This window comes from Chiloscyllium plagiosum, unplaced genomic scaffold, assembly GCF_037043375.1.
Source record: "Chiloscyllium plagiosum isolate Xiang-an unplaced genomic scaffold, Cpla_swu_hap1 HiC_scaffold_29, whole genome shotgun sequence".
Taxonomy (NCBI): Eukaryota; Metazoa; Chordata; class Chondrichthyes; order Orectolobiformes; family Hemiscylliidae; genus Chiloscyllium; species Chiloscyllium plagiosum.
In genome coordinates this window covers 19037169-20190601 of record NW_028270167.1, presented here as the reverse complement: position 1 = coordinate 20190601, position 1153433 = coordinate 19037169, and the positions used below count along the sequence as shown (strand labels likewise).

Here is a 1153433-nt window from a genome sequence, read left to right as displayed (position 1 = left end):
AACAGCATCCCAACCAGACCCACCCACACCGTATTCCTGTAACCCTGTATTTCCCATGGCTAATTTATCTGGCCTGCTCATCCTTGGACAATTTAGTTTGGCCAGTCCACCGAACTGTGGACTGTAGGAGGAAACCCAGAGGGTTCCCACACAGACACGGGGAGCATATGCAGATTCCACGCAGACAGTCAGCCGAGGATGGAATCGAACTTAGGTCCCTGGTGCTGTGAGGCAGCAGTGCTAACTACTGAGCCACTGGTCTGCCCTGTCATGGCACATGTCAGATCCTCTGTCAGTAATCTTCTGGTCTTCAGTGTTGCACCCTAGACTACACCAGCAAGTCTTATTGTAATGTGACTGCAAAGACACTGTCCGCTAAGGGACACAGACCCAGTTCATTAACTGGAACAGCCTGTATCTCTGGACTCTTCACTTTCTGCCATGGTGCTCACTCATGCTATGCCCACTTGGATGCTCAGAATACCTCTGTCTTACATTATCTTTGCCAATTTGCACTGTGCCCTCTCAGCCAAAGATACGAAACTGTATACCACTCTGACCTGCCTTACTTAAACAGGAGTCTGGTACTGAAAAAGCACAGCAGGTCAGGCAGCATCCGAGCAGCAGGAGAGTCGACATTTCAGGCATCAGGAATTCCTGATGAAGGTTAGGGTTAGGGTTAGGGTGAGGGAATTCTTGATGAAGGGTTTATGTCCAAAATGTCGACTCTCCTGCTCCTCAGATGCTGCCTGACCGGCAGCGCTTTTCCAGCGCTGCACTTTTCGACTCTGATTTCCAGCCTTTGCAGTCGTCATTTTCTCCTTATTTAAACAAGACTCCATCATATCAAGGGGGACAGCCTTCACTCAGGGACTCCCTGCACAGTAAGTCAAGGTACCCTCAGATACTTACACAGAGGCTTGGAAAGTTGACCAGCCACTCACAGCAGTGAGGGTAAGCATGCTTTCCACATGAAGGGTGAAGAGCTGAATGGTGGTAGCCCACCACCTGCCTTGACTCCTTCTGCCCCAGTGGGTGCTGCTTCCCTCCTGGAATGAGACAGAAGGAGACAGGTATTTAGGGAGATGAAAGTGGGTGGTACAGCTGTTACTTTTGGTGCAATTGGGAAGGTGTCACAAGAGAAAGACTAGCAAATACAGAGGACATGCCGAGTTAGTGATATGTGGGGTTGGGGAGGTGATAGCGGGTGGTGAAAATGTTTTACAGGAAATAGTGATAGTGGTGTGTGGGTATGGGTATAGTGGCAAAGGGAGAAAGTGAATGTGAAGTCTCAAAGAGAAGGTGATAGCACTGACCTGGGCAGAGTGGAGAAGATCATTGACCTTCCTGCTCCAGTGCTGTGCATTCCTCCAGACAGTCGAGACTGCTTTATCCCAGGTGTCAACTTCAGATCAGGCTGGCATGGTCCAGTATAGGGGCTGGCATGGTCTAGTATTGGGGCTTCCATGGGGAAGGGGCAGTCCTGCTTTGGCACCCCCGCATCCAGCAGGACCTCCAGATCCCAAAGAAGGATGAGGATTTGTTCCTGTCCTCCATATCTGTAGCAAATGTCATAAAACTTGCAGGGCAATTCTGGACTGGCAATGCTTGTCTGAATATACAACGCGCTTTGAAAGATAATGCGGGAGCAAAAGCTGTCAATGAATTCTGAGTAGTAAGTTGTTCTGAGAATAGTGTCTGTGGTAGTATAATGCCAAAAACAGATATCATAGGGATAGGGTTGGTACTTAGACCTGGTCTCCATCTGACTGCCAGTTCTCAGGACAGAAATCCCTCAAAAAAAACTGCGTCTCAGGCTTAGCCAAATAAAAAGCAAGATTCAGCCCAAAGTTTCAGGTCAGTAACTTTTCATCAGCATCATTACTTTCTGATGTCAGCTAAAAGTTGGTGGAAGTTCAGCAATCTCACAAATTAAATTATTACTAAGTTGTCTGTGAACTCCATGCAGACAACAGTGAAAAAAACCACATCAATAATAATTGAGCTGAACTTATTTGATTGACATGCAGCTGTAAGTGTTCTGGCATGGGAAATCACTTGAGTTAATGGTCCTGCTCTTTGAAACAGATAAAGATGAGAAAGTTCATTTTCTAAATGCAACTAAATCAGCAGACCTAGGTTATTTAGTCATCATAACTGCTGTTCCTGTTGGTCACCTGTAAATGTGATTTTTCTGCAGCAGACGGTCACTTAGGACTGCAATGGAGACGCATTGTTAGGAATTAAGTATTTATGTGCTGTAGCAGTAAGGTAATTCAGAAATGGTTTCTTCATATATCTGTAATGATTTCAGCATCTGCTTAAATATTTACTACACTACACTCAGTTATTCGAGATTTTTATTGTTGTTGAGTGTAATTGCAAACAAATAAGTTGGGAGCAGGAGTAGGTCTGCTGCAACGTTCATCTACTCCCATTAACCTTCAACTACCTGCTCAAAAATGACAGGACACCTGATCTGACTCTTTAGAGAAAGGCCCATGGGATCTTTTTCCAAACAGGCACTTTAGAGGGCTGTGGTGGGCCCATCACTAAAATGAGCTAGCAGCCTGACCAGAAAGAACTGCCAGTCAGATGGAGACCTGCAGACCATGGCTGCAGCTGGAAGAACAAGCAAGATTCTGGAGATCAAGGCATCCCCGAGCACCTTGTGAGGATTAGAGAATTTTCTGAGATTGCTGGGAATGGGAGTGGGGATTTGAAGCAATGGCAGAGGAATGGCTCTCAGCAGCCAAACCGCTGCCCAATGTTCTTTCCCTCGATCATGTAAAACTTAGTGCCAGTCAAGGGAGCCCCTCCCAACTTGGGCCACTGGCTGAGGTTATTGTAGCCAGGTACTGAATAGGTTCTCAGGTTGCCATTCATCAATGACTTAAGATCCTCCATTGGCAGCAGGTGGGAAGGATGATCTTGGACCATCCTGCCCAGAACCTAGTCCTGATGGAGGCAGAGGAGGTGGTGGGTGTCCAGTAGGCCACCATCCTGTCTAGTTAAAAAAAAGAAACTGTGGAAGTGGAAATCAGAAACTAAAACAGAAATTGCTAGCAAGACTCAGAAGGTCTGGTAGCATCTATGAAGAGAAAACAGCGTTAACATTTCAAGTCCAGTGGTCCTTCTTCACAACCAACAATTTTCAGTTTTAGACCCTGTGTTGTTCAGTTGCTTTCTCACCTTCAGGCCCACTATTTCAGAGAGCAGGAGTGTCTGTTGAATATTATATTAGATCAGTGGTCAGCAAGAAGAGACATTTTTAAATTTAGTTAACAATCTTAAGAACAGCAGTGCTGTTACACAAGTATCAATAATTATGAAAAATTAGACAGCAACACATATGTCAATGTCTTGCAACATATTTTTGCTGATGCTTTTAGCATGTACTGAGAGCAAAGAAATAAATAATTTTCTTACCAAGACTTTAAAGGTTTTTATGATACTCTCTTATAAAGTTAACCAAACTTTAAATACAAGAAAGCTAATTTCCATCAGCATCAGTAAACAGTGACCAGCTGCATGTAATAACGTAATCGTGTCTAACATCATTTTGCTTGTCAAAACAGCAAATGTAACTTCTTATGACATTTGAAAGAATTTCATATTTTCATAATTAAACCTTTCACAAGTTCTAGTTGATATTTGTTAAAGCATCCATCCCTAAGGACATATTTACAGGATATTCCAACTAAATTTGAAACACGTTCTAAAAACTGATAATGAGGAAATAATGGGTTTGATCAATGAAAGTAAGGAGCTGCAAATGAGCCCTTAATGGGTTCCATGCTGTTTCAGAGCTTAGGCTTTCTGACCCCAGTATTAGAGGATGCAGTAGTGTTATTGTATTACTGGGTTAATGTTTTAGAGGCATGCCTGTAATCCAGAGAGCAAGGGTTTAAAGCTCATCAAAGCAGTTTTTGAACTTGAACTTAATTTTTAAAAATATATTATGTATACTCAAGTGCCAATAATTCCAAAAAACCAGACAGCAACACATTGATAGATTTCATAGTATCATACTTTTGTTTACACTTCTAAATGTACACCTACTGATAGCAAAGAAAGGATTAATAAAAAGCTGGTTTTAATAAAATGAAGACATTGTATTGTCATAATAATCCATATCATCCACTGATGCCCTTTTGAGGAACTTTTACCTCTACCATAGTCTGGTCGAGGCTGAGCAAGGCACTTAATTGTATCCGACTACTGCAGAAAATTACAAAAAATCTTTTCAACATGAACTCCAACAATACAGGTAAAGGCAATTAGTGCATGCCTTGCTGATGACATCTGAGTATAAATGAGGTAAAGAACAAATGTCACTCCAAAATTCAATGAGATCAAGTGAAGAGAATACAACTTTATAGGTTAAGTCAAATCTCTATCTTGCTTCAATTTAAGACCAATAAATTATTTTTTTTAAAAACTAGTCCCAAAGGTTTTTGTAAGTTTCTTAATGTCCTTATTCACTCGTGAAAAGCTTAGGCTTTTTAAATTCCAGGCCCGTTTGGCCAGTCTGCTTACCGTGGGTACACTTCCAATGCCACCCAGTGCACATTTAAAATAATCTTTTTGTCAGCCTGGTAATCAGTTGCACTTGCCTCAGACAAAAGGGAGTAAACTTTGTGAGCTTTCCCAGAAAGCTTACACTACAGTAATAAGGACCAGTGTTGGATAAGTCAGTTTATCTGGTATGCTAACCATTTGAAAGAGATTGATGACTGAGAGTGTCAAGTTCCTGGAAGTGATGATCCCTAACAATCTATCCTGGTCCACCCACATTGATACCACAGTCAGGAAAGTATCACAACACTTCACCTCTACTTCCTCAGGAGGCTAATGAGATTCAGCATGTCCATAAAGACACTAACAATGTTTTATAGATGCACCTTAGAAAGTATCCTATCTGTATCTTTACTGCATGTATTTCAGCTACTGTTCCTAAGACCCCAAGAAATTACAGAGCGTTGTTTAACACAGCCCAGTCCATCAGACAAACCGGCCTCCCATCAATTGACTTCATCTGTTGTGGTTCTGTTCGCCGAGCTGGAAGTTTTTGTTGCAAACGTTTCGTCCCCTGGCTAGGCGACATCATCAGTGCTTGGGAGCCTCCTGTGAAGCGCTTCTTTGATGTTTCCTCCGGTGTTTATAGTGGTCTGTCCCTGCCGCTTCCAGTTGTCAGTTTCAGCTGTCCGCTGTAGTGGTTGGTATATTGGGTCCAGGTCGATGTGTTTGTTGATGGAGTTTGTGGATGAATGCCATGCCTCTAGGAATTCCCTGGCTGTTCTCTGTCTGGCTTGCCCTATGATAGTAGTGTTGTCCCAGTCGAATTCATGTTGCTTGTTGTCTGCATGTGTGGCTACTAAGGATAGCTGGTCGTGTCGTTTCGTGGCTAGTTGATGTTCATGTATGCAGATTGTTAGCTGTCTTCCTATTTGTCCTATATAGTGTTTTGTGCAGTCCTTGCATGGTATTTTGTACACTACATTAGTTTTGCTCATGTTGGGTATCGGGTCCTTCGTTCTGGTGAGTTGTTGTCTGAGCATGGCTGTTGGTTTGTGTGCCGTTATGAGTCCTAGGGGTCGCAGTAGTCTGGCTGTCAGTTCTGAGATGTTCCTGATGTATGGTAGTGTGGCCAGTCCTTTTGGTTGTGGTATGTCCTCGTTCCGTGGTCTTTCTCTTAGGCATCTGTTGATGAAGTTGCACGGGTATCCGTTTTTGGCGAATACCTTGTATAGGCGTTCCTCTTCTTCTTTTTGCAGTTCTGGTGTACTGCAGTGTGTTGTGGCCCTTTTGAATAGTGTCCTGATGCAGCTTCGTTTGTATGTGTTGGGGTGGTTACTTTCATAGTTTAGGACTTGGTCTGTGTGTGTGCTTTCCTGTATACCCTTGTAGTGAATTCTCCGTTCGGTGTTCTCTGTACCATCACGTCTAGGAATGGGAGTTGGCTATCCTTTTTTCTTCTTTCGTGAATTGGATTCCTGTCAGTGTGGCGTGGATGATCCGGTGTGTTTTTTCTATTTCCGTGTTTTTAATGATTACAAACGTGTCATCGACATATCTGACCCAGAGTTTGGGTTGAACTTGTGGTAGGACTGTTTGTTCTAACCTTTGCATAACTGCCTCTGCTATGAGTCCCGAGATTGGTGATCCCATGGGTGTTCCGTTGATTTGTTCGTATATCTGGTTGTTGAATGTGAAGTGTGTTGTGAGGCACAAGTCCAGTAGTTTAAGTATGCCGTCTTTGTTGATAGGTTCAGCGTCCTGTTTTCTGTTCTGTATGCCCAGTAGGTTGGCTATTGTTTGTCTGGCTAGGGTTTTGTCAATCGAAGTGAACAGTGCCGTCACATCGAATGATATCATGGTTTCTTTTTTGTCTATGTGTATATTTCTGATGATGCCCAAGAATTCCTGTGTTGAACAAATCAACGGAACACCCATGGGATCACCAATCTCGGGACTCATAGCAGAGGAATACATGAACATCAACTAGCCACGAAACGACACGACCAGCTATCCTTAGTAGCCACACATGCAGACAACAAGCAACATGAATTCGACTGGGACAACACTACTATCATAGGGCAAGCCAGACAGAGAACAGTCAGGGAATTCCTAGAGGCATGGCATTCATCCACAAACTCCATCAACAAACACATCGACCTGGACCCAATATACCAACCACTACAGCGGACAGCTGAAACTGACAACTGGAAGCGGCAGGGACAGACCACTATAAACAGTGGAGGAAACATCAAAGAAGCGCTTCGCAGGAGGCTCCCAAGCACTGATGATGTCGCCTAGCCAGGGGACGAAACGTTTGCAACAAAAACTTCCAGCTCGGCGAACAGAACCACAACAACGAGCACCCGAGCTACAAATCTTCGCACAAACTTTGACTTCATCTATACTTCCCATTGTCTCAAGAAAGCAACCAAACTAATCAAAGGTTATACTCTTTTATACACCCTGGTTATACACTTTTCCACCCTCTGCCATCAGGCAGAAAAATATAAAAAATTGAATACACATGCAAACAGGTTCAAGATTAACTTCTTGCCTGCTGTTATCAGACATTTGAATGACCCTGTTAAATGTTAATGTTGACCTCTCTCTACATCTTCTTGGCAACTGTAACATTGTAGCCTACACTCTCTGTTCTGTTACCCTGATGCACTTGTATGGTATGATCTGCCTGTAAAGCACATAAGACAACACTTTTCACTGTACCTCAGTACACATGTCGGTAATAAATCAAATCAAATCATCATCAAACTTGGGAATTAAAGAAGAAAAATGAGTTGCCTCTGCCCATACGTCTGAGCCAATGGTAGCTTCACGGGACACAGTAGGATCCTACCCCTCAGCTCAAGCCGTCTTAGTTCAAATTCCCTTTCCTGCCATTTCTCCTGAAATTCTCTCCTTTCCTTGTTCCTTCCCTTTTCCTATTTCTCTCTTTTTCTCATTCTTTCCCTTTTTTATGAAATTCTAATTTGTGCTGCTGCAGTTTTAATCTCTCTATTATTCTTTCCATTTCATCATCCTTCATTTCCACCTGTGAACCATTAGCTGCCTCTTTTAAAATTCCAGGTTTTCTGGCTTTCAAGTGAAATGCGAATCCCTAAGTGCCTCAATGAATCATTTAACTACTTGAGAGACAAAACATCTAAATCCTCAAAAATAGTTTCCCACAATTCTGCTAGTGACATACTGACCATGAATGTTTAGATTTAGATTTAGACTTTATTGTCACATGTACTCAAGTACAAAAGCACAGTCAAAAATCTCAATGTTGCCACACTCGGCTTGATTTTAGGGATAGGTACCTAGGTACAAAAACTTAAGAGCAAGTTAGTAAGAAATAAGGAACAAAGTTAAAAGTTAAAGATTAGAGCCCTTCTTAGTGTTAAGTCAAAAAATAATTTCTATACTGTAGTAATCCAAACTCAAGAAAATCTTTTGCAATTTAAATAAAAAAATGGTTTCAACGTAACAATTTGACCTTTCAAATTCTTTCATTTTGTTTTTAAGTTCATGTTATGAATATGAGGCCCAACTTATAATGTGCAGTTTTTGGAAGAGATACCCCATTTGTTATGTTTCTAGATGGGATTCTCCAAAATCCCAGGTCATGAGAGATGAACTGGCTTCTCTTCGTTTTTACCTATCCTTTTGGTTGGTTGCAACAAGTTTAATTTGAAAAGGCTCCCAGTTGTTGTGTGTACAATTCTGCCAGAACAAATAAACTGATATCTTAAAATGAGCCAATTTAACCAGGCTTTCTTAAGTTAGCAAAAGAATTAGCTTATTTGTTGTGAATCATGACAGGAAACACTAACTCAACATATGTACCCACATATTATGAAGACAGTCCAAAAGAAGATTACAAGTTTTTTTTAAAAAAATGTACAAATTGGTCTCCGAATCATTATGAAAAGTAGATAGCCAAACATTGCAGCCATTAGTGTGGATGTTTCTGGTTGATCTCGGGGATAGTTTAACAGTTAAATTTGAGATTGGTGACTTTGCAGATTAACTGAAATTCCTTTGTCCTTGTTCTGTCCAGCAATGGTTAGCTGGCAGTAAACACAGTGAGACTTTTACTTTTCCATTTTTTTTGACCTGCAGTGCAGGGATGTTTAATAGCTATTCTTAAATCAATTACCTTCAGAGCACACCACTGCAAATACAAAAACTTCAGGCTACTTACACACAGACTGGGATTGAAGTGCATTGTTAACTCTTATCCCTTTGATCCCTTTAGTTCTAAATCCAAAGAAAGGATGTAATTTAAAGGGCAGAGGCCTACTGATCAGTACACAATCAAAATGGTGTCAGTGTAAAATGTGTTGACACAGTCTTGGTGGGCTGAAGGGCCTGTTCCTGTGCTATCTTGTTCTTTGTTCTATAATGGTGACCCAAAAGACCATAAGACCATAAGACCATAAGACATAGGAGCGGAAGTAAGGCCATTCGGCCCATCGAGTCCACTCCGCCATTCAATCATGGCTGATGGGCATTTCAACTCCACTTTACCCGCATCCTCCCTGTAGCCCTTAATTCCTTATGATATCAAGAATTTATCAATTTCTGCCTTGAAGACATTTAGCGTCCCAGCCTCCACTGCACTCTGCGACAATGAATTCCACAGGCCCTTCACTCTCTGGTTGAAGAAATGTCTCCGCATTTCTGTTCTGAATTTACCCCCTCTAATTCTAAGGCTGTGTCAACGGGTCCTAGTCTCCTCGCCTAACGGAAACAATTTCCTAGCATCCACCCTCTCCAAGCCATGTATTATCTGTAAGTTTCTATTAGATCTCCCCTTAATCTTCTAAACTCCAATGAATACAATCCCAGGATCCTCAGCCGTTTCTCGTATGTTAGACCTACCATTCCAGGGATCATCTGTGTGAATCTCCGCTGGACACGCTCCACTGCCAGTATGTCCTTCCTGAGGTGTGGGGACCAAAACTGGATACAGTACTCCAAATGGGGCCTAACCAGAGCTTTATAAAGTCTCAGTAGCACGACAGTGTTTTTATATTCCAACCCTGTTGAGATAATTGACAACATTGCATTCGCTTTCTTAATCACGGACTCAACCTGCATGTTTACCTTTAGAGAATCCTCAACTAGCACTCCCAGATCCCTCTGTACTTTGGCTTTACGAATTTTCTCACCGTTTAGAAAGTAGTCCATGCTTGTATTCTTTTTTCCAAAGTGCAAGACCTCGCATTTGCTCACATTGAATTCCATCAGCCATTTCCTGGACCACTCTTCCAAACTGTCTAGATCCTTCTGCAGCCTCCCCACTTCCTCAGTACTACCTGCCTGTCTACCTAACTTTGTATCATCGGCAAACTTCGCTAGAATGCCCCCAGTCCCTTCATCCAGATCATTAATATATAATGTGGACAGCTGCGGCCCCAACACTGAACCCTGCGGGACACCGCTTGTCACCGGCTGCCATTCCGAAAAAGAACCTTTTATCCCAACTCTCTGCCTTCGGTCAGACAGCCGATCCTCAATCCATACCAGTAGCTCAACTCGAACACCATGGGCCCTCACCTTGCTCAGCAGCCTCCCGTGTGGCACCTTATCAAAGGCCTTTTGGAAGTCTAGGTAGATAACATCCACTGGGTTTCCCTGGTCTAACCTTGGTCTCCTGTCACTTCCCTTTACAACATTGACTGAAGTGTGGTATGCTTCCTATTTTTGCTAGAGTAAAAGAGGATACAATTTCATTTGACCATGAGCAAAGTCATGGATGTTTACTCATAATTAAAAATACTCATAATTGTTCAATGTCTTGAAGTTACCTGCAGTTATAGTCCATAAGAAAATCAACAATGTCAACTCGTGTTGATGATCAATAAGTCTCAAGGATGTGTTGGTCTCTTACAGTTGGAGAGTTGGGATGGTGAAAAAGAGATAGGAGGAGAAAGAGAAAGTCATATAAACAATGCCATGCAATGGTCTTTTTCACATCGCATCCCATATGCACATGCACTTGGAGGATGAGAACTTGAGAGGCAATAAAACCTTTCAAAATATGGAATAATTTGATCTGCAGAATTTTTTCTTTTAATTTGAAACTGTGCATTTAGGAGTCAGAAAATGCCTTAGGCAGCAAGACTTTGAAGAAGAGTTCCAACAGACTAAGAAGGAAGAATGAGGAGAATTTAAGAAGATCAAGGTGAAACACAATTCAAGCCTTTAAATTCATGAAAGGCATGGATGAAGTTGAAGAAACATGTCAGATAACTAGAACACTGGAACACTGTTGAATATTAATAGACATCAAGTAGAGTTATAGATTGAAACAAAATTCTCCACCACAGGGTATTGAATATGTAGAATAAAGTATCTCAGAAAGTAATTTGTTGATCGGTCAATTGTGTCAGATTTTCTTCTTTTGAGAATACTCAAGATGGTATTTGATATTTTCTGAAGCAACAATTGATGGTAAGTTAATGGGTGCTGTGTTGTCAGCTTTTATTTCCAATTTGAATTAATTGAATTTAAATTTCATCAGTTACTGCGATAAGAGTTCAACTCTTGTCCCCAGAACTTTAGAATGGGTCTTTGGATTTTAAAGGTTTATTCATGGGATGTGCACTTTGCTCGCTAGGCCAGCATTTATTGCCTGCCCAAGGTATCTGAGAGGGTGGTGCTGAGTTACTGTCTGGACCTCTCTTGTTCATTTTCTTAGGTGCACCTTTAATGCTATTGGGGGGAGAGGGTTAATTCCAGGAATGTAATCTAGCGGCACTGAAGGAAGATCAATAGATTTCTATGTCTGGATGGTGAGTGGCTTGCAGAGGAACTTGAAGGTAGTGATGTTCACATGTCTCTGCTCTCTTGTCCTTATAGATGGTAAGGGCTGTAGATGGTTTTGGAAAATGCCTTTATGGATTTCTCTAGTGCAACTTTTGAATGTTATATGCTAATTCTACAACATAACTGTGGTGGAGGTACTGAATTTGCCCATCAGATTGGTCACATTATCCTGCATAGTCTGCAGCTTGTTGAGTGTTGTTAGAGCTGCACTTATTCAGGCAATGGGGAGTATAACACATTCCTGGCTTGCACTTTCCAGATGGTGGATAAGCCCTGTGGAATCAGGAGATGAGTTATTTGCTGCACCATTCGTAGTCTCTGAGCTGTGCTTGAATCACAGTAATTGATTGGTTACTTGTATTCCTGAAGAAGGGCTCATGCCCGAAACATCGATTCTCCTGCTCCCTGGATGCTGCCTGACCTGTTGCGCTTTTCCAGCAACACATTTTCAGCTCTGATCTCCAGCATCTGCAGTCCTCACTTTCTCCTAATTGATTGGTTACTCCCGTTCAGATTCTGGTCAATAGTAACACCCATAATATTAATAGTGGAGGATTCAGAGATGGGGTAATGCCATTGAATGTCAGGAAACAGTGGTTAGATACTATCTGTTATTGTATATAGTCATTGGCTTGCACTTGCCTTGTGCTAATGTTAGTTGCCACTTCTCAGCCCATGCTTGCATATTGCCCAGATCTTGCTGCATTTGTACATGGACTACTTCAGTAACTGAGGAATCATGAATAATGCTGAATGCTGTCAAATTATTGGTGGTCATCCCTATTTCTGACCTTTAATGATTGAGGGAAGGACATTGATGAAGCAGTTGAAGATTTTTAGACCTGGGACACTATGCTGATAAACTTCTACAGTGCTGTCTTGGAGCTGAGATGTTGGATCTACAACAAGCACCGTCATCTTTCTTTGTGTTAGATAAGCTCCCCATTGTGCTAGATATGATTCCCATTTATTCTGATTTTGCGAGGGCTCTTTGAGACCACATTTTATCAAATGCAGCTTTGTTCATTCTCACCTCATCTTCCGAGTTCATCTCTTTTGCCTTTATTTGAACTAAGGCTACGTTGAGGTCATGAACTAAGTGATCCTGGTAGAGCCCAAATTGAGCAGTAGTGAGTAGGTTATTGGTAAACATGTGATGTTTGCTAGCACTGTTGCTGATGCCTTCCATCAAGTTTTTGATGACAGAGATTAGACAGATGGGCCAGTATTTGGCTGGGTTGGACATGTCCAGCCTTTTGTTTACAGGATATTCCTGGGCAATTTTACTTATTGTTGAGTTGATCCTTCGGTGTTGCAGCTGTATTGGACCAGCTTGGTTATAGATACGCTGAATTCTGGAGGACACATCTCCACTACTAATGTCAGAATATTATCAGGGTTCATAACTCTTGCAGTATCAAGTGTCTCAACCATTTCTTGATATCAAGTTGAGTGGCTAAAGACTGGCATGGTTCTCCAAAGGAGGACGCTGAGATTATTAGTTCACTGTATTACCGCTATTCTCTTTCACCCCCAAATTAACAGATAAATAGATGGCCTGAAGGGAGTAAACATGCAATGGCTTTAAACAAATACTTTGAATTTCTGGATCATCTGAATAGCTGCTTCCTTTTATGATAAAGTGAAAAATCACATAATACCAGGTTATAGTCTAACAGGTTTATTTGGAAGCACTGGCTTTCGAAGCGCTGCTCCTTCATCAGGCAGTTGTGAAGCAGGACCTTAACACACAGAATTTCCCAGAACTTCTTTTAAGTCGCAATCTCAAGATAACTTAAGGTTTTATAACAAAAGGTGACATCTCAGTTCAGACAATACCTTAAAGGTGCGAGGTCAGAGTCTGTCTGTATCCCAATCTTGAGTCAGACTGGTTCTATTTCCAAAGTGGAATTTACAAAATATTATATGGAATGACTGCCTGTGTGTTCTGCATTTTTTGAGCAAAATAGAATGTCTCTGCAAATATAATTCTGCAAATACAAATTCGCCCCATAAACTTATATGTGTGTGCGTGTGCAGGAGGGAGAGAAAGGTAGAGTGAGTGTGTGCTTGTAAGTGTGCAGTGTGCTGACTCCATTTCCAGAAAGAGAGCCCACAACTGAAGGCAGAAACCACCCCTGATGGCAGCCAATGCACACCCCACAGCACACACACAGATGTTCATTCTCCATAGAGGCCTGGTCTATCCACAGAGAACTAGGCCCACTCACAGGAATACAGTTCATTGTAAATAGTGCAATTTACTCACAAGGGATGATCCACTCAAACAGACAGGGTCCACTCAAACAGGTAGGGTCCACTCCAGGATGCAGCAAATACTCACCTCCCAGCAAACACACAGGCCCTGTTCCTGGGAATGGATTCTGCATTCTGAAGAGAACTGTTTATGGTAATAGACTCAGTGTACCTGTGGATTCTGTTTTTGGTAATTGACTCTGCCTTTTTGCATGTTGGGTTTACCAACTGCACTGTCTTGTGTGTCCCTGGGTCTGGCAGGACTTACTGTGAGCTGGGAGGCCCATCGTTCATCCTGAAAGCTGTCACCCCGAGATCCAAAGGGTGGGTAGGCCGTCCTGAGAACTGGAAGGTTGGGAGGATGCCCCGGGAGCCGGAAGGTGGGTAGGCCATTCTGAGTGCTGTCGCCCTGAGACGGGGTGATCAGAACGGGCTGTCCTAGAGGTGGCCAGAAGGTGTGTCAGAGCAGCCCAGTGCCAGAAGCCGCGTAAGGGTTGGCTGAGATCCAGAACGCTTGTGGGCTGTCCTGCGTGCCATCGTCCCAGAGAGGAGGAATGGCCTGTCCTAGAGATGGCTGGAAGGTGTGTCAGGGCGGACTGAGAACTGGAAGGGGCATAGAGTGGACTGCCTTTGAGTGACCGGAAGTTGGGTGGCTTGCTGGGTTGCCGGGGGCGTCTGTGTTATATGCACTGTTTTATTGTTCAGTTTACCAAACTGTTTGTGTGTGATTGCCTTCTAATGTAAGGTGGAATTCAAGGTTAGTCCTTGTTTCCCTGTGAACGGGTTGTACGGTAGGGTTTAGCATCTGGCATTGCTGTCCCTTTCACCTGGAAATTGCTGTTTCTTGTGTCTGGCTGTTAATGTTGATTGTTTGTAACTTGCACTGTTTAATAAAATTTTAAAAATATAACGAAGAGATGAAAATCTCCTCAGACCAGGGGAGTGACTCTGAACTGGCTGGCCACTCAGCTTGTGTGTACTACTGTTATTGGTTTCTGTGTTTTTTTGGGGGAACCTGATTCCTGAACTGGTTGATCTGCACATCCAGTTTGTTAACTGGTATTCCTTTTTTTATTGAGGACTGATTCCTAAACTGGCTGATTTACACAGTCATTGTGTTTCCAGTGTATTTCAGTTCTCATTTGGGAACTGTTGTTTCATTGGCTTGATACGGCCTGTGTGTTACTTTTTTCTTTTACTTTGAGAAAAGGATTATGCTGATTTTGTGGCAGGGCTTAGACTTCGCACTGTGGTTTTCTTTCTTTTTTGCATGTGTTTTCACTTATTTGGTGGTTGGTCTGGGGCCCTGCGTAATACTGCACCTTTTCAGATGAACTGTTCATCTGTGGGTCAGGACCCTGAGGGTAGACTAGGCCTCTGTAAAGACTGAACACCTGTGTGTGTGCCGGGAGGTGAGCATTTGTTGCCTGTTGAAATGGATTCTGCTTGTTGGAGTTGATCATCCCCTATGGGTTAACTGCACCTTTTGTAATGAACTGTACTTCTGTGACAGGGTCTGGTCCTCTGAGGATGGACCAGGAGACTGTACATCTGTGTGTGTGTGTCCTGTGGGGTGTGCATTTGCTGCCGTCAGGAGTGGACTCTGCTTTCAGTTGTGGACTCTGTTTCTGATAGTGCACTCTGCATACTGGAGTGGACTCTGTTCCTGGGAATGGACTCTGCACTCCGAAAATAACTGTTTCTGGGAATGGACTTTGTGTGCCAAAAGGCATTCTGTTTGTTGATAATTGACAATGTCTTGTTGCTTGTTGGGTTTATCATCTGCACTGTCTTCTGTGTCCATGAGTCTGGCAGGCCTTGCTGTGAGCTGGGAGGCTCATAGGTCATCCCGAAATCTGTCACCCTGAGAGCCGGAGGGTGGGTAAGCTGTCCTGAGAACCAGAAGATGGGGAGGCTACCCCGGGAGCCACAAGGCGGGTAGGCCGTTCTGAGCGCTGTCATCCTGAGAAGGGGTGATCGGGATGGACTGTCCTAGAGGTGGCCGGAAGGTGTGTCAGAGCAGCCGAGAGCCAGAAGATGCGTAGGAGCAGGCCGAGATCCGGAATGCTTGTGGGCTGCTCTGTGCACCATCCTCCCAGGGAGGGGAACAGGCTGTTCTAGACGTAGCCTAGACATCTGTCAGGGTAGTCCATAGGCTGGATGGTGCATTGGGGTGGGCAAGAGCCAGATGATACATAGGGGCTGACCAAGAGCCAGAAAGTGGGTAGGTTCTCCTCAGTGCTGTCACCCCAGGCAGGTACCGGGGTGGGCTGTCCTAAAGGTGACCAAAAGGTGCAAAGGGCAGTTAGGGAAGCCGGAAGGTGGGTAGGCCATCCTGATCGCTGTCGTCCTGGTGGGGGAGGGGTGTGTGGAAAATGGGTCGGGCTGTCCTAGAAGTGGTCAACAGGTGTATCAGGGTGGACCAAGAGCCAGAAGGGGCATGGGGCGGACCGAAAACTGGAAGGAGAGGAGGAGTGTGCTGCCTATGAATGGCTGGAAGATGGGAAGGATGAGTGGGTTACTGGGAGATCTGTATTCTATGCACTGTTTCTTATTTGAATGGACTGTCTTGTATGTATTTGTTACTGGCATTTTTGTGATGACTGGAATTGGGATTTGAAGTTGTCCTCATTTCCCTGAAAGCTGGCTGTATGATGAGCTTTGGGATCTGGCTTTGCCGCTCCTTTCCTCTGTAAATTGCTGTTTCATACTTACGGCTGTTCCATACTTACGGCTGTTCATGTTAACTGTTTGTTTGTCATTTGTACTGATTAATAAAATATAACCAGGAAATGAAAATCTCCTCAGTCCAGAGGATTGACTTTGAGCTGGCTGGCTTCAGCCTGTATGCTGTACACAAGTTAATGAAGGGTGATTTAGTGATGGGATACTGGCATCTGTGCGGTTATTTCAGCATTTCCACCAACATTACAATTATCCAAGATATCCACACCCTTTACTACTGCCCTATTCCACATTCCCAATCCAAACTGCCACCATCATGGCCTCGTTTTCAACTACGTAGGCCCCAGGCTCCGAAATTTCCTCTTTGCACGTCATGCCCATCTAACTTTAAGATACTTTAAAACACTTCTTAAAACCTATGTCTTTGATCATCTGACCTGACAACTCCTTATTGGCTCTTGTGTAAGCTCTTAAAAATAACAGATAGGAGCTGGAATAGGCCGTTCAACTCTTTGAGCCTGCTCTGTCACCCATTGTGATCATAGCTGATCATTAAGCTCAATATCCTAAACGCACCCTCCCGCTATATCCCTTGATCCCTTTAGCCACAAGAGCTATACCCATCCCTTTCTTGAAAACCCTTAATATTTTAGCCTCTACCACTTTTTGAGGTAGTGAATTCCACAGGCTCACCACTCTCTGAGGGAAGAACTTTCTCCTCACCTCAGACCTAAAAGGTTTACCCCTTAACCTTAAATTGTGCCCTGTGGTTGTCGATTCCCTCACCATTTCGAACATGCTTTCTGTGTCTAGCCTGTCTCGTTAGAATTGTGTAGGTTTCTATGGAATTACCCCTCATTCTTCTAAACCCCAGAGAAAGTAATCCTAATCGACTCAATCGCTCCCCATACATCAGCCCTGCCATCCCAAAAATCAATTTGCTAAACTTTTGCTGAACTCTCTCTATAGCAAGAACATCCTTCCTCAGATGTGGAGATCAAAATTCCACACATCATTCCAGGTATGTCCTCACCAATGACCTGCATAATTGCAGCAAAGCATCCTTGTAACATATTGGTTTTTGTGAGGTTCCTTGAGACAATTCATTACATGAAAGTCACAATGTAAGTTGTTGTTATTGTCGTATAAGACACAATACAACATAAATACTACATCAATGACATCCATGCTGAATTGTGCTGCTAAAGGACAAAGCTGACCATCCGCTAAATACGACTTATTGTCTGGGTACTATCAATGGATCCACACCCATCAAAGTGTCAGCTAGCAGACGTACAATGAATGAGAAATACAAGATTAGAAGTAGATTTTATTTTCCACAGTACTATAATTCAGCATGGAAAGACTTTTGTATACATCATTCTGCCACTTCACACTGAGCACCCTTGTTATTAATATTGTAATAATGCAATAGAATGCAGCTGCTGCAGGCACCTGTCAGCCAATATGAGTTACTATCGTTCAACCCTGAAGCATATAGAGTGCATTCCTCATCTGCTAAAACATTGAATGTTACAATGATTCTTTCCTTCATGGTCTATGTAGAAAATGTGAAAACACAAACCACAATATGTTTACATTTTGAAGAAATTTAAATAATAAGGCCCTTCATATACAATTGTCATATACAACTGCAGATAAAGGTAAATTAATTCAATGTGAAACTAAAACAAAGTTCACCTGTATTGGTTTTGTTAAAATATTGGTAGGAAGATTTTCAAAATATTAGTTCACCAACATAACAGTGACATGACATTCAAACCTTTCTCGCGAATTTTCATTTTGTGGTCTGCATGGAAAATAAAGAAAGCAACCTGATATTTTTGAAAGATGGTCATTATGCAGTCAGTGAATAAGCGAAATGTAAGGTGATACACAAGTGGCACTACGATTTGCAACCAGATCTCCCCCTGCTTTTTTGTTCTTTGGGTACCTTGTGTGGCATTGGAGTTACCTGGAATCATGTAGGGTTGAATTTTGCGGCGGTAATTCCACTGAAACTGTCAGCATTCACCATCACTAACTCTCAGAAACTGATTACTTCTGGAATACTGATTACTTCTGCATATGTACAGCTTCATGATATATACTGTCAGTAATTCTGCGCTGCTCCATAGGGTGCACTCTTAAGGGATCCTGCCTCCCCCACAGGATACAATCAATTAGAAGTCATCAAACTGACCAAACTGTAAACCTTACAGTTTTAATTACATACAAGGTTCACGATTCCTTCCGCATTGGTCCAGGAAGAATAGCTTCATATTTATTGCATTATGATCATAAAGTTCCACATTTTTAAAACATTTGTTCAATATTTTATATCCTTCCTACATTTTCTCTTTTCTCTTTTCCTATACCTACACTTCCATTTCATCTCTATCTGTAAAATTTAAAACATACCTGTTATGGACCAGGCCAGACCACTCAAAACATTCTTAAGCAGGCAGCCCAGACCATAACTTTATTATTTGTTCCGGTAGGTGTCCAGTGAAAATTACCCAGAGTAAGTTAGCTAGGTTGACTACTAGATTTTAAAACAGACAAAAAAAATTCACAAAATTACACAATGAAACACAAAGAACAGAACAATGAACCCCTACAGAACTCAGCCTATCCAACTAGATTTCATTATGCTGTTCCGAATATACACAACAGTCACAATAAGCAAACTCCCTTTAAACCCAGTATAAATGAAATACATGCTTACAGGTTGAAGTTGAAGGGCAGAAAGAGAGAGAGTTTCCACACAGCTCCATGTTGAACTTCCCAGTTCAAGACTGAACTAAAACTGCTCAGCCCAGCTCAGGTAAAGTGCTGACCACTCTCCTCTCTTTATACAGGTGACTTCTAAAACATGACCACTTTGGCCTAAAGTCTCATCTGTTTACATAATAACAAAAGGCGTCTCAAAATCTTTTTCATCTCTGTACCAAACTAGACAGATCAGAGTCTGGTACAGTTTATTGCCTCTCTGAAAAAAATCAAGGACAGAGTCTCCTTGAGCAAAGGAACAACTTTTAGAAAAAACGGGACATACCAATGAAGCGATTTGATCATAGTTATTTCATGTTTTGTGGTTTCTGACAATTGTTCAGTATAATTGGTTGCTTATTAGAGTTGGTAACAATGTTGTTGTGAAATGCCTGGAGAACAATTTCAAATTAATGTCAGCATAAAGGAAAATATATCTGATAGAGACTACTCCCACATGCTGACACACAAATGACAATGAGAAGAGGGATGGTCAATACAAGACCGAAGGTGTTATATCTGAATGCACGCAGTATAAGGTAAATGAGCTTGTGCCGCAGATCGAAATTGGCAAGTATGTCATGGTGGGCATCATGGAGATGTGGCTGCAAGGGGATCAAGATTAGGAGACGAATATTCAAGGGTATACATCTTATCAAAAAGATAGGCAGTTGGGCAGAGAGGGTGCAGTTGCCTTATTAATAAGAAATGAAATTACATCAATAGTAATAATAAGAAACAAAGTAGGCCACTTTGCATAGTTGCCTGTCCCAAAGTCCACCTTGGAGGATGGTAACCCGAACGATCACCAGGCAGGAGTGTTTGCTCCCAGTCACAGAACACTTCAGCGGTCTGGGATATTCAACCTCAGACCTTCAGGTGACCATCCTCCTAGGCAGACTTTGGGACAGGCAACAAAGCAAAGTGGGCGAGCAGAGGCTGATAACCAAGTTCGGTACCCATGGGGATGGTCTTAACTGGGACCATGGGTTCATGCCACACTACAGGTGACCACACTGCACTATACATTCTTTCTCTCTCTCTCTCTCTCTCTCTCTCTCTTTCTTTCATACACAAACACATACACACACACACACCTCTCACACACAAACTCTCTCTCATATGCTCACACAAACACCCCCCCACACACACCACACCCACACATATATCCTCTCATAGACTCCATTCCACTCACACACATACATATATACACACTCTTTCTCAGACACTCATAACCCCCTCCCACACATGCACACTAACATGCTCACACTCACTCCATCTCCCCTGCACACACACACACACATATCGATTGTGCAGTGAATTTGTACTTGCAGAATTACATTTTATTTCGCTCAGAAACTGCATACATCCATGTAAGATTCAGTAAATCCCACTTTAGAAATGGAATCAGTCTGAACATTAGGATGCAGCTGGACTTTAACCTCACACCTTCAATGCAGTATCTGAGCTGAGATGGCACCTATTGTTAAAGCTAACTTGAGAATGTAACTTTAAAAAATGTTCTGGGATTTACATAAGAAAGAAACAAAACTAACATGGTCATTCTAAAAGGTGATAGACTGAACAAACAATCCAGCTTTTTTCAATATATCATTTCAGTGGCATCACACTGTAACCTTTTGCTATAAATTCTGTGTTATATGGTCTTATACTCCACAGCCACCTGTTAAAGTAGCAGTGCTCCGAAAGCTAGTGCTTCTGAATAAACCTGTTGGACTATAACCTGGTGTTGTGCAGTTTTTAACTTTGTCCACACCAGTCCAACACTGGTACCTCTAAATCATCAGTAATACAAACGAAGACTGTAAGAGTTTCTTTAGATATATAAAGGGCAAAAGAGAGGCAAAAGTGGGAATTGGGCTGCTGTAAAATTACACTGAAGAGATAGTTGTGTAGAACAAGGAAATGGCTGAGGAACTGAAAAATTACTTCTTGTCAGTCTTCATGGTGGATAACATGAGTAATATCCCAACAATTCAAGAGATTAGGGGTCAGAGTGGAGTATGGTGGCCATCACCAAGGAGAAGGTGCTAGAAAAATTGAATGATATGAAGATGGATAAACCACCTGGGCAAGATGGATTGCACCCCAGAGTTCTGAAGGAGATAGCTGAAGAGATAGTGGAGGCATTAGTGCTGGTCTTACAGAAATCACTCAAATAAGGAAGGGTCCCAAAGGACTGAAAAATTGCTTACAGGACACCCCTGCTTAAAAAAGGATTAAGGCAAAAGACAGAAAATCACAGACCAATTAGCCTAACCTCTGTCATGGGTAAAATCTCAGAATCCATTGTGAAGGATGAGATTTTTGAATACTTGCAGTGTGTGGTAAAATAGGGCAAAGTCAACATGGTTTCATTAAAGAATGATCATGCCTGAAAAATCTTCTAGAATTCTTTGAGGAAGTAATGAGCAGGATAGACCAAGGAGACGTTTTGGTTTTTCCCGGAAGGGCTTTTGCCCGAAACGTCAATTTTTCCTGCTCCCCGGATGCTGCCTGGCCTGCAATGCTTTTCCAACACCACTCTAATCTAGACTGATTTCCAGTGTCTGCAGTCCTCACTTTTGCCTAGACCAAGGAGTTCCAATGAATGTTATCTACTTGGACTTCAAGAAGGCCTTTGAGAAGGTGCTGCACAGGAGGCCACTGAGTAAGATAGGACCCATGGTGGTAGAGACAATGCACTAACATGGATAAAAGCTTGACTGCCTGACAGAAAGCAGAGCGTGGGATAAAAAGGGCCCTTCTCAGGAATGGCAGCCCATGAAAGTAGTGTTCCATAAGGCATAGTGTTTGGACCACAACTTTTCACTTTATTCATTAACAATCTAGATGAAGGAACTGAGGGCATTATTGCAAAGTTTGCAGATATTACAGAGATTACAGAGATAGACAGAGAAACAGGAAGCACTGAGGAGGTGGGAAGGCTACAGAAGAATTTGGACGGGTTAGGAGAATGAGCAAAGAAGTGGCAGGTGGAGTACAATGTGGAAAGGTGTGAGGTCATGCACTTTGATAGGAAGAACTGAGGCATGGACTATTTTCAAAATGGAGAGAAAAGTCAGAAGTCTGAAATGCAAAGAGACTTGAGAGTTCTAGTCTAGGATTCTCTCAAGGTAAACTTGCAGGTTGAGTCATTAGTTAGGAAGGCAAATGCAATGATGGTATTTATTTTGAGAGGACTTGAATATAAAAGCAGAGATGTACTTCTGAAGCTCTATAAGGCTCTGGTCAGACCATATTTGGAGTATTGCGTGTATTTTTGACCCCCATATCTCAGGAAGGATGTATTGGCTTGGAGCATGTTCAGAGGAGGTTCACAAGAATGGTCCCAGGAATAGAAAGCTTAACATAGTGGGCGGCATGGTGGCACAGTGGTTAGCACTGCTGCCTCACAGCGCCAGAGACCGGGGTTCAATTCCCACCTCAGGCGACTGACTGTGTAGAGTTTGCACGTTCTCCCCGTGTCTGCGTGGGTGCTCCGGTTTCCTCCCACAGTCAAAACATGTGCAGGTCAGGTGAATTGGCCATGCTAAATTGCCCGTAGTGTTAGGTAAGGGGTAAATGTAGGGGTATGGGTGGGTTGCGCTTCGGCGGGGCGGTGTGGACTTGTGGGGCCGAAGGGCCTGTTTCCACACTGTAAGTAATCTAATCAGAGGAACATTTGAGGACTCTGGGTCTATACTCAATGGAGTTTAGAAAGATTAGTAATTGAAACATAAAGAATACTGAATAGCCTGGACAGAGTAGATGTTTCCATTGGTAGGAGGGACGAGGACCAGAGGGTATAGCCTTAGAGGAAAGGGAAGGTCTTTTAGAATGGAGATAAGGAGAAACTTCTTCAGACAGAGAGTGGTGAATCTATGGAATTCATTGCCACTAAGGCTGTGGAAGCCAGGTCACTGAGTATATTTAAGAATAAGATAGTTAGGTTCTTGAATATCAAGGACATCAACAGTTATGGGGAGAAAGTGGAACAATAGGTTTGAGAAATTTATCAACCATGAATAAATGGCGGAGCAGACTTGATAGGCTGAATGGCCTAATTTCTGCTCTGATGTTTTCTGGTCTTCTGGTCTCAATCTTCATAGTTAGATTTCTTCAAAATCAGCATGCAACAATTTGATCCAATGTATTTAAGCTTAACTTTCTCTGTTTTGTCCCTCATTACTCTTCATGACAGGTCCACATCTAGCTTCCCTTGATGTACATCAATACCATTGATGGTAATCACACCATCATGAAGCAAATGTAACATTCAAAATAGGGGTAAATAAGTCTCTTTGTGTGTCTTGTTAGATTATCCGCGTATAGTTCTGATTCCTGGTTTAAGGAGTGTGTGTGTGTGTATAAGTGGAAGGAGGGCTTCATTCTAGTAAAACATTAACCAGACTATCCCAATTCCTTTAACTTCACGTAAAGTCCAAAATACAAAGGGCAAGGCTCCTTCAAACAGCAGCCAACAATCTGATGCCATATCAAATCTGCTCCCTGTTTACAATTAGATTATTTTAATTCCTTCTTAATGTGCTTTATTTTTGCCAAAACAGTGCCATGTACATGACTAGCCATCATACCTACAAAGGCTTTCTGTTACCAGTCTGTCACTGCTCTGTTATTGAACTACTTTTTGAAGCAAAAACAAAATCACAATATCACACTTGTACAATACTTTAATGGCAATGTTTTCTGCAATTTTTATTGTATTACCTTTACAGATCTCAGTGATTTCAAAACAGCTGCCAAAAACATTAAGGGATTAAAGTAAACAACTACTTAAAGTGCCAATATCATGCAAACAGTTGCTCCCTCTGTATATCATAATATGCTGAGAGGTGTTCACTTATTTCAACTGTATCAGAATGATGTGCATTAAGTCTTTTTTTTTGCAGTACATTTTTTTATTTGGTCAATTGACCATTTTCACTTACACTACATTGTAGTGAAATTGGTGATGAAAGCTTCTTGTTTGAAATGTTTGCCCTATCCTCACAGGAATCCATTCCCTTTTGAAGCCCAGGAAGCTTAGAAGCTCGTTGACAAAATTGAAGGTGTAAGGACCCATTTACTTGTGACCTGGACCTGAATGTGAAGAACCATTTCTCTCAGGGATAAATTTATCTTCTCGATCTTATCAACAACTCAACTTTGACTGAACAAGGCCCCGAAACTATTGCATTCTGTGTAGTCCAAGTCTAAGATGAGACTGGGGAGAATATTGATACTTTGGAAAGTTTGCAGTACAGAGTCAGAAGATTACTTCTCAGGTTAAAACATTTCAGTTGATTAGGTCAGCTCAAGAAAAGATTAGATTAGATTACATTACAGTGTGGAAACAGGCCCTTCGGCCCAACAAGTCCACACCGACCCGCAACCCACTCATGCCCCTACATTTACCTCTTACCTAACACTACAAGCAATTTAGCATGGCCAATTCACCTGACCTGCACATCTTTGGACTGTGGGAGGAAACCCACATAGACATGGGGAGAACATGCAAACTCCACATAGTCAGTCGCCTGAGGCAGGAATTGAACCAGGGTCTCAGACGCTGTGAGGCAGCAGTGCTAACCACTGTGCCACCGTGCCGCCCACTTGCAGATGTTGCAGATTCTGATTGATTTATTATCAACATTAGAGGGATTTGATTTTGTTTATGTTGATGTTGTTTGTTTCAATTGGACAGGCCAACTGAGAACTGCAGTCATATTTACTATACATATCATGGTGGGATTAGATGTTAGGTCTTTCTTTTTGAAAATTGTGAAGGTGTAGAACACACTATTGGCTCAAATGGTGAATATTTATTCTCTGTATCCCCCAGGAGAGAGAGGAGGAGGAGGGAGAGAGGGAGAGGGAGAGAGGGAGAAGGGGAGAGAGAGACTGATTTCTGCCTTGGGCAGAGATTACTGTTTTTGAGAGATTGGTACTGTGAAACATAAATCAAAGTCAATGCCATTTTGTGCAATAATTTAGATCACCTCAGTGAATGAGAAATGTTCTGATTTGTTTTCCTCCAATTAAGTCTGGACTTTCATCTGTTTTTCTCTCTTTCCTCAGGAGTGTGCTTGTGTCCAAGTGCATAAAAAGTGCTGTGTTTCCTGGGCATTAGGGACCTGATGGAGAAGGTGAAGTGGACTAGCAAGTCGTTTCCTGTCCATCATTCACGTACGTTTCATGAAATCCAGTGTCAAAATCAATTCAAGTCCAACTTCCTATGCGAAATATGCAAAGCATCTTAAATCAGACTCAAATCTGAGAGATCCACATTTGCCATTGATGATAGATATGTAATATTTTCCCCAAAGTGCCACTCATGATACCTTGAAGTATTTTCCACCTCTACCAGTATGTGATATTGGGTAGGGGTTGTTTGAGGCCATTCATATCTAGATTGGACTCACTGTATTTGAAATCCAATTCTGCTACACATCTCACCATGAGTCACGTCATTCAGATTTTCATAAGATTCTGCTCCTAGTGTCGATTCATAAAATGCATGTGATATCAACAGAATGAATGGAGCCAATGTTACATGAACAGTAACCACTTCAGAATCATTGCCTTATACAACATTCACTAGACAGACTACACATGAGAAACTAGCACACAAGAGAGGTGAGAGAGAGAGAGATAGCAAAGTACCCCATGTGAACTGACATTTTCACCCTGCTTAAAACTTTAATACTCAGTGTACAATGGTCTTCCTTGTCAAAATAACTTTTATCATTGGCTGCCCTGAACTGTCAGATGCAAAATTTACATGACTGAAATAAATGTAGTTTGATGTTAAAAATTAGAAACCACGTAATAATTTAGCGGAAGTGAATGAATTTCTCAATGACTTAATAGGAAGGAGCTACAGGTAGTCTCTGCTGTATGTGCTGTGATAGCTACCAATCACCACCAAGTTGCAGTTGGAATAATTTACTACAGGTACCGCTATCCTCTTTATTTGACTCTGTCCAAGGACCTACTTGGTTTACAGTGGTAAAGGTAAACCACCAGTGAGTCATAATGACAGGAGTCCCTAGTCTTAAACAAAATGTAGTTTGTTGCATGATGGCAATCATATACAGGTATTATGAATAATTAAGACATCCGTTACAAACATTATGATGAGATCGAGAATAACAGGTCTGTTCTCTCTAAGATTCAAAAATACCTTTCATCATCTCATTCCTCATGGTAACATCAGATTGAGTGAAGCCTAATGCAGTCTCCAATACAAGCCACTGCAAAACAATCACCTTATGTAATAGTCATTCTCAGTAAAGGACATGGAATGAATTTGTCCACGTCACTTCAAGGAATCTCTCTGCTTTGAAAATTTTTTTTTCTTGCTCTGGGAGATTTATGTTCTGAATACTTACTAAATTGTTCATCCTCACATCCTATAATTAGCTAATAAAAGATGTGCATGGGAACTGTAAACAGGAGTTTCAGGATTTTTACCCCAAAAGAAGATGCTCATGATATGCACATATCAGTCATCAGTGCTCTTTGACCTATGTACAAAAAATGCTAAATGGCTTTTTTTTTGCATTCCATACAATAATTATTAATTCCAGTCTGCTATATTGCACAGGGGTGGTACAGCAAATGGTGGAACTGTTGCCTTAAAGGACAAAATGTGTTTTATTGTTCTTTTGTGTTTGTATATTATCCACAGTAGTACGTTCCATGGGTAGCAAGGCTGCAATGCATCTACAGAAAATAAATCCAAAACTTTAATTGTTAGCGGGCTGTCAAAATTCAAGGTGCTTGGGAGCATGGACACTGCAAATTAGTGGGGAAAATGTTTCCAGATGGAATACTTGAGAACATAATTGGAATATTGATGATTGCAGAACAGGTGATGAGAGGCAATAAAATGCAAGGGAACAATTTAGACGTGAGCCGTATGCTTTTGTTGGAGCACTGTCGTTGTTTAGAAGTACTTGTAATGGACTGCGAGTTAGCTTTGCTTTTCAAGAATAGAAAAAAATGCAAATTTGAAAGGAAATCTATTCGATGCTGGGAGCCACTGATGATTCATGGCTATGATATATAAAATAATGCACCAATCACAGTCACTAAGGGTGATTCTTCTGTATCTACTTATTTAGAAACCCGAATCGTTTGATCATATTAACTAAGTAATTTTAACCCAGTGACAGCAAAGCAACAGTGCCATTATTCTGAGTCCATGGTGTTTGGTTTGGAGGGGAACTTTAATTTGATGGTGTTCTCTGCAGGAGTTACATGGAAACACCAGGAGGTTTGACTCCAACAAAAAGCACCACCCTTACTTTGAAATATATGCTTCAGTGTGACTGCGTCAAAATCCTGGGACTTTCTCTCCTCGAGGGATTTCTGCGTCTAACTACATGAAATGGATTGCTGTGGTTCAAGAAGGTAGCTCAACCAAGTCTGGGCAATAAATGCTGACTCAGCCAGCAGCATCCACATACAATAAAAACATTTTTAAAATCAATTCCTTGGTGAAAAGTAGGATCAATTTTTTTTAAAGCAGAAAAGTAATGTGGTCCACTGTCTAGATTATGTTTATTGTGAAGGAGAGTTAACGGCCGAGTGGTGTTATCACTGGCCTGTTAATCCAGAGACTAGGGTATGAATCCTGCCATGTCAAGTGGTGAAATCTGAATTTAATAAAAATCTGGAATGAAGAGTCTAATGATGTTAATGAGTTGATTGTTGGGGAAAGCTCATCTGGTTCATTGATGTCCTTTAGGGAAGGAAACTGCCATCCTTACCTGGTCTGAACTACATGTGACTCTAGTGTCTAGATTGGAGTGGTGCTGGGAAAGCACAGCAGGTCAGGCACTCTGATCACCAGCATCTGCTGTCCTCACTTTTGCATACATGTGACTCCAAACCCACAGCAATGTGTTTGACTCTCAACTGCCCTCTGGGAGATAAGTGGTGCTCTAGCCCGTGGCACCCACATCCTGTGAATGAGGAAAGAAACTGTAAATAGATCCTTTTCCCAGGCATATTTTTAACCAGCTGTATGTTTTTGTTGTTAAGAGCTCCCAGTGCAATCTGCTGAGAATTCAATACTGCAGTCTGGATTAATGTTCTACCCGCTAAACGTTGTCAATTAAAGAGATGTCTAATTCTCCTCCACCACCTGAGAGAAAATGAATGTTTTTTATTCATTCAGGGGATTGCTGGCCAATCAGAAGCCAGCAGCCTCAGGGAGCTAGGCAGCTTAATTAGGAGCCCAGGCTGTGCAGACATGAAGAGTTGCATAACAAGTAGGGAACATATTTTGTTTGGGGAGGTGGGGGTTGCAATGTGGGACTCATGGGGAGGAGTCTGGAGGTTGAAACCAGAGGTTGGCTTCCATCCCTGCCCCTCTGTTTGCCTCCTTGTTCGATCAAATTGACACCACTCTCCTCTGCCCTCCCTCCACCCTGCCAACCCATTAACCCAGGAGGCAGGACACCATGTTTTTCTGTTGGTAAACCAGTTGGTTTTCTTGCCACCTGAGAAGGTTGGTGATCGAGCCGGTTTGGGTGAGGCACTTAAGTGGCTTGTTATTGACCATTAAGGGGCTTTAATTGGTGGCAGCTTGATAAATGCTAACCATGGACCTTCTCATCCAGAATCTAAATGTTGCAATAGCTGTGAAAGGCAAGTACGTCTCTAGGACAAATGTCCCAATTATTTGCCCCTGCTGCCAACTTCCTCACCATCTCCAGGGAGACTAAAAATGTGCCATGCAGATTTCCTGTTTCCATGCATTGAAGTGCGCAAACATTCCTATACAGAGATCCAATTGCTCAGGACGTCAGCATAGGATGGGGGAATCCCTAAGTGGGCACAAAGATTCTGCTGAAGTTTAATGATTAAGTGCTTGCCGGCAATGATAAATATCCTACTGCTTGTCCACCCATGGCAACTTTACTTATTGCAGTATTACATGAAGCCAAATTAAAAGCATCACTCAGCCAACAGACAAGAGCTTTGACACTGAGATGTACGGCACAACTGAGGGAACTTGTGACTCAGTACGACCACTTTGTATTAAAGGGCTTCATTATGCCAAAGTGTATTCCCAGGGATATCCAGGGTGAGTTTAGATTTTGTCCACTCAGCCCAGAACTCAATTATGTTTGTTGTATTTGGTCATCCTTGAAAGGGAAGTCGCAGGTCAATAGGATAGTGAAGAAGGCATTTAGTATGCTCGCCTTTATGGGTCAATGCTTTGAGTATAGGGGTTGGGAGGTCATGTTGCAGCTGTACAGGGCATTGTTTAGGCCACATTTGGAATATTGCATGCAATTCTGGTCTCTCTGCTATAGGAAGGCTGTTGTGAAACTTGAAAGCAAAGATGTCCAAGGATATTGCCAAGGTTGGAGAGTTTGAGCTATAGGGAGAAGTTGAATAGGCTGGGGCTCCATCCATGGTCCCCATGCTCATTCACCCAGTTTGCAATTAGCCATATTCAAACAACAATATTTGTTGAAATACTGAGAACAAAAAAAAAATTCAGAAAACCTTATTGTGTGAAAGACTGTTTTCCAACATCCCTGGAAAAAAGTAAATCGGTTAAGATGTTTATCGTCTCAGCAATAGAACCTTTAACCAATTAACACCTCCTAATCTTGTTCAAATAATCATCCAGACATTTACAGAAGATATTACAAAAAATACTTTTAACTACATTAAGCTTTCAATTAAGGAAATTTAACAATTTAATTGTTAAAAAAAATGCACTTGTGAATGTTGGAGGTAAGCAAAACATTCATAATGAGCAGATGTAGATAACTCTGCTCTCTCTTCATCAGTTCCAAGATGGCCTCATGGAAGTCTTGGAGAGGCCATGGATGAGGTTTGAGGGCATCAAGTTAACAATGGAGTTGGGAGGGAGCTGAATGAGGGGCATTGATCAGACTTTTTGAAGTTACCTTTCCCCAATTCCAGGCTGAGATTTATGAATCCTCTGTAGGGCTGTTAACCGTGAGTCATGGAGAGCTGGCCAGGAACAAAAGTTGTTGAGAATGATGCACTAACTCCTACAATGGAGTGGATCAGGTATAGGAATCTCAAACATCATCCTGTGTTCGTGATAATAACTGACACCAGCATTGGAGGTGGGAGTCTAAGAAGTGGCTCACACCGTCTATTTTTAAATGATTTGGGAGTCAGCTCACCTCTGCAAAAATCTGAAAGAAGTTTGAAACAAATCTGAAATCAAATTTATTGGACTGCTTCATTATGGTGATAGGTTGGAGGGGAGCTCCACCCTCTACTCTGACCTATCACCATCACGTCCCACCTGCATCTACCTATCACCTTCCCAGCTAGCTTCACCTTAGTCCCACCCCCTCCTATTTATCCCTCAGCCCCCTTTGCATCCATACCTCCCACTCCTGATGAAGGGCTTATGTCTGAAATGGCAACCCTCCTGCTCCTTGGATGCTGCCTGACCTGCTATGCTTTTCCAGCCCCACATTTTTAGACTCTGATGAATATCAACTGAAGGGTCCACACAAAAAAATGCATTTGTATTTTGCCATTTTCATGATTTTTATGAACGTGAACACTACACGCCATTTTCACTAGCCACCTAATCCAGGTTTCCACTTAAGGAGCTCTGATATAGGGCTGTTCCCATAGCAAGATAGACCTCTCTCCAAAGGCACAGCCATTTGGACTAAATCCTGCCTCTCTTCCAGTCACATTCCTGTTTGTCACAAACTTCTTTGCAACTTGGTTTGATGTAACTGCCTTGATATATGACTTTGTGTGTGACATTAATTCAAGTATTGTCAGGTACAAACATAAGATTTATGAGGTGAGGTGGAGTGAAGCTGGAAAACTATACTCCAAGGACATAATAGAATTGTGAAACTCCATTTCTGAATGACGCAGTCTACTAAAAGTTAAAAACATTTTTTTTTCCCTGAGCTGTTTCTAGTTAACATTTTCTGCATTCTCAAGAAACACTGAACTATTTTGTTCAGTTTTTTTTTGACCTGGTGGTGGCTTCTTTAATTTCATAGATATCCCAATTGAATCCACAGTAAGATATTTCATTAATCTATTGTTAATTGGAGCATATCATTCATTTCAGTTCCTGGGTTCAATAACAAAGCACTGGTGGCAGAAGATGGCACAGATAATGAAACATGATGTTTTTTTCTACTTATGAGACATTCATTTGCACTTGCTCTTCATTTGGAATAATTGCACAAAAAAAAATTGCAGAAAGCACTGTTTAGAAAGAAGGAGGTGACTTCGTGTCTCCCTCCTCTCAGCAATTGTTTGCTCATTCCTTCATTTCAGGCATTAAATTGAATTCCTCGGTTGAGAACAGGAAGCCAAACAGAGGCAGGTGTGAAGAATCTGATCTTGTTTAAACCTGAGAAAGTGTGAGTAATGCAATCAGATACATGTTGATGGAGACGAGTAAAACTGCAGGAGAGAAATTACAGAAGGAAACTCATCTCAAATCGAGCGTCATCTGAAAGAGATTATCGAAATGTGAAAAGAAACAAGTTGGAAATTAAATGAATTAATGAACTAAAACTTTAATGGTCTTGACTTTCTCCTTTCTGTTAATCGCCTTTCAGCCCGTAAAGTGATAAATAAGACTAAATAAGAATGGAATTCTGAAGTCTAGATGACCGATATAGAAGGGAGGGGTTACACTATTAACCTGAGTGGGATGTGAAGAGAGAAAACTTCGATTGAATTAAATGTGAGAACATATTAACTTTTTTTTAAAATGGCTGGATTATATTCATGGAGCTGCATCATTGATATAAATCAGATCTTCCTCCAAAAGACCGTGTTTCATCTCAGGCAGCGTTTTTGTCATTGGGTCAGGTTCGCAACAAGGATGATATCTGGGCCCCAACCTCAGATGGTGATGGCAGCCATGGCTGCCTGACTGTGTTGATGGAAAGGAGGCCTGAACTCCACTCTGAATAGTGCCACCTCTGCTATCAGTCCTACCATTTGGAATTGCCAGTTAAATCCTGAACCCCTCCACGGGCCAGCCTACTGACTAGAAAAGTGTGGTCAGCGTAGGACAGCCTCTGCTTTCTTCAGCAGGAAGGTTTAAATAAGGCACCAGACGGAAGTAAGCCAGAAAACCTCACAAGCTTGTTCACTGAGAAACCTGCACAACAGCTCAGTTATATAATTGATGAGGCGAAAAGCAGAAGATTGTCCAAAAAAATGTGGCACAGGCCATAGCAGGCCAAATGCCGTTAAAGTCACTTACCACCACACTTTAATCATAAAGGGGAAAATTCATCCCTACTTCATCTATGCAGCAATCTACTATAGTGTCCACTTGTCACTAGTGGGTGTGTCACTACTTTTGCCCCAAGACTGCGAAATGACTCAGAGGCAGGAAGATTCCAGACAATTGTTGCTGCGATTGCCTTATTATCCAATCATCACTGGCCTTGCCTCGTTGGTCCTTTGAAAATGCAGCCCCTGAATATCATCGCCTAAAAATGGAGATTTAGCTTTCCTTTCGTCTGAGACGTTTTCAGGCCAAGCACCACAGTTTGAGCAGTCTTGCAACATTCAAAGTGGTCAGCAGGAAGGTTTAACTAATGCACCAGAGGGAAGTAAGCCAGAAAACCTCACAAGCTTGTTCACTGAGAAACCTGCACAACAGCTCAGTTATATAATTAATGAGGCAAAAAGCAGAAGATTATCCAAGAAAATGTGGCACAGACCATAGCAGGCCAGATGCCGTTAAAGCCACTTGCCACCCCACTTTAAACATAAAGGGGAAAATTCAGCCCTACTTCATCTATGCAGCAATCTACTATAAGATAGATTTTAACCGCACTTACTGAGTCACCTAAATAATGAGAACCCTTTTCTGAACCCCCCAAAAATAATTGAGGAAAGGCTGTCACCTATCTGCATGTACTCTGCTGTTATATAAACAGATCTTTTCCTTTCTACAGAAATTAATTAATCCTCGCTTCATATCTGAATATTCCATAGCATTAATGTAAACTTTAACTTCTCTATTACAGTCGCATGGAAATAAACTGAAATGTGGAACATTGTTATTATATTCAATTTTATTTACTGAAACTTGTTTGCTGTCTTGAAAAAGTACTGTCACTCAATTATCTAAAATCAAAGTCAGATGAAATGATTTTTATACTATTGGCAAGAAAATGATTGCAATATATTTTGTTTACTGCAAAACTAAATGAGAAATCTGCTGCTACTGTTTCAATTTCAATGTAGTAAAAAAATCCTTAAATGCATGTGAAAGTTTTCTAATTTAAGTAAAGTTCAGCAAAATGGCAAAAATAGCAATAATTACTTTTTAGTGGTCGGTAAGTGGATGAAAGGTCACAATCGAATGAACCATAGTTTTATTGAACTGTCAAGTACAGTGCAGGAGTCACGTGGCCTGCTCCTGTGTTTACTTCAGGAAAAGTAGGAGAGGTAACATCAGATAAACTGATAGTATTCGCAACGAAAAACACTTCCTGCAGACATAATCATCAGTAACATGGGAATTTTAAAAAGAGGCCCTCGAGGATAGTAATATCTGGATTACTCCTGGTGCTACGAGCTAGTGAGAGTAGGAATAGGAGGATAGAACAGATGAATGTGTGGCTAAGAAACTGGTAGAGGGTTCACATTTTTGGATTATTGGAATCTCTTCTGGGGTTGAAGTGATCTGTACAAGAAAGTCAGATTGCACCTGAATTGGAAGGAGACAAATATACTGGCAGGGAGATTTGCTCAAGCAGCTCGAGAGGATTTAAACGATTAAGGTGGGGGTGTGGGACCCAAGGAGATAGTGAGGAAAGAGATCAATCTGAGACTGGTACAGCTGTGAAAAGGAGTGAATCAAACAGTCAGGGCAGGCTGGGACAAAGCAGAGAACAAGATAAGACTGATAAATTAAACTGCATTTATTTCAATTCAAGAGGCCTAATAGGGAAGACAGATGAACTCAGGGCATGGTTAGGAACAAAGGACTGGGATATCATAGCAATTGCAGAGATGTTGTTCAGGGATAGACAAGACTGTCAGCTTAATGTTCCAGAATATAAATGCTATAGAAAGGATAGAAAAGGGGGCAAGAGAGGAGGCAGAGTGGCATTTTTGATGAAGGATTACATTATGGCTGTAGTAAGGGAGGATATTCCTGGGAATGTATCCACGGAAGTTATTTGGGTGGAACAGTGAAACAGGAAAGGGATGATCACTTTATTGGGATTATATTATCGAACCCCCAAATGTCAACAGGAAATTGAGAAACACATTTGTAAGGAGATCTCTGTTTATCTGTAAGTATAATAGGGTGGTTATGGTAAGAGACTTTAACTTTCCAAACATAAACTGGGACTGCCATGGTGTTAAGGGTTTAGATGGAGAGGAATTTGTTAAGCATGTACAAGAAAATTTTCTGATTCAATATGTGTATGTACCTACTAGAGAAGGTGCAAAACCTGACCTACTCTTGGGAAATAAGGCAGGGTAGGTGCCTGAGGTGTCAGTGGGGGAGCACTTTGGGGCCAGCAGCCATAATTCTCTTAGATTTAAAATAGTGATGGAGAAGGATAGACTAGATCTAAAAGTTGAAATTCTAAATTGGAGTAAGGCCAATTTTGATGGGATTAGGCAAAAGTTGATTGAGGACAATTGTTTGCAGATAAACGAAGAGCTGGAAATTGGGAAGCCTTCAAAAATGAGATAACGAGAGTCCAGAGACAGCACATTCTAGTTAGGCTGGTAGATGCAGGAAATGTTGGATGACTAAAGAAGAGTCATCAGAGAGAGTAAAAGGCAGTTGGAATATACCTAAGAGGGAAATCAGGAGGGCAAAAAGGGGACATGAGATAGCTTTGGCAAATAGGGTTAAGGAGAATCCAAAGTGATTTTGTAAATACATTAAGGACAAAATGATAATGAGGGAGAGAATAGGGTACCTCAAAGATCAGCAAGGCGGCCTTTGTGTGGAACCCGCAGGTGATGGGGGAGATGCTAAACGAGTATTTTACATCAGCGTTTACTGTGGAGAAGGATGTAGAAGATATAGAATGTAGAGAAATAGATGGTGACATCTTGAAAAATGTCGACATTACAGAGGAGTATGTGTTGGATGTCTTGAAACACATAAAATGGATAAATCCCCAGGATCTGATCAAGTGTACCCTAGAACTCCGTGGGAAGATCGGAAAGTGATTGCTGGGCCCCTTACTGAGACATTTGTGTCATTGATAGTCACAGGTGAGGTGCCGGAAAATTGGAGGTTGGCTAATGTGGTGCCATTATTTAAGAAAAGTGGGAAGGAAAAACCAGGGAACTATAAACCTGTGAGCCTGGCATCGGTGGTGGGCAAGATGTTGGAGGGAATCCTGAGGGACAGGATTTACATGCATTTGGAATGGAAAGGATTGTTTCAGGAGAGTTAACATGGATTTGTGTATGGGAAATCATGTTGCACTAACTTGAAGAAGAAGTAACAAAGACGATTGATGAGGGTAAAGCAGTGGATGTCACCTGTATGGCCTTCAATAAGGCGTTCAACAGGGTTCCTCATGATAGACTGGTTAGCAAGGTGAGATCACATGGAATACAGGGACAACTAGCCATTTGGATACAGAATTGGCTTGAAGGTAGAAGACAAAGGGTCATGGTGGAGGGTTGCTTTTCAGACTAGAGGACTGTGACCAGTGGTGTGCCACAAGGATCAGTGCTTAGTCCACTGTTTTTTGTCATTTATATAATGATTTGGATATGAACATAAGAGGTACAGTTAGTAAGTTTGCAAATGACACCAAAATTGTAGGTGTAGTGGACAGTGAAGAAGATTACCTCAGAGTTCAATAGGATCTTGATCAGATGAACCAATGGGCTGAGGAGTGGCAGATGGAGTTTAATTTAGATAAATGCAAGGTGCTGCATTTTGGAAAGGCAAAGCAGAGCAGGACTTATACACTTTATGGTAAGGTTCTGGGGAGCGTTACTGAACAAAGAGATCTTGGAGTGCAGGTTCATAGTTCCTTGGAAGTCATGTTGCAGGTAGATAGGATAGTGAAGAAGGCATTTGATATGCTTTCCTTTATTGATCTGATCTCCTTCCTATTGGAAGGATGTTGTGAAACTTGAAAGGGTTCAGAAAAGATTTACAAGGATGTTGCCAGGGTTGGAGGAATTAAGTTATAGGGAGAGGCTGAACAGGCTGGGGCTATTTTCCCTGGAGCATCTTAGGCTGAGGGGTGACCTTATGGAGGTTTATAAAATCATGAGGGGCATGTATACGATAAATGGACAAAGTCCTTTTCGTGGGGTAGGGGAGTCCAGAACTGGAGACTACAGGTTTCGAGTGAGAAAGGAAAAATTTAAAAGGGACCTATAGGGCAACTTTTTCATGCAGAGGGTGGTGCGTGTATAGAATGATCTGCCAGAGGAAGTGATGGAGGCTGGTACAAATGCAACATTTAAAAGGCATATGGATGGGTATATGAATAGGAAGGGTTTAGAGGGATTTGGGCCAAGTGCTGGCAAATGAGACTCGATTAGTTTAGGATGTCTGGTTGGCATGGACAAATTGGACCTAAGGGTCTGTTTCCATGCTGTCCATCTCTATGACTCTATGACTGTATGACCTGCTTAGTTTCTCCAGTAGTGTCTCTGCCCTTATTTCAGGTTTCCAGCATCCACAGTACTTTGTCTTCATTACATTGAAGCTGATAAACATTTTGATTATCAGAGGATTGAGTCTGTCTCTGCGCCTTGCCAACTCCACTGCGACTTCTATACTACCACCAAAAACATTGAGGATTTAATGAACTTTGAAGACTTTTTTTAAAATATGGTGAAATAATTTAATATTAGAACTTAAAAAGCATGTCATGTTGTTAAAAATATCTCTCTTTATCGTGAATTCACCCTGAGTTGGTTTAGCTTTGAAAACGGTATATTTAGAGATTTGTGTTTAATTCATCTTACTTTTCAATCTATTTTCAACTTCCTTAAAATTTCAGGGGAGTTTCCTTGACTCTGCTCCCAGTTCTCAATACCAGCTGCTGAATTCTGCAGCTTTGTTGTTCATTGAGGACCTCAGAGAATAGCATGGCAAATTGAAGGCATCTGCTCATTATCTGCTGTCTTGCAGGCCACAATGAGGAAGGAAATAGACTGCAAAAATATCAAAGCAATGGTGGAAAGCAATAATGCAGTCTCAAAGTCCCACTGAAAGAAGCATAGACTTCTGACAGGAGATCCCGATCAGGCTCGTTCAGAAATAAAGAGCCATGCTTCCATTCTGACAGCTCTTTTGTAGCGCAGAACTGTCAAGAGAAGGCAAAATATGTCTCCTTTTCACAGTGGAGTGCTGTTATACTCTGGAATTAAAAGATCCAGGATCACAAACAGCCACTTTGACAGCTGCTATACAATGGTAAGTAGTTAAGGTAAGTGTGAGGTCACGTTGGGATTCTGGTGGGAATTTAAGGTGCCAGGAAAGTATGGCAAGCTGAGTGGATTAAAGGGTGAGTAGATTGCAAGCTGAGTGGGGAGTAGGGTGCTGAGTGAGTAGGGTAAAATAAGGCCCAGCATACGGAGTGCTAGGGGAATGATACTAGGTGGGTAGGATGCCAGGATGCAAGGTGGCAAGGAGTTGAGGGAAGTGTTTCAGCATTTAGGGTGGGTTTCGGTGAAGGTGAGATATTGAGTCCAGGAGGACCAGGGAGAGGGGGTGTCAGGCTTGTACCCAGCAGCAGGAGAAGTAGATAACAGCTCCTGAGAAATTGTGTGCTATAATATCCATCTGCCATGGAAGGCTGTGTTGTGATTCATAGCATTACTGAATACTTTGCTTCAAAATGCTAACTTGTATTAATGACTTCTTTACATTGCTTGTTGTTTTAACAGTGACAAAGAATGAGTTGGATTTCTATTCCCAAATTTTCCAGAATGATTTCACGAAATGGGTGGGCAAAGGCAGATTGAGTCTCAAGTAGAGGCGATGAGCTGTGGGTTCTTGTTTGTACGGTGGAGGGTGAACGTGAGGCAACTTAGGTCTGAAGTAGGAAAAGGAGGCAAAGTGAGTCCAAAATGGGTGAAGTGGGGGCCTGGGTCCCTGGTATGTCAGCATGGACAAGTGAAGGGCTCACAGCTCCTGGATTCCCAGGGATAACAACTCCAGAGGGCTCCTTAGAGACTATGCTTGTTTGTAGCAGAGTTAATGTGTCAGGAAACAGAAAGGAAGAAATTGCAGTAGAGTTAGCAAGGCACAGAGATGACCTCAATCCTCTGATGATCAAAATGTTTAGTTCCTGGGTAGTGAAGGGCAGTTGGATCCAGCGGGGGTGGGTGAAGTGGATGGAATGGGTTTGGAGCAGTAATGGGGTAGCAGGTCCAGAGTAGGTGAAGGAGATGGAGTGGGTCTGGTGCGGCTGAGGGGGTAGCAGGTCCAGGCTGGGTAAAGAGAATGGAACAGGTCTGAACTGGGTAATGGGTAACAGGTCCAGGGTGGGTAAAGGGGATGGAGTGGGTCTGAAGTGGGTAAGGGAGTAGCAGGTCCAGGCTGGGTAAAGAGAATGGAACGGGTCTGAAGTGGGTAAGGGAGTAGCAGGGCCAGGGTGGGTGAAGGGGATGGAGTGGGTCTGGAGCCAGGGAAGGAATATTTGGTCCTGGGTGTGTTAGGTCAGGTTCTAATGTATAAGGGTCTAAACAGACCTATAGTTGGTGGTGTGTGAGGTTAGTGTGTGGTCAGTTGAATAGTTACTCAGCAGCTTGACCTTCTATTTAAAAGTGATCTAACCTTTCCTGGTAACTATTTACTTAATTTCATCACAGCCCTCCAAATTATTTGATTCAAAGGAATATTTTACAACCTCAATCCTCTGATGATCAAAATGTTTATCACCTTCAACATAATACAGGTGAGGTCTAAGTGTAGAGGAATTGTCCAGGACTTCAACTTCCCAGTCATTCTCTTGGAGTCTGGTTCAATGGAGATTCTGCAGAGTCCTAGTGAGCAACTCCCACCTACGCTGCAATTGCAACTGTCTGACCATTGGAAAACCTAAGCCAATTAGTAGACACTTCAGTGATAACCCCCCATTTAACTGCGTGAGTATCATTGAACAACTGATGCAGCCGTGAGTTCAATCAGAGAAAGTTTAAATGAATTCTCGCAAGTATTCAGGAAGAGATAACAGGTACACAGAAAAGATTGCTGTACAAGATTGATGGGTTAGAAGATGACATAAAATATCTGTTGTAAATGCAGTGGTGTCCTAATCATGTATTCAAGATATACAGTCAATCAAAGCATCAGCAAATGCAGTTATTGTGCAACAGCATCACCTAATAACAAGCAAGATGTTGTAGTGACAGCACAAATTTCTCAAGAGTTCCTGCAAACACTTATGCCAATATCAAAATATGGAGAAATAATTGTGGGTTTCTTTGACAAATATACATGACTTGTGCATTTTGAAATCCCACACCTTCAGTCAGAGGCATTACACACATTCACACTGCTTCTGGAATGATCATGAGAAACACCAGCCTTGAAACAATTCCTTACTTTCTTTTCCTTCACATGTCATTTACTTTTTGTTATCCAATCACTTGACAAATTTTCTCATTGTAGAATAAGGTTCGACATTAGAACTGTAATTATTTTACCTGAAACTGTGGTTGAAATTGATCTCTAACAGTGAATGGTAATCTTCCAAAGAGAAAAGTTGCACAAACATCTTCCACACCAACTTAGTTATCTTTATCTCTGTATTTGTGTTTTCTTCCCAACTCTTCTTTGAGGGTCATCACTTTTATCCTCTAAGTTTATATTCTCTCTGAGTTTTCTTCTTTTCAGAAACATTCAGGAAATATTCAGAAAGTGTAGGTGTGGCATGGTAGCTCAGTGGTTAGCACTGCTGCCTCATGGCCCCAGGGACCTGGTTTGATTCCAGCCTTGGGTGACTGTCTGGGTAGAGTTTGCATGTTCTCCATGTGTCTGTGTGGGTTTCCTCCCACAATCCAAAGATGTGCAGGTTAGGTGATTTGGTCATGTTAAATTAACCATGATGTTCAGGGATGTATAGGTTAGATGCATGAGTCGGGGTAAATATAGGATGTGGGGGGTGGGGGGGGGGGGGGGAGTCACTCATCAGAGTGTCAGTGTGGACTTGTTGGACTGAAGGGCCTGATTCTATTTTAATTCATGGATCTCATCTTTGCACCAGTAAGAATTCCAATTTCAACAACACTTATTGTCAAAGAACCTTCATTTTCCAGAAGACTTTGTTGCGATTCATAGCATTACTGACTACTTTGCTTCGAAATGCTAACTTGTATTAATGACTTCCTTATATTGCTTGTTGTTTTGACAGTGACAAAAAATGAGTTGGATGTCTATTCCCAAATTTTCCAGAATGATTTCACCAAAATTCAAATTCAAATTCAAATTGGTTTTTGAGGTGTTGCTTTGAGGCTGGATAAAATATTGTTGACACAATATGCAAAAAATAAGTTAGCGATCTAGACAGACGTTACATGCACACAACTTAAACACCTCTACTGAAACATGACATGATCCTTGGAGAAGCTTGAAAGATCTCAATGATAGATTTTCTTGTATAAGCTGCTTATAAGTTTTTGACTCTTGTTTATTAGATTTGTTGATCTATAAAGAGATGTTCAGTGCATTAAATTTATGGTAGATGGATATTATAGCATATAATTTCCTATGTGTATCTCCCAGTCAGCATGAGCAAGGGTTATTTTGGCAAGAGAATGGACAATAGACACTAAATGGTTGGTTTTCAGATAGGACTGGCTTTTTTGGTAGTCTGGTTTGATCCACAATTTTGAGTCTAATTGATTGGTATGATTTGAGCTTATCTGGAAGTGTGGAACCAGAAACACTAAAGGTAAAGTGTATACTGGCTGACACACAGCACCACATTACAGTGTAGTACAAGGATCGAGGAAAAGATTTCACAAGTTCTCCGACACAGTACTCGATGTTCATTTGAGAACCCAGAGGAATGATTTCCTGCACTTGTAGAGGAACAGAACTTTGCCTCTTCCACGAGAGTCTCCATTTGCTTCCCTTTCTTTGCAAGCAAAACTTGCATCAATTATATGAATATCAAAATCATTCATTGATGTAAATTTCAAAAGGAATAACAAAGTCAGGTTTATTAAAAATTGATTGGTTTACTACGTGGATTTCAACAGTTGTCAAGTTTCCATAGTGAATGTCATCTGTCAGATTCTTTTTGGACTTTAGCCAACTCACTGCAAATTGTTTCTCTTTCTGTGTGTCAGCTTTCTTTCAAGTTTCTGTCAATGGACACAAAATTCGGATTCATAACATTGATTTTTATGGTCCAATGAATGCCCTTTAGAGGTTCGAGATGGTGTGTTCAGCATGTGGGTGCACTTCTGATGTGGGTGCACTTCTGATGTGGGTGCACTTCTGATGTGAGTTGCACTGGATAAAATGTTGATGCTGTTAGCCCCTCAACAGTGAACATTCACTGTAAGTGCTTCATTACAAGACCACGATGCCAGTGCAAACCAGTGCAGTTAAGTTGAAACTCAACACTCCAACAATAGCCTCACTTTACCATTCATGGCTGTTACGCGAAAGTGAGGACTGCAGATGCTGGAGATTAGAGTCGAGAGTATGGTGCTGGAAAAGCACAGCAGGTGAGGCAGCATCCAAGGAGCAGGAAAACCAATGTTTCAGGCAAAAGCCCTTCATCAGGAATTCCTGCTCCTCAGATGCTGCCTGACCTGTTGTGCTTTCCAGCACTACACTCGCCACTCATGGCTGTTACACAGGGACAACTCACCATTCTCAATCAGCAATATTTCAGGGGTCTCTCAATTAATTGCTCTCTATTTTATGAGCTGCAGCTATGATTATTGCCATGAATGCTGAATTTCACAAGTTGATTATATCTTACAATGTCCCCTTGAACTTGCGGTGAAATAGAAAGAACTGAAAAAAGGGGAAGAGTGGATTCCTAATAAACACCTCAGCTCAGAGAAATACCCATGGAATCATTTTTCCTTTAGAAGATGTTTATAACTCCTTATCACAATCCCTTACAATAAAAGGACTGCAGTTGTGTAAGAGCTTGAAAGGAAGGAAATGTGAAGAAACCCCAAAGTGGTCTGTTGTGTGGACATTTGTGAGAATTCAGCTTCCATTTGAACAAAATAAGTGAGTCTTGAAGATTGTGGAATGGGAAGTCTCAGTGATGTGCCATGATGTTGATAAGCATATCCAGAAAACATGAACAGGGAATGAAATGTTCATCAAAGGAAATCAAAACAAAGTTTTGACATTGCAGGGAGAGATGGACATTAACTGGGAGATGGGAGTTGGTGTGGAGACTGATAAATGCATGGCTCCCAGCAAAATATTTTTAGAAAGGCACATTTTAGTTGTTTTACTTAGTTGATATGGAAAGGTTTTTCCTAATTTGATCTATTAGTTGCATTTTAATTGTTCTACATTGACCTTAAATCATTGGCTACAGTAAAAGTCTTACAAGGCAAAATTTTGCCCTTCAGTTCTTTCCGTTAATTACTCGTAAATTCAGTTATCTTGTTAGTCTCTTAAGAGGGCCATATCATTGGTCAAAGGTTTGGTGCTTTCTAGAGTTTCTTGAAGTTGCTAAAGTACATGAGGAGTAGTGTGGCAGGTGGTGGAGGCAGATTTGATGCTAACCTCAAGGCTTCTGTGCTAACTGGTTACCAGAGTCATGGTGCAGTATGAGGGATTTCCCCTGAACTGTCACATGACAGAAAGAATGAACAGAAGCAACACAAAGCAAGGCAAACTGCTATAAGATGGAAGAGATATAGGAGAGAAATTTCTCAGCAGGAGCTGGTAAACATGCAAGACATTCAGTGAAAACTTTCTTACCCTGAACCTTAGTGATCAGCAGTGTGTGAAATGTCTGTATTTCAATAATTACATCCTCACTTAAAAGTTGCAATTTCCATACAATTGCATATTGCCAGAGAGCAGGGAGGTGACCATGTTCATGAATTTCTATATGCCAGACTCCTTTCCAGGCTGATGTGGATAGTGGTATTATCTCACAGTTTGTCACCTACTATGCAGAAAGTAGGTCCTTGAGGTTCTCTATTCAACAACATTCAAGTACCATTCATACAGCCTGTTAGAAAGCTGCAGACAGAATGAGACGCAAAGCTATGCAAGGGTTGAAGACCCCTCCTTCATGCAGTCTGCCTGTGATTGGGCACAGGAGAAAGTGAGGACTGCAGATGCTGGACATCAGAGCTGAAAATGTGTTGCTGGAAAAGCGCAGCAGGTCAGGCAGCATCCAAGGAGCAGGAGAATCTACGTTTCGGGCATGAGCCCTTCTTCAGGAAAGCACATGGCATTTTGGTTTTGCCACATGTCAGCTGCAAGATATACCATGACCAAAAGGAACAGTAATATCATAGTGGGACTGAGAAACTTTGCATCATTTCACTGATACCAATCCTTCTTGCTGACATTAGTCGAAACTACTGATACTATCTGGTGAAGGATGCTCACACAAAGTCTTCAGTAAAAGTTAGGCTCAATCCTGGTCATGAATAAATAGACTTATTGTGCATTGCATAATAGCTAGTTACATTACATTTAAATACCTGATGGAGTCATGAGGTATCAGGCTCAACTTGAACGTAAGTTCACATAACTACTGTTGAAACATTCTCTCAAAACATTGGTTAACAAACACAACTTGGTCAACACTGGCTAACTCCTCCCATGGATAATAATTTATATCCTGATGGATGGAATCCATCTCATGATGTCAGTTAATGCTTGCAGATACTAACTGCATACTACCGCCAGGGTTTTTTTTATTCTTGTTAGTATCATTTAGATTACTTACTTACAGTGTGGAAACAGGCCCTTCGGCCCAACGAGTCCACACTGACCCTCTAAAGAGCAATCCACCCAGACCCATTCCCCTACATTTACCCCTTCAACTGACACCAAGGGCCCAATTCACCTAATCTGCACATTTTTGGACTGTAGGAGGAAACCGGAGCACCCGGAGGAAACCCACGCAGACATGGGGAGAATGTGCAAACTCCACACAGACAGTTGCCTGAGGCGGGATTGTTTTAGATAAATATAGAAGGTTTATTATTACCCAACTCTCCTCCAAAATCTCTCACTTAATAAATAGAAGATGGCTTGGTAGAATTGAAAGGCTGGTGCCTGAGAACGAAACATTTGTTGTTATACTGTAACCTTGGTCGATCTTCGATTTCCCAAATGTACTTTGTAGAGGATGTATTCTGGATTGGCATTGTTGTTGAACATTTATTTGGAAATCTTTTAGCGTCCTCCAATCTCATTCCCAGTTGCTGAAGATTTCCAGACTTTGAAGATTTAACTGCAATCAGAAAACAATTAAATTCATTCCTCTAGACTTATGAAGTAATTGGTATCTTCTGATCCATCAGTTATGAAGAGTTGTCAAACACAGGCATAATTAAAATCAAGTGGTATTTCCTTTCAAGAAAAGTTCAACAAAAAAATCTTTCCTGAGATCTGTGAGGTCTTCTTCTAGTTGAATGAAGTTTCATTGATCATTAGTATTGGGCTTCTGGGTTGGTTAAGGTTCTTCAACTTGCTGTAGAATTTTAAGAGCGATGCATGCATTTTTAACAGTTAACAGTCACACTCACCTCAGTATCAATTTTGAAATAAATTGAATGACCTGTATGGTTTGTGTCACAGCTGTTTCAGATGAATCACCCATTATCCTTAAAAGATTGATTCATATCTTCCAAAGTCAGCATATTACTTGTTGTAATGAAGCTATGTTTCCATATTCTGAGTTTTCCTCCAAAGGTGCTTAATGTAAGATATTAAGATCTTTGTGAACCACAGGACTATTAATTCTAAGGTATAACAGTTGATTTTAATTCTCACTCATTTTCTGGAAATATCCCATTTTCTGACAAAAGTTGCATTGTCGTGATAAAGCTGTGCATTGTTTATAGACATATGTGCTTTTTGGTTGAATGACAAAACAATTGCCTTCAAACAGAAGCTTTGAGGAAGATTGTTATTCTCTTCAAAAGACTTTTTTAATAAATTCTTCTCTGCTGAAATTTTTCCCATGGGTAATAGTCAGTTTGTACGCTCCCAGTTTTCTTAATGCATGGTTTTTTTTTCACAAAGGTTATCTTTCAGGTTTTCCTGACATTTTTAAACAATTATAACAAAGTCTATTTGCTTCATATAATGTTTTAAACCTTCTTTGAGCCACATAAAGATCATTTTTATTTTTCTGGACTATCAACTTAAAAATGATTTTAAAAAATACTCTTTTTTTAAGCCAAGGGACTGTGCTAGAAAATATTGTAAGTTTTGTTTTTTTTTAAATGAGACACTAGAGCTCATTGTGTGTTAGATCTATGCATTTGCCTTCTTGAAGCTCTTGGGTAGGATGCAAGACATCTTAGACTCATGAGTGTGTATTCAGAATAGGTTTGCACAGCAACAGACATTTGATTATGATCATTTTTCCGTATCCGTGAGGGTTCTGCTCCTGAGAAACCCTGTGATTGATGAAATTCATGAATGCAAGCTCATTAAAAATAGATTAAAAATTGCAAATAAGTAACTTTTGCCCTCGGATGTTGGTTTTCATTGTCAGTTTTTTTTTGGTGCAGATAGGCGAATTCTCAAATAATGATATTGCAAATATGGAGAAGTGACTGTATTTTTCAACCAAGACCTAGTGGTGTGAGTTCAGGAATACTCAGCATCATTACAATGTCTTGAGTAGTTCCTGGCTGAGCGGCCAAAGTTTTGAGTTTGGACAATACAGCAGGAACATCCAGCCTATAAAGAATAAACATCTCTACCTCCCTTCTTTTGTGAGGAGAGAAATAAAAGGAAATCCTGAGCAAATAGTTACTTTATCTCCATCTGCAGATTCGCTTCTCGAAAGGAAAGAAAGGGGCAAAAAAAATATACCTTCAGAGACGTGAAAGTTGAATCCTAAACCAGTGAATGAAAGTTTGAGAACTGGTGCACCCACAATCTTGTGTCCTCCTCAAACTGTTGAAAGGAATCAGTAAGGGAGTGGATGATAACTATCAATGCATGTAGTTCATATTGGTGCCAGAATTGTGCTCCACTGACATTTTCTTGCGTACTTTCCCCACCTATAAAATTTGATCTTGTCTTGCCATTATGCGTGTGGGATTTTGTTTCAGTAAAAACAAGGTTGAGTTTAAGTTATAGAGAATTACAATAATCAATGTGTGTATTCTTTTCTGACACTGTTAAAAACAATTGTTTTTTGCAATAAATAGTGATTTTCTATTTATGTACATAAGCCAGGTGAGCTTTCTTTATTATCCTGAGTTTATTAGTCAGGTAAATGGGAGACCTTTTGAATAGTTTGTTTCAAGCTTTACACATTTGTGATTATTCCTGGAATAGTGGGTCAGATTTCCAGCAGACTCCAATGAGACTAGACAACCTCCCAGCCTAGAATGTATTCTCAAATGTAAAACTTTTATAGTAAAGATATTATCGAGTTGGAGACACATCAGAAAAGATTCATAAAGATGTTGCCGGACTAGAGGGTTTGAGTTGTACAGATAGGCTGGATGTGCTGGAACTATTTTCACTGGAGCGTAGGAGATTATAAGGTGACTTTATAGAGATTTATAAACTCATGAGGGGCATGGATAAGTTGAATAACACAGGTCTTCTCCCCGGGGTTAGTGAAGTTCAAAACTGCAGGGCTTATTTTTAACGTGAAGGGAGAAGGATTCATAAGGGACCTGAGGGGCAATGTTTTCACACACAAGATGGCTCATATGTGGAGTGAACTGCCTGAGGAAGTGGTAGATGTCGGTTCAGTTACAACAATTAAAAAACATTTGGGCAGGTACGTGAATAGGAAAGGTTCAGAGAGAAATGGGCCAACGCAGGCGAATGTGACTAGTTTAGTTTGGGAAACCTGGCCGGCATGGATGAGCTGGACGGAAGGGTCTGTTTTCAGGCTGTATGACCTTATGATTTTATGACTCTATAAGAGATTTAATTTGAATTTTTTCCCCTTACAATTGTCATGGTCTACTGAAACCTTTTCAATATTTTTCACTATTTCTAACTGCTTAGGCTTTTCCAGGCAAATTGTTTGTTTTTATTTAATTGCTGGCTGCAGCATTAGCAGAAGCTGGCGCATTCTGTGTGCCTTTGAGCTCCTGAATATTTAAAGGTACACTCAGATATTCCACATTGGAATTTTCTTTTTTCCTTTGTTTTCCTCAGCTGGCTGTGGCTTTTGTAATAATGAACGTTTTTCCAGCTATGTCCACTGCTGCTGTTATATAATGAGTCGGTGTTACACACCACTGCCATCATATTAAAATAAGAAATGAATTTAAATCTCCAGGTGACCGCCATTGGCAGCAAATTGTGATAATATTTCTGTGAAGCTTTGGGTAGTTTCATTGCCAATAATCCTCCTTGTTAGCATTTGTCGACGTTAACGTTATAATCCAAAGAAAGATGACCATGTTATGTTTTTGTTAGAAAATGGCCTGAATCATAATGAACAGTAAATAGGTTATTACATATTATTTATTTCAGAATCCCTACAGTGTGGAAAGAGGCCATTCAGCCCATCGACTCCGCACCAATCCTCTGAGGAGCATCCCACCCAGACCTAGCTCCCAACCCTATCCCGATAACCCTGCATTCTCCAAGGCAACCCACCTAGCCTGCACATCCCTGGACACTACAAGACAATTTAGCAAGGCCAATCCACCTAAGCTGAACATCTTTAGACTGTGGGAGGAAACTGGAGCACTTGGCAGAAAACCACGCAGACATGGGGAGAATGTGCAAACTCCACCCCAGCATTTGCCTGAGGCAGGAATTGAACCCCTGCCCCTAATATTGTGAAGCAGCAGTGTTATTTACTGCCAAAAGAGAAAATGCTGGAAAATCTCAGCAGGTCTGGCAGCATCTGTAAGGAGAGAAAAGAGCTGACGTTTTGAGTCTAACTGACCCTTTGTCAAAGCAGTAATTTGCTTTTATCTAGTGCTAATCACTGAGCCACTTCACCAAATGGTAAGTTATAATGCATCTGAGACACTTGATGGTCTCTTGCACAACATCCAGCTCACCTTAAGAGTAAGTTCACACTACGGTTACTGGAAAGGTCTCACACAACTTTGGGAACAAAGTCAACATTAGTTAGCTCCCCCTAGGCTCATGATGGTCACAGCCTGTCTCGTGATGCCAGCTGAATGATCCAAGTACTAAATGTCTTATACAACATCCCCCACAAGATTTTCTCTTCTACAACACTGGTGTTTAACAGAGAATCATGAAAGTCAATGCCCAGTAACCTGGCAGCAGTTGACCACACCATCTGCAGTTGAATAATCGCAGCAGACCATAGCTTCCAAGTTACAGGAGCTGGCAGAAACATACTAAATTTCAGTGAAATACGCTAGAGTGCAACTTGGAAGGCTTCAGACTATTATAACTCAGTATGAGTACCAATCTGGACAGACTGACTAACAGAGGGAATGGCAATTGTGGAAGGATGTATGCTGTCAACTTGAGAGGAATAGCAACAATGTGTTTCTCTTTTGCCACTGCATTCCCCTGAAAACAATCCCTCAGCAATTGTGTTACTGGACAAAATGCTTGACTGTTATGATATTTCGCAAGCCCCTTTGAATGGTCATGTCCACAGCCATGATGGCAGCAGTCTGATGTTGTGTGACTTAAATCTGAGCTCAAGTTGCAGTTGACTCTCAGATGCTCCATGTCTTTAGTTTGTGCTGCAATGGAAACTGTAACATAGCCACTGGAAGCAGCATCATCAGTGGGTTAGTCACTACATTCATGCTGGAAACAATCGGCTTTAAGCTTGATGGAACACTGTATAACATTGGTGCTTGCAGGACTCCTCCATGTTGTTTGACATTGCACCAGATTTTCTGCTGGGTCTACCAATGCAGCAAACATTTCATTTTGCATTCCCTTCGTTCTGTTGTTAACTGTCAATGTTCGCATCTCAGTCCTCTGTCGTAAAACCCTCCCCCACTGCTGAGCTGGCATCTGTACCCCCTACCTTGGCAGCAGGGTATTGGATCCTTGTGTCTCACCATGTACAAGTGCCAACTCTATGCTAATCTCTAAAATGCATGGTGTCAATATCTGAGCAAGTCAGTGTGAGATCAAGTGACAGTGTTACTTCACCCTTAAAGTTTTGTCTCTTTCCATCTGGTACCTTGCTCACCATCACTAAGTGCACTTGTACAGTTTCAACCATAAGTCAGTGGCAGCATTCTTATCTCTGAGGAAGAAGGTTATGGATTCAAAAGCATCTCTAGAACCTCCATCCAAAATATCTAATGAGGAGGGTGTATAGCACAGTCAGAGGCTTTTCTTTCACAGGAGACATTAAACTAAGATCTGTAAGCTCTCTCAGTTGATATAAAAGATTACCTGGCCCTATTTTGAAGAACAGTAGAAAAGTTATCCCCAGTAATAGTATTTATCCCTCAGCTTTCATTACTAAAAACAAACTATCTGGTAATTATCATGTTCCTATTTGTGGGAGCTTGCTGTGCGAACTTGGCTCCTCTGTTTCCCACCATATTTTCGCCATTATGATAGAATCTGCTGTTCAAATTGTTTCTTTAATGCTTACCTTTTCACTGTTAATGTAAACTTCCCCCAAAATGGGGATCTAAATGCAGATCTGGAGCCACTGTATAGAACATGTTCCTTCAGACTGAATGCTTGACCTAAAGCTTCCAATGACATGGCATTTTAATTACCACCCCAGTGCCTCAGTAACTTCTCTGTCCTCAGCTTTCCATGCTGTTCCAAAGAAGCTCAACAACAGCTCGAGGAACAGTGCAACTTTTTTAATGTGGCACTTAACACCCGCATGGTCATAACACCTGAATTCAACATTTTCAGATCGCAACTTCTACTGTTACTTATTTTTTTGGATACCACCTGTTGGCATTGATTCTAATTTTCTCATTTGCTCATCCTTACAGTCCATCTTTTGTTTCTTGATTTATTTATTTTCCTTACCATCGTCAGTAAGCAAGACTGGAGTGACTGACTGGAGATAATTGATTAAATGATGGTATGTAAACATAAAAATGGACCAGGAGAGTTCTTGAGGCGCAGGGATAATGTTGCATCTCTGGGTTAGAAGGCAAAGCTTTCAATCTCAGCTGAACTGGAAGTGTGTGAAAGAATGCCTGAAGAGGTTGAATTAAGGTTTTGTATTAAAAGGGAGATGAGGTGGGACTCATTCCCTACAGTATGGAAACAGGCCCTTCAGCCCAACAAGTCCACACTGACCTTTTGAAGAGTAACCCACCAGGACCCATTTTCCTCTGACTAATGTACCTAATGGTATGAGTTGTGTGGCTGTAATTTATAAGTAGCCTGCATCTGATTTAACACACCTTATCCATCGCTACTGTCTTTGCTGATCCTTGCTTTAAATCTGTTACATATCTAATCTTTTCCAGTTTTGATGAAAGATCATTGATCTGAAATGTTAACCCTGTTTTTCTCCCCATGGTTGTTGCCAGAACCACTGTGTATCTCCAGCACTTTTAATTATTGTTTCAAATGAACTTATGGCCAAAAAGTGCTTTGGATCTTCCTGCAGTTGTCAATGTTATCATCTAATGTGGTCTGAAGGAATGCTTGAGATCTAATTAAATGTGGAAACAGAAGATGGAAATATTAATTAAGAGTTAATTGAGTTTGAATTGATTGTATAAATATGTGGAGCTAGTAATGATCAGTGGGGTGAGTTTTATTGAGTGTGGCTAACCAAAATAAAGCTCTCACATAAAAATATGGGCTTGAATTCTGTTTGAATACAATTACTTCCTGGAGGATAACAGTCAAATGTGTTATGCAGAAAAAAATATTTTAAGTTCTGGGGCATTTGAAAGAGAAAGGTTCAAATTCAATATTCAGTTGAGATGTATACTTACAACACTTCCAGCTTCTAATTCAGAGGCAATTGTGGAAAGAAAGGGAACTGGAATGTAATAAGGACAATTATGTTTGCTGATGTCTAACTGAGGTGCATAAAGAGGATTGACAAAATAGATGCAGAAACAATATTTCCTCACATGAAGCAACGTAGAAAGTGGTCATAGCTTTAGGATAACGGGTCACAGATTGAAAACAGAGATGAGGAGAAATTACTTCTCTCACAGGGTCGATAATCTGTATGTTTGGTGGATGCTGGGACATTCAATAAATTTAAGGAGGAGATAGATTTTTAATTAGTAACGAGTTGAAGAGTTATGGAGAGCAGGCAGAAAATTGATTAAATCAGCCATTATCAAATGACGGTGCAGGCTCAAGATAACAAATTACCTACTCCTCTTAGTTCTTATGTTTCAGTGATGTGATCATCTTATACTGATGGATCCAATAATTGACAGCAGATATTTTTTCTCCACAATGGAACTCCTTCTGTTTCTGGTTGTATGTCAACTATGGCCACACTCAACTGCCTCATGCATTGACCATCTATCTGCCTCCATGAACAGGTTGGTGATTGCTACGGAGAGCCAGGTCCAGCCCCATCACAGTCTGTTGGATATTCACTCTGGCCTGCACTTAAAAGGCCCAGTCACATGTCCTCAAACATAAAAACAGTTGGCCCTTCCTCACAAGGAGGCAAGATCTTTGCTGAATTTTTTGCAGTGCATCTTGTCAATAGTATGCAGTTCTGCTACTGAGCATGGTGGTGGAGGAAGTGGGTAGTTGTGGAAGTGGTGCTAATCAAGTGGGCTGCTTTGTCCTGGACGCTGTCAAGCTTCTTGAGTGTTGGTGGAGCTGCAGTCATCCAGACAGGTGGAGAGTATTCCATCACACTCCTGACTTGTACCTTGTAGATGGTGGGCAGGTTTTGGGGAGTCATGAATTGTCTGCCACAGTATTCCCAACCTCTGACATGTGCTTGGAGCCACTGTAATAATATGGTGAACCCAGTTGAGTTTCTGGTGAATCATAACCTGAACATGTTGATGGTGAGAGACGCAGTGAAGGTAACAGCATTGAATATCAAGGAGAGATAGCTAGATTGTCTCTTATTGGAGATGGTCATTGCCTGGCATTTGTGTGGTGCGAATGTTTCTTGCCACTTGTCAGCCCAAGCCTGGATATTGTCCAGATCTTGTTACATTTGAACATGGACTACTCCCTGGACTGGTCGCAATGGAGCCACAGGAATGATGGTGACTCACCCTCTGGACTGCAGATGCACTAACATTTTGCTCAACAATACTCTGACAGAATGCCTGACCACGGCCAATCTCCAGGACTGATATTGGAGACTGCCCATCATTTACTGTCTTTTCACCTCCAGGTGTCTCCATGGGCCTTAATGAGGACTAGACCCCCAAGGCTTTGCGATATGGCTGCCTGCTTCTATTGTATTTGTGGTACATGATGCAGGCATGTGATTGACTTGACACACCATCATACAGCAAGATGTCCACCATCCCCCTTTGACTGAGGACTGCTGAAAGGCAGGGTCAGCTACTGGTTATGTGACTTCAATAATTGTCACTGCAAGACAAGGCAGGGATGCTGTTAGCATCCAGATAGACACTAAGTGAGTAAGTGCTGAAAAACCAAGTAAGCAGCCTGTGATGCAGTTGATCTCATCTGTGAGCTGGTCAACTGACCCTGTGTTCAGTGTCCTTGCAGCTGCCTTTCAATGCTGGTTACTGATGCAATCCTACAATGGAGTTCTATGCTTCCTAAGTTTTGCACATGGATCAGAGAGATGCAATGAGGGGATGCCAAATATCAGATGCCCATGTCTATGGACAAGGTGTGGCTGTGGCAGGCTGCCTGGGGATGAAGTCTGGTGTTTTCTCTTGCACTGACCTAATTGGAGACTCTTTGCAGTCGGTGGTGATCTGAGGTACCCGCTCTGAATTCCATTTCATGAATTCTCAGCATCTACTTTGCCGACAGTAAGTTTGGGAACTAGATAGCTGCATATTAATGAGGCCAGACGTACTGTTAATAAGCTGAAAATGTGTTGCTGGAAAAGCGCAGCAGGTCAGGCAGCATCCAGGGAACAGGAGAATCGACGTTTCGGACATAAGCCCTTCTTCAGGAAGGGCTTATGCCCTGAAGAAGGGCTTATGCTCGAAACGTCGATTCTCCTGTTCCCTGGATGCTGCCTGACCTGCTGCGCTTTTCCAGCAACACACTTTCAGCTCTGATCTCCAGCATCTGCAGATCTCACTTTCTCCGTACTGTTAATAAGGCCGTTAACGAGTAAAAATTCCTCTTACTGGGCAACTCATCACCATTTATTGAGAAACCGCACCTCAACTCCAAGAGAATGCATGGGTTGCTGCTGACAATGAGCCAGGTCTTGTCAGATATCTCATCTGATTCTGGCCCGAATCTCAGACCAGCCCACATTCTTCACACCCCTCTCAAGTTCTGCCTATTTTTCACAAACACTGAGTCTGGAAAACGGTAAACTTCAGCAGAGAAGGAATGTACAACCTGTTGCTTTGTCAAGAGGTTTGTTCAAATTTGCTGTGAGGCTTGCAGCAGTATTAAGTGTGAGGGTGATGTCGATCCATGAAGATTGAGTGACAGAACTAACTCATGCAGATGGATGGTCTAGGATTGATGGTGCTATCATGCACACTGAGTGGGGCTAGCTATTCAGGTCAGGTGATGTGATGTTTGGGGTTGCCTACATGTGTGAAGTGAATGTACATTTTAAAGCATTGCAACCATATCCTTGTGGCTTGATACCTGGCGTGACTGCCATGACTGTCTGGGTATTCAGCCTCCTGAACCCCAGGGAGTATGGAACCTTTATTCACCTGGGCACCTCCCCTTCCAAGGCTTTCTGTGTCCATCATTGAATCCTTTTGCCACCTCAGAGTGACTTGCGTAAGTGCTTCAACCCGCAATGCACCTCCCCTTTAAGAGACACCTCTGGGGACCTTATCAATTGCACTGCTCCTGTTGATGCATCCACTCAGTAAAGTGGAACTGAGCAGACAGCACAACCTCTGCACACTGCTATATCCCATTGAACAGAAGCAGGCTCCTTACACATTATGAGCTCCAGACCAATTCTTACCCCTCTCTAATTGTCATTTGGCAGTTAAGAGAGTTCCTCAGAGTTTATTACTTATAGAGGATAGTCCCAAACAAAAGCTCAGTCTCTGGTTTTCATCAGCATCCTGTCTTACTGGACTCCTCAATGAAATAGGTAATAGGTTAATTTTCCACATTTAGTTAATGTTATAGCAGCTGCAATTCCTGCCACATATACATCTTGAGTTGCTTTTGAAGGACATTCTGAGAATTTTTGAATAATGTTGAGGCAATGATAAATTAGTTCATTTAAAAAGATGCATTGGAGGGTGATGGTGGAGGGTTGCCTTTCAGACTAGAGGCCTGTGACTAGCAGTGTGCCACAAGGATCGATGCTGGGTCCACTGTTTTTCATCATTTATATAAATGATTTAGATGTTAATATAGGATATACAGTTAGTAAGTTTGCAGATGACACCAAAATTACAGGTGTAGTGGACACAGCGAAGAAGGTTACCTCAGATTACAATGGGACCTTGATCAGATGGGCCAAAGGGCTGAGCAGTGGCAGATGAATTTAATTTAGATAAATGTGGGGTGCTGCATTTTGGAAAGGCAAATCAAGGCAGGACTTATACACTTAATGGTAAGGTCCTGGGGAGTGTTCCTGAACAGAGACCTTGGAGTGCAGGTTCATATTTCCTTGAAGGTGGAGTCACAGGTAGATAGGATAGTGAAGACAGTGTTTGGTGTGCTTTCCTTCATTGGATTGAGTATCGGAGTTGGGAGGTCATGTTGTGGCTGTACAGGACTTTGGTTAGGCCACTTTTGCAATGTTGTGTGCAGTTCTGGTCTCCCTGCATTTGGAAGGGTATTGTGAAACTTGAAAGGGTTCAGAAAAGATTTACAAGGAAGTTGCCAGAGTTGCTGGGTTTGAGCTATAGGGAGAGGCTGAATAGGTTGGGGCTGTTTTCCTGGGAGCATCGGAAGCTGAGGGGTGATCTTATAGAGGTTTATAAAATCATGAGGGGCATGGATAGGATAAAAAAACAAAGTTTTTTCTTCCTTGGGGTGGGGAAGTCCCCAGAACTAGAGGGCATAGGTTTCAGGTGAGAGGGGAAAAATTTAAAAGGAACCTAAGAGGCAACTTTTTCACGCAGAGGGTAATGCCATGTATGGAATGAGCTGCCAGAGGAAGTGGTGGAAGCTGGTACAATTACAATATTTAAAAGGCTTCTAGATGAGTATATGAATAGGAAGGGTTTAGAGGGATTTGGGCCAAGTGCTGGCAAATGGGACTAGATTAGTTTAGAATGTCTGATCGGCATGAGCAAGTTGGACTGGAGGGTCTGTTTCCATGCTCCATGACATTATGTCCTGGTTTTTCATTTCATAGTGCACAGTTTTTTATTGACATAATTTTTGATATGAGATCATTAGTATAAAAGTGATTGTAAATTCTACACTGTTCCTATCATATTTTAGGCTGCAAGTAATTTTCCCATACTTCCTAAGTAAAACAAATAGATAATTGGTTAGATGCTTGTTTACATTTAAAGATTCCCTACACTTTATACGAATTTGTAATCAAATGAGCTTGTACTTAAGGTTATTCCATGATATGACATCTGTTGAAATCTTAATGTTAAAATGAATGTAAATTGTTTATAACTCTTATGATAGGCTTATCAATTCAATAAATGAAAAGTAGCCTGTATTCATGACCAACATGATCATAACTTGCTAACTGTGATAAACTAGCACCGTGATGCATTTAGAAATATTTAGGTAGATGGTCAGTGAAGCACTAAGTGGCTGAAATAACAGAAAGAAGGGCAATGGTGTCTGTCAAGTGTGAAACACATCTATCATTCATAACTCTATCTCACCTCGGACTGTCATTGGTTGCAGAGTCTGCAGTGGGCACTGCAAATCACGCAGAGAAAATGTGGGCAATGGATGAATTCTTACCTCTGAAAGGTGAAGTTCTGCTATTCTAAAAGAACTGAGTTTTTAAGGCTTGTGTGGATAGATCAAATAATGGTGGAGCTCTGAGTAGCAACAAAGTATTCCCTCTCACAAGGGATAATTACCTGGTACAATGTCAGAGAAATGTTATCCCAAGCATTTACAATTTTCACCATTAAACATACCAGAAGTCTGTTTTGTATTTGTTGGTCGGGCATCATTTTCATAAACATAGCTCTTGGTTTCAGTTGCGAGAAGGCATGATTGCAGTGATGTCCTGTTGGGGAGAATTCTGAAATCCACAACCCAAGCACAGCCTTGCAAATGGAAAGGAAAGCTGATGGTAGAATGTTTACGACAGACATCTATTGGTGAGGGGAATGGGAAAGATTAGATTCCCTACAGTGTGGAAACAGGCCCTTCGGCCCAACAAGTCCACACCAACCCTCCGAAGAGTAACCCACCCAGAACCATTCCTCTCTGACTAATGCACTTAACACTACGGGCAATTTAGAATGGCCAATTCACCTGACCTGCACATCTTTGGACTGTGGGAGGAAACTCCACACAAACAGTCACCTGAGGCTGGAATCGAACCTAGGACCCTGGTGCTGTGAGGCAGCAGTGCTAACCATTGAGCCACCATGCTGCCCACATCCACTGAGCCACCGTGCAGAAAAGACTGCAATTAAATAACAATAGGGTCACTACCATGAAACTTGCAGATCAGAGTGGAGTAGAATATTCAGTGATCCTGAATTCTCCCAGAAGAGAGCTACATTTGAAAGACATGTGGGTTGGAGAATCAGCACTAAATTTTCAATTCCCGCCTCAGGCGACTGACTGTGTGGAGTTTGCACGTTCTCCCCGTGTCTGCGTGGGTTTCCTCCGGGTGCTCCGGTTTCCTCCCACAGTCCAAAAGATGTGCAGGGTCAGGTGAATTGGCCATGCTAAAATTGCCCGTAGTGTTAGGTAAGGGGTAAATGTAGGGGTATGGGTGGGTTTCGCTTCGGCGGGTCGGTGTGGACTTGTTGGGCCGAAGGGCCTGTTTCCACACTGTAATGTAATCTAAATCTAAATGTTGTAACTTTTATCTCCCTTAGCTGTCTGTGTGGCATTCTGCAGGAAGTGTACAGTTGTTAAATATTTGGAAATGACAAGTGATAAGAACTGTCCGTTGCAAAGATTTGTCTCATTTGTAGCCTCTTTGAAGTTTCCAATGTCTATCTTGGTACTTCAGATAACTACAGGGTTAGCAAAATACAAACTGAACAACCTGAACCTGAATGGATGAACAAAGCAAATAACTGAAATAAGCAAGAAAACTAAGCCCTTAAAAAGTCTGCAAAAAGGAAGAATGAAGCAAAACTCCTTGAATCAAACCTCTTATCAAAGAAATGGTCTTAGAATAAAACAGTGGGAAGAAATTCATAAAAGCCATAAAAACCGAATGCAGCTGCAAGTGCATTTTTGTTATAATGATAAGAAATCAAGAAAGAATTGAAATCCCTTAACTGAGGATGAACTCAGTATTTGTAATATTTTAAATGAATGGCTCTTGAAACTATTCATTGGAACAGATTCTAAAAAAATGTGACATGTCGCAAAATAGAAGTACGCTTACTGACATGGAGGAAGTGGGTTAAAGGTTAGTACTTTAAACTTAAATAAAAGAAATTACAAGAGCAAGCAAGCAGAACTAGCTAAAGTTGACTAGCAAATTAGGTTGGGTATAGTTCAGTAGTTTACATTTAAGGAGATATTTCAGTATATGTAAAATTCAGAAATTTTCCAAGTGGAGAACCAATCTTCCATAGGTATTTAAAAAAAACCCTGCAGTAATCGAGTCTCCTGGCCCAGTGTGGAGGTTTCTCGGCCTGGCATGATGTTCTTTCAGCCCAGCGTGGTGATCTCTCAGCCCAGCACTTGGCGGTCTCTTGGCACGGTATGGCAGTCTCTCAGCCTAGCGGGGAGGTCTCTAGGCCTGGCGTGACAGTCTCTTGGCACGGTATGGCAGTCTCTCAGCCCAGCATGGCAATCTCTCAGCCCAGCATGGTGGTCTTTCTGTCTGGTGTGGTGGTCTCTCAGCCTGGTGTGGCAGTCTCTCGGCCAGGTGTGGTGGTCTCTCGGTCTCAACCCAGCATGGTGGTCTCTCAGCCTGGCGTGGTGGTCTCTCTGCTTGGCATGGCGGTCTCTCGGCCCAGCATGGTGGTCCCTCTGCCCAGCCTGGCAATCTCTCGGCCCAGCATGGCGGACTCTCAGCCTGGCGTGGTGGTCTCTCTGCTTGGCATGGCAGTATCTCAGCCTGGTGTGGTGGTCTCTCTGCCCGGCATGGCAGTTTCTCGGCCCAGCATGGCGGACTCTCGGTCCAGCATGGCGGTCTCTCGGCCCCAGCATGGTGGTCTCCTGGACTCACAAGTCAAGTCTCGGCTTGGATTGAAGCCTCGGTGTCAGTATGGAATGTTGTTCTGAACTTTTCATTTCACTGTTATCTAATTTATTCCAATGGTCTGTAATGCTGAGCTTTTGATTTTCTTTTTATTTTTCAATGTTTTTTACTCAAAGCTTCTACAGAAGAATCTGTACAGAGATACCTTGTGTTTAAAATGGCACCTTAAGTGGCGACTTGTAAACTTTTCCCGTATTCATCTGAGTACATGTGACAATAAAGCCAGTTCAATTCAATTCAATTCAACTGATATCTTCATGTGATATCCACCTATTTGGAGATCCAAAACAGTGCCTGCAGTTCAGTAGCATTGCCTTCACAGCATTTAAAGACAGGTATCTGGAGGGACCAAATGATTATCAGGGTGACCACTGGATGAAAAAGAAAACAAAGCATTATATTCTCAATTTTCAATCATTTTCAAGATTGTAAATCCAACGAGTTGCATACTCATTCGCCTTGCTTTCAAAACTGGCGAAGTCAGTTGGTAAGTCATTAGAAACAAACTCGTTCACCTTTCATTGTGTCTAATCCACGTAAAAAGGATTTTAAAGTTAAGCCCGTGACCTAAAAATTTGTGTATTATGTGTCTACAGTCCCCTTTTAGTTTGCAAACAATTCAAATTTATAATAACCAGTAGCAAATCTTTAGTCTTAAACATAATAAAAATTATTTTATTGCAACAATTGCTGCAAGTAAAAGTAATAGCATTATGAACTGGATATTTATGAAGATTAAATACAGCGAAGGATGAAAGAGACTTGTAAACTGAAACTCTGCTCAGTCCTTTAAGTCAGTGAACTATAAACTTTGAGGTTGTCATTATTGAATTGTTCTATGTAAATGATACACTTGGAATATCATTTAATCAAATTAGCATCAATATTAGGGCTGAAGGGCTTTTGCTCAAAACATCGATTTTCATGCTCCTCGGATGCTGCTTGACCTGCTGTGCTTTTCCAGCACTGCTCTAATCTAGACAATATGGGTCATGACCCGGAAGCAATGTCCAGCCTGAGATTGATACAAACAAGACACAGGTGATTCCTAAAGGTCAGAGTCTAAAGAAAAACTTAAATAGATTACTTTGCAAGCTCTGGAAAGAAGTAAATAGGCTAGAATCTTACAGACGTTTATTATATATATATTACATGAAATATGTAAAGTTAATCTGAAGCTTAATTTGAAATTAAGGAATGATTGATTGCAGGACAAGAGGATATTGATACTTAGCAGAAACATTTCAGGACTGAAATCAAGAATAATTGATACCCTAAATAGTCCTTTACATATTCAAAGAGCTACTAATTGATTTATGTTGAGAATAAAATATTGAATCTTGAAAATACTTTTAGTTCCACGTGTTTACTCAGTTATGTTAGGTAAACTGAATACTCCCGCAACAAGTTTGGGGTTTTAGTGTCGATTTATTTTACTCAGTAAGAACATCATTTTCTTCCTTGTTGAGGAAATGAATTGAGAATGTTAGTGTTATAAATTTCAAAGTATTTCTGAAATGCAAAATGCAATATTCCTTCATTGCCAAAATTGTGCACTAATGTGCTTGTAGTCAGTAATTGATGGAGTTTGCACAACATAATAAAATAGTTTCTTGCATAAGTCATTAGAAATAAGAAATGCAATTATCTGTTGTCAGAAGATATTGCCAGTTATAAACTGCCTAATATAATCAAATTAGCATCAATATTAGTGCAATACCTTACCCAATCCATCTACCTAATACTTGTACAGGATGCAATCTCATCCAAGGCAATATTGCAGGCTGAATGTAATTCACTCAAAATGCGGCTTCCCCCCCTCACGCACACATACCTCACATGATTGCATTTAATGGAAATGCCAAAATTCACAAGGCAAAAACGCATATTGGATATGCAGAGAGAATCTTAGATATGCTATAGTTTACATATTTTTAAAATCCCATTTTATTGCAAGCACATTTATCAATTCAAGTACCCTAAAGAATACAAACCAAAAGTGATTGCTTTTAAAAAATGATGAATGATGTCAGAAGGAAATGGATGCAATATTCAACAAATTGAAAATTTGAATTTATGCAGTGCATTCAATATAGGTATGATGTGAAGGTATTTAACAGGAGCTTTATCATACAAAATATGCCATTGAGCTACATAAGGAGATGTTAGGATAGATGACTTAACATTTGGTCAAAGAGATTAAGGTTTTAAGGAGTACCTTAACCAAGGAGGTGAGAGATGGATGAAAGGCAGAGTGGTTCAGGAGGCAGCTGAATATGCAGCCATCAATACTGGAAAAATTTAAATAGCTATCCAAAGGCCAGGTTTGAATGAATATGGTGACCTCAGAAGATTTTGGGGCTAGAGGAGATGAACAAGATAGGCAGGTGTGAAACCAGGAGGATTTGAACATGAAGTCCTGAATCCAGATGGGGACCCAATCAGGGCTAAATAAACTTGAGTGTGATGACCTTATGTAAGAAATGAAGAATAGCTCTAGTGCAGCATGTTTTGCACTCTCATCAATGCCTATTCTATAACTGGAAAGGATTTTCTGGATCAGTAAGTTTGGCTAATTTGCTTATCAAAAATAAATCTAGTGCTGGTACAGACTCTGTGGTTAAAATAAATCACATTTTCTCATCTAAGGTGAAAGAAAATATATATATATTGGCTTCTGGGGAAGGAAAAGTCACCAATGTGACACAGATTTATTTGCTTAAGTATAACATTATTAATATGAAATGATGCAGAATTGTTGGAGAGTTGTGAGATGAATTTATTCAATTGGTATCAAATATTGGAGTGTCAAAACAATCTCGAGTTTAAATAAAAATCTCCTATTCATTTTCTAAATTTTGATTATAAAAAAAATTCATTCATAGAATGAGGGCATTGCTGGTTAGATTAGCATTTATTTCCCATCCCTAAATGCCCAAAGGATTCAAGGTTATCATTAGACTCTTAAATCCAGATTATAATTTTTATTGAATTTAAATTCCACCATGAACAGTGATAGGATTCAAACCCAGGTCTCCAAACATTACCTGAGTCTCTGGATGAACAGTCCAGTGATAATACCCCTCAACCATCACTTCCCCTTTATTATCTTAGCAACTGCAATGTTCAAATACATGGTTGAATACAGATGTTGGGATGTCATGTTGAGATTGTAGGGTTCATTGGTGAGGCCACTTTTGGAATACTGTGTACTGTTCTGGTCGTTCTGACATAGGAAGGGCATATATTGGAAGGGGTTCAGAAAAAAAAATATCAGCATGTCACTGGGACTGGAGGTTTTGAGTTATAAGAAGAGGCTGGATGGGTGGGACTTTTTCGCTGGAGCACAGGAGATTGAGGGGAGACTTCGTAGAGGTTTATAAAATCTTGAGGAACATGGATAAAATGAAGAGCAAAGGTCTTTTCCCCAGGGTGGGGGATTTCAAAAGAAGGGGACATATTTGTAAGGTGAGGGGAGAAAGATTTGGAAGGGACCTGAGGGGCAACTTTTTCAAACAGAGGGTGGCTCATATGTAGAATGAATGGAGGGAGTGGTAGATATAGGTACAGTTACAACATTTGAAACTAATTTGGACAAATACATGTATAGGAAAGGTTTGGAGGGATATGGGTCAAATGCAGGTCAGTGGCACTAGTGTAGTTTAAGAAACTTGTTTGGCATGGATGAGTTGGATCAAAGAGTCTGTTTCTGTGCTGTATGACTCTGGGGCTATATTTGCTGGTCCCCTTAATGTCCCATTCACTAATAATTTAATAATTTGTATGACAATGGCTAATTTGCAATTCTACATCACTGAAAAAGACTATTTGCTTATTTTAGATGTAGAACAGTATGGTTAACTGAAGGAAGGATATGACCTTTTTATTTTCATATTATTGATGCATGGAGTATATAATTATGCATAGCTTAGCCAGCAAGGTACAGCAACAATTGGGTAAATATTATGAATATCTACACTTGAGATGCAAGATCTAAGATCTGCTGAACAATCGGACTGTAATAGCTTTGGTCACCCTATTCAAGCTGATGGATGTGGAATAAAAGTTAAAGGTTAATAGTGCTGAACATAACCCAGGCATTTATGGATGCAGCAAGCTATCCTATATCTTGAAGTGACAAGCAAAGCATTGAGGAAAATTGCTCTTGCACTATTTTGTGCTGTTTCTTTCAGATTTGTATTATTCTTCAAACAGACAAAAATAGTTACAAACTAAAATTGTCTTGGGAGACATTAGAATCCAACGATGTCACATTTTTATTTGAAAGCATGGTTCAGTAACAAAATAAAATCTGGTATGGTTCTTCTGTGTCAGCACCATTGAATATCTAAATTACTGTGCAAACACTTAAATGGCTCGCAACAGCTAAACCAGACTAACCTACTGAAATAAGAGTTCTGATAATGAAGAGTTTACAAATGTAAATAATTGAACGAAGAATACTTAAAGACTTAAATAATGGGGCTGTGACTATTTATTTCCTTCGGCAGCTTGCTCCACTGGGGAGAACAATAGTTGATACATTGTCTTGGCAACAAACAGTCTTTGTAGCATGTGAGTGGATAGCTATCTCATGGTACTTAAATTATTTCCTTGTGGGACGTGAGCATTGCTAGCTGGGCCAGCATTTATTGCCCATCCCTGACTGCCCTTGAGAAGGTGGTGGTGAGCAATGGAATCCACATGCTGGAGGCAGACCCATAATGCCCTTAGAGAGGAAATTCCAAGACTTTGACCCAGCAACGGTGAAATATGTTTCCAAAGCAGGCTGGTGAATGACTTGGAGTGGAACTTGCAAGTGGTGATGTTCCCATGCATCTGCTGCCCTTATCCTTCTAGATGGAAGTGGTTGTGGACTTGGAAGGTGCTGTCTCAGGATCTTTGGTGAATTTCTGCTGTGCCTCTTGTTGATAGTGCACACTGCTGCTACTAAACATCAATGGTGGAGGCAGTGGATGTTGGGGATGTCGTGTCAATCAAGCCAGCTGCTTGTTCTGAATAGTGTCAGCTTCTTGAGTATGTTAGGGACCAGTCCAGACCCCCTCAAAATAATTAAGAAGGTAGCCTACACCATAACTTCTTATGTTAAAGACCAGTCTGATGTGCTGTGTTCCAGATGCAATTCAATTCTTCAAACTATTTGGTATTAAGCAAAACACAATTTATTAAACACTGTGGTTAAAATACAATAACAAAAGAAAGAAGAACTTAGAATAACTTAACTCTGTTGGAAAATTTAACTGAATAATAAATACAGAAACTATTACAATTTAATTTTTCCAACACAATAACATTCCATAAACACACTCCTTGGCAAAAAGACAAATTCAGACAAATAGATTTGTCTCATGGATAACCCAGCAGCCTTGAGAAACCATAGCTTCTAGCTGTAACTGAAAGAGGGAAAAGATAGCTTTTACATCTTCAAACCTCCAGCAGTTTCTGACACTCCAACAGCAAATGCTTAAAGCTGAACCGGAAAACTGAAATAACTAAAAATCCTGGTCTGTTGGAGCCCACCACACCCATCCAGGCTACTTGTATTGTTCCAACTTTAAAAAGAAAACCCAAGGTCTCTGTCTTAAAGCATCTCTTCAAAAAGAACTAGGACAAAATAACCTCTTAAAGCCACAGCATTATTACAAGTATTGTTGGAGCTGCATTCATGCAGACAGGTGGGAATTATTCCATCATACTCCTGACTTGTGCCTTATAGATGATGGGCAAGCTTTGGGGAGTCAGGAGGTGAGGTACTCACTGCAACCTCTGACCTCCTCTTGTAGCCACTGTGTTTATGCGGTGAGTCCAGTTGTGTTTCTGGTCAATGGTCACCCCTAGAATATTGATAGTGAGGAATTCAGTGATGATAACCCCATTGAATGTCAAGGGATGGTGGTTAGATTGTCTCTTATTGGAGATAGTCATTGCCTGGCATTTGGATGGCACGAATGTTACTTGTTATGCATCCGAGTATTTCAGATCATGGGTGTGTGCACATTCACTGTTAATGAAATGGCTGCCTCCTTATCTCTAAAATAAGGCTCTTCAACTCCTTATGTTCTGTAACACTCATTAATTTACAATTGTATACAATAAGTTCTCAGATACAGCTTTCTTTTGCAAGGTATGAGATTTCTTTCTTCATATGCTTCATCTATACTGTCTTCCCTCATATTGATGTCAGAATCATGTAATCAGTTACAATGGTATGATTTATATGAATCTCATTACACCCAAGGCACCAGGTACGAGTCTCCTTAAAGCAGGTTCTAGACTTGATGGTCAGGTCTTGGAAATGATTATTAAAGTCGAGAAGTTGCCACATGTGTTAAGCAATGAAGTTAATTCAGTTATTGACCTTAGTATTAAGAGATCTAGTAAGGCAAAGTGAGCTCATACTGCAAAATATCTCGCATTGTAGCTTTACATTTCTGACACACTCTTTTTAAACATGCACATACAGTAGGCCAGAATGTAACTTTGCACAGTAACCAGTGTATGTAATGTGATATTATGTCATGACATGGTAAAGATCACTGACCTCAAAATCTCTTGGCTATCAGAGATAATCCTTACAGCACAAGGAACAGTGAGTGCTGTGACACTCTTCCCTTCTGTAAGGACACTGTCCCTGTCGGCTGCTTCAGTAGAATAGTTCACCATTTCAATCAGGAACCTGAAGTAGTTGACTGAATATTTATTTTACACCAAGTACATGAATTGGATTGTGTATTTATAAAGTAACAAATTGCAAGCTGACAAATAAGCACATAGGTAATAAAATAATGAATGACAACCTGATGTTTACTTTTTACTTCAGTTAATACTCCTCATGTGTCAAAGATACAGGAACACTAAGTGTTCCCAATTCCCAAAATTGATGCGCACGGTGGCTCAGTGGCTAACACTGCTGCCTCACAGTGCCAGGGACCTGGGTTCAATTCCCATCTTGGGCAACTGTCTGTGTGGAGTTTGTACATTCTCCCTGTGTCTGCATGGATGTGCTCTGGTTTCCTCCCATAGTCCAAAGATGTGCAGGTTAGGTGAGTTGGCCATGCTAAATTGCCTGTAGTGTTGGGTGCATTAATCAGAGGTAAATGTAGGGGAATGGATCTGGGTGGGTTGCTCTTCGGAGGGTCGGTGTGGACTTGTTGGGCCGAAGGGCCTGTTCCCACACTGTAATCTACTTAAGAAATAAATGGAAATCAGTATAGTATGCCTGAATCTTTTCCTGCAACTATAAGTTGTAGAACCTTATGAACACTTCCGATAAACAGTAACAAGCAAATGCAGTTGTATGTATGAAAGTACTAGAAATGCATTCAAGTCTTTTTTGTCATGTGTTCTGTGATGCCAATACTACCAGCTTGCAGAGTGGTCAGAGCCACTCTGATTTTCAGGTCAGGCACTGTCAAGGTCTGGTTTCCTTCTGGTGGCTGATAAGAGAGGAGGTTGAACATTAATGAGGTGAGATTTGGTGCTAATGAAGCTGTTAATAAGCAATAGTTCCCATTAAGTGGAATCTCACAGCTACATAGGGAGAAACTCAATGTCAGGACCTTAGTTCGGAAATGCAGCTAATTGCTCACAAAATTGAGGCAGACTTCACTGGACTTCTCACATGAGACTCCGAGATTTCGTGCCTTGGCACACATGTCATTTAAGCCGCAACAAATACAGCCCATTGTCATTGCTGTTTGGTCTATTCTTTGTGTTGGCTTGTGGTAAATATTGTTAGGGTTTTCATCTTCTTAAAAATTGAGTTGATTCTACTGTTGAGAACGTTGTTCTACTCCTTCAGTATTTCTCTGTAATTCTTCCTGTTTCCAGCCCAATCTGAATAACTTTCCCAAACATCAAGTTTTTCTTGAACTGTAATAATTCTAACAATGACACATCAGTGATTCCAACACAGATACTATCCTTTATAAATTACTACACTTTCAGATACCAAGTTGTATGTATATTAGCAGTCTGATAAATATATTTAGAAATATGTAAACATAATTGCAAACATGTACAAATACCAATTCATGATGGTAATGTAAGTGACAAGATGACGGCAGAGGAACTCCTCGGCTCCACCTGTTCCTTTTCTTTTATCCCCTCTTCTTTCATTTTCTCCTTTCTGCATTTGGGAATGGAGGAGCTGGTGACCCTGGAGGCAAATCCTGGAGCAGAAGCTGGCGCTGGGGGCGGGGAGATGGCATGGAGGAAGCATTCCCGGAGCAGGGATCGATGTGGGGGAACCAGTCCCGGAGAAGGGATCGGCGTTGGGGAAACAGTCCCAGAGCAGAGATCGGCGTGGGGGAAACTGTCCTGGAGCAGGGATCGGCATCAGGGAAACAGTCCCGGAGCAGGGATCGGCGTGGGGGAAACAGTCCCGGAGCAGGGATCGGCGTTGGGGAAACAGTCCTGGAGCAGAGATCAGCGTGGGGGAAACAATCCCGGAGCAGGGATTGGCGTGGAGGAAACAATCCCGGAGCAGAGATTGGCGTGGGGGAAACAATCCCGGAGCAGGGATCGGCGTGGGGGAACCAGTCCTGGAGCAGGGATCAGTGTGGGGGGAACAGTCCCGGAGCAGGGATCAGCGTGGCGGAAACAGTCCCGGAGCAGGGATCGGCGTGGGAGAAACAGTCCCGGAGCAGGGATCAGCGTGGGAGAAACAGTCCTGGAGCAGGGATCGGCGTCGGGGAAACAGTCCCGGAGCAGGGATCGGCGTGGGGGTCACAGTCCTGGAGCAGGGATCGGCGTGGGGGGTCACAGTCCCGGAGCAAGGAGAAACTGGAGGCCTGCAGTAGAGTGGGGAGGATTGTTGGACTGGGGTCTCGCATGGGCATTCAGATGATCTATGGAAACCCCTGCACTGAGCAACTGCAGTGTCATGGTTATTTGTTGTTGTTTATCTGACTGTCTTGTCAACTTTTAACTGTGTCTTATTTCTAACTTACTCTTTAAACACTGTGAAGTAATGCAAATATTTTTCTTCTTTATTCCTCTTTTGGTATCTAAGATTTGTACCTAGGTATTTGCACCTAAGCTGGCTCCATAAGAGGCAACATTGTAAAACATTTTACTGTATCGCGTACTTCTGTACTTGAGTACACATGATAATAATGAATATTTTATTCTAATTTAATGAAAGAGGAAAGAGGTTAATTAAATAAAGTCTAAACCAAAGTGTAATCTCTTGTTATTTTTTAAAGTCAACTTGATATTTGTATGCATGCATGTGCGCATGCACAGTCAGCAAAACTGATAATACATTAATCATATACAGCAATTAAGCATACAATTTTAACAGATGAGTATATTGCAATAACAGTATTTCATAAAGGTCACAAAGTGTGAAACCAAGTCCAACTTTTCTGTTAATGTTCAATGAGATATCAGTAGTGTGTTGGTGTCAGCGAACAAGTGTTAGCAAACAAATCCTTTCTAAATACTGATATCCATGCTCTTTTCTACCCAAGCTATAGAGATCATTTTATCTACAAATGTTCTTGAATGTTGAAGTCTTTTGTTAAATCATGCTCTTTCAAGAAATGTATTTGTCCTCAGATTAATGGCATAGTTAAAAACGTATAGAGCTGTATCAAAAAGCCTCTGTGCCTTTATGCCTTACCAAGCTAGAACATCATCTGCTGCAGTTCCTATTGAAGACAATAGTGTTTTTACTTCTTTAGCTTGGAAGCAATTGTATATCTACAGAACTGTTTTCTGCAAGATATCCAATGCTGTGTTCTATCTAGTTCATCTCTAATGCAAATCTGGCAGGCAGTATTACTATTCATTTGTTTATGATCTCATTATTTAATTTTATCTCTTTAAATGTTTTTAATTCTGTTCTATATCAATGTTATCTTTATTCCTGACTTTAAAGGCTGCCTAACTTGCAGCATATCAATACTGTTTTATCTTCCTTGTCATAAAAACCTATAAACTCTGTAATATCCCCATAAGCTTATAAGATTTCTTCCATGCTTCTGTGGTCAAAATGGAGGTTTAACCACCTTCCAATGGGAAAGAGGAAGTTCTCACCTCCTGCTGGAAAAATCAAGATTTCCTGCTTAACCTCCCTAAATAAAAGTTTATGCCTGACACCTTCACAAGTTCTTCACCCTGAACCATGGGTGAAATTATGCTCCTCCTGCTCTTATCACAGCTTCTATGATCTTCTTACTATCTTCTTCTATTGGAATCTCTCTGTTTGAATTGCCCCTTTGACACCTTAACTCTGGATTGTTAATGTTAGTGGTTCTGTAGCCTTGGTTTAAATCACTTCAATGGCCCTCCACTTCCCTTTCGTAGCCAGGGTTGGTAGTATCTGTTCACTATGGTGGCAAATTTCATTGTTAGCTGTAAGTGCTGCTTTTAAACTTAAAGCCTTCTCAACACATTCTGCACCAGTAATTTAAAGATTTCCCATTGCCCAAATGGAATTCTTAACTTTGCTCAGGAAACTCCGATGCCTGTTCACCTCTGAGCTGAATCTCTTATCCGGGCTGATCCAACAAATTTCCTCTCGCAGACCGAATCTAGAACTGACAGATTTGACTAGCTTCTAGCTCACGCTACAGACCTTATACAAGCTTTGAATTTAAAGAATTTGCCATTAAGCTCTGTTTCTCCCTCGTTGATCTTCCCACAAGTTTCTCTGTAAACTCGTTTGTTGTTCTGCTGTTCCAGCTACCTACTGTGTGTATGAGTAGTTCATAAAGTCCTGCAGTTTTTAAAGCTGAAAATGTCCAGAACTGCTCTTGCGTCAACTAGGGTTCTCATTTCTCATGTCATGATCTCAAAGTTATTCTTCCCTTCCCAATCATATTTTAATAAGATTTAATAGTCGGGAGGACAATGCAATACTATGGAACTCAGTTCCAAATCTTTAGGCCAGATTGATGGGGTGAAAGGTAATTTTCTGTTGTTTGCTAAACTGGATGTGAGTTAGTGTATTCTACAGCACAGTGTTATCTGCAATTTACAATAATCTGTACAAAATAAGTAATCTTATTCAGGTTTTTACACACAAATTTGTTGAATAATAATAATAACTCGGTGTTCAGATGGATCTTTTCTGATTATTATAATTAGCACAAATCACAATTCTTGTTGGAAGTCATCCCACAGACTATCCACTTGCCTAGTTACCTAGTTCATGTTTGTGATGAAGAATGATGGTTTGATTACCATGTAGCAATGTCTGGTATTGAAAATGGAAGCAGCACAATAGAATCATAGCGAGAGTTCTTTGGTGTTTAAAGATGTTTAAAGACTGCCTTATTTCATTGAGAACCATGATATTGAAACAGTTGTATCATTATTTGTTCAGACTTTCTCTGTCCCACATGTGAAAAGAATGATTTTTGCAACGTAAAATGGAAATCCTCTGGTAACCCAAGAAACCATTCTTTCATGTCTGAGATGAGATAGGCATTATTGACAGAGTACTGTAATGAAGAAGGATTATGATTCCATTGTGTTTGAGTCTGATCCTGTCATCAACCAATAGCCACACACCAATACATTCCAGGCATGGCTTAGTGGATAATGAGCAAGATCGTAAAATCTGAATGGTTTATTCTCCCTAGCTCAGGGAACACCCAGAGCACTTCCATTGTGTGTTACTGATAAATGCTAGTGTCATCTTCATTGTCCTTTTATGAAGCTTAGCTTCAAATCTAAACTATACTATATTTCATATGAATGATCATGCTTGGTCTTAATATTGGATGAAGCATACATGTTAAGTTGTATAGTAATGACTATTCAATTGTGTCCAGTTAGTGGACATTAACTGAGGATATATTTATGCTCCCATTCATAGGAAGAGACTGAAACTGTAACATTTAGATTAGGAGCAAATGTTTATAACGTGTAAATAAAAGCATGTAACATGTAAAGCTTGAACTCCCATTCTACCCTCCAGTGCCTGGTTTTCTGAGAAGATTTCCTTTCTAAAATATGCTCAATATTTGAGCAAAACATTCCTCTTGCTTCTCCCCAGACTAAAAGATTCAGATTTAATGTTTCAAGCAAGTGAAAAATGAAGAAAAAGTTCCTATAAGCAGAAATGATTCAATGTTCCGTACCTTTGTAAAATTCTATGGGGGGAAGGTAGTTGTGATTATGGAAAGGAATTACTCAGGCAATATCAGTGTGAAGAAATACACTTGCATTGAAGCAGTTAGCATCTTTTCTTTGTAACTGTGAGCTTGCCCATTCACTTTCAAAACTACCAATTTCACTGGAGTGCCAGTTTTGCAAGGCTGCTTTCCTGAATTGATTGAAAGGTTTCTTACTTTAATTGCTTCTTCCATGAATTAAATTTCATAAAAACAGCTGGCACTTGCATGGTACCTTTAGCATAGAAACCTCGAAAGAAGATCTGCCAATTTAGCCATTGAGCCTGTTTGAATAGTCAATCAATTCATAACTGCTCTGTAACTGAACTCCAAAAATTGTCTTTGCCTCATATCTCTTAATACTCCTGGATAACAAAAATCTTATCAATCTTGGATTTAAAATTTAATCATTTCTGGAGAAGAAGGACTCTGGGTCCCTGGTTGTCTGTCACCATGGCTCAGTGGTGAGTTACTGCTACCTCGAAGTACCAGGGACCTGGGTTCAATTCCAGCCTCAGGTAACTGTGCAGAGTTTGCATGTTCTCTTGGTGACTGTCCTGGGTTTGCCCTGGTTTCCTCCCACACTCAAAGATGTGCTGGTTAGGTGGATTGGCCATTCTAAATTGCCCCTAGTGTCCAGGACTATGTAGATTAGATGGGTTAGTTGTGATTAAAGACACCAAGGTGGGATTACAGGGATGGGGTGAGATGTTCTTCAGAGGGTCGGTGGAGACTTGATAGGCTAAGGGGCCTCTTTCTGCACTGTAAGGATTCTGTGATTCAAAATGTTAACTCTGCTTTTTCTCCATAGATATTGTCAGACCAGCTGAGTTTGTCCAGCAATTTCCGTTCATGTTTGCTTCAGATCTTCAGCATCTGCAGTTCTGTTTTCTATTAATCCATAGACCCAGATAATGTTCTGGGGACTTCAGTTTGAATCCTGCCTTGTCTGATGGTGAAATTTGAATTCTTTTTTTTTTCAAATCCAGAATTAAAGGTATAGTGATGGCCATGAAGCTGTTGTCAATTGATGAGAAAATCATTAATGTCTTTTAGGAAAGGAAATTGCTTTCCTTACTTGGTCTGGCCTAGATGTATCTTTAATCCCACAATAATGTGGTTGATACTCTGGACAGTTAGGGATGGGCAATAAATGCTGGTCCAGTCAATAATGCCAATATCCTGGGAATATTTTTTAATTAGCCTCTTACATTCTTTTATATTATATGGTGACCATTTATGAGTTCTTTCTTTTGGACTTTCCTAATTTGTCCTCTCCATGGATAGTATTTCATTGTTGTGTGATTCTAATGTTACTGAGCGTGGTGTATAAAACCAAAGCCTCCTACATCTGATTTAAACAGGACATTCCTGTATTTATTTGAAACTACTTCATACAATACAATAAACCTTCTTGGCACAAGGTTAAACTGGATTATTTGTATACCCAGTCATTTTGAATGACTATTGTATTTTTCAGTTCTTGTACCCTTCATCCTCTCAATATTTTTGCCTTCTTCTTTTTGCTTCCACATTCTGAGTAAAATAATCCTGAGTAAAGTTCTGATATAAAACCTTGCATGCATGCATAAACAGATTCAAGAACAGCTTCTTCCCTGCTGTTACTCGACTTCTGAATGGACCTCTCAAATTTTAATTTTCATGTTTACCTAGCTCTCTGTCCACCTTCTCTGCAGCTGTAACATTATATTATTTGCTCTGTTCTATTATCTTGGTGCACTTTATATGGTATGATATGCCTTACTGCTGACAAAACTACACTTTTCATTCTACCTCGGTACATGTGACAATAATAAATTAAATTGAATCAATCAAAGTATGTTTATACTTGTTCCGATTTCAAGGTAAATAGTACAGTACACGTATAAAATTACAGTTTAAAAACAAAACTCTGTTACAATTAATTCGACCCCATTTCTCATCAGATTCCTTCCTTCAATTTGGCAATCACAGTAGATCTTATTTTAAGCTTTAAATGCCAATTGAACAATGTGCAAGTGAATAATAGCAAGGAACATAACATTTGTAGTTGTGTGGCTTTATTGGCTCCTTGCCTACCAGAAAATTGTTTTGACTTTAATGATGAAAGAGGATTGATTTTTATTTTCCCTCCTCACCTATAAAGGTTTCTCTTTATCTCTAACATCTCTTCAGTTGCTCTGGTCTAACAGTCAAATTCATTGATTTGAACAATGCAAGCCAATAAATATACCTAACTATTGTAACGGAAGCCAATGCCTTTACTTGAGGAACTCAGCAGGTCACCTGTGTTGCTGGGGAGAGAAACAGGTTCAATGTTTTAGATTGGTAATGTTTAGTCAGAACATTTCAGATCATGGATTCTCCTCTTCAGTTCAGGTAGCCAACCAATCCTTTCAAGGAAATACCCAACTACCACCTTGCCTACATAATATGCCTTGAAGATGTGGACAGCAAATGAAGAGACTTCTGATCAATTGAACAATTTTAAGATGTGCACATATAGGAGGATGTTCCCGTATATCAGACAGAATACATATCCAGCCATAGTGTCATAGAATCACAGAGATGTACAGCACAGAAACAGACCCTTCGCTCAAACTCGTCCATGCCGACCAGATATCCCAACCCAATCTAGTGCCACCTGCCATCATCTGTCACTTAGGTCTCTTTTATATCTTTCCCCTCTCACCCTAAACCTATGCCCTCTAGTTCTGGACTCCCTCACCCAGGGAAAAGACTTTGTCTATTTGTTCTATCCGTGTCCCTCATGATTTTATAAATTTCTACGAGGTCACCCCCTCAGCCTTGGATGTTCCAGGGGAAACAGCCCCAGCATATTCAACCTCTCCCTATTGCTCAAATCTTCCAACCCTGGCACCATTCTTGTAAATCACCTCCGAACCCTTTCAGGTTTCACAACATCCTTCCAATAGGAAGGAGACCAGAATTGCGCGCTATTTTCCAAATGTGGCCTAACTAATGTCCCGTACAATGACGTACCAACTTCTATAGTCAATGCTCTGACCAATACAGGAAAGCATACCAAACGCCTTCTTTAGCAGGTTAATGAGGAAGTTTTATAAATGGACGAGGAAAAGAGGGAGCTATGCATAATTTCAGAGAGAATGATATGACATTTCGGGCACATCATCAAACTAGGTGGCAGATAAAGACAAAGGAATAAAAAAAAGATAGAAAACATAGAGAGGGAAGCAGAGGAGAAAATGGCTTGACACAGGGGACCTATGTGGAATATGTAAGGGGAGGACAAAATAGAGAAGGTGGAGATTCACAGCAGTCAGCTTTCTGTCAAAACCTTGGATCTAATGAATGAGCTATTACGTCTCATCTATACAATCACTCTTGTACTTGGCAGAGATAGTTTACAAAATGATAACTTAGTTTGGACAGAGGTTGCTGGATAGCTATCAGAAGATGGATCTTTGCCCATGTTTTTTCTGCTCCTATAATGTCAATTACCAACCCAGTGACAATGAACAAAATCAGTTATGTCTAACAATTGAACCAAGAATGTCCTCAGTTTCTACAACACAACTGTCATTAATCTCTTATCTAGGTTTGCTATAATCATCTTGTGAAATATTTTTGCACCTTGGAGCTTCTGATAATACACCCCAATGGAGCTCATTTAAAATCCTTTATTTTACCAGGCTATATCATTGAAGGGTGTAAATGTGTCTCTCTTTCTGTGAGGGGATTGTAACTTTCACTCCAATTGTCCTATGACTATAAATATTCCCACATACAGTGATGACCTGAAGTCTGGTTGACCCAGGGGAAAAACATTTGATTAGCACAGAAATAAATTCCCGTCAGTTAACTTTGCACGTTTTACCAAGTTTGAAAGTGATCTGAGGTCAGGCCAGGAATGGACAGAATCGTGATCATAATTCAAGTTAGTGATGTTTTAAAAGCTGCAATATTGGTATTTAACTTACTTTACAGAAATTTCAGGATAACCTTCCGAAAAACTAAATTGTCTGGTGTGAGGTGAAGCAGAGGTAGTGCCATACCCATGTCATTCTTCCTTCCCCTGACTGAGACTCTCCACCAGAGGGTGCTCCAGTGTGAATGTCATTCAAGGTTGGGATTCCAACTTCAATTTGCAAAGCCACTAAACTCGTGTCATTTCAGGTTGAATCATTTCATTAATCTCTTTTCTGCGGTAATTCAACTATTAATTAACCATGTAAGAGAGAAAATGACTCACTGGAAAGCAGTGATGATACACCTAACAGGAAAATGTTGGGCATAATGATGCTCTGCTGTTAGGTTTTGATGGACCGAAGTTTCACTGATGAAAATTGTGAGATTGAGCATTTTAGATTTATTTTTAAAATTGATTGTTAAGTAATTGTTTATTTGTAATTTTCTCTTTGCTATTCATTTACTTTATTCAAAAATATAAGTACATGACCAAGCTATAGTCCTCGCATCATTGTAGATAATGCTTTTGGATCCACTACCAATCAATGTAATGGAATAATATAGTTTTAGGATTAGACAAGTGGGAGATTTAATTTCATTTGTGGAGCTACTGAAACAATTACAAGGATGAAAATATAGATGATCAGTTTAGTTAGATTGAGCAAGTCTGGTCTAGACTTACATCAGCGAGGGAATGGCAAATTTATTTTTTCCTTCCCCACAGTCCAGCCACAGCAATCAATCTCAAAGGACTGAGGGGAGGATGTTCCCTGCAGGTTTCTGAGTTTGAGCATCTGACAGAAATGTGAGTCATGAATCAGCGTTGGGCAGAAAACAGCAAACTATTGTTACTAACCCCAGAGCAGCCAATTAATGGCTAAAGCACAGTCTTACCATCCAATTAAGGCCAACAGACAAGTTCTTGTAACTGTAAGGTTAATCGAGAGAGATTCCATTTCGAAAGAAGCAGCAAGTCTTGTCATAGAGCCATTTAGCACGGAAACAGACCCTACGGTCCAACCAGTCCATGCTGACCACAATCCCAAATTAAACTAATCCCACCTGCGCTTGGCCCACATCCCTCTAAACATTTCTTATTCGTGTGCTTGATCAAATGTCTTTTAAATGTAACTATATCTTTCCTGTAAGTGAGAGAAGGTACTCTCAAATGGAAGTTCTCCCACTCTCCCAAATTTTCAAATTTGAACCAAAAGTAGATTTAGCATCCAGCATATCATTGTAGTGGCAGGGTCCAGGTTGGCGCACTCTCTCCAGGATGATTGCTACAGCACCCAACTAGGCAGTGACAGCTTCTAAGGGTATCTGGAGTGTTTTTCTCCAGACTACCAAAAGGTACTCACCTCCCGTTATGTAAACTGACTGCCGATACACTGGGAACCTGGAAGCTGACTGGAAATTCCCCATTTACCTCCTTTAATTGGTCTTAGCTGCCAGTGGCCAGCTACACACACGTGGGTACTGCTGCCTTCCTGTTGTCCTATTGAACCTTTAACCTCGCAAAGAAGTGAAGAAATTTGGAGAAAAGAGATTGAAGAGCAGAAAGTCTGGCAATCCTAAGCGATCACCTCAGTGAATCCTGTGGACTGGTGTTATGGATCTGTTGTTCCCAGCACTTTGTCCATCCAACCATAAAAGTAAAGAATTTTTTTTTCTTTGTCTGTATTTGATTTTTAATTCACTCATGAGATATGCATATCCCTGGCTGGACCAGAATTTATTGCCCATCCCTAATTGCACTTGAGAAAGTGATGGTGAGCTGCCTTCTTGAATCACTGGTTTTCATTTGGCGTAGGTACAAGCACAATGCCTATTAGGGAGGGAGTTACAGGATTTTGACCCAGTTACTCTAAAGGAATGGCATTAGAGGATGATTAATGGGTGGGAAGGAACATTGCAGGTGATGGTGAATGTTACTTGCCATTTGTCAGCCCAAACTTGGATATTGGCCAAGTCTTTCTGCACTTGGGCATGGAATGCTGCAGTTGCCGCTGAGTTGTGAATAGTGCTGAATGTTGTGTAATCATGTGCCAAGGACATTATGGTAAGAAATGCTTGCCAAGATCTCAGAAGCTGTGATGACATAGCTCCAACCATGACAACTATCTTCCTTTTTGTCAGGTATGACTTTCAGTATGTGTATCTTAACATTTCAAAAGGGCATTAGAATTTTAAGTAGAGCCATTTGTCAATTAATCATAATTGCTTACTTGTGATTAGTATTTATTTATTTGTATTAAATAGTAGTTCTTGTTGAGAGCAGGAATCTGATCAGTGTTTTCTGTTAACTCAATTCCATTAAACAAGTAAATCAAGGACTTTTTGTGGTTTGATTATCTCGTTAGCATTTGTGGTAACTGTAGAAATAGTGGGGTTTGAGAATCAGCAAATCTTTTCCAAGTGGGTTGTAATACTGATGCTGCTAAATTCTAGGAACAGAAGAGGATTGCAGGCTATTACAGCAGTCCAGCAGCCTGTCCTCCAACAGATTGTTAGAATTACCAACACAACACCGTCAGGGAATGAGACACTCCAAGGAGCAGAAGCTGCCACTCTCTCTTAGGATAACAACAGTGATCCCCCCTACCTTGCCACTTCATCTGTGACAGCTAGTCGGTCAGAGATGATGTTACAGTCCAAAATCAAACTTCCTACACAGAGTGACGCAAGACTGCTGTTCATAGTTTTCTGCTGTCTTCCTTTACTGAAAGTAAATAGTCTTCTACCATGGATGCCATAGCTATGGCATAGGAGCAGAAGGCAGGTAAAAACACAGTAAAGACCTGCACAAAGGGAAAGTACAAGGATGATGAATTGATCACGAGCATCAAGTCAGCATTGTGCACTGATATTCTTTGTTTTTATTATTTCAAGGGAGATGTGTATCCATAGCTTGGGCAGTATTTATTGCCTATCATTTATTGTCTTGCAGAGGTTATATTCTGAGCTTCCTTCTTGAACTGTTGCAATACTTAAGGATTTTGACCAAAAAATAATGAAGGAATGGTGATATATTTCCAAGTCAGAACAATGGGTAGCTTGGAAGGCAACATACATGTGGGGGTAATCCCATACATCTGTCATCCTTGTCCTTCAAGCTAGTAGAATTCATGTGGTTGGAAAGTGCTGTCAAAGGGGCATTGATGAGTTACTGCAGTGCATTGTCAAGATGCTACCCACTGATATCACAGTGAGTCAGTGATAGAGCGAGTGAATATTGAGGTTGGTCATTAGGATGCCAATCAAGGAGGCTGCTTTGTCATAGAGTCATAGAGTCATAGAGATGTACAGCACAGAAACAGACCCTTCGTTCCAACCAGTCCATGCCGAGCAGATATCCCAACCCAATCTAGTCTCACCTGCCAGCACCTGGCCCATATCCTTCCAAACTCTTCTTCTTCATATAGCCATCCAAATGCCTCTTAAATGTTGCAATTGTACCAGCCTCCACCACTTCCTCTGGCAGCTCATTCCATACACGTACCACCCTCTGTGTGAAAAAGTTGCCCCGTAGGTCTTTTTTATATCTTTCCCCTCTCACCCTAAACCTATGCCCTCTAGTTCTGGACTCCCCAACCCCAGGGGAAAGACTTTGCCTATTTACCCTATTCATGCCCCTCACAATTTTGTAAACCTCTTTAAGGTCACCCCTCAGCCTCCGATGCTCCAGGGTACAAAGCCCCAGCCTGTTCAGCCTCTCCCTATAGCTCAAATCCTCCAGCCTTGGCAACATCCTTGGAAATCTTTTCTGAACCCTTTCAAGTTTCACAACATCTTTCCGATAGGAATGAGACCAGAATTGCATGCTTCAGAACTGTCAGAAATGCAGTCATCCAAGCAAGTGGAATGCACTACATTACACTCCTATTCTGTGCTTTCTAAGTGTTGGATAGGTTCTGGGAAGTAGGGAGGTAAGTTATTCCCTACAGAATTTCTAGCCTCCAACCTGCTGTTCTAGCATTAGTATTGATATAGCTAGTTCAGTTCAATTTCTCATCATCTTAGCTCTGGAGTTCAGACCTTTTATCTATTTGTGAACTGAGACAAATTAAGTCAGGAGCTGGGGAAAACAAAACTGTGCATCAGTTAGAGGTTTATTGCTGAGAAAGTTCCTCTTGATAGCGCTATTGATGATGCTCTTCCATTACGTTACTGTCCCAGAAGGAACAAACACTTAAAAAAAAAGTAATGCTTTGAAGTTAACTAACTGTACTGCTCTGGAGTTGGTTAGCTCATTTGGCTGGGTAGCTGATTTGCCAATGTAGGATGATGGCAACAACATGGCTTCAATTCCTACGCTGGCTGAGGTTACCTTATCTTATCCTCTTCCCTTGCCTGAGCTGTGATGAACTTCAGGTTATACCACCTCCTGTCACCTCACTCAAATGAGAGAGCAGTCTTACAGTCTAATAAGATTATGCCAGTTTTACCTATTGGGTTTCCAGTTTGAAGTGTACAATATGAGTCGTTATTTGTCATGATGTTTTGTAGGCTTTATCGGGTTTTCATTTGGGGAGCGACCAAGAGTAAACTGATGGGGTGATGGCCAACTTAGATTTGTCCTGTTTTTTGTCCAGACATACCTGATCAAGTTTTCACATGTTAGATAGATAGTAATGTTGTAGACAGAACAACTTGACAAAGGACAGCTAACTGTGGAGTAAAGGTCTTTGATACTATTGCCAGAATATAGCTATTCTTTATGTTTCTGGTGGTTGTTCACCTTTATGTCATCTGGCATAACTCGCCCCTAATAATTCATGTAACCTTTGGATACTATGTTAGTCCCCAGACAATGGCCATGTCCAAGCTCAATTTCATACATGAAAGGGTTAATATCTTTGATGAGAATTCAACATCACTGGAACTATTCCAAGAACGTTATTTCAAAAATATTTACCACCTTTAAATGTGGAATTGAAAATTGCCTCCAAGTTAATCCAAATAAAGCAAAGTTATGTCTAAACATTTGCCAACCTTGAATGCTTATTCTGTAATAGGGGCAGTTGGGGTATATGCAAAGCCAGGTCCTGTAACTGTTTGTTAATGAGAATATTTTCAAGTTTTTATGTTCGTTGTTAATCAAATTATGGTAATTGTTGGTGACATCCACTGCAATAGAAATATACTGTACAAAACTTCATGTATATTTTATGAGGTAATATGCTGACTTGAAGAAAAACAAAAATGAAACAAATTTTTCCTCTTCATGGTAATTACTTTTTTAGTTGTGAATTTGCAAAACATCTGAAATCCAATTTACAGAGGTATAATTTTGCACCAAAGAAGGAAATCATCAGTGTGCAAAAGCTCTGTCTGAATGCACTTTGCATGTAAATTACCTGGCAGGTTACCCATTTGACTTTCAAAACTTGCAAACTTGCTGCGCCAATTTATTCTGAAGGTATCTTGGTGCACAGGCGAATGTCGTGTGTATGTCAGGGCTGACTAAACAAATTGCGTGGTGTAGCTTTCTACTTTCCATAACCTTCTGTGACATAGCATGGTATTAATCTTTGGAGCATCCATGGGACAGTTCTGCAGCATAATATTTATCAGCCATTGCCGCACCCTGTTTTTACAGAAGCTGCCGCCAAAACAAATGAAACATTCCTTGAACTTGCACGATGGGACTTAAGGCAAGTCCATAGTTTGTTCAAGAAAAGCCCTCTAGAATACAGTGATGCTAGGAAAATGATTATTCTGGGTTATATGCTCTCCAAATCCAAAACCTTCCTTTGCTGGCTGTTGAATTTAAGTGAATGCTTTCTGAGCCCCAGGGATCTTTGCCAATGCTTTATGCAGGTTAAAATAACTACTGATCTATTTATTTACTGATAGAATACATAACAGGCTATTTACTTTAACTAGAAGTTTACACTGGAGCCCTGAAGCAATTTAACAATAACATATAAACTTGAACAATCAAAACAGTCATCGCCTGATATGACAATATTTTCTGTACTCTAATTCAGGCACGGCCACATTGCTTTCTACAATAAGTTAGGGGTGGTCTTGTTTTAATTTTCTTTTGTAATGGAAATCAAAAGAAGTGAGTTTGTCAACCTATTATTTGGCTATTCATTCTGTGTATGTGCAAATTAATACAGCAACAAAATGTGATAATATTTGCAATAAAACGTATTCATAAGTATGGGCAATGGATATTAGTTGGACCGGAAGTTTTGGAATAACTCAATAGGCCTGGCAGCATCTGAGGAGTGAGAAATAGAGTTCACTTTTCAAGTCTAGTGTGACTGTTCTTCAGCCTGAAACATTAACTCTGTTTCTCTTCCAAATACAGCCAGATATGCTGGTATCCTGCACTTTCTGTCGATTTATTTCACACTTTTAGCATCTGCAGTATTTTTCATAAAATGGTTTGATGTTGCTTCATAGCATAAATGGTAAAACCCAATAAAGCAATAACTACAATGGAAAAGAGGATTCATAATGGTTTCCCACTCTAGTCCCAGTACTTTGACATAGTCTGGAGCAGGAAAAGGGATGAAATAATTGTCTTTGGTATGATAAGGGAAAGTTATTCAAAGGCTTAGTTAATAATTGTTATGCAAATTATATTGTTGGATGGGGGTAAAAAATGTTGATCTGTGATGTCTTCCATGCTTAAACTGACCCTCAAAGCTGAATGCTAAGGTTCATACATGAATAATATTGGATAAATAATGAAGGGGGCTGGTCACTTACAAAGCTGATTCCTGCAAAGAATTAATCCCTTCATGAATTAGGAAGGCAGAAGAAAAGGTAAGAATAATATCAACATTATAAATATACAGCTGAGATTGTCATTAAAAAATCATGTGCAATTCCACGCTCTCCTTACATTTAGAACTGCAAATGATGCAGTCGATATTTGCATCCTTGCAAAATATTTTATGTTCTCTCCAGCCACTTGAGAGCTTAAGTCATTGTTTCTGTGTACTAACAAGCTGAGAGCAGAAATTCACAACTTTACCAGCCAATTCTATCATTGCTGAGACAAAGAAAAACAATCTCAGTGTATCATTCGTTCATTCGAATTTTATTGTCTTCTGATTAAGAATCCCCACTAATGTCCAGGGTCCTTTTATATTGTGTTGATGCTTCTGGTATATATTGGAAATGTTCCTGCGAGTGGCAACCAGAAGGTAATGTAGTTGGTAATTGCAATTTCATTTCCAAACTGCTGCTCACTGTAAACCTACAAAGCTTCAACATTCTAAGTCCCTCCCAGGGTGATCACTCTCCAGGTCTTATGGAAGAGGAGCATGCAGGTGGAAATGAGTCAGATTTTAACTCACTTCTTTACCTTTCCTGACAGTGAATAATTAGGATCGCTAGCAATCTGAGATGTATGCAGCATGTCATTCTGTCAAATAATGATGCACACCATTTGAATTTTTGTGTGATAGAAGTCCTTAACTTTGGAAAAGTTACTAATGAAGCAGCAGGTTAACAGTGAAGAAGCACAATGGGGTTCTAATGCTGAAAAGTTAGGACAGATTCAAGAAATTAATCAGAAAAAAAAAATAACTTTTGCTCCAAGATAGTTTGGCAGCAGGTTTAATGCCATCACATAATATACTTGGCATGACCAGCAAGGATGACAGCATCTGAAAGTAAATCGATTCCAAATGAAGCCTTTAGAGTGATGCTTTTCGGAAGCATATTGGTACTGATGGTGAACTGTAAATGAAAATGAATATTATTTTGGTAATTTATTACATTAATCAGAGCATGGAAAGGAGGCTAAAAATGATACATTATTTGCATTAAAATGCATTGACTCATTGCTAACATTCTGTGTGCTTTCCCTCCATAATGCCTTATAGAAACTGCATTATGGAGCTTGACCTATCATATTTCACAGAGATTAGGTCAGTTAATCATTTCATTGTTCATTGGTTAACGTTTTTGGATAAAGGTCCTTGGCTCCCATTCATCAAATATAGAAGAACATGGACAGCCTTCATTTGTAGGTGCTCAATTCAGAGTAACGTGAACTTTCTTTTGAAAATCAGTTTTGCACAATGAGTCCTGTTAGTTCAGAAGGTAATAAAAACATTTAGCTACAATTTAACAAGAGTAAGGAAAATAAATTACATCATAACTTCATCAGCATTTGATAACGTCCAGCATGATGGATAAGTCTAAGTTTACAACAATAAACTTCTGGTGTTGAGCAGAAATCTCATAACGTGATTACCTTAGGGACAGAGATTTGAGGCCCAATTTTAACTCCATGTAAATGAATATGTATGGAGTGAGTTAAAATGAAGCATAGCTTGTCATTTCAAGGGTTAAATTGCTCTAAAGAATGAACTGATTTGGAATTATCCTCGAAAATTTGAATTCCAACTAATATAATTGTATGTTCCAGAACACGTATTAGATTTATTAAATTGGTGGTTAGAGAAGTCAATTTTCAATAAAGTCCTGTTGGTTAATTTATTTTGATAAATATGGATTTCACAAAGGTTGGTGAGATATTTCAATCTCATTTAAATAATTTTTTACCAGAGCTCATTATTTCATTGCTAATTCTTGAGAATTATGCTGAACTTTGATAGATGTATTATAGAACATGACAATAACAGAAGAACCACATGCACTATTTGGGCGGCACGGTGGCACAGTGGTTAGCACTGCTGCCTCACAGCGCCAGAGACCCGGGTTCAATTCCCGCCTCAGACGACTGACTGTGTGGAGTTTGCACGTTCTCCCCGTGCCTGCGTGGGTTTCCTCCGGGTGCTCCGGTTTCCTCCCACAGTCCAAAGATGTGCAGGGTCAGGTGAATTGGCCATACTAAATTGCCCGTAGTGTTAGATAAGGGGTAAATGTAGGGGTATGGGTGTGTTTCGCTTCGGCGGGTCGGTGTGGACTTGTTGGGCCGAAGGGCCTGTTTCCACACTGTAATCTAATCTAATCTAAAAACCAGAGAAAGCCATGAAGCTCTCATCAAGCATTCTAGAAAGTCATGGCTGATCTGTGTCTTAACTCCAACCAATCACAATGGCACAATGTCTTTTACTATCTGTGATTAACAAAATTTTAGAATTAAAATAAATAATTCAACTGGCACGAACTATCTTCAGTGTGGTGTCAGTTAACTCAGTTGGCTAGATGACTTGAGTGTGGTACAGAATGAAACGCACAATACTGGTTGAATATCTGTATCAGCCATGATACTTTGCAGCAGCTGCCTCCTCACCTTTCCACGTGCATGTGGAATAGTTACCCTCAAGATATTCATAGCCAATTATGTCTCTCTCAAATGGTAATAGATGCTTATAGTTCTTTCTGGACCTTTCATACCATATTGTCTGTAGGAAGAGTTTCATACTCTTACTGCACTCTTATGTGAAGAAATGTTTTCCAACTTCTCTCCTGATAGAACACTCACAGAGAATGCTGGAGAAACTTAGCAGGTCTGGCAGCATTTGTGGAGAGAGAAACACAGCTCTCTCTAATCAGCTTAAGCTTCTCTAACTGCTTAGTCACTCTGACCTTAATTATAGATTCCAATAACTTGCCCACAATAGATGTTGGACCAACAGGTCTATAATTTCCTGTTTTCTCCTTACAATTATCTCCCTCTCTCTGTCTTTCTCTCTCCAGTACTTTATAAAATATTGGTCACACAGTTTGACTTGATGAGTTGAAAGAGATTTCAAAGATTTTTTCCCAAAACATCCTGGAATTTTGTTAGCTATTTCATTTCCTTATAATCCCCATCAAGACTGATAATGAAAAAAAATGAACTTGCATTTTTAACTGAAAGTCTGACTTAACAAGATTTCACATTTTAATGACATTTACTGTAACAATCAGACAAAGAGGATATTACCACAAAAATTGAAGGGGTGAATAAATTCCTCTCTTTCCACTCTCAGTATTGGTATAACACTTTGATTTTTTTTTAAACTGTGTGATGTACAACTCAATATGTACTTGATCACATATAAAACTAGGAAGAAACAAATCAGACATGTCTCTTGAGTTAATCAAAAACAAGGAGTTAGTTTTATTACAATCTTATTTAATATCAAGTATGAATGTTACTAAAAAGTTAAAACCTATCCAAATCAAACGTGGGCAATGGTTTTGATCTATCCAAGAGATATTAGATACAGTGTGAGCTTTACTTTACAGATGAGGATATTTAATGTGCAGGTAATTATTCTTGGATAAACTTTCAGGATGCCCTAGATAATTTCCAGGTGGTAGTTGAGAGTGTGTTGCTGGAAAAGCACAGCAGGTCAGGCAGCATCCAAGGAGCAGGAAAATTGACATTTCAGGGTAGAGCACTTCATCAGGAATTTCCAGGTGGTAGTTTTGGCAATTTGAGCAAACGTTTTCAGCAAAAGTTCTTTTCTCATGTTATTTAAACATTTTTTCATGACTAACAAAGATCAGCTACTTCCTTTCTAACTTCTTTTATTCTTTTGCAACAAAAATGTTTTTTTTAGTCACACAGCTATCATACTTCAATTAAAATACAATTAAACCAGATTTTAAAAAAGAAGGAAAATTACAAGGCTTTCATGTGTGAAAGGAGGAGGAATTTTATTTCCTGCTACTCCAAAGAAAGCAATAGAAACACAACATCACACACACACACATACAAACACACACGCACACACACTCACACACATCTAAGTTCCATTTGTTTTGCTATTCTCTGTCACTTCAACAACGGTAAATCTTACAAATCCTCAATCAATGGTCAAGTCACTGTTTCATCAGACACTGTTTTGGTTTGAGGTAGATAAAGAAAGATCTTGAGTATTGATATCAGATGTTCAAAGTCCCATGTACTCCAGAATGTAGTCCATATTAACTATTAACCAAACACATTGTAAATTCCTGTTGAGGTAGGCTGTCTTCAGGTCAAATGTTTTTGGTTTCAGTTTTAAAGTGCCATTGATGGCTTATTTTCATCATCTTCCCTTGAGCAAACTCAAAGCTTTTAAGTTAACTGATGAGATTTAAAAATCGATACTCCATATTTCACATCATCATGAAAATATTTGTTGACTAAATGTTACTTTTGTAGGCAACTTGTACTTTAATGTATAGAACACAACTTCCCTCGTTTACACTGAACTGAAGAACCTACTCCACTGATAGCTTTCGCACGATCCCTAAGTAGTCATTCAATCTTCTTAGAGCAAGTGTAAAGTAATTCCTAACTCCTAAAGTTTTAATTCCATTCCTTTCCTTTGCCAGTCTTCTAACCTTTGATTCTAAAGCAATACTTCACAAGAAGAGTTTTCCTGGTTGCTGTCCATCTTGTGCAAACAAGGCAAATTATCCAGCCTTGTTTCAAATCCTCACAAATGTTGTCTTTTCTTACCACTCGCAAGTGTCCACCTGTGTTCCTATGCAGTGAAACATTGAGATTTTTGACCTCTAGCTGATCCCTCTTTCTCAGATCCTGACAGACCACTTGTGCACCTTCAGTAATGTCTTAGATACACTTACCTCTCCAAGCCCATTTGCAAGGGACTATGAATTACATGAATCTCATATCAAAGTAGAAATGCTGATCATCTATCCTTATGACATCAATGCATGTTTATCTTTAAAGTAAATGGTTAGTTTAAGACTTAGCAATTTACAACCTAATGTTCTCAACTCTTTCCTGTGACTTTTGACTCAAGCAATCTAACCACGGTGAGCCCAAATGCCACTGACATGGTTTCCACATGTGAACACGTTATTATTTCTCCTGGCCTCCTTTTAATCCTTGACATCTTACACTTACACCAATATAAATAAATGCCCGCACAGCCCACATGGTCCATTCCATTTCATCCCAAGACAAAGGCCAGTCCCAAATATTCACCTTATGAACTTCATTATTGTAGCATTTATTAATAAGGGGTGGAAACCATCAGATCCTGAAGATTTGTTATTCTTAGTGTCATTATTTTTGGTGATATATTTTTCTTGCTTACATTACATTATGTGGCAACATGGTGGCTCAGTGGTTAGCACTGTTGCCCCACAGCGCCAAAGATCCTGGTTCAATTCCAGCCTCGGACAATATGTTCTCTCTGTGTCTGGATGAGTTACTTCTGGGTGCTTTGGTTGCCTGCCACAGTCCAAAGACGTGCAAGTTAGGTGGATTGGCCATGCTAAATTGTCCAGGGTGTGCAAATTAGATGGATTAGTCATGGGCAATGATGGGTTACAGGAATGAGTTGGGGCGGGTCTAGGGTGGGATACTATCAGAGGGTTAGTGTGGAACCAATGGGCAAAATGGCCTGCTTCCACACTGTCAGGATTCTATAATTAACATTAATGAAACTATTTCTTGATTTATGATTAATTTCCCAAGAATATTAGACGTATTATCTTCTTCCTCCAGAGACAAAGGCAAATAAAAAGTAATTACTCAACAAGTCTGTCACTTACTTACTTTTATGTACAATCTTGTCCATCTGTTCTAAAGTTTCTACACTTCCCTTGACTACACTCACTTTTCAACTTAGAGTCATAGAGTCATAGAGATGTATAGCATGGAAATAGAGCCTTCGGTCCAACTCGTCCATGCTGACCAGATATCCCAACCTAATCTAGTCCCACTTGCTAGGACACATCTCATATTCCCTCCAAACCCTTCCTATTCATATACCCATCCAGATGCCTTTTAAATGTTGCAATCATATTAGCCTCCACCACTTCCTCTGGCAGCTCATTCCTTACAAGTACCACCCTGTGTGTGAAAACGTTGCCCCTTAGGTCTCTTTCATATCTTTCAAATCTTATATGAATTGAAAATCTAGTTCACTGCTGAATCCAGCTGAGGTGCTCTTTTCTTGGTTCCAGACCACTTTGCTTCAGAAAACTAGCTTAAAACTAAACAAGAAATTCATCGCCATTCTAACTTGAATGGCCCTGCTGTTCCCATTCTCTGTGAAAGTTCAACTCTCCTATTAAAGCAATTCTGCTTTTGCTACAAGCCTTTTGAATTAATGCATTCTGCCACTTCATTCCAGCTAACAGATGGCCTGGAAAGACTCCCATTTACACTTTTAAGTCTTGTCTTATACCTGACTTCTAACCATAACAGTACTGCTGATTACTTCCCCTTACTTATGTCCTCTCTTATCAATGCTGTACTGGGAGCTTTAATCAAACTACATAAACAGTTGCTGCTTGGCCAGATTTTCCTTTGAAAAAGTATAAACCTATACACATTAAAGCTGATCTGATTTCACGTGCAGACTGGCCATTTATACCAGGTTAGAAAAATGTCTTCCAGTTAAACACTGTTCCATTCAATCATTCAATAGCAGAACAACCAAATCTTTGTAACATTTCAAAAATGTAATTATTCCAAAACCCCAGCAGGCTAGATGACCTTACTGGTTGCCATTGATTTTCCATTGATTTTCATTTCATAAGTCATTGTTCTTATTTTTTTAAGCTTTTATTCATTTTATTAAATACTTATATATATTTTTAAGAAGCTCAGCAAGTGAACTGTTGGGGAGCTGCTAGGCAGGGGTGGCAGAGGAAAGGTCATTAGTGAGGCCACTTTTAACACTGCACACAATTCTGGTCACCCTTCTATAGGAAGCATGTTGTTAAACTTGAGGGGGTGCAGAAAAGTTGGACAAGGACGTTGGGGCTGGAAGGTTTGAATTATAGGGAGAGGCTGAATAGGCTGGGGCTTTGTTCCCTGGAGCATCAGAACCTGAAGGGTGACCTCATACAAGTTTATAAAATCATGAGGAGCATGGATAGGGTGAGGGACCAAAGTCTTTTTCCCAGGTTAGGAGAGTCCACAACTCAAGGGCATAGATTTAAGATGAGAGGGGAATGATTTAAAAATGATCTGAGGGGTAACTTTTTCACACAGAGGGTGATGCATGTTTGGAATGAGTTGCCAGATGAAGTGGTGGAGGCTGGTACAATTACAGCATTTAGAAGGCATCTAGATAGGTATATGATTATGAAGGGTTCAGAGGGATGTGGGCCAAGTGCTGGCAAATGGACCTAGATCAGATTGGGGTGTCTGGGGGTCGGCATGGATGAGTTGGACCAAAGGGTCTGTTTCGGTGTTGTATGACTCTATGACTCCATGAATGTAATTTGATTTGAATGGAATTAGCTCTATTGTCACATGTATTCAAATGAGTATATCTTCCCCAGCCAATCACCGAACCTTGATTTCACCAGAGTACAAAATCTATGAAGAGTAGATTTTGGAATGCCGTCCAAGCTAATGGTTCTGAAGGGATCAATGTATATGTTAAATCAGCTCCACCTATTCAGCTTATGTCACACACATCTGGAATCAATATTGGATGAGAGGGCAGGAAGCAAAGGATGATGGTACTCTGGAACTCAGTGCCTGAGAGGATGGTTCAGTCAGAAACTCAGAAAATTTAAGCAGTATTTGGATATTTATTTACTCTGCCATAACCTGCAGAGATATGGGCCAAAAGTAGAAAATGGGATTGGTGTAGCAAACCTTTCTTGAATGAACTTCCAGAGGAAGTGATGGATGTGGGCACAGTTACAATGTTTAAAAGACATTTGGATAAGTACATGAATAAGAAATGTTTGGAGGGATATGGGCCAAGCACAGGCAGGTGGGACTAGTTTAGTTTGGGATTATGGTTGGCATGGAGTGGTTGCACCAAAGGCTCTATTTCTGGGCTATATGACTCGATGAGCAGTTTTGACATATTGAGCTGAGTAGCCTCCATCTATGAGGTGACTCTAATCATCTAAATACAACATTCAATATACAGGCTTTATAGTGGAAAATATGCTATCATGAAACCACTGAATTTTTTTTCAATCTCCTGAAGCGGTTAATCTCTTAATAAAATAATCAGTCTTATGTTTATAGCCAATCCTTTAATCACCACTGTAAGCTGTCACTCAAACATTGAAATCAAAAACCCCTGCTATCATGATTGTAGCTTTTGAAACTCGCCAACACACTCATAATTAACAGTTCTTATGAAAATGTCAATAAATTACTGTGTTGCAACTGCTGAAAGTGATACTACACCAGCTGACAATTGAAGTGGTTCTGAAAAGACTAACTTTGACTTTCACTGACAACTCCAAACCCATTTTCTCTACAATTTAAAAAGCAGACGATTTCAAAGTTTCAAATTGTTAGAGTCAAACATTCCTTTTCTAATATTCAAAATTAATTACATCTCACTCCATAAATTCATAAATTCTACATGGTAGTTTCTGAACCACGAGTTACCCAAAATGGAGTCTGATTGAACTTAGCAATAAGTTCAAGTGGCCAGGCTAACCTTGTGTTTCCCTCACGTGTGATTTGCGCCCCCCCCCCCCCCCCATCCCCACCCCATTTTCCCTACTAGGGAAACAGGGATCTATTAGAAATGGGGTTGGAACTGCTACATATGGGGTTTGCCCATCATTTTTAAGAGTGGGTTAAATTTTCCGGATGCCACAAAAGTCAGCCTATAGTTGTAAATTCTCTACCCAGGAAAAATAGCCTCTCAGTAGTTACTGGGCTGATATATTGGATCTTTTTGCTTATTTTCTTTTCTAACCATTAGTTTCACATTGACAAAGTAATCTCTAATTATATAGAAGGATGGTTTATGCTGGTTTAGCATCATTTCTAGTAGACACTAGCTGACCTGACTGAGTTACAATGCTTGGCACTTCATATTTAGTTAAGTTTGCGATTGAAGATGGGTGGCCATGATGATTTCATGACTGTTTATTAATCTGTTTGTCCATATCTCTAGAACATAGATGGATTTTAATTGAAGTTGGTGTGCAGGGTACGGCCCAAGGAAGAGCAGACTGGCAGAGAAAATATAGAGCTGAACCTCCTCATGTTGGGAGATGGAGTATATTAACTTTAAAAAAGAATGTATGGGCTTTATTTATCTTGAGTATTTCATTGAGAGAGCTGTCAATTATTTCAGAATGTTGTGGATTGCCTGAACTGCTATGCTGCAATTTTTCACAAGTATCAAAATGTGAGCAGGGTTTTCAAAACAGACTGTTGGATATTAAAAGCAAATTACTGTGGAGGCTGGGAATGTGTAATAAAAACAAGATGTGTTTGAGACAAACAATATTTCTCCTCAATTTGCACCCCACCATGGCCTAGCAAGAATATCACCACATTGATTTTCAAACAAAAATGACATACATGTTGCTTCCAACATCAAGATAGGCCTTATCTAGCTTCTCATTTAATTCTGACACAAATATCATCATATCCCTCATCACTTAGACCCCTATAACATTCTACTCCTACTTTTGACATCTAAAATCCTAGAATTATGCTCACCTTTCTAGCTTGTGCCACTGCAACTTTAAAGTCACGTAAGATTCTCTTTTTATTTGCCATTGTATTTGCAGCTCTTTCCAAATCACCTCTAAACATAAATTCTCCCTCCTCCAGATTTTAAATTATGCTGATCTGAGAATGCACTTTATCAATCCTGAAAAAAAAATTGTCATATCCTATCTCCATTTAGCTTTGAGGTATTAAATCCCACTAGTTTTGAAGTATTAAATCCTCACTGAAACTTTTTTTTTAATGTTTTTGTGAGCTTAATGCTACTTGATCCAGTTCCTGCAAGGTGTGGTGTTTAATAAGCTCCAGTTTCATGTTTATCAGTTCACAGGCTCATGTAACTAAATTGAATACAATACATAGTCCTTTGCTGGTCATTTAAATCTAGAATCTAATTGATAAAACCAGAATGTAGTGTTATTAAATAAAGCAATCAAAGAAATTGAATGCCATCATTGTAAGATGTAGTGCACATCATGACATGATGTCAGAAGTGTTGAAATAATGCATTGACTTAGTGTGTTCATTCTTTTAATGTTATTGCTAATGTAAATACAATAATATAACTTTGTGTGCTATTGTGCAGGTATCAATTCAATGTTTCTATCAATTATACAAGCAAAATGATTAAAACAAAACAGCTTTGTTTTACAAGTTTTATATGCAATAATTTAACATTGAGCCTGATGAACATGATGGGTTAAAGTTTCCCAGAATATATTTACCTAATTGAACAAAAACAAATAGAATCATTCATTTTGATTTTAGGTCCAACAGAGCAGGTACTGGCCTACAGTTTCCACTTGGTTGCATTATTTATGTCCAATTCAGCCAAGGAGCTGAAGCTCAAGAAATTTGAAATGTCGAGGGGCACAGGTAGGGTGAACAGCCAAGGTCTTTTCTCCAGGAAAAGCATATATTTAAGGTGAGAGGGGAAAGATTTAAAACGGATCTAAGGGCAACTTTTTCACACAGATGGTGGTGCATGTATGGAATGAGGAAATGGTGGAGGCCGTTGTGACGTTTAAAAGGTATAGATATATGATTAGAGAGATGGGGGCCAAATGCTGGCAAGTGAGACTAGATTAATTTAGGCTGTCTGGTTGGTATGGACGAGTTGGTCCAAAGGGTCTGTTTCTGTGCTATACATTTCTTTGACTCTGAGTCAATGAATTCATGTTATCACAATGTTTTGTACTGTTTTAAAAAATTTTTAAATGGAAACTTGTCCTTCCAATAGAATGGTCTTGCCCCAAAATTGAATCATTCAGCAATGACAGTTTCCATAAATGGGCCTTCATAGAGGTTTTTAAAATGAAATATTTTCTTAGCCACAGGCTTACTATTAGTTCAGTTGTCTAGATGGCTGCAGAGTGATGCCAGCAGTGCGGGTTTGATTCCTATACTGGCTCTCCCCTTACCTGAGCTGTGGTGACCCTCAGATTAAACCACAGTCAGTTATCTCTTTCTAATGAGAGAGGAGCTCTACATTCTGATAAGACTACAGTATCTTTACCTTTAGTGTGAGCATATTGGGTTGAATTTTACTTTTTTGGCAGTATTAGTTTCATCAAGTTTCATGAAGGGTGTCTAACTGAAGGGACCAGTCAGTTCTCTCACCACATCTTACTAAACTGGCCTTATTAACTACCATTCATGCCTCTGTGGCATCCCTCTTGTCTGATTCTGGTCCAATTCTATCATTCTCCATACCTGAGACAACTGCCTGGATATCCTGGAATTGACTGACATCTCTGGCATCAGCGCTATCTCCAGTCCAAGCTGCCCTGCATGGTTCCTCATGTCTGCCCTGTTAATGCCTCACTTTGTGGACAGGAACTTGGTGGCCCTGGTGAATGGAGTGATGCCAACCGGGTCCACGGTTGCCAATCAGATAAATGCAATTTGAAGGAATGCACAGCAATATAGGTTGAAGGTCAATGTCCTTCTCTACACTGTCAGTGTAAATGTCAGCATCTTCTCTCAGATACCACACATTCACTCTATCCCTATTTTTTGTACCCACCTTCAACCAAGGCTCATGCTCTCCACTCTCACTATTGTCCTTTAGATGCTGTCTTAATAACTCTTACCCACCCTAAGACTTAACACCCGAACTCTGCATTATTTTCTCACTCACTTGGGACACCTCCCTGTCCTCACCAAAAGTGACAGCTTTGTCTCTAACTTTCATCTAACTTTCATCCTATAATACATGCCCCTCTCTCATTCCAGAAGTAAAAGAGCCCACAGCAGAGTGGGAAGAGTTAAGATGATTGGTGGGCTGCCTGACATTTAGTTCCTCACCTCATATGAAGACAGCATCTTGGCTCTGACCTCCTCAAGCAACTGACTGAAGTGTTCAAGTCTTTGGACCTGTATTAGGATTACTGGGATCCTCTGGCAGAAGGATATGTCCTTTGACTTGCTTGGGGGCCACTGTCAAGCATGACAGAATTCCTGGCTTTGTGTCTACAATACATTGGAAGGCAATACAGCAGTACTGTGAGCCTATTTTCTCTGGGTGATGGGTGAGGCTCATAATGTCAAGGCAAGGTAAGGCAGGGATGCTGCAAATATCCAGGTAAGTGAGTACAAAGAAAGCAAGCAAATAGCCTGGAGAGGCAACCTGGTTCAGTCCAGAGCTTGGTGCCTGTCCCAGTCCCTGGGCACAGTGTCCTTGCTGCAACGTTATTATGTGATTCTGCCTCACTGTCTGCCAGAGCCCACGCCCACACCAACTTTCTGCACTGAATATTTTAAAAGCACATTTAAATAAAAATGCAAACCAATGGACTGGTTTCGCTAATGTACATTTCATATTATTTTACAGATTTTATTTCCATTTCAAAATTGTTTACAGATGAGAAATTGGATATGCTTACTAAAAATGCATTTTTGTGATAAATCCATTCTCAGTTGTATTACATAGAACTGTGTCAGGTTATCACTCTTTGGCATATCAAGGAATATTCTTGATAAAAGGAAAATCAAACACTACACAATTGTCCTTTTTTGTGGAAGTTTTATATTTTGCGACAAGTAATAAAGCTCAAACAGAAACTTGAGTAGAAGTTTGAATTAAAAATATTGTTGCAATTTATACTAAAAGCAGAAACTCTATCCTTAAGTACCTCTATATTAAATTGACAAATGTAATTTCTGTGTATTTTCCTCACTCAAAAAAACAAATAAAAGGGGCTATATTCTTTGATCCTTAGACCAGTAACACTTGCAAAACATTTTCACAACAATGTAAGTTGTTGACCTGGACTTTGGTCCATGTGACAAAGGAAGTCTGACACCATTCACTATGCATATGCTCATCCATAGACTTTTAGGTGGCTTCTCATGATTCAGAATTTGTTTCAGTGTGGAGTCCTTCAAAAACAATCTATCAGCTCCTTGTGAGCTGGGCAAACAACAGTATGTCTTTTAAAATAATCAGTATTTACATGTCTTCACAGAGTCACGCAGAATATAAACCAGGAAGTTACAAGACAGAAAATTGAAAAATAGAGTCAGAACTGAAGTAAAGAGAAAAAAGTCACAAACATAAAGTAAAATAAATGTTAAGTTTACAACAATCTGCAGTGAAAAATTTCTTCTGCGGATATGAGAATTTTTTTTTCGATTAGATTAGATTAGATTCCCTACAGTGTGGAAACAGGTTCTTCGGCCTAACAAGGCCACACCGACCCTCCGACGATTAGCCAACCCAGACCCATTTCCCTCTGACTAATGTACGTAACACTACGGACAATTTAGCGTGGCCAAATCACCTGACCTGCACATCTTTGGACTGTGGGAGGAAACCGGAGCACCGGAAGAAACCCACGCAGACACAGTTTCAGCAACTTATCACTAAACTCTTACTAAAAAAGTCTCTTATTTGCATATGTGTATAAAGCTCTAATATTTTCTGGCATACTGAATGGGTAACTAATGATTGCAGTACGTACTCCAATTTCATACCAAGTAGCGAGTGTAGTGCTAAATTTAAAATAAGGGCTACAAAATCACATACGATGAATGCTATCTCTGATAGCAACCTCTGACTTCTATAATTAACATGATATGTGAAGGTACCAGACATCTTTAGCACATTTGTCTTTTAATAACAATGAGCACTAATTTTCTCATTGTAATATGCTGACAAAATGTGAGCCATTATATTAATAAATTTGGCAGCCACAATCTTAGTTGAATTTTTTAGCTGTTAGCTTTAAATTCAAAGATATGATCAGATTTTTTTGCGAGGGCAATTGTATTTGCCACAAGTCATGTTTAGTTTTTGACTTTTTCATACATTGATCTATGACATTGTTCAGATAAAGTCAACAGCTTTTGGATGACTTTGGCAAGGCCTTTGAGATAAAGATCTTGCGGTGTTTTCAAGGAAATGGTAACTGAACAAAAGATCATGGAAGGCAAAGTGACCAACCCGACTGAGATGAGAACCTAATCATACGAAATTTCATATTGATGAAATGAAAACTATTTTGCAAATCATTTTTTGTTTTACTGACTGAATATACTTTACTCCCAACAATTCTCTAGAGTCATAGAGATGTACAGCATGGAAACAGACCCTTCAGTCCAACTCGTCCATGCCGACCAGATATCCTAACTTAAAATGTTCCATTGGTCAGCACTTGGCCCATGTCCCTTGAAACCCTTCCCATTCATATATCCATCCAGATGGCTTTTAAATGTTGTAAGTGTACCAGCCTCCACCATTTCCTCTCGAAGCTCATTCCATACATGCACCAGCCTCTGTGTGAAACAATAACAGAAGTTGCTGGAAAAGCTCAGCATGTCTGGCAGCATCTCTAGAGACAAATCAGAGTTAATGTTTCGAGTCCAGAGACATTTCCTCAGTGTTGGACTCTAGTGTGGGTTAGCTGTGTTTCAAATGGATCACTACAACTCAAGGTTATCATAGAGTGCAATGAGTCTTCCACTAATTTCAACTGTAAGGAGTTCAGGACTTATTTATTATCAGGATGGAGACTATTTGTTCAGCTCTTTCAATTGCTTCCTCTTCTCCATCAAGTTCAAGGAAAGGAATATAAGAAAGCCTGTTAGGAAATGAGCTGTAGGGCTATTGAGTTTACCAACATAGCACACAGGGAGTAGGAATGAAATGTCAAATGGACTGATAATCTTCTTTCTAAAATACAGCACTTTAAGAATGGAGAGAGAATGCATAACGATTAACTACATAAGAATAAGCAGCAGGACATTTCAGCTCCTTGAGAGTGATCAGCCATTTGATATGATCATAGCCGCTCTCATCTTGTCTCAAACTCCACTTTCCTGCCTGCCTTTCATAACCTTTTAACCTATTACTAATTTTAAAACTGTCTACTTCCTCCTTAAATGTATTCGTTGTCCTAACATCCAGCATACTCTGGGGACCACACAATCTGAATTCCACCCATTCATGATCCCTTGAGAGAAGTCATTCCGCCTCATCACTGTTTTATATCTGCTACTCCTTATCCTAAAACCATGCCCTCTCTTTCTAGATTGCCAGACATAAGGAATCATCCTCTCCACATTCTGCCACATTTTCTGTACTCATTTGGACCTCAATTCTTTTTAGGTTTCACTGAAGGCGCAAAATGTATTAGTTGAATAATGGCAGTGGTAAGAAAGCCTAATCTAAGTATTACTTGATATATTTGGAAAAGCCAATTTATCTCTGCTGATAAAATCCATCGTAATGCAAACTAATGGACTCAAATGGTGCTTTTAGCTCACCAGATGTGATGATTGATGACTCAGTTGAATTCTTATCAGGAATTACAAGTGGCATTGTCAAGCATCAAAATGTGCTTTAACATCAGCGTACACAGCCTGGCATGCAGTCAACGTAACAATATTTGATAAACTTGTTTGATTACCTCATTCTCTTCAAATGTATAGATTCATGAGTCACTTCAATCAAACGTGGGATTCATTTGTCACTGAAGACTGATGTGAAAAAATATTTTGTCTCTGTGGTACTTTGCCATTTCTTTGGATATACAAAACAATGGCTGGAAATCTCCTCCCTCCTCTGCCCCCATCGATGTTGTATAAGCAACAAAGGGGAAAGTGGGGAAGTAAGAATGAAAATAATCAGAATCATAACTTTGAGAAAAGGCTTTGAGATTCTCCCTCAAGCCTTAAAGGGCAATTTCAGAATGTCATTGTTGAGCACCGACTCCCTTCCCTGCAATCATTTACATGTTATTATTGGTCATGGAAGTCAGTCTGGGTGGCTGCTGGCTGCAGCTGTCTGATTGCTTGTCCCACCATTATCCAACTGTGTAAGCAGCACAAAGTCCCAGCATGATCCATTCCCACCAGCCTCCTTGACCCATGCAAGTTGACATTGGCAAACCACCATCATAACCCCATTGTCATGTTTGCTGTCAGACCAAATCACTTCAGCTGTTCAAAACTTTGTTTTGGAGCTCTAACTTGCATGTTTCTGCCAGGCCATGTTGCACGTAGTGACACACATGTGTCTGCACAGAATGCATAAGACCATATGATATACGAGCAGAAGATAAGCCATTTGGCCCATTGAGTCCATTCCACCATTCAATCATGGCTGATAGATTTTTCAACTGCACTTTCCCACCTTCTTGCCTTGGCAATCTGTTTTAAATATACTCAATGATCTATCCTCCACAGCCTTCTGTGGCAATGGATTCCTCAGATTCACCACTCTCTGGCTAAAGAAGTTTCTCCTTACCTCCGTTCTAAAACGTCTTCCCTTTACTCTAAGGCTGTGCCTTCAGGACCTTGTCTCTCCTGCCAATGGAAACATCTTCCCAACATCCACTCTGTCCAGCCCATTCAGTATTCTGAAAGATTCAATCTCATACCTAACTGTAAGTATGCAAGGACATTGTCTGTGATGCACAAAGAACATTTTCTTTGGGGAGTGAGTGTTAAATGTGGTCTGCTGGCAGACTGCTACTCTCAATGTAGCATTATTTTTTTACTTATGCAAAGCATGTTTGGTTAATGTCCCATACCTCTGAGTTCCTGATGTAGACATGAAAATGACCGCCTTGGACAGACACCATATTGGATTATGTTAGACATGATATGAGGTTTCAGTGAAATGGATGTGAGGGTTGAGGAGATGTTTTTAAAATAAATTTGCATTATCTGTCTACCAAACCTTATCTCCTCAAGGATCTTAAATGGAGATCACCTTAGCTGTCCTCCCAAATATTACAATTCAAGAGTTAGTGATGTCTAATGCTATCTATAGTCAAGGAGCTAGTTGTTTGGGTGGAATGAGCAATGCTTAGCCATTAGAACTTCTATCATCTTTGGGTTGTTAATGAAGCTGCTCATCTCTCACATGGATGCAACTTAATCAGGTCAGACAGCAAAAATGACACACTTTATTTGCAACTGTGCAAGATTATTTACAATATTTCCCACTCATGCTCCTCATGTGCCCTCAGTTTTTAACTACATGTTCCATCCAAGTGCACTCCTGACTTTACGAGAGGTGGAGAGAGCCTGCTCCCTAGTTAGGCCTTTTTTTGGCCTGGAAGATTTGTGCAGTTGTCCCAGTTGACTAGAGTACTAACCAAGGTAAGAGTCTCCGACTGGTAGAAGGTATAGGTGAAAGTCTCTAAGGTGGCCCACTGAGGACTCAGTACCTTCTGCCTCAGAGGTGAAGGTGGAGATGAGGCCCTGCCATACAGGCATCATTTTGACAGAGATTCATGGGGTGCTGCTAGAGACTACATAAGGAAGACAGGCATTAATTGTGTAAGAGAGCTGAAAGCCCATGTAGATATAGATTGCGCTTGCACTGGTGGTAATGGGAGGCTAGCACAACCAATGAAGCTTACTGGTTTGGTTTACCATTGAGGTCCTCCTAGACAGCATGAGTGCTGAGATTCATCCTACTGGCTGAGCATTTTCTTCTCATAAGGAACAAGAAGCCTGAGGGCAGCCCCTTCCCCACCCCATGATCTTGGCACTGCCAGCTCAGTTTTGAGCCAATTTTCCCAGCAATGAGATAAAAGAGGGGATTGAGTATGATGGAAGATCATTAATGGTGATGCAGGAGCCAAGAACGTAATCTCTCAATAAAACACTTTAACTGAAAATGGGAAGTTTCCACCCTAGTTTCACAGTGAAGGTGTATTCTAAACATTAAAGTTATGGAGTGAGGTGGATCAGGTGAAGAATGCATTATTTCCATGAATGCAATAAAAAAGATAAAAATCATAACATTTCAAAACACTTTAGGAGAAAGATTCTAACAATTCGTGTCAAATGACTCACTATTAGGTTCTTGACTGGCAAAGGATAAGAATTATGAACAAAACGTCTGCTACTGCCTTACAAAATCCATGTCATTTGCTCTTCTCTTCCCTAGTATTAAGTTTTCAAAAGCTTTTTTTTACCTGCAGGAGCTTGTCTGGAATAACTGAGATTTCTAAATCCACTAAATTGGAAAAGATGAAGCTAAAGTCACCATATTGTTGTCATGCTATGTAACAAGAATTGCTTTCGCGAGCAGTATTTCTGTCCTACATTTCGTACTTTATTTCATTGCATTTATCTAAATCCTTCACCAAAGCAACAAATATTTAAGGATATTTTCTAAAAATTAATCTATCTGCAAATTTTTAGAAGAATCACATTATTCAAAGTGCAAAAAGTGATTTTGTTTTCATGGCATTCGTTCAAATTATATCTGGTTCACTGAGACAATGGCAGCTTCTTAAAGCTAATGGAAAACAGGCTGCACAAGTAATATCTGGTGAGTAGGAATTATTCACCTGTTCAGCAGTTCTGATTCCCAGGGCTTGAATTAAATCAATGCCTTTAAAACAATACTCACTTGCCCGTTGCAAACAGCCAGAAAGGGAAGTGTCCACAAATATCCACAACACAACAATGACTTTAAACCATCTAGTTACCATTTCCAAAACCATATGTTACTTCTATGCTCTAAAATGAAGTAATTTTCTCATTATTGGAGCTTTAATATTGAATTAGTAAAACTGGTTACTGGAAGGAAAGTGAATGTTAAAACACTATTCACCTGAGTCAAGCAATGTTCTTACAAATACAGGTATAGCCAATACCATCAGAAACAGGAATCTATCCATATTTCCACTGTTCTAACTTTTGCATTTCTGACTGCCACATGGCAATGTGTTGAATAATTACTTCCATAGCCAATGCATGATCACATTCTTTCACATTATATTGAAAGTATTTGTAAACATAGAAGATCAGAAGTTCCTAACCTTACAATGAATGTAATTTTAACCCATCAACAAATGAGGAAAAACTAAACATGTCTACATCATATGTGCGCAGTAGCTCAACAAGGGGCTCATCATCATCTTCTTAAGGTAGCCATGATGTGGAGGTGCCAATGTTGGACTGGGATGGACAAGGTCAGAAGTCAGATGACACCAGGTTATAGTCCAACAGGTTTATTTAAATCACAAGCTTTCAAAGCATTGCCCCTTCATTGGCTGAAGTCACTTCACCTAATGAAGAGTAAGTGTTCTGAAAACTTGTGATTTCAAATAAACCTGTTGGACTATAACCTGGGGTCATCTGACTTCTGATCATATTCTTAAGAGCAGCTCAGGAAGGACCATATGTACTCTGGTAGCGAGCAATGTCCACATCTTGTGAAAGAATAAAGAATAAAGAAAAATAAAGTATTGATATTGCTTGACATATTCACTCAAATAGACAGCTCACTTTTTTTCACATCACATTCTAAAATTATGTTTACAATTTCAAGCATTCTTAAGTAGTTCTGCAATCCACTTGGAAAAGTGTGCTGATTCTCCCTGAGTTGCCACAAAGGTTAATGATCTAATCAAAGTGTACAAAGTCCCAAATTTCCCTGCCTGTAATTTAACAGGAAACACTGACCAGGTTCTCATATTAAACAAGAATGGTTTATGATTGGAGAAAAACATTGATCTTGTGAGTGGAGAAAGAAAAACTGGAAACCCACACAAACCCATAGAATTTGCAGAGATGAGCCTTTTAGCCTGTCAAGATTTTCCATTCTTCAATCTCTTTTTACCAGGTCCTTTCACATCTTCGCAGGAGACACTCTCAATTAGTACAGTAGTTACAAAGTGTTAAAGATACTGGTCAAAGGCTACAGCATTAATTGCAACTGGTGAGAGAAAATAAATGGAATTCTTCAAGTTTCAGGCATTTGAACTGAAGCAAGGGAGCCACACAGCCTGACTTCACAGATGCCTGAAGCCATGTCCCTTTCTTGTTCACACCACAAGCTGTTCAGCTCTCCAGGAATCACTCAGAGAGTTAGTGTTAGGCTGACGAGCTTTGGCACCCACGACCACACAAAATCATGCAAACCCATCAGCTAGTTGTTGCTGTTCAAATCTGACTCTGCACACAACCTCGAGTTTTGTGCTGTCTACAAATATCTACCCCCAAAGCACCAGGTCACTATTTGTAAAAGTGCAGCCATTTGTTACAAAATCCTTGGTTTTAAAATAGCCTTTTCCTATTCCAGCAGAGCCAAAATACAGAAAATAAAATGACATGGTCTTTACTTAAGATTGAAATGTAATATGATTCTATGTGTTTTACAAAGATATTTCAAAACTTTGGTACAGAATTTCACCAGTGAGTTAAAAATCACACAACACCAGGTTATAGTCCAACAGGTTTAATTGGAAGCACTAGCTTTCGGAGCGCTGCTCCTTCATCTTTGGACCTGTTGGACTATAACCTGGTGTTGTGTGATTTTTAAATTTGTACACCCCAGTCCAACACCGGCATCTCCAAATCATGACCATCAGTAAGTGATATTTTGGCAAATCTGTTGTAAAAGTCCACTTGTTGCAGATTTGTGTTTGAATATTTGTGCTTTCTTTGTTCTCAGCTAAAGTTAGGAAGAGTAAATTCAATATTTCTAAGCTGATTTCTTAACAAGCAGATTAAAGTATCTTTTACATCATTTTATAATTTTGGGATTGGCATATAGTGTGGTTCACAGTCAAGTACGAAAGATAATTGTATTAAATTGTTATAAACACAATGATTTCAGCATATCGATGTGGATCTAGAAGTAGAATGCATTTATATATTAAAATTGAAACAAGTGTTCCTATCCAGGTTGTATTTTCCCCTTCCTGGTGAGGCATAACCAATGGTGAGAAACTGAAAATGCACTGTGAGTATGAGAAATTTAGAATCTCTATGCTGAGGAAGTCTTTCACAATTTTCCACCCCTGAGCGTTAAATGCCAACCGCAGAACCTCATTATTGAACAGTGACTACATTATTTCCATGAATTTGCATCTTATTAACTCCCAAATGTACACCACTTCCAATTCCGTCTCCATTCCAGAACAACTACTTGGTGCAAATTCCTGACCTGTGAATCAGAGCAGGTACCTGACAAATTATTTCCTGACTGTTATTCAACTGCTTCTTCACAATAACGTCCTGCATGGTCCACGGTCACCATATTCCTTGATCTCTGACAACTCAAGGTCGGCAGCAGCAAGCTACCATTCTTATGATATCATTATGCCAGTTCTCAAATTCACACACCATGGCTGCCCTCCAATGATTTGCTTTGGAGCTCAGATGCACTTACGACTTGCCTGATTCTGCAGGGACTCACATGTAGCTCATGTCTCTACATGGGATGTGTCTGAAGATTCTTTGCTTGCTTTCACAGTGCTCACTCATTTTAATCAGTTAGAGGCTGCCACCCTCTTTATACTTGACGTTGCCTCTGTGTGGTCATCTTGATTTCTTAGTGCTCAGTTACAGGCACTGAGCTTTAGCATTAAGGGAGAGGCAGGCAGCATTTAATAGTGAAAACTCAGTGGGTAAGGCATGTCTCTGCATGGCACCTTGCCCTGTCAAGGTGGCAGCTGTAGCATGCGCCAGCAGTTTATGCAGCAGACACATTTTATGTGCTTCAATCAAATAGCCACATGTGAAAATAAAAGAGGAATAGTCCTTAGGGAGATGAGGAAAACAGTTAGTCATCAACGTGTCCTATTTCATCCTAGAGTGTTGGCCATTGATCAAGCAAACAATTGGTCCAGGGGATCCATGTCCATGCTCTGTAAGGATTGGACCATGGTCAGTCCTGTAGGTCAATTGCAAGCAATCTCTGGGGATTACAGGTAGGTCTGTGGAATGCTGCTTGAGACATTAGCATGAGGTGCGGTGGAAGGAGAGAGTAATGTTTCCTGCAATCGGACACAGGGAGGGATTAAAGATGATGCAAGTAAATGGAAGCGAAGTGAGCAGCGACAAATGAGCAGAAGAGACGATGTCCCCAGTGTGGGTATGGGAAGCACAGAGATGAGCAAGAGTGATAACTTTGGAGGAAGAGGTGGATGAGAGCTATTGAGGAGACATTAAACAGTAAGTGCTGTAGTCCTTGAGACTTGAGAAAAGGCCTGTGTAGAGGCAGAGTTGGAGTGGTTTCTCTGTGAGTACGAGACTGCACATAAAAGCTGGTGATACCTATCCTTGTAGAACACTGAAGATCTTTGACCTTCTTCCTGCATTATTGGACATTCCTTTTCCTCTGAGACACAGCACTAACCCAGGCTGCAAACTGTGTCCTGGCTAGCTTGCTGTGGTGGCATGGCATTCCATGGGAGTCAGCTGGAAAGAAAATTGCCTTCATCCCCTGCACCCTATCCACCCAGACCTCCACATCCCATTCTATGAAGTAACAATGAGCTTTCCTCTCCTTTGGGCCATGTTGTGAATGTAGATGCTCAAACACCACAGTGTGAGGGTTCATCGCTGGATTACAGCATCTGGGGCATGGTGTGTAGCAGGGCTTGAAATATGGCACCAGGGCCATGAGCACTGGATGTTACCAGCAGTGGCTGGCAGTTCTACCTCTTCAGCAGCACAATTTCATGAGAAATACACCCAGTTATATAATGAATGAGGTGAAGAGTGTGAGAAAAGTCACACTGGGGCACGATACACCAGGCACCAGGAATTTCACTGGACATAATATTCTATCAAACAAGTTAACCACCTGTTGTTTCAAGAACTGCAATGAAAATGTGTGAACATGAGAAGACAAGCCCCCAGTGCTACTCTCATGCATTGCAAGTAGCTGATTAACTGGGAATTGCTTACATGTTATTCTATCATCTCAGAACCTGACCTCGAAACTTAAAAAGAAGAAACTACATCTATTAACTACAAGGATATTCAGCCTTCACTTTTTTCATTTGTGGCCAAGTCCAGTTCTACGGGATTATCAACACTTCTTGAGCATCCCATTTTTTTCACAAGCTGCTTGATCATTTGGCACATCATTAGCAAGGTTAAGCAAACCATAGCTGAAAATGTGTTGCTGGAAAAGCGCAGCAGGTCAGGCAGCATCCAAGGAACAGGAGAATCGACGTTTCGGGCATAAGCCCTTCTTCATGAATGGGGAAGCCTTCTGAAACGTCTCCTGAAACGTCTCCAGCATCTGCAGTCCTCACTTTCTCCTTAAGCAAACCATATCCAAGATGATTAACAAGACTATGAATTTTTAATTTTTAAATTGCCACACAACAGAAACAAACAAATCAAATTCTGCATGCTATTTATGTTATGGATCACTCACAACACATGTAAAACACTTCTGACACAAACCACCAAATTAATTCACTTTCATGTAACCATTAATAACTCATTGTTGGGAAATGTGAGGTCATCCACTTGCATTCGAAAAAGACATCCCAACTCGCTTCACAGCTCATGAATTCAGTGTAATCATTTCTGTTTTGGAAGCAAATGTGGCAGTCAGTTTTGTACTCAGTGATGTACTACAATTGGCCACTTTTGGCCACTTTTTGGCCACTTTTGGCCACTTTTACTCAGAAAACAAATATTGACTGACTTCAAGAGTAATCCCCTGCTCTTCGAATATCACCAAAGGATCTTTGTAACATTTTACAGACAGGAAGATAGGATCTCATGTTAACTTCTTTGATAAATAACACTCTTGACAAAGAAGCTTTCTCATAATCTGAAATTAAGACTTGGCCTAGATTATGAGCTAAAATCTCTAAACCTATACTCCTCTGAAGTAAATAACAGGAGACTATCTTTGTAATCGTCTTTAATTATAAATAAATTACACTATGAGTTCTAGCTTGAATTTAAAAGCTTGATGTATATATATATTCTTTTGGAATGAACACAAAAGTGCTACTGAATGCCTTGCCTGCATTATGAGAAGATGAGGAGAGGGAATCAGCTCTCATCTCTGTATTTCCCTTTTGATCAGCTGTAAAAAAAATCTTTATTTTGTTTTTAGCACATAGCTATCACATGTCAGTTAAAACCTAATTAATTAAATCAAAATGTAGGAGCCAAATAAAGGAGTTCTTTTGTGTAAGAAAGAGAAATGTTATTATCTGCTAACTCCAAAAAGATAATGAAAATGTAACATCAAACACACATGCACACAAACACAGGTAATACGTTTGAAAAGGACCAAGAGTTTGATATGGACAGCAAGAACAGACTATACAGTTTGTTTTTATTTTTTAGAATCTTAAGTATCAGATTTTAATCCTAAAGTTAGTTGTTTAATTGTTGACTCATAGTTTGTAGATCCTAAGTTCTCTGTGAATAGCTATTGTTCCATTATGTTATTTTATCAGGAACCAATTCAAGGTTGAGTGAGAGGGAGGGAAAGACTTCTGACTTCTCGTTTTTATCAAATAATATTTACCTTTCAATTTCTTTTGCTGCTCAAGCAGTTGTTGATATCGATCCATTTGTGATTCACTGGGCTTGCTCCATTGTCCTTCCAAACTGAATACTTTGCAAGTAACCTTTCATCTTTCAAAATGGGAAATTGCAAGTGTGAATTCTTTATCGGCATGAACTTCCTGAATTCATTGTCTGGTTTCACTGAATGAATTGTCAATTTCAATGTAGGTGGAATTTATTACACAAGATTATCAGTTACTTACAGATGTGAGGCCATTCAGCCCATGTTAATTTGTCCATCAACATCTCCATTACAATCTCCAATTGTTTCTTCAAAGATCCTGGGATTTTTGCCTCCATTACTCCATTCTAAATGTAATTCACTCTCAATTCTTTTACTAGTTACTTGATGTTACAATCACTATTTATGTTGAACCAATATTATAGTGAGTAAGATTTTCCATTCCATTTCACAATAAATATTTCAAAAGGATTATAACTCAAATGTCAGCTACCTGAGCTGAAAACCCCAAACTTGTTTAGTGGCTCTTCCTAACAAGATCTCTGACACCAGAGCGCAATCCTATGGTTTTTGTTTGCATCGCCTTCCTTCTCAGCAAATCGAACCAATCAGAGTAGACAAGGTGCTATCTGACAAAGAGTAGGATGTTTAGATTGTAATTCCCTCTCACCTGCATAATGCAATCACTCAATATTGCATTCATCTTATTAATTGTGGGTCTGCACTGTAAGAAATGTTGAGATTATCTGTACTCGAGGGAGAGAATTTAATAGCCCATCCACTGGTAGTATCAGAATTTTGGAAGCTGGTTGGGCCATGCTGCTAGCCTCTGCATCACCTCCCCCCCCCCAGTACACCTGCAATGCCATAATGTGATGAGCAAATCTATGATATGCTGCTGCTCACTCAGCCTCAGGGCTGGCAAGAGGAATCTTTCCTGAAGGAGGGCTCATGCCCAAAACGTTGCTTCTCCTGCTCCTTCGATGCGGCCTGACCTGCTGCATTTTTCCAGCAACACATTTTCAGGTCTGATCTCCAGCATCTGCAGTCCTCACTTTCTCCAAGAGGAATCTAGGGCCGAGCAAGTGTGGGATTCCCGGCAGCTTAGCTTGCTCAAGCCTCAGCTCAGAAAGAGGAAAGTAGTGGCTCTTTCACAGGTCCCCTTTTCCAATCTGCCTTCAAGGTTTTCCTGCTGTTTGGGTACTCCAACACCCCCATACTCTCTCCTATGCCCCACTTATACTCCCCTGCCACAACCTGCCACCACTCCACCCCATCCCCACCTCTCCTGGAGATTTGGTTGTCTCCTTGCAACCCTACCTCGAAGAACAAGCTCCATCCTGACTCCAGGACTTCAACTTGTGGGCCTATCTGTAGTCCCAGTAGTGGCCACCACTCCAGGTGGTGCTGCGGGAACCAACGAGCTGCAATCCAAACAAGATTGGCCAGTTGTTATCAAGGGGAAGGACTTTCACTTGAGTGAGAGCTGGAAGTCTCACCCACCACCATTTACTGTTCCTCAGAGGAGAGAGTCATACAGCATTTGGCTGGGGTGCATTCCCACGCAGCTGTCCCTCTAAAAATTCTATAATGTCACTCCCTGACTTACCCAGAACTATTTCAACGCCAATCATGGAGTAAGTAACTTCCATATTTTCTTTTCACTTGTAATACTTTAGAGATGTCAGGATTAGCTTTCAAGTAATTCCTTAGCACCAGCCTCACCCACAACACACACACTCCTCCCCTTCACACACATGTATATTTTGTTCAGCTCATTCTGTGATATCTGGACTAGAGACTTCGCTTTTATTAGTCCTCTGAACTTGATACCATATGCAAATTTTAACTCTTTACATTGCAATCTCCGTGTTCAAGTTGTTTATGTAAATGTGAAGTCATGTTTCCAGTAGCAGGCCTGAGGATACCTCTCTCCTGACTTTCTTCCACCTCCTTCCCAATATTCCAGTCCAAACATTACCTATTGGTCAACTTTTACCCTTCAGATAATTTCTTATCTGTTAACAATGGTTGCCCAGAATCTCAAATTGTTCCATTTAAAGGATTGTAGACCTTTCCTCCAAAGAGGAAAACGACTTTTGTCAAACTGTTTGGCAATGCACATCATAGTTGCTTAACCTGCTCATCTCGGGAGAGGGCTACAACTCTGTTAGAATGTGAAGACATCTTGAGTAATTGTAAGACTAACTGAGGAAGTTATACAAGCTCATAAACACAGGGCAACATTCAGTTAACTTCTAAACATTTGTACTACAGGCTTAGATTACAACATTAAATGGCTTTTGCTTGTAAGTAATTCTGTTTCAGTTCTATTAATAAGTTCAAATAAAAATTTGATCTGAGTATGCAATATGCAGTACAAGTGTAAGCTTGCATTGAATTGGACTCTTGTCTCACATTTGGATGATGTTAAGTTCGAGCCTATTGCTTGGTAGTTTGGTATTAAAACTTGGTACTTCAATGTAATAAGGAGGCAGTGATATTTTGGTATGTTTCAGACTTGTAGAACAGAAATTTGTGGGATTTTACAGTGCACAAATTGCCTTCCATGTTTGCTCACAAAGCAAAAACACTTGTACTTTAAAAGAAATCTACTGACTATGAAACACAGAAGCATACATCCCAAGTGCATTACGTACAGGAGTTGGGAGGTCATGTTGCAGCTGTGCAAGACATTCGTTAGGCCACCTTTGAAATACTGCTAACAGTTCAGGTCTCCCTGCTATAGGAAAGATGTTGTTAAACTTGTAAATCTTTTCTGAATCCTTTCAAGGATGTTGCCAGGGTTGGAGGTTTGAGCTATCAGAATAGGCTGAATAGATTGGGGATACTTTCCCTGGAGCGTTGGAGGCTGAGGGGTGACCTTATAGAGGTTTATAAAATTATGAAGGGCATGGATAGGGTAAATAGACAAGATCTTTTCCCAGGATGGGAGAATTCAAAACTAAAGGGCATAGGTTTAAGGTCAGAGGAGAAGAATTTAAAAGGGACCTAAGGGACAATGTTTTCACGCAGAAGGTGGTGCGTATATGGAATGAGTTGCCAGAGGAGGTGATGAAAGCTGGTATAAATTACAACATTTAAGAGGCATCTGGATAGGTGTATGAATAAGAAGGGTTTGGATGGTTATGGGTCAAATGTGGTCAAATGGGACTAGATTAATTTAGGATATCTGGTCAGCATGGATGAGTTGGACTAAAGGGGCTGTTTCCGTTCTGTAAGACTCTATGACTCCATGACTCTGTACTGATGTGTCAAAGGACATTATCTATTATTTAAGATTAAATTCTGTGCACCCAGAACAGGCCTCTTGTTCAAAGAGCACAGGGCAGAGAATTAGTGTTGCAGCTCTTGAACTCCCTTGTAGTGAGCTGATACAGTCCTTTACTTTGTTTCTTATGAAGCATCATCAAACATGAATGCACAAATCTGAAAAATTATTCTTCTACTCTATTTTATAATCAATCTGTTTAGAGATATTATTATGCACCTCTGGAGCAGGTGGGTCTTGAACCCAGGTCTCCAGGTTCAAAAGTAGGAAACCTACCACCATGCAACAAGAGGGCCCCTCAATTTTCTATTCTAGATATTTTTTAATCAACCTGATCAGATACATTGTGGCACATCTGGGGCAGGTGACACTTGAAGCTAGGATCTCTAGCCCAGAGTTAGGGACACTTCCACTGCAACTCAAGAAGACCCCTCGATTTTCTCTTCTATCCATTATAAGACCTTATTGAAAATACAATATTGCCATTGGTGAATATTTTGACAAGATTGGAATACAGAGTAACCTCAATTATCCAAATGCCTCAGGCAGGGAGTATTATGTTCGGATAATCGATTCAGGATAACACAATTTAGCCAAGCATCGGGACCTTGCAATCTTGTCTAGATAATCCAAAATTCGGATAATCGAGGTTCCTCTGTATGTGCTAATAACAGTAATAACACTTATTCAAATTACAGGATAGAGTTAATTCAATTGCCATTAGGTTTTTTTTTCTGTGCTGGCAGAGGTTTTTTTAGTAAGCTAGTCTGCTAATAACATAGTTAATTCTGGTTTTCATCTTCTTCAATGTGGTAAATACTGGGACTAATTCTACTCTAAATCTAATTAAGACTACTTGAGAACTTGATGAGCGGACATCACAGTATTCATCGCATCAGCCATTAAATTTTAGCATCTAATTGCAATACTAATTTAATAGCATCTCCTGGACCAAGATGAGATTGGTCTCAGGAATGTCAGACTGAGAGAGGCCGTAGTAACTGTGGCCTAGTCAGCAGTAGTCACATCATTTAAATTAATCGCCCATCCTCAAGAAAAAAATGAATGTAAGAATAATGAAGGCAATGTTCTACAACTAAAATCGATTAACCATTTGTACATTATCCAGCGCTAACTAAAAGGCATTGTCGTTGGTATTAACTCATCCACAACAGGCAGAAGAGGGTTAATATTTTTTAAAAATTGGGGCACAATTCCCCGACACATTATGATCATCTCTTCTGTCTTTTACTGTGCTGGAGCTGTGAAACATTAAACAATCCCACCACAGCAATCAGCTCTATTCCACTAACAGACAGATATAATTAAATTAGGATTGCACGATGCACACCAGAGCCCAATTCAAACTTTTGCTCTTGGGTTTTCGAAGGGCCAGTAGAGGAAGGGATGTGAAAGCTGTCAGCTCCCACGAGGTAATTGCTTTCTCCAGCACTCCTTGTGGGCCAAGAGGGGCGGGCGTTTTCCCGAACCCTCAGCAGGCCCAGTAAGCAAAAGCTCTCCAAAGAGTTCTTGAAAATCGTTGGTGGGAGGAAATACAATTTTCCTGCAATCCTCACAATTGGAAACCTGAGCTCAGAAGGACAAATCCATTTTTCACTCAAGGCCTTCCCAACCTGGCAAAAATATGGTGGGGTCAGGGAGAAAAAGGAAGTCTTTTACTCCAACAAAGTGATAAGTTCAGCATTTCATGAGTATTTCATGACCCATTTATTACTCAACTGGCAGATGAATTATCTCCAGGCTTATGTCTTCATGGCATTAGGCTGCGTCTCTGGATTAGTATTCTTGTAGCATTATCCTTTTAGCAACATCTCTGTGCATTGAATTTCAGCAGAGAATTACTTCTCAATATGCATAATTGTCATTTTTCTATGCTTTGTTGGTCACAATGAGAAGGAGTTCTTTGAAAATGAATCTTCAAAACATATTCCTCTTATTTTAAATTAACAGTATCAGATCTTTCAGCCTAAATTGGTTTCCTTTGACCTCAGTAGACTTCATACAGTATAGTGCCATCCATTCAGTGGAGGGAAAAGACATTTATAATTATGATCTTTGAGTGCTCTTGTGTCCTTATTATAGGTATTCTTTATTTTCCATCTCTTAATGTTATTATCATTTCTCCTGAGTTTATTTTAACACCAGATTAATTGCTTTAACAATTTCAGCATAGTCAGGACAATGCCTCGAGAGCATAGATTACATTTTTCCAAGTCCAAAAAAGTATTTCTGATCTATTTGAATCTCATTAACAAGTTTCAAATCTACTTGTAATCCTTCCAAATGTACATTAGAGGGACAAGCAATGATTTAAAATCCTCAAGGTTAAGAGGATGCCTCCAGCCAATTCAGCTGACCATGGACAAGATTACCAATAAAAAGCGATGAAGACGTAATCAAATTCCAGAATCCTGATTTGAAGGTATCATCAGTGTCACCAAGTCTTTTCAGGTCCATTGAGGGAGGAAGTCACACATTTATCTCTTGCCAGATGGCAGAAACAAGGTGGGAGAAGATGCCTGGCCAGAAGAAGCTCAAATGAAGTTTGAAACTTTCAAATTATTAAGGATAATTTAATAGGAAGATTGGACATAGAACAGTACAGCACAGTACAGGCCCTTCAGCCCTTGATGTTATGCTGACCTTTTATCCTATTCTAAGATTAAGTCAACCCACAAACCCTTAATTTTACTTTTAGCCATATGTCTATCCAAGAGTCACTGGAATGAACCTAATGTATCTGAATCTATTACCACTGCTGGCAGTGTCGAATGAAACTATTTCTGCTGCTTGCTGAGTCTGGAACTTGGGGGCATAGCCAAAGTAGAAGAGGTAAGTCCTTCACAAGAAAAATTAGGAATCACTTCAAATTGTGAAAAATGGTGGAAATTTGGAACTTCCTCAAATGAAAAACATAAGGATATAGACATATATGGATACAGTTGTGAACTCATTGAATGGCAAAATAAGCTTGAGGAGCTAAAAGGTACTTTACTGTACCTATGGCTAGGCTCGTAATTATGGCTGGTAAAAAGGTCATAAACCAAATCATCCGCCAACATTTCCACCACCTCCAAACAGACCCCACCACCAGGGATATATTTCCCTCCCCATCCCTTTCCGCCTTCCGCAAAGACCGTTCCCTCCGTGACTACCTGGTTAGGTCCACGCCCCCCTACAACCCACCCTCCCATCCTGGCACTTTCCCCTGCCACTGCAGGAACTGTAAAACCTGCGCCCACACCTCCTCGCTCACCTCTATCCAAGGCCCCAAAGGAGCTTTCCACATCCATCAAAGTTTTACTTGCACATCCACTAATATCATTTATTGTATCCGTTGCTCCCGATACGGTCTCCTCTACATTGGGGAGACTGGGCGCCTCCTAGCAGAGCGCTTTTGGGAACATCTCCGAGAGACCCGCACCAATCAACCACACCGCCCCGTGGCCCAACATTTCAACTCCCCCTCCCACAATGCCGAGGACATGGAGGTCCTGGGCCTCCTTCACCGCTGCTCCCGCACCACCAGACGCCTGGAGGAAGAACGCCTCATCTTCCGCCTCAGAACACTTCAACCCCAGGGCATCAATGTGGACTTCAACAGTTTCCTCATTTCCCCTTCCCCACCTCACCCTAGTTCTAAACTTGCAGCTCAGCACTGTCCCCATGACTTGTCCGGACTTGTCCTACCTGCCTATCTCCTTTTCCATCTATCCACTCCACCCTCTCCTCCCTGACCTATCACCTTCATCCCCTCCCCCACTCACCCATTGTGCTCTATGCTACTTTCTCCCCACCCCCACCCTCCTCTAGCTTATCTCTCCAAGCTCCAGGCTCACTGCCTTTATTCCTGATGAAGGGCTTTTGCCTGAAACGTCAATTTCGAAGCTCCTTGGATGCTGCCTGAACTGCTGTGCTCTTCCAGCACCACTAATCCAGAATCGTAATTATGGCTATCAAATGCAGAAATCTCAGCCCCATTTCTGGAATGTGCTATTTTTGACAGGGGGTGGAAGGTAATGAGATATTAATCATATAGGTGGGAAACCCAGAGTCAGCAGAGCTAATTCAAATTAGTGTTGAGTTCAAACAGACTTCTCGTTTTGCTGTTTTAAGTGACTCAAATCTCAGTGTGGAAACCATTATTTTATGTAGGAAGCATAAATGCATGAAGGGAAAATAAGGTCTGTTTAAGGATCATAGAATACAGTTATTTTAATACCCAGAACTTGTATAAAATAAACCGGCTCCAGATTTTTGTCAGGATAATTTTGATTGACAGTTTTATGAGGTTATTGAAGGATTAGGTCTCTTTGGTATGGACACTGGATAGAATTTTGTTTGTTTTCACAACAGATTGGACATTTGGATTTTTTCAATTGATTTCATGAATGAGAATTATTCAGTACCAAATATAAATGAAAAAGATCTATTATAAGTTATTTTTATTTTCATCTGCATAAGGTTTCAGTGGTCTGCCCAGAATGGATACTGAGTATCTATAGAAAAAGCATGGGGTGAATGTGAAAAGGAATGGAGGTGGCCTAGAGATTTGAGGAGCCATGGGAGATGGTGGGGATAGGGCTAGATGGTTACAGATTATGCTATGTGTATTCATAAATACATGCGCATGTACACACACACACACACGTGACACGCGCGACATACGCACACGTGACATGCACGCTCACACACACACACACACACAAAACCACCTACTATGTGGAAGCACTACTAAGAATTTTATTAAAAGTCAAAATAATTAACTTTAGCCTTCAATATCATAATTGTTTAAAATTTAATTCAAATGGGCAAAGCCCTTCTTCTCATTCTATTGAAAGGAAACAACTAAGACAACATTGTCACAATCTGCTCCTAACTCTGTTAAATGAGAAATAAAGACAACGATTGCACAGTTAGTCTATTGCTAACATTACTTAGGCTCTGTCTGTAAAAGGACAATTTATTTTGTATCAGTTTGACAAGCAATCTGAAAAGATCATATAGTGTTTTTCAGCAAGGTAGCTAGTTGTACACCAAGTAAACACTGTATTGCATTCTAATATATTTCAGTGTTGACAGTCTTGGGGTGCCACCGAATTGAGCAGAGTCTTACCTAGCTGTCTTATCATGGAAGACACTAATGGGATATATAGTGATAGGTTTCACAGTAATATGAGCAGATTTAATTTCATCCTGAGGGGAAAAAAATGCTTGACTGTTTTTGTGAAGTCTGTCATGAGTAAAAGCTTATAGTAAGCAGACAGACATCTGAAAGTGACTGCATTGAGATTGTTGCCAGAAATCGACAAGCAGAAAGATGACCTTGTATTGCATTTTTTTTTAAATAGAACGTTCAACAAGTGACAATTAAATCATTATCAGTTCCTTTACTGTGTTTTGATTTTGGAGCTCATAAATATGTAACCATGCCAATCCAATTCTAAATGATCCCAGGCCAGCTGCACTCATGTATGATGAAGCATTCCATGTTAGAATGCTCAAGTTAAAACAGGGCCCCGCCTATCCTGAATTTACTAAACTTCACATCGCCTTTGGACACTATAAAATGTTCAGCAATTCAGAAAGGTTGTAAGTTCCTACAGCAATTGCCTGATGAGCATTTTAATGTTGCTGCAGCGTTTGAATGAACCAGATACTTCATGGCAGTTGGACAATGTACACATTTTTAGTTGCAATATTTTATTGTGTGCCTACACTGAAACTGTGTTTTTGCTGTGATGCAAGTTTTATGAGCATGCTTTGAAGCCAACTGCGTAACATACTAACTTTGTGGTTTGCAGACTGTCACTGGTCAGAAAAAACAAATCACTAATAGTCTCTGTCTCGGTGGAAAGTCCACTGAGTTCTTCCATCCCTTAAAGGCATGGAGTACTAAGATAACTGAGATTTGCCAGATTTAAATGTAAAGCAAATTAAAACTAGCTACTGAGTAAGATTACCTTACCTTGTTCCCACAATCATTCATTATAAACATCAGTTAGTACCAGACATCAGGGTACATTGGTCCATCCATTATTTAACAGGAATTGTCGACAATTTTATTTGTTAGAGGAACAAAAAGTGGTGGTGATTATTCCCAATAAGTGCAACTAACTGTAAGCTTTCCCATTTTTACCACAAGCACATTGGAAGGATTACCATGCTGATGATGTTCAATCTATTTAGTTGACCTTAGGAGTATTACTTCCATAACCAGTAAGCCCTAGAATTTGGCTTGAACCTAAAGCTCCTGGTTTAAGAGGTAGGGACACTTACTGAGCCTTAAGACCTACACATACTGCACACATTAGCATTTAACAGCCAACCAACCTTTAATGGCTCAAACAACTGAAATCCAATTCAAACAAATTGGCCAAATCTGAACCAATTTTTATTTCACCTTTGGACATACTGAAATTAGCGTTTTCTTTGCAGAGTATGAAACAATATCTTTTTCAGGAATCAAGAAAACTTTCTCTACTGCTATCTTACTATCAAATATAGAGTTATTATGTATCATTACAACAACTGTTCTTTAGAAATTATAATTTTGGAGAAACTTTTCAATTGCAATCTTTGAAGGATCATTCAACATTAACTCCTTGGCAGGTGGTAAATATGGCTCATTACCTTCAAGTGTTCAAACTCGATTTCCTCGTGACCTGGAGATGTGATACATTCATATCAACACAATGAGGTTCATGCAATTCACTCCAGTAATTGGGCTTCAACATTCTGCAAGAATTTCTGTAAATTGAAATATCCAACCTTAGAATTGTAGGATCAGAGAATGTTACAACAGGCCATTTGACTCATCAAAATTGTGCTTTTTTTTCCTGTGAAGTTCTTAGTAATCCCCCTCAATTGCTCACCATTTCCCTTCTGAATACCCTCCTGCTCTCACCAATGCAATTTCCTTTTTAACAGAACCAATGGATTGTGTTTTATTCATATCACTCCGTGGCTTATAATTTCAAATGTGAAAACAATTGCTTTCTCCATTTCCCCTTTTTAAATCATTTTGTAACAATCTTAATTTTTTGTGTTCTCACCAGAACCTATAACTAATTACCTCATCACAATCTCCAATAATCATGAAAATGTTAATAAGATTACCACTACACTTTGTCGATTCAAAACTAATCTTTTCTAAAGTAATGCAGAATGTTTAAACATATTGCACATAGTTTCCAATTCACAAGACTGCTGCTTTTTAGAATTATACTTTATTTAAATCATTTAATTTAATAAAACTTTATTATTAAACTTGGCAGGATCATCACAAAATCTTAAAATGGATAACCACAAAGGACAGTCCAGTATTATGAAGTGATATTGGTAGAAGGTTTGTCACGTTCTAACCAGCTACAGAACTGAGGCACATTGAATTGTTGACTGTATCGACTCCTACATAACAGCGGAGGGGTCAAGAATAGGAGTTGCTGGATAGAGCTGAGTGTTGTCAGCATACAGCGAGGGCTGAATTGTTTTCAGATGATATTGCCTCGGGGGCTGCATTTCGATGTACCTTTTGTACCTTGCCAAATAAAAATCTGAAGTGCAAACTGAATATTTAGTTTCTGGCTGTCTAGAATAATTATCAATAAGTGAGTGATGCGGTACATTTGAACTTCCTTTTCAACAGAACCAATTAGTTATGTATTAGTCTCAATGGTTGGAGCTGAGAAACATTTCTGTTTGACATATTCACCTACTATTTACATATACTCAATAGCTAATTCAATAGTCAAGGCTAATCTGGGCAGTTAATGTCGCTACCAATTTGTATTCTCTTTGTAGCTTTGCTAGGTCTTTGGCCAAGAATTATATCTAGCATCCTGGCATACTAACTCCCTCATAACAGCTGGCTATAGTTGTCCACTGAGATACATTGAATGCTATGGGAATTGCATTTTAATATTAATTTCCATTATAAACAACATTTCAGCAATTGATCCAACCAGCTGTTATGATACAGTTAGATTATTTCTGACCATTGAAACATCCAAATCTGCAGCATCCATAGGATCTCTTTCTGTTGTAGTTCCATAATCTTTGCAATCACTTGGAAATGATTAACAGAAGAAACTTGTGTCTTAAGAAGATACATTTCACCCGTTGCAAATTATTCCCATGTCTGGATTTCAATCACCATTTCTTCTTGCACTAATGAGGAACTCATTTTCATCATAATTGGAAACAAAACATTGCATCCAATTTATCCTGGAGGTGAAATTTAGTAACACCATGTTTACAATTTGAGTACACTATATGTTTTGGTTAGTCTAGCTCAGAGATTACTGAATCTTCAATGGGTTTGAACCATAACAAATTGGCATATTAAGGAACTCAACACATTTTTACACATTTCCAAAGGAGGGGCAAATACACTGAGGTTGCTAATCCACACCTCCTTATCTTCAAAAAGAAAGAGCTTCATATTTCTGAAATGAGATTCCAATTGGGCCTCCTTTAGAAATGTGGAGCCACACTTGAAATCTGACAGGTCCTTCATAAAGTAGGGAAGCCTGGAGAAGGCAGATGATGTTCCCTTTCTCACAGCAATCAGGTGTCCAATTTTGCGAATTAAATGTTTAACATTGCAGGCAACCATATTGACAGCTCCTCTGAAAGGGTACGGATATGAGGTTAGGATGCTGGATGAGTAGTAGGACAGAGTGCCTAGTGAGTAAGGTGCCAGCTAGAAAGCACATAGGGTGGAAAGTAGGTAGAGTGCCAGCAAAGTTCTGAGGTGGCCAGGCTATCAGGTGAGTTGGGAGTAATGTGCCAGATCGATAGGTTGTCAGGTGGGTAGGATACCAATGCAGGAAGAGGGAAGGGGGTGAAGTAAGTGGTGGAGTGTTGAGGATAGGTCAGGATGGAGCAGGAGATATTGGATTTGGCAGAGTGCAGGACTGGATAAAGCCCAGGTCTAAAATGGTGCATGGGTATCGTCTCCCGGCGAGGTGGGGTGCGTTGCGTCTGACAGCAAGGGCGGTGAGTGGGGTCAGGTAGCTGGGTATGTCAGTTCCAGCAGTAAGGGAGGGAAAGCAGAGTCAAATGATGGGGGAGGGATAGTGTCAGGTGATGAGGAGTGATGTCAAGTCAGGTCTTGGGGTCGTGGGGTGAGTGTGGTAAATTGGGGTGACTCAAAGTTAGAAACAAGTAGTCACTCAGGGGTTAGATTAGCTTTTTAATTGATCAACATTTCCTGAGTATCTATTTATTTAACTGCTATGGGACCCTCCATTTTTAAAAATTTACATGGATACTTTCAGAAGGTTCCAGGCTTAGAGGAATTCCCAGTAGCATCTTCAATGTCTTGGGCAATTATTTCAGAGCCTGCTACATCAGGAATTCCTCAGCATTCCCCTTAATGTTGTAGAAACAATTGTCTGGCTATTGGAATATCCAAGCCAATGACTATCTCTGCTGAAACCACACTCATTCTCTCTCAAATGATCTCTGACATAATCATAACTGAACATGTTAGTTCCACTTTCACAGACATTAACCCTTTTTGATCTTTATGCTACAGAAATACATTCTCTGTGCATTATTTAAAGGTTGGAGCTGAAAAAGCAATAGATTTCCTACATAATTTTCATAATATACTTAGCACTTAAGCCAGCACTCAGCCATTTTACTTAGCTCCCATCAAAATATCCATCGGACTGATTTTTGAGGTGTGGAAAGAGTGAAGACAGGAAGGAGGGGTCGCCATTTTCACTTCTGTAATATTAGGCCTGGAAAGCCTCCGTCCTGAACAGAGCAAGGCCTAAGCTTAATGGTAGTGACTGGATCTGTGGATAATTTTGGGAAGCAGGTGCCATTTTAATTGCAGGGCTGACTAGCAGGCCACATTGTGCTCCCCACCCAACCACACCCACACCTATTTTCTCCAGTTGCTAAACAACTTGCTGCTGGTCATTCAGGCTCCCAACTGGCGATGTTGACATAAACCCTGTCAGTTTAGATTCAGGACATGCAAATTAATGGATGGAGTTCAAATCTCTCAGATTTTGTGTTCCTATGAGCTGGAGGGTCCATTGCCCATTTCAATATCTGGTAAATGTGACTCCTGACCAAATTAAAATTGGCCATTTTATCCCTTCTAATGATGCCACACTTATTCCTAGCACCTCATTTCATCTGTTTCCTGTTTGACTCCATAACGTGGTCCTCAGCAAAGCTGTACCTCTGCTGATCACCAGTTCACTGCTGGTGAAAGTTTTGCTGTTTATATATCTGCAGTCATCTCTTCGGTGATGTCATAGCTTCAACCTTTCCAATGCTCACCAATCTCCATTTGTTTTTCCCTAATTTAGCCAGGAGATTAAAATTCTTATCCCTATTTATAGATCCCTTCATGGTTTTGCATCTTTGAAAAGTTTTATCTTCCGTATATTCCGCATTTGCCCTTTGGCCCACTGTTTGTGACTTCCTATGTGTTCTTCCATATCATTTTCCCTCGACCAACATCGCTTCTATCTTAGCCTTGCTAATTCCCAACCCCCCAGCAACCAATCTTCTCAATTAGAAATACTTCATAAAATCTATCTATTTGATAAAGCTCTTGGTCGCAGTGCACAAAAGTCTGAGATTAGCAAATGTATGTTTTGCCTTTAATTTGGCTTGACTTAATTTTTGAACTCTGGTACACTTTCTGTTGCAATTTCTAAATAATATTCAACATTGCAATATTTGAATGTTTTCCCATGATTTGCTTTCAAGCAAAATGGGTCCATCTTCCTTTGTTATTAATGTATAAGTAACTCTGTAAGTCACTTTACTAACTGTCTTTCACTTTTTATGTACCATGTCAACCAAGTAGATAGGAGTTCTGAAGAATATTGAACTCAAAACCATATCCCTGTTCATCTTACCATAGATGCTGCCAGACCTGCTGAGTATCTTGAGTACTTCTACCTTTACTTCTTCATTTACAGCTTTCATACATCAGAGATTTTAGACATTGGCCAACTCAATAACTCTTCCTTTAGTTTCCCATTGTGCATGCTGCATTCAACCTTCCATCTTGAAGGCCTTTGTCTTTGAAATGGTCAATGGTCGTTTTGAATTTGATCATCCAGGAAAGGTCTAAATTGTAGGGAATGGGTCAGCGCTGTCTGAAGCCATGTAAGCAAAATGATGCAATGTTTGAATTTTCCCAAACTTTGGCGAAGTGTCCATTATAGGGACTTTCATAGGAGGTTTCCTTCTTTGAGCCACAGTGAGTTTTCTCACACAATTTTGCCATGTTCAGCCAATTAAGTATTCCAGCATTTGCCTTTATTTGTCAATGAATCGAGTATAGGAGTTGGGAGATCATGTTGTAGCTATATAGGGCATTGGTTAGTCCTCTTTTGGAATATTGTGTTCAATTCTTTTCCACCTTTTAACAGACAGAGATTGTGTAACATGAAAGGCTTCAGAAAAGATGTGCAAGAATGTTGCCAGGATTGGAGGATTTGAGCTATAGGGAGAGGCTGAATAGGCTGGGCTATATTCCCTAGAGTGTTGGAGGCAAAGGGGTGACCTGATAGAGATTTATAAAATCATGAAAGGGATGGATAGGGCAAATAGCCAATGATTTTTTTCACAAGGGTAGGGGAGTCAAAAACCAGAGGACATAGGTTTAAGGTGAGAGGGAAAGATTTAAAAGGGACCTAAGGTGTAACATTTTCACACAGAAGGTGATGTGTGTATGGATTGAGCTGCCAGAGGAAGTGGTGGAGGTTGTTACAACTACAACATTTAAAAGGCATCTGGATGAGTATATGAACAGGAAAGTGTTTGAGGGATATAGACCCAAATGCTGGCAAATGGGACTAAATTAGTTTCAGATATCTGGTCAGTATGGATGAGTTGGACTGAAGGGTCGGTTTCCATGCTGTATAACTCTACGACTGTATGGCCTCGCTCCATGATATCAGTCAAGTGCTGTCTTATAGCCTGCAACAGTAAATGCTCACCAGTGTCTGGATTTTACAGCTTCGGGCACCATATTTAAACCCTGTTGGGGGAGGAGGGATGGGGGACTGGTGGGGGTGGGTGGGGGTGGTGGGGAGTTGGCGACCAGGAGTGAGTGCTTGTTGTTAAGCTCAGTTGGTTGGACACTGCTTTATGATGCAGAGAGACACTAACAGCATGGGCTCAATCCCTGCACCGGCTGAGTTTGCCATGAAGGACTCTGTTTGTCAGTCTCCCCCCTCACTTGAGTTGTGGTGACCCTCAGGCTAAACCAGCAGAATCATTTCACACTCTCTCTGTATTGCTCTCTATCTCTCTGTCTCTCTCTCTCTCTCGCTCTAATGAGACAGCAGCTCCATGGATTAGTAAGATAATGTGACTTTATATTTATGCACCATGTCAAACACTGGTTTGGTCAGAAGTTCAAAAAGCCACAAGATTGCCCAGGTGAAGGTCTGGAGAAGATACCAGCAAGCTACAGGCACCTGACACTTTCAAACGAAGAAATGTCACCATCTCCACTACCTGGGAAAATAGCAACCTGTGTGTTAGTAAGGTGAAGTGAGGTAATAATGAGGTGTCAATGCATCCAACCAGCTGCTTGCCACTCACCAACAATGCTCTGGTCTTGCCATTAAAATCTTGCTGCAAAATTACACTTTTTCTCTCAATGTCGAAAATCCCAGTTTTCATCTCATCTCACCATCATTCTGCCAATTGACTGACCTTTGCCCACATCATGCGGGGGGGGCCGGGAAATTTCAACTTCAACTGTTTCCAACTGATCCCTTAAAACTATACATCTATTGGCAGGATTTATGTGCCAGGTTTTGGCAGGGGAAGGATGTAGAATATTAAATGGTCAGTATCCAATTATGTCCTTTGGACCCCAACATTAGCATTGGCTGCAGACTGACCACTGCACCCAGGGAATTTGCTCTGATGTGGATTTAGGCCTTGAATTTCATTCAGACAGCATCTCTGCATTCCACAAATAAGCCTTGTGCCTCTCGTGCTCTGGACTGCCTTTTCCCTTCACATAACATTGGTCACCTTGGATCCTCCATCATAGATCTTATGCTGGGAGTGTTCCCATTGCTTATCAAATGGACTGTCACATTATTTCCCATTCTCATACATTGGCAATTCCATCATTCATGGCAAGTTCAAGCAGGGTGCTGAATTGGGAGGTAAAGTTTTAAAATGACTCACTACCTGTTGCCACATGCACGAACCCACAGTTCAAATCAGGGCACTAATGTTTCAAGAAGAATTGGGATTTTTTTTAAACAGTTTGTATCTTCAAGTTAGCATTGTAAGCATCCTTTCTCTTCCACTTTTTAGGTGCTGAGCTTTAAGCTATATGCCAAGCCAGATTAGTTTTAACATGGATTGCAAATCGTTGTGAAGTGGAAAGCTTTATCTGACCAGATGCTGCTATTTTTAGTGTAATTTTTATTAGGCCATGAGCCTACCTCATGAGAGAGAAGTCACTTTAGACAGCTGAGTCATGGAGGCACAACTAATTGTGAAGTTCATGGCCTGTTCAATCACTCTTTCAGCATAACTATCAAATCTCATTCATTTAAAGTGAGTTTGACCCATTTTGGTGAAGTCTATTGTGCTTTCCTCTCTATCTTGCTCTTGGGAAATAAACATAGTTTTCCAAACATAGATAGGTTTATTATTGGTCTGTATGCTTATTCATAAAATTTCACTTCCAGTGGGAGCAGACGATAATGTTTGAGTAACAAGTATATGGTTGAGTAATGTTTGAGTAATGAGTATATGTTTGAGTAATGTTTGAGTAGCAAGTATATGTTTGAGCAATGTTTGAGTAACAAGTACATATTTGAGTAATGTTTGAGTGATGAGTATATGTTTGAGTAATGTTTGAGTATCAAGTATATGGAGCGAGGAAGCAGCTGCTGAAAAAGTAAAGTCTGTAACATAGTATTTCAGAAAAAAGCAGAAACTATTTTCTAGTTTTCACAGCAACTGGGACTGGACTTTTATCCTATAAGATTTAAAGCTCAGTTGATATTTCAGAGTAGGACATTTCTAAATTGACTATTTTTGTGCCGCTTTTCTAGATTTCAACAAATTACGCTGGAAAATAATAGACAGAATCTTCCCAGGCCATGAACAACATGGACATTGTTAAGTTATTTGGGTAAATTTAACGAGATCGGCTGAAATGAAATTCTCAACGTTGTGAGAAAAATGTTCAGCACAACAGAGTCAATACACATCACACTGAGAACCCCATATCACAATGCAGCTGACTTCAGCAATAATAAAGGCTTCTATTCCATCAATGTAGAAGTCATCTGTGACCATCAGTACCATATTCTAGAAATCTGCGCCAGGTACCTTGAGAACCGCCATGATGTTTACATTCTTGACAGCTCCCATGTCCCTGTTTTGAAACCTCAGGAGGATGGTTATTGGGAGACAAGGACTACTCTCTGAAACCATGGCTGATGGTTCTGATACACAATCCCCTTACTGATGCCAAGCATGGATACAATGCTGCACATTCTTTGACCAGGTCCATCGTGGTGCAGTAAACAGACCTGCTAAAAATGAGGTCCTGATGCTAGGATTGTTCTAGGGCTGCCTGGTAAGTTACGCCCCAGACAGAGTGTACGACATAACCCTAGCATGCTAGGCTCTGCACCACTGGAATAGACAGAAAGGGGATGTGATGGAAACGGAAGGGCTGGGAGAGCGGCAGTCATCTTCCAAGGAGGAAGATGAGGACATTGAGCAGGAGGAGCATCATGGTCAGCATGTTAGAGCAGTGCAGTGTAAGAGCTGGCTGCTGTGGTCTCTCATTGACTGTAAAGCTATTGCTGCTGAAAAGGCAGCCAGTCCCTGCCTGATCCCAAAGGCAAATGTACTGCTTTTATTGTTTGTTTTTTCTTTGCTTATGGTATCACTGAATAAAAGTGAATGCTTTCAACCACATCAAGCTTTCCACATGGGGAAGGAGTATCACTCCCTTATGAGGTTTTAAGATGGGATGGCACTAAGAACAAGTAACCCATATAGCTTGCCTCTTAAATAGTAATGGATTTGTGAATGTGAACTTGTACTTGGAATGAAGAGTCAGCCCTGTCACCTGTGTGCTCTCAAGAGTTTTTCTTTTTCATTTCCTTCCTACTGTGAGCAAAGTGAAGAGCACCTCCTGCTTGGCAGTACTCAACATGGTACACAGCTGAGCTTTAGAAATAATATCAGTGCGAGTAGTTTACCTTTGCGAGAGGGGAAAAACTAAGCAAGCTGCCATAGGTGCATGGTGCATAGCTAATGAAGTGAGTTTGAGAGTAACTGTGAGAGAAAACTCACTTAGGCCCACAGAGAGAAACCCTCATGAAACTTGCCAAAATTGACACTTAGCCATTTTCTGACAAGATTCGGCCCAGTACATCAGGTTCCCAAATCTAGGTTTATAATGTATCTTAGCATTTTAGAACTGATGCAGGTTTTGACATAAAGCCAATCTACAAGCTGCAATCAGCTTTTTACTTTCCAAATTATCCAGTGAAAGATTTGAAATTGTCCCTGGTCAATGATGTCATCAAAAGCTGCCAATTAGACCTACTGCCAATGAAGTGAAGATAACCTTCCAAATGTCGCAACAATTTTGCCAGTCTTGAAGCCAACTCAAGTACAACATGAACACATTTGTCATTTTGGACTTAATGCAATAGCTGCTTTGATGTATTTTGTTTCTGGCACTGAGTTGCCTCAGCATATGGTTCAGTGAGGAAATCAGTGCTGTAGAAGTCCAAATTGATTCCCCTAAATTTATGAAGATTCACAGTGTGCAACAGCTTTGAACAAGTTCTCACATGAGCTGCTGATTAAGTTTTCCGCAACAGAGGTTTTACAGCATACAAAAACCATCAAATGATACCTTCCAGGCATCACCACAAATGATCATAGCCTGGTTTCTAGCTCCTGGTGAGACACACGGAAGATGGAACAGGTGATAAACTCATTGACATTTTGGTGCAAATGAAAATGTCTCAGGTCTCAATAACTTTGGAAAGATTGTCTGTCCTTCTGATCATCTCAGAATTTCATCGTCTGCCCATGTCACCCCACATTTTCTGGCACTTTTACACCAGCACTTGTTTGAGTTGTAGATGTTGCTGGCAAGTCCAACTCATCCCTGAGAAGGTTTTAGTAAGGCACCTTCTTGAACAGCCGCAGTTCCACCAAGGCTGCATTTACTGATGTGAGTTGTCACGAAGCTAGTCCCTCTTTTTTCCTAAAAGCTGTTCCTTGGCTCAAGGAGACTCTGTTCTTGATTTTTTTTCAGAGGGGTAATAAACCAGGCCAGGGTCCAATTAGTCTGATTTGGTACAGAGATGAAAAGGATTTTGAGAGGCCTTTTGTTTATATGCATTCAGATGAGACGTCAGACCAAAGTGGTCATGTTTTAGAAGTGACCTGTATAATGAAATGGGAGTGGTCAACTCTCTAGCTGAGCAGCTTAGTTTAGTCTTGAACTAGTGAGGAATTCAACAGTGAGCTATGTGGAAACTCTCTCTTTCTCTCTCCCTCTCTTTCTGCCCTTCAGTTTCAACCTGTAAGCATGTGTTCCATTTATACTGGTTTTTAAAGGGAGTTTGCTTATTGGCACTGTTGTGTATATTCAGAACAGCATACTTCAGTCGAGTTGGAGGCTGAGTTCTGTAGGGGTTCTTTATTCTGTTCTTTGTGTTTCATTGTGTAATTTTGAGACTAATTTTTTTGTCTATTTTAAAATGTAGTAGTCAACCTAGCTATCTTACTGCAGATAATTTTCACTGGACATTTACTGAAACAAATTACAAAGTTAAGGTCTGGGCTGCATGCTTAAAAATGTTTTGAGTGGTCTGGCCTAATCCATAACAGAGTGCACATGCATTTTTCATTCAGTAACAATGAAAACATTGTCATGTTTTGACTCATGAAATGAGTCAAAGTGCTGCTTCAGGGATGGAGCTGGAAGATTGGTGGGGACATTTTTGATAGGTCAGCCAGCATCCGTGGAGAGAAAGCAGAGTTAACATTCCGGGTCCAGTGAACTTACTTTATAACTGCTTCCTCTGCTTTCTCTCCATAAATGCTGCCGGACCTGCCGAGGTTTTCCAGCAATTCCTGATTTTCTAATTTCCACATCTGTTTATCTTTGTTTTTATTGAACATTTGTGATAGCTTCACAGAGAGTTCATTGGAGGAAATAAGGGCCAGGGTGAAGGCGCTCAAAGCACCACTCGGAGCATTCCATATTTTACCAACGCACAGACTTTGGGAGGTTCCAACTGCACTCTTCCAAGAATATAAGAACACTTGAAATAGGAACAGGGGTAACCTTTAGCCTGCTGTGGACTGCAGTGGTTTATAAAGGTAAATCACTACCACCTTCTCAAGGGCAATGAAGGATTAGCTACAAACGCTAGCTGCGCCAGTGAAACCTACACCCCATAAATTAATACTTTAAAAAGCAGTAGCCTCATTCATTGAAGGTATAAGTTCAAAGAGAAGTCATGCTTAACTCGAGTTCAAAAATATCACCTGAAGCAGAGTTCACCACCACAATCAGTAATGCCTCAATTTTAAATTTTTGCCCCTTCAAACTAAGTTCTTTTATCAAGCATTTGGTCTTCTGAACTCATATCCTCTTACAGCATTAAATTTCGGTTAACTAGCATTTCTGAGAAACACCATGGGGTGTTTTATGATGTTGAAGGTGATATATTTATACATTTTGTTGTTGTCCACTTTCAAGTTACTTTATTTAGCTTTCGGTCCATTGTCCTTCGCTATAATCGTGAATGGCGACAGGTGGTGTTTTTCTCGGCCTTAATGCATGGCGTCTACAATAAAGGATTAATGACGGTAGGATCTTGGCTTCGGTTTTGTTGACTGATAATCAATAGTTGTTTACTGACAAACAACAAAGCCAGAGAAAACTGTAATCACACCCAGCAGACTTACAATCTAGTTAAATAGGAAAAGAATATTGTTTTTGAAGGCTTCCTTCCGACACATTATATTGAAAGTGGATTTTTTTTTTTGGTTATCTGTCTTCCAAGCATTTGATGTGCTCGAGTTGTGTATTCGTTCAAGGTGACTTCATGATTGTATGCAACAGTAAGGAGCTACAGTCCAGAGGAAATCAATCAGAGAATCAGGAGAGCAATACTGTCATCCCAAATTCAGCTTGCAACCCCACCAGGTTTAAAATTGGCTCCAAATTTTACTCCTCAGCTCTACAAATATTTTGCTTGATGCAAATTATTGCTATTAAATAAGATTAATTATGAATTCTTGTTGGAAAGCTATCTCTTTTTGCATCAATGCATTGCAAAAACACATACATGCATCAATAAGAGTACAATGCGAACTCATTACGAAGTTCAGGATTTTTTTGAGCTACCATTCTGAGTTGGAAAAGTTTCTAAGATAACAGTAAATTTGCAATAATGTCTGGTGAATATAAACCCCATTTTAAAGCTTTTCAGATTCTTCAGGCTTGTTGTGACTCAACTTCATACAGAACCAACACAGCACAAACTCTTACTGCTCCTGTGCTCTTTCCTTACACCTGCACCAGGCACCAGCCATTAGCACCCCCCCCCCCCCCCCCCCCCCCCCCCCCCCCCCCCAGGTAAAAGGGTGCTGACAATGAGAAACAAGAATCTGAAATTAAAGAAATGTACATGGTGGCTCAGTGGTTAGCACTGCTGCCTCACAATGCCAGGGATCTGGGTTCAATCCCCACCACATGTGTGGAGATTGCACATTCTCCCCGTATCTGTGTGGGTTTCCTCTGGGTGCTCTGGTTTCCTCCCACAATCCAGGTCAGTGAATTGGCCATGCTAAATTACACATACTGTTAGGTGCATTAGTCAGGGATAAATATAGGGTAGGAGTCTGGGTGGGTTACTCTCCCGAGGGTCAGTGTGGACATGGAGGGCCAAGTGGCCTGTTTAGACACTGTAGGGAATGGAATCTAATCTACAGACTTTAAAGGAATGATCAGTTATGATTACAAAGAACGCACCAAGTTATCTAAACTCTTCTGTCAGGGAGAAGATACAGAAGCCTGAACACACACAAGATCAGGTTCAAGAACAGATTCTTCCCTGCTGTTATTAGACTGATGAATGGACTCTCTAACTTCGAATAATGTTGATCTTGCTTTGTGTGCGTCCTGTGCAGTGTAACCTATTAGCCTTACTCTGTCCAAGTTTCTTTCACCCTATGATTTGTATTTTCTTGATTACTATGGTCTACCTGTACTGCTCGCAAACAAAGCTTTTCATTGTACATAGGCACATGTGGCAATAAATCAATCAATCAACCTCTTCAGGATTATTCTTCTGCAGTAAATCATACAGATTGAGGCTTGACAGTGCTGGGTTTGACCCAGATCTAGTGTTGCATAGGGAAACCAGTTGTATGCTTAAAATGGATGGAGCTGCCAGTCAGCCAGGGGGTCTCATTGATGGACGTGGTGTGGCTAATATCGGTGAGCTACTAAACTAACTGAACTGTCTTACTGATCAACCTTTTCATATTCCATGGTCTTTCTCCTCCAATGTTCTTGATCTCTGATAAGGGCACCCCTTAACTCCTTTTTGTATTGCTAACCACACATGTTCACTATCTATGAGCTTCCACTTCTCTTCATGGGAAAACAAATTTCTCCTAAATGAGAGAGCATTACACTTTCAAAGGGCTAACTGACTAGCTGGTCAGCAATCCGCCAGGATGCATTTGTGTCCAGTACCCTCCAACCAACGCCATCATTCTTACTCCTCCTGCTCACGTGGCCTGCATTCACTGTTTAAAGTTGATGGGTACACAGCTGGTTTAGCTATTCAACACTGGATCTAGCTGCATCACTTCGAGTTCTATCAAGCCTCAAATGCCTGCTGTTCTCATACTTGTTCACCTACTACCTGTCCCCTCCATTTTCAAACCCAACAACACAAGCACGGAGCTGGATGAAATCACAGCTTATCCAAGGCAGACAAGTTGTACCACTGCTCAGTATTTATTTATTGCGAATGTGAAGGAGGATTCATTCAGTTCTCCCCAAAACCCAATGACCTCAATGTCCATTTCTACAAAGCCAAATGTTCTCCTAAACTTCCCTGCCTTAGTATTGATTCCACAACTTTCTTTCTAACAGTTCATCTTGCTGTTTCCAAGCTCACCACTATTGTACATGTTATGGAGCTAATCACTACTCTCATCATTGGCAAAATCCTCACCATCTTATCATCTTGGATATTATCTGAAATATCTTGGTAAAACTGCCACCACTGATTCCTCTTATTGATGTTAGTTGAACTATTGATACCAAATGGCGAGAATGCCCAATGACATCTTCAAAAGAAGTTAGATTCACTCTTGATTAAATAGAAAAATGCTTATTATATATCACTTATTATCTAGTTGCATTCCATTTCAGATTCTTGATGATTACAGGCTTAAATGACATTGCTACTTTCGCCACGTGCTGTTAACACCAAGAACAATCGCTGACGCACACTGGAGACTGCTTAGCTCCTTCCAGGGACAGTCGTTTATATTCACATAGTTGCAACTTTTCTCTTGAGGTCCGTTTATCCTTTGAAGTCCAAACTGCCTTATACAAGAACTACCAGCTAATGGCTGATGTACAGTGCTGCCACCAACTCTCATTTGTGGATCAGATTGAAGGACTGTGATGGGGATACATCAGTAGGAAGCAACAAAAGCGGCACTTGTGTAAAACAGCAGGATGTAGCTAATGGCATGATAGCAATTGGTACAAGTTACATTGGCAAGATGGAAATAACCACACAGCTTCAGAGTGAAAGTACGACCCTTTAGAACTGAGATGAGCAAGAATTTCTTCAGTCAGAGAGTGGTGAATCTGTGGAGCTCTTTGCCTCACCGAGCTGTGGAGGCCAAGTCATTGAGTGCATTTAAGACAGAAAGCGATAGATTCTTTATCATTAAGGGGATCACAGGTTACAGATGGAAGACAGGAAAATGGGGTTGAGAAACATTTCAGTCAAGATTGAATGGTGGAGTAGGCTGGATGGGCTGAATGGCCTGTTTCTGCTGCTACATCTTATTATCTTAGGATAATGAGCCAAATCAGAAAAATCAGTGCTTATAATCCCTTTTCCTCTTCACGTCTGTTCCTTACTAGAAAGAGATACAAACATAATATAGGCAACCTGGAATACATTATAATTTCAAAAAAACAACAACAGAAAAAAATGTTTTAATTAAATCTCATGTAGATATCAGTTCTATATGTTGCTCTATGCTTCTCCTGTCAGCCATGGGCAGATTGAATTTTAGGTTACATTAAATATAGGTAATATCAAATTCCTTTTCATCTTTTATTTCAGAATAAGTTGCTAGTTAGTCAAGATGAGGGTAGAGTAAAAGAGCAGAAGCTTTGTAGCATCCTTAAACACAGGTGAAGGGCTGGAGGACTGAAGAGTTGCTAATGTTGTCCCCCTGTACAAGAAAGATAGTAGGGATATTCCAGGTAACTACAGACCTGTGAACCTGATGTCAGTGGTGTGAAAGTTTGCTGGAGAAGGTACTGAGGGATAAAATCTATTTATATCTGGAAAAGAATGGGTTATCAGTAATATGCAACATGGTTTTGTGTGGGGGAGATCATGCCTTGCCAACTTAATAGAGTTCTTTGAGGAAGTGACCAAGTTGATAGATGAAGAAAGGGCTGTAGATGTCATATACATGGACTTTAATAAGGCATTTGGTAAGGTACCCTGTGGTAAACTAATGGAGAAAAGGAAGTCACATGGTGTGCAGGGTGTTCTAGATAGGTCGATAAAGAACTGGGTGAGCCACAGGAGACAGAGAATAGTAGTTGAAGGGAGTTCCTCAAAATTGAGAAAGGAGACCAATGGTGTTCCACAGGGATCAGTGCTGGGCCACTGTTGTTTGTAATATACATAAATGATCTGGAAGAGGGCATTGTTTGTCTGATCAGTAAGTTTGCAGATGACACGAAGATTGGTGGAGTAGCAGAAAGGGTAGGGGACTGTCAAAGAATACAGGAGAACATAGATAGACTGGAGAGTTGGGCGGAGAAGTGGCAGATGGAGTTCAATTCAGACAAATGTGAGGTGATGCATTTTAGGAAGTCTAATTCTAGAGTGAATGATACTGGAAACAGAGCAGCCTTGGAAAAAGTTGATGAGCAGAGAGATCTAGGAGTGCAGGTCCATTGTACCCTGAAGGTGGCTGCACAGGTGGATAGAGTGGTCAAGAAGGCACATGGTATGCTTGCCTTCATCGGATGGGCTATTAAATATAAAAGCTGGAAGTCATGTTAAAATTGTACAAGATTTTGGTTCGGCCACATTTAGACTACTGTGTACAGTTCTGGTCGCCACATTACCAAAAGGATAATAGGTAAACTGGAGAGGCAGCAGAGAAGGTTTACGAGGATGTTGGCTGGTATGGAAGGTGCAGCTATGAAGAGAGATTGAGTAGGTTAAGATAGTTTTCATTAGAAAAAGGGAGGTTGAGGAGGGACCTGATGGAGGACTACAAAACATGAAGAGTATAGACAAGGTTGATAGAGATAAGCTTTTTCCCAGGGTGAGGGATTCAAAAATGAGAGGTCACATGTTCAAGGTGAGAAGTGAAATGTTTAAGGGAAATAAAACGCAGAAAGTACTTTACATTGATGGCAGTAGGTGCCTGGAACACATTGCCAGCAAAGGTAGTAGAGGCAAGCATGGTAGATTCATTTAAGGTGCATCTGAACAGATGCATGAGTGCGTGGGGAACAGAGGGATACAGATCCTTAAGAATTGGGTGATAGGTTTAGACAATGGATTTGAATCAGCACAGGCTCGGAGGGCCGAAGGGCCTATTCATGGGCTATAAATTTTTTTTGTTCTTTGCTCAGAATGCAGACTCCTTAGACAGGAGCCCAGAGCCTATCTACTTGGTCCGCCTTTTACTTTATTTTCTCTGAGTTTTTTTAATGTTTCCATTTATCATTTTACCTTTTCTCCTGGCTCGGGCCAAGTGACAAGGAACTTTTAAGCCCAGCGTGGTGGTCTCGGCCCAATGTTGTGGTCTCAGCTTGGCATGATGGTCTCGGCCCAGCATGGTGGTCTCAGCTTGGCATGATGATCTCGGCCCAGCATGATGGTCTCAGCTTGGCATGATGGTCTTGGCCCGCATGATGGTCTTGGCCCAGCATGGTGGTCTCAGCTGGCGTGATGATCTTGCCCTGGCGTGATGGTCTCGGCCCAGTATGGTGGTCTCAGCCTTGCATAGTGTTCTTGACCCAGTGTGGTGATTTCGGCCTGGCATGGTGGTCCTGGCCTGGCATGGTGGCCTCAGCTTGGCATGATAGTCTCAGCCCGGTGTGGTGGTCTCGGCCCATTGTGGTGGTTTCAGTCTGGCGTGATAATCGTGGCATGGTGGTCTTGATCTGGTGTGGTGGTCTCGGCCCAGCATGGTGGCCCTGCATGATGGTCTCGACCCAGCATGGTGGTCTCGGCCTGGAGTGATAGTCTCAGAACAGTGTGGTGGTCTTTACCCGACTAGGTGGTCTCAGTCCAGTGTGGTAGTCTTGGCGCAGCCTGGTGGTCTCAGCCCAGCCTGGTGGTCTTGGCCTGGCATGGTGGTCTTTTCTCAGTGAATGGTCTCAGCCTGGCATGTTGGTCTTGGGCCAACATGGTGGTCTCTGTTGGGCGTGGTAGTCTTGGTCTGGTGTGGTGGTCTCATCCTGTCTTCTTCAGTGTGGAGATCTTATTCCAGTCTTCCAGCAGCCTGGTGGGTGTCTTGTCCTGGTGTGGCGGTATCATTCTGACATGGCTGTAATGTTGTCCTGGAGGATCTCGGTTTGGTGGTCTTGTCCTGGAGAGGAGCATTTCTTCAGCAGCGGCTTCTGGGTATCGTTTTAATCGGCTGTCCCTGAACTGAAATTGACCTGCGATAAACTTTGTCTTAATGTTTACTTTGTTTTCTTCTTATCCATGACTGATGTCATTAATACAGGCATCATGGTTTGGCAGCTTCTAAAACTTTTCAATGCATTTTTTTGTAAAAATACATGTGACAATAAATTGCTATTCTATTCTAACCTGCTGCTGCACAAATTAAGATGGTTATTAGAATTTCTGTTCTGTTTATTCTGATCTTAAATAGTGCATCAAAACACTTAGCTTTCTCCTCTACTCACAAATTACTGCCATCCGAAATGCTTAAATGACATGATGGAGAAGGCATTCATTTTACTTGCATAACCCATACAGAGAGCAGACAGCACAGATGTCTTAATAAACATTATTTACATTGAAAGAATCAAGTTCAAGTTGAGTTCAGAACTGGGTTATGGCTTAAGGTTACAAGTGAAATGAATTGATCACAGTCTCACTGGAATTCCAGGCAAATGGAGGCCCAAGCACAAAGTAACCTTCGAGCAACATCAAATTTAAAAACAAACCAAAGACTCAAAGCAGAAACACTGAATGTGCAGTTGGATTCTTCCGTATCACTCACTGGATAATTTACTACATAGGGAAGTGTCTTTCAACTCTTACATGGTTTGCTCACCCTGCTTATGAGTCAAGCTGGACTAGAATTGCTATGATATGTTGGGTCCTCCATGAATTAACTCTCTTCAAAGTAACTTATAATCTGTTTGAGTATTGTTGGGCCTACGTTATTTTTAACTTTTTGTTCCATTCTTTGAATTTCTCTCACTTTCACCCTTGACAGCACTCTCACTCCCCATCCCCATGCTCTAAACAGTTTTATACACCCATGTCAACATGCCTTTTTAACGGAGTCTAAGAGCTTGGTGCTGGAAAAGCACAGCCAGTCAGGCAGCATCCAAGGTGCAAGAGAGCCCAGGGCTTATGCCTGAAACGTCAACTCTCCTGCTCCTCGGATGCTGCCTGACCGGCTATGCTTTTCCAGCGCCACTCTGATCTAAACATAACACATAACCGAGACCCTGGAGCCTATTACAGAGACAAAGGAACCCGTTTTAAAGACTCCAGCCAATGGAAAGCAGTGATCGGAGGTGGAGAAACAAAAAGAAGAGATAATATTTAAACTGTATTGCAGTAAAATCTTTGATTAAATTCAATGTTACAAGATGGTGTCGGAGCTTGTTGAGACTTTACATACAACACGAAATAATACACTTTTCACTGTGTTTTTATAAATATATGGCAATAAATATAAGTGTAATCTAACCTAAGACCTTGCTGTATGCAACATGGCTACTATGCTTTTCACATAACCATCATCACCCAGAAATTAGTCACTCAGAAAGCACTTCTAAGACATTTCTGCAACATGATCTGGCAATATGGAAATGAAAACCATTTGCAATTGTTCCAGTCTTATTCAAAATTGAAAACATTCTTCAGGAAAATAAATGGTCCATCAAGCAAATTAAGTAATAACACACAAAGTCTATTTCTTTTGCATGTGGTTGTGTCTTCATAAAAATGTTATTTTCTCTATCGGGACTGTCTGGGTTGAGCACAGAGAAAAGCTGTGTAAGTGTTATTGTGCCTAGCGCTACAAGATTTTAAAATGTGTTAATCACTAGAACTTTTTAATACTTACAATTATAATATTACTGGAAATAATGTTTTGTCTAGATCAAGTTTCCCTCTTTATGAATAAAAAGAATTTCCAACTATTTCTAGTAATTGTATACAATGCAAGTCATAAATAACTAAAATCTTTCCCTGGAAATTTGTGTTGCTTCATTTCAATCGTATATTTATCAGCATTTACTTTGGGACCTGTCTAATTAGATTCAGATTAGGTTTGATGTGCAATGGAGGGGAAGCTCTTCAATGTTGGAGTGCAGATAAGTCATTTGAGAAAAAACAGAAGGAGGCTTGCTCTTCAATTAAGGCTGCTATAGCCAAGCCTACAAGACCTCAACTGGAAGACCTAAACTTATTTACAAACTCACAATGTGAACTTCTTTCATGTACATGAGCATGTAAAGAGGTATGGTGAGGAGAACCAAAGGGTTGAATTGTATTTGGTCGCAGCATTCACCTCTCGTAGGGAAAACTTGTACATGACACAATCTCCCCACTTGCTCAATGTCACCCCTGCCTATTATGAAGAATATCGAGCAGATTGTAGAGTTGACCATTTTAGGCCCTTAGCGGTAAAAGAAAATAATCTATTTGCACATAATCAAATTAATCTAATGGCCAAAAGTTATTTTTAATGGCATTGGCCAGAATAGGACATAGAACAGACAATAGTACAGCATAGTACAGGCCCTCCGGACCTCAATGTTGTGCCGACCTTTTATCCTACTCCAAGATCAGACTAACCTACATACCCTTCATTGTACTCTCTTCCGTGTACTCTCTAAGAATCGCTCAAATGCCCGTAATGTATCTGACTCTACTACCACTGCTGGCAGTGCATTCCAAGAACCCACCACTCTGTGCAAAGAACCGACCTCTGACATCTCTCCTAAACCTTCCTCCACTCACCTTAAAATTATGTTTGCTCATGATAGACCTTTTTGCCAAGGGATAAATTCTCTGGCTATCCACTCTATCTCTGCCCCTCACATCCTGTACACCTCTATCGAGACACCTCTCATCCTTCTTTGCTCCAATGAGAAAAGCCCTAGCTCCTGGTAAACTTCCGCTGCACCTTCTCTAAAGCTTCCAAATCTTTCCTATAATGAGGCAATCAGAACCGAACACAATATTCCAACTGTGGTTTAACCAGGATCTGGAACTGATTCATTTAAAACAATGCTCAATATCCTACCACACCTTTTCCTGAGGGCAGTTTCCCACCCTGAAGCATTAGCTTAGATCAGAAATGGTTTCTTACAATATTAACATTAATTTGCAATCTTGGATGTTAGTCAATGAAAGTATAGGGTTAATTTTTTTTAGATGTTAGCTGAATAACTCAGCACTTCAATTTAATCTTTCCAATGCTAATTTTAATTATAAATGTATTTGAAAGATATTGATTAAATTATTTAAAATCAAACAAAAAAAGAGATGAAGGAATGCCTTGTTCAATGAAAAGCTTTAGTTCATTCGGTTTATGATGCATCTAACTCTGACCACAATGAAGAAAACATTTTCAAATAAAAGAAAGTGATTAAATTAAGTCTTAATTGTACGTGATGCTGCACCATGAGCTGCAAAATTAATGTTCTAAAGATGTAAATGTCACCTGAATATCATTATTAATGTACTGTGGCTTGGATGCCTTTCAAACATAATCTTCCTGATTGAAAATAGATTGTTTTGTTCTTTTTTATAAATCAGTAATAATTTGAAGCATAAAGAACATTGAATTGTATTACAGTATAAAAACATCAAGAAAAGTGCTCTAATTATATTTAGTAAAATAAATGACAAGCTCACAATCCCACTAAGACTGTTAAAACGAGAGGTCTTTTAAGGAGTCAGTCAATTCTCACTCCTGGTCATTAGTCGCAAGATCACGTTAGCAGATGTTGGAGTATTGCATTCTTGACAACAATTTGCAACAACAATTCTAAAACTAATCCTAAGATCCTGCTTTCTTCTCCAGTGGTTCTATTTCTCCCCCTACTTCAAACACGTATTGACACTTCAGTTAAAATATGCTGCGACTGTGAAAAAAAGATGGCATTTACACAGTGTGTTTCATTATCCTTGAAGATCAAAAGTTTACTTCACTTTCAGACTTATTTTCACAGTTTAATCAGCATTGTGGTTGAGTCAGTCAGCATACAGAAATTCCCACAAGCAGCAATGCAGTCAATGACAAAGATAATTTGTTCAGTGACTTTAGTTAAAAAGTAGGGACTGGCCAGGATTTCAGGAGTAGTGGCTAAACTTTTCTTTGAACCTCTGGAAAGGCAGGGAAGGTGTGGGATAGGGGCAAGGCTGCTGTCCCAGAATCAAAGCTGAGGCAACTGCAGTGGTGGGCACGTGCTAAGGCCTGCCTCCAGTCCGTGTGACTTTGTCTCTATTTTATTGTTACATTTTAGGCCCTCTAAACCCCAACCCTCTACCTTCTCTCTCACCCCTACCAACTCCTCATTCCACCTCCATGAAAACTCATGCGCCTCCACCTACCCACGTGGGTGCTTATAGCCTCATTTGAACTCATAGTCCTTCCCAATCAAGCAAATACGCAATGTGTGGAACCTGTTTTCTATATTTTTATGCATCACTTAAACTTCTACAAATACACCTTGCGACATTGACCAAACGAAATCACAGAAAGAACCACTTATGAAGACAGAAAGTTTCAATCAACCAAATTCAACAATTCTTTCTAGCTGTCCAGACAAATTTCCAAACACATAATCCTCTTATTAAGTTACAGTTTCAGCCAAGCCTAGTTACGCAAAGAATACACATATTATTAAGGGTCCAAGGTGAAAAGCTAAAGTGAAAGGCCATCAAAAAGTTGGAGTTATGTTTCTGGTAGTCTCTCAATTCAATTCTCCACTATGGCTTGTTGCAGTCTTCCAGAGAAGCTCAATACAAACTTAAGCAACAACATCTCATCATTAAATCATGCACTTTACAACTTCCAAGCTCAACTTTAAGTTCATCAATTTCGAACTGTAAACCCAGTTCACCTTCCCCATTCCGTTTTCTTTTCATCTCCTATTCAGTTTTTATCTCTTATTTTTTGTTTTCAGACAGCAGCACACCTGTTCTAAACATATCTTTTGTATCTTTGGTTCTTGAATGCAGCTTTTGTTCCATTTTCAAGAAGAGAAAAGGGAGATGAAAATAATTTGCTCTTTGATTTCAATGTTTTTCTATTACACGCGGAGTATTGATCATCTCTTCACAGCTGAGCCTTTCTCTGTAGCAGGGTAGAACTTTTGATTAATTGTCTCTGTCAAGGATAAGAGTAAAGAATACAGAACATGCTAAAAAGAATTCCATATATGGTTAAAATTGCCAGTGTTCAAGTTGTGAAATCAATAAATCGAGCACTTAACAAATAAAGTTGGCAATTTGCAGTAGTTTACTTCCAGCCATTTTTCTGCTTAGAGTGTATTTTGGTAAGATTTGACAATTTTGGTGAGAGACAGAACAAAGATAATTTGGATTTTCTCCTTTAGAGAAATGGCCAGATCACAGAAAGGCAACAGAAGAGATTTACTAAGATTACTAAGGATGAGGTACTTTAGTTATGAAGAGATTCCAGGTAAAGTGAGACATTTTTACTTCTCTGGATTGGAAGATTAAGGGGAAACATGATAGAAATGTTTTAATTTGAGAGATTTTGCTGAGATAAATAAGGGGAACAAGTGTTCCCCTAGCCAGTGAGTCAGTCATGAAGAAATAATTTCTTATCATCACAAGAGCAGAAAGACAATTTATTTTTTAAACATTATGCAGGGAGATACTAGAGCATTTATATATGCTACAAATGACAGATTAGACAAAAAAGCAATTGATCCATTGAGCTTGATCCCTGCAGTGATAGAACAATTGAGCATTGATATATCTGTATTCTTATACAGCAGCGACATCTAATCTCCCAGGAATGATCTAAACAAGCCCTTGGCCAACTCAGCTCACCAAAGCCAATCGGAATGAAGGTCGATGCAACCTCAATTAAACATCTCAATGTACAAGTGAACAAGTGAAAGGAGGGTGTAGTGATTAGAATGAGGGCTGGATGGATCTCATTGAGTATGAGTTCCCTAATTGGGGCTGTTAACCTGAGATAAACAGGAGTTTCAGAAAGTCTCCTCATACTAGAGACTCGCTCTGAGCAAGCTAGTCAAAGTCCATGTACTGTGTACGTGTATGTAAAAGGTAACTTGGTGATGGGATACCTGCCTCCTTGGAGTTATTTCAGAGAGTCACCTGGTTTGGTCTTGTATTCCTCCCTGTAAAAGAACTGAACATCATTGAGAGGGTTTGCAGCTTTCCCCAAGTTATTGTACAGTGCAGAGATTTCACAGGGGCGCAGGAGTGGACAAAAAAGTTTTTTTTTAGAAAGCAACACAAATTTAAAGAAATTAAGTCTTTCCAATTTTCTTTCTGAAGCTATGAACCTCCGTCTCTGTTCTTCACGATACAGATGTACAGCTAATGTTCTTCCTGTTTCTAAAACTTGAATTGATTATGACATTTTATCATACGAGACCAGAAAATATAATCAACAATGGCATTGTGTGACTGATTATGGAGTCATATCACATTTCATCCTATTTTAGTGCAATGAGAGGTTTGCTTTGTAAAGTTTCATTACAAGCTGCACTTAAAGAGCATACAAAACAGAAGCTGGAATAAGAGTAGACCATAGAGTCCCCTGAGCATCCACCAGTACCCAACAAGATCAGAACTGACTGAATTCTTGTCTTAACTCCATTTTCCTGCCTCATCCCCATAATCCTTGATTCCTCTAAAGTTCGAAAATCGGTCTATTTCAGCAGTGAGCATACTCAAGGTTCACTGGAATAGAATAAGACAGAACTGTGGACGCTGGAGACCTGAAACGAAAATAAAAATTGTCGGAGAAACTCAGCAAGTCTGGTAACATCTGTGGGGAGAAAGCAGAGTTAACATTTTGAGTCAGGTGACTCTTCATCAGAATTGATAGAAGCTAGGATTAAAGTCGTGCTTATGCTAAACACAGGTTCTGAAGTGTGGGGCAGAGGTGAGCTGATAGGTAGAGCCCAGAAAGAGGGAGGGAAAGAAAGAGAGACAGCGGGTGGCCGGGGGGTTTGAGAAAGATGAAAGATGTAACAGACAAAGGTATCATTGATAGTAAGCCTGAACTGAAGAGAAGCTGATTAAGTGATAACGAGTTCTCAAAATAGGAGACAATGGGTTGGCTATGCTGAAAGCACCACTTCCACCCCCACCAATGCCACTCACCTGCATTCTGCTGACACGCCCCCCACAGATCCCACTGTCACCATTCCCGGCCCCCAGAACCCTGAGGGGAACACCACCCCTGCTCATGACTCCATCCCCATTCCCCTCACCACCACACCCACTCCAGTTACTGGCTCCGCCCCCACTCCCAGCTCCACACCCACACCAGATACCAGCTCCTAGCCCTGCCGAGTTTTCACCATCCCTCCAGACCTTCCCCTCACTAGGACGAACGATCAGTCCTCAGCAAAGGACTCACCTTCATCCCCCTCCGTCCACGCATCCATGAATTTAATACACGCCGTGACGATGAACACTTCTTCCGCCGCCTCCGCCTCCAAGCTTACTTTCACAATCAGGACTCCTGCCCACCTTCCGAGGACTCCTTCACCCACCTCCAACACACTGCATCCACTGGACACCTCGCGCTGGCCTATTACCTGACCTCGATCTCTTCATTTCCAACTACCGCCGGGACATTAACCGCCTCAACCTGTCTATCCCCCCCCCCACTCCAACCTCTCACCCTCACAACGCAGAGCCTTCCAATCCCTCTGCTCTAATCCCAACCTCACCATCAAGCCAGCGGATAAAGGGGGCGCAGTGGTAGTCTGGCGCACTGACCTCTACACCGCTGAAGCCAAACGCCAACTCGAGGACACCTCTTCTTACCGCCCCCTCGACCATGACCCCACCCCTCATCACCAAACCATCATCTCCCAGACCATACAGAACCTCATCACCTCAGGAGATCTCCCACCCACAGCTTCCAACCTCATAGTCCGGGAACCCCGCACTGCCCGGTTCGACCTCCTTCCCAAGATCCACAAGCCTAACCACCCTGGCCGACCCATTGTCTCAGCATGCTCCTGTCCCACTGAACTCATCTCTACCTACCTCGACACTGTCCTATCCCCCCTAGTCCAGGAACTCCCCACATACGTTCGAGACACCACCCACGCCCTCCTCCTCCAAGACTTCCATTTCCCCGGCCCCCAACGCCTCATCTTCACCATGGATATCCAATCCCTCTACACCTCCATCCGCCATGACCAGGGCCTCCAAGCCCTCCGTTTTTTCCTCTCCCGACGTCCCCAACAGTACCCTTCCACCGACACTCTCATTTGTTTGGCCAAACTGGTCCTCACGCTTAACAATTTCTCCTTCGAATCCTCCCACTTCCTCCAGACCAAAGGGGTAGCCATGGGCACACGTATGGGCCCCAGCTATGCCTGTCACTTTGTTGGCTATGTAGAACAGTCGATCTTCTGTAATTACATCGGCACCACTCCCCACCTCTTCCTCCGCTACATTGATGACTGCATTGGTGCCACCTCGTGTTCCCACGAGGAGGTTGAGCAATTCATCAACTTCACCAACACATTCCACTCTGACATTAAATTTACCTGGACCATCTCTGACACCTCCCTCCCCTTCCTGGTCCTCTCCATCTCCATTAATGACGACCAACTTGACACTGACATTTTTTACAAACCCACTGACTCCCACAGCTACCTGGATTACACCTCTTCCCAACTTATCTCTTGCAAAAATGCCATCCCGTATTCCCAATTCCTCCGCCTCCGCCGTATCTGCTCCCAGGAGGACCAGTTCCACCACAGAACACACCAGATGGCCTCCTTCTTTAGAGACCACAATTTCCCTTCCCACGTGGTTAAAGATGCCCTCCAACGCATCTCGTCTACATCCCGCACCTCCGCCCTCAGACCCCACCCTCCAACCGTAACAATGACAGAACACCCCTGGTGCTCACCTTCCACCCCACCAACCTTTGCATAAACCAAATCATCCACCGACATTTCCGCCACCTCCAAAAAGACCCCACCACCCGGGATATATTTCCCTCCCCACCTCTTTCCATCTTCCGCAAAGACCGTTCCCTCCGTGACTACCTGGTCAGGTCCACGCCCCCCTACAACACACCCTCCCATCCTGGCACCTTCCCCTGCCACCGCAGGAATTGCAAAACCTGCGCCCACACCTCCTCCCTCACCTCCATCCAAGGCCCTAAAGGAGCCTTCCACATCCATCAAAGTTTTACCTGCAAATCCACTAATATCATTTATTGTATCCGTTGCTCCCGATGCGGTCTCATCTACATTGGGGAGACTGGGCGCCTCCTAGCAGAGCACTTTAGGGAACATTTCCGGGACACCCGCACCAATCAACGACACCGCCGTGTCGCCCAACATTTCAAATCCCCCTCCCATTCTCCCGAGGACATGGAGGTCCTGGGCCTCCTTCACCGCCGCTCCCTCACCACCAGACGCTTGGAGGAAGAACGCCTCATCTTCAACCCCAGGGTATCAATGTGGGCTTCAACAGTTTCCTCATTTCCCCTTCCCCCACCTCACCCTAGTTCCAAACTTCCAGCTCAGCACTGTCCCCATGACTTGCCCTACCTGCCTATCTTCTTTTCCACCTATCCACTCCACCCTCTCCCCCCCGACCTCTCACCTTCATCCCCTCCCCCACTCACCTATTGTACTCTATGCTACTTTCTCCCCACTCCCACCCTCCTCTCACTTATCTCTCCACCCTTCACCCTTCCTGATAAAGGGCTTTTGCCCGAAATGTTGATTTTACTCTTCCTTGGATGCTGCCTGAACTGCTGTGCTTTTCCAGCACCATTAATCCAGAATCTGGTTTCCAGCATCGGCAGTCATTGTTTTTACCTACCTGAAAGCAACCCATGTTGTGACAGGACGAAGGTGCGGGGTGAGTAAAAAATATGGAACGGTGTGATCATGATTTAAAGTTATTGAACTCAACGTTGAGTCCTAATGACTGCAGGATTCGCAAGCTGAAAATGAGATGTTGTTCTTCGAGCTTGTGCTGAGGCTCACTAGATGTATTGCGGCAGATCTAAAGCAGAAATGTTGGCATGGGAACACAGTGGTGCATCAAAGTGACAGGCTCACGATCACTTTTATGAGCAGAGCATAGGTGTTCTACAAAGCAGTCACCCGTGTGCGTTTCCCCTCCCCAGTCTAGAGGAGACCATGTTGTGAGCAGTGAATACAGTAGACTAAAACGAATGATGGTGAGGAGGGAGGAGATAAACAGGCAGGTGTTACACCTTCCAAGTTGGATACATTCTGCAATTACATAGGAAGGTGCTTTGGGGGTGTGGGGAAGTGCTGGGAGTGGAGGAGAGGTGGACCAGGGTGCCCCGATGAGAATGATCCCTGCAAACACTGACAAAAGAGGAGGAAAGGGAAATATGTGTCTTATCATAGCATCCTACTGGAGATAATGAAATAGCAGCATATAATCATTTGGATGCAGAAGCTGGTTAGGTGATAAGTAAGGACCAGGAGAATCCTATAATTGTTGTGGAAGGGAAGAGAAGAATTGAGGGCAAATGCGCAGGAGATGAGTTGGACACAGCTAAGAACCCTGTTGATCATACTAGTGAGGAATCCTCGGGAGAGGACAGTAGTGGACATCTCTGAGGCCCCCTTATTAGAACAAATGTGCCAGAGATGGAGAAACTGGGAGAATGGAATAGAGTTTTACAAGAAGCAGGATATGAGGATGTATTGTCAAGGTAATTGGGAGTCAATAGGTTTGTAGTGGATGTTAGTGGCCAGTCTATCCTCAGAAATGGAAACAAGATGTCGAGGAAGCGAAGAGAGGAGTTGGAGATGGATTTTCAAAGAGTGCTTTTGATCCAAACTGGTCCATGCTGACCAAAAATGCTAACCCCATTTCCCTGCACTTGGGCCATATGCTTCTAAACCTTTCCTATTCATGTAAGATGGACCAGCTGAAGGTGAGGAAGGGAAGGGAGGAGTTGGAGATGAACCAGCTGAAGGTGAGAGCAGGATGGAAATTGGAAATGCAATTGATAAGTTTTTCCAATTCTGGACAAGAGAGGGAAGTAGCACCAATAATGCCATTGATGTAACAGAGAAAGAGTTTGGATGAGGTCTGGAGTAGGACTGGAAAAAGGAATTTTCCACATGCTCCACAAAGAGTCAGGAATAACTGGGCCGATGTGTGCACTCATGGTCATACCACTGATCTGAAGAAAGTGAGAGGAGTTGAAGGAGAAGTTGTTTAAAGTGAGCATGAGTTCAGGCAGGCAGAGAATGGTGAAGGATGGGGACAGTTCAGTTAAATAAGTTCCTTTTTACAGCATCTGGAGTAGAGACTTCTGAAAATTTACAATCTCTTAATTTTTCCAGATCTCCATTTTAAATGAGAGACCCCTTATTCTAAAACTATGACTCCTAATTCGAGATTTCTCCAAGAGTTCCTAGTGTCTACCCTGTCAAATTATATCCAAACATTTCAATAAGAACAGCTTGCATTTATTTTGGTTCCAAATAGTATGGGCCCTAAACTCTAGTATAGGCCTACACTTTCTCAACATGTCCTGATAAGATGATTCCACCATTGAAAAAAAATCAACAAAGTGAATCTTCCATGAACTGCTTCAAATGCAGGTTCTGGTTTCCATTATCTGCTCTATTTGTTTCATCCTTTAAAAAATACAAAACATAATTTCATAAAACTATGTTGATTCTCTCACATTGTATTGTGATTTCCTAAATGTCCCACTACTACTTCTCAATAATGAACTACAGTAGTTTCCCATCGACAGACGTTTGGATAACTATTTCCTGTATTTTGTCTTATTTCATTCTCAAACAGAAGCAGTAAATTTACTGATTTCTAACCTGTTGACATCTTTGTGGTGTCAAGGGAATTTTAAAGGATTGCAAACAGAACATCCCATTATTTCTACAGCTATTGTTCAGTTTGAGGGATTTTCCAATCATTAGTTTGTCTGATATTTTTTCTTCAGTCATAATTGACTTAAGTTACTCCATCCCAAATTGCCCTTGAACCTTTTTTTATTATTATTCAGATTCCTTAATTGTCTTCTGTTGTGGAGAGGGTGTATGCTATTTTCTTGCTTTCCATTATTAATTCCCACAACTCGTTGCCTAAGACACCAACATTTACTTTGTTAATTCTTTCCTTATATATGTGTAGGAGGTCCTACTCTCCATTTTTATATCTCTTGCTAGTTTATTCTTACCATCTGTTTTCTCCCTTTTCATTTTAGTCATCTTTCACTGTCATCTAAAATGTATCTAGTCCTCTGACCTACCACTAACCTTCACATTGTTGTGTGCCATTTCTTTCAATTTGACACCACTTTCCTTAGTTAGCTATTGATACTTCATCCTTCTTACTGGGATGCATCTTTGTTGAGAGTTATGAAATATCTTAAATCGACATCACTGCTTATCTGCTGCTTTCCATTTTTTAAAATCAGATCCTTTTAGCTAACTCTGTCTTCACATCTTTCTATTTGCCTTTAAATAAGTTCAAGACATTAGCTTCTGACCTAAAATTCTCATGCTCAAACTGATTGTGAAATTCATAATATTATGATCATTCTTTGGAATATCCTAGGACCTAAACTCATGCAAGTTTCAATACGATTAGAGATTGCTTAATTTCAAAAGCACAGGCTCAGCCTCTCAGGCCATAACAATTGCTTGATGATGATTCCTTTCTTCAGCAAAGCTATTTTGGACAGTACTTTGTCCAGTTTAATTTTACATGAAAATCCTCATGAAACCATAAGGTTTCTCCTGGAAAACGCATGGTCAATGCAATTTAGCCTCTTCTATTTCTATTGAACCTGTAGTTTACAAATTAAATGATATCTCATCATATAGGAATTTGCAGGATGTTCCAAACACTGGTCATAACATGATGAATTTCCCAATTGATTTGAGGGTGAGAAATAGATTTTTCCCAGAAAATAAAGTCAGAAGGATAGTTGTACAAACCATTGATGATAATCAGATATAGGTGCAGCAACTTTTGATACATTAATGAGTGACCACGAATATTTTGGATTAACAGGATTATGTAAATCATTCATACTCTACTGTGTCAAATTATACAAAGATCAGACCCACACTATGGCAAATTTAGGACATGAATGAATAAACATATCCAAATGGAAATTCTTCCAGTATTCCTGGGAAACTCCTACATTTTTAGATACAGCTGTGCCTTGATAATGATGGTCACACAGATATGGCCCATACATATCTTGGTATAGTATTTACACATTAATTACACTGTCTCATTATACTTGATATCATGATAAAGCTACCAAGCATTTACATTTCAAGCAGCTCACAATGTTCTGGTCTATGTGCCCTGTATAGCTTTTTCACCTTTCCTTTGACTATAACTGTGAATCTATAAATTTTGTCCATCCTCTTGTGGATCACATTCAATGACATGATGAGGGCAGGATAGCATGTTCGGCACTGTGAGGAGGAGAAGGTGTATCAGGAAACAACATAAATGAGGTTACCCTGACACATACAATCCTGTGAAAGCAATTGCTGCGGATCTAAAGAGAGTAACACATCTATCCAGGCATGCTTCAGTAAACTTCAAAACAGCCCAGTCCATGAAGCATACCATAGCCTTTATTAGTTTCACTGTTTTTGTTGCCACCACTTAGTAAGCCAAATGCATGTCAAGATATATATCGTGTAAGAATGACATGATCATGGATCACAGGGGATTGGCCATATTTCCATTTTCTTTCCTAATTCCTCGGACATGGGCATTGTTGGCTGGGCCAGAGTTTATCGCTCGTCAACAATTCCACTTGAGACAAAGGTGAAAGCTGCTTCTTGAACCACTACAGTCCATGGGCAGTGTTGGGGGGCAGAACTCCAAAAGTTTGACCCAGCAGCAGTGAAGGAATAGTGGTAAAGCTCCAAATCAGGGTGGTGTGTATCCTGGAAGGTAACTTGCAAAAGGTGGAGTTCCAGTGAATCCGCTGCACTGGTCGTTTGAGGGAATAGATATCCAACGTGTGTCTTGTGGAGGAAAAAAACATGGAGATTTTACAAACAAGAACATCAGCATTACTGAAGTTAGTAAACAATATTAATACTAAAACTGATTGATATTATTCTCAGCAATAGCAGATGACAAAATGTTTATCATGTTCATATGATATATAGTTTATTTTAAAGCAAGCATTGATTTTAAATAATTTACAAAGTCCACTAAAATAGGTGACTCAGGAATGTTCTAAGTTTATGCAGTGTGTTTATCTGCTGACGTTATGACAACAATATCTAGGGTCTAAAACAAAAAGTTTCCTAATCCCTACAACCACACAGTGTACATTACCTTCTGAATGTGCTTTTGAAGCTTCCCCCTCCCTGCTGTGTTTTCTAATATAAAAACTGAAGTGGAATTTCACCACCCAAGTGTTTCTAATTTTGCTCTGCCTCTCACAGCTCATCATGTTTAACTTAATCCTGGAGTGACTCCAACCAATTCGCCCTCCAAATAAATGCTTTGATCTGCTGCTGCTTCATTTGTTTAAAACTCTGTGGTTTTCTCTCTTTTATCTGAGTGTATTTTCATCCATGAGGTTGGTTGGCCCAACTGGCATTATTCCCCAAGTGACCGTTTCCCTAAATGATTTTTAGTGGGGAGTGCTGGCAAGCCAATGAAGACTAAGCAGAAACACCCACTAGATCCATTGCAGGAGGAGACAGCCTGGCTCATTTCCAACTCTCTAATATGAAATTGCTGAGGCTAGTGGTAACACCGTATTGCTGTCCTGACTGAGTTCAGCTTCAACAGAGATCTGTGATTGAACTATTCTAACCTCCTACCTTGGTTTGCTACTCACTGTAAACATTTGTGAGGAACAACTTCCCTGCGTGCCTTTCACTCAACTCTGCCAGAAACATTTTGCATTTCCATACATTTTAGGAGCATCTTACATGCTTCTTAACTCTTCCCCAGTATTTTAGTTGCTATTCCGAGATGCCCTTTCGAATGTAAAGTATATATTTCTTCCCAAAATTCAAACATGCTGTAATTAGCAACAGACTTATGTTTTGTTTTTCCTCTATAATTGGATTTGTTACAGTCAATGTCAGATGGAAGCCAGATTGTTTGAACTCAGTCTTGTGCTCTTTTTCCCTATTTGCTAAATGCTTCTCATAATGTCTCCAAGGTTAATTGGATCCTTCAGAATTTTTAAGCAAGTTTGGCATGAATCAGCAGTAGCAGATCACTTCAAACAATTATTAATATCAGTGTACTTCCTGAAATTCATTTACATCAGCATAAAACATTGCTGCTAATGGATTTTTTAAAAATGCTAAACATTGAGGTGAATGAAATCAACTTGATTCTTCACTATCCCTAACCCCTTGCTCCATGATCTACCTTCAGACTAACCTTTAACTAGTTAAATGAATTTCTCCATGATACTTTTGCCTTAGTATACAGATTAGAGTTCTCTATGCACAATGGGTGTGAACACAATTCTGATATATTAAGCAAATGTTTGATGTGATATATTTTGAGCAGAACTCTTTCGCTTGTATTAAACATCTATATAAGGTACAAAGAAATGGTGCACCTTTAGTTTCAAGCCAATCACATGGATTCTTTCTGGGTGACATGGTGGACCAGTGGTTAGCACTTCTGCCTCACAGCACCTGGGACCTGGGTTTGATTGCAGCCTCAAGCGGCTATCTGTGTGGAGTTTGCACATTCTTTGTGTGAGTTTCCTCCAGGTTCTCCTCCCACAATCCAAAAGATGTGCAGGTTAGGTGAACTGGCCATGCTAAGTTGCCCATAACATTCAGGGATGAATAGGTTACATGCATTAGTCAGGGATAAATGCAGAATAATCGGGGAATAGGTCTGGGTGGGTTACTTTTTGGAGGGTCAGTGTGGTCTTGTTGGGCTAAATGGCCAGTTTCCACACTGTAGGGATTCTATTATTTATTCCAGTATCATCGAAAGTGTCTTTATGTTTAATAGTCCAAAAATACATGCGCTAAGAAAATGGAGGGTGTTTTTTTTTTTATAGAAAACAATTACTGGTATGTTTACAGAACCTGGATGTCAAGAGCTGATATTCTGTTATTTGAAAATCTTATCAAAATAGACATGAGTGGAGAGTTAGAATGTTAGAGGAAAATACCAACAGATACTCATCTATATTTAGTTCCACTGCAAGTGTTCATCTCCCTGAAGCACGAGGGGAATAAAATAGCAGCAAGAGCCTTGCTGCAAGTCATTATCGAAGAGGAAGTCAACCAATATTATACAGTAATGGGAGTGTGAGTGGATTGGAAGGAACACACTTAAGTCCAGGGTAGGCGTGAGGTTAAAAAGATGACTATCACAAGAGCTGTGAATATTATTGCAGGTGTAGAGATTATTTCTGGGCCTACTGCAGTTAAGTGGGTGCGGAGAAAACCCAGAGGAGCAGAAGGTTATGAATATGTGTAGGTGACTGTAAGCCTAAATGTGCTGACCCAACTACTTTGTGAGTTAACTACTTGAATATGGCAGTGTCTGAATATACTGAACCAGGAAGACCAGAAACTAGAGCCAACAATCCACAATCTCACTGTGTGTCACCAGCAGCAGCGAAAGTCTCACTTGATTTTTATGTCACAAGCATCTTTTCAGGCATTCACAGGTAACATCTGAGGAGTCAATGCCACTAAGGAGTAAGAACAGCATGTATCGCATGGTACCCTGAGACAGCAGAACGTGACAGTAGCAAATTCAGAGTTGGCAATGACTCCCATCCCACAATACAGAAAATCACTGACTGAATAAGTCTAGAAACTTGTGCCTCAATTAATACTTCTACTACCTCAACTACAATAAAATCTAAATTGCACGTTTGTCAGTCATCAGAGTACAAATCCTACACACTCATCTCAATGAATTATTAATTTGCTTTAAGGAAAATCTTTTGTACCAGATTGCTCTGAGGCGGTCAGAAGCAGGATTTTTTTTTAATATATATACAGCTTTGAGCTATATGTTCCAACCAAGGCTGAACCTCGCACACATCACATTCTCCAGAAGAGAGAAGCGAAAGAAAAAAAAAATCAGATACACAACTTTTCATTAGCAAGACGTTAAAATTTAACATAGCACTTTAGCTATCAGTTCAGAAATAGAGTAGAAAATGTCCCAGTCTGAAACAAAGGAGTTTCCCAAAGTTATGCATTGTATTGTACACACTGCAATATTGCCATGGCACAGAGTTTATGTGGTAGTAATATTCAAACTGAAGCATTTCTGGAGCTTTAAAATTCTTACTTACCTTCAGTGAGCTCTCTTCATTTTAGGCTGGTTAGAACATAGAACAATACAACGCAGAACAGGCCCTTCAGCCCTCGATGTTGCGCCGACCATTGAACTATTCTCAGCTCGTCCCCCTACACTATCCCATCATCATCCATGTGCTTATCTAAGAATTCCTTAAATCTCCCTAATGTGGCTGAGATTACTACATTAGCAGGTAGGGTATTCCAAGCCCTTATCACTCTCTGCGCAAGCCTAAATTTCGGCAGTCTTCCTTCATAACTCAAGCCCCTGAGTGTTGACATCAATTCTTTGGTTTTCTTGGTGCTGTTTCTGGCACTTTTATTCCTTGGTGACCAGAACTGGATGTAATCTGACTACAGCACCATGAAATTTGGCTATTAGCTACTCTGACCATCCTGACTTTGTGCTTTAGCTGCTTCAGTTCATAGACAGATCTTCCAACATAGTGATAGTATTTAGACAAGAAGTTCAGGGTTCAAGATGCAACAAACATGTTGGCTGCTGAAGAAGCATTCATGCCATGATTCAATAGGTTGGTCAGTCGGCAAATCCTTCTATCGTTTTCCCACTATTCCACAAAGTGGGAAAGAAGCATGTCCAAGATACGCAAAGGATAGAGAGGCCACAGGGTGGAACACAGGAAGATGTCAGTTATTATATTTAAAACTTGCAGCCAGTCATGAGGGATTAATGTAATATAGTCTAGTCTCCAATTCGGGCCTTTAAAAAGTGAAGTCTTGCTCTGTTTCTAATTTGCCTTATCGCAATGAAATATGCAACACTGTATTTTTTAAATTACTGTGTGTTTGAAATTCTCCAAACTCATTTATTATGTTTATACATTTACTACTAAACATGTCAGAAGAAATTCAAAGAATTTGATTAGCAACATATGATCCAGAGTCAAAAGTTAAAAGCAAGCTTTCCCAGCACAAAAAGTTGCTCAACAAGAGGACAAATGAAATAATTGGACATGGTCCATTGTCTACTAATTTACACTTGCTTTGCTAAGCATCATAACTGTACATTGCAGAATCTGGGTCTCTGAGGCGAGTTTTAAGAAACAGTGTTTAATTTACCTTGCACAGGGCTAAAGTAATTGATTAGGACTGCTGCTTATGTGAATGCCAACAGACTGAGAGATACCATTTCTTAAATAATTTCAATGAGTACTGGAGGAAAGTGACTCCTCAGCTCTTGGTGCTGTGCCAATTTATATTTGAAAGCTGTCCCACCGAGATCTGTATTTTCATATAATTTATTCGAGGCATGCACCCAGCTGGGATTTGGCTCTGAACCAACTGAGTTATCATAAGAACCTAAGAGCTAGGAACAGGAGGAGGTCACGACTTTCTGGGCAAAGAAATCTCTCCCCATCTCAAACCTGAGATTATGTCCCTTTAGTTGAAATTATCCAACCAAGCAAACAACCTCTCAGCTGCTGTTATGACTTGACTTGATGAGATCACATCTCACCCTTCTAAATACTAGCGAAAAGAAGCTCAAACTATTCAATCTTTCCTCCTGCAATCAATCTAGTAAGACTTCACATACACCCCCAGTTTAGAAAAGTGTATGTCCCTCATAAGGAGACCAAGACTGTACACAGTATTCTAAGCACCACCTCACCAAAGCCCTATAAAGAACAAAGAACAGGATCAACCCTTTCGGTCCACCAATACTATGACACCTTTCTAAAGTAAAAAAAAACTTTTGCCTCTCCACTGTCTGATTCCTCTATTCCCCCCCCCCCCCCCACCCCTCCTTTCAGGTATTTATCAAAATGCATTCCCAGCACCTATCACCATCTATGTAAAAAGATTCTCTCACATTTCCTTTAAGTTTTCCCCTTTTTACCTTAAATCTACGCTAGGATGAATACTCCAATTATCCACTCTATCCGTAGCTCTCAAAATTTTGTAATCCTCCATCAGGTCACCCTTCTAAAAACAAAGTTTTTCCAATGCCTCCTCATAGTTAATATTCTCCCAACCAGGCAACATCCAGTTAAACCTTTTCTGTACCCTCTCTAAAGCCTCCACATCCTTCTGGTAGTGTACGAAATATTTCAAATGTGGCCTAATTAAAGTTTTACACAGTTGCAACATGACTGTGAATGTCCTGACCGATGAAAGCACGTAGTGTTATACGCTTTCTTGGCCATTTTATCCTCCTGTGTTACCACTTTCACGGAACTGTGGACCTGTACGCCTAGATCCCAATATATGTTACTGCTTCTCAGGGTTCTGCCATTCACTGTACGTATGTGTAAAAGTAAAAGTAAATGCGGTAAAAGGTAACAAACCCTTTGCCTTCCTAACTGCATACTGTAATTTCATATTAACTTTCTCTGATATGCATAAGCATATCCAAATCCCTCTGAATATTAACAATTACCAGTTTCCCACAGTTTATAAATATTCTGCTTTTGTACTGCTCCTACAAAATGGATACTTTCACATTATCTTACATTAAAATGCATTGGTCACCTTCTCTCCTTTTCTTACTCACTCATGGGACATGAAGATCATGGCTGGGTCATCAGTTTTTGTCTGTCCCTTGTTGTCCTGAAGAAGATGGTGGTGAGCAGCCTTTTTGAACCACTGCAGTCCACATATTGTAGGTTGACCCACACCGCCCTTAGGGAGGAAATTCCACGATTTTGATCCAGTGACAGTGAAGGAGAGACGATATATTTCCAAATCAGGATGGCAAGTGACTTGGAGTTGAACTTGCAGGTGGTGGTGTTCCCATATATCTGCAGCCCTTGTCCTTCTGGATGGAAGTGGTTGTGGGTTTGATAGGTACATAGGATCACTGGTGAATTGCTGCAATGCATCTTGTAGATAATACCATTTTTGCACTGTCTCGAACTATGATTTTCTAAGTTCGCTGATACCAAGGACTAGACTTTATAGTCCACTGTCAGATCTGCTCTTAGTGTAGCGGGATGAGGAGAGAGCACGTAAAATACTTTGGGTGGGTACCCCACCAGCTTGTCACCATAAAACGGTAAGTGAGCGGTTCTTTTTCCAAAAAATAACGAATGGGCAATTGAGCCAGTTAACACCTCAATGGCTGCAAGCAATATATTACCCTTGCCATAAAGGGGTTGGCAGGTGAAGGTATCCCTGTTCAAAAGCTGTGGTTTAAATTAATTTGTTGAAGAGGTGGAGGGTTACATCAATTGTGTCGCCCGCCCTCCCCATGTGCACTGAGGGCATTCCCCCAAAGATGTGACCCCCCTCCAACTTTGTTTCTGTCTGCATGGACAGTAAAGCCTATACCACCCAAAATCTCTCCCAAGACTCCCTGATGCCCTGTCCAAAAGCCCAAACTTACTTCATTTCAGGATGTGTGTGCTCTTTGTCCCAGGATCTACTTGCAAACCCGGCCAGCTGCGTTTTTATTTCTGCTTTGACCAGGTGAGTTACTGGCCAATCAATTGAAGGAGAATTGGAGGAAATACAACCTGCACTTCCTCAAAGCTGGCCAGAGCTGGTTAAGTCTATGAACGTTGATGTTGTGAACATTGAGAAAATGAACTACCAATATTCTGCTTTGATCATTTGGCTTTCATGCTAGAGACATACATAGATTGTAAAAAGGATATTGCTGACTTGAAATATCTACTGTGATCATCTGACAAATCCAGGCAACTAACATGACATTCCGCATTGGAATTACCATGTGAATCAAGAGGCACGGAAACTCAGCGAGGCATCGAAGAAATTTGCATCAGTTACTTTACTCACAACTGCATCACAAGTTCACATACTGAAGATGAAAGATTGACTGCAGAGTGTTCAGTTTGCTGAACAGTAGAGCTAGACTTGGAAGTTACAAGCAAACCATGTTTCATTTGGCAACAAAGCAAAAAGATCGAAACCAACATGGACTGAATACAGCAAGGCCATGAAAGCTGTTCTCTTCTTCTCTCTCAAAATTTCCTTTAAGCTCAGAAACTAGCTGATGACATTAAAAGATCCATTGCCACTATATTTTGAAAAATAATCAAACCAACAGGCAAGTTATCCTGAGTTCTACTAGCTAACATATATCCCCTAATTTTCATCACAACAACAGATTATTTAGTTACCATTACATTGCTGTCATTAGGAGCTGGCTGTGTGTACATTTGCTACTGTGTTTACCACATTACAGCAGGGATGATTTTTTTTAAAATATGTAATTGTCCACAAAATGTATTGTAACATTCAGTGTCATGAAAGGTATTTTATAAATGCAATTTCTTCTTCTCCCCATTTCTTAAATAGCAATGTTATGAAGTAAAATATTTGTTTAATATTGCTGCCATTTCCTTATTCCCTGTTATAATATCTCCTGTTTCTATGTCTAAGGGACCTTCTTTTGGTTATACTCTTCCCTTTACATAACAGAGAGGCAATGGTCTAATGGTGTTATTAACAGATTATTAATCCTGAGACTCAGATAATGATTTAGGGGCCTGGGTTCAATACCTGCGATGGTAGAATTTAAAGTAAATGAAAATCTGAAATTAAGGATCTAATGATAACATTAAAATTATGTTGATTGTTAGGGAAAATACCTAGCTGGTTACTTAATGTCCTTGAGGGAGAGAAATTTGTCTGGGTTACTTATGACTCCAGACCCACAGCAATGTGATTGACTCTTAACTGCCCACATCTATGAATGAACTAAAAATAAATAACTGTTAAAGTTCTACTGATTTTTTTTAAAAACTGTTTTAATATTTTATTTTCTCCCTCTCTATCAATTCCTTCATCATCCTTTGCTGATTTCCAAACCCCTCCCCCCAACACAATCCTCAATCTTATTCCTTTCTGTTGTAACAGTGTAAGTATTTTTTTTAAAGTCTAACACAAGAGTTAGTTAACTCTTTTAACTAACAACGAGTGGACCACTTTCCTGTTTGATTGTTTAACTCTCATGGAATGTATGTTCATTGAGAATTGTGCATGAATTATTTAAAGTTCACTATTGCTTGGTTACTATCTTCTTGCAATGCTTTTCTGTATTAGCAATTTGATGCATACGTTTAGAAAACACAGCATTCCTTTCTCAAATTTTGCTTTAACCTCATATTCTTCTCTGTACAATTCCTTTTGTTCTTTGCCCTGCTGTGTCTTTAGATCATTGAAGCTAGGAATATTCCTTCTTGGGACTTTGTCACACTTCTCGCTGCCACTGAAATACATTTTGCATGTTACAACTGAATTCTCCGGTTTGCTGACATTTATAGGGGTGAGGGTCTCATTTATTGCTGTGACAGTGTGGAAGAAAAGCAATATTTCAAGTACGTAGTTATTGTTGTAACTTTTCTCTTGCAAGTATCAAATGCACATTAGTCATAATCCACACTCAGGAATGGTTTATGCACTCAGAATTCCATTCATGGTTCACTAACTGGCTGTTTTCACTATATGAAAACATATATTTCCATCATTCTTTTTCTCTGATGGCAGGGATTGTTTTCTCAAAAGATATTCTCATCAGCAACTAGTGGTTTGAAATGATTCCTGCTGATTTTCAATTAATATGTGTACCATCCCACTCACCCATTCCAATTGCTACAATTCAATGCTCCCTTATTTATCTTTTCCAATATGACAAACAAGGGGGTCAGAAGAAAGTAAGGACTGCAGATGCTGGAGAGTCAGATTCGAAGAGTGTGGCGCTGGAAAAACACAGCAGGTCAGGCAGCATCTGAGGAGCAGGACAGTCAATGTTTCAGGGATAAGCCCTTCATCAGGAATGTGGAGAGGGACGGTGGCTGAGAGATAAGTGTGGGGATGGAGTGGGGGACTCTGGGGGGAGATAGCTGGGAAGGCAATAGGTGGATGCAGGTGGGAGGTAATTGTAATAGGTTGGTTGGGAGGGTGGAGCGGATAGCTGGGAAAGAAAATGGACAGGCAGGACAGGTAAAGAGTGCAGTGCTGAATTGGAAGATTAAAACAAAGAACATAGAACATTACAGCACAGTACAGGCCCTTTGGCCCTCCATGTTGCGCCAATCTATGAAAATAATCGGATGCCCATCTAACCACTGTTCCATTGATATCCATATGTATGTCCAATGCACATTTAAATACCCTTAACATCAACCTACTGTTGCAGGCAGGCCATTCCTTCCCCCTACTATTCTGAGTGAAGAAACTACCTCTAATATCTGTCCTAAATCTATCAGCCCTCAATTTAAAGCTATGTCCCTTCATGTTAGCCTTCACCACCTGAGGAAAAAGGATCTCACTGTCCACCTTATCTCACCCTCTGATTATCTTATATGTCTCGATTAAGTCACCTCTCAACTTTCGTCTCTCTAATGAAAACAGCCTCAGTTCCCTCAGCCTTTCTTCCATTCAAGGCAACATCCTCGTAAAGATTCTCTGAACCCTTTCCAAAGTTTCCACATCCTTCCTATAATGCAGTGACCAGAACTGCAATACTCAAGGTGTGGCCTTACCAGTACCTTGTACAGCTGAAGCATGACCTTGTGGCTCTGAAACTCAATACCCCTACCAATAAACACCAACACATCATATGCCTCCTTGACATCCCTATTAACCTGGGGGCAACTTTCAGGGATTTATGCACCTGGACACCAAGATCTCTCTGTTCACCTACACAGCCAAAAATTCTACCATTCGTCCAGTTTTCTGCATTCCTGTTATTTCTTTTGAAGTGAACTACCTCACAGTTTTCCGCATTAATCTCCATTTGCCACTTCTTAGTCAGCTCTGCGTCTTATCTATGTCCCTCTGTAACCCACAAGCCCTTCGGCACTTTCCACAACTCTGCCTACCTTAGTGCCATCTGCAAATTTACCTACCCATCCTTCTACACTCATATCCAGATCATTTGTAAAACAGCAATGGCCCCAAAACAGATCCTTGTGGCACACCACTGGTAACTGGGCTCCAGGGTGAACATTTCCCATCAACCAAAACTCTCTGTCTTCTTTCAGCTAGCCAATTTCTGATCCAAACCACTAAATCACCTTTAATCTCAAAACGCAGTATTTTGTGCAAAAGCCTTACTGAAGTCCATATACACCACATCAACCACTTTACCTGCACCTACCTGTTTGGTCACTTTCTCAAAGAACTCAGTATGGTTAGTTAGGCACGACCTACCCTTCACAAAACCATGTTGACTATCCCCAACCAAATTATTCCTTTCCAGATGATTATAAATCCTATCTCTTATAACCTTTTCCAACACCTTACCCACAACTGAAGTAAGGCTCACTGGCCTATAATTACCAGGATTATCCTGACTCCCCTTCTTAAACAAGGAAACATTTGCTATCCTCCAGTCTTCTGGCACTACTCCTATCAACAATGATGACATAAAGATCGAAGCCAAAAGCTCTGCAATCTCCTCTCTGGTTTCACAGAGAATCCAAGGTTAAATCCCATCCAGCCCAGGGGGCTTATCTATTTTCCAAAATTGCTAAAACCTCCTCTTTGCCAACCTCACTCCCATCTAATCTTGTAGCCTGTATCTCCATATTCTCACTAACATTGCCCTTTTCCAATGTGAATACTGAGAAAAAGTATTCATTAAGCGCTTCCCCGTGTCCTCAGATTACACAAACAACTTTCCACTACTATCTTCGATTGGCCCTAATCTTACACTAGTCATTCTTTTATTCCTGATATACCTATTGAAGGCCTTAGGTTTTCCTTGATTATAACTGCCAACAACTTCTCATGTCGCCTCCTGGCTCTTCTTCTCCCTCTCTTTTCTGGTTGACTTATAACTCTCAAGCCCCCTGAGCCTTCAAACTTCAACCTCACAAAAGCTTTCGTCTTCCTCTTGACAAGAGCTTCAACTTCTTTAGTAAACCATGACTACTTCTTTCAACAATTATCTCCCTGCCCAATAGTACATACTTATCAAGGACCCGCAGTAGCTGTTCCTTGAATGAGCTCCACAAGTGTGTCCATCCCTTGCAGTTTCCTCCCCCATCCTATGCATCCTAAATCTTGCCTAATCACATCATAATTGCCTTTCCCTGAGTTAAATGTCTTTCCCTGTGATACATACCTAGTCCTGCTATTGTAAACATAACCAGATTATGGTCACTATCGCCAAAGTGCTCACCTACCTCCAAATCTAACACCTGGCTGGGTTCAGTTCATTCCCCAGTACCAAACCCAATATGGCATCACCCCTTGTTGGCCTTTATACATACTGTGTCAGAAAACCCTCCTGTACACATTGAACCAACAACTGACCCATCTACACTACTTGAACTATAGTATTCCCAGTCAATATTGGGGAAGTTAAGGCCCCCATAACAACTATCCTGTTACTCTCGCTCCTATCGAGAATCATCTTTGCTATCCTTTCTTCTACATCCCTGGAACAATTTGGAGGCTTACAGAAAACTCCAGTAGGGTGACCTCTCCTTTCCTGTTTCTAACCTCAGCCCAAACTACCTTGGTGGATGAGTCCTCAAATGTTATCTCAGCTGCTGTAATACTACCCTTGATTAACAATGCCACAGTCCTCCCTCTTTTACCATCATCTCTGTTCTTGCAGAAACATCTAAATATTGGAACCTGCAATAACCATTCCTGTCCCTCCTCTAGCCATGTGTCTGAAATGACCACAACATCGAAATGCCAGATACCAACCCATGCTGCAAGTTCACCCACCTTATTCCGGATACTCCTGGCAATGAAGTGCACACATTTCAAACCAACACCCTGATTGCTGGTGCCCTCACGCGACCTTGTAAACCTATCCCTGACCTGGCTACCCTTAACCTGCTGTACACTGGAACTACAATTCGGGTCCCTAGCCCCCTGCAGCTTTAGTTTAAATTTTCCCCCAGGATATTGGTACCCCTGTGGTTCAGGTGAAGACCATCCTGTTGTGGAGATCCCACCTTCGCCAGAAAGAATCCAATTATCCAAGAATCCAAAACCCTCCCCTCTCCACCATCCCTGCAGCCACTTGTTCAGCTCCACACTCTCCCTGCTCCTTGCTTCACTAGCACATGGCACAGGCAACAACCCAGAGATAACAACTCTGCTTGTTCTAGCTCTAAGCTTCCACCCTAGTTCCCTGAATTTCTGCTTTAGATCCCCACCTTTCTTCCTATGACGTTGGTGCCTATGTGGACCATGACCTGGGGCTGCTCCCCCTCCCCCTCAAGGATCCTGAAACCATGATCAGTGACATCATGAACCCTGGCACCTGGGAGGCAACACACCAATCAGGAGTCTCTCTCGTTCCCACAAAACCTCCGATCTGTGCCCCTAACTATGGAGCCCCCAATGATGAAAGCGCTGCTCCTTTTCCCCCTTCTCTTCTGAGCAACAGGGACAGACTCTGTGCCAGAGACCTGTACCCTATGGCTTAGCCCTTGTAGGTGGTCCCCTCCAACAGTATCCAAAACAGTATACTTGCTGTTGAGGGGAACCACTACAGGAGATTCCTGCACTGCCTGCCAGTTCCCTTTCCCACTCCTGACGATAACCCATCTACCTTCTTCACGTGGCTGTGGAGTAACTACCTCCCTGTAACTCTCTCAATAACCCCATCCACCTCCTGAATGATCGTGAGTTCATCCAGCTCAAGCTCCAGTTCCCTAACATGGTTCTTGAGTAGCTGGAGCTGGGTGTACTTCCCACAAATGAAGTCAGCAGGGTCATTAGAAGCGACCCTAACCTCCCACATACTGCAGGAGGAACATTCAACTGCCCTAACCTCCATTCCCACTGTTCTAAATTCCCAAATAGACAGCTGAAAAAATGAAATATGAAAGAAAACACTTACCACCTTACCGAATGATGCTCAGAACCTTTTTTCGTTAGAGGAGGAGGATAGATGGGAGACACTACCTGAGTAGTGTTTCGGGTAAAGCAACCACCCAAATATGTAACCTTGTGACCTCTCCGATAGCATCCTGCTTGATGCTTCCATAGTTCTTGCTGCTAGGACAACAATGGCGGGGATAAGGTGGCATCTGGGATGAGATGGCGGAAGGAGAGATTTGGAAACTCGTGAAGTCGATGTTGATGCCATGTGGTTGTAAGGTCCTGAGGCTGAAGATAAGGCGTTCTTCCTCCAGTTAGCATGTGGATTTAATTTGATGGAGGAGGAGGCCTAGGCTTGAAGGACCTTGGATGAGTTGGTGGTTGGGGAGTGGAGGGGGGGTTGTTAAACTGGTTGGCCACAGGGCAGTAAGGTTGTTTGGTGCGTGTGTCCCAGAGATGTTCCCTGAACCACTACAATTTGGCGTTCTGTCTCCCTGATATAGAGGAGACCACATCGAGAACAACGGATGCAGAAAATGAGGTGGGTGGATGTGCAGAAAAATCTCAAACAAGGAGACCATTTAATCCATTATTTCCATGCTGGCTCTTGGCAAAGCAACTCAACTCATCCTGCTCCCATGTCTTTTCCTTTTCTCTTTCCATTCAGAGAATGTTCAACTCTCTGTTGAACATGACAATTAAATCACCTCCATTCCACTCCCAGGTAATGTTTTCCTGATCCTAACAACACACTGTATTCATTTGCCAGCATGAAACGTCAGTCTGTCAGCATTTGAAAGAAAATGATGGATACAGGTTCTTCAGCAGCATCCTTTCAAGTCTGCCACAGCCATTTTAATCATCTCAAACTCTCCTGTACTTGCTAAGCATAGAAATGCCATCACCTTTTGAGCAAATTGTCAGCAGTAGGCTCCACATTCTATTATTTGAGAATTACAATAAAAACACGGTACCTTCCAAACTCAAATTTTGTGACTATTAGCCTCACAAAAAAAGCACTGATTCCAAACAATTCACTTTTGTTCTCATTATTGTACCTGGCTTTTAGTACATCATTCTAGATTTTTATGCTTTATTGATTTAGAATCAGAATTAATGTCATTTGTACTATAGATGTAATCTGCTTTGATCATGAAAATGACTTTATTGTGGTTGTTCTAATTTCCATTTATTGATGTTTTATAATTAACTTGGTTTTTATAGATAACATAATGTGAAAAAAAACCATTGTGTTTATGATGGGTTTCACATATTGGAATACACCAGAAATCTGATATCTTTATCTATTGGTTCTAAAATTTGAAATCAAAATTTGATTCGTAGGGTTTATCATCTGAGATGTAATTAGTTTCAAAACAAGTCTGTCAAAAATTCATCTTGTTTGTTTACATGGAGGTAATGGGATAAGGTTGATATGAGTTACTGGCCAAATCTCTCAAACAAAACCCTGAGTCGGAAATAACTGATCCAATTTCACCAGTGGTTATGGAAAATGCTGCAATAAGGTCAAATTAAATCTCGTTGCCTGATATTCGTGATCAGAAAGAATCTTGAAAGTAAATGATGTGGTGTAAATGATAGCCGAGCAGAGGCTGATAGCCAAGTTCAGTACCCATGAGGATGGCCTCAACCGGGACCTTGGGGTCATGTCATACTACAGGTGACCCCACTACACTATACATTCTCACACAAACACATACACGCACAGTCTTACATACTCACACATGCACACAGACCCTCTCTCACACACACACACACACACACACACACACAGTCTCTCAGAAACACACACATACCCCAAGAGGCGCGCACACACATACTCTCACATGCTCGCATGCACAGATTCACACCCTCTTACACACACACACACAACACAGACTCACACACAACACAGACACACACACAAAGCACAGACAGACACAGTCTCTCCTTCTCTCTCTCTCTTTCTCCCTCACATGCACGCGCACACACATATAAGGCGAAAGTGAAGACTGCAGATGCTGGAGATTAGAGTCAAGAGTGTGGTGCTGGAAAAGCACAGCAGTTCAGGCAGCAGGAAAATCAAAGTTTCAGGCAAAAACCCTGCATCAGGAATGTGGTTATGGAAAATATTGCCGGAAACGTTGATTTTCCTGCTCCTTGGATGCTGCCTGACCTGCTGTGCTTTTCCAGCACCACACTCTTGACACACACATTTGAGTCCATGGGGTGTATTTGCATTTGCAGAATTGTAATTGTAGATACATTCTATTTTGTTCAAAAAGCACACAACCTGCAGACAGTCAATGCAGGCAGTCAATCCATGGTAACCTTTTATAAATTCCTACTTTATAGAACCAGTCTGACTCAAGATTGGGATATAGACAGACTCTAACCTCATACCTTTAATGCATTATCTGAGCTGAGATGTCACCTTTTTTTTCATAAAAACCTTAAGTTATCTCAAAAATGTGATTTGAAAGAAGTTCTGGGATTTACATATTAATGAACCGAAACCTGAGACTCATTCTAAAAGATTAAAGACTTAACAGCAATCTAGGTTTGTTCAATATATCGTATTAGTTGCATGCATGACACTGTGATCTTTTGCTATAAATTCTGTGTTTTATGATCCTGCTCCACAGGTACCTGATGAAGGTGTAGTGCTCCGAAAGCTAGTACATCCAAATATGTCTGTTGGACTATAACTTGGTGTGTGATTTTTAACCTTGAAAATAAAGGGAGAGCTTGTGCACAGGTCTACTGGTAAAAGCATGGTTTGCTATAGCACAGCAGCATAAAGTTCAAGCAGCTGCAACATTTTTCTGTTTACCACCACACTCCTCATTCAAAGCCCAGACACACCTTCCAAGCGAAGCAGTAATTTACCTGGACACCATTCAATCTGGTTTACTGTATTCCTTGCTCATAATGTGGTCACCTGTACATTGGGGAGATGAAGAGCTGACTGGGTGACCAATTTGCCAAACACCTACACTCAGTCCATGAAGGTGACCCCGAGCTTCCGGCTGCCCACCACTTCAACCCACATTTCTGCCTCAGGCCAGCTGCTGTGCTGGAGGATTATCACATCATCTTCTGCCTTCAGAACTCAACAATGAAAATGAACAGCTTATTCCATGTCAGTTACCCTTCCCCCTTGGGTCTTGTTTTGTTTGTGTTGCTCCTTACACCGCCAACAGTTTCCAACTATTACAGTTGTTGTTAGCACAGTACCTGGCGTTTGTCTCTCTCAGCTTATCATTGTTAATTGCCTATCCTTTCCTTCCTCTGTCTCTCTCTCTGAACATCAGTTCTATGTATTCTATCCCACGTTGCCCCCACACCCACCCTACCCCTTCATCAGCACAAGCACCATCTCTTTACTGCTAGTTTCACTTGTGATGAAGGTTCACTGGATTCGAAACATTAACTCCTTTCTTCTCATTACAGAAGCTGCCACTCCTGCTGAGTTTCGCTCGCACTCTGTTTTTGTTTCGGACTTCCTTGCATCTGCCAATCTTTATGTTTACCCAATTACTGAAACATCATCTTGTGCAGAACACAAAACAATAGTTTTTTCTAAACTCCCCTTTCTATAAAGTACTTTTCTATGATTCTAGAATCGAAAAGTTGTGCATGTTTATGAATAGAAATTCATCCAATCCAATTGCTTAAAAGCTGCTGTGCTGCATCACTCAGCCGATTACTATCCTTCACAATTCTATTATGCTATTGCATAATGTTGCTGTTGTCCTTTAGAAAATCTTCTCTTAAAATTATATCCACTTGGGTTTGGATCCTGTGACCGAATGAAGTAGTTTCCTGGATTCAACCTCATCATCTCTATCAAAATCTTTCCCAGAATTCCCTGGTCTCCTTCTTCTCTAGTGAATAATGTCTCAAGGTAAGAATAATCTTGCATTATAACACAGGTCCCAACATTAAGCAGTCAGCTTTCTAAAGTATTTCTGTGTTCTCTTTAAAAACATAATATCCATTTCTTAATCGCTATTGGTCTACTTTGTAATGGCCTCAAAAAACATTAAATTATCTGGAACAGAAGGGCTTTTATCAATCTAAGGTTCTTTCCTCCAATCAGAATTAATATCGCAAATACTTGTGGGTTCTTTGGAAGGTGTTAAAGTTGATTGTTGCTTGAGGGAAGCTGGCCACTGTGAATTGGTTGACCTCAGGCAATATAATAGCAAGAACTTTACAATTTAACTTAGCACCGGTGTGTTACACCAAGTGAAAATCAACCATATTCCTTCCTTCTTATCATGGTTTTGTGGAAAGTTTTTGTTTGTGTGAAGCTTTGGCAAGGATTTCAATAGCTTCAGCTGCAATGACCTCATGGTCAATTAGCTTACCAATACAAAAAATTTGGTTTATGGCTCAAATTTGATAAGCAGCAGGCTGTGCGATCCTCCTGATAAATTTGTCTGCGCAAGTCTCAGTCAAATACAGTAGTGGAACTGCTAATGCACTTCACACTGCTTATAGCCACATCCAGAATTGAGAAGAAGGAACTCCAGACCACAGACTGATGTGGTCAAGAACAGTACCTTTGGCAGGCATGTTGGGAGTTAGAGATCAGAGGTGGGGGCAGGGATCAGCAGAGCTGTGACACAGTGACAATTCATATTTTGCTGTCTATGATAATGTTACTATGACATCCACCATCACATGCTGTCAGCAGAGAGGTATAGAAGTACTGTACTACTGAGCTGCAATATAAAGATCAAGATTCTGAATATTAGTGTGTAAATTATAACATTTGTTGGAAATTTAGATGTTGACTCTTAGATAGGCAGAGACATAGATTCAACAGGCCCAAAGTAGGGACAGTCAAACATACGACAGCAACCTTAGGAGTACAATACAGACACGCAATGCCCAAACTTCATGGTGGGCAGAAACCGTAATGACAAAATAAGATAAGGTTAAGACCATTGAGTAGTGAAATATGTAATGGACCACACCAAACCCCCTCAAAACATTTCAAGAAGGATGCCCTCACCTTACCTTTGCTCGTTGTTTTAAGCAGATGTGAGGTAGATACTCCAGGAGTGATGCAGCTGGCCCAACTATTTAGTTTTAAACAAAAACAGAATTTATTTGCAAGATTGCCAAATGAAACACAAACAAAAGAAAACAGAATATGGAATAACTTACCCTATCCAAAAACTCAACAGACTATCCCAACTTAATAATACTGTTCCAAATGCCTGCATAACAGTCTCCATGAACACCCCCTTGGCAAAAAGGTAAACTCAGACACAGTTTCTTACAGAAGAGAGGGATGGCAGAGAGATTCAGCATGGGACCTCCTTCCACTAAAGCTGATTCTTTGGATCCCCCAGTTTAAACTGACCAGCAGCTCCTGAACAGCCAGACTGCTAAAACTAAAACAAACCAGAGAAAAGCTGAGCTGGGAGAACTAGCCAACCCCCTTTCATTTTCCAGGGTTTTTTTTCAAAACTTAAGAGCCTCTTCAAATAGATAAACACAGACATCTCAGAACTTTATGACCCATCAGATAAAAAAAAATCAAGAACAACATAACCTTGTTAAAAGAGCAGTATCACCACAAATTCATGAAGAACTCCTAATCAAGAAAAACAGATTTTAGCTGGTAGGAAAATATAAATAGCAAACATAAGGGCATGTTAGGTTAAACGTTTCGAAATCTTTTCAAGTATATAAATCCCCCAAAATGATTTAATTTCAAGATCTGCTTCCAGTATTCTTTATATCAAAAATGCCATCTCTCTGCTTCATTTCATGTTTTACCACTGCAATTAAGGGTAATGGAATTTGTGGAATTTGACTTCAACAAAAAGAAATTTGGAATTGAGTGTAATAATGATCATGAATCCATTATGAATTGTTGGGGAAAAAAAAAACAGCTAGTTTGCTAATGTCCTTTAGGGAAGGACTCCGCCATCTTGATCTGGTTTGGCCTACATGTGACTCCAATAGTGTGGCTGACTCTTACTGCCTTCTGGGCAATAAATGTTGGCCAAGTCATCTGGCGAATAAATGAATAAAAAAAGAAATTCTGTCCTGTGTTTTCTTCCATTTTGTTTATTTGTCTTTTTTTACTTAGTATTTTACGACATTCACATAGCTAATTGCAACCAGTCATTCTTGATGCATACTGCAGTTGTTTCAAAAATCATTGCTTCGTGCACCAAAGCTTTCAATGACAATGGTTTGTCTAGCTATATTTTATCCTTCCATTGCTTATGATATGTCACCATCAATACTTCATTTGCTACTATCTGCTGTTGAGCTTATGAACAAATCTCCACATCACCTTTGCTTCTTCATCTTCCCCATCTTAGAATTCAGCACTGTGCATGTGTTAATAAACTCTCTTGAACTGAATCCTGATACAGTACCAAATCACATTACAGCCTCATGCAAATTTAAAATCCTAATTATATTACAAACTGACTTTGGAGGTGATGTTAGATTTTTAACAAATAGCAAACGAGCCTCCAGGGACAGAAATCGCCACTTCACCAGACGATATTACTCCCTGTTTCTAGGTATAAACAGCAATGTGGCCAAGTTAGTTAGTGTTTGCTATCTGGGTCCTTGTTTGGTATTTTGCATATTGCTGACCTCCAAAGACATGCCCTGACAGTAGGAAAGGTTCATGGTCAGAGTCAGAAACTTCCATTTGTGGCTTTTCAGTAAATAAGCCCATTGACATTTGACACTGACATTGGAATACAGAAAACTGAAAACTGCTTATTAGTGGCATATTAGTCTTTTCACATCTGTAACTAATCAGTCGGCATTGTTCCCCAACGGTACACATCTGGAACAAACAAACTCTGTAACTTATATTCTGTTTCAACCGACTTCAATGTATATTGCACATTTCCTAAACTTCATCTGTCCTCTCATGTCTGTGTGACTGATTTTCATGATCTACTATTTCTATTTTGAATACTTCAAAATAATTATTCTGCATTTTAAGTCCTTTATATTTAATACTCTATTTTCCCGAAGCCCCATTACATTTGTTAAGTTTGATGCACAACCACCTAAAATATGAAAATTATCTGATAAATGCTGTGTTTGTTATGAAAATATCATATAGCCCTACGGGCCTCACACAAGGTCTTAATTTTAAAAATATTTCATTGAAAACATAAGGAAACTGATTTATGTTTTGCTAAATCAGCCCACACTGCGTGGACTTGTCTGGTTGCGCTCAGTATTGTTGTAGGCTTTGTTCAAAGTTTACAGTTTAACGACACAACTCAATTGTCATTTTCACTGGACTCTACCCTTATGGATTGTCTTCCTGCCCGCTAAAAAGTAATAGAAACAATTACAAAAGCTGCAGACGTTCATCTGGTCCACAAAGGTCAACATTGTTAAGAGTGTAAACATTTCACCCAATTGACCTCACATCATCACATTTCAAAAACATATGTCCCACAAGCTCTTGAACTGCAAATCTAAACACATAATGGAAACCTGATTAAATATTTTTAAAACAAATTAATCTCAAGTAGTTGCTCTTATCAATACTTTTTGCACGGCAGCTCGCATCTTGCAATTCTATGAATCTCAGAAAGATTGTAATCTTTCGAAACAGTTGTTTAAAGAAGACTGGTCAAATGTGCTATTTGACTATTCAGTCTTAGAGAAGTGATAAGAAATGAATAGTTATCATTCACCCCCATTTCACCATCACCAGAAACGGATGCTTCCTCAACCATTTATTTAGCCACATCCTCTCGTTTGGGGGAATAAGAAAAGATTTGTTTGTATGGATTTCATTCTCATCCTACTTTCTCTGTAATGTTTAAAGATACAGATGACTTCAGTTAATATTACAACTGAGAGATAGATGACTGTCTATGTACAGGTAATTTTGTATTTGGACTGAGGTTGGCTCTAGAATGGCATATTCAACTGGGGAGTTTTGACTTCTTGGTTTCATTCTTAATTTTTTAATGTGCGCCAAAATATGCATTGGAAAGTAACATCTTTGGACATCCCCTGGACCCTGGAAAAACATAATAGGATCTAAATGCCATTCAGTGGTGTTTATCCAGTGACAGCATGCTTTTCTGAAAGTATGCCTGTGAATATCTCTACCAAATGATACATGCAACAGCCAAGGGTTTCAATGTTTTCCTACTCTGTTTCTTGATTTTAAGAATCATCCTGCACATTTTTTTTAATATCTGAAATCACTAACATCCCAGTGGTTACATTTTGTCTTCTCGTACCTCACCCAAGGGATTATGTTTTGCTAAAATTATGTAAGGCACTAGTCAGACAACAGCTGGAATACTGCCAACAGTTTTAGGCCCCATATCAACAGAAAAGATGTACTGGCATTGGAGAGAGTCCAAAGAACATTGTCTTGGTTAATACCAGGTATGAAGAGATTGCCTTATGAGGACGGATAAATGAGGCCTGCACTCATTGGAGTTTAAAAGAATGAGAATTGATCTTATTGAAACATGCAAGATTCATAGAGTACATGACAGGGTAGGTCCTGATGAAGGACGTTTGCCTGTAACGTCAACTCTCCGACTCCTCGGATGCTGCCTGATCTGCTTTTCCACCACCACATTTTTTGACTCAGATTCTCCAGCATCTGCAGTTCTCATTTTCTCCTAGATATGGAAAATTTATTTCCTCTTGTTGAGTCTAGGACCACTGGCCATAATCCAACAGTAGAGAGTCACATATTTAAGACAGAGAGGAGGAGAAATTTCTACTCTCAGAGAGTAGTAAATCGATGGAATTGTTAATAGCAGAGGGCTGTTGAAACTTGGGCTTTCAGTATATTCAAGGTTGAGATGGACAGACTTTAATCAGGAACAGTCCTGGGAAAAAGAAAGTCGAGTTGAGGATTACCAGATCGGCCCACATCTAATTAAAGCAGATTCAATAGGCTGAATGGCCTACTTTTGTTCCTACAACATATGGTCTTATGGCCATTAGTGATTCTCAATAACCAGAAGGAGTAATGAAATTTGACACTGAGAGGAGGTAACAATGCTGAAAAAGAAAAATCTGTCCTTGTCTATCATCCAGGCATATATACAGCCCTAAATACAGGTCCATTACAGCCAATTCTTGAGCACCTACAAATCATCCTGGCTGGGATTAAAGTTTGAACCCAGCTCCTTCCTTGCTTGAAGTATTTATTGCATAAACTCAGTGAGCATAATTTTAATTTCCACCAGCAGCCATAAAAACATAGAATAGAGAATGGCAGGTAAGCCATGAAATTGTGCGGCTGATTTCTTATTATCCATTTATTACCCAATAATAAAAATTAAAATTATTCCTTTTGAGTCAAAGAGGGAACCCTTCCACTGTTTCAATGAACACACAGCTTCACTTATTGCACAGGCAAGATTAATGATTGCTGTCCATACCCTAGACTCTAGAGAAAGCCAAAACACAAATATGGTCCAATGCAATAATTCAAAACTGACTTTCCCAATCTCTGTGTCAACAGAAAGAGTGCAATAATTTGAATTTATACAGTCTCTAACATAGGGGAAAATCCCAATGCACTTCATTAGAGAGTTATCAGACAACTGACACTGAGCCAAAGGAGGAGTTATTTGGAATACGACAAAAAGCTTAGTGAAAAGCAATTGATTTTAAGATGATCTTAAGGACACAAGAGGTAGAGAAGTAGAGAAATTGAGAGGGTAAAGACAGAGCTTATGGCTTAGCATTCAAAAATATGTTGACTAATTGTAAGGAAAAGTCAACGGGAGATTCATAATAGAGCAGAGTTGAAGGAACGTAGAGGTTTTCAAGAATTGCAGGGCTGGAGATGGTAGCAGAGAGAAAGGAGGGAGACAAGTAGGTACTCAAACGTTAGACTTATTATTATATATCTGGGGGATTGGTATATAAATAGGCAATAGGCATCTTAGAGCACAGTGTCAATGGGTGAACAGCATGCAATGTAGGACAGCTAAGGTTCGTAGAGAGAAGCTGCTTAGAAGAGGAACCTAAGAGCAAGGAGTGGCCAATTCAGCCTGTCAAGTCTGGCCTGCCATTCAATACATTCATGCACTTCAGTACCTTTCACTCACCTCATCATTATAACCCTGCAGGTCACTGATAATCAGAAATCTATCAATCTCTAGTTTAAATATACTAAAGGACTGAATCTTTACAGTGTTCTGTGATAGAGAACTGCAAAGATTCACAATCCCCTGAGTAAAATAATTTTACCATAATTCTTGCTACCATACCTCAGTGATGATTTGGAGGTGCTGGTGTTGGACTGGGGAGTACAAAATTAAAAATCACACAACACCAGGTTGTGATCCAACAGGTTTCTTTGGAACTTCAAATTAAACCTGTTGGACTATAACCTGGTGTCGTGTGATGTTTAACTTATACCTCAGTGACATTCCCCTTATTTTTGAATTAATTTTAGACTCCCAACCAAGGAAATTATATTACCAGTGTCTTCTGCGTCTATCCTGTTACTTATTTTCCAGATTTCAATCAGATCAACTCTTGTTCTTGGAAATGCTGCAGAATACAAGCCAGTTTGCCCAATCTCTCTTCATAGGACAATCCCACCATTCAGGGGAGAAGAGCATTGAAATTGTCATGGATTATAGCTTTAGTCACAAATTAGCAGAGACAAGCAATGTTACCAAGATAGAAACAGACAATCTTCATGAAGAAGAGAATGTGGAATTGGAAGCACAGTCAAATCAAGTACCAATATTGTAATTTGCCAAATTCAGCCTGACACAGCAGTTGGATAAAGGAATTCAATCATTGTTGAGAAAACTCAATTTGCCTCAGAGCCAAAGGACAATGGTTTAATCTTCCCAAAATGCAATTGTAAGAAAGAAAATGTTAATTCAATGAAGGGATTGTGAGAGGATTAGGATTCAGTGTTGTCAGGAGATTGTGGACATTGTCATCATGATTTCCTATGATATTGTCAAGGGCTATGTTATGATTTTCAGGTATTACGTTTTGGTTTTTAAGCACTATTTCTTCATTGTCATGAACTGCTTTAGTAAGGTGATGCCATAGTAACAGTATTTGTGTTGATATATGCAACATTTAGACTCAGAAAAATTCAGAATTCAAGGGATTCACCAATATCCTCAATAACTACTGTCCATTAAGTATAAGGCAATACACAAAAATATTCCTTGCTACTACAATTTGTAAGTTAGTACAGGATAACAGACATAAATTAACACAAATTATACTTTGTCAAAATAATCAACACACACTTCTACACATAAAAACCTTTGCCCTGAACATATCTTCCATAGACTGGTGAGCTAACAGCTAATGTGTTTCCAATATATGCCCAATATATTGCATCCCAGCTCAAAATCTCAGATTTATATTGAACAACTGACATTGTTTCTCACAGTCGGATCCACTACAATTTTTCCAAGAATGGTAGTTTCTGGACTTGCATAGCCTCAAACCAGAGATTCTACATTCATTTGCAAGGAATGCATTACCTCAGTGAATTATTTTTTTCTCTGTATTCCAGTGACCATGGTGACATTGTACACTGTCAGCCAACATGGGGGCCAAGTAGGAAGTTTGGTTAGCCAGCAGTTTGGTGCGAATAGGATTCAGAGAGCAGAAGATTATGTTCATGAATCAGTTGAAAGGGAATGAGAGAAGCTGTGGAAAGATACATTTTCAGGCAAGAGCAGGCGGGAATAGAGACACAATTAACCAACAAACCTTATATTTAATGGACAGTAATTATTGAGGATCTTGGAGAATCTTTCGAATTTCAATTTTGTCTGAGTCTAAATATTGCATATATGGTGATCTTTTCAATAGTTTTACTTTTTAGAAAAACACAATTATTGAAATGACATCAAATTATTTATGATCTACTCAGTTAATTGACATACCTTTTAATTTAACATGAAGTATTCCGCAAATATTTTCTGCTATTAAAAACGTTTACATTCAAGGTTTGGATAACATGCAGTTTTGCAATCCTTCATGCGCTCACAATGACTGTAATGAGAGAGAATTTAATTGGGATGTTACATCGTGGTATTCAAATGAGAGCTAAAAATAACATGATGATTAGAATAATTAAAAATGCTATCATGGGCTGATTGTATCAATGATGTCAGTTCTTGCAGAATAAAGTACGCATCACTGTTCAATGCCACTTAGAATTTTTCTTTATTTAAATATTACTTCTGCCAGGACACATTTTTTTTAAACTTTTCAGAGAGGTCTCTAAGTAATCTATCATCTTGCATCACAGAAAGCTAAATGCTGAACAAAATTCAATGAATTTATCTAATAATAACAAAACATCTCAATAATTGCTACTGTTCAAGAAAATGTCAATGTGAAAATGGTAGGACTTTACAATTGCTGTTGTGGTATCACATTGTGCCCTGGTTGCCATAGAAATCAGGATCCAAAGAGCAAGGAATTGAGTGACTTCCATTAGAAACCTTGTATAGGGCAGCATGTTATTATGATTGAGTTTTGACCTCCAGGGACCTGCCTATTCTGAAGTGAACACCATTGCTCTTTTTTTATGACTGTGCAGTGTTCAGCCAGCATTCCCAACAATGTTTTCTCTGCTTCAGTATGATTCTGCTAAGTACTGTGAAGCTCAGGGATAGCCTTTACCCTATCTTATCATTGTCATCAAATTCTTATCCTATTACTGACAACAGTATTGTAATACTGCCAGAAGATATGAACTCTATCTGGCTGGGTGACAATTCATTCAAGTGAAAACGATTTTATTTCTCAACTCATACCCAGAGTATTAACATCTGCATAATTAAAATGAATGACTCCTTTGGTAGATTCTCAGGGTCAATAGCAACAGGCACTCAGGAGCAAGATGAACTGCTATGAAGCACAACCATAAGACAATAGGAAATAGGAACAGGAGTAGATCATTTGACCCCTCCAGCCTGCTCTTCCATCCATAGATCATGGCTGATCCAACATGCCTCACTTCTACTCTCCTGCCCTTTCCCTGTAACCCTTGATTTCCCTACTGATCAAGAATCAATCTTAGCCCTAAATATACTGACAGACTTCACTCCCACAGCTCTCTGTGACAAGGAGCTCCAAAGACTCTCAACCCTCTTGGAGAAGAAATTTCTCCTCATCCCAGTCTTCAATTGCTGCCCCATCATCAGAAACTGTGTCCTCTGGTCCTAGAATTTCTTCTCAGCATTTACCCTGTCAAGCCCCTTTAAATTCCTATTTGTTTCAACGAGTTCTTGCATACTCCAGTGAGCAGAGACCCAACCTGCTTAATCTTTGCTCTTTGGACAATCCCTCCATACCAGGAATCATTATAACAAACCATCTCTGAACAGCCTCCAATGAAATGATAACTTTCCTTAAATAAGGGGACCAAAACTGCTCTCAGTAGTCCAGATATGGTACAGTAGCAGCAAGACTTTTCTATTCTTATACTCTAACCTCCTTGAAACCATTTAGTTTAACTTCTTTGAATTGCAGAACTGCACTTTGTTGTGGTAGTCCTTACCTCAGCAATGGGTTGAGAAACCTGGAGAAACGTCCCTCAGCTGTTGAGTCACCAATGGGGCTCCCATCTCTTTAAAGAGGCATTGGAAGGCTGGCACCTAGTTCTGTAGTCACTGCCAGAACTGCAACCAGCAAAGAGAGAGAGAGGGACAATGATGGACTCGACATTGCAACAAGTTATGTGTCACTAGGACCAGTCAGACAGATACTGGTGAGGGTGTTGGGAATGTTTGGTGAGAACAAAGATTAGCATTGCCATTAAGAAGACCCTTCTGTAGAGCCCCAGGTTGCCAAATTAGAATCCTCAGTCCCCTCGACTCAAGCCCACAGCATGATTCCCAGTAGTCACTGAGTCTCGCCATGCCATGGAGGACCCACCCACTAATGCCAAAGAGGTGTAATAGGGTAAGAGTTTCTTAATTGCCCACATTCATGTCAAAATTGGCCTTTGGAAGAAAATTATCCACCACCGTTTCCATCACTGTCAAAATGCCACTGGCACTCATTTCTCAACTTCTCCCCTAATTTTTCAGTCTGTCTCCATCCAATCCTGTGCCTAAAATTCTTATAAAATTCAATCTACTTCTTAATCTCAACATCAAACATCAACCGGCAAAGCAGATGATATTTGTATGCAGCGGGAGCCGGGGTGGGGGGGGGAGGGGGGGGGGGGGGGGTGAGGAGGTTAAGCTTGAACTCCCACATGAAATTCTTTCAAAGATATTTTGACCTGCTTCTGTGAGTTCACCAGTGAACCCTTTAAGGGCCTGTGGCTATATTGTACATTATACCCGACCTGAAACCTTTAAGTGGCTTCTCTACAGCTGCTTTAGATGTTGATGTCCATGTAATGTCATATTTATATCTGACACAAGTAAATCTCTTCCTTTCCCCATTTTGAGACCCTCCTAAAAATTGCATAGAGTGAGAAGCATGTGGCTCTTACACCACCAACAGTCAAATACCCACCTCTCACCTATTTGTTTGATGCTGTACTCTATCCTGAAGAATTGTGCAAGGCAAAACAACAGCTGTAGCCCTTCAATTAGTTCGGAGGCCAACAGAGTAAATGCTAAGTTACAATTTGCAGAACTTGTCTCTAAAATATCAATAATTATACGTGAAAACATGTACTATAAGAGAAGATCGTTTAACTCATTTACAAATAAGGTCAATCAAGAAATCTTTGACCTTAACTTTATGACATTTAATTCAATAACAAATTAACCATCTCAGGATGTCAACATGTACTGTTAGTCCAAAAAGGGGTTATTCTTTTATGGATAGTGGTGAAGGCAAATTGCTGGGATTCCACAGGAGGAGAATCAATTGAAATCCTGCATGATCTGTATTTCACCAAGAGAAGTTTGATATTCTACCATCAGCTACCTCTGCCATTGTCTCAATCTAACTGGACATGAAACCTCATAGATAATTGTTATTCAAAACTCAGTTACTCATGGCTGACCACCCATCTCACGTACTCTGTATATTTAAATTCATCCAAAAATTCTGTCTCCTAACTTACACCAAAATCCATTTGCTACTTACACTTGTACTCACTGACCTACATTAGTTTACAGTCTGAAGTGCCTCAACTTTAGAATCCTCTTCATTTTTTTCAATTTCTCTATGAACTTCACAATACTTTGAAAGACTAAATAGAATTCGGCCCCAAACACACAACGAAACAAGGTAAGAGCAGAGAAGGCAAAAAGCAGCAACAACTGCACTAAATGAAAATGTTGAGGTCAAAAGGGAAAAACATTTTCACCATGGCATCAGGGAACATCATGAATACAGAAGAAGAATAGAAAATAGAAGTGAAGACCAGACAGCAAGGACACTGACCTGTTCTGTGGGCATAGGGACAAGTAGAGTCACAGATCAAAGAACAGATCCAGAGTCAAGCAAAACATAGCAATTTATTGGCCACCCCCTGAACTATTGAACCCAATTGCAGGACTATGCCTGATTCAGGACTCGGAGAATTGGAAAAAAACTATTTGCAAGGTATAGAATAAACTATGGTTAAATTTAAACACAATTTAAAAATCTAGAATCAAAAACTAACCTAACAGTGATCATATAATCACTGTTGTAAAAATCTGCTTTATGTCCTTGAGGTAAAAAAAATCTATCTTCCTTCCCTGGTCTGGCCCACAACTGGCAGCAGATGCACTGCAATGTGAGTGACTCTTAGTTGCAAAGCCAATCTGTTTGGGTGAAGTTAAAGAATGAATAGATTGTAGTTTACATTTTGGGATAATGTCCAGCAGATTTTTTTTTCAAAGAACAAAATCAAACACATTAGAAGGTATTGAAGTGGTAATATGACATAAGGATGACATACATGGAGCCACAAAAAAGAACATAACGTAAGAATTGTAACAATCAAAAAAGTGCAGAATTAATATTGAATGAAGTGCAAATTGATACAATCAGGAATAACCTTTCTTGGATCCATATCCAGGCTAGGCAATTCTCAGAAATCCAATACTATGAGAGCATTTCCACCACAAAGGAGCATCACAGAACTTCAACTATACCTTGGGATGGTGAGTTAAGCAGGAATGGGTTTTGCCAACATGCTGAGTTGTTAAAACAGCCACTAAGCCAGGGTCAACAATGGTGTTGAAACTTAAATTAGCAAAAAGCTTTCAACAAATTTAAGTAATTCCTAAGCTCATCAGAAATTCCAGCACACTATAATCCACATTATAATATGCAGCATTATTATAATGCACCTTCAGCAATGTTTGGGTAGTACTCTTTCAGATGTAGAAAGATTGAAAGCATAGAGCAATCTAATGTGCTTCTAGATCACTTACTCACATGGAACGATATTATGCCATGATTGAAAAAAAAGATTGCACAGCAATTTGAGTGCGTAAAACAAAACATCAGATTATATAATGAGCTGACTGGTGGTCTAACAGAGAAGCATCAAAACCAAGTGAAAACTATTGGTCATACTTTTGAACACAAAAGAAAGAGTTAGATGCTGCTCAGAATTCAATACATCAACGCTAGTGAGGTATGTCTCAACTCATGTATATGGCAGGGGAACCATCAAATGGTGACAGACATCTGGTCGCCAACGCCATTCGGTGCACCAGAAAAAGCAGATCTGGATTTTATTGAAGTGCTTGAAGCCTACACACCAGAATTCACAAAACAATTACCAGCTACAGAACGGACGCTACAGTTAATTTGGGAAGCAGAATAAAGAGGTGAACTGTATACCCTGTAGGACAAACAAGTGAGAAGCGATGAATCAGGTTCCCTCTTTTCAACTCCCTGGTTGGCCCCTGCAAAGACCTGCATTCTTCTTAGCGTGAGTCTATTCCATCCTCCAATTACAAGGTGGTTACTTAATTGTGTTAATAATGAGACAAATTCAAAGTTTTCTTGAGTGACGGATAGAGCATTTTGTTTCCTGCTAACCTCAAGAAACATTGTACAAACATATGCTCTTGCAGGGAAAAAGTTAAAAAGAGATGGTGCCCAACAGAGGAGGAAAATGAAAGGAAGTTACAATTTAAAGTCCTTATGGTGTCCTTTAACCAGACACAGAAGCTACTTAATTGGTGTCTTGGGCCTTCAGCAGAAGAAAATCTAAAAGTTATCTTTTGAGTTCTCAGTCCTCTGAGGTCTGTCTTCAGTCAGTAACTTCAATGGGTATTTTTCCCTGTTGAGAGGCAGAAAGAGTCCCTCCAGTTTCAGTTCTGTTGCCACAAATCCATGTAGTTCCTAGAAATGCAAGCTTGTTTTCTGCATTCAGTTGGGGGATTGAGAGGTAGATTTTGTTCTCTCTTGCGTTTATTAAAATGTATGTTCCATGTCCAATATGTGAAAATTCCCATAAAAGTATAAGCCAAAACCGAAGATGAGGCCATTTCACACATGACTGCATTTTTCAGTTTTAGTGCCTTTTGAGAAAATGTTAATTTTAGTTCAGCCTGGTTTTGTTTATTCCATGTTGGTTTCATAAAGCTTGGCAAACCAATGTGGATGGGTGCTGAATGTTATCATGTTAAGCTAGTATTTCTGTCCCGAAATCTCAGTCCATGAAACTCAGGTCTTTGGGGGTGGCACGGCAGTTCATTGGTTAGCACTTCTGCCTCACAACGCCAGAGACCCAGGTTCAATTCCAGCCTCAGGCGACTGTCTGTGTGGAGTTTGCACATTCTCCCCGTGTCTGTGTGGGTTTTCTCCGGATGCTCCAGTTTCCTCTCACAGTCCAAAGATGTGCAAGTCAGGTGAATTGGCCATGCTAAACTGCATTATTCAGAGGGAAATGGGTCTGGGTGGGTTACTCTTCGGAGGGTCGGTGTGAACTTATTGGGCCAGAGGGGCAGTTTCCACACTGTCGCAAATCTAATCTAATCTAAAAAAATCAGATGATGACATTTAGAATTAATAGTCTCTATTTCAGTACAATGTTGATATCCATTCAAAGAAATACTGTCTGCGAGAATGGTCAGACTGTACATCTAGAAATTCCATACTTTGCTATGCCGTTGAGCAGCATAGTCATCTCATTGCTAGCCTTCAATGAGAGATTACTAATAAAAAAATCTCTTAAGAATTGAAATTCTTCAGCAAATTCATTAGGGTCATTTGGGCACTGTAGAGTGTTATGTAATAACACAGCAGGAAATATGGTGACCAAAAATTGCCAATTCCATACAAGAAATAATCCAGAATTGTATTACATGTGTGGTGAACAGATAAGAGGAGATAGAAGTGTTGTTGCCATCATCTCCTCCACCAATGCTATGGGAGCGTTTGAAGATGGATTTATTCAAGTTCAAAGGTAAAAAAAATAATAATTTTTATCATAGACAACTACTCAAGGTGGTTTGAGATCACATGTCTATACAAAATCCCCACAAGCACCAATAGAATCAGTCAAGGGAAATTTTGGACATTGTCATATCAAGCAATGGTCAGCAGTTTGCAAATGAGAAATTCAAGTGACTTGCACCAGGAATGAGCTTTTATCATGCAAATATTCATTACCCTATCCTTAAGTGAATAAAAAAGCTAAGAGAGAAATTTGTACATTCAAGACATTGTTGAAGGAAAAAAAACTAAGCTTTTTATCTTGCAGTATTAAGCTACAGATCATCTTCGGCCACATAATGAATTATCACTATTAGAGGTATTGATAGGTAGGAGACTGAAAATCCAAATGTCATCCCTATCCCAGAAGCTACTGCCTAATATGACCAAGAATGACCACAATACAGTGAAACAATTCAGACAAGAGCAAAGGGACAACCAGCCTAGAACTTTTAATAAATGATACAGAACATGACAGCTCCCAGAGCTACAGGCCAGAGAGAGAGTTCAGTGAGTCTGCAAGTAAGGTCACCCACTGTTTTGCTTTAATGTCATTAAATTATTAGGATCAAAATTTTGTTGTCACAATGATGAGTCCAAGTCCTAATACAATGGGTTGGAGACACTGGTGTTGGACTGGGGTGCACAAAGCCAGATTATGGTCCAACAGTTTTATTTGGAAGCACTAGCTTTCGGAGCACTGCTTCTTCATCAGGTGATTGTGGAGAATAAGATTGTAAGACACAGAATTTATAGCAAAAATTTACAGTGTGATGTAACTGAAAACTGTAAACTTTTGCTCTAAATTCTGTATTTTACAATCTTATTCTCCACAACCTCCTGATGAAGGAGCAGCACTCCGAAAGCTAATACAATGGGCATTTTAAACCCTTAATTCCAAAATGTGTTTTTTAAAAGGAAGGCTGTTACATAGACAAAATAACTTCAGGCGTAAAGAACTGACTGAGTGAGATATTTAAAGATGTCAAAGAAATTTCATACAGACTGGACTGAGAGCTCTAATGATGTCAGAGATAATGAGGGGCGGATAATCCTCTGTTTAACAGCAAGCCACACCCTGCAGATTAGGTCACACACTGTAAACACTATTGATGCTTTGTCCTTTGAAAACCAGGCAAGGACAGGCCTTATAAAATCTGAAACAAGAACAGAAATTGCTGGAAAATCTCAGCAAGTCTGGCAGCATCTGTGAAGAGAAATCAGAGTTGACATTCGCAGAACTCTGACTTAAAAAGTCAGTTTCCATTCTACTGAAATGTCCTGGTAGGATGTTAATTCTCAAGATTACCAGCCTGGATTTGAACATCAGTGAACTTTGAGAATCACTGTGAAAGGACTATGCCCTTGTAGCTCCTATGTTGCAGGAAAAAATGTTCTCTCACTCTGAGGCTAGAAGTCAGATAGCTGGATAAAATGGAATTAGGACAACCTGAAATCTTACTCACCCCAAACACTGGAATTCAATCACAGTCAAAAGGAGTCAGTCGTACGGAAACTTGATCCATCTGCAAATCTAAGGATCCTGAAAATAACTACTGGATTATCAACATTAACACTATTGGTAACATCCACTTAAAGAAATTGGCTGAATTCCAGCAGCACTACCTTGGTAGGCTAAATAGATATAGACACCAAACACAAAAGAAAACACACCGTTCCTTTAAATCACAGATTAAGTTCAAGACTTTGACCAAATTCTGGTCATCTGATTTAATTTCCTAATGCATTCCCCCAGCAAACTCTGAGATTCTGACCTGTTGAAGCATATTGGGATTTATTTTGTGACGTTAAAGGTGCTATAAATGCTCATTGACATCGTAGTTTGTTATTGATCCTGGAAAGAAGGAAGTTAATTTCCATAGCCCCGTACTGTAAATACTTACTGTTTTGCACATGTCTAGGAGGATACAGTACCTCGTTCCTGGTCATTAATTAGACTTGAAAATATCTACAGCTTTAATAAGCATGTTGTTTCAAATATCAGTAGTATTTATGAAAAGAATACTCAAAATAAAGTTTATCAACTTCACAAGGGCTAAGCGCTAATGCACTGATACCAGAAAATAGCATTTTTAACATAACTTCATAATGGATGCAGCCCAAAGATTCCAGGGATGAGTATTGTTGCTTAATGTTGTCAAAGGAGAGAAGACAGCTTCACCACATTTAGTTTGTCAACTTAAAATTCCCTTGAACAATTTTGCCTCAGCCAAAATTAATTTAGTGGATTTAATGAATGCATTCATTTCTAGAATTGTTTGAATTGTCCTTCAGGTGATTGACAAGAAGCCCATCACATCCCCAAGGATTGTTTTATGATGTGAAAGTGCAGCCAGTGAAAAGTACTCAGATGCTGGAGTTTGTGTCACAAATTGCTGCAGATGTATTCAAAATTGACAGCATAATTATACTGTCTACAGTACACAAGCCCTGTTTTCTGGGTAAGTGCATTCTGAGCTATTTTGTATGCAGAAAGCCGAGCAGGCAAGAAATGAAACCTGAACCTAAAACACTTCTATAAATTTCTGCCTTGGCTATCTTGAAGGTTTGAAAGTGTCATTCTGTTTTGGAGCAAATGGGGAAAGCGCTTCTCTCTGCTGTAGAATCAGAACTCAAAATGCATTCGTCCACCTATTAAATCTCAGAGTTTTCTTCTTCTTCCTCCAAATCACTTGGTAGTTCCTCAGCTGAGTTCCAAGGCGACCAATCTTGCTGCCCTTCACAAACCTGCAATCTACATCTCGACCTGTGAGGTGTTCATAGCTCACCGGGACAATACTAATGATGCAGCTAGACTCCAGAAAAATGCAAGTCACATCCTAGTTTAGGTACCATTTCTTACATTCCAAACTTTAGCATGAGTGGTGGAGCTACGTTAATGATTGAATTAAGGATGCACCTCAGGGGCACAGCAAGTATTTCAAAAGAAATTCAGGTTTAGTAACGTTTGATATAAAATTGAGCAAAGGTGGCTTCAAAAGATAATGATAGGGCCTCAGGGAGTGTTGCAGAACAGAGATACCCAGGGGTTCAGGTACATAAAATGTGTGCCAGAAGATAGATAAGAAGGTGTTTAGCATGCTTCGTTTCATTACTCAAACCTTTAAGTAAAGGAGTTGGGACGTCATGTTGAGGTCCCACAGAACCTTGGTGAGGCCACTTCAGGAATACTGTGTGCAGTTCTCGTCGCCCTCTTATAGGAAGGATATTCTTAAGCTGTAGGCGGTTCAGAAAAGACTTAACAGGATGTTGTTGGGAATGGCGGGTTCAAGTGGTAAAAATAAGCTGGATGGATTGGGACATTTTCCATTGGAGCATAGGAGGTTGAGGAGTGATCTAACAGAGGTTTATAAAATCATGAGAGCATAGATAAAGGTGAATAGCAAAGATCTTTTCCCTAAGTTGGGCGAGTTCAAGACTAGGGGGCATATTTCCAAGGTGAGAGGAGAAAGATGTAAAAGAGAGGATGGTTCAAGTGTGGAATGAATTGCCAAAGGAAGTGATGGATGTGGCTACAGTTACAATGTTTAAAAGACAATTGAATAAGTTCATGAGTAGGAAAGGTTTGGAGGGATATGGACCAAATGCAGGCAGGTGGGACTAGCTTAGTTTGAAACATGATCAGTGTGAATTAGTTGAACCGAGGGCCTGTTTCCATATTTAATACTAGTTGACTTTATGCCTCTATGATCCTTAGCCATAGCTTGCCACAAAAACCTTTCAGGAAATTCCAGGCTAATATATCCAACTGGAGTTTTTTTTTAAGGGATGAGACAAAATGCCTGTTTCTGGACAGTTGCCAGAGGCTGCGTGACACATGTCCAGAATAATAAACAGGCTTTATAGCTCTCCCTTTTGACGAGAAAAAGAGCATTTTAAAATGTAGTGTATTTAGACAAAAATAAATGGTCTTCTGTTTTATATAATTCTGAAGATCTAAATCTTTCTCAGAGCAGTATAACAATGATGATTAATTCATTTTTCTAAAATATTTTGAAGTTACTTCCCTTCCCTCCTGTAGTGGCTGATACCTGCTTTCTATATAGTTTCTGAAAACGAGGGTGTGCCTCTGCTATAGCACTTTACAGCCATTACTGTCATCAGGGAGGCTCAACTGTGCTTCTCAGCAAGCAGACTATCTAAAGTGGAAACTTCAATTGGTTTCAATATTTCTTCTTCAAACTCCTGAGTGCCTCAGAGTGACACTAATGACAGTGTTCCTAGAAGAGTAAACCTACTTCCTGGGAACATCGGTTCTAATCGCACCACCGTTGCTATTGGAATTTAAAATCAGTTTAAAAATCTGAAACTAGTCTCGGTAATGGTGATCATAAGACCAATTCTGATTGTCATAAAAACCCATCTGGTTCCCTTTGGGAAGGACGTCTGGACAGTTAGGAACAAGAGTAGGCTATTCAGCCCCTTGAGCTTGTTCTGTCATTCAATAAGATCATGAATGATCTGTACCCTAATTCCATCTACTGCCTTTGGCCCATATCCCTTAATACCTTTGCTTTATAAAAAATGTATCCATCTGAGATTTAAAATTAACAAATGATCTGGCATCAACTGCCATTTTTGGCATAAACCATCGTTTGTGTATAGAGGTGCTTCCTAACATCTGTCAGGAACACAGTCTGGCCCTAATGTTTAGTTCCAGAATTTTCAAACAGTGGAAATTTTTATCTACTCTGTCTTTTTCTGCTAATAAACAAAACCAAAGAATTGCAGTTACTGGAAATCTGAAACAAAAATAGAAAATGCTACAAAAGCTCAGCAGATCTGGCAACATCTGTGGAGAGAAAGTAGAGTTAACATTATAAGCCCAGTGACCTTCCTTCTGAAGAAGTTCTAATTTTATTTTCCTGTTACTAACTTGAAGACTTTTATCAGATCATCCCTTCATCTTCTAAATTCTCATGAAAATAAGCCTAATTTGTATAATTTCTCCTCATAACTTAGCCCTAGAGTCCAGGTACCATTCATGTAAATTTATGCTGTACCCCCAAGGCCAAAATATCCTTCCTTAGGTGTGGAGTCCAAATCTGCTCTCAGTACTCCATGTGGTTCATAGCCAGGGTTTTATATAAGTGCAGCACAACTTCAGTGCTCTTGTACTCCAGTTCACTGAATGCAAAAGCCAGCATTCCATCAGCCTTCTTGATCATTTTCTGCACCTCTCTGTTGCATTGTAAAGATCTATGCACCTGAATGCCAAGTGTCTTTAGACATTCACCGGATTTAACTTCATACTTCAAATAGGTACCCTGATCTGCCCTTTTATAGACCAAAATAGATAACCACACACTTGCTTACATTGAACTCCATTTAGCATGAACTGCCTTCTGAAAAAGTCTCACAAGCCAAACAGTTCAAGAAAAATCAGGGATGATAAAATTCAGCCCATAGGACCATAAAATCACTGTGCTATACAACATAAAACATACCTTTTGGTCTAACTCTTACATGCCAAACAGATATCCTAAATTAATCCAGTCTGATTTTCCAGCATTTGGGCCATATCCCTCTAAACCCTATTAATAAACCCATCCAGATGCCTGTAAATATTGCAATATAACCATCCTTCACCACTTCCTCTGGTAGCTTATTCCATATACACACCACCCTCTGCGTGAAAGATTTGTGCTTTAGCTCCCTTTAAAAGCTTTCCCCTCTCACCTTAAACTTATACCCCCTAGTTTTGGACTTTCCCCACCCGAGGAAAAAGACCTTGGCTATGTGCCCCTCAAGATTTTATAAACCTCTATAAGGTCACCCCTCAGCCTCCGACATTCCAGGGAAAATGGTCCAATCTAATCAGCCTCTCCCTGCAGCTCAAACCCTTTGTAAAACTTTTCTGAACCCTTTCAAGTTTCACAACATCCTTCCTAGAGCAGAGCAGAGTACATACACTCAAATGTTAAAACTGACTTACACTGCATCTATTTTAAAAACTAAGTTAATCAGTAAAGCATGCAGTATGATGGTCAAACATGGGCTTATCCCACACAGATAGGATTCTATTTATTACATAGAATAAAAAAAAAGGACAGGAACAGGTGCCTTTTCACATTGTCTTTCATGAAAACCAAACATCTTTAAATGTTTTAGTCATTAAGTACTTTTTGAAGTAAAGTCGCTGTTGGTAATGAAGGAAACACCAATTTGTACACAACTTTCACTCAGAAAGCCCCCAAGTTGACTGATGAGAAAATAAAGGCCAGGTAATCAGGTGTCACTCTCCACTCAAATGGTGCCATGCAATCTTTTACAGTTAGATGAGAGGGCAGGCAAGGCCTCAGCTTAAAATCTCATTCGCCAAGTACTGCACTGTCTCACATCAATCTTGATTTTTAAGTTCAAGAGTGGGACTTGAACCTAATTAAAATCTCGGGCCTTAGAGGCAAGCTGAATCATGGCTAAGACAAAAAGGCTTTTGTCTAGAACAGGTGTACAGCCCTTTGCATGTATAAATTAGAAGCCTACTGTCTTTTAAGATCATCTTTTGCAGAATCTGTCTCCCCTGAATATAGTTGTCACTTGTTGCAGTGAGGACAACATGGTTTATACCCTAACCAGTGGTCCTTAAACGGACAGCTGGAGGCCCACAGCAAAACCACAAAGGTATCTGGCAAGACTTTTTGACGATGGTACCAAACATGCAGCTGTCCCAGAGCCTGAGCCAAAATCTAGTGCCGATTTGCTGGCAAGCTGTCCATTCTCATGTAAATGAGGCCAAGGTCCAATTTCTGGTGCATCTTGAATCTCCCCAGTTTGACACTAGAAGGAACCAAAATTAAGGCTCCAAATCTTTCAGCAGGTGCTACTACATTGAATCTAAAAATGGGAAAATCGACTGTTTTTTGACACCCTCCTACTCCAGATGTTTTCTAACCAACCTATTCAGAGATGTTATCACACACCTCTGGGGCAAGTGGGACTTAAACCCAGTCCTCTTGGTCTCGAGGTGGGGACACTACTAATGCACTTTAAGAGCACCCGTACCTTCCTATCCATAGGCATTGAACAGGTTGTAACAGCTGTCCCAGTTGACAGTGAGCTACACTGACAATCATCGACAAATTCCATGACAAAATATAAAGTAGAGATCCATTTGCATTAAAGACTTTAATACAGGAAAACTAACTTTTTTTAAATCCCACATGTGTATTGTTTTCATTTTAGTACACACACGCAGACGTTTGTCTGCAGTTTATCGACAATGCTTCACTTTTTAAAATCAGATTACATGATGTTGAAACTGAAGAGCTACAGCGCTGTGTTTTAACAGTTCTCTCTGACACGCAATGGTCACCCAACTGTATAATATAATTCTGCTTTGGGGGGAAAAGTACACACTACATCTCAGATTGGCCATTAATCCCTAAATTCAATAAAACACAGTAGCATGAATCAAATTCCCAACTCAGCTTCAACAGTTTCCTGAACAATAAACCATTCGCAAGTCAAAGCTCATAACTCACAGCACAGTTATGTGGTCTGACATCATTCATTTGGTTCCATTTCTTGATAAATTATACCGAGCTCCAACATGCATTCTCAATAAGGCTACGACATAAAAGAACCTTTAGACGCAGGAAGGGCCTTCAAAGGGCAACAAGCAACTTTTCCCTGGACCAAACTTCAACTATCTGCATTTTGCCCTCCCCATTTGTCAGGAACAAATTTGTGTCTCAAATCAACATGCAGGGTGGAGGCCAGTAGGTGAACTTTACCCTCTGGGTTGAAAGCCAACAGAGGGTATGGGCCAGCGATCCAGGGCATGCCACAAGAGCCCAGTCGATTTGAAATGCCAGGCCTCATTGAAGTGCATCATGGAATCTCCCTCTGGAGTGGGTGGCCAAAGACAAATATTGAAAAGGCTCAGCTTGCATGACACATGCTGTGCTCGTTTGCAATTCTGAGGAAGAGTCACTTGACCCGAAACATTAACTCTGTTTTCTCTCCACAGATGCTATCAGACCTGCTGGGTTTTTCCAGCAATTCATACTTTTTGTTTCTGATTTACAACATCTGCAGTTCTTTCATTTATTTTTTCGCAAAATTTGGCCTGGTGGCTGCAATTCTCATCATGTAGCAACACTGGTACTGACCTGCAACTATATAGCCCCTTTAATGTAGCAGCACAATGCCAAATACTTCACAGGAAACATTATCAACCCAAATTTGACCCTGAGTCACTAAAGAAAATATTGGGACAGATAATTAAAGTTTGATCAAAGAGGTGTGCTTGAAGGAAGAACATAAAAGAGGAGGGAGAGAGATAGAGTCTGAGAGACTTAAGTTTCTGAGTTTACGGCCTAAGCTATGCCACCAACAATGCAATAATAAAAATCAGAATTAAGCAAGAGACCCAATTTGGGGGATCAGAGAGGCTGAGTAGGGTTAAAGGTCAGAGGTAGGTGAGGTCTATATGCATACTTCAGACAGGCAGTTTGCTTTTTCATTTTCATCTGAATGGCACTGGGTGCACATGGGGTGACCAAGGTGCTCCATGATACCCCACCACCCAATTCCCAATCCCTGCAAACAAACCTCTGACTAACCTGGACAATAAATGGAAGGTCACAACCTGAAATTCTACATCTGGGGAAGTGGGTTTTACACAATCACTTAGCAAATACGATAAGTGTCTGCAGCATTTTCCATGTGATGCGGCATTAAAATTATACTTCTCCTCTCTTTAGCTTGGCATGAAGCCAATACAGTTGAAACCATCTAGGAATTAATTCTGAGTGCACAACTTACTCTCTTTGCTTGAGCAGAATGAACAACAGAACAGAATATCAAATTTAATGGGGAGAGCGTTTTTTATTTAAATTAACATGAAATAGAACACAATCAATATAAAACTCCCAATTGTGTTCAATCAAGTTTAAAGTCAATTTAAAAGTTAATTATTTTGCATCTCCCTAAAACAATTAAACTGGCCTTTTTTTAAGAAAACAAAATAACATTAAAAACATTTCCTAGTGAGAAAAGAAAGCATTCGTTTTAATGATTCAGAATTACCAGCAACAAGAACTATTCTTGACTGATAGTAAGTAATGTTGTGGTATAATTCTCCTCATTGACCTATTCCAAACCTTTCAAGCATGATTTATGGGAGTACCTCATAAACAATGTGTAGCATTTACTGCCAGCAGTGTATTCAGCTTGTATCATGTTTAGACCAACTTTCCAAGGTTGCCTTTTTCTTGTACAGGAAAGAACCCTTTTTAATGCACAGTAATTAATGATTACATGAAGCTGTCACAATTACAAATTGGGAATTTATATTAAAAGATGCGACAATAGATAAGCAATGGCAAAAAAGTACTTTTGAATTTATCTTCATTGCAGATAATACAAAAATCACATTGGCAATTGTGGGCAACAGATGACCTGATGACATGGAGGAATTTTAATTTGGTAAAGCTCAATTGTGTTGGTTTATTTAGTACAATTCTTCAAAACATGTATAACCCCCACAAAAATGACAGAATTTTAAGTGCAAATTAAATTCGGTGCAGATGAAGTTTTTGCTTTGGTTAAAAAAAAGTCACAATATTGCCTGCAGATTTTGTGCACAGAATGGAAACTCAAGGGAGAAAATTGCTGCCGAACATGAGTGCATTTTTGGGTAAAATTTGTATTAATTGCTAATTGCATTCAGGGCAGAAATTCTATGATGTCTTGAGGTTGGGCCATTCAATTGACACCCTGCCTGTCTATTCAGATGGCTGTTACAGAGCTCATGGCATTCTTTAAAGAGTATTAGGGTATTGTCTTGCCTGGCTCAACATTTTTCCACCAAACAACAGCATTAAACCAGATTGACTGGTCAGATTTGTGTGCAAAAATGTGATGAAATAATGTTACAACTATTTCAACTGAATTCCAAACTGAGCAAAGACCTGCTGCAGGAAAGATGTGATCTTTGTTCAAGCATGAACATACTATGCTGGGTAACATTGAGGGCTATCAATAAAATTACAAGTAGGCTTTCCCATTAACCCATGCCCAGAAGCTGAATCTAACTTTAGTAATTTTTCACTGTTTACTTTTCAATGCATCACAGAATTATTACAGCACAGAAGGAGAAAATCCAGCCCATCTTGTTTGCATTGACTCCCTGAATGAGTATTTCACTTAATGACATTCTCCTGCTCTCTCCCCTTAACTCTGCACATTATTCCATATTTAATTGCCTTTTGAATGCCTTCATCGAATTTGCCTTCACCACAATCTGAGGCAATGCATTCTATACCCCATAAGCTCTTGCTGATTGAGAAAGCTTTCCTTGACATCACTTTTGTTTCTTTTGCCAATTTCTTTACATTTGTGCCTCCTTGTTCTTGATCCTTTTGCAAGTAGAATCAGATTCTCTCTCTATCTAGTCTCCTCATGATTTGGAATACCGAGAGTCATAGAGTCATAGAGACGTACAGCATGGAAACAGACCCTTCGATCCAACCCGTCCATGCCGACCAGATATCCTGATATCTTCCCAATCTTCGCCTGTGCACGGAAAGCAGTCCCAGCCTCTCCAATCCATCTTCATAATTGAAGTGCCATTTCTCTCAAAAGAATATGACAAAACTAGGGTGGCACGGTGACTCAGTGGTTAGAAGTGCTGCCTCACAATGCTAGAGACCCAAGTTCAATTCCAACCTCGTGTAACTGTGTAGAGTTTGTATATTCTCCCCATATCTGCCTGGGTTTCCTCCCACAATTCAAAGATATGTAGGTTAGGTGGATTGGCCATGCTAAATTGCCCGTAGTGTTAGGTGCATTAGTCAGGGCTATATGTAGGGGAGGGGTCTGGGTGGGTTACTCTTTGGAGGGTTGTTGGGTCGAAGGGCCTGTTTCCATACTGTAGGAAAACTAATCTAATCTAAAACATTTTTGCACCCTCTCTAGTGATTTCACATCCATCCAAACCTACACACCCAGAATTGCCTGTATCACTGAGTTCATCAATACTATAATAAATTCTGAGAGATATCACAAATAATTTCCATAGCGTGATCATCCACTTGCATCTCAAAATTGGCATCAAAGGGATTTTCTTTTAAAAGGTGCAACTAGTTGAAGTGTCGACGTGACATTTGATTTCCATCTGTTCTGATTTTCAGATGACCTTCAAGTTAAGCAGCCACAGTTCAGGACTGAAATAGAAACCTCATTAATAAATAAGATGTGAAAGTTGCCATTGTCCCACTCTGAGAGAGATGGTGGTTCAAGTTGCAGGTTAGCACGCCTCAGGTGAGGAAGGAGACTGAGAAGGAAGGTCCTTCATGGTAACTTCAGCCAGTGCAGGACCTGAACTTGTGCTGTTGATGTTATTCTGCATTAATAACTGAACTGTCCAGCTAACTGAGCAAACTATCCCCTCAGATGAAATAACGTACTTTTTGCTTCTGCCCGTAATTCCACAAGTAGTTCACATCCCTGCAAATTAATGATGCAGAGTACAAACCCACTGTTTATGTATCCATTTCCAGAAAGGTTGTGAAGGATCTCAAGTGAGAAGCAGTGATGTAGTGATATTGGTGATCCAGAACCCAAGGCTAATGTTCTGAGGATAAGGATTGAATAACACCATGACAGAAGGTGAAATTTGCACCCAATAAAAAGCTGAAACCCCCCAAAAAAGTGAGCCTGATGGCAACTATGTAATCACTTTTGTAAACACCCATCTAGTTCACCAATGATCTTTCAAAAAGGAGATGCTTACCTGGCCTACCCTATATGACACTCCAACCCCAGAGCACTGAACTGCCCCCTGGGCAATTAAAGTTGGGCAATAAAAGCTGGCCTGAACCAGCAATCACATCCCATGAATGATTGAAAAAATACTCACAGGTAAACCTGTAAAATATGCTTGGAGCTATTATGCTTGTAAATCTTTTGTTATTCTGTTAGCTGGAAAATCTCAAAATGCTTCTAATTACTGCAGAATGTTCTGAACACTCTCCAGGGTCTTCTGGCCTTCTGCTTGTATTTTTACTGCATCCTTTTTGTGAATTGCACTCTGAAACACCCAGAGGAAGGAACTAACACATTTCTGGCTGGAGGGCAACCAGAACAAAAGAAGCAGACTTGTAAGAATTCTAAACTTTCTGAAAGAATTTACTAGTTGATGTAAAGAACTCATGTCCATCATTCTCCAAGGAATAATGCATAAATGGTTTCACTTTAAGATCGCCTGAAAGTGACATCAAGTTGACACAACACAATTCCTCTGCTCAGCTTACGTCTCAGAAGAAAACATTGGCTACTCCAGTGGGGACAACAAGAGTGAGAGGTACTGCAGCAACAACAGCAGCATTTAGAAGAGTTAGAGCAACCTGCAGAGGCACAGCAGCCTGCTCCAGGGTGCTCACAAAGTTGGCCCAAAACCATGTCATCAGGCTTGATGCCGTTACCCGCATGTGATCAGCATATCAACAATGTCTTAGGATGACCCAGGGAGCTGTCTCCTCTGTCTGCCAGCTGCTGGACTAGATGGTCATCCCCATGGTCTAGGCTTTGACAGTGACAGTGACCTTCAGTTTCGATACCAGTGGGTCATTTCAGTGAGCCTTGGGACCACTGCAGAATCTATCAGGCATCCATTCGATAACGTTTCCAGGTCAGTTATCCCAGCAGCATGCTTTCTGGGAAATCCGTTTAGCACAAGTCATTATCTACTCACAATGTTTGTTGTCGTTCTGGTGAAATTAACTGATTTGAATAGGTCAGCATTCACCAGTTCAAACATAGAGTCATACAGCACAGAAACAGACCCTTCGGTCCAAACCGTCCTTGCCAACTAGATATCCCAACCCAATCTAGTCCCACCTGCCAGCACCCAACCCATATCCCTCCAAACCCATCCTATTCATATATCCATCCAGATGCCTTTTAAATGTTGCAATTGTACAAACCTCCACTACGTCCTCTGGCAGCTCATTCCATGCACGGTCTTTTTTATATCGTTCCCCTCTCACCCTAAACCTGTGTCCTCTAATTCTGGACTCCCTCACCCCAGGGAAATGACTTTGCCTATTTATCCTATCCATGCCCCTCATGATTTTATAAACCTCTATAAAGGTCACCCCTCAGCCTCCGACATTCCAGGGAAAACAGCCTATTCAAACCCTCCTTACAGTTCAAATCCTCCAACCCTGGCAACATCCATGTAAATCTTTCCTGAACCCTTTCAAGTTTTACAACATCTTTCCGACAGGAAGGAGACCAGAATTTCATGAAGTACTCCAAAAGTGGCCTAACCAATGTCCTGTACAACTGCAATATGACCTCCCAACTCCTGTACTCAATACTCTGACCAATAAAGGAAAGCATTCCAAATGCCTTCTTCATTTTCCTATCTACCTGCGACTCTACTTTCAAGGATCTATGAACCTGCACTCCAAGTTCTCTTTGCTCAACACCCTCAAGGACCTTACCATTGAGTGTATGAATCCTACTAAGAGTTGCTTTCCCAAAATGCAGCATCTCACATTTATTTAAATTAAACTCCATCTGCCTCTTCTCAGCCCTCCTTCCACCACTTATGGACTGTAACAGCATTGTGCACCATCCTCAAAATGCATCCTAGCAATCCGCTCCAAAATTCCAGCACATTCCAAAACCACAAGCTCAAATGATCTGGAAGGACAGAGCAGCAGATGAAGGAGAACACCAGTCTCTGAAAGCTCCCCTCCAAGCCTCACACCATCCTCTCTTGGAATTATATTTCTCCTTCATTCACCATCACTGACTGCATTGGCATCTTCTATCTCCCAACTTAACAACAACTATGAGAGTCTGAACTCAATATGAACAGCAGTGACACCACTTTCTGAAGGGCTGTTGGAAATGAACAAGGCTAACTTCTGTCAGTAATACCCAAATCAGTGAATGAGTAAGATAAGAAATACTCTAAGCCTGACTGCCTGTAAGCAATATCACAACAATATTACCCACCTATTATAAATATTAGACAGGCTGAAACATAAATAAAGCTACAACCTTATTACTCATTGCCAACCACAATTCCACATTTATTTGAATGTCGCTTTTCTTTCCAAGTTAAATTATTATATTCAAAAGGCATCAAGAAAATAATAGGTGTCAGCACTGGTTCAATGGTAACACTCACTGCTATGTCAAAAGGTTTAAAATTTAAATATTATTATATATACTTAAATACAAAATCTAGACTGGCACTCTAGTACTGTATGAAAGGAGTGCGACACTGATGGAAGAGCTATCCTTCCAATTGGGCATTCAACTCAGTGTCCACTCACAGAGGGAAGCCAAAGATCCCATGAAATTCTTTTGTGTAAAAGCAAGGGAATTTTGCCCAATATCCTGGCCACTATTTGTTCCTCAGGTAAAATTCCATTATCTGGAACATTGCCAAGTAAAAATTGGCCACTGCGTTTCCTACATTAAATCATCACTATTCTCTGTAAGTAATGAATTGGCTGTAAAATGCTTGTATAAATCCTTACATTGTGAAAGATGCAATACAATCACAAGTCTTTCTTTAAAGTTGATTTGTTATGATGAGAATCTATGGAGTTTCATTAAACATAATGGAGCCACTAGAAAAAAAATAAAGACAAAAGACCTTGTGTGTTTATTAATGGTTCGTAATACAGCAAAACATTAATGTGATGATCCAGTTGGGAACGAGCAGGTTGTTTTTTATGAGGAAAGGTTGAATAGACTCGGTTTGTTTTCATTGGACTTTAGAAGGGTGAGAGGTGACTTGATTGAAATATCTGAACAGACCCCTCAAGATCAATGGAGAAATTATGTTTCCTCTTGTGAGTGAATCCAGATCAAAGGTGCACTGTTTGAAATTTGGAGATTTCCCATTTTTAGTCAGAGATAAGGAGCATTTTTTTTCCTCTCAGTAGGTTGTGCAACCTTGGACCTGTCTGTCTCAGAAGGCAGCGAGAGGTGGAATATGAAGAGTTTTAAGATGGAAATAAGGTTTCAGGTAAGGTAATCAAAAACTTTCAGATGTAGATAGGAAGCTGGAATTCAAAATGCAGCCAATCAGCCTCATTCTCATTGAATGAATAAACAAGCTTGAGGGTGCTGAATGACATGCTCTTACTCCTGATTTGTAAATTTCCGTTTGGGTGTTGAACTAATCTAGACTGAGAGTTCCAGACATCACTGAAAGAGCGCCGTACAGTTAAAGGAACTGAGTTCTGGAGATATCAATCTGACCACCAAGGTCAACAGGTAAGATCTAATGTTACAACTCCAAAGCAAAGCACAGAATTTTCCCACTGCCTTGACTGGGATTTACCTCTCAACCAAAACAGATTAACTGGTCATGCATCTTATTGCCATCTGTGGGGGCTTGTTGGATGCAAATTTATGGCCACAGCTTTTCCCACTTTGCAACCACGACTACACATTAAAACTTTTCGTCATTAAATAAGATGTAAAATTGCAAATCCTTACTTTTAGTAAATGTAGTTGAAACAATAATAGTCTGCAAAGTGTCTGAATATCTGGTTTAATGTTAACTTCATTTCACAATGGAAACAGTGCAGATCTTATCAGGTCTGGCAGCATCTGAGGAGAGAGAAATAGAGCTAAGGTTTCGAGTCCAAAGTGATTCTTCTGTGTTGCTTAGTTCTTTGATGAAGAGCCAAGCAGGCCGAAAACATTAATTCTATGTCTCTCCGCAGAGGCTGCCAGACCTGCTGAGTTTCTCCAGCATTTACTTTTTTTTCCTTTTCAATCATCCCTCAGTTTTTGCAGATTTGATCAAACTGCTTACTTTCACTTGTATGCCTACTGCAGTATTCAAAATAAAACAAATGCCAATCTTTCAGTAAGAGGAAAATACTGTGGATGCTGGAAATCTGAAATGAAAACAGAAAGTGCTGGAGAAACTCAGTATCTATGGAGACAGTGGATGTTTTAGATTTGAGATATGTTTGGGATTACTTGGATACGTAAGGAGGAAAGAACTTTGGCAAAAAGAGAGAAAAGCCAATTTAACCAAAACATAGCAGAATGTTCCTTAAAGATTTGCATCTGTACAACACTCTGCATGACCACCAGATGTCTCAAAGCTACTTATAACCAATTAATTACTTTTGAAGTGTAGTCACTGTTGTAAGGTAGGAAATATGGCTGGCAAGTTGTACAAAGCAAGCAACAATGTGATAATGACCAAATAATCTGTTGGTTTGGGTTTTGTTGATTAAGGAGTACATATTGGCTAGGCCCCCAGTCATCTTCAGAATAGTGCTCGGAGCCAATTTCCACCCACCTAGACAGAGCCTCAGATCACTGTCTCATCCAGAAGATGCATCTCTGACAGTGCAATATTCGCTTTAAATTAGACTGCAGTGTCAACCTTGATATTAGTTTTCAAGTCCCTGAGTGGGAATTGATGCTCTGTCATCTAGAGTCAAGTGCTATTAGCCAATCCACACCTGACACTTTACACCAGTTTGTCCCACAATATCTATCGCTTACATGCCCCGAGCACAGTACACCCAGTGCAAACTGTTCATATTGAATATTGCAATTTTCAGCAAATGATTATGTGGCAACAATCTGTTAATCATAGCTGCATGGGGCTAAGGATAGAAAATTGAAGACCAAGTTTAAAACAATCAAATCTTTTCAAATCAACATTTTTCTTCAAATTGTAAACACTGCAAAATGTTTTAATTCTTGATGTTGACTGGAGGGATCTTGTCGCTGTGTTTGTGTGTTAGGTGAAATATTACATTTTGCAGGTTTTCCCTCGATGACTGCAGATTCTTTTTTGTTCTGGGAAGGACACACTTTCATCCTCTATCCACTCTTGTTCTTAAAAGGTGGCCACAAAATAAAGTAAGAAATTGAGGTATTAATAAGAATACAATGAACATAGATCCCTGAAAGTTGCCACCCAGGTTAATAAGGTTGTTAAGCAGTCATATGGTGTGTTTGCTTTTATTGGTGGGGGGAATTGAGTTTCAGAGCCACAAGGTAATGCTGCAGCTATACAAAACTCTGATGCAGTCACACTTGGAGTGTCGTGTACAGTTCTGTCACTGCATTATAAGAAAGACGTGGAAGCCTTGGAAAGGTTTCAGAGGAGATTTACTAGTATATTGATTGCCTGGTATGGAGAGAAGGTCTTATGAGGAAAGGCTGAGGGACTTGAGGCTGTTTTCGTTAGAGAGAAGAAGGTTGAGAGGTGACTTAATTGAGACATTTAAGATAATCAGAGGGTTAGATAGGGTGGATAGTGAGAGCCTTTTTCCTCAGATGGTGATGCTAGTACGAGTGGACATAGCTTTAAATTGAGGGGTGATAGATAATAGATAGATGTCAGATGTAGTTTTTTTACTCAAAGAGTAGTAGAGGTGTGGAGCACACTGCCTGCAACAGTGGTCGACTCGCCAGCTTTAAGAGCATTTAAATGGTCATTGGATAAACATATGGATGAAAATGGACGAGTGTAGGGTAGATTGGTTCCACAAGTCAGTGCAACACCGAGGGCCGAAGGACCTGTACTGCGCTGTAATGTTCTGTGTTCTATGTTCTATGTCTGTGTTTAAAGTATGTCTTATTCCAGAACAAGATAACGGTGGGTTGCTCAAGAGAATCGGGCAACGCTGTTGCCACTGGCAGGAACTTTAATGATTGCTCTGCCTTTACATTGCCATAAAATAATGTCATTCCCCACTAAAGGAGGAAGATTTCTGGCCTAAGTCCATTTCCATTTGAAAAGGTACCAGTGCTAGAGTTACGTACATAGAAAATTAGCAAAAATAATTAACCTTCAAGAAAATGATAACAGAAAAGAATGAAGAAACACACCTAATGGATAACGTTGGAGCCATGGAATAAAGGAGACTTGAAGAAATCCAGTGAGGAAACTAAAGAATGCCAATGCCCCTCTAGACATATTGTAACAACGAATAAATGCAACAGTGGTCTCAGAATCCACAGTGATGGCTTAGGTTCTGTTCTCTGCTACACACTAATAATTTCCAATCTCCCCGGTGCGATATGAGGAATCTCCAACTGCAATTCATTTTTGGAACTTGTTCCGTTCATTGTGACATTAAGATGTCAAGTTAGAAGCACTCAGCAGAGTCAGATTATCACTGCAGAATCCCTCTGTTATATTGATTGATAAATGTTTAAGAGTATGAGGAGAAGTAATTGACAGACTCTGTGGTGCATCTAAAAACAAGGAATAACATTTGTGATCGAACAGTCTCCGTGCTGATTTTTCTGTATTTGATGTTTCTGAATTTACATTCACCATTCCTCTTGCACATTTCAATGTCACTTTTCTAATGGACAATGCCCATGTAAACGGTCATTATATTCCTTCATCACTGGAGCTCCTGTCCACCTAGAAAGAAAGAAAGAAAGTTATTTTCATATTCTCAGGATGTTTCAAGGTGCTGACTGCCATTGGATAGGATTTAATCAATGGAGTGGTGTGGTATGATTTCCAAAGCAGACTAGGTCAAAATCTCCTCTCTGACCAATATATTTTTTGAGAAACATTAGAACTGTCAGATATGAAGTAATTAAAGCCACTAGATTCAACAGATTTGAATAAACTGAAATAAAACTTATAATACAAGAGGTGACACAATAGTGCAGACTCCATTGTAGTACCACATACATTCTAACATCCAGAATTAAACTGAGGTCAATGTAGGTAACAGACAAACTGTGATTAAGGACCCTCCAGAGAACATCAAATGAAAAATAGAGTGAAGATAGATCCGACAGATTTCTCAGCAATATCTTAAATGTCAATAACACTCTGCATCAAATTTCAAAGTCGCAAGTGGAAATTTGATAAAGCACTTGGTAAACTATAAATGACTTTTTTTGAGACCCCAATGGATCCCAGGCTGATCCATAAACTTACTAGCCATGCTTTCTATATTGTCATCTAAATCATTTACATAAAATGACAACCAAAACCTTGCAGATGACACCAAGATTGGTGGTTAGTGCGCAGTGAAGGTGGTTATCTAAGGATACAAAAAAGTCATGATTATTTGGATCAATGGATGAAGAGTAGCAAATGGAGTTAAATTTGGATAAATGTGAGATAGAGCATTTTAGTAAAACAAACAAAGGCAAGACTTATACAATTAAAAATTAGGCCTTGGGCAATGTTGTAGAACAGCGGAGTTCAGGTACATAATTTTTTAAAGTTTGCATCACATATAGATCAGGTGGTTAAAAAGGCATTTAGCACAGAGTGGTAGAGATGTACAGCATGGAAGCAAACCCTTCGGTCCAACCCGTCCATGCCAACCAGATATCCCAACCCAATCTAGTCCCACCTGCCAGCACCCGGGCCATATCCCTCCAAACCCTTCCTATGCATATACCCATCCAAATGCTTCTTAAATGTTGCAATTGTACCAGCCTCTACCACATCCTCTGGCAGCTCATTCCATACACGTACCACCCCCTGCGTGAAAAAGTTGCCCCTTAGGTCTCTTTTATATCTTTCCCCTCACCCTAAACCTGTGCCCGCGGCATGCTTGCTTCATTGCTCAGATCTTTGAGCATATGAGTTGGGGCATGATACTGGGGTGGTACAGAATGTTGGTGACGCCTCTTCTGGAGAACTGTATCCAGTTCTAGTCTCCCTGGTCTAAGAAGGATATTATTAAGTTGGAGAGGATTCAGAAGAAATTTCACAGGATGTTGCCAGAGTGGAAGGCTTGACTTGTAAGGCAAGGTTGGATAGGCAGGGACCTTTATTCACTGGAGCATAAGAGGTTGAGAAGTGACCTTATAGAGATTTGTAAATTCATGAGCGTATAGATAATGTGAACGACAGGTGTATTTTCCCAAGGGTGGGGTCTTTCAATACCTGATTGCAAATTTTTAAGGTGAAAGGAGAAATACTTTAAAAAGATCTGAGGGGGTAATTTCTTTACACAGAGGGTGGTTCACGTGTGGAATGAATTTCCAGAGGAAGTGATGGATATTGGTAAAATTACAATGTTTAAAAGACATTTAGATAAGTTCATGACTAAGAAATGGTGGAAAGATTTGGGCCAAGTACAAGCAAGTGGGATTAGTTTAGTTTGATGTTATGGTCAGCACGGACTGGGTGGACCACAGCGTCTATTTCCATGCTGTAATTAGGAAATTAAGTTTAAAATAATTAAATCTTTTCAAATCAGAATTTTTCTTCAAATTTTAAAAACTGAATCATGTTTTACTCTTGTCACTGTGTTTGGGTGAAATCATGAACTTTGCAGATTTTCCCTGAATGAGTGTAGAATCCTTTTGTTCTGGGAAGGACAAACTCTGGGCAACTATGGGTGTGCAATAAATGCTGGCCTAGTCAGCGAAACCCTCTTCCTGTGAATGTTTCTTTTAAAAAAAAAGTCATCATGGTGCAAAGATTTGAAACTGGCTGAAGACTCCTGTCCTTAAGGCATCTGGCATGCAAATGTTCAGTGAGAAATCTGATTAAGGTCAATTAAAATCTCTCCACAACATCAGCGTATTCGATGACAACATATGCGTAGTGATGCTTCTCTATGAGATGCCAAGGCAGATGATAGGGGAGAAAGAAAATGTTGTGGTTCTTGCAGGAGCATCTTGATGGCCTTCTTTTTATTTGTTCATTTGATGTAGACACCATTAATGAATCCTATTGTAAAAAAAATGGGATAGCACCCTGTGAACTTGCATTCTAAAAGCCTTGTAGAGTTATTGACACAGAACTCCTTCCACCATCCTAGTATCATCATACTGTCAAAGCTCTTTCTTTTCTTTTTTCATCACATTCCACCATTGTCAGTCAGTTACTTACGTCAATCAGGCTAGCAGCACATGTCAGAACCCTGAAATATTCCCCTTAGAGCAGGCCCACTCTTTTCCATTAGTCTTTCATAGGATGTGAGCATTTCTGGCAAGGTCAATATTTGTTGCCCATTTTTATTTTACCTTAACCTGACAGATCATTTCAGAGGGCAGTTAAAATTGTACAAGATATTGGTTCGGCCGCATTTAGAATACTGTGTACAGTTCTGGTTGCCACATTCTCCAAAGGGTCCACATCCTTTTGGTAGAGTGCAGAGAAGGTTTACGAGGATGTTGCCTGGTATGGAAGGTGCTAGCTATGAAGAGAGGTTGAGTAGGTTAGGTTTATTTTCACTAGAAAAAAGGAGATTGAGGGGGACCTGATTGAGGTTTACAAAATCATGAAGGGTAGAAAGGAGAAATACTTTCCTATCGGAAAGATATTGTGAAACTTGAAAGGGTTCAGAAATGATTTACAAAGATGTTGCCAGGGTTGGAGGATTTGAGCTATAGGGAGAGGCTGAACAGGCTGGCGCTGTTTTCCCTGGAGTGCGGAGGCTGAAGGGTGACTTTATAGAGATTTACAAAATTATGAGGGGCATTGGTAGGTTAAATAGGCAAAGTCTTTTCCCTGGGGTTGGGAAGTCTAGAACTAGAGGGCACAGGTTTAGGGTGAGGGGAAAGATATAAAAGAAACATAAGGGGCAACTTTTTCACGCAGAAAGTGGTACGTGAATGAAATGAGCTGCCAGAGGATGTGGTGGAGACAGGTACAATTGCAACATTTTAGAGGCATTTGGATGGGTATACGAATAGGAAGGATATGGGCCGGGTGCTGGCAGGTGGGACTATATTGGGTTGGGATATCTGGTCGGCCTGGACGGGTTGGACTGAAGGGTCTGTTTCCATGCTGTACATCTCTATGACTCTATGACTATACAAATGCCGGTTTGTAGGATAGGGTCAAGAGGTCCCAAATCTGTTTTCTAGGAAGCAAAGACAAGAGTATAGGCAAAAGCGATGTGGGTGAGAGTAATTAGACAAAGTGAAGAAAGGGTTAAAAAAAAGTTACCCAGTGGCAGGATTTAAAAGAAGTGAAGGAGATGTACTCTTCAGTTCAGTGGCATCTCCCTACAATACACTTGACCTGTCTTATTTTGTTTTGGCAATTGAAAAAATAGCATTAGCCAAGAAAACTTACATGTTTATGACAATGTAAATGAGCTGCCAGGGCCATTAAGTTTACCAGTTAGGAAGATTGAGGCAATTTGAACTTGCTATACTAATTGGTGAAGTGTGCTGAATTTGCTTTCTTTTCCTAAGATTGTTAGAATGTTAGAGTACAGAAGGAGATCATTTGGCCCATTGTCCTTTCACTGACGTCTTGAAAAAAACCATCCAAGTTCCCCATATGTTTCCCATAATACGGCAATTTATTTGTTAAATATTTATTCCACTTGCTTTTGAAAGCTACAATTGAATTTGTTTGCAACACCCTTTCAGACATTAACACAGTGCAACAGCCCTGCTGAATGTTGTAAGGATTTTCATACCATCAATCACAAATCATATCAGCCACCTTCAGTTTTCAAACCAATTGAAATAAAACAGTCAAAGATAACTAATGCTACACACAAAATGCTTGTGTTAAAGAATCTATTCAAAAAAATACATGAAGATAGATGTACTATGGTGCAGGCACATTTATGGATAATATATTAATAGCAGAATATATTTTAAAGAGAACATATGCTGAGGCATTGATCCATGGCTGTAAAACTTTGGAATAGATTGGTCTTGCTTCTTTCAATAACTCAGTTTAAAATATGGTAGGGCGTAAGTTGGAGATGCAGTAATTGCTGCAGATCTTGAGACACATTCCCCTCCATTTTAGAGAAAAGATTGTGGAAACAAAATAATTTGCATGTCATTTTCCAAGCAGTTGCTTAATCACATGCTTAACGATCATTACTGAATAGAGGAGGACGCCATAGAGAAATTAGCTTTTGATATTACGTGGAAGGTATAAAAGAAGTGGAAACTTTGCAGATATAATTCACATGGATCTTAAGATGAGGGGTTACAGCGGTGAAAAAGACTCAAGGATTTATTCACAGAACATAGTCAGAGAGTAATAAAATGGACAGCAAGGAAACAGACACTTCAGCCCAACTCGTCCAGGCCGACCAGATCTGAAGTTAATCTAGTCCCATTTGCCAGCACTTGGTCCATATCCCTCTAAACCTTTCCTACTAATATACCCATCCAGATGCCTTAAGTGTTGTGGTTGTACCAATATCCATCACTTCCTCTGGCAGCTCATTCCATACATGCATGATCTATTGTGAAAAATTTGCCCCTTCGGTCCCTTTTAAAATCTATGCCCTCTAGTTCAGGACTCCCCCACCCCAGGGAAAATAACTTGTACATGTACCCCACCATTACCCTCAAATTTTATGAACTTCTACAAGGTCACCCCTCAGCCTCCAACTCTAGGGAAAACAGCCCCAGTCTATTTAGCCTCTCCCTATAGCTTAAACCCTCCAACCATTGCAACATCCTTGTAAATCTTTTCTGAACCCTTTCAGGTTTCATGATATCCTTCCAATAGGAAGGAGACCAGAATTGCACACAATATTCCAACAGTGGCCTAACCAATGCCCTGTACAGCCGCAACATGACCTTCCAACTCCGGTACTCAATACTCTGACCAATAAAGGAAAGCATACCAACCACCTTCTTCACTATTGCATCCACCTTGTTGTGGTAAACTTTATATCCCTCAGATGGGGGATAGCCACAGGAGACTCCTGCACTACCTGCCTGCCTATCCTGGCAGTAACCCATCTACCTGACTATTTGCAGTTTTTCTCCTTTCCTATAACTGCCATTCTGTCACACCTCCTAATTCCTGTAATGTCCTCATTGCCTTGGACTCCTGTTCCATATGATTCATGCTATCTGATAGGATTGCCAACAAAAGACACTTAATGTAGACATCATCATGAGTAACATGGAAGCTTTCCCATATCTCCCACATCCGACGGGAAGATCATATCACTCTAGTAATGGCACCTTAACAATCTACAGACCTAGAAAATAGCACAGTCTCACTGCTGTAAAAATCACTGCTGCAGGTGACCTTAGTACCTATGTTTTATATTTTTAAATTTTAATCAAGGGACAGATCTTAATAAAACATAACCAAAAAGAACCCACTCTACTCTTTTGTAGGTAAACAAAAAAGACAGAGCCGGAGATGTGTTGCTGGAAAAGCGCAGCAGGTCAGGCAGCATCCAGGGAACAGGAGAATCGACGTTTCGGGCATAAGCCCTTCTTCAGGAATGAGGAAAGTTTGTCCAGCAGGCCAAGATAAAAGGTAGGGAGGAGGGACTTGGGGGAGGGGCGTCGGAAATGTGATAGGTGGAAAGTTTGAGAATGTGGCTGAAGAGCTTCTGTGCAGAGGAGATGACCTGGGGGGTGCAGTGAGAGAGGGACTCACTGAAATCTTTGTAGAGGGAGGAAGAGAGCTTCTTCAAGGAAGGCATCCTTGTAAGAGGATTCGCAGTAGGCTGAAATCTTTGAGGAGAAAGTGAGGTCTCCACCTATCACATTTCCAACACCCCTCCCCCAAGTCCCTCCTCCCTACCTTTTATCTTAGCCTGCTGGACAAACTTTCCTCATTCCTGAAGAAGGGCTTATGCCCGAAACGTCGATTCTCCTGTTCCCTGGATGCTGCCTGACCTGCTGCTCTTTTCCAGCAACACATCTCCGGCTCTGATTTCCAGCATCTGCAGACCTCACTTTCTCCTCAAACAAAAAAGACAGCAAGGTTATACTTAAAAACCATGCACATATCTGCTTCTGTGCTATGAGCACTCCCACACAAGGCCAGCTGTGATTTTCACTTTGTTAGTTTTTCCTAGACTCACTCCGATGACCAGGGATACATGAATTCAAACAACAAAAGCAGGAGCTGTTCTGATTCATTGCTGTGTCAGTCAGCAGTGTAGGTTTCTTTCTCTCTTTCTCTCACTCACCATGTAGTCTTAGCCTTTGTCCCTCTTCCTCCTTTTTAAGAATGTCATTGTTTTGCTCTTTCCCTCACCTCCAAGTTCCAAAACAATGCAACTGTTTATAATTACTGCTCCTGAAATTTGAGGAAGTCAGCTCCAACAGCTGAAATACCTCAAAACAAAAAAGGAAAGCAGCTCTTACAGCCACAACTTTTCCTGTCATCCATCTTGGATTACCCAGAATCCTTATATTATCTAGCTGATGGTCCAAACAAGAGCAAAAGCATGCAAAGGATTTTATAGAGGAAATAGAGAAGGCTGTTTTCACTGGCAAGATACTAACAAGAAAGCACAAATTGAAGTTCAGAAAAAGACTTAGTTGGAGGGTTAGATTAAAGTTGATGGTGCACAACATGATCAGAATTTGTATTTGTTTTGCAACATTCTTTGTCAAATTGGAATGTGTATGTGAGAGAGCCAGTGCAGACTCAACGGCTGAAGTTTCTCTTTCTGCACTGTAGGAATTCAATGATAGTTAAAAAAAAATTAAATGGGAAGAAACTGGAATGAGATTAGTTGATTTAATGGAAGCAAACACCAGAAAAGCTGTGATAGGCTATATTGCCTGAAGAAGGGCTTATGCCCGAAACGTCGATTCTCCTGTTCCCTGGATGCTGCCTGACCTGCTGCGCTTTTCCAGCAACACATTTACAGCTCTGATCTCCAGCATCTGCAGCCCTCACTTTCTCCTCCTATATTGCCTGACTATTTGGAGATAAAATTGTACTCCATAATGCCAATTCTCTGAGTGCCCCAAGATCCCTTTAAGTTTCAATGTGGCATTGGCACATACTTTGGGTGCAAAGCTCACTGATTACTTTGTTGAAGGGTTAGAGAGTGCACTGACAGAGTGAGCAGATCATCATGTCAATCAATGGGTCCATGACTACTGCTTTTTGGAGCAGTTTACATCCTCTTAACCTTGTGCAGCTCAACTGGCAGAGGCATGAATCAACCCTAGTGGCATTTGAAAAAAAAACCTCAAGTCAGCAAATCATTCAAACTTTTACCATGGCTTGACTAAAGATTCACAATTAAAAAGGGGAAAGGGGAGGGGTCAGTAAAATTTGGGAAGGCTCTTGAAATGGCAGGGAAAATATTCAGGTACAGATGACACCCACAAGAAATTAGAATAACCTTAAATATTGGGCATTTTTTTAAAAAAATCAATCCTTTCCTTATTTGATCCTGCTGATACAAAAGATTAAAAGGTAATGACGAGTTTATTTTAAAATAACAATTGAAATTACAAACAAAACAAAAGAGGAACATACAATTTCCAGAGTCAGTGACATCAGAAGTCTTAGCGCTTGCCTGGCAAAGATTTCATCTTGCTCAATGTGGAGCAATTCCATAAATATATAAAAATAACTGTGAAGAAAGATCAAACAGAAGTGGCAAGTATTTCTCCTTCCACAAAGCCAGACACAGTTTTTCTATAATTCGCTATTTTTATTTGACGCTAGCGTAGTCATATTTTCATTGTACTGAGAGTTGTTGTAATAAAATCCTTCTGCCTATGAAGGAGATAAGCCAGAAAGACATTCTGCCCACATATAAATAAGTAATGTGGTGTATGAGTTGCAATGCTGGTATGATGCCAGCTATATAGGCTGTAAATCCCAATTACTGGAGGAACATATGAAACAACACTTCCTTTTGACTGTAGTTTGACTCAGCTCCAGACCTCAGTAACACCTTAATTCAAAAAAATGGACAAAAGCACTGAATTCCAGGAGGTGAGGTCTGAATGTCTGCCCTTGACATCAAGGTTACATTTGAACAGGTGTGCTGTCAAGTAGCATTACCAAAACTCTGGTCAATGTCAATCAGGAGGAAAATTTTCTGCTGACTGTAGTCATACTCATACAAAGGAAGGTGATTGCAATTGCTGCACTTCGGTCATCATACCTCTAAGACTGTCCTGCAGGAGTTCTTTCGGGTAGTGTCCAAAGCTGCTTCATCGATGACCCTCTCTCCATCATTAGGCTAGAAGTGGGAATGTTCAATAAAGATTACACAATGTCCATACCATTCACAATTCCTCATATACTGATGCAATCCATGTCCAAATGCAGCAAGACCAAGCTGAGGGGTGACCTTATAGAGGTTTACAAAATAATGAGGGCCATGAAAAAGGTAAATGGATAACATCTTTAACCAAGGGTCCCAAACTATAGGGCATAGGTTTAAGGTGAGAGGGAAAAGATTTAAAAGGGACTTAAGGGGCAATGTTTTCATACAGAAGGGTGGTGAGTGTATGGAATGAGCTGCCAGCAGAAGTAGTGGAAGCTGTACAATTACACCATTTAAAAGGATGGGTTTATAAATAGGAAGAGTTTAGAGGGATATGGGCCAAATGCTGACAATGGGATGAGATTTATTGAGCCATAATGTTGAGTTGCCAGTAGATTTAAGAAATCTGTTTGACATGGATGCATTGGACTGAAGGGTCTGCTTCCATGTTGTATATCTCTAGGATTCTAAGACTCTGATCTGGACAATATCCAGGCTTATACTAACAAGACACAAGTAGCTTTTTCAACACACAAGTGTCATGCAATTACATCTCCAACATAAGTGATTCTAACCATCTCCCTTTAATGTTTAATGGCATCACCATCACTGAATCCTCTACTATGAACATCCTTAGGGTGACCATTGATTGTATTTATATGACTAATCCTGTCCAATCATTATAGGAACAGGTCAGTGGGTAGGAATCCTGAGAGAGTGACTCACCTAACTCCCCAAAGCCTGTCCACTATCTACAAGGCACAAGTCAGGGGGGTGTTGGAAGATTCCCACTTGCCTGGATGAGTGCAGCTTCAAAAACATTAAAAAATCTTCATGCCATTCAGGACAAAGCAGCCTGCTTGACTGACATTACATCCTCCAACATTCACTCTCTCTAACACTAACACTCAGCAGCATCACTGTGTACCAGCTACAAGATGCACTACAGAAATTCACAGTTTACTCCATCCCCCTGACCACTTCTCTCTCAAAAGGAGATGAGAAGCAGATACATGCAAATACCACAAGCTGCTGGTTTCTCTCCAAACCACTTGCCATTCTAAGTTAGAAATACTCCACTGTTTCCTTACTGTTGCTGTGTCAAAATCCTGGAAAGCCTCCTAAGGAACACAGTGGGTGTCCCTACACATCAAGGAGTGCAGTATTTTAAGGAGACACATCACTACCAACTTCTCCCCATGCAATTAGAAGTGGACAATTAATAGTGGCCAAGCCAGCGACACCCCTATCCTGTGACAAAAGGAATTTATCCCACATGACACCTTGTTCCATGAGGAATCAATTGTGATTTCTATTAATCTCTTCTGCATATACATGGCAACCCTCTGACCAATCAGAGTCAACCTGTCTGGTTTGGATTTAATCAAACAACTAAAATAGACAATTAGTGGTTGAGTATTTCCATGCTAACAATAGTCCAACCAATCAGCACCCTCTTATCATTGCTGAATTCATCATTGATTCCTTTTGAATTTCATGTTTTTGTGTTTTAGCCCTGATGAATGCAAGACAAAAGGTTTCCACTTCATGTCTCTTTTTAGCAGCAGTTAGCTCTCGATCTTGATATTTAGAAATTAAACACTTCTCTGTGCATTCAGGGAGTCCAGAACCATTTGGGCTTACACCCGCAGGGTAAAAATCATTAGCAACATGACAATGGTTATTCATAAAAAAAATCAAAAAGGTCCACAATCAATCCATTAGGAGGACCAGGGGCAGTATGCGTTTTTTACAAAATCTTCAATAGCCCCATTAATTTCCAAGTCAATTGCTGTATCCATCAAGCTGCTATTATTGGTTGCACAACAAAAGGGGTCAAATTTGTCAATGCCTGCCTTATTGTGAATGTTTACTCACTTACTTTTAAAGTACAAGTTTAACTGATAGATTTCTAATGAGCAATTCATTTGGTGAGGGCAGCTTATTATTTTCCTTATCAATCTCCTCTTAACCTTTCTAAAGAGAGCTTGGATTTTATTTTGTGATCCTTAGCGTTGTTGTTCAAAGATGCTTAAAAGTTATTGTAAAGAAGAATATGAAGGTATCCAATTAAACTTTCATTTAGTTTTATTTTTCATTACTCTTAAATTATTTATCATCCATCCAAACAAGTTCATAGTCTGTTTGCTACAATCTGCATTGGTTCAACTTCCCAAATATTTGCTTACTGTTTGTAATCATACCCAACAAGTCTTCATTAATCTTGGCATTTTTTGTTAATTCTGGCAAATGGGCGACATGCTCACTGATTGTGGAATTAATTATCTCTTCTAATTGTTCTTTATCTGTGACAGCTTCAGGAATCTCGACTCATGATGTGGAGGTGCCGGTTTTGGACTGGGGTGTACAAAGTTAAAAATCACACAATACCAGGATATAGTCCAACAGCTTTATTTGGAAGCACTAGCTTTCGGAGCGCTGGTCCTAACCACTTGATGAAGGAGCAACACTCCGAAAGCTAGTGCTTCCAAATAAACCTGTTGGACTATAACCTGGTGTTGTGTGATTATTAACTCACTGTAGGTGGTTATCTTAGAATTAGTGGCCACACTCATTCTCAGAGCTGTGATTTCAGGTAATCTCCATTTATTTGAAATTTGTTAATATGTCTTGGCTGCTATGATTTTGCTGAGTCTCACGCTGGTGTTACCAAACTGGAGAAGAAGTTTCAGCTCTTCCTCGATTTTTGCAGATTTCCAATCCTTAACTTTTCAGGACCATTATTTCTATGACATGTGCCTGATGGCAGATGGTTAGAGCAGGATGATCTCCTGGCCAACTATCCTGTAAACGGTAACAGCAAGTCATCACAGTGCTTTGGCTAGAGGTGTGGACCAATCCAAAAGGTTTACGTGGCCAAACCCCTGAAAATTATAATGCAAGTAAAGGCAATCATTGAGATATTGACAATCACTTTTATTTTTCTGGGTTTTTTTTTCCATTTCTTCTTCCCCTACACTACCGCCTCACTGCGGTAGTGCTTATATTTTCCCCAGCACCCATGTTATGTGTGTGCAGGTGTGAGACACAGTGAAAGACAAGCGTATAAATCTTTATTCATTTTCCACCACCAGGACAGAGTGGCCAGTGACAAGCAATGTCCTTCTCATCAAAGGGCAAAACTGTGTGATCAAAAAAAGTGGATGGCAGGGATTAAATTAGAGTTGGAAGGGGAAATAAAACACTCCGTGCCCCACGGTGCCTACCTCCCCCTGAACAGCTCGAGGGAGTTGGTAGACACCGCATGCTCCTTCTCCAGGCTCACCCGGGCTCGGACGTAGCGCAGAAGAGGGGCCATAACAACCCCCTCCACTGCCCGCTGCCTGGACCTGTTTATAGCCAGTTTGGCCAGGCCCAGGAGCAGACCCATGAGGAGAGACAATCACTTTGTATTTTGGAGGGGGTGAGTTGTTCTTCTTAATTCTATTTATATTACTGAATTCAGCACATTAGTGACATTCATGTTGCATTGAGTGTCTTTGCATCTTAACTGTGAACCCAAACCTATCACCAGACCATAGGGAAATCCCTATCACGAGGGAAATCCCTATCACTAGGGAAATCCCTACACCATAACATCACAGTTTCTTCCAAGAAATATTTCTGTTGTGGCAGACTGCCTCTCACCTCATTTAATGGTCAGAAAGACTGTGATATACATTCTTAAGGTATTGTTTTCTGAAGGTCCCTATTAAATAAAAGACCTCCTGAAAAGGGATGAATATTAAATAGTTACAAATGTAATGGATTCTGACTGTGTTGAACTTTTCACATCCTACTTCCCCTTCAGCATTGATACTTCTATTACATATTCCTCAAACAGCCTACAATACTTCATTGAACATGCTCAAAGTTTTAACATTGCTGCAATTAAGAAAATCTTAATCATTATTTGGTATTATTATTAAAGTGTAACAATCTGATAACAATTGTCAACTCTTATTATGTAAATGTTAAGAGGTGTTATATTTAGTAAATTACACAACTAGTGGTAGGGCCCTGGAGAGTGCTATTGAACAGAGAAGCCTAGGGGTGTAGGTATATAGTTCCTTAGTGGCATCACAGATAGACAGGGTGGTGAAGGAGGCATTTGGCTTGCTTGCCTTAATCAATCAGAGCATTGAGTACTGGAGTCGAGATGTCACGTTACAGTTGTACAAGACATTGGTAAGGCCATATTTGGAGTACTGCATACAATTCTGGTCATCCTGCAATAGAAAGTATGTTACTGAACTAGAAAGGGTGCAAAAAATATGTACAAGGATATTATCGAGTCTGGAAGGTTTGAGTTTTAAGGAAAGGCTGGATAGGCTGGAATTCTTTTCCCTGGAGTGCAGGAGTTTGAGGACCGATTTGAAACAGATTTATAAACTCATGAAGGGCATGCAAAAGGTGAAGAGCCAAGGTATTTTGCCCAGTTTCAAAACTTGAGGGCATAGGTTTAAGGTGAGGGGGGATCGAATCTAAAAGGGACCTGATGGACAATTTTTCATACAGAGGGTGGTGCATATATGGAACAATCTGGCAGAGGAAAAGGTAGAGGCAGGTGCAATTAGAGCATTTAAAAGACATTTGGACAGGTTTAGAGGGATATTGGCCAATGCTGAAAAATAGGACTCATTCATTTTAGACAGGCTGATAGGCTTGGATGAGTTGTGCCAAAGGATCAGTTTGCGTGCTGTGTATCTCTACAACGTGAGATTGTTGCTAACATAGCGCACTTAGAAAGGATATCTGCCGATTGTTTGCTTTAAAACAAAACTGTGGATGCTGTAAATCAGAAACAAAAACAGAAATTGCTGGAAAGGCTCAGCAGGTCTAGCAGCATCTGTGAAGAGAAATCTGAGTTAATGTTTCAGGTCAAGTGATCCTTCCTCAGAACATCAATTATCTCTCTGCCTGTGTTTTTTGTCTCATCAACATTTCCAAGGGTTAAGCTATGGACTTCCTTTGGAAGTCCACACTTATGGCCAAAATGCTACAGTGGCTTACTGTTGTTTTGGTGAATAGCTGACCAGAGGATTCTCCCACTCCTTCCACCTGTTATCAGGTGTAAGTTGTATAACGTAATGGTTCTGAAATAGTTATTGCTCAGTCGCACTTGGCTGGTCATCCTGCAATAGAAAGTATGTTACTGAACTAGAAAGGGTGCAAAAAATATGTACCCATTCCCCTAATGTCACACACAGGCTATGGGTAAAGACAAAGATTTCTATTCTAACTTTTGGAGGGAGCAGATTACACCAGCTCGCCAACTTCCTTGTAATTAAGCTTCTTGCTATATTGTAGCAAACCTTCTCATTATCTAAGAACAATGCTTATTTTATAGTTAACCTATGGTGGTGTATCCAGTAAAACTAATCATCAGTTATGAAGATAGACCAAAGACAATGAAGAATTGGTGGCAGCAAATTACCTCAAACAACCTTTACCTAGGACCACATACCAGTTGAGGTAGTAAATATCACAAGGTACCAGAAATGGGCATCTTGGGAAGAAAAAAACAGTTTATTTGGAAGAATTCACAGGCTGATAATCACAGCTTATTAGCCACATAGTGAACACAGCTTCCATAGCCACATGTCATAGTGAAGGATTCAAAACTGGAGTCTCAGGTCTAAAGGTAAGGCTACCGTTATCAACTGTGTACAGGTTAATTGCTGGTGTATTTATTTTGGTTAGTGCTGAAATTCTGCAGGTTTTGAATGTTTCCAATAGCTGATTATAGCTTGTATGGTGCCTGCTGAGGGTCTACCAGGTGCCTTTCTTTTTGTTGTATGCTAATTGATTACTCTGAGACATGGCCTTGCTCTTGGCAGTGAACAGGACAGAGAGTGAACAGAGTTTATCAGAGCTGTACAAGCCGCTGGAAGAGAGAGGAAGAGTGTATACAAAGCACTCATCTGGAGGTCATATTTCCAGAGACCTTTATGAAGCATATCTGAGTCTCAGTTAGCTCAGTTGGCTGGTGACTGTTTTGCAATACTGAATGATATCAACAGTGCGGGTTCAATTCCTACACTGTTTGAGGTTACTATGAAGCCTTCTGCCTACCTCCCCCTCACTTTTGATGGTCTGCATTGCCCTTAATGGGCTTTGCGCATTCATTAATTGATTAGTCAACACAGTTGATTCACTGGTGATGGTTAATAGGTGAGAAAATGCCACGAGAGATTTAATGATGGGGAAATAAAAGCCACTCAGTTGTGTGTAAGAACACTTCTGGACTGAAAAACAATTTAGGAAGCAAATATTTTGGAGATGACATTGACATGTGTTCTACTGTCCTGGAAGTCATTTTGCACCCTTGTATCCAGGGAAAGATGACTGAATTTGAGCTTAACTGGGGCACACAGACATTGGACAAATAGAATATCCCAGCAACTTATAACATTCACTATCCTTATTCCTGGTCTGATTACTGCCCACTCATGTTTGGTAAGTTACCACCTGGAACATCTCCCAAGTGTTTGGCACACTGTCAGATTCTGAGCCGGGAGCTACAGCTGTGAGATCACATTATGATGGATATTCATATTCAATGGCTTCTTGCTTTTCTCTTTTCTAGTTCTTTGCTTCATAGCAAGAAAGTGGGTCAAGGGTAGATTTACATTAACAGAAGAGGAGAAGATAAAAAGTGTACTCTTGCACCTTAAGTAATTTCTCAGTCAAAGTGGAATGAGAGAAGAGAATTGGGTATGTGTACACCTTAATCTTCAATGGCTTCAGCCACATCTGGGACCATAGCCTCAGCAATAACTATTTCCAGATTAACCTGTGCCCTATCCTCTCTGATGGTTAGAAAATGTAGGTTGACCTCTCTCACTCCAGTTACTTCCTGCCACTTCACCTTGCATTAACCCCTCCTGCAAGATGGAGACAGCTGTGTCAGAGAGTGCTATGCAATCTGAGTGGGTGATATGACTGTCATGGTTAAACATTGGGGCAATGCATAAAAACTGTGAGATGTCGGCCTTGGTGTTACAATAGTGAGGCATCTGAGAGTGTATGAGTGTGTGACAGTCTGATAAATCATGTGGAGGAATTGTGCAAATTCTGATTGGTAGATGTTGTTGCTTGGTGAATGATGGGGGGTGATGTGTTTGAACAGTGATGTAATTGATATGACATGAATCTTAAAAATGCATTTATGGACTTTAAAAACAGCTATGAGATCATTAAACTTCTCCCTAAATGGCATCCACTTTCTTTGAGTTATACCACTATTATTATCCTTATTTGGGGTTCAGTTGACTGGACAGCTAATTTGTGATGCAGCGTGTAGCTAACATCATGGCTTCAATTCCCACACCAGCTGAGGTTACCATGAAGTACTCTCATTCTCAACCTCTCCCCTCACCTGAGATGTGGTGACTCTCAGATTAAACCACCTCCAGTTATCTCTTTCTAGTGAGAGAGCAAAACATTGGTTCACTGAAGCTGTGGTGGCTTTATTGTCCATCTCCACTATCACGTGACTTTACCATTACCTTCTGAGGTCATGTCTGAATGGTCTCCACCCACCACCCACTCCCCCCCACCCCATTCCCTGAAGGTCCATGGCATTTCCCTGGAAATCACCTTGCACACTTATGTCCAAATACACTTGTTCAAACACCATGACGACCAAGAGAAGACTTTGATGCAGGCTCTCTGCTGTGATCAGACATTGTAGTTTGTGCATAGCACATTACTTCCATTGATCTCAGCACATCCAACCGCTACTATGCACCATCTCTTGAAGATGTGAGGCTAGGTTTAAGTAATATTAGGAGATATCTGAATTAGGCCTTCTGCTAATGAATGCAGCCAATGGGAGCACAGTTAGCAATGCCTGCACACAGAAATGCTTACAAAATTGGCATGCCAACTACATTCCACTGAATTAGAGTCACCATAATCCTAGGGAACAATAAGGCTGCTCTCTCATTGGATAGAAAGAACTGGTAGTGATCACCACATGTCAGGCAAATGGCAAGGCGAGGTCAAGAAGATGGTACTTCCACGGTGACCTCAGCTGGTACAGGAATTAAACCTGTGCTGTTGACATCAATCTGCTTTGCAATCCAGCCATCTAACCGACTGAGCTGATGAACCCCCAATGTTGCTGCTGAAACAGCATGGGTCAATCACGCATCACAATCACCTCACCCATCATCAGGGCCTAACCAATTTACCTCCCTATTCCTGTCTGAAGTCTGAACTATATAAAGCATGAATTATAGTGATCTTCATACAAAGGAATTATGTCTGGTTATTCGCCAACATTGTTTCAATGATTGCTGCACCATGTTTTCATTTACTGTTGTCTGAAATGAAATGGCTGCTTTGCCTTGTGGAACATGGAGAATATATGCTACTGCTACCTTCATGGGATTAAAAATCAATCAGGACTGTTAAATTATACATTACTCCTTCCAGTGCTTCTGAAATTAAATCCCACTCTTAGAGCTGAACAATGTTTGGAAACATGTCAGCAATAGTGTTACACAATGGGGGGAAAATTGAAATGATACAACAATATTTTCACTGATAATGGGGAAACTATCATTATAATTCACTTAGCATCATCTTACAAATATTGATAATGCTCAACTTCAGCACATAGCTTCCATGATGAATTTTGATTTTTTTTTTTAACCTTTGTTCTTTATTGAATACATATTCAATAAAGAAATAAATCTGAGTCTATTTTCATTTGAACTCCATAGCATACCTATCACCAGATATCATGAGCAAAATCCATCACCTTGGAGAATGTTTTATTCAAAACTCCGGTGGGATTCAGAAGATTCTTTATAGTTTTTCTTTAATCATGTAGAACAAGTCTGCTTGCTTTGAATGAAATACAACAAGATTTCTGAAACCTTCTCTTCTCTGCGTTCTGACCAATTGTTAAAAACTATTATAGCTGTGTTTATTTTTAAAAATCAGATTAGAGCAGTAAACAACACAGATTTAGGCTTAAGGATGCTGGATTTCCAGAATCTCACAGTACTAAAACAGCAGGGGTTTTTTTTAACCTATGGCTCCCTAATGTAGTGTAAATAATGCCAACATGGGATAAATTTTGGCATTCTAGTTCTTTAGGCAACTTGGGTGGTCAAACCTGACTGTATATGACTTCTGACAATTAGTAGTCTATCTTCAGGAAAACAAAACTACTCAGAAAATTGGATAGTACGCTTAGATTTTGGCTCCACACTCTACCTCACATTGAAACTGAACTTTGAATGATCATTTAACCAGCATCACAGAAAATATAAGCTGCAAGGTATTTAGTGAACCACAGACATAATAACAAAACAAAATCTCAACAAAGAGAAACCCACAAATGTCCCAGGGGACCTGTTGTTTAGAAATGAAATCATTCAGGGAATTTTCTTTGAAATGGTGACCCTGCACCATGAGTCACAGTCATGATCTGACTTTCCAAAATGTCATATTTCCAATTTCAATGAGTGAGGATGCAACTTTACAGAAGAAGCCTTTCAAAAATAAAATAAGTTTAGAAAATTAAATCTTGTTCTTTAGTTATAGCAAACTCTTTTGCCAACCTCAATTTTCATCATCCATAAATTGAATTTGACAGAAAACTATTTCTCATAGGGTGGTCCGTTATATGCTTATACGTTATGCTTATAGGGAGCTGTATCTTACCTTTTTTTGGCGAAGCATTAGTTGTGTCAAGTTCTTTGAAGGGCTTTTTGCCATGAAGCTTAATGGGATTTCATGCCGTATCTTACCAACTCACTTCATTAACTACCTCCCTGTCTTAATGGAGTCCCTCATCTCACCACACACTCTTCCCAAAACAATTCACTGCTCAGTAGACATCCACCAAAATCCCCGCATTCCTGCTGCCCATGTCATCTGTAAAGGCAACTATGTTACCAGGCAAGTGTTGCCAAACCATTATTGGCTCTTACTGGCAATGTAATGGCATGGCAGCTACAAACATAGTGGGCTATAGTCTCCCACCTAAGACCCATAGAAACTGCAGAAGGTTGCAACACAAAAGGTTTTGGAGAGACTTATGCACAAAAGACAGAAAGCTAGCACACTCGTATAGTAGTTAACCAGGAAGAGAAATTGAATGTTGGCCCTCATTTCAAGGGGATTGGTGTATAAGAGTGAGGAAGACTTACTACAACTATACTAGGTACTGGTCAAACCATATCTGGAATATAGAGAGCAATTTTGGTCCCCTTATTTAAGGAAAGGTAAAGAAGCTTCACGAGGATGATCCCTGACATGGAGGGATTGTCTTATGAGCAAAAGTCAAACAGGTTAGAACTCAACTCATTGAGGGTCGAGAAGAATGAGAGGTGCTCTCATTGAAGGGTACAGGATTCTTAAACGGCCTGACAGAGTAAATGCCAGGTGGATGTTTCTCCCTCATGGGAGAGTTTTACATCAGACAGTATAACCTCAGAATAAAGGGGTATCCATTTTAGATTGAGATGAGGAGGAATTTGTTCTCTTATGGTCTCCACAGAGAGCTGTATGGTTAGACTCCTTGTGTATATCTTACACTGAGATAAATTCCTGATAAGTCGAGGACTCAGGGATTATGACGAAACAGTAGGAAAGTGGATATGAGGAATGTCAGAGCAGTCATGATCCTAATGAATGGTGGAGCAGGCTCGAGGGACTGAATGGCCTACTTCTGTTTCTATTTCTAATGGTCTCATCCTCTCACCTTGGTTGCTGTGAACCACCATGCCACACTGTCTACCTCTCCCTACCTACATCTCATTTCAACAGAGCTATGTCACTGATACTTTGTCCCCAGTGCCCAATGGAGAGCCACATGTTGTCGCTGTCTAATGGGGGAATGTCTCATACAAGCAAACAATCAAACAATTCCAAACACGAACTTTTATTGGGAACCAAAGGAAGCAAACACAAAAGTAATGGATAGAGAGTGCAGCTCTCTCCCACAATGAAAACCAAACAATCACTATTTTACCTTCCATCATGGTCTGCAGCACCCAGCTGTTGTTTACTGGAGCTGAGGTTTAAACAGGTCCTGTCAGGCTTGTAGCGCCCAATACAGATGAGTTTTGTGATGTACAAGGAGACCTTTCTCCTCCCCAGTACATGTGATCTACTCCTCAGAAGGCTGTTCCTGTTATTCCAGTTTTTTTACAACTAACACATTGCCTTGTTGCTTGTTCCAGCTGTGCAAGGCACTGCACACCAGAATGAGGTGACACCCTCTGGAGAAATCCCTCAGACTGGTCCAAACCATAGAACATCTTCAAGAGCCTCGTTGTCAGTTCCAGCACAACCTCCAATCACAGTATGTGCACCAACCTGATGAAAGTGCATCCTGAGTGACCAACACATTACATCCAAAGGAGAGTGTTTATTGTGCTCTGACCCCTTCCCATTTCAGACCCATGTCAATCATTCAACTTGTCATCCAGTAGATGTGGATCCTGTGCTCTCGCTCTAAATAACACGGGCTGTGCCCCCTGTGCAGCGTCCTGCCCATGTTCCCATTACCATCTAGAGAATGGCAACTAATGGCAGGAATCACGGCTCACAGCTCTTGGGTTTGCTTAGTTACCATGTCCCCTCATTTTTACCTCATGCTGCCCTGATGCCACATCCCCATCCCTATCTGACCACTTTAAATCTTGCCTTTCCTCATTACCTCCTTTGCGCTGACAATACACCTTAAAACACACACATACTGCTCCCTGTGGAGACCACAGTGGATGGCCAATGCTAATAACATCCCCTCCCCATAGTCTCCCAGATCTCCAATGCTGTTCCACCTTGTCCATCCGTTATCCTTTGGGTTTCCCCTTGTCGTAGTCCTGGTCCCCAACTCAACATGTGCCTCAACTCCACACCCCTCCAACAAATTTGCCTGGCCCTCCCTCCAGAAACCACCTGCAGCCTTCTCAATGATCAGTGCATGAACAGCCATCTCTGTATTTGCCCCAGACACCTAACTGGCTTTGACAAATAGTCACAGGCCAAGACCGACCAGATCCTGATTGCTATCTCTGCAGTTTTGGATGAGATGTGATTCCCCTGCCCATATTTGATCAGTGTGCCCTCTAAGCTGTGCAGACTCTCCCAGTTTCAACACAGACCGATGTGCCATAATGTTGACTTCTTGTTCTAGAAACTGCTGCCACTCACGAAACTCAGAATTCAGCAAGTTCCACATGCATCCAACTGCTCCTTTTCCCTGAACACACGCATTCCACTTACTGATGCCTATTTTCCTTAATGCCCCCCTATAAAGATCACAATGATGGTCACTACCAACAACACCCCCTTCCATCACCTACTATGCCCACTGATGCTGTTTCATATACCCCCATGTACTCGGAGATTGACATCCCCCCCCCCCACTCCTGTCAAAAGGGCATCATTCTTATCCCCATGTGAGCAAATGCCTCTACTTTCCATGCCCTGCTTCCCAACACTAACTCCAATACTAACTTCATGCATCCTCCTGAACAGCCAAGGGATAGTTCCATGCTTCCCAGTCCTGGATTGTATTAACCCCAGATCTCTGACTGACTTTGTATAGTCCCTAGTAATGAGCACACTCTTTGCAGCTCCCTGCGTAATATCTGTCAATTCTCTAACAGCTAATGATGGTCCAGCGGAACTGACCATTCCCCAGACTGTGGTCAGACCTATCAGCTGAGTGTGACTGACCCGAGAGGGCGACTGACCATGGCCAAGCCCTTGCACTGTGTGTGGGCCTTGGTTGTACTGTAACCCCCTGACTGATAGAAGCCCTTCCTTTACTGGATTGAGGACGAGCCCTCACCAGTTTCTAATGAGGCCTTTCAATTGAAAAACATGCAAAGTGTTTACAGCACAGGAAGCTGGAACATGCTGTAAGTATTAGATTCATGCCTTAAAGCATTGTGCAGCAAGATGCCCACACCAATCCCTCCCCCGATACACAGACACAGAAACACACACATAGACACATGTCGCACTGAATGACAAGCAGCCTGCCTGTGTGTCTGCACAACAGAGCATGTCAACACAGCCGTACTGTTAACCTTTAGGCTCTGACTAAAGCACCAGTCTGCTAACAGGCATGGAGCAGCCAGGCACGGTATGGATGTCATGAGTATGCAGGTAAGCAGTAAGATTGTGAGTCTAAAGAGAGGGAGCTTGAGATGCAGCCTGATCCAATCCATGAACTGGGTGCCTGAACCTGCACGCAAAGTGTCCTTGCAGCAGCATCTCAGTGCTAGTTGCTGCTGGGGCCTGCAATACTGGTCTGTTCTTCCTAAGCATCCTGCAAGTGTATCTGAGGGGTGCCAAGAGGATTGTGTGGGATTGGTAGATGTTGAATGCGAATGTCCATGGACAACAGGTGTCTGTGACTGCTGAGCATGGTTTGTCCATGAGATGCAGTTGTGTGATGAACAACACAAAGGCTCTTCACAGGCAGTGGTGAGTTAAAGTTGCCAGGTATCTGTTCTGATTTCCATGTCAAAATTTTTCAGTGCCTTGTTTGTTCGACCTGTTTGGAAAGATAGGATGGTTCATATTAATGAGGTGAGATGCACACTTAATAAGGCAGTTAACAAACAATAAACTCCCTCAACAGGCAACTCACTGCTGCCTAGTGAAAAACTCACTCATTACCCACAGTAAAGATACAGCAGGTTTCTCCCAGTGACAAAATGGATCTCACCAGATTTGTGCGATTCTTCCTCAAATCTCACATCCTCAAGGCCCACATCATTCACGCCCCTATAGGATTCCGCTCAGGACTTATCTACTTGTGTTGTGAAATCTTGATCATGGTTTCTTCCGTTAATCAGAAAATAAAATACATCTTTAGTGTGAAGTTACAAAAGGGCACGTTAATTGGGGAGGCGATGGCCGAGTGGTATTAGCACTGAACTGTTAATCCAGGGACCCAGCTAACATTCTCGGGACACAGGTTCGAATCTGACTATGGCAGATGATGATGGAATTTGAATTCAATTTTTTAAAATTCTGGAATTAGGAGTCGAACAATAACCATGAATCTATTGTCGATTGTCAGAAAAACCCATCTGGTTCACTAATGTCCTGAAGAGAAGAAAATTGCCATCCTAAACTGGTCTGGCTTACATGTACTCCAGACTCATAGAAATATGATTGACTCCTAACTGCTGTCTAGGCAATTAGGGATGGGCAATAAATGCTGCCTGGCCAACGACGCCCTCATCCCTAAATGATTAAAAAAAAGTTGCTTCAGAGCAGGTGGAATGAGCGGGCAATTGGCTTTATCAGTGTTAACTAGACAGCTTTGCTGATTGAACTTCTGGAGAAGTCTAGAAGCCACATCACCCCTTTCTTTGCCAAATGAATATGAGTGTGAAATAGTGATGGCGATGAGCATTTTCTTCAGCATTTACACGGAAATTTCAAACTAAAATTCTCCTTTGATACTTTAGCTGCAGCAAACAGCAACAGCACCTAGTCCTCTGCTGATATCTGGGTTGAACCGAAGGGTCTGTTTCCATGTTGTACGTCTCTATGACTCTATACTAAAGTTGTTGGTCCAAGATCCAATCCAGAGACATGAACACACACACAATAGGCAGTTTTTTCATGCAACACTGCAGGAGAGTGACTCTGTCAGTCCTTCAGAGGTGATTAAACCAAGGCCCAATTTGTCCCAGTAAATGATATAAAAGATCTTGCGGCACCAATTTCTCAGAAAGGACTTTGATTAGAGAAATACCATAAAAGGATATCCTGCATTTCTATAGCTGCAATGTACCAGTAATGAATGAGCCAAGCTACCCTAAATTGGCTCAAATTTGAAGATTACATAAAAGCACAAAGTTTCTCATTATAAGCAGGAAATGCCGGAAATGTGTAACAGGTCAGGCAGCATCTGAGGAGAGAGAAACAGTTAACATTTCCTCAAGACTTTCATCAAAATTATTCAATTTGGTTTGTTAGCATTTTAAATTTAGTGTGGCTTTTTCAGCTTTTTTAAAACATAAAATGTAAAAAGAAAGTGACATAATATTGGAATATTCTTATTAAATAATGTTACCAGAAATAACATTTTAATGTTCATGTTGCCTGAAGAAATTTGTTACATTCAATGTTTGCTGAAATATTAGTCTTTACTATATTTATCCTAGAGGACAAGAGGAAAATCAAGCACAGGAACATATATATGTTGGCTGTTCAAAGAAAAGATTCTGCTTAAATATTGTGGGCCAAAATGAGAGCAAGCGAACAACATCTTTGGACTTTTAAGTGTGTTCATTCCAGCCCAAGCATATGGTCAGTAGTTCACAAATAACATGCATCACTGCCAAAACTAATAACCACTCCTATGTCAGCCACACTAATCCAAACAAAAAGGCTGAAGAGTGACTTATAGTACTTAGGACATGAAAAAACCATCATAGTTCTGTGATCTTATCTCATTTCTGATTACAAGCATCCCATTTGCCTACACTTGTCCCTTCCATGTCCTGAAAAAGACAAAACGCAGAAACCAAATAGTATTTTTCCAAATTTACTGCTAGCTTTCTGACCTCATATCCACGCCATTACAGGTAGACGATCCTTTATCCAAAATGTTCGGGACCAGCTGTTTTTCAGAATTCAGAATTTTTCGGTTTTCATAAGAGTGACAGTTTAATGGTGAAATTTTTTAAAATCTTATCGGAGAAGCAGACTTCTAAGTAAGAATGTGCTTGGCCACACCCCCCCATGTCACAACTGAGTGACACACATCAAGTGGGTGTCGACTTGGGGGCGTTCACAGAGAAACCCCAGGCCTGACGGTGATTGGCCACCCACCCCCCGTGTCGCATCTGAGTGACACAGATCAAATGGGTTACGAGTCAGGGGCATTCACAGAGTTCTATGTTCTATGAAACACCAGGCCTGATGGTGCTTGGCCAGACCCCCCAACACCCCACGAAGCATCTGAGTTACACGGATCGAGGGGTGTTGACTTGGGTTAACTCTTAGCTCGCCAAACAACCTTGTTAATGAGAAAAAAACCTCACAAAAAAACTTTTGGATTTCAGAGCTTTTCGGTTTTTGGATGTTCGGATAAAGGATCTTCTACCTGTACTAACATCACCTATTTCCACCTCCTTAACATCACTCCTGTTTCACCCCATTTATAGCTGAAGCTCTGTCTTCATTACCTGTAGTCACGACTACTCCAGTAAATGTCTGGCTCCTATCTCACACTCTACTCTCTGTAAGTTTGAATATATCAAAACCTCTGCTGCTATGCCTTAACCCTAAGCATGTTGCACCAATCATCTATCACTCCTGTGTTTTGGTTTGCAGTCAAGCAACTCCTTAAGTTTAAATTTCTCAATCCCATTTTGAAGTCCCGAAGTAGCCTTGCATTTTCACCCCTTTGTTCTCTGTTCCACCCAAGACATCTGAACTCCTCTAACTCTGGGCTATTTTCAACATTCACAATTTTATTCACTGCGCCATTGGTATCCTTAAGTCACACTTATTTTTCTTTCTAATGCCCCTGTGAAAGGCTTCAGGACATTTTGTTATACAATAATGCACCAAATACATAAAAGGAACTGTAAAACAACCTCACGTAGACACGAGAATATTACAGTGCATATTAGTAAACAAACTCAATAAATGATTATGATTGTTCAACATTCACATTTCCTGAACAGTACACCTAAACACTATGTATTTTCTTCTATTTGACAATGTAAACTTTTATTTTTAGAATTATAATGTGTGAGACAGTTTGATTCCTTATCAAATTCTGTTTTTAAAATCGCAATGTAACATACTTATTCCTTACAAAAGACAGAATTTGCATTTACATAGAGCCTTTCACACTCTTAGAATATCCCAATTAGGACAATTTATAGTCTACAGTATTTTTAAAATTCAGTTGTTTTGTAATGTAGAAAAGGTATCAGCCAATTTGTACCCAGCAAGCTCCTTCGAACAGCAATAACATTTATGGTTAGGTAATTCCTATTAGCCAAGTTGGAACAGTGATTAATCTTGGCTAAGACTACAGGGAAACTTTCTGCTCTTCTTCCAATAGTGCTATGCATCCACCTGCCAGACTGGTTAGTGGATGATCTGCAACCCCATTGCTTTTGTTTTCCTTTTTGATTTAAGTGCAGATAATCATTTGGATATTATCATTGATCATTTGTTGGATATTTTCAACTAGCAGTAAGCTGGTGTCAAAAATGTCTTATCAAATATTGAGAGAAATCTAAAAGGGAATTGAGCAGCTATGGTCTTTTGTGTGTAGTCCTCACCCCTCCCACCTTACTCTCACTCCCCTCACCAGGCCCATTCACCCATGTCAAGCTTATATAGAAGATGAGTCACTAAATTTGTGTGGGACTCAGACTTCCATAAACACTCTACTGTTGATTTTGGCAATGTTTACACAATCAAGATGATGGACTTCCATAAGTGCACGTTCAATATTGTGGAAGCCCATTCTGCAATGTTGCCCAACTGGAAATTTGAGAGGAAGGTGTTTGTTTGCCAAGCTCCTGAGAAGGCAAAGTAACATGATTCTTGCACCTCCCCACCCCAGACCCCGATCACTATCACCAACACCCACTTTCCAGAGATTCTCTGCATCAGGGAGGTACATGAATAATTTCTATTGAGAAATTGACTGGCATGGACCCCCAGTCCCACTGTAGCACCCACTAAAGCATCAATATTTCTCGTCTTACACAGAATAGGCCTTCAATCATCTTGAGAGTGAGGAAGCAGTAACCCCCATCATGAGAAATCCATGTCTCAATCTGATGGGAAAGCAGTGAGTTTGAAGCAGAGGCAGCTTCTAAACCAAACAGGGAGCTAACCACCACCCCCCCACTCCCTCCTCCCCATCCACCCCAAAAAGCAATGAAATGAAATTTTCAATGAGCAGAATAATCAATGTATCAGTGTCACAATCATAATGAAGAAAAACTGAGCACAACTTCCCAAGAACAGACTGGTGGAGTCAAATGCAGAAATCTTAAATTGTTTTGTCAGAGAAACCTTGTTGTTTCCTGGTTATGCTGTTGAAGTCTCATTGACTCCATTTTGAAACAGCCGTCACTGAAAAATTCTTAACTCGTTCCACATTAAACAATTGAAAAATACGAGCTGTATTTGAGACTTTTTTTTAAATAATGAAATGATAATTTTAGTTAAACAACCTCTGGCTTGGAACTATTAACTTCACAAACATGGAGTTTGAATCCATCTGGAAAGAAATGATATGGGAACATAGGTGCAGGAGTAGGTGATTCAGCCCATCCGCTATTGAATCTGGTAATTACTGATCATCCACTTCAATGTTTCACACAGTCCCCACATTTCTTTTATATCATTTGTATTGAGAAACCTCTCAAACTCTACTTTAAAACTATTTAATAGCTGGTCTTCCATAAACTTTTGAGGTAGAGAAAATGTTGTTTGAGGTATAACAAAGAAATGGGCATTTCTTTTTGGTTTCTCCTTCTCTTTTGATCTCTCCCCATTAATCCTATCTAGAATTAACAATCTTTACTTCGCTTTATGCATTTACTTTAATCTAATTTATGTCTGTTTCACTAAGGTTTCTTCAATCAGGCTGGATGAAGAGCCTTCTTATGGCTTGCTGTGTTCAAATAAATTACAGATCCCCTTGAGATGGTACCATGCTATAAAAGACACTGAATTAATGGAACTCTCAATGGGTAAACTGATAAAAACTGATAGTTGTTAGTGAGGTGAATTCCAGGAAATATTCCTTCACACTGAGAGAAGAATTGCTGAAGCAGCTATTTATAAATTTTCAGATCCCTTTCTTCTTTGTCAATTATTAAAATTTGTTCTCATACTATCAATTATTACCAGTCTCTATAGATTCTGATCATGGTAAGTAAATGACAGTGGAAACAGTGACGGAATTACAAAGGCTCAAGTACGAAGGAACTTTCCACTGCAAAGTGATAGATACAATAAAACAACACAAAGGGTGGTGCGTGTAGGGAATGAGCTGCCAGAGGAAGTCGGGGAAACCGGTACAATTACAACATTTAAAAGGCATCTGGATGGGTATATGAATGGGAAGGGTTTAGAGGGATATGGGCCATGGGCTGGAAAATGGGACTAGGTTAGGTTAGAGTATCAGGTTGGCATGGACGAGTTGGACTATTTCCACTCTGTACATCTCCACGATTCTATGACTCTATAATCGATACAGCAATTAATGATTTGGCAATTAATCTGATCAAAGAGGAAGCTGAACATCAGATTGACGGTTACAGGAATGTACTGCCAAATTCTAGGTCGGGATTCTGCCTCTGAATTACAGCCTACTTCAAAAGCAGATATGGAGCAGGTCTTTTATTGAGCTCTATAAGTTAAATAGAGAGCAGGAAGTGATCCCTGCATGATATCTCAGTCCTTCTATACACCAATCGTAACTACTGGTCTTGTCATCAGTTATACTATTGATATAGATACAACCTTTACGCTACAAGGTCAGAGTTAAGTTGTAAAATTGAATTGTTAAATAAATATTCTGTAATTTTGCTTCATTATCTTTAGAAAACAGGAATGATAGTTTATGTGAAAACACTGTCAAAAGATCAATTGTACAATAAAACCCTGGGATGACAGGTGATCTGTGGAAGAAGTAAATTTAGTTGGTCCAATTTTTTTTTTAGATTAGATTAGATTAGATTACATACAGTGTGGAAACAGGCCCTTCGGCCCAACAAGTCCACACCGCCCCGCCGAAGCGCAACCAACCCATACCCCTCCATTTACCCATTACCTAACACAACAGGCAATTTAGCATGGCCAATTCACCTAACCTGCACATCTTTGGACTGTGGTAGGAAACCGGAGCACCCGGAGGAAACCCACGCAGACACGGGGAGAACGTGCAAACTCCACACAGTCAGTCGCCTGAGGCGGGAATTGAACCCGGGTCTCTGGCGCTGTGAGGCAGCAGTGCTAACCACTGTGCCACCGTGCCGCCCAAGGAATTTAGCTTGCATCACTGTATAGATGCAAATGTTTATACAAGACTTCAAGTACGTCAACATATCCACGTCTTACTGTTTGTAGATTTGGTGACTACCATATCTAAGATGATCCGATATGAAAGTGCACAGAAATAATTAGCCATGTTTATGATGCATCAATGTGCTATGAAAAAATAAGCTCTCTGGGATCATTTTGCAGATCATTCTACCCAGACAATGATGTGTCAAACTTGCGAAGAAACTGCTTCAACCCTGCTCCCAAAGAGGGAAGGGAAAATGTCTGGGGTTACATAGGAGTTGCAAAGAGTTTGTTTTTATAGTTTATTTGTGAAATGTGTGTGTCACTTATTGGGCCAGCACTTATTGCCTGCCCCTAGTCGCCCTTGAGAAAGTGGTGGTGAGCTGCCTTCTTGAACTGCTGCAGTCCACCTGCTGTTATTTAACCCGCAATGCCCTTAAGGAGGGAATTCGAGGATTTTGATCAAATAGCAGTGAAGGAACAGTGATATATTTCCAAGACAGGATGATAAGTGGTTTGGAGGGGTACTTGCAGGTGTGGTGTTCCCATGTACCTTGTCCTTCTAGATGGAAGTGATCGTGGCTTTAGAAGGAGGTGTCTAAGGATCTTTGGTGAATTTCTGCAGTGCATCTTGTAGATGGTACACAATGCTGCTACTGGGTTTCGGTGCTAGAGCGAGTGGATGTTTGTGGATGTGATGCCAATCAAGCGGGCTGCTTTGTCCTGGTTGGTATCAAGCTTCTTGAGTGTTTTTGGAGCTGCATCCATCCAGGCAAGTGGGGAGGACTCCATCACACTCCTGAATTGTGCCTTGGATAATGATGACCTGGTTTTGGGTAGTCTGAGAATGTTTTGGGGATAATAAATGGAGCAGAACTTAGGAGGCTCAGGCGACTCCCTGTGTGGAGTTTACACATTCTCCCCGTGTCTGCATGGGTTTCTTCCGGATGCTCCGGTTTCCTCCACAATCCAAAAATTTGCAGTTAGGTGAATTGGCCATACTAAGTTGCCCGTAATGTTAGGTGAAGGGGTAAATGTAGGGGAATGGGTCTGGGTGGGTTGTGCTTCGGCGGGTCGGTGTGGACTTGTTGGGCTGAAGGGCCTGTTTCTACACTGTAAGTAATGTAATCTAAACTGTGGAACTTCGGAACAAGTTTATGCTCAAAACATAAGGCTTTAAAAACAAGTATTTATAATACTAAATAAAAGTATTAATCAGATTTGATGTAAATAAGCTATCTTAAAATTCACAGTAGTTAGAGAATTATTGCAAACTGCTGGTTCCTTTCTGGTAATTATTACTTTAAAAACAGGCAATGCATAGAAAACACAATTAGAGTTTGAATAAGCATAATCACTGCCACAAACTGAATCAGAAGGTTTTTTTTCATTGGAGGACATCATTTATAAGTGTTATGCTGCTAATTATTATTTTTAGTAATTGCTATTTTTAAAACAGGTAAGGTGCAGAACAAGATAATTGAATGCACTGGTGCAAACCTTACATTACAGATAGGTTAGTCTTCAGCATTTATCTGAGATGCTATTGTCAATCTAGGTCAGTGCACGTACTCCTAATTGTGTTTGTTTAATAGGAATAATTAGTTAAGGCATTTAAAGATGTCTGGTAAAGAGTCTATTTTATACAAATAGAATACACAGTAGAGATGCTGATGTGAACAAGATAAACTATTTTTTTTCTTTTGTATATAGCATATCTCCATTTACATTACACTTCAAAATAAAATAGTCACTTTCATATTGAATCCTGGTGGAGGAATCATGTGACTGCAATCATCAGTGTTAAAGCTGATTATATCTATTGAACTATACACTGCCCTTTTTAATAATCTTAAAATTAAATAATGTTCTGACTACAACAACTGAAACTAACCTGTGGTGTATCCATTGCTGTGGCTCAAATTGTAGAGGTTGTAACAATTATAGTGGGTTTTTTTCAACTTAGGAGGAGTAACATAACACCAACATCAACCTCAGATTTCCCAAGTTAAACAGCTTATCTTTTCTTATCCTCAAGTTACTATCTAATTTGTCTGTAAATAAATTGTGTTATTATTTACTTCTACAATATGTTCTTCACCAATGAATCATAAGTTTAGGAGTGAGTTTATTTTTGTGAAAAGGACAAAAGCTAAACCAACAAAATAGTCAGTTTAAAATCTCCATGAATGCATTGTCTTAACATTCTGCAGCCAATATTATTCCCACTGGGAGCATCCTGCAGATACATGATTTGCTGACTCCATTGAGTTACTGGAAGAAAATGTCCCTTCTAATCTATTGACAAAGTAGGTTTTTATTCTTACTCAAAAGGTTCAATACTGCTGTGCAAACAGTTTTAATAAACAAGCCAAAAATTCCTATTTATGGAACAATTTATAAAGCTATGAGTTGCAGCTTTAAAACTGTCCAAGAATATTCAACATTTCATTCTGTGAAAAAGAAATCAACAGACATAAATTTTTGCTGCAGTCCCTCACATTATTGAGCTGATGTTGTCATGGTAACATTCTGATCTAAGTCATTTTCAGTCTTCAGCCAGGCCAATGGAAGCGATTCATCTTGTAGGGTGGTTGGAATAGGTGGTTGACAACTGACCAGGAAAGTATTGTGGCCATAGACGTCTTGCTGATCTGTAAGGCCAATTTTATATAGTAATTGCCAGCAACTTCTATAGTAAAAGAACATGTTCAAAAGCTTTGCTAATGGACATTAACAGTACACATACACAGTTTACTTTACTGTTATCAATATCGAAATTCAGCAATATCACAAAAGTCAATAGAGTATCTTTTAATACACCAGTCATCAATTCCATTGTATAATTTATTAATTTAATTGGAGGATGATTCTATGATCTCTGCAGCCTAAATATTGATCCATGTCTAATGCTACATACATTATAGCTCATAATAAAACAAAATATTTTATAGTCAATATTTTGAGGGGTTAATATTGCATATTGGTAGGTGTTTGGCAACTGAATTACTTTTGCTTTACAGGTGCCATGTGCTGATTTGTACATTCCTAATAAATACTATTAGGAAAGAAATTCTTTAAGCTAAAGGTGAAACTTTTTTTGAGAGTGAATTGTTACAGGATCTAGAAGTAGTGTTTAACAGTACAGCTACCTCAAAGATTTAGCTAAGTGTGGGACTTTGTGCAACATTTTAACAAACAGACAGTGAAATTCCCAAGTTCAGTCATCTATTTGATTGGAACTAATTTTTACATGGGCAATAATAATATTGGAAAGGCAAGGAAAATGGGCTAAAACATCAACAAGATTTCCCAATCTCTTCTAATATTGATATACATGTACCTATATTTCAGAGATGGCAGTGTTTTAAACGATAGCTCATCACTTCTCAAGGGTAATTAGGGATGGGCAACACCTATCAATAATGCTCAAATCCAAAGAGTGAAACAAGAAATCCCATCCACATCTGGCCTACATCATTTCAGCAAATGCATAAGCTAGTCTTGACATCTGTGTCTCCTTGCTTCCCCTCCTCACTATGAATAATCTTATCACAATTTTCCTGTAATAACACAGCTCAAATCAGTAAAAGTTACTGATCTGTGATAAAATTTCTGTCACATAATGCAAGCCTCTGTAACAAGATGATGGAAGTTTGCCAAACTTTAATCAAGTTCTCATTCAGAGCCAAATACCCCAGTGAATATCGGTCAAAGGTCCTTAGGATGGTGTTATCGCCTTATGTTATTAGAACAACTTGCAAATACCCATTATCCATAAAGTTTATTGCCTGTCTTCCAGTATATCACTGTCAATATTGCACCGTTGTAAATTGCTATGTCAACAATTCCCATTCAGTTTTGCCATGTTGATTATGGTAATGGAGTCACAGACTCTGAGTGATTCTGTGGAATAACTAGATTAGATTAGATTACTTACAGTGTGGAAACAGGCCCTTCGGCCCAACAAGTCCACACTGACCCTCCGAAGAGCAACCCACCCATACCCCTACACCTAACACTACAGGCAGTTTAGCATGGCCAATTCACCTAACCTGCACATCTTTGGACTGTGGGAGGAAACCGGAGCACCCGGAGGAAACCCATGCAGACATGTCCTGGATGTGCAAACTCCACACAGATAGTTGCCTGAGGCAGGAATTGAACCCGGGTCTCTGACACTGTGAGGCAGCAGTGCTAACCACTGAAATCTGAAATCCACTTCCCGTTTTTGATGTCATCCAGTAGATTTTAAAACATCAACAGACTATGAGCAATAGCACAGATATTTGCTTTGGAATTTTATTTTAATTCATTCATACATATGGGAGCAAGGCTTTCCTCCCTTATGATGAGGAGAGAAATACACAAGCAGGATCAGAAAAGGACAAATCGTAAATTTGTCCAGATGGGTATTTGTTTGAAGCAATTAACTCTCAAGTTTGCCAGAAAATAATTAAACTCCAATGAGTCCCTTAAGTCATTCAAAATTAATTAATAATTATTTTAATAAAAGTAATATGGGTACAGGAAAAAATATGGAAATTTGCAATAGGTGTTGATGCTCATTTGAAGAGCTGGTGTAGACACAGTGGGCCAAAGGCCCACTTCTGTGCCGATACATTTCTCTGATTCCGGGAGCAGGTCATGTTTTGCAGCTAATTGCAGTATTTACTATTGACGGCAAAAATTGTCAATTAATGGAACAAGAAACAGGTAACTATAGCAGATTAGCTTATCATTTGAAAACAGAAACTAACTAAAGAAGAGGACGGCACAGTGCCTTAGAGGGCGACACGGTGGCTCAGTGGTTAGCACTGCTACCTCACAGAACTAGGGGCCTGGGTTCGATTCCTGCCTGTCTGTGTGGAGTTTGCACATTTTCCCTGTGTCTGCGTGGGTTTCCTCTGGGAGCTCTGGTTTCCTCCCACAATCCAAAGATGTGCAGGTCAGGTGAATTGGCCATGCTAAATTGTCCACAGTGTTAGGTGCGATAGTCAGGGGTAAATATAGAGTAGGGGAGTGGGTTTCTCTTCTGAGGGGCAGTGTGGACTTGTTGGGCTGAAGGGCCTGTTTCCACACTGTAGAGAATCTAAAGAAATACTTGCAGAACATAACATTGTGGTATGCCGTTCCCGGAAACAGCGAACTCTGCGTGCACATGTGCAGAACACAAGGAACCATCTTTCGCAGGTTATCCTTGTACACGTCATCCAGAGTATAAAAACTGCTATACCTATTGTTCAGAGAGAGATGCTGTAGTCGAGTCCCACTTTTAGCGTCAGAATCATGCTGCCCCTCCTAAAAGCTTTTGATTTAATAAATTTGACTGACTTGCTTCTAAACTAGTGTTTCATTAATTTTACTACAATAAAGGGGCATAGTCGGCAGGATCCTGGTCACACTCCCAGGAGTAGGGGCAGGATATCGGACAAAAGCAGGTCAAACTATATAAGCTGTAGATCTGGTAACAGTGACTGAGAGAGTGTCTGTTGTGTGGCCTCTGAGTTGAGTCATACTCAGATACCAGTGTGATTGTTCCTGCCTGACATAAAGGCCCGGATTAAATAAGCAGGATATGGGGAAATGATTACTCCCTCAAACAGGTATCGCTGGATTCCAACAGGAACGATTCTGGGTGAAACGTGGCCAGTGGGAAATCAAACAGTAGTCGTGGCTGGTGGATAAATGTGATCGACCAACAGAGGATCTGAGAGTATAAACTATTATTGTTATGGCATGACAGAGAGATCAATGGGGACCCCCGGGGTCTCTCATTAACCAGTATGTTAAGAACAGACAATCACTCATCAGACAGATGAAAAAGAGTGGATGGGATCTGTCCCAGACCCTAGATCAATAGCAAAATTGGTTCATGGGCAAAAAGAAAGGTAAGTTCAAGAAAATAGGTCTCCTTTTTGGTCCATCAATTAGCTGGCCACATAGATCAGACTTCGGAATCCGCAAAGAAACAGACAGAGGAAAAACAAATGTTTCAATCCCGACTAAGGGAACTGGAAAAAAAAATCAGTTCCTGAAGGATAGTCAGTAGTGATCATTGCCACCTTATAATGCCGGGGAGGACCCAATCGCACTCCCTGAACAATCGGACAACCCTCCTGAGGAAATTAACTCAACCCCGGTCACTCACAGTGGGGAAGGAGCTAACACAAATGCAAAACATAAGTTGTTTACACCAGGTGAATGGCAGCAGATCTTACCTTCTCTGGGTCACTTACAGTCCCGCAGTCATAACACAAAGTTTTATGGGTGGGCCACCAACTACATTTAAGGGATATCCACCAACTGGTCCGGGATGTATGCCCTCAGGACAAGTGGCATCTCGTATCTGACGGGTCTGACATAGCTGATGCCCCACAGCAACAAAGACTATAGGAAAGGCAGATGGACCCAGAGCACTCCTATCAAAGCAGATATAGAGGATCAGCAGGAGCCCTTCGGCAGATTTCAGGCTGAAATCCTGCATGTTTTGGGAAAAACTGCCGACCAATTGGGCAAAACTAGCAAACACCAAACAACAGAGGGGCGAGGGCGCTTACAGATATGGGGAACGACTCTTTAGGGTCTACCCAGAATGCTCAGGGATTCCCCAGGCAGACTGCTCTGACCAGGCATTCAGTCAGGCTTTCAAGGACGGGCTGTGTCCCGTGCACCAGGCCATCCTAAAACTGGGGGTCATCATTCTCCAAGACTATGACGCCCTGGTCGAGTGGGCAACAGGCGTTAAGGAGGACACAGGTGGAAAAGCCCTGTATGCATAAAGCAGGAAAACCTAGGCGCCATCATAAAGACAAAATCCAGACTGACGTGTCACAATTGTGGCATGATGGCCACTTTGTCTGGGATTGTAAGGGGAGGAAACAGAATAGTGGGAAGCCCACTTGTGTCTGACAGTACTGTAGCCAAAGGGGCCACTCTGAAGGCACTTGTTGGGAAATATACGGCAAACCAACAAACATTGGAAATACATCAGACTGATGCCCAGCAGCCCCCAATGGGCATGGGTGATAAGGATTTACGTGTCTGGTAGGGGGCAGACAGTGTGAAATGCTAGCAGACATGGGAGCCTCCATAATTATTACTGACTTACCCCTGCCCTCAACTAACAAAATGATTTATGTGAAGGAGATTAATGAACAAGGAACCCTTGCATACTTGAGTGTGACCACTCAAGTAGAAATCAATCACCTGAGTGCGATTTTATGTATATAAAAATAATGAAGGAACTCTTATAGGAAATGATTTAATGAAGGAGTACAAAGTCCTTATAGACTGTGGGAAGGGTGAATTAATCTGGTCCTATCCCGATGGAATAAAGGGAAAAATGGAGATATATGTGAGTCACTTGAACACTGTCCAAGTCACCTCCTCTATGGGACACGATTGGCAATTAGAGGATAATGGCTTTGGTACCATTTGCACCTCCCGCCTGGGGTATGGGCAGAGACCGTGTTAGATATAGGCTTGATTAAAATCAACCCCGTAGTGGTGGAGGGTTCGGAACACAAGCCAAACCACCAGTACCCCATAAAACCTGATGCCAGAAGAGCGGTTGTGGAAATTGTGAAAGGATTAGTGGAGAGGGGAATTCTCCAAGGCACTATGAGCGCTATTAATTCCCTCACATGGCGGTCAGTAAACCTGATGGATGTTACTGTGTCACAATTGATAATACGGCCCTAAATTACACTTCTAAATTACACCCAAAAGTCACCAGTCCATTCACAATCTTAAATGGGCTTTCCCCGACCCACAAAATATTTTCTATACTGTATATTAAGAACTGATTCTGGTCTATCCCTCTCCATTATGACCCCCAAGATATGTTTGCATTTATCGTCAAGGATAAACAGTATACTTGGAACTGCCCTCCCCAGGGATTCCATAATTGTGCAGCCATCTTTCACCGTGTAATGAGTGAGGTACTCAGGGAGATTGACCTGTCCAGCGGCAGTATGATACTCCAACATGTCGATGACATCCTCCTGGTTTCTGAATCCAAACCAAGGCATTAGAAGGTGCTATACTTAATCCTGAAACACTTGCAGGACAGAGGGTTAAAAGCCAGCCCGAAGAAAGCTCAAATTAGGAAAACTAGAGTTCTTTACTTGGGGCATTTAATTTCCCAAGGCACAAAAGAAATGCCTGCAGACAGGAAGACAGCCATATAACAGATATCACAGCCTGTGACGGTCCATGGTGTGATAAAGGCCTTGGGCTTGTTTAATACTGCAGGAAGTTTATCCCTGAGTTTGCCAATGTTGTTGAGCTCATACAACGATTGTTAAAAGGGGGTAAACCTGCAACAGACCCTGTTGACTGGGGACTGGAGCAAGACGACTCCCATACAAAACTGAAAGTGGAGTTAATGTCAGCACTGGGACTGGGATTACCAGATGCTAGTAAAGACTTCCACATTTATTGCAACAAAGAGGGAGGCTTTTACTCTGCTGTAGTAACCCAGCTCCATGGCAATAAACAGCAACCTATAGGATACTATTCTACTGCTGAGGGTCCCGTAGTGAACGGCCTGCCCAGATGTATAGCCGTGTGGGCTGTGAGGGTCAGTGAGCCTATTGTGATGACAGGGAATATAGTCTTGCATACCAAACACACCCTCGTAGACGTATTAAATATGGGAGAATTATGCACGATTTCTAAATGAGAAGGGCAAAATGGGAGGCTGTTCTTTGGCCACCAACCAAATCCATTACCATTGTCTGAGATACCTGGGAAAATCCAGCAGAAGGGATGTTAGGCAATGGTGAACCACAATCACATGATGAAGTCGAGGAAAGTGGGATAAAGGATATACCTATGCAGGCACCGGATGAGACCCTGTTTGTGGATGGCTCGCAGAAGTATGTAGATGGCTTGCCACAGATGTGATGGGCAGTAGTGAACGTGGAGCTACGAGTTGTCTGATCGGGGAGAATAAAGGGAGGCCTGTCAGCCCAGGTGGCAGAGTTAGTGGCCATTACCCAGCCTATCACAGTGACAACAGGGAAGAGGGTTAACATTTACACTGATAGTAGATATGTGTTCGGGATTGTCCAGGATTACATGAACGTTTGGGGAAGACAGGGATTTGTCACCACAGGGGGCACTCCTGTCAAGCATGGGTAGATAATAAAGACCTTACTGGAGCCCAGCGAGCTCCCATTGGAGGCTGCGGTGTTGAAGGTCAAGGCCCACCAGAGGGAACCAGATAAACAGAATTCCGAGTGGCACATTTTTAAGGGGAACCAGGCTGCTGACAAAGCTGCTCAGTCAGCCCTAGAGACAGAAGACATCCATTCATTGTCTGCCATCTTTGCTAAGGATGGCCCCACCGTAAGCAATTCCCAACTGCACACTGATACCCCTGCGGGTGAATGCGTCAGGTGGAAGGTGCAGCAGGCCACGCCTGATGAGATAGGTGTCTGGAGATTGAATGACAAGGTCTTGCCAACGTGTACATCTTATGCAATTACACCATGGCGTTTCCCATGTGGGGCATAATGCTATGATAATCAGCATCTGGAAGGAATGGTGGTGGAAGGGCATAGGCAGAGATATCGCTTGATTCTGTCACTGCTGTGTGACTTGTGCCCAGCACAACCCAGGCAGGCCCATTAAAATCAGAATGGAGCACCAGCCGCATCCAAAGTGCCCCTGGAAGCATGTACTGATAGATTTTACAGAATCTCTTCCCCAATCCCATGGGAAGACATATTGCCTTGTGATTATTGACCAGTTACCAGGTGAGTCGAGGTTTACCCTCCCTGGAACTATTCACTAACACTGTGGCAAAGATTTTAGCTGAGGAAGTGATTCCCAGGTGGAGGGTTGCCATCCCAGATTGACTCCGACCCAGGGGACCCATTTGACTGGAAGAGTTATAAAAGCCATATGTCAGCTGATTGGCATTAAACAGAACATTCACATACCCTCCCCATTTGCAAAGTTCTGGCATGGTGGAGCAAATGAACAGAACTCTTAAACCCTCCCTTGCTAAGGCCATGGAGGACTCTGACAAACACTGGACTGAGGTCCTGCCTACTATACTCAACTGACACCCGTCCACCACAAGGTGGTCGACTGGTTTGAGCCCTTATGAATTGATGATAGGTCGGGCAATGCAAGTGCCCGAGTCCATTATCATGGGGGTTCCGATGTTGGCGCTCTCTGAGATAGAATATGTCACCTTGTGCTCGAACTGACAGCCTAGTTGAAGGAGATGCAGAAAACAGTTAGGGACAAACAGGAGGGGCAGGATGAACATAGGCAATTGGAGGATTGTCTGGAGGTCCCATCGGTGGATAGTAAGGTTATGGTTAAAACGCTACCCACTAAACCTGGCTTCGCCCATAAGTGAAATGGTCCCTATGAGGTTATCATTAACGGTGACACGTATTGACATGTGAGGGAAGGGTGTCGGGAAACACTGGCTACAACTGAAGGAATATACAGACACCGGTTGATAATCCTCACCCTCTGCTTTCTTCTCAGACTTACTCCTCTTGAGGCCTGCAAACGTTATTTGTGTGTATGCGTTTGTTGCAAACAGACTGAGAGCACGGGCTGTTGTGTGTGGAGGGTATAGCCTTTGGACCATTGTATAACTCTGTTCGGTAAGCTCTGAGATGTTTCTATTTATTTTTGCCTTTGTCCTTTGCCTAGTAGCCACTGGGGGGGGAGCACCAAAGAAATTGTGCCAACCTAGGTACTGTTCACCAGAGTAGGCATGGGTTACATGTTAATACTTACCTATACATGTACTATATGCATGCGCAGAAAAATAACATCTCGAAATTCTGGGTCTGCACTCTAATCCTGCACACTCTCGTGGGGGAATTCCCCTGAGACCCATTCCATTTAATAAATCAGAAACGGCGGAATGGTGGTTGGACCAGGACTGATCCTCACAATTATACATTGTGGATGGAGGTAGGTCTACAGAGAATCTCCCGATTCAACATGCATGGCCCTGACTAGACCCTTTATGCTGCCAATGATAAGGCTACCTGAGAGATTGTGCATTATAACATGCAAAACTATAAAGGTTGGTTCCAACCTAACAACAACCTTTCCCCTACACCCCCCGCTCTGACCCTCACATACACCACAGGTGAAGGAACGCCCTCAGGAACTATTTGTTCTTAAATGTAATTGCACATCAGGGTGGAATGCCGGAACCAGCGAATGTTCCCATTCCCTGCTCCTTATCCCAACTGGCCACCGATCGTTTCTTTCTGGAAGGATTCTGAGCCTTGAGGTTGTCAATATGACTACAGGGAAAACATTCAAAACCATTTGGACCACAATTCAGATTGATTACAATGGTACTTATTTTGTCTGTAGTCTCAAGGCCTACCCTTGGCTCTCTCCAGATTTGTCCAGATCTTGCTACCTTGCCTATGTGGTCTCTTTTGTTCACCATTAGAGTTCTCTCTGCCTTCATTTACTTTTATCCAAATGGTCCATCACTGAGACTGAGCGATTCTCATCGCCTTCACTGCCGCTGAGACTGCTAAGGCTGCTTAGGGAACTGATCAATATGGCCTCAACCTTGGAAAGCCTGGCTAATGACACTGCTGATGGCTTTGCAGATGTTAGCACGGCCATCTCCGAGGTGTCAGCTGAGGTCATTGCCACCCATATTGTTGCGGTGCAGAACCGTTTGGCCCTTGACTATTTACTAGTGGCACTAGGTGACACCTGTGCCATTTCTGGCTCCGAATGCTGCACATACATTCCGGACGCCTCAGACAATATAACTAACCTAGTGGATCACATCCAGCTGGAGGATGATAAGATCCGGCAGGAACGGAAACAATTTCTTGATTAATGTCCCCCAGGGTGGCTAGGATGGCTACAAAGCAGATCTTGGTGCTTGTACCTTTTACATGCCTTCATCATATTAATTGTTATTGTCATCGCTTGTTGCGTTGTTGTGCTGTCCTTAACTCATGTTGTAAAGTTTTGACAGTGACACTTATACTGGGTGCTAGCCTCCATGTTCAGTCGCCTGGGAGTCACCCCCTTTCTGGCCCCACTGATGATTACTGGGCGTAGGTGGTTTGTTCATCATGTTCCCACATATCTTGAACCACAAAGGGGGACTAAAAACAAAAACTAACTGAAGGAGAAATAACTAAAGAAGAAATACTTGCAGAACACAACGTCGTGATATGCCATTCTTGGAAACAGTGAACTCTGCATGCGCATGCACAGAACATCAAGAAACCATCCTTTGCAGACTGTTTTTGTCTACGTCATCCAGCCTATAAAAACTGCTGTACCTGTTGTTCTGAGAGAGATGGCATGGCCAAGTCCTCCAGTTAGAGTCAGAATCACACTGACCCTCCGAAAAGCTTTTGATATAATAAATTTGATTGACTTGCTTCTAAATTTGATTGACTTTGCCAGTTTTGAGGAGGTTTGTAGCTCAGGTTGAGGTTCTGGATGTAGGCTTGCTCGCTGAGCTGGAAGGTTTGTTTTCAGACAGTTTGTCACCATACTAGGTAACATAATCAGTGAGCCTCCAGATGAAGCACTGGTGGTATGGCCCACTTTCTATTTATATGTTTAGGTTTCCTTGGGTTGGTGATGCAATTTCCTGTAGTGATGTCATTTCCTGTTCTATTTCTCAGGGAGTGGTAAATGGTATCCAAGTCAATGTGTTTGTTGATAGAGTTCCGTTTGGAATGCCATGCTTCTAGGAATTCACTGTTTGGCTTGTCCTAGGATGGATATGTTGTCCCAGTCATAGTGGTGTCCTTCCTCATTTGTATATAAAGATACAAGTGAGAGTGGGTCATGTCTTTTTTTGGCTAGTTAGGGTTCATGTATCCTGGTGGCCAGTTTTCTGCCTGTTTGTCCAATATAGTGTTTGTTACAGTTCTTGCAAAGTATTTTGTAAATGACATTAGTTTTGCTTGTTGTCTATATCGGGTCTTTCAAGTTCATTAGCTGCTGTTATAGTGTGTTGGGGGGTTTGTGGGCTTGTGGGTTGTGATTAACTTGTTTCTAAATTGGAGTTTTACTAATTTCACTGCATCACATTTATTGTTGGAAAAGTATTGTGATCAGTTACTAAGGAAGTAATAGCAGAACATTTGGAAACTCATAATCTAATCAAGCAGAATGAGCATGGCTTCACAAAGCTAAGAGCCCATGTAGTTGGAGGTAGTACTTTGTCATGGATTGAGAATTGGCTAATGGGCAGGAAACAGCAAGTGAGGATGTCACTTGTCCAGTGTTGTTCTACAGCGATCAGTGCTGGGACCACATCTGTTTATAATCGATGTTAATGGCTAGGATGAAGGAAGTGAATGTAGTGTAGCCAAAATCTATGGAAAACACAAACATAGATGGAAAAGCAAGTTGCAAAATTACACAGTTCACAGAAAGACATTGATAGTTTAAACGAGTGGGCAAAAAGTTTGCAAATGGTGCATAACACAGGAAAAAAGATAAATTGTTCTTTTCGGAAGAGAACAAAAGAACAGAATATCATTTAAATAGGAAAATAAACTGCAACTCAAAGGACTTGGGAGTACTTGTGCATAAAACATATAAAGCTAAAACACAGGGGTAACAGGTAATTAGGAAGGCCTATTGTTGGCCTTTACATGGGCTGGAGTATAAGAAAAGGGAGGTCTTACTGCAACTGTACAAGGTGCTAGTGAGACCATGTTTAGAGATCTGTGAGCAATTTAGATACCGTATGTAAGCAAAGTTATTATTTTATTGGTAGCAGTTCAAAAATGATTCATAAGGATGATCCCTGCTACAGTGGGATTGGTTTATGGGCAAAGGCTGAACAAATTGGGATTCCACTTCCTGGAGTTTCGACATTGAGACATATAACATTCTTAAGGGCATTGACAGGGTAAATCCCAGAGGATGTTTTCCTCATGGGTGAGTGTCGGACCAATGGGCATAATTTTGTAATAATGAGGTGCCACTTTCAGACTGAGATGAGGAGGAATTTCCTCTTTCAGACAATTGACTGTCTTTGAAACTCCTTGTCATATACAGCTGTGGGGCAAAGTCCTTAAGGCTGAGATAAATAGATTCTTGATGAGTGGGGAAATCAAGATTTACAGGAAAAGGCAGGATTGTGGATATGAGAAATACTGGGATCGGCCATGATCCTATTGAATGGCAGATCAGGCTCGAGAGTCTAAGCAGCCTACTCTTGTTCTAGCTTCTTATGATCTTATGGTCCAAGACTGTGGATAAATGGAAAAAGGTGAACAGCCATTATTGCTACTCAAGTTAAGACTGGAAGTGAAACCTCAGCCCATGTTGCATTTCCAATATAATGGCAAGCTCCATTTTTAAGAGTTCAAGCCAGTCATTTGACATATCTGCACACACTAGTCACTGTCAGACAACAAAATCAATAACAATAATTCCTCTGCCTTACAACCAATAGCAGTCAGATTACATTTATCACTGAAGGTCCAGTGTGTTGTAAGTTTTCTTAACACTTCATTGATCACTTCCTTGCTATATAAAAACGACTTCAATTAGTAACAAAAAGTAGGTCTGTGGAGCTTCAGTTTTGTGTAATTGTATTTCAGGTCATCATGTTTTACCCTGTTTAATGGTTGTCTACAAATTGTAACAACTGGTTTTCCCTAAAGCACAGTGAATTTAATAAATCAGCTGATTTATCTCACCTTGCAGTATACAAGCAGAAACTCTGAACTGAATTAACAATTCAGTATTGGTCCAGTTGAATCTGATTTGTTTTCTCCAGATTTCCTTGCAAAACCTGTTTTATTCAGGAGGAGAAATTTATATTCACTGACATTCAGTGGTGAGGAATTAAATCATTTCCAATTAATTTCCTGGTGTCTGCATTAATCTCTTTCAGATCAGATATAGCACAGGTTAGGTGCAGCAACATCTCTCTCCTTACTTCCTCAAGAAAGTACCTTGATGAACTCCGCCCCAAATTGAGATTATCGATTATTTTGTCAAGATATAAACATTAACACCATTTTGAGAGACAGGAGGTAGTTCATGTGGAGTAATAACATCGTGAGCAGTTGAATCAAATAAACTATTCTTGTGCTGTTCATTCTATATTATTATCCATAATTTGATTAATATTTCTTCAATTCAGCTATTTTGCTAAATAGCTAGTCAGCTTTTTTCAACCATTTCCATTCAGATGATTGCACAAAAATCAATTAGAGCATTAGTGTTGCGAGAACATTATTATATTTTACTTCAAGGAAATCACATATCCATGTGTTACTTCAGAGTCATAAATTGCATGTGTAATATTTTTAAGAAACAGATGATGCGGGTGCCACAGTATCTGCACACTTTTAGCAAGACCTCCCACAATCCAAGTTTGTTTCCTCATCTTCAGCCTAAACATCTTTGACTCAGTTGATCCAGAATTAACTTGACATCAACAAGACTTTGAATGTTAAATTGAAGCACACATACACTTGAGAGGATAGATACATTAGGGGTAAATTTTCTGGCTCTGCCCAAAGCACCCGATTATCGCCCTTGGGTAAAGCGATAAATATAAACAAGCTAAGTTAGAAGTTATGACAATACTAATTAAACTGAGGTGATACAATTTAGTGAAACTTTATTGCTGGAACAGCACAGCAGGTCAGGCAGCATCCAGGGAACAGGAGATTCGACGTTTCGGGCACAGGCCCTTCTTCAGGAATCATTCCTGAAGAAGGGCCTGTGCCCGAAACGTCGAATCTCCTGTTCCCTGGATGCTGCCTGACCTGCTGTGCTGTTCCAGCAATAAAGTTTCAACTTTGATCTCCAGCATCTGCAGACCTCACTTTCTCCTCGATACAATTTAGTGAGTCATGGATGCAGGAAAACTCCATGTATTATATGTTACATGATACAATTGTATTCTTTGGATTACTAAAAGCCCCATTACATAGGAACCACTAGTATGTTCAAATAATTGAAGTGAAAAAAGAATCTCCATTAAAATAGCATCACAAATATGAATCAAGCTTTAAAATCAGATTAGGATTTCAATCATAAGAACAAATGAAATTCCTCACTTAAAACAAGTTATTACCTCCTTTGCAACCATTTCAATTTATTTTATATCTAAAAAAGGTTCATCACTTCAGTACAAATGTCTTGGTCTGTGTTGTCAAGATAATCCTATATCTATTTCAAACAGAATCCTAATCCTAAAAAAAATTCCAAGATTCCAAAAGCATTCAATTCATTGATGCAGCCAACATGATTCAAGATTTTTTTCAGCAAAGTAGTTAGATATCTGCCAGAAGTCAGCTGCCAAGTTGGACGAGATAAATAGATGATACTTAGAATAGCATGTCCAAATGTCTTTCTGTACTTTTTGTTCATTCAATTCCATTCAATTCAGCATCTTCTTTTTCAGTCAACTAGGTTGTGTCAGTCATGGAAATCCATCAGTGTTTGAAAGAACCTACCCAATCTCTAAGGAAATCCATATCTGTAGACTGATTGAGTAAAATTGGATGAGGCTGTACTCAGCCTGGGGATCACAATGCAGACTTCACTTCCACCTGTTTGTAATGAGGCTGGCAGCAGCAAGCTTTGTTTTGTGTCTGTTAAATTCAGGTGATGTTTAGCCACTGCAACTTGCATTGCTGAGTTGCTGCATTCCCCAGTAGGGAGCCAAACTCTCACCACATAGTAATAACGTAATCCACTGTGGATCACAGGTATCTCTGTGATGTACAATGCTCCTCAGCCAACTGTATTCACCACATCCTGAGATGCACACTCTCAAAGTCTCAATCAGCATCTTGACCAGACTCAAAAGGGTACCATACTTTGAACTCTGGCAGCTTTAGATCTTCAATAACCAGATCTAATATGACATTTTTGGACACCTCTTGCTGCCATCAGAAAATAGTGCGGCCATGTTCAGGAGCGGAACCTCTAGATTCAAGCCTTCACCATCATTTTCATAATGACAGAAAGCATTTCTCCTTTTGAGCAGATGTTTCATCTCATAATCTCTTCTGCAATTTGCTAATGTGCAGCCATGTTGTTATTGATTTCACTCCCTTTCTTCACCCTAAAAGCCTTCCTTTACTTCTTTATCCTTTCAGGCACTCAGGAGCTGCCAGCTGGTCAAGGATTGTTGTTGGAACCCTACTGTTTAACTGTCGTGCAATCTCACATTGAAACCAACAGTTCAGAATCTGGCATTGCACAAACCTTGATGGGTAGAATAGAGATGGCAAATGGTGAGCCACTAGGGCGCAAGTGGGCAGCTGCTATGCCAGGATAGAATGAGTGCCAGGTTACCAGAGCTTGGGGTCTTATCTGAGTTCTGCACATGCAATCAATGTCATCCTGCAGCTTGGGGAATCCCACTTCCCTGGGGAAAGCCACTCGAACACTGCTTTGCTCAGGAAAGTCTCAAATGAGGAGCTCAATGACATAGGTACAGAACTAAGATTTTGAGTATGCATAATGAAATGTATTGGCTAGCATGCTAGACAGTCTCTTTGCATTGGCAAAGAGTAGTCCAACTCCAACTGGGCACCTGGATTTTGAGCAGAATTTGGAATCATTGTTTCCACATGCCTAATCTAAGATGGTGCAGTCCAAAACCAGGCTTTCAAACAGGTGAAGGTCAAACTCAAAGTAGATAGGAAGGAAATGTTCTCACTGGAGAATGGATCAAGAACCAAAGGGGAAAGATAATTGGCAAAACGAACCAGTTGTTGACTTGAGGAGAAAAGGTTTTCACCTCGCAGATTGTGTTTTTGCACCGGGTGAATTAAGGCAAAGACAATTGCAGCATTATCTAAAAATGAAATGTTTGAAGGGAAATGGGGGAAGCTGGAGAGTTTAGATTAGATTACTTACAGTGTGAAAACAGGCCCAATATGCCCACACCGACCCCTTCCACTACATTTACCCCTTCACCTAACACTACAGGCAATTTAACATGGTCAATTCACCTAACCTGCACATTTTTGGAATGTGGGAGGAAACCCACGCAAACACAAGGAGGATGTGCAAACTCCACACAGACAGTCACCTGAGGCGGGAATTGAAACCAGGTCTCTGGTGCTGTAAGGCAGCAGAGCTAAACCACTGAGCCACCCACAAAAGTCAAACACAAAGTAAATAGGAAGGAACTGTTCCCTCTGGAGAATGGACCAAGAACCAAAGTGAATTGCTCCGTTAGCATAGACATGAGGTGATAGCCTCCATTGAATGGCCTCTTTCTGAGCTGTAATCACTCTTTGATTCTAATCATTGCAGAGAAAGCTATAATATTGTGTGATGTTTGTCATCTTGAATAAGAACCATCCCTATTTATTGTAAAGTATGTTTTTTTTAAAATAACCAGAGAAACAAAGGAGCTAGAAATTAAATCAAGGAATATTAACATATGAATACCTAATAGTCTGCATGAAATTATTCTTTTCTGTAAGAGGCATTAATCCTTTTATTTGCAATTAATTTTAAAATATTTAATTTAACATCACATCACAATATCTGTAATGATTTAAAAATGTTACAATGTCTGGCAGATACAATAACCACAAAGAGCCTTATTAGCAGACAACTTGACTCAATCAGCGCCATGCTTGCCACTGAAGTGGGGGTTCAAACCATTCAAAGAAAAAGCAAACATCCCACCAGCGACTGAGCACAAGACTGAGAGTGGAAATAACTGATGTTAGGAACATAAGCAGCAAAAGAGATTTTTTAATGTCAGAAGCATCTTTGGTGACATTAACTGCAGATGAGAGCTGAGAGCAATCCTTCACATCATGAGACATACAACACTTCGATAATGAGTGCCATGTCTTCATCATTCATTCAGCTTCAGCCTCAGCATGGGCACCAACTTGCAACACAATATGTCAAAAAGGGAGTGCCTCTTGTGTTTGGAAAGTGACCTCTTGACCCATCTTCAACAATCTGACTTTCGTAGATGCCATTTGTCCATGGCAGTATCACTGCACAGTATTTGTAGAGCCAAAGCCCCATCTTTTGTCATTCCATCATGTTGTCTAACCACACTGACAGTCCCTGTGCTGGTGCAGGATGCAGATGAACATCTTGTCACTACACCTTGTGAGCTCTCAAAAGCTTGATGCTCACAGATATTAGTGCTGGCCAGCATCTGTGTCTGTTCTGTTTCACTGTATGTTAACCACTCATACTTGTGTAAAATGTTTTTAAAAATGATTAGAAAGCCTTCATGATCATTATTGTTACAACGTGATCTATTGCCTAGGTACCAACCACATCTGGCCTGGTTATCGCATTGCCACCAACCCTCCTTCCTGTGTTCATCTTAGAGGCTGTTAACTGGTCTGTAGTGGTGGTTGGACCACAATTAAGTCGGAGCAGAAGAGGCATGAACAAACCCAGAAATTGCTGGAAAAACTCAGCAGGTCTGGCAGCATCTGTGGAGACAAATCAGAGTTAACGTTTCGATCCTTCTTCAGGACGCAGCAGAAGTTCTTGTCTCAAATAACAGGGTAGTAGTTTATTACATCTCAATAATTATGTCTCCATTACATGTGGGCGGCATGGTGGCTCAGTGGTTAGCACTGCTGCCTCACAGCACCAGGGTCCCAGTTTGAATACAGCCTCGGGTGACTGTCTGTGTGGAGTTTTCACATTCTCCCCATGTCTGTGTGGGTTTCCTCCGGGTGCTCAGGTTTCCTTCCACAGTCCAAAGATGTGCGGGTCAGGTGAATTGGCCATGCTAAATTGCCCATAGTGTTAGGTGCATTAGTCAGAGGGAAATGGTTCTGGGAGGGTAACTCTTCGGAGGGTCGGTGTGGACTGGTTGGGCCAAAGGGCCTGTTTCCACACTGTAGGGAACCTAATCTAATTTAACTTTAGGCAAACTAACTGTGCCGGAATCCAACAACGATTTGCTTTGACTACCCCAAACTGCCCAAAGTAGTTGTGTTATATATGGCAGAGGTTCAGTTTACCTCGCAGATTAACCCTTTCAGACCCATTGTCTTATACAGCAGAAGTGAAGAGAGAGAATTAGCTGGTGAAGAAGCATTTACCCTTATGAAGAGGATTGTCTTGGAATGATTATGCTTCTGAGAAAACCAGACGATATTGTAGCTTATGCCACTCTGATGTTTCCATTGGTGCAAGTCCGGTCTTAATCCTCATCCAGCTCAAATTTGCCAAGATGAGACACCATGATGAAGAAGCGTTCTGTCTGCCTGGGGCCCTCTCCTTCCTGTTGTGTGCCAAGTTATTCTGCAATGGGAGGGGAAAAAACTGATTGTGGTTTGAATGTGTGCATGCCCACTTGCCAAGTGGTGACCCCTCCCAGTTCATGAAAAAGAAGCACAGGGCCCAGCAGGTGTAAGAAGATTATCAGGAGAAGGTGGGTGTGAGCTGTTCAGTGTACAGTAAGCATATGGCAATGAAGTCAAGATGCCAATGTGACCTGGCTGCACAGTAGCAAACCTAGACTACGTGATGGCCTGATGAGTGTGCAGTGAGAAGATGGTGGCAACTACCCTTGTGGAGCTTGGCTATAGAATGAGCTGAAGGACAAATGATTGTATGAAAGAGAGAGCATTGTCGATGTCACACCATCTAAGATGCCCACCAACATCCTTTTACTCCAAAATGGAAAATCCTGGCCAATATTTCAGCTGTCATGATTTTGAATTAGAATATGGTGATTGTTGGAAGGAAAACACGCCATGAGTTAAGACAATGCCATAAAACATTCATAGTGACTAGTTTAATAACCTGGGATGTGCTGTTGCCTTGAAATAGACAATGTAAATCTTTTATTTTTTTTGTAACACTTACAAAATATGGATCATTCTGCTATAAGGCGCATTTTGTTAATGCGAATTTGCTATAACGCAGTTCACGAATTGGGGTTAGTGGTTACATAGCGCAAACCTTTAAAGTGTTCATTGGTCATAATGTGATTCCAGCCCAATTAGTTTAAATGGTGCTGCTATGACATGATTTTCTTACAACACAAAATTGCATGAGAATGGAACTACCGCGTTTTAGCAGAACTGACTGTACTAAACGTGAATCCACCAGTGAAATGCAGAAATGAATATCATAACAAAGCTCAGCAGTAAATTGTCACGTGAAAACTATACAGTTACTTCATGACTGGAACAGCAGTGTCTTTACATCTTGCAACCCAAGCTGAAGAGAAACATATTTCTGTTTGATTATTAGACAAGAAAGAACAACATGCTTTGTATATATGATAAAATTCAACTCCTTCATCTTCACATTATATTAGGAAACTAATATTTCCAACTCTTAGTACAAAACGTTTGGACAGTAGCCCAGAGGCTTTCAAAGCATATTGTGTAAATCAAATAAATTGCAATAGGTTGATAAAAATAATTCAATAAACAATTTAAAAATGATTATCTGTTTGTTAAAATTAGAAAAAGGAACGACAGGATCAGAAGCTAGACTGATGCGTATGACACGCATGAAGTGGGTTTTCCTACATTCATGTAGCATGCAGAATAAATTAATGAGTGTGGGAAGGTTACATCCTCAAATATCATCCTGTAATTTTTAAAATCAGCTGGACACATTCTGCAATATTTAGAAGAATCAAAAGTTTTGTGGAGCAAAACTTCCAGGGGATGAGCACACCATAATAGCAAGCTTCATAGAAAACTGGGAAACTGATTGTTGACAGACAGGGCAGGCAGGCATAGCTGAGGAAGGAAATAGGATCAGATGTGGAGCTGGATTTTCATCAAGACTTTGTGTCTTTGAAAGTGATGTGGACAACAAAATTAGATTAGATTACTTACAGCATGGAAACGGGCCCTTCAGGCCCAACAAGTTCACACCGACCCACCACTCACCCATTCCCCTACATTTACCCCTTTATCTAACACTACAGGCAATTTAGCATGGCCAATTCACCTGACCTGCACATCTTTGGACGGTGGGAGGAAACCAGAGCACCCGGAGGAAACCCACGCAGACACAGGGAGAACGTGCAAACTCCACACAGTCAGTCACCTGAGTCGGGAATTGAACCCGGGTCTCTGGCGCTGTGAGGCAGCAGTGCTAGCCACCGTGCCACCCACAGATAAGATAAAACAAAATAAGCTGAAAAAAGCACAGTAAGAATTCTGAAGCATTCTGAAGAAGGATCACTGGACTCAAAACACTGCTTCCTCTCGACAGACACTGCAAGACCTGCTGAGTTTCTCCAGCAATTTCTGGTTTTGTTTCAGATCTTCAGCATCTGCAGTTTTTTGTTTTATTGTTATGGCATAGTAAGAATTATTGTGGTGTGATTGCAGGTGATTTGTACCTCAGGAGGTAATAACTTTTATCAATTTGATCTAGAATCCTGAGGTATTTTGCTTTCCAATAGATGAGGCTCAGGACATAAAGGAGAAGAGACCAAATGTTCTGGAAAGAGAGAGAAAATAGTTCAAGTGAAAACTAATTTCATATCCCATAAGAGTGAGCTTGAGGATTTCGAAGAGATTACAAGGCCCTAAGATCTAGATGAACACACATTACCTCTAGAGTAGGAATTGCATGTGGTTCCTATTACACACTAGATGTGGTATGGTCAAAAAGATAAGGAGTTTCGAGAATATGTCCAGAAAAATGGTGAAGTGGGAAGGTTTTCATATTCCAGGGACCAATTTCAGTCTTAATGAATGCTGGACAGATGAGAGGAAATAATCTAAGTCAGAGATACACTGATTTCCTCTCAAGATATGAAGTGGGGTCATTGGCTCTATTAAAGTCCTTTTTCCAAAACCCACCACTGCCTTGCCACTCCCTATCTCGGTGTCCACCATTACAACCATCTGAGATTTCTGTCCAAATGCAGATTAGGCTCATGTACAGAGTGACTTTCATTTCTTTAGCATTGGCTCATGGGCCTTCAGTAATCTAAGCCCTGAATGTTGGATTGTTTTTTGAAAAGACCCTTCCACCTCTTTACCTTTTTCTTGTACTTTAAGCCTTTCCTTCAAATCTATTAGTTTTGACCAAGCCATTTTGTTGCTTTCCCACATATTTTCTTAGCTAGCTTGGTAGCAAATATAATTTTGATTCCCTCATATGAAGTATTCATTGCTGACAAGGCCATCATTTATTGCCTGACTAAAGTTTGGAGGCGAGTGATGGAGCAGCACTTAAATTCACTCTTTGTTGCCTAGAGAAGGGTAAGTGCCGTTACATGAAGTAAATTTTCAAAGCATTTTTCTGTTCATTTATTCATAGAATACGGGTGACATTGGCTAGGTCAGCATTTCTTGCCCATTCCTAATTGCAGTTAAGGGTCAACCACATTGCTGTGGATCTGGAGTCACATATAACCAGACCAGGTGAGAATGATACATATCCTTCCTTCAAGAACATTAGTGAACCAGATGGGTTTTTTTCCCGCATAAAGCAATGGTTTCATGGGCATTGTTGGACTCCTAATTCAAAATTTTTTATTGAATTCATATTCTACCATCTGCCATGGTGGGATACAAACCTGGGTCCCCTGAATATTACCTGGGTATTTGATTAATAGTCTAGCAATAAACCTACTGCTCCCTCTCACTGTCTCATTAACCCTGCTCTATTCCATATGCTTTACCATTCTGCTCAGATCACTGATCTCTCCTCTGAACCATTACCTGACTGTAAGTCAGACCATCCTTACCTTCAATTCCAAATTACTCTGCAACCAATAGTACATTAGTTCCTCTAGTTATGCAGACTGAATGATCTGAATCCCATCATTTTACCATTGTAAAGTATTGCAATTCTAGCTTCACTGGTCTGGAATGTTTGAAATATTCTGGATGGTGTAAAGCTACACAGAAATGTACAGCGTCAATATGTTACTACCAGAAGTATGAGTAAATTTAACACTCTTTAGCTTTTACATAAACATTCCACTTGCTGCTATTTTCTCATGGGGGGAGACTGCTGTGAAATTGAATAAAAGCTTCTGAATAAAACAATGCAAATTGACACCACTAACAAGTATAAAGCTGACAAAGACTAATCTGAAGGGAAAATTTGAATAAATGAGCATCAAAGAGGAATGCAGCTGTTTATATTAGTTGCAGCAAATGTACAAAGGAAATGGTTCCTCTTACAAACTTAAGGCAAGCATTGCTACACTAAACCAATTTGATTTTATTATTTTGAAAGCTGCTTTGTCTGAGTCTTGTATTTTGCAAGACTTGTAAGTCTGGATTTTTATCTCCACTCTGTCCTTTGTTGGTGGGCAGGAGCCAATCTCCTTCTGTTTGTTGTCACCCAATTTGCCTGTCATTATTTGGTTGCCAGGAAAAGTGTTCAATCTATAGAGACCATGCATATTCAAACAAGACAGTAATTGCATACTTACATTGTAAGTTTTATTTTCTATTATTGCCACCTCATTTGCACCATTTTTCTTATTCATTCATGGGTTATGGACATCACTGGCAAGGACAGCATTTATTGTCTATCTCTAATTATCCTGGAAAAAGTGGTTCCAAGCCACTTAAGTTACTGTAGTGTAAATACTCATACAGTGTCAATAGAGACTTCTGGATTTTGACCAAGTGACAATGAAGTACTGACAATATATTCCTAAACCAGAACTGTGGAAAGTAATTAATAAGTGGCGATATTCCTATCTGCTGGCTGCACTGCTTCTAAATGGTAGAGGGTGCAGATTTGGAAGATTAGATTCCCTACAGTATGGAAACAGGCCCTTCGGCCCAAAAGTCCACACCAACCCTCTGAAGCGTAACCCACCCAGACCCATTCCCCTACCCAAATTAACCCTTGACTTGGCAATTTAACATTTCACCTGACGTGCACATTTTTGGGTTAGATTAGATTCCCTGCAATGTGGAAACAGGCCCTTCGGCCCAACAAGTCCACACCGACCCTCTGAAGAATAACCCATCCAGACCCATTTCCCTCTGACTAACGGACCTAACATTACGGGCAATTTAGCAAGGCCAATTCACCTAACCTGCACATCTTTGGACTGTAGGAGGAAACCGGAGTGCCCAGAGGAAACCCCCGCAAACACGGGGAGAATGTGCAAACTCCACACAGACAGTCACCTGAGGCTGGAAGCAAACCTGGGACCCTGGTGCTGTGAGGCAGCAGTGCTAACCACTGAGCCACCATGCAGTCAAAGAAGCCTCAGTGAATTGCTTCAGTGTATCTGGTAGATAATGCACATGCAATCTATTGTGGGCCTTAGTTTCCTCCTCCTCATTACAGGCAGCCCAAACTTCAGCTGCCTAGTCAAAAAATATATGTATATTTCTGAAACACAAAAGAAAAATACCATTCCATTAGTCACAACAGCATGCCAGTACAGTACTCATTAACCAATGAGAATGCCCTTCTCCATAATAGAATTTGACTTAGCTGTTGTTTCAGTTCCTGAGCGTGAGAATCTAACAGCCTTTTCCATGATTCATCATATAGCTGGGAATAAACTTTCTTAGCTTCAAAAAACCTCTTCGGGTTTTAATAAAGTCTGAAGTCACACAACGCCAGGTTGTCGTCCAACAAGATTTTTTAAAAATCACAGACTCTCAGAGCGCTGCTCCTTCATCGGGTCATCTGACAAAAGAGCAGTGCTCCGAAAACTTGAGATTTCAAATCAATCTATTGGACTATAACCTGGTGTCATGTGTGACTTCTGACTTTGTCCACCCCACTCCAACACAGGCACCTCCACATCAGAGATTTTAATTAAACACATCTAGTCTGGAATTTTTAAACTGAACTCCTTACACTGAGGTAACCTACTTTAGCAATTCTAAGCTGTCTTCTGCCTTTCTCAGGGCAGCTGCTTCATACATCCAGTTTCAGCTAAGGACCCTCAGAACCGGAGACATTGACATTATAAAAATCTTGTTTTTCAAAATTATGGGTATTTCGCCTAATCAAAAGAAAACAAATCAACCCTGATCTTTCCAATTGGAACACAATGTATGACTATTTATCTTGTTACTTGTAAAATTTTCTCAAAATAAACAAAAGTCTCTAGGAAGTCTTTCTCTTACACTGTTTTTAAAGAAATCCCATTGGCGACAGAAATACATACAAGTTACTCACTTAACGTACAGAAAACCCAAATGTCACTACTTCAAATGCAAAAACCCAAACTCAAAAGTAAATGGTATTAAAATACATATAAACCATACATCTTATATCTCAACACTCACATAGAGCAGGTTAGGATAAATTACTATATTCAAAGCATGAGAAAATTGATATTTGTTGATAAGTTGATACTCCCCTTAGCAATGATTAGTATCGTTGGTTTTGGAGGAAACCTGAAGAGGAAACATTGCTATGAGAGTCCACACATTGTACACATAACAACCACATGCCATCACACAAACCAACGTGTCAAATACTCTCTTTACCTTTGAGAGGTAGCTCATGTGTGTACTAGTGATAGAATGGCCAATTGTAATGGCAATCAATCTTCATTCTTTGTTAGTCTGATGTTTCTGTTTCATTCAAAATTTCTGAACTCAACTTGCGTTCTGCTTACATAGCCTATATTTGGATGTTTTACTAAACTGTATTTTACAGAATGTAATTGCATATCAACATTTCTTGATGGTTGAAGAGAGGTCACAATTTAACTCCTCCAAAGTTGAAAATTAAAGGTGTCTAGATTTTTGGAAAGTTTGTGGCCCTCATCAAAGTATAATTATAAAGGACCCTGTCCAGTTTTTTAAATGTTATGTCTTTATGTATACAAAGCATCAATTCTAAATTGATGGTTGAAGAGAGTTCCAAGATATTTTATTACGGTATTTGTCTGTGCCTGCTAGAATGTCTGTTAACTCCATTATGCCACATTTACTTCCAAAACTTGTGTCAACTGTAGCTTGGTGGTAATCGTAATCCCTCTGAGGCAAGGTATTGTGAGCTCAAGACCATCTCCAGGCCATAACCTTGGCTGATGCTCCGATAATTCTGGAGGAATATGATGCTGTCTTTCAAGACAGATATTAAACTGAGAACCTTTAAACCCTCTGAATTAGATATACAAGGTAAGGGAAGTCCTTCCAGTGTCTTTGTAATAGTAACCCTTTATTCAATATCAAAAACAGAAAATTTGGTCTTTATTTTAGTCTACTTTGTGAGATCTTGCTTGGTGCAAATTGATTGCCATTTTCTCTACATTACTACATTGAATGAAACATATTTTGAAACATCATGCACCTCTGAAAAGTCTGAGATAGAGACAAGCTCCTTCTTGATAGTTAGGTTTAAAGTCACACAATAAGAGCAACTTCTCATTGTACAAACTTCAAACAAAACAAACTTTCTAGAAATTGTTAAAATTATTTTAGTCATTAAGTTCCAGACATTAGCAAAGCCTTGATCCAGAAAAGAATGTATCATTATGGCCTAGATTCCAGATATTAGCTTTGAGGCAGTTCCAAGACACAGTGTGATGTGATGCTCTCATATAACGGTAGCCATGTCATCTTCAGTCACTGTCTTTGTATCATGAAATTGGTATAGCCAGTCAGCTATGGGTATGTAATACATGTAACGCCTGTAACACCTGTAAGCCATTTAGGCTCAGGCTTCAATCTCACCTTTCGTAGCTAAGCTCAAATTGTGTCAGTTTTTTTTAGAGGGATTCTCACCATGAGCCCTAGCAGGTTTTCCCACCATATCTTATCGAACTCTCCTCATTAACAACTCATCTTGGCCTCTATGGAGTTCCACTCATCCCCATCTTACTGTATGCCATTCCCACAACAATTCACCACTCAGTGGATATCTGCCTAAAGATGGCTTTCCTTGCACTTGTGCAATTTTTAAAAGGCTGTTATGTACCTGGACCAGTACTACCAGCCCAGATATGTCCTACACAGCACTTGACATTTACCGTCCCCATCAGCCATGTCTGAGGACAATTCGTGCCCAACTGAGCAGGCAGAGACCAAGAGATCCTGTTGGACAGGGTGGTGCAGCTTCTAAATGTCATCTTCTCCTCGGACTAGTATAACATCTGACCGTGCTAGCTAATTCTGAGTTTGTAATCCAGGTCAATGCAGTCCCAACTATCTGAAAGAATGTCCAACAGTGAAGGGAGAAACTCAATAACCCTCTCCACTTTGCTAGAGTGCCACAATCTTCTCTCCAATACTCACTCTATCTCTGTACTGTACCCACCTCACAACAAAGCTCGTGCTCTCCCACTCTCACTGTTGCCTGCAACATCTGCCCAGTACCTCTCACTCACTCCAACCCCTGGCATCACGAACCCTGAATGCCCTGTATGCTGCCTACTCGTTCATTCTGGCTACCTTCTTACCTGCACCAAATGCAGCTCCTTACCCTGTATGTGGATAGGCTGGACAGCTGGTTTGAGTTGCAGAGTGATGCCAACAATGTGGGATCAATTGCTGCACCATCTGTGGTTACCTTGAAGGATTGTCCTTCTCAATCTCTCCATTCACCTGAAGATATGGTGACCCTGAGGTTAAAGTCACCACCAGTTGTGTCTTTCTAATGTAAGAGCAGCCCTTTGGTAAGTCTATGGTGACTTTCCCTATTTCCTTTACTTGCTGACCACCCTGAGAAACTCACTGACTATGTCCAAACCTTTGAGCTAGTAGCAGTTGCTGCTCTTGACTTGCTGTGTTGACTTTGTCTCTGCACTAAATGGCACAGCAATGCAACAGGACAGTGAGCTTGTGGTCTCTGACTGAGAGAGCAAAGAGTAAAAGGCAAGGCAATGCAAGGCAGTTGAGGTGTGTGTATACATGGTCACTGTGAGTGATAGCTATGACAATAAGCAAACAGCCCTGATGTGCAGCCCAGTCCTGCTGCAGGACTACAAAGACAGTTGCCAGTTCAGCCTGAGATGCAGCTTTAAAGTGGAGAAGTGAAGTGATGATGTGCCATGAAGGTTCATAGATGCCAACGTGTAGCCAGTACCCATGAAGCATGTCCTGAGATGTTGGTGCCCGACGTCCAATTTGGAGGTCCTTCAGAGTCAGCAGCAAACCAGGTACCTACTCTGATCTCAATATTGAAAATTCTCAACATCTAACTTGTTTGGCATGTTTAGTAAGATAGGAAGCCTAATATTGCACCATTAGAATGTCATTCATGGGTCTTTTTCCATGCTAAATGACTCTATGACTATATGACTTAGTCAGAAACTTGCCTTGCTGCTCAACAAATGTATAACACTGTCAAAAAATGTGGTGCTGGAAAAGCACAGCATTCAAGGAGCAGGGGAGTTGACGTTTTGGGCATAAGCCCTTCATTAGGAATGTGTAACAGATGCTGTCAGATGCTCCTAACATTGTGACTGGCCTCACTAGACTGCCAACCCGATTCTGTCACAAATCTTATCATGGCCCCTATTGCTTTGTCCCCCATAAAATTCCACCCAATGTGTGTGAAATCTGTGATATTGGTGCCTTATAATGAGTTGATGTTGTAGGTTATCTTCAGGATCTTTGTTTCACAGGCACCCATCTTTTTTTTATCATATGTGATACATAGGCTAAGAGCAGAAAATCGCAAACTGCGTCAATAGATAAAAGAGTTGAATCCTAGAGGTGAGATGAGAGTGACTGCCCTGATGTCAAAAAGCATTTGACCTAGTATGGAAATAAGAATGCTAGCACAATGAAAGTAATAGAAATTGAAGAAAAAGCTCGACTCGCTGCAGTCACACCTGAATCATTCTAACTGTTGGAGGCCAATCATCTCAACCCCAGGACGTCACTGCAGGAAAACCTCAGGGCAACAACTCCAGGCCTAATAATTTTTCCTTGCTTCTGAAATGTCAAATAATTCCCTTAATTGGCAAATCACTACAGCCTAGTGAGAAACTCCCCTCACCATTTGACAGTTGCATAAGATCCAGCAAGATGCTCTCAATGTCAAAACAGGCTGCACTTCTTCAGTAAATCTGCCAAAACTCTCACTATAGTCCAGGTCACTCAAGGATTCTGCCCTGTGTGCACAATTATGTGATATCATAGCCTTGTAAATAGTTAATTCAAGATTTATTTAACCTACCCTCCATCATGAAGTTGAAGCAGAACTATTTCCTGGTGATTATGCAGTTTTCACCGTTTTCAATTTCTCTGAAGCAGTCTGTGCCCAGAAGTAACAATATCTGAGCTGATATGAATCATACCAGACAAACACCAGAAACTGATACTCCCCAACAAAAGTGAGTCTTGCCATTCAATAGCATTACTATCTCCAAATCCCTAACCATTCACATTCAGTATAAACCAGAAAGGCAAATGTTTGTAGTTTATCCAAATGCAGTGATTTGTTGCCCATGTCATATACTAGTGAGGTGAGAAATAGAAAGAGAGAGGAGTTGAACACATGACTACAGGGATGGTGCAGGAGGGAGGGTTTTGGATACCTGGATAAATGGGGGTCATTCTGGGGTAGGTGACACATCTACAAACAGGATGGTCTACACCTGAACCAGAGGGGTACCAATATCCTGCAGACGAGATATGCTAATGCTCTTTGGGAGGGTTTAAACTATTTCAGCAGGGAGGTGGGAACCAGAATTGTAGCTCTAGTGTCCAGGAGATTGAGGGAAGTGAGGTCAGAAATGGGATTTCAAAGAATGCACCAAGCCGGAATGTGGTTTGAAGTGTGTCTACCTCAACACCTGGAGCGTCTGGAATAAGGTGGGTGAACTTGCAGCATGGGTTAGTACTTGGGACTTCAACGTTGTGGTCATTTCAGAGACATGGATAGAGCAGGGACAGGAATGGTTGTTGCAGGTTCCAGTATTTAGATGTTTCGGTAAGAATAAAGAAGATGGTAAAAGAGGGGAAAGTATGGTTGTAGTCAAGGACAGTATTACGGTGGGAGAAAGGATGTTTGAGGACTCTGCTACTGAGGTAGTATGCACTGAAGTTAGAAACAGGAAAGGAGAGGTCACCCTGTTGGGAGTTTTCTCTCAGCCTCTGAATAGTTCCAGAGATGTAGAGGAAAGGATAGCAAAGATGATCCTCGATAGGAGCGAGTGAGACAGGGTAGTTGTTATGTGGGCTTTAACTTTCCAAATATTGACTGGGAATACTGTAATTTGATTACTTTAGATGGGTCAGTTTTTGTCCAATGTGTGCAGGATGGTTTCCTGGTACAGTATGTAGACGGGCCAACAAGGGGCAAGGCCACATTGGATTTGGTAATGGATAATGAAAGTGGCCAGTTGTTAGATTTGGAGGGAGGTGAGCACTTTGGTGATAGTGACCACAATTTAGTTATGTTTACTTGAGCGATGGAAAGGGATAGGTACATAACGCAGAGCAAGATTTATTGCTGGAAAAGGCAATTTTTCTTTGAATTTTATACTCCCTACAGTGTGGAAACAGGCCCTTCAGCCCAACAATTCCACACTGATCCTCCAAAGAGTATCCCACTCAGACCGATTCCCCATTACTCTACATTAACCTCTGACTAATGCACCTAATGTACAGAGCCCTGAACACTGTGGGCAATTTAGCATGGCCAATTCACCTGACCTGCACATTTTTGGATTGTGGGAGGAAGCCAGAGCACCCGGAGGAAACCCACGCAGACACATGGAGAATGCACAAACTCCACACAGACAGTCCCCCAAGGTTGGAATCGAATCCGGGTCCCTGGCGCTGTGAGGCAGCAGTGCTAACCACTGAGCCACTGTGCTGCAATTATGATGCGATGAGACAAGATTTAGGATGCATAGGATGGGGATGGAAACTGCAGGGGAGCATATTCAAAGTAAGCTACTGCGTGTCTTTGATAAGTATGTACCTATCAGATAGGGAGGAAGTGGTCGAGCACGTGAGCTGTGGCTTACTAAAGAGTTGAGTCTCTTGTCAAGAGGAAGAAGAAGGCTTATGTTAGGATGAGACGTGAAGGCTCAGTTAGGGCGCTATCCAGGAAAGACCTAAAGAGAAAAATAAGAAGAGCCAGGAGGGGATATGAGAAGTCGTTGGCAGATAGGATCAAGGAAAACCCTAAAGCTTTCTGTCGGTATATCAGAAATGAAATAATGACTAAAGAAAGATTAGGGCCAAAGATAGTAGTGGGAAGTTGTGCATGGAGTCTGAGGAGATAGGGGAAACTCATAATGAATATTTTTCGTCAGTTTTCATACTGGAAAAAGACAATGTTGTTGAGGAGAATACTGAGATCCAGGCTCCTAGGTGAGATGGGATTGAGGTGGGTAAGGAGGAGGTGTTAGCAATTCTGGAAAGTGTGAAAATAGATAAGTCCCCTGGGCTAAATGGGATTATCCTAGGATTTTCTGGGAAACTAGGGAGGAGAATGCAAAGTCTTTGGCTTTAATCTTTATGTAGTCATTGTTTCCAGGAATAGTGCCAGAAGACTGGAGGAGAGCAAATGTTGTGCCCTTGTTCAAGAGGGGGAATAGAGGCAACCCTGGAAATTGTAGACCTGTGAGCCTTACTTGGGTTGTGGGTAAAGTGTTGGAAACAGTTATAAGAGATAGGATTTATAATCATCCAGAAAGGAATAAATTGATTCGGGATAATCAGCACAATTTTGCGAAGTATAGGTCGTGTCTCACAAACCTTATTGAGTTATTTGAGATGGTGACCAAACAGGTGGATGAGGTTAAAGCAGTTGATGTGGTGTATACGGATTTCAGTGAGGCATTTGATAAGGTTTCGCACGGTAGGCTGTTGCACAACATATGGAGGCATGGGATTGAGGGTGATTTAACAGTTTGGATCAGAAAATGGCTAGCTGAAAGAAGACAGTAGGTGGTGGCTGATGGGAAATGTTAATCCTGGAGTTCAGTTACGAGTGGGGTACCGCAAGGATCTGTTGGAGGTCCACTGCTGTTTGTCATTTTTATAAATGACCTGGATGAGGGTGTAGAAGGATGAGTTAATAAATTTGCAGATGACACTAGAGTCTGTAGAATTGTAGATAGTGCTGAAGGATGTTGTGGGTTACAAAGGGACATAGATAAGCTGCAGAACTTGGCTGATAGATGGCAAATGGAGTTTAATGCAGAAAAGTATAACATGATTCACTTTGGAAGGAGCAAGAGGAATAAAGAGTACAGAACTTACGGTAAGATTCTTGGTAGTGTAGATGAGCAGAGAGATCTCGGTGTCCATGTACATAGATCCCTGAAAGTTGCCCCCCAGGTTGATAGGGTTGTTAAGAAGGCACACAGTGTGTTAGCTTTTATTGGTAGAAGGATTGAGTTTTGGAGCCATGAGGTCATGCTGCAGCTATACAAAACTCTGGCGCGGGCACACATGGAGTACTGCATACAGCTCTGGTCACCACATTATAGGAAGGATGTGGAAGCTTTGGAAAGGTGTTCAGAGGAGATTTACTAGGATGTTGCCTGGTATGGAGGGAAGATCTTTTGTGTAAAGGTTGAGGGACTAGAGGCTGGTTTCGTTAGAGAGAAGAAGGTTGAGAGGTGACTTAATTGAGACATATATAATAAAGAGAGGTTTCGATAGGGTGAACAGTGAGAGCCTTTTTCCTCAGATGGTGATGGCTAGCATGACGGAACACAGTTTTAAACTGAGGGGTGATAGATATAGGACAGATGTCAGAGGCAGTTTCTTTACTTAGAGAGTAGAAGGGGCATGGAACGCACGTCCTGCAACAGTAGTAGCCTCAAAACCTTTAAGGGTATTTAAATGGTCATTAGATAAATATATGGATGAAAATGGAATAGTGTAGGTTAGATAGGCTTCAGATTGGTTCCACAGGTCGACGCAACATCGAGGGACGAAGGTCCTGCAGTGATTTAGATTAGATTAGATTACAGTGTGGAAACAGGCCCTTCGGCCCAACATGTCCACACCGACCCGCCGAAGCGAAACCCACCCATACCCTTACATTTACCCCATACCTAACACTACAGGCAATTTGGTATGGCCAATTCACCTGACCCTGCACATCTTTGTGATGGTGGGAGGAAACCGGAGCACCCGGAGGAAACCCACGCAGACACGGGGAGAACATGCAAACTCCACACAGTCAGTCGCCTGAGGAGGAATTGAACCCGGGTCTCTGGCGCTGTGAGGCAACAGTGCTAACCACTGTGCCACAGTGCTCGGTATTGTTCTATGTTCTATGTTCTAAATGGACACAAATACCATTATTACTTGGACAAGTCAGAGAGCTGGTATGGTTTGTTGAGGAGTTCTGCTCCTAATGTACACTGTTCAAGAAACTGCCCTATCAGCAACTAGTGAAGGGCAGTGAAGATCAGGTATTCAAAGCCTACTTTAATAGCAATGTCCATAACTCAAAACAAATGTAATAAATACATTTTATTCAACTAACATGATTCCTTGCTTATATCTTCCTTTCAGGAAACAAAGGATTTCATTTTCAAACATAGAAAATGTTGGAAAAATACAATAGGTCTGGCAGTATCTGGGGAGAGAAAGCAGATTTAATGTTAACTCTGCTTTCTTTCAACAAATGTTACCAGCCCTACTGTGTTTTTCCAGCAATTTCTGTCTTTATTTCCGATATTCAGCATATTCAATTCCTTGCATTTTTGTAAAGGATTTAATATTGTCAATAATATAAACAAAAGCATAACAATCTTGAATTTTCCATAAAGTCAGGCACAAGATCTGGAACAATCTGGGCTAAATTGTGATCATTGTAACCTAAATTCCTCAATATATTAATTGCACAATTTATAATATCATAATGTTTCTTAAAGTGGTACATTAACACAAAATCCCTTGGTTAAAGTTTATGCATGAATATGTTAGTTGATATTGGTAATTATCTAAATTTCAATGGTAGAAACCAACTCAAGCAAACAGTACTTATTATCTGTTTTTCTCCATAAGGAAACTCAAAGCAAACTCAGCAGTTTCGTCTTTGAATTCACTTAAGTTAGTTTCTGAGAAGTCATGGATGGTTCATTCGCATTTTGGTCAGTTACCATCATAATGAAAAACTATTTTCAGAGAGAAAAATGGCATCTTATCATGAAAACTATTTAATGCATTTTCATCTCATCTAAAATCTTAAACATCATAGAAAATCAACAGCTTTCCTACAATTATAAACTGGCTACACCCAAAACAGCAGAGAGTCATTTCATTCAGTAATTATTAAGTTCTAGTATACCAATTTCTCTTTATTATAAATGTGGTCTGTTTTGGAACATGCCCTTTCAAGATAGTCATTAAGCAGACAGTAAGTACATAAAGAGGTCACACATATTGACCTCGATAAGCTTGAATGCAATGTTTTGAAGAAGGTAAATTTAATATTGCTGTATGATCCTGGCAAATAGCAAAGTAGTCATCAAAAGAAATTGGCCTTATCCACACAAAACCAGTAGAAAATAATAGGAGGTCTGTTTTTCCATTAATACAGCGTTGTTATCTTCATGTTGGAGTTTTAATGAGGAGCTAGTTCTAGTAGTTTCATCTAGGATAAAAAAAAAAGTTGATAAAGGTACATTCCATTTAAAGTAATGGATACTGTATTATAATGGACATACACACATAGATACATAAATACCCATAAAGGAAAGTCACATTATGTATTTGGAACATACTGCTGTTGGGGTTTCTGGATATTAGACAAGGTTAAGTTTGCATAAAGTAACAGAAGATCAGGAAGGGGATTGTTGAGTGACTGTGAATGGAAAGGGTGGCTGTGCCAACCAATAGTAACTGGTTAACAAAGAAACAGGTGAGGAAGTAAGTATCAACTAGAAAATCCTCTAAGGTACTAGTAGAGGTGGGAGAATACGAAGAGAAGAGTAAACAACTACCTAATCTTTGTGTGTAAATAGCGTAAGATTAGATTTCCTACAGTGTGGAAGCAGGCCTTTCGGCCCAATAAATCCACAGAGACCCTCCAAAGAGCAACCGACACCCCCTGCCCCCGACCCATTCCCCACTGACTAATGTACCTAACACTATGGGCAATTTAGCATGGCCAATTCACCTGACCTGCACATCTTTGGAGTGTGGGAGGAAACCCACACAGATGCGGGCAGAATGTACAAACTCCACACAGACAATCAGCCAAGGCTGAAATTGAACCTGGGACCCTGGTGCTGTGAGGCAGCTGTGCTAACCACTGAGCCACTGTGCCACCCTTAATCAAGGAAAGTCACAGCAAAATTCAAGTCCATGTTTCTGAGTCCCACTTTGATGCTTGAAAGGTCCCTGACAATGACATGTCTCCTGAAGAAGAGATTGGAGATATCGTCCCTTTGGACTAATATCACAAGAATTCTTTCAACAAACTGATAAACACATTGGTTCTAACCCATGAACAGCTCTTATCCTCGCAATCACAATGGACGGCATGCGCAGAACTGACATGAAACTGAGGTTATTGCTACCCTTTCCAGATATTTATGTCCCAGAATGTGTTTTCTCAGGGTCTAAATGACGAAAGCAAAGGAAGAGGCAGAGAACATATTATGATCTTCCATCCATAAAATGTATAAGGCCCTTTCCCATTGGACGTTTCAGTGGAGAAGGAAGCTCCCAAGAGAAATAAATGAGAGTTGTGTTTCAATATTATGAGACAGAAATGCTGATATTTTGACATTCATGATGTTTTCCATCCTTTGCACTTGTACTCATAATTTACCTAAAATAATTGGGTAACCAAGGTTTGTGGATTGTGTTTTTGAATGAAATATTATCTAACAAGAGAGATTTTGATTTAAAGTAAGGTTGTGGTTCTATTTCTCAGTCTGTTTTTCATTGTAAGTTCTTGTCAATTCAGCGATGAAAGGAATTACTGCCTTACATTTTGATAGAGCCTTTTTCTGTTTCTAAGATGATGAAAATTCATTGTAGAAATCAATCTGTACATATTTTCTTTGGCGGTTGAAGGAATAAAGCAATGCCTGGCCGATTAGACTAGGCCACAAGAAATCAAAAACTCATTTATCATTACCCTCCACGCTGTATAGAGAGGCACAGAAAAATTACATGGACTTGTCTAATAAACAGTTTTTTTCAAAGGCTAATAGTTTGGAGGGAAGCAATCACAAAGTTGCACCATGAGCTGCAATCTGAGGTACAAGTAATCTTCAGAACAGGAATGGCACTCGTAATGATTGTCAAAAATACTTCAACTTTGAACCTTTGTGCTTCAGACTCATTTTAGCCTCTTACAAAGAATGTCAGGAACAGCAATCAATCTGTATCAGATAGTTATATCCAGCAGATGACTGATATTGTTTGCCAGAGATAGGAACTTTAGCATTTTCCAGGACATGACAGTTTATTGCATTTCCCTAAAATGGTGAGATTTCAGAGGTTCGGGTGTCATTTACAATAACAGCTTGCCTATGGGGTGCCTTGGACTGAATTGCTATACATTCATGTGATACCTATTCCTCAACATACAGCTCATGTTCGACCAAGTGCACAAGCACAATGATGGGCTTTCTCATTAATGTATATCCTTATTAACACTGGGCAATTCCATCTTCAACTCGAAATTTTATGTCAATGTTTTGCAACTGTTAGTGGCAGATTAGTGCTTCCACTTGATTGCCATGTTCTATTCAGCACAATTCATTCAAAATTAGCATTACTTCTGCAAAAGATCCTAATTTTAATTTTAAATGACATTCATCATTAATAATTTCTCCAACTTTTCATGCTCATTCAAAAAAGATGCTAGAAATTGATCCCCATAGAAATTAATCACCTTTGGAAGTTTCTGTGAATCACCTTTTTTGCAGGCCATCGAGGATGCTTGGAAAATCACATTTGTTCTTTTGAGCATAAAGACACTAATACACACTTCTAACAAACTATAGCTAATTTTACAATATTTCACTGACTAAGAAATTAACTACTGTACTCAAACATGCATTAATTTATTGTTACTTTATACATGATAAGGGTATAAATTGCAGAAGAATTCGAAGTGTGATGGGGGATATTGAACTCACTCTAGTACCTAGAGAAAAGGTATTAGAGGCAAAAACCTCACTGTCATTTAAAAGGTCATGGATAAACACTTGAGCACATAGATAACAATATGGTAAGTGGGTAGGATTGGTTAAAATTTTGTCAGTCAGCTCTATAGCAACCTACTTCATCATGTATCTTTCTACAGTTCTATGTTCCACACATACAGCATTTTTCATGACCGGAGAGCATCCAAAAACGCATTACAACCAATGAAGTACTTCTGAAGAGTAGCAATTGCTATAAAGTAGAAAATATAGCCACCAAATAAAAAACAAAAGAACTGCAGATGCTGTAAATCAGAAACAAAAACAGGAAGTGCTGGAAAAGCTTAGCAGGTTTGGCAGCATCTGTGGAGAGAAATCAGAGTTAGTGTTTTCTGGTCAAGTAACTCTTCCTCAGAAATATAGCATGATATGAAGGTGCCGGTGTTGGACTGGGGTGGACAGAGTCAAAAGTCACACAATTGAAAAAAAATCAGTCTGGCTGCAGGATGAGATTTGGAAATAAAACCAGTCTGACTCCAGGATGATATACAAACAGACTTGAAATATGGCCTCACACCTAAAATGCATTGTCTGACCTGAGCTGTCACCTTAATTCTGATGTGGAGGTGCCGGTGTTGGACAAAGTTAAAAATCACACTACACCAGGTTATAGTCCAACAGGTTTATTTGGAAGTACTAGCTTTAAAACCTGAAGTCATCTTGGGGCATGGATTTACATATTAATCATTCAAAACCTACCCTTCACTCTAACTGAATAAAGCCTTAAGAATTGTCTAGGTTTGTTCAATACATTCACATAAGTTGTATGACTCTTTGATCTTTTACTATAAATTCTGTGTCCGAAATATTCTCTCTTACTAGCTGCTTGAGGAAGGAGCGGGGCACCAAAAGTTTCAAATGAACCTGTTGGACTATAACTTGGTGTCAAGAAATATAGTAGCCGGTTTACACAAAGGAAACACAAATATTGAGCAGTGTTCTGGCAGCTCGTCGTTTTGGTGACATGAATATTGATCAGGAAACAGTGCTTGTGATTTTTTAATGTCTCTTCCATATGTCCATATGAAATGGTAGACAGGGTATTTGTTCAACATCATGTCATTCAAAGAGTCGTTCTTTCCACAGTCAGGGCTTGGAGTGCGATTTGAATGTAAATCTTCTAATGCAGGGGCTGGCAGCATGTGCCACAGTCTAAAGCTTATTTCACACAAAGGCTAAATATTGATGAAGATTCACACAATTGGATCTTTTTTTTCCTCTGACAAACCCATTTTCAGCTGTATTATTCAAACTAGATAAAGTTGGCAGTTAAATAGGTCAAGTAAATTCTTTAAAGCAAACTTTGTTTAAGAAGTACATTTAAGATTATTGCTGAAAATGTGTTGCTGGAAAAGCGTAGCAGGTCAGGCAGCATCCAAAGAGCAGGAGAATCGACATTTTGGGCATAAGCCCTTCTTCAGGAATGTAGAGGGAGGAAGAGAGCTTCTTCAAGGAAGGCATCCTTGTAAGAGGATTCACAGTAGGTTAAAATCTTCTAGGAGAAAGTGAGAACTGCAGATGCTGGAGATCAGAGCTGAAAATGTGTTGCTGGAAAAGCGCAGCAGGTCAGGCAGCATCCAAGGAGCAGGAGAATCGACATTTTGGGCATGAGCCCTTCTTCAGGAAGGTTGCACTTTTCCAGCACCACATTTTCAGCCCATTTAAGAGTATTGCCCAATCTCACTTCTCCATAGCTAATTTTGCAATTCATGATATACAAATGAACTTGAACAGAAACTCAAAAAGAGTTTCTGTGGGCGGCACGGTGGCCCAGTGGTTAGCACTGCTGCCTCACAGCACCAGAGACCTGGGTTCAATTCCCGCCTCAGGCGACTGACTGTGTGGAGTTTGCACGTTCTCGCCGTGTCTGCATGGGTTTCCTCCGGGTGCTCCGGTTTCCTCCCACAGTCCAAAGATGTGCAGGTCAGGTGAATTGGCCATACTAAATTGCCCGTAGTGTTAGGTAAGGGGTAAATGTAGGGGTATGGGTGGGTTGCGCTTCGGCGGGTCGGTGTGGACTTGTTGGGCCAAAGCACCTGTTTCCACACTGTAATGTAATCTAAAAAAAAAATTTCTCAAATTAGGTGATATTTGCTCTTTTTGGCAATTCTGCCTAAAGCAGAAACTTTCCACTTGTATCGAACACTTTTACCGCCGAGTGTAAACCACAACCCTCTAGAAACTCCTCAATAATGTATCAAATGTAAATATAGAAATTGAATTAGATTTAAAATTTAGCTCCAGGCAAATGAAATGGGTTTAACATTCTGGTAGAATTCTGGTAGTAATAAAGACATTAGGTTAGAATCCCAATCTGATTTACTGTACTCAGTGTACAAATTAACTCCCCATAACATTCATCGTCAAATTCGTGAAAAATTTGGCTTATGAGCTGGAAACTGTCAAGTTGTTTTGTTCTTCGAAAAATATAGTGAAATATTCACCGATTATGCCTATCACAAGAGGTCAATAATGATTTGACCCAAGAGCAATGGGAACTACCTTAGAATGGCCGAAGCATTACAGCCCAAACTAGCCAATAGTTTAGAAATAGCTTATAGTTGTGTTCAAATGATGACTCTGCTTTATGCATGCAGTACCTCTGCCTTTGAGACATGGCTATTTGTTCGATACGTAACGTGTTTGCTACTTAGGCTGCTGGCATGTGCTATAGGAATGACGTTGAGATAGGATGGTACATACACTAAACTGTCCACCCCTTTGACTGATGACTGCTGAAAATCATAATGAGCTGTCTGACTTTTTGTTTGATAATGAATATCAAGGAAAGGCAGACGAACTGAGAGTCTTTAAGCTCTGACTGAGGAGGCAAAATGCAAAAAGGCAACACAAGGATATTGTATCAGGTAAGTGCAAAATGAGTGTGTGCAGTGACAGTGAAAGAATGGCCCTGAGATGGTACAGTCTGTGAACTGGGTATCTGCTCCTGCCTGCAAAGCATTCTTACAGAAGCATTCCAATGAAAGGCGCTGGTGCCCATCAAAGTGCAGCATTGAACTGTGGATCAGAAATGTGCCATGATGGTGCAGTCAGACTGGTACATGACAGATGCCAATGTCTGTGAATGTGGGGAGCATGTACCTAGTGCCCATAGAGTGTGCCTTGAGATGGTGGTGCCAGATATCTGAGAGAGAGCCCCAGAGGAACAAGTGGCAAGTTGGAGTCGACAGGGACCTGCTCAGACTTTCTCGTCTGCAATCCTCAGCACAGAAAATGTGACTGTTTGATCTCACGTCACTAGAATCACCAAATTTCTCTCCATAGCCAACATTGTTCAAGCCTGGAAAGAGTCTCCCCATCAATTCTAAAATTGAAAACAAAATATCAGCCATTATTTGGACCATTTGTTCTTCCAACAAACACTGCGGAGACTGATCTGTTCTAATTATTTTGTGTTGAGGTACAGTGAACATGATTGACATTTCCTTGTTGACCCAGATTCTCGCCACTAGCTTCCCAACCAGCAAGAAATACCATTGTCGATATTTCACCAGCTCATTGTTAGGAATTGCAAATATCTTGCACCAGTTCATTTGTTTTAGTTTAGGATATTATGTTTGAGATCTACTAAGGAACACATTGATTTTTATCGTGACAGATATAATTAGATAATTAACTTTTGGTAAATCTCACCATTTGCAGTATGATTAATATCAAATTGTGCTTGCCCCTTGATGAATCAATATTTGTGAATATCAGTTCCAAATTATTTTCTTCTTAAAGTATTGGTGATCAGTATAAATGGACATGCTCATGCAAGACTCACTTTTAAGGTTCATATTATCAGCATTCAAGTAGAAACAGTTTTAAATATAAAATGACATTCATGATCTTCATTAGTCTTTACATCAGGGTGGTAAACTCACATTCTTCTATGGATAGTATAATTATGGAATGTAAAACCGAATATGAGCATATTTCTGTATGTATTGTTTAGTTTGGAGAAAGGTAGGAAGAAACATATAACCACTGACAATTATAAACTTGAAGAACCTGGAACACCTGTGAAAAGGTGCATTGATCTAGATTTCCTCAAAGTAATGAGATTAGTGACAACCTCTCATTCACCAGTGCGCCAATCAGTCCACTGCTAATTTGTATCAAATTTTACTTGTTCTCCAATTAGAAGTGAAGTCATGAGTCAGGTTTCAGAGTAATCTAGTTATGACACCTTTCATCATGTAGTGCCAAGGATGGATTAGATAGATAGAGAAGGAATTCCTAAAACAAACTTCAATCTCCAATTATTGAAATGCAGTGTCCCATTAAGCTGCTTTTGTCAGTTTCATTGCTGCTTCTACATTTGAAATCAGTTCAGTCCACGTTACAACATTGCCATTGGCTCACTTCTCATTTTAAGATTACACTCTGATGTTCTGAATTCTTCCATCAGAAGCCATAGCCTCTTTAGCTAACTGTAAAATCCCTTTTACAATAAAAAAAGATTAGGTCATCCCTCAACTTTCTAAAGTCAAAAGACAAAGTTTTTCAGTCCAGGTGTTTGTCACCTGTTCTCATGATTTAATCCTTTCAACTCTGGGATCCCCTCCAAGACCAATATATCTTCACTGAAATTCAGCTTCCAAGACTGAATGCAATACTTCAATTGGCATCTGTGCAAGATTCTGTACAATTGAAATATCACATCAACATTTCAAATCTCTTGAGATAAAGCCTAAAATTCTATTAGCCTATTTGATTGTTTTTTCTACCTGTTATCTTGCACATCCCTGGATTGAATTCAATTTGTATAGCTTTACTCGGATAGTTTATCTTTGTAATTTGTTGTTCCACCAAGTTACTTGGATATACAACTTGAAAAACTTCATACAGTATCAATATGGATGGTGAAAGTAATGATCCAGTGAAGATACCTAGTCAACATTCCTTACCATATCTTGTCAATCAGGATAAATGCTCTTTGTTTAGACTCATATCTTCCAACCAATTTTCAAACCTGGTTACAAAGTAACCTCCCATGCTGTGCACTTGCAGATTTGATAACTTCTTGTGTGGAATCTTATTAAATATCTACAGAATCATCATGTAGACAATGTCCATAAGCACTTCCTTATCCATGTTGTCAGTTCTAATGTCACACTAATTAGTTTTCCCCATTTCCTTTTTAAAATCTCTGTCAAGAATTTGCAATTGTACAAATCATGGACACAACTCTTGAACTGGTGTATTTTGGATAATAATGAATAATGCATTTTCAACTTTCTCACTTTTCTGATAACATTTTCAGTTAAAAATCTTGGTTCGTATTTCCTTGAAAGTAAGTCGCAGGTAGATAGGATAGTGAAGAAGGTGTTTGGTATGCTTTCCTTTATTGATCAAAGCGTTGAGTATAGGAGTTGGGAGGTTGTGTTGCAGCTGTACAAGACATTGGTTAGGCCACTTTTGGAATATTGCATGCAATTCTGGCCTTCTTCCTATCGGAAGGATGTTGTGAAACTTGAAAGGGTTCAGAAAAGATTTACAAGGATGTTGCCAGAGTTAGAGTATTTGAGCTATAAGAAGAGGTAGAATAGGTTGGGGCTGTTTTCTCTGGAACATCGGAGACTGAGGAGTGACCTTGCAGAGGTCTATAAAATCATGGGGGGCGTGGATAGGATAAATGGACAAAGTCTTTTTCCCAGGCCTGGGGAGTCCAGAACTAGAGGGCATAGGTTTAGGGTGAGAGGGGAAAGATATAAAAGAGACCTAAGGGGCAACGTTTTCATGCAGAGGGTGATGCATTTGTGGAATGAGCTGCCAGAGGAAGTGGTAGAGGCTGGTACAATTGCAACCTTTAAAAGGCATCTGGATGGGTATATGAATAGGAAAGGTTTGGAAGGACGTGGGCTGGGTGCTGGCAAGTGGGACTAGATTAGGTTGGGATATATGGTCGGCATAGACAAGTTGGACCGAAGGGTCTGTTTCCATGCTGCACATCTCTATGGCTTGATGACTTGCTGACCCTCAATCCCATTATTTTGTGTCTTTCAATTTTTCTATATGTATTAAAGTTTTAAAGTTCATCCCTCAGATTTATTTTAGGTTTAATTGTATTACTGATCCTTTATGCACTACTTTACTGTGAAAGAGATAAAAGTTGCACAACATACAAGTTGCCCACTTCCTTGCAGTCTATTATAGTTTCTGATGGTGACCATAATGACCTGAAGCAGTGGGAAGAAATATGTCAATATCAGTAATATATTTGTATCTATGTATCAGTGCTTTCCCAAATCTTTTCCTCTCTGCAACCCCATATAAAGGCTTGAAAATTTTCATGACTACTCAGTGAGAATTGCGAGAGTGAGGTAGGGATGCATTGAGAGCCAGAATCTCACAGAGCAGTACAGCTGTTAGAACTCAGTTGAATCTCCATGTCTACCATTGCTATCTATGGACTCGGGAGTCTGAATTTTAGCGTGCAACTCCACGTGACGTCCTGGTCCATATTTTAGGAGCTCATGCCTGAGACACTTTGGCTGCAACTCCTTTAATAGACTCAAATACCCCTTTGCCACACTTTTTTCTTAAAGTGTCTTTGTAGGAACAAAGGACGGTGAGAAAAAGAGATTTGATGCTGCGGAATTCATTTCCTGGATTAATATATGATGCAAAAACTATATCAACATTTGGATTAGATGGGATACATAGTGGATAGAAAGGCATTATGACTGGGTGGGTCAACACATTAGTAGCATTTGTTCATGTATAAGTCAATACCAACATGGACTGATTCTGTGAAACGTCTGTGTTGCATGTTTTCAATTTTATGTATTTCACAGTAAATAGAAAATGTTGGAAAAAGAAAATTGGACTACCACCAGCTGACAAAAGCAAGCATAGAGTGACATGGTGGCTGGGTGGTTAGTGCTGTTGCCGCACGGTGCCAGGGACTCAGGTTCAACTCCACCCTCGGGTGACTGTGTGTAGAGTTTGAACATTCACCCCATGTCTGTATGATATCCTCCAGGTGCTCTGGTTTCTACCACAATCCAAAGGTGTGCAGGTTAGATGGATTGGCCTTGATAAATTGCCCATAGTGTCCAGGGATGTGTGGGTTAGCCATGGGAAATGCAGAATTATGGGGACAGGGTGGGTCTGGATGGAATGCTGTTTGGAGGGTCAGTGTGGATTCAATGGGTCAAATAGCTTGCTTCCATAGTATAGGGATTCTATGGTAGATAATTATTTTTGCAAAGATGATTGCTTGCAATTTTTGGAAACAACAGAAAAAAGGATAGCGCTTGCAATAGTTTCATTGTCTATTACTTGTGGTTTTAAGAATCCACAAGAACACATTCCAATCAAAGCTTTCTTTCACAGTGGCAAAAATAAAAGTCAATAGTTAACACTATTATATTGTTCTTATAAAATGTGTTTCATTAGGTAATTGGTTTCTTGTCACTTATGCCCCTCTGAAATTAAAAGAAATTCTATTTTTAAACAAACTGATAACTTGCTAACAGAATCACAAATGAAGATGAGGCAAAAAAAAGAACAAGAAGTGTATAAGTGAATATCTATGAATACAATTGTAGGTGCAAATTCCTCCCCTCTGCTAAGGCTGACAATAGGCAGCATCAGAAGCCATAACACTCACTATTAAATACAAGATAACTATGGTGGCACTAAGACAATAAGAACCAGTTTTGCACTTCAGTTCAAAATCACCCCAAACTAACACTGCAAGATTTGAGGCATTTTCTAACTTGAACTATGTTGGTGAAAATTGACTCGGAGCTATTTATCTAGTGCCTTGCGTTCAACAAAACCTTGTAATTTCATGGTGTTGTTCTGCATTTGAAAGTCAGAAGTTCTGGGGTTTATATCCACTTGAGGGTTTAATGGCCAAGGACAATTTCATAGAATCCTTACAGTGTGGAAACAGGCCATTCAGCCCAACAAGTCAACACCAACTCTCCAAAGAGCATTCCACCCAGATTCATCCCCCTACCCTATCCCTATAACTCTGCATTTCTCATGGTTAACCCACCTACCCAACATGTCTGTAGACATTATGGGCAATTTGTCTTGGCCAATCCACCTAACCTGAATGTCTTTGGACTGTGGGAGGAAACCAGAGCACCCAGATTTCACCCACCCAGACACACGGAGAATTGCAAACTCCACATAGACAGTTGCCCAAGGCTGAAATTGAATCTGGGTTGCTGGTGCTGTGAGGCAGCAGTGCTAACTCCTGATCCACTGTGCCACCTCTGTGGACACGTTCATAATGTGGCCAATCAGGCCAAGTCATATTATGAAGACATTTAATATTTAATATTGTCTGGAGAACTGAAGTTTTGAAGGATTATGAAAACTGGAATTATTTAAATTTTTTATGGATATAGCTGGAATAGTTTCTTAAAAAGAAAGGTCATTGGAAGTTCATTGTTGACACTGGAGCATTTTTTTCACAATGCTTTCTGCAAATCATGTGACTGTCGATAGCTATCTGTTTTGCTATTGATCCATTATTTGTGTTTTACATCATTGAGTTAGAGGAATGCCGGTGAAAACAAACAGAGTTAGGGGCAAGAGCTGAAAATATGTTGCTGGAAAAGCACAGCAGGTCAGGCAGCAACCAAGGAGCAGGAGAATCGACGTTTCGGGCATGAGCCCTTCTTCAGGAATGATTCCTGAAGAAGGGCTCATGCCCGAAACGTCGATTCTCCTGCTACTTGGATGCTGCCTGACTTGCTGCATTTTTCCAGCAACACATTTTCAGCTCTGATCTCCAGCATTTGCAGTCCTCACTTTCTCCTAGAGTTAGGGGCAAACCTACTAAGCACAAGCTAAGTTGGAGGAAAGCTTGCTAAGAACATGCTGCCCAGCTGATATCTCCCATTTCTGGAAAGGAAACTCTCTGTTGAGTTCAGGGTGAAGCATATTCATTCAGTCAAAAGAGTGGTCGAAAGAACATCTCAAGATTGTATCCCCTGAGCAATTTGTCCTTAGTAAGAAACATGGTTATAGATCTTGCTTTTTAAAAAAAAACCTATAATGGGCAAGATATATAATTATTTATATTGGCAGCAAGATTTGTTTTTATTATTTTATGTTTTGGCCCATGGAGGACTGGGAATAGAGTGACACTACACTCTACCGTCTTTGGACATAACAGTATGAACTTGTAAATTCTGCCAAAGTATCTCAATGACTGTTGGAAATGGTGGGAAAGATTCCTCTCAGAGAAAAACAATTGGAGCCTCTACATCAAGCAATAGCATGCACGCAAAGTATGTGTTACATAATAACTTGAACTTGCTGCTGAGGACATGCTGGTCCATGTTCATCAGATTGGTACATCGAATTCAATCCAGTTCTAGTGGCTACAGATTTGTGACTTTTCTCCTTTCACTAGAATTAGTGGCACCATGGGTCAGACCTGCCTTTGGGAAGAGGGTTCAAGAGAAAATGTCCAAATATTGCAAAACAGAAGCAGTTTTCTTTTTCTAATTACTCTGATCTGAAGCATCTGCCTCCCTATCTACTGTGTAAAAGTAATAACCTGCACAATCACAGCAGAACAAGATTGCAATATAAAACAACATTTGATCTTTTTGAACTCTATTTCCCTGTTGCCCAAGAAGTTGGACATTTTTCAACATTTAATATTAAAATATTCTGTTACTAATGCTGTCTGCCTTTGTGAAGAATGTTTGTTTAGCTTTGAATGAGATTAAAGCTTATGGCCCAGATAAACAAAAAAACAGGGCTTACATTCATGCCACATCTTCCCCGTGCACTTCTCAGCTAATGAAGTACTTAGCAAGTGCAGTCCCTGTTGTAGCACTGAAAATGCACACAGTAAGGTATCACAAACAATATGGTAGTAATGACCAGATCATCTGTCTTTGTGATCTCAGAGGAGAAAGTGAGCACTGCTGATGCTGGAGAGTCAGAGTCAAAAATTGTGGTGCTGGAAAAGCACAGCAGGTCAGGCAGTATCTGAGGAACCGGAGAGTCGATGTTTCGGGCATAAGCCCTTCATCGGGGATATTTGGAAAAAAAACCCAATCAAGTTATTGAGACACAATTTCAAACACAAAAAATCATGTTGATTCTCCCTAATCAGTCCCTGTCCTTTCAAATACATGTAAATCCTGTCCTTCAGAATCCCCTCCAATAACTTACCCACACTCACGTCAGGCTCACCAGTCTATAGTTCCCTGGTTTTTCCTTACTACTTTTCCTTAAATAAAAGCAACAGATTAACCAACCTCCAGTCTTCCAGCATCACACTTGTGGGTCTAGATTAGAATGGTGCTGGAAAAACACAGCCGGTTAGGCAGCATCCGAGGAGCAGGAAAATCGACGTTTCAGGCAAAAGCCCTTCATCAGGAATAGAGGCAGGGTACCTGCAGAGTGGAGAGATAAATGAGAGGGGGGTGGGGGTGGGGAGAAAGTAACATAGAGTACAATAGGTGAATGGGGGTGGGGATAGAGGTGATAAGTCAGAGAGGAGGGTGGAGTGGATAGGTGGAAAGGAAGATAGGCAGGTAGGACAGGTCATGGGGACAGTGCTGAGCTGGAAGGTTGGAACTGGGGTAAGGTGGGAGAAGGGGAAATGAGGAAACTGGTGAAGTTTTACCTAGTTTTACCTAGCATCACACTTGTGGCTATCGATGACACAAGTATCCCAGTAACGAACCCAGCAATCTCTTCCCTAGCTTCCCACAAAGTTCTGGGATACACCTGATAAGGTCCCAGGGGTTTACCCATCTGTGTGCCTTTTAAAATATCCAGCATCACCTGTTCAGTTCTATGGACACTTTTCAAGATATCACTATTTATTTCTCCAATTTCTCTAGCTTCCATATCCTCCTCCACAGTAAATACTGACACAAAATGCTCCTTTGTTATCTCACCCATTTTCAATGATTTCACACATTGATGGCCATATTGATCTTTCTAATTATTCTTTTTTTGCTTAATGTATTTGTAGTTTCTCTTTGGATTCTCCTCAGCCTTATTACCAAAGATATCTCATGTTCCCTTTTTGCCCAACCTAATTTCCCTCTTAAGTATACTTCATAGTACAATCCCATTAAGGTGATCATCCCTTTCATCTTTCTTAGTTCTAACCATTTAACTTCACTGGATGTTCTCCCAGGAATATCTCCCTAAGTATAGCTGTTATGTTATCCATAACCCCCTTTACCAAAAATACCAATTCCTCTCCTCTCTTACCTCCCCTCCCATACTTTTCTACACTCCCTGTTAGATCTATACTGTGGGACCAAAAGCTGCCAGTCCTGCCCCTCCCTGAGCAATGTTTCTGAAATAGCTATGCTATCCCAGTAGTAGCCAGGATATAAGGGAAAATTCATATGTCTTTCTTTGAATAATGCCAACCTTCTTTCAAGCATTCATTTCTAAGAAGTGTTCTAGTCATTAATCCACTTTAAACAAATGAGCATGCACTGGGAGGGAGAGTAGGAATCATGAGCTGCTCAGTGGTAGCCTTAGCAGCTCAGAGTCAGGTGGCTGTGGGTTGCATTCCCACTCCAGATATTTAGTCCAGAAACCTCTCACTTTAGTCCCTGCCAAAGCATTGGGACAATTAGCGAGTTGGAAAACACTCTCCCCAAAGCTGTGCCAAGGCTCTTTATCTGAGCCACAGCATTTGTATTGCCAACTTCAGACACCTTGACCAATCAGGGAAGGTGAGTGGGATGTTATAAGGAAAGATGTCCAATTGTAAAGATCTAAAATGGGTTACACTATCTCAACTCACTTGGATTTTTGAGGCTGCATAGCAACAGAAAGGAGCCTTGGGAATGCTTCTCCCTGTCTTTCCTCCCTGAAGTGAGATTTGAAGGGTACAGTGAGACAGCTTTTCCCCATTGATTGAAGAGGGAAACCTTTGCGACCAGCTGGGATGGACAGAAGGGAATCTGGATCCAGAACACAGGGAGATGGGAGAGTGAGAAAGAGGGTAATATCTGTTGTCAAGCTCCACAGCCGAACTTGCCCATGCATTTTCCTGCACAGCACTCCTGATTATGTCAAATCTTGAAGCTGTCTTCATTCCCATCTATCCAGGCATTGCACTGAGCAGGCAATATTCCCACTCATCTTCAGTCTATTGCCCTCTTACTCTACTTCGCACAGTCACACGCCAATTATAGCCCATAACAGATTGGGGGCTCTTTGCGGGATTTTAAACAGTGAGTGATAGGTGCTGGTGTCTTTATTTCGGGTGTTGGTTTGGTTGGGTAGACAGACCTTGGGATAGGAATGGTTCTTTCAGTCGCCAAAAGTTTTCTGAATGTGGATGCAGTGGCTTTGGAAGGTTTGCAAAAAAGTGAATAAGACCAAGTTGCAGGAATTAGCAGAGAAGCTGGAATTGGAACTGTCTGCTTCTGTGAGGAAAGGAAAGATCATTATAGCAGTAGCTCAGCATTTAAACTTGCTGGAGAAACCATCAGAATCTGTAGAGATGGCAAGAATTCAATTGCAAATGAAACAGCTTGAGTTGGAGGCGTGAGATGGGGAAAGGGCAGCAGCAATGAAACAGTTTGAGTTATGATTAAAAGCAGAAGAGAGGGAAAAAGAGAGATCTTTTGAACTTCAAAAACTGACATTTAAAAAGGAAAGTCGGCTTAAAAGGCTCGAGATAAAGGCTGAGGGTAGGCTTAATGAGGAAGAGAGTGAGGGGGAGCAAGCCCCTGATAGTCAGAAGCCCAGTGAGAAACTGTTTAAGTGTGTTTAAGCATTGCCTAAATTTGGTGAGAAGGATGTAGAAGCCTCTTTCATCATTTGAAAAGGTGGCTAAACAAATGCAGTGGCCAGTGGCAATGTGGGTTTTGTTGATCCAAACAAAACTTGTAGGTAGGGCTAGTGAGGTATTCACATCACTATCAGAGGAGGTATCTAGGGAATATGAGGAGGTGAAAAAAGCCATTTTAAATGCATATGAGCGTGTAGTAGAAGGCTGTAGGCAACATTTCAGGAATCTAAGGAAGGACCCTGGTCAAACCTATATTGAGTTTGAAAGGATCAAACAGAGTAATTTTGATAGATGGAGAAGAACTTTAAAAATTGAGCAAACCTATGATGCCATTAGAGAGGTAATTCTTTTGGAGGAATTCAAAAATTCACTGCCTTAAGTAGTGCAAACTCATGTCAAAGTGGAGAGAGTTAAAACAGCAAAGTTAACAGCTGAAGCGGTTGATGATTATGAGCTGGTCCATAAAACTCTGTTTGGCTTCCAGGAACATGAGGGATAGAAACTGGGGCAAAGAGAAATCCTCATGTGGAAAGGGAAAGGTAGATCTCAGTGATGACCATAGGGATAACTTACCACAGGGTAAAAAAGAATCCCTTGAGGAGGGCAAAGAAGTTAAAAAGCTCCAGTGTTTTCACTGTAATAAAGTGGGCCACACAAAATCAAAGTGTTGGTGGGCGAGGAGAAAGCCAGATGTAAGAAAACCGGACAAGCCTGAAAGTTTTGTTGGACTAGTAACAAAAAGCACAAGGGAAGTTAGACAACTGCCTCAGAGTGTACAAGATGACCAGAGGTTGATTACGGAGGAAGTGCCAGATCTGCTTAAAAAATATACATGCAAGGGTAAAGTTTATTCACATCGGCCAGGGGAAGTAGGTAAGGAGGTTACAATATTAAGGGACACAGGATCCTCTCAGTCTGTAATGCTGAAGGATGAGGAGATATGAACTCCTGAGAGACTATTGCCAGGTACTATTAACAGGAATGCAAGTCCTCAATTATGTACAGTGAGACTGGAGAGTCCAAAGAAGAATGGAGAATTTGTGGTAGGAGTACTGGACAAACTCTCAGCTCCAGGAATACAATTTGTCCTTGCAAATGATATAGCTGATTCACCGGTGGGCGTGCTGCCTATTCTTGTTGAAAAGCTAGTGGAGACGCAGGCAACTGAAGACATGAAGGATGTTTATCCAGGAATTTTCCCAGATTGTGTGATCACAAGATCATAGAGGCAAAAGCTGAAGCAGGAGAGATCAAAAGGCACAGATAAGGAAGCTGACATAGTGTTATCCAAAACTTTCTTCAATCAGATAAATGGAATAGAGAAGGACCAAATAGATAAACATGGCAGTATCTTTAGCTCTGCTGAGCTGATTGAATTTCAGCAGAAAGATGATGAGTTAAACAGTTATATCAAAAGGCATTTACTGAAAAAGAAAGTGAATGCATTCCTGTTCATCATGACTTGACAAATGATGTCTTAATGAGGAAATGGGGACCATCACACATTTAAGCATATGAGAAATGGGCAGAGATTCATCAAATTGTTTTGCCAGTATGGTATAGAAAGGAGGTGATGCAAATAGCACATAAGCTACCACTTGGAGGTCATTTAGGGGTGAGGAAAACACAGGATAAAATACAAAGACATTCTTACTGGCCTAGACTACACAACGCTGCAGTTGAATTTTATCAGACATGTCATACATGTCACCTAATCAGAAAACCAAGGCAGCAATTAAACCTGCACCTTTATTACCTATTCCAGCATTTGAGGAACCTTTCATAAGAATATTGACTGATTGCATAGGTTCCCTACATCAAACAAAAAGTGGGAATAAGTACTTACCAACAATAATGGATGCTTCGACTAGATTTCCAGAGGCAATCCCATTACATAACATCACAGCCAAAAGGGTTATAGAAAAATTATTTATTTTTTCACGAGATATGGACTACCAATAGAGATCCAGCCAGATCAAGTCAAACTATTCAAGGTTATAGATAATTTGGGAATAAGGCAATTCAAATCTACTGCAGGAAGCACTAGAGAGATGCCATCAAGCACTGTTGAGGACTTATGGTCTGGATTATCCAGATGATTGGGATAAGGGTGTTCTGTTTGTACTTTTTGCAATCAGAGATGCACCAAATGAATAGACCAAATTCAGTCCATCTGAATTAATGTTTGGGCATGAAGTAAAAGGACCGTTAACATTGATTAAGGAGAAATTAATAAGTCAGAATTCAATGACTACCCATTTGGACTATGTGTCAAATTTTAGAGAACAATCAAATAGAGCTGGAATGTTGGCAAGACAACATTTAAGAGTATCACAGCATACAATGAAATAAGAAGTGGATAAGAAATCTCAAATTCATAATTTTTCAACTGGGGATAAGGTATTGGTGTTACTTCCAGTAACAGGTGAGCCTTTTGAAAGCAAGGTTTAGTGGACTGTATCAAATCGAGAGGAAATTGAGTGAGGTGAACTACTTGATAAGGACTCCAGACAGGAAGAATTCTCACAGAGTGTGTCATGTGAATACGCTCAAAAGGTATTTTGATAAGGAAGGAAAGCAAGAGGAGAAGGAAGAATCAAGTTCAGAGGATTCTGATTTGGACATTCCTCAAATCAAATGGGACAATGAGGAAGTTGTCACAAATTGGGATATATTATTGAGTTACCTTCCACAAGAAAATTGAAATGACCTGAAAGAGTTGTTACTATCACATGGGGAGACAGGCAGAAATAAACTGGGAAGTACTAACCTAATTGTGCATGATGTAGACAAGGAGCTGCTATTGCGATTAAGCAACATCCTTACAGGCATAAACCTCTAAAGTTGACACAGGTTCAGAAGGAGATAGAGCACATGCTCCAAGATGGCATAATCAAAGTGAGTCACAGTTACTGGAGCTCACCCAGAGTCATGGTGTCAAAACCAAATGGTGCCCAATGGTCACATGTGGACTATTGCAAAGTCAAGGTCATTGCAAACACTGATGCATATCCAATTCCACAGTTAGAGAACTGTGTCGAAAAAGTGGGACAAGGAACTTACATTTTTAAGTTGGACTTGCTCAGAGGCTACTGTCAAGTACCTCTGTCAGACAGAGCAAAGGCGATTTCAGATTTTGTAACGCCATATGGATGATATCAGTTCAAGGTTATGCCATTTGATATGAAAAATGCTCCAGCCACATTTCAGAGACTGTCTAATAAGGTCATTGCTGGATTATCCAACTGTGCTGTTTACATTGATGATATGGTGATTTTTAGGCACTCATGGAAGGAACATTTACAACATTTATCGGACATTTTCAATCGACTTCAGAAGGCAGGCTTGGTGGTAAACTGAGCTAAAAGTGAATTTGCCAAAGCCGAAGTCACCTTCTTGGGCCATGTTACTGGACATCGATAAATGGCCCCATGGGATGCGAAAACGACAGTAAATGGGGAAGTTCCCACATTGTCGACGAAAATAGCAATATTACGGCTCTTGGAGTTGAGTGGATTTTACCGAACGTTTGTACCGAACTTGAGCAGTGTGGTTATTCCACTCACCAAATTGTTAAAAAAGGGCAAGGAGTTTCAGTGGACAGTGGGTTTGACAGCTTAAAAACTGTGTTAACCATTGCTGCAGTATTAACTACATGGGATTACATGAAGCCTTTCAAGGTGGCTATCGATGCCAGTGATGTGGGTGTCAGGGCAGTTATCCTGCAGGACAACAAGGGGATAGAAAGGTAAAAACCATCATCTCCCAGACCATACAGAACCTCATCACCTCAGGAGATCTCCCACCCACAGCTTCCAACCTCATAGTCCGGGAACCCCGCACTGCCCAGTTCTACCTCCTTCCCAAGATCCACAAGCCTGACCACCCTGGCCGACCCATTATCTCAGCATGCTCCTGCCCCACTGAACTCATCTCTACCTACCTCGACACTGTCCTATCCCCCCTAGTCCAGGAACTCCCCACATACGTTCGAGACACCACCCACGCCCTCCACCTCCTCCAAGACTTCCGTTTCCCCGGCCCCCAACGCCTCATCTTCACCATGGATATCCAATCCCTCTACACCTCCATCCACCATGACCAGGGCCTCCAAGCCCTCCGTTTTTTCCTCTCCAGACGTTCCCAACAGTACCCCTCCACCGACACTCTCATTCGTTTGGCCGAACTGGTCCTCACCCTTAACAATTTCTCCTTTGAATCCTCCCACTTCCTCCAGACCAAAGGGGTAACCATGGGCACACGTATGGGCCCCAGCTATGCCTGTCTCTTTGTTGGCTACGTAGAGCAGTTGATCTTCCGTAATTACACCGGCACCACTCCCCACCTCTTCCTCCGCTACATTGATGACTGCATTGGCACCACCTCGTGCTCCCGTGAGGAGGTTGAGCAATTCATCAACTTCACCAACACATTCCACCCTGACCTTAAATTTACCTGGACCATCTCTGACACCTCCCTCCCCTTCCTGGACCTCTCCATCTCCATCAGTGACGACCGACTTGACACTGACATCTTCTACAAACCCACCGACTCCCACAGCTACCTGGATTACACCTCTTCCCACCCTACCTCTTGCAAAAATGCCATCCCGTATTCCCAATTCCTCCGCCTCCGCCGTATCTGCTCCCAGGAGGAGCGGTTCCACCATAGAACACACCAGATGGCCTCCTTCTTTAGAGACCGCAATTTCCCTTCCCACGTGGTTAAAGATGCCCTCCAACGCATCTCATCCACATCCCGCACCTCCGCCCTCAGACCCAACCCCTCCAACCGCAACAAGGACAGAACGCCCCTGGTGCTCACCTTCCACCCTACCAACCTTCGCATAAACCAAATCATCCGCCGACATTTCCACCACCTCCAAACAGACCCCACCACCAGGGATATATTTCCCTCCCACCCCTCTCCGCCTTCCACAAAGACCGTTCCCTCCGTGACTACCTGGTCAGGTCCACGCCCCCTTACGACCCACCCTCCAATCCTGGCACTTTCCCCTGCCACCGCAGGAACTGTAAAACCTGCGCCCACACCTCCTCCCTCACCTCTATCCAAGGCCCCAAAGGAGCTTTCCACATCCATCAAAGTTTTACCTGCACATCCACTAATATCATCTATTGTATCCGTTGCTCCCGATGCGGTCTCCTCTACATTGGGGAGACTGGGTGCCTCCTAGCAGAGCGCTTTAGGGAACATCTCCGAGACACCCGCACCAATCAACCAAATCGCCCAGTGGCCCAACATTTCAACTCCCCCTCCCACTCTGCCGAGGACATGGAGGTCCTGGGCCTCCTTCACCGCCGCTCCCTCACCACCAGACGCCTGGAGGAAGAACGCCTCATCTTCCGCCTCGGAACACTTCAACCCCAGGGCATCAATGTGGATTTCAACAGTTTCCTCATTTCCCCTTCCCCCACCTCATCCTAGCTTCTAACCTCCCGCAACTCGATTCCCTGACCTGTCCGGACTTGTCCGACCTGCTCAGCTCCTTTTCCACCTATCCACTCCACCCTCTCCTCCCTGACCTATCACCTTCATCTCCTTCCCCACTGACCAATTGTACTCTATGCCACTCTCTCCCCACCCCCACCCCCACCCTCCTCTAGCTTATCTCTCCACGCTTCAGGCTCTCTGCCTTTATTCCTGATGAAGGGCTTTTGCCCGAAACGTCGATTTTGCCTGTCCTCGGATGCTGCCTGAATTGCTGTGCTCTTCCAGCACCACTGATCCAGAAGGGGATAGAAAGACCCATCGGGTATTTTTCCAGCAAGTTGAACATTCATCAACAGAAATATACAAAGGTGGAGAAAGAAACTTTAAGCTTGGTGTTGGCATTACACCTTTTCAGTGTTTATATTACCAGCAATGCATCTGAGACAATCATATTACACTGATCATAACCTATTGACACTTGTGGAAAAACGTAAGGACAAAAATGCCAGACTGTTTCGATGGAGCTTCTTGATGGAACCATTCAATTTGACAAAGGGTCAGTTAGACTCGAAACCTCAGCTCTTTTCTCTCCTTACAGATGCTGCCAGACCTGCTGAGATTTTCCAGCATTTTCTTTTTTGGTTTCAGATTCCAGCATCCGCAGTAATTTGCTTTCATTCAATTTGACAACTGTGCATGTGGCAGGTCATGAAAACATGATTGCTGATGCGTTATCGAGACTCGAATAAGAAATGGAGACCTTTGGTGGTGGTTGGTACCACGACCTGAATTTGCATGTTTGTAGTTAGTATAGTGTATATGTATGGTTAGAATACTAACAAGGTTTTGAAGGGTTAAAAAAGAAAGTATTGGTAGTTCATTTTTTTAAGAGGGGGAGGTGTCACAAAGCTAGTCCATTTTCTTTCCTAAAAGCTATTCCTTGGCTCAAGGAGACTCTTTCCTTGATTTTTTTTCAAAGGAGTATTAAACTGGGCCAGGCTCTGATCAGGCATCCTTGCAATCCTGAAGAATTTTGCAGTCTGATCAGGCATCCTGAAGAAGGGCTCATGCCCGAAACGTTGATTCTCCTGTTCCTTGGATGCTGCCTGACCTGCTGTGCTTTTCCAGCAACACATTTTCAGGCTCTTATCAGTCTGGTTTGGTACAGAGATGAAAAGGATTTTGAGAAACCTTTTGTTTATACGTAAACAGGTGAGACTTCAGGCCAAAGTAGCCATGCTTTCAAAGTGCTCTGTATAAAGAGAGGGGAGTGGTCAGCTGACTCTTGCTGACCTGAGCTGAGCAGTGTTTAGTTCAGCATTGAACTAGTTGGAAGCTCTCTCTCTCACTCTTTGCCCTTCAACTTCAACCTGTAGCATATGTTCCATTTATACTGTTTTTTAAAGGGGATTTGCTTATTGGAACTGTTGTGTATATTCGGAACAGCATAATTAAGTCTACTTGGATAGGTTGAGTTCTGTAGGGGTCCTTTATTCTGTTCTTTGTGTTTCATCGTGTAATTTTGTAAATAATTTTTTTTCTGTTTTAAAATCTAGTAGTCAACCAAGCTGTTTTACTCCGGGTAATTTTCACTGGGCACTTACAGAAACAAACTGCAAAGTTATGGTCTGGGGCTGCCTGCTTAAGAATGTTTTGAGTGGTCTGGCCTAGTCCATAACACAGAGCACTGCCCCTTCATCAGGTAACAAGTGGGGTAGGATCATAAGACACAGAATTTATAGCAAAAGATCACAGTGTCATAAAATTAAAACAACATATTGAACAAACCTAGATTGCTGTTAAGTCTTTCATCTTTTAGAATGGGTTGCAGGTTTCGGTTCATCAATATAAATCACAGAACTTCTTTTAGTCACATTCTTGAGATAACTTAAAGGTTTTATTTTAAAAAAAGGTGATATCTCAGCTCAGACAAAGTATTGAAGGGAGCAGGAAAACTATGCCATGTTCTTCGCAGTCTGCAAAACGTTATCGATGAGGATGAGCACCTTGCCAAGACCTTCCCTGTGCCTACACTTCTCACCTTTAAACAATCCCAAACCTTAAACAGACATTGTTTGCAGCAAACTGCCCAGCCTTCAGGATATCATCAACCACAACACTATACAACTCTGTCATGGCAACTACTGCAAGGCGTGTCAGAGTGTCAACATGGATACTGCCATTACACGTGGTACATCACCCACACACCAGGTATTCATGTGACTCGGCTAACATAGTCTATCTCATACGCTGCAGACAAGGATGCCGCAAGTCATGATACATTGGCGAGGCCGAGCAGATGGTACGACAACGGATGAATGGACACCGTACAACAATTGCCAGACAGGGATGTTATCTCCCAGTCGGGGAACACTTCAGTGGTTCAGGACATTCAGCCTCGGATCTTTGGGTGACGATCCTCCAAGGCAGACTTCAGGATGCGCAACAATGCGCAGTGCTGAACAGAGGCTGATAGCCAAGTTTGGTACTCACAAGGATGGCCTCAATCGGGACTTTGGGTTTATGTCACACTACAGGCGGCCCCAGAACACTATACACTCTCTCTCTCACACACACACACACAAGCACACATACACACACACTCTTACATATTCACACACTCACTCAGACCTTCTCTCATACACATGCTCTCTCTGACACACACACGTACATCCCCCACATTCACACCCATGCATACCTTCTCACAGGCTTATACTCCGTCACACTCGTGCACACAGTCTATTAAGAATGCACACAAGCAAACACACACTGTCTCTCTCTCCCTCACATACACACACACTTAGGTCTATGGGGTAAATTTGCAGATGCATTCTATTCTTTGCTCAAAAAGCACACAGGTTGCAGGCAGTCAATGCAGACAGTCAATCCATATAACATTTTATAATTCCTTACATTGGAAATAGAGCCAATGTGACTCAAGATTAGGATACAGACAGACTCTAATCCCACACCTTCAGTACATTGAGCTGAGATGTCACCTTTTTTTATAGAACCTTAAGTTATCTCAAGAATGTGACTTAAAAGAATTTCTGTGGTTTACATATCAATGAACTGAAACCTGCAACCCATTCTGAAAGATGCAAGTTTTAACAGTGATCTAGGTTTGTTAAATATATCTTTTTAATTGCATGACACTGTGGTTTTTTATTATAAATTCTGTGTCTTATGATCCTGCCCCACTAGTTACCTGATGAAGAAGCAGCGCACCGAAAGCCAGTGCTTCCAAATAAACCTGTTGGACTTTTACCTGATGCTATGTGATTTATAACTTTGTCCACCCCAGTCCAACACTGGCACTTGCACATCGTGGCTTCCTTCAGCAGGGTCAAAGAAGTATATGGAATTAAAGCCTCAACAGCAACCCCCATTCTTTCCCCACAAAATAAAAATTGCACCAGCCATGCAATTGTGATGCCATCTATGCCACAAGACAAAATAAAGAAGTGAAACAGTAAACTTGATGTATTCCCTTCTGTAAAATCATATGTGCCTGAGGGTTCAACTCCCACAGTGATTAAGTATTCGTTGTTTGTGTCATGTAGCACATCTTGTTGGAAATCCTGTTTGAAAATATTTCAGTACTTATCAATACGTTGCACTGTTTTGGGAAGAATGATGAACAATTGTTGGTACACATTGTCTTTTTGGCACAAGCCCAATGCTCTGTCAGGTGAGGATGTTCCATTTCAGCAATTTACAAGGGGACTTGCCAATTTACAACGGTCTGCTTGTGAAGCCTGACTGGAGAATACAATTGAACAGAGTATAATATTCAAATTGCTTTGAAGTAACAATTTTTTAAAAAATCTGCGTTTTCTTCTGCTGAACTGTGCCCTTGATTTCACTTTATATTTTCATTCATTGTTCAGCAAGGGAAGCTAAAATTTCATATTCAACATTAAATTCTGCATTCTCCAATAACCACCATCATTTGGATTTTGCTTCTCCAGTTAATTATGTGTTTATTTTCTTCCCTCATGTTTTTCCTCTTAATATTTCATCACCTCAGTGATCCCATCTGTGTATGGATTTCCATATTTTGCAGTACCTTAGCTCAGAATCTTCTTCTGCGTGTTTATCCTGTCTCAGTTCATTCAACGATATAAAAGGCACGAATCTCAGAAAGTCCACTCTTTCCACTAACAATGATGTACATGACATCCTCTCAAGGATTCTCGCATAATTAATACAGCCTAAAAAGGAATGTTTTATAAAACTTGTCTTCAATCCAGAAACGTTATTGTAAAAATTCTTAATATTTCTGCATTGTTATACTGATATAATTTCACATTATCTACAGAGAACTGTTTTCTATGCTCTTCAACACAAAAATCTTCAGTTATTTCTAATTGTGCACATTCATTTAATCTTCCCTCTTCCAGCCAGATCTTTATCAGAATCTTTACACAAGTAATTGGCACCATGTTAAATACTTTAGCTGATCCACATGTACCCTCAGGAAGGAAAGAGACCTTCTAATCCTGCTTGCTCCATTTCTGCAGTTACAGTCCAGGATAAATAACTTACATTCCTTTGCAATTCTAAGTTGTCAACATTTTAAAGATTGCGATCATCTCCCTTCTCAATCTAATTTTCTATGGTGGAAACAAAATTCCATTTTGTGTGTCTGTCTTCATAATTTAGAGTCTGAGCATCTGGAATCTATTCTTGTTGCTCTTCCTTGAAATCTAACCAGTACATTCATGTCAGGGCTGTCAACACTGGGTAAGTCTTAGGTTGGAGGTTTACTTTTCTGAGTTGGCCGCATACATGAAATATTGGCTCTGCCAAAAGGAAGTGAAACAGCCTATTGCACCTATCATGCAGGTTGGAGGTGCCTGATCTGTCTGAGCTTTAATCCAAGACTGCAGTTGCCATTGGTACCATTTGTGGTTGTCACAAAGCTAGTCCCATTTTTCTCCTGAAAGCTGTTCCTTGGCTCAAGGAGACTCTGTCTTTGATTTATTTCAGAGGGGCAATAAACTGGACTGGGCTCCAATCAGTCTGGTTTGGTACAGAGAAGAAAAGGATTTTGAGAGGCCTTTTTTTCATATGTAAACAGATGAGTCTTCAGGTCAAAGTGGTCATGCTTTCGAAGTGACCTGTATAAAGAGAGGGGAGTGGTCAGCTCTCTAGGTGACCTGAGCTGAGCAGTTTTTGTTCAGTATTGAACTGGTGAGAAGTTCAACAGGGAGCTGTGTGGAAACCCTTTCTCTCTCTCTTTCTGCCCTTCAACTTCAACCTGTAAGCATATGTTCCATTTATACTGGTTTTTAAAGTGAGTTTGATTATTGGGACTGTTGTGTATATTCGGAACAGCATAATTAAGTCTAGTTGGATAGGTTGAGTTCTGTAGGGGGTTCTTTGTTCTGCTCTTTGTGTTTCATTGTGTAACTTTGTGAATAAATTTTTGTCTGTTTTAAAATCTAGTAGTCAACCTAGCTAACTTACTCCGGGTAATTTTCACTGTACACTTACTGAAACAAATTGTAAAGTTATGGTCTGAAGCTGCCTGCTTAAGAATGTTTTGAGTGGTCTGGCCTAGTCCATAACAGTAGCTAAATGACCATTTTTGTCCAACAAGAGGCTCCAGTTCAGAATGAAATGCTTTCAAGCAATAAAAGATGTCTTTAAGTGTAATGATAGAATCTGAACTTGAGGGCTCCATAGAAGCCCTACAGTGTGGAAACCGGTCACTCGGCCCAATGAGTCCACACCAATCCTCTAAGGTGCAATAGACCCACCCCCCACCCTATCCCTGCATTTCCCATGGCTAACCTAACTAATCTACACATCCCTGAACACTGTGGATAATTTCCCATGGCCAATCCACCTTACCTGCACATCTTTGGACTGTGAGAGGATCACCCTGCAGGAACCCACACAGATGCAGGAGAATGTGGAAACTCCACACAAATACCCGAGGGTAGAATCGAATCCAGGTCCCTGGGGCTGTGAGGCAGCAGTGCTCACCACTGAGCAACCATGCCACCCCAAAGATGGAGGTCATTATCTTAGGACTTAACTACACTTTTATGGGGCCTAAAAATGTCAAGAGCCTTGAGGCTGAATGCTTGGAGCAGTGTGTAGTTACTGAGAGCCAGAGCCAAGCAAGCTGGAAGCCTGGATCAGAGTGGCTGAGAGCCAAGGCAGAGAAGCTGGAGGCCTGGAGTGGTGCAGCTGAGAGCCGGAGCACAGCGGATTGGAGGCCTGGAGTGGAGCGGATTGGAGGCCTGGAGTGGAGTGGGCTGGAGGCCTGGAGTGGAGCGGGCTGGAGGCCTAGAGTGGAGCGGGCTGGAGGCCTGGAGTGGAGCTGGTTGAAGGCCTGGAGTGGAGCTGGTTGGAGGCCTAGAGTGGAGCTGGTTGGAGGCCTGGAGTGGAGCTGGTTGGAGGTCTGGAGTGGAGTGGTCTGGAGGCCTGGATTTGAGCGGGCTGGAATGGAGCGGGCTGGAGGCATGGAGTGGGCTGGCGGGCTGGAGTGGAGCAGGCTGGAGGCCTGTAGTGGAGCGGGCTGGAGGCCTGGATTTGAGAGGACTGGAGGCCTGGAGTTGAGCAGACTGGAGGCCTGGAGTGGAGCAAGCTGGAGGCCTGGAGTGGAGTGAGGATGATTGTTGGACTGGACTGACTGGGGTATAGCACGGGCAGTCTGACCACACTGCAATGTCATGTTGATCTGTAATTTGTCTATCTGACTGTAATGTTTATCCTTTTAACTATGCCTAATTTCTAACTGTATGGTATAAACTACTGTAAGGTAATGGAACTTCTTTTCTGCTTTATTCCTCTTTTTGTATCTAAGCTTTGTAATCAAGTATTTTGTACCTAAGATGTCACTATGAGAGATGACATTGTAAACTTTTCACTGTACTCCTGTGTTTGAGTAGACATGACAATAAAACCCAATTTTAATTCTAACTCTAATTCAATTGTCTTGAATTCTGTCAGCTCAAGTGATGCATTAATTATGTTTGTTAGATGTGTGTGTATTTGAGAATAATGCAAATGACATTCCTTCTCAGATGCTTGTCTTTCTTTCAGCTGTGATCAATTTTATTGACGAGGTAATTTTAACCTAGAAAGCTAAATTACAATTAATTCCACAAAGATAACGTTCTCTGAGAACAGTCAAAGTAGTAATGTATTAATGTTCACTGCAATATAGATATTCTAAATTTAAAAGCTTTCTCTCTTGATATATCTTCATCTTCAAACAAAACACAACTTATTTGTTTTGAAATTCTTTGGAACTGCTTTTTCTTGTGTCATGAGATAAATATTGAGAGCCTGACTTGGAAAGTTGCCGCAATGTCTAAAGGAAATCAAGTTATGCAATGGACCCTATTTTGATTAATTCCCATGCAAAACAAGTGTAACATAATGCATGGATTCTGATGAATAAGTTCTCCATTATATTGCAAAGTTTGGTGAATTGTCACCTCAACAACAAAAAAAAGTAGCATCAACAAATAGTAAAAATCACGCTTTTCTGCGAATGTTTATTCACACTTCTTCCACCAGCAGGCGATAATTGCAGGTTTCAGGGTTTTAAATGTTTAAGTCAATGTATGAGTCCTTTCCTCCAAATATTTCACCAGCAGCCCAAGTTAATGAATGCTGAAAGTTTCATCTGGAGTATAGTTTACCAGCGAGCACTTGATTGCCAAACTGCCATTGCATGTAGATGTCTGACTATATATGCCAGCAAATAGATAAACATTACAAAAGGGTGTAATTCAAGTTTCTGCACAAACTTATTTGCATCACCACAAACATAGCACTTTGTATGAATAAAAGCAATTTGGCATCACTTTAAAATTTAATTGTTTATTATTTTCCCTTGTATTCCCCTTGACTTATTTCCAAGTAATGACTGATGCAGTTTTATCAGATAATCAGCATATTGCAAAAAAAAACAGGAATGTCTAGACATTCCCTAATTGTAATCTCCTGCTGTTCTATAACTCACAAAGTTATCCATACCCCTCGAAGTCTGATCTCTTACAAATTTCTGATTTTAATCACTGCCGGGCATGCCTTCAGCTCCAAAGGCATGGGATTCTTCTCTTACAACAGTGTACTCTGCAAAGCAGCAAAGAATCATTGACAGTAACTTCTGGATTTCCTTGTTTAACTGTTCATCTGCAAGAGCAAGACATTGCTGCTGGTTTCACAGTTGACAGCAATTCCTAACAGTTTGGTCATTACTGCAAGTGTAAAACATGGACATTTATTTTCCCTGTATTATAGCAAACCTGTTTCTCCAGCTGAAACAAGTAATTAGCCTCCAAGCTCATGAGCAATATGAGCAAGCTCATCAGGGTGGCATGGTGGCTCAGTGATTAGCACTGCTGCCTCACAGTGCCAGGGACCCGGGTTTGATTCCAGCCTCGGGTGATTGTCTGTGTGGAGTTTGCACATTCTCCCAGTGTCTGCGTGGGTTTCCTCCCACAGTCCAAAGATGTGCAGGTTAGGTGAATTGGCCATGCTAAATTGCCCATTGAGACGTTTAGGTTAGGTGCATTAGTCAGGGGTAAATATAGGGTAGGGGAATGGGTCTGGGTGGGTTACTCTTCGGACGGTTAGTGTAGACCTGTTGGGCCGAAGGACCTGTTTGCACACTGTAGGGATTCTGATTTAAATCCATAAACAACATTCAGTTATCTTCTAATGCAGATCTGCACAGGTGCTGTCTTGTTTCACAACTTTTGTAACTACCTTTCAGAAAGACCTAACAGCCAAACTCGAGCATGGATCTGAAGCAGAGCCGATGTTATCATAATTTCATTAGGTGTAACCTCTAAATCGCCATGTATTAAAGTAAATTCAGAAAACAGATTGTGGTGTATCATGGCAGCAGTGCTGGTCAAAATGTCACTCAACACATGTGGAGGAATCTGATACTGACATGGATCACCAACTCTAACCTACAGTGGAGCTGACTAGTGTGGCAAGGTTATAAGATGTAACCAGGGTGGGCTGAATGATCATTCTTTCACTTCTTAGTTGAGTACCCTGGGCAGTATTACAGCCTGCAAGCTCCAGGAGAGTGGTTAAGGAGGGTTGAAATGCTGTGGGGACACAATCATTTAGCCACAGAGAAGTAAAATACACACTTGCAGGTAAGGTGCCATTTTACAATACATTTGTTTTTAACTTGCTATTGCCTTTATGAATAATTTATATACTGGAAATGCCACCCAGGGGTGATTGTCAAAGCAAAGCTCTTCCCAATCTTTGAGGTGACAGCTCACAGTGTAGGAAATCTGCTTTTTTCTCGGGCAGAATGGTGACGCTGAGTCATTGATTGGATGCCATCTCCCAGTGAAATCATTGCCAAACAACAAACTTTTGTCACTCTTTCCATCTCCTCAAACCCAAAAGGGAAACCATTCAGCTACTCTCACCTTGTTCCATCACAGCATTGAGGGTGAAGGTGATGATAAGAAGCGGTTGGCACAAATTCAGTGCCTGTGTCAATGATGATAAGGAATTGGATTAAAAAAAAGACCAGGCCGTGATTTATTTTTCTAATTCACAGAATGTGGTCATCACTGAGTGGGCCAATATTTATTGTCCATCTCTAGTTGCCATTGCGAAGGTGCTGGTGATATCCTTCCTTGAACTGCTGTAGTTCATTTTGTGTAGGTACACCCATACTGCTGTAGAGAGGGAGTGAGAATCACTGAAGGAATGTTGATGTTTTTCCAAATCTGGATTGTGTGTTGCTTAGAGGGGACCATGAAGGTGGTGGTATTCCCATGTGGCTGCTGTCCTTATCCTCTAAATGGTGGTGGTCATGAGTTGGGAGGGTGCTCTCAAAGCAGTTTTAGTGAACTTCTGACATTTTTTGGGCATGAATTTCCACTCCAAATCCAAATCTTCAATGTCACCAGATTTGTCTTCACTGTTTTGCTTTCAAGTATGAGGCCAAATATTTTCTGAAAGGGGATTTAGACAATGATACTGAGATTGTAGCATCCAGATGATTCAGAAAGCATAAGCGCTGGCCTCTTCCCAGTGAAAGCTGAGGAAAAGAATGCTCATGTATTTTATGGTCAAACGACCATGGGATCAAAATTAGACATTCTAAATTAATCTATAGCCACAGAAATTAGGCCTGACTAAAAAATAGCCAAACTAAGTGAAACAGTAGCCAGCAGCTATCAGCTACAGAGACTGAGGACACTAATGTCAATAAGTTCACAAAAGGTTTGGGGAACAAGCCTGAAGTTTGTGTGTTGGAGAAGTATCAAACAGACTTTCTGGCACCTTGACTTACAGTCACTGCCGGAGGGCGTGCACATTGCACCTTCCTGGCATAGCAACAGTGAAGGATGTTGGTGTGACTCCATTGGATGTTTAACCATGATCGTTCATGATCCCTTTGGCCAAAGGCCACAGGATGTTTTGCAAGGTCTGGGACAAGGGGATAAAAACACACACCTGAAAGATACACCCTTAGTGAAACCTCACAGCAAGACTCATGGTAGAAGACTCTGCAGCAACCCAACAAGACCCAGGAGAAGATCTGCCCTGATCTATGAGAGTCACCTTCATGGAAGAGAGTCAGCCCTACATCAGAGAGGAAGGATATTCTAATGGCCCAGCTCAAACACATGGATTATTGTGGGTAATCCACTTCTAGAGCAAGATCGAGAGTAAATATAGTGAAAATGTGGGAAATACTCGCATAGTATTTTTTGTAGGGAATATTTTGTTAATAAAATCAAGTTGAAACACAAGCCCAATACTGTGTCCCTTTGTCTGCCTCATCAGCTAGAGCACTTGGATAAAGTGTTTTAAAGTCATAAACAAGTTGAAGTGTCAAAAGCACAGACAACACTTTTGACCAGACTTCCTGCCATGATACACCACAATCTGTTTTCTGAAATTACTTTAATACATGGTTATTTAGACGTCACACCCAATGAAGTTATGACAACCTCTACTCTGCTTGAGTTCCATGCTCACATTTGACTATTAGGTTGTCGACTTTTTTGAAAAGTAGTAACAAAAGTTGTGAAATAATACAGCTGGTGATATCCTTCCTTGAACTGTTGTAGTTCATTTTGTGTAGGTACACCCATACTGCTGTAGAGAGGGAGTGAAAATCATTGAAGGAATGTTGATGTTTTTCCAAATCTGGATTGTGTGTTACTTAAAGGGGACCATGAAGGTGGTGGTATTCCCATGTGGCTGCTCTCCTTGTCCTCTAGATGGCAGTAGTCATGAGTTTGGTGGGTGCTCTCTCAGCAGCTTTCGTGAATTTCTGATATTTTTGGATATGAATTTCCATTCTAAACCTTCAATATCACCTCTGAAAAGGGCTCTGAGAATATGGGGTTATTGACAATGCTGAGACTTGGAGCTCTCATTCTTGAAAGCCTTAACTTTAAAGCAAATGTCAAGGGATTGTGGAGTAATTCCATTGAATCTGCAGTGAACCTGAACCTAAGAACTTTCCAGAGATCAGTCAGTGCTTACATCTCCATGAAAGCAGAGATTGCAGCTTTGTTGGCAGTAGGATAAAGATAGAACATATATTGGTTTCAAAGCCCTGATGATTGCAATGAATGGTACTGTCTCAGGGATTTCAGGATACAATCACTAGCTTGGATAAATTCTTTCACCAATCAATGGGAACACAGTCCAGAGTTCAATAAAATATAATTATAGTTGGTGTCTACCTCCCTGATGCTGCCATCTCTCAGCCAGATAGCTGGTTTTCTCTCACAGACCGCCCACCCATTGACAATATGAGATTGTCTAGGTCCACGTATCACAAACAAAGCCAATATCTCTCATGATTCAAACCTTTTGTTGTAACTTGGGATTCATTCGCATAAGCAAATGAAAGTCATCTACGGCCATTTATCAGTAGCATTGTAACAGGACAAGGTAAGATTTTCTTCTCTCTATTATGCTTTAAGTAATATAATACATTGGGAGATTGTTACACAAAAGAAAATGCTTCAATGATAAAATGAGGCAATATTTTTTTAAAAAATTATGTCTATGTTTAATGACAGTGCAATTGTTAAGCATTTTATGTACTAGACAGAAACTCAATACACTTTCCATTGCTTTCTAATGTATTGTCATAAGGAGTGTGATTCTTTGCCAAGGGAGGAAGTTGGAAGAGTAATGGGGGTGAGAATAGTCACTTACTTTGCCTCAGCCCTTGAGCATCCCAATTAATTACAGGCCTGGTGCTGTTGTGGCTTATTTTCATCACTCAAACAGATCTTAATAATACAAAGATGAAAACGTTCTATTCATTATGCATAATTATGCAGTTCCATTCCCATCTACTGCATGTATGCTTGACTAGGTTTCTATTCCCTTGGGTAATGAAGATTAAGGGGTGATCTAATTAAGCTGTTTAAAATGATTAAAGGATTGGATAGGGTAAATAGGAGAGAAACTATTTCTTCTGGTGAGCTAAGTCCAGGACAGCAAGATACGCCTTTATAACTAAACCTCAGCCAGCCTTTCAGGAGTGATGTCTTCACTCAAAGGTGACAGGAAAGCTAGAAACTTCACCACAAGAGGTTCCTTAGATGGTTCAGGAGTGAATGGATGGTACTAGATTTTAGAGTATGGAGTGATTTAAAACATGTGCATTAAACACGCATCAGTGATTCTTGTATCCATTAGCCAGATATGTGCCTCAATTTTCAGGCTTGTCAGTTTCCCACCATACGTTGTGAATTGTGTAACTCCCTCTTGACCATGTCAGACCTTCTCTCTCCTTTTTCACTCTGTATTTAAGGTTGATGTCTTCTGATCGAGTTGCTCTTTTCTGTCAGACAATTAAGCAGCAGGGTTGTGCCTGTTTGCCTTTGAGTTAATACTAATTGTTAAAAGACCAAACTATATATTTTCTTGCACAGCTTCTTTACATGCTGCATTGTGACCTTCCACACCATTACTTCTCAGGTAACTGGAATCTCGTGTCATGTAAATCTGTCGCTAAGGCGAGTTGAAACTTGTGGTCTGTTGCTCTGAAATGATCCATTTTAAAATTACATTATTTACAAGTATCAGCTTCTGATACTTCTGAATACATTGCGAGTTCATGTCAGCCTTAATGCTCTTATGAAATATGGAATGTAGCTTGCATTCCTAGGATGTATTAGTTTTCCAACCGAATAAATCAGTTCAAACTTTCTTCCAAAACAACTCAAGCAGGGCAGATTGTTTCATAGGCTTGAAAGAATTTATCAATCCTATGGTCTGTACATTTCCAAGTGCCTTGCTGTCCAATATACACTCACCCTGATATGTCAGATCTTCTTTCACATAGGAGGGACAAGAGGAGTTTCTCTCAAAAGCAATCAATCTTCCATCAATAATTCACTTGCACAGATCAGCATAGTGTCAAACTCTGACTCAATTTGTTCTTTCCTCGCAGGTTTTTTCCACAATTGGATTGCACACTTTGTTGTGCCTTAGTTGAATATTTGAGTATATGGCTTGCTGCTAAGTACTGGATTATATAAGCAATTCTCAACTTCCCAGAAGTCCCCAGCTGTCTCAGCATCAGATACTGAAGTCATTGTTGGAGTGTCAACTCCTTTCAGGGTTTTTTCTTCCCCGGGAACAAGAGCCATTCTGCAAGACCAGCTTGAAACATCAATTGATCTTTGAATTCTTAGTCTCAATTTGTTCATACTTCTCATGCCTATAAGTGACTTGTAATAAAATTTAAATATGGAAACTCTTCCGAGTCATTCATTTAGAATACAATGCCTTCCAATTTTCTAATGACCGGGCATGCAGCTCTGAAAAGGTTTAAGGGAATGCTACATTTTATTAGCTCAAAATGTTCTTTGAAATAGATAAACCATGAATCAAACTTCCACTTTGGAGAAGACTTCACTCAGATAATACAGAACGGAACAAGGTGATTCAACTGATCCTGTCTACTCCAGCTCTCTCAAAATGCTATGAGTTGGACACACTACTTTACACTTACCGCATGACATTACAAGTGTTTCTTTTGTAAGTATAAGTCCAATTACTTTCAGAAGGTTACTGCTGAATCTGCTTTCACCACCCACTCAGTCAATGTATTCCAGAACATAACAATGTACTGACTCAGAATCAAAAATATTTTCAATTTAACCCAGCCAGATCAAACAGAAATAGTTAGCAATATCAAGCTGTTGAAGTGGTTTTTGGAGGAAGCAATGATTTCCAGAAGGCATTTGATACAGTGCCACATTAAAGGTCATTTTTGAAAATAAAAGCTCAAGGTGTAGAGGGCAATATATTGGATGGATATAGGGTTGGCCAGCTAACAGTAAACAGGGTAGTAAATGGGTCACTTTTGAAAAGTGTGACACTGGAAAAGCGCAGCAGGTCAGGCAACATCTGAGGAGCGGGAGAGTTGAAGTTTCAGGCATAAACCCTTCAACACTTTTCAACTCTGACCTCCAGCATCTGCAGTCCTCACTTTTTCCTAATAAATGGATCACTCTTTGATTGACAAGAAAGTATTGAGTGGTATGCCATAGTGATAGTGTTAGGGCTTCAAATTTTTACAATTTATATAAATACCTCAGGTGAACAGATTGAAGGTTTGATTGGTAAATTCACTGATGACACAAAGACAAGTATGAAAGCAAGTTTTGAAAGAGACCTAAGGAAGCTACAAACAGATTGAGATAGTTTATGTTAGTTGCCAAAGATGCGCCAAATGGAGTATACTGTAAGAAACTTTGAAATTGTCTATTTTGGAAACAAGAATATAAAATATCATATGTTCTCAATGATGAGGCATTGCAGAAGTCTAAGATGCAGTGGGATCTGGGTGTCATGGTGGATGAATTGCAAAAGGATAGTATGCAGATACAGCCTGCAATTAGGAAAGGGGGTTAGTTTAGCTCAGTTGGCTGAACAGCTGGTTTGTGATTTAGATAATGCCAACTGTATGGGTTCAATTCCTATACCAACTGAAGTTACCATGAAGGGCTTGCCTTTTCATCCTTACCCCTCACTAAGATGTAATGAGCCTCAGGTTAAATTGCCATCATCACCTTTCTCTAATGACAGAGCGCTTCTAAGACTTCAAATAGAAATGCTATTAGAATGTTTTTATGTATTAGGAGAAGAAATAAATGCAAAGGTAAGAGGTTAAGCTTCAATTATACAGGGCATTGGTGAGGCCGCATCTGGAGTAATAGACAAAAGAAACTGCAGATGCTAGAATCCAAGGTAGACAATCGGGAGGCTGGAAGAACACAGCAAGCCAGGCAGCATCAGGAGGTGGAGAAGCTAACATTTCAGGTGTAACCTTTCTTCAGGACTGGGGGTAGGTGTAAGGGGGGTTGGGGGGGTTGCACATAAAGGGGAGAGGGAGGTGGGTGAAGGTGTTGGTTGGGGACAGGGAGGAGTGGTGAGGTAGTTATAGGTGAACTCAAGTAGAGGGTTCGGCCTGGTTTATCGATGGGACGAATGAATCCAGATGGTAGCTGGAAGGAATTTCGGCCAGAGGAATAGAGGAGAGGGGAGGGGCTAGGAAGGGAGGTTATTTGAAATTAGAGAACTCAATGTTGAGTCCTCCAGGCTTTGACTGCCCAGACAGAAGATGAGGTGTTGCTCCTCCAAATTGCGATCTGATGCGCTGTGGCAATGGAGGAGGCCAAGGATGGAAAGGGAGTGAGGGGGGTATTAAAATGGGCAGTGACTAGGAGATCAGGTCAGCCTCTGCAGACCTGGCTGAAATGCTCGACAGGACATGCACTGAGTTTACGTTTGGCCTCCCTGATGAAAAGAAGACCAGACCCATTCCACCCATCGACCAACCAGGTCATACCCTTTACCTGTGCTCACCTATCACTACCTCATCACTCTGCCCCTCTCCCCACCCAAAACCCTCCCCCACCCCACCTCCCCTTACACCCACCCCTAGTCGTGAAGAAGTCCTGAATGTTTATACCCAAAACATTGACTTCTCCACCTCCTGATGCTGCCTGGCTTGCTGTATTCTTCCAGCCTCCTGCTTGTCTAAATCTGCAGTAATGTTAATAAGCTCGTTATTCAAGGAAGGAAACAAATGCATTGACACAAGTCAAAGAAGATTTATTTGGCTAATACCTGAAATGGGTGGATTATCTTATGGGGAAGAGTTGGACAGGCTAGACTTGTATCCACTGGAGTTTACAGAATTCGGAGATGATTTGTTTTAAAATTATAAAGATCCTTTTATTCATTCACAGCACTGGCTAGGTCAGCATTTATTGTTCATCGCTAATTGCCCTGAAGGCAATTAAATGTCAACAACATTGCTGTGAGTCTGGAGTCACATGTAGGCCAGATGAGGTAAAGATGGTAGATTTCCTTCCCTAAATAGCATTAGAGAACAACAGATGAGTTTATCCTTGACAATGGATACATGGTCTTCATTAGACTGTTAATTCCAGATATTTATTGAATTCAAATTCCACCATCTGCCATAGTGGGATTCAAACACAGGTCCCCAGAACATTGGCTGTGTCTTTGGATTAACAATCCAGCAGTGATACCATTAAGCCATTGCCTGCTCAGTGAGGCATCTTTGACAGAATGAATGTGAAAAGAATGTTTTCCCCAGTAGGAAAATTAGAACTAAAGGTTACAATAGAAAGGGTCACCCATGTAAGATATGGATGAGAAGAAATCTTTTCTCAAAGAGGGCCATGAGTCCTTGGAAATATTGTCCTCAAAAGACAGTGGAAGCAAATTCTTTGAACATTTTTCAGGGTAAAGGTGGATATCCCTTTGATTAATTAACAGGTGAAAGCTAATGGGGATAGGTGGGAATGTGGAGTGATCCGAGTAGCTATGAAATTACTGAATGTCAGAAAAGATTTGATGAACTGTGTAGCGTCCTTCTGCTTCTAATTCATGTGTTGTTATGATCAAATGTGATACAGAGTGCCAGTTTTGAGGTCCTGCAATAAATGTAATTCAGAAAGAAAATGAACAAGCTGACCAAGGCTGGAGAAGGAGCTCATCAATTCCTTTCTCGTCCGATTCCTTCACTCATAACAACAAATGTTACATTTAACCAGGGTGTTAATATGGCCAATTATGTAGCTTTCAGACTGGTTTTAGTATTAGAAACAATTCAGCCATGTTTCTTTAGTCAACAAAGATTGACTAGTCTACTACAAATAAAATTTGAACAATATGCAAATATTATTTACAAAAAAAAGTTGAGAATATGGAAAGATTGATATGATGTTTATGCAAACATCACATTTGAACATGAGGCAAATATATATAACAGACAAACAAACTAGAGTCAAACACCCCAACTATATCAAACAGCAAATGTGATCAAAACAGAACCTACGAATTTCCCAGCTTCCTACGACTCACCCCACTGCTAACTCCCAACTCCTCACCACACAAACATTTGAAACACTTTGCATCACCAATACTCATTATAACCTAACAAGGGATTCCAATTGGTTATTTCTGAGGAATTGGTATTGGAATTCCCCGAATAGATGCTTCATCATGAACTGCCTCACTGATCCCTGAATGTTAGAATCTTCACTACAGCATAAAAATGTATACAGCAAAACCAGAATTCATCACAATAAGAACTTCCTGAGTGTAACACAAATGATGCATTCAAGGTTTGCACCTGTGACTGAATGATGAAAATTTCCAAATCTAGTCCATAAATTACACGAAGGTTATGTGCACAGACTAATACATCTGCAAAGATTTGATGGATTCGTCCATGATGAAATCACTGAGCAATGGTTGTGAGAAGACTACAATAAAGCTAGTCTATTTTTAGAATTTACGGCATGTTTTGGCTTTTATGAATTTCCTGCAACAGCCTTCAGTTTTAGGGCATGTAAACCACTCTTACAATGTTGGAGCTGGAAATGAATATGGAAGAATGACCTTTAATAATCTATTCATTTACAGCTTGGTTATTTGTTTTCAAATGCAATAGCTTGACTGAGGTTCCAAACTAGAAATGTTTCCTGTCACTACAGTACATTTCCAACACTTTCTGTTTTCATATTTACAGAAGTACAGATTGGCTTCACATCACAGTATCATAGAACTGTTCAGAAGAAGGCCATGCAGCCCATCACATCAGCACTGGCTCTCTGATGGGCATTATGACTTGATGCTATTCACTTGCCTTTTCCCTTTACCAGTACTCATTGTTTTTGTTGAAATAATCATCTCTTGAATGCTTTAGTCGACTCTCTCCACTGCTCATCTAAACAGTGCATTGCAAAATGAACAATGCAAAATGCATTTTCTTCACATCATCTTTTCAACTTTTGGAAATTGCTTTAAATACGTACTTTTACATTCTTAGTCGTTTTATGAGTGGGAACACATTCCCTCTGTTCTATCCATATCTGTCATGATTTTGAATCCTTCTATCAAATCTCTTTTTCCCTCCATGCAGAACAACCTCTCCAATCTATCCTCATGACTAAAGTTTCTCATCACTGGAATCATTCTTGTAGCTCTCTTTTGCACTGTCTCAAATGTGTTTACATTCTTTCTATAATATGGTGTCTAGAACTGTACAGACTTCGCCAACTTAGTGCTAACAAGCTCTTGCACAAAGTTTAGCATATCTTCCTTGCTTATATAATCTTTAGTCCCAATAATAAAGCCTACTGCGACAATGTCAACTTCACAACTTTAATAACTTCGTGGATTGAAAGAAGCAGCAACAACTCTTTCTGGAATAAAGAATTTCTTGAGATGAAAGGGCAAGGAGAAACTTCTGTAAACTGGCCATCCCTGGATAGGAGTTGAAGCAACATAAACAAGCAATGTTTCCTGGAAGATAGGAGATTAACACAACTGCTTTGACACCTTCCTTGATAAACTAGATGCTTTCTTGCCACAAAGGACAACAGTTTGCCCCACAGAAGAATTTAAGGAGTTAATTGCAGGAAAACTATGTTTTAAACAGACAGCAAACTTCAAATGTAACAAGAATCAGGGGAGCTACTTCTGATAAGAAGACAAGCTACAGACCTGAGGTCTCCAGAAGTGTACTCAGTGTTGGGGATGAAATAATCTACTGAATCATCAATAATGTCACAGCACAGGCTTGAAAGAGAGAAAATTGTATGAGAATCCAGCATCAGAGCAAATCAATAGCAGAACTTCAAAGAACAATACTGTGCAAGGATTGAACCCTGGACACTTCCAAAGGCAGACACTGTTAGTGAAATCCTGGCAAGATTTAATCATTAACAGGTAATAGCCAAGTTGGGTTGTCAGACTTATTTGGTGGGGGTCGTATTTCTGTTGCTACATGCAATAAAGTTAAAATCATTGTTTCAATACTTGACTCTCTGTGAGATTTCTCTGTGAGTCAGATATTCCATTTTTGTGTCATAATCAATTATTTTGGTTTTGGCACAGTGTAAGCAAGCAGCATTTGTCCATGTCTTTGCACTCAAACACTCACTCATGCCAGCAATAGTGACATGATGACAATCTACACCTTACTTGAATTTGTCATGAAGAATTCTGGACCGTCAAGTTTTTGAGTTCTCTTGGGTCTTCTGCTTTTACGAAAGGTTGGAAAAAGTCAAAAGATGTGTTTTTGGCGTGAAGTGTGCTGTCAATATATTCCATTTTGTTTTCCATTGCTATATGAACTGCGGTTTCTCAACAAACTTGCCACACTCTCACCCTTTCCAAAATCTCATTCAAGGAATTGAAGAAGTTAAGTAAACACCACAATGTAACATTTCCTTGGTACAATGCAGGGAATTGTCAATCAAGTTGTTGTTTATAAAAGATCTTCAAGGCCTTTGGTTGCAATTCTTCCTTAAAATAGTCATTGATTTCTGTTAAGATTGCACCTAAATGCTAAATTTGCACTGACCTGCATCAAGGCAGAATATTAGCACTAATTTCTGTTGTTATTTGCTTAAAATATAATTAGAAGGTCAAAGCTTTGTTTTTAAAAATCCACTCTTATTACTGCCTCATGATGGCAAACCAAGACCTGTACTGACAGTAATAAATATGTCCATTAGTTTAGCTCAATTGGCTGGATACCTGATTTGCAATGATGCTAACTGTGTGGGTTCAATTCCTGCACAAACTGATGTTACCATGAAAGATCTTCCTTCTTAGCCTCTTCCCTTGCCTGAGAAGCGGTCACCCTCAGGATTACACCGTCACCAGTTGTCTCTGTCAAGGGTCTGGTGTGACTACAGCAACTTATACCTTCCATATTGAATCTTAAATTCAATTAATAAAATTGCAGGATTCTGGCTGTTGAAACAATTAAGACCAAGGAGGCAATTTGCCCTGAAATTTAAGAGCTATTTCCTCCATATCCCACTTTAATTTTGGCAAGAGACTGGGTGGCATTTCACCAGGGAAAAAATGGACATTTATGCAGTTGCTCTTCCAGTTCTTCTTGTCCCTTTTGATTTAGTTGTGTGAGCATAACAGATCATATTCTACCCTTACCTCAATTACAAAGGTTGATTTGGAGAATGTCATAGAACTTCAAGGCTGTTATCTGAATATTATTGTATGATTTATGCATGCCCAACAACCATCGGGCAAATTTATTGCAACTTATTGTTATCCCAACTAATAATAGATGCAGTTATTATATGTAACTGATCCTGGCACTACCTCAGCCCCATCACTCAAATGGATCCTGAATAAATGAGAAAGGGCAGTATCTCAAAGGGACCTGAACAATGTGTGCCATGGCAAGAAACCTAAGAGCTTCAGCTAAAAAGCCCAGTGAAGACTCTCCTGATGAAAGGACCAACTATTTTAACTAAGTTCCAGACATTGAGACAAGATTCTAGCTCAGCAGCTGTTTATTGCCTATTAAAGGAGTGCATTACTTGTTAACAATGTCACTTGCTATAAATCATTAACATGTAGCTTTCTATCCTACATTCCACCCGGAGAAATTAGATGACAATTCACAAGCTTGAAGTCAGAGCAGGAACCTGGCAACTTCAGCTCACTACTTGTTCTGAATAACCTCCTTGCTGGTCACCAAGCATCAACATTTCGGGGCAAGCCCCATGGGCACCAGCTACATGGATCCAATGTCCATGGACATTGGCATTCGATATGTACTAGTCTCTAAGAACCCTCAGGCACTTCTCTGATCCTCCTCCACTATGTTGCTGCACATTGATGCTGCATCAGGGTGAAACAATTGTCATTGTAATACTGCTTCAAGAACACTGTTCACTGAGACCCAGCTCACGAATTGGGCCAAGCTGCATCTCTGGGCTATTTGTTTGCTTGCTTAGTGCTCACTCACTCTGAGCCTACCTGAATACTCACAGCATTCCTGACACCTTTTTGCACCTTGACCATCAGCCAAGGTTATTGAACTGCTGTAATGTCTTGCTGTTTAGTATGGACACAAAACCAGAAAGCCCATCATGGTTGTCAGCAGTCTTCAGTCAACTGAAGGGAGATAGCCTTCGGTCAGTGGGTCCTGATAGAGTAAGGATTTAGATCAGAGTGGTGCTGGAAAAGCACAGCTGGTCAGGCAGCATCTGAGGACCAGGAAAATTGACGTTACAGAAAAGTCGATTTTCCTGCTCCTCAGATGCTGCCTGACCTGCTGTGCTTTTCCAGCACCACTCTGATCTAAACTCTGGTTTCCAGCATCTGCAGTCCTTACTTTTGCCTAGTTGATTTTAACCTGATAGAGTAAGTCAAGGGCAGCCTCTAAATGCCCATGTAAGGGCTTGGATATGATCAATCAGCCACTTGGGCTGGTCAGTCAGGTAATGTGGGCGGCACGGTGGCCCAGTGGTTAGCACTGCTGCCTCACAGCGCCTGTAGACTCGGGTTCAATTCCCGACTCAGGCGACTGACTGTGTGGAGTTTGCACATTCTCCCCGTGTCTGCGTGGGTTTCCTCCGGGTGCTCCGGTTTCCTCCCACAGTCCAAAGATGTGCGGGTCAGGTGAATTGGCCATGCTAAATTGCCCGTAGTGTTAGGTTAAAGGGGTAAAGGTAGGGGTATGGGTGGGTTGCGCTTCGGCGGGTCGGTGTGGACTTGTTGGGCCGAAGGGCCTGTTTCCACACTGTAAGTAAGTAATCTAATCTAATCTAATCTAATTGTTCTCATAAGGTATGAAAATTTGAATGTTGGCAGCCCATTAGCAGTCTTGATTCTTCCTTCCCTATTACGGATTGCTTTCCTCATGGAATGACAGAGGCAGGTATTCAGAGAGTTGTTATTGTTGATGCAGGTGGGAAGGCATACCAAGTGAGTGAGTAGGCACCACCAAGGGCATGTAGGATTAGAGGTGTCGTTGACTGAGATGAGGGACAACATGTGAGGAGAGATGTTGAGGGCAATGAGAGAGTGGTAGAGCATGAGCCTTGTGTACAAGAGGAGAGATAGAGTAAGTCTGAGGTATCAGAGAGAATGTGATACCACTTACCTGGAGAAGGTCATTGTTGGAAGGTCTATTTCCTACAGTGCTAATCATTCCTGCAGAAGACTGTGACTGGTTTAACCTGTGTGGCAACATTGGACAAAACTGACATAGCCTGTATTCCTGATGAAGGGTTTATGCCTGAAACATTGATTTTCCTGCTCCTCGGCTGCTGCCTGACCTGCTGTGCTTTTCCAGCATCACACTCTTAACTCTGATCTCCAGCGTTTGCAGTCCTCACTTTCTCCCCATAGCCTGGTATCATGGCAACCTGTGGGAAGATGACTTCTCTTCTCTGTACCATCCTGTCCTACCAGCATCTCTAGGATCCTACCTGCAAAACGTGATGCCAATTTTTCCAGCTCTGCCGCGGGGATGCAAGAACATCATAGTATTGTTGCTAGCCTATTAATCCAGAAACCTAGGTAATGTTCTGTGAACATGGATTTGAAATGCAGGTGGTAGAATTTGTATTAATTTTTCTTTTAAATGGTAACTCTGGAATTAAGAGGCTAATGATGAACTTGAAAACATTGTCAATTCTCACAAGACTATTTGGTTTACCATGTCCTTTAGGGAAGGAAATTTCCTAGGTTTTAGAGAATGACCATCGTCACCTGGTCTGGTCTACATACTCCTCCAGACCCACAGGTTGACTCTTAATAGTCCTCTGGGCAGATAGGGAGGGGTATTGAATGCCGGCCTTGCCAGCGAAACCACATCCCCTAAATGAGTATAAAAAACGTCTGTGACAAATTTCAGGAGCTGCGGAGGGAATCTCCAAACTAAACTAATAATGGCTTCCCAAAGGTGGCACTAGTGCCAGGGATACTAATCCCAGCAGGGGTAAGTTGTCCAGCTATGTTGAACAATACAATCGAGCTAGAGTCAAAGTGACAGACACCACAGGGGTGGGATAGGTAGTAAATGTGACTATTTTGGTGAGGTATGGCCTCACAGAGAAAACCCCTCCATGGAAATTAACTAAATTGATACTTAGCCCAAAAAAGTCAGATCCTACCCAGAATAAATACCATGGCACTTGCAAAGGTGCTCATAAAAGTTTATAAAGGATGATAAAGAATCTGTGGGCAATAAAAAAGGGTGAAATGATAGCCAACTGGTTAAAATGATATTTTAAATGATGGCAAAGCTAAATAAAAGAGACCTTCATGATTCAGCTGCATAGTTTGAAAGCCAGCCATGCAAGCCAGCTAGAATGACACAAGGATGTTTTCTTCATTTTCTAAAGGAAAGGGCAACACTATTTTTGGTACATTTTAATGCTTGCCAACAAACCAGAAGCTGGATTCAATGTCCTTCTTGGCAACTGAATGAAATACAAATTAGCTCGAGAGAATGACATAAAATGCTTGCCAGCAGTAAAATTAACTCTTAATCAGTGGAGTTAAGGGTACTACTGTTAACTGTGGAATGCAGTCTAATTGAAAATAGAGAAAATGCAGATTTACTGAGAGTGATGTACATTGTTGGAGCACATTCCAAAAAAGATACAAAGTTCTGTTTATGAGGGTCATGGTACCTGGATGAGGAAGTGAGGCAAATCTATAAGAGCTTTACCACTGAATCATTAATTCTTCATTAGGGCAATTGTAATGCTCCCAATCAATGTGCATTTCAATAAACAGACCAAGAACTGGCTGAATGCACATTAATATATGTGACACCACATAATCAATTACACAGAATTAGGATGAGTAGTAGAAGGAAATTTGGGGACTTGAGGGAAAGCATTTTTACCCTACATTTTTGTGGATGTCTTGGATTTGCGGCTCAGTTTGCCAAATGAATGCATTTAAAGGAACTTCGGTCAGCCAATCAACACTGTCATTTCCAAAGCTATGTACAATTGCGAGGAAATGAGATTAGAATGGGCAGCTAGTTTGTTCAGTCAGCACAAATATGACAGGCTGAATGGCATCTTCCAGTGCTATAACTTTACCATGGTTCCATAATTCTTAATCTCCAGTGATGTAATTTTCATATTAATTAAGCAATAGCACCCATACCTGTTCATGTGAAAATGCCAGCTTCCCTACAGAATCGATTGTATAAGACATGCTGACATTTCCCTCTGCATTGATAGAGTATTATATTGTTAAAGGCCCTGACTACTGAAATGTCAAGTCCAATGTATAGATCATATAGCACAATATGAAAAGAAAGGGAGTTCCTGCACAACAATTATCTATCAAAAGAGATCAAGTTGTAATTTATCTCATTGCTACTTGTGGGTTGTTGCTGTGCTCAATGTAGTTGCCATGGCTACATTTCAAAAGCAATGGTTTGGCAATGAAACAGCTCAGACAAAAAAAAATTGTGAAGGGCATTGTATACATTCATGTTTACCCTTATAGAATAGCAGCTAGTATTGAACTATTAATGGAACATCTACCCTATATATGACTAATTGCTGAGGAGTGCAATGCATTTCTGGATTTCACAAATCGATCACATCAAAGAATACACAGGTAACATTGGGTTATAGTCAGCTTGTGAGAATTCAGTCTGCTGCAAAGTAGTAAAACAGAAGCACCATTTTGAATGAGGATTTTCTTTACAAATTTATTGTTTCAGATCAAAACTTACTTTATTTGGACCTCACACATAAGTTCAATTAGATGTTTTAGTAAAAAGTAAAGTTCAGGGCAGCATGGTGGCTCAGTTGTTAGCACTGCTGCTTCAGCACCAGGGAACCAGGTTCCATTCCACCCTCGGATGACTGTCTGTGTATAGTTCTCCCCGTGTCTGCATGGGTTTCTGCTGGGTGCTCTGGTTTCTTCCCACAGTCTAAAATTGTGCAGGTTAGGTAGATTGGCCATGCTAACTCACCCATAGCATCCATGGATGTGTACATTAGGTGCATTAGCCATGGGAAATGCAAAGTTACAGGGATTGGGGGATGGGATGTGCTTTGGAGAGTCAGTGTGGACACATTAGGTCAAATGGCTTGTTTCCATATTATAGGAATCCCATGGTTAGCCTTCAAGCGTTATAGACTGTGTGATGTGAAAGAGTTTGCACATTTGTGAAGAGTAGAGTGAATTTAAACAAAAAGCAACATCTTAGAATGAATATCCCATTAAATTAACACCACTTGTGGGTTTGAAGGCTTTTATCTTGTGAGATAATTGATGGATCAAATGTGACCCTCAAAAGCCCCAATATTGCAGAGTAGAGCAGAAGAGATCGAGCCAGCACAGGGAGGGTGAGCACAATGTGGCAGTGACAGAGGTCCCGGGTACCAAGGGCAGTCATTCTGAATGACAGTGAGAGCAGGAACATGCAGCCTGAGGAAGCCAATGGCTAGAGCGAGTGGGAGAGCAGGCAGTCTGACAGTGGTGAGGGTGAGGGCGAGAGTGAGGGCGAGGGCAGGAGCAGGCAGTCTGACAGTGAGGAGGGCGAGGGTGAGGGCAGGAGCAGGCAGTCTGACAGTGGTGAGGGCGATGGTGAGGGCAGGAGCAGGCAGTCTGACAGTGGTGAGGGCGAGGGCAGGAGCAGGCAGTCTGACAGTGGAGAGGGAGAGGGTGAGGGCAGGAGCAGGCAGTCTGACAGTGGTGAGGGCGAGGGCAGGAGCAGGCAGTCTAACGGTGGTGAGGGCGAGGACGAGTGTGGAGGTGATTGCTGGAACAGGCTGCAAGAAGTCAAGAACAGGCAGCTCAGGGCTGGGGCAGAGGCAGGGCCAAGGCTGAACCTGGAGTGATGTGACTGAGTCCTTGGAGGGAGTGAGAAAGCAGAATGGCCAGGCACTTATGTACTGTGGCATTAAACCGTTAATGGTGTTTTTTTGTTTTTGTACCTTTTAGTAAGAAGAACTGTAATGTTTAACTTTGTTTTCTTTATTTTTCTGCTTTGTACCAAGATTCTGTAACTAGGTACCTTTGTCCCTAAGATGGGGGCCTAAGTGGTGTATTGTAAACTTTTCACTGTACTCATGAGAGTACGTGACCATAAATCTAATTCAGGTCAATATTGGCAACCACTTGTGGAGGTGCTGGTATTGGACTTGGGTGGACAAATTTGAAAATCACATGACATTAGGTTATAGTCCAACAGGTTTATTTGGAAGCACTAGCTTTCAGAGCGCTGTTCCTTCATCAGCTACCTAAAGAAGAAGCAGTGCTCTGATAGCTGGTGCTTCCAAATAAACTTGTTGGACTATAACCTGGTGTTGTATGATTTTTAACTTTGGCAACTACTTTATTAGTGCTTCTATTAATGTGCATCCAATGTGCACGGAAAAGCATCCTATTCTGCACATAAATATCCAATTCCAGGAAGATATTGTGATACTTTTGTTGTACAACAACCTATCAGTTCACTGAACTCAGAGCTATGTACCCTACTGGTTGTTTGGTGGTCAGCGATATTCCTTGTAGACATGTTTGATGATGCTAGCCAAAGCTTCCACAGACAGAGGAACACCACAAACACAATGAGGCAATACACTTATTCAGTGGCCTATGGACATTCATCTGAAAGCAACATTCTGTGGATAGTGGGAATCCTAAACAAACACAGAGAATGCTGGGGAAATTCAACAGGTCTTTTAGCATCTATGGAGAAAGAAAGAGTTAATGCTTCAAGTCCATTATGACTGTTCTTCAGAATTAATGATAAGTTACACTGGACATGAAACAGTTAACTCTCTCTCTCTCTCTGTTAGATGTTGCCAGACCTGCTGTGCTTCTCAAGCATTCTACGTGTTTGTATCAACATTCACAGATGTTTGTGTATTTGCAATGCTAAATCTGATGAAGATCTGAAAAATAACCAGAATTCCACAATTATTACACTGGCTGCTGACTACTTGATGAGTAAATGCAAGCTGCTTCCAGGTGGGGGATGACCATCTCATGGTGGTGTAGTAGTCGCTCCTTCCCTATGTGGTGACAAGAACGTGCAAGTAGCCAAATAAAGGAGGACATAATTTCTCACTATTGCTCTCAAAATATAAAGGTTGGCTCAGCAAATAATGCCACTACTTGGGTGTTCTCCATCACCACAAACCTTCACTAACAAAGATTTTCGCTGAAGTTCTTCATAAGAGCCAAGTGCAAAAGTTCTCTGAAAGCATTCTACTCTCATAAGTTGCAGGTATAGAAGTAAACTCAATACCTCACATTTTGAAGTTTTGTTGTTTGTTTTCTGCAAAGCATTCAATCAAAACACTGAAAAAATTTAATCACATTAACTGCACCAATTTCATAGTTTGTAAGCTATTATTTCTATGAGGTGTTTCAAAAGCATTCATTGTATGTGAAGCCGTTCAAAAATGTTTCTCATGAGGCATTATAAAAGCAAATCATTCTTCCTTTGACAACCAAAGGAAAGGACACACCATTGTCTATTCCAGCTTTAGAAAGATTTATTAACCATTAACGAACATTAAACTTGAAGTTCTTTAAAACTGGACTGTTAACCTCAGTAGAAAAATCACTGCAGAGGAAACACTTTTATCTGAATTCTGAGTATGGACTCAAGTCCATGACGGGGAGATGTTCAAAATGACACCTCTGATCCCTGGATACGGCAGTGATAAATGAGTCAGATAATTAAAAACTAACATCACCAAAACCTTTACAGAGCTGAAGATTAATCCAAAAGTGTTCATTGATGGTGAATATAAATGAATATGTGCATCAGGTCTCACTGCAGTGAAAACACCCTGAAATAATTTGAAGAATTTCAAGTGAAATTGTACCAGTTAAACAAAACTTCGATTACAAGTAACCAAAAAAGAATTCTGTATAAGTGGTAGGCAAGTTGAAAGCATGTAATAAAGCTACAGATAGCCACCCAGTGTTTCCTTCTTCCAATATGTGATCAGATAAACCTGCTGGCTGAAATTCTGCATGCCCAACTGAAACTTTTGAAAAGGTAGGTGGAAGATTTTAATTGAGTTGGCAGCAAAAAAAGTTCTGTTTCCCAACAATCAGTTAAACTTTCACTATTAAGTTCTCAGAAATGTTCGGGTGGATTGACTTTCCTGACCTGTTTTGCACTGTGTAATCATTAAAATACAGCCTGGTGTATTAAATTCATGACTGCAATTCTGTGGCAGTCCGTTAACAAAAAATGGGATACACTTCTGTTCACAAACCCACTCACGTGCATGAGGACTTCTTCCTCTGGTAAGTACAAACATTTTTAGTTATTTGTCTCCTTCAGAATCAAACTGCTGTTTGCACAAACACTTAGTATTGTTAGTCATGAGTTGCTCCATGATAATTATCTCATGAGAAATTTCAAAAATGCAAAGTCTGGTTTATTTTTGTTGAGTATTTACGGTTTAAGGGGTAAAATTTGATCTGGTCAGTAAGTCTGTCCAAGTGAAGTACTGATGCCAGCAAATAGGACCAAGGCAGACAAGTGGGACTGAACTCAGAATGAACTTCCTCTTGGTAGTAAGTGTTTGGCGAAAACTGTCAGTTGCATTCATTGTCTGAGATGTGATAGAAGATCAGAAATTTGTTTGTACGTGAGCAGTCAGTGTCCAGAAATGCTCTGGAAAAGCTGGAAATAAATGTATTTATTCCACTGAAGGAAAGATACATTTAGCCCCGGTGGATAACCATCTTTGATAGATTGAAGTTTCAGAACTTCAGACAACTCAGTGATTATGGCTCCTGAAGCAAAATTTTTACCAATACATAGTTTCCCAGAGGAAATAGTTTGATAACAGCTTCAATCTGTGAAGAAGAAATTCAGAAAGTTCAATTCAGAGGCCAGTATCAATTCAGTGACATATTTTCCACTTCATCCTCATTCATACTGGGGAAGCAAAGAGAGTAACCATAACTAAAGTCACTCATGTCCAAGAATGCAGACTGGCAATTAGCATTACCCAGCTACTGAGCAATACCATTCAACAACGGATACTCTCTGGTACAATTACTCATGGCAGGAAGATTAAAGCAGAAAATAGCATTGGAAAAGTGCAATCTCAGGCTGAAGAAAACCTCACAGGACCATGTGAATGTCAAGGAGAAAGAAAAATTCCAGAGAAGAGAGCACCAAAAAGTGGTATAATCACAATGCAGGGCAGAAACAATGTCATATTTGACACCAACCAGAAAGCCTGGATAAGGAACAGATAAGCAGGGACAACAGGCCATAAAGGAACAGATCATTTAAGATCATATATAGGATAATCTGAAGGAATGTGGAGGAGAAACAAATGTGAATCTAAATATGATTACTACAGGATGTAGGACAGTGATATTCCATGCTACATTCATTACCATATGGAATGGTACAGGAGTGGTCAAGAACTATCACTTATTTATGCAAATCAATCAAATTAAATCAAGATATCAAATCATAGTCCCAGGTCACTTCAACCTATAGGATTCAGACTGGAGTGGGAGTGAGGGTGCAATGATGATAATTATGATAATGTAAATAATCATAGAATCCCTACAGTGCAAAAAGAAGCCATTTGGTGCATCAAAATTGTATGAACCCTTTGAAGAATATCCCACCCAGACTCACACCCTCTATCCCCATAATCTTACAAAAAGTTTTCAACTATGGCTAACCCACCTAGCCTGGACAGTACAGGGAAACTTAGCAAGGTCAATCCACACAACCTGCACATTTTTGGACTGTGGGAGGAAACCAAAGCACCTGGAGGAACCTCATGCAGACACGGGGAGAATGTGCAAACTCCACACAGACAGTCGCCCAAGGGTGGAATCAAGCCTGGGTCCCTGGTATTGTGAGGCAGCAGGGCTAATCACTGAACCATCAACTCCCCTATCACTCCCCACCAAGATAATCAGAAACAAATTGGTGGCATCATATAAATTCAAAAAAGGAAAATTGAGAAAGATGTAGCATAATGATGGTGGAACTGATATTGGTGCTCTGACCTTAGCAAAACAGAGCAGACCAGAGGGCAGAACAGAGTAGAGAGTAGGCAGAAGCATATAAAGAATTTAGTAATGAGAGAGCTGTATTCGGTAATCTATTTGGTTAAATGTAAATGAAAAAGAATAAGAGAGCTTTGCTTGAGGATTAAGGTGGACTAGCAATTCTAGAGACCAAGAAGAGTGGCAAACTTCTAAAAACAAGCAGCCTCGATGAACAAATGTAAGTGCATCCACAGGCCAAAGATCTACAGAAATTGTACCTTAAGAAGTTTTGGTCACATAACTCACAGCTTAAAGCATACACTAGCACCATGGCATTTAAAAGCAATTTCACTCCCACAACGAACCCCTGCACTATCACAGTGGCACATAATTTTAAAAGAAAGATTTTCCATTCATTTAGCTAATTATCGCACCCCAGTACATTCCAAAACTTGAAATGTCAATAGATAATTCTTGAAATACATTCAGGTGGCATGGTTGCAACCCATTCAAATCCCATCCATTCAAATTGCTGTAAAATGAAGCCTTGTTTTGGAAAGTTGATCCTTACCATTCACAAGAAAAACATAAGAACTTCAATGTGAGCTCGTAGCAATGTCACCTCATACTACAATTCTAATTTGGATCTTTTTTTTTGGTGTGCATGTGTATGTGCGTCGTGAGTTATTCTGGTACAAAATGTTGGAATGTTTTACTTAAGTGTTTAAAATAGCATTTACTTAAATATGATACAGATGCTACTGGGACACAGCTGTATTTGAGATTTGTATATAGCATCCTTTTGAGGCTGATGTTAATGTTGGCTATGTGACTTTGCTATATTGATGTCTAAGAAATAAGCTACAATTTGGAGAGCCTAAAATAAAAACACTACAATTACCATGCTGGAAGTCTTTGTAAATAAAGGCACATTATTCTTATACAGCACTCTTCTTACAGTTACAATGTTCTTTCAGAGGTAAATACATAATTACTTAGCTCTGAAAATACCATATGCCATCAAACAAATGCACTTGTGGCATCACTTTGTATTGTGTTGTGCGTTCTCAGGATGTGTACATCTGATGTCTGGGTCAACGTTTATTCGTCATCACAATTTGTCCTGAAAAAGTGGTGGTGATAAAACAGAGTTCCATGTTACGCCACTTAAGAGTCAAACACATTGTTCTGTTACTGGAGTCATATATTTGTCAGACTTTATAACATTCAGAGGAGGGGTCTTGTGACAGAGAGATAGTCCCCTCACTTCTGTGTTCAAGTCCCACCTGTTCTAAATGTGCGTCATAATCCAACAGGTTGATTTAAAAGTATCTATAGGTTTCCTATTAAGAATATAGGTTTCCAATTAAGAATAAATGTTTTGAGGCTTTTTTAAAATAATCTGATTAACATTAGTTTTGATTTATTTCTATATCATTACATGTTTCAAATGGTTGATGTTAAATGTTTTAAATTAAAATCAAGTTTGAAACTTCCTGATATATTAGTCCAAACCTCGATGTTGTTAATTCTGCAAGATGACCAGTACATTACTCCTTAATTGAAACCAATGGTAGTTCATAATAATAAACAACTTCACTTTGTATTTTTAAGAGTTCAGTTACATTAAGATTTATGACAAGTATTAGCTGTGGCTTGGCTGCTGGCATGTTCAACTGTAAATCTCAAGGTTATGGGCTTAAGTCCCGCTCCATTCAGGGGTGGAATTTAATGCCCCTTCCCATAGCAATACAGTGGTATATGGGAGTATTTAATTGGTGGTGATGGGTCGAGATTCCAATGGCTTCCTACACTGCCATAATTAAGTGTTGGATGTAGATTTGCTCGCTGAGATGAAAGATTCATTTCCAGATGTTTCGTTACCTTTCTAGATAACACCTTCAGTGGACCTCATGCGAAGCAATGCTGAAACTTCCTGCTTTCTATTCATACATTTGGGTTTCTTTGGGTTGGGGATGTCATTTCCTGTGGTGAAGTCACTTCCTGTTCCTTCTATCAGGGGGTGGTAGATGGGGTCTAACTCAATGTGTTTGTTGATGGAGTTCCGGTTGGAATGCCATGCTTCTGGGAATTCTCGTGCGTGTCTTTGTTTGGCTTGTCCTAGGATGGATGTGTTGGCCCAATCGAAGTGGTGTCCTTTCTCACCCATATGTAAGGATACTAGTGAGAGAGAGTCATGTCTTTTTGTGGCTAGTTGGTGTTCATGTATCCTGGTGGCTAGTTTTCTGCCTGTTTGTCCAATGTAGTGTTTGTTACAGTACTTGCACGGTAATTTTAAATGACGTTAGTTATGCTCATTGTCTGTATTGAGTCTTTCAAGTTCAGTAGCTGTTTTAGTGTGTTGGTGGGTTTGTGGGCTACCATGATGCCAAGGGGTCTGAGTAGTCTGGCAGTCATTTCTGAGATGTCTTTGATGTAGGGGAGAGTGGCTAGGGTTTCTGGATGTGTTTTGTCTGCTTGTTTGGGTTTGTTGCTGAGAAATCGGCGGACTGTTCATTGGGTACCCATTCTTTTTGAATACACGGTATAGGTGATTTTCCTCTGGGGGAGGTGGTGGGGGTGAGAGGCACACCCATAGTGCAGGAAACTAAAACAGACAGCAATGTTGTTTGTGCATTTCTAAATGATGTCCCTCATTCAAAGTCAGCTCAGTATCTGACTGAAACACCTGTCATCAAGAGGAGGGAAGCCCATTGGGAGTTAGCCCCTGTCCTTGTTGTCATCCCTTTGCTTCCCTTCCCCCTCCCATCCTCAACCCACTACCTCCTACACCAACCCCCACTTCACCCCCTAACTTGTCAAGGACCTGTAATCACTCTTCCACCAACACTCACCTGTGCATGACTCTATCAAAAATTCTGGACCAGGGCTGGGCATACTGTCAGTAGCAGCCTTGCAGTACTGTCAAGCAATGAGGACACGCTGGTCTCTGTTTGGCTGGCAGCTCCCACTGCACTATTTGGGAGGTGGTGATGCGGAGAATCACAGGATACTTAGGTTAAACCTAAAAGCTGCTGAAAATTATTTATCCTTGCAAAATGTCTGTGAATCATGTGAAAAGATCTAATGAGGGGAAGACATGATTAGGAAGGAACAGTGACAAAGGAGGGGAACCAATCAATCACAAGTTTTGCAATGGCTGGATGACGAAGAGGAATTAATATGTAACAATAAAAGAGAGGTGTGTCTTAAGAAAAGCAGCTAGTCAAGTGAATATGTGAAAATAACTGACAAGGAGCGTGTCATACCAAGTTGAAGCATAAATATGCCCATCGAACAAAGATATTTTGAGTCAAAGTTTGTGCGAAGGTTTGTAGCTCGGGTGCTCGTTGTTGTGGTTCTGTTCGCCGAGCTGGGAATTTTTGTTGCAAACGTTTCGTCCCCTGGCTAGGCGACATCATCAGTGCTTGGGAGCCTCCTGCGAAGCGCTTCTTTGATGTTTCCTCCGGTGTTTATAGTAGTCTGTCCCTGCCACTTCCGGTTGTCAGTTTCAGCTGTCCGCTGTAGTGGTTGGTATATTGGGTCCAGGTCGATGTGTTTGTTGATGGAGTTTGTGGATGAATGCCATGTCTCTAGGAATTCCCTGGCTGTTCTCTGTCTGGCTTGCCCTATGATAGTAGTGTTGTCCCAGTCGAATTCGTGTTGCTTGTTGTCTGCGTGTGTGGCTACTAAGGATAGCTGGTCGTGTCGTTTCGTGGCTAGTTGATGTTCATGTATGCGGATTGTTAGCTGTCTTCCTGTTTGTCCTATATAGTGTTTAGTGCAGTCCTTACCTGGTATTTTGTACACTACATTCGTCTTGCTCATGTTGGGTATCGGGTCCTTCGTTCTGGTGAGTTGTTGTCTGAGCGTGGCTGTTGGTTTGTGTGCTGTTATGAGTCCTAGGGGTCGCAGTAGTCTGGCAGTCAGTTCCGAGATGCTCCTGATGTATGGTAGTGTGGCTAGTCCTTTTGGTTGTGGTGTGACCTCGTTCCGTGGTCTTTCTCTTAGGCATCTGGTGATGAAGTTCCGCGGGTATCCGTTTTTGGCGAATACCTTGTATAGGTGTTCCTCTTCTTCTTTTTGCAGTCCTGGTGTACTGCAGTGTGTTGTGGCCCTTTTGAATAGTGTCCTGATGCAGCTTCGTTTGTGTGTGTTGGGGTGGTTACTTTCATAGTTTAGGACTTGGTCTGTGTGTGTGGCTTTCCTGTATACTCTTGTAGTGAATTCTCCGTCTGGTGTTCTCTGTACCATCACGTCTAGGAATGGGAGTTGGCTATCCTTTTCTTCTTCTCTCGTGAATCGGATTCCTGTGAGTGTGGCGTTGATGATCCGGTGTGTTTTTTCTATTTCCGTGTTTTTAATGATTACAAATGTGTCATCGACATATCTGACCCAGAGTTTGGGTTGAATTTGTGGTAGGACTGTTTGTTCTAACCTTTGCATAACTGCCTCTGCTATGAGTCCCGAGATTGGTGATCCCATGGGTGTTCCGTTGATTTGTTCGTAAATCAGGTTGTTGAATGTGAAGTGTGTTGTGAGGCACAAGTCCAGTAGTTTAAGTATGCCGTCTTTGTTGATAGGTTACAACAGAAACTGAAACACCTGGTCAGCGGATCCAAACACTCTATACAATCAACACAGGAATTCTTGGACATCATCAGAAATATACACATAGACAAAGAAGAAACCATGATATCATTCGACGTGACGGCACTGTTCACTTCGATTGACAAAACCTTAGCCAGAGAAACAATAGCCAACCTACTGGACATACAGAACAGAAAATAGGACGCTGAACCTATCAACAAAGACGGCATACTTAAACTACTGGACTTGTGCCTCACAACACACTTCACATTCAACAACCAGATTTACGAACAAATCAACGAAACACCCATGGGATCACCAATCTCGGGACTCATAGCAGAGGCAGTTATGCAAAGGTTAGAACAAACAGTCCTACCACAAATTCAACCCAAACTCTGGGTCAGATATGTCGATGACACGTTTGTAATCATTAAAAACACGGAAATAGAAAAAACACACCGGATCATCAACGCCACACTCACAGGAATCCGATTTACAGGAGAAGAAGAAAAGGATAGCCAACTCCCATTCCTAGACGTGATGGTACAGAGAACACCAGACGGAGAATTCACTACAAGAGTATACAGGAAAGCCACACACACAGACCAAGTCCTAAACTATGAAAGTAACCACCCCAACACACACAAACGAAGCTGCATCAGGACACTATTCAAAAGGGCCACAACACACTGCAGTACACCAGGACTGCAAAAAGAAGAAGAGGAACACCTATACAAGGTATTCGCCAAAAACGGATACCCGCGCAACTTCATCAGCAGATGCCTAAGAGAAAGACCACGGAACGAGGTCACACCACAACCAAAAGGACTAGCCACACTACCATACATCAGGAGCATCTCAGAACTGACAGCCAGACTACTGCGACCCCTAGGACTCATAACGGCACACAAACCAACAGCCACGCTCAGACAACAACTCACCAGAACGAAGGACCCGATACCCAACAAGAGCAAGACGAATGTAGTGTACAAAATACCATGCAAGGACTGCACTAAACACTATATAGGACAAACAGGAAGACAGCTAACAATCCGCATACATGAACATCAACTAGCCACGAAACGACACGACCAGCTATCCTTAGTAGCCACACACGCAGACAACAAGCAACACGAATTCGACTGGGACAACACTACTATCATAGGGCAAGCCAGACAGAGAACAGCCAGGGAATTCCTAGAGGCATGGCATTCATCCACAAACTCCATCAACAAACACATCGACCTGGACCCAATATACCAACCACTACAGCGGACAGCTGAAACTGACAACCGGAAGCGGCAGGGACAGACCACTATAAACACCGGAGGAAACATCAAAGAAGCGCTTCGCAGGAGGCTCCCAAGCACTGATGATGTCGCCTAGCCAGGGGACGAAACGTTTGCAACAAAAACTTCCAGCTCGGCGAACAGAACCACAACATATTTTGAGTCAGTTTTCTGAGAGATGTGCACACACTCATAAAATAAACTGCTTGATTTATTTACAGCTATCTTGGGTCAAGTGTTCTCACTGTTATCGGACAAGAAAAAGAGTTGGGGAGTTATCTCTGGTGCCCTGATCAATTATCTCCTTCAATCAATACCACAAAAATAGATTGTCTGATCATTATCACATTGTTGTCTGTGGGAGCTGATGGTTCACAAATTGGCTGTTGTATTTCATACATTACAGCTAGGCAGATTACATTTCAAAAGTACATGGGATGTACAGTGCTCATGAAAAGCCCCTTGTAAATGTAAGTCTTTCTTTATGACGAAAAATAAATTTAATTCTCCATCACAAAGTGATAATATAGTGCAGCAGACTATTGAGAACACTAATGATACAGGCCAGTTCATGACACATTCACAGAGCAATGAAAGAATTAAACTGGTCTTTGGCTGAGATATAAAGATATTTTTCATTCAAATGCCAATTTCAATTAAAAATTTTGGGGGAATAATTATATCGTTTTGTTTTACAAGGAATATACTGCACGTAAATATTTTCCAAGTAGCTTCTTCATTCTGTTTAATCCTACCATAACTGACTCTCATTGCTTGATGGAAAAATCAGATGGATATTCAAGTGAGGCAAGCTAATCATTATTCTAAATCTGAGCTATTTTCCTCTTTAATAACTAAACATTTCTAGCAATTTGGTTGATTTGCCAGCCAATTATTGCAAACAATCCATGCTGAACTTTGAGATAATGATGTTACTGATATTGCAAAGATTTGAATTGTGATGGGTCAGACTGTACTATGAAATAGGATGGTAGCACCTTGTTGTGGGAAAGATTTCATTAAATAGAGAAGAACTGATGAGATCTGATCAAATCAGAAATCAACTCTGCTGTATGATGAGATTCAAGTTGAATGATATAGGGCAATCAATGTGACAGTTTGAAACCCAAATGTTTATTCCTTTTTCTTTTTTTCGTTATGTGCTACCTGCCCTGTAATGTCCTCTCAAACCAATTGAGTAGATGATGACAGAAATCCAAGGATCACATTTCCTTCCGCCTCGTGGGAAAGAGCTAACCTCCACTCTTCACTTCCCCGTGCAGAGGTTAGACACTCAAAAAAAGGAACTTCCATTTATATATTAGTGTTGTTAACCTGATTAAAACATTCCACACTATTTCACAGGAACACAATCAGACAGTATTTGGCAATAGGTCATAGAGTCATAGAGATGTACAGCATGGAAACAGACACTTCGGTCCAACCTGTCCATGCCAACCAGATATCCCAACCCAATCTAGTCCCACCTGCCAGCACCCGGCCCATATCCCTCCAAACCCTTCCTATTCATATACCCATCCAAATGCCTCTTAAATGTTGCAATTGTACCAGACTTCACCACATCCTCTGGCAGCTCATTCCATACACGTACTACCCTCTGCGTGAAAAAGTTGCCCCTTAGGTCTCTTTTATATCTTTCCCCTCTCACCCTGAACCTATGCCCTCTAGTTCTAGATTCCCCGACCCCAGGGAAAAGACTTTGTCTATTTATCCTATCCATGCCCCTCATAATTTTGTAAACCTCTATAAGGTCACCCCTCAGTCTCCGACGCTCCATGGAAAACAGCCCCAGCCTGTTCAGCCGCTCCCTGTAGCTCAAATCTTCCAACCCTGGCAACATCCTTGTAAATCGTTTCTGAACCTTTCAAGTTTCACATCTTTCCGATAGGAATGAGACCAGAATTGCACGCAATATTCCAACAGTGGCCTAACCAATGTCCCGTACAGCCGCAACATGACCTCCCAACTCCTGTACCCTATACTCTGACCAATAAAGGAAAGCATACCAAACGCCTTCTTCACTATCCTATCTATCTGAGACTCCACTTTCAAGGAGCTATGAACCTGCACTTCAAGGTATCTTTGTTCAGCAACACTCCCTAGGACCTTACCATTAAGTATATAAGTCCTGCTAAGAAAAGATAACTGAATACTTGGTTATAAATCCAGATGTTAAGCTGTGGGCTTAAGAAAGACAGAGATAGATGTTTGTGGAAGAAATTTCAGAATTCAGTGCTGCAAAGTGAGGACCAGTCCAGCATCCCAACACAGTTACACCAAGTTTTGAAGCATGTCTGCTCTAAAGATTTCACCAATTACATTTTCACTGTTACACTTATGCTTGAACCAGTCAGCATTTATAGTAATCAGATGGAATTATTTTGCAGTGAATATCATTGAAGGAAAGGTATTATGGTAGTACTAGTGGAAGACATCGCAGAGCAGGTGCAATCTTACACATAAGCAAGTATTATTCATGTTATACTTAACATTGCTAAAATTGTCACAATCTTTACATCACAATTTCAAAAAAGTGATAATACAACTACATTAAAAAGACTGCCCACACAGGTAAATGCTAAAAGCTTCAGTAAGCTTTGCAGGGAAAATGAGTTCTACACAGTTTACATGCATTATAAATGGATTTTTCAGATTTTGCAGTGGTGAGATAAATGGTGCTAACTCAGACAGCAGTCAGCTTCTGCTCAATCAGAAAGTAAATGAAAGGAAACAATATTTTCTGCCTTTCTCAACTTAGGAGTTTTCTGGTATGTACAACAGCCAGAATAAAAACATTCCTTATTAAATTGGACTACATTTATCTCCTATTCAGGCAGCACAGTGGCTCAGTGGTTAGCACTGCTGCCTCACAGCACCAGGGTCCCAGGTTCAATTCCAGCCTCGGGTGACTGTCTGTGTGGAGTTTGCACATTCTCCCCGTGTCTGTGTGGGTTTCCTCCGGGTGCTCTGGTTTCCTCCCATAGTCCAAAGATGTGCAGGTCAGGTGAATTGGCCATGCTAAATTGCCCATAGTGTTAGGTGCATTAGTTAGGGGTAAATGGGACTGATTGGGTTACTCTTCAGAGGGTCGGTGTGGACTTATTAGGCCAAAGAACACTGTAGGGAGTCTAATCAAATTGAATACTCCAGGTTAAAGTAAGTCAGTAGTGACAAATGCTGTTAAGCAACACCAATATAATTGGAACCCATCCATATTTTTCTTTATATTAAAATGAAATTACGATGCCAGTTTTGACAATTCTGTATGAAAAACAAATTTTGATCAAATTAACAGCAATCCATATAAACCTAGAACTGTTTTGTGAAGTCAGTGACTACAATCTTCCATGAGCTCTACAAAGTCCAAAGATAAAATATGACTGAGTACAAAAGAAATTGACATAATTCATTTGGGAAAAAAAAATCTAACTTTATCGGTTATAATCAAGTAAATAGCTTAGCATAAGCCTTCAGGTTTAACATTTTGGTGCTTGCATAAATGAGATTTTGATGTTAATTTTTAGATTGCCATAACTCTTAAGGCAAATCACTGCATGAATAGGGTGAATAGGTCTTTTCTAAAGAGTAGGGCAGTCCAAAATTAGAGGGCATAGGTTTAAGGTGAGAGGAAAAAGATTTAAAAGGAACAACTTGCTCACACTGGTGGTGTGTCTATGGAATGAACTGCCAGAGGAAATGGTGGAAGCTGGTACAATTACAACATTTAAAAGGCATCTGGATAGGTATATGCATAGGAAGGGTTGAGAGAGATATGATAACAACTGGGACTAGATTAATTTAGGACATCTGGTCAGCATGAGCAAGTTAGACTGAAGGGTCTGTTTCCACGCTTTGCAACTTTGTGACTCTAAGATTTCCCCAAAAAGATACAAATTAAGCCTTCTCTATTTGGAATAGATATCTAAACACTGACCAAAACTATCCTTAATGGGTTGAAGATCTTCAGCAGCTTTATTTTTCATCTGATATATTTTGCGATCATATCGGTGTTATCATTTGATTCAAATTACAAACCTCTCAAAGGCTAACCAAGTAATGTAAGTTGGGTTCCCTCTTTGTTTACAGAACTTCTCCATCATATCAAATACTTGGAGAAGGATTTCACTTTGTGTGTTGCTGGGATTCACACCCTCACCAGTGTCAATCGATTTTAACTATTCACTGCTATTTCAAATAATCACAAATATTTTTAAAAAGACGTATCTTATCTTATCAATTACACATGTTTTTGTTTTGTTTATTTCAAGTGTCAGTTACCAACTGTATTTTTTATAACAAAATGTATGCATTCATTTTCAGGTTTCAGTGGAGAAATCAGAGAACTAGTTTCAAGTTAAGTAAATTTTATTTATTGCAAAGAGACAATTTAGCTTATCTTAATCACCATGTTTGCTTCTAAATGTCTCAGATAGATCAGTTGCATTGTTCAATCTGTTTGCAGATGGAGTTCTCAACAATTGAGCCTCAAACATTTGTCCTATGTCTAGGTTAGAACTCAGCCTGTTGGGGCATTAAGGGATTCTCTGTAATTACTGAGGGGACTATAAAAATGTAGTGGATATTTTGATCTATCTGGTATCTGGTAATAAATTGGACTCTAATTTAGTGTAAGTAGGATTGACTCCCTGCATCGTGTAAATTCTAACATCCTTTAAGAATTAACTATTCTGGAAAGTTACTGTTTTCTCCAGTAACCTTTGTAGTTTCAGGTATAAGCCAAGAGTTCTGTTTATTAAAAAAAAAGAACAGTCATGTTAACTGAATTTGACCTTCTGAATTTAAAATCAGCAGCAAAGGAAGATTTATTATAATGCAGCATAATTTATTTTCAGGCCATGTCTGAGAATAACTGGTCCTTTAAATCTTCTTAAGGGATAAACTTCAGCAATCTGATGAATTGTGGCTTTTGAGCTTCACAGGGAGATGTTCACAAACTCTTCATGTAAAAATAATTGGAAATCCAATACAAAATCACTTACTAGTTTCATTGTACTACTCCCACAGGGTAACTAAAATATCTCTTCTTGGACCACATTATGTAAAGGAGAAACTGGATACGTACTGATATCATCAGCCAATAAACTGTTCAATCCTAGGAATTATACTTACAGTATGCTCAACAATCATCTTCTTTGGAAAATTCACAATTGTATATTCTTTACAGTCACAAAGCCAAATTACCTCATTCGCTGTGCTCTAATGCTATCACCAATGCCATCAGTATTAGTATTATTGCTCTGTAGTACTGACTGCAGATTTCGCAAAGATCTCATCTTTTACAAACCATTATTGTCAGAAAGATGGTGTTTTTGAAGGCAAATGGAAAGGTAGCTTGATATTACAACAAAGAGTTGGATTCACACACAAATCAAATTCCCAGACAGTCGGATCCTGAATGTGAGTATAGAACGGATAATCAAACGGAGAGTCATGTTGGCTGTTAACAAATGGAATTGGTGACCAATGGAAAACATACAGCTAAATTCTTAGATATTTTTGGCTAAATGCAAATAGTGTCAAGTTTTTTTGAGGGTATTTCACCGCAATGCCTTGTGAGATTTCTTTGCTATATTTTACCAAACTCACCTCATTAACTAGCCAGACCCTTTGGTGTTTCTCACAACTCTATCCCTATCTTACCCTGCAATGTTTTCAGAAGAATTCACACAGCTATCCACTGAAAGAGCAACATGCCTGACACTGAGTCAAGCACTTCCATTCCAAAGCTGCCCAGTTTGGTGATTCTGAACATGTCAGAAAAGGGGAAAATGGTTCTACAATTCTCTGGCAGGGACATTGAGGTGCTGGAAGAGAGGATGGTGCAAAGGAGGACAGGCAGGGAAGGTCATGCCACCGGATTCCAAAAGCCTGATTGAGTATGCCTCCCTGATCAGTGCTGAGTCAACAGTGCAGGTGAATAGCCAGCAGTGCTCAATTAAAGTCAATGATCTCTGATCTGCCAGGACCTGTGTTACAGTCTTCAACCTGCTGCATCACACTCCCTTTATATCTGCAACAGAACATACCTCCCACCGAGGCTCATGTTCTGCCACTCTCACCATTTGCTGCATCATCTTCCCTCACCCACTCTCGCCTCCCTCACCATTTAATCATGCATGTCCTCCGCATTGCATGCACTAAAATGCCCCTCCCCACACTTGAAGTCATGGTGTTCCTAACCCTTGACTGAGAACAGACTAACCAGTTGCCCCTGACCAATCATTTGGACGGATATGGGAGGCCGCCCTTGACTTACTGTGGTAGGACACCCTGACTGATGGGAAGTGGAAAGTAAGGAAACGCTAGATCAATCAAAACAATTATTGTGCATCGGTCTTTACAGAGAAGACAGAAATAACGTCCGAAGAATAACAGTGAATTATGTGGTAAAAGCAACAGAGGAACCAACTGCTGTGATCCAACTGGTATTATTATTGAATAAGTCAGATCCCAATCTGAAATCTGGCTTGATGAATCATGTTTTATTTTGGTTTTAACAAGATGGTCTTTCACTAAAATACAAATACAAAATGCTATAGGTTCGGGTTTAACAATTAAATAGAAGCTTATTACACAAAGGAAATTAAGATAACATGAAAGAAATTATTTACATGTAAATGATTTTTACACTAATGTAACGTGTAATGATTTTGAAACACATGAATAAAACACAGTACCATTAATCACAAAAGCTCTCCTTTACACAATAAACACCAGAGCAATTTCCCTTCTTGATCATATTGATGAGGTTTAGTTTAATGTTGTCAGTTTTTATAACGGATTACACCTTCCTGGAGGCTTCATACAACTGAGCTTAGACTTTCATAGCTTCAAAAAGTGCATTCAGCTTTTCACCAAACACTCTGTAAATTTGAAACCAGATTTATTGTACTGAGAAAAGCTATTTCTAAAATATTCTAAACTATTTTACTTCTTTTAGAGCAACTGTTTCACACATCCAGCTTTTATCAAGACTTCTGCAGACCTGTCAAACTGAAATACAAAAGTTTTTCCAAGTTATGGGTAGTTCCCCAGTCAAAAGAAAAATAATAAACCTCTGACCTAAACTGAAAGCTTAATGTACAACATTTTACTTTGTTCACTTGTAAAATCTGTCCCAAGATAAGGAATTCCTATTAGCTTCCAAGAACATGCAGACCAAATCCTCCATACCACAAATACAAACATAAATCCAAACACCAAAATAAATATTATTAAAATATAGATACTCATTCTCCTGACGTTACGTTTAAATGAATTACAATCAGAGGAGGTTAGTAAAACTAAAACTTGATAAATTCCCAAATTCTGATGGACTTCATCATGGAGTCTTGAAAGAAGTAACAGTTCAGATACTAGATGCTTTGATTTTCATTTTCCAAAATGCTCCAGATTCTGCAAATAAAATCATAGAGATGTACAGCACGGAAACAGACCATTTGGTCCAATGCATTTATGCTGACCAGATATCCTAAACTTATCTAGCCCCATATCTCTCTAAACCCTTCCTATTCATATAGCCACCCAGATGCCTTTTAAATGTTTTAATTGTACCAGCCTCCATCACTTCCTCTGGCAGCTCATTCCATACATGCACCTCTTTTAAATCTTCCCCTATCAGCTTAAACCTCTGCCCTCTAGTTTTGGACCCCCATTCTGGGGGAAAGACCTTGTCTATTTCCCCCATCAGTTTTGTAAGTGGCAAATATAATGCCTTGATTCAAGAAATGGAGGAGACAGAAAATGGGTAACTACAGGACAGTTAGCATAACATCTGGCAAAGGGAATATTCTGAGTCTGTTGTTAAAAAGGTAATTGGGGACTTAAAAACCTCAAAGTACTCAAGCAAAGTTAACATGGCTTTCTCAGAGGGAAATCATAGTTGACTAATTTACTGGAGTTATTTAAGCGAAAAACCTCAGTGCTTGTACCTAAGATGTTGCCTTCTGTGGCAACATTATACAAGGGCTTTTGCCTGAAACATTGATTCTCCTGCTCCTTGGATGCCTCCTGAACTGCTGTGCTTTTCCAGCACCACTCTAATCTAGAATTGGTTTCCAGCACCTGCAGTCCTTGTTTTTACCTACTTTTCACTGTACTCCTGTACTTTTGTAATTCAGTACATGTGACAATAAAAAAAATCAAATCAAAATTCAAACGGTGTGGACAAACGGCAGCCTATAAATGCGCTGTCATTAGATTTTCAGAAAGCATTTGACAAAGTGCTGCATCAAATGTTACTGGGCAAAATATGAGCTCAGGGCATTGTGGGTAACATATTAGCATGGATGAAATTTGAAGCAGTTCAGTTTCTCCCTGAAATATTGAAGTATGTAGAGATTGGATAGATCAATAATGGGGCATTCTTTGCCACAGTGGTGTGAATTAATTTGTACACAAATTCAGAATGATTCTGCTAATTGGAACCAGTAAGAAATAATCATTTAATATCTAACATTGCGAACGGTGATTCAGAAGTACTAAGAGCTTTGCATTAAAATTCTTGCAGGATGTAATATTTATGAATCAGTGAGAAAAGTTGAGAGGTTTTCTCATGGAATATCATGTGTGTGCGCGTGCAGGTCTCATGGGTGCTTATATTAGATGGAAGCAGAATAATACAGCAGTTAAAAGAAAGTCAAACAAACAAAGTTACGAAGTTCATTGGACAGTATCCACCTGAGCAAGTTGGCTCACAATCCACGTTCCCAAACTAATCGGTGTGAGTTAGTCTGAACATATTTTATTCTTAAACGGAAAGACTAGGGTAACAAACAAATTCTTAGTCAATAATCAACAATAATAATCACTGGTGAAGCATAAACAAATGAAAATATTATATTCCATAAGAAAAACTAAAACCTTGATCATTAATTCATAAATAATACAGCCTATAAGGATTTTAAGATAAAGTTCCTAGTATTTATTTATCTCATTAATCATTATAGAGTTAATAATAATTGAATAAGATGTCTTCTTCAGAGCACAACAAAAGTATGTATAATGAACAGGTTATGAAGTCAGTGCCAATGATGGTATCTTCAAGCTGAATGCTGCTAATTTCCACTTAAACACACACAAGCTATACACGGGTTCAGGGTTGTGACCTGGATTCGTGGTCACCTCAAAGCTTTAAGTTTATGTGTCTCTCCACAACATCTACCAGCCATGCTGAGCATTTCCAACACTTTGTTTTTATTTCAGAAATGTGTGGTATTTTACTTTTGTTGCCATTTCATTTAATGCTGAATAGATACCTGCTACGTTTTTAAGTTCAGCCTTTTTGTTACAAACGTCCGTTACATTATCATGGTACTCATATTTCTATGGCTGCTGAGCCTGCATTTATTGCCCATCTGAAGTTGCCTGTGAGAGGGTGGTATGGAGCTGCCTTCTGGAACCACTGACATTCATGTGCTACACACACACACACACACACCCTAAGGGGGTGAATTCCAGAATTTTGAGCAGTGACACTGAGAGAATGACGAGATATTTCCAAGTCGGGATGGCAAGTGGCTCAGAGGGGATCTTCCAGGTGCTGGCGTTGCCATGTATTTGCTGCACTTGTCCTTCTAAATGGAAGTAGCTATGGGTTTGGAAGAAGCTGTGTATGGAGCCCTGGTGAATTTCTGCAGTGCATCTTGAAAAAATGGTACACATTGCTGCTACTGAGCATCTGTGTTGGAGGGAGAGGATGCTTGTGGACATGGTACATAGAACATAGAACATAGAACATAGAACAATACAGCACAGAACAGGCCCTTCGGCCCACGATGTTGTGCCGAACATTTGTCCTAGCTTAAGCACCCATCCATGTACCTATCCAATTGCCCCTTAAAGGTCACCAAAGATTCTGACTCTACCACTCCCACAGGCAGCGCATTCCATGCCCCCACCACTCTCTGGGTAAAGAACCTACCCCTGATATCTCCCCTATACCTTCTACCCTTCACCTTAAATTTATGTCCCCTTGTAACACTCTGTTGCACCCGTGGAAAAAGTTTCTGACTGTCGAGTCTATCTATTCCTCTGATCATCTTATAAACCTCTATCAAGTCACCCCTCATCCTTCGCCGTTCCAACGGGAAAAGGCCTAGCACTCTCAACCGATCCTCGTACGACCTATTCTCCATTCCAGGCAACATCCTGGTAAATCTTCTCTGCACCCTCTCCAACGCTTCCACATCTTTTCCTGAGGCGACCAGAACAGCACACAGTACTCCAAATGTGGCCTAACCAAAGTCCTGTACAGTTGCAACATCACTTCACGACTCTTGAATTCAATCCCTCTGCTAATGAACGCTAATACACCATAGGCCTTCTTACAAGCTCTATCCACCTGAGTGGCAACTTTCAAAGATCTATGAACATAGACCCTAAGATCCCTCTGTTCCTCCACCTCACTAAGAACCCTACCGTTTCCCCTGTATTCCGCATTCTTATTTGTCTTTCCAAAATGGACAACCTCACACTTGGCAGGGTTGAACTCCATCTGCCACTCCTCAGCCCAGCTCTGTATCATATCTAAGCCTCTTTGCAGCCGACAACAGCCCTCCTCACTATCCACAACTCCACCAATCTTCATATCATCTGCAAATTTACTGACCCACCCTTCGACTCCCTCATCCAAGTCATTAATAAAAATTACAATCAGCGAGGACCCAGAACTGATCCCTGCGGAACTCCACTTGTAACTGGGCTCCAGGCTGAATATTTGCCATCTACCACCGCTCTCTGACTTCGACCGGTTAGCCAGCTTTCTATCCAATTGGCCAAATTTCCCTCTATCCCATGCCTCCTGACTTTCCGCATAAGCCTACCATGGGGAACCTTATCAAATGCCTTACTAAAATCCATGTATACTACATCCACCGCTCTACCCTCATCCACATGCTTGGTCACCTCCGCAAAGAATTCAATAAGACTTGTAAGGCAAGACCTACCCTTCACAAATCCGTGCTGGCTGTCCCTAATCAAGCAGTGTCCTTCCAGAGACTCATAAATCCTATCCCTCAGTACCCTTTCCATTACTTTGCCTACCACCGAAGTAAGACTAACTGGCCTGTAATTCCCGGGGTTATCCCTTTTCCCTTTTTTGAACAGGGGCACAACATTCGCCACTCTCCAGTCCCCTGGTACCACTCCCGTTGACAGTGAAGACGAAAAGATCATTGCCAACGGTACTGCAATTTCCTCTCTTGCTTCCCACATAATCCTAGGATATATCCCGTCAGGCCCGGGGGACTTGTCTATCCTCAAGTTGTTCAAAATGTCCAACACATCTTCCTTCCTAACAAGTATCTCCTCTAGCTTATCAGTCCGTTTCACACTCTCCTCTTCAACAATACGTTCCCTCTCGTTCGTAAATACTGAAGAAAAGTACTCATTCAAGACCTCTCCTATCTCCTCCGACTCAATACACAGTCTACCACTACTGTCCTTGATCGGACCTACCTTCCTTCTCGTCATTCTCATGTTTCTCTCATACGCATAAAAGGGTTATCCTTGATCCTATCCGCCAAAGATTTTTCATGCCCTCTCTTAGCTCTCCTAATCCCTTTCTTCAGGTCCCTTCTGGCTATCCTGTATCCCTCCACTGCTCTGTCTGAACCCTGTTTCCTCAACTTTATGTAAGCCTCCTTCTTCCTCTTTACAAGACATTCAACCTCCCTCGTCAACCAAGGTTCCATCTCACGACCATCTCTTTCCTGCCTGACAGGTACATACATATTAAGGACACGTTGTATCTATTCCTTGAAAAAGTTCCACATTTCCATGACATCCTTCCCTGACAGCCTATGCTCCCAACTTATGCTCCTCAGATCCTGTCTTACAGCATCGTAATTATCCTTCCCCCAATTGTAAAACCTACCCTGTTGCACACACCTATCTCTCTCCATAACCAAGGTGAAAGTCACAGAATTGTGGTCACCATCACCAAAATGTTCACCCACTAACAGGCCCATCACTTGTCCCAGTTCATTACCGAGTACCAAATCCAATATGGCCTCCCCTCTGGTTGGACAATCTACATACTGAGTTAGAAAAGCTTCCTGGACACACTGCGCAAACACCACCCCATCCAATCTACTTGATCTAAAGAGCTTCCAATCAATATTTGGGAAGTTGAAATCGCCCATGACTATTACCCTGTGGCTTCTGCACCTTTCCAAAATCTGTTTCCCAATCTGTTTCTCCACATCTCTGCTGCTATTGGGGGGCCTATAGTAAACACCCAACAAGGTGACTACACCTTTCCTATTTCTGACTTCAGCCCATACTACCTCCAAAGGCAGATCCCCCTCAAACTGCCTTTCTGCAGCCGTTATACCATTTCTAATTAGCAACGCCACCCCCCCCTCCTTTTTTACCACCCTCCCTAATCTTACTGAAACATCTGTAACCAGGAACCTCCCACAACCATTCCTGTCCCTCTTCTATCCACGTTTCTGTGATGGCCACAACATCGTAGTCCCAGATACCGATCCACGCCTTAAGTTCACCCACCTTATTTCTGATACTCCTTGCATTGAAGTATACGCACTTGAACCCATCTCTGTGTCCGCAAGTATTCCCTGTCAGTGCTACCTTCTCCACAGCCTCCCTACATTCTTGGACATCCTGACAAACAGCTAGCCTACTTGCTGGACTACAAGTCCGGATCCCATCCCCCTGCCAAATTAGTTTAAACCCCCCCGAAGAGTGCCAGCAAACCTATCCCCCAGGATATTGGTGCCCTTCTGGTTCAGGTGCAACCCGCCTGCTTGTACAGGTCCCACCTTCCCCAGAATGCAGTCCAATTGTCCAAATACCTGAAGCCCTCCCTCCTACACCATCCTTGCAGCCACGTGTTCAACTGCACTCTCTCCCTATTCCTTGCCTCACTGTCACGTGGCACCGGAAACAACCCAGAGATGACGACTCTGTCTGTCCTAGCTTTTAACTTCCAGCCTAACTCCCTGAGCTGTTGAATGACCTCCCCACCCCTCTTCCTACCTACGTCGTTGGTGCCAACGTGCACCAAGACTTCTGGCTGCACACCTTCCCCCTTAAGGATTCTGAAGACACGGTCCGAGACATCTCGGACCCTGGCACCCGGGAGGCAACAAACCATCCGAGAGTCTCGCCCATGTCCACAGAACTGCCTGTCCGTCCCTCTAACTAGAGAGTCTCCTATAACTAGCGCTCTCCTCCTCTCCCCCTTTCCCTTCTGAGTCTCAGAGCCGGACCTCGTGCCAGAGACCCGGTCACTGCAGCTTACCCCTGCTAGGCCGTCCCCCCCAACAGTATCCAAAGCGGTATACTTATTGTTTAGGGGAACGACCACAGGGGATCCCTGCACTGCCTGCTTCCTCCCCTTCCCACCTCTAATTGTTACCCAGCTACATCTGTTCTCTGGCATAGCTATGTCCCTGTAGCTTCTATCTATCACCCTCTCAGCCTCTCGAATAATTCTCAGTTCATCCAACTCCAGTTCCAGTTCCCTAACTCGTTCTGTGAGGAGCAGGATCTGACTGCATTTCCTGCAGATGAAGTCGGCAGGAGTATTGGTGGTCACCCCTACCTCGAACATCCTGCAGGAGGAACATTCCACTGCCTGCGCTGCCATTACAAGTACTAGTCAAGCAAACTGGTTTAGCCCGGATGGTGTCAAACTTCTTGCATGTTGTTGGATTTATACCTGTCCAAGCAATTATATATTATTTGACTAATAAAGAATAAATGTAAGCGCATATTATCATTCAAGATTACACAGTGCAAAAATTCTCTAAAAGTGACCCTCTTAGATAAAGACATCTGTCTTATGACACTGAGTGAAAAGGAAAATTGCATTGTCACATTGGTTTCTCTGAGCATACTGCTCCTGATGTCCACACCAGATGCCATTTTGCTCAGGTCCCTGGCACAGGTGAGAGAATCAGGTGGCAAAAGTGTACAACAAAAGCATGTCAGTGATACTGTTCCCCATCTGAATGTTTCTGCTCTTTTAATCTTCCAGGCCTAAACATGGGTTCAGCAGCAGGGATGACTCCCATCAACATTATTTAAGAGACCAACAACCACATTCATGTTGCTTTTTATTTGACTTTTATGTGGTTGCTGCCTGCATCAAAAACAACAACAAAGAAATAGCCTCACCTCACACTTCCTACACCCATTTATACACCTAATCGAATTTTGGAGCCAGAATATAATTGGATATTACATCACAGAGCAACCAAAGAAAAATGGTTGGGATCTGGATTGCTTCCAGGAAGAGAGTTTGGAATTTATTGTATATAATCAGTGGAAGTAACATATCTGGAACCCACAAAGTCAGGGGAGCTGACAGCCGGAGCTCAAAAAGATTTTAAGTTGATAAGTTCAGTTTTGAAGATGTTACAAACTGCGACAGCTACCAAATTCACAGGTTTAAGTCATAGTGAGTTGCCTTTTAAACTTATTATCTGGGCATAATCAAATCTTGATGAAATCCTAATGATTGTCAAGCAGTCTCAAAGGTAATCAGGCATCATCAGCAGAGTCAATGGGGCAGTTACCTTAACAAATCTTACTTTAACTAGGGGTGAGAATGTATGAAAGACATGAGTTTGCAGCTCAATCCAATGCTAAACAAGACATTAAGGCTCTATATTGGATGGTTGTTATATCAGGAGCAACCATTTAAAATAAACATATTTATGTCTCTGTTGAAGGGAAATGTCACACAATCATTTTAAACATTCATCACTGCTGCCACCATCAGCAATTTCTAACCTAAAAGTGTAACATTATCTTTCATTCCACTGCAAAGTGAGTGAAGCTGCTATCATTGTACAAATGCTGGTTTAGCTATTTCGCAGTGCATTTGGAATCATTTCACAGTCCACAATAAAGTAAAGCATGCAGCTAACTGACTGACAGTGTGCTTCTCACTAACGTTTGGCAGGCCTGAATGTTTTTGTAATGTTTTAATCTTGAAGCAGCGCTTGGTTAAGTACCCAATCTTTTGCCGATCTGTTGAGATTGAATGGTATCCAATAATTCCACCAGATTTAGATCCAAAATCCTGGTTCCTAACGCACTAATGAACCTAAGCAATTTACAAGGGTTGGTCTCTGCAAAGTCACTAGGCAAAAAATAAATGTCTATAACTTAATTGGAAATCAAGCAATTTATCCAATTTCATATAAAACGTTGTTTCCTTTTCCACCTCAAAACAAGCAGAATTATTTTAATTTCACTTAATTTAATTATAGTTGTGCTTTAGTCAGAAAGCATGCATGATGTACATATTTAAATTTTAGGAAGGTGTAATCTACCTTTGACATGTTGTGCTGACTTACTATTGCATTTTGATTGATATGGATTGTTCAATAATTTTGTGGTTCGACACCATTGAATCATAGCATCTTAAAATTTAGTAACAGATGATTGTCCCTAATTACACTCTACACAACTTTCCTTACACCTAAAAGAGCACTTTCATCCATAGTCTACCCTTGTACTAAGACACATTAATTGTTCTTTGATTGTAGAACTCATAATCCTCTCATATCTATTGACTAAATAAGCATATCATGTCATAAATGTATGCACGCACACTGATTAAATAGCAACATGTCAATTGCTTGACATAAAATGGCATGACATTGATTCGATTGATATAAAAATTGTAATGGTTTAGACATCACACTGGCTAACTCAAGAACTGTGCAATTCTGCACCATACCAACATTAGATGTGAATTTTCCAATAGTTCAAATGTGCAAAATGGCCATTAGCTTTCATCACACATTCACTATTCCAACAATTCACTTTTTGTCCTTGAACACAGAGTAAACAATGAAATAGAATCGCACCTTCTCTACCTGAATAATCAGTGGAACAGATTTTTTTTGCTCTTTATGTAACTGCTACCAAACTTTAATCCCATTTAAATTAGTTGAAAACTAATCAGGGAGCAGGAACTTCCAAATTAGGCACTCAGCTGAAAACATTCACACTCACACTTCAAAGGAAGACCCACTAGATTTTATGCCCATCAGGCACTTACATGGACACTGGTAGGCCCTGAGAGGACCCCAGGATGTGATACCCCACCCACCTATGATTCGGAGCAACTGCCCGGCTCTCAGGACAACTCCATACAACCCTGTCACGGTGGACACTGCAAAACGTGTCAGATTGTGGACATAGATACCACTATTACGCGTGGAAACACCTCCCACCGTGTACATGGCAGGTACTCATGTGACTCAGCCAACATTGTCTATCTTATACATTGCAGGCAGGGATGCCCAGAGGCATGGTACATTGGGAAAACTGAGCAAAGGCTACGACAACGGATGAATGGGCACCGCACAACAATCAACAGACAGGAGGGTTCCCTCCCAGTTGGGGAACATTTCAGTGTTCCAGGACATTCAGCCTCGGACCTTCGGGTGACCATCCTCCAAAGTGGACTTCGGGACAGGCAGCAGAGGAAAGTGGCCGAGCAGGGGCTGATAGCTAAGTTCGGTACCCATAGGGAGGGCCTCAACCGGGACCGTGGGTTCATGTCACGTTACAGGTGATCACCATTGCACTACACACACACACACACACAGATATTCCTACACACACACACACTCTCACATACACACGGACACAGATACACACAGACGCGCACACAGACACCCACACACACCCTTATAGACACACAGACTCCCACACATGCACCCCCTCACAGACTTAAGACACTCTGCACTCACTACACACACACGCACTTTCTCACACTCACAATCCCCACCCCAGACAGACACACACACAGACAAAGACCCACATGCACACATATATTTTGTGTGGTGAATTTTTTTGGTACTTTCAGAGTTACATTGCACTTTGCTCAAAAACCACTTACATTCATGTAGAACTCTGAGCTCAAAAACTGCATGAATTTATGTAAAACTCTGTTATCTCACTTTTTAGATTGGAATCAATCTAAACATCAGGTCATAGACAGAGAACACAGGGGGCTAACACCTTCAACATATTGTCTAGCTATCACCATTGTTAACAGCTAACCCGAGAATGCAACTTTAAAAAAAAGAGTTTTGTGATTTACACATGAAAGAAGTGAAACTATCAATGTATTCTAACAAATGAAAGGCTTAACAGACAATCAATTCTTCAATGTATAATTTCAGTTACATCACACTGCAAATTTTAGCTATAAATTCTGTGTTACGATCGAGCCCTCCACAATCACCTGATGAAGGAGCGTCGCTCCGAAAGCTAGTGTGCTTCCAATTAAACCTGTTGGACTATAACCTGGTGTTGTGTGATTTTTAACTTTGTCCACCCACCTATAGCTGCTTGCCAATAAGAAACAGCATTCACAGCAAAACAGATGAGGAAACTTTTTTTTCACAGTCTTTGGAATTCCATTCCATAAAAAAAGTGGATGCAGATCCTTTACACATTTTAAGGTAGACATTGATAGATTCTTGCTTCGTAAGGGAATGAAAGATTATCAGGAGTATGCAAGAATGTAGAGTTGAGGTTCAAATCAGATCAGCTGTGACCTTATTGAATGCTAAGAGCAGGTATGTAGGTTCAAGTTTCATTTGCTTGTTCCTTGTTTAGATCTTCGTAACAGCGGAGATGGTGGCTGCTGTCAGTACAGAAAAGTTTCCAAGATCCTAAGATCATGGTTTTAGTTATCTAACTGGACCTGAGAAACCTGGAGCCCAAGTGAAAGATACCCTTGTGTGATCCTTGAGAGGTCACTTATTGGCCACTGAAGAGTTGAAAGTGAAGGCCAGACAGAAAAGGTCACCAACAGGCTGTCCCACCTGTAACTCCCTTGGATGAAAACAGAAAAATGTCAGGCAACAGTTTCAGTCACAACCCACTTCAGTTATCAAGACTCCCGACCCAATGACTACCTCCTCTGGATGAGGAAGTTCTCACTCAGTATCCCTCGAATAATTGTGAGTCTCAAATCTTTGCTCTCCCTCAGTTTTTCCTCAGGATACAGATTAACATGCTGGAGAGGGTGAGCCCAGCACAAATGCAGCCTACAGATTTCCTCCACTGACTGTTCCTGGCCTCACACAGATTTGTGTTTTTAAAGTAGAGTAACAAGGGTCTGAATTATGTATTAGGAACTCAATTTACCTATTGAAAGGAAATGGATTACTGCTACAAACAGACAAGTACTCTGAACAGCCTTCAGAGATCTTAAGATGGTGGCACCAGCTTTATCTTGTGCTAAAGCCAATTTTTTTTTTTATTTCAAAAATATACTTTATTCATATATATTTAATCTATACAATTGGACATGTCATCATTCTGTAAACATTCCATTTTTGTACGTATCGAAACAGGGTAATCATTCATATTCACAGTTTGGTGCGATTACATTGAGCTCAGACGCCAGCGGAGCCCAAATGACTGCGTGGGCCCCCTGTTCTTCTTTAGGCAGGCAGATGTTAGACGGTGGTCTTTCCCCACCGCGCCTTGGCGGCAGCTGCCCCAAGCTTCAGCGCGTCCCTCAACACGTAGTCCTGGACCATGGAATGTGCCAGTCTGCAACACTCAGTCGGGGTCAACTCCTTCAGCTGGAAGATCAACAGGTTTCGGACCACCCAGAGAGCGTCCTTCACCGAGTTGATGATCCTCCAGGCGCAGTTGATGTTCGTCTCGGTGTGCGTCCCGGGGAACAGACCGTAGAGCACGGAGTCCCGCGTCATGGCACTGCTCGGGACGAACCTCGACAAACACCACTGCATTCCTCTCCAGACTTCCTCTGCATAGGCACATTCCAGAAGGAGGTGTGTGACAGTCTCGTCCCCCCCGCAGCCGCTTCGAGGGCAGCGTGCGGTGCGGCAGAGAGTCCAGGCGTGCATAAAGGATCTCACAGGCAGAGCCCTTCTCACCACCAGCCAAGCCATGTCTTGGTGCTTGTTGGAAAGTTCTGGCGATGAGGCATTCTGCCAAATGGCTTTGACAGTCTGCTCAGGGAACCGCTCGACAGGATCCGCCCTCTCCTTTTCCCGAAGGGTCTCAAGGACACTACGTGCTGACCACTTCCTGATGGATTTGTGGTCAAAGGTGTTTTTCTTGATAAATTTCTCCATGAAGGACAGGTGGTACGGAACGGTCCAACTACTCGGAGCGTTCCGCGGCAGCGAGGCCAGGCCCATCCTTCGCAACACCGGGGGCAGGTAGAACCTCAGTACGTAGTGACACTTGGTGTTTGCGTACCGGGGATCCACGCACAGCTTGATGCAGCCACACACAAAGGTGGCCATCAGGGTGAGGGTTGCATTGGGTGTGTTTTTTCCCCCATTGCACCGGTCTTTGTACATTGTGTCTCTTCGGACCCGGTCCATCTTTGATCTCCACACGAAGTGGAAGATGGCCCGGGTGACTGCGGCGGCACAGGTTCTGGGGATAGGCCAGACCTGTGCCACGTATAACAATACTGAGAGTACCTCACACCTGATGACCAGGTTCTTACCCGCGATGGAGAGCGACCGTTGCTCCCATCTGCCCAGTTTCTGTCTCACCTTCCTGATCCGCTCCTCCCAGGTCTTGGCGCACGCCCCAGCCCCCCCGAACCAAATACCCAGCACCTTCAGGTGGTCAGTCCTGACGGTGAAGGGGATAGAGGATTGGTCGGCCCAGTTCCCGAAGAGCGTGGCTTCGCTCTTGCCTCGGTTTACCTTGGCCCCCGAGGCCCGTTCGAACTGGTCACAAATGCACATGAGTCTGTGCACGGACAGCGGATCCGAGCAGAAAACGGCGACGTCATCCATGTACAGGGAGGCCTTAACCTGCAGACCCCCGCTGCCAGGAATAGTCACCCCTTTCAGGCTCGCATCCTTCCTGATGGACTCGGCAAATGGCTTTATGCAACACACAAACAAGGCAGGAGAGAGAGGGCAGCCCTGCCTGACTCCAGATCTGACTGGGAAGCTATCTGATTCCCACCCATTGATTGAGACTGCACTGACAATGTTGGTGTAGAGCAGTCTGATCCAATTAGCGATTCCCTCCCCGAAGCCCATTTTGGAGAGGACATCCCTCATATATGTATGCGATATCCTGTCAAAGGCTTTCTCCTGGTCCAGGCTGATGAGGCAGGTGTCCACCCCCCTGTCCTGCACGTAGGCGATCGTATCCCTGAGGAGTGCGAGACTCTCAGCGATCTTCCTGCCCGGTACAGCACAGGTTTGGTCAGGGTGAATCACCGATCCCAGAGCAGACCTGACCCGGTTGGCGATGACCTTTGACAAGATTTTGTAGTCTGTGTTTAACAGTGAGATCGGTCTCCAATTTCTAATTTCTTCCCTCTCCCCCTTCTGCTTGTAGATGAGGGTGATGATGCCTTTCCTCATGGACTCACTCATGGTACCTGCCCGAAGCATACTGACATACACCTCCAGCAGGTCCCGGCCAATCAAGTCCCACAGAGCGGAATAGAGCTCGACCGGTAAGCCGTCGCTTCCGGGAGTTTTATTCTTTTCCAAGGACTCGAGGGCCTTGGTCAGCTCATCCAGAGATAGCGGCTAGTCTAGCCTCTCCCGTGTTCTGTCATCTAAGACCTCCGTGATAGAGGACAGGAACGACTGGGAGGCCGCGCTGTCGGTCGGCTTCGCGTCATACAGACTGGCGTAGAAGGATTTACTGATCCTCATGACGTCAGCCTGAGATGACGTTAGCGAGCCATCTTCTTCCTTCGGGCTGCTGAGCACGGAGCTCTCTTTGTGCACCTTCTGGAAGAAGAAACGTGAGCACGTCTCGTCCTGCTCCACCGAGCGGACCCTGGACCGGAAGATTATCTTGGAGGCCTCCGAGGCAAAGAGCGAGGCTTGCTGGCCCTTCACCTCCTTGAGGTCCTCCGTGACATCGACCCCCAACGTCTGCAGCAGGAGCAGGTTCTGCATACTTTCCTGGAGCTGGGACAGTTTTCCCCGTCTCTCTCTCGCCTCCTGAACACCTTTGAGGATGAAGAACTTCTTGATGTTCCCTTTTACTGTTTCCCACCAGTCTGCTGTGGGGCGGCGGGGCCATCCTGGCTTTCACCTGGTGGGGGGTGGTGGTTTCCCATTTCCTCTGGAGGCTTGTCCCTTGGTTGGCAGTTGCTGCTCTCCTTTCTCCTCGCAGCGCTCTGCCTCTTCTTTTGGTGACGACCCTCCTTTCTTCCGTCCTCACCCTCCGAAGAGCTGTCCGTGTCTTCCACCTGCAGCTGCCTTTTCCCCTTTTTCTGGGAGGTTTTGGTGACCGGGTGGGTTTTCCTCTTCCTGTTTTTCACCACGGTCCATTCCTCTGCCTCCTTCTTTCCCTTCTCCGCCTCCTCCTCCTGTCCTGTCGGAGCTTCGCTCGGCAGCTGTACCTCTCCGGTAACTGTCATCTGCTCTGCTCCGGCCTGTCCTTCCTGTTGCATGCCTCTTGACACCATTCCTTTGCCGGTTTGCGGTGCCTTGCCGTCCTTTTGTGGCCCGCCTCCGGCCATCTGCGCGTAGGTGGCGGCACCTCGTCTTGGGCAGGCCCTGTACACGTGGCCCGCCTCCCCGCACAGATTGCAGTTCTTTTCCTCCTTGCACTCTTTGGTCGGGTGGCCCTCCTTCTTGCAATTGCGACAGATCGTGACCTTGCAGTCTGCCGCCATGTGGCCTGACCTCCCACAGGTTCGGCACACTTTCGGCTGCCCTGCATAAGTCAGGTACCCTCTGCTCCCTCCGATAGCAAAGCTGGAGGGTGGGTGGAGGATATTCCCACTGGCGTCCACCCTCAGGGTTACCTTGACCTGTCGTTTGCTAGTCCAGATCCCGAAAGGGTCAACCACGTCGGTGCTTTGACCCTCGACCTGCACATATCTTCCCAGGAACGTCAGGACATCGGTTGCTGGCACGTAGGGGTTGTACATGTGGATTGTAACAACCCGACTCCTCTGTGCAGGAAGCACACACAAGGGGACCGCCGACAAGATGGAGAACAGCGGCTCCCCTTCCTTTTCTTTGAAGACCTTCAGGAGCTGCTCACATTGCTTCACGCTCCTGAAGGTGACATCGAAGTAGCCTGCCCCAGGGAAATCCTGCAGGCAGTACACGTCTGCTGCGGCGAATCCACAGCACTCGAACAACACCTTCTTGACGAACACCGTCCGATCAACTGGTGTCCGCTCCTCCACCTTCTTAACAGACACCCGGACGGTGTTTCGAACCCCCTGCCCAGGGCTGCGCGCAGCTGTTGAGGCCATAGCTCTGAGGTTGGCTGGTCCCTGAATTGGCGTTAGGCCGAAGCCAGCATGAAGATCCACCAATAGCAGGTCAGCACAACCAAACGATCCTCCAACGTCCAATCACGATCCAGCGATGATCTCCACTAGCTCTGATGACTCGCAACTCGACCCCTGTCCTGATAAGAACAGATACTACACTTGATCTTAGCCAAAAGGCCGAGAAGCTAAAGCCAATTTTGCTTCTTCCGGTCTGGAGTACCTCAACTATGTATGTCTGCACTGTCTTTGAGGCAACACATTCCTTCTCTAAGCGAGGCTCTTCACTTTTTATTTACTGTAACTCTCCATTTTGTATATCTGTCCATGTAGGTAATTAAATATAGGTCTTTAGTACAGTGTCTAAGACCTCATTCATCACATGCTCATTCTATTCTGATGTCATCTCTCTTACTATGTCAGAGGCATGTCATCAGTTACATCATCATGATTTACATGATACCATACCAGCCAATGAAATGGGGATGAGAAGTCATCAATGACATTTCTTGGCCACTTCCCCTTTCATTACGCTGAGTGGTGAATTGGGAGAGATAGCATAGGATTGATGTTGGAGCTGTGGGCAACAATGATCAGACCAATGTTGTGATTTGGTCACACTGGTGTTGACAATGCTCCAATGTTCTAAGGCTCCCACTCTCTTACTTACCTTTCCTGCTGCTGCATTCAAGATGGAAGAGCTCTGCTTAGCCCTCCACATCAAGGCTGTGCTGCTTTTTCTTAATTGGATGATGAACTTGTCTCAAGCCAATTAATTTGAAAATCCCAATGCCCCCAGAAATGGTTTCGGCATGCAGAACAGTTCCGACCTGTTTCCTGCACATAGTGGAAAATCCAGCCATAAGTGCTGAACTCAGCACATTTCTCATCTGTTTACATCTCTTTGATACTACATACTGATTGAAAAACAGTCATGCAGCTTTCATTTGTCAGGAAGTCATGGTTAACAGCTGCAGGGCTGTAAATTATTCTGATTTTACTGGGGCTTAGAGCACCCTGACCATCAACTGTTCTGTCCTGATTTTCACCGTGATATAGCAAAGTGTTTCTCTCTCTCACCACTTCGCCACTCTACAAACCAGCTTGGGCCAAAAGTGTGTCAAACATAATTTGATATCTTTCTGCCTCAGGAGTGAACTGTATAGTGAACCTAAATAGGAGGGACCAGGTCCAGAGGTATTTACTGGACAATCTCCTCAATAGCATATTAGGAAGCTCACAAGGAGAGCAAATAGTATTTCTGACCTAGAGAAGAGTATTGTGTTCTGTACGATACTTATCTAATAATCTCCAGAGGCTAAGAAAAACTAGAGCTGACTGAAATATCTGAGCTTTCAACAAACTGTAAAACTGTCATTAATAAATACTTTCTAAAAGCAATTTAGATTTTAAGATTAAAACATAATAGTTCTGAAGATAGGTCACTCCACTGCTGAGCATGGGCATATTTCACATTGCTTAAGAAAAATGCTGACAAATGCTAAACTAATCCTCTTTTGTTAATGTATATCATCAGTTCTGAATTTGACATGAAAACAGTTACATGTATCTGATTGCTTAAGATAAAATTGTTTCATTTTCTTTCTTTAGTAAGAGGTTGTGTGTTTTAAACTGAAGTTTACATTGTTTAATTATTTGTATAACAAAGCAGACAGCAATTTAATTTCTCGTAGGGAATTTCTGCTACTTTCTTGACCACAACATGTATGGTCATATTTAGTTTTATAGTCCATATTCTCAATGACTAGTAGTAGTTCTAATATTCATAATAATTTATAGCTCTGAATTTTAAAAGTTTGCTTTGACATTCTGAAAACACTCTTATACTGCAGAGATCAGGATAATCTGTTCAAAAGACGCAAATGATATCTTTATATAGAGTGTGTATATTTAATGCTGACAGTTGCATTCAGAAATTGTCCTTTCTGATAAATTCAAATGAATGAATAATAATGCATTTAACACAATTGGGATGCATCAATAACAACACAGACTTACTTCAGATATTATTTAACTTGTCAGAATGAAAAGTTAAATGAAATTCTAGGGCACTAATGAATCATTGAAAAATAAAATGGGATAAAAGAAATCACCCATACTGGTGACAGATTAAAACTCTTGGTTGATATTTAAGCATTTAAAATCATTTTAAATAAAATTATTAAAAAGTCGAGTTTTAGTTTAATTCTTATCTCCGTTGAAGTTGTTTTCAAAACATATAATGGATTAAATAAATGTTTTCACCATTACAATATTTTGAAATCCATTTAATTTGATGTTTATTCTTAAACACATCTCAATGCCATCATAGCTTATTTGTGCTTTTTTGAATGTACTTCCATAGAACTATCAAAATTATAGGCCTGGAAAGTCTCTATCTCATGATTCAAATGCAACAGGCAGTATTTCACACCAACTGTTCTCCAGCACTGCTAGCTTGGAATGGAAAACCAAACTGACATTTAGATTAGTGAGTGCCCATGCTACTGTAAACATATCTCTGTCTGAGCTTTACAGCCAGATACAGTGATCCACTGGCTGCCCACTTTTAGAGAAAGTGCACTGGAAATAGACAATGGTTTAATGGGAATGTCATTGGCTTTGTTATCCAAAAAAACTGGACTAATTCTTGGAGGAACATGGGTTCAAATCCCACTGTGGCAGATGATGGAATTCAAATTTATGGGAAGCACAGTGTCTCAGTTGTTTAGCTTTGTTAACTCACAGCATTAAGGACCTGGCTTCAATTCAATTCTTGGGTGGAGTTTGCAAGTTCTCCACATGTCTATGTGGGTTTCTGCCAGATGCTTCGGTTTCTTCTCACAGTCCAAAGATGTGCAAGTTTGGTGGGGTTGTCCATGGTTTTCAGGTGGATTGGCCATCATAAATGCAGGGTTGCAGTGATAGGGTGGGGTGCTAGGTCTGAAATGGGATGCGTTTTGAAGGGTGGGCACAGATCCAATGGGTGGAATGACCATTCTCTGCACTATAGGAATTCAATTCTGTGATTCAAATTCACAAGACTACCAGCCTGGCTGTCCCAACACACTCAGTTTGCAAAGGACCCAAGAAGTTGTTTTCTTTTAATCGATTTTTTTGAGGATCCAGACATCATGATACCTGGAGGCTGGCAGGACTTCATTTCACTGGGTCCACTGACCGCCAATATTATGCTATCTCCCTAATGAAATGGGGGCGGGAGAACTCAATTGGCAAGGGAAGTAGCCACTAGCATTGTCACATTGGCCTTTTAAGGGGCAGGCAAATCTTGCTAATGGAACGGAGAGTGTATGAAATGGCACAATCACATACTGACCATTCTAAGATGCATCCCAGCAATAATGAGTTGCAGCAGAGATCTGACAAAACCTTTTAAGGAATCATGAAATTCCCCCACTGTGTTTCCCAATGGGCTAAAGCATGCTTACCCAACAAACATTGATTTCAGTGTAACACAGCAAAATCAACTTCTCCGTGGTCAGAATTACTTTAATTTATTTTGGAAACAGAGTAATTGTCATCAGTGATTAATGTTTATGTGATGGATGAGTTGTTTAAATCATACTAAAGAGATGAGTTGTTTTACAAAGATAAGACAAGCTAAGATACAACACTAAGAGGTGATTTGATAGAAATATACAAGATCCTGAGGGATCTTGACAGCATGAATGTGGAATGGACTTTCCTGGAGAAACCAGAACTAGAGGTCACTGTGGAAAAATAATGGTCACCAATTGAGACAAGACAAAGAGACATTCTTCCCCACAGAGAATCGTGAATCTTTAGAATTTTTTTTCCTCAAAAGGCAGTAAAAGCAAAATCTTTAATTATTTTAAGGCAATGATAAATCCATTCATGACAAGCAAGGGATTGAGAAATTATTCGGAATAGACAGGATTGTGCAGTAATCAGATTAGCCATGATCCTATTGAAAAGCAAAACAGACTTGAGGGGCACAGTAGCCTACTCCTGGGAATAGGGCTGAAAATGTGTTGCTGGAAAAGCGCAGCAGGTCAGGCAGCATCCAAGGAACAGGAGAATCGACGTTTCGGGCATAAGCCCTTCTTCAGGCTTATGCCCGAAACGTCGATTCTCCTGTTCCTTGGATGCTGCATGACCTGCTGTGCTTTTCCAGCAACACATTTTCAGCTCTGATCTCCAGCATCTGCAGCCCTCACTTTCTACTCCTGGGAATAATTCATATTAGAATTAGAATTAACTTTATTGTCACGTACTCAAATGAGTGCAGTGAAAAGTTTACAAATCATCATTTCCAGCACCATTTTATGTACAAGAGTACCTAGGTTTAGATTCTTAAGTACAAATTCTTAGGGGGGAAGCAATTACAAAAGTAAGGAATAAAAAGTTCACAATAGCAGTCCTTCCAACCCAGTCCACGCCAGTACCTGACCTCTAGTCCACACTGGACCTTGACTCCAGACCATGTCAAGCTTCACCTCGAAGCCTGGAGACTGCTCTGGAATCATCTCAAGGCCGGAAGTCCACCAACAGACTGCCACACCGAGCCATGAGATCATCATACTGGGTTTGTGCTGATGTTAAGATTTCGAGTCTACATTGAGGCTAGGAGTTCAGGACATCACCGAGGAGAAAGAAGGAGAAAGAAACACCAAAGAGAAAATAAAGGAAGACAAAGAAAAACCAATTCAGAGCAGACGAGCTCTGACTGAGCAGTCCTACTTTGCTGCCATCTTGGATCAATGTAGTTCATACTATGCTGAGGTAACAGAATCCTGACTGAAAGCGACACAGTCAATTCCAAAGTGCCTTTGTCGCACTAATAGTATTCATATTAGTAACATCTTTAAGATGATATCCCTAAAAGTGTCACTAGCAGTATCATTTTAACAATCAAATATTACCAAAACAAAACAGAAGGAAATTGCAGTGAATCATAACTCCAGCATTGTTTGATTTTAAGTGTTTTGATGTTGATATTTCACTTTGGTGTTATTAAATAACCTCTAAACTGCTGATGTTAATATAGCAGCGATTGGTAATTATGTTAAACTCAACAAAGATTACAATCATAACAACTTTGTAAATATTTGCCTTTTACTTTTTCTAAAATGAGTCCCACTTCCCTCAGTTTTCACACAATCTCCTTCTCTATCCACTATGCCAAACACAATTCGGCAGCTGCGACGGCAGCTTGAGAACCAGCCTTTCCAAATTTTTATTCTTGCTCTGGTTGCTGAGAGATGAGCAAGATCTGCTTGGATGATTCATCCTCCAATTTTCCTTTCCTTCTAATTTCGTTCAGAGTCAGAATCATAGACATTACACTCGCTCTTTCTTCCTCCTACACCACAATGCATTCCCGTTACCATGTCTTCACATTTATTTTACGCTTGACAATTCTTATGTTATGTGGAAATCTAGTTTCCTGCATTTTGTGGGATAGGTACTCATGTCGTTCAGTTAACACTACACAGACATGAAAGCTGATATTCCGTTTGACCCAACAGAAGGGAGCTAATATGGTGTCATGATAGAAAACAGTGCTTCCCAACATTTTTCACATTGAGACTTTATTGCAGAGATCGAATATTGTTGTGAACCTCGATGAGAACTAACTGGTGGGGTGGCTGATGTTGGGAATTTTGTGGAGGAGAAACCTCATGAGGACAGGGGAGTGAGGAACAATGAGATTGAGGAACAACAAGAGTGAGGGAAGAGTCGGAGCTCAGTGGCAGCTTTGCTACTTGAGACCAACAGAATTTCAGCTTGTGACTGCACATGAGTACCTGAAGCCCTGCTCAAAGACCTCATTTGACAAGAGTAACTGTACAGTAATTCTTCACAGCAACAATTCCGTCTGCATTTAGATGGACAACAAACAAGTGCAAAGAGACGTAAAAAGTCTTGCACTGGCCATTATCACTGATGTACATGACATTGTTATTTTATGGCCTTTCTATGAAAGGAACAAAATACACAAACAGCAACCTCAGTAGTGAAGTTGGCTCAGTGCATTATCTCAACTTGCTTGCTGAAGCCTGAATGTATTGCCTTGGATCCCTGTTGCAGTTATTACTTGTTAGGAAATTAAAAACAATGGAATGTCACTGCTGAAAATTGGGAGTGCAGTGCCAACTAGGGAATGGGGAAAAAAAAACTGCTACTTTGAAATGTCAAATCTGCAATTTACTAAAAGATACTCTAAACTGTATGATGTTGCTATAAATATCATTTAAAAAGTGGGTATTAAAGCAAGTTTATTTGATATCAGGTCAACACTCAAATATTCAAGAACAAAAATGTTTGATTGGTGATAGTAAAAAAATCCAAATTAACCTTTGAAAGTCAGGGCCCTAATTTGTGTCCAGGATTACAATGTCTTTCACAGCTACTATGTCAAGTACGACAGCAGCAGAAATGATCCAGGATGAGTACTACTATTTTGTGGGGAACAAGAATAACAGGAGTATTTCTAGAGTTCACAAGAAATAAATGAACCAGCAACCTCCACCATGATAGCAATACCCTCAAAGTTCCCATTGCCATTAGCTGTGATATCTGGCAGCTGTTTGGAGAGGCGTTGGAAGAAATTAAAAGCTCAGATGGCCAGCAAAAGGACCCAGAGAAAACAGATGTCAGTGAATTCTGTAACTTTTCAACCCGCTATCTTCCTCTACAGCAAATGCAGCAGAGTCTGCAATACCATAGTGGACCTCCTGAACCACATCAGCTGCTGCATAACACAGCGATGACAGGCACAGCTCAAATCACTGTCTAATAGACTTCCACGATTTGGAGACGTCGGTGTTGGACTGGGGTGTACAAAGTTAGAAATCACATAACACCAGGTTATAGTCCAACAGGTTTATATGGAAGCACTAGCTTTCGGAGTGCTGCTCCTTCATCAGGTGATTGTGGAGAGTATGATTGTAAAACACAGAATTTATAGAAAAAGTTTCCAGTGAGGTGTAACTGAAATTATATATTGAAAAAGACCCTAATTAAGACTCGGATTGACTGCCATAAGTCTCTATTTACATCCAATGTCTAATACACTAGCTAGGGTAGAAAAATGTCGCATCAACAAATGAGGAACTGCCCACTACCAGCTGCAAGAATATGGTACAATAATGTCCGAGCATGTTTAATGTTGTTATCCATTTAATGGCAAGAGAAGAACAAATACAAGTGAACAGAACATTTCTCTGTTACTAATTAAACCTGGGAATTGATTTTATCAGTCAGATAGATGTAGGGTTGTGGCCATGTTAAACAGATGCCCCATCAAGGATATGTTTTGCAATATGAAGGCTGAGACCGTTCTTTTTGGTGAAGATACACGGCACCAGCATGAATGAAAATGTGCAGAACTTTAATTGGTTACCTGACCTTCTCTGGGTTTCGTACAAGACCGGACCTGGAAAATAAAAAATGGCAATTAGAAAACCAGTATAAACATGAATAGGAAACAATGCATGAATAATTTCAACATCTATTGTGGTGACTTAAGCTCTGTGTGAGCGAGGTATCACTTGAAAAGTCTTGTTAATTGGAGCATAAGAGGTATCTGTGATAAGGAGGCATGTTCTTTGAACTAATTGAGCCAGTTGTTCCAAAATGAGGAAGGTGAGGAAAAGAGGTCAACAAAGCTTGGGAGCTCAGATTCTTTGCTCCCAGAAAATTTCAAGAAGTATCACAGAACTATAAACAATTTCAAATCTTAAAGATGCTGCAGTGAAAAATATAATCCTCAGTTATCGTGCAGTTGAAGGGTTCAGTAAACTGATGTTCAGAAACTTGCCAAAAAACAAAATATAACAAATCTTATATTCAGAGCATTTTCATTCAGAATGTGAAAGATATGAGCCTGGACTTGACCATAGTGACAACAGTGAGGCTTTCAGTGCTTGTCTTTATTATAGGATAAGTCTGAAAACTGGCATGTGCATCGTTAAATGCAGAAATCCAGAGCGTTTTAATTTTATTCTTTCATGGGATGTGGGCATCTCTGGCAAGGTCAGCATTTATTGCCCATTCCTAATTGCCCAGTGGGTAGTTAAGAGTCAACCACATTGCTGTGGGTCTGGAGTCACATGTAGACCAGACCAGTTAAGGATGGCAGTTCCCTGTGCTAAAGGACATTAGTGAAGCAGATGGGTTTTTTTAGAGAATTTTAATGGATTTATGGCCACCATTAGACTCTTAATTACAGATGTTTATTGTATTCAAATGCCACCATCTGCTCCTCCATAAGGTATACTGTTGGAGTCCTCACTCATAGGCACAGATTTGAAATCATTTGAATGCCACGAATTTGGGATGTTTGCATATTAGTTTCACACTGAAAATGGACAAAAAGTTAGTGGTAATAAATCATGAGTTTTTAATGGCATAATTTGTAATAATTACTGCACTAAAATTGGAAATCTAGTTTTGGTAATTTAGGTTAGTTTCATTTGTATTTCTGCTGCTAGGTTAACCTCTCATTATCGTCTTTCCACCTCAGTTGGATCTTGAAATCAACTGGGTATCATAAAAAAGGTTGATATTAAAGGATGTTTATTAAAAGTTGCAAATTAGTCCCTTCCATCAGTTTAGTTTAGATGATTAAATTAGGTTAGATTACCTACAGCGTGGAAACAGGACCTTCGGCCCAACAATCCACACCGACCCTCCGAAGACTAACCGACCCAGACTCATCTCCCTACATTTACCCCTGACTAATGCACCTAACACTATGGGCATTTAACATGGCCAATCCACCTAACTTGCACATCTTTGGACCGTGGGAGGAAACCGGAGCACCCGGAGGAAACCCACGCAGACACAGGGAGAATGTGTAAACTCCACACAGACAGTCACACGAGGCTGGAATCGAACCCGGATACCTGGCGCTGTGAGGCTTTAGGTTTGATTGAGATACTGCCATCAAGCCAGGCTAACACACTAATACACTGCGGAATAATATCAAATAATCAAACAATGTAATTAAGCACTATTTAACTGACTGTCAGAAGTTATAAAGAAAGGCTATAATTCTCAGAGTCTTGGACCAGACTTTAATTTGGCTGATCTGCAGCACCAGCTTAGGGACAGGAAATCTTTTCCTCCCTGTGTCAAAACACATCAAGTTATTACATTGACAGGAACCCAAAACAAAGGTTTCTCCCCTTCATCTGTCCCCATGTTCACTTAAAACCCCCTAAAAATAGTCAAGTTAAGCAAATGCAATGCAGATCTACAGTCAAAAACCCATGTCTGGTTACACTGTTAAACAACTTCTTTTGCCCAGAAGGAAACAAAAATCAAAATTGAGGGATTTCTTTCCCTCACAAGAAAATTAATGGTGATTTTTTTTTCTAAATGAAGTGATTTTTATTCCTTGTATCACTTTCCCTTGTTACTATTCCTCTCAGTTAATTTAACAATTTTTTAGAAATTATTTTTAGCTCGGAGCTATCATACTTCGATTAAATGTAATTTTCTGGCAAATAGAGATTACCAAGGTTTTCTTGAAGATGAATATTATTATTGACTGGTACAATAATTCCAAGAAAAAAAAATTTAAAACATGACACCAAACACCACACAAACACAGGTAATAAGTTTAAAAAGGAGTCACAGGTATAGATAGGGAGAAATAGACTCTGAAGTTTAATGTCCTTGGAGTCTTTGAAATATTAGAGTTTTGACCCTAGGGCCACAGTTGGTTAATTATCTGCAGAAAAAAAACAGAATCTTTAGATATGTTTCCTGCTCAGTTGCTTCCTTAAGTTGTTTTCTCACCAAGTGTTGTTTTCCAGGCTGATGACAGACGCAGTCAAATAGGCATGAGAGCAAGGCTTCCAGGTTCTGCAGTTAAAAGTATATGTTCTCCTCCCTGCCCTGTTACTCAAAAGCAGCTGTAGAAATACAGTTATGTGTATATTTTGGTGTTTAACTCCATTGTCTTTCCAAGCTGGCTGCTGGCAGGCAAGTCTTTTCATATTCTGAGATGTGAAATTATTGTAAATGTGTGGATTAAGCAGGAGGTGTGAATTCTCTGACACTTACTCAGTTGCCTGTTTTTGATCTTTTTTGATAAAATTACCATTCTAGTGCAGCTTTATATTGTTCCACATGGGTCTCACGAAATTTGTCCCAATCTGTGGTCAGGTGACCATTTTAGGGTTTTTTTTTCCTTTTTTAAAGAAAATATCTTAGTCCAAAAAGTCTCAGGGATACGAATCAGATGATAGAAATTAACATTTGATATCCATTTTACTACTATCATAATACCCTTACTCCCATATCAATGTTCCGGTCTTCATTTTGCTTTCCATGCATTAATTTAAATGTATTCTGAAATTTCAATTCTTTTGCTTCCAGTTTTGCTGTCGGTGTGTCTGAGAGGGTTACAAAAGGACACTGCAATCTAACTGGTTGAAATGCTTTTGCTTACAGATGCCACAGTTCCTGTACAGAAGGTGTCATCTTGCAAAAGTATCCAAATGCTTCAAAGTTTCCACTGAGAAGTCAACTAAAGGTTTGTGGACAACTGCCCACATGTTAAATTGTGAAAGATTTTCCTTTGTTACTGTCAGCATAATGTGCCCAAAGCAAACCATGTCACAACATTCTAAAAAAAAGACATAAGTGATATATTTCAGCAACGCAAATAGAAAACATATAATAGAAGAAAAATATGAATAACAATTCTAAGACAGTATTCACTGCATTTGCAATGGAGAACATGTTATATTTTAACCTGGGGTCTTCATTCACAGGAGACAACCTACAATTAAAACAAAGTAATTGTTTTTGCGCTCATGAAGTACAAGAAATAGAAAACTTGCAAAAATATGATTACATTATCAAATCTATCACCTAATATTAAGGTTTGTTTAGTTAGCAAAATTCACACTTCAAGAAATAAAAGCCATTGAAGTATTGATCCGTAAAATATGCAACAACTCGAAACTTTTGCCTCAAAGACAGTTGGCAGTAATGGTGTGGTTAACATTGGCACAGTAGGGCATTAGTGAGTCTATTTTCAGAAGATTTGTCAAGATTAGTGTTTACCATGAAAAGGCCACTGGTCTGTAAATTATACCATTAAACATGTCATTTGCATATAAAATTAGTCCAATTACAATTAAATATTTTCTTTCATAGCAAAGAGCTATTAAACTCACTACTCTTAAACAAAATAATTGGAAACAAATTGCAATGCCAGTTAGATTCTAGAAAAAAGCTGTTGAGAAAATATATACATAATATTTTTGGTTAAGCAAAATTATCTTATTGTAACTGTCTAATTTTAAAAGATCTAATTTGTGCCCCAAGTACTCTTGCTTTTCTCTCTTTGGAAGAATTTCATGGAAGACTATAATTCCGAGTGCCCTTAGGTATTTTATTCATCTGCTCTGTTATTACCATGTCTGAACAATGCATAAAAATTCCACTTGATCTTACCTTCACCAACATTTCTTGACAGGCTCTGAAAGTAGTGGCTAGGATTAAGAACTCCAGTGATTTGTTATAAAATATTTTCAGTTCAGGTGTTGATGAGGGACAGCACAGATTACATACTATACTGCCCCTTTACCAAGCAGACAGGAGATGTGAAAGTGGTCAGAACAAGTTGCAAAGCATGCTGGAACGATCAAGAAAACCATTTGAATTCTAGAAGTGTTTACAATAAGCATACTTGAGCACCAGTTCTCAAAGCTTGAATAAGATTACAATATGTTTTCACTAGCTATGATGTTTAGCACTGAGGTCATCTGCTGCACAACATGGTTTTGAATTAGAGGTGTCATGTTTTTTTTTATTGATTTGTGGGATGTGGGCGGCATTGGCTGGGCCGGCATTTATTGCCTATTCTGAGATGCCCTTGAGAAGGTGGTGGTGAGTTGCCTTCTTGAACCGCTGCAGTCCACCTGCTGTGGGTTGACCCACAATGCCCTTAGGGAAGGAATTCCAGGATTTTGACTCAGCAACAGTAAGGGAACAGCAATATATTTCGAAGTTGGGATGGTGAGCGGCCTGGAGGTGAATTTGATGATGTTGTTCCCATATATCTGTTACCCTTGATAGAGGTGGGTTTGGAAGGTGGTGTTGAGGATCTTTGGTGAATTTCTGCAGTGCATCTTATAGATGGTACACACTGCTGCTACCGAGCGTCGGTGGTGGAAGGAGTAGATGCTTGTGCATGTAGTGCTAAGCAAGCAGGCTGCTTTGTCCTAGATGGTGTCAAGCTTCTTGAATGTTATAGGAGCTGCACCCATCCAGGCAAGTGGGGAGTATTCCATCACATTCCTGACTTGTGCCTTGCAGATGATGGACAGGCTTTGAAGAGTCAGGAGATGAGTTACTCGCCACAGTATTCCTAGCCTCTGACCTGCTCTTATAGCCATTATGTGGTGAGTCCAGTTGAGTATCCATCAAGATTATTGACAGTCGGGGATTCGGTGATGGTAACAGCACTGAATGTCAAAGGATGATGGTTAGATTGTCTCTGATTGGAGATGATCATAGTCTGGTATTTGTGTGGCATGAATTTTACTTGCCACTTATCAGCCCAAGCCTGGGTATTGTCCATATCTTGTTGCATTTGAGCAGGGACTGCTTCAGTATCTGAGGAGTTGTGAATGGTGCTGAACATTGTGCAATCATTGGTGAACATTCCCATTTCTGACAGATCCTGAAATACCAGTTCCCTGTTTCCAATGTGTTTCCAATGTGGAGGTCTTCAGAGCAAGGGTTAAGCTGATTTTTCCAGGTACCCATGCTGGTGTCTATGTTGAGTTTTTTCATTATCTAGCTTGCTTGGTGAGTTTGATAAGATAGTAAACAATAATAATGAGGTGAAATAAAACAAAGAACTGCAGATGCTGGAAATCTGAAACAAAAGCCAAATTTGCTGGAGAAAATCAGCAAATGGGGACATGATACCTCAGTTGTCAGCACTGCTACCTCACAGCGTCAGGCACCCAGGTTCGATTCCACACGCAGATGATTGTCTATGTGAAGTTTGCACATTCTCCCCATGTCTGCGTGGGTTTCCTCCAGCTGCTCCAGTTTTCTCCCACAATCCAAAGATATTCAGAGTAAGTGGATTGGCCATGAGAAATTGCCCTGTGGTGTCCAGGGTTGTGCCAGTTAGGTGGATTAGCCATGGTAAATACACTATTACAGGGATAGAGTAGGGGAGTGGCTCTGGGTAAGAAGCTCTTCGGAGGTTGGTGTGTACAAGATGCAGAGCTTAAAAATGTCTTGCTGGAAAAGCGCAGCAGGTCAGGCAGCATCAAAGGAGCAGGAGAATCGACGTTTCAGGCATAAGCCCTTCTTAAGGAATGCACCAAATGGTCTGCTTACACACTGTGGGGATCCTAGGATTCTATGATCTGGCAAAATCTGTGGAGAGAAAACAGAGATAATGTTTGGATCCAATGACTCTTTATTAGGATATTCTGATGAAGGGTCATTGGACTCAAAAATTAACTCTGCTTTCAGACAACCATATGTTTCACCCGTAATTTAACTTGCTTGCTAGCTATTCAAGCATGGTAGGTCTCATCATTGTTGTTATATTATGTTATTTTTAATGATCAAAAAATCAATCACTCAATAAGAATTGATTAACTCTACAGGCTACATGGTTACAAGTTATAATTCAGATATGACAGCAAACCAATTGATTTCTGTCCATTCAAGTTCCAGACCCACAGCAGACTAGCTGCCAGGCAGGGTTGCAACATTGTCAAGCAATCAAGGCTACTGGAAAGCATAATAAAGCTGGTTAAGGTAATAATGATAGTGAGAATGGCAGAAAGAAGGTTGCAATATTGAATATAGCCAGTGTATGAACCCCATGTAGCCCAACTCTCTTAAAGGTGAGTTACACAAACAAGTACCACACTCTCATTGACGAATTTCTAATTACCAGTGCAGGTAAGATTACAAATTCAACTTCCAGCTTTTCACTTACCCATCAGTTTTGCTGATCAACTCTCCTGATTTGCCACTAAACCGAGCATTTTGGGGCTGCCCAAACCTCCTTTCTGCCATTCTCACTATCATAATTACCTTGGCCAGCTTTATTGTGCCTTCCACTAGCCTTGACAGCTTGACACCATCTTTACTGACCCTGTAGCTACTCCAGATCTTCTAGCCACCCATGGTGACCTTTCTTCCAGCTTTGCTGATGATAATGTCACCAAGTCATTTTCCTCCAAATTACAATCATCCAGAGTTCAACACAGGCCAGAGTGTGAGGGGTGGCTTTGGACTGAAATTGATTAAACACTTATAGTTTGGTTTTAGGAGAAGCGTTAGTACTAAAAGTGGTGTGATTTAGGACCACAGTGAACTTATTTCAGTGAACCAGCTTTATTGAATCACCTTGAGGTGCAGCTTTGGTTAAAGTAGAATTCATTGTAACATATTTCCTCTGTAAGTATCACTTCCTTCCATTAACAAGGCTATTGTTGGATCTTGGAGTTTAAGAATCCAGCAGAAGACTTAACAATTGTCAATTGGCAGGTGTTGCATAATGGTACACAGCTGAGGTGAACATCTCATCTTGCTAAATTTGGCATTACCAAATGGACATCAGATAATTCTTTCTTTAAATGTGCCCCTGGAAGAAAGGCCTAAGAAAGAATTTTTAATATTCACTCATGGGCTGTGGGTGTTTCGGTTTGGCCAGATTTTATTGTCCTTTGCCAGTTTCCTTGGATACAACTGAACAGCTTGCTAAGCCATTTCTGAGGGTAGTCATGAATCAATCACATGTCTGTGCGACTGGAGTCACATGTGAACCAAGCCAGAATACAATGGCACTTTCCTTGCCTAAAGTGAACCTGATGGATTTTTACAACAGTCAACAATGATTTCATGGTCGTCAGTGGATACTTCATTCCAGATTTTAAAAATGGAATCAAATTCTATTATCTGTCATGGTGATATGCAAACACCAGCCCCCAGAACATTACCTGGGTCTCTGGATTATTAGTCTGGACTATACAACTCGGCCAACTCATTAATATCTTAATGACCACGTCTATAAGACATGTCTTCATGTCTTTGTAGTTGGACTATAAGACATGTCTTCATGTCTTATAGTCCAACTACAAAGAGGTGATCAGAGCAAAGCTGAGATATAGCTGGGGGTCATTAAAATATATCTGGGTGCTTGCTCCTGTGAATGACATCAGATAGAATAGAATGGAACAAAACCGCCATTGCTGAACAAGACCGCCATTCCAGGATGAGACCACAATTCCGGGATGAGACCACCATTCTGAGATAAGAACGTCATTCCTGGGCAAGACCGCCAATCCAGGTTGAGACCACAATTCCGGGTCGAGACCACCATTCCGGGTCGAGACTACCATTCTGAGACACAACTGCTGTTCCTGGATGAGCCCGCCATTCCACAGCGAGACCGCCAATCGGGGACAAGCCCACCATTCCGAGACAAGACCACCATTCTGGGATGAGACCACCATTCTGGGATGAGACCACCAAGCGTGGCACGGTGGCTAAGTGGTTAGCCCTGCTGCCTCACAGAACCAGGGACCCAGGTTCGATTGTAGCTTTGGGGGACTGTCTGTGTGGAGTTTACACATTTTCCCCAGGTCTGTGTGGGTTTCCTCTGGGTGCTCCAGTTTCCTCCCACAATCCAAAAGATGTGCAGGTCAGGTGAATTGGCCATTCTAAATTTCCCATAGTGTAGGTGCATTAATCAGAGGGAAATGGGTCTGGGTGGGTTACTCCTAGGAGAGTCGGTGTGGACTTGTTGGGCCGAAGGGCCTGTTTCCACACTGTAGAGAATCTAATCTAATCTCACCAAACTTGGATGAGGTCATTAGAAGATAGGAACAGTAATGTAGGTAAGATAGAAGAGGCAACAAGTCTTAAGTCGACGGGAAACTCTGAGAATATTTGTAAAGACTTAGAAAGGTAAGTTTCACAGGCAAAGCAATGAGTGCCTTGAGAAATCACCACACTGTTGATTGGCAAAATCCTGAACCTTTGTAAAAGTTTAATTGTGAAGTCATCTCATTTAGATTGATAGATTGCATTCCTTCAATTCTATCAATGTCAAAGCTGTCAGTATAGCAAAGCATGTTTTACTCAAACTCCACATAGCCTTTGCCACAGAGCCTGAAGGTTACTGTATTATAGTTGTTTTCTTTTCTCTCTGTTGTGTCTTTTGTTTCCTCTTCTGTCTTTTCCTTCTTCTGCCAGTGGCCTGGAGCAGAGCAGGGATGCCCAGGCGCCCAGATCAAAGATGGCTGCTGGTTTGGCACCAATGGAGCCTGGTCAGACCACATGGAAACCTTTGAAGAAATACTGTAATGTCTACCTATTTAACTTTATTTCTTATTTTCCTAACTTACACTTATAATCCATATATCTGTAACATAGTGTAACTATTTTTCTTTTTTTTTACTTTTTGTACTTAAGGTTTGTACCTAAGATGGCATTGTGTGTTGGTGGCATTATATACTTTGCACTGTACTCCTGCTCTTTTGTAACTTGAGTAGACGTGACAATAAACCTAACTCTAATTCAAAAAGACTTCTTGCTATTTCAGAAATGCCACTCAGTACTTGACACCACAATGTAGCCAAGCCATGTGTCAAAGTTACTCAGTGGACAATTGTCAGGTAATAGCAGACAAAACATGAGAAAATAGTCAGTATCTTTTCTTTCAAATATTAATAACAAAAGTCCTGAACACATTCAGCAATTTTACAGTTTAAATAGTCCTGAATACACTCACCATGCTCTGTAGCTGGGGTCACCAGTTGGAATCAAACATGTGACACAGATTCAGATCAAGGACACCATATATAGCCTACAAAGGTTGGAGCATGTGATAATGTTGCTCATCGGACTTCCAGATTGGTGGGCTGTGGTCCATCAATAATGTTTGGAATCTCTGGTATTACCGTTGACAATGCAGCTTCCATTCCAGTCATTGAATTGCTAAGCCATATTCCATTCTCTGCGTTACTGAAATGCCAATGTCTTCTTGAAAACATAAGCAATTTTCTCCAAAAACCAAAGCAAAATAAGCAAGGTAAAGCCAGAAAGATATTACAACATTTTAATGTAATCTTTACAATACATACATACCAGTGCTGCATAGAGATGAACGCCTGTTAATATTTATCTAAGAGCCCTCAGTTAGTTGTATTTTGTAAGGCAATTCAACAGATGCTGAACTGTGGGCCATTTCAGCAGAGAGTACAAATGCCATGGGTATGTGAGATGCACAAGTGGTGGGGTAGGATTGTCTTTGCAGGAAGCTGGTTCCCTCATCGCTGTTATCCACATGGGAATGTTCTGAGAGATTCCTAATTTCACAGCTGAATAGACAGGTGTCCGACGATGAGTGAATACTTCTGAATTTGTCCTGCTTGTAGTATTTTATGCAACTACTGTTGTGTATTCTACCTCCTCCATTCACTTGTGCACAGACGATGAATAGTAACAAGTGGTCTGATTTATTTTAATTATCTCCTTGTCATATTTCATTATTTTAATAGTACTTCAGTTCTTATTTTCAAGCCTCACTTTTCTGTTTCATGCTGTTTTTCTGCCGACAGACATATCATCTATTAAAATCCATGTGGCTAAGGGGAAGTAACTCTAATTTTTGTAATGTGTATTACTTAATGACAGATTTTCATGTCTTAATTAGAAAATGTTTAGTATGTTACAGATGCGCCAATATATACGTTTGCTGATTTTTAAAAAAATTATTATACTTTAATTTCTCTTGTTCAGGCTTTTCTGCCATTTCAGTTTGATGGATGGTACCACACTCTGAGTATTTTAGTGAAAATAGCCATCTCTCCATCTTGACATTTGGTGGAATTGCAGCTGCTACAATTTTCAGATTCAGCTTTAGCAGGAACAAACAGTGAACGAGGAGAAAAATATAAGTTGACACATTAGAGGGCTGTAAACTCTGAACAATTATTTTATGATGACATGCTCAACTGATCCAGGGCATTGAATATAAAGTTCATCAAGCTATGTTGCAGCTGTATAAAGCTTTGGTTAGGCCATGTTTGAAAGGGCAATTACTGGTTGTTACACAACCAGAAGGACTTGAATGCTTTGAAAAGGATGCAGAGAATGTTTACCAGGATGTTGCCTGGTCTGGAGAGTTTAAGGTATGAGGAGAGTACAGATAAACTCAGATTGTTTTCACTGGAAAGATGGAGGCTGAGGGGTGACCTGATAAAAGTCCACAAAATTATGCGAGGCATGGATAATCAGAGGCTTTTCCCAAGGGTGAAAAGGTCAATACAAGATGGCACATGTTCAAGATGAGAGGGAGAAAGTTTAGGGGAGAAGTGCAGGGAAGATGTTTTCACGCTGAGGGTAATGAGTGCCTGGAACACACTGCCAGTGGATGTTGTGGAAGTAGGGACATCAGCAATGCTTAGGGAGTCTTGATAGACGCATGAATTGGACACAAACAGGGGGATAGAAACTGCTTATAGGCAATACGTGCCAGGTTTAAATCTGGATAAGGAATTGGTGCAGGCTTGGTTCCACTCTTGTATTATAATGTTGTTTACTCTTCATTGATCTGTAAATCCTCACCCAGACTGGTGGAAGAAAGTTAGCATAATGCAAGGGTCTTGCCATTTATAAAGGCCGAGTGAGGAGGATGACTCAGCTCCTCTTTTTAACTCTCTCTTGGTTAAATGCAACAGTTCTTTTTATTTGTATCACACTTCAAAAAGGGTGTAGTTCATGAGATCAAAATGAAAGAGCCAATTTGAATGAAAGAAAGAAGAATTTGATAAACTACTAACCTGGGAAAAAAAAAATATGTTGTCAAACATACAAACCAACAAGGGAATAATTTTAAAACAAGGGAATGTCTCTGATACACAGGAAAAATAAAATTTTAACACTTAAATGTGAGTAATTAACTTGAGAACTCAATTTTTTAATAGTTGAGTGGTATCCTCAGCAAAGGCAAAGATTGAAAATCTTTTTGTGTTCTCAATGAATTGTTGATTCTGCAATTTACTTTTTCTCCAGGCACTGTTTATGAGGAAATGGATGGGGAGGGGGAAAGACAGAAAAGAAAAACAATGCTTGTTTATAAATCCATTTTTCTTTTCTCACTTGCTCTACCAAGGAGCTGCTTAAAATATAATTCTGTGTGTGCTCCTGAGTCTGGCTGCATTGTTTTTCAAGCTGGCTAACTATAGACAAGCCTTTTATCATGTGACAAATTGTCATAAAAGTATGAATTCACCCAGGTGTACAGATGTGAGTTTCTTGATACCTCACTCAGTTGACCTGATTCAATGTTTTTAGATAAAAATGGTAATTTTAAGCAATATGCTTTTGCTTATTTCACATTGGTTTCATAACAATTGCCTTAACTTATAATCAGATGGACACTGCAATTATTATAAGTCACTATTTAGACACTTCATAAATTATTGTAGTCCATGAAAGAACTCACACCTAACAATCAGATGATGGTACATATTTCTTACTGACAGCATTTTTTCAAGGAGCAATTGCAAAAATATCATAAAGATAGAGTCTTTTTAAATCTAACATTGTCATTTCTATCTCCATTTCCCTCAGTTTCTGACTAGATCAGCAGGCTGTGTGGCTACTGGCCAGTATAACCAATGATAAAAAAAGCTACTAGTGGGGTATCAGACCAGTAACTAGACAAGTGAAGTGAAGGGAACAGGATTAATCTATGGCAGAGTTAATTGGATGGGTGGAGGTGTTCAGAGTGCCCATCTGAATAGAGAGGACACATGCCCAGCATGGAAACTGGGTGCTGTACTTGAGGAACAAAGGAAACAAAATGTCTTGTGGACTGATGATAGTTAATGCATGAATTATCATCTTAAGTTCCCTGAAAAACAAGTTGTTCATCAAGCTTTGTGTGGAAAACATCCCTATTTTATGGTGTGACCTTGAAAATGGAGAGGGGGGTAAGAAATATTTAATGTATTTTGTACTCAGAGCAGAGGTGTGAGTGAAGAGCCCCAACATCAGAAGAATACTGACAGAAGACTTCACAGCTGTTTGAAGAACTTCAACTATCAGAAGAATGCACAGTTGTCAAAGAAGTTAAAATAGGTATTTCTTAACATGATTGTGATTTCCTTCCAGAGCTTTCCAAAGCATTTCCTTATTTAGAAAATAGCCTATGCCTCTATTCTTCCTACTCACACCTTTCCACATTGCATTCCATCTGCCACTTCTTTGCCCAATTTCCGAACCTTTCCAAGTTCTTCTGCAGCTTTCCCACTTCCTTAACACAATCTATTCCTCTACCTATTGTTGTGTCATCTTCAAATTTCCATCTCCAGTTCCCTCAATTCTTTTGTCTAGATTGTTAATGTATAGCGTGAATAATTGTGGTCCCAATACTGACCCGCTGTGGAACTCCACTAGTCACCAGCTGCCAACCTGAAAAAGATCCTTTATGCCATTTATCTGCCTTCTGCTAGTAAGCCAATCCTCTTTCCAGACCAGTACCTTGCCCTTAACACCATGGGCTCTTACTTTAGTAAGCTGTTTTCTGTGTGGCACCTTGTCAAAGCCCTTTTGAAAATCAAAGTAGATTATGTCCATTGGCTCTCATTTGTCTAAATTAGATTATCTACAGTATAAGATTATCTCTTCGGCCCATCAAGCCCACACTGACCTTCCAAAGAGTAACCCACCCGGAGCCATTCCCTTACCCTATATTTATCCCGACTAATGCACCTAACACTATGGACAATGTAGCATGGCCAATTCACCTAACTGCACACCTTTGGATTGTGGGAGGAAACCAGAACACTCAAAGGAAACCCACCCAGACACAGGGAGAATGTGCAAACACCATACAGAGAGTTGCCCAAGGCAGGAATCAAACCCAGGTCCCTGGCGCTGTGAGGCAGCAGTGCTAACCACTGAGCCACCATGCCACCCCATGTCTAACTTATTCATTACCTCATCAAAGAATTCTAATAGATTTGTCAGGCATGACCTCACCTTGACATAGCCGTGTTGACTCAGCCGTATGTTATCATGCACTCCCAAATGTGTTACACCAGGCTGAAGTATGCACAGCCAGGTGCATTCCTTACATACACATATTTTAATCTGTCATTTTCAGGAAATCTTACTTCCATCAAAATGAGGAATTAGGTCTGAGGGAATTTAATTCATCCTCATGTTTGACACAAAGTGTTCGCATTAAGCATTACATAGCCAGTACTGCTCCCTCTATTCTGCTCCACCCATGTTTCGTAAACCCAACATCATATACTGCTGCTCACTGCACTAGTATGATTTTTTTGTAATGTCAACATGAATAACTCTTCAAGTCTCTGTGAGCAAAGCAGTCCAACCAATCTAATGCCAGTTTTGTACGAAATCATGGACAAATCTTTGTTGCTGATTCATGCCAAAAGGAGGTTACATTCAGATTACTCAAACTTAGAAGGTTAATGAAAAGACTTTCATCCTACCAGTCAGGCTGGATCTGGGCTCTGATCCCGAAGGCAAAAGCATGGCATGATGCAAACAACACCAAAGCCAAATTAGGTGTGCATGAATGAGGGCTATTATTTTAAGGTGAATCCTTAACTTTAATGTATCCTAAATCCATTATTATATTTATAAATGACACTTCACTCATAATGTTCGACTGAATAATGCAAACTAGACACAGACAGAGTGCCAAGGATAGACCTTCTAAAAAGGGCCTCTTAAATGCAAGTTTGAACTCTGTTGGAATTTAATGCTCTCTTCTTCTATTTTCCACATGCTTTACTTGCCTTTCCTTAACTCTTCATAACTACACTTATAAGTACTTTCTATTTCCAATCTTTAGAATTATTATTCTTAACTGGTATCAACTTTGAATTTACTCAGGTGAAGTTTCTGTGTTGTAATTTCTATGCATTTCTATACATCACACAGCACAAAGAGATGGGGAGCATATCCTTTGAGGATTGCAAATACACTGCACAATTAAGTTGAGAAGCAAAATTTACAATGATCCCTGAGATATTTTAGCGAGGAGTCACTATCTAGGATTTGTGCTAATTGGCCCTTCAATGCCTTCGTGAAAATGTAAGTGAAGACTTATATCCACACTATTCCGATGTCACAACAACATCAGCAACAATAACTTGCAATTTATATGATTTGCTTAATACAGATACTTTCATAAAGTCAAAATTACTTTTCTTATGTCAGCTGGACTGGAGGCATTCCTCCAATAGAAGAAGAGATACACGGCACCATTGTGGATGGTGTGTTAACTCCTTACCTTCATAAATAAAGGGGTTTGTATTCTCCAACATTATCTAATATCAAAAACGTTGTCATGTATGTACAGGTGGTTCTCCTATAATGTGGTAGTTGCGTCCCGATGTGATGTTGTGTTACCGAAAATTGCAGAATAGCAGTAAAGGGGCCTATGGGAAAAACTGGGCTCGGTTCTCCAGTTGAGGGAACTTGTCCATTTCTGGTCAGTCACTGAAATTCTAAGTTGATACAAGTGAAATTTCCCCATGTATTGTTATATTCCCAGCTCCGTGTGGAGTGGAATTTTTCCAGAACCTGGCTCTCTGCCACTAAAAGAAACTGCTGGAAGTTTTTTATTGGCGCAAGTAAAATTGCCTTTTTTTTGAGGGAATGGCTAAAGGGCAGGAATGCTCTTCAACTTTGGTGGGTCTCAGGTTTCAGACGAATGAGGGACCAAGACTCTCAGATCCTCCCCTCCCAATACCTGGCCGCGCCCCCCCAGCCCCACCCCTTCAAATGGAGACTGGGGGACCTTGGATCAGGCATAACCTGGGGATGGGTGGGATGGGGAGAAATGAGGGTCACCGATGATCTGTCCTTAGTTTCACACCTTCCCACTTCCACACACATAAGCCCTCTCTCGTAAAGTCGCCGTGTTTTGAAGCTTCAGAATAGCCAGCAACTGAGCCTCTGCTTAACAAAAGGTTGGGCTTACTCTCCAGCACTCACTGGACATCACTGTATTTCCACCTTCTTTCAATCCCGATCTTTTTCTCTCACTCTTCCCATTCCTTGACCCCCACACCATGCCCCCCACACCACACACCCCCACACCACGCCCCACCCACACCATGCCCCTCTCACCATGCCCCCCACACCATGAACCCCCAACATCATGCGTCCCCAAACCACGCCGCTCCACACCATGCCCCCCCACACCACGTGACCCTCCCACACCACACCCCTCACACCATGCCCCCCACACCACTTGACCCTCCCCACACCACACCCCCATACCATGCCCCCCACACCACTTGACCCTCCCCACACCACACCCCCATACCATGCCCCCCACACCACACCCCCCACACCATGCCCCTCCCACACCATGTGATGCCCCACACCATGCCCCCACACCACGCCCCCACACCACGTGACCCCCACACCATGCCCCCCACACCACGTGACCCCCCACACCACACCCCCACAACATGCCCCCCACACCATGCCCCCCACACTATGCCCCTACACCACGCCCCCACACCATGTGACCCCCCACATCACACCCCCCACACCATACCCCCCACACCACACCCCCCACACCACACCCCTCCCACACCATGCCCTCCTCACCATGCCCCCCACACCATGCCCCCCCACACCACACCCCCCACACCATGCCCCTCCCACACCACGCCTCTCCCACACCATGGCCCCCCACACCACCTGACCCCCCACACCATGCCCCCCACACCACGTGACCCCCCACACCATGCCCCCACACCACACCCCCACACCATGCCCCCACACCACGCTCCCTACACCACGCCCCCACACCACACCCCCCACACCATGCCCCCCACACCATGCCCCCACACCACGCACCCCACACCATGCCCCCACACCATACCCCCATACCACGCCCCCACACCACGCCCCCACACCATTCCCCTACACCATGCCCCAACACACCACACTCCCCACACCACTCCCACCACACACAAACCCCCACACCATTCGCCCAACACCACGCCCACCACACCATGCCCCCCACACCATGCACCCCCACACCATGCCCCCACACCACTCCCCCCAAACCACACCCCCTAAACCATGCACCCCCACACCATGCCCTCCCACACCATGCACATCCACACCACTACCCCCACACCATGCCCCCCAACACAATGCCTCTCACACCATGCACCACCAAACCACGCCCCACACCATAACCCCCACACCATGCCCCCCACACCATGCACCCCCACACCACGCCACCTAAACCACACCCCCCACACCACGCCCCCCACACCATGCCCCTACACCACGCCCCCACACCATGCCCCCCACACCATGCATCCCCACACCCTGCCCCCTACACCACACCCCCCACACCACGCACCCCACACCACACCCCCCACACTATTCCCCTACACCACGCCCCTCCCATACCACACCCCCCACACCATGCTCCCCCACACCATGCATTCCCATACCATGCCCCCACACCTCGCCCCCACACCATGCCCCCCACACCATGCATCCCCACACTATGCCCCCCACACCACACCGCCCACACCACACACACCCACACCACGCCCCCCAAACCACACCCCCACACCACGCCCCCCACCATGCCCCCCACACCATGTCCCCATTTCATGCCTCCCCACACCACGCCCCCCACACCATTCCCCTACACCATGCCCCTCCCACACCAACCCCCCCACACCATGCTCCCCTACACCATGCTCCCCCACACCATGCCCCCCACATCATGCCTCCCCACACCACGCCCCCCACACCATTCCCCTACACCATGCCCCTCCCACACCACCCCACCACACCGTGCTCCCCCACACCATGCTCCCCCACACCATGCCCCCCACATCATGCCTCCCACACAACACTCCCTGCACACCACAGCCTCTACAACATGCCCCCAAACCATGGTCCCCCCCCCCCACAACACCCCCTACAGTACACACCCCCAATCCATGCACAATCCCAGTCAGCATTCCAGCAAACTATTCCAATGTTCGCTTCCCCTACCTTTAGTTGCAGATAGAAGCAAGAAAATACACATACACACACAAACAATAATCTGTTGCAGTAGATGAGCCAGCAGAGTAAATCACAGCCAGCTGTGGTTCTACATGGAATGGAATCGTGTAACAGAGAACAGGAGCTCACTTTATAAAAATTGTCCACAATTCACAAATCAAATTACAGCCAAATTGCGTTTGCGAAGCGTATGTTCTCGGAGAACTATCTGTTTGCCAACATCCATCAGATGTTTGAGTTGACAACCTGCCAATAAATATGACAAGGTCTGAAGGCTTTTCGACAACTTAGGTCACAATATCATATCACTCTAGAATGTTCTGCAGGGGGCATCAATTATGGTCTCAGTGTGTGGCTTTTATTGCACCACAATATTTGAAGATAAAGAATCACTGGGTTCACAGCCCTGCATGAGCCTATATGTTCCTACTTGTTGAATCCACAGACAAACCCATAGCCTGGATGCCCAGCACCCAATGTCTAATTGATTTTAAAATTAGGACTTTAATTCTGGTATTAAGTGCACATAGGTGAAACCAACTGCCCAAAATCACTACCAATGCTACTGTGTAATCAGCCATTTCAAAATACATCTACTCTCCCCCTCATCCTGCCTTCCACAACAACATTACCGAGGCCAAACACTCATTGTCATTTATACAGAACATTTACCATGCTCTGGTACACACACACACACATCATTTTTAACTGTCTTTTGCACTGTCTATCAATTAACATTACTAGGTTGATGCAAAAGAGTTTGAAAAATCATAGATCTAGCTAGTTACTGGACAACATTCCAGTATGGTTGTCAGTTCTAAGCTACAGATCTACAGAGAATGCCATGTTCCACAGTTAATTCCTTTCTCACACTATCACCATATTAGCTAGCCTAAGTTCCGTGGATATGGCACTGTATAGTGGGCACCTGTCTCCTACTCCAAATGTAGTCTGAAATTCTTGCTCTTGGAGGGCGGCCTGAGGTGTTTGCAACCTTGTTGATGAGCAGAAAGATGAAAATAAAATAACCATGACCTTAGCTTTTCAACAATAGATGTTGCCTTGCTAACACCAGTCAGACCTTCGAGCTGACAGACTGCCAATAAATCTGACAAGGTCATAAGGCTTTGCGATAACCTAGGTCACAATATCACCATTCAGGAATGTCATATTGTATAAAAAAAAGAAAGACCCCATTCAACATTGAGTGGGAATTGGTTTTAATAGGTATACAATACAATTTGTTACAATCTAAATCATTTAAAATAGCAAGCTTGCTCTCTGGGTTCAATGCGTATCATGTAGATGTACCACGGACTCTTTAATAATTTAGTTTGATACGGTGTATATGTCCTGAGGAAAGAACTGTTTCAATGAATACTATTAATTTTAAATAATCTAACCACAAATGTTCCACACGAATGTGTCGATAGAGTGAGAGACTGTTTTCTTGGATTGCTTTTGGTGATCAAAATGATATTTTGGTATTCTGACAGCAATGGTTGCTGAGGTCAGGTGGTGAAGTATTATTGCAAGAGGTCAGTGCAGGAGCAGGAAGGGAGTAAATAGCAGACAATCTGCAATCAACTCAGCACCATGCCTCATTTAAATGTATAGATCATTCATTTAGAAATATAAATTAAATGTAACTACTAAATAACGTTATGAACTACCTGCTAATAGTATAGAGGATGCCATACCTTATCGCGTAAGCCAGGAAATTAATTTGAGAAAATGTTGGCTCCTAATAAATTCATAAGAAGTCAGAGAGAGAAAAGATGCATGGAGTGATAAGACAGGGAAACAGACCCTTCAGTCCAACCAGCCTGTGTTGACAATAATCCCAAACTAAACCAATTCCACTTGCTTGCTCCTGGCCCAGATCTCTCCAAACATTTCCTGTGCATGTACTTATATAAATGTCTTTTGAACATTGTGACTGTATCTGCATCAATCACTTCATTCCACACAGAAACCACAATCTGTCTAAAACGTTTTGTTTAAAATCTTCTCCTCTCACTTAAAAAATTCCCCCTAGTCTTGAAATTCCCCACTCTGGGGAAAAGACACCTGCCATTCACCTTATGTATACCCCTCATGATTTTATAAACTTCTATAAGGTCACTCCTCAACCTCCTACTCTTCAGTGAAAGAAATCCCAGCCTATCCAGCCTTTCTTTATAACTAAAACTTTCCATTCCCAACAAAGTCCTGGTAGGATGATGTGGCACCTTCTGTCTGCACTATACTGATAAGCCCTTTCCCAGACTGACAGATCTGCATCTTCAGCTGGTGTACCATCTGCACTACCAGGGCCCTGGTCAAAACGTAGTCAAGGTCACAATGGACACCCCTTGTCCCACAGTAAGCAGCTTTGTGTGTCTCTTGCACCCTCCAACACAGCAGATACATAAGAGAGTGCTACTGGAAATAGAAGTTATGATAGCTGCCAGGGTAGTGGGCATACCCCCCCCAGGAAGTGGTAACAATGAACACAATTCACCTGCACGTTAGCCAAATGGAATCCCTTCTGTTGATCTATTCCACAGTGTCAATGATACAGCCCTTGCTGTGACACATGCCCATGACACCCTGCACTGGGGGGAATCTATCTGTTTCTGAATCCTATTGCCTGGGCTACCTTGACATGGAGCAACAATGAACCAGTATCATCTTCTACAGAAAGCATCAGTCATTGTTGTAGGTGTACGACTGAGAGATCCCACATAGCTCACTGAAGTTCAAAACAGCTGTCACTTCTGCAGCCAATCAAAGACGATCGCTCAACCCCACCCCTCCCCAAGTTTTTTCACATTGTCTCGGGTCACACAGAACCTGCATCAACACTGAGCCTCATTCATTCCCAGGAAATGGAGTAAGGGGTGACAAATCTCTGGTTGTCCTGTGGACCAAGCACACCCTGACGGGCCCTGTGACTCTTGATCTCCTCAAGAGCCTGCTGCTGATCCTGGGCTATATATTGTTGCTGACCCTCCTGCATCCACCTTCACCTTTTTAGCAAGGCAGCTACAGAGACCAATATCTCACCAGCAGCTGGCACAGGACTCTTGTTGGAAATGACCTTTTTGGTAACACACTGGAGTTGCCCATGGCTGAGGAGAATTGTTAGTTGAGGCAGCAGTTTCCAAAGTCAGAGTCATGGCCTTGATGCTGATGGCAACTAGGTAAGATAATGAAATACCTCATAGCAATCTTAGTGGGGAAGGGAAAACTTGTTATTCAGTAAAATGTCGAGGGGCAAGTCTGATCCCACCATCTTCAAAGGTTATTTCATGAAATTGCCATGAGGTTATGCACATTATACATGTAGGTATACTGAAATTATAAGAGCAATTAACACACTAACGTTAAGGAATTTAGCTGAATTCCTTTAGACAAATGTCTGTGCATAGTAGAGAGAAGTCCCTATCCTGTCAGCAGGGGTTTTGAAGAATGAATAATATAAAAACTAAAGACCGAATGATGTATATTGAAAGGTAATCACGTGAAAGGGACACCGGAAAACAGATAGCATTGTTAGGGGGCAATCGCAAAACATTGCCATGTCATTATGGCCTCAGGAGAACAATCACAGCTTGACAAAGTACCAAACAGCACCCAGTCAGTATGATGCAACTGGCAAATGACTGGGGAGAAGCAGAACGGTCAGAGAGGAGGTGGTAAGCGCTGATATCAATGTTGCATGTAATCATTGTAATGTGGAATGTATGAATATCCCGTACTTTACCGGGATAGGGGAAGTATCTTGGAGTCTGTCTTGAGTGACCTCTTCCAGGTTAAGGAGCTCTGATTAAAGATTGGTTTGTGCCTCTGAATACGGAATTCAGACTCCTCTCTAAAATCTTTCTCCAACAGAACATAAGTAGTTGTGAGAAAAGGCAGTGGGAGCATACCCTGCAGATGAGAGCTAAGCCCACTCCTCCACACAGTCACCACCACTTTGATAATGAGGGTCACGTCTCCACTCTTCTTTCAGCTTCTGCACCAGAATGTGTACCAACTTGGGGAAAGTATCACACCAGCCAAGCGACCAACATAATACAACAAAAAACAAGTGCCCTTTCCCATCCCAGACCCACCTCAATCATTCAAGTTTTCATTGCATTCTGTTGTGTTTATCATCATACATTTCTTACCATAGCCCAGCTCGTTCAGACCCTGATAACATTCCATCCATAACATACTCTGCAGAGGCTACTCTTTGAAAGAAAAATACTGGCCAAAAATTGGTAGTTCTTTTGCAGAAAAAAGGGAGAAGATATATACTGTTCCCTATCATTTCAGAGTGGTGGCTTTTCATGTTTAAGTAGGCATCACTGGTCACAGTTGTCACTGGGATCTTCAAAAGCAGATCATTCAGAGAGGTCAAGGAAATCTTCCAGAAGTCTGTCAGGACTCGAGCAGGTGTCTCAGAAAGGTGAGAAAGGACTGAGCTAGTTTTATCTTTTCAACTGAAGTCCAAACAATATCAAAATAGTCACAGCTCCTGACAGACATAAACTCTGACATTGAATTTCCAGTAAATCTAAGCCGTTACCTGAAGGCAAGTGACTTTCAGTTATGCAAACAGTTCCACAAGCATCAACCTTGGCTGTTTACTGAACTTAAAATATGTGACTTCCAAGAAGAGATTTTGAGTAAAACTTCCCCCAAAGTTACCCTTAAGTGACTTTACATAAAAAATACAGGTATCGCCAGGGTATTGCAAATGAAACAACTTTCATGAACCTTTCATCTTATGTTCTTAAAGAATATGAATAATAGAAACCTTCATAAAAATGCACATAAGTCAACTTGTGTTATAAATAAAATCATAAAATGCTGGAAATATTCATTTTTATGAAAGCTTGCAGACCTGAAATGTTATCTCTCTTTCTCTCTCCAGATGCTGCCAAATCTGTTCAGTGTGTCCAAGCATTTTCTGTTTTCATTTTGGATTTTGTGCATCTGCATTATTTTTCATATGACATTTGCATCATACTGTTCATCAACTTTAACAGTCCAACATATCTTTTTTCAATTTTATTCTTGAGAATTGTATCTGTAGGGTATAATAGTCTAAAACTATTTGCTGTCGATTCATGCTTTAAGACATAACACTGCTGGGTGAAGCTGCAAGATTGAAAGTGGGGATATGGTGTGAAGCCTATTTTCTGAAATAAAAACTGATTCAAACTTCCAAAATAACTTTGTAAAAGTTGGAAACCTCTTATCAAGCCAAGTATTACACTATGTAGCTGAAACCTCAATACTACATTTATGAAGAGGGCAATCATTGCTTGTCTTTGTGACTTGTGCTTATATGCTGTAGTGGTGCTGACACTTTGCACATTGTTTCACTCATTCAGTTCATGACAAAATAAACCCAGGCAGACTTCAATTTATTTTGATGTCATAACATTTTTTGTAGCTTTACTTTGACTTCAGACAGTTTTATGGCAAAATATTGTTTCTCCAAATATGAAGCATATTTACATAAACTTATGTAAACACGTTTCTGAACTAAAGCTGACTGCTTTGTCTCAATATGTCTTTAGGCAATAAAAAGTATGTCTAAACTTGGAGTAAATACATTTGTTGGCTAGCAGCTGTCCAGTGTATTCATTTGAACAATTGCTCTACTGGCAAAGCACAAGGTTGCTGGTGAGGTTGGTGGAAGGATAAAGTTGCTGAAGTTATTCCGATTATTCTATTATGTTCGTTTTCTACTTAAAACTTTCTGCTGAGAAGTAATGATATGTTTAGTTTGTTTTGAAACAGATATGATCTACATGTGTGGTCTGTTCCCTCTAAAGATTAAAAGTTAAATAAGAAATAAATACAGGAGATTTTCTTGGCGACAAGAGGGGAAGGGTGTTTTTGTTAGGGCGTCGTTAAGTTCAAGGTCTTAGAAAATGTACATTTCTGAACATAGCTCCAAAAACAATACCGCTTAAAGGTAAATATATCAATGAGAAAATGCCTATCATTCCTGGTATGGAAGAGAAATGATTATATCTAATTTTATTGGAAACATTTTGGAACAACATCCTGTTTTATATTTAGATGCTTACAATTCCTCCCTTTAGGGCTAGTCACACTTGCTGTCATTTGTTAACTCAGTTGGCTAGACAGCTGGTTCATGATGGAGAGTGATAGTAGTGGGTTCAGTTCCTGCACTGGCTGTGATTATCCTGAAGGATTCTTCTTCACAACCTCTCCCCTCACCTGAGATATAGTGATTCTCAGTTTGAACCACCACAAGTTGTCTCTCTTTACTGAGAGAGAGGAGCCCTATGGTCTGGTACAGCTATGGCAATTTTATAACTACAATCTTTAATCTTAAAAAAACCACAATCTATTAAAACCTCCAAAAATCCATTTCTAAGATAAATTAATTAAATCAATAATTTTGAGATAAATTAAGTATCCCCAGACTTATCTCCATTAATATACTGTGTTTTGTTCCCAGAGATTTTGATGACAAAACTTTTATTTTGCCCTTCGTCGAGCTGTAGTGCCATATCACGTGTTTATTGCATTCAAACCAAAATGAGAGTTTCAGTTCTGTCATATTACATTTTGATATATTGCAAAGGCTTTTACTGGCACTTCTCATCCTGTTTCTGTTTCTCTGGATGGAATTTTCCCAGCTCCTGAGTAATGTGAGCTCCAGTGAGAAAGTTGGGAAGCTTGTATGAGTTGGCCAGCGAGGTGTTTCTTAACATCAAGAGCAAACAGTCTCACTCTCCAACCAAGTGTTGAACAGTGAGATAAGATTCTTGCTAGTGAGTATACTATACCTCATTGACGTGCAGATTTCTCACTTGGCAGTTAGAAATGAGGTGCTGAGAATTCTCGACATGAAAGTCAGACTGGGTAACTAATGACTCCAATTGATCATTTGGTGCTCTGGATCTCCATGCTGGACACCCGGCAACAACATCTCAGGGCACACTCCATGGGCTGCAGCCACAGGTAGCCCACATCCAGGGACCTTGGCATCCATCACGTCCCAGCCTCACCATATCAATTTGGCATATTCCAGACCACTTACAACAGAAACCAGGGGCCACTTACAACTTGAAAGACCATGAGATACCGAGGGAGAGTGTCAGCGGTCATTATCACCATTAACTAAACTTTAGGAAACAGGGCTTAGGGAGTAAGTGCTTTCATAATTCCTGGTGGTGTGTGAGAATACATGAGGGATCAGTAATTATGGGCTTTGTAGGGAGTGTTAGGAAGAGAGAGATCCGGAGGTTTTGGCAGAGGAGGAATGTTGTCCTTGATTTCAAGGCTGATCATGCAACTTATTGATGCCATAGTCAATCCACTTGAACTGCACGTGGAAGATGGCTGTAATCACACCCAGAGTGGGCAGAGTCAGTTTTTGTTTCCTGTCCCAAAAGCACAGGCTCCACTTTTGAGCACTGACAGACCATTCAAGGGTTAATAGCATCAGTCATACACTCACAGAGTACAGGTTAAAATCATCTGTCATCATTGTATCAGGCATGTTATGTCCAACTGTGTGAGGTTCAATTGCTGCTCATAACCAGTTTCCACCATATCACTGATCATAGCAAATTGCAGATGGTCATCTCTGTGAAGTAGAAGTAATCACAGGCGACTTTAAAAGAGGCCCCTGTGAGCCACAAAGCACCAAGATAATGCAAGATCTCATAGGCTGCACAGAACTTACTTACCTCACCTTGACCTGTAAATATTCTGTAACATGCTCTTGTATGCAATGAGCCCTTTCTTCAATGACATGGGGCTGAAGCACAGGGTGTCAGTGCTCAGGCAGCACATGTAATCTCCTTCTGCTTCTTTGTGACATGACTGGTTGTGCATTTGTCCGAGTAAGGTCAAATGTCAAAGTGATGTGTGGAGTCACTCCACAGTGCTCCTTGTCAGACTGCTCTATGTCCCACTGTGTGGAGGTGGATGTGAAATGATCAGGTGTGGGTGGTGTTAATGCTGACTACACATATTACTAAGGGCCTGTTTTGTTTGTTATGTCCCCGCCCAGGTTCATCATAAGCTTGACTGTGTAAATCTTCGAGGAGAAAGTGAGGTCTGCAGATGCTGGAGATCAAAGTTGAAACTTTATTGCTGGAACAGCACAGCAGGTCAGGCAGCATCCAGGGAACAGGAGATTCGACGTTTCGGGCACAGGCCCTTCTTCAGGAATGAAGAAGAAGGGCCTGTGCCCGAAACGTCGAATCTCCTGTTCCCTGGATGCTGCCTGACCTGCTGTGCTGTTCCAGCAATAAAGTTTCAACTCTGACTGTGTAAATCACCAAACAGGCTATTGTTGCTGTTGCTGTGATGCAATGGAAGAGGAACAGATGTGCCAACAAGCCCAATTTCCAGCAGATGTAAGCAGTCTCCACATGAAGAGATCACAGCTGAAAGAGGTTCAGGTTGGAAAGGAGGACCAGAGTCTTTTGCCCTCAATGTTACTGAGGCATTGTAACACTGTAACACTGTATTCTGCATTATGTTCTGCTACCCTGAAACAACTCTTCGTATGGTACAATCTGTCTGTATAGCACACAATTCAACACTTCTCACTGTATTTCGGTACATGTGGCAACAATAGATCAAACTCAAACTCATTTCCTCCGGCTGAGTGACCTTTGCATGCCTGTAATAATAGGAAAGGGTTCCATTTCATTTACAGTTTATAATACAGTTATCTGTATTATAGCACCCACATCTTAGAGGCCTGTACTAGGTACCCTGGGAGCTGCCATTCCTGAGTACATGTGCATTCTTGATGCTTTTGAGGGTCCAAATCTTTTAAAATGACACTCACTCTAGGACAGGAGTAACTATGGCTAAAGACTCCATTACACAACTCCCTGGCTGAGGCAGATTGTAGATGCAATGTAGCCCATTCTTTGATCAGGGCCATCATAGAGTAGATGATCAGGCTGCTGAAGATGTGGTTCCAGTACTTGGATTTGTCTAGGAAGGCCTTTCAGTACAGCCCAGACAGAGTGTACTGCATAATCCGAGCATGAAGTCATAGAGTCATAGAGTCATAGAGATGTACAGCACGGAAACAGACACTTCGGTCCAATCCATCCATGCCGACCAGATCCCCAACCCAATCTAGTCCCACCTGCCAGAACTCGGCCCATATCCCTCCAAACCCTTCCTATTCATATACCCATCCAAATGCCTCTTAAATGTTGCAATTGTACCAGCTTCCACCACATCCTCTGGCAGCTCATTCCATACACGTACTACCTTCTGCGTGAAAAAGTTGCCCCTTAGGTCTCTTTTATATCTTTCCCCTCTCACCCTAAATCTATGCCCTCTAATTCTGGACTCCCGACCCCAAGGGAAAAAACTTTGCCTATTTACCCTATCCATGCCCCTCATAATTTTATAAACCTCTATAAGGTCACCCCTCAGCCTCCGACGCTCCAGGGTAAACAGCCCCAGCCTGTTCAGCCTCTCCCTGTAGCTCAGATCCTCCAATCCTGGCAACATCTTTGTAAATCTTTTCCAAACCCTCTCAAGTTTCACAACATCTTTCCGATAGGAAGGAGACCAGAATTGCATGCAGTAATCTAACAGTAACCTAACCAATGTCCTGGACAACCGCAAAATGGCCTCCCAACTCCTGTACTCAATACTCTGACCAATAAAGGAAAGCATACCAAATGCCTTCATCACTATCCTATCTACTTGCGACTCCACTTTCAAGGAGCTATGAACCTGCACTCCAAGGTCTCCTTGTTTAGCAACACGCCCTAGGACCTTACCATTAAGTGTATAAGTCCTGCTAAGATTTGCTTTCCCAAAATGCAGCACCTCACATTTATCTGAATTAAGCTCCATCTGCCACTTCTCAGCCCATTGGCCCATCTGGTCAAGATCCTGTTGTAATCTGAGGTAACCCTCTTTGCTGTCCACTACACCTCCAATTTTGGTGTCATTTTCAAACTTACTAACTGTACCATTTATGCTCGCATTCAAATCATTTACGTAAATGACAAAAAGTAGAGGACCCAGCACCGATCCTTGTGGCACTCCACTGGTCACAGGCCTCCAGTCTGAAATACAACCCTCCACCACCACCCTGTACGCAAATGGCTAGTTCTCCCTGTATTCCATGAAGTCTAACCTTGCTAATCAGTCTCCCATGGGGAACCTTGTCGAATGCCTTACTGAAGTCCATATATATTACATCTACTGTTCTGTCCTCATCAATCTTCTTTGTTACTTCTTCAAAAAACTCAATCAAGATTGTGAGACATGATTTCCCACGCACAAAGCCATGTTGACTATCCCGAATCAGTCCTTGCCTTTCCAAATACATGTACATCCTATCCCTCAGGATTTCCTCCAACAGCTTGCCCACCACCGACGTCAGGCTCATTGGTCTATAGTTCCCTGGCTTGTCCTTACCACCCTTCTTAAACAGTGGCACCACGTTTGCCAACTTCCAGTCTTCCGGCACATCACCTGTGACTACCGATGATACAAATACCTCAGTAAGAGGCCCAGCAATCAATTTTCTAGCTTCCCACAGAGTTCTCAGGTACACCTGATCAGGTCCTGGGGATTTATCCACTTATAACCGTTTCAAGACATCCAGCATTTCCTCTGTAATCTGGACATTTTGCAAAATGTCACCATCTATTTCCCTACAGTCTATATCTTCCATATCCTTTTCCACAGTGAATACTGATGCAAAATATTCATTTAGTATCTCTCCCATTTTCTGTGGCTCCACACAAAGGCCACCTTGCTGATCTTTGAGGGGCCCTATTCTCTCCCTAGTTACCCTTTTGTCCTTAATATATTTGTAAAAACCCTTTGGATTCTCCTCAATTCTATTTGCCAAAGCTATATCATGTCCCCGTTTTGCCCTCCTGATTTCCCTCTTAAGTATACTCTTACTTTCTTTATACTCTTTCAGAATTCACTTAATCTATCCTGTCGAGACTTGACATATGCTTCCTTCTTTTTCTTAACCAAACCCTCAATTTCTTTAGTCATCCACCATTCCCTATATCTACCAGCCTTCCCTGTCACCCTGTCAGGCATATACTTTCTCTGGATTCTTGTTATCTCATTTCTGAAGACCTCCCATTTTTCAGCCGTCCCTTTACCTGCGAACATCTACCTCCAATCAGCTTTTGAAAGTTCTTGCCAAATACCGTCAAAATTGGTATTTCTCCAATTTAGGACTTCAACTTTTAGATCTGGTCTATCCTTTTCCATCACTATTTTAAAACGAATAGAATTATGGTCACTGGCCCCAAAGTGCTCCCCCACTGACACCTCAGTCACCTGCTCTGCCTTATTTCCCAAGAGTAGGTCAAGTTTTGCAACTTCTCTAGTCGGTACATCCACATACTGAATCAGAAAATTGTCTTGTACACACTTAAGAAATTCCTCTTCATTTAAACCTTTAACACTATGGCAGTCCCAGTCGATATTTGGAAAGTTAATATCCCCTACCAAAGCTACCCTATTATTCTTACAGATAGCTGAGATCTCCTTACAAGTTTGTTTCTCAATTTCCCTCTGACTATTTGGGGGTCTATAATACAATCCCAATAAGGTTATCATCCCTTTCTTATTTCTCAGTTCCACCCAAATAACTTCCCTGGAAGAATTTCTGGGAATATCCTCCCTCAGCACAGCTGTAATGCTATCCCTTATCAAAAATGCCACTCCCCCTCCTCTCTTGCCTCCCTTTCTATCCTTTCTGTAACATTTGTATCCTGGAACATTAAGCTGCCAGTCCTGCCCATCCCTGAGCCATGTTTCCATAATTGCTATGATATCTCAGTCCCATTTTCCAACCGTGCCCTGAGTTCATCTGCCTTCCCTGTTAGGCCCCTTGCATTGAAATAAATGCAGTTTAATTTATTAGTCCTACCTTGTCCCTGCCTATCCTGACTGTTTGACTCACTTCTGTTCTCAGCCATACTCATCTCAGATCGATCTCTTTCCTCACTATCTTCCCAAGCAGTTCTAGCAAATTTCCCTGCCAGTATATTAGCCCCCTTCCAATTTAGGTGCAATCCGTCCTGCTTGTACAGGTCACTTCTACCCCAAAAGAGATTCCATGATCCAAAAATGTGAATCCTTCTCCCATACTCCAGCTCCTCAGCCATGCATTCATCTGCTCTATCCTCCTATTCCTGCCCTCACTAGCTCGTAACACTGGGAGTAATCCAGATATTACTATCCTTGAGGATCTCCTTTTTAAATTTCTGCCTAACTCCCTCCAATTACTTCCCCTCCAATTTAGGTGCAATCCATCCTTCGTGTACAGGTAACTTCTACCCCAAAAGAGATTCCAATGATCCAAAAATGTGAATCCTTCTCCCATACACCAGCTCTTCAGCCATGCATTCATCTGCTCTATCCTTCTATTCCTGCCCTCACTAGCTCGTAGCACTGGGAGTAATCCAGATATTACTGCTCTGCACAACTGGACCGGGCAAAGAGGGAATGTATTGGAGGCTGATGAGAGATGAGGAGAATAAGTACAGCAAACAAGCAGAGCATCTACTTCAACATGTAGAGCATTCGTCACTATAAGCAAGATAGGATTTAATTGAATGATCTAGTTGCAGAGTTCATTCATTGACTGTAAAATTGTTGCTGCATTTAAGTCCATTTGTGATCAGAGAGGCAGATACAGTTTCTGAGGAAAGGTCATTCTGGACTCAAAACATTAACTCTGCCATCTCTCCACAGATGCTGCAACTTGGTGAGTTTCTCCAGCACTTTCTGTTTTTGGAAAACAGATTTTCAGCATCCATAGCATTTTGCTTTTATCTGTAGTTTGTTTGTGAGGGTTTTGTTTGCTTTTGCCATTGGTGTATAAAGTTGACTGGTACGCAGCTTTTGAAGACTTCCCTGTATGAGGTGGTCCCACATTAGACAATGCCATGATGCTGGGCTCTCAAGGACATTAAGGAAAGAGTGGCAATGACTTAGAGAGGGTTGCAAGATGGGATGTGGCTAAAGACAGGTGAACTGTGAGGTTTAGTCCTTAAACAGTGATAAAGATAGGAATGTGCAGATGTATGTACCAAAAATTGCCACCAGTGGCCTAATGGATAAGGCACTGGCCTCCTAAACTGGATTGTGTGTTTGAGTCACATCTGGTTTGGGGGGGATTGTTAGCTCAGTTGACTGGATGGCTGGTTTGCAATGCAGAGTGTTGCCGACGATATCTGTTCAATTCCTCTACTGGCTGAGATGACCAGAAAGACCACCTCTTCTTAATCCCTCTCCTCACCTGAGGTGTGGTGTCCCTCAGGTTAAATGACCTCTCTAATGAATAACTCACCGCCTGACTCCCCAAAGCTTATCCACCATCTACAAGGCACAGATCAGGAGTGTGATAAAGTACTTCCCACTTGCCTGGGTGACTGCAGTCCAACAACATTCAAGAAGCTTGACACCATCAAGGAAAAGACAGCCCACTTGATTGGCATTACGTCCACAAACATCCACTCCATCTGTCACTGACTCTCTTAGCAGCAGTGTATACTATCTACAAGATGCACTGCTGAAATTCATCAAAGATCCTCAGACAGCACCTTCCAATCTAGGACAGCAGATGTGTGGGAACACCACCATCCTCAAGTTACACTCCAAGCCACACATCATCCTGAGTTCCTTCACTGTCACTGGGTCAACATCCTGGAATTTTCTCCCTAATGGCATTATGGGTCAACCCACAGCAGGTGAACTGCATGGTTCAAGAAGGCAGTTCATCACTACCTTCTCAAGGGCAACTACAGATGGGCAATAAATGCTGGCCCAGCCAGCAACACCCACATCCCACAAATGAATACATTTTTAAAAATTGGTCTTCTGGGATTATGCATCTTTACTCTGTGCTCTGAGAAGGTTTGATCTGTGGTTGCTGTTCTACTGTTCACCATGCAGGAAAACCACAGGCTGTCAAAACTTAACCAGGTACCTGACTCGTGTTCAAAGGTTAGATTAAATTCTCTACAGTATGGAAACAGGCCTTTTGGCCCAACAAGTCCACACTGACCCTCCAAAGAGTAACCCACCCAGACCCATTCCTCATATTTACCCCTGACTAATGCACCTCACACTCTGGACAATTTAGCGTGGCCAATTCACCTAACCTGCACAGCTTTGGATGGTGGGAGAATGTGCAAACTCCACACAGACAGTCACCCAAGGCAGAAATTGAACCTGGGTCCCTGGCACAGTGAGGCAGCAGTGCTAACCACTGAGTCACCAAAATTCCCAAGACAGCCTGGCCATGGTAAGAACTTCTGCTTATGGCTCGTGGGATCATCAGACAAGTGGGTCACAATAGGGCTCTGATGCAGAGTTAATGGGTTTGAGTTTGGGATGATAGTGTGAGAACACTTGCTTGGTCTTGTAAAGAGAAACCCTCTACAAAACTTTACAGAAATGATAATTAGCTAATTTCAGGTAACATTCAATCCCTTATTGTAAACTAGCCATTTACATTTTTTTTCCAGAATAAGTGAATACTTGAGAAATTTCAGAGTTTGCTACTTGGAAAATCTTGCTAATTATACCTGCTAAAATCTTTTACTGTGATTAATCGAGCATTCATCAAATCAGATTCACTGTATTCAACAATTCCTTCTGATATCTATATACTAAAACACATGAATGCACCAATAAGAATCAGACTGAAACAGATCAGCATCTTGAAGTGAACTACCATAGTTTAATCATCAGTTTTTTTTCATATAAATTACTGCTGAAGCATTGTTATAATAAATAGAGTCATTGAGATGTTCAGCAAGGAAACAGACCCTTCAGTCCAACTCGTCCATGCTGACCAGATATCCTAACCTAATCTAGTCCCATTTGGCCCATATCCCTCCAAACCCTTCCTATTCATATACCCATCCAGATGCCTTTTAAATACTATAGTTATACCAGCCTCCACCACGTCCTCTGGCAGCTATTTCCATCCACACACCACCCTCTCTTTGAAAATGTTGCCCCTTAGGTGCCTTTGATATCTTTCCACTCTCACCCTAAACCTATGCCCTCTAGTTCTGGACTCCCTCACCCCAGGGAAAAGTTATTGTCTATTTATTTTAGATTAAATTCCCTACAGTGTGGAAACAGGCCCTTCAGCCCAACAAGTCCCATTTCCCCTCTCACTAATGCACCTAACACTATGGGCAATTTAGCATGACCAACTCACCTGGACTGTGGGAGGAAACAAGAGCACCTGGAGGAAACCCACTTAGACACAGGGAGAATGTGCAAACTCCACACAGACAATCACCCGAGGCTGGAATCAAACCTGGGACACTGGTGTTGTAAGGTAGCAGTACTAACCACTGAGCCACCATGCCATCCTTATGTTTGCCTATTCAAAGCTATGCTTGAGCTGTGAAAACAGATGCACACTTTGGCATAACAAATAAGAAAAACAGCAAATTTAAAACTACTGCTAACATCAAGAATCCAGAAAAATAAAACAAGAGTCAACTGTGTTGTTAATTGTCATCCTTTACTTTCATGAAATGTGCATAGAAAAGATTTAAATTCACAAAAGATTTCTCACTCCATTTTAAGTCAGCTCCTGAAGTTGAAAAAGAGCAGTTGTAAAAATGTTGTAAAGTTGTAAAGTCTTCCTCATTTTGTGGCAATCCGAGCACATTCCTTACTTGAACTCAATCTTTCCCTTGACTTGAAAATTGTGAAACTCTTTGCCCTGTCGTCCATTTTTGTTATAATTTCATACAATTTAAACCCAGTTTAGTTACATTTAATCACTACCTCCTCATTTATTTCAGCTCCTTTCTTTCTCCTAAGCTTAGAAGTATCTTCTATTACGGAAGGAATGGCTTTTTCTGAAATCTAACTATTTTAAAAACAAACTTTAGAAAGCCCCAAAGCCATTGGACCAAATTTTCACGTCTTTTTTGTCGCGAAACATATTTTACATTTAATGACCCCTAATCAAAAGGATAGTCTGGTCATTGCAATCTGTTTTTCATAATAATAGTTTAACACTCCTTAAGCAGCTGACAAGCTATTTTAAGAGTGTAAGTGATGGGTGCATCATTAATCTAGTTGTGGTTTGAGACTAACTGCAGTGAAATTGTACAGCACTATGTGAGTATGATCCATTTTGCTAACCAGACTTTGGCAGTCAGATTTTTGAAAGGCATTATCAGTTTCTTGGATTTGGAGTGGAACACAGACCTGAATCAAAGACTGAGGACATTGCTGAATTCTGTGAAGAGCTGAGAAGAGTTTAGGTTAGCAGTCACACACACAACTCAGTCATACTCATGGTTCGACAAGTAATTAAAAGTGCAGTAAGCATACAGAGCACACCTACAGAGTTGTGTATGAATCACAAATCAGAGGATGCATTAATAACATGCTGTTAATCTATCCTGCAATTCACCTGTGAAGAAAAGGGAAGATATTTTGCAAAATATAAACTGAGATGCATTTCTTGGCAAAATGAAACAAGGAATAAAACTTGACTGGCACTCTCTATAAACCAGCAAAAACTATATACCTCAAACACTGTGATGTTTCGGGCATTAGCCCTTCTCCTGTTCCCTAGATGCTGCCTGACCTGCTGTGCTTTTCCAGCAACACATTTCCATCTCTGATCTCCAGCATCTGCAGACCTCACTTTCTCCACTGTGATGTTTACTGTATTATTCTATCCAATTATTATTATTTTTTAAAATTCATTCACCTCATTGTAAATTATACTTGTTGTTCAATTGAAAGGCCACACGAAATATCAACAGTTGCTTCAACTTCAAGTCAATTTCTCCTCAGATACCATGATCTACCATGATGTCCGAGCAGTAAGTTGAGGGTGCGAGTGAGAAGGCTTTTTGCTGATAAGTTTTATTTAAGGCAAAGGTGCATTATTATGTAAGTGATTTATGTTGTAAATAAAGTCTGACAGTGAAATGTATACTCTATGCTTTATGCTTTTATTGCATAATGTGTGTTTTAGTATTGATTATGCGGACCTCTTGATTATCTGAAATATTTGATCAATTGGCACACTCCTGGTCCCAGAGTTGCAGAAAATAAAAGGTTTACTGTATTTCTGTGAATTCTAAGCCTCAAGAAAAATACACAGATGCAAAATTCACTTCAGGAATCATCAATCGACCTTTTCTGAGGCCTCTCTCCATGGGCTGAATTTCTGTCTCCTCATGGAGGTGGGAGTCCATTCACAAAATGCAGCGCATGCTCATTTTCAGTTCAAGCATTTGTGGGATTCATGGCACCCAATCTGCCATGGCTTGGAGCAAGGTTTCTTGTGCAATGCTCTGCTCTCCATCTCAATACTTCTGGTACAGTGCTCTTCTGTGTTCTTTCCCATGAAATCACATGCGCAGAGAAAAGAAGGAGATCATCTTCCAACTTTCACATACTGGCACCATGTTCAAAGGCCAGCTGCACATCATTTCAGATACTGTAAGCCTGGAACTGCCCCTCATACTGCGGCGCTCTGCCACTGTTGCTGAGCAAATGGCCCCAGAGAGCAAATCATTTCCCTGCTTCGTAGACAAGGCACCAGAATGAGCTGGTGGATAAGGAGGGGGTAAAGAGAGACCATCTTTTTATTTTCCCTGAAAAGCAGGCCATGCCATCAGAATCAGACAGCCAGAATAAAAATGGTGGTCAGGGTCAGTGCTGTGTCCTGGGTGAAACAGAATGATCAGCAGTGTAAGAAGAAGGTCACTGATCTGCTGTGCTCTGAAAGGCTTATTGCAGTTATCTTCTATATGCTATCCAAGACTCATAATGTCTACTCACTCTAACTCTGCCACTGCACACACTTCTCCTAGGCTCATGGGCTACAATTCGTATTATTGTGCTTATCCTGTTCACTCACACTCACTTCATCCTCCCAAAGAACTAACCCTTTATATGCTCTGCTCACTCGTGGGGGATACCTCACCCCCTTCTCCGGCACCTGGATCAACAGTAACTGCTGCTCTTCCATCCATTTCCATCAGCGTCAATTCTCCCTTTGTCTCTTTGTAAGGAAAGCTGGACCACAATGGAGCAAGGCAGGTTTGGTTGGGAGGGTGGGTGGAATTGGAAGACATAAGACTCCTTTCTCCTTTCAAGGAGAACATGCTCAATTTGGCAGATGAGCATGATCACTCCATGTGGGTACGCTAAGATCCAAGTGGCAAACCAGCCCAGGAGCCTCATTTGTGCGGTGTTGCTGTTCCATTAATTCCAGAGTTAACTCATTCTTAATCTGCATAAGCCTTTATTTCTCTGACACAACAAATTCTTAAGTTCTATTCTCTTAAGCAGACACGGGTAGCATAAGTGATCATCCACCAAGACGTTTGTGCTGGAAGCCATCAACAATACAGCCATCACTTGGTGAGATGGTAAAGGAGTCCATCAGTGTTACCATTACCAAGCTGGCTCTGAGGCGTGAGCGTCTGACTATCTCCATGGACAAGCTAATGACTGATATGGTGAGCCTGGTCCAGTACACAGTGCTGAAAAATGTGTTGCCGGAAAAGTGTAGCAGGTCAGGCAGCATCCAAGGAGCAGGAAAATCGACATTTCGGGCATAAGCCCTTCTTCAGGAATGAGGAAGGTGTGCCAAGCAGGCTAAGATAAAAGGTAGGGAGGAGGGACTTGGGAGAGGGGCGTTGGGAATGCGAAGGAGGTTAAGGTGAGGGTGATAGGCCGGAGAGGGGGTAGGGGCGGAGAGATCGGGAAGAAGATTGCAGGTCAAGAAGGCGGTGCTGAATCCGAGGGTTGGGACTGAGATAAGGTGCAGGGAGGGGAAATGAGGAAGCTGGAGAAATCTGCATTCATCCCTTGTGGTTGGAGGGTTCCTAGGCAGAAGATGAGGCGCTTTTCCTCCACGAGTCGTGTTGCCACGGTCTGGCAATGGAGAAGCCAAAGGACCTGCATGTCCTTGGCGGAGGGGGAGGGGTAGTTAAAGTGTTCAGCCACAGGGTGGTTGGGTTGGTTGGTGTGGGTGTCGAGAGGTGTTCTCTGAAACGTTCCGCAAGTAGGCAGCCTGTCTCCCCAATGTAGAGGAGGCCACATCGGGAGCAGCAGATACAGTAAATGATGTGTGTGGAGGTGCAGGTGAATTTGTGACGGATATGGAAGGATCCCTTGAGGCCTTGGAGGGAAGTGAGGGGGGAAGGTGTGGGCGCAAGTTTTGCATTTCTTGCGGTTGCAGGGGAAGATGCCAGGAGTGGAGGTTGGGTTGGTGGGGGGTGTGGACCTGATGAGGGAGTCGCGGAGGGAGTGGTCTTTCTGGAACACTGATAGGGGAGAGGAGGGAAATATATCCTTGGTGGTGGGAAATGACGAAGGATGATACGATGTATATGGAGGTTGGTGGGGTGGTAGGTGAGAACCAGTGGAGTTCTGCACTGGTGGCGATTGGAGGGGTGGGGTTCAAGGGCAGAGGAGCGGGAAGTGGAGGAGTTGCGGTGGAGAGCATCGTCAACCACGTCTGGGGGGAAATTGCGGTCTTTGAAGAAGGAGGCCATCTGGGTTGTTCGATATTGGAATTGGTCCTCCTGGGAGCAGATGCGGCAGAGGCGAAGGACTTGGGAATATGGGATGGCATTTTTACAGGGGGCAGGGTGGGAGGAGGTGTAATGTAGGTAGCTCTGGGAGTCGGTCGGTTTATAGTAAATGTCCGTGTTGAGTCGGTCGCTCCTTCCACATATAGCATTCTCAACGCCCCTCCCCCAAGTCCCTCCTCCCTGCCTTTTATCTTAGCCTGCTTGGCACACCTTCCTCATTCCTGAAGAAGGGCTTCTGCCCGAAACGTCGATTCTCCTGCTCCTTGGATGCTGCCTGACCTGCTGCACTTTTCCAGCAACACATTTTTCAGCTCTGATCTCCAGCATCTGCAGTCCTCACTTTCTCCGAGTACACAGTGTCTGCAGACACAAACCTGCACCCATCACTACAGACCCATGGTGCTCAGCATCATTGGAAATGCAAGAGAGGGGACATAGGACCTTGACCCAGAATCTCCAAAGGTGCTCAGACTGTCCACCACCATGTTCCCAAACCCCCAAACCCACTACCTGATACCAAATCTGCAGAAATTCAAGCCAAGGAGACTGATCCTATATTTGAGCAAGATCCTCTCCACAGGACCGGACCCTCAGTGTCCCAATGGCCCCAGGGATGAATTTCCAAGTTTTCCAGGCCGACCACAATGTAGATTCTCTCCAGACAGAATTCAGAAGTCAACACTAGAGTAAAACATAGCGGGAGACAGAGAAATCAAGAAGCATACTGAGGGAACATAGGTAGCATGAGTTGACACATGTTGTAAATGACCATGAATATATCCTCACTTGCATTCTTAAAAAGTCTGTGTGATTTTCATTTTTTACTGTCGGACCTGGTTAAGTTGTATTCATGTGGGAGATGAGCAGCCTGTTCAGACATCCCAAGGGTGAAAAAATTGTAATGGCCAATTTCTCATCCATTACCAAAAAGCTGATGGCTTGACTGCAGATAGCCTGCAAGGCAGGGATCCTGTGGTGTTGTTGACTGAGGTCAAAGTGTTGCATTTTTACATGAATAACAGTGAGTCTGAGCACAATGTGCAGGGATTCTGCTGATCTCTGGTTTTATTCCACACTTACACCGATCGTGTGAGTGAGAGCACAGGATCAGTGATGATTCCACATATCTCTTCACTCTGTTTATCAGCTTTTCAAGGAAACAATTAGCAATCAAGCCTGGGAGATGTACGATGGGACATTTCACGTTTCCTTCATAACTATTGATTTACTGATCAAAGTGTCACACAGTGCAATTTCTCACAGGTGAACTACAGTCATAAGGATTCTCTGAGCTTCCAGAACAAATTATCAGTCCATATACAACCTGAGCATTCAAGGATTACTAATGATAGAAGGGTTGGTGAGGATTTTTCTCAAATTGCTGGCTATCATGAGAGCCTTCACTATACAGCTCTTGGATATCACATACTGACTGAAGCCTTAGGATTTATAGAACATAGAACATAGAAGAATACAGCGCAGTACAGGCCCTTGGGCCCTCGATGTTGCGCCGATCCAAGCCCACCTAAACTACACTAACCCACTATCCTCCATATACCTATCCAATGCCCTCTTAAATGCCCATAAAGAGGGAGAGTCCACCACTGTTACTGGCAGGGCATTCCATGAACTAACGACTCGCTGAGTGAAGAACCTACCCCTAACTTCAGTCCTATATCTACCCCCCCTTAATTTAAAGCTATGCCCCCTTGTAATACCCGACTCAATACGCGGGAAAAGGTTCATACTGTCGACCCTATCTAACCCCCTAATCATCTTGTACACCTCAATCAAGTCACCCCTAAACCTTCTTTTCTCTAGTGAAAACAGCCCCAAGTGCCTCAGTCTTTCCTCATACGATCTTCCTTCCATACCAGGCAACATCCTGGTAAACCTCCTCTGCACCCGTTCCAATGCCTCCACATCCTTCCTATAGTATGGCGACCAAAACTGCACACAATATTCCAGATGCGGCCGTACCAGAGTCTTATACAACTGCATCATGACCTCAGGACTCCGGAACTCAATTCCTCTACCAATAAAAGCCAGTACGCCATATGCCTTCCTCACCGCACTATTTACCTGGGTGGCAACTTTCAGAGATCTGTGTACATGGACACCAAGATCCCTCTGCTCATCCACACTACCAAGTATCCGACCATTAGCCCAGTACCCCATCTTTTTGTTATTCTTCCCAAAGTGAATCACCTCGCACTTAGCTACATTGAATTCCATCTGCCACCTTTCTGCCCAGCTCTGCAGCTTCTCTATATCCTGCTGTAACCTGCCACATGCTTCCTCACTGTCAACAACTCCTCCGACTTTCGTGTCATCCGCAAACTTGCTCACCCAACCTTCTAACCCCTCTTCCAGGTCATTTATAAAAATGACAAACAGCAATGGTCCCAAAACAGATCCTTGCGGAACACCGCTAGTGACGGCACTCCATGAAGAAACTTTGCCATCAACTACTACCCTCTGTCTTCTTCCATCCAGCCAATTCCTAATCCAAACCTCCAACTCACCCTCAATGCCATATCTCCGTATTTTCTGCAGTAGCCTACCATGGGGAACCTTATCAAACGCCTTACTAAAATCCATATATACCACATCTACCGCTTTCCCCTCATCAACCTCCTTCGTCACCTTTTCAAAGAATTCAATAAGGTTTGTGAGGCACGACTTGCCCTTCACAAAACCATGCTGACTATCCTTGATCACATTATTCCTATCTAGATGTGCATAAATCCTATCCCTTACAATTCTCTCTAAGACTTTGCCCACAACAGAAGTGAGACTCACCGGCCTATAGTTACTAGGGCTATCCCTACTCCCCTTTTTGAACAAGGGAACCACATTTGCTATCCTCCAGTCTTCTGGGACTACTCCTGTAGACAAAGAGGACATAAAAATCAAGGCCAATGGCTCTGCAATCTCCTCCCTTGCTTCCCAGAGAATCCTAGGATAAATGCCATCAGGCCCAGGGGACTTATCTATTTTCACCTTTTCCAGGATTTCCAACACCTCTTCTCTACATACCTCAAAGCCATCCATTCTACTTATTTGTGCCTCAGTATTCTCATCGACAACAATGCCCTGTTCCTGAGTGAATACTGAAGAAAAGTATTCATTCAGTGTCTCCCCAATCTCTTCCGCCTCCACACGCAACTTCCCCCTACTATCCTTGACTGGACCTATTCCTACCCTCGTCATTCTTTTATTCCTAACATACCTATAGAAAGCCTTAGGGTTTTCCCTAATCCTATCTACTAAGGACCTTTCATGTCCCCTCCTTGCTGCTTTTAGCTCTCTCTTCAGGTCCTTCCTGGCTACCCTATAACTCTCAATCGCCCCAATTGAACCTTCACGTCTCATCTTGAGATAGGCCGCCCTCTTCCATTTAACAAGGGATTCCAATTCCTTATTAAACCACGGCTCCCTCGCACGACCCTTTCCTACCTGCCTGACAGGTACATAATTATCAAGGACACTCAATAGTTGCCCCTTGAACAAGTTCCACATATCATTTACACTCTTGCCTTGGAGTCTACTTTTCCAAGCCACACATCCTAAGTCATGCCTCACCGCATCATAATTTCCCTTACCCCAGCTATAATTCTTGCCCTGTAGTACACACTTATCCCTCTCCATCACAAGTGTAAAAATCACCGAATTATGGTCACTATCCCCAAAGTGCTCACCTACCTCTAATTCTAACACCTGGCCTGGTTCGTTACCCAGAACCAAATCCAGTATGGCCTCACCTCTTGTTGGCCTGTCTACATATTGTGTCAGGAAACTCTCCTGCACACATTGAACAAACACTGACCCATCTAACGAACTTGAGCTATAGCTTTCCCAATCAATATCAGGAAAGTTAAAGTCCCCCATAACAACCACCCTATTACTGTCACTCATCTCCTGAATCACCTTCCCAATCCTTTCTTCAATGATTCTAGGACTATTAGGAGGCCTGTAAAAGACTCCTAACAGGGTGACCTCACCTTTCCTATTCCTAACCTCAGCCCAAACTACCTCAGATGGCAAGTCCTCCTCCATCGTCCTTTCCACCGCTGTAATACTATCTTTGACAAGCAATGCCACACCTCCCCCTCTTTTACCCCCACCTCTAAACCTACTAAAACATTTAAATCCCGGAACCTGCAACAGCCAATCCTGTCCCTGTTCTAGCCATGTCTCCGTAATAGCCACAACATCGAAGTCCCAGGTACCAACCAACGCTGCAAGTTCACCTACCTTATTTCGTATACTTCTTGCATTGAAGTATACACACTTCAAGCCACTTCCCTGTTTACAGGCACCCTCCTTGGAAATTGATGCCATGTTCCTCACCTCCCTACACTCCAGGCCCTGCACCCTGAAGCTACAATCTGGGTTCCCATGCCCCTGCCGAGTTAGTTTAAACCCCCCCCAAGAGCACTAGCAAACCTCCCCCCAAGGATACTGGTTCCCCTCAGGTTCAGGTGTAGACCATCCTGTTTATAGAGGTCCCACCGTCCCCAGAAAGAACCCCAGTTATCCAAAAACTGGAACCCCTCCCTCCTGCACCATCCCTGAAGCCACGCATTTAATTGTTCTCTCTCCCTATTCCTCGAATCTCTATCACGATTTACTGAACCTTAGTGTCATGTGGTATTAGTCCCTGTCTCACTGACTGCTGCTTTTACCCTAAAGATAAGTAGGACATGTGGAGATACTTAAAAATGGGATTACCCGAAATCATCAAGCGTATAATCAGGATGCTAATGAAGCATTTGTTCAGCAATAGAAAAGGTCAAGGACTGCAATCAAGGACTGCAATAACAAGATCCAAAAGTCTTTGGCGTGAAACACGGCCAGCTTCTCAAGTTAGCAATAGAACCATCAACAATGAAAGGAAACCCAAACCCAGCTCAGTCATCCCAGAAGAAACTGGGGTTCACTGAGGTTTTCTCTGACTTCTCGCGTTCAACAGTCTGTTGCTTTGTCATGCTCTCTTCGAAGGGCCTTACAGATGACCCAATCCTCACTTTCATCCTCAGTGGATTGCTACTGAGCTCCCATTTCCTCAGCATCCAAGTCATCCCCCTTTTGTTGGCTCCAGTTGTGGATGGCACAATAATGCCCTTTCCAGTCTACATTCCGTGTCCAGGCATCCAAACCTCTCCTTAGCGAGATCTATGATCCATTCTGTCATTGGTTCTGGTAGTTGTGTAACAGCATGGACCTTCATTCTGTATCAGGCTGAGGGCTTCATAAATGTGGCATCAATCACGATTGGACAGAGTAGATTTTGTGTCCCAGAGGTCAACTCAAGCACTTTCTGGGTTCTGTAATGTGAGCATCATGGCAACTCCCAAAGAGCTGTTGCAGGCTTGTAAGATTTGGCATTGGGAGACAGACATACAAACAGTCCCCAGGTTGTGAACAGATTCTGATCCTCATCAAAATCAGAAATTCCTGGATAATCTCAGCAGGTCTGGCATCTGCTGTGGCGAGAAACCAGAGTTAATGCTTCATGTTGGGTGAGCCTTCCTCAGAACTGGTTAACAGTTCTTTCAGTTTTTAATACTTTTCCTGAGTCTGTTCACAAGTCCACATTATACAAAAGTCAGAACACAGTGGAGGACAGTATAAAGCAGCCATTCATGAGAACAGAAAATGTTCATTAGCCAGGCCATTAAACTTAAACCCTCGTATGAGATCATGTCAGTAAATTGTCCACACATGTATAAATTGAATATTTATGGAGAGTGATACACACAGCTGTGACTCTCCACATCACCGGAGAGTGATACACACAGCTGTGACTCTCCTCATCACCGGAGAGTGACACACACAGCTGTGACTCTACACATCACCGGAGAATGATACACACAGATGTAATTCTCCACATCACCGGGGAGTGATACACACAGCTGTGATTCTCCACATCACCGGAGAGTAATACACACAACTGTAACTCTCCACATCACTGGAGAGTGATACACACAGCTATGATTCTCCACATCACCAGAGAGTGATATACACGGCTGTAATTCTCCACATCACCGGGGAGTGATACACACAGCTGTGATTCTCCACATCACCGGAGAGTGATACACACAGCTGTAATTCTCCACATCACCGGGGAGTGATACACACAGCTGTGATTCTCCACATCACCGGAGAGTGATACACACAGCTGTGACTCTCCACATCACCAGAGAGTGATATACACAGCTGTAATTCTCCACATCACCGGAGAGTGATACACACTGCTGTGACTCTCCACATCACCGGAGAGTGATACACACAGCTGTGATTCGCCACATCAACGGAGAGTGATACACACAGCTCTGACTCTCCACATCACCGGAGAGTGATACACACAGCTGTGATTCTCCACATCACCGGAGATTTAAACACACAGCTGTGATTCTCCACATCACCGGAGAGTGACACACACAGCTGTGATTCTCCACATCACCGGAGAGTGACACACACAGCTGTGACTCTCCACATCACCGGAGAGTTATACACACAGCTGTGATTCTCCACATCACCGGAGAGTGATACACACAGCTGTGACTCTCAACATCATGGGAGAGTGATACACACAGCTGTGATTCTCCACATCACCGGAGAGTGATACACACAGCTGTGACTCTCGACATCACCGGAGAGTGATACACACAGCTGTGACTCTCGACATCATGGGAGAGTGATACACACAGCTGTGACTCTCCACATCACCGGAGAGTGATACACACAGCTGTGACTCTCCACATCACCGGAGAGTGATACACACAGCTGTGATTCTCCACATCACCGGAGAGTGATACACACAACTGTAACTCTCCACATCACTGGAGAGTGATACACACAGCTATGATTCTCCACATCACCAGAGACTGATATACACAGCTGTAATTCTCCACATCACCGGAGAGTGATACACACAGCTGTAACTCTCCTCATCACCGGAGAATGATACACACAGCTGCAATTCTCCACATCACCGGGGAGTGATACACACAGCTGTGATTCTCCACATCACCGGAGAGTGAGACACACAAAACTGTGATTCTCCACATCACCGGAGAGTGACACACACAGCTGTGACTCTCCACATCACCGGAGAGTTATACACACAGCTGTGATTCTCCACATCACCGGAGAGTGATACACACAGCTGTGACTCTCAACATCATGGGAGAGTGATACACACAGCTGTGATTCTCCACATCACCGGAGAGTGATACACACAGCTGTGACTCTCGACATCACCGGAGAGTGATACACACAGCTGTGACTCTCGACATCATGGGAGAGTGATACACACAGCTGTGACTCTCCACATCACCGGAGAGTGATACACACAGCTGTGACTCTCCACATCACCGGAGAGTGATACACACAGCTGTGATTCTCCACATCACCGGAGAGTGATACACACAACTGTAACTCTCCACATCACTGGAGAGTGATACACACAGCTATGATTCTCCACATCACCAGAGACTGATATACACAGCTGTAATTCTCCACATCACCGGAGAGTGATACACACAGCTGTAACTCTCCTCATCACCGGAGAATGATACACACAGCTGCAATTCTCCACATCACCGGGGAGTGATACACACAGCTGTGATTCTCCACATCACCGGAGAGTGATACACACAGCTGTGACTCTCCACATCACCAGAGAGTGATATACACAGCTGTAATTCTCCACATCACCGGAGAGTGATACACACTGCTGTGACTCTCCACATCACCGGAGAGTGATACACACAGCTGTGACTCTCGACATCATGGGAGAGTGATACACACAGCTCTGACTCTCCACATCACTGGAGAGTGATACACACAGCTGTGATTCTCCACATCACCAGAGATTTAAACACACAGCTGTGATTCTCCACATCACCGGAGAGTGATACACACAGCTGTGACTCTCCACATCACCGGAGAGTGATACACACAGCTGTGACTCTCGACATCATGGGAGAGTGATACACACAGCTGTGATTCTCCACATCACCGGAGAGTGATACACACAGCTGTGACTTTCCACATCACCGGAGAGTGATACACACAGCTGTGACTCTCCACATCACCGGAGAGTGACACACACAGCTGTGATTCTCCACGTCACCAGAGAGTGATACACACAGCTGTGAGTCTCCACATCACAGGAGATTTGAACACACACCTGTGATTCTCCACATCACTGGAGAGTGATACACACAGCTGTGATTCTCCACGTCACGGGAGAGTGATACACACAGCTGTGATTATCCACATCACCGGAGAGTGATACACACAGCTGTAACTCTCCACATCACCGGAGAGTGATACTCACAGCTGTGAATCTCCACAATACTGGAGAGTGATACACACAGCTGTGACTCTCCACATCACCGGAGAGTGATACACACAGCTGCGACTGTTCACATCACCGGAGAGTGATACACACAGCTGTGACTCTCCTCATCACCGGAGAGTGATACACACAGCTGTGATTCTCCACATCACCAGAGAGTGATACACACAGCTGTGAGTCTCCACATCACCGGAGCGTGATACACACAGCTGTGACTCTCCACATCACCGGAGAGTGATACACACAGCTGTGATTCTCCACATCACCGGAGAGTGATACACACAGCTGTGACTCTCTACATCACCGGAGAGTGATACACACAGCTGTGACTGTCCACATCACCGGAGAGTGATACACACAGCTGTGATTCTCCTCATCACCGGAGAGTGATACATATAGCTGTGATTCTCCACATCACCAGAGAGTGATACGCACAGCTGTGACTCTCCACATCACCGGAGAGTGATACACACAGCTGTGACTCTCCTCATCACCGGAGAGTGACACACACAGCTGTGACTATACACATCACCGGAGAATGATACACACAGATGTAATTCTCCACATAACCGGGGAGTGATACACACAGCTGTGATTCTCCACATCACCGGAGAGTGATACACACAACTGTAACTCTCCACATCACTGGAGAGTGATACACACAGCTATGATTCTCCACATCACCAGACAGTGATATACACAGCTGTAATTCTCCACATCACCGGAGAGTGATACACACAGCTGTGACTCTCCTCATCACCGGTGAGTGATACACACAGCTATAATTCTCCACATCACCGGGGAGTGATACACACAGCTGTGATTCTCCACATCACCGGAGAGTGATACACACAGCTGTGACTCTCCACATCACCAGAGAGTGATATACACAGCTGCAATTCTCCACATCACCGGAGAGTGATACACACTGCTGTGACTCTCCACATCACCGGAGAGTGATACACACAGCTGTGATTCGCCACATCACCGGAGCGTGATACACACAGCTCTGAATCTCCACATCACCGGAGAGTGATACACACAGCTGTGATTCTCCACATCACCGGAGATTTAAACACACAGCTGTGATTCTCCACATCACCGGAGAGTGATACACACAGTTGTGACTCTCCACATCACCGGAGAGTGATACACACAGCTGTGACTCTCGACATCATGGGAGAGTGATACACACAGCTGTGATTCTCCACATCACCGGAGAGTGATACACACAGCTGTGATTCTCCACATCACCAGAGAGTGATACACACAGCTGTGACTCTCCACATCACCGGAGAGTGATACACACAGCTGTGACTCTCCACATCACCGGAGAGTGACACACACAGCTGTGATTCTCCACGTCACCAGAGAGTGATACACACAGCTGTGATTCTCCACATCACCGGAGAGTGATACACACAACTGTAACTCTCCACATCACTGGAGAGGGATACACACAGCTATGATTCTCCACATCACCAGAGAGTGATATACACAGCTGTAATTCTCCACATCACCGGAGAGTGATACACACAGCTGTGACTCTCCTCTTCACCGGAGAGTGATATACACAGCTGTAATTCTCCACATCACCGGAGAGTGATACACACAGCTGTGACTCTCCTCTTCACCGGACAGTGATACACACAGCTGTGATTCTCCACATCACCGGAGAGTGATACACACAGCTGTGACTCTCCACATCACCAGAGAGTGATATACACAGCTGTAATTCTCCACATCACCGGAGAGTGATACACACTGCTGTGACTCTCCACATCACCGGAGAGTGATACACACAGCTGTGATTTGCCACATCACCGGAGCGTGATACACACAGCTCTGACTCTCCACATCACCGGAGAGTGATACACACAGCTGTGATTCTCCACATCACCGGAGATTTAAACACACAGCTGTGATTCTCCACATCACCGGAGAGTGATACACACAGCTGTGACTCTCCACATCACCGGAGAGTGATACACACAGCTGTGACTCTCGACATCATGGGAGAGTGATACACACAGCTGTGATTCTCCACATCACCGGAGAGTGATTCACACAGCTGTGACTCTCCACATCACCGGAGAGTGATACACACAGCTGTGACTCTCCACATCACCGGAGAGTGACACACACAGCTGTGATTCTCCACGTCACCAGAGAGTGATATACACAGCTGTAATTCTCCACATCACCGGAGAGTGATACACACAGCTGTGACTCTCCACATCATCGGAGAGTGATACACACAGCTGTGATTCGCCACATCACCGGAGAGTGATACACACAGCTGTGACTCTCCACATCACCAGAGAGTGATAAACACAGCTGTAATTCTCCACATCACCGGAGAGTGATACACACTGCTATGACTCTCCACATCACCGGAGAGTGATACACACAGCTGTGATTCGCCACATCACCGGAGAGTGATACACACAGCTCTGACTCTCCACATCACTGGAGAGTGATACACACAGCTGTGATTCTCCACATCACCGGAGATTTAAACACACAGCTGTGATTCTCCACATCACCGGAGAGTGATACACATAGCTGTGACTCTCCACATCACCGGAGAGTGATACACACAGCTGTGACTCTCCACATCACCGGAGAGTGACACACACAGCTGTGACTCTCCACATCACTGGAGAGTGATACACACAGCTGTGACTCTCCACATCACTGGAGAGTGATACACACAGCTGTGATTCTCCACGTCACGGGAGAGTGATACACACAGCTGTGATTCTCCACATCACCGGAGAGTGATACACACAGCTGTAACTCTCCACATCACCGGAGAGTGATACTCACAGCTGTGATTCTCCACAATACTGGAGAGTGATACATACAGCTGTGATTCTCCACATCACTGGAGAGTGATACACACAGCTGTGACTCTCCACATCACCGGAGAGTGATACACACAGCTGTGACTGTCCACATCACCGGAGAGTGATACACACAGCTGTGACTGTCCACATCACCGGAGAGTGATACACACAGCTGTGAGTCTCCACATCACCGGAGCGTGGTACACACAGCTGTGATTCTCCACATCACCAGAGAGTGATACGCACAGCTGTGATTCTCCACATCACCGGAGAGTGACACACACAGCTGTGACTCCACACATCACCGGAGTATGATACACACAGCTGTAACTCTCCACATCACTGGAGAGTGATACACACAGCTGTGATTCTCCACATCACCGGAGAGTGACACACACAGCTGTGACTCCACACATCACCGGAGTATGATACACACAGCTGTAACTCTCCACATCACTGGAGAGTGATACACACAGCTGTGATTCTCCACGTCACCAGAGAGTGATACACACAGCTGTGATTCTCCACATCACCGGAGAGTGATACACACAACTGTAACTCTCCACATCACTGGAGAGTGATACACACAGCTATGATTCTCCACATCACCAGAGACTGATATACACAGCTGTAATTCTCCACATCACCGGAGAGTGATACACAAAGCTGTAACTCTCCTCATCACCGGAGAATGATACACACAGCTGCAATTCTCCACATCACCGGGGAGTGATACACACAGCTGTGATTCTCCACATCACCGGAGAGTGATACACACAGCTGTGACTCTCCACATCACCAGAGAGTGATATACACAGCTGTAATTCTCCACATCACCGGAGAGTGATACACACTGCTGTGACTCTCCACATCACCGGAGAGTGATACACACAGCTGTGACTCTCGACATCATGGGAGAGTGATACACACAGCTCTGACTCTCCACATCACTGGAGAGTGATACACACAGCTGTGATTCTCCACATCACCGGAGATTTAAACACACAGCTGTGATTCTCCACATCACCGGAGAGTGATACACACAGCTGTGACTCTCCACATCACCGGAGAGTGATACACACAGCTGTGACTCTCGACATCATGGGAGAGTGATACACACAGCTGTGATTCTCCACATCACCGGAGAGTGATACACACAGCTGTGACTTTCCACATCACCGGAGAGTGATACACACAGCTGTGACTCTCCACATCACCGGAGAGTGACACACACAGCTGTGATTCTCCACGTCACCAGAGAGTGATACACACAGCTGTGAGTCTCCACATCACAGGAGATTTGAACACACACCTGTGATTCTCCACATCACTGGAGAGTGATACACACAGCTGTGATTCTCCACGTCACGGGAGAGTGATACACACAGCTGTGATTCTCCACATCACCGGAGAGTGATACACACAGCTGTAACTCTCCACATCACCGGAGAGTGATACTCACAGCTGTGATTCTCCACAATACTGGAGAGTGATACACACAGCTGTGACTCTCCACATCACCGGAGAGTGATACACACAGCTGCGACTGTTCACATCACCGGAGAGTGATACACACAGCTGTGACTCTCCTCATCACCGGAGAGTGATACACACAGCTGTGACTCTCCACATCACCGGAGCGTGATACACACAGCTGTGATTCTCCACATCACCAGAGAGTGATACGCACAGCTGTGACTCTCCACATCACCGGAGCGTGATACACACAGCTGTGACTCTCCACATCACCGGAGAGTGATACACACAGCTGTGATTCTCCACATCACCAGAGAGTGATACACACAGCTGTGACTCTCCACATCACCGGAGCGTGATACACACAGCTGTGATTCTCCACATCACCAGAGAGTGATACGCACAGCTGTGATTCTCCACATCACCGGAGAGTGATACACACAGCTGTGACTCTCTACATCACCGGAGAGTGATACACACAGCTGTGACTGTCCACATCACCGGAGAGTGATACACACAGCTGTGATTCTCCTCATCACCGGAGAGTGATACATATAGCTGTGATTCTCCACATCACCAGAGAGTGATACGCACAGCTGTGACTCTCCACATCACCGGAGCGTGATACACACAGCTGTGACTCTCCACATCACCGGAGAGTGATACACACAGCTGTGACTCTCCTCATCACCGGAGAGTGACACACACAGCTGTGATTCTCCACGTCACCAGAGAGTGATACACACAGCTGTGATTCTCCACATCACCGGAGAGTGATACACACAACTGTAACTCTCCACATCACTGGAGAGGGATACACACAGCTATGATTCTCCACATCACTGGAGAGTGATATACACAGCTGTAATTCTCCACATCACCGGAGAGTGATACACACAGCTGTGACTCTCCTCTTCACCGGAGAGTGATATACACAGCTGTAATTCTCCACATCACCGGAGAGTGATACACACAGCTGTGACTCTCCTCTTCACCGGACAGTGATACACACAGCTGTGATTCTCCACATCACCGGAGAGTGATACACACAGCTATGATTCTCCACATCACCAGAGAGTGATATACACAGCTGTAATTCTCCACATCACCGGAGAGTGATACACACAGCTGTGACTCTCCTCATCACCGGAGAGTGATACACACAGCTGTGATTCGCCACATCACCGGAGAGTGATACACACAGCTGTGACTCTCCACATCACCAGAGAGTGATAAACACAGCTGTAATTCTCCACATCACCGGAGAGTGATACACACTGCTATGACTCTCCACATCACCGGAGAGTGATACACACAGCTGTGATTCGCCACATCACCGGAGAGTGATATACACAGCTCTGACTCTCCACATCACTGGAGAGTGATACACACAGCTGTGATTCTCCACATCACCGGAGATTTAAACACACAGCTGTGATTCTCCACATCACCGGAGAGTGATACACATAGCTGTGACTCTCCACATCACCGGAGAGTGATACACACAGCTGTGACTCTCCACATCACCGGAGAGTGACACACACAGCTGTGACTCTCCACATCACTGGAGAGTGATACACACAGCTGTGACTCTCCACATCACTGGAGAGTGATACACACAGCTGTGATTCTCCACGTCACGGGAGAGTGATACACACAGCTGTGATTCTCCACATCACCGGAGAGTGATACACACAGCTGTAACTCTCCACATCACCGGAGAGTGATACTCACAGCTGTGATTCTCCACAATACTGGAGAGTGATACATACAGCTGTGATTCTCCACATCACTGGAGAGTGATACACACAGCTGTGACTCTCCACATCACCGGAGAGTGATACACACAGCTGTGACTGTCCACATCACCGGAGAGTGATACACACAGCTGTGACTGTCCACATCACCGGAGAGTGATACACACAGCTGTGAGTCTCCACATCACCGGAGCGTGGTACACACAGCTGTGATTCTCCACATCACCAGAGAGTGATACGCACAGCTGTGATTCTCCACATCACCGGAGAGTGACACACACAGCTGTGACTCCACACATCACCGGAGTATGATACACACAGCTGTAACTCTCCACATCACTGGAGAGTGATACACACAGCTGTGATTCTCCACATCACCGGAGAGTGACACACACAGCTGTGACTCCACACATCACCGGAGTATGATACACACAGCTGTAACTCTCCACATCACTGGAGAGTGATACACACAGCTGTGATTCTCCACGTCACCAGAGAGTGATACACACAGCTGTGATTCTCCACATCACCGGAGAGTGATACACACAACTGTAACTCTCCACATCACTGGAGAGTGATACACACAGCTATGATTCTCCACATCACCAGAGACTGATATACACAGCTGTAATTCTCCACATCACCGGAGAGTGATACACAAAGCTGTAACTCTCCTCATCACCGGAGAATGATACACACAGCTGCAATTCTCCACATCACCGGGGAGTGATACACACAGCTGTGATTCTCCACATCACCGGAGAGTGATACACACAGCTGTGACTCTCCACATCACCAGAGAGTGATATACACAGCTGTAATACTCCACATCACCGGAGAGTGATACACACTGCTGTGACTCTCCACATCACCGGAGAGTGATACACACAGCTGTGACTCTCGACATCATGGGAGAGTGATACACACAGCTCTGACTCTCCACATCACTGGAGAGTGATACACACAGCTGTGATTCTCCACATCACCGGAGATTTAAACACACAGCTGTGATTCTCCACATCACCGGAGAGTGATTCGCCCTGATGTGAGACTCCTTATCTCCGGAGAGGGAACCACACAGCTGTGACGCTTAACATCACCGGAGAGTGATACACACAGCTGTGACTCTCCACATCACCGGAGCGTGATACTCACAACTGTGATTATCCTCACCACCGGAGTGTAATACACACAGCTGTGACTGTCCACATCACCAGAGAGTGATACACACAGCTGTGATTCTCCACATCACCGGAGAGTGATGCACACAGCTGTGATTCTCCACATCACTGGAGAGTGATACACACAGCTGTGATTCTCCACATCACCAGAGAGTGATACACACAGCTGTGACTCTCCACATCACCAGAGAGTGAGACACACAGCTGTGACTCTCTACATAATCGGAGAGTGAGACACACAGCTGTGACTCTCTACATAATCGGAGAGTGATACACACAGCTGTGACTCTCTACATAATTGGACAGTGATACGCACAGCTGTGATTCTCCACATCACTGGAGAGTGATACGCACAGCTGTGACTCTCCACATCACTGGAGAGTGATACACACAGCTGTGACTCTCCACATCACCGGAGAGTGATACACACAGCTGTGATTCTCCACATCCCAAGGAAGTGACACACACAGCTGTGACTCTCCACATCACCAGAGAGTGAGACACACAGCTGTGATTCTCCACATCACTGGAGAGTGACACACACAGCTGTGACTCTCCACATCACCGGAGAGTGATACACACAGCTGTGATTCTCCACATCACCAGAGAGTGACACGCACAGCGGTGATTCTCCACATCACCGGAGAGTGATACACACAGCTGTGACTCTCCACATCACCAGAGAGTGACACGCACAGCGGTGATTCTCCACATCACCGGAGAGTGATACACACAGCTGTGATTCTCCACATCACCAGAGAGTGATACACACAGCTGTGACACTACACATCACTGGAGAGTGATATACACAGCTGTGACTCTCCACATCACTGGAGAGTGATACACACAGCTGTGACTCTCCACATCACCGGACAGTGATACACACAGCTGTGATTCTCCACATCACCGGAGAGTGATACACACAGCTGTTATTCTCCACATCACCGGAGAGTGATACACACAGCTGTTATTCTCCACATCACCGGAGAGTGATACACACAGCTGTGACTCTCCACATCACCGTAGAGTGATACACACAGCTGTGACTCTCCACATCACCGTAGAGTGATACACACAGCTGTAACTCTCCACATCACTGGAAATGATACACACAGCTGAGACACTCCACATCACTGGAGAGTGATACACACAGCTGTAACTCTCCACATCACCGGAGAGTGATACACACAGCTGTGACTCTCCACATCACTGGAGAGTGATACACACAGCTGTAACTCTCCACATCACTGGAAGTGATACACACAGCTGTGACTCTCCACATCACCGGAGAGTGATACACACAGCTGCGACTCTCCACATCACCGGAGAGTGATACACACAGCTGTGACTCTCCACATCACTGGAGAGTGATACACACAGCTGTGACTCTCCACATCACCGGAGAGTGATACACACAGCTGTGATTCTCCACATCACCGGAGAGTGATACACACAGCTGTGACTCTCCACATCACCGGAGAGTGATACACACAGCTGTGACTCTCCACATCACTGGAGAGTGATACACACAGCTGTGACTCTCCACATCACCGGAGAGTGATACACACAGCTGTGATTCTCCACATCACCGGAGAGTGATACACACAGCTGTGATTCTCCAAATCACCGGAGAGTGATACACACAGCTGTGACAGTCCACATCACCGGAGAGTGATACACACAGCTGTGATTCTCCACATCACCGGAGAGTGAGACACACAGCTGTGATTCTCCACATCACCAGAGAGTGAGACACACAGCTGTGATTCTCCACATCCCCAGGGAGTGACACACACAGCTGTGACTCTCCACATCACCAGAGAGTGATACACACAGCTGTGACTCTCCACATCACCGGAGAGTGATACACACAGCTGTGATTCTCCACATCACCAGAGAGTGACACACACAGCTGTGACTCTCCACATCACCAGAGAGTGACACGCACAGCTGTGATTCTCCACATCACCAGAGAGTGATACACACAGCTGTGACTCTCCACATCACCAGAGAGTGACACACAGAGCTGTGACTCTCCACATCACCGGAGAGTGATACACACAGCTGAGATTCTCCACATAACCGGAGAGTGATACACACAGCTGTGATTCTCCACATCATCGGAGAGTGAGACACACAGCTGTGACTCTCAACATCACCAGAGAGTGATACACACAGCTGTGATTCTCCACATCACCGGAGAGTGATACACACAGCTGTGATTCTCCATATCTCCGGAGAGTGATACACACAGCTGTGACTCTCCACATCACCGGAGAGTGATACACACAGCTGTGACTCTCAACATCACCGGAGAGTGATACACACAGCTGTGATTCTCCACATCACCAGAGAGTGATACACACAGCTGTGAGTCTCCACATAACCGGAGAGTGATACACACAGCTGTGATTCTCCACATCACCAGAGAGTGATACACACAGCTGTGATTCTCCACATCACCAGAGAGTGTTACACACAGCTGTGACTCTCCACATCACCGGAGTGACACACACAGCTGTGACACTCCACATCACCGCAGAGTGACACACACAGCTGTGACTCACCACATCACCGGAGAGTGATATACACAGCTGTGATTCTCCACATCACTGGAGAGTGATACACACAGCTGTGACTCTCCACATCACCGGAGAGTGATACACACAGCTGTTATTCTCCACATCACCGGAGAGTGATACACACACCTGTGACTCTCCACATCACCGGAGAGTGATACACACAGCTGTTATTATCCACATCACCGGAGAGTGATACACACACCTGTGACTCTCCACATCACCGGTGAGTGATACACACAGCTGTTATTCTCCACATCACCGGAGAGTGATACACACACCTGTGACTCTCCACATCACCGGAGAGTGAGACACACAGCTGTGATTCTCCACATCACCAGAGAGTGAGACACACAGCTGTGATTCTCCACATCACCGGAGAGTGATACACACAGCTGTGACACTCCACATCACCGGAGAGTGATACACACAGCTGTTATTCTCCACATCACCGGAGAGTGATACACACAGCTGTGACTCTCCACATCACCGTAGAGTGATACACACAGCTGTAACTCTCCACATCACTGGAACTGATACACACAGCTGAGACACTCCACATCACTGGAGAGTGATACACACAGCTGTAACTCTCCACATCACCGGAGAGTGATACACACAGCTGTGACTCTCCACATCACTGGAGAGTGATACACACAGCTGTAACTCTCCACATCACTGGAAGTGATACACACAGCTGTAACTCTCCACATCACCGGAGAGTGATACACACAGCTGTGACTCTCCACATCACCGGAGAGTGATACACACAGCTGTGATTCTCCACATTACCGGAGAGTGATACACACAGCTGTGATTCTCCACATCACCGGAGAGTGATACACACAGCTGTGATTCTCCACATCACCGGAGAGTGATACACACAGCTGTGACAGTCCACATCACCGGAGAGTGATACACACAGCTGTGATTCTCCACATCACCGGAGAGTGAGACACACAGCTGTGATTCTCCACATCACCAGAGAGTGAGACACACAGCTGTGATTATCCACATCACCAGAGAGTGATACACACAGCTGTGACTCTCCACATCACCAGAGAGTGATACACACAGCTGTGACTCTCCAAATCACCGGAGAGTGATACACACAGCTGTGACTCTCCACATCACCGGAGAGTGACACGCACTGCTGTGATTCTCCTCATCACTGGAGAGTGATACACACAGCTGAGATTCTCCACATCACCGGAGAGTGATACACACAGCTGTGATTCTCCACATCACCGGAGAGTGAGACACACAGCTGTGATTCTCCACATCACCAGAGAGTGAGACACACAGCTGTGATTCTCCACATCCACAGGGAGTGACACACACAGCTGTGACTCTCCACATCACCAGAGAGTGATACACACAGCTGTGACTCTCCAAATCACCGGAGAGTGATACACACAGCTGTGACTCTCCACATCACCGGAGAGTGACACGCACTGCTGTGACTCTCCTCATCACTGGAGAGTGATACACACAGCTGAGATTCTCCACATCACCGGAGAGTGATACACACAGCTGTGACTCTCCAAATCACCGGAGAGTGATACACATAGCTGTGACTCTCCACATCACCGGAGAGTGACACGCACTGCTGTGATTCTCCTCATCACTGGAGAGTGATACACACAGCTGTGATTCTCCACATCACCGGAGAGTGATACACACAGCTGTGATTCTCCACATCACCGGAGAGTGACATGCACAGCTGTGATTCTCCACATCACCGGAGAGTGACACGCACAGCTGTGATTCTCCACATCACCGGAGAGTGAGACACACAGCTGTGACTCTCAACATCAACGGAGTTTGATACACACAGCTGTGATTCTCCACAACACCGGAGAGTGACACAGAGAGCTGTGATTCTCCACATCACCGGAGAGTGACACACACAGCTGTGATTCTCCACATCACCGGAGAGTGAGACACACAGCTGTGATTCTACACATCACCGGAGAGTGAGACACACAGCTGTGATTCTCCACATCACCGGAGAGTGATACACACAGCTGTGATTATCCACATCACCGGAGAGTGACACACAGAGCTGTGATTCTCCACATCACCGGAGAGTGACACACACAGCTGTGATTCTCCACATCACCGGAGAGTGAGACACACAGCTGTGATTCTACACATCACCGGAGAGTGAGACACACAGCTGTGATTCTCCACATCACCGGAGAGTGACACACACAGCTGTGATTCTCCACATCACCGGAGAGTGAGACACACAGCTGTGATTCTCCACATCACCGGGGAGTTATACGCAGAGCTGTGATTCTCCACACCACCGGAGAGTGATACACAGAGCTGTTTGCTCCACATCACCGGAGAGTGATACACACAGCTGTGACTCTCCACATCACCGGAGAGTGATACACACAGCTGTTATTCTCCACATCACCGAGGAGTGATACACACACCTGTGACTCTCCACATCACCGGAGAGTGATACACACAGCTGTGACTCTCCTCATCACCGAAGAGTGAGACACACAGCTGTGATTCTCCACATCACCGGAGAGTGATACACACTGCTGCGACTCTCCACATCACCGGAGAGTGATACACACAGCTGTTATTCTCCACATCACCGGAGAGTGATACACACACCTGTGACTCTCCACATCACCGGAGAGTGATACACACAGCTGTTATTCTCCACATCACCGGAGAGTGATACACACACCTGTGACTCTACACATCACCGGAGAGTGATACACACAGCTGTTATTCTCCACATCACCGGAGAGTGATACACACACCTGTGACTCTCCACATCACCGGAGAGTGATACACACAGCTGTTATTCTCCACATCACCGGAGAGTGATACACACAGCTGTTATTCTCCACATCACCGGAGAGTGATACACACAGCTGTGACTCTCCACATCACTGGAGAGTGATACACACAGCTGTAACTCTCCACATCACTGGAAGTGATACACACAGCTGTGACACTCCACATCACCGGAGAGTGATACACACAGCTGTAACTCTCCACATCACTGGAGAGTGATTCATACAGCTGTGACTCTCCACATCACCGGAGAGTGATACACAGAGCTGTGACTCTCCACATCACCGGAGAGTGATACACACAGCTGTGATTCTCCACATCACCGGAGAGTGATACACGGAGCTGTGACTCTCCACATCACTGGAGAGTGATACACAGAGCTGTGACTCTCCACATCACCGGAGAGTGATACACACAGCTGTGATTCTCCACATCACCGGAGAGTGATACACAGAGCTGTGACTCTCCACATCACCGGAGAGTGATACACACAGCTGTGATTCTCCACATCACCGGAGAGTGATACACACAGCTGTGATTCTCCACATCACCGGAGAGTGATACACAGAGCTGTGATTCTCCACATCACTGGAGAGTGATACACACAGCTGTAACTCTCCACATCACTGGAGAGTGATACACACAGCTGTAACTCTCCACATCACTGGAAGTGATACACACAGCTGTAACTGTCCACATCACTGGAGAGTGATTCACACAGCTGTGACTCTCCACATCACCGGAGAGTGATACACAGAGCTGTGACTCTCCACATCACTGGAGAGTGATACACACAGCTGTGATTCTCCACATCACCGGAGAGTGATACACACAGCTGTGATTCTCCACATCACCGGAGAGTGATACACACAGCTGTGACTCTCCACATCACCGGAGAGTGATACACACAGCTGTGACTCTCTACATAACCGGACAGTGATACGCACAGCTGTGATTCTCCACATCACCGGAGAGTGAGACACACAGCTGTGACTCTCCACATCACCGGAGAGTGACACGCACAGCTGTGATTCTCCACATCACCGCAGAGTGATACACACAGCAGAGATTCTCCACTTCACCGGGGAGTGATACACACAGCTGTGATTCTCCACATCACCGGAGAGTGATACACACAGCTGTGACTCTCCACATCACCGGAGAGTGATACACACAGCTGTTATTCTCCACATCACCGGGGAGTGATACACACACCTGTGACTCTCCACATCACCGGAGAGTGATACTCACAGCTGTGACTCTCCACATCACCGGAGAGTGATACACACAGCTGTGACTCTCCACATCACCGGAGAGTGATACACAGAGCTGTTATTCTCCACATCACCGGAGAGTGATACACACACCTGTGACTCTCCACATCACCGGAGAGTGATACACACAGCTGTGACTCTCCTCATCACCGAAGAGTGAGACACACAGCTGTGATTCTCCACATCACCGGAGAGTGATACACACAGCTGTGACTCTCCACATCACCGGAGAGTGATACACACAGCTGTTATTCTCCACATCACCGGAGAGTGATACACACACCTGTGACTCTCCACATCACCGGAGAGTGATACACACAGCTGTTATTCTCCACATCACTGGAGAGTGATACACACAGCTGTAACTCTCCACATCACCGGAGAGTGATACACACAGCTGTAACTCTCCACATCACTGGAGAGTGATACACACAGCTGTGACTCTCCACATCACTGGAGAGTGATACACACAGCTGTGACTCTCCACATCACCGGAGAGTGATACACACAGCTGTTATTCTCCACATCACCGGAGAGTGATACACACAGCTTTGACTCTCCACATCACCGGAGAGTGACACGCACAGCTGTGATTCTCCACATCACCGGAGAGTGACACACACAGCTGTGATTCTCCACATCACCGGAGAGTGACACGCACAGATGTGAGTCTCCACATCACCGGAGAGTGATACACACAGCTGTGATTCTCCACATCACCGGAGAGTGATACACACAGCTGTGATTCTCCACATCACCGGAGAGTGATACACACAGCTGTAACTCTCCACATCACCGGAGAGTGATACACACAGCTGTGACTCTCCACATCACCGGAGAGTGACACGCACTGCTGTGATTCTCCTCATCACTGGAGAGTGATACACACAGCTGAGATTCTCCACATCACCGGAGAGTGATACACACAGCTGTGACTCTCCAAATCACCGGAGAGTGATACACATAGCTGTGACTCTCCACATCACCGGAGAGTGACACGCACTGCTGTGATTCTCCTCATCACTGGAGAGTGATACACACAGCTGTGATTCTCCACATCACCGGAGAGTGATACACACAGCTGTGATTGTCCACATCACCGGAGAGTGACATGCACAGCTGTGATTCTCCACATCACCGGAGAGTGACACGCACAGCTGTGATTCTCCACATCACCGGAGAGTGAGACACACAGCTGTGACTCTCAACATCAACGGAGTTTGATACACACAGCTGTGATTCTCCACAACACCGGAGAGTGACACAGAGAGCTGTGATTCTCCACATCACCGGAGAGTGACACACACAGCTGTGATTCTCCACATCACCGGAGAGTGAGACACACAGCTGTGATTCTACACATCACCGGAGAGTGAGACACACAGCTGTGATTCTCCACATCACCGGAGAGTGATACACACAGCTGTGATTATCCACATCACCGGAGAGTGACACACAGAGCTGTGATTCTCCACATCACCGGAGAGTGACACACACAGCTGTGATTCTCCACATCACCGGAGAGTGAGACACACAGTTGTGATTCTACACATCACCGGAGAGTGACACACACAGCTGTGATTCTCCACATCACCGGAGAGTGACACACACAGCTGTGATTCTCCACATCACCGGGGAGTTATACGCAGAGCTGTGATTCTCCACACCACCGGAGAGTGATACACAGAGCTGTTTGCTCCACATCACCGGAGAGTGATACACACAGCTGTGACTCTCCACATCACCGGAGAGTGATACACACAGCTGTTATTCTCCACATCACCGAGGAGTGATACACACACCTGTGACTCTCCACATCACCGGAGAGTGATACACACAGCTGTGACTCTCCTCATCACCGAAGAGTGAGACACACAGCTGTGATTCTACACATCACCGGAGAGTGATACACACAGCTGTTATTCTCCACATCACCGGAGAGTGATACACACACCTGTGACTCTCCACATCACCGGAGAGTGATACACACAGCTGTTATTCTCCACATCACCGGAGAGTGATACACACAGCTGTTATTCTCCACATCACCGGAGAGTGATACACACAGCTGTGACTCTCCACATCACCGGAGAGTGATACACACAGCTGTGACTCTCCACATCACTGGAGAGTGATACACACAGCTGTAACTCTCCACATCACTGGAAGTGATACACACAGCTGTGACACTCCACATCACCGGAGAGTGATACACACAGCTGTAACTCTCCACATCACTGGAGAGTGATTCACACAGCTGTGACTCTCCACATCACCGGAGAGTGATACACAGAGCTGTGACTCTCCACATCACCGGAGAGTGATACACACAGCTGTGATTCTCCACATCACCGGAGAGTGATACACGGAGCTGTGACTCTCCACATCACTGGAGAGTGATACACCGAGCTGTGACTCTCCACATCACCGGAGAGTGATACACACAGCTGTGATTCTCCACATCACCGGAGAGTGATACACAGAGCTGTGACTCTCCACATCACCGGAGAGTGATACACACAGCTGTGATTCTCCACATCACCGGAGAGTGATACACACAGCTGTGATTCTCCACATCACCGGAGAGTGATACACAGAGCTGTGACTCTCCACATCACTGGAGAGTGATACACACAGCTGTAACTCTCCACATCACTGGAGAGTGATACACACAGCTGTAACTCTCCACATCACTGGAAGTGATACACACAGCTGTAACTGTCCACATCACTGGAGAGTGATTCACACAGCTGTGACTCTCCACATCACCGGAGAGTGATACACAGAGCTGTGACTCTCCACATCACTGGAGAGTGATACACACAGCTGTGATTCTCCACATCACCGGAGAGTGATACACACAGCTGTGATTCTCCACATCACCGGAGAGTGATACACACAGCTGTGACACTTCAAATCACCGGAGAGTGAGACACACAGCTGTGACTCTCCACATCACCGGAGAGTGATACACACAGCTGTGACTCGCTACATAACCGGACAGTGATACGCACAGCTGTGATTCTCCACATCACCGGAGAGTGATGCACACAGCTGTGACTCTCCACATCACCGGAGTGTGACACGCACAGCTGTGATTCTTCACATCACCGGAGAGTGATACACACAGCTGTGACTCTCCACATCACCGGAGAGTGATACACACAGTTGTTATTCTCCACATCACCGGGGAGTGATACACACACCTGTGACTCTCCACATCACCGGAGAGTGATACTCAAAGCTGTGACTCTCCACATCACCGGACAGTGATACACACAGCTGTGACTCTCCACATCACCGGAGAGTGATACACAGAGCTGTTATTCTCCACATCACCGGAGAGTGATACACACACCTGTGACTCTCCACATCACCGGAGAGTGATACACACAGCTGTGACTCTCCTCATCACCGAAGAGTGAGACACACAGCTGTGATTCTCCACATCACCGGAGAGTGATACACACAGCTGTGACTCTCCACATCACCGAAGAGTGATACACACAGCTGTTATTCTCCACATCACCGGAGAGTGATACACACACCTGTGACTCTCCACATCACCGGAGAGTGATACACACAGCTGTTATTCTCCACATCACTGGAGAGTGATACACACAGCTGTGACTCTCCACATCACCGGAGAGTGATACACACAGCTGTTATTCTCCACATCACCGGAGAGTGATACACACAGCTTTGACTCTCCACATCACCGGAGAGTGACACGCACAGCTGTGATTCTCCACATCACCGGAGAGTGACACACACAGCTGTGATTCTCCACATCACCGGAGAGTGACACGCACAGCTGTGAGTCTCCACATCACCGGAGAGTGATACACACAGCTGTGATTCTCCACATCACCGGAGAGTGATACACACAGCTGTGATTCTCCACATCACCGGAGAGTGATACACACAGCTGTAACTCTCCACATCACCGGAGACTGATACACACAGCTGTAAATCTCCACATCACTGGAGAGTGATACACACAGCTGTGAGTCTCCACATCACCGGAGAGTGATACACACAGCTGTGACTCTCCACAACACAGGAGAGTGATACACACAGCTGTGAGTCTCCACATCACCGGAGAGTGATACACACAGCTGTGACTCTCCACATCACCGGAGAGTGATACACACAGCTGTGACTCTCCACAACACAGGAGAGTGATACACACAGCTGTGATTCTCCACATCACCGGAGAGTGATACACACAGCTGTAAATCTCCACATCACTGGAGAGTGATACACACAGCAGTGAGTCTCGACATCACCGGAGAGTGATACACACAGCTGTGATTCTCCACATCACCGGAGTGTGATACACACAGCTGTGAGTCTCCACATCACCGGAGAGTGATACACACAGCTGTGACTCTCCACATCACCGGAGAGTGATACACACAGCTGTGACTCTCCACAACACAGGAGAGTGATACACACAGCTGTGATTCTCCACATCACCGGAGAGTGATACACACAGCAGTGAGTCTCGACATCACCGGAGAGTGATACACACAGCTGTGGTTCTCCACATCACCGGAGAGTGATACACACAGCTGTGACTCTCCACATCACTGGAGAGTGACACACACAGCTGTGACACTCCACATCACCGGAGAGTGACACACACAGCTGTGACTCTCCACATAACCGGAGAGTGATACACACAGCTGTGACACTCCACATCACCGGAGAGTGATAAACACAGCTGTGATTCTCCACATCACCGGAGAGTGATACACACAGCTGTGACACTCCACATCACCGGAGAGTGATACACACAGCTGTGATTCTCCACATCACCGGAGAGTGATACACACAGCTGTGACTCTCCACATCACTGGAGAGTGACACACACAGCTGTGACACTCCACATCACCGGAGAGTGACACACACAGCTGTGACTCTCCACATCACTGGAGAGTGACACACACAGCTGTGACACTCCACATCACCGGAGAGTGACACACACAGCTGTGACTCTCCACATAACCGGAGAGTGATACACACAGCTGTGACACTCCACATCACCGGAGAGTGATACACACAGCTGTGACTCTCCACATCACCAGAGAGTGATACACACAGCTGTGACACTCCACATCACCGGAGAGTGAGACGCACAGCTGTGACTCTCCACATCACCGGAGAGTGAGACACAGCTGAGATTCTCCACATCACCGGAGAGTGATGCACACAGCTGTGATTCTCCACATCACCGGAGAGTGATACACACAGCTGTGATTCTCCACATCACCGGAGAGTGATACACACAACTGTGATTCTCCACATCTCCGGAGAGTGACACACACAGCTGTGACGCTCCACATCACCAGAGAGTGACACGCACAGCTGTGATTCTCCACATCACCGGACAGTGACACACAGAGCTGTGATTCTCCACATCACTGGAGAGTGATACACACAGCTGTTATTCTCCACATCACCGGGGAGTGATACACACAGCTGTGATTCTCCACATCTTCGGAGAGTGACACACACAGCTGTGACTCTCCACATCACCGGAGAGTGATACACACAGCTGTGATTCTCCACATCTTCGGAGAGTGACACACACAGCTGTGACTCTCCACATCACCGGAGAGTGACACGCACTGCTGTGATTCTCCACATCACCGGAGAGTGATACATACAGCTGTGTTTCTCCACATCACCAGAGAGTGATACACACAGCTGAGATTCTCCACATCACCGGACAGTGATACGCACAGCTGTGATTCTCCACATCACCGGAGAGTGATACACACAGCTGTGACTCTCCACATCACCGGAGAGTGATACACACAGCTGTTATTCTCCACATCACTGGAGAGTGATACACACAGCTGTAACTCTCCACATCACCGGAGAGTGATACACACAGCTGTGACTCTCTACATAACCGGACAGTGATACGCACAGCTGTGATTCTCCACATCACCGGAGAGTGAGACACACAGCTGTGACTCTCCACATCACCGGAGAGAGATACGCACAGCTGGGATTCTCCACATCACCGCAGAGTGATACACACAGCAGAGATTCTCCACATCACCGGGGAGTGATACACACAGCTGTGATTCTCCACATCACTGGAGAGTGATACACACAGCTGTGACTCTCCACATCACCGGAGAGTGATACACACAGCTGTTATTCTCCACATCACCGGGGAGTGATACACACACCTGTGACTCTCCACATCACCGGAGAGTGATACACACAGCTGTTACTCTCCACATCACCGGAGAGTGATACACACAGCTGTGACTCTCCACATCACCGGAGAGTGATACACAGAGCTGTTATTCTCCACATCACCGGAGAGTGATACACACAGCTGTGACTCTCCACATCACCGGAGAGTGATACACAGAGCTGTTATTCTCCACATCACCGGAGAGTGATACACACACCTGTGACTCTCCACATCACCGGAGAGTGATACACACAGCTGTGACTCTCCTCATCACCGAAGAGTGAGACACACAGCTGTGATTCTCCACATCACCGGAGAGTGATACACACAGCTGTGACTCTCCACATCACCGGAGAGTGATACACACAGCTGTTATTCTCCACATCACTGGAGAGTGATACACACAGCTGTAACTCTCCACATCACCGGAGAGTGATACACACAACTGTGACTCTCCACATCACTGGAGAGTGATACACACAGCTGTGACTCTCCACATCACCGGAGAGTGATACACACAGCTGTTATTCTCCACATCACCGGAGAGTGATACACACAGCTTTGACTCTCCACATCACCGGAGAGTGACACGCACAGCTGTGATTCTCCACATCACCGGAGAGTGACACACACAGCTGTGATCCTCCACATCACCGGAGAGTGACACGCACAGCTGTGAGTCTCCACATCACCGGAGAGTGATACACACAGCTGTGATTCTCCACATCACCGGAGAGTGATACACACAGCTGTAAATCTCCACATCACCGGAGAATGATACACACAGCTGTGATTCTCCACATCACCGGAGAGTGATACACACAGCTGTAAATCTCCACATCACTGGAGAGTGATACACACAGCAGTGAGTCTCGACATCACCGGAGAGTGATACACACAGCTGTGAGTCTCCACATCACCGGAGAGTGATACACACAGCTGTGAGTCTCCACATCACCGGAGAGTGATACACACAGCTGTGACTCTCCACATCACCGGAGAGTGATACACACAGCTGTGACTCTCCACAACACTGGAGAGTGATACACACAGCTGTGATTCTCCACATCACCGGAGAGTGATACACACAGCAGTGAGTCTCGACATCACCGGAGAGTGATACACACAGCTGTGACACTCCACATTACCGGAGAGTGACACACACAGCTGTGATTCTCCACATAACCGGAGAGTGATACACACAGCTGTGATTCTCCACATCACCGGAGAGTGATACACACAGCTGTGACACTCCACATCACCGGAGAGTGATACACACAGCTGTGACACTCCACATCACCGGAGAGTGAGACGCACAGCTGTGACTCTCCACATCACCGGAGAGTGAGACACAGCTGAGATTCTCCACATCACCGGAGAGTGATACACACAGCTGTGACTCTCCACATCACCGGAGAGTGATACACACAGCTGTTATTCTCCACATCACCGGAGAGTGATACACACAGCTTTGACTCTCCACATCACCGGAGAGTGACACGCACAGCTGTGATTCTCCACATCACCGGAGAGTGACACACACAGCTGTGATTCTCCACATCACCGGAGAGTGACACGCACAGCTGTGAGTCTCCACATCACCGGAGAGTGATACACACAGCTGTGATTCTCCACATCACCTGAGAGTGATACACACAGCTGTGATTCTCCACATCACCGGAGAGTGATACACACAGCTGTAACTCTCCACATCACCGGAGAGTGATACACACAGCTGTGATTCTCCACATCACCGGAGAGTGATACACACAGCTGTAAATCTCCACATCACTGGAGAGTGATACACACAGCAGTGAGTCTCGACATCACCGGAGAGTGATACACGCAGCTGTGATTCTCCACATCACCGGAGAGTGATACACACAACTGTGAGTCTCCACATCACCGGAGAGTGATACACACAGCTGTGACTCTCCACATCACCGGAGAGTGATACACACAGCTGTGACTCTCCACAACACTGGAGAGTGATACACACAGCTGTGATTCTCCACATCACCGGAGAGTGATACACACAGCAGTGAGTCTCGACATCACCGGAGAGTGATACACACAGCTGTGATTCTCCACATCACCGGAGAGTGATACACACAGCTGTGACTCTCCACATCACTGGAGAGTGACACACACAGCTGTGACTCTCCACATCACTGGAGAGTGATACACACAGCTGTGACACTCCACATCACCGGAGAGTGACACACACAGCTGTGACTCTCCACATAACCGGAGAGTGATACACACAGCTGTGATTCTCCACATCACCGGAGAGTGATACACACAGCTGTGACACTCCACATCACCGGAGAGTGATACACACAGCTGTGACTCTCCACATCACCAGAGAGTGATACACACAGCTGTGACACTCCACATCACCGGAGAGTGAGACGCACAGCTGTGACTCTCCACATCACCGGAGAGTGATACACACAGCTGTTATTCTCCACATCACTGGAGAGTGATACACACAGCTGTAACTCTCCACATCACCGGAGAGTGATACACACAACTGTGACTCTCCACATCACTGGAGAGTGATACACACAGCTGTGACTCTCCACATCACCGGAGAGTGATACACACAGCTGTTATTCTCCACATCACCGGAGAGTGATACACACAGCTTTGACTCTCCACATCACCGGAGAGTGACACGCACAGCTGTGATTCTCCACATCACCGGAGAGTGACACACACAGCTGTGATCCTCCACATCACCGGAGAGTGACACGCACAGCTGTGAGTCTCCACATCACCGGAGAGTGATACACACAGCTGTGATTCTCCACATCACCGGAGAGTGATACACACAGCTGTAAATCTCCACATCACCGGAGAATGATACACACAGCTGTGACTCTCCACATCACTGGAGAGTGATACACACAGCTGTGACACTCCACATTACCGGAGAGTGACACACACAGCTGTGATTCTCCACATCACCGGAGAGTGACACACACAGCTGTATTTCTCCACATCACCGGAGAATGATACACACAGCTGTGACTCTCCACATCACCGGAGAGTGATACACACAGCTGTGACTCTCCACATCACCGGAGAGTGATACACACAGCTGTGACTCTCCACATCACCGGAGAGTGATACGCACAGCTGTGACTCTCCACATCACTGGAAGTGATTCACACACCTGTAACTCTCCACATCCCCAGGGAGTGATCCACACAGCTGTGACTCTCCACATCACCGGAGAGTGATACACACAGCTGTGACTCTCCACATCACTGGAGAGTGACACGCACAGCTGTGATTATCCACATCACCGGAGAGAGATACACACAGCTGTGACACTCCACATCACCAGAGAGTGATACACACAGCTGTAATTCTCCACATCACCGGAGAGTGATACACACAGCTGTGATTCTCCACATCACCGGAGAGTGACACACACAGCTGTGATTATCCACATCACCGGAGAGAGATACACACAGCTGTGACACTCCACATCACCAGAGAGTGATACACACAGCTGTAATTCTCCACATCACCGGAGAGTGATACACACAGCTGTAATTCTCCACATCACCAGAGAGTGATACACACAGCTGTAATTCTCCACATCACCGGAGAGTGATACACACAGCTGTGATTCTCCACATCACCGGAGAGTGACACACACAGCTGTGATTCTCCACATCACCGGAGAGTGATACACACAGCTGTATTTCTCCACATCACCGGAGAGTGATACACACAGCTGTGACTCTCAACATCACCGGAGAGTGATACACACAGCTGTGACTCTCCACATCACCGGAGAGTGATACACACAGCTGTTATTCTCCACATCACCGGGGAGTGATACACACACCTGTGACTCTCCACATCACCGGAGAGTGATACACACAGCTGTTATTCTCCACATCACCGGAGAGTGATACACACAGCTGTGACTCTCCACATCACCGGAGAGTGATACCCAGAGCTGTTATTCTCCACATCACCGGAGAGTGATACACACAGCTGTGACTCTCCACATCACCGGAGAGTGATACACAGAGCTGTTATTCTCCACATTACCGGAGAGTGATACACACACCTGTGACTCTCCACATCACCGGAGAGTGATACACACAGCTGTTATTCTCCACATCACCAGAGAGTGATACACACAGCTGTAACTCTCCACATCACCGGAGAGTGATACACACAGCTGTGATTCTCCACATCTCCGGAGAGTGACACAAACAGCTGTGACTCTCCACATCACCGGAGAGTGACACGCACTGCTGTGATTCTCCACATCACCGGAGAGTGATACATACAGCTGTGTTTCTCCACATCACCAGAGAGTGATACACACAGCTGTGAGTCTCCACATCACCGGAGAGTGATACACACAGCTGAGATTCTCCACATCACCGGAGAGTGATACACACAGCTGAGATTCTCCACATCAGCGGACAGTGATACACACAGCTGTGATTCTCCACATCACCGGAGAGTGATACACACAGCTGTGACACTACACACCACCGGTGAGTGATATACACGGCTGTGATTCTCCACATCACCGGAGAGTGAGAGACACAGCTGTAACTGTCCACATCAACGGAGAGTGATACAGACAGCTGTGACTCTCCACATCACCGGAGAGTGATAAACACAGCTGTGATTCTCCACATCACCGGAGAGTGACACACAGAGCTGTGATTCTCCACATCACCGGAGAATTACCGGAGAGTGACACGCACAGCTGTGATTCTCCACATCACCGCAGAGTGATACACACAGCTGTGACTCTCCACATCACCGGAGAGTGATACACACAGCTGTGACTCTCCACATCACCGGAGAGTGATACACACAGCTGTTATTCTCCACATCGCCGGGGAGTGATACACACACCTGTGACTCTCCACATCACCGGAGAGTGATACACACACCTGTGACTCTCCACATCACCGGAGAGTGATACACACAGCTGTGACTCTCCACATCACCGGAGAGTGATACACAGAGCTGTTATTCTCAACATCACCGGAGAGTGAAACACACACCTGTGACTCTCCACATCACCGGAGAGTGATACACACAGCTGTGACTCTCCTCATCACCGAAGAGTGAGACACACAGCTGTGATTCTCCACATCACCGGAGAGTGATACACACAGCTGTGACTCTCCACATCACCGGAGAGTGATACACACAGCTGTTATTCTCCACATCACCGGAGAGTGATACACACACCTGTGACTCTCCACATCACCGGAGAGTGATACACACAGCTGTTATTCTCCACATCACTGGAGAGTGATACACACAGCTGTAACTCTCCACATCACCGGAGAGTGATACACACAGCTGTGACTCTCCACATCAACGGAGAGTGATACACACAGCTGTGACTCTCCACATCACCGGAGAGTGATACACACAGCTGTGATTCTCCACATCACCGGAGAGTGATACACACAGCTGTGACTCTCCACATCTCCGGAGAGTGATACACACAGCTGAGATTCTCCACATCACCGGAGAGTGATACACAGAGCTGTTATTCTCCACATCACAGGAGAGTGATACACACACCTGTGACTCTCCACATCACCGGAGAGTGATACACACAGCTGTGACTCTCCTCATCACCGAAGAGTGAGACACACAGCTGTGATTCTCCACATCACCGGAGAGTGATACACACAGCTGTGACTCTCCACATCACCGGAGAGTGATACACACAGCTGTGACACTCCAAATCACCGGAGAGTGATACACACAGCTGAGATTCTCCACATCACCGGAGAGTGATACACACAGCTGTGACTCTCCACATTACCGGAGAGTGATACACACAGCTGAGATTCTCCACATCACCGGAGAGTGATACACACAGCTGTGATTCTCCACATCACCGGAGAGTGATACACACAGCTGTGATTCTCCACATCACCGGAGAGTGATACACACAGCTGTTATTCTCCACATCACCAGAGAGTGATACACACAGCTGTAACTCTCCACATCACCGGAGAGTGATACACACAGCTGAGATTCTCCACATCACCGGAGAGTGATACACACAGCTGTGATTCTCCACATCACCGGAGAGTGATACACACAGCTGTGACACTCCAAATCACCGGAGAGTGACACGCACAGCTGTGATTCTCCACATCACCGGAGAGTGACATGCACAGCTGTGATTCTCCACATCACCGGAGAGTGACACGCACAGCTGTGAGTCTCCACATCAACGGAGAGTGATACACACAGCTGTGATTCTCCACATCACCGGAGAGTGATACACACAGCTGTGATTCTCCACATCACCGGAGAGTGATACACACAGCTGTGACACTCCAAATCACCGGAGAGTGACACGCACAGCTGTGATTCTCCACATCACCGGAGAGTGACATGCACAGCTGTGATTCTCCACATCACCGGAGAGTGACACGCACAGCTGTGAGTCTCCACATCACCGGAGAGTGATACACACAGCTGTGACACTACATACCACCAGTGAGTGATATACACGGCTGTGATTCTCCACATCACCGGAGAGTGAGACACACAGCTGTAACTGTCCACATCAACGGAGAGTGATACACACATCTGTGATTCTCCACATCACCGGAGAGTGACACACAGAGCTGTGATTCTCCACATCACCGGAGAGTGACACACAGAGCTGTGATTCTCCACATCACCGGAGAGTGACACACACAGCTGTGATTCTCCACATCACCGGAGAATTACCGGAGAGTGACACGCACAGCTGTGATTCTCCATATCACCGGGGAGTGATACACACAGCTGTGACTCTCCACATCACCGGAGAGTGATACACACAGCTGTGACTCTCCACATCACCGGAGAGTGATACACACAGCTGTTATTCTCCACATCACCGGAGAATGATACACACAGCTGTGACTCTCCACATCACCGGAGAGTGATACACACAGCTGTGACTCTCTACATCACCGAAGAGTGATACACACAGCTGAGATTCTCCACATCACCGGAGAGTGATACACACAGCTGTGATTCTCCACATCACCGGAGAGTGATACACACAGCTGTTATTCTCCACATCACCGGAGAGTGATACACACAGCTGTGACTCTCCACATCACCGGAGAGTGATACACACAGCTGTTAGTCTCCACATCACCGGAGAGTGATACACACACCTGTGACTCTCCACATCACCGGAGAGTGATACACACAGCTGTGACTCTCCTCATCACCGAAGAGTGATACACACAGCTGAGATTCTCCACATCACCGGAGAGTGATACACACAGCTGTGATTCTCCACATCACCGGAGAGTGATACACACAGCTGTGACTCTCCACATCACCGGAGAGTGATACACACAGCTGTTATTCTCCACATCACCGGAGAGTGATACACACACCTGTGACTCTCCACATCACCGGAGAGTGATACACACAGCTGTTATTCTCCACATCACTGGAGAGTGATACACACAGCTGTAACTCTCCACATCACCGGAGAGTGATACACACAGCTGTGACTCTCCACATCACCGGAGAGTGATACACACAGATGTGACTCTCCACATCACCGGAGAGTGATACACACAGCTGTGATTCTCCACATCATCGGAGAGTGATACACACAGCTGTGATTCTCCACATCACCGGAGAGTGATACACACAGCTGTGACTCTCCACATCACCGGAGAGTGATACAGACAGCTGCGATTCTCCACATCACCGGAGAGTGATACACACAGCTGTGACTCTCCACATCACCGGAGAGTGATACACAGAGCTGTTATTCTCCACATCACCAGAGAGTGATACACACAACTGTGACTCTCCTCATCACCGAAGAGTGAGACAGACAGCTGTGATTCTCCACATCACCGGAGAGTGATACACACAGCTGTGACTCTCCTCATCACCGAAGAGTGAGACACACAGCTGTGATTCTCCACATCACCGGAGAGTGATACACACAGCTGTTACTCTCCACATCACCGGAGAGTGATCCACACAGCTGTGACACTCCAAATCACCGGAGAGTGACACGCACAGCTGTGATTCTCCACATCACCGGAGAGTGACATGCACAGCTGTGATTCTCCACATCACCGGAGAGTGACACGCACAGCTGTGATTCTCCATATCACCGGGGAGTGATACACACAGCTGTGACTCTCCACATCACCGGAGAGTGATACACACAGCTGTGACTCTCCACATCACCGGAGAGTGATACACACAGCTGTTATTCTCCACATCACCGGGGAGTGATACACACACCTGTGACTCTCCACATCACCGGAGAGTGATACACAGAGCTGTTATTCTCCACATCACCGGAGAATGATACACACAGCTGTGACTCTCCACATCACCGGAGAGTGATACACAGAGCTGTTATTCTCCACATCACCGGAGAGTGATACACACACCTGTGACTCTCCACATCACCGGAGAGTGATACACACAGCTGTGACTCTCCTCATCACCGAAGAGTGATACACACAGCTGAGATTCTCCACATCACCGGAGAGTGATACACACAGCTGTGACTCTCCACATCACCGGAGAGTGATACACACAGCTGTGACTCTCCACATCACCGGAGAGTGATACACACAGCTGTTATTCTCCACATCACCGGAGAGTGATACACACACCTGTGACTCTCCACATCACCGGAGAGTGATACACACAGCTGTTATTCTCCACATCACTGGAGAGTGATACACACAGCTGTAACTCTCCACATCACCGGAGAGTGATACACACAGCTGTGACTCTCCACATCACCGGAGAGTGATACACACAGATGTGACTCTCCACATCACCGGAGAGTGATACACACAGCTGTTATTCTCCACATCATCGGAGAGTGATACACACAGCTGTGATTCTCCACATCACCGGAGAGTGATACACACAGCTGTGACTCTCCACATCACCGGAGAGTGATACAGACAGCTGAGATTCTCCACATCACCGGAGAGTGATACACACAGCTGTGACTCTCCACATCACCGGAGAGTGATACACAGAGCTGTTATTCTCCACATCACCAGAGAGTGATACACACACCTGTGACTCTCCACATCACCGGAGAGTGATACACACAGCTGTGACTCTCCTCATCACAGAAGAGTGATACACACAGCTGAGATTCTCCACATCACCGGAGAGTGATACACACAACTGTGATTCTCCACATCTCCGGAGAGTGACACACACAGCTGTGATTCTCCACATCACCAGAGAGTGACACGCACAGCTGTGACTCTCCACATCACCGGAGAGTGATACACAGAGCTGTGATTCTCCACATCACCGGAGAGTGATACACACAGCTGTGACTCTCCTCATCACCGAAGAGTGAGACACACAGCTGTGATTCTCCACATCACCGGAGAGTGATACACACAGCTGTGACACTCCAAATCACCGGAGAGTGACACGCACAGCTGTGATTCTCCACATCACCGGAGAGTGACATGCACAGCTGTGATTCTCCACATCACCGGAGAGTGACACGCACAGCTGTGATTCTCCACATCACCGGAGAGTGATACACCCAGCTGTGACACTACACACCACCGGTGAGTGATATACACGGCTGTGATTCTCCACATCACCGGAGAGTGAGACACACAGCTGTAACTGTCCACATCAACGGAGAGTGAGACACACAGCTGTGACTCTCCACATCACCGCAGAGTGATACACACAGCTGTGATTCTCCACATCACTGGAGAGTGATACACACAGCTGTGATTCTCCAAATCATCGGCGAGTGATACACACAGCTGTGACTCTCCACATAACCGGAGAGTGATACACACAGCTGTAATTCTCCACATCACCGGAGAGTGATTCGCTTAGATGTGAGACTCCTTATCACCGGAGAGGGAAACACACAGCTGTGACGCTCCACATCACTGTAGAGTGATACACACAGCTTGTACACTCCACATCACTGGAGAGTGATACACACAGCTGTGATTCTCCTAATCATCGGCGAGTGATACAGACAGCTGTCACTCTCCACATCACCGGAGAGTGATACACACAGCTGTGACTCTCCACATCACTGGAGAGTGATACACACAGCTGTGACTCTCCACATCACCGGAGAGTGACACACACAGCTGTGAGTCTCCACATCACCGGAGAGTGATACACAGAGCTGTTATTCTCCACATCACCGGGGAGTGATACACACACCTGTGACTCTCCACATCACCGGAGAGTGATACACAGAGCTGTTATTCTCCACATCACCGGAGAATGATACACACAGCTGTGACTCTCCACATCACCGGAGAGTGATACACAGAGCTGTTTTTCTCCACATCACCGGAGAGTGATACACACACCTGTGACTCTCCACATCACCGGAGAGTGATACACACAGCTGTGACTCTCCTCATCACCGAAGAGTGATACACACAGCTGAGATTCTCCACATCACCGGAGAGTGATACACACAGCTGTGACTCTCCACATCACCGGAGAGTGATACACACAGCTGTGACTCTCCACATCACCGGAGAGTGATACACACAGCTGTTATTCTCCACATCACCGGAGAGTGATACACACACCTGTGACTCTCCACATCACCGGAGAGTGATACACACAGCTGTTATTCTCCACATCACTGGAGAGTGATACACACAGCTGTAACTCTCCACATCACCGGAGAGTGATACACACAGCTGTGACTCTCCACATCACCGGAGAGTGATACACACAGATGTGACTCTCCACATCACCGGAGAGTGATACACACAGCTGTTATTCTCCACATCATCGGAGAGTGATACACACAGCTGTGATTCTCCACATCACCGGAGAGTGATACACACAGCTGTGACTCTCCACATCACCGGAGAGTGATACAGACAGCTGAGATTCTCCACATCACCGGAGAGTGATACACACAGCTGTGACTCTCCACATCACCGGAGAGTGATACACAGAGCTGTTATTCTCCACATCACCAGAGAGTGATACACACACCTGTGACTCTCCACATCACCGGAGAGTGATACACACAGCTGTGACTCTCCTCATCACCGAAGAGTGATACACACAGCTGAGATTCTCCACATCACCGGAGAGTGATACACACAACTGTGATTCTCCACATCTCCGGAGAGTGACACACACAGCTGTGATTCTCCCCATCACCAGAGAGTGACACGCACAGCTGTGACTCTCCACATCACCGGAGAGTGATACACAGAGCTGTGATTCTCCACATCACCGGAGAGTGATACACACAGCTGTGACTCTCCTCATCACCGAAGAGTGAGACACACAGCTGTGATTCTCCACATCACCGGAGAGTGATCCACACAGCTGTGACACTCCAAATCACCGGAGAGTGACACGCACAGCTGTGATTCTCCACATCACCGGAGAGTGACATGCACAGCTGTGATTCTCCACATCACCGGAGAGTGACACGCACAGCTGTGATTCTACACATCACCGGAGAGTGATACACACAGCTGTGACACTACACACCACCGGTGAGTGATATACACGGCTGTGATTCTCCACATCACCGGAGAGTGAGACACACAGCTGTAACTGTCCACATCAACGGAGAGTGAGACACACAGCTGTGACTCTCCACATCACCGCAGAGTGATACACACAGCTGTGATTCTCCACATCACTGGAGAGTGATACACACAGCTGTGATTCTCCAAATCATCGGCGAGTGATACACACAGCTGTGACTCTCCAGATCACTGGAGAGTGATACACACAGCTGTGACTCTCCACATAACCGGAGAGTGATACACACAGCTGTAATTCTCCACATCACCGGAGAGTGATTCGCTTAGATGTGAGACTCCTTATCACCGGAGAGGGAAACACACAGCTGTGACGCTCCACATCACTGTAGAGTGATACACACAGCTTGTACACTCCACATCACTGGAGAGTGATACACACAGCTGTGATTCTCCTAATCATCGGCGAGTGATACAGACAGCTGTCACTCTCCACATCACCGGAGAGTGATACACACAGCTTTGACTCTCAACATCACCGGAGAGTGATACACACAGCTGTGACTCTCCACATCACTGGAGAGTGATACACACAGCTGTGACTCTCCACATCACCGGAGAGTGACACACACAGCTGTGAGTCTCCACATCACCGGAGAGTGATACACACAGCTGTAACACTACATACCACCGGTGAGTGATATACACGGCTGTGATTCTCCACATCACCGGAGAGTGAGATACACAGCTGTAACTGTCCACATCAACGGAGAGTGATACACACATCTGTGATTCTCCACATCACCGGAGAGTGACACACAGAGCTGTGATTCTCCACATCACCGGAGAGTGACACACAGAGCTGTGATTCTCCACATCACCGGAGAGTGACACACACAGCTGTGATTCTCCACATCACCGGAGAATTACCGGAGAGTGACACGCACAGCTGTGATTCTCCATATCACTGGGGAGTGATACACACAGCTGTGACTCACCACATCACCGGAGAGTGATACACACAGCTGTGACTCTCCACATCACCGGAGAGTGATACACACAGCTGTTATTCTCCACATCACCGGAGAATGATACACACAGCTGTGACTCTCCACATCACCGGAGAGTGATACACAGAGCTGTTATTCTCCACATCACCGGAGAGTGATACACACACCTGTGACTCTCCACATCACCGGAGAGTGATACACACAGCTGTGACTCTCCTCATCACCGAAGAGTGATACACACAGCTGAGATTCTCCACATCACCGGAGAGTGATACACACAGCTGTGATTCTCCACATCACCGGAGAGTGATACACACAGCTGTGACTCTCCACATCACCGGAGAGTGATACACACAGCTGTTATTCTCCACATCACTGGAGAGTGATACACACAGCTGTAACTCTCCACATCACCGGAGAGTGATACACACAGCTGTGACTCTCCACATCACCGGAGAGTGATACACACAGCTGTGACTCTCCACATCACCGGAGAGTGATACACACAGCTGTGATTCTCCACATCATCGGAGAGTGATACACACAGCTGTGATTCTCCACATCACCGGAGAGTGATACACACAGCTGTGACTCTCCACATCACCGGAGAGTGATACAGACAGCTGAGATTCTCCACATCACCGGAGAGTGATACACACAGCTGTGACTCTCCACATCACAGGAGAGTGATACACAGAGCTGTTATTCTCCACATCACCAGAGAGTGATACACACAACTGTGACTCTCCTCATCACCGAAGAGTGAGACAGACAGCTGTGATTCTCCACATCACCGGAGAGTGATACACACAGCTGTGACTCTCCTCATCACCGAAGAGTGAGACACACAGCTGTGATTCTCCACATCACCGGAGAGTGATACACACAGCTGTGACTCTCCACATCACCGGAGAGTGATACAGACAGCTGAGATTCTCCACATCACCGGAGAGTGATACACACAGCTGTGACTCTCCACATCACAGGAGAGTGATACACAGAGCTGTTATTCTCCACATCACCAGAGAGTGATACACACAACTGTGACTCTCCTCATCACCGAAGAGTGAGACAGACAGCTGTGATTCTCCACATCACCGGAGAGTGATACACACAGCTGTGACTCTCCTCATCACCGAAGAGTGAGACACACAGCTGTGATTCTCCACATCACCGGAGAGTGATACACACAGCTGTGACTCTCCACATCACCGGAGAGTGATCCACACAGCTGTGACACTCCAAATCATCGGAGAGTGACACGCACAGCTGTGATTCTCCACATCACCGGAGAGTGACATGCACAGCTGTGATTCTCCACATCACCGGAGAGTGACACGCACAGCTGTGATTCTCCATATCACCGGGGAGTGATACACACAGCTGTGACTCTCCACATCACCGGAGAGTGATACACACAGCTGTGACTCTCCACATCACCCGAGAGTGATACACACAGCTGTTATTCTCCACATCACCGGGGAGTGATACACACACCTGTGACTCTCCACATCACCGGAGAGTGATACACAGAGCTGTTATTCTCCACATCACCGGAGAATGATACACACAGCTGTGACTCTCCACATCACCGGAGAGTGATACACAGAGCTGTTATTCTCCACATCACCGGAGAGTGATACACACACCTGTGACTCTCCACATCACCGGAGAGTGATACACACAGCTGTGACTCTCCTCATCACCGAAGAGTGATACACACAGCTGTGATTCTCCACATCACCGGAGAGTGATACACACAGCTGTGATTCTCCACATCACCGGAGAGTGATACACACACCTGTGACTCTCCACATCACCGGAGAGTGATACACACAGCTGTTATTCTCCACATCACTGGAGAGTGATACACACAGCTGTAACTCTCCACATCACCGGAGAGTGATACACACAGCTGTGACTCTCCACATCACCGGAGAGTGATACACACAGATGTGACTCTCCACATCACCGGAGAGTGATACACACAGCTGTTATTCTCCACATCATCGGAGAGTGATACACACAGCTGTGATTCTCCACATCACCGGAGAGTGATACACACAGCTGTGATTCTCCACATCACCGGAGAGTGATACAGACAGCTGAGATTCTCCACATCACCGGAGAGTGATACACACAGCTGTGACTCTCCACATCACCGGAGAGTGATACACAGAGCTGTTATTCTCCACATCACCAGAGAGTGATACACACAACTGTGACTCTCCTCATCACCGAAGAGTGAGACAGACAGCTGTGATTCTCCACATCACCGGAGAGTGATACACACAGCTGTGACTCTCCTCATCACCGAAGAGTGAGACACACAGCTGTGATTCTCCACATCACCGGAGAGTGATACACACAGCTGTGACTCTCCACATCACCGGAGAGTGATCCACACAGCTGTGACACTCCAAATCACCGGAGAGTGACACGCACAGCTGTGATTCTCCACATCACCGGAGAGTGACATGCACAGCTGTGATTCTCCACATCACCGGAGAGTGACACGCACAGCTGTGATTCTCCACATCACCGGAGAGTGATACACACAGCTGTGATTCTCCACATCACCGGAGAGTGAGACACACAGCTGTAACTGTCCACATCAACGGAGAGTGAGACACACAGCTGTGACTCTCCACATCACCGCAGAGTGATACACACAGCTGTGATTCTCCACATCACTGGAGAGTGATACACACAGCTGTGATTCTCCAAATCATCGGCGAATGATACACACAGCTGTGACTCTCCACATCACTGGAGAGTGATACACACAGCTGTGACTCTCCACATAACCGGAGAGTGATACACACAGCTGTAATTCTCCACATCACCGGAGAGTGATTCGCTTAGATGTGAGACTCCTTATCACCGGAGAGGGAAACACACAGCTGTGACGCTCCACATCACTGTAGAGTGATACACTCAGCTTGTACACTCCACATCACTGGAGAGTGATACACACAGCTGTGATTCTCCTAATCATCGGCGAGTGATACAGACAGCTGTCACTCTCCACATCACCGGAGAGTGATACACACAGCTGTGACTCTCAACATCACCGGAGAGTGATACACACAGCTGTGACTCTCCACATCACTGGAGAGTGATACACACAGCTGTGACTCTCCTAATCATCGGCGAGTGATACAGACAGCTGTCACTCTCCACACCACCGGAGAGTGATACACACAGCTGTGACTCTCAACATCACCGGAGAGTGATACACACAGCTGTGACTCTCCACATCACTGGAGAGTGATACACACAGCTGTGACTCTCCACATCACCGGAGAGTGACACACACAGCTGTGAGTCTCCACATGACCGGAGAGTGATACACACAGCTGTGACACTACATACCACCGGTGAGTGACATACACGGCTGTGATTCTCCACATCACCGGAGAGTGAGACACACAGCTGTAACTGTCCACATCAACGGAGAGTGATACACACATCTGTGATTCTCCACATCACCGGAGAGTGACACACAGAGCTGTGATTCTCCACATCACCGGAGAGTGACACACACAGCTGTGATTCTCCACATCACCGGAGAATTACCGGAGAGTGACACGCACAGCTGTGATTCTCCATATCACCGGGGAGTGATCCACACAGCTGTGACTCTCCACATCACCGGAGAGTGATACACACAGCTGTGACTCTCCACATCACCGGAGAGTGATACACACAGCTGTTATTCTCCACATCACCGGAGAATGATACACACAGCAGTGACTCTCCACATCACCGGAGAGTGATACACAGAGCTGTTATTCTCCACATCACCGGAGAGTGATACACACACCTGTGACTCTCCACATCACCGGAGAGTGATACACACAGCTGTGACTCTCCTCATCACCGAAGAGTGATACACACAGCTGAGATTCTCCACATCACCGGAGAGTGATACACACAGCTGTGATTCTCCACATCACCGGAGAGTGATACACACAGCTGTGACTCTCCACATCACCGGAGAGTGATACACACAGCTGTTATTCTCCACATCACCGGAGAGTGATACACACACCTGTGACTCTCCACATCACCGGAGAGTGATACACACAGCTGTTATTCTCCACATCACTGGAGAGTGATACACACAGCTGTAACTCTCCACATCACCGGAGAGTGATACACACAGCTGTGACTCTCCACATCACCGGAGAGTGATACACACACCTGTGACTCTCCACATCACCGGAGAGTGATACACAGAGCTGTTATTCTCCACATCACCGGAGAATGATACACACAGCTGTGACTCTCCACATCACCGGAGAGTGATACACAGAGCTGTTATTCTCCACATCACCGGAGAGTGATACACACACCTGTGACTCTCCACATCACCGGAGAGTGATACACACAGCTGTGACTCTCCTCATCACCGAAGAGTGATACACACAGCTGAGATTCTCCACATCACCGGAGAGTAATACACACAGCTGTGATTCTCCACATCACCGGAGAGTGATACACACAGCTGTGACTCTCCACATCTCCGGAGAGTGATACACACAGCTGTTATTCTCCACATCACCGGAGAGTGATACACACACCTGTGACTCTCCACATCACCGGAGAGTGATACACACAGCTGTGACTCTCCACATCACCGGAGAGTGATACACACAGCTGTTATTCTCCACATCACCGGAGAGTGATACACACACCTGTGACTCTCCACATCACCGGAGAGTGATACACACAGCTGTTATTCTCCACATCACTGGAGAGTGATACACACAGCTGTAACTCTCCACATCACCGGAGAGTGATACACACAGCTGTGACTCTCCACATCACCGGAGAGTGATACACACAGATGTGACTCTCCACATCACCGGAGAGTGATACACACAGCTGTTATTCTCCACATCATCGGAGAGTGATACACACAGCTGTGATTCTCCACATCACCGGAGAGTGATACACACAGCTGTGATTCTCCACATCACCGGAGAGTGATACAGACAGCTGAGATTCTCCACATCACCGGAGAGTGATACACACAGCTGTGACTCTCCACATCACCGGAGAGTGATACACAGAGCTGTTATTCTCCACATCACCAGAGAGTGATACACACAACTGTGACTCTCCTCATCACCGAAGAGTGAGACAGACAGCTGTGATTCTCCACATCACCGGAGAGTGATACACACAGCTGTGACTCTCCTCATCACCGAAGAGTGAGACACACAGCTGTGATTCTCCACATCACCGGAGAGTGATACACACAGCTGTGACTCTCCACATCACCGGAGAGTGATCCACACAGCTGTGACACTCCAAATCACCGGAGAGTGACACGCACAGCTGTGATTCTCCACATCACCGGAGAGTGACATGCACAGCTGTGATTCTCCACATCACCGGAGAGTGACACGCACAGCTGTGATTCTCCACATCACCGGAGAGTGATACACACAGCTGTGATTCTCCACATCACCGGAGAGTGAGACACACAGCTGTAACTGTCCACATCAACGGAGAGTGAGACACACAGCTGTGACTCTCCACATCACCGCAGAGTGATACACACAGCTGTGATTCTCCACATCACTGGAGAGTGATACACACAGCTGTGATTCTCCAAATCATCGGCGAATGATACACACAGCTGTGACTCTCCACATCACTGGAGAGTGATACACACAGCTGTGACTCTCCACATAACCGGAGAGTGATACACACAGCTGTAATTCTCCACATCACCGGAGAGTGATTCGCTTAGATGTGAGACTCCTTATCACCGGAGAGGGAAACACACAGCTGTGACGCTCCACATCACTGTAGAGTGATACACTCAGCTTGTACACTCCACATCACTGGAGAGTGATACACACAGCTGTGATTCTCCTAATCATCGGCGAGTGATACAGACAGCTGTCACTCTCCACATCACCGGAGAGTGATACACACAGCTGTGACTCTCAACATCACCGGAGAGTGATACACACAGCTGTGACTCTCCACATCACTGGAGAGTGATACACACAGCTGTGACTCTCCTAATCATCGGCGAGTGATACAGACAGCTGTCACTCTCCACACCACCGGAGAGTGATACACACAGCTGTGACTCTCAACATCACCGGAGAGTGATACACACAGCTGTGACTCTCCACATCACTGGAGAGTGATACACACAGCTGTGACTCTCCACATCACCGGAGAGTGACACACACAGCTGTGAGTCTCCACATGACCGGAGAGTGATACACACAGCTGTGACACTACATACCACCGGTGAGTGACATACACGGCTGTGATTCTCCACATCACCGGAGAGTGAGACACACAGCTGTAACTGTCCACATCAACGGAGAGTGATACACACATCTGTGATTCTCCACATCACCGGAGAGTGACACACAGAGCTGTGATTCTCCACATCACCGGAGAGTGACACACACAGCTGTGATTCTCCACATCACCGGAGAATTACCGGAGAGTGACACGCACAGCTGTGATTCTCCATATCACCGGGGAGTGATCCACACAGCTGTGACTCTCCACATCACCGGAGAGTGATACACACAGCTGTGACTCTCCACATCACCGGAGAGTGATACACACAGCTGTTATTCTCCACATCACCGGAGAATGATACACACAGCAGTGACTCTCCACATCACCGGAGAGTGATACACAGAGCTGTTATTCTCCACATCACCGGAGAGTGATACACACACCTGTGACTCTCCACATCACCGGAGAGTGATACACACAGCTGTGACTCTCCTCATCACCGAAGAGTGATACACACAGCTGAGATTCTCCACATCACCGGAGAGTGATACACACAGCTGTGATTCTCCACATCACCGGAGAGTGATACACACAGCTGTGACTCTCCACATCACCGGAGAGTGATACACACAGCTGTTATTCTCCACATCACCGGAGAGTGATACACACACCTGTGACTCTCCACATCACCGGAGAGTGATACACACAGCTGTTATTCTCCACATCACTGGAGAGTGATACACACAGCTGTAACTCTCCACATCACCGGAGAGTGATACACACAGCTGTGACTCTCCACATCACCGGAGAGTGATACACACACCTGTGACTCTCCACATCACCGGAGAGTGATACACAGAGCTGTTATTCTCCACATCACCGGAGAATGATACACACAGCTGTGACTCTCCACATCACCGGAGAGTGATACACAGAGCTGTTATTCTCCACATCACCGGAGAGTGATACACACACCTGTGACTCTCCACATCACCGGAGAGTGATACACACAGCTGTGACTCTCCTCATCACCGAAGAGTGATACACACAGCTGAGATTCTCCACATCACCGGAGAGTGATACACACAGCTGTGATTCTCCACATCACCGGAGAGTGATACACACAGCTGTGACTCTCCACATCTCCGGAGAGTGATACACACAGCTGTTATTCTCCACATCACCGGAGAGTGATACACACACCTGTGACTCTCCACATCACCGGAGAGTGATACACACAGCTGTTATTCACCACATCACTGGAGAGTGATACACACAGCTGTAACTCTCCACATCACCGGAGAGTGATACACACAGCTGTGACTCTCCACATCACCGGAGAGTGATACACACAGATGTGACTCTCCACATCACCGGAGAGTGATACACACAGCTGTGATTCTCCACATCATCGGAGAGTGATACACACAGCTGTGATTCTCCACATCACCGGAGAGTGATACACACAGCTGTGATTCTCCACATCACCGGAGAGTGATACACACAGCTGTGACTCTCCACATCACCGGAGAGTGATACAGACAGCTGAGATTCTCCACATCACCGGAGAGTGATACACACAGCTGTGATTCTCCACATCACCGGAGAGTGATACAGACAGCTGAGATTCTCCACATCACCGGAGAGTGATACACACAGCTGTGACTCTCCACATCACCGGAGAGTGATACACAGAGCTGTTATTCTCCACATCACCAGAGAGTGATACACACAACTGTGACTCTCCTCATCACCGAAGAGTGAGACAGACAGCTGTGATTCTCCACATCACCGGAGAGTGATACACACAGCTGTGACTCTCCTCATCACCGAAGAGTGAGACACACAGCTGTGATTCTCCACATCACCGGAGAGTGATACACACAGCTGTGACTCTCCACATCACCGGAGAGTGATCCACACAGCTGTGACACTCCAAATCACCGGAGAGTGACACGCACAGCTGTGATTCTCCACATCACCGGAGAGTGACATGCACAGCTGTGATTCTCCACATCACCGGAGAGTGACACGCACAGCTGTGATTCTCCACATCACCGGAGAGTGATACACACAGCTGTGATTCTCCACATCACCGGAGAGTGAGACACACAGCTGTAACTGTCCACATCAACGGAGAGTGAGACACACAGCTGTGACTCTCCACATCACCGCAGAGTGATACACACAGCTGTGATTCTCCACATCACTGGAGAGTGATACACACAGCTGTGATTCTCCAAATCATCGGCGAATGATACACACAGCTGTGACTCTCCACATCACTGGAGAGTGATACACACAGCTGTGACTCTCCACATAACCGGAGAGTGATACACACAGCTGTAATTCTCCACATCACCGGAGAGTGATTCGCTTAGATGTGAGACTCCTTATCACCGGAGAGGGAAACACACAGCTGTGACGCTCCACATCACTGTAGAGTGATACACTCAGCTTGTACACTCCACATCACTGGAGAGTGATACACACAGCTGTGATTCTCCTAATCATCGGCGAGTGATACAGACAGCTGTCACTCTCCACATCACCGGAGAGTGATACACACAGCTGTGACTCTCAACATCACCGGAGAGTGATACACACAGCTGTGACTCTCCACATCACTGGAGAGTGATACACACAGCTGTGACTCTCCTAATCATCGGCGAGTGATACAGACAGCTGTCACTCTCCACACCACCGGAGAGTGATACACACAGCTGTGACTCTCAACATCACCGGAGAGTGATACACACAGCTGTGACTCTCCACATCACTGGAGAGTGATACACACAGCTGTGACTCTCCACATCACCGGAGAGTGACACACACAGCTGTGAGTCTCCACATGACCGGAGAGTGATACACACAGCTGTGACACTACATACCACCGGTGAGTGACATACACGGCTGTGATTCTCCACATCACCGGAGAGTGAGACACACAGCTGTAACTGTCCACATCAACGGAGAGTGATACACACATCTGTGATTCTCCACATCACCGGAGAGTGACACACAGAGCTGTGATTCTCCACATCACCGGAGAGTGACACACACAGCTGTGATTCTCCACATCACCGGAGAATTACCGGAGAGTGACACGCACAGCTGTGATTCTCCATATCACCGGGGAGTGATCCACACAGCTGTGACTCTCCACATCACCGGAGAGTGATACACACAGCTGTGACTCTCCACATCACCGGAGAGTGATACACACAGCTGTTATTCTCCACATCACCGGAGAATGATACACACAGCAGTGACTCTCCACATCACCGGAGAGTGATACACAGAGCTGTTATTCTCCACATCACCGGAGAGTGATACACACACCTGTGACTCTCCACATCACCGGAGAGTGATACACACAGCTGTGACTCTCCTCATCACCGAAGAGTGATACACACAGCTGAGATTCTCCACATCACCGGAGAGTGATACACACAGCTGTGATTCTCCACATCACCGGAGAGTGATACACACAGCTGTGACTCTCCACATCACCGGAGAGTGATACACACAGCTGTTATTCTCCACATCACCGGAGAGTGATACACACACCTGTGACTCTCCACATCACCGGAGAGTGATACACACAGCTGTTATTCTCCACATCACTGGAGAGTGATACACACAGCTGTAACTCTCCACATCACCGGAGAGTGATACACACAGCTGTGACTCTCCACATCACCGGAGAGTGATACACACACCTGTGACTCTCCACATCACCGGAGAGTGATACACAGAGCTGTTATTCTCCACATCACCGGAGAATGATACACACAGCTGTGACTCTCCACATCACCGGAGAGTGATACACAGAGCTGTTATTCTCCACATCACCGGAGAGTGATACACACACCTGTGACTCTCCACATCACCGGAGAGTGATACACACAGCTGTGACTCTCCTCATCACCGAAGAGTGATACACACAGCTGAGATTCTCCACATCACCGGAGAGTGATACACACAGCTGTGATTCTCCACATCACCGGAGAGTGATACACACAGCTGTGACTCTCCACATCTCCGGAGAGTGATACACACAGCTGTTATTCTCCACATCACCGGAGAGTGATACACACACCTGTGACTCTCCACATCACCGGAGAGTGATACACACAGCTGTTATTCACCACATCACTGGAGAGTGATACACACAGCTGTAACTCTCCACATCACCGGAGAGTGATACACACAGCTGTGACTCTCCACATCACCGGAGAGTGATACACACAGATGTGACTCTCCACATCACCGGAGAGTGATACACACAGCTGTGATTCTCCACATCATCGGAGAGTGATACACACAGCTGTGATTCTCCACATCACCGGAGAGTGATACACACAGCTGTGATTCTCCACATCACCGGAGAGTGATACACACAGCTGTGACTCTCCACATCACCGGAGAGTGATACAGACAGCTGAGATTCTCCACATCACCGGAGAGTGATACACAGAGCTGTTATTCTCCACATCACCAGAGAGTGATACACACAACTGTGACTCTCCTCATCACCGAAGAGTGAGACAGACAGCTGTGATTCTCCACATCACCGGAGAGTGATACACACAGCTGTGACTCTCCTCATCACCGAAGAGTGAGACACACAGCTGTGATTCTCCACATCACCGGAGAGTGATACACACAGCTGTGACTCTCCACATCACCGGAGAGTGATCCACACAGCTGTGACACTCCAAATCACCGGAGAGTGACACGCACAGCTGTGATTCTCCACATCACCGGAGAGTGACATGCACAGCTGTGATTCTCCACATCACCGGAGAGTGACACGCACAGCTGTGATTCTCCATATCACCGGGGAGTGATACACACAGCTGTGACTCTCCACATCACCGGAGAGTGATACACACAGCTGTGACTCTCCACATCACCGGAGAGTGATACACACAGCTGTTATTCTCCACATCACCGGGGAGTGATACACACACCTGTGACTCTCCACATCACCGGAGAGTGATACACAGAGCTGTTATTCTCCACATCACCGGAGAATGATACACACAGCTGTGACTCTCCACATCACCGGAGAGTGATACACAGAGCTGTTATTCTCCACATCACCGGAGAGTGATACACACACCTGTGACTCTCCACATCACCGGAGAGTGATACACACAGCTGTGACTCTCCTCATCACCGAAGAGTGATACACACAGCTGAGATTCTCCACATCACCGGAGAGTGATACACACAGCTGTGATTCTCCACATCACCGGAGAGTGATACACACAGCTGTGACTCTCCACATCACCGGAGAGTGATACACACAGCTGTTATTCTCCACATCACCGGAGAGTGATACACACACCTGTGACTCTCCACATCACCGGAGAGTGATACACACAGCTGTTATTCACCACATCACCGGAGAGTGATACACACAGCTGTAACTCTCCACATCACCGGAGAGTGATACACACAGCTGTGACTCTCCACATCACCGGAGAGTGATACACACAGATGTGACTCTCCACATCACCGGAGAGTGATACACACAGCTGTTATTCTCCACATCATCGGAGAGTGATACACACAGCTGTGATTCTCCACATCACCGGAGAGTGATACACACAGCTGTGATTCTCCACATCACCGGAGAGTGATACACACAGCTGTGACTCTCCACATCACCGGAGAGTGATACAGACAGCTGAGATTCTCCACATCACCGGAGAGTGATACACACAGCTGTGACTCTCCACATCACCAGAGAGTGATACACACAACTGTGACTCTCCTCATCACCGAAGAGTGAGACAGACAGCTGTGATTCTCCACATCACCGGAGAGTGATACACACAGCTGTGACTCTCCTCATCACCGAAGAGTGAGACACACAGCTGTGATTCTCCACATCACCGGAGAGTGATACACACAGCTGTGACTCTCCACATCACCGGAGAGTGATCCACACAGCTGTGACACTCCAAATCACCGGAGAGTGACACGCACAGCTGTGATTCTCCACATCACCGGAGAGTGACATGCACAGCTGTGATTCTCCACATCACCGGAGAGTGACACGCACAGCTGTGATTCTCCACATCACCGGAGAGTGATACACACAGCTGTGACACTACACACGACCGGTGAGTGATATACACGGCTGTGATTCTCCACATCACCGGAGAGTGATACACACAGCTGTGACTCTCCTCATCACCGAAGAGTGAGACACACAGCTGTGATTCTCCACATCACCGGAGAGTGATACACACAGCTGTGACTCTCCACATCACCGGAGAGTGATACACACAGCTGTGACACTCCAAATCACCGGAGAGTGACACGCACAGCTGTGATTCTCCACATCACCGGAGAGTGACATGCACAGCTGTGATTCTCCACATCACCGGAGAGTGACACGCACAGCTGTGATTCTCCACATCACCGGAGAGTGATACACACAGCTGTGACACTACACACCACCGGTGAGTGATATACACGGCTGTGATTCTCCACATCACCGGAGAGTGAGACACACAGCTGTAACTGTCCACATCAACGGAGAGTGAGACACACAGCTGTGACTCTCCACATCACCGCAGAGTGATACACACAGCTGTGATTCTCCACATCACTGGAGAGTGATACACACAGCTGTGATTCTCCAAATCATCGGCGAGTGATACACACAGCTGTGACTCTCCACATCACTGGAGAGTGATACACACAGCTGTGACTCTCCACATAACCGGAGAGTGATACACACAGCTGTAATTCTCCACATCACCGGAGAGTGATTCGCTTAGATGTGAGACTCCTTATCACCGGAGAGGGAAACACACAGCTGTGACGCTCCACATCACTGTAGAGTGATACACACAGCTTGTACACTCCACATCACTGGAGAGTGATACACACAGCTGTGATTCTCCTAATCATCGGCGAGTGATACAGACAGCTGTCACTCTCCACATCACCGGAGAGTGATACACACAGCTGTGAGTCTCCACATCACCGGAGAGTGATACACACAGCTGTGACACTACATACCACCGGTGAGTGATATACACGGCTGTGATTCTCCACATCACCGGAGAGTGAGATACACAGCTGTAACTGTCCACATCAACGGAGAGTGATACACACATCTGTGATTCTCCACATCACCGGAGAGTGACACACAGAGCTGTGATTCTCCACATCACCGGAGAGTGACACACAGAGCTGTGATTCTCCACATCACCGGAGAGTGACACACACAGCTGTGATTCTCCACATCACCGGAGAATTACCGGAGAGTGACACGCACAGCTGTGATTCTCCATATCACCGGGGAGTGATCCACACAGCTGTGACTCTCCACATCACCGGAGAGTGATACACACAGCTGTGACTCTCCACATCACCGGAGAGTGATACACACAGCTGTTATTCTCCACATCACCGGAGAATGATACACACAGCTGTGACTCTCCACATCACCGGAGAGTGATACACAGAGCTGTTATTCTCCACATCACCGGAGAGTGATACACACACCTGTGACTCTCCACATCACCGGAGAGTGATACACACAGCTGTGACTCTCCTCATCACCGAAGAGTGATACACACAGCTGAGATTCTCCACATCACCGGAGAGTGATACACACAGCTGTTATTCTCCAAATCACCGGAGAGTGATACACACAGCTGTGACTCTCCACATCACCGGAGAGTGATACACACAGCTGTTATTCTCCACATCACTGGAGAGTGATACACACAGCTGTAACTCTCCACATCACCGGAGAGTGATACACACAGCTGTGACTCTCCACATCACCGGAGAGTGATACACACAGCTGTGACTCTCCACATCACCGGAGAGTGATACACACAGCTGTGATTCTCCACATCATCGGAGAGTGATACACACAGCTGTGATTCTCCACATCACCGGAGAGTGATACACACAGCTGTGATTCTCCACATCACCGGAGAGTGATACACACAGCTGTGACTCTCCACATCACCGGAGAGTGATACAGACAGCTGAGATTCTCCACATCACCGGAGAGTGATACACACAGCTGTGACTCTCCACATCACCGGAGAGTGATACACAGAGCTGTTATTCTCCACATCACCAGAGAGTGATACACACAACTGTGACTCTCCTCATCACCGAAGAGTGAGACAGACAGCTGTGATTCTCCACATCACCGGAGAGTGATACACACAGCTGTGACTCTCCTCATCACCGAAGAGTGAGACACACAGCTGTGATTCTCCACATCACCGGAGAGTGATACACACAACTGTGACTCTCCACATCACCGGAGAGTGATCCACACAGCTGTGACACTCCAAATCACCGGAGAGTGACACGCACAGCTGTGATTCTCCACATCACCGGAGAGTGACATGCACAGCTGTGATTCTCCACATCACCGGAGAGTGACACGCACAGCTGTGATTCTCCATATCACCGGGGAGTGATACACACAGCTGTGACTCTCCACATCACCGGAGAGTGATACACACAGCTGTGACTCTCCACATCACCGGAGAGTGATACACACAGCTGTTATTCTCCACATCACCGGGGAGTGATACACACACCTGTGACTCTCCACATCACCGGAGAGTGATACACAGAGCTGTTATTCTCCACATCACCGGAGAATGATACACACAGCTGTGACTCTCCACATCACCGGAGAGTGATACACAGAGCTGTTATTCTCCACATCACCGGAGAGTGATACACACACCTGTGACTCTCCACATCACCGGAGAGTGATACACACAGCTGTGACTCTCCTCATCACCGAAGAGTGATACACACAGCTGAGATTCTCCACATCACCGGAGAGTGATACACACAGCTGTGATTCTCCACATCACCGGAGAGTGATACACACAGCTGTGACTCTCCACATCACCGGAGAGTGATACACACAGCTGTTATTCTCCACATCACCGGAGAGTGATACACACACCTGTGACTCTCCACATCACCGGAGAGTGATACACACAGCTGTTATTCTCCACATCACTGGAGAGTGATACACACAGCTGTAACTCTCCACATCACCGGAGAGTGATACACACAGCTGTGACTCTCCACATCACCGGAGAGTGATACACACAGATGTGACTCTCCACATCACCGGAGAGTGATACACACAGCTGTTATTCTCCACATCATCGGAGAGTGATACACACAGCTGTGATTCTCCACATCACCGGAGAGTGATACACACAGCTGTGATTCTCCACATCACCGGAGAGTGATACACACAGCTGTGACTCTCCACATCACCGGAGAGTGATACAGACAGCTGAGATTCTCCACATCACCGGAGAGTGATACACACAGCTGTGATTCTCCACATCACCGGAGAGTGATACACAGAGCTGTTATTCTCCACATCACCGGAGAGTGATACACACACCTGTGACTCTCCACATCACCGGAGAGTGATACACACAGCTGTGACTCTCCTCATCACCGAAGAGTGATACACACAGCTGAGATTCTCCACATCACCGGAGAGTGATACACACAGCTGTGATTCTCCACATCACCGGAGAGTGATACACACAGCTGTGACTCTCCACATCACCGGAGAGTGATACACACAGCTGTTATTCTCCACATCACTGGAGAGTGATACACACAGCTGTAACTCTCCACATCACCGGAGAGTGATACACACAGCTGTGACTCTCCACATCACCGGAGAGTGATACACACAGCTGTGACTCTCCACATCACCGGAGAGTGATACACACAGCTGTGATTCTCCACATCATCGGAGAGTGATACACACAGCTGTGATTCTCCACATCACCGGAGAGTGATACACATGGCTGTGATTCTCCACATCACCGGAGAGTGATACACACAGCTGTGACTCTCCACATCACCGGAGAGTGATACAGACAGCTGAGATTCTCCACATCACCGGAGAGTGATACACACAGCTGTGACTCTCCACATCACAGGAGAGTGATACACAGAGCTGTTATTCTCCACATCACCAGAGAGTGATACACACAACTGTGACTCTCCTCATCACCGAAGAGTGAGACAGACAGCTGTGATTCTCCACATCACCGGAGAGTGATACACACAGCTGTGACTCTCCTCATCACCGAAGAGTGAGACACACAGCTGTGATTCTCCACATCACCGGAGAGTGATCCACACAGCTGTGACACTCCAAATCACCGGAGAGTGACACGCACAGCTGTGATTCTCCACATCACCGGAGAGTGACATGCACAGCTGTGATTCTCCACATCACCGGAGAGTGACACGCACAGCTGTGATTCTCCATATCACCGGGGAGTGATACACACAGCTGTGACTCTCCACATCACCGGAGAGTGATACACACAGCTGTGACTCTCCACATCACCGGAGAGTGATACACACAGCTGTTATTCTCCACATCACCGGGGAGTGATACACACACCTGTGACTCTCCACATCACCGGAGAGTGATACACAGAGCTGTTATTCTCCACATCACCGGAGAATGATACACACAGCTGTGACTCTCCACATCACCGGAGAGTGATACACAGAGCTGTTATTCTCCACATCACCGGAGAGTGATACACACACCTGTGACTCTCCACATCACCGGAGAGTGATACACACAGCTGTGACTCTCCTCATCACCGAAGAGTGATACACACAGCTGAGATTCTCCACATCACCGGAGAGTGATACACACAGCTGTGATTCTCCACATCACCGGAGAGTGATACACACAGCTGTGACTCTCCACATCACCGGAGAGTGATACATACAGCTGTTATTCTCCACATCACCGGAGAGTGATACACACACCTGTGACTCTCCACATCACCGGAGAGTGATACACACAGCTGTTATTCTCCACATCACTGGAGAGTGATACACACAGCTGTAACTCTCCACATCACCGGAGAGTGATACACACAGCTGTGACTCTCCACATCACCGGAGAGTGATACACACAGATGTGACTCTCCACATCACCGGAGAGTGATACACACAGCTGTTATTCTCCACATCATCGGAGAGTGATACACACAGCTGTGATTCTCCACATCACCGGAGAGTGATACACACAGCTGTGATTCTCCACATCACCGGAGAGTGATACACACAGCTGTGACTCTCCACATCACCGGAGAGTGATACAGACAGCTGAGATTCTCCACATCACCGGAGAGTGATACACACAGCTGTGACTCTCCACATCACCGGAGAGTGATACACAGAGCTGTTATTCTCCACATCACCAGAGAGTGATACACACAACTGTGACTCTCCTCATCACCGAAGAGTGAGACAGACAGCTGTGATTCTCCACATCACCGGAGAGTGATACACACAGCTGTGACTCTCCTCATCACCGAAGAGTGAGACACACAGCTGTGATTCTCCACATCACCGGAGAGTGATACACACAGCTGTGATTCTCCACATCACCAGAGAGTGATACACACAACTGTGACTCTCCTCATCACCGAAGAGTGAGACAGACAGCTGTGATTCTCCACATCACCGGAGAGTGACACGCACAGCTGTGATTCTCCACATCACCGGAGAGTGATACACACAGCTGTGACACTACACACCACCGGTGAGTGATATACACGGCTGTGATTCTCCACATCACCGGAGAGTGAGACACACAGCTGTAACTGTCCACATCAACGGAGAGTGAGACACACAGCTGTGACTCTCCACATCACCGCAGAGTGATACACACAGCTGTGATTCTCCAAATCATCGGCGAGTGATACACACAGCTGTGACTCTCCACATCACTGGAGAGTGATACACACAGCTGTGACTCTCCACATAACCGGAGAGTGATACACACAGCTGTAATTCTCCACATCACCGGAGAGTGATTCGCTTAGATGTGAGACTCCTTATCACCGGAGAGGGAAACACACAGCTGTGACGCTCCACATCACTGTAGAGTGATACACACAGCTTGTACACTCCACATCACTGGAGAGTGATACACACAGCTGTGATTCTCCTAATCATCGGCGAGTGATACAGACAGCTGTCACTCTCCACATCACCGGAGAGTGATACACACAGCTGTGACTCTCAACATCACCGGAGAGTGATACACACAGCTGTGACTCTCCACATCACTGGAGAGTGATACACACAGCTGTGACTCTCCACATCACCGGAGAGTGACACACACAGCTGTGAGTCTCCACATCACCGAAGAGTGATACACACAGCTGAGATTCTCCACATCACCGGAGAGTGATACACACAGCTGTGATTCTCCACATCACCGGAGAGTGATACACAGAGCTGTTATTCTCCACATCACCGGAGAGTGATACACACACCTGTGACTCTCCACATCACCGGAGAGTGATACACACAGCTGTGACTCTCCTCATCACCGAAGAGTGATACACACAGCTGAGATTCTCCACATCACCGGAGAGTGATACACACAGCTGTGATTCTCCACATCACCGGAGAGTGATACACACAGCTGTGACTCTCCACATCACCGGAGAGTGATACACACAGCTGTTATTCTCCACATCACTGGAGAGTGATACACACAGCTGTAACTCTCCACATCACCGGAGAGTGATACACACAGCTGTGACTCTCCACATCACCGGAGAGTGATACACACAGCTGTGACTCTCCACATCACCGGAGAGTGATACACACAGCTGTGATTCTCCACATCATCGGAGAGTGATACACACAGCTGTGATTCTCCACATCACCGGAGAGTGATACACATGGCTGTGATTCTCCACATCACCGGAGAGTGATACACACAGCTGTGACTCTCCACATCACCGGAGAGTGATACAGACAGCTGAGATTCTCCACATCACCGGAGAGTGATACACACAGCTGTGACTCTCCACATCACAGGAGAGTGATACACAGAGCTGTTATTCTCCACATCACCAGAGAGTGATACACACAACTGTGACTCTCCTCATCACCGAAGAGTGAGACAGACAGCTGTGATTCTCCACATCACCGGAGAGTGATACACACAGCTGTGACTCTCCTCATCACCGAAGAGTGAGACACACAGCTGTGATTCTCCACATCACCGGAGAGTGATCCACACAGCTGTGACACTCCAAATCACCGGAGAGTGACACGCACAGCTGTGATTCTCCACATCACCGGAGAGTGACATGCACAGCTGTGATTCTCCACATCACCGGAGAGTGACACGCACAGCTGTGATTCTCCATATCACCGGGGAGTGATACACACAGCTGTGACTCTCCACATCACCGGAGAGTGATACACACAGCTGTGACTCTCCACATCACCGGAGAGTGATACACACAGCTGTTATTCTCCACATCACCGGGGAGTGATACACACACCTGTGACTCTCCACATCACCGGAGAGTGATACACAGAGCTGTTATTCTCCACATCACCGGAGAATGATACACACAGCTGTGACTCTCCACATCACCGGAGAGTGATACACAGAGCTGTTATTCTCCACATCACCGGAGAGTGATACACACACCTGTGACTCTCCACATCACCGGAGAGTGATACACACAGCTGTGACTCTCCTCATCACCGAAGAGTGATACACACAGCTGAGATTCTCCACATCACCGGAGAGTGATACACACAGCTGTGATTCTCCACATCACCGGAGAGTGATACACACAGCTGTGACTCTCCACATCACCGGAGAGTGATACACACAGCTGTTATTCTCCACATCACCGGAGAGTGATACACACACCTGTGACTCTCCACATCACCGGAGAGTGATACACACAGCTGTTATTCTCCACATCACTGGAGAGTGATACACACAGCTGTAACTCTCCACATCACCGGAGAGTGATACACACAGCTGTGACTCTCCACATCACCGGAGAGTGATACACACTGATGTGACTCTCCACATCACCGGAGAGTGATACACACAGCTGTTATTCTCCACATCATCGGAGAGTGATACACACAGCTGTGATTCTCCACATCACCGGAGAGTGATACACACAGCTGTGATTCTCCACATCACCGGAGAGTGATACACACAGCTGTGACTCTCCACATCACCGGAGAGTGATACAGACAGCTGAGATTCTCCACATCACCGGAGAGTGATACACACAGCTGTGACTCTCCACATCACCGGAGAGTGATACACAGAGCTGTTATTCTCCACATCACCAGAGAGTGATACACACAACTGTGACTCTCCTCATCACCGAAGAGTGAGACAGACAGCTGTGATTCTCCACATCACCGGAGAGTGATACACACAGCTGTGACTCTCCTCATCACCGAAGAGTGAGACACACAGCTGTGATTCTCCACATCACCGGAGAGTGATACACACAGCTGTGATTCTCCACATCACCAGAGAGTGATACACACAACTGTGACTCTCCTCATCACCGAAGAGTGAGACAGACAGCTGTGATTCTCCACATCACCGGAGAGTGACACGCACAGCTGTGATTCTCCACATCACCGGAGAGTGATACACACAGCTGTGACACTACACACCACCGGTGAGTGATATACACGGCTGTGATTCTCCACATCACCGGAGAGTGAGACACACAGCTGTAACTGTCCACATCAACGGAGAGTGAGACACACAGCTGTGACTCTCCACATCACCGCAGAGTGATACACACAGCTGTGATTCTCCAAATCATCGGCGAGTGATACACACAGCTGTGACTCTCCACATCACTGGAGAGTGATACACACAGCTGTGACTCTCCACATAACCGGAGAGTGATACACACAGCTGTAATTCTCCACATCACCGGAGAGTGATTCGCTTAGATGTGAGACTCCTTATCACCGGAGAGGGAAACACACAGCTGTGACGCTCCACATCACTGTAGAGTGATACACACAGCTTGTACACTCCACATCACTGGAGAGTGATACACACAGCTGTGATTCTCCTAATCATCGGCGAGTGATACAGACAGCTGTCACTCTCCACATCACCGGAGAGTGATACACACAGCTGTGACTCTCAACATCACCGGAGAGTGATACACACAGCTGTGACTCTCCACATCACTGGAGAGTGATACACACAGCTGTGACTCTCCACATCACCGGAGAGTGACACACACAGCTGTGAGTCTCCACATCACCGGAGAGTGATACACACAGCTGTGACACTACATACCACCGGTGAGTGATATACACGGCTGTGATTCTCCACATCACCGGAGAGTGAGATACACAGCTGTAACTGTCCACATCAACGGAGAGTGATACACACATCTGTGATTCTCCACATCACCGGAGAGTGACACACAGAGCTGTGATTCTCCACATCACCGGAGAGTGACACACAGAGCTGTGATTCTCCACATCACCGGAGAGTGACACACACAGCTGTGATTCTCCACATCACCGGAGAATTACCGGAGAGTGACACGCACAGCTGTGATTCTCCATATCACCGGGGAGTGATACACACAGCTGTGACTCTCCACATCACCGGAGAGTGATACACACAGCTGTGACTCTCCACATCACCGGAGAGTGATACACACAGCTGTTATTCTCCACATCACCGGAGAATGATACACACAGCTGTGACTCTCCACATCACCGGAGAGTGATACACAGAGCTGTTATTCTCCACATCACCGGAGAGTGATACACACACCTGTGACTCTCCACATCACCGGAGAGTGATACACACAGCTGTGACTCTCCTCATCACCGAAGAGTGATACACACAGCTGAGATTCTCCACATCACCGGAGAGTGATACACACAGCTGTGATTCTCCACATCACCGGAGAGTGATACACACAGCTGTGACTCTCCACATCACCGGAGAGTGATACACACAGCTGTTATTCTCCACATCACTGGAGAGTGATACACACAGCTGTAACTCTCCACATCACCGGAGAGTGATACACACAGCTGTGACTCTCCACATCACCGGAGAGTGATACACACAGCTGTGACTCTCCACATCACCGGAGAGTGATACACACAGCTGTGATTCTCCACATCATCGGAGAGTGATACACACAGCTGTGATTCTCCACATCACCGGAGAGTGATACACACAGCTGTGATTCTCCACATCACCGGAGAGTGATACACACAGCTGTGACTCTCCACATCACCGGAGAGTGATACAGACAGCTGAGATTCTCCACATCACCGGAGAGTGATACACACAGCTGTGACTCTCCACATCACAGGAGAGTGATACACAGAGCTGTTATTCTCCACATCACCAGAGAGTGATACACACAACTGTGACTCTCCTCATCACCGAAGAGTGAGACAGACAGCTGTGATTCTCCACATCACTGGAGAGTGATACACACAGCTGTGACTCTCCTCATCACCGAAGAGTGAGACACACAGCTGTGATTCTCCACATCACCGGAGAGTGATACACACAACTGTGACTCTCCACATCACCGGAGAGTGATCCACACAGCTGTGACACTCCAAATCACCGGAGAGTGACACGCACAGCTGTGATTCTCCACATCACCGGAGAGTGACATGCACAGCTGTGATTCTCCACATCACCGGAGAGTGACACGCACAGCTGTGATTCTCCATATCACCGGGGAGTGATACACACAGCTGTGACTCTCCACATCACCGGAGAGTGATACACACAGCTGTGACTCTCCACATCACCGGAGAGTGATACACACAGCTGTGACTCTCCACATCACCGGAGAGTGATACACAGAGCTGTTATTCTCCACATCACCGGAGAGTGATACACACACCTGTGACTCTCCACATCACCGGAGAGTGATACACAGAGCTGTTATTCTCCACATCACCGGAGAGTGATACACACACCTGTGACTCTCCACATCACCGGAGAGTGATACACAGAGCTGTTATTCTCCACATCACCGGAGAGTGATACACACAGCTGTTATTCTCCACATCACCGGAGAGTGATACACACACCTGTGACTCTCCACATCACCGGAGAGTGATACACACAGCTGTTATTCTCCACATCACTGGAGAGTGATACACACAGCTGTAACTCTCCACATCACCGGAGAGTGATACACACAGCTGTGACTCTCCACATCACCGGAGAGTGATACACACAGATGTGACTCTCCACATCACCGGAGAGTGATACACACAGCTGTTATTCTCCACATCATCGGAGAGTGATACACACAGCTGTGATTCTCCACATCACCGGAGAGTGATACACACAGCTGTGATTCTCCACATCACCGGAGAGTGATACACACAGCTGTGACTCTCCACATCACCGGAGAGTGATACAGACAGCTGAGATTCTCCACATCACCGGAGAGTGATACACACAGCTGTGACTCTCCACATCACCGGAGAGTGATACACAGAGCTGTTATTCTCCACATCACCAGAGAGTGATACACACAACTGTGACTCTCCTCATCACCGAAGAGTGAGACAGACAGCTGTGATTCTCCACATCACCGGAGAGTGATACACACAGCTGTGACTCTCCTCATCACCGGAGAGTGATCCACACAGCTGTGACACTCCAAATCACCGGAGAGTGACACGCACAGCTGTGATTCTCCACATCACCGGAGAGTGACATGCACAGCTGTGATTCTCCACATCACCGGAGAGTGACACGCACAGCTGTGATTCTACACATCACCGGAGAGTGATACACACAGCTGTGACACTACACACCACCGGTGAGTGATATACACGGCTGTGATTCTCCACATCACCGGAGAGTGAGACACACAGCTGTAACTGTCCACATCAACGGAGAGTGAGACACACAGCTGTGACTCTCCACATCACCGCAGAGTGATACACACAGCTGTGATTCTCCACATCACTGGAGAGTGATACACACAGCTGTGATTCTCCAAATCATCGGCGAGTGATACACACAGCTGTGACTCTCCACATCACTGGAGAGTGATACACACAGCTGTGACTCCCAATATAACCGGAGAGTGATAAACACAGCTGTAATTCTCCACATCACCGGAGAGTGATTCGCTTAGATGTGAGACTCCTTATCACCGGAGAGGGAAACACACAGCTGTGATGCTCCACATCACTGTAGAGTGATACACACAGCTTGTACACTCCACATCACTGGAGAGTGATACACACAGCTGTGATTCTCCTAATCATCGGCGAGTGATACAGACAGCTGTCACTCTCCACATCACCGGAGAGTGATACACACAGCTGTGACTCTCAACATCACCGGAGAGTGATACACACAGCTGTGATTCTCCACATCACTGGAGAGTGATACACACAGCTGTGACTCTCCTAATCATCGGCGAGTGATACAGACAGCTGTCACTCTCCACACCACCGGAGAGTGATACACACAGCTGTGACTCTCAACATCACCAGAGAGTGATACACACAGCTGTGACTCTCCACATCACTGGAGAGTGATACACACAGCTGTGACTCTCCACATCACCGGAGAGTGACACACACAGCTGTGAGTCTCCACATCACCGGAGAGTGATACACACAGCTGTGACACTACATACCACCGGTGAGTGATATACACGGCTGTGATTCTCCACATCACCGGAGAGTGAGACACACAGCTGTAACTGTCCACATCAACGGAGAGTGATACACACATCTGTGATTCTCCACATCACCGGAGAGTGACACACAGAGCTGTGATTCTCCACATCACCGGAGAGTGACACACAGAGCTGTGATTCTCCACATCACCGGAGAGTGACACGCACAGCTGTGATTCTCCACATCACCGGAGAATTACCGGAGAGTGACACGCACAGCTGTGATTCTCCATATCACCGGGGAGTGATCCACACAGCTGTGACTCTCCACATCACCGGAGAGTGATACACACAGCTGTGACTCTCCACATCACCGGAGAGTGATACACACAGCTGTTATTCTCCACATCACCGGAGAATGATACACACAGCTGTGACTCTCCACATCACCGGAGAGTGATACACAGAGCTGTTATTCTCCACATCACCGGAGAGTGATACACACACCTGTGACTCTCCACATCACCGGAGAGTGATACACACAGCTGTGACTCTCCTCATCACCGAAGAGTGATACACACAGCTGAGATTCTCCACATCACCGGAGAGTGATACACACAGCTGTGATTCTCCACATCACCGGAGAGTGATACACACAGCTGTGACTCTCCACATCACCGGAGAGTGATACACACAGCTGTTATTCTCCACATCACCGGAGAGTGATACACACACCTGTGACTCTCCACATCACCGGAGAGTGATACACACAGCTGTTATTCTCCACATCACTGGAGAGTGATACACACAGCTGTAACTCTCCACATCACCGGAGAGTGATACACACAGCTGTGACTCTCCACATCACCGGAGAGTGATACACACAGCTGTGACTCTCCACATCACCGGAGAGTGATACACACAGCTGTGATTCTCCACATCATCGGAGAGTGATACACACAGCTGTGATTCTCCACATCACCGGAGAGTGATACACACAGCTGTGATTCTCCACATCACCGGAGAGTGATACACACAGCTGTGACTCTCCACATCACCGGAGAGTGATACAGACAGCTGAGATTCTCCACATCACCGGAGAGTGATACACACAGCTGTGACTCTCCACATCACCGGAGAGTGATACACAGAGCTGTTATTCTCCACATCACCAGAGAGTGATACACACAACTGTGACTCTCCTCATCACCGAAGAGTGAGACAGACAGCTGTGATTCTCCACATCACCGGAGAGTGATACACACAGCTGTGACTCTCCTCATCACCGAAGAGTGAGACACACAGCTGTGATTCTCCACATCACCGGAGAGTGATACACACAGCTGTGACTCTCCACATCACCGGAGAGTGATCCACACAGCTGTGACACTCCAAATCACCGGAGATTGACACGCACAGCTGTGATTCTCCACATCACCGGAGAGTGACATGCACAGCTGTGATTCTCCACATCACCGGAGAGTGACACGCACAGCTGTGATTCTCCATATCACCGGGGAGTGATACACACAGCTGTGACTCTCCACATCACCGGAGAGTGATACACACAGCTGTGACTCTCCACATCACCGGAGAGTGATACACACAGCTGTTATTCTCCACATCACCGGGGAGTGATACAAACACCTGTGACTCTCCACATCACCGGAGAGTGATACACAGAGCTGTTATTCTCCACATCACCGGAGAATGATACACACAGCTGTGACTCTCCACATCACCGGAGAGTGATACACAGAGCTGTTATTCTCCACATCACCGGAGAGTGATACACACACCTGTGACTCTCCACATCACCGGAGAGTGATACACACAGCTGTGACTCTCCTCATCACCGAAGAGTGATACACACAGCTGAGATTCTCCACATCACCGGAGAGTGATACACACAGCTGTGATTCTCCACATCACCGGAGAGTGATACACACAGCTGTAATTCTCCACTTCACCGGAGAGTAATTCACACAGCTGTAATTCTCCACTTCAACGGAGAGTAATTCACACAGCTTGTACCCTCCACATCACCGGAGCGTGATACTCACAGCTGTAATTCTCCACATCACTGTAGAGTGATACACACAGCTGTAACTCTCCGCATCACCGGAGAGTGATACACACCGCTGTGACTCTCCATATCACCGGAGAGTGACACACACAACTGTGATTCTCCACATCACCGGAGAGTGATACTCACAGCTGTGACTCTCCAAATCACCGGAGGGTGATACACACAGCTGTGACTCTCCACATCTCCAGAGAGTGATACACACAACTGTGATTCTCCACATCACCGGAGAGTGATACACACCGCTGTGACTCTCCATATCACCGGAGAGTGACACACACAACTGTGATTCTCCACATCACCGGAGAGTGATACTCACAGCTGTGACTCTCCAAATCACCGGAGAGTGATACACACAGCTGTGACTCTCCACATCACCGCAGAGTGATACACACAGCTGTGACTCTCCACATCACCGGAGAGTGATACACACAACTGTGATTCTCCACATCACCGGAGAGTAATACTCACAGCTGTGACTCTCAACATCACCGGAGAGTGATACACACAGCTGTAATTCTCCACATCACCGGAGAGTGATACACACAGCTGTGATTCTCCACATCACCAGAGAGTTATACACACAACTGTTTTTCACCACATCATTTTTAGAGTGTTACACACAGCTGTAATTCTCCACATCAACGGAGAGTGACACACACAGCTTTAATTCTCCGCATCACCGGAGAGTGATACACACAGCTGTGATTCTCCACATCACCGGAGAGTGATACACACAGCTGTGATTCTCCACATCACCGAAGTGTGCTACACACAGCTGTGAGTCTCCACATCACCGGAGAGTGTTCCACACAGCTGTGACTCTCAACATCACCGGAGAGTGATACACACAGCTGTGACTCTCCACATCACCGGAGAGTGAGACACACAGCTGTGACACTCCACATCACTGGAGAGTGATACACACAGCTGTGAGTCTATGACGTACTTTGAAATGGATGTCCTGCCATTGGGGGCTGTTCAAAACCGATTCATCAGGCTGATTGCTCGGGTGAACGTGTTGACTTACCAAGAGCAGCTAAACAGGTTTGGCCATTATTCATTAAAGTTTAGAAAAATGAGAGGTGATATTATTTCAACATACAAAATTCCAACGAAGAGTCACAAAACGGTATTTCCACTTGTCAGGGGATTAGTAATGGGAAATACAGGTTTGTAAGTTTGGGGTGAGTTTGGATGGGATGGGTCTCATCAAAGAATCAGTGTGGACATCTTGGGCTGAATGGCCTGTTTTCACACTGTAAGCTTTCGAAGGTCAAAGATTCTAAGACAAAAGCAAATCAGCATTGAGTAAATGCATTGCAGTACATTTTCCATTAGAAAAGACAAAATAATGCCTTTAAGTTTGTTGAAAGTTTGCTGGCCAACTGTGCTGTCATGTTTGGTACTGTAGTTTAAATGTGCAGATCGTTCTGACTTTGGAAAAATAATTTTCCTGATGTTTGAAATAACTCTACAGAGGCTGGTCGCCCATCACCAAGTCTCCCTTTATTTACAAGTACATAGTATGTGACACTGGTCTGGCTTCTTCGGAGCCCGCTCTCAGAGTGATCAGAACCTTTGATGCTCTTCTTTTAATCTGTCAGCCAGGGTTCCCTGATTAGACCAAATTAAACGCCCCAATCAAGGAACTCATATTAAAGGAGGTCCACCTGGCTGACCTCAGTACATCACTACAGTGTTGAGTAGGTTTAAAATATATTTGAGAGGCATTATCCTTTCATTGATACGCGGTATGCTTTCAAAAGGAAATATAACACCAATGCAGTTTTAGAATTGCAGGTGATAGGTAATTATAGCTGTGATTCCTATGAATACTTGGCTGAGCTCCAAACCCTTACAGCACTTAGTAGATGGCACATTAGTCCAGTTGCTCAGGGAAATGATTGACAATTTAAAGATGTTCAAAGAACAATCTCCTTTTGGTGTGGTTTCTGATTGCATATTTGCTTGTTCACATACGTTTGTCATGACTTAAATGGTCATATATTTTCTGTAGAAATATAACATTTATTTTGTAGTATCAATGACAGATGGTTAGGTAAGAACTTTATTCAATATTTATGGGTATAATGTATTTATACCTGCAGTCAAAAGAATTCCTTTTCCTACATTATGGCTCCTAGTTTATCAGTTGTGTGAATTTTGGAAATCAGGAAGTTGCCTGGCTTGTATTTCACAGACTTATCATGAAAACCCAGCCCCATCACTGCAGTGGGTCAACTCTCAGTGATCGTTGCTGCTTGTCATCTATTGCTAACTGTTACATAGCTCACTGCCTTTCATTCAAATCCATAGTACAAACTCCTCTGATCAAAATGGTCGGCCAAATACACATGTTTTCCTAACTTCGTTAGAGTATTTGGGAATCCTCCAAACAATTTGAATAACTATAATATTGTTTTAGAAACCTAATCTTGCCACAAATAGAATATGGCATGCTCATGTGACAAATGAAATCTGATCACTGCTGGGGATAGGGTTAAGCAGCAGTGTCATCAATCATATTTATTGCTTGTAACTCCATGCGTCCGTTGTCACTTAATTCTCCATGGCTATCATTTCCATGTTCGAATAATATTCCTTCTTCTTTTAGAAGGATAGCTATATTAATAACTTAAGATTTACAAGTAATAATCCTCTTTAGTTTGTGAAGTAAGTATAGGGGTAAAATCTCCTGCTGAAGTGTATAATCAGGAGATATGCAACCAAGGCATTTTATTAGATTTAGATTAGATACCCGACAGTATGGAAACAGGCCCTCCGGCCCAACAAGTCCACATCGGCCCTCCAAAGAGTAACCCACCACACCCTGTATTTACCCCTGACTAATACACCTAATACAATTTAGCACGGCCAATTCACCTGACCTGCACATCTTTGGACTCTGGGCGGAAACTGGAGCACCCGGAGGAAACCTACGCAGACACAGGGAGAATGTGCAAACTCCACACAGATAGTTGCCTGAGGCAGGAATCAAACTCAGGTCCCTGGCGCTGTGAGGCAACAGTGTTAACCACTGAGCCACAATGGCACCGCATTGAATTCAAACTCTGCCATCTGCCACAGCAAGATTCAAACCTGGGTCCTTAGAACATTACCTGGATTGTTACCACTTCAAGTGAGCAATGATTGATTTTATTCTTTCATTGGACATGGATGTTAATCCACGCCCAGAATTTGTCTCCATCCTTACTTGCCCTTGAACTGTTTGCCTTGTTCGGCCATTTCCAAGGGCAAGTAGAAGTTAACCACATTGCTGTTTGTCTGGATGCATATGGAGACCAGGTAAGGACTGTAGGTATTTTATATTCCAGATTTATCAATTGAAGTTAACTTTCACCAGTTGCCTTGTTAAAATGTGAGTCCACACCCCAGAGTAGTTGCCTCATTATTTACTCTGGTATCACCATGGCATCAGTGCCTTTCTCACATCACAACAAGCTCCTGTGATATCCCTTTTTGATGTCTGAAAGGCATTTATTGACGTCAATGTTGGCTCTCACTTACGCTGATCAAATAATTGATTATCCCTCTGCATCATATGCTTTGAAACAGCAGGCCCCTTATTGAACTAGAGAGACATTATTTACTGCTATTTTGTGGGGTCCACACAATTACATGTGTTGCAACTGATTCTATTCCTCAGGTACTTTGTTTCATGAGCTGGATGCCCCAAATCCACTCTGTATTCATTGGCTGCTTCTCCTTCAATTGAGCAAAAAAAACCTCAATCATAATTTTCCTGCTTCTTGCTTTCTTTTCATCACAGCTAATTTTCCATTAAAAGTAATGTCAGGAAGTAGATGTGGCTGATGAGAATTAAATTGATTGCTTAAAAATCATGGGAAATTACTGGATGATACTGTGTGTGGAGACTGTTATTACATCAAATTGGGTTATTTTCTCGAAGCTGGATGTGTGTCTTTCCTTCCTAATGAAAGAAAGTAAAAATGATCATGAAACAGTTGCCAACAAGCTTCAGCCAGAGCGTCAGGTGGATAATTCATCGCAGCCTCCTCCTATGGTCCTCGCCAACACAGATGTAGCATTCAGCTGATTCGATTCAGGAACGTCTGAAGGCACTGGATGTAGGAAAGGCTATGGTCCTGACAATATCCACCACTATCCAGATATTTAGCCAAACAGTTCCAGAACAGTTAAAACCCAACAAAGCACAACATTGTCCAGATATCCCTGTCCACAAATAATAGAACAAACCCAATCTATTGCCTCATCTGATTACTCTCAATCATCATCTAAGTAACAGAAGTTGTTGTTGACAATGTTCTTAAATGTCTACAGGTAAATAGCCTGATCATCGATGACCAACTTTGACAAGACCACTTTGCTCCAAACACATGCTCCAGTTTTGGTTCAAAGATGGGCAAAAAAGATTAATTTCAGGAAAAGGTGCAAGTGACATCATTTGACCAAGTTTAGCATCAAGAAATCCTGTTAAAGTTCAAGTCATCATGAAAGAGGGGGAAAAACTTCCATCAGCTAAAGTCACAGCAAGTACAAAAACAAATGGTTGTAGTTGTTGGACATTAATCATCAGTCCCTGGAATCATTGCAGGAGGTCTCAGGGTCCTGTCCTATGCCCATACAAAATGGGGGCATTCACTGATGAGCGCACAGTTCAGCTCTGTACACGTCCCCTGAAATGATGTAGCAGCCTGTGCTCATTATCAGCAAGATCTAAACAACATGTAGGATCAGACTGATAAGTGGCAAGTAATAGTTACAACATCTAAGTGCTAGGTGATGACCATTTACAATACGAGTGAATCTAGAGGGCTCTTGAAACACAGTGGCACTGTCCCTGTCTCTGAGCTAGGAGGCCTGGGCTCAATACCCAACTGCTCCAGAGATGTGTCACAACATCCCTGGACAGGTTGATTAAAAGAAATCCGGGAGTGAGTCTAATCACTATATTCCCTTGGCATTCAATGGCATCACCATTGTTAAGTTCCCCACTATCAAAATCTAGGGATAACCATTGACCAGAAAACAGCCACATAACTACGACATATACAAGAGTAGGTATTCTGCAACAAGGACACTCCTAAGACCCCATCTGCAAGACACAAATTAGAAGTGTGATGAAATATCCTTCACTCACCTCAATGGGTGAAGATCCATAATAATCTTGAAGCTTGGCACCATTTAATAGAGATTTAATAGACACATCATTTGATCACCTGAAACAGTCCTTTCTTGAAGATACACCATGGATGCAAAATATATCATTTTCAGGTACTTGCAAAATCCATTCCTTTGACAACAACTTCCAAACCTGTTACTGACTCAAACAGTAATGATTTTAGACACATAGGAACACAACCATTTATGAGTTCCCATCTAAGTCACATGTTAATTTAATATGAAACTGTTTCAGCATTCCTTAATTGTTGCTGGATCAAAGATTTACACCAAACACATGGCAACCATTCAAGAAAGAGACTGAGACCACCTTCTCAAGGCCAGTTAGGAATGAGCAATAAATACTGGCCTTCTCAGCAACATTTAAATCCCAAAAATGAATTTTTTAAGAATCAAGCCATCAATTCAACAGACTGCTTATGGCCCTGTCGCTTTATTACACGGTGGCCACTCAATATTCAGATGACTCATCTGGAATTGTAAGGACCTTTGTTTAAATCACTGAAGTAATTTAAATTACAGATCAGAGGCCATACCTGACAAAATATTCATGAAATGCTGTCTGAACTGTTAAAAAATCTATTATTTTTAGTTCAATATTTTATCAGCATAAATATCAGAGACATTCTCTGACTCTCACTTTACTGAAAGTTCTCAAACCTGTATAACTTTCGGAAAATGGCATGCTCCAGAATAATTAATTTTATTCCCTGCAGTGCAATTAGGATCCTGGGAGTTTTTTCTTTAAATGTCAGAAATGCGAACACTCAGCTTCTATCCCCATCGCAGAATCTCCATGGTGTGAATTAACAAAACAAATGTGAATAGGAATTATACAATTCATATAAAATGCAATTCAAAGCAGCATGGGAGCAGGCCCTTCAGCTCATCGAGCCTATGCTATTTCTAATCCTTATTTTCAACCCTCTATTTATTGCCCATAAGTGGTTTCTATACTCCTGTTCACCTCCCATTCTTTGCTAACATCCCTATTTCCACAACATCCACTGGCAGTGTGTTCCAGGCACTCACCACCCTCTATTTGAAAACATCTTCCCTACACTTCTCCCCTAAACTTTCTCCCTCTCACTTTGAACCTGTGCCGTCTTGTGATTGCCCTTTTCATCCTGGGCAAAAGCCTCTGACTATCCATCATCTATTCAAGAACAAAGAACAAAGAAACTTTACAGCCCAAGAACAGGCCCTTCGGCCCTCCAGGCCTGACCCGATCCAAATCTACTGTCTAAACCTATCGTCCAATTCCTAAGCATCTGTATCCCTCTGCTCCCCACCTACTCATGCATCTGTCCAGATGCACCTTAAATAAATCTACTACCTCTGCTGGCAGGCACCTAACACCCTCTGTGTAAAGTACTTTTTGCGTGTATTCCCCTTAAACTATTCACCTTGAACGCTTTATTCCTCTTGTTATTCCTCTCATAATTTGGTAGACCTTAATCAGGTCACTCCTCAGTCTTCCGTCTTTCCACTGAAAACAATTCAGATTTAGAACATGGAACATAGAACATAGAATAATACAATGCAGAACAGGCCCTTCAGCCCTCAATGTTGTGAAATATTCTCAGCTCGTCCCCCTACACTATCCCATCATCATCCATGTGCTTATCCAAGGATTGTTTAAATCTCCCTCTCCTCATAACGAAAACCCTCCAGACCAACCAACATCTGCGTAAACCTTTTCTTTTCCCTCTCCAAAGCATCCCCTTCCTTCTGGTAGTGTGATCACCAGAACTGCTCGAAATATTCCAAACTGACCTAACTAAAGTTTTGTACAGCTATAACATAGCTTGCACCAAATCAGTTGAACATGTCATCATTAAATAATTGTTCAGAATTTACAGCCTTCTAACGTGTCAATTTATATTTTCTGCTTGTTCACTGTTCGTTACTGTCTAAAGCTGATTCTGAAAGTTGTAGCAGCTGCAATTCCACCTAATGTCATGATGGAGAGATGGCATTTTGGTGTGCTGTATGTCTTCTTGACCAGCTTCTTTCAGAGACCTATTGACCTGTATGGACCTGTATACCCACTTTCAGGGATCTATGGACCTGTATAGACCAGTATGGCCACTTTTAGGGACCTATGGACCTGATAGACATGGATGACCACTTTCAGGGACCTATGGACCTGTATGGACCTCTATATCCACTTTCAGGAACCTATGGACCTGTATGGATCTGTATGCCCACTTTCAGAGACCTATGGACCTGTCTGGACCTGTATACCCATTTTCATGGACCTATAGATCTGTATGGATCTGTATGCCCACTTTCAGAGACATATGGACCTGTATGCCCACTTGCAGAGACCTATGGACCTGTATGGACTGTATGCCCACTTTCAGAGACCTATGGACCTGTATGGATCTGTATGCCCACTTTCAGAAACCTATGGACCTGTATGGACTGTATGCCCACTTTCAGAGACCTATGGACCTGTATGGACTGTATGTCCACTTTCAGAGACATATGGACCTGTATGCCCACATTTAGAGACCTATGGACCTATATGGACTGTATGCCCACTTTCAGAGACATATGGACATGTATCCCCTCTTTTAGAGACCTATGGATCTGTATGTCCAATTTCAGAGACCTATGGACCTGTATGGACTGTATACTCACTTTCAGAAGCAGATGGACCTGTATGGACTGTATGCCCACTTTCAAAGACATATGGACCTGTATGCCCACTTTTAGAGACCTATGCACCTGTATGGATCTGTATGCCCACTTTCAGAGACCTATGGACCTGAATGGACTATATGCCCACTTTCAGAGACCTATGGACCTGTATGGACCTGTGTTCCCACTTGCAGAGACCTATGGACCTGTATGGACCTCTATATCCACTTTCAGGAACCTATGGACCTGTATGGACCTCTATACCCACTTTCAGGAACCTATGGATCTGTATGGACTTCTATACCCACTTTCAGGAACCTATGGACCTGTATAACCTCTATACCCACTTTCAGGAATCTATGGACCTGTATGCCCACTTTCAGATACCTATGGACCTGCATGGACCTGTAAGGACCTATGTGGATCTGCATGAACCTGTATGAAAAGCATGACCTGTATGGACCTGTATAGACCTGTATGCCCAAAAGCTGGACAAATTCTGAACAAAGCAAGGATTCAACCAAAGCTCCAAACCATCACCAAAAGAATCACTTCTATCAAAGATTGATTTCCTCTTCAAGTTGGAGTGTCTTGGAGGGAAAAGTTGGTTCCCCTTGTGGGCAAGTCTGGGAGCAGATAACATAATCTCAAGATAAGGGGGTCACACATTTGAAACAGAGGGTAGCAAATCTATGTAATTCTTTACCAGACAGGGCTGTTAAGGCTGGGTCATTAGATGTACCTGATGTTGAGACAGACAGATTTCTAATCAGTAAAACAATTAAGGGTTATGGGGAAAAGGCAAGGAAGGGAATTTGAGGATTGCATGGTCTACTTTTCCTGCAAGTTTAATGGTTTTTTGGTCTTTCTTTATGTAGGATTGGAACTAAGTGGAGTTCATTGACTACAGAGTGCCTACTGGCTGAAGCCCAACTGGACTTCAAGCAGGCCCTACAGCTGGCCTTTCATTAGAAAATATGGCAAGTGGAGCATCAGAACAACTGGGCATCCCAATGGAAGTGGACTCCCTCACCTCCCTGACTGACCTTGTGGAACACCACTTGAGTGTGGGCAATCACAGAGCCTCACATCGGGCATATCCTGAGCAGAGGGACCTTAGGCCAGCCCAGAGCAGAGCCCCACACAAAGCTGAGCCTTGGCCAAGTGGCTGAACAGCTCTTCAGGATCTGGGCTGGCGAGCCATTGTAGTTGCTGTCGGTATGTGACCTCGAGACAGCAAAGGAGTCCTACAAGGCCTGACTTGACCAAGAAAACTTGTAGGCTGGTACCCAGGTGATTGCAAGCCCTGGAAAGTCCCCCTACATGAGGAGTAGAAAAATTAAATTACTTAGTGACACCTAAATCGAAGCCAATTAAAATTAATATCTGGTTAAATCTGGTTCCTGTGGAGGTCGATCCCGGCGCAACTATATCTGTGGTTGCAGAAGTTGTCTTTAACAAGATTCACTTGGGTCTCCAACCTTTCAGCTTGCACAAGACCTCGGCCAGACTGAGAATGTACACTGGGGAACCATTATAGATTAAGCGTACAACTTCAGTTCCGGTCTCCTTTAAGAAGCATTTGATGCAGCTACCACTGATGGTAGTAAAAGGCTCAGGCCCAAGACTATTGGGGTAGGATTGGTTGAGATAAATTGGGTCAACAATTTTCAATAAGAAAATGGCTGCCTCAGTGAAGTCCTAGTGAAATACCCAGGAATCTTTCAGGAAGGGCTTGGGACTATCAAAGGGACCAAAGCCACTTTACACATTGACCAGGATGCAATTCCCACAATTTTGCAAGGCCCACCCAGTGCCATTTACTTTGTGAGCAAAAGTAGAGGCAGAAATCGGGAGGCTGGAGAGTGAAGGAATCATCAAACCCGTGCAGTTTGTAGAATGAGCAGATCCAGTCATACCAATTGTGAAGCCTGATGACTCAGTTTGCCTTTGTGGGGATTTTAAGCAAACGGTAAACCACTTCTCACAACTGGATCAATCCCTGATCCCTTGCATAGAGGACTGGTACCCAAAGTTGGCAGGGGAGGAGGCTATCTTTACAAAGCTGGACATGAGCCACACCAACCTGCAATTGTGACTGAATGAGGAGTCCCAGAAGTACACTATAATGAACACCTATACGAGTTTATATCAATAGACAAGATTGCCATTCAAAGCATCAGCCTGCACCTTTTTCCAGAGGACCATGGAGAACATTTTACAAGGGCTACCCCAGGTTATCATTTATCTGGATGACGTACTAATAACAGGGAAGACCAATAAAGAGCACTTGAAGAACTTGAACATAGTGTTTAAATGTTTCTCCCAGGCAGGTGTACACCTTAGACAGGTAATATGTGTGCTCCAGGTGGCCTACTTGGATTACAGAGTCGACAAGACTGGATTACATCCATTGGTAGAGCAAGTGAGAATGATCAAAACAGCCCAGACTCCCACTTCTGGACTGGAACTTGGGTCTTTCCTTGGGTTAGTGAATTATTACAGAAAATTCAAACATATCCTGGGCTTCAACATGCTACCCTTACATCTGCTATTAGAAAAGGGTCAGCCTTGGAAATGTTCGCAAAGCCAAGAAGCAGTCGTTAGGGAAGTGAGAAAACAGCTATTGTCATCTAAAGTGCTGGCCCACTAGGATCTGAAGTGGGATGTAGTACTGACATACAATGCATTCCCATATAGTATCGGCTTAGTGTTGGCTCACCGGTAGCCCAACGGAGAGGAATGCCCGATAGCGTGTGCTCCTGGACTTTGGCCGATGCCAAACACACGTATGCTAAATAGAGAAGGAAGGTTTTGGCGGTTATCTTTGGTGTGAGGAAGTTCCACCAATATCTTTATGGATGGGAATTTGTCATAGTAATAGATTATAAATCCCTGCTAGGGCTACTGAAGGAAGACAAGGCAGTGTTGCCCATAGTTTCCAATAGAATTCAGCATTGAGCCCTTATTCTCAGCATGTAGAACACTGTCCAAAAGCCAAGTGGCTCATGCAGATACCTTGAGATGCTTCCCACTGGCAGATACTCCACCGGTGGGGCCTCCCCTGGAAGATTCTATTTTGGTTTTAAATTTCCTGGACATTCTTCCAGTCACCGCTGACAATATCTGACTGTGGACACAAAAAGATTTGGTCCTCATGAAACTAAAACAGCTGGTGGTAATGGGGGAAACAGAAGGGCCATCACAACCAGGTATGAAGCCTTTCTGAATCTTCTGAGTCCAGATCACTGTAGAGGACGGCATATTACTATGGGGAGCAAGGGTGAGTATCCTGAGTAAAGGCTGTCGCCAGATGCTGACCAAACTCCACCAGGATCATCCATGGGTTTCCCAAGATTAAGATACTAGCAAGAAACTACGTCTGGTGGCCAGGGATGGATACCAACATAGCTGCATTGATGGGACAGTGACAAGAGTGCCAACAAAGACAAAAATTGCTACTAGCAGCAGCCCGACATTTGTAGGAATGGCCAGATAAATACTGGACTGAGTTACATGCTGACTATGCCAGTTCTTTCAGAGGCTCAATGTTCCTCGCATTATGCATGTCCGTTTAGAGCAGTTGGGCATGCAGAAAGTTTATTCAGCAAACTCACGGATGACAATTGAGAAGCTGCGAACAATGTTCGCGATGCACAAACTCCCGAAAGTATTGGTGATGGACAATGGGACGTCATTTTCCAGCAGGGAATTTGAATATTTCCCTAAGCCCAATGGCATTCAACACATAAGGACAGCTTCAGACCATCCATTGGTGTGGAAAGTGCAGTCCGAACGCTGAATGCAGGCTTAAAAAGGTAGCCTACATCGTCAATTGAGACTAAACTGTCCTGGTTCCTTTTCAATTGTGGGACTACTCCACACATAACAACAGGAATAGCTCCAGCAGAGTTGCTGACGGGGAGAAGACTCTGCAGCAAGTTAAACCTGATTTTCCCAGACCTTGGGCGGAAGTGAAATGGCAGCTAGAACATCAATGCCAGCCACATGCTCCTCTAAATGAAAGAAACAACATAATTCAGGGACAAAGTTTGGTGCTGGAACCATGGAAATGCCCCTGCATGGATACAAGGCGAGGTTGATATGAGGTCAGGTCCCGCAACTTACAAAGCTCGAAGAAGTGATACAGTCCTGAAAAAGCACATGGATCACCTGAAAGCTGTTACCTCGCAAATCAGGCAGGAGTAAAACATACCTGACCCCTCAGAACAGCCCAAAGGCCCGACAGATGCTCCCCCTCCATCTAGCGTCAAGGAATCCTCAGAGTCTGAGATGGATGCAGCCTCGATACCATTACCACCAGAAGCAGAGGAGGAAACTGTTCTGAGACGTTCTGGATGCAAGAGACAGGACACGGCCAGGTACGTGTTGCCCGTGTCGGAGTCTGAGTTGGAGAAACCGGACCTTGGGCAAAAACGTTGCAAGAGAAGCTACAAGCGAAAGACCAGGCTTACATCCAGAACTAAGGGGGAGAGGAAGGGATGTGGTGATTGGAATCAGGTGGACTGTGTTAACTATGAGGTTCTTGATCGGCTCAGATTAACAAGCCCGATCAGGAAAGCCTTGGCTGACCAATATAACCAGGAGATTAGAATCTCCTGAGTTGAGGATTGACTCTGAGCTGGCTGGCTCCCAGCTGTTCAAGGAGCCACCACCATTGCTGCTGCTACTGTTCCTGCTGCAGCCTGGGCCTGCTTCTACTGCTGCAGCTTGGGCCTGTCTCTAATGCCAGAGTCTGGGCCTGTCTCTACTGCCAGAGTCTGGGCCTGTCTCTACTGCCAGAGTCTGGGCCTGCCTCTACTGCCAGAGTCTGGGCCTGCCTCTACTGCTGCAGCCTGGGCCTGGAGTTTAAAACAAACCTGTAGCTTAGAATCTCCTCAATTGAGGACTGCCTTCAAGCTTGCTGACCATACTGTGCACAAGTAAATAAAGGGTGATGTGGTGATGGGACACCGGCCTCTGTGCAGTTATGTCACTTCATTGAATTGTTTTCTTCAGCCCCTTTGTATGACTGTAACCCCAGATCACTTATGGACATCTTCAACTTTTAATTGTAAGATGTACTTTCCTTACAATGGAGTGATAAAGCCAAAAAATGACTGCAGATGCAAATTCAGTGGCTATCTCGGCAGGAATGTCACCTTGATAGGTATCAAGGATACTTCAAAGAGAGAATGAACTATAAACTGAATTGCAATCTCCTATGAATATCTGAGATTTTGAATACTATTGGAGAAATGATTGCAATCTCTGATACTCCCTTGCAAGGATACCCAAGCACAGGGGTTAAAAGCAAAACTCGATCCTGGTCTGTGCATGTGAGAAAGCTGAGGTGCTTGTGTGTGAGTGAGCTGAGACACTTGGGAGTTGTAGCCTATGTCTGAGCACCAGTGTGCTATGAAAGTCACAGTCAAAGAACGATTCATTTTTATGTTACAGGGAAAGGAATGTCTCACTGTGAGTGGTGGAAGCCAGCCAGCAAACCAGTCAAAAAAGGAACCAGAACAAAAGTTTTAGCTAACCTGAAAAGCCAAGAATTTTGAAACTGACGATATGAAAGGGCCAGAATCTGGTCTGCATATTTTTGAACTAATTTATTTAATTTGCATGTGTGTGCATGTATTATTACTTCTTGTGTTAACAAAAGTTACCAGAAAAGTGAGTGTATTAGTTATCGAAGGAAGCCTAGTTAAATTGTCTCCTTTTAAAAAATAAATTCATTTGGTCTGGGAAAAGACATCCACAAGGTAGGGAATCATTAGATTAGATTAGATTCCCTACAATGTGGAAACAGGCCCTTCGGCCCAACTCGTCCACAGCGACCCTCTGAAGACTAACCCACCCAGACCCATTCCCCCTAACTATATGGGCAATTTAGCATAACCAATTCACCTAACCTGCACATCTTTGGACTGTGGGAAGAAACCAGAGCACCCGGAGGAAACCCACGTAGACATGGAGAGAATGTGCAAACTCAAAATAGACAGTCACCCAAGGCTGGAATCGAACCCGGGTCCCTGGTGCTGTGCGGCAGCAGTGCTAACCACTGAGCCACCATGCCACCCTATTTTAAATAACTTTGTTGCAAAAATCTGAAAGTGGGGTATAAGTAAAGAATTCCTGAAGAAGGGCTCATGCCCGAAACATCAATTCTCCTGCTCCTTGGATGCTGCCTGACCTGCTGCGCTTTTCCAGCAACACATTTTCAGCTATAAGTAAAGAATGGAAGGCAGGCGATCTCTCCCCACCAAGGAACTTGTCCCTTTGGGCTCATCCCACCTGGAACCATAATAAATTAGACATAAGTAATTCATAAAGTTGTTTCACTTTACCTCGCATGACAATCCAGTGATTAAATTAAAAGTCACACAACACCAGATTATAGTCTAACAGGTTTATTTGAAAGTACTAGCTTTCTGAACACTGCTCCTACTTCAGGAAGCTGTGGCGCAGGGCCATAAGACACAGAATTTATAGAAAAAGATTACAATGTCCTGCAACTGAAATGATATATTGAACAAACCTAGATTGCTGTTAGAATGGGTTGCAATTTTCGGTTCATTAAAATGCAAATCCCAGAACTTCTTTTAAGTCACGTTCTCAAGATGACTTATGGTTTTATTTTAAAAAATGTGACACCTCAGCTCAGACAATGTATTAAAAGTGTGAAGTTAGAGTCTGGCTGTATCCCAATCTTGAGTCAGACTGGTTCTATTTCTAATGTAGGAATTTATAAAATATTACATGGATTGACTGTCTGCAAATTGTGCACTTTTTGAGCAAAATAACATGCATCTGCAAATATAATTCTGCAAATGCAAATTCACCCCAAAGACTTATATGTGTGTGTGTATGAGAGAGAGAGTACGAGTGCATGTGAGTGTATGCATGTAAGTGTGAGTGCATGTGAGAGTGTGTGTGTTTGCGTGTGTGTGTGAGTGTGATGGAGTATAAGCCTGTGAGTGGAGAGGTGCATTGGTGTGGGTGTGGGTGGTGAATATGTGTGTGTGTGTGTGAGAGAGAATGTATGTATGAGAGAGGATCAGCGTGAGTGTGTGAGTATGTAAGGGTGTGTCTGTACGTATGTGTGTGCGTGTGTGTGAGAGAGAGAGTGTGTATAGTGTAGTGGTGTCACCCGAGGTGTGACATGAACCCAATGTCCCGGCTGAGGCCATCCCCATGGGTACCCAATTTGGCGGGTCAGCCTTGGTTCAGCCACTCTGCCTTGTTGCATATCCCAAAGTCCACTTTGAAGGATGGTCACCCAAAGATCCAAGGCTGAATGTCCCTGACCGTTCTGCATCTGATGGTCCTGCTCCACAGCTACCTGATGAAGGAACAGTGCTCCAAAACCTAGTTCCTCCAAATAAACCTGTTGGACTATAACCTGGTGTTGTATGATTTTTAACTTTGTCCACCCCAATCCAAAACTGGCTCCTCTACATCATGGCAATCCAAGGAATGTAAGACCAATGAAACAAGAAAGGAAAACAGTACAGGGGAAGAGAGATGAACGTTGTGTAGTGTTGGTGAGAAGAATAAACAGATGCACGGACTCAGAATTAAATTTCTAATTTAGTGATCTTGAAGTTGCTTTTGGATTGAGACCAATAAAGTAAACCTTGATGAACAACTTGAATTTGCCTGACTTAATATTCTCAAAGAGTGTCAAGTCCAGCAAATTTGTACGTGAATCGGATATCCTTTCGGAATGCAGAATAGAGCACGACGGTTTCTAAAGGTACACTATCTTGTCAAAATATGAAACTTAATTGCGGTTTCCTGGAGACCTAGAACTGAGTGTTTGAACTCAGTAAAACTGATTAAGTCAAATACTTATGTATGGAATACATTCTCAAATTCATTTTAGAAATGCTAATGTTCATGAACTGTGTCCTTTTTCCTCTTTCAGGCAAACTGTGAGCTGCATAAGGTTTTTGAATAGATTCTTGCAGTAAGGCCTAATGAGATTTCTCATACATTTTGCCAATCAGGACGGATTAACTACTTCCCCTACCCCTAAGCATCCCACATATTCAATTCTAGCCCTACCTTATCACACGCTGTTCCTGGAACAACTCACCTCTCACTGGATATCAATGAAAGACCAGCATCCATTGCACCCAAGCCATCTTTGGGAAGCCATTTTGCACCCAGACAAGTCTTAGCAACCCAATGTTGCTCCTTGCTGCAGCATAATGGCACAGCAGCAACACAGTCATGACGCCCATGGCTCATAACTGGTGGGTTGTCATGTCCCTTGCATGTGCAAGCCCAGTCTCTCATCATAGTTGCCATTCAACCTTCAGGCCACACAGTTTGTCCATTAGTCACGTCCTGAAATGCTGTTTGCTTCTGAGCAGCATGGAGGCTGTTCGCAGCCAGCAGTGAGCTGGAGTGGCCAGGTATTCATTCTGATTTCTGTGTTGAGGTTTCAAAACATGTTTCCTGTCGAGCACGTTGTGACATTACTCAGACATTTAAGAAACTGTAATCCCCTTAACAGGCAACGTACTGCTGCCGAGCGAGAGACTCGTCATAAACCTCAGCACAAGCATAAAAGATGGACCAAGATACTTCCAATTTTGAAACAGGCCTCAGTGAAGTTCTTCCACAAATCTTGCCATAATAATTGTCACTCAGACTCCTTTAAGATTTCACCCAATTAAATCCTACCCTGGAGATTGCATCTCAAAGCATTTATTTTCATATATCCAAGACGTAAGCATATGCTTATAGGCCCTTGTTCAGTTCACAAAATAAATGATGCTTGTATTCAAACGTAATCCAATCCATTTTTGCATAATTCCAGCTATTATCTAGATGTACGCCCAGGGTGGAATAGGTCTGGCAAAGGGAATGAATAAACCGTGATTTTCTAAGTTCAAAACAAAATTGAATTTCCATGTAATGTCTCAACAAAGTCAGTGAGTGAAAGGTTTTCCTGACATTGATGAGGGCCCGATCGCTAACATTCACTTCTGTAAAGATTTCTATAAATATTGCTTTTATTGAATTTAGTTGAGATATGAATTCCCTAAAGCTTGAATGTCATGTCTACATTATTCATTTATCATTAAATCAATTGGGGGGATTGAAACCACTCTTTCAAATATTCTAAAATGTAAATATTTATTGAGCCAGTTTATACAGATAAACTGTGTGCCTGAAATCTAGACACAGATTGATACTCGGCATAGGGAAAAATATCATTGTCATAGATCAAAATCCATACAGATGTATACATATACGGACAATTTGTGTTTTGCCATATCCACCTGTGAAACAGTTGATCCAATATTTCATCTACTTCTTTACTGCATATTCTATAAATAATAAAATACCTTATCCAGGTTACATTTAATACTTTTTTTTAATAAATGTTTTTATTGAGAAGAAGATTTTGAATTTTTTACAAAAATATAAAATTACCACAGAATAGTATAACAATCTTGCAATGTAACAGCAATAACAGTAAACAAACTACTACTCTACTCCACAAACAATTTAGGAAAAAAAAACTCTACAGAAACTACAACTCAATAAATAACTAAATCAAAACAAAAAGAGACTAAATTAAACTAAGTTAAACCAAGGCAAATTAAATTACGTTAAGTTACAACACTCAACGCAATCCCACCAAAGCTCCCCACCACCTGGAGCATCAGTTGGCAAACCTGTATTCGTTTAGAATTCTTCCTCCCAGGGAACCCCCAGGCAACCAGACACAGCCCTCATGGCTACACAAAGGCCTAACCAATATGGCTGATAAGTCCGCATCTATATGGTTCAAAAAGGGCTGTCAAATGCTATAAAAATGTTCCTTATTGTGGTGCACCATACTCATGAGAAAGTCCAGGGGGATGTGCTCCAAATCTAATCTACGCCACACCGAGAGTCCTAGGGAATTTTCCGATACCCAGCTCATCAGGATGTACTTTCTCGCACAAAATGCAAGAATACAAAGCAACTTCTTCCCAAGCACATCCAAAGAGGGGAGATTCGGCAAACCCAAGAGGAGGGACAGCGGATCTATCTTGACCTCGGTTCCCAAGACCACTTCCAAAAGACTTGCTATAGACCCCCAATACCTACAAAGCTTGTGGCATGACCACAAGCAATGAGTAAGAGTACCAACATCTATTTTACATTTGGGTCACATTGGGGACATTGCAAACTGCTCCGGTGCCAAATCAACCCTGTGGAGTACCTTCAATTGCATAACCTGTGTCCTGGTACAAATTGAAATCTTCCTTATCTTCTCCCAAACATCCTCCCATCCCTCTAGTGAGAATTCCACCTATAATTCCTGAGCCTGATAGACAGTGCTGATCGAGAGAGTGCCCGTGAACCGAAGTACTCTCCTCTCCATATCCAATTTATAGGGACTGACTATTAATGTAGTCTTTTTGTATATAAAGTCCCTAATCTGGAAATAACAAAAGAAGTCTCTCCTAGATGGTTCATATTTCTGGCTCAGCAGCTCGAAAGACATCATGACCTCCTTATCATATAAATCTCCCAAATAGGAAACTCCTCAACTCCCAGAACCTAAAGCCAGAATCCATCGATCCCAGCCGGAATCCTGGCATTGCTTGTATGAGAGTAAAAGGGGAAATTCTTTGTAAACTGCCCTCACCTTGTCACATCATTCTCCATGCTTTAACCATGTTAAGGATAATCGGACTTCTGCAATGATCCAGAACAGTCCTCATCTTGTCCATGAAAACAGATTAATGAGGGGACATTTTGTCCTGGGAGGCCTCGATGTCCAGCCAAATGGTCCTGGCAAGCCCAATCAGCCACATACGATAGTTGGGAACTTAGTTGGTGTTTCTTAAAGTCTGGAAAATCCACACCCCGCATCCCCTGCAGAAGCTGCAATTTGGCAAGCTTAATAAGAGTCCACCTGCGACGCCAGATAAATGAGCTGAGCCAACTGTTAAGCCTCTGTAGCGCCCAAAGGGAGCATTTGCATGGGATATAATAAACGAGGAAGAGCATTCATTTTGACCAGACAGGATATCTACCCAAACAGGATATCGGAAAATCCTTCCAGCGCCGGATGTCCTGCCTTATCTTCTCGAGTAACTGCATGAAGTTAGCTTTATATAATTGATCGAAGGCCAGGGGTGATAAAAATGCCAAAATACAGGTAACCTCCCTGTGGCCATCTGAAAGGGAATCGGATTCCACCCCCAAGATTGAGCACTCCAGTAAGACCCCCGACAGGCATGGCCTCTGATTTCATAAAATTGATTTTATACCCCAAGACAGAGGCAAATAAATTAATCACTTGTATTAACGGGGCACAGATACTGTTCGGTTAGTTAGATAGCGAAGAAAGTCATCTGCGTAAAGGGTGATCTTATGCCTTCCTGATCCTACTTCCAAGGCTGTTATATTGGAGTCCTTCTCGATGTCATCTGCCAATGGCTCAATCACCAATATAAATAGCAACGGTGAGAGGGGCACGCTTGTCGGCTGCCTCTGCCGATACTAAAATTGTCCAACCTTGTACTATTAGTGTGAACCGCTGCTTTAGGATCAAGACCCCTCCAAGAGCAAGCCGTTCCAGGATATAAAAGAGGCATGGCTACTCCACCCGGTGTAAATATATGGTTTACTTGTAAAATAGAAGGCTGGCTGCGAGTGGAAATGTATTCAGCATTCGGAAGCCTGTGGTGATGCTGTTTAACGCGCGCAGAGGGGGGTCACGTGACGTTCCGTTTCGCGCCCGGAAGAGTGCGGGGCGGTCACATTACGTTCCGTTTCGCGCCCCGGAAGAGAGTGCGAGGCTGTCACGTGACGTTCCGTTTCGCGGGCAAAAGAAGGTCACATGGGGTCGGACATCCGGGAATGCGAGGAGACGGAGAATGGAGTCAGATCAACAGCCAATCAGAAGATCATTCTACCTCAGTGTTTGTATGACGTTTTTTATTGTATAAAAAGACTGGGTCAGGGACAGAACGGGGTCTTACTTTTTGAACTGGCACACTTTGTAGTTTGTCAGGGACAAAAAGGTTTAGACCCAGTGCTCTGAATGCTTTTTCCACTTACTGTTTAAAATAACTTAAGAGTGTGAGACCGAATATCTTCTCCTATTGCTTCATTTAAAAGAACACGCAGGACTTGGCTCACACATAGAAGAAAGTAAGTTGGTAGATTGAGCCAAAATCCAACAAATTGGTGACCCCGACGTGATGAAGATGGACAAGTGACAGAAAGAGAGAAAAATAGAAACAACGGACAACTGACATCTGATGACAACAACAAGCGGCGCCGCGTAAAAAAAATGTGAGCAGACGCCTGTTTATATCGAAGTTCTGCAATTGGAGATACTAAATTGATTGTTGTCATTATACTGCAAGTGTCCTAGTAATAGTAAGTGGATAAAGTATTGATATAGTACGTACAGGTTTAAAGTCCCGTGGGGTTAGAATCCCCATAAAAGCAACAAGGTACGTAAATGTGAGGAGGTTTAAAGTCCATTGAGCAGGATCTCATAAAAGCAACGCTCACAAATTTTGGTTTATGATTGATGTGTTGTAAGTTTTAAGTATTATATTGGGGAATGTACGGAGGGTAGTAGAAAAGCCAGTAGCGTTTTGAAGACAGAGACGGTGGTGTTTCAGTGAGAGAGAGTTGGTAGTGGAAACCTAACAGTGACAACGAAACTGCTGAAAGGGTCTGTTGCTCGGGTGTACTCCATCCAAACTGACTACCCACCGGATTTGTCTCTGATTGGGTTGGTTGCTCGGTTATATTTATATCCAAACCAACTGACTACTGGACGGGAGGATTAAAAACAAAAATACATAAAATGAAAGGGGAGATGTTTAGCAGTGCAGGAGCCAGATGCTCATTCGACACCGTATAGTGCTGAGAATGAAAAGAGGGGAAGATTACATGATTTAAGTCAGTTATTGGATGATGGGTTCTCAGACAGAAGAAGGAGAGATTTGAGGGAAGAATGGGATAGAGAGAAATTGGATGGGGAGGAGTCTAAAAATAGTACAGACTTTGAAGACGAAGAATCCCTGACAGACGTTGATCCAAACACCTACCCAGTCACTTTGAAAGGCTCACTCACAATGCATACCGAACATGGCCCTCCACTGAAGCCCCTCCCTGAACCAAGTTACAACCTGCGTTAAAGAGACACAATACGACAACCTATAAAGTATCAGCACCACCAAATGCCAATAATTTACAGAGGATCTTATCTGGGGAATGTTTATCAGCCGTTCACATATACTGATATGAACTGCATCCTGGATAAAATCCCCCAACCATGGAGGGAGGTGGGCCCTCGATGACAAAATTTTGCCAATATGCACTAGGGCACAAGTTAGCTATGGGTGATTGGAGAGCATTGTTGGGCAAGCAATTGAATATGTGGGAAATACAGCAGATACTGCGGGGACCACCTACTACCTGATTCAGACCCATTTGCGCAGCATGCTACCTGTGTGGGAAGGGCAATGAGGGAGAGATTCCCGATTCCACCGGGAGCGATGCACTCCTTCACAATGAAGGAGGGTGAGGATATCTCTGCCTTTTTGGATAGGTGTAAGGGCACGTGGACAGATACTGCGGGGAGCCATCCAGGGTCAGGTCAGCTACAGACCACATTATTTAGGAATGCCGTTATGGCAGGGATGCCTAAGGAGGTAAAAGAGGTAATGGAGAGTAATCCTGATATCCCAGGTTGTTCTACAGAACAGTGGGAAAAACACTTGACGCACCACATGAAGCGTTACAGGATGAAACAGGATGAAGATAAACAGAGCAACGAGTCAGCTCAAGTGCAGTTGCTGAAGTTACAGATCGATGAGGCTAGAAGGGAGGCCAAGGATTGATCTGAGGACAGTATGTCCGCTCAAGTCAGCCTCCTTTTCAACAGGTTCCTCAACCTTACCAAGCCCCAAATGTAGCTGCAGCCCCGGTGCAAGAACAGTACCCCTAGACTATCCCGGAAGGGCAGGGGTACGAATATTGACGGGGCCCGAGAACCCAGGGGCATGTGGGGTGGGAAGACCCCTATATGCAAATGAGGGTCATGGACAAGAATCTGTCTTTTTTGGTTGATACGGGTGCAAGATTTTCTACCATCACTTGTGATATATCTCGGTCAAGCATGTCATCCTCTAGCGTCCAGTTAGTAGGGTTCTCGGGTAAACCAGAAAATCTGCCTTTGACATCACCACTGATCACATCAGTGGCCGGACAGACCTTTCGTCACCGGTATATTTCATCACCTGCATGCTCTGTGAATCTGATGGGACGTGACTTGCTGGTGAGATGTGGGGTCTCGGTTCTGTGCGGACCAGACGGACTGGTAGTGACATTTCCAAATGGCCATTCCGTCAACTGTTCTATAACAATGATTCACTCTGGATCCCAAATGATGTTATCACCGGACACATCACCAATGACAGAAGGACAGTGGGCAGATATATACTGGGGACTCCTCGAACCCGAAAACGGGCAGAACAACGGCATACAGTCTTTATACAACCAATGGCGACCCTGGGTTCAGATGCTGCATCCCTATGCTCCTCCTTTAGATCCCCTTCATGTTACTTTATATTATGATAGAGATGATAATGAAATTTATCAGCATGCATTCTATCAGCATCTAGAAGGGGCTCAATGGGATATTTCATCCAGTTGCATTCTGCTTGGAAAAGAAGGTGTGGTGGGTGTTGTTGAATTAACTGCAGAACAGTTGGAATGGTATGAGATGTCTGAAGAAGCTATACCTCATGTCACATTGGCCGTGCATGCTGAACATCAGGCCAAGGATCTGGGACTTATGTCCAAACGCTTGATGGGGTTAACGGACTGGGTGTGGACTCAGTTACCCAGTTTACAATATTCACCATCAGAGGAAGCCTATAGAATTATGTACAGGACAACTGACAAGATACTGCTGGAATATAGGCAGATTGAAAGGTTTCATGGTAGGGAAAAAACAGACCATCCACAGGCTGCAGCGATGCTTGATACTCTACCAGATACCTTGTGTCAGCAAGTTCAACGGATGTTGGTTACTGCAAACACGTCACACCAATCACATTTGATTTAATAGACCACACTCCGATTTGGCAGAGACAATACTTACATAAACCAAGGGCTGAAGCCTGCATTGCCGACACAATTGAAGGATTGTTAGCAGCAGGGGTGCTAGAACCCTCCCTGTCAGCCTGGAACACTCCTATTTTACCTGTAGAGAAGCAGAATACCGGTAAATATAGGATGGCGGATGATCTTAGACGGATCAATAGTGTCGTTTCTACTCCAACAGTTTCAGTTCCAAACCCTTACACTGCGATGTCTGTGCTGACCCCTGACCATAAGTGGTTCTCGTGCATTGATCTGGCCAACGCGTTCTTCTGTTTGCCCCTAACTGATCATCTGAGGGACATTTTCTCGTTCACCTACAAAGGCCAACAACTACATTATACAAGGGTCCCTCAAGGGTTTATTTTGTCACCTGGGGTGTTTAATCAGGTACTGAAACAGCAACTGAAGGATCTGACGCTCCCAAAGGGGGTGGTATTGATCCAGTATGTGAATGACATTCTTTTGGCAGCACCCGACCATGTTTCTTGTTTGGAAGCCACAAAGTCGTTGCTGTTTCACCTGTATAGTGTCGGTTTCAAAGTTTCACGGGTTAAATTGCAATGCTGCAGACAAACGATGTCTTTTTTGGGTAGAGTTATTTCTGCTAAGGGAACAGGTGTGTCTCCGTCCCATAGATCCTCCATTCTGCATCATACCAAACCAGTCACTGTAAAAGGCATGCTCTCATTTCTTGGGTTGGCAGGGTATACTCGACAATTCGTTGCATTGGGGAGCTCACTTTCCCTCTCAGGGCCATGGTAAATGAGCAAGGCATGAGAAATTTGTCGGCCCATTTGCAGTGGACTACGGAGGCAGACGAAAGTTTCATATCTCTTAAACAGGCTTTAACGCGGGCTGCTGATTTAGTGGTCCCAGATTACAAAGAGCCATTTTGCCTCGATATTTCTGAAAAATTACACACAATAAATGGTGTTCATTTTCAGAAAAAAGGAGGAGGCAGGCTGGTGCTGATGTATGTAAGTGTTACCCTTGACCCAGTAGAGGACAGATACCCTCCATGTATAAGACATGCAGCAGGGGTAGCAAAAATTCTTCAAAAGGTAGCACATGGGCCATTCACCAACAGTACTGACGACACATAGTATAGTGGCCTATGTGAACTCAACAGCCTTTACAATGACGTCACTGCGGCAAACCAGGTTAGAGAAAATCTTGAAAGCACCACATATAACTTTTACACACGAAGGAATTAACATAGCTGATAACATGGGAGAAGGAGAACCACACATGTGTGAGGAAAGGGTACAGAGAGATACCAAAGTTAGGGCAGATTTACAGGCAATTCCACTAGTAGACCCAGAAGAAGTGCTGTTCACAGATGGTTGCTGTTACAGACATCCAACTGAAGGACTTAAAGCAGTCTATGCAGTGGTGCGACAGACAAGTGAGGGATTTGAGGAAGTGTTGACAGAAAAAGTGACAGGTAAAGAATCAGCCCAGTTGGCTGAACTACAGGCAATGATTGCTGCGTTAGAATGGACAGAGGGAAAAAGAGTAAATATCTACACCGACTCTGCATATGTGGCAGGGGCTATACAGGTAGAACTCAGTCAATGGATCAGGGTAGAATTCTTAACAGTAGCAAAAACCCCAATTAAACATGAAAAAGAAATGAAAAGATTAGCGGAGGCCCTACCTTTAGCTTTAATGTCTATTAGAAGCTCAGTAAACTCTATTACACGGTTCACCCCGTACGAGCTAACAACAGGGCAGCAGTTCCCGGGACCAGGAGCTGGAATACAGATGTTAGAGGGAGGAGGAGCCTCTCTAAGGTACAAACCTTATTATGACCAACTGACAGCTTTGGTGTCAGCTTTCTCCAAACAGGTTGGATTGGAAAAGGGGGACCGACAGAGCCAGGTGTCACCTACCACGGACTGGGTCCTGCTGAAGGTGATCATACGGAAGTGGTCGGAGCCAAGGTGGACAGGACCTAACAGTGTGGTGGAGGGGACATCCCATGCGGTCAGACTGCAGGGGGTAATTATCACAGCAATTGAAGGGAAGGCTCCCCCGCCCTCACAGATGGAGATGAAACCATGGCTTTGGCATTTTTATGAGACCAAAAGGGGGACTTGTAAATATATGGCTTACTCGTAAAATAGAAGGCTGGCTGCGAGTGGAAATGTATTCAGCATTTGGAAGCCTGTGGTGATGCTGTTTAACGCGCGCAGAGGGGGGTCACGTGACGTTCCGTTTCGCGGCCGGAAGAGTGCGGTGCGGTCACGTGACGTTCCGTTTCGCGCCCCGGAAGAGTGCGGGGCGGTCACGTGACGTTCCGTTTCGCGGGCAAAAGAAGGTCACATGGGGTCGGACATCCGGGAATGCGAGGAGGCGGAGAATGGAGTCAGATCAACAGCCAATCAGAAGATAATTCTACCTCAGTGTTTGTATGACGTTTTTTATCATATAAAAGACTGGGTCAGGGACAGAACAGGGTCTTACTTTTTGAACTGGCACACTTTGTAGTTTGTCAGGGACAAAAAGGTTTAGACCCAGAGCTCTGAATGCTTTATCCACTTACTGTTTAAAATAAATTAAGAGTGTGAGACCGAATATCTTCTCCTATTGCTTCATTTTAAAGAACATGCAGGTCTTGGCTCACACATAGAAGAAAGTAAGTTGGTAGATTGAGCCAAAGTCCAACACCGGTCAAAAGTTTTCTCAAATGTTTGCTGCACGTGCTATCGTAAGGACAGACTGACGGGCAGAGGGGGTGGGGTGGCCATGTTGGGAAGGGATGATATTCAGTCCCTTGCGCGGGGGGACCTAGAATCAGGGGATGTAGAGTCAGTGTGGATAGAGCTGAGAAATTCTAAGGGTAAAAAGACCCTCTTGGGAGTTATCTACAGGCCCCCAACCAGTAGTCTGGATGTTGGATGTAAGTTGAATCAGGAGCTGAAATTGGCCTGTCGCAAAGATGTTACTACAGTTGTAATGGGGGATTTCAACATGCAGGTAGACTGGGAGAATCAGGATGGTATTGGACCTCAAGAAAGAGACTTTGTGGAGTGCCTCTGAGATGGATTCTTAGAACAGCTGGTGCTGGAGCCTACCAGGGAGAAGGCGATTCTGGATCTGGTATTGTGCAACGAACCAGAATTGATCAGGGACCTCAAAGTGAAGGAGCTATTGGGAAGTAGTGACCATAATACAATAAGCTTCAATCTGCAATTTGAGAGAGAGAGGGTACAATCGGAAGTGACAATATTTCTGTTGAATAAAGGGAACTATGGAGCTATGAGGGAGGAGCTGGCCAAAGTTCAATGGTGCAATACCTTAGCAGGGATGACAGTGGAGGAACAATGGCAGATATTTCTGTGTATAATGCAGAAGATGCAGGATCAGTTCATTCCAAAAAGGAAGAAAGATCCTAGGAGGAGGCATGGGTGGCCATGGCTGATGAGGGAAGTTAAGAAACATATAAAGTTAAAAGAGAAAAAGTACAACATAGCAAAGATAAATGGGAAAACGGAGGGCTGGGAAGCTTTTATAGAACAACAGAGGATTATGAAGAAGGAAATACGCAGAGAAAAAATGAGGCACGAAGGTAAACTGGCCAAAAATATTAAGGAGGATAGTAAAAGCTTTTTTAGGTATGTGAAAGGCAAAAAAATGGTTAAGACTAAAATTGGGCCCTTGAAAACAGAAACTGGGGAATATCTTACGGGGAACAAAGAAATGGCAGAAAAATTGAATTGGTACTTCAGATCTGTGTTCACTGGGGAAGACACAAGCAATCTCCTTGAGGTAACAGTGGCTGAAGGACCTGAACTTAAGGGAATTTATATTTGCCAGGAATTGGTGTTGGAGAGACTGTTAGGTCTGAAGGTTGATAAGTCCCCGGGGCCTGATGGTCTACATCCCAGGGTACTGAAGGAGGTGGCTTGAGAAATCGTGGATGCGTTGGTGATTATTTTCCAGAGTTCGATAGATTCGGGATCAGTTCCTGCAGATTGGAGGGTGGCTAATGTTGTACCACTTTTTAAGAAAGGTGGGAGAGAGAAAGCAGGAAATTATAGACCAGTTAGTCTGACCTCAGTGGTGGGAAAGATGCTGGAGTCTATTGTAAAGAATGAAATTACGACACATCTGGATAGTAGTAACAGGATAGGTCAGAGTCAGCATGGATTTATGAAGGGGAAATCATGCTTGACTAAGCTTCTGGAATTTTTTGAAGATGTAACTCTGAAGATGGATGAGGGAGATCCAGTAGATGTAGTGTACCTGGACTTTCAGAAAGCTTTTGATAAAGTCCCACATAGGAGGTTAGTGAGCAAAATTAGGGCACATGGTATTGGGGGCAAAGTACTAACTTGGATTGAAAGTTGGTTGGCTGATAGGAAACAAAGGGTAGTGATAAACGGCTCCATTTTGGAATGGCAGGCAGTGACCAGTGGGGTACCGCAGGGATCAGTGTTGGGACCGCAGCTTTTTACAATATATGTTAATGATATAGAAGATGGTATTAGTAATAACATTAGAAAGTTTGCTGATGATACAAAGCTGGGTGGCAGGGTGAAATGTGAGGAGGATGTTAGGAGATTACAGGGTGACCTGGACAAGTTAGATGAGTGGTCAGATGCATGGCAGATGCAGTTTAATGTGGATAAATGTATGGTTATCCACTTTGGTGGCAAGAACAGGAAGGCAGATTACTACCTAAATGGAATAAATTTAGGTAAAGGGGCATTACAAAGAGATCTGGGTGTTCTTGTACACCAGTCAATGAAGGCAAGCATGCAGGTACAGCATGTAGTGAAGAAGGCTCATAGTATGCTGGCCTTCATAACAAGAGGGATTGAGTATAGAAGCAAAGAGGTTCTTCTGCAGCTGTACAGGGCCCTGGTGAGACCACACCTGGAGTATTGTGTGCAGTTCTGTTCTCCAAATTTGAGGAAAGACATTCTGACTATTGAGGGAGTGCAGTGTAGGTTCACGAGGTCAATTCCTGGAATGGCGGGACTACCTTACGCTGAAAGACTGGAGCGACTGGGCTTGTATACCCTTGAGTTTAGAAGACTGAGAGGGGACCTGATTGAGACGTATAAGATTATTAAAGGATTGGACACTCTGGAGGCAAGAAACATGTTTCCGCTGATGGGTGAGTGCCGAACCAGAGGACACAGCTAAAAAATACAGGGTAGACCATTTAGGACAGAAATGAGGAGAAACTTCTTCACCCAGAGAGTGGTGGCTGTGTGGAATGCTCTGCCCCAGAGGGCAGTGGAGGCCCAGTCTCTGGATTCATTTAAGAAAGAGTTGGATAGAGCTCTCAAGGATAGTGGAATCAAGGGTTATGGAGATAAGGCAGGAAGAGGATACCGATTAAGGATGATCAGCCATGATTATATTGAATGGTGGTGCAGGCTCGAAGGGCAGAATGGCCTACTCCTGCACCTATTGTCTATTGTCTATTGTCTCTGCATCCACATAGACTACCAAGCCTGGAATCAACCCTTGCCGGCACACCTGAACCATATTTAGCATTCTTCTAATATTATTAGAGGACCTGTGACTCCTAATGAAACCTGTCAGGTCCTCCCTTACAATGAAGGGCAAGACCTTCTCCAGCCTCAACACCAGCATTTTCGACAAAATTTCAAAGTCTACGTTCAATAATGAAATGGGCCTATATGAAGTATAATCCTCTCGGGCTTTCCTCTCTTGAGAATAAGAACAATATTTGCTTCTCTCAGAGAGGGTAGGAGACAGCCCTTACTGAGTGAATAGTTGTACATGTCCAATATTGGCCCGGCCAGCATGTCTATATACAACTGATAAAACTCGCTTCAAAATCTGTCTTAGTCGGACGCTTTACTGCTCTGGAGCTGCCTCTTGTATCTGTATCTCTTGGATTGTCAGAGGGGCATTCAAAAGAGACGCCTGCTCTGAAGTTACACCTGGGAGGTTCAAGGTCCTAAAAAAGGACTCCATCTTCATCAATCTGTCCTTACAACCCTCCCACCGGTACAACCCAGAGTTGAACCTCCTGAATGCTGCATTAATCTTTTTGGGACCGAAGGTGATAGTACCAGCGCACTCTCTAATTGATGTGATAGATTGGGGGGGGCACTCTTCTTTCTGGCTGTATACACTAGATTCCTCCCCAGTTTATCACCATACTCAAATAACCTCTGTTTCGCAAAACAAATCTCCTTCTTTGCTGTCTGGGTGAGCACAGCATTTGGAGCGGCCCTGAGGGCTGTAATCCACTGCAACTTGGTTACAGACAGTGTGTCAAAGTATGCTGTCTCAGCTGCTTTCAGCCAGGCCTCAAGCATACACTGCTGCTCTCCCTTCTGCTGCTACCAAGTCGCTGAGTAAAAAATGCATAGGCTGTGGCAGTCTTCCAAAGCACCGACAGATTATTGGCCATACCTGAATTAATGTCCCAAAAAATTCCCACGAAAAATACTCAATAAACTTGCTATCCTTCAATAGGAAAGGATCCATGCGCCATTGCTGCGAGACTGTCACATCGCCACTGGCCTTATCCTCCATGTACACTGCCACATGATCGGAAATGGCTACGTTCCTGGTTCTGCAGGACTGCACTGAATTCAAAAAGGTCGATGGGACAAAAAAAATATCAATTCTGGTGTAGCACTTAAGTGGGTTATAAAAAAAATGAAATCCCTACTTTTGGGGTGAAGACATCTCCACACATCTGCCAACCCCAGCTCCCTGTTCAGGTCTACCAACTGCCTGGATTGCGGGGACATACCCGCAAGGCCCCTTGGCATCCTGTCCACTTCGGGGTCAATAAGTTGATTAAAGTCTCCCCCTATAATTGTATGACTCACCCCAAGGGCCATTAACCTGGAGAGCGCATCCATTAAAAATTTGAGGGGGTGTGCCAGGGAGGCAATATACATTCAAGATTCCAAATTCCTCCCCATGCATTAAAGCTTTAAGGATCAGAAACCGCCTATACTCATCCCTAATTTGGTCTAGCAACCAAAGAATCTGGAAGATTCTTCCAGATGAGTTTAGCTACACCTCTACTTTTTGAATTAAAGGATGAAAAGAACAACCTGCCAAACCCTCCCTGCTGTAACTTTAAGTGTTCCTTGTCAGTTCGATGTGTTTCTTGCAGCAAGGCAACATCGACCCTTTCTTTTCTAAGGCTTGAAAGTGCCTTTTTTGTCTTAATCAAAGAGTTACTGCCCTAAACATTCCAGGTGCACCATTTAAATGAATGGCTAGCCATAGTCATGTGAAGTAGCCCATGACCCCCTGGGAGGAAGAACCCCATTTGTAGGGCGCTGAGAGGAAACAGTAAACAGTTTGTATAAACTTGAAAATACAACTACAAAAACTATCAAATTAAAACTTCTCACAACTACTTCTTCAATGAACCAACAGAAAACACAAATAAGAGGAGACTTTCCCCCTTGCTCATATTAGCCTTCCATGGCTCCTTCTAGCTGAAGCCACACCCCAAACCAGACAAAAGAAGGTTAAAAGAAGTTACACGTGTCTTACAACAAGAAAATTAAAGATGGGCACTCAGCCCATCTTTACAGAATACTGAATATTCAAGTCCCTCAGTCTCCTTTTTATCTCATCATGCCTTCCTCTTATGGATTGCAGCAGCAGAAAAATCTTGGAAAAACATAATTCTTGATCCTTTGTATATCAGAGCCTGTGGATCCTTCCCCAGTGCTCTAGAGGTTTCCAGCACAATTTGCTTATTTCTGTAATGCTGGAGTCGCACAAGGACCGGGCAAGGTACTGGTCGGAGCCGAGCCTGCGTACTGCGAGCTGATGGGCCCACTTCACCCGCACCCAGCCTGCCCCGACTTTCAACTTCAAAATCTGCCAGAGCCATTGCTCCAAGAAGCTGACAAGCTGGCCTTCCTCCTCCCGTTCCGGAAGCCCGACCAGACGGATATTCTTCCGATGGCCTCGATTTTTGAGGTTGTCAACCTGCTCCATTAAGGCCTGTACCTGCCATTCCGGGGCCTGGACCCAATCTGTCAAGGATTCTGCCATGGATTCATAAATCGTGGTCCGCTGCTCCACCTCGACGACGCGCTGTCTGAGATGTTGGATCTCCTGGTCATGTTTCTGTAGCATGGCCAAGATCGGTTCCAGCCTGGCCAGGGTCTCCTCATTCGCTAAATCGATCTTCACTTATAGATATTTTAATCCACTTGTTATGACCCACCTTTGGAAATGGTGGGACTTCAATCTAGGCCTCCTGAATCAAAGATAAGGACACTACCACTGTACCACACGACATGAAATTTGAGGATTAAATGCTTGCTACATCTCTAGTAATTCAGTCTTCAGCTGCAGTGTGATAGGTTTCAGGTCAGGTTGAAAATTTTCTATTATACTCTCCCTTCTTTTCAGCATCATCAGATTAACACCAGTGATATCAAAAACAGACATGTGACAATTTCTGTTGGGACACACATTTACAATGGTTGCATTTGACTTTTTCTCTCCATGAGAAGATGATGATTCATTGAACACAGGTAACAAAACCCATAATATTAAATGTCTGTCAGAAGCCGCTTATGTTCAGATACGCTCATGAGTGCTCTATCTGAACGCAGGTTGACTTGTTATCAGCTGATGCTCGATCCTGAGCTGTTTCATTGATAACTTGTGCAAATGGTGATTTAACATGACCATCCATTCGCAGGAACAGAGTGAGGAATCAAGTCTCAAGTCTACCTCAGGAAGAATAGGAATCAAATCCATTCAGCTGATGTTACTAGTTTGGAATTATCATCGGTGTACACTAGTTGGACCAAAGGATCTGTTTCCATGCTGTATGACTCTACGACTCTCTGACTAACCACCTAAGTAACTGAGCTAATTGGTGTCTTAATATTTAGGTTATCATTCCATTATTATTAGTAGTACTTCCTGCACCTCACTGTCAGCATTCCCAAAATGTTGTCTATGTGTCCAATACCAGGGGAGTGAATGTGCATGGCAACTGCTATTTATACTTCTAATACTGATGATATGGGCACCATGCAATCAAACCTAGCAGGCTATAACTCTTTGCATTCTTCACACAGTTTATTTTCTCAACTGGATTTGTTCTGAATAAGAGCTGAAGCACAGAGAATAATAATTCCCTCAAACATTCATCATGACAATGCCTCAGCCTGTCAGAGTTGATTTGCTAAACAATCAACATCCTTTCTTCTCATGCAGTATATATTGCTACTCCCTTTTAAAGTTTGGCATTCTTGCATCTGCCCTGATGAGTGCAAGATAAAAAGCTTTAATAACATTGATGGTAATACCATTAGTTGGATTTTATTGTTCAAGTCAAACTTCAGATAGTTTGAACTCATCAGGAGCTTATGATAGTTTATCTCAAAATCACATTATTTGCTTTACAAATATTTGCTATAGCAACAAGGTTAAATCACTGAATCAAAAGATGTAGCTATGATTTCTGACTAGAAAATTGGCTCTCAAAAATTTTCCATGGGGACAAATTGCTATAATGTAATTTTTGACTACCCTACCTTTCTTATTTTAGCACAGTTAACAGAAATGTTTCTGTGTCTCACTTCCTATTACTTGTTAACTAAAATCAAAGTTACAATAATGATTGTTAAAGGGTACAGTATTTGATGAATTTTGAAACTGTTGGCCATTTCAAAAATGTTAACCTGCCCCCTGTGTGAGAAAGCTAATTTTATGCAACCTTCAAGCATAAAACCAAGCATAATTTTCAAGCCTAAAGATAATAAATTAATAACCTGTATGTTGATGAGGAGTTATATAAAGGAAGGAAGCTCTGGACCTATTCAAAATTTCCTTCCTCACAAAGTTTGCATTTACTGAGATATTCAATCTGAAGGAGAAATAGAGATGAATTGTCCTTAGTTCAGGCTCTTACTTTCCACTAAACCAAAAGAACTGCAGATAATGATAGTCAGAACAAAAATGGAAATTGCTAGAAAACCTCTAGAGGTCCAGTAGCATTTGTTGAGAGAAAGCAGAGTTAACATTTTGGGTCCAATGACTCTTCTTCAGAACTTCTCCAGATCTGAAGAGTCACTAGACCTGAAACATTAACTCTGCTTTCTCTTCATGGATGTTGCCAGGCCTGCGGACTTTTTCCAGCAGTTTTTGTTTTGATTCTTATCTTCCATTGTGAGTGCTACAAAACCCAGTTCTTGCTACTGTTTGAGACATATGGGTGGAATTCTCCCAGTATTTTAAACTGTGCATGTTAGATAGCTGCAAACAAACTACTCCCACCATTGACAATTCTCACCATATTGCCCACTAATAAGGCCATTAAGAACTGAAAGGCTGGCATGACTGAGTTTCTCAGTGAATTGCAAGCCTTAACAGTGGTGATACAAATTGCCAAGTCACACAGACCAGTATTTCTTATTATCCAAGGCAGCTATAACTTGTCCCTTTACAAATAATGTAAATGCTTAAGAGTTCTTTTAAACATTTTTAATAGCCAGATTCCAGATGTTTTTATTGAAATTCCAAATTTTCCTTGCTGTTCCAGGTCAAAGATCATCAAATATGTCAAAAATCATTGCTTAGCTCAAATTGTAGCAGAAATCTATCACCTGTCAAACATTTGTTCATCTCATGAGTGTATCTTCAGTCAACCCTGACTGTTCTCAATTGAGCTTAAACAAGGAAAGATCAGTCAATCACCATATTGTGCTTTCAGAGGATGTAATTGAATCCAGATAGTTTCGTTGGCTCAGAATTTCATGAAAACAAGTATTTCATTATTTGTTACAAGAAGAGTTTATTAAAACAACTGAAACAAATTAAAATAAAATTCACATTGTTCTTTATAATAAGTTTGTGAATGACACAAAGCTTGTTGAGAAAGTAAACTGTGTGGAGAATGCAAAGGATTACAACCTGTTAAATTTGATTGCATAGTGCCCAGATTGCCAGCATTAGAAGTTTAAATGGCACCTGCCATGCATATTCACTCCTCTGGTATTAGATTCATAGAGATTGGGAATGCCGTCCATGAGGTACAGAAAGTTGACAGATCATAATGTCAGTCAGTGAATAATGCTGATTCGACGCTACCAGTGTCATTTCAATCTGAAAGTTCCAACTTAACACTCACATTTAACATGGTACAGATCTACATGCAGTCAGCAGCAACAGGGATGTTCTACCAGTATAAGTTAAAGGCATCAGCAACTACTTTAAGATTAGTTGCAGACTAATATCTCCTGGCTACTGCTGAGTTACTGGAAGTGCTTGGTGGTTTGGATTGCCACTTAAAGTTGTTGAAGACAGACAAGAACAACTTGTCTGCAGCACCAGACAAAGGAATGTGCTCTGACATAAAGGAAATGCTCCCAGACATGAACACAGTCTGCAAATGATGGGATAAGTGATTAGAGATAACACAGAGCAGGACAAGCAGCTAAAAGAAAGGTGAGGAAATGGAGTGAAGACATGTCCTCAGTATAGAAAGTGAAGTCCATCCTGGGAACAATCCTCCTAACTCAATCTCAACAAGAAATCATGTATTAGATGCCTCAGCTAGATCAAAGAATTACTCAGTGAAATCTGCCATCTGTTTTAGCTTACTTTGGTCTCATAGTTGGGTGAGGATGGCAGCACCAGTGTCTGTGAAGGTGTCCATGACCCATTATCTTTTAATGTGTTGAGCTTCTCCCAAGTTTGGGCAGTGATATTTACAATATTTCCCAATTTGCTGTTGACTTTTGCTAGCAGGAGGTCGCTGTACGAAGAGAACTGACAATGCTTCGTCATCTCTTACCTGACAGCATGAGGTGGAACAAGAATGTAACTGCACAGAGATTCCATACTTCCCAATGGGAAAGTTCCAATAAAGAGTCACTAGACTCAAAACATTAACTCTGTTTTCTCACCACAGAGACTGCCAGACCTGCTGAGTTTCTCCAGCTATTTCTGTTTTTGTTTCAGATCTCCAGCATCAGCAATTTTGTTTTACTCCCAATGAGGATCAGTCTCAGAAGACCATAGAACCTAGCCCCGCTGCAGTTTCAAATTTCATGGTATTTCTCCTTACAGTATAATGTAGACCTGAATTTCATTGAATATATTGAAGTTCCTTACTGAATCTCCAAGCTGATGCTTAACTATAGCATAATTTACTGCGTTTTGGTCAAATTTGATGTCAGCATCAATTATCGCTGCATTTTCTTTTTTTTTAGCATCCAGGCAACTTTTCCCTACACCTGACTCCCCCTAGTCTACTCACCCCATTATCAACTCTTCTAAATTTCTCCCCAATTACAAATGGGTTTCCTTCCCTACTCCCACCCATCTTCGCATTTCTCCCTCCTACTCTCTGCCCACTCCATGCTCTTCCCCCACTTTCTGCTCTCTCCCACTCTCAGTCCTTCCCACTGTCTGCCCATCTCCACTCTCTGTCCACTCCACTTTCCCCTCCCATTCTTGGCTCATTGTACTCTCCCCTTCCCTCCTTCCTCACTTCTTAGAGGTTCCTGTATACCCTGTCTTCATCTTTTCCCAACTGTGCATTTCCTTCCTTTAATCACCAAATCACCAATGGTTTCAATATTAAATGTCTGATCACCATAATACTTTGAGAATGAAATAATTATTTTAAGAGTCCCAGATACAATGCAGCACAAACAAATCTTTCAAAAATTAGTCTTGACAACGAAGCCTGCTTATTATCAAACACTTTTTGCATATAACGATGAATTGCAATGTACCTTTGTCTTCATCATTGACTGCAGCTGCAAATTTTCATGTCGCTGAGCTGTGTTGGAAATATAATTCTGTTTAACAATGACTTCTTCAAGAAATACTTAAAATAAAAAAGCAATAATATAGTATTTTGCCAATTCTCTATCATAGTACAGAATTGATTGGCCTGTACAGCTTTAACTTTATCCGTTTGCTTGCTTTGTTTCATTTCCATTGCATTTTCAAGCCTTTTCTGGCAGATATAGCCAGTGAAAGCTTGCATCTTTCAATTATTAATTGCAATCCAGTTACAGTTTCATGCTGCTTTTTATTCTGTCACACCTGAATTCGAGATTTGTATCTTTTGCTTCCTAAATATTCAATGGTGGTGCAGGCTCGAAGGGCAGAATGGGTTTGTATTACAAACCCAGTAGGCTGCCTGTCTTGAACCATGGTGGCTGACATAGAAAAGTGCAGCACAGAACAGGCCCTTTGACCCACGACATTGTGCCTAGATTTAATCCTAATGTAAAATATAGTAACTTAACCTCAACTCACTGCTATCCATGTGCATGTCTAGCAGTCGCTTAAATGTCCCCAATGACTCTGCTTCCACCACCACAGCTGGCAACGTATTCCATGCATTCTCAACTCTCTGTGTAAAGAACCTACCTCTGACGTCTCCTTTATACCTTCCTCCTAATATCTTCAAACTATGATTTCTCGTACCAGTCAATCCTGCCCTGAGGAAAAGTCTCTGGCTATTGACTCTATCTATTCCTCTCATTATTTTGTACACATAGAGAAAAAATCTGAAACATGTCAGGACTTTAACTTGAACAATCTGGAACAGAGATCACCTGTGTCAGTATTTATACCTTGGTGCTTTTCCATAGTGTAAAGAATGCATTGAAATGTGTCACTTATTTACAGGACCCGATCAATATTGACTTTGGAAATATACCTCATAGCAACAGCAGTAAATCAATTATCATCATATCAACTCTAAATATTTTGAGAAATTGTAATGTATCTGGCTCAATGCATGTGCAGGTTAGTTTCATATGGAAGTGAGTGGGTAGAGGTGGTGCTCTTCCAGATTAACTTGTTGTAACCAGACTGATTGGTTCAAGGCTGACTGTTTCAGTTGTGAGGAGTCTGCAGAAAAGTAGTAATAATTAAAATCTATTCAGCCCATAAATTACATCTTTCAACTGATGATCTGCAATTTAACCAGATATTGACAATGACTTAATTTCAAAAGAGAAGGTTCAGCATAGTTTTTCCTTTGACCACAAGGATAACCAAATGGAGAGCTAAAACATCAATAGTTGACAATTATTTAAATGAACACTCTCTGTTGCAAATAGATGCGGGTTTCAATCTAGCCCACAAAATGTCAACTTCTCATTTCAATAAAAACTGCAAAAATGGCTTATCACGGAAATTATAGAGGTGGAATGGAATGATTGGGAAATCATACTTTGATGTGTTCCACTGAGGCTGGGGCCAAGACACATTGGGCCTGGTTATCCAGTTTGCAATCAAGGGACAATTCTCACCACTCACCCCACTGACAGCTACTCACAAGGTTTTTGTAGGGTTTTCACTGCAGACTTGTTTCTATAAAGCATCTGATCCAAGTAATCTGTGACTTCTTTGAAAAAGGCAAGAAGCAAGGAGGCTGTTCCAACCATCAGATTGAAGAATCCTCACTGACATGCAGACTCAGGAATCATAAAGGAATCACAAATCATGAAGAATAAAGCAGGATTTTTTTAAAAAATTGAATCATGGACAGAACGTGAAGTAAAAATTCAGAAAGGCAAATGGAATTAACAGAGAACTAAAACCAAAAAGTAAAGTAACAATATGTTATTTTAAATCTCCAACACAAACTCACTTCTGAAGAAATGAGACTGTGCACGTATAAATTGAAATTTCAAAGTCAGATTTATTGGCAGTAATAGTTATTCATCATGTCAGTAAAAACACGTTTGCATCAAAAATACAAACAACAATACTTTTCTAGAGTATTTAGTGAGTAACATGTGGGTGAAAGCCCAAACTACAGTGCATTGCTTGGATTTTAACATTGATCCTGTCAGTAACGTTTTTGTTCAGCACATTTGTTGAGGACCAGTGTAGCCTGCATTGTAGAGTTTGGATTCTGTATTTAACCATTTACATGTATTCATTAGTAGTTGCAATTTATGATAACAGTGAGCACTAATAGTCTCACCATAATTATTAACACAAGCCCTGGGCCACTGTTGCAAAAGAGTAGAATAATGGTGACTCTGTATATAACCATGAATAACTATGAGTGCTTCCTTAACATTAGATATAACATTGCACAAATATGTGCTTCAATGGAATTTCTCTGAATAATGAACTCACATTTAACTTAATCATATCTGATTATACTTCTGTTAAAACTGCAGATAAAAGAATTTCACATAGACCCTTTACCTTTTTGGATTATGCTATGAACTAATGTTAATTTCACATGGTTTCAAGGCTTGAGTGACTAAACGCAAAAATATTCCATCTCCAGGGTTCATGTTACTTACTATAAAATCAAACTTTTCTTGAAATAATCTATTTTTGCAGATATAGATATAGGTATCTGTAAGGTACAGATATAATAGGTCACTCTGAATACACCAAACTACATTATCTGTGCTGCATGCTATTGATAAATTGATTTGCGTTAAAATAAACTGCCTACAAAAGTTGATTTCAACAACAGTCTTTAGTGAAAGAAATGTTCTTTTCTTCTCTTTGCTCCTGAATATTTATCGTTCTTTCATTATATTTCTCGTTAACTTCTATATGACATTTTCCTGTGTTACCTGTTTCTGTCTACAACACAACATTGTTTCGTTCTCTTTCTCTCCTCCTGCCTCAGTCATCTTGACTGTTCTCTGTTGCGTTCCAGTTTTGATTTATTTCTATCACTCCAAGGCAGTGTGACGACAATTAGTGGGCGGCACGGTGGCACAGTGGTTAGCACTGCTGCCTCGCAGCGCCAGAGACCCGGGTTCACTTCCCGCCTCAGGCGACTGACTGTGTGGAGTTTGCACGTTCTCCCCGTGTCTGCGTGGGTTTCCTCCGGGTGCTCCGGTTTCCTCCCACAGTCCAAAGATGTGCAAGTCAGGTGAATTGGCCATGCTAAATTGTCCGTAGTGTTAGGTAAGGGGTAAATGTAGGGGTGGGTTAAGCTTCGGCGGGGCGGTGTGGACTTGTTGGGCCGAAGGGCCTGTTTCCACACTGTAAGTAATCTAAGTAATCTAATCTAATCTAATTCTAGAAGAATGCAAAGTTGTCCCACCTTCAAGATTGATCCTTCCAGAAATGTAATTTTTTTTTAAGTAGTCTAACAAAATATAAAATCATATCAAAAAATGGCTGAGTTCAGCCAAGTTATTTTATGTTCAGTTGTTTACTTATGTTCGTTTCCATCTCATCTATTTCCAATGCTTCCCATTGGCTTCAAATGCAATATGATATCTTGATACCAGCACAGCACAACAAAGTATAATCCTGATTGATCTTATAATAATTTAGACAATTACAGTTTACAAAGTTTTTTTTATCAACTTTGGTAATTATATATGTCTAAGATTATGATAACCCCAACAAAGCCTATGAGGAATCACTAATTAATCTCCCTTTGAAGCTCTTTGAGTATGAGTTCCCTTGGTAACAAGTGATGACCTGCCCAGCTGGAACTCATCACATAAGCCCATTAGAAAAATAGGTTAGGAGGACCCTTTTCTGGTACAGGAGTAGTGTTCCTACCCCTGAGCCAAGAGACCCATGTTCAAGTCCCAGCTGCTCCAGAGATGTGTAATAACATCACTGAATAGATTGATTAGAAAAATAAGTTAAGAAAAAAAGATAGGTTATAGTTCTGTTATGGTGCAGTGATAGTGTCCTTATCCCTGGACCATGCAGAATGGTTTCAAGTCCTACCTATTCCAAAGGTATGCAATAACATCTCTGAAGATGTTGATGAAAAAAAAAATAGGAACACTGTAAAACAAAGCAGGACTCCAAACCAAATGAAGCTCAGGTGAGAAAAAAAAAGGTAAAGAATTAGAAACATAGGTTAGGGTCCTGTTGTGGTGCAGTAGTAGTGACTCTATCTCTAGACTGAGAGGCCTGGGTTTAAGTCCCACCTGCTTCAGAAATGTGTAATAATATTTTTGAACAGTTTGATCAGAAAAATGGGTTAGATTATAAAAAAAGAAAAAAAAAGTCACGTGATTTTGGTGGTAGGAAAATTGCTCAACTGTGCCTAATAGCACTTCTGGGTATAAAAAGAAAATAGATGAAATGCAGACCCAGTAAACTTTAAATTGGCTTCATGGGTGAATACCGGTGGAGGTTAATAATTAGAAACAAAAAAAGCTTCACTGAGATTTGGTGCTGGAAAAGCCATGCAGTTGTGTATGATGATACTTCCAGATATACAAAAAAAGAAAAAACATTAAAACTGACACAGGGATTGGTCTGCAGAACTGTCTGTCCCAGACACTAGTTTGCATACGTCACAAATAGTGGTTCTACTTTGTTATTTAATGATAAACTATGTTCATTTCCAGTCAGGTTTCCTGAGTTCTTACAAAGGTGAAAACAAATGTCTTTTTTTTTATTTCTTTGTTCCAGTTAACTCAAAAATCGAACAAAGGTATCTGATTTCTGGATTTAAGCCCTGCTTCAGGGGGAATGAATTTGGAATGGAACAAGGAAAAACAGCAGTGTGTCCTGGCCTACTTTCATCCATAGCCCTTTCCAGCTAAACAGATTAATTTGTCCCACATTTAATTGACATTTTAGATATCGACAGTGCACAAATTGCCTATTAGGTTTGCCCACAAAGCCAATCTCAACCATACCCTAGCTACATATTATTTCACTTTGATGTGAAATGTCTAAATAAATGCAGTCACACTTTTTTGCCTAACTTTTACCTCAAGATATTAAGAGTCAGGAACAGGTTTTTGCAAACATCTTGAGAAGATGCAATATGTACACTTCCACCTCCTTCCTCCTTAATTTTCAGGGAGGGTCCTAAACAGTCCTTCGAGATGAAATCATGATGTATGTAAACATAAGAACATAAGAAATTAGAACAGAAATAGGCCATTCAGCCCCTTCCCATTCAATTAGATCATTGCTGATCTGCTCCAAGCCTCAATTCCTCCTTTGTGTCAGTTCCTCATAGCCCCAGTCCCTTCATGCTTCAAAAATATGTCTGCCTCGTCCTTAAGTATTTTCAATGATCCAGCCCCAGTAGTTCTCTGAGATAGAAAATTCCAAACATTCACTGCCCTCAGAGAGAAAAATTTTTACATCTTAGTTTTTAGTTAGCATGCCCTTTTTTTTGTAACTATGTTCCTGGTTTGAAATTCCCCCACTAGTTGAATCATTGCTCATTCTTCTAAATTCTAAAGTATTGTGTACAGTTCTGGTTGCCCTGTCATACGAAGGATTTTTTTTAATTTGGAAGGGTGCAGAAAAGATGTTGCTGGGAATCAAGGGTTTGACATACAAAGATAGTCTGGGACATTTTTCACTGGAACATAGGAGGTAAAGGGATGACCTTACTGAAGTTTATAATATCATGAGGAGCATAGATAAGCATACATAAACTAGAGGGCATAATTTAAGGTGAGAGAGAAAGATTTTGAAAGGACACAGAGAGTGGAAGAAGTGATTGATGCACATACAGTTAGAACATTTAAAAGACATTTGGATAAGTGCATGAATAGGAAAGGTTTGGAGGTTTATGGACCAAACACAGGCAAGGGGGAACTAGTTAGTTTGGGAACATGGTTGGTGTGGACTGGTTGGACCAAAGGGTTTGTTTCCATGCTGTATCACTCTATGACTCAATAACTAAAAGCCTAATCCTGTTCAGATGTTCTTCATAAGTCAACCTCTTCATCCATATGTGCTTCTTTCAATGTAGTACACTGCTCATAATGTGCTCTCCTCCTTTCTGGGGAGACAAATCTTAATCAAGGTAACTTTCCTTACAGAAGTAGCCATATTTATGTCTCCCAAAATCTTATGAAATACCTAAATATTGAGAGTATTCATTGTTTAAGCAAGGTAATTACAATGCAATCTTGGACATCTTTTGAACAAACATGTGTTTAGGGCAGCACGGTGGCTCAGTGGTTAGCACTGCTGCCTCACAGTGTCAGGGACTCAGGTTCAACTCCAGCTTCAGACAACTGTCTGTGTGGAACTTGCATGTTCTCCCTGTGTCTGTGTGGGTTTCCTCCCACAGTCCAAAGATGTGCAGGTTAGGTGGATTGGCTGTGCTAAATAGTGTCTAGGAATGTGTAGGTTAGGTGGATTGGCCATGGAAAATGCAGGGATAGGGTAGGGAGATGAGTCTGGGATGCTCTTCGGACAGCTGGTGTGGACTTGTTGGGCCGAATGGCCTGTTTCCACACTGTAGGTATTCTATTATATTTGTATTACATTTCTTTGTGTTTAAATGTTTAACAAGTGATCCAATTGAGGTGTTTAAATAAAACAAATGATTTAATAGAATAGTTGGATATTTCTAGTGTTGTGGAAAACTAAAACAAAAGGGAACAAGTCTCCTCTACCTTGTAAAATTGATTCTGCTGAGTGCATTTGCTGCAGTTTTCTCCTGGTTTGCTACTGGAAGTAAATCAGTGCTTGAAGCACTGAGCCTGATATTATTCCAAACTGTTAGTCCTGGGTCAGGAATATTACTTTGCACAGAACGTGCCCAGTGGGATCTCCACCTTACAGAAGGAACCTGCAGTTTCTGCCAAAAGAAATGGAATGTTGTTGAGTTAGCTTGTTGAAATTGCTTTCTCTTTGCAATTAGTATTGTAAACATTGCAATTTCCATAGTCACTGCATTTTCTCCTCTATTACATTCCAGCTACATATTTGCCAATATTTCCGATGTGACTTCTCTGCACAAATTGAGAAAATTCAACTTTCAACTTTTCTCATACCCATAAACTTGGGCTGCTGCTGTATATTTCCTCTAACATTTCTCATATAACTTTCTCCAGGTCTCCTTCAAGCTGTTGAGGCCGTTCGAGTTGCCTGTGACATATCAGCATGCTGGTTTGCTCCAAATTATAGTTGCAGCATTATCCTCATGCCCAAATCAATCACCATGTTTCTCAATTCTGCAGTTGACATGCAAGTATGAGATTCTGGATCAGTGGTGCTGGAAGAGCACAGCAATTCAGGCAGCATCCGAGGACAGGCAAAATCGACGTTTCGGGCAAAAGCCCTTCATCAGGAATAAAGGCAGAGAGCCTGGAGCGTGGAGAGATAAGCTAGAGGAGGGTGGGGGTGGGGAGAGAGTGGCATAGAGTACAATAGGTCAGTGGGGAAGGAGATGAAGGTGATAGGTCAGGGAGAAGAGGGTGGAGTGGATAGGTGGAAAAGGAGCTGGGCAGGTCGGACAAGTCCGGACAGGTCAGGGGATCGAGTTGCTGGAGGTTAGAAGCTAGGATGAGGTGGGGGAAGGGGAAATGAGGAAACTGTTGAAATCCACATTGATGCCCTGGGGTTGAAGTGTTCCGAGGCGGAAGATGAGGCGTTCTTCCTCCAGGCGTCTGGTGGTGAGGGAGCGGCGGTGGAGGAGGCCCAGCACCTCCATATCCTCGGCAGAGTGGGAGGGGGAGTTGAAATGTTGAGCCACTGGGCGATTTGGTTGATTGGTGCGGGTGTCTCGGAGATGTTCCCTAAAGCGCTCTGCTAGGAGGCGCCCAGTCTCCCCAATGTAGAGGAGACCGCATCGGGAGCAACGGATACAATAGATGATATTAGTGGATGTGCAGGTAAAACTTTGATGGATGTGGAAAGCTCCTTTGGGGCCTTGGATAGAGGTGAGGGAGGAGGTGTGGGCGCAGGTTTTACAGTTCCTGCGGTGGCAGGGGAAAGTGCCAGGATGGGAGGGTGGGTCGTAGGGGGGCGTGGACCTGACCAGGTAGTCACGGAGGGAACGGTCTTTGCGGAAGGCGGAGAGGGGTGGGGAGGGAAATATATCCCTGGTGGTGGGGTCTGTTTGGAGGTGGCGGAAATGTCGGCGGATGATTTGGTTTATGCGAAGGTTGGTAGGGTGGAAGGTGAGCACCAGGGGCGTTCTGTCCTTGTTGCGGTTGGAGGGGTTGGGTCTGAGGGCGGAGGTGCGGGATGTGGATGAGATGCGTTGAAGGGCATCTTTAACCACGTGGGAAGGGAAATTGCGGTCTCTAAAGAAGGAGGCCATCTGGTGTGTTCTATGGTGGAACCGCTCCTCCTGGGAGGAGATACGGCGGAGGCGGAGGAATTGGGAATACGGGATGGCATTTTTGCAAGAGGTAGGGTGGGAAGAGGTGTAATCCAGGTAGCTGTGGGAGTCGGTGGGTTTGTAGAAAATGTCAGTGTCAAGTCGGTCGTCACTGATGGAGATGGAGAGGTCCAGGAAGGGGAGGGAGGTGTCAGAGATGGTCCAGGTAAATTTAAGGTCAGGGTGGAATGTGTTGGTGAAGTTGATGAATTGCTCAACCTCCTCGCGGGAGCACGAGGTGGCGCCAATGCAGTTATCAATGTAGCGGAGGAAGAGGTGGGGAGTGGTGCCGGTGTAATTACGGAAGATCAACTGCTCTACGTAGCCAACAAAGAGACAGGCATAGCTGGGGCCCATACATGTGCCCATGGCTACTCCTTTGGTCTGGAGGAAGTGGGAGGATTCAAAGGAGAAATTGTTAAGGGTGAGGACCAGTTCGGCCAAACGAATGAGAGTGTCGGTGGAGGGGTACTGTTGGGAACGTCTGGAGAGGAAAAAACAGAGGGCTTGGAGGCCCTGGTCATGACGGATGGAGGTGTAGAGGGATTGGATATCCATGGTGAAGATGAGGCATTGGGGGCCGGGGAAACTGAAGTCTTGGAGGAGGTGGAGGGCGTGGGTGGTGTCTCGAACGTATGTGGGGAGTTCCTGGACTAAGGGGGATAGGACAGTGTCGAGGTAGGTAGAGATGAGTTCAGTGGGGCAGGAGCATGCTGAGACAATGGGTCGGCCAGGGTGGTCAGGCTTGTGGATCTTGGGAAGGAGGTAGAACCGGGCAGTGCGGGGTTCCCGGACTATGAGGTTGGAAGCTGTGGGTGGGAGATCTCCTGAGATGATGAGGTTCTGTATGGTCTGGGAGATGATGGTTTGGTGATGGGGGGTGGGGTCATGGTCAAGGGAGCGGTAGGAAGAGGTGTCCTCGAGTTGGCGTTTGGCTTCAGCGATGTAGAGGTCAGTGCGCCCGACTACCACTGTGCCCCCTTTGTCCGCTGGCTTGATGGTGAGGTCAGGATTGGAGCAGAGGGATTGGAGGGCTGCGCGTTGTGAGAGTGAGAGGTTGGAGTGGGGGAGGGGGGTCGACAGGTTGAGGCGGTTAATGTCCCGGTGGCAGTTGGAAATGAAGAGGTCGAGGGCAGGTAATAGACCAGCGCGGGGTGTCCAGGTGAATGCAGTGTGTTGGAGGTGGGCGAAGGGGTCCTCGGAAGGTGGGCGGGAGTCCTGATTGTGAAAGTAAGCTCGGAGGCGGAGGCGACGGAAGAATTGTTCAATGTCACAGCGTGTATTAAATTCATTGATGCGTGGACGGAGGGGGACAAAGGTGAGTCCTTTGCTGAGGACTGATGGTTCGTCCTCAGTGAGGGGGAGGCCTGGGGGGATGGTGAAAACTCGGCAGGGCTGGGAGCTGGGAGCTGGTGTGGGTGTAGTATGAGAGGCCAACCTTACTCCTGTTCTCTTTTACCAGTGTTCAATGAGCAATTAGAGCATTCCACAACTGGATGACAAGTTTATATGGCATTGATATTGGTTAATCAGTTCATGATGCTACTTGAGAGGCCTTATGGGATATCAACATGTCATGGCAACTCTTCATAAATCATACTACCATTTGATGAATGTATATAAGAATTTTCAAAGTCAGTTAACTTATATCTTTGTCAAGAAATAAAAATAAGCCCTGTGTCTATGTTCACCATCCCAGAGAATGTCTGAAACATGTTCCCTCAGTTCCTTCCCAGTTAAACTGTATAAGCTCTATGCTGTAGACATACCATGTCCACAATGGACAGGCAAGGAGAGTTATCATGTAAGCTGCAAGAAGTCTTGAAGATACAATTAACTAGGAAATGACTGTGCACGATCCAAGTTGGTATTTTTCTATGTGCTGTTTCCATTGCCATTTTTTAAGTATGTTTAAAATATGCCCAGAAAGTTTGCTACAAATGGAGTCAATACGAAATCTTCCCTCTTGCTTCTTCCTGTGGAACTCCCCCAGATATTACCTGCACCATTAAAATAATTTCAGTTCATCTGTGAGTACTTGATCACCAGATGACCCCCACAATTTAATTTAAACACCTTGTCCTGCCTGCAGCCTCAGTTTGTAATCAGTGCACAAGTCATTTATTGTGTCCTGTATTCTAGTCTAATGGGAATAAATGCTTAATTAGACCCCGTTGGCCATTTCCTTCGCCTTATAGAGCTAACCTGTTTGAGAGCTAAATTGACTGTTAAGTACATTGGTACAGATTACAGCCAGATTTTTCATAAAAGCAGTTGAATTTCACCATCATAATTTGCACTTGACCTAAATCAGTCTTATCGGGAATTCACCTGCCTGCTATTCTTAATCTTAATAGTCATGAATTATTTTTAATTCACTTACGTTTAAGCCATTCTTATATTGCAGCTTATTCACTTTGGATTCCGGCAGCCACGTGTCAGTACCTAGCACTTGCACAAGCAATTCTGTTTCCTTTATCCCGGGGTCACTGTCTGATGCCTGGAGCAGAATATTAATAGTTTCAATGTCTGAAGAAGACTCACAGGCAGACTCCCTGTCAGTACAAAAAGGGCTTTTAATAAAGTAAGTGGTAAAAAGGAAAATGGATTTGGATGCCATATTTCATATTATGCTCCATTAAGTGAAGTGTTATTATTGTACAAGGAACCATCTTGCCTCCTTTTTTAAAATTATATCTCTAGTTTCCACCAGTGATGACTCACAACCCTCTATTTTCTAGGAAATTGTTGATAATGTTAGTTTTAATAGCTGAAGAATAAAATTTTTGTAAATCTTTTGCTGTAAGCTGAGCCAACCTGAAGTCAAAATGACTAACACATCTCAATACCTGCTAAAGTTCTAAAAACGTCAACTGTTTCTCTGAATTTTCTTATGTCTCCCCTTTTTCTAGTTTCCCTATTTTTAAATTCTTACATGGGATTTACTCTTCATTCACTAGGCTAGCATTTGTCATCCATCCTTAATTACCCTTGAAAATGTCCTTGTGCTATCTTGAACCATTGCCTTCTCTTTGGCATAGGTATACCCAGAATGCTGTTGGAAAGCAGTTCCAGGATTTTGACCCAGTCATAGTGAAGGAACAAAGATATAATTCTATGTCAGGGTGATGTGTAGCTTAAAGGGGGGGGTGCACAGTTGGTAGAGTTCCTGTGCATCTGCTGCTCTCACCCTTCTGTCATGAGTTTGGCAAGTGATACATCTCTTGGGTTTTATTAATATGTTACCTCTCATACATGTACACTGAGACTGGGTTCTTACTGAGAACAAGTATCAAGAGATTTATTTATGGAACAACTCCTTCACAAACATTGATATGGTCTGGGCTCAAGCTGGTTGATTAACTGTCTTTCTTGTTAGTAACACAGTCTCGCAGCAGCTTTTCAAGATAGAATTGGTACCTGTATCATGCATTGACTCCTGGTTCTAGAAGTTGTTGTCTTTCACAGGCTTTGGAGGCCTGTGCCACTGGTAAGAAGATTAAATAGAACACTGAGGGGCATGATGTACACGGAAGTAATCACACACTTAAAGTTACATGCTTGCCTGATCATGCAATATCACAACAGAAGGTGCTGCTGAAGGAAGCTTGAGAAGTTGCAGCAGTATTTGTTTGTAGATGGCATCACACTTTTGCACTATGTGTCAATGGTATAGGGAGTGAATGTTTAAGGTGGTAGATAGGGTGTGATCCAGCAGGTTGCTTTTCTGCATTTCCATGACTGATTGACCAATTGGATAAGTAACCTGCTCACATCCACTATTACCTTTCTAGCCTCACAATGGTCACTCAGAGTTGCACAACATATGGACAACCCAATGTTTCCTTCCCTCTGCATTCTGAAGTCTGACCTCTGCGGGATACTTCTTATAGTATTGCAAATGAGCCTGGAAAGTCATCTAAATGAAAGACTGAACTGCTGTCTCACCAGAACAATGTGCCACATTTTACAGTTCCAATGAAGTAGCTGCAAGACAATCTTGCACTCAGATCATTTTGATTTGGAAAACAGCCAGATTTTGGCTATGATTTGCACTAAAATTTAGTTTCTTTTATTTGCAGAGAATCCTTCCCAATCTGTTCATGAATTCCCTGAGTGGCTGGGTGGTTGAACATCACCGTAGATTGGTGTTCTTCCCACTGCTCAGCAGGATATCATAAGTATGTTAATAGAATATCACTCCTCTGCCTTAATTTCTTGAAACAAAGAGTCACTTCTGATCATCTCTGCAGAGATTTTAAAAATCTCCAAATTAGTTCTGTAGATCCTTTAATTCAACATATTCCCATGACTTTTCTCTCTGACTGGATAGATGATGCTTTAGCTAATGAGAAATATTCTGGGAGCTTTCTTTTTGAAATGAACATTCTACTTTGATTTTACTGAAGGAGTTTTACTCAAAAGAGAATTTTCAAAAAGAAAACCTGAAGACCTCTTTCTACATAAATGTTAACTTATGCGAGTTGTAAAGATCAAAAGAGGAGTAGTTCCAGAGAGCCCCATTCAATCATTTCTTTATCCCTTGGTCATCTTTTCCATTTTTGGAAATATTAAGTACAGAGAAGACATTAGATTAGTACATGGACAAAGCAGCCACATTCACTACCTGGTAAAAATGATAAAGCAATTGAAAAAGATCCGTGGGAGTTTCTTTCTGCCAACTGTTACACTTTTCAGTTACATTTTGCAATATATGTGTTGAAAACTGTGTTTTTATTTATATAAAATTATGCTTTCTCAGAGTAATCTATCAATGTCTGCTGAGATACAAGATGGAGGCAGTCCTGTCACACATCTGCATACCCCGGTGTATTGCTGAAATATTTACCTGATAAACAAAATGCAGTTGCAGTGCATACTGTGTAAATGTTTGTAAATGCAGGTCTGTAGGTGAAATGATACAATCGTGAACTGACACAGAGGTGTTTGTTTTATTACTGAACTTTTAACATCTTCGCTAAACTATTCCATCAGCTTATATTTGCAAACACTAACGACTACCAATAGCACAGTTAAAGCCAGTCCAGCTTTGTATTGACACAAATCTGACAGTATAACTCCGGAGCGAGCATGCAATGGCCTTGACGAGGTAATGTCACAACAATTACAAGCAATACTTAAAATAGCTCTCAGATTTACTTTGGTGTTATTCATTGATGTTGGCAGAGATTCCACTCCCCCATCTGGCTAACATAAAATTTCACTGGCATTAAGATGTCATTAAGTAAATATGTTGTCTATCTAAACAGCCATGTGGAACTAACTAAGGACCATAACCTACAGTGCACTGAGTATACAATTACCTTATTTAGTCACTTCCAGAGCCAAATGAGAAAGATCAAGCGCTATTCTTTCAGAGTTTTCACCCAAATTTCCCACTACTCTGGGATCCTCCACGAAGGTAAAACTAACCCCATGTAAGTTTTTGCCATGATCCACTACAATGTAAATCATTCATTCAGCCTCTCCTTTACAGCTAAGAAGCTATGTGAGAAATTCACCGATTTCCTTTATTATTGAGCTAGAAACCAGCTATTCAGCTGCCTCTGTTGCTTTTTTCCTTCCCCTAGCCATCAATGTTAAACATTAGTTCCAAAACTCGCAATCACACATTGTTCTAGATTTCCACAATGTCCTCTTCAGTTCATCTCATCCTTGAAACCAATCTTGCAATCTTGACCCCATTGTCACAAAATGCCACGGGTGGAATTTTACACCCACTCCCTCAGCTGGCAGCCTTGGTGCTGGTTAAAGGTGTGGGGATAGCCTGTTTAGTAACCTTATGCCTAATAAGACACTGATCCATTGTAGTACTTGTCCACATGTTGCAAATATCCCTCCTAATCCTGGCCCACACCACCATCAGTATAGTCTGACACACTGCCCCTTGCAAAACCTCCCGTCCTTCTCCTTATTCAGCTCCACTGTCTTTCGGGATTGGATGAAGATCCATCAGTGACTATCATTCCTAATGGACTGGCTAATTAGTCACAGAACAATTTGCTATTGTCAACTCAGATGAGAGCATCAATAGGGTGAGCATACTGACAAACTTGCACTAGAAAACCTAGAAGTTCTTTATGGCATAAGACATCATGCAGAGATTGCCTTCTCCTAAGCCTGTGTCCCATCTCCGCGATGCAGGTACAGACTCTGACACTGTAGCCCCCATCCCTTTTGAAACAATTATGTGGACAGCTCACCGAACCATTGCCATTCCTGTGAAAATGCAGCAGCAATTCCAGCAGGTGCTCACTAATACAGTTACAACAATACCCCATAGTGTCTTCAGCCACTTTGCGACAGCAGAGATTCTTAAAAATCATCCTCACTGCAAGTTGGATGCCTGCCTGTTAAAGCAACACTGGTGCTGGGTTTCTCTTCTATATGACTATCTGATATTGTTGTCTGAAATGCAAATTGATGCAATGGGGCTCTTTGATCCGAATAGGTGTGACATCAGCTTGTACGGTTGTGTGCCATCAGGATAATATTAGTTCAACTGGGCCAGCAGGTTCAAGTCCCATCTAACCCAGACACATGTTATAACCACCTATCTGAACAGGTTGATTAAAAATATCTCATACTGGTTCAGTTGCTTCCAACATATAAAGGGAATGACTGCACAGATACTGTTCTCAGTCGGGCCAGAAAGCCACGCCATTGCAGCACACAGCCCAGTGTGAATTGACTTCTGAAGCATCACCTCTATTGTCATTACAAAGATTAAATTTGGCTTCATTATATCAAAACATGCAATGACTGCCCAGTGGAAACATTTAAGTTATCATTGTTTTCTGAAGGACATTGTCCTTAATTTGTACTGTTGAACTCTGCTAAAGTGTGCAATTGCTATTATTCTCAGTCGTCCGTAACATCTGCCAATATTATTGTTACTGGTATTTCAATAGACAAAGATTTCAACTGTTTTTCTCTATTTTCCACCTGAATTACAGCAATAATATTAACCACATAATATGAAGCAACATATGGTTTGTTCAGTAATTTTACATTGTGAAGTCTAATAGATATTGTAACTGGGCTGAAATAATTGATGATTTGATTTGATTTATTATTGTCACAGGTACCAATGTACAGCAAAAAGTGTTGTCTTACTTTCATTACACACAGTTGCAGTGTATCGTTGCAATTTTAAAAAGAGAGCCTATGTTTGCTGCACATTTTGCAGCTCTACATTTTTATCAGTTATAGGCTTTTATGCACTTCCTTATATTCAGTTATTTTGGAGCAAAGGCAGAGAGACTCAGATCGACCAGAAAACTTCTTGTTTGGAGAATAGTGCACACAGTTCCAAGAACTTAAGAAGAAAGGAAGGGTGTGTGTCTGACTGATCTCAACTCCATATATCCTTTTTTATTTGGGTGGGAGGCGAGGAGACTGCAGGACACAGCAGACCAGAACTTTAGTAGCATCAGAGGAAAGAAAACTAAAGCACTTCGTTGGAATTACCTAATACAGCAGAGTAAGAGATACTTGACAAGATGAACAGGTTCAAATGAAACAGCTCAAAATCCAAATCTGAATCAATATCCACCATTTATGGTACTTCAATACTGAATTACTTTTCTGCTACTATCAACATGGATGGCTAAGGAATGGGAGGCTTCATAGATTCACTTGAAGGAGATTTTGCAGTTACAATTGGGAATGTCCCAATGCTCCAGCCTTGCCAGATTCCTTAACATCAGATTTCCTTATACTATCCTTGTTAATATTTGGACCCATAAATCCCTGACTGACAAGCAACTGCGGTTTATTTCAATTAACTCTGGTTTATTGTAGCTTGACTTCACTGAAACAGATAATTATTTGATTCTTCAAGCACAATTCTAAAGTAAAGCCTGCCATGATGAAAACAACTCTATTCAAGCAGTAAGGAACCGATCAGTTGCTAAAAGTAGGACAAATAACTGCTACCTGCAGCAATTCAGATGTGGATATGCATCTAGAATCGATACCAGAACTATAGAGTAGTTGCAAGTTAAAGCAAGGATTCAAAATGATAGGTTTCAAGCATATCGTAAAAAGACCAGAGGATAGGAGTACTAGAAATGATAGTTAAAGATATGATATTAAACAGTTATTTCCCATCAGTGCTATAATTTGTAGACTCCCAGTTGTAATAAAATAGTAAAACTTTCACTCTATAGACTTAGGACCATTGACTGCGACTTACTGAAGTGAAGGGAAATCGAATAGAAGAAAATAACGCTCAGATTTTAAAACTCTTATGGAATGTTTTTGGGGAATAATGACTACCATTATTTTCATTCTACTTCAGTAACATTCGTCAATTGTCCAGGGGCCATAACATGTAGATTTATTTATTTTTGTGCAGCTGACAATATATTGGAAATAGGCAAAAGTGAGGATTGCAGATGCTGGAAATCAGAGTCTAGATTAGAGTAGTGCTGGAAAAGCACAGCAAGTCAGGCAGCATCCGAGGAGCAGGAAAATCGACTACTCGGGTAAAAACCCTTCATCAGGAATCCTGATGAACGGCTTTTACTCGAATATATTGGAAATGACATTCGAGAATAACATCCCATCCTAGCCTAGCACTTTGATGAAAGAACACATGCTTATCATCATTTTGTTTTATATTATCCAGGTTATAGGCTTCATAGATTCACTTAAAGGAGATTTTGCAGTTACAATTGGGAATGTCCCAATGCTCCAGCCTTGCCAGGTTCCTTAACATCAGATTTCCTTATACTATCCGTGTTAATATTTGGACCCATAAATCTCTGACTGACAAGTAACTGCAGTTACTGAGTTCCATGAGATACATGAAAACAGCAAATGTTGGAGCTCACAATGGGTCAGACAGCACCCATGGAGAGAGAGCAAGCTAATGTTTAGAGTCTAGATGACACTTCATCAGAGCTGAAGTGAAGTGTGGAGACTCGATAAAATAGCTTGCTCTCTCTCGCTCTCTATGGATGCTGTATGACCCGCTGTGATCTCCATCATTTGTTTTTTTCAGTACAGATTCCAGCATCCACAGTAATTTGCACCTATATTAGATACATGACCCACTTTGGTGTGCAATCATGCTAAAGTCAATACTTTTGACAATTCTTCAGACCCTCATCAATCCAAATTGAAGGGTGAAAACTGCAGGTAAGAAGTACCTTGGTGTCACACCTAAAACATGCAGTAAGCCACCAACATGGTGAGTATGTGTATCCATTCCAGACAAGAGTGTAACATCTTCTGTATGTACCATAGAAACTTCGCTATTCGGAGTATATGATAGATGGATGTTAGAAAGTAAGTAAGATATTTAAATATTTGTCTTATGACAGTTTTCTAAAATTCATTTGCACCACCATCAGCTCGACCACATGATGAATTCACTCAGCAAGTTGTAGCACCAAAAGACAACAAGGAATCTTTGGTAGTGACATTTGAGAAATTCATCAATTACATCCATCTCTGTTCCCATTTTTGTCCTTTGAGGCTATTAGGAACCATTTGGTTCCTATTGCCTCATTTTCATTTTTAACAGATTACTGATCTCTGAGAATTTTTGCTTATCCTGTTTGTTTTAGACTGCACTTATAACAGTCCCAAACTGGTAAAGCCATTTTGGGATCTGGAAGATCAAGAGAAGCAGCCAAGGGGGATGTAGGATGGAGAGGAGATGAATGCTCCTGTACTTGAATCTTCTAACTTAAATCTGCATGAATCCATGTAAGATTCTGTAAATCCATTTTTTTAGATTAGAATCAGTCTGCCATTGTGGCACTGACAGCCTCACACAGGAAAGCTCACACCTTCAATACATTATCTGGGCCAACATGACACCAATTGTTAAAGTTCACTTGAGAACTTTTAAAAAATGCTTTTCAATTTACATATGAAAGAACTGAAACCAACATGGTCATTCTAAAAGATGAGAGACTTAACAAACAATCCAATTCTTTTTCAATATATAATTTCAGCTACATCACACTGTAAGCTTTTCTATAAATTCTGTGTCTTACAATCTTATTCTCCACAACCACCTGATGAAGGAGCAGCACTCTGAAAGCTAGTGCTTCCAAATAAACCTATTGGACTATAACCTGGTGATGTGTGATTTTTAACTTCTAACTATGAAGGCCAACATACCACTTGCCTTCTCCACAGCCTGATAGAACTCCATACTCTTTAGCAAGTGGGCTATGATTAGTAAAGGTGATACCATCAAGAATGCACCAAGGAACAATTATTCTCTGAGCTTTTTCTTCAATTCAGGTTAGGCAAGGCAGCTCCAATCAATCACAGTGTTGCCAAGAATAATAAGCCAGGGAAGAATTGACACCTCCTGGTTGGTTTAGCTGAAAAGGGTGCAGGGGCTGACAAATTCCTTTTTGTTTACAAAGGAGCGGGCCCTGCATATATACACAATGTAGCATCCAGTAAATATAGGTGAGCAACATGTGTGCCTTACTAAATATTAATTTGGCTACTAAAGTAATTCTTTGCACAATTATGCAATCACCTATCGGAGGCACTGATATACTTGCAGCTGAGGCCTTAATTGACTACGCAGGTGGGTATGAACGATCCTTCCATTGTGGCTCCATTTTGAGGAAGAGCTGGAGAATTATCCCCCAGTCTGGTGGTCTGGTGATTCATTGAATCAACATCACAAAACAGATTATATTGTTATCATCACTCTTCTGTTTGTGGGAGTCTCCTGTGCAGAATTTCCCAAATTTCCCAAACCACATACACTTCGAAACCTACTTAAATCTCTGTAAAGTGCTTTGAAACATCTGGTGCTCATGCAAATTGCTGTATATAATTGCAAGTGTTTCTCTTTATAGAAAGCTACCTGCTACAGCCACGGGTTTAGCTTTGAATGAGGGCATGGATAGCACTGCCTAAAGTTGTCAAGGTCGTAGAGTCAGAGAGTCACACAGCATGGAAACAGACCCTTTAGTCCAACCATCTTGAGTCTTGCTGTCAAAAGATATTTTATATCCACTTGAGGGAGGCAAATAGCACCTCAGTTTAAAGACATACCGGACTCAAAATGTTAACTCTGTTTCTTTCTCCATAGACCTGCTGCCAGACCTGCTGAGTTTCTTCAACGTTCTCATCTTGGCTTTTTTTTCTTTTATGTTTTGGAACAGGTGAGACAGTGTCATTGCTCTTTTCACAACCTGACTTTGTGGGAGTCACTGAGGCTTTCCATACCACTGGGAATACCTACATGTTTTTCACAGACTCCCCACAGTGGAGGGTTAGAATGCAAGAACAAATAAATATTGTCCATTTGTAAAGGGCATTGAATTCACAACTGACATACAGTGTGCAATTTTGGTCACCATACGTGAGGAATTGACTGAGTCAATGTTAAATGATAAACTTAATAAACTGGACTGACAGTCTACAGATTGAGGAGAATCTCATTGAAATAATAAAGATTTGGAAGTAGACATTCTTTGGTGAATCTAGAATTGGATGGTGGGGTGAGGCAAAGTCTAAAGCTAAGGAGCAATCATTTAATCATTTATGACTGAGATGAGGGGAAATATCTTCACTCAAAGGGTTGTGAATCGTTGGAATCGTTGAAAACGTTCAAAACTGAGACAGTCAGATTTTTGGGTCTATCAAGGATATACAAGTGACAAATGAGATTGTGGCAGAGGATCAGCACTGATCATATTAAATAGTGGAACAAGTTCAAGGGGCTATATAGTCTGCTCCTGCTCCTTTCTCTTATTCTCTTGCTTGCATTCACAGTCTCAGTCACAGAACAGATCCTTCCTTACAAATTCGAGAGTAGAGTCACAAAGTGGGTCTGTACTTGTGCATATTACTGTACAGGCTGTCATAGAATACACCCATATAGTCTGGGGTGCTCTCCACCTCCTCATCTTCATTCATCAAAAACATTCCATTACATCAAAGTTCAGGTTACATGCAACTACAGGAAGTACATTGTGCAAGTTTATTCCTGGTTCTTGATAGTAATGTTGCTCTCATTCTGTACTCATCATCTGTGTAAGGTTGTAATTTGATTATCTAGCTTTAATCACAATGAGTCAAGTTCAGATATCCAAAATTCTAGCATGGAAGAGGATGAGATTTGTTGCCTAACCTGTTGCCTAGTTCTGCTAACATGATTCTTATGATGTGGAGGTGCCAAGGTTGGATTGGGCAGACAAAGTCAGAAGTCAAATAACACCAGCTTATTCTCCAACAGGTTTGGACTACAATATCAAAAAGGAGCAGTGCTCTGAAAGCTTGTGATTTCAAACTAACCTGATGGGCTTTGACTTGGTTTTATTTGGTTTCCAGAATATGATTCTTGGCAGCTCAAGCAAAGCAGGTCTACCTTAAAGGAAAGGGAATTATTGTTAAAATGGCTGGGCCTCAAGGAGATCACATGCAACAACAGACAACTGGATCAGTTTAAAACAATTCTATATGAACCCTCTCGACTATCTCGAGAATCTGCTTGACACAACTTTGATTTTCTCACCACAGTTTCACTGCATTCTTCTCAGACTTTGTTCATGCCTCCAGTCATAAACTTGGGCACAGCTGCAGAAGTGGTTTACAACAAGAGCCAAGAGACCACTAAAGCATCATTGAATAGAAACTCAGCACATTCAAGGACTGCATTCACTGCCTCAACACTTCATTGAGGCAGTTTAACTCTCAGCTGATATTCAGGTTAGTGCTAATCTGATGCAAACTGCATTCCTTTGGGCCAGTCCTTACAACCACATGATCAGTAGAAGCAGCAACATAAATGTTACAAGTGGGAGTCTAGTTGTCAAAGTTCTTAAGGGAGGGTATCCAAGATCTTTCTACATGAACCTCATCAACAATCCTGAAATCTTTTGCAGCAATTTCGTAAGAAATCATCCAAATATTTCCTTCGGTCCTCAAGTCCTCCGCACACTTCACCACAAATGTAAATACCAATTCTAAATCCATAAAATTCACCAACAACACAATTCCATGAGTATCCAATAACTGGCAGAAATATCTAGGAAATAAGATCGTGTCAGCATTTAGTACCTAACTTTGATGTGTATTCTAGCTTATGTACAAAACATTACACCGATGGCTAGAGCTGGGAAGGTGAAATGTTGAGCTTCCAGTGAGGACACCGTAGGTGGCCATGGCATGAAAGGAAAGCAAAGCAGGAAGTGCCTGAGGAAAGCCCATTGTGGTTTGTTATGTGGATCATGTAGTCTAGCAGTGAGAAGGAAACAAAAAGGATGTATATACGACAAAACTTTGTGTAGCATCTCCTCCAGCATTACCACCCACCATGGTCATGATGGCGACACAATTTTTTTTGTGCAGGAGTGGAGAGATGTGTTAGTGATTTCCTTACAAGATATTGAGAGAATTTGGTGCAATAATTGCTTCAGAGTGCATTAGACGTAAGGTGTGGATAAGCCAGTGCTCCAAACATGATGAGAGGGTGTGTAGAAGGAGAAGGAGGTAGAGTGAAGTACTGCACAGTTGTAGGAGCACGAAGGGAAGCGAGCGATAAGGAGTCTTGTTTGATACAGCAAGCGTGCACACAGAGAGAGTGCTCTCACATAGGAGGCTGTTCAAAAGATATTCACTCACCTGATTCCTGGTATGAAGAGGTTTGAATGTGAGAATGTGGAGCAGGAGTAGGCCATTCAGCCCCTCAAGCCTGCTTTTCCATTTAATACAATCATGGCTGATCTCGTCTCAGCCTCAACTCCACTGTCCTACACACTTTCCATAACCCTTAAACGCATTATTAATTAAAACTCTGTCTAACACCTCCTTAAATTTACTCTGTCTCAGAATCCACTGGTCAGCTGATATTCAGTTTAGTGCTAATCTGATGCAAACTGCATTCCTATGGGCCAGTCCTTACAACCACATGGTCACTAGAAGCAGCAGCATAAATGATACAAATGGTACACTGGGACAGCGAATTCCAAAGATTCACGACCCTTTCAGGAAAGTAATTTCTCCTCATCTTGGTTTTAAATCTGCTACCACTTATCTTAAACTATGACCTCTCTTTTTAGATTGCCTCATATGAGCAAACATCCCTCGATGTCTACTTTGTCAATCCGTTTTAGTATCTTATATACCTTAATTTATCAAGAACGCCTTAACAGGTTAGAACCTTTGAAGAGAAAATGAGGTCTGCAGATGCTGGAGATCATCTCAGGTTAGAACCTTATTCATTAGCACTTAGAAGACTGAGGAGTTCTGTTTCAGAAAATGTACAAATTTCTGAAGGGACTTGACAAGTTCGGAATTGAGAAGGTGTTTCCACAAGTGGGGGATTCTCAAACTAGGGTAGATTGCCGAATAAGGGGATACTCATTTAATACTGAGATGCAAAGGAATTTCTTTTTCCAGAGGGTAGTAAATGCCTGAGATTCTCTACCCCAGAGGGTTAAGGAGGCTAGATCACTGCAAGTATTTAAAGAGGAGGGAGATATCAGATAGTTGAATGCTCTGCTAAGCTGGTTCAAAAGAAGAGTTGAGGACTGGTGCAGATCAATCATGATCTTATTGAACAATGGGGTAGACTTGAGGGACTGAATGGCCTACTCCTGCTCTAATTTCATATGCCTTTATGTTATTACATACCTTCATAATACTGCTGAGGTACCTGAACCTCCTTTGGTTGTAGCTATGGCCTATAATATAACACTTTGTTATTGGCTTTCTTTGGCAGTGGAAGAGTTCCCTCGACTGTTTGCTGCCTTGACTGAGAACTTAACTGTTGTCCTCCTGTTCAGTGACTGGGCAAAGGCCATTTAATGCAACAACAGAAAGTTTCGAGCCTTGACACTCCGTTTCTCTGAGTACTGAAGCCAGAGCGCACCTCTCATTTTTGAAGTATTGGTTATCTTGAAGAGATGTTTAGTTTCTTCTTCCCCAGCCCCTTTTCCCATGACCACTACCACCACAAACTACATCCAACCTCCAAATAGGCCTGTGGGTAATGATTATCATGAGTAGTGCTGGCTGCACGCCTGAATCATTTTAATGATGTCCTATCACCAATTTAATGTGGTCTCTAGAACAATGTGAAGAGGCACTAGCGCTTACCCTCTGCCCTCTTAGTGCCAATTGAATTTCTGGGTCTGTTTGTTTTTCCATTTCTCAAGGGCTTATGCCAATTTGTTTAGAGGCATGTTGGCTCTTATTAGCTTATGCCTCTCCTATGAGTACTATTCAGTAAGTGGGTGGGAACTGTGCAGAATAAAGTACACAACGTGAGAAGTGAAAAGTAATTAGGAAAATATTTAGAAAATGTTATTGGTCAAATGGAACTCTTGTCAGGTATCAATTGACTTTAGTCCAATGTAACCATCAGTCAGCGTATGTTCTGAGCCAGCCTCACAGCTAGCATATTGTCAATTACATTTTGATAGCTTTTGGTTGTCAGGGAGAGGAAGATGAACAATCAGGAAAAAGATGGACCTATGTCTAATTGATGAATGTTTAAAGAAAATTATTAAAATTATTAAATTTTGGAATTCTGCATCTTTTGTTCTTTTCACCATTGTTTAATCACTAACCTTCAGAAAGGAAGGAAAAGCAATCTCATACCAGGGCAGGCAAACTGGGAATTGTTTGTCTTCAATCAGTGCCCTCCTTGCCAGCTAGGTTCAGGAACTTAATGTTGCCTCACATGTCTATCTTACAGCTGTCCTTTCTCACCTTGTCCTACCAAGTGTCCTCGCTGATATTGTAGGCTTCACTCTCCATCCCGTTCAGCTGCTTAACTGTGTTTTCTCTTTGAAACTATAGGATCAATTCTGTTTTTCCTTTACCGTTTTTTAAAAAACCTTAATTGTGCTGAGTTGACACTTTTAGTACTTTAGAATAAATGTGTGCTAATATTTTTGCTAATTGGATAGTAGTTCTGAAGTGGTTGGATTGTTATCATTTTAAATATTTTATGAATAACTGGTTATTTCATTCCTATTTTCATATTTCTTCTCCAGCTTTATTCAGCGTCTTATACCATGAAGTATTTCTTAAACCAAGATAAGTGAGCCTTCTGCCACGCCTTGTAGGTTTGGGGCAGTCTCAGGGAGCAGTGAGGGACAATTGAACTGTCTGTTGCCCCAGTGGAAAAGGGTTTCTCAATTCAGTATCTACCCAAATTGTCTGTACTGGGATTGGAACTACCTTTTGTGATGTACCATTGCAGAAATGTGGGGCTGTGTTTTGTGGAAGTGGCGCGGGTCCCAGGGCTGAAGCCTAAAATGGAGTGTCAATAAACAATCATTAAATCGATTGGAATTTTCCAGGCCTTTTAGGGATAGTCTGCAATGGAAGTGCATGGGGGTATGGAGGTGGATGGGGCCTATGATCAACCTTATGCTGCTGCCATTTAACCTTGCTGATGGCAGGCAGTTTGGAAGATTGACTCATCGGATGCTGTAACATTAGGCAGAAGTGCCTGAACTGGTTCTTTCAGATGTGATCAAAATGAGTACAAGAAGGAAGTTCTTTGATATAATGCAAGTTTATTAACTTAATTACTTAATTTATATCAAATAGAGCTAATTGTTAGCTTATAGTACTTTATGCATAGATTGGAACTAATCATTAACTTATATTATTTGATATAGGAACTAATCATTAGGTTATACTTCATATATGGATTGGAACTAATTATTAGTGCAGACTACTTAGTTATGTTCAAATAAGTGAGTCTCATGTCCTTTTTCCTGTTGGGGGCCTTTCATCAGCTGGTGGCACTTGGAGCTTGATTATAGTTTCCAAGCCAGCAGTCGTGAACCCAATCCGATGTGTGAAGTCCAACAAATTGTGAAAAGTCCCTGATATTAATAGTATATTGATTTTGATGTATGCACTGGATTGCCCTTTTTGAGTACTTTTCCTAAGCATTCCTCTCTGCTTGGTCATAAACAAGTCCAGGTGTTGCTGGAACATAGCCTGTCCTCCCACCAAGGCCATCTTCTTCCAAAATAGTCTGTTCTTATCCACTCTCTGACAATTACCTATTGCTGTGTCCAATTAACTCTTAATGATCTGGTTGTAAGATGTCATTTTTAGTGTCATATACCAAAGGTGTGTACCAATTTTAGAGGGCGGGGGTTGTAATTGAGGACCATCTGCCACCTCAGCAGGTTTGGCGGGCCATTATGTTTGAGCTCCAAATGGTCTATGGCAGAAATGGCCACACGTGCAGCTAAGACACAGCAATGCTTCATGGATAGACCCCAGGTCATCTCAAATTAACTAGCAAACTATTACATCCGGTCTTTGCACCTGCCAAAGAGGGTTCAACTCCTAACTTTGTCCCCCAGCTGTGTGATCCCTGATATTTCAGGAAAATCCAGCCATTATATTTTACTACAGACAAAATAAGTGTCATGTATTTCTGTGAGACACCAACGGGGTCCATTAGAAAGAACACCTACACTCTATTCAAACAGAACAATATACAATAAAATGTCAAGTACATCAAGATGATTAATACATTTTCTGTCTATTGATGTAACAATTACCAAAACAAGGATATTAACCTCACCAGGAGGTCAAACCAGCAAATAAATCTCTTAAAACAAAAATGCCCTCCTTGATATATCCAAGAGTAGCTGTTGCCTGTACTAATGAACTGAGGGAGCTGATATCCACTTGGAGAGGCAAGGTTCAATCAGGTATAGTCAGCATGACCTTGTCAGAGGGATGTCATGTCTAACAAATTTGATTTCAGATTAGGGTAGTGCAGATGATATAGTTTAAATGAATTTCAACAAACCGTTTGACAAGATCCCACACAGGAGACTGATTAAATAAAGGTAAAAGTACATGGAATCCAGGGTAACATGGCAAAATGGATCTAAATGTGGTTTATTGCAGTAGCATGATGGAGGATGCTGTTTGTTTAACAATAGACCAGTGTCCAGTGGGGTCACGGGGATCAGTGCTTGGTCCCTGAATGTTCATGAGGTATATAATTAATATAGATGAGAATGTGAAGAGAATGATAAATAGGTTTGTGGATGACGCAAAGATTATCCAGTTGGTTAGCAATGAGAACGAAGGTTTTTCGTTATAGGCAAATGTAAATGGGTTGGTCAAATGCGCAGATCAGTCTCAGATGAAATTTAACCCTAATAAATGTGAAATGATACACTTTGGAAGAAACAACAAGACATGGTAATGGCAGGACACTAGGAAGCACAGGAAAATCAGAGGGATCTTGGGGTCTGTCCCACAGACCCCTGAATGTGGCAGAATAGGGTAGTTAAGAAGGCATACAGGACATTTGCCCATTTCAATCATGGCAAAGGCTATAAGAGCAGGAAGGTTATGTTGGAGCTGTACAAAACTTTGATTAGGCCAAAGCTGGAGTACTGTGTGCCGTTCACGTTACCACACTATAGAAAGAATGTGTTTGTACTGGAGAGGCTATGAAAGAGATTCAGCAGAATGTTGCCTGAGTTGAATCATTTTAGCTATGAGGAGAGGTTGGATAGGCTCGAATTGTTTTCCTAAGAGTGGAGACAGCCGATAGGGAACCTGATCAAGGTGCATAAGATTATGAGGGGCTTGGACAAGATGGTGACGAGTCAATAACGAGAGGACATAAATTTAAGGTGAAGGGCTGGAAAGTTTGAGGATTTGAGGAAAAACATTTTTTACTCAGAGGGGGTAGAATTCTGGAATCTACTGCCTGTGAGGGCAGTAGAGGCAGAAAAACACACAACCTTTAAAAAGGTTGAGCACCTTGAAATCTTTTAATGTGTAAGGCTATTTGCCAAGTGGTGGAAAGTATGATTAGTACAGATATGTCAGCACAGACTTGATGGGCCAAATGGTCGTTTCCATGCCATATGACTCTGTACCTAAGATAAATAAGAACCTTTCATATTGTCTCCTTATATGGTCAGTTCTATAACATAGTGCAGAGGAATGTACCATGTTTACTTTAAGACAATGTTTGACTTTATGCCTAACATTTACATTGAAGTAATTTATACAAAACATATGTGTAGGATGATAGTTATTTTGCAATCAAACTAATTTCCTAAATTCCTTGATCCACGCAATAAAGGTCATCACCACCACCTGCATCCCCCCTTCCCTCCCACTGCACCTTCGAACTCGTACATGCATCGTCATAATATAATTCTGCTTGTCCTTTCCGGTTTTCTTGCCTTTCCACACCATGGTTTTCTCACCATGGCACTTCCCTATACACCCAACAGATTGGATGGAATACCAATTCATACCTAGCTTGAACCATTCTATACCATAATCCATTTGGAATGTTGCAATGCTAGTGTCTCAGTGTGAGGTTAATTTGACATTACATTTTCAATTATTCATAGTTAATAAAAAAGGAAATTGAACCCACCAATGAATTTTCGCAAGTAATATTACAGCAATTGGCTCGCAGTTTATTTTTCTTTGTAACATCTGCATCAAAACTGCAGTGACTCTAATTCCCTGTCCTGCAATCAACTATGGAATAGTGCTAAATATAATAATCACTGATCCTGCTGAGTGATTTTTATGCTGCCAAAATGATTTCTATGATTAAATATTATGGAAAGCAGAGAAAAGTTAGCATGCATCCAATTATTCTGTTATTCAGTGTCTGGGCATTTTGCATTAACAAATGAACATGATGTCCTAGAAGACATCAAGCTCCATCCATTCCTCAAACAACCTCTGTTCTTAAATGGAAAGGAAGCAGTATAATTTATTCATTTTAGTTTTTGATACTGTTTGATATAACGATATGTAAAATCCAAAAATAAAACTTGGAGGTTTAAAGTCAAATGATTAATTTCTTCCAGGGCAGGTACAAAGTTTTGCTTCTATTGGTTTTTAACAGAAAAAAAGGTAACATTTTCGTTTTATTTACATGGCTATCGATATTGTTTAGGAAGAACCAACAAAAATATTGTTTTCTCTTAGAAAACCAAAAGAGAAAATGCTGGAAAATCTCAGCAGGTCTGGCAGCATCTGTAATGAGAGAAAAGAGCTGACGTTTCGAGTCTAACTGACCCTATTGTTTTCTCTTTTTTTTAGATTAGATTACTTACAGTGTGGAAACAGGCCCTTCGGCCCAACAAGTCCACACCGCCCTGCCGAAGCGCAACCCACCCATACCCCTACATGTACCCCTTACCTAATACTATGGGCAATTTAGCATGGCCATATCACCTGACCTGCACATCTTTGGACTGTGGGAGGAAACCGGAGCACCCGGAGGAAACCCACGCAGACACGGGGAGAACGTGCAAACTCCACACAGTCAGTCGCCTGAGGTGGGAATTGAACCCGGCGCTGTGAGGCAGCAGTGCTAACCACTGTGCCACCATGCCACCCACGGTGCACCTTTGTTTAAGAAAGGCTGTAAGGAGAAACCGGGGAACTATAGACATGTGACTCTGACTTTAATTGTGGGTAAATTGTGAGAGGTGATTATAAAATATAGGATTTATGGATATTGAGAGGGGCAAAATTTGATTGAGGATAGTCAACATCGTTTTGTGTGAAGAAAATCATTTCTCAAACTTGATTGAGCTTTTTTTTGAGGAAGTTACCAAAAAGATTGATGATGGTAGAGCAGTAGATGTTGTTTATTTGGATTTTAGTAAAGCCTTTGACAAGGTTCCACATGGCAGACTAATTTGTAAAGTTAGATCACATGGGATTCAGGGTGAGCTTGCCAATTGGATATAAAATTTACTTAATAGCAGGAGACAGAGTAATAGTGGAGGATTGCTTTTCGGACTGAAGGCCTATCACCAGCAGTCTTCCACAGGGATCGGCCCTGGGTCCTCTCTTGTTTGTCATTTTGTATAAATGATCTGGATGAGAATATAGAAGGCAGAGTTAGTAAGTTTGCGGACAACACCAAAATTGGTGGCATAGGAGATCATGCTATTATACAAGAAACCCCATCTGAAGTCCAAGTTAATTAGCCCAAAAACTGGACTTTAAGTAAGGCGCAACAACTGCATTATTTCATTTGTATCAGATAAAATTCTGTGCCATCTTTGCATTATTGAAGTATATCATAGTGAAATAATTTGGACTGGCATCAACTATAATTGGCTGTGTGAATAAAGAACTTTTGTGTAGATTAGAATCAAGACATAAATCAACTTTTGATGTTCCATCCAGGCGGCTATCCATCATTAGACACAAAGTATTCTATTTTAGTTTAGTTTCTTTACAAATAGACATGGAATCTTCACCTGAAATGCTATCAAAATATATTAATCTCAGATTATTTTGTCTTACAAGTTATAAGGTTTGATTCTGAGGTTAAAAGTAGATCAATCACACTTTTCTTAAAGCAATGGAATAAGCCCATAACTTTAATATGATGTATCTGTTATTTATATCAGCTACTGATCTTGACTTTGAGTACTAAGACTTAAAATCAAACATCAAGATGAAGATTCCAGCATTGATTCGAGGGAGTGCTGTATTGTAAATATACTGTCTTTCAGATAATAGGTCCTGTCTACTGTCTCAGGTGGATCTTAAAGATCACAAGGCAGAAAGTTAAAGAAGAATAGGGGAGTTATCCTCAATATCCTTGCCAATATTTATCACTCGGTCAACATCATTTGGTCATTACCCTACTGCTGCTTGTGGTAGTTTTTATATACAAGTTGCTTGTTCAGTTCCTTACAGTTGCCATACTTTAAATCATGCATGTTTGTCAGGCAAAGATATGAAGATGTCATGTAAATTACAGTTTTTATTTCTTTTGTTATAAATGTGTGTTCATTAGAATATTAATTTATAATGACATCAGCTGGATATATGTAGTATGAAATTTTTGAAAATAATACTCTTCACAGCAAAAGGAACTGGCTGACAGTAGCTGAAATGTTCTACCGTCTGCTATTTTGGAAGATGTAGAGTTGAGAGAAGAGGTCGCTTAGCCAAGGTCTTTGGATACAAAAAAAATGTTGAATTTTGAACTTAGAGTCAGAGAAAGATATTGTAGATATTGTAATAAGCTCAGCAGGTCGACCTTAGAGAATATGAGTTTCCTGTTTGGGGTGGTTAAACTGTTCCAATCAGGGAGCCCTGGCTGACAGATATAAACAGGAGTGTCAGAGGTAATGTTCACTCTGAGAACTGGCTCTACCAGAGCTGGATCAATATCAAGGAATCTCCACATATAAATAAAGGTTGATGCGATGAAAGTATGCTAGCCTCTATGGGATTATTTCAAGGACAGAAGGGAAACAGCCTTACTCCTCTCTCTATTTCATTGACACTTCTCTCATCAAAGCTGAGCTGTTACTGTTGATTTGAAGACTCATGAGAAGTCTTCACTTCTCTACCCTACAAAAGAGAAATCTGAGTCAACTTTGCTATATCCACGGAACAAAGGAGTCACCTAGCTGCAACTGTTGAGTAACTAATCCAGTAAAAAAAAACTTCAGTTCCAGTGGCTACAGCACAGCATATAGTCCTTCAGTTGGAAACAAGCCTCTGAACAATTCATGAAAAACTCACTTTCCTGACCTCACTTTTTTACTTGGTCAGGTTTTAAGATAAAGCAAGGTATAGAGTTCCATTCTCTTTCTTTCAATGCTGGAGAAATTTGTATCTGTGTTATTCTTGTGTCCATGACTATTGGACCTGCTTGGACACTTAAACATTTTGTGAATAATTTCTACATATTTGCTTCAGTGAATTTAAAGGCAAAACCAACTGTTTAAATGTTGGCTTAAGGAAAGTGATAGACTTATTTCTTACATCGAATTCTATACACTGAATTATCTGGTTGTTTAATTGATGACATCATCTCACTTTTAAATTCAACCTTTGTTGGGACTCTAGAGTGGACAGATATCTGTTCATCTTCCTGATTTGGCTGCAACAATTTTTTTAGAAAACCTTCTTGTAGTAATTAATTAAAATGAACTGAAGCAAAAACAATGACATCGAGAATAATGTGCCATTTTGAAAGCTACTCCTTTTAAGCATCAAACCTTTGCAAAGGACTGTGATTGATTTAATATTGACACCCCTGACTTGTCCCATCCCCTTTTTGTTGGATTCCAGATGGATTTTGCCTAACGGCTAAGTGCTAATGGCATCCATGTGCTCCTTGGCTGAAAAAGTAACTGAGACTGATAGCATGAAGCAACTGAATAAACATTAGTCCAAATGTGCTTGTTGACCTCCAAATACTTGCGGATTATTGCATGTTAACTGAGCTTCCTCATACTGTCATTTTTAGTATTTTTTCCAAATGATACCACAAGTATATGCTAGCTGAGAAGCATATTTTAAAACTGGACAAGGATAAATGGGGCAATTCAAAAGGATATTAAAGTTCAGCCTTGTCCTTTGAAACCATTTAACTTTTAAAGATGTCCTAAAAATGAGAACTTCCTTCAAAGAACATCTTTACTCAAAATATCTCTTCAGCCCTTCCAATGTGAAAGAAGATTGAATTATCCTTCAGGCCATTTTACTTTGCAGCAGTCTGCTGCAAATTTAATATTTAGTTGCCTTCCACTTACCTTTGAAAGCTATTCAGGTACACTCAGACTTACAGAGGTAATACACTGCTCTTTTGGAAGAAAAATCATATATTTAATCTTCATCCACATCAGTGAAAACTGAAATATAGAAACATATAATCAAAAAAAAGTGTCCAGTTTTGATATTTTTTGCTTGCTCCCATGTGACAACTGAGTATTGCATAAATATTGCATATAATTATTCTAATATTTGCCTGATAGTCCTGTTGTTTTTAATTCTGGTTTTATTACAATTTAGGAAAGCCTCAAGAAAATAATAAATATTTAAATACAGATATAAGAACACATGTGTCAATAAGCCACAATATAATGGAATTAATTCAACATAGAAGGAATGCATGCAATCTTTTGGGTTCCAAATAGCTCCCTGTGAGAGCAGTTCACTTAGTCCTACTCCATTATCTTTTCACAGTATCTCTGACAAGGTTCTTTCTTCAGATGCTTCCATTTTGAAAGCGATCACTGAATCCACCATTACCATATGGTCTGGCAGTTCTTTCCAGATCCTAACCCTTCACTGTGTAAGGAAGGTAAATCTCAAATCAGTGTTCTTTCTTTTTTCATTTGCATTTAATCAGTGTCCTCTGGTTCTGGACAATGGATGAAACTGTCAATATCCTTCAATTAAAAGCAAGGACAGAAAGAAAACAACAAAGATTTTGAGATGATCAAGGTTAACCAGCATTTATCATTTTAAAATATTGCTTTACATTTTTAACCAAACTAGTGTTGTTGTGTTGTAAGACAATTTGATTGTTTCTTAATTGCTAGTCAAGGATATTATAGTGAGAGAAAGTGAGGACTGCAGATGCTGGAGATCAGAGCTGAAAATGTGTTGCTGGAAAAGCGCAGCAGGTCCGGCAGCATCCAAGGAGCAGGAGAATCGACGTTTCGGGCATAAGCCCTTGTTCAGGAATGAGGAAGGTGTGCCAAGCAGGCTAAGATAAAAGGTAGGGAGAGGGACTTGGGGGAGGGGCTTTGGAAATGCGATAGGTGGAAGGAGGTTAAGGTGAGGGTGATAAGGTGAGGGTGGTAGGCCGGAGTGGAGGTGGGGGCGGAGAGGTCAGGAAGAAGATTGCAGGCTAGAATGGTGGTGCTGAGTTTGAGGGTTGGGACTAAGACAAGGTGGGGGGAGGGAAAATGAGGAAACTGGAGAAATCTGAGCTCATCCCTTGTGGTTAGAGGGTTCCTAGGCAGAAGATGAGGCGCTCTTCCTCCAGCCGTCGTGTTGCTATGATCTGGCGATGGAGGAGTCCAAGGACCTGCATGTCCTTGGTGGAGTGGGAGGGGGAGTTGAAGTGTTGAGCCACTACCTTTTATCTTAGCCTGCTTGGCATACTTTCCTCATTCCTGAAGAAGGGCTCATGCCCGAAACATCGATTCTCCTGCTCCTTGGATGCTCCCTGACCTGCTGCGCTTTTCTAGCAACACATTTTCAGCAAGGATATTATAGTGCCACTCACTGGTTCTAACTGTGGACTTAATTTTTCATTTTTTTGTGATTAATTGTCAGATTTGTCAACTTCAAAAGAGGTTTCCTACCTGGCAAGATCTTAATGCCTTCTTCATTGTGCAGAACATGGCATGACAGGATGTTTCCACACACTCAGTCTGGACTGGACCAGAGAACCTTCCCAAGACTGCCCCAACCTGTGGAACTCCATCTTCAGCTGCCCTACTGACTGCTTCACTACGGCCCTGCGTGAAGTATAGGCCGCAGATCTGCACACCGTATCAATCTTGGATGTTGCACAATGCTATCATGAGCCATAGTCACAATGGGTTGTCCTTGTTCCCCAGTAATCAGTCATTTAAAGCGTGTGCTCTCTCAAACACACCATGTACACAAGACTGCTCCAGAATGTAGGAGTTGTGGCAGCTGCCAGGGTACACATCTCTGGAACATGACAAGAGTGATCACAGATCATCAGCACATTGATTGAATAAAACCCCTTCCTGTTGCTGAATTCTGCGGTGTTGTGATATGCTCCTCTCAGTACAGTGTGTGTTGATGGCACCTGGCACTGAGAGGAAACCAGCCATCTGAATTATAGTGCCCGGGCTGCAGCACTGACCTTGGCATCAGGAAGTGAGATGAACTGGTTTGATTTTGCACAGATGGCATCAGTCATTGTCCTGATGCATTTGCAGATGCACATCTGAGAGATCCCATGCAGGTCACCTATCTCACCCTGGGAGGAGGCAGTCACATACACTTACAGAGCAGCTATCAGCTTCATGGCCAGCAAGAGAGGGTGGGCTGTCTTCAGGTCCCACTCTAACATCTGGCACAGTTCTATCATAGGAGAAAGTGAGGACTGCAGATGCTGGAGATCAGAGTCGAGAGTGTGGTGCTGGAAAAAATACAGCAGGTCAGGCAGCATCCGAGAAGCAGGAGAATTGATATTTCAGGCATAAGCCCTACATCAGGAGAGCCCTTGAAACATCCTGCTCCTTAGCATCTGCCTGACCTGCTGTGCTTTTTCAGCATCACACTCTCAACAGTACTATCATAGTATCCTGGGACATATAGACACTGTATCTCACTTAGCCCCAGGATGAAACGTTCCTGTGGACATGGCACATTCTGAAGGACCCTGCAGTTATAACCTTTGCCTGAGCCGAGAGTTCCTCTGCCCTTCTGCTGCTCCCAGTCTTGCCGTCTGGCCTGGTGCTCCTGCATTCACTTTCACCTTCGGATCAAGGAAACCACAGCTACCAATATCCCACCAGCCGCTGGGAATGTGACCTTTACTGGCAGTAACTGAGGTTGAAAGCATAAGGAGCAAAACGGATTCTTATCTTGAAAAACAATCATTAGTGTGAGAGTCTACGGGTGGGAAATGCACAGACCCCTCCATCGAGTGTGTGACATTCCAGGCTGCAGCAGCAAGGCCCATGTCCCCGTCATTAATTTAGCCTCAGTCTCATCATGGGCACTATCGTAGTATCCTGGGACATATAGACACTGTATCTCACTTAGCCCCAGGATGAAACGTTCCTGTGGACATGGCACATTCTGAAGGACCTGCGGTTATAACCTCTGCCTGAGCCGAGAGCTCCTCTGCCCTTCCGCTGCTCCCAGTCTTGCCGTCTGACCTGGTGAAGGCTCCACAGCAGTTGAGTGACCAACACATTGCAGAAGGTCTCCAACTTATAAATGTTCAATATACAAGTGTTTGTGTTAATGAACTAGATCCCATGTAGGGATAGTTAAGTTAATTTCAAAGATCAGACATGTGAACATTTCTTCATGTTTATGCCCATCCATTTTATATTGTCCTGTGTTGTGTTCCAACTTGCATACAAATTGACTTGCGAACAGACTCAAGAATAGAAACTGTTTGCAATCCAGGGACTGACTGGGTATCAGAAATGGCATGTCAACTACTTTCGGATCTCCTTCTCATTCTGGATCACATCAACCAGGAAACTTGTCATTGCATTCAGTAGAGTCCATCATAATACTTAGATGACAAATGGTGATTAACCTTTCTTCCCACAGCATCTTATCAAATTGATATTGACTCTGCCTATTCTGGGTATTGTCCCAGCCATTTTCCAGCTGCAGCTAGTGTTTACCAAATGCCATGTGACTGAAGACATGGCTCATGATCGTCACAAGCAGCACCAGGCTCATCTGGTCATCAGGCACACCCCCAGAAACTCCATGTCCTTTTCGACATTCCATTACCTCGACAGTCTACCTCCCACCATTTCCTTCACCCCCCCACATTTTAGAGATGCGCCACATCAAACTTTGACTCCAACTTTTCTCCTTGCCTCCTCAGCCCCAACATTAGACCTTCAAGATGCCCATCAGTGTCGACTAAACTTGCCCTATACAGGCCATTTGCTGGTCACTGTCAATAATCTCCTCCACTCCAAACGTTTATTATGCCTTTTGATGATTTTCTGCATTCTGCCCTTATACTTTGACATCCCCCTTTTCCCCTGTGACTGTCCTTTGCCCACCTCAACACATGCCTCCGCTTTCCCCTACCCCCAGCCTTGACTGTCTCATCCTGTTTCAATCCTGTTTGTCTGTGTGCCCTACAATGTGGATCTCAACTACCTAAATAACTGGACCTGAGAGGTGCAATGATGATCCTGAGGGGTTGGCAACTATCAGATGCCAATGTCCATGGAAGAAGGGTGAACAGGTTGTTGTCCATGGATCGTGTCCTGAAATTCTATTGCATGACGACTCATATGGTGGCGTCGCACAGTCAGCAGTGGGCTGAAATCTCCAGGTACCTTTTCTGACATCAATATCAAGAATTTCCATAAATGATTTGGATGTGAATATAGGAGGCATGGTTAGTAAATTTGCAGAAGACGTCAAAAGTGGAAGTGTAGTGGACAGTAAATAAAGTTATCTCAGAGTACAAATGGGACTTTGATCAGAGTGGCAGGTGGAGTTTAATTTAGATAAATGTGAGGTGTTGCATTTTGGTAAATCAGGGCAGGACTTACACACTTCATGGTAAGGTCCTGGGGAGTGTTGCCAGACAAAAAGACTGAGGGGTGCAGGTCCATAATCCCTTGAAAGTGGAGTCACAGGTGGGTGGTGCAGAATGCAATTGGCATGCATGCCTTCATTGGTCAGAGTTAAAAATCACACACCAAGAGGTTGTAGACCAACAGGTTTATTCAGAAGCACTGGCTTTTGAGACACTTCCTCTTCATCAGGTGGTTGTGAAGCTGGACCACAGCCACTCCTGTTGGACTGGGGTGGACAAAGTTAAAAATCACACAACACCAGGTTACAGTCCAACTATAACCTGGTATTGTGCGATTTTTAACTTTGTCCACCCCAGTCCAACACCAGCACCTCCAATTCATTGGTCCGAGCTTTGAGCATAAGAGTTTGGACGTCATGTTGCATCTGTACAGGACATTATTGGAATACTGGGCCACTATTAGTCTCCCTTAGCTGTAGGAAGGATGGTGTTAAACTTGAAAGGGTTCAGAAACTATTTACAAGGATATTGGTGGGATTGGAGGGTTTGAGCTATAGGCAGAAGTTGAGTAGGCTGGGGATGTTTCCCTGAAACATCAGAGGCTGCGAGGTGACATTATAGAGGTTTAATAATCATGAGGGGCATTGATATGGTGAAGAGCCAAGGTCTTTTTTCCAGGATAGGGGAGTCCAAAACTAGAGGGCTTAGGTTTAGGGTGAGAGGGGAAAGATTTAAAAGGGACCTGAGGAGCAACCTTTTCATGCAGAGGGTGGTGCGTGTATGGAACAAGCTGCCAGAGAAATGATGGAGGCTGCGACAATATCAACATTTAAAAAGCATCTGGCTGGTTTTATGGACAGGAAAGGTTTAGAGAGATATAAGTCAAATGCTGGCAAATGGGACTGGATCAGTTCAGGAAGACAGAGGGTGGTGGAGGGTTGTTTTTCAGACTGGAGGCCTGTGACCAGTGGAGTGCCAGAAGAATCGGTGCTGGGTCCTCTACTTTTGGATGTCAGGATAAGAGGTACAGTTAGTAAGTTTGCAGATGACAACAAAATTGGAGGTGTAGTGGGCAGCAAAGAAGGTTACCTCAGATTACAACAGGACCTTGACCAGATGGGCCAATGGGCTGAGAAGTGGCAAATGGAGTTTAATTCAGATAAATGCAAGGTGCTGCATTTTGGAAAGCAAATCTTAGCAGGACTTATACACTTAATGGTAAGGCCCTTGGGAGTGTTGCTGAACAAAGAGACCTTGAAGTGCAGGTTCATGGCTCCTTGAAAGTGGAGTCGCAGGTAGATAGGAGAGTGAAGAAGGTGTTTGGTATGCTTTCTTTTATTGGTCAGAGTATTGAGTACAGGAGTTGGGAAGTCATGTTACGGCTGTACAGGTCATTGGTTAGGCCACTGTTGGAATATTGCGTGCAATTCTGGTCTCCTTCCTATCGGAAAGATGTTGTAAAACTTGAAAGGGTTCAGAAAAGATTTACAAAGATGTTGCCAGGGTTGAAGAATTTGAGCTATAGGGAGAGGCTGAACATGCTGGAGCATCGGAGGCTGAGGGGTGACCTTATACAGGTTTATGAGACCGCAATTTCCCTTCCCACATGGTTAAAGATGCCCTCCAAAGCATCTCGTTGGATGCCCTCCACATCCCGCACCTCCGCCGTCAGACCCCACCCCTCCAACCGTAACAATGACAGAACGCCCCCGGTGCTCACCTTCCACCCTACCAACCTTCGCATAAACCAAATAATCTGCCATCTCCAAAAGACCCCACCACCAGGGATATATTTCCCTCCCCACCCCTTTCTGCCTTCTGCAAAAACCGTTCCCTCCGTGACTACCTGGTCAGGTCCACGCCCCCCTACAACCCACCCTCCCATCCTGGCACTTTCCCCTGCCACCGCAGGAACTGTAAAACCTGCGCCCACACCTCCTCCCTCACCTCTATCCAAGGCCCTAAAGGACCCTTCCACATCCATCAAAGTTTTACCTGCACATCCACTAATATCATTTATTGTATCCGTTGCTCCCGATGCGGTCTCCTCTACATCGGGGAGACTGGGCGCCTCCTAGCAGAGCGCTTTAGAGAACATCTCCGAGACACCCCCACCAATCAACCAAACCGCCCCGTGGCCCAACATTTCAACTCCCCCTCCCACTCTGCCGAGGATATGGAGGTGCTGGGCCTCCTCCACTGCCGCTCCCTCACCACCAGACGCATGGAAGAAGAACGCCTCATCTTCTGCCTCGGAACACTTCAACCCCAGGGCATCAATGTGGACTTCAACAGCTTCCTCATTTCCCCTTCCCCCACCTCATCCTAGTTACTGACCTCCAGCTCAACACTGTCCCCTTGTCTTGTCCGTTCTTGTCCGACCTGCCCAGCTCCTTTTCCACCTATCCACTCCACCCTCTCCTCCCTGACCTTTCACCTTCATCTCCTCCCCCACTGACCTATTGTATTCTATGCTACTCTATCCCCACCCCCACCCTCCTCTAGCTTATTTCTCCACGCTTCAGGCTCCCTGCCTTTATTCCTGATGAAGGGCTTTTGCCCAAAACGTCGATTTTGCCTGTCCTCGGATTTTGCCTGTCCTCGGATGCTGCCTGAATTGCTGTGCTCTTCCAGCACCACTAATCCAGAACCATAACTTGTCCTACCTGCCTATCTTCTTTTCCACCTATCCACTCCACCCTCCTCCCTGACCTATCACCTTCATCCCCTCCCCCACTCACCTATTGTACTCTATGCTACTTTCTCCCCACCCTCACCCTCCTCTCATTTATCTCTCCACCCTTCAGGCACTCTGCCTGTATTCCTGATGAAGGGCTTTTGCCCAAAACGTCGATTTTACCACTCTCGGATGCTGCCTGAACTGCTGTGCTTTTCCAGCACAACTAATCCAGAATCTGGTTTCCAGCATCTGCAGTCATTGTTTTTACCTTATCAAGATTTACAAATTCATGAAGGGCATAGATAGGATAAATAGACATAGTCTTTTCCCTGGGGTTGGGGGGTCCAGAACTAGAGGGCATACGTTTAGGGTGAGAGGGGAAAGATATAAAACAGACCTAAAGGGCAACATTTTCATGCAGAGGGTGGTACGTGTATGGAATGAGCTGCCAGAGGAAGTGGTGGAGGCTGGTACGATTGCAACATTTAAGAGGCATTTGGATGGGTAAATGAATAGGAAGGATTTGGCAAGATATGGGCTGGGTGCTGGCAGGTGGGACTAGATTGGGTTGGGAAAACTGGTCGGCATGGATGGGTTGGACCAAAGGGTCTGTTTCCATACTGTACATCTCTATGACTCTATGACTCTATGACTCTATGATATCTGGTTGGCGAGATGAGTTGGACAGAAGGGTCTGATACTGTGCTATATAACTCTAATGACTGTATAATTCCAAGCTCGGATTTGCTCACAACGGTGGTAAGATAGGAAGCTACATATTAATGAGGCGAGATCTGCAATTAGTAAGTGTCATTATCAAACAATAATCCCCTTTAATAGGCAACTCACCATTGCCTGGTAGGAATCTTGCCTTGACTCCTGGAAGTTAATGAAAAGATACAGCCAATTGCTCCAAACATCAAGGTCAACCTCTCTGAACGTCTTGCACAATTCTGGCACAGTTTGCATCATAGACCCTATATGGTTCTGCTCTTAGTAACTAAGAGATAATATAGTAAATGGAGAGTTGTTCTGAGCTGCAGGAAATGCACATATAATAATCTATTTCTTGCTGTATTGTTGCTATAAAATACAACTATTCACATGACTAATTAAAAATGAGGATTGAAAGAAATGGGACTTTTATTTCTTGAAAGAAAATAGTGAAGAAAGAATTTCATTGAGACAAAATAGTAAGAAACCGGAAAGTGTTTCTAAATCTGGCAAACTACTTTTCCAATTCATTTCTGTTGAGAGCCCAATTATTGGGAAATCTATTTTTCACAAAGAACAACCAACATGAGGTTTCTATGGTTAGCAACATTCTAAATATATTTGGAAAGATCTTCACTGGCTGCTATTTCAGGAAAAGATTTCAAATGCTTTAGAATAGAATCCACCAATGATTTTGCTGAAAATACCAACCAGAGAAAGTCTGAGGGAACCCACTTTGTTTAAAAGATGTGCCAAGAAATTAAAAATTTCATCTGGAGCCACTCAAACAGTAAGCCAATTAATAAGTTTATTTGTGCATAGTGGATCTAAAGGCATTAATTAAAAGTAACAGTTTAAACAAGGTGTTAACTATATACTGAATGAGGGCATAATGGTTTTTCAGATCATGGATGGATGGGCAGTTTGCAATTCCTGTGTCATGTCAGTACTATAGGGCACTTCCTCTATCTTTGGGGACCACGCTTGTAAAACATGTCTCTATTCCCTTGAGCTCAAGACCAAGGTCCCCAAATTTAAGTAGCAGCTAGACTCACTGCAGAGCATCAAGAATAATAAGTGTCCTGCATCATATATTTCAAGAAGTAGCCAGCCAATAAGCAGCGGTAGTTGGGGATGGCAGATAGATAACTTCCAGGAACAGTAGGAAGAGGTAGGGAGTGGAGGTGTCTCTGTGGGGTATATCAATTTCAAACTGTTATGCGGTGTCTTCGTCTGTTGGAAGTGAATGATACCATGAGGAAGTGCTGTACAGACCATGGCACCAATAATTGTGATTACACAGTAGTGAACAGCAAAAAGTAGAATGCAGTTGATATGGAAGATTCCATTGAAACCGTCCTGGTAAGAGTTTGATTGTGTGTTAATTTCACCATGGAGGATGTGCACAATATTCTTCCAGAGGTAAGAAGTGAGCCACAAGTTGTGGCACATATGGTCACAAATTATACATATATATATGCATATATATACTGAGAGGAGTTTTGAAGTCCTGAGCTCATGCTTTCAGGAGCTGGAAAGGACATTAGAAAATAAGACCTCAAAGATATGTGTCACTACACTATTCCCAGTGTTATGTGCCAGTGAAAAGAAAAATAGTAAAGTGGGGATGATTAACGAGTGGTTTGAGGCCTGGTGCAATAGGGAAGTTTCAGATTCTTGAGGCACTGATGTTCTACACCAGAAGATAAATGTTTTTGAATAAAGTCAAAGGGCATCTTTCAGCAGGAGTGTTATTTAAGTTAATAACCACCCAATAAACCATAACTGCACAGATACCTAGCTATCCATATTTATTCAAGTAATTCATACTCAATTAACCTTTAATTAATACATCCATTATCTGTTCTCTCATTCCGTTCGATCTCAGGCATGGAGGTGGCTCTTTTGGAGCAGTGGCAATGTCCCTGCCTCTGGGAAAAGACAGCTATGTTCAAATCTCACCTGCTTCATTTCTTTGTCAGGACATGAACAGGTTGATTAGAAAGATTTCCTGATGAAGGGCTTTTGCCCGAAATGTTGATTTTCCTGCTCCTCGGATGCTGCCTGACCTGCTGTGCTTTTCCGGCACTGCTCTAATCTAGAAAATATCTAGATCCCAGGCATTCTTTCAGGCCAGGTGAGATGAAAACAAATTTCCTTTATTTCATTTTGAAAATAAATCAGCAAAAAAAAACCAAAACAAAGCAATGCATGCAAAATGACAATTGATTGTAGTTTTTGGCACATTTTAGGTACAAGCTTCCTTTCTCCTATTGTGTTCCCAGTTTCTTACAGCTTGTCTCCTTCTCTGTAAAACAATCAAATAATTCATGACTGCAACACACCTCAGTCAATTTGGAGATTTTTCCATTCTCCATCATCCATTTTAAAATGGCAACATTTATCTTCAGTCTTTTCTTGTTCACACATTTTATACATTATCCCATAGCAACTTATCATTGATATAGTACTCAATGATATTGCTGCTGGACTCCTTTTTAGAATTTCTTCCAATATTCTCATTAAGAAAAGTACCACATCTCCCATCTCAACAAGAGACTTTCTCCCATTAATCTGTACTTTTTACTGCTCTTCTCATACTTTTCAAAGCTTAAGGAAAACATTTATCTCCCTTTCCCATTGTAAACCCTCCTGCACTTGTGAACCCATAAGAGATTTGTAAAGAAGCATTAGCAAAGACAAATTTCATATTTCTGGTAATGTGCAATGGAAGAAATTTTAAAATGCAATGTTTCATTTTTAATATTTTCAGTTCCTTTTGTTTGCCCAAATAATATCTTCCGTTTTCAATGTTGTATAAGCATCTCCGGTTGTGAATATGTTCCATCTGAGTCTGTTCACAAGTCATTTGTATGCAAGTCTGAACACACTGCAGGACAACATAAAATTGCTGTCCCTAAGCACAAAGAAACATTTGCATGTCAGATCTTTGAAATTAATATTAATACATCCCTGTATTGAATTGCATAGGAAAGTACGAGCATGCCTAAGTTAGACGTTTGTAAATCGGGGACTTGTCTGTACTTACCTCATTATACTTCAAAGCTGCCATCTCACCATGATGGATGCTCAGCCAATTCAGCTGTCCAATCAGACTTCATAATTCCTCTGTATCATTGTCAGAAGCCACAGTATCTCTTTTTGAAAGTATCTTACACAGAGCTAACATTTCCCAAATTGTACTGTCCATGCAAAATGACTCGATATATTCTGAGGTAGGGTCACTGGATCTGAAACATTAACTCTGATTTCTCTTCACAGGTGCTGCCAGGCCTGCTGAGTTTTTCCAACAACTTCTGTTTTTGTTTCTGATGTACAGCATCTGCAGTTATTTCAGCTTGATTTCTTTTGCCTGATTTCCAATCCAACACACTTAAAAACATAAAAACTTGATTTCCAATTTTATTTTTGCATTAAGCCCATTTGTGACAACGTTCTCAAATTTACTGACTCCCTCCCCACACAAAAAAAAATCAGCCTTGTGCATCATAAAGATGTCTGAAAGTTGCCTCTTCTACTGCCAATAAAAAATGGCAGAGTCTGGTTTTAATACAACACTGCCCAATTTTAAGAAGACCAAGAAGGTACAAACTTGACAGGCATCATTTTAATCATAAACACATTTACTTAACTTCCAGAGTATCCCACAGAAATAGGTTTATCAGGCATGACCTCTCCTTGATGAAGCTGTCCTGACTAAGCCCTATTTTTACCATGCACATCTAAGTGCTCCGCAATCTCATCCTTAATAATGGACTCTAAAATCTTACCAACAACTGAGGTCAGGCTAACTGGTCAATAGTTTCCTGTCTTTAGTCTCCCTCCCTTCTTAAACAGGAGTGTTGCATGAGCCATTTTCCAGTCCTCTGACACCCTCCCTAACTACAGTGATTCCTGAAAGACCACTATGAATGCCTATACAACCTCCTCAACGACCTCTGAACTTGCAGCTTTCCCAGCACCTTCATCCTAATGATGACCACTACACTGACCTCTGCCCCTCAACTCTCTTGAAATTCTGATTTGCTGCTGATATCTGCCACTATAAAAACTGGTGCAAAATACCTATTCAGCTCCTCTGCCTTTCATTATTCCCTATTACGACTTCTTCAGCCTGATTTTCCAGCAGTCCAATGTCCACTCTTGCCTCTCTCTTACCTTTCATATGTCTAAAAACAACTTTTACAATCTTCTTTTATATTATCATCAAGCTTACCCTCATATTTAATCAGAGAGAGAGAGAGAGAGAAAGCGAGAGTGAGAGAGAGAGTCCGTGAATCATGCAGCACAGGATCAGACCATGCCGACCATAATCCTAAACTAAACTAGTCCCACCTGCCTGCTCCTGGCCCATATCCCTCTATGCCTTTCATATTCATGTACTTATCTAACTGTTTTTGAACCATATAACTGTACCCAAATCCACCATTGCCTCTAGAAGTTTGTTTCACACACAAATAACTCTATGTAAAACATTGCCCCTCGTATCTTTTTTTTAAATCTTTGTCCTCTCACCTTAAAAATATGTTCCCTAGTCTTGAAATCCTCACCCAAGGAAAACAAAACATGCCATTCACCTTATCTATACCTCTCCTGATTTTAGGAGAAAGTGAGGACTGCAGATGCTGGAGATCAGAGCTTAAAAATGTGTTGCTGGAAAAGCGCAGCAGGTCAGACAGCATCCAAGGAGAAGGAGAATCTGAAGAAGGGCTTATGCCCGAAATGTCGATTCTCCTGTTCCTTGGATGCTGCCTGACCTGCTGCTCTTTTCCAGCAACACATTTTTAAGCTCTGATCTCCAGCATCTGCAGTCCTCACTTTCTCCTAGTTGATTTTAACCTACTGTGAATTCTCTTGCAAGGATGCCTTCCTTGAAGAAGTTCTCCTCCTCCCTCTCCTGATTTTATAAACCTCTTTCAGGTCACGTGTCAATCTGCTAAGCTCCACTGAAAAATGTCCCAGCCTGTTGTCAAAACTCAGCAACATCCTGGTAAATCTCTTTTGAACCCTCTCCAGCTTAATAATATCTGTTCCATAAAGGGAGACCAGAACAGGATTCAGTATTCCAGAAGAGGCCTCACTGACGCCCTCTACAACCTCAACATACCATCCCAACTCCTATACTATCATAGGGGAAACAAGAAGAGGGAGATGAGGTACATGTACGCAAAAATATTTAAAGGTGGTATGACAAATGGAAAAGGCAATGAAAACAGGAGTGTACAGGAGCTGTATTTTAATCAACAAAGGTGTGGAGTGCAACGCAAGGAAGCTATGCAAAACTTTTATACAGAATTAGTTGTGCTTCACTGAGAGTAGAGCTATTCGTGCACAATGCTTTAAGAAGAACTTCAGTTGCCTTCAAGGAAGTACTAGGAATAAGGGACATCAGTTCATTGGTGTGATAGAGAAGCCAGGGTTATTCTCTTTAGAGATGGGAAGTTAGGTGGAGATTTGTTGGAGATGTTTAAAATCGTATAAGGTATTGTCAGACAAGACAGGGAAAAGCTTCCCAGTAAACATTGGACAAAAGATTTCAGGATGATTAGTAGAGGCAACATGACAAAACACAATTCGTTCACACCAACTTATTATCTGAACAGGTAATGGAAGCAGATTCAATGGTGACTTTCAGAAGAGAATTAGATAAATTACTTGATAGCAAACGATTTGCAGGAGCTGCAGGGAAATAATAAAATAGCACTGATCGGGTCAAATAGTTGCTTTCTGTGCTGTATCATTCTATGATAATCAAGAGAGATTAAAGGATTGATCTTTATCCGAGTTCCCTTCAAAATAAGACAGCTCCCCCCTCCCCACCCCCACCATTGCTTTTTTCGTTATCCTCTGCTTGTTTTTAATGGTTTCCCGACCCTCTGCCTTCCTACTAATATTAATCACATTATATATTTTTTGCTTTGCTTTTATGCCATCCCTGACCTCCCTTGTCAGCCATGGTTGCTTAATCCTCTTCTTCATATGTTTCTTCTTCCTTTTGGATAAACTTTTGCTATGTTTCCTGAATTACCCCCAGAAACCCCTCCACTTTCTTCTCTCTAGGCTCCCCTTCAAATCAACTCTGATCAGCTCCTTGGCCATGTTTTTGTAACTATAATTCTAAAGCCATTACAACTGACTCTAGTTTCTCCTTCTCAAACTGCAGGGTAAATTGCATCATGCTGTGGTCACTACCCCCCAATGATTTCCTTCACCTTAAGCTCCTTAATCAAGTCTACACATCACCAAATCCAGAACTGCTTGTTCCCGAGTGTTCTCTCCCATAAGCTGCTCCAAAAAATCCCATAGACATTCCATAAATTCCTTTTCTTGAAATCTGCTACCAACCTGATTTTCCCAGTCCACCTGCATAGTTCAGTCCACCATGATTATTGTAAAATGCCTTTCTTAGAGGACTTTTCTATCTCCTGATTATTTTCTTTCCCACTTCCTGACTACTGTTAGGAGGCCTGTACGCAATTCCCATCAAGGTCTTTTTTCCTTTGATTCCTCAACTCTACCCACACAGATTCTATGCCTTCTGACTCTTTCTCACTTCTTGCTATTGATTTAATTTCATTTCTTAGCAACACAACAACCCTATCCCCTCTACCCGTCTGTTTGTCCTTTTGATGGACCTATATCCTTGAGTATTTAGTTCGCAGCCTTGATCCTCTTGCAGCCAAATCTCTTGATAATCACACCAGACCTACTGATTTTAGTGATTTATCTTGCTTCATATACTGTGTGCATTTAAGTACAACATCATCAGTCCTGCATTAACTGTCCCCCTTCTCATAGTTATCCCCTTATTTGCTGTGTCTGAAGTTAGAAACCTGACACTTTCCATACCCTTCATCCTGCTACTTTTTTTCTGGAAACTTTAACAACCTTTGCTGGCCCCTCCCCCTCTTTAACTTTTTCCATAATTTTCCATGCCATTGAACATAACTCCCAACCAGCAGCCCCCAAAACACACACACACACTATTTAATTTCAAACCCATTCTACAGCCCTAGTTATGTGAATTTTGCATGCTCCAAATGGATTTGAGGTTTCTAACCATAATGCTTTTATTCAGGGACAGTATAAGTTCAGTTGCTGCTGGTCAGGCTGGTCAGCTTAACATAATATCTGGGTACAGTTTTAACCAAGAACTAGAAGAGAAAAAAATTCAGGAAAGCTTGCATGAACTTAGATAATCAATTTATGCTTGACTGACTGTAATGATTGGAATGAGGTTGACCAAGTGAATCTCATTGAGTATGAGTCCCCTGACTGGGGCTGTTAACCTGGGCCACTCAGGGAGTCCTGGATGACAGAAATAAACAGTAGTGTCAAAGGTTCACCTCACTCTAGGGACTGGTTCTGAGCTAGTTGGTCAGAGTCCATGTACTGCACACATGTAAATAAAGGGTGATTTTGTGATGGGATACCAATCTCTGTGGAGTTAATTCACTGACCTAACTGAATACTTAGATGAAATAACAGACAGCTGTATGGAATGCAGTGAATATTCTCTCTCTGTATATATAGTTTATACATACACACGCACACACACACACACACAAAGTATATATTAAGACAGTCTTTAACAAAGTAACACATAAAGGGCTGGTTAATAACTTTGAAGCTGATGTAGTAGAAGGATCAGTGCCAAGTTGACTGGTGTGGAAGTGGTACTGTCACTACAGTAGTAGTTGAAACTCCTGACTAATGCTCTGGGGATGTAAGCGTAAATCCCACAAAAGCAGCCGGTGGAATTTAAATTCAATTCATTCAAAAACAGTTTGCGATTGAGAGCTGGTCCAAATAACATTAAAACATTGTTGACAGAACCCTATCCTAACTGGTCCAGCCTACATGTGACTGCAGACCTAGAAATTGATTGACTTTTAACTATTCTCAAGAGCAATTAGGAATGGACAACAAATGCTGGTCATGACAGGAATATCCACATCCCTGAAAAATAAAAAAAAAACCTTCTGACGAAGGGACATGGGACTCAAAACATTAACTCTGTTTTCTCTCGACAGATACTGCAGCAATTCTCCAGCACTCTCTGGTCTTGTTAATTGATAGCATTGGCATGGTGGCTCACAGTGCCAGGTACCCAGGTTCGATTCCAGTCTCGGGCAATTGTCTATATGGAGTTTGCACGCTCTTCTTGTGTCTGCATGGGTTTTCCTCAGGTGCTTTGATTTCCTCCTACAATCCAAAGATGTGCAGATTAGGTGAACTGGCGAAGCTAAATTGCCCATAGTGTTCAGGGATATGTAGGCTAGTTGCATTAATCATGAGAAATGTAGACTAATAGGGTAAGGGAATGGGTCTGCGTGGGACATTCTTCAGAGGGTTGGTGTGGACTTGTTGGGCCGAAAGGCCCATTTCCACACTGTAGGGATTCTATGATAATAAAGACAAATCAGTTTAAAGACAGGAAACAGTCAGTCACCATAAATAATTATTTTTCAGCATTGAGGATTGCAAACAGTAGTGCTCCCCAAGGACCACTGATCTTTGCGAAACATAAATGACTTAAATATTGCAATGCAGTTTTTAATTTTAAGATTTGTCAATAATCCCAAACTTGGAGGGGTGGCAAACTATGAAGATGATATAATTCGACTGCAACAGAACAGCAATAAGCTCACAGAATGGGCAAATAAGATGTAGAAGGAATTTAATATAGAGAAGTGTGAGTTGGTGCATTTTTGGCACAAGGGATAAAAACAAGCAATATAGACATAATAACAGGTCTAAAGAGTATGCAGGGATAAATGGACATTGGGTGCATATGAATAGAACATTGAAGGATGCAGTACATTTTGAAAGATATTAACAAAGTGTACAAGACCCTGATTTTCATAAATTGATTACAGAAACAGGAAAGTTATTCTGACTCTTTGTAAAACTCTTTGAAGATCACAACTATGGCATTGTATCCAATTTGGGACTTTAATTTTTGGGAAGGTTGTGAAGATTCTTAAGAATGTAATGGACAAGGAGGATGAGGGCCTCCAGCTACAAGATGAGGTTTGAAAATACTGAGTACTCCTTGAGTTGGGACTGAGGGGACATTTGATTCAGGTGTACAAGATTATGACAGGTTTAGATAAGGTAGACAAAAAAATGGTGAAAGAGCTAAGGGACAGATTTAAAGTTTTGGAAAAGAGCTGATGGTAGTTTTGAGGAAGACCTTTGAATTTAGCAAGTGGTAATTAGATTAGATTACTTACAGTGTGAAAACAGGCCCTTCGGCCCAACAAGTCTACACCAACCCTCCGAAGAGCAACCCACCCAAACCCATTCCCCTATACTTACCCCTTCACCTAACACTACAGGCAATTTAGCATGGCCAATTCACCTAACCTGCACATCTTTGGAAACCAGAGCACCCGGAGGAAACCCACACAGACACGGGGAGAATGTACAAACTCCACACAGATAGGTACCCGAGGCGGGAATTGAACCTGGGTCTCTGGCGTTGTGAGGCAGCAGTGCTAACCACTGATCCACCGTGCCGTCCCTTCAATTAGTTGAGATTCACTTCCTGTGAGGGTGTTGGAATCAGAAATGATTGATGATATCGAAAGATAATTCAATAGTTACTTGAAGGAAATGAACTTGCAAGGCTACGATGATAGAATAGACCAATGGAACTAACTTGATTGCTCTAAGGAGAATCGATGAACTCAGTGGACTTAATTATAGCTTAACATGGGTAATGATTCTCTGACTCTATGACATTTACAATGTTACTAGAAAGGATATTGTGATGCAAAGATAGTGTCCCTACTTGTGGGCCAGGAGATCTGGGTCAGGTCCCACCTACTTCAGAGGCATGTCATTAACCTTTCTGAACAGATAGATGAGAATTAATCTACAATGTTAACAAGCAGAGCACTGTAAGCTATTCTTCCATGGAGGGATAGTAAACATAAAACCTGGAATCAGCTGGATGCTGTGATGAGGGGCCTGAAGGCATTCTTCTGGATTGATGAGTTAGAATGAGTGAATAGCCTTCATCATCTTGATCCTGAGTGGGATTTTGTAAAGTAATCCCTAATTCAAAGCTGTTACTAAATAGGGTGTAATGACCCCCCAAAAAATTATGACATCTATTTCATCTTTCTCAATGTTTATTTGAACATAGCATCAAATCGACAGATCTGGAAACAATGAAGCCCCTCAGCAGAAAAAGCAGACAAATGCATTGAAGAATTCTTACAGACAGCAAACCAGCAAGTGAAATGCGTTGATTTTCTTTCACTTTGTGTAAAGTGTAAAGAGTGAAAAACTGGAACATATACATTTGATGTTGAAGTTTGATAAATTCTTAATAAAATTGCATTTTATTACAATTAAAAAAATAGATTTTTATCATAATGGAAAAAAATGATACAGATGGATTGAGCTCAGAAATTACAAAGAAGGACAGCGACAATGTTGGGACTATATAATAGATTCCTAGATAGTGGGAAGGCAATAGAGGAGCATATGTTGCCAAATTTCTAAGTGCAAAAACAATTGTGCAACAATAGTATGGCACTACAACTACCCAATATCTACTGGGATACAAACAGTGTGAAAGGCATAGAAGGCACAAAGTTCTTGAACTACATTCAAGAGAACATTTTAGTTAACATGCAACAAGACTACCAAAAGGAGCACAATTATAAGTGGATGAGGATGCAGTGGGTGACCATTTTGCAGATAGTGACCATCGTACAGTTAAGTTTGAACTGTAACTGTGGTGTGGGTTTTGTCTCAGGCTAGTTATTTACACTGGATGCAGCAATGCTTATGTTGTTTCTCATAAAAACTAAATGGTAATGTGGTATTTAAAGGTTCAACAGATATTCATTACAGTGTATGATATGTTTATATATGTTACAGGTCACAAGCAATTCAGTATAGAGTCATAGATATTTACAGCACAGAAACAGATCCTTCAGTCCAACTCGTCCATGCCGACCAGATATCTTAAATAAATCTAGCCCCATTTGCCAGTATTTGGCCTATATTTCTCTAAACCCTTCCTATTCATGTACCCTCTTAAGTGTTGCAATTATACCATCCTCCATCACTTCCTCTGGCAACTCATTTCATACACCCACCTTTGCATGAAAAGGTTCCTTTTAAATGTCTCCCCTCCCATATTAAACTTATTGACTCTAGTTTTGGACTCCTTCACCTGGAGAAAAGATCTTATCTATTTACCTTATCCTTGCTCCTCATGATTTTATAAACCCTCTATAACATCATCCATTAGCCACCAATGCTCCAGGAAAAATAGCCTCAGCCTATTCAGCCTCTCCCTATAGCTCAAACCCTCCAATCCTGGCAACAGAGTTGTAAATCTTTCTGAACCTTTTCAAGTTTCACAACATCCTTTTTTTAGCAGGCAGTCATAGAGATGTACAGCATGGAAACAGACTCTTTGGTCCAACCTGTCCATGCTGACCAGATATCCCAACCCAATCTAGTCCCACCTGCCAGCACCCAGCCCATATCCATCCAAACCCTTCCCATTCATATACCCATCCAAATGCCTCGTACATATTGCAATTGTACCAGCCTCCACCACTTCCTCTGGCAGCTCATTCCATACACGTACCACCCTCCATGTGAAAAAGTTGCCCCTTAGATCTCTTTTATATCTTTCCCCTCTCACCCTAAGCCTATGCCCTCTAGTTCTGCACTCCCCGACCCCAGGGAAAAGACTTTGCCTATTTACCCTATCCATGCCCCTCTATAAGGTCACCCCTCAGCCTCCGATGCTCCAGGGAAAACAGCCCCAGCCTTTTCAGCCTCTCCCTATAGCTCAAATCCTCCAACCCTGGCAACAATCTTTTCCGAACCCTCTCAAGTTTCATAACATCTTTCCGATAGGAAGGACACCAGAATTGCATGCAGTAATCTAACAGTAGCCTAACCAATGTCCTGGACAGCTGCAAAATGGCCTCCCAACTCCTGTACTCAATACTCTGACCAATAAAGGAAAGCATACCAAATGCCTTCATCACTATCCTATCTACCTGTGACTCCACTTTCAAGGAGCTATGAACCTGCACTCCAAGGTCTCTTTGTTCAGCAACCCCCCCCCCAGGATCTTACCATTAAGTGTATAAGTCCTGCTAAGATTTGCTTTCCCAAAATGCAGCACCTCACATTTATCTGAATTAAACTCCATCTGCCACTTCTCAGCCCATTGGCCCATCTGGTCCAGATCCTGTTGTAATCTGAGGTAACCCTCTTTGTTGTCCACTACACCTCCAATTTTGGTGTCATCTGCAAACTTACTAATTGTACCTTTTATGCTCGCATTCAAATCATTTACGTAAATGACAAAAAGTAGAGGACCCAGCACCGATCCTTGTGGCACTCCACTGGTCACAGGCCTCCAGTCTGAAAAATGACCCTCCACCACCACCCTCTGTCTTCTACCTTTGAGCCAGTTCTGTATCCAAATGGCTAGTTCGCCCTGTATATTCCAACAGAGGCCTAACCAATGTCCTGTACAGATGCAACATGACCTCCTAAATCCTATACTCAATGCACTAACTGTAAAGGAAAGCACAGCAAACAGCTTCTTCACTGTCCTATCTGCCCATGACTTCACTTTCAAGGAACAATGAACCTGCACTCCAAGTTCTATTTGTACAGCAACACTTCCCAGGACGTCTGAGTTAATATTTAGCTATTCAGTTACAAAGAGTAGCACACTTTCACCAACATGTTTTGCTTCAAGTGGCCCTCAGTTAAGATGGAATTTGAGATCTTTATACCCTCAGGTCACCAGTTATGATGTGGTGGTGATATCAAGAGTATGTCTCTCAAAGACATACTTACACACTAATACTGAGACACGACACAACAAAATTGAATATTATAACAGAGAAGTGTAAAGATAGAAGAGAAGTAAACGTTCTAAATCGGGGCAAAATAAATTTTGCAAAGTTGGGAAGTGATCTAATAAATGTGGATTGATACAGCTACTTGAAGAAAAAAACAAATGCGTGGGACCATTCAACAGGGGATTCTATGGGCACAATGTAGGCATGCCCTATCGAGGGAAATGTCTGATACTGTCAAATCTAGAATATGCTGATTATCCAGACCCAAACAGATTGAAATAAACAGCAAAAGAAAGCTAATGGCAGTCACAAGAAAATTTATACTTTAGATAACTCATTGGAGTATACAAAATAAGCATGAAGGGGTGAAGTAGAAAGGGAAATTAGGAAAGCTAGGTAGGGCTATGAGAAAATATTGTCAGGTAAAATGCAGAAAACCTCAGATTTTTATCATTACATGTGTGAGATGATAACTATGGAAAAGGCAGGGTTGAGCATAGAGACACAAGATAAGTTATGTGTGAGTGCAGGAGATGTGGGCAGAGTTCTTAATGCGTATTCTGTCTTTCTTTTCACATAGGAGGGTAATGACATAGATCTTCTCATCATAGAAGAGGAGTGTGAAATATTATAGCGTAACGTGAGGCAAATTACTGGAAAGACTGATGTCCTGGTAGATAGATACATCACTGGGATTGTATCCCAAGCTGTTCAAGGAAATCCAGAAGGAAGTATTGGATGCTCTGAGGAACATTTTCCAATCTTCCTCAGGTGAATACAGGTGAAGTATCAGAGGATTGTTGGTTTGCAAGGTATATATTTAAACAGGATGAGAGGAACAGTTCAACTATATGTAAACTGGACAGTCTGATTTCAGGACTGGTCAAATTATTAGAATGAATATTGAGAGACAGGATAAATTGTCACAAAAAAAGCAGTGATTAACCAAAGAAAGTATCATTTTGTTAAGGGAAGTTCATGGTCATTTTACCATAATTGATTGTTTTGAGGGAAAAACAAGGTGAATTGATTAGGGTAGTGCAGTGGATATTGTGTTTGTGGATTTCAATAAGACATTTGACAAAGTCTTACAGGGCAGATGCATCCGAAAAGGAAATCCCGTGGGATCCAAAGATGTATGATGAGTCAGATCCATAACTGGCTCAGAGTCAGAAAACAAACAGTAATGCTTGCTGGATGTTTTCTGTGAAAGGAAAGTGGTTTCCAATGGTGTTCCAGACGGCTTAGTGTTGCATCCTTTGTTGTTTATTATACATGTAAATGATTGAGATTTAAAAGTGGGAGACATGATTACAAAGTTTGCAGACGAGACGAAAAACTCTGCCATGCAGTTTATTGTGCAGAGAATAGTTGTTGAATCCAAAATTATTTCAATGGTTTGGTTGAGTGAATGGAAAAGTGGCAATTGAAATTCAATGTGGAGAAATGTGAGGCAATGCATTTACTGAGGGAAAACAAGCCAGGGAATACACAATGAATGGGAAAATATTGAGAGGAGAAGATGTGAGAGATTATGGAATGCACATTCACATGTCCTTGAAGGCGTCAGAACAGATAGATAAGGTAATAAATAAAGCATATTCAATGCTTTCATTTGTTGGACAGGTTTTTTCATACAACAGAAGAGATGTAATGCTGGAACTACATAAAAAGCTAGAAGGTGGGATCAGAAGGAAAAGTGAGTTTCTAATTTCTTGGTCAGCAGAGATGCGGTGGTCTGAATGGTTTATTTCTGCACCAATACTTTTTTATACTTCCAGAAGTTCCTTTTTGTATTCAGAAAGCTAATCTTTATTTTGTACCACATCATGGTTGCCAAGTGCATGGTAGTTAACTGCTGTTATGACATGGTGTTGAACCCCTCTGTTAATTAAACCAAACACTCAGAAAACTTACCTCACCTCATAATCTGTTGAAGTGTGAGTGTCAGAAAACTCCCCAATTCCACTATTTAAAGAAAACCAAAAACAATTTATTCATTAACTCTAAAAATGAACATTAAATAATAACTATTTGCCTCCTTACTCTTAAAGATTTGGTAACTACCTCCAACTCTATAATAATATACTGATCCAAAAAAATGTCCTATTAAATTACATCAACTTAATTGTCAAAACCAGACAGTGGCTGTTGCATCGGCATCTATCTTCCAGCAGCTGCAGATCTCCCTGGTTCATCTTTGGTCTTTCGCTACAAAGATTAGATTCCCTACAGTGTGGAACCAGGCCTTCGGCCCAACCAGTCCACACCGACCCTCCGAAGAGTAACCCACCCAGACTCATTTTCCTCTGACTAATGCACCTAGCATTATGAGCAACTTAGCATGGCCAATTCACCTGACCTGCACATCTTTGGACTGTTGGAGGAAATCGGAGCACCCAGAGGAAACCCACGCAGACACAGGGAGAATGTGCAAACTCCACATAGACAGTCGCCCGAGGCTGGAATCGAACCTGGGACCCTGGTGCTGTGAGGCAGCAGTGCTAACCACTGAGCCACCATTTCAGATGTTTCATATGAAAAAAGTACATTTTGGTAGAGAGTGTTTTGCGAGCCTTTACTTTAACAATGGCAGTTGGTCACTCTTTCTCTGGCGAACCTGCAAAATGCTGGCTTGTTTTATACCCCAAACATTTGATCAGCTTACTGATTCGATGTCGGCAAAACAGTAAAATTTGAATTTGATTGGGTTTTAGTATCCTGGGGTATAATTTAAACTGATTGATTAAATTCAAATGATGGTCAAAACAATTAAGGTATCTCTTTTACAGCCAAAGGTTACATATTTTCAATTTTACAGTACACTGTGAGACTGCTAGTGAGACATGACATGGGCTTGCAAGCTCAGTGCAAAACAGCCTTCAATCTCTTTTAAAGGTATAGTACATGCCTTCAATTTCATAATGCTGCTGTGTCATGGGAGGTTAAAACTTTATGTCAACTGCTTCATTTATACATTTTAAGGAGTCACCAAAATTAATGAAAGAAAAGAAACATAACTTAATGAGAGATATAAGGAGAAATTCATGCATGAGCAAAAGTTATTTTTTAAAAAAAGCATTCATATTCAGTTAAGAAACTATTTGCGTCTCCAGATTTATTTTCACCACTTAAGTAGAATCATCATCACTTTTTAATTTTATTTATCAATGGACTTATGGGAAACTCATTTACCAACTCAGTTTGTTTGGAATTGCAAGTGAATCCTACCACTTTTTGTGTCAAACATTTGTTTATCAGCTGACTGCAACTTCAGTCGGCCTACTGTCTTTCCACAAATGTTAGCTAGAGTCATAAGAATCTTATTTGGATGTGCATTCTAAACTAGATACTGTTGTGGCCCTGTGGTGCAATATTGATTATTGAGTTTGATTTGACTTGGGAAATGGACACATTCTTCTTCAGTGGAAACCTGCAAAATAATTCTTCAGAGTTGATAGCCACAGTCAAAATTCTTGCTTTATCAATGCTTTATCAGATTGTTTAAAGGACTTGTGTTGCCTGGTGAATTGGCAAAACAACTTACCAAGTAATAGAGTGGAAAACACTGATACAATTAATAACATGATATCAACCTTAGCTGAGAAATAGTACTCTTCCCTAAACGTTAGAAAATCATAAGATTAATTTAAGACCCACTCCAGAGCCCTGAAGATAAATCTTGTTCTGAAGAAGAGTTGTATTGGACTCAAAACATTAACTCTATTTTTCTCTGCACAGTGTTTAGCATGATAGTCATAGAGTCATAGCAATAGAAATATACAGCATAGTATCAGACCCGTCAGTCCAACTTGTCCATGCTGACCAGGTATCCTAACCTAATCAAGTCCCTTTTATGAGCACTTGGCCCATATCCCTCTAAACCCTTCCCATTCATATACCCATCCAGATGCCTTTTAAATGTTGTAATTGTACCAGCCTCTACCACTTCCTCTGGCAGCTCATTCCATACATGAGGAAAAGTTTCTCTTTAGGTCCCTTTTATATCTTTTCCCTCTCACCCTACTCCTCGGCCCTCTAGTTCTGGACTCCCCCAAACCAGAGAAAAGACCTTGTCTATTATCCTATCATGCCCCTCATGCTTTTATAAACCTCTATAAGGTCACCCTTCAGCCTCCGACACTCCAGGGAAATCAGCTCCAGCCTATTTGGTTGGTACAAAAGCACTGTAGTGCCACCCGTACTCATCCATCACATTAGACTCATTGATCAACATGTCAGTTTGAATGGAGGCATCAAAGCATGGTACGTCTCCATATCCCTCCCAAAACCTTTTTGTTAATTTGAGTAAGTATGTTTGTTGATGCTTTCCCATAAGATGTTTTAGCGTGGTATTCGCTTATACCAGATTCTTGCCCGAAGATTTAAAGAGGCCTCCCAACAGTTGTCTGTGGTTTGTAGCTCCATGGTCACCTTTTCTGCATTGGGCCCTGTGACTGCAAACTGTTTGCTGGTGACTACACTGGGTTTCACATGCAGCAGTTTGGGAATCCCTGTTCTAGGTGGTAAAGGGTGTAAATTTAGAAGATGCTGTTGAAGGAGCCTTAGTGAGATGCTGCAGTATCTCTTGTTTCTGGTACACACAGCTGCTACTTGGCATTAGTGATGGAAGGGGTGAAGGTTTAGGTTGGTGGATGAAGTTTAAATCAGGTTGGCCTCTTTGTCCTGAATGGTGATGAGCTTCTGAGTTTGTAAGAGCATTACACATCCAGGCAAGTGGTGGGCAGGCTTTGAGATTCAAAGGTATGTTACTTACAGCAGAAGTCCTAGGCTTTGACACCTTCTTGTAGCCACAATAAACTGAACTGGCTGGTTCAGTTCAGTCTCCGATCAATGATAAGGATGTTGAGAGTGGAAGATTCAGAGATGGTTTAAGGTTTTTGTGAAGATCTGTAGCTCGGGAGCTGTTTGGATTTGTTACTGGTCTGTTTGCTGAGCTGGTAGGTTTGTTGGCAGATGTTTCGTCCCCTTTCTAGGTGACACCATCAGTGCTATGTTGTCTCCTGTAAGCACTGCTATACTGTCCCACTTTGAATTGATGTGGTTTTGTTTGAGCTGTTTCCAATTTATTGTCGGTTCCAGTTTTCCCATTGTAGCAGCAACTGCGCTAAGTACTATGTAGGACAAACAGGCAGGCAGCTAGCAACCCGCATCCATGAACACCAACTAGCAACCAAACGACACAACCAACTGCCCCTGGAATCCATACATATGGTCAACAAAACCATGAGTTTGATTGGGACAACACAATGATACAAGGACAGACTAAACAAAGAACAGCAAGGGAATTCCTGGAAGCGTGGAACTCATCCTCAGACTTCATCAACAAACACATTCACCTGGACCTAATATATAAACCGGTGCAAGGGAAACACCACAACTGACACTAAACCAGATACAGCTCAAACAGAACCACATCAGTTCAAAGCAGGACAGTACAGCAGCGCTTCACAGGAGGCAACACAGCACTGATGATGTCACCTCGAAAGGGGACAAAATGTCTGGCAGATAACCTACCAGCTTGGGAAACGGATCAACAACGAATCCATTCAGAGATAGTAATGCCACTGAATGTCAAAGGGAGACAGTTAGATTTCCTTTTGCTGGACATTGTCATTGTCTGGTGTTTGCGTGCTGCAAATATTATTTGCCCCACTCATCATCCCAAGCTGAATGCTATCAAAAACTTCCTGCCTATGGACGCTAACTTCTTCAGCAAATGAAGGGTTTCAAATTGGATTAAATGTTGTCTGAATATCAGTAAACCGTCTATGGTCTATGGAGGAATGATGAAACTGAAGATGGTTAGATCAAGAACACAACCCTGAGGATCGCTCGCAGTGATGTCCTGGGACTTGATTTTATCTCCAATAACCAAAATCATCCTCCTTTCATTAAGTGCAACTCCAACCAGTGGGTGAGATTTCTCCTGATTTCCATTGACTTCAATTTTGCTTCAGTTCATCTGCCTTGATGTCAAGGGCAGTCATTTTCACCTCACTTCTTGTGTACACTTTTTTTGTTTATGTTTGGACCAAGATTGTAATGTAGGTACTGTTTGATAGGACTCTCAAAAATACCTTCAATCACTTTTTGGATGGTCTACATTAGACTGATGGAGCTGTAATTGGTGAGGATGGATTTGTTCTGCTCTCGACCTACTGGCCTCTGATTCTGGGTTCAAAGTTTTTGAGTGTGAGTTCAAAAATCAAAATTCACAATCCAATGCATTACTGGGAGAGTGTTGCACTGTCGGAGAATGATGCATTAAACTGAGGCTCCATTTGCCCTCTTAGACAGATGTGAGAGATTCCATGACACTACCTTCAAAGATATCCCTGCTCTTTTGGCCAACATTTATCCTCATTGTAGACTGGATTATTTGATTGTAACCACCGTGCTGTCTGTGCAAATTTGCTGTGCACACGTTGCCTGTCATGATGTCCACATGGAGAAAGTGAGGACTGCAGATGCTGGAGATCAGAGCTGAAAATGTGTTGCTGGAAAAGCGCAGCAGGTCAGGCAGCATCCAAGGAACAGGAGAATCGACGTTTCGGGCATAAGCCCTTCCTGAAGAAGGGCTTATGCCTGAAACGTCGATTCTCCTGTTCCTTGGATGCTGCCTGACATGATGTCCACATGACAACAAAAAGCACTTCAGCAAATTGCGGCAAAGCATTCTGAACTGCCTAGTGATTTCAGAGATGTTGATTCCATGCAAGTTAAAGTTTGAGACGTCCAGTGGTGGTGAAAAGAACTCCATAAGTGAAACCCAGAGGGAAAACCCAACACAAACTGCTAAGGAGACAGACTGGCTGGACTTGTTTTACATCCAGGCTGACCCAGGTTGGAAATGGGTTCCATTCTTGGGTCCACTTGCAAGTCAACTCATATGCAAGTTGGACCACAATTCAGGACAATATAAGAGAGCAGTTCATAACTACATTTACATGTGGAATCTTTAAAATTAAGATAAACAAAGTCCTATATGGGATTGCATTCGTAAGAAGGAGCATTTGCAAGTCAGAAATTTGTAAAGCAGGGACCCACTGTCCTTCAACATGGAGCTCCACTGCAATTCCAAGTTTTCAATTTGCAGTACATTTCTTTCCCCCCCCGGGAAAATTCTTCCTCTCCCTTGCCTTCCAACTCTGGGGGAAAACCTTCTGACACTTGCTGCGATTGGGGAAGAGGGTGGTGGTCATACAGTGCACCTCCAGGAGTAAATCTCGGGATCCAGGGCTTCAGGAATGTCCAAGGGGAGGGCGGAGGAAGACAGATCGAGGATACTTAAAGGTGGGAGGGGGTGGTGGTGGGGGTGCGGGACTACTTTCGGAGTGTGGCAGCTCGGCGGGAGGATACGGCGTGGATTAAAGGAGGGCGGTGTGATTAGGTGGAGGCAGAAGCGACTCGCGAGCAGCGTGTGCGGGGATTGCCGTCTCGGATCCCAGCAGCAGCAGCAGCAACAGAGAGAGAGAGAGACACACACAGAGAGGGAGCAGCGGATTGAAAAGCACCAGCCACTTACCTCCAACAGCCAAATTCCAAGCACCAACAATGTTACAAACCAGGATTTTCCTAATCGGGCTACTCTTTATTAGCACCACAGGTACGATTTACCAGCCTTTCCTCCCCCAGCTACTCACTGTAAAAGAAAGTAGATTGCAAGTATTGCAAAGGTTACAGTTGTTACCAAACGTAGTAATTCCTTCGCAGAAACAACAGTGCAATGTTTCATTATAATCTCCTGCAAATGCAGATTTTTTTTTGTTCAGTCAGTTCTGTGCTTGATTTGTTTTATAAAAGCTGCAAGAAATTTTGGATTATAGGTAGCAGTTCTGCTGCATTGATATCAAGGCAGTGATTTCTTTGTTCTGGTGGTATTCAGTAAGGTGAAATATTTGTGTGTAATGATTTTCCTCGCTCGTGTGAAAAAAAAATCTGCCCTCATCCTCCTAAATAAATGACAGATTTCTTGAGTAACCAGTGGTCTGTTGCAGCAAAATCTGTGAAATGTGTTTTATTTCCTTTCTCCGTTTCGTGGCTCCGTTTTTGATGTTAATTACAGATTTTAAACATTGAATTGCTATCTCGAATAAGAAAACACAGTGCAAATAAGGAGCTGGAATCTGTCTCCAGCAGGAGGTGCTGAATGAACAAGTCTGTGCCTTTTTTTTAATTGGAACCTTTTGTATGTTTCATCTGATGTATCCATTTTTATGCCATTTAAAAATGAAACATGGGTTTAAAGAAATGGATGGGTTATTTTTCTGCAGTGGTTCTATTATTCCCAGTAAACGGGATAGACACTTCTGGCTCTGGTATAAACTACTGCCTATTTGTAAGGTCTGGGACAATAGGCTGCGTTGCTTTTTTCAGTGTGACATGTTCAAAGAGGGAGACGGGTGAAAAATAAAACAAGGGATGAAATTGAAGTGTAATGCAGTTCCTCTATTCAAACTGTGTTCCCGTTATACCTTTGGGCGGGAAACCGTTATCTTTTTATTCGCTGTTTCTCTTCTGGTACGATCCTTTTTTTTTTAAAAGAAAGATCGATCCAAATGATGCCTTTTTTTTAAAAAAAGACTACGGTTTAACTGGTCTTGGAAAAGGGGCGATGTGCATTTTATTTTGGAAAGGTATCTGGTTTTGAACTGGGACATGGTGGGTCTCACTGGGTGACGCAAGTGCGAATTAAATAGGGTAAAACAAATCATTTTTTGGTGTCGTGGGATTTGTGGGGAGACGGTGTTGATTGCAAATTTCCACAGGGTTTCCAGCCAGCGTTTTGCTAATCCCCCTTTTTCGCTGTCGAGCGCAGCGTTGTCTTCCTTCAACACTCACTCTCTCCTCTGTTCCATCAGAGTGACACAATGTTACTGAGGATTTAAAGATTAATAAATCGGCGACTGGTCCCCTGATGACCGGAGGAGCGCTGCTATCCGCCTCTTTCAGAGAGAAAGCCGCTCTAAGGTTGGATTGAGTGCTGTCCAAATCTCTCTCTCTCTCTCCCTCTTACCCCCCCTTCCCCAGCGGCTTATAAACGCTAGAGCCAAACAAAATAAATAATTAGATTCGAAGGAAGCTCGTTTCTAAATCTCCTTTCTTGGATTGCGTCCAGAAAAATTCCCAAACACAATAAAAAAGAGCCGGGTGGCTGCAATCAGGAGTGAAATCGCATCTTTAATTGGAGGAAAACATTGTTCTATTGACAAGAGGATGCCAATTTCTTGCCACTTCCCCCTGGGTTGATACTGCAATTACCCCCAATGTTTGAAAAGCTCCAACTAACAGTTTCTGCGTTGCATGTCGGAGTCCTTTGTTGTTTTACAGACTCGGGGCTTCGATGTTTGTAGACACGGGTCCCAGTGGAGTTTGAAAGGGGCGTTGATTTATCTGGGGGAAGAAACACTGAGACGTGTGAAGCGCTGACTTGTTCTCATTCTCCACCGAGCCCGGATTCTTACCGCTTTTTGGGCTGGGATGTCTTTAATCGGTTTAATTTTTACAGAATTGTAAAAAAGCGCATGACAATTCCATGCAGATTGCATTAAATAATCAACTCCTCATCAAAAGAAAGGGGACGGGAGGCATTTTCCTTGTTTAAAGTGTCTCACTTATGCGGGGTGAAATTTATAAATCTTCGCCCCCTCGTCAACATTAGACTTTAAACCAAAAAAAATCAGACGTGTTCCAGTTCAGGCCGGTATCTCTATCCTCTCAGTATTTCCCTGGGTCCAGGTACTCCCTCTGTCTCTCTCTCTATCGCTGTCTCTCTGTCTCTCTCTATCTCTCCTTCTGTCTCTCTCTGTGTGTGTCTCTCTCTATCTCTGTCTTCTGTCTGTCTGTCTCTCTCTCTATCTGTCTGTCTGTCTCTCTCTATCTCTCTTTCTGTCTCTCTCTCTCTGTGTCTCTCTCTATCTCTGTCTGTCTGTCTCTCTCTGTGTGTGTCTCTCTCTCTATCTCTGTCTTCGGTCTGTCTCTCTCTCTATCTGTCTGTCTCTTGCCCCACCACAATAAAGGGAAGCAGAGTCAATACAAATGGAACAGCTCGCTCCCCAGGCCGCAAACTCTTTGCCTTTTGGATGAGATGTCTTCTAATGAAGTGAATATAGGGGTTTTGCATTTGCTGTCCACCCTCAGTCTCAGAGAGAAGTTTTTGTGTGTGTGTGTATATATATTTAAAAGGGGGGAATCAGGGACCGTGGAAGAGGAAGACGAGTCGCTTTCAGCTCTGGGGAATAAAGCAGCTCTGATGCAGTGTTTCCACCAGACTCTCCAGACAGTGTTGGAGAGACCCGGTGGGGGAAAACCCAGACTCTGCGACTCCATCTGCTCTCAGTGACAGTGGGAGCCTCCCTGACTGGGGAATGAGAGATTTCTTGGGGGAGTGGACGGTGGTGGGTTCAGAGATGAACGGCTCCTGTCTGCACTCTCCCTGTCTCTCACAGAGATGACACGCGAAAGAGACAGGGAAAGGGTTATCTTTTGGAGAGGGGGAGTGGGGGTTATAAAGGCATGAAAGGTTTATCTTTTTTGTCGAGACAGCTTTAGAAGCGAGAGGTGCTTTTTCTTTAAAAAATGCAAGTGGCTCGTTCGAGGACGAAAATAAACGTTTGCAACCCGAGATGCATTTTTGAAATGGGAGTAGGGACTGAAGATGAAACGGCCGTGCAGATAAATATAGTGGCGATATTGCAGTGCGGGGTGTGGGGCTGTGGTTGAGGTGGAGCTCAGAGGGAAAGGCGTGTTCAGCGTTAGCTGTCCTCGCTGTAAAGCGAAATCCCAACACGGTGCTGGCTGGAGACTGTCTCTGTAAGTGCCCAATGTCAGCGTCAGGGCGTTACTGTGATATTCCCCAGTGGGTGGGCACATGGCCATGACTGTGATATACCCCAGTGGGTGGGCACATGGCCATGACTGTGTTATACCCCAGTGAGTGGGCACATAGCCATTATTGTGTTATACCCCAGTGGTTGGGCACATAGCCATTATTGTGTTATACCCCAGGGAATGGGCACATGGCCATGACTGTGATATACCCCAGTGGGTGGGCACATGGCCACTACTGTGTTACACCCCAGTGAGTGGGCACATGGCCATTATTGTGATATACCCCAGTGGGTGGGCACATGGCCTTGACTGTGCTATACCCCAGGGAATGGGCACTTGGCCATGATTGTGTTCTACCCCAGTGGGTGGGCACATGGCCATTATTGTGTTATACCCTAGTGGGTGGGCACATGGACATGACTGTGTTATACCCCAGTGAGTGGGCACATGGCCATTATTGTGTTATACCCTAGTGGGTGGGCACATGGACATGACTGTGTTATACCCCAATGGGTGGGCACATAGCCATTATTGTGTTATACCCCAGGGAATGGGCACATGGCCATGACTGTGATATACCCCAGTGGGTGGGCACATGGACATGACTATGTTATACCCCAGTGGGTGGGCACATGGCCATTACTGTGTTACACCCCAGTGAGTGGGCACATGGCCATTATTGTGTTATACCCCAATGGTTGGGCACATGGCCATTACTGTGTTACACCCCAGTGAGTGGGCACATGGCCATTATTATGTTATACCCTAGTGGGTGGGCACATGGCCATTACTGTGTTACACCCCAGTGAGTGGGCACATGGCCATTATTGTGTTATACCCTAGTGGGTGGGCACATGGACATGACTGTGTTATACCCCAGTGGGTGGGCACATGGCCACTACTGTGTTACACCCCAGTGAGTGGGCAACTGACCATTATTGTGATATACCCCAGTGGGTGGGCACATGGTCTTGACTGTGCTATACCCCAGGGAATGGGCACTTGGCCATGATTGTGTTCTACCCCAGGGAATGGGCACATGGCCATGACTGTGTTATACCCCAGTGGGTGGGCACATGGACATGACTGTGTTACATCCTGATGGATGGGCACATGGCCATTACTGTGTTATATCCCCGTTGGTGGGCACATGGCCATGACTGTGATATACCACAGGGAATGGGCACATGACCATGTCTGTGTTATACCCCAGGGAATGGGCACATGGCCATGACTGTGATATACCCCAGTGGGTGGGCACATGGCCTTGACTGTGATATACCACAGTGTGTGGACACATGGCCATTGCTGTGATATACTTCAGGGAATGGGCACATCACAATTGCTGTGATATACCCCAATGAATGGGCACATACCCATGACTGTGATACACCCCAATGAATGGGCACATACCCATGACTGTGATATACCCCAATGAATGGGCACATACCCATGACTGTGATATACCCCAATGAATGGGCAAATTCCCATGACTGTGATATACCCCAATGAATGGGCAAATGCCCATGGCTGTGATATACCCCAGTGAGTGGGCACATGCCCATGACTGTGATATAGCCTAGTCGGTGAACACATGCCCATAACTGAGATAGACCCCAATGAATGGGCACATGGCTATGTCTGTGTTATACTCAGGGAATGGGCACATGGCAATTGCTGTGATATACCACTGTGTGTGGGCACATGCCCATTACTGTGCCATCCCCAGTGGGTGGGCACATGGCCATTACTGTGATATCCCCCAGGGAATGGGCACATGGCCATTACTATGATATATACTAGTCGGTGGATACATGGCCATGACTGTGATATACTCCAGTGTGTGGGCACATGGCCAATACTGTGATATACCTCAGTGAATGGACACATTGCCATGACTGTGATATACCCCAGTGGGTGGGCACATGGCCATGACTGTGATATACCCCAGTGGGTGGGCACATGGCCATGACTGTGATATACCCCAATGGGTGGATACTGGCCATTACTGTGTCATATCCCAATGAATGGGCACATGTCCATCACTGTGATATACCCCAGGGAATGGGCACATTGCCATGACTGTATCATACCCCAATAAATGGACACATGTCCACCACTGTAATATATGCCAGTGGGTGGGCACATGGCCATTACTGTGATATACTCCAGTGGGTGGGCACATGGCCATTACTGTGATATACTCCAGTGGGTGGGCACATGGCCATGACTGTGATATACCCCAGTGGGTGGGCACATTGCCATTACTGTGTTATACCCCAGTGGGTGGGCACATGGCCATGACTGTGATATACTCCAGTGGGTGGGCACATGGCCATTACTGTGATATACTCCAGTGGGTGGGCACATGGCCATGACTGTGTTATACCCCAATGAATGGGCACATGGCATGACTGTGATATACCCCAGTGGGTGGGCACATGGACATTACTGTGACGTCCCCCAGTGGGTGGGCACTTGGCCATTATTGTGATGTCCCCCAGTGGGTGGGCACATGGCCATGACTGTGATATCCCCCAGGGAATGGGCACATGGCCATGACTGTGTTATACCCCAGTGGATGGGCACATGGCCATGATGGTGATAAACCCCAATGAATGGGCACATGGCCATGACTGTGACCATTACTGTAATAAACCCCAATGAATGGGCTCATGGCCAGATTGTGATATACCCCAATGAATGGGCTCATGGTCATGATGGTGATAAACCCTAATGAATGGGCTCATGGCCATTATTGTGATATACCCCAATGAATGGGCACATTGCCATGACTGTGATATACTCCAGGGAATGGGCACTGGACCATGACTGTGTTATACCCCAGGGAATGGGCACATGGCCATGACTGTGATATACCACAGTGCGTGGGCACATGGCCATTACTGTGACATCCCCAGTGGGTGGGCACATGGCCATTACTGTGATATCCCCCAGGAAATGGGCACATGGCCATTGCTATGATATACACTAGTCGGTGGGCACATGGCCATGACTGTGTAATACTCCAGGGAATGGGCACATGGCCATGTCTGTGTTATACCCCAATGAATGGGCAGATGGCCATTACAGTGTTATACTCCAGGGAATGGGCACATGGCCATGACTGTGATATACCCCAGGGAATGGGCACATGGCCATGTCTGTGATATACCCCAATGAATGGGCACATGGCCAATACTGTGATATACCCCAGTAAATGGGCACCGTGCCATGACTGTGACAGACCCCAATGAATGGGCACATGGCTATAACTGTGATGTACCCCAGTGGGTGGGCACAGTGGCATGCAAATGTGTAAAGGACAATGACTGCTAACATGGGATCTTTATTTGCCTCTGATATCACCGCTGCACGCAGTGTTAAATCAGACACATAGGCTTCACATCTGACAGGATGTTGTGGGCCATGCTTTATCTGCTGGGTAGTTACACAGAAACAAAGAAGATAGGAGCAGGAGGTGGCCATTTGGCCCTTTGAGCTTGTTCCGCATTCATCGCGATCACGGCTGATCGTCCAACTCAACAGCCTAATCCTAGTTTCTGCCCATAACGTTTGATCCCATTTACCCCAATTACCATATTTCGCTGCCTCTTGAATCCAATCGACGTTTTGGCATCGTCTACTTCCTGTGGTAATGAATTCCACAGGCTCACCCCTCTGAGTGAAGAAATGTTTCCTCATTGCCGTCCTAAATGTTCTACCCTGAGTCCTCAGACTGTGACCCCTGACTTTGGACACATCCTCCATCGAAAACATCCTCCCTACATCTACCCTGTCTAGTCCTGTTACAATTTTATAAGTCTGTACGAGATCCACACACTCCCCTCCAACTTGTCTGAACTCCAGCAAAAACAATCGTAACCCAGACAATCTCTCCTCATAACATCAGTCCCACCATCTCTGGAATCAACCTGGTTTACCTCCGCTGCACTCCCTCAACAGCAAGAGCATCGTTTCTTGGAAAAGGAGACCAAAACTGCACACAATATTCTAGGTGTGGCCTCACCAAGGCCCCTCTATAACTGCAACAACACCTCACTGCTCCTGTACTTGAAACGTCTCTCAATGAAGGCCAACATACCATTTGCCTTTTTTACTGTCTGCTGCCCCTGCATGCTTGCCTTCAGCCGTGCTTACCCTTTGCTTTGCTTTACTGTGATATATCCCAGTGGAAGCAAAGAAGGAGTACATCATGTAGTCTGTACAGTGTACTTGACCAGTCAATATGATAATGGCTGCTGTGATCTTGACCTCCATTTTTCTCTCTGGTCCCCTTAACCTTTGATTCTTGCATCATTCAAACATCTGTCTCTCTCCTAATCCTGGATATATTCAACCAGTCTGCATTCACAGCTCTCTGGAACAGAGGATTCTAAATATCACCAAATTCTCAGAAGAAATGCTGCCTTCGTGATGGGGTCAACCTCTTTACAGTGAAATTATACCCCTTAAGTTTACATAGCCTTGTGAGTGGAAACATCCCCTCAGCATCTGCCCAGTCACCTTTAAACAAGGTAATCTCTTATTCTTCTAAACTGTACTGAGTAGAAGTTCAATCTGATCAATCTTCCTCTTACAACAACTCCTTCACAGCACCTGCCAACCTCGTGAACCTTCTGATACAAGTGCACCAATGAAAGTGCAGCATATCCCAGTTTCAAAAAGATTTGCAGCAGGGAAGTTGTATTTTATGTTTAACATTGACCTACTGGTATTTGAAATATATTTTATTTTAAAAATCTGTTAATAAATCCATTGAGTGTAAAATGTAGTCTTAAAGCACAACAAAGAAAACGTCTCAAATGTGTCTGAGTTGGATTGGACATGTTTGTAGACACTAGAAGCTTAGAAGGATTCCATTTCAACGTAGAAAAAACAAAGTTAAATCCTAATTGATTAGAAAGGCATGATGTGTAACCTTTACAAAGAAAATATGCCATTTTTGTGAAATGAGCTGACTGTATGAAATGTGGGTTTTGCTGTGCACAAACCGCTAACAATGTGTAGGTTTTGCCTCCTGTTTTTTATTATTTTATATTCAGTTGATTGTACAACAGCTGTTAGTGTTTTGGGGAAATAAAATCTCTTCAGTTTGTATGGAACAGTGGAAATCCAAAGGTGAGTACCAGGGCTGAAACTAAATTAATAGCTTCTTGTGGTTACCAGGGAATTCTATTATTGGCTTCCGGCTTTTAACTATATCCTGTTGATTTTTAAGGGAAAGTAAGTACAAAAGAGAGTCACTAATGTACATTTCGATATGTTACACTGTGAATAGCCTTATTTTGAGTTACTTTCCATGTAATGAGGGTGTACCTGTTCCTGCATTGAAATGGGCAATGGACAGCCTGAAGTAAGAAACAGACGTATTGGAAGAAATACTAACCAGACTGGCTAGTTCGGCAGCTGATGACCAGGCACAGGGTTGCTCCTTGATTTAAACTCTCAAAATCAACAGACCTCAGCTGAAGGTGTAAACCTGGCATTTCACCCAATCACCTGGGACTTTTCCCTCCCTAACTGTCTTCCCCTCGGTCTGGTTCTTTTCTCTGACCACTGTAGGATGCCAGTCAAAACATATTCCATAGTGAACAATAGCAAGGCAATTTCTGGCCAAGTCACCATTAGAACTATGTCCTCTCAGCAGACACATCAATGATTTGGACAGGGGAAGCAAATGTAATCTTTAAAATTCACTCATGGAACATGAGCATCACTGGTCTAGGCAGCATTTGTTGACAGTCTCTTGTTCTACTGAGAAGGTGGTGATGAGTTGCCTCTTGAACTGCTGCAGTCCATATTCTCCAGGTGGACATACAATGCAGTTAGCAAGGGAATTTGCTCAGGGAATTGACCCAGGAACAATGCTATATTTCCAATTCAGTTTGGTGAGTGGCTTGGGGAGCAGGGAGTGATGATCCTATACATCTGATGCCCTTGTCCTTCTAGATGGTATTGGTCATGGGTTTGGAAGGTGTTTTCTAAGGATTGGTGAATTTCTATAGGGTAACATGTCATTGGTAGATACTGCTGCTACTCTGTGTTGGTGGCGGAGGGACTTGATGTTTGTGGCGGTGGTGTCCTTCAAGCGGGTTGCTTTGTCCTGGATAGTATCAAATGTCTAGAGTGTTGCTGGAACTGTACCTATCCAAGCAAGTGGGGAGTTTTCCTCCACACTCTTCACTTGAGTCCTGTAGTTGGTGGAACAGGTTTTGGGGAGTAGGGAGATGAATTAGTTGCTGCAGTATTCATAGTCTCTGACTTGTTCTTCTAGCCACAATATTTATATGGCTAAACCAGTTCTATTTCTGGTCACTGGTAACCCCCAGGATGTTGATTGTGGGGAATTCAGTGATGGTAATACCATTAAATTTGAGTGATAGTTAAATTTGTCTCTTATTGGAGATGGTCATTGTCTGGTATTTGTGTGGTGGCATTGTCACTTGCCACTATTTGACCCAAGCTTAGATGTTGTCCAGATGTTGTTGCGTGGACTGCTTCTAAAATTTGCAAGCAATTCAATGCTAAGCAGGAGTTTGGATTGTATGGAAGATGTCAAATGGTTTCAGGTGCATTTGGATAGGTACTGTCATTGGGTAAGAACATGCAGATGAAATATAATGTGAGGTTATCCACTTTGGTAGGAAGAACAGAGGTTTACAGCTTTTCTTAAATGTTGAAAGGTTGAAAAGTGTAGATGTACAAAGGAGCTTGGATATCATTGTCAATAATTAACTGAAGGCGAATGAAGATGCAGCAAGCTATCAGTAAGGTAATGGAATGTTGGCCTTTATCGCAAGATTTTGAGAAAAGAAGCAGTGAATTCTTACTTCAGCTGTGTAAGAGCTTGGTTAGACCTTACCTGGAGTAGTGTATGTGGTTTTGGTTCCCTTTATCTCGGGAAAGATTCTTATTGGCGTTGGGGGATAGCAGTTTGCTTATGAAAAGAGATTGGGCAAATCAAGTCTGTATGTTGCCTTGAGTTTTGAAGAAAAAGAAGTAATTGCAAAGAAACCTGACAAATAATGAAAAGGACAGGCAGAGTAGATACAGACAAGTATACAGACCAGTCTGCCTTAGTTAGCGAGCCTCAACCAAGGCAGCATCATTTAAAATTCAGAGGAATGCTATTTAGGACAGATGGGGAGAAATATTTTTGCTCTGAAGGTAGTGGATGTTTGAAATACTCTATCACAAATGCTTTTGAAGCTCAGACTTTCACTATGTTTAAAGTAGATGTTGATCACCTTTTTTTTTATTATGGTGGCATCAGGATATTAAGGTGTTGGTGTGGTTTAAAAGCAATAAGTAATCAACCATGGTTATATTAAATGGCTGAGCAGGCTCAGTTGGTCTGAAAGGCCAACTCTTGCTCGTGTTGCTTTGTTAGCAGTGGGATGGAACAGTTACAAGTATCACACTTGCCAAATTTTATCCACTCCTTCCTCACCATAGACCTTCCCTTATAAAGTACTCTGGCTTCTGCGTAGTTTGGCTTACTTCAAAATGTGGGAAATTCCACTGTATAAAAACATGGACATATTTCTATCTGACCATTTTATTGGATTGGTTGATACAGGCGGTCACTGTTCGGCCATGGATGGCGAGATGGCTGGTTTTCAGTGCAGAGTGATGCCAACAGCATAGATTCAATTCTCACATCCTTGGAGGTTTCTCTTTCTCAACCTCACCCATTGACTGAGGTGTGGTGACCCTCTGGTTAAACCAGCACCAGTCTTTTGTCTCTCTAATGAGAGAACAGCCCTGTGGTTTTCTGGAACAACGGCAACTTTATGCTGTTAGGTTTTATTAATGACTAGAAATCCTTATCATGTTAGAGAGCACCAACATGCAATTTTTCATGTACATATACATCACATGAGTAAAGCATAAGGGTCAAAATTTGGGTTGAACAATGAGGCAAAATGAGTTCTTTGTTGGGTTGTGTTACCCCTGTATTTGGTATTAAATTCTTGTCTCTCCAGTGGAGCTGAATATCAAATGGGGCTTCTCATGACTGGCCAAAGCAATGCCTTTGGCTTTAAAAGCTACTAGGAGAAAGTGAGGACTGCAGATGCTGGAGATCAGAGTTGAGAGTGTGGTGCTGGAAAAGCACAGCCGGTCAGGCAGCATCTGAGGAGCAGGAGAGTCGACATTTCGAGCATAAGCTCTTCACCAGGAATGAGGGGGTGGACCAAGGGGATATATAAGAGGGGGTGGGGTTGGGGTGAAGGTAGCTGGGAATGCGATAGGTAGATGAAGTTGGGAAGAAGGTGATAGGCCGGAGAGAAGGGTGGAGTGGATATGGGAAGGAAGGAAGATGGACAGGTAGAACAGTTCAAGAGGGCAGTGCTGAGTTGGGTCTGGGATAAGGTGGAAGGAGGAAGTGTGGAAACTGCTGAAATGCACATTGAACCCGTGTGGTTGGAGGGTCCCAAGACGGAAAATGAGGCGTTCTTCCTCCAGGTGTCGGGTGGCTAGAGTTTGGTGGTGGAGGAGGCCCAGGATTTGCATGTCCTTGGTGGAGTGGGAGGGGGAGCTGAAGTGTTTGGCCACGGGGCAGTGGGGTTGTTTCGTGCGTGTGTCCCAGAGATGTTCTCTGAAACATTCTGCAATTTGGTATCCTGTCTCCCCAGTGTAGAGGAGACCACATCGAGAGCTACTATCCAAGATACATTTTCTGCTGCTGATATTTTCCTCATTTTACCTATTCTTTTGGCAATTCACAAGAGTGTAGCTTATCAGGTGAGCCAGTTAGTTTTGTGATATTTGAAGTTTCCATTCAAAAAAACAGCTCTCCTTTTGTGACCTGGAACTTGACTCTCCGAATTGGAAATGTCACAGATGTCCTGTAGAATCCTTTGAGAAAATTGAGTTCCAGTATAGATATAGTTTTATATCTTTTAAAAAAAATTGCAGCTATATTATCCAGGGTGCACTGCAGCAACTGAAAAACCAAAGTTCCAGATATCAACTAAACACAACTGCAATAGAAACAGAATAGCAAAAGAAGACACCAAAATTGGAGGTGTACTGGACAGCAAAGAGGGTTACCTCAGATTACAACAGGATCTGGACCAGATGGGCCAATGGGCTGAGAAGGGGCAGATGGAGTTTAATTCAGATAAATGCGAGGTGCTGCATTTTGGGAAAGCAAATCTTAGCAGGACTTATACACTTAATGGTAAGGTCCTAGGGAGTGTTGCTGAACAAAGAGACCTTGGAGTGCAGGTTCATAGCTCCTTGAAAGTGGAGTCGCAGGTAGATAGGATAGTGAAGAAGGCGTTTGGTACGCTTTCCTTTATTGGTCAGAGTATTGAGTACAGGAGTTAGGAAGTCATGTTGCGGCTGTACAGGACAATGGTTGGGCCACTGTTGGAATATTGCGTGCAATTCTGGTCTCCTTCCTATTGGAAAGATGTGAAACTTGAAGGGGTTCAGAAAAGATTTACAAAGATGTTGCCAGGGTTGGAGGATTTGAGCTATAGGGAGAGGCTGAACAGGCTGGGGCTGTTTTCCCTGGAGCGTCGGAGGCTGAGGGGTGACCTTATAGAGGTTTACAAAATTATGAGGGGCATGGATAGGATAAATAGACAGGGAGTCAGGGGTCAGGGAGTCCAGAACTAGAGGGCATAGGTTTATGGTGAGAGGGCAAAGATATAAAAGAGACCTAAGGGGCAACATTTTCACGCAGAGGGTGGTACGTTTATGGAATGAGCTGCCAGAGGATGTGGTGGAGGCTGGTACAATTGCAACATTTAAGAGGCATTTGGATAGGTATATGAATAGGAAGGGTTTGGAGGGATATGGGCTGGGTGCTGGCAGGTCGGTCTAGATTGGGTTGGGATATCTGGTTGGACCAAAGGGTCTGTTTCCATGCTGTACATCTCCATGATTCTCTATGACTCTAAGAAGAAAAATTGCCTTTTAAGGTCAAGTAACTCATTAAAAGTTTTAGATTACTTGCAGTGCAGAAACAGGCCCTTTTAGCCCAACATGTCCACACTGGCGCACAACCCACCCAGACCCATTCCCCTACACCTAACACTACAGGCAATTTACCTAACCTGCATGTTTTGGGACTGTGGGAGGAAACCCACACAGACGTGGGGAGAATGTGCAAAATCCACACAGTCAGTTGCCTGAGGCAGGAATTGAACCTGGATCTCTAGTAGTGTGAGGTAGCAGTGCTAACCACTGTGCTACCATGCCACCCAAATTAATAATCCTTTTTGAAGAGTTGCAACACTGAGTTCCCACACAAGGTGCTATAACTTCTGGTTTTGACAATAGGAAAGTCTCCTTGTTGGGAAACCATCTCTTGTAGCACTATTAGTTTATTTGAGAGCTTCAAGAACATCACTAGGAATTTCATTCGGAATTACAAAACCCCTCAGAGGAGGTTTTATTTTTTAAAAAAGGGAGTTTTAAGTTAGGAGCAAGTAAAAATAGACAAATAATGGGTTGAACATTGAAATCGACTGAATTAAGGGGCAAACAAAACTAGAAATAGAAATAACAATGAGAGAGAAGATGAAAGTTACTTGCAAATGTTTACAAACTTTGCAGAACAATAGGTAAATGTTCCAAGCCTGTCTGTTTCAGTATCAGTGAGTGTAGCATTTTTTTAACTTTGTGTCAGCCAAGTGAGGTATTGCTGCAGTGAAGTTGTGTTACAGTTCTTACCATTGCTGTTGTAGTCAGACTGAGTGGGATTTTGAAAGACACTAGCTACAGCTCGTACACTGCTCAAGATCAATGCTGTGGAAATTTTACTGGGAGGTTGTTAAAACACTCTTTTTAGAAGCTTCAATCAAGAGGTATATGTTTTCACTTTTGCTGCTCAGAGCTCTCCTTAATCTGTGACAGTCATCTTTTGTTTAATTCACAAAGAATGAATAGTTACTTTGTGCAGATATGACAAGAATGCCTTGTACCAAAAACATGGCTGATGTCCTCGTAGATGTTTTTAATGGAGGTATATTAGTGTTCAATAGACCAGATGATGCTATGCTTTCTTCTCTTGTGTGTTGGCTGTTATTATGTGCTGTTAACTCTAACAACTTGGCTGTTTAGTTTTCTTACTCTTAATTTGTTTATATGAGTGCATTCAGAAAAAAAAATCATGGAGTAATAGTATTTATTTTGTAACTCGTTTGTTTCTAGAGGCTGTTGAGGTATGACATTTGTTAATGAAGAGCAGTTAGTGTTGATGAATTTAGTTTTAGATGGTCTGAGTGAAACGTTTCTCTGGAATTTTATAATAATGACATTCACACCTGAAGTCATTTAACCAGTTTATAGAAATAAGCTGTGGGCTTCTATTTGGCATGTTACAATGAACTGCATTTTTTTCCCTTCCATTGTGTATCGTTTATTTGTTTTGCTGTGTATGTTTATTCTGCTGTAGCTAGTGAATGTAAATTGACTATCCAGTTGAATTATAACAAGAAAAAGATAAGGTAATTTAATTTTACATCCTGGGACTGTTTTCTCGAATATTCTAAGTAAAGCAGGAATAAAATAACTTGTATAAAGAGTATAGCTTTTGTATGACAAAAGACAGTTTATCTATATATTTTAATAATAGTTCCCTTTCTTGTTTTTACCGAAAGAGATTCAGCATTTTGTTTTCAAGAACCATTATTTCACAAACTAATACTCAAGAGGGTAGAGATAACGTAGTTAACAGAATGCATAAGAGATTTGTAGCTTGGTAATGGCACCTGGTATGTTAACGGAAAATGTTGTTACAGCCATTTTTCAACTGAAATGCAAGACAGCTGCTAAAATCTCTGAAGCTGTAATTTGATTCACATAGGGGTTCCCAAACTAGTGTGAGTGTGGAGGCTACCATGCAGGAAACAGATTACATAAAACAACTGGTGTGGAGAAAAAATGTCAAAGTAAAATAATCATGTTATAGATTTTATTACCTGTCAGATGGGCATGTTGCGTGGGGGTACATTGTTGGAATACCATATTTTTGCGTGGAACTAGGCAAGAGATTTTGTTACACAGCAAGATTAAACTAAGTGCAGTGAAAGCTGCAGTGAAGCTGATTAAACAAACTCTGTGCCATAGACTTCTGTCTAAAGTCACTGTAGGAAAGAAAATGGTTTTGATAATCTTTTGAGGTGGAAAGTTCACGGCATAGGGGAACCTATGTCGACGGCATACAGCTGGTGACAGTAACAAGAGGCAGAGAGGCGATGTATAGAAAGGAGGTACTGGAGTTCATGGAGAGGGCTCCATGGGAACATGAGAGCCGTTCGTGTGAAAATAAAACTGGGATGACATTAGATAAACATAGGACTGATGGCTGGGTGGTTTGCATTGGAGCAGAAACACAATGTGAATAAAGCACACAGTGAAGAGCACAATGGGAATAGGCTGGACGATGAGGGAAGGTGGTTGATGGGTCAAGTGCTGGGATTTAATATTTAACAATGAAACAGGATCAACAGACATGCTTGCTAGCTGTCAGCCCTTCACATTTTTAACTATACATTTTGCATCATAATGAACAAAAAACGTATTGAGGAAAGTATCAAGTAGTAACCACCCTAATAGAGGCTTGGGGTCAGTAGTAGTTTGTCTTTTTATGATCTCAATATTCCTTTTAGATTATGATGGATAAAAGGAGAGAAGATTATGGATATTTTAGCTGGTTTAAGTTCTCATTTGTGCATTTTGTGTTTAAATATTGAAGAAATAGAGTTACAGATGGCTGTGACTGTATTACAAGGCTGTAATTTGAGGGATTTAGATAGCATCCTATCTACAAATCAGAGTTTCCTGTGTTTTACGGTTGGTAATCTTACAGCCGTCTTTTACTCGCTGTCTTACACATTCATTTCATTATCATATTGAACTTTCCTCTTTGAATATTAGTGCCATTGTTTGTGTCTCCTATTGAGACTGTTCATGTTTGTTATTGTGGTGTTGTTTGCTGGATGCAAGTGAACTATGGTTCAATTTTCCACAGCACATCAGCTTCCCCTCAACTGTATACACAGTGACATGTCTTAACATTAAAAATTTGCATCATGTGGTTTTGAGCAAATTAAATATACATCAAACTACCCCCTGTCATAACAATGTCAATTCATGACCATGGTTCAGCAGAATCAGTGCCAAGAAAGTGCTGCTTCAACAGCTATAGGTACTACTTTAAATATACAACAAAGACCCAGCAAAACCTTGCAATCCCATCACATGTTTAATAATTTAACTTTCTAAAATTGGGTCACGTTTTCATTTGTGTGAGGAATTTTGGAACTGCAAATGTGTGATCATTTTCTCCTGTGCAATAGACACTTCAGTTGCTATAAACAGTGCAAACTCTGTTATAGAAAGAACATTGGACTTGATGGCAATTAGTGAAATTGACACTTTCCATGATATGCATGTTATGGAAGGAAACAATACTGGATTTCATTTATTTTATTGTGCATGGCAGTTTCTAACTGTACAGGGTGATGTCCTTGGATATCAGCTCTTCCACATATTCAATGGTTCAGCAAGATGACTGAGTGTAAGAGTGTTGGGGGTGATTCCAAATAGTAGACTATATGTGACGTGCTTCACAGGGGTTGCACACCAAAATATCATTCGCTCCTACTTTTATTGAATTGTTTTGATCTACAAAGTGATCTTGAAGGCAATTTCAAAGAAATTCCTCCATAGATAATGAAACATTGATCTAGATGTGTTTTCATGTTGAAAGTTTGGGGTTTGTCATTTATTTTTATACTTCAAGTGCCTTGTGGAAAAAAGTTGAAAGTAGGGTTGTAATTTAATGGTGTCAAACGTTGTGTAAGAACAAATATATTGCATGCAAACTACAGGGAAAATATATTGTCGTCACAGGAGATATAGGACGAATGCTTCTGTTCTAATCGTCCACATGTTTAAGGTGTTACAGAAAAAAGGTATTTGAAGAAAATTGTTTAAGAGAAAATGCAGGAATGTTCTTCCATGGAGTTGTGTTTTCTGAGAAAACCCAACTCGTCATTCAAAGCAGCAACCCAGCTCCTGGTGGAATGTTTATCGAAGAGATTTAAAACAAACAAACAATTTTAATTTTGAACGTTATTGTGGAGAGTATTCATTTGTTTTGTTGGAAAGAAGTACAATTGTGAAAGGATTCTGCAATTATATATATTTTTGAGGATATTAAAATGACATTTAATTGTGAAAAAGCTGTTTTGGCAAGTACTGCAGAATTGGTGGCTAACAAAGGTTTGAAACAGTTGCATTTAACAGATTGTGCACTAGTGTTCCATTCAAATTGAATGGTTGAAGGCAATTCAATGCCAGAATTGTGAAAAAAAAAATCATTTTTGAATCACTTCGGTCAGGCAATGAGGCATGAAACAAAAATCTAACAGATTCAGGTTATCTTTTCATTCATTCTATTTATGGGGCATCCTTCTACGTTTGTTTTGTTTCGAGCAAAATAGCAAATTGTTTGTGTCACAACTGAAAGTATATTGAAGGGAGTTTCAGTAAATCAACAAAGGACAATGTTACTTTCAGTTAGCCAATCCTTGGATGATTTCTTCCACTTAATGCTGGCAAGCGTCAGCATGCTTGAGGAGGTATATTGGTGGTTGCTTCCTAGTAAACCTGCTGGCTGTCTCTGCATATTAATCACTTCATGAAAGAAAGCTGGCCTTATTTGCATTGTGTGGGCTCTGAGAAGTCTCATGGTGTGCCTGAGAAAAATACAAGTGTTGGGGGGTGGGGGGTAGAAGGGAGGGTGGGAGGAATTGCGATTGTCGTTATGAAAGGGTTTTCATCCATTCAAGTGGAAGAACTGAATACGAGGGAATTAGCACACTGTTCTGTGCAAAAGCAATCCCATTCGGTAACCACATTTCATGTTGTTTAGCGTTCCTGTCCCACAGGGAGTCTGTACATTGTGTTGGGTTTTTAACTGGGAGTGACTCATCTTTGGATGATGTAATCAACAGCTCTGATAAGCTCAAGGTACATGCTGAATACACGTCTTGTGACATGGCTATGTCATTTAAGTTGGAGTGCATATGCTACAGTGACCTCTATCCCAGTGAATAATGGAGAGTCTGTTTTGTTAGCTCAGTGGATGTTTAAAAATTTGGAAGCTAGAATCTATCTTCCTCCTGCATTATTCAAGGAGAATTAAATTCTTCCTGTGGATACCTTTTCAATGAATACTTGGGAATTCCTAATTTATAAATTTTAAATTTAGAGCAGTTTTATCCCTATAATGCTATCATTTTAGTTATTGCTGCTGAATGTAACATTGCATTGGGATTTTGTTTTCCCAAAATATTCTAATCTTGCAGCATAGTTGCATGTTTTTCAAAAAAACTTGTTGCTTTTTATAGCTCTCTCTGGTAGTGAGAGATTGTGATTAGTGTACTGTACATTTTCAATAAAAGACTGAGTAACATATCACAATGATCTAACACAGTAACACTAGAATTAATGTAGAGGCATTGCCAAAGCAGTCTTTCATTGACTGCCTATCATGCAAACAAAGAAAGAAAAACACTAACACCATAAACTTTTTTTTAAAGCAAGATTGCGAAGGGATGCTTTTAGAACCATACCAGCATCGTAGCGGTTGTTCCCTAACCAATGCTTAATTCCCTTGCAATCCACACGTAATCATTAAACCTTGACGCTGGTTGATTAAGTTCTCATGCACAACTGTGCTGTTGGTCCAAACAAATTAGTCATCACAATACATTGCTGGCGTCATCGTTGTTTAGCATATTCATTGTATTTCATCGTACCAGGGACTTGTGTATCCACAAAAGATGAAGCCACAGCAGATCAACAGATAATTGTTTCACATGGATCTTAAAACTGGGCGGAGTCCTTCCGTAACATTGCCATGTTTGATTGTTTGTGACCCATCCTTTGCCACCACATTTTTTTCCCTCTTTGCTGGTCCTTAGTTGCACTCCATCTGGTCACCTTGCATTTGAGAGATGATGGAGGGGCAACATTTTTCCAAGGTATTGTCAATGTCCATCTTTGACCACAAAGAGACAAATGTGCACACAGTGCAGCAGCTGTGGAGTGAGGAGCAGACTGATGAAAGATTACAACTTGGAACGTTAATTCAGTTTCTTTCTTTGCGGAAACTGCCACACTGGCAGAGTATTTCCTACATTCTCTACTTGTATTTCAGATTTTCAGCATTTGCGGTTTTTATTTGCTTTATTTCTATCATCTTTTTTTGTTTCTTTGTTTTACTATGCTACTCCTATCTGAATTTTCCGATTGGTTGTTAAAAAAGAAATGTTTCCCTTTTTTTGCTGCTATTTTGTTTTTGGCTTATTGAAAAAAAATGTCTTGGGAAATCCAATCCCCAGTTTAATCACTTAAGCCATGGAAACTTTGAAGCCTTAAGTTGAATTAAACTCATACTCTAATTTTTTTTAGTATAGTTAAATACCTTACTTTGATCTCTGTGTTTTAAAATCCTTTAAAAAAATATGGATACAATGTGCAGAAAATCAACCTGGTATGAGGTTAATTTATTTCATTTGATATTAATTGTTGGTGGAGAAAGTGAGGACTGCAGATGCTGGAGATCAGAGCTGAAAATGTGTTGCTGGAAAAGCACAGCAGCTCAGGCAGCATCCAAGGAACAGGAGAATCGACGTTTCGGGCATAAGCCCTTCCTGAAGAAGGGAGAAGAAAGTGAGGACTGCAGATGCTGGAGATCAGCAACACATTTTTCAGCTCTGATCTCCAGCATCTGCAGTCCTCACTTTCTCCTAACTGATCATTGTAACCCCTGTCAAGGCTGGAAAGTTTGCACAAAGTTGTTTCAGAATTTTCTGGATTTTAGGGTATGCTAAAATTCTTAACCACAATAAATCTAAAAATTTACCTGAAACATAAAGCAATCATTAAACAAAAAAAACCTGCAATAATAAATATTATTTAACTTGGTCCAAACAGTATCCTCCATGTTTCTGTCCCCAAAGTACCATAATAAAATGATAATATAGAGGGTTCAGACAACTGGTGTTTCCAAACAATGGATCTAGAAGTTATAGTGTACTTGGAATTTTTGTTTAAATGCTCCCCCACCTGTTGACACGTGTCTAGAACTCATGCTTATGAACTCAATAGGACATCTTGCCAATAAGCCATGCGATTGTGCAAATAAACATGTACAGCTTCGCAACAAACTCCCAATTAGTTTACTTTCTGTGGGTACCAATGGTGCATTACTGTTTATGCCCAAATGTAGACTAGAGCGTGGTGAATATCCCCCTTGTGGTACATGAAGCCATTAGTGGGAAGTGTACAAAAGTTTTAATCCCCAGAGCTTTATTACAGCATCTGTCTCTGATGCTAAACACCTGGGCAGGTTCTCTTGCATTCTCTGCCATTCTGTTTTACACATAGCATTGAGGCACTTGTGCATCAGGCAAGATAGCTTTCTTCAGTGTTGCAAAATGAAAAATGATTTGGGGAATCATTTTCAGCAGAACTCCCAAAGAAGAGATTTACTGCCATAATTATTGGTACTTCTTAATGGGTGTACATAAAAATATTTTGGTTGTATGCATTCTTCCAAACTGAACTCTTCTTAATGCAACACCTTAAAAATAAAACAACTGGTAAAAGGTGCTGCTGCGTAACTGCTCTGATTTGGAATGCTTGGGATCAGTTTTCTGGATTATCAAGTGACATACAGAATGTCTAACCACTGGAAACCACAACAGATGTAATTGCTTACTTGATGCACAAAGCAGTGATACATGTTTTATTACTACTGCATAACATTTCATTTGGTTAGCCAAATAGAACGTCTTCCATTTGTCTGCTTCTTAAGTCCTGCACTAAAATAAATGCTCAAAAATAAAAGCTTGCAGACACTTTGTGTTTCTGAACTGGAGAGTTTTGTGTGTTGAATCTAGATTATGTAGGAAGCAGAGTAATGGTCTATATTAGTAATGAAAATAAAAATGTTGGAAATCAAGGTGGGTGAGGCAGTATCCATGGAGAAAGAGAGCAAGCTAATGTTTTGAGTCTAGATGACTCTTCAGAGCAGCTCTCTCTCCATGGGTGCTGTCTGGCCCACTGTGATTTCCAACATTTTTGTTTTCAGTACAGATTCCAGCATCTGCAGTAATTTGCTTCTGCATCTAAATATGTAGACCGGTTAGTACTGTAACCCTTTTGTGCCAGTTCTTTTTTCACTCGTGCAACTGATTTGCTCAGATTAATGTTCATACAAATGGACGCTGCACATTCTGTTTCTAAACAAAAAGTGTACAGCAGATGGTACTGACCTGAAATAAAAACAAAGTGCTGGAGAAACTCCGCTGGTCAGCCACATCTGTGGAGAAATAAAGTTCATGGTCTGTGTCATTGTTATGACCAAATTTCGCTAAAGGCTGTCAAATTTTCAGTCTATGTTTGAAGTGATAACGTATGTTCACAGTATGATAGTAAAACGTCATTAATAATTAGGTGGTGGGATTATTGTCAGAAGAATGAAGGACCTGTAGGGATGGGAAGTTGTGTTGGGGAAGCTGTTTAATCCAGAGTTTGTAGGTTAAGAAGCACCTACTTTTGCACAGAGTTTTTGAACTTGGAAATTAAAGTTTGAGAATCGGCAAGTTTAAACCTTAATGGCAATTTTTTTTTAAAAAAAGGACTGATTTGAAGAGACTATGCAATTGTTGGGCACTCAGAGCTTTGCGTTGAAAAATGTGGTGCTGGAAGAACACAGCAGTCCAGGCAGCATCCGAGGAGCAGGAGAATCGACGTTTCGGGCATAAGCCTGAAACTCAGAGCTTTGCAGCAGACATTGCTGTCTCATAGCATATGACACAAAATTTCAACACCTCTCCCCAAAAAGTGGGTCAGAACCCACAGTGTTTGGGTAACCCTGGCATGAGTGCATAGGAGGAGAAGCTGGATAAGTGCATGAAGGGGATTAAAAAAGTTAGAGGGAATGCATATTGTGATGAATGTAGTAGTGTGTTTGCATAGACACAGCTTCGATCAGTTGTGCTCAATGAGTTGTTTGTGCTATAATTTCCTACATAATTCTACGTAATGAAGTCATCTCTGTCAGCTAAGACATCATAACAGGTAGTGGGATGTGAAACAGCAAATTTTGAAATTTCAGGCAGACAAATATTGGCTCGAGTGAAACATTTCAATAGTGAATGTTTCCATGTTAATTGTAGTATTAGATTTGTATTTTTGTTTGTTTGTGTTGCATGTTTATAAATGATTCAGAATGATCATAGAATGATATCTTCCTTTGGAAAGTTACAGCGTTGAAATCAAACATCAGGATGTTGTTTCTGGCTGTGATGTTACCGAGAGATTTTTCAAAACTTTTACATTTTGTGTGTCCTTGAAATAAAACAAGGTCATCATTAGAAGGTGTAAAATGTGGCATATTATTGCTTTTTACTACCACCCTTTCCTTTTGAGTCTTAAGACCTTGAATTAGATAGTATTGGTGACAGTGATCATTAGATTCCAATTTTAAAATCAACTGTTGCATTTATAAGATGGTTTGACAGATGGCTTTCCAGTTTTAGCCTTCTACTAAGAGTAAACCTGTTATTATTTAGAATGGGAAGTGCTGTAAAAAAGATGTTACTTTACATTGGGTAACGCTTGTCGATTTGTTTACAGGTGGTGTCACCATTTCTCCTTGAGATAGTGAAGTTTAAAGTTTTTTTAATTTTGTCCATCTTTGCAGAACATCATTGTTGCAACGCTCCTTTGTTTCAATAACTTGCAGATTATTTTTCAGAAAGACTATGGTGCAAATTGGATCAGAGAATGGTAGAATTCTCAATCATTTTTGCACATTCGAAAACTGGTGCCTAAATCTCCTTGAACCATTTCTTTCATAGGAATTTCTTTTGAAGGAAGTGGTAAGTACAAAATAACAACAAGACAATAAATAGGAGTTAAAGCAGGCTATATTGAGTCCTCCAGCCTGATCCACCATTCAGAAAGATCAGAGCTGACCTTTTGTGATACTTAATTTTCTGTACTATGGACATATCTGTTGACCACTAAAGTGGCCAAAAACCTTATTAAAGCAGCTTTTTCTTTGACAGGGTAAGAGGGAGAAGATGCTGAGGAGTAAGTTACCAACCTAGCCTAGGAGAAAGGGTCCATTCCACCATTCAATTAGATGATGTTCACCTGTATCTCTCATTGATTTTGAAAACCAGAGCTGGAGAAACTCAGGAGGTCTGGTAGTGTCTATGGAGAGAGAAACCAAGTTGACATTTCATATATAACATTCATTTTCTTTATCATAGAGCATAGAGTCATAGAGATGTACAGCATGGAAACAGACCCTTTGGTCCAACCCATCCATGCCGACCAGATATCCCAACCCAATCTAGTACCACCTGCCAGCACCCAGCCCATATCTTGCCAAACCCTTCCTATTCATATACCCATCCAAATGCCTCTTAAATGTTGCAATTGTACCAGCCTCCACCACATCCTCTGGCAGCTCATTCCATACACGTACCACCCTCTGCGTGAAAGAATTGCCCCTTAGGTCTCTTTTATATCTTTCCCCTCTCACTATAAACGTATGCCCTCTAGTTCTGGACTCCCCGACCCCAGGGAAAAGACTTTGTCTATTTATCCTATCCATGACCCTCATAATTCTGTAAATCTCTATAAGAGATCATCTAATTGATCCATGACCCTCATAATTCTGTAAATCTCTATAAGAGATCATCATCTAATTGAATGGTGGAATGGACCCTTTCTTCTAGGCTCAGCCTCCGACACTCCAGGGAGAACAGCCCCAGCCTGTTCAGCCTTTCCCTGTAGCTCCGACCCTCCAACCCTGGCAACATTCTTGTAAATCTTTTCTGAACCCTTTCAAGTTTCACAACATCATTCCGATAGGAAGGAGACCAGAATTGCACGCAATATTCCAACAGTGGCCTAACTAATGTCCTGTACAGCCGCAACATGACCTGCCAACTCCTGTACTCAATACTCTGACCAATAAAGGAAAGCATACCTCCCTACACTATCCACTTTCAAGGAGCTGTGAACCTGCACTCCAAAGTCTCTTTGTTCAGCAATACTTCCTAGGACCTTACCATTAAGTGTATAAGTCCTGCTAAGATTTGCTTTCCCAAAATGCAGCACCTCGCATTTATCTGAATTAAACTCCATCTGCCACTTCTCAGCCCATTGGCCCATCTGGTCCAGATCCTGTTGTAATCTGAGGTAACCTTCTTCGCTGTCCACTACACTTCCAATTTTGGTGTCATTGACTCGAAATGTAATACTGTTTCTGAGCGCTACTGGACCTGCTGAGTTTCTCCAGCACTTTCTGGTTTTGTTTTAGAACTCCAGGATCTGCAGCTGTATGTTTTTATCTCACATTGATTTATCTGCCTTTGTTGAGTTTTTCTTGATGTTCATGAAAATCTATTTGATCTTGAAAATTTGGGTTGATAGACCAAACACAACCTCTTGGGGACCAACATTTTTGGGTGGAGTGTGTGGTAATTTTATTTTTGAAAAGCAGTCGGTTTATGTAAGGTCGCTCCAAGTTTTGGAATTCACCACAAGAAGAAATAGTTTCTGCAGACATGGTATTAAATCTCTTATGTATTTTAATACCATTATTAAAGCATACACTTCAAACTTCTGAACCCTAGGATAAGCCGTATTCCTGCATGGATTTTCCCTTTTGTGCCAGTCTGCACTATGTCCTCTCCATGACAAACACACAGTATTCATCCTGAAGAACCATGGCAAGAAATTAATGCAGTTGGGGTTTGATCAAGGCTCTGTTGACTATTCACTGTCCCCTTGCATTCCTCTTGAGCTAAGAATCAGATCTCTATTTGTGTTTTCAATCATTTATTGTCTATGCACTGATTATTGGTGATTTATATGGCTGGACACCGAAATCACTTAGCTCTTCCACAGCTCCTGGTTTCTCACCATTAAGCAAGTATTCCAGTTTGTCTTTCTCAGATTCAAAGAAGATGACCTTTCCATTTCCTAACATTGAACTCAATCTGCCGTTGTTTTGTCACTAACTTTGTAGATCTCTATTCCTTTTGTAGTCCTCTTGTCTTGTTCTCACTGTTTAATATGCCACTTGTGCAGAAATAACTGAGAGCTGGGAAGAATCTAAACATGGAAAGAAATATATTCACTTTTCCCTTTTTAAAGATGGGATGTTGCAAGTGCTGTTGTACTCTTCAATTGGGTGGAGCTGAAGTATCACAGAAGAACTGTATGTTTGCCAGAAATCAATGCTGCAGGGTTTCTCCTGATGGATTTCTCTGGAGACATTATATTTGAAATCGAAAAAATTGACATAGTAGACACCATTTTAGTTCATCAGTTTTTGGCTAGGACAGAAGGTATCAAATCCATCAATTCTGGTATATGGTACATCAACAGATGACGTTCACTGTTGTGTTACATAGAAGATTTCAGTTGTGCAGATCTCTGAGGAGGAGTTGGGACACCAATCAGTATAATGAATCTGCTTTTATTAAGAAAATTTGTGTCGTATGGAAATAAAGTGCTATTTCAAAATGCAATTAAGTTGTCCATTCATAACTAAAATACTCAAAATGACAACTTTGCTTCTTAGGAGATAAAACGTATTTTTTTCTTCTCTGCAAGATTTACATTTACGTTTCACATCTTGCCTTTCAAGACCGTGTTGGAGTTTCTCACTTATGACACTTATATTCAATAATCTAATGCTCTGCCACTTCATGAAATAAAAGACCTCTGCAGATCAATATTAATCAATATAATAATGCTCTTTGAACAGTTAGGAGAGGAGGGTGGCTTTTCATTTGAACATTTGCTTCCCAGGCATCCTCACTCTTTTCATTTTCCCCCTACCCCCCTATATTTCCAGATTAATTACATAGCCCACTGCATGCTCTTATCGTTTTTATAGTGCTGTTCTAACATACAACAGACAAACAATGGCTTTTATTGTGAAATGATTTATAAATTTGAAATTATTAATAATATTTGCAAGCATCTGAAACTTCCAGGAGTAAAATGATTCCAGTTGATGTTCAAAAGGTTATAAGACAAGTGTAAGCAACTTGCTCAGTTTGCGATGGGGGAGAAAGGTGATTTGTCAAAAATAAAAGGATGCTGGCAACAAAGCAATCTTAAACCAAGGTATGCTTTCGGGGTCTTTCATTTCCTGAAAGTATATTTTCTGAAAGTGTTTCTGTAAATGGTGCATTGTTGTGTCAGGACATTAGATTTTTTTCAGTCTCTGTAAATTTGTAACCCTGTTGATTCATGCATTATGCTCTTGCACTTGTGCCAGATGCATATTACTTGCTGCTACTGCATGTGCATTTCAGTTGTGCTGAAGTGATGGCAGCCTCTGTTTAGAGTGCAAATAAGGGGGAATAACAATCTTTAAAATAAAGCATGAAAAGTGATGATTTACTTGGAGATGGGTTACAGATGTGGATGTCCTGGTATTTGGCTTTCAACATTGAAACATGTGCTCCCTATAACTAACTTGAAGGCAATTTTATGTGAATTTTTGATTGTATTTGATTTTCTGCAAAAGTTGAGCATATGTTAATAGCCTGTTTTCTATTTGTTCTGTCAGAATGCGGACAAACTTGAATTAAAATGGTGAGATGTTTTGTGATTCTTATGGAAACCTGTTTGAATATTTTGAAACAACTGCCTGTCACTTATAGGCATTATAGTTTACATTTTTGCCAGAGCAAGTGATCCAGACTGGTTTGACATCAAACTATGACCTTGAAGAGATTCAACGTATTCTGGGCACTGAGTTGAAACTCTAGGTTTGTAGTTAGAAGATTATCTTTCTCCAGTCTATCTTTGGAACTTTATTTTCATAAGGCAGTTTCACTCCTTCCTCTTAGTTCCACCAATGGCATACAAAATTTTTGGTTGCTATCAGAGTTGGTGAGTTGCTCACAGACCTCCCTCTCTGTTAGAAGCTGGCCAGTGGCAGTTCGATAAACTTTGCCTTGGTTGAATTTCTGTTCGATTTTTGCTTTCTATGTTCCCAATAAAGCATCTAGCACATAGTTATCTATTAGTTCAGCTGAAATCATTGACTGTATTCACACTGAGTTAATCTGAACTGCCCTATGGCTTAGTGTTTGGGGAGGGGCTTTATTAAACTTGTGTGCTATTTCTCAATGCAATGTTTTGTAATGCCTGAAAATTCAGGGAACATTTCAGTAAAATAGTACGCATCTAATTTGTTACATGGAGCATCAGAATGTTGGAGACAATTGTAATAGTGATGCTGATGGAAATGTATTCGTGTGATCTGGGGTGTGAAGGAATTAGGTACTTGATGTACCACTGTAATAATTGATCACTTTTTCAGGTGTAAGCTCATTTTTATAACCATTCCAACTACTTGGTCAGTGTAGCGAGGTCTTGAATTGCTCTCAAATCTCACTGCCAGAGGAAATAACAATGGATATCATATAACCTTTTAAGTGCTTTTCATGCATACGTAAAATGGAAAAGACAAGTAAATTAACTTGAGATACAGATCTAGAAGAAATAGTAGATTGTGCGTTGAAGATTTATCTTAGTAAAGACATCACCACCACGCTGACGTCTTGATGAGTCACTGTCACATGCAATGAGAGCAGGTTAATCGTTTTCATCTTTAGGCAGATGTGAGATGGATAAATGATGTTAGAACATTCACCTTTCAATAACTGAGATGACCGTTAAACAACTGTTGTGGGAGATGGGAATGGTATTAAAATGCAGGATGTGTTTTAAACATTTTATATCTCACTATTATTGGACATGCCCCATGGGTTTCTGACTAAAACATGTATGTATTTATTTTAAATTTTGGTGCATACCTGAAACAGTCTGTACCTGCACATAGATAATTCTGTAAAGATGTAGGCGTGACCAGACTGTCTGTGCATACATTAATTTCTACACTCTTGCTCTGTTTGAATTTCTGCTCTTCGGTGCAGGAAATTTATAGGGTGTGTTGTGCTCCAGTCTAGTACACATGTAATCTACAAATACCAGAATTATGTCACAAATCAAATCCGTTTTTAATAATCTAGTCAGTTACCACCCCATTAGTCTGCTCTTGCGTTAGTAAAGAGATAGAAGAGGTAAGCTGGAATTCCCTGCACCGTGAAGCAGTTGAGGCTATCTTGTTGAATGTTTTTAAGGCAAAGATAAATTTTTGAGCAGTAAAGAAATTCAGGGTTATGGTGAGTGGGCAGATAAGTGAAACTTAGTCCACAGAAAGATCAGCCATGATATTGAATGGTGGAGCAAAAGCTCAAAGAGCCAGATGGTCAATCCTGCTCTTATTTCTTATGTTCTTGTGTTCTCATGTACATTCAGAGCATTTTCCCTTTTCGTCCTTTCACGGGGCTGGGTCTACTGTTTTGGGTCATTTATGTAAATGATTTGGATGTGAACATAGGAGGTACAGTGAGTAAGTTTACAGATGACACCAAAGTTGGAGATGTAGTGGATAGTGAAGCGGCACGGTGGCACAGTGGTTAGCACTGCTGCCTCACAGCGCCAGAGACCCGGGTTCAATTCCCACCTCAGGCGACTGACTGTGTGGAGTTTGCACATTCTCCCCGTGTCTGCGTGGGTTTCCTCCGGGTGCTCCGGTTTCCTCCCACAGTCCAAAGATGTGCAGGGCCAGGTGAATTGGCCATACTAAATTGCCCGTAGTGTTAGGTAAGGGGTAAATGTAGGGGTATGGGTGGGTTGCGCTTCGGCGGGTCGGTGTGGACTTGTTGGGCCGAAGGGCCTGTTTCCACACTGTAAAGTAATCTAATCTAATCTAATCTAAAAAAGGTTACCTCAGATTTCAACGGGATCTTGATCATATGGGCTAATGGGCCAAGGAGTGGCAGATGGAGTTTAATTTAGATAAATGTGAAGTGATGTATTTTGGAAAGGCAAGTCAAGGCATGACTTATATACTTAATGGTAATGTCTTGGGGAGTGTTGCTGAATAAATAAAGAGACCGTGGAGTGCGGGTTCATAGTTCCTTGAAAGTGGAATCACAGTTAGATACGATAGTGAAGGTGTTTGGTATGCTTTCCTTTATTGGTTTAGGAGTTTGGAGGTCATGTTGCGGCTGTACAGGACATTGGTTAGGCCACTTTTGGAATATTGTGTGCAATTCTGGTCTCCTTCACAATGGAAAGATGTGAAATTTGAAAGGGTTCAGAAAAGATTTATAAGGATGTTGCTAGAGGTAGAGGGCTTGAGCTATAGCGAGAGGCTGAATAGGTTGGAGCTGTTTTCCCCGGCATGTTTGGAGGCTGAACGGGTGACCTTACAGAGGTTTATGAGGGGTATGGATAGGGTAAACGGGCAAGATCTTTTTCCCTGTGTTGGGGGAGTTCAGAACGACAGGGTAAGAGGGAAAAAAAATTAAGAGGGACCTCAAAGGGGCAACTTTTTCATGCAGAGTGTGGTGCAGGTGTGGAATGAGCTACTAGAGGAAGTGGTGGAGGCTGGTAAAATTGCAACATTTAAAAGGCATCTGAATGTATATGAATAGGAAAGGCTTAGTGAAAAATGAGCCAAGTGCTGGCAAATGAGACTAGATTAGGTTAGGATACCTGATTGGGATGGATGAGTTGGACTGAAGGGTTTTTTTCTGTGTCTCTATGATCATTCTCTGGATTAGGGTGAATTGACCAGTTCTTAGCTCTTGAAAAGCAGGGAGCAGCTTTAACATAAGTTGAGTAATTAGTCATCACATTTCCAATCCATCATCTCTTTGAACATTGGAGGTGCACCAGGAAAAGAATGCATAGGAGGCCAGAGTCAAAAGGTGAAGGGCACTTGCTGGACAACATTGGAAGAGTTTGTTAGAAAGGGCAAGGATTTGCAACGTGGTGCCTTGTGGGATGCGTTGACAACAGATGTTGTTGGAATGATAGGCAAGTCAAATGAGTGAAGGATGGAGTGTCGTCAACACTCTTGGACATTACCGAGATGTACTACATAATTTGGGAGGCTAGCAAGGAAAAAATTGGAGTCAACATTCAGGGATTTCAGCATTACTGTTGTGAGGCAGTAGAAGTCAGGCATTGTTGAAGAACAAATAGGTGATCTTGCTGATGATTAGAGTATGGGGTTTCAAGCTTCAGCTCTGGCTCAAATAGACATACTTGCCATAGTAACACGTTAGCCTGTACAAATTTGCCAAAATTGTTCAGTCACTCAATTAGCGAGAGGATTTGACAATTTCTACATTAGGTTGAAAGGATTACATTGAAGGTTCCAGATATTCCTTTTCTCTACTTTCCTTTGTAGCCAGCAGTATTGCAAATTGTTATTTCAGTTGGCAAAAAAAAATGAGTACTGACTTATCTTTTTTAAGAAAAAAACTGTTAATCTAATCCCTTTAAGGACTTGCAGTGCAGACTATAGTCCTGTAGCCCATAGGATACAGGAAAATACAATACTGAATGATGGTGTACTGCGGATTCCCTGGGAATCTGTACCTTAATTGGCTTACCATAATCATAAAAAAAAGATGATTCCTTTGTTCCGCTAGCTTTAATACTGAGGAGCAACATGTAATAAAGCAGAGCAAAACAAATGTATATTTTTACTTTATTTCAAAACCATTTGAAGGTTGTTGATTGTAAAACAAACTTATCAGTTAAATACTATCTGCTTTAGTTTCCTTGAAGTTTAAATTAATTGACCATGAAATGCAAATGAATTTAATGAAGATATGGCAAAGTCAGTCAGCCTAAAGTGTATTTTTTGTGGTTTTTGCATCACAAATTATGAAGATCCACCTTTCGATTCTAAGATCAGACCTTTTCAAGGCAGGCTAAAAAGGTTTTCTTAATGATTGCTAAATTAAATTTAAGTGCTTTGAAACCATTTTGTCAACATTGCAATAGGTTAACATATGAAAATCAAGTAAATTTTAGAATAACAAAATCCTTGCCTGAAGTGTACCTGTTGGAAATTGTAAATCCCTAAAGGAAAATTGTACAAGGAAAATCGGAGCACATGGTAGGAAATGTCAGAGCACATTCTGCTAGTGTTAGAACAAAGGTCAGGGGAAATCTCCTGCACCCCTTGGATGACCAAATTGTAAAAAACTGGAGCCTAGTATTTATTCCCTTGTAAGCTTATATACATATATATATAGTCGCACATTATATATTGTACATCCCCATTTCAACAAGCTGAACTTGTGCATTAAAGAAAATACTGTTAATGAACTTGATCAGACACTTCTGTGGTCATTGCTTCTTGAGGTGGGTCTTGAACCAGGACCTTCTGAGTCAGAGGAAGGCACACTACCAACCGTGCCACAAAACCTTTGAACTTGCATATGAGAGCAAGCAGAAAGTCTCAAATTAATGTGCACCACTTAAATATAATTATACACAGATGTGCAATTACTAACTTTTAAAAAATGTTGTTAGGAATATAAATATTCTGACATCTTAATGTTACTTGAAAAAAACAAATGCTGGAGATAACAGCGGGCCAGACAGCATCCATGGAGAGAAAGGGAGCTAACATTTTGAGTGTGGATGACTCTTTTCAGTGTTGCTTGCTTTGGTACTTCAAATAATTCAAACTGTCTCTTGACTGTTTCTCCATTTTGGGCTATGTTATATTTTGTGGCCCTTAATTACTTCAGAGATTGAATTACAACACTTCTATTTGAAAAATAAATTATGGAAGATATTGGGCTGCATGCATTCAACATGATTTGGTTCCATTGGCCCAGCTCTGCTCTTCCACCTCTCGCTTTCTGGGAGAGTAAGAGTTGATGGGGTAGGAGCAATGCTCACATCCAGTATTTAAGCACGCATAGTTTCCAGCAAAGAAACATAATTTGGTTGTATTTTCAACTTCTTAGCTCGAGAGCTGGGATTAATTGAAGTGCCACAGTTCCAGTCCAGAAGAAAAATCAGCCACTCTTACTTGCATGCCTGGAAGGCTCAGTTCTCTTCTGCTTGAAATAAATCCGTTTGAAAAGCCTGGATAAATGTTTTTATAAGGCAGCATTTTCTCAGTTGTAAAACTGATAGCAGCGACAGAACATGTTCATAGTGATGTCATTGTAGCTCAATTTACTCCAATAAGTTACCATATGGGATTAACATAGCTCAAAATGGAGAAACAGTCAAGAGACAGTTTGAATTATCTGAAGTACCAAAGCAAGCAACACTCAAAAGAGTCATCCACACTCAAAATGTTAGCTCCCTTTCTCTCCATGGATGCTGTCTGGCCCGCTGTTATCTCCAGCATTTGTTTTTTTCAAGTAAAATTAAGATGTCAGAATATTTATATTCCTAACAACATTTTTTAAAAGTTAGTAATTGCACATCATTGTATTATTGCAGACATGTCTCCGTATACATGGATTTCATTTTCTTATTTCTTTGTCCAAACACCATCTATGTTTTTATAAATACTCTTCAGATTTCAGAAGTACTTTCTGGTTTTGTTTTGATTTTACTGTTTATGTCAGTCATTTTCCAACCCAAAGCATGAACAGTTGCAATATCATGATGCTTATTAAATAGCAAAAGGTCATTGTCCACATTGGAACCAACGACATAGGAAGGGAAAAGGTTGAGATTCTGAAGGGAGATTACAGAGAGTTAGGCAAAAATTTAAAAAGGAGGTCCTTGAGAGTAGTAATATCTGTATTACTCCCAGTGCTACGAACTGGTGAGGGCAGGAATGGGAGGATAGAGCAGATGAATGCATGGCTGAGGAGCTGGTGTATAGGGGAAGGATTCACATTTTTGGATCATTGGAATCTCTTTTGAGATAGAAGAAGGACGGATTGCACTTAAATTGGAAGGTGACTAACATACTGGCAGGGAGATTTGCTAGAGCTGCTCGGGAAGATTTAAACTAATATGGTGGGGGTGTGGGACCCAGGGAGATAGTGAGGAAAGAGATCAATCTGAGACAGGTACAGTTGAGAACAGAAGCGAGTCAACATTCAGGGCAGACAGGGACAAGGTAGTACTAATAAATTGAACTGCATTTATTTCAATGCAAGAGGACTAACAGGGAAGGCAGATGAACTCAGGGCATGGTTAGGAACATGGGACTGGGATATCATAGCAATTACAGAGACATGGCTCAGGGATGGGCAGGACTGGCAGCTTAATGTTCCAGGATACAAATGCTTCAGGAAGGAGAGTGGTGGCAAGAGAGGAGGAGTGGCATTTTTGATAAGGGATAGCATTACAGCTGTGCTGAGGGAGGATATTCATGGAAATACATCCAGGGAAGTTATTTGGGTGGAACTGAGAAATAAGAAAGGGATGATAACCTTATTGGGATTGTATTAGACACCCCTTAATAGTCAAAGGCAAATTGAGAAACAAACTTGTAAGGAGATCTCAGCTATCTGTAAGAAAAATAGGGTGGTTATGGTAGGGGATTTTAACTTTACAAACATAGACTGGGACTGCCATAGTGTTAAAGGTTTAGATGGAGAGGAATTTGTTAAGTGTGTACAAGACAATTTTCTAATTCAGTATGTGGATGTACCTGCAAGAGAAGGTGCAAAGCTTGATTACACTTGGGAAATAAGGCAGGGCAGGTGACTCAGGTGTCAATGGGGGAGCACTTTGGGGCCAGCGATGATAATTCTATTACATTTAAAATAGGGATGGAAATGGATAGACCATATCTAGAATTTGAAGTTCTAAAATGAAGAAAGGCCAATTTTGACAGTACTAGGCAAGAACTTTCGGAAGCTGACTGGGGGCAGATGTTTGTAGGTAAAGGGATGGCTGGGAAAATGGGAAACCTTCAGAAATGAGATAACGAGAATCCAGAGCAAGTATATTCCTGTCAGGGTGAAAGGAAAGGCTGGTGGGTATAGGGAATGCTGGATGACTAAAGAAATTGAGGGTTTGGTTAAGAAAAAGAAGGAAGCAGATGTAAGGTATAGACGAGATAGATCGAGTGAATCCTTAGAAGAGTATAAAGGAAGTAGGAGTATACTTAAGAGGGAAATCAGGAGGGCAAAAAGGGGACATGAGATAGCTTTGGCAAATAGAATTAAGGAGAATCCAAAGAGTTTTTACAAATACATTAAGGACAAAAGGATAACTAGGGAGAAAATAGGGCCCCTCAAAGATCAGCAAGGTGGCCTTTGTGTGGAGAGGGGGAGAAAATGGGGGAGATACTAAATGATAATTTTGTATCAGTATTTACTGTGGAAAAGGATATGGAAGATATAGACTGCAGGGAAATAGATGGTGACATCTTGCAAACTGTCCATATTACAGAGGAGGAAGTGTTGGATGTCTTGAAACGCATAAAAGTGGATAAATCCCCAGGAACAAATCAGTGTACCCTAGAACTCTGTGGGAAGCTAGAGAAGTGATTGCTGGGCCCCTTGTTGAGATATTTGTATGATTGATAGTCACAGGTGAGGTGCCGGAAGACTGGAGGTTGGCTAACGTGGTGCCACTGTTTAAGAAGGTTGGTAAGGACAGGCCAGGGAACTATAGACAATTGAGCCTGATGTCGATGGTGGGCAAGTTATTGGAGGGAATCCTGAGGGATAGGATGTACATGTATTTGGAAAGGCAAGGACTGATTAGGGATAGTCAACATGGCTTTGTGCGTGGGAAATCATGTCTCACAAACTTGATTGAGTTTTTTGAAGAAGTAACAAAGAGGATTGATGAGGGCAGAGCAGTAGATGTGATCTATATGGACTTCAGTATGGTGTTCGACAAGGTTTCCCATGGGAGACGGATTAGCAAGGTTAGATCTCACAGAATACAGGGACAACTAGCCATTTGGATACAGAACTGGCTCAAAGGCAGAAGACAGAGGGTGGTGGTGGAGGGTTATTTTTCAGACTGGAGGCCTGTGACCAGTGGAGTGCCACAAGGATCAGTGCTCGGTCTTCTTCTTTTTGTCATTTACATAAATGATTTGGATGCGAGCATAAGACGTACAGTTAATAAGTTTGCAGATGACACCAAAATTGGAGGTGTGTTGGACAGCGAAGAGGGTTACCTCAGATTACAACAGGATCTTGACCAGATGGGCCAATGGGCTGAGAAGTGGCAAATGGAGTTTAATTCAGATAAATGCGAGGTGCTGCATTTTGGGAAAGCAAATATTAGCAGGACTTATACACTTAATAGTAAGGTCCTGGGAAGTGTTGCTGAACAAAGAGACTTTGGAGTGCAGGTTCATAGCTCCTTGAAAATGGAGTCGCAGGTAGATAGGATAGTGAAGAAGGCGTTTGGTATGCTTTCCTTTATAGGTCAGAGTATTGAGTACAGGAGCTGGGAGGTCATGTTGCGGCTGTACAGGACATTGGTTAGGCCACTATTGGAATATTGCATGCAATTCTGGTCTCCTTCCTATCGGAAAGATGTTGTGAAACTTGAAGGGGTTCAGAAAAGATTTACAAGGATGTTGCCAGGGTTGAAGGATTTGAGCTACAGAGACAGGCTGAACAGGCTGGGGCTGTTTTCCCTGGAACGTCGGAGGTTGAGGGGTGACCTTATAGGGGCATGGATAGGAGAAATAGGCAGTCTTTTCCCTGGGGTCGGGGAATCCAGAACTAGAGGGCATAGGTTTAGGGTGAGAGGAGAAAGATATAAAAGAGATCTACCAGGCAACTTTTTCACGCAGAGAGTGGTATATGTATGGAATGAGCTGTGGTGGAGGATGTGGTGGAGGCTGGTACAATTGCAATATTTAAGAGGCATTTGGATGGGTATATGAATAGGAAGGGTTTGGATGGATATGGGCTGGGTGCTGGCAGGAGATACTAGATTGGGTTGGGATATCTGGTCGGCATGGACGGGTTGGACCGAAGTCTGTTTCCATGCTGTACATTTCTATGACTCTGTGACTCTAAATCCTACACTGCTAAGCAAGTCAACATTTATGTCTACCTTGTTCTTAACAAAATGCAGTCTGCCACGTTTTCAGGTGCTTAAATCTGAAGTTCCATGTGGCTTTCGCTGTACATCTTTAATATATTAAAGCCAAGTAAATTAGCAATGATACAGTACATTTGTGTGCCACTGTAGCATTGAACAAATATTTAAACTAATCTGTCACTTTGTACTTTATTGTGAGTTTGCAATCCAGTTTCTGTTTGAACATTTTGGTGTGGATGTTCGAAAGTTGTTTATTAACATGCAGAGGTATTTTCACAGTTCCAGGTAGTCATTTTATACAAAGGAACATAGCGCCTGAGAAAATATTGCCAGGTGCCTGTAATGTACTAAACTTTCCAAGGCATTTAACTATGACATTCAATGTCACTGCTTGACTAATTTATCCCATGAAGCTGCTGAATATCCATCTGTCCAAAAGAGAACAACGGACTGCAGTGTTCAATGGTTCCATTTTTTTCTGTGTTTTGATTAGAAGAGTCTGTTTACTAAAATGCTTCAAAAAGCAATATTACTTGGAAGTGAATGTACTCGCGTACTAGAGCACTGTTCTGAAGTATATGAAGCAAGTCAGACCAGTATGTGTCATTTGCAAGGTTTACTGGTTTTTTTTTCCTTTTTCGGCTGATTGCTGGACTCAAATACAAAGAGCTGTAGGAAAAGCTGGAAGCACAGTTTGAAGCATGGGATAGATATTTTCTGAAGAAGGGCTCATGCCCGAAACGGTGATTCTCCTGCTCCTTGGATGCTGCCTGACCTGCTGCGCTTTTCCAGCAACACATTTTCAGGATAAATATTTTCAGGCACTTTGGGTGGAAAAATAAACTATTGCACATTCATAAACTTGTCATTACTGCATCACAATCTGTACCAGACTGGATCTGAAAGCTTAATTCTTGTGTGGTTCAACTACTGGCACAAAATGGTATTTTGGCACAACTAATGGCACAAAATGGGTATTTTGTGTTATTTCAAGTCAGGTTTCTCTCCGTCTCACAGTGTTAATGGTGGAACGTTGCATCAGTACAAGAGATCATTTTTGCATGTGGCAGGTCCATTAACGTGAGTGCTGGTTGCAGTAGTGTGGTTGTATTTCATTCAAAACTACGATCTCTATAGTCTTGTGGAACAGCAGCTGCTATTGAATTTTGGGTCTGCCACTACCACTAAATAAGTCCACTGGGCCTCTGGATTTGTGTTTGGAGAAAACTGCAACATTTCTGTAATTCAGTCTTTTCACGCTAGAATGACAAATTCTTTCACTATTGATCATATGCTGAGAACCAGTGTTAGAGATGAAAACAAAGAGATTTTTGTTATAGTGCAAAGAAGCTTTTCTCATACAATATCAGTAACTGCAAAAAGACACAAGCAATAAATCATGGCACCTTGCCCCCTGGAGTTTATTTATCTGTGTGCGTCAGTTTCCCCCCTCCCCCAATTCCTACCGGGACTGTTGTATCCATGGAAACCCTTTTGTACCCAACGTTGCTTTGTACCATTTGTCTTGGGCAGGAATAGAAGAGGCAAAAGGCGTAGTTGACTTGCAACACAAATTTATAGAAATCTTCCACCAAGTGACCTTTCTGTTGTGAATCATGGTCCTACAGCAGATTAGTATTTCATTTGGCTGTTATACTGGTCAGGAAAATCTTAGTGACTTTTGGAGTTGAGAAAGGAACGAAGAAGAGATCCTTGGTAATAGCGGCACTAACTTTGTAAAACTGGATAACTGTCAAATATGCGGAGAGCTGAAAACTGCTAGTGTATGCTTCTGAAACTCTAAAATATTCAATAAAATTCTCCAAAGTGTAACGAGTATGTGTTTGTTTTAAGGGACAGTGCACCACCCCAGTAATGTTTACCTTTTTATATCTTCCACTAAATTATCTCTTAAAATCCTTCAATATTAAATATTATAACTAGCATCTTGTGTGAAAGTCAGTTTGGAACATGTGCATTCATTGTTGTAGGTTAGAAAGATCTTGACCTTATATTAACTTAATGGATTATTGAAGGTGAATCAAGTTAAGGCAAACGTGGAATGTTTTCATTCACTCTTAAACCGGTGCTACAAAGCAAGGTTATAATAATTTGACTTTATTTTTGTCCAATGAATTTATTCATTTATGTACCAATGAATTATGTGCATCACAGATGTGTAGCTAGCCCTCTCACAATATGAGTTGTCTTAAGTACCCCATTGTGATATGCAAAACATGATCTTGATTGGTGCGCCTTCTGTTCATTTTTTTACTTGAATCTATTTCATACTTCCTGGTACCTTGTTGCTTTACACTGAGCAAGCACAAACATTTATTAGTTATCTTATCGGCCAAAGTCCATTGGTGATGTATGAATTACTGAGTTAGACTTGTGGTTATCGCTCTCATCTGTCAGTATGGAAATAATATTTCTTCTGTAGATTTTCTATATAAAACTTGGTTGCTTGACATCCTCTAGAGTCTTGAGGCGAATAACTGAGCAAATAAATAAGCAGTGAAGGTCATTTATTCAGGCATTTTTATAAATAATGCAATTTAATTTTTTGAAATATATTTCCTAAGGTCAGACTCTGTCTTATGTTTTTAAAAGGACAGTTTACAAAAAGGATCATATTTGAACATTAACTGTACACTGAGTACAAAATCTATGTTCTTTTGGGCGATCAGAATTTCCAGCCACAGTAATATTTCTGGATTGTTGTTCAAAACTATGGGGGACTCTCATAATTCGAAGGGATTTTTGTTTCTTTATGGGAGGGAACGGATAATTTTAAACACTAGCCTTAAATATCCAAAGTTGTGGTATGTTGGATGTCCTCTCATCACAATGAGCTTGAAAGTAGCAATTGATTTTCTAACAAATGTGACTTGGTTGATGCCTGATTTGATGCATGCATGAGCTGATATTTTGCAACTTAAGCACAGCTGTAAATGACAAAATGTGCCTTTTAGCTTTTATAATGGTAAGTTGCTGCAAACCTAAGCAAATTGTAACAAAAATATGCATTTTTATAATTATCAAATCACTTTTTCTACATCCTGTAATTGCAGTATCAATTGAAGTAAATTTAAAGATATTGTTACCAATTAAATCTAATCTGAGGGAGGTGATAAATTACTAATTCTGTATTTAGTGTGCTTTATTAATAAAACTTGGTACATGACATCATGCTTTAATTACTTTGAGAAAAGAGCCACAGGGGACATTAAGAGGCAAGGGCACACTTGCTGGTAGGAGTCATGTTTCAGCCAGCCAGATGGTACCGGCTTCATGTATTTTCCATCAGCCAAAGCCAGGATGTGGAGAAGACAGCAGCTAGAACATCATTCCCCAAGGCTTTCTCCTTCCACATGGCCACACCAGTGATTTTAGCAGACATGACAGATTTGGGGCTGAGGAGGCTGGAGGTATCCTGAAACAGAAAAATGCTGCAACTTTTCAATTTAAAAAAAAATCTCCGGAGCAAACGGTTCCTCTCAAACATTCCTCAACCGGGCCTCTGAATGTTACATTGCTAGAACAGAATTTGTCACACAGGAGCAAAATCCCTCTCAAAGTTAATTTAGCCAGACTAAGCTCACACTGACTTGTCTAGCTTTGCTATTTGTAAAGCAATACTGCAGCAGGGAATTATTTGTTGAAAATTCAAGTCCTGGGTGAATTCTGATAAAAACTTACTGCACAGTTAGTGCTGACATTCATTTTATTAAGGTTTGATTGTAAGTGATCAGAATGCCAAGAGTTTTTTTGACAGTACAACTTCATGCCAACAGCAAATCAAAAATGCATGTTTGTGTAACTGTTTTTATTCTTTAGCAATAGAATAGCAAGTCTTGCTTACTGAATGAAGTGATAAGACAGTACTCTAGAACTCTTGATCACTTTTTAATGTTAAATTAGAGCTGATGTGACGATAAAACTAGCTTTAACATTGGCATTCCATAAATAAATATTGCTTTCAGTTAGACAGTAATGATTTATTACAATTCAAGTTCAGGTATTATTTAAACATAGATATTCAATCCTGTTCTTTCACATTTCAAGCTAGAGAAAAATTAAATATTTTTCAAAGCTTACTGATATCGGGATTTATCCTTTTTCTGGACTTTCATCCTCTGATCTCTGCACTCTGGAGTTGGGTAGCTTGCAGCATGCTTTTCAATTTGGTTTAGGTTTAAGATTTTGAAATATGGATTTGTACAGGAACAGACCCTGCAGCCCATAATGTTGTCAAAGATGATTCCAAATTAAACTCATCCCTTCTGCTTGTCCTTAGTCCATATCGCTGCATTCCTTGCATACTCAAATACTTATTTGAGCCCCTTTAAATGCTCCTATTGTATCTACCTCCATTACCAGTCCTGCCATCAAGTCTCCCCTCAGCTTCTACTGCTCCAGGAAAATAACCATAGTTTCTCTAGCCTCGCCTTATAGCTCATACTCTCTAATCCAGGCAGCATCCTGGTGTACCTATTCTGCACCCTCTCCCAAAGTCTCCACATCCTGTCTGTATCATAACAGCCAGAATTAAATGAAATACTCTAAAGACAATAATCAATTTATGCACATTTTAACTGGCATCTTTCTTTTTTGGACTGTAGTGATTCTCAAAGGAGTGGATCATCATCGCTGAAGACATTGGATTAAAAAATATTTTGTTAGTCAGAAATTGTAGATGTTACCTGTAGTGGTATGGTTTTCTTTTAAAGTACGTTAGATTTGGTGACAGGGCAATGATCAAAATTGGTATAATTGTGGCAGAGTTTTGTATAACATTGTCTTAAAGAAGGTTTCCTAATGTGCCAGGTGATGCAAAGTAATATGGCATTTGAGTAGTCCATGATCTTGAATTGGGTAAATGATTAAATAACAAAATCCTGCTCCCTAAAATACTTAGTCTCAGCTATAAGCTTTTTATTAGCATTCTTAGCCTGATATCTTGCAGGTCTACATGTAGTCTAAAATCTCTCTTACTGTGAAGATGAAGTAAATAAAAGTTTCCCTTTTTTGCTGACTTTTTTTCCTGCTAAACTGTCTTGATCAACCAAAATACTTCTGTTTTGTCATTTTTTGTCTAGAAAGAATTGCCAACAAATTATGATGTGGCATGGTTAAAAGAAAGCAACTTAACTACTTCAGATACAGTTTCAACCTTGTTGTGGTGACATACGGGACATTAACACTTAATGGCTAAAAAACCTTTTTAAGCTTTGCATCTGCCCATAGTATCTGTTTTCACTTTTCAGATTGAATTCCGCAACAGATTGCTCCATGGCATGGGATTTTTCCAATTCTGTCCCCCCACATCCCTCCCTGCAGCGTGAATGACAATAAGTGAACCAGAACATATGCTTTACTTCTAGGTAACCCATAGATTTAGATCATCATCTTCACAATTACAACAAAATCAAACAGTAGTGACAGAAAGTAGAAAAACATAACAGCAATTTTGAGAGTTACATTGCACGTAAATTCTTAATTTAGGATTTCCCTGATACTTGCAATAATTAATAAATTCAAAAGAATTCTGTGTAAATTGCATACTTACTTTTTTTTATATCAACTACTTTGGAAGCTGTACATGGATTTTAACATTTTCATTGTTCTCCATAGCATGTAGCAGCTGTTTGTCGTCTTTTTTTTTGTGAAGCAAGTCTGAGGTAATCACACTGCCTTGCTGCTCTTGTTATTTCAGCAGAACAAATGTGGGGGAATTGACTTTGAATTGTTAATCGACTTGAACAGTCTCAGACAGAAAGTCATTTTTTAAATTAAAAAATGTATTATCTGTCTATCTCTACCTTTGAAATGATCTTTCTTAGCTTGTGTCTTCTCAGTTGCTAATGTTCATTTGACAATACAGCCATCTGGTTAATCTTCTAAAAAGTGCATGTGGATGATTTTAAAGAACATTTCTTTGCATATTGCTTTCACTTATGAGAATTTGAATTGTGACCAGTTTTTTGAAAATTGAGATTTGGATCTGTTAGTAACTGCAGTAGGAACCTAAGTTGCTTCATCCTTCAATAGTATATTGAACAAATCTAGATTGCTGTTATGTCTTGAGGTCGTAATGAACCGAAATCTGCAACCCATTCTAAAAGATGAAAGACTTAACCGCAATCTAGGTTTGTTCAATATATCATTTCAGTTGCATGACACCGTAATCTTTTGCTATAAATTCTATGTCTTATGATCCTGCTCCACAGCTACCTGAGTCAGGAGCAGCACTCTGAAAGCTAGTACTTCCAAATAAACCCGTTGGACTATAGCCTGGCGTTGTGTGATTTTTAACTTCATTAACTTTTGGCTTATCTACTGCGTGAACCCTCATCCACCATTTTGCTACCTCTGTCTGACAGTTCCAGTGTTCTCCAGTCTCATCTCTCCTCCTCCATGGTGTGAACACTCAGTCATTAAAGTTCTGGTGTCTGTAACCTGTCCCGTACACAGTCCAGATTACCCATCAATCCATTCATCACTGGCTAATATTGGCCTCTGGGCACCCATACTTTGAATTTAAATATCTTCATAACTTTGTTTTTGCCTGTTTTTAAATTTCATTACAAGCATCTTTTCTCATCAGTGTTGTAACTGTCATCACTTTAAGGTAGCCTTCTATCTTTTTTCCTTTCCCATTAATAGCATTCTTCTGGGAAGCATTCTTTACTTTTACTAACAAACCCTCCCACCCAACCAATGGGTCCATGAACCATCCTTATTAAGATTTACCCTCTTCAAGCAAGCCTACGGCCATAGCCCCCATTTAGACTGTGTCCAATTTCTTTGGTAATACCTTTAAATTTCTATGGCTTTTTCTTTTGGAATGTTTTGAGGTTTCTATATAAATGCACATTCTTGTCCATAATAGTGGTAGTAAGTGTCCGTATGGTCACTATGTGAAGTATAGCGTACTTCAAGGAGATGTATATATTTGAAAGTTACAACTGAAGTTTCTTGGGAACAAAACACAGGTGATGGCTTATAGATGTTTTGGGGGGTCTTGGAATACAAAGTGGGAAAGAAAACAATCTGAAATTTACTGGAGCATTGGCAAGGAGGGAATCATGCAGAGACTCTCTTTTTGAAGCTGAACAGGGTTGAAATTGAATAGAATGAATGTAATCACTTGGTGAGCTCTTCATTTCACCTTGAGATATTGAAGGATCATGTATTGTGGTCATTGTTGTCGTGGGTATCACTTATAATTTACGCCAGAGCAGCTTTGGTACAGAACTTGAATGGTAGGGACTCAACAAAAATGGTTAAGGCAGTCATTTTTATCTCTTCTTTTTATATCTTGTATAAACCTGTCAACAATAGGTAAGGATTCCCTCTCAGTCTGTGCGCCGGTGTTGGTGAGAGAGGGATGTTTCATAATCTCGCTTTATTGGAACTGCCAGATACATAAAGGCATTGCACCATTTTGGAAACTGGTGGGACAGACGTTAATCATAGGTCTGTAGTTCAACATTTTAAAAGATGACAAATGTACACTGGTGGGATGGGAAGGATGAGATCATTATCGAGTAGATAATTTCAACATGCAAGATGCTTAAAGCTCATATCCAAGAAGGAATCCTATTTTAAGCCCAAGAGTATCAAGGGAAATTAAGTTCCAAGCCCGCTAAACTGGCATTTTGCAGCCATCGATGACTCCTTCATTTCACTGGTGCAAGAAAACGTAACTTCTGATCACATTGCTCATGAATTACAAGCAGGTTAAAAAAAAAGGCAGTGCTAATCACATTTGAATCTTAACTGTTAGTTAATGCAATTTGCATATATTCATTCAATTCCCACCAATTTCTAGTGGTAACACTGGAGACTTGGATCAAGGTCCTCTTGAATACTATGATGCTTGGAGTGCCAGTAACACGTTAAACTTATGCCGCTATCTCATTGGTAACAGGCTTGTAAGGTAAAACTAAAATTACCCTCTGAGTTTTGTGAAACATCATCATTGTGGAATAGTTAGGTGCCAGTATGTTTAATGGCATTAGGTGTAACAGTTGATGTGTTTCATTGAAGACGTGTGCTAGATCCAAGGTGAAGAGCGTAATTTGGAAAAGTATGTAGAGATACCCGAGTATTGGAAATCATTAATGGAGTTAGAAACATGATTACCAGGAGTGGTAATTGAGTGCAGAAGAGTCATTGGACTTAAAACGTTAACTATTTTTCTCTGTCCTCGGATGCTGCCGACTGAGTTTCTCTTCGTTTTTCTTTCCGATCTCAAGCATCCACAGTTCTTTGTTTTATTATTGAGGTAATTGAACGACTTGGACTTGACTGGAGAGTGAGTTGCTGGAATAGGAAGCATGAGGTTTCATCATTAAACCTTGGACATTTTCATTGCATACAATGAAATTAATTTGTACCTAATAATTTTCACAATTTTAGAGAGAAAGGGAGGTTTGCACTTTTTACCGAAACGTTATGACAACCAGAGGGATCATTTTAATGGAGAATTTTGTGGCAACTTGCTGACTTCCATGGTTAGATTGCTGATGTGTGCTCTTAGCAGGAGAAGGTTCATGCTGGGAATGTGAAATTAATGTGATCTTGCTGGACTAGTTTGTATTGCATTTGGCAGGATATTTTCAGGAGGGAAGTTTTCTGCTAACATGAAAATTGTAGTCACAAATTTGACTGCAAGTTTCAGGAGCAACTGAGAATAAGGTGATTTGTGCCTGATGAAGATGACAACCACCTGATGAAAGAGCAGCACTCCGAAAGCTAGTGCTTCCTATGAAACCTGTTGGACTATAACCTGGTGTTGTGTGATTTTTAACTTTGTACACCCCAGTCCAACACCGGCATCTCCAAATTGTGATGAGTAGGAAGATATTACTTTCTGGATGTAACTGTAAATCTACAAACTGAAATGAAGACTAAAGGTTCGTCTGAAGTCTTATGACCTTCAGTTCTCTGCTATATTTCTCTGCACAGTATAACATGAAGCGACTGATTATTGGCAATCACATTAAGAACAATGGATTTTTGGAAGGACTTGTGCTGGTGAAAGTGCAGAATTGTTAAATAAAATGGCAGTACTCAACAGTACCATGCAATTATGTTTTCCAAAGACATTTGGGTATGAGTCAAAGAAGCTTGCTCCTTTCGTAAAAAAAACAAATTTTGATCGAGTGTGAAGACATTTGAAGATTTTTGCATTGGAGTTAGGTTTCTGTAATGAATGACTTGAATATTTATGACACTAGACTTGGTTTTTCATTGCAAATTTCCAGCTCCATGATTAAGTTATCTTGAAGGTTTCTCTCATATTAGCGTGAAATCCTGTTATTGCAACTTCATGGTTATTGTTTCCTTTTCCTGATCGACATCTTCAAAAGTGGGAATAATGTGAATTGACTGCTTAGCCAGATCTTGTGTTGTGGAGGTCTCATTATTTATCCAGCACTTATTAAAAGTTGAAATTATTAAAGACTGCAAAACAAAACAGAAATGCTCAATAAGTCTGGTAGAATTTTTATAATGAGAAAGAGTTGGTATTTTCAGGTCATTGACCTTGTAGTTAAAGACTTAGAAACCTTCAGTTTTGCATCTCTCCTGTTGCATTTCCTTCCTTTAGTTTATTTGATTTCTTGCCCCTCCCTCATTAACATATTGGGCAGCATGGTGGCACAGTGGTTAGCACTGCTGCCTCACAGCGCCAGAGACCTGGGTTCAATTCCCACCTCAGACGACTGACTGTGTGGAGTTTGCACGTTCTCCCCGTGTCTGTGTGGGTTTCCTCCGGGTGCTCCAGTTTCCTCCCACAGTCCAAAGATGTGCAGGTCAGGTGAATTGGCCATGCTAAATTGCCCGTAGTGTTAGGTAAGGGGTAAATGTAGGGGTATGGGTGGGTTGCGCTTCGGCCGGTCGGTGTGGACTTGTTGGACCGAAGGGCCTGTTTCCACACTGTAATGTAATCTAATCTATTGCCTCTTTGCTGGATATTATCCTTTCGATACCAGGTGTCAGCCTGATGTTTGCCTAGGTTACAATTCTTGAGCACTGAGCAAAGACTGAACATGAGCTCAGTATGTGACTGCATCTGAGTTGACATTGGAACCTGCTTTTAGTCAAATTTGACATTGGCACATGTAAGTCATCAGCAGGCATCAGTGGACTAGCAGGACTGGCTGATGTAGTGTCTCCACAGCTTTCTTAGTTGAGACCAATTAATTTAACACAGACTGAAGTTGGGAATTGGCTCTATGAAGATTAACAACATAGGTTGGTGACCAGATGCAGTTTTGGAAAGCCTTCTTCCCTTGTCCTTTTGAGACTCTACCTTCATTCAATTTTGCCCAAATTATTTTAGCTTTATGAAACATTAATTATTCTGTGCGTCAAAATGACAGTTTGAGGGTAAATCGCCTTTCGCTCTCCATTGAATAAACAATTGGATGTTAGCAATTTAATGGAAAACAAATGGAGAAAGATAGGGTGAGTTAATTAGAAAGCAATTGACAAATGAAGAAAAATGCTTTTAGGTTAAGACTATAAGTTCAGGGAATTGATGGATTTCTACTCCAATTTTACAAGAGCCATTCCTGGAATGACTTGCCACTGATGAGATATCACAAGTTGATCAGTGTCTCTGTCTCTGGTATTGGTACCACCACTAAAGTTTCATTTTACACGTGTGCAATCTCAACCTGGAGCTGCCCTACATGGTTGCAGATGTTTGCCCAAATATGGTGCCAAGGGAAGTTTTCCACCCAACTGCATGTAGACAGAGACCTGGAAGTTGTGCTGGTCAGCATGGGTACGCAGGCAGGATCTCCTGTTCTCCCGGACATCAGACATTGCCCACCAAGGGCAAGGTTGCCACCCAGGTCAGTGCCATCTCGAGCCATCTGTAGGAATAGTATGGTTAATCTACACTCTGTGATTTTTTCTTGGATACCTCACTCTCTCTTTTTATTTCTGCTGCTGTTCACCTCTAACCAAGGCTGTCCCAGCCACTTTCATCTCCCTTAATAGCTGCCTCACTTTCATTCCAGGAGGAAAACAGCCCAAAACATAGCAGAAACATGGGCTGTCCAAAATTTGGCACTTCACCCCTTTATGTAGAGAGCATCCTGACTGAGCACACCGAGTGGCTAACTGACCATGACTAAGCCCCTGGACTGGTATCAGAAGCTGGCTTTGACTTAGTACTGTTTCCTGTCTTGACTGAGGCCGGCTGACACCATGACGACCACCTTCTCTTTTTCTTTGGGCCAACCAACTTGACAACACAACAGTCTTGTGAGCCTCATTACCTCTGGCTGAAGGGGGTCAAGTGCTAAAAGATAAGGAAATGAAACGCAGGGATACTGTGAACATGAGAAAGTGTGAGAGTGCAGGCCCAGCCCATACACTGGGTGTGTGTCCCTGAGTGTACAATCCCCGGGCAGCAGCATTACAATGAAAGTTGCTGGTGCAGCATTTAAGGCAGAAGCATCCTGTACATGGATCGAAGATGTGCTGTGTGGGTCGTTAGAACTTGCAACATGCTGGATGTCAATATCTGCAGAATTGGTATACATATGGCTGGTGCCCGTGGAGAGTGCCCTGAGATGTTAGTGGCTAGTGAACAATGTGGAGGCCTTTTATGAAGCAAGCTGAAGTCACTAGGTACCCGCTCCGGTATCTGTGTTGAGAATTCTTGACGTCTATCATCTTCAATACATTTGGTAAGATTAGTGTCAGCGAGCTGAATTTTGGCATTAATAAGGCATTTAAGAAGCTATAATTCCCACTTAATTTGCAACTCACAGCTTAGAGAGAAACTTGTCTAATTGCTCAGCAAATGCATAAAAGATAAAGGGAGTTGTCACCGATGTTTTATTGGATTTTTATGGTTCTGCCAATTACCTTGCTGTAGCCACTTCCCTCATGCCCCCTAAACGATTCTGCCAGATTAGTTAACCAAGGAAATGGAGTTCAGTTTTGAATTTAAATCTGATATAAATAAGTTGATGATATTGAAGGACGAAGGAATCAAAATAGTACATACAAAATATCGATGAAGTACTGCTTAGGACTGGCTGAATATGACGTCAAAATTATAAAGAACCAAGTAGTACAGACCACATGCTGTAACCTCACTTTAAATACGTGCTTCTGAACTTATGGAACATTTTGTCAGACCAAATGCTGGTATTGAAATGAACTGCCAAGCGATCCACCTTGAAGCTATAATTCCCTCTTACTGGCTTCATAAGCTTCAAATGCGAGCAATAATCTTTTCACGTTTCCATTGGCTTTTTGTATTTACGTAGATGTCCTAAAATAATAAAGCAATTCATACAAGTGAGAGACTTGATTGAAGAGATTGGGAAGTTTGAAGGATTTTTGAAATCTTCAGATCTCTTGAAACGTTACCATGGTGAGCCCTGATAGTGTCAGTAATATTTAACTTGCTGCGGTTCCAAGTACTTGAATTCAAAGTCATTCCATTTGTATTTGTATTTGCTACATTATCTTGAAATCCTGTGAATCCTACAAATTCATGGCTATGTCACAGGGGTCTCTTTTTAAAGGATTGACAAATCTTTGGAACTGGTGGCAGGATTTTCCGTTTTGGATTCAGGGATTGCATCATATCCACCAGTACCTGGGGAGAGGTGTCTTATGTGATCACCAGTTTCTCCGCTCATTACCTAAATTTGCGAGATGTTGTGCACGTTACTCTGCAAATTGTGTTGCGAGTGAGCCAGAGGTCGTCCTTGCTGGCAGGACCTTCTGGGGTCAAAGGTCATATATCTGGTCATTTGGACTTCATTTTACATGCTACAAGCAAGGGACCCTGCCTGTGTGATCACATATAGGAGCCCAGCATAGCTTGCCAGGAAGTCAATGATGGCTCTGAGATGTTGCCCTCTCCATCTTGCAGGACAGCATGACCAAACAAAGTTCCGTTATGCTGCCCAGTTGCCTCCCCTCAAACCTAACGCCTCCTAAAGACCAGGGGCCAGTGGTCTCTTCTACGATGGCACTGCTGGAAAAGTGAGCACTGTTATGTCTGTCCTTGGCGACTCAGTGGATTTCTTAGAGGAGCTGTTGACCTCTCCTTCTGCTGCTGCCTGTCTTGCTGTGTTCTTTCACCCTCCTGCTTGTCTACTTTTGATTCGAACATCTGCAGTTGTTTTGTTTTGCCTCTAATTGAGGTGTTAAGGTTGTCCTACCTACAGACCCAAGGAATAGAACTAAATCTGGATCTGCATAATCCTGTCAGTGCTGTTAATGTATTCAAAGGTGGGATTCAGTAACCTGCGTCAGAACGGGGGAAAGGTGAATCAGAGTAGCATGTGGTATCGTGACTTGGATGGGTTCCTGCTGAAAAACTGATTTGTAAACATCCGAAAGATCAAACCAATTTCCAGTAAATTATTCAATCCAAATGGAAGAGAAAAATGTGTGCTTGTATTAATTAAGTGAACTTGAATTATGCATTTTGGCAGCACACATACCCACAAATACCTAAGCTTGGCCTGTTACCACAATGCCTGCAGATATTGTAATGTTGCACTGGGGCTAAGATAGGCATATCTGAATCTTGATACTAAATGACGGCCTTCCAATAAAGTTTTGTAGTCCTTGTTTTGGGAGGACATCTAAAACCTTGGAGAGTTCACCAAATTCCTTTTAATTTTCAGATGTTTGCATTCGGTATTTGTGGCATTGAAAACCGAGTGAAACTATTTTGTGTGACGTAAACATTCTAGTATTGGCCCACAGCTAGGACTTGCTTTCTTTCCACGGGCAGTCAGCAGATTCTTTTTCAAATCAGCGACCTGCAAAATAGTTATTAATTCAATGTTGACCCATTGAAACGTGTAAGTTAATTCTGTTCACTGCAGTATCTGAGCAGTTTTGCTGATAAGTCTTCTAATCTGATTTTAAGTGTTAACCTTTTTAATATGCTTATTTTTCAAAATGATTGAGAGCAGTTTAGAATGGAAATTAAGGAAAAGTAAACATGGTTGAAGATCGTAAAGTCTGTTTCTGCTTTGTAATATTCTTAGGTTACAATTGCAGGTTGAGCAATAAAAATTGGACAATTTGAGACAAAACAAACTGTACAAATTGACAGTCTCCACAGCAACCTTAACTAATGCCGTCAACAAAATCAACGCTAATAACATTCAGGAAAACAAGACCATGATTTTGTCTCAATCAAGTCCAGTTTTAAGAATCCTGACTCATGAATTAGACAGTTTGTGGTCGAAAAGAGGTGACTAGCTAAACATGACACTGGGCCCAAGCCCTGATTTGCATAATTTATCATTTGAAATGAATCATGTATTGCCCCTTGTTCTTGACCATTGTTTTTCAATACTGTAGCCTGCTGTGAATCTAGAGCAAGGGTCTGCTCGTAGTCTTCAGTGGGAGTGCTGTGCTACCAGTAAAGTTTAATGTGATTGGTCAAATCCATCCCTGAACTCCATCAAATGCCAAGCAGTCGATGAATCAGTGGCTTATGCAGTCCTTCAGAAATACTTTGTTTATAAATTGTTAGCCCATATTACAGCTCACTTCAGCACACTATCGTTCGCTGTTATTAAGGAGTTCTATAAGTTAAATGTGTTGTTTTTACTTTTTTTATAAACTGTGTGAATAGAGAAATGATAGTTAGGTTATTAGCATGTTTTGTCTGGACCTGATGTGCAGTCATTTTGGGGAAACATCATGTGAAAAACGTGTGGTTTTAGTTCCCATGTTGGTACTTAACTATGAGCAACTGTCCCTCACCATTGGAAGCTGAAGACAAAGTCTCTTTGATAAAATGATGCAGAGGAAGAGTTTAAAACAGTTATAGATTAGATTAGATTACTTACAGTGTGGAAACAGGCCCTTCGGCCCAACGAGTCCACACTGACCTGCCGAAACGCAACCCACCCAGACCCATTCCCCTATATTTACCCCTGCCCCTAACACTACGGGCAATTTAGCATGGCCAAGCCACCTAACCTGCACATTTTTGGATTGTGGAAGGAAACAGGAGCACATCCACGAAGACATGGGGAGAATGTGCAAACTCCACACAGAGAGTTGCCTGAGGCGGGAATTAAACCCGGGTCTCTGGCGCAGTGAGGCAGCAGTGCTAACCACTGTGCCACCGTGCCACCCTTGTTAAATCTAGGCCCTTGTTAAATTAACAGCTTCGTATTTAACCCAGTGTGGAACACCAATAGTGAAATCAACTGATTTTTTTTTTAGATTAGATTACTTACAGTGAGGAAACAGGCCCTTCAGCTCAACAAGTCCACACTGACCTGCCGAAGCGAAACCCACCCATACCCCTACACCTAACACTAAGGGGCAAGTTAGCATGGCCAATTCACCTGACCTGCACATCTTTGGACTGTGGGAGGAAACTCACGCAGACACGGGGAAAACGTGCAAACTCCACACAGTCAGTCACCTGAGGTGGGAATTGAACCTGGGTCTCTGGCGCTGTGAGGCAGCAGTGCTAACCACTGTGCCACCCTGCTGCCCATGTGCCACCATGCCACCCATAAGGCATTTGACATAAGGCATTAATTAAAACACACAGCTACATATTTGCTCAAAAGGCCACATTATTTAGCAAACAGATTTTTCTCCATAAGGAAGGTCTGTGTTAGAAATGTGATAGTGCCACATCTGTTTTGGTGATAATGCAAGCACTTGAGCAGCCAGTATGGCAGGTTTTGTAAATTGAACATATTAGAGGGTGCCCAGTTTACCATCAGATGGTACATGCACACACAATATGATATAAGTATGTGACATGTCCTCTTGGTAAAAGAAGAAAAATAGGATTAAAGGCCATTAGGAACGCCCTATACCAGGTCTCCAGACAAAGTTGGACAAAATTGGAGTTGCTGGAACAATAGCAGAATGCTTCGGATGCAAGAAACCTGAAAACAAATACAGCAAATGCTATTTAACAGGTTGGAAAGCATTTTGGGAGAGAGCAGCGGAGTTTTTGCAGCCACTTTAAACTCTGTGTTGGAGTGGGTGAGTTTTGAATGGTTGAAAGTTTGACCAAGTGGAGTCCCAGGTAGGTAGGATAGTGAAGAAGGCTTTCATTTATTGGCCTGAGCATTGAGTTCTCGAGTTGGGAGGTCACATCATGGCTTTACAGGATGTTGGTTAGGCCACTTTTGGAATATTGTGTGCAATTTTGGTGTCTCTCCGATAGGAAGGATGTTGGCAAAGTTGAAAATGTTCAGAAAAGATTTACAAGAATGTTGCCAGGGTTGGAGGATTTGAGCTATCGGGAGAGGCAGAATAGGCTGGGAATGTTTTCCCTGGAATGTTGGAAGCTGAGGGGTGACATTTATAGGTGCTTATAAAATCATGAGGGGCATGGAAAAAGGTAAATAGACAAGGTCTTTTTCCCTGGAGTGGGGGAGTCCAGAACTAGAGGGCATAGGTTTAGGGTGAGAGAGGAAAGATATAATAGAGACTTCAGGGGCAACCTTTTCATGCAGAGGGTGGTACGTGTATGGAATGAGCTGCCAGAGGATGTGGTGGAGGCTGGTACATTTACAACATTTAAGAGGCATCTGGATGGGTAAGTGAATAGGAAGGGTTTAGTGCTAGCAAATGGGACTAGATTATGTGGGGACATCTGGTCGGCATGGACAAGTTGGACCGAAAGGTCTGTTTCTGTGCTGTACATCTCTATGACACTATAATCAGAATGGAGAAATGTTAGAGGTGGAGACCTTCCCTTTGTATCTTTTTCTCTCCTCTTTACCTTGGTGCTATACTCTGGTAATGCCCTTGCCTTTTCTCGTCCTGTGAAAGATCATTGATCTGACATTTTAACTTTGTTTCTGTTTGTTCTGCTCGGCCTGAGCATCTTTAGCATTTTCTGTTTTAATTGTAATATTTGGAATCATTTTATTACAAGTCAGCTGATTTCTTTATCCCTAATGTATTGCTGCCAAAGTAAATTCGGAATAAATGTTAACATATAACTTACAGAATATGGGAGATTTAGTTACTTCAATTCCAGCAGACAGACTAATGGTGAAGGTTGTTGTCTTCAGATACCAGGTCTTACTTTAGGATCTATAAGGTTTCTGTGTGCTTATCCTTTGTGTTAAAATCATTTGACTTGGAATTTTGAAGGCAATTTCGGAGGAAGCAAGTTTGGATGGGGGTTTTGATGGCAGATAAATTGACGCATGGGATTTAAATGAGTGATAGTACTGAAATGGAAGTAGTCTATCTTTGTATTAGAGAATTTGGAGTTCGGAGCTTAATTTGGAGTCAAACCAGACTTTTTTCAAACTCATTGACAGCATAGAGTTTGACAGCAATAAGTGCTCTCTGGGCCAGCACTTATTGCCCATCCCTAATTATCCAGAGGGCAGTTAAGAGACAGCCACATTGCCTTGGGTTTGGAGTCACACCCAGACTAGTTAAAGATGGCAGTTTCCTTCCCTAAAGAATGTTAGTGAATCACAGGGGTTTTTCTGATAATCAGCAATGGATTCACAATCAATTAATTCTTAATTCTAGATTTGTAAAAAATGAATTCAAATTCCACCATCACCCCGGCAGGATATAGATGGAGTTGTTGATGGCAAATGAGTTGTATGGGGTTTGCTGCAAGTAAGAGATTTGATTTTGATGATCCCTTGGTTTTTTGGTATTCAGTCATGGGACATGAGTGTTGATGGCTTGGCCAGCATTAATTACCCACATCTAATTGCTCCTGGGAACATGGTGGTGGAGAGCATCTGCCTTGAAGTCCACTTGCTGTAGGTGTAATCAGAGAGAGAGTTCCACAATTTTGACCCAGTGACACTGAGGAAAGTGATAAATGTCTGAGAATGGTGATGCTCTGTGCTGCATGTCTCCTTCCAGATGGTAGTGGTGGTGAAGGAAGTTTTTGCAGTCTGTCTTGTGGATGGTGTACACTGCTGCTACTGAGCATTGGCAGTGGAGGGAATGGATGTTTGTGGTTGTGGTGGCAATCAGGCAGAGTATTTTGCTTTGTCCTGAATGGTGTTAAGTTTCTTTAGTGGTTTTGGAACTACATTCATCTCCGCAGTGGAGAGTATTCCATCAGAATTATGACTTGTGCATTTTAGAATGTTGGTAACTGAATTGGAAGAAGTTGCAACTCTCTGCATAAGGACTGGATGTTGGAGAAACAGGCTACCATTAGGGGGCTCACATTGAAGAATATGATGGTGATATCGACCATGTTGTTTTTGGTATTGTAGTGATTGGGACCAGGTTAACTTTGTTAACTGAGGTTCTTGTTTGGAGTTACTAACCTGGGCCAATCAGGAATGCCTTGACTGACCAATGTAACCAAGAGAGTTGGGCTGAATGGCCTGTTTCCACATTATATATATTCTATGAATCTATAACAGGACATGCAAGAGGCTGCACCACATTTGGCTAGTAAACATTAGCTGGTGATCCAAATGTGTAACCATGAGAGTAGAATCTCCTCAGTTGAACACTGACTCTAAGCTGGCTGGCCACAGTCAGTGTACTGTGCACAACTTGGTGACGGGATCCAGCCTCTGTGCTGTTACTTCAGGTATAAACATGTATTTTCTGATGTCACCAAGGGTAGAATGTGCTTGAGGAATAGGCCGAGTCCAAACACCACAGATCCTTGGGGATCCTCAAGGTTATAGTGTGGGGGTAGAAACAGAAGCCATTGCTGGAGATAAGGTTAAAGATGTCTGTATGTAAACTAGCAAAAGCAGTCCTGCCCTGAAGGCGAGGTATTGGAAGATGTGCAGTCATAAAAAATTATGAATGTGAACCGATTTAATGATTATTATGCAGAAGCTTGTGATATTTTAGTACATAAAGAACATTTGAAAAATAATTCTCAATTCATTTTTTATAAATAAGCTAAAAACAGTCTGATTAAGTGTTTATTCTACATCCCATGTAGTTGTTCATTTTTGCGTACTAATTTAAAAATGGTTATTAATAGCATAGATGAGAATCAGCAATAGATTATCTTTGTTCCGTAGCATGAACATTTGGATCACACTTTACATGTGGCTCAGCATTTCATAGTGAGCTGCAGTTCTGCAAGATTTTAAGAATAGAAGTTTTATTTAACAATCCTGAAGGATACATAGTGATCAGGTATGTGCACCTGATTTCACTAATATTCCCATGCCTTTCTTTGAAAGCATTTTCAAGTCACTTTCCTTTTTATAAATTGAAGTCGGAAGTTTCGGTTCTTGTACACACCAGGTACAAGGCTGATAAGTGTCTTGACTTGTAGCAGGCCAAGCAGATAATTGCCTGCCATTGCTGTGCTTATCTTTGTTTGTTTAATTAGCTCCTTTCCATTGTAAGTGTAGAAGAATCTTTTTCTACAAATCCAAAGTTGTTGTTATATTTTTTTCCCCCCCTAGAGCTTGTGCAGATTTGGTAAGTGATAGGTGGGACTGATAAACCAATAGTGAGAGAGATTAACTTTTTAATTTAGCTGCTAAATCCATAAGGTGATTTGCAAGCACAGAAGTGTGTGAAAAGGGAATCTCGCCTCTAATCTAATGTGTGTGTTCTGTGTGTGTTCCCCTGACTCTAGGGGGAAATAAACCAGCCTATTCACCATGTAGTGGGCAGTGGTATGACTAGCATTGTACAAGAATCAATGTGCTTGATGTTTAGAATGATCAAGTCTGCACATTCACTAAAAATATCAGGGTGGATTTTTCTGAGGTCCCACTGGCAGGGTGTAGCTTCTCCAGAGAGGACCATGGGCTTTGAAATCAAATATGAAGGCCCATTCACCCTTTTCATAGCATGTTGCTTTTCATTGGGAAGGGCAACAATGGCAGAGATAGAGATAGAGAGAGAGAGAGAGAGAGAGATTGTAGCCACCTGGATATAATGTGCAGTTAAGGTATTAGCCTGGTACAAATATATGGTATGCTTTGAACAAATTGTGACCAGAGTGTGTCCAAATAAAATGTTCATGAATTGAATTAACTTTTATTGTCATGTATACTCACATGGGTAAGTGAAAATTTTGAAGTCGCAAGTTAGGTACTCTTAGAGAGTTCGAGCAAATGCTGAGGCTGGGAGTCCGCGCCCACTTTCTGCAATGTTAGCATTTATAGGGTTGGTTGGTTGGGGAAGATTTGCCGTTGTCATTCTCAGTGCCAGGATCCATGGCAAGGAGCCTGCCCCCTTTGTTGTTTTGTTGGAGTGGTTTAACAGAATGGAATGGCTTGCCATGACTTTTCAGAGGCTAGTTAAGAATCATTGACTTTGCCATGGTTCTGGACTCAAATGAAGACATTAGGACATTTTTTTTTTAATCTCCCATGGGAAACAGTCACCCATTGCAAGACCAGCACTTGTTCTCCAAGCCTGCACTGAGGCCGGGGGGCCCATGCTGGCTTTGACCTCGGATATTGCTGGTGCCACTTGGGGACAGGAGGTAAAAGAAAATTGCAAAAAGAGAGAGCAGAAAAGAGAAACAGATGGAGTGGACGAACTCCAGCTCAGGAATCGTACACTGCTGCCATCTTGGAGACATACACTGCTGCAGTTTGGTTCTGAAATTACTGCTTGTGGTGAAAAGTTGCTATTAAATCCTGGTGGGGATTTTTATTGACAAATCTAATCCTAGTTGCTGATACTGGATAATTCAGATCTTAGAATAAAATCCAGCTTGATTGTTCATTTTTTGTAAAAAAAATTATCATGGTCACCATTCATTGAAACATACTCTCATGGTGCTACAGTCCTTCTTGAGCAGAAAACAGAAGAGTAGTACACAAGACAAAAATAAATATGCAACGTAAGATATGGAGACATGGAATGCAGTTAGAAAAATCTGCAATAAAACTAAGAACTGCAGATGCTGGAGATCTAAATCAAAAACAGAAATTGCTGAAGAAACACAACAGGTCTGTCACCAGTCTCATTTCATCTGGGGATCTCCCTGTGTTACCTTCCCAGCTCATTGTCTCCCAACCCTGCTCAGCCTGCTTCTACCTTCTTCCCAAAGTCCAGAAACAGAACTGCCAGGGAAGACCCATAGTTTGTGTCAGCTACTACACCACAGAACGTACTACTTCCTTCCTTGACCCTATCTTTTCTCCCCTTGACCTGTCCTTCCCACTGACATCACAATTCTTCTGAAACTTCATGTTCATTTGAAAGTTTCCAGTTTGCGGGCTCCAGCCACCTCTTCTTCGCCATGGATGTGCAATCCCTTGTACACATCTATTCCCCCAGGATGATGCTAGAGAAGTTATAGGTGCAGGTATAGTTATTTGGATAAGTACATGAATAGGAAAGGTTGGAGTGATTCAGGCCAAACGCAGGCAAGTGAAATTAGTTTGGTTTGGGAACATGGTCAGTGTGGACTCGTTGGACAGTCTGTATCCATACTCTAGGACTCTATATGACTCTCTCTCAGGGCTCTCTGCTTCTTCCTGGATTAAAAGGCTGAGCTGTCCCCATCCACCACCACCATCCTCTGCCTGGCTTTGCTCATTCTCAGTTTGAACATCTTCTTATCTAACTCCTCTGACTTTTATTCACGTAAAAGGTCTGGCGATAGGCACCTGCACATTTATCTTCTCCCTTCTCACTCTCCAGGATCCCAAACATACGTTCCAGGTGAAGCAGTGAGTTACCTGCACTTAATTCAATCTAGTCTACTATATTCACTGTTCATTCTGATTTCCTCTTCATTGGGGGGACAAATCCAATGGTTGGTGACCAGAGCACCTACTCTGTCGGCAAAATAGCCCTGAGCTTCCACTTGCCTACCACTTCAACACGCCACCGTGTTTCCATGCCAACATTTCTGCTGCAGTGCCTCAGCACAAGCTCAGTGAATGGCATCTAATTTTCCATTTGTGTCCTAGAGGCTGCAGGGTCCCCAGCTATCCTTAGTAGCCACACACGCAGATGACAAGCAACATGAGTTTGACTGGGACAACACTACTGTTATGGGACAAGCCAAACAGAGAACAGCCAGGGAATTCCTAGAGGCATGGCACTCATCCACTGATTCAATCAACAAGCACATCGACCTGGACCCAATATACCGGCCACCGCAGCGGACAGCTGGAACTGATAACCAGAAGCGGCAGATTCGAACCACTATAAATGCCGGAGAAAAGATCACAGAAGCGCTTCACAGAAGGCGCCCAAGCACTGAGGATGTCACCTAGACAGGGGACAAAACGTCTGCAACACAAATTCCCAGCTCGGCGAACAGAACCACAACAATGAGCACCCGAGCTACAAATCTTCACACATTGAGTTCAATAACTATAGAGTCTGATTCCATTCTTCTATGTTTTTTGCCCACCCCACCCATGGCCCTGTTATGACATGAGTTGTTTTTAGGACAGTCATCCATTCTCATGGGCTCCTCGGACCATTATCAGCATAGTTCACCTGTTTTCTCACTCTTACTTCTTTCATTGTCATTTGTTCAACTTCTGTATATAATCTCCTTGTGTACCACTCCTGCCTGATCTGCTGAGTTTCTCTAGTTCTTCCTGTTTTGGTTTTATAAATATCTTAAAACACCCATCAAAGCAAAGTTTCAATCTACTTCACGATGCCACCATTTTACTGTGATTGAAATCCATAGAAATTACAATCTTTCATCTAACCTTTATGTTTAACTTAAATGGTTCTCTCCACTCACTGTTCTGCGAATTGTGACGTCATCTGACATGAATACTCCCAAAGCTTGGACTTTCTTACCTTCTAATAACTTTCAGATCTCTGAACAAACACTCCTGGCCTGGTGTTGTAAAATCTCAACTTTTCTGGTGTGAATTGTTCTGAAATAACGCCTTTCCCTTTCTCGGAGAGAAGTTATACTTTTGACCTGAGACAAATCTCGGCCAAACTATCCTAAAACTTCAGTCTCTGGGTTTCCTAAGGTAAAATCAGTCCTTGATTATTCTGAAATAAAATCCCGCCTTCAGTATTTACTCCACCTCTTGCAAGCTATCCCAGTATAAATAATTTTCCACTGACGCTCCAGGAGATTCTTTCCTGTTTGACACACAATGCAGTGTGTCACTAGCCCAGAAGGACTGTCTGACCTAGCTTTTTAAAAAATCCTTAAAGTAACCAATGTCCATTTGCCATAATTTTGAAATCCAATTCCTTAAAAAATAGTAAATCAGACATAGAAACAGAATCTGGGAATAGGAGTAGGTCTACTATAGTAATATCTTATCTAACCTATTAACAAATAAAACTAGAAGCAAAATGAGGATTTTGCTGCCCGTCACTTTTTTGAAATCATATTCTAAGTTGCCTGTGATATGTTGCCTTGGTTGAATATTTATCCAAAACTTTTCTCATGTTAGATGATTTAGACAAAATGCAATCAACACCTTAACTCCATGTTTCTTATATGTGCACCAACTCCGTTGCAATACATAATGATAATCATGTCTTCCTCCTGTGAATTCTAGTGCATTTAGATCAGATTTTGATGGCGAATGATGTCCATGAACATCAACTAATATCTGAACACAGAAACAATGTCCTCGATAAACTGTCATTTGGAGGGGTGGAGGAAGATTGCTGAGAGAGTTCCTCGAACATGGGTGCAGTTTTACGAAGCAATTCCATTGTTCACTTGAAAGTGAGCAACAGATTGTTGCTGAAAATGTGTTGCTGGTAAAGCACAGTAGGTCAGGCAGCATCCAAGGAACAGGAGAATCGACGTTTCGGGCATAAGCCCTTCATCAGGAATGAGGAGAGTGTGTTCAGCAGGCTAAGGTAAAAGGTAGGGAGGAGGGACTTGGGGGAGGGGCGTTGGAAATGTGATAGGTGGAAAGAGGTCAAGGTGAGGGTGATAGGTTAGAGTGGGGTGGGGGCGGAGAGGTCAGGAAGAAGATTGTAGGTTAGGAAGGCGGTGCTGAGTTCGAGGGATTTGACTGAGACAAGGTGGGGGGAGGGGAAATGAGGAAACTGGTGAAATCCGAGTTCATCCCTTGTGGTTGGAGGGTTCCCAGGCAGAAGATGAGGCACTCTTCCTCCAACCGTCGTGTTGTTGTGGTCTGGCGGTGGAGGAGTCCAAAGACCTGCATATCCTTGGTGGAGTGGGAGGGGGAGTTGAAGTGTTGGGCCACAGGGTGGTTGGGTTGGTTGGTCCGGGTGTCCCAGAGATGTTCTCTGAAGCGCACTGCAAGTAGGCAGCCTGTCTCCCCAATATAGAGGAGGCCACATCGGGTGCAGCGGATGCAATAGATAATGTGTGTGGAGGTGCAGGTGAATTTCTGGCGGATATGGAAGTTTCCTTTGGGGCCTTGGAGGGAAGTGAGGAGGGAGGTGTGGGCGCAAATCTTACACCTCCTGCGGTTGCAGGGGAAGGTGCCGGGAGTGGAGGGGGTTTGTGGGGGGTGTGGATCTGACGAGGGAGTCACGGAGGGAATGGTCTTTACGGAACGCTGATAGGGGAGGGGAGGGAAATATATCCCTGGTGGTGGGGTCCGTTAGGAGGTGGCGGAAATGACGGCGGATGATACGCTGTATGTGGAGATTGGTGGGGTGGTAGGTGAGGACCAGTGGGGTTCTGTCCTGGTGGCGGTTGGAGGGGCGGGGCTCAAGGGCGGAGGAGCGGGAAGTGGAAGAGATACGGTGGAGGGCATCGTCGACCACGTCGGGGGGGAAATTGCGGTCCTTGAAGAAGGAGGCCATCTGGGTTGTACGGTTTTGGAACTGGTCCTCCTGGGAGCAGATTGTTGTCAGTTTACTACATTTTGCCTTGGCGAATAAAAGGCTACTTTCGAATATTTTCTGTGTGGAATTCCAGATTTGAATTTCAAATTTTGAGAGTGGAGTTGGAAACAATGTTATTCAATGTTAATTGGTAGTTTTCTAAAATAATCAAGGTTTACTGTCCTCCCCAAAACAGCACAAAGAGCAATGTTTTTTCACCAGTCATTTGTAATATAAAGTATAACCATGCATTTCTTTATGCTAAAACTAGAAAGCAGAGAAGGTGAGTATAGTTATAGCATTGACACACAGCTTCAGTTATAAATATGAGCAAATAATGTATTATATTATAAAAGTACCAAGAAAATTTAATGATGTTTGTTTTAAAAGTGGACAGAGTATATTTATGCTCCTGGTTGCAGTCATCCGTAAGAACAAGTGACATGAGGAAAATCCTTCCTGACAACTAGCACTCAAAAGACGAACGGGGTGATAATGGGAGTCTAAATATAAAACTCAGGCTCAGACATCAGAAATTAGCATACATGGTTGTAGCTGGTTTTGCAACACTTTGGAAAAGCTTTTCAGCTTACAGTAGCAGCAGAGTGCTCCAGTTAAGTGCAGCCAAAGCACTAATATTGTTTAGACATAATCACAAACCAAATCTAAATATTCTTTACATTTGCAAGTTAGTTCTTAAACTTCAAATCTCTATTCTGTTCATCACAATCATCTGGAAAATAGACTGATACCATTTTATCACAATTCCTACGAATACTAACACAATCAACCTCCTACAATCAGAACACATGAAATTAGAAGAGAGGTCAAAGTCCAATCAAACAGGAAGCAGCTAAAAAGCAATTCAATCTGAATTTAACACCCAGCTCAGGCGGGAGTTGGAAATAAAGCTTTTTGGCAGTGATTGTCTTTTTCATGAATGACTGTCTTTCATAAAATCCTTATCCCACACTTATTGCTTAATTTCAACACTTTTTATTTTTGATATTATGCACAACACCACCTACGTCGTTAACTCAAAATTTAAAATGGTTACCAGCATGTGTGGCATTATCCAACAAATCAACACAGACAACTTGATTTCATTTAAAGTATACTATTTTACCATGGTGCCTTTCTGTACACTTCTGTTTATTATAACTTATGGAACAAGTTAAAAAAGGAAATTCAAGTGAGAATACTCATTTCAGCAACTTTGTCTCTTTCATGTCATTTGATGGTTTCACCATTCTCTTTATTAATCATCACTCCCCCTGGCCTAGGACAAAGCAAGGCACCAAAGCTCAAATGCCTGACCCCAATGAAAGTCTAGTCCCTACACAACAAAACAAGCCCCCAACAAAATATATACAAACGAATCTGGCAGGAATTCAAAAGCTAATTGAACAAGAGCAGTGTCAGCCTGGATCGGGGAGAGTCAAAACTGCATATAGTACAATGCGATAAAAATAGGTGTATTACAGTGACACAAATTTTGTGCTCACCTATTATTGACCAACAACTGGAGGGCAGATGTGCTTTGCTTTAGTATCTCCAATAGTGAACATAGCATGCTTTCTAACTGCACTGAAGTGTGGCTTGTGTTTAAGTTAGTTTGGAAATGGGGCTTGAACCTATGACCTCCTAGCTAAGTGCCACAGTTAATGCTTTGTACATTTGGGAAAGTAAGAGTAATGGGGGGAGTATTGACATGCTACAGTGCAGGAATGTGCACATTTATGAGGCATCATTTTGGTATTTACTTAATGCATAGCTACTTTTAAATGTATCTATATATTCTCTCAAAGTTTGAAAGATTTAAAGGCATGACTTAACAAATATGGCGAGAAAGAACCGCAATTCCTGATGCTTTTGGTTGCCTAAAAGAATGTGGAAAATCAGTTGATTCATAAATTACAGTGAGGTCTGTCTACATCTCTTGTATCTGATTCACCTCTCAAATTGTGCAGGAAATGTTAAGAAGACTAGAGTTCAAATCCCAATCTTGAATGTCACTTGAACTCTCTTCCTTTAACATGTCACTTCTCTCTCACTTCAGGGTAATAAAGGAAGTGATTCTAATGAAACACTTGTTTTCTCAGCAGGAGCTTAAAGCTATGAGGACCAACCCAGCCCGAATAAATGGTCCTTCCTGTTAGCTACTACAGGTACACAATCCTTCATCCGAAATTCAGAAATCTGGAAAGCTCAGAAATCCAAAATTATTTTCGTGGAGTATGGAGCGTTATTTTGGCATGCGAGCAGGTGACCCACATGAACCATGTCACTCAGATGTGGTTGCGTGGTGATGTGGTGGCGTGGCCCAGCACTGGCAGGTGTCAGTTGTTGTACTAGTCACACGTGTGGCTGCTGTTGGGTAATATGTTTGTTATTTTACTGTGAAAATGTCATTTATTCCGAAATCCGAAAAATTCCAAATACCGACAAATGACTGGCCCCAAGGATTTCGGCTAAAGGATTGTGTACCTGTATACGTTTGTGCACCCTTTCCTGTGATGATAAAACACAATGGTAACCCTGCAGGTCAAAAAAAAAGGAAAGGATCTTAATTTAATAAATCCTTTTTATAATGTGTAAGTTTCAATTTTGCTCATTATTATTTGCTCTATTTTCGAGAACTTTAGTACTCATGGAACTTGCTGTTGATGTTGCACTTTACATATTGCCAGGTTGAAATGTTAAAAGCTATGCATCAAGCTTCAGGTAATAGACTTTAAAACTTTTAAATAAAATTTAACTTCCCTGCTTAAAATCCTGATATCCCTCTGAAGGTGAGATAAGAACCCTCTACTTCAGGAGTTCAGTATAACATGACCAAGAGCTTTTTTTTTGAGTGCTTTGAAATGTTCTGTATATTAACATAGAATGAGTATATTTCATAGGTAGATTCCCTACAGTGTGGAAATGGGCCATTTGGTCCAAAGAGTATCCCACTTAGACCCATTCCCCTACCTTATGACTCTACATTTCTCCTAAATGATGCACCTAACCTACACATCCCTGGACATTATGGGCGATTTAGGATGGCCAATTCACCTAACCTGCACATCTTTGGATTCTGGGAAGAAACTGGAGCACCTGGAGGAAACCCACACAGACACAGGGAGAATGTGCAAAGACAGTCGCCCGAGGCAGGAATCGAATCTGGGTCCCTGGCGCTGTGAAGCAGCAATGCTAATCACTGAGCCACCATGACATAATACAGTATGGATTGCACATTGCCTGCACAATTATATTCACTGAAGATATTCAATCCATTTCAAAATAGAATTGTTTAAGGTTTATGCTACCTGTTCTTTCTATTTTGCATCCTTCATTTCGTGATGTGTGAACAGTGTACTATTGCTCAACAGAATTAATGATGCAATCTGAGATGCCAATGAAGCAATCCTCAATTCTGTATTTGAATACAATAATCAGTAAATAAGCAGACATTGGTTGAATTTTTACTTCACTATTTAAGGTCAGTGTTATACATTGAAACAGACCCTTCAGACCAACTCGTCTGCGCCGAAAAGACGTCTCAATCTGACCTCGTTCCATTTGCCAGCATTTGATCCATTTCCCTTTAAACCCTTCCTATTCATATACTCATCCAGATGCTTTTCAAATGTTGTTATTGGACCTGCCTCTATCACTTTGCCTGCAAGTTCACTCCATACACACACCATCCACTGTGTGAAAAAGTTACCCCTTTTAAATTTTTCCTCTCTCACCTTAAACCTCTCCCCTCTAGTGTTGGACTCCCCCACCTGAGGAAAAGACCTTGGCTATTCATCCAACCCAACCCTAGATTCCACTCCAGGGGAAAACAAAACCCAGACTATTCAGCCTTTCCCTCAAGCTCAAACCCACCAATCCTAGCAACATAATTGAAAATCTTTTCTTAACCCCTTCATCTTTAACAGCATCTTTCATATAGCAGGGTAAAAACAATGAGGTATAGCGGGGTGACCAGAATTGTATGCAGTATTTTGAAAGTGGCCTCACCAATGTCCTGTATAGCTGCATCTCATCTCCCGTACTCAGTGAACTGACCAATGAAGATAAATGTGCCAAATGCTGCCTTCACCACCCTGTCTACCTGTGATTCTACTTTCAAGAAACTTATGCACCTGCAGCCCTAGGTCTCTTTATTTGGCAGCACTCCCCAGTGCCCTACTATTAACTGTATATGTCCTATCCTGATTTGCCTTACCAAAGTGCAAAACTTTGCAATTAGCTAAGATAACCCTATTGTTACATTCCTCTGCCCACTGGCCTGTCTAATCAAGGTTCTGTTGAACTCTGAATTAATCTTCACTGTGCACTGTATCACTTATTTTGGTGTTCTCTGAAAACTTACTAGCCATACCTCCTATATTCATATCCCAATCATTTATATACATGATAAAAAAAGTGGACTTAACACTGACCCTTGTGCTGTCACAGACCTCCAGTGTGAAAGGCAACCCTCCTACCTTCAAGCCAATTTTGTATCCATTTGGCTAGCTCTCCCAGATTCCATGTGATCTAACCTTGTTAACCAACCTATCATGTGGAACCTTGTTGAATGCCTTCCTGAAGTCCATATAGACAGCGTCTACCACTCTGCCTTAATCAATCTTCTTTGTCCTCTCTTCAAAAAACTCAATCAAGTTAGTGAGATGCGATTTCCCATGCACAAAGCCATGTTGACTATCCCTAATCAGTCCTTGCCTTTCCAAATGCATGTAAATCCTGTCCCTCAGAAACCCCTCCAAACACTTACCCACCATTGATGTCAAGCTCACTGGTCTATAGTTCCCTGGCTTTTCTTTACAGCCTTTTATGATGTCACCACCTGAGCCAACCTCCAGTTCTCTGGCATCTCATCTGTGGCTGTCGATGATACAACTACCTCAGCAAGGGGCCAAATGATCTCTTCACTAGCTTCCCACAAAGTTCTGGGAAATACTTGATCAGATCCTGGGGATTTATCAACTTTTGTGCATTTAAAGATGTCTAGCACCTTTCTCTAATATGAACTCTTTTCAAAACATCATTATTTATTTACCCAAGTCCCCTAGCTTTCTGAAGATGTTCTTAAATTTATGAACCAGACAACTCTTGCTTACACATGCCAGCTTTGTCATGGGTATCTGAATACAAAGAGGCAGCTGTTGTGCCTCGTTATTATCCTTTGTCCTGCTTGACTCTGAAGCCCCATAGTGACATATGGATAAAAACAGTATGTCATTCTTTCCGCTGTGAATAGATGAAAGGGAACAGTCCTGCCAGAGAAACATCATGTTTTTCACCTTCAAGGTATTTTTGAGAAAGCAAACTTTCTAACATTGCTGCACCATTGCTAGATTTGTTGCAAAGGTGCAATTTACTTTCAGGATGTAACAGTGCTTTATAAAGGAGATGTCAGTGTGCAGCGTACATCTTAGTGACAAATGGTAGAGCTGTTCGATTAGTCACATCATAATCGCCATGATGATCTGCCCAGTAAACCCAAATGAATGAGGTTCCCCTTGGGTAAGTCCGGTTTTCAGAGTTATTGTGTGGTACACAGTTGCTCATCACAAGTGTTCAGTGTGTTAAGGTGGCAAATGTGCAACATATTAAATAGTAAGGGTGCAATTAGCTGCAAGACATTATATTCCACATCTTGATTTATATCAAAAAAAATCTTTGGTCATTTGCCGCTAATTTGGCAAGTAATATGCAAGACTAAGTATTCTGATTTTGGAGTATCTTCATTTTTAGATGGCAAACTGTGTCAGATTCAAAACCTTTAATAGAGATTACCATATCCCAAGTGTTACATGTTATCTAATTTTCTGAGGGAATGTCTGCTTCTCAACTTGCAGTTTCTCCCCCAGCTGATCTTGGTTCTTTATTAACGTCTTGTTCCATGGTTCTTTCCATTCTGGGTGTTTGCTTGATTTGAAGCCTAAGCCAAGATATGTCAAGTTACAGACTCGCAGCAGAGATTCTTTGCTATATTGAGGGAAGAGTGATTTTCTACCTCTGAACAAAAGAGAATGAGAAAGCTCAGGGAAATAGGTTTTTGGGATCTCATGTCCCAAATTCCAGGCAAATGTGGTATGTCTTAGGCTGTGCTATCAGTCGTCAAACCAAGTATATGTTCTTGATGGTGAATTGATTATGGAGTCCACTTGGGATTTGGATGAGCATGAAAATGGGACTGCTGAAGAAAATAGTTGTTTTTAAACTTAAATTCATATGCATTTGCAACATTGCATGGGGCATTGTGGAATCAGCTACCTATTCCTCCAAATGCAAATCTCAGCATTTGTTCCTTTCTTGATTGAGTGGCCTTCTGTTCTGCTTTTACTCCTAATATGCACCTAATGATGTGGAAGACCACCATAAAGATCCAAACCAGGACTTCTCCACTCCTGTTAATACGAATAATGGGACATAATGGTTGGGTTTTTTTTTATTAATTGCTAATCATTGGATTAACACCTAATAACTGAGTAAGTGAAAGTGGCTAACTTCAGTGCTATTTCTTCTTCTGCAAGGTGTCATTTAAATGTCTGGATTGAGTTACAGACTTCATTGATTTTGTGGCTAGAGTGGCTATGACTGTGTGTTGGTATTTTAAATAGAAAACGAGGACGTGAATCTTGGGCTGAAAACAGCGGGATATCCCCACCCCTATGTTCATTCCAATGTAGAATATGTTGGAGTATAATTCTTAGCAACAAAGCTCAATAGTCACAGTTAGGAACTAAAGCTGAAGCTTTGATTTGCTGCACTTGTACAAGTGTGACCAATTTAAAATTATACCCATTCTCTTCAGCTAGTTCATTTATATTGAATGGTCCATTCACCTATGTGTATTTTATCGTCTATGACCACAAACTGCTCAAACCTCTTGCCACTATTCTTACTAAGTGTCCTATTACAGTAATTGTTTTCTAATTCTACAGTACAACCATGGAAAATGAGATGGACCGTAAATGTTGTTTGTTGTAAATATGCCAGAACATAGCACCAGTGGATATTGAGTTTTATTTCTCTTTATAAATATCTCTTGAATTTAAAAATCAATATTGTTAATCTTCATTTATTATTGTTCATATCATTTATCTTTTTCAGTCCCTTTCCTGTTATGAATTGCTTATTGAAATGGATCCAGTGTCTCTGGTAATGTGAAATTACTCCTTGGATATTGTTGAGGTGTCAATTGGAATGTGGCATACAGCAGCTGATAGTGTGCAATGTGAGAAATGTTGCTGTTATTAAACTGTTGCGTTATATCATTGTAATTTATGTTGACATCAGTGCAAACAGAAATCTGTTGTGTTTACAGCACGCCCAGAAATTCCCACTGCGCCTCTGTTTGGGCAGTTTGGAGTCCTGGTCTAGCCTGGCACTCTTCCTTTGTTTTTCTGATATGTTTACAGAGAGGGTATCACTGACCAGGCCAGTATTTATTACCCATTCCTAATTCTCCAGAGGGCAGTTAAGAGTCAACTACATTACTGTGAGTCTGGTAGTCAGACCAGGTAAGGATGGCAGTTTCCTTCCCTAAAGGACAATAGTGAATCACATAGAGTTTTCTGACAATTGTCAATGGATTCATGGTCATGATTAAACTCCTAACTCTAGATTTTTATTGGATTCAAATTCTGCCATCTGCTGTGGCAGGATTTGAACCTGGGTTCCCAGAATATTACCTGGATCTCTGGATTAATAGTCCAGCGATAACATCACTAGGCCATCGCTTACCCATCGCCTCCTTTTTAGGCCCTAAATTCATGCATTTGAAACAATGGCTAAGGTTAGCCTGTGATTCTTGCATTGAAAAAGGATTGGAATTGATCTCTGCCAGGTCTTGGATCAGTTTTAGGTCTACTTTTTCTCTTGATTTGTGATTTAGCTTGGGTAAAATGAGTGCAATATCGAAGCTTGCTAATAATGCATAGGACTGCAGTCCTTCTACCTCGTGGTCTTTCTCTAATCTCGCTACACCACAAGATAAAGATAATTGTTTTCCTCAGTTCCCAATTTGGTCAGTAATATGCTTTCTCTATATTTGATGGAGAATTTAAAAACTCCTCCAACCAGCTGTCTTCATTACAAATCAAAATCTTTATTTATTAAAACAAAATCTGTGAAGGTGCAGAATTGATGACACACAGCTTATAACATGAAAATTAAATGCTTGCTACTTCAAATAACCCAAAACCGATCCAAATAAAAACTCACTAGGTAAAGGATAAAAAAATTATTTATTTCTGCATAGACTCATTTTGGAGAAGCAATTACTTCTGGCCAATAATGGTTAGTTCTTGGAGGAAACAAAAGGATTATATGTTCTGATGGTTGGCAATCTGGCACTAGATCTGTAAACTTATCTCTGTAGTCTTGTCAGACACTGCTCAGGAAACAGTATTGACGATTTCCAAATGATTTTTAAAGAAGAAATCAAGTCTCATGCTGGATTCACAGCAAGGATGTTTCAAAAAGGTAGAGAGGTGAGCTCAGCAGCCTTTTCTTCACTAGGCTTTCCCTAAGTTAGCACCAAAACAATCTCCACTGCCTGCAAAATAGCCACAGAGCCCAAATCAGGTGACTTCTGCAAAGCGGTCGAGTAATTTGTTGAAATTGGCATGTCTCCGAGATGTTTCTTTTGGAACTTTTTTAATGTGTCCTTTCATTGATCTAATTTTAATGAAAATTCACTGAGGTATCTCCATGAATTGGAGCTTTGAATGGGATTATGGAAAATAGTTTAACTTCAAGGGTGTTAAAGTGCTTGTGGTGCAGTGATAGTGTTACCCAACCTTTGAGCCATGAGTCCTGGGTTCAAGTCTGCTCCAGAAGGATGTTGGTATACATCGAAGATGACTTCATGTATAATGCGGACTTGCAGAATAGACAAGTTGTGGGACATTTTAATGTTTAGAAGTTTGTTGTAGTGAATCTTGAGATGAAAAAGCAAAGAATGGATGTAACATTCTCAATAGAAAGCTGCTGAAGTTTGGGAGGAATTGGAAAGTTTGAGGAATGCAAAGATATCTGAAAGTTGGTCTATGACAGCATTTCCAGAACTTGTACAAGGTTTTACTTTGAGCTGACTTGGGGAACTTTTTTGTTCTCTGGGAGGATTGTAGTAACATTTGGGAAAATAAGGTTTCAGAAATGCATCTGTATTAGTGTTGGAATAATTAGACAAACCGGGCAGAAATGATTGAGGAATTTCAAGTGCAGGTTACCTTCTGTACAAATGGGATCATCTTGGTCTTCTGTAATGGTTTGAAAAAATTGCTTCATACCCAAAACTGGCTACTTTCCAACTTCAGTCTCCGTTGCCTCGTCAGTGATGTCTTGCTAACTGCACCTGTTTTTGAAGGAGTCGTTTAAAATGAGACATTTTTAGTGCCTTCTTTTGAAAAAAATTATAAATATTTAGTCATTCAGAACCAGTAAATGACTCTTTGGTGTCATTTCCAGTTATTCAAAATGGATCCACTCAAGTATATTAAAAGTGTTGTATTTTTATGATTAACATATTTTCAGCTGTCTTAATAAAGCTACTCGTAAATATTTAATGAAAATTCAAAAACTGCATGAGAAAATGCTGCTTGATTGATTTTGTGTACAAGATTATGCAAACGAACACGAGCAGGCACTTCAACCATAAAATCAATTTGCCAAACTGAATGCAACTTTGACAGTAATTTGTGGTCAGTTTACCAGTTGACATCTAAGGCAAAAACATTATCTGTTATTTGATGTTATTGGACCAGTTCACCTTTTTAAAGTAGCTATATCTGGAATATCTGTTTTAAATATCAGTTATCCACCTCTAGAAAACTTGTGGATCAAAGTTCTGTGCATGTCTGTCCAGTATAACCATGCAATCATAACCTTTTGTGACCTCACTGGTTAGGTTATGAAGGAATATTTTCTCATCTTATTTCAACGTACACTAGACAAAATGTGACTAAACAACTAAATGACAAATGAATAAGCATTTTTTTCACTACCCTTTTCTCTATTCAATGATCAGTAATTATTCTTGATTTGTTTTAATAAATTACCATTTTCATGGATTATGTACCTGCTGAATCCTGCTGTAGTAGAATATTCCTGCAACAGAATTAAAGTAACAAAGGCAGTCTCCAAAATCTCCAAAACCACAAAACAGTTTTAAACTTGTTGGAAATACTGTAGGTGCTGAAAATCTGAAATAAAAACAGAAAATGGTGGAAGCACTTAAAGCATATTGCATGGATTGATGGCCTGTCAAAAGGAAAAGTAATTTAAAATTCAGACAAAATGTATTAATCATATTGTAAGTAAGTACACTGTTACAATGCATATCAGAAAATGCATTAAACTATTTGACAACAATATCAATTTTATGGATTTCTTGAAAACAGTCTGTAATTTACAAACTAATGCTGTGGTAGCAAAGGTACAGCAAAAAATGTCACCTTTTATTTCTTGCTTTTTCTCTTCTTTCCTTTCTCTGTCTGTCTCCGACCTCCCCACCCCCACCCCCACCCCCACCCCCACCCCATTTCCCTCTGTCTCCCTTCTGTTTTATATTTCCCCCTCTCTTTGTATTTTTGATTCTGTCTGATATTTCCAATTTATGATTACATTCCAACTTTATCTCATCGATTACCACTACTCATAACCACAATTGTCTGTGTTCAAATCACGCGGTTTGCCCATGAACGTTTCCAGGAGCTGATGGGTCAGTAGGTCACAGATTACGAGTGATTGCCAAAACAAACTAGAGGCAACTTGCAGAATTTTATTTAGTGTTGTATTGTATGATTGAAAATGCACGGTGGAAGCAGATTCCAGAGCAAAAGGGGATCAGATAAATACTTGAAGGGAAAAGGAGCTCCAGGTTATGGGGAAAGGACTGGACTAACTGGGCAATGTTATTGAGGGATCTTTCCATCCTGGAGGCTCCCTGCCTTCATTCCTGATGAAAGCTTTTGCCCGAAACGTTGATTTTCCTGCTCCTCAGATGCTGTGCTTTTCCAGCACCACTCTACTCTAGACTCTGATCTCCAGCATCTGCAGTCCTCACTTTTGCCGGGTGTTATTGAGGGAACAGCCCATGATGAATGAATCACTTGCTGACTTCCAGAGCTGTATTCTCCAAAGACGGGAAATTTTAAAATTGGAAAAGTATCAAACTAATCTGCACCTGCTCGAAGTGCAAATCACATTCCATTGTCTACGAACACATTACTCCAGCTGATTGCAGACTGCACTTGTTGCTACATCACTGATTACATTAAATCTCTTTTTAATGACTACTTAAAATCATCTTCAAACCGTGGCTTGAGTATCAAAAATATGGTGAAGCATCTCCACTGCTGAAGAATGAACCCAGGTGGCCTTAACTTTAAATCAAATCAGAGCTCTGGATAAAACATTATATTAAAGAACAATCTATTATTGGAACTGTGCTACATCCTGTGTTAATTATATCCAGGAGTAAAGAGTGCCAACACTGTTTGGCTGTGGATGGTAATGCCTATTCTTGGTGAAATGTATTTATGCCAAGGGCTGAGTGAACTGATTAATGTACTTCAGTAAGATGTGCTTGCTTCTTGTCTAATTTTCCTTTAGTCATGCTGATATCAATGATTCGATTAGGAGATTGCCAGTGCTGTTGCTCATTGATAACCTGCAACATGGTATGTGAAGCAGAATAATTGAAAAGGAACCCAATTAGACAGTGGGACATTGTTGGGATGATTTTGGAACCAAAGCTGCCACTGCCAAGACTTCACTTTAGGAACTTCAGGTGGTATCAGATTTGTGCTCGCTGTACAGGTCATTCTGCTATAACATGTGTTTCGTTAATGCGAATTCACTGTAATGCAATTGACAAAAAGGGGATGCTGTTTCTAAAGTGCGAATTTTTAAAATGTGTGTTGGCTACAGTGCGAAAGCATTGCCAACACTTTGTGTGACTTGTATTGCGTGATTCTTATATAGCGTGGAGTTGCACAGGAACCCGACTATCACACTATAAAAGAAATGACTGTACTGGAACAGAAAATAAGCAGCAGGGATTGAGCCTGTCAGTCAACGGGCAATAGTGTGAGGGTTTCCACCTGAACATGTTACTCCGAGTTGCTTGCAAATCACATTTCAGTGTCTGTATAATGCAGAGAAAGAATCTAGATCTTGTTGAGTTTGATGAAATGATCACCTGCGCTTCTCATTGTTTCCATAAAGCTATTTGAGTTTTAGTTCTGGGTTAGATTTAGATGTTGTCATCTTGGCTGCTATGCCACCTCTTCGGTGCATTTTCACCCGACCTGCAGCAGCACTAAAAGCTATGTTGACCACTTTTGTCTCTGTCAACGCTTCTCTTTCGAATCCTATCAAGGAGAAAAAGTTCTCTGGGCAGAGGGAGCCAGGATGATTGGTTGGCTATTTAGCTTCTTGACTCCTAGGATAAGAGGGACTTGACCTTGACTACTCTAAAATGGCTGCCTGACCAGGTCCATGTCCCCGGATTGATATTGGAAGCTGTCCTTTGTTTATTGGACCAGACCTCCTAACTGAACAATGACTCCCTTGACACTGCCATTCAATTTTGTAACAAGGGCATTTGATTGGGTCACGTGCTGCATTTCTGTTGCTGGCAAATGGTGCAGGTGTGAGATGGATGAAGCACGGCGCCTACAGCAACATGTCCATCCTCTTGACTGATGCTGAGAACCATGACTCAGCTGTTGGGCACATGCTGTCATGCATGGTAAGGCAGGACAGAGCAGAGATGCATTTGTGTCCTAAGTGAGTATATGTCAAGAGAGCCAGGGAACAGCCTTGAGCATAGCCTGGTCCAACCCAAGAGCAGGGTGCCTGTACAAAGGCACAAAGTGTTCTTGTAGCAATGCTCTGAGGAGAGTTGCAGGTGTATTTTAAGATGCAGAAACATACTGTAAGTCAGTTGCAGATATGTCATGATGGTGTGAAGGCTGGCATGTGTTTGATGCAGTGATCTGTGGGCATGCATGCATTCAGTCACTGCCCTAGAGCATGCTCGGAGATGTTGGTGCTGGATGTTTAAGGTGCCAGTATCAAGCAGCGAGCTGGAGATCACTGGTACCCACTGAAACATTTATGTCTAGAATTCGCAATGTGTGGTCGAATAGGAACCCAATTTAGTACATGATGCGAAATTGCGTTAAAGAAGGCAGTGCCGAGTAATAGAACTCATTAATAGTCATCTCGCTGGTCCCTAGTGAGAACTCTGGTCAGAAAATACAACTTCCTGCTCTTCACGCTGAAAGACCTTGCTGGATTTCCCATGTGATCCTTCCAGATTTCTCACTGTAGCCCACTTTGTTCAATGCCCTACAATACCCTGCTTGTCTTCCTGATTTACCTGCTCTCAACTTACATCTCGAGCTGAATGAAAAAAAACAAATCCCAAACAGGGCAAAAACGATGTACAATACCGTAAACAGAATTTTATTAAAAGAATCGGGGAAAAAGACCCTTTCAGCAAAAGTAGTAATATATCAAAAGACAAAACTAAAGAGAGAAGGATAAAATGGAAGGGGAAAAATCTGACCAGGGTTTACAGCATTGCATAGAATCACCACTTCACAAAAGCAGTTGTGTTTTGTTCTTGCCCTTTCACCCCTCACCCACATCAAAGTTGGCAGAGTTCAATAATTGCAAATGAAGCTAACCATGAAAGAATTATTTGTGGGTGAGCCAACATTTTAAATGATGCAAACTATTAGGACAGCTGTGTTTCATGTTGGAATGGTACAGTTAGTAAGAGATTGTAGACGACTGGTAAATAGATTGTGTCCTTTTTTAAAAAAAAGTATGACTTGTTTTTCCAGTGTTACCTGAACTGATGGTCAGTAGACCTTCAGCAAGATGAATTGGCTCTTTTGCCAAGTGAGCATTTGTGAATGGAGAGCTGTAAGTGAAAGCTTGCATCCTGCACGGGGTGTTCATTTAAATTACCAAGCTCTTTGGTACATTTTCAGAAACTGTTTCAGCTGGAGTTTAATTTTATAGGTCTACAGATGGATACAATTTAGATTTAGGGTGTGCCTTTAAAATTAGAAGTGACCCAAACTTGCCCTGCCAAAAATGTATACTGACCTATCAAAGCAGATATTAAAAGTGGAACTCAAGAACTAGATGGAAGCAACAGAAACAGAAATTGCTCGCAAACTCGGCAGGTCTGGCAGCAAATGGAGAGAGAAAGCAGAGTTAACATTTCGGGTTCAGTGACCCTTCTTCAGAACTCGATAAAAGACATAGGCTTGGTGTAGGGAGACTGGAAGGGTTTAGGGATTAATGAGAGAGTGTTCTGGCACTTGGAACCAATTATTCCTGAATGTACAGCCATTGATCTTGGACAGAAAGAAGGGAAAATGTGTAATAGACCCCTGCCATAATAATGGGGAGAATTGTAAGGTGAAAGGAAAGCAGGGAATATTTGAAGTCATGAAGATCTAACTTGAAGATGCAGATTTTGAAATTGGTTCTTGGTCATCTGACCACTAATGTCACGAAGGAAGACCAGAATTTTGGAGCATAATCTTTTGCAGGATATAAGCATCAGAATTTTGGATGATTTGCAACTTGATACTGGTGTAGAAGGACAGTCGAGAGTACTTTTGGAACCATCAAGTTTGGAGGTAATAAAGACCCAATAAGACTTTCAGTGGGCCGAGGCAAGTGGGATGGATGGTCATGGGTTCAGCTTCTCTTGTTTTTGAATGACATGTAAGTAGTCAAAGGAAAGGCGATGGCCTTGTGGTGTTATCGGTGGGGTGTTATGCGGCAATGTTCTGAGGACCCAAGTTCTACTCCCACATGGTGTAATTTGAATTCAATAAAAAATTTGGAGCTAAGGATCTATTGATGACCATGAATCCATTGCCGATTGTCAGAAAAACCCCGTCTGGCTTACTATGTAATTTAGAGAAGAAAACTGCCATCCTTGCCCAGACTGGCCCACACGTGATTCCAAATCCATGGCAATGTGATTAACTCTTAACTGCATTCTAGGCAATTAAGACTGGGCAATAAATGCTGGTCCAGCCAGCGATGTCCTCATTTCGCAAATGAATAATAATAATAAAAAGTCTAAGGCAGTGCCTAAAAGGGACAAAGCATCAGGCCAGGGGAGAGTGTTTCACTTTGGTAGCTCAGTGATTAGCACTGTTGCCCCACAGCATCAGGGACCCAGGTTTGATTCCACCCTTCGGCAACAGGTAGCAGAGTGGTGCAGTGGAAGCATGCTGGCCCCATAACCCAGAGGTTGATGGATTGAAACCATCTTCTGCTATGTGAATTTTGGGGCGGCACCGTGGAACAGTGTTTAGCACTGCTGCCTCACAGTGCCAGGGACCCGGGTTCAATTCCTGCCTCAGGCAACTGGCTGTGTGGAGTTTGTATATTCTCCCTGTGTCTGCGTGGGTTTCCTCCGGGTACTCCGGTTTCCTCCCACAGTCCAAAAATGTACAGGTTAGGTGAATTGGCCATTCTAAATTGCCTGTAGTGTTAGGTGAATGTAGGGGAATGGGTCTGGGAGGGTTGATCTTCGGAGGGTCTGTGTGGACTTGTTGGGCCGAAGGGCCTGTTCCCACACTGTAGGGAATCTAATCGAATCTAATCTGAACTGTCTGTTTGGTTTTGGCATTCTCACCATATCTGCATGCTTTCCTCTGAGTGCTCTGGTTTCCTCCTCCAGTCCGAAGACATGCAGGTTTGGTGAATTGGCCATGCTAATTTGCTCATAATGTCCAAGGATGTGCAGGCTAGGTGAGCTAGTCATGGGAAATGGAGGGTAATAGAGTGGGTGGAATGCTCTCTGGCGGGTCGGGGGACTTGATCGGTTGAATGGCCTGCTTCCACACTGTTGGCATTCTATGACAACTGGAGGAAATTGGGGCAAGTCTTGTAATGAAATAAAGGGAAGAGTGGTGGCAAACTGGATACAATGGTCTCCCATCCATGCTATCCTTTAATATGTGCTGGCTTTTAAATGAAACTTGTAATACGCTGTTGTATGATTTATTTTTGTCTGTAATGAACACTAGTTTGGCTATTCCAGTCATTTCTACAGTTCACGGAGATTTACTTTCATGCTTATTGAGACTTTGTAGAAGAAAGCTTTCATGAAAATGATGGGCTTAGTGAATGTTGCACTTTTTTTTTACTTTGAAGAGACACCTCAATTATTAAAGCTGGAACAGCCATACCCGAGTGATGAATGTTGAACCATATCACTTGACATACAATAAGTTGAGTTTCTGGCTGGTCCGTTCAATGTTTTTCATCTGCAGTTGGAAGCAAATTTTAAAAAAGACTCTCCCTTTTTTTTTCCAAAATGGCTGTGAGCAATACAAGGACACCTTTTTAATAGCTATGTGTTGGAGACAGTAGGGATGGGAGAATTCAAACAAACAAACTTACAGTAAAAGCAAAACACTGCACATGATGGAAACCTGAAATTGGGGGAAAAAGTGCTGGCAGCACCTATGGAGAGAGAGAAACATTTAACAGTTTGTGTTTAGTTTGACTCTTTGTTGGAATCTGAATAAAATAGCTTTGAACAGTATAACTGAGCTCTGCAGAAAGTGTAATTCTGGACTTGAAACAATTAACTCTTGTTTCTCTCTCCACAAATGCTGCCAGACCTGCCGAGTTTCTCCAGCACTTTTTTGCTTCTTTTTATAAAAAGTTTGCAATCTCACTTTGGTGACAGGATGGAGTAGTATTGTAAATGGAACAAAATGTTGTCATGCTTAGTATTCACTTATCTATTTGAGGCAAAGTAGAGGTAGCTTAATCTGCAAATGTCTTGCATTGTGGTTTCTTGATGCTGTCAGAAAATTGCCAGTCGGAAAAAAAATGATTTCGCCAAGACAGAGAATAGTGATACAGGAACCATTACTTATCTATTGATGACACTGGCTGAAGTACCACCACTGGAGCTGGTGGGATTTCAGTTTGATTTGGAAGATGTGAAATAAATAGATGGTATCGGTCTCGGTGATGGTGGCCATCAATCTACCCATAGATTGTAAGGACCCAAGGGTTTGCTGATGCCCTGTTATTAAACAGAAGGAAGCCTGCCATCCTTACCTACCTGTGTCTCCAGAACCACAACAATGTGGATTAGCTGCTAACTGCTCTCTGCTATAGCTGAGCAAATCTCTCCATTCATGGACTTTAGGATGGGCAGAAAATGCTAGCCTAGCCAGTGATATCTACACCCAATGAAAGACATTGAACAGATGAGTGTGAAGGTGGATTGGTTCATAACGCACGCAGTAGTAGTAATTTTCTGATTAAATTCATCTAAAATTAGAGAAGTCATTTTGTCTTGTTGATAACTTCGGTTTTATTTTTGTTACTTTAAGTGATTAATATTTTATGAACACCAGAGGAATAAAATGAAGTATACCATATATTTGTTTGCACAAAGGTTAATGTGAATCCATTTCTTAATGGATGCATTTGCTGTAGTGTTGAATCTTTTAATTGGAAAGTAATTATGTGTCACCTTGTTAGAGACAAGGTTTTACTAATTCGAAAATAAAGCCATAAACTACTTGAAGCATTAAATCCAACTGCATTGTAGTCACCGCACAATCCCCAAACATGATTGTGCCATCTTTCAAATGCAAGATCATCCAGGATCTTTTACTAATTGATTTGTTTGCGAAGTTGTGGATATTTGAATCACTTGATTAAGTAATAATGCTTAGGTCAGCTGGAATAGGTTTGTTCTTGTTGGACAACTGTGCATTAGAATGCAATGTCCTCTGACCAAATTGAAATGAACATTTCTGCACCAGGGCTTTGAAAGCATTCAGATGTTAAAGATTACAATATCATGCTAACATCTTTTTGAAATTTTAATAAATCAATAAATTATTAATCTCAGTGAGATTGTTCTACTACAGCCGATATTACCCCAGCCAGCTTTAAACCAATGAAATAATTCACTTTCTTACGTGTTCATTACCTTGATACATTTAGCAACACTCAAATGTATGGTTGTGTGGAAAAGTAGCAGACTGTTCAGGTTCAGTCATCGGTGTTCTGTAAACACTTTTGACATTTCTTATTACATATTTGGATTCTGTATTTTAAGCAATGATAAGACTGTTGGTTTCCTTTCTTAATTTTTGTATCATATTTCATACTTTCTTGAAGCCCCCTTTTGCCAAACAATGATACAATTAGTTTTCATTCCCTGTTGATCAGGTGAGCAAAAGGCCTGTCCTGAGGTTTTTGGAAGTAGCAGCATGTTTGTTACATGATTGTGATGACGATTGATTCTGCTGAATGAAGCATCTCGCTTCCCAAATGCAACTTTGCCAAGATCAGGGACTCCATTTATGGGTGATTATGGGGCTGATGTTTAGCCAACAGTTTCTTAGCACAGGCGCAGCTAGTTCCACCGTTTGGGTAATGGCGGAACTGATGCTACATGAGCAGAAGTGTTAATGATAGCTGTCACATTCAGGTTAGATACAGATCCATTCATGGTGAGTTCAATAGAATTGTGAACACCACATTCTGTTCATCATTTTTTTAGCTTTATGAAATAAATGTTGGCAAATTTTTCATGGAATGTCATCAAATTAGAAGTGTAGGTATCTCTTAAGAGTTGAAGATCAGCTCCAGTGTTGAGAGCAGGTGATGCTGTCAGGATGAACTTTATTTTTAAGAGTTAAGCTCTTGTCTGTGGGGAGAGGTGGGCACCACGGGGGATACAGTGCTTTATTTTCTCCCTCCAGCTTAATTTTAATTTTAGTCCCTTCCCTCTTCCCAAACTCCTTCCCACATACTTTTGTAATGGTTTCCTTTGCCCTTAATGGGCTTTGCATGTAAATACTTAATTGGCTACATGGGTGATTACTCGTGGTAGTCAAAAGGGAAAAAAATGTATAAAACTAAGGTGATTTTGGTATTAGGAATATCGCTCATTCATACCTGATAGCTCTACTTTTTACTTTACTGGGTGTGGATGGGGTCGTAATGCCTGACTACCTGCTCACTCTGTAGCTATCCCTGGGTGTCCTTGGTAAGGGCTCGTGGTGTCCACCAGTAGCTTTCAAAGCTTTTTAATAGAGTTGAGAATCATTGAGCCTGGAGTGCATTATCTCCATAATTAACACCATTTTAATGGAGTTAAATGCCCCCCCCCTCCCCCATTTTGAGTGTTGTTTTATTTGCCTTCCCCTGATGGGCAGTGTTTATTTGCTGCCAATTGGATCTTTTGGTGGGTTTACAAAAATCAAAAAGTGAAATCTTCTCCAATGTGTTGTTGCTTGTGGACTGGGAAAGGTGGAAACTGATGTTTGTACTTCACTATAAAGTTACAATAAAATCTTTGTAAATCTCCTGAAAGTCTTTTGCAGCCTAATTCAACCCACGAATATTAATGTATGAAATAGGCATCACTGACAAAATCAAAGTTAAAAATCACACAACACCAGGTTATAGTCCAACAGGTTTACTTGGAAGCACTAGCTTTCGGAGCGCTGCTCCTTTTGGAACTAGTGCTTCCAAATAAACCTATTGGACTATAACCTGGTCTTGTGTGATATTTAACTTTGTACACCCCAGTCCAACACTGGCACTTCCAGATCCTGACAAAATCAGCATTTTTTGTCTAACCCCAATTGCCCTTGAAACGAGTCGTTTACTGAGTCGTTGTAGAGGGCAGATAGAGTCGACCCTATTGTTTTAGGTCTGGAATCCCATATATGTCAAACCAGGTAAGGGATGGCAGATTTCCTTCTGCATGAGGCATGGGTGAACCAGATGGGTTCTTTTTGACAATTGATGAGGTTGCCTCAAAATTCAGGTTAGCTTTCCATTTCTAGATTTATAAATTGTGCTATAGTGAGATTTGAACCTGTGTCTTTACGACATTAGTACCAGTGATATTAACTGCTGTACCAATATTTCCCTGCAAGTACCGTTAAGTGGAAAGTATTCCAGTTGCCTTAAGAGCTTGTAAAGCTTTAACAGGGCAATCATTGTTTTCTAGTGATTTTCCCAGGAGTGGTTACTTTCCAAAATAATGCATGTACTGGGAATGGAAACTGATTTTAGTGGCTTAACTTCCACGTGTAATTGCAGATGAAGTGTAACACTTATAATCCCCATGGAAACACTATGTTGTGAAAATTTTCATCTTACACTTTTTAGATTTACAAAAAGTAGAATATAATTCTATTGATGTGTGAAATTAAATATTACGAGGTGGAGTCAAACTCTATTTAATGGCTTGCTAAAACCAGAAGAGAATGATTCATCCTACTTAAACTGGGTTACAGTGTCTTTGTTGCATCTTGTTGCTTCCCAAGGGATAATCCAGTTGCCCCGATATTTCTCCCTCTCTACTAAATCTCTCACCAGCTTTGGTGCTCTGCACAGTTGTGTATTACCTCATTCCTTCCTTCTATTTGATGTTTCATTTCTCACTTTTGCCTGGAATAAGTGATTATTACAATGAAGAATGTGATGCATCGTTACACATCTATTCAGTATACTGAAAGACATAATTTTGCCTTTTTAAGTTCAGTTCACCTTGTCAATATTCTTATGTATGATGACAAATCCAAAGTAATACGACTATTAAAAAGAACATCTACTGCACTGTTTCGAACTGTTCTCTCAATCTATCCCAATTTTTAAAAAAAGCATGAAAGTGATGCGTGTTTTCCACAAAGTACCATTTCATAATGAACCTCTGATGAAATGGGCAAGATTAAGAATTGATTAGTAAGATACAGCACAGGTTGTGAGCAAAACCAGATATTCATCGATATAGTGTATGGTCAGGTGTTCATTACCACAGTAAAACTCAGTTGATTTGCAAAATAGATTTACTTTAAACTTGCTAAGCATTTCTGGATATCAGTTGCTGTGGTAGGACTTTAAAATATTCATCTGACCTGAGGAACGGTTTTTTTTAACGTTGGTAACAAATGATACAAGATCAGTAAGATGGTTATGTATGAAAATAAATTTGAACTATAGTTGAGTAGGTTCACAAAGGTGTACAGTTGAGTGTGTTGATGGAGTTGGATTTTATGGCCAGCTGTGAAACATTAATGACCGACTAACCCAGAGGAAAGCTAAAGATCTAACCATGTCTGTGTAACACACTTTTTCCCCCTTTTTATAATGGTATTCTGTTCCTGATATCATGTCGAGGGGATTTCCAGGTCTTCCAGCAAAGTGATGTCATCAACAAGGCAGCCATTCACATTGAGGTATTCTCATGGACAGCAAACCAGGAAATTAAACCCACTGAACCCTTCTGATCTAATTCTGAAACAGAGTTACGTCAATGACTGGGGAAGCATGGCTGAAGGTTGATGAAAGCTTGCCCTAAATAAACCCATCCTAGTTGCCTATAGGTTGAGTCACTCGGCCAGTCATGCTGGTGATGTAGTAATTATCCATCAGCTAGCCCATCAAACACTTTTTTGCCTCCTTTTCATCATCTCAACTTGTTCCAACCCTCTTTTCAGATCTTGTTCCCTGCTATGTACCCAGTTTGTCCAAAATGGTGTTGGAGTAGGTGGGCTGAGCCTGGGGCTTCCGAACCTATTGGCTGTCTTTCTCTTTTTCTCTTTAGCACGTTTTCCTTTTTTCTTTGTTTTCTTTTAAGTCTGGAGAGTAGCAGGTGAAGGAGAAAGGTCGCAGTGGCAGCAACACCAAATGCGCTAGACACTGCTTCACCCAAGCCCGTGGCCTCCTGGTAAACAAGGAGGAGATCCTGGGCTAACCATCCCCCCAACCTGGACTTGTGGGCTAGGCCGAGGCTCCAGGTCCACGGCTAGGCCTGGACACCTGAAGTAGGAGAAATGGCAGTTTCCCAGCGTGGTGATCTTACCCTGTCGGTGGAGTCTTGTCCATGTGTAGATGTTGTCTTGACCTTCAGTTTCCAAGTATTCCAGCGGCCTTGTAGGCAGTCTCATCCAGCATTGACGTTCTCAGCCCAGCATGGCAGTCTTCTTTGGAGGAGGTTTCCGGCCAGTATTCCAGCAGCCCGGAATGGTGGTCTTCTCCTGGAATGTCGGTCTTGTCCTGGCTGCGACTTCAGGGTATTTCATCTTTCCTAAATCTCCTAATGAGTCCAGGAACCATTAACTGAACTATGATGAAATTTTGTATTAATAATAAGAAAAACGTGAAAATTATGGATACTTCTGTTATTGATGTAGGCATCATGTTGGGGTGACTTTTCACTGTATTTTTGATGTAAAAATGCACCTGGAAAATTTCTATTCTAGTCTAATTTAAAATATTCTTACCAATTATTTTCACTATTTTCTTGCCTGACCTGCTGTGCTGAAGAACTTCTCGTTCTTGGTGTTTAACTTGCAATCTCAACTTGTTACTTTCGCCCCTGATGTTCCCTACTCTTGGTCTTCCCTTAATGTAAGCTTCCTGAGCTACTTGCATGGTTCCTTGACCTGACTATCTTACCAGTCTGATCATCTCAATCACTTCCTTGTGTTATTCTCCACCCTTCCTCCCCCCAAATCCCATTACTTCCTAATTTGCTCTGCCTCGAGGGGTGATTCTGTGTGTGGGTCTGTGTGTGGGGGGCAGGGAGGTAACTGCCAGTAACTTTGAGTTTTTTTTTGGCATGTGCAAGTTGTCAATTTCAGGGCAGTATTGACGTTCAATGCTGTTGATCGCGGCATCTGTTACTACTGCAAAATCTGGCTGACGTTAATTTATTACAGGCTTAATCATTCATTCATGTCATTAAGATCAATGCCGTTACAACACTAACGTCACAGGGATTTGGCAGAGATCGTGTAAAACGTTTTGCAAGTTTGTTACTGACTGTCATAGGCTATGGAAATGGAAAGAAATTTTGACTAAAGCTACAGATTGTATGGCTTCCACTGGCTTTTTTTATGGAAGCAGATGAGTTGGTGCAAGTTGAATACAGGATGCCTTGTATAGGGAAGAGGGAGAAGGGCTGAAATCCTACTTGCCGTTAACCTGGAGTTGCTGGAGTGAGGGCTTTATCCTACTGTGACTGCATACATATTTTTAGAGTAGGCACATCGATGTTCATAAAGATTAGATGAGGTCTGCAGAACTATCAAGCTACTTAAATAGAAGGCACATCACTGTTGGGAAAAATATCCTTTCCAAGTTGGAAAAATATTCTATCCTAGCAAGTTCAATTGCTGTTTGTTAATAGAATCCGAAGTGCAATCAGTATGACTTTTTATTACTGTCTTGCTGCTTTCTACAACCTATAATTATCGCAGTGGGAAGGAGTTAGCTGAAAGTTCACTGATCAATAGCTCAAAGAGTTTATTAAATAAAAGCTGTTTTAATGGGAATTATGATATAAACACGTGGCTTTATCAGGAATTACGTATTTGAGAATTAAATGTTTTGAATTGGTTTTAATGAATGAAGGTTTATGTGATATTGCAAAGGATATTGAAACTGCTCAGCTGGTTGAGTGAATGAGTTGGAAATGTGTTGCTGGAAAAGCGCAGCAGGTCAGGCAGCATCCAGGGAACAGGAGAATCGACGTTTCGGGCATAAGCCTGAAGAAGGGCTTATGCCCGAAACGTCGATTCTCCTGTTCCCTGGATGCTGCCTGACCTGCTGCGCTTTTCCAGCAACACATTTCCAGCTCTGATCTCCAGCATCTGCAGACCTCACTTTCTCCTGAGTGAATGAGTGCAAATGGTAAGGGCAGATAGTGAGTCCAGGGTGAGTGTTGGCAGTAAGCAACTGTCGGCCCTGAATTCATGTTTAGTTGGCAATAGGAGCCAGAAGGAGTTGTAACGATGGGTGGCATAGGTTCCCATGTATTGGCATGGGAAGGTCTGATGGACCTAATATCTAACAAAACAACGAGGACAAAATCCTAGAGAACTGAGGCAGTGCCTGTAGCCTCTTTTGATTGACATCTGGAGGTGGGAGTCTGACTCCATAATGTACTCCTCAGTCACAACATAGACTCTGCCACGGGTGGTACTTATTCATGAGGTGCGTACAGGAAGCTGGTTGACTTCCCAACTCTGCATAGCCACCTTGGGAGTGAACGTCCAGGCCGATATCATTGTTAATGAAAGATAACCTAGACTTTGGCCTCATTGTAAATAAAAAGAATTAAAATAAAAGTAAAATGGACACTTTAACTTTGAACTGGCTTGTTTCATATATGCTACAATCCTTTATAATGCCATCGCAAGACATTTAATTGCTAGCATGTTGGCAGTGGTGTCAACACTAATGTTCCAAGCTAACTTTGCAGCTGCTTTAGAAACAAAACATCTGAGATGGTTTTCTGGTATTATGGGAGAAAAGCATTGTATTTGTTATCTACTCTGCAGAGATATAATCATCTTTAAAATAAAGAGAAGAAATTAATGCATCTATATTTCAGTTTTCTATTTTCATCAATCATTGTTTTCTCAGCTCACAACTTGAAGAACGTGTTAAGATTTTTAATGTTTAAAACTTTACAAATACCGTAATTAACATTGCCATGTATAATAACTGCAAATCAGCCCGCGTACCACCTCAGTGATAATTTATAATTTATTCTGTTAGTGGGTTAGGGATACACTAGTTAAATTTGCACTATAAAATGTCTATATAGAATCTCTCAATTTGCTACTTCAACAAAGGCAGTTAAATTAAAAGGCAGCATTTTTTGAATTGCAGACAGAAATGTTTTATGAATGTGGCAGCATATTTGTCACTGAATGTTCTCTCATTTTCATCTCAAACATGTCTGCTTTGAAAATCTGAGTAATTTATTTTTTGAGGACCTCTGGTGATAGCTGTTTCGGAAGAATAGTGAATGTGTTAAACTTGACTATGGTAGCCCATCTTTTTGCAATTTGTTATCACCTTGGCTGGCTGACTAAGGAGCTCCCAGGGTGTTTGTGATTGATGAGGTGGACTTATTGTCCTTCAGAATCTCTCTGGCAATCAGTATTGTATTGTACAAAATAAATACCGAAATAATGGGAAATATGCCAGTTCACTTCTTGTCTTTGCCATTCTCTTGCAGTATTTTCCAAATGTTTATTGCAATTGTCCTTGTCTAAGATAAAATTGTGTGATGACATGATGAAAGTCTGTGGGGTGCAAGGGAGAAGCAAGCTTTTCATTCAACCTACCTTGAAATATGCAATAATTTCCTTATAGTGGCAGCAATGACTTGAATGTGTTCTGTAATTGTGGAGGCAATTTTTTTAAGACTTCGAAACAAATCTTTTAGATTGTAGATCATTTCAGTTCAGCCTGGACAGAATACTGAACCAATAGATGCTTTTGGCATTTGATTGAGAGACCTAACTGGGGAGGATCCTGCTATTCACTTAGCACCTTTACTCATGTACTGAGGCTTAACTTGGGAAGGCAGTAGAGTGCAACATGAAAGCTGAAACTATCCACTCTTTGAAACCGGACTGGTGCTTCTAATTAAGCCAGTTAGTTTCTTACAAATACTGTGGTTGAGCTTAGCATCATGAAATGATTTTGTGACCAGTCTGCAGGAAACTGACTTATCTGGGTAGTTAAATCGGTTGAATTTTTTTGAATTTTCCAATAGCTTAGACTTTAGTTGACCCTCCTGTACAATTACAAATGAGCATTACAGGCATACTGAAAATTTGCTGCAGATAAATACTTTGCATTGAACATCCAGATGCATGATGTGTCATTTCAATCTGGCTAATGCTTTGTTAATGCAAGACATCTGCTGCAGCTGAACTTTGCTGAAAGCTGCCATTGAGGCAGCTGTCATTAACCCAGCTGTTTGAAATTCATAATATTACAGCGTTTGTAAATGTAGAAACCAAGGAGATTGAGGACCTTGTGGTATAATGGCCATGCCTCTACTTCTGCATCGGAAAGGCCTGGGTTCAAGTGCCATCTGCCCATAAAGTGTTTCATGACTGAACTGTTGATTTAAACATTTTCTTTTGATATGGGCAAGGTTAGTTTTATGGTGTGCTAGTAAGTCATTACCTCTGGACCAGAAGGTTCATGTTCACCTGCCTCTGAAGTGTGTCATTTCATGTACAAATCTGATGTGGAGGTGCCGGTGTTGGACAAGTTCAGAAGTCACATGACATCAGGTTATAGTCCATCACCTGACTGAGAAGCTGTGCTCTGAAAGCTTATGGTTTCAAATAAATCAGTGGGATTGTAACCTGGTGTTGTGTGACTTCTGACCATGTCCAAACAAGTTCTTTTCAGAAATCCATTTTTTTTTCATACAATGGAAAGCTATGGGGGAGAAGATACAATTGTAATCCTTCCTACCACTCGACCAGGTTACTTAATAGGTTGTCAGCTTTAACCTACTCTGCTAACCTGGTAGCGATGATTCCCACTAAAGCCAGGGGCTTTCATCTTTTTAAATATATTCATGTTGTGTGGAAGTGATGAGAGGTCACCGCCTCTACTGTAGGGATAACAGCAGTACTAAACTAGATATACACTTGAAGCAGTGTCTGATATATGTGCAAGAGAGGGAGAGAGAGCACAGTAATGGCTTTTATGGTAGTTTTGAATTTCTCCTATAAAGAGCGACCACAAACGCACAGCCCAAAATAGTCTCCTTCCAATACTTGGGCTTCTCACTATGACTGTATGTTATTCTCTTGCATTTGGGATTTGAGAATACCATTGGCAGATGACTCATAATGATTTGAGAAATCCGGGGGGAAAGTTCAGAGGAAAAGTATCCACATTTTTTAATGTATTTTTGTTATTCCAGTACCTTAACGATTGCACTGGAGGTATCTGGTATCACCAGACTGTTAATTCAGAGAACCAGGTAATGTACTGGGGTCCTGGGTTCAAATCCCACCATGGCAGATGGTGGAATTCGAATTCAATTAAAAATCAGGAATTAAGGGTCTAATGATGATCCTGAAACAATTGTCAGTTGTCAGAAAAAAAGCCATCTGGTTCAGTGTTAACCTTTAGGGAAGGAAGCTGTCATCCTTACCTGCCTGACCTATTTGACTCCAGACCCATAAAAATGTGGCTGACTCAACTGCCCTCCAGGCAATTGGGGATGGGCGATAAATGCTGGCTGAACCAGCAATGCCCATATTCCGTGAATTAATTTCAAAAAAAGTATTTTAAGAACAAGTGCTCTAAATATCAGTTTGCAGGTGGTCAAACTGGCACTGATGTTACATGACAGCAATCCGGAGTAAGCCCATTTCGTTCGCATTCTCTAATCTTGATGAATTGAGGTGCAATGTGTCCTATTTGCCTGTGATCAGCTACGCTTGAGATTTTGTTTTAAATTTTGTTAGTTCAGCGTTAGAATCAACAGCCAGACAGTACTGAGCATATGGGCATCTTAAATTGGAGTGAATCATTAAATGAATTTGAAACATTTTATGAGTGACTAGTATCTCCTGAAGGACATGCTGTCCAATCCATCTTGGAGCATTTTTCACATAATCCAATTTATTGGAAAGCCTTGAAGAAATTTGATCAAGGGGTAGTCATTGCTAAGTCACTACAAAGCACTACAAATCAATGGGTTTAATAATTTCACTGCATAGACAAGTACTTTCTTTATTTTGTCGCTTTAATCTTGTTTGAGACAGCAGACAACCATTTGTGTCACAGGTGGTGTACTTCTGTTTTTTAAAAAGGATAACTTAATGTATCATCTCTTGTTTTGCTCACAATGTTACTGGATCAGTGTTGTCTAGTACATTAACCACTGACCTTGTGTGGCTAATTGGGAATCCAGATGTGGCTAGCATTGTATTTCAGAAGTTTTTTTTAGAAAATGCGTAGTCGTCACAGCTTATGGACATATGATCTGAATGTTCCTATTCCATACCGTCTGAATGTGTGCTTTGCATTTCTATGTATTTGCTAGTAAAATGGTGAGGTTGTGTGCAATGTATGTGCATTAATTGGTTGCTGGTTATTGCCAATGGTTTACCATTTTGGTTGGTTCGATCAATTGGAATAAGTGCTGCAAAACACTAAATCTAATATGCCGTGTCACTGGGGTGAAGGGCATGTAGACTTCAACTACTTTTAGTCTCATTGTTCAAGTCTAAACACTCAGCAATCATCTTGATGAAGCCTGCCTTGTCATAGTGGGACAGAAAAAGCTAGAAGCTGCGTTGAGATAATGTTTTTTGTTACATTAATGGTGGAGTTATTTTCTTTGAAAGGCAGAGGCTTTTATTTTCACTGAGAAAATGGCAGATAAGACTGGAAATTGGAAGTGCCACTCCAAACACAGCATCTACTGTTTATGTGAGGGCTTAGGCGAAGATGCTGCCTCAATTGCGTGTCACACATTTTCCAGAGCAGCATGCTCACACTTAAACTGGGTAGGAGCAGGTCTGACCTGTGTTTAATGGTTAGGATAGCCAGGGTGCTCTTTGATTCTCAAAGTGTGGCGCTGGAAAAGCACAGCAGATCAGGCAGCATCCGATGAGCAGGAGAGTCGTTGTTTTGGGCATAAGCCCTTTAAGGGTTTCGCCTGAGGCCCACTGAAGATGTAATCTAGTATGGTGACGAAACGTCTGGAAATGAACCTTCGAGCTCAGCGAGCAAACCTACATCCAGAACCTCAACCTGAGCTACAAATCTTCTCAAAACTCGATAAACCCTTTGAGAATGTAAGTTACCCTTTAGATATGCCCTTAGAAATCTTTGTAAGAGGCAAGATACTTTCTGGAATTGTTAGAAATCAGCATAAAGTCATGAGTTGTAAAGCTCACTGGAACTGCTGGCAAGTGCAACTGTCAAAATGTCACAAGACCTACGAAAGGGAACTGTGGGCATCAACGCTTTTAAAACTCCTTGCCTTCAAAACTTTTGGAAAAAGGCATGCAGTTTTCGATAAAAAATGTGTGGCTTGCTATTTCACTCTTCTTGCTAACCTAAATTTGAGGATTTACATTCCTGGATGAGTGTTGCATGTCTGATTTCACAATCTAATATTTTCATAGTCAGTTGCCTGTGATTTCACAGCTGAACTGACTACTCCAAGTAGTTAGAAGCTCTTTGAAGTGCAAGGAAGAATTCCAGTGTCTGAAAGGGGTTATGTAATTGAAGGAGGTTAAAATAGTAAATATTAATACTATGTATTTGAGTTTTCTAAACCAAGTCTACAATAGATATGAAGAATGTTATGACATTGCAGCGTGAATACTGACTTTCTTTCCTTTTATTAATGGGATGTGGCTGTCAGCTGGGCCACCATTCTCTGCTTACCCTATTTTATGGTGTGATTCATGACAGTGATGTTGGGCTTTAAAATAGACCTTGAGCCCTGACTTGGCAGTGGGACAGACTTGGACTCGGTGATGTTATCACATAAAGCCTCTCAGTTAGTCAGTGGCACTCTCCAGGTGGTAATGTCCCATCGAAGATCTGCCAGTTGTAAGATCTATGTCTGTAGACCCATCCAGAGCAGCGTGTTGCTGATGCTGGCAGGAGACCATCAAGACTCCTCCATTTGGAGACGTACTCTCAGCCAGGTAAGTACAAATGTAACCTTCAGGAACCTCACTGCCCTCTGAGGGAAAACTCCGTGATGGAGGGGATTGTTGGTGATGTGGAAAGTTGCCTTTTGGCCCGTGCCACTCATTCTTTGGACCAAGAAGCCTTTGCCCACTCCCAGTGGCCTCATTTGGGAGACAGCCTTTGGTGAAGTTGGCACCTACTCAATGGCAGACCACTACCCCACCATTGGCAAAATGCTGCCAGCCCTGTAAACTTGCTCCTAATTGGACTTTAGTTACGCAAATTTGCTGTTTGTCTTGGTTTAATAGGTAGCTGATTCACCTTGCTGTCCATCTAGAGAAATCTGCTTTGGGACAGGGAACTACCCCAATATAGCTCTCTGATATTGCAGATCACCCTACCTCCTTTTGGTCAAATCCACCTTATAGGCTGTGTAGGTATGGAGATACATGAATAGTTGTACTCTGCAAGCAATTAATGGGTGGCACGGTGGCACAGTGGTTAGCACTGCTGCCTCACAGCGCCAGAGACCCGGGTTCATTTCCTGCCTCAGGCGACTGATTATGTGGAGTTTGCACATTCTCCCCGTGTCTGCGTGGGTTTCCTCCGGGTGCTCCGGTTTCCTCCCACAGTCCAAAGATGTGCAGTTTAGGTGAATTGGCCATGCTAAATTGCCTGTAGTGTTAGGTAAGGGGTAAATGTAGGGGTATGGGTGGGTTGCGCTTCGGAGGGTCGATGTGGACTTGTTGGGCCGAAGGGCCTGTTTCCACACTGTAATAAAATCTAAAAAATCAATTGTTTTGGATTGAGGGCTGGGACTTTGTATTTGAACGTAATGTAATAACACATTTATCAAATGTACAAGAATTTAAATTTTAAATAAATACATAAGGGATTAAATGCTGTTGCTTGGTGGGTCCTCAGGAAGGTTGGCTACATGATATTTGCTTGTTACTTACTGCTCGCAAAGCAGAAATTTGCTCTGGCCACCAGATAAACTAGTGCAATGTTGGCAGCAGTTAGTGTGTTTTTTGATGACTATGCTTGGTCACATTTTTGGTAGCAGTTTTACTTGGATAAATGGGACTTGATATTGTTGGCAGACCATTCAAAATACAAAGCAGCAAACAGTACCTTAAATCAAAGGAGGGGAGGGGGTTGAAGGGGTTGTCAGTGCTAATTCTACCTGCAGTAAAGAACTTTTGTCAGACAGACAATATTTGGAGTTAAATTTCAGCTCGGGGATTAGAACAAAGTCTCCAGCTTTATGAGAAGTACAATTTTACTTGGTCCTGGCTTTCCTCAGCTTTTGCTAATGGCTTGCCAAATTTCGACCAATTAATTTGAACCTTATCAATTTGTGGAAAATAAATGTCAAATGAGTGATTATGACCTCTCAATGAGATGGTAAACAGTCTCTAACATTTCTAATTGAAAGCCAATACGTTTTGCATAACAGGGTAGAAAAAAAGCCGAGCTCATCAGTGACAATTGAAGTGGCACATAATCACTCATTTTGTTTGCAGTTGGTCACCATTTGAAGTGTGACCATTTGAATGGTGATCATTTTGCAGCTATCCCAAGCTATGTTCATTTTTACCAACTGCACTAATTTGCAGTTTATTCTTGGCATCTTTTCTGTTCAGTTTGTGCGTTATGCTGTGAAAAATAGTTGCAAATTTAGAAATGTCTTACGTGGCAGATTTGTTGCAGGATTTTTGCAAAGCTCCCCCACCAACCCCGGCCAGTTAAGTGCAAAATAGAAACCCAAACTGTAAAGATGTGGATTACCCCATTTGATATTTTGGAATGATGAAGCTGCAATTCTTGTATTTTCCAAAGAAACCAGTTTGGAAACTCAAACTTGTAAGGAATTTTAACTTTTTTTCTTGTGTATACTTGGCTGACAACAAGACAGAATGCCTGGAAACACATTTACTGTTTTATTCTGTTTAAAAATAAAGCGGATGCTGCAAATTAGAAACAAAAGCAGAAATTGCTGGACAAGATCAGCAGGTCTGGCAGCATCTGTGGAGAGAAATCAAGTTAATGTTTCGAATGGAATGACCTGAGGAAGGGTCACTTAATCCAAAACATGAGCTCTGATTTCTGACCACAGATGCTGCCAGACCTGCTGAGCTTTTCCAGAAATTTCTGTGTTTTTGTTACTATTTTAGTAGTTGAAGTAAAGTCGGTGCCACATATGAAGGAGGGCTTATGCCCGAAACGTCGATTCTCCTGTTCCCTGGATGCTGCCTGACCTGCTGCGCTTTTCCAGCAACACATTTTCAGCCACATATGATGTCCATTGTCAACTACATTTCTTCATTTAACTCTTTAAATACAGCATTTTATTTCTGTGAAAATGTGAAATAGAAGTTGGTTATTCTAAATGCTATTTGGAATCTATTTACTCATTTACCCACCTTGGGTTTCAAGAAGATGCCAGATGGTAGCAGCTTGCTGCATGTATTTAGACTGTCAATTGACCTTGCAGTTGCTCTGTGTAGTAGATGAGTTACATATTATGTTCTTTGTGTACAAATACATACAATTTTTCACATTCTGAACTGAGCACTGTCGAGTATAAATATTGCTGTCTTGTGTCAGTGTTTTTTTTTCTACAGTATTTGAGGAAGAAAGGAAGTCTGATGTCATGATGGTAAATCTTGGTTTGAAAGCACTGTACTGAACAAGAGGCATTAGGTTGTCATGACAGCAGCTGGCAATTTTGATTAATAGAATGACCTTGAGGTTATCTTTTATTCCTGGATGGAATGGAGTGAAATGGGCAACGCTAGTGTTCAGTAGTAACCGTTCATCACCGGTGTAATTGAACTCTGCATGCACAGCTGTGCTGCTATAACTGCTTCCGCAGAAAGCATTAATTGCATTAACTAGCAAAGCAATACAAGGTTACATCGTGCGCAGTGTGCTGGGATTTAGAATGCACACTGGATCTCCCATAGCAAGGGTTACAGTGAGCTGGTGTTTGTGCTGTTGCAAATAGGAAGTAGGACTGATGCTGGGAGGGGTGTGGTGGGGAGGCTTTCAGAACAATGGTTATTAAAGTTGACGTAAGCTTTTATTGTTGACCCCTTGAAAATAAGTTGTCCTCCACCAGTTTAAAGTTTTGCACGTAATATGGAGATGCAGTTTGCCACAATCTTGTCAAGTGAATGTAACAAGATCAGGAAATTTACAAACCATTCTTTTTCTACATTGTTTTTTCTTAAAATGTTTTTTCAAAGAGTTGTTAGTGCATTTAAGCAGAATGTGTTTTTCTTTGTCCATTCCTTTCAATCCAGACTCTTTCTTGGCCTTCCCAAAGCCCTGTGAACATCTCATTCAACTCTTACCTTGAGAGTTGAGTGTGGAGGTGCTTTAAGGTCACAAAACATAGGCTTCTAGGAATTGCCTCCAACATGACTGACTGATTATAGTCAGGATTGATCTGTTCACCCACTTTCACAAGAAAACAGTTTGTTCGTTTTAATCTCCAATGAATCCAGCTTCTACCTCACTTTGTGAGCTCCAGGCTTGGGTTCGATCATGTTTATGCTTTGACAGAATGGGGAACAAACTTCCTTTTCTTTCTCCTCCCATGTTTGGTGGAACATAAGGCTGTCTATTTCTTCCATTCATTTTTTCAATTAAGCTCATTGTGCTTAGCCTTGTTTGTTTTAATAAAGTACCTTTTTTGATGTGGACAGTTAGCCCAGTTGGGGTAACTGGGAGATGGGTTGTAGCGCAGTCTCCTTCACTCTCACAAAAAATGAATACCCAGCTGATTTGTCAATTCACTATTTGGAGCGTGGATTTAGGGCAGGTCTCCTAAATCAGGTTCTTATTCTGATACAGTCTGATGCCTTGCTCCCAATGAGTGCAATTATCGCATTGAATGTCAACCTGGTACAGTATTCAGGGACTGAAATTCTTGTCCCATTCACCAGGGCAGTTTAGATTGAATCCCAAACCCATATATGTGCAATTGTGAAGTGAGAATGTTACTACTGAGCCAAAGTGGAGCCTGAACTCTTTGCAAACTGATGAATCTTCCTTAGAATTGAAAAAGGACAGATACCAAAAACATTCTGGAGCAGAACAGATTACTGCAATTTACCCTTAACTGGCAAAGTCCATCTACCTATGGATTAAGCGCTGAGTCAAGCTTAATGCAGAAACTTAAAGTTATTTGAATGTACCCTTAGGCTTTTAAACACAAGATTTTCTAGGGCTTTACAGAATGGTGTAGATATTTGTATGAATGATAAAATATTGAGTTTTTTTTTATGCAGTTCTTTTCTAATAAGCATGAAGTTTCCACCAGTTGACAATTTGCCAATAAAAGCGGTTCCTATCTGCATGGGATTTTATTCCTTTCTTGTTGCTATGGATCTCTTTGGATAGTTTTGATGGCATTCTTTTCTCGTAATAATATCTGGTGTATCAATCGGGCTTGCAGCCATTATCTTGCATGGAAAGAATTTAAATAAATAACACTCTACCCGTTATCATTGATTCAGCATGTAGACAATTGAAAACTCTCTTCAAAGGATTCGAAAGAAACAACTTGAGCTTTTGACAATGTATGCTATTAATTCACAATTATAGTAAGCTACAGGTTCACCATTGTTTCAAATCTAAAGGATTCTCATCTTGCCAAGTAATTTGCACCTTTACTACTGTAAGTGACTTGGTGATCAAGCATGTTCTGTAGGGAATATATTTGTGGTCAACTATTTTATCTATTTCAGCTTGGTTGGCATCTGTCCACTGCACTCTGAAATGAATCTACAGCAAAGAATTCACTGGCTAGAAATGGAGCTCTTAAAATAACAATGCATAACACATTGACGATCTCAGTATTTGTATATCAAATTTAGTATATACTTCTATCAACTTCCTGCTAAAAATAACAGTATAAATTGTGTAATTTCAATAATTCATTGCTGTAAATTCACATGGGCTGCTTATGATGTAGAACTTTGTTTTAAGACTTTGAGGATTTTGTATCTGATCCTTAAACGGAGCATTTTTTAAAAAGTTATTAACATATGTAGGCATTCCTAAGCTGAAGATATTAGTAATATAGTTGTTGCACATTACTGGAGGTAAAATAACAAAATGGTGGTATAATATTTGAGAAGAAATTTCTATTGACCATTCTTCCATTTAAATAATATTTGGAATTTTAAATTATTTGCAAAGTAAAATCAAGTGTGGAGAAAGTGTTTTTTCTTTCCAATCTAAAATACTTTTTAAAGGAGGGTTGGTTAGCATTGTAAAAGCATACCAACAGCACAGGTTCAATTCCTGCACTGGTGCAAGTGAGTATGCAGGACTGTTCTTTCCTTCCCTGAGGCACAGTGACCTCAGGCTAAAACCACCACCAGTCACTCCCCTCTAATGAGACCATGGCATAACTTTTACCCATATTGCATGCCTTCTACTTGTGAGAGGAATCCCCTTCCACACAAACAAACAAATCTGTACAAAATGAACTGAGATTTGAACCTAGGCTTCCTGATTTGAGACTCAAACTGTCAATATTTTTCTTGCATAAATAATAAAAACATAATTTAAATGGTGTTTATTGGTCAAGTATTCTATTAATTTGACTTAAAAGTTAAAATAAAAGTTTGTTATTCTTGTGCATACACTAAAATTGAAATTCACCTCATGAGGTAATATAACCATGAGTTCATTACATATCATTTAAAGAAATCTACAAGTTGCTCTCACAAATGAAATCCTGTCTCTAGTGTATACTTTAATGGTACCAATTTAATATAATTTTGCTTTGCTTCAGGGTTTGTATTGATTTGGTGACGTATTTTCATACTTGACAAGTAATCCATTGAAAATTCTGTAGGGATTTTGTACTCTTTTTAAAATCCCAATTTTCAGACTGTCTAATATTACACCATTTAATCTTGTTTTCCTTTGCGGTCTGTCTGCATAGTTAAAGTAGATATTATTACGTTAACTTGGAAAAAAAATCTTGCCATTTTCAAGTTTGACATATGTGTACTTAAAACCATACTTCAGTAGATATTTAAAATTTAGCTTGAGTTTATTTCAGTCAGAAATAATGACTCTAATGACTCTGACCTTCTGGTTTCTCTCTGTTTCAATACAACATCTTGATCTTGTGCTAGTATTTCTGTCCTGGACATGCAGCACAGATCCAGTAACGCCTGACTTAAACTGGAGAACCAAAACTGTATTTTCTGCTTTTGGACTCGATTGAGATCAATACTTTAGATATGACCTCTGTGCTCCTTCCATTGTCTTGTTTGCCTGTTTGCAGTAGACTGCTCCAACTTTTCTGTTAACTATTAACACCTACGTACCATCCATTTCTCTTCTGTATTATTATGAACATTCCATGTGCTTTTTGCCCTGGGCATCTTTACTATTTTACGCTGACTCTGCCTTTGTTGTTTTTCTACAGCATAGAAACTATCACTTTTCCAATCCTCTTCAGTTTTGAGAAGGAGTCACATTGGACTTGAAATGTTGAAGGTAGCTAGTTATTTCGTCGTATGTCCAGTTGGTCACAGGCTTAGGCTTTCTGAAGCGATACACAACCATGGATTTACTTCCTTCAGGATGGGATGAGTGGTCAACTTTGTGTGATGTTTTGAAATTTTCTAAGAAACTTATCACTGAGTAATAAATTGGATTGGCTGATCCTTGTTTCCCATTTAACATATCCTTTTTTCTGGTTTAATTTGAGAATGTAAATACGAAACAGAGACAGTGGATTCATGTAGAGAAAATGTCTGTGTTGTGGAGGGTGTGACTTGTAAAAATCAATCTTCCTTGAATATAGGAGGTACTCTATTACTGAAATATTTTAAACCACAATTTTGACGCTTCCAGAAGATGTGACAAGAGCCAAGTTTATTTTGAGGACAGAATGTCCTCAGCAAACTGCTGGCAAACTGTGTGCTAGGGAGGAAGCAACCTATTGGAGTTTGGAGCGGTCTAGCCAACCTCTGAGAAGGTACGTCTGCTGTAGATCTTGAGTGGCAGGAAACAAGTTGTTTTGTTGTAGAGATCCATCGAAGCTTAGAAAATAGGAGCAGGACTCAGTAACTCTGCCCTTTTTTGAGCTACCTCCACACTTCATTGTGATCATGGCTGATCATCCAACTCAATAACCTGTTCCCACTTTCTATCACCCCCAGTGCTATATTCAACTCCTCCTTGAAATTATGCAATGTTTTGGCATTGACAGACCAAAAATTCCACAGGCTCACCAATCTCTCATCTCAGTCCTAAATGGTTTACTCCTTATCCTTAGACTATGACCCCCTGGTTCCGGACTCTCCTGCCAAAGGGAGTGTCCTTCTTACATCTGCCCAATTTAGTCCAAAAGCCACTCCTTCCTCCAACACTGGACAAATAAAAGTGACCCAACTGGATCCTCTTCGACTGAGTTGCCAACTTAAAATTCAGTTATGTTGTGTGTGCACAGCCTCAACTCAACTTCGTCTGACAGTTGGGATCCTGAGTATTTCCTTGCACTGGTTTTGTACATTGAGAGGGCTTCCTGTTTGCTTAGTGTGCTGTGGTACTCAGTGTTAGGCTGTTGGGAAGCTCACCATTAATCACAATATCAGTGGGAATGTGGTGAAGGATTGTCGAATAATATATTAGTTAACTGACTATATTATGTAAGCAGTAAACCTGAGAACATGAGTTCCAATTCCATTATGGCAGCTTGAAAATTTAAATACAATGTTAAAAAATAGTGAAATAAAATCTTTGTCTGTAAACCTGACTATGAAGCTGTCGATTGACTTTAAATCCCAACTGGTTCATAAATGTCCTTGCCTTGCCTGGCCTTTATACAAGCCCAGTCCCACCATTGTGGGTGGCACTGTGGCACAGTGGTTAGCACTGCTGCCTCACACCGCTAGAGACCCAGGTTCAATTCCCACCTCAGACGACTGTCTGTGTGGAGTTTGCACATTCTCCCCGTATCTCCGTGGGTTTCCTCCCACAATCCAAAAATGTGCAGGTTAGGTGAATTGGCCATGCTAAATTGCCCGTAGTGTTAGGTGAAGGGGTAAATGTAGGGGAATCGGTCTGGGTGGGTTGCGCTTTGGTGGGTCGGTGTGGACTTGTTGGGCCGAAGGGCCAGTTTCCACACTGTAAGTAATCTAATCTAATGTGTATTCACTGCTTTACCTATCAGCTGAAGTGGCTTAGCAAGTGAATGGCATTGTACCAAACCATTTTGGACAGAAATTGGCAAATCTGAAGGCACAGATTTTTTCATGGCATCCATAAATGGTTTGTAAATGTCAGCTAAGCAAGTGACAATAACAAAAAGTACTGGGTGGAATCTCCCCCGGCATGGAACAAGTGAGAATGTTGGGAGAATTCTGTGCTTTCAACACTGAAGAGCTTCTGACATTGTGAGAAAAAGTCCCATTTTCCAACCAGTTGTTGAAGAAGGATACTAGATTCTCACTAGTGAGGGAGAGTATGCACTAGTATGCCCTACAATGTGGCAGCAGGCCATTCAGCCCATTGAGTCCACACTGACCCTCTACAGTGCATCCCAGCCAGACCTACCACCCCTGTCCTATTAATTAAGGGCTGCGGGGAGAATGCGGGTAAGTGGATTGAAATGCCCATCAGCCATGATTGAATGGCAGAGTGGACTTGATGGGCCGAATGGCCTTACTTCCGCTCCTATGTCTTATGGTCTTATGGTCGTATTCCTATAACCCTGCATTTTCTATGGCTGATACCGGAGGCTGCACATCCCCCACTCCACCTAATCTACACATGGTTGGACTATGGAAGGAAACCGTAGCATATGGAGGAAACCCACGCAGGCCTGGAGAGAATGTGCAAAGTCCACACTGACAAGGTGCCTAAGGCAATCGAAAGCAGGTCCCTGGTGCTGTGAGGCAGTAGTGCTAACTGCTGAGCTCCTCTGGGACTCCCGCTCTGACTGAGCTCCTCTGGACACCCGCTCTGACTGAGCACCTCTAGGACACCCGCTCTGGCTGAGCCCCCCGGTACTCACGCTCTGGCTGAGCACCTATGGTACTCCCGCTCTGACTGAGCACCTCTGGGACTCCCGCTCTGACTGAGCACCTCTAGGACACCCGCTCTGGCTGAGCCCCCCGGTACTCCCGCTCTGGCTGAGCCCCCCGGTACTCACGCTCTGGCTGAGCACCTATGGTACTCCCGCTCTGACTGAGCACCTCTGGGACTCCTGCTCTGGCTGAGCACCTCTGGTACTCCCGCTCTGACTGAGCACCTCTGGGACTCCTGCTCTGGCTGAGCACCTCTGGTACTCCCGCTCTGACTGAGCACCTCTGGGATTCCTGCTTTGGCTGAGCCCCCCTGGTACTCCCGCTCTGGCTGAGCCCCTCTGGGACACCGGCTCTGGCTGAGCACCTCTGGGACTCCCGCTCAGGCTGAGCACCTCTGGTACTCCTACTCTGGCTGAGCACCTCTGGTACTCCCGCTCTGGCTGAGCCCCTCTGGGACTCCCGCTCTGACTGAGCACCTCTGGTACTCCCGCTCTGGCTGAGCACCTCTGGTACTCCCGCTCTGGCTGAGCCCCTCTGGGACTCCTGCTCTGGCTGAGCCCCTCTGGGACTCCCGCTCTGGCTGAGCCCCTCTGGGACTCCCGCTCTGGCTGACCCCCTCTGGGACTCCCGCTCTGGCTGACCCCCTCTGGGCCAATTTCCTTCTGCCTGATGTGTCTGGGCCAAATGCTGGAACTGTGCAGGACAGCTGCAAACGGCCAGCACTTGACTGGATGGGTGGCTGGGGCTTTAAAAATGGCACTAGTGTCAGGGTTCTGTGAAAATCCTGGCAATGGCAAGTCCTTCCACCCAGCATAAGTGAGAAAATATGATAAGCAGGGCACCGTAGGTAATGAGGTGCATTTGGAAAGATGACTCGAGAAAACTCACTCATCCTTGCAAATATAACCCCTCTGTGAAGCTCGCTTAAAAATCACGCGACTGATTTCTGACAGAATTCAGCCCAGTGTTATGTGGCACACCCACCACATTGTTCTATAGAGCAGACATGTTGCTCTCGGACCTATTCTTTTTACTGGATGGTGAAGGTAAACAGGCTACCTTGTCTTGTCGTACATGGAGTGTAGGGTTTCTGCTTGCCGCTGGTCTGCAATGTGTTGATATGACCTCACCTTGAGAATGAATTGGCCTTGTTCCAGAGCTATCACATGGCTTTCTGTCTCACTCCACTAGACAGCCCCTCAGCTGTCATTTTGGCTGGTGGGGACACTAGTAATTGTCTGTGTTTCACATCTAAATGAGAATCCTGTGGCTTGTCTTGGGAAGGTTTGGTTTGACTTTGTTACGGTACTGTTCGCATCCTGGTGGGATTAGTTTGACAAACGTTGTGCATCTGAAAACAACGGGGATTCTCAGCCCAAATTCTTTTCTCTTTGTGAGAGATGTTAACCTTTTTTTAAAAGAACTAACCAACTGGCAAACTCTGCAATTCAGAGCACTTGAATCACAGAACGATGAAATGTGAGTTTGTGATATAATTGTCTGAGTTTTGAGTTTCTGTCACACCCATTATGCTGGAGTGATGGTGTGGAGTTTGGGAAAAGCTGCAGAACTGTTCTAGCACAGCCAGCAAATGGATGCTTGCTGTCACAGCAATGATTTATACTGATAGACAGAGTGTGTAAGGTTAAGTGGTCTTGTGAAAAATATACAGTCCCAAATAAATTAATTTTTAACGATTCTAATTTGGTTCATTATCATAAGCAGAAATGATAAAAGGTGTAATAGAAAGTTAAATCATGAATATTATATGTTATTCTGCAACACATGAGATGGGTTAATTTTAGATATTTTCTAATTAACCTGTCCAGAGATGTTATTACATACCTCTGCAGCAGTTGAACGTAACCTGGGTCTCCTGGGCACTGCAGCAGCCCCTGGTATGATTTTATATTGAGTCAGAGCAGTAGGCTTGTCAATCATAGATTTCAGCAGGGACGGACTGAGATTTGAGAACGATAAGTTGTTAGATTGTTGTCTTGTATGAGTCTGACCACCTGTAGTGTCCTGTAATTAAAAAATGTTATACCTATTTGGAATGAATATTAACCAGTAAAACATTACAGTGTGGGGACCATCAAGGAGCATGTAGTTTGTATTTCTTTCTAATTTTAAAAATACCGCAATGTTCATTTCAGCTGATTAAAAGCAGCTTTGTAAAGTAGCCTGTAGTTCCGATTTTACAGTGAAAAGGACTAAAACAGACCTTGCACACGACAATGTACATTAATATTTATTTTGTGTTCTACTGGTCATGGTCTATATTATCTATATATAAGCCACATGTTTCAGGTCGATGACCTCTCATATGTGAGACATTAGGAATCCTGATGTGGCTTATTGCATTTCTGATTAGCCAGATGCCTGTGCAATTTATGTGTTTTGTGCATTTGGATGAAATATTAAGAAAAAAAGTAGTGTTTGTTTTAAAATCCCATGTGCTTTTTTTGATTAGTGAATGGTGGTAGATGTGAAATACATGCCTACAGCTCCCTGTATGTCAGAATGTGTGTTAAGCAGTGATTCCAAAAGTCGATGCATATGGTTTTAAAAAATGTAAGTGTAACCACATCTGTGGTTAATCAGCACTTCCTATTGAACAGCACTGGCATTATATGGCATTTCTGAGGTCAACATTGTGGTTTTGGATACCAACATTCAAGAAATTGTTGCAAGCTGATGGACCTGTTATTTATAGGATGAGATCACCTTCCATCACAGGACCAAACAAATACAACATGTCACTTCATTGAAAAATTGAGGCAGAATCTTCTATATATTCCTCAAAAATAGGGTTCTTCTGGTGCAGTGGTTGTGTCCCTACCTCTGGACCAGAGGTGTGTAATAATATCAATGAACGCGTTGCTGAGAAAAAGTGGTTTGCTTTCATGAGTTTACCAAATCTTATCAACAGCTTTAGGGAAACGAAGAAGAAATGTACTGTTCCAAATGAACTGTGAATACTTAAAATCAGAAACAAAACATAAATTGCTGGAAAAACTCAGCAGGTCTGGCAGCATCCGTGGAGAGAAATCAGTTAACATTTCAGGTCCACTTGATTCCTGTTGAAGGGCTTTTGCCCGAAACGTCAATTTTCCTGCTCCTCGGTTGCTGCCTGACCTGCTGTGCTTTTCCAGCACCACTCTAACCTTGACTCTGATCTCCAGCATCTGCAGTACCCACTTCTGCCCATTTCATGTCCAGTGACCCTCCTTCAGAAAATTGTAATTTTCCATTTAATTTCTGGATGAAGTTGACGTGCATGACGTCAGTCTAACAACTTATCCTTCTCAAATTAGAATTAGAATCCCTACAGTGTTGAAACAGGCCATTTGGCCCAACAAGTCAGCACCGACACTCCAGAGAGTAACCCACTCAGACCCATTCCCCTACGCTGATTACTCTTGACTTCCCCTAACTAATGCACTTAGCCTAGACATCCCTGAGCACTGTTTGGACTGTGGGAGGAAACCAGAGCACCCAGATGAAACCCATGCAGACACAGGGTGAATGTGCAAACTCCACACACAATCGCCCGAGGCGGGTATCAAACCCAGGTCCCTGGTGCTGTGAGGCAGCAGTGCTAACCACTGAGCCACTGTGCCGTCCCTCAGTCCCTCCTTGCTGCACGTGATGACTGACAAGCCTACTGCTCCAATTCAGTATAAAATCATACCGGGGCTCTTGTGGCAGTGGTTGTGATTGTTTTAGCGCATACTCCTGGAGCAGATGGGTCTTAAAGTCAGATCTCCCAACAAAGAATAGGATGTTATCACTACATAATAAGTTTATTTAACTCAACCTGTTCAGTCATGTTTTGACTAGTCAGGAACAGCTGATACTTGAAACCGAACTTTCTGGCCCAGAGGTAGCGGCAATGCCACTGCGTCACAAGATCATCCATTAGCCTGCACCCCGAGAATTCTGTTCTCTACTGAGATTTTGGAGCAACTACTTCTGCATGTGATCACTCACTGCATAGGATAATTAGTTTGAGCAACTTGTTTGAATAAGTAAGTGTTTGGATTGGTTGAACACTGTACATTCAAACTTTTTGAGGCCCAAGAGACCACATTGAGAATACCTTGGCATGAGGCAGTAACGTTTGACACACATGCTCTGATCATTAGATTGTAGAAGTCAGCCTGAATTGGGAGTATTCTGCTTCCGATTTAGCCTTGTTTTTTTCTTTAAAAATGAAGCATCAGACAATTGAAGATGGCCACCTTGAACACAGAATAGGAATTGACCACACAGTAGACTAACAGAGGTAGTACTTATAAATGCAGGCCTGCTTAAGTTTCATTCTTTGATGCACATACCTAAATTTAATAACCTTTGCTGCATATTTGTCAGCATTTGACAATCCTAATTGTGGCCAAATGGCAGTGTGTTCGTTTTGGCGAGACCACGTTGAGGGATATGTTTGGTAACAGCTTTCACTGAACCACTTTTCCCGTGACTTTCCGTGTATGTGTGTGTGTTTCTGTATTTCTCTCTCTGTCTCTGTCTCTGTCTCTGTCTCTACCCCCCACTCCCTCACTCTCTCTCTCTCTCTCTCTCTCCCTCCCTCTCTCCCCTCCCCCTCCACCCCCATCTCTGGTCTACTTATCTCTGAGCTCCATCTCCACCTATCTGCTCACTCTTTTTATCCCGCCCTGTCTAAATTCCACCTTTCTCCTGGCTACTATCAGGTCGAAGGAGAAATCACTGGACTCAAAATGTTACCTCTGTGTTCTCTCCACAGATGCTGAGCTTCTCCAACAATTTTGGTTTTAGTTTCAATTATACACTGTGCATATAGTCATTGAACTAAACAATGAGATCTTGGAACTAGAAGCTTGGTCAGGGAGCTGCACTTTAGAAGGCAAATAGGTAGAAGCAGACCAGTTGAGGTTAGGGGTGGATGGAAATAGATTTTCAATATGGAGCTAAGGTGGCTGAAGGATCGAGTTTTACTGAGATTGATCAATTCAGTAATACACTGCCGCAAGTTGACACGTGGTTTGCAGGATATGGAGTCATTCTTTAAAGAAAAAGACAAAATGTTTGAAAATTGGGAAGGTGTCGTATTATAACTTTGATCAAAGGCATGAAAATAATCACAGTTAAACTTCAAAGTCTGTGGTGCAGCGGTGAGGATGCTGATGACACAATAATTGGCATCATACGGATAGTGGCCTTTACCTTTTTTTAGCCTGAAATTATTGCGTTACTTGATGGCCATATGGCCTGTTTACACAAACCAGAGGTGAAACGTAGAATCACTACAATGTGGAAGCTGTCCATTCACCTATCGAGTCCATACCGACCCTCCGAAGAGCATCCCACCCAGACCCAAACACCTCCCCTATCCCTGTACTTCCCATGGCTAACCTACACATCTCTGGACACTGTGTGGGCAATTTAGCTTAGCCAATCCATTTAACCTGCACATCTTTGGACTGTGGGAGGAAATCAGAGCAAACCCGCGTAGTCACAGGGAGAATGTGCAAACTCCACACAGACAGTCACCCGAGGGTTAAAGTGAACTCAGATCCATGGCACTGTGAGGCAGCATTGCTAACTAAGCCACTGTGCTGTCCCAACATTTAAGGTTATTTTCATTCCCTCTGCTGGCTGGAGCTGGGACAAAAATACCAGTACAGAATAAAAATACCAATAGTAACCTCTCCATTGATATCAGGGATCCTGTCAGTTTGATTTAATGCAAAATCAATGGGACAAATATCTCCTTGAAATGGGTGAAAACACATGTAGATCATCCAAATAGACTAATGAAGTAGCAATGGATGGACTATACACCACATACTATACATTGGTGCTTGACATACAGAGACTACCTAGTGGTAATTTAAGGTACTCCTGCAGTTTGCTGTAAAATAATGTTCAGCCGGTTTGTAACTGATTTTTTGTGAGGTCAGCAATGTTTCTCCCAATCAAACAATCAACTTTAGCAACTGCCTTCCTGAGCTCGCAATGTATGCCATTCTGCTTTCAGTCGAATTTTACTGATCTAACTTTTGCTGATGCTATAAAATTTGTAAGTAACACTGATGAATCATGTTGTATGTTGAAGGCTAAGAGTTGATTACTTGGTACCTTCTTACGTTGGTAGCCCACTGTTATTCGAAATATTAACCACTGTGGGAAGCTGGAGGTGGGAAATTTGATACTTCGGCAAGCAGAACTTTAGTCAAACAACTTGAAAGCATGAATAGAAATGTGTAAATTGCCATAATTACTGATAATTATAGTTATTAAAACAGAGTTTCTAAACTGAAAATTCAGCTTTTAAAGACATTCATTTTGATTGAATGGCTTTCAGTACTTAAGCAGAACACAGTTCAGTATCGTTCTCCTCTCAAACTTGAAGAAACTTTTGTCCCTGCTCTTGATTATGTTAGAATATCTGCAGTTATTTCAATTGCTGCACATAGTTCTCCCAACATTTCATTGTTCTGCACAGATGCATGTACCAACTAATTGTCTTAATATGGTCTAAACAGTGATTGTTGCTAGGCTGTCATATCCTATCACTATAGCTGAGGCCATTCTTTGTCATTTGACAACCTGATACATGCACTTGCCTGAAAGGAGCCAGGAATTCTAGCTGTTCTTTCTCCGCCCATTCTGATCACATTGAGGTCAATTGCAGTGCCACAATTAGTGCACTGACTAGGATTAGCTTGCTGATCACAGAGAAGGGATGAAAACAGAGGCAGTAAATAAATCTCAGCACTCCATCAACTTGCTTCTCCTTTTCGTTTTTGGATTTTTTAAAGAAAATCTTTCAAAGGATTTGAATTGAATTTCAATTTATTGCTTACATTTGGAATTTGGAATTGTTATTTATCTATGTTAAAATGCATAAAATGGTGGGATAAAGTGATTTTACTGAAAGAATGAAATCCTAGAGCAATACCCATCGTAGTTGACAAAGATGTTCTGCATTTTAATGATATAATTCAGTACGGCATCTTTGGTCTAGATTTATTCCTTCCTTCCTTCCTTCCTTCCTTCCTTTCTCTTCCTTCCTTCGTTCCTCTTCCTCCCCCTTCCTTCCTTTCTCTTCCTTCCCCTTCCTTCCTTTCACTTCCTTTCTCTTTCTTTCTTTTCCTTTCTTTCTCTTCCTTCCTTTCTTTCCCTTCCTTCCTTCCTTCCTTTCTCTTCCTTAGTGTAAAATATTCTATTTTAGTCATTCAGGACAGAGCTTATGGAGTCATAGAGATGTACAGCACGGAAACAGACCCTTTGTCCAACTCATCCATGCCGACCAGACATCCTAAATTAATCCAGTTCCATTCGCCAGCACTTGGCCCGTATCTCTCTAAACCCTTCCTATTCATATACCATCCAGATGCCTTTTAAATGTTGTCATTGTACCAGCCTCCACCACTTGCCCTAGTAGCTCATTCCATTCATGCACCACCCTCTGTGTGAAAAACGTTACACCTTGGGTTCCTTTTAAATTTTTCCTCTCTCACCCTCAACCTATGCCCTCTAGTTCTAGACTCACTCACTCCAGGGAAAATACCTTGTCTATTTACCCTATCCACTCCCCTCAGATTTTATAAACCTGAGATTACCTCTCACCCTCCGATGCTGCAGGGAAAACAGTCCCGGCTTATTCCATTTTTTGAAAAGACATGGAATGAAGTGAGTTTAAATTGATCTTTAGGCATTTGGAATTTTTAACAAAAATTTCCAGCACTAAATATGAACTCACAAATTTTCCACATTCACATCTATCTTAGAAACAGTATAATTTTGTTATATATGTATCTGTTATGATGGCTCAGCAATTCGGTAAATATTTAGCAATTTATCTATATTTTTCGCTGTACATTTTTTTTTGATTTCGAAAAGCTTTAAACCAAAAACAGCCAGGAAAGTAAAGCTACAGATTGTAATAATTACATTCCAAACCAGCATGACAGGGTACAGACGCATGCAATTTCTTCAATCGAATGAAATCATGTTACTTTAGTGGAAAGTGGTATTGATCATGGGTGATAGTCACTGATTGTCACAGGCAACACACAGGAGAGAATGCAGTTTAACTATGAAGTTGAAAATGCCAATGTTACTTAATGTCACTGAAAAGAAATTCTGTTATCCTATTTTGATTGAAAATTTATTTTAGGTTGGTTAGCAGTCCAGTCACAATTTCCTGAAGAAAATTAAGTTTGTCTGCCATTCATTTTTGACTTTTCTTTGTTTATCTTTGGGCAGCATACATGTAGTATAATTATGTCTTGAAACATTTGAATATTCTTTGAATACTCCTGCACCAAAAGGTCAACACATTAGCTTGAAGTTTTATCTTAGAAGATTTGTAATCCACAAGGAATCCATTTTGTAAAGTCAGTTTGGCATCCCCTTCGGCAGTGTCTCCTGGAGGTTGGTTGACACTTGAGGTGTTAAGTGCTCCTCAGGAAGGCTGTTTAGAAAACTGGTAATTGGGCTATGTCATCTCCACCCCCAACCCCAGGTTTAGCTGAATCGGGAAAATATTTACAATTCTTCCTGCATGGAGACAGTGAGTTTGAAAGGGGAGGAGTGAATCTTCTGGGAGCTAGCTGTGATAATTGCTTACACAATAACATAGGCATTGCAGTCCCCAATATGTAGCTGCACTAGGCACAAGACGACTTCGGTAAGATTAGTCATGTTTTCTGTTGCCTTTTTGACCATGATCCAAATGTTAATGTCTTGCAGCTATGTTGCTTCTAACATGCAAGTTCCAGTTCCTCATGACTCCTTGAATGTTTCTCATTTGAGTGCCTCAGTGGTATACAGATATTTGAGGACCAGATTTTTATGTTCCAATGGAATGGATAAATGTGTGAAGAACCCCTCCACAATAAATCAACCCTTGAGCCTACTGTTGTTGCAAACTACTGTCCCATGTCCATCCTCCCTTTCCTCTCCAAAGCTCTTGAACATGTTATCTGCCACAATGTTGAAACTTCCTATCAAAGACAAATGACATTCTATGTGACTATGACAAAGCTAATTGTATCTTTTTAAAAAATCATTCTTGACCAGTCTGTAGCCTTGGACACTGTTGATCACATAAGCCTCCTCTGATGCCTTTCCAATTGGGTGTGACTGCTCTCACATGGTTTCAATCTTATCAATTTTATTATAGCCAGAGAATCACTTGTAAGTTTCTTCTAGTCTTGCTCACTCAGTATTATCTGTGGTGTTTTCCAAGAATCTATCCCTGTCCATCTATGGTGTTTCCAAATGTAGGTTGCTCTTTTGGATCAGAACTGAAGGCACAATGTTAATTTTAACTTACATGTTTACTGTACCCAAGTTCTACCTCATCACCACCTACCGTGGTCCAGAAGTGTAGAATGGACTGTCCACAAACATGAATGGAGCCTTCAAGAGTGCTCACCTACCAACAGACAGCCCCATGGATATGTGCAACTTGTAAACTATCTTTGAGAAAGAGTAGTGATATACTGTAGAAGTATTTAATCTGCGATATCTATCTCTCATTTTGTTGATCTATTCAGAGGACTGCTTAAACAATTATTCTTAAATTTGCAGATGCTCCATAATGCATGTGAGAGTCAGTAATTTAAAAAGAGATTGACTATTTTAAGGCAGTAGAATCTTATAGCTCAGAAGGCAGCCATTTGATCCATTGTGCTGTGCTGTCTCTTTCAAAGACTTTCAGTTAGTCCTAGTTCTCTGCTCATTTCTCCCCTTTCCTCACATTTCCTTCAAAAAGCTACAGTGCTTGAGAATTAATCTGCTGTCATTCTTTTTATAAAAAGAGCAAGCTTGTTAGAAAAACTGGGGCAGATTTGCCGCAGGCCAGATAGTAGTTATTCTAGTACAGGTAGGAGTTACATGTGGGAATCCTGCAGTATTCCCATCATAGCAGTTTCCAAAGAAGATGTCTGTGAAATAGCCTTCCACCTGGAGTCCTCCAAAAGCCTCCATTAAAAAAAAAATGTAATTTTGGATTGTTCTGACAAAGTTAGATGAAGTAATTACTTGGCAAAAGTTAGGCACTTAAATAGATAACCACCTGACACCCTATAACATCACACGTACCTTATATAGTTATCCTTTCACAGAAATGTCAGTCTGGCTGTCAGGACTTTTACATTTCAGGATATGGCAACTGACTGCTGTGAAAAAGGGATCGTGGTTTACTTTCCTCTGACTGTTCTATGCTGCGAAAGAGCTGTCAGAATGGAAGTGTGTAGCCACTTTTTCAGGGAATCCTGTGCCAGATCTCCTCTCAGAAATGTGGAAGTCCCTTCTTTAGTTCAAACAGGTGAGTGACAATCTGCACGAGATTAGAACTTTCTGTAAAACTTTGCCTAATATTTCTGGACTCTTGTTGTTTGCTGACCTTAAATTTTATGGGCTCCCAAATGCCAACTGAAGGATTAGTGAGTTACTTACCATTTCAGACACCAGTTTCAGATTTCATCCTCTCAGCTGTCTTCAGGTTGAGTGTGCAGATGTCATTTAATGTGAACATGTATAGTATCATGTGTTTAGTGTTGAGGATCTGCAGAAATTAACTGTATAGTGCAAGACTGGCCATTCAACGTGATAAATGAAGAACGGGAACTCAGTGATTGATAACACTGCCTGTCCATCTTCACTGTGTAATGATGCTGTATGGAAACAGTCAGAGTTTAGACAGTAGGTAAAAACAATGACTGCAGATGCTGGAAACCAGATTCTGGATTAGTGGTGCTGGAAGAGCACAGCAGTTCAGGCAGCATCCAAGGAAAAGTACAATCGACGTTTCGGGCAAAAGCCCTTCATCAGGAATAAAGGCAGAGAGCCTGAAGCAGGGAGAGATAAGCTAGAGGAGGGTGGGGGTGGGGAGAAAGTAGCATAGAGTACAATAGGTGAGTGGGGGAGGGGATGAAGGTGATAGGTTGGAGGCGGGGGGAGGGTGGAGTGGATAGGTGGAAAAGAAGATAGGCAGGTAGGACAAATCAGGACAAGTCACGGGGACAGTGCTGAGCTGGAAGTTTGGGACTGGGGTGAGGTGGGGGAAGGAGAAATGAGGAAACTGTTAAAGTCCACATTGATGCCCTGGGGTTGAAGTGTTCCGAGGCGGAAGATGAGGCGTTCTTCCTCCAGGCGTCTGGTGGTGAGGGAGCGGTGGTGAAGGAGGCCCAGGACCTCCATGTCCTCAGCAGAGTGGGAGGGAGAGTTGAAATATTGGGCCACAGGGCGGTGGGGTTGATTGGTGCGGGTGTCCCGGAGATGTTCCCTAAAGCGCTCTGCTAGGAGGCGTCCAGTCTCCCCAATGTAGATGAGACCGCATCGGGAGCAACGGATACAATAAATGATATTAGTGGATGTGCAGGTAAAACTTTGATGGATGTGGAAGGCTCCTTTAGGGCCTTGGATAGAGGTGAGGGAGGAGGTGTGAGCGCAGGTTTTGCAGTTCCTGTGGTGGTAGGGGAAGGTGCCAACTTGGGAGGGTGGGTTGTAGGGGGGCGTGGACCTGAACAGGTAGTCACGGAGGGAACGGTCTTTGCGGAAGGTCGAAAAGGGGTGGGGAGGGAAATATATCTCTGGTGGTGGGTTCTTTTTGGAGGTGGCAGAAATATCGGCGGATGATTTTGTTTATGTGAAGGTTGGTGGGGTGGAAGGTGAGCACCAGGGGTGTTCTGTCCTTGTTACGGTTGGAGGGGTGGTGTCTGAGGGCGGAGGTGCGGGATGTGACGAGATGCGTGGAGGGCATCTTTAACCATGTGGGAAGGGAAATTGCGGTCTCTAAAGAAGGAGGCCATCTGGTGTGTTCTGTGGTGGAACTGGTCCTCCTGGGAACAAATATGGCGGAGGCAGAGGAATTGGGAATACGGGATGGCATTTTTGCAAGCGATAGGATGGGAAGAGGCGTAATCCAGGTAGCTGTGGGAGTCGGTGGGTTTGTAAAAAACGTCAGTGTCAAGTTGGTCGTCATTAATGGAGATGGAGAGGTCCAGGAAGGGGAGGGAGGTGTCAGAGATGGTCCAGGTAAATTTAAGGTCAGGGTGGAATGTGTTGGTGAAGTTGATGAATTGCTCAATCTCCTTGCGGGAGCACGAGGTGGCGCCAATGCAGTCATCAATGTAGCGGAGGAAGAGGTGGGGAGTGGTGCCGGTGTAATTATGGAAGATCGACTGTTCTACGTAGCCAACAAAGAGACAGGCATAGCTGGGGCCCATACGTGTGCCCATGGCTACCCCTTTGGCCTGGAGGAAATGGGAGGATTCGAAGGAGAAATTGTTAAGGGTGAGGACCAGTTCAGCCAAACGAATGAGAGTGTCGGTGGAAGGATACTGTTGGGGACGTCGGGAGAGGAAAAAATGGAGGGCTTGGAGGCCCTGGTCATGGCGGATGGAGGTGTAGAGGGATTGGATATCCATGGTGAAGATGAGGCGTGTTGAGTGACCTGTACTATCCAGGGATAAGGGTCTGAAAGGGTTAATACCAAGGTGCATTTTTCTCAGGAGATTGTGTGCAAGTTTTCTGTTTTTGTCGACGGATTAACAATAGTCTTGAAACATAATTAGCAATGAATTTGATTTTGAAGGTACTAATCTCTCAAACAGTAATATTTGAAGAGCTCACTCCCATGGCATTTAAATCCTTTTCATGTTAAAATCTCTCAAGGTATAAAATGAAAGATGATAGGCTTATATAAGGTTGCAGTATAAATCTTAAATAAAGCTTGATATTTTAGGAAATGCACCTCAAACTATAAAATAACTACCAGGGACTGGGCTTTCTGTATTGAGCTTTATTAACTTGAGTGGTTGCGTGGAAGTGGCTTCAGACAAAGCAGTAGTGAGTAGAAAATGAATGATGGCAACATATGTCTGCTGCAGAGATTGTGCTAACCACCAGATAATGGTGTGAGGTTGATACAGTACTTGCTAAATCTTGCAGCACAAACAAGATTTCAAGGCTTTGATCAAAATGACAAAAACAGACTTCCAGCCATCAATTGTTGTCTGATGCAAAAGCATTAGTAACTGAAGTAATGAGCTTGTCTTTTTCTTTGCAGTCTGCATATCCAGCAATTTTTAAGAAAGTGCTCCTCTAGTTTGTTGGGGTGGGGAAGCAGGTGGCTTTCACTTTAACCATTCTAAGGCTTAAGCTACAAAGTCGGAAATATTGACAAATGATATGCCAGTAATTTTGCCACAAGCTTTTTTGAGTACATGTAGTAAACTTACTAGCAGTTAAATAGGTGCTACATATTTTGTTAAGCAAGGTGCATAGAATAGAGTGTCACTGGACAATATGAACACTTTTTAAAAAGTATTGACATGAATAAATGTTAATATTTTGATTAAAGTAGTTTGATGTTTCTAACATGCAAATTCCAGTTTCTCATGACTCTCGAATGCTTCTAATTTGAGTAACTTAGTAGGATATAGCCATAATGTTATCATTAACCAAAAATGCCACTTCCTCTCCTCTCTCACCTCACCCTCCCCTTTCTGTCCTAACTATAGCATCTGGACCCTGGAGCATTAAGCTGCTAGTCCTGCCCCTCCCTAAGCTACGTTTCTGTAGTAGCTATAATGCCCCAGTCCCATGTTCCCAATGATGCCCTGAGTTCCTCTGCCTTCCCTGTCAGGCCTCTTGCATTGAAATAAATGCAGTTTTATTGATCAGTCTTACCTCATTCCCTGTCTTGCTGTTGCTTGTCCTGACTGTGTTTGATTTGCTCCCTTTCTCAGCTGTACCAGCCTCAGACTAATCTCTTTACTCACGATGTCTTTGGTGTACCTTTTCTTCGACTAATCACCAGAGATGTTTGTAATTTCACAGCCAGTCAGCTGTGAAGGTTCACTGCTTGATTCTTTTGACGTACTCTTGTTGATATCTGGAGCCATTCTCTGCCTCTCCATGTGGACAGTCTCTGGAAACTTTGTTCCTTGCTCTCTTTCCTCCTGTTTTAAATTATCATTTAAAGTTTTTGATTTTTTTAAAGTTCTGAAAACAATGTAAAACTTATAAAAACATAATTGCTGAAGAATGTGAGTCCAGCACTCAAGAAAAAACTCAGCAAAGGGAGCTGCACTTGGAGCCATGATCCTCTCCCATCCACCATTTCACTAGGTCATGTTGTGACTTGCAAAGAAGATAATACAATGAGAGAGAGAGAGAGAGAGAAGTAAAGATTTAATGGATAAATAAAGGCACTATGTAGTGGTGTTAATCTCCTTTATTCAATTCTGCGTTGGAATTACTCTCACCCATTCTTGATTCTGAACCATCAGCTCTCTGTTCATCCCTGAGGAAAGTTACATACTTTTCTGATGCAGTTGAGTCTTTGGAAAGTTGTGCAAGACATTGCTCCTTCTCCTGTAATGGGTTTGGTGATGGGGAGGCCATTTAATGAGGATGGAGAGCAGTGGATGGAATCGCCTTCATATTTCTGCATCCACTCCAATTAAGTACCTGGCAGGAATGCTTGTGTCCCTCCCTGCTAGTCTGCGAGCTCCTTTTATGTGGGCAATTCATCACAATTGGGGGCATTAACTCAACCGGGAGCAGGGGCTCACTGTGCCGGGAGCCCAACAAGCAAACCATTTTTCAGTTCTGATCTCCCAGATTTAGTTCAAAGGCAGTCGGTTTCTGATTGATAGAACCCAACATACAGAAAGGTGGAGTGTGTGGGGGTATGCTGAGGATCAACCACTCACCCTTCCTGTCGACCCTCCTCTGCCTTCCAACATCACTTGCCTCTGGCCTGGGTTCCAGTGACTGGCCAAAGCCTCCGATAAATTTTGAAATCTGGCAGTTCTCACAGTTGGGAGTTTCACATGCACTCTCTCCGGTTCCTCAGTCTGTGGCCTGAGTGAAAAGAGCTGACACACTGCTCTCGCTGGTACTTCAGCTGGTGACTAAGCCACAGTACCTCCACATGATTCCAGCCATTGATGTATCGTATCTGCTTGGTTTTTACCTACTGTTAGAGTAGTGTTTTCTAGGAGTGACGTTCAATGCAGTGCACACCAACCCTTGGACTTTACTGTAGGCCATACACCCAAATACATCTTTGTGTTGCATTGCTTTGCAATTAGAGCAGGCAGCCAATGTATGAGGTCTTGCATGGGGCAATCAAGAATGAGATGTCATAGTTTTAGGATAAAGGCTAACTGATTTAAAACCAATAAAGTGAAATGACTTCTCTCAAAGGATCACGAATTTGTAAAATTCACTGCTACAAACTAACTTTGAGGAGGAGGTAGACAGGTTTCCAGTAAGGAGTAGGTGGAAGAGCTGTGGAGAGTGGTCAGGAAGGTGGAGTTGAGGCTGAGATGAAATTAACTGAAATTGTTTGATGGAGGGATGGGATTGCTACTGCTGCGCCGAGTTCTTCTATTTCTTCTTCCAAAGCATTTGTCTAATGCAGCGAATTAAGCTTCTCTCATTTAGGAAACATGGGAATTTATTGATGTGTTTGTGCTCCACCAAGGAAAACATTGAATCTGGAATTTCATTAATATGAGAATATAAGCAGAAGGAGTACAAGGCTAAATATTTACCTCATTAAATCCAAAACAGTCATGTAAGCCTCTAGAAATTTGGTGATAAAAGCCCACTTGCTGATAGATTTTTATACAAATATATTGTTGAAGCAGATTTCTATTAACTTTGTATTAAACAGCAAAAATTCTAATTAAAATATGTTAGCATTTCAATACTCTTATGAATAACATTGACTAATAGATCACCCAGTGGTCTAACATAAAGATCATTAGCAAACATGCTATTGTAACGTTGGGAAAAGTGAGCAGTAGATCCTGATAGTGTTAACCGTAAGCTCTTCAGAATGATTCATATCATCATAATTAACTCACTTTACTACATATTGTTATAATATGTGGAATTACAATGGAAAAAATTTTAAATCCTGTATTAAAATATAAATAATGGTTATAAGAAAAATCATTTTGGGTATTCAGTGTAGCGTGATGAAACATAGAGGTGTATAATGGTAAAATGGTGATGTCTGCACCATGTGATCCTGTTGAGAGAACTGGGAGGAAGAAGTTCAACCAGAGTTTTTTGAGAAAATGTGGGTATCTAGTAAGCTGTAAGTGGAGTTCTTATAGAAGGTACCTTTTGTACAAAAGAAGCACAATTTGCCAGACTAATTAGAGTTACACCACATACGCATGACAGAACACCAAGCATATGACTTTGAACTTGATGCTTTGACTGCATACAAATACTGGAACAGCAAATTCAAATGTATTTTTGCCTGTAATCAACAGATGGATAATTGGACTCATCAATTAAGGGTAAAATGATTGTTGATAAACATCTAACTCCAAATATTACATCTAGGGGTGACATAAATTCTTCTTGGTAGTACCTATGGATTTTAACTCCTTCAAAATCCATCTGCTGAGTGTTAAAATAGGACGACCGGAAAGTGTTGTGACTGCCCTCACTCCCCTCCAAGAGGACCTGGAGATCTGAACGTACAGAGTTCTGCTGTGGCTTTCTCTAGTGCATGGTGTCAGGCCCTGCTGTCACCCTTGGAAAGTGTGAAAGCCCGAGAGTCACCTTTTGAAAAAGGAAACAGTCAAATGGAGTTGAACTTGTACCTTGAACATAATTGAACCTTGACCCCTCTGTTTATGCAGCTCTCAACCCAGACTTTGCTTGCACTCCAGGTCTAATTTGCAAAGTACCATTAGCATTTGTGGTTGTAAAAGAATTACAGAGCCACCTTAGCAGAATAATGCACATGGTTAAGGAGCAGAATATTGGTGTGTCGATGTAGTTGACGTTGTTAAGGCTGCATTTGTTTTCTGCCTTAGTGGATCATCTTGCACTGGTGCAACTTGAAAACTGAACTTGCAGTCAGAATGGTGTTGTAGGATGTTCTAGGTGTTTGAGATAGCTTTGATGAAGGAAAGGCAGTGTATGTCCCCGTCAAATTGATCAGTCACCTTTTGAGGGCAACTTGCGATGCTATGTCTGTGTGTGCATTCCACTCTAAAGTTTTTTTTTGAAAAGTTCTAATCCTGGCAAATAACCTGGGAATGCTACAAATGGTCAACTTTAGCAGTGACTGTATCACTGATGCACTTTGCAGGTAATTGGAAAGAATGTGAAGAACAAAATGTATTATGTATGAAAACACATCGTGTTTGAAATTCTTCAGGGAAGTTGTTGTCACAAACTAAGAAAGTAACTGTTCCATTAGTGTAGCAATTCTTAAAGATGAAGGACAATGCCAGTGACGTTTCACTGCCTCATTATTTTGGGTTCAATAAAAATAACGGCAATAAAATTTGAATAAATGTAGTGTATGCACATGAAAATTGTAACGCTGACTGACAATTACAAATAAAGGAAGGCAGGAGCTTACTTGAACTGTACTGATGTTTTTGCTATTATTAGTTTAACGAGTTTTGAGAAGATTTGTGAAGCAACTTGTGTTTACCTACTTCCTTGGCAGTAGTTGTCCCATGGCCTGGCACAGGAGCTTTGTCAAACGAAATTTGACAGGAAGCACATGCAGAGATATTCAACTATATCAAAGAGGTATAATTTTAAGAGACATTTTAAAGGAGGAGAAAACAGAGTGGTGGAAAGGTTATGAGGGGGAATTTTAGTACCTAGGCTCAAGGTAGATGAAGGCATGACCACTAACATTCGACCAATTTTAAAATTGAGAGATGAAAGAGGCCAGAATTGGAAAAGGAGGGACCTCTGAAGGTTGTGGAACTAGAGGAGTTTGGGTAGGGGAGAGGCCATGGGTTTTAAACCTGGATGAAAATTTCAAAATTATGGGATTACTAGATTGGGACCATGGATCGTGAACAATAAAGCATTCTTCAATAACAGTGTGTTATGATCCCAACTGGTATTACTGGACAAGTCAGAACCTAAAAAGAAAATTGTTCTATTTTTGAAGTTGGTTCATGTGATGGTTCATCACTGAACATATTTATGTCCTTGTTAGTACTGAGGGCCTGGATTTCTAACACCTCACAGATGGGCTTGACCTGGAGAGCCTACAAGGAGAAAGTGAGGACTGCAGATGCTGGAGACCAGAGTTGAAAAAATGTGGTGCTGGAAAAACACAGCAGGCCAGGCAGCATCCTCAGAGCAGGAGAATCGACGTTTCAGGCATGAACCCATCTTCAGGTTCCTGAAGAAGGGCTTATGCCCGAAATGTTGATTCTCCTGCTCCTCGGATGCTGCCTGGTCTGCTGTGTTTTTCCAGCACCACATTTTTCAACTCTGGAGAGCCTACAAACCTAGTAAACTTTCTTGCTGTTAGAATGAAACTACTCTTGTGCAGTGAAACACTTTTTGAAAAATGTTCTTTTGCTCAGATAAAATTGGTACCTTATTCTCCTGATCTGAACTCAAACTAAACTACCAATGTCCCTTGATCATTTCTTTTCTGGTATAAATGCTGATAAATTCTTTATCAGTTAACAGCACAATTTAGGCACTTTCCACCTTGAAAATATTGTGTTTAGGTCCCTTTTCCAAACTACTTTCTGACCATTCCCTAGAAAAGTACCCTTCACAGAAGTAAAACCAAAACCCATTTACCTCTGTTTTAAAAATCCACGTTCCAAGATGATACAACATTTATCACAGCGATAGGAATAAAGTTATTCATAAAGCATAATCACGACTAAAAGGAAACCTTAAAGTTAAAGCTTCCATTTTTTTTTAAACCATAAATTCAGCCCAGATTTTGTTTGCATACGCAATAATTTTGTTTCGTACAGCAAAGCACAGCTTTCAGATTCAGTGGGGTGGGGGGAACGAAACAAATTCATTCCTGTAAAACCATTCTATGCCCTTTGAGGAAGTTAGAACATTTTTAGATCTGTAAGTTTTATTCCTCCTTTCCAAAAGCCACTGACTCATGCAGGATTAGTTCCATGGGTACTGATTACATTGATGTGTCTTGACCTAGGGTTCAGCTGAATAATTTTACAGTGATCATCAATTGTTCAGACATGCGTACATTGTAACTGAATTACTTCAGATCTTTGCCTGGTTTTCACACTCATGCACCCATGCTGGCAGAGGCTATGGGACTATAAGTACAAGTGAAAATTCTTGTTAATTAGATGATATTTAGCACACAGTTTCTGAGAACAGTAGTCTCAACCCAACCCAATCCCCTACCAGGATCTACAAATAAAGTTCTAATTGAGATGGTATATTTTCTTATTGTCTTCTCTTGTATAAAATTACAGTGAGTCAGTTTGTCTCCAAGTATTGGAAATCTCCTCATTTTTCTGCAAAGGAAGTGCTTTAGATATTCTCTGGTTTTGTTTTGATTGAATTACTGAACGTATATCCAACCGCTGTAAAAAAAATTATAAGTCGGCTTTTTCTATTTGGCAATGAGGGCACTTTACCTGAGGCAGAGTGTTCCTGTAATAAACTGTGTGTTAGTTCGAATTGAGCTGCTTTGAACATTTTCTGTTTGTGCAGGTTGAGCAGTGGCCATTTTTTTCAGTCATTATAAAGCTCCCTTGGCCTCCCTTAAGACAGGCAAGAGGTCAGTGCAGGTGATGTGCAGAGAGTGCATTGTCCACCATATTGGTAAAGACCAATAAACTAGTGTTTCTAAGATGGGCATGAATCCAATGTACAGGTAAATACTGAGCTTTTGAAGCCACCTTCTCAAAATGGGTTCTCCCTGACTCTGCTGACTGCTCATTAGTCTGCTTTTCCTTATTGACAGTCTTGTTAAAAGGGCAATGTTTTTAAATCTGTAACTCTTCAGCTAGCTCAATGTCCAAAGAGCTGCTCCTACCACACCCTCTGCTGCCACGTGAAGTGGCTATGATAGATTTTTGCTTGATGCTGATAAGAAATAATGGCATTAAGTCAGCATTCACTGAAGGAGCAAACCATAGTTGGAAGTACATTGAAGTAAAATAATTAGAAGACCATTAAATACAGGAGCAGAAGTTAGGCCATTCAGCCCATCGAGTCTACTCTGCCTTTCAATCATGGCTGATAAGTTTCTCCACTTCATTCTCCCGTTTTCTTCCTGTAACCCTTGATCTCCTTGACAATCAAGAACTTACCTGTCTTTTTTTTTAGATTACATTACAGTGTGGAAACAGGCCCTTCGGCCCAACAAGTCCACACCGACCCACCGAAGCGCAACCCACCCATACCCCTACATTTACCCCTTACCTAACACTACGGGCAATTTAGCATGGCCAATTCACCTAACCTGCACATCTTTGGACTGTGGGAGGAAACCGGAGCACCCGGAGGAAACCCACGCAGACACGGGGAGAAAGTGCAAACTCCACACAGTCAGTCGCCTGAGGCAGGAATTGAACCCGGGTCTCTCGCACTGTGAGGCAGCAGTGCTAACCACTGTGCCACCGTGCCGCCCACTAAAATATACTCAAAATATATTCTTCTTAAATATACTCAATGATCTGGCCTCCACAGCCTTCTGTGGCAGTAAATTCCATAGATTCCCCACTCTCTGGCTGAAGAAGTTTCTCCTTATCTCTGTTCTAAAATGTCTTCCCTTTCCTCTAAGGCTGAGCCCTCGAGTCCTAATCTCTCCTACCAATGTAAACATCTTCCCAACATCTATTCTATTCAGGCTATTCAGTATTCTATAAGTTTCAATTGGATACCCCCTCATAATTCCATTGACTATAGACTCAGAATCCTCAAACATTCCTCATATGTTAAGCTTTTCATTCCTGGGACTATTCTCATGAATCTCCTCTGAGACCACTCCAGGGCCAGTACATCCTTCCTGAGATATGGGGTCGAAAACTGCACACAATACTCCAAATGTGGTCTGACCAAGAATATTCAAGAATTCATTGAAATAGAAGTTAAACTTCTTTGGAGCTTCACTGGAAAACTAAATTTGAGGATTTAGCAAGAGATTTGCTAATTTAAATTTTAAATGTTAACCGTAACTCCTGTTTGAGAGCAAGTGAGGTAGACAGTGGTAAGATAGACCAAAGGAGGTAGAATTTTGATTTGGAAATAAGCTATGATTTGAAACAAGTGACTAAGCACTGACCCCTGTTTCCAACAGTGCAGCTCGAAGTTTAGCTGTCTAAAGATGCATGAGAAGAAATGGGAGAAAATTCATTGTTAAATGACCTTATTGCAGAGCTGCAACAGGGGAAACATTGCTTTCTTGTAATTCTTGAATAACATATGATGAACATATCAATTTAATTTGATCCATTGGAAAGCTCCAGCTAGATTTTGTAACATTTTTTCTTCTGAACTAGACTAGTTTCTCCAATAGTGAGCTGGTTCTATCCCTTAGGAGAAAGTGAGGACTGCAGATGCTGGAGATCAGAGTTGAAAAATGTGTTGCTGGAAAAGCACAGCAGGTCAGGCAGCATCCAAGGAGCAGGAGAATCGACGTTTCGGGCATAAGCCCTTCTTCCTGAAGAAGGGCTTATTCCCGAAACGTCGTTTCTCCTGCTCCTTGGATGCTGCCTGACCTGCTGCGCTTTTCCAGCAACACATTTTTCAGCTTGGTTCTATCCTTTCTCCGCCTTTCAATCTTCTTTCTCCCATCTCTTTAAATCTAAAGATGTGCCACATTGATAAGTGCATCTGTACGTTAGTTTCCGAGACCTGGTGAAAATCCTGGAGCTAACTTCTTCATGGTACTTGAGGAATGCTTCTACCATGTAGACTGCAGATGTACAAAAATTTGCTTGGGGACACACTGGAATAGGCAAGTAATGTTGGCCTTGTACTGCATGAATGCATTTTTTTTCAATGTTTCCAGCCTTCCTTCTGGTGCAAGATATTCAGTTCAAGGACGATTAGGAATGGACAATAGATGCTGGTGAAATGTGTTGAATTTGGCTGCAGCTCCAAAATGGATCAAACTAAATTGACAATTTCCATCACACGTTATTCAAAAGTTGCAAGAAAATGCCCACATTTTATCCAAGAGTAACGAAAAGCTGAAGAAATTACAAGGTGAATGCAGAGTAACCAAGCAAATTTTGAGTCTGAAATTGGTATGATTCAACGACTTTAATCTTGGTTGAAGGAAATTGAGTTGATAGAACCTATCCATCTTTTCAAAATTGGGTTGCCAGTTCTTTTTTTACGTATAATAGATTGATTAGTGGACTTAGTGATGCAAAACATCATTAGAATTCTTGGAATTACTTTATTTTGTCACAAAGTATCTGCTTTTAATACCTAGGACATCCATAGACTGAAACATTTCAATAAGACCATTTTCAATAAGAAAACTTTCTAAAATACTGCTTTAAAAATGAATACAATGATTACCTGACTATGATTTAAGCCAAACTTCATGAAACTGTGAATCGGCAAGAATATATTAATAGTTATTATATTATTGTTGTTGTGTTATAATAATATATTATTATAACACAATAATAATTAAAGTTATTATTGAGACTGAAATTTGTATTTCCTGTTTTGATTTACACCTGTATGATAAGGTTCACACGCTGGAGATAAAAGAATCGCCTGCAATTTATCCCACTTGGAGACAACAAACACAGAACACAGGTGTACACACATATGTTGTATTTTGGGGAACTGGTTGACAGTAAGGAAAATGGATTTGTCAGTGAAATTAGAGAAGGCTGTCACTCATCCTCCACCTTTCTCTGTCACCACCCCACCCCGTGCTCTTCAGGAAGGTGAAAGACTGGCATCAAAGCTATTTGGGAAATTAATGCAAGCATTGAGAAATCAAAGATATCTGTAATATTCGCTGCTGCTGTTTGATTCAGTTCATCCATAATTAACTGTGGTCCCAATTTAAAACCCAATATCTCAAGAATACTCTAAGGACTTTAAAAGCTTTAAACTGCATCATCTTTTTTTAAGCTGAACACAGTTCACTTTATAATGTTGTAGCTGTGCTTTTGTATGTCCGATAGCCAGTCTTTTTTCGCAGGGTTAGCAGGTTATACAACTGCTCTTATCTCACTTGAGAAAACTTTTGTAATTGGCTCCTTATAGTTTCTGGTGAACTAATTAGTGGTATTTTAATTGGAGTGAGGTATGGCTGCTTGCTCAAAAGAACAAAAAGACGTTGTGCCCAACTGAGGAGTATGAAGAGAGGAGCTGATTCACTCTTGACACCTGGTCCTAACAATAATTAATGACGTTGCCCTCCCATATTATGATATTTTACTAACTGGTGGGTTACAATTAATTTTACAGCTTTTGTATGAAGCTGAGAAAATTGTAGAATTCCTGTATGTTTTTTGTATTGAAAATCAATTTAATAAAATACAGTCCATATTCTTTAAAATAGAACATTAAATTCCTGTGGGGCATTAATTTTGTCATCGTGCGTTTGCTAAAACTTGGAAAGTGAGTTAAAATCAGGATTCTTAAAATATGGACCTTCTAACATGATAGGTCCAGTTTTTAATAATACAATATGGGTTTAAAACCCTTATAGTTGTTGCCATTGGCTGCAGTACATGACATTTAATACATGTATGTGAAATTCCATTGTCCTTTTAACGTCAGTATCAGTCAATATAAAATAGGTAGGTTAACAGCAGTATTAAATAGTGGACAGTGCAGTTTCAGAATGGCATGTTGTGGTAGTCTTACTTTTAATTCCTCAATTATTTGAAGAACTACTAATATTTATTTCTCTGTGACTGACAAACAACTTCTGCTGTTAGTCAGCACCTGTGGAAATGAGCCATTTATAAGTCTGGAGCCAGGAGCAAATGCTCTCAATATCCAGCTTACTAGATTGAGACCTTCCAATATCAGGTTACCTCAACCACTAGCAAGATCAATTTGTAGGTTGGAAGTTTGGAAGTCAATAGGTCAGTTTTCTGTTTGGTTGTGGTCACTGGAGGCAGTCTTCTGATCACCACACCCTAACAAAGAATACTGAACTTAACTTACATAGACCGAGTTGGATACATTGCAGATTGCGAGGGGTTGTGAGCTAAAATGGCTGTAAGAATCCTAGGATCTCTATCAAAATGTCAATTGCCTTCCCATCAGTGTTCGTGAACTAACATGGTGCAATTGGAAGCAAAAATGGTTCTCCTTTATTCTCAGTACCGCCAGATTAATGTGCAATACCTTAGTCCTGCCTCTAGATGTCTTTAGTTTTCTAACTTTGGTAGGGCAGTGCAACAACCAGATATGTTATTGCCATCCAGTGGTAGAACATTAGTACTGCATCAATGATAATTTATATGTGGGACTATATAGTTTTATATATGCATTTTTAAAACCTGTGTTGTATAAATAGATATATATATATCCATTTTCTAGGTGAACATGAATGCTGGCACTAAAATAGTTTTTATTAAAGAACGCTATTTATATGGATTTGCTATCTATATCAGTAGCTTTGCCCTGTATTCTACTCTGTGAAATGTACAGGCTTGCATAGCTATCAATTTGGTACGTATCTGTCCAACACATGGTGTCAACGTAGTTATCTTAATTACTGATGTTGATTCAGATACTGTTTTGACAGAGTACTAATTCGGCATCTTGTGTTCAGTCACCCATCTGGAAAAAGATTAGACAGGCAGAATATAAGGTACATCCAAGTCCAAGAAACATGGTATGTGATACACAGAATAAAAAGGGCAACAAGCCAGGTTTCATGCTGAGAAAGGGCTTGTGCTGCAGAATTTAGATTAAATTAGTTTTGAAAATAAGGACATCATCTCAAATTGGACTGCAAAGGATAATTAGCACAGCTCCATCAGTGCAGAAACTAGTGCTACATTTTGAAGCAAATTAGTGCATGCCTTAGGCAAGGTTTGAAGCTGTATGGTGGATAACATTATGGATTTTTCAAATTTAACTGTCATAACAATACTTTATTAATTTGTTATTGCTGAGAGGGATGTTTTACTATTTTGAGTCATGTTTTGTTCACCTGTTGATTTAACGTTGTGTAACTTGCCTGAACAGCGAGAATACAGTTGTATTTATTTCATAAGAAGGGCTTCTATTAATTATAAATGATACTTTATGGAGTGAGATTGGGTTTTTAGCAGAATATTTGGAAATTATTTTGGTATTGAGTTATTGACCCAGATCATTTCTCAGTATGATATTAGGTAATTGGTTTTTATTGTGAAAATTTCCAATTCCTATTCCTGGAGATGACAAATTAAGAAATGATAATCTCTCCCAATTAATTTTCAATGTTTCTAATGAATATTGCATGTCACATTTATGATGTGTTATAGACAAGCAGACGACAAACAGCAGGATAGCAGGATATACTGCTCCAAATCTTACATTGAAGTCAGTGGAAGATTAAATCATTTGGATTACTAATCTGTGTGCTTATTTTACACTCTAGAATCAGTTTGCCAAAAAAGCAGGTAGATTAAAAACACTAAACTTCCAATTACAAAGCTATCCATTCTTTTGAAACATATTGTTGCTACTGGACCTATTTCTCTCCAAAGAAAATTATCAAATAACATAAGCAGTATCAGGGTAGTTATTTTTAAAAAAGCTTAATTTTTCTATTTCTGCAGAGAAAATCGAATACTAGTTCTGGGGGAATTTGATTTCTGTTACTGATAAAACATTTCAAATTGCAATCTTTCAGACTAGCTAATGAGCATAAACCTGAGAAAAAATGTGATATTATTGCAGGTCACCAGTTTATTCTAGTATGTATGTATATATAGCCACAAGAGAGTGTGATCACACCCTTCCTTTTTTAATGAGCAGATCATGCAACATTCAAACTTGTGTGCAGCCTGCATTAATATTGTTTTACATTTATTTGCACATAGAACTTAATGACTGCTTTACCATCAGAAGATACCTTCTTTCTTCATTCAGATGTCTAGAAATTGGGGAATGGCGTTCATCTGTCTTGGCCTGAGACACAAAAGATATGTTTAACCAGGAATAATATTACCCTTGTTGATTTTTCCCCTTTAGCAGATATGTCTGTCTGATCTGACCCAGATCTGAACTGTTTTCAGGCCCAGCTTGTATTAGTGCTCTACTAAACTTTCTCTGTCTGATTCTTCCCAATTCTCTTCTTGTGTGACCCTCTACAATACAGTATGATTTGCGTGTGCATACCACATTTTTCCACTCCCAAACATCTTGACTATATATGAACGAAGACTACCTTTTTTTTGTCTTTCTAGTAATCACTTCAATCATTTAATAAGCTTTTATCTTTAACCATCTGATTTGACTTTGGGTTCTACTCCTGTCATGACTCTGAGATTGTCAGCAGAAGACAAAATCTACAAATGTGGCATCAGCAATGAAAACTTGTTTCTAGGCTGTCTCCTAGGAAACCACTCAGCCAGTGTTCTAGTGGTATTAGTATGAGACGTGTAGGTTTTAAAAAAAAAAATTGCCAATCTGTGGTTCAGCAGCATCCGATGGTCCTTTCAATTTGTATCTAGCATTTGTTTAACAAGAGCGCACTTAACAGTTTGTACTGTGTGCTCCATTCCTCCATTTAAAACAGGAAAACATGGTGAAACTGTTGTATCATATGCCCCAATTATTCTCATGAAATTTGAAAACTTTTCCGAACAAAACTCCAGTCTGTTGTCATTTACAATTTTCTCTGCTATGGCAGCAATCAAACTACGCAAGGTTTCTAAACCAGTTTAGTTCATTGGAAGCAGCTGATTTCACATTGAATGCTTGTCAATCCCCAATGAATAGTGTTTTGCTTCAGACATTACAAAATCATTGTGAAGTCTCTACCGCAATTTTGAGCTAGTCATTTCCATTATTGTACAAGTACTGATGGCACCGTTTGTAAAGCTTGACGTACCTATGCTGTTGCACTGTGATTTCTGTCCTAATCTAACCATTACAAAGACAGCTTCTTGCTAAACTCTGGCAAACTCAACACTAAGCATTGGTCATGAAGAATACATTGCAACAGCAAGCTCTACCTTTCTGGAATTATAACTTTGTTCTCCATATGACACCACCACTGTTAATTAACATCCCATTCTTATGGATAAAAATGGTCTGAATTCTAAATCCAGCATCTGTGCTGGCCATCTATTTGTGACATTATCATACATCCTTGACAGTTCAGGGTCTTTATGATTTGGTCTACCAATGTTGTGCTGCGAATAACAGCATGTTGAAGATCATGAAAAGTAAAATACATCCGCCATATTGCGTTTCATGTAGGTTGGGGTCGGTAGTCTAGACATTAGATTAGAATTGCTGTGATTTTTCAATTGTCTGTACTTAAGATTAGATTAGATTAGATTACTTACAGTGTGGAAACAGGCCCTTCGGCCCAACAAGTCCACACTGACGCGCCGAAGCGCAACCCACCCATACCCCTACATTTACCCCTTTTAACGTAACACTACGGGCAATTTAGCATGGCCAATTCACCTAACCCGCACATCTTTGTGACTGTGGGAGGAAAGCGGAGCACCCGGAGGAAACCCACGCAGACACGGGGAGAATGTGCAAACTCCACACAGTCAGTCGCCTGAGTCGGGAATTGAACACGGGTCTCTGGCGCTGTGAGGCAGCAGTGCTAACCACTGTGCCACCGTGCCACCCACTTGTTACATGTTTCTAAACAAAGTCCTTTGACTGCGTTCGGGCTGGAGCTAGTGAGTACTGGAACCTTTGGTTCAAAATAGGGGAGGAGATGGCCTAATGGTGTTCTCATTGGATTCTTAACACAGAGACCCAGGTCATGTTCTGGGGATGTGGGTTCTAATCCTGCCATGGCATATGGTAGAATTTGAATTCAACAAAAATCTGGAATGAAGAGTCTAGTGATGACCATGAGTCGATTGTCGATTGTTGGAAAAACCCATCTGGTTCATGAGTGTCCTTTTGGGAAGGAAACTGCCATCCTTACCTGGTCTGGCCTACATGTGACTCCAGACCCACAGCAATGTGGTTGACTCTTCACTGCCCTCTAGACAATTAGAGATGGGCAATAAATGCTGGTCTAGTCAGCGATACCCTCATATCCTGTGAATGAATAAAATAAAAATAGCAGTTAGTGTCTTATAATCAGCTTCAGTTTTAAAACTAGTTATACAGGTATGTATAAAATTTTCTTAGTCCAGAAGTCAACGATAATGTTTCACACTCTATCTGAGCATAATTTCTGAGTTCCTGAGACAGATGCAAATGGATTCTGCTCACCATTATCCAACACTTGAGAAATCACTGCACCTCTTCCTTGTCGAGAGGTATCACACACTAGCTTTATTTTCTTATCAGGCACATCATAGTTGTAACATCTTCCAATTTACTTTTACTTTAATTATTTTGTGTCATACGTTTGACCAAAACCACTGTGCAAAAGGAGTGTATTCAATAGTTGCTCAATTTGGTATGAATTTAATACAGTAATTCATGCAATCCCAATTCAGTATTCCTGCTGAGAAATATTCTGGAGGGTGGGGGGGTGACATGTTATTTCTTAATGCTTAAACTTTACTGTAGGGAATTTGTGACTTATCTTTGTCTCTCCCACTAAGAATTGAACACTCCCTCTGGAGGAGGCAGTGGCTTCACAAATATCCAAATCCCCAATGTGTCAGTGCAAAAGACAAGACTGATGTAATAGCACCTATCCTCTGCCTGGACAGTGCTGATCAGATCCAGTTCTTCCACCTCCTGAGGTCCCCAGGTTCGCAGATGCCAGCCTTCAGCCAATTAGTTCACTCCATGTAATAGCAAGAAACAGCTAAGAGCCATAGATACTGCATAGGCTATGGGCCCTGTTCACATTCCAATAGTGGCACTGAAGGCTTGTGCTACATATCTAGCCTTGCCCCTGATTTAGTGCAGCTCCAACCTTGGCAATGTGGAAAATCGCCCAAATGCATCCTGTCTACATAGGTCTGGATGGGATCTATCCCAGGTTACTGAGGGAAGCGAGAGAGGAAATAGCTGGGGCCTTAATAGATACTTTTGTAGCACCCTTGAACATGGGTAATGTCCAAGAGGACTGGAGAATTACTAACATCCTCTTGTTTAAGAAGGGTAGCAGGGATAATCCAGGTAATTATAGACCGGTGAACCTGACGTCAGTGGTAGTGAAGCTGCTGGAGAAGATACTGAGGGAGAGGATCTATCCCCATTTGGAAGAAAACGGGCTTATCAGTGATAGACAGCATGGTTTTATGTAGGGAAGGTCATGTCTTACCAACTTAATAGAATTCTTTTGGGGAAGTGACAAAGTTGCTTGATGAGGGAACGGCTGTAGATGTCCTACACGTGGACTTCATTAAGGTGTTTGATAAGGCTCCCCATGGTAGGCTATTGGAGAAGATGAAGTCGCATGGGGTCCAGGGTGCTCTAGCTAGATAGATAGAGAATTGGTTGGACAACAGGAGACAGATGCGAGTAGTGGAAGGGAGTTTCTCAAAATGGAGACCTGTGACCAGTGGTGTCCCGCAGGGATCCATGGTGGGACCACTGTTGTTTGGGATATGCATACATGATCTGGAGGAAGGTATATGTGATCTGATTAGTAAGTTTGCAGATGACACTAAGAGTGGTGGAGTAGCAGAGAGTGAAGGGGACTCTCAGAGAATGCAGCAGAATATAGATAGATAGGTTGGAGAGTTGGGCAGAGAAATGGCAGATGGAGTTCAATCCGGGCAAATGCGACATGATGCATTTTGGCGGATCCAATTCAAGAGCGAACCATGTGGTAAATGGAAAAGTCCTGGGGAAAATTGATGTACAGAGAGATCTGGGTGTTCAAGGCCATTGTTTGCTAAAAGTGGCAACACAGGTCAACACAATGGTCAAGAAGGCACACAGCATGCTTTCCTTCATTGACTGGGCGATTGAGTACAAGAGTTGACAGGTCATGTTACAGTTGAAAAAGTCTTTGGTTTGGCCACTTGAATGGCATCCAATCTACCATGAGTCACAGCAGTGTGAACCACCTTTGAGGTATAATGCAGCAGTTCACTAAGGCTCTTTCGACAGTAACTTCCAAACTGTAATCTCTACCACCAGAAAGCTGAGGACTGCAGATAAATGAGAGCACACCGCCTGCACATTCCCCTGCAAGCTGTGCAAGATCCTGACTTGGAACTATATCCCTGTTCCTTCACTTTCACTGTGTCACGATCCTTGAATACTCTTCCTAACAACATTGTGGGTGTATCTCCAATATGTGAGCATCAGTGGCTCAAGAAGGTGGCTCATCAGTACATTCTTTGGAGCAAATAAGGGATGGAGAATAAGCATTGGCTCAATTGTCAGTGCTGTTATTTTGTGGTTTAGTAAAGAAAACCTCCATTGAATTTTGAAACATTTGATGTCTTTAGGACTTCGCCTGAACTCCATGCCCTTCCAAAGGTTGGAGTGCAAACTTCCATCTTTCGTTGTGAGTCAGCTTGTTTGGAGCTGAAATAGGTATGTCATCTAATGAGCACAAACTCCCCTTAAATGAATCTGGGGCTGACTCGCCTATGGAACTAAAATATGGATTAACAATCAAAAATGAAATGGACGTATCATCTAATTCAAATTGCAGATGGGCTGATACAATTGCAACATTTAAGAGGCATTTGGATGGGTATATGAATAGAAAGGGTTTGGAGGGATATGGGCCGGGTGCTGGCAGGTGGGATTAGATTGGGTTGGGACATCTGGTCGGCATGGACGGGTTGGACCGAAGGGTCTGTTTCCATGCTGTACATCTCTGATTCTATTTGTCAGATCTATTGTGAGAAAAATGGTCTCCTGACAACATTGTGAACAGATCCTTGACATTTGGCAAATTACTGCATGGATTACATTCTTATACCCGATTTGCAGTTAATTGCAATCCCCACGTAATTGTACTCTACTGTTTTATCTTGAGTACTACCTGTATAGGAGTAACCCAATAATCCGTTCACCTGTTTGCAAAAAAGATTGCGAAAAAGCGACCAAATCGAAATGACGGGATAGATGTTGTTCATGCTTTGAGAATATAAAAGAGGTGTCCCACAAGAAGGTTTGCGGGGTTGAGTGTTTATCATATGTATAAATGATTTGAACTCTGAATCTTGGGGAGCATTGTCAGAATCTTCAGATAATCTTCAAGATAAGGTTAGGAATATTATAAGAAAATGTAAAGCACCTAACAACTTTTCTAATAACAGATAAAATGTGAAGCAGTAAAATGTACAGTTATTCGTTTTTGGATGGCTGGAGGCTGTTCATTTCCTTAGGGGTGAAACTAATTTGAGTAAGAGAGCAGAGCTCTTGGAACATGGATGCATATCCTTTCGTGGGATCTGTGCATTGCTCGCTGGACCAGTATTTATTGCCCATCCCTGGTTCCTTCAAGGTGGTGGTGGTGAGCTGCTGCCTTGAACTGTTGCTGGAGAATCCCCAAAATGTTATGGAGGGAGTTCCAGTCAGTAAAAGTAGAACTGCAAATTGGTACATACAAAGTACAGAGTTTTATTTCATGAAACATAGAATACAAAGCAAGGAGATAATGTTAAATTTATAAACAACCTAGCATAGAACACAGTTGCGGTGTTTATTTCTCTGGACATTAAAATACAAAATGCATTGAGTCACTGGAGAAAGAACAGCAATAATTTATGAGCATGTTTTGAGGTGTAGTTATTAGGAACGATCGAGCAGATTGGGGATTTTTTTCCCTTTTTTTGAAAAAATGATTTCCTCTTTGTGATCTGACAGGGAATCCAAAGGGTGGTTGTGGAGTAACACTTTGAACTTGTGGCTGAGCCCAGAACAAGGGATAGCTATGAGATAGGTACGAGCAGATCATATAAAGAATTTAGAAGAAATTTTATTTTAACAGATTCATGAAAGGAAACTTGCGAAGAGGATTAAGCAGATAATATTGATATACATAAAGAACCTTTAATGTTCACAATAAGGGAGGGAGATATGGGAGACAAGGGTTCATTGGGAAGTGCCAATTCAGGAGGTGAGGCTCTTGATGAGTTTAAGTATGGCAATCAACCAGTCAGTCTGAATAGCCTGTCTGTTTTTAGATTATATGGAACTCTTTGTAAGTTGTGAGACCAATCATATGCGAAGTGTATAACTCTGGAACTACAAAGTTGAGCTGTTTCAAGTAAAACTGGTCACTTTGAGCATTTTGATTTTTTTTCTTTCTATTGAAGATCTTTAAATGCATGCCCTCGTTTTAATTAAAAGCTTGTTTAACCATCATTAAAGCTGAGCTTAGTTGCATATTTGAAAATCTTTTTAAAACAGAAATTCTCTTACTTAATTTCATGATATTTATCTTATCTAAAATTTAGCATAATTAGAATTGTGGATCTTTAGTTGATTAATTAAAGTGTGAAATGAGGTTTCACAACAAACCCAGGAAACATGTTCAGAATATTGTTATCAATATAGCATGTAATTGGCCAACTTGGTCATGTAACAATGACCCATGTAAACCTACTCAAAATCAAAGATTTATCAACACAGGTTTTGGGCCAGCAAGTAGTAAATGTATTATTCCAAACTGTAAAGCATTGAAGTCACACACTAGGGGTACATTAGTTGTGCTAGACACTACAGATGACTGCTATTCAAAACCGTTCTTGATTGTGACGTCGAAAAAAAAAACATCTATGGATGGAGTTTTAATATTATGCAGTGCCCAACGTGATGGCAAAGCAATACAGATTGGGAATTGTTTGAAATATTGTGAAGGTTTGCAAGTTCTTAGGTCATTGTCCACCATACAGCTAAAAGGTGAGTTGCATGGCATATCACTGGCTTGTCCACTCCATCAACAACCATTAGCAAATTTCTAACCATGTTCTCCAGGAAAAACGTTGGTTGACTTTCCCATTGTGATTAAATGATGTTGTAACAGCCAGTGCGAGGGAAACGGCCTGATTACAGGGCCCTGCTGCTTTTTAATGTTGCTAAGAACAGAGGAGGAAGTGTAAGGACATTGTGAAACAGTGATAAATGGATTATTGAAGGAGCAACATGGGGTTGTTTTGTTGCCTTCCAGCAAATCCTCCAAGTGAGTTCTTTGAGAACTGTTGAAGCAACAGATATTCGTTTTCCTCATTGGCTCAATTTTTAAACTGCAGTACGTTGCTATTGGAATCCTGAATTTTTCATTGGAACAATGAGCTCATTTTGAATTTTGTAGAGTGGAAATATCAGTTGGAACTTGATGGAATATTAACACAAACTAATAAGTTTGTGCTGACATAGGTTAGGACACAGCTGATGAACCCATCTGAACCTCCTTCAGGTCAAAACTATTTGAGAAATGCCAAACTACACAATCCCGTTAATGAGAGTTGCTGTATGGTCTTAATATATTTATAAAAACTAACAATCCAGATTCCATGATGTTCTCTTTCCGAGGCAGACAATCAATGCTAATGGTAAGATCATTATCAGTTTGCTTGCTTTACTTTGTTAATCTTAGCCTTGCAGCTTGATGCTAGTTGTTTTGGTCTGCTTACAATTGGCCTTTCATTGCGATCATGAGTGACATTAATAAATTAGCAATAGGAAGATTTCAAACAGGGTGAGTAGAAGCCCAGTCAATCAAAGTTGTACTCTGGGATTCTAGTAGTAGCTATATTCCTGAACTTGTGCAACAGTGTAATCACTCATAAAGTTTTATGGCCCAGTGGTTCTGTTTCTGTCTCTGCCTCTGATGATCTTAGTTCAAGTCCCATTGACCATTTCAAATCTAATTATCATTAGGCACAATTATTGTGACTTCTGGGAGATTTGAACCTTTGGGCATCTTTACTCATTTTCTTGTGAAAGAGGATGTATGGTTGAGATCTTAAATGAAGAGATGTTTCTGATACTTAGTGCTAGTAAAGTGAGATTTTTTGGATTTCATCTATTACATTGTAGTGTGAGCTATCTGGAACTTTGAATGATCTAAAGTAAATGAGTGAAGAATAAAACCTATTTTGATAGCTAATTCTAAAAAGGTGGTGTTACGTGGTCCAGTTTCTCAATTTATTCAAATAATAAGGAATGATTAAAAATAAAATGGAGTTTGTGGTAACAGGAACTGATAAGGTAAACTAAATAGAGTTTATGGTAAGGTTGTTGTAATTAATGTCTGTTTATCTACCTTGTGACTGGTTGCATTCAATAACCTTCTGCCTAATTTGAACATTTTTCTGATCAATGCTTACTGCTTCAGATGAATAATTGGAAGAAGCAAAAAAAAAGAGAAAGTAATAAAAGATGGTTTCTCATTAAAAATACAAACTGTTGGCCAATGATGAGTCCATCCAAGAAAATAAGTAAAGAAAGTCTAGTCAGTGCTAATTTTGATAGGAGTGTACAGCATAAAAAAAACATCATTGAGCTGTTTGGCATTGTGGTAGTGTCTCTACCTCTGGGCCAGAAGGCCTAGGTTCAAATCCCAGCTGCTGCAGGCTCTTACACAACCCTCAACAAGTTGATTCCTTCAGGCATATAGATATTTTTATCAATTACCTGCCATAAGCAGCTAAGAGTTAGGAAGAAGTCATTGGGCTTGTATGGTGTGGTCGGTAGTGTCCCTACATCTGGGCTAGAAGGCCTGGGATCTGGACCCTTCTGCTTCAGGGTTGTGTCGTAATTTGTCTTAATGAGTTGAATAAAGCAGCTAGGAATAATTCATTTAGCTCAGGTTGATGAAAGAGCAATCCACTTAGTCTGACTCAGCACTTCTTTTGTTCCTATAGTCTTACCAAAATTTCCTTTTTCAAGAGTAGATGTAATTCCCTTTGGAATTGTTGCAGTCAGCCTTTAAAGTAATGAATTCTAGATCATATAAGATTGTTGCTTTTAAGTTAAATTACCTTGAATCTGTTGAGTACAATGTGAGGTGGTGTCTCAGTCTAGTGCAGATTCAGTGTCACTTAAATTCAGAGCAGAACAATTCTTTAAAGATGCTGCTTAACTTAGGTTTCATGATTTCCTTTTCCTTTAACTTTTGGATGACCTTGATTACACTATTTAACCGTTTTCTTAATTTTTTAAAAGAAAAGTTTATTTGTTGATGTTTTTGTTCAGATATAATGAACATTGTATGAATAGTTGGCTTTTGACAATGTGTATTAGTAAAATTTGTTTTCCACATGAGTTGGGTGATGAGCTTGAAACATGTGGCAATGAATGTAGTAATGTTGGTAATCTGATCCTGATGCTTTAAATAATAGAGTCCTACAGTATGGAAACTGACTTTTCGGCCCAACTCTATCATGTTGACCAAACTTCCTGCTCAAAACTGATTCTACCTGCCTGCATTTAGCCCATATCCCTCTAAACCTTTCCTCTTCATGTGTCTGTCCAAATGTCTTTTGAATGTTGTGACTGCATCTACCACTTCCTCTGGCAGTCCATACCACATATGAACTACCGTCTTTGTGAAAAAGTTGCCACTTAGGTCCCTTTTAAATCTTTCCCTCTTTCCTTAAAAATATGCCCCCCACCAGTTTTGAACTCCCCCCACCAGTAATCTAAAGTATTTGAGTGATTATTTTTCTTCCTTTCTTCCTTAGTCTTTTGCACTATTTCCACGCTGCGCTCCCACAATCTTTTAAAATCCATTTATGATTGCAATCAAACCACCATCACTTCACTTTTGAAGGCAAGAGGAAGCCAATATTCATAGAATCCGTATAGTATGGAAGCATGACCGTTGGCCCACTCCAAAGAACGTACCAACCAGATCCACTCCCTACCCTGGTAACCCTGCATTTCCCAATGCTAACCCACCTAGCCTGTACATGTTTGGAAAGGAAACTGGAGCACCCGATGGAAACCCACACGGACAAGGGGAGCACATGCAAATCCCACATAGACTGTTGCCGGAGGTTGGAATTGAGCCTGGGTCCCTGGAGCAGTGAGGCAGCATTGCTAACCAGTGAGCTACCGTGCCACCTGAGTTTGGAACTGATGTGAGCTGTCCCTGGTGCTGAAGTTAAGAGTTTTGTGGGTCAGAATTTAAAATCAGCTTTTAAACAGGAATTGCAAACTCCTTTCTTTGAATTGATTTGAACGCATTGTGATGTGGGGGGAGAAAAAGTGAATTTAATGTAGTGTGCATTGAAATTGATCTGAATTGAGCTAATTTTGGAAAGCGATTTTCTTATAACTAGGCCAAAGCTGTAAATCCAAAATGAAACCAGAAAATGCTAGAAATAATCAGCAGTTCTGGGATCTGTAGAGGGAAAAATAGATTAAAAACTCCAGGTCAATATCAGAACGAAAAGTCATCAACCTGAAACATTCACTCTGTTAGTAACTCTGCAGTTAGTGAACAATGTCCCTTTTTTTTTCTGAAGTTGTGCGAATTTGACCATTTTAATGTGTATCTCCAGATTTTTTTCTTGTATGGCTGCATGGGGTATTTTAAATGGAACAATGTGAAAGGCCTGTCAGCATTGACAAATAATATTGCTACCTAATATTTCAGAAACTTGCTGCTTTTAAGTATCAATAAAACAAAACAACCCAAAAGTCACATGAAATGTTGGCAATAATGGTTTAAGACAACAAATGTCATATGACATCAGGCCACCAAATATATATGTTTTCCTCAAGCTGCGTTTGAGACTGCTGTATTTTTTCTTTCTCACTAATTTAATAGGGTGATGCAGTCACATGCTAACAATATCTTCTGCATTTCTGTTGACATATGGAGTATTTACACTTGCATAGCACCTTAATGAAATGAATTCATCAATATCCTAACATGCTATCAACCCTTACTTAATTTTCTCATCACAACACACAATGAAAGCATTGATGTTTTTATTTTGGATGCCACAGTATTTGGCACAAGGCACCAATTGTAAGTAATCAATGAAAACCTGTCAAAATAGTTGGAATATGACCGACTCAACATGGACATCTTCTACAAACCCACAGACTCCCATAGCTAACCGGACTACACCTCCTCCCACCCTGCCTCCTGTAAAAACATTATCCCTCTTTCCCAATTCCTCCACCTCCGCTGAATCTGCTCTCAGGAGGACCAGTTCCAACACAGAACACACCAGATGGCCTCCTTCAAAGACAGCAATTTCCCCTCCCACGTGGTTGATGATGCCCTCCAGCACATCTCATCCACTTCCCGCACCTCAGCCCTCAAATCCCATCCCTCCAACTGCAACAAGGATAGAACCACCTAGTCCTCACTTTCCAACCCACCACCCTCTGTATATATCACATCATCCTCCGCCATTTCCACCACCTACAAACGGACCCCATTACCAGAGATATATTTCTTGCCCACCCCTATCTGCGTTCCATAAACACCATTCCCTCCACAACTCTCCTGTCAGGTCCACACTCCCTACCAATACCCCCCCCCCCCCCGCCACCCCCCAGCACCTTCCCCTGCCACTGCAAGAATTGCAAAACCTGTGCCCACACCTCCCCCCTCACCTCCGTCTGAAGATCTAGAAGTTACTCGGTTCCACGATCGGTCAATTATCACACCTGTAAATGACTCTTCGTCCAACATGTAAACAATCGTTTATTGTATGTTACAGCGCTGGGTTGGTAGACTCTGATTTACCCAGAAGCATGAAAACTTCTTGGTAATCAAAAGATTCCAACAACCTTACAGAGTTTGCATAAAGCTTAAATAATTTATCATCATTCAACATGAGCATGATCGCATAGTTAGATCCAATGAATAATTGCAATTACTTCATGGGTAGTAAATTGAACCAATGATATTGATTAAATGTAATGGATTATGTCGTTTTTACAAAGATTCGCAGCTTACAAAATGTGGTTTAGTATTTCCTCATTTTATCCATCTACTACTGCATGATGGTGGTTTTAGTAGTTAGTTATTTATATAGCTTTGGAGTCTACTTGTAGATGGTCACATAGCGCTCAAGGAACCCTTTTTGTCTGTAGCTGCAATTTAGAATTAACTGTTGCTTTGCAATTTTAATTTAGCAATACAGAAGCCATTTTGTGCAGCTCCTTTATTTTGTCCTACCTCCCAGAGGCCCATATCCTCACGTCCAAGGTTCCAAAGGAGCCTTCCACATCCAACAGAGTTTTACCTGCACTTCCACACGTTATTTACTGTATCTGTTGCTCCTGATGTGGTCTCCTCTACGTTGGGGAGACAGAATGCATCAGAGAACATCTCCAGGACACACGCACAAAGCAACCACACCACCCCCAGCCAAATACTTAAACTCCCCCTCCCACTCCGCTGAGGACATGCAGGTCCTGGGCCGCCTCCATTGTCAAACCCTAACCACCTGGCGCCTGGAGGAAGAACACCTCATCGTCTGCCTTGGTGATCTCCTACCACACAGGATTAATGTGCATTTCACCAGTTTCTGCATTTCCCCTGTCCCTGCCCACCTTATCCCAGATCCAACCTTCTAACTCAGCGCCACCCTCATAACCTGTCTTACCTGCCAATCTTCCTTTCCACCTATCTACTCCACATTCCTCTCTGACCTATCACCTTCACTCTGACCTTAATCTACCTACTGCACTCTCAGCCACCTTGCCCCCAGCCCTACCCCCTGCTGCCATTTATTTCTCTACCCCCTTGGCTCACACATCATTCCTGATGAAAGGCTTATGCCCAAAATGTTGATTTCCTTCTCCTCAGATGCTGCCTGATCTGTGTATTTCCAGCACCACACTCTCGACTCTGAATTATCCATAGTGTCCAGGGATGTGTGGGTTAGATACATTAGTCAGGGGTAAATGTAGAGTAATAGGATAGAGAAATGGGTCTGGGTGAGGTAATCTTCGGACTGTTGGTGTGGACATGTTGGGCTGAAGGGCCTGTTTCCACACTGTAGAGATTCTATGATTCTATTTCTGCAGACAAAAGCCAACACCTCAACCGACCTGCCACATACTATTGAGATCCCCAGTGCATGTGTTGCTATTTTATATTTAATATCCTTACAGATGAGGAAGGACACTATTTCAACTGGGACAACACATTTAGATTAGATTAGATTACTTACAGTATGGAAACAAGCCCTTCGGCCCAACAAGTCCACACCAACCCTCCGAAGAGCAACCCACCCAGACCCATTCCCCTACATTTACCCCTTCACCTAACACTATGGGAAATTTAGCATGGCTAATTCACCTAACCTGCACATTTTTGGATTGTGGGAGGATCATCCTAGGACAACCCAAACAGAGACACGCATGAGAATTCCTAGAAGCATGGCATTCCAACTGGAACGCTACCGACAAACACATTGACTTGAACCCCATTTTCCACACCTGAGAAAAAGAACAGGAAATGATGTCACCCCAGGAAATGATGTCACCATTGGAAATGACATCACCAACCCAAGGAAACCTAAACACATAAATAGACAGGAGACCATGCCGCCAGTGCTTCAACCGGAGGCTTGCTGATGATGTTACTTAGTATGGTGACGAAACATCTGAAAATGAACCTTCCAGCTCAGCAAGCAAACCTACATCTAGAACCTCAACCTGAGCTACAAATCTTCTCAAAACTCGCTATATTCAGTTAGATTTTAACCAGGCAGCAACTATCCTTTTTATTGCATCTCAAACTTTAGCCTCATGTAAATTGAACAATTAACCATGTTCAGCACAAGACTGGCCATTTCTCCCCATGTTGTGGTTCTTGAATATATGCCTGTGACAAGTAGTTCATTAACTCCTTGATCCCTAGTTTTCCTGACTCTTAGCTGAGCATTTGTTTGTTGATGGCTTTAAAACTGTTCTCATTTTGTCTCCTTGCTCTCCCACCTTTGCAGTTATCATTTCTCGTTGCTCATCACTTTCAGCCTGCTTCTCTTTTCCTCTCACCTGCCCCTCACAGTCTGCCCTCTGCTCCAATCCCATTTGCTGCCTCTTTCTTGCCCCTCGCCCCAACCCCTATCCTCCATTAAAATCTCCAGCTGCATTGGAGTTTCCTCCTCACACTCCACATACCCTCCCCAAGCTCCCAGCCAATGGAGACAGATGGGTCTGTTACGACCTCTTGCTTCACCAGTTGCTCATTTACTTTGTTTTACTTCCCCAATGGCTTACTACTGCAGATGCGACAGGCCTCTTCCTCCCTTATGTTTACAGTGGATATGCTCACGGTGCTTAGCAGAGGTACATGTGAGCAAGGACTTACCTGTGATTGGAGGGACAGCCTCTCACTGATGCTCCCTATTGTGATGATCCAAGATAGTTTCTGATCAGAGGTGCTTGAGTCTGAATTTTCCCAAATGTTTTGGAGACTTGAGAAACAGAATTTACCTGTTGCCCTTGTATGTTTTAATCACTGCAGCACAGTATGATTCCATGGAAATCAGTACCCTCCAGTGATATCAACACCATTTAAGGTTCAGCAGATCACTGACTCATGAGGCAACGTGATTCTGCTGAAGATCTGCACAGGCACAATTTACTGTGTGGGTTATGAGATACTAATATAAAAGGTAGCAATGGAAGGGATAATGGTCCAGTGAGGTGAGATTTAAGAATGAAGCTGCAAAATATGAACAATGATGGGTTGGAACCCAGAAATAACAATATGGCTGTTTTGTGTCCTTAATTCCAAAATGTCTGCTTTGAAAGAGAACTGCTTTAGTGACAAAGTAACTGGCATGTGTAAGTTCAGTGGTTAGCTGGCAAAATCTCGGTGTGGGAACAGTGGGATATAACAACTGAAGATGTCAAACACACTCCAAAGAGAGTGACTTGAGAGAAGATGGTGTTGATGACCCCCTGCCCAACAACAGGTGGATTATCTCCCAAACTACTACCACCTTCGTGTTTTTCACTTTGAAGAATGCACAAGAACAGGGGTTTAAAATTTATGAAGTGTTTCAGAAGGACTGAACATTTTTGTGTGTACTAGCCTGGAGTCACGTGTTAGCTGTGAAGGTCACAGTCAAATATCCGTCGCCTTCTTACTCTTGTGCTTCAGTAAAACAAGACCTTCTCTGAGTGCTGCAAACCAGACACAAGGAACAGGGCTACCCATGTTCCATTTTAAGTTTTTTTGTGTGCCTGTGCAAGAGTAACTGTGGCACAGTGGTTAGCAATGCTGCCTCACAGCGCCTGAGACCCGGGTTCAATTCCCGCCTCAAGCGACTAACTGTGTGGAGTTTGCATGTTCTCCCCGTGTCTGCGTGGGTTTCCTCCGGGTGCTCCGGTTTCCTCCCACAGTCCAAAGATGTGCAGGTCAGGTGAATTGGCCATGCTAAATTGCCCGTAGTGTTAGGTAAGCGGTAAATGTAGGGGTATGGGTGGGTTGCGCTTCGGCGGGTCGGTGTGGACTTGTTGGGCCGAAGGGCCTGTTTCCACACTGTAAGTAATCTAGTAACCTTGACCTTTTTATTTCTAATGAGTGTGTATGTTGCGTTAGTATTTCCATTTGTGTAGTAATTAATAATGCCACTCCTGATTAAATTGGCTCTTTGTTTTTAAAGCACGCATTAAATTCACTCTGGAGGGAAGAGATCCATTTTTGAAATAACCTTGTTGCAAACAATGGAGGAGATAGGTTAATAAAAGAGAATTGGTCCATTCCTCCTTAGCTGGGAGCTTAACGGTTTGAGCACGCCCTGACTGGAGCCATAGTGAATTAAAGATCCTCACTTAGGATCTGATCATGATAAAGGACACTCAACTTCTTTCCGATTGTCAATCATAAACCTTGTGAATTGGTGGCTTCTTCAATTTACCTATGTGAAGAACACTTTATAGTAATGACTGAAATAAGTACAAACAAAATGAAACAGTGGGCTAATCTGCAGTTTTGCTGCACAAAACCCCACCCTGAGAATTATGCTGGTGTTATGGGGGTGCCCAGTTGCATCTTGCCCTATCTGGGTGAGTAGGAAATAGACCAGCTCCTGCCCTGACCTGTTATTGCAGGGGTCGATCATTGGAGAAGAGGCAATCATGGGTAATTGAGCCATGCACTTTTATTTCCAAGATTACCTTTCCTCCCCTGTTTTTCTCTACTGTTTTTTAAATCTCTCCTTTCTTCCACGAGTGTGCATTCACTCAGCAAGAGCTAGTTTAAAAAATAATGACAAATTAGATCCATGTCTGATTTTCTTTTTATTTGCCTTCCCTTAAGTTGGAAATCAAGACTGCTGGTGCATAACTTAAATCTCCTTGGTTGTGATCAGTCAATCATTACTATGATGATAGAGTCATAGAGGTGTACAGCACAGAACAGACCCTTCGGTCCAACTCATCCATGCTGACCAGTTATGCGAACCCACTCTAGTCCCACCTGCCAACACCCGGCCCATATCCCGCCAAACCCTTCCTATTCATATACCCATCCAGATGCCTTTTAAGTAGTGCAGTTGTACAAGCCTCCATCACTTTCTCTGGCAGCTCATTCCATACGTGTACCACCCTCTGCGTGAGAAAGTTACCCCTTAGGTCTCTTTTATATCTTGCCCCTCTCACCCTAAACCTATGGCCTCTAGTTCTGGACTCTCCCAACCCAGGGAAAAGGCTTTGTCTATTTATCCTATCCATGCCCCCCTCATGATTTTAAAACCTCGATAAGGCCACCCCTCAACCTTTGACGCTCCAGGGAAAACAGCCCCAGCCTATTCAACCTCTCCCTATTGCTCAAATCCTCCAATCCTGGCAACATTCTTGTAAATCTTTTCTGAATCCTTTCAAGTTTCACAGCATCCTTCCAGAATTGCATGCAATATTCCAAAAGTGGCCTAACCAATGTCCTGTACATTTGCAACATGATCTCCGAACTCCTATACTCAAAGCTCTGACCAACAAAGGAAAGCATACCAAACGCCGCCTTCACTCTTCTATCTACCTGCGCCTCTAATTTCAAGGAGCTATGAACCTGCACTCCAAGGTCCCTTTGTTCGGCAACACTCCCTAGGACCTTACCATTAAGTGTATAAGTCTTGCTGATTTGCTTCCCCAAAATGCAGCACCTTGCATTTATCTAAATTAAACTCAATCTGCCACTCCTCAGCCCATTGGTCCATTTGATCAAGATCCCATTGTAATCTGAGGTAACCTTCTTCACTGTCCACTACACCTCCTATTGTGGTATCATCTGCAAACTTACTAACTATACCTCCCATGTTCATATCCAAATCATTTACATACATGATGAAAAATAGTGGACACAACACCGATCCTTGTAATACTCCACAGGTCACAGGCCTCCAATCTAAAAAGCAACCCCCCACCACCACCTCTGTCTTCTACCTTTGATCCAGTTCTGTATCCAAATGGCTGGCTCTCCCTGTATTCCATGAGATCTAACCTTGCTAACCAGTCTCCTGTGGGGAACCTTGTCGAACGCCTTACTGAAGTCCATATAGATCACGTTCACCGCTCTGCCTTCATAAATTCTCCTTGTTACTTCTTCAAAAAAACTCAATCAAGTTTGTGAGACATGATTTTCCAAACACAAAGCCAAGATATTACTCCCTTCCAGGGCCTCCTTTTTAAATTCCTGCCTAGCTTCCTGTATTCTCCCTTTAGAATATCATCTTTCTCACTTCCTATCTTGTTGGTACCAATATGTACAATGTCCTCCTGTTGGTCTCCCTCTGCTTTGAGAACATTCTGCACCCTCTCTGAGACATCCTTGATCCTGGCACCAGGGAGGCAACACGTCATTCTGAGTTTTTGCTGCTGGCCTCAGAAACCTCTGTCTGTGCCCTTGATTAGAGAGTCCACTAACACAGTCAATCGTTTGGAACCCGATGTACTCCTCATTACATTAGAGCCAGTCTTAATACCAGAAACCTGAAAGTCCATCACCCCCTACATTTTCAAAAGCAGCATACTTGGTTGAGATGGGGTTTGCCACAGAAGACTCCTGTACTATCCGCCTACCTCTCCTACCTTTCTTGGAGTTAACTCATCTACATGACTGTATCTGCGGCTTTTCTCCCTTCCTATAACTGCCATCCATCACACTCCCTAGCTCTTGTAAATTCCCCATTGTCTCTAAATGTTGCTCCAACTGATCCGTTCGATATGACATGATTCATAACCAATGACATTTATTGCAGATATAATCCTCAGTAACTCTTAAACTCTCCTGAAACTTCCACATTCGACGAGGAGGGCATATCACTGTACTAAAGACCATTTTGCTCCTTCCAATATACAGACCTAGAAAATGGTACCGTCATATTGCACTACAAAACACTGCTCCAGGCTAATTTAATACTTATGGCTTATATTTTTAACATTTACTCAAGAGACCAATCCCAATAAAAACATATAATTGAGAAAGAACCCACTCTACTCACTATTGTTGATTTCCAGCAAGGCTATATTTAAATCTATTTACTTTTCTGTTTCTGCGCTGTGACCTCTCCCAAACAGGTTCCTCCAAGATCAGTTGTGAATTTCGCTGTTTAAGTTTTCCTCAACATTCTCTGATGTCCAGCAATACATGAATTCAAACAGCAAAGCAGTAACTGTGCAGATTCTCTGTGTCAGTTAGCAGTGTGGATTTCTTTCTCTCTCTCCCTTACTGACCATGTGCTTGCTGCCTTTGTCTGTTTCTCTCCCTTTTAAAAGTGCTGTTGTTTTTATTTCTTTTTCAAAGTTCCTAAACAATTGCAACAGCATATAGAACATCAATTACTGCTCCTGGAATTCCAGGAAGTCACCTCCAACACCTAAAATACCTCAAAAAAGGAGCAGCCTGTTAACAGCCAGAAATTTTTCCTGTCCTCCATCTTGGATTACCCAGAATCCAAACTGGCTAATTTTCTTAAGGGGAGTTGTTACAATTTTGGTGTGGTAGAAAACAGCACCATATTCATTGTAGCTATCTTATAATCTCGCAGGTGAGTAAGAAGGGTTTTCCAGTGCTGTCAAATTTTCGTAGTAATATTGACACTTTTGTTAACATGGTGCTGGAAAAGCACGCCAGTCAGGCAGCATCCGAGGAGCAGGAGAGTTGAGATTTTGAGCATAAACTTTTAATCAGGAATGTAGGGGTAAGGGGGATGGGGTGGGGTTGGTGTGGGCAAGAGGGCTGAGACTACTCAGGATGGTAGCCTTCTGAACAATTTAGTGATAATGGTACCCCATCAAAAATATTTGATTTTTTGTTTTCAAGAGGATGGCAGTCAGTGCTTGAGATGGAACCATTAGCTACTTTTAGAACTCCATTCTCATTGGCATGATCTTTTGGCATTTAAATTAGGCATGAAGATAATATGAATATGAAGCTTCTTTCTTGACCATTTCAATGGAGCTATTAGTTTATTTCAAGCAACATCGAAGTGGTTAGGTTATTATTTTCCAAAATGGCAGAGGCAAGCATTTCAGGAAATGTCAGTTCTGCAATCTGTCATTTTGAAGTCCTAATGAATTGGAGTGACATTTCTACCTGCTGTCTCTGAGGACATTTTACTGCCAAACAGTGGGTGTTTCTTTTTCTCTGGACTCTTTTTTTCAATCTATCAGCTAATGAGTTGAAGCTGTCCACACTGTGGCCATTGGTGTTCTATTATCACATCATTTTGGGCTGGCTTTAAAGTTGTGTTCGGAAACTGCAAAGTTGTCTTTCATCTGCCACTCAGTCTCGAATCAGGTTATGCATCCACCTATGTAGTATGCTGTTGACATTCCAGTTATATCATAGGAAGCAGCAATGAGACAACATGCCAATACGTGGTAAAGCCAAAGGTTATATATGTCACTCGGACTTTTAGAAATAAAAAAAACTTTCAACATTAAAGAACACCAATAATATCTGATAGTGGGAAAGTTGTTGCTATCACAATTATGCAATATTGATGCTGGGATGCAAGCATTGCGCACATGTTCCATACAGAAAACATTTTTGTTGAAAAATGCATGAGCATTTTCTATGTTTGTGATTTTTCTGAAGACCTAATGATGAATGAGAATTGATATCTTCTTAGCATTCTTAACATAATAGTTACCTCATCTGTAAAAGTTCTGTAAACAAAATAATTTAGTATTGACATTCACCTGGATTACTCACGATGTATACCTTGACTTCAGTAAGTTCTGAGAATAACTTGCAATTGCATGACCAATCATTTAATTCATTGTCTAGACTCCTTAGTGTAATTGAAAAAAAAACAAGCAGAATAGTGCTCGGCAAAGCATATGTTCCATGACATTTAGATTAGATTCCCTACAGTGTGGAAACAGGCCCTTCGGCCCAACCAGTCCACACCAACCCTCCAAAGAGTAACCCACGCAGACCCATTTCCCCTCTGACTAATGCACCTAACACTATGGGCAATTTAGCATGACCAATTCACCTGACCTGCACATCTTTGGACTGTGGGAGGAAACCGGAGCACCCGGAGGAAACCCACGCAGACACAGGGAGAATGTGCAAACTCCACACAGACAGTCGCCCGAGGCTGGAATCAAACATGGGACCCTGGTGCTGTGAGGCAGCAGTGCTAACCACTGAGCCACCGTGCCACCCTACATTGTCATGAATAGTAGGTTGATGTTTTCAGGACTTACATTCCATAATATTCATTATGACAGCTATGACGGTGACTTTCTTAATGAGTTGCAGACTGCAATGAACTCTATACCCTAATCTATCTTTGAGATATGAAAATTAAGCAAAGCTATCCAAAATTATATACTGACAATGCCTAACATACCTGCCTTGATATTGGTATACTGTTTGAAGTGATCTTCGATGGCAGATGTTAGGCTTCATCTGTAGTTTTTGCTGTTTTTTAATCGGATTGAATGTGTCAAGAAATGTGGCTTGGTGAATGTGTTTTTATTAATGCTGACTAAATTGAGTTCTTTTTTTCTCTCTCTTTTCCCATTTCCGTACCCGCTCAACTATAACTTGACTGCATCCATCAAACAATCCAATGGTGAATGAATTGTGGCATGTTTTCACATTGTCTGTTGATTTTGAGAAGGTAAGTGAAACCTTTTTGGCCAATTTCCCAAGCCAATATGTGTGCAACTGACACAAAGTCAGAAGCATTATATGTTATCTGCGCTCTCCAGAGAGGCTTGTGACAGGTTATATCTACTTTTATTTAGTTTAGACACTGCTTTAATATTGACTTTTCATTTCTGAAAGTTTGATTAACTGCATACAGTGAGCCTTATTTGAGCATATTCTTGGTGAATGTGCAGTTTGGTAATGTTACCAGGAGACATCTATCCAAAAGATGAAATTCCTCTCTCTCTCTCCTATTTTAAAAGCATTTGCTAGTTTTTCTTGAGTGGACTAATTATTTCACTGGAATAATCAGAGAAAAGAATTTATCATAGGAATGCTCATTGTTTCATCAAATATGTTACTATATTTAGTAATGGTTGTGAAAATGCATGAATTGCAATGTGTGGTGTCATTCATGAGAGACAACTCCTGAATTTGCACAAAGAGGGTGAATTTCTGTTGGGATTCTCCTGCTCATCTGCCTAATGGATTTGACGGATAAGCTACAGAGAGCTCTGAAAACACTGTTCTATTTTTTGCTGCTTTCCTGCAAAACACTTTGTGTCAAAAGTTATGGTGGGTGATGGGAAGAACTCTGGAATTTCACCTTCCACCTGATGTGTTTCATGTATCTGGCCAATGTGTTAGCTTCTACTTGCTACTCAGCTGTTGAGACCAATTTACCAATTACCTTAAGCCAAAACTACCTATCTTAATTCAGCACATTGAATTTGATCATTCTTCCTGACTGGTGAAACTAATTTGTAAAGCATGTTCTATGCACCCGTAAGTCAGAATGAGTCATTTTGTTTAGTATTAGTCATACTGTCACTGTGGGAGAGATCACTGGAGATGGGAGCTATAGGCCTGTGTCAACTATTTTGTCAGAAACTATCAAGTTAGTTTATTGTCTATAGTTGGTAAGACTTTGCACAGGTTATCAAATAAAAGTTTCACTCACTCCTCTCTCAACCCCACCTCCCATTTTAAAGTGTGTGGAATTATCAACTGGAACCCTTTGCACATGTAAACAAAAACGTGTGTATTGGGCAAGGTGCCTGCATTCTCCCACTTGTGGCTGCTTTAAAAATCAGAAAGGAATTTCACCAGTGCACACTCCCCTGGAGGCCACTGAGGAGCGATACAGCTTTTGAACTGTGATTGCTGGAAGTTCAGGATGTTAGTAGCCCTCAGTGAGATGCTCACTGCTCTTGGGGAAGGAAACGTTGGAGCAACACAATGACAGAAAATTGAATTTAATGAGAAATCTTTTTAAAAAAGATTTCCACGTGTAAGAAACTTGCCAAGAATAATTCATTGATGACATTTATTTACTCATTTATGTGTATAATGCAAATGTTTTGTTTCCCGGTTAAAATTGAATGATATTGTAGGAAAATAATAATTATTATTCCTTTTCATATAATATTGTACCATTTTAATAATCTAAAGAATGCATTATCTCCTGTTGTTGGATTTCTTATAAATAACTGAACTGCATGCACTAGGAATGTGCTGCATTATTTAATCTCCACAACAGAGCTGATTGGAAACTTCAGTTGACAGTAGTACCATAAGAGATGAGGGAACCCTTCTCCCCGCCCCCTCAGTATCGCTTGTGGTGAATAATTTGAATAAGCTCACGTGCCAGTTCTTGTTTCTAATAATGATCTCTTTGATTTTTGGGAGCTGTTTTAGCATCTATGGATCCAAATCCCGAGAAGGGTCAAAATTGTTAAGAATAAAGGAGAGGGGACAAATTGCCAATGACTGAATTTGAGTGGGCTGCATCTGAGGTCTGCACCATGCATATACCATTGCAGAGATTAATCTGGAAATTGGTAAAGAATTGAATGGGGAAACTAATTTGCAATCAAAATAAATATAATTTGACATGCTAGGTCTCCTGGTATTGTCAGGAACTTTTAGAAGGGTTAGTAGTGGTACTTAGCTGAGCAGGAGGCAAAAATTCAGTTTTGCAACAAGGGGTTAAACCTGTGCTATCAAGTTCTTAGCAAAGTTTAGGCAGGCAGGTCAGGTTTCCCAGCCTTTGCTGTTTTGCACTCATCAGCATGTCGTGAACATTAACCAACATCCTAAGCTGTTAGAATTGCAATCATGGGCACAGTCTTGTTATCCACTAGCTACCAGTGTGTTCACAAACCTGACTGCAGATCTGGTGCATGGACCTGGTAGAGTGGACTGCTTCCCCCAAGTTGTGGTGACTATAAATCTCTTCACCAACACTGCACTTTCATAAACAAGCTGCTTGTTGGCACAATCACTTTTTGTGTGAAGACAAACAGGCCCAACACGTCTGCTCAAGCAAGGCAGTCACATCTGAGGCCGGCAACCTAACAGAGGCCAGCCGATGGAATTGCTAAGGAAACCACTAAAGTTAGGGGCAGCTGGTGCCAAGGCTCAGTGTGGAAAGACCAATATCTGGTGAAGTTAAATGGGAATTCGTTCAGTTATCAGACCCTCCTAGTGCCTCAAATGCAGGCAAATACAATCTGGCTCAAGTAAGAGATGAATTTTGGGTTTTTTTAGATAGAGTCAGACTGCACTGTTTGTTTCCTTGATATGGCACTGTACAGAACTGTACTGTGTTTGGGACTGTGCATATGCATAAAGGTATTTTTTGAACATAAAGTATACTTTTAAAATGTTTGTAAAAAATTCAAATTGGGAAGGTCAGCTGAAAAGGCTATCTTTTGTATTTGTTCCCTTGTTCCATGCAAGCCTTTGGTGGATAAATGTATCAGATTTATATATTCTCCCAATTATGATGTAAGGTCAGCGCTTGATGGTGAATGATCTGCTGAGTGTGATAGTTCCTTTTATTTTTGTGTGAACCCTGGCAGATGTGAGTGAGGCAGTACATCTGTGGTGCCAGATATAGTAAATTGTAGCTGAATTGAAGTGATGGACATTCATCATGAGGCAGAGATGCCTGGCAGCCTACCATCTTGGTTGACAGCTTTGTGCTGTGACAACAATAGACAATAGACAATAGGTGCAGGAGTAGGCCATTCTGCCCTTCGAGCCTGCACCACCATTCATTATAATCATGGCTGATCATCCTCAATCAGTATCCTGTTCCTGCCTTATCTCCATAACCCTTGATTCCACTATCCTTGAGAGCTCTATTCAACTCTTTCTTAAACGAATCCAGAGACTGGGCCTCCACTGCCCTCTGGGGCAGAGCATTCCACACACCCACCTCTCTCTGGGTGAAGAAGTTTCTCCTCATCTCTGTCCTAAATGGCCTACCCCTTATTTTTAAGCTATGTCCTCTGGTTCGGGACTCACCCATCAGCGGATACATGTTTCCTGCCTCCAGAGTGTCCAAGCCAGTGGTGTGTCCCACTCATTGGAGCAGGAGGTTTTGAGTCGACAGTGGTATAAATTCTTGAAGAACCCAGTAAGCCAGGCAGCATCAGGAGGTGGAGAAGTTGATGTTTCGGGTATAACCCCTCGGAGGTGGGAGTAGTGGGAGTTGCAGGTAAATGGGAGGGGGGGGGGGGAGGAAGAAGACGTGTTAAGGATGGGGAGAGAGGCAGAATGTGAGGTAATGATAGGTGAATACAGGTAGTAGATACAACCTGGTTGAATGAATGAATCCGCTTGGTAGCTGCAAGGAAGGGTTGGTCGAAGAATAGAAGGGAAGGAAAGGGAGGGACTGGAACTGGAGTGGGGGCGATGGGTGTGAAGGTTATTTGAAATTTGGAGAACTCAATGTTGAGACCTCCTGGGCTGGAGGCTGCTCAAATTTGAAATTGGAGAACTCAATGTCGTAGCCTCCAGCCCAGGAGGACTCAACATTGAGTTCTCCAACTTCAAATAATCTTCCCACTCATCCTCCCCCACTCCATTTCCAGCCTCGCTTCTTCCCTTACAACCATTAAACTGACTCTTCCTTCCAGGTGTCAACCGGATTCATTTCTCCTATCGGCCAACTGGGTCGTACCCATCACCTGTATTCACCTATCACCACCTCACAATTCCACCCTCCTCCCCATCCATAACCCTTCAACCCTTCCCACTCTCCTGCACCTTTATCTGCAGCTCCCCCTACCCCCACCTCCATTCCTGAAGACGGTATACCTGAAATGTCAACTTCTCCACCTCCTGATGCTGCCTGGCTTGCTGTATTTTTCTAGCTTCCTGCTCACCTACTTTGTGTTCCAGCATCAGCAGTTTTCTTGTCTCTAAGTGGTACAAATCCTGGCAGAGCACAGCATTCTTTTATACAACAGGGACCAGGATTTCTTGAGCTTGTCCATGGGCAGTGGTCTTTCCAACCTCATCTGTCTATGTTGCCTCTGTCAGTCACAATGATGGCTTGTTGCTGTCCAAAGTGTACGGACTTCAGTCCTGGGCAGCTTTCAGCAGAGTTGCCAGGGTGGCAGCACTGAAACAGTGTGCTGCTTTTTAACTTGGTGTCTGACATTCCCAGAGATGATGAGTAGATGTTGAGTGATGCTCCTGGGTTGTCGAGAGTGAAGTGTTATCCATGTGCTTTTTTTAGCATGAATCCTGGATTTTGACACTCAGGAGATCCTGTCAGAGGCAACTTCCTGCACATCCATCCATAAAATTTGGCGTTTTGTCCCAGGCATGAATATGTGATAGGAACAAATTACTGCAGATGCTGGAATCTGTACTGAAAACAAAAAAAATGCTGGAGATCACAGTGGGTCAGGCAGCATCCATGGAGAGAAGAGATTAAAGTAGTGCTGGAAAAGCACAGCAGGTCAGGCAGCATCTGAGGAGCAGGAAGATCGACGTTTTGGGCAAAAGCCCTGCATCAGGGCTTCCTGACAAAAGGCTTTTGCCCGAAACATCAATTTTCCTGCTCCCCGGATGCTGCCTGACCTGCTGTGCTTTCGGCACTACCCTAATCTTGACTTAATCTCCAGCATCTGCAGTACCCACTTCTGCCCATCCGTGGAGAGAAGGCAAGCTAACGTTTCAAGTCCAGGTGACACTTCATTGCTTCAGCTCTGACAAAGAGTCATCTGTACTTTTAAGTGTTAGCTCGCTTTCTCTTCATGGATGCTGCCTGACCTGCACTTTTTGTTTTCATGAATATGTGATGTTCTGAGAAGAATTTTATTGTACAGAGAAACCCACCTGAACCCCCCCCCCCACCACCCAACCCCCAAGGTGAAGACGTTCTTGCCGTGACACTAAGACCCTCAGTCTCAAAAAAGAGAAAGCTTTCCCCATTGTTTTGATTTCATTTGCATTAATGTCACCTGAAATTTTCTGCGTCCAGTCACATTTGAATAAACCTGTGATAGCTGACCCTTTAGCTATGCTGCCTATTTCTCAAATCTTCCAGATAACACACAAAAATAGTAATTTGGTCAAGGTGCAGAAAAGATGAGCTTAACCGGATCTATTGGCTCAATTCTATTTTTCTTTGTTTAGTGCTGCAGTGATAGTTTCTGCTGCTGGCACTGCTTATTATTTGCTGTTGCCAGACAAGGTTCTATGCCAGATATAGCAACTGCTAAATCTGTGTATTATTTAATGATCACCAGCATCTGTTGTTATCAAAACTGAAATATTGTATCCAAGGTAACATAGAATCCCCATTAAAGATTTTTGTTATTGACTTTTGTAGAGGAAGCCTTTTATGCACCAGGTGCCATTTTACTTCAAACATTCCTGTGAATGAATCATTAAAATCCCGATACTGAAATTTGCGACGCTGTTTAGATTTTCACAACGCAAGTCATCTTTTCATCTTGTTTTGGAAGGTGAACTGCATTTATGGCATCTAAATGTTAATTTGTGGTAAAATAGTTGATATTTGATAGCCTGGAGCCTGCATCACTTCAAACATGCAAATGATCCAGACCACAAAGCGAATTTGAAGTGAGAAATTTGCGCAATTAAAATTACTCAGGCTGTGATGAAAGGCATGGAATTAGTGTATTTCAAGTGCAGCATCCGTATTAATATCATTTGTCTATCATTATCTACCAAGTAAGTCTGAAAAGCAGGCTTATAGATTTAAAATCAAAACAGATCCACCTAATCTCTGCTCAAACACTAAAGAATGCAGAATTATCCCACTCCCTTCTTGTGATCAAGCAACTTAAGAGGAACATTTTTTTTTGCTTAAAGAATTGGGAAAGTATTGATCTGGATTTAATGGAGTGGAGTTCACACTTTGGGTGAATCTATGCAAATGGCATTCATTTTGAAATGTGTTCCAGCACCAAATCCTATCCTCCAGCAGTTTATTTAAACTCAATTTGCTGGCTTGTTTCTCCTTCACTTCTATTGTTTGTATACTTATTCATCCGTCTATGTTTTCTTTTTAGTGGAAGTTCTGGACATGTGCTCATCAGGAATTGGCAAAAAAAACACTTCATTTCTGTTGCCACTCTTGCAGCAGCTGGGAAGAGTAAACAACTATTTCATCAGTTTATTCTAATATGGAACTAATTGATGAGAAGACAAATGTGCTGACTCACTCTGTTACTGAGGTGAACTCAGGGTATATAGTGGCATAGAATAAAAACAAAGCTGGCATTCCTGTCCTACTAGGTGTACTTATGGAATTATACCGTTTATAATGAAATTTGATCAGTGGAAACATCTCCAGTATTTTATTCACTGTTACCCTTAAGTCAGGCTGAATGAGTTATGTGACAACTGATACAATGCTCTGTTCTCTTTAACTCAGTTGTAATTTGTGTATCATGTGAGTTTTTTCGATTGGAATCTTCAGACTGGCTTGTGAACCTGCATTTAACCTAATTGGTACATTTAGAGATTTTGAAAGTTCATCCTCTCTTCACTTATCTGGAGCCCCCTTAGCCCTTGTATTTGAATCATGTTCTGGATCAATTGAAATTACTACAATTTTGGTATTGGAAAATACAGGCTGGGAAATTATTATTGGAAGCTAGTGAAATGGTCTAAGTCTCGAATTCCCTAGCTAGCTCTGAATAACTTGAATAATTTGCCTTTTGCAAAGAAACAAATTTCTGCAAGACCTTTCTGTAAAGATTAAACAGAGTAAGACAGCAATCATGATTAAAGGGTCTTGTATAGAGTACTGGGACACAATTAGTTGGGAATTAAGTCCAAATTGATTTGCGAGGGTACAAATGAAAAATTATCAATTATTTTTTGTGGCTTGCCATACTTTATAATTATACCTCATTAAAACGAATGCAGTTGGTAACACCTTTTGAAAGTGTTTTGAAATGTAAATGGCTTCATCAAATGCTTGAATTTTATGAGCTGGAAGTATGTAAATATATCCTCTTAATGCATTTTCTGGGACTAAGCACAAAACTGTTGCGGTCACCTCACTTATCAGTTATAACAAGTGTCATTAATTTAATAGTTAAATTTGAGGCTTAGAATTCAGAAGACCAGATTAATATTGTGGTAAGGTAGAAATCATGTTATTATCCTAATTTGGAATAGAATTTAAAATTTGGTGAGAAGAGTTCACTACTGGAGGACATTTTAAATAGCAAAGATCAGATGACTAACTGCATGGTCTTTGAACATTGTGTAAGGTAAGCGCTGATGTGCACTCTTTGCATATATCCTGATGCACAATTGCTATTTGACAAGTGCTGAGTCAGCAATAGAACAGTTGATAGTACAAAACCACTATTGATGAAGATCGAATCCATTCATGCCAATATTAAATCAGTGTATTTTAAATGATTTATTGCAACCTTCAATTCAGAGAAATTAATTTGAATAGAAGAAGTGGCTAATGAAGTATTTTTTGCTGGAAGGCTGACAATTATGTAAGTGTGAAAATATTTTGATTTTGCAAGGAGTTGACTTTCAGTTAAAAACATTTGAGAACATGTTGCTGCGAACATGAATCTCTTGAAGTTAATGCATCATTGATCTGTAACGCTTTAGTGGAAGTAATGTAAATAAAAATTGCTTTAAAATTCAAACATAAACCATTTCAATTGGGCAGTCCCTGTGACTACTTTCAGTATTTGTTCTGCAATAAATTAAAAGTGATGAATGGACTGAGGTGGATTGAATTTTATAATAATAATAGATTAAAGAGCCTTCTGTATTATTTTAAGTCACATATCATATCGCTCTGTTGTTGAGATAATAATGAAGCAATAATAGATATGTTAATTAGAGCTGACAGCCTGGCCAAAGTCGGATTATGTTGTATCTGAAGAAAATTGCAACGTGGTCATAATGTGCAGCTAATATGCAAACTATATTATTCAGAAATGTAATACTGTATATGAAAGATTATGCTCTAATAAATCTCTCTTTCCATTTATCTATAGTAATTCATAAAACATTTATAAATGCATTGCTAAATGCTGAAAGTAATGTGCTGGTCAGTAATTTTGCCACTTCAGCTCTGATTAGCAAGAGGAAACTTGCTCTACCTGATAGATCAAAGAAAAATGGATTTGGATAAACGAAACCCATTCTTTCGCGCACAGAATCCACTATAAGTTCAAAAATACAATTACTCAATTAATCTGTGCAGGAGATTTTCTAAACTTATAGAAAAGACAATCTGAGCTCAGAAGACTGTCTCTACCCAAAGTTACAGCCGCACACATCATCCTCCCCACTCCCCTCATTGAATTGGAATCTGAAGCCAAATTAGGAAGAACTCATAGAGTCATAGAGATGTACAGCATGGAAATAGACCCTTTGGTCCAACCCATCCATGCTGACCAGAAATCCCAACCCAATCTAGTCCCACCTGCCAGCACCCGACCCATATCCCTCCAAATCCTTCCTATTCATATACCCATCCAAATGCCTTTTAAAATTTGCAATTGTACCAGCCTCCACCACTTCCTCTGGCAGCTCATTCCATACATGTACCACCGTCTGCGTGAAAACGTCACCCCTTAGGTCCCTTTTATATCTTTCCCCTCTCACCCTAAATCTATGCCCTCTAGCTCTGGACTCCCCGACCCCAGGGAAAAGGCTTTGTCTATTTATCCTATCCATGCCCCTCATAATTTTGTAAACTCTGGAATATTCCTTTTAAAAACAACACTCTAAAATATTTGAGAATTTTCCTGGACTACTTCAAGCAGCTTTCGTTGTAACTTATGAAACCTATTGCTGCCTCCCAGGCAACTTGCCTTCTACAACAGCAAATGTCCTTTTGTCTTCAGCTGTCCTTTGAAAGAATGTGGGGGATGTACACATGAAAGTAATAAAAAGTATTAAATATTGACAGTAGTTGGTCAGGACAGCTTTTCTGCAATAGTTTAAAATTTACCTGAAGACGAAATTTGTTATGCTTGCAATGATAGGTATGGAACACTGTTGTTGAAATAGTTTGTATGGAAAACATTGTCTTGTAACAAAATGTGTTATATAAGCTTGTTTGGATAACAAATACTAAAACATTTACCTTGTTAACTCTTGATATTGACACCCAGATAATTAGAAAAATGATCACAACTGAAGCTAAACTTGATGTTTTCTGACTTAATGGTTGAAAGATATTGGAATGCATAACCAAACAACATGAAAGTTGGTAAATTTCAAATATGTTAATGATGAGTATTTGAATCACAGTGGAGAGCAGAAATGTTGCGTGGTCACTAAACAGCCAATTTCATATCATAGTAGTATTGCTTTTACTGAGAGCAATGTCTTTCTACTGTGTGATTCTAGATTTTAGAAATGGTGCAGAAGAGTTTCATCCAAATGGCCAAAATTGGTCAGATCTTTCTATAAATTTGATTGTGGCATGATACCAGTGGTACTTGTCTAGCTCTATTGGTAAGTGTTATTCCAAACTAATTGTAGAGACTGCGTTCAGCCTATTGAAAGACCCACAGGATAAGTCATAAAGGAGCTGAGAGTTGGCTCCAGGATTATTATTTGCGGACTCTGTTAATTGTGACTTCTTTTGTAAAATTTACTTGCCCTGTTATGGGAAACATTTACAAAATTGATCCGTTTAATTATCCCAGACATGTGTGCCCCCTAGTATTGCATTTATCACTATGTCGAATACCTAACTTGAAGAATACTGTATAGTGCAGTGTATCTAACTTTCAATTGTCTTCCTTGCACATTGAATGCTGGAATCCAATAGCAGAAAGTAAGAGCAGAGTTATGTTTTGTTTAACTGGTAAGCTGTAATAAATCTGATGTGGAACAAAGACTGTGACTGGTGTTCAGCTAGAGATAATTTCAGTCTGGAAGTGAACAATGATACAGCGGAGTAGGTCATTTCATTCCTCAGTGGATAAAGATATAAATCTCAGTGAAAGTTGACACGCCAGTCTTCTGCTCAGATAATTGAGATAAGCTTCAGCGTGTTTCTGTTTGGCTGTGGATTCTGACATGTCACTATGTCTAACACACAGATCAATATTAGTTCGTCAGCTCTGGATTGTTTGCCTATAGCTGGAATAAGATCAAAAACTTTGAATGCAAGATTAGATCCTATTGCAAAGTAGCATGGTGCATATTTCAAGTGTTCAGGGAGCGTTGTCACCTTATCGTTTCTCCATTTAATTATTCTGACGATTTCTCAAGTGTTTCTTATTCTTCTGGAGAGGACATTCCCTGATTATAATTTAATGGTGCCACTGTTACTGTGACATACTGTTAGGTTGAGGAATGCGCTTAGATGATGTCATATAAGCACAGGTTAGGTATGACAAAATGTATCTATTGGGAATTAGTCATAGAGCATCATTTATATTTTCAGTGGTGTTGACCCAAACTTGAGTTGCCAATTATATCCTGTGAATCCAGGTCCCTCTAAAAGAAGAGAGCGTGAGATTATGAAGCAAGAAAGAAGTTGTCATCCCAGTGGAGCAGAGGGCTGTTTTCAAAGATGACCTCTTGAATCATTTTCTTCCGTTAGTCACTGACATTTTTATTAGTCCATCCCTCTGCCAAATACAGAACTGTTGAGATTGAATGTCATGTTTTACTGTACCCTTATGTAAATACAATGAGCATGGTGAATAACAAGGAGTAGGCAATTTTTCTAAGTGCTTTCATGCTTTTCATGTAACTGTTTTACTTCAATTCCCTCAAGTGGTCTGCGGTGTCCCTACTTAACTGCAAAATTAAAAGGACGACAATTAAAGTGACTTCAAATTATTCAAGAATCCTTTTAGTGGAAAGCAACTTGTTTTTTTTTCGCAACCACATAAGTTCCCATTTGTTCATTGTACTTGACTTGAAATTGAAAAATTAGTCAGGTTGCATTGTTCTGTGGAAATTACCATATCTCCCATCCCCACTTATAGCACGTGGCCTAAATATGAGCAGCACAGATGGAGTTAGAGCCCCTTTCTGACTGACTGGAGCTAATCTCTCTGCTTGAATTTAAAACAGAATGAAAATTGTCACCAACATTAATGGTGCTAGCGAGCTGTTGATGCTGAACATTTCTTGTTACCTGATGTCAAATTTACTCTAAATAACATCAGTTTCTGTTCCAATAAACTTGAGTAAGTGTACTTTGTAATAAAATCACAATTAATTTTTGTTGAGCAGACTTTTGCCCCTAAAACTCCACTGCCTCCTACTTTCCAATTTATTAAGATGACAAATCACTTAGCGTGAGTCTGCACCATCTTAGATTTCTGCTAGATGAGCAGCTGTTTTTATTGGCACTACCACCCAAGCATGGCAAAATGGCTCAAAAGATAAATGATTGACAAATAATGTAGATGTGTTAATTTCATTCGTATTTCTTACCATTTATTTAGCGTTGTTTTTCTTACTATCTGGTGACAATGTAAGCAGATCGTCAGTCTTTTGCCATAGGTAATTCGAACATAGGCGGTGTTATAAATCTTGTACAACCTGAAAACAGATCTTAGCTGGGTGAAATGTCATTTTCCCCATGAAATACAGGAATGTAACTTTACAAAACATATTTGTCATAAGTAGATTAAAGAGCATATTTTATTTTCGAACCTTGTATTGATCCTTCCAGTTTCTTGTTTTTAATAAGATACAGATTTAAGAGTTTTAAAGCTCAGTGATTTCATTATTATTGTCGTCTGCCATTGTTCTTTCCAGAGTTTTATGTCCTCATTGTCGAACGACCTGAGCATTTTGCTGTGCTTGTTTTTTACTGGTGGACCTTTGATCTTCATTGATGTCTTAACCTGTTTACTTCAGTAAAAATAACAAATTACTCAGTCGAAGAAAGGGTTGGCGGATGGATTATTTCTCTAGTGTTATAAACTTGGGCCTGTCTGAAGTTTGATGGTGACAGTTGCCCCTGTAAGTGGATTGCTTAATAGGAGTTGCCTGGTGATACTCTATACCTCATTACATAATAGGTATAACCACAGTATCCATAAATGATCAACTATCCAAGTAGACACTCTTCTGTGCTCATTGTTATAATGATAGGATGTCCAGTTTGGATTTAGATACACAAACTGCACCACTGTTCTCAATGATTTGGCTCAGTGGTTAGCACTGCTGTCTCACAGTGCTAGGGACCTGGGTTGAATTCCAGCCTTGGGCAGCTGTCTGTGTGGAATTTGCACATTTTCCCTGTGTCTGTGTTGATTTCCTCCCACAGTCCAAAGATGTGCAAGTTGGTGAATTGCCCATAGTGTTCAGGGATGTGTAGGTTAGGTGTGTTAGTCAGAGCTAAATGTAGAGTAGTAGGGTAGGGGAATGGGTTTGGGTGGGATACTCCCTGGAGGGTCGGTGTGGACTTGTTGGGCTGAAGGGCCTGTTTCGACATTGTAGGGATTCTGTGGCTACATCTCCAGTGTTATTAGGACTAACTAATTAAGGAATTTTCTAAATCAATAAACTATGTTTGCATAGTTGAGACTAAATTGCCAGTGTTCTGTGGCCATTTCTAGTCTCTAGCCCATGAGCACAAAAGTCATAATAGTATTTTGACTGGTCACTTGCACCGATTACACACACATATCTTCTCACTGGTAGTCATACAGTATTTTGTTTGAATGAGAGCAGTATTGTGGTTGGACTGCTGTAGTGCATTTTAAAACTGTTTATAGTCTAGTACAAGGTGGATTTAGCTATCTCAGACTTAATCAGTAAGATACTTGAAAAGACAGTTTAAGGGAAGTGATCAATGAAATCATCCTCTATTTTTCATAAAACGATTCATCATTAGGATCGTCTCTTTTCTTACTGCATCCTATAATACAGGGTGCTGGTTTCCCAACTTTCGTAGATTGTGTGTAAACTAAATTGCAAATAGAGCGAGAATGCATGATGTCTTTTTGTGGACTGTTAGCTGAAACACAGCCCATGTAAGAGTCTAGATTCAAGATTAGAGTGGTGCTGGACAAATAAGCTCATGACGTTTCATGTTCAAATCCTTTAATTTGATTACTAGCTTCAGGTATTCTGCAATCTATCCCACATTCTCTTAAAATAATCAACTGTGAATGGTCTCTTGGTACATCTGGTCTAGTGACACAGCAGCGGAGCCTCTATACCATTTTTAATCATGTATATCTTAAAATGGGCTTTTAGAAAGCAATTTGTTGATCAAGATTGCTATGTTAATTAGTAGAGTAATACTTAAGAATTATTTTAACTAGCAACAATTTCCACATTGTTAGTGGACTAATTTATAATGGTGTAATATATTTGTAGAATATGTAGAACTTTATCATGAGGGAGTTCTACTTTTTTTAATGGCTTATTTCTAAGAAACTCTTCTTTACACAAATTAATGCTGTGAAGTTTCTTTTCTGAAAATATAGTCATGGAGTTGTGTAAGTGGTCACTGTGGATTTCTGTCTTCCTTAGCAGAGCTTTCTTTCTGTCTGTACTTCCCTTGGAAATGTTAGCACACAGTCGCAATGACATTTGATACACTGTCTACATAATGAACACAATCAACAGCTTTGCAATACAGGACGACCGTCATATCCACTGGTCCGGTTTCTGCAATTTCAGTTAATCATGGTTTACTGTGGCCTGAACATATTACATAGAACATATCGGGACTGGGGGCTGCCGGGGAGGTAAATTTCCCATTTAAATGGATGGGTTCGCTTCTATCCGCGGTTTTGAGCATCCATGGTGGGTCTTGGAATGTATCACCCGCAGGTATGAAGGACTACTCTACAACAAAAGATCACCCTGCAAACACAACAGGGCATGATAGTAGTGCCCCTGGGCCCGAAGGCCCGGGTTGAAGTCCCATCTGGTCCAGAGGTATAAAATAACATCTGTGAACAGATTAATTAGAAAAATAGATGGAATGCAAAAAAACCACACTTGCTCTCAGTGACTCTTCTAGAAGGACACACTCTATTCAATCCACAATTTTGCCATTTTAATTTTGAGGATTATTGTAAGCAATATTACTATGGTGTAACAAGAAGTATTTAGAGGTGCGTTGAAATAACTCTGCTGCCAGAGAAGTTCATCTTGTTTTGATTTTTGATGAATGATCAAGTTCAGTGGTTTCTGCTACTGGACATCACTTTAGTAGTGACAGGATGACAGTCGCACTGTGTACCTGGGAGAGGTCCATGTTCACCATCTATTGACTCATGCAGGAACCTGATTTAATTAGATTTATGTGAGAAGATGATGAATCTCAACTGATTTGTTGAATAGTGTTTTTGACATGATCTGTCAAGCTGTTTGGAAGAAGAACAGGCATTTTCCTGAAACACAGGGCTGAGGGGATGGGGTTACAGCAACTTAGAACCATATCTCAGCATGATTGCAAGGCCCACGGAGAAGAATGGGAAGGGGAAAAAATGCATTTGGAGAGCTACTTGAGCTTACTTCAATACCATGATTATATCCTTCCACATGAGTTATAGTTGGAGTGGTTGCAGCCGATATCATGAATTTAATTGGTTTGCCTTCTATTCTCCAAGAGACAAAAGATATTTAAATTATGTTGTGGAACTTTTTAGCTTAAAGTAACAGTTCCTAATTTGAATTGCAAGATGTTTTCACGATCTTATAGTGAAGAATTGACAATGAGACTTTCCATTGTTTCTTACATACAGTTAAATGAAAAAACAGAAATTGCTCACTGTTTCTGGAGTTGCATTTGATGGAGATAATGAACTTGCTGGAAGCACTTTCAAATGCATTCTTTCTGGAAATTCAAGATAAGGGAATGCTATTTCTTGACAGTACTTATAATTTGTTGGGCAATTATGTTTCATTAATCAGTTTCTATCATAGGAAACCTTATTGCTAACCTGTAATTTGAAATGTTTAATTTGCATTTTCAAGCATCCTTTGGTTGTTGACGAACAGTGAAACTGCATTTTAAGTGCTGACCTGATTAAAATTAAGTATTTGCAAGGTTGACTTGGGTACCAAAGTACATTTCATATTTTTCACTAATACTTTAAATTGAAGTCACATTTAATGCTGTATCCTGAATTTTAAGTTGATCATTATCCTGAAAGGATTGTGCACAGTGTAAAATGGGTATGAAACTGTATCAGCTACGACACAATTACATTTCTCTTCAGTTATTTATTCCGTTAGTTTCAAACTGGTTACTTGCTGTCATTTTAGCAAGAAGTCGAGAATTTCAGTTCAACCTTGCAATACCCCGTTTTCAAGCTTTATCTTGGTGCAAAATCATTTAAAATTTAAGTTTAAAGTCAACTTTAGAGATCAGATAAACTTGTTGGAAGTACCAGCTGCCATAATTTCCCTTGCATTTCCAAACATTCAACTGTGGTCATGCCCTTCATTTGCTTTGAGCCAAAATATGAATACAATTTATTTCAAATTAACCTACAAAGTATTGCCTGTGGGAACAGAAATGGGATAATCAGGTAGGGAGAATTGGCGTGTGTTTCCATTAACCTGATATTCCCCTCCATGCTCCATGTCAGGAGATGCTTTATCCCTCATGAAGTAAAGATCATAATCTAACTGTAGGTTCTATATTGCCACAAAATAATTGGTGAATTGGTTCAATATAAGAAGGTGTCCTTATTCAATTACTTCATATGTCTAATTTTGTAATTGTATTAATTTTTTTGTTTGTTTGAGAATTAAAACGTAATTACTATGAAAATTGATTTCAGGATGGGGAATCACACTGTAAACAGAAAATACCAAAGGAAAGCTGGGTAGAAAAATTAGAATTCAACTGACTACCAGCTCCAGACTGTCATTTGAGAGAGATAACAGATGATTTGCAATTTGGCTATAAGCAGAAAGATGAAAAAAAAGTCAACATTTAGAATTATGAATGCCATCATAATGAGTGTTACAAACAGAAATGGATATATCTGTTATCCAGTTCAGAAGGAGGGTTTCTCGACTTGAAATGTTAACTGTTTTCTCTCCATCAATACTGCCAGACCTGTTGAGTTTTCCAGCAGTTTCCGTTTCTGTGCGTTTCAGATCTCAGTTCTTTGTTTCATATCCATTTTTAAAAGTGCTAGAGATCAAAGTAAAGTATGAATGTCAATGAATATCTCCAAGTTCTAAATTTCTGTAGAAAATTGGAAACTTGTGTGTCAGAGAAAAAGATGAAAGGGGACTCTTTTTTTGCTCAGGAACCAAGAAAATGTGATGTTCTTTTAAAACCCCACAACAAGTGAGGTGAGAGGAATTGCCCTCAGCATCTAGACACCATTTGACTGAATGTGGCGTCAAGGAGACCAGACAAAATTAAAATCATTCAAAATCAGGAGGATGCTCTTCACTGGTTGGAATCACTTTGAGCACCAAACCCAAGGTGCCTGTGGTTGTTTGGGGTGTGTGTGGGGGGGGTGTTGTCTCAGTCCAACCATAGTATCTGAAGGAATTCCTCTGATGTGCATTAGTTCCAGTTATCTTCAGCCATCCATCCAAGACCATGGGAGGGAGTTGTTTGCTGGTGATGGCAGCATTTAGGATATTCTTTGCATACAGAACCTGGTCATGTCTGCATGCAACAACACCTGGGTAAGATTCAAGTTTGGACTTTTTTGCTTTATAAAAGCCAGGCAAAGACCATCTCCAACAATAGTGAAGCTGACTTTTCCCCATGGCATTCAATCTCATTGTCATCACTGAATCCTCCATGGCCAACATCCTGGGGCTAAGCATTGATCAGAAATTAAACTGGGCCATCTTTATAAATGCTGCAGCAGCAAGAACTGTAAATTCTCCAGTAAGTACTCTGACTATTGACTTGCCAAAGCCCATCCTCCGTCTAAAAGGTGCAAGTGTGGTGGAATACTGTCCTCATGCCTGGATGAGTATAGCTCAAACAGCACTAACCAAGCTCATTATTGTTTGACTCCATGGGCCAAACAGCCCTTTCTTTGATGTAGTGTAACTGTAAGATCATGTGGGACAAAGAAGCTTGTTTGACTAGCGCTTGTTTAACACCTTCAATATTCACTGCCTCTGCCCTGAATGAACAGTGGCTGGAGTGTGTATATTCTGTAAGGTGCACAACAGCAACTTACAGCAGCTTTTTATCCAACACCTTCCACTCCTTGATGCCTTTTGACAAACTGGAAGCATGCATGTGGGCTGTAGGCACATGAGAGCATCACTGTTCAAGATGCACCCCTAATCCCACTATCACCTCCAAAGTTGCACAGCATCCTGACTTGCAACTATATCACTGTACCTTTACTGTCACTGGATCAAAATCCTGGAACTCCTACCTCCTGTTCTGAGGATCATGTCTATCGCTACATACCATGACCTGCAACAGTTCCGAAGCACTTCAACATTCTGTCCCGAAGCAATTAGGGACAGAAAGTAAATGCTGTCCTTGCTGTCCACATCAGTTCACATCCCATAACTGATTAAGTACAAGTTAGACCCTGATTTGTTTCCTGGAATTGTTGTAAGTGACAGTATTGTGCCTGCATTGTATTCCACTGAATGTAATATATTGGCTCTGTTTCAAAAATGTGTCTCTCTGGTACACACAGACTTGTTTACATTTATCTGTCAAAGTTAAACACAGGCAAACTACCTGAAGTACATGTGTTGTATGGGAAACAACCTTGCTATTAACATAATATCACTACAAAACGGTTTAGGGGAAATATATATTTGAAACCAGTGAATACAATGACAAATGACATTTTATTGATAATCACATTAGGAATTTGCAGTTTTTGAAAACTTATTTCTTAAAATAAAACAGATTATCAGAATATTCAGGCTTTAACCACAAGGACAATGTGGGCCATTGTTTACATTTTTAACCTATGAAGAGCGAATACATAGACATTGGCTTGGGTAGTGCTTTGAAGTCGACTTTTGGGATCCAACAGTGTGAATTAGCTTTTATTGGTAATGTACAGAGATAGGGACAGGGCAGGTGGGTGAATGTGTAGTAGTACTGCTGGATTAACGAGCTAACAGGTAACATACATCCAGCCTGGACTATCATCATGTATTGTGATAGTGAATGCTTTGTATATGACAGTGAAGAGAAAGTTAATTGCGTCTGTATTGGTCTCTGTCATAGAATAGCGCGCTGTGATCCTGTACTGTGCTCTGCACGTGACGAATAGATTATTGCCTGTCCATCGCATTATTGAGCCTTTGATAGGGTTAGCCTGCTATATTGTAGTTAAAAAGCACACAACACTAGGTTATAGTCCAACAGGTTTGTTTGGAAGCACTAGCTTTCAGAATGCTGTTCCTTCATCAGGTAGCTTTAGGGAAGGCAATGGCCTAGTGGTATTATCGCTCTATTATTTATCCAGAAACCCAAAATAATGCTCTGGGGACCTGGGTTTGAATCCCACCACAACAGATGGGGGAATTTGAATTCAATTTAAAAAAACTATCTGGAATTAAGAGTTGACTGATGACCATGAAACCATTGTCAATTGTTGGAAAATTGTTGGACCACCCACGCCCTCCACCTCCTCCAGGATTTCCGCTTCCCCGGTCCCCAACGCCTCATCTTCACCATGGACATCCAGTCCCTGTACACCTCCATCCCCCATCACGAAGGACTCAAAGCACTCCGCTTCTTCCTTTCCTGCCGTACCACCCAGTACCCTTCCACCGACACCCTCCTTCGACTGACCGAACTGGTCCTCACCCTGAACAACTTTTCTTTCCAATCCTCCCACTTTCTCCAAACAAAAGGAGTAGCCATGGGCACCCGCATGGGCCCCAGCTATGCCTGCCTCTTCGTAGGGTATGTGGAACAATCCATCTTCCGCAACTACACTGGCCCCACCCCCTATCTTTTCCTTCGCTACATTGATGACTGTATCGGCGCTACCTCGTGCTCCCACGAGGAGGTTGAACAGTTCATCCACTACACTAACACCTTCCACCCCAACCTCAAATTCACCTGGACAGTCTCGGACTCCTCCCTCCCCTTCCTAGACCTTTCTGTTTCTATCTCAGGCGACCGAATCAACACGGACATCTACTACAAACCAACCGACTCCCACAGCTACCTGGACTACACCTCCTCCCATCCTGCCCCCTGTAAAAACGCCATCCCATTCTCCCAATTCCTTCGTCTCCGCCGCATCTGCTCCCAGGAGGACCAGTTCAAAATACGTACAACACAGATGGCCTCCTTCTTCAAGGACCGCAATTTCCCCCCCGACGTGGTCGACGATGCCCTCCACTGCATCTCCTCCACTTCCCGCTCCTCCGCCCTTGAGCCCCGCCCCTCCAACCGCCACCAGGACAGAACCCCACTGGTCCTCACCTACCACCCCACCAATCTCCATGTACAGCGCATCATCCGCCGTCACTTCCGCCACCTCCAAACAGACCCCAGCACCAAGGATATATTTCCCTCCCCTCCCCTATCAGCTTTCCGTAGAGACCACTCCCTCCGCGACTCCCTTGTCAGATCCACACCCCCCACCGACCCAACCTCCACTCCCGGCACCTTCCCTTGCAACCGCAGGAGGTGCAACACTTGCGCCCACACCTCCCCCCTCACTTCTCTCCAAGGCCCCAAAGGAAACTTCCATATCCGCCACAGATTCACCTGCACCTCCACCCACATCATCTACTGCATCCGCTGCAGCCGGTGTGGCCTCCTCTATATTGGGGAGACAGGCCGCCTACTTGCGGAGCGATTCAGAGAGCACCTCTGGGCCACCTGGACGAACCAACCCAACCAACCTGTAGCACAGCATTTCAACTCCCCCTCCCACTCCACCGAGGATATGCAGGTCATTGGACTCATCCACCGCCAAACCACAACAACCCGACGGTCGGAGGAGGAGCGTCTTATCTTCCGACTGGGAACCCTCCAACCGCAGGGGATGAACTTGGACTTCACCAGTTTCTTCATCCCCCCTCCCCCCACCTTGTCTCAGCCGGATCCCTCCAGCCCGGCACCGCCTTCCTGACCTGCAGTCTTCTTCTTGACCTCTCCGCCTCCATCCTACTCCGACCTATCACCCTCACCTTGACCTCTTTCCACCTATCACATTTCCAACGCCCCTCCTCCAAGTCTCTCCTCCCTACCTTTTATCTTCTCCTGCTGAACACTCTCTGCTCATTCCTGAAGAAGGGCCTGTGCCCGAAACGTCGAATCTCCTGTTCCCTGGATGCTGCCTGACCTGCTGTGCTGTTCCAGCAATAAAGTTTCAACAATTGTTGGAAAAACCCATCTGGTTCATTAATGTCCTTAAGGGAAGGAAATCGGCCATCCTTACCTGGTCTGGCCTACATGTGACTCCAGAGCCACAGCAATGTGGTTGACTCTCAACTGCCCTCTGAAATGGCCTAGCAAGCCACTCAGTTGTATCAATCACTAGAAAGTTGCAAAAAAGAAATGAAACCGGACGGACCACCTGGCATTGACTCTGGAACTGGAAAAATCAACGTCAAAATCCCAAACCGCCCAGTTGACCATGCAGAGTCCTCCTTACCAACATCTGGAGGCTAGTGCTGAAATTGGGAGAGCTGTCTCACAGACCAGTCAAGCATTAGCCTGACATAGTCATTCATATGAATCACACCTTACAGATGACACTCCAGACACCACCATTACCATCCCTGGATATGTCATGTCCCACTGGCAGGACTGACCCAGCAGAAATGGCGGCACAGTTGGATACAGTCGAGAGGGAGTTACTGTGGGAGTCCTTGACATTGACTCTGACCCCATGAACTATCTTGGATTCAGGTTAAACATGGGCAAGGACACCGCTTATTGCCCTCCTTCAGCTGATGAATCAGTAATCCTCCATGTTGAACAACACTTGGAGGAAACACTGAGGGTGGCAAGGGTGCAAAATGTACTCTGGGTGGGGGATTTCAATGCCCCGGCAGCAGCATTACTGATCGAGCTGGTCAGGTCCTAAAAGGATATAACTGCTAGACTGGGTCCAGTGGTGAAGGAACCAACAAGAGGGAAAAACATACTTGACCTTATTCTTACTAATCTGCTGGCTGCAGAACCATCTGTCCTTGACAGTATTGGTAAAAGTGACCACCGCACTGTCCTTGTGGAGACAAAGTTCCACCTTCACATTGAGAATAACCTCCATCATGTTGTGTGGTACTGTCACTATGCTTAATGGGACAGATCTAGCAGCTGAAGACTGGTCATCCATGAGGTGGTATGGCCCTTCAACAGCAGCAGACCTGTACTCAAGTGCAGTTTGTAACCTCATGGTCTGGTATATCCGCCAGTCGACTATTACCATCAAGCCAGGGGATCAACCCTGGCTGAATGGAGAGTGCAGGAGGGCATGCTTGGAGCAGCGTCAGGCATACCTTAAAAAGAGGTGTCAACCTTCCGAAGCTACCACACAGGACTACTTGCGAGCCATATAGCGTAGACAGAGCTAAATGATTCCACGACCAACAGGTCAAAGCAAAGCTCTGCAGTCCTTCCACATCAAGCCGTGAATGGTGTTGGACAATTAAACAACTCACTGGAGGAGGAGGCTCCACAAATATCCCAATCCTCAATGATGGAGGAGCCGAGCACATCAGTGCAAAAGATAAGGCTGCTGCATTCGCAACAGCTCAGAATTATCGAGTGGATGATCCATCTCTGGTTCCTCCATTGGTCCCCAGCATCATAGATACCAGTCTCCAGCCAATTCGATTCATTCCATGTGATATCAAGAAATGGCTGGAGGCACTGGATACTGCAAAGGCAATGGGCGGTGATAACATTCTGGCAATATTACGAAAGCCGTGTGGTCCAGAACTTGCCGCTCCTCTAGCCAAGCTCTTCCAGTACAGTTACAAAAAGTGTTGAAAAGTGTGATGCTGGAAAAGTGCAGCAAGCCAGGCAGCATCCGAGGAGCAGGAGAATCGACATTTCGGGCATAAGCCCTTCTTCAGGAATGAAGCTGGTGTGCCATGCAGGCCGAGATAAAAGGTGGGGGGGGGGGGGGAATTTGGGGGGGGACGCTGGGAATATGATAGGTGGAAGGAGGTGAGGGTGAGGGTGATAGGCCGGAGAGGGGGTGGGGGCAGAGAGGTCTGGAAGAAGATTGCAGGTCAAGTGGGCGGTGCTAAATCCGGGAGTTGGGACTGAGATAAGGTGGGGGGAGGGGAAATGAGGAATCTGGAGAAATCTCCATTCATACCGTGTGGTTGGAGGGTTCCTAGGTGGAAGATGAGGTGCTCTTCCTCCAGGCGTCGTGTGGCCAGGGTCTGGCGATGGAGGAGGCCAAGGGACTGCATGTCCTTGGCGGAGTGGGAGGGGGAGTTAAAGTGTTCAGCTACGGGGTGGTTGGGTTGGTTGGTGGGGGTGTCCCAGAGGTGTTCCCTGAAACATTCCTCAAGTAGGCGGCCTGTCTCCCCAGTGTAGTGGAGACCACATCGGGTGAAGTGGATACAGTAAATGATGTGTGTGGAGGTGCAGGTGAATTTGCGATGGATATGCAAGGATCCATTGGAGCCTTGGAGGGAGGTGAGGGGGGAGGTGTGGGCGGAAATTTTGCACTTCTTGCGGTTGCAGGGGAAGGTGCCGGGAGTGGAGGTTGGGTTGGTGGGGGGTGTGGACCTGATGAGGGAGTCGCGGAGGGAGTGGTCTCTCCAGAACGCTGATAGGGGTGGGGAGGGAAATATATCCCTGGTGGTGGGGTCTGTTTGGAGGTGGCGGAAATGACGGAGGATGATACAATGTAACTGGAGGTTGGTGGGGTGGTAGTTGAGGACCAGTGGGGTCTGTCCTGGTGGCGATTGGAGGGGCGGGGTTCAAGGGTGGAGGTGCGGGAAGTGGAGGAGATGCGGTGGAGAGCATTGTCAACCATGTTGGAGGGGAAATTGCGGTCTTTGAAGAAGGGGGCCATTTGGGCTGTTCGGTAGTGGAATTGGTCCTCCTGGGAGCAGAGGCGAAGGAATTGGGAATATGGGATGGCGTTTTTACAGGGGGCAGGATGGGAGGAGGTGTAATCTAGGTAGCTGTGGGAGTCGTCGGTTTGTAGTAAATGTCTGTGTTGTGTCGGTCGCCCGAGATAGAAATGGAGAGGTCTAGGAAGAGGAGGGAGGAGTCTGAGACGGTCCAGGTAAATTTGAGGTCAGGGTGGAAGGTGATAGTAAGGTCCCAGTACAGTTACAACACTGGCATCTACCCGACAATGTGGAAATTACCTCCATGCGTCCTGTACACAAAATGCAGGACAAATCTAACGCGGCCAATTACTGCCCAATTAGTCTACTCTCAATCATTAGTAAAGTGATGGAAGGCGTCATCAACAGGAAAATCAAACGGCACCTGCTCAGCAACAACCTGCTCAGTGACACTCAGTTTGGGTTTTGCCAGAGTCACTCAGCTCCTGATCTCATTACAGCCTTGGTTCAAACATGGACAAAAGAGCTGAATTCCAGAGGGAAGGTGAGAGTGACAGCCCTTGACGCCAAGGCTGCACTTGACCGAGTATGGCATCAAGGAGCCCCGTCAAAACTGGAATCAGTGGGTATCGGGAGCAAACTCTCCACTGGTTAGAGTCATACCTGGCACAAAGAAAGGTGGTTTGGTTGTGGAGGGTCAGTCATCTCAGCTCCAGGACATCTCTGCAGTGGTTCCTCAGGGTAGTGTCCCAAACCCAACCATCTTTAGCTGCTTCATCAATGACCTCTGTCATAAGGTCAGAAGTGGGGATGTTCACTGATTATTGCACAGTGTCCAGTACCATTCACGACTCCTCAGATACTATAGCAGTCCGTGCTCAAATGCAGCAAGATCTGGACAATATCCAGGCTTGGGCCAACAAGTGACAAGTAACATTCGTGCCACACAAATGCCAGACAATGACCATTACCAATAAGAGACACTCTAACCGCCGCCCCTTGACATTCAAAGGTATTACCATCACTGAATCTCCTACCACTGTCAACATCCTTGGGGTTATCATTGATCAGAAACTCAACTGGACTCATCACATAAACACAGTGGCTACAAGAGCAGCTCAGACTCGGGATACTGCGGCGAGTAACACTCCTCCTGACACCCCAAAATCTGTCCACCATCTACAAAGCACAAGTCAGGAGTGTGATGGAATACTCCCCACTTGCCTGGATGGGTGCAGCTCCAACAACACTCAAGAAGCTTTACATCAGGACAAAGCAACCCGCTTGATTGGCACCACATCTACAAACATTCAATCCTTCCACCACCAACACTCAGTAGCAGCAGTATGTATTATCTACAAGATGCACTGCAGAAATTCACCAAAAATTCTTAGACAGCACCTTCCACACCCACAACCACTTCCATCTAGAAGGACAAGGACAGCAGGTATTTGGGAACACACCACCTGCACGTTCCCCTCCAAGCCACACACCATCCTGACTTGGAAATATACCCCCATTCCTTCATAGTCGTTAAATCAAAATTGCGGAATTCCCTCCCTACTGGCATTGTGGGTCAACCCACAGCGGGTGGACGGCAACGATTCAAGAAAGCAGCTCGCCATCACCTCCTCAAGGGCAAATTGGGGATGGGCTATCAATACTGGCCAGCCAGCGACACCCAAGTCCCACAAATGAATAAAGGAAAAGCTGTGCTATCTGATGGAGTGGCGCTTCAAAAGCTAGTGCTTCCAAATAAACCTGTTAGGCTACAACCTGGTGGTGTGTGATTTTTAATTTTGTCCTCCCCAGGCCAACACCGGCTCCTCCACATCATTGCTCTATTGTAGTGTGAGCTGTCCAAAAACTGGAGAAATTGCAAAATCAGTGTGATTTGCACCTTGAGTTTGATGAACTGGATTTTGATTTCACTTTGCTGATTACAAATATGTTTACATTTATTTCAAAGATGGAGATTATTGTGTACTGATTTCACAGTATGAAAAGTAAAATTTCTGTTTCCTCACCAAAAACAATTCAGAATAATTGATCGATTCCTAGTTATCTTAGTACAGATTGGTCAAGGAAGGAATGAACCTAAAATCATACCAAAAAATCCTAAACCAGCCAAAAATAGAATCTAAGTATTTTTCATGATGCAGACTAATAACAGTTTAATTTAAAAAATAGAAAACCAGGAAATCATGTCAGATATACAAAGATATGTATTGGTCCCCATGTCTATATATCAGTATAAACCTTTTCTCAAATTACTCTCTGAATCTTTTCTTAACAAGCAAGCTATCTGTAACTGGGCCACAGGATGTTGAATAAGAAAGGGACTTTATTAAAAGCAAAGAACAAACATTTAGGACATTTTGATGGATTATGTTTGCTGTGGATTCACTTGCCACAAACTTGAGTTGTAATGAATAAATGTCACTGCGTGCTGTGTCCGGAAGCTATACTTCTGAAATGAGTGGACAGTGCCTTCAAAGGAATTTGGAAACAAAATGTGAAAGATTGTTAATGAAATCAACAAAGTGTTTGACTGATAATTAGTTAAGTTGCTGCAGAAAAATATTCCAAAGGCTATTACCAGAAACAGCTCTTAGATGCTGCACGTGTAAAGATCAAAATTAAAAACAGTCATATTTGCATCTTCTGGAGTAGTGGGTGCCCTGAAAAAGGAACACATTTCACTTTTAGGCATGGACTTTTTTTTGGAATTCAGAATTTTTCAGAATTTACAAGCTAGTGGGAAATGCTGCATCCTAACTCTGTTACCCGATAGAGAATACCAGCTGGTCCTTTGATATAATTTATCTGGAACACACATTACCAGCATGGCCCACGTGTATCTCTCCTTTTGGTATTTGCAATGAACACCGATAATTTGCATTTATGCACCAACTTTGATGTAATAGAAGATTCCAAGATGGTTCACAATTATAATGAGACACAAAATAACCCTAGGCCAAAGAATTATGTACTTGGAAGAAGTGAATTGAGGATTGGGTTTTAAGGAGGGCCTTAAATCCAGAGAAAGGTGCTGAGGTGTGGTCTAAATTTCAGTGCTTAGAACCTAGAAAGTTAAAGGCTTGGCTGCTAATGAAAGAAGTGAGAGATCCACCAGAGTTCATAGTTTCTGCTATGCAGGGCTGGAGAAGGTGAGAAATGAGTATAGGGCCATGCAGAGATTTGAACATGAGGATGAGTATTCTAAAACTGAAGTGGGAGCAATGTAGGTGAAAGGAAACAGGAGTAATTAATGATTGGGGATCAGTAGAGGTTAGAATGCAGGCATCAGCATTTCAGATGAATAGTATGGAGGCTAGGAGATGGGAGGACAATGAGAAGTACATTGAAATTGTCATGTTTGGAGTTGAGGAAGGCATGCTTGAAGTTTTCGGGAATGGGTGAGATGAGGCAGATGTAGGTGATATTGATGAGACCTCGATGTAGGCAGTCTTTATGTTGAATAGGATGCATAAGGCATTAGCTGGGAGGAGGATTCATTGAGTGGTGAAGATCACAATCCATAAAAGTCTTTTTATTGTTTGATTGGAGGGGCCCAATCAAAATCTTAAAAATCTGAAGGGACTTTGTGAAGTAACAGCCAATAATAGCACACATGTTTGTAATTTTTAAAGTGATGTCTTATCAGTTATCTTCACATAATTGTTCTGAATGACTTAGAATGTAATGAGCTAACCCAACTCAGAAGGAAAAGTGACAGTGGACTTTTACAATATTGTCTCCTTAAAATGCATACTCCTTTTATTCCTGAATCCTTTTGACTTCATTACAGGTAACAACATTTGTTTATTTATTAGTTGAGCCAAAGTTGAGCACTAATATGTATTGAATAGAATCTGATATCTTGAAGTTGATGGTTAAAGTTGAAATTATTAAGAAAAGACTTCCTTGAAGTATAAAGAATGGAGAACAACATAATTGCATTCTTCCAACTCTTTCCTGTCTGAACTGTTTACGATTGTCAACTTAATTTTCCTGATTTCCCAAAAAAGCCATCTACTCACCTGTGCTCATTCAATTAACAAATAAAAATGCACTTTTTTTAAATCTGGGAAGAACTGATAAAGGAGAATAGATGAGGAATTATGCTTGTGAGACAAATTGGATTTAATTCAAACACTACAAAAAGTTTGGTTGATTAACTTTGGTAGTTTCTTTTAAGGAATGTGAATACAGTGATGCCTTATGGTATCGTTTCAGCTTGATTCATCATCTGGAGCTGTTACAAAATTTATTCGCTCCTTTGATATGAGGTATCCGTGTACAAGTCTAACTTAGAAGCCTTCAAAAGTGGGTATTGATTTATGGCTGGGTGTGAATGCCTCGCTTGTGTATAGGTGGTCACAAATTTGACCTGCAGTTTGCACCTACCAGTGTGCATATCTTAAACTCTTGTGCATCTTTGCAACAAAGCAATTTCGTTCTATGAGCTCAGGTAAAACATTCATTTGTGGGTTAAACGTTGAGTGAGACTACTAATGTGTGTGTGGCATGACATGGCTGAAAAGAGAGGTGAGGGTGCAGTTCAACCTGCCTGCCAGGGTTTATGCATATACATGATTTTTGTGGCAAGATGCAGCTGTTTTATACGCTGAGTCCACCTATATGCCCTGATTATTGGTATTTTAATTTGCCATTTTTTTCTCCAGTGGGATCTGGCAAGGGGATCAAAAAGATTCACATTGAGAATGAGGCGTAAATTTCCCAAAAGTAAAATTGCAACTTACTCAGACACAACTCTTGCGCAGTGGAACTTGAACCCAGACCTTCTGGCTCAGAGGTAGAGTCACTATCACTGTTACAAAAGCACTGATGTTTCATTTCAGGATTAATGAAGATGTAAGTAATAGATTGTTCAAGGATTTATCAAATCATCTTGTATGGAAGCCGTGAAAACAGCAATTTGCATTTCCCTAACGTCTTTAATATTGATGAGTGCCATCAGAAGTGCAAGAACTGGTATGTAATGTAGAAAACACCCTCATGCACTTTGTAGGAGCATTAGAAAGCAAATTAATTGCTGAATCTCTGTAATGCAGTATTGGGTATGGAGCAAAAGGTTTGGTCAAGTTTGGACTGCAAATAAAATCAGATGATAAAGCGATCAGAATGCAATATGGATGGCCACATTGGAAAGTTATGAGGCTGGAGATAATTAGAGCTGGAAAGGAGCAAGACCATGGAAGTGTTTGAAAAAATTGATGACTTTATTGCCATGGCATCATTTCAACAGGAGCTGGTGAACTGATTAAGGATGACGTCAGTATTTTCAAGGGCAGAATGATGGAGACAGCCAGGAATGCATTGGAACAGTCAAGTTTAGACATTATGCAAGTCTTCCTTCCACCCACCTCTTCCTCCCCACCACCTCTTTCTCTCCCCAACCTCTTTTTTCTCCCCCCACCTCTTCCTTCCTCCACCAGCACTTCCTCACCTCTTCCTCTACCCCCACCTCTTCCTTCCCCCACCTCTTCCTTCTCACCCCTGCAAACTCTTCCTCCCCCACATGTCTTCCTCCCCACCACCTCTTTCTCTCCCTGTCAACCTCTTCCTCTCCCCCCCCACCTCTTCCTTCTCCTGCCGCAAACTCTCCCTACCCCCAACCTCTTCCTTCCCCTACCTCTTCCTTCCTCCACTACCACTTCCTTCCTCACCTCTTCCTCCACCCACCTCTTCCTCCCTCCCACATCTTCCTTCCCCCACCTCTTCCTCTCCCCCACCTTTTTCTCTCCCACTTCTCACCTCTTTCTCTCTGTTCTTCCCTTCTTTCTTCCCAAATGTCAGCACATACATAAAGAGCATTGATCCAAGGATAGAATCTTGGCAACTCTGGAGATGTTGTGAGAAAAGAAGTAATTGCTCATGGTGCTCTGATTACAATTGGAACGTTAAAAGTGGAGCCAAACAAGGGTAGTCTCACTAAGCCAGACAACAGAGGGCGGCAATTGGTATTAGAAGAGGCTTGTGTCATTGAGTATGTCAAAAGCTGTAGGGAGCACAAAAAGTATGATGATTTATCAATGTCATTTATTGGGATGGCTTTGACAGGATGGGCAGTGTCTCAAGTGAAGAAGCCATTTAGAATGTTGACCAGCATAAGAAGGAAAGTTTGGCATTACAGTAAAGGCAGATTCACTTATTCAAATTGGTATGTCTCAAAATATCAGCTACTATATAATAAAATGCAGTTTCCACATCTGGTTATTTACTCAAGGCATCTGTTTATGGGAGAACTGTGATGAACTGGAAGAAAGAACAGCAGGCTGGTACAGTATGGCATCTTTTCTCTTAACCTGAGGCTCTCTACTTTAAAACTCTCAAATTCGTAATGTGAGATTTTCCATGCATTATTAAGATCCCTAAGTCAGGCAAAATTTATGCTGCACTATTTAAAACTAGTGTAAAACAGCAGATTTGTTTTATAAAACTGGCAGAACGTTTATTTATGCAGATATTATTTTCCTAGTGCACTCTAATTTTACCTTCCGCCAACATAGGTTATGTAGCTAGTATGACCTGGAATTTTGCTGCATCACTACCTTTTTGAAATTCTTCAGCAGCTAGAGTCTCTTGCTTATTGTGCTGTTGTGGGGAAATGTGCAGTCAGAGACAGAGGCTTCTCCTTGAGAATAGTAGAGAAATCAGAAGAAAGGGTCATTCGAGGGTCACATTTGAATATCAAGAATGACATTTGTGAAGTTCTGTCAAAAGATTAACCAAGGCTGGTGTATACTGTCAGAAAATCCACAGTGTGCGTAAATGGAACAAAAAAATGAAAACACTTCCTTTCATTCTGATTTTTCAGTTTGCAGATGTAAAGCTATTTTCTTCAAGTGTTAAACATTCCTTAGTTACTTCATGTTAGAAACATCAATTTGAGTTTTGATTAAATAATAATTATCCAGAATGTTTATTATTTAAGGATGCAAGGTTGAATCAATAGCTTTGAGTACTTTTTGTTTCACTTTCAAAAAATACCATTCCAACTTGATATAGATTTGTGAGAAAGATGGATATCTTGCAACGTTTTAATCATTCATTTTGTTTCATCCTGAAGTCTTGCATGTTACAAACTATCAGCAGGAATAGCAGCTCAACAATCTCTAAAGGTTGACTTGCAGGTTGAGTCCGTGGTTAAGAAAGCAAATGTAATGTTGTCATTTATCTCAAGAGGGGTGGAATGTATGAGCGGCAATGTGCGACTGAGACTTTGTAAAGCTCTGGTTAGGCCCCATTTAAAATACTGTGTCCAATTTTTGGCCCCATACCTCAGGAACTGGAGCATGTCCAGAGGAGATTCACATGGATGATCCCTGGAATGGTAGGCCTAACATACGATGAACGGCTGAGGATCCTGGGATTGTGTTCATTAGAGTTTAGAAGGTTGAGGGGAGATCTCAAAGAAACTTAGAAGGTAATGCATGGCTTAGAAAGGGTGGACACTGGGAATTTGTTTCTGTCAGGCGAGCATACTAGGACCCATGGGCACAGCCTTAGAATTAGAAGGGGTCAATTTAAAATGGAAATGAGATATTTCTTCAACCAGAGAGTGGTGGGCCTGTGGAATTCATTACCACGGAACACAGTGGAGGCTAGGATGTTAAATGTCTTCAAGGCAGAGTTTGATAAATTCGTCATCTTGCAAGGAATTAAGGGATACGGGGAGAGTGTGGGTAAGTGGCGTTGAAATGCCCATCATCCATGATTGAATGGCGGAGTGGACTCAATGGGCTGAATGGCCTTACTTCCACTTCTATGTCTTATGGTAATATAAGTTTCATTTAGACTTGATGAGGCCAGATTAACTCACACTATTTTTATGATGCAGTCAGATGCATTTCAATAACAGTTGGTAGAGGATTTGACAATGTGTAACTTTCTCACCAATATTTCAAGGCTCTGTAATGGAATGTCTTCATCAGCCACTCGTCTGTTTTATTTTTGCCACACCGATTTGTAAAAAAAAAATCCAAGAATGTAAAGCTTGGTGATGTATTTTGAATCTTGGTTTTCACAGATGTGAAACCTTTCTCGTCAAAAGAGAATTTATTTCAATTCTGTTATGAACAGAATTTGTGTTCATCCTGAAGCATCAGAGGCTGAGGGGTGACCTTATAAAGGTTTACAAAATTATGAGGGGCATGGATAGGATAAATAGACAAAGTCTTTTCCCTGGGATCGGGGAGTCCAGAACTAGAGGGCATAGGTTTAGGGTGAGAGGGGAAAGATATAAAAGAGACCTAAGGGGCAACTTTTTCACGCAGAGGGTGGTACATGTATGGAATGAGCTGCCAGAGGATGTGGTGGAGCCTGGTACAATTGCAACATTTAAGAGGCATTTGGAGGGATATGGGCCGGGTGCTGGCAGGTGGGACTAGATTGGGTTGGGATACCTGGTAGGCGTGGACGGGTTGGACCGAAGGGTCTGTTTCCATGCTGTATATCTCTATGACTTTATGTTCCAATTTTTCATAAGCATTCTCTCTCCATATTATGTTACAATCTTACAGTTAGATTAATTTAAAAGGGTCAGTGCTCCTTTGTATTCCTCTTGCAATCTAATATCACTGTCACGGTTGTTGGTTACTGCCCACCCGTGTTGCGCAGAGGTGGTGGGAGTAGGTTGATGTAACTGTGGCTTACAAGGTCATTCATCAGGGCTGGTAAGATCAAACATATTGTGTGCAACTGGAAGAACAGACTGTACAAAGGTCATGGTTTTCTTCTCTGATGGATACTCTTGAATAGTTAGTCTTTAACCACATTCTGAGGTTCGAAAATTGGCATGTTTGCATTAGGAATACACAGTTTAGTGACATCCTGGACCCAAAAACTTGCTGTCCATACCTCCCAGTTGATTATTTTGGCCTTTCGCATGGCCATCTAATCAATAGTTTTTTTAAAAATATCTTTAGATTAACTGGGTTTGAGTGACAGTTAAGATTGGTTCTGAAACCAGACTACTGGATGAGAACCTTACATTTCATTATTGGGCAGTGGTATACACTTTTAATACACTGGTGGAATCACATAGATTTACTTGAAAGTGTCATGCTGCCAATGATGTCTTTGTCGGCCTAATGCAGTAAATTGCACAGTAATTTATAGTTGTTGTAATGAAGTATATTTTATTTTTCTTTGAAATGTACACACTTTGCCATTCCAACTTCTTCAGGTTAATTTATTTATTTTGCTGGAAGACGATGTAATGTTTTAGCGATGTAGAACCCTCCTGATTTGTTTTACAGCTGTCATTGCAATTAAACCTCCAAGACCCTGTTATGGATAACTTGAACACTAAATCTTTCCCTTTTCACTGAAAAAGGTCTTTGTTCTGACCCCTGTTTTGATGCTTTTACTCGGCTCGTCATTTCCCAGGAAATGACCAGACCTCCTCATGCTGATGTTGACTTGGAATTGCTCATTTTAGTTCAGCTTCATGTCTCTCAGACTATGGACCCAGCAGGATTGATGTGGGAGGAACTTGAATTCTATGACATTGTGGCAAAAGAATGAGATGTATCTCACAAGCTTGAATGATCAGGGAAGCTGATGACATTTTTTTCGATGCAGTTCAAATTTTCTCGTGACTGCATTTAAAATGCAGTGTTGCACCAAAATTAGCCTTGTAGGATTTCTGCATTAAAACCAATGTTTTGTATGTTGGCAGACTCAAACGTCTGATGAATGTAACATTGTATTTCTAATTAAAAACAATCTCCATTGATGATACTCTGGATCATTATCATGTTGCTATTTGTACAGGCAAAAGGGAAGATAATTACAAACTAGATTACTTACTACGTGCCCATGTGTTCGATTTTGCCCTTATTCATAAAGACTGAAAGTATATCATGGGATACAACACAACTATTAACTAATTTAATTCTCTCTCCAATAATTTAGCAGCTGTATTAAGCTGCTGAAAGCAAATGGGTTGACAATTCTGGTAAACTAATAGATATTTCAGACAAACACAATAGGCACTGTAGCCTAGTATCCGGTAGGGTAATAATTCGGCCAAAAAACTGGGGATGCTTTTAAACTGGTAATTTGAGAATTGTTATTGTACACATTTGAAATCAGTGTGTAGTGGGAATTGTTATTACATAGTAGTTCCGGCTGACTTTGAAGTGCTATTAGATAATGCATGATCTTGCAGTATTCATCAAACACCCATTTTCGATATTGGGGGTTAGTGGATGCAATAGCTCCCATTTTTCTGCTATATTGGAAACACAAATACTTTGTCACACATTAATGCAAAGTTTTTTTTGTTTGTGTTGATATTAACATGTGGCAAATAGGTGTTCATGAACTAATAAATGTGCTTAAAAAAAGTGTATCCATGTTAAATTGATCCATAATTCTGTTAATGAGGAGCTCCATTCAGAGAACAGAGTAAATTATGTGAACAAAATTACAATTGGTTAGTATTCGAGTCAAATCCAAAAGCTTCACTACAGTATCCAGATAGTTCTTCTATAACAGAATGGTTGAGTTGTTGTGCAACCCTATGTTATAGAAAAATTGTACTTTAGAAACAGTGTTTAAAGTGTTGACGATGTAATTGCTTTAAGCCAACATGCTTTAAAAGTTCACGCTTCAGAAACAGTGTTCCCAATTCATCCATCGTGTTGCAGCGAATTCACATTAACGAAACGTGCATTATTTGCAGAACCCCCTGTACAGGGATTAGAGTTTTTGTTATCAGCATATCGCTCTAATATCTGATAATTACTGGCACACAATTTCTCTGTGAAAGAGGCAGTTTTTAAAGTAACAGTATAAACCATTTGTGGATTTTGTTAATGTTTAAAAAATGACAGTTCCAATAATTTACTTCTTGGAATTTTAAAAAATGGTTGTTTATAAGTAAGTAGTACTTCTTTAAAATTTACTGGAAGAAAGCTTCAAGACATGACTTTGAATGCGGAATGGCAAACAGATGAATTAATGAGCACAAGTGTGAACCAACATTTAAAAAATAGGAGAAATTAACTTTACTCTCCTCAGTTCTTTTGAGTAATAAACAGAAGCTGCATTGGTGGCATCTGTGGATGTGGAAATACTAATGAAGGCGAAATAAACTGGTCCGGGGTCTCATAGTTTTTCTTATTTCAGGATTTTGTAATGAAAGCTTATTTCATCTTTAAATATTTGAAACAGAAACGTTTCACAAATACTTTAAAATACCAGCTGAGTTTCAGAAAATAAAACCAAACCTGCCAAAGAATATTGAATATTAATGTGAATGTGTGAAGTAGTTTGTAATGACGGTTATAACTATTTTGAAAGACAAAAGCAGCAGATGAAGAGGAAACAACCACTTGCAAGTTTCTCCCCATATCTTACATATGCATAGACTCAATTATATCACTACTGCTTCATTACTGTTGGGTCCTCCCTGCTTAAACACTATGTGGAAGGGCTTGCACTACATGGACTGCTGCAGTTCAGGAAGGTGACTCACCCATATCTCAAGGTCCATGCTGGTCTGACATACAAAACGCTTAGGTGATTTTACAATTTCACTTCCCTATTTTTCTTGTTCAACAATTGTTTCTTGAGGCCTTGGTGCTATTTTTAGACAGCAGGCTATGTAGTCTAGGTCACGGATGTCTTCAGTGTTTCTATGTAGTGTGTTCTCGCTGTGTTCATCTCACCTGCAGTACTAAATGGAAGCTTACCCAAGAGTTTGAAAGGAGCATTTATATTGTGTTAGTGAGGCTGTGCTTTGAGCGGGGGTCTGCGCTCTAATTTCAAATGCAGAGTTGTACAAGACAAAAAGTTCCCGGATGACCTCTGCAACATATTAAATTTCAAGATAGGCAATAATTTGGAATAATCTGTTTGTAGAGTTCAAATGAAGTTAAAAGACACAAATGTAGCAGAACTCCATATGGACATCTAAATCTTTTACATTAGGTTACTGTCTTGAAGTCACTTTATTTCTGTCAAGTCTTAGTTGATTTATGGTTTATCCGAGTTCGTCTCTTCACTGTTGTTGCAGAAAGAGTCACTATGTCCTTTTTTTAAAGGAATTCATTAATGGGATGGAGGAATTGCTGACTGGGTCAGCTTTTATAGTCCACCCCTAATATCCTCAGTGGCACCCAAAAGTCAACTGCATTTACTGTGCATCTGAAGTCACATGTAGGATTGCAGATTGTCCTCTGTAAAGGATATGAATGAGCAAGATGACACCAGTTTCAGTTAAATAATTACTCTTTGGCTAACTTTTAATCCAGATTTTATTGAATTTAACTTTTCCCATCTTTCCAAGTGGGATTGGAAATCCCGATAACGGTATCCTGAGGTTCTGGATGATGAGTCCAGTATATTACCACGACCCTATTGCCCTGGTCCATCCGTGGTCTGTTGTGGTTTTATTTCAGAGAATAATTCTTATAGTAGAGAAATACTTTGGATGTGATTTTGTGCTGCAGGACCAAGCCTGATTGTTTCAAATGTAGGGAAGACATAGATGTGTAATTGACGAAGGCTTATATGACACATGACCATAGACATGACTATTTTTATATAAGGCTCATGCATCCAGTAGAGGTTTGTACCCAACATTCAAGTGTAAGAATTACAGCAACTCTTAATTTTTGGTAGGTTTAGGCCACTGTAGTAAGCTCTATGTTACTGAGGGGTAGAAATTTGTAATACAGAGGAAGCTCAATTTATCTGACACTGGCGGGGTGTTTCATTCGGTTAATCAAATGCCAGATAACATTGTTTAGCCGAAGCATCAGGACCTTGCAATCTTGTCGGATGACCCGAAATTCGGATAATTGAATGCTGGATAATCAAGGTTCACCTGTATAAAGATTTCAGTCTCACTTGGTGTATATATGACAATCTGATAGATTTTAATACTTGCAACGAATCCAATAAATGCAAGTATGTTCCTTTCTCATTTGAAATGCAACAAAAACCTACATTTTTATTTCTGAATCCTCAGATTCACCCGAAAGGATATAACAATTACAAACTAGCAATACTAGTCATATTACTTTCAGTATTCTCCAGGAAGGTTTACAGGTGTTTGAGCAAATTATGTACATGTTTCTTTAACATAGGGACGAGTGGGGTAAATTGAGAGATAGAAAGTGTGCACAGATATGCTCGTCAGAGTTGGAAAGGTAAAAGACTGGATTTTCGGGAAAGTGAGGTGAGGCCTGGATGGATCATATTAATTCAACTTTCACTGCAGTATCAGTTTGGATTGTCCTCTGCATAATCTCTTTTTGGTGCATATTTCAGAAGTGCACAGTTTCAGAAAGCCTTGAATTAGGTGCTGTACTGATGGTTCACTAGAATAGATAGCAAGCTGTCTGCAAAACTGAAATAGAAACAGAGGTTTAAATTCTGGGAAATGCTATTCCACAAGGATTGGTGTTGGAGTCACCACTGTTCATAACTTGTGAAAATCACATGGTCTCAGAGTTGGAAGTACAGTTTCAAAGTTTGCAAGTAGCACCAAATTGGGGTATGTCATTATTGCAGAGGGCAGCAGTAAAGTACATTAGCAATCTTCCAGAATGGACATAGTGTAACATGGTACAGTTTAGTCAAAAAACTAAGGCGGCTACTATTCCTTATAAAGGTCAAAATGGAGGAGAAGAGCAGTGATATCTAAGGGTGCATCTACCCAAATCACTAGTAGTTGCACACACACACACACTACTCACTCAAAGCACCTGAGGAATAATGCTAAATAGTTGAATTATGCTGAGTTTCAGTTGATTGCATTTGAAGCATGGTGATAAACTTGGTCTGTTTTCTTTAGATCAGAAAATCCTGAGAGGGGGCCTGATTGAGATTATGAAGTGCTTGGACAGGGTGGAACAGTAGCTGTTTCCCTTAGTTGAAGTGTAAATAATAGAACATAGAACATAGAACATAGAACAATACAGCACAGAACAGGCCCTTCGGCCCACGATGTTGTGCCGAACTTCTAACCTAGATTAAGTACCCATCCATGTACCTATCCAAATGCCGCTTAAAGGTCGCCAATGATTCCGACTCTACCACTCCCACGGGCAGCGCATTCCATGCCCCCACCACTCTCTGGGTAAAGAACCCACCCCTGACATCTCCCCTATACCTTCCACCCTTCACCTTAAATTTATGTCCCCTTGTAACACTCTGTTGTACCCGGGGAAAAAGTTTCTGACTGTCTACTCTATCTATTCCTCTGATCATCTTATAAACCTCTATCAAGTCACCCCTCATCCTTCGCCGTTCCAACGAGAAAAGGCCGAGAACTCTCAACCTATCCTCGTACGACTTCCTCTCCATTCCAGGCAACATCCTGGTAAATCTTCTCTGCACCCTCTCCAAAGCTTCCACATCTTTCCTAAAGTGAGGCGACCAGAACTGCACACAGTACTCCAACTGTGGCCTAACCAAAGTCCTGTACAGCTGCAACATCACTTCACGACTCTTGAATTCAATCCCTCTGCTAATGAACGATAATACTCCATAGGCCTTCTTACAAACTCTATCCACCTGAGTGGCAACCTTCAAAGATCTATGTACATAGACCCCAAGATCCCTCTGTTCCTCCACCTGACTAAGAACCCTATCATTAACCCTGTATTCCGCATTCTTATTTGTTCTTCCAAAATGGACAACCTCACACTTGGCAGGGTTGAACTCCATCTGCCACTCCTCAGCCCAGCTCTGCATCATATCTAAGTCCCTCTGCAGCCGACAACAGCCCTCCTCACTGTCCACAACTCCACCTATCTTCGTATCATCTGCATATAATGAGGGATTATAATTTAAGTTGAAGAGTAAGAGGTTTAGAAAATATTTGTGGAACCTTATTCAGTGGTAGGAGTCCAGGATACACTGCTTGGGAGAGAGCTTGCAACCTTTAAAGAGTACCTGGATGAACATTTGAAATGTCATAACATTGAAGACTGTGGGCCAAGGACTGGAAAGTGAGACTTATGCAGCTATGATCTTTTGTCGATGGGTCAAAGGATGTGTTCTGTACTTTTTGATTTTATGATTCTATGTGGTGAACTATTCTGATCTCCCTTTCAAAAATGTTATAGATGCACTGAAGAAGCTGCAAAACAAAAAAAAAATCACTAGCCTGGTCACAGAACTGAGCAGTTATGTCAGCAAAGCTTTCTGCATTTTTCCAGAAAAATGGTTAGTGAGGTTGACTTGATGGTCTTCAAGATTATTGAATATGTTGTGGGTGCTGAGAATATATTTTGTTACAAACAGGGGAGAAAGGTTAATTTGACTCTCCTATTGTCAACATCCTCAGTTTGTTCTAACAGTTATTTACATTTTTTTCTCTGCGAGGTGCATATTCCCTCAATTACAATGCAGTTAACTAGTTTTTGTAGCATTCAAAAATTAAAGATGGTATTTTGAGTGAAAGAGAGCAATTCTTCTGTTCCCTCAAAAAATTGAGATTGTAATCTTAAGCATACACATGCAGGTTTAATGTATAAACAGGACTCATGTCCAGTACATAAGAACAATGCAAGGGTAAAGTCATTAAGGTGTGCTTAAGTACAAGGTTTTAACCTGAGACCATGGTTGTTTAGTTGACATCTTGAATCATCAGAAGGTAGTGAGTATTTCAGTTGTTCCTGATTTTTTCAGTGGTTTGATGTTTGTTTTTCGTCTGTCTTATGTCTGGATATTTTATTCCCTTCTTGAGAGAGAGGGGAGAACTTGGTTCAACTTCAGTTCTGAAGATTAAAAATCCTTTTTTTCCCCCAGAATAGATAGCAAGCTGTCTGCAAAGCTGAAATGGGAGCAGGGATTTAAAGTTCTCAGTCGGGGAATTGCTGTTCCACAAGGATTGGTGCTGGAGTCACCACTGTTCATCACTTCTGAAAATGACAAGTAGCTATTTGAAATACTGGCTTGTTTGTGTTGCTCCATCTGTGTAAGTTACTTTGTTTAGTTTTGATGAGTGTAGGTAACTTTCCATCTCCAATGTGTGAATATTCTCATGGAGGTGTAAATCAAAATAAATGTGGACCTTTTTCATACCTGACTGTTGACTGTTTCAGTGTATTTTGATAAAATGCATTTTGATGCTACCTACTGCGTACATACCGCCACAAGTAAAGGTTAAGGAAGCTCTGGATGTGTTGTACTCAACCACTAACACCCTGGAGATGGAACACCCTGAGGCCCTGTTTGTTGTGACTGGCGACTTCAATCAAACCAATCTAATGAAGGTGTTGCCCAAGTACCACCAGGGGCCTGAACATTTTAGACCACTGCTACACCATTGTGAAGGATGCTTACACCTCCATCCCCCTCCCTCATTTCAAGAACTACAACCACAATGTTGTGTTTCTTCTCCTGGCTTACAGGTAAAAGCTCAAGCAGGAGACCCCCTTGTGGATACAGGTCCAGTGATGGTTGGAGGAGGCAGAGGATCAAATCGGGTGCTGTTTGGAATGGACTGATTGGACCATGTTCAAACAGGCCGCAGGTACCTTGGACAAGTACATCACCACCATCACAGACTTTATCAGCAAGTGTGTGAAGGACTATATACCGAGGGAGTGAATCCGGGTGTTCCCCAACAGGAAACCCTGGATGAATCAGGACATACAGAACCTACTAAAAACCAGGCGTGAGGCCTTCAGATCAGGAGACACACTCGAATATAAGGAATCAAGTATGACCTTCGCAGAGTAATTAAGACAGCCAAGGACAAATACGGATCCAAACTAGAGACCCAGACAGATACCCGGCAACTATGCCAAGGACTGAATGACATCACAGGTTCTAAAAAGTGACAGTATAAGATAGCAGATGATGACACATCCCTCCCAGATTGTCTCAACGCCTTCTATGTTCGCTTTGAGCAGAACTTTGGCAGAGAAGTATCACCTATTCCAACAAGTCCTGATGAATCTATCCCAACAATCACTGCATCAGAGGTCAGATCAGTTTTCCTTCATATGAATCCAAGGAGAGTAATGGGACCAGATGGAGCACCAGGCCATGCACTCAGAGCATGCGCAGATCAACTGGCAGAGGTCTTCTCGGACATCTTCAACCTCTCCCTGCAGCAGGCCATTGTCCCTTCCTGTTTGAAGAGGGCCAACATCATCCTTGAACCTAAGAAGTCTCATACAGCATGTCTCAATGACTATCGCCCAGTGGCCCTAACTTCCGTGATCATGAAGTGCTTTGAAAGGCTGGTCATGGCACTAATCAACTCCAGCCTCCCCACTACTCTTGACCCACTCCAATTTGCCTATTGGACCAACAGATCCACGTCAGATGCCATATCACTTGCCCTAGAACATCTTGACACCAAGAACAGCTACATAAGAATCCTACTCATTGACTGCAGTTCAGCCTTCAACACTATTATCCCTTCGAGACTGATTACTAAACTTAGTGATCTTGGACTCAGCCCCCTACTGTACTCACTGTATACCCATGACTGCACTGCCAAATACCAGACTAATGTTCACTGATGACACCACCATAGTCAGTTAAATCTCAAGTGGTGACGAAACAGACTACAGACGAGAGGTGGAACACCTGGAAAAATGGTGCACTGAGAACAAGCTAGCTCTCAGTTCTGGCAAAACCAAGAACCCCCCCCACACACACACACACACACACACATACACACATTGACAGCTAGAGGTGGACTGAGTGGAGAGTGTCAAGCTCCTGGGAGTGGTCATCCACAACAAGCTTTCTTGGACTCTTCATGTGGATGCACTGGTTACAAAGGCCCGACAACATCTCTTCTTCCTTAGGCAGCTGAGGACATTTAGGATGGCGGTGAATACTCTTGCCAACTTTTATTAGTGGGCCATCGAGAGCATTCTGTCTGGATGTATACCATTCAAAATTGGAGACGATTGCAGAGAGTGGTGAACTCGGCCCGGACAATCACAAAGGCCAACCTCCGATCTATAGAATCCATCAACCAGGCCCGTTGTCAAGCAAAGGCCGCTAGCATTCTCAAAGATTTCTACAACCTCTGCCATCAGGGAGAAGGTACAAAAGCTTGAACATGCACACCAACTGGTTTTGTAACAGTTTCTACTCTACTGTTGTTAGAATACTGAATGGACTCACAAACTCGCCTGTACCTGTGTTTTTGTTTGTGCCGCTGTTAACCTATTAATTAATTATCTATGCTCCTTAGCTCTGTGATTTGCCTGTATTGCTGGCAAGACAAATCTTTTCACTGTGCTTCAGTACATGTGACAATAAATTCAGTTTAATTCAATAAAATGTTAACTTCAGTTCAAGTTTTTTTAAATTTAATTTTTGGTTTCATGAGCTTGCCCAAAAGATCACTGTAGCCATTTTATGTCAGTGTTTTTGTCCCTTTATTAAAGTCATTTCAGACCATTGAAAACCAGATAGTCAAATCAGATGGTGCAATTCTAAAATCAGTAGTCCATATTTTCTCTCAGTTGTGACAATTTCCAATCATAGGACAACTGGTTGACCTTCTATTCAGTATTTCCATTAAAATTACAATGGTCAAGTTTAAAAGCATGACCAGAGATGTGACAATACGGATTAATGTTTATAGACAAAAAAATTGTAAGGCTTACACAAGAGTTCATTTTCGGTAGTATACGTATGGATTTTTTTTGCCATTGATTAAGGAAAAATAAATCAACGTTAATCAGATAGATGGAGTATTTGCTGGGTTTTCATTTTGTTTACAGTGGAAGCTGAAAATGAAATCTATAAAGTCCATTAGTATTGATGGTTGTCTCGCTGAAATAGGCAAAGAGACAGTTTTTAGCATTTACTTGACGGACTGCAAAGTTAAATAGCAAATGGGGTACTGAAAATCAATTTCAGGACTTTGCTACAGTGAAGTAATGCATTATTTTTGCACTGAAAGAGATGAACATTTAATTTTGTTAACACACATTTTAGATCAATTATTTAGACTCAGTCAAAATAATTTAATTTTGATTCTTCAGTGGCCAACTGCATTCAGATGTTCCTTTCTACTTCAGATTTTAAAATTAAGAACCTTCCAGGTTCCTGATACTGTTTAAATTTACTAATAATATAATCTGTGAATGCTTCACAAAAAAGTCTAGACAGATGTGTTTTGGTTTAACTTATTTATAGATTAGATTCACTGCAGTGTGGAAAAAGGCCCTTCAGCCCAACCTGTCCACACCGACCCTCCGAAGAGTAACCCACCCAGACCCATTTCCCTCTGACTAATGCACCTAACACTATGGGCAATTTAGCATGGCCAATTCACCTAATCTGCACATCATTGGACCGTGGGAGGAAACCGGAGCACCCGTAGGAAACCCAAGCAGACACGGGGAGAATGTGCAAACTCCACACTGGAATTGAACCCAGGTCCCTGGCACTGTGAGGCTGCAGTGCTAACCACTGAGTTACCGTGTTGTGTGTATTGTTCAACTTCCTGATGTAACTTGCTACACACATATGCTCAACTTCTAGAAAAATAGACTCAAATTATCTCAGATCTTCTTATTTTGGATGCTAAGGATGGATCATTGTCAACCTGAAATGTATGCTCTGATCTTTATTCCACATGTACTGCCTGACCTAAGAATTGCGCTTCTGGTTGTATTTTTAAGGTGAGTGTGACAGCATTTTACTGAAGAAAATTCTACTACTGCTGTGATAATCTTGAGCTTGAATTGTCACTCCTGAGTTGGGAATGCAGAGTCAGGACAATCTCCATCTCTGCAAGCCAGATAAAATGCCACAGGCATTCCATTCCCGAGGGGTGAGGGCATGGCAGGCTTAGTGAAGATATGGTTGCCACCACCCCACCTCACCCCACCCCCCCTTGAAAGAAAAGTATTCATGGGCTGCCAGACAGGAGGTGAACAAGGAGAGAAGCTGGTCTTATTGCTCCAGCATTTTGCAGCTGTGGAGAAAGAAATGATTAAAACAAGGAACAGTCCTCATCCAGCCATACAATCACCTATGTACGCTGTCCTATTCCCGTTGCCCTTTATAAGCATCATGCCAACAGAATCCAAACCTAGAACAATCCATGCCACCATCCAGCACATATTTTCCCTTGTGTCCTCTATGCCAACTCCTGGTATCCACCAGGGACAGATTGATGAATAAATTCAGCATTTCAAAATCAATTATTAAATATCCATTCACTGTCATCAGTGATGGGCCACAAGGATCAGTGCTGGGTCCACTGCTTTTCGTCATTTATATAAATGATTTTCATATGAACATAGGAGGTACAGTTAGTAAGTTTGCAGATGACACCAAAATGGAGGCGTAGTGGACAGCCAAGATGGTTACCTCAGTAAAATGGGATCTTGACCAGATGGGCCAATGGGCTGAGGAGTGGCAAATGGAGTTTAATTTAGATAAATGCAAGATGCTCCATTTTGGGAAAGCAAATCTTAGCAGGACTTATACACTTAATGGTAAGGTCCTGGGAAGTGTTGCTGAGCAAAGAAACCTTGGAGTGCAGGTTCATAGCTCCTTGAAAGTGGAGTTGCAGGTAGATAAGATAGTGAAGAAGATGTTTGGTATGCTTTTGGAATATTGTGTGCGATTCTGGTCTCCCTCCTATTGGAAGGATGTTGTGGAACTTGAAAGGGTTTAGAAAAGATTTACAAGGATGTTGCCAGGGTTGGAGGGTTTGAGGGAGAGGTCAAACAGGCTGGGGTTGTTTTCCCTGGAATGTCAGAGGCTGAGGGGTGACATTATAGAGGTTTATAAAAGCATGAGGGGCATGGATTGGGTAAATAGACAAGGTATTTTCTGTGGGTTGTGGGAATTCAGAACTAGACAGCATAGGTTCAGGATGAGAAGGGAAAGATTTAAAAGGGACCTAAGGGGCAAATCTTTCACACAAAGGGCAGCGTGTACGGAATGAGCTGCCAGAGGAAGTGGTGGAGGCTGGCACAATTGCAACATTTAAGAAGCATCTGGATGGGTACACAAATAGGAAGACTTTAAAGGGATATGGGTCATGTGCTGGCAAATGGGACTAGATTAGGTTAGAATATCTGGTTGGCATAGATGAGTTGGACCAAAGGGCCTGTTTCCATGCTGTACATCTCTGGCTCTAATTAACTTTCTTTAATGTGCAAAATATAAACTAATCCTGCAGGAGCCCCACCCACCGCAGTAAAAATGTTGGGGGCTGGGATATTGGCAGGGCCTGTGGATTTTTGCTTTTGGCATTGTTGTTGCTAAGCCAGACACTCCCTTTGAGAGGAACGTAGACCTTAGTATAATGTTTCCAGTCAGTATGAGAAACTATGATGCTAGTTTGTATATGTCTTAGAACTTAGAATGTTAGGGATGATTTGGTTAATGAGTTGAAGGTAAGAATTAGGACTGAGAGTTGTATAGACCATACCTTCATATTTTTCTGTGTTTCTGATTGTCGACTGAAATGGGAAAAGAGCTGTTTTAAAAACCAAGGATTATTGAAAGATTGCTGCAAGTAAGCCGCAACCGATTGCAAGCATTGTTTACACAGCTGCTTGGTCAAGGCGAGAGTTGTGTGTGAATGGAACCTTGGCTGGCAATAAGTGACCAGTCTGTGGACTAGAGACCGTTTATCAATGACAAAGATCTTCTGCCTGCCAACAATTGTGATTGGTTCCAAAATTGCTGAACAGCTTGGAGTGCATGTGTTCCTGCCTAAGCACAATTAGTGGGTTTTTTTTGCTCTGAAGTAGAAAGCATCCCTAGCCTACAGGTAGCCAGTTTTATTCCCCTTTCCAGTTTCTGTAAGCTGGGACTTTAACTTAGGTAAGGACTTTTATAAGATGAGCCAGTCACTCTGTGCCTCATATAAACAAGCAAAAGTATCAGGAGAAAGGGAACTGAGAATTAGAATTCTGATTAGCAAAAGGATCATCTCAACAAAAACTGAAAACAGCAAATGCTGGAGATCACAGCAGGTCAGACAGCATCTGTGGAGAGACAACAAGCTAACATTTCAAGTCTCAATGACTCTTCAGAGCTAAAATGCAGTGTGGAGTGAGCAGCATTTATGCTGTAGTTTTGTTTTTGAAGGGGGAGTGGTAGTGGGTGTTGGGTGCTGATGTGGAAAAGATGTTGATAGTTCAAGTTAAGTGATTCGAATGTGTTTTCAGATGCGGTCTGACCTGTTGTGATCTTCAGCATTTGTTTTTTTCAACACAGATTCCAGCATCTGCAGTAATTTGCTCCTATATCTCAACAAACACTGCAGACAGGGATCACTGAGCAGCTTTCCCAGTCTTTGCCTCTGCACCCTAACATCCATTTTATTGTATGTAAGTGTATGTAGAGGAGGATCTTCTAAGTAAGTTATGTGGCACTTGTTGATAATTGTTTACCTGTAACTAAAGCTTCTTTATTTGCAATAAACAGTAATCCTAATGAAGGACAGAAACCTGGTCCATGCTTTCTGTCAACCTTGGTGTGAAAGGTGAATCGGGGCATTCTGAGTAATTTTAAAAATCATTAACTTGTGTGATAAGTCTGGGGATTGGAGGCCCTGATTTGTAGCACACTACTTCAGTGAGATATAACAGAGTAAATAGAGAGAAACTGTTTCAACCTAGGACCAAGAGAACCAAGCTAAATATACAGCCAGCCTTTTGGGACTTCGGTTAGGAAGCACTTCTGCATATCACCCAGGTAGAGAGGTTTGAATCTTTCCTAGAATGGCATTGATTGTTATCACAGTTCTTATCTCTCAATCTTCGACTTAAAGTTTTCTGTTAACCAAAGGTATTAAAGCATATGGGGCAGAGGAGTATAAATGGAATTCAGTGTCACATCAGCCGTGATCTCATTGAATGGTGGAATAGGCCTAAAGAGCTAAATGACCTACTCCTGTTCTTGTGTTTCAATACTAATGGAACACTCATTGCAACCCTCTCTTCAGTTAAAAAAAAATTGAATTGCATTGATGCAAATGATGCAAAGTGCACCTCACATCTCCCTGAGATTCGTTCTTAGTCTGAGTTTTTGCAGAGGCGGTTTCTCACTCTGTTCCAAATTCAGAGTGATTACAATACATCAAACTGTCATTTTGAAATCTCAGTGCTAGTAAAGGCTGGAACACTTTTTAAATAAGTTTTTATCATGATGCAAAAGGAACTGATGGGGTAGCCAATGTTTTCTTGTTCATAACTGGAGACTGCAGAACAGAGCTTTGAAAATTCATCTGGAGATCCATGGAAACGCACCCTATAATTCTGCAATGTATGGTGCCAACAGTATAATTATCTCATAAATTTCCAATAGACCTCAACCTCATATTAGCTTCTGAAAATGTAACAGGAGCGTCTCTAGAACAACATTTAAAATTACCATTTCCAGTGCCTTGGTGGACATTAATATGCACATCAAATAAGGCAAAAGGATTGTTGTTATAGATTCCGATTGGAGAAAAACAAAGATGACTGTGTGTTGAGACTTGTATGATTTTATATCTGTTATCACTTCTATAGTTTTGACTTTAAAGTGGCAGTTTGTTGGTTTACTTTGGTGAAGGGCTTTTTAAAGAAAAAAAAACTAGATCAGACAGCTCTTCTGGAACAGTGACCTAACCTAGTATGCATCAGGGAGCAGGAACTGCCTTTTCTAATTCACTCGTCAGCATTTGTTGCCCTTGAGAAGGTAATGGTGAGTTGCCTTCTTGAACCACTTCAGTCTACCTGCTGTGGGTTAACCCACAATGCATTTAAGGATGGAATTCCAGGATCTGGACCCAACAATATTGTAGGAACGGTGATATATTTCCAAGTCAAGATGGTGAGGAGCTTGGAGAGGAACTTGAAGGTGGTGGCATTCCCACATATCTGCTGCCCTTGTCCTTCTAGATGGAAATGGTTGTGAGCTTGGAACAAACTTTTGGTGGCTGGTTGGGCTGAGGACACTACCCTGAGGAATTCCTGCAGAAATGTCCTGGAGCTGAGAAGACTGACTTCCAACAACCACAACCACCTTTCGAAGTGTCAGGTATGACTCTACCCACTGGGACAGAGCTTTCTATTAGTAGTACACACTGCTGCTGCCGAGCATCCGTGGAGTGGGTGCTTGTGGATGTGGTGCCATCAAGTGGGCTGCATTGACCTGGATGGTGTCAAGCTTCTTACCATCCAGGTTAGTGGGAGTATTCCATTACCTTCCCAACTCGTGCCAGTAAATCAAAAGATGAGTCACTCACTGCAGTATTCCAAGTCACTGCATTTATCTGGTGTGTCCAGTTGATTTCTGGTCAATGGTAATAGAATGTTGATAGTAGAGGATGCAGTGATAGTAACACTATTGAATGCCAAGGAAGAGTGATTAAATTGTCTCTTACTTTAGATGGTCATAGCCTGGCATTTTAGTGGCACCAGTGTTACTTGTCACTTATCAGCCAAAAGCTGGATGATATCCCAGTCTTGTTACATTTGAACATGGACTGCTTAAGCATCTGAAGAGTCATGCATGGTGCTGAACATTGTACAATGATTGGTGCACATCCTCACTTCTGACCTTGTGATTAAGAGAAGGACATTGTTGAAGCAGCTGAGTGCTTGGGCTTAGGACGCTACCCTGAGGAACTCTTGCAGAGATGACCTGAAGCGGAGATGACTAACCTCCAACAACCACAACCATCTTCCTAAGTGTCAGGTATAACTCTACCCACTGGAGAGTTTGCTCCTGATACACATTGAAATCAGTTTTGCCAGGATTCCTTGATGTGACACTTGGTCAAATGCAGTCTTGATGTCAAGGGCTGTCACTCTCACCTCACCAGAGCTTTATTAATATTAATTAAGTGAGCTGAAAGCCCAAGTTGCACTTCCACAAACTGATTGATCCACTTGAAGAGATGACAATCCTACTGCCTGTGTCATGAGCTGCATCGGAAGTTAAATCCAAGGGTGGCAAGGGTACAGTGGTTCTGGAGGATGTTGCTCCTCCTGACTGCAGTAACAACTCTTTTGGTGACAGTTTCCTACTGTCTGAAAAAAACTACTGAAATAAATCGACTGGCGAATTCCTGGCAGATTTTGCCGAAAACAATAATCAAAATGTCTAGTAGGCTGGCCACCAGAGGAGAGGAATAAAATGCATTGCTTAATTTTAGGAGTATTTCCAGCATCCTTTGGCTGTTTTGATTTTTCATATACCTGCAAAATGAGTCATAGAGCAATAGAGATGTACAACGTGGAAACAGACCCTTCGGTCCAACCCGTCCTCGCCGACCAGCACCCGGCCCATATCCCTCCAAACCCTTCCTATTCATTTACCCATCCAAATGTCTCTTAAATGTTGCAATTGTACCATCCTCCACTACTTTCTTTGGCAGCTCATTCCATACACGTACCACCCTCTGTATGAAAATGAGCCTTAGGTCTCTTTTATATCTTCCGCTCTCACCCTATACCTATGCCCTCTAGCTCTGAACGTTTTCTCCCCCCGCCATCCCCCGCAGCCACCCAGGGTAAAGAGTTTGTCTATTTATCCAAACCATGCCCCTCATAATTTTGTAAACCTTTATAAGATCAGCCTTCAGCCTCAGACGCTCGAGGGAAAACAGCCCCAGCCTGTTCAGCTTCTCCCTATAGCTCAAATCCTCCAACCCTGGCAACATCCTTGTAAATTTTTTCTGAACCCTTTCAAGTTTCACAACATCTTTCTGATAGGAAGGACACCAAAATTGCACACAATATTCCAACAGGGGCCTAACCAATGTCCTGTACAGCTGCAACATGATGTCCCAACTCCTGTGCTCAATACTCTGACCAATAAAGGAAAGCATACCAAACGCCTTCTTCACTATCCTATCTACCTGCGACTCCACTTTCAAGGAGCTATGAACCTGCGCTTCAAGGTCTCTTTGTTCCCTAGGACTTTACCATTAAGTGTATAAGTCCTGCTAAGATTTGCTTTCCTAAAATGCAGCACCTCATACTTATCTGAATTAAACTCCATCTGCCACTTCTCGGTCCATTGGCCTATCTGGTCAAGATCCTGTTGTAATCTGAGGTAACCTTCTTCACTGTCCACTACACCTTCAATTTTGGTGTCATCTGCAAACTTACTAACTGTACCTCTTTTGCTCGCATCCAAATCATTTATGTAAATGACAAAAAGTAGTGGACCCAGCACCGATCCTTGTAGCATTCCCTTGGTCACAAGCCTCCAGTCTGAAAAACAACCCTCCACCACCACTCTCTGTCTTCTACCTTTGAGCCAATTCTGCATCCAAATGGCTAGTTCTCCCTGTATTCCGTGAGATCTAACCTTGCTAACCAGTCTCCCATGGGGAACCTTGTCGAATGCCTTACTGAAGTCCATATAGATCACATCTATCACTCTGCCCTCATTAATCCTCTTTGTTACTTCTTCAAAAAACTCAATCAAGTTTGTGAGACATGATTTCCCATGCACAAAGCCATGTTGACTACGCGTAATCAGTCCTTGCCTTTCCAAATACATGCACATCCTGTCCCTCAGGATTCCCTCCAACAACTTGACCACCACTGATGTCAGCCTCACTTGTCTATAGTTCCTTGGCTTATCCTTACTACCCTTCTTAAACAGTGGCACCACGTTAGCCAACCTTCAGTCTTCCGGCACCTCACCTGTGATTATCGATGATACAAATATCTCAGCAAGAGGCCCAGCAATCACTTCTCTAGCTTCCCACAGAGTTCTAGGGTACACCTGATCAGGTCCTGGGGATCTATACACCTTTATGCATTTCAAGGCATCCAGCACTTCCTCCTCTGTAATATGGACATTTTGCAAGGTGTCACCATCTATTTCCCTACTTTCTGTATCTTCCATATCCTTTTCCACAGTAAATACTGATGCAAAATACTCGTTTAGTATCTCCCCCATTTTCTGCGGCTTCACACAAAGGCCGCCTTGCTGATCTTTGAGCGGCCCTATTCTCTCCCTAGTTACCCTTTTGTCCTTAATTTTTTTATGAAAACCCTTTGGATTCTCCTTAATTCAATTTGCCAAAGCAAATCATGTCCCCTTTTTGCCCTCCTGATTTCCCTCTTAAGTATACTCCTACTGCCTTTATACTTTTCTAAGGATTCACTCGATTTGTCAAACAAATCCCTGGTTTTATACTGATGTTTTCAATGAGTTATTAATTTTTTTGTATGTTCATGTCGTGCATGAAAACTGTCTTGAGCTTTGCATTTTTTAAAGCCTTGGTATTGGATTAGCATTTCCAGCTACCTATTTTCAGTAATGTCACCATTGTGTGCAGTTAGCAAAACATTATTGTAATTAAAACATGTTCATACATCAGATTTATTGAACCGAGGCAGTGATACATCGGTCAGTGGGTATATATAAACGTTGCTACAGATACTCTGTCTCCAGAAAAGAATTGTTGTCAACTGAATGAACTCGTATTGCAAGGGGATGGTTACCATTACTGTGTCGAAAAGGTTAAACATTTGCAAATAGGGTTAGTGCAGCATTCTTTGTGTTTTCTATTCTGACAGCTTTCAGACTTTCTTCTGAAGAATGTTTGTTGAAAATGCAACCGCTTTGCAGCACAATTAGGTTGTAAAACCTGACAACATGTAAGAGATGAAATGCTCCATGCAAATTAAATGACTCACTTTTCAGACAGCCTGGGTTAATGTCTGTATTTATGCTCATACTTTAAACTCTAGCATGCAATTAATAGCAACAGCTTCTTCAAAACAGCTTCCTCATGATGCCATTTGTTATTCAACAAAAATATTGAACAAGGGAATTTAAAAATATATATTGAGGCTAATTTTATTTTGGTTACTGATTTGCTGAATGACTTCAGATATGTTCTGAACATTGTTTTTATAATTCTGTTGTGAATAATGTAGAAAACTTCACAATTTTACTTTCAATTCAGAATATTAAAAAATCAAGACATCTGAGATTTATTCTTTTAAATGAAGCTGGTGAGAGGACAGTAGCAAAATGCATGTGTCATGAGGTTTGAGACATAATTTCAGAAGGAGCAATGATCTTAATGGAGTCATCTTGTTTTCACTTTAAATAAAAATCCATGGTCAGAAATGGAATAGATGCATTTATAAAGTGACTGTTCTGTCATGTCAAAAAATATTGAACCACATTCGCAATCTGTACAACAAACTTAAATTGTACTGTAAATGTGAAATGTTATATGCATTTGTCAGCATATATGAGGAATGTGCTACTCAGATAGTGCCGATTCCTGCTTACTTGCCAGGCGCCTGTCAAAGCAAAATATAGACAATAAACACTTCATTGTCTTTGTGCTTTTATAAGTTACTTACATTCTGCTGTTTGCTTGTAATATTTTCTGCCTTGTATACTTTATCTTAACCTTGACTGTAGCAAATCAAAAAATATATTTTAACTGCTTTTTGACAATATAAATATTCAATTATGATATATTTAGAAACCACTTTGCTGGATTAGCGTACCTTTTGTAAAAAGATGTTATGTAAATGAATTCCAAATCCTCAGCTCAGATATGGAATTTGTTTTTTTTTGAGTCCATGAACTGATGTTTTAAGTGTATGAAATCCTGATGGGCAAATTCTGTTAGTGAACTTTTCATCAATTTTGAAACCGAGGTGTTCACAGTCTTTGTTTTTCTTCTCGTTATGATTTGATTTTTTTTATATTTAAAAGGTCCATAATCAAAGCAGCATTACCAGGGTGGTTTAGTTATCAGATTTGGCATGGTACTATTTCAGGATTTTTCTTTGAGGCTGTAAATGATATGTGGGTGTGATTTTCTGTCGTGCTGCGACAAAAAGTTCCATCTGAGCATGTCTTGCAGTTTGTGAATAATCAAGACTTGTTTGTATTTCGAAGATTCCGCCCTCTTAAGACCATAAAATATCAGAGCGGAATTAAGCCATTCACACCTTCATGTCTGTTCTGCTGTAAGATTGTGGCTAGTATGTTTCTCTACCCCATTCTCCTGCCTTCTCTCCATAACCCTTGATCCCCTCACTCATGAAGAACCTACCTGTCTCTGTCTTTAAATACACTCAATGACTTGGCCTCCCCAGGCTTCTGTGGCGAAGTGTTTCACAGAGTTACCACCCTCTGACTGAAAACATTCCTCCTCATCTCCGTTCTGAAAGGTCGTCCTGCACCTTGAGGCTGTGACCCGAAGTCCTAATCTCTCCTAGTCTTCTCCACTATCCCAGGCCTCTCTGTATCTTGTAAGTTTAAATGAGATCCCCCCTTCATCCTTCTCAACTCCACAGAGTAGAGACCCAGAGTCCTCAACTGATCCTCGTGTGGCAATCCCTTCATCTCCAGCATAATTCTTGTAAACCTCTTCTGCACACCCCTCAATGCCAGTACATCTTCCCTGAGGTAAGGGGCCCAAAACAGCTCACAATATTCCAATGTAGCCTGATCAGAGCCTTATACAGCCTCAGCAGTACATTTCTGCTCTTGTATTCTAGCCCTCTTCAAATGAACACTAACATTGCATTTGCCTTCCCAGCGGTCAACTGAATCTACATGGTAACCTTGAGAGAATCCTGAACTAGGACTTTCAAGTCCCTTTTGCTTCAGATTTCTGAAGCCTTTCCCCATTTCAAAAATAGTGTACACCTCTATTTATCATACAAAAATATATAATGTCACGTTGCCACACTGTATTTCATCTGCCACTTCTTTGCCCATTACTCACGCACGTCAAAATCCTTCTGCAATTTCTCTGCTTCTCCAACACTGTTCCTCCACCTACCTTGGTCGAATGTTTGAGGGGCATACTGGTGATATTATTTCTCCTGTTCTTCAGCTTTTTGCAAAACTGCTGGTTGGTCTGCTTGGTGTCAGCCATCATATTTTGGATTTGTCTGGTGGTTTTACAGCTGAGTATCCTTTCTCTGGCTAACTTTCCCCTTTTATCCAGGCCTGGGAGCCAGAACGTGGTTGACCAGCATTTCTGTTCCTCTTGCCAGCTACCACAGGCATGTTGGGAATATTTGCAGAGTGACCATTACCCTGACTAACCATATTATCAAGCAACTTTCTTAGCGTTAGGTTCTGGAGTGGAACTCTGACTGGAAACCCTGGCTTAGAGGCAGAGACGCTGCGCAGTGCATCATAGGCTCATATGGTGGTGTATTTGATTTATATAAATGTAAATTGGAGCAAAATTCTAAAATTTACAAAATTAAGGTGATTTCTGTTCATCTTCATAATTGACAATGTTTCCTACAGCTGACGTCTGTAGTCGCTAATAAACAATGAATCATCATCGAATTTTACAAATTCCCAGTGGTGCTGAAATTTTGGTATTCTTCATGTTTATCCTCTGTCTAGATTAGATTAGATTAGATTACAGTGTGGAAACAGGCCCTTCGGCCCAACAAGTCCACACCGACCCGCCGAAGCGAAACCCACCCATACCCCTACATTTACTCGTTACCTAACACTACGGGCAATTTAGTATGGCCAATTCACCTGACCCTGCACATCTTTGGACTGTGGGAGGAAACCGGAGCACCCGGAGGAAACCCACGCAGACACGGGGAGAACGTGCAAACTCCACACAGTCTGAGGCGGGAATTGAACCCGGGTCTCTGGTGCTGTGAGGCAGCAGTGCTAATCACTGTGCCACCGTGCTGCCCACAACTAGTCTAGGACTAGTCAGTTGGCTGTTCTATTCAGTTTTTCACCATATGGTTAGAATTAGTCAGCAGGTCAATGGTTCAGATCTGGAAACCATTATAGTTTAAACCATATCATGAAGCTGCAGTGGGAGTCCTCCAAATGGAAAGCCCTAAACCAGCCAATATTGCTGCTGACTGGTGACTGCAGATTTGTTGACCGCATCAAGTCATGATTCTGATCAGCAGTGTTGACTACATAATGAGCAAAGAGGGTAGATATGTAACTGACTTTGATGAATTCACTGTAAAGTCGACAGAACTGCATTCAATGTTTAAAACCACTAATAAAAAGAACTCTACAGGCCTCTTGAGGATTTCTGTAAAATCCTTAGCTCAGTAGAACACTATTGTGTGTAGTTGACGAGCTGCAATGATATAGCTGCTTATAATACAACTGCAAGGTCAGTAAAACAAGTGCCAGGATCTTATTAGCTTCCTTATATCATTTGCAGTCAAATACATTTGACAGTGTTAGATATAGGTTACAAAATAATGAGGTTCGTTTTACTTTATGATGCATTTGACAACCTTCAGTTATATTTGATTACAGTCATGCATTTCTTAACATAGTATTTCTATTTTCCAGACTTTATGAAAAACAGTTACGCCTATGTCTTTTTTGATCACATGGGGCAATATATTTTTGGTTGATATTTTATGCAATTTACTGGGTAATAGCACAGATTCATCTTGAGAATGTACAGTGTGGTATTCTTTATTACCATGAGATGTTCGATCTGATACAAAGGAAGTTCAAAATACAATATTAAATATTATTATTGGATTTAACCAGGTTTGATGCAAGAAGCAAACTATGCAATAAAAGTAATGTATTTGTCATTGACCCATGGGGCGGCATAGTGGCTCAGTGGTTTGCACTGCAACCTCTCAGCATCAGGGACCTGGGTTCAATTCCAGCCTTGGGCGACTTGTCTGTGTGCATGTTCTCCCTGTGTCTGCGTGGATTTCTTCCCACAATCCAAAGATGTGCAGGTTAGTTGAATTGGCTAAATCACATGCTAAATTACCCATAGTGTTCACGGGTGTGTAGGTTTCGTGCATTAGTCAGGGGAAATGTACAGTAATAGGGTAGGGCAATGGGTCTGGAAGAGATACTCTTCAGAGGGTCGGTGTGGACTTGTTGGGCCAAAGGCCTGTTACCACAGTGTAGAGATTCTATGGCTCTTTGTTGATTCTATTCATGCTTCTTTCTCCTCAAATTGTGTAGGAGAGCTCAAGATCGTTTATAGGCCTTTAGTCACACATACTGCGCTTAATGATTCATTATGGCACAATAGGTGTTACTGTCAACAAGACTCACAGAAATGAGCTAATTTCTACAAAACACCTGATGGTAATTTGTTTACCATTAAAGTACATAGCAAGTCATGTGATCCTCATTGTACAGTGTATTTTATTGACAAAAAAAACTGCATAAGCACCAACACAAAACCAGCACCTCTCATCCTGCACATCAGCAGAAAACAAGAAGCTAAGTTGTAATGTTAAGCCCCACCACTTCTTGGCATTATATCACTTAACAATTTTATTTGATTTTAATTATCCTACAAATCCACAAATTAAAAGAAGATGCAAACCTTAAAATTATGTGAAATGAAACCCAGCCTCCCTCTGATGTATGTTATCTGTGTATGAACTGGGCATCTTGCAGTGTTTCAAATAGCAGTGTTAATCTTGCCCTGAGACATACAGTTGTAGCATCAAACTCTTTCAGTTGCATTTGAAAAAAAAATGAATTAAGTATTTTCTCAAATGTTAGTCTCCATTAAAATTCTGTGTGGAATAATACAAGACTGGCAGCAGTTTATAAGTCTGGGGGACATGAATAGCTTGCTGCTGCTTTAAGCACAGATGAATATTGGCCAAATTAGATCATAAGGGATTTGATATATGGGAATGAAATTAGATTATAAATAATAGGATAAAACTCTAGAAAAGTTGGCCTTGGGTTACAAGGTATCATTGAGAGAAGTAATGTTGTGTTGATAATTTTATTTTTTATTTGCCATGGTTTTGTTACTGTTATCTGTAACTGATGTTATTTCAAAGTAAACTTGATCTGTGCTTGATGAATGTTTTAGGATGTCAGCCACTACCAACCCGTGGCAGGCATGGTTTCCTGCTGCTTAATGAATCTTAACTGTAAAGAAGCTGGTGTCTTTTTGAAAAAACTGCATAATTTATTGCATTGTTTGTGATAAGGTAAAATTAGATTGGGAAGAGATGTACATTGCTGCTAAGACTACGGAGAGTCCCAGGATACAGCAACTTTGTAAGATCCTAAGCTGTTTTGCACCTACCCCCCAACCCCGTCCCCACTCAAACCAATCTGACATCATCCAATTACCACCGCCCCTTGACATTCAATGGTGTTGCCATCACTGAATTACCCCTCTATCAACATTCTTAGAGCTTCCATTTACCAGAGACCTAACTGGATTCACCACATAAACACACACTGGCTACAACAGCAGGTTCAAGGCTAAGAATACTGTGGCAAGTAACTCACCTCCGGACTCCCCAAAGCTGATCCATTATCTACAAGGCACAAATCAGGAGTGTAATGGAATACTCCCCACTTGCCTGGATGAAAACCACCTGATGAAGGAACAGCACTCCGAAAGCTAATGCTTCCAAATAAACCTGTTGGACTATAACCTGGTGTTGTGTGACTTTTAACCTTCAAGAAGGTTGACAGTATACAAGACAGAACAGCCCTTTGATTAGCACCACATCCACAAACATGCACTCCCTCCACCACTGATGCTTCATAGCAGCAGTGTTTTCTATCTACAAGAGTCACCATGCAGAAATTCACTAAAGATCCTCAGACAGCACCTTCCAGACCCATGACCACTTCCATCTAGAAGGACAAGGGCTTTAGATACTTGGGAACACCACTACCTGCAAGTTCCTCTCCAAGCCACTCATCATCCTGACAAGGAAAAATACCACCCTTCTTTTGTTTTTGTTGTCACTGTCAAAATCCTGGAATATCCCCCCCAAGGGTATTTTGGGTCAACCCATAGCACGTGGACTGGAGTGGTTCAAGACGGCTGTTCACTATCACCTTCTCAAGGGCAACTCGGAGTAGACAATAAACACTGGCCAGCCAGCGATGCCCACATCCCACAAATGAATTAAAAATTGCAGTTTCCAATCCCTTCATAACCAGCGCAGTGAGCAAAGTTACAGGTGAACTATCTTTATAATATAATGGGATTGATAGGGAGTGATGATAGTATATGATCTAAGTGGCAGTTAATTTCCTGAAATCAGAAACTAAATTTTAAATGCACTGGTACTGTCAGTTAGTTTGTTTTAGTATATTCTGTCAAGTAACTTATTTGATTTTTGTATTATATTTTAAGAGTTGAAGTACAGATCTACTCAGAGACAACATTATCAAAATCCATAATTTTCCAAAGCATGATTATAGACGTAAGCAGTTATAGGATAATAAAATAATTTCATCAGGGTTGTAAACTATGAACAGATCTGCAGCAGTATTTTTAGCACTAAACAGGAGAGAGAGAGATTTCTGATTAAATACTGTTTGCATTCAATTGTAATTTGCCACTTTTTTTTCCCTTAAAACCTGATGATACTGGTAAAACATGCCATTTTCTTGGAACCAAAACTGTAAGAGGCTTGCCCCTCAGACTGAAGAGCATCAGGGGCAGAACATCTGGCAGATTAGGGACTGATAACCTCGAGAGCAAGCCAGTTGGTAGGATTGTAAATTGTAGGGGTGTGGGGTGTGGATGGGTGGATGGGAGAAAGGGTGGAGACCAGTGTTAATTCTGTGGATTCTGACAATCACTTGTTCATGCTCAGGACTTTGAATCTAATTATGAACTTATGGTTTCCTTTTTCTGGATCATCTGGTGAATAGTTTGCCTGGAATGATGCTGGCAGTACAAATATGTGTGCACCATATTAAAAACTAGTTATAATTATGTTGCTGTTTTGTCAGAGGTATGAGTTAGCAGCAGATCTGATTATATAAAGCCTTAGCTAATTGACTCGAATTGAACTGTCTGCTGAAAGTGGACAGGGTGTGTGAGTTACACACTTGGTTAGCTATTTGCCAAAATGTAATGGAGTCTTAAGTATGCCATAGGAAACCACATGTAACAGTGAAGAGATTTACTGCTGAAACAGTACAATGAAAATACAGCAGTAAGCCATTTTTGGCCACCAGCAATGATGCTGGTACAGAGCAGTCCAGGATTCCAGGTGCATTTCCCAGTGTACACTGAGTCAGCTTGACTGAGCTGTGTATCACTTGGCGTGAAATCATTAACCTTGCAGTCTTTGATGTAGAACCATCAGCATTTTCATTCACTGCTATGTGACTGTAACTGTTTCTGGACACTGCACACATTGGATACTGACTAAGATTAAGACTATTCTTGGCTTTGTTAATGAGCCTGTATAAACCATTTCACTCCACAATGTCTTTTCTCATCTGCATGGAATGTCTACATTGGCAAATATTCTGAAGAGCTTGTGATATCAAAGAACTAATCCGGGTCAAAACCTTAATGAGAACAATAAAAGAAATACTTATTGTCAGACTTTCTATAGCTGATTCTGTGCTACCTTGAAGCCAGCTGTGTAGGACTTGGTAAGGGTTGTTGACCAGTGATCTCATGAAAAAACAAGTTCAGCTTTAGAGCTTCCCTGTGTTTACTATAGTATGGATCAGGGGCAGAATGGGAAGCTACTTTGTATCCCAGATTTCTTTTTAGGGATACCCCTCACTGTTTCCACTTTGTGGAAAATCCAGCTCCAGTTATTATTTGTTAGTTCTTGACATTTCAGCTGCTTGGAGTGATTATAGTACATGTTTCTATCCCTCACTGATGCATGCACCGTTGAACTATTTTGGACTCAAGGTTTAGTTATCCCACATTGTGCTGAATGTTGGGAAGAATGAAACCTTTTTTTTCACATTGATACTTTTTTAATGGTTGCATTTAAGCACTTCCAAACCCAGATTTATTCCTTTTGAATTTTAGTGTAGTATCAAGTAAGTGTTAAAATGCTATTACATTGAAAGATTTTAAATTTTTGTTTGTATGGAAGTTTGTTCTGGCACCGTAAAATGGAGCATGCACTTTACAGTAGAATGGCCCTCAATCTAACTCCAGAGTCTACATATTGTTCACGTGCCTCATATTAATTTGAGAGAGGATTGTCAGTATTCTGATGGGTCTACCTGAAGTTACAGGTGGAAGACTCATGTGAACAACCTGTACTGGCATTTCACAAAAGAATGTTTTGTTCTGACTTACAGCCTTTTGTCCAGATTTCCACATTCTAAAATATATGTCCCAACACCTTTCATGTTGTTATTGAATTGCCTTCTACAACAGTTTTTTTTGGGTAGATTGTTTCACATCCTGACAATCGAATGAAAAGATTTTCTCAAATTCTCATTGATATGTTTTGAAAATAATTGAGAGTCTATGACCTTAGAGTTATTGACCCATGAGCTAGAGGGAATAGTTTATCTGTTTTCTTTTTCCCATCCTTGAATGCTATTATAAGATCACCACAAACGTTTCTGTTCGAAGGACAATAATCAAATGTTCCAATCTCTTATATTTGTATACATTAATTGCTGGTAACATCCTGATGGACCTTCTTTGTTTCTTTCTGATGGTCTTTGTTCACCATATTCCAGATGATATCTAACCAGCAATTTTAAAAACTCTGGCCCTGATTTTTGTTCCAAAGTCAGGTGCAAAGAGTGAGATAAGTCTTAGCTTTGCAAGCCTCATATTTAAAATGGCCACCCACACTTAGAGTCATAGAGGTATACAGCATGGAAACAGACACTTCGGTCCAACTCGTCCATGCTGATCAGATATCCTAAACAAATCCAGTCCCATTTGACAGCATTTGGCCCATACCTCTCTAAATCCTTCCTATTTATAAACCCATCCAGATGCCTTTTAAATGCTGTAGTTGTACCAGCCTCCACCACTTCCTCTGGCAGCTCATTTCATACACGCACCACCCTCTGTGAAAAAGTTGCCTCTTAGGTCCCTTTTAAGCCTTGACTCTCACACCTTAAACATATGCCCTTTAGGTTTGGACTCCTCCATCCCAGGGAAAAGACCTTAACCATTTACCCTATCCATGCCCCTCATAATTTTATAAACATCTATAAGGTCACCCCTCAGTCTCTGACACTCCAGGGAAAACAGCCCCAGCTTACTCAGCCTCTCCCTATAGCTCAAAACCTCCAACATCTTTGTAATTTTTTCTGAACCTTTGCAAGTTTCACACCAGCCTTTTTCTAGCAGGGAGACCAGATTGCATGCAGTATTCCAAATGTGGCCCAACCATTGTCCTGTGCAGCTGCAACATGACCTGCTAACTCCTCTATTGAATGCACTGACCAAAAAAGGCAAGCATACCAAACGCCTTCCTCACTATCTTATCTAGTTCCAGATTTGGTGTAATTTGCGCCACTTGAAGTGGGGTTGGCCGGAAATCCTGCCTAGAGACGCCAATATTTTGAAGGGTTAAAAATTAAAACACAAATAATGTCTATTATTAAACATTAATAACATTAATGGCATTTTTGCCATGGCCAGTGGTCACCTTTGGTGTAGCAACAGTTCAGGCTTTTAAGTTATAATCTCTTTCTCTCTCAATGTGCCCAAGTCATCCGTATTCTTTATAAATGATTGCAAATCATCTCCCAACTCTGTGAAAAGTTAATTGCAATCTCTTGCAATTTTGTGTCTGTAGTCACTGCTTAGTTCTATGGGCTTCTGTCTTATGAAGAAGCCTTTTCTCTGCACTTCATATCTTGATGTAGGAACAGGAATGGTAACCGTGATTACAATTATGGCATAGGACAAGTTGGCAAAGAAGGTTCAATAAGTAACTGTTGCAGATAATTCTGCAATAAACATGGACTGATTATTTCTGGTATTTTGTTCAATGATGCCTCCAAAATACATTGAAGGTCATAATTTAATGTGTTTTATGTTACTGAATAATGTTATATTTCAAGTTTGCATTCATTTATCACTTACAAGTATTTTATTTTAGATGTTGATAAAAGTTGACTTATTACTGTAAGTGGGGATGAAGGTTAAGTTACACAATAAACAATGAACGCATAATGGGGGGTGGGGTGGGGTGCACGGTTAGCTCAGTTGGCTGAATGGCAATACAGAGAGATGCCAGTAGCGTGCATTCAGTTCCCACACCAGCTGAGGTTACTGTGAAGGGCTTTCCTTCTCAACCTCTCCCCTCACCTATGGCATGGTGACTCTCAGGTTAAATCACCACTAGTGGTCTCTCCCCAATGAGAGAGCAGCCCTGTGGTCTGTTAAGTCTATGGTGAGGAAGTCCATTCCTGAAGAAGGGCCTGTGCCCGAAACGTCGAATCTCCTGTTCCCTGGATGCTGCCTGACCTGCTGTGCTGTTCCAGCAATAAAGTTTCAACTAAGTCTATGGTGACTTTACCTTACACAATTGATCACCTTCCTCTCTCTATATTATGCTAATCTGGTCATAACATGTCATTCACCGGTGATGGGGATCTTGATAGTATAATCAATATTGCACCATGACTTCGGAAGGGAGCAAGTGAATTGATGTCTTATCGTAGCAATAATTGTTTTGGATACAGTTAGGTCAGACATCAGTAAAGCTGTAATTGGAATCCATATTGATGGATGAATTGATAAAAGAATTGAATACAGGCACAGTGCAACAGTTTTATAACTGGACCATTAAAAGAAAAATCAGTAAGAAGTGGACATATTGTCGACATCTTCCTGTGGTGCAGTATGATTTATTGTAATTAATTCTAGAAAGAGTCTGGGCGCTCTTCACAGTGACAGTTGATGTAATTCACACAGCTAAGCACTATTTTATTCTTTATTTGAAGTTATAAAAATACCCAAGGTCATAGTCCTTTGGAGATTAAATGTTATTCTGTTTTCAGCTGCAAGTTATCCATTGTTTCATGGCTGTTGCACAGAATATGAAGAGCGCTAAAGTGGTCGTCCATGTTTTATTTATTGAAAAGGGTTTTTTTTCAAGTCACTTAAATTAGTGGGAATGAATATAAATACAAATGTTCTGATGTCTTCATATAGTTACCAAGAATGCAGTCATCAAGAGGGGTGTAGATAGGGTTAGTGGTTAGTGTTTTTTTTTCCCTAGAATGGGGATTTCAAGATCTTTAAGATGAGAGGAGAGAGATTTTAAAAAGACATGAGGGGCAAGTTTTTTTTTACACAGGGTGGTGTGCATGTGCAAAGAAATTCCTGAGGAAGCGGAGGGAGTGGGTACATTTACAAAGTTATAGAGTCATAGAGATGTACAGCACCGAAACAGATCCTGTGGTCCAACTTGTCCATGCCGACCAGATATCCCAACTCAATCTAGTCTCACCTGCCAGCACCTGGCCCATATCCCTCCAAACCTGTAAAAGTCATTTGGATAAGTACACAAGTAGGAAAGGTTTGGAAGGATGTGGGCCAGGAGCCGGCAGGTGGGGGTCGTTCAGTTTGGGATTATGTTCAGCATGGGTTGATTGGATCAAAGGGTCTGTTTCCGTGCTCTGTGACTCTATGTATAAATCAGATTTGTTTAATATCTGTTTGATCAATAATATCTTGGGGAAACTTTAATATCTTTGCAAGTTTGCAGCTGTTGAATTTTATTACGAGTTGCAAGTTTGCAACTTCACAGGAATAAAACAATTGCAAAGTTAGTTGTTAGTTAGATTGTTTTGCAGGGTGACTGATTTTAACCATCCTTCTCTTGTTCTCTTGCCACCCTTGACTTGGGGCCAGTTTCACTGGTGCACACCTACCACCCGTTACATTCAGTCTACACCCTAAGCTGTTGTTCGGCCACTTGTTTGACATTCAGTCACTGAAAGACTGTTGCATCATCCCTTGTGTCTCAATAGACCACATGAGCTATACAAAATAGGTTATCACAACTTCAGGTGCGTGATTTCATACGTGTAAAGGTAGTGGTCACTTCAATAAGAAAATACTAGACGATACTGTGTCCTCCACACCACTGCCCTGCTCAACAAAAGAAAGTCCAGAATGGACTTGCTTTTTCCTGGATCTATCTGAATCTTCCCCCTGAAGCAAGCTAAGAATTAGGCAGTGCAGATGTCAAAACCAGCCCAGGATAGGATATTCTGCCAGGTTTAGAAAAAGAAACCATTTTCTACTGTGGTAGAAGTCCACAATTTCACATAATTTGAAACAAAAATGCAAGAAGACATCTACTTGACTGCTCCTTTTCTGCTGTTTTTGGGGCCAAGTTGGTGGGAACTGTCTACAGTTGGGAATCTCTGAGACCAGCGAGCTGTTGGGAGAATGTGGATTTCCACCATCCAAAAACCTTATGTTGAAAGTTGACTCCCTGAATTTTTAACACACGGTTTGGTCTCAGATTATTGACTTTGACACTTCCATTGACCTTGTTTATCTTTGCCTTCCTTAATGACTCTGAATCTCCAATCGTATTTTTTACCTCCGTGCATTGGTGCATTCAGTTTTATCAACATTGTAGAACTAGATTTTAATTAATGATGTGGTATCAAAATTGTACTTTGCCATTTGCACATGAATCTAGTCTTATAATCATGAAATGCTGGTAATATAGCACTGCCCCTTTCCAATAAGTACTGAACCTCTCCATCAAATGGAAAGTTGATGTAAAATGTGTAGCATCTGGATTTTATGATCAATAAGGAGTGGTTCCATTGGTCATTAATGCAGAAGTGAATTTCAAGATAGTAAATCAGTTCGGTGTTCTCAGACGGTTTAAAATTGTACATGTCGAATGTTAGTGTTCTTTCTGTTCAGCATTGTCTAGGGTACTAACATGGCCCATGTAACACAGCTCTTTATTGCATTGGCTTCTGTATGGTTATCCATGCTGCTGCTCCGAGTGCTCCTTGGCATTGGTCCGACGGGTTGACCATGAATCCTGGTTCCTTCGCTGTTCACATAATGTCTTTGTGTGGCCTGGACGTGGTTTATACACTCAACTCATGTAACTGGTCTTGAAGTATGTGGGCTAAATAAATGACCACAGTCTTTCACATCAGTCACCATGAGTGAAGCAGATAGAATACAAAGGCATAAATAAACACAATTAATGATGTTTCAGTGACTTTAGATTAAATTCTCTCTGTTCAAAAATGAATAAGAACAAAATAAACATGTAAGTTATGCAAACCTAACTGCATGATGCCATTGTATTAAAAGACTTATAAAGCTAACTGGAATTATGAAATCTTAAACAGGCTTCCTTTACAAATTATCTACAAACAAGCATTCAAAATGAGTAAATAAGCTATAATGTGTCCATATCCAACTAAACCTCGAGACAATAATAATTATATTCATAAGCAATGGATAAAAGTGACATTTCAAGAATCTCATATTTTGTGCACAGTGTTAAAACCAGGGGGAAAAGTTGTTTAAAAGAGTTTTATTTGTTCAAACAAAACAGGGACTGCTTCAAGGAAATTGTTTTGTTTTGAACCCAACAGCACTGAACTATGGTGCAAAGAAATTGCAGGTTTATTGCTCTGTGCCAGGGAAACAAAGGCATGGGTTACTGAAGCGAAGCGATAGAAATGCAAATGTGTTATTCAAATTGGCTCCTGCAGCAGTGCTCTTCCCATGAGTCTGCGGAGAAAATTTCATTCCGCAAGCGGCTTGTGAAGACAAAGGAACAGCAGCAGGCCGGGTTCATTGTTCCTGCAGTTCATCCCAATCTGTGACTGCATCAGCTTCTTCACACCCTTTGAACTTTGAAATGCCCAATTCCTGGTCTGAGTCACATGTAATAAAATGAGTGGGCAGCTAATATAATTTGTGAATCTAGTTGCAGCTTTATGATAGCGTTGCTGAGGCTGGAGATCTCTGCGGGGGATTGTCACATGACCATCTTTGCGCTATGAAAGCTCTATTTTATTGACAGCTCAGAAAGAAGGAAGCAGCAAATGATTATGGAAATGGGCCACTGTTCATCTTTGACTCTCACTAGCCAGATGGAATAGCGCCATAAAGCCTCTTCCTTTCACATGTTTAACTTGCTGACTAAAGTGCAGTATTGTGGCCGCTCTTATTATTGCCCCACTTTGTTGCCGTCAATTAAATTTATCTTCACTCTATTTTGTTTGCAGGCATCTGGTCACTGCAAACTGTGTTCCAAACAGATGAGTTAAATGATGGCCTGATAAATATAGAGTGAATTGATTTTGTTTTTCTAAACTTGAAATCTTTGAAAATCCTTTGGTCTGCTTTGTGACTGCTTCTTAAATGTGGGACATGAGTTAATCCCGACTGTAGTGGCCAGAACTCTTTGGACTTAGTTCCTCTTAAAAGGTTAGAACCCCGAGCGGGTAAGAAGCTTTGGACCTGCGGCAGGATTTGCAAAGGTTCCTTAACTAGAGCCGCAGAATGAACCATCTCACCTCTGAGCTCCTCGGGGAGGACAGATAAGCTGATGCCCTGGATTTGTCAGAACGTGGATTTCTAATTAAAGAAACCTTAGCATTGGCTAAAATTAGCTCAATTGCACGTGATTTTTTTTGAGGCAAGCACGGGGTAGAGAGCAAACCAGAGGTGGTTGCTCCCTGCCCTAACACTCTGTAACCTGAAGTTCTGCTGTGGGATCTGAGGGTCTGCAATGAAGTGACCTTTTTGAGACACTGGCCCTCAGGACTGGAAGGAAGAGGACAACTTTGACACCCGGGGAGTAGGTAGTATTGTGACAGCATGGTGGCTCTTTGGTTAGCACTGTTACCTCACAGCACCAGGGACTATAGGTTTGATTCCAGCCTCGGGCTACTATCTGTGCGGAGTTTGCACATTCTCCCCATGTCTGCTTAGTTTTCCTCCAGGTGCTCCGGTTTCCTCCCACAATCCAAAAATGTACAGGTTAGGTGAATTGGTCATGTTAAATTGCCCATTGTGTTCAGGAATGTGTAGGTTAGGTGCATTAGTCAGGGATAAATGTAGAGTAATAGAGTAGGGGAATGGGTGTGGGGGTGGTTAGTCTTCGGAGAGTCAATTTTGACTTCTCTTGCATCAAAGGGGCAGACAGACACCATCCCTCGAAGTTTCCTTTTCTGCTGCCTGCACCAGCCACTGGTACCAGTCATAACCTTCTGTTTCTCTCATTATAGAAGGAGGGAGCTCTCAACGTGGGGAGTTGCCGACACTCAGTGGCAAGAGGTGGTAGAACTCTCAACAAGGGGCGGTAGCAGAGACATTGGCCTGGGGTTGGGGTGGAATGTAGTGGAAGAGATGGAGTCCTATATTGATAGGTATTCAAAGTTTGTGAGAAGATTTGTAGCTCGGGTGCTTGTTGCTGTGGTTCTGTTCGCCGAGCTGGAAGTTTTTGTTGCAAACGTTTCGTCCCCTGTCTAGGTGACATCCTCAGTGCTTGGGAGCCTCCTGTGAAGCGCTTCTGTGGTGTTTCCTCCGGCATTTATAGTGGCAATTTATAGTGGCCACTATAAATGCCGGAGGAAACACCACAGAAGCGCTTCACAGGAGTCCTGTATTGATAGGTATGTTGACATCCAACAATATTGTGTGCCTATCTAGTCCATTCAACGAAGACTTGTTCAAAGAGAGAGTATGTTTTCTCAAATGATGTGAATTAAAAACCTGAGCTTCTGGAGGTACTAGTGCTTAGACATATCTAGAGAGCTGATCCTCTGTGTGAAGGCCTTGTATGATTCTCTGTGCCCATCCTTGCTGCTCTGTGGAGTCGTAATAGTCTTTCAGAAACCTTATGTTCTGAAAGAGTCCAGGAGGATTGGAAATATGCCACTTTCCATCCTTATTCAGAAAGGAAGTAAGACAATAAAAAGTAACAGTGGGTCAGTAAGCTTAATATCAGTCATTGAGAAGCATTTAGAAATACAGTGTACATGATATAATCAGTCTGAATCAACATGGCTTCATGAAAGGGAAGTTATGCTTGTCAAACTGAGAAGAATTTTTCAAGGTGGTAAGAAGCAGGATACATAAAAGTGAACCAGTAAATGTAATACAACAGGATTTCCAAAAGGCAGCTGATAAGGTACAGCACGTAAGGCTGCTTAATAAAACAAAAACCGTGGTGCTGGAAGTGGGACATTAGCAAAGAAAGAGGATTGGCTAACTGATGGAAAGAGAATTGGATTAAACGGGTATTTTTGGGGTGACTTCCTTGTGGAGTACCACGGATCAGTGCTAGGGCCAGTTATTTACAATATATAATAATGACTTGGATGATGAAAGTGAATGCACTGTTGCTAAGTTTATGAAAGACCCAAAAATAGTTGGGAAGACAAAATGGTTAGAAGGAGACACCCTGTACAGGGATATAGCCAGGTTGAATGATTGGGCAAAAACTTGACAGATGGAATCTCATTTTGGAATATGTGAAGCTATGCTCTGGGCAGGAAGAATAGAACAGCTGAATATTATTTAAATACAGAAAGGACACAGAAAGCTGCAACACAAGCATAATTTTGTATTCCTCGCTCTGTTCAATCACCCTATGATCTTTGTATGTTATGATCTGCCTGCACTGCATACAAAACATAACTGTGCTTAGGTATATGTGACAATAATAAGTCAAATCAAATCAAATATCCTCATCCTCATCCTCAACAATGGAAGTGCCCAGTAATTTGATGCAAAAAATAACGTTGAAGGATTCACAAAAATCTTCAGCCAGAGGTGCTGAGTGGGTGATCCATCTCATCCTCCCCCAGAGGAACCCCCAGCACTATAGATGCCTGTCTTCAGCTAATACAATTCACTCCACGCAATATTAAGATACAGTTGAACACAGTGGATACTGCAAAGGCTGTGGGCCCTGACAGTGTTCTGAAGATTTGTGATCCACAATTTGTGAAGTAGTAGTGAAGTAATATATTTGGGTGGTTGTGTTACCTGAAGCACTACTTAAGTAGTGTATCCCACTCATCCTCCTCCTCTAAACAGAAAAGAAGTTTCCATGTGCTGGATTGGTAAGGTAACTAGTTTTGTTTTTATTCTTTATTTTTCTCCAGTCTCTCTGGGAATTTAAAATAGTGGGAATGGCGGTTAGGGCAGTTGAATGTTCCTCCAGCAGAATGTAGGAGGTAAGGGTCACCACTAGTGTCCCTGCTGAGTACATCTGCGGGAAGTGCACCCAACTCCAGCTCCTCGAAAACCGCGTTAGGGAACTGGAGCTGGAGCTGGATGAGCTTCCGATCATTCAGAAGGCGGAGAGGATCATTGAGAGGAGTTACAGGGAGGTAGTCACACCTCAAGTAAAAGAAAAAGGCAGATGGGTTACAGTAGGGAGGACAGAAAGGGAACCGGCAGGCAGTGCAGGGCACCCCTGTGGCCATTCCCCTCAATAACAAGTATACTGTTTTGTATACTGTTGGGGGGGGAGGCTTACCAGAGTAAGCTATTGGGTTCAGGTCTCTGGCACGGAATCTGTGCCTGTTACTCAGAAGGGAAGGAGGGAGAGGAGTAGAACATTAGTCACTGGGGACTCCACAGTTAGGGGGATAGATAGGAGTTCTGTGAGAACGAGAGAGACTCACGGTCGGAGTGTTGCCTCCCAGGTGCTAGGGTTTGTGTTGTCTCGGATTGTGTTTTCAGTATCCATGAAGGGAAAGGGGAGCTGCCCCAAGTCATGGTCCAAATAGGCATGAACAACATAGATAGGAAAAGGGATGGGGATTAAAGGCAGAAATTCAGGGAGCTTAGTGCCAGAACAAACAGAATTGTTATCTCTGGTTTGTTGCCCATGCACGTGCTAGCGAGGCGAGGAATAGGGAGAGAGAGGAGTTGAACATGTGGATACAGAGATGGTGCAGGAGGGAAGGTTTCAAATTCCCAGATAATTGGGGCTCATTCTGGAGTAGGTTGGACCTCTACAAACAGTATGGTCAACACCTGAATCAGAGGGGTACCAATATCCTGGGGGATATTTGCTAATGCTCTTTGTGAGGGTTTAAACTAATTCAGCAGGGGGATGGGAACCTAAATTGTAGTTCCAGTGTCCAGGATGTTGAGAGTAGTGAGGTCAGAAATGAGGTTTCAAGGTCGCAAGAGTTCACTGGCAAGCAGGAAGGTGGTTTGAAATGTGTCTACTTCAATACCAGGAGCATCCGGAATAAGATGGGTGAACTTGCAGCATGGGTTGATACTTGGGAATTTGATGTTGTGGCCATTTTGGAGATATGGATAGAGTAGGGACAAGAATGGTTGTTGCAGGTTCTGTGATTTAGATGTTTCAATAAGAACAGAGAAGATGGAAAAAGAGGTGGGGATATGGCATTGTTAGTCAAGGACAGTATTATGGTGGCAGAAAGGTCGTTTGAGGACTCGTCTATTGAGGTAATATGGGCTGAGATTAGAAACAGTAAAGGAGAGGTCACTCTGTTGGGAGTTTTCTATAGGCCTCTGAATAGTTCCAGAGATCTGGAGGAAAGGATAGCAAAGATAATTCTGGATAGGAGTGAGAGTGACATGTTAGTCATAATGGGGGACTTTAACTTTAGAAATATTGTCTGTAACTACTACAGTGCGAGTACTTTAGATGGGTCAGTTTTTGTTCAATGTGTGCAAGATGGTTTCCTGACACAGTATGTAGACAAGCCAACATGGAGTGAGGCCATATTGGATTTGGTACTGGGTAATGAACCTGACCAGGTGTTAGATTTCGAGGTATGTGAGCACTTTGGTGACAGTGACCACAATTCGCTTATGTTTGACAATAGACAATAGACAATAGGTGCAGGAGTAGGCCATTCAGCCCTTCGAGCCTGCACCGCCATTCAACATGATCATGGCTGATCATTCCTAATCAGTATCCTGTTCCTGCCTTATCTCCATAACCCTTGATTCCACTATCTTTGAGTGCTCTATCCAACTCTTTCTTAAATGAATCCAGAGACTGGGCCTCTACTGCCCTCTGGGGCAGAGCATTCCACACAGCCACCACTCTCTGGGTGAAGCAGTTTTTCGTCATCTCTGCCCTAAATGGTCTACCCTGTATTTTTAAGCTGTGTCCTCTGGTTTGCTTTAGTGATATAAAGGGATAGGTACATAACACAAGGCAAGAGTTATTGCTGGCAGAAAGGCAATTATGATGCAATTAGGTAAAATTTAGGATGCATAGGTTGGGGAAGGAAACTGCAGGAGATGGGCACAATTGAAATATGGAGCTCTTTCAAGGAAGTGGTGGAGGCTGGTACAATTGCAACATTTAAGCGGCATTTGGATGGGTATATGAAGAGGAATGGTTTGGAGGGATATGGGCCGGGTGCTGGCAGGTGGGACTATATTGGGTTGGGATATCTGGTCTTCATGGACGGGTTGGACCGAAGGGTCTGTTTCCATGCTGTACATCTCTATGACTCTAAATACAAAGCAATTTGGGTGTCCCTGTGTATGAATCATGAGAAGCAAGCATTCATGGTCAGGAGATAATAGGAAAGGCAAAAGGATTGTTGGCTTTAATTTCAAAGGGAATGGAATGTTAAATGTGTGCATGTGTGAAATAAAGACTTTAAAGGCCTTTAACAAACATTTTCTTTTTCCAAAACGCTTCTTATTTTTAGTCAACTGTGGCTGCCTGGTTTTTCACAACAATTCTTAACAACAGGACTGAATGATTGAGAATAGGTTTGCTGGTGAACTTTTCTTCTAAGCTAACACACAGCATTCATAAGCTACATCTGTTGATCATGAAAAATATTACAGAGCATGGCTGAATACTTTGAAATTAAAACATTATTACATATCGGACATAGTTGATATTAATAGGTATATGGAGTGGTGCTCTTCTGTTTCAGTTCCAGATGACTGGGTTCTTTTCACTCCAACAAGAGCAGATGGTATGTTTTGACTACAATAGCACACTTAGCTATTTGGATGATGTATTGTTACTATGTTCTATTATTCACATCTATTCACTGTGTGAGACCAGCCTGATGTAACATTGGAAATCTCAGAATGTCTGAATAGCGTAATGTCTGTCAGATTCTACGCTCTGTCCTGATCTCCATAGTCTCCTTGTTCTCCTTCAAACATTGAACAATGGCTTTCATATAAGCATGTGTTGGATCTGACTATGTGATAGCTTAATTTTTAGTTTATCTCCTTTATCGACGTGGCATAAATAACATTTTTACTTTGGTGTTCACAATTTTGTTATGAATGAGTTTTGTTTTGGTATATAAGAACCAATGTTCTTTCCTCGGTTCAGTGTTGCTACTTTATAATAAAAAGGTTGACTTTGTCCTTTTTTTATTTTATGTCTATTCTTTTGGAACTGCTGTAAGGTCCTTCGAATCATTAATTCTGTTTATCATTTCCTGCCACATCAACTTCATCCTTACTTTGAAATATGTCTCTCCATCAAAAGTCTGTCATGATCTGTAAAATGGACTCTTGAGTTTGATATCAATCAACTTTGCATAAAGTGTTCACATTCTACAGCTGTATAAATACATTTGTGCATATTTCAGTCAGATAAATTGCTCTTCAGATGTGAGAAAGGTGTTTGAAAAAAGCATCATTGCAGGTGTTTTTTGATTTAGATGAACTGAAGGAAATGCAGCAAAGTTTACTGCCTGTTCAGAGATCCAACATCCCTGCTATAGTATCTGTTTAACAGTAAATAATGATGAGAATTGGACATTTGTCTGTTTTGCTCTGAGAAAAAGGTGGTCAACAATTTGTTCATCAATGATAAAAATATATTTTTTGTCATTGTTCAAAGCTCTTAGATGGACATTAATTGTGGCTGGAGCAAAACAACAAATCCCATGGTTTTTGAAGCTTAAATGTTATTGATCAAATGAATATTTATGATATTGAAGGGAAGGGGTGGTGTAGTAGTTCCATTACTCCAGCCGCAATCCATGGGTTGAGTCCAATTGGAACATAAACTTGGGAAGTCCAGAACTAAGGGTCACAGTGTAAGTGGAAGGGGTAAGCCATTCAGAAATGAGATGAGGCAGAATTTCTTCGCTGAGTTGTGAACCTAAGGAATTCTCTGCCACGGAAAGCTGGTGGGGCCAGTTTGTTAGATATATTGAAGAGGGAGCTGAACATGGCCTTTCAAGCTAAAGGGATCAAGAGATATGCGAGAGAAGGTGGAAGTGGATACAGAAATTGCATGATCAGCCATCATCATACTGAATGGTGGTGCGGGCTCGAAGGGCCAAATGGTCTACTCCACCTATTTTCTATGTTGCTATAGAAACAGGAATAAGCCATTCAGCCCATCGATATTTCTCTGACATTTGATATGATCTTCATTGATCAAATACTTCCATGCCTGTTACCCACACTATCCCCATAATCTTTTATGCCCTTGGTAATTGGAAATCTTACCAACCTCCACTTTAAATATATCCAAGGACTGAGATTTCATAGCCCTCTGGGATAGAGAATTGCAAAGATTCACAAAATTTTGAGTTAACAAAAATTCTCCTCATCTCAGCTCTAAGTGACAACCCCCTCATTTTTAACATTGCTGGAAAACCTCAGCAGGTCTGGCAGCATCTGTGCAGAGAAAACAAAGCCAGCATTTCAGGTCCAGTGACTCTCCATTTTTACGTTGTGCCTGCTGGTTTTGAACTCCCCAACCACAGGAACTATTTTTACCTGCATCTACCCTGCCTACTCCTTTCAGTATATTGTAGGTTTCAGTGAGATCACCAATCATTCTTTGAAACTCTGGAGAATACTAGCCTATTTTATCCATTCTCTGGTCAGAGGGCAATCGTGTCATTCTGGGCACAGGTTGAGTAAGCCTTTGTTGCATTTGCTATGGTAAGGAGACCAAAATTATTGACAGTAGTGTTGTCGGGGCAGTGGTTCAAATCCTACCATGGCAACTACTGAAATTTAAAATCAAAGATGTACTGGCACTAGAGGGTGTGCAGAGGAGATTCCGGAGGTTGATTCCAGAGTTGAGGGTGTTGGTTTATGAGGCGAGACTGAGTAGACTGGGACTATATTCATTGGAATTTAGAAGACTGAGAGGGGATCTAATAGAAATACATAAAATTAAGAAGGCAACAAATAAGGTAAAAGTAGATGGATGAAACTAGGACAAGAGGGCATAGCCTCAAAATTAGGAGGAGCAAATTTAGGACTGAATTGAGAAGAAACTTCTTCACCCAGTGGGTTGTTAAGCTGTGGAATTCCATGCCCAGTGAAGTACCTGAGGCTTCCTCATTGAATATTTTTGAAGCTAAGATAATTTTTTGAACAGTGAAGGAATCAAGAGATAAGGTAAGTGTGCGGGTAAGTGAAGCAGAGGCCACAAAAAGATCAGCCATGATTTTATTGAACGATAGATCAGGGCTCGAAGGCCCGGATGGCCTCCTACTGCTCCTATTTCTTATGTTCTGAATAAATCAGAATATCGAACTTGGTTTCTGTAATTGTGCCCCTGAAAATATTTATTAAAAACCTATCTGCCTCATTGACGTGAAAGAAATATCCCATTGTTACACAGTCTGGCCTACATGTGATTCGAGACCTACAGTCATGTAACTAGAAGGTCCACCGAAAGCCCAATCAAGGATAGGCCACAAATGATGGCCTATGCATTGCTAGTGGTGTCTAATATGTTGAAGATATTTTGTTCAGTGTTTTTCTCTTCAGTTTTCATGTTTTATTTTTTAATTATACCAGTGATGTTTATTAGAGCAAAACTGCAAGATTGGAAACTTATTTTGCTTTTTGCCAATGTTGAGAAGTGATTTACAAAATTATAAATCCTGAGTCAGTATCGAACTTGATTTTACAGCAAGTTAAATTATTGTTCTGCTCCTGTGCACGCTAAAGTTTGTCAGAAAATGGCTACTGTTTCAGCAGCAACGCTAAAGAGAATGCTAAGCACAACTTGAATTTATATAGAATATGGAGTCTATAAAGTTTTCTTTTCAAGATATTTCACAGAAATACTACCAAACATAATTTAACACCAAGCCACATTAGATGTTAGTGCAGGTGATTTAAAGCTTAGGCACAGAGGTAGATTTTCGAAGCATTTTGGTGGGAAAGTAAAGGTGGAATACATTCTGTAGGGAAGTTCCAGAGCATAAGGCTACAGCAGTTGATTGTGCACCCATCAGTGGTGGGGCAAGAGGAATTGGGGATAGGTATGAAGTGTGTTAGTGGAACTGGAATCATTTGTCTTGGGCCTTTGAGCCCTCTATGTCTCTTGGCCACCATCATAAGATCATGAAATAACACAACTTGGAAAGAAGTTATTTGGCTCATCATTCCTGTGCCCGTGTTAATGTTGTGGCCTGGGTCTGTGGTGAAAATGGTGGATGAGACTGGAAATCACCCATCTCACCCAGGACTTGGCATTTCCGATTTTCCAGGGGCAATCAGGGTCAGGGTGTGGCTTGCATGTGCGCAAAACCCAAAAAGTGCAGAGAAGACCTGGTAAGAGCAGATGTGAATTTTGAGCATTTCTTTTGATACCCACAGAACACCTTTCACAAGGTACTGTACGCATTTGGATATAGTCCCTGGACACCTTTGATGGAGATCAGGTGCAGAGAAAGAGGGAGTCAATATGCCCTTTGGGAGTGTTGAAGTATGTATTAATCTATAGGAGAAGTGCAGTTGCCTATTATTATCATGCTTATTGGAACTGTCAAAATTAACTCTCTCAGTTGTCAGTAGCACCCTTCAAAGGGATCAGTCAAGAGGATCTGTCAAACTGGTGTGGCATTTAGAAATCCTGATCTTTAAATCTTTGAAAACTGTTTGTGGTGTTGAATTCACTCTGTTATTAAGCTTAAGATTTTCCATTAATGGATTACAGCTGCATGACTGATTTCACAATTGTCCATCTTCATACTAAGGAGCCTGCCATTTCATAATTTGATTGACAAGTGATTTCAGGCATTGACGTGAGACTATGAAGTCAATGCTGTTTGTTCAAAGGGATTACGTTCTTGAATAAAATATCTGTGATGAGGTTTCCTTTAGTTAAAGGAATGTACACGCAGTACGTTTTTGTAAGTGTCTTCAATGTAATGAAATCTGCAGTGGACACTTGGAACTTTGCGAATCACATCTTGATATGTCTCCTAAGGTTGTCTTTTCATGGTAATTAGATGAATTGGAATGGTTATTATGTGGGCAAAGGGTGGTGTCATAGATTGGCAGGAGTTGATGCATTGGCATTGAGGCTATAGAGGGCCATGAGGCTTGTTGGGGTTGGGGGAGTGTGGGTAGAGCATGGGTTGATATTGGATGGAACGTGTTAGATAGTGAGGACTGGACACAGTGTTGGATCCCAGAGGTAGGTTTCCAATCTAGATTGCCTCAACAAGCAGCAGCTTCCTCAGTCCCCATGGGGCTGCCCGTCCAACTTCTACTCCAACCCCTCACAAGCCACACATGAAATAAAAATTCAATGCCTAGGCAGTCACTTCACGAGGTTGGGTAAACAGAGCCAGGAACTCTTCTACCTCTATGCACCCAAACTGGGAGTGAAATATCTGGTCATGTATGTTCAACTGTTTGATTTCTTAAACTTACAATCGGATATGGTGTTTTTTGTTTTATACTGTTTGTTTTGCTGTCATTAAAATATTAGGTATTGGTCTGGCTTGTGCTCGTTGCACTCATTATTTTCTTGATACAATTGTTGTATTTTTGAAATAATGATCTACATTATTATGGTATGTTATTAACTGATATGCAAGGAATCCTACTATTGAAAGCCTGTGGTAAAAATACAGGGTATTTTGACTTATTGCTTGACATTAGAAATGAAGCTTGGGATATCATAGAATCCATACAGTGTGGAAACAGGCCCATTTGGCCCAACAAGTCCACACTGACCCTCCGCAGAGTAATCCACCCAGACCCATTCCCCTGTCATTCTACATTTCCCATGACTGATGCACCTAAACTATACATTCCTGAACACTTTGGACAATTTAGCATGGCCAGTTCACCTAAACTGGACATCTTTGGACTGTGGGAAGAAAGTGGAGCACACCTGCACAGACACGGGGAGAATGTGCAAACTCCACAGAGTGTCACCCGAGGCTAGAATCAAACCTGGGTGCCTGGTGCTGTTAGGCAGTATTGCTAACCACTGAGCCACTGTGCCACATATATATGGTGTGATTTCTGTTCATTCAATCCATCATCTTTTACTCACCTTCCCAAAATGTGGTTGAGTTAGTATTTTCCATTACCTTGCGTAAGTGTGCTTATTTCTTTTGCAGTTTATGAAATGCTGTTAACGTCGCCTTAAGGACTGATGCCATCACATGTGCAGCAAGTCTGTAACAAAATTGCTAATGTTTAGAATATAATCCTTGTGTTTTTTTTTAAAAGATGTGAATTGCCCCCGACCTTGTCACTTTCCCATCTTGCATGGAGAAATGCTGTCCAGAAAATATCTTCCTGCGTTTTATGCACTCAGAGAAAAATTGTCTCTGTGGCTGACAGTGATTGTTGATGTACTGGTTTCCCTTTTCCTGAGAGCTGTAAAGTGAGTCTATTGGGAATGCAAACTCACTCAGTGGAAGCCTCTGAGCGGTTAGGGACAAGAACTTGCATCAGAATGTCCTGAGAAAGAACCTCAATTGATTTGAGTATCCCCAAATTTGATGTGAAATGAGTGAAGCTGCTGACCTTGACAGCAGAACCAGATGCCCCAAACCTAACTTTGGGTTTAGGTGTTTCTTGAATATTTCTGGGAAGCTGTGTGCATTGTAGAGGACATGAACATTTTCAATCTGCATCATAGAGCTGGTGTAGATTGGGGTAATAAGAATATATACATGAGAGAGAAATAATTGAAAGTTGAAACTGATGAGTTGAATGGCAGTGGCTGGGATAAAGCTCATGCAGAGTGTAAGCACTGGCATATCATGGACTATTTGAGTCACGGAATCCGTTTTGGAGCTGTAATTATTTTAGAATTTCACAAATGTTGACATTATTGGCTAGTTAACCTTTATAGCCTGCCCCTAATTGACATTGAAAAGATGGTGGTGAGTCACCATCTTGAATGCAACTGAGGGCTTGCTTCCTATTTAAAATGGTTACTAAGATTCAGTCACACTGCATTGCGTCTGTAGTTATGTATTGGGCAGATTGCATAGGACGGAACATTTTGTTCTGTGAAAGACATTGGCCAGCATTTACAATCCCACAGTACGATGGTCAGCATTGCTGATACTAGCCTTGTATAACAGATTGGGTAAAATGAATTTCAACATCCCAAATAATCTGGTGAAATTTGAACATGGTTGGATTTTTGTCAATGTTCCAAAGAAGTCATATCGGACTGAACATTAACTCTATTACTATTCCCACAGATGCTGCAGACTTTTATTCTCTAGACTATCTGTATACACTATATAAAACTTAGACTTTATTTAATAGCCTTAGGTCTGTTTCAGGCAGGTAGGTTGCTAATACACTTGCAGGCACATCTGCAAATTCTATTTGATTGTACTTGAATAATAAAGGAAACCATTTCTGTTTGAAAGTCAGTCATAATTTGCGTCTGCATCACAGATTCCAGCATGATGTCCCACTCCAGAGCAAGAGTTCGGAAATCAAGGTTAATCTGTGTGCGCAGTGCTGAGGGAGTACTGCACTGTCAGATATGCTGTCTTTCAGATGAGACCTTAAAATTTAGGCTTTGCTTGCTCTCTTGTGCATGCATGTAAGATCTTTCCATTTGACTGAAAGGGGAGAAGGGGAGTTCATGGCCAATATTTGACTCACAATCTACCTGACAAACTGATTATCAGGTCATTATCACATTGCTGTTAGAGAGTTTGCTGCCATGTTCCCTACATTTCAATAGAGGCTCTATGCCAGAAGTATTTATTTGACTGTCAAGCACATTGAGATGTCCACTGCTTTTGAAAGTAACCATATAAATCCAAGCCTATCTTTTCTTGTTAAATTGAATGACAGTAAGTTGGATTAATACCCAAGCAGGACCTTTTCAATTTTGCTTCATTACAATTCAACTTCAGGATGTTCCAGTTCCACAATATGTCGGCATGGTTAAACAACATTCCTAGAATTCGTTATCCTGTGACTAACCTGATTAATAATTAAATAAAAGATATTTTCCCCATTATTTGAGGCGCTGTTAGTTAAGTCATTAGACCTTCTCATGTCTATCACTGAAGTGCTTATCTTTTATCAGTTTAGAGATGTGCATTTGTCTCCTGATCATTATGCTGAAGTTTGAAGTTTTTCGAAGTCTAATGAAATATCTGGAAAATGAAAAATTGAGTGGTTATGAATACAAAATGAATATGAAAGATAAAAAGGTATACATAAGTTTTTAAAAATTTTATGTACGTGCATCTACACACTACATCATTTTGCGACTGACAGTGTATAAATTTTGATGAATGGACACTTTATATGCTTAATAATATCAAATTTAAAATGTTCCTTTCTCAATCAGACTCTTTAAAAAATCTATTAGGAGTGTCAGGACTGAATTGTCAACCTGCTGTATTAAAATTATATCTTAAAGTTAACTGTTAAATTTTAGGACTATGAGGCTAAGAGCAGTTGCCTTTTTATACCACTTGCCCACTTTGTACATGTGTGCCCTATAGATTTCAGGATAATTTGTCTTCAATTTTCACAGTTCTCTCGTTCTCGACAACTGGAATATGAAGTGGCCATGAAAGCAGTAACTCCTGCCAAGGTGGTAGTTGAAGCTGATATGCATCCATGGTTGGCTTTTAGTAGTTAATTTGTCACAAATGAAAACTCAAGTGGATAAAATTCAAATGATCCCTCATCTATTTTCTGCTGCAAATTTGTCATCCTCAAGAAAAACTTACTAAGAATTGAACATTATAATTCTGCTGAGCTAACATTGTCTGACATTTTGAAATTTTTATTCTTCAGTTTGCCTTTTAACACAGACTGGTAGAATGACATACAATCTAAATTCTCCATCACTGCTTGCAGCCTATCTTAACAGGAGGTAGGGATGTTCAATGAATGTGAAGATTTTGTCACAGGCATTCAATGACCAAGGACCTGGATATCATGAAATGTGTTACAAAGGTGGAGGGCAGACCTTCAGGTAGCAAAACTGAAATTTGTTTTTTCCCTTCATGCTGTGAAATTGTAACTCAATAACATGCATGTTTTATCCTTTCATAAGGTCCCTGCTGAGAAGTCAGCCTGCTGGACCAGTTAGTCTTTCAAAGGGGAAGGGACATCGCCCAACCAAGCTGTGGGGCCATTCAACTCGATCCCAATCCCTTATGGAAGGGAAAGGAGAAGTTCTGATCTATGATCCTTGTAGACTCATGATATCGAATGCTTGTCTATGTGTGGCAGAATCCCTAGAAGAGGGAATGAAAGTTCTTTTAAAAACACGTGGGAATGGACCTACTGGTCATACTGAATCTTGATTTTTGAGATATACAAAGCAGGTCAGACCGAAATGTGCAAGTTTTACTGGTTTTTTGAGCTTGGGGGTGGCTTCTGCTCTATCGCTATAAGGACACTGACCTTCTTTCAGAGTTGCCCTTTCTCCCTTCAGCTGCAGGCTTGAAAAGCGTGGTCAGATTCTGTTAAAGTTTGAAAATGGAACATTCCAGCCTAATTTAAAGACCAAAATTACCAAGCCATCTGACAGCTGTCCTGCTCTCATTTAATCTAAAACTGGGCAGTTTGGAAGAGCATTGAGATCGGGTTTGTGGTATTAAAAACATTAAGCTTGCACCCATCCCAACCTTCACATTTGAGCTTTAAAATCAAGTCAGCAGATTTTGGGGTGTAGTAACCTGAGCACAATGGTGGCGACGAGGCTGGGAGAATTGGGTTGGAATACTCTTGTTGGATTCCCAATGGCAGAAGAGCAGTCCAACATACAGTTAGGAATGCGGGAATGGTGAAGAGAAGACCATTGCTTGGGGCTCCCAATTGATGGGATACCAATTTGGCTCATTAATAAACCATTCCATGCCAGTTGTTCCATTGAGATTTAATGGTGGCTGAAGGATTGGGCAAACCTTTCACAGCACTTGTGTTGCTCCCAAAGCTCTCTACTGCAATGAGGGCAGGGAAGGACACTCTGATGGAAATTGGGTTTCCATTGGTGTGTATCCGAGTCAGAGTGGTGCAGAGTGATGAGCTGGAGTAATGAAACCCCAATTGCACAAGCTGATTTCACACACAATACCTCAAATGTCCATGATATTGTCATTTAAATGGGTTATTTCTTCTGGATTCAAAGAAAGGTTCATATGAAAACATTGAGTTTTAAAATCCCTTGGTATAATTCAAAGCTCTAGATATTTAATCTGGGAATGATGATAACACCATAAAACATTGGAGCAGAATTAGGCCATTTGGCCCACCAAGTCTGGTTCACTGCCCAATCATGGCTGATATGTTTCCTAATCCCATTCTCTTGCCTTCTCTCCATTGATCCCCTTACTAATCAAGAACCTGTCCACCTCTGTCTTAAATACACTCAATGACCTGGTCTCCACAGCCCTCTGCAGCAATGAGTTGCACAGAGTCACCACCCTCTGACTGAAAAAAATCCTCCTCATCTCAGTTGTCAAGGGTCATCCCTTTACTCTGAGGTTGGGCCCTCAGGTTCTCGTGTCTCTGATTAGTGAAAACAATTTCTCCAAGTCCATTCTTACCAGGCCTCTCAGTATTCTGTAAGCCTCAATCAGATCCCCTCCCCTCATCCATCTAAACTCCATCTTGTACAGACTCAAAAGTTCTCAACTGGTCCTTGTGTGACAAGCCCTTTATCCCCAGGATCATTCTTGCGAAGCTCCTCTGGACCCCCTCCAACACCAGCACATCCTTCCAGAGCACCCAACCGTCTCAACATTTCAAATGCGCTCTTGATCCAAGGCTTAAACAGCCTCAGCAGCACATCTCTGCTCTTGTATTCTGGCCGTCTTTAATTGAATAATAACACTGCATTTGCCTTCCTAACTGCTGAGTGAGCCTGCATGTTAACCTTAAGAGAATCCTGAATTAAGACTCCCAAGTACCCATAAGCTTCAGATTTCCAAAACCTTTCCCTATTTAGAAAATAGACTATGCCTCTATTCTTCCTACCAAAATGCATAGCCTCACTCTCATTTTGAACCAATTTAAAATGAGTTACCTATTTTCATTGAGCCTGGTTATCACAATGCCACTAACTGGAAGTATCTTTGGACTTTAATGAGGCATTCTGAGTTTTTGCTTTGCTTTTTTGATTTGGGGTCCGAATATCACGTGTGCTGTTCTGTGAGTTATTGCACCTGGTGTTCCAGGTCAAAGTGTTCAGAATTGTAAGTAGGAACAATTACGTCAACTGATAACAAAAAATACAACTTTACATCTTTACATCTTAAAATGTTTGCTGGTTATTATTAGTACATTTGAGTCCTCTCGTTTTGGCATCACATCTGTAAATGCGCACCATGAGCCATTGGTGCCTGTTGATACAGTAAGAACATGAACTGCTTTCACTACCAACAGAACTAATGCATGTATCATGTGGGATTTCTAATATGCCAATTTTAACATGATGTACTTTTATCAAAAGTAGTCCCAGTTTTGGAGTTTACCTTCTGAAGGTGCATTATCATATTTAATAATGAAACCAAATGGCAAGGAGGTCTAACTTCCTCTTTCAAATGGTAAAAAAGAATTGGGTTAGCTCATGAATGAATAAGTTTAAGCGACAGTGTTCCAAATGTTGACAATGTTTTGACTAGGCATGACTAACCTCCACCGAATGAAAGACTCACCGGGAGTGAGTTTTGATTTGGTTGTTTTGCTATCTGTGTTTACTGCAGTGCACATGGGTTGAAGGAATGACAGGTCTATGGAGACAGTGACCTCATTGTGACACAGCTCTAGAATTCCCAGCTTGTTAGCACAGTTAAAAAAAAAATATGATGAAAAGATGCAGAGAGACATCTCTTTTAGAACAACAGCGTTATTACTGTCAACACCATTTAATAAAATGTGCATCCGGCTCTTTGCTCAAGAGCTGGATAGTTGGGCAGTGTCTGAGCCATTAACATTTGGATGAGATGTGCTCAGACGTGCATAAAAACCCAACATGCCTAGGGCCAGATAGTTAACTGGAGAAGAGTTGTTTTTCTGTGTTTTTTCTCTCTGTCACTGGAATTGTTCTGATTTGTCGTTAAGCAATGAAAGGGACCTGATAATATAGGGGGTGGGGGAGTTTTTTTTGGGGAAAGGGGGTTTGGTGATCGAAGGTGGGTTGTTATGTATGGTTTCTAGAGGAGATGTAGTTGGGGATGTATGAGCTAATTATGGGGTCTGTTTAATATTTTTCCGAGGGATAGACCATGTATGTAATGCTCTCATTTCCTGAGTAACTCTTTTACTTCATTTCTGACTGCTTTGGAGACTTTCATGGTGTTTCAGATGTAATGGAATTGGCCAGTTGAAAATTCATTTTATTTGTCAGTTCCTTCATGGCATGCTATAATGTGAGTTCCACTGGATCCCTCTGCTTAACTCCCATTTACACTGGAATAATGACTTCACAGGCTAGCAGGAAATCTGCTGAACAATCTTACCTCACAGCATCAGGGTCCTGGGTTTGATTCCAACCTCGGATGACTTTCCATGTGGAGTTTGTACATTCTCCCCGTGTCTGCATGTGTTTCCTCCAGGTGCTCCGATTTCCTCCCACAGACCAAATATATGTGCAGGTTTGGTGGGTTAGCCATGGTACGTGTAGAATTACAGGGATAAGATAGGGAGATGTGTCTGGATAGGATGCTGTTCAGAGTGTCGGTGTGAACCCGATGGGCTGAATAGCCTGCTTCTAAACTGTGGGGATTCTATGATTCTAAGAAGCAGATTTGTGTGAAACCCAAAGAGGGGAAGCTTTCTGTTTAGGAGGTTGCCTGAATAAATTAAGTTGCTGGATTTAGTTAAACCAAATAATCTCAATTCGATACCACACTGCTTTGTTCAAAATTTACGGGTTAAATTTTTTGATAGGGATGAGAAAAGAGCTAATGGCTTTTATGATAGTTACAGTGTCAATGTTGGTAAATGCCAATAGTACTGCAATAACATCTATATTATCTGTTTTCATATTAACATTAATTTTCAGTGTTTATTACTGACACTATTGTCCCAAAATATTTAATGCAAAGAACCTAAACCACAAGGTTTTGTTGCGCATAATCAAAAAAACGGTCTCCATTGTTTCTGTTTGTGTGAACAATATTAGACAACAATGGAATGAAAAGGTAACTGCATCTTTTAATCTCTTTGGGAAAGAACAGTGCAATTTGACTGGTATCAGATAAAAAGCAATTTTGCTTTTGATGATCATGTCAATACCTCAATTTAAATGAAATAAAGGTTTAACAAGCTTTTCTTATATTCATTGGATTGTGAGACGAACATGCAAGCCACCATTTATTGCTCATCCCTAACTGGCCATTAGACAGTGATGGTTAGCCGCTTCTTGATCTGCTGCAGTCTGTGCGGAGATGTTACTCCCACATCACTGTTAAGGAGTTCCACGGTTTTGACCCAGAAAGTGTATTGTCAGCAATGTATTGTGTCGTCAATTCCATGAATGTAGTAACATCACTCCCTTGTGTAGAAAAGCTGTTGTCTCTTTTTTTTTGTAATTCATTTTTGAGGGTGTAGCTGTTACTGATCTGTTGCTTCAACCTTCAACCATGTTGAGTTTATTCCCTGGAGCTGTACAGTTGAATCACAATCATTATAATAGAATGACTAGGATCTCTATGGTAACTGTGAGTCAGAGCTGGCCTATGTAACTAAGAATCAACACTCTGCTTTTGCCCGCGTAGCATATCAGCTTATGCCACTGGGTCTAGGCTCATTTAATCGGATGTTTTTCTGTGTTGTCCTAATGGTTAAGCTTTATCTGCAATATGTAAACATGTGGTTCTGGATGTGGCATATGTTAAGGTGTTGCCTACACAGACTTGCTTAAAGTTTTAAGAATGTGAAATAAACAAGTGTGAAAATAGCAAAAACATATAGAGCAATTCGCTAAGGAATGTTATTTAGTAATCAACTATTTTGGCAGACCTTGGAAAGAGATAATACAACCTTGAATATATCTGGCCTTGTTTATTGTTTTTTTTTCGTTCGTGAATTTGCAGTCAGTTTTTGGATTCCATTCATTGTATTTTGTAAAACAGGGGTTAATAGATAAGAATGAGTAAGCTTGCGTAGGACATGCACTACTCAGTAAATTCAAGTGAATATATGGTGAGTAGAAGTGAGAGAGTATTTGGAATATGAATTAACATTAAGTAGAAATGATGCAACATTAATATTATAAAGACAAATTATGGTCAATTGCACAATTGGAACACATCTGCCTATTGTTACTGCTGTATGGCCCAGGAATTGGGGAGGTGTTGGCCTAATAGTATTATCACTTGATTATTAATTCAGAGACCCTGGTAATGCTCTGGGGATGTGGGTTCAGCATTGTCACAGCATTCATAGTGCATACTAGTCATTTTGTCCAGCAGTTTAACACCCAAGTTATTGGTGTTTTTGTTTTAAAAACAGGTCTAGGGGACCTTTCACCTTTTCACGATATATTGACCATTTTAAATTACCTTATTGTGCAGCCATTTTAGAAGAACAGACTTCAACTGTCACCTCGTCCAGAGGCAGTCTTTAAGCTCCTCATCCTGGACATGCTCCTCCTGCTCCCTGACTGTGACTGGGGCTGAGAATAATATCTGCCATTCTGTCTTAATCAGGCTGGCATCACAGGAACATCAGAGTCACAAATCATCCTAGCAGAGTAACATGCCTCCATTTCTTCATTGCTGTTGTGTCATATTCCCGGTATAACCTATTTAATACCACCTCAGGAGACTCATTAACATGCAGACTGCACTGGTTCACCTTTCCTGGGCAACAAATTATGGTTTGCCTAGAATCTGAGATCAAATACATTAAAAGCTAAATGTACATTGTCATGCGCAGTTCAAGACACGCATGTTGAAGGTTTTCTCAATAAATTTGACTTCTTTCAAATGAATTCCTGTCAATTAGTATTTTAACAGTTGCTATTTAGGATGAATCTGAGGCTCAATACAAGTTTGTAATAATAATAGCATTAAATTTACTCAATTGTTTTGGATTCGGCTCTTTTAGGATTACAATATTGCTTTCGTACGGATAGCACACTAGATTTTTCTGTTTTCTGGCATTTGGCTTGTTAACATTATTACCTGGATGCTTAAGGTTGTTGCGATGCAGACATGTTTGTTTTAGTTTATGGTTCAATTGCGCGTAATATGTGTGGAGGGAGAAGGCGCCAAGTAGACTGGTATCTTTCCCAAAGGGACACAGAATCATTCCAGACGAGTATCACGCACCTTCTCTTGGTCTAAAGAGAGGGGCCTGGAGCAGATCACCTGCCTGCTCTCCTGTCTGGGGAGGGAGATGTGATGCTCGAAAGCCATTAAAAAATAGAAGCTATGATAAATAATTAAGATATAAGATGTACAATTATTACTGCCGCAGATAATGATGTCACTCTTTTTTTAATGTTACCAGTGTGTGCAAGTTTTTTTAGGGATGTTGAGAAATAAATATGCCATTACATTTTGCCTCAAAGTGATTTGTAATCTGACATGCCATGGTTATATTTATCTGATTTGCGTTGGGCCAGATTCTTTGCTTTCTTTTGTTTCTTCAAAAAAAGTTGTCTGGTCAGATCTTCTTAACCCTCTGTGTCTGAAGTAGCTTTTCTTTACCAGTGTTCGTGAATGGTGATGAAGACATTTTATAAATGTGCTTGCAGTCTTAACAAATCTCCTTTTTTGTTGTTTTAACTCAAAGTGAAGTTGTGGAAATGGACAGAGTGATGGTTTTTCCTCATTGTCAAAGTTGAATTCCCCTTTCTGACAATTTGAGGTTATAAATCAGATGATGGTCATGAACCTTATTAATTTTGGAATGTGGTGATTAAAACAAATGTTTATTGATTTGTCTGTTTACAGCGTACATTATTGATATTATGCTCAACAGAAAAATGTGACCAGTAACCTGATATCAGTAAACGGATATCAGCCAATAGGTACCATGGTGTGAAATGCAAACATTGTAGGTTTGGTCATACAGAGCCTGAGTATTGCTGAGGAAGACAGACAAATATTGTTGAACCTTTTTATTTTGCTCTCATTAGAATAATTTGCAAGAGATACCAAAGTAAAAGGAAACAATTTATACTATGTGTGAGGAGAATTCTGATTGGTCGAGGTTTTGCTATCCAGAATGCACCAGTTGATGATATCTGTTAACACATGACATACTAATATGGAGGGTCCTGTTCTTTACAGCCAGTATCGTGCACACACTATACCGCAGAATAGGTGTTCGTCATTCTCTGGTTCATCTCTTGAGGAAATGTCTTGACCAGTCAAGGTCAACGTGCCTGGTTTAAAGTTTAAACAAGATAGTTAACTGACAATCATCATTAACTAGTGCATTCTTCATTGCAATGCCTCTAGCAATCAGAGACTTCTTGCCAATCTATCAGTAGTCTCCTCTGATAGTGCATAAATATCATTTTCCCTTTACTTTGGTGCTCCTGTCAATTTTCCTTATGAATGCATGACCAAATACTTCACAAAATGTGCCTTTCTTAAGCAGTACTGAAATTATTGAGTAAATTACAATGTTATGTTTTTAGATAATATTTCCGTTGAAGGTCAACTTGCTTTTGCAAATAGATATATTTAGACACCATGCATACCAGGCATTAGAATTCCACAGCCCTCAACTGCAGACAATCTTCAGATAACCTTCTCTTAATAATGTCACAGTACTAACATGAGATATTGACAATCATTCATCAAGGCCATATAAAGAAAACTACCATCAGCAAAATAAATGATAGAGTCATATCTCGCTTGTTACATACAATCCAAGTATGAACAGGGTCATTTTATGGCTGTAATAAATAATTAAATTATACGTATCCATTGTCCAAGATCTTGGATAATGAAATATTGTGATAAAGTTATAGTTTTGTGGTCACACCAAGATATCTGTATAAACACATTTTTGAACATGAATCAATGTGTTTGTTACCATTTGTTTTTGTTATGATCCCAGATAATACTGCCAAATTTCTGATTTTTAGTTTTAAAGTCAGAAAATGTGAGGTCACAGGTAAGAGAATAAAGTTGCAAGCCACCAGAATATCTCATTGGAACTTCAAAAGACTCAAATCCTTCATTGTTTAAAACCTTGCTTTGGGTTCCACTAAAAACCTAGGCAGTTCAATGTCCTAATCAGGATGACTCTGCCTTGGAACCATGCCCTACTCACAGCCTGCGTTTCAGCTTCTCTGCTGACAGCTAACTTCACCAAACTGGTGCTGCTTCTACATTACAGCAAACTCTAATCTTGCTCAGCCATAACATCGAAATATTGTTTTACCTTCACTCTTAACGGCAATGAATTATTAATTTATATAGTTCCTTTGGAGCCATCACAAGTCTCAGGATTTTCATGAATTCGAACCCAGCACTTCACTGCATCTTATTGTTTCCTATACTTCTGAGTCCTAACAGCTCAGATCCTGCTGCAGCAGCAGCACCTTTTTAAAATGGAGCCTGTACTCCTTGTACGTCTGTATCTGGTTGGCCAGTAGCTTGTAGGTAATAACCTTTTCCTTCTAGTGCTGTAAACTTGACCTTTCAGTAACCCTTGAACTGCTCCAAGTGACTTATTGAGAGCTTTGAAACAAACCCCACACTTATTGCTCAGCAGTAATAAAGGCAACTAATGTTTTGGAACAGTTAAATGTAGCAACCCCTTAAAACTGAATGTTACAGCATTCACAGATTATAGTTTGTACAGTGCAAAATGTGTACAAAGAAGATTTCATCACATTGAACATTCCCACATTGAAGAGCATTATGTTAAAGCACACACCATATTTGTTACTTCAGTTTGTTTTGATTTATGATGGGTTAGATTTTGTTTTTCTCCTCTCAAAATTGCAGCCAATACAGCTGTACTTCTGTAGAGTTATGGCTTTAGATGGTAGGAATGCCAGCTTGTTTTTTATTTTTATGGTCTATCTTGGACCACAAAGGTCAACAATCGAACCTTTGTTTTTGCCCTGGCTGAGATGACTTTGTTGAATGACTGCAGATGACTGCAGATGCTGGAAACCAGATTCTGGATTAGAGATGCTGGAAAAGCACAGCAGTACAGGCAGCATCCGAGGAGCAGTAAAATCGATGTTTCGGGCAAAAGAGTCTCTCATTTATCTCTCCACCCTTCAGGCACTCTGCCTGTATTCCTGATGAAGGGCTTTTGCCCGAAACGTCGATTTTACTGCTCCTCGGATGCTGCCTGAACTGGCTTTGTTGAATACATGCCATGGTGAGACATGAGTGCTAGGATACTGGTGCTACTTTTGTTTTGCAGTATGGTATGTAGGGTACAGTAGTCACGATATGCCAAAAGAGGATCACCCCATATTGGTAAAGACAAGGACACTTAGCTGGCCCTTCACATGTCAAAATAGTGAATGTGTTGCACTTTTGAAAGCTAGCATGTTGGGTACACTTATGAGAAAGTGATGCATATGGTCTAACGAGTGATTCTGAGAGTCAAGTATCTTTTTAAGAGTAGATTAATAAATGTTGAGTCCGGAAGATGGACAGCACACCTTGTGATAGAATCATAGAATCCCCATAGTATTGAAGCAGGCCGTTCAGTCCACCGAGTCCACATTGACCCTCCAAGCTGCATTCCACCTAGACCCAACCCTCTACCCTATCCCTGTAACCCTGCATTTCCCATGCATGATCAGTCAAGCCTCGTGATCTAGAGAAAAGAATAAATGATCAGAAGGGTTTGAAAGAAGTAGCTGAGGGTGGGAATGGGTAGGAGCAACTAGGTGGAATATAGAATTGGAACAAAAGAAGTGGCTATTAGAGAGGAGGTTAAATGATCAAAAACAGAGAGAAATTGATAAGGGAAGGGAGAAACAATGATCAGTGGCTCCAAATCTAATCTGTGCAATACAGTAAGTGAAAATGATTTGAAATTGCAACGAGGAGGAGCTTTCAATTGCAGGTGTTCCCAACTCTTGGGAATTACACTGATTTACTTATTTCGAGTTTGCAGTACATTGAGAAGAGAGTGAACAAGCTTCACACAAGTGGCCTTACTACCTTAAATGGCCAGATGTTGTTCCCCTAACTAGTTTATAGTTCATTGGGAGGGGAGGGGAGTGAATGAGCTTAACACAGGCAACCTCTGGGATCAGAGTCACATCAGAGGCAGACTATGCACTATCCACCATCCCGCCAGATTTTGAGAGACTGTGGACAACTTGAAATAAGACTCATTCTCCGTGAGTAAGCTAACATTTTCACAAAATAGGTTAAATTTCAAAACACAACACACATTTTCATCGTTGTTAATTAGTATGCTCTTTACAAATCAAAATAACGAGTGTTAGTATCCAATTCATTACCCCAAATCGGTCACCACTTGCCACCCATTTAATAATTCATACATCCCAAGTTTTCACTCTGAGCTACACCGTGTCTGAGACATTAAAATGGAGTCACACTGGAAGGCGTTTAGGAACCTCCCAATTCAACTACATCCCAAAGGATTTGACTGGTTGGGGGAGAAATCTTTTGGGAGTGCAGGAGTAGTAAGTGGAAATCTGATAGAAAAAGAGCTGATCACATTTTATTTTTGATTTTACAAAATAATTGTTTGCAATGGAAATCAGAGACTTGTGCAGTTCTGATGAAGGGTTACTCAACCTGAAACGTTAACTCTGATTTCTCTCCCCAGTTGCTGCCAGACCTGCTGAGCTTTTCTGCCAATTTCTGTATTTGTTTATGATTTTACAGGATAGATTCAGAGTCATGGAGATGTACAGCACAGAAACAGACCCTTTGGTCCAACCCGTCCATGACGACCAGCTATCCCAACTCAATCGAGTCCCACCTGCCAGCACCTGGCCCATATCCCTCCAAACCCTTCCTATTCATATACGCATCCTGATGCCTTTTAAATGCTGTAATTGTACCAACCTCCACCACTTCCTCTGGCAGCTCATGTCAGACACGTACCACCCACAGTGTGAAATATCTGCTCCTTAGGTCTCTATATAGAATCATAGAGTCATAGAGATGTACAAGCACGGAAACAGACCCTTCCGTCTATCCCAACCCAGTCTAATCCCACCTGCCAGCACCTGGACCATATGCCCTATATCTTTCCCCTCTCACCCTAAACCTATGCCTTCTAGTTCTGGACTTCCCTATCCCTGGGAAAACACTTTGTCTATTTATCCTTTCCACACCCCTCGTGATTTTGTAAACCTCTATAAAGTCAACCCTCAGCCTCCTATGCTCCAGGGAAAACAGCCCTAGCCTATTCAACCTCTCCCTATAGCTCAAATCCCCCAACCCTGGCAACATCCTTGTAAATCTTTTCTGAACCCTTTCAGGTTTCACAACAACCTTCCGATAGGAAGGAGACCAGAATTGCACACGATATTCCAAAAGTGGCCTAACCAACGTCCTGGACAGCTGCAACATGACCTCCCAACCCTTGTACTCAATACTCTGACCAATAAAGGAAAGCATACCAAACACCTTCTTCACTATCCTTTCTATCTGCGACTACTTTCAAGGAGCTATGAACCTGCACTGCAAGGTCTCTTTGTTCAGTAACACTCCCTAGGACCTTACCATTCAGTGTATAAGTCCTGCTCTGATTTGCTTTCCCAAAATGCAGCACCTCACATTTATCTAAATTAAACTCCCATTGTAATCTGAGGTAAGCTTCTTCACTGTCCATTACACCTTCAATTTTGGTGCCATCTGCAAACTTATGCTCACATCCAAATTGTTCATATAAATTATGAAAAGTATTGGATCCAGTACCAATCCTTATGGCACTCCACTGATCACAGGCCTCCTGTCTGAAAAACGACCCTCCACCACCACCCTCTGTCTTCTACCTTTGAGTCAGTTCTGTATCCAAATGGCTAGTTCTCCCATCCATGAGATCTAACCTTGCTAACCAGTCTCCTATGAAGAACCTTGCCAAATGCCTTATTGAAGTCCATATAGATCACGCCTACCACTCTGCCCTCATCAATCCTTTGTTACTTCTTCAAAAAACTCAATCAAGTTTGTGAGACATGATTTTCCACGTACAAAACCATGCTGACTATCCCTAATCATTCTTTGCCTTTCCAAATACATGTACATCTTGTCCCTCAGGATTCCCTCCAACAACTTGCCCAGCACCAACGTCAGGCTCACTGGTCTATCACTCACTGGCTTGTCCTTACTACCTTTCTTAAATAGTGGCACCATGTCAGCCAACTTCCAGTCTTCTGGCACCTCACATGTGACTATCAATAATACAAATATCTCAGTAAGGGGCCCAGCAATCACTTCTCTAGCTTCCCATGGAGTTCTAGAATTTGGTTAAGAAAAGGAAGGAAGCATATGTCAGGTATTGACAGGGTAGATCGAGTGAATCCTTAGAAGAGTATAAAGGCAGTAGGGGTATACTTAAGAGGGAAATCAGGAGCGTGAAAAGGGGTCATAGCTTTGGCAAATGGAGTTGAGGAGAATCCAAAGGGTTTTTACAAATATATTAAGGACAAAAGGGTAACTAGGGAGAGAATAGGGCCCTTCACAGTTCAGCAAGGTGGCCTTTATGTGGAGCCATAGGAGATAGGGGAGATACTAATCGAGTATTTTGCGTCAGTGTTTACTGTGGAAAAGGACATGGAAGATATAGAATTTAGGGAAGTAGATGATGACATCTTGAAAAATGTACATATTACAGAGGAGGAAGTGCTGGATGTCTTGAAAGGCATAAAAGTGGATAAATCCCCAGGACCTGAGCATCTGCAGTTCTTTCAGGTTTTTTTAGGCCTCTGCTTGACAATTGGAATGCAGGTTGTTAAAAAATGCCTAATTTTTAATGTCTAAAAGTTTGACTGGAATTGATTTTCCTTCATTTACAAATCTATATCTAAGATTCACATTTAACATGACCAAGCAATATATGCTGGGGAGAAAGTGAGGTCTGCAGATGCTGGAGATCAGAGATGGAAATGTGTTGCTGGAAAAGTGCAGCAGGTCAGGCAGCATCTAGGGAACAGGAGAATCGACGTTTCGGGCATTAGCCCTTCTTCATTCCTGAAGAAGGGCTTATGCCCGAAACGTCGATTCTCCTGTTCCCTAGATGCTGCCTGACCTGCTGCGCTTTTCCAGCAACACATTTCCATCAAGCAATATATGCTTTCAAGCATCTTAAGTTATGTCTTATCAAGAATGATAGATGTTTTTGATTCTTTAATTTGATAACTTAATTTGAGTTCTTTAGATACCCTAGAGTATGCCAGACCAGCTGGATTTTGATGATTTAATAAAATCTGACAGTGTTAACACATACTTTCTTCCTTTCTGTGCTATGGGTTAATTAGATGGTACTGTGAAAACTTTGATGGCATTTGTAATTAGATTTGTGGATTCTTCATTGATCATGTATCATAATGTGGAATTATTTCAGTCTAAGGAATTTACCTAAAATATGGAATAGAATTTTAATTTTAAATTTTTTCTTTGTATCACGGTAAACATTGCCTAATCAGCTTGATGCTAAGTGACACTAGCGCACTTAATGACAAAGCCTGCCAAAGAGAGATAATTATACAGAGCCATATTCCTCAGCATGGTATAAACATTTAGCAGTAAACTCATTGGAACATTGATACCTTGCACACCTTATTCAGTGATTGCGATTAGGACCTTTGATTCGCAGGCCATGATAGTTTTCAGCTCAGTTTGGGAGCATGGAAACATTGTAGCTGTGGGATAGTGTTCAAACAACGAACAAAATCGGTGCGTGGTGAAAATAGCCTCGAGTGTTCAGCAATCACAACACAAGTGTCAGGCAGCAATAGAATCCCGAAATACAGTTCTTACAGGAGCCCCTTTACACACCATTCTTACATATATTAAAATTCCATGACTATGGTGCTACATTGTTTTATCTATACGACACAAAGGTTTGAAGGGCTTCTGTCCTGAGCGATCTAAGATGAGTCAAAATGTGCTAAATGCTGACTACTACTTCTGATGGGATTAAGAAAGATTGTCCGGTCTGCTTGCATAATTAAGAGGTGTTAGTCATAGAATCATAGAGATATACAGCATGGAAACAGACGCTTCGGTCCAACTCATTAATGCCGAACAGTTATCCTAATCTAATCTGTCCCATTTGCTAGCACTTGGCCCATATCCCTCTAAACCCTTCCTATTTGTATACCCATCCAGATGCCCTTTTTAATTGTTGCAATCGTACCAGCCTCCACCACTTCCTCCAGCAGCTCATTCCATATACGCACCACTCTCTGCATGAAACATTTGCCCCTTAGGTCTCTTTTATATCTTTCCTCTCTCAACCTGAACCTATGCCCTCTCGTTCTGGACTCCCTAACCCCAGGGAAAAGACTTTGTCTATTTATCCTATCCATACCCCTCATAATTTTATTAACCTCTATAAGGTCACCCCTCAGCCTCTGATGCTCCAGGGAAAACAGCTTCAGCCTCTCCCTATAGCTCAAATCCTCCAACCCTGGCAACATCCTTGTAAATCTTTACTGAACCCTTTCAAGTTTCACAACATCCTTCTGCTAAGAATGAGACCAGAATTGCATGCAATATTCCAAAAGTGGCCTAACCAATGTGCTGTACAGTTGCAACGTGATCTCCCAACTCTTAAACTCAATGCTCTGGCCAGCAAAGAAAAGCATACTAAACGCCTTCTTCACTATCCTATCTACCTGCGACTCTATTTTCAAGGATCTATGAACCTGCACTCCAAAGTCTCTTTGTCCAGCAACACTCCATATGATCTTATCATTAAGTGTATAAGTCCTGCTTTGATTTGCTTTCCTAAAATGTAGCACTTTGCATTTATGTAAATTAAACTCCATCTGCCAATCCTCAGGCCATTGGCCCATTTGATCAAGATCCCGTTGCAATCTGAGGTAACCCTCTTCGCTGTCCACGACACCTTTGGTGTCATCTGCAAACTTACTAACTGTACCTCTTATGCTCGCATCCAAATCATTTATATAAATGATGAAAAGTAGTGGACTAGCACCAATCCATGTGGCACTCCACTGTCACAAGCCTCCAGTCTGAAAAGCAACCCTCTACCACCACCCTCTGTCTTCTACCTTCAAGCCAGTTCTGTATGCAAATGGATAGCTCTTCCTGTATTCCATGAGATCTAACCTGGCTAACCAGTCTCCCATGAGGAACTTTGTTGAACGCCTTATGGAAGTTCATTTAAATCACGTTCACTGCTCTGCCCTCATCGATCTTCTTTGTTACTTCTTCAAAAAACTTAATCAAGTTTGTGAGACATGATTTCCCACTCACAAAACCATGCTGACTATCAGTCCTTGCTTTTCCAAATACATGTAAATCCTGTCTCTCAGGATTCTCTCCAACAACCTGCCCACCACCAATGTTAGGCTCACTGGTCTATAGTTCCCTAGCATTCCCTTACCACCTTTCCAAAACAGTGGTACCCCTGCAGGCCAATCTGCAGTCTTCAGGCACCTCATCTGTGACTTTCGATGATACAAATATCTCAGCAAGGGGCTCAGCAATCACTCCCCTAGCTTCCCACAGAGTTTTAGGATACATTCAATCAGTCCCTGGGAATTTATCCACTTTTATGCGTTTCAAGACATCCAGCACCACCTCCTTTGTGATATGGATATTTTTTCAAGATGTTACCATCTATTTCCCACATTCTATATCTTCCATGTCCTTCTCCACGGTGAACACTGTTGCAAAATACTCATTTAGTATCTCCTCCATCTCCTGTGGCTCCACACATAGGCCACCTTGCTGATCTTTGAGGGATCCTATTCTGTCCCTAGTTACCCTTTTGTCCTTAAATTATTTATAAAAGCCCTTTGGATTCTCCTTAACCCTATTTGACAAAGCAATCTCTTGTCCCCTTTTTGCCCTCCGGACTTCCCACTTAATTGTATTCCTACTGCCTTTATACTCTGATTCACTCGATCTCTCCTGTCTTTACCTGACATATGCTTCCTTCTTTTTCTTAACCAAAACCTCAATTTCTCTAGTCATCCAATATTCCCTATACCTACCAGCCTTTCCTTTCACCCTAATAGGAATATATTCCTTCTGGATTCTTGTTAACTCATTTTTTGAAGGCTTCCCATTTTCCAGCCATCCCTTTGCTTATGAATATCCTTTTGTATTTTAAGTTTGTAAATGTCAGTAAAACTGCGAGACGGACATGCTCTAAATAAGTTAAAAATTGTACTTGTTCTTAATAAAACCATACAGGATTAACAAAGCTGGATGGGAGATTTGTTTATTATTTACCGGTGTGAGTTTCATTCATGCATGTAATTTCATCGAAGTGCTGTTTTGCCAGTGAGTTACAGGGATAATGGCCCAGTTAAAAGGTATTTAACAGGTACTTACTAACTGGGGAATCCATTCTGGTCCAGAAGATGGTTGGTAAGGATTGATTAATATAATGTTTCGTGGATGGGAATGGTATTATTCTATTGCTGCACTTATTCAGAGGTAAACATTGCTTTGTAGCAAGGGCTGATAAGATGTGAAAATGCAGTAAAAAGTAGCGAGCTGGTGAGTGAGTTAATAAAGATAACATATAAACAATAACTCACATAACTTAATTATTGGTTTTGACATCTGTGTGTTCGACCAGTCATGCTCTTTAGCATTTTACTGATGGTCCACAATTCTCCGTTGACATTTGAACACAGGTTGTGCCCGGTCTTTGAAGCTACTTTTAGAAGTATTGTATCAGTGCCTTTCTCAAGTTATAGAAAATTACTTTTAAATGAATTTTAATAACTCACTGGAACTGTGGTCTTGCACTTGAAATTCACACTCAGTGCTTAAAATAGCTTGGACACCCACACTTATTTCAAAACCACAGGGAAAGCAAATAGCATTAATTTAGAATGACACTTTCAATAATTCATATGCATTCAGTTGCTGACAGTTTCATGGACTGGCCTTAACCACCTCATGCCTTTGAACTGGAACTGCTCTTTGATTGCGCACACTTGGGAGTCTTTTGCTGTTGAGTTGGGAAGCATCAGTCAAAATATCCTGATTTTGGCAGACCTTTCTCCATGGGAAGAAATCTTTCTTGAACAATTTTCTTACCTGATGTTGGTTGGCGTGGGGTGGTGGGGGTAGTATCACAGCATGTGAATTTGAGCATCCAGTCCCATTTGAGGTTCTCCAGTTGGTCGTATAGCAGAGTCCTTTTTGTAGGAACTCAAATGCACTTCAACTGCTGATGAGCGTGTAGGAGTGGTAAGCTGGGAATTGATTCACTTTGGTGGATGAAATTCAAATTACTTCCCAGTTTAAAAAAAACACACTTTTATACAAGAGATTAAGATCAGAGGTGGACATTTAGCAAAGCTTGAAGCGGCTGAGCTTCTGGTGTGACACACAGACTAAGAAAAGTCAAAGTGGCATAATTAAAGGTGTTTTGCACAAACCAGCAATTTGTCATGTGACTTGGGCACTGGGTTGATACACTTAGGTAATGAGGTAGATTTGATGTCCCCTCACCAGAAACCATTGTTTTGCATCAAGTCAAAAAATAACATGCTTTAGTGGTCTCCTTCAGTTCAGGACTAGCTAAAGCTGACATGTCATTTAATAGTCCCTTTGTGTTTGTTTGCCTAGAATATTCACCCAATGCATGTTATATATCAGAAGGTAGTGAGCTTGCTATTGACTTGGCAAATGCTAGAAATTTATGGAAGTAGTCGACGTGATCACTTTTCATTCAATAACACCCGTTTTAAAATACAACATGAATCAATTTAAAAGAATAAACAAGTTTATAATTTTAGAAAAGCAATTTAGGATCACTTCTTCCTGCCATCTGGACATTACAAGCTTCAAAAGTGGTCATTTTAGCGCAATTGCAAATAAGCATCTATTCATTAACCACATAAAAGCCAGTTAATCCTTTAAAAGCCTCTTTAACAATTGTCAGTCAGTATAGACTCCTGATTCCTTCTATGATAAGCGGTATTGGAGCTTTGAAACTCACCCACAACTTTATAATGTGCTCAGCTATGACTCTAGCCCTTAGGAAGTGACAGCAATAGTGTTTATTGAAACTGTGGGAACAGGTGGTATTTTCCTAAACTACACCAGATGCCCTGATAATCGATGACTCCCAGCTGCAGTTCAGTAGTTTTGTTTTTGCTTTGACAGCTGAAGATTGTTTTTAAATGTTTAAAAGGCTGGGAATTTAAGTGACATCAGATCACGACACTGAACAGAATTTATTTAGTCTTCAGAGTGTTTATATGTCATCCAATAATTTATGACTCTCACATTGCCTTTGGAACAGCCAGAATAAGGTTTGTTTAAACTCAGTGATAATTTCTAATGGCCCTGCTGAGTTTGGATTTCTTGCTTATATGTTTCATGCCATGCATCTTTCCCCTTGCCAGTAAAATGGAAATAGGGAATGCATTTCTAGATCAAGGTTCCACCTATCATTTTAAGGCCTCTGAAAACACCTATGTGAGGGGAATTTGAGTGATGGAATGAGGGAGAAAAAAAACAAATTGGAGCCTGGATCTTAAGGAACCATTATAGCCTGCTTAACATTCATTATTCAACGTTTACTAATTTGGGCAGAATGATTTACTCTCAACTGACTGCTGGCACACTTTATGCTGTCTCCTGTTGAGATAGATTGAGGATGATTTTTGAATTTGCCCCAGATCACTGCCAGTTCTGCAAAGAGCCAGCAATTGCAGGTTTTGGAGAATCTGTTCCACAAGCAATCTGCCTACTGAAAGTGATTCATCTAAAGTCACGTGCAAAGTATTGAAGTAATTTTTAACATTCGCTGTCATGCGCATAATTGAAGAAAATGTTGAAGCACAATTTTAAAAGAAAGTCTCAATTTCTCCAAATTGTTAGATCCAGTTAATATTCTTTCCAGAGATTGCTGTCTGTGTAGGGAATAACTTACATGTTCAAAGATGACACTTTCGTCTTCAGTGCTTATGTGAAGGCTTCCTTATTAGTGTTGCTTATGGAAGTTTCAAGCATGAGCTCAATTATAGTGTTCCAGCTATTATAGAGGTACAATCACAGAGATCATAAATCAAGCATGGCCCAATTCCCAATCTGTGCTGCTGCCACTCAAAATAACCACGGTGAATGATAACCTCTTTTTATGACTTGCTGTGTTTGTACGCATAATAAATTGTGCATATGAATATTGAATTTATAAATTGAATAGGCTCTTCATCAAGCTGCACTGTGACTTGCTTTCCTTTGGACAGTAACTTAATTATCATGAGTTTCAAAGTGTATTAGTGAAAGAAGATTGAAGATAGTGATGGATTTTTAGCCAATAAAATTTGTTGTGTGCTGCGCATACAAATCAATTCAATTCACTTTTGGATTATTAGTTTGTTTATTGTGACTGATATATCACTTGCATGTTTGAAAATACCTTGAAAGCAAGTTCCTAAATCAGCTGTAAAAGAAAGTTAATTGATTGGGTCTGACCATCTCTGCTAAGGTGGCTGCGAAAAGAAATCGCAAGCATACACAGATGTGCATGCACACATACAGAGATGTGAGCCTTGCTGTTGAGTTGACAACATACCTTCATCTTATATGTGAGAAAAACACAAAATGGTGGCAATGGTTACTAGGTCAGTCAACAGGCATGAAGAGAAAACATAGCTTATGTTTCAGCTTGATGACACTTCATTGGAACTGGTGTCGAGCTCAAAGTTCATTGTGGTGACAGTGAAGTTTGGTGTAGCTGAACTGTTCGCTGCAGACTGATCTTATACTTGCAGGCCTAATGCTGTGACCGCCTCTGCAATTGTCTTAATGTTATGGTCGATATCTACTAAACAGACAAGTGATTTAACTACAGCAAAGAGATGAAATTACAGAAGCTCACCTTGTTGACCTACCGACATCCACTTTTAGAATGATGTCATCCCATCTCTCTGCTGTAGACAGCATGCTGAAGGAAGAAATTCCACAAAATTTCAATTTAAAACTGAATTAATTTAAATTACGTTGGCATATGCTTCAGCTATCTATATAATAGAAGGAACATTTAGTTTAGAAAAGCAATTTATTTCTTTAAAATTGAGAGAATTTGAAAATGTAGTCATGTGTCGTGGCAATAGTTAGTGTTTAAAAATAATTGCTCTGACCTACGCTGTGAGAATTTGTAGAATCATAGATATCCTAGAGTGTGGAAAGAGGCTATTCTGCCGAACGAGTCTGCAACAATCTTCCGAACTGTTTTCCACCCTAACCGAGCCCTCTACCCAGCCCTGTATTCCCATAGCAAGCCCACCTAGCCTGCACCTTCCTGGATACTCCAGACACTTTAGCATGGCCAATCCACCTGACTGACTAGTTGGTGGATTGTGGGAGGAAACTGGAACACCTGTTGGAAAGCAGCATAGACGCGGGGCGAATGCGCAAACTCCACACAGCCAGTCACCCAAGGCTGGAATCAAACCTGGATCCCTGGTGCTGATAAGCAGCAGTGATAATCACTGAGCCAACTCTCTTTTTGAATTATTTTACAAAGTGAACTCAAGTTGATTTGTTAAGTGTATTGGTAAAGTTGCACCTTTGCCAGATTGCATTGGTCAGAAGCCAGAATCAATACTGTACATGGAGCAAATGGGTTAAAACATGCCCTGGGTATTCACTAAACTATTCAAAGTCAAACATCATGCAACGAGCTAGAGGTTTGACCCCAGCTCTTGGTCTGATGGCTGATATTCCACATGAAACAGAAACTCACCCAGTGAGGACTATATTTTTGCTGCTTTCTTTCAAACTTTCATTAGGCTGTTAATATCTTTGGCTTCTTCCGTTTTGGTGGCTATGACAAAGTGCCAAGGACAGAATCTGCCAGAATGCGTCAGAAGTATTGACCGCAAAAAAAATTCTTAATGCCTTTAATGAATGAGGAGCATTTATTTAACATTAGTGTCACGCTGTTCTGCCTTTTTGGTTGCTTAAATGGATCGGTCAATTAGAATACGCTATTTCTGTAATATTCAGGGTGCGTTTGAGAGAGATGTTCAAACATAAAGGTAATTGACAAGAACATAATTTAGATGGTGTTTCTACACTAATCATGCAACACAAAATAATATTGTTAGAAAAGTAACAAAAATCCATTTAAAAAAATTTAAAGGGCACATGATGGTATTATCATTGGACTGTTAACCTAGAGCCACAGGTAATGTTCTGGGGACATGGGTTCAAATGCTGAGCCATGGCAAATGATGGAATTTGAATTCAGTTAACATCTGGAATTAAGAGTGCAAGGATAACCGTGAAACCATTGCTGATTATCAGAACAACCCTTCTGGTTCATTGATGTCCTCCGTGGAGGGGAGGGGTGAAGGTATCTGCTGTCCTTAGCCGTTATAGACAAAAAAAATCTGCAGATACTGGGATCCATAGTAGACAGGAAGGAGGCTGGCAGAAAGGAGTGTTGCTGAACAAAGAGACCTTGGAGTGCAGGTTCATAGCTCCCTGAAATTGGAGTCACAGGTAGACAGGATAGTGAAGAAGGCATTTGGTATGCTTTCCTTTAGTGTATTGAGTACAGGAGTTGGGAGGTCATGTTGTGGCTGTACAGAACATTGGTTAGGCCAGTTTTGGAATACTGCATGCAATTCTGGTCTCCTTCCTATTGGAAGGATGTTGTGAAACTTGAAAGGGTTCAGAGGAGATTTACAAGGATGTTGCCAGGATTGGAGGATTTGAGCTATAGAGAGAGGTTGAATATACTGGGGCTGTGTTTCCTGGAGCATCAGAGGCTGAGGAGTGACCTTAAAGAGGTTTACAAAATCATGAGGGGCATGGATAGGGTAAATAGACAAAGTCTCTGGGGGAGTCCAGAACTAGAGGGTATGGGTTTAGGGTGAGAGGGGAAAGATATAAAAGAGACCTAAGGGGTAATGTTTTCACGCAGAGAATGGTGTATGGAATGAGCTGCCAGAGGAAGTGGTGGTGGCTGGTACAATTGCAACATTTAAAAGGCATCTGGATGGATATATGAACATGAAGGGTTTGGAGGGATATGGGGCAGGTGGGACTAGATTGGGTTGGGATAACTGATCGCCATGGACGGGTTGGACCGAAGGGTCTGTTTCCATGCTGTACATCTCTATGACTCAGGAGGTGCAGATGTTGATGTTTCGGGTGTAACCCGTCCTGAAGCTGATGATGCTGCCTGGTTTGCTGTGTTCTTCCAGCCTCCTGCCTGTACTTAGCTGTTATGGCCTATATGTCACTCTAGACCCACAGCAATGTGGTTGATTCTTTCCTGTCCTCTGGGATGGGCATTAAATGCTGGCCAAGCGACGCCTTTATTCTATGTTACAGTTACTGTTTGATAACGGTTGCATTGATTTCAAGCCAGCTCTCTATAGTCCAGTGTCAGAAAACTAGGTGAAAATATCCTGATCTAACTCCCTGGGCCAGGGTGGCTTCATGTGTTTCCCCATTTCACACTGCATCCTGTGAAGATGCACATATTGCCAGGGGCTCCAATTGAAAGCCAATAGTGAGAATGCAGCTATATAAATAACTAGAAATACAGGACAAGTGTAATCTGAGGAAGGACCTAAAGCGACATCGGACAATGAACAGAATTATGGGGTGTGATTCCATTTTTATTTTTAAAAACAAGTGTTTGGTCATGTCACTTTTAAATGTAGCATCAACGGGACTAGGTGCTACTGGGGGCTGTTCTTTTATCTTGGGGACCTGCCACGTTTTGGGACAGATTCATAGAATCAGTGAGGAAGCAGGCCACTCAACCCATCGAGTCTACACCAACCCCACTTTGACCCAACCCCAATCCCCCGCAACCCTGCATTTCCCGTGGCCAATCCGCCTAACCTGCACATTGTTGGACTGTGGGAGGATAGGATGCAAGTCCTTTTCTGGCAAGATGAGAATGAAGTGAAAGGTCCATCCACTTTATTGTTTGGAAGGTTTGCTGAAGAAATGGTTGAACAGACAGTGGCCAGCCCGTGTGCAGTGGATTGTATGCTCCGGTCAAGGTGCAAAAAGGAGAGTGCAGCACAACAAAGGCCTGGTCCAACTGAAACTGACTTCCTCCCCCTCATGCTGGCTAACTCAGTTGATTGCCTTTATATACCGAACCTGAAAATCCAGTCAAGTGCATGTCAGGGCAAATGCAGCACACCCTTTGTGATTATCATTGTCAGTGGTTACCAATATTCTCTGAAACACAACCAGTCACCTTTTCCATGTTTGTCGGATAATGTTGCTCTTTTCCCAAGCTTTTTGATTCACACAGATAATTTGAAATGAGAGTACTCCATACAATACTGGTGAGCAATTAAATTGAAATACTTCATTTCACTGCAAATACAATCGTACAGTTAGAGAATGCACACAGACTGTGACAGACTTGTGTCATCAGGTGTTTGCTTACAGTTTGGAGATAAAATTGATTTAATTTTCTTGGATGACTTATCATTGTGATTAAATATCTATGGAGATATATTGTTTAATCAATGAGGTGCACCAATTCAACATTCGTGTTTAGCCTGCCACAAATAGTGAATCAGAACGTTGCCGAATACAAGACTTGAAATTGAACAATGCATGTTTATCAAGGGAAAGAGTGTTTTAAAGAACTATTGACAGCTTGTTCCCTCTAATTAAGAAGAATTGGAATTCTTTAACAGTTGCAGCTTGAAAAGTTTATAACACAACACAGTTGCATAAAAGTACCTTGAGTGCAATTAGCATTTTAAGATTATGATGTAGAGCTATAAGTAAAACTGTTAGTATTTGGTGTACTGTTGAACTAATTTGGTTCAGATAAGAATCCAGGATCAGGAGGAGACCATTCAGCCCCATAGGCTTGCCCTGCTAGTCATGACTGATTTGTATCTCCATTTCAACTGCCTGCATTGATTCTATAATCTTAATGCCTTTGCCTAACAAACATCTACCTATAGAATTGACTTCACCTGAAAAGCCTTTTTGGGAGACACTTCCCCACATTTTCAGTGTGGAGTTTGCACATTCTCCCCATGTATGCATAGATTTCCTGAGGGTGCTCTGGTTTCCTCCCACAGTCCAAAGACTTCTGGGTTAGGTAGATTGGCCATGCTAAATTGCCCATAGTATTCAGGGATGTGCAGATTAGGTGGATCAGTCATGGGAAATGCAGGGTTACAGGGATAGGAAGGGGTTGGCTGTGGGTGGGATGCTCTTTGGAGGATCGGTGCAGGCCGAATGGCCTGCTTCCACACTGTGGAGATTCTAGGATTTAACTGTAGACGCTAGAAATCCAAAACAAAATCAGAAATTGCTGGGACAACTCAGCAGTTCAGGTAGCATCTGTGCAGAGAAACCAGAGTTAATATTTCAGGTCCAGTGACCCTTCTTAGAATAGTTCTCAACAACGGTCACTAGACCAGAAAGATTGACTCTGCTTTCTCTGCACAGTTGCTGCCCAACTTGCTGAGTTGACCCAGCAGTTTCCATTTTGTTCCAAATGTCCATGAACGTTTTGATGATGCACATACACAAACACACATCCTCTGTCAGGCTTATACTCTGTCACACTCACATACACACTCTACCAAGCAGGCACACATGCGCACACACACACACTCATACTTGTTCTCTCTTTCTCTCCCCCCTCCCCCCGCCCCCACACATGTATGCACACACACGGGTGAATTTGCAGGATTGTAATTGCAGATACTTTCTATTTTGCTCAAAAAGCACACAACCTGCAGACAGTCAATCCATGTGACATTTTATAAATTCCTACTTTGGAAGTAGAACCATTTGTCTCAAGATCGGAATACAGACCGACTAACCTCACACCGCAAATGCATTGTCTGAGCTGAGATGTCACTTTTTTTTTATAAAACCTTAAGTTATTTATGGAATGTGACTTGAAAGAAGTTCTGGGATTTACATATTAATTAACTGAAACATGCAACCCATTCTAAAAGATGAAAAACTTAACAGCAATCTAGGTTTGTTCAATATATCACATTAGTTGCATGACAGTATGATCTTGTGCTATAAATTCTGTGTCTTATGATTCTGCCCCCCTAACTATCTAACAAAGGAGCAGTGCTCCAAAAGCTAGCGTTTTCAAATAAACCTGTTGGACTATAATCAGGTGTTTGTGTGATTTTTAACTTTGTCCAGCCCAGTCCAACACCGGCACCTTGTCATCATGTTTGTATGACATTCTTCTTGACAGTCCTACCCTGAATCACCAAGTCCTAATTTTAAATATATTATAACATACCTCTGGAGCCAGTAGGACTTGAACCTGAACCTTCTAGCCTAGAGGTAGAAGCACTACTAGTGTACCACAAGAGTCTGAAGAGCTTTCTAACTCCTCTGTTTAATTCCTCAGCCTTGACAACAAGCCTTTATGTCATAATCTTGCTGTTATAGTATTTTTCCTCTGTTTCTGGACACTTGCATTAGTGCAAATAGTTTTTGTTTATGTTAAAACTTATGATCCAAGTTTTGTCATCTTAAGCATCTCAATTCGATCAGCACTTGGGAATGTGCAGCTTATGTATCTGATCTTCTCTCTCAAATTTTAATTCTATATGCCCAAGTATTATATACCTGTGCTCAGCCACTTCAAATTCAAAATCTTTCCTGATAAGTGGTACTCAAAACTTATTGCAATATTTAGGTGAGCATAGCTATCTCTATGCTTAAATCTGTTCTTTTCAAAGATTGTTCTGGAGACATTTTTAATACTTATTTCAGATGCTGCAAATAAGGATATAAAACATGGTATTCAACAGACTGTAAAATGACAGCTTATTTGATTAGGTTAGATTCCGTACAGTATGGAAACAGGCCCTTTGGCCCAACATGCCCATACCCACCCTCCGAAGAGTAACCCACCCAGACCCATTCCCCGACATTTACCCCTGAGTAATGCACCTAACACTGTGGGCAATTTAGCATGGCCAATCCACCTGACCTGCACATTTTTGGATTGTGGGAAGAAACCAGAGTACCTGGAGGAAACCCACACAGACAGTCACCCAAGGGGGGAATTGAACCTGGGTCCCTGGTGCTGTGAGGCAGCAGTGCTAACCCCTGAGCCACCGTGTCACCAAAACACCAAGCATTTTAAAACAGTCTTAAAAATCTTGTGACAATCACCGTGGGGCATAATCGTGAATGGAATGAAATTCTCCCCCATAGCATAAAGTAAACACCAATGTTCTGGCTTTGCATACAAAAGTGGAGTTGTACGTTTTGGCAGCCATTTGCTCTGGGAAGAAGATTCACTCCAGTGCAGTCTGAAAGAGATAGGGTTCACAAATATTCACTTCCTGGGTTAACGGTTAATCAGTATTCAAGATTAGATGACAACAGTCAGAAAAGGTGATGCGGATGGAGGTGTGTAAGAGTATGGGAGATAAATGTGGTTTAGACTCTTGCATAGAGGGTAAGCATGGACATCAATATCAAAGTTCCGAAAGAGGGTCATTGGACTCAATGTTAACTCTGCTTTCTCTCCACAGATGCTGCAAGACCTGTTGAGTTTCTCCAGCAATTTCTGTTTCGGTTTGCAATAAGGTAGTACTGTCTGATCATAGGCATAAACTGGCAATGACAAAAATAGCACATCTTGGTATACAGTATGAATAGCTCATGATTATACTGCACTGTGCAGTTTGTGTTCTAATAAGGCTTGTCATTAACCTTGATCATCCTCAGATCTATCATTTTTAGATTTGCAGACTTGTTAGCAATTCATTGTTGGAACATCACCTTACTTTCTTCAATTTCTCAGTGGAACTTAGCTGCTGTTGACCCTTTTGGATATCAACTTAAAGATTTATTTAAGCTACAGCTGGAACAACGTGGTTATAATGTAGGTCCAACCTGGAACCAGACCTGGTACCAATCTACCATCAGCATATTTCACTCCGCTTTAGTTCAGACGTTGTTGTCGACAACCCCAAAGTTATTAAGATCAAGGAGAGGAAGAAAGTGTATATTCTGCCCCAGGAATTGATGGGAGCCTGGAATTTAAGATCAGGTCTCTTCGCTGAGATTTCAATGTTCGCGAAATTAAAAGGCTAGAGTGAAGTGTAGCGGTGAACTGTTCTTCTGTTCTTCCCCTTTAGAAAGCAGGTATGCCTGCTATTCCCAGACATTTAGCATTCTGACACCTATCTGAGTAAGCAGGAGCCAGGGCGAGTAAACCCAGCAGGGTATTGGTGCTGATACTGTTCTAATAGGACAGACATTTCTCTTTACTGTCAAGCATCCCCTAGGTACAGGAGCACTGAGGAAAATCTGTCTCTCAAGGATTGTACATCATTAAGAGCTACTTCACTTTCCATTCACTTAATTTAGAGGAAGGGTATATTATGTAGGCTGGAATACGCATTCAGCCTCCCCAGCTTGTTTTCTTTCAGCTTCATCCATGCATGTTTGTACATGAATATTAGAAAAGGTACAATAAATAATTGGAAAGACAAATAAAATGTTACCTTTTATCATAAAGGGAATTACGTATAAAAGTAGACAGCTCTTACCACAACTCTGCAGGGACATTGATGAGTCTGCACCTTGAATACTGTGTACATTTTTGGCGTTCCTGTTTAGAAGTACAGATGTTTGAGTCGACCTATTCAGACTTATTATGATAAATCTCTCGGCCTTCATCTGGCCTAGAGATGGGGTCACTACCACTGTGCCTCGAGTACTAAGAAGTGAATTTGTCGTCTTTAATCAGAGGTGTAGGCTTGTGTTGGGGGCAGTTTGGAGAAGGTTCATTCGGCAGATACCTGGAATGAAAGGGTTGCTTTATGAGTCAAAAAGGCATTTGGTTCACTTGCCTTCGTTGCTCGGTCCTTTGAATATAAGAGTTGGGACATTGTGTTGAGGTTGAATCGGACATTGGTGAGACCTCTTCTGGAATACTGTGTCCAGTTCTGATTGCAAAGTAATAGGAAGGATATTATCAAGCTGGAGAGGGTTCCGAGGAGATTTCTCAGAATGTTGCCAGGTATGGAAGGTTTGAGTTACAAAGAAAGGTTCCATAGCCTCGGACGTTTTTCACTGGAGCATGGAAGTTGAGAGGTGCTATGGCAGAAGTTTATAAAATAATGAGACGTATAGACAGAATTAATAGTAGTTGTCTTTTCCCTAAGGTGGGGATTTCCAAGACTAGGGGGCATATTTTAAAGATAAGAGGAGAGAGATTTAAAAGAAAAGGCATGAGGCAAATTGTTTTAACAGGGGGTGGTTTGCGTGTGGAATGCACTTCCTGAGGAAGGGGTGATTGTGAGTACAATTATGTTTAAAAGACATTTAGATAGATGCATGACGAGGAAAGGTTTGGAGGGATATGGGCCAGGAGCAGGCAGGTAGGACATGTTTGGGATTATGTTTGGCTTGGACTGGTTGGGCATTTCTATGACTGTGACTCTACACCCATTGGGCTCACCATTGGGCTAATAGGTGTTGAGAAGAATGAGAATCGATCTGACTGCAACATATTAGATTCTGAAGGGGCTTGACAAGCTAGATGCTGGGAGGGTTTCCTTGTTTGGGCACCAAGGGCTAGGGGAAACTGTTTCAAAATAAGGAGTCTCCTACTTAAGGAGAGAACTTGTTTTTGTGGATGTTAATCATTTCAATTCACTACCCCGAAGAGTGGTGGAGGCTGGCTCAGCTTTTATATCCCAGGCTGAATTAGACAAATCATTGACTGACAAGGTAGTGAAAAGTTAGGGAGTAGGGGAAAATGGAGTTGAAGCCAATAAGATTAACATCAATCTTATTGAACCAGGCAGCAAACTCAAGGTATGCAATGAGCAACTCCTGCTCCTACTTTATGGGTTTTGAAGAAGGGTAACTGGACCCGAAACATTAACTCTGCTTTCTCTCCACAGATGCTGCCAGACCTGCTCAGTTTCCCCAGCAATTTCTATTTTTCTTCCTATTTCTTATGTTCTTATGCAAATAAATTTGAATGGTGTTAATATCAGCCTAATGAACCTGGCAATTTAAACAACATCTTTAAGATTCCTGACCGGCGCTGATGGAATAGCACCAAAGCTGCCAACTGTGATTTGCAAGTTACTAGATAAATAGTTACCAATTAGTTGAACTGAGCTCTATGGCCGATAAACAGAATAACTCGTGGCAATGGTTACTCCTGAGTCATCTTTTTCAGTACTTATCTGTGTTTCAGTGGTTTTATGCTGGGGAACAGTTCTCTGTTAGTTTCTTGAGATTTGGCTAGAATATATCATCAATAGAGAGGGATCTTAATGCAGTGCTTGAAGTTGTGTGATCTACTCCCTGTCCTGTTCTTATTGAGTCTAAAGTTCTAATCCAAATCTCAATGACATATAACTTGAGATAAAGTTTCATTTAATGTGGTACAACTTTATTATGTTACTGAGAATTAGTATGTACTCACAATGACGCTAGTTGCTTTGAAGTACCACAAATCAATGTCTGTCTCTTTTAGATTAGATTAGATTACTTACAGTGTGGAAACAGGCCCTTCGGCCCAACAAGTCCACACCAACCCTCCGAAGAACAACCCACCCATATCCATTCCCCTACATCTACCCCTCGACCTAACACTATGGGCAATTTAGCATGGCCAATTCACCTAACCTGCACATTTTTGGACTGTGGGAGAAACTGGAGCAGAAAGTGAGGTCTGCAGATGCTGGAGATCAAAGTTGAAACTTTATTGCTGGAACAGCACAGCAGGTCAGGCAGCATCCAGGGAACAGGAGATTCGACGTTTCGGGCACAGGCCCTTCTTCAGGAAGGGCCTGTGCCCGAAACGTCGAATCTCCTGTTCCCTGGATGCTGCCTGACCTGCTGTGGAGAAACTGGAGCACCCAGAGGAAACCCACGCAGACACGGGGAGAATGTGCAAACTCCACACAGACAGTTGTCTGAGGCAGGAATTGAAAAAGGTCTCTGGCGTTGTGAGGCAGCAGTGCTAACCACTGTGCCACTATGCCAGGTAGTCAAACTATCAACAGATCTCTTGGCACGATATTAGAACAAGTGACCAAACTGCTGCACCCAGCGGGACATTTTCCTTTGGGTTTTATAAAATTACTGAATAAAATTAGGCTATTTGGCTCATCTATCTGCTCCGCCATTCGATCGTAGCTGATATGTTTAGCAACCCAATTGTTCTGTTTTCTCTCCATAACCTTACTAATCAAGAATGAAACTATCTGTCTTAAATACATTAAGTAAGAGTAATGCAAAATAGAACTGAGAACAACTAGAAAATGGTGGTTTATGTTCGGGGGGTGGGGGTCGGGAGAAGGATGCAGTGGCATTGGGTGCATTGGTGAGGGGACAGGAAAGAATGAGTTAAATAATCAAGATGTGCCCAGAAAGGAGAAAAAGGCAAGTAGGTGAAGGGATTGCTGATATGTAGGAGAGAGGTACATGCTGAATGGGTAATAAAGAGAAGCGTGAATACTTGAAAATGATCTTTTCTCTCTCTGGGCAGCGTCTCCATCTGTTCAACTCATTCCTTGCCAGCCACCCAACTCCGTCCTGCATCATCAGCATAAATATCCCCATTTCCCTACTGCTTTCAATTCTGATGGAGCATCACTGGACTTGAAATGTGAATCCTGTTTTTCTCTGCAGAGATACTGTGAGAGCTTCTGAGTATCTTCAGCACTTTGTTTTATTTTATTTCTGTTCATTCTGGGCTTCCGTTGCAAGTTATGCATGAAAAAAATCCATGTGGCTGTGTGGGGTGTTATCACTAACTCCCTTCTTTGACGCCAGAGTGAAGAAGGCGTATTTGTGAAACAATTCAACACAGTTCTCCCACACAACTCCAACTTTTTTTTTAACAGCATTTCACAGACTTTGGTCAAGATGCAGACTTTTGCCAATATCTTCCCATCTGCCTTCCTGTTCTCATACCCACGATGCAGTGCTGCTGTCAGAATGCCATCACCTTTGTTTCCCATTTATGAATTAAATTTCTGATACAAGTTCACCATAACCAGTCAGCATCCATAAATACGAAATTAAAAATATGGTTACATAATTCAAATTAATCAACAAAATACAAGAGTAAATAGTACATTGGCTTTGAGCTTTTAAATGTGTTTATGTATGAGAAAGTCGGCTTTCAGGTGATAGCTGTCAAATTCTACTGCCCCTTTTGTGTATTTCGACAAGCTGCAGAAATGTTATAAATTCTTCAGTTATTTTTGTTCAGCTCTTCTATTATTTTTCCATGTGAATGGCTCTTACTGTTCAGAGTATTAAATATGATGGGAAAGACTATTTTGCTCAAAGAAATCATTGAGTGCAGTGACATTTACCGGATGGTTAGAAACCTTGAGCCAATATGATAGTCAATTGCCTCAGAGAGTTCAAACAAACCAACCTTTTGATTACTGAATTAGATAAATTATTTCAGTCATAACAAGTTATAAAATACATCGGTGAGTAGGCTTCTGCCTTAACAGGTTTGGGAATAGAATAAGCACTGCTGTTTTGCTCTGTTACATTTGAAAACAGTGGAGGTTCTGGGAAAGTATATGATGTGTGAACACATGCCTGGAATCTGAGGACTGCATTCATGGCCAGATGCCTACTGCACTCTCCTCCATTGTTACTTGTTTCATTATTATTATCAAAGTACATGTTATCTTATGAAATGTTTGTGTGGGGAGTCTCATCTCTGTTAAGTTGTGAGAGTCTGTTTACATTGAGCTGGAATTGTTGTTTGTGGGATCAGTGTCCAGTCATCTTTTTTGTTTTGTGTTGGGATGACGTAATTGCAACTGTTCTATGTAAATTCACCACCTTGTTTTTGACTGTTTTCAGTTCAAGTTGTGTGCCACCTTTTTGTTTGCTGTGAATTCTGAAGAGAGCTGTGCATGCCAAAAAACAACAGATATATTGCAGTATTTTGGATTTTATTTGTAGAACTTCTCAAAGTTTTGAAACAGCTCCCCAACGGCAATGAAAATAACAATTTGTGTTTCTCTAGCTTCCTTAAGATCCTAAGGTACTTCATTCGGTTTTTTTTTAAATTGATAGTGAACTAACAAACAATATTAGAATTGTGACCAAAACTATTTTAACCAGAACCAAGAAGTGGAGTGCTTGACTGGTGTGGAAAGTAAATTCTGGAGCATAAGGACATTAGAAAAAGCATGGAAGTTACTTGGGATGGGAAGGACCTGGAGCACACATCAAGCAGAAGTGACAGGAATAGAATTTGTGTTGAAGTTGTTGGGCCCGCAGAATCATAGAATCCCAACAGTGTGGAAGCAGACCACACAGCCCATCAAGTTCACACCACACCTCCAAAGAGCATCCCACCCAGACCAACCCCCTCCTTACTCCATCCCTGTAACCCTACATTTCCCATGACTAGCCCACCTAACCTACACGTCCCTAAACAGTATGGGCAATTTCCCATTGCCAATCCACCCAACCTTCACATCTTTGCAGAAACCATTATTTTTCTGGTATGATCAGTGACAGTTGATTTTAAAATAATATTATTTGAATAATCGTGGTGTTTTGTGTGTGAGTTTGGAATTCAACTATGACCGTGATAGGTTTGATTGAAATGTATTAGATTTTATGAAGACAGGTCAGACCCTGAAGTACTATGGGCATTTTTAGCCTTCAATCCAGAACTAATTTTTAATACTTACAGAGACACTATAACTGCCAATGTAAATTCAGTGGTTAGCTGACAAAGAAAACCAATGACCAAGGCACCTATAGGCCTTAAAGTTCGGTTTATAAGGAGCTGATTATTCTATGTGACCTCTGTGTTCCCCAGAGCAAAAGGTTGTTACAGGCTTTTTTGTTTGGTTTTCACTTCCAGGAATATACAAAAGGGAGGTTAAAAGAGAACTTCAGTACTAGTTTGTGGTATTATCAGCCTTCTGTGGATGAGTGTGTGCTGGAGAAGTCACAAGAACTGTCAAAGGTTCAGCACAGCCAGTAAACACCCCTGCACTGCAGGTAGAGAAAGAAAGAAAAAATTTCTCTCTTCTCTGTGCTCTCTTTCTCTCGTTCGCGCTCTCTTATACCACCCTGCCCCATTCTGTCTCTCTCTGTCTGTCTCTCTCTCTCTCTTCTCGCTACTTTTCTTTCACACCCATCCCCTGCACCATTTGCCTGTCTCTGTCCCTCCACTTTGCCTTGGGAATTCCAATCGACCTGCAAAACCAAGAATTTTGAAAATCAGCTGTTCAATTAAGTACAGCCCAATAGTAGTCACACTTCATTTTATCTGCTCTTCACAAACAATTCAGACACTGATCCATATAACTTAGTTTTTACACCTTTACCTTCCTGGACATTCCTCTTCTGGGAGTGTGTGGGGGTTAGGGGGTGTTAGTATTTTTTTCATGCATGTCGTAACTCTCTTTTCTAGTTGGGCTGGTTAAATTGGCTACTTTGGAAATCAAGGTTCAGCTGAATCTGGGGAAAGGTCTCCTTACGAGACAGGATCCACTTTTAAGTTAGCCTTGTTGCAAACCACTGGAGGAGTGAGTGAATAATGACACGGCGCCAGTTTGTTTTTTAAACCCCATCCCCAACCTGAGATCTTAACAATTTGGGTTATTCTGTCTGGAACTGTAACAATTTGGGGAGCGTTGCCTGGAGTCAGGTTGCATTTATGCTGAAATGGAACATTTTCTGTGGTGCGTCTTTACTTGGAACTTAGTGATTGTAGTTTTATACATACTTCATCATTCTTTTTCAAGTTGCAATAAAGTGAATGGACATCAGAAGCTCAATTGACACAATTAGGGAACAGTTCTATTGATCCAATGGATTGTGAACTTTGAAATTAATATTAACTTCTATAGAATTGTTGATATTTCTCAGCAAGTTAGTTGTTAATGATGCAGCTTTAAGTGTCACCATCATAGTCAAGTTCATATTTCAGTTATTAAATATTTCAAAGCTGATAATCTATTTTGTCAAATTTGCATTAAAAATTTTTGTACAAAAATGAACTCCAGTCTGTACTAATCCTAGAATCTTCTCATTGGCAGTTGAGAGTTTGGGTTTAAATTTAATGATTGTCCATTCTATTCGTAAGCAGCACACATATGCTTTAATGCTAAGTACCTCCTCTAGCAGTCATGACCATTTTTTTTTCTGACACTGGTCTTTGCAGAGCCTTGAAAGCAACTAGAATTTTCTAGTGTTATCACCTTTGTTGCACGTTCAATCATATTATTATTTAGTCAGAGAGATGTACAGCACGGAAACAAACCCTCCAGTCCAACCTGTCCACACTGACCTGTTACCCTAAATTAATCTAGTCCCATTTGCCAGCTATATCCTCTTAGGGATCCATTCCTAATCCACGTACCCATCCAGATTTCTTTTAAATGTTGTAATTGTGCCAACCTCCACCACTTCTTTTGGCAGCTCATTCCAGTCATGCACCACCCTCTGTGTCCCTTAGGTCCTTTTTAAATCTTGCCCCTCTCACCTTAAATCTATGCTGTCTAGTTTTGGACTCCCCTACCCTGGGGGAAAAGACTTTGGCTATTCACTATATCCATGCCCCTCATGATTTTATGAACCACTATAACGTCTCCTGTCAGCCTCTGACACTTAGGGAAAACAGTCCCAGCCTATTCAGCCTCTCCCTATAGCTCAAATCCTCCAACCCTGGCAACATCCTTGTAAATCTTCTCTGAACCCTTTCAAGTTTAACAACGTCTTTCTTATAGGAGGGACACTAGAAATTGCAGAACCTAGCTTAATGTGCAATGGTTTCATAGCTGCATTCCGGGTTCTGTCAAAGGTTTAAAGTTTTGGGTGTGTTCTCTTCAGAAATTATCTTAAACCCCAAGATTTCGGGTGGTGATGCCCTAAATGGTTTATCACCAGCCGATTCATCCAGAGACCTAGCTAATGTTCTGGGGATCCCAGTTCAAATTCAAATTTGAATTCAATACAAAAATAATCTTGAAATAAAAGTCTAACGCCAACCTGAACCTATTGCCGATTGTCGGAAAAACCCATCTGGTTAACATGTCCTTTAGGGAAGGAAATTTGATATTCAAATCTAATCTACTTGTGACTCTCAACCCACTGCAATGTGGTTGACTCTTAATGGAGTAAACTAGGGATGGGTAATAAATACAGGTCTGGCCAGTGACAGCCACATCCCATGAATGAGTTAAAAAGAAAGTAATGAAACAGCAATGGTAATGTGAAATGTAAAAAACAGATTTCATGTGTATTCCCAGAAATTAATTCATTTACAATAAGGTAATTAGTTTGGAAATGCTATGGTGGTCATCGTGTGTCCCCGGATGATATTTTAAATTTTATCACACATGAAAGTTAATTACATCAGAACGCTATCAGTATAGAGTGGTGCTGGAAAAGCACAGCAGGTCAGGCAGCATCGGAGGAGCAGGGAAATCGACGTTTCGGGCAAAAGCCCTTCATCAGGAATGGAGGCAGGGAGCCTCCAGGGTGGAGAGATAAGTTGAGGGGGGGAGCTGGGGAGAAGTTAGCAAGGAGTCCAATAGGTGAATGGGGGTGGGGATGGAGGTGATAGGTCAGAGGGGAGGGTGGAGCGGATGGGTGGGAAGGGAGATTGGCAGGTAGGACAGGTCCTGAGGACAGTGCTGAGCTGAAAAGATGGAATTAGGGTAAGGTGGGGGGAGGGGAAATGAGGAAACTGATGAAGTCCACATTGATGCCCTGGGGTTGAAGTGTTCCGAGGCGGGCTTTTGCCCGAAACGTCGATTTTCCTGCTTCTCGGATGCTACCTGACCTGCTGTGCTTTTCCCGCACCACTCTGATCTAAACTCTGGTTTCCAGCCTCTGCAATCCTCACTTTTGCCTAGCTATCAGTATAGATCTGAGTGTTTTGGTTTAGCATAGTAGGCTAGATGGCCGATTTCTAATGCAGAATAACCCTGACAGCGTAGGTTCAATCCCTGCACTAGCTGAGTTGCCATAAAGGATTCTCCTTGCTTGAGGTGTGGTAACTCTCAGGTTAAACCACCACTAGTCATCTCTCTGTCTAATGAGAGAGCAGCTTGGAGACTGTGGTGATTTTGCATTACCATAAACAAATAAGCTGTCCTCTCATGATGCTGTTATTCATTTTGTTTGAATTCCACCATTACGGAGCCAGTTTTACAGCAAGTAATGAGGCCCTTTGGCCTATCATGTCTGCATGGGTAATTAAGCACCTATCCTCTCTTGTCCCATTTTCCACATAACTGAGTTCATTCGTTTTCTGGGGCACTGCATCTTGCAAGATGTTTTGAAATTCTGTGCAGAGGAATATGGTGTTTCAGGCTGGACCAAAATTTACAGCCCATTCCTACCTGTTCCTTGAGCAGTGGCTGACTGAGGCTTTGTCAAAAGGTTGTTACAGTCAACCACAATGGCATGAGGCACATATCGGCCAGACAAAAGAACATTGATGTACCAGATGGGTCTTTACGGAAAGGTTTACATGGTTGCCATTAAGCTAACATTTTATTAATCCCAGATACTTATTGAACTCAAATCTCACCATCTGATGTGGTGGGGTTTGAGCTTGTATCCCCAGGGCATTAGGCCGGGTAACTAGTCTACCAGTGACATTACCATACTCCACCATCTCCATAAGATGACTTGGTGTCATGATTTGGTCATTGGAATGACAGTAAAAAATCTCAGCATTTGCCTTCATTCCGATTGTAGATCTGTTAACCATTCTGGTATGTCCTGGTGTGCAGTTAAATGTAGAGTTCCAGAAGCTTCTGTCAGTGATTCCCTATGCTTGCATAGGCTACGTTCTTGAAGACCCCACAGAGAAGAAGCTTTCTGTCATTGATCTGACAAGTTTGCTGTTTACCCTTTGATATTGCTACTTATGAAAAAAAAACAAATATTTCCTCCATATTAATGAGGTATTGACAGTGACTTTAAAGAAAAAATGTTTCTGACCCTGACAAACTAATTTTTTTCATTAAGCATGCCTTTTTCATCAAACATGCCTCAAAGCAATGGCAGCATTTGCCTTGAACGTAGCCTCTGGCAAAAACTTAGCTTTGGGAGGCTGCAATGCTACTGCTCACAGCGCAGCCCTGGCTGGCCAGAAAACTCTTCTGTTCTTGCAACCTGCTGTAGATGCATTGGAAGGATTTTCAGGTTGACACTTATCCCAGTTGGCTGTGTTATGAATGTACCTTTTGTAGCCATTAACTCTGAGTGGGACTTGAACCCACAGTTTCTGTCTCAGAGACTGAGCTGTTGCCCATTGTACTACAGACCTCCATTAATTTTGCACTTGCTTAATAGCAAATGCTTTCTTTATAACTCAGTAGCTTTTAAAACATTTGTTGATAATCTTTTTTGTTTCTAATATGCAAGTTGCAATCTTTATTTCACTCTCAAATTTATAAAAATAATGTGAATAATCTGCATTTCATTTCCTAGTTTGCTGTCTCTGGGAGTATTTCACTGTGCTGTGCTCCTTGCTGACATCATGTTGGCTGGACCCTGGGAGATCCTATTGTATTGGTGCCAGATTTAAATTAACATGGATAAAGCAAAATTTGTGCCATGGTGATTGCAGAATGCTTGTGTGAAGTTTTCAAGGTGAGCAGCAAGTGTTTTTGCTTCACCTGTCACCTCAAAATCCCAGCCAGTGTTTTTTTTTGGCAGAATGGAGAACATATCTTGTGTATATTTTTTTAAAATTCCATGGTGAAGGTATGACTTCCATTATTAACCATCTATTCTATATATGTCTGTCTCTATTTTCCAATTCCCATTGTGTAAGTTAGTTTTGTCCCTAATTATATTTTTGTTATGCTTTTACAATATCAAAAATGGAGGAAGAACAATAGTTTAAACATTTCTAGATCTTGGATGATTCCCCAAATATTAACCAACCCTTCACAACTCTTCACCAGTGACACAGCAGTCATAGAGGATTACCATTTCTTCCATCCTTTTTTAATGGAAGAACTTACGGCTTTGACTACAGATATTTCAGTTCACATTTGAGACTCCAGTGAGTTTAGAAGCAATTACTAAGAAATTATAAAGTCCAATGCATAGTGTCACTAGCCTGTTGTCACGGAACAAAATGGTAACCTGTGCAACCAAACCTATCAGGGATGACTTTCTTCCAAATGAGTTGTGGATCATGAGGTGACTTAACAGGTCAATGTTGGGATCCACACACACTGTTATAGGAAGGGGAGGTGGTACTTCTTGAGGTGAGGGAGGAGATGCTCAGGCTTTTGCATGCTTCTTCAGGCCTTTCAGAGATGGTCAAAATGAATGGTGTATTTGCAGATGCTTCTTCTCCAATTTTGGTGCTCCATGGCAAGTGACTCCCATGATTCTGTGGAAGTATTGTGTTTTTTTTTCAGCGAGGCTTCGGGGTCGTCCTTGAAGTGTTACCCCTCTGCCCCTCATGGTAACTGCTTGCTATGATGGAGCTCAGAGTAGACTCAGGGCTGGAAGTTGTGTATCAGGCATGTGGATAAATTGGTCAGTCAGCTGATTGACTGACATTAACCAGTACAACCTCAATAGTGGGGATATTGGGCTGCGAGAGGACACTCATGTCAGTGAATTTATCCCTTGTCATTGGATTTGCAGGACTTTGCTAAGGTATCGCTGGTGAAGTTTCTCTGTGGGCCTGTGTGGTGGTTGTTATTGATGTTTCCTATGCGTACAGAAGGCCATAATACCTCTTATACTTCCATCCATTATTCTGATTATTTTTCTTGTTGTCGTAACAATATAAACAGTAAACGGAAGAAAACAGAATATGCTGTTGCTAGCCCATATACAATGTACTATGGGAACATGTTCATCTGTCAAGATAATAAGTGTCAGTACATTCTTGGTTTATAATGCATTGTGCTTCAAATGCCCATCAGATAATATAAAGGCTACAGATTATCGTAAAAGCCTTTTTCAGACATAATGCTTAATTTATGTAGTCATGAGAAAAGGAGGGATGATGACAAGAGATTTGACAATTATCAAACAATTGCTCTGGAACATTGGGCCAATGTCACGATGAATTACAATCACATTGAGGTGCATTGTGGTAAAGTGGGAATAGCACATTTTGTGAGACTTCAGAACTGTTGTCAGCAGTGAAACCACTATACTGTATTTTAGCTATTACCATTTCTTGTCAATTAAGTACCAACTGCTGTGCAGCCTCATATTCTCGATTGTTAAGTGCATATTTGCTACGACGTATGCATTTATGGTGAAAGCTTATTTTTTCATGTGTTTTTTATGCAACATTATGATAGTAACCACAAAATTAAGAAGATTGGGAGAGCCTGTTTGAGATGGATTTTGTTTTAGAATGAACATGGAAAAGATTAGAAAGGTTTCTCTGATAAATCCCCTGATTTGCGAGACCACGGTTGTATGGCAGTTTGAAAAGTTTAATGCATCACAAACAATAATGAATCATATATTCCATACAAACTTGCAATACTGAATTTACAACTGCAGTTAAAAAAAAATCCTCCTGTAAAAAGAGCGTGAGAGATTGCCCATGCAGGGATCTGTATTGCTATGAATGCCAATAATCGTGCTAAGACAAACAACAAAAACTGAGATTCTGCCCAGGATTGTATTAGCAGCCGCACATACCAAAAAAGATTATATTCTTATCCCTGCAGGGAGCACAATTTCATCATACATTAACATTTCGAAAATCACTCTTACTTCTTATGAATTTATACGTGAAAATGTTCTTGCAACAACTGCACACACTGGGCTTGGCTGTTTTTAATAATGCAGTGAGGATATGAAGCAAGGCATTTAGAGAGTCAAGGTTATTTCGAATATAGGATTTGTATGGCAATACAATGTGTGCAGGTACCAGAGTAATGCGACCAGCTGCTGTTAATATAATGATGTATAATCAAAGATGCAAACATGAGTAAATAGGGTAGTCTTACCTAACTGATCAGAACAACTCACTCACAGTCATTGCCATTTTCAGTCAGCAAGGTCGAGGAACTGGTATTGATTTCTAAATGATTAATCAAAGCTTATGTTGCCCTCACCAACCACCCACTTATGCACCTCCACACACACAAACAAAATATCATACTTCTTCAGAAGGTCATTTTTCTAGTCTATAGTAAAATGTACTTGGGCATGCACAGTTGGAGACTAATAGCCTGCTGGGAGATGAAATTAGGCCCAACCAGTTAGAACAGATGGCAATAGCTGTTTATTCAGATGAAATCTTTGGGGATCTATGCTTGTCATGACTTAGCCATTTCAATATTGGATACTGACTATACTTTGGTGAAATATATCAAAAGTGTTTTATTATTTTCTTTTGAGACAGAACACTGATGAAAGAATATTAAATTTGTGCAAACAGCGTTATCAAATTTATACCTTCAAGAGCATGGTGCATAAAACTTATTTGAGACCTTTGTGGGATGGGTGATAAAATTTTCACCTCCTTCCTTCTGTGTGGCCCTTGATTGTATTTCCATTTGAAATTAGATCTCTAAAGAAAGGTCTGCGGCATTTTTCCTTCTCCAGGGTCTCACTTGTACTGTTTGGACTTCCTTCCCAGTAAGTGATTTTGTTGATCTATTACTTGAAATGAAAAGAAACTAAGAATCAGCAGGGCTTGATTGCTCATTAGTAACAAGACATTAATAGCAGCATCCCTTTGGAAATCTAGAAACCTATTTAAGCATATCCATAATGTTCTTGGATTAAAAGCGAATGGACGTGCTTACAAATGTGCATTCAGATATCTGAGAACTAAAGGAGCATGTTATTGAGTCATTTTTTGATCCTTGCAAAATACACACGAGTATAGAAGAGGATGCTAAATTCTTTTGTGCATGTCTGATTTTAATGGATGCAATCTGAAGAGTAGTTGATACTTCAAGAATGGAGCTAGCTTAATTTAGTTTTTGTGGTTTCTTTTCTTCTATCATAATCTGTAAATGGAGTATAGTCATATTACAATTTGTTACAATTTTGTTTATATTTATTTCAAAGCTCAGACATTGTGATTATTGAGTTGTCTTGAATGATTTGATTAAGGAGGTTCCCCAAATGTGTGATTCACATCATTAGATGCTGAACATGTTTAAAAAGATAACATGAGAAAATCCAGTTTGTGTTTTGTTGATAATGCTGAGAAGGACCTGACATGATTAGATTTGATTGTGTGATATGACTTCAGAACAAACAGTTGAGCGGTATTGAGACTGTTCAGTACTGAATATTATCAGCAGTCTGCCAAATTTATATGCTGAAGGTATTTCTTTTTAGAATGCGCAGTTAGTAATGCAGAAACTGACGTTTGTTCCAGCCAGTTGAGGAGGAGTGAATCAGCTTTGCTCGTTGCAACGTTCTTACTTGGCTGCAACAAGATTTACATGGAACTGGTCAACTATCTGTCACTCCAATAAAAATGTAGCAAACTACTTCACTGGTAACAACTAAAACATGAATTTCTTGAGTGAAACAAGGAGATATTTGATTACTTAAGAACCCCAAGAAAAATAATTGTCATCAACTCCGCATGCGCGCATGCACACACATACACACACATATATACTTAACTACAACATTATAAAAGGGCATAATATATCTAACAAAAAAAGGAAGGTACAAAAATATAGAGTTTAAAGTACTTGCTGTCCTGGAGGTCTAAGGTGTTAACCTGAGACCATGATTTGTTAGCAGTATCCTGGACCAGCAGCAGCCATGAATATTTCAGATTTCTTTGAGTTATTGATGTTTGTTTATCCAATTTATGTTATCCTACTTGAGTTGGATCAGAGAGGTAGAGAGAAATTGACTTCTTCATTTTCATTTACAAATCTATTGCCCTTGCTCTTCCAAAGTAGTTCTTGAAATACAGTTCATTTATATATTCCCTTGTCTGTATTTACTGTCAAATACAGTTCATTTATACATATTCCTTTGATTGTGTTTATTGGTATTTTTTCTCAAATCTCCATGTGAGCATTCCACACAGATATAAATCAAGCAGGCAATATAGATCTGGTTGACTGATACCTTAAATTTCATTTAGACTAGTTCATTTTTATTGATTGCTCCGTGAAGCTTGGCTCAACCTGTGATCAAGTGATCACTGCAGCCATTTCTAAGTCAGTTTTTTTTCTTTTTGAAAGTAGTTTATTCCATGTATTCCCAGGTATTAAAATTTAATGATTAAAGGTGGAAACTGATAGTCTAGATTTTGCCATAATACATAATACATTTCACTGAGGAAATATACAGTCATTGTCATTGAGGACCTTGGATTCCCATTCCTTATTTCAGTTTTTGTGGGAGTTGCTGCACATCGAATTGGAATTTGTTTTAGAGCCATAATAGGGGTTCTTGTTGTTTGGGGAAGGGGAGTGGGCAACTTGTTGAGTTTATCTTCAGCTCAGTGAAGATTTGCATTAAATTGGATCAAAATGCTTTTTGGAATGTGTGATGCTATGAAGGCAAGGAGGGTGAGAATTGGCAGTACAACACGAACATGCAGCTGGTGTTGCAGGCAGAATCTTGGACTGTGAAACCGCAGGAAACTCCAGCCAAAGATTGGAACCTTATTCAACCATACCAATTGGTGCTTCCACATCAACAGTTAGTTGAACGTACAGTGACTACATCCCCAGCTCCTGCTTTTGACGGCTGCCAAAGCAAGGATTCAAAGAATGCTGCCCTCCCAATGATGTCATGTCCCTAGATGGAAATATCTTTGGCAACAGAGTAGCCAGTAAAGCAACTCTTGCCTCTTAATGATCCTGATTTGTTATCTTCTGTATAATACAACATAAATGTTTTGGTTACAGAGATACTAAATTGGCCACACAATTGTTAATCCTGAAAGATAGAATCAGCAGTTTTTACTCAGACTGCCAGAATAGGATGCTGCTTACAATTTCTGTTTTACTAGGTACTGTACATACAAAAGAGGTAAAGAAATATCAGCAGCAAATAGACTTAATATGTCATCAGTTATCAATGAGGTCCACATTCTAAAAGGCTGCTTGAATTATAAACCTGTACTGTAAGCAGTTCCCTAATCATAACACATGGGCCATGATGAAAAGTCTCACTTAAAGCTGTTGATCAAACAACTAAATCCTCCACAAATCTGCTTGAAATGTCATCTTCAAAAACTGTTTCAAAACTCAGTCGACATATGTTCAATGTAACAGAAATTAGGTGCCTGACATTTCGGACTGTGATGCTAATTTTATGCTCATTAGCTCTGTACCAATATTAAACCAATGCAAATATATGAATAAAACCTTTTAACACTTTACCATACTAAATATAAAAAAGAGTGGTAAGGGCTCTAAGTGAAGGATATACTCTTGTCGTGCTGTTAACTCAAATGTTATTACACATCTTCGTTGAGGCATTTTCCTACTTAATTGATAAGCCAAATATGAAAACCTACTATGAAAACCCAGCTCTCATTTTGACAATGGTGATAAATTCTATCGTAACAATTGAGACAATCTACAACATTGTAAAACAACCTACTATGTTCTTTTAGACAAAGACAGTTCACCCTGTCTTCCAATGGTAAGTGATCTTTTGAAGCATTTCAAGATCCAGATCTGTATCCACCACTTGCCAAAAGTTATTTGCAAATCTGCTATTCCTTTGGTCCGACCCAACCTGTGAACCTCATTTTACTTAAATCAATCCAATAATATTTGATATACGTTGTAAACAAGCAGACTTTGAAAGAGGAGAAAAAGTACCTTCACCTGCCTTCAATGGCAGACGTAATTGTGTTTCATTGTAAATAAGATTCTTCTCACTCTAAGGACATCTCTTTAGGAGTTCCTTCAGTGTACTGTCCTAGACCTAGCAATCTTCAGCTGCTTCACCGATGACCTTTTCTCCATCCTAAGATCACAACTAGAATGTTTGGTGATGAATGTGTGATGTTCAACACCATTCAGAACTCTTCAGATATTGAAGCAGTTGATGTCCTAATGCAGCAAACGTGGACAAATTTCACGCTCATGTTGACATGTGGCTAGCAACCTTCTTGCCACATAAATGCCAACCAATAATTATGGTCAAACAGAATCTAACCAGCTCCCTTGACATTCAATAGCATTGCCATTGCTGTATCCCCCATTACCAATATCCTGGTGACTACCATTGACTAGAATCTGAATTGGACTACCCACGAAGTGCTGTGACTACTGGAGCAGTTTGTGGCTAGGAATTCTTCAGTGAGCAGTTTACTCCTAATTCCTTTGTAGATGTTTAAAGTCACAAATCAGGAATGTGATTGAATATTCTCCACTTGTTTAGATAAATGTGACTCCTCCAACACTGAAGGATCTGCATCCCATCCAGAACAAAGCAGCCAGCTTGAGTGGAACCACATCTATCACCTTTAGTCACCACTTCTTCCTTTTTCACTGACACACACACACATGCACTAACAGCAGTGTTTACCATTTAGAAGACCTGCTGCACCAATCCATCAATTCTCCTTCAACTCCACCTTCCAAGCCAATGCCTTCTGTCACCCAGAAGGACAACACCACCATGGGAATACCACAAGCCTTACATCATACTGAGTCGAAACTATTTTGCCAATCCTTCTGTCCCCATCCCTCCAATGGATAGCAGCGATTGAAGGAGGCAGCTCGCTGCCACATTCTCAATGCTGAGTCAGTGATACCCACATCCTGTGAACTCATAATAAAAAAAGGAGACAAAATTCAGAGTGGGTGATAGCTTCGCACAACACCTTTGTTAAATCAATAAACATAACCCTGATAGTCCTCTTGTTTCTGATTTGAATTCTCCACCTTGTTGCCATAATGACCTCACTGCTGTTAACCTACTGGTGTATTCCAGTAAAGCTTGAGGAGCAACTCATTATCTTTCCACTGCTTATTCAGCTGCCTCTGGCCTGAACACTGAGATTAGAAATTTTCAATTGTGCTCCTGTCCGTTTGACTTTGCTGGCTTATTTATTCTCTTGGTTTTCTTCTTTCACATTTTCTTCCAACGGCAGATATCTGGGAACCTACCATCCACACTTTCTTAAAATGTTTTATGACTTTATGTGTCCCATTCCCATTCCTTATATCAATTACACCATGAATTTTTTTGTTCATTACATTTTCCTGCCCTCCATTCTATCACATACTTTACATTTTGTGCTTAGTCTTACCCTTATCCTGCCACTAGTTTGAAGTCTATTTCATTTCTGAAGTTTTCTAGGTCTGATGAAGGCTCACTGGCCATGCAATGCTCCTATCTCCTACCCTCCATAAATGCTGCATGACCCCCTGAATATTTCTGCTATCTCTTGATTTTATCCGAATCTCTCTTCATGAGTCCTGGAGGCACAGTTGGCTTCTGAGCAATGTACCCTCCATGCGCACACATGCTCGCATGACCTAACAGCTCGCTGATTTCTGTCCATTCATGACTCCCTCACTTACTTCTGGTGGATGCTTGAGGTCCTTTATAATACACTGGCTAAAATAATATAATGTGCAAAATGCAAGAATAGGGAAGTGAATAGTTTCCTGTGTTTTGCAATTTCAACATAAACCAATATACTTTTTTTTTAGATCACACATCCATTCTTGAACTTTATTAATTGCAAATGCATGTAGAGCAAACAGCCACAGGAGGTAGTTGGGTAAACAGTTCTTCAGTAGATAGGGAACATGTACAGAAAATAATTTGATTTCTTCCTATTTTTAAGGCAAAAGACTTGATGTGAGCCTGCAAGGTGTTGAAACAGTCATTTGACAACCCTTCATTGACACTGAGCAGACAGATGAATTTGCTGATGGCAAAAATTCATCCACTGTGTGAATGGATTAACTCTTTAGTTGGTACTGTGCTTAAATGTGCTTTGACTGCTAGTGGGATATTTTCATCAGTTTAATTTTTGCATTCTGCAATTATATAAGTTTACAAATGCTTGAATGAAAACTGACCAATCCAGCAGGGAAAATAGGTAATGATTCTCAGACGAGAGGGGCATGTGCTACTGTTGTTCCTTGATGGCTGATATTAGGATAACTACTCTTTTTAACGTTTTAGTTAATATTAAAGGAGGCACAATTTCAAAGTTTCCTGATGACACATCTTCAAAATATGATAAACAGTGAGGGGGATGGTACCAAACTTCCAAGGATTCTTGCTGACTGTGTAAATGATGGAGGAATACTCGCTGAAAAATTAAGAGCACAGTCTTTTGCAATTGAAGCTGATGAGCTAGGAGTCTAGGAGGGTACTAACAGGGTGGCTGTATATGTGAAACTTGTCATCGTTCTGCCTCCACCTGTACTAAATCTGGGGAGCGAAGGTGTATGGTTGACTAATTGACTGTGCATTCTGCTTGTGGGGCTAAATTATCGACAAGGGTCAGAGTCATTCTCTCAGTTGAAGACCAGAGGAGTGGGACTAATGCTGTAACCACTTTCTGGAATGATCTCTGCATCTACTCTTGCTGTCAGCTACAATGGAAGCTGCTGGATGTCCACTTCTCATCAATGATATGGTAGCTGTTCTATATGTGAGAAGTTATTTTTACCTGAATTGTGAGACATTGTCGTCTTGGAAGAGCGTCGAGCCACTGAGGTAATAATACTTGTTTAATGAACCTATTTGTTATTATCTAGAGTGCGCTGCCATTTGGATGGCATATGAAGGCAAATTTTCCAAAGGTTTACTCCTGGTGTAGAGCTTCGTGTGTTGAGAGTGTATTTTGGGAAATCATGGGTACTTTTCCATGACTTTTCAGCCATTACAGATGGAAAATTGAGGGGAGTGCACCTGTGATTTCCCCAATATGTGCTCCCAGTGGGAAAAAGGGGAGTCTGCATTTGCAAACTTAACCTTTAAGATGTCTGCAGATTGCATCATTCTCACACAGGAGAGGCACCATCTGGGATGAGATCACCTAAGCATACTGCAATTTTAGTTTGTGTTTCCTTCCAAAGTTGATTTGCACTGAAAAAATATTCTATTGTGTCGAAGTTTTACAAAAAGATCCCATCAAGTCTTTTGCTTTAAAATAGGAAGAAATCAAATTATTTTCTGTGCATGTTCCCTATCCATTGAAGAACTGTTCATCCAACAACCTCCTGTGGCTGTTTGCTGTACATGCAGTTGCAATTAATAAAGTTCAAAAATGGACATGTGATTTTTTTAGTTGAAAATGTGGTGCTGGAAAAAACACAGCAGGCCAAATTGGCGTTTTGGGCATACGCCCTTCTTCAGGGCTGAAGAAGGGCTTATGCCCGAAACGTCAATTCTCCTGCTCCTCGGATGCTGCCTGGCCTGCGTGTTTTTCCAGCACCACATTTTTCAACTCTGGTCTCCAGCATCAGCAATCCTCACTTTCTCCTATGTGATTTTGTTTTAAAAATGGCTTCTATTGTGTATGTTGAAATTGCAAAATACAGATAATTACTCACTTTCCTATTCTTTCAATTTGCACACTAATATTATTTTAGCCAGTTTATTATACTTTTTTAAAAAAAGGACCTCATGAGGCCTGAGAAGACTAGAGAGAATGTTCTTCTTGTTTGACCTGTTATGATACAGTGGATAATAATATGCAATCTTACAATTAAAGCATCCACAAAAAATGCATTGAAATTCCACGAGATAATATTACGAATGAGCACATCACTGTATTTGCTGAAACTGCCTTTATTATCTAAGCAGCTATTAACCCATTTAATACAAATATTTTGCAGAGTAATTTCACCCAACTGTTTTCATAACCTATGCTATAAGGTAGCAGAAGAGCATGTGGGAAGTAGTGTGTGTTAAAGGTGCAGCAGCCTACATCTACTGCAAGGACCAGTCATTAGAGGATTGTTCTGTATTGAAAACCAAATGGTCTTTCAGCAAAAGTCCAGTGCTTAGTTGTCCAATCTTGCTTCTTCAGCAGTACAATGTTTCCTATCTTGACCACTTTAAAACTTCTGTTCAGATGGTGCTAGAATTTTGAGATGTTGTTGTCTTGGAAGTCCTCCTGTGGTCTCATATGGTAAATTGGTTATTAAAGTGGTTATTTGAATATGCAAGACAGTTGTTGTAAAGGGTATTAATGTTATAACCAGCAGACAACTTAGTTTGAACAGACAGGACCCTCTAGGTGTGGGTATGTGCTTACATTTCCATTTACGAGGCTGTTGAATAATTCAAAATACAACTTCTGTCCTGTAGATTGAAATAAAATCTTTTTTTTTGACAAGTCAACTTAGAGGCAATTGTTTAGAGAGGTCTTCTTCAAAAATAAATGTGGAGGCATTTTTTAAAGCAGCTGGATAGTCATCAGTCTGACTGAACAGATGTCTTAATCCAGAAACTGCAAATTATCCAAAACCAGTCAAGAAATTTAATTCAGCTCATCTTTATGTTGTCGCAATCCATGCTTAAGAAACGACACATGTTTGTACACATGGCATTGAGGAAGATTGGTGGAAATGTGCAAGGGTTTATCAGTGCAGTTCAGATTACAAGGGTTTATTGAACCAACAAATTGCTATTTTTCTCTGAATGAAAATACTCTGAGTAGGACTCAAACTCCGGTACAATTACTTTAGACCTCATCTTTGAAAAATCATATTGCTTCAATTAGATTTTCCCTAGCGGTATCTAACCTATTTTGTCATCTCTCATTTGTCATGTCCAATCATTGCCATTTTTCACCTAGAAGTCTGCTTTTAGGCTTCAAGACTTCTAGGCAATACTGATGTTTATAATAGCTTTTTTTTTAACTTTCCTTAAAGCAAGTCTCGGAACAAAGCAGATTTCTGCAGCATTTGAATGGGGTGATAACTTGCACTGATGAACATGCAGAGAAAAATTAGTATCGCAGCCCAAAATTATGAAGTTGGACCTGTACAAACTATTCTTGCACACGGTTATGGTGTATTAGCTACAAGTCAATGGCTGATCTCCTGGGTTTTTCTTACAGTGGTAGATTGAATGGGAGAATAAGTTACACTTGTCCACAAGTTCATATGAATGTCTCCTAAACACATTTAAGGCACATAGAATCATAGAGCCATAGGGATGTACATCATGGAAACAGACCCTTTGGTCCAACCTGTCCATGCTGACCAGATATTCCAACCCAATCTAGTCCCACTTGCCAGCACCCAGTCCATATCCCTCCAAACCCTTCCTATTCATACACCCATTCAGATGCCTTTTAAATGTTGCAATTGTACCAGCCTCCACCACTTCCTCTGGCAGCTCATTCCATACATGCACCACCCTCTACGTGAAAAAGTTGCCCCTTAGATCTCTTTTATATCTTTCCTCTCTCACCTTAAATCTATGCCCTCTAGTTCTTGACTCCCTCACCCCAGGGAAAAGACTTTGTCTATTTATCCTGTCCACGCCCCTCATGATTTTATAACCTCTATAAGGTCACCCCTCAGCCTCCGACGCTCCAGGGAAAAAGGCCCCAACCTGTTCAGCCTCTCCCTATAGCTCAAATCCTCCAAGCCTGGCAACATCTTTGTAAATCTTTTCTGAACCCTTTCAAGTTTCACGACATCCTTCTGATAGGAAGGAGACCAGAATTGCATGCAATATCCCAACAGTGGCCTAACCAATGTCCAATACAACCGCAACATGTCCTCCCAACTCCTGTTCTCAATACTCATCAAGAGAGTTCAGGTGAGAAATTCTTTACACAAATTACTTTGACTAAAATCACAGGATGTAGCATTCCAAATATACAGTGGGATATCACCAAATTTCAAAATCTAGTCATACAAGGTGCTTATGGGGTTTTTCAAAGGAATTTGAAGATTTCCTCGACTAAGTCTTAACCTGTTTCTATTTCATTATATTGTTTCCCCAACTAACTCTTAAATTTTCATTAAAAGACCCAATACTGGTAACATAGTTATGCTGTTTATGATGGGCTACTTTTGTTTTGGAGTTGTCCTTAAACGCACCAATCTCTAAAGTCATCTACATACTCCTGTTGTTGACTGGAGGATTTAAAAGTTGCGAGCTACAATAAATTTCACATTGCTACATCTCAGAACTTTTTTAAATTTGGAAATTGTGCCTTTTGCCCTTCAACTACACTTACTATAAGAAAGGCTAAGATAAGAGAAAAGACCAATTCTTCCAACGATTAGGATTATCTTTCAGATAAGTCACTTGGCTAACTTCCTTGTATGGACCTCTGAAAGGCAACAATACCAATGCCTCCTATTCCACTTGAAACCTTCTAGTTGTTGAATGCTTTTTCTGCCCATTCTTTCATTTTTACTTGCAAAATCTTCAAATGCTCTTGAATCTTTGCAAAAACATGGGCACGGAATCCAATGTTCAGGATTCATCATTTTGTTTCAAGAATGTCTCCCTAATCTCATGGCCAATTTCAATTCAAATCAATTTAAACCTGTAGATTCATTTGGGGAATCTCTGATTGCTAATCCTTTGCCCCAAACCTGTGTGTATTTGTGACAGTATGCATTCATGATAGTTTGAGAATCTGATGGTTTTCATTCAGTGCCTTCCCATGGCAGCTTGGGTGAAATCAGGTTCTTTCTTTGTAGAAAATCCTAACACTTGGATCTCCAGTTTTTCGCAGAATTCTTTGAAGCGAAGCAATATAGTTGAGTGTAATAGTCCATCAGGACAAATCTATTGACAGCAAATTTAATTCAGTTTGATTTATTACTGTGTCCTGAGGTACAGTGAAAAGTGTTGTCTTATGTGCTTCACAGGTAGATCATACTATACAAGTGCATCAGGGTAACAGAACAGAGTGCAGGATACAATGTTACAGCTGCCAACAAAGTGCAGAGAAATGTCTTCTTAACCAAATGGAAAATGATGAATAAACTATTTTCAATAACATATTGGTTTCAACTTGACTCATGTCCTTGGCTTGGATTTAACATGTTGAGGTTTCATATTTAAGTTATCCCAGTGCAGAGAGAAAGTTCAATACATCTGGTAGATTTAAGTTGCCTTGGAAAGGCCTGTTATATAGAGTCATACAGCATGGAAACAGACTCTTCGGTCGAACCAGTCCATGCCAAACGTAATCCCAAACTAAACTAGTCCCACCTGCCAGCACCTGGCCCATATCCCTTTCCAATTCATGTGCTTCTCCAAATATCTTCTAAACTCTGTAATTGTACTCACATCTACCAGTTCCTCAGGAACTTCATGCGAACCACTCTCTGTGTAAAAGAAATTTGCCCCCATGTCTTTTTTAAAACTCTCTCCTCTCACCTTAAAAATGTACCCCCTAGTCTTGAAATTCCTCCATCTTAGGGGAAAGAAAACTATCATCAACTCTATGTATACCTTTCAGTATCTTATAAACTTCTGTCAGGTCACCTCTCAACCTCCTACGCTCCAGTGAGAAAGTTCCCAAATGATCCAGCCTTTCTTTATAACTCAAACCTTCCATACCTAGCAACATCCTGGTAAATCTCTTCTGGATCCCCTCCAACTTAATAATAACCTTCCAATAGCCGAGCAACTAGTGCTGGAAAAAGTATTTTGGAAGGGGCCTCATCGATATTCTGTAAAATCTCAACATAACGTCCTAACTCCTATACTCAAAGGACTAAGCAATGAAGGCAGTCTTTAAGATAGTATCACAAAACTGATCCAGTTTTACCCTGTCTATTACCATAATAGAATTCATTTTTGGGTTGGCTGCAGTCAGCAGTTTTGACGGTATGTGATCATTTAAAAGGAAGCAGAGGAAATTGAGAGTCAGCTTTCCTTGACTTCAGTAGAGATAAAAATCAGAAGAGATGTGAAATGCTTTCATCAGCTTTACAATATCCCACCCAGGCAAAATAACACCGCCTGATTCTCCTTTTCACTGGGAGCATTCCTCGCTTTATCTTTCCTACCTTTGCTCATGAAGCCAAATACATTACCTTACTGCTTACATTTGCACATACTAATAATGAAAACTGATTATTGTGTTCCTTTCTGAATCATTGGTTTTGCTTCTGCTTGAATGTTCCAGAACTATTTAGTACAGTTTGAATAAAACAATTCAGCACCTCTTCAACAGTGAGATCGGTTCCTCTGAGTTTAATGTTATTTTCTTAACATTATTATTGAAAACAATTGCTCAGGAAATAAATTCTTTAGCATTACCAATCTTTGTGACCTTTCAATATGATTTTTTTTTTTGTTGCTTTCTTGTGGTGAATTTATATTCCAGAAATGAGGGTATCTATAATAGCTTGGTAAATCAAGATGCCTTTGAGAAATAATACATTTCATCGTTTGAAAACATATTATTGGCCAACCTCTGAAGATTATTAACTTACCTGTACTAATTAAATTTTTAATTTTTCAGCAACTTTATCATTCATTATGATTTTTAATTAAGAAAATGTATTTGAGAATGGATTTTGAGTGATACCACCTGTGCTTTTTCTTATGAGACAAATTAGCAACGGAAGCACTCTAATTAGTGACTAAGGAAACCAGAGAAGAGTATTTCCCATAACCAAAGTTGATTTTATCTCTGACAAAATTCTTTCAGTATAGCAATAAGCAATTAGTGTACCTAGTAGTGTGAAACTTTAATTCTGTTAATTGTTGTTTGGACAAATTTCACTTTAAAAATATGATTTTCCGGCTTGACTTTAATATAAAAAGAACTATAATTAGGTGTTGTTTTGCAATGAAAGTAAAAGTGAACTGGTGTCGTTCTTTTCATATTTAACTGACAGACAGGACCATCAGCCTGCCCACATGTCACAACTCAATACATCAGACTGCCATGAAGTCACACTTTGTTAGAGAAACAAAACAGAACACAAAGGACAACTAAGAGAGGAAATCAGATGGAAAATTGCTGTGTGACCACCTCTGGTAATCAAACCTAGTGCAGGGGATCAAATTTCACATTTACCTCTTGTATGTTCTGACCAAGGGCTTGTCCATTTACCTTTTAAAGGTGTGCAGAGAGTCAGCACACACTGCAAAAACTGACAACAGAGTCAAGAAGCTCACTATGCTATTTGGAAAAAAATCCAAACCACTTCCAACTCATGTACAGTTGAAATCTATGGCTCTTCCCAGTCTGTCAAACTGAAATAATCCATCTGAAAAAAAAAACAAATGCTGGAGATCAAAGGTCAGGCAGCACCCGCGGAGAGAGCAAGCTAATGTTTTGAGGCTCAGCTGTGATGAAGAATCATTTAGACTCTAAACTTTAGCGTGCCGTCTCTCCATGGATGCTGTCTGACCCACTGACTCTCCAGCATTTGTTTTCAGTACAGATTCAAGCATCTGCAGTAATTTGCTTCTGAAACAGTCTATCTACAGGTATGTATGTACCCCTTTTTATTAGTAGGAACAAATTACTGCAGATGCTGGAACCTGTACCAAATATAAAAAAAATATGCTGGAGATCACAGCGGGTCAGGCAGCATCCATGGAGAGAGAGCAAGCTAATGTCTTATAAGAACTAGGAGCAAGACTTGGCCATCAGGCCCCTCAAGCCAACCAAGCCATTCAATAAGATCATGGCTGATCTTTTTTTGTGGCCTCAGCTCCACTCACCTGCCCTCTCACTGTCTCACTTAATTCCTTTATTGTTAAAAAAAAATCTATTTGAGCCATAAAAACATTTACTGAAGTAGCATCAACTACTTTACTGGGCAGGGAATTCAATAGATTCATGACCCTCTGAGTGCAGACGTTCCTTCTCAATTCAGTCCTAAATCTGCTCCCCCTAATTTTGAGGCTATGCTCTGTGTCCTAGTTTCACCTGCCATTGGAAACATGCTCTTTACATCTATCTTAGCTATTCCCTTCATAATTGTATGTGTTTCTATAAGATTCCCACTTCATTCTTCTAACTTCCATTGAATATAATCCCAATCTACTCAGTCTCTCCACATAAGCCAGCCCTGTCAACTCCAGAATCAACCTAGTGAACCCTCCAGTGCCAGTACATCCTTTCTCAAGTAAGGAGACCAAAGCTGCATATAATACTCCAGATGGGACCTCACCAGTATTTCATACAGCCTCAACATGACTTCCCTGCTTTTAAACTCAATCCCTTTAATAATGAAGGACAAAATTCCATTTGCCTTTCCAATTACATGTTTTACCTGCAGACCAACCTTCTGTGAATCATGCACAATGATACCCAGATTCCTCTGTATAGCAGCATGCTGCAACCTTTTACCATTCAAGTAATAGTCTTTTTTTAACTGTTATTTCTACCAAAACTTATGACTTCACATTTACTAACTTGTATTCCATCTTCCAGATCTTTTCCCACTCACTTAAAGTAGCTATGTTCCTCTGCAAAGTTTCGCAGTCATCTGCAGACGTTGCTCTCATCTGCTGCTCATCTTAGTATCATCTGCAAACTTTGACACACTGCATATGGTCCCCAACCACAAATGATCGATGTAAATTGTGAATAATTGCAGCCCCAACACTGATCATTGAGGCACATCACTAGTTACTAATAGCCAACCAGAACAGCACTCATTTATCCGCATTCTTTGCTTCCTGTTAGTCAACCAATTCTCTATTTTACCTGTAACGCCATGCATCTTTATCTTAAGCAGCAGCCTTTTGGAAATCCAGGTACAGCACATCTACTGGGTCCCCATTGTCCATTGTGTTCGTAATGTCTTCATAGAATTCCAAAAGATTAGTTAAGTCTGACTTGCCTTTCATAAACCCATGCTGCGTCTGCCCAAATGGACAGTTTCTATCTCGATGCCTTGCTATTCCTTCTTTGATAATAGACTTTGCATCTTCCCCACTACCGAAGTTAAGCTAACCAGTCTGTAATTCCCAAACTTTTGTCTATTGCCCTTTTTAAACCGGGACATCACATTTGCTGTTTTCTAATCTGCTGGAACTGCCCCAGAATCCAGTGAATTTAGTTCTGATGAAGAGTTATCAAGACTCAAAACGTTAGCTTGCTTTCCTTCCATGGATGCTGCCTAACCCACTGTGATCTCCAGTGTTTTTTGTTTACAACCCTCTTTGCTCTCATACACTGTTAGCTGTTATATCCTCCTGTAAATAGATCCAGATCATTAAGACTACTTTAATACCCCTTTACACCAAGAATCATTCCAGTAGTTTTCCTAAAACTTTTCCGTGACCACCATAAATCCCTGTTTATTTTTTCTCTGAAAGTGTTGCTGCAGAATGGTTCCCTGAGTGATGATTGCTTGATCAAAGGATCATTATTCTTTTATGATTGACATGAGGGCAGACCTCGGTTCCTTTCTCATATATGAGCTATTCAAACACACACACACCTCGGAGGCATCGCTGAATAACAATTAGAAGCAGTGCCCAGGCTGAATTATACCATGTCCTTGACTTGGTGGTCTTGAGGCCAGCAGCAGAAACCCAACTATTGACCCAGATCTAGGCAGCACAGAAAGAATATGGATTAATGTAAATGTCAGTGACAACAAAATTACATGATTGCTATGAAGTTGATGGTCTTGCACTTGCAGAATCAATCCATTGATTTGCAAGAAGAGCCCTACATGTAGATGTCATAGCAATATTCCAACAACATAGCAGTTTGACTCCCCTAATATTCTTGGAACACACTGCCCTATTATTTTCTCACCGAAGAGCTGAACAATTTGCTGCTGAGATAGAATTCAAAACATTTTCTTGCCAGGCAAGTTGTCTGTGTTCAAAGTGATGTTAGCATTGCTGTTAAGAGCATTAGGCTGCTGACAGAAATACACTACATAGCAATCAATTATATTAAGCTGCAAAACCCACAAAGCAGAATCAATAGATTCTTAAAGCAAGTTTTCTAATGAGCCATCTATTTTTAGATAGCTGTATTAAAGCAAAAATAACTTTTGTTTCGTCAAATTTCTTTTTCTTTAGTAATATGATTGCAGCAGTGTCCATAGAACTGAAGAAAATATCTATTTAGGAATGGTGGTAGTGATGCTACATTGATAATTGACTCTTAAAAGACTGCAGTATTATTTCTGCACCAGCGTTTCCTGAGGTCTTTTATATTGCATTTTAACTAACAGTACTGGTATTTCTTTGATTTGTGGATTTGATTCAGTTCAACAAAAAAAAAGTTATAAGGAAATGTTTGTTTCAGTTTATTGTGTGACAGCATGAATGTGTGTTTTTTCAAACATGTATTCGTTGTCTGCAGTCCAGAAGGTTGAAGACTACAATCTCAACATATCTCACTACTTCAATTACAACTCAAGTCAGTTGGATTTTCATCTGTATTGATGCACTCTTCTTTGAACCATCCTCATTTTAACGCCGGATGGTTTTGAGCCACATTAATCGGAGATGCTATTATACACCTCTGGAGCAAGTGTGAGTCTGTGGCTCCTGGCTCAGCAGTAGGGACATGATCACTGTCTCACAAGTGTCCTCCAATTTTAACTCCATTGAAATCCATGGAATGAAAATCTAGTGTGAACCCAAACAGTGTCTGATCTTTTCTACCCGATTGCCATTGGCAGTGAAGACAACCATATACCTCAGTATATTGAGTGATGAGATGTGAATGTATCCTGAGGAAGCTTCTTCAAGGCAAAGTGGGAAAGTCAGTACCTGCTGTTCTTCTGGAAGTCCTGCAGACTACTTGTAAAACTGAACCTTGGGAATTAACCACAGATTCTTGTGCTTCCCATACTTGCTTTGGTGCTGAAGAGAATGCACTGTATGCACAGTTATACTTGATTTTATGGCAACAATTGTTTACATTTTTGTAAATGCTTAAAACAAATTATTCATAGCTTTTATTAATTAAAAGCTTTATTGGCTGAGTTTACTTGAGACCGGTTTCTGTTGGCATGCTGTGCTTCAACCACTGTAATACAATGCAGTGAGGTTCATAAAGAAACAAAACTGTCATGTTAAATAAAGAATGGTCATGTAAGTAAAAGCAAAATGCTTTAAATCTGAAGCAAACACTGAAAATGTTGGAGAAACTCAGCAGGTCTGATCACATCTGTACAAAGACTATCTCAGTTCATAATTTTTGAGTCCATCATGACACTTGTACTGTTCTACTGTCAATTTTATAGATGTTTTTAATTGGCAAATTTGATGGAATTAGGCAGTGAAACACCAGAGTTTCTACCCAGTTGACAAACTGTCAGTTTTCACTTGCTATTTAGTCTTTGCACATTTTAATTAAATTGCTAATTTTTAATGAATAGGTTTCTAACTATAACAATGAAATCTAAGGGGGAGGCAATGGCCCAGTGGTATTATCACTGGACTATTAACCCAGAGACCCTGGTAATGTTCTGGGAGTTCTGGGTTTGAATCTTGCCATGGTAGATGGCGGAATATGAATTCAATAAAATAAAATCTGGAATTAAGAGTCTAATGATTATGCAGCAGTTGTCAATTGTTGGAAAAAGCCATTAGGTTCACTAATGTCCTCAAGGGAAGGAAACTGTCATCCTTACAAGGTCTGGCCCACATGTTACTCCTCTAGGCAATTAGAAGTGGGCAGTAAATGCTGCCAAGCCAGTGATGCCCTCATCCCGTGAATGAACAAAAAAACTTCAAATAGCCAGATTAACCAAATAGAAGACACAGAGCATTTAAAACTCTGAGGGATAATGTTCATTTAGTACTGATAATGGACTTTATGCAAACTATGAATCATAGCTATTTAACACTTATAATTATACCTTTCTATGGTTGAGACATTTTATTTATTATTAACATCTGTCAGGATTGCTTCACAGCAAATGAATAGGTTGGCTTTTGTAGCTCCATCTTTTCTTGCTTCACCAAGATAACCTCTTGTTGGGAAAAAAAAATCAATGTAGCTTTTTTTTAAAAGAGGCAGGATATTACTGTGCTAGTGACATTCTGTGCTCACCCACTTCCACTCTGGGTTCTTGAGAGCCTCAACTGGGACACAGTCATAGGCTGGCCACCTATGGCCTTGCTTGTCTCCTGTCAAATTACAGATAAGTGGGAGGGCAGCAGGAAGTCCAACATTCACTCTAATTTTAAATTTTTCACTGCATGATGTCTGTGTGCAACAACCATTGGTTGGCACACATTGGCATAAGTGGAGCTTCCCAGCAACTGTATGACCCCAAAGCTTTGAGAAAACCTTCCTCTTGGATTGTGTACTCACTGAAAAGGACTGTAGAATTTTATTAAATTGGCTTTGTAGCATCAGCAGCCAGTCAACTTACTCTTAAGTTTATTTAGTGCTTAAGTATGAAATAATGACCGTGTAAGGTTATTTAATGGGTGTTACTATTAGACTAGATTCTGTACAGCGTGGAAAGAGACCCTTTGGTCCAACAAGTCCACACCGACCCTCCGGAGAGTAACCCACCCAGACCTATTTCCTTCTGACTAATGCACCTAACACTATGGGCAATTTAACATAGCTAATTCACCTGAACTGAACATCTTTAGACGGTGGGAGGAAACCAGAGCACTCAGAGGAAACCCATGCAGACACAGGGAGAATGTTCAAACTCCACACAGACAATCACCCGAGGCTGTAATCGAACCTGGGATCCTAGTGCTGTGAGGCAGCAGTGCTAACCACTGAGCCACGGTACCGCCACAGATATGTCTGAACTCAGCAGGAGAGTAAGTGTGCAATAAAGTGTGCAATAAAGCTGATATTTCCAGCTTTTTACTTTCAGTTTTTACTTTCATTAGCCTGAGGCTGTGAAGCCGTAAAGCATTGTTGACAATAGTGTCCAACAGGGAGCTCACAATTACAATCCACTGAACTGAAAGGCAGTGCAACAAAGGACTGGAAAAGATTGTAACTAAGCTTTTGAAGCTGAGTGTTCACATGGTATTGGTTGCTCCCAAGGCCCAGGATTCTGATAATACCTTGGTGAATAGCAAAATTTATAAGTTAGTCTATCTTGACATATTTCTTCTGTACTGTAGTGCCAAGACATTGTGCTCTTCAAAGAAGAGGTGATTAATTTTAACCAGAAAATTGCTCCCAGATAATTTTACAGTGTTAGGTTTTGCCTGACGTAATTATTTCTGTGTGAGTAGGCATATAAACAGTGCATGCACAATTAAATCCTTACATTTTCTGTTGTAATATATAAATTATGAAGGAAGTCCTCAAATTGCCATGCACACTATTAACTAATGTTTCATTATCTTCCTCACATATAATGACTATCCAGTCTTTATAGGCCATTCACTGTATGTGGCAGTTCAGGTGGGGAACATACGACCATGATTTAATGAAGAGTTCTTGGGTTGTTACGGCGCTATATTTATTGCCTTTCGTTTTTCATCAATCCTTGGGTTTCCAAATCATTTAAGAATTTGTGGCTGATGTTCTGTGGTTGCCTTGCATCTCATAACTCCATTACTGTCTCTGCGAGTTTCCCAGTGGAAATCAGTGTATCAAAATTTTGACAAGTGAAGAAGCAGCATAAGGAAGGCAAACTAATCAGGCTTCGTCTGAGGTATTCAGTGCTCATTGCATATAGCTCTTCACCTGTATCTATAGACAATCAATGCACACAGAGTCTTCACTTTCTGAGAAAGACTGACATCAGCCCTGGTGTGCACAGACATGAAATTTGAAGGGGTTGGGGGTTGGCGGGAACACTAGTGAGATGTGACTTCCACCATCGCTTGAAATCTGCCCAACCCCAACCCAGATCACTAATCTGTGTCTCGTCGAATCACTAACTCCAAAGAAGAATTGTTTCTTTGAGAAAGAACCCTGACCACGTTCTGAAATGATGGCTGCCAGACCTGCAGTTGTGCTAAGTGGCATTTGGGGCAGAGGTGTGATACAGAGCAGAAGCAATGATGCTTACTGAGTGCAGAGACCTGAAACTACAATGGATATGCTTTGGGTTAACTAGTGAGTGACGAGATTCTTCACTTCCACTGAGAGGAAGTGGCATTTTTTTCACCACCTATTCCAGAGAAATGGTATCATTTTCCATCCCTGGCAATGATAGGCGCTGTGATAGAACACGAGAACTTCACCTGCAGTTCATGCTGTGTCACCTCATGTATGTAACGTAGGAGGCAGCCAAGCAGAAGAAACTTCAATCAGAATGCTGATGCCTGGAGCAAACTCAGTTCGAATTAAAGAATTGAAGGCGATTAAATAGTGGAACATTTACACTTTCACATTCATCCTGCTCATCTTCTTATCGTTTGACAATTAATTGGTATGTTTGCAAAGACTGATGCATACCTCGCTTCAGTCAAAAGGAGACCTCATCTGGCCAGCTTGATTAGCCATTGTTGGACTGCAGATCCTGTTGAGTTTTTGATGGCATCCATGTTAGCATTGCAGCTCTTCATAATAGCAGTGTAATTTCCATAAGTGGAAAGCATTTGCACTCTATTACTATTTGAGTTTGCCTAGGTTTATGACTGTCAGGAATTAATTTCTGTTTTGGAATTAATTATAGAGTCATAGAGATGTATAACACAGCAACGCACCTTCCGGTCCAACTCGTCCATGCCAACCAGATATTCTAAATTAATCTCGTCCCATTTGCTGGCACTTGGCCCATATCCCTCTAAACCCTTCCTATTCATATACCCATCCAGATGCCATTTAAATGTTATAATTATACCAGCCTCGACCACTTGCTCTGACAGCTCATTCCATACATGCCCCACCCTCTGCGTGAAAAAGTTGCTCCTTAGCTCCCTTTTAAAATTTTCTCCTCTCACCCTAAACCCGTGCCCTCTAGTCCTGAACTCCTCTACACCCAGGGAAAATATCTTTTGTATTAACTCTACCCATCCCCCTCATGATCTTATAGACCTCTGTAAGGTCACCCCTCAACCTCCAACACTGCAGAGAAAACAGCCCCAGCCTATTCAGCCTCTTCATAGACCTCAAATCCTCCAACTCTGGCAACATCCTTGTAAATCTTTTCTGAATCCTTTCAAGTTTCACAACATCCTTCTTATAAGGTACAGTTTGTTGAGAGAGAGAGCAGCTATCCAGCTCATCTGTTATCTTTTTCTGAGAAAATGATGTTTTGGAAGGTCCAAAGGTTGTCTTTAAAAGCCTCTAAGTTCTGGATGATTCCTGAAGTAACTGCATCAGCAGATATTGCAGTAACAACTGCCCTGTATTTACTGACACCCATCTACATGTGCCATGTTGACTGAAAGCCATCTTTAACGTTTCAAATCTTATCTTTCCTTTTTTCTTCAGGAGCTAAGAATTATTGTCCGATGTAGGGTTTTCCTTTAATATTAATCACTGCAGAAAAAGTTACTTTTTTTTAAATGCTGTATGTTATTCAGAAGAGTGCATATTTACACTTTCATAATTCCATCCTCAGTGCTAATCTTTGCCAAATATGTCCTCTTTTCACAAAAAAAAAGAATGTTGTGTATTAAAGCAGCCTGGTTGATACTTGATTCATTCTAATATAAAGTGTATAATTGGTCACACTGGTAACAGCATGTAAATTTACATTTTGATCGGAGGAATCATGGGACTAGAGAAACTGTGCACTCCTCCAATCTCTAGAGGATACTTGGCTTTTATCAAATATGTACAACTGTGGCTGAAATGTGATGTCCGTGTGCTGGATGCAGTTTTTTAAAGGAAATACTTGTGAAATAACCTCCTATAGCTTTACTCCGGGGAGGTAGGGAGAAAGAATCACATTTTACTGGGCCTTTGACTGTCATTTAGTTTCAGGGAAGACGCAACCAAAGATATGCCACATAGTTCTATAGGACAGTCTTGTCATTAAACATTGTAATTCATCTTAGAATGCCATCTAGTGGCATTACAGATCTGTGACCTTTCAACTTCTCCGTTAGAAATATGGTGTTTTGTGAGGTGAAACTGTGATCTAGATAATGTATGGTATTTACACTTTTTTTTAAATTTTGGGTTGATCCTTTTAGAGTTTTGCTGTTGTCTCACCTTTAACAGCTGAGCATCATATCAGCACAGGAGGAAGAAAGGTAATGAGCATTCCCATGACCATTATCCAAAAAACACATTCCTAACAAAAGGACAAACATTAAAAGCCCATTCAAAGAATCTTAGATGACATTTTAAAACTATGACTCCATTTCTGGTCTCAGATGACAGAAATACATTAGAACATAGAACCTTACAGCACAATACAGGCCCTTCAGCCCTCAATATTGCGTCGACCTGTGAAACCAATTTGAAGCCTATCTACACTATTCTACTTTCATCCATATGTCTATCCAATGACCATTTTAATGCCCTTAAAGTTGACAAGCAGGCAGTATTGCTCTTGTTCATAGATATGATTTTAAGTCATTGAGATTATTTTCCAATTTAAAAGAAAAATCATGCCTGGGATGTGGGCATTGCTTGCTGGGATGTTGTTTATTACCCATCCTAATAGCCCTTGCAGATGGTGGTTGTGAGCTGTCTTCTCAAAACACTGCAGACATTTGCTGTAAGTAAATCCACAATGCTTTTAGGGAGGTAGTTCCAGGCTTTTGACCCAGTGACGCTGAAGGAACAGTGATATATTTCCAATCAGGATGGTGGGCGGATTGAAGGGGAATTTGTACCCTGCTGCCTGCTGCCCTCGATGATAATGGTAGCATGTTTGGAAGGCGCTGTCTACAGAGCCTTGATGAATTTCTGCAGTGCATCTTGTGGATGCTTCATGATGCTGCTGCTGAGCATCACAAAAGGACTGTTTTGTGGATGTATGTCAATCAAGTGGGCTGCTTTGTCCTAGCTGGCGTCAAGCTTCCTAAGTATTGTGGAAGCTTCACATGTGCAGGCAATTGCATAGTATTCCATTACACTCCTGACATGTGCCTTAAACATGGTGGAATCAAGAGGTGAATTATTCAGTGCAAGATTTTTAGCCTCTGGCCTTCTCCTGTAGGCACGGTCTTTATATTGCTGGTCCAGTTCAGTTTCCAGCAAATTGTAAGGGCCAGAATGTTGGCGGTAGGGGATTCAGTGATGGTAATGCCACTGAGTGTAAAGAGGCAATGGTTAGATTCTCTCTTGTTGGAGGTAGCCATTGTCTGCCTTTTGTATATTAGAAAACAGCGAGAGCAGCAATTTATCTGGGAGTCCAAGACCATTGCATTGACAGCGGTCCAGCTGCTCAACAGGAGAGAAGAAGTGTGGAAGGGCAATAACAATATGGGATTTGATAGTGAGGGTATCGACATGTATTTGTGCAGTGTAGACATGGCTCCAAGATGGCATGTTGCCTCCAGGATGCCAGGGCCATCGATGCAATAGAATGACTGCAAGGCATTCTGAAAGAGGTGGGGTGGGGGAGGGGGGGGTGGTGGCGGAGGGTAAATAGTCATAGGTCATGGTTCATTTTGGGTCCAATGAGCACAGGAAGAAACAGAAATCATGTCCTGCATGTCGGCTTTAGAGAGTTAAGTCGGAAAATTGAAAAGCGGGACTTCAAAAGTGGTAGTCTCCAAATTATACCCAGTACATAGAAAGCCCAACAAGGAAGGAGGAACATTCTGGATCTACTACTCAGAAATAAACTTGGCAGGTGCACGGCAGATCTGTGGGGTACAGTTTTAGAGCTACTGACCATAACTCAGTTGGATTAAGGATTGTAATGGAAAAGGGTAAGAATGAGCCTGGACTAAACTGAGGAAAGGCTGATTTTATTAAGAGAGATACTGTTTGACCCTAGCGGACTGGGAGCAGCTACCTGCAGGTAAAAGTCTTGCCAGAGCAATAGGAGGTATTCAAAGAGGAAGTAGCACAAGTACAGGGCTAATAGGTTCATGTAAAGACAAAGGGTGGGACCAAGACTGGAGAATTATGAACATCAAAGGATGTAAAGGTTAAGACTAAGAGAAAAGTGGAAGCTTATAGTAAATATTTACAACTTAATGCAACAGAGTGCCTAGAGTAGTCTAACAAGTATAAGGAGGAGTGGATTAAAAAGGAAATTAGGAAACTAGGCAAGTGTATGTGAGAGCATTGGCAGGTAGAATAATGGATAGCCCAAAGGAGACTTTTAAACCTATGAAGATCAAAGGAATAACTCGGGAATGTGTAGGGCCCATGAGAGAAAAGGAATAATTGACATGGCATAGTCCTCAATGAATACTTTACATCACTCTTGACAATGGATAAGGTCAGCTCAGATGTCGACACTAGGCTGGAGTACTGAAATAGGAGGAAGTGAGGACTGCAGATGCTGGAGTTCAGAGTCGAGAGTGTGTTGCTGGAAAAGCTGGAGAATCGATATTTCGGGCATAAGCCCTTCATCAGGAATGAGTACTGAAATGTTAGAAGAGAATAAGGAAGCACCAATGGGTTAGCAGCTTTCAAGGTGGATACATATGCCAACCTGGGTGGGAGAAGGTATCAGTGGCCTGGAGGTAATTTTCAGATTCTCTCTGGCCATTGGTGAGATACCAGTAAATTGAAGATTGCTCCTGTTGTTCCATTGTTTAAAAAAGGGAAGCAGGGTTAGATCAGGACATTACAGGCCATTCAGGCTAATTACAATGGTGGGCAAGTTTTTGGAGTTCTGAGAGACAGAAGATATCTGTATTCAGATTAATCAGGGACAGTCAGCATGGATTGGTTAAGGGAATGCCTTTTTTCATAAATTTATTTTGCTTTGAGGAGATAACCAGGGCTGTCTACGTGGCCATTACTAAGGATTTTAAGAAGGCCCCTCATGGCAGTTTGATCAAAAAGTAAGAGCTCATGGGATCCAAGGCAAAGTGGTCTGTTAGGTCCAAAATTGGTGAAGGTGGAAGAAGCAGAAAGTGACAGGCGAGGGAAGTTTCTATTATTGGAAGTCTGTTTCCTGTTGGGTTCAGCAGGGCTTTGATCTGGGACCCTTTCCTTTTGCCATGTAAGTTAATGGTTTGAACTTAAATGGAGGAACGAAGATGAAGATGTTTGTAGATGACACAAAAATTGGTAGGGTGGTAAATAGTGAGGAGGATAGTCATAAGAAGCAGGAAGATACCAATGGACTGGTGATCTGTGCAAAGCAGCGACAAACCGCATTCAACCAGATAAAGTGTGAGATTAGTCATTTGGTGAGGGCTAACAGGGCAAGGGAATACACAGTGAATTGTAGTTCCTATAAATTACTGAAGATCAGAGGGACATTGGAATCCATATCCACAGATCTCTGAAGGAGCAAGGCATTTCAATACTGATGATGAAGAAGGCACATGGGATGCTTGTATTTATTGGCCAAGGCACACCACACAAGCTGGGAGGTGGTGCTGGAACTGCTCAAAATGATGATGAGACCACAATTGGAGTACTGTATGCAGCACTGGGCACCAAATTACAGGAAAGATGTGAGTGCATTAGAGAGAGTGCAGAGGAGATTGACCAGGATACTGCCTGGACTGGAGGTCCTGAGCTATCAGAGAATATTGGATAAGTAGGGGCTATTTTCCCTGGAACAACAAAGGTTGAGAGGGCCATTGATTGAGATGTATAAGATTGAGGGGACAGGGTGGCACATCTTCCATTAGTAGACGGGTCAAAAGATTATTAGCTTTTAAGGTAAGAGGGATAAGACCAAGAAGAGAGTTGAGGAACAATATTTTCACTCCGAGGGTAGTGAAAGTCTGGAACTCTTTGCATGAAAGAGTGGTTGAGCTAAACTCTGCCTTAACAGTCCATAGGTGTGCAGGTTAGGTGGATTGGCCATGCTAAATTGCCCTTAGTGTCCAAGGGTATGTAGGCTAGGTTGAGTAGCCATGAGATGTTCAGGGTTACGAGGATAGGGAGAGGTGGGTGGGTCTGGGTGGAATGCTCATCTGGGTCCGTGTGGAGTTGATGGGCTGAATGGCCTGCTTCCACACTGTCGGGATTCTATGTTTGTATAACATTTTAGTATTTGGATATTCACTTGCATTGCTTTAGTCTCCACGGTTTTGGAAATTGGATTTATGTAATCAGATCTTTGTTGACCAGCACAGAGAGTGTGGGCTAAATGCCTTCTTTCGGTGCTGTAGACATCTGAGTTGAAAATAAGCCATCTGGGCGCTGGACTGAATGAAGTATTTCAGCTTCAAAGTTGAATCTGACATGAGAATTGTGCAATGACATTGATGAGCTTCACTGGTGGTCCAGAAAGATGGATGAAATCAAACAGGAATACTTCTGTCTTCCTGGCAAAGAGTTACTTAGCATTTGACAAGCCCCAGACAGTATGGTTCAGTTCGAATGAAGGGCAGCACTGAACTAAACCTGTGAATTGTCAGAAGCAACTCAGATGGGAGGCCGTGGGGAGTTTATTTATAATTTCCTGCCAATGGGCTAGGCTCCATTACGGACCATACTATCTTAAAGAGCCAAAAGTATACATTTAAATATCTTCAAATTCACTTCACTTTTCAGTTAGCAATGTAATACAGCCTGCAAAACTCTTTTCCCTTTGTCCAGTAAAGCAACAATTAGCTGGAAGCGCGATTCGCCTTTACTTGTTCTTTTTCAACAATCTGGAACATGATTCAGAGACTCCTGAAATTGATATTTAATATAACAAGCCGCAGTCATATTCCCTTTCTAAATGCATTGAGGTTTGGCAAGAAAATCTCAACTGAAAATAGCAGTTTTGGAGGGTTCTTGCTTTGGTTACCAGGATTGATTGCATTGCCCCTGCCTGGGGACTGGGAGGTCTGTTTCTGTGGTCAGGTCCCACTTGTTCTGGAGGTCTTTGTAATACTTATAAACAAAAAAAATTGAAAGAACTGCGGATGCTGGAAAGCAGAAATTGCTGGAAAAGCTCAGAAAATGTGGCCAGAAATTTGTGTTTTTGCTTGTAATGTTTCTACCTTAAACTATTCATATTTATTTATTATTGTCACTTGATATCTAGATTGAATTGGAGCAAACTCATTGTGCGACTTGTCTGTTTGGTTTGATATGACACTGCTGGTATAGCTGAAGTTATTTTGGAAGGAATTGTAATTGCAGATTCGTTTTAAGATATTTTCTAACCTGTACGAAGACGTTAGAACAGGTCTCTGGAGTAGGTGAGCCTCCTGCTCCAGCGATAGGTTCACTACCACTGAACGTCAAGAGCTCTCAGATTTGTTAAATATTCCATATTATAATCATTGGAGCTGCGAATTGTCCCTACATACCATTGTCTGGGCATTTTTTTTTTAGCTGCTTCTCACGCCAATCAAACTATTATTAATGGACAGATCTTTCTAGGTCATGTAGTAACTGCAAGCAAGTAACGAGAAGATAATTTTTCATTTAAATTGCCACAAATGTGACTTTAAGTTGCTTACTCAGAGCCAAGCGACAATGCTGTTGCAGACTGGCACATTTCAAGGTTCAGGACTACATACTGCGGGGCACATAAAGCTTGGAGCAGTTGTCGTCAAGGTGCCAAGGGAAGGACCATTGTCTAAGGTCCCTCTACCAAAGCTAACCTGGGGATCTGTTCAGTTATCGGACCCTCCCAATGCCTCAGACGCATGTAAATATAGTCTTGCTCAAGTAAGAGATGCATTTGGTTTGTTTGGATAGAGTCAGACTCTGATGTTTGTTTGTTTTCTTGATACCCTCCTGTCAGAATCGAACTGCATTTGTGACTATATAGATGTACAGATATTTTCTCAAGAGATATTTTATGAATAAAGTATATTTTTGAAATAAAAAGAAAGAGTAAGTAGCTGAGGCACATGGGCATGACCCAAGGCAATGGATCTCCGCTGTTGCTTTGTAGTGTGGCAACATTGACCTTACAATCCCTAGGTAATGATCAGGGAAATCAATCAGGGTTTATTTACAATGAAAATACTGTGGATGCTGGAAATCTGAAACAAACGTCAAATGCTGGAGAAGTTCAGTGGGTCTGGCAGCATCTGATGAGAGAGGAACTAAGTTAATATTTAGAGTGTGATATGACTTCTCAGATGTCCAATTAAGAAGAAGTCATATTGGATTTGAAATGTTAACGCTGATTAGTATCTATGGAAACAAAAACTATCAGGGTTTACGTTCTGGATTACTGTCTGGCAACTGCCGCTGAAAGTTTTCATGTGTGGGGAAATGGCAGGATTGGTTGCTAATCTAATACACCCTATGTTGAATATCCCATTAGTACTAAGGAGTTGACATTAAATGACCAGATGATGGGTTTGATCTACCAGCTGGATATTCAGGGTCGGGGAGATTAGGATGACCCATTGGGATAAAATCTACCTGTCATTAAAATCTCCAGTCTTTTGGGATGAGCATCCCAACTCCAAGGCCGGACAGACAATCAAGGCTGGCAGCTCTCCAGGGCTAATAGCAATCCACGTGGTATGACACACCTCTGGCACAAGTGGGACCTGAACAGATACCTCCCAGCTCAGAGGTAGGAGCATTCCCACCATGCTATGAGAATTCCAAAACTTTGAGTCTAGAGCTTTAGGCTGCCCAGCCATCATACCATTTCTTTAGTACTGTTAATGATTCCACCAGTGAAATAGAACCTGGGCTTGAGCTACATGGAGTGGGATACTGTGACCATTTGAGCAGCCCATGACAAGGGGAGCTTGGTTGGAAGTGGCAATGTAATAGTTGGTTGGAAGATGGGAGAGTGTTTTTGGCAGGGACAGCTGTTGCCACCTGTATGGCCCTTTTCTTGGGTGCATGGTGTCCGCCTGGGTTTTGCCTCCCTTCTCCCTCCAGTGTCCATGGACAGACCACCTGACTATACCCTATCCTACCAGCAGTAGTGGGATGAGTTCACTAAAGGATCTCAGTCAACCTGGACTTGGGAAGTTCAAATTCAATCTTGATGTAATCGGGGGAGTCGTGAAGAGGCGGTGGTATTGTAGTATTGTCACTGGGCTAGTAGTCTGGAACCCCAGGTTAATGTTCAAATCCCACCGGGAAAATGATGAAATTTGATTCCCAGAATACGCTGGCCAATGATGACCATGTAACCACTGTCGATTGTTATTAAAAACCCATGTGGTTCACTGATGTCCTTTCGGAAAGGGAATTTGTTGGCTTTACCTACATGTGGATCCAGACCCACAGCAATGTGATAGTGGGCAATTGGGAATGGGCTATAAATACTGACCCAGTCAGTGATGCCCATGAACAAAACATGAGGAAAATCTGTCCGTCCTTACCTTCCCATCCCATTTGATTTGATGTGTTCTGTCACATGTACCTTTGTACAATGAAAAGTATTGCTTTGCTTGCTATTTGGACAAATCATACCTTCCATGAGTATATCAGGGTAATAGAACAAAATGCAGAATATAGTGTTAAAGCTGGCACCATGTTAGCCAACTTCCAGTCTTCCGGCACCTCACCTGTGACTACTAATGATACAAATATCTCAGCAAGGGGCCCAGCAATCGGTGGCCTAGCTTCCCACAGAGTTCTAGGTACATCTGATCAGGTCCTGGAGATTTATCCATTTTTATGCATTTCAAGACATCCAGCACTTCCTCCTCTGTAATATGGACATTTTTCAGATTGGTGAGGGCAGAGCGGTTGACGTGATCTATATGGACTTGTAAGGCGTTTGACAAGGTTCCCCATTGGAGACTGGTTAGCAAAGTTAGATCTCATGGAATATAGGGAGAACTAGTCATTTGGATATAGAACTGGATTGAAGGTAGAAGACACAGGATGGTGGTGGAGGGTTGTTTTTCAGACTGGAGGCCTGTGACCAGTGGAGTGCCACAAGGATTGGTGCTGGGTCCACTACTTTTTGTCATTCATCTAAATGATTTGGATGTGAGCATAAGAGGTACAGTTAGTAAGTTTGCAGATGACACCAAAATTGGAGGTGTAGTGGATGGCGAAGAAGGTTACCTCAGATTACAACAGGATCTTGAACATGGGCCAATGGCTGAGAAGTGGCAAATGAAGTTTAATTTAATTAAATGTGAGGTTCTGCCTTTTGGGAAAGCAAATCTTAGCAGGACTTAAACGCTTAATGGTAAGGTCCTAGGGAGTTTTGCTGAACAAAGAGACCTTGGAGTGCAGGTTCATAGCTCCCTGAAAGTGGAGTCGCAGGTAGATAGGATAATGAAGAAGGCGTTTGATATGCTTTCCTTTATTGGTCAGAGTATTGAGTACAGGAGTTGGGAGGTCATGTTGTGGCTGTACAGGACATTGGTTAGGCAACTTTTGGAATATTGCGTGCAGTTCTGGTCTCCTTCCTATCAGAAGGATGTTGTGAAATTTGAAAGATTTCCAAGGATGTTGCCAGGGTTCGAGGATTTGAGCCATAGCGGGACATTGAATAAGCTACGGCTGTTTTCCCTGGAGCATCGGAGGCTGAGGGGTGACCTTATAAAAGTTTATAAAATCATGAGTGGCATGTATAGGATAAATAGACAAAGTCTTTTCCCTGGGGTCGGGGAGTCCAGAACTAAAGGGGTTTAGTCCAGAACTAAACTAAAGGTTTAGGGTGAGAGGGGATAGATATAAAAGAGACTTAAGGGGCAACTTTTTCACACAGAGGATGGTACGTATATGGAATGAGCTGCCAGCTGAAGTGGTGTAGGCTAGTATAATTGCAATATTTAAAAGGCATCTGGATCGGTATATGAATAGGAAGGGTTTGGAGGGATATGGGCTGGGTGCTGGCAGGTGGGACTAGATTGGGTTGGGAAAGCTGGTCGGCTTGGATGAGTTGGACCAAAGCGTCTGTTTCCGTGCTGTACATTTCTATGACTCTGTGATTCTATGGAAAAGGTGCAGAGAATGGTCAACTCTGATATATGAAAGGTCCATTCGTAAGTCTGGTAACAGTGGGGAAGAAGATGTTCTTGAATCTGTTGACATATTGTTTCAAACTTCCTGCCCAATGGAAGAGACTATTACTGGGGTGGGAGGAGTTGGCTGTTTTCCCAAGGCAGCAGCAAGTACAAATGGAATCAATGGAGGGAAGGCTGGTTTGTCTGATGGACTGGGCTGCGTTTACAACTCTCTATAAGTTCTTGCAGTCTTGAGCAGATCCAGAAAGGATGCTTTATATGATGCATCTATAAAAATTGGTCAGAGTTATTGTGGACATGTCAAAGTTCCTTAGTTTTCTGAGGAAGGAGGGGCGTTGGTGTGCTTTCTTGACTGCAGGGTCAACATGGATGGACCAGGATGATTTGGTGATACTACTTCATAGAAATGTGAAGCTCTCAACCATATCCACATCAGCATCACTGATACAGACAGGAGTATGCCCTCCTGATGTCATGACCAGCTCCTTCATTTTGCTGACATTGAGGGAGAGATTATTGTCTTTGCACCATGCCACTAAGCTCTCTATCTCCTTCCTGTACTCTGTCTTGTTATTGTTTGAGATCCGACCCACTGCAGTGGTGTCATCAGCAAATTTGTAAATCAAGTGTGCACTGAATTTGGCCACACAGTCGTGAGTGTATAAGGGGCTGAGTTCATAGTCTTGCGAGGCACTGGTGTTGAGGATTATTATCAAGGATTGTGCTCTCCTCCCTGTATCCTACCTAGCCAATTACCACTGAGGCCATTCTTAGGCAGAATTAATTGCTGTCTGCCCTGAGGCATATACATGATTAATAACTAATTTTGAGGCTAGTGTCCAAATTTTGTAGTAACAGGCCCTGGAACAACATTAATTCCCCCCTCCGTAGAAGAGAACAAATGAAGGGATAGGTGAGGAAAACCAAACCAAGAAACTTAATAAATCATATTGCAGGAAATTTAGTCCCTAACATTAAAACATATTTTATGTTCCAAAAGTCCTCATTGTTTAGTCAACCTGAAATATTCAAGCTTCTGAAATGAAGCAATTATTCATTTTTTGCATCCAAATATTAGCAAGGGAATGAGAGTTCACATGCAATTGGGACGTGTACTTTGAGATTCAAATTACAAAAGGTTGTGCCTTTATTGAAGTTGAAGACCATGTGAATGTACTTTTGTTTGATATCAGTTGTATCAAAATGATCTGCATACACTAAAACTGGTTACTGTAAGCGCTTTCTTTCTTTGCTGCTCTTTTGGTTTACTGAATGAAATCACTGTGCTCACATTCAGATTCTGAGTTCTGTGGAGAACCTCACAGAGTGAAACTGTATGAATCATAAAGAAGGCTCTGTGCCCCTTATCCAGAGTTAACAACCAAAGGCAATGCCAAGAGCAAAACATTTGTGGGAATATAAAGTGGTCAATGGTACTTTTTCAAATTTTAAACGTAACTGAATTTCTTTTTCCAGTGGTTTTGAACGATAGCTGCTTTGGAAGTGTGTTTATAACTCTCGAAACCGGTTCTGTGCTTGCTTGCTGTTTGTGCTTGATTGCTTCCACATTTGTCCTTCTGCAACCAGGTGACCTGTTCCATGTGCTCGTGTGGGCCACTGTCTGTACGTATTCCTACAGTCAGGCTGAATGTTTTACCTGATTGGAGAGGGAGGTGAGGGTTGCAGGGTGCTTAAAAAAGGAAGAAAGAGAAAAAAAATACTTTTTTAATTGCACCATTTCCATGAATTTCTTTTGGAATGGAAAACTGTGCCATTTACCAATAGAGGGAGTTGGCTGACTTGGGCTACATCAAGGGCATGCCTTACATGTCAGACTGACAGGAAATAAAGCATATAGGGCCGAAAACATACTGGAACTAGCTAAAATAGCTCATCCCATACTTAGCATCTTCCCTGAGTTGTATTTGGGACTGGCAATGTTTCCTACTCCCGCAAGCTTATTCCATGGAGAACTTTTTTATAAAAAAATCAGTAGGTAAGGAGGGAAACTGGGATTTTCTATTTGACCTGTAGTTTCCTGAAGGAACAGTGGTCAGACCAGCAGTCAGGAGTTGGGCACACAGCAGCCAGCTTGTGGGTGGGGACTTAGCCAAAGATTAATCAATAGAGACACCTTTCCAACCTGCACCCAGCCCTGAGGCCACTTTCCCTATATTTAAACTATATTTTCAAAAATTGTGATTTAGAAGATGCTTTTTGTATTACATGGTGACATGCGTCAGAAACCTGAAGTATTTACAGGCTTTTTTAAAGTCCATAATGTTTTATTTTTAAAAGAAAGACTACAACAAGGGGACAAAACAAAACTAGATGTAAATTCAGTGACAAAGTGCTGTGTTAAGCCAATGGAATGACACACATGTAAATTGTCACGGCAACTTCAAATATTTGAAGACAGATATCACAAGTAATAATGTGGGGACTGACTGTCACTCCCCTAGCTTCTCCTTGCATACATATCTGTTTTACCCTCCAGGAATATCAAGAGTAGGATTTTAAAAGCCAATTTGAACTCTGCTGGAGAAGACCTGTGGGACTGAATACTGTTGTGATCCCAGCCTGTGTTTGAGTGTTGGAATACTGTGAAGACTACGGTCAAAGACCTCCTTTCTGTGTTGCAGCTGAAGACTTTCTCTAACACCAAACATTGCAAACCAGTGAAAAAAGGAAATAGGATGACAGAAGAACACACTCTTAACTGGAATTCATTCATAGATTCTTTCAGAGTCAAAAGGCATCAGAACTGCAATATCTCGAACAGTCTGCAAAACTAAGAATTGTAAAATCAACTGTTTAACTACCTGATGAACAGCTTGTACCCAAAACGTCAACTCTCCTGCTGTTCGGATGCTGCTGGACCTGCTGTGCTTTTCCAGCGCTACACTTTACAACTGTTTAACTACCATATCAATGCTACCAGGGATTTGCATTGCAACAGCTACAACATGCAATGATACCATCTTTGCAAACAAAGAACTGCTTTTTGAGCAGCGTGTTACACAATATTGTAGGAACATTGTAAACATGGGAACACTGTGCATGAATGTGCCGTGCAACTCTCTGAAGAAACTCTGAGATGCTTTGACAGGCGTAAGTTTTCCATTGTTAAAATGACAGAAAATTTGCATTCAGAGCCACATTGCCACCTGGCCTCGGCTTGTTGCATCTCTGTGTGGCCCCAAACTGGCACAACCCTCCACTGAAGATTTGTATATGAAATATTCCATGATCTCGAAAAGCTGAGAGAAGAAAGGAGCAGCAGAAGTGGACAGTGGTTCCATAATGCCACAATAATACCTGCAATAGCATGACATGGAAGCGAAGCTGTCATGTCTGGATAGTCCATAAATTGCACTTGTGTGCGAATAGAATTTACCATGAAAACGTCCTCTAATGAGTTCAGAGCCTCAACGTACATGACATTGAAAGAATATTTAAAGTTATCCTTTGTTGAATTTTGTGTAACAAAAGAATGATTAACAAGATTTTTATTTTCCCCAATGCTGCTGTCATATTCGATCTCTTTAGAGTAGAAGAATTTTGCTGTCCTTTTGTCGCAACATGGCTAATGAGGGCAGGTGCAGCTTGCACTGTGTCTGTTGGAAGTTAAACCTCACTACACCATACAAGCAACCATTGTACATCTAACTTGAACTACATAATTGGAAGAAACTGGTTTTGATTCTTAAACTTTCACAAAGGACCCACCCATGTTTATGCGTGTATTCATAAATGTGAAAAAGATACGGTATGGCAAAATGTAGTGCAGCCCAGGACTTTGGGACAAAAGTAATTGTTTCTTCCTTCTCTGCCTATAGTATCTTAATCTGGTTCTCGTGAAGAAAGCCACCAGAAATATGAAACTGTTTTAGGAACTACTTCAGCAAATATGCATTTCTTGCATTGTGTGGATTGTAATGCATTCATTACCAACAAATTATAGAATGTAAAACAAGTTTTGTTTAGAAATGTTGTGATCCAGTAAGAAGGAGTTGAATGGCTCCCCTCACTCATTCCTCATTCAAGCAGAACTGATTTTTGAAGGGGATAGTTTTGCCTTTTCAATAAGCTTATAACTGTTTATGCCATGTATTCATAGCAGATGGAATCAGACTGGTTTTCTTGAGCTTTATAAAGTAAAATATATTTTGTTGTACTCAACCCATTCAAAATAACATTGATAAAACACTCCCAATTTCCCACAAGTGCAACAGAAGCTTCACACACCAAAACAGAATGGAAGAACGCTCTAAATACTTTTGAATCTGGTAAAAATGGGGGGGTATATGCCTCTTAACGGTTGATAACCATCGTGTCAAGCTAAACTTGGCGGTCTTGCTGCTTTCAACATCAAAGCAGCTTTAAGGTGTTGTTAGATAATTTATATATTCTTCTGGAAGTACTACATTAAGTTCTTCTAAAAAAATACTAGGCCAGCTGGAAAGGCAAAATCATCTGATTTTGGTTCAAAATTCATAAGTTGTCTGGATATAGAACAACTTCATTTCAGGGTTTTTCAGCATCTCATGCTGCTTCCATTCTGCACTAAATGACTAATTTAACATAAAAAGGGCTAGTTGGCTAGCGGTCATATGATCTCTCTCCAAATGACCATTGGCCCAAATATGGTTGTGGCTTGTGTATTCCTGTTGTTTGGTCGATGTGATGAGGTTACACCTGAGCAAGTTCCTTTTCATCGCCAGTTCCCATTGATTAGGCCTGAGGCAGCACCCAGTTGAGCTGTCAGATGCTGGTCTTCATACTTTGCTGATGGTAAGCATTCATACTGCTTAAAAAGGCAGTTGTTCTTGGTGTAGCTCAGCAGAAGGGAGTTGCCATTTCACGGGTTGGTTTTGGAAAGTACTTAATGCAAATTTGCAATCGTCTTTGACTGTGACTCCACTGCAATGTGGCCTTTAAACTTTCTTTTTTTGAAAAAGTCCATTTAAGGGTTTCTAGCTGGGAAATCCAAAAAATTGTTCATTTCTATATAAAGAATAACTTCACAACAGAATAAAGAAAGTATTCAAGCCCAAAGAGCCTCCAATATCGTCTCATTCTCCGATTCTCGGCTGTGTGTGTATTGAGCAAAACAAAAAAGTTAATTTTATGTACCACTTCTTTGTTGCATTTTCCCTTTGCTCTTGACTCTCAAAGCTGAATGTGGACAATGTGCCAGATTATCACAATGCATTTGTAGTCCGCAGAAGTTGGCAACTTAATTTACCTGTGTCTCTGATTTCTGTCAGTCTTCAATGCAATTATAAGTGAGGGTGAGGTGGGAATTGAACCTATCGACCCTGCTAATAGTTCCATTAGTTGCTGAGATATCCTGGCAGCTGGGACATGAGTGTTCTTTTTTTGTTCCTTAAAATGTTTTTGAACTGCTCAATTAGCTTTAATGGAATAAGATGTACTTTTGTGATTATTGAAGACTATAGTTCTGTGCTAAAGTATGGAGTTCTTTACATGGCTATCGTCACTTAACATTGCAATGCACTTGGCTGTTCCCCTTTTTTTATCTGCTTAACATTAAAGTGCACCCCAGAGGTTTGCAATACAGATCAAAAAAATGAACAGAGAGAATAATAGCTGCTATCAAACTAAGATGATATTCTGGAATGTACTATTTAAGGTGCTGGATGTGTGTAAAGTGTATAGTTAGAGTTATAGAGATGTACAGCATGGAAACAGATCCTTCGGTCCAACCCATCCATGCCGACCAGATATCCCAACCCAAACTAGTCCCACCTGCCAACACCCGGCCCATATCCCTCCAAACCATTCCTATTCATATACCCATCCAATTGCCTCTTAAATGTTGCAATTGTACCAGCCTCCACCACTTTCTCTGGCAGCTCATTCCATACACGTACCACCCTCTGTGTGAAAATGTTGCCCCTTAGGTTTCTTTTATATCTTTCCCCTCTCAACCTGAATCTATGCCCTCTCGTTCTGGACTCCCCAACCCTAGGGAAAAGACTTTGTCTATTTCTCCTATCCATGCCCCTCACGACACTCCAGGGAAAACAGTCCCAGCCTGTTCAGCCTCTCCTTATAGCTCAAATCCTCCAACCTTGGCAACATCCTTGTAAATCTTTTCTGAATGTACAGTCAGCCTAATTATCTTACAGGTGATGTCATTTTAAATTGCAAGAGCAATCCTTTCATTAGCTATGATTGTACTAACTGAAATATTAACTCTCAGTTACTTCTTATCAACCAATGTACTCACAAGTGCATTTTATTGTATTCCTTCCTCAAAATGCAATACTGAGTAAAGGAGAAAACAAGCAGTCTAACATGTTCCAAATGTTGCAAATCTCTCTAGTAGAGCAAATTGAATTATGACAAGATTTAATACAGTAAATAGGGAAAGAATACTTTGGTTCTAATGTTTGTAAAAGAAAATCAATTTAAGCTTGTCACTGTGAATGAGGAGAGTACTTGGAAACAGATTTGTTTAAAGAACCCCTGTTTGGAATGTCTTGCCAGCAAGGGCAAGTCGTATCAGGGTTTATTGCATCTGTCAAAGAGAAAATAGACAAATTTATGAAACAGTGTTGCAGAACAAAGAAATTTTGGAGTACAGTTTCATAGTTCCTTGAAAATAGTCACAGGGTGGACAAGATGGTGATAAAGGTGTTTGGTTCGCTTGCCTCTATTGGTCAGTACATTGAATATAGGAGTTGTGATGACATGTTGCGACCATACAGGACGTTGGTTAGACCACTTTTGAAATACTGCGTTCAATTCTGATCTCCCAGAAATGCGAGTACAATTACAACATTTAAAAGACATTTGGGTAGATAGATGAATAGGAAAGGTTTGGAGAAATCTGGACCAAGAGCAGGCAGGTGGGAGGAGATTTGTTTGGAGTAATGTTCGGCATGGACTGGTTGGACTGAAAGGTCTGTTTCCATGCTGTGTGACTATGATTATGACTATAATAATTTCATTGGTACCCTCTGATGTGTCCAGTTTTTAATATGGAGATGTTCAGAGGGTTCCAGGCATAAAGGAATTGCCCAGAGGATTCTTCACTTTCACGGGCGATGGATTTGAAGTCTGTTGTGATGGAATCCAGCCCATGCATAACACTCATATAACGAATGTCAGGCCATTGCATGCAGTTCTGGTCTCCAAGTGTAAGGAAGGCACTTGTACCAAAGGCAGTACAGCAAAGGTTTCTCTATGATGACAAGCTGAGTACATTTTGGAATATATTGCAAAAAAGTAATTTGTGGTCAATTATAATTTTTTTTAAAAATTCCTAGTGTGGGGCTTTTGCAGGGACAAGTGGGGATCTACCATGGTGTGGTTTTTGAAGTGCGAGATGTTTCTGTATTTCCCTTTGTCCCTGATTATAGCTTCTGCCTGAAGTCTCATTCTTGTGTTAGTGAAAAGGAACTTGGCCTGTGAAAGAATCCAGATGCAAAGCAATTAAACATCAAATAATTTTTTTTGGACAGACTAGCCTATTAGAAATGTAGGAACAGCCATAGCTCACTCAGCCCTTCCAGCCTGCTCTCCCAGCCGGATTTGGTTAAGATCCTAGCTTTACTTTCATATCTACACCCACGTCTATTAAAAAATCTAGCCAGCTCTGCCTCAATAAATTCAATGACCCAGCCTCCACTTTCTTCTACAGAAGATAACTTCACAGACTGACAACCTTCAGAAAAATAACCTCATTTACATCTTAAAAGATATATATGAGTGTATGTACGCCTCCCTGTTCTGGCCTCTTCTGCAAGGGGAAACCTCTTAGAATCCCTTTATGCTTTTTTTTGCACTTTGTTTTACACTGGAATTTCTGCTTGTACCTGGAAAACTGTATGTAAATAGATAATGTTTATGATTGTCTTTTTACACACCAATTCTACACCAATGTTAAAGTTTTTTTTAATTTAAAACAAATAACAATTAATAGTTGAAGTATCCATGACCCAGCGCAGCTAATTTAAGCTGGAGGAAGGGTCACCAGAGCTGAAACGTTAAGTTTGATTTCTCTTCACAGAGGCTGCCAGATCTGCTGAGATTTTCCAGCAACTTCTGTTCCAGTTTGTAATCTCAGCTGTATTTAGTTTTCACCATTTCTGAAGCATCCTGATGGTTGAAGCACTAATGACCTGAAATTACGATGAATTACAAATAGTTCATCATTATTTGTCCATGTCGGATTTGTGATCAGAAGGGACCGTTGTTTCCTAATTGCTATCTTACCCTTTTCTGTGTAATTACAGTACTCGGCTGAGAAAGGTTGCTGCCCAACAAATAGCAAAGATCAAAGACAGTCTTTTCATTTCACAGGTCAAATTTACAGTCGTCACAGCAACTAATAGCATAGAAAAGTTATTTTACCCAATGGAGTGCAAACACTCCTTCAATATACTTTCTTTGAGCTCTATCTTAGAAGTCAAGGCATTTACCGATCCATGATGACTCGGCTAAATAGCCAGGGCGATGAAATAAAAGGAAATGGCAGTTTGTATGTCATTGAAAGGAGCCATACCCCTTCAGTCAGCTCATGCCGACTGATTGGTATTTAAATGCATGCGTCTGAACTGTATGTTTCATTGCTGGATTCACCTGCACAGCATTGACAGATGTTGCTTTAGCCAAGCTCCTGTCTCTGATATGCAGCATGAGAGAAAATGTAATGATTTTTAAAAATAATACAGTTGAAAAAAAAATTCAGAATGTTTTAAACAGGAGCAAAAAATGCTTAGCAGCACACCACTCGCTGTGTAATGGATGTTCTCTGCATCATTTTGCCTGAGTTGTCTTAAAATGTATGGTTGCTTCAACAGTAAGTAGATCATTAGTTTGATCATATTACCTCCTCAATATCAAAATCACTTCTTCCTCTAAAGAAATAACACTGAATGAAAAGAAGCAAACTTTTTTTTAAAAAATTGGCATTTGAAATAAAGTTCTTAAATCACATTTATGTGAAGCTTATATCGATAGCATAAAAGTTAAGCACCAGAGTATTAAAACATAATATGATAGGTCATTTGCTGAATGTAGTAATACGGCAGAGTTATGATTTAGAAATAATGTTTCTGCCAATTTTATTTCTCTACCCTGTTAGTTCTTTTTAATCTGCTCACAGTGATGATACATCCAGGAGAAAGTGATGGAATCACTACTGTGTGGTCACTTTTTGCTACTCTCGTGCTCTTTTAGTAGAGCATAACTGCAGAGGATCGTGAACAAATTCCCAAGGTATCTTCTCGACTTGACAAAAATATGTGGGAGTGTGGCATATATCATCTGGAATTTAGGCAAATTCCTAGCGGGAGACTGAAGTCTCAGAAATGTTTTTTTTATCCAGATTTTGTTGCCAGTCTTTAAGAGATCATTGGCAGATCAGAAGAAACTGACTGAAATTCAGGGTCAATATGTAATAAGTTGGAGGAAAAGGTCTCTCCTGAAGAACATCACTATATCGTGTCTAGCATGATGCAGGTCTTCAATTTACGGTAGAAAGAAATAGTTTTGATTTCAGTTGTGCAATATATCTGGTCTTCAGAAACCAGTGGAGTCATACTCATGGAACAAAATTGAACTTCTTAAATGAATGGGTTTGTTGATCCTGTGTTCCATGTATGTCATAAGCTTGAATGACGTACAAATCACTGAAGAGCTGTGTAAATATTATAGCCCTCGAAAGACAAGCAGGTTTTACGTGCATAAATACACAAGCTGAGAGTATCGGCTTGACGCGGTGGCTCAGTGATTAGCACTGCTGCCTCACAGCGCCAGAGACCCGGATCCAATTCCTGCCTCGGGCGACTATCTGTGTGGAGTTTGCACATTCTTCACGTGTCTGCGTGGGTTTCCTCCGGGTGCTCCGGTTTCCTCTAATCTAACCTAATCTGTTTACTTATCAAAGTGATGTCTTTTCATACGCTACACTGCTGCTGCTTGCACTGGCTGAGTTTACCACGCAGGAGTCTCATTCTCAACCTCTCCCCTTGCCTGAGACAATGGTGACCCTCTGTTAAGCTACGACCTGTTGTGTTTCTCTTTCAAATGAAAGAGAGAGCAGCCCCAGTAGGAATATGGTGAACTTTATTACATTAGAGCATTTGTCGAGCCTTTTGTCTCCCAGTCACAGTGGTACACCTGATGGCATCAATCTGTGTTACCATGTAATTGTTAAATGTGTGCATGTTGTTCACACTGGGAGTTTGTGTTTGGTTATTTGTCTAACGTTTGTGTCTCCTCTTTCAGCCGCACTGCAAGTTGATATCATGCCATCCCAAGGAGAGGTCAGTGTGGGAGATTCCAAATTTTTTCTATGCACTGGTAAGTTGTGACATGTCAAAGAATAAGGTCAGTAAAACAAATTCTATAAATGCATAGCACACAACAACAAAGATTATTACAACTGCACCAATGTTTCTACAGTTGCAAAATTGAATATAACAGATGATCCAGCATCTTCCTAAATAATAAGGTGCTCAACTCATAAACACTGCAAAGTGAGATCTGTTTTACTTTACCTCAGTGAGTAAACCACCCACTCTTTTTTTGTTTGATGCTACTAGTTCATTATGCATGTATTGCAGATTGTTTTCTGAGCAAATCTAAGAGTATTTGGCTCACTAGAGTATCCTCTGTGCACTATACATTCAAGTTCTTCAAAAGAATGTGTGCATGGACTGCACAGTAGAAGTTCTTCCTCAGTGAATTTAACTGAATGCCAAGAACTGTCTACAATATCAGGGCACAGTTTATCAGCACTTATTCATCAACGTGTACTTGCTGTGATTGATGGACAATAGTAATATCATAAACAGCCAGCTCCATGTAGTTCCAGGATAGGGATATTGATTATAGTCCTGGGCAGCCCTTCTGGCTTGCTGCAGTGACACGTACTGAATTTATCTTGTGCTTACAAAATAAAGTGAAGGAAGTCATTCAACCAAATTGATGTTATCCTTCTAGATTACTTTACTCTCTTCTGCAGTGGTGTCTAAATGTTTCCTAAATGAATCCATCGTCAAGGTTCCAACCACTCATCCTGGCAATCTGGTGCTCTGCTTGACTTCTCTTTCAAAAGAACTGTTTCCTGATGTTTCTCTGAAATTTGCTGTTCACACCCTTAAGGGAGAAAGTGAGGGCTGCAGATGCTGGAGATCAGAGCTGAAAATGTGTTGCTGGAAAAGCGCAGCAGGTCAGGCAGCATCTAAGGAGCAGGAGAATGGACGTTTCGGGCATGAGCCGCATCACCACAGGAGCCCTGAAGAAGGGCTCATGCCCGAAACGTCGATTCTCCTGCTTCTTGGATGCTGCATGACCTTTTCCAGCAACACATTTTCAGCTCTGTTCACACCCTTAACTCTCATCCAATTACCTTGCCATACCTCAAATACTGATCCCTGTTTATTCTTACAAGAATAGTTATCGCAGGAATGATTGAGCCCCCTGTTTCACTAATCATAGTAGAAAGGTATTGATACGATTCCACACATTACCTGTTAAATCCCTTTTAATACTGCTATCCCAAGTAAAGGTGAATTGCACCAGGTTACTTATAATTAATTCAAAATAATCTGTTTCTTGCTAATTCTTAATTCTTAAAAACTAATTCTTAAAATATTGGCAAACACTGGTTAACATTTAAATGATAACCTGAAATTAGAACTGTATGCCTTAGTCCTAAGCATAGACAAACACAACACAAAAGACAAAATCTCTGCAAATATGATGTTTTAAAAAACAAACAAATGTCAAAAGGAAAACACTCCTGTTGGTGAAGAATCTGAAAACAGTGGATGGAAGTTAATTGACCTGAGGAAGGGTCACTGGACCCAAAATGTTAATTTTGGTTTCTCTCAGCGAGTTTTGAGAAGATTTGTAGCTCAAGTTGAGGTTCTGGATGTAGGCTTACTCACTGAGCTGGGAGGTTCATTTTCAGACATTTCATCACCAGACGAGGTAACATCTTCAGTGAGCCTCTGGACGAAGCACTGCTGATATTTCTATTTATATGTTTGGGTTTTTGGGTCGGTGATGTCATTTCCCGGGTGATGTCATTTTATATGGTGATGTCATTTTCTGTTTTTCTCAGAGGAGTGGTTAAATGGAGTCCAAGTCAATGTGTTTGTTGAAATGCCATACTTCTAGGAATGCCATACTTCTAGGAATACTCATAAGTGTCTCTGTTTGGCTTATCCTTGGATGGATGTGTTCTGCCAGTCGAAGTCTCCATCCATCCTAGGATAAGCCAAACAGAGACATGCACGAGAATTCCTAGAAGCATGTCATTCCAACTGGAACTCTATCAACAAATACATTGACTTGGACCCCATTTACCACCTCCTGAGAAAAAGAACAGGAAATGACATCACCAACCCAAAAAACCCAAACATATAAATAGAAAGCAGGAAATAACAGCAGTGCTTCATCCAGAGTCTCACTGAAGATGTCACCCAGTGTGGTGATGAAACGTCTGAAAATAAACCTTTGATTTCTTTCCACAGATGCTGCTAGACCTGCTGAGCTTTTCCAGCAATCTCTCTTTATATTTCTGATTTACAGCATCCACAGTTCTTTCAGTTTTTATTGAGAGACTTGGGGTTCCTGGGGTTTCCTTCCTTTACTGACGACTTCGGTCTGTGAAAACAGAACACTAAATCCAGAAATTGTTGCCAGGCAATCACTAAGGCAGTGTCCTCATCATCTTTTCGGAACCATGAAAGGCTTTAAAACTCTATCCTACTTCCCTAAATGCTTTGCTTGTTTTTTGTCTTTAAAGTTACTTGAATTTCTGTAGACAGAAGATAGACTACAGCATACATGAAACGGTTGTCTTAATCTACAAGAAACTACATGGTGACACAAAGTGTCCAAACTGTTCCCTATCTCTCAATCTTTCACAGTCCATCAATATGTATGTATATTCCCAATATTCTATTAATGCTAAAGAATGCAGGGAGGAATGAAATACCGTCACTATCAGTAGAGAAGTAGTATTAGACAAACTAATGGGGCTAAAGACTAATAAGTCCCCTCACCCTAATGCATTGCATCTGAAGTTCCTAAAAGAGATACTTACAGAGATAATGGATGCATTGTTTGGAATTTTCCAAAAAATTATTGGAGTTTGTAGAAATGCCAGAGGATTCAAAAACTACTAATGTAAAAGCACTGTTCAAAAACAGAGAGGCAAGAAGTGTCTAGTTGTAAGACATCTACTATTGGAAAAGTATTGGAGTCAATTATTAAGGTAGTGATAGCAGAACATTTGAAAAATCAAAATACTTTTATATACGGTGGTAGAATTTGGACACCACTGACTGGCCAGCATTTTTATTTCCTGTCTGTAGTTGCCCTTGGAAAGGTGGTGGGGAGCTGCTGCCTTGAATCACTGCAGCTCATGAGCTGTAGGTTGACCTCTGATGCCTTCAGGGAGGGAATTCCAGGATTTTTGCTAATGAAGCAGAGTCAGCATAGCTTCATGAAAGGACAGTCATGCTTGACTAATTTATTAGCGTTATTTGAATAAGTCTTAACTAGAATGAATAAGGGAGAGCCCGTTGACATGGTGTATTTGGACTTCGAGAAGGTGTTTGACAAAGTAGCTCACAAAACGTCAAGTCATAAGATACGACCTCATGGTGTTGCAGGTAGTATATTGGCATGTGTAGAGAATTGGCTTATGGGAAAAAAACAGCGAGTGACAATAAGGGGCCCTTTTTCAAGTTGACCATCCATGACCAGTGAGTTTCTACAGGAATCAATGCTGGGACTGCAACTGTTTGAATATGTGTCAGTGACTTGGAGGAAGGACGTGAATGTACTGTAGCCAACTTTGCAGGCAGCACAAAAATAAGTGGAAAGGCGGGTTGAGAGAGGGATACAAACAGTTTACAAAGAGGTATTGATAGATTAAGTAAGTGGGCAAAAAGTTGCCCAGTGGAGGTTAATGTGGGAAAATATAATGTTGTTCACTTTGGAAGAAACAGAATATTACTTAAATAGAGAAAAACTGCAGAAAGCTGCAACATACAGTGGTAATCCAAAAGGCTGATGGAAGTTTGGTCTTTATTTCAAAGGAATTGAGGTGTAACTGTACAAGGTGTTAGTGAGACCATGCCTGGAGTACTTTGAGCAATTTTGGTCCCCTTATTTGATAAAAGATGTCACTTCATTGGAGGCAATTCAGAAAATGTTCACTCAGATGATCGCTGGTATGGAGAGATTATCTTATGAGCAAAGGCTAAATAGCTTGGGATTGTACTCACTGGAAGTTAAGAATTGAGGTGATCCCATTGAAACATGTAGGATTCTTAAGGGACTTAACAGGATAAAATTCAAGAGAATGTTTCCCCTCATGAGAGAGTCTAGGACCAGAAGACATAGTCTCAAAATAAAGGGGCGCAAGTTTAAGACTTTGATGTATTCTTGATCAATCGGGGATTTGAGGGTTATAGGGAAAGGGCAGGAAAGTGAATATGAGGAATGTTGGATCAATCATGAGTCTTTGAATGATAGAACAGTCTTAGGACAAACCAAGAAGCTAGAGTACTTTGACAAGGTTGTTTGAGGTATCTGCTTGCAAGACTGAAGAGATGTAATGCAATAAATTATTATTAATGGTACTTTCCTCTAAACAGATCGGTATGAATGATCTTCTTTGCGTTGTCCATGGTAGAAGTTTCCTAGGAGTGAGGGAAGCGAGGAAGATGCCAGGCTTGAACAAACAATGTTCTCCTCCAAGCCCCACATCATCTTGACTTGGGAGTTATATTGCAGTTCCTTTGCTGTCACTGAGTCAAAATGCTGGAACTTGTCTCCCTCATGCACTTCAAACTTGGACAGATCTTTCCTCTTTTTTTGAGAGCATTGCTGTGGGAAATTTGCTAATAATAAATTGGAGTTTTTGCACTTGGGAAGTATATAATCTCATCATAACACTTCTTGCTGATAACTCCAGCAGTGTTTTCTGCAGCACTTCATTGTCACACATCTCGATCACTTTTAATCATTGCCAAGTGAGCTCTAATGCAAGTCAGTACATTTTACATACATCAGTTTGACTGATAATGGCACTTGATTAATTTCTAGCCCTCATCCTGCCAAAGGCCATCAAAACTTAGCATTAGGTGCACTGAACCAATGGGAACTAAACTGTTCAATTGAAAACAATCATTTTGCACTCAAAAAAACTTTTCCAACCTTTAAAAACTATTAAATTGTTTAATAGAACAACCTTTGTATTCTGTAATACTCCGCAGTTCTAACCCTCTTAGCTATTTTTGTTCAGAATTGCTCTTCTGAATCACATAGTCCTTAGTGCTTACAAATGCTTTGCTGTGATCTGTAGTTCTCACTTATTGCAATGCACACCTACATAAACATATTCCCCTGGCCATTTTACACTCGATCATTTTCTCTCCACTCCAGTTCCTTTTTATTGAATCCATAGATTTTTTTCACACTGCTTCTGATAGTCATTAGCAGCAGTGAAGCTTATTGGATTCTGACTTAACAGGAAAGTGACACCATTAAAAATATAAAGGTGACAGATTTAGGAGAAAAATTCCACAAGATCATCCGTGACAACACTTGCAGTCATAGAGATTTCCACAGCATTTGTAATAAATTATGTGATGCTGAAGTGGTAAAGATAATAGCAGCTAAAACTCAGGTTATCAATCATTGACTTACACCAAAGATACAATAATCGAAGTCATATCAAGAGTTCCAAAAGCTAGTAAATCTAATAGCGTATAAAGACCATTGATAAAATTTAAAAAAAAAATACTTGGGGCAGAATACAGAGATCCCTCAAAATGTCAGTGTGATAACCTCATTGAAAGTGGAAGCATCTACCATTTAGCTAACAAAAAAATAATATTTTTTTCTACATTTTTGCAAGAACACGATACACCAATTTCTTTTTCTTTTTCTCCAGCTCTATAAGTTATGGTTTAGGGTGAGAGGGGAAAGATATAAAAGAGATCTAAGGGGCAACTTTTTCACGCAGAGGATGGTACGTGTATGGAATGAACTGCCAGAGGATGTAGTGGAGGCTGGTACAATTGCAACATTTAAGAGGCATTTGGATGGGTATATGAATAGGAAGGGTTTGGAGGGATATGGGCCGGGTGCTGGCAGGTGGGACTATATTGGGTTGGGATATCTGGTCGGCATGGACGGGTTGGACCGAAGGGTCTGTTTCCATGCTGTACATCTCTATGACTCTATGACTCTATATGTTACTTTTTGAGTGGGTTGTGAATGACAACATAACTCTTGCATTCATATGTACACAAATCTTTTGAGTTTTGTAATGGTCCAATATGCCATTTTGATCCCATGAATATCTTAGTTTAAAACATAATCTAACTATATTGTTCCATGTGGATCACAGCCATTGAAAGATTGATCTTTACTCTCAAACATCAACCTGTTAAGCCTGTGAAGAAAACCATTACCAGGGTCATAAAAAGAAATTGAGGATTTATGCCGATGGTTTTAATATTATTTGTTGCAGTCCAGATTTTGTCCACTTGAACTGAACCAAATGTTCAAATCCTTGGCTGGTCTAATTTTCATAAATCAGAATAACATAAGAGAGAGGAGAAAACCCAGGGCAACTGCGGAGTGTTTTTGAACACCATTCCATTATTGAAATGATTTATCTTTCACCCAGGCAAAAATAGAAATGGTGTGTTACACACTGTATTTAATACTTAATCAGAGCATGATGAGATGTTCTAGCTCAAGCTATTCTACCCTGTTAAGTGCCTGCACAGAAATGCAACCTGTACTGTAGTATAAATATCTCAATTGGGACTATAATTTACAGACACTTTTATGGGTAGGCAAGACCATAATTCCTGTGTTGTAGATCATTTGTCTTCCTCAAGGAATTTCCAGCATTTTAATCATGAGGTTTCCTTTGTAGCATTGATTAATGATAACACAAAGACATTTTCTCCTTTCTCCACTACTCCACTTAATACTGATTTGTTTTCTACTTGGTATTCTTGGTGCATGCATGTCAACAGAGTCTCAAGTCTGTCTGATTTTGCAGTCACTGAGCTTAATGGATAGAAGATCATGGGTGTGGATTGCAAAATTTCTAGGTATGCTTTCCTACTGTGTGTTAGATGGGCTGAAGTGGAAAAACCTCTTTATATTTGCACAACATATCATTTAGATCTAAAATAGCAATCAAATTGGTTGTGCAAGATTTTGACTTAATTTTTTATTGATATAGTAATGAAATTTACAATTTTAAAATGAGAAGCATGCAATGAATCATGTTTATTCAACATTGGATGGATTAAATTAGGCAGAACTGTAGTTAGAAAAATGACTACCCAATTTGAACTGTAAACTTGATTTGATTGAACAAAGTCTATTAAATGTCAGGAAGTTAATTGGAATGCAAATGCTGTGATTTTTGCACGTTAAAAGAAATGCTTAAATCATGGAAATTGCTCACTCATTTGGAGGTTTTTAGATCAAATGTTAAGTAGTTTTTGACAAAACAAATATTAAATTGGACATCACCTTTTCCAAGTATCTGTCCACATTTTCAGCTTTTATTATGTAAAGCCCTAACCCTATTGCTTTTATTATGTAAATTTTAATTTATCAGCACCAAATGCTCTGTCACAAAATCTTTAGCATATTATTAAAAGTAAAGTGCATGTAGCAAAGAAGATATATGATTGATTGACAACAGCTCTTACTCAAACTGCTGAAGACTCCAGGCCAGTGACATGAAATTGAGTACTGTCAGAGCACTCTGATTATAAATAGCAAGAATTGGGCCTTTGGAGTTTACTAACAATTATGCATGTAACTGATCTTGGTTATGCAAATTTTGTTTAACGAGTTGCTTCAAAGTTTTTGTAGTACTTCGGACTCCTGGTACCAACACTGCCTACATTAGTCATGGTGTGACTTGAATTAGAATTGAAATTGAACTCAGGATCTTCACTGTCAAATGCCTAGTAGTAGAAGATCAAAGAAAACATTTTTGTTAATATAATATCTGCTCAAGTAGCACTTTGCATAGAGTGTGCACTTTTGGTCTTTCTGACTTACAATTTAAAAGATACATGGGCCAAGTTAAATAGCTACCCTTGTGAAGAAATACTGAGAGGAATGCACGATTATCTTATATCTGTCCAATATAATGCAGGTAGCAGACCAGCTTCCTCCTGTCTGCTCATTTGAGCGACTATAGGGCTACTCTCATTAGAGACAGACACTGGGGTCATCATACCTCGAACGAGGGGAGAGATTGAGGTGGAGAGTCCTTCATGGTAACTTCAGCTGGTGCAGGACCTGAACCCACTCTATAGGCATCATACTACTTTACAAATCAATTGTCCAGCCAACTGAGCTAAACCTCTGCTCCAAAAGTGCGGGGACGGGTATAAAGGTGGTGGTGTTGGTCATTGAATACATTTTATGATAGAAGTGGACAAATTCTCATTAGACAGGAGAATCAGAAGTTAAGAAAGGTGATCATGGTTGATCTGTACCTTCCCTCCATTCCCCTATCCACTCATCCAACTTCCATTCCATATCCCCATTTTGAAGAAGAGGAAAGATTAACTGCCCAGTTTTAATCAGCAAACGTTTCCACAATCACTAATATTGAGTGGGCTCATGTTTGAGGCAGGGAACATGTATCAGTTATAGATTAGTAAATGCATATGTCTGGTTACATTCAGTGTAATGGTGAATTCCAGGATATCATAGCATTTTACAAGAGTAATTTTCAGTGACTCTCTCTCAGTATTGAGAATTGAATAACTTTCATATTGGCATCTGGTATCTTTACTAGTATGTTAACATTTTATATTTTTAACACTATCAATAAATAAGAGATGGAAACAGACTATTGGTTGTTATTAATAAAACAAAGCTTCAGTGTGCTCATAAGGCATTTCCCTCACTACAGTTCAAATGGTTTGATGACTGGTATGCCATATTTGAGAAATGTCATACAAAAGTGTAAAGCACATGCCTTCTCATGCAGTTCATCATAATTTCTAGTCTGTAATTTTAATTTGAGCATTTACAAAAGGCAAATTATAAAATATTAGGTATATGTAATTGAACCCAAGCAACAAAGGTACAATGAGTAGCTCCTAAATGGACAGACGCTAAGTCACCTTTGATTTCTAAACTGTCAATCTGCATTTCGTAGTTGCCTGAAGCATTGCATTGAGTACATAAGCTAAATATCTCATTATCTTTTTTTATTTTAGCGACTGGAGATGTTAGCAGCATTTCCTGGTATCTGCCTAATGGTCAAAAAATTGATCCAAATCAACAACGGATTGCTGTTGCGACAGTAAATGAAATATCCTCCAGCCTGACTCTCTACAGTGCCAGAATTGATGATGCTGGCATTTACAAATGTGTGGCAACATCAAAAGATGGGAACGACTCCGAGGCTACGGTTAATGTTAAGATCTACCGTAAGACATTCAGTAATTTTTTTTTACAAGTTTTATTTTGGATGGGTCTGTGCCTTTAAACAAAAATCTTAACATTGATAGCCCAGTTGCAACATCTCGATCACTTTTCTCAGTCTTCTGCAGCAATCTTCAAGGCCCCAGTCCACTTCATCTGAGGTCATTATGCCACAATGTGGGTCTCATCTGTGATGCATTCTCACTGCGTAATGCCACCAATACTTTGGCTAAGATGTGCAGTCCCCAGTTTATACCCCATTGATTCCTACTGTTTGGAAAGGCTGGTTGCTGGAGGCTTTGTTTATCCAAAAACTTACAACTTTGGAGTTCATCCTGAGGATCAATTCGAGCACAGCTATGAAATTCTCTGCATCAAATAATATTTTGCATCTTCTAACATTTAAACCAGTGGAAAGCTGCTATCCTGATGGGGCACTGGAAATTTTTACTTTGCCGATCCAAGATTGCAGTGATTATTTTTCCTCAAATTTTAACTTCCATCATATTTAGCAATTGTAAGTGAAAAAACCTACCTCAGTTACTAAAACAGAGGAAGAAAGGGAAAGAAACAAGATCCAAAGAGTATGAATGAAATTGTAAATACAATGAAAACTTCCTAAGTGTCTTGCATCTTCCTCTTTATTTTCAACAGAGAAACTTGAATTCAGAAATGCCCCTTCACCACAGGAGTTCAAAGTGGGTGATGACGCAGTTGTCATTTGTGATTCTGTCAGTTCACCTCCACCGACCATCACATGGAAGCACAGAGGCAGAGACGTTCTAATGAAGAAAGACGGTGAGCTAAAAATTAACCTATGATCTCAATTTTACAAACTGTGATAGTAAACTGTAAAAGTAATACTTTTGCAATTGTCAGTCTGATTAGTGGGTGATTAATTGTGGTTGTTCTGGCGTGCATTTTCAAATACTTAAGTTTAAAGTATTCAGTCTGTTTGTTCCTATAATCATGCTTCTTGGGCTGTGCTCATGACTAATGGAAGTTGATATTGATTAAAATAGCATTCGCTAACCAGCAAACAGTGCCCTTTTCTTTCCAACATTTGGACTTAATTAGCTCTGATTAGACTATCACATGAATGTGTTGCCCTGTTTTCAAAAAAATAGCAGCGTACTCCTGTGGATTGTCAGCTAGAATGGGGGTTAGGGGGAGAAGTCAGGATTTTAATGGGCACTTGGTTTATTGCACAACGAAAATGGATGTAAAGGTAGCTAAATGGATAATTTTTATCTTGTCAATGAAAGAAGTAAAATGCTTGCCCTGGTCTGAGATGAGGCAAGAATGGTTGAAGGTAATGGTAGGAAAAGGAAAAAGAAAATTGAAACACATCGATTCTTCAACTTGGATCTTAAAATATTATGTGGTTTGATAAAAGTGAATGTGGTCTAAAAGAGCTTGATGGTGTCTATAAATAGTTCCATTGAGAGGCTGTCAATTCTGTATGGGCATGATCAGGTTTCCACACTGAAAATTGGTATAATAATGGTGATAATGTTACGTGGGCTGGGGAGCATTCAAAGTGGGTGGACTATCATTTTTTTTTAGTCATTCATGGTGGATATTCAGCAGTGATTTGAAGAAACCTAAGTGATGCCCAGACGTTAAGGCTGAAACATTTGCAGTCATCGTCAGTCAGAATTGCCAGATGATCTCACCTCTGTCTCTTTCTGAGATTCCCTCCACCTAATATGAGATGGCTGAAGGAACCTGCTACTACAAAGGTAACATCCCACCAATAGCACAGACAGGCTGTGCCCCAGAACTAGCCACTCCTTGAATTACACTATACCAATGCAGGTACAGCATTGACATGTATCCAAAATGGTGAAAAGTTGCCCATATCCATGAAAAGCAGGACAACTCAGCCAATTACCAGGCCACCCATCTACTTGATTATCAGCAAAATGTGGGAAGGTGTTGTTGACAATACTTCCTAACAGTATATGTAAAGCAGTAACCTTCTCACTGATGTTTAGCTGGGATTTGGCCAATACCACTTAGCTCCTGTCCTAACATGGACAAACCTTGGCAATAGGTAGTGTTTGACCAGGCATAGCATTACAGCATCTAAGCAAAAGTGAAGTCAAAGGGAATTGGGAACACTCCTGCTGTTTTCCTTCCAATCTAGCACAAAGGGAAGCTGGTTAAAACAGTTGACGGTCAAACAACTCAAATCCAGGACATTACCCTGAGGAACTCCTACAGCAGTGTCATTGGGCCAGTTGTCTTCAACTCCTTTATCAATGATCATTCCCTCTATCATAAACTCCAGAGGTTGGAATCTTTGCTGATGGTTACACGACATTCAGCACCATATGTGACACATCAGTAAGCTGTGCATGGTCAAATGCAACAAGACCTGGACTGCGCTCAGATGTGGAAGATAGCTAGCAATTGTCTGGAATGTGTGTGAAATGAATACTAATGATGATTTCCAACAAGAGGCAATCTAACCATTTCCCTTTAATAGCAAATTTCCCAGTACTGACATCATGAAAGGTTACTACTGATCAGAAGTTGGACCAGCCATGTAACTAACGTGGCTCCAAGAACAGGTCAGAAATGGAAATTCCTGTGAGGCATAATTCAACTCCTAACTCCCACCGTCTGCAAACATGACGGAATGCTTTCTGCTTGCCTGGATGTTTGACATATCATCCACTACCTTTAAACATTCGCTGACTCCACCCTTGATGTACAGTGGCAATAGCATGTATCACCTAGAAAATCCTCTTCCAGAATCACAACAACCTTCTCTTTACTCATCTGCATCTTTCAAATTTATATCCTTTACAGATTGTGTAATCTTTCCATGTTATTAATTCTAAAGTGTATTACATCACACTTCATTGCATCAAACTCCATTTGCCATGCTTTTGCCCAGTTCACAGGAACATAGGATCCCTACAGTGAGGAAAAAGGCCTTTTGGCCCATCGAGTCTGCACCGACCACTGAAACGCATCCCAGCTAGACACAACCCTCACCCTATCCCTATAACCCTGCATTTCCCATGGCTCATCCCTGGACACTATGGGATAATTTACCATGGCCAGTCCACCTAACCCGCACATCTTCGACTGTGGGAGGAAACCAGAGCATCTGGCAGAAACCCCTGCAGATGCAAGGAGAACATGCAAACTCCAGCTAGTCACCCGAGGCTGGAATCAAACCTGGGTGCCTGATGGTGTAGGTAGTGGTGGTGGTGGTCAAACAACTCAAAGTCAGGACATTGCTGTAGGAGTTCCTCGGGGTAGTGTCCTTGGCCCAGTCACCTTCAATTCCTTTTTCAATGATCGTCCCTCTATCGTAAACTCAGAGGCGGTGCACTGAGCAGTGCAAACCAGCTTGCCTGGAATCCCTAAAACGTAAAGGTGGCAGAGCAAATTGTTAAGGTGGTTACAGACACAAACAAGAGAATGGAATGTAAAAGAAAAGAGATCAAGTGGAAATTTTTACATCAGTGGATAGGTTCAGCTGGAATACTGAGGACAATTGTAGGGCACTACGCCTTGAAGGCAGATGTATAAGCTTTAGCAAGGGAGAAGGTTTTGCCAGGATTTACTAGAGTAGGGCACTTCCTTTATAAGGAAAGGCTTGTGGAACGTACAAGGTTCAGAGGTAACCTAATAAAGGTTTCAAGATGGGAGCTACATTGAGAATAGGTGGAGAAAGACTTGTCCCTTTTGCAAGAGGTCAGAGAGAAAAGGTCATCGACAGAGCAAAATATGAGGCTAGTTGTTGAACATGCATGATTATGGACAAAAAACAGGATTAAGGGTCCAGACATGACTGCTCTTTTAAAGAGGTCAGACAGGGCAAATTGATTCCTTCTGTGCTGTATGTTTCCATCATTCTAAATAGACACACAGTTACACAGGCGGGGTGGAGATGAAATGTGCCATGTCATGGCCATACACACGAGGGCCAGATGGAGAGGCCAATAACAACTGTCAGTACGATTCTTGTCAGTTGTCGTCATCATTGGCCCCTCGCAGACGAGAATGACCCTCTTTGCACTCTCGGTGAGTCCATAGGTGGCTGCACAAACTGATAAACAGGTGCAGCAGCTGTTACACTTGGGGCAGGTGATCACAGGACAGGGGTGGGTGGGGCATTGGTGCAGCAGCACACTCCTTTTATTGTTTTTTGCCTGGCTTCTGCTTTTTCCTGACCACAAGTTTTGTGGTGCTCAGATACCACTCCTCCACTTTGGATGCTCTTGGGTCAGTGAGAATATCCCATTTGGCCAGTGAGGCCTTTAGGGTATCCCTGAAGCACTTCCACTGTCCACCTAGGACTCTCTTATCATTTCAGAGCTGGGAGTAGACCACCTGCTTGGGGAGTCTCGTGTTGGTCATACTGACGGTGTGCCCAGCCCATCACAGCTGATCAAGGAGGGTCAGTGCATCAATGCTACCGATGTTGGGTTGAGGTTGCTGGTGTTGGTGCGTCTTTCTTGTCTGTATCACTTCAGTGGTAGCAAAGAGTGGGCTGCTGCCCTCTGCGGCATGCAGATATGGGGGATGTCGGACCTGGTCAGTTTAAATTCTATATTTGTAACCTGGTTAGGGCCTTAGAATATTTAATGTGGAAATTGTGGCAGCTGTGATCATTCAGAGTTTATTTCTAAGCTTGAGGGCCAGCAGCCAAAGAGAAATATAAAGCTTTGTCGGGAAGCCTTGTGTATTAATGACAAATTAATTATCCCCATTAACAGCGGTGTTAAATAGATATGATTCATTTCTGAATCATAGAGGTAAGCACACAAAGAAGCTGGAACCCAAACCTAATCAAGTCTGCCTTGCAAGGTTCATTTCTGCTTGAAATTGTTTACATCTGTGAAATCCTTTTCTCGTTGGTCTTCGACTGCCAGGAACATTTCGAGGTTGGTCAGTTGTGATTAGTATGAAAGACTGCATTTTCTAAACCTATCTTAGTGCCAGCTGGATATCAAAGCCAAGCGAGAGATCAGACAAGACCGACATTCTTTTGTGCTCCTGTTTTCCTGTGTGGCTCTGTGGCTGAGGGGCTCTGTAACGTTCAGTGTTGCATTCTTTCAGAGATCAAGTAAGGCAATCATGGTCCTAAACCGGTGTGTCACCATTGAATTGTACTCGGCAGTTACGAAGGAGGTATTGAGAACTTGTCTTGTTTTTTAAGCTTGTCCTGGATTGCAGAAGCCAACTAAGTGATGGGTTAAAAAGAAGATGAAAACAAACACCATATGTGGAAAGACCGGTACCTGTCTGGTGATTGCTGAAAGTGGAGATGTTGTAGGAGAGTGGCCCAGTGACTCGTCCCATAGCAACATGCCCATAATGTTGTTGAGTGGAGGCAGCTGTTACAAAGAACAAAGAAAATTTACAGCCCAGGAACCAGCCCTTTGGTCCTCCAAGCCTGAGCCAATCCAAATCCACTGTCTAAACCTGTCGCCCATTTCCTAAGCATCTGTATCCCTCTGCTCCCCACTACTCATGCATCTGTCCAGATGCAACTTAAATGAATCTACTGTGCCTGTCGCTACTACCTCTGCTGGCAACGCATTTCAGGCACTTACCACCCTCTGTGTAAAGTACTTGCCATGTGTATCCCCCTTAACTTTTCATCTCTCACCTAGAAAGTGTGACCTCTCGTTACTGAATCCTTCACCCTGGGAAAAAACTTATCTCTATTTACCCTGTCTATGATCACAGTCATTGGATTCGTGTTAGCTGTAGGAACCTTGCAGCTAATCATGTAGCTCCACATCATCATATTTGTTGACCCAAGTCTTTGTCAGCTTTCTGCACGTGGTGCAGCCAAATTTGCTACTGGCTGCTGAATCACTGCATTATAAGCAGTGACTCTGAAGAAAGAGTCAGCTTTACTTGTGCTCTTCTGAAGAATCCTCCAGCAATATGCCACCTTGGCAGTGGCACCCACTTTCCATGAAATAATTAAATTCGATTTTTAAGTTTTGATATTGAAATGCTGTAAAAAGTTCCCAGTCTTCTGTGAATGTTGATTTATGTCCCACTGACTGTAGGTACAGGTCTTAAGGGTACACACTTTCACCTCATCTCATTTTCACACACTTTCTAGCATCTTTTCTTTAATCCTCTTTATATCTAAAAGACTATAAAGTCAGATTCCATTGGTGTATTGATGTTACTGGATGGAGAAGGGAGGAGTAACAATTTAATAATTTAGTATCGGACAACAACTAACAATAACTAAATACCAAGAATAAAAATGCATGTGTCAGAATCTTGGGAAATTAGTTGCAGGTTGAAGTGACTTCTCTCGGTTTAATTAAATATGCATCTGTATTAAACGAAATCTTTCTAATTCCCACTTTCTCAACCTCAAAATAAATCTGGAAGACAGATCCCATAGCGAGTAATTAACAAATTCCTGATTTATTACTTTCCATAAAACAGCCCGAAAGAGGATTAATGAAAACAAATATCAGGTTTATGAAGTAAAGTTGACTCAGGCATTGCATTTGATGTGATTTATGAATTCATTCTGTAGCAGTATAATTTTACTTCACACAATATACATAATTAGCAATTTCTAGCTCAAGGCATACTGTGTCCCCCTTTGAATTCAAACAAGGTTTAGGAACAGGCCATTCAGCCCTTGAGCCTGCTCCATGATTCTACATGCAATAAGATCTCTCTGCCTGGTAGTGGTTGGGGGTTCAGGGAGGGGTAAGTGGGGGTGAGGTGGCAGGATTTGAGCCTGTGTCCCCAGCTGGGTGTCTGGATCATCAGTCCAGTGATAATACTAGTAGGCCATCACGCCATTTTCAAAAAGAAAGTTGGAAAATTTCCACCTGTTGATTAACCACCTTTGCGACTTTGAATAATAGAATTTAAAGCATTAAATTTAGAAGTTAGAACATTAGTTTATGACTGTTAATTCTGTCTTGCATATACAAATCATGCAGTGAATTTGTATTGAAATCTCGCTTTTTTTAGTTTCTGCCCATTACCACACACAACTTGTTTGTGCTTCGATTGTTGGGATCACCTGACAGTTTTCTGTGTTACACAAGAGTTTTTGGAAATTTTATTCAGTTAAGCCATTTCTTCTTTCTACTCGAGAGCTTCACATGGTTCTATGAAAGATAATGTCCTGCTAATCGAGCTCCTGTCAGTGTGAGCTTGATCTCTGTGAATGTTGTCAGTGTTAATTTTATTTGCAGACCTTCTCATGACAGACCTATAGTTGTCATTCTGTTTTAGCAGTCGACATGCTTATGCATGCAAAAAATATTTTATGCGAATTTAATTTCCAAGTAATTTGAGCAAGAAATTATCTCCTGATTTTATCTACGGTCATGAAATCAGTGTTGGTGCACTGTTTCCATGGTGTGAATGTTCTGTGCAAGCCCTTCTTTATTGTACTTCTTGCACAGACCAATTTGAGCATGTTTTGACAGCTACTCATTTCCTATAACACGAAAGCTCAGACATGAGGTATTTAAGCAGCAGTTGGCTAAAGAAATGGTCCACTGCAGCTTATCCTACCAGCATCTTGCAATGTAAAAATCTCATGAGAAGATTAAATCCTTCCTATACCTGCTTCCACAGCATCAGTATCCGCAACTGCTACTCCATGCAACCCAGCAATTGTCACATTGACCAAGCATTGCTACCCAGATTTAACCGTGGTACGTGGTGTTAAATTGGGGCTCACCATTTTACCACTTGCTCAGGTCTTAACAAAAATACCTTGTATTTCCAGTGTGTCTTTATTTTATAAAATTACTTAAGGTGCTTTACAGAGAACTGAGAGAAGCATTTATTGAATTTGTAGCTAAAGTTAATTCCAACAATCATCCTCAAACCTAATTGTAACAAGGAATTCCGTAAATAGAAAGTAAAATTCAGCACAATGACAAAAATGAATTTGTCACTTTACGTGGTACAATTATAGGTTTTGGACAAATGTTTCAGCTGTCAAAAAGTGTCAGTGAATTGAATAGAAATGATGGTTCCTGTGTCTTACAATGTAATATTGTGAGTGTAGCTCATTAATTGTGCTATTCATGCTGGTTGCACACTTGTTGTTAACGTGATCAAGTAACACCATGTTGACGTGCTGCTTGGATCTGAATCAACATCTAAGGCAAAGCTACCTCACCCTTTTTCTGCTGTGACCCTGTTTTAATATTTCACATTTGGTCTGATCCAACTGGGAAGATTTATGGTTTGGGTGTTCAAATAGATATAGAATCCCTACAGTGTGGAAACAGGCCATTTGGCCCAACAAGTCCACACTGACCCTCCAAAGAATAACCACCCAGACCAATTCCCCTACTCTATTATCCAATATTTATCCCTGACTAATGCACCTAACCATCTCTGAAGGCTATGGGCAATTTAGCATGGCCAATTCACCTAACCTGCACATCTTTGAATTTTGGGAGGAAACCCACACAGACATGGGGAGAATGTTCAAACACCACGCAGACAGTCACCCAAGGCTGGAATCGAACCTGTGTCCCCAGTGCTGTGAGGCAACAGTGCTAACTAATGAGCCACTGTGCCACCCTGATAGAGACAATAGAGAGCAACAATACAGACAAAAAAAAGCACACATTAAATATCAACTGTTTTAGGCCCTACTGGTGTTTGCACTTAAGCCTCAGATCATTAGGCCATGCCCCCAAACAAAAAGCATTTAAAGGGACCTTGCAGCAAATTAACACTGGTTATATCAGAGTTTTCAAACTATGCTGTTGCTGTCTCGGAGCTGGCAACAACACTTATTCGTCCCAAAATTCCATGAGGGAGAAGCAATCCATTGTTTGGAAACTTTTGGTATAAGGTAATATACCAAATTGCAACCCCCTTGTCCATTTTTATTTCTGATCACATGATGTGATCTGAGAATCCAAATATCAAAATGGAAATGTGCTATATCTTTGTTTTGAAATCCTTTTAGGTATTTGAGATTAGCTTTTGAGCAACTTGCCAAAAAAAAGGGTAGAATTTGTAGATTCTGTTCAGGATTTAATAAAAAGAACTTGTAGCTGCATAGTGCCTTTAATGTAGAAAATTGCTTAAAGTGTTTACAGAGAATGGAGAGAAGCATTTATTGAATTTTTAAGCTAAAGTGAATTCCAATAATCGTTCTCAAACTTAATTGTGGCAAAGAAATTCTGCAAATAGAAACTCAAATTCAGTACAATGAGGAAAACAGATTGGTTACTTTATGTAGTACAATAGCTGGTTTTGGATAAAGAATATAGCTGTCAAAAAATGTCAGTTATTGGAAGTGATAAGTACCATGTATTACTAAGTTGTGTGTGAACTAGAAACAAAATGGACACCTAGCTCACAAGACACAGATTAACTTCAAGGTAATAATTGTAGGAATTATCAAGCAGCAAACTGGGTTTTTTTTTCTGTTGGGTAGAGCAGATCTCCATTTCTTTCTTTCTGTGTCGGTTTTTACTCTTGGTGGGGTTTGGATGTGACCTTCATGAGCATGTCATTCAGGCAACTGAGAATGAAATATTTCCTTTTGACAAATGAAACAAAAATTGGTCATTATGAGTACAAAGCAGGATTTCATGTTTGAGCTTGTACCAACATTCATGGTAACACTATCACCCAGTCAAAATACAACCTTTGGATCATCTTATTAAATAGGTCTATTTGTATTATGTTCCCACCATTCCATTTGTCCAGGAACCTGGAGATTGTGACAATTCTTGGGAATACTATAGGAGAAGCAAACTGTATTTTAATGAGAAATGCAGTCCCAGTTTATGAACAAGGAAGAGAAATAGCATCATGATTGAAAGAAAAATGGTCTGAAGGAGAAAGCTCCAAAGTTAGAGAGTAGAAATCTTTAAGCTCTGGGTTTGTGAGGTAAATTACTTCGATTGTATTGTTTTTATAAAATATGAGTACTGATGATTTCCATTTTTTTTATTTTAGATCGTTTTACTATGCTTCCCAACAACTACTTGCAAATTCGCCGTATTAAGAAGACAGATGAAGGGACTTACAGATGTGAAGGAATAATTGCTGCCCGTGGTGAAATCAAATTCAAGGATATAAGGGTTATTGTTAATGGTAAGTTGTTTAATTCTCAATATTTTGGTCATTAACCCAGTTTGGTAAATTGCACAGCTCTTCAGTTTAAATAAAACATTGTTTAAAGCAAATGTATGCAGTTGTTATTTACCACCTCATCTCATTTTCCAAGCTGTTTCATAAACAAAAGCAACAGTTTGCATTTATATTACACTCCATAAATAGAAGTAATAAAATGAAGGCTGAATCCAGAGGAATAGAAGACTCTGAAGGGGATATAAAAATAAATCCTTGGGACTATGGAGGTAATGATGTGGGAAGATAGAAAAACATTTGCTATAAAATGACCTAAATGTGCTTGTGTATATGAGCGGGTAAATAGAAACTAAACCATGAATGGGCAGTCATATGTGACTTGAAAACCGAGAGGCAATAGGGGATGTCATGGTGAAATGTTGCAGATGAGGGATAATGGACCATGGAAAATGGCATTCATGATTATTCATTGTTTTTTATATATTGTCACCTTACATGGTATTCACACTCTTTTGTTACAGTTCCTCCCAGCATACATCCCCGAGACATGGTGGTGAATGCCACAGCGCACAGTGGCCAGTCTGTGACATTGACTTGTGATTCAGATGGATTCCCACAACCAGAGGTGACCTGGATGAGGTAAGATTAATAAAATTTGAACAAGAATTAAGATTATTCTGACTGCTTTGGAATTGCTTTCTGTTCAGCCAGTGATAATTGAATCATTGAAAGGTTCCAGAGATCTTTTCCATTGAATAGATTTCAACTTGTTCCTCTAAATATATTTTTTCAAATTATGGAATATAAAAATCAATCAATAGTATTTTTTAATATCTAACTTGAGTATTAGTAACTAAAACACTTCTCAGTGAAGCTTTTTGTCTTGTGCTCATTAGGATAATACATAAGAAAACAAATTTACCGGGAATGCGAACATTTGCACTGTGTGGGAGGAAAGTACTGATTGGTTTCCAAGTGCACGCTGATAGAGGAATTGTCATGGAGAATGTCCCGGTTCAAGATGATAGACAATTAACAGTCAGATTTGTGTAAATTTTAAATCAGTCAAGTTGACAAAGTGAACCAGGCCAAAGACTGTCACCTATTTTGTTGGGTATAGTGTTCACATGTTCTTTCTGTCTGCAAACAACAGGTCCCTGTGAATTAACAATTCAAATACTGTAGTTGCAAAGTCTGTTGGATTGTATCAGATAACCTTCAGATGTTCACAACAAGCAAGTTGCTGACTGTACCCAATCAGTTTGCATTTGCAAAACCTGTAACACAATTAGTAATATTAGATGTGATTCCTCACTTGGGCAGCATTTGTAGGGTAATCATGAGTATGCTAACCATTCCGCTGACGATCAGTTTAGGATTGTGTCAATTGAATTCAATGTATTGGAAGCTATATATACCATTGTCTTTTAAGCTCTTTAAGGAATAAATGTGCATGGTAACTGTTCAAATCCGTGAAATAGGTGACAGCCTTTCATTGATTCATTATGTGCAGCACACATGTTAATATTCCCCTTGAATTTCTTTTTTTGTGAATTTTCCTGATGACTGTACAACAGAAAAAACTGACAAATTGTTTTTTTTACTTTTCAGCAGATTAGTGGGTGATCAATCAATTAATCTTGAATCTGAAAATAAATTGTTGCTGCCTTAAACCAATTATTGACTAACATAAGAATGTTTCTTCTTCTGGTGTTTGTGAAACTAGAAAAGAAAGCAAGTAATACTATTCATTTCTTTCCGAAACAGTTTCCAGTATCAGTTAACCAGCTTTTCAGCTGTGATTTTGAATTAGTAACCACTCTTCTTGTTTTGTGAAATGGATACCTAAGTCCTTTCACTCCTCCATAGATCCTTTTTTTCTCCAAGAAAATACTCCCAGTTTGCTTTGGTGAACTCCATCAGCCACAGTTTTGTGTGCTCACTATCTATATTCCCACATTATCTTCTGCCCCCTTTCTCTCATCTTGTAGAATCATTTATTCCCTATAGTGTGGGAGCAGACCATTTGGCACATTGACCCTTCGATGAGCATCACACCCAGACCCATACCCCCTATCCCTGTAACTGCATTTCCCATGGCTAACCCACCTAGCCTGCACACCTTCGACACTATGGGTAATTTAGCATGGTCAGTTCATCTAACCTGCACGTCTTTGGATTGTGGAGAAAACTGGAGGACCTGGAGCAAACTTCACATAGACAGTCGAACAAGGTTGGAATTGAGCCTGCGTCCCTGGCACTGTGAGGCAGCAGTGTTAACCACTGAACCACATAGCTGCTTGGTGCCTTTTGCAACTTGTGTAAATGTGAATTCACTTTTTCACTCCGGTTGTTAATAAATAGTGAAAAACAAGCCCACTGCAAATCCCAGGGGAACACTAGTTGTCACATTCTGATAATTGGCATATGAACCTTTCATTTCTATCCTCTGATATCATGGTCACATTAATCGTCAATGACTTATTCCAAGGTTCTTTCCTTGCGGACTGATTTTTTAAAAATCTTCTGTGCAGATCCTGAGCAAATGTGTTCTGCAAGTCCACCAACACAACATCCCTTAACTCTCCCCAGTCCACGATTCTGGTGACTCAAAAAAATAGCTCTACAATTACTCAGACGTTACCGACCTTTCAGCATTTTTGGAATTTGGATGTACAGTGCTCAACTCCCTTCACATGATCTACTTCAGATTGCAAACTGTTTAATGCCATTGCTTATAGCGTTAGCAGGGACTGAGCAGTATATTGACTGATTCTTTTTTGTGATGATGCAGAAAAACACCATTCAACACAATCCAGAATGGTTTATCGTCATAATCAATGAAATGTACACACAGCATACATGTATGCATACATGTCCTTTATCATGCAAACACATAGCAATTTGGTTTTGTGGGATCCATTCAAGATAACAATGTCAAACCAAATTCATATTAGCTGACAAATGTAGATGAATCTCCTGGTTTTGCTGGTCAAGTGACAAATAAAAGAAGAGAAAGCAAATGCTTCACTGCTGCATTTCAAGCAAATATGCGCACTTTTGTTTTTCCTCCTAATCCTCCTCCTTGCAATTCTAAAAGAAAAACTGAATCATGTAAATACAGTCCCACAGATGCAGACAACCCTCTAGTCCTTCAACCAAGTGTCCTTTCTTTCATTTTTTGGGCTGTAATAATGAGAATTGATAAATCTCTATGGCTGCATAGACGAGCCAGAGCTTTGTCTTCCTCACTATCATACTGAAACAATATCCAGTAGGCAACGTTAGGTAGTGACCAGCTACAGTCACCTTGCCTGGTTTCTTGACACTCTCACTCCTTTCGCCAACAAAGCCTAGAGCCATGTGGCTAATTATACTGGCTCATTGGGATGATAATGGATTGAGATCAACTGAAACTTCATGATCTGCAAGACGTTTTGTCAATTTCTGATGGTAGTTGTGCTCCAGATAATGAATAGACATAAATAATAAACATGATATGACTGTAACACAAACCGGATGGGAAGAGGATACAGAACAAAAAAATTCAACACAAATAGATCGGCATTTTTTTAAAAATGCAACTGTTTGTGGCTTGAAACGAATGTTGACAGACCCATGAGCACATGAAATTGGCTGGTTGCAATGCTGACTTTGCTCACCATAGGAAACTAATTTACAAACGAAAACATGACTTCAGTAGGTTTATTTCTCCTTTGTATATGTGTTAGAAGTGGGATTGATCTGCTGAAGAGTGGCAATATTTTTCAGCTCCTACTTCTGCCCTCATGTTCCAGAATAGCATTACAGTGTGTAAAAGGATGGCTGAGCAGCTATCTGTGTCAAGCACAGGATAATTGCAAAGTACTGGAAACATTTTATATGCCTTTTGTTTTCCATATGCCAATTCATTAAATACCACTAATAGGATTAAAGAAATGTAGTGTAAGTTCACAGGCGAACTGACTATGAATGGATGCTAGAACATTAAAAGTTGCATAGGAGTCATTATTTTGAATCTTTTTTGGGTATTGTATCTATTTTTATAAAGACCTAAATTAAAAATTGCATCAGAGTTCAGAAAGTACTTTGGAATATTTACATAGAGCTGTATAATGCATTTTTCTGAAATCCACTGTTAATGAATGAGTTAACTCATCAAAAGCAATAAATGAAGTGAGGGAGAGTAAAATGTCAAATATGTTTATGAAGTGTTGATCTTTTAGTACCCGGTGCCATAATCTTCTGACCTGTTTTTCAATTTTGTTTCAAGAAAGGGTATATTAAAATGATTTGGTGTTCCGTATAGTCATTTTACCACAGTGTATAGCCAACAAATTAGTTTGTCTCTTATTTCTTAAGAGTAGATGTGCGTCATTTGAAATCCTCAAGACCTTTGGCATTGAGCTAATCATAACTGTTACTAAAACAGCACGAGGCGGTTTTTTTGATGAATTTCTAAAATATATAGTAGCTGAAGACGAGAAGAAGGCCGTCACGCATTGTGTTGCTATGTGCTCTATATCTGCAATGCATGCTATTTGCAAGAAACAGTTGAAATTGTTACACCTAACTCATTAAATTCCACTTAATACTTGCGAATGTCAAAAACCTAAATTACTAAGTTAGCTAAGTACAGATAATTATTCCCTTTTCTTGAAATTTGCCTCTATACGTCGATATTAATTTCAATTCAGTTGTATTCTTTGTGTTGTGAGTTGGAAAACTGTCTGAGAATGGGAGCCAAAACAGCTTTGTTTGCAATTGATTTAACTTTCTTTTTATGATGCACAAGAGGCTTTAGTGTTAAAAAGGTTTAAAAAAGTCTTTTATTTGCTCTGAAGTAGGTCTATTCTCTTGAAATATTTTCCCCTCTGGTACAAGAGTTAAATTGACTTTATTTTACTGCTGTAATAAAGTATTGTGAAAAATGGGACGAGCATTACTTAACATATTTTAGAAAAACCTGCTTTGGTTCTCTATCGTATTGTAGAATGGCACGGTCTTGCTGTGTTTATTTAATAATAACTATGTTTAACCATGCTCAAGCCCTCCGATGGTCACAAGGTTACATTCACTGAGTGTAAAACCACCTATGTATTCGAAGAACTCTGTCTCTAATTTTGCAGCTACACCTATTCTCTGCAGAACCTCTGATTTGTAGTTATTAGCCTGACACATCTCATTTTCTGTGTTTTTTTCAGAGATGATGTAGTAATTGAAGCAGATGGGAATAAATACATTATGAATGAAGATGGCTCTGAACTCACAATCAACAAAATCAGTAAACGAGATGACGGAGATTACATCTGCATTGCACAGAATAAGGCTGGAGACGCTGAGCTTGAGATCACTCTCCGAGTGTTTGGTAAAACTCTTCACATTTTGACGCATTTGTCATTAGAGTAGAGCATCCAGCCCTATCCTGCCTGTCACCCAGCAGTTTGGTGGTGGATGAGAGTGAGAACTGCGGATGATGAATTCTTCACTCTTCCAAGAAGAGCTTTTGCCCAAAACGTCGATTTTCCTGCTCCTCGGATGCTGCCTGAACTGCTGTGCTTTTCCAGCACCACTCTAATCCAGAATCTGGTTTCCAGCATCTGCAGTCATTGTTTTTACCTAGTGATATTGTGACATACAACTCAAAGATTAACACTCCTTACCTGATTTGAATAGTCTCCTATTCGGTCTCTTCTGGGTAGTTAATGTGGTAGTATAAAGATGGGGAATTCAAGAGCAATGCAGTATTTTACACTAATAACCAGGTGAGATAGTGGAATATTCTTCCCTGTTTTCAACTCCAACTTTCCATTGGTGAGTCACAACAATATTTTTTGCTTTGTTAACACTCAGCTCAGTCTTAAAGTGAAACACGGTTAACTTGAAATAAAGTCAGCAAATTACAAGAGTCTTTTTGTGAAAGGAAAATAAAATAAAAGGAAAAGGAAAGGAAAATAAATTTTCTTAACTTCTAACCCTGAAAAATTAGTAAACATTTTAAAAAGGTTGGTGTGAAGAATATCTAGTGTAAAGGCAATTGCAGTTAAAGTTATTCAAGTCCGTGAGATTTATATTTTATGAATGAGGCCAGTTGTTTAATTGTTGACTTGTATTCTGCAGCATAGAGTCATACAGATGTACAGCACGGAAACTCATCCACATCTTTGGTCCAACCCATCCTTGCCGAACAGATATCCTAACGTAATCTAGTCCCATTTTACAGCACATGGCCCATATCCCTCTAAACCATTCCTATTCATATACTCATCCAGATGCCTTTTAAATATTGTAATTGTACCAGCATCCACCACTTTCTCTGGCAGCTCATTCCATACACTCACCATTCTCTGTAAAAAAGTTGCCCGTTAGGTCCCTTTTAATTTTTTCCCCACCCATCATAAACCTATGCCCTCTAGTTGTGGACTCCCCCACTCCAGGGAAAAGATCTTGTCAATTTTCCCTATCCATGCCCCTTATCATTTTATAAACCTCTATAAGGTCACCCGTCAGCCTCCGACGCTCCAGGGAAAACAACCCCAGCCTACTCCGCCTCTCCCTGTGGCTCAAATCCTCCAACCCTGGCAACATCCTTGTAAATCTTTGCTTAACACTTTCAAGTTTCACAAGATCCTTCCGATGGGAGGGAGACTAGAATTGCACGCAATATTCCAAAAGCAGTGAAAAAACTTTGTAGATCTTGAATTCCCAGTGAATGTTTGATATCCTAAGTTGCTTTTTTCACTGGGACTGACTTTGATGTTGAGCGACAGGGTGGTGGAGACTTCCACATTTTTGTTGTAGGTTCATATTTCTTTTTTCTCTCTTATTGCTACTCAAGCAGCTGCTGATTGTGGGTGTGTTTGTGTGTTCCTGAGTCTGCTCCATTGTATTTCTGAGCTGAATACTCTGGACACATCCCTAAATCTCCTAACAGGTCAATGGGACGGCACAGTGATGCAGTAGCTAGCACTGCTGCCGCACAGGGCCAGGGACCTGCGTTCAATTCCCACCTCGGGTGACCGTCTGTGTGGAGTTTGTACGTTCTCCTTGTGTCTGCATGGGTTTCCTCCCACAATCCAAAGATGTGCAGGTCAGGTAAATTGACCATGCATAAATTGACAAGTCAGGGGTAAATATAGGGTAGGGGAATAACTCTGGGTGGGTTACTCTTCAGGGGGCCGGTGTGGACTTGCTGGGCCGAAGGGCTTGTTTCCATACTGTAGGGAATCTAATGTAATCCTCATGCAAGTGTGTATTAAAACAAGATTTCTTGATGCTAACTTAATTATCTGGTTTCACTGCCTTTGGATGAAACGGTAATTGCATTAGTTTCATTTAGATTGCTATGATATATGGTCAGGTGATCATGGCAGGCATTGTAGGTCAGTATTTGTCCTCTTTTCACAATCGCTTTAGTCCATTTAGGTCTTGGATGGTTTAGGTTAAAATCAGATGTTGAAAGTTGAACACAAATAGAATCCCAACAGTGCGGAAACAGGCCATTTGGCCCAACAAGTCCACATCGACTCTCCAAAGAGTAACCCACCCAGACCCATTCACCCCTGATTAGTGCATCTATCCTACACATCCCTGAACACACGGGAAGAATGTGCAAACTCCATTCGGACAGTCGCCCTTGGCTGGATCCGAACCTGATTCCCTGGCGCTGTGAGGTAACCGTACTAACCATTGAGCTACTTTGCCACCCATTTTTATTAAGGTTGTAACAATACACAAAAGCAATTGATTTTTCTTATATCAAGCAACATGGTATTTTTCCAAATGCAACCTGACCCAGCAAACCTCCACCTCTAATCCAGAGAAATCGTTCAGCTATCCTGGGAATTTGCCTTCCAACCGAGAGCTTGAAGTCTGTGGGGTATCTTCCAGAATAGGTAGAAGTCCTATTTGCAGGCGATGTCCAAAATCTGAAAATTTCAAATGTATTTGTTTAGGTGCTAATCCATGCACCATCAGTATCAAAACCTTAAGGCATTAACTAAATCAAGCAATTTCAGTTCTGTCCTCTTACCAGGAGAGGACAAAGTAATGTTTGAAAAATAACAAAGCTCCCTCTGGTGGCAAAATATTCTATTGCGTTGGTCCAGGAATTGAATTTCTGTTCCTCTCATTCAAGCAGCACAGAATTAAAAATGGACTGTTTACTTGTTAGGAAATTTTTATTTCCATTTGTTCATGAACACATGTAATGCAAACAGCAAACACCAGTGAGGTAATGAAGATACTAGAATCTAGGAGGGGATTAAAAAAAATCTCAGAAAAGGTTAGAAACTTTGAGCATGTAAGGTAACATCTGGGGAGAGAAACCAAGATGATGTTGCAGATGAATGACCAGCTTCATCAAAATGAACTGTTAACTCTGTTGCTCTCCACGCGTGGTATAAACTGCATTCAGAATGATGGCCATGGAACCACTGTTGAGAATAGCATGTCCACAGTAATTGCCATGTAAAAGTGGTTGATCAACATTTTATCTTAGATCACAGCATGATACAGAGATTGTTTGCTTTTTTTTTAATGAATTGATTTGTAAAAAATATAATGCACTTCAATCATTTGATTGTCCCTGTCATATTGAGCACCCTGAAAGAAAAGGATTACCTTGTAGAAGAGAACCTACAACACAGCCTTGAGAGAAATCTTGCAATTTAATATTTGCAACATAAAGCACTACACAAATCGCTCATGAATTGAATTCAGATATTTTTGTGTCATGTTTGATTTGATCAGTTAATTTAAATTAATAATTAAATACATCTTGGAAAGATGAAACTTTGTGCAATTTGGGTGGAGTGATCTTGCCCTTGAAGTATAAGGATGCAGTTGTTGTACTGCAGTTATACAACACCCTGGTTAAAGCCTACTTGGAGTACTGAATGCAGTCTGGGCACCACACCTTAGGAAGGAGACACTGGCCTTGGAGGAAATACAACATAGATTTACATGAATGATATCTGGGATTTAAGGGATTGAAGTATGAGAAGTTATTCAAATTAAGTCCATTTTCTGTAGAATTTAGAACGTTAAGGGTGATCTGATTGAAGTCTTCAAATGCAGTATTGACATAGCAGGTGGTGGAATCTGAATTGAATAAAGTGATGGGCCTTGGTTATAGAGAGGAGAGGAGTAAGGTGAAGCATGTCAACGAGGGGGCAAGTTTTTTTCAGGTGAGAGATGAAAGATTTAAAAAGGATATGAGGGGCAACTTTCTTTTTTAACGCAGCATGGTTATTGTGTAAAATGAACTACCAGAGGATGTGGTGGGTGCAGACTCAGTGACATGATTAAGATATTTGGGTAAGTACATGAATAAGAAAGGTTTGAGGAATATTGGCCAAATGCAGGCAGGTGCGACTAGTTTAGTTTGGGGACGTGGTCAGCATGGACTGGTTGGACCAAAGGGCCTGTTTCCTTGCTGTCTGACTGTGTAACTGGAAAGAAACAGGGTAGATAAACTATTTCCACTCCTTGGGAACTCTAAATTAGGAGGCATTGTCTGAGAATTAGGCCACACCGTTTAGGAGAGATGTTAGGAAGCACTTCTGCACAGAGAGTGGTAGATGTGTGGAACTCTCGTCCACAAAAAGGCAATGGATGCTGGATCAGTTATTAATTAATTAATTCCATGTCTGAGTTAATACATTTGCTTAACAATTTATTTAAGGGTTATGAACCAAAAGTAGGTATGTGAAGTTAGGCGACAAATCAACTTTGATTTCTTTGAATTGGTAGAGCAGGCTGGAGGGCCTGAATTGCCTACTTTTGTTCCTAATCACAGTTCAGGTACATCTCATTCACACTTTGATTTTTCCTTTCTGTTAGCGTTGGGTAGGACCAAAAATGGGCAACTGTTGTGTTGTTATCCATCTTGCATTACACCTAAAGTTGAATTTATATTGGGTTAGATGCTTCAAATCAGCGTTCAAGAAAGGCAGAGAAAAAGCTATGTCTAACAGCGCCTTTTATCACCTTGTGAGGTCTTAAAGCCATTTCTGCACTTTAGAAGGCTCAGTTCGAAGGCAGGAAGTATGTCAGCCACAGTTACACACAGCTAGCTTCCACAAACTGGAATTTGACCGTGAACAGATAATCCATGTTTCAGTTGCATTGATTGAGGGGTAGTTTTTAGCCAGGACACTGTGGCTTTTCTTAGACAAGTTGCTGTGAGATCCTTTACCTTCACCTTAAGGTACACACAGAGTCTTAATTTATTCTCTCATCCAAAAGATGGCAGTGCAGTATTCCTTCAGTACCACACTGAGTTGTTCATTTACATTTAGTGTTTCAGCCTCTACCTCTGCACAGGAGGCCCAGATTAAATCCCACTTGCTCCAGAGGTATGTCACAATATCTCTGAACAGGAGTTAGAACTTTTTTTTGTCTTTTGGGTGAACCATTGCTGGTGGATCAAGAAACAGAACAACTCCACATCTTGCTGCTTCAGAGTCGCTAAATGATAGCCCAATGGGTTGCCGGAAATTAGTAGTTTTCCAAAAATCATAGAGGTTTGCATAAGTATTAAAGTGCACATCAGGGAAGCTTTTAAAATTTTAAGCACTTCTCCATAATCGTTTTAATGATGCACATTTACTTAAAAGCTTCTGAATACGATGATTACCTAATTGTTTAATTTCATACCTACACGTTCCTAGAATTTTCCTACTTGGATATCTGTCAGCCATGAAATGCAGTTAGCATTTTCACTTTTTATTTAGTACATGTGTTTTATGAATTAGTCCACTCGGGAACAATTGGTGCTGCACCATGCTCCAGTTTCTGAATCAGACAATGACAATGGGAAATGAAGTTCCAGTTAGGGCTATTTTGTTGATACGTTGTTCTTACTGAAAATTTGGACTTTGCAGCTCCTGTTTTAACTGCTGAATCATCGTCCTAGCTTACTACAAATTCAGTCAGTTTATGGGCATTCCTTATTAGTTGGTGCCAGTATGTCATTAACCAGGATTTAAAACTCTTTTTGTCTTATAGTAAAACCTGAAATTACATATGTGGAAAACAAGACTGCAGTAGAGCTGGAAGAACAGATTACATTGACCTGTGAGGCTAAGGGTGACCCTACCCCAACCATTGTCTGGATGAAAGGCACTCACACCTACAAGGATGGAGAACAGGTAGAACAAGTCAATGAAATCTGGCTTGATGTAACTGTGGATGAATTTGTACCTCCTTCACTGAGATGGAGAATGAGCACAAATTTCATCATCTGTATGTTATTAATTTTATTCACTTGCCCACAAAGATTAAGTGGAGCTAATAATTTTAAGTCCACTCTTTCCTGCTTGCCTCCATGCTTGTGGCGAGGTTATGCATGACTTTGTTGCCTGTCTAGCCCAAGGAGGACTTGATGGAACTGAACCATAGCTCACTCCACATGGAATCATCATTTACCACAGTACGGTTTGCACATGTTTCTGATTCCACGAGCATCCTGTATAGACAGACACACATACATTGGTGCCAAGCCCAATTGTAGCACTAAAATTAGTGGATCAGCAGGAAGCACCTGATCTAGTACAAACTGCTGCTGAACGTGGCACTTTCTGGACTATAGAGCTTGATACTCAACCATGCGCTGCATTTATGGATTAAATCTGCAGGCACTGCATTGTTTGCTGGTAGGATATTGAAAATATTGGCTACATTAATAGTTTATCAAATTAGAGGTTTTAAACAAAGGTAATTAACTCATTTGCAAAACACAAAATGACTTCTCCCATAGCACGCTATCTTTAAAAAGGAGAATTACTTTGCTTCTACAATTAAAATCTCAGTGCTGTATAACATTCGGTCAGGATTATGATTGAATAATGATATACAATCACTTGGCAATCACTTATAGAATTGTACTCTGTTCAGTATGTTCTCTGATGCTATGAAGATTGTTTGGAAACCAGATCCCTCTCATTAGATCCATGATTTGTTGTCTTCATAGACTATAGAGTTCTTGTGATTCCATTGTCTCAGAGTAGATATTATGCATGATGGAAGAGCAAATTCTGACAACATGCTCTTCTCTTGTAATTGCGAAATACATCAGTTTCTATCTAGATACTTATAATGAACATTCCCTTAAAGTTTTATTCACAATAAGGGGTGAATTCGATTGATTACAAACATAAGTGAAAGTGGAGGACTGTAGTCAGTTTACATTCTTGTGTATGATTTTTTTAAAAATTAGGGTGTTCATTATAAGAAAAGGCATGCATACATAAGTCACCCATTTTATTCAGGTTTGCTTGTTTGTGTATGAAACCTTCTACCTATTTAATAACTTAGCATTATTTTCTGGATTGTGGTCCCATCTCATCAGACCGGTGGATAAGGCACTGCAAATAATTATATATCCTGACATGTCATCTTGTGAACATGTCAGCAAAACATGTGTAAGCCTTTTAAGTGATTATAAAATTCTTATTAAGGTTTCTGCTTTGTTGTTGTAATGTGAACTAATGTATTCAACATTAACTTCTCATGTGTAATTGGAGATGGACCACAAATCCTTGCCAACAATTGCTCACATCCCATTAATGAATATATATAGAAGTGAACAGTTGATGATTTTGTAATACCTAACATGCTCAGAGCAAATATTTGCCCCTAGTTGTCTTTTGATGCAGTTTCATATTATTTTGAACAGTTCAACAGTTCATCACTTTTTACTTCTTGATACAGTCTTGTCGACGAGAACAGAAAAATTAATCAAATCTCAGTCATAAAAATCCAAACAATTTCAAGATTCTGCCCACTCACAATACCTAAATAAAGAAATAGAAATTTTATGTCTCTCATGCATTCTTTCTAAATTAATGCAATGCTTAACATCACTCCAAACATGCAGATGTGTGAGTCTTTGCTGAAATCATACAAAGTTTCCCTTCTGGCTCCTTTGGTAATTGGGGTGAGGGGTTTCAAGCAAGCTCATTATCTATTCACATCAGTTTGTAGATTATCCTACCATCGGGTGACTCCATGGCTTTAAAGCAATGTTGTCATCTCAATCTCTTAATCAGACTATTAATCCAGAAAACCAGATCATGCCATGAGGAGTTAGGTTCAAATCCCATCGTGGAAGAGTGTGGAATTTGTGGAATTAAGAGTCTAATGATGGCCATGAAATCATTGTCAATTGTCAGAAAACCTATCTGGCTCATTACCATCCTTCAGGGAAGGCAATCTGTCATTCTTACCTCGTCTGGCCTATATGTGATTCCAGACCCCCACACACATGGGAGTCAACTGCTTGCTGGGCAATTAGGGATAGGCAAAAAATCCTGGCCTGGTTAGTGATGTCCACATCTTGTGAATGAATAAAACAAATCTAATAATTCTTGTGAACCAAGATAAACGGATTATTAAATTAATAAAGAATCATCACTGTAATTACAAGTTTACTATTACAGCATTTGGATTTCGTTAATCTTAAATATTAGGTATTATCACAGATAATACAGATGGTGAAATTTGACAGTGGAATGCCTGAGAAACACATTTATTCAAAAACTCTCTAGTGATTGATATCAACCTAATAAAACTAGTTTAATGCATAGTCACTGTGGTGAGCTATATATTTCTGATAAATGAAGGCCTGCTTTCACCAGTGAAATTAGCATGTATTTTACATAATTAATAATCAGTGGATGTAAAAGACTACAACTTGTTGAAAAATGTTCCATTTTGGAGCGCAATGGACAGAGCCATAAACATTAATAAATTCTATCTTGGAATAATGCCAGCTGCAAATAATTTTCTTGGAACAATGATTGCTTGGTGGAAGGTATGTAGCAGACAGTGGGTGCTATTGAAAACTAGCATAAACTTGGATGTTTCTCTGTGAGAACAGGCACGTGGCTTGATACGTGAATCTAATGTTACAATTCAATGCAAAGCCACCTCAACACATTTGGTGTGAGGTTGAATTCAGGAACTGGAAAATCCTCCCTTATTTCAATTAGACATTCCCTTACTTATTGCCTTATTGGATTCTTCAGTTTCATGATAATTAATTCGCATTACTGCCTCTCAATTAGGCATTCGGTTTTCCCAGTCTTCCTATACGGAAACAAAACAAAGATCTACGGATGTTGGAAATCTGAAAAAAAAACTAGAAATTTCTGGTGAAACTCGAGATCTGAGGAAGGGTTGCAGGACTCGAAGTGTTAATGATTTTCTTTCCACTGATGCTGCCAGACTTGCTGAGTTTCTCCAGCAATTTCTACTTTTGTTTGTTTCATTCTTGGTGTACTTTATCTTTTTAAGTGTGGGCCCATTGCTGTTGAGTCGAATACATTTGAGAGAGCCCTGGAAACACTTACTTTCAGAAGTTGCTTGTTGGTTTTGCATGTAATTCTGAGAAGGACATGCAATGCCGCAGTGTGCTGGCAATGTTAAATATATTGGAATTCCTTTTAATTGCTGATCCTACTGAATTTTCCAAAGTGAGTAATGGAGTAAAGATAGTAAATGTATTTAACTGTTTAAAAACGTTGGACAAAAAATTACTTTTTAGTTCACAGTCTGCTTCTTTCAAGCTGAAACAGAGACCTACAAATTTCTGAATGAATGTTCTTTTATCCTATTTATTAGGCTCATTGATTATACAAAAACAGATCAGGTTCAGTTTTTGCCAGCTATCAATTGTTAGCAGGAGCTGGTGACAGTCAACTCCAACCTTTTCAGAATATGGCTATGGATTTTCAAGTTTGCTTTTGCAAGTAGGAGAAAAGGTCCTGTCATAATGTTGTGTTGGTTTGGACCAACTGGATTGCAAACAGTGGTCATTCACATTGCATTCAGTCCATAAAATCATTTCCTGCTCTTACCAGCATCTGAGTTTAATCTCCAGGGACTGAGTGAGGCTTTTATAACAGAAAATTATAATATATTAGCTATGCATATTCACTCCTCCTCCTTTGCATGCAGCTACACTGTCTGTTTTGTGTGTTGCTTGCCTTCTAATATGGTAAAGTTAAAATATTTGATTTCTATCAGAGATTAATTATTACTAAGGTAAATGAGGCAATCCTTTTATCATTTGTCTTAGCTTTCTTGTTGCTTAAGCTTACTGTTCATCATGAGTGTTTAGTAATTAACTGATCATGTATAACATTTGTTATTAAATGTGTTTGTATCTATTTTATTCCAATCGACGATATTGTGATTGTGAAGTATGTTGTGAAGTGAATGTTCTATTTTTATCATTTTATCAAACTTACTGTATAAATCATTGTTCCTTACTGTATGTTCTCTTTCTGTATTAATTTATGAGCACCAGTCCTAATGTGACTGAAAAGAATACAAAGAATACCTTTATTCACACTTTCCTTTTTGCTTTTCTTTCATTTCACATGCGTATTCTTTAAATATTGATGTTGTGAACATTCTTAACTTTCTATTTGCCCTCATTTTACATTTTCTCATTTTTTGAAAATAGTGTTGTCTGTAATTTTTTTTGTACTTTGTTCGTATCCACTGTTTCTTTCCTTTGGCACAGCTGCTTTTTCCCCTGAGATTATTCCACTCTGTCACTGTTTCTTCCCTAAAACTACCTCGACCCTTCTCCAATTTCTAAATCATCTTAAACATGTAGCGGCATTGACATTTGCAACTATGTCATGAAATGCTGCAGAAACTATAGTCTCATTTCATAAACTACTGATTTTGTTTTGGAGGGGTTTAAAGTATATTATTTTAGGGTCAAACATCATTACAAATAGAAACTCAGTTGAAAAGGAGTGTTATTAAATATAGTATTTGATAAGTTATATTGCTTCTTGTAGAAAAATCACAATTTCCCCTGTAAAGAATGTGCTGATGATATTGCTACAAATGGAAGAGATCTTCCCTGTAATGGATACTAGTTTAAGTGTAGATTGGAAGATTTGATAGAATTCAAGAAAAGAAATCTTTTGGTCATTTGCTGGCAATAGATGGTGTCCTATACAGAACAATGCCAAAGGACAGAAACCTGAAAACAGAATCTTTTAGTGCTATCATAAAAACTAAACCTGCTTCCATCAGTTTCTTTTATCTCATAGCTTAACAGGAACAATCACAACAGGAAATATGTAACAACAGGAAATATGTAACTTCTAAAGAAAATTTCTATCTATACAGTTACCCTTTCTGAACTTGATAGATATCTATCATTGTCCCTGTAATCACCTGTGAAGGTAGGAATGAATCCAACTTGGAGCAATTGCTGCTGCAGAGCCATTCTGTGCCATAATGTGAAGTTACCATTAATTGTTTCTCTCATAAGATGTTAATTCCAATGAATTTTGTTCTTCTCAGTATATCATTTTCAACATAATTGTTCATCTGAGTATTTTATAGTAATCAAGAGAGCAATTGAGCCAGACATTTGCTGCATGTATGATAAAGTAACTTGTGATAGAGCATTTTAACATCGCCCACCAGGCAAAAACTAATGCTAATAGATCCAACGACTGCTAACACCCAGTCCAATTTTCCATTCCATTCACTTCACACTGCTGCAATCCATTCCAAGGTGAAATGTATTAAAAAAGAACAAGTGGCCATTCTTACATGATAAGCTGCATAAATCTTTATTATTGTATATTTAACGATATACAGAGGAAACTTGATTATCCGAATACCAATTATCTGAAAATCTGATTATCCAAAGGAGTTCTTGAGGTCCCGATAGAAACATTACATCAAAAACATGTTTCCAGCAGTGATTGCGTTTTTTGTTTACAGTGATTAAACAGGCACCGTCTCCAAATGACTGACCTCCCACCCTCTCTCTGTCCCCACACTTTCCTGGAGTTCTACAGAGGGGTGTACCCTAAACCCACCACCCTTCCCCAGATAATCTCTCCAACATTGTCCTGTACAAGGCAAACATGGAACCTCTCAAAAATTTGCAGTAAAACGTTGTGTGTGTATGTGTGTGCGCGCTATTTGGAGACTTACCCCACAAAGACAGCAACAGCAGCAGTAGTCTTCTTGTTGGTGTGCAGTCCGGATGCCCCGGAGAGGGGTCGGAGGGGGAGGTGTGGTGGCGGGAGCTCGCGCGCTTTGTGCTGTGTTGGACGGGGTTGGGGGCGCGGGTTTGGACGGGGTTAGAGGGGCGGGTTTGGACAGGGTTGGGGGTTGGGGTTGGGGGGCAGATTTGGACGGCATTGTGAGTGGGGTTGGGGGTTGGGGAGTAGGGTTGGACTGTGTTGGGCAGGTTTGGACAGGGTTAGGGACGGGTTTGGATGGGGTTGGGCGGGTTTGGACAGGATTAGGGGTCGGGGGTTGTGGGGCGGGTTTGGACGGGGTTGGGGAGGGTTGGGACAGGGTTGGAGGGGCGGGTTTGGACGGGGTTGGGGGACGGGGTTGGACGGGGTTGAAGGGGTTGGACGGGGTTGGGGGGCGGGGTTGGACGGGGTTGACGATGGGGTTGGAGAGCGGGTTTGGACGGGGTTGGGGAGCGGGTTTGCACGGGGTTGGGGCCGGGTTTGGACGGGGTTGGGGAGCAGGTTTGCACGGGGTTGGGGGCGGGTTTGGATGGGATTGGGGGGGCGGGTTTGGAAGGGGTTGGGAATGGGTTTGGACGGGGTTGGGGGGCGGGTTTGGAAGGGGTTGGGAATGGGTTTGGACGGGGTTGGGGAGTCGGGTTTGGACGGGGTTGGGGGGGCGGGTTTGGAAGGGGTTGGGAATGGGTTTGGACGGGGTTGGGGGGCGGGTTTGGAAGGGGTTGGGGGGGCAGGTTTGGAAGGGGTTGGGGGGGCGGGTTTGGACGGGGTTGGAGCGCGGGTTTGGACGGAGTTGGGAGGCAGGTTTTGACGGGTTGGGAGCAGTTTGGATGGGGTTGGGGGCGGGTTTGGACAGGGTTGGGGGCGGGTTTGGACGGGGTTGAGGACGGGGTTGGGAGGCGGGTTTGGACGGGGTTTGGGGCCAGTGTGGACGGGGTTGGGGGGCGGGTTAGGACGGGATTGGGAGCGGGGTTGGACGGGGTTGGGAGGCGGGGTTGGACCGGGTTGGGGGCAGGTTTGGATGGGGTTAGGGGCGAGTTTAGACGGGTTTGGGGGGTTAGGGGTCAGGTTTGGACAGGTTTGTGGGGTGGGTTTGGACGGTGTTGGGGGGCAAGTTTGGACGGTGTTGGGGGATGGGGTTAGATGGGTTTGGGGGTTTGAGAGGTGGGTTTGGATGGTGTTGGGGGGCAAGGGGTGGGTTTGGATGGGGTTGGGGGGAGGATTTGGACGGGGTTGGGATCAGGATCTCGTGCACTGTGTACTGCTGCTCTCTCCTGAATAGGGAGCAGACTTTAAAGGTCCAAGCCCCAGAGGAAAGGCAATTAATCGATTTTCCAAATAATCGATTATCCGAACGAAATAGTGCCTGCCCATCACATTTGGATAATCGAGTTTCCACTGTATATTATAACCCCTGTGTATACTTTTTCCAACTTAATGACTTAGATGGCATTTATGGCAAACATTTTAAATCCAGGCCTCACTCCCCAAAATAGCAATGTTTTAGATGCTGGCAGAGTTTTATGTCCACCATCTTGATAAATCTCTTGGCCCCAGTGGGCTACATCTAGAGTTTTGAGAGAGGTGGCTGAAGAAATAACAGAGGCAGTGGTTGTAATCTTTCAAAAATCACTGGAGTCAGGGAGAGTCCCAGATGATTCGAAAATCGCTGTGATAACCCCCTTGTTCAAGAAAGGATCAAGACAAAAGATGGAAAATTATAGGCCGATTAGCCTAACCTCGGTTGTAGGTAAAATTCTAAAATCCATCGTTAAGGCTGAGATTTCTAAATTCTTGGAAGTGCAGGGTCGGATTAGAACAAATCAGCATGGATTTTGTAAGGAGAGGTCATGAAGAGGTAACAAGCAGGTTAAACCAGAGAAACCCAGTGATGTTATCTATCTAGACTTACAAAAGGCCTTTGATAAAGTGCCTCATGGGAGGCTGCTGAGGCCCATGGTGTTCAAGGTGAGCTACTGGCATGGATTGAGGATCGGCTGTCTGACAGAAGGCAGAGAGTTAGGATAAAAGATTCTTTTTCGGAATGGCAGCCGGTGACAAGTGGTATCCCGCAGGGTTCAGTGTTGGGGCTGCAGCTGTTCACTTTACATATTAATGATCTGGATGAAGGGACTGGGGGCATTTTGGCGAAGTTCGCCAATGATACGAAGTTAAGTGGACAGGCAGGTAGTTCTGAGGAGGTGGGGAGGTTGCAGAAAAATTTAGACAGTTTAGGAGAGTGGTCCAAGAAATGGCTGATGAAATTCAATGTGAAAAAATGCGAGGTCTTGCACTTTGGAAAAAAAGAGTATAGGCATGGGCTATTTTCTAAACGGTGAGAAAATTCAGAAAGCCAAAGTACAAAGGGATCTGAGAGTGCTAGTCCAGGATTCTCTAAAGGTTGACTTTCAGGTTGAGGCCATGATTAAGAAAGCAAATGTAATATTGTCATTTATCTCAAGAGGGTTGGAATGTAAAAGCAGCGATGTGCCACTGAGACTTTATAAAGTTCTGGTTAAACCTCATTTAGAATACTGTGTCCAATTTTGGGCCCCACACCTCAGGAAGGACATACTGGCACTGGAGCATGTCCAGTGGAGATTCACATGGATGATCCCTGGAATAGTAGGCCTAACATACGATGAACGGCTGAGAATCCTGGGATTATATTCATTAGAGTTGAGAAGATTGAGGGGAGATCTAATAGAAACTTACAAGATAATGCATGGCTTAGAAAGGTTAGACGCTGGGAATTTGTTTCCATCAGGCAAGGATACTAGGACCCGTGGGCACAGCCTTAGAATTAGAGGGAGTCAATTTAAAACAGAAATGAGGAATTGTTTCTTCACCCAGAGAGTGGAATTCATTGCCATGGAGTGCAGTGTAGGCCGGAACGTTAAATGTCTTCAAGGCAACGATTGATAAATTCTTGATCTCGCAAGGAATTAAGGGATATGGGGAGAGTGCGGGTAAGTGGTGTTGAAATGCCCATCAGCCATGATTGAATGGCGAAGTAGACTCGATGGGCTGAATGGCCTTACTTCCACTCCTATGCCTTATGGTCTTATCTTCTTCAGCATCACTGAATCTGCTGATAAGATTTTCTCGAGGAATCCTTTGTATAATTGGGTTTCAAACCTCAAGGTTGAGGATTAAAGTTTAATTCAATTTGTCAATCAGAGATCTTTTAATTTTTAAATACATAAGTAATACTGATTGTATAATTCAGACACAGCTACAAACCAGTTAGTGGTGCCAATAAATTTTACTGAAGTCAATCGAGAATCAGGGGGTGGACTTCTTTGGTTAAGTGGATAGCTGAGAAAATGGGTGAAAAAGTTGAGACTTGTGAATTAAGTCTCTCTCTCTGCTCGACTGCTTAGTATTTTTGCACCTGATATTCACTATATGCAACTTTATTTTAGAGAGGGTTAAAGTTTAAGATTTTGGGGCACTCTAATAATCAAACCTGAAGTCTCAACTCCATATAAAACGTGTCAATGTCTGACTTAAAAGGAACTGAGTGTAGGTTTGTTGATGATACAGAGCGAGGTGGCAAAGTAAACTGTGAGGGGAATGTAAAGGATTTGCAAACATAGTTGCCCAGTTCAGTAATTGAGCAGGTAGTTAGCATATGCAGAAGGGTGGGGGTGATTGTGAAACTATCCATTTAGTTAACAAGGATGGTTGAGTAATTTTCTTTTCAACAGGTGCAAACTTATTAAATGTTAGGATTTAGATATTCCAGCACAGACATCACGAGCTAACATACAAACACACAAATCACGGAAGGTTAACATGCAAATACCACAAGCTGTTAGAATGTCACAGTACATTAGTTTTTGTTGCAAGAGAGTTGAAGTATAGAAGTACAGGAGCCTAACTCCAATTGTACAGGGTTTGGTGAATACTGTAGCACCTCGAGTGACACGTATGTTATACATTTTTACCTGAAGAAGAATAAAAAAAAGAAGATTGCCTTTAAAGGAGGTGCAGTGAAGGGGTACTTGATTGATTCTTGGATGACAGTTGTTACAATGAGGTGAATTTGTTCATGTTTTTCAGCCTCCTCAGTTGACTGCAATAAAACTTTAATGATCTTTTTTGTGTGCAGCTATACCTCATTCTAATTAAAATGTAGTTAAGTAGCACACCATGAATAATATGGAAGAGGAATTTTATTACTCGCAAACTCTGAGGAAAATTAATGAAGACAAAACATCAAATGCACACGGACATAAGCACAAAATAGTGCCCAACACAAATGAGAAGGTACTAGAACAAGCAGTTTAAAGTCATTTGGGTATCCCGAAGGTATAAGATGTTGACCTGAGATGGTGATTGGATAGGGATATCCTTGATCAGTAGCTAAAGACATAGCCACTATTGTTCTTGAGTTGTCTACATTTGGATGTTTCTCCAGTTTGTTTTGACAGCAGCTGTTGAGTCTTTCCTGAGCAAGGTTAGACACAAAGACGATTCTTTCAGTTCTATTAAAAATCTATCTCCTCCACTCTGCCAAAGCAGTTAAAAAAACATCTAACTCATGTATTTGCTTGTTTGGACTTATTGTTTCTGAACTAGATCATTATTGGCAAGTCCATTTGTCTCCAATATGTGAAACTGATGGTACAGATATACGTCTAAAATAGGAAATGTGAGTTTCTTCAGGCCTGACTAGCTTCAATCTATATCGAGGAAAAGTCTTGATTTCAGGTCAGTCAATGTTGTTTATCCCACATTGGTTTTCCAGAGCCTAGCTCAGCCTATGGTCAGTTGATCACTAAAAAGTTTTAAGCTGGTGTTTTTCCCATTTAAAATAATTTCAGTCCATAAGTCTGACATCTTAAAATCTGATGATGAAAGTCAAAACAGATGGTCCATGTTTGGCAGGTTTCATGATAGTGTTTTCTGAAGAAATGAGAGTGGAATGGCCCTATATCCTCTAGGGTTTAGAATGAGTGGTTGTTTCATTAAAAAGGCTTGATGCCAAGAGATGGGTTTTCAGCCCAGGGCAAACTTAGAACCAGAAGCCGTGGTCTCAGATTACCGTCAAGTGTGTGCATGCTCTGTACTTGAGTGTATTCAAGATTGGGATTATTAGGGTTTTGCTCATTACGTCAAGGCTTCTGAAAAAAAAGCACAGGAAAATGGAGTTAAACACTAAACAAACAAAAAACAAACCAAGTATCTGTTCAGCTCTGGAAATCAGACTCAAAGACAGAAATTGTTGGGAAAACTCAGCAGGTCTGGCAGCATCTGTGGAGAGAAAGCAAAGTTAACATTTTGGGTCCAGTGCCCCTCCTTCAGAATGGAGTTAATACATGTATTCAGCTGTGATCATACTAAATGGCAGAACATGTTTGAGGAGCAATATGGTCTATTCCTGTTCCTTTCTTTAGTTTTCGTATGACTTGGAATCATTAACCGGGATTACAAAAATTGAATAACTTTTCAAGCAACGTGCTGTTGTCTCTTAATTTGCATGGAATCATCGAGTACAGGAAAGGCCCTTCAGTCCATTGAGTCTGTACTACTAAGTATATATAACTGCCTATACTAATCCTATTTTCACGCATTAGGCACTTAGCCTGTAGTCACAATACCTCAGGTGCTTGTCCAAGTACTTACTTCCTAAACCTATCACTAACTTCAGTTCAAATGGAAGACAGTTTGCTAACTGGTTAATGAGGCAGCTTAAAAATTAAAATATAATTAAAATAAAGCTTGGTTGCCAAGTCTCCCGTCAGTGTCAAAGCCATGATTCCTCTGTCCTTTCTGGAGTAGAAATATCCGGGCTGTTACTTTTCAGGATCAACATAAGCAGAGCTTTGTGGGCCAATTGGAATTTGCTACACAGGAATCCAACAGTTTGATGAACAAAGTTTTTTTTTTGACATTTATAGTGTTTGCCTGGCTGGTTAGCTGCTTGAGAAGCATTAAAGACTCATTATTCTGGCTGTATTGTGATCGGCTGGTATATTGTTTCATTGCCACTAACGGAATTGCTCATTCAGAAGTGGCTTATTTCAATGCTCCGCATTCCTGTGATATTTCCACAATCTGCTAAATTGTATCAAATGCTGCCAGTTTTTCTAAAAACACCAACTGTTTTATCAGCTTTTGAATCTTCATCCTGATATACCACAGTGATAGAAACACTTAATGGGAATTGTACACTTCAGCAGGGAGAGGCTCTGCACCATTCCAGTGCGGTGAGCATCTACAATACAGCATTTTTTTACTTCACATACATTTTAACAGTAAATGTTCCTCATGAAGGGATTGAATCACCGCCTTCCAAATTCAGATAATCTATGGGGACAAGGATATTTTTCATTTGGAGTTGGAATGGCTACCTGGCTGCTTGGGGTTAGCTACCTATTATACACCCTGTCTAAATTGCATCACCTCCACTTTAATGAACATTACCCCTCCTTATTTATGCATTGGCAAGTGACACTTGGTTGTATTGCCATAAAAGGTAACAGTCTTCATCTGCTATTTTGATGGGCACATGGGTGAGTTGCTAGGTATTAGTCCATTAAGAATTGCTTTTCCCATTTCTTTTCAAATTGCTGAGATTGCAACGATTTAAATAGCTTGTTTATTATGTTCCATGAATTAGCCCAGTGGAAGTATCTCATCTGGCCTTCTCTAGAGTGGGTGAAAGCAGATTATCTGCCAGCAGTATTGAAATTAAATCAGCTGGTGGAAACAGCTATTTTAATCCTGTTGTTCCAGATAGAAAAGATTCAAGCTTTAGTTTGGCGTGCCATGTGTGATTCAATTTGCTCATCCACAATCATCTGTATGGTGTCATTTAAATGAGCCCAACCAATTTGAAACTCTGACCATGAGCAAGGTTCCACCTAGTCTGCTTTTAACTCTTCTGCTGATACCAATGGGACAAAAATGGTTGGAGTTATCACAGCACCTTCACCCAGAGCATAACACCAGGTTAACATGTTAGCAGAAATATTTTCTTTGCCTTTTTTGATGATGATGAACAGCAGGATACTTTGTGGATCTTTTGGCTTCTAGCCGACTCTTCTTTTTTCAAAATGCATTTTGCATCATGTGTAAATCATATGCAAATCAGGAAGCCAAAAAATCAATGGCAAATATTGCAGCTTAGGAAATCTAAACCTTACAAATTCCCACGATTCACAGAATGCTGCGATTTCGGTAGGAAGTACTGTGTGATTGGCTCATTAGATCTCCAACATTACTCCATATTAAGTTTGGACACTGAAAGCGTATAAATGTTATATATAAAAACAAAATCCCAAACCTCTGCCTTTTCAGAATGGTATCTCTAGTACCCATGATCCTAGTACTATGTTCACCCAATCCCATTCCTCAGAAGGTGGCTGTGATACGCCTGGAAATAAACAATATTTCACTGATTGCGGAAACCCATTAATGCATTCCCAATATTCCCAGCATATCCGGAAATAAATATCAGTAAAGTCTCTATTATCCACTAATGTCAATCCATTTCTTGACAGGTCCACATGGTTTTTCCTAATGGTGCTGCTCCCAAGTCACATGACCATCCACTGCATAGCATTACAAAGACGCTAAGAAATGAAGTTCATATCAGACAAAATATAACAGTTATAGAAGCAGCTTAGTTTCTCACTTTAAAAAAAGTTGTAAAATCCTATACTTATTTAGAAAAACATCTGAATTTCCTATGTTAAATAAACTTCCACTGCTAAGCGTGGTTTTTGCACACGCTATTTATCTTCCAAGGTTTGGGCATCTTTACTGATCTTAATGGAAATACCGCCAAGACCATGGGGAAAAAAACTTTATGGTGAGGAGTTGTCCCCTTTTTTTAAGTAATAAGATTCCACTGTATTTGCGTATCCCTTCTAGATATTGTTACCTGCACAAAGCATCTTTAAATGTAAGCTGACTGTGCATGTTCATTACTAACATATCTAAAGTATTTGTGTCTCATGTTTGTTTTCTCCAGGCTTCATGGACACGACCCGTGACTCGAAAGGTATGGCTACTTATCTGTAGCCAAACTCTCTAACTCTTAACAAGCACTAGCACAGAGAGCCAATTTATAAAATAGTCACTAAAATTTAACCAAACTAACCCTTTTGATATATATTATCATGGAGAAGTGATTATTAATGGAGAGCGTGTACAAAGTTGAAAGTTTAAGATTTCAGGTGCATGTTCACATTTAAAAGAAACTGTGAGAGGCCAATGCTAGATGCCTTATATATAATTTTAGAGGATATTGAAATCATGTGATCTATTTCTGATGGGACTGTATGTTTATTAAAGCAAAGACCATTCTGATTTAATTTTGAAGCTTTTCACTTTAAATGTTTGCATTTGATTACTTTTTAAAAGCATATGCAAATTATTTAGATAAGCAAATTTAATTCAGACCAATTTACTTTATCTGTCTCAGCTTTGTGGTGACACATGTATATGAAAGGTGTGTTTATTTACTATATACAATAAAAGTATGGTTTGTAAATCATTAACCAACCATATAAAACACAGTTTGCTAATAGTTTTATTCTGTCAGATTATTGGTTTGTTTAGCATTATTTCCTGCAAGTTATGCCGTATTATGTAAAAATGATATATCATCACTCTTCAGTAGTATTGATATGATATGATAATATACTAAGCAAATTTGCATGGTACTTTTAAAGATCAAGTTAGATAAGTAATTCAGAGTCCCCTGGGTAGTATGCATCTCTTGCCAGCTGTAAGGACAGTCCAGATAGTGTTCTTAAGATTGTGTTAAGTTTTCTGTATAAATAGCTACTATATGGTGGATGTCTGAGAGCAAGGGAGAGTAATTGGATCACTGATCTGTTTTCTAGCATTCATAGATGTAGAGCCTATGCAGCATCCTCTGCAGTGATGTGTCCAAGGTTACGGAAACATGTACTAATCGTTATCAAGGAATGCTATCATTCTATTATATGGTTTCTTGCTACAGCAGTTTGTTACACTGCCTTAAAATGCATTGAGCTGATATTTGGAGTGTCAAGTGTGAAGGCAATTTGGACAGTTTTCTTGTGGTGACAGCATGAATCATTTAACACTGCAATATTTTTACCTACTGCAGCTTAATTTTTGGGAATAAGTTAAGACATTTAATCAGGTATTAGTAGAATGTATTCAAATTTACTGCTTCAACAAGCTTCAAGCTATCAACAGTTTGACCTTTGTGAAATTGCATGGTTTATGAAGAGCTCATCATGCTTAACAGATCAACTGGAGTTTTTTGAAGATGCAACTATTAGCATAGATAAGGGAGTACCAGTGAATATGATGTATTTGGATTTTCAGAAGGCTTTCATTAGGGTCCTGCATAAGATGTTAATGAGCAAATTTAAGGTACATGGGATAGCGTATGGTATATTGGCGTGGTTCAACTATTAATCAATACATAGGAAATGGGAGAAATAGATCTTTTTCTGAGAGGTAGCAGTGACTATTGGTGTTTCAAAAGGATCCATGTTTGGGCCCTAGCTCTGCACGATATTCAAAATTACCTGGCTGAGGAAACTGAATGCAACATTTTCAGGTTTGCTAAGGTTGATGGGCAGGTTTGAGAGTTGAGGCAGATGTAACAGGCTTCAAGGCAATACAGCCATGTTGAGTGAGTGGACAAACACATGGCAGATGCAGTGCATTGTGGCTAAATGTGAAGTTGTATGCTTCAGAGTGAAAAACAGGAACGGTATTCTTGAAATAATAATATTTTGTGAAGGATGGATGTAGAAAGGGATATGGCTGTCCTTGTATACCAGTCAATGAAAGTAGACAGGAGTTGCAACAAGCAATGAGGAGGGCAAATGATATATTGGCCTTCAATGCATGAGGACTTGAGTTCAAAGTAAGGATGTTTTACAGCAGTTATATAGGGCCTTGGTGAGACCAGACCTGGAGTATTGCATGCAGTTTTGGCTTTCCTACATAAGAGAGGATATACTTGTGGTATGGAGAGTGCAGCAACAGTCCACTAGGTTAATACCAGAGATGGAGAAGAGGTTGATTTGACTAGGCCTGTATTCACGAGAGTTTAGAAGGATAAGAGGGCATCTGATTGAAAGATACAAAGTCCTAACAGTGCCAGACAGACTAGATGCAGTGAAAATATTTACCTTGGTTGTGGAGTCTGGAACCAAAGGACATAGTCTCAGGGTATACAGTTGGCAATCCAGGACTGAGATGAGGAAAAATATACTCACTTGAAGAGTAATGAACTTGCTGAATTGTCTACCACAGAAGGATGTGGAGGCCAAGTCACTGACACAATACAAGAATGAGAGAGATAATTCTTTCACTTTTAAAGGTATCAGTCGGTATGAGAAGAAAGTGGGAATGTGGCATTGGATTAGAGGATCAGTCATGATCATACTGAATGGCAGAGCAGGAAATGTGTTGCTGGAGAAGCGCAGCAGGTCAGGCAGCATCTAGGGAACAGGAGAATCGACGTTTCGGGCATTAGCCCTTCTTCAGGAATGAGGAAAGTTTGTCCAGCAGGCTAAGATAAAAGATAGGGAGGAGGGACTTGGGGGAGGGGCGTCAGAAATGTGATAGGTGGAAAAAGGTCAAGGTGAGGGTGATAGGACAGATTGGGGTGGGGGCGGAGAGGTCGGGAAGAAGATTGCAGGTTAGGGAGGCGGTGCTGAATTTGATGGATTTGACTGAGACAGGCTGGGGGGAGGGGAAATGAGGAAACTGGTGAAATCCGAGTTCATCCCTTGTGGTTGGAGGGTTCCTAGCCGGAAGATGAGGCGTTCTTCCTCCAACCGTCGTTTCGCTGTGGTCTGACGATGGAGGAGTCCAAAGACCTGCATATCCTTGGTGGAGTGGGAGGGGGAATTGAAATGTTGAGCTACAGGGTGGTTGGGTTGGTTGGTCCGGGTGTCCCAGAGGTGTTCTCTGAAACGCTCCGCAAGTAGGCGGCCTGTCTCCCCAATATAGAGGAGGCCACATCGGGTACAGAGGATGCAATAGATGATATGTGTGGAGGTACAGGTGAATCTGTGGCGGATATGGAAGTTTCCTTTGGGGCCTTGGAGGGAGGTGAGGGGGGAGGTGTGGGCGCAAGTCTTGCACCTCCTGCGGTTGCAGGGGAAGGTGCCGGGAGTGGAGGTTGGGTTGGTGGGGGGTGTGGATCTGACGAGGGAGTCACGGAGGGAGTGGTCTTTACGGAATGCTGATAGGGGAGGGGAGGGAAATATATCCTTGGTGGTGGGGTCCGTTTGGAGGTGGCGGAAATGACGGCGGATGATGCGCTGTACATGGAGGTTAGTGGGGTGGTAGGTGAGGACCAGTGGGGTTCTGTCCTGGTGGCGGTTGGAGGGGTGGGGTTCAAGGGCGGAGGATCGGGAAGTGGAAGAGATGCGGTGGAGGGCATCGTCGATCACGTCGGGGGGGAAATTGCGGTCCTTGAAGAAGGAGGCCATCTGGGATGTGCGTTTTTGGAACTGGTCCTCCTGGGAGCAGATGCGGCGGAGTCGAAGGAATTGGGAGAATGGGATGGCGTTTTTGCAGGGGGCAGGATGGGAGGAGGTGTAGTCCAGGTAGCTGTGGGAGTCGGTCGGTTTGTAGTAGATGTCCGTGTTGATCCGGTCGCCTGAGATGGAAATAGAAAGGTCGAGGAAGGAGAGGGAGGAATCTGAGACTGTCCAGGTGAATTTGAGGTCGGGGTGGAAGGTGTTGGTGAAGTGGATGAACTGTTCCACCTCCTCGTGGGAGCACGAGGCGGCGCTGATACAGTCATCGATGTAGCAGAGGAAAAGGTGGGGGGTGGGGCCAGTGTAGTTGCGGAAGATGGATTGTTCCACATATCCTACGAAGAGGCAGGCATAGCTGGGGCCCATGCGGGTGCCCATGGCTACTCCTTTCGTTTGGAGGAAGTGGGAGGATTGGAAAGAGAAGTTGTTCAGGGTGAGGACCAGTTCAGTCAGTCGAAGGAGGGTGTCAGTGGAAGGGTACTGGTCGGTACGGCGGAGCAGACTTGAAAGACTAACCGACCTTCTCCTCTTCCTTGTTTAAGCGTTTCTGTGTTTACTGCATTCCTTGAATGCCATTTTTTACTTATTCTGTACATATTTTGTCAAATAATACTGAACTGTTGCTTAAAAAGACATGCATTGATGGTTATAGCAAGGGTCATCCTGGCTTTCTTCATTCCTTCAACCTTACCATAAAGATACAAATTTTTTTTAGATTAGATTACTTAGATTAGATTAGATTACTGTGCCGCCCACAGTGGTTAGCACTGTTGCCTCCCAGCGCCAGAGACCCGGGTTCAATTCCCGCCTCAGGCGACTGTGTGGAGTTTGCACGTTCTCCCCGTGTCTGCGTGGGTTTCCTCCGGGTGCTCCGGTTTCCTCCTACAATCCAAAAAATGTGCAGGTTAGGCAAATTGGCCATGCTAAATTGCCCGTAGTGTTAGGTGAAGGGGTAAATGTAGGGGAATGGGTCTGGGTGGGTTACGCTTCGGCGGGTCGGTGTGGACTTGTTGGGCCGAAGGGCCTGTTTCCACACTGTAAGTAATCTAAAAAAACTTTACCCATAAAGATACAAATGTAATGGGACATTGTGGGGTGGGGTAGAGGGGGGTGGTAAAGAAGAGAGTTAGTAGTGGTTTTAATTTGCAGGATGATAAGAATTGAATTTGAGCATCATTTGAGGTAACATAAATATGTATGATAAGCTCATGTTTTGTGTATGTTATGAACTCTGGGGCTTATTATGTCATACTTACCTGCTTTTGAATTTTAACTCATTACATTGGTTATGTGGTGATTTTTTAAAATCCAGATTTGTCCTTCCTTCAATGTCAATGCATTATTAACCATTCTGATGTGAATTATAATTTGATAACTCATTGTCTACTCGTCTGACTCTGCAACTCCTGCCGTTACAGGGAATTATTTTATAGTGTATTGCAATGTGTATTCCTGTGAGTAATGCTTGATTTTCTTATTCATGTGGAGATTGATATGAAATTTTGGACAGAAAATAGCTTCCTTTTAAAATGCGGCACCGTACAATTCTAAGTTGCCCATCAGAACACTGAATTGGTCTATTGCAGTACAAACAATATATATCAATTTGTATGTATTGCAAGACGTAATGTATTTAGTGTTTAATGTTGCATTGCATCTTTACTATTTAAACAAGGAAATATGTTCATGTATTGAAAAGAAAAAAGCATTAAACAGATTGAAATAAATTTCTATCCATAGAACTGTTAATATAAGAATTTGAACTACTGAAGTAGATGTATGTTCATAATTTACTTGAATTTACTACTTAATTGGCTGAATTAACAAATAGCAACTATGAATGTCTCCCTCTTACCAGATCTGTTACAGAAAAATGCAAATGTAACCTTGTAAACTGAGGTTTCAAACTATGCAGAGCATTTTGTTTGAATAAAGGTATTACATAGGATGATATGACATTAAAATTAACTTTTTTTTAAATTGATTAACAGTAAGATGTTTAGCAGAAATATAAGGCAAGTTATTTTCGTCAGTGACATTGCTTAGTGTTCTTTATTTATGCTGCTCAGTGAGTCATGTGATGTTTGTTTGAAAATTTATTTGATGAAAAGTGATCTTTTAGTTCAGTGTGATGCGTATTTTCCTCCATCCTTCTCCAAATCTTGCCTCAGCTATTTCAACTGTGGTCTCTAAAATTTTCACATTATGCATGGACGCAAAGGTGCTTAGGAAAAGCACAGCAGGTCAGGCAGCATCCGAGGAGCAGGAAAATTGACATTTCGGGCAAAAGCCCTTCATCAGGAATCCGAAACTTCGGACTTTTGCCCCATACGTCGATTTCCTGCTCCTCGGATGCTGCCTAACCTGCTGTGCTTTTCCAGCACCACTCTAATCTTGACTCTAATCTCCAGCATCTGCAGTACCCAGTTCTGCCTCCAAAGGTGATTAGTTCTATTCAGAAAGGAATAGAATTAAGGGATTGGCCAAGTTTGACAATGTCATCCTAATGTAGGTATTTCTATGTAAACACACAAGGTAGATGTCAATATCACTGACATGGGTTAGAACTCTGTGCTGGAAGCACTGATGCAAAAAGCAAATTATATTGATAGAGCATCATTTGAAATACTTACTGACATTGAATAGAAGTGATGATTTATTAAAGAGACATTCAAAGGGAAATGAAAAGTGTCAGAGAGGGTTTGAAAAAAACTATCTTAAAAGTGAGCAACAGTAACGGATCACATTCATAAAAAATCATTCACTTGGAAAAAGTCTAAGACTTTGCTGAGTTCAGTCTTTGCATTGATAACTTGGACGATTCAAAAAGGTTTATTCAATTATATTCAAGCAATACAACATTGGTAGCAAATTCACTGCGAATTTTCTTGATATTCATTTAATTTTAGATAGATAGCTAACAGCTGAAAATAGGTGGAACTGTACCAGAAAAAACCTGTTATGGAGCCAAGTGCATTTAAGTGGAAAAGTGCATTTTTTTTCCTGAAGATTGTATTCTTGCAAACTCTCCCAAATGAAAAGCTTCAACTAACTGTCTTTTTTTTCAGCAAATCTCATACTACCAAGCAACAAACTGTGTGAAGTTGTTCCTGTCCAACTTTTGATGGGGCTTTAAAAACCATCAAGTTTACAAAACATAAAAAGTCAGACATAAGTAGTATATCCCTTATGCATTTCATCAGATGACAACAAAGTTATGAAGCCAAAGGATGTTAGAGAGCTGTTTTCTGAATGTTGGCATTGTGTTTTCCTAACATGGGAAGATAAATGAAATGACATAAAAGTGTAACATCTATTGGATATATTTGACAGGTCAGGCAGCATTGATGGGGAAATATGGTTCATGCTTAAGACCTTTCATCAGAACTGAGGGAAAGATAGACATGAAATTGGATTTCAGCAAATGAAAGCAGGGAGGAAGAAAAATAAACAGTGATAAAGTGGGTATAGGAAAGGAGAAATTAAATAACAAAATGTTTCATGGTACAAAAGCTAAAGAGTATTAGGTGATGTGAAAAAACAAAAGATGTGCCCCATTTCAGGTGCAAGAGGCTGAATATCAAATACCTAACAAAAACAAGGAAGAAAACATGGGAATAAAATGAAGCAGCAAAAAAAATACAAAATTGGTGCCAGAGTTATGGTCTGAAATTGTTGAACCCACTGTTGAGTCAGACGCTTTAAAGTGCCAGATGAGATACTGTTGCTCAAGCTTTCCATCTGTGAACCAAATCCACAGAAATAGATGGCAGGACATCTGTTTCTACAGATGGTCTCATCATGAAAGCTTGGCTGAACTCCAGGGCTCACTGATGGATCATCTCAAAAGGGGTCTTCTCAACAGGCAGTATTTGCTTTGATTGATTTAACAGCTTTTTGAGATTAAATGCATTATGCTTTCTTTAAACTTGTTAATGTCTGTTATGTTTACTTGGGCAAGATGCAGTGTGAGATGAAATCAAATTTTTTTTTGCATTGATGCTATAATTGACACCATTATGCCATCTAGAGAGCAGCAGTTGTTTTCAAAGTATATTTTTTCATATTTTAAAAGTGCATTTTGAGTCTTAACATTGTTATGATATAGCTTGTTGCTTTTTCATATTAAGTGAGTAGACATAGAGCTGATATGGGGGTATGGAAGGCATTGGAGATGTGAAGGCGCAGTGGTGGCATGGATAAGACATTTTAAATCTCTTTCCAAATTCACACTATGTCATCCAGTTTCTCGGAGGTGCCATTAAAGAGAAGTTGACCCAACTACATGGAAGATACAGGGAAGTGGGGGATATTGGGTGTCTATTTCCCCCTTTAGTAGAACTAGCCATGTCAGGAGGGTGGACTTGCTACCTGCCCCCTTGTACTGCAGTGGGGCAAACTGCGGAATCCAGAAATGATGACTGCTATCCCACAAACAAGACCAGTCCACAATTTTCAACGGCCTTTTGGAGTCGACCTGACTCTGCAAAAAATCTGGCCTGTTATCATCAGATGAAGGAGATAACAGATAGGATTGAATTTTTAGGATGGATTGCAGTAGCATGCTTCAGGCTCACCTGGGATATCATAGTAGTGAGTCAATTTGATTGTGACTGATGGGGCCATTAGTGCTTCCACATGTTCTGCCCATGGGTATGAAATTGACTGCAACGTTCAGTTTGCTGATTATGAGTTATTCCAGATGCAAGTGGTGATTTTGCTAGCATTAATCAGAGTGCTGCATCCCCCTTCATTCATTATGTTACTGATGAACTGTTCTGGATAGCTGGCAGGTTCATTCATTTTGCCAAGAATCTTGAATTTTAGGTAGCTGCTGGTTTTCCCAGTGGTTTGCTTGAGTACAGTTGGATAATTCTAACTGTATTGCATACATTAACCGAAATAGCTCAACATTCTCTCAACATTTAGAAATTTCCAAAACTAAGCAAAATACCCTTCGCATGAAAACTGACTGATTTGGGGAAATGGTAGCATAGTGTACAAACAAACATTGTTTGTTGCGTGATCAAAGCAACTGATATGCATCGATGATGAATTGAATTTGAAGATCTTTTCCAATATTGCTAGAAGTTGGTATCACTGTCTCTGCTGATGAATTCAGATTATCCAGAGTGCAAAGTCTACAGTACGTCTAAGGATGAATTCATATCACAGCTATTATGTTCAAATGATAAAGTGTGCTGTCCCTACTCCGCAATGTTTCTGTCTGGAAACCAGACACCTTCATAGGTTTCAATCTTCAACTGCTGGTGTTTGCACTAATGAGTTTGAGTCCCAGTATAAGATATGGAATTTAAAATCTGTTAGTTGCTTAAATCTAAATAATAGCTAGTATCTGCAATAATTAAGGTGTCAGTCCAAATTTTAATTGAAAACCCACTATCTATTTTAATGATCTGTAGGAAAACAAATACCTCTCCCCCCATCTTCTCAGGTCTGACCTATATGTGACTCCAGATTGGCAGAAATATGGGTAACTCTTACCTTCCCTCTGAAATGATGTAGCAAGCTTGTCAGTGGTCTCGAAGGCACCTCACTATCAGGTTGTACTGTACAATGTCCAAATAAGAAAATAACCTGAACAAAGCTCCATCACATTTCCCAGAATTTCAAGACTGAACGGGTAACTATATCCAGTTTCTGGTCAGTAACTTCAATGCTTACTAACAGGGCACTTCATAATTAGAATTGATCAACTGTAACGGATCTGAATCTGGGCTCAGTGATCTGTGTAGGCCTTGTACTCCAGCTGATTTCTTTTCATTAGTGGAGATAGTAAAGCCAATTCCTGACAGCATCAGTTAAGATTCTCAAATTCATTTCATCTTTGATGAGTATGTAGGTAGGGGATTACTTTGATCACTGTTCACAATGGAACATTATCTTCCACCATTAGAGTTCGATCTTGCTACAAACATTGTAAGTAGCACGACAAGGGTTTGTACTGGTATCCTCGTCTTCCAAAGTGGAAAAGTCACCTACACACATTGTGCAATCTGCTTAGTTTGCATGGTGAACTACATTGTTCTCCTGAGCTAATTTCTTAATATTAAATATTTCGGACACCACTTGCAAGTTGCAACTGTAGCTTACTGTGCATTTAATATCATGTGATCTAATATAAAAACCTGTCAATTGAGATTTAAATTGAGGGTATTTAAAACCCAAAGATTTGGATGTACTGTACCCAGATACCTAAAGCACTAAGGATCATTTGTTTCCTCACACATCCTGCCCATGCTATTAACCATGTAGTTGGCAGGTTTAATTATGAATTAAAAGCTCTGTACCAATATAATTTGGTATAAACATTACTTCCAGTTTGCAAAATATAAATCCATAATCAGTGATTTTCAAGAGTTGTGGTCCTTAATCTTGTTTCACTAGTGGAGGCAGCAATGCCAATGTCTAATAGTCTGAGATAAGAGCCTGAGATTCAGTTTATCACAGATGAGCACATCAAGACTTGGAGCTTCAGATTATGTCCAGTAACTGGAAGCTATGCACTGCGGAAATAAAAATCCGTTTCAACTCAACAAAGTAGATGTCAGTCTTGACAAGAATCAGCCCACCACGTTTAAACAAAATCTGTCTGTTCACTGTCAGTCATTATTAACTGGTGCATTCTGCATGATGTCTACAAAGCAGAGCTTATTGTCAATCAATCAGGACTCTTTTGTCATACAGTACAGAGTTTGGTTTCCCCTTACATTGGTATTGCTATGAATTGCCCTGATGAGGCCAAGTTGAAAAATGTGTTTTTGTATTGTGAACAGAAATAACAATTATCTTCAATCGTCAATTTTATAGAATTTCCTTTCCCAAAGTATACATTAGGTTACATTTATCTGTTGTGAATTCCAAAGTGGCTGATGTACATACTAAAAGACACAGACGATGCATCATTCAGGAAGGCATTGTCAAGTGTACAGTGATTACTGTCCATGTTCATCAACTGGTATTCATTGAACAGATCATTCAATATTTTTGGAACTGAACAATACTTGAGCTCCAATCTGATCAATGAAGAGCATTCTACAGACTCTTCAGCAGCCTTATTCATATGGGCAAGTGCTGTTATGATTACTCTGAATTGAAGTGTCGTTATAAGAAATACAGTGTCATGTTCTTTATTCAGGGTATCTTTGAAGAAATTTGGAGTTACAGCTTAATACTAACACAACAGCCAGACTGAAGCCCGTTGAGATAATTGGCATTGTCAGCAGGACCATGTGACATACAAATAGAAAGATAAAGGAGCATCTGTTTAAATGTTGATTTTATGTTGAGAATTAGTATAGGGAAAGTACCATTGTTATTTTGAATCTGAGGAGAGTCATCAACTCTGTATTTCTAGTAAATTCTTTTATACATTATTAGTTTACCTATTCAATAGCCAAAACATTTCTTTCGTTAAAAATCACACAACACCAGGTTATAATCCAACAGGTTTAATTGGAAGCACACTAGCTTTTGGAGCAACGCTCCATTTCTTTAGTGGTTTAGATGTTCAGCTGCAACTTGTTAATATAGATTTTCACTCAAGTTGTTAAGTTCTGTGATATTTTATTCCAGTACGCTACCACCTAGCCCCAGATAAATGAAGAAGTTTGGTACAGAAGGGCCTCTGTCTGTGAATCCACCTGCCAAATTGAAAATGATAGTGACATCGAGGTTTCACAACCAGCAGTGTGGTGACTTCATGTGACATAAGAAAAGCTGAAAGTAAGAATAAAAGTGATCTGCAAAACACTGATCAGTGCTTACTCCACCCACTTACTGGTGTATTACAGTTTGTTTTATTCACTTAAGTGCCCAGACCTCTCAACTTTAGCAGTGAGATTAGATCAGCTTGACTGAACAAAGGAAAGTATTTCAAATAAAAGTACAAAATAGTTTTGGTATTGCATTGATGGAAACTCCATCTGTGAAAGCCAGCAAAGAATAAATTTAAGCTTAGCCGTATATGAAGGAAAGTATTTTATGCAAACCTTTCGTCTGCAGTCTTTCTGGTACAGCATCTCAATGTTAGTGCATTGACCTACTTATTCAGGTGCACAAAACTGGAGTATTGTTGAAAGCTAAAACTGCTCTAGAAACTCAGCAGGTCTAGCGGCATCTGTGGATAGAAGACAGAGTTAATTTAAGAACGTTGAAGAAGGTGACTGGACGTGAAACATTAACTCTGCTTTCTGTCCAAAGATGTTGCCAGACCTGCAGAGTTTCTCCAGAAAATATCTGCTTTTATTTCAGATCTCAGCATCAGTAGTTTATTGTTGAAAGCTTTTTGTTTTGCACTCATCAGGACAACTTTCAAGAATACCAATAACGGGAGAAAAAAACAACGTTTTGTACTGTATGCGAGGAGGATGCTGATTGGTTGGCAAGTGAACTCCGGATGCATTGCCGGATAGAATGCAGCAGTTAACGACTGACTGTGAACTTGCCACACTTTGTTTCGATTTGAAACCAAGCAAGTTGTTCACTGATCACAGCATTGCCATGAGAAATATGCGTGTGTGGGTGTGTGTGTGTAGATTCTTTATGTCTACAAGGAACAGGAATCTATGTATTGCACTCTGCACTCATGCTTATATGTACAGTCCTCAATTTCTCCTTGTAAATATATTTAGCATTATACTGGCATGAAGTTTTATTTATCACATTACTCATGACTGTAATGGGTAGAATATAATTTTTGGCTTGATGGCAGAATTCAGTTAGTGGCATAAAAACATTCGTGCTGCTACTGCATAGCAGTATGAAACAGTCATCCTCATCTGTTGCTCAAACTTTGAGATATGTTACCCTTCCAGGTTTATCTAAGGTAGAATGAGCAATTTTCAGAACCAATAATTGACCATGTTTGAGCAATAGTGAGAAGGTACCTGTTCACAGTAGCCGTTACTCAGCAGGATGTCTTTGATCCCTTATTTCACTGTCCAACATGCACAGTAAGCAAACTGTCACTGACATATTATTAACATATCTGCCTGAAGTTCATATGGATTAGGTTGTTCTGCTAAATTGCTATGCATCTCTGATGAAGTATTCTTGGCACATACAAAAGGATGAATTCCTAATGTATCTTTCAGAACATTTACAAATCCATTGTGCCATTGAGCTGCATGAAATCTATTGTGACTCTTACCAAAGCTAAAAGGTCTCTACTTTTGGTTCTTAATTTGATTCTTGGAAACAATACTTAGAAACATTCATGATGTTAGTTGAACAATTGAAGTATTTCAGGGAGTTAGTGTTGTGAAGACAGAAATATGATATTGAGTATTGTCTGAGATATTAGTGATCAATAATGCTTCTTTGCAGAACTGGAATGAATGGAAAGTTGATCCTTTTTATTTCATTTAATATAACAGCACCAACTTGAAATAATTCAGGCGTGCTAATTTTTCTGAATTCTGAGAGAGCAAACAAGACTGGGGCTAAATTTGATAACTGAAAAATAATTTGCGATTATAATTCACATTCCCGTTGATAGTGATACAGTTAGTATGCCAACTTCATGCTGCCTGTTCATTTAAATTACTCTAACATCGAGCCAGTGCTAACCATGTTGTCCATTATTGGCATGATAACAGGGGGCTAATATCGTGGGTCTGACACCCAGTGGAGCTAAACATGGTTGGCTCCACCTCTGGTGGTCTGCACTGTCTGCAGTGCTCAGAGCTGGCCTGAACTAGTTAATACCAGCTCAAACACTCCTGACGGAAAGCTGCATTGTGAATGCAGACTGTAGCAGTCTGTAGAAAGAGACTGAGACCTACACAAAACAAGGTGCACCGTAGAGTGAGAGATCCAATGTATTTGCAATCTGCAATCAAAATAGGAGGAGACATCTGTCAGGGGGTCTGGAGTACCTTGCACCATGGATAGCCTGCAAACCAACATAATCAATTTGTATCTCTGGCTAGAAGAAAACTGAATGTAGATGGCTCCCTTCTGACAAGGGAGCATCAGTGACCCACCTTATACAACAGTAAGAATTGGCACACTGAGGGATGCTGGAAATAGATGCTGCCTGGAAAGAACCAAATGCGGAGAAGTTCAACTTATCAGGCCCCTCCACAACCACTGGCATTGCTGTCCTTACCTTTCTGAGATTGCAGCAAGTGGCAAGTTTCCTGTGGAAAAGTCTCAGTTCACGCATCCATTTAAGTCTGTGAGTTTTTACACTAACCAAGTTCCTTAACCTACTGGAGTTCACTAAAGCAGGGATGCCATTGTTAGATGACATTCCAAATGGACTATGGAAGGGAGTGTAAAACTGAATGCTTGGATCTATGTGATTGATGCTAACTCAGTTATTGTGATCATGTAGGGTTATCAAGCTCCCCTCTTTCGTAAATCCCTCTTGATTAGTCACAACAGAGAGTTTCACTTGATTTGCATGCAGCTGTCACTTTTAATTTAAAATGTGATTTGCTAGGAAATAAAGAGGGCAATGACTGAGTTTATTCGAGTGAAAAAAAAAACAATTATGGGGGGAAAATGAAATAAAACTGCAGCATCAAATATAAACACACAACTAATAAGCTTAAAAGGGAGGGTGTCTGCTACAGACAGGAAAAATAAAGGTTACATGTTCAAGAATTTCTGAGAGTTCTTTTGGTGTTAGATTCAGTACAGTTCTTTAATGTTGATTCATATCCTCAACTACAATGAAATATCTTGATGTCTTTGTGATTCTGTGAACAATTGTTTTCCCACCTTGTTTTTAACCACTGTATTCACTATATCCTGAAATGATAAAACAAGCAGGCAGTTCAGCTTTTACCAAAAAATCATTGTTCCTTGTTTCTTCTCAAAAGTGGCAATATGAAATATAATCCAGTATGTATTCCAGAGTCCACCTTCATTGATTTTATTTTTCCAAGCTGGCTAACTCGCAGGTGAGCCTTTTATCTTCAGATTGCGAAAGAATTGTCCATGTGAATTTACACAGGAGATGTGAATGTCTTGAGGTTGATTCATTTGCGTTTTGATGCCTTTATGTAAATGTTCTAATTTCAGTGTAGACAGCTTTTTTATTCCAAATGGATTTCATGAAGCTTGGCTTAGTTTGTGGTCAGATAGCCACTGCAGCCATTTAAAAAATATATATATTTTAGTCCACAAAGATCGTGGATAGAGCAATCCGATGATGGGAATTAAAATTTGATAGTCCATTTTGGCCACTGTTCTGACACAATTAATGCAGGATAAATAAAGCAATTCAACTGAATGTGTTTTAATTGATTTTTGAATTACTAACAATGAGTATGTATAGTCCTCACTCAGTTATTTTCATAGCTGCTATCAATCTGGCCCAGTACTGATATTTTTTAAATTTGAGAAACTAGATTATTACCCTATGTGTTTTTTGACAGTCTTCCCTATCTACCCTGCTAATACTCATCAGTGCTGAAAGAACTAGTGTCGTTTGTATTTGTAAGTGTCAGGGCTTTGTGCTAAACCTTCACTTTCTAAGTTTATGCCTGGCAGAACAAAGTACCATTTGGGAAGTATGGTGTTCAGTCTAACCTCACATCATGGTTCTTTCCTGTGAAATGCTAATATCCTGAGGGCTATGTGATATTGTACAGCCCACTAGATTATAGTCATTAAAAGAGAATGAACCTACAAACTGGAAATCCAGTTACTTGAAGTCCTTGCTAAGAGGAAAAGAAAGCTGACTGCATTGTAATTTGGGGTCCTAACTAGTTCTTTTTCTACTGACTAAGACACATGGTGCTACATTACATTGTCAATTCAGAGCACAGGGTCTGTCCAGGCACCAGCAAAGTCAATCAAAGAAAGTCTACAAACCAGCAGAAAATAAACTTGATGTTTGCTTTATAAGGCATCTCTTATCTCTGAGGCAAAATGTTCTGAAAGGACCTAACAAAAGCAAGGCCAAGTAATACAATGTATACAGCTCTTTCTTTCACTTTCCCTCCTTTTCCACCAACCCTGGGGAATTAGAATCCTGATGGGAGTTCACATGCCCTTACTTCTGAGCCAGAAGCTTAAGGTTCACATCTCACCAAAACCTAAAGCCCACAGAAACTGTGTCATAATGTGGCCAAGCTGATTGATAATCAGTCAGTCCACTTTAAGGAAGGAAATCTGTCATCCTTACCTGGTTTGGCATACCTGTGACTTCAGACCAACAGCAAAATGGATGACTCTTAACACCTTTCTGAAAAGGCCAAGCAAGCCAATCAGAACCATGAGAACTCCTCAAGAAAAAGGAAGAAAACTAGTGGAGCACCTGGCATCAACCAAGGCACTTTAAATGACAACAGAAAACGCAGCCCTAATGAACCTCAAATGCCATCCTTAGCAACATCTGAGGATTGCATCAAAATCATAAGAGCTGTCCCAAAGATTAGTCAAACAGCAGCCTTATCTTCTCAGTAAAGTATGACTCCATGAGCATGACTGTGTCCCAGAAGCCATCAACATCATTGCTGATTATGTCCTGCCTAACAACAGGTTAGATACCTCAGAGGTGATGGTACAGTGGCATACAGTCAGGAAGGAGTTTCACTATGAGTTCTGAACATTGAAATTGCATGGATATCCTCCAACATGCTATGTGTCTAAGTAAGACAGGCATTGAACAGATCTAGCCACTCAAAACTGTACATCCGTAAGGCACTGTGGGCTACAAGCAGCTGCAAAATTGTATTTAATCTCATGTTTTGGCCTGTCCCCCACTGTGGCACTATTCTCAAGCCTGGAGATCAATCCTGGATCATTGAAGAGCCCAAGCGGGTTTGCAAGAAACAGCAGCAAGTATACAGAAAAGCTTGGTGAAGGTACAGCACAGGACTGTTTACATATTAAACAGCAGAAGCAGCATGTAATAGACAGGGCTAAGTCATCTCTCAACCAATTTATATAAAGTTACCAAACTGTATACTTCAGTATATTTTGCATGCCTTAAGCAGACAAAATGTTGAAGGTTTCGGCTACGCTTGCCTTGGGTTGACCTTTCCATGTCCTTTGGAGCTCTTACCTTTTTTTAAATGTTTATTTTGTCACATTGATTCCCTTTTACCCCAGTGGGGATCTGATGAGTTTGACATATTTGAACAGGTACTTTTGTTTTCTGGATATAATGTGAAAGTAATTGAACTCTTTTCTCCTCAGCAGCTATGGAATTAAAAAGGCAGGTTTATTCTCTCTAGTTTGTTAGGACCTACTAGGCTGGGGTGAACGAGTTATTCTGTAAGTGATGCTAATTGACATTGTTCTCGTATAAAATGCTAACTTCAGCTACACCCTGCTGAAGCAGAGTCATCTACATGAGGACTGATATCGTTATGTTTAAAGAGGTTTAGTGCTGGAGCTTTAACATAGTGGAGTGGATCACCTACTGATTAATCTTATTGACATGAAAATAATTTGAGTTTATAAGAAGGTAATTCACATTAAGCTTAAGGCTATGAAGTAATAGAGTCATGGAATCGTACAGCATGGAAGCAGATCCTTCAGACCAACTCATCTGAGCAGACCAGACATCCCAATCTGGCCAAGATTAATTTTCCAGCACTTGGCCCATATCCCTCTTAACGCTTCCTATTCATATACCCATCCAGATGCCCTTTAAAAGTTGTAATAGAGTCATGCACCACGGAAACAGACCCGCCATCCGTGCCAACCAGACAATTGAACATAACTCTCATTAAGTTGTTAAACGGATAATTGCCCAATTGCTGCTGTATAAGATTCTGGGGAGTGTGTCATTGAGTTGGTATGTTGATTGCATACGGGAAAATATTGAGTTCAACCACCTTTACATACACAATAAGTAAGGGCGAGAGTTAGAAAATATCCCTGTCCTGCCTTTTGTTGGAATGAGATAAAAGTGAGCTGAGCTGACACCACACTCAAGTTACTATATTGAATGAAATCTTCTGGATATTGTCCTTAACCTTCTGGAATTCTGTCTTTATACAGGAAGTGTTAAATTTCACATGTTACTTTTGAAGCAACATCACAACAATCATTTTTCTCAATTTTATTTCTTATTGCATTGAGTACGTTTGACAATTTGAGTGTGTGTGCTGATTATCTGCTCTAAGTATTTCAACACACAGGATAAATTTGAAGGTCACTGGTACCTATGGGTGGCAATAATATTTGCTTAGAATCCAGCTGAAAATTAGATAATTAAATTCTTCAATTGATGGCTTTGAACAATTTGGAATGATGTTCTTTTGGATAGTCAGGCATTAATTCAGTGCTGAAGACTTCACAGAGCAGAATTTGATGAGGAAGATTACAAGAAGTTTCGCCTTTTATCTATTTTCTAAAATCGAAACTGCTAATGGTGAGATTGATTTGTAATTAACTGCTCCCAATTCAAGAAAGCCATTCATGATGTGACTTGAATGAAGCAAACTCCATAGATAGTTAATGTGGCTGAAAGAACTGTTGGAATCATGCTGTACAGTGGTTTGATTTGACTGCGAGCGATTATGAATAAGTTGCATGTTGGTTGCTGTTGCAGCTGAAGTAGGTATCTTATGTCATTTCGGGTGCAGTCAGTGAAAATAAAGTTATTTTTATCACCATCTTTTAGAACAGTTCCAGGTGTTTGCTGAAAGCATACTGTGTTTGAAGGAGGAGTGAGGAGAAAAGAGAGTTTCATGAAGCATTTTGAAATATTTTTTATGAATCTGTCTGGACATGCCATGATGTACCTCCAGGGCAAGTGGGACTTGAACCTAAGCCTTCTGCCTTTCTTTTAAATTCACTCATGGGATGGGTGTCTCTGGCTAGAGCAGTATTTATTGTTCATCCCTAATTGACTAGAAGGCTGGAGTCATATGTGGGCCAGATTGGGTAAGGATGACAGATTTCCTTCCCTACAGGACATTAGTTAACCAAATAGGTTTTTCTGCCAGTCAACAATGGCTTCATGGTTATCATTAATTCCAGATTCTGTATTTGTTTTGAACCTCGATCCTCTCAACATTCCTCAGTTTCTGGATTAATAGTCTCGCACTAATACCACTAGGCCATTTCCTTCCCAAAGCAAGGACACTATCATAGCCATACAGGAGCCTTCCTTGAAGTATTTTATGGTAGTAATCATTAACTCGAAAAGATTATTCTTGGTTGCAGAGTTCATTAGGGGCTTTATTATATGTTTACATTTCAAAAAAAGATTGTCTCCCTTAGCATTAATTCCATAGGCATCCAAGCTGCTCCATGCTGTAAATCCATGGAGACTTTAAGATTCCTCTTTTCATAAGTGACAAGACATTTAAAATTTCATTGATATTTTTGTAGCAATTGCTGTGAACTCTTAATGAAATTAAAATCAAATAAAAACTAATTAAGACGCAGTGAAAATTAAATCCAACTAATATTGCTCAACGATAATAGCGTCTGCTTAAAGGAATGAATTTGGGGGAATCCAAGATGGCGGCCTCCTGTTAAGATCGTATTTGCTGGGCTCTGCATTGCAGCACTGACCCGACAGAGCCAGGACTCATCCCAAACACTTTATTGTGAGTCAAAACACAGTAAAGAATTGAGAAACCCGAAAAAAATCGACTTAGTTTTGTCCTTGCAGCTGGAGAATGCCGAAAAAAGGAGAACGTTTACCCAGAGCCAGTGGCACGGCCCAGCCCTCTGAAGCAGCGGGTTTGCTTATTCACCAGACCCTGGTTGAGGAGCTGGCCAAATCTTGCAAGGTCCTGGGGAGACAGATCCAGGAAAAAAAATCGAAGAGAAGCTGTCTCCTGTATCGGATATGCTGCAAGACATGGGTAAAAGGACCGATGAGCTCGAGTGCCAGGCTGCAGGGGTAGAGGCAGAGACTAACTCCTCCAAGAACCGGATTGAAGCCCTGGAAACACAGGTCCCAGGTCTGTTGGATCTGGTAGATGATCTCGAAAACAGAGGCAGAAGAAGGAACCAGCGTTGTTGGCATACCGGAGGGGACGGAAGGTGAGTGGCCACTGGCATTCTTCAAGAAGTGGTTCCAAGGATTCCTTGGTTTGCGGCTCAGAAGGGAAGGATAACAATTGAAAGAGCCCACCGAATCGCGGCACGAAAGCCAGGTACAGATCAGCGCCTGTGCTCTGTCCTGGTAAGGTTCCATCATTATAAAGACAAGCAGTTGGTCATGGAAGCCTCGAGAGCCCGGGGGGGGGGGGGGGGGGGGGGCGGGTAGTTTGAGGGCGTTAGTACGTTGCAGCATTAGCGTCATGTTTTTTTCAAGACTTCTTGGAGGCAGTGGTCTGGAAAAGGAAGTCCTATGATGGCTTGAAGAGGAGGTTGAGAGAGCTGGGGATCCAGTATTTTCTAAGATATCCAGCAGTGCTTCGGATCAATCATAATGAATCCATACATTTGTTTGACTCGCCAGAGAAAGCAAAGAACTTTGTGGACACGTTGACTTAAGTCAAAAGGCCGAATAGGATTTGTGAGGGCAGTTGGAATGGTTAATAGGGTTGTAGGATGTGTAGGTACCCCCTTTGAATGGGGGTAAATTCCTCCAATCAGAGCCTTTGGTGATTTTGTGTTTTTTCTGTTTTTGTTGGATATAGTTTTTGTAAGTTTTGTAGATTTGTTGGCTGCAGTTATTTTAGTCTCTGTAATTTTTGGGTTTTGTGGATTCTTTTGCATTAAAGCTCTGTGTTGTGTAGTTCAGCTTCTTCCTCTCTGGTGTCTGCCTCGCTAAATTTAAAGCGGGAGCATCTCCAATGTGTCCTAAATTTAAAGTGAGCATGGGCACGCTCAATCATTGTCTTTGGTCCTGCCACAGACAGTGGGGATACTGGAGCGGTGTGGTACGCGAAATAGAGAAGGCCCTTGGGGTGGAGGTGGAGATCTCTTCTTCTTCTTGGTTTTGTTAATTCACTTTCATTAGATGCACACAAAAAATGGCTTTTCAGTATTCTCACTTTTTGTGCAAGAAAGAACGTTCCATTAGGGTGGATGTCGGAAAATCCCCCAGGGCTGGTGTAAGCTAGTGATGGAGTACATCCCCTTGGATTTTCTTACGAGTATGAGGCACCATAAAACTGAGACTTTTTATAAGATGTGGCAGCCCTTTTTGGACTATTGGGTATAGGTTTGTCCGCCATACTAATAAGCGCCTTTAAGCAGCCATGACAATTCTATGTAATAAATCTGATGTCCAGAGGGGAGGAACTACGAACATATGAATATGTATAAACTTGTGCGCTTGATGATCGAGGGCTATTGCTTGGTTTTGCTGATCTGTGGTTATTATCATTATTGTTATTATTGTTAAGATTGTCCTTTTTTACCTTAGTTTTTTGTTACTGTTTATTTATGTAATTAGTGGTTGTTTTTTTTAACATTGGTTTGAATTGTTTGGTTTTGTATTTGTTGTAATATTCAAAGGAAAAAAAATCCTTTTTTGTACTAAGAATATATTTTAAAAAGGAATGAATTTGAATAAAAATAACTTTGCAATGAGTTTAGAAATGATGATAGCTGAAATGATTAAATGTTTTTATTAATTGAAGTTGAATATGTAGGACAAGTCCAAAAAAAAGCTTTTTTGAAGTTCAGTTAAAGAATGCTTTGGTTCTGTTACTGAAACTGTTTCCCACGCATTATGGTACTTGGATGTCTGCGAAACTATGAGCTTTCTTAAAGCAAAAAAGATCCATCACAACCATTTAGCTTTCATTTATATCACTTCATAGAGATTACAGAAAAACAGGTAACTTCAGGAATGGGAGTGAATTCAGTATGCAGGTTGACAATTTGTCAGTGAGTGTAGCAGAAGCAGGAGAGTAGGAGGGATAGCCTAAGATATTAGATTAGATTAGATTACTTACAGTGTGGAAACAGGCCCTTCGGCCCAACAAGTCCACACCGACCCGCCGAAGCGCACCCACCCAGACCCATTCCCCTACATTTACCCCTGCACCTAACACTACAGGCAATTTAGCGTGGCCAATTCACCTGACCTGCACATTTTTGGAGTGTGGGAGGAAACCGGAGCACCCGGAGGAAACCCACGCAGACACGGGGAGAATGTGCAAACTCCACACAGTCGGTCGCCTGAGGCGGGAATTGAACCCGGATCTCTGGCGCTGTGAGGCAGCAGTGCTAACCACTGTGCCACCGTGCCGCCCATATTCTGGACAAGTTGGAATTTCTAGTTATCCCAGGTGAAGAAGTAAAGATTTATTTTTCTTGTTGTGATCCCAGCTGATGTTATTACTGAAAACAAGCCGACTCTCAGACTGAAATCTAGCTTAATAGGATGGTTGGTTTTTTTTCAGTTTTAAGATGGTCTTTGACTGAAACAAGTAAGCAATGCTGCAGGTTTAGTTTTAACAATGAAACAGAAGTTTATTACAAAAAAGAAATGCAGTTAAATGGAATCAATTAAGCTGTTTGCAGGAAAATCTAGTTTAAAGATGTTGAACCACATGGTAAATTACTGTCCCTTTAATCCTAACAACACTCAGATACTTTTGTCACTCCTGAAGATTTTCTTCCAATGTAAACAATTTCTCATTAGCCTTCAAAAACACTCATATACATTTTTTTAAGTTAAGTCACTGTGGCTAGAAAAATACTTGCAAGTTAAATCCCTTCACAGACACAGACCAAACCTGCATACCAGTAGTTCGAAATCCAAAACACTAAAATAAGTACTACTAAATCATACACCTTGCATCACAATGTAGACATGAAACGCCATAACAATGACACAATGTTTGATTGAAGTCCTTATCCATTTTTTTCATTAGTTTTCATCTTTCAAGTGAACACATCACACAATAAAACAACCATGAGCTACCACATTTTGTTGCAAATATGAAAATTCTATTGATGTGGTTTAGCTGGAATGATTTGCTTCTCGCCACTATCAGTAATAAAGCGAATGTGTGCAAAGAAGAATCTGAGCAAAGGATTCCAGCCCCAACGTTAATTTCCTTTCAGTCGCATCATTATCATCTTTTACTCATTATACCAGGTGGGCATTGATGTGAATGATGAGACGCTGACCCCTACTTCTCCTTTTCGAAGGTTATGTTCTTTGTCTCCTTGCAGACAGGAGTGCACTCATTGTGCACACGTTCCTGCTGCCCTCTTTAACAATGTAGAGTAGTTCAATCTCTACACTGTTTAAAGTCACAAAGAATCTTGCTTATTGCTAGTATTCTCCCTGTGTGTGCAAGAACCACCTGCAGATCTGCACAGACAACATGCAGTTTAGTTTGGGATTATGGTGACCTGGACTGGTTGGACCAAAGAGTTTGTTTCTGTGTTATACAACTCTATGACACTATAACAAAGAGGATTACTCATGTACTGTCTGAAAATCTAAAGTTTCAATACTTGCTAATCACAGTTACCGTTGTCACAATACCTAATAGTCAGTTTTCTGTTTCATTGACTTGAAAAGGAACTGACTTTAAGATCTCTTATAATGTTGCAATCTCAAGTTCTTAAAGGCATAGATATTACTATCCCATCCGATGCTGTGTCTGCAGGTGTTGTTTTGTGTTATTCAGACATCCTGTGAAGGGGGAGCATAATGACTACCTTCACAGCTCACCATTCCAGATTCGATTAGATTAGGTTACTTAGATTAGATTATTTACAGTGAGGAAACAGGCCCTTCGGCCCAACAAGTCCACACCGACCCGCCGAAGCGCAACCCACCCAGACCCATTGCCCTACATTTACCCCTTCGGCTAACACTACGGGCAATTTAGCATGGCCAATTCACCTAACCTGCACATCTTTTGGAATGTGGGAAGAAACCGGAGCACCCGGAGGAAACCCATGCAGACACAGGGAGAATGTGCAAACTCCACACTCCACACTCCAGATGTTGTGTTTGGATTTAATTGTTTGCAGACATCCAATCTTGGGTTCTGAGACAATCATGATCTTTGTTACTGGAATAAAATGCATACTTAGGTCAAGAAATCCCTTCTGGATACTCTCACAATATGGGTATTAACACTTTTTAGTTATTGACACTTCCTTGTCTCAAAAAGATACCATGATGACTGTGTGTAAGTAGCAATCCACAGCTCAAGTCGTATGACTCTGTGACCACCTTTTTCAGAACTTGAATGTGCATTTTCTGGAAAGAAAACTCGGTTCCATAAGATCCCGTGCTAATTATAGTTAATGTTTTAAAAGTTACAGGTATGACATAATTTCCGGGCATGACATCTTCCATTTGTTAACATTTCAAGGAACAATCTAGCCGTGATTTTACCTGATGTGACGTTTCCTGCTATTGCTTGAAGCTGTGTAGTCGGTTTTCAGTCTGTGTGTAATACATTCACATGCTAACAACCCTCTTTTGTTGAAGCTCCACCACCTTTAGATGTGGGTGTGCTGATCTTATCTCTGCAGTAATCGTCGAGTTATAATTTACTGCATTATACAAGACATTACTTTCAGAATTGCTTTATTTTTGCTACTGTGCCAAAAATTGAGAGAGAGAGAGAGTATGGCTGTCTCCCCACAATGATTTCCATTATGTCACAGATTTTGGAAGTCCAATATGCTTTTATTTGTTTTATTTATTTAGTATGCTTTTATTTATAAACCTTGTGGTAAATAGAACCTTTCCAAAAGTCATCTTTCTTTCATGTAACTGACACAAGGATAGCACTTCTGATTTATATCTTAGTTAATCCAGTAAATGTTAAGTTCAAATATACTTTTCTTACTTCGTATCATTGCTTTTGATTTCAAATAGTACTGAAAGTGCAAGTAGTGTCAACTCACTTCACAGCCTAAAAGTGTGACTTTCATCGCAACTGGAAGAGTAGAGAGAATGGATTAAAAACAAAGAATGCTTAAAATACTCACCGGGTCAGGTAACATTAATGAAGAATGAAGCAGAATTAATGAGCCCAGTTTTAAATCGCTCTCAAAACCTGTTTACATACACACTGTTCAGACTCCTATTTTCAGCCAATTGATTTCTATCAGTTCTACCTCTCTTTAAGTAGCTAACCAGTTTTAAGGAAAAATCAAAGTCCGTGCACCCTTAGACTACTAACAATGTTTTATGTATAACCTTGTCAATCAGGATGCTATGGCAAAGGTCTTCCTAGCGAGGAGATGCTGGAACATGTACTGAAATCAAAAAAAGCTGGAGATCACAGCGGGTGTGGCGTCATCCATAGAGAGAAAGCAGGCTGATGTTTCAGTAGTTTTGCTGAAGAGCCATCTAGACTAGAAATGTTAGCTTGATTTCTCGCCATGGATGTTGCCTGACCCACTGTGATCTCCACCATTTTTTTGTTTTCAGTTCTTCCTAGCGAGGATGGTTATGAGTTTTTGGAGATCTTAAATTAATGTGCATAACATCTTAAACTTAGCAACTTAACTGATATGGGTGAAAGCATTGTTTATGAGGAATCTTAGCACAGTAAAATAATGGTGAAATTTGAGTTTACTGATATTTAATATTTAAAAACAATTTAAAACCTATGAATAATTTCAATGAAAATAATTTTAAATAATTTTTTAAGTTTTAATGCACGTGTTGAATGTAATCTTTCCTGTGTAGGTGAGTGTGAAACTATGAAATTGGTTTACAATATATATTTACTTTTGTGACAATGTTTACAAAATAATGTTAAAAATCACAGAACACCAACTTATAGTCCAACAGGTTTATTTGGAAGCACTAGCTTTTTGAGCACTGCTCCTTCATCAGGTGGTTGTGGAGTATAAGATCATAAGTCACAGAATTTATAACAAAAGTTGACAGTGTGATGTAACTGAAATTATATATTGAAAAAGACCAGGATTGTTTAAGTCTCTCATCTTTTCGAATGACCGTGTTGTTTCAGTTCTTTCATATGTAAATCCCAGAACGTTTTTAAAGTTACATTCTCAAGTGAACTTTAACAATAGGTGCCATGTTGGCCTAGATAATGCATTGAAGGTGTGAGGTGCTCTGTGTGAGGCTGTCTGCACCCCAATGTTCAGACTGATTCTAATCTAAACAAGGGATTTACAGAATTTTACATGGATTCGTGTAATTTTTGACCAAAATAAAATCATGACTACAAATAATGCGAACATTTAAAGCATTTTTGCTAAGTAAAAAGATCAAATTTCTGCATGATTCATGATACTACCACTTTGACATTCTCATGTGGAAGAATCCAAAAGAGGAGAATGTTTACATGTCATGTAACAGGAAGTTGATGGCACTGTAATTTCAAAGTGTGAAAAAGATATCTGTGTATTAACATGTTCTATTGAACTCAGTAAGGCAGGGTTGAAATTGTTGTAGAATGGATCAAAATCACTCGTCCATGTGGGTAAGCCCTGACAGATTTTTAATTAACCTTCTCAGTCTTCATGTCACCGCACAATGACCCATATCAGGGGAGCAGCAAAACATAGTTGTAGCGTTCAGGAACGGTCACTCCAATTTGCTAGCTTCCATATTAGGTTGCTGCTGAAAATTTAAAGCATAACAAACGCTGCAAGAAAATGAACTGAACAAAGGTTCTCAAATTTGGATGCCTTTACATTTTGTTCCTGTCTTATATTGTGCCTGTAGATTGCCGCGTGCATGTAACATGTGTATTGTAAAATGGTCAGTAACTTTTGATGTGGAGACTACTTCAGGATAAAATGCATTAATATCTAATCTAGATTAGTCTGAGCTCAAAAGTATTGTTTTCAGTAGAGATTTCAGGCACATTTTTCTGCAGCTGTATCTAAGATATCACTGTCAGTTTGATCCTGGTCCCCAAAGTATTAGTAACTGTTACTGTTTGGAGTTATATCTTAAAGTATATAATATTTAGCTTCATTTTGTCTTTTTCACTCCTAGTTTTGGTCAATAGTTACAACCAGCCCAGTGAGCTTTTTCCCTCACTGAATTATTAATGTATTTAAGTTCTCCTTCGTCTCCCTACCTTCTTTAATGAAAACAATGTTTTTTGAGTAATTAACCTTTAAAGATGAAGCATTTGTGAAATGTTAGACGTGACGAGATTTGCAAAAGGTGGTTAAGTAATGGAGCTGCACAAATGGAACAGAGAGAATCTGCAATGGAGGTGGGTGGGATAGCGTGTTTAAAGGGACATATAAGGAGAAAGGCATCTGAAAAGGGAGAAAGGAGTTGCAAGTGCAGAAAACAGTCTTGAACTTCCCAACAAAGAAATACTCACCTAACTGGGAACAAGAAAATTGAAGTATAGGAAATAAATTCCTTGCAAATTTTTGTAGAGTTATTAGTCAACTGCAGGAGTTCAGAGGTTGCTAACTGGGCAAATGTAATGGATATGATTGTGATGAACATTATGTCAATTGTATGATACAATATTGCATGATTTTAATTCATAAAGATTTACATTTGGGGTTCTATCCCAAGGTACCTTGCATACTATGGATTATGTAAGGTGCCATAATTGCTTTAGAAGCAAACATGCAGTGGTTTAGCTTGACCTCGCCAGTCTACATTAAACATGTTGCTGGTGATGGCTTTTATATATAGACATGAGTCACTTTCTTTTTCAAGAGAGGATTTGTTTCTGATTTATGCCTGTCGTCTTGTGCCAATTTGAATATTGTGGTGCCCAGGAAAATTAATGCTTTCTTCAAGTGTTCTGACGTTAAGTTTAATGGAGTGATGATGATGATGATGATTGGAGGTGATGAATTCTCAATCTGCTTCTGTGAGAGTCCAAATTACCCACACATCAATGCAACTACAGAACGTCTTGTTACATCAGCCAATGAAGGAGTAAGTCGGACTTATGAAAGGAGCTTTCCATTAAACACTTCAGGTTCTACGTTCATTTGGTGATTTTGTTCACATTATACTTCGTATAGGAGTGGTCACATGCCTTTGTTTTTGCACCTGTTGTTGATGTAGTGATGTTGATGTTGTGGCAACTATTAAGGTCCAGAACAATTGAACCAATGTTCAATGTTAGGCTATTGTTCAGGGCCTTAAGTTTCTCTGCTCTGTCAATTCATTTGTTGTCATTTCAGTTTGAAAGAATCAATACTTAGTGTAGTCAGGTGTCTTCTGCCTCTCTGTTCAACTGTGTTGTCCAATATATATTTATATCTTGATGCGGAAGCTTGTTTTGCAGCCCTAGGTAATTAAGGGATGCAGTATAAATTAGTTTCATAGAAAATTCATTACTTGGGATGTTTCATTCACTGTTTGAAATTTGTCTAACAGAGTGCAGTGCCATGCAATCCATCTTGAATTTGCTTCAGTATCCAGTGGGCACCATGATGTCTCTTAGAGTCATACAGATGTGCAGCACAAAAACAGACCCTTCAGACCAACTCATACACGCCGACCAGTTATCCTAAATTAATCCAGTCCCATTTGCCAGCATTTGGCCCATATCCCTCTAAATTCTTCCTATTCACATACCCATCCAGATGCTTGTAAATGTTAAAAATCACACAACACCAGTTTGTAGTCCAACAGGTTTAATTGGAAGCACACTAGCTTTCGGAGCGTCGCTCCATCATCAGGTGGTACCAGCCTCCACCACTTCTTCAAGCAGCTCATTCCATACAAGCACCTGTGTCTGTGAGAAAACGTTGCCCTTAGGTCCCTTTTAAATCTTTCCTCTCTAAGCTTACAGTATGCCCAGTAGTTCCGTACCATTGGTACTCCTCAGCTGAGAACTAACGTAAATTGTGAAGCAGTAATGTGCCGCAAATGTCATGCCTTTTCTTAGTTGACCATCAGAATGTGGTGCTCTCCACCATGAATCATGTGTGAAGCTGCCTCATTGTTAAATGGCACATTAATTAAGTCACTCCTTGGGCTCACCTTTAAGTCCTGGCATTCACAGGGCAGGATGGCCAATGGCAGAGGTATAAAACCGAGCAACTGCACCTTGTCAGGCACAGGAATTTTAGGTGAAAATTTATTCCAACATTTTAAAAACTAACTGAATTCCCTATCTTACCCTGGATTCCAGCTCTGACATTTTCCTGGCCAGTTTGAAGATTCAGATGCTATCATTTTATTTTTCAGTGCAAAGATGGCAGAAGTGTCAGTGGTTGCTAAATTGGAACAGAACCTGTCCCGCATCTGTGATGAGCAGGACTTGATCAATGTTATGGGCAAGCCCAATGCTGTGGAGGACAAAGGGCTGGCCAATAGAGCACTGAATTAGTTGAATCTGTGGGCAACAAATTAATGTTTCAAAAACTGATAGGCTGAAACATTGACAAAGTTAGCTTTTAGTGGCAGGCAGTCATTGTTATGAAGGGGATATAGGATTGTGAGTTTAAAAAGATGTTCCAACTTGCACACAGTCTGTTTCTGCCTGAGACAGTGACTAGGGAGAAGGATGGAATTTGTAACAAGGGAACAAGATATCTGATGTACATGTGCACATTTTAGATACAAATACAGTACATACATATTATTAGTTTTATAAGCATCAAGCACCCTCAGTAACTAAGGAAGTGCAGCAGCAACAACAATCAATCATCTTATTAACTATATACAGACAGTACTAGATATGTTATTAAATAAAATGCGCAGTAATAAAATTCCTGCAATTTCACAAATTAAGTGTAATATAGTCTGGTGCATTAGCAAGAAAATGTTTTGAATTTACATGACTAATGTGTTTTCTGTAAAAGTTTTTAAATGATAGAAAATGGCATTAAATATCCTGGATTTGGAAAGTTCTGAAATATCTTTGGCAATGCGAATGGTGTTTCAGAATTGTTATGTTACTAGTTTCCTCCTCTTTACATTTTGATGTTTCTGTTTTCACTGACTCTGTTTGACTGGGTAGACAAATGATTTATTCCTGGGCTTTTGTCATTGTGATGATCACATGGATGAGGTACATAGTAGCTAACTGAGCTGCTTTTATGTTGTGCATTTTCCCTTTCCTGCCCAAAAACTGTTGGTTAACATTAAAACATTTGAATAATTTAAGCCCAGATCAAGTGTGGTCAAGCACATGTTTTTTTTTCCCCCACACCTCCATATAACTGATTTGCTTGCTCTCGCGCTCTGTCATGCTCACGCTCACTTTCTCTCACACGCTGACACATACTTGGTCTCTTTCACACACTGACACTCTACCACTCTTGCACATGTACTCTTTCACTTGCATGCAATCTCTCTGTCACACACACACTCTCTCTCTCTGTTTCACTTTATCTCTCACTCATTTGTCTTTTGCATTCACGCACTTTTTTAGTATCATACAGTTTCTTTCTGTCTTCCATGTACCAACTCATTTTCTCTTGCTGTCTCACACCCGCATACACATCTACTCATTGTCCTGAAACTGGGTACTGATGTTAGAGTGAAGGATGTTGCTCTAGTTTATCCTAAAATGTGCAATTAATTTTCTTCAAATAGCTTGAAAACATGAACTCTTAAGCTTTCTTTTAAGTATGTTTTGACAGGAATGATATTTCTATTTCAAAGCAAGAGCCTGTAATGTGCTAAGTGAGAAATTAAAGATTGAGTGATGGACACTTGCATGTGACGGAGTGGGAGAAAGAGATGTATGAAGGATAATGTTATAAAATCTCCCACTGGGATGGTGATCCAGGAAATTTTGTAATTAGTGAGAGGTCTGGGTTAAAGGTGGGTGAGCAGTTAGCCACTGTTCTGTACCTGTGTCAAACTGTTTACAATGAGGGCGGCCCGGAGGACCAATCAGCTGCCTGCCACTTGATGTTCAACAGCCAGTTGAGGCTGGACGTTGGCGATTGCCTCCTTTCTCATTTTGATGAGTACTTTCAGTCGACACTGGGGGCAGCAGAGCTAGATAGTGGGCTCGGCAGAAATTGTGTGTGTCTGTGTATATGTGCGGTAGAGGTAGCATTGAATAGATCACATGAGAGAGCCATTATAAAGTGCACCGTATGGTTATGGGATCTCAAATGTCAAGCTCCTGACCCAATTTGAAAATCCAACCCAGAGGTTTCAAGATAGTGATGTCAAGACATGCATTTAAAACAGCAAACCTTATAAAGTTGTAAAGACATACAAAAGGCAGATTACATGTTTTGAGACTTCGCCTGAAAGGAGAATATGTAAGACATTCCGAGCAGATACTAATTCTTACTTAAATGCCTATGTTTTGCCAGACCAAAAAGAATGTATATTTTTAAACTATTTATCACATCAATTAGTTAACAGTCAAATACTCCTAAGCACACTAGTTAAAATTGACAAGTGGAACAAAATGTTTCCTTGGCAGAATATATGCTGACGAGTCCAGTGGGTTTTAGAGTAGTCAGCTGAAATCTTCCTTTACTCTTAGACTCTTTCTGGAGAGAAACAGATTACTGGTACTTATTGATATTCTTGATTAAAATTTCATCACGTTATATCTGTTCTTACAAAAAGGCATATCCTCTGACTTAACCATCAACAGCAACTCAAGAAATCTTTGTGTTTTCAAACATGTATACATATCTAGACTAAATAAAATAGGATTTAATGTTTTATGCCAAATATTCGAGAAGTGCTACCTTTACCTGTATTATGCAACTTAAAAGATACGTTGTAAAAGATCACAAATCAATATTACTTCATTATTTTACAAGCAAGGGCTCTTTTATAATATGTTTATTGTCAAGAAATCTTTTTTAAAAAAAGTAAAATCATGCTATTTGATTGCATTAGTTTCTGTTTCTAACCTGTTGTATTCACTACTTCAATCAGAAAAGAATTTCTCTAACTTCTACTTCACATTCTTACCTGACAGACCATGGATGGAAGAATTGAAGTTCAAAGCCATGCAAGAGTTTCCTCCTTGACTCTCAAGGACATTCAGCATACAGATTCTGGAGAATATATCTGCAAGGCGAAGAATTCAATTGGCCAGGACTCTGAGTCAATGTACTTGGAAGTACAGTGTAAGTAAACTTAATGCAATTTGAATTTCCACTAGTTAGTCTTTGTTTTCATTAATTATTGAGTTGTTTTGACACCGAACAAGAGAGTGAACTTGATTCCAGGGGACAATTTTTTTAATCTTTCAAAAATATATTATATATTATAATAGCGGAATTTTTTTTCTTTACTGGTCAAAAACCCATTCCCAGTTTCTCTCTGTGCTCTTATATGTTTATTGTCACAGTTTTGGGACAAAGATCAGAGATTAAGGAAAAATAAAATGCTGCTGATGCTGGAAATCTGACACCAAGATAGAAAACGTTACTGCACATCAAGTCTGACAGCATCTGTGCGGACAGAAAGTCAGATTTAATATGTCCATGTCCATCAACAACACACAAGAAGCCTTGTGATAGATTCCATGTGGTTTTAGCCAATGTAACTCTTACAGGTGTGAATGGCAGTGTCTTTGTTTGCAGTCTGAGTGATTACCCTTTAGCAAAGCACTTGGATTTGGTTCTTGATTTCTTCCTGAGATAGGAACTCCTGCTCATTATGACATTAACAGTGATTGTTATTTGGATGTGCTGTGACATAACTGGATTGAAACTGAACCAGAGCTCAATGGATGCTAATTCTGTGAGCATCATTTAGCAGAACAACAAGTCACCCAAGCAACAATTTCAACTGTGTGCCTACTGCCTGAAAATTGGAGAAACACTCCCACTTCTCTGGTCTCCATTGAAATGATCCTTTAATAGAAAATTCCACCTGCTTAACATTGGTGACTGGAGGAGTCACTGACCAAAGAAGACAAGGGGGCTCTCTGAGCAGTTGCAACTTCTGTCAAATTGCACATTCATGAAACTAAATGCTGATTTTATGCATGCATGCACAACACTTAAATATAGCCTAACATTTAATGGTGGGATCAACATCTACAAAGTTGGGTACAAGCTATCTCATCTTTGTTGTTCCATTCTCTGTACAACAAACAAATTCACATCATTTTTCTACCTCAAGATCCCAAAGTAAAATTCAATTAAAATCAGGATTATTGTCTTAATGTTAAGCTTTTTGAAGTTCAGATTATGTAGTGATTGGACCCAGGTGGAACTCATTGACTATGAAATCCTTGATGGGCATTGTTAATGTGGATCAAAAAGTATGGTCAGCCTGGGGACCCTCCAGCCGCACGGGATCTATGTTGATTTCACTAGTTTCCTCATCCCCCTCCCCCCACCTTATCCCAGATCCAACCTTCCAACTCAGCACTGCCCACTTGAACTGTCCTACCTGTCCATCTTTCTTGCCACTTATCTACCCCACCCTTCTCTCTGACCTATCACCATCACCCCCTTCACTTTCATCTACATTTCGCATCCCCAGCTACCCTTCCTCCAGTTCTTTGTGCCTTAAATTTGTTTTAATTAATCAGCTATGTTTGTTTCCACTCAATGGTCTCAACATTTTTTGTAGTTAATTATTTTTTTAAAATAGTTAATTTAGACTAAAAAAACTCTTAATTATATGTTTCAACACTGATTGAGGAGGTTACTTATTTTCCTAATTTCTGCATGATTCAGATAATTTTTTTGTTCAGAAAATGATCATTTCACCATACAACCCAATGGTGAAATAGAAGAGGTACCATTAGGATTTGGCTGTTTAAAGTGCTTGGACTATTAAGTTTTTTTTAATCAAACTATTTGGACACATTGTGACTTCGCTCCATGGCAGGGTGGAACTAAGCCCTGCCAGAAGGTCCATGTTCACGCCCACTGGGCGACAAGAAGCCTCGTATTTCACTTATATATTTGCAAGTGTCTGCAATGTTGAATATCATTAATAAGAACAGGATTTTATTTTCAGTGTCATTCAAAAGGGGACAATATTTTTCATACTTATCAATTCGTAAAAAGAAGTTGAGCATTGAGTATTGCTCAAATTTATCAAAGCTTTTCATGTTGCACTCATCAGGACAATTCACAAGAATACCGATTCAAGGGGAAAATCAACATTTTAAACTGCATGAAAGGAGAGTGTAGGTCGGTTGGCGAGTGGAATCTAGAGGTGTTACCATGAGAATGCAGGCATTAATGCTGATTGACTGTTTGTAGCAGGCAGGTTGACTGCTCAAGGCAGTAACATGAGGAGTGAACTGACAAATGGCTGTGACCTCATTTGTTGAGTTGTAAGAGGTTCTATGCATTTATTGTTCTTTCTGTCTGCAAAGGGCAGGGCCTATATGTTAATCTGTGCGGCTTCCAGTACATGCAAGAGTGTCATGCCATAAACCTGACTGATGATCCTAAACTGATTCAGTTTAATTTCAGGATTATCCAGCAAATGTCCAGTTGCAGAATCACATCTAACGTTGGGCAGAATGTTGGGGGTTTTGCAAGCTTGAGCTAGTTAGATACAGTCAGTGTCTTGCTTATTGCGAATAGCCAAAGGGACACGCTGTTTGAGACATTCTGCCAGTCTTTGGGACGTACATACTTGACATCACATCAGCATTGAAATTCACAAATTGGTATTCCTGTGAAATATTCTGATGAGTGCAATATGTACACTTTGACGAAATGTATCTTTTTCCACAGAACTCAAGTTCTGTACTACTGAAGGACTATTTGATAAGCCTTGTGAATCCATCTTATTGCTCGCATCCAATGAATAAGCTGTCAAGATTCAAGTTCTATTAATGAAAGCTAACCATCATTGTGTACCAGATTTATGTACTGTCTATACAAAATGTATTTGGTCAGACATTACATGACAGTTCCATATGGCTTTATGACCTATGAACGTTAATTTTCAGTCACATTATCAATAATTTATTTTAAGTTTAATTTTGACCTTATAGTGTAACAGAGATGATACAATATCGATTAGAGGTTAATGATTATAATAACCATGTACAAGCTGAAAATATGCAGCATAATTTTACATTGGAAAGAGAAATTAGGTTTGTGTAATAATGATGTCACTAAATGTAAACTGTAGTTTACTAAATTATTAATGCCCAATAACTCTATGCAACATGCATCTCATGCACAACTGCATATTGTCAATTTTGAATGAATTGCTTTGTAGCAATATTCCGTGGATCAAATTCATACCCGGTGCACACAATCCAATCAAAAATGCATTTTAGCTAATCCACCTGGTCCACTTAATGACCTCTTATGTTTTTTGGTTTCCATGACTGATTCTGTCCAGATATTTTCCACGTCCTAAGAACTCAACGAGCATAAAAATAATGTTCAAATCTAGCCTTAGTGGTTTTGCTGCCTTAAAATTATACTCTGTCACACCAGTCAGAGAAAAAGAGGAGAATCTCCACCATTGCCATGGAGAGGCCCAATGGAGTCAGGTGCCTTTCAGACAGGAAGTGGTCACCGTCAGATTTCCCTTGTGATTGAGGGCCGCTAACAGCGGAAGTACAGCCAGAGAACTAAGAGCTGTCAGTCAGTCATTGATGCTGGCAGCTGCCCATTGCTATCAATGCCAGAGGTGGAGGTGGCAGTGTGTCATAATGCACTGAGCATGGGTCTGGGATCTATAAACTAAAGCTAACCATCATTGTGTACCATACTTCTGTTCTGTGTTTGTAAAATGTATTTGATCACAAGTTACATGACTGTTGAGGTCATGAAAGTCAGGGACTTTGGTTAGAAGCAGGTGCTTAGCTGACAGGTTATGCAAGTCCAACTGCTCCTCCCCACCCCCTTCACCCCTCTCTCACTTGCCCCTTTCTTTCTCTCGCTTCCCACTCTGTTTCTCTTGCTTATCTCTCTCTCTCTTTCTCTGTCCCCCTTTCCCTCTCTCCCCCCCATTCCCCTGTTTCCCACTCTCTCCCACACTTCCTCCCAATGTCCCTCCTGCGCTCCCTCCCGTTCACTCTGTTGCACACCCTCCCTCGCTCCGTCATGCTGTCTCCCTCCCCCTTTTGTGCTCCCTCTTCACTGACCTGTAGGTCTGTTCCACTCAGAAGCAACTAGATCCACCTACTTTAATGTCTGTGACTAACTAAAGTACATTTAAATTAACAAATCATTTTGTTAGATTTTTGCCTGAAGCCACTAAATTGAGGGTGGCATTTCGCTAATGCTAAGAATTCATATCCTGTCCTGGAAGGAGATGGAAGATATGACCCCACTAATGATCTGGGCCATGTCAGTGTTGTTGGTTAGTCTTTTTAATAGAAGACGCAGCTGGATCTCTAACTGGCTTCAACCTAGTCAAGGGCAGGCTCACACATGGCCTTATTATTCAAATAGTTTTGATTTTCATAAGATCTCTTCAAGATGATTAAAAAAAAGACCATCCAGACAATGCAAGTTGAGCAGACATCTTGCTGTGTTGTCCATGAGCAGATTTCCAATCCTTTCCTCAACCTTTCATTTTCAGGGTATTCATTGGGAGCAGAATAAGTAGATTTACCATTTTGTTTTATTTTAAATTTTAGGAAATTCTTCAGTGTTTTTTTTTAGGTGGTAAAGAATGTGTTTTTCTCATTCTCAGATGCTCCAAAGCTGCAAGGCACAGTGACTGTCTACACCTGGGAGGGTAACGCTGTGAATATTACCTGTGAGGTTCTGGCTCATCCTGTTGCTCTTGTTACCTGGTTTAGAGATGGACAGCAATTACCAAGCTCCAACTACAGCAGCATTAAGATCTACAGCACACGATCCACCAACTACCTTCAGGTAAGAAATAAACAGGTGGCCTTCATTGTAGAATTGGCACTTCATATTCAAAATTAATGGAACAGATTTTCTGTGAAATTAGATGTACCAGAAGATTCTGTTTACATGATTCATCAGAAAGTGTACTAAGTGTGTGTTTTAAACAAAATGTATGGTTTTGTGGCATTTCATTGATTTCTAAAAGAATCAGATCATAATTTTTTTGATATATGCATTTCCCTTTTGGTTAATTTTCATGAAAAGTTGGGTGGCTCTAACCCTTTGCCAAATCGAGGAGATTTAGACTCAAATACTCTCTTTACAGATCAGTTTTCGCAGCCATCCAACTTTCCATGGATAGCACAACATGGGCACATTGTCCTGAAGGCCCTACTTTACCATTTTAATTTGCCGTTATATGATCAGTTAGCAATATGGGGAATTCAGGAAGTTACTGCTAGCATTCACCATTTGGCTCTACAGTGTTCACAGATCGCCCTATCCAGAATAAACAGTGTTGGAGAAACTCAGAGTCTGGTAGCATCTGTATCATGATGAAAACAGAGTTTAAAATTGTCCAGCTGCTTTTAGTTCTGACGATGGGTCACTGAACTGGACAGACAAACGCTGTTTTAAGCTTTACAGGTGCTGCCAAATGTGCACTTTCTGCTTTTGTCTCAGAGCCAAAGTTTTTTGTCTTATTTAATCCAGAAAACCCCAGTTGAGACCTGTAGATTATGGAGTGTCAGCAATTATGGAGCACAGCCAGAGTGTGTTTTATGGTTACTGGGCCTGAGATACCTCATTCTGTATCTTATCCTGATCAAACCATCCATTGGGGGGAACAAATTCTGAGCTGCCATGCCTTGAAAAGTTAAACAATCATTTGCTAACCCGTGCATGTTTTCAGGAGATGAGAAGTAAGCATTAAAAGATCATGGATCAAATCTCACTTTTTTAAACTGATGATAATTGACGTATGGTTGCATATCCTCCCTGTAGGTCACACCTGATTCAGAGAACGACTTTGGCCCATACAACTGCACAGCGAGCAACCGTGTAGGTGTAGAATCTAAAGAATTTATCCTCGTGCAAGCTGGTAAGTATTAGCTTTGCAGCTTTATGTTGTTCAGAGAAATTGCAACCATTGTCACTGTATTTTTACTGCACTTCTCCACAATACCTCATTTGAAGTGAAGTATGAATAGTGTGCAGCAAGAATTTGTAGTCTTGGTATGTGGTGTGCAGTGCCCTTGGTGAGTAAGTATGTTTGATGCATGGGATCATGTTTCAGAACACCTTGTATGGAGACGATGTCTTTATGTTCTGGCTTGTATACCGTGTCAACTCAAAGTCAGATCACTTCTAGAACTGAACCAGTTTGGTGAAATTAACTTGATTGCTGGTTGTCTGGACCCTCTTTAAATGGATTCAGTTATCAACCATAGAAATTTAGAATGGTGAGTGGCTTGAAAAGGAGCTTGCATGTGATGGTGCTCCAGAGAATCTGCTGAATTTATACTTTAGGGTGGTGGTTGTGAATTGGACGATACTGTCTAAGATGCCTCAGTGAATTTCTGCAGTGCATCTTGTAAATGCTATATATTGGCAATAGATTGGTGCTTCAAGACCTCAATGTTATTTGATTTGTTGCCAATCAGGCAGGCACCTTTGTCCGAGATGGTTTCATATATCACAATGTTGGTCTGGTACAAGGTTACTTTGCGCTTGAGTGTTTTTTTCAGAGAGGCGTTAATTGGCCAAGCTCCATCGTGTCTGAAGTTTGAATAGTTCACTGGGGCCTTGTTGTTTACTCTAACAGAGAGTGCTTCACGCCAAAAGCTTGAAAGGTCTTTTGAAAAACTGGTGTCATCGAGGGGGTATGGCCAGGTCTCTGGCTATGCAGTTTAGTTCAGTTTAGGAGTGAGTTGAGTAAGAGTCACAGGGGAAACTGGAAGCCTTTTTGCTGTTCTTCTGCCCTTATGATTTCAAACTATAAGATGCCTGTACCATTGTTCACTGTTTGTGCTAAGGGATGTGTGTATGGGGACTGTTGCAAGTACTTTCAGAACAGCATCATTAAGTCAGGTTTGGACAGGATAAGTTATCCAGTATTCTGTTCTCTGTTCTTTGCATTGCATTCTGTAATTTTGTAAATAAATTTTGTTTGTTTAAAACTTGGCAGTCCACCCAACTGACTTACACTGGGAATATTCACTGTACACCTAGCTAAATAAATAGCTGAAAATGTGTTGCTGAAACAGCGCAGCAGGTCAGGCAGCATCCAGGGAACAGGAGAATCCCTTCTGCTACCTCAGATCCTGGTTCCTGAAGAAGGGCTTATGCCCGAAACGTCGATTCTCCTGTTCCCTGGATGCTGCCTGACCTGCTGCGCTGTTCCAGCAACACATTTCCAGCTCTGATCTCCAGCATCTGCAGACCTCACTTTCTCCTCCTAGCTAAATAAATAGCAAAGTTACGGTCTGGGCTACCTGCTTTAAAATATTTTGAAAGGTCTGGCCTAGTCCATAACGCAAACTGCTTGAATATTGGAGATGGACCCATCCAGGCAAATGGAGAATATTCCATGATATCCCGAACTTGTGTCCTGTGGATAGTGGACATGTTCTGCGGAGTCAGGACCTGCGTTTTTCTCTGCAGAATTCCTAGATCTTGATCTGCTGTTAAGGCCACAGTACTTGAATTGCTTGTCCAGTTCAACTCTAACCCCCTCAGGATGTTACTAGTGAGGAATTCAGCAATAATAACGCTCCTGAATGTCAAGGGAGGGGGAACAGTTACTTTCTCAGATGTTGGAGATTATTGGACTGCTCAGCAGTCCTGTAGCACAGATATTACTTGTGTATTGTCATGCCAGGTTTCTGCTTACACTAAATGAGTATGTCACTAACTGAGGATGAAAATAGCAAAAAAAAATAAAAATATATTTTTAGGACACAGGGAAGTGGGAGGAGAGGATTTTTTGCAGTGCAATAAAGCTTACATGAAAGTGCAAGAAATCTTTTTAAAAATATATGGAATTGGAAAATGATAATTTGATGCAGAAATAGATCCATTCTCCTGGCAATTGAATGTCGTTATCAAATGACTGCCCAGATGAACAGCACTTGTCATCTACAGTGGAGAACTCATTCCCCTGTGTATCCTTTGTTTAATTAAAGGATGCAAGATTTCTAAGCACATAGGGTAGCATTTGGTTTGTTTAAATATTAAACAGCATGCAAGCAGATAAGATGCATCTGCATTAGGCAAGAGCTTGTTTAGAATGGACTCAGCAGGGATTGAAGCAAGATGTTTATTTTCTGTTGCAAGTGTCTGCACTGCTACAGAGCCACCGTTTATGAAGGGAGATTTCACACAACACACAAATGCTAGTAAAGTAACCAGACATACTAAATCACATCAGGAAGAAAAATTGCTTGTCAGCAGTAAGACCACTGAAGCTTAACTATTGCAAGCACTGTCAATAGATGAACCATTACTTTGATGTTCAGCGTGTTGCACTGTAGTCGATAAAGCAGTAATATTTGTATATGCTATCTTCAGATTTCTATATAGAGATTTACTTATTCCTTGCTCTTACCTATAGCGAATGAGAATAAATGAGGCATATGCTCAAGTGAACAACTGGTTTGTCAGTAATAAATATCCCTTTTGCACAAATCGAACGTGGTCTTATCAAAATCTCTTTCACAGAAATTAATCAATGGAAGAAAATATACCCTTTATCTTTTTAAAGGATTTGTCTCATGTCTAAGTATTTAACCAGTAGCAACACTCCATCCCTGTGAAGGGAGTGATTTCTTTATAGTTGTCACTTCCTTTGGATTGGAGTCGAGGATATTACAGTATCTTCACCTTAGTGTAAACAATGGAAATATTCACAGTCTGATTAACAGTCTAGCAGACTCAGTCATAAATGCTTCTTCTGTACTCTGAACCATCTTTATACTGCTTCAGAGGATGGTGTGTCCTACATGATGGGTGGATTTTATGCCCCCATGGAGAGGATGGCATGCTCACCTACAGGTAGCCCTTAGTCAACCTCAGATTGCTCAGTGGTGTTATTTAGAGGAGGATGTGAAGACCACGCCATGTAGTGCAGAGTTGGAATACTACATAAGCCAAAATCTCACTCCACTTGAGATTTTTGACAATATTAGATTAGATTAGATTCCCTACAGTGTGGAAACAGGCCCTTCGGCCCAACCAGCCCACACTGACCCTCCGAAGAGTGACCCACCTAGACCCATTTCCCTCTGACTAATGCACCTAACATTATGGGCAGTTTAGCATGGCCAATTCACCCGACCTGCACATCTTTGTGACTGTGGGAGGAAACCGGAGCACCCAGAGGAAACCCATGCAGACACGGAGCGAATGCGTAAACTCCACACAGACAGTCACCCAAGGCTGGAATCGAACCTGGGACCCTGGTGCTGTGAGGCAGCAGTGCTAACCACCGTGCCACCAAGATATTGAGTGCAACTCTAATACTATATATCTTGCCACGACCAAAATAGAATAGAATTCACCCTGCAGCTTGAGAAGGAGAAGCTTGAATCAGATGTAATGCTATTACGGTTCGACCATAAGATGTCGGAACAGAATTAGGCTATTCATCATGGTTGATATATTTCTCAACCCCATTGTCCTGCCTTCTGCCTATAACTCTTGAGTAAAGGTAACTACAAAGACATGAGGGAGGAACTGGCCAGAGCTGATTTGGAAGGGGAGCCTATTAGGGAAGATGGTGAAGCAGCAAACACAGGAGTTTCTGGGGAAAATTTGGAAAGCACAACAAAAGTTTATTCCAAAGAAGAAGCAACATATTAGCGGAGGACAAGTCAACCAGGGCTAACGAGAAGTCAGGGACAGCGTAAAAGCAAAAGAAAAAGCTCACAATGTAGTGAAGAATAGTGGAAAGCCAGAGGTTTGGGAAGCCTTTAAAAACTAGCAGAGGACAAATAAAAAAGCAATAAGTGGGAAGATAATGAAATATGTGTGTATGCTAGCTAGTAATACAAAAGAAGATTGCAAGAGTATTTTAGATGAATAAAATATTAGACAGATGCAAGACTGGACATTGAACTGCTAGAAAATGAGGCTGGAGAGATCTTGGGAATGAAGAAATGGCAGAGGAACTCAGTAAGAACTTTGCATCAGTTTTCACATTGGGAAACAAAGGCCGTACACTAGAACTTCAAGAAAGTCAGGGTAGAGGGGTGAGTGGTAAGGCCGTCACTAAGGAGAAGGTGCTAGGGGAGTTAAAGATCTGAAGGTGGATAAATCACCTTACCAAAAGAAGGAATGAACCCCAGAATTCTGAGAGAGATAGCTGAGGAGATTTTAAAGGCATTGATGGTGATTGTTCAGGAATCTCTGGAGTTAAGGAGGATGCCAGAGTTCTGGAAAATGGCTTATGTAACACTCCAGTTTAAGAAGTGAGGGTTGCAGAAGACAGGAAGTTATAGGCCGGTTAGCTTGACCTCAATCACTGGTAAGATTTTAGAGTCCATTGTTAAGGATGACATTGGTGAGGACTCAGAAACACATGGTAACTGAGTCCACATGGCTTCGTCAAGGGAGGTCATGCTGCCAAACCATTTACAATTCTTTGAGGAGTTAACGAGCAAGTTCGACACAGAAGAACCAGCAGATGTTGTCTATCTGGATTTCCAGAAGGCTTTTGGCTCAGTGTTACTCAAGAGGTTGCTAAATAAGATAATATCTCATGGTGTTAGGGACAAGGTACTGGTGTGGATAGAGGATTAGCTGATTGGCAGAAGGCAGAGAGTGGGAATAGAGGGGTCTTTTTCAGAATGGCAGCCGATGATGGGAGGAGCTCTGCAATGGTCCATGTTGGGATCACATTCTACACTGACGATCCGGGTGGAGGAACCGAGGGCACTGTTGCTAAGTTTACAGATAACAGAAAGATAAGTGGAGGGGCAGCTAGTGTTGAGGAAGCAGGGAGGCTGCAGAAGGACTTGCGCTGGTTAGGAGAGAGGGCGACAAAGTGGAGATAGAATACAATGTGGGAAATTGTGAGGTTATGCACTTTGGTAGGAAGCATAGAGGCATAGACTATTTTCTAAATAGGTAAAAGCTTCAGAAATCTGAGGCATAAGGGGATTGGGGAGTCCTAGTTCAGGATTTTCTGAACTTTAACATTCAGGTTCAATTGTCATTTTGGAAGTCAATTGCAATGTTAGCATTCATTTCGAGAATTTCACTCAATGAGTTGTACAAATCCTGTGCCTGAAAAGATAATGGAAGCAGATTCAATACAGTGCTGAAATAAACACAAACATTGCTGATGAAACTCAGCGGGTCTGGGCGCATCTGTGGGGGGAGGGCGGAGCTGGCATTTCGGGTCTGGTGACTCTTCATGAGAACTGAAGATGAAGAGTTCTGGTGAGGAGTTACCAGACTTGGGGTGTTAGCTCTGCTTTCTCCTCTCAGTGCTGTCAGATCTGCTGAGTCTCACTAGCAATTTCTGTCTTTGTTTCAGATGTCCAGCATCAGCTATTTTTCATTTTACTTCAATACAATACTGATGTTCAGAAGGTAATTGTATACTTAAAAAGGTAAAAAAAACCGCAAGGCTGTGGAGAGAGAGCAGGGGAGTGCAATTAAGTGGTAGTTCTTAATGAAACAAGTGCAGACACAATAGGTTGAATGACCAATTCTTGTTCTGTTAGTACAATGGTAATAAATGTGAAGTCATCCATTTCGGTAGGAATAACAATAAAAAGGACTATTACTTGAATGGTAAGAAATTGCAGCATGCTGCTGTGCTGAGGGACCTGGATGTTTTTGTGCATGCTTCATAGAAGGTTGGTCTGCAGATGCAACAAGTAATTAAGAAGGCAAATGGAATTTTGTCCTTCATTGCTAAAGGGATTGAGTTTAAAAGCAGAGAAAATATATTGCAGCTGTACAGGGTGCTGGTGAGGCCACACGTGGAATACTGCATGCAGTTTTGGTCTCCTTATTTGAGAAAAGATGTACTGGCACTGGAAGGGGTGCAGAGGAGGTTCACTAGGTTGATTCCGTAGTTCAGGGGATTGGCTTATGAGTAGACAGGAATTATATTCATTGGAATTTAGAAGAATGGGTGGGGCTCTCATAGAAACATATAACATTATGAAGGGAATAGACAAGATAGAAATAGAGAGAATGTTTCCACTGGCAGGTGAAACTAGGATAAGAGGGCATAGCGAGGCGAAAGTGAGGACTGCAGATGCTGGATATTAGAGTCAAGATTAGAGTGGTGCTGGAAAAGCACAGCAGGCCAGGCAGCATCCGAGCAGCAGGAAAATCGGCGTTTCGGGCAGGAGCCCTTCATCAGAGGGCATAGCCTCAAGGTTAGTGAGAGCAGATTTAGGACTGAATTGAGAAGGAACTTAACAAGATGAAACATAAGCACACAATGGTGCAGATTTTGTTTTAAGAATAAAAATTATGTTTAACAAGCAAAAGAGAAAAAGACAAAATAGAATAAACCAATCTATTTCCCCGTAACCCAAATTCAGATTTCTAAATGCACAACGATAGCATAAATTTATTAGTCCCAAAATATGTGCAATTACAACATTTAAAAGGCATTGGATGGGTAAGGACTTCACAGAATTGCCCAAAATGGATAAAAATCTCTCCCTGTATGCCTTGGATATTTCCCTTCAACTTAAAACAAACTCCCTAAGTCTAAAAAACTTTAACTGAACTTAAAGTATGATGATTCACCTTGCTAAGTTGTAAAATCTTAAAGTGAGAACAAGTCCATTAGGCTTTCAAAGTCGGCCTCAGAATTGATGTTAAAAGAAATCACATGGCTACAGAAGTACTAACAAGTTAATTCAAATATCAGATACATGAAAAAAATCTATGTATTACCAACTCAAAATCCAAGGTCCCAAATTTACAAATAGATGCTATTGAATATACAAGTAGTTCGGTGGTGGGCAAGTTGTTGGAGGGAATCCTGAGGGACAGGATGTACATGTATTTGGAAAGGCAAGGACTGATTAGGGATAGTCAACATGGCTTTGTGCATGGGAAATCATGTCTCACAAACTTAATTGAGTTTTTTGAAGAAGTAACAAAGAGGATTGATGAGGGCAGAGCAGTAGATGTGATCTATATGGACTTCAATAAGGCATTCTACAAGGTTCCCCATGGGAGACTGGATGGCAAGGTTAGATCTCACAGAATACAGGGAGAACTAGCCATTTGGATACAAAACTGGCTCAAAGGTAGAAGACACAGGATGGTGGTGGAGGATTGTTTTTCAGACTGGAAGCCTGTGACCAGTGGAGTGCCACAAGGACCGGTGCTGGGTCCACTACTTTTTGTCATTTATGTAAATAATTTGGATGCGAGCATAAGAGGTATAGTTAGTAAGTTTGCAGATGACACCAAAATTGGAGGTGTAGTGGACATCAAAGAAGGTTACCTCTAATTACAACAGGATCTTGGTCAGATGGGCCAATGGGCTGAGAAGTGGCAGATGGAGTTCAATTCAGATAAATGCGAGGTGCTGTATTTTGGGAAGGCAAATCTTAGCAGAACTTATGCACTTAATGGTAAGATCCTAGGGAGTGTTGCTGAACAAAAAGACCTTGGAATGCAGGTTCATAGCTCCTTGAAAGTGGAGTCGCAGGTAGATAGGATAGTGAAGAAGGCATTTGGTATGCTTTCCTTTATTGGTCAGAATATTGAGTACAGGAGTTGGGAGGTCATGTTGCAGCTGTACAGGACATTGGTTAGGCCACTGTTGGAATATTGCGTGCAATTCTGGTTTCCTTCCTATCGGAAAGATGTTGTGAAACTTGAAAGAATTCAGAAAAGATTTACAAGGATGTTGCCAGGGTTGGAGAATCTGAACTATAGGGAAAGGCTGAACAGGCTGGGGCTGTTTTCCCTTGAGTGTCAGAGGCTGAGGGGTGACCTTATAGATGTTTACAAAATTATGAGGGGCATGGATAGGATAAATAGACAAAGTCTTTTCCCTGGGGTCGGAGAGTCCTGAACTAGAGGGTATAGGTTTAGGGTAAGAGGGGAAAGATATAAAAGTGACCTAAGGGGCAATGTTTTCACACAGAGGCTGGTATGTGTTTGGAATGAGCTGCCAGAGGAAGTGGTGGAGGCTAGTGAAATTGCAACATTTAAGAGGCATTTGGATGGGTATATGAATAGGAAGGGTTTGGAGGGATATGGGCCGGATGCTGGCAGGTGGGAGTAGATTGGATTGGGATATCTAGTCGGCATGGACGGGTTGGACCGAAGGGTCTGTTTCCATGCTGTACATCTCTAAAGATAGAATACAAGAGCAGAGATATACAGCCTTAATGGTATATGGCTCTGGTCAGACCACATTTGGCATGATGTGAGCAGTTTTGGGCCCTGTATCTAAGTGAGGATATTGCTGGTGTTGGAGGGGATGCAGAGGAGGTTTACAAGAATGCTTCGTCTATGAGGATTGTTTGATGACTCTGGGTCTGTACTTATAGGAATTTAGAAAGATGGTGGGGGGCAGGGGTCTGATTGAAACTTACAGAATACTGGGAGGCCTGGATAGAATGGACATCAAAGATGTTTCCACTAATAAGAGAGACTAGTGCCCAAGGGTTCAGCCTCAGAGACCCTTTAAAATAAATAAGCAGGAATTTCTTCAACTAGCGGGTGGTGACCCCATGGAACTCTTTGCAGAAATGGAAGCCAACTCATTTAAGACACAAATAGGGTCTTGATTAGTAAGGGAATTGAGGATTCCAGGGAGAAGGCAGAAGAATATTATCAGCCATGATCGAGTGACGGAGCAGACTTGAGGGGCTGAATAGCCTAACTCAGTATTTTCTGAGCTTATCACCAGACCTAGGTACTTGATCTTAAAACTCCATTTATAATCCCTTGACAACAAAGTTAAATGCTGAATGAGATTAACATGCAAATTTAACTCAGTACTTCTTTACTGGAAACATGTGTTCTGCTTTCAGCAGAAAATAGAAGAAAGAAACATACTTTGCTTGAGTTATTTTTTTTTACCCCAGTGTTAGGAACAAGAATGTGTAGGTGTGTCTAATTTTCAGAAGCTCTGGTCACTAAAAGGATTATTTTCCCCTCCTCTTTCCTGTTCCAGAGACCCCGTCTGCTCCCACAATCCTGGATACAGTACCCTATTCCAGTACTGTGCAAGTTAAGGTTGAAGAACCCGAATCAACTGGTGGTGTGCCAATTCTGAAATACTTGGTGGAATGGAAAGAGAAGGACACTGAAGAATGGTTCACCAAGAATGCTGATGCAAGGGAAGGTAAGTTGACGAAGAGATTTATAGGGCATTTAGCTTGACATCTGCTACGGGAAAGTCGATAATGAACAAAATTATAGCTTGGTATTTCGATAAACTGAAGACAGTTAGGAGTCAGCATGATTCAGTCAAAGTGAAATCAAGTTTAACCAACTTATTGGAATCCTTTGACAGAGCAGCATGTGATGAGAATAACCTGTGTACATATTGTTCTTGGATTTCCACAAGGCCTTTGCGAATTCAAGGGTTATTGAAGAAAATAAAAGCTTATGGTATAGGAAGTAATATACTAGCAGGGACAGAAGATTAACTAGCTGGTAGAAACCAATGTGCTAAAATGGATCTTTTTCTGATTGGTCGGATGTGGCGAGTGCAATTCCGTAGGTGTCTCAGCTGGACTTGAACATTTGACAATTTACATCAGTGGCTTAGATGAGGGGAGCAGAGGCACAATGGTTAACTTTGCAGATTACACCAAGATGGGTTGGAAGGTATGTTGTGAAAAAGATGTAGCAGGAGTTTGCAGACAGACATAGATTGACTGAGTGAGCAAAAACCTGGCAGAGTACAATGTGAGAAAATGGCAACTTGTTCACCTTGGCAAGAAGAAGGAAAAAGCAGTGTGTTATTTTAACGGGGAGCAACAGCGAGATTCCAAGGTGCACATGGATTTTGGAGTGTAAGTGCAGGAGTCACAAAAGGTTGATATGCAAGTATGGCACATTATCAAGGAAGGTGATGGGATGCTATCCTTTATTGTAAGAGGGATAAATGCAAGGATGTTACGTTCCAGTTACAAAGAACATTGTTGACATCACATTGTAACTACTGGGTGCAGTTTTAGTCTCCACATTTAAGGAAGGATGTAAATGGAAACAGTTCAGGAGAGGTTTACCAGGTTGATGCCTGGAATGAGTGTGTTGTTTAATGAGGAGAGATCAGGCCGGTTGGGCTTATTTCCATTGAAGTTCAGAAGAATCAGAGATGACTTAATTGAAGATCCTGAATGATCTAGATAAAGGAAAGGATGTTTCCTCCTGTGTGTCAGTTCAGAATTAGGGGAACTTTGTTTTTAAAGTTAAAGAATCACCCTTTTAGGACCGAGATGAGGAAAAATGTTTTCTATGAGAGCCTTGTGCAACTCTGCCCCAGAATGCAGGCACCTTACATACTTTTAAGGCAGAGGTAGATAGAATCCAAGGTTATTGGAGGGAGATGGGGACGTGGAATTTGATATACAAGGTCAGCCACAATCTTGGTGAATGTTGGAGCAGGCTCAGGGGGCCGAATGGTCTCCGGCAGCTCCTGTTTTGTATATTTTTGGATTTGCATACTCGTACAACAGCAAAATGACTGACTGCCTCTGTCCTTGCAGTTCTCCCATCTCTATTTCAAGCCCTGCAGCTTATCCCTCTCCTTTCTCTGACCTCCTCAACCCCAGTCTCACCTCCTCACCCCCAACCCCCTGCAACCACCTGACCTCTTTCTCCATCAGCCCCTACAGCCTCATCCTTTTTCTCACCCACCCATAGCCTCCCTCTCTTACCCCATTACTCCCGAAGCTTGTCCATCCCTTCCCCCACCATCAAAGCCTCCTGCCATCAATAGATGTTCTCTCTCTGTGTCGCTGTCTCTTCTGTCTCTCTCTCTCTCTCTAATCCTTGACCCCTGCAGCATCATCTCTGTCTGCCTACGTCCATACTGCTCTAGCCCCCTCCCTTGAGCTCCATAGACTCCATCCTCACTATTTCTTCAACTCTGCAACCTCCCCATTTCATCCCAGCCCTTAAAGCCTTCCGCTATTTCTACCCCCATTGCTTTTTCTTTTTCCATCGCAACCTACAGCCTCCCTCCTACTCTCCAGCACCTAACCACTGGAGTCTCTCTCATCCCCTCTCCCTTTCTAACCCTCTACCCCCCCATCTAACACTCTCCCTCCCTCTCTCCAACACTCTATCTCTCTTCCCCCTTCCCAATGCATCTCTCTCCCTCTAACACTCTCCCTCTAACACAAACACACACTCTCCCTCAAAAACTCACACTCCACACACACACACACACGTGTGCACTCTCTCTCTTCCCCCCTCTCTTTCCCCACACCTCTTTCTACCCTCCCACACACACTCTCTCTTATGTTCTTGTGCTCGCTCTCCTGAGCTGTTTCTTTATAAGACACACTCTATCTGCAAACCACGCTCTCGCCCCAAAACCTCAGCCCGAACCTGGCCTCACCTTGGAAAGGACCAGTCTGCGATTGGAGGAGTTTCTCCCCAGAGTAACTCCACAGCATTCCCATAGTGGAGTTGTACATGATGGTGCAAACTTGCCGTCTGCTCGTGTGCTTTGAATGATGCCACGTCATCAATGTCCCTGTGCCTGTGGAGTGAGGCCTGCATTTGCAAACCCTCCTGCGTGCCATGTGGCTCATGTCTCAAGTGCAGCAAGGAAATGGTTCTATTAATTTGGTGTAAGTCAGCACTCTCCATCCATCGAGATCCTGGTCTCCATTATTCAGTGTTCCTCATCCTGGCATTTGCTCCCCTGCCTTCCTGGTCACCTGCCCTCTTACCTGTCGCCCATATCTCTTTTTGGGCATTCCCAAGGATCACTGAATAAAGAGAATAACGGCACAGGAACAGACGCTTCAGCCCTCCAAACCTGTGCCAGTTCAGATCCTCTATCCAAACCTGTCACCTATTTTCCAATGATCTATATCCCTTTGCTTCCTGCCCATTCATGTATCTGTCCAGATACATAAAAAATGACATTACCGTTCCCACCTCTACCACCTCCGCTGGCAATGCTTTCCAGGCACCCACAACCCTCTTTTAAAGATCTTTCCATGCATATTTCCCTTAAACTTTTCCCCTCTTATCTTGGACTCGTGACCTCTAGTAATTGAGTCCCCCACCCTGGGGGAAAAGCTTCCTGCTGTCCACCCTGTCCATACTTCTCATGATTTTGTAGACCTCATTTAGGTCCCCCTCAGCCTCCGACTTTCTAATGAAAATAATCACAATCCCTTCATAGCTAGCACCCTCCATACCAGGCAACATCCTGCTGAACCTCCTCTGCACCCTCTCCAAAGCATCCACATCCTTTTGGTAATGTGACGACAGGAACTGTACGCAGTATTCCAAATGTGGCCGAACCAAAGACCTATACAGCTGTAACCTGATCTGCCAACTCTTATATTCAGTACTCCGCCTGATGAAGGAAAGCATGTCATACGCCGCCTTGACCACTCCATCAACCTGCGTTGCCACCTTCAGGGTACAATGGACCTGAACACACAGATCTCTCTGTACATCAATTTTCCATTTACTGTATAATTCGCTGTTGAATTGGCTCTTCCAAAATGCAACACCTCGCATTTGCCGAGATTGAACTCCAATTGCTATTTCTCCACCCAACTCTCCAATCTATCTGTATTCTCTGACAGTCCCCTTCACTGTCTGTTACTCCACCAATCTTAGTGTCATCGGCAAACTTGCTGATCAGACCACCTATACCTTCCTCTAGATCATTTATATATATCACAAACAACAGTGATCCTAGCATGGATCCCTGTGGAATATGACTGGTCACATTTTGAGAAACTCCCTTCCATTACTACTCTGTCTCCTATTGCCCAGCCAGTTTTTTATTCATCTAGCTAGTATACCCTGGACCTCATGAGACTTCACTTTCTCCATCAGCCTACCATGGGGAACCTTATCAAATGCCTTACTGCAGACCATATATATGACATCTACAGCCCATCCCTCATTAATCAACGTTGTTACTTCCTCAAATAATTCTATTAAGTTAGTAAGGCATAACTTCCCTGCACAAAACCATGCTGCCTATCACTGATAATGGACTCATTTTCTTCCAAATGTAAATAGATTCTATCCCTCAGTGTTTTCTCCAGCAGCTTCCCTACCACTGATGTCAGGCTGACCGGTCTATAATTACCTGGATTATCCTTGCCACCTTTCTTAAACAAGGGGACAACATTAGCAATTCTCCAGTCCTCCAGGAAGTCATTCATGTTCAAGGATGCTGCAAAGATATCTGTTAAGGCCCCAGCTATTTCCCCTCTCATGTCTCTAAGTAACCTGGGAAGTGAGAGAGGAAATAGCTAGGGTCTTAACAGATATGACCTCCATTATGTCCTTCTCATCGGTGAATACTGATGCAAAGTACTCGTTAAGAATCTCACTCATTTTCTCTGACTCCACACACAACTTCCCTCCTTTGCCCTTGAGTTGGCCAACCCTTTCTCTAGTTACAAACTTGCTCTTTATATATGAATAAAAAGCTTTGGGATTTTTCTTATCCCTGTTTGCGAAAGATATTTCATGACTCCTTTTAGCCCTCTTAATTTCAGATTGGTCCTATTTTCCCGGTATACGTCCAAAGCTTCATCTGATTTCAGTCACCGAATCCTTATGTATCCTTCCATTTTCCTCTTAGCGAGTCTCATAATTTCACCTGTCATCCATCGTTCCCTAATCTTGCCGTTTCTATCCCTGATTTTCACAGGGACATGTCTGTCCTGCACTCTAATCAACCTGTCTTTAAAAGCCTCCCACATATCAAATGTGGATTTACCTTCAAACAGCTGCTCGCAATCCACATTCCCCAGCTCCTGCCGAATTTTGGTATATTTGGCCTTCCCTCACATTAGCACTTTTCCTTTAGGACCACTCTTGTCTTTGTCCATGAGTATTCTAAAAGTTACAGAATTGTGATCACTATTCCCAAAGTAATCCCCTACTGAAACTTCAGCCACCTGGCCAGGCTTTTTCCCCAACACCAGGTCCAGTATGGCCCCTTCCCGAGTTGGACAATTTACATACTGCTCTAGAAAACTCCTCTACCCCTTTTACCTTCCTCTCTATCCCGCCTGAAGCATCGATATCTTGGGATATTTAGTTGTTAATCTTGCCCTTTCCTCAACCAAGTCTCAGTAATAGCAATAACATCATACTTCGAGGTACTAATCCAAGCCCTCAGTTCATCTGTCTTACCGACTGTACTTCTTGCGTAAAACAAATGCACCTCAGACCACCTGTCCCTTTGCATTCATCATCTGCTCTCTGCCTACTCTTCCCCTTAGTCACGCTGACTTCAGTATCTAGCTCCTTACAGGAATAGTTACTACCTCCTTGCTGTCTACTAACCTCCTCATTTGGTTCCCACCCCCCTGCCACATTAGTGTAAACCCTCCCTAACAGCGTTAGCAAAAGCCCCCCCCCCCAGAACAATAGTTCCAGTCTTATCTCGGTGTAGACCGTCCGATGTCCCAAAAATCTGAACCCCTGCCATCTCTTAAGCCATGCGTTCGTCCTGCCTATTCTTTCATTTCTACTCTGACCAGCACGGGGCACTGATAGCACTACCTATGAGGTCCTACTTTTTAATTTGGCCCCTAACCCCCTAAATTCTGCTTGTAGGACCTCATCCCATTTTTTACTTCTATCATTTGTGCCAGTATGCAGCTGGCCGCTCACCCTCCCCTTTCAGAATGTCCTGCTGCCAATCAGAGACATTCCTGATCCGTGTTCCTGGGAGGCAAAATATCATTTGGGAGTCTCGTTTTTGACCACAGAACTGCCTATCTACTCCCCTTGCAATTGAATCCCCTATGATTAAAGCCCTCTCAGTCTATTTTTTCCATCTTTCTGTACAGCAGAGCCAGCCACTGTGCCATGAACCTAGCTACTGCTGCCTTCCCCTGGTGAGCCGTCTCTCCCAACAGTATCAAAACGGTACATCTGCTTTATAACAGTGGTTGGAACTTTGAATCCTCTTCACCCACGAGTTGCTCCCTTTCTCCTCAAATGATGTGTGGTTTATTTGGGACACGATGGAGTTATTACTCTGTGAACTAATTAGCACTGTCCTGGAACCTTATTCCAGCTCAGAAAAGATCAGAACCAAGACAAATGCGTGCACGTCATAAGTGATTTACTGGAGAATATACAAGAACACTGGGTGAATATTTCCCTCATGGCCTTGAGAATAATGGCACTGAATCTAGTCGAGATTGGTGAGCTCAGTTCAGCTGAGGCTTCGAATCTCCTTTGTTCTTGACTTGGATCTCATTTGCTACCTGTAGAAATTGAATATTTTGAGGAACTACAATTTATCTACTGATTGGCAAACTATAGTGATGCATTATGTTAGAATGCAAGATTTTAGAATAGGTAATGTGTGCATCGAGACATTTAAGCTAGTTTATATTATTATCATTATAGAGTGTTGGTGAGCAGGGGTTATGAGTTCACAAGATGTCACAAGTGAGCTAGTGACCTTCACAAGTGAAAAATGTCTAATGATTCAAAACGGATTATCTTTGCACTGCCTGTTAACACATCATTTTTTAAAAATATATGTAATTCATAATCTCAATCTGCACAGCCTATGTATATGAATATATTTAAAGGTATAGGCATGCTATGCTCTCAATAAATACACAATTATTATTGCATTATGAGACATTGGAATATAAATGATTAAACAGAAAGATGGTATAAATATTGAATAGGGCTGATATTGACTCCAAAATGAGGATACTTGATCTTGCATTTTTTTTAAAGATTTGCAAGAAAATGCGCAGCCTATCATTGATGAAAAATACTGGAATAATTGGGAAAGTTAAATAATTAGACACAACCCTATTAGACATCCTATTACTAGAGAGTTCTGAAGAAGCTATCATTTTTTGGCAGTCACAAACCATAAAGGGAGCAAAATAGTCAGAAACTTGAGAAATATGAGCCCAATCCCAAAAATCTTCCTTATACAGCGTTTTTAATGTAAAGTGTCTGTCATGTAGTTTTTCTAATTAGTGTGGTGTTTGTATGCAGATTGTTGTTTTATCAATGACCTAGAACAGTCAGGTACTCTCCATTATAATGCTTAAAATGCAGAGCTTCATAAAGAGAGTGGAGGTTCTGATTCTCTGATTATTTCACATCAACATTTACATAGGTGCATAGGTTGAAAATGTACTTCAACCAAGACTGGTATTTAATTGTCTATAACAGTTAGGACTGCTCACTGCTTGTATTGGGTATTCTTTCCAACTCATTGGGGTTTTCTTTTGGCAAACAGGACTTACCAACAGAAATTACGCTGCTGAATAAATGAAGGATGTACATATTCTGTAAAAGTAACAAGGTTTCAAAAGATTTACTATGGAGGAAGTTAGTCTCAGCAAATATCATCAAAATCCCTTTGGGAATCTTATGTTAGTTTGTATCTGTGGCAATAAACATTAAAGAATTTTCCCATACAGATCAGAATAAGATATATTATGTTCAGCAATTCAGTCTGAATGTAGATGGGCTTTTCACAAATTTCAATATTTCAATAGCCAAACATACCAATTCCCAGGTCTGCTATTTGATATCTCCATACAGAGAGGCCTAGTTGATGAACAGAAGTTTTTATCATTCTCAAGTTCTTAAACACTATTTGAATAAATGACAAATCATAATAGACTCCCTGTCCCAACTTTTCTCAAAGGCACAGATTTTGTCTTTATGGTGCCACTAGAAAATGTAAAATTCTCTGTACTTCATGTATTCTGTAAATATTTCAAGCACAAGCAAAGTCAAGCCATTTACCCTAAAATGCAATTTTGAAGGATCGTTCAAGCTATTCAAAGAGCAATCTGATTTGAAGTAATTTTGTCTTGAGACTGAATAAGTATTTTCCAGTCAAATATAATGTTGCTCATTGGTGACTACACTAAAGTAAAGAATGAACAAGAAATGACACCAAGGTTGCACTACTTCCAATTTCTGAACTTAATTCCTTTTTAAGACACTGTCATAGTTAAACAAAGAGTTAACCACTCTTTACATGTGAAGATCACAATGTGAAGGGTGTGTTAGTCAAATCCATTTTTGTTGCTCCTCTGCCAACATCATAAAGCATCCATCGGGAGACTTGTAGGATTGGCAAGATGTTTAATCATCAAAGATGGGACAGTCAAAATGAAAACAATTGCTTGTTTGAATATTGAAGAGATACAATAAACATCAGTATCTTGACCAAACAGAGAAAAATGAATTCTTTCTTCAGTATTTGATCATAATTTTCACAGTTGCTTTGTGTTTCTCTTGTTATTGCTCAAAAAGTTTTTTTTCTGCCAATATAAAAATATAACATTCTCCATTGGAAACGTCATTAGAGGCACAGAATTACTAAGATTTATAGCTTCTAACTATTTTTGCCAAAGACACACTTTGTTACTTGAACTAAAACATACAATGCAAGACATTATTCAAACATTACAAATTCTTGATGATATAAGTTCAAGTAAATTTGTGTCAGCTAATGCAATGAAACAACTTCGTGAATGGATTATTAACAGCACTTTGATATTGTGTAATTATCATCCCTAATATCACTGGCAAGATCAGGAAAATGTTTAATTATACTTTGTTTTCATTACATGTACAAACCAAACATACTGAAAACTATGTTCGACATTGAAATTGAGAATGAATCAAGACAGAAAGCACAAACTAGAATTTTGTGTTTTCAGGATAACTCAGTGTTTCACAAACTAGGTTTTGATTTTAGTCTTTCCACATAGCATTTCCTTTGTCCAACACTCAAGTAAAATACAAGGATTGTCTACATGTATGCCTTTATTATGTCTGTTCATCAATTCTCAAACAATTCCTTTTTTTAAGAACTGTGATAGGTCAACGCAATGTGATTGTACATGATCAATTTATTTCTGACACATAATTGCATTTACTATTTGACAGTCCTACGTTCAGATAATGTGATTATGGTGAGTGGACTAACCCCAGAAACCATGTATAGTCTGCGGTTATCTGCTATCAATGGAAAAGGAATTGGTGATGCCAGCCAGATCACTAAGTTCAAGACAGAACCAGTTCGTAAGTACATGATGGTTCCTTCATCATACACTTTAAACTGCTCATTGCAGAGTTGCTTTAAATCCACAAGGAAATGCAAATTAAACCTTTAGACTCATTAGCTTTATCATTATTCTTGGAAAAATATTTTAAGAAACTATTATTCTGAGATAGAAATGACCCCTCCTAAATGAGTTGCTGTTATATTGTAGCATCAAATATAACTCAGAATGTTAACTACTATTTCAATCAATGTATTCACTTAAAACATGTTGCTAATATTTGATTCTCAGTCTTTCCTGTGTTGTTTACAGATGCATCAGCATAATGTTTTCATATTAAAAGTGTTAGTTCTTTAAAAATAGATCTTTTTCTCTTAAGAGAGCAGGACAGAGTGAAGATTGAGGCCTTACAAACATTGGAACAAATAGAACATTTTGTTTTGTTCAATGTTCAAATCACTTGTACAAATAAGGTATTTGTTGTGCGTCATAAATGTTTGCAAAGAACTTCATTGGGAAACTTCAAATTTCGACTTAGGTGTTTAAGACAAGCAGTTACCTAAAGTCAGTGCGATTTTACCTCTGGAATTCTGGTTTATAATCAGTATTGAGAAAAGAGTTGAAGGTCTTTTCTTCCTGATGTAAAATATTTTGCAAAATTGACTTTGTGTTAAAAGCTAATTTCAGTTTCGGTCTAAGAAATGCAAATTTTCAATGTATAAATGGAGTGTTACATTGGTGGAAGCAGATGCATTCTTTTAAAATTGAGTAACACGGGGAGCCTGGCATTGACATTTATTGTATTATAATCAATATTTTTATTATTATAATACATTCATGATGTAACTCCTCATTTAAAGCAAAGTTGAAAATTCCATTTCCTTTTTTATTGACACTCTGCATAATTTGTTTGACAAGTGCATACATTTACTCAAAGAAGTATTAATTATGTAGCAATAATTACGTAGCAGAAATACAGTGAACAGAAGAACTAATCTTGGTGTTTCTTTTGTTTTGAACATCAGAAATCAGAAATCGTAAACCTGATTTCAAACAAAGTTTGCATCTTCTTAGCTAATTCCTAGAAGTACTTTCTTCAAAACATTTCATGGAAGAAGGCAGGAAATGAGTCATACATTCTGGCAATACTACTGCAGCATTAATTGTTTGATCAGTATGTTTTACGGACCTGAAAAATCTCATAATTTACCAGCATGGAAGCAGGTGGTGATATAAACCCAGTTATGCAAAACTGGTGGTCCAAACTCCCTATTTATTATGTGTGTATTATTTAATTATCTAATTATGTGATGGTCACAAAGTAAGTTTGAAGAAATGTATGATGTTAATTTGATCATCAACTTGCCATTGGTACAAATTAGCAATGAATAATGTAATAGGATTCAGTTTCATTGGGAATCTTTTGTTCTTGTGATACCTGCATGCTGCAGATACATGAGACTTGTGAAATGAAATGCTTTCACCTGTCCTTTGTTAACCACAGGGAAACACATGGAGGAAGTAACTCGTGGGAAAAAAGCATTTGTGCTCCATTGTTAGTTTCCAACAAAACCACAGTTCATCACTACACCGAGTCTTATTTAAACGTTATGTTTTATCTTTTATTTAAATACTTCTATACTAATTTATTACCATCATTAGTACTTCCAATGCTGGAAATGTCAGCAGTTGACCTCGATAATGAGCAGTAAGTCTGTTTGTTGTAATCACTGCTGACCTTATAAATATTGAAGAAAACTCTGTTTCATTTCTATCGTTAAAACCTCATTCTTTTGCTCTGTATAATCTGTATTTCATCCCTCTTCATGTATTTTCTTTTTTCTTTCCTATCCTTTGTTCTCATCTGTGTCCATTTCAATGGAGGCAGTATTCACTGTTGAGCCAAGTAAGTTCATCCTTTAATCCAGTCGCTGTGTCTGTTCGTGATTAACCTTTTACTTGTTAGCCTTATTATGTTTTTAGCCAGCGCAGTACTGCATCATGAGATTGGATGGCACAATAGGCAGGCATGCCAGTGCATTGGGCCCGAGAGCAAGTTCATTCCTGGGCCATTTTTCAGATGGTGACGTTGCTTCCTTAGATCAACCTGCCACGTGGGCTATGTTCCCTCAGAGCAAGAACATTAAGAGGATGTGGGCTATTTATACACATGTATTTGAAGCTAGTTACATAATGGCATGAACTTCTGCCAGGCAGATAGTTACCTGCCTTTCGTTTTGCCTATGCCTGGTTTAATGATAAAAGACTGGTCTGAACAATATTAACAAATTCTACTGTATCAATCATTTGACATGTCATCACTGAAAGTATGCACAGATGTAATAATAATTGTCTTGAAACTATTTAATTTTATAATTGGCTGTTACTGATTTTAATTTGCTGCTACATTTTTCTTATTGTAAGTCATTGCACCAAAAAACATCTCCTTTCATTTTATCAAAACACCAAGTAACCATTTTATTGTCCAACGATCAGTTGCCAAAACAGCAAAATAGTCAGAAATTGCTGAGAAAACTCAGCAGATGTGGGAGCATCTGTGGAGTTAGTGTTTGGGGTCCAGTGACCCTCCTTCAGAAGTAAGTTCTGTTGTTCTGTATAGTTCTTATAGAAGGGTGACTGGACCCAAAGCTTTTCTCTCCATAGATGCTGCCAGACCTGCTGATTTTTCCCAGAAATTTCTGTTTCTGATTTCCAGCAACCACAGCTCTTTGCATTTTTGTTTTAAAGTAATAGGGTATTATACTTATGTTAGAACGTATCAATACTCGTTGGTATGGGAGACATCACACCCGACGGCATCAACCTTTATAAAGATCAACTCCAAAGCAACATATTGATCCATGTATCAACATAGCAGTCTGACCTTAGATTTTTGCCATTACTGTAATGGCCCACAAATCACAACTAAACATGAATGATATCTTCAGTATTCTACTGCAAGTTAAGTGTTCTATTTTCATTTCAGCCAAAGTGACAGGCAAGGCTGGATTTTCTCCGGTCACTTGTCCATATTGACTTCAAAGTTATAACAGATGAGAAAACACCCCTGTAAAAATGTATGTTTGTAGTATCCAATCAAATTATAGCTGCACATACCTACTTGTATCAACATTATATTTGGCAGGCAAAGATCTTGATTCTTCTGACATGACTTGTCCATATCCTAATTATTACACTTAACTGTTAATATTGCATGGTTTTACAAAGAAAAAAGCATATTTTTGTTAATGGAGTCAGTTCCTGACTAAGGCCTGCAATGAAAAGTTTACTATTTTGTTTTCCTGAATTTGTGTAGCAATGTTGTTGACTATATAGGGTAGCAGTGACTTACAAAGGACTAATTTTAACCGACTCCTATTAGTCACCAGCTAAGTATAACAAGTGGCCTGTCTGTTCATGTTAATTTTCTGTTTAAAAGATTAGGCTAAACATTTTCCCCCTCTACTTCATAGTGAACTCATTTTACATAAGTAACACATTCACATTCAACAACCAGGTATATGAACAAATCAACGGAACACCCATGGGCTCACCGATCTCGGGACTCATAGCAGAAGCAGTAATGCAAAAGTTAGAACAAACAGCCTTACCACAAATTCAACCCAAACTCTGGGTCAGATACGTTGATGACACCTTTGTAATCATTAAAAACACGGAAATAGAGAATACACACCAGATCATCAACTCCACACTCACAGGAATCCGATTCACTAGAGAGGAAGAAAAGGACAACCAACTCCCATTCCTAGACGTGAGGGTACAGAGAACACCAAACGGAGAATTCACCACTAAGGTACACAGGAAAGCCACACACACAGACCAAGTCCTGAACTATGTAAGCAACCACCCCAATACACACAAACAAAGTTGCATCAAGACACTGTTCAAAAGGGCCACAACACACTGCAGCACACCAGAACTGCAAAAAGAGGAAGAGGAACACCTATACAAGGTATTCGCCAAAAACGGATATCCTCGCAATTTCATCAACAGATGCTTAAGGGAGAGACAACAGAACGAGGACATGCCGCAACGCAAAAGACTAGCCACACTACCATACATCAAGAACATCTCTGAAATGACAGCCAGACTACTGCGACCACTAGGACTTATAACAGCACACAAACCAACAGCCACTCTCAGACAACAACTCACCAAAACGAAGTATGAGCAAAACTAATGTAGTGTACAAAATCCCATGCAAGGACTGCACAAAACACTACATAGGACAAACAGGAAGACAGCTAACGATCCGCATCCACGAACATCAACTAGCCACGAAAGACATGACCAGCTATCCCTAGTAGCCACACACGCAGGCGACAAGCAACATGAATTTGACTGGGACAACACTACCATTATAGGGCAAGCGAAACAAAGAACAGCCAGGGAATTCCTAGAAGCTTGGCACTCATCCACAAACTCCATCAACAAACCCATAGACCTGGACCCAATATACCGGCCACTACAGCGGACAGCTGAAACTGACAACCGGAAGCGGCAGGGACATGCCACTATAAATGCCGGAGGAAACACCACAGAAGCGCTTCACAGGAGGCTCCCGAGCACTGAGGATGTCACCTAGACAGGGGACGAAACGTTTGCAACAAAAACTTCCAGCTCGACGAACAGAACCACATCAACCATACATAAAATTATAAAAGAACTTGAATGTAATGAAGATCACAGCAAATTAAGCAATAACTTGAATCCAGCTGACATAAGAATATTTACTTTGCCAAGTAACTGCAACATTTGGCCTTGCCTGCAGAGTAATGCAATGGGGTACACATTGATCCAAAATGCAAATATTTAATTTTAGATTTATGTATACAGGACACTGATTTTAATATACTTGATTTATTTAGTATTCCAAGAACATTGGGACAGTCTAATCCTACTGAACGTTAAGCAAAAGGAACATTTGAGTCATCACTGTGTGGGAGAATGTTCCGTGCATGTTTGTAACTGGAGCAACACAAACAGATATTGATAAGGATCCTGAAGGTAGATACTTAACCTTAATAATGAATTAATGTGACCTTGCTTGTGTAAGCTATCTCAGAGAAATTAGAACACTTCCCTATTCTGCAAACCTATTCTACATTTGTGCAGGTATCAGATACTTAAAAAGAATTATAACTAATGCATCCTAAAATGAATTTGAGGGAAATATCTTGTTGCCAGTAACCAATTGATGCTACTGTAAAAAATATCAGGCAGTTGAACATTCAAATTGGCTGGTGCTGTTATTTTTCTTCTGAGCTTAACACGCCTACAGGCTAAAAGATGGAAAAATTCAACCACCCCTTAGCAAAACTGACTTAGCAATTTGTACTTCTTCACTAATTCCCTTTGTCCCAAATATGTGAGCAGTTTTTTTTCTTATCTGATCAGCTGTAGAGACATGAGAATAGAAATCACTAAGTCATTAGTTTTTTTTTAGACCAGTGGATTCAAACACATTTCTTCATACCTCAAGATACAATTGAATACAAGTGTCAATATTTGGAATTTTCATTTTGTTTTTCTCTGGGCGCATGATCATTTTGTTCTCTTTGAAAGACAATAGGTATTACCATTAAACACATCTGTGCACTTTTCCAGAATGTCACATGATAGGTTTATAATAACGTGATTGTTGTCACTTTTCACGAAGGGCAGTATGTGTTAACTATCATAGAAAAATAAATCGACCCAATGGCCCAAAGTATTTTGTCACCCAAAAGCCTGCATCCTATTGTTGACTGATGGAACGCAAAGAATGGCAACTTATAAAAGAATGGCAAATATGATTTGCTTACCCAACAAGGTAGAGGTTATTCAGATATTGAACATTAGCAACTATTGAGGCAGAAAGAGTGTCCGTTATGGGAAACATTTTTTCTTATTGCTGCACACACACAGTCTGCCATGGACAAGTGCAATTAGACAGTATTTTAAAATATAACTTTTTTTAAAATAACAGCCTTTTAAAATATACTCCTTTTTGAATTTAAGAGGGGTAAGATTACTCCTGTTTGATTAGTGCAATTGAAATGAATTTATGACAAAACAGCCATTATCAATCAGGTCAATGGGCCTTGCAAATAACTGGATTTTAAATGACTGACTTTTCTTTAAAAATACAGAACCACTTGCTTGTTATGCCAGAACCCATTAGTTTTGTCTCTCAAAGTTTGCCTTCAAACACTTCTTTGTATACTCATCCTAAAGGGCAAGAAAATTATTTCAAGCCTAGAATCCTACATTGAATGGAAGTGGATTCATCCTGGAACTGAGACCAATTATTGGCTTCTCAAATGATGTTTTTTAAACTAGCGCCCAAACGAATACAGAACTTTATGCAGAAAATTCAATGACATTTTCTGTGACTCTTGCTAGTTTCAACTTACAGCCGCAAAAGGAGTACAGTATAATGAAACCGCCATAACAGCCCCGCCACCCCCACCCATTATGCTGAATTACTGTAACCGCTACAAAATGAAAGGATACATGGCCCTGGATTTTCTACTGGCCAGGAAAACATTTTTCCAGTGTTAACGCATGGGCAACCTGAAGCAATTGCCTGGAAAATGGAAGATTCGCTGGGCAACTCTTCTATGCATGGAACCCTCCGAAATTATACATTTAGGTTGAGAAATCTGAGGGTTCAGATGGAATGAAGTAACTAGTTATTCATGAAATGTTGGATGACTAAATGCATAAATACGCCTGCTCACCCTCACTGGACTGACGCTAAAACTGACCTCATTCCACCTCCCACTTCCCACAAGTTGGCATTCTACTCTCCACTTGTCTTGCATCTGACCCATGGCACCCTAGTCCTACCCAGCTGACATCCTAATTATTTGGCAACCCCCTGGTGCCCCTCCACTCCAAATGTCTGGTGCATCACCCATTACCCTATGCCTTCTCCATGATATATGTCTGTTTCTGTAGTGGCTTCACTTCAACATGTGTCAAATAAAGCATTTACAACTTTAATTTGGGCATCAGAATACTTTCTGTTTTTTATTTAATCAGCCTTATCCAAGACATTATTACATACCTCAGGAACAGGTGGAATTGAACCAAGATCTCCTGGACAAGAGGTGGGGGTCACTACCAAAGCACCACAAGAGCCTCCAGAATACATTTTAACAAAATAAATTACCTTTTGACTCAAGGTGACTGTCAAGGCCATTAAATTTCAGCATACTGCACTTGATGGCTGTGAAAGGTGATGTGCTTTGTTTTCTTATGATAGCTCTATCTACTGTCAGAATGGAAGGACAGCTTGTCTTTTCTGAAGGAGCCCTGATCAGAATCTCCTCTTAATTCTCAAAATGCATGAGATTTCCACCCTCCCAATTTGCCTATAGTGATAGAATTTTGACTTGGTTTGCAGCTTTTGGCCATGATTTTTATTGTGCTGAGAGAAATGGGCAGAATGCTATTGATAAACCACTAGTTAAGTCATTGCAGGTACAGGGGATGAGATTTATTCATATTACACAGACTTGAATTGATTCTCCAATGGCAAGCAGTGTTGTGAGCTCCTATCTTGCGTGGTCTGCACAGCATTCTTCAATTATTCCAGTGAAGAACATTCAATGAAAGCCACAACCTGCATAGAGATCCAGAGAATCTTTGTAAATCTGTGTTGTGCTGCAGAAAAGTATGCAACTAGATTTATTCCCTCCAATATGCTTCTCTTGTCTAGGATGAGCCCATATTGTAGAGATTTTATCTTTCTACTTGGGTTTTTTAAATTGGTTTAACACCATTAAAGTAAATTTAAGAAGGCGATGTGTCTACCTCAAGTACAAATTGTAAACTGGATGGGCTGTTTTTAAAATGAGTATTCTTCTTTGCAATTTGCTGATAGTTGCACAAACAATATGGTGAGTTGTAAATGCTTTATATGCGAGATATGAAGTGAAAGCGTTCCATAAATGAAGATAGAGCATGGAGACTTGCAACTCCAGGGTCTGTTTAACTTTTTCTTTGAATGCCTAACAATGCTGGTTTAAACTACAAAATAGTAATTTGTAAATAGTTTTGCCTTTGTAGAACTATGATTGGAAATTGGAGAACTGTGTTCAAGTACTCTGTAATCAATTAAACTAGGAATGTTAAATTACTAGAAACTGCATCAATTCCTATGTCCTGCCAGTATCAGAATATGTTAAATATGATCATTGGCACAAATATCCATTATCTATCAGTGTAACTGAGTTTATATGTCCAAGATAGATGTGCTGTGAATATTTCTTAACATGTAATTTGCTATCTCATTACATTATAAACATCTTAGACAACAGAGACTGTGATTTGTGGTTAGTAAGAATTACGTTGTGTCTGGTTCATTTCATTCTCAATTCACCATCCATATTTACATTGGTAAACACCCGAAAGGTAATTGAGTACATCATTTTCAGTGGTTTGTTGTGAGGCTGATGTTGCTGGTGGTGTGGAGGAAAGCTCTGCTGAAAATTAGCACAAGATATGTTTTGGTTCTGTAGGTTTCACAAGCTCTGTATCTACTGGTGAAATAAGTTAGATTTTACTTGGAGTGCTGGTCCTTGTTCTCGTAGCTGTGATTTGCTTCTAGTCACACCAAGCTGCCAGGGATCTTTGAAATAATAGTAATAATTCAAGAAAGGAATGGAAACAATCAAAGACTTTAATTAAATGCTTTCTTCCATTTAGCCTACAGAAGGTGTAAAGCGCAGAATGCCATTTCAGCCATCATGCTGAAAAAGCCCTGGCAAGTTTAGGACAACATGTCACAATTCAGAGAGAAAGGGGAATCAGTGAAGTCAAATGCCAGCAATTGTGCTTTTGAAACTTGGATGTGAAACCTAACCATTTGATTAGCCGTGCTTGCTGACTGATTTTCATTGTTCTCAGGGAGTCTAGGGTGTGCAGAATTATAGTGTTAGTCACTAAGTTTGCTTTTATAGTTGCTGCTCAGGAAGCCCCTGTGGGGATAAGCTGAAATGATTGCAAAATCCTATAGCTACTAATTATTGACATTGAAAGATTCTCTGGATTGGCAGCTGCTTGTCTGTTCTCCAGCTTATCTCAAGGTCAGAAGCAAACAGCAGATTTTTCATGTGCTGCATGTTCTTTGTAAAATGTTTTTTCCATTACAATGCATTTGGTGGTTTCTACAAAAGCGCAGTATCAAAATCCCGATGGATTCTCTCAAAGCTTTATATAAACCATTGATCTCCCTTGCCATTGGGAGACCAGGATTAAGTTTGGAATAGTGAAAGCAAAACACTGGGAACCTTAAATAAAACAGAGTGATGGAAAAACTCAACAAGGTTTGTGGCAGGAGAAGACAACATTTTGAAACGAATGGATTCATTTAGATGCACAACATCGCCACCTTTTTCACAGGTGCTTCCAAACCTGCTGAGTCTCTGTAGTACTGTGTGTTTTTATTTCAACTCTGCTGTATGGGTCAAACAGGATTAGAGGACCAGGGGCAAAGCAGTGATTGAAGGGCAGAGGTGTGGGGAAGTGACCTTCAGAGAGACAGAAAGCATTGGGAAAATGGAGAGAGTAGGGATTTGCATTTGACCCAAGTTTGATATCAAGGAGCCCTAGCAAAACTGGAATGAATGGCCATCTGCGGGCAAACTTGGTTGGAGTCATGCAAGGCACAAAGGAAGATGGTCAGTCATCTGCGTTCTCAGACACCTCAGCAGAATTTCCTCAGGGCAATGTACTAGGCCCAAACACCTTCAACTGCTTCAACAATGACTTTCCCTCCATTGTGATGTCAGAAATAAGAATGTGCAATCATCGGTGAACAATGTCCACCATTTGCAACTCCTCAGATACTGAAAAGGTCCATGTTCAAATGCAACAGGATCTGGACCATATCCAGGTTTGAGCTGACAAGTGGCAAACTAACGTTGGCACCTCACAAATTCCAGGTAATGACCATCACCAACAAGAGGCAATCTAACCACTGCCCTTTGACATTCAGTGGTGTTACCATCACTGAATGCCCAACTATCAACATCCTGGCGCTGACCATTGACAGGAAACTTAACTGGACACACTTGATAAACACAGTGGCTATAAAAGCAGGTTGGAGGCTAAGAACACTGCAGCAAGTAACTCACCTCCTGACTCCCCAAAGCCCGTCAGTCGTCTACAAGACAGAAATCAGGATCTTGATGGAATATTCCCCACTTGCCTGGATGGGTGCAGCTCCAACAACACTCAAGGGGCTCAACACCATCCAAAACAAAGCAGCCCGTTTGATTGGCACCACATCTTCAACCATCCACACTCTCCACCACTGACGTTTAGTAGCAGCAGTGTGTGCAACCGGCAAGATACAAGATACAAAAATTCACCGAACATCCACACCCATGGTCACTTCCAACTCGAAGGATAAGGGTAGCAGATAAATGGGAACACCACCATCTGCAAGGTTCCCTCCAAGCCTTTTACCAACCTGACTTGGAAATATATTGTCATCCTTTCAATGTTGCTGGGTCAAAATCCTTGAGTTCCCTCCCTAAGGTACCGGGTCAAGCTACAGCAGGTGGACTGCAGCTGTTCAAGAACGCAGTTCATCACCACCTTCTCAAGGGCAACTAGAGATGGGCAATAAATACTGGCCAGCCATCGACACCCATGTCCCACAAGTCAATTTATGAGAAAAAAGGTAGGAGAAGGATACAAGGCACGAGTCAGACCACAGCTGGAAAATAATAAATAGTTTTGCTCTCATTATTTCGGGAAAGATGTAAATACATGAAACGCATTGGAGGCTTTCCAGGTTCATTCGCCTGATATCAGATATAGAGGAACTATCTTATGAGAAGAGGTTGAGTAGACTGGAGCTTGTGCTTGTTGCTGAACAAGAATCTATCTATCTCTGCCTTAAGAAATGTTCAAGGACTTTGCTTCCACTGTCTTTGGAAAGAGTTTCAAAGACTCCCTACCCTCAGAGCAAAACAATTTACCTAATCTTTGTTCTAAATGGGCAGCTCCTCATTTTGAAAGAGTGATCCATTTCTAGGTCCTCACAGGAAAGAAAACATCCTCTTCACATTTACCCTGTGAAGATCCCTCGGGATCATATATTTTTCCATCAAGTCTTCGCTTACTTTTCTAAGCTCCGGCAGATACACACCTAACCTATCCAAGCTTTCGTCATAAGACAACCACCATTCTAGGTATTAGTCTAGTAAATTTCATCTGGACTGCCTCCAGTGCATTTACATCCTTCATTTGGGTGGCACGGTGGTGCAGTGGTTAGCCCTGCTGCCTCACAGCACTACAGTCCCAGGTTCAATTCCAGCCTCAGGTGACTGTCTGTGTGAAGTTTGCACATTCTCCTCGTATCTGCATGGGTTTCCTCTGGGTGCTCCAGTTTCCTCCCACAGTCACAACGATGTGCAAGTCAGGTGAATTGGCCAAGCTAAACTGTCCATAGTGTTAGGTGCATTAGTCAGAGGGGGATGGGTTGCTCGTCAGAGTGGACTTGTTGGGTCAAAGGGTCTGTTTCTACACTGTAAAGAATCTAATCATTCAATGAGGTGATCAACACTGTGCAAGATACATTTAGTTATGTTTTTATATATTTTATTAACCTTAAAATCAGCTGTTATACATCATTGAACTTGGGAATAGAATAAACTGTAATCACTGATTAGGTACTTGCTAATTAATGAGCTGCTTCTCTTGTGGTCACTAAAGAATTAGTTCCTGGAGGTTGAAATCAATTATACAAAAGCAACAAAAAATTTTGTTTCTTTCCTCACTTCACTCCCTGAAACACTGAGCTCTGGCACTTCAATGAAAGTTGCACTCAGGTGCTAGATCACGCTAAGCTTGCTAGTTTTATATGCTCCTAACACAGCAGCCTATCTGACTCATTTAATGAGGATCCAGTTTCTGCTGATTTTCAATTAACCTGCTCTTTGTTTGGAACCCCTGAAGAATCCCTGCTTAAGGCAGGCTACTACAGAATTTAAGCTGTAAATTTCAGTTTAATACCAACTCCAAATTAGACTAGATTTGTACAAAATAAAAATTTAGACTTTCTTACCCAACAACTGCACATAATTAGTGAAGAAAAGCTTTAAGTAGATTAACATTATCTAATAGGAGAAACTGAGGACTGCAGATGCTGGAGAGTCAGTCAAAAGGTATGGCTGTGGAAAAGCACAGCAGGTCAGGCAGCATCCAAAGAGCAAGAGATTTGACGTTTCTGGCATAAGCCCTTCATCAGGAATGTGGAGGGGGAAGGGGGCTGAGAGATAAATAGGAAGGTGGGGGTGGGGCTGGGGGGAAGGTAGCTGGGAAGGCGATAGGTGGATGCAGGTGGGAGTGTGTGATTGTGATAGGTCGGTGAGGAAGGTGGAGAGGAAAGATGGGAAGGAAGATGGACAGGTAAGACAGGTCAAGAGGGTGGGGCCCAGTTGGAAGGTTGAATCTGGGATGAGGTGGCGGGAACGGGAGATTTGGAAACTAGTGAAGTCAATGTTGATGCTGTGCGGTTGAAGGGTCCCAAGGCGGAAGATGAGATATTCTTCCTCCAGTTGCTTGGATTTGGTGGTGGTGTCGACCTTAGACTTGCATGTCCTTGGGGGAGGTGAACTGGTCGGGCACAGGGTGGTGGGGTTGTTTGGTGTATGAGCCCCAGAAATATTTCCTGAAACACTCCACTAGTTGGTGTCCTGTCTCCCCGATGTACAGGAGATCACATTGAGAGCAACGGACACAGTAGACGAGGTGGGTAGATATGCAGGAAAATCTCCAACTTGGCACCACCCTCTTGACCTGTCCTACCTGTCCATCGTCCTTCCCACCTGTCTGCTCCACCCTTCACATTGACTTATCAGAATTACCTGGCACCTATATCCACCTACCACCTTCCTAGGTAAGTCTGTCCCAGCCCCACTCTCCTATTAATCACTCAGCTGGACTACCTGAATGTGTGGAGAAAGGCCAGATAAGGCTTTCCAAAGGGAATTGCATCATTTCTGAACAGGGAAACTTTGCAGGACCACGGGGAAAAGGCAAGGGAGTGCCACCAGATGAATTGCTTCTTCAGAGGCCTCGTGCAGAAATGCTGGGCCTAATGGTCACCTCCTATGCTGTCACCTTTCTATGACTGTTGGTTCAATACCAGAGTGTGATGTTTTTTAAGCCAGTGCGTTTTGGAATGAGTCAGTTAACTGTTGGGTATATAGCATTTAAATGGCTTGGTTATGGAAACTTGTTTGATAGGTCAGTTTAATCATGATGATTTCTCATAAGCCATGTTGGATACTCTACTAATTAATAAAATAACCCATCGTGAATGGTGTAAAGTTTCAAATGTTTATTAGCAGACGCCGTGACAGTTATGTTATCATTGCCTAAAATAACTGTGTCCATTCGGGGTTCGGCTCATATTCTTATTAAATGTCGATCAGATGGTTTCAAATTGAGACCTCATGCAAACCACAAACTGTTCATCATACCCTAACCACAAAGTCTAAGTAAATGTCTGTTTATCACGCATGCTCTTAAGAGGTTTCCTATTTTCTAACCACCAATGTCTAGGTTAGCACTTGTTTTCAATATATATTTATAAGAGGTTCCCCATATTCCAACCACTAGATCTAGGTATATAATCTGTCTGTGAAGATGCCCATGTCTGCTTCGAATTGATTTCAACCGCAGCAGCAAGCTTCCTTCTTGTTAGAATTTGCAAATTTAATCTTTGTTATGCTATAGCTTAATGTCCCAATGTTCAATATGCTGCACAACTCTCTCTCGCCCCGGCCCCTTTGGTTCTTCCAAAAGCAAAGCAAGCTCGCAACATGTAGGTCGCTTAGCGCATTTGAGAGCAGTAAAACACTGAACTTCAGGCTTCGGCATTTGCTGAATGCAATATTTTAGCAACACAAATATGAGATACAGAATAAGAATGACAACAATAAAAAGAATGATTCCTTGAAGAATCGACATACCCAATGTTCCCAACCAACTGGTAGCCCAGTTCCACAAAGTGGCAGCTGGGAACTGCTTAATTTTGTCCATTTTCCTTTTGGATATGGTCAGTCAAGTTGGTGATTGCTTCAGAGTTGTCAGGGATGTAGGAGTCAGCTAAGATCCAGTCCAGAGCTATGCGATTCTGCATAGAGGTGGCTCAGAGGGCAATCATTTAAGCATTAATCTTATCAAAGGCCTGATTGTTCTAGGATAGCTGCCATATTGATAGATTCTCCAGCTAGCTTAGCTGTACTGTACGAGAGGAACAAAATAGCAAAAAAATCATTCTGTTTCTGTGATTGACGGCACGTTTGTGTATTGTGGAGTGGATAAATGAAACTGCAAAAGCAAGATATCAGGAGCCTGTCCATGACGGGGGGGGCAACCAGGCATACGTCTGTGTCTGCAAACAAAATACATGCCAATGTATGCGGCAAACCGAGTTATAGTCAGAAATCTAGATGTGGTTAAAGGTTCCCACTGACGTGAAGTTGGTGAAGTTAAGTTTAGATGGAGGCCAAGCATCAGATGTGACATTAAAATATTGGCGACGATTGTTCTGACCTACAGGCCATCCCCTAGGCTCAGACCTTGTCCATGATTGTTCTTCTGGCATGTTACATAGCAGTCAGCTGCTTTTGCCCGAAAGGTCTGTTAAAGCTTTCCTACTGAAAAACGAGAGAACAAGAAAAAAATTGAAGTATTAAAGATCCTTTATTGATTCTTTCTCACCACATGGCGAGGGAGCCCAGCAATCCCGAGCGTGTGCTTAGACACTAGGCAGTGCTGCAAGTGCTTTCCCATGTGCTTACACAAACCAAGGCATTTTATACCTTTTTCTAAAAAAAGAGGCATTTTCGGCAGTTATGTGTGCAACTGCCCCTAATTCAGTTACTGCTGGGACATGTTGAGACAAGCCTTTGGTCACGTCATTCGTTACCTTGCTGTTCTTTGTTTCTTTATGTGCTTTGTTTACACTTGGCCATGTCCAAGCTAACCACACCCTGCCCCGACACCATTTTGTTTAACATATCAGTTATATCAGTTTCAAGCAAGCTAAAATGTATCCTAAAATATACCATTCTTATAGGTCGATTCTCCTGCACCGTGGATGCTGCCTGACCTGCTGTGCTTTAGCAGCAACACATTCTCGACTCTACTCTCCCGCATCTGCAGTCCTTACTTTCGCCTGCTACCAATTATGCATGTCTCTTAAACCCTCTCTCCCACTAGCTCTTTTGGCATCTAGCCATCATTTGTAAAGGGGGCAGATGTCCCCATGAGTGGATTTGTTGTGCCAAAACAAAAGTTAATGCTTGCAGTGCGACTGGTTTATCTGTCTCCAGACACCCCCCATACTCGCACAGTTTAATTCCTGCTTCAGTCCACATCCACTCCTCAAGAGCGTTGCTCTTGCATGGTTTTCAAATTCTGTAATTCGTTCGTAAGGGCACGTAACTTGGGTTCAGTTGATCCACTCGGGTGATTACCTTGAGAGGCTGCATTTTCACCTGCTTGGTCTGCCAAGGCATTGTCTTGTTCTTCTACAGTGTGTTTCCTGGTTCGAGTTTTTACATTTCAGAACTGAGACTTTCTGTAGCAGTTGCACGGCTTTGAGGAGATCTCACACTTCATCCCCGTTTCGGATAAGTGTTCCTGCTGCTGTGATGAATCCCCTTTTTTGCCATCATGGTCCAAAATCATGGGCTACACGAAACGCAGAGCAAGAGTCTGTGTAAATATTTGCTGTTTTTCCCTCCGCGCTTTTACCAGCTTCTGTGAGTACTCATAGTTCCTCCTGCTGTGCTGAGGTGCCCGTAGACAAACTGCCTTGCACTATCACCTCAGTAAACTGGTAATAGCCCAGCCTGCTTTTCAAATGCCATTCTCAACAAGTGCGGATTCATCTATAAAGAGAAGTCCAGATTCTGCAAGGTTTCTGCTGCTGCTCGGGCTGCTTGATCAAAGTGCTGCAGAATTTCCACACGATTCTGCCCCCTTTTACTCCTCCAAAACTGGGTCAAAGTAGCAGGATTGACCGGACAAGCAAGCACAAGATGGAGGTTTTGAGCTTTCACTAGGGTCATCCAGCGTGTCCACTGGGCAACTGTTACTTGGGAGACCCGGTTCATGGATTACATGGCATGGACTATGTGAGGACACTTAACAATCGACTTCTGATCAAGTACATTGGGGTCCGTGGCCACCACAGCCCTACACGTAGCCTTCAAGCAACTGCCCAACCCACGGCCACTGTGTTCAGTCGAGTGGACAACACCCAATGGGGCGTTGTCGGTCACCATGTTCTTGGATGAGTATGTCCTTTATGTAGCTGTCCTTCTCATGTACATGGAGTGTAAATGGTTTCCCGTTGTCGGGGTTACCCAAAGCTGGAGATGGGCACAGAACCGTCTTTAATTATTGGGAGGCAGAACACTGCTCTGGAATGAAAGTGACAGTTTTGTTGGATTCCTGCTTTCCCTTCAAAAGATTAGTTAATGGCTGAGCTAAATGTGTGTAACCATCAATCCAATTTCTGTTAAAATTTCAGAGGGCTCAGAAAAGGTCTCAGTTCTTGAATGGTAGTTTGAATGGCAGCAATCCTATCCTGGGTCATTTGGCATTTCTCTGCTGAGATATTCTGTCCTTGGTGTACCACCTCCTCTTGGGCAATGGACAATGTTAAATGTGTTTGGTGAAAAATCACGCAATTAAAAGATAAAGAACATCTCCGATAGTTTCTATGTCTATTGGGGCAAATTAGATAGAGACAAGAAATCATTGATAAATCTAATCACAACCGTGAAATTAATAATTTAAAAGACCAATTAAAGGCGGTCTGCTCATAACTAAAAACGACTAAACAAGCACAACAAAAAGAATGGGAGGCCAATTCCAATCTATCTACTGTTTCGTCGCCCCCACCCTCCTCCTTATCCAAGTGCTCCACTTTGCTCGGAATACGTGAATTGGCAAGATTCAGACCCTGAATGGAATTGGGAAACAAAACTCTGACAGTAGTGACTCTGACAGTTCCGGCGACAATACAAAAAAGGGCCAGTCATTTAATTTACGACATATACAAACCCGCAGAATAAAGATAAAGAGAAAGGACGGAGACGTTGTGGAGACCGAATATGAATATGCTCAGTGCGTCACTCACAAGACCCCTAATCCCAAACTAATCGCGCAGGTTTCCAGAATCACTTGCAGGAATCGCCTGCAGTGGCATCCCCGGTAATCCAACACGTGGATGATATTCTGATAGCATCCCAGATGGAAGAGCAACACTGGGAAGATCTGCGCACTCTCCTTGACCAGGTGGATATGGAGTCATCGGGTTATAGATGCCTGGTTTATATTTTGAGTCTTATCTCCTGTTGACAATAGGGTTCTTTTGATGAAAACTAGGACAGCCCACCCCCCACCTTTTAGCAGCTTTAGGAAAAACAGCCAGACAGCTGATACATCCAAGGAGCTATCACACCCCAAAAAAAAGGTCGGGGGGAGGGTATGAAACCATGGAATGAACTAGAAAAACATAAAAACATTAACAGCTTTCACCCTGTGGATGGTGTACAACTATTGTTTGTTATGACAGGGAGTAATGCGGGCAGGAAACGTGTTTAGCAGAACGCAGGATGCCATGGGAGAGCAGAGACAAGGCCTGAGGGTGGATGGAGAGCCATCTGTGACTGCCCAGAATCCTCCCTATTATTATATCCAGTAAAACACAACTGACCACGCATTACATAATATGATGGCATTTCTTCCTGTGTAGAAATCAGGTTGCTTTATGTTGAATTAAAAGCCATTTCCACTTGCTACAAATTCAGAGCATTGCTTAAGTGTACCCATTGCTCTGTACATCATACAAGAAACTTTGGAAGCTATTTAATTTTTTTAATGTTCATTTTGCAAGTTGTCAAAATACATTGATATGTAAAAGTTGTTCTGTCTGATCTATCTGTCAATTAGTTGCTAATGTACTTGTTCAAGAAACTAGCTTTCAGTAAAAGCTGTACTAAGGACTGTATAATTCAAAGTAACAATCGTAACCTCAACGAGTGTTTGTCTCGAGAGTGAAACAGAAGATTTGCTTTTTGTGCCCCTGCTGTGATGTTATTGATGGAGGAAAATTAATTTGATATCTGTAGAGGATGTTCAAGTGGAAATTGCAAATCACTCAAAACAGTTAGCAAAATAATGGGTCTGATGGATAAAGTTGTATTCAGATGCTTGGAAGAGGGGCAGATGTCTTTGGAAAGCCCTCAGTATGACGTACAGTTCCTGATTTCCTGTTGGTGCTAGAATATGAATGGGCTTGTTTCCCTTGGCTTTTTAACACTCTTCTTCCATACAAAGTGCTTCTCTACCATGAAATGCTGAATATTGACTGTAAACAAAGCGGAGTAGCTGGGAAAACTCTCATTTGTCTTTAAAAAGCCATTCTATCTTTATGAAGTGAACCTTAGTCACTAATTCTGACCAAATTATTTTGCTGCCTATACCTCAGCTGCACCCAGAGTCTGGGGACCAGTGAGTGCCATCTATGTTTGGGTAACATCACAATATTTATCGTGGAAACCTACAACCAGTTCCGAAGATAAATAAGCAAAGATGTTTGTGATTGAAACCCAGTTTGAAACTATATAGAACAAAAGATAAAGTAAATTCCAATAAAAAACCCATCATTTAAATTATGTAATTTTGTAACTTAATCCTAAGGATCAATTGTTTGGCTTCCTATCTGTATGAATGTGGAAAATATGCAATTGCAGTCATTGTATCAGTAGCTTTTTGTGTGGATACTAATGTCACGAAATGGCAAACAATTCTGTTCAGTTCAGTTCAGTTCTGTTAGGATGATACCAATCAAATGCCAGTCAGTTTAAGCAGCAAAGCTTTTCCAATAACAGTAAACATGTATCAATTCTCTTGCAACTGTGAACATTTTAGAAGCAGATGGAATCATGCAGCAGATGCTTTGTGTTGTTTCATTTAATTGCTTCTATTTTACATCATATTTCATACTTAATGACTGTCTTATTGTTTTTCTTCCTGTAATACCTTTCTCACTTACAATTGTGTGGTTGAATAATAGCATTTTATTTTCCAGGTCTGTTCTTATTGTTTGATGTCAGTAAAGACTGAAATTAATTGCGTTAAGTTTTGCATATATAGTTAATTTTGTAGTATGAATGAGGAAAGTTATACTGGAATTGTTGTCTGCTGAGGTCCCATAGCAGCACATGCATGTGGTAGGGAGAGGAGCTGGTGCTCACAGGGCTGACTAGTAGATGAGGAGAAAGTGAGGACTGCAGATGCTGGAGATCAGAGCTGAAAATGTGTTGCTGGAAAAGCGCAGCAGGTCAGGCAGCATCCAAGGAGCAGGAGAATTGATGTTTCGGGCATAAGCCCTTCTTCAGGAATGAGGAAAGTGTGTCCAGCAGCCTAAGATAAAAGTTAGGGAGGAGGGACTTGGGGGGGGGGGCCGTTGGAAATGCGATAGGTGGAAGGAGGTCAAGGTGAGGGTGATAGGCCGAAGTGGGGGTGGGGGCGGAGAGGTCAGGAAGAAGATTGCAGGTTAGGAAGGCGGTGCTGAGTTCGAGGGATTTGACTGAAACAAGGTGGGGGGAGGGGAAATGAGGAAACTGGAGAAATCTGAGTTCATCCCCTGTGGTTGGAGGGCTCCTAGGTGGAAGATGAGGCGCTCTTCCTCCAACCGTCGTGTTGTTATGGTCTGGCGATGGAGGAGTCCAAGGACCTGCATGTCCTTGGTGGAGTGGGAGGGGGAGTTGAAGTGTTGAGCCATGGGGTGGTTGGGTTGGTTGGTCCGGGTGTCCCAGAGGTGTTCTCTGAAAAGTTCCGCAAGTAGGCGGCCGGTCTCCCCAATATAGAGGAGGCCACATCGGGTGCAGCGGATGCAATAAATGATGTGTGTGGAGGTGCAGGTGAATTAGTGGCGGATATGGAAGTATCCCTTGGGGCCTTGGAGGGAAGTAAGGGGGGATGTGTGGGCGCAAGTTTTGCATTTCTTGCGGTTGCAGAGGAAGGTGCTGGGAGTGGAGGTTGGGTTGGTGGGGGATGTGGACTGACGACGGAGTCACGGAGGGAGTGGTCTTTTCGAAACGCTGATAGGGGAGAGGAGGGAAATGTATCCCTGGTGCTGGGGTCCGTTTGGAGGTGGCAGAAATGACGGCGGATGATACGCTGTATCTGGAGGTTGGTGGGGTGGTAGGTGAGGACCAGTGGTGTTCTGTCCTGGTGGCGGTTGGAGGGGTGGGGCTCAAGGGCGGAGGAGCGGGAAGTGGAGGAGATGCGGTGGAGGGCATCGTCGATCACGTCTGGGGGGAAATTGCGGTCTTTGAAGAAGGAGGCCATCTGGGTTATTCGGTATTGGAACTGGTCCTCCTGAGAGCAGATGCGGCGGAGACTCAGGAATTGGGAATATGGGATGGCGTTTTTACAGGGGGCAGGGTGGGAGGAGGTGTAGTCTAGGTAGCTGTGGGAGTCGGTCGGTTTATAGTAAATGTCTGTGTTGATTCGGTCGCCCGAGATAGGAATGACTAGTAGATGAAGTTTGCAGAATTTCTTGGCGGCTCTTGGAAAGCATTCGTGCTCTTGACCCTTTATATAAGCGAAAAAAAGGAAGTTATCTGGGTATTTTTTTAATGCGATTTCTAAATGTGGGTGGCACGGTGGCTCAGTGGTTAGCACTGCTGCCTCACAGCACCAGGGTCCCAGGTTCGTTCCCATTCTCAGGCAACTGTCTGTGTGGAGTTTACACATTCTCTCTGTGTGAGTTTTCTCCGGGTTCTCCGGTTTCCCTCCCACAGTCCAAAGATGTGCAGATTAGGTGAATTGACCATGCTAAATTGCCCATAGCGTTAGGTGCGTTCGTCAGAGGGAAATAGGTCTGGGTGGGTTAATCTTCGGAGTGTCAGTGTGGACTTGGTGGGCCGAAGGGCCCGTTTTCACACTGTAGAGAATCTAATCTAATAATCCCTTGAAGGACAACTGCTTAGATTTGCTCATCATCAGGAATGAATAGGCTGAGTATGCACAAATGGCGCTCAGGTTTGCTTCAAAATGGTGTTTGCAATAATATAACCACCTGAGGATCTAAATGTCAATATTTAATCAGCCAAGTGCCTGTTTCAGTCACTGACCTGCAGTTTTTCAGACAAAAATCACTTCCCTCTTCTATTAGTTTAAGATCGAAATGTTTGTGTCACATAACAGATTGGATACTCAACTTAAATGTTTTGCCATGTAGTTCCTAAGTGTAACCTATCGTTTTGTAGATTGCAGCATCTAACATGGGTGTAGGCCAACTAACGAGCATTGTTATTCACCGGATGTCAATACATCCCTTATTGGAAGCTCATTTCGGGGGCAGTTACTGAGTACTCAAGAGAAAATATTGACCAGTGTTTCCTGTAGTGTGTTCTGTAAAACCTGTAGTGTAATCCCAAACCTGCAAAGGAAAACCAAAATCAGAGTGAAAGAAAAGCATGTCTTTCAAAGATTGAGGAAGCACACCTAGGTTCTTGTGGCGCAGTGGTAGTGTCTCTATCTCTGGGCTACGAGGCATGTGTTCAAGTCACATCTGCTCTAGAGGTGTGTCATAACATGTCTGGTTGGAAATGTCTATATAATAGTACACCAAGTTTTAGAAATTATGTAATCCCACTGATTTCAATAAACTATGTAATGTGGAAGGAGATAACTTAAGGCCAAATATTTTAAGGCTGTAATGGTGTAGTAGTAATGCCCCTACAAAGTTTGTGCGAAGATTTGTAGCTCGGGTGCTCGTTGTTGTGGTTCTGTTCGCCGAGCTGGAAGTTTTTGTTGCAAACGTTTCGTCCCCTGGCTAGGCGACATCATCAGTAATGCCCCTACCTCAGAACTAGGAGGCACAGGATCAAGTCCCACCTTCTCTAGGAATGTTTAATAACATTGCGGAGCAGGTAGTTTAGAAAATATCTAGCACAGGACGATACAGTTAGCACATCAAATAACCCATTCCATACACTGGATACACATTCAGCATGGGCCAATTTAATAGCTGTTAATTCTTCTGAGCATAAATTATCAGGGCACTTATGATGTGATTTACCTTCAACTTTCGATGATAATGAATATCTAACAACTGAGAGCAGAAAATACAGTTGTGTGTGCGCTGCAGATACTTAAATTGCCTCAAATCTGACATACTTTCATGAGGACTCAAACGTTGCTCTATCTTTTGCATAAACACAAATAGGTCTCATTAAGGCATCATCTTGATGAACTAAGGACCATATTGTCTGTCTCTATATAAATTCAAGACAGTATTGAACTTGTTATTTTAGAGAAAAAACTTGAATTTTGTGGAGAGACAGCTGTTGTTGGGTTTATTTTTTGAACAAGATAAACTGGCATTTTATTGTTACCAACAGCCCTTGGACTCAGCTCTTGTCCTGTAGTAATCAGAAAAGACCAATTATCTTCAACTTAAAGCTAAGAAATTATTTGCTGTCACTGACAACTTAATATGTTATTTTTAAAAAAATAATTAAGACCTCTTAAGGGAAACCTTGATATCTATCTGAAGCTAACATAGACTTCATTTCAATATTGGGCACAATTTGGAAGAAACCAAAGATTTATGACTTCCATTTAATTTTTTGTACCAGCTGGATCTCCCTTTCCCCTGAATTGGCCTCATATTTTGTATTAAGCAGGAAAGTCACAATTTACTGCTGGTAAAATAATTGGTTCCATATATATTCACAACACATTGGTTATTTTGGGAAATCTATTTACTGGAATTGAACTTTCGAAATCCACATTATAAATGAAAATTATATGTTGATAATCCAAGTTTTATTTTTGCCCAAAATTTTTATCGGCATTATTCTAGTTTTCATTTATCATAAAAAACAAAATAAATAATAAACTTTTCTTTTTACCATTTAAAATACGGGTAATTTTAAGAATGCAATTATTACCTGTCTCTAACATTTTTATATTAATCATGGGATATGGTACATTGCACATTATTTGTAGAGCTTTTATTATCCAGCTGTGATTGCTCTTGAGAACATGATAGTGCACTGACTGTTTTGAGAGTATATTGCTGTCTGGAATTACATGTCGGCTGGACGAAGTAAGATTGTAGATTTCCTTCTCTAAAGAACATTATTGAACGAGAAGAAATATTTCAAATTTGATTACTGAAGAACAACTTGATTCTCCAATTGTTGTGCTGGGATTTGGAGTATTAGTCAAAGTTAGAGAATGATTCTGATAGCATATTATATCTCATAAAGGTGCTCATGAACCATCAGCTCGAATCGAACACATAGGATGATGTTGAAGTCACTTGATCGCAAGACTCAGTTTGGGTTGGTACTTCTAGTTCCTGAAGCTAATTAGTGCACTATTTAGGGTTTGATAATAATCGGACAACTTTATTCTTTCTGATAGCAATTCACAAATTGACGTAGTTTTGGATTTGAACTCACCAGCACTGAATTGCTAGTCTGGTACCTTAACAATCATACAATTTCACAATGTTTTAGTAGGTTGTCACTGATCAGAGAGATGGTGATGTGGTGGTATTGTCAATGAATTAGCAATCCAAGGGTGCAAGCTACTGCTTTGGTGATGTGGATGAACTTGACCTCAATTAATCAAAGTTGGAACTTTAGCAATGGTAACCATCGGATTTTTTTTTAACTATAAAAAGAAAACCCGTCTAATTCAATCACGTCATTTAGGGAAGGAATACTGTCATCCTTCCCTGCTTTGGTGCGTGTGATTCCAGATCTACTGTAATGAATCATCACTATAGTCTGCAATGATTTAGTAAACCTCCACGTTAAAGGGCAGTTGGGAGTTGACAAGAAATGCTGACCTTGCTGGTTATATCCACGTGCCATGAGAGAACAGCCTGAGAGAATTGTGTTATCGGATTGAAATTTGAATTCTAGGTTCTTGTGGTGTGACTACTTACCTGTTCAAGGTTTATATTCTCTCCTTCTCTGTGCCATTGGTGCCATTTAATAAACTGCACTGCACCAAAGGGAAATCGTGATCACCAACGTTGCAACTGAAAACCTTGCCAAGTGGCATCCGCAATTCACTGACTTAAAAATAGTTTGCAAATCTTGAGTAAAGGGTGATAGAATTGTTGCAGGTGGTGAGCTTTGCCTATTCCAGTAGCTGCTGAATTGCCCCAAGTTTGGTTCAGATTTATTGTTGCACAATGAAATATCTTATCACATCCCTCCATTGAAGTGCATTATTTAACATGCTGGAAATCATTATATACCTTTTATTGCAAATCTAGGTAACTTTGGGGAATTGCAGGAAACTTCCTTGATGTTGAAGACTGTAGAGTGGAATATCGTTATTGTGGCCTAATCAAAATGTGAATGCAAATTGAGTCTATCTGGTATTTTAATTGAACGGGAAGTTGCAGTAGCAACAAATTAAATTTGAAGCATATAAACAGATTTTTCTTTATTGCTGCAGGGTTTTGTCAAGGAAACAAAAGCAAAATTAATATCTGTGGTAATTTTCATGCTCTACAAATGTACAAACTGGGCTTCAGGCAATAAAGTTTCGACGTGTTTATATATCTGTGCATCATATCTACTTGTAGAAATGCTTAATTTGAATTTTTTCAAATAAAGCAGAAAATCTGTTTCAGTTAAAAAAAATAAGTAAATTACATTATGCTGATTATAATTAAAGATAAAATATTTAATCATTTGGAAACTGAAAGTTAAAACTTTGAGGTAGGAGATCTGGGGAAAATAGGTTTTAGATGCAGGGCCTTGTTGCTAATTCTTAGATGGTGTAAGTGGTGATGATAACGCTGCAGTAAATATAGAGCTGTCTGATTGATCTAAATTCAGCATATTTAAAAATAATAATGTGGCTTTCTCCCAGTTTCTGTTTTCAGCAAAGTTGTTCTTCGGGTATGCTCTTACAACATCATAATGATAAAACAAATCATCATGCACACGATTAAGTCATAGTTTATCATAAGTTGTGTGAATGACATAAATAACATCAAACTGAACTTAGGATAATAACCAGTGCACAAGAATCCTTTGGCTTTTAAACATAAGCTGAAGATTATTTCAAAAATGAATTCACAACAAAAGATAGAATTTAGGAGATTAAATGCAAATAAGGATTTTATGTTTGCTGGCTGTAATATTGCTGTTTTGGCAGTTGGTTCAGCATTGTTAAGAGTTAATGGGAGATGTCCTAATGTTAGGTGTAGCTTCATTGTTTTTTCTGACAAGACAGTTTCCATTAGTTGTGAATTTCTCCACAAGCATCAGCATGAGCAATGTAGTTTTGATATTTGGTAATTTGAAACAAATGTATCTACAACAAAAGAGAGAGTTGAGCTTCAGAATTGGTGATCGACTCATAATATACATGTTTTTATAACCAAGTGATCTTAACTAAGCTAAAACGACTGCTTAAATCGAACTGGGTGCAACTCATTATATGGTTCATGCGGACATTTGGGGAGGTGGGGGGGCAGATTTTCCCTTCCCGTGTTATAAATGTTGGGACTCGGTTGGCTCACCCTGCTACAGTTTCATAGCTGCACAATTGGGTTGAGGTGGATCATCTTTCCCCATCACTCCCACTTCCCAAGTCTGCCAGCCAACCACTGAGGCAGCAGTGATCAGATCCTAACAGCACCACTGGTCAATGTGGTCACCTTTTGGGACTGCAGCAGTCCTGAAGTCTTCCAGAACCCTGGAGACTTTACGCAACCCTGGAGACATGGGTGTCTGGCCAAAGTAAGAACGTTAATGAGTGTGTAGCAAACCCTGAGCATGGGGTGGAAGCAGAAAAATAGAAATGAGGGATGAGAAAATCTTGTGGTGACCTTCAGTGGACATGGGAACCCCTAAAGGTGACCACCCCCCAATTAATTGGCCACTTAATCATCTAAGTTGACCAGCAGACTCCTAATAGGGCTTCTAATTCCCTAAAACAGGTCATCAGGCATCACAGGGCCAACTGCATGACTGCGAATTATATACTCTTTCCTCTGCACCTGGAAACCTAAGCCCAGAAAGGACCATAAAATCCAGCCTCGTAAATGTACAGTGAACTCATGACATTTTTTTTCACTGATCTACTGCATTTGCTTCTTTATTTACCAATTGCTATTGAAATCTGCATCTGGTCACCTGCATTTTCTTCAAGTGCATGCTTTAAGTTACACGTCATAATGCTGCTTGTTGATATTAGTCATGTGCATCGACTGTCTGTATTAGAATTTCATGTGACATTTGAAATATAAAATCTTTATCGTTAATGCATTTCTCACTGCCTTTTTTTTCTGTAGCCACTCTGCCTCCATCTTCTTTTTCACCACTTGACTCAGCTAGTGAGTATTCTTGCATGCAGCACTTTGTTTTCCCAAGTATTAATATTTGCCCCTCAGTAGCTGCTAACATCTGTGTGTCCAATTGCAAGTTTATCCAAAACCTGCTAAAGGTCCGGTTTAAATCTGCAAATGTCAATCATCCTAATACCTACTTTATGGTTGAGAAAGTGATTTGTTTTAATATAGTGAGTGCTAAGATGTTTTAAATTTGATGGCATGAATTTGATACTTCAATAATGAAATTTTGCCTCTTTAAGCCTTTAGTTTCGTGTAGAAGACTAATCCTGAGAAATTCCCAAGAGCTTAATTTAGTTTCGGTTGACTGTTCTGCTAATGAAGAGGGTGTTTAATATGCACACATTGCTTTACTTTATAGTCAGCTATTTCCATTGCTATTTCTCATTTAAGTACGTGTAATTTAGTAACTGGCATATCTTAAGTGAATTGCAAATTTTGCAGGATATTATTTCATTTGAGGATAGTTTAATACCTTAGGGTGTTCTCCTCTTGGACAATTCTGTTCAGCTTGATTTGTGTTGCCATATAGACCAGTTCTTTCTTATTCCTTCCAGAAAAAGATAACATCAATTAGCATTCACCTACTTGTTGCTGTGGGATAGTTGCCCAGTTCTAGTGAAATATTAGTTTGGCGCATGTCAACATGCAGTAATAATGAGTGTGTACATGCAGATTCTTTATTTCAAGTAAATTCAGGACAATTTAGGCATCACTTTATTCTGCAAGAGAAATATTTTGAGCACCAAAATGGCAAAAGCTTCTTTTAAAAAAAAATTATTCTGATTTGACTTGAAGCTGAATGTTTACAGGCAATTCCCAATCAAATCATTTTTATTTAAAGATTCCCAATTACTCCCAGTTTTTGTTGATGAGGAAAAAGTCCAATTTTTGAGAAAGATCCTAAGGAAAATGACGGCCCGATTTTGTATGTTTTCCTGGTGTCTTTGATTTACTTATCAAAGTTATGAACTTCTTAAGGAGCCAAGGACATTAACAGATAATGTTGTTAGTTCCTTAATTGTCAAGTTCTTTGCTTTAATCTTTCCTATTAAGGCTCTTGGAGCTACTAGCTTTTCTAAAAAAAAATAAATAGTTTTTATCATTTAATAGATGGGGAAATAAAATGTTTTTAGAAACGGAGGAGTGTTGCTTGTTTTAACATCAGCTTTACCTAACCTCTGCTGCACTGGTTTCAAATATATGGATATCTAATATAAACCATATGTTTTCTCACTGTTACAATTTGAACATAAATAATTTCAGATCAACCTCCCAGCTACTAGACGTATTTCCTACAGGAGACATAGGTTTCAGAGCTTCCAGAGCAAATGATAACAAGCATGAGCAATGTTCTATAGCCCTGCCTTGACCAAGGCAGACAGTTATACAATCTATACTCACAATAATCTGTGTACGGGGTATAGTGTTGACTGACTTTGGTATCATCATTCATCTGTGGAAGTTATTGCAAAATCCGGCATGCAAATTGTGTCTTCACGCTCATAATTATGTCCTGTAAAGATAAAAGAGTTCTTGTACATGTCTCTGTGCAATCATCTCAGGATTCAATTTGTAATCCAATTTTATTTCTGGAGAAGACAACTATAATTCTTTTGGAATGAAGTACTAACACAAGATTCCTAGTATTCTACAGCAATATACCTTCTGTGGTGATCTGAATTTATATTAGTTTGTAATTTGTGGCAAGTATTAAACACTTGGATATCTGATACTAGCCTGAATCAGAAGCATTCTATTGTGACTGAATCTGTCAAGGATCAGACATGGGTTAAAAGAGATATTTTTTTCATTATGTGTGTTATTTGTGGAATATACTGACCAAGCAGATGCAATTATTGATGCAAAGGTAAAACAAATTCTTATTCTCAGAATTTGTGATTCTTGTTCAGGTATATTTGATACCACAAATAACTATTATTGTTATTGATCCAATAACACTAAACATGTTAGTCAAATATTGGTGGATCATGCTATCAAAAAATGTTTTAAACAGGAATTAAAAGACTTCTGTCAAAGGCAGGCGAATGGTGTGCTGCAACACTGTGTGATATAGCATGCTTTACCCGACCTTCTAAAATATCATGTATAAATTCTGGGTTTCCAGTGAGAAATTAGATGAACAACAGCCCTCCTGCATTTGTGTCAGCAATGTTTGTAGATGTTGCTTCAGAGTTTTCTGTAATTGCTTAGTGACTTCAGTGCAGGTGGGTGAAACTTGAAATGAAATTGTCAGCTGGTAATCATATGAATAATTAGTATATTCTCAAACTGTGATTGTTGATATTGCTTCAGTAGTACTGGTGGAAAGTAACTCTAGAGCTCGTTTAGAGCGCTTGCAAGTGCTGATTTTAAAACTGTAAACAAATTGACTAATAGTTAGTTTACCGCTGTTTGGATGTTTTCAGACAATTCAGAGAAATTGTAAGAGTGTCCAAAGTAGAGCTGCTTTTCGTCAGAATCCATGTGGAAACTGATCCTGTGCTTTTCAATGATGTTACAAAGAGGCATCATGTATGTGAGGCACAGATGCAGTCAACTACTGATCCTTGGAGAACTCTGGAGTAATTAAGTCAGGACATTAATGACAATTTGCTGGCTATGATTAGGTCGGTAAGGGTGGAACTAGATGAGAGTGGCTTCCCAGCTGGATAACACTAGAGAGGCAATGGAGGAAGATGATGTGATCAGTCTTTTCCAAGTGTGCAGACTGGTCAATAAGGAAGCATAATTCACTTTTGTCACAATAACATCAATGTAACTTGTAACGTAGTCAGAACTGTTTTAGTAATATGACAACGGTGAAAATCTGACTGGAGGAATTCAGACGAGGAGTTTCAGGAAAGTTGGACTCAAACTTCAGAGGCTTCAGCGCATCCAGGAGCTTTGGAGATGAAAGGGGGATTAGAGATTGGCCAGAAGTTTGCAAAAGTGGAGATGTCAAGGGTTTATTTCGAGGGGAAGGGTAGTAATGGTTGAATTGAAGGAGCAAAGATGCAGCATGGAGTGAGAGCATTCACAATGTCAGGTATTATCAGGGATGGGGGGAGGGGGAGTCGAGACAAATTCAAGTCGTCAGTGGTTCAGAACGAATGGGCTTGTTAGAAAAACAAGTAGAATTCAGAGCTATTTCGAATACAAGCAAAGTTGGATAGAAACTAGAAAAGGAGACATATTAACAGCTTGGGTAGGGAACAGCATTGAAAGATATTCAAACAGGTTGTCTAAGGGAAGGGAGAGAAGTAAGCAACTGATCAGAGTTTTGATCTTGGTGGAAATCCTTTGCATTTGTTGGTGGTACAGGTGGAGGCTGGAACAGACAGAGCTTGGTGCTCTTTGAAAAGTAAGCGTTTTTTTTGCTGATGAGAACTGGCTAACAATGCTTTACATCTGGCCTGATTTGGTTATGAATGGCAGAATCAGTTGTCTGGTGCAACCTGTCTAATTCTATATCCATCGAGCTTATGGAAGCAGAGATGAGGGCAGTACCAATGAAGCAGTGTTAAATGTATATCAGTCTTACCTGAGAGAATGCCTCAAATTTAACAGGACTGCCCCATCAAAGATTGATCATGGTTACTGTGTAAGTAGCTAAGCAATATAGGTTCCGAAAATCACAATTTAGATCCATAATGTTGAGGTTGCTGATCTTCAAATAGAACATAGTAGAATGTACGAGGAAGTCTTAGGTGTGCTTTGATTATTAAAGCTCCATTACTCCTTATATTCTGCTCGTCATCAACAATTTTTGCTGATGCTCAATGTTTGTCAGTGATTTAAGATGTAAGGAACTGCCTCTTTTGTAGTCCTGCTCTCCTGTGAATTGAACAAGTTATTGTAGGGCCACGGATACCTGTTGAATCATACCCAACGAGAAGTCTTATTTCCAGGAGGGGAGGAGAGAGAGACTTTGAGAAAAAAAAAGGCCTCTGTAGATTTTCTAATTGTGACAACAAAAATAGCAATTATTCATCACTTTCAGAAATCCTGTAGGAACTGTTTTGGAGTAAAGAAATTACTTCTCTCTGTTAACTGAATTATATAATCAAAAGAATAGGCCATCATTCTGTACAACTATTAAGGACTTATTTTACGTATTGACAGGAATCAACGTTGATACAGAAGATGAAATTAACTCCAATCACAATTGAATGGAAAAACACAATTATATGATGCTTTGTTTTTATAAGGCATTTAAGGGAATTTATTTCATTGTAAACCATGACTCTATTTCACACCATGATTATAACTTAATTCTTAATGCCACAAACGTTAATCTGCATTATATTCCATTGCAGCACAATATTAATGTCATTTTTCCTTTCGTGAAGAAAATATTAATTCAACTTCTTTCATTTATTAACACTATTTCTATTTCAAAATAGATGTCAATGCAACTTTTATTCTGGTCCAGCATTAATATCAAGAGAGAAGAATATCAATCCAACTTTATTTCAATGCAGCAATATGTGCTTGGATGTCAGTTGCTACAAATTACTAAAACAAAAATTTCAGAAATCATTGATCGATTGTTTAGGTTGTTAAAAACCTAACTTATGGAAAGCAACGCTGGAGTTAACGCAATTTATTTTTGTCTTTCATCTTAGCTTGTCAACTCCAAATATATCTTCAATGATCATGCATAAAATTTAAGGCATTAATCCTTTATTCTCGCAATAGACCTCTGCAGGACATAGCTGCACAATTTGACAACCGTGGCCTTGTATCTGTGAACTGTTAACATGTTGTGTGCTTTGTAACAAATGATATTTGTAGATTAACAGATGTTCCAGACAACAGCAATACCAAAACTTTCATTGCAGTTTTATTTAAAACATTTTCACATCATCTCTCATTCATATCACAAAGCAGCTGAATTGTTGCCCTAGCATCCTGCTTTGTAAGGGAATGAAATTTATGCCTTAACACACACTTTCCATTTGTTGTTGCCCTGAATCAAATGGAAATTGCTGGTGCTGAAATGTATAAAATTCAGACATTGTTATGAGCTTTGTGGATGATGAAGTTCACAACATGTGATCTAAATCTATTTAGTGTTTGTGAAAAGAAGTGTTGCTGTTTCTAAACCTGCAGAGTTTCCTCTGAATTATGATTATGTGAAGAGAGCACAGGCAGGTCCTTCCTGGAAAAAAAACTGGTACTTTGTTTTGATCAGTTTTACTAAGGAGAATGATCAAGCTTTGCCTGATACAGTACTAATTGCATTTCTATAACAAAATGCTTTGCATTTATAAAAAATTGTTAACCACTAAACATTCTCATTTACAATTACAGCCAGAGGAAATACTGCTGATCTGTGTTGCTACCAGAGAGTTTGATTTAAATATCCCAGCGTCCCATTTGTATTTTAATGTTTTTTGGTTTGATTTTGGTTTATTCAGTCTGTAACTCAATTCCTGCCCATGTTTACATCAGCTTTAATTTTGTATTTTTCATGTGCTCTCCTCCACTTTCCTTTCAACCAATCATGTACGTGCGTATCATGTGACTTTGTCATGTGGCTTGCATGGTGCTGATGATGTCGTCCACGCTGGTGAACAGAAGGTAAAATCTTTGTTCTGATTGGTTGAATAAATTGAACACACTGAACACATTTCTTAAGGGTCCAATAGAGTTGAGCTTTTCAGAAGTTTCATAATTTCCTCATAAATGCATAATTATATAATTGAGCAAAATGTTGCAAAACTTATGTCTTTTTTTAAAAGTGGCAAGATATCCATCAAAATGGTAGAGGGAGAAATAACAAAGTGAATAATTGGACTATAAAACCAGCAAATCACTTTAACCTTTAATGATATAATCAATTACTTTTATCTTGGTAAGAAATTAAACCATTAGTTTGTTTAGTCTGCCATCCAATTCAAAGTTTCTCTGTTAAAATGCCATGGACCAGTTTCCTTTTCTGATCACACACTTCTGCCACACACAGATGTCCTTCAGTCACTTTGACCAGTTGGATTGCCTCAAGGATTAATGTGCATTGTGACTGTGTCATTTTTTTTCATATTTGGTGCTGGTTTGGTTTAAAACAAACCTTTGCAGCTGATTGTTATTCAGTGACATAATTGATATCCCAAGATTCCAAATTAAAGTAGTTAATTGCAGCAGAGGAAATCAATAAGGAAAGTTATTTAAAAACAAGGGGAAAAGAAGTTTTTAAATAGGTAAAATGTATTATGTTGGAGGTCAATAAGTAAAAACGTAATGATTATAGATGGAAAGATAGTGGGGATAAATGAATGCAGAGGGAGGTTGAATGAGGTGATGGACAAAATAGAAGAAGGCAAGTTTGAGCATTTGTTTCTATTTAAGGTTGAATTTTTGAGCTTCCGCCAAAAGCTTAATGAATTTATCAGCACCCAAACCACACCTGCTTACAGAGACTTGGATTTGATCTATTCTCTGATGCCTTATCCCACTTTAGCCCTAATGACAAAGAAGTTTTTCATTTGCTCTCTTCCTGGAATAGTGAGAGGAAGCTTCAGTCACTATGTTGGAAATACTTGAGTAAATATCAGATGAAGGTGGGGGTCAAAACGTACGGTGCTGGAAAAGCACAGCCGGTCAGACAGCATCCGAGGCACAGCAGAGTCGACGCTTCGAGCATAAGCTCTTCATCGGGATTCCTGATGAAGAATTTATGCTCAAAATGTCGACTCTCCTGCTTGTCAGATGCTGCCTGACCAGCTGTGCGTTTCCAGCACCACAATTTTTGACTCTGATCTGCAGTCCTCATCCCTCCTAAATATCAAATGAGAACAGAATCCGGCTTGGCTTTGATGCCTTCCCCAACCCTCTCAAATCCTCAATCCACACAATGCAAGGACTTTCAAAGCTGATAATTAACAAAACTGATTGATTTACCAGTTGGCAATTTAAGGGCTAATCAAATATAACATTTTTTTTGCCAGTTAGCCTTATTAAAATGAATCTCCTGTTCAACAGTTGAATTGTATTTGATGCATAAAAATTAACCGAACGTCATAAAGCAGCCACTAAGACATTATTGACTTTCTTGTATTAACTATACCTTGAAGTAGGCTTAAATATCTGGTGTAGTTTTAAAAGAATGTAACTTTCATAGTTTTCATTTTCTAAATTATTTTTTCATGCACTTATGCAGATTTCAGTATTAATAAATAGATTTTGTAATTCCTGGTGTACAAAAATAAAAAAAGTTCTTAAAGATTATATGAAATTAAATACTAATAAATCTAAAATAAGTGTAATCTTAAGCAAACTTGTTTTTAAGAAGTACAAAAGTGAAGGTCATCATGATAGTTAAATTAACATGGACCTAAGTCATATTAAATTTAGTGATGTGATGTGCCTGCAAAATGGTGCTTAAAGTGCTGAAGATAAATCGCAGAAGTCATTGAGCATTTTGTCCATGTAATAGGGTTTAAAAATAAACAATAATAATAATATTGATCATAATGAGATCTCTGCCCTGCTGACTGTTTAGTGTTTTCACAAAAAAAAATCAACTTTGTTGTCATTCCAAACAAACTGTTGATCTTGTTTGAATTTTCACAAAATGAAATAAAGCTGTGTACTGGTGCAAAGTATGTAGGTTGAAATGCGTCTAATACATTAATATTACTAACACCAACACCTGCCTTAAGCTGTACATATGATTTTTTTCTGCATTGCTTCCCTGCTAAAATTTTAAAAAATACTCATTCCAGTTGTTGCCTAGATATAATTTTTGTACTGTAATTAACCTTGCTGTAAGGTAGTACTGTTTTTTGTTTTTGAATCTGCTCTTTTGATTTTTAAGGGGAAGCATCTAGGCAGGTTAGAATACAGATCAAGACTAACACTTGTAACTCACAAGCATTGTTGCATGTCGCAAGTAGTTCTACTCCCCTCCTGAAGCCTATTGGGCGACATCCTGAAGGACAAAAAGAGGCTGAGAGTTGTATTCTTCCCCTACAATCCCTATGCATGCCATTTGTGTAGCAGATGCAGGCTAATTTTTGCCATGGATCTTTCACCTGTGTGTCTTTCACTTCTTCCTTTTACATTTGATCAATCATAACTGAATCGTATGCGCAACAAACAATGCACAACATTTTTTTTCATCTAGGCATTTTCTTTGAATCTTTTAGTACCATTTACACTGTGTGTGTTGACTCTTCGCAGAATGGAAGGGATACAGCTGCTGGAAATCTGAAATAAAACAGAAAGTGCTGGAAATGTTCAGCAGATTTAGCTGAATCTACTGTGAAAGAATGAAAGCAGAGTTGATGTTTTAGGTCTGTGACCTGTATGATGGGACGGCTTTTTGAGCCTTATAGTAGGTGCCATGATGCTGTAATGCACGTCGATATCAAATTAAATGCTGGCACCTGAGAGAAATTCGATGTTTTCTTGGTAAAATATTCCAATACCATTCCACAGATCAATGAATTGTATTTATCCCACTGCTGGAGCATGGGATTTGATAAAACTACAGCATGCCAAGCCAAAATTATTTGCTCAAAATCTGCAAACTAAGCAAATAGTTATTGGTGAATATGAAAAGACACTTAGTGTAAATGGTACTGCCATATGCATGCTAACTGGGTCTTTTTCTTCATTTAGAGCCAGAAAATCACATAGTCATATAATCCTTGCCAATACGATGTCCGGAATATTGTTGCATGACCGAGCATGGTTTGTGTTGGTGCTTCTTTCTTCTTTAACTTCTTTATTTTGCCCAGAGAAAGGAGTAATCTACATTTAGTGATTGGATTGTGTACCATTTGGAATCAGCCTTCAAAAGGAGCAACTGTTTTTCTGTTTCTTCCTTTGGAATGTCACTAACCTGTTAAGTTACAGCATAACTCTGTTTATTTGAATCGCAAAACTATTCTTTGATACGTTAACCAATATCTATTCATAGCTTAAAATGAATATGTTCATGAAAGTATAATATTTTATAAGCATGATTACCCCAATAATCTAACTCGAGGCAGGCACTAACAACAAAGTGAATGTTTGGTGGTGACTCTTATACAGGAGACTCAGTGAGGTCGTAACATTTTATAATCATTTCTTTATTGAGTGCACTCTTACATGATCAAATTTATTGTTGTGTTCTGTGTATTCTCTATGCAATGCAATCTGCAAGTAACATTTATTAAAATCAGTGTTTGTGTAGATAGCATTTATCTAATATTAGACTGATGAGCAGTGAATAAAACCATGACTCGCATACAGAAAGTAAACCTAATTGTTAATTAATGTTCCAGCATCTGAATGGAATCCATATCATCCTTCCCACCTTTAGCAATCCCTCCTACTGAATTATATATTCTCCCTTCCCTTCATGTTTTACCATTGCCTGCTATGCCTCTGGTAATCAAAGCCTCCTGAACCTCTCAAGCTTCCATCCTTCTTTGAAGTCTCTCCTTAACTCATCCCCATTCCCTCCACACACCCTTTATGATATTCCCTCCTTTGGCTCAGTGTCATTTATGTTCTTGTGCCTCTGTGAAGAGCTATGAGATTGTTACCTACAGATAGTTCAGTTGTTGAATCCATTTTTGGCTTTCTTGCCCTATCAATCTCTCTTAAGTCTGTATCACAGCTGCTCAAGCATGATGCGATAGAAACACAATAAAAGAGCTTTGCCTTGAGTAGAAAGAAGAGGAGGGTCATTTGTTGGCCACTTCCAAGCCACCCTGTCTCCCATTCTCAGTATTCTTGGTAGGCAGGATGCAAAAGGCACCAAAAGAGGGAGCACTTGATTTATGTTCCAATTGGCCATGGAACTTTAACTTAATTCTATTTCTCACATGAAACTTTGAAGTTGTCACTTAAAATATTTATTTTAATTTATATTATAAACATATAAATAAAACCTGGTCTCCTTACAAGAGCCACCACTCCACATAACTGATCTGGTTGAGCAGAACTGCATTATTGTTTTAATTATTTAATGTAATATTATTTTGATATATCCTGCATTAAAGGGTACTTTATGAATAAAAAAGTAATTTTCAGTTTCCTCTGACCTTTGCCAGTAGTGTTTGATCATTTATTGGTGTTCCATTGTCCTTTTGGGTTTCCAAGATACTGGAGAATAGATGCTCCTTTTGATTAAATGTGTTGTAATTATATTTGATGCAAAGCTTGAGAAAGAAAAAATAAAATAAAAATCGAGTTTTCTTTCTCTCATTTCTGTTCAATCTGCAGTCAAGTAGAAAGATTGTATTCTCTTTATTTGGGTTTCAATCTGATTTCTTTCATTTGGGGAATAACAATTTTTAAGATTTCTTTGTTCCCCCTTTAAAATATATAACTTAAAATCAATTTTACTCCAAGACATCAAATTTTACATTTCTCACGAGATCATATGAAAAGTTATGTCTGTTGTCCGTTTATGTCTGCCTTTGTTTTATTCTGAAGTCCTGAATGATGCATCTGATAGCTGCAGAATGTAATAAAACAAAAGTATAATCATTACTTTCCTCACTTTAATTAAAAAATAATGGCAAAAATATTGAGTGGCCAACAGTCAGAGAAATCCTGCAGATGGTCTAGCAGTCTTAGGATGGTGAAGTAAGAAGTTCTAACATTACCTAATGACTGGACTTCTTTGAATTTACATGTACCAAGTAAATCCAGAGTATGACCTTTTCAACAAGCAAATTAGCTGTCACTTTGAACAGTTCATTTTGGATCCATTTACATTCAGCCCCAAAACAGACGTATGTTAGTGTCAATGGCAGCTAGTCAATTCCATGTCAAAGTCTCCTCAAATATTACATTACCAACTGAGAACTGCAGAATTCAGTGTCAAGTACTTTTCAAATTCAAAAAGTAGAAACTCGAAAACTTCAACTTAACTTGGTAATATTGACTACTTTATATAAAACAAAACCTCAGTGCAAGGCATTGTCTGAAGTACTTTTTTTCATTATACATAAATGACTAAATAAAATAATTACTACAGTGTAGCAAACACTATCATTACAAATCACTTCAATGCAGTTCTGTTCTCAGTAGGTTATTTGAATCCAAAATACTATGATTTTGCAAGAAACATGAAATGTTTTTTAAAAAATGAATGAACATAAAGCTAATGATGTCTTCTGAGTAAATGTAGTGAAGTTATTACATGACAGTTTTTGGACCATTGGATAAAAATTGTGGTGTTACCAACATTAACTTGTAGGAGAACCAAGTCCACCAAAACTTGAAGGAAAAGTACTCGGAAGTGGAAATGTCTTCAAAGTAAATTGGATCAAGCAGGATGATGGTGGTTCCCCTATCCAACATTATTTGGTCAGATACAAAGCTGTAAGTACAGAGACATACATATATGTGTATACAGTTGTCCCAAATATGATAGGAGAATATCTACCTATCATGTTTTTTATTGACAGTGGTAATTTCTTACTTAAACCTTACTTAAACCTTAAATATCTGGAATTAAGAGTCTAATGATGACCACAAATCTATTGTTGATTGTTGAAGAAAAAACCCATCTGGTTCACTAATGTCCTTTTGTGGGCAGCACGGTGGCACAGTGGTTAGCACTGCTGCCTCACAGCGCCAGAGACCCGGGTTCAATTCCTGCCTCAGGCGACTAACTGTGTGGAGTTTGCACATTCTCCCCGTGTCTGCGTGGGTTTCCTCCGGGTGCTCCGGTTTCTTCTCACAGTCCAAAAATGTGCAGGTTAGGTGAATTGGCCATGCTAAATTGCCCATAGTGTTAGGTGAAGGGGTAAATGTAGGGGTCTGGGTGGGTTGCGCTTCGGCGGGTCGGTGTGGACTTGTTGGGCCGAAGGGACTGTTTCCACACTCTAAGTAATCTAATCTAAAAAAATGTATTGGATTTGTAAAATAACTGGAAGTCAAAGAAAACATGTTGAGAGAGAACACTACCACAGCTGGATGTATAAGGGTGCTATAAGAATTCTTTGATGTGTCAGGGAACTTTGGATTGGGTCAAATGTTAATTTAATTCATAATTTTAAAAACATTTTTTTCATTCTGCATGTACAATTACAACCATGTAACAGACAAGAAAAATTATTGCAGGATATTGGGATAAACTTTCAAGTTGCTACCTGATGCCAGTAATTGAGTTATATGAGTCAACCATGCACATGAGTCACCAATCATAGAAGCTGTCCAATTTTCATTTCTAAAGAAATCCGGGGTATTATATAGCATATAATCACCAAATTTAGCTATTCCACAGAAGCCACTTTACTCACTGTTCCATTGAAATTAGTAATTTCCACTTAACCTTCACAGAACCTGTGCAAATCTATGTGCTCAAGTTTGCGCATGAGCATTCCTGCATAACCACATGGCTTCACACAGTTTTTTTTATTTATTCACTTGCAGCATATGGGTGTTACTGGAGGGGCATTTGTTGCCAATTTCAAGATGCCCTGAGAAGGTGGTGATGAACAACTGTCTCGAGTCACTGCCGCATCTGTTGTCCGTACACCCATAACATGTTTAGGGCATTCAATAATTTGATCCAGTTGCAGTGAACCAGTATAATTTAAAGCCAGGATGACAGCTTGGAGGTGTTTCCATGTGTCTCTGCTGCGCTTGTTTTTGTTTGAGGTAGTAGGGGTTGTTAATTTGGAAAGTACTGTCAGAATATCCTTGGGGAGATGCTGAGTTGTGTCATGTCGGTGATAACCAGTCTGTCTCCTTGGGGAGATACTGTGATGTGTCATGTAGGTGGTACCCAGTCTGTCAGTGAGTCAGCAGAAAAGGGAATCAGTGTTGAAAATGGTGGATGGGGTGCCAATCAATCTGGACGCTTTGTCTTGGATGGTGTCAGGCTTCACACTTGTTGTTGAAGCTACAATCATCTTGGCATGTGGAAATATTTCCATCACACTCCTGACTTGTGTCATGTAGATCGAGAATTTGGGGAAACAAAAGGTGAGTAACTCTCCACAGAATTCCTAACCTCTGACCTCCTCTTGTCACCACAGTATTTACGTGGCTATCCCAGTTCATTTTTTGTTCAGAGGTAACCCCCAGAATTTGGATGTGGCGGATTCAGTGTTGGTAATGAACATCAAGGGATTATGATAGTCTTGTTGAAGATGGTCATAGCCTGACACTTGTGTGGTCCAAATATCACTTTTCGTTTATCATCCCAAGCCTGAATATTGTCCAGGTCTTGCTGCATATGCACATTCTTTTTTTTTTTTAGTATGCAAGGAGTTGAGAATAGCATCAAGCATTGTGCAGTCTTTAGTGAACCTTCTACTTCTGATCATTTGATAGATGGAAGGTCATTAATGAAGCCAATGGTGCTTGGGCTTGGTACACTGCACTGAGGAACCCTGTGGTAGTGTCCCAGAGCTGAATGAGTGATCTCCAACAACCACAACAATCTTTCTTTGTGCTGGGTATAACCCCACCCTGAATTTTCACCCAATTCCCTTTGAATGCTTTTATATTAAGAGTAGCCTCACTCCTTTGGAGTTTAGCTCTCTTTTTGTAAGCTTTTGAGTTCATAACTTCACTTTTAAGATCCAAGCCAATTATAGACAGAATTGAAAGAGTCAATCAAGGCCAATTCTCGGCACAACTATTTTTTTCAAACGTTCTGTAGAATTTATTGTTCATCAGAACAAGTATAGAAGAAATGATGTTAACTAAAAGTAATGTTTTCAGTACCTCTACTTCATAATGCCAGTTTGCAACATTTGATTGGACACAGGTCCTTTGGTCTGTTCCGTTGACTGAAATTCTTCCATCTTCGATATTCCTCCTTGTTCATCAAACCACTAAATCCAGGTCCTGTTAGCCACTACTGCCTGTGCATGATCAGAATCATCCTAATCTCTGATTGGCTTATTAGTGTATGAACAGGTCATGAACAGTTTGGGACAGGCTGATCTAAATGTGCCCAATTTCTCATTGGCTTCTTTTAAAAGTAATGGTTATCTACATGTTATTTCCCACTGTTTACTGATTAGTTCATTGATATCTCATTGTAACATTGTGTCCCTCTTATCTTTACCGACTCCATAGATCTTTGCGAAGATGAAGCAGCATAAATGAGACCATTTGTGTAAGCTCTCAGTGTATAATGTCACCCCCTATGATTTACATCATTCCCAGATGTTCCAATTGATACATCTAAAAGGATCAAATCAAGCACAATTCTTCAAACCTCACTGTAGTTGCAAATTCCAACATAAATATATGTCCATATATAAAAGCCTGTACCTCAAACCATTTTCACATGCAATAGCCTAAATTTACATTAGTTTGAGCCATAAAACAGCAACAAAACCATAAACGAATAACTTTAGTTTTGAACTGAACATATGATTTCTTCCTAGTTCAAAAAAAAAGTTTTCCAATGAATAGTAATGAAACCAATTTAACTTAATTTCTCACATGTTTGATCAAGTTAAAACATCTGAATGTAAATATGTTTCAAAATATGTATGCAGATACAAAAGACAAAAATAACAAATGCAATTGCATTTTATATGCTGGGACATTAAAAACAAAAACAGTGAGTTGATGAATCTTCACAATATTAATATCAATTCCTCATACATCGTGCAATTTGAAACATGCCATTGTAGAAATGAATTTGAAGAAAAGGAGGAGAAATGCAGATTCACTAAATTAATACCAAGGAGAAGAGGCTTAAGTTATTATGACATATGTAGGAAATCAAGGGTTATGTAGATTAAGTAGATCAAACAGTTAAAAGTCAATTCTTGTAGTCAGAATTGATAATAAAGGTTACACCCAAAATGTTGACTTCTCCACCTCCTGATGCTGCCTGGCTTGCTGTGTTCTTCCAGCCTCCCAATTGTCTACCAATTGATAATAAAAGGTTAATTTTTATGACTAATAGCAGAAGCACAAATTGGTGGGCCAGAATTCTTTTTCATGCACATATTTCCTAAAACATGGAGCAGATTTCCATAACCATTAAAGAGGAAATTAGATGAAATCCTCCAATATATTAACGAAAACTGGAATCAGAGTGGATGTCTGATGATATTATGACAAGTGCCAAGTGGAAATAGGTTCCCCTCTTTGTAAACCACTTCTCAGTCAGTAACCATGATTTTTTTTCTCTTTTGGCACACACTTATCACACACAAATTAGAATGTAGTTTACCAAAATGAAGAAGCCATTCCAAGCTTTTCTTAAGTGAAAGAGAGAAGAATTATGTTACTTTTATTTTCTTAGTTAAAATGTGATGCCAAAGATGCACTCAAACTCAGGTAATAAGTTGAAAAATGGGGGAGACTGTTGTCTATTACAAACAGGGAAGCAGAAGCAAATACAGTTTAAACGTCTTAGATGCCTTAAGTTGTGGGAGTAAAACCTGACTCTATGGCTATTTTGTTTCCTCCACAGTAATGAATTTTTTTAGAATCCTAGAGTTCACTGTGAACAGTTGCTTTACCAAGTTGCTTTGTTGCCGCACACTTGATTCAATGATTTTCACTGAATAGGCCAGCATTTAGTCCCCATTCCCCTAGCTGCTCTTGAAGTTAGTGGTGAGCTACCTTCCTGAGTTGGTGTGGTTAATTTGATGTAGGTACAGGTGCAATGTGCTGGTTTGGCGGGGGTGGGGGGGGGGGGGGGGGGGGGGAGGTGGTGGGGGGAGATCCCATCATTTTGAACCAGTCACAGTGAAAGAACGGTGGAGTATGTTTCTAATTTAGGATGAGGAGGGTTGCCTCCACTTCCCTCCCAGATCCCCTTCCTGCTGCAGCTGGCCCAAACCCATGCCTCCAAACCCAACATCCCCCAGATGTGACCCTCACCCTCCCAATCTCCCACTGGACCTGACTTGTCTCACACACCCTGATATACTCTAAACACTGCATCACTTAGCTGATATCTTGCCACATTGCATCCTGGAACCCTATCTACCTGGCAACCTATCCCCTACTCACGTGATAACCTATTTACCTAGCACCCTACCTCACACACATTCTGACACTTTACCTTCCCAGCAGCTTTAAATGAGTGAATACAGTAGCTGACTGCTGTGAAAAGGGGCATGGTTTGCCTTCTGAAAGTTCTGCACGACAGAAGACCTGTCAGGATGGAAGTACAGCCCTGCGTTTCTGAAGGAGCCCTGATCAGAATTTCCTCTCAGAAGTGCGGAGTGGCAATCTCCTCAGAAAATCTAGCTCATGATTCCGTTGTACTGTATACTCCAAGTTTAAGTCCATTATTTTTCCAAACTAAATAGTTTTCAGGCAACCTTTCATCTCCCAATATGTGAATTTATCGCACAATTAAACTGGAAATGTGAATTTCTTAATGCTGATTTGGTTGTCTGGTTTTGCTTTGATTTCTTTGATGAAATGGTAATTGCAGTGTGATTGTGTTGTGTACTCCATATGAACTGGCCTCAGTCTATGATCAGGAGATCAAAGCAACTATTTTAGGTCAGCATTTGCTCTCGATCACTATGGTCCATGAAGATCTGGAGCATTGCATTAGATGATGGAAGTTCATTGTCAATATTCTGTGTTTTTCATTCCTAATAAACTCCCCACAATGAAGAACAAATATAAACACTATTTCTCCTTTCCGTTTATAGTGAGTGTCCCATTGTCAGGTCAATATAAGAGAAGAATACAAAATTTGGGATGATAATACACACATTATGCAATCACTCTGTCCTATCTTGAGGCCAAAACATGCTTTGGGTCACACAGTCACTTGTTTGATGGACTGTGGATGATGCAAGGCTTAACCCGTCTTTACCGACCGACTCCCACAGCTACCTAGACTACACCTCCTCCCACCCTGCCCCCTGTAAAAACATCATCCCATATTCCCAATTCCTTCGTCTCCGCCGCATCTGCTCCCAGGAGGACCAGTTCGAATACCGTACAACCTAGATGGCCTCCTTCTTCAAAGATCACAGTTTCCCCCCAGACGTGGTCGACGATGCTCTCCACTGCATCTCCTCCACTTCCCACTCCTCCGCCCTTGAGCCCCACCCCTCCAACCGCCACCAGGACAGAACCCCACTGGTCCTCACCTACCACCCCACCAGCCTCCATATATAGCGTATCATCCGCCGTCATTTCCGCCACCTCCAAACGGACCCCACCACCAGGGATATATTTCCCTCCCCTCCCCTATCAGTGTTCCGAAAAGACCACTCCCTCCGTGACTCCCTCGTCAGGTCCACACCCCCCACCAACCCAACCTCCACTCCCGGCACCTTCCCCTGCAACCGCAAGAAATGCAAAACTTGCGCCCACACATCCCCCCTTACTTCCCTCCAAGGCCCCAAGGGATACTTCCATATCCGCCACTAATTCACCTGCACCTCCACACACATCATTTATTGCATCCGCTGCACCCGATGTGGCCTCCTCTATATTGGGGAGACAGGCCACCTACTTGCGAAACGTTTCAGAGAACACCTCTGGGACACCCGGACCAACCAACCCAACCACCGCGTGGCTCAACAGTTCAACTCCCCCTCCCACTCCACCAAGGACATGCAGGTCCTTGGACTCCTCCATCGCCAGACCATAGCAACACAACGGTTGGAGGAAGAGCGCCTCATCTTCCGCGTAGGAACCCTCCAACCACAAGGGATGAACTCAGATTTCTCCAGTTTCCTCATTTCCTCTCCCCCCACCTTGTCTCAGTGAAATCCCTCAAACTCAGCACCGCCTTCCTAACCTGCAATCTTCTTCCTGACCTCTCCGCCCCAACCCCACTCCGGCCTATCACCCTCACCTTGACCTCCTTCCACCAATCGCATTTCCAACGGCCCTCCCCCAAGTCCCTCCTCCCTAACTTTTATCTTAGCCTGCTTGGCACACATTCCTCATTCCTGAAGAAGGGCTTATGCCCAAAACGTCGATTCTCCAGTTCCTTGGATGCTGCCTGACCTGTTGCGCTTTTCCAGCAACACATTTTCAGCTCTTAACCCGTCTTTAGTCCATATACAGGGGAACCTCGATTATCCAAATGAAATGGGCGGGCACTATTTCGTTCGGATAATCGATTATTCGGTTAATTGATTAAATGCCTTTCCTCTGGTGCTCGGAGCTTTTAAAGTTTGCTTCCGTTCAGGAGACTGCAGCAGCATACAGCGCATGAGCCCCTGCCCCCAACACCACCCCCCGCCCCCCAACCACATCCAACACCACCTCCACCGCCAAATCCTGTTCGCTCCCGCCCCCTCTCTGGTGCAGCCGGACTGTACACCAACAACAAGACTGCTGCTGCAGCTGCCTTTGTGTGCTAAATCTCCAAATAACACGCGCACACATACAAACAACTTCTTACTGTAACTTTTTGAGAGGTTTCACATTTGCCCTGTACAGGACAATGTTGGAGAGATTATCTGGGGAAGGGGTGTTTAGGGTACACCCCTCTGTGGAACTCCAGGTAAAGTGTGGGGAGAGAGAGAGGTCGGGCAGTCAGTCATTTGGAGACAGTGCCTGTTTAATCCCTGTAAACAAAAGACACATTCACTGTTGGAAACATCTCTTTGATGTAACGTTTCTGTCAGGATCTCGAGACCTCCTTCGGATAATCCGATTTTCGGATAATCGGTATTCGGATAATCGAGGTTCCTCTATACTGCCTGAAGGAACTTTTAAAAATTTGATTTGTAGAATGTTGATAGATGGTCATCTAAAGTTTGTCCTGCACCTAGCTCTCATTTAACTTTATATCCACCCAATCTGACTGGTTAAGGCTGGAAATATGGTGCAGTTCCTTTGAAATTCTCCACCCCCACCATGTAAACTTCTGTTTAACTCCCCGGTACACTTTGGTGGCCAGTGATATCTACTGTGGACTGTGCTTCCTTCCCTTTACCATTTATTATGAGAACACATTGTCCCCTAATCTATTTCACTTCCGTTATAACATGATTGCCATCAGGTGGTGGTTCAGCTTTTGCTGTTCTCTCTGGCATTTCTTCCATTAACTGGGGCTTCACTTTCATATCTGAAAACTCCATTAGGCCCTGTTTTAATTTTACCATGAAGGTGTCTATTAATCATACCTCTGACTCTATTCTAAGATCTTTTGTCACCTTGCGTGGCTCCTTCTATACTTTTATAGCTGTTGGCTTTTTTAACAGCTTCATACTCTCTCCTGATCCTATTGAAACTTCAGTCCTGTCTTCAGCCCTGCTTAATTCAAATGACCCTTCCTGAGCAAGCCTAGACCTTATGGGATTCATTGCAAAGAGGTTTTGAACATCATTCAGTGTCCAGCGTCTTTTCCATTTCCTGCTCATTTAATGTCACGTGACGTTTTGAGCCACTCCAACCCTCGTGAATTCTGCAGCCCCCTGTAAGACTAGTGATCTTCCTCCATCCTTGGCCTGTCCACTACTTCCAATTGGCATTTGTCAGCCTTTTTAGCTCTCTTTTACCTTGTCTTTTTCTGTTTGAGGAGTATATTTTGCTTCCAGACCATTCCCCAATAAAATAGCTCTTGCTGACATTGTTAGCTTAGATCTACCCCCACCATTACCAGAGGTAGCCAGCTCACTCTCTCAATGAACTTTAACTACTGGCACCTCTGTACAGTTCCCCATGAGCCCTTTTTATCAGCACACTGCGACTTATTTTGCTTTCAAGTTGGAAATCCTTTTCCCCATTGACAATGTCTATGAGAACCATTGCCGTGGACAATGCTCACTGGCTATTTAAAACAGTCATGTTCATCATTGCTTTGCACACGCACTCCTGACAACTCACCTGGCTAACTGTCATGCCTGAGCAGGCACTGACCATCCTTAATGCTACTGTCACTGGCCTTGCAGCTTGGATTTGTTTGGGATCTCTATAACCAACCGTGTTCCTTTGCATGACCTGGTTTGCCACAATGGAACCATTTGAGGCAGTTTCCCACCTGTCCCCCATCCTTTTCAATGATTGTGGATGGTTGTATTTCCTCTGCCTGGCTTCGCTTTTCTCTACAGCTTGACTCAGTGGGTTTTATCTTGCCTTTACCCCTCTCTGGGTTAGTGACAGCTTCCGGATCCCAGCTTTCCTGCATTGTGAGTTTTGAGTTAACTCTCAATCTTCAGCCAGAATTGCTGTCTGCCTGGATCCTGCTACACTCTTCTATATAAGTCTGAAATTAAGAGTATAAACTTCTGGAGCATTACCTCAACGTTTTTCGAAGGTGACCTTGATATTAAATGTTTATACCCATTGTAAAAAGTGAACTCCTGAGCCATTCAAATTCTAAATCTGGTTATATTGTTTCTCAAGGGTCTGACATTTTTCTCCTAAAAAACTTTTTTTTTTAAAGATTAGATTACTTACAGTGTGGTAACAGGCCCTTCAGCCCAACAAGTCCACACTGACCCATTCTCCTAACATTACAGGCAATTTAGCATGGCCAATTCACCTAACCTGCACATTTTTGGACTGTGGGAGGAAACCCACACAGACGCAGGGCAAATGTACAAACTCCACACAGACAGTCGACTGAGGCAGGAATTGAACCTAGGTCTCCAGCACTGTGAGGCAGCAGTGCTAAGCACTGTGCCACCATGCCGTAGCTCTTGGATATTGAAAATAGACCCTTTCACTGTTTTGTGGGTAGTGGCATTCTCTGCAGGAAAAGAAAGTAAACTTTGTGAACCTTCCGAAGAAGCCTGCTCTTATATGGCACTCGTAACTGCTATGCCAATTATTCAAAAGAGATAATGATATCATCTGCATCTTCCTCATCAAAATCAGGTTTTAAATTGTCAAATCTTAATATTTCAACTGTTACTTCTGAGTTTGGTGTGGTTTCCTCATCAGAGCTGCCTTCAGTTTCCTTTCTTAGCTCAAGTTCCTTCCCTTTTTTGGAATTGTCTTCTTTTCCTTCCGGTTTCTCTATCTGTCCATTTCCCTGCCTTCCCCTCTCACTTTCTCCCCCAGCATGTCTCTCTTCTGTTTTCTTGGAACTCTTAGCAATGCAACCGTGCAACATGAGATGTAAATTTCTTGGCTCTGACTTTTACTTGTCTGGTTTCTCTGTCTTTGTCTTTGAATGAAATGATCATTTCAGTGCAGCCAGGTCATGTACTTGCTTTTTGTGTTTCACCTGCTTTATTCTGTGTTGGGTTCTTTGGATCTAGCTCAATCTGTGGCCAGATGATCACAGCAGCCATATTAGGTTAGTATTTATCCACTTTAAAAATCATTTCATCTCATGAAGGTCTGGTAATAAAAGCAGATGATGGAAGTTGAGTACCTTTGGATCAAGTTTAGGATTATTGTAACCATAGAACTATAAGACATCGGCCATTCAGCCCATTGTGTCTGCTTTGCCACTCAATGAGATTGTAGTTGATCAGATAACCCTCTTTTCCATGTTCCTGCTTTATCTCAATAACCCTTGATTCCCTCTCTTGTTAGAAATTTGTTTATCACGGCCTGGAGTATATTTAACAACCCCGCCTCAACTGCCCTTTGCAGTAAAGAATTCTACAGATTCGCCATCCTTTCTCTCTCTATCTGACATGGGCAACTCCTTACTCTGAGATTCTGCTCCTAGCTCTCGGCTCTGCCACAACCTTTGCACTGTCAAGCCCTCAAAGAATCTTATGTTTCAATAAGGCCTCCTCTCATCCTCCTAAGTAGGCCCAACCTACTCGACATCACATAAGAAAATCACTCCATAGTCAGCATCAACCAAGTGAACCTTCTCTGGACTGCCTCCAATGCAAATATATATCTGCCCTTGGGTAAGGGACCGAACTGTACATAGTATTCCAGCTGTAGCCTGACCAGTGCCTTGATAGTTTTAGCAAAACCTCCCAATTTTTATACTCCATTCCTTTTGAAATGAAGCCCAATATTGCATTTGCCTTCTCTATTATCTGGTGAACGTGGATGTTAACTTTTTGTGTACTAGCAGCCCCCAGACTACTGTGCTTCAGCATTTTAAGTCTTTCCCAATTTAAATAATAAACAACTCTCTATTCTTTCAGTGAAAATTATAAACACATATTCTATTCCACCTGCCAAGTTTTTGCCCACTCGTACCTTGTCTGTATCCCCCTGTAGATTGCTGGTGACATCCTCACCAATCCCCACCTATTTCTGTCATCCATAGATATGGCGATAGTACATTCATTTCCTACTCTCAAGTGATTAATATATATTTAAATAACTGTGGTTGCATCACTGTTCAGTGACGAACATGTGATTAGTCCAGATCAAGGCTGAATATCTTCTGTATTTGAATTTCTGTCAGTCATAGAAAATGCTTATTCTTCCTTTCCAAGACTATGACCAATTGAAGCATGACGTCCTGATTATTCTGTCATGATGCTGAATCAAAATCTTTTCCAGCACTTTGAGAGTTCAAGTTACTACTAATATGTCTAACTTTTATTGTTTAATGTCATTGAAACCTACAGTTTTTCAACATAGAAGAGGGTCACTCAACTTATTGAGTGTGTTCATTTGAAGGCTAGCTCAATTATCTCCACTTGCTCATCCCTGCATTCCTTTCGCTTTCAAGTATTTGAATTTTTTTAAGCAAGGTTATGTCATAACCATTTGAATTCAGAACATAGAATAGTACAGCACAGGAACAGGCCCTTCGGCCTACCATGTCTGTACCGACCATGATGCCATCCTAAACTAATCCCATCTTCCTACGCATGGTCCCTGTTCTTCTATTATTTACCCGTTCTTGGGTCTAACTAAATGGCTCTTAAACATTGCTATCATAGCTGCTTTCACCACCTCCACTGGCAGTGTGTTCCAGGCACCCACCACCCTCTGTATAAAAATAAATTTGTCTCATACATCTCCTTTAAACATTGCCTCTCATCCTAAACCTGTATTCCCTAGTATTTCACATTTCAACCCTGAAGAAAAGACTCCAACCATCCATCCTATCCATGTCTCTCATCATTTTATATAACTCCATCGGGTCACCCCTCTGCCAATCTTTGAAGCTCGAACAAAAACAATCTAAGTTCGTCCAACCCCTCCTTATAGCTAATGCACTCTAATCCAGACAACGTCCTGGTAAACCTCTTTTGCACTGTCTCCAAATCCTTCCTAAAATGTGGAGACCAGAACTGCACACAATAATCCAAATGTAGTATAAGCTGCAAATGACTTGACAACTTCTTTGCTCAAAGCCTTTTTGAATTTCTGTGATCTTAAGCGACTTTGTTAGTGGACCTCCTTTGACAAATAGACGATTCATCAACCCCCATTTATTTGTGTTTGTGAAAAAATTGTATTTCAATATGTGGCATTCAGGTTACTTCAGTTTTATCTGTCTTGTTTTCAGTTTAGTCCATTGTTTCCGCAAAGATTGAAAACCTTCACAGTAGTTGAGACAGTTATTCATTTCTTTTGGGAACAAAGCTCTGTCCTTGGGTATGCTATCATTAAATGTTAGCAAAATAGGTAACTGAATGTATCCCTCCAGTTTGTTCTATAGGACAGTATAACCCATCATATAAAGTCAGAAGCAAATATTGGCATCTTAGTTATCAGTATGCAACTTGGTGCTGAAAGTTGCATAGTTTCACCAAATAGGATCATTGTTCTATTTTGAAAACTGAAGTTTGGGAACTCCATTGGTCCAATTATCCGCAGATTAGGAATCCCGTTTGCCAGTTACTCCATTTCTTTCATTTAGATACTTCTTATGAAGTGAAAATGTATTTTATTTTTCCTCATTGTCTTATATTCTTTTGAAGAATTTCAAGTTTCACATACCAGTATCCAACCTTTCTTTAGAAAGGCACCTTCATTTTATTGGGAGAAAATGAGGACTGCAGATGCTGGAGACCAGAGTTGAAAAGTGTGGTGCTGGAAAAACACAGCAGGTCAGGCAGTATCCGAGGAGCAGGAGAATCGACGTTTCAGGCATAAGCCCTTCTTCAGGAATGAGGCTGGTGTGCCAAGCGGGCCCCTACCTTTCATCTCAGCAAATTCCCTCCCCCCTACCTTTTATCTCAGCCCGCTTGGCACACCAGCCTCATTCCTGAAGGAGGGCTTATGCCCGAAACGTCGATTCTCCTTCTCCTCGGATGCTGCCTGGCCTGCTGTGTTTTTCCAGCACCACACTTTTCAACCTTCACTTTATTAAAAACTAAAAAGAAAAATCAGACCTGGAAATCCAAAACAAAGTCAGAAGATACTGGAAAAAATTCAGTATGTCTGGGAGCAGCAGTGGAGAGAGAAACAAAGTTACTTTGAGCCTGATATGACTTCACCGGAAATTTCATTTTAGTTTTGCCCTGTTGTACTTTTGAGAACTGTTTTAGCCGGTAGAAGTTACATTGCTTTCACAGTTGAACCCAGGATCTCAATGCTAATACTTGTGTCCAGAAAGTAAAATGAAAAAGCCCAGAATTTAATGGCTGACTCCCCCCCCCGACAAAGGACAAGCTGAATAGCACCCCTTGACTTCAAATCTGCTCCATTTCTGGACTTTGCTGATGAATCTGTGTACCATTTATCTCTGCCTCAAAATCACAAGTGAGAAGGTCAATCACTGGCAGGCTTTACATTTTCTGAAACTGATTAAAAAATGAGCTCTCACATAGCACAGCACACGATAGCTTTAACTAGTGGACATTTATCTGCACCAATCTATTAGGTTGCAACTCTTTTTGCTCTTTGCTCACGAATGGCTTATTTTGCAGAAACATCACTCCGACTGGAAACCTGAGATGCGATTACCATCTGACAGTGAATATGTTATTCTCGCAAATCTGGAATGGAACTCTGAATATGAAGTTTACGTTGTTGCTGAGAACCTGCAAGGCAAGTCAGAAGCTGGTTCAGTCTCCTTCCGGACCTCAGTAGAACCCACTGTCATTCCAGGTACGATTTCTGGCTGCTTTCAAATATTATTTGCATTAAATCTTGCAAAGACGCTGCATCCCCAAATCTAATCATGCTTGTAAAATTGAATACTGCTTTATATGGTATTCATCTGTCTGTAATGTATTGAATTTCATTTATTTCTTTCATGGAAAAAATTGTACTAGTTAGTACTTCTCTGCATATCATTTGAAAGTGAATACAGTTCATTTTCCAATCACATTTTTCCACTACCAGACTTGTATCCAGCAAGAAATGTTGGCTTGCAATGCAGTAATCATGGGTACAGCCATTAACACAAAATGAAATTGGAATCTTACATTGGAACAGAGCGTAAGAACCGTTCAGTAAAGGGTAAACTGCAGCAAGCTATAATGCTCTTCAATATTTGACAATCACACTTTCTTGAGCAGGTTAATGGTTATCTAGCTGAACAAGTTGAATCTTCTGCTGTCCAATGTAGCACGTTTGCTGGTGGGTGGAGGGCAAGTTGGCAGTTATTCAGGCAGAAGGATGGCAAATGGGATCCTTCCTGCAGATAACACTTTCCTGCCTCCTTCCTGATAAAGTCCAAAGCAAGAAGACCCTTGGACAGCCTTGAGGACCTCCTCCTGTCACCAACAGTATTAATCCAGCAATGGGTGGGACGTATTTGCTTTCTTCCATAGAGGTTGGCGGGGAGAGGGAGCAGTTGTTCATTGGCTCTCCCTGCCTGATCAAGGGACCCAACACCAGGAAGGGAAAATTTGCCAAGAGTCCACCGCACCAGAACACCCAATTCCCTTTTGTCAGCTGTGGCCAGGGATCGAATAATGATCCTTTGTGTTGTAAGGCTCTGTCTGCTCAATGCTGCTGCCATTCAGTAGAGACTGGTAGTTCATTCTATCATCTGAACAACGATCCCAGGGGAGTGCATGCTGTTGGTCTGACACAGTCCTGATTGTGACACTAGATATTCCTGGGAAGAGGCATCACAGGGGACCCATGCCCCCTTCTCAGCCAGATTCTCCCGTCATTCTCACAAGATTCTGCCCCACAGTTTTGTACATCCTGTGCGAATCACAACTCGATTTCAGCAGCCAAAGTCATCAGCTGGTTGGTCCAAGATCTGAAGTTTGTAGAACATCAGGACAACTTTCTCAAGTTCATACTGTAACTGCCAGCTCCCTGACTGAAAGATGTTTCACAAAAAGTAAGAATCTTCTGAAATGGTAGAGACCATTGCTATTATCTACCATAGCAACATCAAAGAAGTAGTAGTTGTGAGAAGCCTGTACTTTTATTATAAGCAGTAATATCAAAAGAATGACCCAAGGACAAAAAAGCCCACACGGATTTGAAAATAATTTAAAAACTTGCAAGATCCAAGTTCTTTGTACAACTCTTAGGTTTTGAAATCTGTCATCACTATATACTGTTTTGAGCATAATTTTGTTTTCCAAATTTAGTGATAATAATTGCCCTGATTACTTTGCGAAATTTAATTGCAGTGACAGTCCAGGTTTTGATAATACAGTTTTCTTTGTCTCTCTGAACTATAGTTTACTGATGTTAATCGGCTGAATTGAATCTGGCTGACATGCAACCTCTCTCAGTGCATGACAAGTTTTATACTTCAGCAGTCCTTATAATTGTTTCTGAATCCTGATACCATCCAAGGTTATTAATGTGACTTCAATGGCATATATACTGTTTGAACACTGGAAGGTCACCAAAGCTGTGACCAACTGATAATGCATTTCAAACATGAATGTTCTGGTGTGATTCGTTTTGGAACAGGATATGGCAACTTGCACTTCATGCTCCAGTTAGTTTGCAGAGGCTCCTGATTTCAATGTAAAACCTACTTAATTGTTTATTTTTGCAAGTAGTGAAGGTTACAGTTTCATCACAAGTTATTGGCTGCAGGCCCTTGGATTTCTTGCTATTTTACCTATTCTTGCTGTTTATCTGCCCAGTAATACTGGTTATCTGTGAATCAGAACACAGGATTTTCATTGACAGACTTTGATCCAAAGAGAATCTTATTATCATTTTTTATGATTTTAGCAATTTACACTGCGGTATCAGAGTGAATCCAAAATCTCCTTAAGATATAAAGGGCGATATTTTCCTCTTCATTGAAAATGTTTAAAAATAGGCATTTTTTTGTTGCTGTAGCTTAATTCCCAAGGAAAAATTTTCAATGAAATTTAGCAACAAAAAATTGGTAATGATGAACCTTACAAAATTGTTTCAGAATTATTACTTAGAGCTGTGAGCTCATTCTATAAAGAAAGGACAATTTGTTTTTGTGCTTGACCAGAATATAAAGGAACCATATTGTGATAAATAATATTCAAAGCGATTATTTTGAAAAGAAAATACTTTTCCCAAAGGCAGAGTGTGAGATGTTGTGTTTTAGCACACCATTAAGCATTTTAATATATTTTACTAGCTGTGTAGCCCCTACTTCAAGTTAAGTAGAATTTGCTAAATACAGTATGTAACACAGTTCCAAAATGTTTGACAATCTTTTGTCGTAGGTTTGTTTGCCATGAAAGATAATGGAAGCTTCCCAGCAGCGTCTGTGTATTAGCTTATTTGTAGTCAGCATTAATTTTTCTTGCTAAACAATGAGCATCATGCATTTCAGGTTTAGTGTCTCTGGAACGTTGTCCATTTGCATTCTGCCTGGCTGGTTTTCTTCATTCATGGAAGTAATAATTGGATAAATATTGAAGTGGAAGTATGTTCAGGGTACTGGACCAACTGGAAGAGAGTGGGATGAATGCGATGACTCTTTTGAAGAGCTGTGATGTGGAGGTGCTGGTGTTGGTCTGGGGTGGGCATCAGTAGTCACACGACACCAGGTTATAGTCCAACAAGTTTGTTTGAAATCACAAGCTTTCAGATTGCGGCTTCTTCGTCAGGTGAAGTGCACACTCTGAAAGCTTGTGGTTTCAAACAAACGTGTTGGACTATAACCTGGTGTTGTGTGATTTCTGACTTTATAGAACTGGCCAAGGCATCATGGAATGAATGGACCCCTTCAGTACAATGTCATTCTATGATGAAATATAATATATACAACAATTTCTTTCTCCATTTTGATTTGTAATTTATTAATTATGTTAACAATTAATAGTTAATGCTTTATTTGCAATAAGAGGAAAATATAGTCCTGAATGTGTAGGTGTAGGCTTTCTCAGGCAAAAAAAAATACTTTCAACTAAATACTATTCATTTTGAAATGTTACTCTTAAGCACATTTTTTTTGACCAGGTCAATGAAAGCACTGTACTGATTCACTTCATTAATGGTGCAGGAACTGATGAATTGGACTTTTGAATATTTTAGCTGTTCTGTGGATGGATTCTATTGTTTAGTGGTTAATGAGTTAACACATTAATGTTTTCTGGGGATGCAGCAGAGTGTGCTGCAATTTGCATGATGAGGCTGACAATGTTACATCAAGTGTTACTGGCCTGTTACATCACTAAGGCAGTTACTTACACAACAGCTTGGAGCATGGGCAAAGGAACTGCTTTTCCATGCCAATAGTTGAAAGCCCTTTAACTGAATGCAGCTAACATATATGGCAGCAAAGTAAAACATAGCATTAATTTCAAATACATTCTTACCAGCCTTATTCCAGCTTTATGTTTGTCTTTCATAGAAACTACTTATTGTTTCTTTTTGCTCTATTCTGTACTTGCAACCCATTGTGTGATCATTTCCATTCTCCCAGCTTAGTTTGTGACCTTTAACCCTGTAACCATGAATATGATCTTTGACCTTGTGTGCTCTGCTTACAATTAAGCATACTTACGTTGCGCAGATATTTCTCTAATCTGTTTTATTTCAAGTTAAAATTTACACTTTATTTGTTTACCTTAAATTCTTAATTTGGCTTTATATTTATGATCTTTTTCTCTCTTTCTCTCTCTTATCCCACTCCCTTTTCTTCCCCGTTCCCGTCCTTTCTTCCACTTGCCTGTTGTCATACACATATGTTTCCATTACTGTATATTTTCTATGAACACCAAATGATTGGAATGGCTATTTTGTTGTACAACTCTTTGCTGCCTTTGGATGGAAATACTTTGGCTTCAACAGCAACCTTGGGTGGTTCATCAATATCATACACACTCTTTTCATTACTTTTCTCTGCAATTCTAGTTGTTTTGCTGTCTTAGACTCTCAAAGAAGGCATGCTGGTTTCTCCTCAAGACAGTTCAACACATCATTTTACGCCTTTGCAGTTGCTTCAGATGTATTTGAACATTATTCTTGAAATTGTACCGTGTTTTTTTTAAACAAATGAACTTTTAAACAAAATGTCAATTTAAAATCAATTGTCCATTGTCTGGTTTTGTTTTTTGCATGTACATTCAATTTTCAATTTATCTTGGCTAAGTTTGTCAATTTCTGCATTTCTTCTTCAGAAGGCTATTTCTGTAGTTACCTTCTTTTGTGAGGATCTATCACAATCATTTCATTCTGTAGTTACTTGTTTCATCAACTATCTGTCACCCTTCCTTTTCCTCTTTCATTAAACAAATCGTTACTATAGCCTGGCAGCCTGATGAATGGAACAATGGCTCAAAGGAATTAGCAACTGTATGTGTGTAAACTAAAGTAAAACCGTAGTATAAATATTGTATATTGTATATCTGGAACAGCTACAAAAGGTTTCATACAAGTTATTGTCGATTTAAAGTTAAATTGAAAGAGAATTAAAAGTAACTTTTGTTTTAAGAATCTATTTCTAAATTGATACCTAGGTTTTTTTGCTGCAATTTGCCAATTGGTACTTTAGTAATAATGCAAACACATGCAATGAAAGCTGATCTTAAACACAGCTTGGTTAAATATGCTTAATTTCATACAGCTATGCTGGCATGCACCATACCATATGCAGAAAACTCCTGAAAATGTGTGTAGGTCATAGCTCTATATTTTCTTTTGAATGCTTTCTTTACATAAGCCGTTTGTAAGCAAATTAATATAAGCTCTTAAAGTCTGACTGCAGTTTGGTAGAATTGCCTTAAATATAGATATTCTAATTTAATTATTTTTTACAGATGAAGAAAAGTGCCATAGGTAATTAAGAAAACATAGAAGTGTATTGCTACAATTTCCTGAAGGGACAGGCAATTGACTAAATTTTATTACCTAAAATAAATAGTTAACAGAATTAATTTTAAGCACTTTCTTTTCTGGTTCATAACACCTGTGTTATCTCTACTTTATATGGTGAAGAATTTGATTTTCAGTTTCCCCTAAAATACAAGTAAAAAATAGAGATAAAAACCAGTCTGATTTTTTTTTAAAGTTAGAAATACACACAAGACAGTCAGCCTCTAAAGCTTACTGCAATGTGTATGTGAACTTCTTTCGAACTGGAAAATAAGCAAGGTCTTCGATAGAACAGAACAAAGTTAAGAGAGAATTTAGATTTGTTTTTCCCCGAAATGTTCACCCTTCAGCTGCAGGCAAACTTACTGTGTAATTTTATGTTGATAATTAACATTTACTGTGGAATGTTGAAGCATTATTTGGTAATGCATTCGGAATGTATCCATTTATTCATTGTTATTACCATGTACTGTATCTCTATGTTCACATTTCCAGAAAATGTGACCAGTAACGTATTTTTTCATTGATAAAAAAGCTTCTCACACTTATATATTTTAACAGAAATGCAACATGTAAAATCTAAAAACTAAACTAAATGTGGCAAAGAAATAGACAGTAAAAGGCTCATGTAGTAGTTTGGCATTCAATGCTAATAAATGTAACAATATTTTTAAATTTTTAAATGTTCTTACAAAACTTCTTATTTCTCTAACTAATTTCTACATAGCACCCAGTAAATTTAGCACAATATGGAAACTTAAAGCCAGAGGAAACCCCATTGTTTCATATTATTTGATTTGTCTGATAGGTTAGGATGTGACAGGATATTTCAACACAGTGTTTTGAGCTCTTCCATTTTCCTGTTTTTGTGAAAAAGGTGCACTTACTGGTATTAGTTATAAAAAATTAAGTCCCTTTTACAGGGATGCAACCAATGTATTTATGGTGAAATCTCATTTATTTGCTACATGTCAGCTGTATCTAGTGCATATTTTGTTATTACTAGGAAAGAATTGTTGCGACTAAATAAGATGGAAATTACCAGTAACTGAAAAGAATCTCTGTTGGGGAATGTCCATGCTCAAATGGAAAATAAATTTGCATTGACGTACAAAACCTTGCTAATATTTGTACTCTGTTTCACACTAAGTGATTAACTGCGAAATGTTTCTCATGTACGCTTTGTTAATCTAGGCCAGTAGATGCTTTATATACAAGCATTATAGTCACTTGGTGCCAAAATACTTTTTGCGATTTAATTTTGAAGATATACTTTTATTTGAATGTTGTCACAGTTTTGCATCACTCTTCCTCTGTCCTTTATTTCCTCACTGTACGCTGTTTCGCAAAGTCTTTGCAGAAACTTGGGATAGAACTGTCAATGGTATTCCTGGTTTCTCTGTATTCAGCAACTCATTTAAAAGTAACAAATTGACAATTATTTTTAATAATACATGCAAACAACATCAAGCATTTTTTATATTTAGAGAAATATTGTTCCACATTTCCTGAAATGATTTGATAGGATTCTTAGTTGGCACTGCTAGGCACTCTTCACAGCTTTCTCTCAGAATTATCATGCCATATGCAGCTTCCACAGAAAGAACAGAGCTACACCGTTTTGAAGTCAGTTGTGTCTCATAGTTGTACTAACATTATCAGTATGCCACCGCATGATTTCCTTTTGGCAGCAGTACAGTAATGTGATTTAATAAGTGAATGGGATAAACTTTGTTCAGTATATGTCCAAATTAATGATGTCAGTTACGTATAGAACATATGCGCTAAATGATTTTTTTTTCAGTTATAACTAAGCTTTGCTCTCACATGACGTACTATAACATTTTAAAGTTTGAAACTTGAGGTACAGATTTGGAACAAAATCTTAGTCAGCTGAGTTGAGAAGCCCACTTGGATTTGGCACCAAATATTATTTTGGTACCTCTGACCAACAGTGCATAGTTTGAAGGCCAATTAAATCTAGTTGAAATCAGTGAACCATTTTGTGCATTAAGTTTATTTGTAGTGCTGGTGTTGAATAGCACCAAAAACACTTTTTGGAGATATTTAAAAGCATCACTTTTTCTTGAAAATCTGATGAACTTGAGATTTTAATGTGAAAAAAGGAACATGGAATCATGAGATTCCTTTTTCAGATTTCTTCAACCTAAAAATTGAATTTTTTTTTTGATTTTCTTGAATCCATAAAAGGCAGGCTACATATTTGAGAGCTTTAGGATTACAAGTCACAGTTTAGGGAGCAAATCCTGCTGATGGCTTTGAAAGCTGCAAAGAGCTTGCAGAGCTGGGTCTCTTTTCAGGATTTGATTCTCGTTTTGTTTAAGTTAATTTGTTTTATTTTAAATGTTTCTGTTATCTGATTGTAGAGATTTGATTTCAAATTAATATAGCTAAATATTTTTAATGTAGCATTTTCCAGTGGTAATGTTCTCTATTTTTCAGCATTCATAACAATGGCAGGTGCACAATGTGCACAATCTTAAATTTTCAGTTAAATATGGTCATAAAAAGAGGAATTTTCATCCTGATGTTTGAGTGTTGTTAAAATTGTACTAATCTTTCTAACTGTAAAGTTGTGTCAGCATTAATCGTCTGTGAGACCTTTTTGCATTAACTTGGGGAAAGCTTTGAAATGTGTTGCATCAGATTCCTGCCAACAAAGTAATAGTTCCACAGAATTTTATTACAACATCAAACACATATTTGACAAGTGTTTCATGAGGTTACTTGCCAAATGTTTGAAGTTATGAATTTATTTCAAGAATACCATGCCCACTCAGTTAAATTTGGTTAGCGTCTTGACATTTTCATAAGAAAATAATGGAATTAGTCATTTGGATTATTCTCCTGTACATTCCAGATGTCAAAGTCAGTGGTGTTCTTCTATATTTAAATGTTGACCCTCCTGATTATGATTTAGGGCTGAATTATACCAAAAATCGCGGCATGGTGGCACAGTGGTTAGCACTGCTGCCTCACAGTGTCAGAGACCCGGGTTCAATTCTCACCTCAGGCAACTGTCCGTGTGGAGTTTGCACATTCTCACCGTGTCTGCGTGGGTTCCTCGGGGTGCTCCGGTTTCCTCCCACAGTCACAAAGATGTGCAGGTTAGGTGAATTGGCCATGCCAAATTGCCCGTAGTGTTAGGTGAAGGGGTAAATGTAGGGGAATGAGTCTGGGTGTGTTGCTCTTCGGAGGGTCTGTGTGGACTTGTTGGGCCGAAGGGCCTGTTTCCGCACTGTAAGTAATCTAATCTAATCTAAAATCAGCTAAATGTGATCTTTGTGGAGGGTTTCTCTTTGTAAGCTCAGCAAGTCAGACAGAAGGAAATTGGCACCCTGTTTTGAATGGCGGATGGCTTGTTGTGTAAAGTGGCTGATTCTCCACTCACCAACCCATGAACTCCTCACCATAGTCTCAAAGTTGAGCCTGGGCAGGAAGCAGCCCTTACATTGAATGCCTCGATTGGGTTGAGAGTAGATGGTCCACCCCAAACCTCGGTTGCTTTCCCACATTCTTTAGATAGCGTGACCGGTAAATTACAGGAGCTTGAAGTAAGGTGAGTAGGCGGGAAGGACACCTAGGGGAATTTTACACCCCTCCCATTCTGCAAGGTCACAGTCTAAGTCATGGAAAATTCTTCCCATGATGTCAAAGTCTCAGATTAAGAAGTCAACCACTTTTGACTTTGACACTAAGAAATTTCATCAATTAAAGGAATCGTTGGGATTTTCTAATCATGGAGCAGTGGATGCTCAGGTGTGGAGTATATTCGAGAAAACAGTCCATCGGTATTTTGAGTACTTATGGAATCCACAAAGTTATGGCTTTAAAAAAGGAGGCATTTCAACCTCTCAAGGCTGCTCTAATTCTCTGGGCATTTTTTTCTATGGTACTAAACCCTTGTCTTTTCCATTTGCTTCTATTTAAATAGTTATCTAGTGCCATCTTGAATGTCTCAATTGAACCCGCCTCCATCACAAATCGAGGTAGTGCATTCCGGACTCGCTAATCGCTGGGTGAAAAGTTGCTTGTTTGCACATTTTGCAGTGGCTTCTTTTGCGAAGCATTTTGACAACCAAAGAGGACAGTCATACTCTTCCAATGAGCAGGAGCAATTTATCCCTGTCCAGACGCCTCATGATTTTTTTCAATCATCTATCTTGTTTTCCCTCAGTCTTCTGTCCAAAGAGAACAGTTCCAATCTGTCCACTGACCAACTGGAACCATTCTCCTAAAAACCTTTTGCAATCTCGAAAATTATTATGAAAATGTGGTACCCAGAGCTGTACACCTTACTCTAGCTGAAGTCTAATTCTTTTGAATTCTCGAAATGATTGCTCTTATACTCTATGCATGTATTAATGAAACCTAAAATATTGTATATTTTTGATCCATTTTTAATGAATTGTGAACAAATATACATCCACTCTTTCTGCAGCTACACAAACATCAGAATACTGGCCTTTAATTTATAGTATCTGTCCATGTTCTTTCTATCCAAGTGTATTATCTCTCACAACTCTGTATTGAACTTCATCTACAACCAATTCACTCATTTCACCAACATGTCTATTCGTTTTCAAGTTCTGCATTGACTTTGTCACAATTTTATAATTGTCTTAAGGTTTGTGTCATTTGCAAATGCTGATATTGTGTCCTTGCACACTAAAATCTAGACCATTTATATTCATCAGGAAAAGCAAAAGTCTCAACACTGAACCCTGAAGAACTCCAAAACCTTGACAGCACTTTGAGGGTGACATGGTGGCTCAGTGGTTAGCACTCTACTGCCTCACAGCACAGGGACCCAAGTTTGATTCCCCCCTCAGGCAACTGTCTGTGTGGAGTTTGCACATTCTCCCTGTGTCTGCATGGGTTTCCTCCGGGTGCTCCAGTTTCCTCCCGCAATCCAAAAGATGTGCAGGTCAGGTGAATTGGCCATGCTAACTTGCCCATAGTGCTATGTGCATTAGTCAGGGGTAAATTGGGGAAATGAATCTGGGTGGGTTACTGGTTTGGGCCAAAGGGCCTGTTTCCACACTGTAGAGAATCTAATATAATCTTCCTCCAGCATGAGGACAATTGCTTTCTATTTTGCATCTGCACACCAATTTTATATCCATGGAGCTACAGTTACTTTCATTCCTTGACCTATAACTTCCCTCATGCGTCTACTCTATCTGATATCTTCTGGATATTCGTCAATTTCCCTCATCAACCTCTCTGTTACCTCTTTGAAAAACTCCAGCAGGTTAATTGGACATAATTTTTCCTTAACAGACTTATGCTGACTTTTCTGAATTAACCCACGCTCAATGCATATGGCTATTTATTTTGTCCAAAATAACTGTTTCTAAAAGTTTCCCCACCACTGAAATCACAGCGCTAGCAATTACAAACCAATCCTTACAAGCTCCTTTTGAACAAGGGCATGATGTTTGTAATTGTCCAGTCCCCCTTAACCTTCCCCAAATCTAGGGAATATGGAAAGGTTACTTTATGGAAAGAAAACGAAACAAGATAGAAGAGACATTTAACATCAACAACACCCTCACAGGCATAAAGTTCACCAAGGAGGAAGAAACCAACAACAAACTTGCATTCCTGGACGTCACAGTCGAAAGAAAGGACAATGGAGAACTACAAACCTGCGTATACAGAAAACCGACAAACACTGACCAAATACTTAACTACACCAGCAACCATCCCAACACACACAAACAAAGCTGTATCAGAACACTATTCCAATGAGCCACCTCACACTGCAGCACAGACGAACTTCGGAAAACATAGGAGAACCACCTATGCAACTTATTCAAGAAGAACGGATACTCAAAAAATACAGTCCGCAGATTCCTCAAGAACAAACCACGACAAGCAGACCAAACACAGCCAGAAAACCTAACCACCTTACCATACAACAAAGAAGTTTCAGAAATGACAGCCAGACTACTAAGACCCCTCGGAATCCTAGTAGCACACAAACCCACCAACACTCTCAAACAAAAACTAACAAACTTAAAAGACCCAGTACAACCCATGGACAAAACCAAAGTCATCTACAAAATTCCATGCAAGGACTGCCACAAACACTACATAGGACAAACAGGAAGAAAGTTAGCCACCAGGATACACGAACACCAGCTAGCCACAAAAAGACACGACCCTCTCTCCCTCATAGACCTACACACGGATGAAAAAACCCACCATTTCGACTGGGACAACACATCTATCCTGGGACAGGCTAAGCAAAGACATGCCAGAGAATTCCTAGAGGCCTGGTACTCCAACCACAACGCCATAAACAAACACATAGATCTGGATGCCATCTATCAACCCCTCAGAAAACGAACAGGAAATGACATCACCACAAACCCCAAGAACCCCATCCAGGAGGAAGATATAAATTGAAAGCAGGAGACAACAGCTTCACTTCACTTGGAGGTCGCCACTGATGATGTTACCCAGCCAGGTAATGAAACGTCTGGATATCAAATCTACAGCTCAGCGAGCAAACCCACACCCTAAACTTCAACCTGAGCTATAAACCTTGCAAACCTACCAATAGCATACAGTTCGCTGGGCCTTTTCTGAGAGTATTCAGCAATAAATTAGAATCCCATGAAGTCTCTTCTTCAAGTAAAAGATGAACATTGAAAGCTTTTGATGATTCCACCTATTACTCTCCTTTAGCTGATGAACGAGTAGTGTTCAATGTTGAATACCACTTGGAAAAATATGAGAGTAGTAACAGCTAAACACTCTCATTGTTGGTCTTCATTGTCAACCAGTGATTCAACAATGCAGCCACTCCCCAAACAGCCATGATTGCTAGTTTGGATTTCAACAGATGCTCGAGTCAAATGGCCTACTCCTGCTCCCATTACAATGAAACTATGAATAAAAGAATATGGGGGTATAAGCTACCACATACTTGTTATTCCAGCTGCAGTAGTAGTAAGAACGCCTGCCACAATGTCTTGTCATAAGATTGAGGGCCCTCTCCATCATGTTGTGTAGCATTACCGTCATACTAAGGTATTATATCTCAAACCTAGGGATCCATGAGACATGTGGGCCATTAGAAACTGGCACATTCCTCATTGCATCATTCTGTATAATATCTGGCATATTCCTCATTGCTCAATCATCCACCCTGGTGACCAACCCTTGTCCATTAAAGAATACAGAATTGCATGCAGGAAGCACCACAGGATATGCTTAAATGATAACGTTACAATAAATTGTATGAGTAACAGTAGGTAGTTATGCAAGTTAGCAAGTAGGATTCTCCAAGCATCCCCAGTAATGAATACGGCATGTCACAAGTGTATAAAGGACAAAGTGTCAACAGCGAACTTCATCCATTAATGCCAAGCAACTAATTGCTCTCACTGTTCTTCTGACTATACAGCATCACAGCTGATAGTCTTCAGGTATTTGATTCGGGTAGCATGGTATGAAGCAATAGATAATGCATTGGAAGAAGCAAAAACTTTAATTGTTTATCAAGTTCCACTTGTGGTTCTGATAATTCTGTTCTCTAGAACTAGCTGCACCTTTTGTTCAGTCATTAACGTATGTCTTGTCCACAAAAGCAAGTAGCCAGCCAATGACCACATTGTCAGCCTGCTCTCAATCATCAGGAAAACGACGCAAAGATGGTCATCAACTGTATCAACAAGGGGCACTTGCTTATTGATGCTGAATTTGGATTCCGTTAGAGATACCAATTGTATTATAGTCTTAGATCAAACATGGATAAAGAGCTGAATTACTCAAGGTGGTGAGAGTTACTACCATTGATTTCAAGGCAACGGAGGGGGTCTGCAGAAAGTCATGGAACTGAGGAAACTCTCCAGTGGCTGGAGTTACACCTCGCAGAAAGAAAGATAAATCTTGCAGTTACAGGACAATTCTTTCAGCCCCAGCCCCAGCACTGCAGGAATTCCCCTGGGCTGTGCTTTGTGACTTTAGCTGCTTTGTCAATGACAAAATATCATAAGGTCAAGTTGACTGACGATTGTACAGCGTTCAGGTCTATTTGCGATTCCACAAATAGTGATTACATGGTTACGTATAGCAAGACTTAAACAATATCCAATATGGAGCCAAAAAAAACCACCAAACAGTGACCATCTTTTTCAAGACTATAGGAGACTGAGGGGGGGTCTTATAGAAGTGTACAAGATCATGAGAGGCACTCTCATTTTTCCAGGATTGGGGAATCACGGACTAGACAGCATCAGTTTAAGGTTAGAGGGGAAAGAATAAAAGGGAACCTGATGGGCAACCTTTTTACACAGAGGGTGTTGTGCATATGAATGGAGCTGCCAACGGAAGTGGTTGAGGCAGTACATCAACAACATTTAAAAGGCATTTGGGCAAATACACGGATAGGAAAGGATTAGAAGAACATGGGTCAAGTGCAGAGAAATGGGATTAGCATGGGTGACATTTTGGATCGGTATGGACCAGTTTGGGTCAAAGGGCCTGTCTCCATGGTGTAAGACTCTATGAGTCTATTTATAAACATGTTAAATCACCTCCTCTCAACATTCAGTGGTACTATCCTTATTGAATCCATCAATATCCTGGGAGTCACTTGCTGCACCAGCCATAAAAATTCTGTGGCTATGAGAGAAGGTCAGACACTGAGTACTCTACAGTGAATGCTCTGCCTATGGACAGCTGTTACATCTAGAGCTGATGTTCTGCTGTTTGTTACATTTCTAGATTGGATACCCCAAATTGTTAAGTGCTCCATTGAAGACAGGTCGCTGCCTTTATTCATGTGCTCCCTCAGTTGTTTTTAATTTAAAAACTGATTCCTTCCCTTGTGGATACCTTTCCCCTGGACCCAAATGAACTTTGGAGCAAATTTAACCAGACTTCCTTGAACTAAAGCGTTGAGTTTATTATTTGTGAAATGCGCACACAGACGCGCGTGCGAAATTAACTGAATCCAAAAGGATCAAAGGTATTAAAATCATGTGCATTAATGGATTAGTCTTGGAATTGTTTATGAATTGTTTATGAAGGACTGATAGTTGAACATTGAGGCTGAGGCAGCGGATGTTACCTGTAATGTTGACATTTAAAGTTGAGCAGTCAGTTTCTTAATTTTGTAGATTAGTTGAGATTCGGTACTTCTGATTCATTTTGATTGAGAGTAGAATATTATAGAATATAGAATATCTTTTATTGTCATGTCTACTCCATTATAGAGGTACAGTGAAAAGCTTTCACAATAGCTGCCTTTTATGGCACCATCTTAGGTATAAAGAAAGGAATAAGAAGTAGTCACATTACTGTACAGAGTTCAAAAAATACGTTATAAATAAGACATTGCCAAAGATTGACATTACAGCCAAGTAAAAAGTTTCAAATAAACTTTACATTCCAGCAGCTCAGCACAGGGTCTCCAAACCTGGTCATTCTGCATGCACCAGACCCCAGTCCATCCCAGACGCCAGTCCATCCCAGACCCCAGTCCATCCCAGAACCCAGTCCACCCCAGACGCCAGTCCATCCCAGACCCCAGTCCACCCCAGACCCCAGTCCATCCCAGAACCCAGTCCACCCCAGACGCCAGTCCATCCCAGACCCCAGTCCACCCCAGACGCCAGTCCACCCCAGACGCCAGTCCATCCCAGACCCCAGTCCATCCCAGACCCCAGTCCAACTCAGACCCCAGTCCACCCCAGACCCCAGTCCACCCCAGAACCCAGTCCACCCCAGACGCCAGTCCATCCCAGACCCCAGACGCCAGTCCACCCCAGACGCCAGTCCACCCCAGACCCCAGTCCATCCCAGACCCCAGTCCAACTCAGACCTCAGTCCATCCCAGACCCCAGTCCAACCCAGACCCCAGTCCATCCCAGACCCCAGTCCATCCCAGACCCCAGTCCATCCCAAACCGTAGTCCATCCCAGACGCCAGTCCATCCCAGACCCCAGTCCAACCCAGACCTCAGTCCATCCAAGACCCCATTTTAACCCAGGCCTCCAGTCCATCACAGACTCCAGTCCATCCCAGACCCCAGTCCAACTCAGACCCCAGTCCAACCCAGGCCTCAAGTCCATTCCAGACCCCAGTCCAACCCAGACCCCAGTCCAACACAGACTTCGTCCATCCCAGACCCCAGTCCAACCCAGACCCCAGTCCAACCCAGGCCTCCAGTCCAACCCAGACCCCAGTCCAACCCTGACCCCAGTCCAAACCAGACCCCAGTCCAACCCTGACCCCAGTCCAAACCAGACCCCAGTCCAACCCAGACCCCAATCCACTCCATACCTGCACTCAGTTGTTCCCAGGTAAGCTTCAGCACTACATCCTCCACACCGGTCTCTGCATAAGGCTCTCAATCCCCATGCTGCTCCGGGGCTCACCGTCCCCATGCTGCTCTGGGACTCACTGTCCTCGTGTAGCTCTGGGGCTCACTGTCCCCATGCTGTTCCAGGACTCACCGTCCCCATCCTGTTCTAGGACTCACTGTCCTCGTGCTGTTCCGGGACTACTTTCCCCATGCTGCTCCGGGACTCACTGTCCTCGTGCTGTTCCGGGACTCATTGTCCCCATGCTGCTCCGGGGCTCACTGTCCCCATGCTGCTCCGGGACTCACTGTCCTCGTGTAGCTCCGGGACTCACTGTCCCCGTGCTGCTCCGGGGCTCACTGTCCCCATGCAGCTCCGGGACTCACTGTCCCCATGCTGCTCCGGGACTCACTGTCCCCATGCTGCTCCGGGACTCACTGTCCTCGTGCTGCTCAGGGACTCACTGTCCCCATGCTGTTCTGGGACTCACTGTCCCCGTGCTGCTCCGGGACTCACTGTCCTCGTGTAGCTCCGGGGCTCACTGTCCCCATGCAGCTCCGGGACTCACTGTCCCCATGCTGCTCCGGGACTCACTGTCCTCGTGCTGCTCAGGGACTCACTGTCCCCATGCTGTTCTGGGACTCACTGTCCCCGTGCTGCTCCGGGGCTCACTGTCCTCGTGCTGCTCCGGGACTCACTGTCCCCGTGCTGTTCTGGGACTCACTGTCCCCGTGCTGTTCTGGGACTCACTGTCCCCGTGCTGTTCTGGGACTCACTGTCCCCATGCTGTACTGGGACTCACTGTCCCCATGCTGCTCTGGGACTCACTGTCCTCGTGCTGCTCCGGGACTCACTGTCCCCGTGCTGTTCTGGGACTCACTGTCCCCGTGCTGTTCTGGGACTCACTGTCCCCGTGCTGTTCTGGGACTCACTGTCCCCGTGCTGTTCTGGGACTCATTGTCCCCGTGCTGTTCCGGGACTCACAGTCCCCGTGCTGTTCTGGGACTCACTGTCCCCGTGCTGTTCTGGGACTCACTGTCCCCATGCTGTTCTTGGACTCACTGTCCTCGTGCTGTTCTGGGACTCATTGTCCCCGTGCTGTTCCGGGACTCACTGTCCTCGTGCTGTACTGGGACTCACTGTCCTCGTGCTGTACTGGGACTCACTGTCCCCGTGCTGCTCTGGGACTCATTGTCCCCGTGCTGTTCCGGGACTCACTGTCCTCGTGCTGTTCTGGGACTCACTGTCCCCGTGCTGTTCCGGGACTCACTGTCCTCGTGCTGTACTGGGACTCACTGTCCTCGTGCTGTTCTGGGACTCACTGTCCTCGTGCTGTTCTGGGACTCATTGTCCCCGTGCTGTTCCGGGACTCACTGTCCTCGTGCTGTACTGGGACTCATTGTCCCCGTGCTGTTCCGGGACTCACTGTCCCCGTGCTGTACTGGGACTCATTGTCCCCGTGCTGTTCCGGGACTCACTGTCCTCGTGCTGTACTGGGACTCACTGTCCTCGTGCTGCTCTGGGACTCATTGTCCCCGTGCTGTTCCGGGACTCACTGTCCTCGTGCTGTTCCGGGACTCACTGTCCCCATCCTGTTCTAGGACTCATTGTCCCCGTGCTGTTCTGGGACTCACTGTCCCCATGCTATTCTTGGACTCACTGTCCTCGTGCTGTTCTGGGACTCACTGTCCTCGTGCTGTTCCGGGACTCACAGTCCCCGTGCTGTTCTGGGACTCACTGTCCCCGTGCTGCTCCGGGGCTCACTGTCCCATGCTGCTCTGGGACTCACTGTCCCCGTGCTGTTCTGGGACTCACTGTCCCCGTGCTGTTCCGGGACTCACAGTCCCCGTGCTGTTCCGGGACTCACAGTCCCCGTGCTGTTCTGGGACTCACTGTCCCCATGCTGTTCTTGGACTCACTGTCCTCGTGCTGTACTGGGACTCATTGTCCCCGTGCTGTTCCGGGACTCATTGTCCCCGTGCTGTTCCGGGACTCACTGTCCCCGTGCTGTTCCGGGACTCACTGTCCTCGTGCTGTACTGGGACTCACTGTCCTCGTGCTGCTCTGGGACTCACTGTCCCCGTGCTGTTCCGGGACTCACAGTCCTCGTGCTGTTCCGGGACTCACTGTCCCCGTGCTGTTCCGGGACTCACAGTCCCCGTGCTGTTCTGGGACTCACTGTCCCCATGCAGCTCCGGGACTCACTGTCCTCGTGCTGTACTGGGACTCATTGTCCCCGTGCTGTTCTGGGACTCACTGTCCCCATGCTGTTCTTGGACTCACTGTCCTCGTGCTGTACTGGGACTCATTGTCCCCGTGCTGTTCCGGGACTCACTGTCCTCGTGCTGTACTGGGACTCACTGTCCTCGTGCTGCTCTGGGACTCATTGTCCCCGTGCTGTTCCGGGACTCACTGTCCCCGTGCTGTTCCGGGACTCACTGTCCTCGTGCTGTACTGGGACTCACTGTCCTCGTGCTGCTCTGGGACTCATTGTCCCCGTGCTGTTCCGGGACTCATTGTCCCCGTGCTGTTCTGGGACTCACTGTCCCCGTGCTGTTCTGGGACTCACTTTCCCCGTGCTGTTCTGGGACTCACTGTCCCCGTGCTGTTCCGGGACTCACTGTCCCCGTGCTGCTCCGGGACTCACTGTCCCCGTGCTGCTCCGGGACTCACTGTCCTCGTGCTGCTCAGGGACTCACTGTCCTCGTGCTACTCCAGGACTCACTGTCCTCGTGCTACTCCGGGACTCACTGTCCCCGTGCTGCTCCGGGACTCACTGTCCCCGTGCTGTTCCGGGCCTCACTGTCCCCGTGCTGTTCCGGGACTCACTGTCCTCGTGCTGTTCTGGGACTCACTGTCCCCGTGCTGCTCCGGGACTCACTGTCCTCGTGCTGTTCCGGGACTCACTGTCCCCATGCTGTTCCGGGCCTCACTGTCCCCGTGCTGCTCCGGGACTCACTGTCCTCGTGCTGTTCCGGGACTCACTGTCCCCGTGCTGTCCTGGGACTCACTGTCCCCGTGATGTTCTGGGACTCACTGTCCCCGTGCTATTCCGGGACTCACTGTCCCCGTGCTGTTCTGGGACTCACTGTCCCCGTGCTGTTCCGGGACTCACTGTCCTCGTGCTGTTCTGGGACTCACTGTCCCCGTGCTGTTCTGGGACTCACTGTCCCCGTGCTGTTCCGCGACTCACTGTCCCCATGCTGCTCCGGGACTCACTGTCCTCGTGCTGCTCAGGGACTCACTGTCCTCGTGCTGCTCCGGGACTCACTGTCCTCGTGCTGCTCCGGGACTCACTGTCCTCGTGCTGTTCCGGGACTCACTGTCCTCTCTGCTCTGGGACTCACTGTCCCCAAGCTGTTCCGGCACTCACTGTCCTCACTCCTCCGGGACTCACTGTCCTCGTGCTCTGGGACTCACTGTCCTCTCCGCTCTGGGACTCACTGTCCCTGTGCTGCTCTGGGACTCACTGTCCCCGTGCTGCTCTGAGACTCACTGTCCTCGTGCTGCTCCGGGACTCACTGTCCTCCCTGCTCTGGGACTCACTGTCCTCTCCGCTCTGGGACTCACTGTCCCTGTGCTGCTCTGGGACTCACTGTCCCCGTGCTGCTCTGAGACTCACTGTCCTCGTGCTGTTCCGGGACTCACTGTCCCCGTGCTGCTCCGGGACTCACTGTCCTCCCTGCTCTGGGACTCACTGTCCTCTCCGCTCTGGGACTCACTGTCCCTGTGCTGCTCTGGGACTCACTGTCCCCGTGCTGCTCTGAGACTCACTGTCCTCGTGCTGCTCCGGGACTCACTGTCCTCTCTGCTCTGGGACTCACTGTCCTCATGCTGCTCCGAGACTCACTGTCCTCTCTGCTCTGGGACTCACTGTCCTCGTGTTGCTCCGGGACTCACTGTCCTCGTGCTGCTCCGGGACTCACTGCCCTCGTGCTGCACTGGGATTCACTGTCCTCATGCTGCTCCGGGACTCACTGTCCTCTCTGCTCTGGGACTCACTGTCCTCGTGCTGCTCCGGGACTCACTGTCCCCGTGCTGCACCAGGATTCTCTGTCCTCGTGCTGCACCGGGACTCACTGTCCTCGTGCTGCACCGGGACTCACTGTCCTCATACTGTTCCGGGACTCACTGTCCCCGTGCTGCTCTGAGATTTGCTGTCCTCGTGCTGCTCCCAGACCAGCTATCCTCGCCTGCAGCTGTTCCTTTGGTGAAAAGAGGGAAAAAGGAAAAAAAGAGAGTAAGAGAAAGATGAGGCAGGAATGAGGAGCGCTGGTGGGAGTATCTGCTCTACCGCTATCTTCCCGATTGTAGTTGAATTCCACGTTCAGTATTGGTATGTCTTTTTGACTGTTTCCTTCTGTCTGGTTTGTAGCTGGCTGAATTATGCACCCAGAGTAAGAGTTTCCTTTTACCTGCAATACAGGGATGACTAGGGGAGAGCCCTTCAACAGTGACCTAACAGTACCCACAACATTCGAATGCAGGCTGGTACACATGAGAGCAGTCAGTCCCGCAAACACATTGCTAACTTTGTCTCTCAACAGCTACTTGATTTCCAAATACAGTTGTCTTTGGCTCTATTAACCATTTTTTTTTTAACAAAAAGCACACTGTTCTAAATTACAAGTTAAAAAATGTCTGCAGTACTTCAGTGATCTGAATTGTGGTCACAACACATTGCTCTGTATTTTCTACTTGCAAAGCACAAGTCAGGAGCTAGATTGAATATTCTCCAGTTGCCAAGATTTTTGTTGGGTGAGGCTGTGGTGTAGTGGTAATCCAGGGCCTGAATCTTTGTGCACATAGGTTCAAACCCTGCCACAGCAGCTGGTAAAATGTTTAAATTCAGTAATAAAAATTTGGAATGTAATGCTGGTTTCAGTAATTATGATGGTGAGTCTACGGTTGATTTCTGTAAAACGTCATCCGGATCACTAATATCCTTTAGGAAAGGAAATCTTCGACCTTTATCTTTTCTGGCCCAAATGTGACTCCACATCCTTCGTAAATATGGTTTTCTGTTAATTGCCCCCTATGAAGCCATTCGGTTCAAGAGCCATTAGGGGTGGGCAACTAATGCTGGCCTATCCAGTGATGCCCACATATCTGACTAAACAAATCAAGGAAAAAAAAACACTCATGAAATTTGTAACTTGCAGGATGTGCAGCCTGATTCCTGCCACTGACCATGATGTACCCTAACTGTAGTCTCTTTGATCTTGGGGTTGCGCTGAAGTAACTTGCCAAGGCTTGTCTGAAAGCACCTCCCCAGACCCCTATCTCCACTACTTAGGAAAGAGCCAGCATGTGCAGAGGACAGCCATTATCGACCGGTTCTGCTATGCCACAGTCCAGTCTCTAAACTCAAAATATGTCACCATTCCTTCATAACAGTGGGCCAAACCTCTGGAATTCCCTATCTACGAGCACTGAGAGAGTACCTTCTTCAATTTGGGAATTCCTCTGAATTCAAGAGGGCGATGCATGCCGGAATTACTGGCAGTACATATCCTGGGAACGGTGTGTGTGTGTGTGTGTGTGTGTGTGTGTGTGTGTGTGTGTGTGTGTGTGTGTGTGTGTGTGTGTGTGTGTGTGTGTGTGTGTGTGTGTGTGTGTGTGTGTGTGTGTGTGTGTGTGTGTGTGTGTGTCCACCATTACTATTGTCTAGACGTCATGGGCGACAAATCAGGATCCTGCTCCTAATGTCCCCATATTCACAGCAGATGTAAAGATATGCTGATTGTATCACAAACTGAGAAATATGTTTTTGGAGAGGTCAAATGAGATGAATATGGGCAACTAAATGTACTTGTGAAGAAAGTGCGATAAGGTAAGAGGCTAGGAATATGGGGAATCTTAACTCATTACGTGGTTGAACAAAAGTAGAATGCAAAATGTATACAGAGGAACCTCGATTATCTGAATATCAATTATCCGATTTTCAGATTATCCGAAGGGGATCTCAAGGTCCCAATAGAAATATTACATCAAAGAGCTGTTTCCACCCTGGTCGCATCTTTTGTTAACAGGTACAATGAGTAAAAACGAACTCGGCTCACTGAACTGCCGCCGCGAACAGTCCAGGCACTGTCTGTAAATGACTGACCACCCTCCCCCCACACTTTCCCTGGAGTTCTGCACGGGGATGAACCCTACCCACCCACCCTCCCCCCCGCTTCCCCAGATAATCTCTCCAAATTATCCTGAACAGGGCAAAGGTGGAACCTGTCAAAAAGTTGCAGTAAAAAGCTTGTGTGTTGGTGACTTACCCCACAAAGGCAGCAGCAGTCTTACTGTTGGTGTACAGACCGGCTGTCCCGAGGAGGGTGGGGGCGGGGTGGGGGCTCACGTGTGGTGTACTGCTGTCTAGTCTCCTGAACGGGGAGCAGACTTTACAGAAATCTCCGAGCCCCAGAGGAAATCAATTAACTGAATAATCAATTATCCAAACAAAATAGTGCCCGCCCATCTCATTTGGGTAATCGAGGTTCCTCTGTATATTAGTACCAAACCACTTCCTCCCCACAAGCCATTTTTGTTGCTAATATTTCCATCATTGGCTGAGATACTTGGGCTGCAGCCTTAATTATATTCACATTGTGGTCCAACCACTTAAGTATGTTATGCAAGGTATGATAACTTAGATTTCCTTTAGATGATGGAGAAAGCATTTGTGTTTTACATGTTGTGATCTTTATGATCGCAGGGTGTGCCAATGAGGTATCGCTAACATTCAATCTATGTACTGTAAAAATCAGAGCCTGTTTGTACATTAGGTGTCTACAGATAGCCATGTGATAAGTGATTGAATAATCTGTTGAAATACATGTTGTTCTGTGCACTATATGAACTCGACTGCTCTTAAATTTGTATATGTCCCTGAGAACAGACTTGGGTCTTGGTTAAACATCTTATCTAAGAAACAGCATCTCCAACAGTGCAGCATTCACTTACTACACTACAGTGTGGATCCACACTATGTTAAGTCTGGCGTGCGGTTTGATCCCTTCAATGTTAATACAAAGGTTAGAATGCTCCCACTGAGCCACATCTGACATTGAAGGTCTGAGAATAGGTTTGAGGTAAGCTTTATTGCCTCATATATTGCTTTTCAGTGATTATAAATTTATTAACAACAGCCCTCCCTTCAGTATTTCCCCAAGCTATGAAAGGTATTCACTATTATTAAATGATACGGATAAAATGCAAAGGAGGCACCTTCAGACTAAATGAGTTTTGTAACTCAAAAATTGCATTGTTGAAGATTTCTGCCACCTTACTGGAGATGTTTTATCTTCATAACATAACAGTTAACAGGAGGACTAACACTCTTCCTTCGCTTGGCAGTTTATTAAGTTGACTGCCAAAAAATCCCACAATTGTCAGTTGCTTAAAATCTATATCAGTTTTGCCATCTCCCACAATCTATATTGATTGCATGTTCAAGAGAGTAGGAAAGTTATGAGGTGTTCCACAGCATAGTTGCTCACCAGGTCAGGCCAGTGCTGTGTTTAGTCAGCTGGTTAAGATTCTGCTTCATCCATTCTGCTTTCTCACCTCACTACACAAACCTGATCGTCCATTAGCATCATTTGAATGGCAGCTGGTGGAGTTTAAAATTCATTAATAAAATCTGGAATACAAATCTAATTTCTGAATAGCTATCGTAAAGCCACCATTAATTGTCTGAACAATAATGTACCACTTTCGGGAAGGAAATCTACCATCCTTAATGAGTCTAGCCTCCATGTGCATTGACCCACACCAATGTGGTTGATTTTCAACTGCCCTTGTAATGGACCAGCAAACAGCCACTTAGTTCAAGGGCAGTTAAGGATGCCTAGCCAGCAAGGCCCACACCCCAAGAATGAATAATAAAGAAGAATCAAGTTTATTTAGATTAGATTCCCTACAGTGTGGAAACAGGCCCTTCAGCCCAAACCGACCCTCCAAAGAGTAACACACCCAGACCCATTTCCCTCTGACTAATGCCCCTAACACTATGGGCAATTTAGCGTGGCCAATTCACCTGACCTGCACATCTTTGGACTGTGGGAGGAAACCAGAGTACCTGGGGGAAACCCAGACAGACACGGGGAGAATGTGCAAGCTCCACACAGGCAGTCACCCAAGGCTGGAATCAAACCTGGGACCCTGGTACTATGAGGCAGCAGCGCTAACCACTGAGCCACCGTGCTGCCCCTATCAATTTTTCATTGAGCTAAGTCAGTTCTGGCAACATTTTAAAACATAAAAGGGACAGGTTACAATTACATTATTTCCAATTAATATAAATTTTCTATTGGCCTATTATTGGGTGTAAGTGTATTGTTGAAATTATTTTTTCCCAGTATGTTCATAACGCAGGTACTCATACATATCACATTAGAGATGGGGCATTATATGTGACCTTTTAAAAATGCTGATCTCCTCAAATAGACTGTCTGATCCTCCTATTCATATAGGTGAATAGTTTGAGTCAGGCCATACCATTCCGAAATGAACTGGGAGGCATCTTGTAATGAACATGTACTGAATCAAGTTAGCTGACGACTTGCCTGTAACAATGTTTTTTCTATTATGAAGTAATACGCAGAGTTTGTAAGTAGAGACCACACAGTTGTCCATTCTTTAGAACCAGCCACAGTAATCCACTAAATATTCATGTTAGACCTGAGATTTTTCTCAATTGCCAGGATAAATAAATTTCAATTTGTCTCCCGATACAGGCAAATAGCTGGTATAGTACTTCTGATTATTTACACCTTGGGATGAGTTGAGATTGGTTCGGTCAGAAAGTTGACCACCTGAGGGGATAAAACGGACTTTTCTTTTTGATTTGGAAGACAAAGTATTAATTATTCAGTTTGATCCACTGATACCTAATTAATCCTAGTAATGTAATTTATGATGATTTGAACAGTGACTGTGAATTTTTTTTTTACCAAATGTGAACAAGGCTAGCATGAGTGAATAATCAAAGTTAATATGTTGCACTGAAGCCGTTGTTAACCTGTTTTATCAAGAGGTGTATGTAAAATTTAAAAAAACTTTCTGAATATAACTGCTTGACATTTCTCTACCTTCCACTTCATGCTAGTTATAATTAAAAAAACATCACTGAATTATTGAGAGCCAATGATTTGTTTAAGCTTTGGTTAATGGTTCTGACTTTGAATCTGGATGCTGTGATTGTAACAAGGTTGCCATTAGGTTGACTTAATTTACTTAAATTAAACCTAATCCTATTCAGAAATCTATTTTCTTCAAAGGGATGTGATTCATTTGTGAAGATAGCATTTCTGTTTCACAGCTGGAGAATATCTATTTGCAATATAGTATAAAACTCAGTACGGATCACTTACAGTATAATATAGAGTGACGAGAATTCCCAGGGTTGGGCTGCAAACATTCATTTTGAGTAATCAACATGGTCTGTCTTATTTTTGCCAATATTGGTCCAGATTTGATGGTCACCATGGTACTTGGAGAATTACCTTTTAAGAATGTTGCCAACAAGGATCTAAGTTTGTGTGTCTTAGATTTTGCCTTTCTTGTTTTTGTTTGTTTGATTGATCGGTTTATTGATTGACTTGATTGGGTTCCAGTGCAAAGCTAAAATGATCTCCAGATGTCCAGCAAAGTCAGTAACCACTCACAATCAAAACCAGAAGAACTGCAGATGTCGTACATCGGAAACAAAACCAGAAATTTGCTGGAAACGTTCAGCAAGTCTGAGCTATTCCATCAATTTCTCTTCTTGTACTACTCACAATTTTATTCATTCATAAAGAGCAAAATAAACATTTGAATATACACATGGGGTTAAGGTGGAAGCTGAGCTATCAAGCTGAAAGATAAAATGCGAATTACTTTTCTTAATATGGAGAAATTTGGTGTTCCATGCATATAATATTTTCTTGGAGCTACATTGGCTATTGAGCAATTTATATGAACTTAGCATGATGTTTAAAACCCAACTAAGATCCTTTTAAATAGCATATCACTTATTGAAGAGTTTTGCGAGTGAAATTAATGACAGATCAGGGAATGCTTTCATCAGTTCAATGATTTCAATCGCTTCAACTCTGCACTCAGTGGAAAAGAGTAGAATCACTGATTGCTCGTTCTGGATTCCCATGTTTTACTTTGCATGTATGAACTTGAGAAGTTGTAGCATTCAAACGAACTTTGATAGTTTTGTTGTGACTATGGCTGCAATATCATGGCCAAAAAAAAGTCCTATTTTTTTCCACATCCAGCTACCCTAAATGCCTAAAATCAAGGCAGGCTAATATCTGAATTCTCAAGAATTCAGTCAAATCATTTATAGATTACATTGTGTTAGTCTTAGCAAGTATGTAAATCTAATTCTTGACATTACAGTAACGGACTGATCATGGGAGGATCTATGAAGGTGAACTTGGTTGGGATTGATTGGACAAAAGAGATTGCCATGTATTTTTTTAAATTTCTTTTTTCTTATATTCTCAAATGTTGCCCTCGCTGTCATAATTGGATTGTACAGACATTCTGTTGTAATGTTGCAGTTCCAAGTGGTAGTGGAACTTCCATATTGGCTTCAAGTAGAATTTTAACTAAAATTTCAAGTAACATTATAAACTTGTAGCAGTGCAGAAGCAACGAAACAATATCCATGTTGAGGTGGTATTGAAGATTAATGGTACGGAAGGGAGATTGGGCATTCGTCTGGAAAGTTACAAAACAAGTCATTCTTTTTTAAACAGGAAACGATCAGGGAATTCAGAATCTGACAAGTCTGGCTTTCTTTTACTTTCTTAATGAAGTGACCTAACCTCTGTTACACACCACAAACCTTTTAATATGGCATAAGAATTTTTAACATTTAACTTCACATTAATATTGTTCAAGGAAAATTCAAAACTGATCATTTATTGCTCTAGTGTGGTAATCCTGAAATTGCTTTAAAGAAAAAATTCCTTGAATCTCAAGATCATTAAATTATGTCAGCTCCTCAATTGTAAATTAATAAACCAAATTAGTGCTGCCACATTTGTTGTAGGAATCCATCATAGTATCTTGTTTTCCATCTGTGTGAATTTCTTCACCTACATCTCATTGTTTTCACAATGCTGCTGAATTCACAGAATCCAATAAAGTCTTACATCAATGAAAGGGAATGAGAGAGAAAGAGCCTGTCGTTATTGATATCATCAAAGTATTCTTTTGCTTTTATTCTTTTAGTTGAAGATGAAAGCATTGGAATCTTCTGATTTCATGTGAAATACTTCTGGCTTTTGTGTTATGCTCCCTAGTTATTTTCAGTTTATGTAGTGTCCTCTGATGCTGCAACCTTGACTCAAGGCACCTTGTTGATATAAATTATCTAAACTTATTTTATTTTGTGTTAACTGTGAAGTTAAAATATGTAAAATTAATCTGCATATATAATCTTCAATATAAATACATTTTTTTTTTGCTCTGTCTCATCCCTCTAGGCCCCACCAGGAACTTGCATTGGATTGTTCATGATTTGCATTTTTCTGGCTCCATCTCCAACTTGTCAATACTTTATTAGTTAATATAGAATCTAATAAAAGCAACAAAACGTCCTGAATCAGTAAATCATTATAGCTCTAAGTTGATGGGTATAGTTATTTTCCTTGCGCTGAGCTTTGCTCCATCTTTAGTGGATAAGTTGTAAAGGGTAAGAAAATCAATGGGAAAACTGAAACGAGTGCACAAATATATAGCTAATTAACATAGAGGTCACCCATATTATTTGTTATGATACATTTTCCCATCTGTTTATCTTTTTTGTTTAAATTGTCTTCTAACAATCACCAGGACCCTGAAGAAATCATTGTTGGTAAAGGGATTTTCCAAAACCATAAGTAAATTCTTATAAGAATACAGACTTCCTTAAGTCTACAATTGTATAATAATTATGTTGCTGCACTATAGTTCAGAGACCTGGACCAATAATTCAGTGACTGAGTTCAAATTCTATCACTTCTTATTCTTTCATGGGGCTCTGAGGGGCTAGTATTTAGTGCTCATCTCTAGTTGCCTTTGAGGAGTGGTGATGTATTCTTGCAACACTGCTCTCTGTCAGGCTGTAGGTTTGCTCGCTGAGCTGGTGGGTTTGTTCTCAGATGTTTTGTCACCATGTTAGGTAGCATCATCAGTGAGTCTCTGGTAAAGCATTGGTATGCTGTCCCGCTTGCTATGTGTGTGTCTAGGTTTGTTTGATAGATGATATCGCTACTGTGCAAGGTCTGAAAATCTTCAACGATTTTATCACTGACCTTCCTTTCATACTGAGGTCAGGGATGGTAATAATCTCTGATGATTGCCATTCACAGTGACACATGCTAAAGTTCATATGCAGCAAGATATGGACAACATTCAATTGAACTGCATGTACAAACTAAGAGCAGGATTAGATTGTTCAGCTCACGACCTTGTTCCACCATTAAATAAGGTTGTGGCTGCTTCAATTGTAGGCTGAACTCCACATTACTACTACCCCTAATAACCTGTCCCTTCCCTCCTTGCTTGACAAGAACTTATCTACCTTTGTCATAAAAATTCAAGGTCTCTGTTTCCACCACCCTTTCAAGAAGAAAATTCCATAGATTCATGATGCTCTGAGGGAAAGAATATTGTGTAATGTCTGTTTCAAACTTTATTTTTAAACAATGAGTCCTAGTTCCAGATACTTTCATAAGTGGAAGCATTCTTTCCGCATCTATCATGTCAAGACCCATCAGGATCTCCTATGTTTCAGTCAAGTCCTAGTCATCCAAATGCCCAGTGGATTCAAGCCAAGTCCAACCATTCCTCATAAGACAACCCAGCTATTTCCAGATATTATTTGGGTAAACCTTCTCTAAACTGCCTGCAACACATTTACATCCTTTCCTAAATAAGATGACCAATACTGTGCATCATAATCCTAGTGTCTTATATGATTGAAGGATAATCTCCCTGTTTTTATATTCAGTTCCCTTTGCAATAAATGATGGCATTTAGTTCAGGTTTGTGTTGATGAGTGGTGAGTAACATTTCCTCACACAACTGCCAGCCAAATACTATCTGCAAGAGAGAATCTGCCAGTCAACCCTTTGCAGTTCAATAGCTTCACTATCACTGAATCCCCCACTCTCTACATCATGGGGGTTGCCATTGACCAGAAACTAAACTGGACCAGTTATTTAAATATCGAAGTCACAACAGCAGGTCATGTTAGAATTCATGTTGTTAGAAACTCACTCACTGCATTCCACAGCCAACCCATTATCTAGATGTACAAGTCAAATATAATGATATTGTCCCCACTTGCATGGATGGGTGCAGCTCCAGCAACATTCAAGAAACACACCACTATACAGAACAAAGTAGGCCACTTGATTGGCACCCAAAAACCCCTACCTTCAGCATTCACTTTCTGCATTACCAATACACAGCACCAATAAAATGCATTAAAGCAAATTACTAAGACTCCTTAGATAGCACCTTACAAACCTATAACCTCCACCAGCTAGAAGGGCAAGGGCAGCATAATAATGGGAACAACACCACTTACAAGTTCCCCTCCAAGACTTACACCACTCTGACTTGGAAATGTATTACAGTTCCATTAGCGTTGTCTTCATCACTATCAACCTCATCACTGAACTGCAGTGGTTTAAAACACAGTTTACCACCATCTTCTGAAGGGTGGTTAAGGATCGACGATAAATGTTGGCCTTCCCAGCAACACACTCATTCCGAGAATGGACCAATGCAATTCAGCCTTTTCTTTAATTGTAGCGGAATTTGACTCTTTAAGAAATTTCACTATTCTGAAACAGATATAAAAATTAAAATGAATTTGGATTGTAAACTTCCAAGGTTTAACAATAATCAGGTCTTGTAAAACTGAATAATCTAAAGTACACGCAGCACAATTGCAAAGAGTCTGCACCCACTATTAAAATTGAAATTTTACAAAAATACTATTACATTCTAAATCTTTATGTAATTCTAAATGGTTAAAAAGAGTGGTAAAATAAATTTCTGTTTTCCCAAACTACTGATAAAACATTTCCTGTATGCTTTTCTTCACACAATTTAAATGTGTTCTTCCTAAATACATTTGCAATTTTGATGTTCAGTTCATTGAGAAAATACTCCTCTGAGGTTCTTAACCATGTGAATTAGTTATAGATAATTACTAATTTCTTGGCTAGTCAAATGGTCCAGTATGAAGTAAACAGATCAACTTCAAAGCCCTCAAATGACTATTTCAAACTTTGTTTTGATTGACAGTGAATTTTGAAAAAAGCTGGAACAAATGTTAAAAGGCAGTATAGAGAAAGTTCTAAACTCTACAAAGTTTAGTGCTGTAAGTTTTCAAAAAATGCTCAATATATTTTAATATTTAAATCTCCTTATGGTAAATACTGAAGTACATTTTAATGTTACAACAATGGCTAGCTGTAACAACCCAATCAGCTGGCAGAGCACATTGACATTGCAATGCAGTGGGGCAGAGAAGAATAAGAAAAACTTGCATCATAGTTTCCTCCAACATCAAATTCTCAATCATATAATAATGTTCAGAGGAGATGCCATTAAAGCTGTAAAAGCACCAGAAGCTAATGATGCTCTATAAGGCAGAGGCAGACTATTTCTCATTGAAGTAAATGTTAAAAAAACCAAGTTGCAATAATCTTTTGAGCCCTAAGTAGCAAGTATCTTCAATCCTGACATCAGCAAGAGCTCCAAAGCTTTGAGTTGGTGGAATGATGACAAGTGCAGATGGAAAGATGAATACATGGGATAAACGTCAAGGAAACACAATTAGTTTACATGCTGAGATAACTTTGTCTATTCTGTAGCCCACTAAGTTGCTTATCCTGACAATGTTGAGAAAACAAAACTGGATGGGGCAACAGCAATGTTTGCATTTTAAGTCGAAAAACATTTCAATGCTTCAAATAATTAGAATCAGAGGGGAAAAAAATGAAAGGCAGGTTTATGAAAGTAAGTTTTATTGAAAGGGTGGGTTGCGAGGAACACCTGCAAGCGTTAAAGTGTTGCAGAAGGGTTAGTAATGATTTTCAGTGACTTGGGAAAGGTGATGGAAAGCACAGCGAGCAGTAATGGAATTAAGGGAGGGAATAATGCCCAAGAGGCCAGAATTGAAGGAACAAATTTTAGTTGGAATTTTGTAAGGTGAGATGTTAAGAGACAAGCAAGGGCAAGAGAATTTTAACATGAAAGTGAACATTTTTAATCTGAGGGTTGAAATGTAATATAGTCCGACAAGGATAACAAGTAAGCAGGACTCAGCACAGGATAGGAGATATTTGGGAGAATTTTGGATCAGTTGGACAAGAGTGGGGTCAAAATGAGAGAGTGCTGAAGTAGTTGAATCTGGAAGTCACATCAGCATCAATGAAGGTTTCAGCAATAGAAGGACTGAGCTGAGGATGGACAGTCATGAAGATGGTCAAGTGATGGGGAGGAACTTGGCTTAGGTTTGAATATGATGCTAAGACTGCAAGCAGCCATATTCAGATTGAGACCACAATCATGGAGGAGATGAAAACAGCAGTTGGTGTCTGGGTTTTTTTGTCTGGCCCTAAAGCAATGATTTTGGAGTGCAGTGTTAAACTGGAGAAAATTGCACAGCATCCAAGTGTGAGCTAGTGAAAGAACCAGCTGACAACGTCAAGGCAATGGCACAGCCAAGAGAGATGCTGGAGCTTGGTGTCATTAGTAGATGAATGAATATCAATGTCAGATCTGTGGATATGAAGGAATTGCACAAAGTACAGGAAGCCAATGAACCATGAGTGCAGGGGCAGTCATGTATTGAGGCAAGGAAGAAATATAAACTATGGGATTGAAGATCAAGTACTTTTATTACTATCATCCAATTTAGATTGTGAGGTGTTGCACTTTGCTAAAGCAAGTCAGGCCAGGACTTATACACTTAATGGTAAGGTCCTGGGGAGTGTTGCCGAACAAAGAGACCTTGCGGTGCAGGTTCATATTAAAGTTGCAAAAAGGCATTTGCAATGCTTGCCTTTGTTGGTCAGTGTATTGAGTGTAGGACTTGGAAGGTCATGTTGCAGCTGTACAGGATATTCATTAGGCCATTTTTGGAATGCTGTATTCCATTCCGGTCTCCCTGCTATAGGAAAGACAATGTGAAACTTGAAAGGGTTCAGAAAAGAGTTACAAGGATGTTGCTGGGCCTGGAGGGTTTGAGCTATAGTGAGAAGCTAAATAGGCTGCGGCTATTTTTCTTGAAGCCATAGAAGCTGAGGAGTTACCGTATATAGGTTTATAAAATCATGAGGGGCATGAATACAGTAAATAGCCCAGGGTAGGGAAACCCAAAACTAGAGGGCATAGGGTTAAGGTGAGAGGAGAAAGATTTAAAAAGATCTAAGGGGCAGCTTTTTCATAAAGAAGGTGGTGCATGTATGAAATGAGCTGCTGAGGAAGCGGTGGAGGCTGGTACAATTACAGCATTTAAAAGGCATCTAGATGGATACTTGAATACGAAAAGTTTGGAGGGATATGGGCCAAATGGGACTCGATTAAATTTCGGTTATCTCGTTGACATGGGCAAGTTGGGCTGAATGGTTTGTTTCTGTGCTGTACATTTCTATGACTGTATCTCAGCCCTGGTATTAAACCCTGTGTTAAACCCTCAAAACCAATGTGCACAACTTTGTACTATTAGCAAAAACAGCCACTTACTCCATTGCTCACCATTTTGTGTTGATAACAAAGGGGGGGGCAGATAGCAACGGGTATCAAGGTTCCCTCTGTGTCTCCATGTGACTTCAATGAAAGTGTTATATTGACTGGTTTAATTGACGGTGCAATGTCTGACTGCACTTAGTCACTATTGAAAGACAGCATATATAATATTTGTGTAATGCAAGGAACAAGATGTCAGGGCTTTATTAATAGCCCACCTAGATATTAAACTATTCCCAAAACCAGGATTCAGGTGTGAATTTGGGGAGATTGTAGTTCAGACTTGTAATTTGTTTCAACTTGATTAATTCTTCAAACAGTATGTCAAGACTGGAGCAGAACTTATTTAAATAGCTGTATTAATTTTATTTCTGATGGAACAATTTCAGAGATATTAGCTTTCAAAAATCAATCATCCTATCCTCTTTTTTTCTGGCAGCATTTTATTAAATCAGAATATTTTCCATGGACAAGTCAGAAATGGGAAAGGTATTCGAGGTTTTTTTCCCCTAAATTTTCCATCCTACATGTATAAGTTCAAATGCTTCATATGCAAAACTAGATTTGACTATCTAGAACTCTAAACTAACTGACACATGCATATTATCCTGTGATGGACTTTGTCTCAGTTGTCTGTAATGAATTAGATGAAACTGCATCTTGAAACAAGAGCAGCTTTATAGTAAAAATGCCACAAAAGTACTGGAAACATTTAGATTAGGCACCTCTTCAGGAAGGAGAGAACAACAATTCTGTGTTTCTAGCATTTGTCAGGCAGTATGGTGGCTCAGTGGTTAGCACTGCTGCCTCACAGTGCCAGAGACGTGAGTTCAGTTCAGCCTAAAGTGACTGTCTGTGTGGAGTTGCACATTCTCCCTGTGAGTTTCCTCTGGGTGTTCCAGTTTCCTTCCACAGTCCAAAGATTAGGTGGATTGGCCATGCTAAGAATTGCTCTATGGTATGCAGGGTAGGTGGGTTTAAAAAAAAATCCATGCATAGTTATGGGAATGGTGTGGTGGAGGGGAGTTGAGTCTGAGTGAAATGCTCTTTGGAGTGCTGGTGCAGACTCGATGGGCTGAATGGTCTCTTTCTACACTATTATGATTCTATGGTTTCCTGTATTCATTTCAGATTTCGGACATCTGCAATTTTTAAAGTTTGTTTTGGTTGCTCCTGAAATTTTATCTCTGTAAGATCATTAATCTAAATTTCACTGATTGGCATAGATAGTAGAGGAGTTTTACAGATTGCTTACAGTGTGGAAACAGGCCCTTCGGCCCAACAAGTCCACACTGACCCTCCGAAGAGCAATCCACCCATTCCCCGACATTTACCTCTTCACCTAACACTACGGGCAATTTGGCACAGCCAATTCACCTAACCTGCACATTTTGTGTTACATAGAAACAGGAGTAGCCCATTCAGTCTGCTCCACCATTCAGTTTGATCAGGGCTGATCCTCAAGACCACAAGAAATAGGATCAGGAGTAAGCCATTTGGTCCCTCGAGCCTGCTCCACCATTTGATAGAATATCTGACACTCCTCACACCCACTTTGCTGCCTTTTCCTCACAACCCTACAGCCCCCTACTGATAAAGAATCCATCTCAGCCTTAAATTTCCACAAGGACTCTGCCGCCACAGCTGTCTGTGGCAAGGAGTTCCAAAGAAACGCAACCCTCAGAAAGAAGAAATTCCTCCTCATGTCAGTTTTAAATTGACACCCCTTAATTCTGATCTGAAACCATCCTGAACAGAATGTGATTATTGCAATGCAGAGAGTGTATCACATGGTCTGCTATTTGGTATCATAGAATTCCTTTTGTTTTAAGCAATTCATCATGAAAACAGAAAAGGAACTAATAGAAATAATGTGCTGCAGACCACAGGTAAGTGCGCAATTTAGCCTACAAAACCTATTGGCAAAAGTACAGCGATATGACTTAGACATCTGCTGCAAATGTGGTGCCAAAATGATCACCTCAGATAAGCTGAGCTGATTGCGAAACCCAACAAGGTGGAGCACGTTCCACTGGGTCTACAAGCCAACAGCATGGACATCAAGGTGAGCAAATATGTTCCACATTGATCTAGTCCACTCTGATCAATGTAAATACATCTAGCTTCAATTGGAAACAGTAACAATCCACATCTGAAGCACTGTAGAAAGTTAGCTTTGCAATGTGGCCTATACAGTAAAGAGAGTGCCAGACACATGCATATTTTAACCTTATAGAGATGAGCTCTGTACGTCCAGAGGCACTTACGAAGAAAATCAAGTACCTGTGCCCAAAGCTCTCCACCAAGGTGTCTTGTTACAACTACTCCAAGGACATATGGGTATAGAGTGGATGAGACAACTCGCACAAGACACAGTCTATTGGTCAGGGATTATTAATGACACTGAAAAGTCAAAGGAAGATGTGTGAAGCATGCCAAAGCTAGAGCACTGTAGAGAACTTCTACACTCACTGGAATTTCCATCAGTTCCTTGGTCCAAAATTGCATTTTATGAATGGACCTCTCATATTAGAGCTGACCTTTCTCTGCACCATCTCTGTATCTGTAACATTATATTCTGAGTTCTGTTCTGTTACCCAAATGTACTTATGTAAGGTGTGATTTGTCTAGTTAGCACTTAAAACTATAATTTTCACACTATCTCTGTATATGTGCCAATAATAAATCACATCGAATGGAAATGACTACATTTCAATCATTACCCACATTTTCAGTAGTCAGGTAAAGAGCACTTCAGGTTTAACTGTGGCAAAGAGTTTGAGCCCCATATTCGATTTGTTCAGTGCACTTGAAGAAATCATTTCTGACAATGGTAGCAAAATACAGGCAGATCCTGTGAACAAGTGACATCTGACCATATTACCCCAGAACAAATGGTCTGCTCCATTAATTTTTTGTCAGTATGCTATACCTCAGAGCTACACTTCTAGATATGGGATTATTTTTGCTAGCATAGATCATGTTCAGAAAGTAAGGAAACAATTTGGCAAAGCCATCAACTGTCCACAATCTCTGAGAATCAGGGTACACTTCTCAGCTAACAAGTGGTCGGAGATGATACAAGACCAGCATCCAGATGTGGATTTATCCCAACAACAAGTAAGGTAAAAGATCACCTTTCACAATGATAACATATTTACTTAGAGGTTTTGAAAGTGCATACTGATCCAGGTCTTAGATGACACACAAGAATGGCACCAACACTGAGGAAGAAGAGATGACAACTAATGGACATCTACAATAAGCCACCTCGAAAGAACACACCCACATCACAACATTGTTATGGATTAGGGCCAGGATAACAATCAACAGACTAATGTATATGGAGACCAAGCATGGTTAAGGAAAAAATCCACACTTCAAAACATTTGCACAATTTAACAAGAGTTCCTAAACTGCTGAAATGATAGAGAGACTCAGCCTTCTGTACATGTATAGTTTACAGTCTCAATCTGTCCACAGCTAATATAAATAAATGCGTGAATATTCTCACTTATAGCACACAATAGCTTTCTTTGAGAAGAAAAGAAGAATGATTTATTATTATCTTTGCAATGTTGTCCCTTTAAGAGCTCAACAAGCAAATGAGCCAAGTCATGAATGCTATTATTATTATTATGTTACTCCATAGCACCCTAGGCACAGGTTGTGTCTGGGGAATACGGTGAATTGTATCTATTAATTTAACTGTAAATAAGACCTCTTCAAATGAACAACATTCAGATACCTTATTCAGATATTATGGTAGAGAATTACAATACTGTCCAGTTTTAAGAAGGTTGTAATAAAGTAAGTTGAAATTAACAATTTCTTCTGCTCCCTACTGTTATACAGTATTCTTAATCTTTCATCATGAATTTCGTTATTTCACAAGAGATGTTAATATGAGCTCTTACCTACTTGTTGACCATCAAAAGGTTCAGGTAGCCATTTTTGATCTGCTTTGTCTAATGATATACATATAACTCAGAATTCCTGATGGCATTCCTCCTTTCATTTCCTCAACAATAAAATCTTGAAGTTCAGTGCAGTAATGGGAAATTTAATGCATTTAATCATTTTGAAAAGTGAGCTTTGTCATAAAGTTATTTTTCAATCTTCCATCATTCTTCATCTTCATTGCATTTTGCATGCTGGCATTTAGTTAGTAAGAAAAATGTAATTGAGATTATGGCAGCTAGCCTGCAAAGACCTTCAAAAGCATTTAACGATTGGTAGTGCACCTAGTCTGGTCTACATGCCTTCAGACCCACAGGAGTATAATTGACTCTTAATTGCGTTCTGAGTAATTAAGAATGACAAATAAGTATTGTCCAAGCAGAAAAAGCTGTACCCCTTGAATTGAAAGAAGATTGCTGTACATGTCATGTAAGTACACCCACTATATATTTTAGGTGAGAGCTCCGAAATTTAAATTCAGTGACAATGCAGGAATAGTGATATATTTCCAAGTCGGGATGATGTGTAACTTTATTGCTGCTGGTGGTGGTCCCCTCCACCTAGTTGCCCATAACCTTCCAAGTGATCAAGTTTGTCGTGTTAGAAGATGCTGGCAAAAAAGTTTTGTTACAGCAGTGCGTCTTGTAGATCAGTGATTCCCAACCCCTTCAGTAACATGCCACAGTATGCACCCACTTGTTTCACCTGAATTGTTTAATTATTGACATGAATTTACTTGTATTTGCAATGGTTATGATCTTACTAGGAAGGTTTGCAACATAATGCATACAACAAACTACAGCAGGATCACATTCATTTGTATTTCAAATCCACGGGAAAAGAATATGCAGTCTTGGAACACAGACACATTTTCAAAACCCACTCAACTCAACCATTTCTAATGACTCATGGTCTTAAATATGTTCCATGCACTGCATAGAGTTCAAGGGTCTGAATTTCGGAGATGGCATTTCATATTTGTAACTTCTTAAAATTATTATTTTTCATTAAATTATTGTACAGATGCATGACTGAAATGTAATGAATCAGAGTAAATGCAAAGTGGAGAAAATGGCAATTTACTGGGTTAGTGGAAATCCTCAGTCTGCTGGTGTGTGCTGAGCTTATTGATCCTAGGAGTAGTACAGAAATACTGTTCAAGATGGATCACTGTTTGCTTGACATGGATTTTGATTACCTTTGTTCAGATTTCACAGCACACTTGAACTATTTTCATGGCACACTAGTTGAAAACCACTGTTGTGGGGGGGGGGGGTGCGGGGGGGAAAGTACGCAAAGCAATCACATTTCACCAGTAACGGAGGGAGTACATGTTTCATTTGGTAAATGGGATAATGATCAAGGGGCTGCTTTGGCATGAATGGTCGTGAACTTATGAGTGTCGGGGCTGTTGCCCAGGCAAGGGGAAGGAATTCCGTCACAAATCTGACTTTGCCTTGTGACATGAAGATTTCAGTTCCCAGGCTGCAAGTTGGACAGCACCAACTTTTACAGTAATTCTTGGGATATGGATATCACTGGGAAGGCCAATATTTATAGCTCATCCCTAACTGCCCTAGAGAAGGACGTGAAAAGTCATCTTCCTAAACTACTACACTCCATGTGGTTGTGTACATGTACAGTGCTTTTAGGAAGGAGTTCTAAAATTTTAACCTACCATTCAGTGAAGGAATGGTGATATAGTTCCACGTCAAGAGGGAGTATGCACTTGGGGAGACCCTTGCAGATAGTGGTACTTCTGTAGTTACAGGATTTATTTGACTCATTCAAATACATTTGTGATAATTGGTGAAATCCTGCATCCATCTTTCTCTCTCTCTCTCCCTCATTTGCGCTCTGTCTCTGGAGTTTTGATAGATGTTCATTGATGGTAATGCCTTTGAATGTCAGGGGGAATGACAAAAAATAAGCATGGAGTTTTAACTGATAGGTTGTATATGATTGAAAACTTTAAGGAAGCCACTAGCATACTGTCTGCATGAACTTTCAACTTTGATGAAGTTGCACAAAAAGTTATTTTATGATTACATAACTAATTAGGAGGGAGACAGAATTAGAAATAAAGAATTCTTCAGTTGTGAGATGTACCATGGTATTCCCAAGCAATCAGTACTGAGACATCAGTGACTGAAATGGACATTTCAGTGCTCCCTGCTCTGAGCCATGGTTTTCCAGGTTCACACCTGCTTCAGAGGTGTGTAATAACACCTGCGAACAGTTTGATTAGAAACTAACTATCCAGATGACATGAATTTGGAAAAGCCAATGGCAGCAAAAGTTACAAATGCAAACAAACTGACAAAGGGGCTTGGCAAAGTGGTGGCGTTCACTGTGGGAAGCGTGAGTTCTTTCACTTTGGATCTCAAAGGGATGTATTGAATCCTTCATGCTTCAAGGCCCTGAGTGACGCAGAAACAAATAAATTCAGGTACCTATATAGAGAAATTACAAAAGCTACTCATAAGATTAAAAAAAAATCCTCATAGAGTGTTGACCTGATGTGCATATCCTTTCTCTCTATTAAGCTTTGGAATAAATGAGTGCAAATATCAAAATTACCACAATGGCTATGAAAGGTACAAGCCCAAATATCCAAATGCAAGATGCTTCATATAATAAACAGTAGCTAGGCCTGTGTATGATGAGTTAGAAGTTGTTAAGCATCAACTGACCAGAAGATGTCATCTCAGTGTCCTAAGTTATGTCACTCCGGTATCAGTCCGAATTGCAAGAGACTACAAGTGTTTTAGTTCTCTTGAACTTTTCAGTTGCAAGCCAAAATCCTCATGGTCAAAATATAAAGCAGAACTGCCATAATGCTGCAGGTACTTCAAGCTGCAGATGTGAACCAATTGAGGCAGTTTGTTTCATGATATATTTATCTGGAAACTAACAGCATTCAGTAGAGGCCATTCAAGACCTTCAGACTCATGAGCTGCAAACTGAACGAACTAGTGAACAGAAAGTGCAGAAAACGTAGAACTGACCTGCTTTGGATTTATGGGCTATATATTTGATACTTTTATTACAAACAATATGTTGTGGTCCATACTGTTTTCTCTTTCTGTTTTGTCTAACTATGCTGCACACTACTCCCAGCCAAGGTGACAAGCACTCACCTGCTTCCAGACATCTGCTAGTGACACTTCAAAAGTGGCTGCAAGGCGGTGGGGAAGGTGGCCTTTATTTACTCTCCCCTCTCATTCTGATAATCAGAACATGCAACAAGTGCATTTAAACGTTGTTAATAATTACACTTAAGTATATGCAGACCCTCACCTGGAGCCAAACAAAACTATGGTCTTCATAATATTATTATTTCATGCCAGCTGTACCATTAGACGATTATGTCCATAAAAAAATTCTAATATGCTTTCTGATAAATTCACTACTTAAGAAGTATGGTTAATTACTTTTGGAATGTAGGAAACTCAATCACCTTATACACAGGCACACAACAGCAATGTAGTACTTACCACATAATTCATTTTAGAAATAATTAACAACTAAACAATCAGAAAAGTCCAACTGTAAAGGAGTAATTTTGAAGTTTTCCTCTGAATCGAGTGAACGGGAGTGCATTTGAAAATGCCATTGAATAGCTCCCATCAACTAGTTCAGTAATCATTTAAGTTATGCAGTAAATTTGTCTGTAGTTTATCAAGCAGAAAAATTTGCTGATCATTTATAGCATCCCTGTTCTTGGAACTATGGTGCATATGGCACTGAGAGAATTTGAATTCTTTATTTTAGATTGGATTAGATCTAAACTGGTATCTTGAACGTTTTCACATTTCGTGAACTTATATCATTTTTGAGTGTTTAGTACTTAATTGATTCTCTTTCTTCTAGAAGTTGATCCATCAGATGGTTCAGGTCTGGGGACTGGCGCCATTGTTGGCATCCTTATTGTCGTCTTCCTCATCTTGCTCGTTGCTGTTGATGTCACCTGCTACTTCATTAATAAGTGTGGCCTGCTGATGTGCATTGCTGTTAATTTCTGTGGGCAGCCTGGTCCAGGATCCAAAGGAAAGGACATGGAAGAAGGAAAAGCTGCTTTCTCGTAAGGAATTTAAACCTTTAACTTTTCAGAAATACAAATATGTTGTAGCAGCAAAGTTAATGTGTTTTAGTAATTGTTGCACCGCTGTGCTGACAAGATCATCTGGGTTTCAAGCCCTTAATTATACATTTAGCCAGTCCTGTCAATAATTGTGAAACCATGTTGACATACCACGGTGGCTCAGTGGTTAGCACTGCTGCCTCACAGCGCCAGAGACCTGAGTTCAATTCCCGCCTCGGGCAACTGTCTGTGTGGAGTTTGCACATTCTCCCCGTGTCTGAATGGGTTTCCTCCGGGTGCTCCGATTTCCTCCCACAGTCCAAAGATGTGCAGGTTAGGTGAATTGGCCATACTAAATTGCCCGTAGTGTTAGGTGGATTAGTCAGTGGTAATTGTAGGGAGATGGTTGTTCTTCAGAGGGTCAGTGTGGACTTGTTAGACTGAAGGGCCTGTTCCCACTCTGCAGGAAATCTAATCATCTAATCTAATAAACCAGCAAAATATTCATTGAAAATCACAGGGCTCCACCGGTTCAGAAATTAGATGAAAATTAAAATTACACAATTGAATCTAAAAGATCTTGGGGTTCTGTTGTTTTCTTCTTAATATTAAAAATGCCCATCTAAAACTCATTGAGCATTACTAAATCACCATGATCTTAATTATATCATCATCTAGTCAAGTATTTTGAACACAAATAGTATATGTTTATACCTTTGCTGTTTAAAAATCGAGAGCTTTTAATTATTTTAGTGCCTAGTAAACACTACGCAGAGGCCTGAAATAGATGTCAAAGGCAAAGCAAATCTCTAACAGCACTGCTATCTTCATTCCTCATATGTACGCCAACAGTTTTCTTTCGTAGCATGCTAAATAGTTTCAAAAAAATCTCTTTGCTCTATCTAGTTTTATTTGACTATCTGCATTGTTCACTCATGTAGGCATTACTTCCTGAACCAGCATTTATTGCCCAGCCTTAGTTACCCTTGAGAAGCTGTATCCTTGAACCAGTTGATGTAGGTAGACCCATGGTGCCATTAGGGAGCGAGTTTCAGGATTTTGACCCAGTAATGCTGAAGGAACAGTGATATGCATCAATCTACAATATTCCCTTGGTGTGTTTCTAATAATCATGCATCCCACTTATTGACAAGAACTAATTCGATTTCTTGTTTCAAAACCAATAAGGTTTGTCATTCCACATCAGTGTCCATAATTTGTTCCTCGCACTGGATAACAATTCTGTTGTGGTCAAGCTAATTGATAGAATAATGCAATCTGTTCAAATACCAGGCAATAAACGTCAGACAAGGAGACTCTCAATAATATTTTATTAAGCAACAAAAGTAACATTCAACAAATTAAAACCATCGGTAGCCAAGATCAGATGGTTCTTGATTTCCTCATTGCTAGTGGCATGGATGACTCTTAATTCATCTCTCCTTGTCTCTGCATGCATCATCTTCAAATCTGTGCCTCAAACCTCTTCCAGGTCGGCTCCTTTTTCTTTAGCTCTTCTGTGTCACTTGTCGTGCTCTGATCAGTTGATGCATACTGTTTAATTAGTCCTGCTAGTTCATGCATTGATTAATTCATTAATCATAGTCACTTGACCTCATATATACATAATGTGCGCTCTTTAACAGTCTGTTGTTAGCTTCTTTCTAAATGAACATCTGCCAAACGAGCCGACCACTTCACCCATTAATTAGAACTCCAAAGTTAATTCATTTTTACATTTCATGCTAAATATATTCTGCTTTTTGTTACATTTTGACAATTGGTACAGTTTGGATACTCTTTCCTTTCTCCTATTCATATCATCAGTCCTTGAGACAATGTGGTTATGGCTAATTTAAACCATGCAAGCAGTATTCTCTCAGTGAAGTTCACATCTAAAACTTGCTTTTCAAATATCCCATATAAAATGCAATTGGTCATTAAAACCTACCCGCCATATGAAAAATGGCATCTTACATTTGTTTACAGGAAAGACGAATCAAAGGAGCCGATTGTGGAGGTACGGACTGAGGAAGAACGAACTCCCAATCATGATGGTGGAAGTCAAACTGAACCCAATGAAACCACACCACTGACAGAGCCTGAGTAAGTTGCCACGTGTTTGAGAATGTGGCTATTTTGTACTGTGATTTCGGCTGGTTCTTTTGCTTTACCTTTCAGTTCATATGATTGGTGGGTCATTTCTGCTTGCCTTTTAACTCCTGTGAATCCTGTGAGCTATTGTGCGGTGCTCAGTCTATTTGCCTCGTGTTTTCCTGATAGTGCTTACCCACCAGAATTACTTTATCATAATTTAAAGGACGAGGCCAAAATCAGAGAAGTTAAGATCCACAAATAATTTGCTTATGAGTTTTAGCCATTCATGAATTTTTAGGAATCACTAAAAGTTTGCAAATATAGTTAGAGATGAACTTTGTCAAAATTGAGAGAAATGTAGCAAATTTCCATTCGACAGATATTAATAAAATAACCTCTAACTTTCTCAGTAAAATTCTGACCTCTATTTATGATTGGCTACATATGCATGAATATTGGTGGGGAAGAAGAAAGCTTGTTTTGTTTTACACTTAATAAGCAGCACTGTGATGTTCTTAACACGGTCATGCACTTACTGTAATTCAAAACCTGAATCTGAAATTTTTAAGAAGACACATTGTGAATTTTGATTTGATTTATTTGAGAGATCCAAGCAACCAATTAACCTTGTGACTTACAACAGGCTACAATAAGTTCAGAATTATTGAAGCTTAAGTCACTTCCTGTCAGTTTCTATAACATCCGAGTCATTTATTATGCTAGTTAAGGATGCTATTGGAACACAGTCCAACTTTCAAACCCAATATATGGTGCTATTTAATGTTACATGTTGCATACGTGACAGCATGATATGGTTGTTTTGTGTGCTTTTGCTTCTTTCTGTCACTATTGCTATATTGTCTATTCTATCCATTTTCTACTCCTATTGTCCTCACAGGCATGCAGCAGATACCCAGGCTACTGTCGAAGACATGTTGCCTTCTGTCACCACAGTAACCACTAACTCTGACACTATCACTGAAACTTTTGCCACTGCTCAAAACAGTCCAACGAGTGAAACGACAACACTCACTTCCAGTGCTGCACTCCCAGCCTCAACCACACCTGAGCCATCACCAGCTTCAGCTGCTCCACCTCACTCACCCAAGGCAGCTGTAGCATCACCTACTTCACCTTCCACCAAGTCTCAAACCGAGACTGCTCCCATTGTTGCGCCCCTTGTTGATCTTAGTGATGCCCCAGTCTCTGTTTCTGCAACTCCTGCTTCTGCCCCAGTCTCAGTTTCTTCGCCGCCTTCTTCCACCCCAACCTCCAGTAATCCAGTCTCAAACGTCAATTCCAACCAAGCCTCTGCCCCACCAGTTGCCGGAGCAGCAGAGGAGGTGACAAAAGGTCCTGCCAATAACAAATCTGGTCCAGTTCCCAGCCCCGGAAACCCAGCCAGTCCCCCGGCTACATCGGCACAGCAGCAACCCAAGCCAGAAGCTCCAACGACTACCAAGAGTCCAGAAATAGAAGCTGCAAAACCTAACCCAGTGAAGAGTCCTGTGGAGCCAACAACTAACTCCACCAGTGTGAAGAATGAGGCTGCTACAGACAGCAGCAAAAAACCCTCCCAGGGTGAGGACTTTCCAGTTGACGGAGGGACCTTCAAGACCTCAGACATTGACCTTGCAAAGGATGTTTTTGCAGCTCTTGGCACTTCTTCTCTTCCCACTATGGCTGGTGGGAAAGCTGCTGACCTTGCTCCTTCCATTGCAGACGCCGCTTTACCATCTGCTCCGGCAAAGGAAGAGTATGGGCATTTTTCACACTAATGCTACTTGCTTGTCACTGTGTCTTTGTTGTGATGCAGCTCTGCTTTCATGTCCTTTCAGCTCCTGCATAAAACCTGGTCACTGAGATAAGGCAATTCAAAGGCTACTTTCTTAATTTTTTTAAGGTGGTATCTTGCTTTAACTTGCTAGGTGAAAAGGCTAATGTTACTGGACATTTAGGTGTTGCAGATCATATGAAGTTAGTGGCATTGTTTCATTAAAGGAAAACATTGAATTAAATTTTGCAGACCATTCCAATTAAACAACATCTTATTGCACTTGTTTACCTTTTTTAGAAAAAAATTCAAACTGAATCTCCTTCCAATTGACTTGAAACGTTATGTGAATTTAACTCTCTTAAATTGTGGAGGACGAGGAATGTTTGTATTGGCAGTGTATTTAGTTGATGTTTTACATAGATTTGTGGTTCAAGCATGCTGGATTGAAGAGGTCAATAAACATAACATGATTAGCAGTGACGATTACAGTTTGAGTTAGAGCAGCAGCCAAACATCCTACAGAGGTTAAGCCTTCTGAAACAATAGCTTTTTGCAATGGCAGTGAATTAAATCTAAATTTATAGGTAACACCCAAGCAGAATTTACACTTTGCCATGGCCAGTGTTCATCTCAGCAACATCTGGTTCAGCTTGTCTGATTTTTTAAAAAATTGGCTTCTCATCTAAATTGAACACAGGACTGAATTTAAAACTGGCCTCTGGAACGTACAGGCCACACACTTGCTCAACTTGCAAAATACACACCTGACCTATGTGAGACTGTACAAGGGATTTTCTTGTTCTCACACGAGCATCGGGTTCACACTGCATTTTGTGAGTTGCAATGAGGTGTGTAAGCTGAGTGAAGGTGGGACGGTTAGGAGCCACACTTCTGTTCTCCAACACTCCAACTCACCTTCCAATATCATTTAAAGATCCCCTAAACCTCACTCCCAGCCACTCCTGTGCCATATCTCCCATGCCATCTGTGTGCCCTGACCTTCCCCATGCCAGCTTCATGCCCATCCTCGTATTCTCCTTAGCTAGTCACCCTGTATGCACAAAATACAGTTCTCAGAAGCCATGCAACAGCTGTGGGAATTAAATTAGTATATCATTTGAAAAACCATTAAACCTCTTCAGAAAATAAGAGTCAGATCGCTAGCATTGATTCTGCTCCCCCACTAAAGAAATGAAATTGTCCTGTGGCACCATAACTGTTTTGATGTGGAAATGAGTTGCTGCAGTAGGAACCTTCTTGCTCCCTATTATGATCAGAGAATCCACTTTTGTATTTCTTTGTGAGGTACTGAATTTTTCCATGAACAACAATAGAATAACTCTCAATTTAAGATCCACCCATTCCTAAGATAGCAAAAGTTCAACAACCTGCAAATACATTTTAAATCTTTGTATCTGATTAAAAGTACATGAAATGTTTTGTGAGCCTTACTTGCTGATGTGCATGGCAATTGCTTTTCCCCAAATGTAGCTACTGAATGGTGCTGCAGTGTGACTGTACAACTTCCTTTAAATATTCTCATACACTGTGTTGATCCAAAACTGAGTAAAATAAGAAATAGTCTCTATTGTCTGAGGCTAAATGCAAAGACTTTAGTTTCTTCACCAGCAACATAATCGAACAATAGGATTTCTTTTTTTATTCATTCATGGGATGAAGGTGTCTCTGGCTAGGCCAGCATTTATTGTCCATCCCAGGGGGCAGTTAAGAGTCAACCACATTGCTGTGGGGTCTGGAGTCACATGTACTTCAGACCAGATAAGGATGGCAATTTCCTTCTCTAAAGGACATCAGTGAGCCAAATGGGTTTTTCCAACAATTGGAGTCATAGCGCTCTACAGCATTGAAACGGACCCTTCAGTCCAACTCATCCATGCCAACCAGATATCCTAAATAAGTCTAGTCCCATTTACCAGCATTTGGCTGATACCCTTCTAGAGCCTTCGCATTCATGTACCCATCCAGACGCCTTTTAAATGTTAAAATTGTACAAACCTCCTACACTTCCTCTGGCAGCTCATTCCAATTGCGTGCCACCCTCTGCGTGAAAAAGTTGCCCTTTAGGTCCCTTTTAAATCTTTCCCCTCTCACCCTAAACCTATGGCCTCTAGTTCTGGACTTCCTCCAACCCAGGGAAAAGATCATGTATATTCACCCTATCCATGCCCCTCATGATTTTATAAACCTCTATAAGGTCAGCCCGATGATCCAGAGCAAATGGCTCCAGTCTATTCAGCCTCTCTCTATCGCTCAAATCTCCAACCCCGTCAGCATGATTGTAAATCTTTTCTGAGCCCTTGTAAGCTTCACAGCATCCTCCCAAACAGAACAGAATTGCATGCCGTATTCCAAAAGTGGCCAAACCAATGTCCTGTGCAGCTACAGCATGATCTTCCAACTCCTGTCTTCAACACACTGACCAATAATGGAATTGACAGTAGTTTCACTGTCATCTTTAGACTCTTAATTCCAAATTTCTATTGAATTCAATTTACACCATCTGCTATGGCAGAATTTGAACCCAGGGTCTCAGAATATTACCTAGGTCTCTGAATTAACAGTTCACAATATTAGCATTAGGGCATTTCCTCCCCTGAATTTTTTATCCTTACTTTCTTTCTTGGTATTCAATAATGTCCAGGTTTCTGGAAACAATGCAAGTGTATTAATCTTTTAGTTTTGCAGATAATTTCTCCCAACCCCTAAAATATTCATTGTGACCCATAGCACATTATTAAGTAACCACTTGCTCCAGGACTATTTTTAACATTCATCAGGAATGAAAGAGTTGCACTTATATAGTGGTGTTCACTAAAGTGCTACAGCCAGCTGACTACTTTTGATGTGTGATCGCGGATGTAATGAAGAAAAGGTGGCAGCCTCTATGTGCACACAGCATGATCCCACAAGTTGCACTGAGATAAATGAACAAGTCATCTATTTTAGCAATATTGGTTGAATGAGAATTGTTGATCAGGATTCTAGGGAAAGAACTATCCTGTACTATTATGTGATGCCTGGAATGAAAGTATAGATTTTGTACTTCTGTCTCGTGTGGAGCTTGAGTCTTATAATTCAGAGGCACAGCTAACAGAGGATCAGTGAGAGGTACATGAGAATGATCCAGGATACTCAACCAAGGATGTTTGTTACTGCCCCTGTCCCCCATCACATCCTTTCTCATCAAGGAGGACTTAGCCATCAGTTCACAACTTCCTTTATCACTGTGGCCAAGGTTAGGGAACCAATGTAGCTAAGTTTTCCAACATGCCAGCGTTCTGCATGTTTACTAGGAAGGTCACAGACCAATGTCGATATGTACAATTCGGTGTTATAACCAGTCATGAAATCCAGGTGCTGCAACAGTCTTGTCATTTGAATGATGTGTAACGTTCACTTCCATGGGCAAAAGTTCTTCAGAAATGTACATTCAGTTCAGTTTCTGACTAAGGTTTTATTGTGCAATTGAAATCAGCATTTCAAAGTGCTTTCAGATCCACTGTTCCATTAGGACTTTAGAATCTGTTAATTTTCAGACCAATAAAGTGTGATGAATTCAAATTTGGAGGTATTGTAATCAGCTCCAAATTAGTTAGATAGACTAGATCTTCAATTATATTGAACCACTATTGAGCTTGTTTCGAAAATCAGTGTTTCACTTGAAACCTCCCTCCGGTTTATCGGATTTTTCTTAATGATGACCAAGTTTCATGCATGAGATTTTTTTTTAAATTTGCATGGTTTTTGTTTATACTGAGGAAGATTTCTCCTGGGCATGGGGGATGTTGTCTCTGTTTCTTTAAAGACTTAGCTAATTTGTTTCTGTTTACTGATGGCCAGTTACTGTAATACTTTTGTGTTCTTTCAGAATTTCATTTTGTCAATGCAAGGACTGTGCAGTAAACTAATCTTTTAAAGTGAACCCAAGTATTGAATTAGGTCATTGTAAACACTGATATATAAAATACAGTAATTATAAATGTTTCCATTAATGATCTGTGATGTACTCCAGTGTTTGCTTTTTTGGTTGGGCGTAGTTAAAGCAGGAATTAATTTGTTGTTGAGATTTGTATTCAACACCATGTTATTCCTTGAATTATTCTCCCCTTCAATGTAATTGTCATCTAGTTGTCACAATAATGGTCTCTTACTAAAAAGAATGATTATTCCCCAGCAGCAGAAGGCCTTTTTACAAAAAAAAACAACCATTTGAAATCAACACATATTGTGCCATTATTTTAGGCATTTGTTGAATTTGGTGTATTGCTTATTGAAGAAAGCCTTGGAGAAACTAGTTGTGGAATCAATGTAGATTGTAGCTACTTAGAGTGCTGCCCTGACTCCATGGGTGTCAAAATCACCACAGTTTTCTCAGCCTGTCTAAAGTATTCTCCCAAGACGTGTGGAACCACAGTTGGTGAGGTAGATGGACCTAAATTGGTCCATAAGAGCCTGGACAGATTTCCTTTCCATCAAAACTCCAATGAGATGGACAGGATATTGTTCTGCTTATATAATTCACCCTAAAGTTTCCCAGGAGGTTTTATTAATCTACTAGAAGGTTCAATTGATTGAAGTTTTATAATACAGGTGCATAATCCTTTATCCGAAATGGTTGGGACCAGCTGGTTTTCGGATTTCAGAATTTTTTGAATTTCAGAGTAAGTGACAATTTGATGGTGAAATTTTTAAAAATCTTTCCGGAGGAGCACACTCACTCAGTAAAACGGTCCTTGAGAGAGAATTGAGGTTTGCTAGTGCTGGGCCACGCGCCCACACATTGCATCTGAGTGACACGCATCGAGGGGATATCGACTTGGGCTAACTGTTAGCAGGCCAAACAACCTTGTTAATGAGAAAAAAGCTTCATAAAAAAATCTTTGGACTTCAGAGCTTTTCGAATTTCGGATAAAGGATTGTCTACCTGTACAAGCTAAAAACATACCCAAGCCCAACCAACACACCACATGCCCACCTTCTCACTTAGTGCCAAGACTCGCATGTTATTACTGAAGTAACATCATTGCTTCATTATCACTTGAGTGAAATCATTACATCATTAGTTAAGTTAAACTTTCAGGCCAGATGCAACTGCAATCCAGTATCCACAATTATCTTGAGAAAGAGAAGTAGTAAGAAAAAATGGTCTCCCTATTTGCCATGGAAGAACATTATTGTCCACTTATAAAAAGTGACTTGGTGTCTTAATCAGTTAAACGTTGTTCACTAAATTCTATATAGGCTTCTTCTTTGTTCTCCCATTGTCACACTTTGGTCCACCTTAAAACTGTTCACTTGTCATTCATTTACAGAAGAAATCTGCAGTCACCCTAGTTATGTAAAGTAACTAGCTGGAGCCATCACTGTTTGATGTCTCCTTAGTGTGCTGGAAAGGACTGTCAGTGTCCCTCTTTCTTAGAGATAGGCAATTGGTTATTTAGCTAGCATTATGCATGAATCAAGTGTGGGGCAGGGTAGGAAGGCAGGCTTTCATGAGCTACCACAGCCACAGGCAAGAGTATTTTTCCAAAAGTAGTTCTTGGGAAGTCAGCATTTATTTACCATCTTAATTGTTCTTGAGGAAGTGATGGTGATGAGCCTTAACTGTAATTCACTGGTACTTCATTCAAATACTCCTTTGTAGATGAAAACCTTGACAGTGAATCTTAGCAGGTTGAGGAACAAAACAGAACACAACAGCTAAGAACATGACAGTTCTCACTTGACAACGTAACAGTTCTTACCAGATTATGATTAGGAACATAAGTCTCTCTATGTCCCCAAAAGCGATAGCTTTCTCAACGTTGCTCTAACTGAGTTCAGTTAAATTAGTGTAACTTTACTGCTGAGTGCAGGGCCTACTTCCACAACCACTACCTATTGGAGAGGCAAATGTTAAAGCAAATTGTCGCGTTACAGTATGCCCTTGATTCTTGTCCAAACAGCCATAATTGGCCTTCTCAATATGTTTATTATATACCTACAACATCCTACATAAAATCTTAGCAAAACACCCTTGTCATCCTGTTTGCTACCTTCACCCAAATCCTGACCACTTTTTTGTGTTAAGGTATTTTTTCAAACTGCAAGCCTGAGTGAAAAATCCAAATGAACTATAACAAAAAAAAAATGATTTAGCTGTGGACATTGTCCTAGGGAGAGAATACATTTACTCACATGTAGGTCTTATAAGAATGTCTGAGTCCTAGGTTTCATTTATCTAGCTAATGATACCCTGCAGAAAGATTGCTTTGGTGCACACCCTTGACACTGTATAATGAAGCAGCTCTGCACTTCAATTGCACTGACTGGCATTTATTATTTTCCATGTTTTTCTTTCCACTGAGTTGGTAGTTTCTATAATTGTACTTCTTTCTCTAAGTTGAGTTTTTTGCTGCTTTCCTATTTTAAGCATGTTTGATGTTTAAATAGTAAGTGTTTAGAAACAAAGGATATCTTCGGTACGATGCTGTATGTATTTTATTCCTGTTTCTTTTCATTTCTCATTTTGTTTCATAATAGTTTTTTTTTACATTTGGTATTGAAACAATTTGTCAGAAAGTAATGCAGAAGGCTTATTTTATAAATGTAATAAAATTCTCTCCTCCAATTCTTTGATCATCCTTTTTCAGCAGCATGTGAAAATTGAAGAAACGCCAAAGTAGTGAGTTGTGGTGATACCTTGCTGGTTCCATTTATTAATACTTTGCAAATGTGTAGGCAAAGAGCCAATTTATTGTTTGGTGACAGCAAAAGTAGTTTGTGAGCAGAGTATTTATAGCAAAACCTATGTAAGAAATTGTATTTAGCGTAAAATATGGTTGACATGTTCAATTTTGTATACCCCATAATATATTTCCTTGTTAAGAAACAATTATTGTATCATGAATTGATTCAGATACTTTCACATACTGCTATACTTTTTGTTTCCTACCTACATCATATTAATTTATATTCCACTTGCTTTCTACTTGACAGGAAGGTCCCATTAGAGGACAAGCCCAAACAAGAGGGGACAGAAGTAAAGACGGTTCCTAATGAAGCCTCACAAACAAATGAGAATGAAAGCAAAGCATGATCAAAAAAACACACACACAGATACCGGTTTCCCTTCAGTGTCTCTTTTATTATTTTTGAACATGTTTTCCTGTTTGTAGGTTTCAGCTGAGAAGGGGATCAATTGTGGCACACTTGCTTTTTGTAATATTCCTTCATTAAAGGATTGACCACATAATTGAAATTGGTACTTGTTGGAAAAAAAACAACCTGGGATATTTTAATTGTAGTTACCATTTTTCACTGCGCTTAGCAAGAATTGTGATTTTTAGATAATGTGTGCATTCTTCAGTTAGAAAGCACTGAGATATTCCTTCCGTTTCTCCCTATGTTAGTAGAGTGAACAGTTGAAACAAAAGAAAGAGTTTTCGGTACATACCTGTAGAAATGGCCACAACTGATTTTTATCTTCTTACTTTTTTCAAAGTTAAAAATTATACTGATTAAAACACAGCTTTATAAATTACCGTTGTAAGGCTAGAAATGTGATTGCTTCACCATTCATACAAGTACGTTATGTGCACAAAGCATTGCTATCTTAACCTGTTTATAATTTTTTTTATTTGCAAGTTTTGATCCTGAGTTAGCTGTTCACTAAACAGAAGGTTTGTAAATTTGCATATGTGAAGTATATTTCAATTTGCAGTATTCAATTTTAAGAAATGAATATTAATTTTTGCCAACTTTTATTTTCAGTGTTTATTGGTTTAAGACTGCAAACCGTAATTGTTTAACCTTTACATGTTATAATTGTGTGTAAATGTAACAGGCTTTGTTTTTTTTTCTTTCAAAGCTGTTTAAAATGTCCATAGTTTAGCTTGTTTGCTTTTGCCACTTTTATTTTGAATGGGAGTGTTTACATTGCCTTTCCTTGTTACTCTTTGGTTAGAATATGCATTAATTATTTGATCTACCAGAAAAACCTTGTTATATCGTATGCTTACACACCATATTAAGACCAGTTTTCTCCATTAAAGTCTGATATTCATTTATGTTAATTGTTCCTTGCTTGTTTTCACAGCAAAACACCTTCCATTCTTGCAGCTATGAAAGGAATTATGTAGCACATTTCTGTTACTGAAGCAATGTTTCAACTTTTTAGACTGCAAGCTTGTGCACTGTGAATGCGTGAATATTATAGTGTGTTTTTGTCATAGTATTTCAAAGAAATTCAGCATAGCTTGGTTGTGAAAGGTGTAGCAGGTAGTTCTGAAGATTGTGTGGGAAAATGCCATCACTGTGGTGGGGGGGAAATTTAAAAAAAATATAAGGGGAGGCAAACATTTTTGGGCATGAATTCCATGTGTTCTAAGTTTTATTGCCTGTAATGTTTAACAATGATGGTAAGACTGGGAGCAGTCCCCATTAGCACAATCAAATGGGGCTTTATTCTTTCATGTACTTTTATTTTGTGTGCAGTCTCAGTCCAGTAATGATCGCATTGCTAATTTGTAAGTTCAAACTGTGAAATACTGGTCTTGTCATTTGCTTCAAGTGTTTGCATATATTCAACTTTAGGGATGACACTGGAGGCACTTCTTAAGTCACCCATTTAATAATTAAGGTTTGCCCTCTGCACCGATGTGACTTGCTATACTAGATCATTTTTGGGCACATTTACTACAATGGCATCACAGCAAAAACAAATGGCATTTTTATTCCAAAGCTGCCTTAAATTAAGCCCGATCCTAATACAATTACCCAGCGATACTTAAACCTGTTACTTGATGTAATATTTGTGCTGGCATTAAAAATGGGACCAAGTTTACACGGATCATTGCAATGATCTCGTAGGAAGTGAATGTTTGTTGTCTTACTGTGCCATCTAACAAATTTTAGCGAAAGGTAACTTAATGTAATCATTAGGGCAGAGGATTTTCTCCTATGTTGATTGTAGTAAAATTATAAATGCATTTGTTTAAAAAAAACATATTTACCATTTTGCTTCAAATGGCCAGTAGAGGAAATCATCCCCTTCAATTCCAAACATGTGACCCATGCCACCTAGAAGGAGAAGGGCAGCAGATTAATGGCAACACTGCCACTTGCAAGTTCTCCTTCAACCCACTATCCATCCTGGTTTGGAATTATTGTTGTTCTTTCACTGTCGCTGGGTCAAAATCCTGGAATGTTCTCTCTAGTAGCTCTGTAGGTGTACCTGACTAGATGGACTGCAGCAATCTAAGATGCATGGGTAATTAGAACTGGGTAACAAATGTAGGCCTTGCCAGCGACACCCGCATCCTATGAAATTATTTTTAAAAATTCCATTTCAGAATTTCAAAAGTGGAGTACATTGGCCAAGGTTTTAAACTTCTGGAATCAGCTGTGAGTTCCTTCCCGAGTCACATCAACGGGCAGAAAATCAGGGGCTATTTAGCACAGAAGAGGAAAAGCCTAGCCCTTGTGCCTTGAATGAATAAGGAGTCAAATATAAAATAGCCTTATGACTTTCTTGTGTAAGTGCAAAAGGCTGGACTTCATCTCATGTACCCTACAAAAATTAAAACCTCCACTGTCAGCCCTAATTAGAATACCCTGCATTTAGAGCCTTCTCTCCTGTTACAGAACTTTTTATTGAGTGAAGATTAAACCACCTTTCCACTATCACTGGTGTAAATACTGACTACTAACCGAGATTTTTGAATTTGCATTATGTCAGATACTTGTGTTCAATAAAAATTACAAAACAAGATGATGATTGCCGTGTCCATGTTTTAAGCAAACCCTTTGATCTATAATTAGGAAGCTAATAGTAGCACAATGGCCACATTAGCTTCCCAATTCAGGGAAAAATAAAGACAAATCCTGGCCTGTACAATTCAGCTACTCTCTATGTAAAGTAACTAAGTTACTGTAAATGCTGAAAACAAAAGAATGAATAACTGAAACCTATAATAAAATGAAAGTTAATAGCTTTATTATGTCTGCTTCATTTAAAAAAAAAAGGGATTTCCACCATCCATATCCTTCTCAATGCAAATCTTTCTAAAATAGGAATTTTTAATAAAGTGATTTTATTTCTTTTACATTGGGGGTTTTAGCAATTTAAACAGTGAGCACTGAAATAGAATCAAGAGAACAGATTGAAAAATATTAAATGTTGGGCCAAGATGTTCCATTCGGTAAGTACCTCTGTTGTGCCAAAATCTGGCTTTTAAACAAGAGCATAATTCCAATTCCAGAGGAAGTGCAAGTGAATATTGGCATCACTGCAGTAAAGCACGAGCGGTGGGATTTGAATTTACACTGGTGATCTCTCATACACGTAAAGTTACTGAGCATTATCGTGGATTCCGGACCACAGGGTTCTGAGTATTATCATCACCATAAACATAAAATTCAAGATGCTCTCTGTTATCCCTCACTAGGGTAGAACATTGGAAATCGAGCCTTGCTATTCTCGGAGTTGTCACAAAAGTTAATAAAATTTTAATAAGTGCACTGAATTCCCCAGTCTACCTGTCTTTTAGACAGGTTGACAGGACTGACCAGATTTGTGCACTTAACAATTACTCTAGCTTAGAGAACAATTCTGAGCCGTTGATGCACTTTACTCTAACCCCCTTGAAAAAAAACTCACCCTGTTCACAGACAGGCAGATAGAAAAGGAAACGTGGGTGTTGCGAGCAGAGGGAAAGACTGGTGAAGGAATTTAGTTTTCCCTATGTACAGGGTTTGCTGAGATGAATCTTGCTCTGATCAGAATGCTGCTTCTTGATCTTCCTTCTCCAGATACTTTGTTATTTGCAGGAGGCACTGAATAACTTATTCACCTTTATAAAGATCTAAGTTGTTAATTGGAAGTCACAGTTTACAGCAACTAATGAGGGAAAATAAACTCACTATCTTTAGCTTTAGGATGCAGAACCGCAACACAGCTTCCTCCCGGAGGTCTGATTGTTTCTGTCCAAGCATTTACGCCCTAAGCTGTTCATCTACCTGGAGTCAGTTATGTTTTTGACAGGGGGGGACCCCTTTTTTTACCTGCAACTAGTCATTATTCTGTGGGCTAATCAACTATTTGTCAGTCACATTTCCATTCATGCAGAGCCCCTGGGCTCCAGCTCATCTGTACCTAGGCTTTGCAGAAGTGGGTACTGCAGATGCTGGAGTTTAGAGTCAAGATTAGAGCGGTGCTGGAAAATCAGCAGTTCAGGCAGCATCTGAGAAGCAGGAAAATCGATATTTCGGACAAAAGCCCTTCATCAGGAATGTACGTAGGCTTTGTCCACTGTTTGATCCAGCAACTGATTAAACAGCACTTAGAATGAGCATCAGGCAACTTGATTTTAAAAAGTGCAGTAATCAGTTCAATCCTCAGCTTTTAAAGTCTGTTATTCATCTATTTCAGTCCCAATCAAAAACGCAGAAAATAAACATACAGTCTTTACATTGCCAATGCAGAGATCTCAGCAGGAGATAGACTCACCACAGCAAATCTGAAGGATACTTAGATAAGAAACCTCAATCAATGGTTGAAACTTTAATTCACTCAAAACTCCAGTCAGTTGTGCAGAGTTAAAGTCAAATCCATGAATCGTTGGCTTTTCAATGCGGTTGTACATTGAGAGAGTCCCTTGATAGACTGCTTCACTTTGGAATTAATCTTTGAAATTCTCTGCCCCCCGAGGACAATGGATGTTCAGTTGCTGAGTATCCTCAAGACTTAGAATAACAGAGTTGTATATATTGAAAGCCTTGAGGGATACAAGGATAGTGCAGGAAAATGGCATTGAAGCAGAAGATAAAGCATAATCTCATTGAATGGCCGACTCCTGTTTTGTATATAGTGAATTTCTTTCGAGAGGATTATCTATTATATTGCTAAACATAGGAACTGCATGTAAAAAGAATGTCTTACAGTTTAATGAATAAATAGTTTTTCATCATGTTTGCTGAGGGAGGGGTTGGCCAGAAGGTTTGCGAGATAGGGAGAGGCTGAATAGGCTGGCGCTGTTTTATCTGGAGGGTTGGAGGCTGAGGAGTGACCTTATAAAATCGTGAAGGGCATGGATAGGGTAAATGGATACGGTCTTTTCCCTGGGGTGGGGGAGTCCATAGGTTTAGGGTGAGAGGGGAAAGATTTAAAAGGGTCCTAACAGGCAACCTTTTCATGTGTGGTGCACGTATGGCATGAGCTTCCAGAGGAAGTGGTGGAGGCTGGTACAATTACAACATTTAAAAGGCATCTGGATGGGTATATGAATAGGAAGGGTTTAGAGAGATATGGGCCAATTGCTGGCAAGTGTGACTGGATTAATTTAGGATATCTGATCGGCATGGATGAATTGGACTGAAGAGTGTTTCCATGCTGTACATCTCTATGAGTCTAAGTATGAAGCACACCACAATCAAATACGACCCAATTGATCTTGAATTTCCAGGACAAAGCCTCAGTTTATCATCTTAGCTCAATGACTATCCCTATGCAACACTCTACCAGTACTGCACTGAATTTACTCTCCATGTCTTATTAATCACCTCCCACTCCAAAATTTTCCAATAATGTCTATAATTCTCTAATTCTGAACTCTTGACCTTTCACAATTTTAACTTGTCCACTGTTCCTCAGGGTAGTGTCCTAGGCCCAACCATCTTCATCAATAACCTTCCCTCCATCATAAGGTCAGAAATGGGGATGTTCAGCACCATTCATGACACCTCAGTTGCTGAATCAGCCTGTGTCCAAATGCAACAAGATCTGGACAATATCCAAGCTTGCTGTGACAAGTGGCAGGCAACATTCGCGCCACACTAATGCCAGGCTCTGACCATCACCAAGAAGAATCAACCTAATCATTATCCCATCACTGAATCACCCACTATTCACATCGTGGGAGTTATCATTGATCAGAAAGTTAACTGCACTCACCACATAAATGCTGTGGCTACAAAAGCAGGTCAGAGGCGAGGAATACTGCAGTAAGTAATTCAACTCCTCACTCCACAAAGCCTGTCCCCAAGGCACAAGTCAGGAGTGTGATGGAATATTCCCTGCTTGCCTAGATGAGTGCAACCCCAACAACATTCAAGAAGCTTGTCACCATCCAGGACAAAGCACCCTGTTTGATTGACACCACATCCACTCGCTCCACCACAGATGCTCACTAGCAACAGACACACGGGAGAAATTCACCAAAGACCCTCAGACAGCACCTATCAAACCCAATACCACTTCCATCTTGAAAAACAAGGGCAGCAGACATATAGGAACACTACCAAGTTCCCCTCCAAGCCACTCACCATCCTGACTTGGGAATATATCACCGTTCCTTCACTGTCGCTGAGTTAAAGCCCTGGAATTCCCTCTCAAAAGGCATTGTAGGTCAACCCTCAGCAGATGGACTGCAGCGGTTCAAGAAGGTAGCTCACCACCACCTTCTCAAAGGCAACTAGGGACGGGCAATACAGCAATAAATGCTGGCCAGTCAGCAACGCCCACATCACAGTAAAAAATGAATAAATAAAAATAATGTTGGTGGCTGTCCCTTTAACTATTTAGATACCAATTCCCTCCTTAAACCTTTTCTCTGTCTTTTCTTCCTCTCTCAAAATGTTCTAAGCTTGCCTCTTGGATGTATTTTTAACCATCTGGCCATTGTCACTCAGTGGTTTGGTATTAAATTTTGTTTTATTATACTCCTCTGAACTACTCTGGGACATTTTTTAAACTAAAAGTTTGTTGCTTTTTATTGTACTTTTGAAAACAGTGGAGTGAGTGAAATGGGAGAGACTTAAAAGGATGTCTGCATGTTTGAAAGCGAGAAATTTGATACCTTTTGTGAGCCCTGTTTGCATACCTGTGGGTTCTAGCAATGTGCGGATAACCAGGAACTAAGGGGTTGTTTGCAAGTGAAGTTGATTGGTTTGTGGATCAGAGACAAGCTATCAATAACACAGGCCCGGTACCTGTCAGCAACCATGTGATCAAGTGTCAGATCCTTGAACAGGTTGGGCTTTTAGTAAGGCCTGGATAAGCTAGTTCAGGCCAGAAGAGAGATGGAGCTGGAAAATTTGCCCCGTTCAGTTCCCTACAGTAAACTACTTAAAATCTGATGCAAACCAGTTTCGCTTTCCTTCAGTTAATGCAAGTTAAGACTTTGATTGAATAATTTGGCAACCTTTCATAAGTCAAACAGCCACTTTGTGCCTCTTGCAGAACAGTGGAAGCATTTAGGAAAGGGGTGGTTGAGACAAAAGCTTGAAACTAGTAAACACCAAACCAAAAAATCTTATGAACAAAAACTGCAAGTTATTTTTTCTAATTTTCCTCTGTTTTTTTCCCCTGTTTATGTTTACCTCTCTGTATATATTTTGGGGAGTTTGTAATGGTTTAGAGTTTTAACTTGTATATTTGAGTTTAATTATTTACTTCTAATTAGGATATAATGACCTGTAATGAATAATATTTCTGGATAAATAGAGAAAGCTGGTTCGTGAATTATAGCAACCTAATTCTAAAAACCCCTGACAGTTTGGGGATTTTGTGTATACGTTCCAAAACCTTTAACTCTTAAGATAACTCTAGGGAAAAGTAGGACTTCATTTCCAATGCCACTTCTGGGAGAGTCATGATGAGGCTGAAATTTGTCGCTGTTAAAGTGTCGCCCTGTAGGTTGGAACTCCTGCAGGTTGAAACCTGCAACCCTCTGATTCAGTGAGTACTTTCTGTTCAATATGACCTGGCCGCCAGGCTCTTGACTGGCTGCTTGCAGTAGTGGAAGAGTGTGCTGTGAGGAGGATGTACAGATGATTCAGTGTGATTTGGACAAGTTGAATGAATGGGTAAATGCATGGCAGATGAAGGATAAGGTGGATAGATTTTAGATTATCCACGTCAGTAGAAAAATAGGAAAGTAGATTGTCACCTAAGCGGTAGCCCACTAGAAAGTAAAGAACTTAAGTCTGGATTAGAGTGGTGCTGGAAAAGCACAGCAAGTCAGGCAGCATTTAAGGAGCAGGAAAATCGACATTTCAGGTATAAGCTCTTCATCCTGATGAAGGGCTTTTGCCTGAAACGTTGATTTTTGTGCTCCTTGATTGCTGCCTGACCTGCTATGCTGTTCCAGTACCACTCTAATCCAGACTCGGGTTTCCAGCATTTGCAGTCCTCGTTTTTACTTAGTAAAGGAACTTACTTGATTGGCGCCGCATACATAAACATGACACCTCAGTCTCTCCTCTGCTGAAACTCAGTAGCAGCAGTGTGTACTATAGGATAGTAAATATTTGGCTTAGAAATATATTGCCTTTTCCTCACTTTTGTTGGGTCAACATCCCAGCATTCCCTCCTAATGGCTTTGTAGTTCTACATACAGCATATGGGCTGTAGCAATTAAAGAAACCACCATCTTCTATAGGGCACCAAGGAACGAGCAATAATCGCTGACTCAGTTTGAATTTTAAAAAGTCACACTTTGATAATGTCATTTGATCCTATTTAAACAACAGAGTTGGTGACTTTTTAATCTACATCTTACCGTTGATCATTCAAAGAGTGGTGAGGGAATTAGTAAAGAACAGGTTGATTTTAAAGCAATAAAGCTTTTGTTTAGGGGAATCCTTTAAATGGAGCCACCAGATTATGTCAGAGGAAAATGTAATGCCTCATTGACTTGAAATGCCTCAAATTATATAAATTAACAGCTGAGGTTTTTTTTAGTATTGCTAGTTTTATTGCAAACAGTCCAGAAACTTTGTCGAGGAAAAATCCAGGATACATCTAATACTTACCTCCAGCAAATTTCTCGGAAAAAGTTTCATGGAAATTTGCATCTGGGCATCAAGCCAGCATAGTAAATCTCATTGACAGGAACTCTGTTAGTTCATGCTGTGCAGTGTCATTTTGAAATCTGTAGCATAACTAAAATCTGACAGCATGTACAGACCAAGATTAATGCCAATTAATTATAAGTGAGTGGCAATAACTTTGTAAAAAGTTTAATGTTTTGTCATTCTTGTAAACACATAAGATAACTAGAACGATATTGAACTCAGTTACTTTATTGCCTTACTCAATGGTTTTAAAATCTCACTTGTGACGACTATCTGATTTCACAGTCGTTTATAGGCTTCAAAATTGCCTTGTTTTCCCCAACTGCTAATCCACAATGTGATTCAACTTTATTCAAATTCAATGTTAATTGATTTTTAAAAAATTCTTCCATGGACTCTTTTCAAGGATTGTGGGCGTCACTGCTCAAGCTAATATTTGTTACCCATCACTTTCTGCCCTTGACCTGAGTGTCTTGTTCTGAGGGATAGTGAAGAATCAATTACCCGTGTGTCTGGAGTTACATATAGGCCACATCAAGTAAGGACAGAGAGATTTCCTACCCTTGAGGACATTAGTCAATCAGATGGATTTTTACATTTGGCAATAATCGATAATGCTTTCACAGTCACTAAAATTAGAAGAATTAGAATTGGGTTTTTTTGTCATGTGTATTTAAGTTGCAAAAGAACAGAAGTACAGTGAACAATGTCACCAACACGGTGCCATCTTAGATACAAACAAAAGAGAAAATAAAGAAAAAACGTTACACTATATTACAGATATACATAGTATAAGTTAAGAAAATAAGAAATAATGCTTAAAAAGATAGATATTGCAATCTTACTATAGGGGCTTCCATGTGGTCTGACCGGGCTCCACCAGTAGCCATCTTCGCTCCGGACCCACTGACTGCTTTCCCCCCATTGACCATCCCCACTCCGCTCCAGGCCCAGTGGCCATCCCCACTCTGCTCCAGGCCCACTGATCATCCCCACTTCGCACCAGGCCCACTGACCATTTTCACTCCGCTCCAGGCCAACTGACCATCCCCACTCCATCCAGGCCAACTGACCATCCCTACTCCTCTCCAGGCCCACTGACCACCTCCACTCTGCTCCAGGCCAACTGACCATCCCCACTCCATTCCAGGCTCACTGACCATCCCCACTCCATTCCAGGCCAACTGACCATCCCTACTCCACTCCAGGCCCACTGAGCATCCCCACTCTGCTTCAGGCCCACTGACCATCCCCACTCCGCTCCAGGCCCACTGACCATCCCCATTCCGCTCCAGGCCCACTGACCACTGTCCCCATTCTGCACCACCCCACTGACCATTCCCACTCTGCTCCAGGCCCACTGACTATCCCCACTCTGCTTCAGGCCCACTGACCATCCCCAATCTGCTTCAGGCCCACTGACCGCTATCGCCACTCTGCTCCAGGCCCACTGACCATCCCCACTCCTCTCCAGGCCCACTGACCGCTATCCCCACTCCACTCCAGGACCACTGACCATCCCCACTCTGCTCCAGCCCACTGACCGCAATCCCCCCTCTTCTCCAGGCCTACTGACCACTATCCCCACTCTGCTCCAGGCCCACTGACTATCCCCACTCCTCTCCAGGCCCACTGACTGCTATCCCCACTCTGCACCCGGCCCAGTGGCCATCCCCACTCTGCTCCAGGCCCACTGACTGCTATCCTCACTTCTCTCTAAGCCCACTGACTGCGATCCCTGCACTGCTCCAGGCCCACTAACCACTCACCCCACACCGCTCCAGGCTTTCTGGCCACTATCCCCACTCCACTCGGGGCCCACTGACCACTATCCCCATTCCACTTGGGACCTGCTGACCTCTATCCTCACACCGCTCCGAGTCCACTGTCCACTGTCCCCACTCATCTTCAGGCCTGCTGAATGCTGTCCCCACTCCTGTCCAGGCCACTGGCTGCTGCCCTGCTCTAGTTTGCACAGCTTCTTATTCACAGATTTTGTGAATTGAATATAGATTGCAGCATGTGTTTAGCATTAACCTTTGGATTAAGAATCCAATGACATTATTTCTGACACCACTGCGTCCTCCTTTTACTGCCACTTCAAGCATTGCTCTTCCCCAGAATGAGGACATCCTTTACAGAATGGCTAGCAATGGTGTGATGAGGCAGGAGGGTCATCAAGATCAGTAACAACCTAGCTTCAAGATAGGAAATGGAATGTGAATGACTACATTGGGCATGATCACATTTTTGCTGTAACCCGGGTGGGAAAGGTAGGTAGGTAGGTGTAGCTGAAAGTAAATAGGTTGAGTCAGGTTCTGTGGAAGTGGGAATTCTGTAAAGTTGACAGGATGGATTGAGGCTGGAAGCCGTAGTAAGAGGAATGCTCACTGTCGCCTTCCATCATGCTGGAAATTGAAAAACTGCAAATGGTATGAAAACGACTGTGACCATATTACAAATGTGCAGGGCAAATGCCTCAAACTGTGAGGGAAGGGGGTGCAGCTCATACCATTCATAAGGTTTTTAAAGGAAAAATAACAAAGGTCAATGATCTCTGACAGGTCTATCACAAAGACCTGTAAACTACATTCCCAATCATTCCGCATCCTTTCTAATGATTTTTCTTTAAAATGAAACTATATGAGAGAGATAATTTCTGGGGTTATGTGGGAATTTGCTTGCATTATGAGAGTTATACAAGCAGACAGAATAAATATGGAAGATCATTAGCTTGCTTTCAGTTTGAAGAATCAGGAATTGATTTTATCTTGCTTATAAGGAAAAGTCCCACAGCTTGGAAAACTTTTGATTTTTCAGTTCACAGAAATCCTTATTGAAATTAGATATAAGAAATAGTGTCTCCTCGAGAAAAGAGTTTGTTCAGAGAAGTTAGAAAATAAGTTATCTCAATACAAAGGTTTTAATTAAAAGCTCTGGACTGGACGTGTTTGCATAGAATATTGAAGTGGTAATTTGAAGGTAAGAAAGTTTAAGCACAGTTGTGTGACTAATGAAGATAAAGGAAATCCAGCTTTAGACTGGGAATTGAAAAAAAGACCGAAGTCAAACATATGGTAGAGAATGGAATTCTCTCTGATGCTTGTGTACTATTATGTGATGGTGTTAGGATAGATGAGATTGTATTTCACTATTTCAAAATCTTTCAACTTGTGGTTTATGTGAATACTTTGGTTTAGTCTCTTTTATCTTCTGCATAATAAATGTTTGTTTTACCTTTAACAGTCTGTATGGTTGTATGTTTGCAATGCAATGTAACCTCATTCAATAAAATAAAAACAAAATATGATCTATCAATTTAGATTTCTGCCTGGGATCAGACCCATCAGTAAGGACATCAACTTTGATCATAGCAGCTGACACTGCCATATTCTTCCAGGCATACTTCACCTCTGATCCTTTAAAGAGACTGCTTGGTCGTGTCAAACAGAGTACCATCCTTGCATCATCTCATGTAGCAATATACTTACAGCAGGGATCAAACAGAAGCTTAGGTCCAGCCCACTGCATCTCGAATCTATATGAAACATAGAATTTTAGGAGCAGAAGTAGGGTATTCAAGCTCATCGAGAGCACCTTGCCTTTTACAGTAGCCATGGCTGATCCTCTAAAGGCCATGCCTCCTGTTCCCACCCCTAGATTGTTGACACCTTTAGCTTCTAGCAATCTATTTCTATCTTTAATATATTCAGTGACTTCAGTGATAGAAAGTTCCACAGATTCATCACACTCTGAGTGAAAACATTTCTCCCCACCTCAGTCAGAATTGGCCTACTACATGTCCTGAGATGTAACTCCAAAGTCTGAACCCTGAACTAGGAAAAATATCATCCCTGTTTCCAGTCTGTCAGGCCCAATTGAATTTTTATGATTTGATGAGAGTCCCTCTCAATCGTCTAAACTGCAGTGAATAAGGGCTCAGTCAACTCAATCTCTACTCATATGACATACCTGGTGTCTTAGGAATCAGTCTGGTGAACCTTCACTGCACTCCATTCATGGCCACTATAGCTTTTATTAAATAAGAAGGCCAAATAACATACACTACTGCAAATGTAGACTTACCAAAGCCCTACACAGCTGCATTAAAACTTCCTTGACCCTGTATTCAAATCTCCCTTTCAGTGAAGGTCAATATATCCAACTGCTTTTTGCGTGCTTGCTTTCAATGTGCAGTGTACAATATCCAGGTCCCTTCAGCTTAAATCACATTGAAGTCTCTATACATTCAACACCTAGTTTTCTATTCCCACCTATTTTTCTGTCATTAGCAAACTTGTAAATGTTACACTTGATTTCTGTCAACAAAATTGATAATATGTATTGTGAATATCTGGACCGCAAACATTGATGCCAAGGTTTGGCACTTGTCACTGATTTCTGCAAATAGGGAAGAAAATGTGACCTTTATCGGTTTTGGTCAACATATAATTTTATAACAGCATCAGCATGGTTGACTCTTAACTTTTAAAGTGTAAATAATGATGGCCAATAAATGCTGGCCTTGCCGGCAACAGCAACATCCCATGAAAGAACAAGAAAAGAAGATTCACATAGCTTTACAAGTTGTTAAAGTGATTACGTTGCACTACCTCACTGGAAGGCCTAAACAAAGGAATGGATCTAGCAATGATCTAGGCATCAGATCTTACAATCACAAGCACCCTTCCATTGACTCAGCAAGTCTTTGACCACAGCTGAGAACTTGTGACCAAATTCAGAAAGCTATCCTACAGACTAGTCAAGCAACATCCTGATTTAGTCATACTCATGGAATCATACCTTACAGACAACGCTCTAGATGACACCAATGTTCCATCTGAGCCACTCATGCTGCTGCTCCAATGTTCCATGCATGGTGATTGGAGGGCAGACACGGAGCACAGCAATGATTTCCAGCTCTCGAATCACTGTCTCGCATAGACCTCAAATGCCTTCACAGAAGATAAAACAATTAGATGGAAAACTGGACAGCACTATCACCACCCCTATGTATGCCCAATGCAATAGCAGTATAGGTTCACCAGAGCTGGCAACACCAATTCACCAGAGCTGGCAGTACAGATGCACCAGAGCTGGCAGTACAGATGCACCAGAGCTGGCAGTACAGCTTCATCAGAGCTGGCAGTACAGATGCACCAGAGCTGGCAGTACAGCTTCATCAGAGCTGGCAGTACAGATGCACCAGAGCTGGCAGTACAGATGCACCAGAGCTGGCAGTACAGCTTCATCAGAGCTGGCAGTACAGATGCACCAGAGCTGGCAGTACAGATGCACCAGAGCTGGCAGTACAGATGCACCAGAGCTGGCAGTACAGCTTCATCAGAGCTGGCAGTACAGATGCACCAGAGCTGGCAGTACAGATGCACCAGAGCTGGCAGTACAGCTTCATCAGAGCTGGCAGTACAGATGCACCAGAGCTGGCAGTACAGATGCACCAGAGCTGGCAGTACAGATGCACCAGAGCTGGCAGTACAGCTTCATCAGAGCTGGCAGTACAGATGCACCAGAGCTGGCAGTACAGATTCACCAGAGCTGGCAGTAGAGTGTTGTACAGTATGGAGAACGTTACCTTGGGCACTATCAACATTGACTCCGGACCCCTTCATGTATTATGGCATCAGGTCAAACATGGGCAACAATATCTGATGATTGTCATTATTTAAGTCAGCTGATAAACCGGTGCTCTTCCCTGTTGAATACAACTTTGACGAAGCACCGAGGATGAGAGGTACACAGGATATACCCGGTAATGCCCATCACCAAGAGTAGTTCAGTAGTTCAAGCACTGACTAAGCTGGTTGCATTCTCAGGAAACAGCTGCTAAGCTGAATTCGCAGCAGGTGAGGAGGGAAGCAACAAGAAAGAGAAATCTACATGACTTCATCCTCACCAATCTACTTGTTGCCAATATATCCATCCATAACAACATTAGCAGGAATGACCAGTGCATAGCAGGTGGGTGGCAAAAATCCCAGCTGCATATAGAGAGCACTGTTCAACATCTGTGTCACTACTGCCATGCTAAATGGGGCCATCTTCAATTCGATATAATAACTCAAAACTGAGCATCCATGCGATGTTGCGGGCCATCAGCAGAAGCTGAATTGTATTAAACTAGAATTGGATTCTTCTACAACCTCATGGTCTGTAATATTCCTTGCATTACCATTCCTGACAAGCCAGAAGGTCAACTCCAATTCAGTGAACAATGCTGGAGGGCTTGCCTGGCGACGCAATAGGCGTACATACATATGAGATGCCAACTCAGTAAAGCCACATCATTTGCATGAGAACTAGTGGAAGCAACATGCAGTACTCAGGGCTAAGTATCCCACAATCAATGAAATCAATTGAAGATCTGCAGACCTGCCATATCCACTCATAAGTGATGGGGGATTAGTTGACCATTTAACTTTAACCTCGGTGGTGGGCAAGTAGTTGGAGGGAATCCTGAGGGAGAGGATGTACATGTATTTGGAAAGGCAAGGACTGATTCGGAATTGTCAACATGGCTTTGTGTGTGGGAAATCATGTCTCACAAACTTGATTGAGTTTTTTGAAGAAGTAACAAAGAAGATTGATGAGGGCAGAGCAGTAGATGTGATCTATATGGACTTCAGTAAGACGTACGACAAGGTTCCCCATGGGAGACTGATTAGCAAAGTTAGATCTCATGGAATACAGGGAGAACTAGCCATTTGGATACAGAACTGGCTCAAAGGTAGAAGACAGAGGGTGGTGGTGGAGGGTTGTTTTTCAGACTGGAGGCCTGTGACCAATGGAGTGCCAGAAGGATCGGTGCTGGGTCCTCTACTTTTTGTCATTTGCATAAATGATTTGGATGCGAGCATAAGAGGTACAGTTAGTAAGTTTACAGATGACACCAAAATTGGAGGTGTAGTGGACAGCGAAGAGGGTTACCTCAGATTACAACAGGATCTGGACCAGATAGGCCAATGGACTGAGATGTGGCAGATGGAGTTTAATTCAGATAAATGCGAGGTGCTGCATTTTGGGAAAGCAAATCTTAGCAGGACTTATACACTTAATGGTAAGGTCCTAGGGAGTGTTGCTGAACAAAGAGACCTTGGAGTGCAGGTTCATAGCTCCTTGAAAATGGAGTCGCAGGTAGATAGGATAGTGAAGAAGGCGTTTGGTATGCTTTCCTTTATTGGTCAGGGTATTGAGTACAGGAGTTGGGAGGTCATGTTGTGGCTGTTCAGGGCATTGGTTAGGCCACTGTTGGAATGTTGCGTGCAATTCTGGTCTCCTTCCTATCGAAAAGATGTTGTCAAACCTGAAAGGGTTCAGAAAAGATTTACAAGGATGTTGCCAGGGTTGGTGGATCTGAGCGGTAGGGAGAGGCTGAACAGGCTGGGGCTGTTTACCCTGGAGCGTCGGAGGCTGAGGGGTGACCTTATAGAGGTTTACAAAATTATGAGGGGCATGGATAGGATAAATAGGCAAAGTCTTTTCCCTGGGTTCGGGGAGTCCAGAATTAGAGGGCATAATTTTACGGTGAGAGGGGAAAGATATAAAAGAGACCTAAGGGGCAACTTTTTCATGCAGAGGGTGGTACATGTATGGAATGAGCTGCCAGAGGATGTGGTGGAGGCTGGTACAATTGCAACATTTAAGAGGCATTTGGATGGGTATATGAATAGGAAGGGTTTGGAGGGATATGGGCCGGGTGCTGGCAGGTGGGACTAGATCGGGTTGGGATATCTGGTCGGCATGGACAGGTTGGACCGAAGGGTCTGTTTCTATGCTGTACATCTCTATGACTCTATGACTCTATAACAGCAGATAGAGACCCCACAAATATCCTAATCGTCAATGGGCGGGGGAGAAGTCCAGCATATCAGTGTAATTTCATTCAAACTACATAATCCCAAGAATGGCTAGAAATACTATAGTCCCTAACAGTAGTGTTGAAGACGTGCTCTCTAGAATTACTTGTAATTCCATTGAAAGAAACACTGCTGGCAATTACCTGATGATGTGGAAAATTGTCCTGGTATCTTTTGTTCATAAAAACCAAAAGAAATCCAGCTCAGCTAATTGCCATCTATTGCCCTGAGTGTGTACCACAGTCCATACATTGAAAGTAAGATCTGCTTGCCTAACTCTTATCATCAATTCACTTGTCCTGAGCCATTTCATGTATGATATTTTAACAACTTAATATAGCTTTTGTTTAGTAAATTAATGTTACTTCCAAATTTGGCAAGTAACCTCTGGCTTTTGTATCTTTGTTTTACGTTTGTAATGTTAGAGCTTGAAAAGATACTGACTGTTTTTTTGCCAACACATGCATAATTTTTATTTGGACACTCCCACTAAAGAACCTGGAACTTTTTAAAAAGCTGCTGAGGACTGAATAAAGAAAGCATTACGAAATAACAGACGGAAGTTGGAGATTCACATTCAACGTTGCTGGAAAAGTTTTTGAGATGCCGAGCTCAAACATCACAACGTACTTACCATGGTCCATCATTAATTTGCTGTGTTGCTGTTTACCACTTGGAATAGCAGCAGTCATTTTTTCCTGTAAGGTTAGTTAGCCTGTTCTTTCAAAATTTAAAAGAATTGTGATGAACAGACATGAACTGAAGCAGAATATATAATTTCAGTCACTTTTTTTAAAAAATCAGTCTGTGTAGATTGATTGTTACTTAAAAATAGTATGTTTATTCCCACATGCTTTAAGTTAAAAAGTTTACAATTATAGAAAGTTAAAAAGCACACAACACCAGGTTATAGTCCCACAGGTTTACTTGGAAGCGCTAGTTTTTGGAGCACCGCTCCTTCATCTGGTCAGTTGGACAACTACCTGACGAAGGAGCAGCGCTCTGAAAGCTATGCTTCCAAATAAACTGTTGGACTATAAGTTGGTGCCGTGTGATTTTTAACTTTGTCCATCCCAGTCCAACACTGTCACCTCCAAGTCATGGTTACAATTATAGTCATTTCATCAGCTTTCTGTATTTCTATTTGAGTGTTTTTGAATGTAGTTTCTTATATTATCAGATCCTATTTATTCAGTCTTTTATTATTTATCCTGTAAAATATATTTTCAATGACAATCTCTTTTTACCTCATCTACAAAGGCGACCAGCTAAAACCATGCAACTTAAATCAATGTGATGTGCAAATTTTCTAACTGGCTTGTCATAAGCTTTTAAAATGTAGTACTATAATATTTTAACACTGTTCAAGCCATTGAAATAATATTCAAGCAATTGAACCGAAACAGTCTGCCTTGCTCTGAATACAATGGTGAGTTGTTCCAACAAATTTTGTTACTTCTGGTGTAGTGTACCATTTCCTCAGTATTGAAATGCAATCTGCAAAGCAAAAGAATTCAAAGTTCTCAGTTACCATGTTCAGATGTAAGTGAGGATAGATTAATTATTTACAGTTATTAATAATGTTAAATTTAACTTGCAGGCTCAGAATGCTAATGAACTGGGAAATGTTGATCAAGCGAGGAGTGCATCTTCAACTGCCAAGAAACTGAACATAGCAGGAACTGTAATTGGAGTGATTCTAATAATTGTAGTAGTTGTTGTTTATTTTACAACAAATGCATGGGAATAATTTGCAAATTGACCAGGGAACAATTTTTATTTCGAAATAAATACATGGAAGAACTACCATCATTTATTTTCTTGCTAAAACCAAATAATGCTATGGAATGTACTGTACCACAAAGTTCTAATGTCTTAAAATTTGCCTGCATTACTCATGACATGCGCTATTCACTTCTTGTTAGCACAAAAAGAAACTGCATTTTTAAAAATGTAAAGCGATCTGGCGCATTTTTCTCAGAGTTGAAAGCTCGTACTGCTGTGTAACTAAATATGGCTACTTTTGGTAATTATTGAGTTAACATGTCTATTAAAGCGGGGACTATTGTTCCAATCATTTGGGAGGTGGTTACTTGTATCATCAGCTGTAACTTCATTCTTCTTTATTTCTCATTTGTAATGGACTTACGCTTGATCATGGAATATTCAGCGTACAGTACAAGCAGTCTTATGTAAACATTTGCAGAAATACATTGATTAGCTTTAACAACATAGTGTGGTTTGGATGAAGTTCATTCTTTTCCTTGTTTTTAGGCTATCAAATATTATCACAACGGTTAACTTTTGAGAATTCTGTCAACACTTGCACAACCTTGACATCTCACAACGTTTTAGCAGTTTACAGAAGGGCAAGTACCTTGACTTGTAGCTAATTTTAAAATTATAACAACCTGACAATTCTGATTAACTTTTCATCTATTAGAATCATACAGCATGGAAACAGAATCTTTGGTCTAACCCGTCCATGCCAAGTTTCCCAAACTAAGATAATCACATTTGCCTCCGTTTGGCTCATATCCCTCTAAACTTCTTTACTCATGTATCTGTCTGAAAGTCTTTTAAGTGTTGTAACTGCACCTGCATCTATCACTTTCTCTGGTAGTTAATTCCACACACAAACCACCCTCTGAGTGAAAAAGTTTTCCCTCAGTTCCCTTTTAAATCTTTCTCCTCTCACCTTAAAAAATATGGCCCCTAGTTTTGAACCCCCGCACCCTGGGGAAAAAATGTTTTGCTGTTCACCTTATCCTTATCCCTCATGATTTTATAATGTATTCAAACTGTTGAGAGAGGATTTGTTTATTATGAATATGTTGATTATCTGAAAGCTAATTTTGCTTGTAAAATTAAGGAATGGTTTTAGCACTCGCTCTTGTAATCAATTTATTGTAAAGAACCGAATCCACTTTGGTACGGGCCTCAGTTAGGTCCCGTCTGCAAGCCTTGGGTATACTGAAGCAGCCAGATTTTGTAAATTAGTGGAATCTCAAATTGATTCAGCAAAATGTTGGAATTGGGGCTGGAACCACTCTTACACTAAAGGGATAATGTGAGCCAGCTGCTTCCAATTTGCCTACAGTGGTCTATTCAGTGACTGCTGGTCAAGTACCTCAAAGCTAGGTGTGCCAAGAGTATGTCATACCAGTAGTTCTCTTATAACTCCATAGTTGCATTCCCGTGCCTAAAATTTTCTTGTTATAGAAAATTGTGCAATAGAAATAATGGGACCTATGTGAAAAACAGGGTAAGGGGTGATCTACCAAACGCACTAGTAAAATTTGAAACAAAAATAGTAGTTAGCCTAACACAAATGATAGCACAGTCTAAGTAAACTTAGACCTGTTATATCTAACCTGCTGCATGATACTGTAAAGTGCAATTCATTAGAATTTTCAACTGATTACTCTCGATTGGCATCTATATCTGCTGGCTGCACTGCATTCTAGCCAGTCTTCTGATCCCATCCAATGGTAACTCTGCACAACTCAGATCCCAGAATGGCATCTGCCTTGATAGATCAAGGGCTGAATCTTAATTTCTTTCACTGTCGGTTTTGTCAAGGTTTTTGGAAGGTTTCATGTTGTGATGAATGGGGTGTCTACCATCTTATTTTACAAAACCCACCTGATTTATTACCTACCGTACCCTTTGGTGCCCCTCTTACACATTCTAGCACCATCATACCATGTGCGTTTTCAAAACAGCGCACCACTTCTTGGATATCCCAGAATTGACCAATATTCGTTGTGAAGCACCATCTTTAAAAAGATATTGTGCACCCAGACAAGAGCTGTCAGTCTGGAGCTGCCCTGCATGATTCCTGTCATTGGTCCTGGAAGTGGAAGACAATGGAAAATTGGTGCCTGTCTTTGTGGGCAGGGACTTGGCGAGGCTGCTGAGGGGGAGCGGTGGTACAGAGGCAGGACGTCCTTTTCTCCCAGGCAACACGAACCACACCAACCCGGACCATGGCTACCATCAAGGCCAGTGCAATCTCAACCATCTGAAGGAATGCACAAAATGTAGAAAGAAGATCAATAACCTTCTCCAGTCTGCCAGTGAAAGTGCCCCATTTTCTCATTGATAGCTCACACTATCCACACCCACCATTTCCTACAACATTTTCCCCACTCATTCTCATCCTTGCAAACATCTGACCCTGAATCTCTTCTGCACAGCTTACTCGCCCCCTCAGAGCATTCCACATAGAAACCAAACGTAACAGTGTGTCACTCACCTTTTTCTCCCTCACCCACTATGTGCAAAGTTTCCTGACTCTGACCAACCTGAACATCTGACTGATCAGGTCCAAGCCTCTGTACTGGTATTTTTTTGCAGTTGGTGACCATAGTGATTCTTTAATATCTAAACACACATCTTTTAATCAAAACGAGATAAAACAAGCTCTTCATACAAACAGCAAAGCCAAGTTTCAAACTGCTCCTCAACACTGTTCATTTGTTGTTAGTCAATTCCAGGGAGCTTTCACTCTCAACTCAACTCTTTAAGTTATTAAATTAACAGATTGCTCCCAGCTTCTTGTCCTCAGGCTGTAAAGACATTTTCATGATGCTTTTCCAAGTCCACTAGCACAAACATTTCATAATGCCTTTCACAAAGCTCTTCACCAGAAAACACGAGCCAATTGATCACATGATGCCGATCCTCAACACGCTGCAACACCTCATGCTGATGAATGAGAGCAGCATAACAATGTACGTGATTTCACTTTATTTAAAAAAAGACAATTTACAAATTGCGTTCCAGACAAATTGCCTCCGGCCTGAAACAGGTTCTAACCAAAATGATGGGATCAAGAGGGATTAGTGATCTTATTCATTTTATGTCTTTTATTAAGCCATATCCAGCTATGAATGGCAACTGACAATTGAAGAACAGGCAGCTCAATAGCTAACCTTATTCTCAATAATGGGGGCACAGTAAAAATCACTGTAAATACAGAGATCTTGAGATCCTCAGCTTCACAGATGCCAAGATTCACAATTTGATTCCCTCCACATGAAAGTAAGGAACACATGAATGCACTGCCAAGGTTATGGGACCCCACAATGTTCTGGCAAGCCTTGTGCTCCAGAATTAGTCCACTCGCCCACCCATCCCCCCCACCCTCACTAAGCTGTCCCAGTACAGCTGCAACATCGGCATCTACCCAACAAGGTGGAAAATTATACAGAAATGACCAGTGCATGAAAAGCAGGACAAATCTTATGCCAATAATTGCAAACCTATCTACTCTTCTTCCACAGCAATGTGATGGAAGGGGTGTTAACAGTGCTAACACTTGTTTGGTAATTGCCTGTTCATCAGGGCCACTGAGCTCCTGACCTCATGACAGCCTTAATCGAAACATGAATAAAGGAGCGAGATGAGTGTAATTCCCTTGACATCATAGCAGCGTTAATGTTATAAAGCGGAGGTTGACTGCCCCCCGAGAACTAAAACCCAAAAAGGAATGCCTTGCCCTATAATCTGTAAAAAGGTGTACAAAGTGGTACACCTCAGCAACTTCTAATGGTTAAATAAAATAAATCGCTGACAATCACTTTTAAATCAACAAGTAACAAATAACTAAACTATTAACAAACCAAATTAATTGCTTTGAACTACTCACTGTTCCCAAATAAAACAAGATCCTAACAGTATGCTGTTCGAATAAATAAAAGTCCACTCATATGACAAAAATAGACTTTAGTCTCTCAAAATTACAGCCAGATTACATGTCTTCTGAAATATGCTGTACCTTCTCTGTTGATTCTTCTAACAGGAATGCCTGTTCCATTGTTGGTGCCATTATTATTTAGATCGTGCTTTCTCTAAAGCATTGGGAACAGTGAGTAGTTCAAAGCAATTAATTTGGTTTGTAATTCTCTCTCGAGAGCTGAGGGTGATTAGCTCTGGTGGATGGCAGCTGCTCTGGGGTCTTTATCGAACTGCCTACTGATGACATATTAATATTTTTTACAATAGAGTCATAGAGCCATACTGAAAATGCACTCCTTATCCCAACTTAGAGTCAGAGAGACATACAGCATGGAAACAGACCCTTCGGTCCAACTCATCCATGCCAAGCAGATATCCCAACCCAATTTAATCCCACCTGCCAGCACTCGGCCTATATCCCTCCAAACTCTTCCTATTCATATACCCATCCAGATGCCTTTGAAATGTCACAACTGTACCTGCCTTCATCACTTCCTCTGGCAGGTCATTCCATACATGAACCACCCTCTGCATGAAAAAGTTACCCCTTAGGTCTCTTTTACATCTTTCCCCTCTCACCTTAAACCTGCCTCCATCCAAGGAAAAGACTTTGTGTATTATCCTATCCATGCTCCTCAGGACTTTATAAATCTCTATGGGGTCACCCCTCAGCCTCCAACACTCCAGGGAACACTCCTATTCAATCTCTCTCTATAGCTCAAATTCGCTAACCCTGGCAACATCCTTGCAAACCTTTTCAGAACCCTTTCAAGTTTCACAACATCTTTCCAATAGGAAGGAGACCAGAATTGCACACAATATTCTGGTCTAATCCTGCATAGCTGCAACATGATCTCCCAACTCCTATACTCAATACTCTGACTAATAAAGGAAAGCATACGAAACGCCTTCTTCACTATCCTATCTACCTGCGACTCTACTTTCAAGGAACTATGAACCTGCCCTCCAAGGTCTCTTTGTTCAGCAACATTCCCTAGGACCTTACCATTAAGTGTCTAAGTCCTGCTAAGATTTGCTTTCTCAAAACTACATCTACCACTCCTCAGCCCATTGGCCCATCTGATCAAGATCTCATTGTAGTCTGTGGTAACCTTCTTCATTGTGCACTACACCTCCAATTTTAGGTGTCATCTGCAATTTTACTAACAATACCTCTTATGCTTACATCCAAATTATTTACATAAATGACAAAAAGTAGTGGACCCAGCATTGATCCTTGTGGCACTCCACTGGTCACAGGCCTCCACTCTGAAAAACAACCCTCCACCTCCACTCCCTGTCTTCTACCTTTGAGCCAATTCTGGATCCAAATGGCTAGTTCTCTACTGTATTCCATGAGATCTAACTTTGCTAACTAGTCTCCCATGGGGAGCCTTGTCGAACACCTTACTGAAGTCCATATAGATCACATCTACCACTCTGCCCTCATCAATCCTCTTTTACTTCTTCAAAAAACTCAATCAAGTTTGTGAAACATGATTTCCCACACACAAAGCCATGTTGACTCTCCATAATCAGTCCTTGCCTTTCCAAATACATGTACATCCTGTACCTCAGGATACCCTCCAATAACTTGCCCAACATCGACATCAGGCTTAGCGGTCGAAAGTCCCCTGGCTTGTCCTTACTACCTTTCTTAAATAGTGGCTCCACGTTAGCCAACCTCCAGCCTTCTGACACCTCCTCTGTGATTATCGATGAGACAAATATCTCAGCAAGGGGCCCAGCAATGATTTCCCTAGCTTCCCACAGAGATCTAGGGTACACTTGATCAGGTCCTGGGGATTTATCCACTTTTATGCATTTCAAGACACCCAGCAGTTACTCCTTTGTGATATGGACATTTTTCAAGATGTCACATCTATTTCCCTACATTCTGTATCTTCCATATCTTTTTCCACATCAAATACTGATGCAAAATACTTGTTTAGTATCTCCCCCATCTCCTGTGGCTTCACAATATAGGCCACCTTGCTGATCTTTAATGGACCCAATTCTCTCCCTAGTTACCCTTTTGTCCTTAATGTATTTGTAAAAACCCTTTAGATTCTCCTTATCTTTATTTGCCAAAGCTATCTCATGTCCCCTTTTTGCCCTCCTGATTTCCCTCTTAAATATACTCCTACTGCCTTTATATTATTCTATTAGGATTGGTTCTATGGTGTTAAAGCAATCAGATTTAAATTTAATAAGTGATTGGTATCTAAGTGCCTGATTCAAATTGATTGGCTAAATTCAAAATCTAGTAAAATCTATTGCTTGACCAGCTAACTGTATGGCCTTTCGATACAAGTGTTTCAGTTCAGGCTCTCTGGGTCCTTGCAAACTCAAGCTGCTGCTCACAGACATCCATTTTAAGTTTCTAATCACAGAAAAAGCACCATCTTTCTAAGGGATCGTGCAATGCTTTCCCCTACCTCGCATTTTACAATTCTACAAACACCAAATTCTAACAACACATATCCTCCGCCATTTCCATCACCTCCAAACAGACCCCATCACCAAAGATATACTTCCCTCCCCATCCATATTAGAATTCTGCAGAGACCATTCCCTCCGTGACTCTCCTTTTAGAACCATGCCTTCCCACCAACCCATCCTCCACTCCAGGCACCTTCCCTTGCCACTGCAAGAGGTGTAAAACCCCCTCAACTCCATCCAAGGCCCCAAAGGATCCTTCCATATCCTGTAGAGATTTTTCTGCACTTCCATACACATCAGCTACTATGTTGATTGCTCGCTATGTGGTCTCCTCTAAATTGGGGAGACAGGACGCCAATTTGCGGAACGTTTCAGAGAACATCTCTGGGATGTAAGCACAAAGCAACCACATCGCCCTGTGGCCAAACACTTCAACTCCCCCTTCTACTCCGCCAAGGACATGCAAGTCCAGGGACTTGTCCACCATCAAATTCTAGCCACCCGATGCCTGGAAGAAGAATACCTCATATTCCACCTTGGCACCCTCCAGCCACAGGGAATCAATGTTGATTTCAGCAGTTTCCTCATCTCCTCTCCCCCCACCTTATCCCAGATCCAACCTTCCAACTCAACACCACCCTTTTGAACTGTCCTACCTATCCATTTTCGTTCCCACCTACCTGCTCCACCCTCCACTCTGGCCTATCACCATCACCCCCACCTTCATCTATCTATCGCATTCCAAGCTACTTGCCCCCCAGCCCACCCTCTCCCATTTATCTCTCAGTCCTCTTGGGCCCTCCCCCACATTCCTGATGAAGAGCCTTTACTCGAAACATCAACTCTCCTACTCCTCGGATGCTCCCTGACCGGCTGTGCTTTTCCAGCACCAGAGTTTTTGACTGAATTCCAGCATCTGCAGTCCTTAATTTCTCAAGCAGCTGCTTGAGGTTGCCAGGACCCAGAGAGCCTTTCTCCATCAGCTGCTGCATCATTGATTTTCCTTCATTATAAGATCAGATTGGGACAATGCTAATAGTTAAACAATGTTCAACACCATTTCAGTCCCTCAGACAGTGAAGACTCTCTGTCATTATGTAACAAAACATGGACAATACCCAAACTTGTATTGATAAGTCACAAGTAACATTAATGCCACACAATGTTCAGGCAATGACCAGCTCCAACAAGAGAATTAAATCTTTTTCGCTTGACATTCAATGGTGCGACCTTCACTGTCTTCCACATTATAAATATCATGAGGGCTACTATTGACTAAAAATTGAATTGGCTCAGTGATATAAATACTGATTGCATAAAAGATTGTTGGGGACTGAAAATTATACAGTGAGTAACTCACCGCCTAACTCTACAATGTCTGCCAAATACGTACATCAAGAGTATGAAGGAATATTCTCTGCATGTCTGTTTGATTGCCACACCAACAACTCTGAAGATCCTTAATACCATCCAGGACAAAGCAGGACTCTTGGTTGACCACTGCTCTCAACATTCACTCCCTCCATCACAAATGTACAGTGGTATCTGTGTGTAGCATCTACAAGTTGCACTGCAAAAGCTTACCAAGGCTCCTTACACTACTTAGAAGGGCCAAAGCAGCAGATGAGTGGGAATTCAATCACCTGCAATTACCCTTCAAGTTACACATCATCCTGCCTTTGAAATATGTTAATGCTTCTCCAGTCTTCATAGAATCCCTAAAGTGCACAAAGAGGCTATTCAGCCCAGTGAGTCTGCACCAACTTAGACTCAGCCCCACCACCCTATCCCCATAATTACCATGGCTAATCCACCTAATCTTTGGACTGTGGGAGGAAGCCAGAGCAAAACCCACACAGATAGTCACCCAAGGCTGGATCAAAACCAGGTCCCTAGTGCTGTGAGGCAGCAGCACTAACCACTGAGCCACTGAACCCATGTTGCTGGGTCAAAACCTGGAACTCCCTTCCTAACAGCACTGTGGATGTCCCAACACCTCATAGCTGCAGTGATTCAAAAAGATGCTTCATCAGTATCTTATCCAGGGCAATCTAGGATGGACAATAGATGCTTGACCTAGCCAGCAATATGCACATACCATGAATTAATAAAACAAACAATCACCCAACCCCACCCAGTTATCCCATTTGAAATATTTGGGAACAGTCTCATTTAGATCTTAGATTTGAATCCAGTTGTAATCTGATTTTTTTTTGTTTTAAATGCAATTTTGGAAAAAGGAAGAACAAATGTGCAATCCAGATGCAATGACGTTTTCAAAGTGAACAATTTTGCCATACTTGGTTCATGTTTGACCTGTAGTCACTTCTGTTCCTCGGACTATATTGCAATATTCTCATTGAATATGTATTGCTTAACAAATTGTCTTGAGGCATTCAGTTCAAAGACTATGTTCAATGTATGATTTACTACATTGCCATTTTTTAATTTAAGATATAAACAAAATGTTTCATTAAAAGCATTAAGGATATTCAAACTTAGCAAAAATAGAGGAAACATTTTTTTAAAAGCCTTCATGCTGCTGAGGGAAAAAAACCTTGCGGACAGCAGACTGGCCCCCTTAATCAGGTTGCTCACTGTATCACTTTCATATGTGGCTGAATGTGGGGAAAAGATGGCAACATTCCAAAGCCAAGGGGAAAACAACAAAACAATAAAATGAATGTCCTCCTTTGTTATCATACCACCAGTGTTTTGTAAAAAAAAAAACCATTCATGTTTTACAGAACAGAAAACAAAACAATTCATTCACTTTTTCCATCTCAAGCATGTGACTACTATTAGTACTTTCTCTCATTGGGCAAAATATTCAAAGACGTTGAAGAACTTGATGAAAAAATCCATTTTAATCCTTTCAAAGCACAAAGACATGATTAATGAGCCAGTTTTTAGCATCAAATCCATAATTATGAGAGGGATGGTTAGTGGCAGTGTGCTCTGTCTGTCTTGACTCACTGCTGTCCTGGTGTTATCAGCATCTTCAGTAACAGTGCTGACTTAGACTCATAGAGTCAGAGATGTACAGCACGGAAACAGACCCTTCGGTCCAACTCATCCATGCTGACCAGATTGTCAAACTAATCTAGTCCCACTTGCCAGCACCCGGCCCATATCCCTCCAACCTTTCCTATTCATGAACCCTTTTAAATGTCTTAAATGTTGTAATTGTACCAGCCTCCACCACTTCCTCCGGCAGCTCAGTCCACACATGCACCACCCTCTGCATAAAAACGTTGCCCCTTAGGTTTCTTTTATATCTTTCCCCTCTCACCATAAACCTATGCTCTCTAGTTCTGGACTCCCCAACCCCAGGGAAAAGACTTTGTCTATTTGTCCTATCCATGCCTTTCATGATTTTCTAACCTCTATAATGTCACCCCTCAGCTTCCGACGCTCCAGGGAAAACAGCCCCAGCCTGTTCAGCCTCTCCCTATAGCTCAAATCCTCTAACCCTGGCAACATCCTTGTAAATCTTTTCTGAACTTTCAAGTTTCACAACATCCTTCCGAAAGGAAGGAGACCAGAATTGCACGCAATATTCCAAAAGTGGCCGTGGAAACAGGTTCCTGGTCTAGCCCTTGCCTCTCTAAGTTCTTATTCCATTGTTGTGCAGACAACAGCAAGAACACAGTCTGGTAAGTGCTGCAGCACTCCTCCAAAGTAGCCACAGCAAAGGAATTGCACCTTCAGAACTAACTGTCTGATCAATGATGGCCCTTGTGGATGCAGCTGCTACGTTATAGTGCTGTTTGACATCCAAGTGAGGGTTTCACACTTGGATCATTGTCCAAGGCTTCTGGGAGTACCTCTTATCATAACACAAAATTGTTTTTCTTCATAAATATAGTGTAAATTCAGGGTTGACTTTGAAGCCTGAAATGCTTAATTTTCATAATAAAACAATGAACTGCGGATACTGGAAATCTGAAACTAAAGCAGAAATTGCTGGGGAAACCTAGCAGGTCTGTCAGCATAGTTAATATTTTGAGTCCAGTGACCCTTCTTTAGAATGCTCTGAAGAAGAGTCACTGGACATAAAAATTATAACTCTGCTTTCTCTCCATAAATGCAGGCAGACCTGCTGAGTTTTTCCAGCAATTTCTCATTAACTTGCCTAATTTTCTTACTTGCTTTAGGGCAACAATTTAAATAGCTCCTCAAGAAACTGAGAACTCTTTTGACATTTTTCATTGATGTATTTTGCAACTTTGTCTCTAACTGGTGCAATGTGCTAGACCCTCTGTTGCTGATTTATTTTTAGGCATCTGCCCAAGATATATGAATAGCTTTGTTAAATCTCGAACATTCCTCTCTGATATCTTGAATTTTGGAGCTTTACAATTATTTATCTGCTGTGCAATCATGACAACTTTCAGTTTGAGTTGGGCTGTGTATCGGCTGTCCTTTGGGAATGCCATATTGTCATATTAGAGGGTGGGATTGGTAGGAAAGCATTGGGCACATGATAAGGGTATAGCATTACAGTTGTGCTGAGGGAGGATATTACTAGAAATACATCCAGGGAAGTTATTTGTGTGGAACTGAGAAATAAGAAAGGGATGATAACCTTATTGGGATTGTATTATAGAACCCCTAATAGTCAAAGGGAAATTGAGAAACAAACTTGTAAGGAGATCTCAACTGTCTGTAAGAATAATAGGGTGGTTATGGTAGAGGATTTTAACTTTCCAAACGTAGACTGGGACTGCCATAGTGTTAAGGATTTAGATATAGAGGAATTTGTTAAGTGTGTACAAGAAAATTTTCTGATTCAGTATGTGGATGTACCTATAAGAGAAGGTGCAAAACGTAACTTACTCTTGGGAAATAAGGCAGGGCAAGTGACTGAGGTGTCAGTGGGGGAGCACTTTGGGGCCAGCGACCATAATTCTATTAGATTTAAAATAATGATGAAAAAGGATAGACCAGATCTAAAAGTTGAAGTTTTAAATTGGAGAAAGGTCAATTTTGATGATATTAGGCAAGAACTTTTAAAAGCTGACTGAGGGCAGATGTTCGCAGGTAAAGGTATAGCTAGAAAATGGGAAGCCTTCAGAAATGAGATTACAAGAGGCCTTTGTGTGGAGCCACAGAAAATGGGGGAGATACTAAAGGAGTATTTTGCATTAATATTTACTGTGGAAAAGGATATGGAAGATATAGACTGTAGGGAAATAGATGGTGACACCTTGCAAATGTCCATATTACAGAGGAGGAAGTGCTGGACGTCTTGAAATGCATAAAGATGGATAAATCCCCAAGACCTGATCAGGCGTACCCGAGAACTCTGTGGGAAGCTAGCGAAGTGATAGCTGGGCCTCTTGCTGAGATATTTGTATCATTGATGGTCACAGGTGAGGTGCCTGAAGACTGGAGGTTGGCTAACGTGGTGCCACTGTTTAAGAAGGGTAGTAAGGACAAGCCAGGGAACTATAGACCAGTGAGCCTGACGTCAGTGGTGGGCAAGTTGTTGGACGGAATCCTAAGGGACAGGATGTACATGTATTTGGAAAGGCAAGGACTGATTAGGGATAGTTAACATGGCTTTGTGCGTGGGAAATCATGTCTTACAAACTTGATTGAGTTTTTTGAGGAAGTAACAAAGAGGATTGATGAGGGCAGAGCGGTAGATGTGATCTATATGGACTTCAGTAAGGCGCTCGTCAAAGTTCCCCATTAGAGACTGATTAGCAAGGTTAGATTCATGGAATACAGGGAGAACTAGCCATTTGTATACAGAACTGGGTCAAAGGTGGTGGTGGAGGATTGTTTTTCAGACTGGAGGCCCGTGACCAGTGGAGTGCCACAAGGATCGGTGCTGGGTCCTCTATTTTTGCCATTTACATAAATGATTTGGATGTGAGCATAAGAGGTACAGTTAGTAAGTTTGCAGATGACACCAAATTGGAGGTACAGTGGACAGCGAAGAGGGTTACCTCAGATTACAAAAGGATCTGGACCAGATGGGCCAATGGGCTGAGAAGGGGCAGATGGAGTTTAATTCAGATAAAGGCGAGGTGCCGCACTTTGGGAAAGCAAATCTTAGCAGGACTCATACACTTAATGGTAAGGTCCTAGGGAGTGTTGCTGAACAAAAAGACCTTGGAGTACAGGTTCATAGCTCCTTGAAAGTGGAGTTGCAGGTAGATAGGATAGTGAAGAAGGCGTTTGGTATGCTTTCCTTTATTGGTCAGGGTATTGAGTACAGGAGTTGGGAGGTCATGTTGCAGCTGTACAGGACATTGGTTAGGTTACTGTTGGAATATTAAGTGCAATTCTGGTCTCCTTCCTATTGGAAAGATGTTGTGAAACTTGAAAGGGCTCAGAATAAATTTACAAGGATGTTGCCAGGGTTAGAGGATTTTAGCTATAGGGAGAGGCTGAACAGGCTGGGGCTGTTTTCCCTGGAGCGTCAGAGGCTGAGGGGTGACCTTATAGAGATTTACAAAATTATGAGGGGCATGGATAGGGTAAATAGGCAAAGTCTTTTCACTGGGGTTGGGGAGTCTGAACTAGAGAGCATAGGTTTAGGGTGAGAGGGGAAAGATATAAAAGAGACCTAAGGGGCAACCTTTTCACACAGAGGGTGGTACAATTGCACAGAGGAAGTGGTGGAGGCTGGTACAATTGCAACATTTAAGAGGCATTTGGATGGGTATATGAATAGGAAGAGTTTGGAGGGATATGGGCCGGGTGCTGGCAAGTGGGACTAGATTGGGTTGGGATATCTGGTCAGCATGGACGGGTTGGACCAAAGGGTCTGTTTCCTGCTATACATCTCTATGACTCTATGACTCTAAGTGAGATACTAACTTTGAAGACAAATTGGACAGCTGCTTTCAGTGCTAGGCTGCTGCCAAGGTGAGTTTTATTTCAGTTTGATTGAGCAGGAAGGAAGTATAAAGAGCTTCAATTTCTTGGCTATTGGTCAGGAGTTTACCTTTACATAAGATCTATATAAAAAAAGTTGTTTTTAGCTGAATGTCAGAAGTAAGAAGTTTTGGGCAGCACGGTGGCACAGTGGTTAGCACTGCTGCGTCACAGCGCCAGAGACCCGGGTTCAATTCCCGCCTCAGGCGACTGACTGTGTGGAGTTTGCACGTTCTCCCCGTGTCTGCGTGGGTTTCCTCCGATGCTCCGGTTTCCTCCCACAGTCCAAAGATGTGCAGGGTTAGGTGAATTGGCCATGGGAAATTACCTGTAGTGTTAGGTATAGGGGCAAATGTAGGGGAATGGGTCTGGGTGGGTGCGCTTCGGCGGGTCAGTGTGGACTTGTTGGGCCGAAGGGCCTGTTTCCACACTGTAAGTAATTTAATCTAAACTTTTACAGGAAGTTTTTGTTATTCAAGCATATATCAGAATAACTAGCACTGGTTAAGGTGAAGAAGATGCAGGAATAAGGATAGGCTCACTTAAAGGAGAGAAAGTATAAGATGGGGTTGGTGTTGAAAACTGACTTAGCTTGCCAGTATTGGTACAGTACAGTTTGATTTAAATCTGGATTGATGGGACTTGAGTGTAGTAACAAATAGTTCTTGGCTCTACCTCCGTGACAGTTATGACTTACTGCTAACACTGAACAATCTGAGCATAAATACAGTCTGAAAATGTGTTGCTGGAAAAGTGCAGCAGGTCAGGCAGCATCCAAGGAACAGGAAAATCAACGTTTCGGGATGCTGCCTGACCTGCTGCGCTTTTCCAGCAACACGTTTTCAGCTCTGATCTCCAGCATCTGCAGTCCTCACTTTCTCCTCAAAGATAAATACAGTCTGTACATTTAAAATTACTTTCCATCATACAGAGCCATAAATTTCATATTTTCTCTAATAAAACACAAGTATACAAAATCTTGTCTTTCATAAGTCTCAATCTTTTCCTATTGAGAGAAGTGCAGTGGAAGAAAAAGACAATAGAAGAATATTTGTTAAATTTTCTCATCAGACGTTACTGTGGGTCACTGAATGAAGCATAAATGGAGAAATATTTTGTATCAGAATCAATGGTCTTTTTATAGTATAGCTGTGTGAATTATGCACATATGTAGCTGAATTGTGTAGTACTGAGAACCCTGTTGTACCACATTTCACTGAAAAACAAACTAAACAACAAGGACAAACAGATCTACTCACCCGGGGGAGGTCTATTAAATCTCTGTATATTAGTATCTATTACCAGCTGTTGGAAAGTTGTTGCTGGTCTGTCATATTTCCATTGAAGAGGTAGACACAAGAATGTAAATGAGCTTATTCCCCACTCCACTTCACTTCATACCAGTGTGTTGACTTATTTTACGGAAAAAGATTACTTTCAGCCAAAGGAAGACTCAGTTTTTCCCAGATCCAAATTTTAAAAATCCCCGTATCAAGCACTGTTGGCTTCTTTAAACAAGCTATTAGATGTGGATGATCCAGAAGAAGAAACCATTACTTTACTTAATTACACAATGACTGTCTTAATAAATTAATTACCACCTATATTCTTCTGTATAGTCCAAGTTATTGTTTTTTTTGGTGTCATCTATTATTTTCCAACAATATACAAATGGCACAAAATTAGCTAGAAGATTGATTTAGTTGGTGCATTTAGTAATCTGACAGGAATAGCACACATTAGTGTACACTCCTGTAAGAAATCTCCCTTTCTAAAAATAAACAGAGCAGTGCAGACTACAATGCAATTTCTAACAATATAAAATGTAATTGAGCTGGACAATGTCACAGCAATGAAAGACCTGAAACTGTCATAAAATATGAATTGCCAAGTGTTTCTGGAGTTGGCAAAACTGTTACAATGGAAAATGCAATAACATGACGAAACCAAAGGAAATTTGTGACTTCCTGACATATTTCACTATTGTGTTTCCGTAATCATAAAAGAGATTACAGTGATAGAGTCCTTCCCGGCAATGACAGAAGACATGGTGAGGAACACCCTAATAAAAGCTAATCACTGACCTGTTGAAAGAAGCTTTTTATGATCAGAATTGAGGTCACAGTAGTTATATTTCATGTTGAACACAGCACAACAGCAAAGGAGGTAGATGCACTGCGGTTTATTTTCAATTAAAGATACAACATTTTCCGAACACAACAAAGAAAAGAAGACTTTCATTTAAAACTCAAACATTAACTCTACTTCTCTTTCCTAGATGCTACCAGATCTATCGAGTTTCTCTAGCAATTCTTGTTTTATTTAAAACTTCATTTTATAGTGCTTTTTTCATGATCTTCCATTTTACAGTTAGCATTTATGGAACAGTGATATGACCAGATGAAGAGGAACAGTATGGCTTTTCTCTTATGTCACTATCTCTTTAACTGCAACAGGTATTTTTGGATATGCTTGCCAAACAAATGCAATTACTTACCTGCTATGGTGGTTAAAAATACATACAGACAGGTTTGTTTGAGATTTTAAAAAGCAAATGGGATATTTTTTTACATAATGTGGTATAATCAAGTAATAAAAATGCTCCATCTTCCATACCCATACACTGAATGTTCGCATGCACACCTAGGAGAAAGTGAGGACTGCAGATGTTGGAGATCAGAGTCGAAGGTGTGGTGCTGGAAATGCACAGCAGGTCAAGCAGCATCCGAGGAGCAGGAGAATTAATATTTGGGATAAGCCCTTCATCAAGAATGAGGGCTTGTGGGCCAGGGGGCTGAGAGATAAATGGGAGGAGGGTGGGGCTGGGGGGAAGGAGGCTGGGAATATGAAAAGTAGGTGAAAGTGCGGGTGGAAGTGATAGGAAGGAAGGAAGATGGATCGGTACCGGTCCTATCTGTCCATCTTCCTTCCTTCCCACCTATCCGCTCCACCCTCCCCTCGGACCTATCACTTCCATCCGCACTTTCATCTACCTATCACATTCCCAGCTACCTTCCTCCCAGCCCCACCCCACTCCCATTTATCCCTCAGCCTCCCTGGTTCACATGCACACAGAAGATTATAGAATCAGACAAAGCAATTTAAAGTTCAGTAAAGTTAAAGAGGTGAATGGGTCTTGAATATTTGTAACTTGGCCGGATTCAGGTGGAATCTGGTCATCCTACTGGATTACCATTGAGATGATTAAAAAATAGAAGTTCAGTTTATCTTAGTTTACTCTTTACTCTATGCCATAAACACATGGATAGTTTAAATAGCAGGGCTCAAAAACCATGATTGGATGGTGAGACAGAGGGAACCCACTCAAAAACTTTATTCTTCAGCATGTTAGTTGCTCATGCTTTAGCCTGCTTTTTACTATTGTGGTGCAAATGTTACTTATCACTTACCAGCCCAATTCCAAATGTTGACCAGCTCTTGTTGCCTGTAGTGATGGATTGCTTCATTAACTGAGGAGTTGCATTTAAGAGTCCATGCATTATCAATTGTGTTTATTAAAGAAAATTATGCCAATCCAAGAATGTACAGATTGGACATGATGAGTGCTCAAAGAACGTTTCATGTCAGAGTTCTGTATGCATCTAGGCATATTATTTGAAAAGTCCTAGACTCCCTACTTATTTCACTATATGTAGCAACAAGTTACACACTGGCCTTTGAGGAATGTAGATTTCTAGTTCAGAATGCGACTGATTTTACAATGAACCTATACTTCCTTTAACAAAAACATCTGCAGCAAAACATGTGAAGAGTCTAAATCATTGAAGTGCTGAAGCAACAGTTCAAATGTATGCTGTATGCCAGAGATACTTGACAATATACCTCAGATGCCGCAAAACCTAGCCATCGAAAGTGCCCCTCAGTTACATGTGACATGGGACAGTGAAGTGCCATGGTGCAAGAAAGGGAAGATAAGGAGCTCCTCATGAAGTCGCTCTGTAAAGTTTGACGGTTTCAACTCAAAATGATTTGTCTTTCCCTTGATACCTTCCTTCATGTTTAATTGGATATTGCTCTAATATTGCATAAAGATTTCTTTCACCTGTCTACCTTCCAATTTCCTTCCTGGTGACATTCCCCAATGTGAGAAATCAAGCCTTTGTGAAAAAAAAAACTATATTCTAAGAAAAGAGGTCAGCTTTGGGGAAAGATGCTAGCTACACTACAGGAAATTTAAAGGCCAAATCTAACTGTTAGTGAGTGAATGGGTGAGTGGGTGAGTGAATGGGAGAATGAATAAATGGTTGGTTGGATGAAATGAATAGTTGGGTTGGGGATGGGAGCATAGACTGATGTGGTTAGATAGGTGAATACATGGATGAAGTGGGTAGGTGAGCATGTTGTTAAATGGACATTCAGGTGGTAAGGCGATAAGAACGCAGATGGATTAACAGTAGGTTGCTGAAGTTTGTGGAATGCGTTAAGTGAAGGACGTGGGCAGGTGAGGAAATGGTTAGTGGGTGGGTGGGTGATGTAGGGAAATGGGCACACAGATGGCGTAAAATGGTTAGGTGTGTGAGATTGGCAGATGAATGAGATGTGTAGGCAGGTTGAGTGCGGTTGGTCAGTGTGTAGGTGGGTAAGTGGGTGGATAGGTAGGCAGTGGGTTAGGTTACTGAGTGGGTTTATTTGCCCATATTATGAGCACACCTCCTTCAACTATCAAGGAGGAAGTTCCACCAATAGCAGCATGGTTGCAATCAGGGAAAGGCAGGAGGTCAGATTCAGGTGAGAGAAGATATTTCAATTTAACTTGCATGGTGTGGAAGATTTAGGAGGATTGAATTGTTACAGTTGCAGAAAGACAGATAGTTGCATACTTGTAGGTTCAGGGCAGGTCACAGAATTGGTGGGGTGGGAGGCAGATCGGGTTCTGAATGGGAGAAGGGAGCAGCCAAATATCAGAGAGGCAGAGGCAGATTGGGTTGTGAGTGGGAGAAGGTGTGGGTGGTGGGTCTGGAGCAGGAGAAAGTGGATACCAGATCCCAGAGAATCTCAGGTCAGCATCTAGGCTATCTAAGGGGTCTGGCTGGGTGCAGTTGCATGGGTCAGGTCCCAGCAAGGGTTTGTGAGTGAACAGTTTCATTAGTTCCTAAGGATGTATTTAATACCATAACATTTCTAGAGTAATTATATACTTATTTAATCAGAACCCTCTGAATTCTTTAGTTTAAATCGTTACTTTCAAAGAGTTCCAGAAAATCTTCAATTTTCTGTGCAATTCCTGCCGAATTCACTCTGATCGGGTTTCTGCAGGGTCACCATGTGCGATTCTCATCAGGGCAGCATCCAAGGAGCAGGAGACTTGACGTTTCCAATTGGGATGTGTAATGGTTGATGTGTTGGCGATAGAATTGTATTGTGGCAGTGATATTGAGGGGTGGAGATAGAGTCATGAAACTGTTGTTGATTGTTAGATGGTAAGAACAGCACTTGGAAGAGAACCCTGGAATTAGGTTGAGATGCCCCCATCCTCCTTGCCTTGCTGGCAGTGTTGAGCCCATATGGTTAGGGTGATGGAGTACTGGTCAGAGCTGATGCCTCACACACACTGAGTATTCAACTGGACCTGGGTCTCCAAGGCAGTTGTCAAGATTTCCATGGAGACAACCAAGTGCACACATCTTGGAGCAACTATCAGTGGACAGATGATGGACAAATTCCTCCATCTTTTACTCTACTCTAATGAGGACATCTGGTATCCTTGCCTGAATTGCCCTGCCTGGCTCTGGATGTTGTCTAAGACATTTAAAGTTGATTATAAAGACACTCTGTACAAAGGCAGGTTTCCTGCATTGGTTTCAGCAGCTATCTGGTCTTGGGCAATCCTCTTGAATATCAAACATCTCAGGCATTCCTTCCTCTACTAGGTATTGACATGTACATTGACATGCTTAGCAGATTGTGTCCCTAAATTTACTGAATTGACGTACCCACCGAGCTGACAGTCCTCTGAGCTAGCAAAGTTTTCACCCTCAGACATTATGGTGCTGATGGCTTGAGGCTTGCATTTGACAGGCCCCTGCCTAATACAAGTATAGGTGGAAGCAAAGAGAAATAATTAGTTGGTAAAAATGGACAAATATTTCACGTAGACCAATGTGCTTGCCTTCCTGCACCAAAGACTACAATGTTGCTTATTGGGTCACTGGGACATTCCTGCCTCTCTATTGCCACAAGAACAATCCCTAATCAATTCAATTGCATATCCCCGAAATGAGTAAGGGGTATGATACCCAGTACCCCTCGGCCAGCCCCCTCAGCCATAAACACACCTTTCAGGTAAGGCAGCATTTCACTTGTACTCCCTCAATCCAGTCTGCCACATTTGCTGCTCACACTGCAGTCTCCTTTCCATTGGCAAGATCAAACACAGATTGAGTGATTGTTTTGCAGGCACTTTTATTCTATCTGGAACTGTTTCCCTGACTTCACAGTAACCTGCCATTTCATTAAACCATCTTGCTGTCTTGCAACCATTTCTGTCCTGCCTGCTAGAATTTACCAACAAAGCACAACATGAGCTCAAGAAACAACACCTCATTTTCTACTTAGGCACTCTACAGCCTTGAGGTCTCAACATTGAATTCAATAATTTCAAAAGTTGGCCGCATGATGTCTGCCCTCTATCTTTCTTAAATTTTTCAACACACCCCCAATCCACTCAACAGCTGTACGGTATGCACTTAATCGCAAGGACTTGTTCTCTCTTCTTCGCCCCTGAATTGGCATTCCTTTTACATTTGTTTCTGTCCAATATTAATAACTCTTTTCTCTTTTACGTTGGGTCTCTACACCATCTGCTCTCTTGTTCCTCCACTGTCTCTGTTGTATATGTAAAAAATATCTATTTTCTAACACCTTTCATTTCTGAAGAAAAGTCAGACCAGACTCGAAACATTAGTTCCGTTTCTGTTTCCACAAATGCTGCTAGACCTGCTGAGTTTTTCCAGCTATCTCTATGTGTTTCAGATATTCAATATCTGCAGTATTTTGCCTTTGTGAAAAGTGAGTGTTGTTATTACGAGGAAAATTGTTCCATTTAACATTTTTCCTGTTCGTTATTGTTCATTGTTTCAGATACATTCCTGGCCTTTTTCATGTTTCCTATGTCATGTAGCATTGCAACTCTGAAAACAAATTGGACAAATAATAAAGCACTGATTATATTGTCCAATGTGAAGATGCACTACCTATTAACGTTGAAGGTTTTAATAAACCCGCAGGAAGAAAAATAATTAATATGATTAGAATAAATTATTATGTTTGCAGTACGCATAGAAATCCCGGAAGTGCACAGCTTGCTTATTCTAATCATTTTCCATTCTGAGGTAAATTTGCCGTTGCAGGATTCTTGGAGGCTCAGTAATGTCTGTGATACATTCAAATATCAGTGAACCCATATGGTGGTTGGAATTTTCTGGTAGTTTTGATTTGGAAGCAAAACTCAGTTTCGCTGTAGACGTGTAAACTTTTGAAATTTTGTTCCCAAGACTTTTCAGATGTGTCAGGGTTGCTGACTTTTTTCAAATATCATAAATACTCATTAAAACCCCAGCCCCTGGAATTATTATGCACAATTTAAGTCAAGCAAAAAATGGGAGACAGGTTTGTTCATATACGCAAGACACAGCAGAGAGCGGCGCGAGCTGGGCGGAAGTGAGGTTGGAGCGCAGAGCTGGTCGGGAAGGTAAGTGATTGATATATAAAGAACTTACCTCGACGCCAACGGTCTTTTCACAGCAGAGAGCGGCGCAAGCTGGGCGGAAGTGAGGTTGGAGCGCAGAGCTGGTCGGGAAGGTAAGTGATTGATATTTGAGTGGGTGTGTTCTAGACCCCAGGCCCTACAAAGTAGGGCCTCCCTCCCATCCTCCTCCTCTAACCTAACTTTAAAGTCCACAGGTAAGCTACTCAGTGTTCTTGTTTTGGAGACTAAGTGTCGAGTAATGGCAGCGCAGGCAGTGGAATGTTCCTCCTGCAGGATGTTTGAGGTAGGGGTGACCACTGATACTCCTGCCAACTTCATCTGCAGGAAATGCAGTCAGATCCTGCTCCTCACAGAACGAGTTAGGGAACTGGAACTGGAGTTGGATGAACTGAGGATTATTCGAGAGGCTGAGAGGGTGATAGTTAGAAGCTACAGCGACATAGCTACGCCAGAGAACAGAGGTAGCTGGGTAACAGTTAGAGGTGGGAAGGGGAGGAAGCAGGCAGTGCAGGGATCCCCTGTGGTCGTTCCCCTAAACAATAAGTATACCGCTTTGGATACTGTTGGGGGGGACGGCCTAGCAGGGGTAAGCTGCAGTGACCGGGTCTGTGGTGCGAGGTCTGGCTCTGAGACTCAGAAGGGAAAGGGGGAGAGGAGGAGAGCGCTAGTTATAGGAGACTCTCTAGTTAGAGGGACGGACAGGCGGTTCTGTGGACATGGGCGAGACTCTCGGATGGTTTGCTGCCTCCCAGGTGCCAGGGTCTGAGACGTCTCGGACCGTGTCTTCAGAATCCTTAAGGGGAAGGGTGTGCAGCCAGAAGTCTTGGTGCACGTTGGCACCAACGACATAGGTAGGAAGAGGGGTGAGGAGGTCATTCAGGAGCTCAGGGAGTTAGGCTGGAAGCTAAAAGCTAGGACGGACAGAGTCGTCATCTCTGGGTTGTTGCCGGTGCCACGTGACAGTGAGGCAAGGAATAGGGAGAGAGTGCAGTTGAACACGTGGCTGCAAGGATGGTGTAGGTTGGAGGGCTTCAGGTATTTGGACAATTGGACTGCATTCTGGGGAAGGTGGGACCTGTACAAGCAGGACGGGTTGCACCTGAACCAGAAGGGCACCAATATCCTGGGGGGGTAGGTTTGCTAGCACTCTTTGGGGGGGTTTACACTAATTTGGCAGGGGGATGGGATCCGGACTTGTAGTCCAGCAAGTAGGCTAGCTGTTTGTCAGAATGTCCAAGAATGTAGGGAGGCTGTGAAGAAGGTAGCACTGACAGGGAATACTTGCGGACACCGAGATGGGTTCAAGGAGTATCAGAAATAAGGTGGGTGAACTTAAGACATGGATCGGTTCCTGGGGCTACGATGTTGTGGCCATCATGGAAACGTGGATAGAAGAGGGACAGGAATGGTTGTTGGAGGTTCCTGGTTACAGATGTTTCAGTAAGATTAGGGAGGGTGGTAAAAAAGGAGGGGGGGTGTGGCGTTGCTAATTAGAAATGGTATAATGGCTGCAGAAAGGCAGTTCGAGGGGGATCTGCCTTTGGAGGTAGTATGGGCTGAAGTCAGAAATAGGAAAGGTGCAGTCACTTTGTTGGGTGTTTACTATAGGCCCCCCAGTAGCAGCAGAGATGTGGAGAAACAGATTGGGAAACAGATTTTGGAAAGGTGCAGAAGCCACAGGGTAGTCGTCATGGGAGATTTCAACTTCCCAAATATTGATTGGAAGCTCTTTAGATCAAGTAGATTGGATGGGGCGGTGTTTGCGCAGTGTGTCCAGGAAGCTTTTCTAACTCAGTATGTAGATTGTCCGACCAAAGGGGAGGCCATATTGGATTTGGTACTCGGTAATGAACCGGGACAAGTGATGGGCTTGTTAGTGGGTGAACATTTTGGTGATGGTGACCACAATTCTGTGACTTTCACCTTGGTTATGGAGAGAGATAGGTGCGTGCAACAGGGTAGGATTTACAATTGGGGGAAGGGTAATTACGATGCTGTAAGACAGGATCTAAGGAGCATAAGTTGGGAGCATAGGCTGTCAGGGAAGGATGTTGTGGAAATGTGAAACTTTTTCAAGGAATAGATATGACGTGTCCTTAATATGTATGTACCTGTCAGGCAGGAAAGAAATGGTCGTGTGAGGGAACCTTGGTTGACGAGGGAGGTTGAATGTCTTGTAAAGAGGAAGAAGGAGGCTTACATAAGGTTGAGGAAACAGGGTTCAGACAGAGCATTGGAGGGATACAGGATAGCCAGAAGGGAGCTGAAGAAAGGGATTAGGAGAGCTAAGAGAGGGCATGAAAAATCTTTGGCGGATAGGATCAAGGATAACCCAAAGGCATTTTATGCGTATGTGAGAAACATGAGAATGACGAGAACGAGGGTAGGTCCGATCAAGGACAGTCGTGGGAGACTGTGTATTGAGTCGGAAGAAATAGGAGAGGTCTTGAATGAGTACTTTTCTTCAGTATTTACGAACGAGAGGGACCGTATTGTTGAAGAGGAGAGTGTGAAACAGACTGGTAAGCTAGAGGAGATACTTGTTAGGAAGGAAGATGTGTTGGACATTTTGAACAACTTGAGGATAGACAAGTCCCCGGGCCTGACGGGATATATCTTAGGATTATGTGGGAAGCAAGAGAAGAAATTGCAGTACCGTTGGCAATGATCTTTTCGTCTTCACTGTCAACAGGGGTGGTACCAGTGGACTGGAGAGTGGCGAATGTTGTGCCCCTGTTCAAAAAATGGAATAGGGATAACCCCGGGAATTACAGGCCAGTTAGTCTTACTTTGGTGGTAGGCTCCTTCAGAAACAAGCAGACTTTGAATTAGAATCCCTACTGTCCCTTCGGCCCAACAAGTCCACACTGACACTCCGAAGAGTAAACCACCCAGATCCATTTCCCTACTCTATTATCCTATATTTACCCCTGACCAATGCACCTAACCCTCACATCCCTGAACACTATGGCTAATTTAGCATGCCAATCCACCTTACCTGCACATCTTCAGATTGTGGGAGGAAACCGGAGCACCTTGAGGAAACCAAAACAGCCGGAGGAAACCGACGCAGACACAGGGAGAATGTGCAAACTCCACACAGAAAGTTGCCCAAGGCTGGAATCGAACCCCAATCACTGGCGTTGTGAGGTAGCAGTGCTTGTGGAGAAGCTCCTCTTGAGTGAATGTCAAGACTGAGAAGAGTTCCACAGTGTAAATGATTATAGGCTGAGGGTGAAAGCTAAGCAGGAGCATTGGTCAGCTCAATTCAGCTTGAGACATCCTGCCTCACTCACACCAACTGTGGTGGAACTGATCGTCCTGCAAGCAGATGCGATGGAGGTGGAGGAATTGGGCCCTTACCTACCCCCTCACCTCCGTCCAAGGCCCAAAGAAACCTTCCACATCCATCAGAGATTTACCTGGGCTTCCACACGCTAATTAATGTATCCGTTGCTCCCGATATGGTCTCATCTACATTGGGGAGTTAGGATGCATACTTGCAGAACGCTTCAGAGAACATCTCTGGGACACCCACACCAACCAACCCCACTACCCCCATGGCCGAACACTTCAACTCCCCCTCCCACTCCGCCAAGGGCATGCAGGCCCTGGGCCGCCTACATCGCTACACCTTAACCACCAGATGCCTAGAGAAAGAACACTTATTCTTCTGCCCTGGGACCCTCCAACCATTTGACATCAATGTGGCTTTACCAATTTCCTCATTCTCCCCTCCCCCCACCTTATCTCAGATCCAACTTTCCAACTCCACACCACCCTCATGACCTGTCCATCTTCCTTCCCACCTGTCCACTCCACCCTCCTCTCTGACCTATCACCTTTATCCCACCTCCATCCACCTATCACACTCTCAACTACCTTCCCCCACCCCCACCCCCTCCCATTTATCTCTCCACCCCCTCGACTCACAGGCCTCATTCCTGATGAAGGGCTTTTGCCTGAAATGTTGATTCTCCTGATCCTCGGATGCTGGCTGACCTGCTGTGCTTTTCTAGCATCACACTCTTGAATCTATTCACCTACCTGCTCACTTTGTTTATTATAGCCCCGACAAGAACTTAGTGTCAATTCATGCAAAACCATGGCACCAATGTTTTCCCAAATAATTTATCAGGCCACCTCACCTTAATATTTTTATAAACACTTATGTCCATTGACTCACATCAAAGGTAACTAATTCTTTAATTACCTCCTAGAGCTGTCAATCAAAATTGTGAAGTTACTGCCTCTAGCTGTGATCTTTCCAAGTTATTAAGCAGTCAAGCAGTAATAATTTTCTGGTATTTCATGTTAAACATCCAACAGCTATTAAACTGTTAGTATGGGTGTTTTTAACTGAAAACCAAAGGCACATTGTACCCCATTTTTATGAGCATTTATGTCTCCACTAAACCTCATAACTCTCACACTGCAACATAAGGCCCTTGCTCCAGTGATAGGGATGTTTGTTTGAGTTGCAATACTCCTGCTGAGTTTGGGTCCTTCCCCCATCTACAATTCATTTCTCACAGTCCAGCTCCAACCCATTATCTTCTGGGTGGAAATAAAATCTGTTGGAAATTATTTCCCAGCACCATTTTATATATTCCGAGCCTCTGCAAAAATCTTAATTGTTAAATTGTGCTTAATTGTTCACCATTATTGGTGACTGGATGTGACAAGACTACAGAACTTTGATCCATTGGCTGTGAGATAGTTTAGCCCAGTTTATTGCGTGCTGCTTCTGTGTTATAGCTTCAACAAGTTGAAAGCTCATTCTTGGTGTGTATGGTACCACTTCTGGCATGTCTTCCTGCACTTTTCACTGAACAACAATCAATTAATGGCACAGTGGTTAGCACTGCTGCCTCACAGCGCCAGAGACCCAGGTTCAATTCCCGCCTCAGGCAACTGTCTGTGTGGAGTTTGCACATTCTCCCTGTGTCTGCGTGGGTTTGCTCTGGTTTCCTCCCACAGTCCAAAGATGCGCAGGTTAGGTGAATTGGTCATACTAAACTGCCCGTAGTGTTAGGTGAAGGAGTAAATGTAGGAGAATGGGTCTGGGTGGGTTGCTCTTCGCAGGGTCAATGTGGACTTGTTGGGCCGAAGGGCCTGTTTCCACACTGTAAGTAATCTAATCTAAAAAAATTACTTTTTAATTAATAGTAAAATAAATTAATAGTAAAATAAGGGTTGGATATAGTCATGAGATTGCAGATGATTGCAGATGATTGCAGTACCTCATAGTTGCTCAGGTTTTAGTTGCTAGATCTGTTTGAAATCTATCCCATTTAGCACACTGATAGTATGGTCGGTTTATTCAGTATGAAGGCAAGACGTCTTCACAAGGATTGTGTGGTATTTGCACAAACCCTACTGTCAGGAACTCCTGCAGTGATATCCCAGCATTGCTTTTCTTCTGCTCTTGCCTTTTAAAGTCAGCTTTGTGCTTTAATTTTCCACTGTTATTAGTCTACTTAGACACAGTTATAAGATCGATGTTCAATAGGGTTGGTTGAAATATTCATGTTTTTCTTTTCCTTGTGCATTTAATTATGGAATTAGGTGGAGTACAATTGCTTCAGCAATTCTATTAGTATCATAAACAACTTCATGTTGGTCATAAATCCCCAACCTGTCACTCTCCAGCTTTCACTCTTACCTTCCCTTGATCACAAGAACTCAACAGGCAAAAGGGGGTGGTGAACTGCTTTCTTGAATAACTGTAGTCCTTGTGGAAAAGGTCCTGTTAGGTAGGGGGTTCCAAATTTTTGACCTGGCAACAGTGAAGGAATTTCAATTTAGTTCCAAAGTCAGGCAGGTTTGTAACTTGGAGGGGTATTTGCGATGCTCCCATGCATTTGCTGCCCTTGTCCTCTAGGTGGCAGAGGTCACAGGTTTGAAAGTTACTGTCGTATTGCCTCAGTGATTGGCTGTACTGCATCTTATAGATGGTGCACACTGTTGCCACTGTGGTGGAAGGAGTGAATGTTGAAGATGGTAGATTGTATACCAATTGAAAGCTTGATTGAACTGGATGATATCAAGCTTTTAAAGTGTTGTTGGAGCTGTACTCATTCAGGCAAGTGGGGAGTATTTCAGCACATGGTTAAAAGGTTGGCGTTAAGTCTAGATATAATTCAAGACTTTCTTTTTAATTCATATTAAACCTCTTACCACCGTGGGATTAGGACTGCTGTCTCATGAAGGTTCTGGATTACTCATCCAGTGACATTTTTGCTATGCTACTGTCGCACTTCTGCTGTTATCTGGTTAGAATGAGTCAAACACGATTCTCATTTTATCTCAATTGGGCTGAGGTTTCCTGGAACTGGGAGATGAGCTTGGAGAACAGTGGATGGGGTGGGGGTGAGTAAACTGTTGGGAGACAACTACTTATCAGAGACAAGCCAGGATACCAAGCAGCTGCTTGCTGAATACAAACAGGTAGCCTATTTGCAAAACTAGGGCAAACAAAGACTGAAATTGCAGGAGAAACTCAGTAGGTATAGAGGCATCTGTGGAAAGAAAACAGAGATTCAAGTCCAATGTCTCTTCTTCAGAACTGAAAATAGTTCTGAAAAGGGGGCACTGGACTCGAAACGTTAACTCTGCTTTCTCTTCACAGATGCTGAGCTACTCCTGCAATTTCTGTTTTGGATTGTTTCAGATCTCCAGCATCCATAGTTCTTTGTTTTATTTTAGAAACTAAAGACGCCAGTTAGACGCAATCTTGCTTTCTGGCTGGACAGCTACACAAGATGGATTGGCTATCCTCTGTGTACAGCCAAAAGTTCTGTGAGGTGGCATCCCTAGGCCAGACTACAGGGCTACCACAACCAGTGGTTCCCCAGTGAAGAGTGCACCAGCAACAAAAATGACTCTGATGGCCCCAAATAAGGTCACAGATGGAATTCTCACTCGAATCCACCAATATCTTTAACCAACTTTGAGTGTATCACACTCAGTACTAAACATTCCTGTCTTGAGTAGGTTCTGCTGTTTCCTGGACTAAGACTCAAATTACATCCAGATTCTGATTTGACTGGTTTAACGAGTCTTGTTTCCAGTGAGGTCACTGGTGTTCTTGATTCAGGCTCAAAGTAAGAAGACAGTTTGCTACTTTTGTCTAAAGACCACCTTGTTTCCACTGAAATTCAGAGTGGTCGCAAGACCAGAATCAATATCAGTTTATTTCCAGTTGTCCTTTAACTCATATCTACCTTGGTTGTAGAAAAACACAACTAGCAATGCATTTTTTCGTGGACAGCACCAATGCACCAAATAATCAGAAGCTTCTGAACTAAATACACCCCATAGAGTGAATGAATTTGAATAAGTAAAATGTATGATTGATAGGCAAAATACGTTTATGAATGAGCAAATATCTTCATGCCACCAAGACCAGCAAAAATTAATAGCAGTACTAAAAGAAATATTCCAGTCACAGTTGCAGCCATGTTCAATTTCTTAGAGGTGAGAGCTGCGTTCTCGGCTGTCTCCGTGTTACCTTTGTCAAGAGATCTGGTAGCCTGAAAATGAAATTAAATACATTTTAACAGCAGCTGATAAATAATTGATCCACAAAATACATATAATAAATTATGACACCCGTGTATTCTTGGCAGATTAAAATCAATTTCATTTTAGTAAACAATTTTTTATGTAGAGGCTTAATTTTCTGTGGAATTTATATGATTGACACATATCTGCAACATATCTTTTTTGTTGCAGATATCTGTCCTAACTCAATAGCTTACTCTCACCTCTGACCCAGAAGGTCATAGTGCCAAGCTCTAGTCTAGGTCTTGACAATAGCTTCTGGAATCATGCTTCAGTTCGGAACTGAGGGAGAGCTGCAACATTGGTATTAACTTTAGAATTCAGCTTTAATTTCAAACCTTATCTGTCTTCCCAGGTTGGTGCAAAAGATCTCAAAATACTGTTTAAAGACAAGCAGGCGAGTTTTGCTGTTGCAAACATGTGTCCTATAGCTAACTCAACTGAAACCTAAAAATTTCTATTGAAGCATTAGGAGATGAATGTTTAAGGAGCACATATATATTTTCTTGCACCTTTATTAAAACATCTAGTTTCTGCATCTCGAGGACCAAAGAAAATCAAAGAAATTTGTGTTCAGATTGTTTTCTGTGGATGAACAGTTCTGTGTCCAACACAAGGTCTTTATTGAAAGTTGTGTTTAAAGTGTCTATCTAGATGTCATAATAGAGGTCACATGACTATGGCAGACTAGAAGAGATATTTATACTTGGTTAATCCAAATATCAATCCAAACATCTACCTTTGATACAAAAAGGGCTTTGCATTACCATGTTTTTTTTTTAGTTATGCAAATATACACACTCCTGTTCTCAAGCTTTCAACCGTTCATTATTTTTCTCTTTTGCTTGATGTCTTCTGCAGCATTTGCATCCTGCACTTGGCTTTTCTGCTCTTTGGTCAATGTATCTGTCAGCAAATGCATGACCTCAACTGTTCCATTATGAATATACTTTAGCTGTTGATTCACAAATTTAGCATGACCACATAGGTCAATAGCTCTTCTCCTAGAAGATGTGCTATCACTTTTGTGTTCCTCATATCTAATGCAATTCAGTTTTTAATTAGCTCATCCTTTAATTGCACAAATTCACAGGTTTTTGCAAGCTGAGTTAATAATGTTATATATTGATCAATGGGTTATTTTTCATATTATTCTCTACTATTGAAATGTACTTTCATGTGGAATGTTCACTTGGGTTCAAAGCAAGCTTTTAAAATTTCAGTTGGGTTTCATTTGCTCTTCAGATTTAGACCAGAATATATTTTGAACTAGTTATTAAAGTGCAGTGATTTGTATTTATTCTGGTTTGCTCAGCAAATCCATTGCAATTGCATAATTCTCCATTGTTCATGGAAGATTCCCAGTTTTACCACATATCCGCAGTGAGTTCAACAGGAGCTGGTAGAGGCAACAGCTCACAACTTGTATTTTATTTTCAGCTCTGGCCACACAACTTCAGATACCATGCTTCATGTAGCTTGTGAAGGACAGTGTTGAACATAGTAATATTATTGAAAGTGAAACTGTAGGTGTCTACCTACAGGACCTGTGCCTCATGGTAGAGGCCACATGACCAATGGCAGTCTAAGACAGATGTGTGTCATGATTATGAGTCAGTCCCTTCACGGACTTTTCTCCTTTATGAGCCGGCATGTGTGGAAGTGTCTATTATTAGCAAAGAAAATTTGAATTTGAGTTACAGTTGTAATGTAGGAAAATAACAGACAACAGAATTTCATGTCCACATGTTAACTGCCTGCAAGTATCAACAATGGCAATTTCTAGGCATGTAGCTCAGAATACTGTGGGTGCCAGCATCTTTTTTTCACTGCAAATTTAGTATTTTGAGTTTTTATGCATCCTTATTTAATGCAGTTTCTGTTGTGACTAGTTAATATGTAACAGCCAATGTCAAGAATGTACATTGAAAACTTTTGATCATCCGCTATCACTGCAGAAAAGGATTTACAGAAACAGTGTGAACAGTTAATTAGCAAGTGTGGGATATTGGAATGAACAATTAATGTTGGACCAATTGTTCCCAGAGCTTTCAACCAAATGGGAGAGCTTCTCACCTCATGTTTGGGTCTGTTGTAGTCTAATTGATAAAGAATTGATGACTTGATTCCTCCAGTACTGTTGTATCTTGTGGCTACCAAGATGGTGAAGGGCAAACGAGATGCACTATGGTCTTTCTTAGCCTTGCAATCCTTGCAACTTATTTACATAATTTCAGCAGAATGTTTGAAGATTTCTGCCAAAACTGATTGAAGCAGAAACCATGGTCTGGATTTTATGGTCCGCAACTGGGCATGTCTTCAGCAAGGAGGCAAACAAAATCTGATAGATGAGCAGCTCCCTCCCTTCCTGTCTCCATCTGGTACCCATAGTATAACGAGGGCAGGAAAAGGAGTAAGATGCCCAGAAGCTGACCTGTCTGCAAGCCTCCTGAGCCCATGCATCGTGTCTTCATTTATTCATGGGATGCTGCTATTTATTGCCCATTCATAATTGCCCTGTAAAAGGTAGTGGTGAGTTGTCTTCTTAAATCACTTCTAACATTGGGGTGTAGGGACACCAACAGTGCTGCTAGGAAGAGACTTCCAGAATAATGTGTCAATTAATGGGCTTTCAAGGATTTCAATCCACTTCCACTGGCATAATACACTGGGCAGCAGATGGAAAGCATGAGTGGGATAGTTGTTTTAGCACCAAGATTTGTCAAAATACAGTGAGGGAGAGTTTGCTTTGTGTGCATCAGGGGCATCCCCAAGTTGTTATCCTCTACTTATGCTTCTCTGTCTATTCTCAAAAAACAGCTATCTTAATTCCCTTGACAAAACATCCCAAAAGCTGCTCAAACCTGCCCTGTCCAAAACGGCTGTGGGTACAAGAGCTGCTGGCAGTTCCCAAAGATAGGATTTCCTTTCATATAATATCAATGCTGATAGCCTTTTTCAGAGTTGGTTGGTTTGTGACTGACGTTTCGAATGGGTGGTGGGTGCTGAGGGAAAACTCATCCTTTGCTCCCTCCAGATAATCCAAACTCATGTCAATATTGAAAAGTTTGTTATGTGGATGGTGAAAAGAATGAAAGGAAAGAAATAATGGCCAGGGTGGGAATATCAGAGCAGTTAAAATTAGTTATTAAATCTGAACCAAATGATCATTTAAAAGCAAACTGTAACATTAGGAACTACAATCCACGAACCATTTGATTTACAATATACAAGTAGGTAATTTAACGCACATAAATTGTGCTTTTATTTTCTAACTTGGTCAAAAAGGGCTAATTACTCAGATGAATTGCAATTCAGACATACAGTCACAAATTCTACTATTCAGTAATTACATATTTATATGCTAAGCGTTTGGGAAAATTAGAGCACTAACCTTACAAGAGAAACACACTGCAACTAGTCCAATTGGAAAACAGCAACACATCATATTGACAATGGACCACAGTAAATAGGTTTCCACTGGTGTTGGTGGATCTGATTGCTTTATTGATTTATTTGATTTTTTGATTGATGTAGGAGATTTCTTGAAGTTTCTCATCTCCTGATTATCTTCGTAACGGGCAATACAAAGTATTTCACTTTATGTAAGTCTGTTATAATTCTAGTTTTTGGGAATTGATTTTCCAGTTACTCTTTCTATTCTCCATTTGTTATTGCTACAAGTGAATTCTGAAAAGAAAGGTGGGCTTAACATGGTGCAGACAATGGTCATACATTGTTTTCAAGCAATACAAACCTACGTAAAGGAAAACAAAAATTGAGATTAGATTTGCTTAACTCATAAGTACGTAAAATGTTGAAGTTCAAGCCTACATTTTAAATAAAAAGGTTAAAATTTTGGAGAAGCAAGCTTCATCTGGTAATGTCACTAACTCAATAAACTTTAACATTGATTACTTTACCTTCTATTCTACAAAAGACAAGTACATCATTTTGGTTGTCATTGAATTATGGTATCTTTTGAAACTTTAGTACTACCCTGTGCTGATTGTAAGATTTTCATTTATTAAACTATGAAACAGCAGGTTTATGGAATAAAATACTTTCTATGTTATTTTTATCCTCTGCTATACTTTCTGGTTATATAAATTAAAACTTTATTTCTATTTCAATATAATCCTTCAATTTAATCTCTTTCCATCTATATTTATACATATATATTTCTTATTTTAATGTTCTGCTTCTAAAATATCAAATTTAAATTTATTGTTGCTTCTCCACTCTAATTACCCACATTAATTCCCTTCCTATTAGTTTCATACTTGCTTTCTCTTTTATGACTTTATTTTTCTTAATAAACAAGACTTCTCAATCTTTAAGTTTTTCCTTTCAGGTTTCCTTTTCTCTTCAGTCTTCCCACCTTCATTCTTACAGATGCATTCATTTAACTCTCAAACTGACACTCATTCTCCTAATTATTACTTCTCCCTCCACGTTCTAGAACTTGCCAGTTTTAAATGTGAAGAGTCCAACATTTTGCATAGAATTTAGAGCACAGAAGTATGCCATTCAGGCCAACTGTTCTGGAGTGATGTTTTTACTTCACACTTGTCTCCTTTATTCTTCACATAACTGAATTAGTAAACCTTCTTTCTGTATTCACCCAGTATCCCCTTAAATTTATAATGGTATCTGCTTCAGCTGCTCCTTGTGGTGATGAGTTCCACATTTTCATCACACTCAGTGTAAAGACATTCATTCCTGATGAGGGGCTTTTGCCCAAAATGCCGGTTTTCCGGCAGCTCGGATGCTGCCTGACCTGCTGTGCATTTCCGGTACCACTCTATCTAGTAAAGACATTTATCCCATTGGATATATTGGTGACAACATTAGTGCAGGAAGTAAACTTTAAATCGTAGAATCTCTACAGTGTGGAAACAGGCCCTTCAGTCCAACAGGTCAACAGCGATCCTCTGAAGAGTAACCCATCCAGACCCATTGTCCTACCATATTATCCTATGTTTACCCCTGACAAATGCACCTAAATTAGACATTCCTAAATACTTTGGGCAATCTAGCTTGTCCAATTCACCTAACCCTGTACATCATTGTATTGTGGGAGGAAACCCATGCAGACATGCAGGGGGGAAAGTGCAAACTCCACACAGACAGTCACCTGGAGTGGGAATCAAACCCAGGTCCCTGGCATTGTGAAGTAACAGTGCTAACCACTGAGCCACCATGCTGCCCTAATGTTGGGCAATGTAGCTGCGATAAGTTGAAACACTCTATTTACAAATACATAATGATTATGGACTTGCTTTACAAACATTCTCTTGACAAGGTAATTTATATATCGATAGAATATGCATATGACTTTATGAAGTGCCAAAGTAATTTGCAGCCAACTAAGCAACTTGTTATAGTTTCTGCAGTAGGAAACAGGTAAAACGTTGTTCACTCCAGGACTACTTTCTATTTTCAAATACAATATATATGGGCAGGTGGAGAGATTTCTCTTGTTAAAACTCTCACCTGACTTAAAAGATAGAACATCAAAGGCCATTATTTTTGAAGATGCATTTGCGAGGGGAGAATTTCTGTTTTACACAATTATCACATCATATTTGCATTGCAGTTCTTTTATCATTTAGGAAAGCTATGGAGAAGCATAAAATGTACCATGTATTATTTATGCTGAACAATATACATACCATAGTATTTATATGTTCATTCTTTTCCTTTTGGTTATAGATATTTCCAAGCTTTGTGAAATGCATAATTTGAGATTGACTTCATTTGACCACAAATTAGGTCAAAGTGGTAGGTTTTAAAAAGCACTTTAAAGGAGAAAACAAAGAAATGGAGACACTTAGGGAAGAAATTCAAATCTCCGGGACCACATAATAAAGTGTGGCAACCTAGCTAGGCCAGAATCAAAAATGTCTAGTTGCATTAATTTGAAAATGACAATCACATGCCCAATTATAGATTTCCCAAAGATAATTTTGACCATGATCCATAATTTGGATATCACAACAGAAGTGGACAAATGAAATTCTCTAAAAATACTCAGGTTACCTGAGAACTGTCTTCCAATTTGATGGAAGAATCCGTAACCATCTAAGCATTAGGTACCATCACTTAAGTAGATATCACTGGCGAATTACACTTAGAAATAAACAAAGGGTGAATCACTTCGCACAGGTTTGGAAAGAGCACTATATTCAGTTGATTGGTTCCAATTAATCCAGACTTTGTAGAGTCAACTATCAAAAGCAAAACACTTTAGAAGCAGAAATTGGTGCATGAATTCATATTTCAATGGTTAAGAGGTCTTGCTGCCAAATGCATTCTTTTACTGTGTTATCGAGGATGGCAAAGTGGCAACACTGTGGGTAGAAATGCAAAAAGTGACAGGACGATCCTTTGAGCACCATGTGAAGAATCATGTAAGATAAGAGAACCAAAAATATGAAATTGTGTGCTAAGTCTTACCTTTCAGCTTAATTCCTATGAAGGGGACATTTGTGCTCCCTTTTCAGCAGTACTGTGCATGCAAGATTGCGCTTTCAGATGGCAATTATTTCTTAGTTGTGAGAGAATGGGGGAGGTAACATTTTAATTTGATGGTTCTTCCTTTGAAGATCAACATTGATGTCATGCAATGGTAAGCCACTAAAGAAATTAATGTTGTTTCTCTTTATGAGAATACAATTATTTTGAAATGCAAAGAGAAAATCTCAGAACTTCATGTGAAACCAATGAATTCCAATATAAATAATTTTATATTATTCCTCAAAATTGTACATCTGAAGTTATATAGGTACACGTGGAGGAGCTAAATTATTGAACTATATATGTAATACAATACAGGCGAATAAATCAAAAACATACTGAACATATTGTATTCCATTATACAGATTTATTTGATATAAATTTGATACAATAATTAATCTTTATGTAATTCTTTTAAAATAAAACACTTTTACACTACCAAGAATAAAAAAGATTACAAAAATAAAAATTGCCAATATTCCAAATACAGTGGCTGCAATGTTCAACTTTCTGGCAATTTTCGAAGCATTTAAGGCTTTTTCCATGTTTCCCATTTGGATAGAACTGCGAACCTGAAAATGCAAACAATTTTACATTAATAAAGGTTAATAATTGCTTATTTTATTCAGAAGCACATTTTATGAAGTGTATTTGTGGGCATTTGTCTAACACAATAACCCACCAAATTAGTAATTCAGCATGGACCTTAAATTTAACCTGGGACCCTGTTGTTAAGTATGACTAAGGATCTGTACAGTGGATTCATCCGAAAAGGATATGACGGCATGTTACAATAGTTATACTAATGCACTAATAGCTTGGAGAGCAGATTTCTACACTCTTTGGAGGACAAACAAGGTGTCTAAAGTTGGTCAAGGGTGCTACTTCTGGTGTCTACCTACCTATTACCAACATGAGCATGATTTTAAGCACGGCAGGGGAAATGTTTGAGAGTTTACTTGTACTTGGACTGATTCAGGCTTTCAAGTGGCTAAATAGTCAGCACGTAAGGGTTTCCTCACTCTTTGCAAAATTTCTGAAACAGTGAGCAGAGGTCAGCAATAAGTTTGAAGCTTGCCAGACTCCACTCTTCTTACTATTGGTGGAGAAGGGAGCAGCTGCTTTTATAATTCTCTTGGATACAATGGATTTGCCCTCCAAGGTATTCCCCACCCAGATATTCCCCCTTGCTTGTGTACTGCTACCCTTGGCCCTCTCACAAGAGCTTCCACACTTGGTCCTGCTAAAACTCCCACCTACTTAAATCCCCATCCAGCTCCAACATGAAATACTGTTGGAGATTGGATGCTATTCCAGTTACAGTGGGATTGCTGGGACTGCAGGTGGGACTTGCTCACCAAATAAGGCTGAAAATGTTATTCTGATGTAACAAACACCCCACCCAAATGTTAAATGGTTGTGGACAAACATATTGGATGGCATTCAGAAAGGGCAGGAACCCTGGTACAATGAACAATCCTGCTCAGGAAACAGAGTGCAATTTCAACCATGGCGGGTTGAGAATTAAAATTTTGTTTTTTAATTCTGGAAACACAAAATAGATTGTGTCAGAAAGAGTGTTAATTTGATGTAAAAATTCAACTGGTTTACCAATTTTTTTTCTAGAGATAATAACCTGCAGCTTTCCACTGTCTGATCTTTGTGTGATGCCAGTTTCACATCAAAATTGTTGTTTCTTAAATACCCTCAGAAATGGCCTGACAAAAGCATTTGACCAGGACAATTAGATATGGGCAGTGAATGAGCATTGTTAGGTTTGCCAAGAATGGTTTCTTTTCTTAAAAATCTATCAAGCGGAAAGGAGTTTTTTTTGTACAGAACATATAGGGGACCTCAGGACTAAAATTTTCATACATCAGGCGCTGTGTGCATGGAATGAGCTGCATAAGGAAGTGGTCGAGGCTGGTACAATTACAACATTTAAAAGGCATCTGGATACGTACACAAATAGGAAGGGTTTAAAGGGATATGGGCCAAATGCTGGCAAATGGGACTAGATTAATTTAGGAAATGTGGTTGGCATGGATGAGTTGGACTGTAGGGTCTGTTTCCATGCTATACATCTCTATGACTCTACATGATCAGGCTCTTGAATAATTCTAGGGCTATACAGTATCCAAATCTTTTCGAACTATGAGGGCGTGATAATAAATAATTTTCAGTTTTATAAAGGTAAAGGGATGATGAGAGGTCATAAGACGTAGGAGCTGAAATTAGGCCATTCAGCCCATCGAGTCTGCTCTGCCATTCAATCATGGCTGATAAGTTTCTCAACCCCATTCTCCCACTTTCTCCCTATAACCCTTGATTCCTTTGATACTCAAGAACCTATCTATATACATTAAATATATTCAATGATCTGGCCTCCACAGCTTTCTGTGGCAATGATTTTAATCATCAATTGAGCTAATATTTAAATCAGACATGAATGTTGTGTTTCTTTGACTTGCAGCATTTGCGGATATGATACCTCATATTTCCTTTTACTAAGAGATGGAAAGTTTACTAATAAAGCGTCAAGAAACCAACTAATTAACATAAGCATTTCAATCACATACAGTAAATAAGGTATCGTGGAAAGGCATTGTGTGTGTGTGTGTGTAAAAACTACACATAACTGACTGCACTTCGACAGTTAAAAAAATAGATTTCAGTCCACACACAGCAGGATAATTTGAATAAACAAATGGAAATGTTCCTTTTGAAAGTCCACAATGCCAGCATTATTAAGTCTTTGTGAAAGGGAATGGGTTCATGCCCAAACCTAGAAACTGAAATACATAAATAAGACTAAGAACTGCAAACAAACTAAGATCTGAAACAAACAAGAAAGAAAATTAACGGAGAAACTCATCACGGTGGACAGCACTTGTCAAGAGAAAACAGTTAATCTTTCAAGTCTAGTGATTCTTCTTCAGAACACAATTTTTACTCGTTTCTGTTCTGAGTTTTCCTAGCATTTTCTCTTTTTGTTTGTAACTGCAATAAACAATCTAAGGTGATGTTTCAGTGCAGTACTGAAGGAGTCCTGTACCGTGGGAGTTATTGGTCTCTAGGGTGAACATAAAATATCCAGTAGCACTGTCTGTAAAAGGCCATGTGTCCTGACCAGTATTTGACTTTCAGAAAACATCACTACAACAGATTATTTAATTAATTATCTATTTATGTTGCTTTGTCCTGTACAATTTGGCTATGATGTTACAGTAAGCAAGAACAACATTTCAATAGTACTGCTGGTTTTGTGAAAAACAATATATAAGTAGAAGCTTTTGCAGTTTTTCTGCTGACAATTACGACTTGAAATTTTCTGCTTGTTATTTTACTGGAACAGAGCAAGAATGTACATAGAGAAAATGAATGGAGAAGCATTCAGGATTCAGGTAGCACAAGAGAGAAAAGGAAAAGACTTAGATAGCATCTGCAGTTCCACCCAATGTTAAATCTAATAGACTAGCTCAAAAGTACGTTCTTTCTGACCAAGCTAATAATTTCTTTTGCAACAGCAGAAATTGAAAGCTTCCATTACATTTGATTCCTAAGCAAAACAATCCCTAAGCAAAACAATGTACGCCCTTTCTTTAATTAACCTTGAGAAAGTGGTGATGAACCACCTTCTTACCCTGTTGGAGTCTTTTTCTGTAGCTGTTTGATACAGTTTCTTGGCTTGCGAGGCATAGTCAACTAAGAATCAATTCTATTGCTGTAGGTTTGCATAGTATGTAGGCTGGATTAGGTAATGACAACATAATTCCTCCCTTGAAGGACATTAAACACAGATGAGTTTTTACAACAATTATGTATTCTCCTGATTATCTGCACTGAAACAAGCTTTTAATTTAATTCCAGATATATTAATTGATTGAATTTATAGTCATCTAGCTGCTGCAGTTGAATTTGAATCAATTTTATAGGGCCTAGAATCATGTGGCCTATGAAAGGAATGTGGCAGTATCATGTGAGAAATTCAGCAAGAACTATTTTGACATCAGAAGCAAATTGTTGCACCTTTTGTGCAAGTTCTGGGCATCAATGGAGAAATTTTCACTAAGGTACAGTGAGTTGCATATAAAGGGGGATTATAGCATGTTTATCACCTTATTACCTGCACAGCACGCCTCCAAAGTATGCAGGTTCTCATCTTATGACCCATTGCAAGCAAATTAGATGCCACAAATTCTCAACATAGAGGCAGAGTGGATAGCTGATGACTGTAACTGGCTGTGAAGCGTCTCCAAGGAAACTAAACACATAAGTAAAAAGCTGGCCATACCACCAGTGCGTCACCGGAGGCTCATTGATGAGGTTACCTAGTATGGTGTAGTACAGTTGATAATCTGGAATCTGAGCTTCATACACATCTAGGAGGGGGAGAGTTACCTGGACGCTTTGTTTCAGGAGGCAGTCACACCTGGCAGATTAATTCAAATTCAACTAGTGATCAGGAACAACAGGATGTGACTGTAAGTAAGGCAGGTAGGGGGATTCTGAGTTCAGGAGGGGAGGAGCCTCAGCCCTCGACCTTGTCCAACAGGTATGCGATTTTTGCTCCCTATACGGATGAGGAAAAGGGCTGTTGACAGAATAAGCCAGCTGACCATGGCACCATGGTGCAGAAGGCCACTCAAGAGCGGGGAGCAAAAAGACAAGTTGTTGTTAAAGGGGATTCTATAATTAGGGGGACCGATAGTATCCTTTGTGGGCCGGATTGGGAATCCTGCATGGCGTGTTGCCTGCCCGGTGCCCGGGTGCCGGACATCTCCGAACAGCTTGAAAGGATATTGGAGTGGGAAGGAGAGGATCCAGTTGTTGTGGTCCACGTTGGCACAAACAACATAGGCAAAGCTAGGAAGGAGGACTTGTTTGGGGAATATCAAGCACTAGGAAGAAATTGAAGAACAGGTCCTTGAAGGTCATGAACTCTGGATTATTGCCCGAGCCACATGCTAATTGGCATAGGGATAAGAAAACTAGGGAAGTAAAAACGCGGCTAAGAGATTGGTTTGGGAAAGAGGGATTCCATTTCATGTGACATTGGCATCAGTTTTGGAAGCGGGGCGATCTGTACTGATGGGACAGTCTCCACCTGATCCAATCTGGAACCAGTGTTCTGGTGAAAAGAATAAATAGGATGGTCACTAGGACTTTAAACTTATGAGTCAGGGGGAAGAAAAAGCAAAAGAAACAGGGAGTATGGAGTCAAGTAGGAAGATAAGCAGCAAGTTTGCATGTGTGCAGGGTTTAGGTTTGAGGCAGATGAGGAATGAAGCCAAAAGGAAGAATAACTTAGGACATATTACTAGAGATGATGGAAATCATTAGAATAAGAAAATTAGCATTAAGATGCTTTACCTGAATGCTTGTAGTATTCGTAACAAAGTAGATGAATTAACAGCACAAATCACCGTGAATGATTATGACATAGTAGGCATCATAGAGATGTGGTTGCAGGGGTTTGAGGACTGGCAGTTAAACATCCAAGGACTTACAGAGAGGTGGGCAGAGGGAGCGGGGTTGCCTTTTTATTTAAGAATGAAATTAAATTCATGGCACTGAATGACATAGGGTCAGATGATGTGAAGTTTGTGTAGGTGGAGTTGAGGAACCACAAAGGCAAAAAGAAATGATGGGAGTTATGTAAGACCTCCCAACAGTGGTCAGGACCAGAGGTGCAAGATATACCAGGAAATAGATAGGGCATGTCAGAAAGGTAAGGTCACGGTGATCATGGGGGACTTCAATATGCAAATGGATAGGTGTATATTGTGGCCGGAGGGGATTTCTAATAGAAACTTACAAGATAATTCATGGCTTAGAAAGGGTAGATGCTGGGAAATTGTTTCCAGATGGTGGGGATACTAGGATGTGTGGGCAGAGCCTTAAAATTAGAGAGGGTCAATTTAAAATGAAAATGAGGAGACATTTCTTCAGCTAGAGAGTGGTGGGCATCTGGAATTCATTGCTATGGAGCACAGTGGAGGCCGGGACATTAAATGCCTTCAAGGCAGAGATTAATAAATTTTTAATCTCGCAAGGAATTAAGGGATACGGGGAGAATGAGGGTAAGTGGCATTGAAATGCCTATCAGCCATGATTGAATGGAGGAGTGAATTCGTTGGGATGAATAGCCTTATTTCCAGTCCGATTTCACATGGTCTTATGTATTCTTATGGAAACGCCTGAAAACAAACTTTCCAGTTCAGCGAGCAAGCTTACATCCAGATTCTCCACATTGCTCAGCACCAAACAACACTCATAGCATAATCCATAGGAACCAGTCACACACACCACTCATTCACAGTATTAGCATTCTATATGTGCCAAACCATTAGGATTGGCATATTAGTCCTTGCAAACTGAACATTGGTAACTTAATGATGTAAACATTAAAGACAATGACTTAAAAAGAGATGAATGCTGGCTAAAAGCGACCCATAACTTGTGTCACCTGTAAGAACACTATAGAAGCTGGAGACAATAGCCTCATCATCTGTCATGTATTTATGGAAGGGGGATTGGAGTACAGCAGACACTCCCTTTTCAGTGTAGTGTCTTGGTCTGAGGCTGAGGTTGATGCCGAATGAATGATGGAGATGTGGCCCTTGTGATTGGGGTGTTGCATGCCTCACTTTGTGAAGGTGTGTGCTTATTGAGGTCAATTTAGTGAGAAACTGTGAAAGAGCTCGCTAGGCCTCACAGCAAGAAACCCTCCAAAAATCTTGATAAAATTGATACATAGCCAAAAAATTGTAAGATTCCACCCAATATCTCTGTAACATGAGACCAGGCATTTGAATAACTAGCCTGGTCATATTACAACTGTGATTTATTACCTACTGTACATAAAAGTATTGGACAAATCATGTCGTCAAGTCTAATTTATGTTCACATTATTTTCCCCAAAACACTAAAGTTTAGTAAAGTACAGAGCACTGACCTGACAGGAGTAACACATTGCGATTATCCCAATTGGAAAACAGCAAAAAAATGAATTGAAAACAGACCAGCCAATATAAGTATTTGGCTGTTGAGTAGATTCATAACTCTGGGAGTTCGACCTCAGTGACATCTTCAGATGATCCGTCTAATATTGTTGCGTGCCATGTTTTCAATTCTGCTGCAGTTTTGTTGGCAATTTTAGCTTTTGACATATGAATTCACAGTTCAATTCTATTTTGCTGTGAATGGATTCTGAAAAGGAAAGGCTGTTTACTAAAAATTGTAACAGTCATGAATTGTTTAACAAAAAAAAATCACAAAATCAAATGTACAAGCCTGGATAGAGTTCAAGATTGATTTTGCCAAGTCACATTACATCCAGCCTGATTTTGCGGCATGCAACATTGTGCAGTATGGTGTCAGTATCTATGTACTCCCATAGTATTCTATTTCTTCTGCAATGTTAGTCAATAAAAATAGCATTTAAGAGAATTGTGGTCCACTTCTTCACCCTCCTTGAATGCATGCACCTGAGCTGTGTATAGTATATAGAACATTCCTTAGAGTTTGCAGAGTACCTTGCTTGACACAACAACTCATTAAGATACTTTAACTTCACCTTTTATCACCCTTCTTTTTTTAATAACCCCAAAGTGAAACATTACGCATTGGTGTGATTGGCAGCAGTTTGATAATATTTTTGTTCAACCCTTAAGCAACATTACCCTCTCAATCACACTTCAAACCCTATTTTGAGTTCCTTCCTCAGAGTTTATATTCAGACTCTCCACTATCACCATGAACTGATGCTTTGTTCAAATTCAATTTTTAGTTTCATTTGACTTGGTTGACAGGGCCAGGTATAGATTTTTGATATTCTGTAAATTTTGTTTCTGATCATGATGAAAACTGCTGCTTCCCTTCAAAGGTTTTTTTTTAGATTAGATTAGATTACTTACAGTGTGGAAACAGGCCCTTCGGCCCAACATGTCCACACCGACCCGCCGAAGCGTAACCCACCCATACCCCTACATTTACCCCTTTACCTAACACTACGGGCAATTTAGCATGGCCAATTCACCTAACCTGCACATCTTTGGACTGTGGGAGGAAACCGGAGCCCCCGGAGGAAACCCACGCAGACACGGGGAGAACGTGCAAACTCCACACAGTCAGTCGCCTGAGTCGGGAATTGAACCCGGGTCTCTGGCGCTGTGAGGCAGCAGTGCTAACCACTGTGCCACCGTGCCGCCCACCTGTGCCACCGTGCCGCCCACGGTGTGGTGTGGTGTGGTGTTAATCTGCCTTAACTGTACAGTCGTCTACACTTGAGAAGAAAAATAATATCTGCCAGGAATAAAAATCTAAAGTAAGAAATGAACGTTAATATGAACAGCAAACATGTGCCAAGTTAGAATTTATCAAGCACACTGAGAGATATTCCTTTTAATGGAAGGCATTTAGTGGAGGTCCATTAGTTGTGGAATGAAAGGCAGAGTTAATGGGCTAAAAATTGGTTTGTCCCCATTTACAGTTACAGAATTTATGCTTAACAACTCATCATAAATGTTTGTTGTGGAGGAGGCAAACTGAGTGAGGTCAAAACTGACGGTATATCAGACATAGTTGAGAGTGTAGTACACATTCCCAAGACAGCAATTAGTTTCTGCAGTGTCACGGATGTGAAATTTACACCCAACATTTTGAGACAATAACACGTCATTCTTCATTCTCAATGAAGAACCAGTGAAGGTGAAACCTGAACTCAGTTTTCCCCTCCACAGGGATGACAAGACTTGCTGATTATTTCCAGCATTTTCTGTTTTGCATTTTGTATTTTCAGCATCCATGGTTTTATTTATTAATTGCGAGAAGGAACTCAAGTTCATGCCATATAATTTAGGAGAAGTTTTATTCACATTGGCACACTGTTGACATTCCGTTTGTTTCTTTCCATGCTGCTTGGCTCTCTATAATAGGAATGGAAGAAGCGATTCCTTGTCCAGTTTATATTACTACTGCAAAAATCCTTGTGAAGAACACTTTAAGTCTATGTTCTGCTGCCCTTTTATTCTATCAGTGCTCCAACTAGCAATGGTTAGGTTGTGTATAAATTTATATATATACTATTTATTCATTTATTATGTTCTAGATAGTATAATATTATCATTTTATATATCACATGAATTAATCATAGATTCCATACAGAGTGGAAGCAGGCCATTCAGCCCCTCCAAAGAGCATCTCACCCAAACCCATGCCATCTCTGTAACTCTGCATTTCCCACTGCTAATCGAGCTAGCCTGCACACCCCTGGACACTACAGGCAACTTAGCATGGCCAATCCAGCTAACCTGCACATCTTTGGACTGTTGGAGGAAATCATAACAGCTAGAGGAAATCCAACAGACACAAGGAGCATATGCAAACTCCATACAGACAGTCACCTGAGGTTGGAATCAAACCACGGTCCCTGGAGCTATAAGGCAGCAGCGCTAACCACTGAACCACCACGCTGTCCAAGCTATTAAGTAGCTACTTTAAATTGTGAAAATGCATATTTTAGTTTCTCATCCATTACAATTTGACCGCTCACAACTGCTATTAAGAAAGCTGATGTAATTCAGCACGTAAGCTAAATATAACTCACAAAAAAGAACTAGGGATTGTTATCTATTATTTTATCCATTCCACTAGAATCTTACTTTGTTTATATTTTCTCTTTCCCCTTTTCAGATTGAGTATTCTCTGAGTTTCTTATGTCTTTCTTTCCCTCTCAACTGTTCTTGCAGTTTCTGCCTCTCTTCAGTTTGACTAACTTCATCTTCCAACTACAGGTACATCCCTCAACTGTCACTGAATCTCCCTAGCATCCATTTCAGTAACATTCTAGAATTTGTCTACTTCAAATCAGAGGTCCATCCTTTATGATGGTTGATTTTGCAGCAGTAGTTGCTTCCATTGCTGTTTAAACATAACAATTGGCTGGATTCTTTGTTTACTGAGTCAGTGGCAGGCTGGGATTTCTGCTTGTTCAGCCATGCCTTTATACCCAGTCTGCTCAAAGGTGGCAGAAATACCTCATCAGGAGGGTTGCACACTGCAACATCTCTATTCCCAAGCAAAATGGGGATGAGTGGAGACCTCACTACTGTAATTTAACTGAGTTTGATTTTACACACATTCAGATAAACTATCCTCCACTGACTGCATTTACTGGAGAAATTAACCCATGTTTATTGGGAGAAGTTGCCATAATTTTGGTCAGGAGATTTGCTCATGGAAGTTCCCAGATGTTCTATTTAAATGGACTCTCTAAATGAACTTCGGTAATGTAGCTGTACACCAAATAATGAATGGACTCATAAGGAGAGAAATGGGGTTCTGTTACAGTATTTAGAAAACTTCAGTTGGCATGTGATTCTTTTCTGAAGGGAAAGGCAAAAAGAATGCACCAGTGAAGGGGGAGCATTAGGACTGATCAGCACCAGAATAGTAAAAACTGAAAGAACTGCGGATACTGCAAATCAGAAACAAAAACAGAAACTGCTGGAAAAGCTCAGCAGGTCTGACAACATCTGTGGAGAGAAATCAGAGTTAATGCAGTTCTGAGGAAAGGTCACTCCACCAGTTTTAGCACCAGAATTGTCTCTCACATTGCTAAATATGTTGATCACTGACCAAGCAGCAGAGATGTTGAACTTGATTTTCATCTCCCTCGCAGGAAAATGTAAGGTCATTGGGCTGTGTGTTGGTTCCTTGGCCTATCTAGACTTGGGCTACTTTCCTGAATGTAGGATGTGAGGGCGATGCAGGGTTTCGGTGGGTGGATGTGGAGGCTTGGTGGTGGCCAGGCTGATGGCCTATATATTGCAGGTAGCCAATTCTAACAGCTGAGGGACCATATAGGACTGTTAGCAGAAGTTGACTGGGATTTTACGGGGGTTGTGGGGACTAGTTTAGTTGTGTGGAGGTGTCGGCTTGGGAACAAACTGGTTGGCCAGCTTGCCAGGCAAGCTTAGAGACCCCCACCCATAGCTGCTGGGTGCAGTGGCACCTCTGGGTCACCCTGCAGAGTGGATTGACACCTACCTACCCTGAGGTGGTGGCCCGACTGTAAAAGTCTGTTGTTTTCAAATGTAACTTTTGATAAAGTGGAGTGAGTATGACTTATCCTCCGCTTCTCATTGACCTACTTTTGCATTTGGCATTGTTTGTCAGCTGGAAGGATTCAGATTGTCCAAAAATTCTGAATGCCACCAGGATCATGGCTAATAACTATGACTACATGACACTGAATGATCAATATGATTTTTAAAATTGTTTTCCTTCCTGGTCAAATGGTGACTGAATGTTTTTACAGACTTCGTATTGGAAAACTTGGACCTTTCTTTTTCTTACCTGACTGCAACAATGGTGAGGGTTGTGACTGCGCATGCAGTACTCCTGACCTTACCAGCTACATTGCAGGGCGGAGATTATAGACCACCACTATTTTTGTGGCATTGGGGGCCTTTTGGTAGTGACTATGGAACAATAGTGCAGCCTCAATCAATCGATGGGAATCAGAAAGCTTCCTGAACAGAACTGGAGTGAGACAGGGTTGCCCACTTTCACCTGCTTTGTTTGCCCCTTTTGCTCAGTCCTTTAGGACTGATGTGATTCTGAAAGGGGTGACTATTCCAGGCAGTGGAGGTCTGTAGGTCAAAGCCTCCTTGTTCATGGATTTTCTGCTTGGATCAGCTGTCAGCGCGCAGACTCATGAATATCTGTGACCAGTTCAAACTGGTCTCAGGAGCCAAGGTAAATCAAGGCAAGAGTGAGACCACGTTTTTTGGGAACTGGGCCAACTGATTCTTTATCCTCTTCACCTTCAGGACAAATTACCTGAAGGCGCTGCGTATGTGTCACATGAGGAGCTGAGGCATGCGCAGAAACTGGGTAGGAGTGCATTGCCAAGGTGAGGCAGAAACTGGACTTTTGGAGCACTACTCCCTCTCCAGCATGGGTAAAATATAGTCATCAAATTTGAGGCAGTCTCTCTGTTCTTGTATGTGGTGCAGGTCTGGCCCATTCTCAGAAGCTATGGCATTGCAGTCACCTGAACAATCTTCCACTTCATCTAGAGGCCTCAGATGGACTGTGTCTCCAGGGACACCATGTACCATTGGATAATGGAGGGGAGGAATATACCCAACGCCACTCCCCCTCCCCCCCAAATGGCCAGCTTTGTGTGTGGCCGTATCAAGGTATGTGTAAGACACTCGGTACACAAGTGCCACTGTATACTGAGGTTCTCCCTGTCCCTGGTTTCGCAAAGGATGTTTGGCCTCGTTGGCAATGAACGCTCCAAGTAGTTGGACCATTCCATTTCACTGTCCTTCATGGAGAAAGTTGTAAAGAAAATCACCTTTGGCCACCTGTACACCAGAAAGTGTTCAGCACATAGGGTCCTCGAGACCTTGAAGGAGGAGAGGGTGGATCCTGTCACCTTGAGCAGACTGTCAAAGTCATTTGGCAGAATGCTTCATCACCAGAAATTTCCAACAAGCACAAAGACATTGCTTGGCTGGTGGTGAGAAGGGCACCACCTGTGAGATCCTTCTTGTATGCCCGATCAGTCTGTGCTACTGTGTGCTGCCCTCGAAGCAGCTGCATGGGAGTTGAGACCATCACCCATCTGCTTCTGGAAAATGCCTTTGCAGACGAAGTCTGGAGAAAGTTGCAGTGGTTTTTTGTCAAGGTCCCTCTCCAGCAGCTCCATGATGCAGGACTCTATGCTCTATGAGCTGTTACTTGTGGCACACACTGAAATAAACATCAACTGTGTATGGAGAACCATCAAATCAGCCAAAGATGTTCTTTTGGTCTGTTTGAAACTTGTTGTTTTTCCAGTTGAAAGAGTTGACCCCAACTGAGTGTTGCAGACTGGCACATTCCAAGGCCCAAAACTACATGTTGTGGGACACACTGAAGTTTGGGGCAATTGTGCCAAGGCTCATTAGGGAAAGACCACCATCTAAGTTCTTTCTGCCAAAATTAAATGGAGTCCATTCAGTTCTCAGATCTTGCCAGTGCCTCAAATATATTTAAATATAGTCCCGTACAAATGAGAAATGCTTTCGTTTTGTGAGTTACAACATCTGCAGTTCTTTCGATTTTCATTTAAGGGATACCGTTGGTTTGTTTGCTGAGTAGAGTCAAACTCCAGTGCTGGTTTGTTTCTTCATATGCTACTGTAACAGAACTGAACCAGCTTAGTGACTATACATGTACATAAAGATATTTTATAAATCAAGTATATGTTTGAAATTTTAAAAAAAATCACTGGAGTTATGAAACATTGGCGAGCCCTAGTCAGGAGCTGGGGACCTTTTGACAGTAAGTTCAGAAGGTATTGTCTACTTCACATGCAATAATATAACAGTGTATGGCAGGTTAAATATCTTCTTAATGTCGTATAATTTTTAATAGAGTTTCATTTAGAAAAGATAAGCAACTGTTAAATTGACCAGTGTTGTGAAAGTGGAAAGAGAATCATGCGGTAGATTAAAGTACATTATGTGCTCATCTGCATTGACCTGCACTGAGATTCACATTTTAACATAACAATTGTAACTGGTTCTTAGATCTTTGCTTTGGTTGACAAGTCATCACCTGTTCAGTGTTTGAATGAATGTAGCAGATCATTAACCACTTCAACTGTTTTAATGCATTCAGCTTTATTAGCATAATTGCACAATGGAAACTCATTATGTATGCTTAGCAGAGTTCCAAATTCCATGATTGGCTTCAGCTCAGGAGACATTGTTGACACAGTTGTCAAGGAACTATGAGCTTGTTTTGACTGATGGCTTGAGAGCTCCTAATAAGATTATGTAGTTTTGAAGAGATTTTTGAATGACAGCTTGTTTTGACAGTTTCCTGACCATTTCAAAGACACCTCAATGTTTTATAGAGCCCATAAGGTCTGTCCATGTGTACATTGGGTGAGTGGGCATGAGTGGCTGTGACTGTGTGCAGCAGACATGGCGATATAAGACAGCATAGGGACATGGAAGGGACATGATGGGATATGAAGAGTACAGAGGGTGCAAGGGCTATGTAGGAGCATGGGCATGGAATAAACGGTGACAGCAAAGAATTCCATCAGTCATGTACAGAATGGGCCTGATATCCCAGGGGACTGAGTGGGGACTTCCAACCCAGTTGCTTTGACAGTTGTCCAGTTCTGTTTCCACCTCCAATCTTTAATCCAGCCTATTACAACCATCTGGTGTTGTATAGCATGTCCAATCGAATGGGGGGGGGGACATGGGATCGTAATAAATTGTGATTCCAATCTTGAGGATAAAAATCTAGGCCTTTCATTTTCATTTGAAATGTGGTTGCGACATTTAATTACCTTTATTGTTGTGCAATCGCTGGGTATTGGTTATTGGGTATTTTCCCCTGGTGGAAAATCTAAGTCTAAAATGCCATTAATTGTCAATGCGAGTCACCCTCAAGCTGACCAACTTCTGTCTAACTGTTACTGACTTGAATTTCATCCATATGATCCCAGTTAATTACTGCACAATGTTGGTTGACCACACCTAGTGATGTTATTGCTGGACTATTAATCCAGAAACTCAGTTAATGTCCTATGGTCCTAGGTTCGAATTCTGTCATGGCAGATGGTGCAGTTTGAATTCAACAATACATATCTGGAATTAAGAATCTATTGATGACCATGTCAATTGTCAGAAAAATCCTCTGGCTCATGGATATCCTTTTGAGAAGGAAATCTGCCATCCTTACCTTGTTGAGCCTATGTGTGACACCGGGGCCAAAGCAATGTGGTTGACTCTCAACTATTCTCAAGGCAATGAAGGCTGGTCTAGCCAATGACACGCACATCCTGTGATTGAATGAAAAAAAGAACCAAAAGATAAGTCCCTGGCACTGAAGGTTCTTGTATATCATATAATGCCTGCAGTTTGGCAGCAAATCATTCAGTCCCAACAAGTCCACACTGCCCCTCTGAAGACCATTCCACTCAGACCCTGCATTTCCCATGGCTAATCCACCTAGTCTGCACATCCTAGGCACCAAGGGCAATTTAGCATGGCTAATTCACCTAACCTGCACAGCTTTGGACCATGGGAGGTAACCATACCGACAGTGGGAGAATGTGCAAACTCCACATAGACAGTCACTCAGTGGTGGTATTGAACTCAGGTCCCTCGTACTGAGAGGCAGCAGTGCTAACCACTGAGCCAACATGCCACCCATGAGGATGATCAGAAATATCTCCTGCAGTTCTGGTTATTCTAATTAAGCTAATTAGGCTGGAAGGGAAGAACAAATACAATAGAACTCACAGGATTAGAAGAGTTGAAAAGTGTAAACCAATGATCTGAAACTGCCTCAGATGCTGGCTTAGATGGGGTTCCCAGGGATGGGATTCTAGGAGGATCTTGTGTTCAGGTAGGGGCAGGGTGGCAACGGCTGCTACAAACTGAGAAATATAATGGAACCAGAAAGATCACTCCTGCCCCACCCAGACCCAAAGGGAAAAGCAAAGGAAAATTATAACACTAACTGGTTGTGTTCTCTTTTTACCTCAGCACTTCTTCCTGCTATTTTCATCAAATAGGAAAATCACAATGTCACCTTAATTAGTCCCGGATTAAAAATGCAGTCAAGACCCAATGACATTCTTAAACCAGCAGATTTAAAGGAGGTTGCTCATTAGGTTAGACTGTGGAAATGATGAGGGTCCTCCAGACAATATTAATTGTCCACCCACCCCTTCAGTCACATTAAAATCTCCCATAGCCAAAGGTAAAATTAAAATTACAAGCAAACAGGAAATAGAATTTCCCATGGAACAGAGATTGTAGAATAAAAAGGAAAACAGAAGAGTATGAATACACCATAAATGTTGCAGAAATAAAAATGTACCTGATAATCTGAGAAGCACCTTAAATATTCACATTTGCTTTAATCTTACAAGGTATGAAGAAAAAACTGACCTATGTCAGTTCAAGGGTTAAAAAGGCAATATGATGTATGTTTTGCATAATATATTACCACTCGTTTTTAATAAAGGAGCTCATTGTCCTACTGCACTGCATTAAAATTCCTGTCATCCTTCTCTAGTATCACAGATAATATAGCACTGAGTGAAGTTTGTTGCACTTACTATAAATTGCAATCATGATCTTTTTTCTATATCTCTCAATTTCGTACAACAGCACTTGTTCCCATTATCTGGATTTATAGTTTTCTAGCTAGTCTTTAAGCAAGAATACTTTTCAATAAAAAGGAACCATTTTAAAGGTCAAGTGACTGTACTGAAAAGAGTTTGTTAATTGGCAATTGTTGGAAATGGGCCAATTTTGTATTCCAGGAATCAAAGAGGTTTTTGTCTGAACTCTTTTAAAAAACTAAGCTGGGAACCACAAAGAAAATGACACCGACACACATATAATAAGAAAATATCATGAATATGTTTAGAGTTAGAGGATCATAGAGATGCACCGCACAGAAATAGACCCTTCGGTCCATGCCCACCAGATATCCCAACTCAATCTAGTCCCACCTGCCAGCACCCAGCCCATATCACTCCAAACCCTTCCTATTCATACACCCATCCAGATGCCTTTTAAATATTGCAATTATACTAGCCTCCACCACTTCCTCTGGCAGCCCATTCCAAACACACACCACCCTCTGCGTGAAAAAGTTGCCACTTAGACCTCTTTCATATCTTTCCCCTCTCACCCTATGCCCTCTAGTTCTGGACTCCACAACCCCAGGGAAAAGACCTTGTTTATTTACCCTATCCATGCCCTTCATGATTTTATAAACCTCTATAAGGCCACCCCTTAGCCTCCAATGCTCCAAGGAAAACAGCCTCAGCCTATTCACCCTCTCCCAATATCTCAAATCCTCCAACCCTGGCAACATCCTTGGAAATCTTTTTTGAACCCTTTCAAGTTTCACAACATCGTTCCAATAGGAAGGAGACCAGAATTGCACTTAATATTCCAAAAGTGGCCAAACCAATGTTCTGAAGAAAACAGATGCAGTTAGACCTCGCAATGCTATTTTCATTTTTAATCAACCTGTTCAAATGGGTTATGACAAACTTCTTGACCAGGTGAGATATGAACCCAGGCCTTCTGGCCAAGAGGGAAAGACACTGCCATGGGCTTACAATGGTACATAGTTGTGCAAATAAAAGCAACGGTCATGACCAATGAATTCCTTTGACAAGCTAGCAACTGTGGTTCCATTACATTTGACTAATTACCCATATCTTTTGGAAGATTCAGAGGGTAAAACTCATTTACCAATCTGAGATGTTATCTGAGAAGGTGCTTTATTATGAATAGTTCCTTTGAATTCTTGGTTAACTGCTTGTGGAAAGTTATGCTTTTCCATATTGAACCTGTCAGGACAGTGGGGTATCTTTTTTTCAAAATGACTTCTTATAAATCGCCTGGTTTGAATTAACTAGAGTATGAAGGCTATGCACCGTTGGATTTATTGCAAACGCATCCCTGTGTTTTTATCGATTTGCATCATAAATTGCTCGGGATTCAAGCTCACAGGCTGCTAAAAGAAAAAAGATACCAGCTTATCCTCTGCCTTTCTGTAAAATTGTTGTTGTGAGTTCGGTGAGAACGAAAATCCTGATCTAGCTGTTCTCTTGAAAATGACATGAACAACTTCTTTCTAATGAGGCCTGAGTCAACTGCATCTGTGAAGACACAGACAACTGCCCATATTTTGCATCATCTTTCTATACTTGACTGGATCCTGATGGAAAGCCATCTTGAACATTTCATACTTTATCCTCATTTCCTTCAAAAACTAACAGTTATTGGCCAAAGTCTTTTTTTAACCAAAACTTTGCAGAGAAACATTCTTTTTCCTTACCATGTGTGTTTATATATTTGGTTATTTACAGGGGAAAATATTTATAAGACCACAAGCCCATAAGGGCAGTATGGTGGCTCAGTGGTTAGCACTGAGGGTCAGAGCCAAGGACCTGAGTTCGATTCTAGCCTTGGGCAATTGTCTGCATGGAGCTTGCACATTCTCCCCGTGTCTATGTAGGGTTTCCTTCAGGTGCTGCAGTGTCCTCCCACAATCCAAAGTTGTGCAGGTTAGGTAAATTGGCGGTGCTAATTTGCCCCTAATGTTCAGGGATGTGTAGGTTAGATGTATTAGCAAGGGGTAAATGTAGAGTAATGGGGAATGGGTCTGGTTGGGTTACTCAGCTGAGGGTAGGTATGGACTTGTTGGGCCAAATGGCCTGTTTCCACATTGTAGGGATTCTATGAAGTTGTAGGAGCAGTAGTAGGCCTTTCAGCCCATCAGGTCTGATCTACCATTCAATTAGGTCATGTCTGATCAGATTAACTTCAACTCCACCTTCCTGCCTTTTCTCCATTCCTATTGATTCCCTTACTGATTGAAAATATGTCTGTCTTGGCCTTGAATGTACTTAATGACTCAGCCTCGACACACCACTGTGAGGGAGAATTCCACAGATTTACCACTCTCTGAGAGACAAAATCCCTCCCTATCTCTGTCTTAAATGTGCAATCCTTTAATCTTAGATCATGTCTTCTGATTTCAGATTCTTCCTCAAGCATTTGCTCTGTTAGGTTATGATCCTTGCCCAGGTAAATAGTGCGGTGAAGAAGGCATATGGCGTACTGGCTTTTATTGGTAGAGGAATTGAGTTCCGGAGTACTGAGGTCATGTTGCAGTTGTATAAGACTCTGGTGCGGCCGCATCTGGAGTATTGTGTCGCCATACTATAGGAAGGATGTGGAGGCACTGGAACGGGTGCAGAGGAGGTTTACCAGGATGTTGCCTGGTATGGTAGAAAGATTGTATGAGGAAAGGCTGAGGCACTTGGAGTTGTTTTCATTGGAGAAAAGAAGGTTTAGGGGTGACTTGATAGAGGTGTATAAGATGATTAGGGGTTTAGATAGGGTTGACAGTGAGAATCTTTTTCCACGTATGGAGTCAGCTATTACAAGGGGGCATAGCTTTAAATTAAGGGGAGGTAGGTATAGGACAGATGTTAGGGGTAGGTTCTTTACTCAGCGAGTCGTGAGTTAATGGAATGCCCTGCCAGTAGCAGTGGTGGACTCTCCCTCATTATGGGCATTTAAGCGGGCATTGGATAGGCATATGGAGGATAGTGGGCTAGTGTAGGTTAGGTGGGCTTGGATCGGCGCAACATCGAGGGCCGAAGGGCCTGTACTGCGCTGTATTCTTCTATGTTCTATGTTCTATGTTTTACTGCACTCATACAACCAAAGGAACAGGAGTAGGCCATTCAGCTCCTCAAACCTGTTCGACCATTCAATGAGATAATGGCTAGTCCATGGACTCACTCCAAATGCTTGCCTCTGGTCCACATCAAATTTTACAAAATAACCTATCCACCTCATACTTAAAATTAACAACTGATGCAGTATCCACTATCGCTTTTGGAGGATCAGATCATCCATTAACCTTTTAAACTCTAGAGAAAACATTACTAATTTGTGAAATCTCTCCTCATAACTTAATCCCTGAAATACAGTTATTATTGTCGTAAACCTATGTTGCACTCTGTCTGATAAATCCTTCCTATCAATATATCCTTCATAAGGACAGATCTGCTCACAGTACTCCAAGTAGAGTCCAGGGCACAGGATCAGGTAAGACTGCAGAGTTAGCATGTAAGGGGTTAACTACAGGTTTACTTGTTTCAATGGTAGATGCTTAGAACAGTCTGGACAGACCGAGAAGTGAAGATTTAAAACAGCCTGTGCTATGTCTACTGACTGGACAATTTGTTTCCTGAGTGAAAGGTTGGTGTTATTCGTTGTATCACTTGTAGGTGTCTTTTCCATTCCTCTAAATCCCGCAAAAATAGGATCCCTTGGAAAAAGTGATGAGACCTGTCAATGAGTGGTCCCAATCAAACTGGCAGATGGTGGCAATGAAGCAAACAAGGATGGGCATAGAGTGTTGGCAGCAGGATAACTAATTGTGGAACAACGTGAAAGCACCTTCCTATTCCCAGGCTCTCTTCTTGTGGAGGTCATGTCTGTGCTTCCTGTTGTCAAAGATAATTGATCAGACTGCGGAAATGGTCAAGTTGGCAATTTTCCTTTGGCTACATAATCTCAGGCAGGTTCCATGATGTGTAGTTCACATGATGTGTAATGGAACTTCAAACTTCCATCCAGGATCTCAGCACTCAACAAACATCAGTTAATGTAAAACTATCTTTATTTTGTCTGAGGAATATGGAGCCACCATTGCTTTCGTTGATTAATAGCTCAATATGAGACTTATTTTCACCAAAGAATGAAAGTGTGCATTAATTAAGTGCTGTTATTAAAAAGTCCAGACCACTTGGAAATCGAGATTTCACACAAAAGATTAATCTTACATTCTGAGAACCATAAATTGAAATTGCCTGTAGGTGATAAACCTGAAACAAATAGATTTAGCACTGAAATGCTAATTAGATGCAATTTTCATAGGGTACTAGTACCAATTCTACTTAAAGGGTAGAGTGTTCTGGGAGCATGTAAAGAGATGGTTTAGGGACCAAGGCAGAAGATGTATAATGTTTCAGATGTAATGCAGAAGGTCTTAATAGAAAGGGTTCAGAGACAAAGGGATTTTCCTTACCCACAGTGGTATAAATATAAATCGATCATCCTCAGTCACTGTTTTGTGTTGTTTCATCTCCTCCCAGTCCTAATGCAGCATTTAGTCTTTTTATTTGAAATCCTCAAAGAACATAAAACATAGAACATAGAAAAATACAGCGCAGTACAGGCCTTTTGGCCCTCGATGTTGCGCCGATCCAAGCCCACCTAACCTATACTAGCCCACTATCCTCCATATGCCTATCCAATGCCCGTTTAAATGCCCATAAAGAGGGAGAGTCCACCACTGCTACTGGCAGGGCATTCCATGAACTCACGACTCGCTGAGTAAAGAATCTACCCCTAACATCTGTCCTATACCCCTAATCATCTTGTACGTCTCTATCAAGTCACCCCTAAACCTTCTTTTCTCCAATGGAAACAGCCCCAAGTGCCTCAGCCTTTCCTCCAAGGAGTTCCAAGGAAATATTATTTGATTTGTCATAGATTTTCTCAGGGTGGTGGAGACTCCAACAGATTTACAAAAAAGTGTGACACTCATCTAGAGGTCTGCTCCCCCTTTCTAAGGGATCCTTTATTTGCTGGATGTAGAGGAATGCAGGTAAGTTGTCACACCCATAAGTGAGAATCCCAAAGTCAGCAGCTGTATTTGAACTCAGTGCTAAGTTTGAACACACTCTATTTTCTAGATGTTGAAAGCATTAGAATAGTCATAAAGGGTAGTTAAGATCCGTAGAACTGTTAAGCTACCAATTTATTGAAACATCTAGCCTTTTAAAAGCATCTGCATATCTGTGTCTTTGATAGTTGAAAAGCAATCTGTTCTAATAATTTCAATAGCTGTTTATTGACAGAAATGTGATATCTTGAGTTCTTTATTTCTGTTTGACTGCTTTCCATAACATATTACTATCATAGCAGGGGAGGCTCTAATTACACAGTTTGATGCTCAGATGACAAGGTTATTAAAGGTTTAGCTTACTTTGATATTAGATTATGAATACACATCGAGCAGTGCTGTTAAGGGTTTCAGGACTTGAGGTGATTTAAATGTTTTGAATGAGCTTTCTTGAGCAAGAGTGCTTTTTAATATTGTGAACACTGTAACAGTTACTTGGAACTTTATTTTATCTCCGCATTCTTGCCAAGGTATGCCCGTGGTATATACTGGTGAATTGGCAGTGAGGGTTTAAGGACAAAGAGCCATGGGTGGGGAATTATGTGATATCATTAGTTGTCAGAAAGTTAGCCTTGAGGCTACGATGTTAGCGTGGTATGGGTTTTCATGTAGGACATGGGGAGTTGCAGTGGTGGGCTAGATTTTGTTTTCCCATCCACAAGATGAGAGTGTAACTGGCTAGGCTAGCATTTATTGTTCAGCCAACAGATAAGAGTTACACATTGCTGTGGGTCTGGAGTCACATGTAGGCAAGACCAGGTAAGGGTGACAGATTTCTTTCTCTAAAGAAGGCTAATGAGCAAGATGAGCTTTTCCAACAATGGTCTTTTGGTCATCATTAGCCTCTTAATTCCAGATTTTTACTGATTTCAAATTCCACCATCTGCTGTGATGGGATTTGAACCAGAGTCCCAGCAATAATGCCATTAGACCATCACCGCCCCCTAGAGGGTGTGGGATGGCATGTAACAATATGGATAGTTTGTAAGGTATGAGAAAGTGTAAAGGGTGAATGCTATAGAGCCTTATGTATAAGAAAACAACTACTACAGAGTCCACATAAACAAGATCGTTCTTTTAACTATCTCACCACACAAAGTCACAGAAGCATACAGAACAAAAACACCTCTTTTGGTCCAACTCAGCCATGCCAACCAAGCTTCCCAAACTAAACTATTTCCACTTGCCTGCATTTGGCCTATATCTCTCTAAACCTTTTCTATTCAGGTACCTATCTAAATGTAACTGTACTTGCACCTACCACAACCTCTGGCAGTTCATTCCACACATGCATCATCTTCTGTATGAAAAAGTTGCCCTTCCAGCCCCTTCAAATTTTTTCTGCTCTGACTTTAAAAATACACCCCTTAGTTTTAAACTCCCCCGTCCTTAACTCTCCACCCCTTTACATTTGCTATTTACCTTATCTATACCCTTCATGATTTTATAAATCTCTATAAAGTCACCCTTCCATCTCCTACGCTCCAATGAAAGAAGTCCCAGCCTATTCTTTAAACTTCAACACTCCAGCTCTGACAACATCCTGGTAAATCTTTTCTGAACTCTCTCTAATTTAACAATATCCTTCCTATAGCAGGGTGAGCAGCACTGTACACGGTACTCTAAAAGTGGCCTTACCAAAGTCTTGTACAACATCAAAATGATGTTCCAACTTCTATACTCAATCATTTGAGCAATGAAGGCAAGTGTGCTAAATGCCTTCTCAACCACCCTGTCTACCTGTGATGCAACTTTCAAAGAACTATGTACCTGAACCTCTAGGTGTCTCTGTTTGACCACACTACCCAGGGCCCTACCATTAACGATATACATCCTGCCCTTGTCTCCTACTGTCAAGTCAATTTTGTATCAAATTGGCAAGCTATATCTGAAGGAGAAAGTGAGTCCATTCCTGAAGAAGGGCCTGTGCCCGAAACGTCGAGTCTCCTGTTCCCTGGATGCTGCCTGACCTGCTGTGCTGTTCCAGCAATAAAGTTTCAAGCTATATCTGAATCCCATGTGATCTAACAATACTAAATGGTCTACCAAGCAGAACAATGTCAAAGGCTTTACTAAACTCTATTAGACAATATCTACTGCTCTGCCCTCATCAATCTTTTTTGATATGGCCTCAAAAAACTCAAGTTTGACAGGCTTGATTTCCCACACACAAAGCTATGCTGCCTATCCCTATCCCTTGCTTCTCTCAATCCCATCTCTCAGCATCCCCTCCAACAATTTACCCACCATTGATGTCAAACTCACAGACCTATGGTTCCCAGGCTTCTCCTTACAGCCTTTCTTAAAAAAAGGCACAACATTAGACACCCTTCTGTCCTCCAGCATCTCACTGTGACTGTGTTTGGGCGGCACGGTGGCACAGTGGTTAGCACTGCTGCCTCACAGCGCCAGAGACCCGGGTTCAATTCCCGCCTCAGGCGACTGACTGTGTGGAGTTTGCACGTTCTCCCCGTGTCTGCGTGGGTTTCCTCCGGGTGCTCCGGTTTCCTCCCACAGTCCAAAGATGTGCAGGTCAGGTAAATTGGCCATGCTAAATTGCCCGTAGTGTTAGGTAAGGGGTAAAGGCAGGGGTATGGGTGGGTTGCGCTTCGGCGGGGCGGTGTGGACTTGTTGGGCCGAAGGGCCTGTTTCCACACTGTAAGTAATCTAATCTAAAAAAAAAATATTTTTGCTTGGGGCCCTGCAATTTCTTCTCAAACTTCCCACAACATCCTGAGATACATTTGATCAGGTCCCAGAGACTTATCTGTTTTTATGTTTTTTAAGACCTTGAGCACTTCCTTTTCTGTGATGTGGACTCTATTCAAAACATTACTATTTATTTTCCTGAGTGCCCTTGCCTTCATTTCTTTGTCCACAGTAAAAACTGACATGAAATATTCATTTAGTATTTCTCCCGTCCCCTGTGGTTCCACTCCTAGACTTTAAGGATTCTTATTCTCTCCCTAGTTGTTCTTTTGCTTTTAATGTACATGTGGAATCTCTTTGAATTATCTTTAAACTTTTCTGCCAAGGCTATCTCATATCCCATTTTTGCCATCCTGATTTCCCCGTTAAGAATGCACCTACACTCCTTTATAATCTGTAAGAGATTCACATATGACTCCTTCTTATTCTTTGCAAGAGCCTCAATATCTTTGTTCATCTGTTGTTCCCTATCCTACCCTTACCTTTCACTGTAACAGGAACATAATGCCCCTGAACCCCCGTTGTCTTGTCAATCTATTGGTTTACCAGTCACATGGTAGACTCCGAGCTCATCTAGATCAACAGGTCCATCAACATCCAACTGGGAATGCTGGGAATAAAATGTCTGCTATTTTGGGCACCTTTTCTGATTTTGGATACTGTAAGCCAGAAAATTCTCTGACCCCAGCTGTGTGAATCAAAAATCTAGTGTCCCCAAAAATCTTCTGATATATTTCAGTGGTTCTCTCACAATTCTAGTAAGAAGAGATCATAAAATGGTTAGCATCACTTAGAGCGATGCTTGGAATCAGTAACTTTGCATTTATTCCCATGTAGCCAGTCACTGTTAAGAGAGGATATTAGAGAGAATTAATTTTCGGGTCCACTTCAGAACTGATTGTAGCTAGGGAAAGGTTCATATATATGCTAAAAATGGGGTGGGAGAAATGGGGAGTGCAAGCATTGGTGGAGATTGAGCTCAGAAAGAGAGAACAATAGCTTTCAGGAAGGGTCACTTGACCTGAAACATTAACTCTGATTTATCTCCACAGATGCTGCCAGGCCTGCTGAGCTTTTTCAGCAATTTCTGTTTTTGTTTCTGATTTACAGCATCTGCAATCCTGTCAGTTTTTATGAGAGAGAAACAATGTTGGATAGACAAAGGTATGGGTCAATTTCGACCTGGGTGAATCAGTAGCTAAAAATAGGGATCGTTAGTAGCTAATATTGGGTTAGTTGTGCTTGCGGCCCATATGATAAGAAAGCCTGATGTGTGGGGGTTGGGATAAGGAAATAGGAGAAGGTGCTCTGGCCTTAAAATTATTGAACTCACTATTGAGTCCAGAAGGTTGCAGGGATCCTAAATAGAATATAAGGTGATGTCTTTCCAGCTTGTGCTGAGCTTTGCTGGAGCACTGTAGGAAGCCCGAGACTGATATTGGCCAAGGAACACTGTGGTGTGTTAAAATGGCAGGCAACCGAAGCTCACGGTCATTTTTGCAGACAGAGTGTAGATGCTCTGCAAAGTGGTTGCCCAATCTGCTCTTCCTCTCTCCAGTGTAGAGCAGATCACATGAGCAGCAGCAAATATGGTAGACTACATTGAGTGAAGTGCAAGTCAATTGCTGCCTCTGAGGCCTTGGATAGTGTGGAAGGAGGAAGTAATTAGGCAGGTGTTATATCTTCTGTGATTGCGTAGGAAAGTGGGTTTGTGTGGAGGTATGTGGAGTGGAGGAGGAGTGGACCAAAGTGTCCAGGAGAGAGTGGTCCCTGCAAAAGACTGACAAGGGAGAAGAGAGGAATATAAGCTTGGTGGTGGCATCACATTGCAGGTGGCAGAAATGGTGGCTAATGATTCTCTGGACATAAATATTGGTGGGATGATGAGTGAGGGCCAGGGGGTCCCCATCACTGTTCTAAAAAGGAAGAGAGGAGTGAGGGTCAAAGTGTGGGAGATGAGAGCCCTTTCAGCCATGGTGGTGGGGAATCCTCAGTTGGGGAAGAAGGTAGACATTACAGAGGCCCCCTTGTCAAAGTTGACATCATCAGAACAGATGTGATGGAGGTGGAAAAACTGGGAGAATGAAATAGTGTCTTTACAGGAAGCAGGATGTGAGGATGTATATTCGAGGTAACTGTGAATTGGAAGTTTGTAGTGTGTATCAGTGGCTTGCCTATTCCCAGAAATGGAAATGGAGATGTCGAGGAAGAGAAGGGAGGGGTCAAGGATGGATCAGGAGAAGGTGGGATCAGGGTGGAAATTGAAAGCAAAATTGATCAACCTTTCCAATTCTGGACAAGAGAGGGAAGCAGCACCGATGATGTCAACGATGTACTGGAGAAAGAATTGTGTATTAGGGTCAGAGTAGGGTTGGAATGAGGAATGTCACGGAAATGGACAGGCATAACTGGGGAAAAGTGAGGACTGCAGATGCTGGAAACCAGAGTTTAGATCAGAGTGGTGCTGGAAAAGCACAGCAGGTCAGGCAGCATCCGAGGAGCAGGAAAAATCGACGTTTCGGGCAAAAGCCCTTCATCAGGAATGAAGGCCGGGAGCCTCCAGCCACCCCCCCTCCCTGCCCCCTACTTATCTCTCCTTTTCCCTTGAAGACTACCCCTTTTCCTTGAAGAAATGGGAGGAGTTAAAGGAGATGTTGTTCAAAGGGAGGACAAGTTCGACCAGGCAGAGGAAGCTGGAGGAAGATGGGGTCAGTTCATGCCTTTATTTCAAGGAAAAGTGGAGAACTCTCAGACCATCCTGATGGGGATGGATGTGTAAAGGAGTTGAACGTCCATTGTAAAGAGGAGGTTGCTGGACTCTCAAACTGGAAATTTTGAAAGTGACATAAAAGTGCCAGATGAATTGTGGATTTAAGTGGGAAGGGCTTGGACAAGAGGAAATAAAATTGAGTCGAGGTAGGAAGAGATGAATTCTGCGAGGCAGGAGCAGGCAGAAGCAATGGGTCAGCCCAGGCAGTCCTGTTTATGGATTTTGGGAAGGGGTTGAAATGGGCTGGGCAGGGTTGGGACTATGAGCTTGGAGACAGTGAGGTAGAAGATCACCGGATGAAATCAGATTAGTGAACATTGTGGACACATGGGTCTGGTATTCCATGATCCACAGGGAGATAGGAGGAGGTGTCTGTGGTGTAGAGGTTAGTACATCAGACAATAACAGCACAACCTTTGTTGACAGGCTTAGTAGTTCGAAATCAGAGGTCTGCCCAACATATGTAAATAAATGATTAAGGATGAATTGAGCTTGTTTGAAGCTCAATTGACTTTGATTACATCAGAAGATGCTGAACTAGGCAGGCGGGTGAGAGAGGGATAACTGATTTAAAGGAAGTGTTTAAAATGGCAGGAAGGAAGGGGATGCTACCTTCCAGGATAAAGCAGGGTTCGCAGGGTACTGCCTTTTGCTTATCAAAGTTAGTACCCTCTTCCTTACTAACTGCCCATATTTTAAAACCTGCTCCACAAACCCTACTTTTGAAGGTGCCAATGAACCTCTCTGTAAAGCTCCTGACTTACCTTATTCCATAATCAACTGGGCCTCTTATATTGGCCTGCCTGCAGTCCCAGGAGCATCCACTATGGAGCTTTAGACTGCTGAAACTGTCAGACAATCAAATCACTCCTCCCACTGAGGGGTGGTCATCTCAGCATCCATCAATGTAGTGTCCCTATTCCCCCTAACACATTACAACTCACTGCCAACCTTGCTTCATGCCATGTGAATCATCTGATCTGTCAATTTCTATTCTGTGTTTCAGTTCAATTTCCCACCTTGACCAACTCCCTTGCACTACCCATCTCATCCTTTATCCCACTTATTCAGATTGTGGTTTAAATTACTGAATGACACTTATTACAATTCATATCACAATTCTGCTGACAAGAAACTAACATGTTCTTAAATTGCCTTGAGTCTGTGGTCCAGATGAGTGCTCAGTACAACCACAAAAACATGTTTTTTCTCCTTTTGCAGACACTGCACCTGAGCAACACCGAATTGGAGTTTGGATGGTTAGCTCATTGAAATAGTGATTGGGAAGGGGCTATCTCTAATGCTAATGGATGCAAATGAACAAACTGATGGGTATTGATGAGTGGAAAAATTTAAAAGGGACTTAAGGAACAATTTTTTTTCTTGCAGAGGGTAGTGCATATATGGAATGAGCTGCCAGAGGAAGTGGTAGAGGTTGGTACAATTAGAACATTTAATAAGTACCTAGTTGGGTATATAAATAGGAAAGGTTTAGAGGGATATGGGCTAAATGCTGGCAAATGGGACTAGATTAATTTAGGATATCTGGTTGGCATGGACGAGTTGGACTGAAGGGTCTCTTTCCATGTTGTGTAGCTGTATGATTCTATGACTTTATTTGCTTTAAACAATACATTCATTCCCACGAAGAAATCCTTTCAAACATTTTTTACCTTTCACTATTGCCATTTCTCCGCCATCACACACCTCTTCACCTAATGCCTCAGCCAGACCCTAAAGTAATCTCAAGGGCAGGTCAGGTGAACAACTAAACCCGACTCCTGTTGGTAAAAGAGGATTTAGCAGTTGGGGCATGGAGTGGGGAAACACTTGCAATAAATCACCCACTCGTTGCTCTCTCTTTGCTTCAACAGGACCCTGTGCACTGCCACATATCATGATCTTCTTTGCCAAAGGCATCTCATGAAGATTTATGAAAATTCCATTCCATTCCTGTCTCAACTTCAGATATGCCCATTGTAAGAGGTTTAGAGCTAAGTAATAAGTGATTAGAGGTAAGTGTGCAATTGTGCCACCTACCTTGAATATCTTTTAAGCAGAGATGGATAGATTTGTGGTAAGCAAAGGGGTGAACGGATTTTAGGAATAGACTAGAGAGTGGAATTGTGGTTAAAATCAGATTGGTCATGATTTTATTAAGTGGTGGAGTGGGCTCAAGTAATCAAATTGTCTACTCTTGTTCCTTGTTGGGATGTTTGTAAGCATAGTAAGTAAGTCAGATCTGCAGTCTTTTGCATTAATTGTCTTATAACTCAAAGTATTTTTAACTGCTTTAATTAATAAATGGCATGTACCAAGTAGACTTACCTTTGCCAGCTTTATTTCAAAGTTTTCCTCTGCATTAAGTTAAAGTAACAAATATAATGTTCATCTGATTGCCTGTTTAAATGTTCAAAATTGAATTGAATGTCAGAAAATCTGTCCTTGAATAAGGTGTTAAAAAGCTATTTTTCTTTGAATGCTAGCAGCTGAACTATTGGAACTAAAATTACAAATTAGATTATGTGGACAATTGAGAAATTAAAATATTTAATTAAGTACCAATGACAGCATCAACTTAACATGACTTTAAAACCACACCATAATCAAGCTCACACTTCCTTGATAGCATAATGATCATTAGATTTATAAACATTATCACATATATACAACTGTTGACAAATTGCAAGAATTCTTGTGGACAATTTACTTGGTTGTCTAAAAAGGGAAACTATATCACAACTTGGCCCTGTTGCATCATTTTAACTATTGCACTGTTGTTTGATAGGTAAATGTAAAACAAAGAGAACTACCACGACAATTTGATCATTAGTTATTTGTCAAACTACTGATTATTTTGTTATTTTTATCATTGTTTTAATCTTCATTTATTTATTTATTGATGGAACATGAGCATTGTTGATAAGTTCAAATATGACCTCTCATCATTAATGTCCTCAAAAAAGTAACAGTAAGCCATATAAATTATTTGGATTTGAATACAGGAGAAATGGTTAGTAAGTTTGCAGATGACACCAAAATTAGTGATGCAGTGGATAGTGAAGAATATCATCCGAGACTACAACAAGACCTTGAACAAATAAGCCAATGGAGTTTAATTTAGATAAATGTGAGGTGTTGCATTTTGGTAAGGGAAATTAGGAACGAACTAATACGCTTAATGGTAGGGTTAGCGAGTTTTGAGAAGATTTGTAGCTCAGGTTGAGTTTTGGATGTAGATTTGCTCGCTGAGCTGAAAGGTTCATTTCCAGACATTTCGTTACCTTACTAGGTAACATCTTCAGTGGACCTCACGCAAAGCAATGCTGAAACTTCCTGCTTTCTATTTATAAATAGCCACTGAAGATGTAACCTAGTAAGGTAACAAAACGTCTGAAAGTGAACCTCTCAGCTCAGAGAGCAAACTTAATGGTCGGGTCCTGGGAAGTGCTGTCGAACAAAGAGGCCTTGGAGTGTAGGTTCACAATTTCTTGACGGTGGAATGACGGGTAGACAGGGAAGTGCACTAAGTAGACTTACCTCTATTGGTCAGTGCATTGAGTATAGGAATTGGAATGTTAAGTTGCAGCTGTACGGGACATTGGTTAGGTGACTTTTGGGATGGTGCATTCAATTCTGGTCTCCCTGCTATAGGAAAGATTATGTTAAACTTGAAATGGTTCAGAAAAAAATTACAAGGTTGTTTTTGGTGTTGGAGGATTTGAGCAAAAGGGACATGCTGAATAAGCTGAGCCTATTTTCCCTGGAGCATCAGAGGTTTAGGAGGTGACCTTCTAGAGGTTTATAAAATCATGAGGGGCATGGAATAAGTAAATAGCCAAGCTCTTTTCCCTGGGGTGGGTAAGTTCAAAAGTAGAGGGCATAAATTTAAGGTGAGATAGGTTTAAAAGGGACTTAAGGGGCAACTTTTTCATGCTGAGGGTGTATGGAATGAGCTGCCAGAGGAAGTGGTGGAGGCTGGTACAATTACAACATTTAAAAGGCATTTGATGGATTTGTGAATAGGGAGGGTTTAGAGGGATATGGACCAAATGCTGGCAAATGGGACTAGATTAATTTAGCAAAAAATCACACAACACCAGATTATAGTACAACAAGTTGATTTGGAAGCACTAACTTTCGGAGTGCCGCTCTTTCACCAGACTATAACCTGGTGTTGTGTGATTTTTAACTAAATTAATCTAGTCCCATTTGCCAGCATTTGGTCCATATCCCTCTAAACCCTCCCTATTCACAAATCCATCAAATGCCTTTTAAATGTTGTAATTGTACCAGCCTCCACCACTTCCTCTGGCAGCTCATTCCATACACCCTCAGCATGAAAAAGTTGCCCCTTAAGTCCCTTTTAAACCTATCTCACCTTAAATTTATGCCCTCTACTTTTGAACTTACCCACCCCAGGGAAAAGAGCTTGGCTATTTGTGTGAGTCTCTTCCTCGCTGTGTGTGTGTCCCTTCCTCGCTGTGTGTGTGTGTGCGTGTCCCTCACTCGCTGTGTGTGCGTGTCCCTCCCTCGCTGTGTGTGCGTGTCCCTCCCTCGCTGTGTGTCGTGTCCCTCCCTCGCTGTATGTGTGTGTCACACAACACCAGATTATAGTCCAACAAGTTGATTTGGAAGCACTAACTTTCGGAGTGCCGCTCTTTCACCAGACTATAACCTGGTGTTGTGTGATTTTTAACTAAATTAATCTAATCCCATTTAAAAATCTCACAACACTAGGTATTGTCTGGTGAAGGAGTGACACTCTGAAAGCTAGTGCTTCTAAATAAACCAGTTTTACTATAACCTGGTGTTGTGTGATTTTTAATTTTGTCCACCCCAGTCCAACACCGGCACCTCCAAGTCATACATTTATTTAGGATATCTGGTTGGCATGGATGAGTTTGACTGAAGTGTCTGTTTCCGTGCTCTACAACTCTATGCCTATCTTCTTGAGATACTGCAGTGTGTGAGGTCCAGGAATACCCACAGTGCTGTTTAGGAGAGAGTTCCAGGATTTCAATCTCAACATAGTAAAGCAATGGCAATATAATCTCAGTTAAGATGGTGTATGACTTGGAAAGGAATTTGGAAATGGTGGTGTTTCCACTGACCTGCTGCACGTCTTCTACTTGGAGGTAAAGGTGCAATTCATAGAAGCCCTGGTGAGTTGCAATATAGCTTGTAGATGTTACACACTGCGGCAACAGTGAACTGATGGTTGACAGAGTGATTGCATTTTTGTACTAAATTACAAAATAAGAGACAAGAATTTCTCCACCAGATTGTATTGCCATTATATATTTTATGAAGTTGCATATAACAGATGCTCAAGCATATTCCAGTGAAGCCAAATCAAGTACATATTATATGCAATGAAAAATCTGGAGTTCCTGGGAATATTTTTTACAATGAAGAATTATTTTGTGTACACAGCAACAATTTTTCTTTCCTACCATCCTTTTAAAGCAAGGAATAGCAAAATAAAGTATCTGTAAAACGCTTTACATATGAGCTTTTTCTGGGAGGTGATGAACAGCAACATAAATGATTACTGCTCCAATGAAAATGATTCCGAATGCAGATGCTGTTATATTTAATCTTTTGGCAGTCCTAGAGGCACCCCTGGCTTCCTCCATGTTTCCATAATCAAGAGCTCCATTAGCCTGAAAGCACAGTTAAATAAATTTTAATGACAGATGATAATTCATTTGATTGTGTATCTTCTATGCACCTGTGCCAAGATTTTAATTACCTTCACGATAATAAGCTAATCAGTAAATGTGATGTTAATTCATTATTCAGATTAGATTCTATATTGTGGCCCAAATGAATGCTGATTCCTGTTTTATTTTGTTCAATTTTGACCTCATCTTCCCTACAAGTCATGAATGATGCTGTAGCATTTCTTTGAGAGCACTAATAGGCCTCTATAGTTTGTTGTAATGACTGTTCTTTTCAGCTAACTTAATTTAGTGATTGCTGGCAAGCTATTTTGAGGCACAGCACATCAGAGGCTACGCACTCTGCTTAAATACAATTTTCCACCAGGACTCATTGACTCATGATTGGGAGAATTAGGTGTGAAATTGTTATAGTGCCCCTTAATCTCTATCCCATAACTAACTGGCTCTAGGATTTCCGAAATCAATTGCCAAACCAGTGGTTGGCACTGCTACCTTACAGGGATCTGGGTTCAATTGTAGCCTCAGGCAACTATCTGTGTGAAGTTTGCGTATTCTCCCGGTGTCTGTTTGGGCTTTCCTCTGGGTGCTCTGGTTTCCGCACAGAGTCCAAAGATGTGCAGGTTAGGTGGATTGACCATACTAAATAGCTGATAGTGTGCTAGATGGATTAGCTTTTTTATAGGATAGGGCGATCAGATGCTCTTTGGAGGGGTGATATGGGCTGAATGGCCTGCTTCCACACTATAGAGATTCTAAGAAGTGACCATTTTTGCGCTGAGATCAGCTAATTCATCACAAGCAAATAATTTCTCAGTATCAGACTAGATAGGATGCCTACACGCCTATCAGTGGCAGCTATATTATTTTTTAAAAAAGAAATGGATATTTGAAGTTCCACATGTTTGCACAATATATCAATTCAGAATAGACCGTGTAAGTCCTCAGCTCTGTAAATGAGGTACTCAGTTCAGTTCAGTTGCTACAATGATGCAATGATTGCATGTGAACTTCCTTTTTTCAGGGGAGTTATTCATTATGTTTCTAAAAATATTACTACAATTCTAGCAATTCATTTGTGGATTAATTTCAGGGGTGACAAAGTCTTGTAATTAATAATGTGAGAGCCACAGCGCTAAATTTAGCAATTCTAAGCTTAACATGGAGAAGAAATACAATGACCTGGAGTTTTTTCTTGGGAAACATTGGGAAAAGTGTATCTTTCCCTTATTTTCCCTGCTCAAACTCGCAAAATCTGCCATTATTCAACATTGTTATTGTGGAAGTTAAAATAAAACGTGCTCTTAAAGTATTCCATCATGTATGTAAATGTTTGAGTTTTATTATTAATTAAGTTGAAAATGGGTATCACAAAATAAGCATTTTCTTTAAAATATCTTCTTCATCGCTCCTAAGTAACTTGATTTTAAGTAACTGAAGAAGCTACATGGAACCATTTGTTAGTTATACTATTTTACAGTATTTGCTTTCTCAGTAAAATGAAATCAAATTCAAATGACTTTAAAAGTCTATTTATCTTCTTAATCTTGGGGGGGGGGGGGGGGGGTGGGGAGGGAAAAATTAGTTTAAGAACTTCCCTGAAAACCCATAAAATGGCCAAAAGTAGTAAAACTCTGCAATGGTGATTAATTTGGCCTAGGGAAGTGACCAGCTTTCTGGGTGAAGGACTGATGAAGGGTTTTTTGCCCAAAATATCGATTTTCTGCTCTGTGGATACTGCCTGACCAGCTGTGCTTTTCCAGCACCACTCTAATCTTGACCCCAGTTTCCTGGGTGTGTCCATTGCCGGGCATGGAGCTTCCCCAACTACTTTCCAATGCAACACTTTTAACACATGAAAGTTAACAAGACCCCAGATACCAACAAGTTGACCTTACTAATTCTTGTCTTGGTTTCAATGCTTTTGCCAGACCCATATTGAGACAAATGAAGCATTGTGTTTTTTCTTGTTCTTGATGCCTATTGAACCATTCTCAAAATACAATGTATCATTTCGATGAATTACATTTCTTTCTTGTTTCTCATTTGCTTCTCATGGAGTGATAAGGCTTACTATTGGAAACAGACCCTCCACATAAAAATATGTCCAGTGTATTTGAAGCTAGTTGATAACAATTATCAAAATTGATTTCACTTACAATAGTCCATACCTTGTTGCATAACAATAACATATATCACACAGAAGTATGAATGATGGGGCTTGACTCCAACTCTAAATGTGAAATGTCTTTTGTCACACCTTGCACCATGCCTTGCGATTCATTGCTGTAGTTTGAATTGTGCACGAGATGGCCATTGTTTTATTTTTCACAACTCTGTTTGCTGCTCCTGTTCGTGCCATGATGCACAGATTGGGAATCACTAATCCAGCACAATGTTCTTTAAAGCAGTACAAAAGCATGTAGAATTATGACTTCTGCTGTTTGCAATTTGTGCTTAAATTTTGACAATTTTTTATGCTGTTTTGACTGATTTCAGATACAATGCACTGAAAGCAAAAAATGCAAACTTGAAGAAATTCAATTGGTGAATTTGTTTTAAGGTATTTTCTGAGACTGTGAACAGTTGTAGAATCGCAGAATCCCTATAGTGTGGAAACAGGCTATCTGGCCCATCGAGTCCACACTACCCCTCTGAAGAGCATGCCACTCCCCCCCCCCCCCCCCACCCCCCCCCACTCTATCCCTGTAACCCTACATTTCCCTTGGTTAATCCACCTAGCTTGCACAACCAGGAAACTATGGGCAATTTAGCATGATCAATTCAGCCAACCTGCACCCATCTTTTGACTGTGGGAGGAAACCAGAACATCCACAGGAAACGCACGAAGACACAAGGAGAATGTACAAACTCTACACACAATCACCCAAGACTGAAATCAAACCCAGGTTCCTGGTGCTATGAGGCAGCAGTGCTAATCATTGAGCCATCGTGCCACCCCTTCAAACTGTTCATTTAGTTCCAAGGTAAAAGAGAGTCAGGCTCTCAGGGCTAGCTAATTAGCATTTCTACCTAGCTATAAGGTCTATCTGATGCAGAACGGTGTTATTGGAAGCCATTGTAAAGGTCAGTTTACAGGCTGAACATTTACAAAAGAATAGCATAAAAGAATTGTGTTTTATCTAGCCAAGAATAAAAAGGGGATGTTTCATCCTTTGGTTTAAAACATAAGCTGCCCACAAAGTTAGTGCTGAATTAATGGGGATTTTATTCACTACTTTGTCTGTACTTGAATAGAGTCGAAATGTCCTTAACCCTGGCACCAGGTAGGTAACAAAACCTTTGGAACTCTAACTTTGCTACAGAAAACAGTAACTGTTAGCCTAAGCATGCTATCCCCTATTACCACTTCATTTCTCTCTTCTGTGCCCACTTGAGTGGTGCTCTGTACTATGGAGTTTTAATCAGTTTGCTCATTCTCCCTTCAGGCTGTCTACAGTAGTAGTAAGAACCTTGTACTTATTGGACAAGTGCATTGGCTGAGGGTTCTCTAATGGATCCCAATGCCTGCCTCATTCACAGTCACATCCTCATTCTTCAACCACAGACAAAAAGGTCTAGACCGCTGTGCGGGAAGAAGGTTAATGATCTTCTGCACTCTCTGCTATCTCACATTCAAACAGCCACAACTTATTCAAAAAGCCACCACTTTACTCTAACTCTGCCACTACACTTCTCACCAAAGCTCAGGGACTAACCTCTCACTATTGAATGCGTCACATCCAATCAATAGCTCTCACCCGCATCATCATCCCAAGCTTCTTACTCTTTATAAGGTTCTGGAATTCTGAAGAAGAGTCACACTGGACTTGCACCATTAATTCTGTTTCTCTCTTTACACAAATTCTGCCAGATGTGCCAGAAAATTCTGATTTTCTCCAGTATTCTATGCATTCATTTCAGATTTCCAGTATCCACATTATTTTGCTTTTGCTTATCCTTCTGCTCTCTGCACTTCCTATTCACTCATTGGGAATGCTTGACAATCTCTCCTGCACTTGCATCACTACAACTGCACTTCTATCCACTTCCATCCTACTCACTTACTCCCTTTGTCTTATTGCAGGAATAACTTGCCTACACCACCCCTGGACGATGTATCTTCAGACAGCTTTCACTTGACCTGAAGCAGCGGCCATGGTTGATTCCTTAAGTTGTGAGGGCAAGGAATCCTTGTAGAACCATGTGTTGGCTGATCATAACCAAACCACTTGACAGCCCCTTAGCTGTAGTTCTTGCTTTTAATTGGACTGTTCCCCTTTGGCTTTCACACATGGCCATTTGCTTGAAGCACATGCAGTGCATTTGCTGTGTTAGCTGCAAGCACATGCTGGAGATCTGACACTGACATAACACAGGCTGCACAGTGTAATTCCACCCCTATTTGACTGATAGATTGATCTTTCAGTTCTCTCCACTATCCCAAGCTATCTGCTCCTCACTTTTTGCTCAAAAGTATTGCACGCCACTGTGGCTATCAGCCATTAACTGAGCACTGAAGACGATTGATGCCATGAAAGCAATGTTAAGTAGACAGAGACTGGCAGCCTTCTGCAAGTGAAGCAAGTGCCCATAAATCATGTATGTTCCTGGGAAACAGACCACACTATTTCCTAAAGCTAAATTGCATTTGAAAGAAAAGGCAATACTTATTTTTGAGCATCAGTGTGTTGCTTTTTTTTAAATTGAAAGACCATAATTTATCAATTTGTAGCCAAGGTGGTGATACAGGTGTCATGGTAATCTTCCTGACTAGCAATTCGGAGGCTTGGGCTAATGGTCTGGGGGCCTAAATGGAATTTAAAGTCAGTTCAGAAATTTGGAATATAAACCTAGTCTCAGTATGGATGACTATCTTTGCTTGTTTTAAAAGTACAACTGGATCAATAATCTTTATCCTGTCTGGCCCACACAAGACCCCCAAACCACAGCAATGCCCTCTGAAACAGGTTGAGACAATAAGACTGCAGATGCTGGAATCCAAAGTAGATAAGCAGGAGGGTGGAGATTCCTGAAGAAGGGTTATACCTGAAATGTTGAATTCTCCACCTCCTGATGCTGCCTGACTTACTGTGTTCCTCCAGCCTTCTGCTTGTCTACTCTGAAATAGCTTAGCAAATGGTTCAGTTCCAGCAGCAATTGGGGATGAACAAAAATTGTTAGAAATGCAGCAATCTCTGGTTTTCAGAACCAGTTCGGTATATTCATAAACTGCACTTCATCGTCACACAGATCGCAATGAAGCTGAATGTAAATGCAACTTTCAATGCTTCCAAATGTCTTCCCTATATCTATTTAGCTCAAACACCGTTCACATAATCACTCACACTCCAACACTACCATGAGGTGGAGGAGTTGATTCTCCACTTCACAGGGCTAGCTGTGATAATGTCTGACATCTGGCATCACTGAGAATATTGAAGAAGATGGCATGTTACTATCTGCTACTCTCTTCTCAACACCTAGCTCATCCTTATCTTTCTATCTCAATATGATGACAAACTGCAGAAGGTGAGACCATTGCCTCTTGCTTTCCAATACATGCACTTTCCCTCATCATAAACATCAACTATGCTAATCTATAAATACTTTCAGCAGTAGACATGTTCAGTCACTGGCCTGCTGTGGGATACACTTTCAAAGCAAACACATAAGTATGCAGTACACTCCAATCATTGCTAGGATAGAATCATAGAACAGTTGCAGTACAGAAGAAGGTCATTTAGCCTATTAGGTCAGTGCCAGATCTTAGCAAAAGAAACTTAATTAGTTCCACTCCTCTAACTTTTCACTAGACTTCCATGTGTTTTTTTTTCCTTCAGAACCATTTGATGAACAATGTATAGATACACATTCTTACATACTTGAATATTGAAGTTAAAGGATAAAATCCAGAACGTTTTATACTTTTTATTCACCACTGAAATCTTTCCCATAAAAGTCAATTGATGCTTTATCAAGCACAATTATATTCTTGTAATTTTGGAAAACCTCTCCAATTAAAATACTGAGGCAAAAGTAGAAGTGAATTCATGAAATTTAAACATGTTTAGGTTTTAGTCTTTTTAAATTCACAACAATAACTCAAAGCTTACAAAGTTGACGCAACTGAGCAACTAACCTTACGAGAATAAACCACTGCTGCGAGTCCAAATGGAAGACAGCAGAAGATTGTACTGAAAATGGACCATCCTAAGTAGGTTGCCACTGGTTCATCTGAGTTCTTTTGTGAGTTCTTCATCACCCAACTCCAGTGAAATTGTGTGGTGTTCTCAGGACTTTTCTTGACGCACTAAGTAAGTTCTATAGTGGTACTAATTCTTCAGTAAATATTCAAATTATTCCACTCTCTGTTATTGTGGGTGGTCCCTGAAATAAAAATATGCATTAATATAATTTGAGATTGTTCGGTTCTCTCAAGAAAAGGTCAAAACATATAACATTGAAAGCACAGGTATGTCATCCTTACTTTAATTTACATTTTATCTGTTGTTTTGTATTAAAATGAATTATATTTGTGTTGTAAAGATCTGCTTAGCAATGCTTTACTCATAGAGTCAGAGTTACACAGCATGGAAGCAAGCCCTTTGTTCTACCCAGTCTACACCAACCAGATTCCCAAACCAGACTAGTCCCACTTGCCCATTTCCTTCCAAACCTGTCCTATTGATGTAATTACCAAAATGTCTTTTAAATATTGTAACTGTGCCTGCATCCATCACTTCCTCTGGCAGTTCATTTCATGAACAAACCACAGTCTGTGTAAAAGGTTGCCCCCTCATGTCCTTACTAAATCTTTCTCCTCTCACCTTAAAAATTTGCCCTCTAGTTTTGAACTCTCCCATCCTCGGGAAAAGACCTTCGCTATTCGCCTTGTCCATGGTCCTCATGATTTTATAAACATCTGTAAGGTCACCCTCAACCTACTACACTCCAGTGATAAAAGTCCCAGCCTAACCAGCCTATCTTTATAACTCAAACTATTGGTAATTAGTTCCTAAATTACATATCCAAGATTTAGCAGCATCGTCAACTTGAGATCCATATGGATTAATGGGAAATGCATATGAATTTGTGGCCTTGAAATCACAATATATCTTTGTGCCCCAAGAAATAAAACATGAAGCCAAATGTTGACTTTAATTTCAAATATGAATACCACCTTGAAAAAAGGATGGTTCAGTGGTATGTCCTCATGATGCCTATGTTGAAGCTTTGCTTGAGTCATCCAAGTATACCCCCTAAGGGTGAGTAAGGGTTAGAAGGGGAAAACTGAAAGCCTGGTCAAGTTGGAGCCATTTCTAATAACAGTGTAAATGGCACAATTCAGGAAACTGGTCAGCTACCCACCTTTAGCGCCCTTGAAATGATGCATGTATTGGGAGGCCTACAAGGAAGGGAAAGAAAAGTTTGAAAAGAAGTACAACAAAAAAATTAATTTTGTTCTGAGAAAACAGACTATAAGGAGATAACGACTTTGGCCTTTTGTGGATATTATTTTGAACCATTCTAATTATTTGTTTATTTGTTAAAATCTGTGGTAATTTGTTTTTGTAATTTACATTTCTACTTTCATTTTTAGATTCCAGCTCCATTCTGACAATCCATGTTACATCTTTCATATGCATTATTTTCTTTCTATTTCTTGACCATTTTCATTTCCAGCATTGCGGTTTAAGCATTTTGAATTCTTTTATGGGAGACCTTGTCAGATATTTTCTGAAGGTTCAGAGAATTCATATTAGAGGAAGCTAATCTATCAACTTGAAATAGTGTCTAGGGAAAAACAGGATTTACACATTCTAAGTTTTATGCTGGCAATTTTGTAAAACGCTATTGCTGTGAAGGTAATCCTCCCAGCCTCAAAATATCCCCTGCTATTTTACCAGCTACTGATTTTAGTAAAAAGAATGAACAATTGTTGGGATTAGATTAACCCCCAAACATATAGTTATTCGATTAATCGGTTTCTAAATATCTAATATCATTTATATAGTTTCCATTACAATTCCTACAGAAAGGTTTAATCATAATGATATCAGTTGTTTTACTTTGGGTAGAATGGATTGATTTGAATACTAAATCCACACCAAATTCCCTTAACCAATACAATTGTTTTAATTAATGATATTAATATTTTTAAACTCAATATTAAACTGCCTTAATTAATTAACTTATTTTCCTCTGTTCAGACCTATTTCTTTTTCAGAAATTAGAATGCTCAACAAGAAATGTCAGCTGATTTATTGAAGCAATGAAGGAAGTGATTATGTGTTTATATTTTTCAAAGGAAATTTTATATGTGAATAGATTTACTTTTAAATCTTAGTTATGTTACAATGTAGTCTTCCAATTCTTGCTGTGATTTAGACTAAAACCCATTCTGAATAGAAGCTGAAACATTTTCATTTCTAGATTTCTAGTGCGAATCTGTCCAATCATCTCATAATTTGTCTGTGACAAGGCCTTCACAGTTTTCAGTCAAGTCCTGCATGAATAAAGCTCTTTTGCTGGTTATTTTCACTGAGGCGGCAACACCCACATCCCATGAGTGAATTCAAAGAAAATGCTTGTAAACAATTCTAAGCTGTGAGAATCACCTGGAACAAAAGAAGGACGTTTTTGTTTACTACTTGCCCTGACAAATATTTTCATTAAATTTAAACATCAGAGTAATATATGACCCTTCTAAACTCTGATTTATATTAATTTCAAACTATTTTCTGTCTATCTTTATTACAAAACACTTCCTAATAGTTTGGTTTTGTCTCTCACTGTTGTGCTGATTTCTATTTTATACTCATCAATCCGCCCACCTTCATCGTGCCTTTACAGAGGTACTCCTTCAACTGCTTAAACTGTCACTTGTTTGACTCCTTTATTCCTCACATTCTAGAACTTGGCAATTTTGAACTTCAGTTCTCTATTCCATTAACTATTTATGTCAGCAACTGAGCTTTTGCATTACGTTACATCATCGTGACGCACATTAACTGTCAATGTGAACAGTTCTCTTACTTAGTTAGCTTCTTAGTACAAATTGACGTAAGAGATTTAAACTCACCAGCCTACCCGACAAGCGTTATTGGCATATACTTCAGTGGGGAATCTTTGTCCTATTTATATTAATGTCTACTAAACCACATAATATCATAGCCCTGGTAAAAGGTGTCAGTAGTGGCTCAGTGGATATTGTGATGATACAATGGCCTTAAGAGGTGTATTTTGTCCTAGTTTTGTTTATGATGAAAGGCTTAGGTTGAGCTGCCTACTTCAAAGCCTGTAGACAGCTTGTGAAACCTTTTTTTTTTAACGTTAGAACAATAGAAACAGCCAGAATGAGTGGGGTCAAGCTCCCATAGAACCAGATTTTTTTTTTTGTTTTCGCCTTCAGTAGCAGTTGCTGGGGTCTTGAAGCTGGGTGTAAAACTCTTATTCCTTTCTCTGTTACAGCTAAACACTGGGGTTCTCTTCCTGCTGCTAGAATTGCATGTGAGAATCTATTTTACTGAATTTGTATTTGCCAATCATGTGTGCATGTCTTGTTGCTATATTGAAACAGTTAATTACTAGTAGTTTATTATTTTGTTAAGCATCTTGATAACATTATAGCTAAGCTAATTCTTTTGTTTTCATTTTATTTTGTCTGTATTTTAATTATAATAGATAAATAATGTTTATTTTGTTTCAAGTCTGGTAGTTTGGCCATTCGAATTGCATCCAGAATACATCTCCTTGCACTTACCTTTAAAATAAGAAAAAAAAAGTCTGATATTGTTTTGAGGGTATTTGATCTGATCCATAATAATGTCACCCTGACAAACTGTGTGGACTTCTCCCCTCCCCCTCTCCCCCCCTCCCCACTGTAACATGAGTAATATGATGA

At 41.3% G+C, this 1153433-nt stretch overlaps 1 protein-coding gene, 2 long non-coding RNA genes and 1 pseudogene across 14 annotated transcripts; 2 read left to right on the top strand and 2 right to left on the bottom strand.

Annotated features, from left to right (window-relative positions):
• Positions 1-259701: 259701 nt before the first annotated feature.
• LOC148142263 (uncharacterized) lies at positions 259702-356922 on the bottom strand. The gene is made up of 3 exons (XR_015752050.1): positions 356879-356922; positions 347494-347521; positions 259702-260824 (listed from the first exon to the last, which is right to left on the bottom strand). It is a non-coding gene; the product is annotated as an uncharacterized LOC148142263 (long non-coding RNA).
• LOC122540796 (U2 spliceosomal RNA) lies at positions 340199-340293 on the bottom strand (annotated as a pseudogene).
• Positions 356923-548515: 191593 nt separating the features above from the next.
• Positions 548516-1060199, top strand: ncam1a (neural cell adhesion molecule 1a). Of its 12 annotated transcripts, none has more exons than XM_087976400.1 (22): positions 548516-548703; positions 855354-855428; positions 864368-864580; positions 865230-865373; positions 874533-874670; positions 875189-875306; positions 879872-880035; positions 885678-885820; positions 899676-899705; positions 930954-931104; positions 935612-935796; positions 936778-936874; positions 945941-946111; positions 954883-955017; positions 956887-956904; positions 981391-981432; positions 992654-992778; positions 1006119-1006299; positions 1046346-1046553; positions 1048543-1048659; positions 1049549-1050406; positions 1057427-1060199. In XM_087976400.1, the coding sequence occupies exons 1-22, from the start codon at positions 548652-548654 to the stop codon at positions 1057524-1057526; spliced, it is 3465 nt and encodes a 1154-aa protein (XP_087832526.1). In that variant the 5' UTR covers positions 548516-548651; the 3' UTR covers positions 1057527-1060199. The 12 variants fall into 12 exon arrangements, with proteins under 12 accessions (XP_087832526.1, XP_043532655.1, XP_087832527.1 ...); XM_043676720.2 differs by having other exon boundaries at positions 1046343-1046553; XM_087976401.1 differs by lacking the exon at positions 899676-899705 and having other exon boundaries at positions 1046343-1046553.
• Positions 1060200-1064735: 4536 nt separating this feature from the next.
• Positions 1064736-1076244, top strand: LOC122540674 (uncharacterized). Its single transcript, XR_015752049.1, has 3 exons — positions 1064736-1065164; positions 1074652-1074861; positions 1075757-1076244. It is a non-coding gene; the product is annotated as an uncharacterized LOC122540674 (long non-coding RNA).
• Positions 1076245-1153433: the final 77189 nt, after the last annotated feature.

Coding starts and splice junctions, on each gene's coding strand:
- ncam1a (XM_043676720.2), top strand. CDS start 548,652: ATGTTACAAACCAGGATTTTCCTAATCGGGCTACTCTTTATTAGCACC. Junction 885,821..899,675: donor CCTACAAGGATGGAGAACAG/GTAGAACAAGTC, acceptor TGTTTTCTCCAG/GCTTCATGGACACGACCCGT. Junction 946,112..954,882: donor GAATGCTGATGCAAGGGAAG/GTAAGTTGACGA, acceptor ACTATTTGACAG/TCCTACGTTCAGATAATGTG.